At 30.9% G+C, this 1,153,433-nt stretch overlaps 26 protein-coding genes and 20 non-coding genes across 54 annotated transcripts; 19 read left to right on the forward strand and 27 right to left on the reverse strand.

Moving 5' to 3' along the window:
* The first annotated feature begins 215,128 nt into the window (after positions 1-215,128).
* GstS1 (Glutathione S transferase S1) lies at positions 215,129-707,126 on the forward strand. 2 transcript variants are annotated; one of them, XM_065514068.1, is made up of 6 exons: positions 215,129-215,142; positions 694,661-694,733; positions 703,520-703,769; positions 703,844-704,011; positions 704,079-704,221; positions 706,643-707,126. In XM_065514068.1, exons 3-6 carry the CDS (start codon positions 703,529-703,531, stop codon positions 706,808-706,810), a joined length of 720 nt encoding a protein of 239 aa, XP_065370140.1. In that variant the 5' UTR covers positions 215,129-215,142; positions 694,661-694,733; positions 703,520-703,528; the 3' UTR covers positions 706,811-707,126. The 2 variants fall into 2 exon arrangements, with proteins under 2 accessions (XP_065370140.1, XP_065370139.1); XM_065514067.1 differs by lacking the exon at positions 215,129-215,142 and having other exon boundaries at positions 694,584-694,733.
* On the forward strand, positions 328,920-329,597 carry LOC135962179 (uncharacterized). Its single transcript, XM_065513956.1, has 2 exons — positions 328,920-329,034; positions 329,137-329,597. Exons 1-2 carry the CDS (start codon positions 329,032-329,034, stop codon positions 329,506-329,508), a joined length of 375 nt encoding a protein of 124 aa, XP_065370028.1. The 5' UTR covers positions 328,920-329,031; the 3' UTR covers positions 329,509-329,597.
* Positions 347,575-353,872, forward strand: LOC135961135 (uncharacterized). The gene is made up of 2 exons (XM_065512632.1): positions 347,575-347,631; positions 353,423-353,872. Exons 1-2 carry the CDS (start codon positions 347,575-347,577, stop codon positions 353,774-353,776), a joined length of 411 nt encoding a protein of 136 aa, XP_065368704.1. The 3' UTR covers positions 353,777-353,872.
* TRNAL-AAG (transfer RNA leucine (anticodon AAG)) lies at positions 361,613-361,694 on the reverse strand. Its single transcript has one exon. It is a non-coding gene; the product is annotated as a tRNA-Leu (tRNA).
* On the reverse strand, positions 365,772-365,844 carry TRNAV-UAC (transfer RNA valine (anticodon UAC)). The gene has a single exon. It is a non-coding gene; the product is annotated as a tRNA-Val (tRNA).
* Positions 366,168-366,240, reverse strand: TRNAV-UAC (transfer RNA valine (anticodon UAC)). Its single transcript has one exon. It is a non-coding gene; the product is annotated as a tRNA-Val (tRNA).
* Positions 369,440-369,512, reverse strand: TRNAV-UAC (transfer RNA valine (anticodon UAC)). Its single transcript has one exon. It is a non-coding gene; the product is annotated as a tRNA-Val (tRNA).
* On the reverse strand, positions 376,284-376,356 carry TRNAV-UAC (transfer RNA valine (anticodon UAC)). The gene has a single exon. It is a non-coding gene; the product is annotated as a tRNA-Val (tRNA).
* On the reverse strand, positions 376,833-376,905 carry TRNAV-UAC (transfer RNA valine (anticodon UAC)). The gene has a single exon. It is a non-coding gene; the product is annotated as a tRNA-Val (tRNA).
* Positions 377,274-377,346, reverse strand: TRNAV-UAC (transfer RNA valine (anticodon UAC)). Its single transcript has one exon. It is a non-coding gene; the product is annotated as a tRNA-Val (tRNA).
* TRNAV-UAC (transfer RNA valine (anticodon UAC)) lies at positions 379,469-379,541 on the reverse strand. Its single transcript has one exon. It is a non-coding gene; the product is annotated as a tRNA-Val (tRNA).
* TRNAV-UAC (transfer RNA valine (anticodon UAC)) lies at positions 385,719-385,791 on the reverse strand. Its single transcript has one exon. It is a non-coding gene; the product is annotated as a tRNA-Val (tRNA).
* Positions 386,578-386,650, reverse strand: TRNAV-UAC (transfer RNA valine (anticodon UAC)). Its single transcript has one exon. It is a non-coding gene; the product is annotated as a tRNA-Val (tRNA).
* Positions 387,357-387,429, reverse strand: TRNAV-UAC (transfer RNA valine (anticodon UAC)). Its single transcript has one exon. It is a non-coding gene; the product is annotated as a tRNA-Val (tRNA).
* On the forward strand, positions 387,573-387,654 carry TRNAL-AAG (transfer RNA leucine (anticodon AAG)). Its single transcript has one exon. It is a non-coding gene; the product is annotated as a tRNA-Leu (tRNA).
* On the reverse strand, positions 421,333-421,414 carry TRNAL-AAG (transfer RNA leucine (anticodon AAG)). The gene has a single exon. It is a non-coding gene; the product is annotated as a tRNA-Leu (tRNA).
* Positions 474,432-474,504, forward strand: TRNAK-UUU (transfer RNA lysine (anticodon UUU)). Its single transcript has one exon. It is a non-coding gene; the product is annotated as a tRNA-Lys (tRNA).
* TRNAK-UUU (transfer RNA lysine (anticodon UUU)) lies at positions 480,872-480,944 on the forward strand. The gene has a single exon. It is a non-coding gene; the product is annotated as a tRNA-Lys (tRNA).
* Positions 487,808-487,889, reverse strand: TRNAL-AAG (transfer RNA leucine (anticodon AAG)). The gene has a single exon. It is a non-coding gene; the product is annotated as a tRNA-Leu (tRNA).
* TRNAL-AAG (transfer RNA leucine (anticodon AAG)) lies at positions 487,974-488,055 on the reverse strand. The gene has a single exon. It is a non-coding gene; the product is annotated as a tRNA-Leu (tRNA).
* On the reverse strand, positions 488,696-488,777 carry TRNAL-AAG (transfer RNA leucine (anticodon AAG)). The gene has a single exon. It is a non-coding gene; the product is annotated as a tRNA-Leu (tRNA).
* TRNAL-AAG (transfer RNA leucine (anticodon AAG)) lies at positions 489,301-489,382 on the forward strand. Its single transcript has one exon. It is a non-coding gene; the product is annotated as a tRNA-Leu (tRNA).
* On the forward strand, positions 490,800-492,106 carry Cda9 (Chitin deacetylase-like 9). Its single transcript, XM_065512633.1, has 3 exons — positions 490,800-490,997; positions 491,058-491,782; positions 491,845-492,106. The coding sequence occupies exons 1-3, from the start codon at positions 490,800-490,802 to the stop codon at positions 492,089-492,091; spliced, it is 1,170 nt and encodes a 389-aa protein (XP_065368705.1). The 3' UTR covers positions 492,092-492,106.
* On the reverse strand, positions 602,792-626,458 carry LOC135960049 (kalirin). Of its 2 annotated transcripts, XM_065511240.1 has the most exons (7): positions 626,059-626,449; positions 625,426-625,647; positions 621,345-621,678; positions 603,736-603,822; positions 603,567-603,671; positions 603,365-603,499; positions 602,792-603,302 (listed from the first exon to the last, which is right to left on the reverse strand). In XM_065511240.1, exons 1-7 carry the CDS (start codon positions 626,355-626,357, stop codon positions 602,853-602,855), a joined length of 1,632 nt encoding a protein of 543 aa, XP_065367312.1. In that variant the 5' UTR covers positions 626,358-626,449; the 3' UTR covers positions 602,792-602,852. The 2 variants fall into 2 exon arrangements, with proteins under 2 accessions (XP_065367312.1, XP_065367313.1); XM_065511241.1 differs by lacking the exon at positions 625,426-625,647 and having other exon boundaries at positions 626,059-626,458.
* On the reverse strand, positions 644,515-663,235 carry LOC135961055 (guanine nucleotide exchange factor DBS). The gene is made up of 8 exons (XM_065512523.1): positions 663,079-663,235; positions 652,198-653,295; positions 649,452-649,556; positions 646,824-647,127; positions 646,625-646,711; positions 646,453-646,557; positions 645,352-645,495; positions 644,515-645,294 (listed from the first exon to the last, which is right to left on the reverse strand). The coding sequence occupies exons 2-8, from the start codon at positions 653,235-653,237 to the stop codon at positions 644,782-644,784; spliced, it is 2,298 nt and encodes a 765-aa protein (XP_065368595.1). The 5' UTR covers positions 653,238-653,295; positions 663,079-663,235; the 3' UTR covers positions 644,515-644,781.
* Positions 707,127-710,392: 3,266 nt separating the features above from the next.
* On the reverse strand, positions 710,393-716,261 carry Mov10 (Mov10 RISC complex RNA helicase). The gene is made up of 8 exons (XM_065512592.1): positions 716,117-716,261; positions 715,766-716,043; positions 713,185-713,464; positions 712,693-713,114; positions 712,519-712,631; positions 711,725-712,456; positions 711,115-711,494; positions 710,393-711,043 (listed from the first exon to the last, which is right to left on the reverse strand). Exons 1-8 carry the CDS (start codon positions 716,201-716,203, stop codon positions 710,792-710,794), a joined length of 2,544 nt encoding a protein of 847 aa, XP_065368664.1. The 5' UTR covers positions 716,204-716,261; the 3' UTR covers positions 710,393-710,791.
* Positions 716,262-716,828: 567 nt separating this feature from the next.
* On the forward strand, positions 716,829-719,688 carry abo (de-etiolated protein 1 abo). The gene is made up of 3 exons (XM_065513754.1): positions 716,829-717,861; positions 718,840-719,159; positions 719,223-719,688. Exons 1-3 carry the CDS (start codon positions 716,890-716,892, stop codon positions 719,620-719,622), a joined length of 1,692 nt encoding a protein of 563 aa, XP_065369826.1. The 5' UTR covers positions 716,829-716,889; the 3' UTR covers positions 719,623-719,688.
* A 1,542-nt stretch (positions 719,689-721,230) lies between these two features.
* Positions 721,231-724,036, forward strand: LOC135961643 (general transcription factor 3C polypeptide 3). The gene is made up of 2 exons (XM_065513171.1): positions 721,231-722,364; positions 722,422-724,036. Exons 1-2 carry the CDS (start codon positions 721,279-721,281, stop codon positions 724,033-724,035), a joined length of 2,700 nt encoding a protein of 899 aa, XP_065369243.1. The 5' UTR covers positions 721,231-721,278; the 3' UTR covers position 724,036.
* A 272-nt stretch (positions 724,037-724,308) lies between these two features.
* Positions 724,309-725,489, reverse strand: LOC135962278 (uncharacterized). Its single transcript, XM_065514123.1, has 2 exons — positions 724,698-725,489; positions 724,309-724,639 (listed from the first exon to the last, which is right to left on the reverse strand). The coding sequence occupies exons 1-2, from the start codon at positions 725,393-725,395 to the stop codon at positions 724,480-724,482; spliced, it is 858 nt and encodes a 285-aa protein (XP_065370195.1). The 5' UTR covers positions 725,396-725,489; the 3' UTR covers positions 724,309-724,479.
* A 2,413-nt stretch (positions 725,490-727,902) lies between these two features.
* LOC135962465 (mucin-2) lies at positions 727,903-847,967 on the reverse strand. 3 transcript variants are annotated; one of them, XM_065514409.1, is made up of 9 exons: positions 847,312-847,967; positions 794,261-795,470; positions 749,406-749,716; positions 748,937-749,340; positions 745,100-745,255; positions 744,149-744,780; positions 738,793-740,227; positions 732,297-732,965; positions 727,903-732,228 (listed from the first exon to the last, which is right to left on the reverse strand). In XM_065514409.1, exons 2-9 carry the CDS (start codon positions 794,508-794,510, stop codon positions 731,685-731,687), a joined length of 4,401 nt encoding a protein of 1,466 aa, XP_065370481.1. In that variant the 5' UTR covers positions 794,511-795,470; positions 847,312-847,967; the 3' UTR covers positions 727,903-731,684. The 3 variants fall into 3 exon arrangements, with proteins under 3 accessions (XP_065370481.1, XP_065370479.1, XP_065370480.1); XM_065514407.1 differs by lacking the exons at positions 738,793-740,227; positions 744,149-744,780 and having other exon boundaries at positions 732,297-735,086; positions 847,312-847,956; XM_065514408.1 differs by lacking the exons at positions 738,793-740,227; positions 744,149-744,780; positions 847,312-847,967 and adding an exon at positions 801,379-801,470 and having other exon boundaries at positions 732,297-735,086.
* On the forward strand, positions 781,934-782,015 carry TRNAL-AAG (transfer RNA leucine (anticodon AAG)). The gene has a single exon. It is a non-coding gene; the product is annotated as a tRNA-Leu (tRNA).
* Positions 847,968-853,582: 5,615 nt separating the features above from the next.
* On the reverse strand, positions 853,583-872,072 carry Sply (Sphingosine-1-phosphate lyase). Its single transcript, XM_065511171.1, has 8 exons — positions 872,016-872,072; positions 871,454-871,769; positions 861,452-861,876; positions 861,151-861,387; positions 860,875-861,084; positions 860,575-860,813; positions 860,363-860,509; positions 853,583-854,146 (listed from the first exon to the last, which is right to left on the reverse strand). Exons 2-8 carry the CDS (start codon positions 871,617-871,619, stop codon positions 853,906-853,908), a joined length of 1,665 nt encoding a protein of 554 aa, XP_065367243.1. The 5' UTR covers positions 871,620-871,769; positions 872,016-872,072; the 3' UTR covers positions 853,583-853,905.
* A 231-nt stretch (positions 872,073-872,303) lies between these two features.
* LOC135960002 (enoyl-CoA hydratase domain-containing protein 3, mitochondrial-like) lies at positions 872,304-874,737 on the forward strand. The gene is made up of 4 exons (XM_065511172.1): positions 872,304-872,443; positions 872,502-872,956; positions 873,823-874,111; positions 874,177-874,737. The coding sequence occupies exons 1-4, from the start codon at positions 872,411-872,413 to the stop codon at positions 874,264-874,266; spliced, it is 867 nt and encodes a 288-aa protein (XP_065367244.1). The 5' UTR covers positions 872,304-872,410; the 3' UTR covers positions 874,267-874,737.
* A 399-nt stretch (positions 874,738-875,136) lies between these two features.
* On the forward strand, positions 875,137-876,413 carry LOC135960513 (enoyl-CoA hydratase domain-containing protein 3, mitochondrial-like). The gene is made up of 5 exons (XM_065511818.1): positions 875,137-875,244; positions 875,305-875,759; positions 875,827-875,951; positions 876,008-876,171; positions 876,228-876,413. Exons 1-5 carry the CDS (start codon positions 875,215-875,217, stop codon positions 876,315-876,317), a joined length of 864 nt encoding a protein of 287 aa, XP_065367890.1. The 5' UTR covers positions 875,137-875,214; the 3' UTR covers positions 876,318-876,413.
* Positions 876,414-877,677: 1,264 nt separating this feature from the next.
* On the forward strand, positions 877,678-912,218 carry LOC135961041 (uncharacterized). 3 transcript variants are annotated; one of them, XM_065512508.1, is made up of 15 exons: positions 877,678-877,778; positions 891,323-891,449; positions 891,526-891,689; positions 893,825-894,053; positions 894,129-894,336; positions 894,406-894,700; positions 894,767-894,828; positions 894,971-895,244; positions 895,320-895,690; positions 895,799-895,905; positions 898,737-899,438; positions 899,626-899,731; positions 901,204-901,480; positions 901,552-902,110; positions 907,559-912,218. In XM_065512508.1, exons 2-15 carry the CDS (start codon positions 891,353-891,355, stop codon positions 909,034-909,036), a joined length of 4,929 nt encoding a protein of 1,642 aa, XP_065368580.1. In that variant the 5' UTR covers positions 877,678-877,778; positions 891,323-891,352; the 3' UTR covers positions 909,037-912,218. The 3 variants fall into 3 exon arrangements, with proteins under 3 accessions (XP_065368580.1, XP_065368581.1, XP_065368579.1); XM_065512509.1 differs by lacking the exon at positions 877,678-877,778 and adding an exon at positions 880,975-881,077; XM_065512507.1 differs by lacking the exon at positions 877,678-877,778 and adding an exon at positions 891,166-891,204.
* Positions 912,219-916,560: 4,342 nt separating this feature from the next.
* Positions 916,561-925,722, forward strand: RhoGAP54D (Rho GTPase activating protein at 54D). Of its 2 annotated transcripts, none has more exons than XM_065513656.1 (7): positions 916,561-917,051; positions 917,114-917,391; positions 917,802-918,650; positions 920,927-921,084; positions 921,217-922,557; positions 922,654-923,141; positions 924,802-925,722. In XM_065513656.1, the coding sequence occupies exons 1-7, from the start codon at positions 916,915-916,917 to the stop codon at positions 925,562-925,564; spliced, it is 4,014 nt and encodes a 1,337-aa protein (XP_065369728.1). In that variant the 5' UTR covers positions 916,561-916,914; the 3' UTR covers positions 925,565-925,722. The 2 variants fall into 2 exon arrangements, with proteins under 2 accessions (XP_065369728.1, XP_065369729.1); XM_065513657.1 differs by having other exon boundaries at positions 924,823-925,722.
* Positions 925,723-941,232: 15,510 nt separating this feature from the next.
* Positions 941,233-942,815, reverse strand: Gabat (4-aminobutyrate aminotransferase). The gene has a single exon (XM_065511094.1). It carries the CDS (start codon positions 942,701-942,703, stop codon positions 941,237-941,239), a length of 1,467 nt encoding a protein of 488 aa, XP_065367166.1. The 5' UTR covers positions 942,704-942,815; the 3' UTR covers positions 941,233-941,236.
* Positions 942,816-957,248: 14,433 nt separating this feature from the next.
* LOC135960826 (protein PET100 homolog, mitochondrial) lies at positions 957,249-957,809 on the forward strand. Its single transcript, XM_065512222.1, has 2 exons — positions 957,249-957,297; positions 957,370-957,809. Exon 2 carries the CDS (start codon positions 957,396-957,398, stop codon positions 957,642-957,644), a length of 249 nt encoding a protein of 82 aa, XP_065368294.1. The 5' UTR covers positions 957,249-957,297; positions 957,370-957,395; the 3' UTR covers positions 957,645-957,809.
* A 427-nt stretch (positions 957,810-958,236) lies between these two features.
* On the forward strand, positions 958,237-959,863 carry LOC135960673 (facilitated trehalose transporter Tret1). Its single transcript, XM_065512017.1, has one exon. The coding sequence runs from the start codon at positions 958,304-958,306 to the stop codon at positions 959,666-959,668; it is 1,365 nt and encodes a 454-aa protein (XP_065368089.1). The 5' UTR covers positions 958,237-958,303; the 3' UTR covers positions 959,669-959,863.
* Positions 959,864-963,168: 3,305 nt separating this feature from the next.
* Positions 963,169-964,748, reverse strand: LOC135961035 (uncharacterized). The gene is made up of 3 exons (XM_065512501.1): positions 964,668-964,748; positions 964,097-964,564; positions 963,169-963,900 (listed from the first exon to the last, which is right to left on the reverse strand). The coding sequence occupies exons 1-3, from the start codon at positions 964,711-964,713 to the stop codon at positions 963,215-963,217; spliced, it is 1,200 nt and encodes a 399-aa protein (XP_065368573.1). The 5' UTR covers positions 964,714-964,748; the 3' UTR covers positions 963,169-963,214.
* Positions 964,749-984,469: 19,721 nt separating this feature from the next.
* Positions 984,470-1,031,793, reverse strand: Tab2 (TAK1-associated binding protein 2). Of its 2 annotated transcripts, none has more exons than XM_065510516.1 (5): positions 1,031,645-1,031,793; positions 997,879-999,777; positions 997,593-997,767; positions 985,371-985,574; positions 984,470-985,311 (listed from the first exon to the last, which is right to left on the reverse strand). In XM_065510516.1, the coding sequence occupies exons 2-5, from the start codon at positions 999,745-999,747 to the stop codon at positions 984,554-984,556; spliced, it is 3,006 nt and encodes a 1,001-aa protein (XP_065366588.1). In that variant the 5' UTR covers positions 999,748-999,777; positions 1,031,645-1,031,793; the 3' UTR covers positions 984,470-984,553. The 2 variants fall into 2 exon arrangements, with proteins under 2 accessions (XP_065366588.1, XP_065366587.1); XM_065510515.1 differs by having other exon boundaries at positions 997,593-997,770.
* Positions 1,031,794-1,032,766: 973 nt separating this feature from the next.
* On the forward strand, positions 1,032,767-1,033,954 carry LOC135960332 (pre-mRNA-splicing factor Syf2). Its single transcript, XM_065511600.1, has one exon. The coding sequence runs from the start codon at positions 1,032,871-1,032,873 to the stop codon at positions 1,033,546-1,033,548; it is 678 nt and encodes a 225-aa protein (XP_065367672.1). The 5' UTR covers positions 1,032,767-1,032,870; the 3' UTR covers positions 1,033,549-1,033,954.
* A 593-nt stretch (positions 1,033,955-1,034,547) lies between these two features.
* On the reverse strand, positions 1,034,548-1,036,058 carry LOC135962036 (zinc finger protein 277). Its single transcript, XM_065513765.1, has one exon. The coding sequence runs from the start codon at positions 1,035,997-1,035,999 to the stop codon at positions 1,034,605-1,034,607; it is 1,395 nt and encodes a 464-aa protein (XP_065369837.1). The 5' UTR covers positions 1,036,000-1,036,058; the 3' UTR covers positions 1,034,548-1,034,604.
* Positions 1,036,059-1,037,132: 1,074 nt separating this feature from the next.
* Positions 1,037,133-1,037,662, forward strand: Lsm10. Its single transcript, XM_065513835.1, has one exon. It carries the CDS (start codon positions 1,037,167-1,037,169, stop codon positions 1,037,611-1,037,613), a length of 447 nt encoding a protein of 148 aa, XP_065369907.1. The 5' UTR covers positions 1,037,133-1,037,166; the 3' UTR covers positions 1,037,614-1,037,662.
* Positions 1,037,663-1,037,805: 143 nt separating this feature from the next.
* LOC135961893 (putative fatty acyl-CoA reductase CG8306) lies at positions 1,037,806-1,064,901 on the reverse strand. The gene is made up of 8 exons (XM_065513532.1): positions 1,064,673-1,064,901; positions 1,041,574-1,042,167; positions 1,041,400-1,041,509; positions 1,041,137-1,041,329; positions 1,039,410-1,039,547; positions 1,039,230-1,039,349; positions 1,038,174-1,038,431; positions 1,037,806-1,038,107 (listed from the first exon to the last, which is right to left on the reverse strand). Exons 1-8 carry the CDS (start codon positions 1,064,678-1,064,680, stop codon positions 1,037,969-1,037,971), a joined length of 1,560 nt encoding a protein of 519 aa, XP_065369604.1. The 5' UTR covers positions 1,064,681-1,064,901; the 3' UTR covers positions 1,037,806-1,037,968.
* An 11,610-nt stretch (positions 1,064,902-1,076,511) lies between these two features.
* On the reverse strand, positions 1,076,512-1,083,556 carry LOC135960525 (putative fatty acyl-CoA reductase CG8303). The gene is made up of 5 exons (XM_065511831.1): positions 1,083,203-1,083,556; positions 1,078,363-1,078,867; positions 1,077,856-1,078,297; positions 1,076,828-1,077,085; positions 1,076,512-1,076,764 (listed from the first exon to the last, which is right to left on the reverse strand). Exons 1-5 carry the CDS (start codon positions 1,083,473-1,083,475, stop codon positions 1,076,632-1,076,634), a joined length of 1,611 nt encoding a protein of 536 aa, XP_065367903.1. The 5' UTR covers positions 1,083,476-1,083,556; the 3' UTR covers positions 1,076,512-1,076,631.
* Between the last annotated feature and the right edge of the window lie 69,877 nt (positions 1,083,557-1,153,433).

Raw genomic sequence — 1,153,433 nt, forward strand, 5'->3', positions numbered from 1 at the left:
GCTATACTGAAAAACAAAATATTGCAAAATACAAGAATAAGAAGATAAAAAAATGTCTTTGAAGAAGAATTTATTTTAAATGAATATAGTAAATACTAGTGGGCACTGGGAAATTCAGATGTATAGCATTTTTAAAGCATTTGATAATACTAAGGGATCTGCAATGAAGTTTGAATCAGCAAAGTTGTGGTCAAAGTTCATTGCAATGCCATGTAAGGTAAAGAAGTGTCCACTTAAAATCCGTACGCACTGTAGTAATCATAATAAATCTCCCGGTTATCAAAATGGAAAAAGATTTACATATGTTTTTAACAACAAATCTACCGCCTTTCTACAATGAATTGCTAGTCATTATGTTTAGTTTTAAAAAGTGTAGACACAATGGAAAATGAAGCTTGATATAAAATTGTGCACAAATATCTAGAAAATCCGACTTTGTCGTGTTAAAAGATAGGCAAAATCTGATTTTAGGCAGATATCAGGTCAAAATTTTTACGTCTCGGCAGCTCGAGGTTGTGTGGCCTTTAAATATGAATACATAAAATTTAAAAAAAAATATTAATTTTACAGGCAATCCGCAGCCGCTGTTAGAAGAGTCAAGATTTTCAGAAATGTTTTTAAAGAATTTTCAGAATTATATATAAAAAGCTAGTTTGGAAAAGCGTTGTTGTCATTTATAAGACATCACACATCTGATACAAAGTTTTAGTCAAGTTGTTATTACTCAAATACAACTATGAAGAGGTATGATGAGAATAACATTGATGTTATAGCAAAACACATGAATTAAACAAATCTTCGTCCAATCGTGATATATTGGAGAATTGTTAAACGTAAATTGAAAAAGAGTGCAGGTACAGTAAATAACCAGATTTTGATGAGAACAAAGTGGAATAAATATGCTGGAATAACGATAGAAGTGGGAAGTAAAGTTGTGCAGCTATTAATAGGAGGCATAAAAAGAAAGGCCAGAAAATGTTTTCGAAATAAAGCCTGCAGTTATATTTTTTTTAAAGCTTAATAATTTACCTTTCATTCCATGTATACAATGTTAACATACTGTTACGAAATTGTACTTGAATTCAAATATAACGATTTAACGGCTGATTTAAAGTTGCATAATGATTTCAAATAGCAGTGCCCAAACTTTAACATATCTGTGGGCATTATTAACATTCACTAAAAGCTTTCAGTTGACCATTGATCGTAAGTATGGCAACGCTGTTTGCTGCGACCGTATATTCGAATTCGAATATTCAGTTAAAGAACATTATAGAAATAGAGCTTTCTAGATGGTAATGCAGTGTTATAAATAGTGGCAGAGGTTGCAGTCGTGAGTGAATTTATCAGAGACGCTATTCGAATAAACATCTACTGAGTGCCTTAAAGTGTGCTGTATTTTTCAAGTGAATTCGTGTACATTATAAAGTGTCTGTATTTTTGAGAATTTATAAACGTGTATAAAAAAAACATTGAGTGACTATTTAATTCTGTGGTTGTTGTACATTTTAAATAAATAAAGAGTTGTTACAATTTTTAAACTACTAAACGGCTTTTATTTGCAATCAAAAGTATCCGGTTTATTTAAAGGAAATAAACCAGCGTTTTGAAAAGGTTAAAACGTAACAATACGTTATTTCATTCAAAAGTTATGCTCGTTTTAATCCGTCCGGATTTTAAGTGGCCACTTCTTTAGAAGGAGGCCCATTCGCCATAGCAGCACATCAGCCAATTACCTTAAAACAAAGTAATCGATTTTGTTAGATTGCCAACTTTTAGTATCTTTTAACGATCATGTACCATCCCTCGAATATTGACAGTTTCATTTTACATATGAACGGAAACAAGCTTGATAAAAATAGAGGTTATATAGATTTGGTCATTCTGTTTGTAACACATCATCGCAGGGCACAAAATTATACAGATTCTGGGACCTTATGAAGTGCTAAGACGATTTAGTTAGTTGTCCGCATATACTATGCTTGAAGTCTCAGCTAAAAGTTAAAAAAAAATTCAGCTGCTCCTACCTGCTCCTTTCCAAAAAAAACAGTAAAAACTATAAAGTGATATAGTGATAAAGTAACAAAATATGAATTTTCGTTCATGCATGTTGTTGTTGCCATAATTCTTTATTTGTAGGAAGGAGAAATTTATCTCATTTCCTCAGTGTTTTATTATTTTTTATACTTAAATTATTAAGTAAACCCAAGCCAGTCGATCAACGTCAAAGCTGGGTAATACTTTTTATTTATTTATTTGTTTAAAGGGACAAATTGAACTATAAAAGTCTTATTCTGTCCTATTTAGTATTATTTTTTATTATTTAAAAAAACGCCGCTTTTTAATTTGGTCAACTTTACCAGTGGACAGTTCATAAGAATGAATTTTATAAAAAAAAATATTTATAGCTAAGCTTCAAAATAAATCAATAAAATAATACAGGATTAACGGTATTTTAAGAAGTTAATGAGAGTTGAGTGATAACATGAGTTATTACGAAAGTAAAATAATGAGACAAAGAAAAACAAAAGATCATTGAGCATCAATTGTATATATGTAAACAATAATAATAAAACAATGAGAGTAATGAGTGACAAATAATATAATTATTGAGAAACAATATGTAAACTATTTAAAAAGAGATCGAATTTACAGTCAAACATAATTGAATAAATGCACTAATAATAAAATAAATTGAATTGAATTGCGCAAAAGTTTAAAAATAGTAATTTTATAATACAAGTTGTATGGGAAGTGGGCGTAAAAGTGGGCGGATATTTTTCAAATTTCTTTTGAAAATGTGTTTAAAAATGCTATGTGCCAAAAATCAATGCAATATATATTAGCATAAATTTAATTTAAAATCCAATTTTTGTTTTACGCAAAATTTTATAAAAATACAATTTTTTCAAAAAAGTAACAAAAGAGAATATTATAATTTTTTTAGTAATGAATAATCATAAATCCATAAAAATACAGCACTTTAGAAAAAATAAAAGTTAAAAAAAAAAATTTTAACCCGTTAAGTGCATTATTGTTTTTAGGAAAAAAGGACCTTAGCTCACAATTTATGCTATAACTTTGGAATGGAAAGCGATAAATTAATGAATAAAATTGGAAATTAAAGCATATTTAATGTGCTATTAAAAATATCAAATAATAACTTTATTATATTTATTTATATTAGTATCAATTTAATTTAAATTTTAATTTTTGTTTTTCACAAAATTTTTTAAATGTAAAATTTTTTTCAAAAAAGTCACACAAGAGAATATTATAAAATTTTGTAATGAATAATCATAAATATATAAAAACACAGCTTTAAAAAACAATTGGAAACAAAATTTTAACCTGTTAGGCGTTTTTTTTTAAATATAATTTTCGCTGTAACTTTGAAAACATAATAAATTTATAGAATAGGTTAATATGTATTCCTATTAGTATAAATTTGTATCCAGTTTTTCTTTCACTAAATTCAGTAAATGTAAAATTTAATCTGAAAAAATAAAAAAATTAAAAGTTTTGGTGCAATCTTTGGTTTCGTTTTACCTACTTACCCCCATTAACACAAAGCCTGGTTATGGCCTAACTAATAGTTATACTGTCGGTTAAAAATATTTTTGTATGAAAACTGTCAGTTTAACCATTAGTTAATACATAACCAGACTTCGTGTTACTGGGGGTTAATAAAAAAATATATTAAAATATTTGTGTTATTCTGCATTCTCAAATTCACCACAAATATTCCAATTATAGTAAGGTTCATTATAATCATTATCTTCATCATCATCACTATCTACACAAAAATTAAAATAAACAAGTAAGAGAGCTATATTCGGCTGTGCCGAATCTTATATACCCTTCACCAAATTATACTTTAAAATACATTTTTTTAGGTAAACAAAATTTAATTTGTTTTTGAATTGTTTTTCAAAATTTTTTTTTTCGAAATTTTAAAAAGTTTTTTAAATTTTTTTTTTTTGGAAAAAAAATTTATGACAAAAAAAATTTTTTGATGAAAAAAAAATTCGGGTCAAAAAATATTTTTCCCGATTTTGACCCATTTTATTACAAACGGAATGACAAACTCATATATAGCCTTCTCACGAAGGTGAAGGGTATAAAAAAATGGCCGGGCATTGTCTGTTTTTTTTTCTATAATATAAGCTGATATCCTATACTATTCTAAAATCTATAAAACTAATTTCAACTATTATTAACTTAATACTTGTGGCCCATTAAATGCGGAAATTATCCCAATTTTGGACCTTTTTTAAAAAAATTATTAAAAATATATACACATAATTTTTATAAAAAAAATTTACTATATACTTTAATACCTGGTGATTTAGCAATAACAATAATCGCTTGAATTGTAAAAATTTCCAATTTTTTCACTATTTTTAAAAACACAAATAATTTGCTAACTTTGTCCGCTCACTAAAAAGAAAGTAAACAACTTAGTTGATTTATTTTTATAGCTAGTGAAGTATAATTTTATCTACTTTTACCCTATACCAAAATTTATTATAAAAACTTTATTTCTAATTTTCAATTAATCGCCACCATTTGAACCCGGAGTTTAACCTTTTTTGTCAGTGGAGTCTCAACTTTTTTTCTTTTATTAGGCATCCGCAAACCGATTTTCAAAATATTGATATATCTGAAATCCGTAGAGTCCCAACCCATCGACGGACCATATACAGACCATTGAAGCGTTCCGATAAGGCACAATAAAAACCATTTTTATTCTCATACAGCTCAACAAAGGTTAGTGCTAAAACAACAATTTTCTAAAATGATACTTTAAAATTAAGTTAACTTTAATTCCTGTTCGAAACATAAACAATTTCCTATTCGGAGTCTGCCTAATGTACTTATTTCACTTTTAAACATTTTCAACAATTTATTTGAGCCCCCAAAAATATGCTTTAAATTGTTGGCTTTCTTTTTTTTAAACACAAATAAATATTTATTGCAATAATTTTTCTTTTACAAGATCATAAAATAATTGATGTTTCTTTGTGACATTTTTATTAGATTTTTTTTTCTTTCTATTACATATTTCTTTGTATTTAAAACTTTTATTTTTTAAAAAAATTCTTGTATGAGTTTTTTATTTATATGTATAAAATATGTTCAAATGTGTAGGAATACAAACTGTTATATTGCATTAGTTATTCATTTATTCAGTTACGCATTGCAGTTGTCATTTTATTCTATTGGGGTTAAATCAATAGTACGAGTATTTTGTTGTCTCTGGGTATTAGAAAACAGTTGAAAGTCATAAAATTGTTTTTTTTTATTTTATAGTTTTTTTTTTGTTTTTGTAAAACTTTCATTTAATGTTGAAGACGATTTCCTAAGAATACTTAGTTTTTAACCCCAATATATAGGGGATTATTGAAATGCTACAAAATTTTATTATATGTTTTAAAAGTCTTTTTATAGATATTTTTTTTAAACAAACACAAACTACGAAGCGTTTTGCTTGAGTGTAGATACACCCAGAGTCTCTAGCGGGAATCGAACCCGCAACCCTCAGATTGATAGTCCAGCACTAGCACTAGTCTAAGCTATCGGAATACGATAGATCTGCTTATCACTTACTTATTTTGTCTTAGTGCTATTTAAATAATTATTTGAGAATATCTCAGAGATTCCTTAATATTTTTACATAATCACATTCGATATCGATTTGATTTTAATTTTTGTTAAGTATCTGTTTTAGCCTTTAAAGGGTTAAAGCCTTTAACATCTACTTACATACATATAAAAACAATTTAAGCCGTAGTGTTTTTTAACATGCAAAACGGAAACATTTATTATAAGTGCATTTCCGTTCTACATGTTAAACAAATATTTACATTTAAACTGTTTGTTTTTTTTTATGGAATATTGCACAACTTTTTATTACTTTGTTTTTAAAGAGACACTAGCATGTGGTTATTTTTTTATTATACAACTAAATATAGGTCGAAGAATTTTTTGAAAATGTCTTCTTAAATTAAAAATATTTTAAGGCATTTTTTAATGTGAAAAAATAAGAATAAATTGTTTAATAAAACAACTTAGATTGTTATATTCGGCTATTGCATTTCTTATATATATCGTCCCCTTAATAAAACAATAGTCTTTAAGCATATACACCATTATTTATAATAAGAATCTACATATCTGATTCCATATGTGGTCAAAATTTGATGAAATTCTACTTCCACAAAGTGGGTCAAAAGATCAATTGAAATATTACTTATGTTCTAGATGTCTACTAACACAAACATTTTAACCTCAATTATTTCGAAATGGCAAAAAAATTATTGTCTTATTAAGGGGACGATATATCCTTCTCCTTAAGTAAAGTTAGGCAAGGTAGGTTGTCGAAGTACAACTTAGCACACGTACCCCTTCGCTTACATGCAGAGCTCCAATGTAAATGGTACTTTTAAATCCGATAGAACTTACGAAGGTGTTAACTGTCAAATGATCAGTTCCTTAATTTCATCAGAACACATTCCATAGTAGTACTGATAGAACGGTGAAACGCAGCCCACATTGCGAGAGTTGGATACCCTACTGTCACCAATAATCACCTTCGCCCTCTCCTGTACGCGGTCGAGATGTTCCAAAATAGACTTTGAAGCTCCGGCCCATACACGAGAGTTGTATTCCATTTTCGGTCGGATACATGTTTTGTAAAGATGGAGTGAAATAATTCCAACGCCGCACAGTGGTATGAGAATAAAAAAAGAGGGAAATAAATCTGTAACTTTTAAACCCTTACGCCGATTTGAATGAAATTCCACATGCGCAAAGAGGAAGTGTAGTCGAGTTTAAGTTTTGAACTTGGACCTCATGACCCCACCAGGAGTGGGACCAGGGGTTCCCAAAGTAGGACACCTCGGGTATGTTCAATTTTTAAAATGATCCTAATTCTTACACATACAGAATCTCCTCGTCGAGCACTACATAAAACCTCGTCGTAGCTATCAATTATCTCGTATAGCTTTGAAAATTTATTTTTGAACATTTTTACCCACCCTACACCAATTTTTTAGTGACCGCGGTTCCAAATATTCTCCGATTTTATCCATTTTTCTTTTATAGGATTAACAATAGATCTATATATCAAATAAAGAAAGAAGTGTTTAAAACTCATGACTGAGTCCAAAGTTACATGCATTTGAATATAAAAAAATTAAAACAGCCGATTTTTCGCAATTTTTTTTTGGAAAAAGGTACTTTTATTCTTTTTAAGTTATCTAAAAAATTTCTAAGAGGATGTATAATGAATTTGTACTTTTTGCAAAGCTAGCTTTACGTCAAATATTTCAAATGAAAAAAACATTTATAATTGTTAATACCGACGCGATCAGGTCCATTCAAAAAGTGCCTATTTTTTATGTAAAATTCAACTTTAGGGCAAAAGTTCTCAAATCACATACTCGATATCAAAATACAGTAACCTATTTTAGATGGCCCAATAAGTTCTTAATTATTTTTTAAAGGGTTCCGATAACCCCGCCCCTGGTATAGATATTATAGCCAAAAAACGAAAAAATCCCATTTTTGGGATTTTTCAAGATTTTTTTGGGAATTGCGGGATATGGTGCAGTGAACCGAATTAGCGAGAGGTTGGAGAATATCAAGAGTATTATATTAGTGCCCTGTAACACATAAGTTGTGTGCTGTTAAATTCACGCGGCGAATAGCTCAACATATTGGCCTTCTGTAGAGAAATTTACTTTGTAAATCAGCCATCGATTCGCACAACTTATAGACGACTGTTTCATCGCAAAGTGTGTTCAGCGATGAGGCTTAGTTTGTCAATCTATCATTATTTTTGTCATGTTTAGGGTAGAAGGGGGACCATACGCCACTTTTTGTTTGAGGCGTTCTCAAATTAAAACAACAATACATATTCTTAATTTGTTTCTTGTTTCGGATACTTAGATATGTTGGCTTTAGTTTTGATCATTTCAATATCGCCTATCTCATCTTGATATACATATTTTTTTTAATATTTCTAGACTGACCAAAAACGGCGAAATGGGGCTGATTTTTCATTTGTAAAATAAGACAAAAAATCAAAAATTAAAAACGTATTTTACTGTTTAATACCTTAATTCACAAAACAAAGTATAATAAACTAGATATTTGTTGTTTATTTCACATAAATTTAAACAAATTGTGACTGATTTTTTTCTATATTTTATCAACATTTTGCTCTACATCACAGGGATTCCTTATATCTGGCGTATGTGCCCCAGGGCGAGTTTTGAGGTTTAATATACATTTTGTTCGTACTTCAAATTAAATGATCGGAAAAATATTGTCACTTATTGTTCACTACTATTGACATTATATCACCAACCAATATCTTTTATGTATCACAGATTGTTGAAAAATCATTAAACGCGTCTGGCTCACATCATATGTAAAATTAAGCTTTCAAACTTTCAGGTATGATAAATAATCGATAAACGAATACATAACTTGATAAAGTAACAAAATCGATTACTCGGTTTTTAAGTTATTCGGTGTTGCCAAATAAGCCCCTATGGCGAATGATCCCCCTTCTACCCTACCATATTTTCGCAGGATAGAAAATCTCGCTTAATATTACAAAATCTCCCATAAAAGGATACAACTGCATTGCACATATAGAAAACTACATTCTCCTCAAAATCAAATATTTCTTTGATAACATTTTTCTTCATTTAAACAAATAGAAATGTGTCAATAAAAAAAATATTTATTCTTTTTGCAGATAAAATAAAACTGCAAAATACTTCTAAATTCAATAAATTTTATACGTTTAATATTTAAAAATATCTAACAAAATAAAAAATTTACAAATTTTATAAAGAAAAAAACAAACACTTTTAAAGCATACTTAATAAATAACAAAAAATTACTTTACTAAAGCATACTTTAAGGCTGTAGATCGACATATAAGCAATATTGAGGTAAAAGTTATACAAATATTCCATAAAAGTAATTTTATTTTTACAATAAAAAATAAATAAATATATCAACAGACATACACTGGTGCTTATTCCTATAAACGCACTTAAATTGTTTCTGTATTTTTATTATATTTTTGTTGTTCTCATCCAAATGCAAAATTTAACTTTTTTAATGAGAGACAACTTAACGGTACTTTTTGAAAGTAATTAAGTTGTTTTCTTATTCTTGTTGTTTGCCTTATTTATGCGATCAAATGTTCTATTTTAAGTGGAAGATTTGTATAAACGTGAAATTTGTTTTTAAAAAAGTTACCAAAAATAAAATAGTATCAATTTTAGTTTTTTTTTTCAACCAAAGGTATGTTTCTAATAGTAACATCTCAATTAACTGCAACTTTTTCTATTTGAATCAATAAATTTCATCACTTTTAAAGATGCCCAAGGGAACTTTTTTGTCCGATCAAAAAAGATTTGATGTTAAATTTCATCAAAATCGGTCCAAAAATATACAACATTTCGAACATTTCGAAATCTTTCCAAGAGAAATTCCAAATATTGAAAAATTTGACCTTTGGCCTTCACGATTTAAGGGTTAACGTCTTCCGATTTTAGTAGAAGTTTCAGAGTATATTTTGAATTATCTGGACTATAATATTCTGAATAAGTTTGACTTAAAATTCATAAGAGTAAGGAAATATAGCTCATTGGCCTAAAAATTGCCAAATAATTGGTTTTTCTCGAAAATTTCAAAATTTAAATCGTAGGTACGGAAAAACTATAAGAGATATTTTCATAATTTTTTCACATTTTTATTCCATATTATATTCTTAATTAATCCCAATGAGATGATCAAAAAATTCAGAAATTTGTTTAACAAAATTTTTAAAAATTTGAAAATGGACTTTTGAAACTGCCGTTAAAAAAATTTTATTTTTTTGCTCATACCTAAGAATAGGTTAACGGTATCCTACGAAGACAAAAACTCATATACAAGTATATATGGACATATTTTAAGTAAAAATGAGTTTTTATTTTAATATTTATCAAAATATGTTAATTTTGTTCCTACATTTCTTGTTCTAGTGGCCTGAGACACGTTAATGGCCTGGCGAATTTTTAATAACTTTAACATTTTTTGACGGATTTCTGTTTTTTATGTCTCATTAGAACGATAATTACGTACACATTTCGATTCTTTTATATAAAATTGCAAAAGTAATTTTTTAATGGCAAAATTTGTATAAAAACTGAAAAAAATGCATTTTCCCCCCTGCTTGCGGCACGTCTTTTCACCAACCGATTTACCTAAAATTTTTTCAGGATGATTTTTTTACTAATGTTCACCAAACTGGGGGTGAGAATGGCCAAAATCCAACTTTCGTTTATTAAGGGCCAACCTAATACTCATGCTATTGGCACGATTTGAGATCAAACGATGTTTGGATGTCAAAACGTAATTTCGGTGGTGGGAGTGTTATGGTTTGGGCAGCATTTTCTGCAGTTGGCAAGTCGAAAATATGTTTTGTTCCGACAAAAATGAATAGTGCGATTTATAACCAACTGTTGGAAGATGCTCTTCTCTCATTTATGGATGAAAAAATGGATGAAGATTGCATATTCCAACAAGATAATGCTTCAATCCATGTTTCTAAGCAATCGAAATCTTGGTTTAATGACCATAGCCTTCCTCTGTTGGACTGGCCGGCTTGTAGTCCGGACTTAAACCCAATGGAGAAATTGTGGAGATACATTGCCCGTAAAGTTTATGCAAATAATGCCCAGAATGAAAGCATAATGACTGTGACAGAGCTGAAACTAACAAGTCTGGGAGGAAATTGATTCCAATCTGATTAAAAAATTAGTGGAATCAATGCCAGGCCGTATTTTTGAAACATCCACACATCATTAATAATGCTACAGCGGCCCATAAATTAGCTTAGCTGTGATTATTTCTCATTATAAATCATACCAAATAATTAATAAAACTCTATTATCAAATTTAAAAGATATTTAAAATCATGGATTTTATTTTGTTTTCTGTCTTTCCTGTAATATTTCTGAAAAGGACTTTGTACGATTTTAACGGCTGATTTAAAGTTGCATAATGCTTTCAAATAGCAGTGCCTCTCAAACTGTAACATATTTGTGGGCATTATTAACATTAAATAAAAGCTTTGAGTTGATCATTGATCGTAAGTATGGCAACGCTGAATGCTTACTGCGACTCGTATATTCGAATTCAAATATTCGAGTTTTGACAGTTAAAGAACATTGTAGAAAGTTCACCAGAGATGGCGTGTGTACTCGAAAGTTCTAGGCTTCGAATATACGAGCTTTGACAGTTAAAGAGCAATCCAGAGTGCAGATGGCAGTGTTATAAATAGTGGCAGAGTTTGCAGTCGTTAGTGAGTTTATCAGAGACGCTATTCGAATAAACATCAACTGAGTGCCTTAAAGTGTGCTGTACTTTCAAGTGAATTCGTGTACATTATAAAGAGTGAATGTATTTCTGCGAATTTATAAACGTGTATAAAAGAAACATTGAGTGTCTATTAGGTGGTTGTTGTACATTTTAAATAAATAAAGAGTTGTTACAATTTTTAAACTACTAAACGGCTTTTATTTTCAATTAAAAGTATACGGTTTAATTAAAAGAAATAAACCAACGTTTTGAAAAGGTTAAAACATAACAATGTGTACATCAAATTCAATTTGACGTTTGGAAAAATCATCACTAAGTTTATGATTAATCATTAATAAGATTTAGCTTAACTTCTACAATTAATTTTTAATAGCTTCATTATATGCAATTTATTCTGAAAAAGTTTTTAAGTAAACTCATCGTCCCCTACTGTTTAGAATCATTGTAATTCTTAAAAATATTAATCTAAAGAGGCTTGTAATTTTAAATCAGAAGTTTATGTTTCCAATCAGACCAAATGTTTGATATAATGTGTACCCAATGAATATAAAAAATGCACAAAAACATGAGATTTATTAATTTTAGTCACAAATTTTAAAAACCAGTAAACCGAGTGATAATAACCAGATAAACCGATTAACCAAAAATCAACATTATAAATTAACCGGTTCGCAAAAAACCGAGATTTCGAAGAAAAACCGGTTTTTCGGTTAACCGGTTTATAAACACTAATATAAATAGCACAATAAAAATCCACTTCGTTTTTACTTCCTTGGAAGTTCTTTTGGTGCTGGGTATGTCTTTTTTTATTTACTATTAAATAAAAATGCTGATAATTGTTTGTAGTGCATGTGTATATAACTTAATTTTATAGCTTGCAGTAAATGTTGAAATTTTATTTATTTCTTGCCCCATACGGCTGCATGCAACACACACACATACTCTCTCACTTATTTATATATTCAGCGAAAGTCTGTATAAGTAAGAGTTTCATATTCCCCCCAGTACGTTTTTGTGTATTGGGGGCAAAAACATACATTAATGGAGTGTGTGTGTGTGTGTGCAGGCAACCAGTGACAGTGAGGCAAGCTGGCAGGCAGCACAAGCATCTGGCTTCAGGACCATCATCAGCAGCAGCATTGGAATCAATGTTTAAATGTGGTCATGTACTTTTGGCGATATTAATGCGGTGTAGTTGTGTGTAAATTTTTGTGTTAAAATGCAAATCACATACGCATGGTATATAATTTGTAATTAATTATGCTATAAATGATGCAACGGTCATTTTTGAAAATATGCTGAACACACACACACACACAACACATACATACTGACATACATACTCTCATAAATCCTTTCAATGAGGGTCTGGTACATATACATACATACATATATATTTATAGCAACTACATGCATATGTTTATGTACACAATTAAAATACTTAAATACCTTTGAGCCTTTTGACATAATTACACAGCGAAAATATTTATAAAAATAAAAGTTGTTCGTGAATTCATGGTTCCATTCAAAAAATCTGTTTTGTTGATTCTCAAAACTTCAAAATATTTTTTAATTTCACCCCCTAAGACGTCGTATTTGCAAAATGTTTCCAAAATATATATCGAATGCCTATAACTATTCAAAAACGTCGATCTTTGATTTTTAGGAAATTTCTTTTTGATTGTAAAATGTTCAGTAAAACAGCCCTCATCATAAAAAACATATTTTTTTTGCTGTTTTATTTACATTTTTGTTATTTTCTGAATGCAAAACGGTATACTTTGCTGCAAAACCATCTATATTTATACCCTACACCACCATAGTGGGGAGGGTATAATGCGTTTGTGCAGATGTTTGTAACGCTCAAAAATATTAGACTAATACCCACCTTAAAGTATACCGATCGACTTGGAATCACGATGTCCGTCCGTCCGTCTTGTCGACTGGCTGGCTGACTGTCCATGTAAAACTCGTGCGCATAGTACAGGTCGCAATTTTGAAGATATTTTGATGAAATTTGGTACATATTATTTTTCAAGCTCAAGGACCAAGTCTATTGAAACTGGCTGAAATCCGTCCACTATTTCATCTAGCCCCCATACAAATGTCCTCCCGAAATTGGACTTTGTCGGTCATAAATTTTTATTTTTCAATATTAGAAATCGCGAAAAAATACCCCAACCACTCTTCCGTGTTGAACTTGAACCCGGTGACATAAACCTGAAAAAAAATGAAACACATCCCATATATAACTTGAAGTACTTATTGCATCGTAAAATTACGGTAGAAGAACCACACAAACGATTTGGCCCCGTTCAATGTATGAATTGCCAAGAATATGGACACACCAAGGCATATTGCAAATTGCCACCAGTATGTGTCATTTGCGGGTAGTTAACATAACACATCCCAATGTAACAAATCTAAAGATGATCCTAAAATAAAAAAATGCAGCAATTGCGGAGGTAACCACACAGCAAACTACAGGGGTTGTCCTGTCTACTCAATTGTTAAAAAATCACAAAGCCAGAAACCAAAGATTTTCCCCGCTCAGCCATTAAATAACATCAATTTGAACTACCCCCCGTTGCTACAGACATATGACAACAAAGTAACATATGCAAATGTACTTAGAAACAACCAAACTCAGCCGCAAGCCCGTCAACCCCAAAACGAAAATATGAACCCAGAGGTAAGAGAGCAAACGCCAATTTTAAATTTTACCCGACTAGAATCTACAATAGAAACTCTTGTGCAATCGGTAAATAACTTTACAAACTCAATGAGTAACATGATGCAAGAAATGCTTAAGATGCAATCAATGTTATTGCAGGCTGTGCTTAACAGACCATGAACTGCCTAAGAATATGTTTTTGGAATGCAAACGGCATACGCCAACACAAAAACGAACTCGAATATTTTTTAAGAAACCAACAAATTGATGTAATGCTGGTTTCTGAAACTCATTTGACTTCCAGAAGTTCCTTTCGAATAAATGGATATGTAATATATGACACCAAAGATCCCAGAGGTAGAGCATGCGGAGGCTCGGCAATTTTAATAAAAGCTCGAATAAAACACTACTTAATGTGTGATTTTTGCGAAGATTATCTTCAAGCTACTACAATCTGTCTTGAAGATTTTCATCGAAACTTAGTGATTTCATCGATATACTCACCCCCAAGATTCTCAATTACAGAAAGTCAATATAATAGATTTTTTAAATTACTAGGCCCCCGTTTCCTGGCTGCTGGCGATTATAATGCTAAGCACACATTCTGGGGATCACGACTGATTACCCCTAAAGGTCGTGTTTTGTTCGACTCAATTTCTAAAATGGGTTTGCATGTGCTTTCGAGCGGCCAACCTACTTACTGGCCTACTGACCCACGAAAAATACCGGATGTTATTGATTTTAGCGTGATGAAAAATATCCCTAGAGAAATGATTCAAATTGAATCCTCGCTGGAACTATCTTCAGATCACTCACCCACTATTATTACTTTATTGAGCCCCCTAGAAATTGTATCCCCGACTGGTAATTTAGCGATGGCAGGCACAAGAATAAATTGGCTCAAATATAAAAAATACCTCAGTACACATTGCTCGGAAAACATACCGCTAAGAACACCAGAAAACATCGATCACTCTCTTATCAATTTCGATAAAAATCTCAGAATGGCTGCTCAACATGCTCCCCAAACACCCCGAAAATTCAGATATAATAGAATTAATTCAGCAGATGTCGAACGGCTCTTAAATGAAAAAAGAAGATTTCGAAGAGAGTGGCAATTGCACAGATCCCCCCAACTAAAATCGAAGCTTAAAGATTGTATAAAAAGACTTAAAAAGCTCTTGGAATTTCGAAAAATGGAATCATTGAATAAATATTTAGAAAGCCTGGACACAACCCCGCAATCGGATTACTCATTATGGCGAGCAACAAAAAATCTTAAAAGACCCGTTATAAGTAAGTCCCCCTTGCGAAATTCAAGTGGTGGTTGGGCAAGAAATGATACTGAAAAAGGGAATCTGTTTGTTAATCATTTAAAAAAAGTATTTACACCGAACACATCAAACGAAGCAATTGAGTTGCCACCTGTTGCACCCTATTTTGGAGCAGCCGTACCCCTACGTTTTGAGATTCGAGAGATCGAAAATGCTATTGCTGATTTAAATCCCAAGAAAGCGCCTGGTATGGATAAGATCAGCAACAAGATGCTTATGGAGCTACCCCGGATAGCAATAAAAATAATTCTTTTTATTTTTAATGCTATATTACGACTTGAATATTATCCTCCAGAATGGAAGGTTTCACTGGTTACCATGATACCCAAGCCGGGAAAAGATCACACAAAAGTAGAATCATACAGACCCATCAGCCTATTGTCTAATATATCAAAGCTATTTGAGAAGATACTTATGAACAAGTTGTACCCGATGTTAACTGAAAACAATTGTATTCCGAATCATCAATTTGGATTTAGAAGAAAACACAGTACTATCGAACAAACCCATAGACTTGTAAATATGGTGAGAAAAGCGTTTGAAGAAAAGAAATACTGTTCTGCACTCTTCATCGACATCTCTCAAGCGTTTGATAAGGTATGGCATGCTGGATTAATATACAAATTGAGTCAAAATTTACCGGCAAACACACATAAGCTGTTGGAAAGCTATTTAACTGGTCGAACATTTAAGGTTAAAGAGGGAAACTTTTTAAGTACTGCACAACCCATTGAAGCTGGAGTCCCCCAAGGCAGTATCCTGGGACCTTTTTTATATTTGATGTATTCGTCTGATATGCCAACTAACAATCGCACTCATACATCAACATTTGCTGATGATACTGCTATTCTAAGCATTCATGAAAACCCTCAAGAAGCGTCTCGTCACTTACAAAACCACATATTTGAATTAGAAAAATGGTTAAAACAATGGAAAATTAAAGTCAACGAGCAAAAATGTACACACATTACATTTACATTGCGTAGAGAATCATGCCCCCCTATTCATATCAATAACCAAACAATAATTCAACAATCGGAAGTGAAATACCTCGGAATACATCTCGATCGTCGCCTTACATGGAAAAGTCATATAGATGCAAAGTTGACTCAAATGAAATTGAAATCAATTCAAATTAATTGACTTATTGGCAGAAACTCCACGCTTAGTTTAGATTGTAAACTTCTACTTTATAACATGATCATAAAACCGATATGGTGTTATGGCATACAGTTATGGGGCACGGCCTCAGCGTCAAATGTAGAAAAGATCCAAAGACGCCAAAACAAGTTTCTAAGAATGATCACAGTTGCCCCCTGGTATATCAAAAATGCGAATATACACAAAGATCTAAACGTGCCCATTGTAAAAACTGAAATCTCGAAAAACGTACAAAAATATTTAAAAAAAACTTGAAGTTCACCCAAACCCGCTGGCCCGCAACATATTAGATAACCGTGGCCACACTCGATTAAGAAGGAGGGACACAGCAGACCTAATCTAGAAGGAAGAATGCCAATTTAACCAAAACAACCATGAACACAAAATTTTTTCGTCCGGCACTGGCTGGACTAATTAAATAATAATATTAGATATAAGATTTGAACCACTTATTGTTAGTTCATTAAATAATGAAGATACAATAAATAAATGATGAAAAAAAAAAAAAAAAAATATGTATCTCCACAAATTCCGCTCCAAATAAGTTTTATATACACAAAATTCATGTCACTAAATTTTGTTACGATCGGTCCATAATTAGTCATAGCTCCCATAAAGACCCGCTTTCGAAAATCACTTTAACGAGCATAAATCGCTTAAAAATGTTGGTATACACACAAAATTAAACATACTTAACATTAATATAGACATAAATCACGCGACCTAATTTCATGGTGATCGGTCCATAATTGGTCATAGCCCCCATATAAGGCCCACTTCCGAAAATCACTCAAAAATATAAATTATTGAAATTTTAAAAGAAAAATGTTTTTGATCTTTTACTTAGTGTAGGGTATTATATGATCGGGCTTGACCGACCATACTTCCTTACTTGTTTTTTTTTTTGGAATTTTTATTATTTTTAGCATGATGAACATGAATATTACATTTTTTAATCGTTTATCAAAATAGCGAAATCCGATTCCGAATTGAATTAATGAAATTATTTTACCTTTTTGTTTTTGGAAAATTAATTTTTTGGTTGCGTTTTTAAGATAGAGGATTTTTAATATAAGCCCTCGGCGTGAGGAAAATCAAAGATTTTTAGAAACTTTGTTGTTAGGACAGGAACGTCGATATTGTTCTCATTGAGCGCAAAAATTATTTGGGTTTAGAGTTGAAAATGTTAAAGAAAAAACAAATAAAAAATAATACTTTTGCTACATTGAGTACATGAGCAAAAACATTTTTCTTATAAAATTTCAATAATTTATATTCATGAATGATGAGCTATAACCAATTATGGAACGATCACCATGAAATTCCTGTTGAATTCTATGTGGATAACAACATTTTTAAGACCTTATTGACTGATCATCATAAAATTAAAAGTACAAAACAGGTTTAGAGCAAAATTTGTGTAGAATCTACACTGCAGATACCTATTTCTGCAGGACATGGGTGGAATAATGGACTAATTTCAGAAAGGTTTAATGGTCTTCTTCAGTAATAGAAAATTTTTAATGTTTAAAAATGTCAGTTAATGTTAGACTCAATTTGCAATGCTTTACAGAAAAAATAAAGTAAATATTGGTTAAAAAGTTACAATCGTAAACTTACCATTAATGATAACTCTATGCTGCACCAAAAATATGATTTTTTTTTTAAATTGTTTCTTTTGTTTAATCCTCCGATGAGTGCGTCGTCCATTGCCCTTATACGAAGTGCAATGTCCACAAGGACCTATTTCTATTTGTATGAAATTTAATATGAAAAAGTCATTTATACATGTATAATGAATTTTAGAATTCTATAAACTAAGGGAACTCGTTTGAAATGTGTTTAAACATAGAGTAACAAAAATTAAAAAAAGGACGAAAAGTTTATTATGTTTTCAAGGAAAGGCACAATAAAATAATCCAAAAAGTAACTAAAATTCAAAGAACACTTTTGGGATGTGTTCAAGCAATAAAACAAGCCAAAAGAAAGTGCATGATTTCTTGAAATTTCTGTACAAAGTCACAGCAGACATTTTCACACATTTCCGTACTAAACATCTTTAAATCTCAATAGACACTAAACTATTGGTCGAATAGCCTTGAGCTTTTTTAAACGATTCTAGATAAAATTTCCATGCAATATATGTATGTGACGGTCGAGTATACTTCCCATGGACCATCAATAAGTAATTTCAGTTTGGAAATATAAAAGCTCCCCGGGCACACATCGAAGGTTTAAAATATATATGTTTTACCTTTTTGAAAATTAGCTGAAAATGCTCTTTTCACCAAATTTTCATTGATCGCAGATTTTTTTTTCTATTTTAGTGAAAAAGCATAATAATGAAGTTAGTAGATGAAAATAAATTAAAAAGCAAGTAAGACAGCTATATTCGGTTGTGACGAATCTTATATACCCTTTACCAAATTATATTTTAAAATAAAAATGTTTTATATTTTGAAGTACCTAAATAAAATTAGGAAGCAATTGGAAGAAAGATATGAGGAAATTCTTTTCAAATCCCATCTTCCAAAGCACTTGGACCAGAGGAGGTAACGAAGTTGTTATCAGTCTGGGCAAAACTTTTCGCATCTCATTTTAAAAATTAATGAAAAAATGTTAGCCAAAAATTAAAAATTTTTTTTTTAATTTCTTAATGAAAGAAAATTCGAGTTAAATTAAATGTTTCCCGATTTTGAACCATTGTAGGTCCAACTTACCATGGTCAATGCAAGTGACTTTGAAATATCTATCTTAGATAAATTCGTGTTAAAAAATATTTTTCTTGATTTTGAGCCATTGTAGGTCCGGCTTACTATGGCGTTATATTCTTCGTTGCAAAACTCTTTGAAATATCTATCATTAGATGTGGATAGTCTATATGAATGACTTAGTAATCCAGATATACATAAAAAATATGTCAAAAATCGTTGTCTTGGTTTTTCTAATATCTCACCCATTTGTTTGCCGATTCTAAAGCGGATAAATTGATGTATGAATCATGTATGTAAGTTATTTGGATGGAAAATGTAGAAACTACAAACGGAATGATAAACTTATATATACCCTTGTCAATCCCGGTGAAAGGTATAACAAGTAAAAGAACCCGAGTGTTGGGCACTTTGTATAAAAACATTTATCTGGCACTGCCGATATGGTTACTTTTATATTTTCTATTACTTGAAAATATCAGTGGTAAATTTCACCTTGGAGATTCATGCATCTAAATGATATTGGGATCAGAACATTCATAAAATCTAGCTCTTTGATTTTTAAATACCTATTATTTATCTCACTTATGTTTTTCGAAAGTGGGATCTATGAAAAATTATGAGCCGATCCTCTCAACATGTACGGCGATCTTTATATAAATTAGAATTACATTTGGATTGAGTCCAACATATTTGAAAGCCCACGATTTCTCAATAATTAGATACTTTAAACAATTTTAAATTGGTGATTCCATAAATTCAATTTGCGTGAATTACAAGTTCGGTTTATCGCATTATAAAACATGAAAATTCATTAAAAAAATTTGTACGTACAACAGAAAGCTGAGTACTCAAGAATGTATAAAATGCTTTATAAGTCGTTTGTAAAACAAAAGGAAAAATATGTTGCAATATCAGCAAAGATTTGGCGATCAAAAACCAGTCATTTGTATACCAAAATTTATCAAATCAATTCAGGTTTCAATGCCATTGCAGGATGGTTGAAGAAATTTAAACGTCGACATGAAATTAGATTTTTAAAAATTACAGGCGACAAATTGTCTTCGAATCCTCATTATATTTATAAATTTGTGAAAGAGTTTAAGGATTACGTTGATGAGCATGGGCTGATTCTTCACCAAATATACAATGCCAAAGAATCCGGTTTACATTATATCCAAATCATACTCTTGTCACATGTAATAAGAAAACGGCTTCCAAAAGAAAAATATGTAAAGAGCGAATGAATGCTGATATAAACAACTGGATTCAAGAAGAATTTCATGTGGAAAGTAATGAGGAGTAAATTTAATTATCAGATACGGAATCGAATGATTTATATGATAGTGGTCATGAAGAAACCAGAATTAAACTTATGCATACAATGGCCTTTGTAAAATGATAACACCAATATATGAGCTACTTGATCCAGCTGTTATTTTAAAAAATAATTTGCCAAAAGCATGGAGTAATGACTTCAATTATTGGCCTTCGAAATTGTTTGGCTCACCTAGGCGATATTTGCCTTCCTTGTCAAAATCACCACTTCTGAACTGAACAAACTATCTCTTGTACGTTGAACCAATGAAACATATTCACCACAAGCTTTGGTGAGCAATCAATGTGCTTCAGCAGCACTTTTTATACACTTCGTAATGAGTGGCAAGGGTATATATAAGTTTTTCATTCCGTTTGTAATTTCTACATTTTTCATTTGCGACCCCACAACGTATACATATATATTCTGGATCGTTATAGATAGCGAAGTCGATATAGCCATGTACGTCTGTCCGTCTGTATGTTGAAATCAACTTTCCGTAGCCCCCAAATAACTTACATACATGATTCATACATCAATATTCTTCCGGCTTGGTTGCTATTTAAAATCGAGAAAATCGGCCCACAAATGGCTGAGATATAAGGAAAATACCGGGAAAACCTCGATTATTGCCCTCTTTTTGGTCTATATCTGGATTACTAAGTCATTAGTATAGACAATATGGATATATAATGATAGATATTTCAAAGTCCATTGCAACGATGTATATAAGGCTTAGTAAGTTGGACCTATAATGGGTCAAAATCGGGAAAAATATTTTTTGAACCGAATTTTTTTTTTCATCAAAAAATTTTTTTTTTTAAAATTCTTTTTCAAAAAAAATTTGAAAAAAATTAAAAAAAAAAAATTTGAAAAAACTTTTTTACAAAAAATTAAAAAACTATTTGGAAAAGAAATTAAAAAACTATTTGGAAAACAAAAAAATTTTAATTTTGTTTAAATAAAAATATGTATTTAAAAAAATATATTTTTAAGTATAGTTTGGTAAAGGGTATATAAGATTCAGCACAACCGAATTTTAAATTAAAGAAGTAAAGCAAAACTTAAAGTATATGACAATTCGTTGGTACAAAATTCAGCATTTTCGAAACTTTGTTTGAAACCCTTTAAACGACGTATATGTTGAGAGCGGATTTTCATGCATTTATTAAAAACAAGTAAGAAAGTATGGTGGGTCAAGCCCGACCATATAATACCCTACACTAAATAAAAGAGCGAAAACATTTTTCTTTTAAAATTTCAATAATTTATATTTTTGAGTGATTTTCGGAAGTGGACCTTATATTTATAACCGATAAAGTCCAATTTCGGAAGGACATTTGTATGGGGGCTAGGTGAAAAAATGGACCGATTTCAGTCAGTTTCAATAGGCTTGGTCCTTGGGCCAAAGTGATTCTAAGTCGATCGGTATACTTTAAGGTGGGTGTTAACTAATATTTTTGGGCGTTACAAACATCTGCACAAACGCATAATACCCTCCCCACTATGGTGGTGTTGGGTTTAAAAATCGAAATATGACCTAAAAATTTAAAAAAAATATTCACTTATATTTTTGTGCAGACACATAAATTAATTTACTATGTATCGGTAAATTGTTCTTCTGAGAAAACGAAGATATATCAATTCTAATATCTAGGAATTATCAGATTTTTAGGTCATACACCCAACAGTATTTTGTTTCTTTTTTTTAGAATTTTTGATCTGCTAAATATTTCATGTAATTCAATCTCAATTTTGTTTAAGTGCACATTAAATAGAATTTTCGCAAACATTTATGTTAAAGCAATATTAGTGAGTAATAACCAAACCCTATAAATAAAATTCGTGGACAAGCTATGGCGCATTAATTCATTGTTTAATATATACAAGAATACATACATAATGTAAATGACTTCGACATATTTACATACTTACATATATATTTTTGGTTAAATTAATGCATAAAACAGCATATTTTTGTTTATGTGTAAAAATATATGGTCATACATACAATACATATTAACATGTACATTTAAAAGAAATATTTAGCTCTTAATCTTTATATACATATAAGGACACATATGTTGACACAAGTATCACAAATACATTAGGATGGCCCCGTTTTTAAGGAACTAAATAAATATTCGATGTTTAAAATTAATTTTTGATTCATTAATACCCATTACCAACAGCTGAACCTGGAATAAAAATGTTTTGGAAGAATAAGTATTAAACATAGATGTATATTAGGTCTACCCTAATTTACATTTATAACTTTTAAAGCACGTGTCTGTTTACATATGAATATACTTATGTATGTAAACATACTTTTGTAAAATAAATAATTGACTTGTGAATTATAACAGGTGTATTTTATATTAATTAAGGTTAAAGGTTGATTGAATAAATTAGTTGCACTAATTAGTGTCACATCTCTTGATGTAGTGTAGTTGTCGTTGTTGTTGGATAACGAACAGTACAGATCGGTGGTCATCATTTAATTAAGTGGAAAATTGTTTAAATATTTTAGGTGTTTTTGGCGAAGGAATTAATTAATTTCAACGAGGTTTAGCTTTGAGCATTATGATTTCCAAACAGATTTTGGCTATGACAACTAACATATATGAACAGAACTCATAATTTCGTATTCATTTATTTAAATGTAACAAACAGTTTTTGTATTAGCATATGAAAACTAAACTAAACACATTAGATAATAAATACTGCTGACATCCATTGAAACACTTAAAAATATGTAGTTTTGATAAAATAAATTAATTTTAAGCAGCTCAAAATTATCATGTTTGGAAGGAAATAAAAATTTTCGACAAGGTATCGATTCTGTTGAAACATGGTACACAGCTTCATTATCGTCATACACAATTTAGAATTGCTCACACATTATCAATTGTCTTTGGTTTGTCTTTTAAAGTTCAAATATTATATATGAATGGATTAAAACCGTGAAGTTAAATGCGGGAAGTTTTGTTTTTTAATTTGAAAAGGATGCCGTCGAAGCCACCGGTTGCTCACCAAAGCATATGACGATTCTGTTTCATCGGTTTCAACGGGCGAGAGATGGTTTGAGCCGTTCATTAGTGGTGATTTTGACACGGAAGACAAAGATCGTCAGGTGTGAAGACATTGCTCCATGAAGATTGTTTTAAAACTCAACAAGAGCTTTCAAAATCACTGGGAGCTTCTCAGTCAGCATTTGCAAGCAGTATTCATCCAAAAGCAGGGAAATTGGACACAATTTGAAGCCAAGAGGCCTCGAATAGCTCTGTTTGGTGTTTGGACGCTATAGAAGAAAATAATTTCTGCACTGAATCATAAGTTGGTATAAAAAAGGATCTATTATGATAACCCGAAGAGATCGTATGTGAAGCCTGACCAACTAGCTGAATAGACTCCAAAGCCAAATATCCATGGAACACAGGTAATGCTCTGTATTTGGTGGAAGCAAAAGGGCTCTATCTATTATATGATGGTGAAATCTGACCAGACCATCACAAGGAACCTGCACCGAATGCAACTGTTTCGTTTAAAGCGAACATTTGAGGAAAAACGCCCAGACATGAACCCGTATTATTCGATCATGGCAAAGATAGGCCACATTATGCAATACCTGTTAAAAACTCTTAAGAATGAAGTGGTTGAGATGTTTTGCCTCACAAGCGTTATAGTCCACCCCTTCCCCTATTTCGATCGATGCAGAACGCTCCCTCTGGGATATGTTTCACTTTGGATCAGAGTATCCGAAATTGGCTTCATTTGTTCTTAGCGTCAAAAGATGAGCATTCCTTTTGGCTCGGAAACCTTTTATTTCAATTCACTGTTTCAGTGAACAATGAATCTTAATCCGTATGACAGCGAAACGTAAGATCTGACGAAAACATAGCCGCTGTCCGTGAGAGTGTACAGGAAAATAGATCACAGAAACTCAGTAGTTTGCAGACCACAACTTGATGAATTATGCGCCGTTACCTGGGTTGCACTTGTACAAAATTCAACTGACCCAGAAGCTAAAGTTCAACGACCATAGACAACGACATGTCTTCGCTGAATGGTTCCTGAAGCAGTTGGAAACTTACCGTAATTTTCATAAAGAAATTTGCTTCAGCTCAGCGCTCATTTCTGAATGAATGAGTTCGATAACTACAATACCAATGGACATGAGATCAAAATGCGTCTAATTTATCCCGAAAAAGGTATGGTATGGTGTGGATTTTAAGCTGGGTTCATATTTCATTGAGATCGACATTGGTCAGGCCATCAACGTCAGATAGGAGCGCTATTGTTTGAAAACTACGATTATGAATTAGATGTTATGGACACCAACTAAATGTGGTTTCAACAGTACGGTTTTACGTGCCACATTGGACATTCTGCTTGACGGATTTGAGAGCATGATAATCTCACGTGAAAGTGATGTGAACTGAGATCGTGCGATTTGACCACGCTTGACTTCTTCTTGTAGGATTTTCTATGCGAATAAGTAACAAACCAGCCCTCAACGTCAATATAACATGGAAAATTGGACATTTCGGATGCGGGTCACCCAGCGAAGCCGCGACGGATATTTAATGCTATCGTTTTGCCTTTCAAATTAATAAAAAATTTCAATGATTTAAAGAAGGTAATTTAATGGGAGACCATTCAAATATTTTTTATAAAACTGGAAATATCCATCGGTTTAACTGTCATTTCAATCAAGCGAAATGTTACCTTAATATTAAAATCAATTTGCCTCGATATGGAGACATTAACTTTTTGTTTGATAAAAAATCATTTAATTTCTCACCATAGTCCCCTTGGAGCCCTATACACTTTATACAATGTTTCTCCAATTGGTTTATCCCTTCCAAAAATAAGATTTGTCGAGGTTATACATATACTTGCATTTGTTTGTGGGATGCTTTCATCTTTGGAGTCAAATCTGTTTCCGTCGAGACATTTTTTTAGGTTTGGAAACAAGAATTAGTCATTCGGGGTTAAATCCAGAGAATAGGGTGGATGAGGAAGCAATTCGTAGCCTAATTCATGATTTTTTGCCTTGAAAATAAATTTTTTCTTGGTGAAATGGGGTGGTTTTTTTCAAATCCTCATTAAGTAGACCCAAAAATTGGGCCTAGTATTGATTTGTTTTACCCTTTTGAAGGTGGATTATCCAAAAATTACATCATGACGTTACTGGCTAACAACCCCATCAATGGCGCCGATTCACCTATTTTGCTTGGTCTCTGGTGTCTTGTGTTGGATCCATGTTTTGTATACTCGTACATATTACAGGTGTACAACTCCTAACACTCACCATTTTTCGTTTCGTTCCATTTATGCTAAAATAAATTTTCCATTATCTACCTGCTATTATTTATCAAAATTATCATTATGATTTAAAACAACACAACATGTCCAGCATAAAAATGACCACTCGTTTTAGCTAACCAAAGAAAGCAGCCTCCAACACGTTTTCAAAAATTAACCACAAAATTACAAACACAAACCTTAAAGTTTCCCAAAAAAAAAACAAAAGGAATAAACATTTCCTTAGTATCCCATAATTACACTGCTAGATGAGTTTATATGACAGTAAAATTACTATAGCAGTGTTTAAACAGGATAATGTACTAACCAAAAACCTGTTCGTGCTAAGGTCTATTGGTCAACCCCTGGACAAAATGTTATTTTACTACAAATATTTATTTTTTTTATGTTTGCTTATATCAAATAGTAAAATATTAATGCTGTTGCTTTATTAAGAGTATAACAAAAATTATTATTAAATACATTTATTTATACCCAAGTATTTAAAGGTTTGTCCGTAGATCCGTCCATCCTTCTGTCAGCTGTGTTGGTTTTAGTATTCGTACGAGTATTTTTGTTTAATAGCAAAAGTCTAAACAGACACACAGACAGACTCAGAGTGACAGCTTATTTGCATATTTTCCAATTTTCCCTTAGAAAAAAAAAACAACACAGATGAAGACAAAAAATAAACGTTGGATCTAGAGTGGAAAGAAAAAGTCATGTGCAGACAAAACATGTACTCGGGTACAACAATCATCATCATCAACATCATTTGACAACCTCAACTTTTAAAATAACTACATGACTACACTACTGCTTTATTACTTTTACATTGACATACACAGCTACTGCATATAGTAGTTTACATGCAAAAATATAGTAGCACCTTTAAAGCCCTATAATAATGTTAAACTGTTTATAATGATGCCTGTAACTCTACCAGCAATAATTTGTCAATTAAGGTTTTAAGATTAAAAACAAACTCTTCACAAAGAGTGAATGAACTAGGACCTGAACTAGAAAAGAACAGAACTAGAACAGAACTAGAACAGAACTAGAACAGAACTAGAACAGAACTAGAACAGAACTAGAACAGAACTAGAACAGAACTAGAACAGAACTAGAACAGAACTAGAACAGAACTAGAACAGAACTAGAACAGAACTAGAACAGAACTAGAACAGAACTAGAACAGAACTAGAACAGAACTAGAACAGAACTAGAACAGAACTAGAACAGAACTAGAACAGAACTAGAACAGAACTAGAACAGAACTAGAACAGAACTAGAACAGAACTAGAACAGAACTAGAACAGAACTAGAACAGAACTAGAACAGAACTAGAACAGAACTAGAACAGAACTAGAACAGAACTAGAACAGAACTAGAACAGAACTAGAACAGAACTAGAACAGAACTAGAACAGAACTAGAACAGAACTAGAACAGAACTAGAACAGAACTAGAACAGAACTAGAACAGAACTAGAACAGAACTAGAACAGAACTAGAACAGAACTAGAACAGAACTAGAACAGAACTAGAACAGAACTAGAACAGAACTAGAACAGAACTAGAACAGAACTAGAACAGAACTAGAACAGAACTAGAACAGAACTAGAACAGAACTAGAACAGAACTAGAACAGAACTAGAACAGAACTAGAACAGAACTAGAACAGAACTAGAACAGAACTAGAACAGAACTAGAACAGAACTAGAACAGAACTAGAACAGAACTAGAACAGAACTAGAACAGAACTAGAACAGAACTAGAACAGAACTAGAACAGAACTAGAACAGAACTAGAACAGAACTAGAACAGAACTAGAACAGAACTAGAACAGAACTAGAACAGAACTAGAACAGAACTAGAACAGAACTAGAACAGAACTAGAACAGAACTAGAACAGAACTAGAACAGAACTAGAACAGAACTAGAACAGAACTAGAACAGAACTAGAACAGAACTAGAACAGAACTAGAACAGAACTAGAACAGAACTAGAACAGAACTAGAACAGAACTAGAACAGAACTAGAACAGAACTAGAACAGAACTAGAACAGAACTAGAACAGAACTAGAACAGAACTAGAACAGAACTAGAACAGAACTAGAACAGAACTAGAACAGAACTAGAACAGAACTAGAACAGAACTAGAACAGAACTAGAACAGAACTAGAACAGAACTAGAACAGAACTAGAACAGAACTAGAACAGAACTAGAACAGAACTAGAACAGAACTAGAACAGAACTAGAACAGAACTAGAACAGAACTAGAACAGAACTAGAACAGAACTAGAACAGAACTAGAACAGAACTAGAACAGAACTAGAACAGAACTAGAACAGAACTAGAACAGAACTAGAACAGAACTAGAACAGAACTAGAACAGAACTAGAACAGAACTAGAACAGAACTAGAACAGAACTAGAACAGAACTAGAACAGAACTAGAACAGAACTAGAACAGAACTAGAACAGAACTAGAACAGAACTAGAACAGAACTAGAACAGAACTAGAACAGAACTAGAACAGAACTAGAACAGAACTAGAACAGAACTAGAACAGAACTAGAACAGAACTAGAACAGAACTAGAACAGAACTAGAACAGAACTAGAACAGAACTAGAACAGAACTAGAACAGAACTAGAACAGAACTAGAACAGAACTAGAACAGAACTAGAACAGAACTAGAACAGAACTAGAACAGAACTAGAACAGAACTAGAACAGAACTAGAACAGAACTAGAACAGAACTAGAACAGAACTAGAACAGAACTAGAACAGAACTAGAACAGAACTAGAACAGAACTAGAACAGAACTAGAACAGAACTAGAACAGAACTAGAACAGAACTAGAACAGAACTAGAACAGAACTAGAACAGAACTAGAACAGAACTAGAACAGAACTAGAACAGAACTAGAACAGAACTAGAACAGAACTAGAACAGAACTAGAACAGAACTAGAACAGAACTAGAACAGAACTAGAACAGAACTAGAACAGAACTAGAACAGAACTAGAACAGAACTAGAACAGAACTAGAACAGAACTAGAACAGAACTAGAACAGAACTAGAACAGAACTAGAACAGAACTAGAACAGAACTAGAACAGAACTAGAACAGAACTAGAACAGAACTAGAACAGAACTAGAACAGAACTAGAACAGAACTAGAACAGAACTAGAACAGAACTAGAACAGAACTAGAACAGAACTAGAACAGAACTAGAACAGAACTAGAACAGAACTAGAACAGAACTAGAACAGAACTAGAACAGAACTAGAACAGAACTAGAACAGAACTAGAACAGAACTAGAACAGAACTAGAACAGAACTAGAACAGAACTAGAACAGAACTAGAACAGAACTAGAACAGAACTAGAACAGAACTAGAACAGAACTAGAACAGAACTAGAACAGAACTAGAACAGAACTAGAACAGAACTAGAACAGAACTAGAACAGAACTAGAACAGAACTAGAACAGAACTAGAACAGAACTAGAACAGAACTAGAACAGAACTAGAACAGAACTAGAACAGAACTAGAACAGAACTAGAACAGAACTAGAACAGAACTAGAACAGAACTAGAACAGAACTAGAACAGAACTAGAACAGAACTAGAACAGAACTAGAACAGAACTAGAACAGAACTAGAACAGAACTAGAACAGAACTAGAACAGAACTAGAACAGAACTAGAACAGAACTAGAACAGAACTAGAACAGAACTAGAACAGAACTAGAACAGAACTAGAACAGAACTAGAACAGAACTAGAACAGAACTAGAACAGAACTAGAACAGAACTAGAACAGAACTAGAACAGAACTAGAACAGAACTAGAACAGAACTAGAACAGAACTAGAACAGAACTAGAACAGAACTAGAACAGAACTAGAACAGAACTAGAACAGAACTAGAACAGAACTAGAACAGAACTAGAACAGAACTAGAACAGAACTAGAACAGAACTAGAACAGAACTAGAACAGAACTAGAACAGAACTAGAACAGAACTAGAACAGAACTAGAACAGAACTAGAACAGAACTAGAACAGAACTAGAACAGAACTAGAACAGAACTAGAACAGAACTAGAACAGAACTAGAACAGAACTAGAACAGAACTAGAACAGAACTAGAACAGAACTAGAACAGAACTAGAACAGAACTAGAACAGAACTAGAACAGAACTAGAACAGAACTAGAACAGAACTAGAACAGAACTAGAACAGAACTAGAACAGAACTAGAACAGAACTAGAACAGAACTAGAACAGAACTAGAACAGAACTAGAACAGAACTAGAACAGAACTAGAACAGAACTAGAACAGAACTAGAACAGAACTAGAACAGAACTAGAACAGAACTAGAACAGAACTAGAACAGAACTAGAACAGAACTAGAACAGAACTAGAACAGAACTAGAACAGAACTAGAACAGAACTAGAACAGAACTAGAACAGAACTAGAACAGAACTAGAACAGAACTAGAACAGAACTAGAACAGAACTAGAACAGAACTAGAACAGAACTAGAACAGAACTAGAACAGAACTAGAACAGAACTAGAACAGAACTAGAACAGAACTAGAACAGAACTAGAACAGAACTAGAACAGAACTAGAACAGAACTAGAACAGAACTAGAACAGAACTAGAACAGAACTAGAACAGAACTAGAACAGAACTAGAACAGAACTAGAACAGAACTAGAACAGAACTAGAACAGAACTAGAACAGAACTAGAACAGAACTAGAACAGAACTAGAACAGAACTAGAACCTGAACTAGAACCTGAACTAGAACCTGAACTAGAACCTGAACTAGAACCTGAACTAGAACCTGAACTAGAACCTGAACTAGAACCTGAACTAGAACCTGAACTAGAACCTGAACTAGAACTGTTGAAAGAATCAAATATATTAAACATTTTATAGCACAAATTTTGGTCTCTACAAATTCACCTAATACTTTTGAAATATTGAGCCATCATACCAATTATGTTTGCTTACATAAAGGTTTTCGTAAGGAAATACTGCTGGTACTTGTTTTTAGAAATGTCCATTTCGTGGTTGTTTTACATAATTTGTCCATCAGCTGCAGTTTTTTCTTTGGCTTAATAATGACGTATTTATGGTAAGAACAAATGTGGTATGAGGAGTTGGTAGATTATTTAGAAGGCCCAAAAATAAAAAAATATTTAATATAATTTGGTTTTATGGCAAATTCTTTTTTTGGTAACGAATATTCGGTGCAAATTTCTGCGATATTAAGGCTCTAAAGGTGTTCATCAGTCGTTGCCTTCGCAGGATTATAAATATCTTTTGGCCAAATATATTTAGCAATGAAAGCTTCAGGAATGGACAGGCATCACTAGAAATTCCATAGACTGAAATGCAAGGGAAGCTGCAGGAAGGCCGGCCATAGTCATACCTGGCACCGTTTTCACATGGAAAGAGTATAAGCGAGAATAGAAGGCAATAGCTGAAACCCTATGCGCATCCAACTGTTTAGTGGGCAAATTTATTTCTGAATATGGATAATATGTGTATCAAAATATCTTCATATTTAGGAGCAATGTGTTTCGTGAGCCGGTCTACTATGCTAGCATGTATTGACCTCAGCTTTCATCACATATTCACTATGACAATTAACAAAAAATCATCATGTTCCCGTTCATCATTGCAATTCTCATCAGCATTTTAACATTAACCAAAGACTTTGTACTCAGCAGCACCCTAGACTATGCAATAAAATAAGTTTATAAATACATAATTTATTTTGCCTAAAAGTATGCACCGAACTCTTGACAAGCTGTAGTACCACAACGAATTCTTTGGCATTTTTCTAAGATGTACTGGAATATTAAAATAAAAATAAAAAAAAAATAAACAAAAAAACAAGCTTCATTCATTTTCTTCATAAAATTTTTGCGTTTACTGACTACATAAATATCTTCGTACACTGTCGAGCACAAGTGTTTGCCAACTAACACCAGTATTAGCGGGTGTTTTTTTGCAAAAGGAGAAAATGGAGAATTGGTACAAAATTCATTAGTTATGCGGCATGCATTTTCTATACGATGTCTTTGTGTTGTGCAACGTAAAGAATGGTTGCACAAAAGACAAAAAAAACAGAAATGGAAAAATACAGCCCAGCCAAGTCAAACTAAACCAAGCAGAGCGTCAACAGCAATAACAACAATAACATAAATATCTAAAAGAAAAAGAAGAGGAACAGCATACAGTGGGGGAACTTAAAAAAAGTTGGCTATAAATCTGTATCTTCCAAGCAAATACTTACCATAGCTAAGGGAACAAAATAGGATACCTCGGGTATATGAATAATTATAAATGATGTCAAATTTTCGTTCACTATCCGATTATGATAGTCTAATGCAGTCATAGGTATTTCATCAAACATATCACAAATTATTTTTAGAAATTTCACAAAAACCTTATAAATTGTAAATTCTTCTAAAGTAACAGGGTTCTTGCACTAATGTACTTCTATTAAGGTAATTTTCATCTATATTATTACCTTTTATTTCAACTTTCTAATGATATACAATTCGTTGTGACTGCTTGAAATATTTCAAGTAATTTTCCAAACTATAACTGAACATTTTTAGTTTTTTTTTAAATTTTTTAACTTTAACATATTTTTTTTATTAATTTTTCTATGAAATTATAAATATTTATTTACAAAATTGTAAAGAAATTTTTGTTGTGAATACAACCACATTTCTTTTATTAAATTTGCTTGAAAATTATAAAATTTATACAACTTTAACCTAACCACTTACTTTTACTTAATTTTCCTACGGACACCTAAAAGTATGCTACGGAATAAATCAGAAAATCAAATAAATTAAAAGCATATAGTTGTGTTTTAGCAAAAGTTGTATAACTTTTACAGTTTTGAAGCGATTTTAATGAAAGATATTTTGTTTTATTTAAAACAAAATATACTTTAAAAGTGTGTTAAGAAATATATTGGATTTCATAGAAAAATCTTAAATAAAATGACTTCAAATATGATAAATTAAAAATTTAAAGATAAACTAGTAAAACTTTTTAAGAAAATTTGTACTACTCTTAAAAACATATAAAATGTTTACATGGCTAAACAGCTATGATTTACAATTCATTGCGACTGCCTCAAATATTGTTAGTAATTTTCCAAACAATATCTGAAAAATTTTAGTTTTTTTTTAACATTTTTCAACTCTAACATATTTTCTTTATTAATTTTTCTATAAAATTATTTATATTTATTTACAAAATTGTAAAGAAATTATTTTTCTAAATACAACAACATTACTCTTATCCAATTTGCTTTAAAATTGTAGAATTTATACAACTTTAATCTAATCACTTACTTAACATATAATTTTCCTATGTACACCTAAAAGTATGCTACGGAATAAATCAGAAAATCAAATAAATGAAAAGCATATAGTTGTGTTTTAGCAAAAGTTGTATAACTTTTACAATTTTGAAGCGATTTTAATGAAAGATGTTTTGTTTTATTTAAAACAATATATGCTTTAAAAGTATGTTAAGAAATATATTGGCTTTCATAGAAAATTCTTAAATAAAATGACTTTAAATATGATAAATTAAAAATTTAAAGATAAACTAGTAAAACTTTTTAAGAAAATGTTTACTACTCTTAAAAACTTATAAAATGTTTACATGGCTAAAAAGCTATGATTTACAATTCATTACGACTGCCTCAAATATTGTTAGTAATTTTCCAAACAATATCAGAAAAATTTTAGTTTTTTTAACATTTTTCAAATTCAACATATTTTCTTTATTAATTTTTCTATGAAATCATATATACATATTTACAAAATTGTAAAGAACTTATTATTCTAAATACAACAACATCACTTTTATCCAATTTGCTTTAAAATTGTAGAATTTATACAACTTTAATCTAATCACTTACTTTACTTAATATATAATTTTCCTATGGACACCTAAAAGTATGCTGCGGAATAAATCAGAAAATCAAATAAATGAAAAGCATATAGTTGTGTTTTAGCAAAAGTTGTATAACTTTTACAATTTTGAAGCGATTTTAATGAAAGATGTTTTGTTTTATTTAAAACAATATATGCTTTAAAAGTATGTTAAGAAATATATTGGCTTTCATAGAAAACTCTAAAATAAAATGACTTTAAATATCATAAATTAAAAATTTAAAGATAAACTAGTAAAACTTTTTAAGAAAATCTTTACTAATTTCTTAAAAACTTATAAAATGTTTACATGGTTAAAAAGCTACTTTGTACTTTATTATAATTTAGTTTAAAAATGTTATATAGAGTAACATTTTAGTTGAAAAATCTGACTTCAAAATTAGAAAAATGGCAATGAAAAAGTTAGAAGTTACAGATTTATTTCCACTGTTTTTTCTTAGTTCCCCCACTGTGCGACAGCAGCCACAACAATTCAAACAAAATCAAGCATCCATATTTGTGGTTCCATTTAGTTGATTTTCAGCTGATGCAGCAGCTGGCGCATTTAGTTTAGTTGCTGTTCTTTAAACAGTAAACATGCAAACACACACACACACAAAGTTACACATACATATATGTTGGGGTATAGGAGAACCCAGCAAACATTTTAACCATTGATTTTATCGTCTAAAAACTAACTAACTAAGAAAAGTTATTGAATAATTTTTCATTCTTGACTTCTTCTAGGTATATTTTAGTTTTTCTTAGACCAGCACTCAGAGGATGATCCCTTCTTAGGCAATGCATTGTGTTGGAACTAAGAAAATATTATGAGAGGGGAGAATGAGAGAGTACTGTTTGTTTGTAGACTTCTAAGCACCGGCCCATATATAAGAGCTGTATTAAATTCGGTCACATATAAGTGGTGTTAATAGACTGACGTATTTCCTAAGCCGTTTCAAACAACCGACATACTTCAATGCTTCTTTTGACACTTGAAAAATGTGTTCTGACCAACGGCCATCACAATGAGTTCCCATATCTAGAACATCAAGAGCATCTGATTTGTCATTCAAGATCATGATTAAGCGTATCATTCATGTTTTGTCTCATTGCCACAATCTTCGAAAAGCCTGGTTTATAGTTGATTGAATATGAATGACAAATGTTGCTGTCATCTGCAAAAGAATAGCTAGGGTTGGAAATTTGACGCAGAAGGTCATTTAGAAAAATAAGAAATAAAGTAGGTGAAACAACAGAGCTTAGTGGTACCCCTGATTCAACCTTGAATTCGTCTGATGAGACCCATATAGTGCGTCTTCTAAGAAAACTCGATATAAATCGGGCACCATGCGAGATTATATCGAACGCCTTGGAAATATCTAGAGCCACCACTTTGCTTTTGAAAAAACGGTGAATGAAACTACAAATATGAAACAAAGTAGAAAAAAGAACGTATCCTTGTTCAACCTTGAACTCGTTCGATGAGATCCCATCTAGTGTGATTTCTGAGAAAGCTCGATATAAATCGAGGGAAGTTGTGCACTATGTCAGACTCTATCCAACGCCTTGATAATATCTAGAGCCACGACTTTACTTTTGCAAAATCTTTCCCATAGGAATGCTAGCAAGTCTGCCCTAGATGTTATATTAAATTTTTGTGTAGGTATTTGAACATATCTGGAAAACTTTTAATAAGAAACTATCCTTTTTTAGTACATTTTTTGGGTTCTTTGATTCAGTCCTTCTGATAGAATTTGTATTCAAACTCACTACTGCTTAGGTTTGCTGGGTTTATTCGCCTCAAAAAACTCGTGATCCTTCTTTACTATTCTTTTTTCTTCCTTGTCTTATTTTGTGTTCTCGTAACTTTTTGTATTTGTATTTGGGCCCAAAGTTTTCTTTCTTTTATTTCTCTTCACTGCTTCATCTTAACTTCTAATGCATTTCATTTTGTGGCATTAGTTTAATATTTTTTTTTCTCCTTTCATTGCTTCAAATATTATTATTCTTTTTTTTATTTGTATTTCTTTTATTACTAGTTTTTTTCTACTGCTACTCAACTCTGTTATAGAACAGTTTTTATTATTTGTATTTTTGCATTCAAGGCTTTTCTTGGCGTGCGTGACCTGTCTACAAGTGTGCTTTGAAATATTAAGTGTGAAGTATGTTCAAAACCACTGTCAAAAAAAAAAAGAAGCTGGCATTTCTGTATGCTGTAGTTCCATGGCCCTTTGTATTAACTAGAAAATAAACATATTTTAGTTTTTTTCTTTATAACATTATGTTAAAGTATAGAAGTGTCTTTAATATTATATCTAAATAGTTATAATGCCACACAAGAATAATTTAAATTTTGTTTAACACATGATAAAGTAAATTTACTATTGAAACTAGTTACTCAATAAAGCCATTATATATATTCTGTCTTTCATTTCCTGATATTTGGTTCATTTTAAAGGGTTTTTATAATGAAGCAAAATTTTAATTTTTTCTTTTTATCCCCATCATTATAATACATCTTTTGTAACACATATAAATATTTAGGACATCGTGTTTCTTTTAATTATTAACAGATTTCAATCATGGATAGATGCATTCATTCATATGTAACTTTTTTGGGGGAAACATATTGGATGGAGTACGTTTTTCAGAAGCACTAGATTGTTCAATTATTTGTACTGTGAGCCGGAAAATATTTTTGAAATAATGAAATTAAAACTAAAAATTTAATTGTTTTAAATCTGTAGTGCAAAGTGGAGTTACTCTGCTTTAAACATTTTCAAATTAATTATATAGTGTGTAGAGGTCTTAGCAAAATTGTTATGTTAATAGGTTATTTCTCAAAATTTTCTTTAATATTTGGGAGTACTTTTTAGCGTATACTTAATATTCAATAAATATTTGTTGAGTATACGCAGAGTAACTCTATGAGGGTTTAATATTTCGAATGTAAATGTTGCAAAGTGAGGTTAATAACAAAAAATAATTAATCTGAAGCTTCTAAACTATTTCTACGATTTTTTATATTTTACATGTGTTTTGTTATTGTAAGAAAAACAAAATACATGAGAAACTCAAAGTACTCGCTTGTATTACAAAACAAGTAAGAAATATAATACCCTACACAAGTAAATGAGCAAAAACGTGTTTCTTTTAAAATTTCTATAATTTATTTTCGTGAATGATTTTCGGAATTTTTCCTTATATGGGAGCTATGACTAATTACACTATGCGACAAAAAATAATACCTGGAAAGTGATACAATTTTTCTGGAAGGTGCTGTCGAGTATAACAAGAATCTGTCTTTGAAATTTGCAAAACACCTCGAAAGTCTTGAGTTACGGGTAAAAAAACGGGTTTTCCTTTAAGCACTTATAAGCCTTAACTAAGCTGATTCTTAATCGATTTTAAAAGAAGAACTGTGGGCTTTTCAATGGTATATATATTAGGGTGGGTCAATTTGTTCGGGCACAAAAAACGTGGTAAAGCCTATAGCAAATTCGTAATCTACGGAAAATTCTAAGAACTTTTCCCGAAGAAACCATGGTTCTAAAATCAAAATCGAGCTTCCGGTTTTTTACAAGAAGATTTGGAGCTCAAGACTTTGTGTCTTGGTTTGTGTTCCGATTTCAAAAAAATTACATATATATAGAATCTTCTCGTCGAGTACTACATATAACATCACGTAGCTATCAATTATATCTTATAGCGTAAGATATATTGGCATTTGAATAATATATTTTTAACATTTTTACCCACCCTACTCCAGTTTTTTGATGACCGCGGTTTCAAATATTTACCGATTTTCTCTATTTTTAATTTATATGCCACCATATGGTCGGGCTTGACGACTATACTTTCTTACTTGTTTTGCAATAAAAATAGTAGTTTAAAAGATGTACAGGCAAATCCCGGTATAACGAATCTCACTTTAACGAAAATCCGATATAACGTACAACCATATTTTTAACCATAGGGTAACATAGAGACGAGATGTAATTGCCAGAAACCTAAGTCTGTTGTCAAAAACCTATCTCTGGCAACAACAAAATACATGCTAGTCAATGTATTTTGTTTTTGTATGACATATGATTTGTTGTATATTTGTTTGACAAATCGGAGTGTCTCGTCTCTATGTATAATTCTCTATGTTTTTAACCATAGAATAATATATCCATAGAAGCGTTACTGAGAGGGAAAAAACCTAAGTCGTGAGAATGTATTAGTAGAAAGTTTTGAGATTGTGTTGGTGCCTTTTTTTTCATTTTCACCAGACACACTGAGTTGTATAAAAATGTTTAAATTTTAATTTATGTAAATTTTCTTCTATTTTCAATACCAAAAATTTTAACTCTGTTCAGTAAATTAAATTCCACCACAAATAAAGTTAAGTGTCAAAAATTGTTATTGCTGTAAATTGTTAAAAAAAATCATAAAATAGTGTATAGAAGTCTAATAAAGTGGTTCGGTCTGTATTTAGTCGGAAAATAAAAGGTAAAATTTCAAGTATTTTAATGTGTTAATGTCTCTCACAAGTATGTTGAATTCACATATCACAAGTACGTGTGAAGAGGGGAATTATTGTTGCTCTCAGCTTACTCTCAGTTGAGCCTCTAGTTGTACCCTATGTTTTTAACATTAACTACCTCATATAACGAACGTTTCAACACTTTTGTATTCGATATAACGAATGTTGAGAAAAATAATTCAAAATCAAACGAACGATCAAATTTTTTATTCCCCGGGAGTTTTTCCTCTTTTCACATTTTTCCTATTCAAACTCAATGGAAAAAACTCCCGGGGAACAAACTCCCGCGGAATTTTTATTCATAATTGGGCTGATAATATTCTTTTATTTTTTTCCACACATATAAACCATTAAAATAACCGAAACATGTATATTTTTCACAAACGAAAAATATTTTTTTTAAATTATTTTGACTTTTAATTTTTGGGTGTTGACATTAAAACTGAAAAAAAACACACTTGGTATTAAAAATTAATAAAAAATTCAAATAGGTTAAATTTTTGCAGAAATTATGGAATAAAAAGCAGAAAAATCTAATTATATAATCTTTCCAGTTCAAATATACATTAGATAATTTGAGAATTGTTTGAATTTTTTAAATTTAATTGTAATACAATTTTGTTATAATTTTTAAGGTCGCTTTTTTACAACTTATATAAACAAAATGTTACCAATACATGCATACAGTTAGGTTTTTTATGACAGCGTTTCACTTCTTGTTATTATTCTTTGGCTCAAATAATCATCGATCTATAAATAATGATGTGTATCCCCTTGTATAAAAAGTGTTTAATTGATGATTAGTCGACCAGAGATAAAAACACATTTCAGTTAAAACAATTGCTTTAAAATCCAGAAAGGCTTTATAATAGTGGATTTTATTTCATGCAAGTGTTATCTGTATTCAAAAAAATACGGTGTAAGACTTCTTAAAGAATCAGGATACAATTACAGTTGAACACAATCTAACTCCTGATGTTATTCTCAAAGCGAATAAAACTGATATCTTTTGGAAAATGATACAAGATAAAATGTTTGTTCACGCCAGAGAAACTAATGTTCCAGAAAGAAAGTTATCGAAAGATAGACTAACAATTTTGGTTTACTCTAATGAATGTGGAACAAAGAAAATTTATTTTCTTTGAAGGGCAAATACACGTCGCTATTTTCGTAACAAAGTGTTGTTGTTGACTTTCTTTATTGAAATAATGGATATTTTTAATGGTAGGATCAATTTTAAAACCGAAATCCCTTTTAATGAAGGCTTTATTAATCCTTTTATTAAACTTTTTCAAAAAATAAATCTCGATATAACGAATTTTTCGATTTTACGAATGGGCCTGAAAACATATCGTTCGTTATACCGGGATTTGCCTGTATTACCAATTTTTTTCATGGACCTCACTTTTCGGTGACATTATATTAAGTATACTCCTTATAATATTTATTAACTATACAAAGTGTAGTTCTATATGTTTCTACAAATATCGTTAGTCATGTTTTTTTTAGTCAAAATTTTTTGGATAATTTTATGGATAATTATGAGCCCAATTTTTTGGATTTAGAAAAAAAAAATGTTGGTTAATTAAACAGGAACATTTTTAGCATCTGACTTGCTTTAATAAAAGTGTCATTTATTGAAATCTATCCATATTTATACAAGTTGCAATTTGTACAAAGTTTTCTTAACCAGATATGGTCGAATTTGACACCCTATATACAACGTTGTATTTCAGCAGGGTGATCGCAAATTCAATTTTCTTAAAGTCCATCTGCTCCTCTACGATTCTTTCATATATAATGATGTATTACCAATTTTTTTCAATCGACCTCACTTTGCTTTGGCATTTTAAGGCTTATACTTAATATTTAACAAATATTTATTAAGTATACGTAATGTAGTTTCATATGTTTCAATAATTGTAGTGGATGGAGTAAAAATTTAGTTTTTTTTACACAAATTATGTTTCATTTTAAAAAAACCTTACAGTAATAAACATATTCTTACAAAAAAAAACCATTCAACCAAAACTTTTATTTATAGATCTTAATTTTTTCCACTTCTAAGAACAATATTTAATGGAAATTCTTCAACATTTTAATAAACACATTCCCAGCAATTGATTTAAGCCGCCACAAAACCTCTAACATTTATTGATCCTACAATATAGACACACATACTCGCAGTTACAATCACACGTAAATACAAATAAACACTAAAGTGTGTATTAGTGTTTGTTTGTTTGTCTACTTGTATATGAACGAATGCACTCATTTACTCTTTCACTATTTGTTAAAATCAGTAAAACCAACAATAATACACACTGTTTATTTACGTTTCATATGAAATGAAAAATAACAAAAACATGTAGGAAAATTATTTTCACTGTATTTGTTGCACAAAAGAGTCACACATGTACTCTCTCTCTCATATGTATAGTTGAAATGCATTAAATTTGTGAGTTGTAGATTTTTTGTATTGCAAAAAGAGTTTAAAAAATTAGAGTAGGAGTAAAAGTGTGTTTATTTATTTGTGTGATTGCAGCTAGTGAGTATATTGTTTATTTATACTGACACTTATTGCTGTTTGGCAGACACATAACGAAGCGCAAAAATAGCTACGTGCTCATATGGCAAATTGACTGATTTTGAACAATGTTTTTCTTTTTTTTTGCTGCCGTTTATTTTTCTATTTCGATTTTTTCATTTCAATTGTTTCTCGGTAATTTTTATATTTTAGTTCGTTTTTTTATTATTATATTGCTGTGTGTTAGCTAAGTATTTTCTTTTTCTCTAAATAACAATAATTTTCCAAGGTTCTTTTTATTTTGTTGTGTGTGGGTTTTAGAAAAACTAAAATGTAGACGGGAAAAAAATTGCAGTTGATTTTCTAAGTATTTAACTCTTGCTCATATAGACGTGGATTTAGATAAGGTACACTGGGAAAATAGGAAAGAAATGGGGGGTGTTTAGACATATTTAAAATTTGTTCATAAAAATGGATATTTTGTGAGGTAAGATTAGCAGATTCGGATTATTTAATCACTAAACAAAAAGAGCTAATCGTGCAAAACATTATATGGGAGCTACGACTAATTATGTACCGATCGTTATAAAATTTAGTGACATGACTTTTTTTATAGATGTATGCTATTATAGTGATTTTCGGATGTGGGCCTTTATGGGAGTGGGTAGTGACTAATTATAGGCCGATCGTTACAAAATTTGTTGAGGCAAATTCGGCTTACATAAAACTTATTTTTGCTGAAGTTGGTTTCCATATGATATTTATGAGAGCTTTACTATTTTCAGATGGGGAAATCGTATGGGGGCAAGGAGAAATAATGGACCGTTTCTAATCAAATTTAATAGGCTTCATCCTTGAGGCAATAGACGAGCTTCTACTAAATTTTGTAGAATTATCTTTGAAATTGCGTTTTGTAGTTTGATTAAAATGTTTGCATGGACGGACGGAAATTCCTTAATCGACTCTGAAAGTGATCCTGAACAGATTGGTATACTTTTAGGTGGGTGTTAGGACAATATTTTTGCACGTTACTAACCCAATATACCCTCTTCACTATGGTAGTGTAGGGTATAATAAATGGTGGTATAATTTTTAAGCAATTGAATTAAATGCTACTAAAAATATGACTATTTTTATAAAATCTGCTCCATTTACCACGTTTTTGAATGGACAGGTAATACAGCTAAAGGAGAGATACCATTAAATGTAGTTATAAAATTTTGTAAAGAAATTTGAAAAATTCGATACTACATCTGACACAAATGTTGCCAACATATTTTGTACTATTTATTAATTTTTACTCAGACCCTCATAATGTCTTACATTTATAACGCTCACAACAGAAGAAAAATCATTTCCGTTTATGAAATTTTCTTTTATGTAGCATCTTGATATTCAAATTGAATGTCCTCCGATGAAATCTGCATCCTATTGGATAGTAATTAGGGTATTCAATCGATTAACCGTTAATCGGTTAACCGATTAATTTTGGACGGTTAACTGTTCGAATAATTTAAAATTGCCGATTTTCAAATAACAAATAAACCGATTAATATGTTTCGATTAACCGATTAACCGAAATTCCTTTTTTTTGCACTTTAACATATTTTTTTTGTAATTATCTTTCCAATTCAATTCAATTAGAAATTTCAAATTAAAATTATATATTTTTTCGAACATCCAAGACAAATGTGTAGTGAGAATAACAACTGACATATTTATAACTACACCACCATAGTGGGGAGGGTATAAGGCGTTTGTGCAGATGTTTGTATCGCCCAAAAATATTAGTCTAACACCCACCTTAAAGTATACCGATCGACTTAGAATCACTTTATGCGTAGACTAAACGATGTCCGTCCATCCGTCCGTCTGGCTGGTCGGCTGGCTGTCCATGTAAACCTTGTGCGCAGAGATATTTCGATCAAATTTGGCGCAAGGACGAATTCTATTGAAACTGGCTGAAATCGGTCCATTATTTCACCGAGCACCTGTACAAATGTCCTTCCGAAATTGGACTTTATCGGTCATAAATGTTTAATTTATATTTGTATCTCCACAAATTCCGCTCCAAATAAGTTTTATATATACAAAATTCATGTAACCATATTTTGTTACGATCGGTCCATAATTAGTCATAGCTCCCATATAGACCCGCTTCCGAAAATCACTTTAACGTGCATAAATCGCTTAAAAATTTTGGTATACACACCAAATTCAACATAGTTAACTTTAATATAGACGTAAATCACACGACCTAATTTCATGGTGATCGGTCCATAATTGGTTATAGCTCCCATATAAGGCCTACTTCCGAAAATCACTCAAAAATATAAATTATTGAAATTTGAAAAGAAAAATGTTTTTGCTCTTTTACTTAGTGTAGGGTATTATATGGTCGGGCTTGACCGACCATACTTTCTTAATTGTTAATTTACATGTATTTAAAACTTTTTTTCATTTACATGTACAGAACTTAACGAAACTATCAAAAGTATTCAATATCTAAAACATTCCAAAAAGGACACCAATGATATGCTTAGAAAAAACTAAAAAAACTGAGATATTGAATTCATCATGCTTTCGATTTCTCCAACATCTACAACCAGCAAAAGAGTTTTTTCCAAGTCAAGTTTTATTAAATCTAAAGAAAAAAATAGTTTAAAAGTAAAAAAATTAAATTATATTCTTTTTATAAAAGATTATTTCGGAAGATCTCACTAAAATCCTAAAATAACTAAAATGTCTATACAAAAAGGATCTACCATATTTGCTATTATTTTTTGGTTGAATTGTTATGTTTGTTTTTTTGTTTTTGTACACAAAATTCGTGGTTGTATTTTCAATTTAAAATTAAAATAGATATTATTCGGGTAATCGAATAATTTTAAATTAACCGATTATTAACCGAATAAATCTAAACCCCGATTAATTATTTGCTCGGTTAACCGATTAAACCAGAAACCCGATTAATTGAATACCCTAATAGTAATACAGACACAATTTTTCAGCAAGATCGGTGACGAACTCTCTGAGCTAGAGCGCCAAATTGATGTTTCATCTCATCCATGTAACTTATTACCTATTGTTCTTAGAAAAATATGTCCCAAATAGTTTAGATAGATATTTCTTCGATCTTTCGAAATAAAAAAAAAAAAAAAATTTAAAATGTTTATTTCCTTTTTGCTTAAAAGAAAGCTTACGTCTTTTTCATGAAGACCTTTTTATATACACATATTCTGCCGTTTCTACAAGGAGCACAGGGCCGTAACAAAGTCTTTCCATCTGGATCTGTTCATCGCGATGTTTTTCTTTTCATTTCAGCTAGTATGCATGTTTGCAGTTTGGGCTGGTCGTCCTCTTTGGCGTTTGCCTTGTGATAGGTTGTGACCTATTCTGTTCCATTTTCGCCTTGGTATTTCAGCAAATATTAAAATCAGTGATGACATAGCCCTGTGCCAACCTTAGTTTCCCTGCTAAGCTTTCCTTCGTGATTAGTTCGACAGCTTGCATTAATGTCCATTCTTTTAATGTGCTGAATAACTTTTTGTGTGACTCCTTTGCATTGAAGATTAGGTTGAGAGTGCTGTGTAGTTGCTGCTCTGCTCTATTTGCAGAGTTTTCCTCGGTGTAATAAACATTTCAAAAATGAACATCTGGATATTGAACTGTAGGATATCGCTTGTGGATGTTGAATGATAATATACGCCAAACCGCTGCATTACTGCTGATGTAGCACTCCATCTGGAACTGCGTGATTTCGTCAGTTGGACTGCCATGTCACTGCCTTTGATTGACTTTACAGAATTGTGGTAGTCAACATTGATGTGGACATCAAAGCAGCAGTGACTAGGGCACGATGCAGCTGTTATCAACATAACGTCTACAATGCGCATTTTGGTTGTGTTTGTTTAGTCAACATCATCCAGCTTTCTTCGCCTTTACAAAGGATATCCATCGCCTTCAGTTTGAGTTTCTTGGAGCAACTCACATGGATAGCGCTTTGTACACTTGCTTTCTTTCATGCATAGTTAATTTGTGTTCAGTTCATGGCAAGGCCCGTGGATCATGTGTTTTCGGATTGATTCAAATATAATCGGATCTTCTGAGGGATGCGGGAGTTCTGCGGAAATCACGTAATCGATTTGAGTTGGCATAATTTTTGTTTAAATCTGAAATAAAATATGGTCGTGTGGCAGGCCTTATTTCTGTCATTCAAACGAGTGTATCCAGCATTGAGTTTCTCCAAATATGTGATTTTTGGTGATGACATCCATCAGCATAATCAACTTTTGTTAGAAAACTCGGGTGAGGAGATCGTGTCTATGTGTTGAACTTTGGCCGGTGAATAAAAGGTCGGTGATGTCTTTCAATGATGGCTGACATGAGAAAGTGATAAAGCTGTCCGGTAGTCCATATTTGCTCACATATGTCATAGAATCTTGAGCGCACACTTACATGTGTCTCGGAAAGCCAGAGTATGTCGTTGGCAAGATCACGATTTGGCCGCTATTTCGTTTCCATTCCATTTCATCAAACAAGTGGACATATTCCTCGTCAAATTGCTTTTTTTGATTCAACCGAATGAATGACAAAATAATTTTTTTTTTATGTCTTTAGCGGTACAGTCTAAAAATTTGATTTTGCCATGCCCTTACGCCCACAGACCGAAAATCAAAAATATGTCTTTACAATATCACCAGCAGAAGATCGCCTGAAAATTCCATTATAATCGGTCCATCCTTTTTTGAGTCCATACGGAACACATCCATTTTTATATACACAGATATATATGTTTGTAACCACATGTTTTTTGATCCAGAATATGCTAAGAGACTGTAGTTGGTAAGTCGTGAGGGAGACATTTTAAAAATTGATCTTCATTTTTATTTTTTTCCGATTTTAATATTATTCCTAGTATTTTCTTGCTAAAATGTTTGACTTCCAGGTTTTATTTCAATATTTTTCCCGAACAATCCCATATAAAATTCACATCTTAAGCAAAATCCATATTTTTAATATCAAATATTTTTAAAATATAGATTCAGATATCACAGATCTTCAAACCACTATAAAAAATTCTCTAAGTGTATCACTTCGCATAAAGTATTTGACTTATGAGCTTTGTTTGCTAACAAATACTGCACTCTATGAACAATTTTGTTTGTCCTACCCACTATCCAAATGAATGTAAAAGTAAGTTTAAATGTGTGTTGCTATATTAGTGAAGTTGTATCAACTACTCCTGCTCCAACAGCAACTAATAAAGCTTTGGACGTATGTATCATACATTTATTCGACCTCAATAGGGTGGCATTATTTTTCACTCTGAACCCGATTTGACCGATGGGTAAAAATTTTGAAAATTTAGTTTTGAAATGTGAATATCTCCCAAGCTACCTATAAGATATAACTGATACCTACGACGATGTTTTTTAGTGCTCGACGAGGAGATTCTAGATATGAAATTGGAACAGGATCGTTTTAAAAATTTAACATACCCGAGGTTGCCTACTTTGGGGTCCCCTGGCTGCACCTGTTGTGGGCCCATGAGGTCCAAATTCAAAACTTGAACTCGACAACACTTTTTCTTTGTGTATGTCGTACTAATTGTCTAACTAGAATTTACAGAGTAAGTTCCCTCTTTTGTTTTCTATAGCACTGTGTGACGGTGAGAAATTTTAAAACTTGAGAGCTTCAAAAAACCAAAATAAGCTGAATAAGTGCCACCCTAATACCCACACACACACACACCCATTAATAAACACAAAAAATAAAATAAACAGTAAAATAAACAATACAAAAATATTGATTGTTTAGAAATTATTTGCCATGAATTGATGAAAATTTTTTGTAGTCAAAAAATAATTGAAAATGACATTTTGTACTTGTTTGTGTCTAGCAATTTTATTTGTTTATCTGTGTGTAAATGTGTGTGTATATGTGTTTGTATAAGTGTTTAAGTGAGTGTATTAGTGTGTTGGCTTTTTGTCGATTATTATTGACGTACTTGTGTTTCTTTTTTGTTTTTGGTGGCGCTTTTATTAAATAATTGAAAATGAAATTGATCCTAGAGTAAAAGTTTGTCCTTATTAAATAATATAATAATTGATTAGACTTTATTAGTCGCAATGCAAACATTATTTTGAAAATTGTCAGTTTCAGCACAAATGGTGGTTGTAGTAATGGTTCTATTCTACGAATGGAATGTAAGTTTTATTAGAAATAATTTACAATTTAAATACATCTGTAACCTCCGTTAACAATAAAAATATAAACAGAAATTTGTACTAACTACAGGACTTAATTTGGAAAATACTCAGCTGCAATTTTAATTAAGCCATAGACAGTTGAAAATGATATTGCATTAAACAATTTTTCAAAAGGACTGAAATTTGTTATTACATTTTCCCAAAACTTGGTGTTCAGATTTCTTCTGATCATAAAAAAGTTTCTCACAAATTTCACAGGTTCAATGGTAGTAATCTAGATATATCTATCTATATATATAAAACAGTAAATGTGTCTCTACCTATGTCCGTTATAGACCCTGAAACAATTAAACCGATTAGCTCCAAACCGGTTTCATTGGAAACGAACTTAAAATACTACATAAAGTCCATTCGGATCATTCGTTAATCTGATATTAGAATTTTCCCACACAAAAGTTTTTCCCGAATTTGAACATTTAAAAATTTTGAATGTCTTGAAGTTTTGTATCACGAAAATTTGTATCAATAATCGCTTCTTAATGGATCTACACATCGGTAGATCCATTAAGAAGCGATTTTTGGAAATTCGAATTTCAAGGGGGTAAAAATGGTTAAAAACCGATAAAATCGAAACCTCCGGAACTAATAAAGTAAGCACGAAAAGTCGACCTTAATATATACTGTGATACTTTTTGATTTTTGTACTTTTAGGGGATAAAACGGGCGGGCGAAACACAAATTTTAGTACTTTTTTACAAAAATAATTTTTACTAGCGAATACCCAGCATGTGCTGCTACGCTAAAAATTCTTTATTTAAAAACAAAAGCTGCCCAATAAAAACTAACGATAGGTTTTAAAATTAAATGTCTCATATATAGTTTTATCAATTATACTTATCGCCTGCAGCAAACCAAAATATTAATTCTGTTCCTCCGTGTAATTAAAATAAATAAAATATGTACATCAATTTAAAAAATTGTATAGAGTTTTTTGCGTATGATGAATATTCAATTGAAGCCTAAATTAAATAATAAGTATACGCCCTGATTTTTGATATTTGTTTTGTAGTGTATAATAAAAGTATACTTTTAGGCACAATAATGCTAAATGAGTCTTATTTAATTCAAGTGTAAATTATGCTTATCTAATGAAATTTGCATGCATTTTTAAATGGAATTGAATTGGAATGGAATTTTTTAGATATCATATGCAATATAACCATGTCCGTCTATCTGTTGAAATCCACTTTAGATTGCTATTTTAAATAGAGAAAATCAGTCTATAAAATTTTAAAAATTTACTAACAAACTTTTATGTCGATAAGTTTGTTAATTTATAATATTAAAAGTAGAGAAAAAGAACTTGGCGGATATTCAAAAGTGAAAATTTTTAAAATACTCAATTTTGCGGATAACTTGTTTAATGCAGATATGTTTCAAACGATTCAGATATAAAAACTCAATTTTTGGCATAAATTATAAGTGATCACAGGATGGGGTTATTTTCAGTAACATCGCAGTATTTAAAAAGCTATAACGAAAAGTCAAATGTCTTAAGTTTTCTATACTAAAAATGGATTTTTGTTTGTTTTCCCTAAAATCTCATTATTTACGAAGTTATAAAGTATACATATAAAGTCTTTTTATACAAGTAATTGATATTGGTGAAATCATCGGGACTTAAAGATTGATATTTTAATAAAACTGAATAAATTTATAAATTTTTGGGATGTCATTTACCATAAAAAGTAAAAAAAATTTATGGTGATTTTTCATGAAGAAAAATATAAAAATTGAATTAATGTAAATTTTTAAAAGTGAAAGAATTTGGAACCAATATATACTCAAATGTCCTTAAATCAACGGCATTATAACTTTTAACATTTTTTATTTTCAAATACAAAAACTAACCAACAAACCAAACGACTTGAGAAAAACATTAAAATAAGCTTACCAACACAAGCCTTAGGCTTGAGAAAGACTTTAGAATATATTGAAAAAGGCTATCGTGACAATTGTAGAAAAATCAAAACTGAACCCTCGTGAAAATATTATATATGCATGATTACTATAAGCTTATCCTTGCAATTGTAGAATAAGTTTACGAAAATAATATTGTATTAACTTTTGTATAGAAAAGCTTATTCGTCTCAATATTTTTATATAATTGTAGAATAAACTTCACGAATAATATATTATTTGGTCATTATATTATTTAAAAGAAGATTAATTACTTCTTTAGTTTGTGTTCTTACACTTTTTTATATTTATTGGGCATTTTTATTAATATATTTATTATATTATTACCAATTATTTTGCATGTCCACGCGTTATGACATTTACATGCAAAACACTTTCAACAATTTTACTCCAAAAAATTAAATGGACTTAAAAAGACTTTTTCAATACAGTTGTGTATAATAAGAGTTTCTAAAGCATTGCACTATAGGTTAAATGACTACTTTTTCTGTGCTAAATTAATAACGACTACAAAATCATGGTATTCAAACCAAAACCTTAAAGAATTTCATAAGTAAGAATAATTCTATTACAAAAAATGAAATTTAACCCACTAACGACCAAAAATTAACCCTTTTGCAATCATTAATGCAAACTTAATACAATAATTTATTCTAATTATACTAAAACTTTTAGTAATTGCTTAAATCTAATTCATTTTGTAAATTTAAATCAAAAAGGTCCTCTTAACTTGCATTAATATCATCGTCTTGGTGGGTATAGTGAATTACTTCAGGTGGAAGTGTGGAACTTTTCCGCTTTTGTAAGCGCCTATATAAAAGTGATGGGGAAATTAATGGATCTGAGGTACAGCTTAATATTAAATCGGAGCTTAAAAAATCTGTCTTCTCCGCTTCCATTACATCGTCTTTTTGCATCTTTCAGCAATATGCAGTAAAATAGATTGCAAACTTTGGTAAGGGTCTCATTGCTTTTGTAATTTTTCTTTTAAAATTTCAATAATTTATATTCGTGAGGGATTTTCGGAAGTGGGTTATATGGGAGCTATGACCAATTATGGGCCGATCGTCATGAAATTAGGTCGTATGATTAATTTCTTTATGAGAGTTGAATTTTATGTGTATACCAACAATTTTAAGAGATTTATGCACGTTAAAGTGAGTTTCAGAAGCGGGAGATATGACTAATTAAGGACCGATCACCATAAAATCAGGTGACATGAATTCCGTTTATATAAAACTTATTTGGAGCAAAATTTGTGTAGATACCTATATAAATTAAACAGTTATGACCGATAAAATCCAATTACGGGAGGACATTTGTATGGGGGCTAAGTGAAATAATGGACCGATTTCAGCCAGTTTCAATAGGCTTCGTCCTTGGACCGAAAAAATTATATTAAGGTGGGTCTTAGACTAATATTCTTGGACATTACAAACATCTGCACAAACGCGTAATACCCTCCCCACTATGGTGGTGTAGGATATAAAAAATGCATTGTTTGCATTATATGCTTATCACTTCATCTGAAAATATGTTAACTTCAATTTTGTCCACTACATGTTTGAAAACGACATAAAATTTTTCTTTTTTTGAATTTTCGTTAAGCCAAATTTCAAACAATAACCTAAAAAATATAGTATTATTCGAAAACGGCTAAAAACGGCTAAAAACGGCTATTGAATGTAAACGAAATTAGTTCATAACATTTCAATATATTCATTTCTGTTTGCATTTAATCTGCCGAACTTTGCCGAAATTTTAAAAGCTTCCACGAAGTTACATTTTGAAAACAGTCGCAGCACTTTTAAGGTTATGTTAAAATAGTGGCTTTATTTCAAGCAAGTTAAACATTTTTATCACATGTTTTAACAAAAAACCTTACTTACTTACTTAATTTATTGTTCCCCATTTTCACTTTCTTCTTTATAACTCGCGAAATAATTTAAATATGCAATTGAAAATTTGAAAGCAATACAGGTTTTTCAACATAATTTATTAAGTGATTACAATGCAATGTCTTTGACTGCGTGTTGTCAAAAGGAATTTAACATTTACCAAAAACAAAAAGCTAACTTAGTTAATTTGGAGTATTGGTTACAAAATGGCATTAAAAAAGTGCAATATTTGCATTTAAAAAATTGGACTTTAGCACAGCTTTGGTAGTCGTTTAACCTATAGTGCATTGTTAAAAACGGCTTGTGAATTCACATTTTATAAATATTATTATAAATGAAATTAAGAAAATTATATAAGCTTATTCTCAAGTTGTATTGAGAAAATGTGTTAAAAAAACTGTGTATTTTTAGAAAAGTGCTTGCTGTAACGTTATTTACCATGCGATAGTTAAAGAGCTTTGTAAGGGTTTAGCCTACATATAGGGTTATACAATTATGTAGCTCTTGCGAGGATTGGTACTTTGTATTTTTAGAATTTTTTACTAAAACTGTAAATTTTTTTTTTCAAAATTGGCCAATTTTGGTTAGATTTTGGGGTTTCCATGTGCGCTCAAATGAGCCAAATTTTACTTTACACCATATAAAAATCATATAAAAATTGTATATAGTACCAAAGAAAATTCGTTTCTACAAAAGAAAAATTATAGTGACTTTTTTGGAAAAAATAAATGTAGAAAATTCGACCCTTTTTGCATGTTCCAACTTTGGATGAATGTATTTTTTTATAGGGACGAGACAACTGTTATCAATTTGGTTTCATTTTATTTAGAATTTTATCGCCAATGTAGCCGATATTTTAGAAAAAAATACCCTCCGTAGTCCCGCAATATCTAAAAAACAAAAAAAAAATTCAACAAATAGAAATAACCTACACATATAATAGTATTTTTTGTAGATCATCTCAAGAACTATTTATATTTTAAATTTCTGCTCATTGGGATCATAAATTGATTTTTAGCTATTTTTTCAACCAAATTTGATGGGCCACGCACAGGCCCTTATCAGCCCTAGGAAGCTGAACAACTGTAAATTAACTCGAAAACCCCTCAGCTCCAACCAATCGTAAGAATACCTCAAATTGTTCCCGAGATACCAAATAATTCCCAAAAAAACGTTTCTATAATCGTAGTTAATTGTATGTTATTTAATGTAAAAACAAATTTAATCCTTTATTTGGTCTAAATTTATTTTACTATCCTTCATATGAAACCCTTTAGAAAAACCTTTAAAACTCCAAATTACTTTAAGTGACAATTTAAATGACAATTTCTTATTTAAAACTTAAAATAATTTCTTACCTGTTGCTTTTTGGATTTGTTTGATTTATAACTTTCCCCAAAGTAAATAATTTCACTAGCAAGTCTCAAATTGCTAAAGTTTTTTTGTTGCAAATGCTTTTGTAATTGTTTTTATTGTTTTTAAGTTTTCAATAAAGCTCGTTTTCAGTTTGTTGTCAATTCACATAAACTTTCAATCTGTCTTTTGGTTTGTTATTGTTGCGAGTTGCTCCATAAAGTTTACATATGTAATTTGTTAAGATTCTTGTAAATTGTTTGTTTCTTTTGTTTATATTAATTAAAAAGTATTTAAAATTATTGTTTTAATTAAGACGGATTAGTTAAATAATTTCATTACATTTACTTTTGGATGGTTTCCTTTTATAAGAGTTTTTTTTTGTGGATGATTGTTTAATTAATTGTTCGTTTGTTGTGTTTCCTGTTTTGTATTTTGTGGATTTTTTAACACATTGATTGTACGTCTACATTGTTGTAAGTAAGAGAGAGTGTGTTGTGTAAAGCTGGGAAAATCTTATCGGAAGAGGGTATAATTGCTTTTGTAAATTTATTAAAATGTTAAACATTTAATTTGTTTTAATTAACAATGTTTACTTTTTAATTAAATACAGGTGCTACAAAACAATCTAAAAATTATACTTTCACTCATAAAAAAGCTGCAAAAAATAAACAAATAAATGTTAAAGCTTTCATTGCCATTTAATTCATACACATGTTCTACCAGCTTTTATTAGCCCCACTCAGCATTAAAGCTTTTACCAAAAGAGAGAGAGAATTTCACTACACTTGACATTTATTAAAGGCAGCTCACTAGAACAGCAACAAAAACTCATATACAAATTAAGGAAAAAACCAAAATAATCAAAAAAAAGAAACTGAAAAAAGGAAACAAACATATGATTTCACTTAGGAAGCTACAACAACTACAACAAGCAGCTGCAAAAAGCAACAATATTAAAGCATTTTATCTCTACAAGGATACACTTGTACTCATCAAAAGCAGCACTTAATCATACATATGAACAACAAAAAAACACACAATTTTCAGCTTTTCATGCAAACAATTGTTTTTGCGCCTTTCAATTGTTGCAATTATATTAACTTTTTCCATATACACCAGAATTTTCTTCAACTTAATTTAATTTCAATTTCATAACCATATTTACTTCTCAAATTATTAAAAAATTAATATATTTTAAATTCAGCATTTTAGTTTGTTAATAAAAACATTAATTCTTTTATTTTTAGTTATTCTTTGTTTGTTTAATTTAAAGTATTTATAAATTATTAAGCAAAGTGCCAAAAATATATAAAGCCAGTTGCAAGGATATAAACTGTCAAACTATTTTGTTGTTTTTTTATTTTTACTCTGTTTAGTTGCCAGCCATTGTAGAGAGAGCCATGTTATAATCTTACTCTCCTTATAGTTGAAAGCTTTGGCCGATGTAAGTGGTTTCATTCGTATAAGTATGAAGAAAAAAGAAACTCAAAATAACCTAAAAATGAGGAGCCAGGAGCCTAAAAAGCTTCTATATATAAGCTTTTCGTGTGTGTGTTACGTATGCAGAAGATTTTTATCAGAGTTGGATAGTTGAAGTAATGAAGTTTGATTTTGAGGGTTACTTGCATTATATTAAAGGAACCATTACTTTTACACTTATTACTGCACAGTGGTTCAGCATCATTTTTTTTAAAAAACAAGTAAGAGAGCTATATTCGGATGTGCCGAATCTTATATACCCTTCACCAAATTATACTTTAAAACACAAATTTTAAATATTTTTAGGTAAAATTAAATTTTTTTTTTTATAAATTGTTTTTCAAAACTTATAAAAAAAAATTTTAATTTTTTAAAAAATTTTGTTTCAAATTTCTTAGGTATGAAAAAAAATTATGACAAAAAAAAATTTTTGGTAAAAAAAATGCGGGTTAAATAATATTGTTCTCCATTTTCATCCATTGTAGGTCCAAATTGTCCATATTGTCTATATTAATGACTTAGTAATCCGAATATATGTACATCAAGAATTGGCCAAAAATCGAGGTTGTCCCGGTTTTTTCCTTATACTATTTGAGGGCTACGGAAATTTTCAATATGATTTCAACATACAGATGGACAGACGGACATAACGATGCAAATGAAAAACGTAGAAATTGCAAACGGAATGACAAACTTATATATGTATACCCTTATCACACATGGTGAACGCTATAATAAGAAGATTTATGATCTTAGTACTTATATATGGGGCATTCATTTCATGTCAAGTGAACCTACTTTTGAAATAGATGTCTTCCGATTTACACCAAGGTGAAAATCAACACGATCGATCCAGAACTCTCTGAGTTAGAGGGGGTCAAAAGTTGACATTTTGGCCAAGCAGGTGTTTTTTTCTTATCCATATAACTTATTACCTATTGCTCTTTGCAAAAAGTTCTTACGAAAAAAAAATTAAAAAAAAAAAAAAAAAAATTTAATATTTTTTTCCGAAATCAAAAACATTTTTGATTTTTTCTTTTTTCAAAATGGGCCTTTTTTCTTAAAAAATAGCTTAGATATTTTTCTTGAAGATCTATTTAGTCGCTTAGTGGGATGCGAGTTCGATATTTATCAAAATGTCTTGTAACTCAAAACATTTAATTTTTGACTTTTTTTGCAAAATGGACCCTTTTTTAATTTTTTTTTTTTTGCTCAAAAGAATGTGCTTAGTGGGACAAGATTGGGATATCTATCAAAATAAATGTTTTGTAACTCAAGACAAAACATTTTTGAATTTTTTTTTGCAAAATCGAAATTTTTTTCAATATGGACTCTTTTTAAAATTTTTTTTTTCTCATTAGAAATCTTATTTCCATTCCTTTAAGAGGCTTTTGGTCGGTGCGCGAAATTAAAAAAAATTAAATTTTTTTCTTATTTAAATGACGAATGCAATTATCTTGAAAATGAAAATTTGCCAAAATCAAACTTAGCTCCAATTATAAGGCTAATTCTTCAGATTTATTTTGACTTTTTTCACTTTAAAATTATTATATTAATGTTAATGCTATTAGCGCCCATACCCAATAAGCATTTTTACTGGAATTCAAGTTGAGTGCAAGTGTAATTCAAGCCTTTAATTATAGTCAAGCAATTGAATTACAGTTGTATTACACTTTATTTCAATAGCATTCTCCAGTAAAAATGAAACATAAATTCAAACCATATGTTTTTTGTTTGAAAAATATTTAATTTTTCAAATATTTTTCAAGTTTAAAACATAATTAGATTTGCATTCAAGTCAAATTCCAACAAAATGTTGAAGGGCTTGAATTTTTAGCAAAGTCTGTCGAATTGGCTATCATTTATTCAGTTTTTTTTGCCAAATCACCATGGAAGACCTAGAATAGCAGGCATTACGCCATTAAGAAGGGAAATTGGTAACCATACGAACTGAAGCCGAGAGACCTTGAAATATGATTTTGCATGTCTGAAATGATGATTAAACGCTATTAAAGAAAATAACTTTTGCACAGAATAATTACTTGCATTGAAAAGTGGATCTGTTGTAATAACCAGTAAGAGATCGAATGGACACAAAAGCCAAATATCCGTGACACTAAGGAAATTCTCTGTATTTGGTGGGAGCAAAAGGGTCCTATATATCAGCTGCTTAAATCTTGAAACCGTAATATTCCATCATGACAATGCTCAGGCACATATTGCAGTACCTGTTAATATGTATTTAGAATGCAATGGTTGGGAAGATTTGACACACCCACTTTATAGCCCAGACCGTTCCCCATCCAACTACTATTTATTTCGATCGATGCAGAACGCTCTATCTGGGATACGGTTCACTTTTATACAGAGTATCCGATATTGGTTTGATCCTTTCTTGGCCTCGAAAGATGAGCAGAGGCCTAATTACCGCATTCGTGATCGAATGAGCTATCGTATCGAAAAATTATTTCGATATCGAAATTATGATAAAATGTACTAAATATCTTGGTCGATATCGAATGACATAATTTCAAATAAGAATGCGGTAATTTGACCCCAGTTCTTTTGGCTCGGAATCCACATGTTGCTAGAATGATGGGAAAATGCTGAAGCTAACAATTAGGGTTCTATTGTTCGATTGTTCGAACAATCGACTATTTCCTGAAAAAAGTCGAAAAGTCGAAATCGACTTTTTGGTCGGAAAAAAGTCGAACAATCGATTATGTTATCTCAAAAGTCGAATAGTCGATAAAAGTCGACTTTTTAGATTGTTAAAAAAAATATTGCACTTGCATTTTTTGTAGTGTATGCTAATATAAGTAAATAGTAAATAAATAAATGTTTTTATAATAAAGCTTTTTTCTACACAAAATTCTTACAAAATTATTCTAACTATTATCGCCTTGATAAATTTAATTTTTATTGCTAAACTTTACAAAAGGCGCATCAATAAATGTAGAAACCATGTATTTTTTACAAGAAATGGTAAAAAGTTGAAAAAAGTCGGAAAGTCGAAAAAAGTCGATTAACTAAAAAGTCGAAAGTTCGAAAAGTCGACTTTTTAAAAAACGGAAAAAGTCGAAAGGTCGAAAAGTCGACTTTTTGTTTCAGCTATAGAACCCTACTAACAATGGCCAATACTTTGAATAAATTTATATTGCACAAATGTTTTGAAAAAAACGCCAACAAATTGTGTTTCAATTGTGGTTATTTTTATAATGTTTTCACTTATTATTCAAGTACGATTTTCTATGCTATATAATATTTTGATGATATACTGATAGAAAAACTAACTGTAAAATTTACTAACAGTTCTAAAGTTATTAACATTTTTGCTTACCAGTAGCAAAACAATGCGAAGTTGTCTCGAAAATTAATCACTTTTTCGAAAAATTTCCATCGATATTGATTTCGATGTAATATCGAGTTTGGTGATTTTGGTGACCAATTTTTTTTATGGGCCACCAAAAATTCTTAAAATCAGTGGGGACTAAAAAGAGGTGTCATCAGTTTTTGGCCAACAGCTAATTCAGACTTGCTGATACTGTTTAACCATATATGGCAATAATATAGCTAAGACTTCACCAAACTTATTTTGTTTACATTTTTCGTGTCCTTTTATTGAAAAAAATTTATAAAAAAATTTTTTTTATAAGAAATTTTTTCTTCACTTTTTTTTAGAATAACTTTCAAGGTAAAGTTGAGCAAACTCAGTTTGTTTACATTTTTTGCCAAAAAATATCTCATTCGTGTCCTTTTATTGAAAAAAATTTATAAGAAAATTTTTTTTCATATTTTTTTGAAGGACTTCTAATTTTTCTCTAACTATTTAGCAAAGTTGTAAACTCGGTAAAGTTCAGCAACTCTTGTGAACTAATCATTGCAATCTGAACATGTTTACTCACTCTAAATAGCTCACAAATATCAATTTGTACCTTTAATTTTTTACTATTTTTTGCCTCCAAAACAAAGATTTAGGTGTTAATCTTTATGCCAACAGAAGAACTGCTTTACGCACGTCAACTTTACATAAAAAGTAGGCGTTATTTGAATGGACCTGGTCCCTCCGTATTAAGAATTTTTAAATTTATTTTCATTTAACCCTCCGTTACTCGCAACTGATCTGGAAAACATTTTTTATTGTACATTTGTTTAAACACCCTAAATTTTAAGCTATTTTTTGATAAAATAATATTTTGACTGCAAGTTTTTTTTGTATTACTCTTTTAAATACATTGCATTTAATATTGTTTTTATGTTTTCGAAATAAAAAGTGCAGAGATTATTTTCAAACGCGCCTTTCTTTTGTTGATATCAATTTGATACATTGCGACTAGTCTCGATTAAAATGATTGCGACTAACGGAGTGTTAAAATATTTAGTGTAAAGTTAGCTTTTCAAAATGTATAAATTCCCAAAACATCTTCTTTAAAATTTTTTAGATAACTTAAAAATAAAAAAAGTAATTTTTTCCCAAAAACTAGCGAAATGGTGCAACTTTTTAAATGGGCTTTATCTTCCAAACGGGTGAACCTATCCTAACAAAACTTGGAACAATTGCGGATGATCAAGTGTACAAAAAACATATTTTTTGGCATAAAATGTAAACAGAATATGCGATATATAGTTAAACGGTATCATGAAGTCTGAATTAGCTGTTGGCAAAAAACTGATGACACCTTTTTTTGAGGACATATAAAAAAACTTATCACCAAAATCGCCAAACTGAGTATAGGGTTTTACTACCCTTTGGTTTTAGAATCTAGTCGTTTCGCATACTTTATATTTTTAGTTTAAATTTTGTTTCTATTTGTTTACAATATTTGAATATATATTCTAGGAATCAATTACATTTATTTTGAATTTACATATATTTTCTCAAAGGTATAAATTACAAACCAAAGAATAAAATATACATAGAGGCGTCACTGAGAGATAAAAACCCTAAGTCTGTTGTAAAAAAAAATTAAGTTTTGAACAACAAAATGTGTGCAAATCAATTTAATTTGTTGTTATGTCAGCCACAAAAAGAATGTTTGAGTAATTTTTCTTTTAGTTCTATACCCTTCATCTTAGTAGACTTTAAACTCTGATTAAATACTACAGCGATATCTGAGTTATCTGGAGGATATTTTGTGGAGCCACTAGCTGATAGTAGCATCCAACGTAGGAAAATAAATATTTTAAAAGCAAAATTCTATATATTGATGTATAATTCATTAATTAATTACGGCAGACAGCATAATTGTCACAGCTATAGTCCTTAATAACAACTAATTTAAAAATTACTGCCAAATCACTTTTAAATAATTAAAAAAAAAAAAATCGAAAATACTTTCTCATAAAAAACCTATAACTCAACTTCTTATTTGGGTTTAAAAAGAAAACAAGTATTAATCAATTTTAATTTCTTACAAAATCATCAAGAACACATCATCTAAATCATGTTCTATATCTTGTTGCATACAACGCCAACAACAATGCCAGCCAAATGCGATTTGTTTTAGATGAGATGGTAAAAAAAATACAAAAAAAAAAAACTCAACATAAGTACTTGACGATTACAATCTTAAATGTAACAATAATAAATCACTGAATACCACTTATACACTTAAATGAACACACACACAAAGATCAGTGGGGACGAGCAAAAAGAACTGAAACTCAAAAGCAAACACTAACACAGTGCCACATGCATGCTGACATAAAAAGGAAATTGTTCTAGAAATAAAAACAACAAAAAAAAAAAAAACTGCAACGCACAGACACACTTGCATTCATGGCATAGAGTGGAAAAAACGCAAAAAAAATAAGAGAAATGAAAAACAAGCAGAAGAAATGCCAACAATATCCTTTCACTTCATCATCATTATTTGCCAACTTATGCACAATTAATAATTATTATGACTTAACTTGATGCATGTGCATAAGTGTGCTCTAAAACACACATCTACATAGTTGCACTCTCTCGTTTATACACGTGCACCTAAATGTATGCAATACTTAAAATACAAAACACAGCGAGGGTTGAGAGGAAAAGAGAAATTTGCCAAAGCTTTTTTAGTGTGTGTATTTTATAGGGCTGCTGTGTTTTCACTGAATACCAGAGATGCAATATGAAGATAACAAATTGTTGCAACCAAAGCGAATAAAAATGGTACTATTGCTTCAATAATTTTAAAAAGGAACACATTATTTGCACTATCTCGTTTATACACTATTTTTCCATTTTTGTTCTATTATTATAAATACTAGACTTCGTGTTATATTTCTCTTAAGTTTCATCAAAATCGACCCAAAAATAAATAACATTCCTATCTTAAAATTAGAAATTCCAAATATTGAAAAATTTGACCTTTGACCTTCACGATTTAAGGTTGAATGTTTTCCAATTTTAATAAAACTTTCAGAGTCTATTAAGAATTATTTGGGCTATAATATTCTGAATAGGTTTTACTAAAAATTCATAACAGTAATGAAATAGAGCACATTCACCAAAAAATGGCCATATAATTGTTTTTTCTCGAAAATTACAAAATTTAAATCGCAGGTACGGAAAACTATAAGAGATATTTTCATAATTTTATTCCCTATTATGTTCTCAATAAATCCCAATGAAAGGATCAAAAAATTCTGAAATTTGTTTAACAAAATTTTTAAAAATTTGAAAATGGAGTTTTGAAACTGCCGTCTTAAAATTTTTAATTTTTTGCCAGATCTGCGAATAGGTTAACGGTATCATACGAAGATAAAAACTCATATACAAGTAAATATATACATATTTTAAATAAAAATGAGCTTTTATTTTAATATTTATCAAAATATGTTAATTTTGTTCCTACATTTCTGGTTCTAGTTGCCTGAGACACGTTAATGGCCTGGCGAATTTTAAATAACTTTAACATTTTTTGACCAATTTCGGTTTTTTATGTCTCATTAGAACGACAATTACGTACACATTTCTATTCTTTTAAATTAAATTGCAAAAGTAATTTTTTAATGGCAACATTTTTACAAAAAATTAAAAAAATGCATTTTTTCCCCTTGTAGATGCATCTCAAAACTTCAAAGGGCTTGCGGCACGTCTTAACCCCAACCGATTAACCTAAAATTTTTTCAGGATGATTTTTTTTTACCAATGTTCACCAAACTAGGGAGTGAGAATGGCCCAAATCCAACTTTCGTTTATTAAGGGCCACCCTATTATACACATGTACCTAAAAGTGTGCAATACTTAAAATACAAAACATAGAGCGGGTTGAGAGCTGCTAAGTTTTCACTGAAAACCAGAGATGCAGATGAAGATAACATATTGTACCAGCCTAAGAGAACGGAAATGGTACTCTTTATTGCTTTAATACTTTTAAAAAGGAACACATTTGCCATATATAAGCCTTTTTTTGCACAGTAAATTAAAAATAGAAAACTCGAAGTTAAATTTCCAAATTTTCTTCAACAAAATATTTTTCAGTAAGAAGGTAAGTAAGTACCTTTGCTTAAAAAAGTACTATTGTGCCAGACCTTGCATCACTGCTTTAGTGCACAAAATTAAGAAAGCAAATTTTCAAATAATGACGATGATATTTACATACAAATACACATTCATCTACATATCTAGTTACAAACATAGGTATAAGGATATATTACTTATGCATACCTCGTATATCCTTTTGAAAATTATCTGCAATCTCTGCTTGTTCAAATAAAAGAGTGTTATTTCAAAGCATATACACTATTCTATTGAATAAACGTTGAAAAAGTGACACTGCAGTTGCTGTCTTCTTGTCTGCGTATATCTTAATTCTCGTCATCATCTTTTGCTCGTTTATTATTCTGAATTAAAGTCATTTCACTTTTCACAGGAAAGTACTGATGGTGACACAAGGTAAATTCGACTTGGTTTACTTAGTACACTTTCAATAATTTGGTAGCAAGTATGGATATATTAAATATTTTTAACAGTTACAGTCTCTGTTGCATTACCAACTGAAAATTGTAAAAGTATTCCAACTATTATCTTCTCTAATACCATTGTAACTTCAGTAACGGCTCGTGGATTCTAAAGTAAAAGAACTGCTCATCTTTTGAGGGCAAGATCGAATCAAGTCAATATCGGATACTCTGTGCCAAAGTCAAGCGTATCACAGAGAAAGCGTTCTGCATCGATCGAAACAAAAGTAGTCGGACTGGGTATTACTAACTTAAAATTGTTAAAGTAGCTTAACTATTTCATGCCAATATCATCCCAAAAACTTCCTAACTTCTCTTATCGCATTGCGTCTTCAGTAACGGCTCCTGGATTCCAAACCAAAAGAACTGTTCATCTTTTGATTCCAAAAACGAATCAAGCCAATATCGCATAGCCTGTTGAAGCGTATCAAAGAGAAAGCGTTCTGCATCAATCGAAACAAATAGTAGTCCAGTCCGACTACTATTTGTATTACTAACTTAAAATTGTTAAAGTAGCTCAACTATTTAATGTCACTATTATCTCAAAAAACTTCTTAACTTCTCTACTCCCATTGTGACTTCAATAATGGCTGCTGGATTCCGAGCCAAATGAACTGCTCATATTTTGAGGCCAAGAATGAATCAAGCCAATATCGGATACTCTGTTCCAAAGTGAAGCATATCCCAGTGAGAGCATTCTGCATCGATCAAAACAAATAGCAGTAGGTCTGGGCAAGGTCAGGACTATAAGGCGGGTGAGGCAAAACTTCACAACCACTTCATTCTAAATAGTTGTTCATGTCTGGCATCCTATTCAGGGCGTTTTTGGCAAATGCTTTCTACAAACGTATCAGTTGCGTTCGGTAAAGGATCCATGAAATGGCCAACTTTTAGCAGCTCATAATAGATAGCATACTTATGGGCTTACCAAATACAGAGCATTACCTTAACACCATGGATATTTGGCTTTGCTGTCGATTCGGCTAGTTGGCCGGGTTTCACGTATGATATCTTACGCTTCGGATGCAAAAATTAATTTAATTTTTTGCGCGCAATCATCATTTCGAGCATTCAAAATCGTCTTTCAAGGTCTCTCGGCTTCAATTCGTGGTGAACAATTTCCCTGCCTTTGGATGAATCCTGCTGCTTGCTAACGATTTAAAATTCCTGATTGAGTAGCTCTCAATGATTTTGAAAACTCTTCTCGAGTTTTACAACAATCTTCATGGAGTGATGCCTCCAATTCTTGGTCTTCAAACTTTTTTGGCTGGCCTGGGCGTATTCTTCCGTGTCAAAATCACCACTTCTGAACCGCACAAACTATCTATCGGACATTGAAACCAAAGAAACACATTCACCAAAAGCTTTAGTAAGCAATCGATGTGCTTCAGTAATAATAAGTTTCACGTAAAACAAGTAAGAAAGTATGGTCGGTCAATCCCGACCATATAATACCCTACATTAAGTAAAAGAGCAAAAACATTTTTCTTTTAAAATTTCAATAATTTATATTTTTGAGTGATTTTCGGAAGTGGTCCTTATATGGGAGCTATGACCAATTATGGACCGATCACCATGAAATTAGGTCGTGTGATTTATGTCTATATTAAAGTTTACTATGTTGAATTTTGTGGCTATACAAACATTTTTAAGCGATTTATGCACGTTAAAGTGATTTTCGGAAGCGGGTCTATATGGGAGCTATGACAAATTATGGACCGATCATAACAAAATTTAGTGACATGAATTTTGTGTAAATAAAACTTATTTGGAGCGGAATTTGTGGAGATACATATATAAATTAAACATATATGACCGATAAAGTCCAATTTCGGGAGGACATTTGTATGGGGGCTAGGTGAAATAATGGACCGATTTCAGCCAGTTTCAATAGGCTTGGTCCTTGAGCCGAAAAAATAATATATACCAAATTTGATCGAAATATCTTCAAAATTGCGACCTGTACTTGTAGTATACGATTATTCAACTAAATTTTGAGTACCACATCATTTGCCTTTTTCTTATGAAAATTTTTTTTTAATACATACATAAAACATTTGCAATAAACAATAGTCTCGATAATTTGGATACACAAATCTTGTTTTAAACATTTATTTCATAATTGAAATTTAACGGTTGTAATTTTTGTAAAAACTATCTCACCTCACAATGTTGTATTTAATATGGGTTATATAGTTAGCAACATTGGAAATTGCAATATTTTCGGACGCATGAGAACGCATTGAAACGCATACTAACACATACAAACCATTTAGTATTGCTACCGAATACATACCTAAAATGGAAGCGTGGTTTTTATAAGCCAAAAATATAAGCTTTCTTTTGAAATTGAACTTCAACGTGGAAACATCCAGAAAAGTCCACTTTTATATAAATCTTAAATTGCAAAATTTTAGTGTAATATCCTTACAGGATACTCAGAACTGTTTCCTTTTGTCTCAAAGTGCCTTTAACTACCTAAACTTGAGGTAATTATACTCAAACCTAAGATTAAAATATGTAATTGTTCATAACTAATAGAAAAACTTATAATCAAACATAATAGTTATTACACAACGCACTATCATATAATATAAACTGGAAGTTATATTGGAGAAAGCATAACCTAGATTGTCATAACCAATCGAAAATATCCTGGCTAGACAGGTAACAAGTCCACCAGTCCAAATTTGTCTAAAACTAATCAAATCTTTTCCACAGGAACAAAAATTATACTATTTTGTTACAGTGGTGGTGATATTCCTATAGCCACCACTGTGTACACTTTTTATTGCACCACACAAAAAATAACTCTAAAAGTAAAGTAGACATCAAACAAAAAAAAAAAAACAAATAGGAATATTTTTTGTCACTTAAACCAGTTTCTCAACAACTGCATAGAAAAGCAGCAGACGAAGAAGTATAGTGAATAAATAATATTTAAAAACCTAATTCAATCAATTATTCTTGTAATCTACTACTGAGATGATTAGAGCTAATAATTTTTTTGAGTAAAAGCTACATATAAAACTAATATTAATTATAATCCTAAATTCAACGAGGACGGCATACTGCTATAATATTACCTAACAATTGTTATAAAACCAAGCCCCAAATCATCTAAACGGCAAAGAAAAAAAACAATTAAAATTTTAAAAAAGTCACCTCACGTAAGTGTTAAGTGTTTCCAGAACATAATACAACAACAATTTGGCTGTAATTTTCATTAAAAAAAACATTAGAAAACTATCAAAATTTCAAAAGTTGTTTAATTATTTAAAAGTCTATACCCTAAAACTAAAAATGAATTATTAAAATAAAGTAAAATAATTACAACTAAAATCAATTCGATTCAAAATTCAAAAAAATATATATATGTATATGTCTATGCTTTGGAAACCTTAACTATATTGCACATGTTATCACAGTAAGAAACACTATTATAATAAGTTTTTTTTATTAAAATTAAGGCCCTGTAATTAGTATTATCACCCATATGGATTCAACCTATCGTATATATGCAAAACAAAACTTTATATACAACATTAATTGTCTAGAAACTCTGCAGTGGATTGTCGAGGCCTCAACAGTCAGCAGCAGTTCCAGCCATAAAATTTGGTGAGTGAATTTTCATTTTATTATCTAATTTTGTTTTGCATACCTTTAAATTAAATATATCTAAAAGTTTTATAAAACAAAAGAAGTAACAAAAACAAATATAGAAACAGAAAAAAAACAGATCAAAGTATTAATTGAAAACAAATATTTTGTTATCTGCGTCAAACTAGGGTTTGGTGTAAATTTAAAACAAATTCTCCAGATCATAAAATTTAAATTTTTTTTGTATTCTTTTTTTTGCGACCTTCTTAGTTGCACATTTATGATCTAGTAATATGTAATGATCATTAAGTGATGTGTTATCAAATTTGTTTTTTTGTTACTTCATTACAATATTGCCTAAATATATGAGGACACTCATTGTGTATTATTATATATTATAATTAGTATTTTTTTTACTTTCTGGATTAATTTTTATTTGAATTGTTATCAAGTTAAAATATTTATTATCTATTTGAACTAAATAATTCTTAAAGTGATTTTAACTAAATTTTAAATAATTATAAATATCAATATAAGAGCTATATATTCTACTTTATATGAATAAATTGTGAACATTATGATGAAACACTAATCTATTTCTGCAAGTTTTCGTGATGTGAGAGTGTAAGTGTTGGGACTCGGTTTAGGGATCTTATTGAAATAATGCCATTAAGATCAATGGAAGGGTGGGTTTCGAGGCATCTATCTCCACTTCATCAGGGATAGGAATAGGTTATATATTAAAGTTTTGATCAAATTTAACATCATATAGATTAACGAAAGCACCGGGTTTGTCTTACACCATATTATATAAGTTGATCTGATTGTACTGTAGTATAGGGAGTCTACAATATTATTTGTGAATGTCAAACATTTAATAGGGGTATAAAAAACGAAACGAATAAGAACCCCACCAACCGACTGACCGCTAGTGGCAATCAATGGCTCCCAAAAGTTCGTTTGTTTTTTCTAAGTTTTTTCTTCTTGACCCTATTTCTTTTGAACACTTGGTATTCAAAACCTAACAAAGTCCATATTTTTCATTTATTTGAAGATGTGTATTTTGATTCAAGATTCATTAGATATTGAACATTACATAAATTGGCGCCCAACGTGGGGCACGAAAGTGTTACCAAACATTGTAAATATAAATTTAACAGAGACATCTATTATCTTACACTTTCGGCTCTAAACTTTTAAATTTCATTATACAGAAAATTTTAAAATTTGGAATAAGTGTAGCTTACTTATGCTCAATACTTTTTATACTTTCTTTGGATTTTCAACATTTTGGCGAATAAAGATCGAATTGTTGACCAGAAAGGTCTCTGAAAATATTTTTTGCATAAGTAAACCACGAGTTCTTAAGTTTTAGAAATGTCTTAAAGAATTTCATAGTAATATTTAGTTAAATGTTTATTCGATGAGTTACCATTATCCTGATATGGTCTGGAAAATATTAATTTAGCTGATAGCAATTTAATATCCAATCATATTAGTTTATTAGAAAAAATACTATTGAATAATGGTTTTTGAATATATTTTCAATGAAAATATGACGATGAAATTTCCATAGCCCAATATGTTTTTTAATAAATTTGATCAAACTATTTTTTTCCACACTTACGAAAATCTCACACAGAAACGAAAACTTATTTGATTTCTTGAAAACTTTTTCTTTTTTTACATATCTTTGAACATAAAATCAAATGATATTTGCAAAACATTTTTTTTAAATCTTAGGATTTTTATTATAAATTTTGTCTTAATAATCCAATTAATTTTGCGATTTGTCCCATTAGTCCGTCTGTTATTTTTGAAATACGCTTTATTCTCCCAAGAACTTTTTTTCTCTTTATTCTAACTTTTGACACTGTCGATCACAAGTATTTAACACTGGTATTAATTTAAAATGTCTTTATTGCATTCGCCACAAAAGACTCAGGACCAAGCACAGTGTTCTACAGTTGATCCTCCAACTACAGAAAACCAATGCATTGTGTGTAATGAAAACATTACTGAGACACATGAAGTCTTAATTATTAACACATGCAGTCATGAATTTCATAGACAATGTATAGAAAATTCTTTATCCCAGTCATCTGAATGTCCTTACTGTAAATGTAGTTGCGAGTTAGCAGATCTTGTGGTTAAAAGGTTAGATATTCAGCCACCTAAAAATAGTCCTAGGCCTAAACAAGGTAAAACAGGAAAACCTAGAGGGGCAATGGCAAAAAAATATCACACTAGACAATTCTCTAGGAATTTAGTTCAAGAATTTTCTCAAGATGCCAGTGGCTCTAATGCTCTTGTACCAGATGAGAGAAATTTCAGTCCTCAGAATGACCAACAAGCTGCTCATACAAGCAATAACTTTGAAGGTGTCAGGCAACAAATCCCTCAGACTAATAACAATCAGAGTTTTTCCAATAATTTAGATTACTCACAAATAAACCAAATGATTGAAAACACAATAACTCGTCTGTTAGGAAATCTTAACATTCTTCCCCATCCTGTAAACCAAAATATTCCAACTCATACAAGACCAATACAACCATCCATTTCTTTAAACAATCAATACTTACAACCACCTCAACATAATAATCCATCTGAACCTGGTCGTTTAAATATATCAGGAAACCAGTTTATTGACTCAGGATATAGCCTAAAAGTAGATAAAATTACCGCAATAATCCAGAATTGGAACATTAAATTTGATGGTTCTACTAAAGGACTGACCGTAGAGGAATTCTTGTATAGAGTGAGGTCTCTCACAACTGAAAATTTCAATGGAGACTTTAGCATTATTTGCAAAAATCTGCACATGCTTCTAACCGGCAAAGCGCGTGACTGGTACTGGAGGTACCACAAACAAGTGGACAAGATTGAGTGGACTGAGTTTTGCGCTGCATTGCGGTACCAGTATAAGGACTTTAGATCTAATTTTGATGTACGTGAGGACGTGAGAAACCGTAAAATGAAACCAGGCGAAACGTTTGAGGTTTTCTATGAAAGCATATGTTCAATGCTCGATAGACTGGAAACTCCAATTCCTGAAACAGAGCTGGTAGAAATTTTAACTAGAAACTTGAGACCAGACATTAGACACGAACTGTTATATGTACCAATTTACTCGATCGCGCATCTAAGGAAACTGGTACAGATGAGGGAGAACCTTTTACAGGATGACTATATAAGACGCCATGTAGCAATAAAACCTGTTCCAAACTCCATTCCAAGACGAGCGGTAGCCGAGTTAGAACTTTCTGATACTGAAATTAATAATCCTACAAATTCTGTCGAGATTTCTGTTGATGCAATTCGCCAAAGCACAAACGTCTCCAAATGTTGGAATTGTGAAGAAGTAGGACACCACTGGGAAGACTGTCTTAGGGACCGAATAGTTTTCTGCTATGGTTGTGGAACAAGAAACGTATACAAACCTCAGTGTCCTCGTTGTTCACTTAAAAAATTGTCAAATTCAAAAAACTAGAGTATGAAAACACTTTTACCCAATCTACCAAAACTCAAAATTCTCAGACAAAACTAAATACTGAAGGAAATATTAAAATCTTATCTCATTCTGAAAATAAAAATCCGCCTTTAAGTTGCACTATTTATCCACACAAACCATATCATGAAAGACTAAATGATTATATTAATATTCGAAACAAAATTTTTAATTCTGCCTCCTCCTTGTCCGTCGTTCCCACAAAAAAACCTAAAAGATCTACGCTTCGCCTCAGACGATATTTTAAATCCCGAAAACTAGTATCTAATTGTATTATTTCCGCAATTATTAACAATGAGACTGACAAACGTTTTTATGCAAAAATCAAATTTCTCAATTTTATAGAATATGGTCTTCTCGACACAGGCGCGAATGTCTCGTGTATAGGTTCAAATTTAGCCACGTATAAATTTTCTGATTTTCACAATTTTCATCCTCTCAAAAGCTACGTCAAAACTGCTGACGGTAGAGTGCAAAAAACAATAGGAATGCTAGATGTTCAGGTTACATTTAAGGATCAAGTGCAAAAAATTAGATTTTTAATTGTTCCGACCATTTCACAAAGAGTAATCTTAGGGTTAGACTTTTGGAAGTCATTTAAACTCGCCGCAGACATTTTTGATTCCGCAATTGTGTCCATTCCGTCCGCCTATACGACTTTTGACAGAGACTTATCCGAGTTGTCTGTTTTAGAAAGACCTTCCGATGTTTTGTCCGATTCTTTAGAGAAGTCTGATAGACCAAACGAATACAAATATCCATTGACGCTAAGCCAGACTCAACAGTTAAATACAATAATAGATATTTTTCCAAATTTCGCAAAAAGGGGTTTAGGGAGAACAACATTAATAACTCATGAAATTGATGTGGGTGATTCGAAACCCATCAAACAAAGATTTTACCCCGTATCCCCTGCAGTTGAAAAATTAATGTATAAGGAAATAGATAGAATGTTAGAACTAGGGGTCATAGAGGAATCCACATCTGCATGGAGTTCTCCTATGCGACTAGTTGTTAAACCCAATAAAATAAGACTTTGTTTGGACGCCAGGAAACTCAACAATGTGACAAAGAAAGACGCGTACCCTTTACCCAATATTGAAGGCATTTTTTCCAGACTTCCAAAAGCTAATCTTATTTCGAAACTCGACTTAAAAGACGCATATTGGCAAATCGGCCTAGCCGATCAGTCCAAGGCACTAACAGCGTTTACGGTACCAGGTAGACCGCTGTACCAGTTCGTTGTTATGCCTTTTGGTCTTTGCACAGCACCCCAAACAATGTGTCGTCTTATGGATCAGCTCATACCCCCCGACCTTCGCCACTGTGTTTTCGGTTACCTCGACGACCTCGTAATTGTTTCGGAGGAATTTCAATCCCATTTAACAACTCTGGTGAAAATAGCAGACCAATTTCGTAGGGCTAATTTAACTTTAAATATCGCCAAAAGCGCGTTTTGTGTCACTCAAGTGAAATACTTAGGATTTGTTATAGGTAATGGTGGTATCCAAACTGACCCTGAAAAAGTGGAGGCGATTATAAAATGGCCTACACCCAAGAACATCAAACAAGTCCGCGGTTTCCTGGGGATTGCGGGATGGTACCGCAGGTTTATCGAAAATTTCTCCACAGAAGTCCACCCTATAACAGAGACACTATCGACTAAGCGTAAGTTCAATTGGACGACCGAGGCACAAAAGTCATTTGAAAAGATTAAATTCTTGCTCACAACAACACCAGTTCTCTCAAATCCGGACTTTACCAGGAAATTCTATCTACACTGTGATGCAAGTGACTACGGTATAGGAGCTGTTTTGGTACAACTGGACGATAACGGGTCGGAGAAACCTGTAGCTTATATGTCCAAAAAATTGAACACCGCACAACGTAATTACAGCGTGACTGAGAGGGAGTGCCTAGCCGCCATCGAAGCCATAAAAAAATTCCGTTGTTACTTAGAACTTCAGGAGTTTGAGGTCATTACGGATCACTCCTCGCTCGTATGGCTTATGAAGCAGCCAGACCTCACAGGTAGATTAGCTCGATGGGTGTTTAAGCTACAATCCTTTAACTTTACCGTAAGCCATAGGAAAGGAAAAGACAACATAGTGCCGGATGCCCTTAGTCGAATTCATTGTGGAGAAGTTTCTGATATTCACATACTGGAACCCGAAATAGACATAAATTCATCGCATTTTAGTGACCCCGATTATCAAGATCTTAAGAAGAAAGTATTAGAGAACAAGGAAAAATATCCAGATATTCAAGTCATAGAAAATTTCATTTACATACGAATTGGACACTATACTGGGTATTCTGAGGAAAAACAAAATTCTTGGAAACTCTGGTTACCAATACAACTGAGGTTAGACGTAATTAAAAAAGTCCATGAATCTATAACAATTCATGGTGGAATGGGAAAAACACTGGAGCTAATCAGGAGAAACTTTTATTGGCCTGGTATGGTTACTAACGTACGTGATTTTATTCGAGACTGTGAAATTTGCAAACAAACTAAATTTCCAAACATAATTTTAAAACCAGAAATGGGTCAACCAACAAATTCCAGTAGACCGTTTCAGAGGCTATACATAGACCTGCTGGGGCCATATCCTAGAAGTAAAAATGGTCACATTGGACTTCTAATAGTGCTGGACCATTTTTCTAAGTTCCATTGGCTTTGTCCCCTCAGAAAGTTTACAGCTAAGGCTATCATAAGTTTTCTCTTAAGCAATATATTCCACGTATATGGCGTGGCTGAATTTGTGGTAAGCGACAATGGATCGCAATTTCGGGCGAATGAGTTTGAAATATTTTTGACCAAGTTCGGTATTACCCATATACTGACGGCATTATATGCACCGCAGTCAAATGCGTCGGAACGGGTTAACCGGTCTATAATTGCAGGAATTCGTAGTTTTTTGAAAAATGACCATAGGGATTGGGATGAGAACATTAGTTCTATTAGTTGTTCATTAAGAAATACATACCATCAAACAATTAAATGCTCACCTTACCAGGCCCTATTTGGTTTGGAGATGATGACGCATGGATCATCTTATGAATTGCTTAGAAAACTTCAAATTTTAGATGAACCATTTAATCCCCTTTCGAAGGAAGATAATTTGAGTTTGCTGCGTAAAAATATTAGAAAGAATATTAGAGTTTCATACGAAATAAATAAACATACTTATGACCTCAGAGCCAGACCAATACAATATAAGATAGGACAAGAAGTTTTCCACAGAAACTTTTCCCAAAGTAGTTTCGCTAAGAACTATAACTCCAAATTGGCCCCTGTCTTCCTTAAAGCGAAAATTCGTGACAGAGTTGGAAACAATTGTTATATCTTAGAAAATTTTGATGGTAAAGTTATTGGAACTTTCCATGGGAAAGATATACGACCATAAATAAAATAATCGCTTTTTTCCTTCTAATTCTGTAGTTTAAAGAAAAAAAAACAGAATTATCTGGTTTGTAGTATACGATTACTTTTTCTTATGAAAATTTTTTTTTAATACATACATAAAACATTTGCAATAAACAATAGTCTCGATAATTTGGATACACAAATCTTGTTTTAAACATTTATTTCATAATTGAAATTTAACGGTTGTAATTTTTGTAAAAACTATCTCACCTCACAATGTTGTATTTAATATGGGTTATATAGTTAGCAACATTGGAAATTGCAATATTTTCGGACGCATGAGAACGCATTGAAACGCATACTAACACATACAAACCATTTAGTATTGCTACCGAATACATACCTAAAATGGAAGCGTGGTTTTTATAAGCCAAAAATATAAGCTTTCTTTTGAAATTGAACTTCAACGTGGAAACATCCAGAAAAGTCCACTTTTATATAAATCTTAAATTGCAAAATTTTAGTGTAATATCCTTACAGGATACTCAGAACTGTTTCCTTTTGTCTCAAAGTGCCTTTAACTACCTAAACTTGAGGTAATTATACTCAAACCTAAGATTAAAATATGTAATTGTTCATAACTAATAGAAAAACTTATAATCAAACATAATAGTTATTACACAACGCACTATCATATAATATAAACTGGAAGTTATATTGGAGAAAGCATAACCTAGATTGTCATAACCAATCGAAAATATCCTGGCTAGACAGGTAACAAGTCCACCAGTCCAAATTTGTCTAAAACTAATCAAATCTTTTCCACAGGAACAAAAATTATACTATTTTGTTACAGTGGTGGTGATATTCCTATAGCCACCACTGTGTACACTTTTTATTGCACCACACAAAAAATAACTCTAAAAGTAAAGTAGACATCAAACAAAAAAAAAAAAACAAATAGGAATATTTTTTGTCACTTAAACCAGTTTCTCAACAACTGCATAGAAAAGCAGCAGACGAAGAAGTATAGTGAATAAATAATATTTAAAAACCTAATTCAATCAATTATTCTTGTAATCTACTACTGAGATGATTAGAGCTAATAATTTTTTTGAGTAAAAGCTACATATAAAACTAATATTAATTATAATCCTAAATTCAACGAGGACGGCATACTGCTATAATATTACCTAACAATTGTTATAAAACCAAGCCCCAAATCATCTAAACGGCAAAGAAAAAAAACAATTAAAATTTTAAAAAAGTCACCTCACGTAAGTGTTAAGTGTTTCCAGAACATAATACAACAACAATTTGGCTGTAATTTTCATTAAAAAAAACATTAGAAAACTATCAAAATTTCAAAAGTTGTTTAATTATTTAAAAGTCTATACCCTAAAACTAAAAATGAATTATTAAAATAAAGTAAAATAATTACAACTAAAATCAATTCGATTCAAAATTCAAAAAAATATATATATGTATATGTCTATGCTTTGGAAACCTTAACTATATTGCACATGTTATCACAGTAAGAAACACTATTATAATAAGTTTTTTTTATTAAAATTAAGGCCCTGTAATTAGTATTATCACCCATATGGATTCAACCTATCGTATATATGCAAAACAAAACTTTATATACAACATTAATTGTCTAGAAACTCTGCAGTGGATTGTCGAGGCCTCAACAGTCAGCAGCAGTTCCAGCCATAAAATTTGGTGAGTGAATTTTCATTTTATTATCTAATTTTGTTTTGCATACCTTTAAATTAAATATATCTAAAAGTTTTATAAAACAAAAGAAGTAACAAAAACAAATATAGAAACAGAAAAAAAACAGATCAAAGTATTAATTGAAAACAAATATTTTGTTATCTGCGTCAAACTAGGGTTTGGTGTAAATTTAAAACAAATTCTCCAGATCATAAAATTTAAATTTTTTTTGTATTCTTTTTTTTGCGACCTTCTTAGTTGCACATTTATGATCTAGTAATATGTAATGATCATTAAGTGATGTGTTATCAAATTTGTTTTTTTGTTACTTCATTACAATATTGCCTAAATATATGAGGACACTCATTGTGTATTATTATATATTATAATTAGTATTTTTTTTACTTTCTGGATTAATTTTTATTTGAATTGTTATCAAGTTAAAATATTTATTATCTATTTGAACTAAATAATTCTTAAAGTGATTTTAACTAAATTTTAAATAATTATAAATATCAATATAAGAGCTATATATTCTACTTTATATGAATAAATTGTGAACATTATGATGAAACACTAATCTATTTCTGCAAGTTTTCGTGATGTGAGAGTGTAAGTGTTGGGACTCGGTTTAGGGATCTTATTGAAATAATGCCATTAAGATCAATGGAAGGGTGGGTTTCGAGGCATCTATCTCCACTTCATCAGGGATAGGAATAGGTTATATATTAAAGTTTTGATCAAATTTAACATCATATAGATTAACGAAAGCACCGGGTTTGTCTTACACCATATTATATAAGTTGATCTGATTGTACTGTAGTATAGGGAGTCTACAATATTATTTGTGAATGTCAAACATTTAATAGGGGTATAAAAAACGAAACGAATAAGAACCCCACCAACCGACTGACCGCTAGTGGCAATCAATGGCTCCCAAAAGTTCGTTTGTTTTTTCTAAGTTTTTTCTTCTTGACCCTATTTCTTTTGAACACTTGGTATTCAAAACCTAACAAAGTCCATATTTTTCATTTATTTGAAGATGTGTATTTTGATTCAAGATTCATTAGATATTGAACATTACATACTCTGACCTCTCTCTTTAATCGACTCAGAAAGTGATTCTAAGTCGATCGGTATACTTTAAGGTGGGTGTTAGACTGATATTTTGGGCGTTATAAATATCTGCACAAACGCATTATACCCTCCTTACTATGGTCGTGTAGGGTATAAAAATCACAAAAATATATTTTGTTTCGATCGGTCCACATTTGGCAATTTTCGTTTTCCATTGAGAGCGTATGACTTCCACAAAGCATCTACATCTTACACGATTTGTTGCAGTTGTTTTCGCGTCTTCCCATGTGTGTTTGCTATTGGTTTCCAAACGCAATTAGTTTTGCTTCCTTCTTCAACTTGGTGATTTTCTTTATCACTCTTTCGAAGGACTAAAATGTTTGTTTGATTTTCTTCTTCTTTAAACTTGGTGACTTTCTTTATCAACTCCTTCAATTTTATTTCTTAAAGGTTTTGTTCATTGACACCATTAAGAAATAAAGGCAGACCTTAAGCGGTATTATTTCAATCATCCGGTTCAAAGGACCAATGTTTTTGCTATTGTTTTTCAAAGCAATTAGTTTTGCTTCCTCCTTAAACATGGTGATTTTATTTATTCTTGTTACTCCAATCAACATTAAGATTGCACTGATCTAATTCATGGAGTATTCTTTGGCCGACATCGACATCTTGAACCTTGAGGGTTCTACTGTCAGGATTTTTTTCTGATACTGTAACCGATGCACCTCCATTTCCTATATTTTATTTGTGTTAGTATGGGTTCCTCGTTGGTAGGTTTTCACAGATCCGTGTTGCTATGCATATGATTCTGAAGCTCTTTAGCTTTTGCATGACGGTGTTCGATACTAACTAAGTTTTTTAACCATTCTAAGCTTGCTGCGTCTGCATATTTGTGAGTTTCTCCACACTGGTTGTAGTCTTCCTAATGCCGCTCTCGCTTTATTGAGCCTGTTATTTTCATCTGTTTCAGCGCCGCTATTCGTTGACAATGTACTGGCTTACTACCTAGATAGTAGAAGCTTTTTACATATTCAACTGGTTGGCCTTGTATCATGATGTCATCGTTGCTAAGGTTGTTGATTCTCATAGCTTTCATCTGGATAATTATCTCATGCCCAACATTGCGGTCTAATCTTTCCAAATCATCTACTTTTTCTTGAATGTTGCAGATCTTGTGCGAGAGTAGACAAATATCATCCACATAATCCAAATCCTCGAGTTGGCATGAGACACTCCTAATGATTCCTCTACGCTCTGAACATACTTCCCTCATGATGTCATGCAGCATTGTAGTGAATAGCAGGGGTTATAGGGGACATCCTTGTTTTACTCCAGCGTTTTGTGTGAAATAGCTGACTTATATTCCCGTTGTGAAGAACTGATAGTTCTGCATACTCCTACATAGCTCTAATGATTCGAGTTATTTTCTGAGGTACTCCTTTTCTTTTCAATGTTTATCATATGGCAATCCGTCTGATGGTAACGAAGGATTTCTTGCAATCTACGAACAGTAGGTACAGGAAAGTACGCCATTCAAGAGATTGTTCTATTATAATGCGTAGAGTATTGGCCAGGTCTACGCAGTTCCTGTTTGGCCCGAAATCTGCCTGTTCATCACTTAGAATGTTCTCCGTTTTAATTTGAAGCCTTTCCTGTACTGTGACTGCTAGTTTTTGAAATTTTCAAGTCGCCACTTTTCGGTAACTTAACGATCCGGGTTGGCATCCATTCCTCCAAGTTGGTGGTAGTCTTTCCTTCTACCAGACTGATGTGATGTTTGGTCGTAGTAGTTCAGCTGTTATTTCGATGTTAACCCGAAGAATTTCAGATGGTATTCCATCTTTGCCTGCAGTCATGTTATTTCTTAACTTCCCAATGGTCTCCTTTATCTCACTTATTCTTCAGGGTTGTTGTTTTCAATTTTGTTGTCATTAGTAGTTGCATCCGAGGTGATGTTACCAATTTCTTCGAAAAATTGTATCCATCTTTATGTCTGTGCATCAATATCTGTTAATATCGCACCGCTGCGATCAGCCACTGGTTGGTTCCTATTGCACTTTCGATTGATGAGACAGTTTGTCGTCTTTTGTAGTTTTCTCATATTGTTCTGGCTAGCCGCTTCTCCTGCCGACATTGCAGACCTTTCTAGGATCTTTCTTTTGTAGTTATCACACCATGATCAATGATTTTGTGTTTGAAAATATGGCTTTCAATAGGATGGCGTTACGTGACATATGGCGACCGCAACGATCGAGATATTGAAATCAAAATTTGGCGATAGGTTGATTTCAAGAAATGGAGCTGTCAATTGGCTTCCAAAGTCGTGCGGTTTGATACCTTTCGATTATTTACTGGTTTATACTGATAAACCAGCAACAATTGACGCCTTGGTGTCCAATATTGTACATGATTCGTGATATATATAACCAGAGGTGGTAGATTTTGATGCCATGTATCTCACCTTATATTCCAACAGTGTAGTAAAAAATTATATCTTCTTAAAGCTTATATCCTCTTCTTAAACCCTTTTAATATAATTTTTCAATGGAACCAGTAGTTTAGAAGATTAGGAAATATGATCACTTTATTGCGATTGACCCCACTGTGCGACAATGATAATAATATTCCTTTTATTGGTGGTATTTTCAATAGTCCTTCTCAGTTTACTGCTAAAATGCTTTTGCTGACTTCTTCAGGCTACTGACACTTGTGTAGTTAGTTGTTATTGTTGCTCAATTCAGTATTTATCACACTTTTTCTCTCTTTCTCTTTTGACTTTTAGGTGCTACTATCTATGCTGTTGTTATTGTTTTGTTCCTAGTTGATTTATGATGTTAAATATGACAAAATACTTATACGAGTACTTGCATGTTAGTGTTGTTTGTTTCTTGTTTTTTTTTTGTTTCTTTTGCATACCAAAATATTTATGCATCAACATCCTGATCATCAGCATCATCATTCGCAGCCATAGCATTAGCAGCGTCATCCTTTTGAGCCATTATGATTATAATAACAGATTCGACTACCACTACTACTACTTCGCAGTAGACTTGCATGCATGTTGTGCTACTTCTCCTTCCTTCTTCGTTGACATTATTCTTTTTGATGATGATAAACAAATATAAACTTGCACACATTCTCATACTGTTGGTACTTTTTACCTTTTTGTAACATTTCTTAAGACAGTTCGTTCGTTTTATAATGCAGTTTGTTTACAAAGTCATTTGTTTACAACGACCATACGAGGATTGGTTCGAAAATTGAGGTTGTGATGTATGACGTTATCATGATATATTCATGAATTTCGTTTAATATTTAATTCCAAAATCATTGTTTTCCAAATTAGTATGGATACTTTAGATTTTTGACTTGATTTGGATCGTTTTAAATATGCTAAACTCCCATTTCGTTGGAATAATTTCCATTGAATTTCACTACACATCAGTTATATATATATATTCTTAAAACAAAATCATTTCTGAGAAAAAAGGTATTGAAAATATCCTTGTTCCAAAATTTCTTTATAACCACCCTCTTAAACATAAACATTTTGATAGAGGGGGCTTTCAGTTCTGTCTTTTTGCAACAGACTAAACAAGACAGTCATGTACTTGTTGTAGTTTGCATTTACAGTATCGGTCAAAACATATTGGACAAAATTCGAGTCTCATTTCAGTGCAGGTTTCATATGATGGTCTGGTCAGATTTCAGCAGCTCATGATAGATAGGACCTTTTTCCTCCCACCAAATACAGAGCATTACCTTAACGCCATTGATATTTGACTTTGATGTCGATTCGACTGGTTGGTCGGGCTTCACATACGATCTTTTACGCTTTGGGTTGTCGTAATGGATTCATTACGACATTCTAAAGTAATGATTCGATGCACAAATGATGCAGAATTTCAGATATGCAAAATCTTCTTTCAAGGTCTTCACTTCGTATGGTATCCAATTTCCCTGCTTTTGCACGAGCCCTGCTACTCGCAAACTTTCTATTCATTACAGTGATTATTGACATCATGAGAGGAGTCTGTTCAGAAATAAGAGAAATCACTTGGAGCCTCTCATGCCAACTGGAGGATTTGGATTATGCGGGTGATATTTCTCTACTCTCGCACAAGATCTCCAGCATGCAAGCAAAAGTAGAAGATTAGGAAAGTTTAGTACACAATGTTGAACTTGAGATTAATATCAAGAAACCCAATATTTTGAAATTACTGCCCGAGTAGCTCCGAATGAATTTGCAAGCTCTTGTTGAGATTGACAACAATCTTCATGGATCCGTGCCTCCCAGTCTTGGTCTTCAAACTTTGTCTTCCGTGTCAAAATCACCACTTCTGAACCGCACAAACCATCTCTCGCATGTTGAAACCGATGAAACACATTCACAATAAGCTATAGTTAGCAATCGATGTGCTTCATCTGCACTTTTATTTAAATTAAAGATGTAAAGCAAAACATTCAATTTCTTGTTACAAAATTCGACATTTTCGCAGCAAAAAACAAACTTTGTTTTTTACACTATAATGTTCAATAGTGAGAATAAATGACATATAACTTATTAAAATCAAAAACCGAGCTCAAAAGATATGCCATCTATTGTAAATCTCTGCGATATAAATGAATTCTTCGTAGCTCTATAGCCTAGCTAAAACGGCTATTCTTTGTAGAGTACCTAAACTTAACTCTAGACTGAGAGAATTTATTACTCTTAAAGCTGGGATGTACGGATCTTTCTTGAACTCTCTCATAATCCCACCATGTCACATAGCTCTTGTGCATTTTGGTCGACCGCATCGGTAAATAGTTTTCACAGTTTTGTTTATACACTACAGCTATACATTAACACTTCGCTTAAGACCATAAATGAAAATGTATGTAAGCTTAATTCGGATCTTGACAATATTTATTGCTGGGCATCAAGAAATGGTCTATGCCTGAACACCCAAAAATCAAAATGTTTAATAATCCGTAAGAAATCCTTAAAACAAAATATTAACGTTGACATTTGTATTAACAATGAAAAAATTGAAATCGTTACTTCAGCAAAGAATTTAGGCGTTACATTTAATAGCACGCTCAGCTGGGATAATCACGTTAATATTGTAGTAGGTAAAACGTACTCAATGCTTCGTAATCTGTGGGCAACACAATTTTACACCCCAGTTAACATTAGAATGCTAATTGCTAAAACCTATTTAATGCCAGTACTACTTTATGGTTGCGAAGTTTATGCTAACTGTGATTCCGCTAGTAAGCGGAAGTTAAATACTCTTTTTAACAATATTGCCAGATATGTATTTGGTCTTCATACTCATGATGGTATTGCAACCTTAAGTAAAAGGCTTTACAACGTGACCTTCAATAATCTGGTCAACATCAGGACACTTACGCTACTACACAAAATCGTTTACACTAAAGTGCCGTCATATTTATATAATCGGATAACTTTTGCAAGGTCTAATAGAGGGAATAAGGTCATACCTATTGCACACCGAAGTAAGATAACGGAATGGCAATTTTACTATAACGCAATCCATCTATGGAACAGACTTCCGAATAAAGCACAAACAAACAGCAACGTAAACTCTTTTAAATCAGAAATAACGAAACATTTGAATAATGATATAACGTAACTTTACACTTTAAACTTGATATTGTATTTATGATAAGTATTTTTGTTAATTAGTAACTTGCACTTTTGTTAAGTTTCGTTATTTTTATTTTTACTTTTATATTGATTCTTAACTATTTTAATTTTTGATTTTTAAAATGTTTAAATTTTTCACACTTAATAAATTATTATGTTAAACTAAATTGTATTACAATAACTTCCCCTAGTTCCACACTATAATTAAAAGATGTATGTCTTGTTGTATGGAAAAACAGATAAATAAATAAATAAATAAATAAATAAATAAATAAAATACCAGCTGTAGCTACTATTCCTCTGTAATCTGTACTCGACGGACTGCAATATGAGAAGAAAAGGAGTACCCCAAAAAATAACTCGAATCATCTGAGCGATTTACGAAGATGCAGAGGTTGCTGTTTGTAGATTTAAAGAAAGCCTTCGATACCATCAGATAGACTACCATATGGAAAGCATTGAGAAGAAAGGGAGTGCCCTAGAAAATAACTCAAATCATCAGGGCTGTGTAGGAGGATGCAAAACTTTTCAGGTCCCCACTGTAGAATGGTGGCGTTAAAACAAACGTAAATAATAGCCTCTATAAAGCGAGGGCGTCATTCGGAATACTACAACTAGTATTTATAAGCTCACAAATATCCATACGAACTAAGCTTATAATATTTAACGCTTGTGTAAAGTCAAGTCTGCTGTATGGAAGTGAAACCTGGTTAGTATTGAACACCATCATGCAAAAGCTACAGGTATTCATCAACAAGTGCCTCAGAATAACATGCAAAATATTCTAGCCTAACAACACCAACACCGTGAATCTCTGGAACCTTACCAATGAGGTACCCATACCAACACAAATAAAACGTAAGAAATGGAGGTGGATCGGTTATGCTTTCAGAAAGAATCCTTACATTATAACATGGATGGCGCTAGAGTGGAATCCTTAACCCATTAATGCCTGACCATCGAATCCGTTGCCCGATTTTGAAGAAATTTTATACAGACAGTACTTAAGGCAGTTATATTGCCTTGGATATGTTTAATTTTTTTTATCTACCATATCTAAGCCTGCCGGTTATGGGCAGTGATGCCAAGTGTAGGGAATTTTCCCTTTTTGTAGGGATTTTTTCCCAAAATTTCACATGTAGGGAAAAAGGGAAAGATTTTTTTACTTTTGTCGAATTTTAGGGATTTTTTTGCAATAGCAATTTAAAACTACATATTATGTATTTTCCAAATATAAAATTAAAAAAACATAAAATTTGTTTAAGCATATCATTAGAACTTCGTAAATCTGGTATAATATGAAGTAAGTGGCATCTTTAATATCATCACCGCTTTCAAACTACATACATATATAGTGATTATTTCAAGGCGTATTAACTCACTCACGCACTCACCTTGTTAATACGCCTTGGATTCTCCTTTTTACGGTATTTGACATTTCCTTAAAGAACTAGCTACAAGAGAAGATTCTACAATAAATTTTATTTTGAAGTACACACATGTTTGCTTTTGTGCCTTTTTTACATGCATACGTACTCCATCTTCGCAGGTCTCATCGATTTTAATAAGTAAGTTTTTAAGAAATAAATGTCAATATAAATTAAAACAACAAATTTTAGAAAAAATTTTCGATTCGTCTTCTGATAATGATGGAAACAAAGTAAAGAAATACTGCTCAAGTTGGTTGAGAAACGAGAAGCTAATGGGATGACTGGAGCCGGTCAAAGATGACGACTTTAAATGCAGATACAAAGCTTGTGTGCTAATACCCAAATGCACCAAAAAATCTTTCAAAAATAAAAACCCGAACAACGGATTCTTTTTTTGGCAAGCAAGTCCTGGAAAAACCAATGATGTGGCCAATTTCAAAATCCGATTAAGGCTTTTGTTTTTGATTGAACACAACTTAGCTGTTCAAAATAGAAAAAAGTAGTGTAGGGAAAAATGTAGGGAAAATCAAAAGTGAGTGTAGGGAAAAAAGGGATTTTTTTTTCATAAGCGTAGGGATTTCTGAAAAAATCTCCTGGCATCACTGGTTATGGGTATTTTTGTACCCACTTCGGTATATATGGGTTCTTAAGTGTATGTTTTTTTTATTAGCTACTTAGAAAGAGGAAGCCCTTAACGCACTTTTTTCGATGTTTTGATGATTACATTGTTGATTTATCAATACCTAGCTAAAGGCGCGGCTCCAGGGGGGGTTTGATAACAATTTTCCCTCCCCAAAACCGAAAATTGTTCATATAAAAAGGAAAAAAAAAGAAAAATGTAGAACGAATTTTAAATTCCAAAACTAAATAACACACAAAAAAATCTAATGAAAAGACTGGCATGTCTGAGATCGAGTGTATTTATAAGATCTAAAGTTGTATCTTGACTTTGAAAATAATGGAAATATTGGCCTCCATAATATAGAACCATATTTTTGTTAATGAAGAGAAAGTCTAGGAAACATTATATAAAAAATATATGGGGTTATTGGAAATTTCTGCATCACTTTATTATTCCTATTCAACTTTTCTATGACTATTATTAAGACCATGGTAACTTTATAATGGTTCTGGTAAAGTATTCTCAAATGAATAACAAATTGAGGAGGAATGAAACTCTCAAACACCACCCACTACCCAAACTCAATACACCCATAAACTGCACTAATTTTCACAGTTGTCTAAACACCAGGTTAACTCTAAATTGTATGTATTGGGTCATTCGTCAAGAATGTAGTCGTTCTAATGCAGAATGGAGACGGTTGTAACTTAAACATTCCCAGGTATTGCATGGCGGCGATAGTCGTCTCTTTACTGGTCCTAAGAAATCTAGAGATGGGGACATTTGACACTTGTTGTTTTGTATTGTACTTCAGAAAGCAGTTATTCAACCTATTATGACAGGTTCGAATGCAGAGTAAATTGTCCATTTGCAATCGACAAAATGTAGCTATTGTCAACAAAGAGTCAATTGACAGACTGCCACCACGAACTGTGGTAACTACAATTTTTTTCAACATAAGATAATTGTGGTAATCACCATCAATATAAAAATATATTTGGCATCATTATTTCATGGTCGAAAAAATTTGAGTTAGGTTGTGTCAATCTTTCACCACCTAAATATTTTATATAGTCATGTATTCTCATACATTTAAGTGTTTTTATTATGATGTTCTAAAGAAAAAACTAAATTTTTGCTTGAAAAATTAGACTCATATTTCATATGTTTTAGAAACCACATATGCCGAAGTGGGTATTTTTATACCACAAAATCGTACTTGTTGCTTAGGAAAGTGGATCTAACCACTTGGTTATTTTGTTTACTGATAGAGGACATCTAAGACTACTAGACAAATGGAGGTTTGGGCGACTTCCACTCCCCCCGTTTTATAGAGCAGTTTATTTTCGAATTTTGTGATTTTGAAAAATTGCTCAACTTTGGCCCACTAGGAATGACCTAATATTACCGAAAAAAATATTTTAAGTAGTTCGGTTCTTACTTTATCTATCCCAAGAAAAAGATTTTTGATATCGCTCTCCTAGATTTTTTTAGAATTTTTCTAAAATTGCTCTATTTTTGGGTATTTTTCTACCCATTTGGCTTTAATGGGTTAAGCCTCAAGTAGACGTGGTCTGCCAATGAATACATGGAGATGCACGATACTCCAAGAACTAGGACAGTGCAATCTTACATGGGAAGACGAGAAAACAACTGCAAACAACTGCAATATGCTCCCTAGATACGCAATGGAGAAGAAAAAACACCATCACAGTGGGGATATATGGCGTCAGTGCAGATGTTTATAACCCTTAAAAATTTGTCCATAATTGATCATATCTTCCATATAAGGCATGGTTTCGAAAATTACTCATGAACAAAACTTATTGAAATTTTTAAAGAAAAATAATTTGCTCAGTGTAGAGTTTAATATGGTTGAGCTTGACTGATTATACATCTTTACTTGTTTATACTTTTAATTGTGTAGCTTGCCATAGAATTTGGCATAGAAAATATTTCGCAAATATCTTTTTGGTTCATTCCTCCTTGATACTCTTTTATAATATAATTTTTAAAACAACATTTTAGTTATGTCGGTGTCAAATTAACTTATTTTAGGAAAATTTCGCAAATAATACTAATCACTGCAGTTGTTTCTGATATTATTTTGTACGTGAGGTTAGGAATATTCTTCAAATAAAATTTTGTAGCGTTAATTTGTATTCCTTCAATATTAGTGGCAAATGTTATTCCGTTTGTAATTTCTACATTTTTCTTTTGCGACTCCACAAAGTATATATATTCATATCCATCTGTATGTTGAAATCAATTTTCCATTGACCCCAAATAACTTACCAACATGATTGATACATCTGCAAGTATTTGGTTTTTAAATAAAAAGACCAACAATATATATATATATATATATATATATATATATATATATATATATATATATATATATATATATATATATATATATATATATATATATATATATATATATATATATATTTTATAAAAAAGAAAATCGATTTTAGAGTTTTGACACCAAAAGTTCGAATTGCCAAATTATTTGTTGCATATAAAAAAAAAATTAGTGAACTAGGTTGTTGCTTGTATTGTAATGATGATAAAAAAAGGGGCCCTTTTGAAAAAAAGTTCGATTTTGCCGAAAAAAATCAAAAATTGTATATCTTGAGTTACAAAACATTTATTTTGCTATATATCCCACTCGCATCCCACTAAGCGACCAAATAGATCTTAAAGGACTACCCAAAGCTTTCTTTTGAGCAAAAAAAAAAATTTTAAAAAAGGGCCCATTTTGGAAAAAAAAAAGTGAAAAATTGCATGTTTTGAGTTACAAAACATTTATTTTGAAAGATATCCCACTCGCATCCCACTAATCCACGAAATAGGTCTGAAAGGAAATTATCCAAACTTTCTTTTAAGAAAAAAAAGAAATTAAAAAAGGGTCCATTTCGAAAAAAAAGTCAACAAAGTTTTTGATTTTGCAAAAAAGGTCCGACATTGCATGTTTTGAGTTACAAAACAAATAGGTCTTCAAGGAATATCTAAGCTTTATTTTAAGAAAAAAAGGGCCCATTTTGAAAAAAAAAGTTAAAAAAGTTTTTGATTTCGGAAAAAAAATATTAAAATTTTTTTATTTTTTTTCGAAAGATTGAAGAAATAGTTATCTAAACTATTTGGAACACATTTTGTTAAGAACAATAGGTAATAAGTTACATGGATGAGAAAAATAACATGTTTGGCCAAAATGTCAAATTTTGAACCCCTCTAACTCAGAGAGTTCTGGACCGATCTTGTTGCAAAATTGTGTCTGAATTACTTTCCAATAGGTCTAACCTTGGTGTAAATTTCATATCGTCACCTAAAATGCAAAATAACGTAACATCACTTTTCATAAGTTTATAGGAGAAGCAAAAAACGATATAAAATGAAAACTACTTGAGATATTGAAACAAAATTTTCAAATCTGAATTACAGTGACTCTAGAAATATATTTTATGAAAAAAAACAAATTTTTTCAAAGCACACTTTAAGTTATGTGGCTTACGTTTTTTTGAATTGTTATTTTCTGAAACAAAAAAACGTATCATCAATATAAATTTTTATGAAAAAATAAAAACTTAAATAAAAATATTTTTTTTTTATTTTAAATAAAAGCAGTTTATATATACATTTTTAATAGTATTATGTTTTTTAATTTTAATTACTAACAACTACTTTTTTAAACTAAAAAAGGTTCTTCATAAATTTTCATTAAGAATGCAAAAAATATTCAATTGCAACAAATTTATTAAAAAAAGTTAGGATACTACCTAAAATAAGGTAAAAACGATTTATTAATTAATTACTCAAAGCGTATACGTTATTTTGTTTAAGAAAATCATATACTTGATGATACTTTAGTTTCAATTTTGGTTATAACTTGGTTATTTTTGATAATAAAAGTTTAAAATTTTGCACATATAAGTAATATGATGTAGTTAATCGTAATCAATAATAAAATCAATTTCGAATTTTTTAATGATACGTTGTTTTGCATTTTAGGTGACGATATACATTCCAGATCGTTACAGATAGCGAACTTTGGGGGCTACTTTCCGTATCTCCCAAATAAGTTACAAACATGATTGATACATCAATATAACGGGAATTCTTCCGGCTCAAAACGGCCTAGAAATGACTGAGATATAAGGAAAAAAACCTGGACAACCTTGATATTTGGCCTATTTTTTATCTACATATATCTGGATTACTAAGTCATTAATATAGACAATATGGATATCTAATGATAGATATTTCAAAGTCCATTGCAACGATGTATACTGGACCTACAATGGGTCAAAATCTGGAAAATATTTTTTAACCCGAATTTTTTTCACCAAAAAAAATTAAAGAAAAATTTGGAAAAAATTAAAAAAATATTTTGTATTTTTTTTTTTTTTTTAAAATTTTTAAAGAAAAAAAATTAAATTTTGTTTACCTAAAAATTTTTAAGTATAATTTTTTGAATCATACACACAGCCGAATATAGCTCTCTTACTTTTTATTTACTTTTTCACAAATATGTTTAGTCGCTTGCTTATTTCATGCTATTTATTGTTTTATTCTCTTTCTGACTTTCTAAGTACAAAAATATCTATAATTTTATGATTTAAAGTAAAATCAGGGTTGAAACTTTTCATATCATATATTTTTGGTTAAAAAAGAACTAGCAAATTTGTTTTCCCTTTAGAAATAATACAGAAGCAATTTTTGTCCAATATGTTTCGGCCAACACTGTACACACATAAATAACAACAACAGCAACAACAAGGAGACACAAAAAATTACAAAACTTAAGACAAGTGCAGTAAATGTACTTTATTATTACGTTAAATAAGAGTGTAAGTGTAAAAGTGTAGGTGTCTCTATATGAATGTGTAGGTGTGACTATTCAAATACTTATGGGTCTTAATAATAAAGGAGGAGTGTTTGGTTATATGTGTGTGTCTTAAGTAAATGAATGTTACATTATGTGTGTTGAACAAAACATCTTTTGCATATTTCCAGGCGCTATTTCTTAAACACTCATTTCATTTCTATCCGGCACCCTTCCTCTTGCTCAAACACATGTAAGTCATATTTAAAAACACAAACAGAGCAAAACAAAACAACAAGAAATGAAAACATGACGAGTGTTGATATTTGTTAAGTGTTGATGTTGTTGTGATGCATTTAATTATGCACTTCGTCTTTAGACTCTCTTCACTCCTTCGTTCTTCACCGTTAAGATGTGGGTTTCGTTGTGTCATCGTCATCATCATACTCGTAATTTTTGTTTTTTTTCTTATTATTTCTACCTTTTGGTTTACTAAGCATAAATTATGACTGTAACTGTTTTTGTTGTCGTTGTTGTTGTTGCTGTTTTTATTATGTAATTAATATCATCGTGTATAATGACTTTTTGTTATTGCTGTTGTTTGTTTGTTGTTCTTGTTGCTGAATGTTATTAATGTGGTCGTTGTTGTTGCCTGTTTGTTTTTGCTTATTTGCTGTAGCTATTTATAGAGTTAATTTCTCTTTTGTTTATGCATAATAACTAAGACTGAAAAGCCAAAGGGGGTGAAAATTATTATTAAGCTTTTTTATATGTGCGTTACAAAAAAAAGAAAAGAAATTGTGGGTTTTGTGTGAATGTCATTCACTAGATGCAAAGCAGTAAACCTGAAAGCTTATTTTATGAAACAGGGGGTTTTGCTAGTGCAATGTTAAGCATGCTAAACAAATGCTTCATATTATTCTTATGATGATTTGCTTGATTTAAGTATGTATTTAAGGGAAAGTATATAATTTAGAAACAAATTTATGCGAGTAATTAATAAAGTTCTTCACAGTTCAAAGAAATTTGTTTAAATTAAGTCAATTATATTTGAGAGCTTATAATTTGTATGTTCTTTTATTTTGGCAAAAATTGCAAGTTGTTCAAAAGTATTTAGGTAATGATGTTCTCACAAATAAAAAGATTGATTAAACTTTAATATCGTTTAAACTATAAGTATAACTTATTACAATATACATGAGTTTCTTTACTTTGCCACTTATTTTATTAAAAAAACATTGAAATCTGTCCATATTTGAACAAGTTATACTAAGCGGAGGTAGTCGACATTGACAGCCTGTATCTTAGCTTGTATTCCAACAGAACAGTAGAATGTTATTTTCTTGAAGCATATGTCCTCCTCTATAAGTCAGTCATACATAATTGTTCAATCGGACCATTAATTTATTGTATTCTCTATGACGTTATCATTATTATAAAAACAAGTAAGAAAGTGTAGTCAGTCGGTCAAGCCCGACCATATTATACTCTACAGAGAGAAGATTATTATATGGGAGCTATGACTAATTATGAACCACTAGGATTATTCCCAAAGATGCCTAGAATGCGAATGTACCCAAGCAGATCACCCGCCGTTACACGGGATATCCCCGGTAATCTGGATACCCAACTATAGGCCTCCTCCATTATCAATAAATGTAAGGGTGGGACGTGTAAGATTGCACCCGTAGCATGAGTGGGATAGGTCCTCATGGACCCAGTAATAGAAATACAGATGAGGCGATAGACATTATCAAGTAATGATCACGCAGTCATCTGTTTCATTTTATTACACCATGCCAAGGCAGCATATGTAATTTATGGCCTTATAACCAGACCAGTAAATCGTATTGGGTTTTAACGCCTCATGTTTTACCAAAAAGTCATTGGGAGGCATATATTGCCCTCGTAGCATTTTTGATAGTGATGGATAAGTGAGAATGAGGCATTCAATGTAGACTATATGAGTCTAATAACTCTCCGTAAATGGTACAAGAATTGTCTTGGCTTGAATGGTCAACCGTCTTTCCGAGCACCACTTGGTGGTTATATTCAGAGCAATAACTAAGTCATCGCTGTAACCATATGTACGGAATCCTAAGTTGTTAAGCTCTTCCAGTAGTTCATCGATAACCAGAGTCGACAATAGAAGCGATAATACACCACCTTGTGGACATCCCCTAGTTGCTCGTATAGTTTTCGTTGTCCCTCCTAAGACCAACTTAATAATCCTCGATGGCAGAATTTCCAAAATCCATTTCCTTATAATGTACGGTACCCCTTTTCTATGCAGTGCAATAGCACAAAGCTATATGTAATTGGCACTTATGGCCTTCTCGATTAGCGTCGTCACATGATGAATAGCGGTCACCGTAGATTTACCAGGTTGATAGGCAAACTGGAAACGGTGTATTAGATTCATCAAACGATAGGTATCCCTTTTGTAACTATCAAGTAGTTTCTCCATCGTTTTCAAGAAAAACGAGTTGAGACTAAATGGTCTATACGACTTAGACTGTTATTCAGATTTGTTCCTCGCCTTATGTATAAAGACCACTTTATCATTTCGCCAAGTCATTGGCAGATGACAAGCCAGTAGACTTTATTTGAAGACTCTCGATGTCACATCCTTTTTGTAGAAAGCAATGCAAAAATTCCATCTGCTCTAGGGTATTTGAAAAAAACTGAAAAAGTTTTCAAATAAAGAACAAATTTTAATTTTTTTCCACCCCAAATGGTTGACTTGGATGCGCGCCTGCCCACTACCGGCGATTAGTTGGATGGATATTGTGGTAACTCTTATTTGAATCGAAGATTAACTGAATGGCATCGAACCACAAAAGTGAGTATTAGGGTATTCATTCGACTAATGATCGTTCGATTAATCGAATAATTTCTTACGAATAATTATTCGAACAATTTAAAAATAATTCGAACAATTTTATGTAGAATAATCGAATAAAACGAATAAATGTTCATATATATTTAAACTCGTTAAATTGCTTACAATTTTTCATAATTCCAAACTTAAATAAGTAATAATGACTTACAAAAATTGTATTGTTTCTGAAATTCGACAAATAACTAAAGACAAAAGGGACTTTCGATCACTGTAGAAGAGTGTACCGATAGCTCCTTCTATAAATATATAAATATTACTGCAAGAAGTTACAATTCTAAAAACAAATCTTTCAAAATTTTTAACTTAGGACTTGAACCAATGAAAATAAAAGGTACGGAATAAAATATTTGTTATTTATCTGGCGAAATATTAGAAGAATCGCAATTAATAATCAAAAGATTAACTTAGATTAAAGTGGAGTTGAATGTGATGGAGAATGTGATTTTGAAACGGTCGTCGAAAGTGATATTGAGAATGACAATTAATGATAACGTTGAAATGGACAAAGGCCATGATCTTAAAATATATTTAAGTGATGTTATTAACCGCGTAGGTAAGTTTTGCAAAATATTTAATAAATCGAATGATAAACACAAATATTGCAAACTAACGTTTTGTTGCATGGAGTTCGTCTTATACATGATTTTAACATCGTTGAGCATCTTTGTCTAACATGGTAATAAACGTTTGCGTATTTGTAAATGCGTCAATCATGCACTACCCGACTTCAAATTAGCCACGTTCACTGACAATTAGTGTCTTAGTAATTCCATAAGACAGCTTTATTAAGAAAAGATTCGGAACCCTGATAGAACTTGAGGTTATAATATTAGTTGTAAATAATTTAAAAAAAGTTACTTAATTCATTTACTAAAGAATTAGTTACTCATTTTAAACCCCGAATTAATGATCGACATACAAAATTTCTTAATACGTTTATATTGTATGTACTTGAATTCAGGATCATATCAAACTAATTATTTCAGATTTTTTAAAGTATTTTCTAAAGCATAAACGGGTTTGCTAGTCAATTGTTTTCTAAAGCATAAACGGGTTTGCTAGTCAATTGTTTTGCAGATTGTTCGGGAGTTAATCTGATCAGAATATTTCTTATGAAAATTTAATGATGAATTGAATTGTTAACTTTAACGTTATTTTTTGTTTTTCTTTAACAACAAAATATTAAAAAACCTACATCAAAACTTCATTCTTTACTTTTTTAAAAAAATTAAAATTATTCGAATAATTCGATTAATTTTAAACGTGTGATCGAATTATTCGAACAAGTTAAAATCTCTTATTCGAATTATTCGTTTTATTCGAGCAAGAGAAAACCCGAATAATTCGAACACCCTAGTGAGTATCCAGGAGAAGTTTTCAGGTTTCTTCCAGTGATTCAGTGTACGTAGCATCTGGATGTTTCAGCATACAGGAAACATTGGTTTGATCCCGAGATAAGGTATTTTTAAGCCGCGTAGCTTCAGGAAGATTATTTATGTTCTCGCAGTAGCTACGCCACGTTGATCTTTTTGGTCTCCTAATTTCCCTATTGTTTCGCTTATGTCCGTTTTGTAGGTGGTCCAGTCACCTGTAAGTTAGGCTCTGTTGAACATCTTCATGCCACTGTCCTTACATCCCTTTTCCGCCTCCTTGACTATAGTTGAGAACTGAATTTAATGTCATTACGAATGTTCAAACTTAATTCATTGGCCTCAAAATCAATTTCCATTGTGCCAAATATTAAGCTCCTATTGAAATTTTCAGTATTACCTAAGTGAAAGCGAAAAAGTTCCCAGTTCGTATTTTTGGGATTTCGAAAATTCGCTTCGTTTGTTAAAGAAATATTCAAACAAATGTCTTATGGAAATCTAAGCACAAAATGATATTAAGGAAACTGCTGACATTATCAAAGGACAAAATAATACAAGATATTTTATAATGAAACTAGCTGAACCCGGTCCGCGTTGCTGGCCTTTAGAAATCATCTGTTTTATATTGCATCTCGATCTCGATTTTAATATATACTGTCAGAAAAAGTCAGTAATCCAATCTTCAATGTTAATACATGTGGTGGCATTTCGGCTGGTTCCAATGAATTCAAAAATTCAGTACGAAAATTGACGACTTGTTCTTCGTTCATTATTGTGTCAATCGATTTGTATTTTATTGTTCGCCAGGCACTTTCAATTGTATTTGGTCATCGAGCTTGTTAACATCATAATTTTTTGATTAAAAGTAGATTTCATATGGAAATTTCTTATTCATGCAGTAAACAAAATTGTTTATCACAGACCGAAAATCAAAAATCTGACTTTGCACAGTTACTCAAAAGGCCTTTATGATGATTCCGTGAAAATTTCATCAAAATCGGTCCAGTAATTTTTGACTCCATACGGAACATAGATACACACATCCATTTTCATGAAATATAGGGCATTAGCGGTGTAATGTAAAAATTTGATTTTTAAACGACCCTCCGCCCACAGACAGAATATCAAAAATCTGACTATACAGTGTTACCTGCTGGTCTATTCTGAAGATTCCCTGAAAATTTCATCAAAATCAGTCCAGCGTTTTTTTATATATATACATACATATATATATACATTAGCGGTATAATGTAAAACATTTTATTTGCCACACCCCTCCGCCCACAGACCGAAAATCAAAAATCTGACTTTACAGTGTTACCCGCCAGGCTATTCTGAGGAATGCCTGAAAATTTCATTAAAATCGGTCCAGCCGTTTTTGAGTTCATTCGGAACATACACCCATTTTTATATATATAGATGAAAAATGTTTGTATGAGAAAATTAGAAAATCTTCTTTGCGAAAGCACCGAATGGACCTAATGTAGTATTTTAGGTGTCTAAAACCATATTCAGAAAATGTTCTATAAAATGATACCAGTTTGAAGCTAATCGGTTGGATGGTCTCAGAGTCTGTAACGGAGATAGGTAGAAACATTTTTTGTATTTTATATATAAATTTATAATTTATTATTAAGTTTGTTGGGTCACAAAGACTATGCCACTTAACTGTGTATTTTAAATGTACCATTTATTAACAGGTTTTGATTTAGTTTCAGTACATTATTTAAAATGTAGCAAATTATTTACTTCCTTCAAACCAAGCTAAATAATTTGTTTCTTAAGACAATTTTTGATTGCCTGACAAACAGTATGTAAAGCAAACTGTTTTCAAAGCATCACCCAATTATTTTCAGTACACTGAACAACCAATAAGGAGAACTACAATATATTTTTTTCACTTACACATGAATCAGGCTTTCCAGACTTTTTAATTAGGGAGTATTTTATGGATTGATTGCGAGAAGCACGAGGGGATATTTTGAGCTATTTCGGTTTGTTTTGTTTTTTCGTTTGTAAAATATCGAAATATTGGTCGTAGAAGCAAAAAGTGTATATGTTCTGGGTTCTTATAAAATTCTAACTCTCTTCGTCCGTCTATTGTTGTCTAGTTAGAGCTTCGAGCAAAGGACGTGGATCAAAATATTTGAAAAACATTGTTCGAATATAAGACTCTTTTGAGTATGCTTTTAAATTTGCCTGAAAACAGTGCTGAATGGTAGCTGGCCACCTTGTTTTCCTTTTATTTTTTAACATTTCAATTTACTTTGTAATTTGACTTTTCAAAGCAGAAATAACTAGCACATGTTTTAGCCCAGCACATACGGAATTATTTATACACGAATCTACAAAATTTTAGCAGTGCATGCAGCATTTTGTATTAAATGTAACGTCTACATCAGTTGGAAATAAAACAAAGTAGTTTCCATTTTGTGTTTAAACAAGACTATGTGTTTTGTTTGAGGAAAAAAGTAAATATTTTATTATGTGCTCTAGTGTTTTATAAATCCTAAATGCAGCTGTAAGATTTACTATATATTAATGCTAAAAGAACAACAAATAATGAAAGAAAGAGGAAAAATAATTTGTTGGCCTAGAATTAACAAGAAAAGTTTAAATTTCTTAAATTCAAATCTAAACCACGATTGAAGCAAAAATATAACTGTATACAGAGCTGTCAAGGAAAGTAAAATACGACAATATAAATAGTACGATTGCAGCTAAAATATGACTGTGTAGACAGCCGCAATTGAAGCTAAGATGAGACTTTATAAAGAGCCACAAATGAAGTTAAAATGCGACAGTATGGAGCAAAGATTGTAGCTAACATATGATCTTTAATATTTTCGTAAATACCACTATTTAAAGAAAAAGAAGCTCAATCTGTGATCACTCATATTTTATATCAAAAACCGAGTTGTAAACACCTTTAAATCTCAATAGAAACTAAAATATTGGTAGAAACGCTTTGAATATTTTTTAAACGATTCTAAATAAAATTTCCTTGAAATACATAAGGTGGTCTGGTATACTTCCCATGGATCATCCGGGAATAATTTCAGTGTGAAAATGAAAAAGTTCACCAGATACCTTATCACCCATGGGAGGGTTAAGAAATAAATTTAACTATAATTCTTATTATAAAAACAATTTTGTTATAATTATTTTCATTAACATATTGTTCAAAACACGTGAGTAAATATTTCTATTTCGTGTTTTAAATAAAATTTTGTTTAAGTAACCGAAACTATTATTTTTAAAATCCGGTAGCTATAATTTCTGCAACACTTTTCAGTCCTTGTCTTCTTACTGTCCATGTTTGTTTATTGTAGTGGTAATTGAATAAACTTTGAATTGTTCTTTATTTTTTCTTTATCTGAATTAGTTTAGCTATTACTTGTTGTAGTTGTAGTTATTTTGGCAAATGCATACATGTAAACCAGATACCAATACGTAAACAAATACACTTAAACATAAATACAATAAACTAACCTACAATACCCAGCAGTTCTAGGAGACTGTCTCGAACTGGTGATTTAGTTTATCATTTAGCTACGTGAACAGTTATTTTAACCCTATATATATTACAAGGAGACCATCTAATAATTGGTTCGAAGTAATCATTGCATTGGGTTCACATATCGGTTACATGGAGCCAATTACCTAACATAACTGTTTACTTGACCAGCTACAAAACTAGTTATTTTTATATGGGTGCGAATTGATCTTAAATAGTCAGTTATAAAGACATTATGATATGACAGTTCAATAAGAAACCTTCCTACGAAAACTCTCCAATAGATTACTACTACTTTCTAAAGTGCAGTACAAAATAAACGTTTAAAGTAAATACACTACACTCTAGATTACTTTGAGACACTTAAGTGACAATCGGCTTCACGCTGGATTATTTGGGATGTCAGTATACTTAAGCAAAAAAAATGGAAGTAAACTGTATGAGAATTATAGCAACATAATTTGTATAAAAGCAGTTTGTACGAAATACTCAGAAAAAAGTTCAAAGTGACTACATTCTACAGTACTTAGAGACACTTAATTGACAACTGACCTCATGCTACATTACCTAGGATGCAAAAAGAAACCAACTGACTTCTATCTGCACTTCAAAGAACACAAAATGCCAAATTACCCAAAATATATCAATTGGATTTAGAAAAGTGATCAGACATTAGTGACAATTACTGTTTATAAAGGATATATTGCTTAACTGCTGGGTATAATGAAAATTCAGTACACAAAAGAAGAAAGAAACTAAAAAAATGAAAAACAAACGCTGTACATTTACTAGTATAACTAAATCTGTATTAATTTTTAATGAATTTAATTTTCTTTTGTAATGTAACAAAGATGAACAAGAAACTGAATGCAGCCATAAACTTGTCACAGAAAACCGACTCAAAAACATTTCAAAACATAGTGTAAACAAGAAATGAACTTATATATACAGTATATCTAGTATAAGAGCAGTATATCTACTTTAATAGCTATGGAGGTTGAAAACCTTTATTTGTTAGAGTAAATATATTTGCTGTAGATGTTGCTAATATGCAGTTGCCAATAAACAAGGATAAACTATGATACAGTTAAATTTTATAAGTAACACAAAAAGGAAGTTTAATTTTGGCTCGCACTAAGGTTTAATGTTATACAAAGTAGATTTGTTTGAAGAAATTAAATAAAAGTTGTGGATATTCCAATAATATTGAAAATAATAGGTCGTTAATGATTTGCAATATTAACTATTTAATAGGATGGCAGATTAGATGAATAAATAACTGTGATTTATAATTAAATATGCCTATAAAAATACCCACAATTTAGGCTAAAATATGACTGTATAAAGAGCACAGAGGAACATAACGGTGGCTTAACATGCAAAGGCTCTAAGTCCAATTTTTTTAGAAACTGATATTTTAATGCTGTAATGTACAATATGTAAAAATACATTGATTACAAAAAAAAATTGGAGATATCTCGCTTTTTTTTCTGTTTTGTAGTGATGAGCAAAAGCGCTTAGTCCAATTTATCACTAGAAAAAGCTAAGCTAAGTCCCTGTCAAATTGTTCAATGACATGTATTAAAACAAGTAAGAAAAAATGGTCTGTCAAGCCCAACCATACCCTACACTAAGTAAATGAGCAAAATTATTTTTCTTTTAAAATTTAAAAAAGTTATTTTCGGAAGAGGGTCTTATTAGAGAGCTACGACTTATTATGGACCGATCGCCATCAAAGTTATTTGCAAAATCGCTTGGCTACTATCACAGTAAAACTATAAAATTATTTTTTTTTTAAAAATAGTATATAGTAAAATACCTACGATTTCACAAATATATCCTGGAATTTAGATCAACTAATTGATGTCAAAGAACAGATAATTTAGTGTAGAATACCAGTACAAAAATGTTTTTTTAATTATGGCCTACATTTATGCATTTATTCATCCGATAAGTAAAGTAAAAATAGAATAATCAAAAATATTAAAATATTATTTTAAAAACAAGTGCTGCCCAAAAAAACTAAATATAGCTTGGAAAATTAAAAGTCCCATATATGTTTTATCAATTATATTTTATCGCTTCTCCAAACCGAAATGTAAATTATCGCTGGCTTAACATGCAAAGGCTCTAAGTCCATATTTTAAAATTTTACAGGGGAGACAAAAAACATTCAAACTTTTTTTTGCGTAAATATTTTTGAATTCTGTAAACGCAATTTTGTTTGTATTTTATTTTGTTTTCTATGTGCGTAAAAACAAAATGATAAAATGAGTATTCGCCGAGATAAAAGGTTTTGTGGACTTAGAGCTTTTTCTATTGCTTAGTTTGTATTTTTTTATGGACTTAGTTCTTTTTCTTAGAACTTGTCTTTCATTTCTTAGTCCATTGCAACGATGTATATAAGGCTATAGTAAGTTGGACCTACAATGGGTCAAAATCAGGAAAAATATATTTTAACCCGATTTTTCTTTTCATCAAAAAAAATTTTTTTTTTAAATTTTTTAAAAATTAAAAAAAAAATTTAAAATATTAAAAAAAAAATTGGAAAAAAAATGTTTAAAAAGGGTATATAAGATTCGGCACAGCCAAATATAGCTCTTCTACTTGTTTTTCACTAATAATTTTAAAAAAATTTAAAAAACTTGAAAAAAAAAACAATTTAGAAAAATAATTTGGAAACATTTTTAATTTTTAAAAAACAATTTTGAAATTTTTTTTTTAAATTTTGTATACCTAAAAATATTAAAAATTTGTATTTTAAAGTACAATTTGGTGAAGGGTATATAAAATTCGGTACGGTGAATGTTTGTAACGCCCAAAAATAATAGTCTAACACCCATCATATTATATTATAAATATTATACCGATAGACTCAGAATCACTTTGTGAGTTGATTAGTTTTGAAGACATTTCGTCAAAATGTGGTATATACACTTTTTTAGGACCAAGGATTGAAACTAGCTGAAATCGGTTCATTATTTCCCCTAGCTTCCATACAAATGTCCTCCCGAAATATATGGAAATCATGTCACCTAATTTCATGCCGATCGGTTTATAATTAGTCATAGCTCCCATATAGGGCCCGCTTCCCAAAATCACTTTAACGAGCATAAATCTCTTAAAAATGTTGGTATGTATACACATAAAATTCAAGATTTCTAGTCTATATGTATTATAGAATTACAATAAATTAAATACAAGAATGTACAAACATTTTGTAGAGGATTTTGCGTATGATGAATATATAATTGGAGGCTTTATTAAATAATAAGTATACGCCGCACAGAGGGGCCAAACATACTAATTTTGCGGATTAATTGAAAAAACAAATTTCAAGTATCGTGAAAACTGAAAGTGCCAGCTTAAAGAGCACATTCTACATCAGCAGGCAAAAAATTAATGTGAAATATTAAAAGGTATTTTTATAGTCACGTGTTAAAATTACATATTGTGAGAAAAAAACCAAAAAAATTGATAAAAAAAAAATAAAAAATTTCGCAAATAAATACTATTTGTGATAGGTAATTTAAAAAAATTAACAAAACTAATTATGCAACCATCAAGTTCAGGTATTTATTGATATGTTTTGGTTAAATTTAAATTTGAATTATTGGTGGAAGTGGCTTTGATATTAGATTTTATATTGAAAGTGCAAAAAAAAAATAGATTTTGTCAGTTCAAATGGACATAAAGTTATTAGCTGGGCTCAGCTGGGCAGAGAATTTAATATGATTTAAAAGCCTGGACAGTTAGGCGTTGTTTCAGAAAAAATTAGGTTGCGCATCGCTGCGCCTCATAAGTTATATGTAAATTAGTAAAAGCTTCACCCTTTAAGTCTACCATCAAAAATCACTTTGCGATTCTGATAAACGTTTTTTTTTTGTTTTATAAGAGATGTGCAAGTGTTGTGATTAATAATACGAGAGTCACGTGTGAGTCAGGCCAGGACGTGGCTATATTCTTGTATTATAATGAGATATACAATAATAAACTTTTACCAATTATTTTTCCTTATTTAAGTTTAGTTTTCCATCCATTGATTTTCTAATCGTAAATGAATAGCACGCGGAATTTTAACAATTTAACTCTCATGCACTCACGCTTGTATATGCTTCTTTAAAAGTTTTTTTTTGTGATTAATTCGAAGGTTTTTCTTGTGGTTAATACGAAGTCATCCGATAGCAGGCTATTTAGCTTAATAAAAAAATCATGTTAGTGAGCGCGATCGCGAGAATTTTAAAGTTTTATATCGGGAGCCAGTTATCACTCACGTTCATATCTGTAGTTTTTATATTGTCTCATTTCAAATATTGTGTTGTATAAATTTCAAAACAGTGCATTTAAACTTTGCAAGTCTTTTAGCGGCAGGAGTTGGGAAAGATCTGTATTATCCAAACTCCCATTACTAGTTAATATAATGATAACATCTTAAAACAATATGGTAGTTTTTTTTATCAATAACATGCATACATGTAGTGTGTCTCACTGATGTAGTTATATAGATATAGGAGAATTAATAATTCATTTGTATGGGGGGAACCCGATTCCACCCTCGTATACCCTTCCGCTTTTGGCGGAACGTGTAGTTTGTTTTTAGAGTTACCCGCAGCATATTTAGTGTGTATTCTTACAATATGCGGATTGGTCTAAGGGCTACCCACGTAAAATTTTGAGAGCGTCGCTATTATTGTTGATGAGATATTAATAAATCCGTAAAAAAGGGGCATTTGACCCCACTGTGCGCCGTGATTTCTATGTTCAATATGAAATAGTGTTTAATAAAAGTATACTTTTAGGCGAAATAATGGTAAATGAGTCGTATTTAATTAAAGTGTCTAATACAGTAGTAAGCATAGGTAAAAAATAAAATATCCGCAACAACATCATACAACTGAATGGAATATTTGTATTTTTATGCTCTATAGTTTACATTCGTACGTGTAAATTGACGAAAATCTACGTAATCTGAACAATATGAACACGCATCGCTGGTCTAATCTAATTATCAAATGAAATTTTCATGCGTTTTTAACTAGAATTTTTAGCCAACTGTATTTTATTCGATTTAGCTTTTTAATTTTTTTTGACATTTCTCTTAGTAAATATATTATTTTGAATTCATGATAACACGGTGCTACGATGGAAAAAAAACTTGGAAAACGACCTTGGGTAGTTTATAGGGCTTGCTGAGTACATTAGAAATCGTGTCAAAAAATGTCCAAAACACCCTCAAATTCCGAAGTTATTCTGAAAAAACCGTTTTCAGTTATGTCCGTGAACTTATCGATCTGTAACTCAGTCAGTCTCTGTCCGACTTTAAAGTTTTAAGCGGGGTTAAAAAGAAAACTGATCACGCTTTAAAATGGCGTGGATTTTTTGATACATTTGTTAGTTATAAGTATTGTTTTTGTTAAGAATATCTAAAAGAAAACCAAAATTTATTCCTTACTTTGATATGGAAGCTTATAAAAATTTAGTTCTTAACAAACCATCGTTTTAATTATTCAAATCAGATGAAAATTGTAAAAGTTATTCAACTTTCCCTTAACACCTTTTTTAGTATTTTTCCCCCAGCCCATATGAATAAAAAAAAAAAACAAAAAATATATCTAATATCTCGTTTTTATCTACATAAAATTGTCTATAAAATACTGTGCAAAAAAATAGGGTTTCAAAGACAAACATTAAAATAACTATTGTTGAATTTGAAAAATTAGGAAAAAAAAATAAAAAAGAATTCCAAACTATTTATAAAAATTTACACAATTTCTAGGAATATAGATCTCATACATACATTTTATGAAAGCTTAATTCTTTACCTAACAATTATTGTTTAAAATTTTTAAATCGGTCGAAAAATGTGTGAGGTACTAAAGTACTACTACCTACCCTAAAACAGTTTTTTTCAAAATATCTCAAAATTTTTAGGGTGTTTCAAAATCTTTGAAAACGGTTTTGGTATGTGCTCACCTAGGCCTACAACCTCCATTAGGTGATTTTTCAGACCAAAATGTCTGTTCCGCTGTGTAATTGAATCTACAAAGTACTGAGATCGAAAACATCTTGACATACATATATGTTAATAAAAATGAAACCACTAAACTTACAGTCTTGATTTTTTTTCTTTATTTGATTGAAATGATTATTAAAATATTCAAAAAATTTTATTTTTATAGTTCTAATCAATAGTGATGAAATTATGAATCTTTTCCGGATACACATTAAGGATTTGAGCTTTCTGTCACTTTGTTCGAACAGGTAGTCCATTTCCGTCTACAATCTAACACACTTTTGGGAACCTATTTAGTGCTTTCTTTTAACAAGATCCCAATATCTCTCAACAGGACTTAGCATAAGGCAGTTTGGAGGATTTGCCTCTCTTGGTACAAATAACATATAATTGTTCTGATACCACTTGCTTACTATAGTGACAGGATGTCAAATCAGGCCTTAAATAAATGGATACATTAAGAAGTCTCTTTTGAAAACATTCCTTTATATAAATTTCGGTATTTATAGAGCAATTTGTTACAAATGTTTGGATTCTTTTGCCGCAACTGCATATTGCTTTGCTATACCAAGAATTTTTTGGAAAATTTTCTGCTTTTTGGCCCTAAACTTTTCTACAACATTCCGTCGAGCATCAGCAATATAAAAATATTGACCCAGAAGTTGCGAAAAATTTTCCAAAACATACGTTTCGACATCCACTATGCAGCACGTATATTTTTTTATAAAATTTTACTTCAATTTCCGTGCTTTGTTAAATTTTTAGCAGGAATTTGTTTAGCCTTGTATGATTTTAAACCTGCATTGGCTTTAACTTACCAAATAGTCCAAGTACTGAGCTAAACGGACTTCATTCCTACCAGATGTGTTGAATATACTTACCATTACTTCTACACGAACCAGGTTTTCTATCAACGAACAAGTTCTACCGATACTGTTTAATAACATTGGAATCATTTTGACGGCAGACCTTTGATTGTTTGGCCAACTTTTTGTAGGGCCAATTTGGGTTTTGTTGAAAGTATTTAATAACTTTAGTACGCACTTTTTTCTCGTCACTCATTTCAATCAGATTAACAACAAATGAACATAACTGACATTAAACATAATAACTGACATGCTTTACAAAGGTAACTTGATAAAAAAAATCACTTATTTTTTTAACCAAAAACCGATTCTTCATATGAAAATTAAATGAAACATATACACTGGACTACTATATACTAGGTCCAAATGGAAAAAGAACGATAATCTGTGATCTCTCTTTTTTTTAATCAAAAATTCATTTTACATATCTAAATTAACTGAAACATAAAAGTGGCTGTTGACCAGCAAGTAGTGGTCCAAACGGAAAAAGGATGAGAATCGGTGATCACGTATATTTTGAACCATAAGTAAATATTTTTAAATGAAAGTGAGCTGAAAATATTAAAGCAGGTATAAATTTACGTTCCTAGTATCATTAAGGATGGCAATTATGCCCCATTTATTAAACACCAACGATGTCATATGTATTTAAAGAGCTACAATTTAAACTAAATCATGAACATAAAAAGAAGCTTTGAAACAAAAATTCATATTTTTTATAAACACTAAAGTTTATCATAATATAACATAAACTAGTCGCATTAAAAGACAAGTTCCATAAACATTCCTTTGTCTCAAACTAAGCACAACCACATATAATTTGTGGCTTGAGGTTTTCTTCTTCATTTATTTTCGCAACATGCAACTATTCTCCTGCATATAAGTAACATATATACTCCACAAGTATTTAAACGAAATAACAAAATACTTACAATTGAAATCGTTTAGCAATAGTAACTGAGTGACACCACACGGTAGCAAAAACTTTAATTAAAACGCATATGTTGACAGACACTATAATAATGTGCAGCCAACAATTCCACCAATAAGCGTGGACTAAAAAAACATTTGAAAATGGCTGCTGCAAATGCGGAAATAACTGTCACACAGGAACTTTATTTATTTTTTGTCTTACATAAGATATGTGATATTGTTTTAAAATTGTTTTAAGGGTATACTTTTAGGCGAGCTTTTGTATGCAATGTGAGTACAATAGTTTGTATGAAAGAAGATTTACGGAACTTTTTATTGTCACTGATAAACTTGTTTTAGTCAATGTTTTTTATAAATAAGAATTACTTTCCAGTGCTTACTTACTTATTATTATCAATTAAAGTAGAAATTAGTATCTAAACAAATCATACACTAAACAAATTGGATATTGCTATCTGCATATGGGTGAATATCAGAGCACCTAGAAATAATTGTGCAACATTTTGATCAGGATCACCGTATAATCAACTGATTTATGGCTGATCAAACAGTAACCCGGAGGGACATTTGTATGGGGGCTAAGTGAAATCATGCATCGATATTGCCTATTTTCAATACCAAAGAATCCTTATCAACAGAGAGTATTTGTGGAAAATTGCAGCCAGCTAACTCCTTTCGTTTGGGACCTGGTATATTTTCAACAGACAGACAGACGGATGGACATAGCTAGATCGCCTAAGAATCTTATAAGGACTCAGAATATGCATATGCACGTATGAGCATCTGTGACAAATATTATGATGTATTACAAACGGCATCATTATACTTCCCATCTTTTTTGATGGTGAGTCAATATATTTACCAATAGAGCCAACATATCAGAGCGTATACTTATTATTAGTTTTAATTAAATATTGATTACAAAGCAAACAAATTAATTAAAATTCGACTGTAGTGATACACACGATTGCAGCTAAAATCAAACTGAAGAAAATCCCAAGATTTAAATTAAAATTGGAATAAAATAAAAATATATGATGAAGCTGAAATCTGATTGAATATAACCCTACAATTGAAGCTAAAATATGGCTGTGTAAAGACAGACGATTAAAGCTAAACTATGACTGTGTATTAACATTGGAAAGACCAAGGTAATGCGTTTAAATACCACCAACTACCAAAAGTTTCAAATAGACAACGCAGATCTTGAAGATGTCCAATCGTTTATATATCTGGGTAGTGTCATATCGGCAACAGGCGGCTCGAGAGAGGATATTACAAATCGCATCAAAAAGGCAAATCAAGCATTTGTGGCACTGCAAAAAGTATGAAAATCACCCCAAATTCATCTGAAGACCAAGCTCTACCTCTTCTCATCTAACGTGCGTTCCGTCCTGTTGTATGGCTGTGAATCCTGGAACACCACAGCTAGCGACTTGCAATCCTTGCAGGTATTCATTAATCGCTCGTTACGAAAACTGCTCAAGATATTCTGGCCGAATGTTAAAATATTAATGTACAAACCTACGATTAAAGCTAAAATATGACTGTAAAAAGACATACTATCGATGCAAAAATTTGACTGCATTAAGACCTACTATTGAAGTATACTATGACTTTAGAAATACCCACGATTAATGCAAAATTGCGACTGTATTGAATCTTAAAAGTGAAGCTGTAAATGACCCACGTTTGAAGCTGAAATACGACTGTAAATGAGTTACGATTGAAGCTAAAATATTTATGTTTTAATACCTACGATTGAAGCTAAAATGCGACTGCAGAAAGACATACGATTAAATCAAAAATGTGTCTGTAAAAAGAAGCTAAAATATGACTGCAATAAGACCTACGATTTATGCTAAATATGACAGTATATGAACTTACGAATAAAGATAAAATATGACGGCTGATGCTAAAATATGACAGTGTAAAGTCCTATGATTGAAGCTAAGCTTGGACTACATAGAGATCTACGATTGAAGTTAACTTTGTAAAGAACAATAATTCCGGCTAAACTATGACTTTGAAATGACATACGATTGAATCTAAAATATTGCTTTATTAAGAATTGTGATTGATACTAAACTTTTACTATCAACTGCTATTAAACCTAAGTAATGAATGTATAAAGACCTAGTATTTAGAATCAACTTCGGCTGCATAAATCCTCAAAATAAATCTAATATGCGCATGCTGATGGGCCTACATTTGAGACCTAGACATTTATTTATAAAAGCTTTCTATTGAAGGATAAGTATTGCGAATACAGAGTACGCTTGAAGTCGATTTGTGACTCTTTATAGATCTACAATAAAAGCGATAATATGGATGTATAAAGCCTAATATCGATATAAATTCGCTACTTTACAAGACCAATTACAATCAGGACAGATCTGTGATTTAGGCTTAAATGTCAGAGCGTATACTTATTATTATTTTTAATTAAATATTGATTACACGTACCTATTAACAGAAAACAAATTAAGTTATGCGTCACGGAGTATTGACACATTAATAATTATATATTTCCCAACACAACTATTCAAGACATTTTGTATCTGTGAAGGTTACACGCGGTCAACTCAACTTAATTAGTTTAGACAACTAAATGCATTTCTAGTTGCAATTACTTATACATTTTCTCATTTTTTCCTGTCCTCTAATTGTGCCGTTGCAGGCAGCAGCTCTCTTGCTCACATTAATAATGTCTAATGAAAAATGATACTTATTAACACTCTAGCACAACACATTCATGCCAACGCTGAATACTCGCAAAGACAGACTTTTTTTCTATTAACTCTATAATACTTTTTTATATACACATTTACTTATTTATGTAGGAAAATTCTTGGATCTCATGGGCTGTTTACTTTTATTGCCACAAATGTGCTGCAAATAAATATATGCTGGGAAAGAGTAAGCAGATATATGATGATTGACACCAGAGGTTTGTTTGTGTTATTGACATGTGTTGTAGGTTATGACGTTTATAAGTCTCCGTATAATCAACCTTTTGATGTTTAAACATGTTCGTGTGTCACTGTGCGTATCTATGTATGTATGAGCTTTTGTATGCGTAAAAGCTTATTAGCCATATTTACTTCAATACATACCTTAGCTGACAGCTGTTACAGTGAGGGAAATAATTAAGGATCTCGCATATTTTTCACAGGAACGGGTGGCTATGATAAACTATGTGTCTAATCTATTACTGAATTTGAGGATATTATTAGCATTATACATAGCTATGATTGGATTTATTCTGGTATTTTGACTGAAATATGTTTAATAACATAACATAACATTAATTCTAACTGATAAATAGACATTTTTAACTTCAACTTTTTGTTTTTATGCAGTTAAATATTTTGGTTTAAGTCTTAGGTCTGTATACAGTTATAGTTTGACTTTTTTATAATAGCGGAAATCACTCTTCATTGCAAAATACCCCTGCAAGTCTTTCATATATTGCAAATCTAGGATAAGTACTATATTTTTCAATACCACAACAAAAAATTATGGCACTTGTCCAACACTTGAGAGGTTTTCAGGGTATTTTGCAATGAAGAGTGATTTCCGCTAATGATTTTATAGAGCCATATTTAAGCCTCAATCACAGATCTGCTCCTAATTGTAATTGGTCTTGTAAAGTAGCGAATTTATATCTATCTTAGGTTTTATACATCCATATTATCGCTTTTATTGTAGGTCTATAAATAGTCACAAATTTACTTCAAGCGTACTCTGTAGTCACAATAGTTGTCCTTCAATAGAAAGCTTTTATAAATAAATGTCTAGATCTCAAATGTAGGTCCATCACCATACGCATATTAGCTTTGTTTTGAGGTTTTATGCAGCCGAATTTTGTTCTAAATACTAGGTCTTTATACATTCATTACTAAAGTTCAATAGCAGGTGTTGATAGTAAAAGTTTAGTTTCAATCACAATTCTTAATAAAACAATATTTTAGATTCAATCGTATGTCTTTTAAAATTCATAGTTTAGCCGGAATCATTGTTCTTAGCTTCAATCGCAGATCTCTATACAGTCCAAGCTTAGCTGCAATCACAGATCTTCACACTGTCATATTTTAGCTTCAGTCGTCATATTTTAGCTTCATTCGTAATTGCATATACTGTCATATTAAATAAATCGTAGGCCTTACTGCAGCCATATTTTAGCCTCAATAGTAGATCTTCTAACAAGCACATTTTTGATTTAATAGTAGGTCTTTCTACAATCACATTTTAGCTTCAATCATAGGCACTAAACCATTAGTATTTTATCTTCAATAGTGGGTCATTTACAGTCGTATTTTAGCTTCAATAACAGGCCTTTATTCAGTCACAATTTTGCTTTAATCATAGGTCTTTCTAAAGTCATAGTTTACTTCAATCGTAGGTCTTAATACAGTCAAATTTTAGCTTCGATAGTATGTCTTTTTACAGGCACATTTTAACTTTAATCGTAGGTTTTTCAACAGTCACATTTCGACTGTAATCGCAAGTCATTTTGCAGTCACACTGTAGCTGTAATAGTAGATCTTTCAAAAATCATAGTTTGCTTCACTCGTAGTTCTTAATACACTCACATTTTAGCTTCAATATTATTTCTTTATACAGTCATATTTTAGCTTTAATCGTAGGTCTTACTAAAGCTAGATTTTAGCTGCAGTCGAAATTTTTTTCAATTAGAATTTAGCCTTATTTGTAGGTGTTTCTTTGTCAGATTTTAGCATCAAAATTATATATTTTTCAGTCAGATTTTGGATTCAATTATAAGCCATTATATAGTCGTGTTTTAGCTTCAATCGTAGGTATCCTTCTGTCAAAGTTTAACTTGAATAATAAGCATTTATTCAGTCATGGTTTAGCTTCAATCGTAGATATTTATAAAGGGACAATTTTTCTTCAGTTAGATTTTATTTAATATCATATGTCTTTTGAGTCTGATTGCAGATTTAATTTATAGTTAGATTTCAGGTTCAATTTTTAGTGAGACTTTAGATTCATTTAGATTTTTATTAATCGTATATCCTCCTCTAGTATGTTTTTAGCCTTAGTAGTAGGTCTTTCTTCAGTCAAATTTTAGTCCTAATGATATGCCATTTTTCACTCGTATGTATGTAGACGAGCGTTGTCTGGCCAGATTTAAGTAGCTCATAATAGATACACCAAATACACAGCATCACCAAATACACAGCCATGGATATTTGGCTTTGATGTCGATTGGGCTACTTGGCCGGGTTTCACGTACTATTTCTTACGCTTTTTAAATTTCGTAATGGATACATTTTTCATCGCAAGTACTGATATAGCGCAAAAATGATTTTGTTTTAACATCATTTTAATTCGATTCCTGTTGCTCTGCTTGAGTAGCTCCCATAGCTCATTGCTATTCTTAGATTTTAGCTTCAATCGTAGGCCTTTCATCAGTCAGACTCTAGCTTCAAGAATAGACCTTTCTTTAGTCACATTTTACCTTCAATTTTTGTTTTTCATATGATCTATAGCATAGTATTTTAGCTTTAATCGTAAGCCCTTTTACACCCAGATTTTAGATTCAATCATAAGCCTTTCTTCGGTCTACAGAAGACCTTTATTCAGTCAGACTTCAGCTAGAATTGTGGAATTGATATGACTTTCAATTGCAAGATTTTCTGCAGAGTCATATTATTTGTTCTTATTGTAAGAGTATATTTTGGTAATGGCAACTAGTTAAAAAATACATTATTTAGTAATGAGTGGGCGTTACTCAACCCACTATTATATTTGGTAGAGTAGGTACTTATTTTTATACAGTTTGGTAATGAACTCTTGCATTTATCACAGCATTCTATTGTGTTTGACTGAAAAACGAGACGTTCAACATCAGTCAAAGCAGATTACATCTTACCTTACCCAAGACAGATTTACATTCGATGAAGGAGAAGAACAATTCACTGGATGCAACACTCCAAACAAATAATTGACAATAATAAATTCTAGGATTAAATCCTAGAATATTGTGAGAGTAAGAATTAGTGGACAGTAGTGACTGGGGACCGGTATGAGTAATCCAATTGTGATTTCAAAATTTCCATGGGCCTATTTGAAGGTTAAACAATAAGCCAGTCTATTCTATGTGGATGTTCCTCGTAAAAAATATTGTTAAGGAGCCACATACACTGGACAAAAAATAATAAAATAATTAAAAACACCTAAAGGATGACTTCAAAGCACGATGATTAAGTAATAATGCATACAGCAATATTGCTACGCCATATCCTCTGATCAATTCATTTAAACATCTTTAAATCGAAATGTTAATATTTGAGTTACTAAAATTAAATAAAGAAAAAAAACTCCATCGTGCCACCGATATTTCGTTAGATTTTCAGAAGAAGTAAAAAATTAACTTTAATTTTTAAGGTTTTTTTAGTAGGTAATAAAAAAAATCGGCTGATTTAATATAAAAAAAACGTAACTAATTTTTTTTTCAAAAGTATCCATGTAAAAAGTGTAAATTAAATAACTTCATTGAAATAAAAAAAAATTAATTTTAAATGGGAAATAAAATGTGATGTTTTTTCTTATTAAAAATAGCATTGAAACTTTTTTGTGTCTAAAATTTTATGGATTTTATTAAGTTTTTTCCTTCTACTATTAAGCCATATTAAGCCATCGATATGCGTGTTATTAAATATTTTCAAAATATTAAGTATACGTCTTGGTACTTTAGCTTATTATTTACTTTTAAAAAATATAAAAATTGTAGTATACCTCAGTGTCAGTGCGTATGATAAATATATATTTTTTATATATTAAGTATACGTATATAAATAGTTCACAGTGGTATAGAAAAAAAGAAGGAAATAAATTTGTAACTTCTAAACGGTTAATCCCATTTTTGGGATTTTTCAAAACATTTTTGGGAATTGAGGGATTCCTCATAACAAATATTCATAAATAAAAATTTAATTTCAATTTGAAAAATTTGTATCTTCGCAAAAACTCAATAAAAAAGTCTTTTTTGTCATATTTTTCAAAAAAGTATTCCATGATTTATTTAATTTTTTAATGTTATATGTATATATTTAAAAAAAAATATAAAATCCATCAATCGTAGATTTGATATCCACTTTAGTTTTAGCTTCTACAGCAGTTAATATTTATAACTTCACTTACTCTGACTTCTTCCCCCAAATATCCTAAACTATCATCATTATCCCAAATACCCTTATAACTATTATCCCTGCTGTATGTATTTAAACATAAATGTCTAAGTAAACTACAAATTCATTTATCAGACTCTCGTTTACTCTCCAACTGTCTGTTGTTATGAGTGTCAGTATCATTTCGTTTCGTTTAGTTAAGTTTCTTTTAACTAATACATTTTCATTAAATGAAGAACATGGTTTCATCATTTTATAATCAACAACAAATATACACATAACATAGAGATATAGATATGGAGATACAATCCTACAAACAAACACATATAAACAAATCTAATAGTTAAAACTAAATAGGTTTGTGTGTAGAAGATAGAACTAATGTGCATGTATGCGTGTGTGTTGTAAATATACATTTGAGTGTATTTGCTGCAGCTGTTTGCATTTAATACAAGTCTAAAGAAAATTTCATTAAGTTTACTTAACGCGTGCCAATGCAATTAGTTTTCTTGTCTCTAATACAACCATAGATATACAAATACACACTCACATGTTTAAATACCAAACACACATACATTTGTACACCAAAAGCAGCCACCATAAGTGTACATCACTGGCTTGTTTATATTGATGTGCGTTTGTTGCCATGACTTATTTTTCTCATGTATTCATGGATGTATGTCTGCTTTGTATGTGTAGGTTGTGTGAGTTAGCCTATTTGACCGTTACATTTCAATACACGCTTGTACAACAAGTTTAAATATCTGGCTTCATGTTTTAGTTTGTCCTCGTATATCAAGTGTTAAGTTTTTCTTTCACTCTCTCACTCCTGCTCCCTTATATTTCGCAAGGTTTGTAATTCGTTTGTGTACTAGTAATAACAAAAACAACATACGGTAGTTGTACTTATCCATACATATATACTCATTAGGGTGTCCCTAATAATCCAATTTGGAATTTTGGAACGCATACCTTCTATTTTTTTATATATGTATATGGGGGATTTTATATCAAGTGAATTCACTTAATTGTGAATAAATTCGAAAAGAATCAATCGATTTTTATGATATACATAACATTTTTTTCCTATTACATGTGGCTTTGCGATAAACCCAAAAATCTGAACAATTTCTGCCGCTTTAGATTTTTCACGATTTTTTTAAAACAAAACAAAAATTGCTATTTTCACGTAACAAATATATTTCTTGTTTTAATTTATTATAACTCCGAAATTACTAGGCCAATTGAAACGCTATATATAAGCGGATTAAAGGTTACGATTTTCGTTGTCACTTAGGTGATTTTTACATCGACCCGCCCTAATGTAAATTTATTCGTTTTAAATGATTATTCTACATAAAATTGTTCGAATTATTCGTTTTTCGCAAATGGTAATTTTTTTAAATTGATCGTATAATTATTCGTAAGAAAATATTCGATTAATCGAACGATTATTATTTGAAGGAATACCCTAATACTCACATATACATACATATGTAAATAAGTAATACTTTCCATTGAGGTATGTATGTATATATGAATTTCTATAAGACTTTGAGCGCTTAATTTTCCATGTATGTCTGCGGATGTGTGTGCGTATGTATTAGCATGTGTAGATTTCATGTTGTATGAACATGTTTGTTAAATGTTCTACGATGCCTCAGGGAAATTTATTTTAACGCGCATTAAAATCATGTGCATGTTTGAGTAATTGTATGTTTGTGTGCGAGTATGTATGTGAATTTGTGCAATACTAGTGAAAATAACTTGACCATCTTTTGAGGAAAAGCCTTGTAAACAATATTTTGGCCAAGTCAAAATGCAGTTATAGTAGCAGTACTTTGACTTGTACAGTCAATGTTTAGCTTCAATCGCAGGTCTACAGCCATAGTTTAACATCAATTTTAGGACTTAATGCAATCATAACTTAGCTTCAATCGTAGATCTTTATGCAGCATAATTTTGCTTCAATCGTTGATCTTTATACAATCGTAAGTTATCTTCATATATAGAAATAAATTTCAAATCGAATTCGTTACTTATTCAAAAATAATAAATATGAGTTTGATACTTTTTGAAAATTCGAAAAATGTACAAAAATTGACTAAGAGGTTGCTAGTTGCAAATCGAGTGTGAAAGTGCAAATAAATTCCATCTCTTTCTATGTATCGGTTTTGATACAAGATCTGCATAGCAGATTGTTGCATTAGAGATGCAAGGATTAATCGAGGGAAAATTTTTTGTACCTGTCCGATTTTTATACCAAAAATCGATTTTAGTATAAAAAACTCAAATATCTGAAATTCTTAATAACTTCGTCAATGTTGTGATTTTAGGGGAAAAAACTCAATATCATATTTTATACCAAAATCTTATTACAGTATAAAAAACTCAAATATTTAAAATCCTTAATATCCTTGTAAATACCTACTGCGATTTTAATGAAAATCTGTGATCAATCTAGAGATGCTAATCGGGAAATTTAAAATCCCGAAAATTATAAGAAAGAAGCGTACATAATTATGTCTTTACAATTGAAAGTAAATCTTTTATTTAGCAATTATTTTTTATTAGACACTAAAAAGCATAAAATACTTGAATGAGTACATTATATAAGAAGAAATAACAATAAAGTATTTACATTAGGCCGCACAGTGGGGTCAAATGCATCTTTTTTACGGATTTATTAATATCTCAACAACAATAATAGCAACGCTCGCAAAATTTTACGTGGGTAGCCCTTACACCAATCTGCATATTGTAACAAAATTTTAGAGATATAGGAGGGGGAAGTCAATTACCCACCATCTAAAATAATTATTAACTGTGCTATATCTATAGAACTACAATAGTTATACACACTAAATTTTCTGCGGGTAACTCTGAAAACAAACTACACGTTCCGCCAAAATCGGAAGATTATGCGAGGGTGGAATCAGGTTCCCCCCATACAAATGAATTATTAATTCTCCTATATCTATAGAACTACATCAGTGAGACACACTAAATTTATGCATGTTATTGATAAAAAAAACTACCATATTGTTTTCAGAAGATATCATTATATTAACTAGTAATGGGAGGTTGAATAATAGAGATCTTTCCCAACTCCTGCCATTAAAAGACTTGCAAAGTTTAAATGCACTGCTTTGAAATTAATACAACACAATATTTGAAATGAGACAATATAAAAACTACAGATCTGAACGTGAGTGATAACTGGCTCCCGATATAAAACTTTAAAATTCTCGCTAAATTGCCTGCTATCGGATGACTTCGTATTAACCACAAGAAAAAACGAATTAATCACAAAAAAAAACTTTTAAATAAGCATATACAAGCGTGAGTGCATGAGAGTTAAATTGTTAAAATTCCGCGTGTTATTCATTCACGATTAGAAAATCAACGGATGGAAAACTAAACTGAAATAAAGAAAAGTAATTTGTAAAAGTTTATTAATGTTTATCTCATTATAATACAATAATATAACCACGTCCAGGCCTGACTCACACGTGACTCTCGTATTATTAATCACAACACGCACATCTCTTATAAAAAAAAACAATTACAATAACAACAACAACAACAACGACAGCAATAAAACGTTTATCAGAATCGAAAAGTGCTTTTTGATGGTAGACTTAAAGGGTGAAGCTTTTACTAATTTACATATAACTTATGAGGCGCAGCGATTCGCAACCTAATTTTTTCTGAAACTACGCCTAACTGTCCAGGCTTTTAAATTATATTAAATTCTCTGCCCAGCTGAGCCCAGCTAATAACTTTATGTCCATTTGAACTGACAAAATCCATTTTTTTTTTGCACTTCCAATATAAAAACTAATATCAAAGTCACTTCCACAAATAATTCAAATTTAAATTTAACCAAAACATATCAATAAATACCTGAACTTGATGGTTGCATAATTAGATTTGTTAATTTTATTAAATTGCCTATCACAAATAGTATTTATTTGCGTAATTTTTTATTTTTTTTTTATCAATTTTTTTGGTTTTTTTCTCACAATATGTAATTTCAACACGTGACTATAAAAATACCTTTTAATATTTCACATTAATTTTTTGCCTGCTGATGTAGAATTTTGTTCTCTTTAAGCTGGCACTTTCAGTTTTCACGATACTTGAAATTTGTATTTTCAATTAATCCGCAAAATTAGTATGTTTGGCCCCTCTGTGGGCCGGGTCGAATTGTACGGACGATAAAAAAGTAAAAATCGTATAGCAGAAACGCAATCTACGGAAAATTCTAAGAAAGTTTCCTCAAGAAACCATAGGTCTAAAATGAAATCCTATCTTGCACATGTCGACTTTAATCCAATGATATTTCAGTATATATAATATTGTTACGTTTTAACCTTTTCAAAACGTTGGTTTATTTCCTGTAAATAAACCGGATACTTTTGATTGCAAATAAAAGCCGTTTAGTAGTTTAAAAATTGTAACAACTCTTTATTTATTTAAAATGTACAACAACAGAATTAAATAGTCACTCAATGTTTTTTATACACGTTTTTAAATTCGCAGAAATACAGACACACTTTATAATGTACACGAATTCACTTGAAAAATACAACACACATTAAGGCACTCAGTTGATGTTTATTCGAAAATCGTCTCTGATAAACTCAACTGACTACTGCAACCTCTGCCACTATTTATAACACTGCCATCTGCACTCTAGATTGCTCTTTAACTGTCTAGAGCTTTCTAATACATACGCCATTTGTGTTGTACTTTCTACAATGTTCCTTAACTGAATATTCGAATTCCAATATACGGTCGCAGAAAACAGCGTTGCCATACTTACGATCAATGGTCAACTGAAAGCTTTTATTCAATGTTAATAATGCCCACAGATATGTTACAGCTTGGTATTACAGCACTGCTATTTGAAAGCATTACTTTTAAATCAGCCATTAAAATCGTTATATTTGAATTCAAGTACAATTTCGTAACAATATTTAATAGTTTTTTTATTGGATAAAAGTCGAAATGCGCAAGATAGGATTTAATTTAGAGCATTGGTTTCTTGGGGAAATTTTTTTAGAATTTTCCGTAGAATGCGTTTCTGCTATACGATTTTTTATGAAAAAAATCGACCCAGCCTAATGTACATACTGGGAAAAAACAGTATCTTAAACAAAAATTTAAATAGCTTCTTAAGAATACATCTATTGTTTCATCTGCCATTCTGGAAAGAATTTTGTTTCCGACATATGCTGCCGAAAACCATCTTTCACATTGGCAAATCCGTTTGCAAATACTTATAACAAGTATTTTCCTCTTGTTCCTTCAGAAATAAAATGATCTATTTCTTTTGCAAGTTGCAAATCTACATTATAATTTGGTTTCGTTATTGTTATTTGGGTTTTTTACATTTATTTATAATATCTTTTAGCCTTTTACCAATCGAAATATTTTCATTTTGTTCGAGCTTCCCATCTGAGATCAAATCAATTTCATTTGAAGAGGATTTAAATTGAGTTTTGTTAGATAACTTACAAAAAAGGTGAAGAATTGATTTTCTAGAGCTCCTCTCAAGGAAAACCAAAAATACCGTTTTCCTTTATTAACTATATTGTTGCAGGAGTTGAGCTTAACAACTTTGCTGAACATCACTTTGCGATATTCGGGCATGTAGAATGTCAAAATGAATGAAAAAGGCACACAAAAATGCCAATTTCCCCTATTTATTTATGAAAGACGGGATATTGAAAATCCCGAAAACCCCGGGATTTAAAATTAAAAAATCCCGGCCTTCGGTATTTAGGAAATCGAGAAAACCTCGGGATTTTCCGGAATGGGATTCCCCGTTTGGCATCTCTAGATCAATCATATTTCAAAATATATTTCGAGTTTTATTAAAAAACGAGTATTTGAGTTGTCTTGTAGATAAATTCGGATAAATAGTTTGGTACTTTTTAAAAATATGAATACAGATTTGCTTTGAGACACATATATCACAACAAATGTCCGCAAAATAGAGTATTTTGAAAATTCAATCTTTACGGGAGTTAAAGAGTGAAAAGGGATTGATTCAAATATGAGAAAAGAACTAATGGCACTTTTTCTTCTAATGGTACTTTTTTAAAATAATGTACCTAGAAACATGAAATAAAACATATGTAGTTCTGAGTGAATGATTGGTACTTTTTCTTTATTCCTGTTAACAATCTCAAAAAGGTTGACATCATATCTGTTTATAGATTATTCGTTATTAGATAATTGTATGTAAATATTGGGTGTATGATTCAACAATGCGGAATTTTATTCAAAGTCATGCAAAGACAAGCTTCTAAATTGCTTGGGATTGCTGAAATGAGATGGCTTGACTCTGGCGAAAAATTTTATACTCTACCATCAAGAGATTTTGGGCTGAAGTAGCTCTTTTTGAAGACATCAAAGAAGGCATTATTATAAATCTCCCCAAAAAAGGGCATTTTTCCAATTGCAAATATTGGCGGCGGATTACACTTTTTTGCATGACTAATAAATTATGTGCACATATAATTAGCAAACGTTTTGTGAATGCTATTGACCCCCATCTAAGAAGAAAAAAAACCGGTTTTCGTACCTATCGATCATGCATTGACCATGTCAACACAATACGCATATTAGTCGAGCAATCTGTTGAATGGCGTTCACCGCTTTATCTTACCTTTATAGATTTAAAAAAAAAACCGTTTAATAAGTTGCAACACCAGGCTATTTGAAATGCACTCGAGTGTAAGAGAGTGCCGCACAAAATCATATAGTTTAGCAAGGCAACGTATCAAAGTGCAAGCTGTCGTATCAATTACGATCGAACCCTAAGCAATAGGGTTACAGTAATAAACGGTATTAGACAATGAGGTGTCCTCTCGCCCTTATTATTCAACTTTGCATTGGACAATGTACTGATCTACGCGATTCTAACATGCACTGGTATTACTTGGGGTCTTCATGGCACAAAAAAACTATGAACCTAAATACTGCATCCAATTAATATGGCGCCTTTTACTTTATACGGCGCTAAAATAGAATCAGTAACCTCCTTCACATATCTCGGGAGTATTATCTCCAGTTCTGGCAGTTCCAGTGAAGATATAAAGCCACGTTTATATAAAGCTAAGTCTGAATTCGGTGTGCTCTCTATAGTAGCCTGTCGTACTATATGCATGTGAAACGTGGAACCCATCCAATCGCGAACTGCAAACAATGCAAGCTTTTGTGAATCGTTGTCTGCGTAGAATTCGAAGAATATTCTGGCCTTTCATCATCACAAACAATGAGTTAAGGGAACGGAAGCGGCAGTCGCTGTTTCATGCCTGGCCGCATATTCTGCGCGGCCATGTCTCGTACGTTGAAACCGATGAAACACATTCATCATAAGCTTCGCTGAGCAATCAATTTGCTTCAGCGGCACTTATTTTCAAATTAAAGAAGTAAAGCAAAACTTCCAGCATATGATTGGTACAAAGTCAACATTTTTGAAACAAAAAAAACTTTTTTCAATAGCTAAGTGAGAATTAATGACATATCTGTCATTTTTGAATTGTATATAATAATGTACCTAGAAACATGAAATAGAGCATATATTGTTATGGGTGAATAAGAGTAAAAATGAGGTAATTATTGGTAATTTTTCTTTATTCTTCCTTACAGTCTAAAAAGGAAGATCAGTTATAAGTTGGCTTCACTCCATGGTCTTTACAAGATATTATCATCAATCGTAAGTATTAAGGCATTCATAATTTAGCTTCAATTAGGTCTTTATGCAGTTATAACATATCTCCAGTTTTAGACATTTATATAATTATATCTTGGCTTCAATAGTGGGACTCTAAATTTTGTCTTAAATCGTTGATCTTTAGATTTAATAGAAGTTCTATATCGTAACGTCAGTCGTCTTTACACATAATCGGAAATCTTCTTTTAATCGAACACTCTGCAGAATAACGGGCTATGAAGTGAATATTGTAAGCATTCTAAAATAACATATTAAAAAAATCCGAAGACTTGCAATTTTTAAAAACGACACTACCAAAAGATTATCATAAATTTTATGACGATTTACCACACGAATAATTTATTTTTTATGTTTAATATTACAAAAATATAAGATTTTGAGTTATTTTCCTTTACAGTAATGAAATAAGATTGTATTTTGTAATGTATTTAAATAATTGGGGTATTCACACGGTCTGCTATTAGTCATATTATAATAGTTGTTGTTGTGTTTTAAACAAAAAAAAAAGGATTATTTTATGACAAAACAATAAACATGGTTCAAACAGTGTTATTAGTTTAGAACTTTTTTTTTTGAAACACAACAAAAATTTGTTTAAACTATCATAATATATTACGACATTATGACAATATGACCAAATAGTAGACCATGTGAATACCCCAAATATAATAAATAAAACCAATTTGTAAAATAATAAAACGAGAAATTAAAATTTATTGTAAGAAAATGTGCTAAGTCCAGCCAAAAAACACAAAATCATAAAAATCAAAAGAGCTAAGTCCCTAAAAATGGCTTCAGTTTCTAAAGTCATTACAATTATTTGACTGATAACTGATACTTAAAGACAACATATCATAGGAGAGAACTGCGTTTACAGATCTAAAGAATATTGAAAGCAAAAAAATATAGAAAGTTTTTTGTCTCTCCTGTAAAATTCAAAAAATGGAACTTGGCACGTTTGCGTACTCAGCTAACGATTTGTTTAACAACTTTTTCTAAATTTAACAGAGGATTTTATATGAGAGCAGAACTTTTTTGTTTAATTTTAAATAATTCTTGGTCACATTAAGCTTTGACAGCTTTTCATTTTTATTATGTCGTTTCCTTTTGCTATATCTTATATAAAATAATTAGTTATGACCTCTTGTAAATATTAACTACAAATGCAACAAAAAAATTCCTAGAAATAATTATAAACAAATAAAAATTTAACTAAATAACTGCATATGTATGTATGTACTTACAAACATTAATACATTTTGCTATTTATAACCCTACACTCATATTCATACCTTTTTTTGTAACAATTAATGGACATTGTCCTTAATTTCTTGCTTACTCTTTTCTTTTAAACACACATATACTCTCTTCAATGCTCTCTCTTTTATTGCTTTGTCAATTCTGCAAAAACGGGACAATAAATATGAAATACAAAAATATCCTTTCGCTTAGTCATTTGTTTACGAAATATAAAAGAACTTTTTTTTTTCCAAACTTACAACATGTATGTCTCTACATAGTATATGGCAACTTTAGCAGAAGCCACCACCATTTAACACAACAACAATAAAAAGTATGACGCCAATTTCACAATAAAAAAATTTTTTTTATGTGCCGCCAGTTTGGCGTCTTAGTTTATTGATTTAAAATTTAGATTGTTAGTGATATCATACCATCATACTCAACTCACTTTCGTTCTCTCTCATACTCTTTTTACTTAATCATATATCATGTATTCCATCAAATAGCATAGAAAAATTACAAGATTTTGAGCTGGGGTCTTTCGATTTTGAGTATATTCGATTAACACATTACACAGGGATTATTTAGGACACTTAAATTTTTATTCTTTTAAATTTCGAAAAACTCGCGATTTTATTCACGATTTAAATTTTGTTAAAAGTTAGAAAATTTATATGGACAGTAACTTTAAATACTAGTTACTTATGAACCTGTTGGTGGATTTTATTGTTTGAAGATAAATTTGAAAGCCAAATATGTCGTCTTTTGACTGTACTGTTAAAAACAATATCTGTTTTAATATAAATTCATTCATGATGCTATTTTCACATGTACTTTTGCAAGTTTTTCAAATAATTTTAAAAAGAGTTAGATTGGCTAGTCAATCAAATTAAAAATAGTATGTGAGAGGAAGTATCTTTCTAATGAATCTTAAATTAATAAAATATATACAATATCTTAATTTATAAAATTTTTCCCAAAATTAGAATCGCGAATAAAATCGCGAGTTTTTCGAATTTAGAAAAACGCCAGGTTCTCCACTTAAAACTTTAAATTTTTCCAATAATCTAAAATAAGTATTAATTTGGATAAATAATAAAATTAAAAATTTTATTTTTGGGAAAGTACCTTTGAAATGACTCTTAAATTAATAAAATCTACACAATATCTTAATCTATTTAATTTTTCAAAAAATTTAAATCGCGAATAAAATCGAGAATTTTTTTAATTTAGAAAAACTCAGAACGGAAATGTCCAAATTACTCTGAGGGGTATCTGTTTAACGAATATAATCAAAATTAGCAGACCCAATTTCAATTTGTTTGTAATGTTTTATGGAATTCATGATACCCCAAAATATCATGACAGTTATGTATGTATTGTTCATACAAACATTTCCTACGTTTTAGTTTTTATCGTTTTTTTATTTGTTTTTGTACAAGTTTAAAAAAATGTTGGTAAATTAAGGTTATGAATATGGGGGATTTCATGTCAAGTGAACCAACTTTTGAAATCGATGTCTTCCGATCGGGATGAAATTTGCACCAAGGTTAGCTCTATTGGATAGTAACTCAGACACAATTTTTCAACAACATCGGTCGAGAACTCTCTGAGTTATAGGGGGTAAAATTTTGACAATTTGGTCAAACAGGGGTTTTTTCTTATCCATGTAACTTATTACCTATTGTTCTTAGCAAAATGTGTTCCAAATAGTATAGATAGCTATTTCTTCGATCTTTCGAAAAAAAATATTTAAAAAAAAAAATAAAAAATTTTTAATATTTTTTTTCCGAAATCAAAAACTTTTTTGACTTTTTTTTAAAATACGCTATTTTTTTTTATTTTTTTTTTTTTCTTAAAATAAAGTTTAGATATTTTCCTTGAACACCTACTTGGTCGCTTAGTGGGATGCGAGTGGGATATCTATCAAAATAAATATTTTGTAACTCAAAACATCAAATTTTTGACTTTTTTTGCAAAATCAAAAACTTTGTTGACTTTTTTTTTTCAAAATGGACCCTTTTTTAATTTTTTTTTTTAGGTCAAACAAAAGCTTAGATATTATCCTTGAAGACCCTTTTGGTCGCTTAGTGGGATGCGAGTGGGATATCTATCAAAATAAATATTTTTTAACTCAAGACTTAAAATTTTTGACTTTTTTTTTTGCAAATACGATTTTTTTTCCAAATGGGCCCTTTTTTAAAATTTTTTTTGTAGTCAAAAGAAAGCTTAGGTCCATTCCTTTAAGATATTTTTAGTCCCTTAGTGGGATGCGAGTGGGATATCTATCAAAATAAATATTTTGTAACGCAAGACATACAATTTTTTAATTTTTTTTTGCAAAATCAAAATTTTTTTCCAATATGGGCCCTTTTTTAATTTTTTTTTTTGCTCAAAAGAAAGCCTAGGTCCATTCCTTTAAGATATTTTTAGTCCCTTAGTGGGATGCGAGTGGGATATCTATCAAAATAAATGTTTTAACACAAAAATTGTATGTCTTGAGTTACAAAACATTTATTTTGATATATATCCCACTCGCATCCCACTAAGCGATCAAAACCATCTTAAAGGAATAGGCCTAAGCTTTCTTTATAGCAAAAAAAAAAATTACAAAAAGGGCCCATTTTAAAAAAAAGTCAAAAAAGTTTTTGATTTTGCCAAAAAATCAAAAATTTTATATCTTGAGTTACAAAATATTTATTTTGATAGATATCCCACTCGTATCCCACTAAGGGACCTAAAATATCTTAAAGGAATGGACCTAAGCTTTCTTTTGACTAAAAAAAAATTTTTAAAAAAGGGCCCATTTTGAAAAAAAATTCGAATTTGCAAAAAAAAGTCAATAATTGAATGTCTTGAGTTACAACATTTTTATTTTAATAGATATCCTACTCACATCTTCCTAAGTGACAAAATAGGTCTTAAAGGAAAAGACCTAAGCTTTCTTTTGAGCAAAAAAAATTTTTAAAAAAAAGTCCCATATTGGAAAAAAATTTCGATTTTGCAAAAAAAAATTAAAAAATTTTATGTCTTGCGTTACAAAATATTTATTTTGATAGATATCCCACTCGCATCCCACTAAGGGACTAAAAATATCTTAAAGGAATGGACCTAGGCTTTCTTTTGAGCAAAAAAAAAAAATTAAAAAAGGGCCCATATTGGAAAAAAATTTTGATTTTGCAAAAAAAAATTAAAAAATTGTATGTCTTGCGTTACAAAATATTTATTTTGATAGATATCCCACTCGCATCCCACTAAGGGACTAAAAATATCTTAAAGGAATGGACCTAAGCTTTCTTTTGACTACAAAAAAAATTTTAAAAAAAGGGCCCATTTGGAAAAAAATCGTATTTGCAAAAAAAAAAGTCAAAAATTTTAAGTCTTGAGTTAAAAAATATTTATTTTGATAGATATCCCACTCGCATCCCACTAAGCGACCAAAAGGGTCTTCAAGGATAATATCTAAGCTTTTGTTTGACCTAAAAAAAAAAATTAAAAAAGGGTCCATTTTGAAAAAAAAAAGTCAACAAAGTTTTTGATTTTGCAAAAAAAGTCAAAAATTTGATGTTTTGAGTTACAAAATATTTATTTTGATAGATATCCCACTCGCATCCCACTAAGCGACCAAGTAGGTGTTCAAGGAAAATATCTAAACTTTATTTTAAGAAAAAAAAAAAAATAAAAAAAAATAGCGTATTTTAAAAAAAAGTCAAAAAAGTTTTTGATTTCGGAAAAAAAATATTAAAAATTTTTTATTTTTTTTTTTAAATATTTTTTTTCGAAAGATCGAAGAAATAGCTATCTATACTATTTGGAACACATTTTGCTAAGAACAATAGGTAATAAGTTACATGGATAAGAAAAAACCCCTGTTTGACCAAATTGTCAAAATTTTACCCCCTATAACTCAGAGAGTTCTCGACCGATGTTGTTGAAAAATTGTGTCTGAGTTACTATCCAATAGAGCTAACCTTGGTGCAAATTTCATCCCGATCGGAAGACATCGATTTCAAAAGTTGGTTCACTTGACATGAAATCCCCCATATTTATATCTTTTTTTTAGTTTCTGGTTAAGAAATCAAGGTTGGTTTTTGTATTTGTTTGGACAGGAAATGAGGGTTTTGGATAATACAGAGCTTTCCTTATATAAACACTAGATTATGTAAAAAATCTCAAAAGCGGAAACAGTCATGCGACGGGCGTTGGACGTTTTGCAGCCACTACTACACATTAGAGTGTCCCTTAGAATTAAATTTTTTGAAATGTTGACACGGTACCCGCTGAAAACTTTCGTAATGACCTAAAATACTACCAACAAATTTTTTAGCATGTTCTAGGAAGGGCAAAGCGTGCCGACTTTCGATAGAGTTTTAAAGTGAATTTATAAGGGGAAAAAATGCATTTTTTTCAGTTTTTTTTTTTATTTTTTGCGATTAAAAAATTACTTTTGCAATTTAATTTAAAAGAATCGAAATGTGTACGTAATTGTCGTTCCCATAAGATACAAAACACAAAAATTGGTTAAAAAATTTAAAAGTTATTAAAAATTCGCCAGGCCATTAACATGTCTTAGGCCTCTAGAACAAGAAATGTATGTAGAAACAAAAATAATATATTTTGAGAAATATTAAAATCAATGCTTATTTTTACATAAACTATATCCATATTTACTTGTATATGAGTTTTTGTCTTCGTAGCATACCGCTAACCTATTCGCAGGTATAACCAAAAAAAATAATATTTTCAATGGCAGTTTCAAAATAACAATATAAAATTTTTAAAAATTTTGTTAAACAAATTTCAGAATTTTTTGATCATTATATTGGGATTTATTGAGAACATAATAGGGAATTAAAATGTGAAAAAACTATGACAATATATCCTATAGTTTTTCCGTACCTGCGATTAAAATTTTGCGATTTTCGAGAAAAACTAATTTTTGGCCATATTTTGGCGCATGAGCCGAATTTCCTTACTGTTATGAATTTTAAGTAAAACCTTTTCAGAATATTATAGTCCAGATAATTTTAAATATAATCTGAAAGTTTTACTAAAATCGGAAAATGCAAACCTTTAAATATTGAAGGTCAAAAGTCAAATTTTTCAATATTTGGAATTTCTCATGGAAAGATAGCAAAATGTTATATATTTTTGGGCCGATTTTGATGAAACTTAAGAAAAATATAAGATGAAGTCTAGTATTTATAATAACATTACAAAAATTAAAATTAAATAGCACTTAAGGTTAAAATGACCCCATAATTTCAAAATCACGAAAAACTTATTCAATATGAATGGTGCTAACTTTAGCACAATGCTATTAACAAGAGTGGACCTTATATGGGAGCTATACCGAATTATGGACCAATATTTAAAAAATCTTGTAGTACGATTCTTGGATAAAAATTACTGATCGGTGTAAAATTTTGGTTCAGTACAGATTTTTTTGGATATTTGTGCAGGTTAATGTGTTTTCCTGAAGTGATTCTTATATGGAGGCTATGACCAATTATAGGCCTATCATCACAAAATTTGGTACATCCATTTTTGTATATATTGAATAAATTTGTTTCGAATTTCAACCTGATAACAATATTTGTAAGAAATTTATGAGGATTTTAGTGATTTTCGGGAGTGGACCTTATATGGGAGCTATGGTCAAATATGGACCGATATTCACAAAATCCAGCAGTATGATTACTGGATACAAATTACTGATCTGTGCGTAATTTCATTTCGATATCGATATGTTTTAAATATTTTTTGAGGTTAATATCTTTTTCGGAAATGGGTCTTATAGGGGAGCTATGACCAATTATCGGCCGATCTTCATAGAATTAGGTACAGCGATTTTTGTATATATGCGATATTTATAAGACATTTATGCATATTTAAGTGATTTTCGGAAATGAACTTTTAATGGGGGCTATGATCAAATATGGGCGGATCCACAAAAAAGTTGGTGTTGTGATTTTTTTAAGCACGAAACTTATTTTTCCTTAATTTTGTGTGGATATTGCAATTTTGTAGGCATATACAGACCATAGAACCATATTTCGGGAAGAAATTTGTATGGGGGCTAGGAGAAATCATGGACCGATTCTTATAATTTTTGCCAGAGTTAGTCCTTTTAACATAAAAATAACGTGTGTAAAATGTTATGGTATTATCTGCAATAAAGTTGCACAAATAACAAAAATTATGTTGAAATGATCAAGTTTTTTTTAGGTTGTCTCACATTTTGGTTTATATCTCCCTTTCTACTGAACCGATTTTGCTGATTTTCAATACCAAACTGCTTAGGAGAACAATAATCATTTTTTTTTGAAAGTCTACCAATTTTGTGTGCCTATTTTGGATGTGAGCGTGTTTTACACAGACAGACGGACAGACAGGCGAACATGGCTCAATCGACTAAGAATTTCATAAGGATCAATAATATATATACTTTGTTTTGTCTCAGATGAGTATTTCTCAATGTTACACACGGAATGACAAACTTATATATACCCTCATTCTCCACTTATGGTGGTGGAGGGTATAAAAATGAAATGGTCCATTTATGTAATGCCATCATGTGAGAACGGCTGGAGCGATTTGACTGATTTTTTTATTTGATTAGAAATATTCAGGAGATGGTTTGTAAAGAAAAAAAATTCAAAAATTCCGGGTAGAACTCGTTAAAATTGTTTTTTGAATTCAGTCAACTGTAATAAAAAAAACCCTAAAGCATGCAGTAAAAATTTAGATATTTTATTTGCAAATAAATAACAACAGGCAGGTGTATGTGGGCTGGAGAAACTTGAAGAACTAACGTTAGTAAATAGCTGCCGGGCGAAGACGGGTCGGTCAACTGGTTTAAGATATTTTTGAAATTTAATAAATCAAAAGTACACTAAAGCGTTAAAATCAATTTTATTCTTCAAAAATCCTCAATAAAATATTAATTATGATATTAAGACAAAAATCCGGTATACAAAAATACAATATTTTGCCATTTGAAAAATGTGTTTTCAAAATTGAACAAACTTGTGAACATTTTTCAAAATGGCTTAGATGGCTTACAATATTTTAAAGTTTGATTCCTATCAAAATCAAATTTTGATCAGTACTATTGAAATTAACAATTATTTTATGGTTTTGTTTGGGGTCAGTTTAACCCCAAGTGCTATTAAGGGTTAATTTTTGTCTCGACTTGGGAGAGAGGTTTGGTATTTCTAGGATACGCTCCCTTAGGTTTAACAGAGCCGGACATTGGCATCCTCTTCTTCATTATGGCAGCTCCTAGCATGTGTTCCAATTATACAGTGTCCTGTAATGAAGAAGACAATTAGCCTTATTTGCTCACGACGAAATTCCATAAGTAGATTCGTCCTGCTGACATCATATACCGGCCAAGTAGACCTCGTTATAACACAGGAAGACTCATTGGTCCACCTGCATACGGAAGACAGAGATCACTAAACAATTTTGAAAACCAAGAATTGAAGGCATTACTCCATGAAGATTGTTGTAAAACTCAACAACAGTTTGCCAAATAGCCATGGCGCTACGGAAATTCTCTGTATTAGGTGGGAGCAAAAAAGTCCTACCTATTTTGAGCTGCTGAAATTTGAACAGACAATCACAGGGAACTGATTCGTGTAAAGCGAGCATTGGCCGATTAACGCCCAGAATATGCGGCCAGATATGAAACCGTAATATACGCTTCACTTTGAAACATACTATTACGATATTGGTTTAATTTGTTCTCGGCCTCAAAAGATGAGCAGTTCTTTTGGCTCGGAATCCATATGTTGCCAGAAAGATGGGGAAAGGTCATAGTTAGCCACTTCCTTGAATAAATTTATATTGTACAAGTGTTTCAAACTAAAAGCTAAAAATTTGAAAAATAACAACTTATTATTTAAACTTTTCCATAACAATTTACCCTTGAACCATACAAATGACATTTGATTTCTCAAACCTTTTTAATCATATCCAAATTGTTAGAATGCTAACTTCAAAAATTTATCGCTATTCCAAGAAAACATTTACTGTCCACTTGCTGAACTTTAAGTTACTTCATTTGCTCCCTGTGCTATCTTAACTTTGTTTGTAACAAGTGCTAATGTAATATTAAATACGTTTTAGAAAATTTAACACTTTCCTAACTTAATTTCACAGTCAGTAGACTTGGAGAACTACAATGAATGTAAAACAATCAGATCAATTTATTAATTACGCCAAAGCAACAACACACAAACAGTATCTATTAAACCATTAACAATTTCTAGTTGTTTTGCTGTTTGTTCTAAGTAAACAGTAGGGAAAATAGTTAAAGGTGCCAAGAAAGGCACCCATCACGTGAGAATGGCTGAAGCGATTTAGCTGTTTTTTTTTATTTGATTCGAAATTTTCAGGATATGGTTTGTAAAGAAAAAAATCAAAAAATTCCGGGTATAACTCGGACATTTTTTTTGAGTCCAGTCAACTGTAATAAAAAAGCTCCCTAATGTATGCAATACAAATTTATATATTTTATTTGCAAATAAATAAGAACAGGCAGGTGTATGTGGGTTGGAGAAACTTGAAGAATTAACATTACTAAATGCTACCGGGGGGTCAACTAGTTATTTTATAAAAAGATAAATGTGGCCATTTTCTAAATTTTAAGTGCTAAAACTATTATTGTTTATAATGAAAATGTGTTTCATTTGAAGCATTTACTTTATTAAGTTAAAGAGTTCAGAAATATTCTGAACTGTTTTTATAATTATATTATGCACTTGTTATCTTAAACAACAAAATTATTTGATTTTATTGCTGCAACTTGCTATTGTTTTAATGGTCAGACATTTGCACATTTACTTTTGCTGGAAAACTAAAATTACTACGTCATGTAATTATAACACCCTATATCAGATGTCTTGAGTTTTTTTTTTGCAATGGCACTATCTACTGATATTTTACAGATTATTGAAAAACGCTCTAATATATAAAAGGTCTTCCAAATTGGGAATTCGAGCGATATTCCGCACGATTCGCTCATTTTATGATGAGGTCTATTTCTGAATGAATGGGTACGTCAACGAACAAAATTGTCAAATTTGGAACGATACCAATCCACATGAGAACCATAAGCATGGGAATCCCGGAAGTGACTGTTTGGTGTGGATATTCATCTGGCGGCATCAGTGGTCTATATTTCTTTGAGAACAACATTGGCCAGGATGTCACCGTCAACGGTGAGCAATATAGGTCGACGAGTTATTTGAGTTCATGGCCATCTCAAGTGGAAGAGATCGTGCTATTTGTCGCCAGTCAGACTTTTTCTTGTGGGATTTTCTTTTTCCCAGGTCTTAAGAAATGACCAAAATAACAGCGGCCCTTAAAGCCGACACAACCAATGCCATCGGTAAAATTCAGCCTGATTTATGAAATTCAGGGTCATGGAACATTTAACATTTCGAATATGGCAAACTTTTGCGCAATGTTAATGATTTTTTATAATTTTTATTTTGAGATATTTGTACAATATAAATTTATCGTCCACTAGCTAACCCGGTGCGCTCCGCCACCCCAATTAGAAGCAAGAAATAGTACTATTAAGTCTCCCTTTGTGAATATAATTGTAAATGTCTAATTTCATATTTCTGAGTCCATTATTATAGATAATGCAAAGGAAAGTTAAGTGACTTCAAATTTATTCAGAATCATGTTTGCCTAATTACTATTTTTTAGGTTTATTATTATAAAATATTCAAAAAGTACCATTGCAATAAAGAAATAGTACAATTGATTATCACTTTTGAATTCACTAAATCATAACCCGTCAAGTTTGAATTTCAAATTTGTATAGCATTTCCTATATTATCAACTAATTTTGTTTCAATAACACTTAGGGCCTCATTTTATAAAACGAAACGTTTACAAGCGTAAGCAATTTGTATGAAGAATAATGGGAAAAGGGTTTGAAACTTGAATATTTTCCATAGAATTTTATTTTAACGTTTGTCGTTTCGTTTTATAAAATGAGGCCTTTAATATTTAATAAATTATTGGTTTTGAAATTCTTCGATTTTTTTGGAAACTCTTTATAGAAAATTTTATAGAAAATTCAAAAAAGTACCCATGAGAATAAAGAAAAAGTACCATGAAGTATGCCCTTGAATTTTCACTCACTTGGGACCATATACGCCTAATTTCATATTTCTGTGCCCATTACTACAGAAAATTGAAAAATACCAATCAAAAGTACCAAAAAGCCTCCACTTGTGGGTTTCCACTCACTCGGGTCCACATAAGCTTAATTCCATGTTTTTAGGTTCATTGATGAAGACATTACAAAAAGTACCATTCGAATAAATAAAAAGTACCCCTATAATTCTCACTCACTTAGGACCATATATGCTTAATTTCATGTTTCTAAGATCATTGTTATACAAAATTGAAAAAAGTACCAAAAAGCCCACACTTGTGGTTTCCCACTCACCCGGTTCCATATAAGCTTTATTTCATGTTTCGTGGTTCATTGGTGAAGAAATTACAAAAAGTACCATTCGAATAAAGAAAAAGTCTCCCCCCCGAAATTTCACTGACTTAGGACCATATATGCTTAATTTCATGTTTCTAAGTCCGTTGTTATAGAAAATTCAAAAAGTACCATTAGAAGAATATTTATTTATTTATTTATTTATAAAGAATTAGAGTACAATTAAAATTATAATCTAATTTAAAAATAAAGAGCAATAGCGACTGAGGCCTTCAGCTCACAGGTTAGTATAGTTATTTAGTGAATAAATTTTATTACAATGATATGTTAGAAATTGTATAATAATGATTTGTATAAATTATATAGAATGGTAAAGGTTAGTAGACTTTAAAAAATTTATTATTATCGATATATTATCATCTGTTGGGTTAGCTAGAAGTTGTAGTGGATCTGTGTTTCCAAAGGTGTTGATCCTTTGAGTGTTGTAAAGAGGGCATACTGATAGAAGATGAGACGGATTGGTTGGATACGATACGTCGCAATTACATGGTGGTAAGATTTGCATATTAATGATGCAGCCGTGGGTAATTTTTGTATGGCCGAGTCGAAGTCTTGTGATTTTAATGAGATCCATTCTATTTGTGTTTTTATATTTGTTTGAGAAATTTATTATGCTAGTATTGTTGTTGTTAAATTTTCTATACCATTCTGATGTTTGCTGTATGGTATTGTCTTTAGCTGTATAATAAGTTTTTATATATCTCATTATGTCTTTTGGATTATAATTGTTTGTTGTGATCAGGGGAGATTTCAAAGAAAGTTTAGCGGCAGCGTCGGCGTATTCGTTTCCAGTGATGTTGCAGTGACTTGGAACCCATATTAATTTTAAATCAGAGTTTCTTTTGATGATGCTGTTACGGATTTTGGAGGCATAAATGTTGTTATTGGAGGTATTTAATATGGATTTGAGTGATGAGAGGGAATCGGTACAGATGGCAAATTTACCACTTTTGTTGGCAATGTGTTCAAGTGCTTTGGTGATTGCTATTATTTCCGCGGAGAGTATAGAACTGTAGAGTGGCAAGTTTCCAATTTTGATAATTTGATTTTCTGTTGTTACGCTGTAACCAATATTATTTTCATTTTTGGAACCATCGGTGTATATGAAGCTGTGGTTTAGCAACTTGTATTTTATTTCATTAAAGTAAGCACAGAAAAATGATTGATTATTATTCTTTGTGTACTGGTGTAAAGATAAGTCGAAATTGTTTTTATCCAATATCCATGGTTCATAGTTTTTCTCTCTGGTACTTGGTATTTTAATTGGTATATTTAGTATGTCGCAGTTGTATTTTATTCTATTGATGGTAGATGGTATTTTTGCTATCTTTTTGCATTTGTTAATTTTTTTCATAATTGCGTTTAGGGGAGATGAAGTGTCCATAAAAGATCGATATAGTTTTGTTGTAAGAATATCTCTTTGGGTTTCCAACGGTAGTATATTGGCCTCTGCGTATAGGGACTTTGTGCGTGAAGTGGGAAAGGCCCCCAATGAATACCTTATTCCCGCGTTTATTTGGCAGTTTAGTTTCCTAAGAACTGATTTGGGAGCATGTCCGTAAATTGGTAAACCGTAATTTATTTTTGATAATATTAGGGCTTTAGTTATTTGTATTAGTGTGTAAGAATTGCAATTGAATTTGTGGCTGGAGAGGCATTTGATTATATTTAGCTGCTGGCTTAAAGATTTTACTAATATGTTGATGTGTTCGTTCCAACGGTATCTCTTGTTGATATGTAGTCCTAATAACCGTAGATTTGTTACTTCGATGGGTTGAATTTGATTAGATATGATTAAGCACTTGCAAGATTTTTTACGGCAAATATGAATAAATTTGCATTTTCTTGGTGATAATACCGCTCCAGAGTAGTTACCCCATTCAAGGATGTCATTAAAAAGTGAGCTTAAATTTAAGACAGGATTTTTGGTTTTGTTGGATTTTATAATTAAATTAAAATCGTCAGCATATGAAGTGAAGTCTATTTCCCGATGAAGTGAGATGACTTTGCATAATTTGTTGTAGGCTATGAGGAATAGAACGACGGAGAGTGGGGACCCTTGGGGTATTCCATTATAAAGAGGGTAAACATTGGAGTAATACGATCCTACTCTTACAATAAATTTGCGGTTTTTCATAAAATTTATTATGTAATGTATTATTCTAGGTCCGACTTTCCATGTGATTAACTGTTCTACGATGGGGTGAAGTCCAATTTTATCAAACGCTTTTTGGAAATCCAAGGATATTATTGTTAGGTGTTTTCTAAGTGACAGCGTGTCAGCTATTTGGTGGTCTATATATAATAGACTGTCAATAGCTGATTTGCCCTTAGAAAATCCAAATTGTCTACTGTCTATCAATCTGTTAGTTGTTAAGAACCACCATAATCTGTTTGCAACGATTTTGTCTAACACTTTGGCTAGACAAGGGTTTAACGATATGGGGCGGTAAGAGTTGAGAGACGTTTTGTCCGTATCTTTTTTATAAATCGGTATGGTGATGCTAAGTTTAAATTGCTGTGGTATATATGTATTAAAAATGTTGTTGAACAGACTAAGTATGCGTTGTTTTACTATAATTGGAAGTTTTTTAATGATTTCATATGAAATCCTATCTATTCCGGGTGTTTTGCCTTTAAGATTTTTTAGGACATTGTTTAGTTCGGTGATGTTGATATTATGTTAAATTTTTAGGGCCTCAGGGCTGGGATTCGTGATTGTAGTGTTAGCAAGTATATTGTTTTTGTGAGTTTGAAAATCTTGTGGAAAATTATGGTCAGAAGAGTTATCCGACCAAAATTTTGCTAGCTCGTTACTTATTTTAAATCTATCGGAGATTACTATATCTTGGGTGGTTATAACGTGAATAGATTGTGTGGATTTGTAACCGGTAAAACTTCGTTTATTGGGTTTATTGTGGATGTTAAATTATAAATAGATTTTCTTTTGGCGATTTTAATTTCTCTTTTTAATAAAGCATTATTTTTTTTTGTAGATATAGAGATTTTGTGTAGTTATATTACGTTTAAAAATAAGCCAGGACCTATTTTTTTGTTTTTTAAGATTCTCAAGATGGTTGTTCCACCAAGGTACCTTTTTAGGAGAAGCTGGATGAGTTTGGGGTATGGAAACATTGGCTGCTTCTTTAATAATTTTGTATATATTGGCAGTCTCCTTATTAAGGTTATCACTAACTGGTCTGCTTTCTTCAGAGGCTATACAAAGTCTTTGGAACAAAGTCCAGTCAGCTTGATTTATTTTATATTTTGGTCGATATGTTGGATATGATTCTGATGGGTGATGGAACATTGAGATGATTATAGGAAAGTGGTCGCTTCCGTGTAGAGTACTTTCTATATTCCAATCGACATGAACACACAGTGATGGGCTACAGAAAGATAAGTCAACGTGGGAAAAAGTGGAGTGAGTATTAAAAAGGGTAGGTGACGAATTATTTAAAAGCACGAAGTTATTGTTGTTGATGAAGTGAGATAGAATTCTGCCTTTTTTATTATTTATTGAAGAGCCCCAGTTATTGTGCCAGCAGTTAAAGTCTCCTGTAATCAATAAAGGTGGATCAATATTATTGAACATATTGTTGAGGTTTTGTTGAGTAAAATTGTTGTTTGGAGCTATATAAGAAGATACAATTTTGAAGTTTATGTTTGAGTTTATTTCTACGCATACAGTATCGAAGTCATTATTAACGTTAATTTTCTTGTGTTGGAGCGATTTATGAATAAGTAAAGCTACACCGCCATATCTTGTATTGGAGGTGTTATGCGCAAACAAATAGTAATTTATCGGAACGGGGATATTTGTAAGGCTATGAAGATGAGTTTCTTGGAGTGATATTATTTTTGGTGAGTAGAGTTTGATGAGTAATATAAGTTCATTGTAGTTATTTTTAAAACCATTTATATTCCACTGGATTATATTCAATGTTATAATGTGGAGAGATATATCAAATTAATAATGAAAGTATTGTTGATGGGTTGCAATGAACAATTGTTATTACAGGCGTATGGAGACATTTTAAGAATTTTTAGTTCGCTTGGGGTCGTTAGTTTTGGCTATTTCTTTTGCTAATCGATTTCTTGTTCTTTTTGAAGTATTTTTTGGAAGAATTATGCTTTTATTTTTTCCCTCATCTAATGTTTGTGATGATGTACTATCGTAATCAGATGCTGTTAAATCGTCAGAATAGTTTTTAAGTTCACGTGTTGTTGTAGATATGATTGGTGGAGGCATTTTATTATTTAAATTAAGAGAAGAGTTACCATTGTTAAGAGATTCTGAATTGTATGATGTTATTGTTTCTTTTTCGTTGCAGTTGGAGTTTTTGTTATTTTCGTTATTGTTGTTACTAGAAGTTGATTTAGTTATAAAAGAGTACGTTGATGTAGAGTGGTGACGATCATTATATTTTTTAATTGCAGTTTTTCTACTTGTTTTTTCCAATGTTATGATGGCTTGTATCTCTTTCTCTCTCAGAAAGATTGGGCACGATTTATCATTAGCTGAATGGCTGTTGTTATTATTGTTATTTTCTTTGCAATTGATACATGTTTGAGTGTTGTTACAGATTTCATTCTCTTCTTTTAAGTGATACTCTTCAGAACAATTAAAACATGTTTGTTTATTTTTGCAGAACTTAGCTAAGTGACCGTACCGATAACAGTTTCTGCATTTGAGGGGGAGAGGAATGTAAGGTCTAATTTTAACTTTCTCATAACCGATTGATAATTCAGACGGGAGAGAAGTAGCTGCGAAGGTGACAATTATCAAACCAGTTTCTTTCAACTCGTTGTTCACTTTTCTTAATATTTTGTTTATTTTACATACATTTTGTGTTTTGAGTTCTTTTAGAATCTCGTCCTCTGGAATACCACGAAGGTCATTTGAATAAACAACACCTTTTGCATAGTTAAGAGATTGATGCTCAGATAATTCGATTTCGATTGTAGAGGAGAGCGATGTTAGTTGAATTAAATTTCTTGCTTGCATGTATGTTTTTGTTTTAATTAGAATTGTTCCATTCAGTAGTTTTTTACACATTTCGACTTCACCACCGCACGTATTGTCAATAACTTTTTTTATTAAAAAAGGTGATACTTCTGCAAGGGATTTTTCACTATTTATACGGGTCATAATTAAATATTTTGGACCGGCGGAAAGAATTGTAAGTAACTTTTTTTTGTCTAAAGTTATTGGCGGTTTATTATTACCGCTTTCGTCTGGAGGGTCTTTCATGATTGGTAGAAAAGTTTTTATTACAGATTTGTTATCGAGAATCTTCTATTTAAGCGTACAAGTATAATCACGTCTTGTGTGGGCGAGTTAATAACTGGTACTGAATTAGAAGAATAAAAAAGTACCTATAGTTCAATTCTCACATTTTGGTATCTAAATATGATCCCCTATTTTTAACACTAACCTCACTCAGATACATATCAGCTAACTTTAATGTCGATAAGTGAAATAATTTAAAATATTAAAAAAGTAGCATTAGGAAAAAAGTACAAATTTCCCTTTTCCTCCTTGAAATTTAAAAATATTCCATTTTGCAAAAATTGTTAATGCTACATACATGTCTCAAACGATTAAAATCTGTGTAAATGTGCCCAAGAATAAATATGTTTTAAAAAAAGTACCAAACTGTTTACCCGGATTTGGCTCAATATACACTTTGGCACTCGAGTTCCAAATAACAACCTGTTAGTTAATTTTCTATGAATCTAGGTACCAATGTTAAAAAATTATCAAAATTGGTTTAATAATTTGCAATAAAATGTATTTTCCCGATTTTATCCCCTTTTTTGTACCCTTTTTATCCCCATTGCGGTGCAAAAATTTTATTCAAATAAATTTCTGTATCGTGGTGGGAGCTCATAATAAAATATTCGCATGTCCATGTCATATTATAAAAAAAGATATTTTATGAAAAAGTACCAAAAATAAACATAATTTTTATCCTTTAAGGATTCGAATTTCCAAAAAGTACCAAACTTATATTTTTTATTTTTTGATAAGTAAAGAATACGATTGAAATTTTGTTTCTATGTTTATTGGTTTAAAAGATACATGGGCTGCCAAAAAAGTACCAAAATACAGTTTTTACCGTTTTCGCCCCTAAAAGGTTCGAAAAAGTACGAAACACCTGTCAGCTTATTTTTTAAATGGAGTAACATGCAATTTTAAGTTTTTTTTAATCTTTCTTAGTTTTGAAGATATAAGGTTACCGAATTTACCCGTTTTTACCCTTTTTTACCCCCTAAACGTTCGAATTTACAAAAATCCCTTCTTAGTGGATCGTTTTGGGGAGGGATGAACCCACAGTTAAAATTTCATGATTATAGCTTCAGTCGTTTGGGCTGTGTGATGATGAATCAGTCAGTCAGTCAGTAACGTTACTCTTTTATATATATAGATTATCAGCTATGACTTTTACCCATCTTTCTGGCAATATAAGGATTCCGAGCCAAAAGAGCTGACCACCTTTTTAGGCGAAGAATGAATTAAGCCAAGTGATGCGCATACCAAAGAGAGCGTTCTGTATCGACCGAAAAAAATAGTAGTCGAACGGGGCAAGATCACGATAACGTTTTAATGTCTAGACGCATATTCTGGGGGTTTATGGGCCAATTTAGCGTTCAGTACAGGTTCAGTGATGGTCTGGAAAAATTTTAGGACCCAGCCGATTTGGCTGGTTAGAATGGCTTCAAATACGATTTCTTACGCTTTGGGTTATCGTAGTGGATCCATTTTCCATCGCAAGTAACGAGTCGTTGCAAAAATGATTTTCTTTTATAGCGTGGAACATTGAAAATTGTCTTTCAAGGTCTCGGCTTCAATTCGTATGGTAACCAATTTCCCTGCTTTTGGATGAATCCGGCTGCCTCCAATAATTCGATTTCAAACTTTTTAAGCTGGCGTGGGCGATCTTTGTCTTCCGTGTCAAAATCACCACTTCTAAACCGAACAAATCATTTTTCTCACATTGAAACCGATGAAACACAGTCACCATAAGATTTGGTTTATTTTGCATGCGCCCAAAGGTATGCTAACAATATTGTACGTTCCGTATATACTCATACATTAATACTTTTGACAAATTTTAACGAGATATATATGTTTTATTACGTTTATTTACTAATTGAAATGTATAGAAATTTAATTCCAACTGCTAATTATTCATAATACAGTAGTGCAAGAATTATTCGACCTTCGCCAATAAAATTAAATAAGTTTCAATTATAATTACAGAAATAAAACACTAAAGAAAGAATGGATTTTTAATGTGAACGAATGTATTTTGGAGCATTTGTACATTTATTAAAGATAAAGAATGAATAAAGAAAACACGCACATTTGGAAATAATGACCTGTGTTTGCTTCAAAAAAAAAAAACACAATAAAAATTCAATCTAACTGCGTACTACCTTCCACTACGTCGTACATAGTTGAGTTTAAAAGGGAGAAATTTGGTAAGTAAAGTAAGTAAAGCTAACAAAGTCGCCAGGCCGTAGTATAAAGTAAAAGAAATGAAATGATTTCCTTACAATCTCATTGCATTTAATGTCATGTTGTATTAGTGGGTGTCTTTAGAATGCTTAAGAGAAAAGAAAACGAAATCAGACGATATCAAAGTGTCTAATAGCTGGTATAAGATTTGAAATTGTGTATGTGTCCTATCATACATATATATTCTTCATTCATCCATCCGTGGCTGTCTGTCTTTCTTGTTTGTCTGTTTTTATTTTATTTGTTGGCGGATTTTTTTCATTGCGTTATAAACTTTTATATTCTGTGTGTTTTTTTCGCATTTTCATTTGGTATTCAGTGGCATGGGTTGGTTTTTATTACATTTAATGGCCACAGTTTGTTTGGAATTTTACACTTTAACTCAAATTGTGTGATATTTATACAGACTTAAATGCATAACACAAATATACATACAGTAGCGGCCAAAATATACATATTAAACAATATTAGATTTATAACTTTTTTTTCCAATTCCTAAGAAAGTAAGTACACTCTAAATGAAATTTAATTTTATCACACCTGCTTTAGAGTCCACCGATCGATTTAGAATCACATTCTGAGTAGATTTATTCCAATAACGAAGCCTATTGAAAATGGCTGAAATTGGGCCATTATATAACCTAGCCCTCATACAAATGTCCTACCGAATTAGGACTTTGTTATCATAAATGTCTTATTTATTTAAGTCTCCACATAAGTTCCTCTACAAACATGTATTTTCCAATGTATTTTAATAGACACTGTATTTATTTGCTATATAAACCACATACTACTAAAACTTATACAGACATACAGGATCCAGCAACATTTTCACAAACCCATTTAATTACTGCTGCTGCTGTTGCTGCTGCTATTTAAGCTTTTTTAATTGCATTTTTGCTCATCTTCTTGTCTTGTGTTGGCGTTTTCTGTTTTTTTTTTCTTTTTTTGTAGAAAAATTGAATCCGAGTGCTAAAAAAAATACTGTGCGAATAATGAATTAAATTTTTATAGTCATTTAGCTGAGAAATTATTGCAAAATGTTTAATTAATTTCCGGTAGAAATAGTTTGGTTGTTTTAATCATGAACTCAATTGAATTGTAGTTGGTTTTAGGGAAATTCAAAAGTAGTTATTTAATAAAGAAATAAATAATTGTACAAATATTATAAATACCTATTTATTTAGGTACTAAAACCTGCTGTACTGTGACAGTTTTGTGGGAGGGATTCCCACAAATTCCAGGATAATAATCATTTAATATAACCATCGAGACAGCGTTATATTAACCAGTATAAATTTTGTTCCAATCAAACCATAAGAAATGGGCAGTATATTGATTCTGTCATTCCGTTTGTAATAAATCAAAATATTAGTATATATTTTGTGTTATCATAAGATTCTAAGAAGGTCTAGCTATGTCTGTCCGTCTCTCTGGTAATTGAAACTGCGATAGAGCCCACAAATACTCTCTGTTCATAAGGTTTGTTTGGTATAGAAAATGGGAAATATCAACGATTTCACCTAGCCCCCATACAAATGCCCCCCGGAATACTGATATAATACTCTTACTTGTTCTGTTTGAAAACCCGACCGCTTTAGAATTATTCGATATGTCTTGCTTAATAATGATGTTCAGACTTGGACGTGCGGAAACATTTTCTCTTCTGAATATGAGAAGTAGTGGCTTAACTTATGTAGTTAAGGATTCATATACAGCAAGAGTTAGGATAAAAGTCGGACAAAACTCGTAACGTATAGTGGCTATATTTATTAAACATTTCCTGGGGGTTCCTATTAGAATTTATCAAATGAAAATTGTCTACCATAAACTCAGGGAAACCGTTTACGAAAACTTTATAAAGAATATTAATAACCTTATAGCCACATAATTATGAAATGTACATCGAAAAAATCTGTTCACAAAGTGAGTATTCCTATTGAAAATTATTTTAACCCTAACCATACTAAGACGGGTACCCCGGTACCCGAACGAACTTTAAAATCAAATTTCTCTTAAACAAAGTAAAATACATAATTGACGTTCCGCAAGTTCTCCTGATAAGGGTACCCGGGTACCTTCATATATCTTTTTTAATTTTGTATGAAAAAAATAAAAATTATATTATTTTTATGTTTATTAGTTATTGGTTATTCAGAAATAAAAATCAGACTGTACTAATATTGTTGTTTAAAAGAAAAAAAATAATAACAATTATCATCTAGTACACAGTGGAGCAATAGTTTTACTATGCGTATTGTACAGTCATTGCATATTTTGCGTGTTTTTCGATCAGATTTTGGATCAGATTTTGGACCCGTACAGTTTTATATCCATTATTTGTAACCGATGGTACTGCAGCATCCTGGAAAACATCTTTAGGGATGGTTTTATTTACCAAAAGCTCTAGAGCTTCCCGAACTTTAGCGTATTTGATTATTATTTTCTCTTTTGTTCATAATTTTAGTTGCCAACTCCATGCCTAATGATGTCAAAAATCCTCGATGAGAACTTCATTTTTTTGGCGCATGGATTGAGGCTGGAGTATACACAAAATGCACCCAATGCAGCCACGTCAGTCAAACAGCCAATGTCCTCTATTTGTTTTGTGTTTGGTGGTATATTTAGACACTATCTGGTCCATATCCACTCCGCCTTTTTTTTCAATAATAATTGGTTCCCCTCGATTGGAATATAGGCTTTGTTTTGTCGAAGGCACCGAAGAGACTTATTCCTCTAACTTGTAGTGGATTGGTCAAAGGGGTGAGGTAAAATATTGTCTATTGTTACAGTATTTCAGATTGTTTGTAGAAATCGATCAGTTCTAGAACAATGTTTTCTCCTACATTTATCTGTGGCTGACCACCAAGTGGCTTACCTGTGTAAAAGACTAGCTGTTGGCTGTATTACACAACCAAAATATTTTAATTCCGTATTTAGCTGGCTTTGAGGGAATATATTGAGTGAATCTGGTTCTGCCTCTAAATGGTAATAACTGTTCGTCTGCTGTCACATTTCAATTTGACATTTAAACGTAGATTCGGCATCAAAATATTCCTACTATCGGACATTGTAAACGTAAACATAGACGAAACGTATTACCCGTAGAATTTGCTGAAATGTATTGACAAAGAACGATGCTTTATACAAAAGAATTGAAGGAGGTTCATAGTTGTCACTATTTATACCCATGACCAGAAAACTTCCAATGAAAGCATCAAGTTCTTCCATTAAAATCAATAATTTAAATAATAACGGACAAATAAATACACACGGGTACCCCGAAACCCTTGTCAGGAGTCTACGTGTGTAAATGTTGTCAGTATGGTTAGGGTTAAATGTGTTGCTAAATTCACAACATTTCGTACCAGAAAATACTTCAATGCAATACAAAAAATGTGGCATTAATAAAGCATTAGCCACATGCATTCTAAGAAAAATATATATCAAGCGAATATAAACTTCTCAATAAAAATCATATTCTGGAAGAAATGCTGTTAATAAGTGTAATCTCCATATTATCAGATCGGAAACCAAATCCCATTAATTTACAATCCAATTTCAGAAGACGATGTTAAAACTCTACTAATAATGTAATTAAGATATCAGAAAACTATGAATCTGCATAGTACAGAAACGGAATATCATCTCCATAGATGATGGCTAGTAATGGTCCAGAAATAGACGCTTGAGGTATATCCCTTACTACATAAAGTATTGGGAAATCCTATTGTGATATCCAAAAAGTAAACTGCAGGATAATTACTCGGCATCCGTTGTTTCCATGGCCAGGTCGACCTCGAGATTCTGTTTTATTCAAATCATCATGCACGACTTCAACAACAAGTGCAAATAATAAAATTGTTTTATAAAAATTCGCACTTTTTACGGTGAGGCCAACAAAATTTTAGATTTTTGGATGATACCAATATACATGATATCCAAGAGCCTTCTATTAATATCGAAAAGTAGCATTTTGGTGTGGAAAAATTATTTATTTCATAGAGTTATTTTATCTTCCTTGACATTCTCAAATTTCTTTGAGAATTACGGTGTTTGTTCCCAAACTATAAGAAAACCATGGCCACTATAACTGAGTGAAGAGAGGGTGAAAAGATGACAACTGAGAGAAATAAAATAGATTTTGATTTGTTGAGGATTCCGTCTAAATACATTTAAAATAACAACTTCATAACTATCAGCAAGCTGTAATTTATGAGCTTACAGTGAGCCTGGCTATTACCATGACAGTATCGCTATCTTATTCATTGACATCCGGTAGAAATATGTTATTAATTTATCAGTAAATATGCTAATTTCATTAGATATTTGATAACATCGAGTCAGCATTCTTATGTTCAGTACCGTAGTAGTCCTGTGATAGTTGTTCATCATTTAGCTTAACCGCAGAGTTAGTGGGTCAATGCGTCCTCGACTTTTTGAATTTCCTGGGTCTTAAATAAAAGGGAAATACTGCTCCTGTCAAAAGGCATCTCTCGGTTGTCTCCTGTCCAAATTTGATGAAGCTTCGTCATTTAGTTTGTGTTTGACAGCCATTGATTGAAGACTATCTCGTAACTTGAAGAGAAAATGGAAAAATGTGAATTTTCTCTGCTCATTAAGCATAATTTTTTGGGAAAAAACCATCACTCAAATAAAGTCTAAACTTGATAAATGTTATGGGAACTCTGCACCATCAATTTAAATGGTAAAAAATTGATTTACTGATTTTCATTGTATCCTTACAAGCACGGAAAATGCCGAATGTTCTAGACGACCAGTTGTGGTCTCTACACCCGAAACAATTGAAAACAATCATTATATGAGGAGCCGCTGAACAAAAGGTAATTTTTCGAATTTTTTTACAAATTGATTTTTTGGTATTTTTATAATATTTGGATTGAAATATTCTAGAAAAAATCTATTTCCAAAAATTTTCAAAAAAGTACCTTTTTTTCTGCGGCTCCTCATACGGTATTGGTTGAACGGAGATTGAAAGTGCGAGATATTTTAGAAACCAAAGGCATCTCATATGGCCAAGTGTTTTAAATTTTTAATGATCACTCGAGTATAAGAAAGCTTTCCGCAAGATAGTTGTCGCGTTTGCTCACAATCGGATGCACAAAAGGGTACACAGATATACAGTTTCCATACCGAAAGTCCATGAATTAGTCTGCTCCCTCTTTCGCGCAATTCTCCGGATTTAGCCCGGAGTTGCTATTTCTTGTTTTCAAAGCTGAAGAAATAGCTCGGCTCACAAAAGATACGTATTTTAATGACCTCGATAAAACTTATTTTTTTAAACGGATAAAAAAATTGGAAAACGTTGATCAAAGTGCATAGAGCTCAAAGGAGACAATTTTGAAAAACAAAAAAAAAATAAATTATTTAAAAACCTGTGTTTCATTCAAAAATTTACCTAAGATCTTAATAAACATCTTTCTAGAACATATCAAATTCCTAGGAATGATTCTTAATACCGTTTAGGTAGGTCAGTATAAGTTTTAGTATAGTTTTAAGCCATAAACTATTAAATTATTATAACCTAAAGCATAATTTTAGGCAGCTTTAAAAAAGCATTTCTAAATTTATTTTGAATTGTTTAAAGTTTTTTGCGATTTTGATCTTGAAGATGAATTTGTTTTGATTTTGTACGTTCACAATTTTTGTTCTTTATGACAAGGGCTACAACTTTGCCTCAGAGAGTAAATCCCGAACTGTTTGCAAGATATGAGCCTGAGAATATGATCACTTTTTTGCAAAAATGACAACGACGCACGGTGGCTCATATCTCAATTTCATCGGCCAAAAGTCCAACTTTTTGTTAACTCCGATTTCAAAAATTTTAATACCATTCAATAGTAAACACATTGAAACTAAGATGGCCAAAAAATTAGATAAAAATATTGTCAATTGTGTGCGTGGCATACTGTTAAAGTCAAATACTTTATGTCATTTTATAAAAATGTGATTTTTGTAAATTTGATCAGAAGTAAATTATCATTACTCGCAAACTATTATAGATAATTGGATGATTTCTCTTTTGTTATGTTGGTAGGATAATAGCCTTTAAGAGCTGTCATTGTACCGTTTATACCTGATGTGTTATTAATTTTTTTCTCAGGTACTATATTTTAGCCAAATTTGAAATTGAGTGGAGTAAAAGTGCTTAGGGTCAAAAGGGGTTAAACAAATTTAACAACCAGGAGAAAGTCCAAAGTGTCCTCTTTAACCCTATATATACTTGTTGACTTGTTTTGACCTGTTTGTTGAACACTTTTTTCATTTGAATGAAATTACTCCCAAATGTTTGTTCTATTTTTATTTGTTCATATGACTGGCGCAAAGTAAAAGTCGCAATTTTGAAGATATTGCGATAAAATTAGGTACATAAATTTTTTTCGGCCCGAGGACGAATTCTATTGAAAAATACTGAAATCGGTCCACTATTTCACCTAGCACCCATACAAATGTTCTCCTGAAGATATACTTTATCGGTCGTAAATGGTTAATTTATATATGTATCTACACAAATTTTGCTCCAAATAAGTTTTATGTAAACTGAATTAATGTCACCTAATTTTATGATGATCGGTCCATTATTAGTCATAGCTCCCATATAAGACCCGCTTCCGAAAATCACTTTAACGAGCATAAATATCTTAAAAATGTTGGTATAAACACAAAATTCAATAGAAATAACTTCCATATAGACATAAGTCACACGACCTAATTTCATGGCGATAGGTCCATAATTAGTCATAGCTCCCATATAAGAGCCGCTTCCGAAAATCATTCACGAAAATAAATTATAGTGTAAATAAATTATAAAAATTTAAAAGTTCAACTTTAACCTTAAATTGCGCAACAACTGCTGAACCGATTTTAATGAAATTAAAACTGGAGAAAAATTCAAGAAGTTATCTGTCCACCAAAAAAAATTTCTAAAATATCTCTATCGGTTCAACAGTTACAGAGTTTTTGCCAATGAAAAACGAAAATGAGCCACTGTGCGACGCCCCAAATCTTTGGGGGCCCATAAAAAAAGTGAATGACTTTGGGCAAAACTTGTTTGGACTTTTATCACGTAGTGGTTTTTTTCGTGTTGCACCGTGTTAATTTTGAAATGTAGCTCTAGAATGAAAATGTGTTGTTCTCTAGTGTAATGCTCCAAATTTGATTTCACTGGCTATCTGACAAATCACATCTGAGTTGAATGTTAAAAAAACATTTAGAAGCAGTTGAAGTTATGGAAGTCTAATTTCCAATCCCGTATATTAACATTTTTTTCTTAAAATATTTAAACTTCTGACGAAAAAAGAAAAATTGCTATATTAAAATCAATTGAATGCATACAAATTCTAATTGCATTGTTCTACTTTTGTATTTGCACTGCAACGATTTTATAATAGTTTCCCTCATATATACTTAATGTTGCATGTTAAAAAAGCATATTCATGGGAATAAAAAAAACCACAATATATTCTACATATAGAAATAAATAATAAATATTAATAATCCCAGTAGGAATCCACAACAAACAAAGAAAAAACAATGAGGAGCAATTCCAAGAAAAAACTATTTAATCAACATTTAAACTAATTAAAACATTATTTAGGTGGATAAGAAAAACGATTATTTATTAAATTTAAACCTTTGATTAGAGTCATTAACATTTTTTTAAAGTTAGAAATTGTTGCAGAATAACTAAGGCTTACAAGTTTATTACACCAGGACCTTTAACTGTTTAACTGAGTTTATAGGAATTTATTTAAGCCTTTGCATAATTGTAAAGAAATCGTTATTTTAAAGACAAGGATGGTTAGAGTATAGCAAATTTGTATGATTCTAATGACATGCAGCACAATTTTTTAAATTTACTTCTAATATTTCAAAACAGATACAAATTAAGCTAAGTCATTAAGAAAATTGTCTTAATTACCCCATATAACAGCCAGAAACAGACCGTATAACCTGCATTTGACATGAATTGTCAAAAACATGCATAAATGTTCAACAAATTGCTTGAGAAATTCTCCTAAAATATTTAAAAAACAAGTAAGAGTTGTATATTCGAATGTAACGAATCTTATTAACCCTTCACCAAAGTAAACTTTAAGAAATATATAAAAAAAAAATTATACGAAAAAACATTTGCTGAAAAAAATATTTGTTGAAAACAAACTTGGGTCAAAATATATGAAAAAATCGAATTAGTCGCAGTTATTTTCTTATATCTCAGCCATTTGTAGGCTGATTAACTGTAGAAGCGCTAACATTAACATTAAAGCTGTGAAAAGCTCTAGATCATTGTGAAAATAGAACATTCTAGTTTTGTCCGCTAGATAATTCATGAAATTACTAGAAGAAGGCACTGTGTATACAAATAGTAACAGCGAGTTGCAGAGCAATTAGTGTATATTAAGCGCTGTTAGCAATTAATACAATATGGTTTATTTAAATGAAATAAACCACCGTTTTTAAAAGGATGAAAATATTTTTTTGTAAAAAATAAAATTTTGGTAAAAAAAACAGTTTGTACCTTTGGTGAAAAACATCTAAACAAAATTTAAGTAGTACCGTTTTTTTGCTTATATCTCAGTCATTTGTGGGCCAATTTTCTCCAATTTAAATACCATTCTAAGTTGAACTATAACGGACATTATGATGTATCAATCATGAATGAAAGTTATTTGGGGGCTTCGGATTGTTGATTTCAACAGACAAACGGATGTACGGACATGGTTGTAGCAAATATAAAATTTAGAAATTACAAACGGAATGACAAACTTTCCACTTATAGTGAAGGGTATTCAAAACATAAGTAATTAAAATAACAAGACATTTAACAACATATTATGCTTCATCTAATAACAAAACAACAATAAAAACAAAAGCACAACATTTTCTTATACCAAACAGTTGTTAAATTAATGAATAATTCTCTGCGGAGACTATAAAAATAAAATACTTTAGATGTAAAATACTTATTATTATAAAGACAGATGAATGGATGGCTCGATGGTGGGTGGCCGTGCTTGTTAAGAACAAACAAATAATATGAATAATATACACATTTCTCCAGCTATTTTAATATTTTTTTTATTTTCTCATTCGTTTGTAATCATTTGAAACCACTTACAAGGATTGTCATTGCTAAATAACATTTGAACACAAAACAACAAAAACATTGTAAAGGAAACGAGACAAACAAAAAAAGGAAAAAAGAATTGAAAAAGCAGTAGAATATATCTGAAAACCAAATGAAAACTGTCACTAACATACGATAGCAATCAACGGTGGGTACTTAAATCACATACAAACAAAAGAGGTTAGATACACAATCATATTCACAAATATGCTTTTGTATACAGATACAAAAATACTGGTTAAAATTGAATATGGCAAATAACGCCCATTTTTGGGGATGTTATTTATACACTGGGGAAAATAGTATTTTTTATATAAAGCTAGCTATTTAAAGTAAATCTACTGTATAATTCCAAGATAAGTTCTTGCATACCAATTTTATATTAAGATCTTATATATTCCTAGGATGAGTTTCAAGATCAATCTAGTGTAATTCAAGCTGAAATTCCAGCCATCAAAATGGTTGTACACTGGATGAACTATAGTTTATTTGGTGAGAAAATCCGAATTAGTACTGACCGTAAACCTGCTAATAAATCCCTCTCTGGTGTCTATTCGTCATTCAGATTATTACATGAATGCGGGGTGTCTCTTAGCGAGATGGCGAGACATTATTACCTGGAATTATTCTGGGTGCCCAGTCACACTGATGCACTTGGCAATAATATCGCGGATGAACAGGGCAAAGTAGGCTCACGTTTGTAAATCGATGAGATCGATCATTTGGTCGGTAAACCGCTCTCTTGTATCAGAAACCTAGATAAAGCGCAAATTGTTCGAGTTTGCCCATCTCAGATTGTCATGGTCCGTTTACGACCATCATAGGTCAACGTCCTTTACGGGGCTATCACGGACTCTGCTACAAATTTTGATAGCCGTGCTTACAAGGCACTATTTAATTGGTGAGCATTCAAGGATATTTAATACTCCCTAGCTGTCATGACGAAGACGAGGAAGAAACGGTTGAATACCTCATGTGTCTTTGACCTGCTCTATCGAAAACCTGTACAACGACAATGGGTAGTCCTTTTATGCACGGTTTAGCTGATCTATCGAGAGTGGGCATTAGGAAGATGGATGCATTTATTCGAACGTCGAGTTGACCCTGAACATGATCCTCTATGGTATCACAATAGGACCAATTCACGGACCCAAGTATGCTGGTAAAACTGGCTGCATTCAGAGAGGGACGGAGAGACGGAACTTAAAATATTATTCCCATGAGATATTGGATTTATAACTTAAAAATATGGGATCTTTTTAAATTGTTAAACACTTGTAGAATATAAATTTATTCCAAGTATTGCCCATTGTTAGCTATGACCTTTCCCCATCTTTCTGGCAACATAAATTCCGCGCCAAAAGAACTGCTCATCTTTTGAAGCCAAGAAAGGATCAAGCCAATTTCGGATACTTTGTTCTAAAGTGAAACGTATCCCAGAGAGAGCGATCTGCATCGATCGAAACAAATTGTAGTCGGACGGGGCAAGGTCTGGACTGTAAAGTGGGTGAAGCAAGACTTTCCAACCACTTCTTTCTCAATATTGCAATATGTGGCCGAGCATTATTATAATGGAATATTACGGTTTCCTGACTGGCCGCATATTCTGGGTGTTTTTTTTTAAATGAATCAGTTGCATTCGGTAGAGGTTCCCTGTGATAGACTGGCCAGATCTCAGCAGATCATAATAGATAGGACCCTGTTGGTTCCACCAAATACGAAGAATTACCTTAGGGCCATGGATATTTGGTTTTGGTGTCGATTCGGTTAGTTGACATGACTTCTCTTACTCTTCGGGTTATCGTAATGTATACATTTTTCATCGTTAGTAATGATTCGGTGCAAAAATGATTTTCTTTTATAGCGTCCAAACTGTATTTCTGATATGGAAAATCGTCTGTCAATGTGTCTCGGCTTCAATTCGTATGTTACACAATTTACCTTATTTTGGATGAATCCTGCTGTTCGCAAACATTTTGAAATATCCGATTGAGATGCGCTCAATGATTTTGCAAGCTCTAGTTGAGTTCGACAACAATCTTCATGGGGTAATGCCTCCAATTCTTGGTCATCAAACATGTTTGGCTAGCCTGGGTAATCTCTCTCTTCCGTGTCAAAATCAGCACTTTTGAACAGCATAAACTATCTCTCGCACATTGAAACCGATGACACACATTAACTTTTTTTTAAAGCAAAGTAAAACGCTTTGTTGGCACAAAATTCTATATTTTCAAAGCAAAGAAATCGTTGTTGTTTACACTAAATCAGAATAAATGGCAGATACGTACCCTTCAAAATGACATGTAAATTATTATACGTTTCAAAAAATATGTGTGAAAGATATTGTGAATCTAATATTTTAAAACCTTAGTTGTGAAAGAGAACCTACCAAAATAATGCAAGAGGTCAGTACACGAGATCAGTGCTATAACTGGGCCAGTGGATATTGATTTTACAGGAGTGCTCTTCAGAGATTTTTAGATAGATGGTGGACATAGCCGTAGCTCTCCCTTGAATCATGAAAACACGGAAGAACATTCGATAATTGTTACCATTAAAATGGTTGTGGAAGTTCAGATTATCTTCCTTTATTTTAATGGATTTTTCTCTGACAGTAGGTATCAAAAGAAGCTTATGTATATCAACTCCTAGAATCAAATAGTTTAAGCAAAAATTGTGCTGGAGAATTAATCACTCTTGAGGCAAGACTGAAGTAAGAACAAGAATTTCCTGATACAATTAACCAAAAATTCTATAGCTGCTATGCCTCATCAAACTTCCCACTTACGTATGCAAGACTCTGTGAAGTACAAGCCATAATAATCAGAACATTTTTTTAGAGCTTGAGTTGGAAACACATTGTAAGAACATTTGGCTTGAAAAGTTTTCTTAGGAACCTTAATTTGTCGAAGGAAATAACACAAATACATATTGTGGATAAATAAAATCTATGTGCTGCTAAAATTTCTAGTAAAAAGCAGTCAGGCAAATGGAAACCAATCTACTGATGGAACTCTAACGTCAGATATGTCAAAAAGGATAATCAATACAAGACTTCAACATTAGTCGTGAATTAGCTACAACAAGAAGCCAAAAAAAGTCTTAAACCATCTGCACAATGAGATTGATTTGACCAATTGGCCTGAATTGGATGATATAGATCAACAGAACCGCGCTACGTGCTACACAGCTCATACCACTTTGGACATTCGCACGAGCAATTTGAGGGCATGCGCGGAAGTGATGTGAACTGGCCATTGAAATCGTGCTATTTCACGAAGTTAGACTTTTTCTTGAGAGGTTGTTTTATGTCGCAGGTTTGTGCGAATAAGCCACAACCCACATCGGCCCTCAAAGCCAATATAACCCATGTCATAGGTCAAATTCAGCATAAGATTTTTTTCTTGGACCAGCACTCAGGGGATAAGCCCCACTCAGGCAAAGCATTGTGTTGGAAAATAGGTTATGGGAGGGAGGAAATAGGGGGTAGTGTTTGTGGACATTCGATTTGAACTTTCCGACATTGAAAATTACAGGGAAAACTTCAGTGAGAAGACAGTACGGCTAAAGAACGTGATCCCAAAGGAATGTGTTCTTGATGAAAGACGTGTATTACGTAAAAATCTCTAGGTATCAGAAACAAGTTCCCTAACAGTGAAATTCGGCCCACATTACGTAGGTACTCCAGCGAATCAATAAACCCTTCGCCATATCCTGTACTCAGATCTTCGTAATGAGCAAGCTGGTTTCAGACCACACCGATCTTGCACCGATCATATAAATAGCCTACGGATCATAGTGGAACAGTCGGTAGAATGGCGATCTCCACTATATCTCATATTCATCGACTTCGCCAAAGCATTTGATACTATCCACCATCAGGCTATTTGGCACGCACTTCGATGTAAAGGAATTCCACCTGAGCTAATCGACCTTATCAGTGCTCTGTATGGCAACTCAACAAGTCGATCCTATTGGTGTAAGCACTGGTGTACGACAGGGATGTATCCTATCTCCGCTGTTATTAAATATTGTATTGGACTCAATTATGCAGCAATCCACCCGCATTAGAAGAGGCATTACATGGGGTATGAATGGTCGACTAGAAGATCTTGATTATGCTGATGATATTTGCCTGCTCGCACATAACTACAGCGATATATCAGCCAAATTGGATCAGATACATCAGCTGGCATCAGGTGTAGGCCTTCATATTAACTTCGACAAAACTAAGGTTCTACGCATCAATGCAATTAATCTCTCTAAATTCAAGGTCAACAACATAGAGCTCGAGGATGTGCAATCTTTCTGCTACTTAGGTAGTATCATATCCACCACAGGCGGCTCACATAATGATATTGCATATCGCATAGGAAAGGCAAAACAGTCATTTGGTGCATTACATAGGGTGTGGAAGTCACCACAGATACATATGAAGACTAAGCTCCGCCTTTTCTCCTCAAATGTTCGCTCCACCCTGCTATACGGATGTGAGTTCTGGAACTGTACTGCAAGCGACATACAATCCTTGCAAGTATTTATTAACCGCTGCTTGCGCAAAATATTGCGAATATTTTGGCCGAACGTAGTTTCCAACAGGGTCCTCTGGCAAATAGCAGACGAAACACCAATCTGCATGGAAATTGCAAGGAGGAAATGGAACTGGGTTGGCCATATTTTGAGAAGACCTCATGATGATATATCAAAGATGGCAATTGACTGGAACCCTCAAGGCAGCAGAAGAAGAGGAAGACCCGCTAACACTTGGAGAAGGCAATTAGAATCCGAAACTAGCAGAACAGGAAAAACTTGGTCTGAGAATAAACTAATGGCACAGGACAGATCCCGATGGAAGAATTTCGTTACGGCCCTTTGTTCCAACTTGGAACCATAGGAATCAATATATATATATATATATCCTGTACTCGGTCGAGAAGCTCCAAAATATACTTTGAAGCACCGGCCCATACATGGGAGTTGTATTCCATTCTTGGTCGGATATAGGTGGTGTAAATAGTGAGGAAATCAGATGGAGTGAAATAATTCCTACACTGTTTCAGAAAACCGAGATACATGAATGCTTCTTTCGACACTTTAAAAATCTGTTTAGACCAGCGGACATTAGATTCGATTCCAGAATATTTACATAGTCTTTCGTTCGTTTTTGTGTCAACATGCAAAACTGAGTCTTGTGAACGTTGAAGTGAGCCACAAGGTCCCGATTAATTGAATCATTCTTTGGTTTGCCTCATTTCCCCAATCTTCGACAGGCTTGGTCTATAACTGAATGAATATGAATGGCAAATGTTGCTGTCATCTGAAAAAGAATAGATAGGTTTGGATATTTGACGTATAAGGTCGTTTAGAAATATACGAAATAGAGTAGAAGAAAGAAGGCATCCTTGCGATAACCCTGAATTTATCTTGAACTCGTTTGATGAGATCTATAACATATCGTATAGTGCGATCACTGAGAAAGCTCGATATAAATCGAGAGAAGTTATTAACGACACCAAGGGAACATGCGACGGATATTTTTATGATGTTATATTTCATGAATAAAGGTATCGATATGCCTATTAAAAATTTCGATGATATCTTACAGACACTTTGTTTTATTTAAATTTAAAAGATTGTTATAACGCAGATTAAGTCCACTAATAAGACTAGAATCTCAAATATGAGTCCACTATTAGTGTAGTTATTTCTGTAAGTGCTGGTGCAGTACTCGATTTCTTGATAATACTATTTTTCTCTATTTTTTTTAATTCATTTGAAATTATTGTTGTTATTGTTAGTATTTTTTGCATGTTACAACGACAATAGAAACAACCAAAAGAAGAAACGAATTGAAGAAAACAATTTATTTCTATAGCATTTTAAAACACAATTCAAAAGCCCCATAGTCATACATTTTCAAGTAAATACAAACATACCTACAATATATTCCCAGATATACAAAATACACATAGTTGTTGTAGTCCTAGTAGCCATAGTCTTACAGGTCGCATGTAACCATCATTTAACAAAACTGAAGCGACAAAAAAATACGAAAAAAAAGGTTAAATGAGCCCCTCTGTATAAACCAGATAGATGCCCCCAGCTGGAGTATGAGTGAAGCAGCCAGCTAGAATAAAAAAAAGCAGAAAACAATTTACAGTCATGTCGTTTTCTCGTTTAGATTTTTTCACTTCGTTTATTGTTTGTTTGCTGCGCTTGCCTTTCACCACCATTATTATTTCAAACTAATAATAATGTCCTTGTAATGACGTTTAACAAAGAGGCCTACTCAAATGTCAAATTCCTTTAGCATATTGTTTGCCATTTGAATGACTGTTGGAAGGAACAAACGAAAGAACGAACAAACGAACGAGTCGTAAGAAAGTTTGTGAAGAAAATAGAATTTCTTTATTTAATGCGAATGGCGGCAAGTTTTATAGGTTGAGTGTCTGACAGTGGCATGAGGTGGTAACGAATTTGGGATGAGCTAATAGAAGAGAAAAAATTAAATGATTTTACAAAGGTTAATATATAGAATTTGAAACCAGCATCAAGGCAGTGTGACACCAATTGCTGGGCACAAATATCGAAAAGGTTTGAACTACTTGAAGGAGTTTTAAACCAGTTCGCACGAACACGAACACAAAATTCACATCATTTGTGTTACAAATGCCTCGACGAGCTTATATAAACCGCCAGTACTGACAATGCAGAATATACAAATTGAAAATGTACGTTTGCAACTAAATTGTCGTATGTCTGAATGAAATTATGAGTATATTTGGGTGCAAGAGTATTTGAATAAGTGTTTAAGGAACAATTTAGGTTGAAGACATTCTTGAACATACAAACATTCAGTCACTCGTTGATTCATTCATTGTATTCATTGGAAAAACTATTAAAAAAAACCTGCACCATCATTTATTATTCAAACAACATTTACATATCCGTTTCCGTTTAAGGCATACTCAAACAATAAACACTAACACGTACACAGAAAACCCTTAACTTTTGTTAAATTTTTTTTTTACCCTGAAATGTTTGTTTGTTTGTTTTTAAAAAAAAAAAAAATATTTTTCTGTTTTATTCTTTTGTCAAGTAATTTACAGTTTATTTGAAAGAATTTTCACTTGAAAGTGATTAATTGCCGGAAGTATGAAGAAAGCAAGAAAAAAAAACCAACTAAACTGGGCAAAAAACAACTGGACAAAGTGAAAGCATTAAATAAAAAACTCCTTTATAGCTTTTAAAGCAACAACATTTGAAGCAATAATAGAAAAGAAGCAAAAGTAGCAAAAAGTAACCGCATATAATGAAAGACAAAAGGGGGTCACCAAACACAAATTAAAACTTTTGGTCGCCACGTTTTCTTGTTTTTTGTTGTTTGCAAGACATGTTGTTGTTTTCAGAATTATTTCAATTTGACATTTTCTTAACTAGAATTAAACAAAATATTTGATCATAATCATTGCGGCAGGAAGGGATGTCGCTTAAACAGCTGTGACAGCTGCAAGATTGATTTAAGAACACACCTAAATATTTGTATGATTTTGATGGAATATTAGAAAACCTTTAAGGTGAAAGCTAGAAACTTGCATTGTTAAATTGTTGATACCCTTAGTTCAAGGCATTTCTAGACTTTTAACGAAACTTATTATTTGAAATTCTTATTAAAAAAAATTATGGAAAAATTTTATTTTTTTTAACAGTTTGTAATAAATTTAATATTTTTTTATACCCAACACCAAAAATATGGGGGATATATTGATTTTGTTACTCCGCTTGTAACATATCGAAATATTGGTCGGAGAATCATAAAAATCTAAGAGATCTAGCTATGTCCGTCGTCTGACTACTGATAACAGGATAGGGCTCAAACGGATGTCCGTGTATTCTTGGCACGATAGGGCTTCAAGGAAAGGACCTAAATTATTTTTCGCTGATCACAAATGCTTTGCATTGAAAATGACCGAAATTGGTCAAGTAGAACCACAGTTATGGACCAAAATGGGAGACAATGGCAATATTGGGTCCATGATATCTTCCAGCCCCCATACAAATTTCCTTCTGGAATATGGCTCTACGGTACAGAAATGCCCATAAAAAACAGCATCTATATAAAATTCAGCAAAAATTTTCATATTTGAAATTCGCCGTACCTAATTTATTGATCGGTCCATAATTGGTAGCAGCCTCCATATAAACTCCACTTCCTAAAATTACCTAAATGCACATGAATCTCTTATACATATCATTATCAGGTTAAAGTTCGACATAAATGTAGGATATCAACCGTGGTCGTCTACGACTGACACATAGGGAGAGCGGACGGAAAGGGAAAGGAACAATAAGTAGGGTAGTTTCAGAATTAAGTTAGTCTACCTTTATTTAATATGAATTAATAAAAGTTATTTTATAATAAACTAAAATAATAAATATAATATGATCCTAATATAAATGATCCTAATATATACCAAAATCTGCGTACACAATTTTATAAAGATCGGTCAGTTATTGGCCATAGCTCCATATGAGGAATACTTTAGATATCTTATAAATATCGATTTCGAACCATAATTTCACAGACATAAAGACATGTAAAAAATAAACTGCTTGATTTCATGAATATCGTACCATATTTGATCACTGCCGCCTCCCATTTCCGAAAATCACTTAAATACCCATACCCAGTTTGATATCTATAAACAATTAGCAAACAATTTCGAGTATGCTAGAAAAAAAATGGTAATAAAACTGACTGAATCGTAGAGGAGAACATGGCCTTTAAGAAAATTAAATTTGTTACCACCCTGTTGGAATACTGAGTGTAAAACCAGACCATCTCTTGTTAGAAAATTTGTGAATAGCTTGTATAAATATGAACAGTTTTGAATTATTAGAACTTCATTATAAAGCAAGTGGTACGGTTTAGCAATTGCTGTTTATTTTACTCATACTGTTTAAAAGATATTTCAGTTTAAGTTTTAGAATTTTGGTTTTTAATTTTAACTTAATTTGGTTGCTTGCGAATTTTTTATTTTGTCTTTTATTTGCAATAACGTGTTATTTTGAGTTATGTCTTGCCGTTTATGTGTTCATATTAATGTTTTAATCAGATATTATTTCACCAAATATCGGTTAAATAATAAAAATGCGTCTCCTGAAAATTTACAATTTTGGAGCTATGACGACCTTGCGCAAATGAGCGATATGTATTGCTTGTAAAATTACTAATAAGGAAAGTTTATATTGATATAAGAAGTGGGATAGGAAAAACCTTAACACACGTTTTTCCTTAAAACTTTTAACCCAAGTAATATTTGATTTTTTTTTATCATGTTACCATTGAAAAGTAAGTCAGTTATTATGTTTAACGTCAATTATGTGCATTTGTTGTTAATCTGATTAAAATGAGTGACGTGAAAAATATGAGTACTAAAATTATTAAACATTTTCAACAAAACCCAACTTGGTCCTACAAAAAAGTTGGCCAAACAATCATAGGTCTGCCGTCAAACCAATTCCAATGTTATTAAGCAATATCGGAATAACTTATCCGATAATATATAATCTGGTTCTGGAAGATGAAATGGTCCACATGATGTTTCTAAAGCCAATAAATAGAAATCATTTACAAAAGAGCTCCCAACACATCCGGTAGGAAAGCAGTCCGGTCTGCTCAGTACTCGGAATCTTTGGTACGAAACAATTAATTTTATTTCTGAAGATGGATATACAATATTTGGGGCCTGGCTCACTAAATTTTATTTCTTATTTTATATTGAAAATAACAAATAAATTTGAATTTTTTTTATTGTTTTCAAAATTTTAAAAAAAAATTGAGAAAACAAAAAAAAATTTTAAATTTAAAACAAAATGTTTAAATTAAAAAAAAAAATCAAAATAAAATTAATAAAAAAAATTTTAAAATAATACGAAAATTTTTTTTCACAAAAAATTAAAAAAACAACTTTAGAAAAAAAATTTGTATTTTGAAGTATAATTTGGTGAAGGGTATATAAGATTCGGCACAGCCGAATATAGCTCACTTACTTGTTATTTAAATAATAAATAAAATTCAGCAAATAATTTTTTTTTATGAACAAAAAATTAAATTCAACAATAATTATTATTATAAATACCCATATATAGATCGGAAACTCTACTGTCAATGACCTAATTATGTTTTCAAAAACCTAAGTGGTGCGAATGTTTTAGTAAAAAACTCTATAAACACAAAAACAACAATCGTGTGTTTGATTATTCTAGTTTTTGCTCTATGTGTCTATATGGTAGGTACCAAAGTATAGCAAGTAGTCCAAAGAATAACAAGAAGGGAAGCCTCTCATTTTTTCTACAACAACAACTTCTCTCTCTTCTCACATACAAGTAGTATGTAAATTCAACACACTTGAGAAAGAGATTTAACTTCAAAACTTTTTCTTGAAAATTGCACAAAATTGCAATTCTAACACACACTTTCACCATCACATAATATTTTTATTACTTTTTTCCACACATTTGAACCATTTAAATAACCGAAACGTATATATTTTGCACAAACGAAAAAAATATTTTTTTAATTTTTTTGACATTAATTTTTTGGGGGTTGAAATAAAAACTATTTACATTACATTTGTAAAATTTAGTATTGGAAATTAATAAAAAAATTTAAATAAACTTAATTTTTGCAGAAATTATGGAATAAAAAGCGGACAAATCTATTTATAAAACCTCTCCAGATCAAATATCATTCAAATAATTTGAGAATTGTTTGAATTTTTGTAATAAAATTTGGTTATAATTTTTAAGGTCGCTTTTTTACAACTCTGTGTGTTTGAGGAGTGTGGTGAAAGTGATTTGAAAACCAATACATATAAATAAAATGATACCAATACATTCTTATAGTTAGGTTTTTTTTGACAACCGACTTAGGTTTTTTTTGACAGTGTTTCACTTCTTGTTATTATTCTTTGAAGTAGTCCAACTCTCTATTTTTCAATATTACTATCTTATATGTATATACGGGTACCATGTGAATTCAACACCCTTGTGAGAGAATTAAACACACCAAAATTCTTGAAATTTTAACTACGATTTTTGCAAAAAAATAAAGACCGAACCACGTCATTACACTTCTATAAAATATTTTACGATTTTTTTATACACTTTGCAGCACACTTTTATTTCCAAAAAGCTTTAATTTTGAACAAATGAAAAAATTTAATTTTTGACACTTAATTTTATTTGTGGTAGAATTTAAATTATAGAACAGAGTTTCAATTTTTGGTATTGAAAATCAAACAAATTGAAACTTAATACAATTTTATAAAATTATGTAGGTCTGGTAAAAATGAAAAAGCAACCAACACATATACATTTTTGTGACTAACACATATTTAGACTTAGGTACTTTTTCACTAACACATGCTTAGAGTTAGGTACTGCTCTCAAAGAGTTGGACTACTTGTTATACTTTGGTAGGTACCATAAAGAAAATATAGTGCATTCACATCACTTAGGTTTTTGACAAATAAATTACGTCTTTGACAGGAGAGTTTCCGATCTATGGTATGTCCCATAGGGTACAAGTAGAGGCACAACTGAGAGTTAGCTGAGAGTAACAATAATTACTCTCTTTCACACGTATTTGTGATATGTGAATTCAACATACTTGTGAGAGAATTGAACACATCAAAATACTTGAAATTTTAACTTTGATTTTCCTACTATTTTGGGAAATTTTTTGAATATTTTGTAGAACACTTTTTGCCGAAACACGTTAATTTTGCTCAAACGAAAAAAAAATATTTTTTATTAATTTTTGACACTTAATTTTATTTGTGGTAGAATTTAATTTATAAACCAGAGTTTAAATTTTTGGCATTGAAAATAGAAAAAATTTAAATAAATTAAAATTTAAAAATTTTTATACAACTCTGTGTGTCTGGTGAAAATTAAAAAGGCACCAATACAATCTCAAAACTATGTACTAATACATTCTCACTACTTAGGTTTTTGACAACAGACTTAGGTTTTTTCTCTCTCAGTAACGCTTCTATGGATATATTATTCTATGGTATGTCCTCTATTCGACGTAGTGAAAAAATCTCTAGAAATAATAATTTTAATTTTCTGTCAGCAGGTGGAAATTTGAAAACATAAAAATTCTAAAACAAAAAAGAAAAATATTTTTATTTTTGAAAATTTCCTTGATACAATAATTGTTTGATTTTTTTCATATTTATCCATTTTTTCTTTTGTTTGACGTTAAAAAAATTGTATAATTGAGAATTTATTTTGTAATGAGTGTACTTTATATTGTTGTGTTATAAAAATTTCTAATTATTTTATTTATTTGACAAATTTGCGCACAAATTGAAATTGTGTGGAGCAAAAATATATTTCTTTTTAAATTTCAATAATTTATATTCGTTAGCGATTTTCGGAAGTGGGCCTTATATGGGAGCTATGACTAATTATGGACCGATCACCATGAAATTAACATTTTAAGGAGATTTATGCACGTTAAAGTGACTTTCGGAAGCGTGTATTATATGGGAGCTATGACATGAATTTCGCATATATAAAACTTATTTGGAGCAAAATTTTTATAGATACCTATATAAATTAAACATATATGCTAAATAAAGTCCAATTTCGGAAGGGCATTTGTAAGCGAGCTATGTGAAATAATGGACCGATATCAGCCAGTTGCAATAGACTTATTGCTATGGCTGAAAAAATTATATGTACAAAATTCGAAATACCTTCAAAATTGCGACCATTACTTTGCGCACAAAGTTTACATGGAATGCCAGACGGACAGACGGACATCGTTTAATCGACTCAGAAAGTGATTCTGAGACAATCGGTGTTCATTAAGGTGGGTATTAGACTAATATTTCTGGGCGTTACAAACATCTGCACAAATCCAATAATTATTCAAATTTAAGTTCATATAACATAATTTATAATCCTGTTTTAAAACTAGAAACATTTGTCATAATACCCAAAAAAAAATGCTACATAACTAATATGTTTATCAAATTAAATAAAACACTCCATTAAAGTCTACAATTGCTTTAACTTTTGCATTGTTATTTATTTAATTTTTTTTTTTGGACGCTGGCTAAATCTTCTTAAACATTATTTTGTATAACAATAACTAAGTACATAGAACATAACAACAACATAACATGTTTATGGCATAAAATCAAGTTAATAAATCACTCTGATACGAGTAAAACATACAACAGCAACAATAGAAGCAGCAGCAGCAATAAAGACAGAATGAGTATATAATAAAATTATATCTGATTAAATACTTTGATATTAAATTTATTGCATATTTATTTGGGCATAACAAATAACCCCTTGAGGTTTCAAAAATAACGCACAAATTACACACACACCCATACACTTGAGCATAACCCAGCAGTTAAGCAAGTAGTTAATGTATACCTTATAGACGGTAGTTGTCACTAATGTCTGATCACTTGGATGACTCCAAATTATATATTTTGGGTCATTTAACAGTTATATAATCTTTGTAGTGCAGATAATAATCAATTGGTTACTTTAAACATCCCAGGTAATCTAGCATGAAGTCAATTGTCACTTTAATGTCTCTTAGTAATCTAAAGTGTAGTCACTTTCAACGTTTATTTTGTACTGCACTTTAGAAAATAGTTATTTTATCCACCAGAAGTAATTTATTAGAGAGTTGTATGAAAAAGGTTTGTTTACCAGCAATCGCTTATTGGACTGTCTATTAGATGTATTTTTAACTGAATATTTGAGGTTAATTAGCAGTAACCAGTTAGGTAGCTAGTCAGGTAGCTGGCTATAAGTAGCTGGTATGTAAATCCAATCCGTTGACTACATTGTACCAGCTATCAGAGAGTCTCATTGAAATCAAAACCGGTCCGGCAGGTTAGCTTAGGACTTGCTCGAGTCAAAATAACTAGTCACGTAACTGCTTATGTGGTGATAGGTAAAATCACTAGTTCGAGACAGTCACCAAGAACTGCTGGTATATCAATATGTCTGTGTGTGCGACTGTGTTTGTCTAAAATTATGTGCAAATTGTGAATAAAACAAAATTAGAAGCTGCTTTTGATGCGGAAGGGGCAGTAATAGAAAATAAAATGAGTTGTAAGAAGGTTTCCCCTACATACTAAATACATCAAAACCAAAAAATTGCATTGAACCATATAAAAACAAAAATAAACAAAACAAAATTTTGAACCAAAAAAAAAAACAAAAAAAAAGAAACTGTTATAAAAACTGTATGGAATAGATGGAAGCAGTTAACAGGCTTATGACCTTAAACACGATTAGTTTGATATTCATTTCATGCATTTGTTTGTTTGTTTGGGCATGTAGCAGCATGTATGAACCTATGTAAGTAGAGATGATTGTGTGGGCATACAACGGCTTAATATCATCAGTCTGCTGGAACAACAGCAGACCAGGAGATGAAAAAAGTTGTAAAACATATACAGAAATTCTTTATAATCAGATTGAATTTTAGTCATTGCACTATGGAAGGTAGGGCAAGTTTAAATAGGTTTTATTCGTTTTTATATCCTTCACCATGAGTGGAAAGGGTATATATAAGCTTGTCATTCTGTTTGTAATTTCTACATTTTTCATTTGCAACCCTACAAAGTATATATATTGTGGATCGTTATAGATAGCGAAGTCGATATAGCCATGTCCGCCTGTCAGTCTGTTTGTTGAAATCAACTTTCCGTAGCGCCCAAATAACTTACAAACATGATTGATACATCAATATATCGGTAATTCTTCCGGCTCGGTTGCTATTTAAAATCGATAAAATCGGCCAAACCCGAAAATCGGAAAAAAACGGGACAACCTCGATTTTTGGCCTATTTTTGATCTATATCTATTTTTTTAATAAAAAATTTTAAAAAAAATTTGAGACAACCACGATTTTTGGCCTATTTATACCCTACACCTCCATAGTGGGGAGGGTATAATGCGTTTGTGCAGATGTTTATAAAGCCCAAAAATATTAGTCTAACACCCACCTTAAAGTATACCGATCGACTTAGAATCACTCTCTGAGTCGATTAAACGATGTCCGTCCGTCCGTCCGTCTGGTCGGCTGGCTGGCTGTCCATGTAAACCTTGTGCGCAGAGTACAGGTCGCAATTTTGAAGATAATTCGATGAAATTTGGTACATATTATTTTTTCGGCTCAAGGACCAAGCCTATTGAAACTGGCTGAAATCGGTCCATTATTTCACCTAGCCCCCATACAAATGTCCCCCCAAAATTGGACTTTATCGGTCATAAATGTTTAATTTATATATGTATCTCCACAAATACCGTTCCAATTAAATTCATGTCAACAAATTATGTTACGATCTGTCCATAATTAGTCATAGCTCCCATATAGACCCGCTTCCGAAAATCACTTTAACGTGCATAAATTGCTTAAAAATGTTGGTGTACACACAAAATTCAACATAGTTAACTTTAATATAGACATAAATCACACGACCTAATTTCATGGTGATCGGTTCATAATTGATCATAGCCCCCATATAAGGCCCACTTCCGAAAATCACTCAAAAATATAAATTATTGAAATTTTAAAAGAAAAATGTTTTTGCTCTTTTACTTAGTGTAGGGTATTATATGGTTGGGCTTGACCGACCATACTTCCTTACTTGTTTTGATCTATATCTGGTTACAAAGTCATTAATATAGACAATATGGATATCTAATGATAGATATTTCAAAGTCCATTGCAACGATATATGTATATAAGGCTATAGTAATTTGGACCTACAATGGGTCAAAATCGGAAACAAAAATTTTTAACCAGAATTTATTTTTACCAAAAAAAATGTTTTGGTCACAAATTTTTTTTACAAAAAAATTAAAAAAAAAAATTTTTGAAAATTTTTTTTTTTTTTATTTACTTGTTTTGAAATATATGGTTTTAGCTAGAACATTTTTTTCGACTCTTTCTCAAAACCAAACATATACTGACAGTTTTGTTTCGGATTCAGGATATTGTCTTCAAAATTCCAATACCGTTTAGGTGCTTTAATCTGAAACAGTCAATATTTAGATTCTTTTCACCGTTTATACCCGCAAAGTAATGCCTTAAGAACCCAACAGAGAAAACAACAAATCGATTGGCAACAAATTCGGTTGTAGTAGAACCGATTCGGTTGCACATATAAAATTTGTCGGTTCTATAAACAGAAAGTCAGTTGATAAAGAAGAATTTCGGTTGAAGAAACCAAACTTTTTTGTAGCCACAACTAATACAGAATCATTCGACTGGCAACAAAGTCGGTAGCTACTAGTTACGAATCTATTTTCTCTCTGTAGTTCACTATAAATTAACTATTTTATTTTGGGTACAAAATTATGTCTACAACCCATTGTGCACACAACAATAATGAACAAAATACCTTATTTGTAGAGCATGTTTTCATATGTTCCTATGAATGACTAAAGAACACAAATGAAGACAGCAATAGACCCCTCTCGAACTAAATACGGAAAGTTGTTCTAAATTTTGGCGGAAATAACAACAGAATAAGTGATGAAGAAGATGGAGAAGAACTGAAGCTGGGAGAAATATGAAAAGGCCTGATTATGCTTAGCATAAATGATGAGCAATTTGTTGTTTTATTTTCAAGAGCATGTTTGTGCATGTAAGGTAAGCAGAATAAGGCCTTTTTACTTCTTCAGGCTGAATTTGACCGATGGCATGGGTTATGTTGGTTTTAATGGCTTATTCGCATAGATCTGAGACTTAAGAAAATCAGCAAGAACAAATCTAACAGGGTCAAATCGTATGATATCGGTGGTCAGTTCACATTACCTCTACATGAGATGACCATGCCCTCAAATCGCTCATGCAGAATATCGAATCTGGCATGAGCTGTGTACCGTCCTGTCGAAACCACATTTCGTTGGGGTTCATATCAATCAATTCAATCCAAAATAAGTTGGTAATAATCGATCTATAAGAAGGGGATTTAGAATTAAATCCTGTAAATAATTTTGATACACAAGGTAAGTTAGAAAGAGATCCGCAAGTCTGTCGACACATTAAATTTGCTCGAGAGAGCTACTGGCATGTGTAACTGATGTTTTTAAAGAGACTTTCTTAATGATCTTCCTAGGATAAGCAGACTACACTGAGAATTTGAACTAAAACAAAAGGCCCGCAAAGCAAAGACCTTTTCACTCAAACCTTTGAATCTTCCATTAACAAATCCTCACAAACTCTCGCATACATTAGCAATTACATAACTACATATACATACACAAGAACACAAGCTTCCATAAAAAAGGGATTTTAAGGTTGAGTTATTTTATGAAACGAAATGAAATATAATGACCATATGATAGGATTTTGTTGGCCTGCTTTGCCCTCCAACACGAATTAACACTTTATAATCCAACTACATGTGAGAAATAAAACATAATTTTATAAATTTAACCCTTTAGTCAGTTAACACACAATTTTATAGCTGTTTTTTTCTGTTTGAGGGGGGTATTTTGAATGTTGTAATCTTTGAGTTATTATTTGTTTATTAAAAAACTAAATGAAATGAGGTATTACAAGAATAATTTAGTGAAACCAAAATGTTTGTAAAAACATCATATATCAATATTTAAAATTGTAATAAGTCGTACAGGAAATATTATTTATCACATTGATTGGTAATTGATTGGATGATTTGAACAAATATATATAAAGGAATAACAAGCTAAACACAATGGTATCATGGTGAATCCATTCCAAAGCGATTTTAACGAAATTTACCAAAGTTATTATGTATTCCAAGTTTTTATCAAATCATAGACTTATTCAATCGAGAACCTGAAAAAGAATTTTCAGCTTAAAAATATGTAAAAATATATAAACGACTTTTCTTATTATCATGTTATTTGGTGAGTTTTGCCCAAGAACGTAACAGAAGTTAACGCAGCTAATATATTTAAGTTTTTGGCTGTACTGTAGAAACTAAACAATTTTGCGATTCATATTTTGTCAATATTTTTTTTACTGTGAAAAAAATGTTTAAAGGTTTCATTAGGAGCTTCCTATCATTAAATTTAAATATAACAAAGTTGGATTGAGGTATTATCAAGAATTTGTATTAGGCCTATCGATTTCATTACAAGAAGAAAACAGATTCGTATTTGCAACCGAATTTGTAGCCAATCAAATGATACAATTTTAGCAACCGAATTTTACAATTGTGCCAAAATTTTAGATGAGGTGACAAAAGGTTGGTTGCTTCAACCGAAATTACTTTTTGACAACTAACATTTTGTTGATTGAATCGGAAAATTCTTTATGTGCAACCGAATTATTCAATTGACAACAAATTCAGTTGTTACTACGACTCAATATTCCCTGTGCATGTATGGAATATAACATCGCACAAATGTCAGCCGCGACTTCGCATCCGAAATGTAAAATTTTACATGATTTTGGAGCATAATTCAGGCTGTATAGGGTAGCTGAGCTTTGTGTCTTATACACATAGACTTAAGAACACCCCAGAAGAAAAGTATAGCGGGATAAAATGGCACGATCACGGTGGCCTGTTCATATCCCCTCTACATGAAATGCAGAATGTCCAATGTGGCATGAGCTGTGTGGCACGTTGCGATGTTCTGTTTGAAACCAGATGTCGTTGCTATTCATATTGAGGGCTGCTGTGAAAAAGGACCTCAAAATAAAAAGTCTAAATGGGTCAAATGACACGATATCGCTGGCCAGAATGTCCAAGGTTGGCATGAGCTTTGTATCACGTAGCGCTAAACCATATGTCATTGATGTTCATATCATCCAATGCAGACCAAATATCGCCCACAATTGACGGTCATGTCCTTGCCAACGTCGTTCTCAAATAAATATGAACCAATGACGACTCCAGCAAAAAATCCACACCAGACTGTGACTTTTTCAAAATGCATTGGACGTTCTTGAATCTCATGTTGATTGGAATCGTTCTAAATTTGAACGTTTCCCGAACTGAACATAAATTTTGATAAAACAGTTTTATAATTCGCACATGTTGTTGAACACTATATCCATCATTGGTAATTTGGCAAAACAAACTAAATAAATGAAAGCAAATTGAACAGATTTATCTTCACCAATATGACCCCTATCAACTGTCAAATTTCGAAAGTCTTTAATGAAAAACCCCTTATATGCATACTAATGTTGGTTTCTAATGTCATTTTAAGCAAATATTTATTAATTTCAATATTACACCATCCGACAAAAAAAGACAAAAAGTCGTTAGACACGAACCGGATGATATACGTCTGAAATTATAAATTAAATGAAGAAAAACTATGTTTTCAGTTTATGCTTTTAAAAGGGCTTCAAAATTTCAAAGGAGTACATGTTTCGAAATTTTTAGCGTCAAATGATCAACAAAAGTTTCAAAATATTTCGCATTATTTTTATTTTATCCTGTCAGTATAAGAATATGTCAAAAATGTCATTTAAAATATTTATCCTTTAATATCCTTTAAGATTGAAAATAAATTCCTTTTAAAAAAATAGTGCGTTAAAGACCCACCAATCTTAAAGTATACCAATCTGCTCAGGGTCACTTTCTGAGTCAACTAACCTTTATATCAACAGCAGAACTGATTTACGCACGTCAACAGCAATATACCTGGGTATGTTCATACGTTTTGTATGGTGAATGGCTGCCGTTAGCATAAAAATGCTAATATCTAACTCGTTTGTTGGAATTTCTGTATTATTTTTTTTATTCTGTTAGAAATAGACAAAAGGTTCAAAAATTTTATGATAACCAGTTTTACCCTTACACTGAAAAAAGTGTTTGTATAGGTATGACAAAAAAAGCTTTTTATTGAGTTTTTGCAAAGATACAATTTTTCAAATTAAAATAATTTTTTTTATTTATTAATATAGTTTTTAATGAAATTTTACTTCCAGATATAGAAAAATAAAAACAAATTTTTAAATTTATAATCAGGAATCCTGTAATTCACAAAAAAATTTTGAAAAATCCCAAAAATGGTATATATATAGTTTTTTCACTATAATATCTACACCAGGAGCGGGGTTATCGGAACACTTTACAAAATAATTAAGAACATTTTTGGCCATCTAAAATAGGTTACTTTATTTTGATATCGACTATGTGATTTGATAAATTTTGTCCTAAATTTGAATTTTGCATAAAAAATAAACGTTATTTATATGGACCTGGTCCCCACAATTTTTAAATTTATTTTCATTTAAAATATTTATTGCATAGTTGGATATTTCAAAGAGTATAAATTCCTAATACACCATCTTTGAAATCTTTTAGATAACTTAAAAATAAAAAAGTACTTTTTCCCAAAAACTAGCGAAAAATCGCATTTTTTAATTTTTTTAAATTCAAATACATATAACTTAAGTCAGTCACGATTTTTAAATAACTCTGTTTTTGTTTGACATATACATTTGTTAGTCCAATAAAAGAAAAATGGAGAAATTCGGGATATATTTGAACACGCTGTTATCAAAAATGTGGAGTAGGGTGGGTAAAAACGATGAAAAAATACTATACTTTTGAATTTCATCATTATATTTGCATGCGTTTTACTATGGATACCCAGGTATGTATGCTGTTGATGTAAGGGTGCAACTTTGTAAATGGGCTTTATCTTCCAAACGGCTAATCCTATCCTAACCAAACTTGGGACAATTGCGGAAAACAGTTTTGGCTAGCATATCAAGCAATTTCGAAAATTCAGAACTAAAGCATTTTAAAAATATGTTGCCGTTGACATAAAGGTTAAGCGCTTTCCGTCCGTCCGTAAAACTTTTAATCAAACTATAGGTCCCAATTTTAAATATAATTCTACAAAATTTGGCACAAACTTTTATATTGCACCAGGAACTAACCCTATTGAATTTGGTGAGAATCTGTCTATTATTTCTCATAGCCACCATACGATTGCCCTATCTGAAAATAGTTAAGCTCTCTGAAATATCTTAGTTATACAGATAGCCAAACAAAATTCAGCACAATTAAGTTTAATATAAGACGAACTCTCACGACCAAATTTTGTGACGATCCGTCAACAATGTTTCATAGCTCCCATATAAGCACCGTTCTCGAAAATTCCATTAATGTGCATAAATCTTAGAAATATGATAGTATCCGAATAAAATTCAACATAAATATATTTCATATATACGTAAATCATCTCACCAAATTTTGTGACGATCGGTGCATAATTAGTAGGGTATTCATTCGACTAATGATCGTTCGATTAATAGAATAACTTCTTACGAATAATTATTCGAACAATTTAAAAATGGCCATTTTCGAATAACGAATAATTCGAACAATTTTATGTAGAATAATCGAATAAAAAAAATAAATGTTCATATATATTTAAATTTATTAAATTGCTTAAAATTTTTCATAACTCCAAATTTAAATAAGTAATAATGAGTCACAAAAATTTGATTATTTCTGAAATTCGACAAATAACTACCCAGTATGCAAAATGATTCGAAGTTATATCGAAAATGAATCATTTTTTCGTAAAATTTTATCGATATCGACTTCGATATAATGTCGAGAATGTGCGTGTTTTCCTAGGTAGAGTGCAGAGCGATAAAGAGTCGAAAATCGTTTATTATTCTGATTCTAATTTTTATCGATATACTATACCTTTTTCGGTATTAAAAATGTTCTAAAATGATTCGATTTCGATTAAATATATGAACAATTTCGTATACTTTATACTATCGAGAAATTTCTTCTTGAAATAATGCATATTCAATACCTTTATTATTATCCAATAATGTTGGGTTAGATGTGTTTTCATTTTCAAATGCAATAAACTCTGCACATATTTCTGATGTTTGCTGATTTTGAAGATTCGAATTGTCAAAAACAACATCAATAATTGGCTGCGCTTTTCTTTTAAGACGTCTTCGATCCATTTTTCGTGTTAAACTATATTTTTATGAATATGTTATTGATAGGATAAGAAATAAAATTTTATTTCCTCACAAATTGACAAAAGAATAATGTACTTATGTATATGAATTTGTCAATTTGTGAAAAAATAAAATTTGACATTAAAAAAAACTCGAACATTATTCGCCATTTGTATAAAATATTAAAATACCATATTCTAAAAAATGTAGATTGGATAGAGCATCATAATAAATTCATATTTTCGATTTTAATTCGAAATAAGTTCGATAAAAAGAACTGACTCGAAATGTTGCATACTGGGTAAAGACAAAGGGACTTTCGATCACTTCTATAAATATATAAATATTACTGCAAGAAGTTACAATTCTAAAAACAAATCTTTCAAAATTTTTAATTTAGGACTTGAACCAATGAAAACAAAAGGTACGGAATAAAATATTTCTTATTTAGCTGGCGAAATATTAGAAGAATCGCAATTAATGATCAAAATTTTAACTAAGATTACAATGTAGTTGAATGTGATGTAGAATGTGATTTCGAAACGGTCGTCGAAAGTGATATTGAGGATGACAGTTACAATGATTACATTGAAATAGATGAAGGCCATGATCTTAAAATAAATGTATATAAGTGATGTTATTAACCGCGTACGTAAGTGTTGCAAAATATTTAATAAATCGAATGATAAACACAAATATTGCAAATTAACGTTTTGTTGCAATTTGAACATCGTTGAACATCTTTGTCTAACATGGTTATAAACTTTTGCGTATTTGTAAATGAGTCAATCATACACTGCCTGATTTCAAATTTGCCACATTCACTGGCAATGATATCAAACTTTGGATAGATTCCCTTTATTGTGTGATTCCCCAAGATCACTTTATTAAGCAAAGATTCGGCAACGTTGATAGAGCTTGATGTATAATATAATTTGTTATATATAATTTAGAAATAGTGAATAATTAATTTACTAAAGAATTAGTTACTCAATTTAATGAACGACATAAAAAAGTTCTTAATACGTTTATATGGTATTTGATTTCAGGATCATGTCCAACTAGCTAAAATTTTTTAAAGCATAGCTCCAAAATGGAAACTATGGGTTATTCCTCACTTTTTAAATAAAAATTTAATTATTCGAATAATTCGATTAATTTTAAACGAGTGATCGAATTATTCGAATAAGTTAAAATCTCTTATTCGAATTAATCGTTTTATTCGATCAAGAGAAAAATCGAATAATTCGAATACCCTAATAATTAGTCGTAGCTGCCACATAAGGCCCACTTACGAAAATCATTCAAATAAGATTAATAAGTTTCATATCAAAAGAAAAATGATTATATATATTCGGTGTAGGGTATCATATAGTCGGGCTAGCCTGACTATACCTTCTTACTTGTTTTATTACATGAATTGAGTTTTTTTTTGACAATAAAAAAGTATGAATTTTTAAAGACCTTTTTCAAAAACCTTAAATATATTTGCTCTGATATAAACTACTGACATTAAACTGAAACACTAGAATTTTGCAATTAATTGCATAAACCATAATAAATAATAAAATAAGAAATTATATACAATTAAGAGCAGAACTGCCATTGATTTAAAAAAATCATGTTTTTGGTAAAAACCTAAATGTAGAAATATCTCGAAAACTAAGATTTTAAAATTTCTGCTCCCTAAAATTATATAAAAAATATGTTTTGCAGGTGAATTCGTTTTTGGGTGTCGACTAGGTTAATAGATTGAACATTTACGAAAACCTTCAATTCATCTGATCATCCTACCAACTACCTGCCACCTAAAATTATCCTCAATATCCATTTAAGAGCTTATCAACCGGATACATAAGAGGCCGAAATTATTTTACTCTGATAGGTTATCCATTGAATATGTTCTATAGTTCAAAACCACGACATCCTTAAGTTTCAGCAGTGACTAAATTGACCAGCAATTACACAGTGTATTTATAATCTATGTGGGATCAATTGTCTTATGCTTAAGACACGTTCATATTTAAATCACTAGTAACATAGCTTATTTTGTAACCGGAGAGTTACTCACTACCAATCCGTCAAATTTTATTCAAATTTCACATAACTTTAAATAATCTATAATTCATATTTGATGTCAAAATCTACAAAATTATGTTGAAGATTAAAGTTCACGTTTACTTAATCACAAAATTTCCTTTATACTCACATCATCCCTTATATTTAAACCTGCTTAGACAGCCAAAATAAGTAATTTAATAAATATTAGTTTAAAAAACATTTTGCTGATTAAATCCTTAAGGATTTCAAAATTTGTTGCATTTTGAGTTCATTGTAGTTCGACTCATGATGTGTAAGCAGTTTTATTACATTTTAAACACAATCTCTCTTCCTACACAATATTTGATTATTATTATTCCCTCTAAAGATGTTAACGCAAGATAAAAAAAATAAAATGAGATAAATAAAAAATAACAATTGCACAGAAAACGAAATAACGACAAACTTAAATTTTTGATTGTGGGCTGATTTTATTGCATGCAATTGCCATGATTTATAAGAAAAATTGTTTTCAGAGTCATTGAGTTGGAGACAAGAACAAAAAATAAATAAACACAGGATATAAGGATATAAAAAGATGTAAGTATGTGTGTGTGTGAGAGCTTTTATTTAGAATCATAATTTATGTGATGACAAATCATGATTATAATTATATTTTGAGACAAATTTGTTGTTATTTTATGATAATTTAAGATTTTATTATATTGTGTTTTTTTGTTTGCTGCAGTAAAGTTCAAACTTTGTTTTGTGCTGAAGCATCATCAAAGTTAAATTAAGCGTTAAGGATTTAAGATCAATTAAATACTTAAAATTTAATTTATGTTTAGAGTGTTTGAAAGAGATAGAAAGAGAAAGAACTTTAAGGAAGTTTTTGGGGGAAAATAATAATGAAGCAAATTGTATATTTGTATTTAACAGAGTTTTCTTCAAATATAAATTTTAAGATTTTTGGCTAAAGCACCAATGCTAAACAATTGTCCTTATTTTCCTGAATGCAAGATCTATTCAATAAAATACTCAACGTTTAAATCTAGTTGATTTCTTACCCTCTATCTCTATTTGATGTTTTAGTTCATTTGAAAAGTATTAAATTTAACAAAGTTTCCTAGACTTTTTACTTTTAACACTCAGGCTCAGGTGTCATTGCAAAATATTATATGTTGCTCTTTCATGATGTGACTTTTATGCCACTTTCTTTGGTCCTTTCATAGCCAAGTTTATGATGTCCACATTCCATAAAAAATGTTAAAATTATTCAAGTTTAAACACACTGAGTTTGTATAGTCATATGTTACAAGCTACAATAACATTTGTAACAACTCACAGTGGTAGCGATCGTAAAAAAGTGGTAACAAATCTGAACATTTTAAATTGCAAAATGATGTATGAATAAATCGTAGAGTAGGACATAGGCTTTAAGAAATACAATTTGTGACCACTCTGTTGAAATTCCAAGTGAGATACAGGTTGTCAATATTGACCACCTCGGGTTAGGAAACAATTTTACAGCTCTTATCCATCCAAATCGACACCAAAGCCAAATATCCATGGCCCTGTGAAAATACTCTATAGACCCACGATCGGTCCATTATCAGTCATAGTTTTCACATAAGTCCCACTTCCGAAGATAACTTTATCGAACATAAATATCTTAAAGATGTTGGTATTCAAATAAGATTCAATACAAATGATTTTCATATCAAAATAAAACTGTTTATAATCATATACTCGGTGTAGGATATCATATGATCTATACTTCCTTAATTGATGTATATGATTTCGGGAAAGTGGCCGCAGGGGCTAGCATGTACATTAGGGTGGGTCACCCGTGTAGGAAGAAAAATTTTGTTTAAGTTTTCTTATGGGCACGGTGATAAAAATGTGCCAAATTATAAATATTTTCATGTCACCAATATTGGCTGCAATCGGAATAATTTTCTCCGGTTTCATGTTGAATTTTTCAAAAATTTAATTAAAAATGACAATAGAGCATGATAAGCAAGTTTATTCTAGGTAACTGTATTTATTTGTAAAAATAGAAATATTTACATATATAAGTATATGTAAAAATATGTTATATATGTTACAAAACATTTATTTTGATAGATATCCCACTCGCATCCCACTAAGCGACCAAAAAGGTTTTAAAGGAAAAGACCTAAGCTTTCTTTTGAGAAAAAAAAATTAATAAAAAAAGAGTCCATTTTGGAAAAAAAAGTCAAAAAGGTTTTTGATTTTTCAAAAAAAAGTAAAAAATTGTATGTCTTGAGTTACAAAACATTTTTTTATAGATATCCCACTCGCATCCCACTAAGCGACAAAAAGGGTGTTAAAGGAAAACACATAAGCTTTCTTCTGAGCAAAAAAAAATTAAAAAATGGGTCCATTTTTTTAAAAAAAGTCAACAAAGTTTTTGATTTTGCAAAAAAATTCAAAAATTTTAAATCTTGAGTTACAAAATATTTTTTTTGATAGATATCCCACTCGCATCCCACTAAGCGACCATATAGGTCGCTTAGGAAAAGACCTAAGCTTTCTTAAAAAAAATAAAAAAAAAAATAAAAAGGGCCCATTTGGAAAAAAAAAGTCAAAAATATTTTTGATTTAAAAAAAAAAAATCAAAAATATTTTATTAAATTTTTTTAATTTTTTTTTTCGAAAGATTGCATAAATAGCTATCTAAACTATTTGGGACACATTTTGCTAAGAACAATAGGTAATAAGTTATATGGATAAAAAAAAACACCTGTTTGGCCAAAATGTCAAATTTTGACCTCCTATAACTCAGAGAGTTCTTGACCGATCTTGTTGAAAAATGGTGTCCGAATTACTATCCAATAGAACTAACATTGGTCATCGCAATCGGAAGACATCGATTTCAAAAGTTGGTTCACTTGACGTGAAATGCCCCATATATATATAATATATATATTTTATCAACATTTTGCTCTATATCACAGAGATTCCTTGTATCTGGCGAATGTGCCCCAGGACGAGTTTTGAGGTTTAATATACATTTTGTTCGTACTTCAAATTAAATGACCGAAAAAACTATTGTCACTTATTGTTCACTATTATTGACATTCTATTCTATTAAGCAGTAATGCCATAAAATTATGTAATTAATAAAGCCAAATGGATGAATATTGAAAACGTTTTTCTTTGATTTATTTGAATTGCTGCCTCTATAAAAACATGCTTTAAATGGCAAGTTTTTTTCTTGGAATGCTAACTTTTAAATGCTGGAATAATTCTAAGGAATATGGTTGTAATAAAGCGTAACAAAAAATTTAAAAATGAATATTTTTCTTTTCGAATGATAAACTTAGAATTTAAAAAAAATATTCAGAAGTTTCGACCATTGCCTGAAGTAGGGTACATGCCTTATTGAAGAATTATAAATATTAAAAAATTTTATAAAACATCTTTGAGAAATATTAAAAGCAATTAAGCTCCATTTATGTCAACATTTAACAATTTTTGAAAATTTTTAAAAACTAGACGGATTGAGATATTGCTAAAAACTATTTTACGTATTATTGTGGAATTTATTAGGGTACTGGTACACGTTCAATATATATTGTGATATTTGGATCGCAAAATTAGGTTATTCTGCGATTTGAATCGCGATCCATCAATACTGCATGCTACACGTTCAATAAGTATCGCGATACTGGTTTTATAAATAACAGGATATTTTTTGAAAAATATTTTTGCATCCATTACCGAACATATTTGCTAAAAACCAAATAAAGTCGGGGTAAAAATGAAAATTTCGAAATTTAAAGTTAAATATCTTTTAAACTATAACAGATAACGTAGTGAAATAAACAGGAGTTTCTTTGTCTTCCTATTTAATGTATAGAAATGTTCCATTTATTGAATCTGTCCATATATGTACAAGTTACAAGCTGCACAAAGTTTTCCTAAACAGAGTTAGTCAACTTTGACAACTTTTATCTTACCCTGAATTATCACAGGGGTTGTCACAAATTCAATTTTCCTAAAGCCTATGTCCTTTCTACGATTCATTCATACATCACTTTACACTTACACCAGTATCTTAGAATCTCCAGATATATTACCTCTTTTTTTACGATCTACACCACTGTGCAACGCCAGCAACAACATCAAACAACTTACATACATAAATGTTGTCTTTGTTAATATGAGCACTCAAATGACTTTTTGCTGTAGTTGTTGCAGTTGCTCCCGCTCATGCTGCTACAACTACTGTTGCTTTTGTTTGCGTTTCTAGTTATTTTATATTTTTTTTGCTGCTGCTGCTTGTTTGTTTTGTTTAGAAAACTGTAATTTGTAAGTTTGATACCAACCAGCAAACAACAAAAGGTTATGTTGTTGTACAACTACATATATTGGTTTTGTTTTTTTTTTTTGGAACATTTTGTTGTTAGTTTTTTGTTTGTTTTAGAAACAACAACAGCAACAATTGCCGAAAAAAAACAAGTCAAACTGTGGTATGTTTCATATTAAAATGCTTGTTTTTTTTGCTTTTGTTAAGGTTTTTTTCATAAGAATTGGAAATAGATCAGGGAGGTTCAAAGTAAATCACAATATACATATATGTATAAAGGGTGCTACAAAATGCAAGACAGATTTTAATTTGGCGACTAAAATGGAGCATTATAAAGCTTCAATAAAACTGTCCAACAGCATTTTTGGAACAGAATAGCTACCCTATAATTCTGAAAGATCATTTTGAGTAGATAATTTTTCTAGAATAAACTGAATTATTTTTACAGTGGGTCAAAGCTTTATTTACAACTTTGGTATCTTTGTTGACCCCCACTGAAATTTTCCAGTAAAAATTTTCGAATATCCTTAAATGTCCTTTTTGAAAGGACTTTTTTTGATTTGCTCAAAAAAAGGGTCAAATTGACCCCTAAAGAGAGGAACTAGAGGGTTAAGATCTTCCAAAAAAAATATTCCCATAAAATTCCATAATATAAGTCTGACCATAAGAATTCTCTCAGATAATAACTTACAACATTTTTTTCAGTTAGTATAATGCTCCCTTCGATCAAAAAATGAAAACTTTGAGCAACTGTAAAAAAAAATTCAGACCAGCTGGACTATAAGTTCATTCCACAAAAATTATCAAATCAACATGCTCTTTCAGAATTATAGGGTCACTATTCTGTTCCATCAAAGAGTCTCAATTTGTTGGACATTGTAATTGGAATCTGTCGAGATTTGTTCAAGCTCCAAACTGCAAACTATTTTCCTAACCTAAGGTGGGCAGCTTGGACACCCTGTATCTCTTCTGGTATTTTATCAGGGTGTTCACAAATTTTATTTCCTATATCCTCCTCTACGATTCCTTCATTCATTATTTTGCAATCGGACCAAAAGCTTAGAAGATCCAAATTTATTAACACTTTTTTTCGAGGTCACAACATGATTGAAATTTTCTTCATTGTCACAAAGATCTCTGCCCCTTAGGTATCCCTTCCTTGATACTGCTTTCACTATATTGTGTGTTTGTATTGTGTTTTTTTTAACTCGTTCTATTTTTAGTGCTGATGATCATCGTTTTTACAAGTTAATCCTTTTTTTTTGTACTTTCATTTGTTTTCTCCCATTTTCCAATGTTTTTTTTTTCGGCTCAATTCATGTTATTACCCCAGCTATGCTGGGAATGTCTTTGTATTGCTGTGTGTGGGATTTTTTATGTCCTTTATAGCCTCTCGCATACACGGCCAATAGCGTCATCATCATCGTCAGACTACAATGGTCTACAACTCATACTTACTTAAACTCAACGTTGTTATAAATGTCTTCCTTTAGGTACATATGGATTTTTGCATACATTCATGCATTGCCCGTACAATACAGGGTTACGTTTTTACAAAGTATTACATTTAACATTCATATTTTTTGGTGACCAAGTGTATGAGTATTTTTAAACAGAGTTTGGTTTACTTTATGTTGTTGCTGGTGTTTGTATTACTTTTTTTGTTGGGTTTTTGGTTTGAGTAGAATTTAGCATGATGTTTTTGGCGTCTAGCGACAAGTACTCATTTCCGTATTTCCTGCATTTTGTGGCTGCTGTTTGGCCACCACAAAATGTTTATACATATTAACAGCAAAAAAAATATAAAAATAAAAATATGATCGGTCATAGAAGACTTTATAGAAAGGTATGGATGACTTTAAGGATCAGATGTGATAAAACAAGATCAGGTCAAGATCAAGCTCAATATAAATTCTGGTTTGAATGAATTAATATTTTGCAGCACATCTCTAAACGATAATCATTGTTTTAATGAAATGATCGGTCATAGAAGACTTTATAGAAAGGTACAGATGACTTTAAGGAACAGATGTGATAAAACAAGATCAGATCAAGATCAAGTTCAGTTTAAATTCTGGTCTAAATGACTTAATATTTTGCAGTTGATCTCTAAACGATAATCATTGTTTTAATGCACTGATCATTGGCAATATTTCCAGAATATATTTACATACATTCGCAATTTTATTTATCCAAGGAATTGTTCTCTATTCGATAGAAAAAGAAAAACAGGTTTGAACCTAATACTTAAAATGATTCGAATTGTATACGAGCTACCAGAAGTTATTGGAATTACTGATTGACTAAGAATATATTAAAGCAAAATAAAAGACATTATGCTATTGAAATGGAAATTATTCTAAAACGGGTCAGCATAAGCATAGGTGATCTCACCTAATCATTCAATTTTCATCCATTGCCTTTATTTTCGCTATTTTTCAATATTCAGCGCTACTTTGGGTGTTTTAAATCCTGAAGCATAGTTTTAGGTGCTCTTAACTAAAATCCAGCAATAGTTCTAAATGTTTTCTGGTTATTGCTATCAAATGTTTGGATTTGTCTTATAAAGAGAGTTTGCATTACCCTGCAAACACCTCCAGGAATTTCCTTGATTTTAGTTAAGGGCACCTAAAACTATGCTTCACAATCTTAAACACCCAAAGTAGCGCTAAATATTTATCAAAAAAATAACGCAAATAAAGCCAATGGATGAAAATTGGATGATTGTATGACCATTTGTCCCCAAAAAAAAAATAAATAACAAAAACGAAACAAACATACAACTTTTATACTGCTTTGTATTCGTATTGTTGCTTTTGCTGCAGCTAACATACATACACACAACCAACATCATCATTGTCGTGCAACATACAACCCAATAATTTTACAAAAATTTACAAATGTTTTTGCTCTTACGATTGTGTTTGTCTCCTGAAGAGCATTGTAGTGAAGGTACGAGAGTAATTTGAAAAATTGTTATAAAATATAAAGGAATAACTTCGTTTCTGGATGGAGAACAGAACAGAAACGAGATACCACAAACTACAATATATAACGACTCGAAAGTATACGATCGTTCAGGGTTGGGTTTATGTTTATATAATGTACTGTGAATTAAGCATGAATATTAAATATAGCTCTCCACAATCCGGATAACACCGTAACTCCTGCAGTCCCCCTGAGAACTAACTGGTAATTCAAGCAGAGTTAACCAGAATCGTCAGTGACGCTTCCTTGAGATAGTTCAGATAACAGAAGATACCTATACCATGATATCTTAGCCTAAGTACCTGTAAAAGGTGTTGTATCTATGCCTTCTCTTCCTCGTCGATACAGTTTTTTTGTAGTAGTTGTTATGGATCAACGTGACATTCTTTTCTCCATAGTTTCATTCAAGGGCGATATGTTTGTTGCGCATTTATCAGCGATTTAGTTTCCTCAGATAACATCATGGCCTGAAAACCATATTAATTTGACGAGGTATATATTTGTTTTAGCTAACAAATGCAATCGACATTTCGACCTTATTACGCTACAGTTGAGAGAAGTCAAGTTCATCAGAGAAAATACCCGAGGCAGTGCCCGTTGCCACTGATCACATCACGTCGCAGCACTTAATTTGCGCCCTAGTTCGTACTCGTCCTTATAACGTTAGATTTTAAGCCTTGATAGATGGAAGGCTGTCCACGTAGACATCAATGATCGATGTAACAAGATTTCATTTTCATTTTATTCTTTGAAACGTCAGTGAAGACTGAGATCGCGATGCGCCACAGTATTTGCAGCCATGTCAACTCTTTTCGGTATTATAAGCTTAATTGGAATCATGCTTTAGTTCGCTTAAGTCTTAGAGCAGAGGAATATATCTTTTGAACACAGTATACATCCAATGTTTAGTATTCAGTTTTGGGACCCACCTTTTCCCAAATTTTAACATGTTAAGAAATGTTCGTTAAATCCAAAGAAGGTCAATTCTTACACTACAATAGGTCACTATTATATCAAGGTAAACGAAAAGGCGGTAGAATTGCTTTTAACTTGGAGCGCACTAAACCTTAGAGTTAGAGATCTACAAGAATGTGTCTTACGAGAATAACTGAATCACAAACTGATTCCAGTTCTGTTAGATGATTTATGCTTAATTTCCCTCCAGGTATTGAAGGAAATGACTGTTGGACATTCGGTATGCCACATCATTACTAGATCCGTCAGTATTCGTAATGATGTTACCAAGGCAACAGAAAGATGCAGATCGACGTTGCACAGTGGTATGAGAAAAAAAAAGAGGGAAATAAATCTGTAACTTCTAAACCCTTAGTCCAATTTGAATGAAATTTCACATTTTGCTCTTGTCGGTGTTTATCTTTGCCTTTATCTGCCTTTGCCGCTTCGAATTCTATAGCATTGAGTTTTGATACCATATCTCTCTGGCTATGTGACAGAAAACAGATGTCATTCAAGGCGTTCATTGAGGACCCGTCTTATTGCGGCTATTTAGGCAATAACATTCTTATTGAGCGATTGGATAAGATTTAAAAGCAAGAGCGCTCAATATCGTGCCGTGTCTTAAGGTATCGAAAACTTTCTCAAAGTCGATAAAGACCATATACAAAGATGACTACCACTCGTTGTACTGTTCCGCAATCATCCGCAAGGTATTGATGTGTTTAGTGCAAGACTTCTGTGGACGGAACCCAGCTTACTCATGCCGAATTTCCTGCCAAATAGTTTGGGATATTCTGTTATTTATAGTGGGCTATGATCTTGTTTACTGCGCTGAGAATAGTTAACCTCTCCAATTTTGATATTCCGTAAAATCTCCTTTTTGAAAATGTTTACGATAATACCTTCTTTGAGCTGGGGATCCAATTTGTTAGTAGACGAGAAGGTTTGCATCAGTTGTTGTAGGAAGGACGATGATATTTGGCTGTACGGTTTGAGCAATGTTCAGGTGCAATGTTGTCTACTCCAGGAGCCTTATTTGCCTTTGGACATATTATGGAAAAAACCTTACGAAAACCTGAAATTAAATGGAACAGCTCCAAGAAGAATGTTTTACGAGCATATTGCGCATGAAACTTTTCGATACTGCTGTTTGTAGGACATTTGAAAAGATCATGACTATACGTTGAATTTTAAATACCAGATACTATATTTATTTATTTCTAAAGTGCATAATATTTCTAAGTGCATTTAATTCAATTCATCTACTATACATATTTATATATCGTTGTAATAAAATACAGTTTATTGTGATGGAGATGGTTTAAATACGGGATAACCAGGTGCGCTTTTGTAACTACGAAGACAAATGTGTGTTTTTAAATGCTCTTACGAAGTATACTGTAATTTTAAGTTCAGTTTGAGCCGTCAGGTCAGATTTTTTTTTTCATATTTTATTTATTGTATCTTCACAAAATAATGTGAACTATCAATAATTTGTTCAAATCTTAAATCTAAATATTAATTTTTATTTACGTCCCACCACAGTTGGACGAAAAATTATGTTTAATTTATAGATCCTATCATCAGCGCAGGTCTGTTGGGTTCCTTCTTCTTAGTCGAATGTAGCCATTACTTCTCATTAATGTTCGTGCAAGTGGGTTTGGGTGAACTTCTAACTTTTTCAAATATGACTCCGCTTGTTTTTATATTTCATTTTTCACCAGGGAGACACCTAGGTCCTTATGGATGTTAATATTTCTCACATACCAAGGCGCTGCTGTTATCATTCTTAATATTTTATTTTGGAATCTTTGAATTTTTTCAATATTAGAAGCTGAGGCCGTTCCCCATTATTGAATTCCATAGCACCATATGGGTTTTATTATTGAGCTGTACAGCAAAAGTTTGCAATCTAAACTCAGTCTCGGGTTTTTACCAATTAGCCAGTAAATTTGTAGTAATTTTAACTTCATGTGAGTCAATTTCGTATCTATATGATTTTTCCAGGTAAGACTCGGCCTAGATGCAGACCTAGATATTTAACTTCAGTTTGTTGAGGTATTATATGATTATTTATTAGGATTGGAGGGCACGATTCTCTACGCAATGTGAAATTGAGGTGTATACAGTTTTGCTCGTTTACTTTTATTCTCCATTGTTTTAACCACCTTTCTATGTCGAGTATATGGTCTTGTAAGAGTACAGATGCTTCTTGGGGGTTTTCATGAATGGCTAGTATAGCTGTGTCATCAGCAAAAGTAGATATGTGGATATGACTATTTGTAGGCATATCACAAGTATATAGCAAATATAGGAAGGGACCCAGTATACTTCCTTGGATACGCCTCACAGTGCTTTGTTCAATGGACAAAAATCAAAAACAAGATCATGTCTTTGATGTTAATGAAATTTATATTTTTCAATAGACAACCAAATAACTCATTCGTGTAAAAAAGACTTTTTTATAAATATCTTTTTTTGTCGTCACTAGAGGTCGCTAAAGTTAGTACATTTTCAACATAAATTTTATGGAGAAAAATATATTTTTTTTAAGGTTAACTAAAATCATTGTTAAAAGTTCGTTTTAAAAGATATAAACTCGCGATTGGCTGCAAATGAAAGAATGTGAATGTGGAATTTTGGAAAATTACTGTTTTTATCAAAAAATGTTTAACAGTTTAATCTGCGCAATTTTTAATAATTAACATTTTTTTATTGTAAACCTGAAATTCTAAAACTTTGTTGGAATATTAGTAAAATACGTGTTAATCTATTTTGATTATGTTTTACTATAGAATAGCCATAAGCATTGTCTATAAGAAAATGTAATCATTAGTTGTCCTTTCGTATGAAAACTATTAAAATTTTGTTTTTGTTTAAATGTATAAATTACCATTTCGTAAATTTTCAATTTGATGGTTTGGGGAAATAGCTCCAGATTTTTGGTTTTTTTATAAAATAATACCGTTTTTTCTTTTAAATAACTAAGAAATATTGCGTTATTTAACAAAAGTAGTTTAATGGCATAAAGTGTATTAATAGGTCTTTATTTGGTTCTTGATGTTGTATGTTTTTTTGCTGAAATCAAAAAAAATTCTAAAGTTTGATTTAATTTTGAAAAAAAACGTGTTAATAAATTTTAATTTTTCTTTAATTTTATCTAATGCCTATCTCTTATTTATTATAATGTGAAATCATTATATGTCCGTTTTGACTAGAACTTTAAAAAAAATTTGTTTTGATGGCACCCATAAATAATACATTTTTACCGTAAATGTAAGTAACTCAATAATTTAATATAACCTACATATCCTTAGATTTAGATATTAATATGAGCTTCTGCTGATATTAGGAACACTTAAAGTATAGTCCAACATCCAGTTTCTAATAACAGCTGAACCATAAGGCTATCAATATTTGAAAATGTCCGTCCATCCGTCCTTCCGAATTTAGAAAATAAATAAAATATTTCAATATTTTTTTTAAAAAAGGATATATGGCAGTTATGTAAATCCTTGCTAGAATTGAAATGTTAATAACTAAATTAATCTGCTATTATAAGAGAACAATAATTTCTGAAAATGAATAATTTTATTCAGGTTCATAGGTTTTTTAAGGAAAAGGATGTATGGCAGCCACCCGAATCCTTGCTGCGATTGTCATAAATATTTTCACAAACAACAATAACTTTATTAAAATGATTATAACCAAATTGGTTCCAAAATAAGAAACGATTTTTACGAATTTTTAAAAAAAAAATTATATGTTATACAGGATATTGAAATCTTGATGTCTTGGAATTATGAGTATCCTTCCGATAAAATTTTCATAACTTTGCATCTAATATTATAAGAGAACAATAGTTTCTGAAAATTAATAATTTTATACAGGTTTATAAGTTTTTTAAGGAAAAGGATGTATGGCAGCCACCCGAATCCTTGCTGCGATTGTAATAAAAATTTTCACAAACAACAATAACTTTATTAAAATGACTATAACCAAATTTTAAAATGTTAGGAGTATAACTGTGAATTTTATTCAAAATTATATGTTCAGGATATATGGGAGGTACCCGTGTCCTTTCACGGATTTTTTCAAAAATTATATTTTTTCTTAACCTTACCAAAGGGTAATGTTCCACAAATTTTTATTTGTCTGCAATAACTCCTTCTATTTATGTCCATTGCCTATATGAAAACAAAGCACTGTGCGCCTGCTTCAATAGGCTGTGGTGAACTTATAAAGACTCCACCTTTAAGAACGAACTTTAGATGACTTAAATAACTTTCTATAAGCTTGTGTGTGTTCACTGGTAAATATTGTTTTATTTTTATCGATAATACTTCATGCCATACTTTGTCGAAGACTTGCGAAACGTCGATGAAGAGTGCAGAACAATATTTTTTTTCTTAAAATGTCTTGGATATGATTTCTACCAACCTGTGAGTTTGTTCTATGGTGTTATGTTTTTCTCGAAATCCGAAATCCGTGGTAATTCTATTATGTCGTTTCACTCGTTTGGGGAAAATACATTCTTTAGATGACTAACAAACAGGTTTCCTTTTTCAGTATCGTTTCTCGCCCAGCCTCCACTAGAATTACGTAGAGGAGGTCTGCTCATAACAGGTATTTTTAATTTTTTTGTAGCTCGCCATAGAGAGTAATTTGAGTACTGGGTGGCATCTAAGTTCTCCAGATATTTATTAATTGAGTCAGTTTTGCGTTTGTGAAGAAGCATACTGAGGCGTTTGCGACATTTTCTAAGCTCCGTTTTAAGGGGATCTGTAGAGTTGCCACTCTCGACGAACTCTTCTTTTTTCAGCTAATAACTGTTCAATGTCTGCAGAATAGAGTCTATTGTATCTCATTTGTTGGGTTAAGTTTTGTTCAAAATTTTTGAGTGAGATATCGATATCTTCTGGTGTTCTTAGCGATATATGTTCTGTAATGTGTGTGCTAATATATTTTCTATATTGCAACTAATTTATTTTCGTGCCTGATATTGTAGAGTGACCAGTCGGGGATACTATACTTCCGTGGGTGAGTGATCCGAGGATAATTCTAATGAAGATTTAACCTGCATTAGTTCCATTGGTAAATTTTTTGTAACTGCAAAATCAATGACATCGGGTATTTTGCTTGGGTCAGTAGTTTCAGCATGTTGGTTCTCCGCTCGACAGCACATTCAAATTCAATTTAGAAATTGTATTAAACAAAGCGGGACCTTTCGGGGTTACAAGTATTGATCCCCAGTGAGTATGCTTAGCATTATAATCGCCAGTTGCCAGGAATCGGGGTCCTAGTGATTCGTAAAAATGTTCATATTTGTTTTCAGTAATCGGGAACCTTGGAGGTGAATAAATTAAGAGGTTTCTGTAGCAAACATCAGATTTCTTTGATTTCTCGTATTGAAAGAGTGTGAACTACATTTAATTAAGCTATACACGTAGTTGGCGTTACGAAACTCCTTCAATTGCACCATACAGTTCTTTCCTATCAGCCATACCACGCAAAATACTTTAGCCATCACTTCTCTTTTAAGCCTAGCTTGAGAAAGTCATCACATTGTATTTTCCAAATCCCGAATTTGAAATCAAAAACCTTTTCAAATTACCTTCATATGTATGTGCATTTGTGTAACTACATATGCTCATCCACACTCTCATATGTTTGTAAATACATACGTATATATGTATACAAGTGTTGTTTTTGTATTCATTGTCGCTGCTAGTTTTTGTTGTTGCTGCTGGCTGGTTCATGTTTGTTTGTTGGGTTGGTTGTAAAAACAATGTCGTAAATCATTTGGTGACATGGTGGCAAAATTGTTGCAGTTAATATGTCGTGAATTTTTGATATTTTATCCATGTTTTCCCTTCCATTGTTCTGGTAAGAGAGTGTATTTATTGGTTGCTTGGCTTTATTGTTATTTCAGTTCAGTTTTTACGTTTTTCATTGTTCATAGCCATTGTAAGATGAATGTACATACATAGTAGTGCAGTTGTGGAGGGGAGTTTTTTTTTTGTTTGATTTTTTTTTGGTGCAACTGAATAACTTCATATGAAAGAGGAATGTTATGTGTAGCTTTATTATTTAATTGTTGAAAATTGAATTTTAATTAAATGAAAATATAGTGATGAAATTTTGAAATTTTTTTTATTATTATTTAAGTATTTTTGTTTATGTGATTGAAATAATTAAAGAGGGGTTTGAGAAAAAAGCTGAAAGTAATAATATAAATTTATAATTAGAGCAAATCATAAATCGAAATTCATTTTCCAGATTATTAACAAACAATAGTCCTAAATTATTTTCCCTTTAACTTTCAGAATATCTTAGACTTTAAGGTATTTAGACTTTAAGTAATTTATAACCTATCAAAATAAATACAAATTAAGGTGTCTTCCCAAATGTTTAAATTTATTTCAATTAAAATCATATAAAAACTGTATGCTGTTGTATTTCGTTTTAATTTTCTCACGTTCGCTGTATTCGTTTTTTATTTTTTCTGTAGCCATTTCTCCTTCAATTATAATTGCTGCTGTAGATTGTTAAACAATACATAGGGAAAACTACAAACGTATATGTATGCACATTAGGATGGTTTCATTTGTTCGGAGTCGAAAGATTTTTAAAAAAGAAATCATATTTTTACGAAATGGCATTATTAATTTGAAGTTAACGATCTGTAACGGCAGCCTGCAACATTCATCATGTTTATAAACATTTCTTCTAGTTATCAACAATGTTGATAACAGGTTGTTATTAACATTGCTTACAAGTATGACAACATTAACCGTTTAAACTGCCAACATTAAAATTATAGCTGATCTATGTGATAATTCTGGAAATAGAACATTCTAGTTTTGTCCGTTAGATACTTCATGAAACTACTAGAAGATGGCACTCTTTTTTTTATTTTTTTGAAAACTCCAGTTTTATTGGGGAACAACTGTTTGCAGCCTCCCTACTTTTCGTAAGTAAGTACGAAATGCTATAGTTTAGTGTTAAATGCAGTAATCATTCATGTTAGATTATATTTTCTCATTTCTCGCTAGTGCTGCTGCTATATGTTTGCTGCCAATGTAGTGTGTTGTTGCTATTTATTTTCTGTTTAAATTTTTTTATAGTGAACTGATGACCAGAAGGCCAGAAAACACACTCTAAATAGCGACCACTTTAACATGCAAATTATATTTTTTCTTAACCTTACCAAAGGGTAATGTTCCACAAATTTTTATTTGTCTGCAATAACTCCTTCTATTTATGTCCATTGCCTATATGAAAACAAAGCACTGTGCGCCTGCTTCAATAGGCTGTGGTGAACTTATAAAGACTCCACCTTTAAGAACGAACTTTAGATGACTTAAATAACTTTCTATAAGCTTGTGTGTGTTCACTGGTAAATATTGTTTTATTTTTATCGATAATACTTCATGCCATACTTTGTCGAAGACTTGCGAAACGTCGATGAAGAGTGCAGAACAATATTTTTTTTCTTAAAATGTCTTGGATATGATTTCTACCAACCTGTGAGTTTGTTCTATGGTGTTATGTTTTTCTCGAAATCCGAAATCCGTGGTAATTCTATTATGTCGTTTCACTCGTTTGGGGAAAATACATTCTTTAGATGACTAACAAACAGGAGGTCGTAGAGGAGGTCTGCTCATAACAGGTATTTTTAATTTTTTTGTAGCTCGCCATAGAGAGTAATTTGAGTACTGGGTGGCATCTAAGTTCTCCAGATATTTATTAATTGAGTCAGTTTTGCGTTTGTGAAGAAGCATACTGAGGCGTTTGCGACATTTTCTAAGCTCCGTTTTAAGGGGATCTGTAGAGTTGCCACTCTCGACGAACTCTTCTTTTTTCAGCTAATAACTGTTCAATGTCTGCAGAATAGAGTCTATTGTATCTCATTTGTTGGGTTAAGTTTTGTTCAAAATTTTTGAGTGAGATATCGATATCTTCTGGTGTTCTTAGCGATATATGTTCTGTAATGTGTGTGCTAATATATTTTCTATATTGCAACTAATTTATTTTCGTGCCTGATATTGTAGAGTGACCAGTCGGGGATACTATACTTCCGTGGGTGAGTGATCCGAGGATAATTCTAATGAAGATTTAACCTGCATTAGTTCCATTGGTAAATTTTTTGTAACTGCAAAATCAATGACATCGGGTATTTTGCTTGGGTCAGTAGTTTCAGCATGTTGGTTCTCCGCTCGACAGCACATTCAAATTCAATTTAGAAATTGTATTAAACAAAGCGGGACCTTTCGGGGTTACAAGTATTGATCCCCAGTGAGTATGCTTAGCATTATAATCGCCAGTTGCCAGGAATCGGGGTCCTAGTGATTCGTAAAAATGTTCATATTTGTTTTCAGTAATCGGGAACCTTGGAGGTGAATAAATTAAGAGGTTTCTGTAGCAAACATCAGATTTCTTTGATTTCTCGTATTGAAAGAGTGTGAACTACATTTAATTAAGCTATACACGTAGTTGGCGTTACGAAACTCCTTCAATTGCACCATACAGTTCTTTCCTATCAGCCATACCACGCAAAATACTTTAGCCATCACTTCTCTTTTAAGCCTAGCTTGAGAAAGTCATCACATTGTATTTTCCAAATCCCGAATTTGAAATCAAAAACCTTTTCAAATTACCTTCATATGTATGTGCATTTGTGTAACTACATATGCTCATCCACACTCTCATATGTTTGTAAATACATACGTATATATGTATACAAGTGTTGTTTTTGTATTCATTGTCACTGCTAGTTTTTGTTGTTGCTGCTGGCTGGTTCATGTTTGTTTGTTGGGTTGGTTGTAAAAACAATGTCGTAAATCATTTGGTGACATGGTGGCAAAATTGTTGCAGTTAATATGTCGTGAATTTTTGATATTTTATCCATGTTTTCCCTTCCATTGTTCTGGTAAGAGAGTGTATTTATTGGTTGCTTGGCTTTATTGTTATTTCAGTTCAGTTTTTACGTTTTTCGTTGTTCATAGCCATTGTAAGATGAATATACATACATAGTAGTGCAGTTGTGGAGGGGAGTTTTTTTTTGTTTGATTTTTTTTTGGTGCCACTGAATAACTTCATATGAAAGAGGAATGTTATGTGTAGCTTTATTATTTAATTGTTGAAAATTGAATTTTAATTAAATGAAAATATAGTGATGAAATTTTGAAATTTTTTTTAATATTATTATTTAAGTGTTTTTGTTTATGTGATTGAAATAATTAAAGAGGGATTTGAGAAAGAAGAGTTACTAATCTAGATATGTAGTCGCAAATGATAAACTTAAATGCATTTATCTTAGTAGTAACAAACATTAGTCCTAAACTATTTTTCCTTTAACTTTTAGAATATCTTAAATATTCCTTTAGTCTTAGTCTAAAGAAATTTTTAACATATCAAAATAAATACAAATTAAGGTGTCTTCCCAAATGTTTAAATTTATTTCAATTAAAATCATATAAAAACTGTATGCTGTTGTATTTCGTTTTAATTTTCTCACGTTCGCTGTATTCGTTTTTTATTTTTTCTGTAGCCATTTCTCCTTCAATTATAATTGCTGCTGTAGATTGTTAAACAATACATAGGGAAAACTACAGACGTATATGTATGCACATTAGGATGGTTTCATTTGTTCGGAGTCGAAAGATTTTTTAAAAAAAAATCATATTTTTACGAAATGGCATTATTAATTTGAAGTTAACGGTCTGTAACGGCAGCCTGCAACATTCATCATGTTTATAAACATTTCTTCTAGTTATCAACAATGTTGATAACAGGTTGTTATTAACATTGCTTACAAGTATGACAACATTAACCGTTTAAACTGCCAACATTAAAATTATAGCTGCTAAAAGCTCTATGTGATAATTCTGGAAATAGAACATTCTAGTTTTGTCCGTTAGATACTTCATGAAACTACTAGAAGATGGCACTCTTTTTTTTTTTTTTTTTTGAAAACTCCAGTTTTATTGGGGAACAACTTTATGCAGCCTCCCTACTTTTTGTAAGTAAGTAGGAAATGCTATAGTTTAGTGTTAAATGCAGTAATCATTCATGTTAGATTATATTTTCTCGTTTCTAGCTAGTGCTGTTGCTATATGTTTGCTGCCAATGTAGTGTGTTGTTGCTATTTATTTTCTGTTTAAATTTTTTTATAGTGAACTGATGACCAGAAGGCCAGAAAACACACTCTAAATAGCGACCACTTTAACATGCAACTCATGTAGAAAATAAGTTAAAATGCCGCAATTTTCTCCCCATTTCATGTTTCAAATAATCGTGTGTATTTAGTTTTTATTATAGTTTTCCTATACAACATTTCCGTTTATATATATTTTCTTCTATTTCTTGTTATTCTTCATTATGGGTTGCTGTTTCTCACTCATGGCTGTTCTTCATTTTGGCCACATATTTTTTTTTTTTTTGTTTCCTATCATTATTAGTTAAAGGTTTTGATGTATATGACGTATTGAAGTATTTGAACAACATGTATAAAGTGTACAGAAGTATAAATGATTGTTTTATATGTATAAACACACTGTTCTCTATACATTTATGATTATATATTCTCATCATCAACGTCAATAGTGTTTTATCATGACTGTGGCATCATTATTTTAACGTCATGTTTAATATTTTTCGTGACATGTTAAAGAAATTAACAAAAAATAAATAAAAATAAAAGCGAAAAAATACCACATTGTACGAGTAATCAATATTAAATAATTGCTTTTACGAGTGAGAAAATAAAACAGCAATAACATAGAAAAAATATTCACTTTAATTTATTGCTTAAGCCGCTACTAAAAGTATTTGTAATTTATAGGTATTTAACTTAAATTGAATGATTTTATGGACATGCATGGGAAAAATGCCTAAAAGTAGACTGCACAAATTAAAATTGCTGCAAATAATACAGTTAGATTCATAAATTAGCATTGCTGCGACTGTTTTTACTTTTTTATACAAAAAAGCCTAAAAGTAGACTGCAGAAATTACAATTAATGCAAATAATGCAGTTAGATTCATAAATTAACAGGGCTGCGAGAGTTTTCACTTTTTCATACCATAAGGACAAATTAGAAAGACTTATTATTTTTGAAAAGAAGTTTTTCATTTTCTGAATTAAAAAATTCAAAATCAAGCACAAATTACAATATTCCCAAAAATTTTAAAATATTGTTAAACAATTCAGTCAGTCATATGCTTTATTTTCTTTTAATTTCCCTGCAATAAATTCCACTTGATGTGGCATTAATTTTTATTTTTATATATTATAATTTGAATCATTTTTTTTTTGTTTAATTTTATATTTTAGTATCATTGTATGTTTGATAGCGAATGTGTGTGTATTTTGGTTTAACAAAATCTTTTTATCACTTGCATAAGTGAATATTTAAGCATTATTCCTGTTGCTTTATTTTTTATCACATTTTTTTGTGGAATTTTTTTTACTCATACCCATATTTCTGGCTGGTCTCTCGCATTGTGTGCTACTTTTGGGAAAAATCATTTTCACCGCCATTAAGTCAAATGGATGAACAGAGTAATAAAATTTCCGTTGAGTTTTTTTTCATCATCATCATCACTTTTTGCTTTTAATTGTTCATACTACAAACTGAACTTCAACATTATATACCCGCAATATATATATTTTGTTATTTGTGTGTGTGCATTTGTAAGTGTTTGTATGGGAATTTTATTTGTAGCATTATTTTGTTTTTGTATTTATTTTTTATTTTGATGCTGTATATATTTTTTATTTAAGGCTCATAATATGACTGTTTTAAAATGAAATCATATCTTCAAATAAAATGTAGCTGTTGGAATGTATTTGTTTGGAAATACTTATTTGTATGAAATGAAATGTAAGTGTTAGAATATTGTAATGCCCTACATTGGTTATTGCAAAAGTCAAAATATTTAAATATAAGTAACAATTTTACACATAATATGCCATATAATTGTTAATAATATTGTTTCGAAATGGCAAAATTTTAAAAAAAATGTCTGTAACGACCGCTTGCAACATTTATCATGTTTATAAACATTTCCATCAGTAGAAACTTCTACTTATCAACAATGTTGATTACACGCTGTTTTTAACATTGTTTATAACTATTAAAATATTAACTGTGAAATAGCTTTAAAAGCTCTAGGTGATCATAGTGGAAATTGAACTTTCGAGCTTTTTCCGTCAGATAACACTGTGCAACAAATGAAGACTTTTGGAAAGCTCACGATCATGACAGTATAAGTTCGACTCTAATACTCAGTTTGTCCATTTTGGTGACCAATTTTTTTTTAATGGGCCCCCAAAGATTCTGAAAACCAGTTGGACCTTAAAAAAAATGGTGTCATCAGTTTTAAGCCAACAGCTAATTCAGACCTGATGATACCGCTTAACTTTATATGGCAATAATATAGCCAAGAGTCCAGCAAACAAATTTTGTTAATTTTTTTTCCCAAAAAGTAGCTTTTTCGTGCACTTTTTTTGAAAAAATATAGTAAGAAAAATTAGTTTTTCACATTTTTTAGAATAACTTCCAGGGACTCATAATTTTTTACTAACAATATTTAGCAAAGTTGTAACTTTGGTAAAGCTGAACAGCTCTTGTGAACATATCAATGTAATCTGAATACATCTAGGCACTCTAAATAGCTCACAAAGATCACTTGTAACTTAAATTTTTTTGTTATTTACTATTTTTTGACGCTAAAACAAAGAATTTTTGTTAAAAATGTTCGATTAAATACTTTTCTATTGTGCTGCAATAAAGAAGAATGGGCAAATCATCATCTTTATGTTCCGGCCCCATCACGTTACCCATATCTTTATCACGCAAGACCGGCTTGATGCAAGATATGAAAAAACGTTAAAATTTTGAGAGTGGGCAAGGTTTGTGGAGCTTCTGAAGAGTAAATATATGATTCTTATATAAGTTTTTGATACCAGTGGAAACCTTATGACTTGAAGATTGACATTTTAGTAAAATAAATTAATTTTGTGTTTTTTCGGACATCATTTATCTTAAAAACTAAAAAGATTTTAAAATGGTGATTTTCCATTAAGAAAAATATAAACTTTGAATTAATGTAAAATTTTAACGGTAACAGACATCACAATAAAATTTGGAAGGTATATAGATCTAAATCCGCGATCGGCAGACATATACTATTACATTTTTCACTTGTATAAGTGTAAGAGCGAAAAAACAAGAAATGATAAATAGTTGTACTCTCATCTTCACTACAAAACAGGCATGGAAAACTGAACATGTATTAAAAAATAATAATTTTCAAGAAACTTCTAAAAACCCAATTAAGCATCTAAAGGTGAGAGAAAAACATTTAAAATAGTTTATAATTCTAAAAACTACTTAATATGTAGTGTAGATGCTAAAAAAGGTACAACAATAATATGAATTATCCACCTCTGCATTAACATTTATTCATAAACAAAAGTTGCCGATCCCGGATCAATGGTATTGTTGCCATTATTTGTTCTCAAACACCCAAATTCCTAATACGGGGAAATTGTATTCTAAAAACTGAGTTTTTTTAGAAACGTGCCCTATTTGACGTTATTTACAGTGTGATAGTAAAAACGTTTTGCATGTATATAAACAATATATAGGGCTATACAAATGTGAAAAGTTTTTGAGGATCGATGCTTCGCTATTTTAGAATTTTTTACTCAAACATAAAATTTTGTTTCCTAATTTGCCTAGTTTGGATAGAGCTGGAGGGGGCCAATATCCGCTTAAGTGAGTCAATAATTACTTTGTGCGTTTTTGCATTTAGTTCTATTTTCAGATCATATACACATTTTATAAAGTCCCAAAGAAAATTTTGTTTCTATAAAAGAAAAAAAAGGGATCTTTTTGGGAAAAAACTTAAAAAATACATGCATAAAAAGTTGAAACATGTAAAAAGTTGTTTCAACTTTGGATGCGTGTAACTTTTTATATGGATGAGATAATTACTATCAGGTTTATTTAGTTTTCTTTACAATTTGATCGCAAATATATGACATATTTAAAAATAAGTTTCGACCCTCCGTAGGCCCGTCATATATAAAATACGAAAAAAAAATCGACCTAAATTAAAAAAAAATAAACCTAAATATTTCTTGAACTTAAACAGATAACCTACAGACTAGGGTGATCGGCCCGGTTTTTAATAACCGGTTATAACCGCTTTTTTTGGTTAATTCGGTATCGGTTTTTTTTGAAAAGCTCACATTTCGAATATCGAAGAAACCGGATTTTTCTAAAAGTTTATTTTTATGGTTTTAGTGAATTAAAATCTTTAAAAAATATTCAAAATCCAAAAAAACTTTAAAAAAATACTCCAACTATTTTAGATGACTTTTTATATTTAGAAAAATGTCACAAGTGATCTATATTATATTCTATATATTTTGTCCATTTTTTTTTAAATCTAACATAGTTGTTGACTTTGGAAATTAAATAAAAGTCGTAAAATATCAACCACTCATTTTAGAAAAAACTCAATTTTAATTTCAAAATGTGTCAAATTTGACCCGAATATCTTAAGAAAACAATAGCTTTTGTATTTACAAGGGGAATCCCAGTTTTCATACAAATATAATGTTCAGCAAGTATGATGAAACGAGACGAATATATGTTAGTGCTACCAAAGCTCTGAAAACATTTAACTTAAAATAGGAAATAGATGATGAGGCAGAAGCAATTTCTCGAGTCGAAAGCCTTTTATTCATTGAACCTGTGTAAAAATTGTATTGCGAAACAATTGACAACATGTCATTGAAATACCAGAAAATGACTGTGAATTATGAATAAAATAGAGTGTTAAGCGCCAATACTTTGTTTTACTGCATGGACATTCGTCCGACAATTTAAAAGTATTTCAAGATAAATGTTGTAAATGATTCAAATAAAATAGTGTATAATGATTTTTATTCTTATTATTGCATGAACATTCGTCCGACAATTTCAAAATATTTCATGATAAATGTTGTAAATGATTCAAATAAAATAGTGTATAATGATTTCCATTTATATTATAAAACAAATAAAATAGCTTAAGTGACATCATGGTACTTTGAATCCCATTTATTTTCAATTGAAATATTAATGAAACACAATCTACTAGTAGCCTGATCATTCCACAACTTAAAAACATCGTTTATTTTCTGAAATATTACTGTTTTTCCAGATGTCTAATAACACAAAAATTTTAAACTCTATTATCTCGAAAAAAAAAATGATTCACTATTATTTTATTAAGATAAGTCCCGAAGAAAATTTTTTTCTACAAGGTTCCAATTATGGATACGAGATAACTGTTAGCAAGTTGTTTTTATTTTATTTAGAATTTTTCGTCAATATAACTGATTTAAAAAAACAACAATCGACCTTCCGTAGGCCCGTCATATCTAAAACATCAATACAAGATCGAGCAAAATTAAAAAAAAATAATAATAAGTAAACCTCAGTTCATTCGAATCATAAATGGAATTTTAGCGATTTTTTTAAAAAATGTGAGTCCCAAGGTGACCAACTTTGAGGGGCCACATACTGGCCCCCATTACCCCTAGGAAGCTGAACAACCATAAATCAACTCGAAAACACTTCAGCTCCAACCATGTGAAATTTCGTAACAATATCTCTAATAGTTCCCGATATACCGAATTATTTCCAAAAAAAAGTTTCTATATCACTGTGGACAATAATCGTGTAAGCAATTGTTATTGTTTAAAACAATATTAAGTATACGCCTTCATAATTCAGGTTGTATTGTTATCTTATAGTTATGTATACAAAAACTGTAGCATACCATTTGGCTGCAGTTATTAAGCAGCAGTTTATATATACGTATGATTAATATTGGTTTTCAATATTGAGTATACGCAATGACCAATGATAAGGAAATAAATTAGAACGTATAAGAATAAGAAAAATTATGATGTTTCATGAAAAGGAATGATTGATTTAAAATATTTATTTCCTGTAAATTTCAAGTAATATTTAGGTAGAACAACGCAAATGGATAAATTTTGTCTGAAAAGCTTTTGCAATTTGTAAACTATTTGCTAGTAGTTTTCACTATAGGATCACTAAGATTACATTTAAGTGTAGCGAGAAATAAAGTTTTTTCTAACATAAAATTCTTTCTGATACCAAAGATATGACAAATCCAAAATACCTCTGACATCTATAGATGAAAGATATAAAAACGAAATCACTTGCTTCTCCATAAGGCCGTCTGTTTGTCCATCTGTGCGAATATTTTGCAATAGTAGTTGTGGTATAATATCACTTGTATCTGTGTGCAACAAAAAAACGTATATATTTCAGCAGTAGTGCTGGTGATGGTAGAGCAGTAGCAGTAAGAGTAATATTAAATGTTGCCACATTTTACACTCGAATGGCGTGAAAATTCATTAAATTTATTTATCAAAAAAATAAAAAAATGACGAAAAGAAATGCAAGCACCAGCTCAGCTCGTATATAGTGAGAAATGATATCAGCAACAACAGAAAAAAAAACAACCAAAAACAATAATAATATATAGTGGAAAAATTTTGTTGCAATTTTTATTTATAACTATGTATGTATGTGTGAATTTGTGTGTAATTGTGCATGTTTATGGTTATACATATGTATGTGTGTGTGAGCAAGCGGCAGCAGCTTAAACATCATGGTCGTTATATTTATGGTTGCTTGGGGAATGAGTTAAAGGCGGTTTTTATTGCCGTTGTTGTTGTTGCTGCTGTTTTCATCGTCGTCGTCATTTTTTGATATTTATTTGACGTATTATCCAACAGTAGTCTCTTTCCTTTATTCTTTTTTTGTTTTTGTTTGGATTTGTGTGTCGTTTGCCGGTTTTATTGTTTTTACTTTTAAACATTTCATCTTTTTTTTATTTTAAACAAATTAAACCACTAAAGCCTTAAGTATTTAAGTGGGTATTAAAATTTACAAGTTGAATTACATTGTACATTATCAATGCGACTTATTAAGATTATAAAAGTATTTTTAAAGTTTACTTTTTAAATGAACGATACCAGCTAAAATAAATATTTTACATGAGTTTTGGAATGAGGAGTTTTAAGAAGAAAAAGTAAGAAATATAGAAGTGTTAAAACAGCTAAATTCTTGGCAACAAATTTTAGAAGATATTTCCCAATAATACACAATTCCTTGAATTCAACACATCTAAGCATCTGAGAAAACCAACAACCTCTTAAAAAGTAACCATTAACAAAGGGGCAATTATTGGGCCTAAGCTAGAAATCAATATATATAAAAATGAAATGCTCCATGTATGTAATGTCATCACGTGAAAACGGCTGGAGCGGTTTGTAAAAAAAAAAATTCAAAAATTACGGGTAAAAATCGGAAATTCTTTTTTTTGTGAGTCCAGTGAACTGTAATAAAAAAGCTCCCTAAAGTATGCAGTACAAATTTAGATATTTTATTTGCAAATAAATAAGAACAGGCTGGTGTGCGTGGGTTGGAGAAACTTGAAGAACTAACATTAGTAAATGCTACCGGGCGATCAACTAGTAATTTATATTTCTCAATTAGACAAAAAAACATACCAGTTCATCTGTTTAATTGTTCGCCGAAAAAGTTCTTCATAAAAGAGTAACATTACTGAGTAACTGACTGATTTAATATCACCCAGTCCAAACGCAAAAAGGTAGGGATGTGAAATTTTGGCTATAAGTTGCCCTCTCCCTACGTAGATCCACTCAGAAAATTTAAGAAGTTAACATGGGTAAAATCTGTTTACTTATATCATCTAAAGTAATAAATATATAGTATTAGGTACATGAAACTGAATAAATTTGGAACTTATAAAAAAGAATTATTGTCATATTTTCTTTAATCCAATAGTAATTTTTTAGTTATGGGTATTAATTCATTCTCTTTTTCCATTAGGACCATTATTTACCGTTTTATAGCCACGTTTATGTTTAATTCTATTTTCATATGAAAAATCCAATTTTGCTTAAAAATAAAATGATCGCAGATTACACAGTGCAAAAAACACACGATCATGACAATATACGTTCGACTCTACTACAAAAGGGTTAAACCCAATACTCACTTTGTCCATTATGGGCCCAAAGATTCTGAAAATCAATGGGCCCTCAAAAAATTGTGTCATCGGTTTTTGGCCTACAGCTAATTTAGACTTGGCGATACCGCTTAACTTTATATTGCAATAATATATTTTGATTTTTTTTTGGAATAACTTTTTAGTTGTAGCTACGATAAACATGAATAACTCTTGTAAACAGATCAATGCATTCTGAACGTATCTAGTCACTAGTGTATTCATTCGACTAATTGGATAAATTAAAAAATGGCCATTTTCGAATAACGAATAATTCGAACAATTTTATGTAGAATAATCGAATAAAACGAATAAATGTTCATATATATTTAAATTTATTAAATTGCTTCAAATTTTTCCTAATTTCAAATTTAAATAAGTTTTAATGACTCACAAAAATTTTATTGTTTCTGAAATTCGACAAATAACTTAAGACAAAGGGAATTTCGATGAGTGTTCCGATAGCTCCTTCTATAAATATATAAATATTATTGCAAGAAGTTACAATTCTAAAAACAAATCTTTCAAAATTATTAACTTAGGGCTTGAACCAATGAAAATAAAAGTAGTTTATTCCAAGTATGGAATAAACTACTTGTTATTTAGCTGGCGAAATATTAGAAGAATCGTAATTAATAATTAAAATATTAACTTCGATTAAATTGGAATTGAATGTGATGGAGAATGTGATTTTGAAACGATCGTCGAAAGTGATATTGAGGATGACATTTATAATTATTACATTGAAATAGATGAAGGCCATGATCTTAAAATATATTTAAGTGATGTTATTCACCGCGTACGTAAGTGCTGCAAGATATTTAATAAATCGAATGATAAACACAAATATTGCAAACTAACGTTTTGTTGCAAGAAAAGCATGGAGTTCGTCTTATACACGATTTTGACCATCGTTGAACATCTTTGTCTAACATGGTAATCAACTTTTTGCGTCAATCATGCACTCCCTGACTTCAAATTAGCCACATTCACTGACAATGATATCAAACTTTGGATAGATTCCCTTTATTGTGTAATTCCTCAAGACCACTTTATTAAGCAAAGATTCGGCAACGTTGATAGAGCTTGAGGGTATAATACAATTTGTAATTATACCCTATAATTAATTTACTTAAGAATTAGTTACTTATTTTAAAACCCGAAATAATGAACGACATAAAAAATTTCTTAATACGTTTTTATTGTACTTGAATTCAGGATCATGTCCAACTAGCTCAAATTTTTTAAAGCATAGCATTTCCAAAACGGAAACTAAAGGGCTTGCTAGTCAATTGTTTTGCAGATTGTTCGGGAGTTAATCTGATCAGAATTTTTCTGTTGAAAATTTAAAGATGGACTTTGCTTTCGAATGTTTTTTAACATTATCAATACTTGAATTGTTGACTTTAATGTTATTATTTGTTTTTCTTTAAAAATATAATATTAAAAAACCGAAATCAAAACATCATTCTTTACTTTGTTAAAAAAAAAATAAATTATTCGAATAATTCGATTAATTTTAAACGTGTAATCGAATTATTCGAACAAGTTAAAATCTCTTATTCGAATTTTTCGTTTTATTCGAAGAAGAGAAATATCGAATAATTTGAATACCCTACTAGTCACAATTAACAATTATCGATTTTACTATTTTTAGACGCTAAAACAAAGATTTTTTGTTAAAACAGTAGGATCAAGTCGACACTTCTATGTTGTATTGTATTATTTACTCGGCTCAGGTGTTCGGAATGGGGAAAAAATCGCGAAAAAGCCATTTATGATCCGAATGAAATTTAAAATATAGATAGTCTTTGAGAAGGTCTACTAAAAGTATGTGTAAAAAAAGTATGTGTAATTTTATCCTATAAAAAGTTCTCCTCCCTATAAAAAGTTACACGCATCCAAAGTTGAAGCATCTTTTTATATATTTCAACTTTGTATGCATGTGTTTTTTAAGTTTTCGTCCCAAAAAAGTCTCCATATTTTTTCTTTTATAGAAAACAAATTTTCTTCGGGTCTATATAAATTTTTTTATGATCTGCAAAGAGAACTTAATGCAAAAACGTATAAAGTAAAATTTGATTCACTTAAGCAGATATTGTGCTCCACAGCCCTATCCAAATTTGGCCAATTTTGAAACAAAATTTTAGGTTTGAATAAAAAATTCTAAAAACGCATAGCACCAATATTCAAAAACTCTTCTTATATAAATAGCCCTATATGTTGTTTATATACATACAAAACGTTTTTACTATCATACTGCAAATAATGTCAAAGTGGGCATTTTTATAAAAAAAAAATCAATTTTTGGAGCACATTTTCCCCGTTTTAGAACTTTTGGTGTTTGAAAATAAAGAATAGCAACAATAGTAATGCAATTAACTTAAGACCATTTAGATCTATATTACTTCCATATATTACTGCCTGTAACCGTTTAAATTTTACATTAATTCAAAGTTTATATTTTTCTTGATGGAAAATCATCATTTTAAAATCTTTTTAGTTTTTAAGGTAAATGACGTCCGACAAAAAACTAAATTAAGTTATTTCACTAAAATGTCAATCTTCAAGTCATAAGCTTTCCACTTATATAAAAAGCTTATATTTACTTTTCAGAAGCTCCAAATCTTGCCACTTTCAAATTTGTTTTCATATCGAGCCCTTAGCGCCAAATTTTCGTAAGCGACAAAACATAAATTTTACAAAAGAAGGTTTTTTCGATTATTTTGAAATTTATACATAAAATTAAAAATGTTATGATGCGATATAATATAATTTCGGTCAAGCTATTTGTCTATTTTCCAAAAATATTTATAACCTTTGACAATTAAAAATTCATGTAATACTTTATTGAAAAATATGTATGACAAAAAATCTTTTTTATTGAATTTTTACATAGACAAAAATTTTTCGAATTGAAATAAAATTGTTATTTATGAATAGTTTTTAATGAAATTTCACAGTTATGTAAAATTTTCTATTGAAGATAGAAAAATAAAAACGAATTTTTTAATTTATTATCAGCAATTCCGCAATTCCCAAAAAATTGTTGAAACATCCCAAAAACGGAAATTTTTAGTTTTTTGGCTATAATATCTATACCAGGGTGTCAGTTATCGGAACCCTTTACAAAATAATTAAAAGCATATTGGGCCATCTAAAATCCGTTACTATATTTTGATATCGAATATGCGATTGGAGAATTTTTGGCCTAAAGTTTAATTTTACATAAAAAATATGTGTTTTTTGAATGGACCTGGTCCCCTCGGTAAGAAATTTTTTAAATTTTTTTTCATTTAAAATATTTTATGAAAACTTAACATTCAGAAAGTATAAATTCCTTATACATCCTCTTAGAAATTTTTTGCGTTAACTTAAAAAGAAAAAATGTTCTTTTTTCGCAAAAAATTAGCGAAAAATCGGCTTTTTAAATTTTTTTAAATTCAAATGCATATAACTTTGGTCTTAGTCAAAATTTTTAAACACTTCTTTTTCTATTTGACACACATATATGTTGTCAGTCCAATGAAGGGAAACCGGAGAAAATCGGAAAATATTTGGATACGCTGTTATCAAAAAATTGGAGTAGGTTTGGTAAAAATGTTGAAAATTTAATTTTCAATACGAATATCTCCTAAGCTATAAGAGACAATTGATAGCTACGACTAGGTCTTTTGTAGCTCTCGATGAAAAGATTTTATATGTGTAATTTTTTTGAAATCGGAACATAAACGAAGAAATAGGATCGTTTTAAAAATGTAACATATCCGAGGTGTCCTACTTTGAGGACCCTTGGTCGCGCCCCTGGTGGGCCCATGAAGTCCACGTTCAGAACTTAAACTCGACAACACTTCTTCTTTGCGCACGTGAAATTTCGTTCAAAGCAATCTAAGTATTTAGAAGTTACAGATTTATTTCCATCTTTTTTTCTATACCACTATGTGTCGCTTACGATAAAATTCGTTTACTGTAAAATGTAAACATTGACTTACGATAAAATCTTACCCGCTATAATTTTGAAGTTATTAACAATTTTGATATTCTGAGAATGCTAAAACATCAGTCGGTCCATAAAATTTAAATTTTTGTAATAAAAAAAAAATTAGAAAATGTCGCTTATGATAATTTGGCGCTAAGGGCTCGATATCTTGCATCAAGCCGGTCTTGCGTGATCAAGATTGGGTAACGTGATGGGCCCGGATCACACTGATAATTATTTGCCCATTCTTTGTTATTGCAGTACAATACAGATCTATACACTCAAACATACTTTTTTTATCAACAAATCTTTGTTTGAGCGTCAAAAAAATAGTTAAAAACGAAAATTTTTTAAGGTACAATGTGATCTTTGTAAGCTATTTGGAGTATCTAGATGTGTTCAGATTGCATAGATGTGTTTACAAGAGTTATTCAGATTTACCGTAGTTACAACTTTGCCAAATATTGTTAGTGAAAAATTAGGAGTCCCTGGAAATTATTCTAAAAAAAGTGAAAAACTAATTTTTTCTTCCAGAATTTTTCAAAAAACGTGCACGAAAAAACTATTATTGGGGAAAAAACTTTAACAAAATTTGTCTGCCGGACTCTTAGCTATATTATTGCAATATGAAGTTAAGCGGTATCAGCAAGTTTAAATTTACTGTTGGCCAAAAACTGATGACACCGTATTTTGAGGGCCCACTGATTTACAGTATCTTTGGGGACCCATAAAAAAAATTGGTCACCAAAATGGACAAACTGAGTATAGGGTTTTACTATCCCTTTGGTAGTAGAATTGAACCTATACTGTCGTGATCGTGTACAGAAAAAATTATATTTCAATTCAAACATTTATCCCATATTGAACTGCTTTCAATTATTTCATAATTGAATCAAGTATTCATTTGCTCAAAAACTAATTTTCTTGATATTTTCTATTGAATTTTTTGTTTTGAATTTGATTATTTTGACAATTTCAAATACAAAAATTATTGAATAGATAATATCGTAATTGAAACACAAAAAATAACAAAAATGTGTTTTCAATTACGAAAATTATCTATTCAATAATTTTTGCATTTGAAATTCAACCAATAACGAAAATTGTATATTAAATTGTCAAAATAATCAAATTCAAAACTCAAAATTCAATAGAAAATATCAGAAGATTTTGTTTTTGAGCACATGAATACTTGATTCAATTATGAAATAATTGAAACAAGTTCAATATGTGACAAATATTTGAATTGAAACGGTTTAAGAATTAGTCTTTTCTGTGTGTGTTTTTCCAAAAGTCTTTATTTTTTGCATAGTGTTAGCATGCAAATTTATGTTTCAGTTAATTTTAATTTTACTGCGATTGTTTTGCGAAGCGCACCGGGTTAGCTAGTTTACCCATAAAATTGATTAAATTTAACTTAAAAGCTTATATTTTATTAATACTCTATTTTCGAACCAACTTAGCTTAATTCCGCAAAAAAAAAATTATCCCTTTCCATTTTTATTAAATCCCCCCCAAAAAAATCCTTTATCTATTTTATGCATCTTCCATTTGAATAAATATAATCACCACAATTATACATACAATATTCAGTTTTAATTTTTATTTATTTATTTCATTCTTTTTTTTCTTACTTTCCTTCTACTTCACAACACTAATTAATCCCCTTACAAGCTTATGAAAACTTATCATAACGAAAACATGCAAACAACAGCAGTAGCAGCAGCAGCAGCTACAACCCTGGCCTTATGGAAGACAAAAACAACTTAACTTTTCCAATAAAAATTCCCTGCGAAGGCATCAGCAGCATCATCATTATGAAGGCAAAACAAACAAAAAACAAACCCAAACACTCGTTTGGAAACAAACGAAATGGAAAAAAAAATTGCAAAAGAATTTAAACATACAAAAACTGAAATTAAAAAAAATAAAAAAAAAACAAACAAATAAACATTAAACGCAACAACTTTTCTTTCCTGACCACAAATGCAGCATAACAAATACTTTTTGTTAGTGTCCTTAGACTTGTTATGAAAAGCCAAACAAAAAAAAAAAAGTAATCGTTATAATAAAGGACACTAAACACCCCGAAATAACAAATATGATGATATGGTGTTGATGCAAGCGGATATACGAGGGTGCAGTGATAATGGAAATACTAACTTTAAATTTCATTCCATTTAAAAATTATGATACATAGTTTGCCTGAAAATAATAGTTGAATAGAGCTTCAAGTAAAATGTTCTGGGAATTTTACTAAGTTCGGCATAAAATTTATATCATATGACCAGCTTTCCCTAATAAAGGCGTCTATGCACCTTATTCCCGGAGAGATTACTAAAGGATCGCTCGCTTTAAAACCTGGTACGCAGATCACCCAGTGCCGGACAATTACTAAAGTAGTGTAAGATGGTCTCTTCTCTCTTATCATTCTGACTACTCCAACAAATGTCGTGGTGAGGCAGCCCAAGTCTTGTAGCATGGGTATCGAAATTGCAATGCGCGGTGATCATCGCCACCATATTCCTAAGTCGTATTCGTTGTAAGCGATGTTGGTCATATCATTCTCGTAAAGGCATAGGTGAATTCATTACCCCACCTTGTTTGGGCAAGTTCGTAATATGCATTATTTTTCCGACAGCGAATTTACACATAGGAACTCTATTTCATCTTCCGATATCGATGCTCCTATTCATGCCAAATTATCAGCAATACAAATGTCTTCGTTATCCCTGTGTCTACGTACACAAGTGAGTACAACTGTTGAATGCCAATATCAATTGAGTGAAATGAAAAAAGCAATCAAGCGGCTTAGGTTTCCTTCTTTCTAGAGAAGCCAAGAGCGCCCTAATGGCCCACTGAAGTCTCAGACCCCAACGACACAGAAGACTTCTACAGCCTCCTGGAAAATATAACAAAAGACACTCCTAGTGGTGACATTTTACTTCTTACCGGTAAAAAAAGATGGGCCCTGTTAACACAAATATTCAGTCGGTTATGGGAACTCATGACCTGGGGCAAATAAACGAGAACGGCGAATTATTTACCGGAATATGTGTGAGAAATGGTCTTACTATCGGTGGCAATATCTTCCCTCACAGAGACGTGCATAAAATAACCTGGATTTCCTCCAACCACCGAACAGAAACCCAAATTGGCCGCATAGCAAGAAGCAAGAAGTTGCGTGGTTCATTACAATCTGTACGAAATAGACGTGGTGCAGACGGAGCCTCAAACCACCATCTACTAGTATGAGAGATAGAATTGAGGATATCTGCCATCTGGCGACAAACAACACAGTATCCCCAAATACTCTCGAAAGTTATGTAAGCTCCTTAAGGACTCTCTATGAAGATGTCCCGAACAGCAATGGCTATAAAAGCATTTTCATAGACAGTTATAAGCAAGATCTTGGTTATTTTCAACCTAAGCGTAAAGTGTGGATCTCAGACGATACTTAGAAAACTCATTGAAGATAGAAAACAACTTCTATCTTAACGGTGCTCGAACAAGGGCTCCTAAATCTATCCTACAGACCCAGTATACCAGTTTAGATCCCCTGACGAAACGAAGTTCGCGGCGAGATAAGCGGGATTGGATGGAAAATATGGCCACAGAAGTCCAGGAAGTTGCCGATGCACATTTAAGTAAAGATTTGTATAATATATCAGGAAACGCTCGTTCAACCACACATCCTCTTAAAGACCCGATAGGAGGAACTGCCTCATCCGTGGAGCAGCAACTGGCAATATTGTCCGACTATTATGCCGGCATACTGAAAATTCCGCTAGCTACAACTGTCTGGCAACGTCAATCAGATCCAACATGATTACGATTTGCCCAGACTAAAATGAGATCGCCAACGATTTGCCCAGACTAAACTGAGATACGTGCACTGAAGAATGGCAAAACAGGCGTAGATAACATCATTCCTGAACTTCTTAAGGTTGATCCAGCTCTTAGCGCTGAAGTAATCACACCTATTGTTGGAGACTTTTGGACATTCCACTCTCTTCCTACTGAACTGAGAGAAGGAGTGATAATTAAACTACACAAGAAGGAATACTTAACAGAATGCAATAACTGGCAGGGTATAACTCTTTTAACTAAGGTTAATAAGTGTTAGCGAACATAATCCATACTAGACTGGCATCATGAATTTCAGCAGATCTTCGAAATTAAAAAACTGGTTTCAGACTACACTGAACTTGCACTGATCATGTAAATAGCCTACGGATCATAGTGGAGCAGTAGGTGGAATGGCAATCTCCACTATATCTGATATATATCGACTTTGCCAAAGTATTTGATACTGTCTACCACAGATTATTACAGATGTGAAACAAATGACAATTCTCAAAAAATGGTTGTGGTTTGCAGAGCGAGAGAAAAAATAAAATTTTATATTGACAACGAGTATCATATATATTTGTCCCTCTTTCCAAACCACATTCAGTTTGACATTTTCATCTGTTTGTTTTCTATTGCCAGCTCATTCATATCAGTGGAAGCAGCTGATTCATGCCTACGTAATCTGTGCTCTACTATCAGGAAATTGGCACGTTCTTCGATGCAATGGAATTCCATCTGAGCTAATCGACCATATCAGAGCTCTGTACGACAACTCACTGGTGTACGACTGGGATGTATCCTATCTCCGCTGTTATTCAATATTGTATTGGACTCAAGTATGCAGCAATCAACCCGTAGTAGAAGAGGCATAGAAATTGCAAAGATGAAATGGAGCTGGGTTGGCCATATTTTGAGAAGGACTTATGATAATATATCAAATATTGCAATTGACTGGAACTCTCAAGGCAGCAGAAGAAGACATTAACCCGAGAACACCTGGAAAAGCCAACTAGAATCCAAAATTAGCGTAAGAGGAATAACTTAGTCTTAGATAAGACTAATGGAATACGACAGATCGCGATGAAAGAATAGATATATTTATTTAACTGTTTGAAAACTAATTATGTTTCGGTAAAATGGAATTAAAAATTAAGTCTTCCTCAAGGCAGTTAAAATTTAACTGGAATTAGTTAAAATGTCATTTTTCAAAAACTTAACAAACCAGTCACCTACAATTCGAAAACCAAATAAACTAACGTAATAACAAACAAGGCTTCAAAGTTTTTTTACACTTTTTTCCATGTGTTCTGGAATGTGAGTGTGTGCGATAGTGTTTAATTTCATTCTTAGTTGGAGCTCACTAATTACTAAAGATTAGTATCATATTTGTTTGTCAGCAACTTTAGTTGCAAAATATGTTCAAAAGTATGTACAGCTGTTTATGTATCTTGGAAAATGTATCAGCCACTATATGTGATGCTAACAACATGATACTTTCAACAGGCTCAAAGGACCAACATGCAGCAGTAGCAACAACAACAACATGTAGCATATGTGAACAGTATAGACTTAAACACACATACACAAAAAATGGCAACTAACTTAAAGATTATTTATGTCTTTTTAAAAAGTTTATTTCGAGTATGGACCAACTATACGGAATACGGAAATTTGAGCTGAGTACACTGAGTTGAACTGTAGACACAGAAAAACATTTGAAAAAAGTTGTAATTTTTTTGGCCAAAAATCGTTGTACAAATGTCTAAAGAGAAACTTTTAACAGATCGTTTTTGTTTTGTTCATGTTTTCTTTTGTTGTCGTTTCTAGTTAACAAAAAGTTTGCTATAGTAATCAATGTAATTTTGAGAAAATATTACCACATTAGAGCAACAATAATAATGAAACATATACACAGCTGCATATCGTCTAGTAAAATGCAAAAATTTAACAAATTTTAATAAATTTTTTATTTAAATCCTGGATCCTCATAAGATTGTAAATGATTTAGCTATATCCGCCCGTCTGTCTGTCGCTGAAAAATACTATAGGGCCCAAATGAAAGCAGCAAACAGTTTTGTTTGGTATTGATGCGTTTTTTGCATTTTAACCAACGCAATACTTGTGTTATAAGCTAATGTTTGTTGTCTTGTTTTGCTGCAAATGCAAATGATAAGAGCTTCTTCTCGAATAACATCTACAAATAATTGAAACTTTAGTAAATTGCCTCCTAAGAGTAGGCTTTAAATTAGAAAAACAAACAGCCCTTTAACTATGCAATAGTTTTAATTTGCATTTCAAAATTCTACAAATCTGTAGTAATAAAGTAACAGATGGCAGTGGAAGATTTTTAATCGTTTACGTTTCAGGTAATACAAAAACAAGGAAATGGGAAAAACATTTTTGTAACACATGAAAATATTGCTCCTCTACTGAGCAATTTTCTAAAGAAAATGTTACTTCTTTACTGAGAAATTTTCTATAAAAATGTTACTCAGTTAATACACAATTGGTTACAGAAAATGTTGCTCATTCACTAAACCATTTTCTATAGAAAATGGTGCTCATTCACTAAGTGTTGCTCATTCACTAAGCAAATTTCTATAGAAAGCGTTGCTCATTCACTGAGCAATTTTCTATAGAAAGTGTTGCTCATTCACTGAGCCATTTTCTATAGAAAGTGTTGCTCATTCACTGAGCAATTTTCTATCGAAAGTGTTGCTCATTCACTGAGCAATTTTCTATAGAATGTGTTGCAAATTCACTGAGCAATTTTCTATAGAAAGTGTTGCTCATTCACTCAACAATTTTCTATAGAAGTGTTGATCATTCACTGAGCAATTTTCTATAGAAAGTGTTGCTCATTCACTGATCAATTTTCTATAGAAAGTGTTGCTCATTCACTGAGCAATTTTCTATAGAAAGTGTTGCTCATTCACTGAGCAAGTTTCTTTAGAAAGTGTTGCCCATTCACTGACCAATTTTCTATAGAAAGTGTTGCTCATTCACTGAGCAATTTTCTATAGAAGTGTTGCAAATTCACTGAGCAATTTTCTATAGAAAGTGTTGCTCATTCACTCAACAATTTTCTATAGAAAGTGTTGCTCATTCACTAAGCAATTTTCTATAGAAAGTGTTGCTCATTCACTAAGCAAATTTCTATAGAAAGTGTTGCTCATTCACTGAGCAATTTTCTATAGAAAATATTGCTCCATTACTGAGCAATTTTCTATAGAAAATGTTGCTCCATTACTGAGCAATTTTCTATAGAAAATATTGCTAAATTACTGAGCAATTTTCTTTAGAAAATATTGCTAAATTACTGAGCAATTTTCAATAGAAAATATTGCTAAATTTCTGAGCAATTTTCTATAGAAAATATTGCTCCAGTACTGTGCAATTTTCTATAGAAAATATTGCTTCATTACTGTGCAATTTTCTATAGAAAACATTTCTCCATTACTGAGCAATTTCCTATAGAAAATATTGCTCCATTACTGAGCAATTTCCTATAGAAAATATTGTTCCACTACTAAGCAATATCCTATAGAAAATATTGCTCCATTACTGAGCAATTTCCTATAGAAAATATTGCTCCATTGCTGAGCAATTTTCTAAAGAAAATATTGCTCCATTACTGAGCAATTTTCTATAGAAAATGTTGCTCAATTACTAAGAAATTTTCTATAGAAAATGTTACAGAGGAATATTGCTCATTTACTGAGAAATTTTCTATAGAAAATGTTGCTCCATTACTGAATAATTTTCTATAGAAAATGTTGCTCGATTACTAAGCAATTTTCTATAGAAAATATTGCTAAATTACTGAGCAATTTTCTTTAGAAAATATTGCTAAATTACTGAGCAATTTTCAATAGAAAATATTGCTAAATTACTGAGCAATTTTCAATAGAAAATATTGCTCCATTACTGAGCAATTTTCTATAGAAAATATTGCTCCATTACTGAGCAATTTCCTATAGAAAATATTGCTCCATTACTGAGCAATTTTCTATGAAAAATGTTGCTCCATTACTAAGCCATTTTAGAAAAATTTTCTATGAAAAATGTTGTTCCATTACTGAACAATTTTCTATAGAAAATGTTGCTCCATTACTGAGCAATTTTCTATAGAAAATGTTGCTCCATTTACTTACCAATTTTCTAGAAAATATTGCTCCATTACTTAGCAATTTTCTAGAAAATATTGCTCCATTACTGATCAATTTTCTATAGAAAATATTGCTCCATTACTGATCAATTTTCTATAGAAAATATTGCTCCATTACTGAGCAATTTTCTATAGAAAATATTGCCCCATTACTGAGCAATTTTCTATAGAAAATGTTGTTCCATTACTGAGCAATTTTCTATAGAAAATGTTGTTCCATTACTGAGCAATTTTCTATAGAAAATGTTGCTCCATTACTGAGCAATTTTCTATAGAAAATGTTGCTCCATTACTGAGCAATTTTCTATAGAAAATGTTGCTCATTCACTGAGCAATTTTCTATAGAAAATGTTGCTCAGTTTCTAAAAAAATTTCTATAGAAACCGTTGCTCATTGGCTAAAAAATTTTGCTTCAGTTTCAAATAAATTCTGCTTAGTATTAAAGTAATTTTCTATCTGTCTCTATAATTATTATGTAAAGGCCATTTTTATCGAAATAACTTAGTTTTAATTAAAAATATTTTAAACCTGTGCCCATTTGGCTGCATTAATAATGTTCATATATAAATACTAAAACCATTTAAATATTTTACAATAAAAAGTTTTAATTTGTATATAAAATTATCATTGTATTTAGGTGAAACTATTAAATAAAAAGTTTTGAAAAATCTATTCTTTAAATTTATGCCACTCGTTTGTTACTTTTGTTTTTTTTTTTTTTTCCTTTTTTTGTGAACTAAACAATTGTCGCCATATAATTTACATTACGGCAAAGGAAAAAGTATTGCAAAAGCCACAGAAACGTAGTATAGTAAGGCGAATATAAAACCATAAATTTAACAGTATTTTAAATTCCCATTTTACTACCTTTCTTTTCTAATTGACGCTCCTGTGAGTCTAAAATATTTACGGATGTATATGTCGGTATATGTGTCGCCGTGCCTACATTTAAGTGCAAGTCTGTCTGTGTTGCATTTGAAAATACAATACATATATAAAAACTTTTACAATTAATGTGGCGTCATTTGATATTTGTCATTTAAAATTTAACTATTCCATTTAAAAACTGAACAAAACAACAATGACTGATGGAATGATAAGCTTAGGAGAACAAAAGTTTTGTAAAATTTAACAATAAAGTAATAATAAATTGTAGACATTTTAGAATTGTAAATGTTAGAATTACATACTAAAATTTTAAATTTTTCAAAAACAATTTCAATTGAAATTATTTCAGAAATAAACTGCTTATACTTACTGAATTTCTGATTACATTAAGTAGGAAAATTTGCTCAGTTTTTAAGCTATTCGTTATATGAAAAGTTACGCAGTTTCAAATGAAGTATTTCAGGAAAATTTGGTTAGATTTTCTAAGCAGTTTTCTATACCAAATTAGGCCCCTACTTAGAACAGAAGGAGAGAGAAATGTCAATGAACAAAACTAAAAAAAATAAAAGTTATTTGGGAACTTCGAAACATGCTTTAAATAGAAATTAATATTTGGACTTCTGAAGGATCCACTCAATCTTCTTTAAAAATAAATTAAACAAAATTAAATTTTTGTTTTAAATGTTTTTTTTCTACAGCCTAGCCGCTAAAACCGCAAATTACCTCAATAAAACTTCTTTAAACACCAGTTATAATATAATTTTCTACCGTTACATTTGTTTCTAAATCCTTTGGCTAATTTACAAATTGTTTGCGTACCCATATGGTTGATTCATTTAAACGTTTCACTCTTTATTTTCGTACAATTTCATGTCAGTCAACAACCTTAAAATCACACAAATACTACAAAAAGAAAACTTTGTTTAATTTTATTTTTTTTTTTAAACAATAGTAAAAGAGTGACCGGATATAAAAGGGATGGACTTTCATTCTTACACTTATACATATACAGAGACACACACAATGGAAGCTAATCAAATAAATATGTCTCTGTGGTATTTAATGGACAAACCAAAATAACCGCAATAGCAAATGTTTACAACTGACGCAACATAATTTCTAATTAAAACGTTAAAATGTATTAAACGCGCGTGAATACATTGCATTGGAGTTGTTGTTGAAGAAGATATTTTCGTATTTAAACCCGCAACAAACAACTGTAATACAACGAGTAGCAGCAACAATGCTAGCAACGACAACAATAGCAATAATAACAATAATAAGGACAACACGGCAGAAATAAAGGCAACAAATAGTGTGCACAAGTATTTAGAGCAGAGTTTGAAACTATGCATTCAAGGAGTGATTTTAGATTTTTCATATAAAAATCGATATATGGTCGGAAATATGAGTGATCACAGATTATCATCCTTTTTCCTCTAGTACCTCTTAATAAGGATCTATGAGTGATTTTAGATTTTTCATATAAAAATCGATATTTGGTGAGAAATATGAGTGATCACAGATTATTATCCTTTTTCTTCTAGGACCTCTTAAAAAGGATCTATGAATGATTTTAGATTTTTCATATAAAAATCGATATTTGGTGGAAAATAGGAGGGATCACAGATTATTGACCTTTTTCCTCTAGGACGTCTTATGAGTGATTTTATTTTATTTATATGATCTACGAGTGATTTTATATTTTTCGATATTTGGTGGGAAATATGAGTGATCACAGATTATTATTCTTTTTCTTCTAGGACCTCTTAATAAGGATCTATGAGTGATTTGAGATTTTTCATATAAAAATCGATATTTGGTGGGAAATATGAGTGATCACAGATTATCACCTTTTCCCTCTAGGACCTCTTAATAAGGATCTATGAGTGATTTTAAATTTTTCATATAAAAATCGATATTTGGTGGGAAATATGAGTGATCACAGATTATTATCCTTTTTCCTCTAGGAGCTCTTAATAAAGATCTATGAATGATTTTAGATTTTTCATATAAAAATCGATATTTGGTGAGAAATATGAGTGATCAGAGATTATTATCCTTTTTCATCTAGCACCTCTTAATAAGGATCTATGAGTAATTTTAGATTTTTCATATAAAAATCGATATTTGGTGGGAAATATGAGTGATCACAGATTATTGTTTCTTTCTCTTCTAGGACCTCTTAATAAGGATCTATGAGTGATCACAGGTTATCATCCTTTTTCTTCTAGGACCTCATAATAAGGATCTATGAGTGATTTTATATTTTTCATATAAAAATCGATATTTGATGGGAAATATGAGTGATCACAGATTATTATCCTTTCTTTCTAGGACCTTTTAATAAGGATCTCTGAGTGATTTTAGATTTTTCATATAAAAATCGATAATTGGTGGGAAATATGAGTGATCACAGATTATTATCCTTTTTTTCTAGGACCTTTTACTAATGATCTATGAGTGATTTTAGATTTTTCATATAAAAATTGATATTTGGTGGGAATTATGAGTGATCACAGATTACACTATGCAACAAATGAAGACTTTTGGAAAAACACAAGATCATGACAGTATAGGTTTGACTCTACTACCAAAGGGTAGTAAAACCCTATACTCAGTTTGTCCATTTTCGTGACCGATTTTTTTAGGGGCTCCCAAAGTTTCTGAAAATCAGTGGGGCCTCTAAAAAAGGTGTCATCAGTTTTTGGTTAGCAGCTAATTCAAACTTTGCGATACGGCTTAACTTTATATGGCAATAATATAGCTAAGAGTCCGCCAAATAAATTTTGTTAAAATTTGTTTCGAAAAAATAGCCTTTTCGTGCACTTTTGCTGAAAAAATATAGGAAGAAAAAAATTTTTTTTTTCTTTTTTTAGAATAACATCCAGGGACTCCTAATTTTTCAATAACAATATTTTGCAAAGTTGTAGCTACGGTAAATCTGAACATATCAATGCAATCCGAACATATCTAGGCATTCTAAATAGCTCTCAAAAATCACTTTGTAGCTTAAAAATTTTAGTTTTTTACTATTTTTTGACTCTAAAACAAAAATTGTTTGTTAAAAATTTATGTTCGAGTGTATACTTCTCTATTGTGCTGGAATAACGAAGAATGGGCAAATCATTATCGGTATGATCCGGGCGCATCACTTTATCCAATCTTGATCACGCAAAACCGGCTTGATGCAAGATATGAAAAAACATCAAAATTTTTGAAAGTGGGCAAGGTTTGTGAAGCTTCTGAAGAGTAAGTATAAGCTTTTTATAGAAGTTTTTGATATCGATGGAAACCCTATGACTTGGAGATTGACATTTTAGTGAAACGAATAAATTTTGTGTTTTTTCGGACGTATTTTACCTTAAAAACTAACTATATTATAAAATGGTGATTTTCCATCAAGAAAAATAAAAACTTTGAATTAATGTAAAATTTGAACAGTTATAGACATCACAATAAAATTTGGAAGTAATATAGATCTAAATGTTCTTAAGTCAATGGCATCACTAATGTTGCCATTCTTTGTGTTCAAACATCGAAATTCCTAAAACGGGGAAAATGTGTTCCAAAAACCAAGTTTTTTTAGAAAATAGCCCACTTTGACGTTATTTACAGCATGATAGCAAAAGCGTTTTGTATGTATATAAACAATATATTGGTCTATACAAATATTACGAGCTTTTGAGGATCGGTGCTTTGCGTTTTTAGAATTTTTTACTCAAACCTAAAATTTTGTTTCAAAATTGGCCAAGTTTGGATAGGGCTGGGGGGTACAATGTCCGCTTAAGTTAGTCAAATTTTACTTTGTACGTTTTTACATTAAGTTCTCTGTCCAGATCATAGAAAAATGTATATAGCCACGAAGAAAATTAGTTTTTTATAAAAGAAAAAATATGGGGACTTTTTTTGGTAAAAAACTTAAAAAACACACGCATACAAAGTTGAAATATATAAAAAGATGCTTCAACTTTGGATGCGTGTAACTTTTTATAGGGACTAAATAATTGTTATCAGGTTTGTTTTATTTTCTTTAGAATTTTATTGCAAATATATATATATGCAAAATATGCAAAAATATATGCAAAAATATATAAAAAACAAATTTCGACCTTTCGTAGGCCCATCATATATAAAATACAAAAAAAGATAGAGCAAAATTTAAAAAAAAAATTAAACTTAAATATTTTTTGAACTAAAAGAGATACCTATAAATAAAAGCATACTTTTGTAGACCTTCTCAAGGACTATCTACATTTTAAATTTCAGCTCATTCGGATCATAAATGGCTTTTTGGCGATTTTTTTTTTAAATGTGTGACATTGAGGGTCCACTCACTGATCCCCATTCCGAACACCTCAGCCGAGTAAATAATACAGCACAACATAGAAGTGTGGACTTGATCATACTATTTTAAAAAAAAAATTGTTGTTTTAGCGTAAAAAAATAGTAAAAACGAAAATTGTTAAGGTACAAAGTGATCTTTATGTGCTATTTAGAGTGACTAGACACGTTCAGAATAGATTGATATGTTCTCAAGAGTTATTCATCTTTACCGTAGCTACAACTTTGCTAAATATTGTTAGTGAAAAATTAGGATACCCTGGAAGTTATTCTAAAAAAGTAAAAAAACAAATTTTTCTTCATATATTTTTTCAACAAAAGTGCACGAAAAAGCTATTTTTTGGAAAAAAAATTGTAACAAAATTTATTTGGCGGAATCTTAGCTATATTATTGCCATACAAAGTTAAGCCTTATCACAAAGTCTGAATTAGCTGTTAACCAAAAACTGATGACACCTTTTTTAGAGGCCCAACTGATTTTCAGAAATTTTGGGGGCCCATAAAAAAAAATCGGTCACCAAAATGGACAAACTGAGTATAGAGTTTTGCTACCCTTTGGTAGTAGAGTCGAACCTATATAGTCATGATCGTGTGTTTTTTTCACTGTTGCACTGTGTTATCATCATTTTTCCACTAGGACCTCTTAATTAGGATCTGTGAGTGATCATTCGTTTCTATATTATTTAGCAATTAGACCATTAGTTTATCCCAACATTCTTTTAATGTTCTGCAAACATCAAGCAAGTTTCATACTTAAACATAATCACAGGAATAGTGCTAGAAAAATGCTGGGATTGGATGAACATTAAATGTCTGAATAAGTAGCCAAAGTATAAAAAAACGCACAAACAAAATTAAATAAAATACAAAAAACAGCAGAACAAAACAAAATCCAAAAGTAACAACCTGAGAGTGAAGAAATTTTCTTTATTTTTTTTTACAAAAACATAAAAAATATTAAATTACACATAAACACAACACCAGAATCCTTTGCACGCTACTAAATAGTGGTTGGTAAACTAGTACATCCAGATAAGTATCAGTACAACTTCTCAAAATGTAAAAAAGTTCATTTTTATAATTCAGTTCAGTTTCCAGACTTGAAATATTCTCTATATCTCTAACTTTATCTTCTACTTTTCCCATACAACTTCATTGTCTTCCACTAGCCAGTCGTTGTAGCCTTTCATTTTTATTAATTTTCCTTTTCCTCCAGCTTCCTATTGCTTTATGCGAACTATGTATGTCTGTACCTACAGCTTGCAACTTAAGAGGGTGGATAATAATAAGTAGAAAGCATAGTTACACACAACAACTACAGCAGCAGCAGCAACAAGCACCAGCAAAGAAAAATTAATTAAAATAAATGAATCAAGCTTAATAAGAGAAGAGGATCTAAAATGGTCTAATCTTGGTTTTACTGCAATCCATATGGTGGCCATTTCATAGTTAAGAACAAAAACAGCCATAGATGACACAACTGCAAAAAAGTAGAAAAATATGGAAATAATTTAAATACTAAGACCTTTGCAGAAAAAAACCATAAAACTTATATTAAGTATTTTAAATAAGTAATTAAAGGTGTAATGGAGTATAGTTCTATTTTAATATAAGAAAAATATGATAAATGAAATAAAAAAGGAGTCAATGGAATTCTTAGAAATAAACAAGTAAGAGTGCTATATTCGGCTGTGCCGAATCTTATATATCCTTCACCAAATTATACTTCAAAATTTTAAATACTTTAGGTAAACAAAATTTAATTTTTTTTCCAGTTGTGTTTTTTTATTTTTTGGAAAACATTTTTTTTTTTTTTTCAATTATTTTTTGTGAAAAAAAAATTCGGGTTAAATTTTTTCCGATTTTGATCCATTGTAGGTCCATCTTACTATGGTCTTATATTCGTCGTTGCAAATGCCTTTGAAATATCTATCATTAGATATCCATATTGTCTATATTAATGTCTTAGTAATCCAGATATAGGTCAAAAATAGGTCAAAAATATGTCAAAAATAGGTCAAAAATCGAGGTTGTCTTGGTTTTTTCCTCATATCTCAGCCATTTGTGGACCGATTTAGCTGATTTTAAATAGCAAAATTCTCGAAAGCATGTCTGACAGAATTATTGAAGACTTGGATCCCGAAGACATCTGGGGTCTTCAGAAAATTGATTTCAACAGACAGACAGACAGACGGACATGGCTTAATCGACTCCGCTATCTATAAGGATCTAGAATATATATACTTTATAGGTTCGGAAATGAAAATTGTAGAAATTACAAACGGAATGACAAACTTATATATACCCTTCTCACGATGATGAAGGGTATAAAAAGAAACTAAAATAAGTAAGAGTGCTACATTTAAGTTAGTTTAGTTATTATTTTAGTAGTTTTGGAACGGGTTGTCTTTATAACTTCAAGAAAATAACCTGGGTCAATTTATTTCTTATAAATCTAGGTTTTAAACTCTTAAAATTCAGGGATTTCAGATCATTTTGTCATAGAATAGATTAGATTTGAAGGGTTGTGTACTTTAATAAGTAAACTTCCACTGGGAGATTTAACTATATCTCCCAGTACCTCATGAAAGCTTTCTCCTAGTCATTTTTGTCTAGTTCCTCAATATCCTAGCACATCTTACAGAAGTCTTGTGAGTACATATCCCATTTACCAATGAAGGTTATCATTACCGGTTATCACTCCTGCTAAATGGCTGTGACTTTTCACCCAACTTTAGCCAAATAGTCCTGGACATCCTGCAATCCATCCTACTGCTCCTGGATTGGTTCGAAGAGCAACGGAATCTATCGAAGATCAACCTATAATAAAGGCACAAAGGAGGTTTAACCTCCCAGTCCCTATTAGTATAGTCCATTTTCGAACCCTATCTGGCCAGTTCATCTGCTATCTCATTTCACTGTATGCTACAGTGGTCTGGTACCCAACATAATCGGATAATTCCAATAACGTTTCTAGAGTCCTCTTTAAGCTCGAGTGCACCACATGTAATTTCAAATTCCTCAGTGCTACCTGATTATCTACATAAATTATCACTATAGACCCCTCTGTCCCATGTGCCGTTTTCAAGTCCATGAATTTCCAGATCTCTAGGATCTCTGGAATACGCTGCATTCATCTGGGAGTCTGTATGACACTTTAATGTCCTTGGTTGGATTAGGTTAGGTTCCATAGGTAGCCTCTCGTCAAGCAGCTCATTTGGGTCCATTCAAAACTGATCCCATTGTAATACCGAAGAAGTAAAAACAAGGTATTTATAATACGTCCATTGTCTCCAAATTGAACCAACCAGATTTTCTGCTGAAGGAGTGGATTCGTCTTAGACTCATCCCTAATAGCTCATCTAAACACGAAACGAATAGGATTCCAAGGATACATTCCCTCAAGTTTGTCAGAGCCGAGCAATGGCAGAATAGGTGGGACACAGTCTCCTTCTCTTCTTCGTTATGACAGCTTCGACAGTAATTGTGGCCCAGCATGTGTCCCTATTTGTACAGTGTCCTCTAATAAAGGAAACGATTAGACTTATTTGCTTACGACGGAATTCCATAAGCAGATTCATCCTGACGGCATCATATACGGGCCAAGTGGACCTCGTTATACCACATGTTAGTTCATTGGTCCACCAATTATGTGTAATCTCATATAGTCTCTGCTATACAGTCATCTTGCATTTTACAAGGGAAATACCAGAAAAGGGATCGATCGCCTCCTCATCCATCATCGCACCTCTTTTGGCCAATTCATCTGCTATACAATTACCCTGATTTCCATCGTGTCAAGGAATCAATATAAGCGTTATCCCAGAATGCCTCCAGCAGTGCAAAGGTTAGATAGCCCAAAGTAGAATTTTGTCCAAAAATTCTCAATATAGATAACTCTACCGAGTTAAGCATCATATCCAGTACTGCCTGAGGTGTGCTACCGATGCCACCCGTTATGCCAATGGAAGCATATATCTGAACTTTACTGAGTATCTTCCTAGAACTACTTTATTTCATTGCCTCCCAACAAATCGTGCAACTATACGTAATAATATGCTTTACAACCAATGTGTAAATCCAGTTTACATTCCTGGTCATAGCCTCCAAATCTATTGAATGTGTAGTAGGCATTGATACCCCTTTTAAGGCTTTCCTGAGTATTCTTCCTCCATGATCATTTGCTATCAAGGAAGGTTCCTTAATACTTGGCTCCCTCTGATAAAGTCTGTTCACAACCATCATTTTCTGCAAATTATAACTCCTTATCCTATATTTCCTGGTAAAGAGTACTAACTCCGCTTTCGTTGGGTCTACATCCAGCCCATTTATCTTGGTCCAGGTTGAGAGTTCTTCAAGAGCCTCCTGCATTACTTCGCTGATTGTCGAAAGAAACTTTCCCTTGATCAGAATCACAACGTCGTCCGTATGGTGAACTACTTCCTACACCTAGATTCAAAGATCTTGAGAATAGAGTTCACTGTTAGCAACCTTAAAAGGGGAGAAAATACACCGCCTTGAGGTGAACCCCTGGAAATCCGTCTTCTAATCCTGTCATCCCCTAGGCTTAAATGGATAATTCTGCTACCAAGCATTGAAACTATCCAACTCAGCAGGAAGTCCTTACACACAGTTCAACTAACGACTCTCTTATTGACTCTATCGTAATGTTATTAAAGGCTCGGTCTATGTCCATAAACGCAACTGAATTATATAAGCCGAACTCATACAAAGCACAACGCACTTTCCACAGAATTACCCTTGAGGTAGGCGTGCTGATCATTGCTAATGAGGTGTGTATCAATGCTGATCCTAAGATAAAGATCTATCAGTCGTTCAAGAGTAAAGACGATAGGCTGATACAGTAAAGACGATAGGCTGATAGGTCTAAATTCCTTTGGCTTCGAGTGCCAACTCTCACTCTATAGGTATAAATAATACCTTTATCTCTCTCCACTCTCTCGGTTGATACCCCCTGCAGAGACATTTCCTGAAAATATCAGTCAATAGAAGTTATGCGTCCTGTGGAATAGCCGGAAAAACCCCGCCCGGACCCGGTGACTTGTACGTGTCAAAAGTATTCACCGCCCATGCTAATTTTCCCTGTTTCCTTAATAAAACTAGAAATGTCACCGAGATTCGTAGCTGCAGTGTCCTCCTAGTCTTCTTCCCTAATTTTAAATTCTATACAAACAGGAAAGTGTGTCTTCATAAGAAAGTAGAGTTCCTTTGAGCTAGAATCTGTCCATGAGTTATCCTCCCTTTGAATGTACCTAACGAATTTTGGAACTTTGGACCCAACCTGGATGACCTTGAGATCTCCTTTATTTTGTCATTTCTAAAAACTTGTTATGGCGTCTTTGAATGTGTTAAGGTCTATCATTTTACCATAAGTACATACGTATTATGCTGTATAAATTAAATTTAAAGTTCTTAATTATTAACCCTAGTTTTCCCTTAATTAAACATTTAAATGCTGCCTTTACCTCTACTTATTTTCAAATATTGACAAAAAAAAAACACCAAAGTTAAGTTTAAGATTTATTGATGTTTTAATCACATTATTAACTTTAAATGTTCAATACATACTCACACATTTTAACAAAGTACTCGAACAGCTCTAAATATATTTTACCATTTTTTGTTTTGTTATTTTTTCCCAAAAACATTTTCCATGGGGTTTTCCTCTATATAAATATGTATGTAGCAAGTATTTTTTGTTTGGTAACCAACTTTTGCTTAAACAGAATGACAGTTGCAATTGGCAGCCAAGTGCAACGAGAATTCTCCAAAGTTCGTTTGTTGGTTTCGTGTTCAGGTTGTTTTTTTTACCATAAATGCCTGTCTCGAAAATAAAAATATTTAGAGGGGACAAAAAAAAGGTTTGGAAATCCTTTGTTTTTTTTTCAGTAGCATTTTAACTTGAGCGTGGTGCACACAGCGAAGAAAAAATCTTAATAAAACTAACAAATATCAAATTTAAAAAAAACGAATGCTAGCAATAGCAACATCAGCAGCGCAAAAAAAAATTAAGACCATACGGCGCAAAATGTCAAACTGTGGCTAAAGTTCACATGGGCAAAATGAGTTTTCTCTAGTGTGGTTTTATATGGTTTTGTGTGTGTTTCGGTTTTTTTATGTTTTTCCCCCAGTTTATTCCTCGAGAAGAAACAAAATACTTTTAGTATTTTGTTAGTTATATTTTTTAGTAAATATATGTATGAGGAGAAGGGAAGGAAAGGGGGAATTTGGGAAAGTAAGACTACAAGATATTTGCTTTATAATAGCTCCAGTCGTTGGCCTTTATGTTATCAGATTTTAGCTTCAATTGTAGAACTTTTAGTAGTTCAATTTAAGCTTCAGTCGTAGATCATTGTGTTGCCAGATCTAAGTCTTCTTTAATTTTTTTGTGTATTTAAATTTTAGCTTCAATAGTAGAACGTTATACAGTTCAATTTTAGCTTCAATCTTAAGGCTTTTTGTGGTTTAATTTTAGCTTCAATCTTAGCTCTTTGTATAGTTAAATTTTAGGTTCAATCTTAGGTCTTTATAGAGTTCAATTTTGGTTTAAATTCTAGGTCTTTATATAGATCAATTCTAGCTTTAATTTTATGTACTCATATAGTTAAATTTCAGCTTCAATCGAAAGTCTATATAGTCCAATTTTAGTTTCAATCATAGGTCTTTGTAAAGCTAAATTTTAGCTTAAATTTTAGATCTTTATAGAGCTCAATTTTAGCTTCAGTCATAGGTCTTTATAAAGTTAAATTTTAGCTACAATCTTAAGTCTCTATGTACCTCAGTTTCAGCTTCAATCGTAGGTCTTTGTTTAGTTCCAATTTAGCTTAAATCGTAGGTCCTTATGTAACTCAGATTCAGGTCTTTGTTCAGTTAAATTTTATATTCAATCATGGGTCGTTATGTAGCTCAGTTTCATTAGTTTTAGTTAAAATTTAGCTTCAATCGTAGGTCATTGTTTAGCTAATATTTAGCCTCAATCGTAGTTACTTATGTAGCTCAGTTTCAGCTTCAATCGTAGGTCTTTATATAATTCAATTTTAGCTTCAATCGTGGTAAATCCTAGGTCTTTATATTGGTAAATTTTTGCATCAATCTTATGTCCTTATATAGTTAAATTTTGTCTTTAATCGAAAGCCTATATGGAGTTCCATTTTAGCCTCAATCTTCGGTCTTTATATAGTTCAATTTTAGCTTCAATCGTGGACCTATGTTTAGTTAAAATTTAGCTTCAGTCATAGGTCTTTCTGTAGTTCAAATTTAGCTTCAATCGTAGGTCTTTATCTAGTTCAATTTTTGCTTCAATCGTAGGCCTATATTTAGTCAAATTCAGCTTCAGTCGTAGGTCTTTGTTTAGTTAAAATTTAGCTTCAATCGCAGTTCCTTATGTATCTCAGTTTCAGCTTCAATCGTAGGGGTTTATGTGGTTCAATTTTAGCTTCAATCATGGATCTATGTTTAGTTAATATTTATGTTCAATCATAGGTCTTTCTGTAGTTCAAATCTAGCATCAAACGTAGGTATTTATCTAGCTCAATTTTAACCTCAATCGTAGGCCTATATTTAGTTAAAATTCTACTTCAATCAAAGGTCTTTCTTTAGTTTAAATTTATCTTCAATCATATATCATTCTGTAGTTCAAATTTAGTTTCAATCGTAGGTCCTTATATAGTTCAATTATAGCTTCAATCATAGGACTTTATAGAGTTAAATTTTAGCTTTAATCTTAGTTGTTTATAGAGTTCAAGTTTAGCTTCAATCTTAGGTCTTAATTGAGTTAAATTTTAGCTTCAATCTTAGTTCTTTAAAGAGTTAAATTTTAGATTCAATCTTAGGTCTTTATAGAGTGCAAATAAATTTGGCCTTTGCGCAGCCAAATTTTAACTTCAATGGTAGGTCTTTATGTAGTTCAATTTTAGCTTCAGTCATAGGTCTTTATATACGTCGATTTTAGCTTCAATATTAGGTATTTATATATTTCAAATTTAGATTCAGGCATAGGTGTTTTTATTCAAGCCTAGTGCTAGCTCTTATATTATTATTTGTTTATGTAAAATTAATTATAATCAAGTCTCTTTTATTTCCCCTTTATATTCATATAAATATAAACACTCTCATATCAAATAGAACTATTCGTATGTATATCACAACAAAAAAACTAAACAAAATACTATTAATAACGTCTAAAATCTAGTGAAAATTTTTCACTACAACATGATTTAGCACAAAGTTATCAAAAGTCATTTAGTATAGAAATTCTCACAAAAGTAATAAATTGTTTAAAAGTATTTAGTTGAAAAATAAAATCTATTTAAAAGGAAACAAATACTACAAATCATAGACATAGGCCTAAAGCTGCACAATACTACCAAAACCATAGAGGAAGTGACGCGCATAATGGATGATCAAGATATTAAATTTCAAAACGATTTAGACAGTTCACACACTGTATTGGTTACTGTAATATTGCTGCTGTTGTGTTTAGAGGCAAAAGCAGCAATGCGATTAAAAGCAAAAACTGTAGTATAACCGAAGGCGAAAATATATTGTTTGTATTTGTAGAAATTTGTTAACATTTAAGCAAATTATTTCGGTAAATAAATAAGTGATGTTGTTGCAATAAAACACAAGTAACTAGGAACACTTGGAGTATTAAGAAAAGAACAGGGTGTGGTAAACAACAAAGCTTATTGTAATAATCAATTAAAGAAGATACAGGTTACACAACAAAATGTTTGCTGAACTTAAGGGATGCAACATTAATATGTTCCTATAATCGGTGGAAATATTTAAACAACAAGTACATACAAATATAGAGGAGTAACGTTACTGAGAGACTGTCAGATTCAACATTGCCCTAAAATCTTCACTCCCTCCCTCGTTTAAACATACACAGACACCAAACTTTATAAACATTTAAAGCATCTTTTAAGTGAAAATTAATTTTTTTAATGGTCATAATTTCGGCAAGTAAATTATGAATATAAATGTCTTAAATAAACGTTAAACAAGAGGAAAGCACAGCCAAACTAAAAGCAGCATAAGGCAGTAACAGCAACAGTAAAACCACCCACGAAAATAACATAAGCAGGATATGAAAATAACAGCAATTAAGGCTAAAGGGTTAATGGCTGCTTTAAAAATTAAAAAACAAAAAATATTTAAATATACGAGTATTATTTACCAACAATAACAGCGGCGAAAGCAGCATTAACCAAAACGTTTTACTTAACAACATTAAATCTTTTAAACTTTGTTGTATTTTTTTTCTTCTCTCAAAAGTTATTAAGCACAGGGGACTTAGGCCAGACTAGGCACAAAATTTAACAGCCCGCCATTTATATGTGGTAAAAATTAACATTGAAGTAGTTACTGCCATAAGATTTAAAAAGAAAATGGTTTTTAATTAAAAAGGATTAAAATTTAAAAAAAAATAAATATGAGTTTAAGAAATATGAAAGGGAAATGAAAATGAAAATATTTTTATAAATGATTATAGACATAAAGCTTGAGAATATTTGATGGGCTTATATTTGGCACTTAAATTTATAAAGAAGATAATTTGTTGGAGAATTAAAGGGAAGGGCGGAAAGTCAATTAATTATTATATCAGTTTGTAAAAGGCCGCACAACAATTGTGTGTCTGTCAATATATACAAGAAATTGTAAATATTTAACAACCAAATATTATTAAAATTGTGTGAAATAATAAGGAAAAACAGAAATCTTTTTATAATTTATTTAAAGGGATTTCCGACTTCATAAATGCAGTAATGCAATTACAAGGCAAAGCAATACTTTGTGACATTCATGAACGCATAGATGTTTTGTAAAGAATCATAAATAAAAACAGTTCACAAATTTGACAAATGCTGCGCATGGACAAGCATTGCCATATAATAATGAACTTGCCAAATTGCCAAAACAAAATCTATTGCATTTATGAACGCTATGCATTGCAGTGTTTCTTTGCAAAATGCGTTTATGAAGTCAGCCGATATTTCCAGATCAGTCTTCCTTACTAAATTAAATATCAACATGTATTTCATATCGTAAATACATATAAACTGAAACATTACTCAGTAGAAACTTGTTAATGACACAATTACTCAATAACTTTCATTTTATTGACTACTACATGAAGTACTTAGAAGTACACTTTTAAGCATGATTCAAATATACAAGGTTACTCCACTTCTCTCTCACAAAAAATTTTTTGAAGTATATTGGAATTTTTTGATATTTGCTTTTTGTAAACAATTAAGAAAGTCGTTGCCAGATACAGAAAAGGGGAAAATATTTTTTGGAAATTTTGATATAGAATGTGTAATTTATATTAATAACATAAAATTATATTCTATATGAAAATAAAAACGTGATTAAAAACAATGATTAGAATTAAAAGAACAATATTTATAAAACAATTTTATTAATTTAATATTTTTTTCATCTTTTTATTTACAGATTTAATTTTATATTGTTCTTTCATAGAACGATTTAGGAAACGAATTCTAAAGAAAGTTCTTCCCAAAAAAAATCTTTTTAAAATTTGTTTGTCTAATAACGAATTTGATATAAACAATTTGTTCATATAATTTGGATAATAGAGTCTAAAGTATTACCATTAATTTTGACAAATATTGAATTAAGTTGTTCTATTTTATCCAAAAAATCTTCATTAGGTTTATATAAGCCACCCTCGGACACTAGGTTAACAAATGTATAATTGTTGTCTTTTTGTTCTGACTTTCTAAATCCATATTCTTTCAGTTCCATTTTTGATACTATGTATCCCGCAAAATTTTCTAATGCATCGAATTCTATATCATTTAGTTCCCCCCAAAGTTTTTCAGATTCTTGTTGTTCTATAAGCTATAAAGAGAATATTAATTTTGTATAACATAAACAAGTACATATAAGAGTATTATTTGCCTCAGCTTGTTCTTCTTCACATATTGGTATTTCATTAATTGTGCCATAAATAGTATGGCTTAACGTGCTGTCGACATCAATGTTTTCAAATTCTATTAAGTTATCATTAGCGGGTTTCACGTTGGTTTCAGTGCTTAAAATTTGTTCGTTGCGTCCTATATATAAACTTAATTTAAATCCAACTAATATAAGTATATACTTATTATAATTATACCTAATAGATAACTTCGTAACCTATATTTAAACTCAAGAGGTGACGGATGGTCATGCAATCCACCTTTTGCGCGAATAGCACTAAAAAAGTTCTCCAGACAATCTTGGTTTAATTTTGATGTCAAAACATAATCCTTGCCATACTGTTCCTTGACGTATTTTAAGAAAAGCGGCAGTGCATTATTATTCTGCAATATCGCACGTTGAAATGGCAGAAGGTTACCGCTTAGACGGACTGGAAAAAGTTTGACTACAATTGCACTCATTGATTTCAACACTTGATCTTGTTCTGGGAGCGCAAGCCCATATACTTTGTCAGCAATTTGTCCTTAAAAATGAACCCATTGTCCACAAAGTGGTTGCGCAATAACTTTAACAAATGGGGAACGTCAGCAAAAACGTATATAAGTTTTTCATCATCAGGGTGTTTAAAGTAAGGCGTCTGTGCTGAGACATTCATTGACTTCCACATTTGCTGGTTTTCTGGGCCTAAGTCGCTGACGGCTGCAACCACGGTAAATCCAATTTTGTAGAGTTCGGATATTATATGCAATAACATATCTTTAACCATTTTAAAAATTAAATTATAAAATATTGGCTGTTTCCAGCTACCCCGCAATCCCGTACCATAGCGACTTGCACCATTCTCTGTGGTTCCATTATTCTATCACTTTTTCGGTCATAAGCCCACTTTTCCCGGCACTTCATCTCATCAAATGATATGACGCACAATTTGTCTTCAACTGACTCTCAAATGATCCCATTTGACTAAGTATTTGCCCTTGTAAACCGGGCTCTACAGATAGCATAGAAGCCCATCTGCGGAGAGTTGAGGGTGATGGCAATGGATGACCTTTTTTACGTAACAGTTTATAACAACGTGGGCCTGCTGAATAAATGGAAATTGCTTGGGAAATATCTTCTAATTTATACCGAGGTTGCTTCAATGTCAAGGCACTACGATTTTTATTCAAAACGCTAATTTGCAATTCTAAAGTTGCAATTCTCTCTTTAAGTTTGGACATTTCATTATTAACTAAGTTATTATTGACACGGTAATCTTCGAGTGAGACACTATATAGTAGCAATTATAAAAAATTATAAAAGTACTTCTTACATTATATTAAATTAACTTACTCAGTTTGAGTAGATATGCTTGTAAAATTTTTTCTTACAATTTTTCTTGAAATCCCTGATTGATTATTATTGCAACTACAGTTAAAATATTAAGTTAGGAAGTAATCTTATTAATACTGTGGGTAAAATGAACAGCACTAAATACATACATATATAACTTCTTAAATACAGAAATTCAAATATACCAACAATGAAACAAATCGAACCAGTAGTTTAGAAGTATATATAACGTATGTATGTGGAATGAAATTGCAACAAAAATTTGATACTGGCCAAAGAAAAAGTACATGAGCTATTAGTGTTTTAGGACTTATTTTGAATTACGTTATGTTTTGCCTTAATACTTTAAAACCCCATTTGAAAATCTGGCTTTTAGTTATTTCAAAATGTTAATAAAATAAGAACTACCTTGAAAAATAAGACATTGAAACTCAAATAAGAGCTCAGAAGAGTGCAAACATCGGTATTTCCACCCCTGTATATTAATTTCTTCATAACTGCCACAAATGTACATGAATACAACAAATTTTTTGCTTACATTAAATCAATACAATGGGCTATTTTATAAAGGTTTTATATGTTATTTGGTTCAACGTTGGAAACAAATATAGCGTTTTCCGTATTGTTGCAATTTTATTCCGCATAAGTTCTGTACATTACCACTCATTTTATTTTGCAAAGAAAAATTTGTTTCACTATGCTCACTGGAATTGGTGGACTCAAGGATTTGTTTTGGTAAACTGAAATTCAAAATGTATTTTTTATAAAACACCTCTCACATCTAAACTATTAATTACCTTATATTGTCTGGAAAGGCGCTTTTGTTTAATTTGCATTTATTGCCTACGACAATGTCATTTTTGCCAAAATGTACCGAACATATAAGCGGTGCTTTCGGCAATTGTGACTCCGTTAAGTTGCAAGAAGAAAGCCACTTTTGTCGCATGTATGGTAGAGAAGGAAATTTGAAAAATTTTATTTCCGAGTCCTTACAAAAATATTTTGTATTGTCACAAGGCAGCTCATGTTAATTGCTTTCTAATTATTATTTTTCACAATCAACACTATTGGAAATAAATTTATTTAAAATGTTTAATATTTTTTTATATTTGTTTCAATTTGAAATATAACAAACAAATTGAAAACAAAAAAATGGGATTACTGTTATACGTATGGAAGCACATTTTCAAGGTGTATTCAATAAGGTGAAGTTACTAGCACAGCTGATTATTGTTTGTTTATTTATATTGAGTTTGAAAGTGTCAAATAGTTGTTTACTCTTTGTGGTTGACATTTATAATATTTAAATTGAAAAAATAAAAAACGAAAAATTATTCAAATAAATTTATGAAAATCAATTAAATAAGTTGTGTATTTCAGATTTGCGAGTATTTTACATAACAGCTTAATGCTTAGAACTCCTTTCGCGAATTAGGTTGTGTATTTTGGACTTGTGAGTATTTTAAACAGACAGACAAAGCTAAATGCTGATTTTCATTACAAACTACTTACAAGAATTAGTTTGTGTATTTTGGACTTGCTACAGTTTTACACAAACAGATGGACACTGTTAAATGGATAGTTTAAAAGTTATATTGTAATCACTAAGCTTTTTATTCACGTTCGACGCATTTATAAAAAATTACCAGTAATTTATTTATTTTTTAATTTTTCTGTTTTGACATTCTCAATCTCTTGACAAATAAAAAATATTGTCTTTGTTGTGTTTGTTGCCGAGACGCTCTCACCTGATTAATACGCCTTGCACATTTTTTTATAATTCCAACAAACGTCAGAACGTTGATATGGCGACAAAATGAGAAAGTGAGACTACCTTCTATTTTTGTATCATGCGTCATACAATTTTATTATTTTTTTAATGAAAAAGTGAAGAAAATAACCGATAAATAAAATATTAACTGTTTAGTTTGAAAAAATTCTTAAAAGTAATATTTATAGTTGGCACTCAAAGAAAATAATAAAGACAGACCACGGCAAGTGATGCTGGTTTACATTTTAATGTAGCAAAGACTGAGTTCCCAAAAGTTCTAAATAGACACCGTAGATATTAAAGATGACGGGGGCACTGCAAAAAGTGTGGAAATCACCCCAAGTTCATCTGAGGTCAAAGCTCCACCTCTTTTCATCTAATGTGCGTTCCGTCCTGTGGTATAGCTGTGAATCCTGGAACGCCATAGCAGGTATTCATGAATCGCTCGATACGAAAACTGTTCAAGATATTTTGCAAATATGCAGAAATGAACGTACGTAGCCAAAATTTAATGAAATGGAGTATAGATCACAATAGTTTTCATGCTTTTGTTCCAATTGGTTCCGTTTTCATGTTATTCTAAAAATAACGATTTATTTTTTATGATATTCTATATGCACCGGTTCATTTTTATTATTTTCTAAATGAACTAGGTAATTTTTCATTAAATTTTAAAGGAACTGTTTGCGTTTCCACGCTATTTTTATGGAAACGGTTGCATTTTCAAGCTATTCTAATGGAGCAGCATCCACTTTTAAGCTATTCATTTTCCATAATATTCTTGATATATCTTTGATTTTATTCTAAAAGAAGGGCTTCCGTTTCCTTTTCTTAGTAGCTGTTCATTGGTTTTCATTATGTTTTTCAGATTTTTCTTTAGATTTTATCACGAAATTTCCATTTTACTCCATAAAATTATATATTTCCAGTGGGCTTTTTGTCGTATGTTCAAAGAAAATAATTTCTTGTGAAAAAAATTAGCATACGCCAAATGTATTCTGAAGCAAAAAGGCTAATAACGCCTTTGAAACTATAATTACAATAAATGTGACTTAAGGTTATGAAAATCAAATATCCAAATTATATACAATCCAAAACTGGAGAGAATCCATAGGGCCATTTTGAAGAAATTTAATGTTAAACATTCAAAAAAAAATTTATAAGTTAAGTATTGCTATATATGTACGACATCCGTATTTTAAGGTAACGATTTGCTAAAAAAAAATTAACACAAAGAAAAGGAGGCATTACTCCACGAAGATTGTTGTCAAACTAAACAAGAGCTAGAAATATCATCGGGAGATACGAGAGGGATATTGGGTACCATACGAATTGAAGCCGAGAAATCTTGTCAAAAATAATGCTTGAACGCTATAATAGAGAATAATTTTACAATTTTTGCACCAAATCATTACTCTCGATGAAAAATGGATCCATTACAATAAACCGAACCTGTAGGAAATGCAATGGATTAGTTTGATGCGAGTCTGGACATATATTCTGGAGGTTTTTCGAACAATAACCTCCAAAATATTGAACCTGATATGAAACCAATAATATTCCATCATGACAACGCTCGGACACATGTTGCAATACCTGTTAAAAACTATTTAGAAAGAAGTGATTGGGATGTTTTGCTTGACCCGCCTTATAGTCTAGACCTTGACCCGACGAACTACTATTTGTTTCGAACGATGCAGAAGTCTGTCTCTGGGTTAAGCTTCTCTTCAGAACAAAGTATCCAAAATTGGCTTGATTCTTTTTTTTAACAAACACAAACTGCGAAGCGTTTTGCTTGTCTGCAGAAACCCTTGGATTGATAGTCCAGTACACTATCGTCTAGTCTATCGGGGCACCCTAATTGGCCAATACTATGAATAAATTTATATTGTACAAATATTTCAAAATAGAAGCCAAAAATTTGAAAAAAAAACTTCGGCATTTTTAAATCATATACACAAATATTTGTATCTAGAGAAATCTACATTTATTACCGTGATTTAATGTTTCATAGAGGTCAAAGTGAAGTTTAAATATCATATTTTGGTTTTGGTTACCAATAGAAACGAGGGAGGGTAAATAATTCCGTGAATATTTGAATGAAATATAAGTTTTTTGATAAAAAATCATTTGATTTTTCAACATAGTCTCCTTTGGGGTCAATACACTTTATTTCTGTAACCTGTTTATCCCTTCCGAACATTAAATTTTGTCAGGCAATCAAAATGTGTATTTTTTGTGAGATAATTAAATAATTGGAAATAAATAATATCTCTTGAAAACAATAAATAGTAAATCGGAGCTAAATCCGTAGAATAGTGCAGATGAGAGAGCAATTCGTAGCCTAATTCATGGATGTTTGCCATTAAAACTGCACGTGTATGCACCATTGCATTTGTGGTCGATTGTGAGCAAACGCGGCACTCATATTGCGGAAAGCTTTCTCGTAGCCAAGTGATCATTCAAAATTTAAAAAAACTGCGCCATGTGAGGTGTTTATGGCTTCCAAAATCTCTCGTACTTTCAATATCCGCTCGGCCTACATCATATCGTGAATCTTTTCAATTGTTTCGGGTGTATAGACCTCAACTGGGCATTCTGAATGTTCGGCACCTTCCGTGCTTGTACCGCTACAACGAAGTTCAGTAAATCACCTTTTTACCATTGAAATTAATGTTGTAGAGTTTCCATAGTATGCATCAACCTTAGCCTTGGTTGGATAGATAAGTTTTTCCCAAAAATATTGCTTTTTCCATTTTCTCCTCAAGTCACGCGGTAGTCTGCTATCAATGGCTGCCAAACACAAACTGACTGACGCAGCTTGTTCAAATTTTGACAGGTCTGCGTGTTGACAGGAGCAGTGTTGACATTTTGCTGGAGAAAAATAGATGTCTCACGAGTGCTTAAATATCTTATACGTCATTCGTAGGGCCTCAGTATATTTTTTTAAGTCCGCTGAGAAACTTAACATCACGTAATATTACTGGCCTGTAAGTGCATTAAGGTACGTAATTCATCCGCAATTCTAGATTTTTCAGCTATGTATCTTCTTGAGGATGCTACACAATGAAGTAGCGAAATAATAAAAAAAAAAAATTAATTTAATATTTTTGGATAATTTATAAGCTTGCATTATTTTCAGTCTTAAAAATTATAACAAAAAATCTTGACAATTCCTCAGCAAAATGTTTTGGGATAAGGGTAGCTAGAATGTATTTAAATAATTTTTAAACCCTATATCACTACAGTAAGTATCCGCAACTCTTGCAGGGTAATTTTTGTCAATCTTAGTTTAGTAGTTTTTGTTGATAATATTGGTGGAACAAAATATGATTTTTTTGTGATCTCAATATTTTCATGGGCCCATACTATTTGAAAGTAATAAAAAACATGTACTTGGCTTCTAAATATGTTAAATAAATATGTTGGTACAAAATAAAAATTACTTAAATTCACCAAAAGTTTGGCTTCAAAATTTAGCCACTTATTACTTTCTACCGGTTGATAATTGAGTAATAATGCATATGGGCATTTCCAATATGGCGTATGGCGTGACGTTACATTTGTACGACAAAATTTAAAAAAAATTAATGATAAAGTCAAATTTGTAAAAAGTTTTTTCTACATTTTCGAAGTAATTAAGTACCACTATATTCAGTAAAAATATTAGAACAATTGAACCTAATGATTTGAAGATATTAGTAAAAATATGCGATGGTGTTACGTTACCAAAAACAGAAGTGCGGTTTGAGTTGCATTACAAAATTACATAACTCTGCGAAGTGGGCAAGACTTTTTGTATAAAACCTTTTGTAGTAGGATTTGGAATGATATAAATTTATTTTCCAAATTATAAAATTTAAAAACCGTTCCTCGTTTTTTATATTTATTAGCTTTAGTATATGGCGTGAAGTTACAAGGCGTTACGTTACCTAAATTTTCATGTGATATATTTTTTGGTTAATAAATAAGAAAAAGATAAATATAAGAAAATTATAAAAATACATTTATTATAATATATATCTAATAGTTTCATGTTTTATTTTAGTTAAATTATATTTGGATTTCAACATTTTTAATATCGTTAAACTGATATTATTAAGTGAGCCTTATATGGGAGCTATGACCAAATATAAACCGATCGTCACGAAATTAGGTCGAGTGATTTATGTTGAATTCTATGTGGATACCTATTTTTTTAAGAGATTTATGTTCGTAAAAGTGATTTTTGGATGGTGGCTTTATATGGGAGCTATGACTAATTATGGACCTATCATCATGAAATTGTTTGACATGACTTCACTATATATAAAACTTATTTGGAGCGAAATTTGTTAAGATACCTACATAAATTAAATATTTATTACCGATAAAGTCATATTTCGGGAGGACATTTGTATTTGGGCTAGGCTTCGTCCTTAAATTCCCAAGTTTTGTTTGCATCTGTATTGCTGATTGCCTTCATTATTCTTTTTCAAACAAAATTTTTCTTGCCTTTTACGGTATTTTACCATAATCTGGCGTGACGTTGCACACTTTTGAAAATTAATATTAAAGTAACTATTTGTTTGATAACCGATTTTTTTTCCGTAATTAGTTTATTTTATAAACCTTTGTTAAAATACAAAATTTCACGCACTTGCGATCGTCAGCGTAGAGATAAATAGAATAAACCTTTGTTTATCTGGCGTGACGTTATCTTAAAGTTTCATTAAAAGCAAATCAAAATTTTACTGTTCATTTTTGTTTGTTTGCTCTTTTAGATTTATATAACGGTAGCTGTTGTTATAGCAAAGGTTTTTCGGTAAGAGTGCTTTAGAACAATTACGCCTACACGCAGAGAAAAAATATAATTGGGCATGGTTACTGTAACCATTTATATAGTGTTACAAGTTTTTTAACTATATTATAGTCACAGTAACCATTTACATGATTGTGGCAACCATAATATGGTTAACTTACGATTCACATGATTGTCTCAACCATATATATGGTTACAGTAAACATATATATGTTTGTGGCAACCATATTAATGATGAATAAATTTATCATAATATGTTGTTCTCAGATTATGATAAGCCTTAAGCCGAGAGCACCATAATATGATAAGTCGTTCATCATATAAATGGTTGTCACAAACATATATATGTTTACTGTAACCATATATATGGTTGAGACAATCATGTGAATCGTAAGTTAACCATATTATGGTTACCACAATCATGTAAATGGTTACTCTGACTATAATATAGTTAAAAAACTTGTAACAATATTGAAATGGTTACAGTAACCATGCCCAACTATATTTTTTCTCTGCGTGTAGAAATATAAATTGTAAAGAGAATATGCCCTTAGAAATAAAGCACAACTGACCAAAACGAAGACTTGAACTTTGTGGACCGGTATCTCGCCATCGCAACTCAGGAAAGCCTTATATTTTATTCAATACGATATGATATCTCTCACACACTTTGTTTTATTTAAATTAAGAGATAGGAAACGCTTAAGGAAATACCCTTTATGAAAAATGAATTGCAAAATTATGGTTCCAAATGTCTATATGTTTATTAGATACAGTTTCTGAATTAACTTTTATTTAGTTAATTTTGAATATTTATCTTAAATAATACAAGAAAGGAAATAGTGTTGGTTAACTTTTAATTTTTCGGTCTGGGTGGACTTTTCGCTGGAAATGCCTATATAGCGAAATTGCTTCACCATATCCTCTGATCAATTCATTCAACCAACTTTAAATTCAACTATTTTATTTTTCATCTTTCAGAAACTGTATCTAATAAACATATAGACATTTGGAACCATAATTTTGCAATTCATTTTTCATAAAGGGTATTTCCTTAAGCGTTTCCTATCTCTTAATTTAAATAAAACAATGTGTGTGGGAGATATTATATCGTATTGCATAAAATATAATGCAGAAAGAACACCCATTTTGATAAAACAATTTTAACATTTGCACGTGTTATTTACCGATATTCCATGGTAATTTCGCAAAACAAACATCATAAACTATCAACTGCCAAAGTTCGGAAGTTCCTTTAGTAGTGTCATTGACACAATGTTATTTTGGATTTAAAAAAATTCTAAAATATTTAAGAAATAATGAACATTTAAATTCGGTTTCATAGATTTTTATCAAAAATTGTTTATGACCATATAAGTGTTATTAAATATTTTAAAAATATTAAGTATACGCCTAGATTCATCAGCTTATTAAATATTTTTAATAAATATAAAAGTTGTAGCATACCTTTTGGGGCAATTATGGAATATCTCAGTGTAGGTGCGTATGATAAATATTAATTTTTTAATATTAAGTATAGTATTGTGTATAATGAGGAAATTTAATAAAAAAAATAAAATTAATAAGAAAGCTTAAAAAACTATGGGGTTGTTACTCGAATTCGAATAAAATTTGTAATTCAAAAAAAAATTATTCGAATAATCGTGTAAAAAAAATTATTCGAATGAATAAAATTTTGCAGTTTAGAATAAAAAATTATTCGACCAGTAATTGTCGAATAATCGAATAAATTTATTTTCAAGTTAAAATCTAAAAAAATATTTCGTATAAATATAAATGAAAACATGTAAGAAAGTATGGTCGGTCAAGCCCGACCATATAATACCCTACACTAAATAAAAGAGCAAAAACATTTTTCTTTTAAAATTTCAATAATTTATATTTATGAGTGATTTTCGTGGGTCTTATATGGGAGCTATGACCAATTATGCACCGATCACCATGAAATTTGGTCGTGTGATTTATGTCTATATTGAATTTTGTGTGTATACCAACATTTTTAAGCGATTAATGCACGTTAAAGTGATTTTCGGAAGCGGGTCTATATGGGAGCTATGACTAATTATGGACCGATCGTAACAAAATTTGGTGACATGAATTTTGTATATATAAAACTTATTTGGAGCGGAATTTGTGGAGATACATTTATAAATTAAACATTTATGACCGATAAAGTCCAATTTCGGAAGAACATTTGTATGGGGGCTAGGTGAAATAATCGACCCATTTCAGCCAGTTTCAATAGGCTTGGTGCTTGGACCAAAAGAATAATATGTGCCAAATTTGATCGAAATATCTTCAAAATTGCGACCTGTACTCTGCGCACAAGGTTTACATTGACAGCCAGCCAGACGGACGGATGGACGGACATCGTTTAATCAATTCAGAAAGATTCTAAGCCGATCGGTATACTTTAAGGTGTGTGTTAGACTAGTATTTTTGGGCGTTACAAACATCTGCATAAACGCATTATACCCTCCGCCCTATGGTGGTGTAGGGTATAAAAACCATAAATTATTTTACAAACCATAAATTAACTGGACATTTTATTTGAAACTAGTTTCTACATTTTGTTCTCATAAATTTCGAAATAAGATCACAGCATTATCGAACTTAACTAAAAGACTATACCCGTGTCACAAATTTAAACATAATGTCATGAAGTTTCTGTTTTGGGACGCCTATTGAAATTGGTTCATGATTTCACCTTTTCTCATATTAAAGTTCTTTCTGATGATTCAATAAATTGTTGAATAACATACGAAAGCCTTGCCTTTCCTATTCGTCTTACTATTTCTACATGATGAAGAAGTCAAGTATTTTAAAAATATTAAAACTTTTAAAACCAAGTCTTTTTAAAAAAATATACAATCAATCTAAAATATTCTAATATTCACCAAATTTTCATACATTTCCATTTATTAATTGAAAAATAAAAAAACTTTACATGACTTTATTAGTCATTGTTTCCGATTCCATTTGTCATTTCAACATTTTGAGTTCAACTTTAATTCAGCTGGATTTTAATTAAACATGCTCTGTTATTATTTTGGTTTTATTTTTTTGATTATTTATTTCCTCAATTCCGTTTAAGTTTTAACATGTCATTTTTGTATGGTTTTTCGCTTGAAGTTCCATTTAATTTTAAAAATGTCGCGTTTGGCTTAAATCCAAAAACATATACAAACATTTTTTTCGTTTATATAAAGTGAAATAGCAAAAACAACAACAGCAACATTAAGAAGCAAACAAAACAAAAAATATATGCTAGAATATTAAAACATTAAACTACAATTTGTAAATTTTCATTTTTAAATTCATCTACACAATTTATACGCGAAACGAAACAAAGGCTCATACAAATACACAAACGTACTTTTACACAACATAGAAATAGAATAGAAATATTTATTTGGAAATATTCATTCATTCACTCACTCACTCTCTAAGGCACACAGATTAGTATGAGTTTTAATGTGGCAGACTTTTAGGCATTTTTTGTTTTGGGTTTTAGTATTTTTTTTTCTCTGTTTTTGTGGAATTTTTTTTGGGAATGAATGTATGTTTTAGGCAGAGTTGCCAGAAGATAATGTATAAATTTGCTTATGATCAGCCAACTCTATGCAAAATTACATAAAATTAAGGTTTTAATAAATGCCTGAAAGTATGCAACATTTTTGTTGAGAGATCGTGCAATTTGACACCGTTTGACTTTTTCTTGCGGGGTTTCTTAAGACTAAAGATGTTTTCGAACTCCATTATAATCCCTTCTTAGGAATATTTTATCCTTAAATTATTTCTTGTTGTTTGGCAACCTTTTAGTCACAGTTGAGTACTAAGTATTTCATACTCAAGCCATTTGTTAAATATTTTCTTTTTGTGGTTTAATTTATATTCTTTGTATTTCCGCAAGCTTTTTTCTTTTCATTTTATAACACAAAATAATAAAACAGAGAAAAAAATTGTCTTAAAACTGTCTTGTATCTTCATGTCGTTAACATCACAAAAATGGAAATATAAATTTAAAGCTAAAACATAAAAAATTTACAGGAATTTAACAAAAATTTAACTCTTTAAAAAATTACAAACATTTCGAAAAATGCCAAAATTTACAATATTTCACAACTAAATAATAGACCTCTTCTAACTTTAATAAAAATCAATTCAAAACTATGTAAATAAATAGATTTAAACAAACAAAAAAATAACAATCTATACACTTTTATTCCAACATTTTGATTTTTAACAAATTGACATGTTTAAATCCACAATTTGTGCACGGCTTGTTGTTTTCTGTATTTTTTTTAATTTTTTTTTGTATAACTGTATTGTTCATTCCCATAGTATTGTTGTGAAGAGGCTTAATAAACAAAATCCTTAAAATTAAAAATGTGTCAATATATGGCTTAAAATTTTTCTATAAAACTTAACCTACTAGCACAACAACTACAGCAACATTCATACCCATATGACACTCGTACTACCAATAAATACACTCAAAGATACTTACTTACACATACGAATAAATAAATAAATTTGATATCAGCAGAAAAACATTCACATACATACAGATACAGCAGACCCACTCGCACAGTCATCAAACAATTGAATGAGGCATGTTGCAAAAAAATGACAAACAAAAATCTACTGAAAAAGCATTAAAATAATGCAACTCCATTCTTTTTTTTTTTTTGATAGAATGTCTAGTTGTTGTTATATTTTTTATTATTTGTGACAACAACAAAATATTGACAGATACACTAGGATGTGTTGTATCAACAGCACACAAGTTGCAGTAGTAGCAACATCAGAGGCAGCAACAATTCATAAAAAAACGAAAAATATTTCATGAATGCATTTATGTATGATGACGTGAATGATGAAAACACAGGCACCTTCACAAAACAACTACAATTACAACAATAAAGGGAACGAGGTTTAAAGAAAATAAGGTACCGAAGAAAATAACAACCTATATTGAGGACTAGCCTAGACATAGACTAGACATAGACTAGACATAGACTAGACATAGACTAGACATATAATAAAACAGAGAAAAAAATTGTCTTAAAACTGTCTTGTATCTTCATGTCGTTAACATCACAAAAATGGAAATATAAATTTAAAGCTAAAACATAAAAAATTTACAGGAATTTAACAAAAATTTAACTCTTTAAAAAATTACAAACATTTCGAAAAATGCCAAAATTTACAATATTTCACAACTAAATAATAGACCTCTTCTAACTTTAATAAAAATCAATTCAAAACTATGTAAATAAATAGATTTAAACAAACAAAAAAATAACAATCTATACACTTTTATTCCAACATTTTGATTTTTAACAAATTGACATGTTTAAATCCACAATTTGTGCACGGCTTGTTGTTTTCTGTATTTTTTTTAATTTTTTTTTGTATAACTGTATTGTTCATTCCCATAGTATTGTTGTGAAGAGGCTTAATAAACAAAATCCTTAAAATTAAAAATGTGTCAATATATGGCTTAAAATTTTTCTATAAAACTTAACCTACTAGCACAACAACTACAGCAACATTCATACCCATATGACACTCGTACTACCAATAAATACACTCAAAGATACTTACTTACACATACGAATAAATAAATAAATTTGATATCAGCAGAAAAACATTCACATACATACAGATACAGCAGACCCACTCGCACAGTCATCAAACAATTGAATGAGGCATGTTGCAAAAAAATGACAAACAAAAATCTACTGAAAAAGCATTAAAATAATGCAACTCCATTCTTTTTTTTTTTTTGATAGAATGTCTAGTTGTTGTTATATTTTTTATTATTTGTGACAACAACAAAATATTGACAGATACACTAGGATGTGTTGTATCAACAGCACACAAGTTGCAGTAGTAGCAACATCAGAGGCAGCAACAATTCATAAAAAAACGAAAAATATTTCATGAATGCATTTATGTATGATGACGTGAATGATGAAAACACAGGCACCTTCACAAAACAACTACAATTACAACAATAAAGGGAACGAGGTTTAAAGAAAATAAGGTACCGAAGAAAATAACAACCTATATTGAGGACTAGCCTAGACATAGACTAGACATAGACTAGACATAGACTAGACATAGACTAGACATAGACTAGACATAGACTAGACATAGACTAGACATAGACTAGACATAGACTAGACATAGACTAGACATAGACTAGACATAGACTAGACATAGACTAGACATAGACTAGACATAGACTAGACATAGACTAGACATAGACTAGACATAGACTAGACATAGACTAGACATAGACTAGACATAGACTAGACATAGACTAGACATAGACTAGACATAGACTAGACATAGACTAGACATAGACTAGACATAGACTAGACATAGACTAGACATAGACTAGACATAGACTAGACATAGACTAGACATAGACTAGACATAGACTAGACATAGACTAGACATAGACTAGACATAGACTAGACATAGACTAGACATAGACTAGACATAGACTAGACATAGACTAGACATAGACTAGACATAGACTAGACATAGACTAGACATAGACTAGACATAGACTAGACATAGACTAGACATAGACTAGACATAGACTAGACATAGACTAGACATAGACTAGACATAGACTAGACATAGACTAGACATAGACTAGACATAGACTAGACATAGACTAGACATAGACTAGACATAGACTAGACATAGACTAGACATAGACTAGACATAGACTAGACTTAGACTAGACATAGACTAGACATAGACTAGACATAGACTAGACATAGACTAGACATAGACTAGACATAGACTAGACATAGACTAGACATAGACTAGACATAGACTAGACATAGACTAGACATAGACTAGACATAGACTAGACATAGACTAGACATAGACTAGACATAGACTAGACATAGACTAGACATAGACTAGACATAGACTAGACATAGACTAGACATAGACTAGACATAGACTAGACATAGACTAGACATAGACTAGACATAGACTAGACATAGACTAGACATAGACTAGACATAGACTAGACATAGACTAGACATAGACTAGACATAGACTAGACATAGACTAGACATAGACTAGACATAGACTAGACATAGACTAGACATAGACTAGACATAGACTAGACATAGACTAGACATAGACTAGACATAGACTAGACATAGACTAGACATAGACTAGACATAGACTAGACATAGACTAGACATAGACTAGACATAGACTAGACATAGACTAGACATAGACTAGACATAGACTAGACATAGACTAGACATAGACTAGACATAGACTAGACATAGACTAGACATAGACTAGACATAGACTAGACATAGACTAGACATAGACTAGACATAGACTAGACATAGACTAGACATAGACTAGACATAGACTAGACATAGACTAGACATAGACTAGACATAGACTAGACATAGACTAGACATAGACTAGACATAGACTAGACATAGACTAGACATAGACTAGACATAGACTAGACATAGACTAGACATAGACTAGACATAGACTAGACATAGACTAGACATAGACTAGACATAGACTAGACATAGACTAGACATAGACTAGACATAGACTAGACATAGACTAGACATAGACTAGACATAGACTAGACATAGACTAGACATAGACTAGACATAGACTAGACATAGACTAGACATAGACTAGACATAGACTAGACATAGACTAGACATAGACTAGACATAGACTAGACATAGACTAGACATAGACTAGACATAGACTAGACATAGACTAGACATAGACTAGACATAGACTAGACATAGACTAGACATAGACTAGACATAGACTAGACATAGACTAGACATAGACTAGACATAGACTAGACATAGACTAGACATAGACTAGACATAGACTAGACATAGACTAGACATAGACTAGACATAGACTAGACATAGACTAGACATAGACTAGACATAGACTAGACATAGACTAGACATAGACTAGACATAGACTAGACATAGACTAGACATAGACTAGACATAGACTAGACATAGACTAGACATAGACTAGACATAGACTAGACATAGACTAGACATAGACTAGACATAGACTAGACATAGACTAGACATAGACTAGACATAGACTAGACATAGACTAGACATAGACTAGACATAGACTAGACATAGACTAGACATAGACTAGACATAGACTAGACATAGACTAGACATAGACTAGACATAGACTAGACATAGACTAGACATAGACTAGACATAGACTAGACATAGACTAGACATAGACTAGACATAGACTAGACATAGACTAGACATAGACTAGACATAGACTAGACATAGACTAGACATAGACTAGACATAGACTAGACATAGACTAGACATAGACTAGACATAGACTAGACATAGACTAGACATAGACTAGACATAGACTAGACATAGACTAGACATAGACTAGACATAGACTAGACATAGACTAGACATAGACTAGACATTGACTAGACATAGACTAGACATAGACTAGACATAGACTAGACATAGACTAGACATAGACTAGACATTGACTAGACATAGACTAGACATAGACTAGACATAGACTAGACATAGACTAGACATAGACTAGACATTGACTAGACATAGACTAGACATAGACTAGACATAGACTAGACATAGACTAGACATAGACTAGACATAGACTAGACATAGACTAGACATAGACTAGACATAGACTAGACATAGACTAGACATAGACTAGACATAGACTAGACATAGACTAGACATAGACTAGACATAGACTAGACATAGACTAGACATAGACTAGACATAGACTAGACATAGACTAGACATAGACTAGACATAGACTAGACATAGACTAGACATAGACTAGACATAGACTAGACATAGACTAGACATAGACTAGACATAGACTAGACATAGACTAGACATAGACTAGACATAGACTAGACATAGACTAGACATAGACTAGACATAGACTAGACATAGACTAGACATAGACTAGACATAGACTAGACATAGACTAGACATAGACTAGACATAGACTAGACATAGACTAGACATTGACTAGACATTGACTAGACATAGACTAGACATAGACTAGACATAGACTAGACATAGACTAGACATAGACTAGACATTGACTAGACATAGACTAGACATAGACTAGACATAGACTAGACATAGACTAGACATAGACTAGACATAGACTAGACATAGACTAGACATAGACTAGACATAGACTAGACATAGACTAGACATAGACTAGACATAGACTAGACATAGACTAGACATAGACTAGACATAGACTAGACATAGACTAGACATAGACTAGACATAGACTAGACATAGACTAGACATAGACTAGACATAGACTAGACATAGACTAGACATAGACTAGACATAGACTAGACATAGACTAGACATAGACTAGACATAGACTAGACATAGACTAGACATAGACTAGACATAGACTAGACATAGACTAGACATAGACTAGACATAGACTAGACATAGACTAGACATAGACTAGACATAGACTAGACATAGACTAGACATAGACTAGACATAGACTAGACATAGACTAGACATAGACTAGACATAGACTAGACATAGACTAGACATAGACTAGACATAGACTAGACATAGACTAGACATAGACTAGACATAGACTAGACATAGACTAGACATAGACTAGACATAGACTAGACATAGACTAGACATAGACTAGACATAGACTAGACATAGACTAGACATAGACTAGACATAGACTAGACATAGACTAGACATAGACTAGACATAGACTAGACATAGACTAGACATAGACTAGACATAGACTAGACATAGACTAGACATAGACTAGACATAGACTAGACATAGACTAGACATAGACTAGACATAGACTAGACATAGACTAGACATAGACTAGACATAGACTAGACATAGACTAGACATAGACTAGACATAGACTAGACATAGACTAGACATAGACTAGACATAGACTAGACATAGACTAGACATAGACTAGACATAGACTAGACATAGACTAGACATAGACTAGACATAGACTAGACATAGACTAGACATAGACTAGACATAGACTAGACATAGACTAGACATAGACTAGACATAGACTAGACATAGACTAGACATAGACTAGACATAGACTAGACATAGACTAGACATAGACTAGACATAGACTAGACATAGACTAGACATAGACTAGACATAGACTAGACATAGACTAGACATAGACTAGACATAGACTAGACATAGACTAGACATAGACTAGACATAGACTAGACATAGACTAGACATAGACTAGACATAGACTAGACATAGACTAGACATAGCCGTTGGTTTCAATTTATTACTTATCTGAATTATAACCCTTAACTGTATGCCATATAAATTGTAGTGATGTTGATTGCGATTTTGATGCCGATTCCAAAGCTGCTGAATACGTTGAATATGATATTGATGCTTGTAACTTTGAGAATGTCAGTTCACTATAAAACATTGGAACATGAATTCATGAATACCTCGACACATTGAGGCAAATAGTATTCAACCACTCATATAAATGCAAACATACAGTCATGAATTTGTCTGCTGGAATCTACAGATGTAGCATATTTATGTATGTATAAATGAGTGTCTGCTTGTATTTTAAAATGTTCCTGTTGTAGCCGAATGCAAGTAAAAGTATGATGAGTGATGACTAAAGCCATTGTTTTGATGAATGTGTTTTCATTTAATTGACGAATGAGTTTTTAACTTAAATATAAATGTTGTTGCACAGTAATAAAAATTTACATACAAACACAAACAACAAGGTGAAGACATATTTGTTAAAATACATACATTCAAAACAACAGTCATCTTTATATGAAATACATGAAGTCTTTTAGGGGAAATGAAATACATTTTTGTAACTGAAAAATTGCCAGTATAGTGAGTGTTTCATATGGAAAAAAAAACTTTGTAAGATTTCAGTTTGTAATTTATAGTTTTTTCCTTTTAAATTGAAACAGCAATTCAGAGCCTTAAAAGTAGTTTGTTAAAATATATATCACTATACAAATAGTTTCTGTTTTGTGGTAATTAAAATCTTTAGAAGTCTCTAATGGATGTATTAAAGTTTGTTTTAAATTGAATAAGTCTAAACGACATAGTATTTTCTCCAAATTACTGAAAAATCATCCTCCATATGCATCCTGTATTTTATTCCCTAAATCCGTTGCACTGTCGAACATTTTCGGGGTCATTGTGGGGGGGTGAGAAGTTCTAAGTCAGACTAAATGTAACGCCAAACCCTTTGGTAGTTTTACTACACTGGGCCAGTACTTTCACTCTAACTTAAAATATCTCACCCCCCAGAATGGCTGTTGCATTGTGTTAGCAAAACCATTTAATCTACAATCTATATTCCTATAAAAATTCATTAATTATTAGAAATATTTAATTGCAATTTTAAATGTGCATTGTGAGGTGATAAATAATGCAAAACCAGAAAAAAATGCGTGAAACAAACAAAAATAATTCCAAAAACCAATCGTTTAAAAAATTATAATTTGTTAACAATTCCCATGTTTCATATAATTTGTTGCCAACATGTGACAAATTTGTTAAAACAATAAATTTACAAAACCACAAAAACCTAAACTATACTCATTCACTAATAAAGTACCGAGTACTGCTGAGTAAACACCAAATTAAACCATTATGAGGCGGTGAGAATAGTTTGGATAATTGTTCAGTAAATTATGTGATATTTTAAAATGTTTACAAGATTCATCCAAAATTAGAGAAATTTGGTACCATACGAATTGAAGCTGAGAGACCTTGAAATATCTGAAATTTTAATGTAGTTTATTAATAAAACTCAAATACCTAGAAGCTATTTTATAATTTACGCTATGAATTTCTATTTCTAAAAAGGTAGTAGAAAAGTACTTTTTACAGAAACTGTAAAAAGTACTTTTTTGAGATTGTGTTGTTTGGTAGTAATTTTCTTACAAAATAATCATGTGAAAAAGAGTAGTAAATCTACTACTTTTTTAAAAACAAGATATAATTTAGATTTAAATACATATTTTGATAAATTTTAATGTAGTTTCTTAATTAAAATCAAATATCTGCAAGTTATTTTATAATTTATGTAACGTATTTAATTTTTTAAAAAGGTAGTAGAAAAGTACTTATTGCAAAAACTGTAAAAAGTATTATTTTGAAATTGTATTTTTATTACATGATATTTGGTAGTAATTTTCATGTAAAGTAATATTCAAAAAATAGTAGTAAATCTACTACTTTTTTGAAAACACTATTTAATTTATATTTAAATATATATTTTTATAAATTTTGATGTATTTTTTTAATTAAAATCATATATCTAGATATTATTTTATAATTTTCGCAACGAATTTAAATTTTTAAAAAGGTAGTAGAAAAGTACTTTTCCAAAAAAATTATAAAAAGTACTTTTTTGAAATTGTGTTTTTGCTACATGATGTTTGGTAGTAATTTTCTTATAAAATAATGTTGTAAAATATAGTAATAAATCTACTACTATTTTTAAAACAATATATAAATTAGGTTTAAATGTGTATTTATATAAATTTTGCTGTAGTCTCTTAATTAAAATCTAAAATCTTCAAATTATTTTACAATTTTCCCAACGAATTTAAATTTCTAAAAAAGGTAGTAGAAAAGTACTTTTCCAAAAAAAATTATAAAAAGTACTTTTTTGAAATTGTGTTTTTGTTACATGATGTTTGGTAGTAATTTTCTTATAAAATAATGTTGTAAAAAATAGTAGTAAATCCACTACTTTTCTTAAAACAATATATAATTTTAATTTAAATATATATTTACATAAATTTTGCTGTAGTTTTTTTTATTAAAATCTAAATTCTGCAAATTATTTTACAATTTTCCCAGCGAATTTAAATTTCTAAAATGGTAGTAGAAAAGTACGTTTCCAAAAAAAATATAAAAAATACGTTTTTGAAATAGTGTTAGTTGTTATATGTTGTTTGGTAGTAATTTTCTTATAAAATACTAATGTTAAAAAGAGTAGTAAATCTACTACTTTTTTTAAAAACAAGATATACTTTAGATTTAAATATTTATTTTTATTAATTTTGGTGTAGTTTATTAATAAAAATCAAATATCTGCTTGTTATTTTTATACCAAATCAATACATACGATGAAAAATTGGATCCTTTAAGATAAACCGAAGCATAAGAAAGAGATCGTATCTGAAACCCGGCCAACCAGCCGAATCAACACCAACGCCAAATCTCCATGGTGATAAGCCCACCGATAACTAGAGATTCATTGGATTTAATACTTCTTACTAAATTAGCAAAAAAGAAAAACTAATATTGGCTCTACTTGTTAAACTGTCTTAACTTTTTTGTATTTTTGGGTACCTTTCCTAATAGGAGCACTTTTAATGTGGATATTACCATCCTAATTTAATATTACATTTGAGTTTCATTAAATCCCAGTTTTAAAAAATTTTTGTTAACTATTTTATTAATTATATTTTCAATCGTCGCCTGATGCCATTTTCACAACAGGTTAAACAAAACAAATATATTTTAAAATATTTATTTTTTTTTGCCAGCATTTCACTCATTCATTTAGTTATGTTTGAATATAAATTTTAAACATTTTTTTTGGTTTCATAACTAATAAACACTCACACACCTCAGCACTCCCTTGAACACATGCGGAGCCATAAGCAATTCAACAGACAAAATGGAATTCCTGGCCAACAGTGGCAAACAAAAGTAAAAATTAAAAAAGAAAATTATGGTAAAAAAGCAGATACAATTACATAAATAAAAGAATATCGTTCAAGGGCCAGTTGAATTTTTAAAGCAGATTTATTAGTGTCTTTACTAATGAATGTTGTTAAACTTTTGTGGCTCAATGTATACCAACGTACACACAGTGGGATCAATCACAGAAAAAAGTGATGATAAATCTGAAACTTCTAAAGTATTGGTCCGATTGCAAAATGATATATGAACGATTCACTGAAGAAGACATAGGCGTTAAGAGAATGAAACTTATGATCAAAATTATGTTGAGCTACATGGTTTTAAAGTCGAAATCATGTACAGCTTGTTTTTAGTATAACTTTGGACATATTTCAATGAATGAAACATTACTTTAAGGAAACTGGGAAAGTAAAGAACTTTCTGTTTATGTTACTAAGGGTCTTTCAATAAAAACTTTGACATCAGTCCATTATTGAACTTTATTTGGTTATTTGCATATGAAAATTGCTACCTCAGCCTTTTTACCACTAAACAACTGTATAATAATGGTTTGTGTGTTGACTCATAGTTAGAGATGACAATTGTGATAATTTTACATGTTAATAACATTAATGCATTTTTTAACAGTATATGTATGTTAACATTGGGGCGAATTAACATTTGAATGCATATAGCATATAATAACTTAGTTGCATATGAATAATTGCTTATTTTGCTTATTCATCATTATTCGCTTTTTAAATGCATTCGACTGTGTGAAAGAAATGGAAAAAGAAGGTCTCGAAGAAACCAATGCGGTCTTTATACTTCCTTTTTCAACAATAAATGTCAGCAAGTGAAGACGTTCATTAACTTAAAATACTTATTTTTTAAAAAAAAGTTAAAATAATAATCGGGAAAAATCTTAATCATCTAAGTGCATAATTTTCAAATATAATATTGAGTAAAATCAATTTAAAATCTTGAGTACTACGAATTATATATAATTTGTGAATAAAATATTGTTTCGTAAAACGAAATTATTTTAAATATTATTAACTCGAACAACGATATTTGAATGAAGAATAGACTCTTCCTATTTCCCAAGGAAGACTCCAATTGTCTGACCATGTCTTCAAAAACGCAGTCATTCAATTCAATCTAGAAAAAATATCAAAGGTAATATCACAACATTTTTGTTGTGCCTTCAAATTCGATATCACATGTGTCAACTTAAATTTTTAGAACACGCAAAACCATCAACCCATATATTGGTTATATAACGGACCACGGGTTCTTTAAGGAGCAATAACATTACTATATACTTCGAAAATCCACACCGAAGCATTAAGACTTTTCCAAGTAACATATCCAAAAAGCGTGAAGTGGAATCATTAATATCAAAACGGCACCAATTCGAGATATTCTGGAACGAAATACGTCTTTGCCTTGCTGACCAAGTTTTTGTTAGAGACACAAGAATTAAAGGATTTTCAGACCTACTATAGATCTAGCGACATAATCACACAACAATTTATTGCAACCTATAACCAAGAGATATCATCAAACTTTATGAGGATGAATTATACTGGGTCATACTCTACTGTGGTATCAATTAATGAAATAGTTTTATGTAGGAAAGTGATACGTTTAATTCTTTAATTTTTTTTATTAATTTAGCAAACAGCGTATATTCATCTAATTTAATTTATATTTGAGCTACCAATAACCCTTTATGTAAATGCAAGAACAAAAACTAATTTAAACATCTAGTAAATGATCATCATCATCCTCATTATCGGAGCTGAAGGCCTTCAACGTACGATGAAAATATTGGGTGAGTGTAGTTATAAAAAAATGTTAATAGTAAATTTTTATTCTTGCATAAAAAAATAACAAACAAAAAAAAAACAACCAAAAAAATCCATAATAAACAATAAGTAAGAAAAGAAAGAAATAGTAAAATAAACAAAAACATATTTGTTCTCTGTAAAATTATTGTTGCAGACTGATTTATGAATGGATAATGTTATTCATTCATAAATGCGCTCACTCAAGAAGCTTTAGTTCAATTTCATTCTGTTCTTACTAATTTTTGGAAGAAATAGTAGGACAACAAAAAAAATATATATATATTTTTTTCTGTAAAATAAATGTTGTAGCGAGATTTATGAATGGATAATGTTATTCATTCATAAATGCGTTTACTCAAAAGCTACATTTCAATTTCTTTCTATTCTTACTCATTTTAAAGTCAATTTATTATTACTTGATTATACGAAACGCTAAAACTATATAAAATAAGTCCACCCCGTAAACGTATCCGATTATTATATTCGTTATTACTTTTCTAATAGTATAATTTCGATATTTAGTAGAAGTTTTGTATTGACACAAAACAACTTTAAATTCTCTGGAATTACAAATTCCTATACTGAAAATCATTATTTGTTTTACATTATGCTCTAGTAAAACTAAAATTTTAAGTTTTCTGTTAATTTTTAATTCGACACTGTCGATCTTTTATTCTAATATTTTTGATAAATAAAATTGATTTATAATGAATTGCTAAATCTAAAAGTAAGTATTTTCTGTTAAAATGTGCCAATAATGGGTAGATTGTAAATATAGTTAGGGGTTCCGAGAGAAAATAAAGGCGTGCTCAGAACACTGGATTGGGAGGGTAAAATTGCGCCTAAACTCAACAACATCTGAGAGTTTTTTTTGGTAATGTTAGATATCAATTAGCATTCATCAAGTTTGGGGTATAGATTTTGGTAAAGGGAGTCTATAACATATCTGTAAATGGAATGATTCTTCTAAATGGAAAACGAACCCCCCGACCGGCTGAAGCTAGCAGCTCAAAGGCTCCCACATTCCTTGGTTAGAAGAATATATAAGTGTTCCAAACGTTTATAGCCTAGACCGCCTGGTCATTCGGCGAATAGTTAAATATTTGTCTGCTATATCTATAACGTTTATTATTCAATTCTGAAGTAAAAAAAATTTAAAGAAACATTACACATCTTAACCTCAGGAATAATCATTTTTGCTATACAAATTTTGAAAAATTAAGTTTTGTAAATTTTCAAATACTAAGTCATTCATGCTCCTTATTTATCGCCTTTATTTGCTGATGGTTTCTTTTTGGCTTTAGAAAGAAATCACATTGAGTAGAGGCAGAAAACTTTTTCAACTTGAGACTTCCATCGAAAAGCAAGGTATTGATCGGTGCCATCAATTGTTACCTCAGCATGGAATCTGCTCTTCAGTGTTTTCATTATTTCCTCATGATCCTCTTTGCTACTTCAAACTATTTTTGTGTCTTTACCATAATTCTTTGCCCAATGTAATAAAGCAGTCTTAGGATACGATATCTAGATGAGAGCTCTGGAGGCTATACTTCGCTGCATTTCTTGTGAGGTTTGCTCCAATATCATCACATGATCATTTACCATGCAGAGTAGGATGTAAATGACAATCAACTATAAGAAGCTATAAGATTTGCGAAGCTACTTTGTTTTCAAATGTTGTATACCGTCCGTAGTATACCTTCTCTATTGTAAATTTAATTTAGTATCATCTTCTGGTACTCAAAAACTGCATCGGTATCATGTTTTAAATTGTCGGATATGATTGTCATACATTTGTGTTCCAGTTTTTCATATTTTATCCAAAAATTATCAATTTTGTTTTTTGATTTTGAACAAAAGAAAGTGAACAAAAAATTAAGCTCCATTTTTGTCAAAATATTTCGTAATTTTGACACTTTTTACGACTAGGCAAATTGAGATATTGCCAAAAAAAAACTGTTATTTTGAATTTTTTTAGAAATAAGAAAATGTTTTTTGAAAACATTTGGACAAATAAACTAAAGTTAGGTAGCATCGTAAATTTTGAAATTTAAACTTAAATACCTTTTAAACTAGTGAAATAAAAAAGTATATCTTGACTTTCCCTTTTACTTTTTAACAAAATTCCATTTATTGAAATCCATTTATAACAGATATGTAAACAAACAGAATTGTCATTTTAGAGAGAGCACAATCCTCATAAGACTCCAGAGACTCCATTACATCCCGAAAAATTACTGTTTGGTGCGGTTTACATGCCGAATACAGCATCGGTATATTTTTCTTTAAATCTGAAACCGGTGCCAACATTACTGTGGATGGCGAACGCTACAGGCAAATGATTCATAATTTTTTTATTCGTCATGTTTTTGGTAATCATTTAGTTCCCCTCCATGTGAAACCATCACTTTGTTGAGCCAAACGTTTGGTGACCGAATTATCTTAAGAAATAGACCTGTGATGTGATGTGACTCATTTGGACTACTTTCTCTGGGGTACGTCAAATCTCTGCTCTGATAAACTAGAAACGATTGATCATTTAGCCAACATTAGATGCAATATTAACGAAATTGGACCGATAATTGGAGCAATTATTTTTAAATATTAAATACAATGAAATTTGTGACACAAAGTATACAGAGGCGTCACGAGACAGAAAATAATATAGTTTCATATTTGTTTCATTTTTAGTAACTGCCCTTTTCATTTTGTTTTAGTCTTAATTTTCTGCCGCAATAATTCAATTTCTTTCCGATTTAGTTTGATGCAATCATTTATTTTTGTAATATTTCACTTTTAATTGCCATTGTACATGTGGAGTTTTATTTTGCAAATGTAAAAAACAACCAAGAATTTTGTTTCATTTAAATTTACACGTAAACAATACACACATTTTTATAATTTTCCATTTTAAAAAATTTGGTGAAACAGACTACGAAAAAATTGTCTTACAAATTTATTTGATTGTTTTGTTCACATTTCTTTGTCTACCAAATTCGTGTTGTATATAGCGTTTTGCTTTAACACATCACTGATATTGTAGTACAAAATATATTAATCTCTTTTTATGAGAACTGCCCTAACATCTGATTTGGCGTTTTTTAAACGTCAAATTTGATACTTCTGTATATTCTCTGTTTGTGAGCTAATAAAGCCAAAATTTTGGCCATTCCATTGATTTTTTTGTGTTTTATTTGAAAAAAAAGTTCTATTCCTCTAAAAAAAACAGCCTATACTTTTGCAAGTGATCGACATTGACACCTTGTATCTCGCCTTGTATTTTAACAGTGTGGTCACAAGTTTAATTTCCTTAAAGCCTATGTCTTGCTCTACGATTCGTTCAAACATTGCACTGTGTGTAATTTTTTAAGTCATGGAAATATAACCATATACGGATTGGTATCCGTACGTGATAAAAGACCAAAAAAGACCCGTGCTGCCAGTTTTTCCCAAAGTATGGGGCCTCGGTGTCATTTTTGCAAAAAAGTAATAATTTTCTTAGGCTCATATCTTGCAAACAGTTTGGTATTTTCATTTACTCTCTGAGGCAAAGTTGTAGCCCTTGTCATAAAGAACAAAACAAATAAAAAAACTTCATCTTCAAGATCAAAATCGCAAAAAACTTGAAAAAAATTCGAAATAAATGTTTTTAAAGCTGCCTAAAATCATGCTTTACTTTATAATAATTTAATAGTTTATGGCCCAAAACACTTAGGCCCTAATTTTGTAAATCACATCACAAAGTGATATTTATATGGAAAGCAAAAACAAAATTTCAAAAATTTGAAAAATTTGTTTTTTTTTATATACAAATTCTACACCAAAATTCAAGCGTTGATTTGCCTATCATAATTTGAAAATTCTGTATATAAAAAAATTTTTAAAATTTTTGAAATTTTGTTTTTGCTTTCCATATAAATATCACTTTGGTGGCGTGATTTACAAAATTAGGGCCTTAATTCCTTTAGTTTTTTCTTACTAACATATAAAACATAAACGGTGTTAAGTATCATTCCTAGGAAGTTCATATGTCCTAGAAAGTTGTTTATTGAGGTCTTCGGTACATTTTGCAATTGATTGTTTCCTTGAATTTTGAACGCTTTGCTACCTATGGACTTGAAAAAGGGAAAAAAGGTGAAAAAATTTAATTTTTTTAAGTTTTTTGCGATTTTGATCTTGAAGATGAAGTTTTTTTGATTTCATATGTTCACAATTTTTGTTTTTTTATGACAAGGGCTACAACTTTGCCTCAGAGAGTGAATGATTGCCTCAGATAGAAAATGATAACTTTTGACTTTTGACTAACTGCATGACTTTGGGGAAAACTAGGAGACACGGGTCTTTTTTTTTGGTCTTTTATCATGTAGTGGTGTCCGTATATGGTTATATTTTTTTCAATCTACCCCACTGTGCAGCGATTATGTATGTGTGCATTTTTCGCTTATATGTTTGCAGTAACAATGCATTTTTTTAACGCTCGCACACTGTGATTTGTATTCTCTTAAAAATGCGCGTATGAGTCTGTGATAAATTAGCATATTTTGTGGCGTCAACTGGACACACCAAATATAGTAGTAGTTGTAGTAGTGGTGGTAGTGCTGCCAGCAGTAGCGGTAGTATGTGTGAACATTTATCACTACAAGTGGCGCCCATTGAGTGTTTCTGTTTCAGTGTTTTTTTTTTGTTTTAAATGTTCAGTTGTTGTTGTTGCTATTTCTTCCCTTCTGTTCTGGCATGTAATAATTTTGTTATAAATTTTTATGTTTTTTTTTTGTGATTTATTTATACAATTCAATCATAATTAACATGTTTACAAGTAAAGTTTGCTTTTTTTTCCTGAATCGGGGGAAAAAAATGCTGGTAATTTATGATGTTCGATACGACAAAAACAAAAAATAAACAAGTGTGGAAGAAAAAAAAATATCAACAGAGTTGATGGCATTTGTGGTAACAGTCATTAACAATATATTTTGAGTTTTTTTTTTATTTATTTATTTGAAAAAAAAAAAAGAATTTTGAAAACCATTATGGGTAGGCAATTTTGGTGAGGAAATGCAATATCTTTGCAATTTAAAAGGTAGTTAAATAGTAAGTATATGATTTAAACTTAATTTTAATGTAATTTCAATACAATTTAGGTAGATTTCTCAAACTTCCAAAAGTAAATTTACTAAAATTATACCTGGCACACTCTAGCATTCAATTCAATTCGAAGTAGAATTTCAAATTTTATTTCTTACAAAATATTAACATACTTAAAGTGCAATTACTTTGCCCTTGATAAGCTTGCACCACTTTACTCCTAAACACTCTTTCAAAAACCACATTTCTAACATTTCCTTGCAGTTACCATATGTTCCTCAAAACCTTTAATATCATAAACCAATATATAACATAACAAATCCTCTTTTTCTTATTATTGAAGACAAATTCAACTTCAGCCACTATTTACATAAACATTTCGAAATTGTCACCATATTCGAAAACAAACAAAGAAACTATAAAATGTTTATACACCTTTCACATTAAAGATAAAATTATAGATCTCTGTACATTTAGTTTTATAGCAAATCATATGAAATCAACAAAACCCTTACAACTTCCTTTTAAGAGCAATTATTCTAAGAAAATCCTGCGCATTAAGTTCATTATCTCTTAAAAATACCAAGAGTATTTTAATTATTATAAAAAGAGAGTAAAAAGAGCATATTAGATAAATATAAAACAGGTTCTAGAGAAGTTTTGTGCAGAATGTCGTTGCTAAAAACAAAAGAGTCTCAAACGCAATAATTTTCATTTTATTTGAATAAGAGTAATATTATCTTTAAGATGAGTAAATTGTAGCACTTTGTTTAGAGGGAATAATTTTCTATTTGTAGCAATTTATGGCATTTTAGATAGTTTAGTTTCGAAGTTGTCTTTAAAGTTGAATTATATAAATAGTGTGAAATATATTGCTCTGCATTACAATTGGAAATTAAAAGATATTTATAATTAAATTAATTGAATTGGAATTTAATATATGTGGACAATAGAAGATTTCTTTTAAAATCTATGAAAGAGACCCTGTAGTCCAGGACAGTTACACAAAATTTTGTTCCAGTGCCTCAATATCCTCGCACAACCTACAAAAATCCTGTGCCTCAATTTGCTTAAGTGTTTATGATTTCGGCAATGTCAGTGATCACTTTATTCTAACCAAAAGGCGATTTTTCATATGAAAACAAGTAAGAAAGTATGGTCGGTCAAGCCCTACACTAAGTAAAACAGAAAAAAAATGTTTCTTTTAAAATTTCAATAATTTATATTTTTGAGTGATTTTCGGAAGTGGGCCTTATATGGGAGCTATGACCAATTATGGACCGATCACCATGAAATTAGGTCGTGTGATTTTTTACTATGTTGAATTTTGTGTGTATACCAACATTTTTAAGAGATTTATGCACGTTAAAGTGATTTTCGGAAGCGGGTCTATATGGGAGCTATGACTAATTATGGACCGATCGTAACAAAATTTGGTGACATAAATTTTGCATATATAAATTTATTTGGAGATTTATTTATTTTTGGAGATACATTTATGACCGATAAAGTCCAATTTCGGGAGGACATTTGTATGGGGGCTAGGTGAAATAATGGACCGATTTCAGCCAGTTTCAATAGGCTTGGTCCTTGAGCCCAAAAAATAATATGTACAAAATTTGATCGAAATATCTTCAAAATTGCGACCTGTACTCTGCGCACAAGGTTTACATGGACAGCCAGCCAGCCGACCAGACGGACGGACGGACATCGTTTAATCGACTCAGAAAGTGATTCTAAGTCGATCGGTATACTTTAAGGTGGGTGTTAGACTAGTATTTTTGGGCGTTACAAACATCTGCACAAACGCATTATACCCTTCACACTATGGTGGTGTAGGGTATAATTAAATGAAACATAAAACGTGGCTAGTGCACAGTGGTTTTCCTTAAATGGACAAGCGGTCATAACTCAATATCTCCAAAACTAAAAGAGCTAGGGTCTTCAAAATTTGTCACCTCATAGCATAGTTTGTAAATTTTTAAGAAAAAATATTAACAACTGTTGCCGCAGTGCCCTATGATCTTTGCAGTGTCAATTGGTTTTTAGATTTGTTTTATGAATTTTTGAAATATGAAAATTCGTTTGTTTTAAACAATTTTTGTAAATTTTTATTCCATTTTAATTCATTTGAATTATATACTGAAAAACAAAACTAAATTAAAAAGTTATACAAAGTTATATAAAATAAGACATTAATATATGTATATCAAATTTAAAACTCCTTGACTTAAACAACTTGTTTTCTTTGTTGGTAAGTTTGGCCTCCAGAAGTGAATGGAACTGAACTTAAAACTGCCTATTTAAAAGTTCTGTATTTGTAGCATTGCGCGATATTTTTCGGGTATGTTGCAATCTAAACTGTTTTATATGCTTACTTTTCGCTTCAGCTGCTTCCTCCGATAATTCACCTATTGACACTAATACATAAGACGGCGGGTTAGTATATTACAGATTACCCGCCCATCCGCAAATTTCCGCAATTAACTTCAGCACTTTTATTATCTCAAGAATCACAAGAAAACAATGAAAAAGAAACCTACGGGGGTATCTTGGGGGAACACAACTAAACATATAGGTTAACTATAACATTAATTTCACAAGAATTACATCACAAGTTAGTTTTTATTATTTTCTAAATATAAAATAAATACCTTTAACTTCAAAATCCATTGAAAATAAATTAATTTTGTAGACTACAGTAATTGCAAGACCGTTTTGAAGTGCACCTTTGCTTTGCAAATGCATATTTGCTCATACTTTTAATTTTATTTTTAAGAAGTCCCGTTAGATTTCCAGCAAAAACGGTTTGCTTTTAAAATGATTGATATTTAAGAAACATTTTTTTTTGCATTTTGTCTAAATATTTTGTGATCGTTTTATTTTTTTTTTGGCCTATGGGCGGAACCACTGTGCAGTGGCGCCCATAAGCCAGTTTGAGTTTTTTCGTTGCAAAAATCTTTGGAACCAAATGAGATAATCAACAAATTTAAAAGGACTATGATAGATAATTGATTAGCCTATGAAATAAGCGTTTGAAAATGGTTCTACGCTTTTCAGGTGCCTATTTATGGGTCAGCAAAGTTGAATTTTGTGGAAAAATCAATTTTATGAGAAGTAGAATAAAGTATTTTTTAAAATTTTTGATTTTTTATGTTTCTTTTTAAAGGTTTTTATGATTTAAAATTATTCCAGAAAAGATTAAAAAAAATTTTTTTTTCGGCAAAAATTTTTTTTTGGTTGGTTTTTCACGGTTAATGTCATTTTTGGAAACATGTCTTTTTTAAAATTTTACGTCTACCAAGAAATGGGGCAAGGACGGACAGCTGGAAATTTTTGCATTGGGTAAAGGAATAATCAAAGAACTTATTTTGAAAATATGGCAAATATAGAAATTGATTGTTTTTTTATTTTCCATCAAAGTTGAGAAATATTGAAAAAATCTATAGTTGGTAAATATCGTTTGAAACCATGACTTTTTCAAAATTTTACATCTAGCAAAAAATGGGACAAGGACGGGCAGCTGGAGATTTTTGCATTAGGTAAAGGAATAATCAAAGAACTTATTTTGAAAATATGGCAAATATAGAAATTGATAGTTTTTATTTATTTTTCATCAAAGTTGAGAAATATTGAAAAAAGGATAGTTGGTAAATATTGATTTACCTGGACAAATACAAAGCAAACAGTAATTTTTTTTATTCTTTTCTTAATAAATAGATCTATCAATATCTATCTATCGATATATTGTATCTGAAAGCGGACCAAATTACCTATACATGGTCTGTTTTTTTGAAAACTGAAAATCAGTCAACTTTGAATTGCTATATCTTTTGAACCAAAAATCTGATTGTGACAGGAGTAGCATATTTGAAATCGTTGGACAATTTACTGTAAAATAGGTTCATTCAGTATTTTTTAGGGGCACATGAAATTATTGATTTTTGCAACCTCACTTGTTCTACGGGCGCCACTGTGAGTCGGTAAATAGTACTCCAAATGTAAAAAGAACGAGTTTGTTATTATACAGAATATTAAAAAACTACCAACAGAATAACGAAAAGGTACTATTAAATCTCCTTTTGTGAATTCCAATTCATTCATAACAACGTATTTCCAATTTCATGTTTAATAGAAAAATCTAAAAGTACCATTAGTTTCCTAATTTATCTCGAATTATATTTGTCTAATTTCATTATTCTACATTCATTCTTACAAAATATTAAGAAAGTAATATTATTGCCTGCTTTCATAATTCTGGGACCATTATTATAAGACCATTATTATAAACTATACATAAAAAAGTACATTTATTAAGAAAAATGTTCCTTTAAGTCCCATGTTTGTCTGTCAAAATTCTTATAAATTATTCAAAAAGTAACATTAGAATACAGAATTATAGGTCAATTATGATAGAAAAATCAAAACGTACCACCAGAGGAACGAAAAGGTAATATTTTGTCCGAAGCATTCTTGCATAACCTAACCTTTATGTCCATATGGTAAATAATTGAAAATATTAAAAAAGTACTATTAGGAGGAAAGGTACCAATTTCTCCTTTCCCTACTGAACACTCATCAAGTTTTAAATATCAAAATACTTAATTTTGGCGAATGTCTTTGTCTCAAACGTTTCAAGTCTGTATTAATTTTCTCCAAAAAAACGGATATTTTAAAAAAGTACCAAACTGTTTTCCCGGATTTGTACAAATCTAACCCTTCGTACTCAAGATCCAAATAACAGTCAGTTTTGTTTAAAAATTTCAATTAATAATTTCGGATAAAAGTAATTCTTCCCGCATTTTGAAATGATACGAATTTTTTTCAAATTTATTTTAGTATCTTTGTGGTAGCTCAATTTAAAGAGAAATAAATTTTTTGAAAAAAGTACCAAAAAATATATAAAATTTTTCTCATTAAAGGTTCGAGTTTTCAAAAAATATTAAATTCGTATATAGTATTTTTTAATGAGTAAATAATGCTATTACTAATTTATTGCTATATCTGTGGATTTAAAACAAACAGTTGCCAGAAAAGTATAAAAATGTTTTTTTACCCGTTTTTTCAGAAAAGTACCAGAGACTTTTGATCTAATTTTTGTTTGGATCTGTAGTAGTTTAGAAAATATAAGATTACCGATTTTACCCCATAAAAATCCATTTTTAGTTTATCTAATTATGGAGAGGGGAACTCATAGTTCAAATTTCAAGTGGGCTGGGAGATGTTGAATCAGTCAGTCACTCAGTATTTTTATCCCATTCCAGTTCTTGTCCTTGCACGTTCCATTCGATAGCTTGTCATGAGACATCGTCAACAGGCTTTCGTAGGATGTGTCCTATGCCATTTTATTTTTCGAATCTCGACATGCAAGGGAATTTGGGAGGTTTAGACCCATAGCCTTTCATTGGATATCGTAACTGGCCAGAATATTTTTAGAATTCTCCGAAGGCAGCGTTTTAAGAAGACCTGTAGCAAGTTAACATCTGTCATATCCATAAATAAGAGATTTAAAGGAATTAAATATGTTTAAAATGTTTCTTTTCGAAATACGTGCTGATCGCTGATAGTATTTAAGATACCAAATGAATATAAATTTTTTTGTTGGGGTGCCTTTGCATGTTAGCTTAGTCCATGGCTAAATGGGAAAGCGTATCGAATGCTTTCTCAAAATCGATGAATAACTAGTAGAGCGGCGTCCTCAACTCAACAGATTGCTAAATTATGATTCGTAAACTGTTGACATGGTAACTGCCTTTTATTGATGTTTTGAGAGATTATCTTGTTTGCGATATTGAAAAGGGTCTCTCATCTCACAGTGAGTTTGTTACCCAAACATTTTTTATAACGTGGTAAATAAATTCAGCGCAAATTTCAGATGATGCTTTTAATACTTCAGGATAAAAATTATCCGGTCCACCTCAAATTTAATTAATTAATTGGAAGCTCTGTTTTGGTTGCCTTAGTTAGACGCAAAGTCAACTGATAAAAATAGTAATAAAAGGTATTTCATTATTTTTAGATTTAAATAAAACAAAAACATTTTTTATTCGTTTAAAAGGACTATCGATGCCATTATGTATGCAATATAGCATCGTAAAATTCTGAATGACTCGGGCGTTTAAATTAGCCTGAATTTTACCGATAGCATGGGTTATCTTCGACGCATAGACCTGCGCCTTAAGAAAACGGGTTCAAATCACATGATCTCTGTATCCATTTCACATCACCTCCACGAGAGATGATCAATACCTCAAATCGCTCGTGCAAAATGTTCAAAGTAGTATGAGCTTTGTGCCATTTAGTAACGTTCTGTAGAAACCATATGTCGTTAATGTCCATATCATCAAATTCAGAAAAAAAGAAGTCTAAAATCCACACCAAACAGTGACTTTTTAAATTATTTAGTCCATAGAGGATATAAGTTTCTTTCAAATGAATTTTGAGTCAATAAAACCCCAGTATTTAAAGTTGCAGCCCATGTAAATTTTATTGATTTTTACAAAATATTTAAATCTTGAATAAAATCGCGAGTTTTTCAAAATTTAAAAGAATAAAAATGGAAATGTGCAAAAGACTCCAATACAAAAATTGCCGAATAGGGTAAAAATCGGAAGATCCAAGGTCAAAAATGTGTGCTTTTTCTGTGCTCTTTGGTGAAATTCGGGTTTGTTGAAATTTTGAATAAAAGGTCCTGAACTTCGCTGGTGCTGCTTTGAATTTGTTTCTTCAATGCACGAGTGGTTGTGGTATTGTTGCCCAATGACACAGCTCGGATCTATTACTATTCTAGTAGTATCTAAACTCTATCTGGCAATATAATTTCGTATGTATGTTGTGATCTAAACAAACAATTCCCCTTTTTACCTGTTTCATTCTTTCGAAAAGGTTAAAAACACTTTCTAGCCATAACATAGTAACCTTAATTACAAAATTATATCGACTAGCGTTGGTTAATATTTTTTTTAACTATTAAACAAATTCTATTCTATGGCTTTTATAAACATTAATTAAAACTCTTTGTGTATTAAATATTTTACAAAAATCTATACAAACAAACAAAATTAGCTCTTTGTTGCAATATAACAAAGAGGAGGGTGTTTGCAAGGAAAGTTGTAATTACTGAAGTTGTTTTGTTTGTTTTTTTTGTTTTTGTCACCCCTGTTTTTGTTATTGTTCGTTATAGAAAATTACTTTGTTGTTGTTTGTTCATTTTGATGATTTTGTTGCCATAACGAAATCAAGTGTAAGCAAATAAAATGTTACATTTTGCACAGAATAAGTAGTGACCTAAGAGCAAACAAAGTGCCATGCCATGATTATTTATACTATATTTACCAGCTACAAAGTATGACCACTTTGTAAGCCACATAACTCACACCTTTCCACCCTGCCACCACCACCCTCTTGCTATACAACTGTTGTGGCAAGAGCTACACAAGGTGTTTGAAAATATTGTGAAGAAACAAATAAAAAAAAAGTTTATTTAAAGGTATTGGGAAAACATTATAATGGTTAGAAGCTGGAGTAGATGGCGATAATTCTATTGTTGTTGTTACCGAGGCAAACATCGAAAAAAGAACAACATCGGTGGCAAACACTAGAAGCATAAAGGAATGACTGTTAACGAATGAGTGAATGAATGAATGAATGAACGAGTGGCAAAAGAACACAAAACTTCTAATTATCTCGTTAAGAATACTTAATAAACATTCATTGATGTGATGCGATGCTGATGAGGATGATGACTACTTTTCAACTCCCCTTATTTTTTTACCTAAAATTACCCACCCAAAGCCCACTAAATAACACCGGGTATTAGTGTATAACTTGGGGGTGTTGCTGGGCTATGAACTTGTGACAGTGTGTCTTTTTTTCTAATTTTGTTGTTTTTATGAATTCTGATGGAAAAGTTAATTTTTACACAAAACATCAACATCAACAGCATTAACTAAACAGGTGTCAGATGTCAAAATGTATTAAGATTGTTTTTCCCAAAAAAAAAACAACTTTTCATTTGTGGCTGTGATTTTATAGATTTCCCTCTATTTTGTTCGTTTAGATGAGCAAGACACAATTTATGTAAATTCTAAATATGTAATTAAATGCTACATTACAAGTTACATGGACATTTAATATGTGTTTCTCAATTTTTCATTAAGTCTGTTCTATTGTCATAGAAATTAATGATAAATTCAGCATAGGCTTACTAGGAAGAAGGCAGTCAGTCAGCCATAACAATCATTATTATGGTCATGATTTGTCAAGGAAAGTTTTAGGTCGAAGGCCAACAGCATGACAAATTGGATGAAATTTTGTTTCCGAAGGATATTTTGAAGTTAATAGCAGAGTTAAGTATCATTACTTGTCGGTAAGTATGGAACCAGACTTGGATTTGCTAAGAAGTATCAGAATATGAAGCTTGAGATGGAGGAGATAGCAAGGTATGCGCAACATATATGTAAACCTAAAAAAGAAGTCGATGAAGACGGCCTTGCATGATACTGTCATAACTACTGAGTAGACATTTGATAAAAAGGAGTATTTTGTGACATATTTCTTGGCAGCATTTAAAAAATGTGACTAGAGGATAATAAACTAGACGGGGAACATCCTAAGGAATAGGGCCATTAACATAATTTGGTTATTGGTAGAACAAAGAAATTGAAGACAACAGGCTAATCAATATATGGTGTCACTTCTCTGGAACCTTGTAGTAAATAAATTCCTTTTCAGGCTCTGCAGGATACTTCCTTTCAACTTCCAACAATAAACCTTAGCTTTCTTCTATCATAAGCAAGAAATCAGGGATCAACCAAGCGAGACTAAATTGGTACCTCTACCAGAATTTATACCACTAACATGAACGGTATCATTCTGGAAGTTCCAGACTATAAGACTCTCTCACAAGCAAGTACAAGATTCCTCATTTCTCGCTTCTCCGATTAAATGGATCTAACACTATCGGACAGCGCAAAATACTTGGGAGTTATTCTTGATACCCAAAGCCTTTTTAAGAAAGCACTAGACAAATGCTCAATTTGTATGGCAGTCAAGCGGGTTTTAAGGAAAAGAACGACTGCAACAAAGTCGGTCTCTACTATATTAAAGTGGGTCCCTGTAGGGCTAATGGCCAGATAAATTTCATTCACTACGGCCATCAGGCTAAATGCAATTGTTGTATGGAAAAATCATTCATACGGTGACGGCAGTATAATTGGAAGTATAAAGAATCTTCCAGATAATATTAATTATTGCATACTTACTTAACAAATGGACGGACCCTTACATAACACAACTAGTCTCTCAGTCTATACGGACGGTTCTAGGAAGGGATATGTAATTGGCGTAGGTATTCAGGAATTCGAATCTACTGAAATTCAATCTGAAATATGATAAGATGTCAAGTAGGGATATTGGTATATACACCGGCAGTCAATCCGCAATAATATCTCTGACAACATCTAACTTAGTCCAAGAATGCCAGATATCCTTAAATAGGATGGCGAGATATTCAACAGTCATACTGAGATATTACGGGCAACTGCTGATGCTATGGCAAAAATGGCGCCATGATGACTGATGATGACATAGACTTCCTATGCAGGATTTCGTTATCTAATTGCAAGCTACAAATAAGTAGCTTTTACTATGAGCTCGCTCAGTCAAGATGGCCCAACTAAACCGAGGGCGTACAACATATATTCTAGGCCTGACACGGTCACAATTTAGTAATGTAGTGGCGGTGATAACCGGACACTGCACATTTGGCAAACATGCGAAGAGACTTGACCTGCCCTATAACGACTTCTGCAGAAGTTGTCAAAATGAAGAGGAGGATGAGACTATTTTTCATCTTATTTGTCATTGTCCGGCATTAGGAGATCAAAGTTTCTGGGACATCATTCCTTAAATAGTCATTCTGAGCTTTCGGTCATGAAGTTACAGTGCATCAATGCCTGTATCAGGATTAGCAATTGGCTAATCAAGCCAGACACGGGAATCTCCATGGAGAGACATTCTCCTCTCTTCTTCTGATCGACATATCCGCTTGAACAATTGGGAATATAAATCTCGAAACACCGATCATTAATGTTTACTTGGAAAGCTTTGCATCAATCAAGTTCCCAACTCCAAAGTAATAAGGTAGAAATGTCTTCTCGATTGCATTTATTTTCTTGGCATCCGGGGAAATGAAATCGCTGACGAATGCGAAACGCACAGGTCGTCTTTGAATTTAACTGTACTGGAACTTTAATATATCCTAGGTTGTGGTATGGAATTTGATAGTTGGTCTATGATTACAACTTGTAGAATACCCAAATTCTCCATCCCCCTCTGGCAAAGCAAATAACAGAGACCCTCTTCATTCCCATGACAGCCGGTTCTACGCACCGGAATGACCCGAGTTCACTCGGTCAAGGGCTGTCAACTAAGCAATCACTGCTGCTACAATAACAACAGAGACACTCTTAGCTCTTGGTAAGAATTTAATTACACTGAATGTCCCGCCTCTTTACTGAAAGGGCAACTCTGATCCCGTCAATAGGTATCTGTCAGTTGAATCCTGTAAAAATTTGAACTAGCTGCGTCATTTAGTTTGCATGACTTAAGGAGCATATGGGAAAAGGGAATTTCGTGTGCTCATTAAGCATTATTTTTTGCGGTAAAGAACCATCACTCAAACGATGGCTAAGCTTGATAAATACAATGGGAACTCTGCACCATCAATTTCAATAGTAAAAAAGTGGATTACTGAATTTCGTTTTGGCCGTACAAGAACGGAAGATGCCGAAGTTGAGGTTTCTACACCCGAAACTGTTGACAAAAAAAATCACGATATAGCGTTCGCCGATCGGAGATTGAAATTACGAGAGATTGTGGAAGCCCTAGGCATCTCACATGGCTCAGTGTTTTTAATTTTGAATAATCACTTGGGTAGTAAATAGCTTTCTGCATGATGGCAGCTGCGTTTGCAAGAGTGTTTGATGACCTCGACAAATCTTATTTTTTGTAAGGGATACAAAAATTGGAGAAACATTTGACAAAGTATTGTTACGAAATTGTATTTGAATTCAAACATAAGGGTTTCTAGCGGCTGGTTTCAAGTTGCATCATGTTTCTCAACATTTCTATTTCTAGAGACTTCTAATTTCGGACAGTGTTTTTTTGCCGGCTGATTAAAAGCAGTTAACATAACTGTGGATATTATTAACATAGCTGCGGAATATACAGCATTGAATAAAAGCTTTGAATTGATCATTGTAGAAATGGAACTTTCATGAAGCTACTGGAAGGAAGATGGCGCGATTGCAGTCGGTTTTTAGTTTATGATGGACACTGTTAGCCATAACATAAACTGTTTTACCAGTGCATACTTGTACATTATAAACGTGTATTTGTATAAAAATACATACTAACTATTTAAACTGTTGTTGTCTAAATTTGAATAAATAAACCGTTGTTACAACTTTAATCTACTAAACTGATTTTATTTGGTACCAATATTATCCGATTTATTTAAAATAAATAAACCACCATTTTTAAAAGGTAAAAACGTAATAGTATATAGAGCTCTAAGAAGACTATGTTGAAAAATAAAATTATTTTGTATCCAAAATCCTGTATTTCACCTTCTATGTGACTAATCCGCTCTACCGGAGCATAGTCTTAGATTACTTGTTATATAAAAATCGGCACAGCCCCTTACTTGTTAACCCACATTTAGTTTTTAGTCATCTATGTAGGCATCATATTATTATATTTATTTATTAGATTTAAGTTGTTCTCCCCTGCAACTTGTCTCCACAATTAATTTATAAAATGAATATTTAAATAAAAGTTTAGCCAGAATAAATTATAGTTGAAATGAAATAAATCTATGAATGTGTCCTACCTCATTTATAAGAGATTTATTAGGCAAAGTAATTAATACTAAGTAGAGAAATGAAATTAAGTTGAGTTGAGGAATTAAACACAATTGGGGACAAGATATATAAGCAATTTAAGGAGGCTGCTATAAATGTGGGTAATAAGGTCATGATGAATGCAGAAGAATCTTAAATAAATTATATAATTAAAATATTTGTTAAAATTACTTAAATTAGTTTGTTATAAGAAATAGTTTAAAACGTATTTATACACTTTACCAGAGGCAAAACGAAAATCTTAAGTTTTTAATAAAATACTGAAACAAGAACTGCTTTCATATGATACAATATGTTAGATTATTTCCATTTATTGTAGCAAACTTAATTTTCCGGGGGTGCTTAATAGTAGTTTTTTCAAATTGCTTAAACTAATAAATCACTTTTTTAGGAAATTTATTTATCTAAATTTGTTTTTATTGTTTTATTAAAATAACTTTATTTTTCATTAACTCAGTTATTGCTAAACTTTTATCTAAATAAAATTCACAATAGACTTAAATAAACATGCTGCTCTATTTGTCTTTTAGTTATTTGTTATATGTTATTTGTAAAATTTATATAAATATTTTAAATACCCTACAGCAAGAATTTTACAACTAAATAATTTCATAAAAAAAAATGTTACATGAAATGTTATTAAATACATTAAGCTACATCCAAAATATGCGGGTGTTCCCATTTGACAATACAGTTTTATTGAAGTCCAGAGAGCTTGGAAATGCTTATATCCTTTCTCGATCACTTCATTTATTAAAATTTGTTATTAGAAAATTTTAAACTTTGACAGTTTAATGTCGCATTGCATAAAAGAGAAATACACATAAAATTTACACTCAAAGTACTGCTTGTATGTACATACAATTTTGTGAAAATGAGCGAACTCACTTAATTGAAAATAAATTCGAAAAGGATCAATCGATATTTACGCCCGATATCTCATTTTGTAGCTATTATATGTGGTTTTGCGATAAAGTAATAAATGTAAACAATTTCTGCCATTTTCGAGTTTTTATTATTTTTTTAAAACAAAAGAAATTTATATTTTCACGTAAAAATATATTTTTTGCTACAATTTGTTATTATAACTCCGAAAATACTGAGCCGATTGAAAATTGTACATAATATGGAAATTTGCACATAACATGGGGAAAATCCCCTCAGAATTAAATCAATCGAAAGAAGAACATTAACTCCCCAATTTGATGTATATCAAACAAAAAACTAAAATTTTGTGAAAATAAGCGAATTCACTTAATTGTAAATAAATTCGAAAAAACTCCATCCATATTTATGGTTAATATTTTATTTTGTTCCTATTACATGTGGCTTTATGATAAAGTAATAAATTCGATAAATTTTTGCCGCTTTCGATTTTTCATGATTTTTTTAAAACATAAAAAATTGCTAATTTCACGTAAAAAATAATTTTTTTGTTTCAATTTGTTATTATAACTCCGAAACTACTGAACCGATTGAAATGCAATATATGTGTGAAAAGTTGTACATAGCATGGGGAAAATGACTTTAAAATTCAATCAATCAAACGAATAGCATTAACTACTCAATTTTATGTATATCAAACAAAAAACCAAATTTTTTTTGGAAATGAGCGAATTCACTTAATTGTGAATAAATTCGAAAAGAATCAAAAGATTTTTATGACCAATATCTCATTTTGTTCCCATTATATGTGGCTTTGTTATAAAGTATTAAATTCGATAAATTTCTGCCGCTTTCGATTTTTCATGATTTTTTAAAACAAAAAAATTTTCTATTTTCACGTACAAAATATATTTTTTGTTTAAATTGGTTATTATAACTCTGAAACTACTGAACCGATTGAAACGCAATATATGTGTGCAGAGTTGTACATAGCATGCGGAAGATGTTTTCAAAATTCATTCAATCGAATGAATAATATTAACTACTCAATTTTATGTATATCAAACAAAAAACTAAAATTTTGTGAAAATGAGCGAATTCACTTAATTGGAAATAAATTCGAAAGGGATCAATTGATATTTATGCCCGATACCTCATTTTGTTGCTATTACATGTGGCTTTATGGCAAAGCAATAAATATGATCAAATTCTGCCGCTTTCGATTTTTCATGATTTTTTTAAAACATAAAAAAATTATATTTTCACGTAAAAATATATTTTTTGCTTCAATTTGTTATTATAGCTCTGAAATTACTTGGCCAATGGAAACGCAATATTAATGTGAAAAGTTATACATAGCATAGGGAACATTTTTTTAGAATTCAATCATTCGAAAGAAGTACTCTAACTACTCAATTTGATGTACATATATCAAATAAAGACAAACATTTTGTGAGAATGAGCGAATTCGCTTAATTCTGAATAAATTCGAAAAAAATCCATCGATTTTTATGATCGATATTTCATTTTGTTTCTATTATATGTGGCTTTGTGATAAAGTAATAAATTTTATCAATTTCTACCGTTTTCGATTTTTCATGATTTTTTTAAAACATAAAAAATTTATATTTTCACGTAAAATTATATTTTTTGCTTCAATTTGTTATTATAACTCCGAAACTACTGAGCCGATTGAAGAGCAATATTAATGTGAAAAGTTATACATAGCATGGGGAAAATGACTTTAAAATTCAATCAATCGAATGAATAATATCAACAGCTCTATTTTATGTATATCAAACAAAAAACTAAAATTTTGGGAAAATGAGCGAATTCACTTAATTGTGAATAAATTCGAAAATAATCAATCGATATTTATGACCAATATCTCAATTTATTGCTATTACACGTGGCTTTAAGATAAAGTAATAAATCTGAACAATTTCTGCCGTTTTCGATTTTTCATGATTTTTTTAAAACCAAAAAATTTGATATTTTCATGTAAAAAATATTTTTTTTGTTTCAATTTGTTACTATAACCCCGAAACTACTGAGCCGATTGAAACTCAATGAGTTATAGATCAAAATTGTTCCAACATTTTCACTAGGTATTTTTGGTTACAAAGTTTATATTGCCTCTCAAATGTACCTAAGTACTTGCGACTATGTTAGTTGAACTCAATTTATGAACATTTTCAATGCACTTCAATTCAGTTCAGTTTAATTTTTATTATTTTCCTAGATTTTTTTTGTCTCGTTTTTTTCAATTTCCCAAACTAGTATTTGAAAATATTTTTGGTATTTTACAAAAGTACATAAATGTGTGAGTTAAACAAATCTATATTTGTAAACATTTTCCTTTTGGTTCTTTTTCAAACACACACACATGCTTTCGAACTCCAACATCATCATCATCAGCAGCCAATTGAATGCATGAAAAACAAAACTTTTGTTTACCAATTCCATTGACCACGTTCGGTGGCAATTAATTGCAAATAAAAAAAAAAAAAACGAACCGAAAAAGAGAATATATAGTTTAAAAAAATATCACATGTCCAAAAAGTACAAAAACCTACATCTGGCTCGTAAAACAAACACGAACGAAAAGGATGACACAAAATTAGTGACTCTATTGTTTTAGTCCTTTTTTTCAATTCTTGTTCTCTCTTTTTGGTTGAACACAACCAAAAAAACTGCATGCAGCCAAAATGAAAATGACTCGGTTTTTTTTTGTGTTTGTTTTTTATGTAAAGGCAAATGTAAAATAAAAATATTGAAAGGATATAAAATAACAATGAATTTGATTTTAGAGTTTGGCAAAAAAACAGAAGAAAACAGAGATTGAAATGTAAATACTGACACTATAAAGCCAGGTGAGTTAAAGGTTAATTTGTGTATAGGATATGTGTGCAGTTTTTGGTAATAAAATAAAATTAATATTTAATAAAATAAAAATACTGGCGTATTTTGATTGCAATAGCAAACTAATCAAAATTGCAGGGAAATTAAAGCATAAAATATGAAAAATATAAAAGATGGGATAAAATCAATGTATGGGAAACAATAAATGTTTATTGACAGACAGACGGACATGGCACATTTTAATGCATTTAAGTATGAATAAAATTATCTCCTAAAAATATTCAGTAATTGTTGTTACCAGTGATTATTCAATCACAGTGATTAAATCACTGGTATGGAAATATTGCTCATCTCTAATATATGCACACAAATTAAATGCCTCTATTTGCTTACTACTTATTTAGATAAAAACACATTGTAATCATTAATTAGTAATCAAGTCAAAGCATACCTTTTGGCTGTTTTATAATTCTAACATATCTTTAGAAAACATTTTGTATTCTGACTAATCAGAGTGATTTAATCTACTGTGTCGAATCTAATAATACTTTAATATTAAAAATAATTTTTGGTGAGAAAAAATGTTTGTAAAAAAAAATCTGGTGAACAAAATTTTTGTTAAAGAAATTGTGGTGCAATTCAAATTTGGTGAAAAAATAGATGTTGGTGTTATTGTGAGACCTGAAAGTATAAGTGATGCCTACTTTTTGAATAACAAAAATAATAAAACACAATCTGTTGTTGTTAAATTTTGCTCAAAAAACTCTAAAGCTGAATTGATGTCGATCAAGCCGAAATTAAAAGAAAATACTGAAACTAAAAACGTATATGTAAATGATTATTTGAGCAGAGAAACAATGAGTTTTTTAAAATATGCGAGGGCTTTGAAGAGTGTGGGATTTCGAGCTGTTTTTTCAAAAGGTGGTAAAGTATTTGCGAAAAGAAGTGAGTTGTCCAAGCCAAGGCTTTTAAGAAGTGAAGATGATGTGGATAAACTATTATCGGAAGCAACAACTTTTCAACCTCCGCATAGGCAAACAAGACATACGGATGAAAATTCAGATAATGAATATGAATCACCTTCTTAAACTAATTAGTAATTTTATTTATTTATATTGTTATATCTTATTAAATTTTTCTTTTTATTATGTTAAATAACACAGAGGAACAAAATTGACATTTTGGTTTGGTGCCGCGGAAAATGTTTTTGATTAAACATGTATGTGACATTTCATAGTCGAAACTATCTTTAGTTTTTTTTGAGCAGCTCTTGTTTTTAAGATATCTCGGTTTTAATTTGTTTGGTTTTTCTGTATTTTTTTCGCTTTTTGTTTGATTATTTCATAAATGGAGACTAAAATTAAAAATTAATTTTTGTACTGGTATTCTACACAAAATTATCTTTTCTTTGACATCAATTTTGTTTATGTAAATTTCAGGATATATTGGTGATATCGCAAGGATGTTGAAAATTAACTTTTTTCAGTTTCATCCTTATAAGTTTGACCTATGGTAAAAGGGTTCAAATTTTTTTCACTATATACAATAAAAACATATCAATAAACTAATTTATATAAAAATATTGAAAATTCGCTGAAAATATACCAAACTATTTGGCAAATAACTTAAAGTTTTACAATATTTTTCATATGTTTTTCGTATTAAAAAATTATACAAATGTTCGTAACTTGAATGTTTTACACCTGCAAGATTATACATAAACTAAAGATCAAAAATGTTTTTTTTTGCTAAATATAATTTCTCTTGTTATATTATTTCATTATGGCTAGTAAGATGAGATGCTGTGTTAAAGATCCTAATATGTTTTCCTACATTTGTGGCGAATATATATTAAAAGATCAGAGAAAATCAATTACATACACTGTTCTCCAATTGTATTTTGATTACTTTGGTATTCAAATTCGCAGCTTAGACAATTCCTGGATATATAATGTAGAAATAAATCTATACGTTTGTAAAAATTAATTTTTTTCTATAAAATACTAGTGTTTTAATAAAAATTTTAAGATATTTTCACCAAAAACGCTGTAAATCACGTAAATACAAAATTCGCAATATTTTAAAAACTTCAAATGAAGTATTTGTATTGCTATAGTTAGATTTAAATGTGTATTAAGAAATAAGACTAATGACTACCTAAAAATTTATTTATAAAAAAAGTAGTTTTTTAGGATGTAAAATTTCGGGATATTATCTAAATATTTCATTAAATTTTTAACTAATTTTTCATTTTAATTAAAAACTATGTTCGCTATAATGCCTTCAATGTTCAGTGCTAAATTTTTATTTAAAATTTTCATAATGCACAATTTTATTAAGGATAAAGCTAAAAGAGTCAAATTTCAACTTTCCTGAAAGATCAGACAAATATGCCAAAACATCCATTAGAATTATTATAGTCAAAAGAAGCATATGTTTACGTATACCATCCTCATGCTAAGAAAATTCCACATTCTTAGCTGCATTACCCAAAATTTTTAAGAAAAACTCCAAAAAATAGGGTATTCAATGAAAATATAAAAACCGCGATATTTCGAAAACGCGAGCTGACTGGAAAAAAACAAGTATAACATAGTAATGAGGGTTCATCAGCTTGTACAAAACGTAGTTCAAATCTCGGGCACCAAAATCTCTGTTCCGCAGTGTAATCAATATTTTCAAAACTTTTATTCATTCGAAAATCATTCAAAAATCTTTAACAATGTTAACATTATTTCAGTAAATATCAGAAGCATATCATCCATTACTAAATTTAACAAATTCAAAGCACTACTTACTAAATTTAATAAACTACCTGCAGTTATTTCAGTTCAAGAAACTTGGTTTAAGAGAGATGTTGTTCAAGTTTATAACATACCAGGATATAAATCAGTACATTGTTGTCGATCTGACGGTTACGGTGGAACATCATTATATATACGGGACACCTTAAATTTTACAGAAGTTAAAAGTTCAAGCGAAGGCTTTATAGATTATATAGTTTTAAAATTGGATGATGTAAAGATAGATCGTAAACCGATATCCATTGTATCGTTTTATAAATCCCAAAAATGTGATCCATCGCACTTTATGAATTTTTTGGAGAATTCTCTGTTTTGTCATGGCAGAATTCCTAGTATTATTATTGGTGATGCAAACATTGATGCGTTGGAAGAAAACTTATTTAGCGATCTGATTAATCTTTTGTTAAATTATGATTTTGAAAATTGTCATAAATTAGTTACACGACCGCGAAGTGGTACATGTCTTGATCATGTTTACACAAATATTTCAAAACCAATAAACGTTGATTCAATTGAATGTACATTGTCCGATCACAACATAATACATTGCTCCATTCATATAGATTTCCAAGTACATGATATTATACAAGAACGTTATTTAGTGTGTGATTATGAAGAGTAAAATATTTGCTTACAAGGGCAGCTTGAATCATTAACACATTCACAAGATCCATCAGATGACACAAATAATTTATTGACATGTATAAACAATGCAATTGAACACTCAAGTGTTTTGAAGAATAATAACACCTTTTTAAAGCGCAAATTGACTCCTTGTATTAATGGCAACTTATATAAATTAATTTCTCATAAAAAAAAATTGTTAAAACTACGGAGATTATATGCTGAAAATGAGGGTATAAAAAATCAACTTAAAAGAATTAGCAAAGTAATTAAAAAAGCTCTTAAAGATTCCATGAATAACTTCTATATCAATAATTTAACAGGCTTACAAAATGATCCCAGAAAGGCTTGGAAGTTTCTTAATGATACTCTTGGTAGAAGTTTGAAAAAAGAAATTTCTGTTAGAGATAGCCATGATGATATCATTCAAGGTGATGCTAATAAAGCTGAATTTTTTAAACATACATTTTTTAAAATCAGTGCAAGATTTAAAACAAGCTATTGATGAGAATCCAGTAGATAACTTCAATTGTTTTAGAACTTTACGTCGCCGTAATATTCAATTTGTATTTAATTTCACTAACTCTAATGAAGTTGAAAATGCAATAATAAATCTGTCGCCCAATAAAAGTTATGGACATGACAACATATCGCCCAAAGTATATAAAAACTGCAGTATTGTACCTCATTTGGTTGAAATTTTTAATAATATTATAGATACGAAAATATATCCGGAAGCATTAAAAATCCATGAAGTAATACCCATACCAAAAGTGAAAAACTCAAATATATTTGATCAATTTCGTCCAATATCGATATTGCCAATAATTGACAACATTTTTGAAAAAATTCTACATAGTCAATTATCAGCGTATTTTGAAGATAATAATTTGTTCAATGACTGTCAGTATGGCTTCCGTAAAGGATGCGGTACGGAAGAAGCAATTATTAATGTTCAAAATTGTATATGTAAAATGTTGGATGAGGGTAGTAGTGGAGTTACTGGAATTTTCTTTGACTTGTCGAAAGCATTTGAAATTATGATACAAAAACTACAATGTTATGGGGTTCGTGGTAATGAAATTTTGTTATTTCAGTCGTATTTAGAAAATAGAAAGCAGTTTGTGCAGGTCCATAAACATAAGAACAGTTTAGATCAAGTTAAGTATGGAGTACCCCAGGGAAGTGTATTTGGACCCTTGCTTTTTGTTATATACATGAATGACCTCCAAAATTTACAACTAAATGGAAAAATGTTTATTTACGCTGATGACATATCTATTTTCTATCCATACAAGTATGAGACGGCTGTAAAACCCTATATAGAGCGTGATGCAGCTCTTATAATTGAGTACATGCGGATAAATAAACTTTTTATTAATCCAGGGAAATTGATTCGATTTAGACCTCATGCCCGTTTTAATACAAATTTTAGTATATATATTGATGGTAAGGAAGTTCATGAAATATCCTCAATGAAGTATTTGGGACTACATTTACAATCGAATCTTGCTTGGGATCAACATATAAAACATCTAAAGACTAAAATATCCCCTGCCATTGGACTATTATATAAGTTTAAATACAAATTTGACCAAAACACAAAATTTCTGATTTATCAAAGTCTAATTCAAAGCCATATAAATTATTTAGCTGTCGTTTATGCTCACAAGAATAGTGTTGAGATGCTTTCTCTGCAACGACTTCAAAATAGAGCACTGAAAGCTGTTGCAAACTTGCCAATGAGACATTCAACAAATTCCTTGTACACTGTATTTTTTTTTTCGTCCATTTTGCCAATATGTGGAACTTATAAGTTACAAATTCTTTTGTATGTATATAAATGTCTCCATGGCATTGGTCATCATACAACAAGTTTTGTTCGAGATCAAAATTCATATAATACTCGCAATAGTCAGCAATTGAGAGTAGCATTTTGCCGTACGGAGACAACAAAACAACGTATTGAATACTCTGGTAGTAGAGAATTTAACAACTTACCTCTACATATTAAAATCTGTCCTACACTTTCAAGTTTCAAACAATTGTTAAAAGAATTTTTGATATCAAACATTGATAATATGTTATAAAACTTTTTGCTTCTGATATATTTATATTTATACATATGTATATATTCCTGCATGTAAATTATTAAATTTTTATTTTTTCCTATATTTGTTTTTTATATTATACTAAGATTATAATTATTAATATGAATTAAATATTGCCAACCAGCCTCTACAATGCCTACTGGCGCTGAGGCACTAATATTTTATTTTTGTATAATTTTGCATTTGAATTATTATTTTTTAATAAAAACAATAAAAAAAAAGAGGAGTCGCAGTTTTTTGCTCATATCTCAGCCATTTGTGGGCCGATTTTTTGATCATTATACATAGTAAGCTAAGTTTGAATAGCGCATATATTGATCACACGAGGGCGGGTCAAAAAGTCCATGACAAAACAATTGAAAAAGTTCACATTATGATGTTGGAGATTGTGCAAGCCAAAGGCACCTCACATGGCTAAGTGGTTTCAATTTTGAATAATCATTTGGGTATGAACATGCCGCGTTTTTCACAATTGACCACAAACGCAATCGTGTGACAACTTCGCAGAAATGTTTAGCATTGTTCAACCGTAATATGGAAAAGTTTTTGCGCCGTTACGTAACCGTGAACGAATCGTGGATCCACAATAACACACCAGAGACCAAACCGCATTGAAAACAGTGGTTTTATCGGGTTGAGTGGGCGCCAAAGAAGGTCAATGTGGGTTTATCAGCCAATAAAGTCATGGCGTCGTTTTTTCAGGATGCATACGGTACAATCCACATTGACTACTTTCAAAAGAGTAAAACAATCAATATAGAAACGACAGCATTAGGTCAAGAAAAAGTTCTTTTTCACAAAAACAGTGCAAGTCAAAAAGTTATCAATTAGGCGAATAATTGCTCCCTCATCCGCCCTATTCTTTCTTGTCTTCAAACCTGAAGAGATAGCTCGGTGGAAAGAAATGTAATCATCTAAAAAAAAATTAATATTTTGATGACCTCGACAAATCTTATTTTTTGGTAGGGATAAAAAAATTGGAGAAACGTTGGACAAAGTGTACAGAGCTTAATGAAGAATATGTTGAAAAATAAAACGTTTTTTATCCAAAAACCGGACTTCGTATCAATCATGTTTGTATGTTATTTGGGCATTGCTATATCGATTCCGATATCTATAACGATCCAGAATATATATTTTATCAGTCACAAATGGAAAAACGTGAAATGGTGAAGGGTATAAAAAACATATTTAAGTTCTTTACAATCCGCATTTAACTGGACAAAAAGGGCCTATCTGATTTTTTCTGAAATATCTTTATTTTTGTTAATTTCTTCTTTCAAAATCAGCTGAGAAACCTAACATCAGTTGGTATTAAAATAAGTTACTGGCTTATAAGTGGAATAAGTTACGAAAAATCGTTTTACCAGTAACTTTGAGGGTGTTTTTCAAATTTCAAAAAAAGATTCTTGTTGTACTCAACTAAATATACTAGAAAAATAGTAACCGGTATTTTTTTTTTTTTTGTTTTTCGACCAGTGAAATTGATGATTCAATTTTGTTTATTTATATTCATAAAATTGCATATAAAAACAAGTAAGAAAGTATATAATACCCTACACCAAGTAAATGAGTAAAAATATTTTTCTTTTAAAATATCAATAATTTATATTCGTGAGTGATTTTCGGAAGTGGGCCTGATATGGGAGCTATGACCAATTATGGACCGATCACCATAAAATTAGGTCGTGTGATTTATGTCTATATTAAAGTTAACTATGTTGAATTTTGTGTGTATACCAACATCTTTAAGTGATTTAAGCACATTAAAGTGATTTTCAGAAGCGGGTCTATATGGGAGCTATGAGTAATTATGGACCGATCGTAACAAAATTTGGTGACATGAATTTTGTATATATGAAACTTATTTTGAGCGAAATTTGTGTAGATACATATATAAATTAAACATTTATGACCGATAAAGTCCAATTTCGGAAGCACATTTGTATGGGGGCTAGGTGAAATAATGGACCGATTTCAGCCAGTTTCAATAGGATTGGTCCTTGGGCCGACAAAATAATATGTACCAAATTTAATCGAAATATCTTCAAAATTGCGACCTTTACTTTGCGCACAAGGTTTACATGGACAGCCAGAAAGTGATTTTTGGGCGTTACAAACATCTGCACAAACGCATTATACCCTCCCCACTATGGTGGTGTAGGGTATAAATATGATATCCTACACTGAGTCAATGAGCAAAAACCTTTTTCTCATAAAATTTCATAGTTTATTTTCGTGAAAAAAAGTTTGCACAAGAAATACTTACACCAAAAAATATTTTCCAGAGTTCATAGTATGTAAAATTAAACTGTCAAATTTTGAGGGATGACACATAATCGATAAACAAAAACAAAAGTTTTTAATGAAACAAAATTGCCTACTCTGTTTTCTAGTATTGACAGGTGTTACCCTTTGTCGTATGGTCCCTTTTCTAGCCAACCCATTTTGAAATAGATCCAGGATTTAAACAATAAAGCAGTGCAAGTCAGTTTGGTTTCATACAAAGAGTACAAGAATACAATCTGCACTAGGGGATTCGGTCAGATTCGGTCGGTCGATTACTCCATTTTCCAGTTTTTGAAATAGAGCCAGGACTTGAAATAAATTAATACAGATTCTTGTGGAAGCCATATAGACTCTGACTTGATAACTATGTTTTCGTGCCTTGGCAGATGTGCCTCTTATTTTAAAATAGAGCGTGGACTTAAACAATAAATCATTGAAATAAATCAATACAGATTGTAGTGCAAGTCATTTAGTTTTCATACAATGTGCAAGACTACAATGAGGTCTAGGGATTCGTTCTGAAACTTTCTCACTATTCTAGTCTTGAAAGCATAGCACAAGGAATACTGGGTTAATTTCTACCGTAAGGATACAAATTTTATGAAGAATTTTCTAACAAAAGTTTTGCTTTATCCCTAGATTCGGACACATTATAGTCTTCCCTTTAGAAGCGGGGGAATTGAAGCTCAAGTGCTTTTAACAAAGAGCCAGAAAGTCTTGCTGTTATTCGGGATGCCGATGATACGAGTATGTAGTACTCATTGCTGTACACTTAATTTTGTTCCCCATTTACTTTGACTTTTTACTAATTAATGTTTCAAGGTTTATCGCTCAATAAAGGGACAACTACTTAGTTTTATATATTTGAGCTCTCAAAATGGAACACATTTACTAAACTAAGTACATGCGGAATGGCATCACGTATCCTGGGCGTTGTTCTTCTAAATTAAATTCTTTTAGAAGTTTTTCTTGCTTGATTTCATATGTATTTATGTGTACTTCTGGCTAACGAATTAAATGGACATGTGATGTAACATAAATTAGTGCCACTTAAAGATTTTCTTTAGTTAGAAGAATACTTGCAACAATTTGGGGGGGGGATAAAGTTATGCTTAAATAATGTGGGTTATAAAAATGATGAACATTTGGTGTAAGAAAAATAATTGTTATAAGTTCTAAGTCATGGAAGCTTTAAAGATGTGGAAAAGAAGAAAAAAATAAATAAAAATATCTCTAAAATTTGCTGTATTTCAGTTGAAATACAGGAAATTCATTAAGCTTTTCCTTCGTCTCTTTCTATTATTATTTATTGTATAACAATTTAAGTTAAAATAAAAATCACAAAAATGTTGTTGTTAATTTTGTGTTTATTTTGTTTCGTTAAAAATAAAAAACTAAAAGAACTACTTGTATTTACGTTGTACAACTAAATTTAGTATGATGACACTCTCTTAGCGCAATGCAGTAGATTTTTATTGTATTTGTTTTTGTTTTCTACAACAACGTGATGTGATTTTTAAAAATTTGTACTAAATAAATGAAAAAACAAAACAAAGAAAAACTAACATGAGTAAATACGAATGAATGTTTAAAAAAAAAGTCAGGAAATATAAAATTGCAGGCGACTAATGCCCAACAAACTAGTACTCTACACTGAAAGAATTTAAAAACTTCTGAAATTGTAAAAACTAGTAAAAAATAGCCTAAAAGTAAACTACAGTTAACGATCGCTCAGCTATGAACTTGCTCAGAGCCGTTACATTGTGTTAAGTTCGAAAGATCTAATTTATAGAGACTTATTTTGCTCTCTAATATGTAGGGTATCTTGAATAAAGAGCATAAACTTTTAAAATTAAATAAAAATGCATACAAGAAAAGCAAACTTTACTTTTAACATTCAAAGAAAAAAACAGACACAATGTTATATTTAACAACTAAACACAACACAAATACATTTTATAATAAACACACATACATCCTTGGAAACATATATATGAACACACGTACACAATAAGCTTAGTTAAACACATACATAAGTACATACACAACACACTTAAAATCGTGTATATTTGTTACAAATGTTTAAAGCAATTAAATTCTATTGAACAACTTACGCACACATGAGCTCAATTTCATGTAAAAACACACATTAGGTTGGCCCCGTTTATATATACATATGTGTCGATTTTCTCAACTAAATTGAAAGCTTACTTTATTTGAGGAGACCATTTCTCAAAAATTTCGTCCTGGCATCATCCTTTTTAAAGTTCTTTATGATTTATGTCATATTTCTCACAAACGAAACATATGAAATTTTCGTTTTTTTTTTAAGTTTTGTCATAGTACAATTTAAAGTAATTATTTTTAATTAATACTTTTTAAACCAAAGCGGTTTTGTTCCTTTTATAAATTTTAGAAAGCCATTTTCTATCCGATCTGATGTTAGTGGGATGCGAGTTGGATATCTATCAAAATAAATGTTTTGGAAAAAATGGTATGTCTTCATTTTTGACTTTTTTTTTGCAAAATCAAAAACTTTGTTGATTTTTTTTTTTCAAAATGGACCCTATTCTTAATTTTTTTTTCTCAAAAGAAAGCATTGGTGGGATGCGAGTGGGATAAATATAAAACAAGTAAGAAAGTATGGTCCCTACACCAAGTAAATGAGCAAAAACATTTTTCTTTTAAAATATCAATAATTTATATTCATGAGTGATTTTCAGAACTGGGCCTTATATGGGAGCTATGACCAATTACGGACCGATCATCATGAAATTAGGTCATGTGATTTATGTCTATATGAAAATTTTTTGTGTTGAATTATGTCTGTATACCAACATTTTTAAGAGATTTATGCACGTTAAAGTGATTTTCGGAAGCGGGTCTATATGGGAGCTATGACTAATTATGGACCGATCGTAACAAAATTTGGTGACATGAATTTTGTGTATATCAAACTTATTTGGAGTGGAATTTGTGGAGATACATAGATAAATTAAACATTTATGACCGATAAAGTCCAATTTCGGGAGGACATTTGTATGGGGGCTAGGTGAAGTAATGAACCGATTTCAGCCAGTTTCAACAGGCTTGGTCCTTGGGCCGAAAAAATTATATGTACCAAATTTTATTAAAATATCTTCAAAATTGCGACCTGTACTCTGCGCACAAAGTTTACATGGACAGCCAGCCAACGAGCCAGACGGACATCGTTTAATCGACTCAGAAAGTGATGCTAAGTTAGACCAATATTTTTGGGCGTTACAAACATCTGCACAAACGCATTATACCCTCCCACTAAGGTGGTGTTGGGTATAAATATGTGTTTTGTAATTCAAGATATACAATTTTTGATTTTTTTTTGCAAAATCCCGATCCTCAGTGGAGCAGAATCAAATTTTGTTGGAAATAAATCTGGCATTTCTAAACGGCTGGTCCTATCGGTATAAAATTGACATGGGCATAGTAAAGAAGTATTCGAGTCTAAGTTAGAGTACCTTCGACATGTAAACAAGTGCCATTTTAAAGACTTTTATATTATTAGAAAGCGCTCGGCTAGGTCTTGAAAAATCATGCTTGCGTGTGCTATTTTTCACTTACAATTTCCGAGTAATAGGCATTTAAAAATTGGAATTTTAAAATTTGTCCATACCTTGGTCCGCTTTTTTAAAAATATAGGGCGCACTTTTGGACCGAATGGACTCGAAATTTTTTTTTAGTTTGACAACTAAATTACCAATAACATACAAAAGATTTCAGAGCAATTGAATCCAAAAATAACCAATTTTCAATTTAAAAATTCAAAAAATAGTAGATTTTTGCTGTTTTTTGGACAAAAAGGTGAATTAACTCTTTTTTTATTAAAAAACAACTTTCTTTGAGAACATGTAACAATTTTATGGTTTTCTATAAAGCTTCTTTACGGAGAACATTTTGGTATAAAAACCATGTCCTATTTTTCGAACGCCCTTTGGAATTTGATCCATTTTTTATAAAAATTTCCACTTCGAGCCAAATGTTCTAAAATCCCAAAGCTGGGATCAGAAAACGGAAAACAGCCTTGATAACCTTGATGTGTTCCCTATTTATCCACAAAGTATTTTCCCAGCCCCAAAGGTAATGTGGACCATATGGGCAAAATTGTAAAAATATCATTTTTGGTATTTTCGCTCCAATTTTTAGTAATTGCTTGATTCCCTTTGACATTTTGACAAGTTTTTTTACACCTTGTTATTTAGAATAACAAATTTAAAAAATTACATATTTATTGAGTTTCTAAAACTAAAATTTGTATCAAAATTTTAATAATATTGCAAATATTAGGAACAATTTGATCCACATTTATTCCTAACTAATTTGGTCTTATAAAATAAATTTCAAGTCAATAGCTCAACAAGATTCAAAAATATGCTACTTTAAAACTCCGTCTTTTAAAAATGTTTCACTTTTTCATATTTTAATGTGACTAAGTCAGAACCATTGACTTGGTGTTGAATATTAAGATTTATTTCACAAAAAATTTTGGTTCTGTCCCACTGTGCGATCGTAAGACATCGATTTCAAAAATTGGTTCACTTGACATGAAATCCCCTATATATAAAAACAATTAAGAGAGCTATATTCGGCTGTGCCAAATCTTATATACCCTTTACCAAATTATATTTAAAAATATTTGTTTTTTTAAATATTTTTAGGTAAACAAAATATAAATTTTTTTTATATGAAATTTTTTTTTTAATAGTTTTTTAATTTTTCTAAAAAGTTTTTTCCAATTTTTAATTTTTTTGGAAAAAAAATTAATTTTTTTTTTTTTTTAAAAAAATTTATGACAGAACATTGTTTTGATAAAAAAAATATTCGGGCTAAAAAATATTTTTCCAGATTTTGACCTATTGTACGTACAACATACTATAGCCTTATATACACACAGTTAATAAAGTAGACGTACGATCGACTTTTTGGGCCATTTTTAAAAAATCTATATATATCAAAATACAATTCCTGACTCTCACTCATGACTGATGAGTAAGTGAATGAAAGAGTCAGGCTTTGTATTTTTAAAAATATAGATTTTTAAAAAAGGCTCAAAAAGTCGATCGTACGTATACTTTAGTAACTGTGTGTACATCGTTGCATCGTAGAATATCCATATTGTCTATAGTAATGACGTAATCCAGATATATACATAACAAAAATAGACCAAAAATCGAGGTTGTCCCTGTTTTTTTTCTTAAATCTCAGCCATTTATGGGCCGATTTTGCCGATTTTAAATAGCAGCCGAGCCGGAAGAATTCCCGATATATTGATGTATTATTTGGGGGCTACGGAAAGTTGATTTCGACATGGTGATGGGTATAATTAATGTACATATGTATATCTGTTTATTTGTTTGTTTGTTCCTCACATGAGACTAAACCGCTAAACCGATACTCTTGAAATTTTTACCGTATGTTCCCCTATATAGTATTTCAGGAAGAATAGGCTAGTTCTTATTTTTAAATTTGAAGTGGGCGTGGCACCTGCCATACAAGGTAAATAGCTCTAGTGGAATATCTGGTAAACAATAAATGTTGAATGTTCGATTGTCATTCAATTGCATATTCAGTGCTGAATGAGCAGTTTGACAGCTTTCCAACGACGTAGCTGCAATTCCTGATGCAGCAAGTGCATTATCACTCAGCAAGCGCATCTTTGCCAAAATCAACGCGATGAAGACAGTTTTTACAATTCCACAGGGAGCATAAAAAAATCCCTTCTTGGTTAAATGCTTCATGTATCGGATAAAACGTTGTTCGACATCATCAAGCTCATGACCTCAATTAATATCAAAGCATCGTTGTAAATTTTCTCGCTCAGTTGCAAATTTATAATACGCATGTGATGCAAAATTTCATTACAAATGACACCAATGCGTCGTTTGAAAATAAATGGGCGAAACTTGAAATTTGATTTCCTTGTTTCCGCCGTTGAAATTTCTTTGACGATTGATTCCAACTATAATATCTTGGCATTTCAGAGTATAACAACGTTCGGACAAATTCATCATTTCGGCACATTTCAAAACATCTGGTCAATATGGTAGATGGCGGTCAATCAACTCGTTGTAATACATTCTCCATTTTCCAGATGTACGCCTAAATAAACAACAACAGTTGAATGTCTTTCATGAATGGCAAATCAAAAAAAAATGCGCCAAATTGCTTCGTTACTGCTAACATAGAGGCCCATTTGAAGCTGAGTGACTTCATCGTTGGATTTCTCCGCACTAACTCAGCCATGTCACTGCTTTTTATTACATACTAGTTGATCGCCCCGGCTTCGCCCGGTAGCATTTACTAATGTTAGTTCTTCAAGTTTCTCCAACCCACGCACACCAGCCAGTTCTTATTTATTTGCAAATAAAATATCTAAATTTGTACTGCATACTTTAGGGAGCTTTTTTATTACAGTTGACTGGACTCACAAAAAAAGAATTTCCGTATACTGAAAATTTCGAATTGAATAAAACAAAAATCAGCCAAATCGCACCAGCCGTTCTCACGTGATGACATTACATACATGGACCATTTCATTTTTATATATATAGATTTGCATATGTATTTGAGAAGTAGGCGTATTAGCAGCCGTGGAAAATTTTCCTTTCATGAAAAACCTTAATTAGTACGAACATTTAAAAAAAAAAATTACCCATATCGGTGCAGCCGTTTTCCGATTTCTTATAAATCGAAAAAGTGGACGTAAAAGTGGTAATGGTAAATTTTTCTTACCTTAGAAACCTATTGTCCAAATCGTTCCAGCCGTTCTCAACTGATGCAATTATCAACGAACGAAATAACACACAAGTTGGTAGTAAGATTTAGGTTCATATAAAACTTCTTTATGTCCACTAGGGCACTAGGAACAAATGTTGCCCGATTTTCGCCACTTTGGAAAAGAGTACACGAAATTGGCTTGATTCGTTCGTGGCCTTAAAATATTTTCAGTTCTTTTGGCTCAGAATCCATATGTTGCCAGAAACATAGGAAAATGTCGTAGCTAACAATGGCAATACTTTTAATAAATTTTCACAATAAAAGCTACAAATTTTAATAAGAAATGCCTCATTTTTAAGTCATACATGCATAGTTCAATGAACTGCAGGGAGTTTTATCATAAAAAGGTATAATATACCCAAATTTATGCTTACTTACATGTTAATATAAATAATACACATTAAGTAATATGTATATTTGCATGTAGCTAAAATGTATACAGTAATAATAATTATTATTAAAAAGTTACGAGGCCATACAATTATGAAACTTTATAAAAGAGAACATCCAAGCACTTTGGCGTCTTGTTAAAGCCAGCTATTTAAGAAAAATTGCACACTAAAAGGTGTTCATATCTACATATATAAGGGAAACAGTAACTTTCGGAACATATATTGTAGGAGAGGGCGAAACAAGTAAAATAAGACTAATTACAATAAATTTCAAAAGCTAATTGCTACACAATCATTATGATAAACAGTTGCAAGCAAAACTTTATGAACTTTTTAAAATAATCAAGCAGACATTTATAGATCTGGCTTAACGAAAGAAATATTTATTATTGTTAGATATGCTTTGTTACCCACATAAGGAAATTTCGAAAAATCTTGCTAATATCTGTCATAATTCGTCCACTTTCTCCACCGACTGTTATCCTATAAAATTGTATCCCAAATGAAAGTAAATATATCGGTTTGCCTGTGTTTAAATATATGAAAAAGTTTGCCCATATATGTATGTATGACATCATCATCATAGCCATCATCATGATAAGGAAGAAAAACTTTCTTTTCATTTCCTCTTTAAAAAGGGCCTGAGTAGAGTCTGTAAGTGCGTTAAAATATTAACGTTTATGTATATATGTGTGTAAGTGTACGTTAGTTTAAGTGTATTTTAAGTTCATTTAAGTAGTGGTTACAAATTATTAACTAATTGCGGTCTAATTTATGTTATTTGTTTAAAACTATAGCTGCTAAACATACGGGTATACTATGTACTTGTTCGTACTTACCATTTATTGGTTGTGGAATACTCTGTTTTTTTCTTCTTTGTTATTGATGAAAGTAGTTTCTGTGTCTTTTGGGTTTTATTTGTAAAAAAAAAGAATTTCGTTAATATATAGGAAAACTTTGGTTTTACCAGAGTCAGTCTCCACAGTAACTAATTAATATTTGGCTAATATTCAATAATTTAATAAGAGTTGTATCAGAGTATGTTAAAAAATATTTAAAATATTAGAAAGGATGTTAGCAAAATTCAATTGAAGCCTGCGATTGAAGCTGAAACTGAACCATATAAAGACATACGATTGAAGCTAAAATTGAACTATATAAAAGCCTAGGATTGAAGCTAAAATTTAACTCTATAAAGAACTAAAATTGAACTACATAAAGAACTAAGATTAAAGCTAAAATTTAACTCTATTAAGACCTAAGATTGAAAATAAAACTAAACTCTACAAAGACCTAAGATTGAAGCTAAAATTGAACTCTATAAAAAACTAAGATCGAAGCTATAATTGAACTCTATTAAGACCTAAGATTCAAGCTAAAATTTAACTCTATAAAGAACTAAGATCGAAGCTATAATTGAACTCTATTAAAACCTAAGATTAAAGCTAATCTTGAACTCTATAAAGACCTAAGATTGAAGATAAAACTTAACTCTATAAAGGCCTAAGATTGAAGCTAAAATTTAACCCTGTTAAGACATAAGATTGAAGCCAAAATTTAACTCTATAAAGACCTAAGATTCAAGATAAAATTTAACTCTATAAAGAACTAAGATTGAAGCTAAAATTTAATTCTACTAAAACCTAAGATTGAAGCTGAAATTGAACTCTATAAATAACTAAGATTGAAGCTAAAATTGAACTACATAAAGAACTAAGATTGAAGCTAAAATTGAACTCTATAACGAAGAAAGATTGAAGCTAAAATTTAACTCTATTAAGACCTAAAAGTGAAGCCAAAATTCAACTCTATAAAGACCTAAGATTGAAGCTAAAATTAAACTACATAAAGAACTAAGATTGAATCTAAAATTTAACTCTATAAGGACATAAGATTGAAGCTAAAATTTAACTCTATTAAAAACTAAGATTGAAGCTAAAATTTAACTCTATAAAGAACTAAGATTGAAGCTAAAATTTAACTCTAAAAAGACCTAATATTGAAGCTAAAATTTAACTCTATTAAAAACTAAGATTGAAGCTAAAATTTAACTCTAAAAAGACCTAATATCCAAGCTAAAATTTAACTCTATTAAAAACTAAGATTGAAGCTAAAATTTAACTCTATAAAGAACTAAGATTGAAGCTAAAATTAAACTCTATAAGGACATAAGATTGAAGCTAAAATTTAACTTTATAAGGACCTAAGATTGAAGCTAAATCTGAACTATATAAGGACCTAAGATTGAAGCTAAAATTTAACTCTATTAAGAACTAAGTTTGAAGCTAAAATTTAACTCTATAAAGACCTAATATTAAAGCTAAAATTTAACTCTATAAAGAACTAAGAATTAAGCTAAAATTGAACTCTAAAAATACCTAAGATTGAAGCTAAAATTTAACTCTATTAAAAACTAAGATTGAAGCTAAAATTTAACTCTATAAAGACCTAAGATAGAAGCTAAAACTGAACCTAAGATTGAAGCTAAAATTGAACATTATAAAGACCTAAGATTAAAGCTAAAATTTAACTCTATAAAGAACCAAAATTGAAGCTAAAACTGAACCTAAGATTGAAGCTAAAATTGAACATTATAAAGTCCTAGGATTAAAGCTAAAATTTAACTCAATATAGACCTAAGATTCAAACTAAAATTTAACTCTATTAAAAACTAAGATTGAAGCTAAAATTGAACTCTATAACAAAGAAAGATTGAAGCTAAAATTGAACGCTATACAGACCTAAGATTGATGCCAAAATTGAACTCTATAAAGAACTAAGATTGAAGCTAAAATTTTAACTCTACAAAGACCTAAGATAAAAGCTAACATTTAACTCTATAAAGAACTAAGATTGAAGCTAAAATTTAACTCTACTAAAACCTAAGATTCAAGCTGAAATTGAACTCTACAAAGACCTAAGATTGCAGCTAAAATTGAACTACATAAAGACCTAAGATTGAACTATGAAAAGACCTAAGAGTGAAGCCAAAATTGATCTCTATAAAGAACAAAGATTGAAGCTGATATTGAACTCTATAAAGACCTAAGAGTGAAGCCAAAATCGAACTCTGTAAATACCTAAGATTGAAGCTAAAAATGAACTCTATAAAGACCTATGATTGAAGCTAAAATTGAACTCTACAAAAACCTAAGATTGAAGCTAAAATTTAACTCTATAAAGACCTAAGATTCAAGATAAAATTTAACTCTATAAAGAACTAAGATTGAAGCTAAAATTTAATTCTACTAAAACCTAAGATTTAAGCTGGAATTGAACTCTATAAATAACTAAGATTGAAGCTAAAATTGAACTACATAAAGAACAAAGATTGAAGCTAAAATTTAACTCCATAAAGACCTAGGATTGATGCTAAAATTGCACTACATAAAGACCTAAGATTGAACCTAAAATTTAACTCTATAAAGAACTAAGATTGAAGCTAAAATTTATCTCTATAAAGAACTAAGATTGAAGCTAAAATTTAACTCTATAAAGACCTAAGATTCAAGCTAAAATTAAACTCTATAAAGACCTAAGATTCAAGCTAAAATTTAACTATGTTAAGACCTAAGAGTGAAGCTAAAATTGAACTCTATAAAGACCTAAGATTGAAGCTAAAATTTAACTCTATTAAGAACTAAGTTTGAAGCTAAAATTTAACTCTATAAAGAACTAAGATTGAAGCTAAAATTGAACTACATAAAGACCTAAGATTGAACCTAAAATTTAACTCTATAAAGAACTAAGATTGAAGCTAAAATTTAACTCTATTAAGACCTAAAAGTGAATCCAAAATTCAACTCTATAAAGACCTAAGATTGAACTATGAAAAGACCTAAAAGTGAAGCCAAAATCGAGCTCTATAAAGAACTAAGATTGAAGCTAAAATTTAACTCTATAAAGATCTAAGATTGAAGCTAAAATTTAACTCTACAAAGACCTAAGATTGAAGCTAAAATTTAACTCTATAAAGAACTAAGATTGAAGCTAAAACTGAACTCTATATAGACCTAAGATTGATGCTAAAATTGAACATTATAAATAAATAGGACTAAAGCTAAAATTTAACTCTATAAAGACCTAAGATTGAAGCTAAAATTTAACTCTATAAAGACCTAAGATAGAAGCTAAAACTGAACCTAAGATTGAAGCTAAAATTGAACATTATAAAGACCTAAGATTAAAGCTAAAATTTAACTCTATAAAGAACCAAAATTGAAGCTAAAACTGAACCTAAGATTGAAGCTAAAATTGAACATTATAAAGTCCTAGGATTAAAGCTAAAATTTAACTCTATATAGACCTAAGATTCAAACTAAAATTTAACTCTATAAAGAACTGAGATTGAAGCTAAAATTTAACTCTATTAAGACCTAAAAGTGAAGCCAAAATTTAACTCTATAAAGACCTAAGATTGAAGCTTAAATTGAACTAAATAAATACCTAAGATTGAATCTTAAACTGGACTAAATAAAGTCCTGCGATTTAATCTTAAATTGAGCTAAAGAACTTCGATTGGAACTAAAATTGAACTCCATAAAGACCTGCGATTTAATCATAAATTGAGCTACATGAGCACCAGCGATTGAAGCTAAAATTATGCTACATAAAGACCTACTATTAAAGCTAAAACAGAACTGCATAAAGGCCTTCGATTGAAGCTAAAATTGAACTACATAAAGACCTAAAATTGAAGCTAAAATTTAACTACATAAAGACCTACGATTGAAGCTAAAACAGAACTGCATAAAGGCCTTCGATTGAAACTAAAATTAAACTACATAAAGATCCACGGTTGAAGCAAAAACTGAATTGCATAAAGATCTCCGATTGAAGCTAAAATTGAACTATGTAAAGATCTACGGTTGAAGCTAAAATTGAGCTAAGTAAAGACCTACGATTGCAGATAAATTTTTGCTACTCAAAGGCATACGTTTGAAGCTAAAATTGAGACCTAAGATTGAAGTTAAAAATTACTTTATAAACCCCTTCGCTAAGACCTACGACAGAAGTTAAAATATGACTGAATAGAAACCTATGATTGAAGCTAAAATATGACTCAAGTTTGTAACTATGACCTACGATATAAACTAAAAAAGTATGATATATTGATGCTAAAATATGACTGTATAAAGATCTGTGATTAAAGCAAAAAACCACGCGAAAGGAAAACAGTTTTAAAATATTTGTATTAAAAACACTCAAAAATTATTTAAAAACTGAGTGATTTTCATACAAAAATTTTAAAATTGTTTTCATTTCGTGTTTGTGAATCGGTACCTTAGACTGTGGTCTTAATACTTAGACAAGTCTTAATACTAAGATTGTGGTCCTATACTAAGTCGCGAATTTAAAAATATTGTTGCCTACTTTTCGGCATTTTAGTTCCGTTAAAGGAAGACTTTAATAAAACTAAAGAAAAATAACTGTAATAAAAATTACTTGAAATAAAAATGCTCATTTAATATTATAATGTTCTGTATATTTTACTTCTTTTCAGTTCCAGACTTATTCCATAGCTACAGTTTCTTATATATTTTTGTAAGCTAACGAAGATAAATGTTAGAAACGTGTAAAAATGTTGCCACTTTATTGCCACCATGCAACAATGAATGCAAAACTATATGTTTGTACAAAAAAAAAATTGCAACTAAAATATATATGAATGTTGGCTTTATGGGATGCTTTAGCAAAATGTTTTTTTTTTATTAATTTTTTTTTGAGAAGAAACATGGCAAGAAATGGTAAAAAGTTTGTGTATTTTTTTTTCTTTAATGCTTTGCAAACATTTGATGCTTGTAATGGCTGCCATTAAATGTCCATCGACATCTATTGCAGATGATAGAAAAAAAATGCCAATATGTATGCTTTAGTTTTTTTATATTTGTTATTGCATTTAACCCCTCCACGTCATTAGATGTATGGTGCAGAAAGATGTTGCATATCGAAAAAAAACAGTAAAGAAAGACAAACGTGACCCAAGTTATCAATGGCTATTTTAGAGATATGTAGCTTTTTTCTTTTGATTTATTTTGCTTTCATTTTACTTGACTTTTTAGGAAAGAGAATTTTTTTCTGTTTCTGTAAATACTATTAGCTTTGATTGCTTATATGCAAATTGTTAGATTACGGGAAATAACCTCCAAGTTGATGTTTTTTGGAAGGTTTTTTTTAAAAATTTTATAAACAAAACTCATAAAATTAAGGTAATAACCCTTAGAGAATTAAAATTCATGGTTGTAATGTTTTGGTGGTCAAACAAATCTAAGTCTGGGGTAATAATTTGAAATATTTTTACTTTCAAAACTTCTATAATAGTACTAAACTGGAACAGAAATAAATTTCAGTTAATTTCAAATGATGCTTTAGTATCAGCAACAATTTTACACTAAACCAATAGTCCCCTAGCAGTACTTTGAGTGATAGAATTTTTTTATTGTTAAAATTTGTTTTAAATTCAACATTTTGTTTATTTTTTTTCAACTTTTCTTTCCATTCTATTAACTTCCCCATATTACAGCAAATTTTCACATAAATTCAACAATTGCCAAAATATTTTGGCAAATATTTTATAATAATTTCATTATTATTTGTTGTCAGTAGTTTATTGTTTTGCAGGTTTGCTTTTTGTTTTGCCTATTTCCCAACATTTCCAAGAAAATCGGATTAATGTTTCCCCAAAAAATTGCACACACATACAAAACCAACAACAAACTTTTGTAATTTTACACTTCATTACAAACAATTAAAATTATTATGCACACCAGTGAATATATGAAAACATAAAAATTCATTAGCATCAGCAAAAATTTTATACAAACCAAAAAATAGAAGCTTTATTTTCAGCTGAAATATTAAGTAAATAAAATTGATTGCATTTTTATTTCAATAGAATTTCCTAGAATTAAGATCTTTAATTATCAAAAATATTTAGTGGAAATGATTAAAATCGTTTAATTTATGTAATAATAGGCGTATGAGCAATATTTATTAAGCTTCCAGTTAAAATATTAATCATATGTCATGGTTTTCATAGTTATTAAATATGTGTTGCATACTTTTGGGAGAAAAAATTAAAGATACCGTATAATTGATATTTATTTGAAATATTAAGTATACGACTAAAAAATATAGCATACTTTAGGGGCAGTTAGTCAATCGCCAAAAAATGTTTATTAAATATAGCTGTAGCTTTTAAACTACTTTTCTGAATGAAAAACAATGTATATGAAAATTATAGAGATGGATTTAAGCTTCCAGAAAATTTAACATAAAACTACAGTTTCAGAAAAATGAGGAAGGTGGAACACGACAAATATGTCCAACTTGAATTTAAAAAATTCATAACAAATGTTAACCAATTTTTAGGTTCTAGGACAAGGAAACAATTTTGTTAATATCTTGTTTTATTCTGAAAACCTAAACATTATATAAAAATTGTATGCTTACAACAATCCTTATTAATATTTGTTTCACAACTAATAGTACTGTGACCATTATTTTTATCCACATGATCCCAGTGACATTACAACATCAACACAATCGTAAAACGTTTAAGGGTTTTCTGTTTTTTTTTTTTTTGTTTCATACTTTACTTGCCACCAAACTGTTTTGCCAATAACTGATGGCATTTGCTTTGTTTTTTTATGCTATAATATTAAATCTAAAGCCATAAAACTGCAAGAAAATTTTACACAAACGACTAAAAGTTTTTATTTTTATGATTTCTGCAGTGATTTGCATAAATAAATACTTGGAAATGCTAGCAAAAACAGCAACATGTAGCATGTAGGTATTATTACAATTTATATTTTTGTGATGCCATTCATAAACTTTCTATATGACTTGTGTTACTTTTTGCTATTGTTGTTGTTATTTTTGTTTATTGTAAGAATGCCACCAAATGTGTTCTTGTTTGGCAAAACGTATAGAAATGTCTTAAATCTTGTTTCTCATTTATGTGAATGTAATTTGGCTCAAGATAAATTGCCTTGAAATGCATTTTGCTGTAAGTTGTATTTTATGATTGGGTACAGTGGGCTGGATGGCTAAATGTTTTAATAGAAAACATGAAACTTTTATGAAAATCAAAGAGAATCTCAAATGTCGGGCAAATGACAGAATTGGTCTCCTATATATAAACCTATATTCCAAAGGTTTAAGATTTTAGAACAAATGTGTTAAATCCTAAACTTCTACTTTAAAATGCGGGATTTACAATAGATGGAGTGAACGCAGTTTTTGTCTATATATATAAAAATTAAATGGTCCATGTATGTAATGTCATCACATGAGAACGGCTGGAGCGATTTGGCTGATTTTTTTGGGCAAGAAAAAAAAATTCAAAAATTCGGGGTAAAACTCGGAAATTCTTTTTTTTGTGAGTCCAGTCAACTGTAATATAAAAGCTCCCTAAAGTATGCAGTACAAATTAAGATATTTTATTTGCAAATAAATAAGAACAGGCTGGTGTGCGTGGGTTGGAGAAACTTGAAGAACTAATATTAGTAAATGCTACCGAGAGAAGCCGGGACGATCAACTAGTTTTTAATAATATATATGTCATTGTGAAGGGCACATATCTGTTATTTATTCCCACTTGGTTATTGAACATTATAGTGTAAACAATAAAGTCTTTATTTGCTTTGAAAGTGACTAATTTTGTGCCAACAAAGCGTCACATGCGGGAAGTTCTGATTTAGTTATTTAATTTGAAAAAAAGAGCATCAAAGCTTTTGGTAAATGTGTTTCATCGGTTTCAATAATATAATTGTCTATAACATTGTCTATAATCTCTTCTATATCACGTCTATAATCTCGTCCACTTTCGTCTATAGTCTAGTAAATTCTCTATTCCATAATTTGTTTTATAGTCTTGTCCATAGTCTCGTCTGTACTCGGTAGTTTCGTTGATAGACTTATCTATAATCTCTTCTGTAGTCTTGACTATGATACCATGGACTTCGTCTATAATATCTTATGTAGTCTATTGTCGGTCGTTTCGTCTATAGTCTTGTCAGTCTCGTCTCGTCTCGTCAATTGCCTCACAGGGGCTACAGTCTCATTGAGCTCTCCTCTATAACCTTGACAAAGGGATAATAGTCTCATTTATAGTATGCGCTGTAGTCTAGTATGAGCCCTGGTCTATAACATCAACTATCGTCTATAGAATCGTCCTTTTTTAAAAAAAAATTTTGTATTATAAGTTCACTAAAGTATTTTTACAAAACACTTTCCGAATTTGTGGAATTTTCATTAAGCAAACTAATAAATTATTTGTTAAATAATAATAACAAACCAATAAAGAAAAAGTAACTCACCCGAGCAGGGACTTGAACCATGGACCCTTGGATTAAAAGACTAATGCTCTACCGATTTAGTAATCATCTATCTGGCAACAGAACTGCATCTTTTGAGGCCGAATCAAGTCAATTTCAGATACTCTGTTCTGAGCGTTCTGCTTCAATCGAAATAAATATTAGTCGCACGGGCAAGGTCTGGGCAGGGTCCCAACCACATCATTCAAAATATAATTTAACAAGCATTGCAACATGTGGCCAAATGTTTTCATGATGGAATATGGCCGAATATTCTGGGAGTTTTTCGGTCAATGCTATTTTCAAATGAATCAGTTGTGTTCGGAAAAGGTTCCCTATAATGGTCTGCCCTGATTTCAGCAGCTCTTTGTATGCCACCAAATACAGAGAATTATCTTAGCCCTATAGATATTTGGCTTGGTGTCGATTCGTCTGGTTGGCCGGACTTCACGTATGCTCTCTTACACTTCGGGTTATCGTAATGGATCGATTATTTATTCCAAGTAATGATTCGGTGCAAAAAGGATTTTCTTTTATAGCCTTCAAGCTTAATTTAAGACATACAAAATCGTGTTTCAAGGTCTCTCGTTTTCAATTTGTATGGTATCCAATTTCCCTGCTTTTGGATGAAACCTGCTGCTAGTAAACTTTTTTAAATTGCTGTTTGAGTAGCTCCCAATGATTTTCAAGCTCTGGTTGAGTTTTACAACAATCTTCATAGAGTAGTGCCTCCAATTTTTGGTCTTCAATCTTTTTTGGCTGGCCTGGGCGATATTTGCACAAATCATCTCTCGCACTTTCGAGAAATAACTAAGTCATATAAAAGTATATAAAGTGAAATGTATCCTGTAAATGTGAAAATTGTATTATTATAAAAAGTGGGTAAAAAATACCGAGACTTGTATTAAGTAAAATAAAACTTAAATCAAATTTATTCAAATAACACCGTACGACACTCAATATTAGACACGAACCGGATGATATACGTCTGAAACTATAAACTAAATGGAGAAAAACTGCGTTTTTAGTTTTTCATTTCGTGATCTTGTTTCCTTTTAAAACTAGTACATTTTTAAATATATGTTTTAAAATACTTTTGATCATCCTACTATGCCAAATTTGGTGTCAAATGATCAAGAAGAGTTGTAAAATATTTCGTATTATATATATTTTATCCTGTAAGGATCAGAAGATGTCAAAAATGTCCTTTAAGATTGCCAATAAATTCCTTTTAAAAAAATATTGCGTTCCAGACCCAAGTATTCTATACTAAATGTCAAAATTTCATCCTTTACATATATAAAGTTCAAACTAAAATATAAAAAAAAATGTTAGAATACAAAAAAGTTTTATTAATAAAAGTGTATGTTTATAAACTACACCACCATAGTGGGGGAGGTATAATGGGTTAGGACTGATGTTTATAACATGCAAAAATATTGTCCCAAACTGCTCAGGATCACATTCTGAGTCCAATAAGCGATGTCCCTCTGTCCTTGACCTTGTAATTAAACTACAGGTCGCAAGTTTAAAGATAATTCGACAAAATTTGACACAAACCTTTATTTTTTCCTAAAAACAGAGCTTATTGAATTTGGTTTGAATCGGTCCATTATTTCTCCTAGCCCCCATACGATTGCCCTATTATAGCTAAGCTCTCATAAATATCTTAATTATTATACATAAATCTCTGAAATATGTCAGTATCCAAACAAAATTCAACACAAATATGTGACGATTGGTCAATAATTAGTCATACCTCCCGTATAATGCCCACTACCGAAAATGTGTGTATTCAAATAATATTCAACACAAATAAGTTTTATATCAAAAGAAAACTCTTTATAATAACACACCCGGTGTAGGGTATCATAAGGTTGTTCTTGCCCGACTATACCATTTTACTTCTTTATTAAAAAGTCTTCTTCGTTGCTTTTGACAAAGGATTTTGTTATATTTTTGTCGAATGAAATATTAAAATAAAATATAAAAAATCAAATAATGCAAATTTAAAATATTATTTAACACTTAAGTAGTGAAGATAGAAGGATGAAATTATTTTTTTTTGAAAAAAAATTATTGGAAATCTAAAAGGATATCCAAGGATAACAATTTGGAAGGACATTTTTGCATCTTTTGATCCTTACATCATAAAATAAAAATAATACGAAATATTTTACATCTCTTGATCATTTGACACCAAATTTGGCATAGAAGGTTGATCAGAAGTATTTTAAAACATTTTTTTAAAAATTTACTCTGAAAATTTGAAGTCCTTTTAAAAGGAAACAAAATGAAAAACTGAAAACGCAGTTTTTCACCATTAAATTTATAGTTTCAGTTTGCCTCTATAGTTTATAGTTTGTCTCTAACGATTTTTTTTCTTTTTGTAGTACGGTGTAATGTACAAATAGATTAATCATTCAAATATTGACATATTACTCGGTATTTATAAATTTATCCACGATTTCCGGAAATCTGCACATTAAATTCTTAGTGGCCCAGATACTCTTAAAATCTGACATGTCCTGGGATACCTTTCTTATGTTCTTTAATTTTTTTTAAACAAGAGCCCAATACCTTTTCACAGGCGGAAGTTCTGGACAGTTGAGTGCATTTGCCACCCGCGGTACAAAATTGACGTTATTGTTTGAATGCGTGATCCAAATCGGGCCAGTCATATGAAAACACTGCTGTTTTAGGAAAGGTAAAAGCCGTTTTGGTAGACACCGTAATATATATTTCTGTGTTTATCATTCCTGATGTCACAAATGATTGGCTTCTTAACCTGTAAGTTGTGAAAAGTCTTCCAGTACATAATTTTAATCTTCCATCACACAACTGCACTGTGATTCCAAATCAAAATTTAGGTGGACAAAATTATTTGGCGCTCTTATTATATATAGTTTTGGTGTCTCCGATTCCAAAAAAAATTTTCAAAAGGGTATAGATATATACAAATCAATAATAAATAAAGAAATATTTCTAAAAATTCCATTCCGTAAAAATTAAAAAAAAAAATATTTCGGCGGGTGCTGGCGGCTACAATTTTTTTACAAGGACATTTCCGAGACGTTTCTTTAAATGATGTATATAGTCATTGGACGGGCTTCGACGGTCTTTTTTTTGGCAAGTTATATAATATTCTTAGAAAAAAAAATATCAGTATATTTGGGACCCAAGTTTAAGGAAAATGGAGAAGCCCATAAATATAATATATACACTTAATAAAAGCCTATATCAATGTTTTGAAGTATGAATTTCTATATGGTAAAACAATTGAGATATGTGTAATTTAGTAAAGCAGAAAAATATTAAAAAAAAAATTAACGAAAATATGATTCAAAATTTGTTGAACTCTTGGCGCTTCTGCCGAGAAACCGAAATGTCCAATTGAAAACCCCATTTGTATTGGAGGAGAGCATATAGTCAGCTTCCGAAAAAACTTCGTTTTTCCAAATTCTAAAGATACCGATTTTTATAATTTTGTCCACCTAGATTTTGATTTGGAACAACAGTTTTTTTTATAAAATTGTATCTCATTTGCTTCTAAGTTCTTAACCGCATTGCGATATCGAACTTTCTGAACTTTATTCTACTTCAACCCAGCATTAGCTTTGGCTCGGCTAATCAGAGCAGTTAAATTTACGAGCTGCTTTTCTGATAGAAGTGTTCGGTGCTCTTCGAAAAATTTGTTCGACTTATTTTGCCTTACCAGTGTCTATTGGACTTTTTTCTTCCTGATCCAGGTTTTCTTTCAATGTTAAAGTCTTTCTTATACTGTTTAATGTTTTTTTTTGAAAGTTAATATTGGATTTGCTTGAAAAGTTTTAATTAGTTTTTCATGTACTTTTTACGGTGACAATTATGACCGAAATAACAGTTGTAAATGAATGATTTAGTAAAGACATATTTTTAAAAACTAACGTATTAAAGAAATAATAATTTTTTGGATCAAGAATAAGCTTTAGCTGGAATAGTGTGTATAAGTTTTTTTAACTCACACTTTATGTGGAAATTTTATTGAAACCCATTAAAAATATTAATCATACGTCGTGGTTTGTATAGTTATTATAAAATAATTGTTGCATACTTTTCAATGTAAGGAGTTATGTTAACGTATGAGTGATATTTATTATATTAATTTTCAATATTAAGTATACAACTAAAATATATAGCATACTTTAATGGGCAGTAAGCCAATCGTCAAAATTTATTTATAGATATGTCTGTTTCTTCTACTTTTACTTTTCAGCATAAAAGACAATGTATATTTATTTCAAAAATGTTTTTATTTTGTCACACTGTGCACTGTTTCCATTTCCTAATGTTCTTTATATGTATGTATCGTAGAGGCATATTGCAACGTAGTTAATATTAGTTTAGTTTCCCATGTTTTTTGTAACGGCTTTTTCCCTTTTCAATATCCATATGAGAATTTGTACGTATGTATGTAAATATTTATTATATTGATACTGAATGTGTAGATTTTAGTATGTAAAAGTTATAAAATACACTGGCGTATTGAGGTGACTTATTGATAGAGGAAATGGGTTTGGAAAAAGTTAAGCAAGAAACATTTAAGAGTCATAAAACTTAAAAATATGAAAGAAATTATAGAAAGGTAAAAACATAAAATTCAAACTTAAGGCACAGTAACTAAGAAATAGAAAAAATATAGATTTTATTGAATTTGTCTTATTTAATTTAATAATAATTGTTTAATATTTTGTTCAGGAATATGGACATGTGAACAGAATTTAAATTACATTTTCAAGATCATTTAAATTGCTATTTAATTCATTTAAAACTTACTTTAAGCCACGCCTTTTGTAAATTTATTTATAAATTTTTTTATGCACAAATACAATTTATTCATTTGTTATTGTTTGTTTTATTCAGCTGCTTAAGCAATTCAATCGTAAAAATATAATTCTTTGTTTTTTTGTTTGGTTTATACTCCGCATACATGAGTATAAAACAGAACTTATACAAACTCATAAAATATTCTCTGTTTCTCTATGATTGTTTTTTTATGCAAGTAAAGTGAACCAAAAAAGGATTCATATGTGAACACTAGGTTGGAGCTTATTTTACGTTTTTTGGACATTCATTGCTCCCAATTTTTCTTCGTGATTCGCTTTATATAGCAGTCATAAAAAACTCATTTGAGGAGTTTTATTTTTCCCGTCAGAAAAAAAACTAAATTTTTTTCATCATAAAATATAACTCCTCAAATGACTTTTATTTTCCGACGTTAAAAATAAAACTCCTCAAATGAATTTTATTTTATGACGGAAGAAATAAAACTCCTTAAATAAGTTTTTTTTAAACTCCTCAAATGAATTTTTTTTAAACTCCTCAAATGACTTTTATTTTCTGACGGTAAAAATAAAATTACTTTTATTTTCCGACGTTAAAAATATAACTCCTCAAATGATTTTAATTTTCTGACGGTAAAAATAAAATTCCTCAAATGAGTTTTTTTTAAACTCCTCAAATGACTTTTATTTTCTGACGTTAAAAATATAACTCCTCAAATGACTTTTATTTTCTGATGTTAAAAATAAAATTCCTCAAATGAGTTTTATTTTCTGACGGGAAAAATAAAACTCCTCAAATAATTTTTTTTTAAAACTCCTCAAATGACAAATAATTTTTTTTTAAAACTCCTCAAATAACTTTTATTTTCTGACGTTAAAAATAAAACTCCTTTAATGACTTTTATTTTCTGACGTTAAAAATATAACTCCTCAAATGATTATAATTTTCTGACGGGAAAAATAAAACTCCTCAAATATTTTTTTTTTAAAACTCCTCAAATGACTTTTATTTTCTGACGTTAAAAATATAACTCCACAAATGACTTTTATTTTCTGACGTTAAAAATAAAACTCCTCAAATAAATTTTATTTTCTGACGGGAAAAATAAAACTCCTCAAATAATTTTTTTTTAAAACTCCTCAAATGAGTTTTATTTTCTGACGTTAAAAATATAACTCCTCAAATGAATTTTATTTTATGACGGAAAAAATAAAACTCCTCAAATGAATTTTATTTTATGACGGAAGAAATAAAACTCCTTAAATAAGTTTTTTTTAAAAAACTCCTCAAATGACTTTTATTTTCTGACGGGAAAAATGAGTTTTTTTTTTGTGACGGGAAAATAAACTCCTCAAATAAGATTTTTTATGACGGCTATTTAAAACAATTTTAAACCTTGGCAACAAAGAAAATAATCCATATCCAGTAGGGTCTACCTACTACTAGTGAGTGTTGGTATCACTGTTCATATGAATTTATGGCAGAATTACAAACAGCAAGTTTATGTCTGTGTGTTTATGTGCAAGTGCTTTTATAAGTATTTATGCCAGTTCACAGGATGATACCAAATGAAACCTTTTAATAATAATGCGCTTTTCCGCTCCAAAATGTTGATATTGTTTTCCATTACACAGTTGCGGAATCTTTAGCTGCTTGCTGCTGCATTGTAAAACAACAAACAATAACAACAAAGAAACAACAAAAACATTAGCATTAATAAAAGCTGAATACAAGCTGAGAAGAAACAAAAACAACCTGCAACAATAATAAATAAATTTTACAGCCATTAAATTGTTGTTGATTTCTTATTTTAATTCAATAAGAAAATTATTGAAATTGATTTTATGTTTGTTTTAGTTCATGTAATTGCATATGTACAACGGTTATCATTCGAATAATTATTCGACTAACTCAAAAAGGGTTAGTTCGATATTATTAAAATAAATTTAGAAAAATTGAAATTTACATAACCTTTATTCCGTTTATATATTGCGTTTCAATGGGCTCAGTAGTTTCGGAGTTATAATAACAAATTGAAGCAAAAAATATATTTTTTACGTGAAAATAAAAAAATTTTTTGTTTTAAAAAAATCATGAAAAATCTAAAACGACAGAAATTGTTCAGATTTATTGTTTTATCGGAAAGCTACATGTAATGGCAACAAAATGAGATATTGACCATACAAATTTATGGATTCTTTTGGAATTTATTCACATTAAGTGAATTCGCTCATTTTCACAAAATTTTAGTTTTTTTGTTTGATATACATAAAATTGAGTAGTCAATGTTCTTCATTCGATTGGTTGAATTTTGAAAACATTTTCTCCATACTCTGTACAAATTTTCACTTATATATTGCATTTCAATCGGCTCAGTAGTTTCGGAGTTATAATTTAAGCAAAAAATATATTTTTTATGTGAAAATAAAAAAAATTGAAATTGAAAAATTGAATCATAAATATCAGTTGAATATTTTCGAATTTATTGACAATTAAGTGAATTCGCTCATTTTTTGAAAATTAATCGATCTCTCGAATAATTCAAAAATGTTAAAATTGTATACGATTAAATTTAAATTCGAATTATTTACAACCCTAATATGTATGTACAAACATATGTTTGTGTTTTGTAATTATTTGAATATTTCTAACCTCAATAAAAACCTTGAAAATGCACAGCTTGAATTATGTTTGTTTGAGGTCTCATAAATTGTTTAGCAAACGTTTGTTTTTCCAAAGCAATTTGGAAAAATTGATATTTAAATAAGTTTGAATGCTATATTTGGTTGTGCCAAATTTTACTTAACAAAAGATTGGTAATAATATAAAAACAATATTATTCATCTGCAGTACATAAAAGAAAATACATTTTTATTGAAAATTTACTTAAAAATTTTATAAAATATAAAATTTACTCGGAAAAATAATTCGAATAAAGTTATTCAGTTAGGTTCTTCTTAGCACTATAAAATGTAACATAAAATACAAATAATTCGAAACAATGTATATGAAGAAATTACTCGTATAAATGAATTCGGTTAGATTTTTATAAAATAAAATTTTGAATTAAAAATTTATTCGGTTTTATTATTCGAATAAATTTATGCGTTTACAATTTATACATTAAACTAAATAATTTAAAAAAAAAATAATCTATTCAATTATTCGATTATTTAATTAAAATGTATCTAATAAAAAAATAAATTAAAAATAAAATTTTGAAAAATGTTTTTGAAATATTGAAATCATAGAAATCATAATTTAAAAAGTGTAAAAATTTATTAAGTTACAATTTATGCATGAAATAAAAATTAGATTTTATATTAATTTTTTGTAAACAAAAATAACACGAATAAATTTGTTCAATTAAAATGTTTGAATAAATATATTCGGTACGATTTTTATTTGCAAATTTATCTGATTTAAAACCATATATTTATTTTAAATTTAACCTATAAAAACAAATTATTCCAATAAAATTCTTCGATTTTATTACCCGAACATATGTATTTGTTTACAATTCATGAACTGAAAATTTACTCGATTAAATTATTCGAATAAAACTATTAGGCTATATTTTGATTTCCAAAATTATTTCTATATTTTTTAAACTGTACTAAGAAAATAAATCATTAGAATAAAATTATTCGGTTTTAATATTCGAATAAATTTATTAATTTAGAATTAATACCAAGGTTGGCTACCGTTAATCCTAAAATGCCCTTTCAGATAAACTACCCTTACCGAAATAACTGCAATTAATTTTACCCCTAAATTACCCTTACCGATATAATCGTAAATAAGAGAAACCTAAGTAAGAGAAACCAATTATTCGAATAAAATTATCCGACTTCTGATTCGAATAAATTTATTTGTAGACAAGTACTTTCTTAATACAAATGATTCGAATAAATTTAATCGTTTACACTATCGAAGAAATTTATTCGATTAAAACTTTCCAAAAGAAATAGTTAATTTAAGATATGAAATTTGGAATACATTTTTGTTTGCAAACATTTGTTTATTTAAAACCTAATACATACAAATATTCGTCTAACACCCACCTTAAAGTATACCGATCGACTTAGAATCACTTTCTGAGTCGATTAAGCGATGTCCGTCCGTCCGTCTGGTCGGCTGGCTGGCTGGCTGTCCATGTAAACCTTGTGCGCAGAGTACAGGTCGCAATTTTGAAGATATTTCAATGAAATTTGATACATATTATTTCTTCGGCCCAAGAACCAAGCCTATTGAAACTGGCTGAAATCGGTCCATTATTTCACCTAGCCCCCATACAAATGTCCCCTCGAAATTGGACTTTATCGGTCATAAATGTTTAATTTATCTATGTATCTACACAAATTTCGCTCCAAATAAGTTTTATATATACAAAATTCATGTCACCAAATTTTGCTACGATCGGTCCATAATTAGTCATAGCTCCCATATAGACCCGCTTCCGAAAATCACTTTAAAGTGCATAAATCGCTTAAAAATGTTGGTATACACACAAAATTCAACATACTTAACTTTAATATAGACATAAATCACACGACCTAATTTTGTGGTGATCGGTCCATAATTGGTCATAGCTCCCATATAAGGCCCACTTCCAAAAATCACTCAAAAATATAAATTATTGATATTTTAAAAGAAAAATATTTTTACTCATTTACTTGGTGTAGGGTATTATATGGTCGGGCTTGACCGACCATACTTTCTTACTTGTTATACCCTACACCACCATAGTGGGGAGGGTATTATGCGTTTGTGCAGATGTTTGTAACGCCCAAAAATATTAGTCTAACACCCACCTTAAAGTATACCGATCGACTTAGAATCACTTTCTGAGTCGATTAAACGATGTCCGTCCGTCCGTCCGTCCTTCCGTCTGGTTGGCTGGCTGGCTGGCTGGCTGGCTGGCTGGCTGGCTGGCTGGCTGGCTGGCTGGCTGGCTGTCCATGTAAACCTTGTGCGCAGAGTACAGGTCGCAATTTTGAAGATATTTCGATAAAATTTGGTACATATTACTTTTTCGGCCCAAGGACCAAGCCTATTGAAACTGGCTGAAATCGGTCCATTATTTCACCTAGCCCCCATACAAATGTCCCCTCGAAATTGGACTTTATCGGTCATAAACATTTAATTGATCTATGTATCTACACAAATTTCGCTCCAAATAAGTTTTATATATACAAAATTCCAAAAATCACCAAATTTTGTTACGATCGGTCCATAATTAGTCATAGCTCCCATATAGACCCGCTTCCGAAAATCACTTTAACGTGCATAAATCGCTTAAAAATGTTGGTATACACACAAAATTCAACATAGTTAACTTTAATATAGACATAAATCACACGATCTAATTTCATGATGATCGGTCCATAATTGGTCATAGCCCCCATATAAGGCCCACTTCCGAAAATCACGCAAAAATATAAATTATTGAAATTTTAAAAAAAAAATTTTTTTACTCATTTACTTGGTGTAGGGTATTATATGGTCGGGCTTGACCGACCATACTTTCTTACTTGTTTAAGATATGAAATTTGGAATACATATTTATTTAAAACCTAATACATACAAATATTCGTCTAACACATAACATATATGTATATCGGCTGGCTGGCTGGCTGGCTGGCTCTCCATGTAAACCTTGTGCGCAGAGTACAGGTCGCAATTTTGAAGATATTTCGATGAAATTTGATACATATTATTTCTTCGGCTCAAGGACCAAGCCTATTGAAACTGGCTGAAATCAGTCCATTATTTCACCTAGCCCCCATACAAATGTCCTCCCGAAATTGGACTTTATCGGTCATAAATGTTTAATTTATATATGTATCTCCACAAATTCCGCTCCAAATAAGTTTTATATACACAAAATTCATGTCACCAAATTTTGTTACGATCGGTCCATAATTAGTCATAGCTCCCATATAGACCCTGTTCTGAAAATCACTTTAACGTGCATAAATCGCTTAAAAAAACTTTTATATAGACATAAATCACACGACCTAATTTCATGGTGATCGGTCCATAATTAGTCACAGCCCCCATATAAGGCCCACTTCCAAAAATCACTAAAAATATAAAAAAAAATTTTTTGCTCTTTTACTTAGTGTAGGGTATTATATGGTCGGGCTTGACCGACCATACTTTCTTACTTGTTTCAATATTAAATTTTTCGAATAAATTTATTCAATAAAAATTTATTTAACTAATTATTTTAAGATCATTAGTTCGAAATTTACGAATTACTCAATATTATCGATTAAATTAACCGAATAAATTGTTTCGTTGTTAATCTTTATAAAAAGCCATGCCGAAACTCTAGTAGATTCGAATGATAGAATGTAGAAACCATGTTGGAGATAGCAGGAACAAAAGAACAAAACTCCCTGGAAAAGAATGGCACTACTTATAAAGTGTGACCCAAAATTGTCTCAAAGTTTAAACTTACCGACATTTACAAAAATACATTTAAAGTTTTTTTAAATTTGATGGGTAGAAAATGGACATTTTAAATTTTGCTTTATTTGATACGAAATATTTGCTTTGTTCAATAAAAAAAATATATACCAATATTCAATTTTGACAGATTCATAATATTTTTTTTGTTATGGAACAGACCAAATATTTCCTTCCAAATAAAATAAAATTTTTGTCCCCCATTTTCTACTCTTTATATTAAAAAAATATATATCAAATGTATTTTTCCAAATTTTAACACAATTACACCATATTTAGTCCTATATTGGCAATTTAAATAACACTTCCTTCCTCTATACACACACAAAAACATACATTAATTTTGAAAAGTTTTCTAAACACATTATTATGGTTTGTTCATTTATAATTACCACAAGCTTTTATGATCAAAAACTCATTCCAGCTAAAATAGACACACACACACAAATTTGTGGCTCATAGAGGAAAGAACGGCGAGAAAACACCCTGTTAACAGCAAATATCGAGCTTTTGACATTTGACAGCTGTCACGCATAATTACAGATGTCATTATGTCTGCTTAAGTTCTAATAATAAAAACATCTGTATTCTATTCATTCGTTTGTTCGTTCGTTCGTTCCATTGTATGTATTTTACTGGCATTTTGATATTTAAAAATATACAGACGTACATGCAGACATATTCACAGTGTCTGCGTAGTTATAATTAAATGCACAGGAAGAAATTTTGTGTAGTTCAATTTTAGCTTAGGTCTTTATAGAGTTAAATTTTAGCTTCAATCTCAGGTATATATAGAGTTAAATTTTAGCTTCAATCTTAGATCGTTATACAGTTAAATTTAAGCCTCCATGTTAGGTCTTTATAGAGCTAAATTTTAGCTTCAAACTTAGGTCTTTATAGAGTTAAATTTTAGCTTCAAACTCAGGTCTTTATAGAGTTCAATTTTAGCTTCAATCTTAGGTCCTTATAGAGTTAGATTTTAGCTTCAATCTTAGGTCATTATTTAGTTCAATTTTAGCTTCAATCTTAGGTCTTTATTGAGTTAAATTTTAGCTTCAATCTTAGGTCTTTATTTAGTTCAATTTTAGCTTCAATCTTAGGTCTTTATAGAGTTAAATTTTAGCTTCAATCTTAGGTCTTTATAGAGTTCGGTTTTAGCTTCAATCTTATATCATTATAGAGTTCAATTTTAGCTTCAAACTCAGGTCTTTATAGAGTTAAATTTTAGCTTGAAACTTAGTTCCTTCTAGAGTTCAATTTTAGCTTCAATCTTAGGTCCTTATAGAGTTAAATTTTAGCTTCAATCTTAGGTCTTTATTGAGTTCAATTTTAGCTTCAATCTTAGGTCTTTATTGAGTTCAATTTGAGCTTCAATCTTATGTCTTTATAGAGTTCAATTTTAGCTTCAATCTTAGGTCCTTATAGAGTTAACTTTTAGCTTCAATCTTAGGTCTTTATTGAGTTCAATTTTAGCTTCAATCTTAGGTCTTTATTGAGTTCAATTTTAGCTTTAATCTTAGGTCTTTATAGAGTTCAAGTTTAGCTTCAATCCTAGATCCTTATAGAGTTAAATTTTAGCTTCAATCTCAGGTCTTTATTGAGTTCAATTTTAGCTTCAGTCTTAGGTCTTTATTGAGTTAAATTTTAGCTTCAAACTTAGCTCTTTATAGAGTTAAATTTTAGCTTCAATCTTAGGTCTTTATAGATTTCAATTTTAGCTTCAATCTTAGGTCCTTCTAGAGTTAAATTTTAGCTTCAATCTTAGGTCTTTATTGAGTTCAATTTTAGCTTCAATCTTATGTCTTTATTGAGTCCAATTTTAGCTTCAATCTTAGGTCCTTATAGAGTTAAATTTTAGCTTCAATCTTAGGTCTTTATTGAGTTCAATTTTAGCTTCAGTCTTAGGTCTTTATAGAGTTAAATTTTAGCTTCAATCTTAGGTCTTTATAGAGTTCGGTTTTAGCTTCAATCTTATATCATTATAGAGTTAAATTTTAGCTTCAAACTCAGGTCTTTATAGAGTTAAATTTTAGCTTGAAACTTAGTTCCTTCTAGAGTTCAATTTTAGCTTCAATGTTAGGTCCTTATAGAGTTAAATTTTAGCTTCAATCTTAGGTCTTTATTGAGTTCAATTTTAGCTTCAATCTTAGGTCTTTATTGAGTTCAATTTGAGCTTCAATCTTATGTCTTTATAGAGTTCAATTTTAGCTTCAATCTTAGGTTCTTATAAAGTTAAATTTTAGCTTCAAACTTAGGTCTTTATTGAGTTCAATTTTAGCTTGAATCTTAGGTCTTTATAGAGTTAAATTATAGCTTCAATCTTAGGTCTTTATAGAGTTAAATTTTAGCTTCAAACTTAGCTCTTTATAGAGTTTAATTTTAGCTTCAATCTTAGGTCTTTATTGAGTTCAATTTTAGCTTCAATCTTAGGGCTTTATTAAGTTAAATTTTAGCTTCAATCTTAGGTCCTTATAGAGTTAAATTTTAGCTTCAATCTTAGGTCCTTATAGAGTTTAATTTTAGCTTCAATCTTAGGTCTTTATAGAGTTAAATTTTAGCCTCAATATTAGCTCTTTATAGACTTAAATTTTAGCTTCAACCTTAGGTCCTTATAGAGTTAAATTTTAGCTTCAATCTTAGGTCTTTATATAGTTAAATTATAGCTTCAATCTTAGGTCTTTATATAGTTAAATTTTAGCTTCAAACTTAGCTCTTTATACAGTTAAATTTTAGCTTCAATATTAGGTCTTTATGGAGTTTAATTTTAGCTTCAATCTTAGGGCTTTATTGAGTTCAATTTTAGCTTCAATCTTAGGGCTTTGTAAAGTTAAATTTTAGCTTCAATCTTAGGTCCTTATAAAGTTAAATTTTAGCTTCAATCTTAGGTCTTTATAGAGTTAAATTTTAGCTTCAATCTTAGCTCTTTATAGAGTTAAATTTAGCTTCAATCTTAGGTCTTTATAGAGTTAAATTTTAGCTTTAATCTTTGATCTTTATAGAGTTGAATTTTAGCTTCATTCTTAAGTCATTATTTAGTCCAATTTTGGCTTCAATCCATATAGTTAAATTTTAGCTTCAATCTTAGGTATTTATAGATTTTAATTTTAGCTTCAATCTTAGGTCTTTATTGAGTTCAATATTATCTTCAGTCTTAGGTCCTTATAGAGTTTAATTTTAGCTTCAATCTTAGGACTTTATAGAGTTAAATTTTATCTTCAAACTTAGCACTTTATAGAGTTAAATTTTAGCTTCAATCTTAGGTCTTTATATAGTTTAATTTTAGCTTCAATCTTAGATCCTTATAGAGTTTAATTTTAGCTTCAATATTTGGTCTTTATAGAGTTAAATTTTAGCTTCAATCTTAGGTCTTTATAGAGTTTAATTTTAGCTTCAATCTCAGGTCTTTATAAAGTTCAATTTTAGCTGCAATCTTAGGTCTTTATAGAGTTAAATTTTAGCTTCAATCTTAGGACGTTATAAAGATCAATTTTAGCTTCATTCTTAGGTCTTTATATAGTTCAATTTTAGCTTCAATTTCCAGTCTCCATGTAGCTAAATTTTATTTTCAATCTTAGGTCTTCATTTAGTTCAATTTTAGCTTTAATCTTAGGTACTTATAGAGTTAAATTTTAACTTTAGTCTTAGGTTTTTATTCTATTTATTTCATTTGTCTTCAATTTTTCTCAGTGTCCTTTCGTTTCACAGCAAATTTAGTTAACAAGTGCATTGAATGTAATAAAAAAAGTTTGATGAGCTTGATTTTTTTTTCTATATTTGTACATTTTATTTCTTTTGCGTTAAACAAAATTGTCAACTATCATTTGTCGCTAATTGTAGCTATTAGCCATTTTAAATGTGTTTGTATTTCTATGCCATGCCAACATTGGCAACACAACCAAATATCTAAACACACACAAACCAGACTAAAATAAAACAAAATCAAAATATATTTTCAAAATAATATTTTCCAACTAGAAACATCTCTACTCTGCCGTTTACACTCGCATCCTGCTACATGTTGTGTATTGACTTTCGAAAACATAACAAAAAAATAACCGAAAAAAACTTTTAAATATTAAACCAATATTATTTGTGGTAGTTGGTTTTTGCCGGCAATTTTTGACCAGAAAAAAAAATAACATGAAACAAACTTTTGCAATTAAGTTAGAAAAAATAGCAATAATGACAGTTTGTGTTGTAGTTGGTTTTTTAGAGGAGAGTCAAGTCAAGCCAGGCCATGACAAGTCAAGTTGTTACTCCTTGTCGATTTCTGGTATGAATATTTTTATTGTTGATAGTTTTTTTTGTTGCTGTTTGTGCTGGAATGTAGCATTTCTTCAAACATGACATTAATGCCATTGAGGTTTTAATACTCCTTTAATACTTTTAATGACCAACTGTTGTCGTTTTGATATTTTAAGTTCCTTTTCTTATCACACAGCAAATAGAGCAAAAAAAAATCGAGATATCGCTAAACATGCTAAAAAAAAGTATAAAACATGTCGATACATTTCAACAAAGTATTTAAGTTTCTTTGCTACTTATTTTGCTGATATTTTCAAAGTAATTAGATACTTTTTGTTGTTAAGTAGTCGTCTCAGTCTTTTGTAATGACTTCTGGCTTTAACTATAAAAATACAATTTTGGACAGCAAAAGTTTTAACATAAAAACGAATTATTTTCTTTTGCTAGTTTCGAAAGGAAATAAGGCAAATATATTGAATGAAAGAAAATAGGGCTAATAATTTAATTTTTCTGAAGAAAACTTAACGTAATAAGGAAAGTTATTATTTGAAGCACCGAATAATTTTATTCGATTAATTTTATTTTGCAAAATCCTTTGTTTTAATAAATAAAGTTAAAATCGTTAATATAATTAATACATTTTCAAATAGAAATTAATTATTCGAATAAATTGATTCGATTAATTTTGGACAAATAATTTGTTTTATGCAATAAATTGAAATCCCCTTGAATTAGAACATTGACAAATAAAAACAAATCATTCGTTTAACTTGATTAAAATCTAATTATATGTTTAATTTAACCGAATAACTTTATTCGATCATATTTTTAACCAAAAACATTTGTTTAAGCTACAATTTGAAATTCTTTAAACATAATAAGATAATTGAAAAAAAAAATTATTCGACTAAATTTAGTCGATTAAATCATCTCAATTAGTTTAAATTTTTTAGCAAATTTCTTATTTTTAAACGTTAAAATTTAAAAAAAAGTAATCTACTTTAAAATTTAACACGTTGCATCAAATTATTCGAATACATTTTATTCGATTCAATTATCCATAAATTTATTCGATTCGATTTTTTAGGATATTAATATTTTTAAGAAATAAATTTAAAAATCCTAATTTAATTTAAAATTTGTAAAATTAAGCTTAATTATTCGTATAAATTAATCGATTAAATTTATTCGATTTATTTTTCAGCAACATAATTTATTTTAAGCAATTAATTGAAATAGCTTTAACACGATTACAAATTCAACAAATAAATATAAATTTATTCGAATATTATTCGATTTATTTTTTGCAAAATTAATTTAAACAATAATCTTTAAAATAAAAATTAATTATTCGAAAACCTTTGAATTATTATATAACCGAATAAATTTATTCGATTAATTTTTCAACAAAATAATTTGTGTTAAGCAGTAAATTTAAATCAACTTAATTCAACAAATAAAATTATGTAAATTATTCGTTTAACTTAACCGAATAAATTTATTCGACCATATTTTAAACCAAAAACATTTGTTTAAGTGACTAATTTAAATTATCTTTACTTAGAAAATTATAAAAAAAAAATATTCGAATAAATTTAGTCGACTAAATTTTCCGAATAAATTTAATCGAATGACATTTTTAACAAAATTAGTATTTTAAAAGTTAAAAAAATAGTATAATTTAAAATTTAACACGTTGCATCAAATTATTCGAATAAATTTTATTCGACTATATTATCCGAATAAATTTATTCGATTATTTGTTTTAGGATATTCATTTCTTTTTTTGAGAAATAAAGTTTTCTTAATTTAATTTAAAATTTGTGAAAGTAACATTAATTATTCGTTTAAATTAACCGAATAAATTTATTCCATAATATTTTTCACAAACAACATTTGTTTAAGCAACAAATTGAAAGTATCTTTTTTTAATTAGAAAACTTAAAAAAAATAAATTATTCGAATAAATTTAGTCGATTTAAGTTTTTAGCAAAATTATTATTTTTAAATGTTAAAAGTCAAAAAATAATCTAATTTAAAATTTAACAAGTTGCATCAAATTATTCGAATGCATTTTATTCGATTAAATTATCCGAATAAATTTATTCGATTATTTGTTTTAGAATATTCCTTTTTTTAGGACATTAAGTTAAAAACCTTAATTTAATTTAAAATATGCATAAACTATCCGAATAAATTCTTCGAATAAATTAATTCGATTAATTCTTTAGCATATTCATTTATTTTAAACAATACATTTAAAATTTGTGAAAAAAAATAATTATTGGTTCAAATTAGAAAAACTAAAAAATCTAAATATCTGTCGTTTAAATTAACCGAATAATTTTATTTGATTTAAGTTTTTGCAAAAGTTTTGTTGAAATTAATTTAATGTGATTAAGAATTTTCCATAAGTAACATATTTTATTTATTCGATTTAATTTTCTGGTAAAATTTTTTTATTTAGAAAGTTTGGAAATTTAGTATTGTTAAAAAGATTAAAATTATTCGATTAAATTTTTTTATCATAATCTGTTTATTTGAACTGTAATGGTAAAATCTATAATTTATAGCTAAAATTTGGTGAAAAATTAAAAATTATTCGAAAAAATTTATTTGATTAAATTATGCGAATATCTTTCTTTAGTTTTAAAATTAAATTTTAAATTTAACACATAAAAAGTTATTCGAATAAATTTATTCTATTAAATGTTTTTCAAATTGATTTATTTCAAAAATTTTTAAAGTTACAAAAATATTTTGCGAGTAATAATTTTAAAATTTATTCGAATAAAATTTTTTATTTCAACAGCATTATTAAAATCTATAATTTGTATAAAATATTTGGGAAAAAATTAAAAATTAATCGAATAAATTTATTCGTTGAATTATTCGAATAAATTTACAAAAATTAACTATTTTCCAATAAAAAGTTAGAAAAATCATAAATAATTTTAAATTTATTTAGCTCATAAAATTCGAATAAATTTAATCGATTAAATTATTCGAATAAATTAAAAAAAAATTAAAAAAAAGTAATTTATTTTAAAATTTTAACTGAATGTTGTTTGTTTAAAATCAAAATAAATCAAAATTTTCGAATATATTTAACAAACTAAATTATTCGAATAATGTCATTCGCTTAAAATTAAAAAAAAGTTATTTATTTTGAAATATGTAGTAATTAAACCTAATATTGATAAACTTTAACTAAATACAGAAAATTTATTCGACTAACAAATTTAATCGATTAAATTTTTGACTAATTTTCTTGTTTTTTGAAATTTAAATCTTCAAATTAAATATAAATTATTAATAAATTATTAAATTATACGAATGAATTATTCTATTATATTATACGAATATATTGTTCGAATAAAATTTTTGTCCATAACATAAATTCGAATAAATTATCCGGATTAAATTATTTTCAAAATTAAGACTATTTAAAAATTTATCCGAATAATTTTTAAATAAAATTTCAAACCAAATTTTAGTTTAATAACTACATAATTTAAAATAAAAAAATTTAAGAAAAAATCAACGAATAAAAATATCCGAATATTTTAATCGAATAAAATTATATTTATTAAGCAAATTTACAAAGTTTATAAAGCAGTAAATTTCTTATAACAAACAATTTTGCTAAAAAAATATGAACGTATAAAATTATTCGGATTGTATTCGATTAAATTTATCCGAATAATTTTAGAATAAAATTTCAAACCAAATTTTAATTTAAAATGAATAAAAATCTAAAGAAATATCAACAAATAAAAATATCCGATTACATATTTTAATCGAATAAAATTATATTTATTTCGCTAATTTAGAAAGTTTATACAAAAATTAATTTCCTAAAATACAAAAAAAGTTTGCTTAAAAAAATGTAATCAAATAAATTTATTGTAACGATTAAATTATACGAATAAATTATTCGATTATATTATACGAATAAATTATTCGAATAAAATTTGTGTCCAATTTTTAATAACATAAATTATCCGGTTTAAATTATTTATCAAAATTAAGACATTTGTAACGATTATTTTAAAATTGATCTCCGAAATACAAATTATTCGAATAGTTTTATTTCGTAAATTTAATTAACAAGTTTTCATTGTTTTGTGCACACTTGTTTAAAGATTTGTTTATTTATTTTTATTTTTATATTTCAAACTTGTTTTTAGTTATTGAATATGTCCAAAGATTTCATTGTTTGCTCCAACACATATTATTGAAAACCCACGTGCCTTTTCAGCTGATTATTGTCCTACAAAATTTTATTTCTTTATTAAAAAACAAGCACATCTTTAAAATGTTTTTTTGTGTTAATTTTATTTTATTTTTTATTAATTAATCAAAACATAGACACACATTTACCTCATCCCTAAAAAAGGTCTATCAAATGCAGCACTCCTTCTCTGAATGTCGCCAAAAGTCTTGTTTAATTTAAAAGAAAAAAAAAGAAAAAATCGAACAACATTAACAAAATCCAAATCAAAACCAATTGAAATTAATGACCTACAAATGTCAGATTGAAGCAACAATCATTTGTTGGGTTCGACAATAGACAATAGAGCTTAACAATGGTTTTAATAAATTGAAATACAAGCAACAACAACCACAACAACAAATAATAATAAAGATCTTAATTTGAACAAAAGAAAAACATATTCAAAGTCAAGGTTAAATAGATTTCAATTTAATGAAACTAAACAACAAACAAGAAAGGTAGAAGACAAATAAAAAGGCAAATAGAAGATGTAACTAAATCCAACTAAAATTTGTCTAAACAATCAAAATAATCTTGATGAACTGAACTGTCTAAATGTTTATTTATTTCTAAATTGAGCAATCCATCTACATGCAAGTATGCTACGCATGTTGTGTTCATACTTGTGTTGTAAGTTGGTAGCAAGTGATTGAATGTCTTAAATTTTATTAGAAAATTTAATAAAACATAGACCGTGATTAATTTTTGTTTTTAAGCATCATTAATTTGTCTAATTTAGTTGCGTTTATTTTGCTATAAATCTAAACGGGTTCAAAGAAACAATACAGCTCGTTTATTCCTCCACACTTGTATAAAACTATAAACCGGTTATTTAAATATTCGATATTCTAAGCTATATGATTTGTATCACCCTACATAGCCTTTATAACACTTTGAGTAAATTGGTAACAAAAAAATAAAAAAACACTTCACACTTGGCTGCACTCAAGATGATGAGCACAATGATTGAGAGCGCCATCAGCACTTGTATCACCAGATTATGACCTTTAAATAATATTTGTTAATCGATTGATTCAGAGTGCATGGTGAAGTACAGCCAGCAATTGGTTATACAACAACCTGTCTTTTACATTTGAATTCTTTAAATAAATATATTCGATTAATTGAAGGAAATAAACTTGGTAGTTTAAAATTTGTTAAATAAACCTTTAATTAACTTTATTGTAATATTTATTTTCTAAAATTATAAATATTTCAATTAATTTTGTCGAATAATTAAATTTTATTATAAAACTTTAACCGAATAAATTTAGTTTAATCGAATAATTTATCATTCATTTTTAACTTCAATTATGTTTAAAATGGTTTGTAATAAAATCGCAAATATTTTTCTTAAAAATTTAGTCGAATAATTTAATCGAAAAATTTGTAATAAAATTTAATTTTTAAAACTGCAGTGCTGAAATCCTTAATTTTTATAAAATATTTGAAAAAATAAAAAATTAATCGAATAAATTTATTCGTTAAATTATCCGAATAAATTTATACGATGTTATTTTTTAACAAAATTAACTGTTTATCAATGCAAAGTTACTAAAATCACAAAGAAATTTTAAAGTTAGCATATAAAAATGTTATTCGAATAAATTTATTCGTTTAAATTATCCGAATAAATATTTTCAATTTCTTTTTTTTGCTAAAATTGTTTATTTTGAGGTAAATAATTAAAAATAAATAATTAAAACATTTCTCAGAAAAAAAAACGAATAACTTTAATCGATTAATTATTTGAATAAATTTATGACTCAAAAATGTGTTTTTATTTCTAAATTTTCACTAAATTTGTTTGTTTTGAGATAAGTAATTTAAAATTTTCTGACAAATATAAATTCGAATAAACTTAATCGATGCAATTATTCGAATAAACTTATACGATTAAAATTTAAAAAAAAATAATTTAGTTAAAAATATGTAGTTAATAAACCTAATATTGGTAAACATTTACATAAAACACAATAAATATTCGACTAATTGGCCGAACAAATTTAATCGATTAAATTTATGCCAAATTTTGTTGTCTTTAAATACAATTTTAACTTTACTCGTAAATTTTAAATCTACAAATTATTCGATTAAATTATTCGATTAAATTATTCGAATAAAATTTTTAACAAATTTTTTCTCAATAAAAAAATAGATTATGATCTACAAATATTATGTAACATTAATTCGAATAAATTATCGGAAAAAAAACGTATTTTTAAAAAACGTAATTATTTATCAAAATTAAAGAATTTGTAACGATTACACTAATACCCCGGTTAGCGTCGCTAATTGGGCTTGGAGAAACGCGACACAAACCGAAAAGACGCAAAACTTCTCATAAAAAACAATTAATTTTGCTTAAAATTGTATTCGAGTAATTTTTAAATAAAATTTCAAACCAAATTTTAGTTTGCTAAGTAAGTACATAATTTAAAATAAAAAAAAATTTAAGAAAAAATCAACGAATAAAAATATCCGAATATTTTAATCGAATAAAATTATATTTATTAAGCAAATTTACAAAGTCTATAAAGAAGTAAATTTCTTATAACAAACAATTTTGCTAAAAAAAAATATGAACGAATAAAATTATTCGGATTGTATTCGATTAAATTTATCCGAATAATTTTTAAATAAAATTTAAAACCAAATTCTAATTTAAAATAAAAAAAAATCTAAGGAACGAAATGACGAATAAAAATATCCAAATATTTTAATCGAATAAAATTATATTATTTCGCAAATTTAGAAAGTTTATACAAAAATTAGTTAACTAAAATACAAAACAAATTTGCTTAAAAAAATGTAATCGAATAAATTTATTCGATTATTATAATCGAATAATTTATGTTTATTTAAAAAGTTTAGAGTTAATTAATTTAAAATTTTCTGACAATTAAAAATAGTTCGAATAAATTTAATAGATTAAATTATTCGATTAAACTTATTCCCTTAAAGATTAACAAAAAAAGTTATTTATTTTGTAATATGTATGTATGAAGTTAATAAACTTAATAATGATAAAAATTAAATCAACCCCAGAATTTGAAGATGTTGCTTTTGCCATTTGAAAGCCATTATTTTTATAAAAATAAAAACAATTTTTTAAAATTTTAGAAAATTTGAGTCTAAATTGAATAGAGTAAATTTGTTTGGATTATTTAATTTGTTTATAAACTCTACATGAAAAACATTTAATTCTGCTTAAAATTGTATTCGGTTTAATTTATCCGAATAATTTAATTGAATAATTTTTAAATAAAATTTCAAACCAAATTTTAGTTTATTAACTACATAATTTAAAATAAAAAAAATTAAGAAAAAATCAACGAATAAAAATATCCGAATATTTTAATCGAATAAAATTATATTTATTAAGCAAATTTACAAAGTTTATAAAGAAGTAAATTTCTTATAACAAACAATTTTGCTAAAAAAAAATATGAACGAATAAAATTATTCGGATTGTATTCGATTAAATTTATCCGAATAATTTTTAAATAAAATTTAAAACCAAATTCTGATTTAAAATAAAAAAAAATCTAAAGAACGAAATCAACGAATAAAAAAATTCGAATATTTTAATCGAATAAAATTATATTTATTTCGCAAATTTAGAAAGTTTATACAAAAATTAATTTCCTAAAATACAAAAAAAGTTTGCTTAAAAAAATGTAATCGAATAAATTTATTCGATTATTTTAATCGAATAATTTATGTTTATTTAAAAAGTTTAGAGTTAATTAATTTAAAATTTTCTGACAATTAAAAATATTTCGAATAAATTTAATAGATTAAATTATTCGATTAAACTTATTCGCTTAAAGATTAACAAAAAAAGTTATTTATTTTGTAATATGTATGTATGAAGTTAATAAACTTAATAATGCTAACTAACCATTCACATAAAACACAAAAATTATTCGACTAAATTTTTACTAATTTTGTTGTTTTTAAATATAAATTTAAATTTACGCTACTAAATTTTAAATCTGCAAATTATATAGTATAAATTATTCGAATAAAATTTTTAGCCAATTTTTTCCCAAAAAAATTGATTATTATCTACAAATAATATGTAACATTAATTCGAAATAATTATCCGAATAAAAATTCGGTTTAAATTATTTATCAAAATTAAAGAATTTGTAACGATTATTATATGGATAAAAATTAAATCAAAGCCAGAATTCGAAAATTTTGCTTTTTGCTATAGTTTTTATAAAAATAAAAACAATTTTTTAAAATTTTAGAAAATAAGAGTCTAAATTGAATAGAGTAAATTTATTTGGATTATTTAATTTGTTTATAAACTCTACATGAAAAACAATTAATTTTGCTTAAAATTGTATTCGATTTAATTTATCCGAATAATTTAATTGAATAACTTTTAAATACAATTTCAAACCAAATTTTAGTTTGTTTATTAACTACATAATTTAAAATAAAAAAAATTGATGAAAAAATCAACGAATAAAAATATCCGAATATTTTAATCGAATAAAATTATATTTATTAAGCAAATTTATAAAGAAGTAAATTTCTTATAACAAACAATTTTGCTAAAAAAAATATGAACGAATAAAATTATTCGGATTGTATTCGATTAAATTTATCCGAATAATTTTTAAATAAAATTTAAAACCAAATTTTAATTTAAAATAAAAAAGAATCGAAAGAACGAAATCAACGAATAAAAATATTCGATTACATATTTAATCGAATAGAATTATATTTATTTCGCAAATTTAGAAAGTTTATACAAAAATTAATTTCCTAAAACACCAAAAAAAAAGTTTGCTTAAAAAAATGTAATCGAATAAATTTATTCGATTATTTTAATCGAATAATTTATGTTTATTTAAAAACATTTAATTTAAATTTAAATTTTTATCTGTATAATTTGAAATAACCAAAAATGTTCTTAAAAAATAATGGAATAAAAATATCAGAATATTTTAATCGAATAAATTTTATTTAAACATTTTGAGCTTGGTTCAAAAGATGGAATAAAATAATGGAATAAAAATATCAGAATATTTTAATCGAATAAATTTTATTTAAACATTTTGAGCTTGGCTTCAAAAGATGAGCAATTCTTTTGGCTCCGAATCCATATGTTGCCAAAATGATGGGAAAAGGTCATAGCTAACAATGGCCAATACTTTGAACAAAATTTATATTGTACAAATATTTCAAACTAAAAGTTAAAAATTTCAAACAATTCAAAAATTTTAAGTATTATCGCAATTCATATTGGTGTAGGGTATATCCCAATCATTTTATAGCAACATTTTCTCTATCTTATTTAATTTATCACTATTATTTATTATTATCGTAGTAGTTTTCAGTTTCAATAAATTTAAATATGCACTGATTTAATAACAAAAGAAGTTCAAAAAAACATTTAAAAAGCTAAGACAAACTATTATTTAGTTAGTTTTACGTTTTAAAACCATAAATTATTAACTGATTTTATCTTGTGTTATCTTTCTAAGTTTTGCACAAAATTCGAAATACAAATATTATTCAACGGAAGCTTTGCAAACATTGAAAATAAATTTAAAAATACATTTAAATTTATTTATAACTTTTTAATACATATATTAGCTTGAAGGCATTTTGTTTTAAATATGAAAAAAACGCATAATTAATAATGAAAAATAACAAGACATTTATGGTTATTTAATAGTTTAAAATTAAATAAAAAATTTAATAAATAAAAAAAGAAGTCATAAAATTATTTGATATTATATTTAATAAAATATATAAATATATTTAATTATCAGCTAATAAAAGTATTTCAACAGCTAGTGGTTTTTTAAATATGAATCAAATCAGAAGTAAAACATTAGATATTTTTAACATAACTGTTAGACTCTGCAGACTTATCAGAAATTCTCATACGAAGAGAGGCAGAGAGAGAGAACATGACACACGTTACATATGGAAAAGATCTATTGATCTTTCGTTAGTATTATTCTTCATCAGCTAATTACTCCACACAACTCTTAACAATATTTTAAAACTTATTACAAATATGCCTGTATAATCTCTGCTACTACTTTCATATAAAATCTGTTATAATTTTATAACAATTATGCTAATTAAAACAAACAAACCAGTCTCATTTTCAAAATGAATATATTCAATTAAAATTCAAATTTAACGGAAATAAATGTAACCAATTTACAACCATGATTATGAATATTCATGTAAATACATTAAGCTACCGACTGCATAGACTTACACACAGACATGAAATGTCGTAAATGATTTATACGATTCGTTTCAAGAGCCATTACAATAGAACTGGTTGCAGAAGGGTCAAATAGTAATGAAGCAGAGTTTCAAAGTCATAAAACTACTTTTTGTAGTGGGTTCAAGTGTGATGGACAGCGTAGGTATGGCTTAAAAATTACAGCTACTAAATTTTTAAGTTGTGACCACAAATCTTTATGTAACTAATAAATAATTTTTGAATTTTTTTTAACAATTTTATGAAATATTTGTTGCTGTAAATTATTGAGCGCACTAAACTTTAGAAAATGCATGGCTAATAAATAATACAGGGCAACAAAATCGAAAAAAATTTTAAAGGCTTTTTAAGCCACTACACAATTTTGATGTATTGTGGTTGCAGTAGTATAAATATGGTACAAATTTTTCAATTCTATGGATAGATTTCTTTAAAAAAAAAAAGTTTTAGTAAAATAGTAATTTTTTAGACGTTTCACCACATAATTAATGATAACTCTAAAACGGTTAGCTCAATATTATCAAAGTAAACTCAGAAAAATTTAGATTTACATATCTTTTAATCCGTTTATATATTGCGTTTCAATCGGCTCAGTAGTTTCGGAGTTATAATAACAAATTGAAGCAAAAAAATTAATTTTTACGTGAAAATAGCACATTTTTTTATTTTCAAAAAATCATAAAAAATTGAAAACGACAGAAATTGTTCAGGTTTATTGCCTTAACGCAAAGCCACATGTAATAGCAACAAAATGAGATGTCACCCATGAAAATCTATTGATTCTTTTTTAATTTATTCACAATTAACTGAATTCGCTCATTTTCATAAAATTTTAGTTTTTTGTTTGATATTTATGAAATTGAGTAGTTAATGTTCTTCACTTGAATGACTGACTTTTGAAAATATTTTCCACGCGCTATATACAAATTTTCACATATATGTTGCGTTTTAATCGGCTCAGCAGTTTCGGAGTTATAATAACAAATTGAATCAAAAAATATATTTTTTATATGAAAATATAAAATTTGTTTGTTTTAAAAAATTCATGAAAAATCGAAAACGGCAGAAATTGTTCAGGATTATTACTCTAACGTAAAGCCACATATAATAGCAACAAAATGGAATATCGACAATCAAAATCGATTAATTTTTTTCGAATTTATTCACAATTAACTGAATTCGCTCATTTTCACAAAATTTTAGTTTTTTATTTGATATACATAAAATTGTGTAGTTAATGTTCTTCTTTTGAATAATTGAGTTTTGAAAATATTTTCCCCGCGCTATGTACAAATTTTCACATATATATTGCGTTTTAATCTGCTCAGTAGTTTCGGAGTTATAACATCGAATTTAAGCAAAAAATATTCGAGTAAATTGGTAACAAAAAAATATAAAAAAACAATTCACACTTAGCACGATGATTGAGAGCGCCATCAGCACTTATTTGTCCAGATTATGACCTTTAAATAATATTTGTTAATCGATTGATTCAGAGTGTATGGTGAAGTACAGCAATTGGTTTTACACCAACCTGTCTTTTACATTTCAATTGTCTAAATAAATTTATTCAATTAATTGAAGGAAATAAACTTGATGGTTTAAAATTTGTTTAATTGATTGTAATATTTATTTTCTAAATTTATGAATATTTCGATTAATTAGATCGAATAATTAAATTTTATTATAAAACTGCAACCGAATAAATTTAGTTTAATCGAATAATTTATCATCAATTTTTATCAGTTATGTTAAAATGATTTGTAATAAAATCTCAAATATTTTTCTTAAAAATGTAGTCGAATAAGTTTATTCGAATAATTTAATCGAATAATTTTTAATAAAATTTCGTGTTTAAAACTACAGTGTCGAAATCCTTAATTTGTATAAAATATTTTAAAAAAAATAAAATTAATCGAATAAATGTATTCGTTAAATTATCCGAATAAATTTATATGATGTTATTTTTTAACAATATTAACAGTTTTCCAATGAAAAGTTACTAAAATCACAAAGAAATTTAAAAGTAAGCATTTAATAATATTATTCGAATAAATTTATTCGTTTAAATTATCCGAATAAATATTTTCGATCTCTTTTTTTTTTTGCTAAAATTGTTTATTTTGAGGTAAATAATTAAAAATTTACTGATGAAAAGAAATAAATCAAATGACTTTAATTGATTAATAATTTGAAAAATTTATTTTTTACATGAAAATAGAAATTTTTTTAGTATTAAAAAAATCATGAAAAATCGAAAACGGTAGAAATTGTCCAGATTTATTGCTTTATCGCAAAGCTACATGTATTAGAAACAAAACTAGATATCGATCATAAAAATGGATTGATTATTTTCGAATTTATTTACAATTAAGTGATTTCGCTCATTTTCACAAAATTATAGTTTTTTGTTTGATATACATAAAATTGAGTAGTTAATGTTCATCAAAAAGAATCCATCGATTTTTATGATCGATATATCATTTTGTTCCTATTGCATATGGCTTTGCGATAAAGCAATAAACCTGAACATTTTTTGATGTTTTCGATTTTTCATGATTTTTTTAAAACAAAATAAAATTGGTTTTTGTTTCAATTTTTTATTATAACTCCAAAACTAGTGAGCAGATTTAAACGCATTATATGTGTAAAATTTTGTACATAACATGGGCAAAATGTTTTCAAAATTCAATCATTCAAAAGAAGAACATTAACTACTCAATTTTATGTATATCAAACAAAAAACTAAAATTTTGTGAAAATGAGCTAATTCACTTAATTGTGAATAAATTCAAAACCAATCAATCGATTTTTATGGTCGATATCTCATTTGGTCCTATTACATCTGATTTTGCGATAAAGGCATAAACCTATACAATTTCTGCCGTTTTCGATTTTTTATGATTTTTTTAAAACAAAAAAAAATAGCTTTTTTCATTTAAAAAATATATTTTTTCTTCAATTTGTTATTATAACAACCAAAATACTGATCTGATTGAAACGCAATATTTGGTTCTGTTACTTGTGAGTTTGCAATAAAGCAATAAATCTGAACAATTTCTGCCGTTTTCGATTTTTTATGATTTTTTTAAAACAAAAAAAAATAGCTTTTTTCATGTAAAAACTATATTTTTTGCTTTAATTTGTTATTATAACTCAGAAACTAATGAGCCGATTGAAACGCAATATATATGTGAAAATTTGTATATGGCATGGGGAAAATGTTTTTAAAATTCAATCAATCGAATGAGTAACACTTACTTCCCAATTTGTGGTATATCAAACAAAAAACTGAAATTTTGTGAAAATGAGGGAATTCACTTAATTGTGAATAAATTTGAAAACAGTCAGTCGATTTTTACAATGCTATTATATGTGGCTTGGCGATAAAGTAATAAACCTGAAAATTTTGTTGATGTTTTCGATTTTTCATGAATTTTTTATCCATAGAATTGAAAAATTTGGACCATATTTGTACTACTGGAACCACAATACATCAAAATTGTGTAGTGGTTTAAAAAGCCTCTAAAATTTTGTTGATTTTTTGCCCTGTGTAATTTATGAATCACTTTTAGTTTCTTTAGAAAATTTATCGGTAGCATTAAATGGTCAAATTTTTCAGTCATATTTGTAAGGCTATATATGAACCAAAAATCCGATTGTAATATTAGTAGCATATTTGAAATCGTTGGACAATTTCCTGTAAAATAGATGTATTCAATATATTTTAAAAATGTATTGTTAATTTTAATTTTGTTAAGAAAATTTAGGTATAACAATACTTTTCTATAGGAAAATTATCGATAACACAAATTTTCTTTAGACAATTTATCAACAACACAAATTTTCTATAGAAAATTTATCGATAACACAAATTTTTTATAGAAAATTTACCTATAACTTTAATTTTCTATCTAAAACTTATCGATAACACAAATTTTCAATAGAAAATTTAACGATAACATAATTTTCTATAGAAAATTTATCGATAACAAAAATTTTCTATTGAACATTTTCCGATAACATTAATTTTCTATAGAAAATGTATCGATAACATATATTTTTTATAGAAAACTTATTGGTAACACAAATTTTCTATGAAAATGTATCGATAACACAAATTTGCTACAGACAATTTATCGATAACATTAATTTTCTATAGAAAACTTATCGATAACATAAATTTTCTATAGACAATTTATTGATTACATTAATTTCCTATAGAACTATAATTTTAATTTTCCACATGCAACTCATTGAAAATGTTTATATTGAATATTAAAGAATTCTACAGATTATAATAGAGGATATTTCAACAAATTTTTGGTTAGGTTTAATTGGAAGCTCTTGAAAAATAGCTCTCTTGTGTATAACATTGTAATAGAAAAATGCTGTTATACACAAGATTTGCTATAGAACATCTTGTGTATAACAGCATTTTCTATTACATATTTACAATTAATAATTTGTGATGGTAGCTTTGATGGTGTTATGTAATATTATTTTTTTTTTTGAAAATTGATTATAAATACCTGTAAATTGAGCTACAGAAGCCACAGTCGCCTAATTTTCTTTAAGCAAGTACATTTCGTCTAAAAAACACTAACCTCTTCAATATGGTAAATATTTGTTTACAAAATAGAAACTTATTATTGCAAACAATATTATCTTCATTTAAAAGAATGCAGTAATATTAATTTATATTTTTTTTATTTATTTAAAGAAATTCCTCATTGTTGCTTTGGCTTTTGTTGCCTGCGCCTACGCTGATGTCTCCGAGTTGGGCTATGACTACCCACCACCTGCTGCCCCTGCTCCAGCCCCAGTAGAACCTGAAAAATCTTATATCCCACCTGCACCAGTTGTCCCAGCACCAGCCCCTGACAACTCTTATGTACCACCATCACAACCTCAACACGCTCCTGCTCCCGACAACACTTATGAGCCACCAGCACCTCATGTAGAAGAGCCCGACAACTCCTACATTCCTCCCGCACCTGTTGCACCCGAAGAACCCTTTGCTCCCCTTGAGGAAATCGAACAAACCCCTGAAGATGGTTACCATTATTAGACTGCCCGCCGTGTTGTCTACAGACACCGTGCTTAAATACCAAACAAAATTATTTTATAAATCATTTTTAGAACAAATTGTTATAGAATCTTGTTTTTCTTTTTTTAATGTTAAAATATAAAAAACCAAAAGATATTTATTTTTTACTAAATTTGAATAGTTTAAAACCTCAATCTATAAATGTACAACTAAAACTTAACAGTATTTTCTACAGCAAATATTCTATAGAAATTTGTTCTAAACTATTCTGTTATTTTCCTTTTTATACCCTTCACCATCGTGAGAAGGGTATATATAAGTTTGTCATTCCGTTTGTAATTTCTACATTTTTCATTTCCGACCCTATAAAGTATACATATTCTGGATCCTTATAGATATCGGAGTCGATTAAGCCATGTCCGTCTGTCTGTCTGTCCGTCTGTCTGTCTGTTGAAATCAATTTTCTGAAGACCCCAGATATCTTCGGGATCCAAATCTTCAAGAATTTTGTCAGACATGCTTTCGAGAATTTTGCCATTTAAAATCAGCAAAATCGGTCCACAAATGGCTGAGATATGAGAAAAAAACCAAGACAACCTCGATTTTTGACCTATATCTGGATTACTAAGACATTAATATAGTCAATATGGATATCTAATGATAGATATTTCAAAGACATTTGCAACGACGTATATAAGACCATTGTAAGATGGACCTACAATGGGTCAAAATCGGAAAAAAAAATTTTAACCCGAATTTTTTTTTTCACAAAAAAAAATTTAAAAAACAAAAAAAAAAAATTTAAATTTAAAAAATATAAAATAATTGAAAAAAAATTTTTTCCAAAAAATGAAAAAAACAACTGGAAAATAAATTAAATTTTGTTTACCTAAAAAAATTTAAAATTTTGAAGTATAATTTGGTGAAGGGTATATAAGATTCGGCTCAGCCGAATATAGCACTCTTACTTATTTATATGTTTGTTTATCCGTTTGTAATTTCGAAATTTTTTATTTGCGACCCCACAAGGTAATATGTATATTCTGGATCGTTATAGATAGCGGAGTCGATGTTGAAATCAACTTTCAGTAGCAACCAAATAACTTTCATCAAAATAAATGCTATAGATCCGGTACGCTTGCTATTTAAAATCGAGAAAATCGGTCAACAAATGACTGAGATATAAAAACCGGGACAACCTCGATGTTTTTACCTATTATTGATATATTTCTGGATAACCAAGTCATTAATATAGACAATAAGGATATCTAATGATAGATATTTCAATTTTGCAACGACGCACAGTGGGCGCCACATGATTTTTTTCGTTGCAAAAATTATAACTTTTGAACCAAATGAGATAATCAAAAATTATAGATAACACAGGTCAACAGCAAAAAAAGGCTTGACTAACCATTATATAGATTTGATGCATCATAGCTGCCTCAGTACAAAAATGTTAAAATTTTTCAATTCTATTTGTTTCTTCACATAATTAATGATAACTCCAAAAGGGTTAGTCCGATGTTGTTAAAATAAGCAAAGAAAAGTTAAGATTTACATAATCTGTAATCCGATTATATATTAAGTTTCAATTGGCAGTAGTTTCGGAGTTATAATAACAAATTGAAGCAAAAAATAAATTTTTTACATGAAAATAGCAAATTTTTTTGTTTAAAAAAAATCATGAAAAATCGAAAACGGCAGAATATATTCAGATTTATTGCTTTATTGCAAAGCCATATGCAATATGAATAAAACGAGATATCAATCACGAAAATCGATGGATTATTTTCGAATTTAGTGACAATTAAATGAATTTTCTCATTTTCACAAAATTTTAGTTTTTTGATTGATTTACATAAAATTGAGTAGTTAATGTTCTTCTTTCGAATGATTGAATTTTGAAAACGTTTTCCTTATCCTATGTAGAAATTTTCACATATATATTGCATTTGAATCGGCTCAGTAGTTTCGGAGTTACAAAAACAAATTGAAGCAAAAAATATATTTTTTTACATGAAAATAGCTATTTTTTTTGTTTTAAAAAAATCTTGAAAAATCGAAAACGGCAGAAATTGTTCAGGTTTATTACTTTATTACAAGGACACATGTAATAGGAATAAAATGAGATATCGGTCATTAAAATCGATGGATTCTTTTCGAATTTATTCATAATTAAGTGAATTTGCTCATTTTCACAAAATTTTAGTTTTTTTATTGATATACATTAATTTGAGTAGTTAATGTTCTTCTTTCGAATGATTGAATTTTGTAAACATTTTCTCCATGCAATGTAGATATTTTCACATATATATTGCGTTTTAATCGGCTCAGTAGTTTCCGAGTTATAATAACAAATTGAAGCAAAAAAATATATTTTTTATGTGAAAATAGCAAATTTTTTTGTGTTAGAAAAATCATGAAAAATCAAAAACGGCAGCAATTGTTCAGGTTTATGGGTTTATCGCAAAGCCACATAAAATAGCAACAACATGAGATATCAATCACGAAAATCGAGGGATCCTTTTCGAATTTATTCACAATTAAGTGAATTTGCTCATTTTCACAAAATTTTAGTTTTTTGTTTGATATACATAAAATTGATGGGTTAATATTCTTCTTTCTAATGATAGAGTTTTGAAAACATTTTCTCCATGCTATGTAGAAATTTTAATCGGCTCAGTAGTTTCCGAGTTACAAAAACAAATTGAAGCAAAAAATATATTTTTTTCATGAAAATGGCAAAGTTTTTTGTTTTAAAAAAATCCTGAAAAATCGAAAACGGCAGAAATTGTTCAGGTTTATGGCTTCATCGCAAAGCCACATGTAATATAAACAAAATGAGATATCGATTATGAAAATCGATTAATTATTTTCGCATTTATTCACAATTAAGTGAATTCACTCATTTTCACATTTTCTGTTTTTTTTAACACTGAAAATCAGTCATATTTGAAGGGCTATATCTTCTGAACCAAAAATCCGATTGTAATATTAGTAGCATATTTGAAATCGTGGGACAATTTCCTGTAAAATAGCTGTATTCAATATTTTTTAGGGGCACATGCAATTTTTGATTTTTGCCCTCACTTGTTCTACGCCACTGTGCGTCGTATATAACGACATAGTCAATTGGACCCACAATGGATCGAAATCGGGAAAAATATTTTTTAACCGAATTTTGTTCACCAAAAAACTTTTATAAAATAAAATTTTTTTTGGTGAAAAAAAAAAATTTTAAAAAAAATATTTTTTTAAATTTCATTTACCTAAAACCATTTAAAATTTTTATTTTAAAGTATAATTTGGTGAAGGGTATATAATATTTAGCTTCAAAAATATGTCCACTATCAACCATCAATGTTCGGAAGTCCCTATTGGAAGACCCTTTATCAATACAATATCGATGAAAAATGGATATAATGTTATCCTTAACACTTAAATTTAATTTTCGTTATTAAATAATTTTTAATTACTATTGGGGTGATAAAGCTCGCCACTTTAAATGAGCGAAAATTCAATCAAAAATATTAATAATTTGGGCAACTTAAAAATAAAGAAAAAACAAACAAATAAATAAATTGTAGTTGTTAATTTAAACGCCTGTTTAATAACAAAAACACGCATAATTTAAATTTGATAACAAAAAATTATGTAAATTTGTCAAAAGAAAAAACAAACAAAATACCCTAAAGCTATTTAAAAACATAAACATGTAAAATGTTTTGATTTTTTTTTATATTAACAGAAAGATGATATTAAACAAAAACAAAAAATAAAACTAAAAACAATAGCAGCATCTATATCTTGTAGCTTAAATTAATAATTTGTGATGGTAAATTTGATGTAGTTATGTCTTTTTGTATTAATAATTTTTGAAACTTGAGTATAAATACCCGAAAATTGAGCTACAGAAGACACAGTCGCCTAATTGTCTTTAAGCAAGTACAACCCGTCTAAAAAACACTAACCTCTTCAATATGGTAAATATTTGTTTATAAAACAGAAACTTATTATTGCAAACAATATTATGTATTTTTAAAGAATGGAGTAATATTAATTGATATTTTTCGATTTATTTAAAGAAATTCCTCATTGTTGCTTTGGCTTTTGTTGCCTGCGCCTACGCTGATGTCTCTGAGTTGGGCTATGACTACCAACAACCCTCCGCTCCTGCTCCAGCCCCAGTTGAACCAGAAAGATCTTATATCCCACCCGCACCAGTTGTACCAGCACCAGCCCCAGTCAACTCTTATGTACCACCACCACAACCTCAACCCGCTCCTGCTCCTGTCAACACCTATGTGCCTCCAGCACCTCATGTAGAAGAGCCCGTCAACTCTTACATTCCTCCCGTGGAACAACCCCTTGCCCCCGTTGAGGAAATCGAACAAACCCCTGAAGATGGTTACCGTTACAAGACTGTCCGCCGTGTTGTCTACAGACACCGTGCTTAAATTATTTTTTAAATAATTTTTAGAACAAATTGTTATAGAATTTTTTTTCTCTTTTTAATGTTAAAATATAAAAAAACCCAAAAAAAAAATATTTGTTTACTTAACTTGAATAGTTTAGAACCTCAATCTATAAATGAGAAATGTTTTTGATATCAAAATAATAGTCAAATAGAACTTTTACCATCCTCAGAGCACTAAAATGAATCTTGCCCATCATCTCCAAAAATACTGTTATACTAAAGATTTTCTATAGAAAATCTTGTGTATAACAAGAAAATACAGTTATAGACATTATTTTCTATAGTAAATGTTGCTATACACAAGATTTTCTATAGAAAATACTGTTATACACAAGATTTTCTATAGAAAATACTGTTATACACAAGATTTTCTATAGAAAATACTGTTATACACAAGATTTTCTATAGAAAATACTGTTATACACAAGATTTTCTATAGAAAATACTGTTATACACAAGATTTTCTATAGAAAATACTGTTATACACAAGATTTTCTATAGAAAATACTGTTATACACAAGATTTTCTATAGAAAATACTGTTATACACAAGATTTTCTATAGAAAATACTGTTATACACAAGATTTTCTATAGAAAATACTGTTATACACAAGATTTTCTATAGAAAATACTGTTATACACAAGATTTTCTATAGAAAATACTGTTATACACAAGATTTTCTATAGAAAATACTGTTATACACAAGATTTTCTATAGAAAATACTGTTATACACAAGATTTTCTATAAAAAATACAGTTATACACAATATTTCTATAGAAAATACTATTATACACAAGATTTTCTATAGAAAAAACTGTTATACACAAGATTTTCTATAGAAAATAGTGTTATACACAATATTTTCTATAGAAAATACTGTTATACACAATATTTTCTATAGAAAATACTGTTATACACAAGATTTTCTATAGAAAATAGTGTTATACACAAGATTTTCTATAGAAAATAGTGTTATACACAAGATTTTCTATAGAAAATAGTGTTATACACAAGATTTTCTATAGAAAAAACTGTTATACACAAGATTTTCTATAGAAAATAGTGTTATACACAAGATTTTCTATAGAAAATAGTGTTATACACAAGATTTTCTATAGAAAATAGTGTTATACACAAGATTTTCTATAGAAAATAGTGTTATACACAAGATTTTCTATAGAAAATAGTGTTATACATAAGATTTGCTATAGAAAATAATGTTATACACAAGATTTTCTATAGAAAATAGTGTTATACACAATATTTTCTATAGAAAATACTGTTATACACAAGATTTTCTATAGAAAATACTGTTATACACAATATTTTCTATAGAAAATACTGTTAAACACAAGATTTTCTATAGAAAATACTGTTATACACAAGATTTTCTATAGAAAATACTGTTATACACAAGATTTTCTATGGAAAATACTGTTATACACAAGATTTTCTATAGAAAATACTGTTATACACAAGATTTTCTATAGAAAATACTGTTATACACAAGATTTTCTATAGAAAATACTGTTATACACAAGATTTTCTATAGAAAATACTGTTATACACAAGATTTTCTATAGAAAATACTGTTATACACAAGATTTTTATAGAAAATACTGTTATGCACAAGATTTTCTATAGAAAATACTGTTATACACAAGATTTTCTATAGAAAATACTGTTATACACAAGATTTTCTATAGAAAATACTGTTATACACAAGATTTTCTATAGAAAATACTGTTATAGACAAGATTTTCTATAGAAAATACTGTTATACACAATATTTCCTATAGAAAATACTGTTATACACAATATGTCCTATAAAAAAACCTTGTAAATTAATCTTTATACTGAACTGAGTCCAGGGAATTCCATAGTACTTTTCAATATGAAATAGTATCAAAAAATGTACGATCATATCAACTTCGCCATCCCTGTGGAAGACCTTTCCCTGAGTCTCTCTCTTAGCATTGCATTACCTTCTTCGATTTGCTCTCATTCCCTTCAACCTTTTTAATTGCTATGCTCTATACATTTTCGCACTTTTGTGCATAAACAAGCTACTAAATCTCTGAATTTATTTTCGACTATTCGCCATAATGGCGCCATTTTGTCAACACATTTCACTAGTTACAGCTACAAAACACACACAAAAAAGAAAGAATAAGGTTTAAAAACCAATTTAGTAATTAACCGTTAAACGCAGAAAAGAAAGAGAGAGAAAGGTGACGAGAGAACCAAAAAAAAAGAAAAACATTGATAAAAGTGGCAAACAAACGTTACAGTTAGTTAGCAACAGTAAAACCGTTAAATATTTAGCACATTTAAACATTTAACTGCAAACTTTTACGTACAATAAATTGATGCATAACGGTAACAGTTAAATAACAAAAATACAAACAACAACTACGAAATGTTTATAAGCAGCTCAACTGACAACGACGACTATAACTATTAAATGGCGTCATATCCTATGGCGTCAAAATTACGGTTATACGCATACAAATAAATATAAATAAATACATACAAACAAACAGTTCACAATACATTTTCTATATACAATTGTGTATTTTTGTATATTGGAAATGCTTTTTTACATGTAGTTTTATATAAGCATATACTTAGATTCCAAATCGTAATACTGAAAAGTAAAAAAAGTCCTTGAAAAGGATTTATGTTGAAAAGTCAATATAAAACTCAAATATTTATGGTAAAGACATATTCTGCAGCACTAAAAGTTCAAATAATATATTTGGACTAATGACTAGTATGTTCTTAAATCGTGGCCAACATTGCATTCAAGTGCTCTATATAACCGCATAGATCTTACAAATAAAAAAGACTCCATTAAACCGTTTTGAAAATAAATAAAATGACTTAATTTTTAGCAAAAATACAAATACGATCCCAAAAAATTTACCCTTCACCAAATTATACTTTAAAATAAATATTTTTATTTAAATTAAATTTTTTTTTTAATTGTTTTTAAAATTTTTTTTTAAAAAAGTTTTTTTTCCAAATTTTTAAAAAATTTTTTTTTAAAATTTTTTAATTTTTTTTTTTGGAAAAAAATCTATGACAAATAAAATTTTTGATGAAAAAAAAATTCGGGTTAAAAAATATTTTTCCCGATTTTGACCCATTGTAGGTCCAACATACCTTATCTACATCGTTGCAATGGACTTTGAAATATCTATCATTAGATATCCATATTGTCTATATTAATGACTTAGCAATCCAGATATATGTAGATCAAAAATAGGTAAAAAATCGAGGTTGTCCCGGTTTTTTGCTCATATCTCCGTTATTTATGGACCGATTTTGCTGATTTTAAATAGCAAACTTCTCGAAAGCATATCTGACAGAATTATTGAAGATTTTGATCTGGGGTCTTCAGAAAATTGATTTGAACAGATAAACAGACAGACAGACATGGCTTAATCGACTCCGCTATCTATAAGGATCCAGAATATATATACTTTATAGGGTCGGAAATGAAAAATGTAGAAATTACAAACGGAATGACAAACTTATATATACCCTTCTAACGAGGTGAAGGGTTAGCTCCAGTAGCAATTCTCCTTTTCCGTTTTCCTGATATTCTTAACGTTTTCGCCCAAAATGTTCAATTTTGGATCATGGTTTACTTGCTTGAGGATATCTGCGTATGTATTGTCCCCACAACCTTTAATAAAAAGAGCATATGATCTTATTGGTTTTTTCCTCTTTTTTGCTTTTGGGCGCACTTCCCTCCATACTTTCCAAGTGGGGTTTCTTCCACTCTTATTCTTGTTCTCATTGTTTCTTCGGTTTCTTCGGGTTCAATAATTCGGTTTCGTGGTCTAGGTTAGGTTAGGTTATAAAGGCCACCTCACTTGGGTGCTTGAATTGGTCCCTTTGTGATACCTTAAAAGATCATGTTGAGGTCCTCAGAACAGCTCCTTCACATGTCGCAATGGCGTTCGATGCAGAACCGAGAAACGAATCTATCTTTCTAATATCCACACTCGATAAATCCTGCAGACCATGCTGAATAGGACTACGATAAAGCAGGGCTTAGACAAAGAAATTTACAACAGATTCTTCCTCAACTTCGTCATCACAACTTTTACAGAAGTCGGAATATTTAATCTCCTTGCGTGCAGTCATATTAAGCAGGGCCCTGTAATCACAGCTAGCAGAATACGTACCCGATCCCGTAATAGCTCATCAAAAACATTGACATTTATTGGTCGTAGATGGGCCACGTAAGCTTCGATGACGAGCAATTAGTCAAAGTACAACTGTTCTGAGTAGGTTCAAAAAGTTCGCGCTGATAATATTTGTTGGTAAAATAAATGTGAAGAAAAACAAGTAAGAAAGTACTACACTAAGTAAAAGAGCAAAAACATTTTTCTTTTAAAATTTCGATAATTTATATTTGTGAGTGATTTTCGGAAGTGGGCCTTATATGGGGGCTATGACCAATTATGGACCGATCACCATGAAATTAGGCCGTGTGATTTATGTCTATATGAAAGTCTACTATGTTGAATTTTGTGAGTATACCAACATTTTTTAAGCGATTTATGCACGTGAAAGTGATTTTCGGAAGCGGGTCTATATGGGAGCTATGACTAATTATGGACCAATCGTAACAAAATTTGGTGACATGAATTTTATGTATATAAAACTTATTTTGAGCGAAATTTGTGTAGATACAAATATAAATTAAACATTTATGATCGATAAAGTCCAATTTCGGAAGGACATTTATATGGGGGCTAGGTGAAATAATGGACCGATTTCAGCCAGTTTAACAGGCTTGGTCCTTGGGCCGAAAAAATAATACGTACTAAATTTTATCGAAATATCTTCAAAATTGCGACCTGTACTCTGCCCACAAGGTTTACATGGACAGCCAGCCAGCCGACCAGACGGACGGACGGACGGACGGACGGACATCGTTTAATCGACTAAGAAAGTGATTCTAAGTCGATCGGTATACTTTAAGGTGGGTGTTGGACTAATATTTTTGGGCGTTACAAACATCTGCACAAACGCATTATACCCTCCCAACTATGGTGGTGTAGGGTATAATAATATTTGAGAAAACTTTCATTCCTTTTCTCAAGGCCTATCGTGGATTCAACACACAGACAGACGGACATAAATAGCTCGTCTTAGAATTTCATAAGGTTCCAGAATTTTGATATGTTACAAACGGAAAAAAAATCAATGTAGCCCCCTTTTGTTGGTGGTGGGTATAAAAACAGATTAACTGTTATTGAGAGTGGTTACTCGATCTAACTTTGAGAGACTAAAGTTACAATCCTATCAGACATTAACTAAGATAATTAGAAATTTATAATGAATATTTTATGTTTCTTCATTTTGGAAGAATAATGAAAGATTTTATCAAATTTCTGCATCCATATAGATGTTCGATATTATAGTAAAACATATCGATCAGTCTCTTACTATATCAAACCCTAAACTGATCAAAACTCATATTACATATTCTGGCTTCTAGGTTACCTTGTTTTTTATATTTTCATACATATTCTTTTATGATTATTTAAAAAAAAAAACACTTTATATTTTTCCCAAATAATCGATTCAATTTACTATCCAACTACTGCTCATAATTTACATGTAGCCACCAAATGAAATCACAATATACTATGTACTCTATACATAGTACATATTCGCAAATACCCCACCTCTTGCTAAAAATAATCTGATAATGTTCAATACCTTTTTTCTTTTTTTGGATTTTTTTTAACATTTATGGCATATTGACTACAAATTGACAATATCGTGATAATTATATCTTGATACTTATACAGGCAAACAGGCTCACATACATACATATGGACAGCAACAACATAATGATGCATATGAAAAAGTTTTACATGTAAAGAGAGAGAGTGAGAAGGAGGGAGAGAGAAATTCACATACATACAACGACATAAAATTCACACTTATAAAAATTGCAATTATGTCACATGCATATATATTTACATTAGGGTGGCAGCTATTTTGCATTTTTGATGTTTTAAGAGTCTGAAATTGTTGTACGTCATCTAAAAACCAATTACTGATCATTTTATTTACATATTTTCCAAATATTATTTTTTTTTAAAAAATTTCCACCAAAATTTTTTTTGGCATTTCATTTACAAAAATATGTCCAAAATCAAGTTAAATAACAGTGGTTTTTTGCTTATATATCAGGCATTTGTGAACCGGTTTTCCCGAATTAAAATAGCAACCGAACCTTGGAAATATCGGATATATTAATGTATGAATCACGTTTGTAACTTATTTGGGGACCTAAGTTTTTTTTCATCAAAAATAGTTTAAGCCACATTTTTTAACTAATAAAATTGGTTTAATTAAAAAAAAATTTCACCAAAAAATATTTTCAATCTCGAAGAGCGTTGTTTCTAAGCAACCATAGATGGCAGCCCCATCATCCTGGGACCAGTTACAGCAGACCAAAAAAAAAATTAACGAAACTGAAACAAGGCAAAATTTTGGCGGACAGGATCTTATGGCAACAACACGAATAGCGCTCTTCGTGAAGCATCAAGGCTTAAACAACTGGAACATCGAATGATATCATATAAGATCGAAGTCTTAAGCACGAAATAATAATACCGAAGAAAACCAGTAACTCCCTCCAAACATGGAAGGCTATATCAGTTCGTGTAGTAATGGCTCACTTCATGAGTAGATTAAGACATATTACCATTATACAGTGCTATGCGCCAACAGAAGTCGCTGAAGATACTAAAAAGGATGAATTCTAGCCACAAGTAACAATCACGCTCAAAGAGATTCGAAGAGGGGATATCATAATAATCATGGGTGACTTTAATGCGAAGATAGGATACGACAACACCAGCATCCTCAGTAACATTGGAACGCACGGTTGGAACAACGGTGAGCGGTTAACAGAATTGTGCCAGACATTTCAACTCGTCATTGGTGGCTCCACTTTCCCGCACAAGGAAATACATAAATATACATGGACATCACCGAGCGGCAACTCACACAATCAGATCGATCATATATGCGTTAGCAGAAGATGGAGATGCTTTCTATCGGATTTCAGGAACAAAAGAGGAGCTAACATCGGAAGTGTTCATAAGCTTATCATAGGAGAAATAAAGTTAAAGTTGAAATGACACAGAAGAATAATCAGACAACTTCAGAACAACGTAACTAAGAACATGTTAGCAGTGACAATTCACAATTAATTCAATCCCATTCATGTCAACATATAATCAAGTCGCAAAAGAAACAGTGGGTATAGTGGAACCACAAAACAAATCTTGGATATCAGACGACACTTGGAACATAACTTCTTAAAGAAGGGAACTTTAGCTGCAGCTGAAAAACATCAACACTTCAAGGCACTGCTGCAGCAAGAAAGCTGCAAAAAGAGACAGAAGAAGCGGCTAGCCAGAACGACATGAGAAAACATAACCAGACGATAGATTGTCTCACTAATCGAAGGTATAACAGGAGCCAAGCAGTTGCTGATCGCAGTGATGCATTACTAACAAACAATGAAGCAACTCCCAGTCTAAATGAGATAAAAAAAGGGCATAGTAAAACAATTAAGAAAGTGTGATCGGTCAAGCTCGATTATATAGTACCCTACACTAAATAAATGAGCAAAATTATTTTTCTTTTAAAATTTCAATAATTTATATTTTTGAGTGATTTTCGGAAGAGTGCTATGATGGGAGCTATAACTAATTATGGACCGATCGCCATGAAATTATATCATGTTATTTATGTCTATATGAAATCTATTCGTGTTTAATTTTATGTGTATACCAACATTTTTAAGATATTTATGCTCGTTAAAGTGATTTTCGGAAATGGGCCTTATATGGGAGCTATGACTAATTATGAACCGATCGCCATGAAATTTGGTTGTGTTATTTATGTCTATATGAAAATTATTTGTGTTGAATTTTATGTACATATATACCAACACTTTTAAGAGATTTATACCCGATAAAGATATTTGCGGAAGTGGGCCTTATATGGGAGCTATAACCAATTATGGACCGATCACCTTGAAATTAGGTCGTGTGATTCGTGTCTGTATTGAAGTTATTTATGTTGAATTTTATGTGTATACCAACATTTTTAGGTGATTTATGCTCGTTAAAGTGATTGATTGATATGACTAATTATGGACCGATCATAATAAAATTTGGTGACATGAATTTTGTATATATAAAACTTATTTGGAGCGGAATTTGTGGAGATACATATATAAATTAAACATTTGTGACCGATAAAGTCCAATTTCGAAAGGACATTTGTATGGGAGCTAGGTGAAATAATGGACCGATTTCAGCCAGTTTTAATAGGCTTGGTCCTTGGGCCGAAAAAATAATATGTACCAAATTTTATCGAAATATCTTCAAAATTGCGACCTGTACTCTGAGCACAAGGTTTACATGGACAGCCAGCCAGACGATTAAACGATGTCCGTCCAATCGACTCAGAAAGTGATTCTAAGTCGATCGGAATACTTTAAGGTGGGTGTTAGTCTAATATTTTTGGGCGTTACAAACATCTGCACAAACGCATTATACCCTCCCCACTATGGTGGTGTAGGGTATAATTAAGAAGTTATAAGGAAGCAGGCGAAGCTGGAATACCAGCCGAAAGCCCATGACTCATGGAAAGCATTGAGTAGGAAAGGGAACTGAGGGTGCAGAATTCTCAGTTCTTCACAACGGGAACATCAGTCAATCGCTTAATAATAACGCTGGAGTAAAATAAAGATTCGCTTTATCATCTCAACTGTTCACCATCGCACAGTGGGGCAGAATCAAATAAATAGAAATAAATCTGGCATTTTTGAACGGCTGGTCCGATCGGGATAAAATTTAACGTGGGCATAGCCAAGGAGTATTTGAGTTTAAGGTATAAAAATGGGCCCTAAAAATGCTCCGGGCGGTGCTATGGCGGCTCAAAGTACGGTACCTTCGACATGTAACTTTTTTTGTTTCCCATCCGATTTGGTCCAAAAATACAAAAATTAACTGATCTAAACAAAAAAAAAAAATTTTTTCAATAAATTTGGATCAAATTGTTCCTAATATTGCAATCCTATTAAAATGTTAATGCAAATTTTGGAAACTTAATAAAACTTGTTAAAATCTTTATTTATTAACAAAACTCAATGAAATTTTCAACGTTTTTTTTTTGTAAATATGTTATTCTAAATAACAAAGTGTAAAAAAACTTGTCAAAAGGTCAAAGAGATTTTTTACTATTTGACCCATAGGGTCCACATTTCCTTCGGCGCTGGGATAGTACTTTGGAGATAAATAGAGAGCAGATCCAGGTTTCCAAAACTGCTTTCTGTTTTCTGATCCCAGCTTTAAGATTTTAGAACATGTTGTCCAAATTTTTATAAAAAAATAGGTCAAATTCCGAAGGTCATAGGAGCGACATATTCGAAAAATAGGACATTTTTTTATACCCAAATGTTCTCCGTAAAGATTTCTTACAGAAACACATAAAATTGTTATACGTTCTTAAGGAAAGTTTTTTTTTAATAAAAAAAAGAGTTAAGTAACCTTTTCGCCCAAAAAAACAGCAAAAATCTATTATTTTTTTAAATTTTAAATCGTTTACTTTTGGATCCACAATTGATTTTACTCTGAAATATTCTGTATAGTATTGTTAATTTAGTTGTCTAACTAAAAAAAACAATCGAGTCCATTCGGTCCAAAAGTACTGACTATATTTAAAAAAAAAACGGAAAACGTAGGTATGGCAAAATTTTAAAATTTTAATTTTGAAATGCCTATAACTCTTAAATTATATGAAATAAATAGCACATGCAAGCATGTTTTATCAAGAATATAAAAATATTTAAAATCGGATGGGAAACAAAAAACTAGCACGTGTTTAAAAATTTTACATGTCGAAGAGACTCTACTTTGAGCCCCTTTAGCGCCGCCCCTAGAACATTTGTATGACCCATTTTAATAACCTAAACTCAAATACTCCTTTTTTAAAGTTTTTTGCGATTTCGATCTTAAAGATGAAGTTTTTTGATTTTTTATTCTTTGCCTCAGAGAGTTATTCAAAACTCCGAACTGTTTGCAAGATATCGAGCCCTTAGCGCCAAATTATCGTAAGCGACATTTTCAAAATTTTTTTTTTATTGCAAAAATTTAAATTTTATGGACCGACTGATGTTTTAGCATTCTCAGAATATCAAAATTGTTAATAACTTCAAAATTATAGGGGGTAAGATGTTATCGTAAGTCAATGTTTACATTTTACAGTAAACGAATTTTATCGTAAGAGACACTAGTGGTATAGAAAAAAAAGAGGGAAATAAATCTATAACTTTTAAATGGTTAGATTGGTTTGAATGAAATTTTACATGCGCAAAGAAGAAGTGTTTCCGAGTTTAAGTTCTGAACGTGGACCTCATTTGCCCACCGGGTATATACATTTTTAAAATTATCCTATTTCTTCGTTTGTGTTCCGATTTCAACAAAATTACACACATAAAATCTTTACACCGAGTGCTAGTCGTAGCTATCAATTGTCTCTTATAGCTTAGAAGATATTCGCATTTGAAAATTAAATTTTCAACATTTTTACCCAACCTACTCCAGATTTTTGATAACAGCGTATCCAAATATTTTCCGATTTTCTCCAGTTTTCCTTCATTGTACTAACAACATACGTATGTGTCAAATAAGAAAAGAACTGTTTAAAAATAATGACTAAGTACAAAGTTATATGCATTTGAATTTAAAAAATTTTGAAAAGCCGATTTTTCGCTAATTTTTTGGGAAAAAATAACTTTTTTTCTTTTTAAGTTATCGCAAAAAAATTATAAAAGGATGTATAAGGAATTTATACTTCCTGAAAGCTATGGTTTCACAAAATATTTTGAATGAAAAAAAAGTTAAAAATTTTTGTTACCGAGGGGACCAGGTCCATTCAAAAAACACCTATTTTTTATGTAAAATTAAAATTTAGGCCAAAAATTCTCAAATCGCATATTCGATATCAAAATATAATAACCGATTTTAGATGGCCCAATATGCCTTTAATTATTTTGTAAAGGATTCCGATAACTCCGACATTGGTATGGCTATTATAGCCAAAAAACTAAAAATTTCCATTTTTAGGATTTTTCAACACTTTTTTGGGAATTGCAGGATTGCTGATAATAAATTTCAAAATTCGTTTTTATTTTTCCATTTTAAATAGAAAATTAATAAATTTCAAAATAATCGAAAAAACCTTCTTCTGTAAAATATGCGTTTTGTCGCTTACGATAATTTGGCGCTAAGGGCTCGATATCAGTCATAGAAAATTATCACTTTTTTGCAAAAATTACACCGAGGCCCCAAATCTTTGGGGGCCAATAAAAAAAAGTGCATGACTTTTGGCAAAACGGGTTTTTTTTGGACTTTTATCACGTACTAGTGTCCGTATATGGTTATATTTCCATGACTTAAAAAATAACACACAGTGAAATATTGCTATATTGATCCCAATTCGTTAACCGATTTTGCTCAAATTTTCAGCATTTAGTTGGTAGAGGACAGATAAAATTGATAGGAAGCATAGAAAATTGAAAAAGTACAAAATAAAGGCCATCCTAATGTATATATACGAATATATATTTATGTACGCGTGTGTTTATTTGTATATATTTTTTTATAGTCCACATTCTATATGAGTTAAAATTTCCTACGGCAAACGACAATGAAGTCATTTATTTACACACTACCATGAAGGCCAGGTCAATTTATTGTTGTATAAAGGTAATTTAATATTGTTACTGCTATCCTTTCTCATATTCTGGTTGTTGTTATTGCAATTTTTGTTGCAGTTTGTTGTCATTGCTGTTAATGTTGCTGCTGCTGCTACATTTGCTGTTGGTGTCGTTGTGTTGCTGCAATAACTGCCACCATAAATTGCGAAATGTACTCAACAATTTTTCACGTTGTTAATAATTTTCTGTACGTAATAAAGCAGCGATTTTTTATGGGCCAGAGCAATTATTGAGATTGAAAGTGTTAAAGAATAGTTGTTAAAGAAAATGTTGAAAAAAAAGTAAAGCTTTATGAGCTTTCAACTCAGAGAAAAAATATAGTTGTTTATGATTATCACAATCATTTCAATATGATTAAAAGTTTGTTGACACAATTATGGTCACTGTATGATTGCGACAACCATAATATGTTGTAGTTACGATTCACATGATTATAGCAATCATATATATGATGGTAGTAATTAAGTATATGTTTGTGGCAATCATTTTTATGATGAAGGAATATATATTATCATGTTGCTCTCAGATTTTAACATATTATGGTTCTCACAATCATATAAATGGTTACAGTGACCATAATATTGTCACAAAAAAAAATGTAATCATGTTGAAATGATTGCGATATTCATGTGCAAATATATATTTTGTCTAGCTGCAGCAATTTATAACAAATTAAAACTATTTCGCCACAAACTCCATTTGTCCTTGCTCATGTGTCTGTCAAATATTCTAAATTGCCTGTATTTAATTACAGTAAGTTAATTATAAAATTTACAGCTTATTTGTTGTAGCTACCAAACTTGACATTTAATGGTTTTCATTTTATATTGCATAGAAAATGACAGGTAATTAAAATTAAACTATATTTTTTATAAAAAAAAAAAATAAAATAAACAAATTTAAAATACTACAAATTTAAATTAAACTAGAAACAAGAATTTTCTTTAATTTTCTATTTTCTATAGTGAAAAGGATTAAAAATAGAAAAAAAAAAACAAAATAAAAACCATCAATTGTCTATAAAAATGTCTGCAATACAGAAAATAACAAAATTTTAGAGTTAAGGAAAGTGCTGCGTACCACTTGACACACTCTAACAAATTTCCCAGCAGCCGAAGGTGGTAGACGCCTTGATTTTGAATGTTTGTCTGCATATTTCCACTTCATCAATGCTTATTCCGCACAATAAATTTTGTGATAAATGTGACTGTAAAAAAACTGAACTGCACATACTTTCTTTCATTTATTGAAAAGTAATGGCAAGAAAACTATTTAAGAAAACTAGAAAATATGAAAGAATAACAGTACAGTACAGAGAAACCAGACGAGGAAACAGTTTTTTTTTTTCCAAAAATCTTTCCCTTTCCATTTTAAAGACCTTTGATTTTCTTTAGAAAATCATTTAAATTTCTTATTTTATTTTATATGTCCTTTTACTTCAATTCCTTATTATTGTTTTTCTCCTCTGTTTTTTTTTTTAAAAAACATTAAGTGAAATTTACTGTTTATGTTGTGTCAACCGCGCTGGACAAGTAGCCATTTAGCCATTTGCCATTTACTGTACTTCTCCATTTCCACTGTATATGGGATGCTTAATTTACTGCCACAGTCTGTCTGCTTTTCATTTCTTATTGCTTCTTGGCATATTGTGCTAGTAGTTGTGTTTTTTCGTCCTTTTTCTTCCTGTTTTTTTTTTTGTATAATATTGTTTCTTCCTTTCCAACCTCATAATTTTAACAAGCATGACTTTTGTTTACATTACATATTAAATGGTTTTTATTTTGTTTATCAATGATTATAAATAAGTATAGAGATGCCGGATGGAAAAAGAAAACATAGTATAACTTATAAAATTTCTAGAAATTCATTATACCCTACACCACCATAGTGGGGAGCACCCACCTTAAAGTATACCGATCGACTTAGAATCACTTTCTGAGTCGATTAAACGATGTCCGTCCGTCCGTCCGTCTGGTCGGCTGGCTGTCCATGTAAACCTTGTGCGCAGAGTACAGGTCGCAATTTTGAAGATATTTCGATGAAATTTGGTACATATTATTTTTTCGGATCAAGGACCAAGCCTATTGAAACTGGCTGAAATCGGTCCATTATTTCACCTAGCCCCCATACAAATGTCCTCCCGAAATTGGACTTTATCGGTCATAAATGTTTAATTTAAACATGTATCTCCACAAATTCCGCTCCAAATAAGTTTTATATACACAAAACTCATGTCACCAAATTTTGTTACGATCGGTCCATAATTAGTCATAGCTCCCATATAGACCCGCTTCCGAAAATCACTTTAACATGCATAAATCGCTTAAAAATGTTGGTATACACACAAAATTCAACATAGTTATCTTTAATATAGACATAAATCACACGACCTAATTTCATGGTGATCGGTCCATAATTGGTCATAGACCCCATATAAGGCCCACTTCCGAAAATCACTCAAAACTTTAAATTATTGAAATTTTAAAAGAAAAATGTTTTTGCTCTTTTACTTAGTGTAGGGTATTATATGGTCGGGCTTGGCCGACCATACTTCCTTACTTGTTTTCTATAGAAATTGTTGTCATAATATCAATAGAAAATTTTCATTATTTTCTTTATAGAAAATTTGTTCAATATTTTCTTTATAGAAAATTTTCATTATTTTGTTTATAGAAAATTTGTTCAATATTTTCTTTATAGAAAATTTGTTCAATATTTTCTTTATAGAAAATTTTCATTATTTTCTTTATAGAAAATTTTCAATAATTTCTTTATAAAAAATTTTCCAAAATTTTTTTATATAGAATATTTTCAATATTTTCTTTATAAAAAATTTGGAATATTTTCTTTATAGAAAATTGTAAATATTTTCTTCATAGAAAATTTCGAAAATGTTCAATATTTTTTTGTATAGAAAATTTGGAATATTTTTTTGTATATTTTTTGGAATATTTTTTGGAATATTTTTTTGTATAGAAAATTTGGAATATTTTCTTTATAGAAAACTTTCAATATTTTTTTTATGGAAAATTTTCAATATATTCTTTATAGAAAATTTGTTCAATATTTTCTTTTTAGAAAATTTTCAACATTTTTTTTGTATAGAATATTTTCAATATTTTCTTTATAGAAAATTTGGAATATTTTCTTTATAGAAAATTTTCAATATTTTCTTTATAGAAAATTATCAATATTTTCTATATAGAAAGTTATCAATATTTTATCTATAGAAAATTATCAATATTTTATCTATAGAAAATTATCAATATTTTATCTAGAAAATTATCAATATTTTATCTATAGAAAATTTTCATTATTTTCTTTATAGAAAATTTTCATTATTTTCTTTATAGAAAATTTTCATTATTTTCTTTATAGAAAATTATCAATATTTTCTATATAGAAAATTATCAATATTTTATCTATAGAAATTTTCATTATTTTCTTTATAGAAAATTTTCATTATTTTCTTTATAGACAATTTTCAATAATTTCTTTATAGAAAATTTAAACATTTTTTTTTATATACAATATTTTCAATATTTTCTTTATAGAAAATTTGGATTATTTTCTTTATAGAAAATTTGGAATATTTTCTTTATAGAAAATTTTCAATATTATCTTTATAGAAAATGTTCAATATTATCTTTATAGAAAATATTCTCAATATTTTCTTTATAGAAATTTTTCAATATTTTCTTTATAGAAAATTTTCAATATTTTCTGTATAGAATATTCTTAATATATTCTTTATAGAAAATTTTTAATATTTTCAGTATTTTCTATTTAGAAAATATTCACAATATTTTCATTATAGAAAAGTTTCAAAATTTTCTGTATAGAAAATTTTCAATATTTTCTTTATTGAAAATTTTCAGTATTTTCTTTACAGAAAATTTTCAAAATTTTCTTTTTTGAAAATTTTCAATATTTTCTTTTTAAAAAATCTTCAATATTTTCTTTATATAAAATTGTCTGAATATTTTGTGGATAGAAAATTTGATTAATATTTTCTCAATACAAAATTTGCTTAATATTTTCTTTATAGAAAATTCGCCCAATATTTTCTTATAGAAAATTTTTAAAATTTTCTTATAGAAATTTTTCAATATTTTTTTTTATAGAAAATTTTTCTATATTTTTTTTATTAAAAATTTGATGAATTTTTTCTTTCTAGAAAATTTTCAATATTTTCTATATAGAAACTATTCTCAATATTTTCTCTATAGAAAATATTCCCAATATTTTCTGTATTTATAATATTCTCAATATTTACTCTTCAATCTTCTCTTCAGAAAATATTCTCAATATTTTCTGAATTGAAAATATCTTCATTATTTTCTATATAGAAACTATTCTCAATATTTTCTATATAGAAAATATTCTCAATATTTACTGTATTGAAAATATTCACAGTATTTTCTCTATAGAAAATATTCTCAATATTTTTTCTATAGAAAATGTTATCGATATACAGAAATTGATTCCGTATAGAAAATATTCTAAATATTTTCAGTAAAATAATTCTTAGTATTTTCCCTATTTATATTCTCAATATTTTTTCTATATAAAATCTACAATAGTTTTCTTTTTCCATACAAAAATTTTTAATATTTTTTTTATCCAAAAGGAAATTGTCAATATTTTCTGTTTTCTACAGAGAATCTACAGTATTTGCTTTTTTCTCTTGAAAATCTTTAATAATTTCTTTTTCTCTAATCAAGCCATTATTGAGGATGCTTTGTTCCAAAGTGAAGCGTATCCTAGAGAGAGCATTCTGCATCGATCGAAACAATTAGTAGTAGGATGGGGCACGGTCTGGACTATTAAGCGGGTGAGGCAAAACTTCCAAAATACTTTTTAACAGATACTGCAACATGTGGGCGAGTTTTGTAATGCTCGCTTCAAACGAATCAGTCGCATTCGGTACATGTTCCCTTTGATGGTCTGGCCAGATTTCAGCAGCTCATAATAGATATGACAATTTTAGTCCCACCAAATACAGAGAATTGCCTTTTCTAGGTAAAATCGTTAATATCTTTCTATAGAAAATCTTTATGTGACTTATAGGAGGCTAAACCATTGGACTGATCCTCTTGAAATTAATTACTGTGTGTTCCACTATACTTTTTATTTTTAAATTTCAGGTGGGCGTGAAATTTCCCATAAAAAGTAAACAATTATTATGGAGTATATGTGAATGTGGTGAATATGGTGAACTATAAATTTACGTTGGTAGCATTGTGAGTTTCTTAGCTGAAAATGGGCGTGGCACTACGCATACCAAGTAAATAGTTATTTTCGAATATCTGAAGAACTATAATTGTGAAAGTCTTCAAACTTTATATGAATCAATTTTGTATCACTGCATGAAGTTCAACCAAAAAATGGGAGGGAGCGGAACGGGTGCTGTGGATCGTCCCATACAAAGTATTTACGAATATCGGAAGATATCCCCCTTACTATTCTACATAGTTTGGCAGAAAATGGACGTTATTGTATTAGTGGGCGTGGCACCTTCCATAAAAAGTAATCTTTAATTTTGAATATCTGAAGAACTATTTGTAATCGTAAAAGTATTTAAACATTGTACAAATCAATATCAAATATTATATGAAACAATTTTGTATCAGTGCATGAATTTTAACGAAAATAATAGATGGATCGGTAAAGGGAGTGAGTCACCTCCTATAGAAACTGTTGCCCATTTTGCCTTTCTATAAAAATTGTTGCCCATTTTCAGCAGAAATTGTTCCCCTTCATCTGGCATCTTTACTAAATAAACATAGCATTTATTGTAAATTCATTTTATGCACTTAACATGTACATGCGATATGCATTGTCGCCTGTCAAACAAACAACGAACCAATTCTATAACTGTATGACTCTACCCAGAATGGCAAACAGACAGACTTAATATTCAATAAGAAATTGTGACCTCTTCGACAGCAGCAAAAAAAGAAGAAATAGCATCAACAACAACGACATTAAGAACTGAACCTTAAAAAGAAAGAAAAACGCGTAAACATCGTATGGCAATGTTTTCATATACTTTATGCTGATGACATTTATATAGAGAAGGCAGCTAGCTACTTCTCGAAAAGGAGGAAGGTGTGCTACACAAAAAAGGGGAAGCAAATTGGTGAAAAGTATCTCAAGAGTTCGCCTATACATGTTGATTGGGTGTATCATCAGAAGTAGTAAAGAAATTATGTCTCGATCCTCTGAATGTGATCAATCAAACCAGCGATCAGCCAGCGATCGTGAGGTAATGTTAGATATAATCAAAATTACTAAACTAGTTAGAGCTAGAGTAGAGAGCTCCAACTGGTTACACAGCTAGACTAGAGAGCTCAAACTTGTTACAGAAGATGAGATGGATTTACAGAGTGAAGTTCGAAATGGTGTTACAATAGAAACTACTTAGCATAGAGCAAAACTAAGTTCCCTTTGGTTGTATTTTATTGCACTTTTTCTATTTACCATTACCCACTCCATTCAACCTCAACACTATTATTCTCTTATTTCAATCCCCCCTGCTTAAATAAAACAATTCACAATCATAATTTTTGTTTTTCTTTTTCTATACCGACTACTACTTTTCGTTTGCATTTTCCAGAAAATAGAAAATAATGAGTTGATATGCTGAAAGAAATGAATATTTTTCTTTCTGTTAAAAAAAAATACAAACAAATAAAGAAAAAAGCTTTAAGAAAACAAACAAAACAAAAAGGACATCACTAGGCGAACCAACTGCTACAACATGTAAAGATAATACTACAATACCATTTCCGAGGAACTAAATTCCTTAGGGAGTCTATCAACAGTTGATAGAAATCCTAAAAAAAAAATAGAAAAGAAATAATACCAAGACAACATTACTGCAGAAGTGGAAAGGGCAGGGTGGTAGTGGTTGGAGTTTATTATTTTTGAATGTAATTGGATTTGTGGCAATAACTGCAATATAGTGCGGGTAGTAAATAATAATATGAAGTACTAGCACTGAGAGGGATATGAAGATGTATGAAAATGACTTGACAACAAAAAAAGATTGTACTCACAAAATATTATTAATAAATAAATGCATTATGTTTGACTGAGAAAAGGAAGGAGAAGGCAAATACTTTGCAGATTTGGCTGACAATTTCCTATAGAAATTGCTGACAATTTCCTATAGAAATTGCTGACAATTTTCTATAGAAATTGCTGACAATTTCCTATAGAAATTGCTGACAATTTCCTATAGAAATTGCTGACAATTTCCTATAGAAATTGCTGACAAATTCCTTTAGAAATTGCTGACAATTTCCTATAGAAATTGCTGACAATTTCCTGTAGAAATTGCTGACAATTTCCTATAGAAATTGTAGACAATTTCCTATAGAAATTGTAGACAATTTCCTATAGAAATTGTAGACAATTTCCTATAGAAATTGTAGACAATTTCCTATAGAAATTGTAGACAATTTCCTATAGAAATTGTAGACAATTTCCTATAGAAATTGTAGACAATTTCCTATAGAAATTGTAGACAATTTCCTATAGAAATTGTATACAATTTCCTATAGAAATTGTAGACAATTTCCTATAGAAATTGTAGACAATTTCCTATAGAAATTGTAGACAATTTCCTATAGAAATTGTAGACAATTTCCTATAGAAATTGTAGACAATTTCCTATAGAAATTGTAGACAATTTCCTATAGAAATTGTAGACAATTTCCTATAGAAATTGTAGACAATTTCCTATAGAAATTGTAGACAATTTCCTTTAGAAATTGTAGACAATTTCCTATAGAAATTGCAGACAATTTCCTATAGAAATTGCTGACAATTTCCTATAGAAATTGTAGACAATTTCCTATAGAAATTGTAGACAATTTCCTATAGAAATTGTAGACAATTTCCTATAGAAATTGTAGACAATTTCCTATAGAAATTGTAGACAATTTCCTATAGAAATTGTAGACAATTTCCTATAGAAATTGTAGACAATTTCCTATAGAAATTGTAGACAATTTCCTATAGAAATTGTAGACAATTTCCTATAGAAATTGTAGACAATTTCCTATAGAAATTGTAGACAATTTCCTATAGAAATTGTAGACAATTTCCTATAGAAATTGTAGACAATTTCCTATAGAAATTGTAGACAATTTCCTATAGAAATTGTAGACAATTTCCTATAGAAATTGTAGACAATTTCCTATAGAAATTGTAGACAATTTCCTATAGAAATTGTAGACAATTTCCTATAGAAATTGTAGACAATTTCCTATAGAAATTGTAGACAATTTCCTATAGAAATTGTAGACAATTTCCTATAGAAATTGTAGACAATTTCCTAGAGAAATTGTAGACAATTTCCTAGAGAAATTGTAGACAATTTGCTATAGAAATTGCAGACAATTTCCTATATAAATTGCTGACAATTTCCTATAGAAATTGATGACAATTTCCTATATAAATTGCTGACAATTTCCTATAGAAATTGATGACAATTTCCTATAGAAATTGCAGACAATTTTCTATAGAAATTGCAGACAATTTTCTATAGAAATTGCAGAAAATTTCCTATAGAAATTGTAGACAGTTTCCTATAGAAATTGTAGACAATTTCCTATAGAAATTGTAGACAATTTCCTATAGAAATTGTAGACAATTTCCTATAGAAATTGTAGACAATTTGCTAGAGAATTTGTGGACAATTTGCTAGAGAATTTGTGGACAATTTCCTATAGAAATTTTTAAGCAATTTCTCAAACAAAAATTTAAGCCATATCTTTAGAAATTGTTGAACATTTTCTTTAGAAATGTTGCCCCTAAATTTATGCCACATTTTTAAATTCCTTTACTTAATATTATTTCGCAAAATCAACCATTAATTTCGTTGTTTTATAGTTTATTTCAACAGAAAATAATTTAATCCTACATTATTGCTTTAAACAAAATCATTTGCTTTTGTTTATTATTTAACAACTGGCGTTGTTGTTATTGTTGCTGTTATTGTTTATAATTCTCTGGGGTTCCATTTGAAATGAAATTAAAATATGAAAATCTCAACAAAACTTCTTGCCACCATTTCCACATTTACAAGCAGCTTGTTTACCTTCCTGCTTGCATAATTTCAAGCGAAAATCCAGGGCTATAAAAATTCAAGTCATTGAAAATGTTGCCAAGACAAAAATAAACCAACAAACAAACAAATAAAGAAAGACACAAAAATTGCCGCGAAATCCTTAAAACACCAGCACAAATGAAAACTTTTTAATAAACATAAAAGTTTCATTTTAAATCTCAGCCAAAGATGAAGAAAATGAAAATTATTTCCAAATAGATTAAATGTAAATAAGTTTTTCTTTTCATTTTCCCGAAGTAATCAGGTGAAAACAATTCTTATCATAGATACAAATATACAACATCAGCAGCAACAACAACCACCACCTCCATTACCATCCCAGTGATAACAAGGAAAATTAAGATTTAAAAGGGAAAGTTTTTAATTTCGTTTTTGCCACTTCTTTTTGTGGCTCTTTGTTTAAATTTAATCAATTGCCAGTGTTTATGTTGATTGGCAGAGAATTCTAATATTTACAAAAGGAAACCTTGATGAGGTTTTTTTGGGTTATTAGAGGATTAGCTATTGATATTAACAAATTTTACTTTTAAAGCTATTTAAATAAAGTCACGTTAGAAAAAGTGCAATAAAATATAAGAAGTTAATTGGAGCTTTAAAAATTAAATAGGTCAACAATTTTTGTAGGAAATTGTCAGCAATTTCTATAGGAAATTGTCAGCAATTTCTATAGGAAATTGTCAGCAATTTCTATAGGAAATTGTCAGCAATTTCTATAGGAAATTGTCAGCAATTTCTATAGGAAATTGTCAGCAATTTCTATAGGAAATTGTCAGCAATTTCTATAGGAAATTGTCAGCAATTTCTATAGGAAATTGTCAGCAATTTCTATAGGAAATTGTCAGCAATTTCTATAGGAAATTGTCAGCAATTTCTATAGGAAATTGTCAGCAATTTCTATAGGAAATTGTCAGCAATTTCTATAGGAAATTGTCAGCAATTTCTATAGGAAATTGTCTACAATTTCTATAGGAAATTGTCTACAGTTTCTTTAGGAAATTGTCTACAATTTCTATAGGAAATTGTCTACAATTTCTATAGGAAATTGTCTACAATTTCTATAGGAAATTGTCTACAATTTCTATAGGAAATTGTCTACAATTTCTATAGGAAATTGTCTACAATTTCTATAGGAAATTGTCTACAATTTCTATAGGAAATTGTCTACAATTTCTATAGGAAATTGTCTACAATTTCTATAGGAAATTGTCTACAATTTCTATAGGAAATTGTCTACAATTTCTATAGGAAATTGTCTACAATTTCTATAGGAAATTGTCTACAATTTCTATAGGAAATTGTCTACAATTTCTATAGGAAATTGTCTACAATTTCTATAGGAAATTGTCTACAATTTCTATAGGAAATTGTCTACAATTTCTATAGGAAATTGTCTACAATTTCTATAGGAAATTGTCTACAATTTCTATAGGAAATTGTCTACAATTTCTATAGGAAATTGTCTACAATTTCTATAGGAAATTGTCTACAATTTCTATAGGAAATTGTCTACAATTTCTATAGGAAATTGTCTACAATTTCTATAGGAAATTGTCTACAATTTCTATAGGAAATTGTCTACAATTTCTATAGGAAATTGTCTACAATTTCTATAGGAAATTGTCTACAATTTCTATAGGAAATTGTCTACAATTTCTATAGGAAATTGTCTACAATTTCTATAGGAAATTGTCTACAATTTCTATAGGAAATTGTCTACAATTTCTATAGGAAATTGTCTACAATTTCTATAGGAAATTGTCAGCAATTTTTATAGGAAATTGTCAGCAATTTTTATAGGAAATTGTCAGCAATTTTTATAGGAAATTGTCAGCAATTTTTATAGGAAATTGTCAGCAATTTTTATAGGAAATTGTCAGCAATTTTTATAGGAAATTGTCAGCAATTTTTACAGGAAATTGTCAGCAAATTTTTATAGGAAATTGTCAGCAATTTTTATAGGAAATTGTCAGCAATTTTTGTAGGAAATTGTCAGCCATTTCGATAGGAAATTGTCAGCATTTTCGATAGGATATTTTCAGAAATTTCTATATGAAATTGTCAGTATTTTCTATAGGAAATTGTCATTAGATTCTATAGGAAATATTCATACAATATTTATTGTTATTAAGACCAAAATTAAACTCAGAGGGCTCGTAGTATTTCTTAAACTAATTGTTTAAATAAAACTAAACAATATAGGCTTTGAAACCCATCGATATTGAATACATAAACCGATTTGAATTCTACTAAACCTGAAAAAGGTTTGTATTAAATATGTTTTAGGCTTTTCTGAATAAACAAAATGCTTTATGTATTCGAAAACCACAACCGGTAGTTCTCTTAGGCCTCAACAAAGATTAATTAACCATATTTCAAAAATAAATCAATAAATACAAACCATAATTAATTATTTCTCACCCAAGCAAACAGCATGTAAAGCCAAAGAAGCAATATGTTTAAAAAAAAACAAAATAAAAACAAAAAAGAAAAGAAAGAAAAAAACGGAAGTTGTTTTAAATAAATTTTGTTTAAATGTGTATCTAAATAAGCATCACAACCAATTAAGACCCCTTAGCAAACTTTAAACTTTTATGGAAATGAAGCTGAAGAAGCTGTAGACGACGCAAACAGCACTAAAAAAACAACATAAATCTATCTATCGGAACACAATCAATTAAAACAAGTTTTGAGGTCATTATTCAGTTATCAACTAAAGAGGCATACAAACTAACGATCCAACAAATTATATAAAAACACACAAATTCCAACATTAAAGTATCAAAAACTAAACAGTTTTCAAACACTAAACACATTTTCATCCCAACCAAAAACTTTAACTTCAAAATGGTAAATATTATTTTAAAAACAAAAAATATTTAAACATTTTACTTACAAATAATAATTGTTTCTCTTTAATTAGAAATTCGTTCTTGTTGCTTTGGCTTTTGTGGCTTGCGCCTATGCTGATGTCTCCGAATTGGGCTACAACTATCCCCAACCAGCTCCCGTTGCTCCCCAAAAATCCTACATTCCTCCAGCACCACCAGCTCCCGTAGAACAACCCCACAACTCTTACATTCCCCCACCACCACCAGCTCCCGTTGAACAACCCCAAAACACCTACATTCCTCCAGCTGCCCCAGCACCCGTAATTGTTGAACAACCCCAAAACACTTACATTCCCCCAGCAGCTGAATCTCATGTAGAATCTCTCGCTGAAGATGGTTACCGTTACAAGACTGTGCGTCGCGTTGTCTACAAGCACCGTGCTTAAGTCAAGAATGAATTTCATGACTTGTTGTTAAAAATAAAATGTTGTTGAAATAAAAAAAGTATTATAAATAAATTTAAAACATAGAAAAACAAATAATTCCATTGTTATTATTAATTGGTTCTTTAATTATCATCTGTTAAGAACCACAATGGTTATCTCTGCTGGACATACAAAGTCTATGTCTAGTCTTGGTTGGAAGGGGACCACTTTTTTGAAAACCTCGAAAGATATTCTTGAATTTGTTCTTGTTTCACATACTTACATACATAGATACATATGTATGTATGTTGGCTTTAGTTTTTCTTATCTCATATTATTATTATTATTTCTAAAGCGGCGATAGTGCACCATCCATGCGGTAAATACTTCAAGGACTTGTCAGACTTGTCCAAGAGCTTCCAATGCATCCCGAAAAAGCTTCGTTTGGATTTTGGCCTGGTCATCGGTCCATATTTCTTTGAGAACTATGTTGGCCAGGCTATCACCGTCAATGGTGTGTGCTATAGGTCGATGGTTACGAACTTCTTTGGGCCTGAATTGGATGATATGGACACCAACAACATGCAGGTTCAACAGGACGGCGTAACATATCACACATCACATATCACATTGGACATTCTGCATGTGCGATTTGAGTTCATGTTCATCTTACGTGGTGCTGGTGTGGACTAGTCACAGAGATCGTGAGATTTGACCCATTTAGACTTTTTCTTGTGGGGTTTCCTGCAGCCGCTGGTCTATGCGAATAAGCAACAAACCACAGTGGCCATTAAAACTAACATAACCCGACTGATGTATGCGCAGAAGTCATGGAAAATTTTACATTTCGGAATCGCTCCATCTAGCGAAGTCACGGCGGACATTTGCGAAAATAATTTCTTTCAAACGAATACAAATTTTCTCAAAAAGTCTATGAACAACAAAATACTTGGGGAGAAGCAGAAAAACTGTCTTCTTGTTATCAAGATCACCCCTATAAGGCACAAGTCTACTCGCCTGCTAATGTTTCAATTTTGATTCATAAACTGCATAGTTCTCAAGTCATTACGAAAGGGTATAAGTGGAATACAACTGTTTGGTAGAGATAAGATTGTCTCCATTAAACATATAATTAAGACTTATAAAGGCATTAGATAAAACTGGACTATCTTTTCCGTTTCTTTCAAGAAAGTTTCCATGGTCGAGGCCCACAAATAAGACTTTTAATGAAAGACAACTATTTCATACATTGCATGAATGATTTTGAAATAGCGGTTTGGAAATCTTTTGTATTCGTTGTGAAAACTTTCTTCGGAAATCAGAATGCTGAAAATTACGAGGAATGGTTTAAAGAAGTCAAGTTTCTTTAGCAAGTCTTGAGTTTATAGAAGAGAGAGGAAGGAAAAAAGGAAAATATTTCCAATATTCTACTCTCTCATCTAAGACTTGAGCAAGTAAACTTCACGATTAGTTTCCAGATATTAAGATAGTAAGAAGCAGGAGTTTCAGAAGGCTGAAAATTACGAGGAATTACTTAGTGCTGGTTCACACACGTCAAGTTTACTTGAGCAAGTCTTGAGTTTATAGAAGAGAGGGGAAGGAAAAAAGGAAACTTATTCCAATCATCTCTACTCTCGCAACCTCTAACTCTAGACTTGCTCAAGTAAACTTGACATTTGGTTTCCAGAGATAAGATAACTTTGACTCTATTAAACATTTTGAGTTTATAGAAGAGAGAGGAAGGGAAAGAGGAAAATCTTTCCAATATCCTCTACTCTCTCTCGCAAGTAAACTTGACGTGTATGAACCAGCACTTATACAGCTTTTAATTAGCTTTAAAAATCTTGGTTGTAATATGAACATAAAACTGTACTATCTGAATAGTCAGTTAGACAAGTTTCGGGAAAATCTTGAATCATATAGAGAGAAACAAGGAGAACGTTTCCATCAAGATTTAAAAATGATGGAAGACAGATACCAAGGTCTTTCTACTGAACGTATGATGGCAGATTACTGTTGGAATTTCACACTACTCTAAGCGACATACAATCCCTGTAAATATTTATAAACCGCTGCTTGCGAAAAATATTGTGAATATTTTGGCCGAACGTAGTTTCCAACAGAGAACTCCAGCAAATGATGATATATCAAAGACGGGAATTGAATGGAACCCTCAAGGCATCAGAAAAAGAGGTAGACCCGCGAACACCTGTAGAAGGCAACTATAATCTGAAATTAACGAAACAGTAAGAATTTGGCCTGGCACAGGACAGATCCCGATTGAAGAAAAACTTTGTATATCATACGAAACTATCCTAAGGGCCTGCAATTTCTCGAAAAACTACAAGTAGCATTGAAGAAATTAGTCTACAGTTAGAATTAGGGTATCGAATATACTTAAAATCAGTATTAGTTTTGGCGTCCCCAAAATTATTGTAGACCTGTATTATTAATAAGGAATTGAGATGCGTGACTGCTAAATTTAATATTGTTTTCATTTCCAAACTAAAAGGTCAGACGGCATGTATTGCTTGTGTTTTGTGCCATGTATTGGGACATTTTACCATATGTAAACATATACATACCGTGTGATCCACATGAAACTTTGTGTATGTAAAATACATGTGTATTACTCGTGACATTTTGGCAATTAGAGCATGTTCTATTTTCGTGTGTATAACAGTGTTGTATTTTGAAATACAACACTGTGTGAGTGGAAAAAAAAATCAAAACAAAAACGAGTAAAGAAAAATCATAACAAAATAAGTTTCATTGCATTAAATATATTTATTGTGATTTAAAAATGTTTTAAATAAATATATTGTTAAAAACAATAAAAATATAAACTTATAGAGGTTATGTCACATGCAATTACATATGTACGTTTGAACGTGGAAATTATGAATCGTATGTATAACGTGAATTTTGACATATACACGGAATTCCATATGTATCGAATACATGTCCCAATACACATGCGATACATGCCGTCTGACCCCCTATAAGCATAACATTCTAGTGATGGCGTGGAAACATTTTTTGGTAATGTTTTAAAAAAACTTCTAATTCGGAAAATGGTGAAAAAATTATATGTTTTCTGAAGAAATACTCACAGATTTCTCAAGGATACTTACCCCCTGCAATATCTCATAATTTCCATATAAATTCAATTTTTAACTCAACAAATTCATCATTTGACACCGCATTAAAATTGAGAACGTCTAAAACACCTTGTGAAATAAATTTAATGAACTTTTTCCTTAAAACAGCAAACAAATTGATATTCTGTACTCTACATTCCTTTTGCACCTTCAAAACTCACGTTTTGCTTTTTTTTGTTGGTTGCACAAAAACAAACTTTTTGTTCTTATACAATTTTTCATGTTTTTCGCCTTAGTTTTTTTTTTGTTCTGTTTTTGGTTCTTTTCACAGACTACGTGATATGAAAAAGTAAAATAATATATTTTTGCCATAAACTGCATTAGAAGAGAATCGGTGGTAACATTAATTTGTCAAGACAATTTGTTACATATAAGAGAACAATTGATAATTAAAATTAAGGGGTAGAGGTATCACATTTAGAACATGATTTAAAAAGCATTATATTTTCTAACTTAATTTTTGCTATATTTTTCGAAAGTCTTATTAAGCTGTTATTTAAAATTTCCCTGTTTAGGTACTGTATTTGGCAGTCGTTTATATCCTGTTCCGTTCTGTTTCGTTGGTTGGTTTATTTTCAGCTAAACCTTTACTTTATAAAGCATAATCTAGTGTATATTATACCCAACTATTCCTACATTGTTAAAATTAATTAACAAAGTATAACATGTCCTCTTCTTTTGTATTCTTTTGTGGATTGTGTGAGTAAAAAAAAGAATAATTTTGTGAAACATGTTTTTGTTTTAGGTTCTGCGAAATGTAATATTAGTTTTGTTGAATTTCAAAAGGAAAAATGTACCTCTTAATTATGACTTATATGTTTTTTTCATAATTGAATTATTCACTCAGAAATAGTTGAATTGTAGCAACTGAATTTTTCAACAGCAACATAGACATATAGGGTTGAAGAGGGACATGCGCCTAAGGGGGACATCAGCCAACACCGATTAACTTGAAAACAGAGTAATCGATGTTGTTATATTACTAACATTTTATGTTAATGTGTCACAGTAAAATGTAAATCAATATGTAAAAACAATAAAATATGATAAAGGATTTTTCATTTCATCTTTAAATTTAAATAAAACAAAGCGTGTTTAAGATCTAATCGAAATTTTGTATTCGCTTTAAAGGAATTTCGATGTCATTATGTAAGAAATCGAACGATACAAATAGTAGTCCGACGGGGCATGATCCGGACTATAAAGAGGGTGAGCAAAACATTCCGACCACTTCATTGTAAATACTTTTTAACATGTGCTCGAGCGTAGTAATGATGGAATATTATTCGGCTAATGCTCGCTTTAAACAAATCAGTTCTGTTCGGTACAGGTTCTCTGTGATGGTCTGGTCTAATTTCAGCAGCTCATAATAGATAGGACCCTTTAGCTCCCACCAAATACAGAGAACTACTTTAGCGCCATGAATATTTTGCTTAGGTGTCGATTTGGCTGGTTGCCCGGTCTTCACATACGATGTCTTAGGCTTCAGGTTATCGTAATGGATCCATTTTTGATCGCAAAATAATTCAGTACAAAAATAATTTTCTTTTATAGCGTTCAAGCATCATTTCCGACATGCAAAATTGTCTTTCATGGTCTTTCGGCTTCAAATTGGTATAGTACCCAATTTCCCTGCTCTTGTATGAATCCTGCTGCCCACAAACGTTTGGAAATTGTTGCTTGAGTAGCTCCCAATGATTTTGCAAGCTCTTGTTGATTTCGACAATAATTTTCATGGAGTAATGACTCCAATTCTTGGTCTTCAAACTTTTTTGGCTGTCGATCTTTGTAAAAATCCAATTTTGCATGACTCTGGCGCATAAATCAGTCTTAATTTGACCGATGACATGGGTTATGTTGGCTTTGAGGTCCGCTGTGATTTAGGGCTTATTCGTATAGATCTTCGTCTTAAGAAAACCCCTGAAGAAAAAGTCTAACGAGGTCAAATCACACTATAAAACCATCACCTCCACATGAAATGACCATACACTCAAATCGCTCGTGCTGTGTGGCACGTAGCTCTTTATAATTAAACCACATGTCGTTGGGACCCATATCATCCAATTCATGCCTAAAGAAGTTAGTAATCATCGATGTATAGTGTGGCCCTTGACGATGATAGCCTGGCCAACGTCACTCTCAAATAAATATGTACCGATGACGCGGTCAGGCCAGAATCCATACGAAACATTTACTATTTCTAGATGCATTGGACTCATGTGGATTGGTATCGTCCCAAATTCGACAATTTGGTTTGTTGTCGTACCCAGAAATAGTCATCATCGCTGAAGAAGATTGTTTGATGAGAATTAGTTTCAGTTTCCAACTACTGCGAGGCCCATTCAGCGAACATATTCGTTGGCTATGGTCGTTTACCTTAAGCACTTAGGTCAGTTATGGTCTAAAAAAGGCCGAGTTCTTGAGAAAGGAGGAATTGACTGCATCGAATTCTCCTGCACATTATTTCGGCAGATCCTACGTTTCATCATCGTACGAGTTGGACTCAAATGTGTCCTCGCGGTCAGGCCAGAATCCATACGAAACATTTACTATTTCTGGATGCATTGCACTCATGTGGATTGGTATCGTCCAAATTCGACAATTTGGTTTGTTGACGTACCCAGAAATAGTCATCCAGAAATAGTCATCATCGCTGAAGAAGATTGTTTGATGAGAATTAGTTTCAGTTTCCAACTACTGCGGAGCCCATTCAGCGAACACATTCGTTGGCTATGGTCGTTTACCTTAAGCACTTAGGTCAGTTATGGTCTAAGAAAGGCCGAGTTCTTGATAAAGGAGGAATTGACTGCATCGAATTCTCCTGCACATTATTTCGGCAGATCCTGCGTTTCATCATCGTACGAGTTGGACTCAAATGTGTCCACAACACTGCGAATAGTCCTCTAGGTAGGACAATTATGACGACCGTAAAATGAACACCCATTTTGATAAAACAGTTTTGATAAACTCTCAACGATCCACGGTGATTTGGCAAAGCAAACTGAACAAATGCCAGCCAGTTCAACAGATGTAGCTTCAAGAAAGTCCCTCTAGTAATATTTTGTTCCTTCATTTCACATCGGACAATTCTGTCCCACTCCCTTGACGTATTTACCCCTTAGGAGGGGCAGTATCGCCGTGTTTGATCCCTGTAGAAATGTTTAAACAAAATGTATAATAAGAAGAGATAGGAAAGATTGAAATAAAAAATACTAAAGCCCACATGAGCTGTACACAAGAAGAAAGGCTTTGGACGGCTACCTGTGAAACTATCCAACTGCTCCAGACCTCATTCAGTGAACACACATCGTTGTCTATGATCATTTACCTTCAGCTCCTGGCTCTGTTGAATTTTTCACGGGTCACGACACATAATTCGTCAAGCTGTGGTCTGCAAAAACCCCAGATCCTGTGAGCTACGCGAAGTCGACTGTCTCGGATTGTACTGAACATTCTCACTGATAGCGGCGTTGTTTTCGGCAGATTACTTTCATTTCGTTGTCGTACAGGTGTTGGGTTACGGTTTACTGAACCAGTTAAGTCAAGTTTATCCACCACTGCGAATAGTTCAATCGGTAGAACGATTATGGTCACGATAAAATGGGGGAAACTCTCGGAACGTTCATTTTAATTGCACGTGTTATTGAACGCTATATCCTTCCATGGAGATTTGCCAAAACAAACTGAATAAATTATGGCTAATTCGATAGATGTAACTTCAACAAATCTATCAAATGTCAAAGTTCGAATGTCCCTATTCGAACGCCTTTTATAACAAATCTTTAATATTAATTTAACTAATCTCAGGCCACTGATTAATTTTACTTTTAACTTTCCACCCCTCCTCTATAATTCCTTGATCTTCCATAAATATCTCTAATCATCTCTGCTGCTGGGTCCTTTGGCAACTTCTCTAATGACAAATTTCTTTAACTTATACTCTTCATAATAAACACAAAATGCAAGTAGTTTATTGCAATTTTTATACTTTATAATCGAAATTAATGTTGTATTTTCTTTTTTTTTTGGTAAAAAAAAAGTTATTTTTCCAAACAAAACTTGTGTTTATTTATTGTGGAAAATATTTTTTAACAGATTTTCCCTGTAAACTTACAACTAAGAGCTCTGAATTAAATTGCAAAAAATGTTGCATACCTTTTAGTCATTGTTGTTGGAGTTATTTCTTCAAATCATAATGATATTGTTGTGTTGCCAAAAAGTTTTTACGCCCTCCTGAACCTCCTCCTCCTACTCCACCTATTCGATGTAATGTTAGTAAGTAACTAAGTATGTAATAGGAGTGTGGAACCATAGAAAGGAAAAACTTTTTAATGTGCATTTTACTTCAAAATAAAATAAAATCTGTTCTTTTGCATTTATTGCCTTTGAAAGCATATTTTTAGGGGTAATTTTGTGTAGAATTCTTTGTTGTGAAAACTGAAAACTAAAATTGAGAATGAGAAATAAAGTTTGCTTGATTTAGGTGGGTACACATAAATAAAATGATTACAGGAAAGTAGTTTTTTAAGCAAATCAACAAAAAAGAACTTTGCTACAACTAAGAAAAGTTTAGCTAACTATTCATATACTTAAATTAAGCAGCAAACATTGATTATAAAGAATAATAAAACTCATAATAATAAGAAAACTAAATAATAGAAGAAATTTGTTTAAAAAAAATAATAAAAAAGCTTCTTGGCAGCGGTGGGATTCGAACCCACGCCTCCGAGGAGACTGGTGCCTTAAACCAGCGCCTTAGACCGCTCGGCCACGCTACCGTTATAATCACAATGTTGCCAGTTTTCAGCCCTCATCACGCACAGCATGTTGCCCATTTTCATTAGGGAACATTTAATTAAGTATTTTTATTAATCTCAAGCAAAAATTCTGCCAAAGCTTTATACGTTTCGATTTTCTCTTAAATTAAATCGCTATTATGCCAGAATTCTGTTAACAATTTAAAAAAAATGCTACCTCAGCATACAAGAGGCAGAAATTGACTTAAATATTCTTATCTGCTGATTTACATCATATTTTTATACCTTTCATATCAAACGTTATGTACAGTTTCCTTGAAAAACTATTCACCACACAACAATAAAGAAAACTATTTAACAATTTTATACCAGTCATTCATTAAAAAATAAATAAAAATACCTACTAAATACTTTAGACAACAAATATCATCATTATCATCAAACGGAATGATTTAGGCATTTAAGCCTACCTCTCTTTCTTGTCCACATTACTTGTACATATCTCCTTTGAAAATCAATTCTTAATTATAGCAAGAAATTAACAAGACAATAAATGACAAACAATTGTTTAAATACTTCCTTCCACCTGTAAATTTCTATAATTTAAAAAGAAGACTTGTAAAAACTATTTCTATTCTTAGCCAGCGAGAGCATCTATGGAACACAAAAACAAGAAATGGCCATTACAACAGAAATTCTTGTCTTTTAACTGCTGGAACTTCAAGACAAATGTTTGGCACACACAATTAAAATAAATAAAAAAAATGGAAATGAACAAGACACCCATTGAATTGCAATTCAAAGTAATTTTGTTTAGCAGTTAATGAAATTCTCCACAATGCATAAATGGTATTGCTTAGAATTGGAATGATATGCAATGTTTAATATTGTATTGTTTAAATTAAAATAAAAGGCATTAGACAAATTTATAACAAAAGGTGTTTGTTTAAGCCCAATAGAACTTAGGAAAGTTTTAACTGTCATACTGGGCTCACTTTTTGAAATTTATGATCAGTATTTTCTGGTAAATCATCATGAATAGATTGAAGCTTAAACAATGCTACCAATTATCCAAATTTACTTTGAAAATCAGTCATTAATTCGCACAACTTATAGAGGATTGGCCAGTCAGTGGTCATCTATACAGCTCCAGTATGGTCGCCATCATTAAGTGATACTCAGTGGAGAAATATTCAAAACTGTCAGGCTGCCTTCAAATTACCTCCGAACACCACCTTCACAAGGAAACTAAGATTTTACCGGTCAAGCAACACAACGTCATGTTGACGCAACAGTTGCTTCTGGGATGTCAACTGAGGAGTCATCCAAACTTCGACTTCACAGAGTCGGAGTCTCCCATGTGGCATGTCAGATAGAACCTACGAAAATACGACACAGAGAAAAGAGATTTGTGATAGCAACCGAATTTGTTGTCAATCGAATGATTCGGTTGCACACATAGAATTTTTCGGTTCTATCAACAGAAAGTCAGTTGATAAAGAAGAATTTCGGCTGAAGCAATTAACCTTTTTTAGCCAATTATAGCGGTCACTAAGGTAGAATCATTCGATTGGCAACAAATTCGGTTGCTTTCACGAATCTGTTTTCTCTGTGGAGGAGAGCATATTTAAGTATGTGCAGGATCCATTTGATCGCAGCTCTTATATGACAGCTTTGATCGAAATACATAGAAACGCCATTAGTTCCGCGGTAGCAGGATACCGTTTGAATGTCGTACTTGCTATCGGGACCATCGATATCAGTCACCGAGAACATTCTACCGCGTTTAACAAGAGTCGTTCTGGCACAACTAAGATCAGGATGGAACAACAGGCACGGTCACGCATAGACCGTACCGTCCTCAACTTATACCCAGCATGTCTGTGGTCAGGATTGTAAAATGGTTTATGCTGCTACAACAACAATAACTTATAGATGACTACGGGATTGTTATGACTCATATAATCATCCATCTGAGCAAGCTATCCTTCGAAATTTGGTTAGATTTCCTACCACATACTCTCTAAATGATGCAATAACACCAACACGTCGAAGGAATGTGCGTACTGAAGAGAATATCGCTCTCTTCAGTATGCACAAGATCCAAATTTATCGATTCGTCGTCGGTCGCAGGAATTGGGGCTCTGTCCGTCCAGTACGTGGAAAATTTTGATCAAAGATCTTGGCCTACACCCGTATAAGATCCAGCTAGTGAAGCAATAAAAGCCACGAGACCATCATATGCGTCATTCTTACGACGATTGTGCTCTAGAGCAGTTGGAAACTGAACCCTACACTTCACTTCATCAAGAAAAATGCACCGTTTTGTGCAATTTACACGCTAGTGGCATCATCAGACCATATTTCTACAAAAATTAAACCGTAACTCGCGTAAACGTAAATGAAGATCGTTGCCACAACATGATCAATGATTTTGTTTGGAAAATATGAATGACTTTGATACGGACGAAATGTGGTTTCAACAGGATGGCGCTTCGTACCTTACGGCGACCATAGGTACGCCGACAACTTGATTTCAAGAAATGGACCTTCCAATTGGCCTCCATGATTGTGCGATTTGACAGCTCTCGATTATTTTCTGTGGAACCACATTAAGTCACTGGTTTATGCCGAATACTTTTTGTTTCGATAGATTCACAACGTTCACTCTAGAATACGCTCCACTTTGGAGCAGAATATCTGATACTGGCTTGATTCGTTCTTGGCATCAAAAAGTTAACAGTTCTTTTGGCTCAGAATCCATGTGTTGCCAGAAAGATAGGAAAATTTCATAGCTAACAATGGCCAATACTGTCCAAGGGATAATTGGGCCGCGAACTCTGTCCTAAGGGATGACGTGATCTCAATCTACACTGATGGTTCAAAGACAGAAAGAGGCACGGGCTCGGGAATCTTCTCAGATGAACTGGACCTTTTGATGTCTATTCGATTACCCGATACCTGCACAGTTTTCCAGGCAGAGATTTATGCCATCGATACAGCCGCGAGAAGAATCCGGGAACTGAAACTCGAAAATTCGACTATACATATCTAATTGGACAGCCTTGCATCAATCAAGGCTCTTAACTCCAACGTGATCTGGTCGAAATGTCTTCTCAATTGTATCAAATCACTGGCACAACTGACACAACATCACGTCGAGTTGATATGGGTTCCAGGACACGAGGGCATCCGGGGAAATGAAGTATCTGATGAGTACGCAACCAACGGGTCGTCCCTGGACGTATCTCTAGCGCAAAGGGATATTCACACTCCCCTGGTGACAGTATCGAGATTGATAGATGAATGGGCTTTGAGTGAGACGGAACTCAGGTGGTCAAATATCATCACTTGTAGAATATCCAGAATGCTCTGGCCCAATCTGAGAGGATAGAACTAGGACTCTTTTGTATCTTAGCAGGAATTCGATCAGGCTTCTTACGGGTATAATTACTGGGCACTGTATGATTGGACATATGTCGGAACGTATGGGTTACCCACGTTATAGCTACTGTATAAGTTGTTTAGATGAAGAGGAGGAGGAATCGGTATAGCACTTTATATGTGAATGCCCAGCCTTACAAGAGCATAGACTACTACATCTTGGTAGAGCTCTTTTCCATGATCTGGACTGTCTCAGAGATGTGTCACTAGTAAATATGATCAGATTTATTAGAAGTACCGGTTGGTTCCCACGGTGATCACAGGAATCACATAGTCAACGAAATTAAGGAGGGAAACTATTCTCACTTTATGTACGAATTTTCAGCATAAGGGAATAGTATTTCTAAGGGTATCACAATGGCCCACAAGGCCTACGAGTGAACTCGCTAAATTGCTAGCAACCCACGTAACCTAACCTAATGGCCAATACTTTGAATAAATTAATTTTGTACAAATGTTTCTAAATAAAAGCTAAAAAAATACACCAACAAAAAATTGTTTGATTAAAATTTACCTTTTAGTGTTATTTTTTACAATTTCAAGTTTTATCGTGCTTAAAAAAATACCCTTACGAATCTTGTATCCATTTTGTCACACCCTTTATATTTATATGAGAGTGTAATTTTTTGTTTGAGAGTAAAAAATTGAAGCACATGGTTCCATCCAGGATCGAACTGGAGACCTTCTGCGTGTAAAGCAGACGTGATAACCGCTACACTATGGAACCCCTTAAAGGGTTAAGAAATAATGGTAATTTTCAATACTCGAATCTTTAAAAAAATTTAGAAATTAAACCTTTGTTGCATTTTGCATGACTTCCATCAGAGGAGACAATATAATAATAATCTTCTGCTGTGATCTTTCTCAAATTAAAGTAAGTGTTCTAAGGAAAGATATTATAGATGTTCAGTGGTTAAATTTATTAGGTAAAATTGTCCAACAATGTCTTTTAAACCGTATTATTTCTTTCTTAGTTTTAATAACTTTAATTACTAAAATTTTTAAGTTTAAAATAATAAAATAATAAATAATAATAAAAATTTTGCCACTTGGTTCCATCCAGGATCGAACTGGAGACCTTCTGCGTGTAAAGCAGACGTGATAACCGCTACACTATGGAACCAGCTAACGGTTCTTTGCATTATTCGTTATATTAGCTCTATTATATTTTTAGCATCTTTTTTCTAGCATGCTATAGTTTTCCAGTTGTGATATAATTTTATTTCTGGAATATATTTCAATATAATTTTATAGCCCTGAGGCCGAATTACCGCATTCTTACTTGGTTTCATGCTCGATTTCGAATGTCATAACCTCTAATAAAAAATTACCATAAATTGTACTACATCACGAATGCGACTATTCGGTCTTTTTTGACAAGGGTCATTCCATTTGTAATTTTTCATTTACGACTCCCCAAAGTATATATATATATTCTGGATCGTTGTAAATAGCGGAGTCGATATAACCATGTCTGTCTGTCCGTCTGTATATTTAAATCAACTTTCCGTAGCCCACAAATAACTTACAGTGTAAGACAAAAATGTGTAAATGATGGTCATATATTTACACTTTGTGACACCATTTTTAAAGTGCAATGTTTATAAAGAAACGTTTTGTGTTTTTTTAAACAATATTTATTAAGGATATTTTAGGACTAAATAAATAAAATATTTCCTTAATTATACTCCAGTAATCTAAAAAAAATAACTGCAACCCATTTACACACTTTTGGCGCAGATTACTAAAGTAACTTTTTTAGTACTTCGAATAACCTGCTTTCGCGTCAATGGCAGCCTGAATTCTGGAGGGCATACTCTCCACCAGTTTGCGACACTCTTCTTGCATTATAGATCCCTAGATATCATGGGAGCGCTCCTAGAGCTGAGTTGTGTTTCTAAATGCATTTTGATAATTATAAACGCGACGTTTTAGAATTCGCACCAAATTCTCAATCGGATTTAAATTCTGAGATTGTGGGAGTCAATCTAGCAATGTAATTTTGGCGGTTTTTAAAAAATTAAGCGTCTTTTTAGACTTATGTTTGTTGTCGTTATCTTGTAGTATCACAGTGTTTTCAATTTGTCCACGCCAATCATTCAGACTATCCACATCTGTTGTCTTGATAATGTCTATATACATTTCTGCATTCATATTACTACCAATTTTATGGAGTTTTCCTACACCTTTCGCAGAAAAACAACCACAAAATGGCAATATTCCATCACCATATTTCATAGTCGTCATAAAATCACGGTCTTTTAATGGCGCATTTCGTTTTTGGTAGTCATATTTTGGTCCATCAGTTCTAAAATGGTTAATTTTCGATTCATCTGTACAGATAACTTTTTCCCAATCATCAAAGGTCCATTTCTTAAAAAAATTTACAAATGTTAGTCGAAGAGACTTGTGTCTTTCAGTTAAACGAGGTTTTTTAACAATCTTTATTGCATAAAAACCACATCTTTTGATTTCTCTAAGAGATGCACGTTTTGAAATCTTAATTTGGTAGCATGAAGATAGTTTTGGTTGTACCTCACGGGGACTATTTTCTTCTCCTGATGCAACTAGACGTTATACAGTGAGACCATCTTTTAACAATAGAATTGAATTCCGTCCACAAATTGGTGCTGGAAAAGCCAAACCACATATATTCGCTATGTTCTCAACAGATTAAAAGAAATATTGAATTTGGTGGATATTTTTCGATGGGAGATACCATTTTTCAGCTGCTCGGTAACAGAATTTGCAACTTCGGTGATAATCTTCTTCATATTCAATATTCCTTAAAGAATTGTAAATTGTTAACTAGTAACATGTTTTAACTAACTGTCATTAATGAAATTGATTAAAATTGTTCTTTTTCTAAATAATAATAACAAGTTTATTTAACTTTAAAGAAAATGCGACAAAATTGTGTAATTCAGTTTATAACTTTTTGATATCCTGGTATTTAAATGCCATTACTTGAAATTAATTTTTTTGTATTGCTATACTTCACTAATCATGATCTTCATATTGTGTAAAAAATATTGTCAGATTGGTAAATGTTGAGCATAAAAATTCAAATTATAGATATTTCCAAATTTATTTACACATTTGTGTCTCGTACTGTATATACATAAATAATTTATTGATCAATATATCCGCTATAGACCCGGTTCGGTCGCTATTTAAAACCGAGAAAATCGATCCATAAGTGGCAGAGATATAAGGAAAAAACCACAAGAACCTCGATTTTTTACCTATTTATACCCTACACCACCATAGTGGGGAGGGTATTATGCGTTTGTGCAGATGTTTGTAACGCCCACAAATATTAGTCTAACACCCACCTTAAAGTATACCGATCGACTTAGAATCACTTTCAGAGTCGATTAAACGATGTCCGTCCGTCCGTCTGGTTGGCTGGCTGGCTGGCTGTCCATGTAAACCTTGTGCGCAGAGTACAGGTCGCAATTTTTAAGATATTTCGATCAAATTTGGTACATATTACTTTTTCGGCCCAAGGTCCAAGCCTATTGAAACTGGCTGAAATCGGTCCATTATTTCACCTAGCCCCCATACAAATGTCCCCTCGAAATTGGACTTTATCGGTCATAAATGTTTAATTTATCTATGTATCTACACAAATTTCGCTCCAAATAAGTTTTATATATACAAAATTCATGTCACCAAATTTTGTTACGATCGGTCCATAATTAGTCATAGCTCCCGTATAGACCCGCTTCCGAAAATCACTTTAACGTGCATAAATCGCTTAAAAATTTTGGTATACACACAAAATTCAATATAGTTAACTTTGATATAGACATAAATCACACGATCTAATTTTATGGTGATCGGTCCATAATTGGTCATAGCTCCCATATAAGACCCACTTCCGAAAATCACTCAAAAATATAAATTATTGAAATTTTAAAAGAAAAATATTTTTACTCATTTACTTGGTGTAGGGTATTATTTTTTACTTGTTTTGATCTATATCTGACTTAGTAATCATTAATAAAGACAAGATGGATAGAAATTTCAAAGACCTTGACAACGAAATATAGATGTACATATATAACGCCATAGTATTTTTCCCGATTTTGACCAATTGTATGGGTCAAAATCTGGAATAATATTTTTTAACCTGAGTTTTTTTCAGCAAAACAATTTTAAAACAAATTTAAAAAAAAATATTAAAAATTAAAAAAAAAATTATTCAAAAAATATATTTTTAAAATTTTTTTTTTATTAAAAAATATTTTTTAAATCTGGAAAATTTAATTAAAACCTTAAAAAAATTAAAATAAAAATTTAAAAAAAATTTTGCCACTTGGTTCCATCCAGGATCGAACTGGAGACCTTCTGCGTGTAAAGCAGACGTGATAACCGCTACACTATGGAACCAACTTATAAATAGCCCAGACAAAAACCACACTTATATTTTAATATAAACAAAATTTGAATAAGATATTGTAACATATTTTTTGTTAAATAAATTAATTTATAACAATTGTTATAAAACGGAAGTGATTGTATTAATTTCCTATAAATATTATCCCTCCAATTATTATCAATATCATTAAAATATACTCATTTACATATAAAATAACTGCATATTTATACTGTACTGACATACATGAGTATTATAACTGTAATATTGAGTTTATATATAAAAATAACCGTCACTATATATTGTACAGCTATAATGTACAACATTTCCAGCTTATATTTTTTGTTCTCCGTTTATTTTATGCGTTGTTTTTTGTTCATAATTTTTTGCTTTAATTTTATTTCAGTTTTTTGTTCATTGTATCACTGGTGAAATATAATACTGAGTGAAAATTACAATATCATACTTATACAAGTTTGTACAGAGAGTTGTAGTAACCGTCTACCTTTCAGCGGTGAAAAATCAGAGACATACTGATACATACTTACTAGGGTGGTCCTTCTTTTGCGATTTTCGATGCGGGTTAAAATTGTTCTTCTTCGTCATCTTAAAGCCATGTGCTGCAAATTTGACTTTAAAGTTCAAAAAACCTAATATATACTATACTAGACTATAGACATTCCAATATGTGTTAAAATCGATCTTAGGAGTCAAAATTGACCCCAGAAATGAAAGAGTTAAAAATGTTCTGGAAATTTCAAATTACAAAATAATTAATATTACAAATAGGCTACGAAATGTATTTTTAAAAAATAATTTAAAAAAACTCCGTTAAAATAAGCATTTTTAAAAAGAGAAGTACGAAGGAAAGAAAAGCAATGAAAGCTGAATGTTTTTAGATGACAAAGAGTAAATTTAGACCTTGGCAGCATTGAAAATCCCCAAATTGTAATACAGGGCCACCCTAATACCTACTTATCCTCACAGTGCTGCTCGACCAATAACAACAATAACAATCTCATTATTTGTACCGTATGACCTGTAACATTATTTTCATAATAATGCCAATGGTTGGCAGTTTCATATCATTTGTAGTGTTCCCACAAAGAAGGAAATTTAAAAGAATTATTTGATGAAGGATTAAAACTGGATAATAAAAAATTGCATTACTTAGAAGTAGTTTAGTAATGGCTGGACTATAATCTGACATATATATTAGAGTGTCCCTTAGAATTAAATTTTTTGAAATGTTAACACGGTACCCCCGGAAAACTTTCGTATTGACCTAAAATTAAACCAAACATTTTTTTTTAGCTTTTTCTAAGAACGGCCGACTTTCGATTTAATTTTGAGGTGCATTTAAAAGGGGAAAAAATGCATTTTTTTAGATTTTTAAAAAATTTTGCTATTAAGTAATTACTTTTGCAATTTAATTTAAAAGAATCAAAATTTGTTCGTAATTGTCGTTCTAATGCGATATAAAAGACAAAATTTGGTTATAAAATGTTAAAGTTATAAAAAAAATCGCCAGGCCATTAACGTCTCAGGCAACTAGACAAGAAAGGTAGGAACAAAATTAACATATTTTGATAAATATTAAAATAAAAGTTTATTCTTACTTAAAATATATCCATATTTACTTGTATATGAGTTTTTATCTTCATAGGGTACAGTTAACCTATTCGCAGGTATAACCAAAAAAAATATTTTTTTTAACGGCAATTTCAAAACTCCAATTCCAAATTTTTAAAAATTTTGTTAAACAAATTTCAGAATTTTTTGATCATCACATGGGGATTTATTGACAACATAATAGGGAATAAAAATGTGAAAAAATATGTCAATACCTCCTATAGTTTTTCCGTAACTGCGATATAAATTTTGCGATTTTCGAGAAAAACTAATTTTTGGGTCATATTTTGGCGAATGAGCCCAATTTCCTTACTGTTATTAATTTTAAATCTGTTCAGCATATTATACTTCAGGTATTTCTAAATATAGTTTGAAAGTTTTCATAAAATCGGAAAACCTTAACCTTTAATTCGTGAAGGTCAAAGGTCAAATTTTTCAATATTTGGAATTTCTAATGGAAAGATAGCGAAATATTATATATTTTTGGGCCGATTTTAATGAAACATAAGCAAAATATAACATGAAGTCTAGTATTTACAATACCAGCACAAAAATGGAAATTAACCCTTAAGAGCACTTGGTGTCAAAATGATTGTCGTTTTCGTGATTTTAAAAGTTCAGGGTCATTTGGATCCCGAGTGCTATTAAGGGTTAATTTCCAGTTTTGTTCTGTTATTGTAAATACTAGACTTCATGTTATATTTTTCTTAAGTTTCATCAAAATCGGCCCTAAAATATATAATATTTCGCAATGTTTTCATTAGAAATTCCAAATATTGAAAAATTTGACTTTGACCTTCACGATTTAAGGGTTAACGTTTTCCGATTTTATGAAAACTTTCAGACTATATTTAGAAATACCTGAACTATAATATGCTGAACAGATTTTACTTAAAATTAATAACAGTAAGGAAATTGGAATCATTCGCCAAAATATGACCCAAAAATTAGTTTTTCTCGAAAATCGCAAAATTTATATCGCAGGTACGGAAAAACTGGAAACTAGAAAACTGGGACACTGAACAAAATAATCTGGATTGTCCGTCGCTATCACACATTGGAGTTTGTAATTTTGGTTCAAATGGAATATAGGCGTACGTTTGGCGGCGATCCTCCGAGTGGATGGTTCATTATGAAACTAGTGAATGATTTTGCAGAGCATGAGACAGTCGCTAGAAGACCTTATAATCGAAACCCATCCGTTCGAAGAGGACCATACTTCTATGAACAGATAAATCGTTTCGGTTACTGGAGACCGTTAGTTGAGCATATTAAAATAATTTTTCTATCCAGAACAATGCCGAAAGAGAATACATTTCAACTCTGTGTGGATGGTGCAATTGAACACATAGCAAAGCCGGTTATGGGCGAATAACACAGACTCATTTCAAGAAACTCAACCATCTGTTGGCCCCCCAGACATGGAACTAAAATTTCCACCTAGATGATTACATTCCTTAAGTGAACTGCTATATAGACTGGGCACTCATATCTTGTCACTGCGAATGTTTGACTTTTATGACTGTGTGTGCAGTGAATATCTTTGGTTTGATTTTTTTTTACTAACTATACCCTACGCCATGTTGTAGGTGGCAGAGTTAACAGTTTAAATTTGTAACATTTAGGAAAAATATCATGGAAAAAAGTGAAATTATATTTCATGACTTCTGTTCTTTACAAATATTAGGTATATAACATAAAAATTATTGATTTTTTAAATTTTTTAGATTTTATTTGGCAACAATTGTATAACATAAATTTATTCAAAGTATTGGCCATTGTTAGCTATGACATTTTCCCATCTTTCTGGCAACATATGGATTCCGTGTCAAAACAACTGCTCAAGGCCAAGAATAGCGGATACTCTGTTCCAAAGTGAAACGTATCCCAGAGAGAGCGTTCTGCATCGATCGAAACAAAAACAAGTAAGAAAGTATGGCCGGTCAATACCCTGCACTAAGTAAAAGAGCAAAAACATTTTTTCTTTTAAAATTTCAATAATTTATATTTTTGAGTGATTTTTGGAAGTGGGCTTTATATGGGGGCTATGACCAATTATGGAGCGATCACCATGAAATTGGGTCGTGTGATTTATGTCATTATAAAAGTTAGCTATGTTGAATTTTGTGTGTATACCAAAATTTTTAAGCGATTTATGCACGTTAAAATGATTTTCGGAAGCGGGTCTATATGGGAGCTATGACTAATTATGGACCGATCGTAACAAAATTTGGTGACATGAATTTTGTATATATAAAACTTATTTGGAGCGGAATTTGTGGAGATATATATATAAATTTAACATTTATGACCGATAAAGTCCAATTTCGGAAGGACATTTGTATGAGGGCTATGTGAAATAATAGACCGATTTCAGCCAGTTTCAATAGGATTGGTCCTTGGGCCGAAAAAATAATATGTACAAAATTTTATCGAAATACCTTCAAAATTGCAAAAATTTACTTGGACAGCCAGCCGACCAGCCAGACGGACGGACGGACATCGTTTAATCGACTCAGAAAGTGATTCTAAGTCGATCTTTATACTTTAAGGTGGGTGTTAGACTAATATTTTTGGGCATTACAAACATCTGCACAAACGCATTATACCCTCCCCACTATGGTGGTGTAGGGTATAAATAGTCGGACGGGTCACGGTCTGAACTATGAGACAAACCTTCCCAACCACTTCATTCTAAATACTTTTTAACAAGTATTGCAACATATGGCCGAGCGTTGTCATGATGGAATATTACGGTTTCATGTCTGGCCGAATATTCTGGGCATTTTTTGGTCAATGCTCATTTCAAACGAGTCAGCTGCATTTGGTACAGGCTCCCTGTGTTGGTCTGGTCAAATTTCAACAGCTCATAATAAATAAGATCCTTTTGTTCCAACCAAAAACAGATAATTACCTTAGCGCCATGGATATTTGACTTTGATATCCATTCGGCTGGTTGGCCGGGCTTCACATACGATTTCTTACGCTTCGGATTATCGTAATGGATACATTTTTCATCGCAAGTGAATCATTACCTGATTAACTGATTTCTTTTTATAGCGTTCAAGCATCATTTCGGACAATGCAAAATCGTCTTTCAAGGTCTCTCGGTTTCAATTCGTTTGGTACCCAATTTCCCTGCTTTTGGATGAATCCTGCTGCTCGCATTGAATATTTAGTAGATCCCAATGATTTGGCAATCTCTTGTTGAGTTTGAAAACAAACTTCATGGTGTAATGCCACCAATTCTTGGTCTTCAAACTTGTTTGGCTAGCCTGGGCGATCTTCCGTGTAAAAATTACCACTTCTGAACCCCACAATCCATCTATTTTTAAGTCATACTCCCAATAAGATGTGTGTTTAAATCAAGTTTTCAAAATCCTCAGACATTTTTATTATGAAATGTCTCATTACATTTATTCTTTATAATGTAGATTAGATTACTATTAAGTTTCAGCTAGATCGGTTCATAAATATAAGAGATCTGAGTAACTGAATAAGTTTTCCTTTCCCACTTTCACGAAAAAGGCTGAATAGCAGCCCATCTAGCCGACTGTAGGCATCTTTGGTGTTTCATATTTAATTTTTTTCATCTTTCTCTTCCTCCTCCTTCCTTCAGTACTTTGCAGATCATAACGAGCTACATGACAATGGTGAAAGTTCAAATTATTACACGTATAATATGGACAGACATTTTTATACTTGACAATAACAACTGAAATCCCTGCAGTTTTAAAACTTAACTGTAATCCTTTAGACAGTATTTTGCACTAATCTCCAATTACTTCAATTTATATAGTTTTGAGTCGTGTGACGCATATATGCTCTTAGTAATGCAAAAAGAAGTCAATTGGTTACATTATACATCCCTTGTAATTTAGTGTTTCCATGCTTTCTAGAATGAAGTCAGTCGCTACATTTTACAAAGTAGTTATTAATCCACCAGAAGTAATCTATGGGAGAGTCAAATGTCACTTAGTGTCCCTTTGTAATCAGAAGTGTAGTGTGTTTAAATTTTTTACTTCAATTTCTATTGTATTATCATTCTACTAACCATTGTTAGACCAAGCTGTAATCAGGGACAGTCAACCACCGGAAGTAATCTATTGGAGAGTCAATTGCCACTTATTGTCCCTTTGTAATCTAAAGTGTAGCATGTTTCTTTTTTTTATTGTATTGTATATATTGCTGGTTGCATTATCAGCTCTGCTGGTACTCCTTTGCTGCAGTTGAAGGTGTGAATACAATGTTAATTTTTTCTTCTCTTTTTTTGTTGCTGTTGTTATTTTTTGTGTCATTGTTGTTTTATTTTGTGGATTGAAAAAAATACGCAATCAAGGTAATTAAAGTAATAATGACAGTGTACGTGGTCAAAAAGTTAAAAAATGTGTGTCTGTGTGATTTTTTTTAATGATACTAGCAATCTGATAAACCAACAAAAAATGGAAGAACCAGCAGGGAGTGTGATGAAGTTGATTTTTGCATAATTAGGAGGATGGTTTTCTGCTGGTAAGGGGAATGTCAAAACAAAGTCAAGCAATTGTGTATTAATTTTGTTAAAAAATGTTTTTTCAACAAACAATTAAAATTCGTTGTAATTCTCGAATTCTAATTCGTTTCTACGATATATTTGAAAAAACTTAAATTGTGAATTTTGAACGTCCCCCTCTAAAATTGTTCTATGTATTGTAGAAACAAACTGAATAAATGACAGCCATAAGCTGTCATCTTTTCAAATGATACGACAAAAATTACGAGAAATTCTGGTTAATTTAAGGGCACTGCTACACGTTCAATATATATTGTGATATTTGGATCGCGATCCATTGAAATGGATCACGCAAAATGAGGTTATTCTGCGATTTGGATCGCGATCCATCAATACTACATGCTACACGTTCAATAAATATCGCGATACTGGATAGCAGTCAATATATATTGAACGTGTAGCAGTGCCCTAAGAGTTCTGCTACTAAATCCATTACGTAACTGAAATTTCAAGCAGCAGTTTCTAGTCTAATCCTAATCTGCCTGAAATTTCAGTTTCACCAAATATTATTTTAATTACCTTTCAACTTAAATGGCAGCTCATGAAATTAAATGCCATATTTGGTACTTGTGTACAACCTTTTTGAAAACTAAAATATACAACTTGGTTCCATCCAGGATCGAACTGGAGACCTTCTGCGTGTAAAGCAGACGTGATAACCGCTACACTATGGAACCCTTGAAATATGAGATGATTTATATTGTTTGGACAGCTTAAACTTAAATTAACTAGTATTACAAAAAATAGCATTGTAACTATGTATGTAGTATTTGACCGAATTAGGTACTAATTACTTTTCGTTCGCTTTGTCCAGAAAATAATGAGGCCCACTTACAAATGTACTTACAAAATATAGGGAATAACTAGAGATTTATTTGGTAACAATATTCGTCCAAGTAATATGCTGAGATCAAAACCAAAATTATATTATTTATCAGTAACTTACTGCGAAATTAATTAATGTAGTGATTACTGACAATTCATTACCAACAATTTGAATTTAACCAAATCGATAAAGATTTTGATGGATGGGTTTTGAAAAACTGAGTATATTTAAAATTATTTAGTTATTAATTTTAAATTTAAAAATAATATTTAAAATTAATAACTAAATATTAAAATGATTAAAAATTTAATAAAAAAGAAGTTCACCTGGTTCCATCCAGGATCGAACTGGAGACCTTCTGCGTGTAAAGCAGACGTGATAACCGCTACACTATGGAACCAATTAATGTTTAGCTGACAATTGCTTAATATCACAGCTTGGGTCTTTCCTTAATTTTTATATTTTGATTCATAGTAAACGATTAAAGTCTTGATTTATTTTTCATTAATTTTATACAAAATTTTAAATTTTCTCGAAAATTCAATAAAAATTAAAGAAAATGATATTTAATTTTTTTTAATTTTATAAAAAGTTTATAAAACTGAATTTCCATAAAAAAATTACTTTTTAAACCTTAACAAATTTAAAAATTGATTATAATTGAAATTAATATTGAAATCTTATTAAAGCTTGAATTTAATTATTAAAACTATAAAATAGTGTTTAAATTAATTAAAAATAATAATAAATAAAAAAGTTATTACCACTTGGTTCCATCCAGGATCGAACTGGAGACCTTCTGCGTGTAAAGCAGACGTGATAACCGCTACACTATGGAACCAACTGTCAGGCTATTGGCAAATGTGGGTTATCTTAGATATATAATCTAAATTAAACAAATTTTTTGTCACTTGCGATATTTTTTTTAAAAAAAATTTAAAAATAATTCATATAACATGTTAGAAAAAATATTTGCAGTTAGATTTTTATAAAGTCTATTATTTTATAGCATGATATATTCTGCTTTGGTTTGTTAATTATTAAAATCTTTTTAAGTCTTGATTATTCAAACTTTAGCCCCATTTTCTCAATATTTTTCTCAGTCTATATCAGCGAAATGCAAACTCACACCACTACAGTTTTTAGATATTGTAGTTGTATGAGTTGAGTATTATTCTCTAGCAAAAACAAAAACAAATAGCTGAAATAATGAAATAAACAAGCATAAAAGCGTAACACAACCTGCTTCTATCAATGCTCATGCGAGACTGACTGTTTTTATAAAATGTGTGTGCTTGCGTACATGTGTAAACAAAAACAAGAGAGCTCATTTGAGAGCTCACTGCAGCTCGCTGGTCTATATATATAAAAATGAAATGGTCCATGTATGTAATGTCATCACGTGAGAACGGCTGGAGCGATTTGGCTGATTTTTTTTTTATTCGATTCGAAATTTTCAGGATATGTTTTGTAAAGAATAAAAATTCAAAAATTCCGGGTAAAATTCGGCAGTTCTTTTGTTTATGAGTCCAGTCTACTGTAATTAAAAAGCTCCATAAAGTATGCAGTACAAATTTAAATATTTTATTTGCAAATAAGAACAGGCTGGTGTGAGTGGGTTGGAGAAACTTGAAGAACAACATTAGTAAATGCTACCGGGCGAAGCCGGGGCGATCAACTAGTTTTAATATAAAAATAATATTAATAGGAAGTATACAATTATATACATCGTTACGAAAAACGATAAACAGAAATTGTGAAAATGGGACTTAAACTATGTTAGTTTTCCCTAAAGATTTTTACATAAAATTTCAATAATTTAATAAAAATTTAAGAAAATTCTAAATGTCGAAATATTCTGTTAAAAAAATAGTTTTTTACTGCAAAGTCTTACATTCTTTTTAATTTAATTTCTAAACTTAATTTGTTAATTAATTTTTTTTAAATAGTAGATTTTGTAGCAAGTAGTTTTTCATTGTTTTTACATGAGATTTAAAATGGTATGTAATTAATAAAAAAAAACTTAACATACAGGTATGTTCTGTAATCCACGTGATTTCAAATCACATACCGTTTTAAAATCACACGTGTGATTTGTGCCTGTTCTGTAAATCACACTGTTATTGTATTTTTCGGTGTGATTTTAAATTTTCGAAAGCACAAGAAAACAGCTGATTCGTTTATTTTAAATGTTTTGTTTTGCAAATAATTTTGTAGAAATATTAAAGTGAAAATAAAAAAATGCCTGGAGCTTCGGTTATATCTTTAATTGAATTAAAAAGAATGGAATTACATTTTACAAACATTTTGCAAAAACTATGGCGCAAGCTCAACCACTATGTCAAAAAGAAAACAAAACAGCAAAGCTGCCACAGTACACAATTGCTTTTGGTTACCACTTGCTTCAACTTTGTTGCATTTTTTTTTCCAATTTGCGCAAAAAACTTAACGCATATTGATAACTTATAATATAATCTAACAAATATTATAAATTTTATGACGAATTCTATAAATAATTTAAAGATATTGAACATATTTTAGACAGACATTAAAAAATTTTAGTCTGGCAAGCTTCCATGTATTTTCGAAAATCATAAACAGCTGACAACTGAAAACAAACCTGAAACCACAAAAGAAATCACAAAAGCAAATAAACTTTTTACAGCAGAAAAGGTGTCTCTAGATTTTTATTAAATTTTAAGTGTTTTTTTAATAAAACAAGTAATTCTATAAGAAAATTAATAAAGGACATATTGTTTAATTTATTTAAATAATTTATTTTAATATTTTCCATGCAATAGCCGCAGAAATAACCAAGTGATTTGAAAACATTAGTGACTTTGTTGAACGTTTTAAAATCACAAAATTATGTGCTCAGAACACCTTTTATGTGATTTCAAACCACTTTTATAAAATGTGATTTGCAGAACATACCTGATACTTGTAAATAAAATAACGCCACTTGGTTCCATCCAGGATCGAACTGGAGACCTTCTGCGTGTAAAGCAGACGTGATAACCGCTACACTATGGAACCAGTTGAAAGAATTATTCGCAATTTCATAAATTATAACTGTAATTACTCTCATTACAAATCTACTGTCATTATAAAGGGGGTCTCAAAATTGACGCAAGATTTGAATTAAATAGAAGCACAATTTTTTTTAACCACCATCAAAGAAGATGAGGGATATATTGATTTTGTCATTCTGTTTTTAACATATTAAAATATTGGTCGTAGAAACAATAAGTATATACTTAAATTAATTGAGTAGACAGAGGCAGAAGAAAATTATATTTTATATAAAAGTTTATTTAAAATAATTATGACAACAATTTGATGTGTTTATTGTATGGCTACTTGATAACGAGTGAACAAATTTAGAAAAATGTATTATAAAATTATTTTCATTCAAAACATAAAATTCAAAGGTAAATAGTAAATTATTTAATTGTAATACTAAAGTATATTTAACACCACTGCCCAATTAAATAAATCCAATACATTCTCTAAATTTAAGAAATTGAATCCTTGGCAAAGATTTCGTAAAGAAATCAGCAACTTGTTCTTTTGATGGCTTGTATTCAATTCGAATTATTTTATCTTGCACTAAATTGCGAACGTAATTATATTTAATATCAATGTGTTTTATTCGTTGATGCTCCTTTGGTTCTTCAGCGATTTTAATGCATGACATATTATCTTCATAAATAATTATAGGTGATTCGATTTTGACATCCAAATCTAACAAAAGCTTTTTGAGATAAACGGCTTCACAACTTGCAACACAAAGTGCAACATACTCGGCTTCGGTCGATGATAGTGTAACAGTTGGTTGCTTTTTAGTTGTCCAGGATACAGTACATCCATAAATTTGAAATAAATTTCCACTAACAGACTTGCGATCTTCTGCATCACCTCCCCAGTCAGCATCTGAGTAACCATGTATAATATTATCCGATCTTGAATCGTATTTGAGTTCCATATCAATCGTCTTCTTTAAATATCTAAGTATTCGTTTCAAATGTTGCCAGTGATTTTCGCTTGCACAGTTTTGAAATCGGCTGAGATAATTAACTGAAAAACTTAAATCAGGTCTTGAAGTAATCATCAAGTACATGAGACAACCAATTAACTCTCTGTAACGATGTTGAATATCTTCAGATAATGAATTCTTTTCCAGTATTAACTTTGGTTCCATAGGAATATCAACTCCATTGCAATTTTCCATTTCAAAGCGGGTTAATAATTTCTTTATAAAGGATTTCTGACTTATGGTTATCTCCGATTGCTTGAGATTTCTATTTATTTTGACACCCAAGTACACATTAGCCTCCTTCATATCCTTCATTTCAAATTCGCCCATTAATAACGACTTTACAGTTTCAATTTCAGCAATATCATTTCCTACCAGTAGCAAGTCATCTACATAAAGAAGCAAATAGACAAGGTTACCTTTGTTTTTACGAATATATAAACAGTAATCGTTTTCCGATCTCTTAAAATTTAATTTTTGTATATATGTATTGAACCTTTCGTTCCACATTCTGGGAGCTTGCTTGAGGCCATAGAGAGCTTTGTTCAGTTTACATACCTTATTATTTTCATTATTCAAACCTTGAGGAATCTTCATGTATATATTTTCTCTCAAATTACCATTCAGGAAGGCAGTTTTTACGTCCATTTGATGAATATGATAATTTCTATTATTTGCGATGGCTAATAACACTCGAAATGGGTGAGTATGTTTCTTCAAAATCTAAACCTTTCCTTTGAGAGAAACCTCTTGCAACAACTCTAGCTTTATACTCTCCAGGATTTCCGTTTACATCTAGTTTACGCTTAAAGACCCATTTTGAATCAACAACTGATATTCCGGATGGTTGTTCAACAATATCCCACGTCTTGTTTTTCTTTAGGGAATTCAATTCACTTTCAACTGCATTATACCAATGCCTTGAATCTGACCTACCTTCTATATCAGCATAGGATTTTGGAATATCAGATACAAAATTTTCCGCATTAAGTGCTGTGGCATAATAATTAAGCCTTTCTGGTGGTTTTCTTTCTTGTCTACTTCTTCTTAACTGCATTTCAGATTTTCCTTCCGGTCGTTTTTGTTGTCTTTTAGTTGTTGGATTTTCTATGACATCTTCTATAACATTTTCATCTTGAGTTTCCGCTTGATTTTCCAATTCTTCAAAGTCTTCATATTCACTACTTTCATTACCTTCACTATTTCCATTGCTATTCGAACTTTCCAAATTCACGTTGGTACTATTATTTGATTCTTGTTCTACGGACTCATCACTTAGTTGTATTTTCTCTATGTCAATACCTGTAGAAATTAATTCCTTTTTGTTTTCATTAGTTATCGTTTTATAAATAAAGGAATTTTCATTAAAAATTATATCTCTTGCGAGCACTATTTTCCGATTTTCATAATCCCAAAGACGATAACCGTTACCACTGTAACCTACCATTATCAGTTTCCTTGATTTCATATCCAATTTCTTTCTGTGCATTTTTGGTATATGACAGTAGGCATTACAACCAAAGATCTTTATATTTAACAAATTTGGTTTAACTCCATACCAAATTTCCGCAGGAGTCTTCTTTTCACAAATTGCACTCGTTGGACTTCTATTTGTAAGATAATTTGCACAGCATACTGCTTCTGACCATAACTGTTTAGTTAAACCTGAATAGGACATCATAGACCGAGCTTTTTCCATTAACGTCCTATTCATGCGCTCTGCAGTTCCATTCTGCTCTGGTGTGTACGCAATTGTGTATTGAATAGTAATTCCATTACATTTGCAAAACGATTTGAATTCTGACGACGAATATTCTCCACCATTATCGCACCTTAAGTTAGAAATCTTGTAGTTGTGCATACTTTCCGCCATGGATTTAAATTCTTTAAAATATTTAAAAACTTCTGACTTATTTGACAACAGATATACTACCGTGAAATGGGAATAATCGTCAATAAACGTAAGAATATACCGTTTTCCATTCCAAGAATTTGGCGTAATTGGACCACAAACGTCACTATGTATTATTTGCAAACAACGACTTGACTTGTGTTTAGAATTTGACTTGAAAGGCTTTCTTGACTGCTTTCCTAAAACACAAGATTCGCAAAACAACTTGTCTTCAGACTTTATTGAATCAATACCATCTACCATGGATGACAACTTTTGCACATCTGAAACATTCAAGTGGCCTAATCTAAGGTGCCATAAATTGAGTTGATTTTTCTGAGCTGTCAAACTTATGTTAGCACCTTTAGAGCAATTTAAATCAAATTCATACAAATTACCATTTCTCATACCTTGTAACCACATAATTCCATCTTTATAGATTTTCACAGTTCCATTTTCTATAACTGTCTTGAAACCATCTACTTCTAATCGTCGTATTGAAAACAGGTTACACTTAAGGTCTTTACATAATAACACATTCTTTATTTGACAATTTATATACCTTCCGTTAACGTTAACTCTTCCGTTAACATTACCCATCATTGATGCTTTTATACACACCTTATTCTTTGCAACATTTATAAAAACTGGATCATCAAGCTCTTGCAGATTTTCAAAAAAATGTTCATCTTTAGCCATGTGGTCACTAGCTCCAGAATCTAGGACCCATTTCATAACGGTACTTACGGATGAACCTAAACCAACCTTTTCTGCAACAAAACTAATGGCGTTATTTTCCGTTTCAGCTGCATTGCCATTCTTATTTGATTGATCACGCTTCCATTTAAAACAATTCTGTTTCTTATGGCCCTTCTTGCCGCAATAATGGCATTTCCATTTGAATGAGGATTTCATGGCTACATTTTCTTCAGATTCGTCTTGATTACTATGGCGATTTCTTTTTCTATCTTCTTCCAATAGCCGGTTTTTGACAAATTCCATTTCCAAAGTTTCAGGATTTAGTGTTTCTATTGCTGTAATTACTGTATTAAATGAATCAGGCATTGTTAATAATAGATGACATATAATATCAATCTTTTCTAATTTCGCCCCTGAAGCAACCAACTGTCTCACCAAGCCATCAAACTTTCGGAAATGTGCTTCCAACTCTTCCGTTTCACCACATTTCATTGTAAGTAGCTTTTTCCGCAAAAACAATTGACTTGAGACACTTTTGTTAGCAAATACTTTACCAAGGGAGTTTAAAACGGCAAACGCTGTTGTACTGTCCTTCACGTATTCCAAATATGCATCAGCGATACGGCGTATTATTATTGACTTAGCCTTTTTGTCATTTTGACGAAGATCAGCAATCTTCACTGCATCAGACTCGTTAGAAACAATATTCTCCACATCTTCTTCAATAAATTTTCGCAAACCATGTTCGTCCAGAACAATTTCCAAGCGAAACTTCCAGTTGTCGAAATTGCGACCATCAAATAATTGAATTGCAAAAATTTCTTCGTTCATGTCTGGGCCCATAACCAATTGAGTAGACAGAGGCAGAAGAAAATTATATTTTATATAAAAGTTTATTTAAAATAATTATGACAACAATTTGATGTGTTTATTGTATGGCTACTTGATAACGAGTGAACAAATTTAGAAAAATGTATTATAAAATTATTTTCATTCAAAACATAAAATTCAAAGGTAAATAGTAAATTATTTAATTGTAATACTAAAGTATATTTAACAAAATTGTGGGTCCTCATAAGATCTAAGACGATATAGCTATGTCCGTCCGTCTATTGAAAACACGATCAAACAAAAGGAGTTAGATGGCTGAAATTTTATCAGTCCATGATTTCACATAGTCCCCATACAAATGTCCCAGCTGAATTATTTTTGAGCACTCGAAATATTTCATGTTCATTTTGCATAAATATGTCTGAATTTCGTTGATGTGGAGTCCAATTTATTCCTTTAATGCTCCAGTGATTGTAGGCTTAGACATTTGTCTTCAAATAAGCTCAGGAATAATACAAAGGTGATAAATCACACGATTTAAGAAGGCCGAAACGAGATCAGGAAATGTCTCATGCAGTAATTGAATCGTTTTATGGGCTGTTTGTTAAACTGTGTTGTTGAAAACGAAAATTTGTCAACATAAACAAACATCAAAACATCTCCTTGATGTCGCTTAGAATTATTATGCTCGAAAACCCAGCAATCAATTATCCATTAAAATAACCCTCTTCTCATGGAAGACTTAATTTCTTGTGACAATTGGATTTTATAAACATGGAGGTCTTCAGTGATTATACGCTTACTTCTTTAAATGTGCAATTATTGACCGCCGAGTTAGTATTCCTGAACTTTCACCAAAACTCACACTAACTGCTTCGATATTAATATTTGAACGGCTTGTTTTGGGCAACCAGTGTGTTTTTTAATACCCTACACCACCATAGTGGTTAGGGTATAATGCGTTTGTGCTGATGTTTGTAACGCCCAAAAATATTAGTCTGACACCCACCTTAAAGTATACCGATCAACTTAGAATCACTTTCTGAGTCGATTAAACGATGTCCGTCCGTCCGTCTGGTCGACTGGCTGGCTGTCCATGTAAACCTTGTGCGCAGAGTACAGGTCGCAATTTTGAAGATGTTTCGATCAAATTTGGTACATATTATTTTTTCGGCCCAAGGACCTATTGACAGTGGCTGAAATCGGTCCATTATTTCACCTAGCCCCCATACAAATGTCCTTCCGAAATTGTACTTTATCGGTCATAAATGTTTAATTTATAAATGTATCTCCACAAATTGAGCTCCAAATAAGTCTTACATATACAAAATTCATGTCACCAAATTTTGTTACGATCGGTTCATAATTAGTCATAGCTCCCATATAGACCCGCTTCCGAAAATCACTTTAACGTGCATAAATCGCTTAAAAATGTTGGTAAATTCAACACAGTAAACTTTCATATAGACACAAATCACACCACCTAATTTCATCGTGATCGGTCCATAATTAGTCATAGCCCCCATATAAGGTCCACTTCCGAAAATCACTCAAAAATATAAATTATTGAAATTTTAAAAGAAAAATATTTTTGACCTTTTACTTAGTGTAGGGTATTATATGGTCGGGCTTGACCGACCATACTTTCTTACTTGTTTTTTTTGTTTGGTTGTCAAAATTTTACTTTCCAAATCTTGCATGTATTTCGGAACACCTTTTATAAAAGAGAGAGTTTATTTAAAAAGTAACCTTCACTTGGTTCCATCCAGGATCGAACTGGAGACCTTCTGCGTGTAAAGCAGACGTGATAACCGCTACACTATGGAACCGCTTGCATATTGCACATGCAATAGTTTCAAATAAATCAGAGTTAAGCCGTTTTTCAAAGGCATTCTTAATTATACCCTTTAGCATACATTTTTCAGGAGAGACACAGTCTCAAGCTCTTCTTCGTTGCGACAGCTTTTACAGTAGTAGTCAAACCCTAGGCCCATTCTTCTAGCATGTGTTCCAATTATATGGTGTCCTGTAATAATAGAAACAATTAGCCTTATTTGCTCACGACGGAATTCTGTATGTAAATTCGTCCTGCCGGCATCGTATACGGGCCAGGTCGACCTCGCGATAACACATGTGAATTCATTAGTCCGCCTGTCCTGTGCAGTCTCATATAGTTTCAGCTGTAAAACCGTCTTACATTTAGCAAGGGAAATATCAGAAAAGTGATCAATCGCCTCTTCAACCATAATCGCGCCCCTTTTAGCCAATTCGCCTGCTATAAAATTACTCATGATTTCCATAGAGTCCAGAGACCCATATAAGCGTTATCCTAGAATGTCTCGATATCTCATTTAGAGATACCCGGCATTCATCGGTCAACTGTGAAGACGCTGTTCCATTATCCTTGCTATAAAAAACTTGTAGTGCAAAAACTCAAAAAGATATCTCAAAAATTTAATGTTTTTAAAACAAATATTCGAGACGATGAATTCTCAGTTTCTTTTACAAAATCAGCTATTCATTCAACTTCTCTTAAATGAGAGAAGTCATGCATTGATTGTTTAATGACTTAAACCAAATGATGTATATTATTATACAAAAAGTTTTTAACCACTTGGTTCCATCCAGGATCGAACTGGAGACCTTCTGCGTGTAAAGCAGACGTGATAACCGCTACACTATGGAACCATTTAAAAAACCTCAACAAATAAATAAATCTAAATTAATTAACTGAAATCTATATAAATAAATGTTGTAATGAATAAAAAATAAAATAAAATTATATAAAATTGCTTTCAAAAGTGAATGGTATGAACCACAGATAAATATAAATAGAGGAGAAACTAGAAAAAAACACAAACAAAAAAATTACTACAAAAACTAAAAGTGTTGCTTTTGTTTTCACATAGTTTATTTTACTAATACATTCTCACAATTTAGGTTTTTGACAGAAGAGTTTCCAATCTATGTGTATTTATCTATGGTTTGAACTCAATGCAATACAATATTAATGTTTTGTAAAAAACTGCTTTCTAATTAATTCACAGTGTCTGTCTCTTCAATTGCTACAAAAGACAATTCAATTTAAACTGGTTTATTTCAAACAAAAATTGATAATTCGGCTCATTCCATAGATAAATACATATAGATTGGAAACTCTGCTGTCAAAGACCTAACTTACATAGTTGTCAAAAACCTAAGTGGTGCGGAACGATATTTATGAGTACATACGATTTGTTTAAGTTTTCTTTAAGTTTCCATTCTATGTGTATTTTCCTTCTTTATATGGCACTACTTATTATCTCCTTAACCGAAATTAAAATTTGTTTGTATTTATCCAAAACATTTTTAAAATCACTAAAATTTATTATTCAAAGAAAAAATATTTTCAACCTGGTTCCATCCAGGATCGAACTGGAGACCTTCTGCGTGTAAAGCAGACGTGATAACCGCTACACTATGGAACCACCTGCTCTCCCAACAGCTAAATAACAGTTTTATTATTGCTTTACAACAAATATGCTAAGAAAAATAAAGAGCACATCTTATCTTACTCTCTTTGTTCATGAGCTTACATTTATAAAACACATTTGTCGCATGGCAGCCAATAGGTAGCGTGGCCGAGCGGTCTAAGGCGCTGGTTTAAGGCACCAGTCTCCTCGGAGGCGTGGGTTCGAATCCCACCGCTGCCAATAAGTTTTTTTTTAAATGTTTTTTATTTAAATATTAAATTTTATTATCTTTTTTAAATTAAATAAACAATTTCTTGTTATTCAAATAAGCTTGAACATAAAATGTTAATTGTTTTTAAGCTAATTTCGTTTAAGTTAATGATCATTAACAAAAAAAGTGGTGAATTTTAATTAGAACGTAAATTGGTTTATGAGATTTTGTGTTGGAATTTGTTTAGCAATTGTTTAATTTATTTGATTGTAGTTGTCAAGCAACTAAGGTAACTAATTTAGTTTATATTTATTTATTTATAACGCAGGGGTTTTCACTAATTGTAATAGACGTGACCACTAAAAGTCTACATTATATTTTCACGTTAAACAATTATCTGTTTACTAGCTGAACGGTGCGCTTCGCCACCCCAATTAGAAGAAAGAAATAGTACTATCAAGTCTCACTTTGTGAATCTAATTGTAAATGTATAATTTCATATTTCTGGGTCCATTATTATAGAAAATGCAAAATGTGTTCCTAATTGTTTAATTTCACGTTTCTAAGTCCATAGTTATAGAAAATTCAAAAAAGTACCATTAGAATATAGAAAAAGTACCAAAGTACCCACACTTGTGGTTTCCCACTCACTCGGTTCCATATAAGCTTTACTTCATGTTTCTAGGTTAATTGGTGAAGATATTACAAAAAGTACCATTCCAATAAATAAAAAGTACCAAAAAGTCTCCCCCTAGAATTCTCACTCACTTAGGACCATATATGTTTAATTTCATATTTCTAAGTCCATTGTTATAGAAATTTCAAAAAAATATCATTAGAAAAACAAAAAAGTACATATAGTTCAGTTCACACATTTTGGTACCTAAATATTATCCCCTATTCCTAACACTAACTTCACTCAGATACATAACAGCTAACTTTAATGTCGATTACTGAATTAATTTAAAATGTTAAAAAAGTACCATTAGGAGAAAAGTACCAAGTTCTCTTTTCTTCCTTGAACACCCCTCAAGTTTAAAATTTAAAAATATTCCATTTTGCCAAAATTGTTTATGCTACAGGCATGTCTGAAAATATTAAAATCTGCGTTAATGTGCCCAAGAATAAATATGTTTTAAAAATGTACCAAACTGTTTACCCGGATTTGGCCCAATATACACCTTGGTACTCGAGTTCCAAATAACACCCTGTTAGTTAATTTTTGTATGAATCCAGGAACCAACGTTAAAAAAATTATCAAAATTGGCTTAATAATTTCAAATATAATGCATTTTCCCGATTTTATCCCCTTTTTGGTACCTTTTTTATCCCCATTGAGGTGGTAAAATTTTATTCAAATAAATTTCTGTAACGTGGTGGAAGCTCATAATAAAATATTCGTATGTCTATGTCAAATTATAGAAAAACATATTTTATGAAAAAGTACCAAAAAAAAAACACAATTTTTATCCCTTAAGGTTTCGAATTTCCAAAAAGTACCAAACTTATATTTTTTATTTTTTGATAAGTAAAGAATACGATTTAAAATTTGATTTTATGTTTATTGGTTTAAAAGATACATAGGGTGCCAAAAAAGTACCAAAATACAGTTTTTACCCGTTTTCTCCCCTAAAAGTTTCGAATTTCGAAAAAGTACGAAACACCTGTCAGCTTATTTTTTGAATAGAGTAATATGCAATTTAAAGGGTTTGAAACTTGAATATTTTCCATACAAAATTTGTTTAACGTTTGTCGTTTCGTTTTATAAAATGAGGCCCATAATATAATAGGTTACCCGTTTTTACCCATTTTTACCCCCTAAACGTTCGAATTTCCAAAAATTCCTTCTTATCGGATCGTTTTGGGGAGGGAGGAACCCACAGTTAAAATTTCATGATTCTAGCTTCAGCCGTTTGGGCTGTGCGATGATGAATCAGTCAGTGAGTCAGTAACGTTACTCTTTTTTTATATATATATAGATTGTTAGGTTTTTGGGTCTCAGTTATATGTATTTCTAATTGTCATCAATGAGCCTTCCTGAAGCCTTTGGCAAAAGAAGGATTGCTGATGATCTGGCATTAGCAACCATTGAAATGAGAATAGAAACCTGCTTATCCCCCAACATTAAATTTCAGTGAATTTATCCAAATTTGTTTTTCTGTTTTTAAAGAGAAATAACACTCAGACAATTAATGTCTATATATTAATTATTTTACTTTCTTTGGAAAGGCGATAGATTGGAGAAGGAAATTTGGTGAAAGAAGGAGAAAAGCTACTTTTTTGACAAGCCTTAAAGTTGATTTCAGCCAATATTTTACAAAGTGAATGCAATTTTGATTTGATAATACAGATATTCAACCACTATATTTTTCAATCTCTTTTAATATCAAAGTTTGTAAGGGGTTGTTTTCTTTTAACTTCATGCATTACATACATATATTAAAGAAAATTCATTCCATGTGTAGCATAAATAATTTCCATATGACAGTATATAAATGGTCTTATTTGCCACATCAAAAGCATGCCAGACTTGTTGATCAAATATGGGCATGAACACACAACACAAAAAATCAATTTGCAAACTAAACATAAATGCAAAAAAGGAGGACAATATGTGGAGGACGATGCGTGTATGTAAAATAATAGAAAATAAAAACAAATCTGCATTAAACTAATTTAAAAACATAAATGGTATAAACCATATAAATTAGGGTGGCCCTATTTTTTGGAGAGAAATAACTTTCGAACTGAAATGCAAATCTCCTCCATTTATGATAATGTTAAGAAAAGATAAGTAAAAGTGCAATATTTCCTTCACCAAATAATACTTTAAGAAGAATGTCAAAAAAATTTATGGTAAAAAAAATTTCTGATGAAAAAAAAATTTTGGAAAAAAATGTGGGTTGAAACAAAAACTTCAGCTGAAAAAAAATATGGTAAAAAAATTTTGTGAAAAAAATATGAGTGAAAAATAGGTGAATAAATCGAGGTAGTCGAGATTTTTGGCTTATATATCAGCGATCGGAAATAGGAGACTGTCTCGAACTTTTGATTAAACCTATTACTTAGGGTGACTACTAGGTACATACCTAGCTGACTAGTTATTTCATCACGTGTATGTCCTAAGCACCCTATCATTACATAACAGTTTCATCTCACTGCAGGATACACCATACTCACGAAACTCGTACTCATTTTGGTGCAGGTCTGCCAGATCTCCTAAAACCTTGGGGGTTATATTGGACGGATTGTCTAGTTATATCGTTAGCTGGCTTTCTCATTGTGTATTCCAGCCAACCAAATTTACGCGATCGTGAACTCAAACCCCAAGGAGCCTGATTCGTTCTTTTCCACAAATCTTGATTTGATGTCGTGCCTGACAACAATATTCTAAGTATACGCCTGAAGCAACGGTTTAAAATAGCTTGCATAGTATTCATTTCGCGACTCGATATATTCCATGTTTCGCAACGATCTCCAGAATGTGTTGCCTTACTATACTCACCAGATAGCAAAAGTTTTCAACATCATCAATGCGTTGCCCCGAAAGCTCGAAATTCGTGTTGCATGATGAATTTATGCGCATTGATTTGGTTTTGTTAGCTGCACGTAGCAAAGGCATGGATCTTGAATTGCATGTTAGATAAGCGGTGGGATAGAACATAGATGTCATCTGCACAGTCGATATCGTCTAACCTATCGTGGAGGCCCCACGAAATACCATGCTGCATATCCATAGAGTGGTTCCTAACTACGTCAAGTGCTATGTTAAACAATTATGGAGACAAAACACAGCCTTGACGAACTACGTCGCGACGTTTACTTTGATGGGTTTGCTTGATGAGCCCTCATGAAGTATAGAACAGTAGAGCGCTGTTTTATAGTTCCTTAATTAACTATATTGGGCACTCCTTTGCATCTTAGAGCGTCCCAGATCGCATATGTCAAAAGCACATTTGAAGTCTACGAACACTAAGTAAAGGGGTGATAGCCATTCTACCGACTGTTCAACCCTCAAGCTATTGATGTTGGTTGAAATGGGATTGTGTAGGATGTGAGCTATGAACTTGTTTGCCATGTTTAGGAGAGTTAAACACCTCCAGCTAGAGCACTCTTGCAAGTTCCCTTTTTTTGGAAGTTTGATTATAAAACCTTCTCTTAAATCGTCAGGAATTTTCTGGTTTTAGTAACATCGTTATTAGGGTGATGTTCGCTTTCAGAATCTCTGGAGGTATTATATCAGGTCGTGCAGATTTACCGAGCTTCAGATGCGGTGTTTATATCATTGTTTACGTTATTTAAGTGATACATTTTATCGCAATCACATATTGTTGTAGATACTGTCGGAGTGACCGACAACAGTTGAGATTAATAACTCTCCCACCACTCTTTTAATCTTTGACATAGATCAATTCACCCTGATCATTCCTCAGGGTGTAGCATGCTTTCTGGATTCTATTAATTGACGTGTCTTTTCGGATATCCAGTCCTTATTGTTTTTTAGGATATCCTATTTCACTTCCAGCTAACCTGCGGCGTTGAACCAACGGCGTTGAAGTCACCCATTAGCATTTTAATATCACCATGACTAATAGTGTTAATCACATTCGGCAACTTGCTATAAAAGCTATATTTTTCTTCATTTTCAGCGCCTTCTGTTGGAGCATAGCATTGAATGCTCGTGTCCTGAACCTTGCCACAATAATTCTATCCGTATATTTCTAGCCATATTTTCGGACACTCTAAAGACCGTCGCTCGAATTCACTTCCACCTCAAAAGAGTCCCCGGAGAGCACTACGAGGAGGCCAATGCAGAAGCAATCTACGATCTTCTATCCGCTTCAGATTTTAACCACAGCTACAGCTGCATAACATCAAGATGTGAGTTTTCACCAAGATGTACCAACCATGCCCCATCACTTAAGTGACAATTGACTTTATGCTAGATTACTTGGGATGTATATACTTAGTAACCAATTGACTTCTATCTGCACTACAAAGAGCACATATGTTGAGTAAGTCAAGTGATCAGATATCAGTGACAATTACTGTCTATAAGGGATACATTGACTACTTGCCTAACTGCTGGGAAATGCGTCCAACAAAAAAATTCAATAGAAATACATACATGAATAACAAAACAAATATATTTATGAGTTTATTTTTTTCTTCACTTCTTTGGCGCTTTGTCATATTTTTGTAACATGCATAACTATATTGTCATATACCCACTGTGTCATACATATATGCAAATGTATGACAAATAAAAATAATGTCATACAATTTACATACAAGAAAACAAAGTCATGCAAAAAATGTTTATTATAACCCCAGTAAAATCATAGAAAAAAGTGGCTTCTTGTGGTGTTTACATGAACTCATATAATGAAAAAATGCAGCAAAAAAATTGGTTAAAATACATACAGTTTTGTGCTACTTTTGTTAAAATATCTGTTCCATTGTCGTTTCAATTTGTTATTTTATGTTTTGACTCCAGAGCAGTGGTAGGCATCAAGAGAACATGGATAATAATATTCATTTTCTGTTGTAATATCAACTTCTAATTGTTATAGGTTTTTTTTTTATTTGATAATTATTATGAGCTTCGTTGACACTCTTGTAAATAACTGAATGTGTGCGACCCCTGGTGGCTATGAATGCCAACCACTGGTTTAGAGTCCCTTCTCTCTACCTAGAACTAGACTAGTTCTTAGGCTGATAGGAAGCAGTCCTACTTCTAGCTGTTTATATGAAAGGGACTTGTTACTTAAGCATGACGTTGTCTCAGAGGGAGAATGGGAAGGGTCTGTGGTAGTGATAGGCATGAAGACAACATGTAAGTAGTTCTTAGGCGACTAGGAATCGCTACTTCTAGTATGACGTTGTCTCAAAGGGAGGAAGGGGTAAGGTTTTGACTTATATTATTACATTTTATTTTGGTGTAGTATAAAAAATATTCGTTCCAACCCAATACCTTGTATTTTCTATCAAATTTGTATAATATTTGTTTCTGTTGTTCTTATTTATTCTACATAGCATTTTAATATATATTATTTTTTTTTATTCGTTAGCCTTCTTGTAGCTTATTTTTATTGTTTTATTTTCCAGTTCACCCATGTAACATACGTATGCCGCAGTGAAATTAGAAAATGTAATAAAAACCCTACAAAAACCTTTAACCAATTCTGGTGTCTTTTATTTTCCTTGTTATTTGTTAGTGGTAGCAGCAAACGAAAAACAAAAAAACTGCAAACAAATGAACAAATATGAATGTATTCTCAGCAACAAATATTAAAACCACTAAAGTGCCCAATAGGAAATTGGAGAGGCAAGGGAGATTTATTCGATTTATAAAGGATTCAGACTAAACAACGACTTTACTTTAACTCTAAATTTAATTTGCTGAAATTTGTGCAGTAAAGTTTTGCCAACACAAAATGAAGAAAACAATTTGACAGCTGACAGTTCAGGGTTAGTAAAAATAGGAAAGTTTGGGTTTTATATTAGGGTCGGAATATCGATTTCACTTCGTACACTGTGAAGAGAGTAACTGGAAAATTGTGGGAGAATGAATCAATTGGTTGTGCTAAACATACTCTTCCAAAAACAAAACGTTCAAATAGTAATATCGAAGCCAAACGTTCAGGAACCCCAATTCGGAGTTGAGGACAAGAATTGCAAATTCCAAGACGCTCTCTACAACGTTTACTCACTGAAGATCTGCATCTAATGCTTCAAACACACAGACTACAGCAGGCTACTGACGACAATTTGTCAAAATTAAAATACACAGGTTTATATGAAGATGCCTTCACAGCTTCATGGCTACACTACCACCATTGCCGCTATATCAAAATTAATCTAATTTTGTATTTTCGTAGGCGAAACATCAGACTTCCCGGTCAACTGCTAACGAATTCATTTCATTATAATTACGTAGCTGACTATAGGGTGACGAATGCTGCCAACGGCATTTGTAGTCGTGTAGCCTGCTATAGTCTATGTGTTTAAAACATCAATGCTTAACATATTCAATTGACATAAGAAGAGATTTGAATTCAAATTGAGTTCGTTGAACGGTGTTGTTGGTGATCAATATCGAGACATGATTATAGACTTCTTTCTGCATAAATCGAATGACGATATGTGGTTTCAACAAGGCGGTGAGACAATTGAATTACTACATGAGACAGTTCATGGTTTTGTACTCTCTCGTAAATTCAACGTTGCACATTGGAGCTGAATCAAAATATTTAGGGAAATAAGTCTGCCATTTCCAACTAGCAGATTTGATTTGAACATAACGTTCGGTGACACACCCTACATACCCTTCTGGAGCGAGGCAATGGCGTCTCGAAGTAGGGTTCCTTAGCAAAATTGTTAAATTTGTTGTGAATTTTTTCTGATACCTCCAAAATCAAAAGACAAATCCATCTGGAGTGTCTCAAAGTAGTGCTCCTCAGCCAAGGAAAATTGTTAAAATCTTGCAAATTCTTTCTGATTCATCCATTCTTAAAGCCCTCGTTTGCCTATCTTTTATATTGGGTGTATGACAAAAACATGCGGATTTTTATTCAAATTCTTAGCTTTTATTTTAAAATATTTGTACAATATAAATTTATTCAAAGTATTGGCCATTGTTAACTATGACCTTTTTTCATCATTCTGAAAACATATGATTTCCAAGCCAAAAGAAATGCTCATCTTTTGAGGTAGAATCACGAGTCAAGCCAATATCGGATACTCTGTTCTGAAGTGAAGCGTGTCCCAGAGAGAGCGTTCTACATCGATCGACACAAATATTAGTCGGACGGGGAACGGTCTGGACTATAAATCGTGTGAGGCAAAACTTCCCACTTCCCAGCACTTCATTCTAAATAGTTTTTAACAGGTATTGGTTGCAACATGTGGACGAGAGTTGTCATGATGGTTTCATGTCTGCTTAAAACGAATCAGTTGAGTTCGGTACAGGTTCCCTGTGATGGTCTGGCCAGATTTCTGCAGCAGATAATAGATAGGAGCCAAATACAAAGCATTGCCTTAGTGCCATGGATATTTGGCTTTGGTGTCGATTCGGCTGGTTGTCCGTGCTTTATATACGATATCTTACGCTTCGGTTGTTGTAATGGATCCATTTTTCATCGCAAGTAATGATTAGCTGCAAAAATGATTTTCTTTTATAGCGTTCAAACATCATTTCAAAATCGTCTTTCAAGATTTTTCGGCTTCAATTCGTATGGTACCCAATTTCCCTACTTTTGAATGAATCCTGCTGCTCGAAAACGTTTTAAAATTGCTGCTTGAGTAGCTCACATTGCCATTGCAAGCTCTTGTTGAGTTTGACAACAATATTCATGGAGTAATGCCTCCAAGTCTATCTCTTCAAACTTAATTGGCTGGCCTGAACGATCTTTGTCTTCCGTGTCAAAATCACTACTTCTGAACCGCACAAAGCATCTCGAGCACCTTAAAAATTGTGAAACACATTCACCATAAGCTTCGGTGTTCTTCCGCGGCACTTTTTTCAAATTAAAGAAGTAAAGCAAAACTTCCCGCATATGACGCTTTGTTGGCATAAAATTCAACATTTTCGAAGCAAAAAAAAAACTTGGTTGTTTATACTAAATGTTCAATAACTAGTGAGAATAAATGACAGATTTGTTTCCCTCAAAATCGCATAAATATACGCCATATATTGTAAATACAACATTTTTAAGTCATACACCCAATATTTGAGGAGAATTTGATCCCCTTAAGTACTCTTTGCTTATTAGAAAAAAAGCTTGTTAAGGAACTTATAACGTTTTAACATTTTCTTTAAAGGAAATCACAACAAGTATAACCTTAAAGTAGAATCTCCTACAATATGCTAATTGGTGTTTTCCTAAGCCTCTATGAATTTAACCAGTTTTTTATTGAAAAGTATTCTAAAATTCTATAGCTGGGGTTTCAAAACGGGCAACAGTTTCAGTTACAATGATGTAATCCAAATCCTTCATGATATTCTTCAACCCGTCCCCGAACAAATGTGAACTTTATAAGTAAAATTTTATAAAAATGCGAAATTTGGGAGGTTTTTGTTGGTTTTTTATATCATTACATTTTCAATAATAAAATTGTACCAATACAAACAATTCCGTTATGATATGTTAACTCTATGTTATGTTAACTAAGTTCGGTATATAGACAATTTGTATATCCAATGAAAGGTATTGTTAAGTTTTTACCTTTTAAAACGGTGGTTTATTTCCCTTAAATAAACCGGATACTCAAACTGACTGCAATTTCCTGTACCTATTTATATACACAATGCCATATTCTAGAAGCTTCATGAATTATCTAACGGGCAAAACTAGAATACTCCATTTCTAGAGCTTTCGGCAGCCTTTGAAGTTTGTTTCGTCATAGGTCAATGTAGGGAAATAAGAAGTTCTATTTATTCCTAATGGGTCCTCAACGAACACATGCACATAATCATGCATATGATTGTAATAGACTACAATTTTAAAATAACAAAAGCAACCTGTGTAAGTCCTTGTTCCAAAGTCCTTGCAGCTCTAGTTTGTTTGTGTGTTGTCTGAAATACACACACTGTCATATTGAATAAAATTTTTAGCAATATCACCAAATTAAAGAATGTGCACAAACAAAAAAGCACAATAGCAGCAACAATCACCCAAAGATATTTAAACATTTTCTACAGTTGTTGAAATTTTGTAGTTTTGTGTATTAGATTTTCATACCTTTTTACCAGGATTTTAGATTTAGAATATACACAAACAACATACAAACAGCAAAAAACCCCAAAAAGCAGAATGACTGCGTCTGCGGTTTCATTAAAATGCCAAGAAAACAACAATATGTGGCAAGAACAAACAACGAAAAATTCTAGAAATACAAAAAAAAAATCAACTAAAATAATAACAAATTACAAACATTCCCAGAATGATGAAACAACAGCCAGCAAAAAACTATACCGAGATACAACACAATCTTTAAAATTTACTCATATGTATAGAAAATAATAATAATAATACGTAGAAATCGAAAAACAAAAAAACCTTCGCCCCTTGTTTTAAAACTACGCCACCAACAAATACAAAAGTATAGAAAAATAATCATATTCCTTTAAATATAAAAAAGGAACTTGTATTATTTAGAACTTACCCTCTTCTGTTTACCCCAAACTTTGATTACTTTTTATATTCCACAAACATAGAATGAAAATATATTTAATAGAAAACCCATATTAGTTTTTCTTTTCTATTTTCTATTTGTTGTGGGGGGGTTGAGTTTAATTTAATAATGTTATTCTATAAGGAATTGTGTATGGCAAATTAAAAAATATGCACGAGTAACATATGAATTTCATTATTATTTTTTAAGCAAATTTGAAAATAATACAAGAAATAGTTCTTTTTGTGGTTTGATATAATCATTAAAATAATTTCCACATTCTCTTCATTTTGGACAAAGCTATTGCAGTAAAAACTTTGCAATTTCTAAAAACATACTTTAAAATGACTACTACTTACCCTCTACATTACTTGGAAATAGTCGAGTGACTGGTGCTATTGCAATTGATATTAATGTTGGTGAATTCTGTTAATGCTTCATTGAATGGCACGTTGTGGATGCATTTGAATATCGACAATCACATGAGGGTTTTCTGGACTCCAAATGGCACCATGTGCATATCTGAGGTGCCCTACTTTCAGACGCCGCGGTGCACAGAGCTTTTTTTCTCCACACATCGAATCTGTAAAAATAGAGGAGTAATCATAGAATGATAAAATTAGATATGTAAATCCCATATATCCTGAATCATTTTTAATATGTGAACCAAATTTCATTAAAATCAATTGAGAAATAAAAATACTGAAAACATTTTTGAAACTATAATCAACACAGTGGGTCCAAATGTTATAAAAACAAGTAAGAGAGCCATATTTGGCTGTGCCAAATCTTATATACCCTTCACCAAAATATACTTCAAAATACAAATTTTAAATATTTTAGGTAAACAAAATTTTTTTCCAAAGTTGTTTTTTAAATTTTTTGGAAAAATTTTTCTTTTTTTTTAAATTTAAAAATTTTTTTTTTTTAAACCGAAAAAAAATCGTTTCAAAAATATTTTTTCCGATTTTGAACCATTTTAGGTCCAACTCACATCCAGCTCATTTTCGTTTGTCATCGGCCAAAACTCTGTAACTTTTGAACCGATAGAGATATTTTAGAAATTTTTTTCTTGGTGGACAGATAACTTCTTGAATTTTTCTCCAGTTTTAATTTCATTAAAATCGGTTCAGCAGTTGTTGCGCAATTTAAGGTTAAAGTTGAACTTTTAATTTTTTATAGCATTTAGTACGAAAATGCGGATTTTTTTATTTTTTGCATCAGTTTTACTTATGAAAAAGTTGTAAAAGGATAAAAACAAGTAGGGAAGTATGTTCGGCCAAGCTCGACTATATAATACCCTACACTATAATTTATTTTCGTGAATGATTTTCGGAAGCGGGTATTATATGGGAGCTATGACTAATTATGGATCTATCGCCATGAAATTAGGTCGTGTGATTTATGTCTATATGGAAGTTATTTCTATTGCATTTTGTGTTTATACCAACATTTTTAAGAGATTTATGCTCGTTAAAGTGATTTTCGGAAGCGGGTCTTATATGTGAGCTATGACCAATAATGGACCGATCATCATAAAATTAAGTGACATTAATTCAGTTTATATAAAACTTATTTGGAGCAAAATTTGTGTAGATACATATATAAATTAACCATTTACGACCGATAAAGTTTAACTTCGGGAGAACATTTGTATGGGTGCTAGGTGAAATAGTGGACCGATTTCAGTAATTTTCAATAGACTTCATCCTCGGGCCGAAAAAAATTTATGTACCAAATTTTATCGCAATATCTTCAAAATTGCGACTTGTACTTTGCGCCAGTCATATGAACAAATAAAATAGAAATAGAACAAAAATTTGGGAGTAATTTCATTCAAATGAAAAAAGTGTTCAACAAACAGGTCAAAACAGTTCAACAAGTATATATAGGCTTAAAGAGGACACTTTGGGCTTTCTCCTGGTTGTAAAATTTGTTTAACCCCTTTTGACCCTAAGCACTTTTATTCCACTGAAATTCAAATTTGGCTAAAATATAGTACCTGAGAAAAAAATTAATAACACATCAGGTATAAACGGTACAATGACAATTCATATCAGCTCTTAAAGACTATTATCCTACCAATATAACAAAAGAAAAATCATCCAATTATCTATAATAGTTTGCGAGTAATGATAATTTACTTTTGATCAAATTTACAAAAATCACATTTTTATAAAATGACATAAAATATTTGGCCACGCACACAATTGACAATATTTTTATCTAATTTTTTTGCTACCTTAGTTTCAATGTGTTTACTATTGAATGGCATTAAAATTTTTGAAATCGGAGTTAACAAAAAGTTGGACTTTTGGCCGATGAAATTGAGATATGAGCCACCGTGCGTCGTTGCAAAGGTCTTTGAAATATCTATCATTAGATAACCATATTGTCTATATTAATGACTTAGTAATCCAAATAGTCAAAAATAGGTCAAAAATCGAGGTTGTCCTGGTTTTTTCCTCATATCTCAGCCATTTGTGGACCGATTTTGGTGACTTTAAATAGGAAACTTCTCGAAAGCATGTATGACAGAATTATTGAAGATTTGGATCCCAAAGATCTTTGGGGTCTTCAGAAAATTGATTTCAACAGACAGACGGACATGGCATAATAGACTCCGCTATCTATAAGGATCCAGAAAATATATATGAAGGGTATAAATATATTTATACCCTTCACCACCATAGTGGGGAGGGTCTTATGCGTTTGCGCAGATGTTTGTAACGCCCAAAAATGTTAGTCTAACAGCCACCTTAAAGTATACCGATCGACTTAGAATCACTTTCTGAGTCAATTAAAGGATGTCCGTCCGTCCGTCTGTCAATGTAAACCTTGTGCGCAAAGTACAGGTAGCAATTTTGAAGATATTTCAATAAAATTTGGTACATATTATTTTGTCGGCCCAAGGACCAAGCCTATTGAAATTGACTGAAATCGGTTCATTATTTCACCTAGCCCCCATATAAATGTCCTCCGAAATTGGACTTTAGCGGTCATAAATTTTTAATTCATTGATATGTATCTTCACAAATTCCGCTCCAAATAAGTTTTATATAAACAAAATTCATGTCAGCGAATTTTGGTACGATCGGTCGATAATTATTCATAGCTCCCATATAGACCCGCTTCCGAAAATCACTTTAACGTGCATAAAACTCTTAAAAATGTTGGTATACACACAAAATTCAACATAAATAACTTTCATACAGACATACATCACACGACCCAATTTCATGGTGATCGGTCCATAATTGGTCATAGCTCCCATATAAGGACCACTTCCGAAAATCACTCAAAAATATAAATTATTGAAATTTTAAAAGAAAACAGTTTTTGCTCATTTACTTAGTGTAGGGTATAATATGGTTGGGCTTGACCGACCATACTTTCTTAGTTGTTTTTTTATGTGAAAATAGCAAATTGTTTTGCTTTAAAAAATTATGAAAAATCGAAAACGTCAGAAATTGTTCAGATTTATTGTTTTATTGCAAAGCAAAATGTAATAGGAACAAAATGAGATATTAATCATAAAAATCTATGAATACTTTTCGAATTTAGTCACAATTAAGATAATTCGCTCATTTTCACAAAATTATATGTGCTTACAAGCGTGTACTTTGAGTGGAAATTTTACATGTGTTTTGTTATTATAATTCCGAATCCACTGAGCCGATTGAAACGCAATATAAACATGAAAATTTGTATATACCATGGCGAAAATCTTTTCGAAATTAAATCAATCGAAAGAAGAACATTAACTACTCAATTTTATGTATATCAAACAAAAATTTATTTTATTTAATTGTGAATAGATTCAAAAGGAATTAATCGATTTTTACGATCGATATCTCATTTTGTTCCTATTAATGTGGTTTTGCGATACAGTAATAAATCTGAACAATATTTGGTGTTTTCGATTTTTCATGATTTTTTTGAAACAAAAATTTTTTTTATTTTCACACAAAAAATATATGTATATTTGACTTCAATTTGTTATTATAACTCCGAAACTACTGAGCCGATTGAAACGCAATATATATATGAAAATTTGTATATATCATGGGTAAAATGTTTTCAATATTCAATTATTCGAAAGAAGAACATTAATTACTTAATTTTAAGTATATCAAACATAAAACTAAAATTTTGTGAATATGAGCGAATTCACTTAATTGTGAATAAATTCGAAAAGAATGAATCGATTTTTATGATCGATATCATATTTTGTTCATATTACATGTGGCTTTGCGATAAAGTAATAAATCTAAACATTTTTTGAAGTTTTCGATTTTTCATGATTTTTTTAAAACAAAAAAATTTTTTATTTTCACGTAAACAATATATTTTTTGCTTCAATTTGTTATTATAAATCCGAAACTACTGAGCCGATTTCAACGCAATATATATATGCAAATTTGTATATATCATGGGTAAATTGTTTTCAAAATTCAATCATTCGAAAGAATAACATTAACTACTCAATTTTATGTATATCAAACCAAAAACTAAATTTTTGTGAAAATGAGCGAATTCACTTAATTGTGAATAAATTCGAAAGGAATTAATCGATTTTTATGATCGATATCTTATTGTGTTCCTCTAACATGTTGCTTTGCCATAAAGATATAAATCTGAACAATTTCTGTCATTTTCAATTTTCCATGATTTTTTTAAAACAAAAAAACTAACTATTTTCACATAAAAAAAATATATTTTTTGCTTCAATTTGTTATTATAACTCCGAAACTACTGAGTGACTTTGAAATGCAATATATAAACGGATTGATGGTTATGTAAATCTCAACTTTTCTAAATTTATTTTGATAAAAGCGGTCTAACACTTTTTAAGTTATCATTAGTTATGTTTATATAAAAAAATTTATAATTTTACTTAACATTTTTTTTTTTTAAAACCTCTCCATAGAATTTAAAATTTGAACCATATTTTTACTACTGGAACCACGATACATCTAAATTGTGTAGTGGTTTAAAAAGCCTTTAAAATTTTTTCGATGTCATAGGCGAAATTCGCATTTCAAAATTAAATTTTCAACATTTTTATCCACTCTACTCCAATTTTTTGATAACAGAGGATCCAAATTTTTCCCGATTTTCTCCATATTTCATTTATTGTATTAAAAACTAATTTATATGTCAAATAAAAAAAGAATTGTTTAAAAATCATGACTGGGTCAAAATTTAAAAAAGCAATTTTTCACTAGTTTGAAAAGTAAGTTTTTTCTTTTTAATTTATCTGAAAAACTTCTAAAAAGATTTATGAGGAGTTTATACTTTTTGAAAAGCTAACACTACTTCAAATATTTTAAGTTAAAAAAAATTGATAAGTTTTGATACCGAGGGGACCAGGACCATCCAAAAAACGCTTATTTTTGTATATAAAATTCAAATTAAGGGCAAAAATTCTCAAATCTCATAGTCGATATCAAAATGTTGTAATCCATTTTGGATGGTCCAATATGTTCTTAATTAGCTAGTAACGGATTCCAATAAGCACGTCCCTACTAAGGATATTATGGGCAAAAAACAAAAATCGCATTTTTGGGATTTTTCAAAACTTTTTGGGAATTGCGGGATTTTTGATAACAAATTTTGAAATTTGTTTTTATTTTTCCATTTTCAATAGAAAAATCTATATAACATTAAAATTTCATTAAAAAATATTCATAAATAAAAAAGTAATTTTAATTTGAAAAATTTTTATTTTCGCAAAAACTCAATAAAATGAATTTTTGTCATATTTTTCAAAAAAATATTTCATGAGTTTTTTAATTCTCAAATTTTTTTGATAAGTAGAAAAAATTCCTTCATATTATCATGTTTCCAAAGTGCCAGAAAATATCACTTAGTTTGTATTAATAGTATGTCCATCTCTGTACTCTATTTATAACGATCATTATCGTATTAAATATTTAGCATACTTTCAGGCGCTCACTAAAATTGTGAAATAATGAAATTTAATGATTTCAATGCATCTTATATGTTTCGCATAAAGCTTATCCCTCACAAAATGCCCAACAATAAGTAAATTGAATGTTCAATGTCTAGTTTATTTATTCAAACCCTGCTACTACTTCAACCGAAAGTGGTTTTGGTCATTGTACTAATAATGTGTCTAAATTGTTTTTAAGTTTTACTTTTTTTTCTAACAATTTATTACAACTCGGTTTTCAACCCCAGCCAGTTCTTATAATTTTCATATTTTTTTTACTCCAAAAAATATTTGAACTAAATTGAACATCATCAACAACACCATCATCAAATTCATATAAATATATGTATATAGAGGCGAAGATGAGAGGAACACAAAGTCCTGTACGTGTCTGTAATACTACTCTTTAACAAGCACAATTCCAAAGGAGCAAAAAAAAAATGAGGAAGGAACTAAAACTGGATATGTGAATAACAATTTTTATGTGAAAATATACACTTTGAAACACTTTGTATGCGTAAAATGATTGTTACATGTGCAATGCTGCTGCTGCTGCTGTGCTCTTGTCTTTATGGAAAACTATGTAACCACTCCACTTCAAAATAATATTCATACATATGTACCTATAAATGGAACATACTCTGGAGCAGACAGACACACATGCACTATACATCCTTGGCTATAGACGAGCACAACATACCTTTTCATGTTTCAAAAGTACTCTACGATTATTATGAGTACTATTATGTGGATGTAAGTGCAAGTATGTAGAGTACTTATTGAATACCTTTGTAATAGGGATGTGCTCTTGATCAGGGGCGAACTATATTGAAGTCAATTGGTTTATGAAAGTACTTTTATAGAGATTTTTAGTTTTACAAAAAGTACTTTTTGGGGAAAACTTAATTTTAAATGATACTTTCTCTAATTTTGAAAAAGGTACCTTTTTTAAATATCAATTTGAAAGATACTTTTTTATATAATCCCAGTTTAGCTTCAAATCAATCGTGGTTCCCAGTTTAGCTTCAATCGTAGTCCCAGTTAATTTTTAAAAGGTATTATTTGAAAAATGTTAGTTTTTCAAAAGTACTTTTTTAAAGATGTTAATTTTTAAAAGTACTTTTTTAAAAATGTTAATTTTTAAAAGGTACTTTTTATGTTGATTTTTAAAAGGTACTTTTTTAAAAATGTTAATTTTTAAAAGGTACTTTCTTAAAAATGTTACTTTTTAAAAGGTACTTTTTTAAAAATGTTAATTTTTAAAAGGTACTTTTTTAAAAATGTTAATTTTTAAAAGGTACTTTTTGAAAATTTTTAATTTTTTAAAGGTACTTTTTTATAACTGTTAATTTTTAGAAGGTACTTTTTTACAAATTTTAATTTTTGAAAGAAGCTTTTTATAAAATTTTATTTTTTAATTTTTAAAAGGTACTTTTTACAAATTTGAATTTTAAAGGGTATTTTTTTTTGCAAATTTTTAAAAAGGTTCTTTTTTAAATATCTTGATTTTTAAAAGGTACTTTTTTAAAAATGTTGATTTTTAAAAGATACTTTTTTAAAAATGTTAAATTTTATTTTTTAATTTCTAAAAGGTATTTTTTACAAATTTGAATTTTTAAAGGGTATTTTTTTTAAAAATGTTAATTTTTAAAAGGTACTTTTTTCAAAATGTTAATTTTTAAAAGGTACTTTTTAAAAAATGTTAATTTTTAAAAGGTACTTTTTAAAAAATGTTAATTTTTAAAAGGTACTTTTTTAAAAATGCTAATTTTTAAAAGGTACTTTTTTAAAAATGTTAATTTTTAAAAGGCACTTTTTTAAAAATGTTAATTTTTAAAAGATACGTTTTTAAGAATGTTAATTTTTAAAAGTTTTAAAAGGTACTTTTTTAAAATCTTAATTTTTAAAAGGTACTTTTTTAAAAATATTAATTTTTAAAAGGTAGTTTTTAAAAAATTTTAATTTTTAAAAGGTACTTTTGTAAAAATTTTAATTTTTAAAAGGTACTTTTTTAAAAATCTTAATTTTTAAAAGGAACTTTTTTAAAAATATTAAATTTTGAAAGGTACTTTTTTAAATATTCTCAAATAAAATTCCCTTTTATCCCTTAATATTTTACCAAATTAAAATTCATAACACCTCTGTTTTTGTTTCAAGGTTTTCTTTTTCAAAAATAGCATCGTAGTGTCTATGTATGAAAATCCTACAACACTACACACTTGTCCATGTAGATCCCTACAACTCCAAAAAAAGAGTCACGTGTCTAGTTTGTATGATGGCTTTTGAATGGCTACTACTGCTACAACTAGTACTTGTACTTTATTTTAGTACTTTTTATGCTGCTACTGTTGTGTGTTTTTTGTTTTTGTTTTGTTTTTGGCAGTTAAAGTTGCACTGCATACGTTCAGCTAAAGCTACAAAGTCTTTTAGGACATGAATATGTTGGTGATAAATAAATAATTAATGAAATTCGTTTCCAGCAAACGAAAAACAAAAAAAAGCAACCAAATATACACACTTGCTCACGAACGACGACAGCATACATGAAAATGTGAATTGTCATAATAAAAATTGTACATTTCTTACGACGAGCACTTAAAATAATATTAAAAGCAAAAATAAATAAAAGCTACAGACTATGGTGGGTAGGGGACAAAAAACGGGACATTATTATTTAAAGTTTTCAGTTTTATTTGACTTTGTCTGCAGTTTAATCAATGAGGAATGAAATTCAGCTTAAGATATTTAACTAACTTTTACATATTTTTTTTAAATTTTCAAATATAATTTTCTATACAGGACAAGCTCCGTTAAATTAAATAAAATTTCAAAACAAAAATAAATCTATTTAAAAAGTACAAAGGCTTTAAAAATAATAAATCGCAGAATTACATCGTGGCTTTTGCTTTTAAATATCAAATATCTACGATGGCATTAACATTGCTAATTCTGACCCTATTTATTTGACAAAGATCGTTGATATATAAAATAACGAGCATACTTTCAGGCGCACGAAATTAAAAGTAATTTGAGTTCATTTGATATGCACTTTACACTTCCCATCTTTTAAGAACAAAAAAGTAAATTAATGCTTGATATTTAATTAATTTATTCATGTACTTTTAGAGATAATAGATGTAAGATTGAAGCTAAACTGGGTCTACATAAAGAACTATGATTGAAGCTAAACAGAGACCACTATTGAAGCTAAACTGGGACTACATAAAGAATCACGATTGAAGCTAAACTGGGACTACATAAAGAACCACGATTGAAGCTAATCTGGGACTATGATTGAAGCTAAACTGGAACTACATAAAGAACCACGATTGAAGCTAATCTGGGACTATATAAAGAACCACGAAAGATCTACGATTGAAGCTAAACTGGGACTACCAAAGTTCCATGATTGAAGCTAAACTGGGACCATACAAAGACCTGGAAATTAATGAATGTAGTTTTATATTGGACAACAATTCAGTTAAACTTTTATCTCTGACAATAAACACAGTTTTTAAGCAAAGTCTGTCAATTGCGTTGAGAAGCAGGTGTTTAAAACTATTGCTTAACTCAAACATTGCATTTTGGTTAAAAAGTTCCAGCAACATTTGTTCTTTTACTTTATACACTGCCTTCATTATTATCTCACCCCGGTTTCTTTATAAAAATTCCACATATTTAGATTTTTTTTTTCAGCAAAAAGGAAAATAGAAAAAAAATTGCAAAAAATTATTCTTTGCTGACAACATCTATATTAAATTATAGCGTTATGCAATTTTAAAAAACGTGTCTAGAATTTCGCATAAAAAAATAAAACTTTTATTTATGTCTTTTCATACATTTTCCCAAATAAAATAAAATTCATTCATACACACCCAGAGAGTCATGTGAAATGAAGTTCATACTACAGCCAGCTTCAGTCACATGTGTGAAAGAGTCTAAGGGGATGGGAGGGAGCTAAAGGTACGAGTAAAAAGTAGAGGGCACAAATGTGTACTTTAAAGTTTACCATCAAGTTACAGCACAACAAAAAACATAAAATTGTTTGCAAACATTTTTGTCAAGACATATGAAAGTAGTAGAAAAAACTTGTAAAAATTATATTAAAGAGTTTCCAACGCACACACATGCTTTCTCATAGAATGTTTTGGTGAAGTCGTGGCTAGAAAAAACAAGAAAATTTGCAAATTTATGGAAATTTTCGCACGCCTTAACACATACGCGTAGTTGAACACTCACGCTTTTGCTAGCAAATATTCACAATTTTGTTTTAAGGGAGTTTTTTTTTTGTATTATTAAGTTAGTTAACTTGTTTAAACATGCTTTTGCCAATTTTTCCATTTGCAAAATGTCTCAGAATTTGAGAAGTTTGGTAAAGAAATGAGCTATATTATAGTCTTAATCAGAAATTTCAATAGCTTGACATTTTTCCTCAATGTGCCCTGGAAGCGAATCAGCAGGAACTTGTGATCAAGTAATAATCAGATTAGCTTCAATCGTGGGTCTTTATACAGTCTTAGATTAGCTTCAATCGTGGCTCTTTATACAGTCTTGGATTAGCTTCAATCGTGGCTCTTAATTCAGTCTTGGATTACCTTCAATTTTGGTTCTTTATTTAGTCTTGGATCAGCTTCAATTGTGGCTTTTTATACGTTCTTGGATTGGCTTCAATCATGGCTTTTTATACCTTCTTGGATTACCTTCTATCGTGACTCTTTATTCAGTCTTGGAATAGCTTCAATAGTCACTCTTTATACAGTCTTGGATTAGCTTCAAACTTGACTCTTTATTTAGTCTTGGAGTAGCTTCAATCGTGGCTCTTTATACAGTATTGCAGTAGCTTCAATCGCGACTCTTTATTCAGTCTTGGATTAGCTTCAATCGTGGCTCTTTATACTGTCCTGGTTTAGCTTCAATATTGGGTCTTGAATCAGTCTTGGAGTAGCTTCAATCATGGCTCTTTATACAGTCTTGGAGTAGCTTCAATAATGGCTTTTTTCATTCTTGGATTAACATCAATCATGGGTCTTTATAAAGTCTTGGATTAGCTTCAATCGTGGCTCTTTATACAGTCTTGGATTAGCTTCAATCTTGGGTCTTGAATCAGTCTTGGAGTAGCTTCAATTATGGCTCTTTATATAGTCTTGGATTAGCTTCAATCGTGGCTTTTTTCAGTCTTGGATTAACATCAATCATGGGTCTTTATAAAGTCTTTGATTAGCTTCAATCATGGCTCTTTATACAGTCTTGGATTAGCTTCTATCGTGGCTTTTTTCAGTCTTGGATTAACATCAATCATGGGTCTTTATAAAGTCTTGGATTAGCTTCAATCTTGGCTCTTTATACAGTCTGGGATTAGCTTCAATCTTGGGTCTCGAATCAGTCTTGGACTAGCTTCAATCGTGGCTCTTTATACAGTCTTGGATTAGCGTCAATCGTGGCTGTTTATAGAGTCTTGGATTAGCTTCAATCGTGGCTCTTTATTCATTCTTGGATTAGCTTCAGTCGTGGCTCATTATTTAGTCAATTCATGCTCTTTATTCTGTCTTGGATTAGCTTCAATCCAGGCTCTTTATTCAGTCCTGCATTAGCTTCATCGTGGCTTTTTTCAGTCTTGGATTAACATCAATCATGGGTCTTTATAAAGTCTTTGATTAGCTTCAATCGTGGCTCTTTATACAGTCTTGGATTAGCTTTAATCTTGGGTCTCGAATCAGTCTTGGAGTAGCTTCAATCGTGGCTCTTTATACAGTCTTGGATTAGCTTCAATCGTGGCTGTTTATACAGTCTTGGATTAGCTTCAATCGTGACTCTTTATTCAGTCTTGGATTAGCTTCAATCGTGGTTCCTTATACAGTCTTGGATTAGCTTCAATCTTGGGTCTTGAATCAGTATTGGAGTAGCTTCAATCATGGCTCTTTATACAGTCTTGGATTAGCTACAATCTTGGCTTTTTTCAGTCTAGGATTAATATCAATCATGGGTCTTTATAAAGTCTTGGATTAGCTTCAATCGTGGCTCTTTATACAGTCTTGGATTAGCGTCAATCGTGGCTGTTTACAGAGTGTTGGATTAGCTTCAATCGTGGCTCTTTATTCATTCTTGGATTAGCATCATTCGTTGCTCTTTATTTAGTCTGGGGTTAGCTTCAATCGTGGCTCATTATTTAGTCTTGGATTAGCTTCAATCCATGCTCTTTATTCTGTCTTGGATTAGCTTCAATCCAGGCTCTTTATTCAGTCCTGGATTAGCTTCATTCATACGTCTTTATACAGTCTTGGATTAGCTTCAATCGTGGCTCTTTATACAGTCTTGGATTAGCTTCAATCGTGGGTCCCTATACAGTCTTGGATTAGCTTCAATCTTGGGTCTTTATTCAGTCTTGGAGAAGCTTCAATCGTGTATCTTTATACAGTATTGGATTAGCTTCAATCGTGGCTCTTTATGCAGACTTGGATTAGTTTCAATCATGGCTCTTTATATAGTAGTGGCTTTTTATACAGTCTTGGATTAGATTTAATCGTGGCTCTTTATTCATTCTTGGATTAGCTTCAATCCTGGCTCTTTATTTAGTCTTGGATTAGCTGCATTCGTGGCTCTTTATTTAGTCTTGGATTGGCTTCAATCGTGGCTCTTTATTAATTCTTGGATTAGCTGCAATCGTGGCTCTTTATTTAGTCTTGGATTGGCTTCAATCCAGACTTTTTACTCAGTATTGGATTAGCTTCAATCCAGTCTCTTTATTCAGTCTTGGATTAGCTTCAATCGTGGCTCTTTTTTAGTCTTGAATTAGCTGCAGTCGTGGCTCTTTATTTAGTCTTGGATTGGCTTCAATACAGGTTCTTTATTCACTCTTGGCTTAGCTTCAATCCAGGCTCTTTATACAGTCTTTGATTAGCTTCAATCGTGGCTCTTTACTGTCACTGTCATATTTAAAATTTCCTCAGCCATCTTCTTAAGAGACGAGCTTCTATTAATGACCATTTTATTTCCTGCGATCAAATCACCTCTCTTCTCTAAATTACACCCAATGCTACCCACACTGCTGCCATTTCTCTTCCTTTTTAATAGTATTTTTTAATTTATTTCCTTTTTTATTTTAATTGCTCTAATTTCAAAGCAATTAAAGTTGTTGTTTCAAAAATTATTTAGCTTTTTTAAAAAAAAAAAAATAACAATCAACATTTTAACGCATCAAACACGTATTTGTCATTATTTTTCTTTATTTTTTTTTGTAAAGCAACAAAATTTTAATGAACAACAATACAAATGAGAGAAATTCAGCAACAATTTCATTATCATCATCACCGGAAACACTCAACACGGATACTAAAATTGCAATTTTGATAAATGATGGAAAATAAAGGATTTACCTTCAATTCCTGTCTTCTCATACAATAAGTGTCAAATATTTGAAAAACAAAACAAGTAGACAACAGCATCATCATTCTGCAACATCATTATTATATAACTGAATGGTCTCCAAGTGGAAGGAACTACCTTAAGTGGTAGGACACAATAATGAATGGCAAACTGTTAAAAAATATTTATAACTGAAAACAATTTTGTAGAGGTGCACACAAAATTAAATTGAATTTAAAAATGCAAACACAGAGAAACATTAAAACAAAAAAAGTTTGGTGCTTCAAATGAGAGAGGTCGAGGGTACTTGAAACTGGGGAAAAAAAAGTTTGCAAAACGTGGTCAGAGCTTAAGAGAATGAAATCGTTTTACTATAAGGAGCTGATCTTTGATACACCCCAGAGGAGAAAGTTGATTTTAACCTATATAGGAACATGGCTATTTTGACTCCCCCGTCTATGGGGGAGTCAAAACGTAATTTCGTCAAACGAAATTACAAACCAAATAACTTATGGATTTTTGTAAGGCATACTCAAAACTAGGAGTGGGTTATTTTGTTATGTCATGAATCCTTCCCACTTAAGGTGGAAAATCTTGTCATTCCTTAACAGCACTGCATAATTGTAGGTATTTACACCTTTCTTTTTTCGGCTTGTAGGCTTTTTCTAGCAAACCCAAAACAGAAAAGTTATTAATCGACACATTGTGACAAATTTCCAGCAATTATAGCGAGAAGTGTTTTCTGTCATGTTTTTGCCAACAACTTTTCTATTCTTGTTAGTGCAAGGTTTGGCAGGTTTTTTCCTGTTTGTTTTAATTACAACAATCTTCAAACACTTGTGTATAGGTGGCGCCTCTCTAGAAAACAAGGAAAAACTTTCCAGGCTTAATTGCTACAATTGAGTGACGAAGAATTTATGTATGCTGAAATGAAATATTCATAATAACGAGTATGAAAGTTTTTTTTCAACTCTCAAGCTGTAAAATAATTTAAGGATGCTTGAAGTTGACACAGCATAATTGTAAGGACTCACTCATTATTAGAATAAAGGAAAATTTAAAGGAGTTTCAAGCAGCAATTGAGGAAATTTTATGAAATTATGTTCATTAAACAATTGTCAACTAATCTTGTTAATGGAATTGGTTTTAGTATTAAACCAAAAACAAATTTGAATCTTGTATAAAACTATAAAATTATAAGCATTTCATTGTAAGTTTAAGGGATATTTTTCTTTCCTTTAATACATTATTATTTTCCTTATATTTTTTTGTGTAAATTATCACTTGGCACGCCCCAAACATGCGCCATCAATGTCATGTTTTTAAATACTCTACCATGGACACACTCCTCTAGCCCGGGAGTGTAGGTCACGTTTTGCCAATAAAATCTATCAAAGTCAAACAAAAAACTGCATGTGTTTGCTGAACATTAAATGCGTATTTATTCATTCATTCTTTCCTTTCGTTTAGTTTAGCTCAGTTCAGTCACTCACTATTGAACTTATTTCCATCAATTTTAATTGATTTAATTAGAAAAATTCTTGCTTTTTTGAGTTTCGTGCTTTTAATTTTATTTGGATACTAAATTGACATAAATTGCTTGAAAATGTTGTATATCTACAACAAATTGTATTGCGTAGTTTGTATTATCTTTGTTTAATGGTTAAATGTTGCGTATTTTCAGGAAATTTATGTGTAATTTCGCTGTAATTAAAGGAATTTAATGTGTTTTTAGCAATTCTTATAGAGTTTGAGAAAATTTGGAAAAATAAGGGATTTTAAATGTGGATAGTTCACGATTTCCTTTTAAAGTTGAAGCATTTTTTTCATTGAATTTGGTTTAAGATTTAAAATCTCCTTCTAGACCCTTCACCATGATTGCCAAGGTTATATATGGATTTATTACTCCGTTTGTAATTTCCACATTTCATTTGCTACCTCATAAAGTAGATATATTATGGATCGTTATAGATACAGCCATTTCCGTCGAAAGTTCCTCTGAGACCAACCGTCTGCGCAAGATCCTGTCGAAAACACCAACTGTTCAAGGTTATATTCAGAAACTGGTTGGTAGGTGGACCACTGATGTACGTGAAATACTAGAAGTGCTCATGAACACTCATATTCCGGGCAACCTGCCACTAGATATGGCTGGTGGATCCCAACCAAACAATATTGACGAGCATATGGTCAAATGGGCCATACGGAGTTTTGACTCTTTTAAGTCTCCGGGACCGGATGGCATAATACCTGCTGATCTACAAAATAATATAGATCTAGTCACTCCTTGGCTGATAACTATTTATCATGCATGTCTTATATGGTCGTACATACAAAATCGGTGGACCGAATGTTCTGTAATATTCATTGCTAAAGGAGGGAAAATGTCACACAACAAAGCAAACGATTTGAAATCAATTAGTTCATCACCATTATTGCTAAAAACCCTTGAGAGAATCATCTACATTCACATACGATTGTCTTTGAAACAAGCATCAATATCTTCTTTTCAACACTCCTACATGAAGGGCAAATCTGTTGAGACAGCACTTCACTCCTTAGTGGGATATATTGACAAATCCCTTGAATTTGGTAATTTCACATTAGTGGCCTTTCTGGATATAGAAGGAGGAGCTATCAATAATGTAGAATCAGCGACTATAGTTTCACCTCAACAGGATCTTGGTCTGGACCAATCAACTGTAAGGTTTATTATGAACCTGCTACGATACAGGATCATTCGTTCCTTCGGTGAAATCTGGTCATAAATTGTCTGTTCAGGAAGTTGGATCTCATGGGTTATAAAACTGTCGACTACGTATATGACGTTGAAGTGGCAGTCTCTGGGATCCATAGGATCATTAGTTCCGAATAGGGAACGGCAGTGATCCCGAGAATGGCCAATAGGGGTACGCCTCAAGGAGGCGTCTTATCACCACTTCTGTGGAATCTGGCCATAAATTGGATCTCATGGGTTATAGAACTATCGACTTCGCGGATGACGTTGCTGTGGCAGTCTCTGGGATCCATTTGGCCATGATTACACAACGCTTGGAATATGCACTTCAGTGTACTAAGTCGGTGGAGTACTGATAATGGATTGAGTGCAAACCCAAGCAAGATCGAGCTTGTAGTGTTCACAAGCAAGTACAAGATTCCTCACTTCACCGATGAAATGGTGTTGAACTAACACTATCGGACAATGCAAAATACTTGGGAGTTATTCTGGTTAGTAAACTATCCTGGAAACCCGATACACTTTCAAGGACAATAAAAGCCTTGACGGCAATACATGTCTTTAAGAAGGCCATAGGAAAGCAGTAGGGTATTAGACCCCAGTTTGTTAACTGGCTATCTGATACAGTTATTAAGCCGACATTATTCTATGGGGCCTCTGTCTGGTGGAATACACTAGACAAAGGCTCAATTTGTATGATATTCGAGAGGGTTTTAAGAAGAATGGCAATCCCGATTATAGGAGCTCTAAGAACGACCTATATAGAACTGGATCCCTATGGATCTAATGACCAGAGAAATGACATTTACCTCGGCCTTCATGCTAAATGCGAATGGGGCGTGGAAACATGCCCCATATGGTCACGCCAGTATAATAGATAGCATTCGGAATCTTCCGGATAATATCGATTACTGCATTTCTAGGCCCTTCATGGTGAGGAACTTCGTTGTCTCAATTCTGCACAACACGGAAGTAATGGACGGACTCGTAGGGGTCTACATTCAGGAATTCGATACTAGGCTATCTTTTAGAATCTCTAGGCTATCTTTTAGAATCCCTTCATTGCGAGGAACTTTGGTTTCTCCATTCCGCACAACACGGAAGTAATGGTCGGATCTTTACATGACACAACAAGCCTCTCAGTCTATACGAACGGTTCTAGGAAGGGAGATCGAGCTGGCATAGGTGTCTACATTCAGGAATTCGAAACTAGGCTATCTTTTAGAATCTCTAGGCTATCTTTTAGAATCCCTTCATGGCGAGGAACTTCGGTTTCTCAATTTCACACAACACGAAAGTAATGGACGGAGCTTTTCACGACACAACAAGTCTCTCAATCTATACGGACGGTTCTAGGAAGAGAGATCGAGTTGGCATAGGTGTCTACATTCAGGAATTCGAAACTAGGCTATCTTTTAGAATCCCAAATGGATCTCAAGTTAACAGGATGGCGAGACATTCAACAGTAGTACTCAAGTGGGTAGGTGGATACGGAGATATTACGGGCAACTGTGTTGCTGACGATTTGGCGAAAAAAAGCGTAATGCTACCTGACGGATGCATATACTTCCTATGTGGGATTCCGTCATCCAAATGAAAGCTTCATATTAGTATCTTCTACTATGAGCTCGCTCAGACAAGATGGGGTCGAGATCCCACATTTACATTTATTTCTTGGCTTGACTCGCACACAATTGAGTGATGCAATGGCGGTCATTGCACTTTTGGCAACCATGCGAGGAGACTTGGCATGCCCTACAACGTCTTCTGTAGAAGTTGTCAAAATGAGGAGGAGGCTGAGACAATTTTTCATCTGCTTTGTCACTGTGCGGCATTAGGAGATCTACGCTTAAGGTTTCTGGGACATCGTTCCCTAAATACTCTTAATTAGGCCAGACACGGAAATCTCCACGGAGTGTCCTAATAGTCGCCTATTCACCTAATAGTCGCCAAAAATACATAACTTCTTTATTTCTTCATAAAAATGTTTGAAATTTTGTATTTGTATTAAGATTAACATAACCGATCGATCGATAAATATTTCGATGTTCAAATACAGGGTTTGGCCAAGGAAGCATTGACGTTCTAAAAGTATCAAAGAAATTGCATGTAAGTGGCTGAAACTTAGTCCAAAAATAAAGAATTAAATATATAATCGAAAAAAATTGGTCATTCAAATTTCTTATTACATATACAGGGTTTGGCCAAATAATCATGGACGTTTTAAAAGCAGTGAAAAAATCAAGTTATTCATGTAAATGCCTGAAATTTGGTCCAAAAATAGAGAATAGCATAAGTGATTGAAAAAATGGTCGTACAAATTTCGGAATACATATACAGGGTTTGGCCAAACTAACGTGGACGTTTTGAAATTATCGAAAAAGTTAAGTTATTCATGTAAAATTTGAAATTTGGTGTACATTTAAGAAAAACACACTAGATCCATCGCAAAAAATATTAGAAATTGCATACAGGAGTTAGCCAAATAAACATTGACGTTATAAAAGTATCGAAAAAAGTATGTAATTTTTGTACACGGCTTAAATTAGGTTTATAATTAAAAATAACATAAATAATCCATTGAAAAAATTTCGACATACAAATACATGGTTTGGCCAATTCAGCATTGACTTAAATAACTCTCAAACTTACATAATTTTTGAAATTGACCAAAAAAATACAAAAAAATGTGTAAAATATGAAGGCACTGAAGTCGTTCTGGTTATTGGAATGCAAGATAATTGCAGCTGAAATTTATAGAACTTACTCTTGATACTTTATAGTATTAGATGTAATTTACACTTAACCTCTAATAGCCCCATTTAATTTGTTCTGGCCTTTCAAACTTTTTTTTAATTTAGATTCTATAGATTTAAAACTAGTTCATAATCACTTCACTTTTATATAAAAAGAACACGCAAAAACTCCTTAATAACTACATGGAATGGTTAACTGCTAACTATTTTATAAAAACATGTGCTAATTTGCAAAAGAAAACTTTAAAAAAAAGCACAGGATACTTCGATTCAAAAGTAAAAATCACATTTTTATAATATTAAAATGACAAGAAAAAACCTTTGACTTTACAACACTATAAATGGCCACACAGTTACTTTATAGCCAAAATAATAATGATACTTTATATTATGATGTGTTAAGAAAAATTTACCATCAAAATTTTATAAAAATTAAAAAAACAAAAAAAAATTTTCTAGTTTTCTATTTATGACCAATGATGTTGACAATTTTTGTTTTTAAGATTCCAATCTTACGGGCTATTTATGGTCAATCATTTGTTACCAAATGTGTAAATAAAAATCAAAGTATTTTCATTTTTATTATTATTTACCCAACGTTTCGTTTGTTTGTTTCAAACTTCTTCAGGGGTTTTCTTTTATTGTTGAATTCTAGCGACAAAAACATATAAATATTTTATTATAAATCATTGAAAAACTTAAGATATCACAGTTCAACTTACGAAATTCTATTGTTTACATTGTCAATTAACTTATTATTTAAAAAACTGGACTTCACGACACAGAATTAATAAATAAATAAATAATCATTACAACACAAACATATACTATAAGTCAAACTTAATACTAATATCACAGAACTTCAACTGATTTAATAATTAAATATTGCAGCGGAATATTGCAGTTTTGTGTTATCCTTGTCCTCTTTCGTGTTCATTGTATTGTGTATTTTTTGTTGTATTCTTAAGCTGTTGTTGGCCGGAATATACCACCGTGCACTGGTGCGTAATTCATAATCTTATCTCCTCTCTTTCTTCGGAACTTTTTCCTCTTTACCTTTCAATCTCTTCATCGCATCTGAATGTCCACCTTCTTTTTTCATTTCTATAGGTAGCACAAAGGCACCTATTTCCAAAGGCACCTATTAACCTAACCTAGCCATTTTTTTTTATAAATGACTGATACATCAATCAATATATCCGCTATGGTCTAACTTATAACCCAGGAAGGTGGAAATATTTTGCTTATTTTTGACTTGGAACATTTTGCTACTAATTGAATTATATTCAAGTTTCCTCCAACCAACTTTCACATTTTGCTTATTTTCTTTAATATTATTTTATTTTTTGCAAACTAGACAACTTATTTATGACTGCAAGAGTTTGCATGCTTAAAACGTAGACATAATTTTGTGGTCTTCCCCCTTTTTTTGTTAAACAATTATTTCTATTTGTGCAAAAACAACATAAAACTTTTTTAAAAAACATATGTTAAATATTAGGAATGTTACAAAAACCTCGAAAACAAACCATAAAAATAATTTTTATTACTTTTGTTTACAACAACAGGCAGAGGGAGAGCTAAAAAAATATATAAAAAATATGAAAAATATTAAAATAAATAAAACACGAAAAGGAAGAAGTATCAATAACCCTTCATCATAAAATGGGAAATAAAAACTTCAACCCATAAGATTTCCATGCTATTTTTTTTAAAGAACAGGGGGAGCATTATTTTTTTGTATTTTCAGCAAAATACTAAAATAAAATATTATTTTTTTGTTGGCATTTTAATATTTTTATTGTTGCTATTTTTCTTTATAATTTCTTAGGTACAAGTATGTTGTTATGTAAGTTGGGAAGATGGCAGGAAAAATTGAAATTCTGCATTTAGCTGTTTTATTGGGAAGCTCCTTTACGTTTTCAAATTTTAGGGTTTCTTTAAGGTGCAAGAAATTCATACATACAACTTAGTTGTAAGAATGTATGTTATTTAGTTTCAGTTTGTAGCGGGAGTTGTTTGAAGTAGCAGCATCATAGAGTCATAAATTTAAGGATCACATAAATCTCAGTCAAATTTATATACATACGTATGAAGGTAATACAGCAGAGTTTGTACAATTAGCACACTTGTTTAAAATTAATCGAATATAAATAAAATAATTACACAAAACTTGTGTAAAAATTAATATTCTCTTTATATTTAAAGATTTCAATCCAAATATTTTCTATATACACAGAATTTTAAACGATTATTCGGAAAACCGTTTCAGTGAATATTCGATTAATCGAAAAAATTTGCAAAATTCTGGAATATCATAAGTATCTTAGTTTAAATATAGAATTTTTTTCTAAATTTAAACGAATTATCAGAAAACCGAATAATCGTTTACAAAATTAATCGAATAAAATAAAAAAATAAATACCAAAATTTTGTATAATTTCATATTCTTTTTATATTTAAAGATTTTATGCAAAATTTTGGTTATAAAACCAAAAATTTTGACGATTATTCGGAAAACCGTTTCAATAAATATTCGATTAATCGAAAAAATTTTTAACATTTTGAAGTAGCATAAGCATCTTAGCTTATATATGTTATTTTTAACTATATTTAAAAAAAAAGATAGGAAACACGAATAATCGATTAAAAAATTAATCGAATAAAAATACGGAATTTACACAAAAATTGTGTAAAAATTCATAGTCTCTTTATATTTAAAGATTTTATTGAAAATTTTAATTTTATAACAAAAATTTGGATGATTATTCGGAAAACCGTTTCAATAAATATTCGATTAATCGAATATCTTGGTTTAAATATGTAATTTTTTAAAAAATTTAAAAGAATAATCGGAAACCCGAATGATCGATTACAAAAAGATTTAAGATTTGGTGGGAACTATTGTCTATTGCCGTTTTTCCTCTAGGACCTTTTGTTAGCAATCCACGAGTGATTTTAGATTTTTCATATAAAAATTGATATTTGGTGGGAAATATGAGTGATCACAGATTATTGTCCTTTTTCCTCTAGGACCTCTTGTTAACGATCTATGAGAGATTTTAGATTTTTCATATAAAAATAGATATTTGTTGGGAAATATGAGTGATCACAGATTATTGTCCTTTTTCCTCTAGGACCTCTTGTTAACGATCTATCAGTGATTTTAGATTTTTCATATAAAAATCGATATTTGGTGGGAAATATGAGTGATCACAGATTATTGTCCTTTTTCCTCTAGGACCTCTTGTTAACGATCCATGAGTGATTTTAGATTTTTCATATAAAAATCGATATTTGTTGGGTAATATGAGTGATCACAGATTATTATTCTTTTTCCTCTAGGACCTCTTGTTAACGATCTACGAGTGATTTTAGATTTTTCATATAAAAAGTGATATTTGGTGGCAAATATGAGTGATCACAGATTATTGTCCTCTTTCCTCTAGGACCTCTTGTTAACGATCTACAAATGATTTTAGTTTTTTTATATAAAAATCGATATTTGGTGCGAAATATGAGTGATCACAGATTATTGTCCTTTTTCCTCCAGGACCTCTTGTTAACGATCTATGAGTGATTTTAGATTTTTCATATAAAAATCGATATTTGGTGGGAAATCTGAGTGATCACAGATTATTATTCTTTTTCTTCTAGGACCTCCTGTCAAGGATCTATGAATTTTTTTAGATTTTTCATATAAAAATCGATATTTGGTGGGAAATATGAGTGATCACAGATTATTATTCTTTTTCTTCTAATTATTTTGTATTTTTCATATAAAAATCTTTTCTGTCTGCTATTTATTCATCCATTACTGCATAAATATGAGTAACATAGTGATTGTTAGGAAGTTAAGAGGTAAAGAAAATAAAAATAACTAAATATTTTATGTATGAATGTGAATGTTGATGAAAAATACTATCTGAAGTACTGCTTCCAAAGAGGCATATGTGAATCAAATGTGAACTACATTGAATGAGTCGGTGTCTGTGAGAGGGACTCACCATTTAGTCGGTGTCTGTGAGAGGGACTCACGTGATCGGCTACGGTTTCTGTTAGCCGTGTTAACAGAGTACTATTGAGTAAGTGCTCATGTGATGAGGTTGAATCCTATTTCTAATGACATCTGTATGTTATGATGAAAACGATGAAGAGTGACTATGACTGTGACATTGAGCAATGAGGATGTTCATTAATTCATTTCGGTATCGATGCATACACGAATATGTAATGGTCCTGATTGGTCCTGACCGGAACATGATCCCACACAAAGGGACAAGTGAGTTGCCTAAGTTAACCTACATCGAATTATTAGCAAGTAGCTTTCAAATTATTCCATGATTATCTCTCTAATATGTGCCTTTTCAAAGGCAATCATAGTTTCAAATCCGATTTTCCGATATAAAAATAACTATGATCGTTTAGGGTTTGATTTTGACCATTTTTGTTTATTTAATATTTAAAATTCTTGTCTCAAACGAATCCAGCAACATTTTCACCCACTTACTAAACATGTAGCGCTGCAGCTCATAAAACAAGTGTGGTGCGTACAAATTTCAAAATGCTCATTTTGCACGCTTATTTATCAAAATTAAATTCAAGAAATTGCAAGAAATATTTATACAAACGTGGCAAAAAAAAAAGAAAACACGGCGACAACATATGTTGGTAATGGGCACAAAATTCAAAAAGAAACTCATATATAAAAAAATTAACTTGGCAGCGGTGGGATTCGAACCCACGCCTCCGAGGAGACTGGTGCCTTAAACCAGCGCCTTAGACCGCTCGGCCACGCTACCTTGACAATGAAGGCAACAGCATTTATTTTTGTTTTTTCTCAGTGCTGCATGCCCCAAAACCAAAATCTGCTCATGCTTGTCTTCAATTCGAAATAATTTCTTAAATATTTAATGGGAATTTATTTTTAAAAGGATTAAAATTTTAAATATTTATAATGTTTCGGTAGAAATTACGAGCACAAGACAATTTTTTATTGTTTGGCTGTTGTTGTGGTATGTTTGTAGCACTAGTTAGTTCGTTTTCGTTTTCTTATTCTATTTTAATATTAGAATTTCAAATAATGTAAAGTGTTTTAACATTGTAGCTATAAGCCAACAAGGTCTCATACATTCATGCTGTAAACTCATTCACCTGCAAGCAGTATGAATGTATTTATAGAAAGATTTAGAGCAGTGGTCGGCATTCATAGTCACCAATAGCCAAAAATGATAACAAAGTTCTTAGAATTTTTCAAATCAATAGCTACAAATAGCTACACAGATTACAATGGAGAAATAAAGCTCAAAACATATTTTTATAATCCATATTCCATGTTCTCTATATGCCGACCAATGATTTAAAGGTAAGTGGGAAAGCATGCATGTTTGTAAGCATGTAAGTAGTAATGCAACCCTTACTAAAGCTAGTAACAAAACAAATTATCCATTTGTTACCTCAGAATTCTTAAGGGAATTATTTCATAATGCAAAAGCTACAATAAAATTCTCCAAGCAGAAGACTTTGCAAAAATAAAATAAAATTTTGTAAAATTTAAAACTAGCGTTTTTCAACTTTAGCAAAAAAAACTGATGAAAATATAAAAACTAAACATAATCAGATGTACTCGTATAACAAGTGCACTTCTTTTACAATTTTTTTCTTCTTGTTTTCATTGTGCCTTTTGTCTTAACACCTTTGTTTGCCAACTGACAACACTTCCAAGCAGGGTTGTGCAACATTTTCCTATTTTATCGAAAAAAAAATACTCAAGATTTGAATTAAATAGAAAACATGGTTAATTTCCTTTTGGATTGTTATTTTGTAGACATCTGGCTGATTATTTTTAATGCAGCTTCGAATTTCTTCCTTCAATGCTCGATTGGTTGTGAGCTTGTTGGCATAGTCCTTTGACTTAAAATATCCCAAATGAAAAGGAGCCCAGTGCATTCGTACGTCGCGACGTTGGCCAGCCCTTCACCGTCAAGAGCGAGCGATATACGTCAATGATTACCAACTGCTTTTGGCCAGGTCCTGGTCATCTCATTTCATATGGAATATTCTGCATGGGCGATTTGAGGGCATGGTCATCTCACGTGGAAGTGATTTAGTGATAAGTATAATATATATTTTGGCCCCTTTCTTCCTTTAACTTAGGCCATATCATCCATTTGGTTGCCAATACCCTAAGTTGTAGTTATTGCTTTGCCATTCTTTTTGTTCTTCAGTGTTTTTATTTTTGATATTTTGCATATATTCCTACTATATGAGTAGCTGTTGTACAAGCTGGATGATTTTCTTATCCTGAAACAAAATCATATTATCCTTGGAGTGTAACAAATGCAAAATTTTCCACACATTTAAATGTATATTGTTGGATTGTGAGTGTGCGGATAATTTCATATGTATAAGTAGCAGAGGCTGGGAATGTGTGAGGCACACACATCCTCTCAAATGTATTAAATGAGCAGTGTGTAGCTGTACAGAGTTGAATCTAAAACAATAAACCGAATGCACCTGAATAAAATTGGGTTTAAGTGGTTGCAAGTTGGCAAAAATAAAAAAAAGTTTTTTTTTATATTTCCTTCTTTCCATTTTATTATGAAAACCTACACTGAATATATGAAAGTACACTTTTTGTGTGTGTGGCAAGTTGTAGGGCATAAATTTGAGAATATGAGTAGTTGACTGAATATATGCATATAAATGTTACATGTAGATATGTATATTTGCTAAAATATGTATATCCTTGTGTGGTATATGCTAAATATCCTGATGTTGAATTGTAAGTTTTTTTTCATAGGAGCAAATAGAGATGTTAGAAATAAAACGATTACTTTTGAATCAACAGTGAAAAGGAAGCTAAAGATCAACTCCAAATTGAGACTAACTCTAAACCGAGCCTAACTCTACCTCTAAACCGAGCTTAACTCTACTCTACTCTAACTCTACTCTAACTCTACTCTAACTCTACTCTAACTCTACTCTAACTCTACTCTAACTCTACTCTAACTCTACTCTAACTCTACTCTAACTCTACTCTAACTCTACTCTAACTCTACTCTAACTCTACTCTAACTCTACTCTAACTCTACTCTAACTCTACTCTAACTCTACTCTAACTCTACTCTAACTCTACTCTAACTCTACTCTAACTCTACTCTAACTCTACTCTAACTCTACTCTAACTCTACTCTAACTCTACTCTAACTCTACTCTAACTCTACTCTAACTCTACTCTAACTCTAACTCTACTCTAACTCTACTCTAACTCTACTCTAACTCTACTCTAACTCTACTCTAACTCTACTCTAACTCTACTCTAACTCTACTCTAACTCTACTCTAACTCTACTCTAACTCTACTCTAACTCTACTCTAACTCTACTCTAACTCTACTCTAACTCTACTCTAACTCTACTCTAACTCTACTCTAACTCTACTCTAACTCTACTCTAACTCTACTCTAACTCTACTCTAACTCTACTCTAACTCTACTCTAACTCTACTCTAACTCTACTCTAACTCTACTCTAACTCTACTCTAACTCTACTCTAACTCTACTCTAACTCTACTCTAACTCTACTCTAACTCTACTCTAACTCTACTCTAACTCTACTCTACTCTAACTCTACTCTAACTCTACTCTAACTCTACTCTAACTCTACTCTAGCTCTATTCTAACTCTACTCTAACTCTACTCTAACTCTACTCTAACTCTAACTCTACTCTAACTCTAACTCTACTCTAACTCTAACTCTACTCTAACTCTACTCTAACTCTACTCTAACTCTACTCTAACTCTACTCTAACTCTACTCTAACTCTACTCTAACTCTACTCTAACTCTAACTCTACTCTAACTCTACTCTAACTCTACTCTAACTCTACTCTAACTCTACTCTAACTCTACTCTAACTCTACTCTAACTCTACTCTAACTCTACTCTAACTCTACTCTAACTCTACTCTAACTCTACTCTAACTCTACTCTAACTCTACTCTAACTCTACTCTAACTCTACTCTAACTCTACTCTAACTCTACTCTAACTCTACTCTAACTCTACTCTAACTCTACTCTAACTCTACTCTAACTCTACTCTAACTCTACTCTAACTCTACTCTAACTCTACTCTAACTCTAACTCTAACTCTACTCTAACTCTACTCTAACTCTACTCTAACTCTACTCTAACTCTACTCTAACTCTACTCTAACTCTACTCTAACTCTACTCTAACTCTACTCTAACTCTACTCTAACTCTACTCTAACTCTACTCTAACTCTACTCTAACTCTACTCTACTCTACTCTAACTCTAACTCTAACTCTACTCTAACTCTACTCTAACTCTACTCTAACTCTACTCTAACTCTACTCTAACTCTACTCTAACTCTACTCTAACTCTACTCTAACTCTACTCTAACTCTACTCTAACTCTACTCTAACTCTACTCTAACTCTACTCTAACTCTAACTCTACTCTAACTCTACTCTAACTCTACTCTAACTCTACTCTAACTCTACTCTAACTCTACTCTAACTCTACTCTAACTCTACTCTAACTCTACTCTAACTCTACTCTAACTCTACTCTAACTCTACTCTACTCTAACTCTAACTCTAACTCTACTCTAACTCTACTCTAACTCTACTCTAACTCTACTCTAACTCTACTCTAACTCTACTCTAACTCTACTCTAACTCTACTCTAACTCTACTCTAACTCTACTCTAACTCTACTCTAACTCTACTCTAACTCTACTCTAACTCTACTCTAACTCTACTCTAACTCTACTCTAACTCTACTCTAACTCTACTCTAACTCTACTCTAACTCTACTCTAACTCTACTCTAACTCTACTCTAACTCTACTCTAACTCTACTCTAACTCTACTCTAACTCTACTCTAACTCTACTCTAACTCTACTCTAACTCTACTCTAACTCTACTCTAACTCTACTCTAACTCTACTCTAACTCTACTCTAACTCTACTCTAACTCTACTCTAACTCTACTCTAACTCTACTCTAACTCTACTCTAACTCTACTCTAACTCTACTCTAACTCTACTCTAACTCTACTCTAACTCTACTCTAACTCTACTCTAACTCTACTCTAACTCTACTCTAACTCTACTCTAACTCTACTCTAACTCTACTCTAACTCTACTCTAACTCTACTCTAACTCTACTCTAACTCTACTCTAACTCTACTCTAACTCTACTCTAACTCTAACTCTACTCTAACTCTACTCTAACTCTACTCTAACTCTACTCTAACTCTACTCTAACTCTACTCTAACTCTAACTCTACTCTAACTCTACTCTACTCTAACTCTACTCTAACTCTACTCTAACTCTACTCTAACTCTACTCTAACTCTACTCTAACTCTACTCTAACTCTACTCTAACTCTACTCTAACTCTACTCTAACTCTACTCTAACTCTACTCTAACTCTACTCTAAATCTACTCTAACTCTACTCTAACTCTACTCTAACTCTACTCTAACTCTACTCTAACTCTACTCTAACTCTACTCTAACTCTACTCTAACTCTACTCTAACTCTACTCTAACTCTACTCTAACTCTACTCTAACTCTACTCTAACTCTACTCTAACTCTACTCTAACTCTACTCTAACTCTACTCTAACTCTACTCTAACTCTACTCTAACTCTACTCTAACTCTACTCTAACTCTACTTTACTCTAAGTCATTACACCACCACTTCCAAGTAATGCAGAAGGCATGAATTAGTTATTAAAAAGCAAGTCATTGCTAGTCATTACCATGTTTCTGCTGGGTCTAATCATTCGGTTACTCCTTTACCATACACTGACTCTCCAAGATTACAACAGCTTTATGCAATTGTTTATTAAAATTAAATACAACGACTTAACGGCAACATACCATGTATCAAGCCACTTGAGCTGGATGTAGAATGAATTTGAGGTGTAACATGAGTCTGGACAAAAACAGCGGCAAAAATGAGCTACAAGGTGAAAGTAAGGAACATCAAGGAACACCAAACAATAGGCAGCAGCAAAGGTATTGCATGGAGGAGTTTGAGAAAGTAGAAAAAACCACAAATACAACTGGAATTAAATGGAGACATACACGAAAACATTTAAAACTTATACAACTTACACAATACACCTGCCATCTCGTACATATAGTACATTTTCTGAAAGCAATGCATATGCAAAAAAAAAGAAAAACTTAGGCTTTTTCTTTTATTTGCTGTAATATGCCTCAAATTGTGGCATTATAATAAATGCAAGAGAATGTATGGTATTAAAAGTCAAGTTGCAAACCTTTAAAGGTGAGTTGAGTGATTCATTGAGATAGATGTGAGTACAATTATTTTTCCATACTCCATTCAATATTTTCCAAAAAGTACCTATTTTAGTGCTAAAAAATAGGACAAAATCTGCAGCAATTGTCCCTTAAATCTAGTTATCTATTGAGACTAAATCTTCTCAAATGTTAAATCTTTTTAGTAACGCGAGAGCACTATAATAAATGGTCTTCGAATTAGAACTTTCGAACTTTGACAGTTGATAGCCGCCATATTGTTGAAGCTGCGTCTGTCGTATTGGCTGTCATTTAGTTACTTTGTTTTGTCAAATCACCATGTATGTTTGTAGCGTTCAACAACACGTGCATATAATAAAATTGTTTTATCAGAAAGGGTTTCTATTCTGACCTAATTTTCATCAAAACATCATATTCAGCGATGAGGCCAATTTCTGGAAAAAAGGGTCGCAAATTCTAAAAAATTTCGAATTTGGAACGATACCATCCACATGAGATCCGTCCAATGCAACCCGAAAAAGTCACTTTTGGCTGTGGATTTTGCCCTTGTCCATATTTCTTTGAGAACGACATTGGTCACGCCATCACTGTCAACGGAGAGCGCAATAGATTGATGATTACCAACTTCTTTTGGTCTGAATTGTATGATATGAACACCAAGGACATGGGGTGCCTTACAGCTCTTGCCGCATTGGAAACTCCGCATGTGCAATTTGAAGGCATGGTCATCTCGCGTGGAGCTGATGTTAATTGGCTACTGAGTTCGAATTTGTTGCCAATCGAAAGATTCTGCTTTAGTGACTGAATTTTACAGTTGTGGCTACAAAATTTTAGAAGGAGTAATAAAACATTGATTGGTTCAAGCGAATTTCTTCCACATTATTTTATTTGCAACTAGTTCGGTTGCTACAACGAATCTGTTTTCTCTGTGTAGACTTTTTTGTAGGGTTTTCTTAAGTCGCATGCAAATTAAGAAACCACAGTGGTCCTCAAAAGAAACATAACCCATGTCGTCGGTCAAATTAACCCTGATTTATGCGCCAGAGTTATGGAAAATTTAAATTGTCGGATTTTGTTTGCAGTAAAGATATATAAATTATTTGCTGTGCCAACTCGGGAGAAAGCCACAGACCGGGTGAAAAACATGAATTTTTCAAATGAAAGCCAGCTATAGTCAACGACTGGCCATGTGCTTTGTTAATGGTTAGAGCAAAGGCAAGACGAAACGGAAACTGGTGCCGCTTGAATTCAAATGATAAGTCGTTGGAAATCATCGGCATGCGTGGAATCAGTACATCCTCACCTTTGAATCTACCATCGATGATTGTTGCCTCAATTGAATTTGATGAACATTTTTGATTGACAAGGAGAGAAGCATTATCGGTGATCCGATATGGCATTCCGGCTGCCTCCAATGAATTCAAAAATTCTGTCGTATAATTGACGGCTTAATCTTCATTCATTACTGTCTCAATCGATTTGTATTTCATTGCTTCGCCAGGCACCCCACTCGGGGCATCTTGGTTAGCTCCAGACCTTGATGTTGTGCTTCGAGGGGAAATATGGAGCGAAACCGGGGCTCCGAGATTCACGAATCTCATTCCTGGTGAGAATTTAATTCTTTTAAATTCGCAGCTGACTAGAGTCTTATCTAGTACCAAGGGGATCCTTTGGCCCCAGAACTTATGTCCTGTAGGATCATTGGGTTGGTCACTTCGGGTGATGACGTGGTGGCTGTGGTTTAAACCCAAAATCGCGGGAAGAAGATCGTTGGTTAAAGTACTGATGTTTGGGCTTGTGACGAACTTCGGAACACCAAATGAATCTTCTGAGTGCTGTTGCTGAGTACAACAGAGACATTGAAAGTAGCAGATAACAACTAGCGTTTGTGCTCAGGAAATTATTGGGATAGTAGCATCCGTGATGTACTGTTCGTTGGGCTTGGTTCTCGATCGAGGTCTGAAGTGTGCATTATTGTGGCACACTCTGACTTTTATCGGTCGGGAGCTTTTGGACTGGATTACCAGGCCGGATGTTGCTGTTCTAATAATTGTCCAGGGCTTGTTAGTTGATTAGCTAGCTATGGATGGCAGGGATTAGATAGCCGGAGCTCTCGAGCAAGGGGTTTGTGCAATGATCCGTGCAATCTTGTACGAGAATTTTCAAATTAAGCGTTCTTTGGCAAGGCGTTCAATGGCGGTGATAGACGCATTGTTTCCATCCGGTGTTTAGACCACCATGAGATAAGGCCCTTGCGGCAGGTGCTTATGTAAATCTAAGACACTCTCTCTGTTTTGCCAGGTAGTTTCAATTGAATTTGATCATTGAGCTTGTTGGCGTTAATTTTTTGGTGCCAAAATTGCACGTTCTCACAACCAATACGATTTTTTGTAGTTGGTTGTAAGACTTGGGACAACGGCATAAACATTCGTCTGCATTTGGCAGAAGTTCAGCGGGAAGGAAATCTCATTTGTGGCGGAATGAATTGGAATGTTTTCATTTCGGATGTCCAACAATTATTTTGAAAATGTTTCGACAAAATGATCGCGTTCGGTTTATGTAGCTTAATTTCCAGTGAAATATATTTGAAGGAACAGGAGCAAGATCCAATTCTGTGGTACATTTGTCATTGAACTTTAAAGGTGGGCATGAAGCCGACGTTGTTTACGATATTAGTTGCCCGAAAGGACGTCATTCGAAAGCATGAGTTGTACTTTCGCGTATTTTAAAGGAAGTGCTTCGAAATTGGAGTGGTGTCGGAAATGTAACTAAGGAGCGGCCCAATAATTGATGGAAGAACAACTTTACCGTTTGAATAGCATATTCCCGGGGCTTCATTAGGGAACTTCAAAACTCTGCAATGTATGTAAAGTTTGTTCATGGCGCCAATCAGTCCTTGTTATTCCTGTAGTCATCATCCTTTTATTGTAATGAAATGCTGCCAACTTTAAATCGATTCTTTCTCTTGATCAAGCCATTCGGGAGCAATTTGCTTCTAGTCTTTGGATATGCTATTGGGGTATCTCAGCAGCTTTCGATGAATATTCACTGCGACACATTTTCTGAATCCGTGATTCGCGTTTGCTTTCCGTCTCTGCGGCTCTAGACGTAGATGCCCTTTTGCGATTTTCCTCAAGACGTTATTCGCGTTCTCTTTCTGTTTCCGAATCCCTAGACGTAGAAGTCTTTTCCGATTTTCCTGAAGACATAATTAGTGTTCCGCAGCTGTTTCAGCTGCTCTTTTTCCCGGATCTTCCGTGATTTGGTTGAGTTTTTAACAATGCCTGTTTTTTTTTTTCTTTTGCTAAATAGTTATTAGTACCAAATCTTAGCCGTTTTTTGTTTGGTACCAATTGCCCTCATATTCTGTTTTGCTGGTTCCAAAAGGTGCGTTTCTACTGCTACTTATACAGTCAAAGCCATTGATGCATGAATAATTTTGCTTATATCGCATACACTCACCGACTCCTACAAGTAAATATTACCTCAATAACACACAAAAAAGTACTTTTTTCTGGTTTACCACAAATACCAGGTGTTATAAAGAAAAAAGGCATGGAACAGCTTTAACTTTCTTTTTTCGAAAAATAAAAAAAAAAAAAACACAGAAAAACTTTGTTTGTAAAAAAATAATTCTGGTATAATAATAAAAATTTAAAGGAATTTTTATTGTGGAAAAATCGTTTTTGTTATTGTTGCTGTTGTTGTTGAACCAAAAACCCTGAAAATGTAATCCTTACAATGGCAGCGGCAACAAAAGAAAATAAACGTGTTCAATTTAGTGTTAAATACACATAAACGCACCCACACTACCACACTTTTCTATCAAAAGAATAAAAATCCTTTATAAATGTCCTTTTATTTCCTTTTCGCTGTACGCCTTTTTATTATTGTTGTCGTTCTTCGTTTATATTTATAAAGTGTAAAATAACAAAATATGGGCCACTTTATTTAGCAAATAAAAAAAAAAACAAGAAAAGAAAATCTTAAATAAATTGATTTCATTCATGTTTTCTCGCTCACTTCCTTTTGGGTTATCAAAAGGTCGCTATCTCTAGAACTGTTTGTGTTTCAGTATCTCCCGTTAAGGAGTATGGGATATTAGAGAGTTGTTGTATATTGATTGACATCATTTTAAACATGTACGAACATGTCGCAAACACATCAATTTTCATCGATTACCATCATCTGTGTCCACATTTCCAATGTGTTTTATACAATTCAAACAACCAACCAACCAACCAGCCATTCACAAGCATAACAACATAAAAATAAAACTAGAACTAGGGAGAAACTAGAAAATTAAAGAAATATTCCTAAAAAATGTACATACAGTTTGTATAGAGAGCAGAACATGTTGCAAAATCAAATGTTACCCTTGATGATGATCTTTTTGTTTGTTCGACACTTCTATGTAAAGGTCCTCCAATACACTCCCTCCCACCTTTTCCCTCATTCCATGATATTCCATTTCCCTCTCTCTATGCTATTACTTACGTTGCTGACATTAAAATCAAACGATGCCAACAAGTTCTTTTAATATCTTATTATTAGTAAGGAGAGGTCCAAAGTTGGGTACTTCTACAAAATAAAATACTAAAATTCATTTTACCACTTCCCGCCCGGGAAATCCCGGGATTTCCCTAAAATTATTGTCGGGAATTCCCGGGAAATTTAAATTTTTTTCCCGGGAAAAACGGGACATTTAAAATTAATTAAAAATACTTTAATATATTTAAATATGACATCTCTATTTGATGAATGGCTTGTTCCAAATATTAGTGGAGGTTTTAAACACCATTAAGGATACAGTAGAAGCATTAAGCCGAAATGAAACAATTTTTCTGATATGTGATGCTATAATGAACACTCTTTATAAAAATTCTACGATTTCTCAAAAAACGGTTCTTTCACTTAAATTAAACTTAAAAACTTCAACATTATAAGATAAATTATAATATAAAACAAGTAAGAAAGTATGGTCGGTCAAGCCCGACCATATAATACCCTACACCAAGTAAATGAGTAAAAATATTTTTCTTTTAAAATTTCAATAATTTACATTTTTGAGTGATTTTCGGAAGTGGGCCTTATATGGGAGCTATGACCAATTATGGACCGATCACCATGAAATTAGGTCGTGTGATTTATGTCTATATTAAAGTTAACTATGTTGAATTTTGTGTGTATACCAACATTTTTAAGCGATTTATGCACGTTAAAGTGATTTTCGGAAGCGGGTCTATATGGGAGCTATGACTAATTATGGACCGATCGTAACAAAATTTGGTGACATGAATTTTGTTTATATAAAACTTATTTGGAGAGCAATTTGTGGAGATACATTTATAAATTAAACGTTTATGACCGATAAAGTCCAATTTCGAGGGGACATTTGTATGGGGGCTAGGTGAAATAATCAACTGATTTCAGCCAGTTTCAATAGGCTTGGTCCTTGAGCCCAAAAAATAATATGTACCAATTTTCATCGAAATATCTTCAAAATTACGACCTGTACTCTGCGCACAAGGTTTACATGGACAGCCAGCCAGCCGACCAGACGGACGGACGGACATCGTTTAATCGACTCAGAAAGTGATTCTACGTCGATCGGTATACTTTTAAGGTGGGTGTTAGACTAATATTTTTGGACGTTACAAACATCTGCACAAACGCATAATACCCTCCCCACTATGGTGGTGTAGGGTATAAAAAGATCAATAATTTAAAAAAAAACCAACACACTTTAGACAACAGATCTACGTTATTAATAACTGCGATTATACATGTTGATTATAAAGGAAAACTATACCCAGCAAGAGCGCTAATTGATCCAGCTTCAGATTTTTAATTTATATCTGAAAGATTGCTACAAAAATTATGTCTGCCCACCAAACACATAACAGCTGAAATATTAGGTTTGAATGAAATTGTATCAGCTCGTTCAAACTAAATGTGTGCAGTCACTCTAAGGTCCAATACCCAAAAACGATTTAGTTTAGAAATCCAAACGATAGTGATTACAACGCTAACTAAAAACCTACCCACCCAAAGTATTAACCCAAATATTATTAATAATATTAAAAATGTGCAGTTGGCTGATACTAGCTTTTATGAAAGCTTATAATAGGAAGTGATTTCTACCCGCAGATTATAAAATCTGGTGTTAAGAATAATGTTCTTAACACACTTCTAGCTCAGGATACCAAATTTGGGTGGATCTTGACTGGACCAATCGAAGAGACTCACCATACTCGCACCCAACCCAAAACCCAAAGAGTAATATCATATGTCAGCTCAGTTACCCTAAATAAAAGTTCAACCCACAGAATTATAGAACCAGTTGAAGAATCTAAATGCAAAGATATATTTACACAAACTACCCAAGATATACCCGATGTGCGCTATCATGTAGATCTTCCATTTCGTACCAGTAATTTGGAATTGAGTAACTCTCGCCATAAGGAAAGGGTATAATATTTAAGAAATTAAAATTATCAAACAATGAACACACCCTACAACGCACTTCAAGAATGTGTTGATCAAGATCACAAACCCAACCAATTTAATAAAGCTAGTTCTTCAATAAATCTTAATGATCTACCCAATAATGCTGTTGCTACACCCGATCGTTTTATGACGAATTTTAGTTTCAATGCTTTGAGCGAAACCTTGAACGATAACAGCTTAATTGATGCTTTGTATCCGAGTCCTACCCTAAAGAATGAATACCCCACAGAGTTAAATAAAGGATGTCCTCCAGCCGATAGAAATGTAATCTGATGATAGAAACCCTAAACCAAATGTTACTCCTTCAGACCTACCCAATTGATATTCTAAGTCTGTCATGACGGGAAGATTGTTCACACGGTGAACAAATGGTTCCAAATTGGTCATGGTATCGTCTATTGAATAAACATCCAATCTCTGAAGTATCTTAAATATAATTACTCTATCACCCTACCCATTTATTTGAACACATAAAAATAATTGTCCTTCTCTTCACAGGTACCCAGGCCCGGGAGGATGTTCACATCAGTGAACAATAGTATTACCCAAACCCTTAAACAGTGTCTTTTTTCAAAAATGTAAACAGTTTTTAATAGAAGATCTTTTTAAAAAATAGGGGAAAAATTTTGACATTTTATTAGGGGATATTTGTTTTATCTTTTGTATATAAAATCAAAAGTTGTGGACAGATTTTAATCATTTAGAATTAGTTTTGTTTGGAACTTTGCGCTTGGAAAAAATCAATAGCGTAGCTACAATTCTTTATGCCTTCTTAAAAACAAAAATTTCGAAATTTTGCAAAAAAAATTTTTTTGCCAAATCGTGCACAATGTAATTAGTGCTATTTATTTGAGTTTTTTAATACAAAATCTTAAAAGAATTGTTCATGTTTTTGAATTAATTAAGTAGTTAGTTGCATTTAATTTTTTTATAGTACATTTTACTTAAGCACGTCTCGTTAACATTTGAAATGCCTCACAAAAAGTATTTTACATTTACTAATTTCAACTGAAAAGTTACTTATGTAAATTAGCCATATCCAAAAGTTGACTTGCAGTTAAACTCAAATATAAAGTTGCAATAGATCTCCTTTTTCTTTTAAAGAGACTTTCAGTTATTCATCATTGAAAATATAAAGAGTCTCTACAAGTTTATTCCTTCTCCAAGGTTTATACACAGTTGGCAAAGTTTGAGCAACTGGGGGATCTGAAAGTGGGGGATTGTCAAGAAGTCTGTGTCTTTTTGAATGAAACACAAGTTTTTGAATTTTATTATTTTCCTTTTCCAACAAAGTCTCTCTGCATAGAGCTCAAGCACTTTGTTCAAAGTTTCTGCAATTTGGTTTATACCTTCCAAAGAATAAGATTTCACGAAGTCATCAAAATAGGTATTTTTTATGAGATGATTTCAAAGTTGTAGTCAAATCTCTTTCTGCCGAGATATTTCTTCAGGTTTGGAAACAAGAAATAGTCACTCGGCTTAATCCGGAGAATAGGGCAGAAGATGGAGCTTAATTCATGGATTTTTGCCATGGAAACTGCGCATGTGTTCCTCAGCAATATTGCGGAATGATTTATCATACCCAAGTGAAACAATTGAGCCATGTAAAGTGCTTATGGCTTCTACAATCTCTAGGTCTTTCAATCTCCGATCGGCCAATACTATATCATGATTTTTTCAATTGTTTCGGGTGAAGAGACCTCAGCTGAGTGTCCAGAACGTTCGTGGATATTTATACAGTCTTGGATTAGCTTCAATCGTGGGTCTTTATAAAGTTTTGGTTTAGTTTCTATCGTGGATCTTGATACAGTCTTGGATTAGCATCAATCATGGGTCTTTATAAAGTGTTGGATTAGCTTCAATTGTGGGTCTTTAAACAGTCCTGGATTTGTTTCAATCATGGATATTTATACAGTTGACTTCTATCTGCACTATAAAGAACACAAGCGTGGCAAATGGCCTAAAATATATCAATTGGAGTCAGCCAAATCAGAATGTCCATAAAGTATACATTGACTACTTGCTTAACTGCTCTCTCCATCAAATCGATTTTGCTTAATGTTGAATTGAAATTAAATAGCTGAAATTCACAATATGGCCCTCCATAAGGTAAAAGTTTCCATCTCCCCATTTTATACTTAAGTATATACAAATATATAATATAACGTGATATCGACAAATATTTGCGGTTAACTACTTATTTCAAATGTTCAATCTTAGTACATGAACAAATATATATGTACGTATGTATATAATTGTATACATACATATGTTCAAATGTATATGTGTGTAAGTCTAGTCTATTATACAAGAATTTGTTTTAAGTTGGTCATTACTGGTACATTTTCCACCCACTGGGGGTGGATGAGTGAGCGAGTAAATGCTTTAAAAGGCGTTTGTTGTTAAACAATAATTGACTGTTGGAGTTCTTTGTAGCTGTAGTAATGCTGACATGGCATTGACTTCGTTTTATGACCTTTGCAAGCTAAAAAAAAGAATATTTTTGTCTTACTTAAGTAGTTTTTAGTTGTCTCTTTTTTTGTGGGTTTTATTGGGGAATAAATTATTTGATTAGCTGAAATTGATATATAGCTGGTTAGTGGTTGAACAATTTTGGAATACGATTTACTTATTTAGTTAAGAAACTTAATTTGAAAGTAAAAAACTGTTGCTTAGAACCAAATTTGTATGAAGTGTCAACTCTTAAGGAGATCTATCGGTTTGAATGGTTATTAAGTCTTTGGTGATTCTCGTTCATTTTTAATCATAAGTTTTTTATTTAATGTATAAAAATATTATTAAAACAAAGAATTCTTGAATTCTCACTCGTTGCTTGACAACTAAAACTGATTTTAGTCAATAACAAAATTTCGGTAGCTCATGTACAATGGGCCCTACGGCAAAATAAATGTAATTAAACATGTAACTACTCAGCTATTAGTCAGATTGAAATTTCCATTCCATTCCGCAAATAACCTCAATCTTTGATTTTTTTGAAACAAGAAATTTATTGTTTTCAAGAATACAATATGCATGCAGATATACGGACGGATGGACGGACATTCTAAAGATGGCTTCAATAATGATTTGTCATGAATTAATATACCAGAATGTAAAAACATATAGTCAGTTCCATGCCACATAAAATCTCAACCTTAAATTCCCATTAAAAAATTAACATTTGACCTTCAACCAAAAGTAGACTGAGTGCCCACACAGAGAAAACTGACTCGTAGGAGCAACCGAATTTGTTGCCAATCGAATGATTCTGCATTGGTGACCGAATTTTACAAAAGTCTGGTTGCATTAAACGAAATTCTTCCTCATTAACTGTTTTTCTGTAGCTAGAACCGAAAAGTTCAAGATGAGAAGGACGGACATGCTTAAGATGGCTTGTATACTGACTTTGCATTGATTCTTACACCAAAATGTACAGTATGGTTAGCCCCATTCTACATATAATCTTAAATACCTAGTAAGCAACCAAAATTAGTTTTTCAATCAAAAAGTTACTAATTTCGTAAAATTATTTCCATTGGCCAACATCATGATTTTGCATTGATATCATTATTATGTTGTAGCACATAGTCAGTCCAATTTAACCTAAAACAGCAATGTTTGTCGTTGAATCAAAAGAGGCCCAATTTCGTAGAATTATGTTGAAGAATACAGAAAAGACAAACTATTGGTCAGATTGAAAGCTGGACAAGTTTCGGGAGAGTTATAGGGTATAAGTTTTAGGCACAGGGGCCAAATTTAGCCAGCTCGGGTGTTACAAACCATTTTGGGTTCTAAAAATTTCAGAATTCTACTGAGAAAGATTTGGTTATAAAACCAAAACAAAATAAATTGCTAACAATTTTCAATCGTAAAACGATTTTGAAAGTCAATTCAATGAAATTGTACTCAAAAATCGAGATTTTTATTTTTAGCTTCAATCGTGGGTCTTTATACAGTCTCGGATTAGCTCCAATCGGGGCTCTTTATACAGTTTTGGATTTGATTCAATGGTGGGTGTTTATACAGTCTTGAATAAGCTTCAATTGTGGGGGTTTAGCTTCAATCGTGGATCTTTATACAGTCTTGGATTTGCTTCAATCGTGTGTCTTTATACAGTCTTCGATTAGCTTCAATTGTGGGTCTTTATACAGTATTGGATTAGCTTCAGTCGTGGACCTTTATACAGTCTTCGATTAGCTTCAATCGTGGGTGTTTATACAGTCTTCGGTTAGCTTAAATTGTGGGTCTTTATACAGTCTTCGATTAGCTTCAATCGTGGGTCTTTATACAGTCTTCGATTAGCTTTAATCGTGGGTCTTTATACAGTCTTCAATTAGCTTAAATCGTGGGTCTTTATACAGTCTTCGGTTAGCTTAAATTGTGGGTCTTTATACAGTCTTCAATTATCTTCAATCGTGGGTCTTTATACAGTCTTCGATTAGCCTCAATCGTGGTTCTTTATACAGTCTTCGATTAGCTTCAATCGTGGTTCTTTATACAGTCTTCGATTAGCTTCAATCGTGGTTCTTTATACAGTCTTCGATTAGCTTCAATCGTGGGTCTTTAGGGCTTTATTGATTCTAAAAATGTCAGAATTCTACTGAGAAAGATATGGAAGAGTTTGAGTTTTAAAAATAAAATTTTTAGCTTATAACTTTTTGGTTATACATAAACATAGAGAAACATAGAGCGGAAACTAGAAAAAAACTCAAACAAAAAAATTACTCAAAATAATCACACATAGGAGTGTTGTTTTTGTTTTCACATAGTTTTTTCTACTACTACATTATCACCACATAGGTTCCTGACAACTGAGTTAGGTCTTTGACAGGAGAGTTTCCCCTCTATGTCTAATCTCTATGTACATAAATCCAAAACAAAATAAATTGCTCATAATTTTCAATCGTAGAACGATCTTGAAAGTCAATTCAATGAAATTGTACTCAAAAATCGATATTTTTATAACAAATACCTTCATATTTTCTAGAAAGTTTTGTTAAAAAGTTATTTTTGTTTTTAAATTTTCTAATAAAATACGTTTTTTCGAGTTAGTTATAAGTAATTTAAAATTGAGTTTATATTCGGAGGAGGGCTGACTATGAGCTACTAACTGGTATAGCAATTAAAGCAAAATCACAACTCAAGCCTTTTTGAGAATGTCCGTCCGTCAGTCTGTCTTTGAGCATCTTGTATTCTTGAAAATAATTCCACAAATAATTGCTATTTTGCTTCATGGTTTGCTTCTTGTGTTTTGATAAAAGGAATTTATACTTGAGAATATACGATGAATAGGTCTGACTATGTGCTATATTTCGGTATACCAATCAATGAAAAATCATTATCCAATCCACTTAAATGGTGTCCGTCCGTCTGTCTATCTGTACCCTGAATTCTTGAAAAAAAACATTCTACGAAATTGGGCATTTTATGTTTTGGTTCAAAGACAACTTTTTTTGTTAATTAGCAATTTAATATTGAGATTAAATGAGGAATATTGCTAACTATGTGCTAAATTGTGACATATAAAGCAATGTTAAGTCACTGTCCAGGCTACTTAAATGTTGTCCCTCCGTCTGTCTGTATTAAAGTCAAACGAATATCTGAGTAATGCATTCTTGAACATAAGAGTATTTCCTAATTTTACTTAGTATTTGATTTCTTAAAATAAATTATTATAATGTCCGTCCGTCAGTCTGTCTTTGTGAATCTTGTATTCTTGAAAATAATTCCACCAATAATTGCTATTTTGCTTCATGGGCAAATCTTGTGTTTTGGTAAAATAAAAATACATTTACGCTTGAGGATATAGGGTGAATAGGGCTGAATATGTGTTATATTTTGGTATACCAATTAATGCAAAATTGCAATCTAATTCTCTTAAATAATGTCCGTCCTTCCGTCTGTCTATATACACCCTGTATTCTTGAAAAAAAAAATTCTACTTAACTGAGCATTTAGTTATGTTTCGGTTCAAAGAAAACTTTTTGTTGTTAATTAGCAATTTAATATTGAGATTAAATGACAAATATTGCTGACTATGTGCTAAATTGTGGCATACCAAGCAATGCTAAATCACTGTCCAAGCTACTTAAATGATGTCCCTCCGTCTGTCTGTATTAAAGTCAAACGAATATCTGAGTATTGTATTCTTGAACATATTTCAACTTTTACTTAGTATTTGATTTCTTAAAATAACTTATTATAAATCCCCTAAAACAAAAACAAAAATCTGGCATTACTTTTTATTAATTAATTAAACTTGCTTGTAACTTTCGCTCACTTTTTTGTTACTCTTTTGTTTTGAAACTCTCACTTTAAGCTGAGTTTATCGTAAAAATATTTATATTATAACTTTTTATAAACAAAAACACATTTATTTGTTTATTAATAACAAATTGTTTCCCCAATATTGGCTGTCAGTCTATCATTTAAAACTGGCGACGCGTTCAGCAACAAGTAACAAACTCATATTCAAACTAAAAAGAAGACTAAAGAAAATTTTTTAAACACAAACAAGTTAAACGTGATTTATAATACATTTAATTTATTACAATTTTTAATTACTGAAATACATAAAAATAAACTACACACAATAAATAATAAAATAATTAAAAATTAGCTAATTAAAATGATTAAAATAATTTACAAATTTGTAATAATTTTTACACTAATTTACAACAAGCAGAGATATGCAGTGACAGCTGATGGGGAAGATGATGATTTGATGGCAGCAATGAAAATCCCACAGAGAGTTTTACTAGCAGATTCCTCAGCCATAGAGATCAGCACCGAGTCACCGCCTCCCAATTTACAAAGTATCTTCACTTTACTGCCCCGTTGTAAGCCAGGTTTTATATTGGTGGGTGTTAAGTGTCGTAAGATGGTTTAAGTTGTTTTTAAAATTTCCATTTTTTTTTTTTTATTAATTAAACCACTTTATGGCATTTGCCCAAGGCATAAGTAAAACCTGGGGGGCATTGCACTATGGCCCCATGTATCATTATGATAACAAATATTATTATTAAGAAATATTGTTTCAAAGTTTGTATTAAACGTTTATAAAACATTTTTGTTTTTTTTTATAATTTTATTTATTAACTTTGTTTTGCGTTAAGTTGGCTTTGTTGTTGATGTTACGAAGAAAGTAAAATTCATACTAAATTAAATGTGTATTAAAGTACAAGTTAACTGAGTTATGTACGTAAGTAACTTTAGTTTGTAAATACGGAACAAAACTAATTGTAATTGTAATTTTATTGAGCGATATATTAAGAATTTGTTGTGCATTACATTGCATTAATTAGTATTTTATCTTGACCGTCATGTTTTAAGCGGTACAATTGAAAATGTATTGAAATTTATTTTGTTTTAAGTAAAAAAAAAATTAAACTTGTTTAAATAAATAATTGTTTAACAAATTTTAAAATAAATTTAGTTTATTTCAGAAAATTTTGTAAAACAATGAAAACATAAAAAAAAATTATTTAAAAAAAATTTTATTTTAAAAAAAAATTTTGATGAAAAAAAAACTTGAGTTAAAAAATACTTTTATCCGATTTTGACCCATTGTAGGTCCGAATTATTATAACGTTATATACGTTGTTGGAAAGATCTTTGAAATAACTATCATTAGATATCTATGTATATTGTCTATATTAATGACTTAGTAATCCAGATATACATAATCGTAGATCAAAACAAGTAAGAAAGTATATAATACCCTACACTAAGTAAAAGAGCAAAAACATTTTCTTTTAAAATTTCAATAATTTATATTTTTGAGTGATTTTCGAAAGTGGGCCTTATATGGGAGCTATGACCAATTATGGACCAATCACCATAAAATTATGTCGTGTAATTTATGTCTACATGAAAGTTATTTATGATGAATTTGGTGTATATACCACATTTTCAAGTGATTTAAGCACGTTAAAGTGATTTTCGGAAGCGGGTCTATATGGGAGCTATGACTAATTATGGACCGATCGTAATAAAATTTGGTGACATAAATTTTGTATATATGAAACATATTTGGAGCGCAATTTGTGGAAATACATTTATAAATTAAACATTTATGACCGATAAAGTCCAATTTCGGAAGGACATTTGTATGGGGGCTAGGTGAAATAATGGAGCGATTTCAGCCAGTTTGGTCCTTGAGCCGAAAAAATAATATGTACCGAATTTCATCGAAATATCTTCAAAATTGCGACCTGTACTCTGCGCACAAGGTTTACATGGACAGCCAGCCGACCAGACGGACGGACGGACATCGTTTAATCGACTCAGAAAGTGATTCTAAGTCGATCGGTATACTTTAAGGTGGGTGTTAGACTAATATTTTTGGGCGTACACAAACGCATTATACCCTCCCCACTATGGTGGTGTAGGGTATAAATAGGTCATACAAATAAGAGAGCTTATTCGGCTGTGTCGAATCTTAAGTACCCTTCACCGAATTATACTTTAAAATAAAAATTTTAAATATTTTAAAGTAAAAAAAATAAAAACAAAAAAAATTTCAAAATTATTTTTGAAAATTAAAAAAAAAACAAAATTTTTCCCTTATTGTTTTTTATTTTTTTTTCCAATTTTATTTTTTTTACCAAAATTTTAAAATTTTTTTTTTTAAATTTACTAGTAACAAAATTTATGACAAATATTTTTTATTTTAACCGAATTATACTTTAAAATACAAATTTTATTTGAATATTTTTAAGTAAACAAAATTAAAAAAAAAATTTCAAAATTATTTTTGAAAATTTAAAAAAAACTAAATTTTTTCCTTATTCTTTTTTTTAATTTATTTAAAATTTTATTTTTTAAATTTAAAAAAAAATCGTGTTAAAAAATATTTTTCCCGATTTTGACCCATAAAAAAAAAAATTAAAAATTATTTTTGAAAATTTAAACAAAAAACTAAATTTTTTCCTTTTAAATTTAAAAAAATTCGTATTAAAAAATTTTTTTTCCCGATTTTGACCCATAAAAAAAATTTAAAAATTATTTTTGAAAATTTAAAAAAAAACAAAATTTTTTCCTTATTGTTTTTTTTTTAATTTATTTCCAATTTTAAATTTTTTTTTTAAATTTATTAGTAAAAAAAATTGATGACAAAAATATTTTTTGGTAAAAAAAAATTCCGGTTAATAAATATTTTTCCCGATTTTGACCCATTGCAGGTGCAACTTACTATAGCCATATATACAACGTTGCAATAGACTTTGAAATATCTATCATTAGATATCCATATTGCCTATATTAATGACTTAGTAATCCAGATATGGAGCAAAAATCGAGGTTGTCCCGGTTTTTTGATAATATATCAGACATTTGTGGGTCGAGCCGGGAGAATTCCCGATATATTGAGGTATCAATCATGTGTGTACTTACATTTGGGGGCTACGGAAAGTTGATTTACAGACGGACATGGCTATGTCGACTTCGCTATCTATAACGATCCAGAATATACATAACGGGTATATGACTTTAAAGTGCAAGATTTACAATAAATTGCGTATCTTTTGATAGTAATTTTAAAGGGACTTATTTGTCATTTATTCTCACTTATTTATTAAACATTATAGTGAAAACAACAATGTTTTTTTTTTGCCAACCAAGTTTTGCTTTAGTTCTTTAATTTGGAACAAAGTGCATCTGAAGCAGTGATGCCAAGTGTAGGGAATTTTCCCTTTTTGTAGGGATTTTTTCACAAAATTTCACATGTAGGGAAAAAGGGAAAGATTTTTTACTTTTGTCGAATTGTAGGGATTTTTTGCAATGACAATTTAAAACTACATATTATGTATTTTCCAAATATAAAATTAACATATTGACTGCCACGTCGGACACATATGTGTGACACTGCACTATGCGGTTTACGCCACGTCGGACACATATGTCCGACACGACTTTTATTCTCTCTAGCCATGTCAGTGCTGGATTTTAAGAATTTTTTCGATGTTGTCTGGAAGTTTCTCATCAAAACTGTAATCTTCACATTCTTCATCACTTTCTGAACTTGTACTGAGTATTTTTTCTAACTCACTATCCCATAAAATATTCTTTTTCGCCATTTCGTAAGACCCTCTTATTTATAAAAAAAAATCAGTTTCTAAGCAGTAAATATTACTGACAGTAGCCTAAATTCCGTTTTCGAAGAGATTACGCAAAGAAATTGCTGTGGCCTCCAGCAACTTATTTGCTGAAAGTGCCTTGGCAGTCAATGTGTTAAAAAAACATAAAATTTGTTTAAGCATATCATTAGAAATTCGTAAATCTGGTATAATATGAAGTAAGTAATAATGTGGCATCTTTAATATCATCACCGCTTTCAAACTACATACATACATATATTGTGATTATTTCAAGGCGTATTATAACTCACTCACGCACTCACCTTGTTAATACGCCTTGGATTCTCCTTTTTACGGTATTTGACATTTACTTAAAGAACTAGCTACAAGAGTAGATTCTACAATAAATTTTCTTTTGAAGTAAACACATGTTTGGTTTTGTGCATTTTTTACATACATACGTACTCCATCTTCGCAGGTCTCATCGATTTTAATAAGTAAGTTTTTAAGAAATAAATGTCATTATAAATTAAAACAACAAATTTTAGAAAAAATTTCCGATTCGTCTTCTGATAATGATGGAAACAAAGTAAAGAAATACTGCTCAAGTTGGTTGAGAAAAGAGAAGCTAATGGGATGGCTGGAGCCGGTCAAAGATGACGACTTTAAATGTAGATACAAGGCTTGTGTGCTAATACCCAAATGCACCAAAAAATCTTTCAAAAACAAAAACCCGAACAATGGATTCTCTTTTTGGCAAGCAAGACCTGGAAAAACCAATTTCAAAATCCGATTAAGTCTTTTTTTTGATTGAACATAACTTAGCTGTTCAAAAAAGAAAAAAGTAGTGTAGGGAAAAATGTAGGGAAAATCAAAAGTGAGTGTAGGGAAAAAAAGGGATTTTTTTTCATAAGCGTAGGGATTTCTGAAAAAATCTCCTGGCATCACTGATCTGAAGCATGCACTTTGTACAATTTATAATGTACAAATATTTCAAAATAAAAGCTAAACCTTTAAAAAAAATCACGCATTTTTAAGTCTTGGATCAAAAATTAAATATGTCAAGTATGGTGAAGGGTTCAAAAATAATTCCACGAAATGGGGTTATGTCTGGAATAGGATTGAATAACATTCAACATTCTGTTATACAAAGCAATTCAATAGGAATTTAAAGTTCAGATTGTATGTGGAATGGGGCAGACTATGTGCTACGTTTGGTCATCGTACGGGAACCTAATTTATCCACCACACTGCGAATAGTCCTCTCGGTAGGACGATTATATTTTTTTTAGAAGTCCAAATCGTGATTAACTTGAGCAATGAATATGAGACATAACCCCAGTTTCCAAATAGGCAACAAGTACTTTCCTTCACTCCACTTTTAATTAATAACCAATACTGCCGACTGTAGATTTCATGTCCATTAACCAACAACACATACACACACATCATACTTAAAAGTACGTGAGTGCTCGTATGTGTTTGTCAGTCTGTCTGTCTACTTATTTACGTTGAAGTTTCATTTAACTATTCAATTAATTAATAAAATTCCCTAAAGTACTTTTAGGTGCTTTTGGTAAATGTTTGAATGAATAATAACAAACAACAACATCAAGAAGAGCCACAACAACACCAACGCCAACCAACTCTCTTTCACTACTTAAGAGAATTGGATGGCGTGTTATAAAAATAAATAAAAAAAAAAAAATAAACACTGAGAAAAAAAGGAATAATGTTATAAATGAAATTTTTTTTTTAAGATACTGGGAATTTATTTATATACCTCTCCATAAGATTCTTTGGGAATCTTAAGGAGACATCTGTCTTTCGGACCAACCAATTTGTATGGCTATCTTAGCAGAAAACCTCGATTTTTTCACCAACATTTTTTTTAAACAAAAAATGTTTTCCTCATTTTTTTTTTCACTAAACTTTTTCTAATAATTTTTTTTTCACTGAATATATTTTTTAATATTTATCTTAAAGTAGAATATACTTTGGTGAAGGGAATATAAGATTCGGACTAGATCAGTATACACTCTTACTTATTATACTCACCGTCAAAAAAGATGGGGACCTCTGGGACCCCATACGATTTTCAGACGATCTAGCTATGTCTGTCCATCTGTCTGTTGAAACCACGATAGGGACCAAACGAAAACAGGTAGTTGGCTAAAAATTTCCACAAATACTCTCGGTTGATAAGGTTTGTTTTGTATTGAAAATGAGCAATAGCCCCCGGAATACTGTCATAAATATGTTGATTATGTGGCAATACTGATAACATTTTGCATAAATTAGTTGTAAGTACTCTGAAGTTATACTGTAAAGTATGGCCAAAATCGGGCAACACTTGTCCCTTATCCCTATACAAGGTCCCCCTCAGACAAAGACTTTAACAGTCATAACTGTTTTATAATAATTAAATTCGTGATGAAGTTTTATATGAAAATTTCCATAAAAATTTCTGTAATCTTCAATTTTAAAGTCACTTATTTTTGGGCTCGTACAAAATATTGACCTGAATTTTTTTCTCATGTGATCAGAAATAGCTTTTTTTACACAAAAGAATTAATTTTAGTTTGTGTCGGTTTAAAATTGTACCCTATATTTAAAAAATACTAGAAATTTAGACAAAATTTAAGAAATTTTAGAACAGATTGATCACAATGAAATTTGTAACATCGATACATATTTTTATAATATATGGGCAATTCCATATGCCAACTACGAGTGCACAAATAAAAACCCTTCAAAATTTGTTAAAGATGAGTAGAAACAATGTGTAGCTATTTAGAACTTATTACAATTTTTTAAGAGCAAAATAACAATTTAAATTGACTATCTTGAATTGTTTAATGTAATTAGTATGCAGTAGGCTAATGTGGCGGCGAAAACTAAGTGCACAATTAGTAGGTAGTAGGGTATTCGGTTAATAATCGGTTAATAATCGGTTAATTTAAAATTATTCGATTAACCGAATAATTTCTATTTTAATTTTAAATTGAAAATACAACAACGAATTTTGTGTACAAATACAAATAATATATTTGAGATCATTTTTGTAAACATATCGCCTATTTCCTGCAACAACGTCATAACTCAAAATCCGTGTTTTTTGAGCTGAGTAATATAAAATATGCGCCGTTCTATAATCTTTCATATAGTTTTATCAGTTTTCAGAAAAGTCAATTATTTTTGGTGTGAGAGTATTTTTTTGTTATAAACATCAAAATTAAAATTTATGTTTTCTCGTATATTTGATAAGTAAAATTTTGGGTTAAATACCGATTAGAAAGATATTAACATCTACTATTTATATTTCTGAAATCGCATGATTTGTTGAAAATTTATTTAAGAAATAGTAAAATGTCATAAAACATTCAAAGAAGTTTTTTTCGAAACGACTTTTTTGAATTATGACGTTGTTGCTGCAAATGAGCGATATTCCTTTTTGGATTGTTTTAGATTTTTATTAATTTAATAGTTTCGTTTAGTTATGATAAAAGACTCATTTCAAAAAAAAGTTTCGTCTATACATGTAAATACAAACAAAGTTTCAAATACATGTAAATTAAATATGTCAGTTGTTATACATACTCACTAATCATGTTTATTGGTTGTTCAAAAAATATCTAATTTTAATTTGAAATTTGTATTTGAATTGAAACGGAAAAATAAATACAAAAAAAATTTTAAGTGCAAAAAAAATGAATTTCGGTTAATCGACACAAATTAATTGATTTATTTATTTGAAAATCGGCAATTTCAAATTATTCGAACAGTTAACCGTCCAAAAATGAATACCCTAATATGTAGTATGAATTTGACTCTTGTTTTTTTGCTATTATCACCTTGTTTTCTGAAAACGAAAATATATTCTATCTTTGTTTTACTATGTATAAGAAAAAATCTGTCGTGTACGATATGTCACGAAAGATATTAAATTTTATTTGTTGTAAAATCAACCAAAGCTTGTTTTTATTTAAAATAAGTATAAAAAAATATTTGGTTTAGTGTAAAAAAATAAAAAAACACCTCCCACGATTCGCAGATTTTCGTATATACCCTTATTTCGCTCGATGGAAATGCCCATATGTAACGGAAGCACATGTATTGGGGTATTTCTTAAAAATGCAGGATTTTTTAAAATTTTTAGCTTTTATTTTGAAACATTTGTACAATATACTAAATTTATACAAAGTATTGGCCGCTGTTAGCTACGACATTTTCCCATCTTTATGGCAACATTGAGGCCAAGAACGAATCCAGGCAATATGGGATAGTCTGTTTCAAAGTGAAGCTTGTCTATATGAAAGTTAACTATGTTGAATTTTATGTGTATACCAACATTTTTAAGCGATTTATGCACGTTAAAGTGATTTTCGGATTTTGACCGATCGTAACAAAATTTGGTGACATGAATTTTGTATATATAAAACTTATTTGGAGCGGAATTTGTGGAGATACATTTATAAATTAAACATTTATGACCGATAAAGTCCAATTTCGGAAGGACATTTGTATGGGGGCTAGGTGAAATAATGGACCGATTTCAGCCAATTTCAATAGGCTTGGTCCTTGGACCGAAAAAATAATATGTACCAAATTTGATCGAAATATCTTCAAAATTGCGACCAGACAGCCAGCCGACCAGCCAGCCAGACGGACGGACGGACATCGTTTAATCGATCGACTCAGAAAGTGATTCTAAGTCGATCGGTATACTTTAAGGTGGGTGTTAGACTAATATTTTTGGGCGTTACACACATCTGAACAAACGCATTATACCCTCCCCACTATGGTGATGTAGGGTATAAAAATTTGTTGGCAAAACTTCCCAACCACTTCTATCTAAATAGTGTTCAACAGGTATTACAAACAGCGTTGTCATAATGGAATATTACGAATTCACAGCGTTGTCATAATGGAATATTACGAATTCATGTCTGGGCGTTTTTCAGTCAATTCTCCCTTCTATTCGGCTGGTTGACCGGTCTTCACATACACTCTCTGCGATGATAATTTGCACCTAATTATCATCGCAAGTAATAATTATGTGCAAACATTATTTTCTTCAAGCAGCATTTCGGACATTCAAAATCGCATTTCAAGGTCTCTCGTCTTCAATTCGTATGGTACCCAATTTCCCAGCTTTTGAATGAATCCAGCTACTCCCAAACGTTTTGAAATTGATCATTGAGTAGTTCCCAATGATATTGCTAGATCTTGTTGAATTTTACAACAATCTTCAAGGAGTTATGCCTGCAATTCTTGGTCACCAAACTTGTTTGGCTGGCCTGTGTGATTTTTGTCTTCCGTATTAAAATCACCAATTTTGAACCGCATAAACCATCTTTCGCAAGTTGAAACTGATGGAACACATTCACCATAAGCTTTGGTAAGCAATCGGAGCAAAAGCAAGAAAAACGTTGTTGTTTACATATAATATTCAATAACTAAGTGAGAATAATTGACAAAAATGTACTCATCAAAATGACATATATGTTATAAAAAAACAAAAACCGCGTTCAAAAGACACGTCATATATTGTAAGTCCCAAATTTTTAAGTCATACACCCAATAAAATTCGTATTTAGCCTATTTGTTCTAAAATCCAAAAGCAGGGAATCCCCAATGTAATAGAGTTTTATAAACCCTAATATGTTTTGAATATGCCATGTAGGCTTTTTATCAGCCTTGAACCATAAAAATTCTAAAATTAAAATTCTGCAAATAATTTTCTTTTGATGTCTTTTTTTGGTTTTCTTTGGAATGTCAAACACTAATTGACATTACAATTTTACATTATGTCTATTGTCAACGAAAAACTATTGACAATTATTACAGAAATTATTTGCAGGTTCGAAATATATGCGTCTTCACTGGAGATAACATGAATTGTTTGCCAGTCTAGACTATGAGTAATGTGGTGTCAACGATGCCGTAATTTCTTTCCCATTGAAGCGATTTTGATTATTTTCTATACCAAACTGCCTAGAGTAATGACAAATATTCTGCATAAAAATGGTTTAGTTTGGTTTCTTACTTTGGAGATGAGCGTGTTTTCAACAGAACGATCTTCAGTAAACACAATACATTAATTACGCAGTGAAAATATGTAATCATAACATTTTTCCTACTGAAGCTATTTTGTTTATTTTCAATACCAAACTGCATAGAATAATAACAAACATTCTGTATGAAAATGTTGGATACGTACTTTGGAGGTAAGCGTGTTTTCACAGTGTTTTCTTCAGTAAACCTCAAACATTAATTACGAGATGTCAACATGTGATCATAACTTTTTTCCCACTGAACTGATTTGAATACCAAACTGTCTAGAATAATGTAGATCTTGCACTTTGGATGGGATCGTGTTTTCTACACACAAACAGATAGACGAAACATATTGAAAATAATAACTAATTGTTTTTAAAGGAATATATAATTTATTCTTTAATATTTATTTAGTTGTTTTATAATCTAATACATTTGCAAAATTTATATTAATGTCTTATATTTTAAAATGTATAAAATTTGTTTCAGTGTTTTCTTATTTCCAAGAAATTGTGTTATGTTTTCACTTAAAATTGATAACAATTTCTATATTTATTTTTACTTTGTATTCATTCATACACATCTTTAATTCTTTTTGGTTGAGTATATTCTAGACATATTTTTTTAAACACATTTCCTATATATTTTAACAATGTTCACTTTTTATTTACAATATTATTTAAATTAATAAAAATCTTTTAATTTTCGTCCCCTTATACCGCCAAACGGCATCTGTTATTCACCAAAATTTGTCCATCCTTACAGTGAGGTGCTGTGTCAAATAGACCACGATCAATAAAACTAACCTCAGTTTGATCGCTAGATTTACCCTCACGATTTGCTTCCTCCTCCAAAAGATTGCTGCCATAGAATAAATCGGTACGTCTGGGATTCAGATAAGAGGGTGTGGTGGTGGCTGGCTTATCCGAGGTGGGTAATTGATTGGTTACACCTTGAGAAATTGTAGGATTTGACTTATTTGAGGTTGGAACAGAGTCTGTTTGTAATTTGGATAAAAATGGATTGCCATCATAGGGATTTTGTTGGGTTGGTGGTACTGGTTGTGTGGCAAATATAGGTCTTTGATCATTGAGTGGTGGAGCTTGCACAGCTGGCAATTGTAGTGGCAAATTTTGGTTAATCAAAGGTCCATTATCTTGATTAGCAGCAAATTTATGTTTGTTCAAACCTAAACCCCTGCCCGGATGTGAGTTTAATATTAAGGGAGGCGTTGCAGGACCCTTACTAGGCTGAAGTAATGGTAAATTCTCTTCAAATTCAGCCACATTGCCTTCTTTATGATGTTGCTGATGTCTACCCCGGCCTCTGTGATTTCTATGACCATGGCCATGACCATTGCCCCGAATCTCATCATTGTCCAATTCCCCCAATTCCGAGGAATCTTGGAAATGTATTTTCTCGCCATGGCGACTGGCTAAGGAAAACGTCATCATTGTTATCATTAGGGCCAGGCATAATGACAATTTCATGTACCCCATCGTTGTTGTATTGATTGTAGAATTGTTGTTGGTTTTTCTATTTTTCCCCAGCTATTTTGTTGGTATTTGACTCACGTTTCTCAACGCTACTTGTTTCAAGCTTGTTTCACTAGCACTGTCTAATTGATACTAGTAATTTTTAAGATTGTTTAATTATTCTTATTATATTTTTGTGTTTTATTTTGTTTAATATGTATATTGTTTTGTTTTATTTTATTTCGAGCTGCTAAATAATTGAACATGTGAAATGATGAGTATTGTAGAATGAAAATAATGATTTAAGATTGAAATATTAGCGATAACGGATTCGTTTGTAGGTTATTTATATTAGGGGGATGCATAAATTTAGGGGCTGCTAGGAGAGATGATAATATAGTATTGAACTAGAACAGAACTAGAACAGAACTAGAACAGAACTTGAACAGAACTAGAACAGAACTAGAACAGAACTAGAACAGAACTAGAACAGAACTAGAACAGAACTAGAACAGAACTAGAACAGAACTAGAACAGAACTAGAACAGAACTAGAACAGAACTAGAACAGAACTAGAACAGAACTAGAACAGAACTAGAACAGAACTAGAACAGAACTAGAACAGAACTAGAACAGAACTAGAACAGAACTAGAACAGAACTAGAACAGAACTAGAACAGAACTAGAACAGAACTAGAACAGAACTAGAACAGAACTAGAACAGAACTAGAACAGAACTAGAACAGAACTAGAACAGAACTAGAACAGAACTAGAACAGAACTAGAACAGAACTAGAACAGAACTAGAACAGAACTAGAACAGAACTAGAACAGAACTAGAACAGAACTAGAACAGAACTAGAACAGAACTAGAACAGAACTAGAACAGAACTAGAACAGAACTAGAACAGAACTAGAACAGAACTAGAACAGAACTAGAACAGAACTAGAACAGAACTAGAACAGAACTAGAACAGAACTAGAACAGAACTAGAACAGAACTAGAACAGAACTAGAACAGAACTAGAACAGAACTAGAACAGAACTAGAACAGAACTAGAACAGAACTAGAACAGAACTAGAACAGAACTAGAACAGAACTAGAACAGAACTAGAACAGAACTAGAACTAGAACAGAACTAGAACAGAACTAGAACAGAACTAGAACAGAACTAGAACAGAACTAGAACAGAACTAGAACAGAACTAGAACAGAACTAGAACAGAACTAGAACAGAACTAGAACAGAACTAGAACAGAACTAGAACAGAACTAGAACAGAACTAGAACAGAACTAGAACAGAACTAGAACAGAACTAGAACAGAACTAGAACAGAACTAGAACAGAACTAGAACAGAACTAGAACAGAACTAGAACAGAACTAGAACAGAACTAGAACAGAACTAGAACAGAACTAGAACAGAACTAGAACAGAACTAGAACAGAACTAGAACAGAACTAGAACAGAACTAGAACAGAACTAGAACAGAACTAGAACAGAACTAGAACAGAACTAGAACCTGAACTGGAATCTGAACTAGAACCTGAGCTAGAACTGCAATTGAACTAGAACTGAATTACAACCTTTGTATTTCTTAAGATTCCAACAAACTAAGTTATTCCCCCTAATATTAGTTTATTCTACTACGACTTTTATTTAAAATATGAAACTTATTGGTACTTTCCCTTTCCCCCTGTTATATAAATGTAATTCTATTAACTGCATTAATTAGGTCCAAAAATCTCTACTCATATCTAATACTGTTTTATTGCATTGCATTTTATAATGGTTTTTTGTTTTATTATAATATTTAATATAACTATAAAAATAATTAACATTTTTCTTAGTATTGCTATAGGTAATTTGTTATTTAATCTTTATTTTGAGCTCTCACTTGCAAAAAAAAAAAACTTCTTTTAAAAATAAAATAAATATATTTTGGTGGTAATTGAACTAAATATAGCTTCATTTGTTAATGTTGGACGGTAAACAACATTCTTTTAGAAAATCCGGTATTAAAAAGAAAAGAATATGAATATGTTAAGATTAAAGAGGGAATTTCTAGGTTTAAATTGTGCAAAGTAATGTCACAATTATTTAAATCCTACTTATGTTTAAAAATTGGAAAGGTTTTGGATTTACCACATAACTTTGATGAATGAATCAATTTAAAGTTATTACAAATTAAACTAATTGGAAAACGAGTAACTGTGCATGGTGTGGCAGCTATGTGGAAAAAAGAGGCGGATATTATAACTAGTTCTAGTTCAGTTCTAGTTCAGTTCTAGTTCAGTTCTAGTTCAGTTCTAGTTCAGTTCTAGTTCAGTTCTAGTTCAGTTCTAGTTCAGTTCTAGTTCTAGTTCAGTTCTAGTTCAGTTCTAGTTCAGTTCTAGTTCAGTTCTAGTTCAGTTCTAGTTCAGTTCTAGTTCAGTTCTAGTTCAGTTCTAGTTCAGTTCTAGTTCAGTTCTAGTTCAGTTCTAGTTCAGTTCTAGTTCAGTTCTAGTTCAGTTCTAGTTCAGTTCTAGTTCAGTTCTAGTTCAGTTCTAGTTCAGTTCTAGTTCAGTTCTAGTTCAGTTCTAGTTCAGTTCTAGTTCAGTTCTAGTTCAGTTCTAGTTCAGTTCTAGTTCAGTTCTAGTTCAGTTCTAGTTCAGTTCTAGTTCAGTTCTAGTTCAGTTCTAGTTCAGTTCTAGTTCAGTTCTAGTTATTTTATTTATTTTGGCGTCATGAATTCCATTCTTCTGGAGACGATGCTAGATTTGCCATCCCTTTATATCTATGTGTAATGTATTTCAGCTAAGTCTGCTCTAAAACTCAAGGAGTCAGGTGGACTGAAGCAACATATTGGTCACTATCCTATATTCTTGAGGCGACGAACGCAGTACGAAGTACATACATAGAATTTTGATAGAACCTTTAGGATTAGGAAAGTCTAAGACGGAAACTGGTTGGAGAATTTTCTCTGATGAACTTGGCTACTTGTTCTCTCACAGACTGTCTGAAACCAGCACCATATTCCAGGCAAAGGATTGTACAACAAACAGGTGATTTGAAAATGTTAGGAGACATTTATACAAAATACCCCAGAACTTTTAATTTCCAACTGGTATTTGTTATATAAAAGTATACACTTTTATTATTATTAAGAAAAATTAAAAAAATAAAATAATATATATTTTAGTAAAATACTTAATTGTGTTTAAAAATTCCTTTAACTATCCTTTCAACTCACGTTCTATAGCATTTCTTTCTACTCCTTCTTCACATTTTTCAACTTCATAAATACCAGTTAATTATAAATATTCTTTATTCTCCTTCACATTCATTCAAGTTAAGCTTAGTTGAACATAAATTTTCTAGCAAAATATTAGTTAAAACATAAAAATAAAGACCTTTTTACACTTGAATACCTTCAGCGGAATTTATTACCACTTTCGTAGTGAAAAAAAGAAAATGTTAAGCATTTCTTTGCTCATAAGTATGCAACACGTAAAAGTAGCATAATAAATGTCGGTAATTTACGTTAATAATTTTGACATTTCTATTGTCATATTTTTTCAGCTGTTCTTTATTTTCTTCTTTTTGGTGGTTTCGTTTTTCTGTTTTTTTTTTTGTTTCATTTGTATCTTATTTGGTTAGTTGTAGCTCATTTCCACTAGAGTACATTTTAATGTGGCACATGTAAACGACCCAAAACAGAACCACGACTCTAAGTAACCCACCAAACCGAAAAAACCACCAATAGAGGAGAAAAAGAGCATGAAACGATGGTGAACAAAAAAAAAAATAATGAAAGAAGCACATTTAAATAGCATAATTTTGCTACAAGTCTATTTGTTTTATTGTTTTTTTTTCCGAATTTTTTTTGTGGGTACTAAAAATAAGTACTTCTGAACAGTGGCAAACATTTGAAAGTGGTTAAAGTACTTCTTTATATTTTCATATTTGAAGGAACGTTTTTATATTTATAAACAAATTCTTTTAAAAATCAGACCATAAGGAGTAAATCAGTGGTTCGTATAAGGAGATTACATGTTCTCTCTATGCCAAACACTGAATTTTAATTACATAAAAGGTCCTACAATAGGTACTTTCGAACTTTGATAGTTGACAACGGCCATATGGTTGAAGCTACATCTATAGCGTTCAACAACAGCGACGTGTGATAGCTGAATGAGCTCTGGAGCAGTTCAAAACTGACCTTTATTTCAATCAAAAAATATTCTCCAAGATCTTCCAATACATTCCTAAAAGGTCACTGTCAAGGCCATCACCGATACGGTGAGCGCTATAGGTCAATGATTACCAACTCCTTTTGGCTTGAATTGGATGATATGACACCAACGACATGTGGCTTCAACAGAAATGAGCTACGCCACATTGGACATTTTAGGGCATGGTCATCTGACATGGAGGTGATGTGAACTGGCCACCGAGATCGTGCAATTTGACACCGTTAGACTTTTTCTTGTGAGGTTTCTTAAGGCGGCCCTCAATATGAATATAGACCAGGGAAAGGCAAAACATGGGCGCCGCGTTTTTCATTTACTCTTCTCTTACGTACGTGTGCACACGCATTGTAGAGAAATAAACAACTTTTAATCAGTCTAGCTTGAGAACTCAAACAGGCAGGTTGTGTATCATTTATATGATATGAGATTTTACGTTTTTAATTGGGGAAAAGCGACGAAAGTTTACTGGCAACACCGTTTCGTGGAGAGAGTGTATAACTAATACAATCGTAAAATGCAATAGTATAGGTTGCCTTTCCCTGATATAGACACCAATGACATGTGGTTTCAACAGCTCAATACACATTGGACATTCTGCATAACCGATTTGAGGGCATGGTTATCTCACGTTGAGGTGATGTGAACTGGCCATCAAGATCGTGCGATCGTGCCAACCACAGCGGCCTCAAAGTCACTATTTGGTATGGATTTTTTGATGGAGGAGTCATCGGTACATATTTCTTGGAGAGCGTCAACGGCGAGCACTATAAGTCGACGATGGTCTGAATTGGAAACCAACTACATGTGGTTTCATGAAAGAACTTTTATTATACCCTTTCTCTCTTGTATTTTGATCAGCCATTGATTGTGATTTTTGTGTCTTATTTGATCATTTCGGCCATGGTTGTGCCGATCATGTTCGCCACTGGTATAAATCTTCTTTTTTCCCTTATCCTTGAAGTTAAAACAACTTGAAACTTTAACTTAAACCCTGATAACTCAAACTTTTATGGAACCCTTATTATATTTTCATCACATGTTTCCAATACGTCGTTTTCCTGTAAGCCAAAAATTATAAATGTCTCACTTTAAATGACATCATTTAGCAAAAAGCGCAAAATGGTAAGAAACTCTGTATTACATTAAAAGTAAGCAAAATTATGTAAAAAAAATATGTATTACAAATATTTATATAAAAGGAAGTAGCAAAAAGTACTGAAATATATGTATAATTGTGTAAAAAAACCTTTTAAGGAGGGTAATTTTCTAAAGGGTGGTTAATTTTTTTTTTTGGGCACAAATATGTGGTTGGAAAGAAAATACTCTAAATGTATTTAACAGAGACACAAATAAATTTTGCACAAAAAAAAAACATGAAAAAAATAAATGAAACGAAAATTATGCACATTAAGTTAATGCCTTTCTATAACAATTGACAGCTGGTGTCAAAATTTGTTTGATTATGTTTTAGACGGGGAAGCAGAACGGGAGAGTGAAAACATTGAAATACTTTTCATGATCAATAAATATATATGCACGTTTCCCTAAGTACTTTAAAATGTTTAGTTATATTAGAGTACTTAAATAGCTTGTATTTTTATATGAATATAAAAACTAAAAATAATTAACTATTATTTTTACTTATGGGATTTGTTGGAAGGACCAGAAGTGATGCTGAACTTTAAGACGTCTTATTATAGAATTTCGCAGCTTTCTAAAAGAGAAGGTTTCAAATAGTTATTTTGTTATATTTAATATTGAAGCAGCTATATAGAGATTTCCACCAAGCGCCCAGCAAAAACATGGTAATGACTTGCAATTATTGACTATTCATACCAATTGCATTACATGGAAGTAGTTTAGTAATGGCTGCCATATAATCTGATACATAAGTACTTGTTTATGAGCTGATTTATGAAATTCAGAATTTTTCATAATAAAATGCATTTAAATTGTTATTGATTAATTTTTTATTTTTTTTAAAATTAATTATATCATCGGAAATTCTTAGCTTTATCTATATAAATAAAGATTAGAAATAATTAATTCTTAATTTCATTTGCGAAATCAAAATGAATTGTATCTCTCAATTATTTCTTTAATAAATTCATAAGCTTAATTCCTTTGTACTTCAAATATTTTGAATACATTCCTTTGAGAATTAGTTCCTATTTGAATCATTCAAATTCTCATTAATTCAAATCCATTACAAACAATCTTTAAAAATATATCAAAACAACTTAAGTCAATTTAATTTGTATTAGATTTTAATATACTAAAATTTAATCACTCAAAGGTTAAATGTATTCTGTTATGAAATTATTCCGTTATGAATAATTTCAAAGATGAATGAATTCTTTTTTAATAAAAACCTTTAAATGAAGCTAAATAATTACATTATGGCAATGGATTAATGAAATGAATGGCTGATTTTTTTAAGTCAGAATTAAGATTTTAGTGAATTAAGCTCTAATTGAAGTAAAATAAATCGAAGCTCTGTATATAAACCTATCATTAATTTCTAATCTACATTATTGTATCCCTTAGGGCATTTAAATTTGAGGAAATAACCAATTCACATCATTATTTAGCAATTTTTCGATGCTCCCAATGTCTAATGCTCCCAAATGCTGAAAATTTCGGCTAAACTATATAACGTTTAGAGGTTGTACAATAGCACCGAGTGCGGCGTTGGCATTAGCATTCCCATATTTTTCAATCACCCGAGTACAGCAGAGATCAGCCCACGTTGGGATGTTCCACGTTCAAAAAATGAGTCGTCTTCTCGCTGTTACCAAGACATTCCATTCAGCATGTTCACTATCCAGCAGCTGAATTATATTTCAGCAACTAGATTTTTGGTTTTTCAAGAGTAAATATCGTCTAAATTGCAATACTTGTTACGTTGTTGAAGACTTCTTCTATTTGATTTGAGAAAGCTGCCATCGTATATTGTTTGAATTTAAGTGATTTCTGCGTTTAATGGCTCATTAGGTAGACATCTCTAAAGCCGTGAAGTAGCCTCCAGTTTCTGCAATATTTATGAATCGACGAGTATTTCCAAGGTTTTGCAGCTGGAAATATGAAAGATATATTGGTCGGTATTTTGCTTTCTCCATACTCCTTTTGTCATTCTTGGGAATAAAAATAACTTATAACATTATCCAACGGAATGTATTTGAGGAAGGAGCAATATTTACACCTATATATTCCGTAGAGCTTTTTGCACTCTCCAGCATCCGCAGAGGAATACCACCAGTTCACGGTGATTTATATGGTGTTAAATTATCAAACTCCCATTAAATAGAGTAACTTCGGGTAATGTGGACTACCGTTTTGTTTCTTCTAAATTTTGGCCACAATATATATGGATATTAAAAAAGTTGTGAAGCAATATATTAGCTAATATATTCCCTAATTGTTTTTGCAGTTGAAAATTTTTTCCGTCAAAGGATAAAAAAATTATGTGAAAATATTGTAAGGAACCCAAAAACCAGCATTAAAAAAATTGGAGGGTAATATGGACCACTATATGAGGGTAATGTGGACTAGTATTTAATACATAAAATTCATGAACCAGCTAATCATGAATGATTAAAAAATTTAATTTCAATATATTTTTATTAATACAAACTAAAAAGTCGCGTTCTTGGCGTTATTGTCTGGTAATATGGACCAGTAGTACATAATCAAGTAATTTAAGTGGTCCACATTAAACGAACTTGGGTTACAGTGGTAAAAAAATATTTTTACCTAATAATCTAAATGTGCTTAAATTCTTACCAAATATATGCAAAACTACGTGTCCACTTTAACTATATAAAACAACCAAACATTAAATTCTACAAAGTAACTGTACCAAATTTTGTTTCTTACTTGAGCCGAAAAAAATGTTGAGCACGCGCATTAATTTCAATACAAGAATAAATAGCCAACATATCAATTACTCATGAAAGCAAATGTGCAATTGTCGTTTCAAACAAATTGTAAAATGTACGACAAATCAGTTTTATCATACCTTCAATAGTTTCTGAAAAAATACACTGGTCCACATTAGACGCATAGTCCACAATACCCGAAGTTACTCTACTATTAATTTCAAAAATTGACTCTCTGTGAAGGCACAATTAACGTTATTAAGTAGATGATCCAAAGATTTCGCTGAATATTCCGAACAGAAGTTATCAGTCCATTTGACATAGTTTGGATTGTAGAGCATCCTTTCCAGAACCTTGATGTGTTAATTAATTTTCGAGATTTAGGTGTTGCCCTCTTTATTTGTATGGGTTACATTTAAGGATCTACATGCTGTTTTATGGAATCTGAAGAGTTTAAATTCCACCATGTTCGATAACTCTTAGTCTTTGTTTGGCGATAGGAAATTTGAATGATCCTACTTAAAATACTCTAGATCGTATTAACCCAATAAGCACCAAATGCTTTAAACATCGAAAGTATTTGAAAAAATTAAATACTTTTCAAACCAAAAACATATGGCTTGAATTAATGTTTCCTTTTTGTAGGAGATAAAGTGTAATACAACTGTAATTCAATTGCTTGACTATAATTCATGGCTTGAATTACACTTTCAACTTGAATTCCAGTAAAAATGCTTATTAGAAAGGCTTTCTACTTAATTTTTGCTTCAGGAACCCATTTAACATAAACTTAAATGTTCCAATCTCAATAAGAGACTTAAGGTTTCTTTTTGAAGTCCGGGAAGGTTCTGAGCTGCCAAATGGGAAAAGTATTCAATGCCTCATTTTGATCAGTTCTCCCCATACATCTATCAATGGCCCGGTACCAAAATGATGTCCAATTACATCAATTCTGTGAAAATATTTCGTACGATAGATCACTGATAAAAATTTGACTGTCCTTGGCCAATATTATTAAGATATTTTAACCATATAATACTATCATTGATTGCTCCAACCCCATCTTATAATACCGACGAAAATATTTCTCAACTTCCCCCGGCTTTCATCATATAAAACCAGTATTGTTTTGTCAACAACTTTTGAGGATCTAACAAATTTATAATCATTTCTACTTTTCGACTACCTCGATTTTTTAAAAAATTTTGTTTCCACCAAAATGTTTTTTCACGAAATTTATTTGTATACCCTTTACCATGAGTGGCAAGGGTTTGTAATTTCTACATTTTTTATTTGCGACCCCACAAAGTAGATATATTGTGGATCGTTTTAGATAGCGAAGTCGATATAGCCATGTCTGTTTGTCCGTATGTATGTTGAAATCAACTTTCCGTAGCCCCCAAATAACTTGCATACATGATTCATACATCTATATATCCGCTATAGACCCTGCTGCTATTTAAAATCGGCCCACAAATGGCTGAGATTTATAGAAAAAACCAGGACAACCTCGATTTTTGATCTATATATGGATTACTATGGATATTTCAAAGACCTTGGCAACGGCGTCTATAAGGCCTTAGTATGTCGGACCTACACTTGGTAAAAAATCGGTAATTTTTTATCATCCAAAAAAATTTTTTTTTTTAATTTTTATTCCCTTCACCTTCGTGAGAAGGGTATATATAAGTTTGCCATTCCGTTTGTAATGTCCACAATATAATTTTCCGACTCTATAAAGTATATTTATTCTGGATCCTTATAGATAGCGGAGTCGATTAAGCCATATCTGTCTGTTGAAATCAATTTTCTGAAGACCACAGATATCTTCAGGATTCAATTCTTCAATAATTCTGTCAGACATGCTTTCGAGAAGTTTCCTATTTAAAATCGAGAAAATCGGGCCACAAAGACCTTTGCAATGACGTATATAAGATCATAGTAAGTTGGACCTACAATGGATCAAAATCACCCAAAAAAATTTTTAAAAACCAAAATTTTTTTTTAAATTTAAAAAAAATAAATTTAAATTTAAAAAAAAAATCAAAATAACAATTCGAAAATTTTTTTTTCCAAAAAATGAAAAAAAACAACTTTGGAAAAAAAAATTTTGTTTTACCTAAAAATATTTAAAATTTGTATTTTGAAGTATAATTTGGTGAAGAGTATATAACATTCGGCACAGGCGAATACAGCTCTCTTGCTTATTTCTAGATAGGTTTTTCTAAATACTTTGTCTCGTCATAAAGTTAATTGATGGAAGATTTAAATCTTGTTTAAGAATAGTTCACTGTTATTGGAAATGTACACTACAAACAATATGAATAATATTTATTTCTTTTCTCTTTGCTATTCCAAATAATTATTTTCATTGTTTTAACAAATCCGCATTTCCCAAACCACTACCGGTATCGTTTTAACCCAACTTCTATACAACTCTCTGAAGTCTTACTCAAGCCACCACCACTATTGTTCACTATTAGATGGAATAATTGTTTTCCTTTCAAATTTTAATTTCTTACTAATATTTCAATATTTGTTGATTGCTTATCTTTTGCTGCAGTTTATTATTGTTGGCAAATAAATGGAAGAACGAAACAATAAAAAAACGAAAGGAAATAAGAAATTGTTAAGAAAACTTTTTCATTATGAAAATTAATAAACAAAATGATAGAAATGTTAAACAATGGGAAGAACAGAATTGATTCATAGACAACAAGTTTATAAATATTTTCCATTTCCATAGAGAATCAGGCAAGAGAAGATATTTATAACGAAAGGAAAGGAAAGGGAAATAAAGTGAAGAGTTATTTATTTAAGTTGAGACAAAAAAACCAACACAATTCTAACAAGACTTTTACTTAACTAAACTCTCAAGACTATAACAAGCCAAAAAGAAAAACCAATAAATACTAAAATATCTTTAGAATGTTCTGCCATAAAGCCAAATCCATGAGAACGTCATCATCATCATTGCTGTCATTTGGCATTGGCAGAATTTGCAAACGACAGACAGACAGACAATCAAAATCACAACAATAGAATTGGAAAAATAATAATAGAACCAACGAAGCCTTACAAAAACTGTTTTTCAAATTTACAACAACGACTTATTGAATATTTTGTATCGAGATACTCATACTTCAGCTACACAGAATTGTATATTTGCCAGAGTATTTAATAATTTGGTTTTGAAATGTAAAAAAAGAATTTGAAAAATGGGTACAAATAAATGAAAAAAAAAAACAGTGTATTGTATACAAATTGCGTGGGAATAAATTACAACTGATTGCTTGAACAGGCACTTAAAGATACAAAACAATATCTAAAAGATACCAAATTGGAAATAGAGCAAAAACACACAACACAAAAAAAAAACGAGAAATAATTGTGATTCATTGTTAGATATTTTGATTAAACTTCATAGACAGCCCACAAAATTTTGATATTTTAATTAATAGATGTTTAATAAGGGGTTATCAAAATCAGTAAAACAATTAATCTTTCTATTTAAATGAAAACAATTAGCAAATATGTAATTAAATATTGGCAAATGAAAGAGAAATTGTTAGATTTTATTTTAAGTAGGATAAAGGATATTTATTTCTAGAAGAACAACTACTCCTAGTAGTCCACTATTTCATAAAATAACAAACATAACTTAAAGAAATATTTGATGTTACCTGACTTTTGTAAGGGCAAACAAAGTTCAGCATAGTGGGACCGAATCAATAAATTTATTAAATAAATTTGAAATTTCTAAGTGAATGGTCCGATTGACATAAAATTTCACATAACAATAGCAGAAAAATAGTCTAGTTTAAGTTTTGAAAACGGATTTCACACTCCTCCCAGAAGCGACGCCACACGATGGCTCATTTCTCAATTTCATCGGCCAAAAGTCTCACTTTTTGTTAACTCCGATGCCTTTAATGCCATTCTATAGTAAACACATTGAAACTAAGGTAACCAAAAAGTAAGATAAAAATATTGTCAATTGTGGGCGTGGCATGCTATTAAAATCAAATATTTTATGTCATTTTATAAAAAATGTGATTTTTGTAAATTTGATCAGAATTAAATTATCATTACTCGCAAACGATTATAGATAATTGATGATTTTTCTTTTGTTATGTTGGTAGGATAATAGTCTTTAAGAGCTGATATGATTTGTCATTGTACCGTTTATACCTGATGTGTTATTAATTTTTTTCTCAGGTACTATATTTTAGCCAAATTTGAATTTCAGTGGAGTAAAAGTGCTTAGGGTCAAAAGGGGTTAAACATATTTTACAACCAGGAGAAAGTCCAAAGTGTCCTCTTTAAGCCCATATATACTTGTTGACCTGTTTTGACCTGTTTGTTGAACACTTTTTTCATTTGAATGAAATTACTCCCAAATTTGTGTTCTATTTTTATTTTATTTGTTCATATGACTGGCGCAAAGTACAAGTCGCAATTTTGAAGATATTGCGATAAAATTTGGTCCATAAATTGTTTTCGGCCCGATGACGAAGTCTATTGAAAATTACTGAAATCGGTCCACTATTTCACCTAGCACCCATACAAATGTTCTCCTGAAATTATACTTTATCGGTAGTAAATGGTTAATTTATATAGGTATCTACACAAATTTTGCTGCAAATAAGTTTTATATAAACTGAATTAATGTCACCTAATTTTATGATGATAGGTCCATAATTAGTCATAGCTCCCATATAAGGCCCGCTTCCAAAAATCACTTTAACGAGCATAAATCTCTTAAAAATGTTGGTATAAACACAAAATTCAACACAAGTAATTTCCACATAGACATAAAACACACGACCTAATTTCATGGCGATAGATCCATAATTAATCATAGCTCCCATATAATGCCCTCTTCCGAAAATCATTCACGAAAATAAATTATAGTGTAGGGTATTATATGGTCGAGCTTGGCAGAACATACTTCTTTACTTGTTTTTATCCTTTTACAACTTTTTTATAAGTAAAACTGATGCAAAAAATAAAAAAATCCGCATTTTCATACTAAATGCTACAAAAAATTAAAAGTTCAACTTAACCTTAAATTGCTCAACAACTACTGAACCGATTTTAATAAAATTAAAACTGGAGAAAAATACAAGAAGTTATCTGTTCACCAAAAAAATTTCTAAAATATCTCTATCGGTTCAAAAGTTACATAGTTTTGGCCGATGAAAAACGAAAATGAGCCACTGTGCGCCGTGGGATAGCAAAGTAGGACACCTCAGACATGCAACATTTGTAGGGAAGAATCTAAATAATTTGGATATAAATCAGCCCAGGACCTTCGTTGTGTGGGACTCAAAGTAGGATAGCTTTGACATGATAAATTCAAAAACCCTTCCAATTTCAAAGACTCCAATATATTCTTGAAGCGCTCGATTGACCGTATTATGCATTTTTAATAACTCAAATTTCACTAAACTTTTCCCAGTAGTTAAACAATAAAATATATGAAAACAAGTAAGAAAGTATGGTCGGTCAACCCCGACCATATAATACCCTATACTAAGTAAAAGAGCAAAATTTTGTGTATATAAAACTTATTTGGAGCGGAATTTGTGGAGATACATATATAAATGAAACATTTATGACCGATAAAGTCTAATTTCGGGAGGACATTTGTATGGGGGCTAGGTGAAATAATGGCCCGATTTCAGCCAGTTTCAGCCGAAAAAATAATATGTACCAAATTTGATCGAAATATCTTCAAAATTGCGACCTGTACTCTGCGCACAAGGTTTACATGGACAGCCAGCCAGACGGACGGACGGGCATCGTTTAATCGATCGACTCAGAAAGTGATTCTAAGTCGATCGGTATACTTTAAGGTGGGTGTTAGACTAATATTTTTGGGCGTTACACACATCTGCACAAACGCATAATACCCTCCCCACTATGGTGGTGTAGGGTATAATTATATAATCGATCGAAACAAATAGTAGTCGAACGGGTCACATTCTGCACTATAAGCGGGTGAGGCAAAACTTCCCAATAATTTCTGGGTGTTTTTCGGCCAATGCTAGCATGAAACGAATGATTTTGTGGTCAGATTTCAGCAGCTACTAATAGATAGGACCCTTTTGCTCCCACCAAATACAGAGAATTACCTTAGCGCCATGGATATTTGGCTTTGTTGTCGATTCGGCTGGTTGGCCGGGCTTCACATACTATCTCTTACTCTTCGAAATATTGTAACGGATCCATTTTTCATTGGAAGTAACGATTCGGTGTAAAAATTATTTTCTTTTATAGCGTTCAATCAAATCATTTCGGACATGCAAAATCGTCTTTCAATGTCTCTCGGCTTCAATTCGTATAGTACAAAATTTTCTGTTTTTAGACGAATCCCGCTGCTAGCAAACATTTTGAAATTGCTGCCTGAGTAGCTCCCAATGATTTTGCAAGCAAGGAGTAATCTTCAAGCAGTAATGCCTCCAATTCTTGGTCTTCAAACTTTTTTGGCTGGCATTTTTTTTTATCAAATTAAAGAAGTAAAGCTAAGCTTCCCGCACATGACTTTTCGTTGGTACAAAATTCGACATTTTCAAAGCAAAAATAAATTTGTAGTTTTCACCATGATACAACAATATAAGGTACACCCAGTAGAAAATAAATTCTCAATTATACAATTCTTGTAACGTCAAACAAAAGAAAATATAAAAACATATGAAAAAAATTAAAATCAAAGTTTGACATTATAGGGCTAAATTTTGAAAACTCTCCCTATTGAAACCTTCTACAATTATTGTATCATGGTTTTCACTATAATGTTCAATAACGAAGTGAGAATAAACCCTTCACCAAATTTTTTTTTGCAGTTTTTTCATTTTTTGGAGAAAAAAAAATTTCGAATTGTTTTTTTAAAATTTTTTAAATATTTTTTTTTAAATTTAAATTTTTTTTTTTTAAATTTAAATTTTATTTTTTAAATTTAATTTCTGTTTTTTAAATTTCCCAAAAAAAAATTTTTTTATTTAAATTTTTGTTTTTGTGAAAAAAAAATTCGCGTTAAAAAATATTTTTTTCGATTTTGACCCATTGTAGGTCCAACTTACTATGGTCTTGCAAGAACTTTGAAATATCTATCATTGGATATCCATATTGTCTATATTAATGACTTAGTAATCCAGATAGAGCTCAAAAATAGGGGAAAAAAATCGCGATTTTCCTGGTTTTTTCCTTATATCTCAGCCATTTGTGGGCCGATTTTGTCGATTTTAAATAAAATAAAAAATTATTCTGAATACTTTGAAGGTCTGTTACAAAGAAGTTCTTACGAAAAGTACTATTGCAAAACAACATCGTTAAATTAAACAATAATTCAGAATACTTTTCAAGTTCTCTTTTAGAGACCCGCTACTAGAGTATTCCACTGGAATTCCCGGTCCAACTTACTATGGTTTTATATACGTCATTGCAAAGGTCTTTGAAATATCTATCATTGAATATCCATATTGTCTATATTAATGACTTAGTAATCCAGATATAGGTCAAAAATCGCTATTTGTGGACCGATTTTGCTGATTTTAAATAGCAAACTTCTCGAAAGCATGTCTGACAGAATTATTGAAGATTTGGATCCCGAAGATATTAGGGGTCTTCAGAAAATTGATTTCAACAGACTGACAGACGGACATGGCTTAAGCGACGCCGCTATCTATAAGTATCCAGAATATATATACTTTAAAGGGTCGGAAATGAAAAATTTAGAAGTTACAAACGGAATGACAAACTTATATATACCCTTCTCACGAAGGTGAAGGGTATAAAAAAAGGCTAAAATTGAGGTTGTCCTGGTTTTTTTCCTTATATCTCAGCCATTTGTGGACTGATTTTCTCGATTTTAAATGGCAAACGAGGCGGAAGTTGATTTCAATATACAGACTGGCAGACAGACGGACATGGCTATATCGACTTCGCTATCTAGAACGATTCAGAATATATATACATTGTGGGGTCGCAAATGAAAAATGTAGAAATTAAAAACGAAATGGCAAACTTATATATACCCGTGCCACTCATGGTGAAGGGTATAATGACAGATCTGGACTCTTCAAAACGACATATAATTTATTAAAAACGAAATACGTAAACGAGATTCGCCATCTATTGTAAATCCCACATGTTCAATTTTCAGTCTCTCATGTTTCAAGGTTGCAGAAAATACAAAATGTACCATTAGAACAAAGAAAAATTACAATGAAGTCTCCCCCTTGGATTCTTATCTTAATTTCATGTTTCTATGATCATTATTACAAAAAAATTCAAAAAGTACCATTACAAGAACAAAAATGTACCAATGGTCTCCCTTTTTGATACCTAAATATTATTAAATTTGATCCTCTATATCTAACTTCACTAAAAAACATACTAGCTAACTTTTATGTCGCTAAGTTAAATAATTTAAAATATTTAAAAAGGTACCATTTGAAGAAAAGTACCAATTTTCCCTTTTTGAAAACCGTCAAGTTTGAAATTTCAAAATACACCATTTTGCTATAATTGTTTGTGAGACACATGTCTCAAATGATTAAAATCTATGATCAAGTGTTTAAGAAAATATTTATGCTTTTAAAAAGTACCAAACTGTTTACCCGGATTTGGCCCAATTCACACCTTGGCACTCAAGTTCCAAATAAAACTCTGTTAGTTAATTTTTGTATAATACCAGAAGAAATATGAAGCATTTTATTAAAATTTGCTTAATAATTTTGAATATTTTCTTAGTTTTACTCCCCCTTTGTGGTACTTTTTTTGGCCCCATTGAAGTGACAAAATTGTATTCAAATAAATTGCAGTATCGAGATGGTGGCTCATAACAAAATATTCATATGTCTATGTCAATTTATAGAAAAATATATTTTATGAAAAAAGTACCAAAAATAAATTAAATTTTTATCCCTTAAATTTTCGAATTTCCAAAAAGTACCAAATTCATATTTGGTATTATTTGATAACTAATGAATACGATCTAAATTTATTTCTATATTTATTGCATTAAATGATACTACATATGGTGCCAAAAAAAGTACCAAAATGCAGTTTTTACCCTTAAAAGGTTCGAATATCGAAAAAGTACCAAACACCTGTCAGCTTTTTTATTAATTGGAGTATGCAGTTTTAAGTTTTTTTGTATCTGTATTAGTTTTGAAAATATAAAGTTAACGAATTTACCCGTTTTTACCCCATAAATATTAGAATTACCAAAAGTCCCTTTTTAGTGGATCTTTTTGGGGAGGTAGGACCCTACAGTTAAAATTATATGCTTCTAGCTTTAGGTTATTGGCCTGTATGATGACGAATCTGTCATTCAGTCAGTCAGTCCTTCCGTTAAGTTACCTTTCAATTTTATTTTTTTTTTTAATTCAATTTGTCACCATCATTATTAATCATAGAAAATCTTCAACTACAAATTTTCTCCAAGCTAAAGTGCTCTTCCTTATTTGGCCATAAAATTTATGGCATAAACAAACACTTGAATTGTTTATAAAACCAAAGAAACTTTTACTTCCAAAATATTTGAAAACAAAAAAACAATTAAAATTAAATTATTAAACAAAACAACTTGTTGAAACGGCAGCAGTCGTTAATTAAAACAGCAGCCATTAACATTTCATTTAAAACAAGAAATCTACAACAACAAAAAAAAATAAAACAAAATAAACAAAATGTTAATAAAGTCAATAAAATATTTAATATCAATATCAATTTTAATATTCAACGAAAGCCCTGTCAGTTGTGTTGAAATAAACCCTGCTATTGGCCTCACAACAGCTTCAGCCACATTATCCTCAACTCCTGCAGTTTTAGTAGTGGGAAATATTAATCAAATTCCTGCTAGAGATACAATATTGTCAACAGGTCCAGCTACAGCAGCAACAGCATCAGCAGCTACAACAAGTGGCCAATATTATTTGTTTGACAATGATGACAATACGATTGTGAGGTCTACGCCGTTAATCATTCAACCCTATAATATATTCGATTCAATTGTCCTGTGTCCTTTTGGCTATATCCTGGCGCACAATCATTGTCACAAACAAGTTAAAAGTGTTAAATACTTTAGGAATGTGTGAAAATTGTTTAATAAAAAAATATTCAATATTAAATTGTTTTTAGTTGCAACTAAAAAATGTGAGTTTTATTAAGTCGAATTGAAGTAAATTCAGGTTTTAAGCAGAACAAATTTCAAAGTATAAATCAATTGAAAATAATATTAATATTATTTATTAAAAAGAGCAACATACTCAGTAAAATCGTGATAATTCTTGTAATTACCAAATAACATAAATTTCAATGACTACTACATACCATCTACATTACTTGGAAGTAATTAAATAATGGCATTTTTATTAGCTATTAGACAACTGCTTATATACCAGTTATTTTTACATTCTTACGGTTATTCGTTACTGATAGTTTTGGTGATAAAGTGTTGTACAAAAAAAATTTTATATTGACTACACTCTAGATTACTTATAGACACTAAAGTGACAATTGACTTTAGGCTAGATTACCTGGAATGCTTAATGTAACTATTTGACTTATATTTGCATTACAAAGAGAATACATGTTACATGACCTAAAAATATATAAATTGAGCTGAGCCAAATAATTAGACTTTAGTGAAAATTACTGTCTAAAAGGGATTGACATCTTGTAATTCTGAATTATTCTACATTGGGACAGAATCAAAATATTTTGGAAATAAAGTGGAGGGGGTTTATTAAAACAAATTACAAAGGGACACTAAGTGACAATTAACTCTCCAATAAATTACTAATTTATTTCTGCACTACAGCACAAACAAGTTTAAAGTATCCAATTGATTCATATTTGCTTTGTAAACAGCGCTTACGAGTCAAATGTCCCAACAATATATAAATTGAAGTCAGCCAAGTAATAAGACATTAATGAAAATAATTCTCTAAAAGGGAAACATTGACTACTTGCAAGACTCCTGGATAAAAACCAAATTACGCTATTCACAAATCTGAATTCTTCTCCCACTACACTGTGGTAAGAATCAAAATATTCCGGTATTTAAGAACAAATTTCGATATAAAATCGATTAAATTTGGAATGACCCGGTAAGAACCTCCATTTAAAAATTGGACAATGTGTTGGAATATTCTCAGTAATAATATCTTAAAGAAAATAATAAACATATTGTATATTTCCAAACAGTTCTTTTCAGGGTCAAAGATTTGTATATGGGTTTTTAACTAAAAATCAATCAAATTCAAAATTTCTGTAATATTCAACTTTAAAGAGCCATATTTTTGGACTCTTGCAAATTATTGATTTGAGAATATGATCAAAGGAGATTTTTCTTAACAAAAAAATAAATTTTAGTAGCAACAGCAAATCCTACATCTTCCAAAAAAAATATCCCAATATTCGTACTTTTTCGATAGATAGCGGAGTCGATTAAGCCATGTCCGTCTGTCTGTCTGACCGTCTGTCTGTCGAAATCAACTTTCCGAAGCACTCAAATAACTTACATACACGATCATACATCAATATCTCCGTAATTCTTCCGGCTCGGTTGCTATTTAAAATCGAGAAAATCGGTCCACAAATGGCTGAGATATATGGAAAAACCAAGACAACCTCGATTTTTGACCTATTTTTTTACCTATATCTGGATTACTGACCCGAATTTTTTTTTTACCAAACGTTTTTTTTTCGCTAATTATTAAAAAAAATGAAAAAACAAAAAAAAATTTAAAAAACTATTCGAAAAAATTTAGTTTATCTAAAAATATTTAAAAATTTTATTTTGAAGTATAATTTGGTGAAGGGTATATAAGATTCGACACAGCCGAATATTGCTCTCTTACTTGTTTTTATTTTAATTTTTAAATTTTTTAATGAAAAAAAAAATTATGACAAACAAATTTTTTGTTGAAAAAAAAATTCGGATTAAGAAATATTTTTCCCGATTTTGACCCATTGTAGGTTCAACATACTATGGTCTTATATACGTCTTTGCAAAGGTCTTTGAAATATCTATCATTAGATATCCATATTAAGATATAGATCAAAAATGGGCCAAAAATCAAGGCTGTCCTGGGTTTTCCTTATATCTCAGTAATTTGTGGGCGGATTTCTATAGCGGATCTATAGCGGGCATATTGATGAATGAATCATGTATGTATGTAATTTATTTGGGGGCTACGGCAAGTTGATTTTAACATACAGACTGACATGGCTATCTATAACGATCCAGAAATTGAGAAAATGGTGGTTAGTTTAAATACAAAATTCTAATAACAAAAAAAAAAACAGATTAAATTCAGATGTTTATATCGATTTAAAAATGTCTCATTAGTCATTATATATTATACATTTTTAAAATCATCTTTGAGAAATGTCCATTTCGATATCCCTTTTTCAAAATCATTAAAAAAAAATTTTGAATTTGATTACTTTTCACGACTGGGCGATTTGAGATATTGCCAGAAAACTTTTTACGTGTTATTTCGGAATATATTAGAAATACGATGTTTTTAGAAAAATATTTGGACATCTATTAAACCTAAATAAATATAAGTTATTGTTAAATATACTCTTGTGGTAGCTGAAGGATATTTTTTGGTAGTATTTAAATTTAGATGTCGCACGGGCATTCGATTCATTCTGTTTATGAAAATTATTAATTTTAAGCATATTCAATCGATTAGCCGTTAATCGCTTAACCGATTAATTTTGGTCGGTTAACTGTTCGAATAATTTAAAATTGATGATTTCCAAATAACAAATAAACCGATTAATTTGGGTCGATTAACAGAAATTTATTTTTTTTTTTCACTTTATATAGAAATATAATTTTAAACACACAAATTTTATTTCTGAACTCGTGAACATTCCCTTCTAGCAATAGTTTTTTAAAGTATAGTACGAAAACTGAAACTAAGGAATTTGGAAATGACCTTTTTTCTAGAATGCTCTATGATGAATTTTGTCCTAATGAGTAGGACGACGATATGATAATAGATGAAACTGAAGACATTACTTAAGGAGGCTATTAAATTGGATGATCGGCCCGGTTATTGATAACCGGTTAAAACCGGTTTTATAGTTTAAAATAGAAAATATATATATTTATATTTTTTTTTAAACCTAACGTAGTTTTTGACATTTGAAATTAAGTAAAAGTCATAAAATATCAAAAATATTTACCACTCACTTTTTGAAAAATTAGAATTAAATGCTTATTTTTAGTTATTAGAATAAATTCTTTATCATAATTATATGATCTCTTTTTTCTTTTGTTATGTTTTTCCATGAACTGTTTTTGTTTTAATAAATAACACTTATTATACCCTACACCACCATAGTGTGGAGGGTATAATGCGTTTGTGCAGATGTTGGTAACGCCCAAAAATATTAGTCTAACACCCACCTTAAAGTATACCGATCGACTTAGAATCACTTTCTGAGTCGATTAAACGATGTCCGTCCGTCCGTCTGGTCGGCTGGCTGGCTGTCCATGTAAACCTTGTGCGCAGAGTACAGGTCGCAATTTTGAAGATATTTCGATGAAATTTGGTACATATTATTTTTTCGGCTCAAGGACCAAGCCTATTGAAAGTGGCTTAAATCGGTCCATTATTTCACCTTGCCCCCATACAAATGTCCTCCCGAAATTGGACTTTATCGGTCATAAATGTTTAATTTATATATGTATCTAATTTAATTTATCTATGTATCCAAAATTTTGTTACAATCGGTCCATAATTAGTCATAGCTCCCATATAGACCCGCTTCCGAAAATCACTTTAACGTGCATAAATCGCTTAAAAATGTTGGTATACACACAAAATTCAACATAGTTAACTTTAATATAGACATAAATCACACGACCTAATTTCATGGTGATCGGTGCATAATTGGTCATAGCCCCCATATAAGGCCCACTTCCGAAAATCACTCAAAAATATAAATTATTGAAATTTTAAAAGAAAAATGTTTTTGCTATTTTACTTAGTGTTGGGTATTATATGGTCGGGCTTGACCAATCATACTTTCTTACTTGTTTCATTTATTTCTATGCGTTTTAATATTTTGCCAAAAAAAACCGGTTAACCGGTTATTATTAAAAAACCGAAACCGAACCCGCTTTATATTAAATTGCAATTTTTCGAAGAAACCGAAAACCGGTTTCTAAAAAATGTCGAAGAATCGACTATTAAAGTATTCTAAAAAAAATCCAAAAAGGAATCCAATGATATGCTTAGAAAAAATAAAAAAAGAACTGAGAAATTGGTATTCTTTATCATGCCTTACTTTCGATCTCTCCAAGATCTATCATCAGTAAGAGAGTTTTTTTAAATCAAGCTTTATTAAAATTAAAAAAAAATCGTTTAAAAGGAAAACATTTTTAATATATTCTTTTTCAAACAATTATTTCAGAAGATCTCCCTAAAATCCAAAAAAAACTCAAAAACTGTTTTTGTTCTTTTTATTAACAAAATGCTTATAATTCGTGTTTTTTTCAATTTAAAATTAAGGTATAAATTATTCGGTTAAATCCGATTAAATCTAAACCCCGATTAATTATTTGCTCGATTAACCGATTAAACCACAATCCCGATTATTTGAATTTCCACAATTTTCATTTGGCGAAGTCAATAGAGCGATGTCTGTTTAAATTAACATTCCAAAAATTCCAAATAACTAATAATAAGCGGTCCATTATTGCAGAGAATAAAAGGGAAAAAGTGTAAAACCCCTTTTCACATTTTTTTGGTGAGAAAATTAATTAGTTTTTTTTCTATATTGTCATAAGTTTTACATTCCCGTGATTCCCAAAAAAAAAATCCCGAAATCGGGTATTGAAAATATGGTAAAATTCCATGTAAATTTGTACAGGGAATTACCGGTATAAAAACATTATTTTGCACCAAGGTGCACTGGTTTGAGTTTCCAATGGAAAATATTATTTACAAAATTATTTAATTAAATAAACATCTACACATTTAAACTTAGATATTTCTATATGTATTTAGAATAAATATTTATTTATTTATGTTTGTTTGATTAAACATTTCAAAAATACATAGGTTTAATGAGCACAACATTTATTACACACACGCTATTTTCAATGAATCATAAACAAAAACCCACCACAAAACTATTTATAGAATTCTTTAGCTAAACAATATTTTGAAAATTCATAAATAATTCTCATCATTCTCACCACTTTTGTTTATATTACGCATTAGTCTCTCACATGACAAGAGCCCGGGTAGCTCAGTCGGTAGAGCATTGGACTTTTAATCCAAGGGTCCAGGGTTCAAGTCCCTGCTCGGGCGAGTTTAATTTTTTTTTATTATAAATTTTCTTTTTATTTAATTTGAGTATTTTATTAGATTTTTATATTTTTTTCCTCAAAAACGTTTATTTTGTTGAGTGTGTGCTGGTTTGCTGCTGTCTATTTTATAATCCTCATAAAAACAAACATGTATGAATGAAATGAATGACTTTTGTTGATGACTTAAGCATGATTTTTACTTAAATGTCACAAGAAATCATTATGACAAATGATGTTTCTTAAAAGTTTTGAAGGAAGAACAAAAAAAAATAATAATAATATTGTTTTACTGGGAGATAGAGACAGAGCTGGCGACATTTAAGTGTCATTTGTTTGGTGACGTTTGTGGTGTGTTTAAAAAACATACATATATGAGGGGATCACCTGGCATTTTGTGGGGGAAAATGTGAACAAATATAGTGTTTAGGAGGTTATATTATTTATTTTATAGAAAGACGGATTTGAGCTTTAATTTAGGGGGATCTCAATACCCATTTACATCATCCTAAGCAATGAAGCACTTTATTACCTTGATGGCTTTGTTAATCGTCAAAATTGCCAGATTTGGCGTCCAGAGAATCCACAAGTGAATGTCGTTACCCTCTACTGTTATTAGGTGATCGATATGGTGCCATAATAATGGAGTTTTTTCTGTCTAAATTGGATGATATTGATGAGGACGCCATCTGGTGCCACATGTCATACAACCCATGAAACAATTCAATTACTGCATGTGACATTTTCTGATCGTGTACTCTCTCGTTTTGGTGATCACAGTTGGGACCCTAGATCGTGTAATTTAGGGCAATTGGATATGGTGCCATAATAATGTAGTTTTTTCTGTCTAAATTGGATGATATTGATGAGGACGCCATCTGGTATCAACAAGACGATGCCACATGTCATACAACCCATGAAATAATTCAATTACTGCATGTGCCATTTTCTGATCGTGTACTTTCTCGTTTTGGTGATCACAATTGGGGCCCTAGATCGTGTAATTTAGGGCAAGTGGATTTATATGTATTTATAGAATTATTTGAAGTTAAATGTCTATGCCAAAACAATTTGCTATATTTTAGAGATTATAGTTCCTCGTTTTGGGAAATTCTTCCACATTCATGTGGCCTCTCTCTAACTTAGTCACCGAATCAGGAATGGAAAAGTTAATACAATCGTATTCTTTTTAGTACTATTTCATAATGAAAAGTACCATGGTACTTTTTTTCTATTTATTTCAGTATTTATGACTTAAAAATGCTGGATTTTTTTAAATTTGTGGCTTTTATTTTGAAACATTTGTACAATATAAATTTATTTAAAGTATGACATTGATAGCTATGGCCTTTTCCCATCTTTCTGGCAACATATGGATTCCGCGCAACTGTTCATCTTTTGAGGCCAAGTTCCAAAAGTGAAGCGTATCCCAGATAGAGCGTTCTGTATCGATCAAAACAAATAGTAGTAGGACAGGGCAAGGTCTGCACTATAAATCGGGAGAGGCAAAACTTGCCAACTACTTATTTCTAAATAGTGTTACGTTTTAACCTTTTCAAAACGTTTGGTTTATTTCCTTTAAATAAACCGGATACTTTTGATTGCAAATAAAAGCCGTTTAGTAGTTTGAAAATTGTAACAACTCTTTATTTATTTAAAAATGTACAACAACAGAATTAAATAGTCACTCTATGTTTTTTTTATACACGTTTATAAATTCTCAGAAATACAGACACTTTATAATGTACACGAATTCACTTGAAAAACACAGCACACTTTAAGGCACTCAGTTGATGTTTATTCGAATAGAATATCTGAAAAACTCACTAACGACTGCAACCTCTGCCACTATTTATAACACTGCCATCTGCACTCTAGATTTCTCTTTAACTGTCTAGAGGTTTCTAATACATACGCCCTCTGTGGTGTACTTTCTACAATGTTCTTTAACGGAATATTCGAATTCGAATATACGGTCGCAGCAAACAGCGTTGCCAATTTACGATCAATGGTCAACTGAAGGCTTTTATTCAATGTTAAAAATGCCCACAGATATGTTATAGTTTGCTATTACAGCACTGTTATTTGAAAGCATTAGGCTACTTTTAAATCAGCCGTTAAAATCGGTATATTTGAATTCAAATACAATTTCGTACCAATAGTTTTTAACAGGTATTGCAACATGTTAAGTCGTGCATACACTAGCAAGTCACTTGCGGAAGAACTTCTGCAAGTATTTGCTGAAGTGTTAACAATCAAACCGAAACTTGCGGAAGTCTGCTTCCAGAATTAGTTTTTTCACTATTCCAAACGAATTAACTTTTGTTCATTTTTATAAATTTGTAAAAGAACTCAAAAAAAAACACAAAACTAAATTGAAAACAGAAGATAATAACACAAACAATTTACCCGACTTATACACGTCTTCCTCTGCAAGTCTTCAAAACACTTGCAGTTCACAGAAAGTCTTTAAAGTTACTTCCAGCAAGAAACAAATACGTTTTTCCACATAATTGCTGTAAGTAACTTCTGCAAGCCGTGACTTCTAGAAGTAATACGTGTTTACACGACATAAACTTTTGGAAGTCACATCAGAAAGCAACTTCTGCAAGAAAACTTGGTAGTGGACTTTATAACGGAATATTACGGTTTCATATCTTGGTTCCCTCTGATTGTCTGGACAGATTTCAATATCTCTTAATTGATAGGTGCTTTTTGCTCCCACCAAATACAGAGCATTACCATAGCGCTATGGATATTTGGCTTTGGTGTAGATTCGGCTGGTTGGCTGGGCTTCACATACGATCTCTTACGGTTCCGGTTATCGTAATGGATCCAGTTTTCATCGCAAGTAATGATTCGATGCAAAAATGCGTTTATTTTATAGCGTTCAAGCATTATTTTGGACAAGCAAAATTTTTTTTCAAGGTCTCTCGACTTCAACTCGCATGGTACCCAAGTTCTTGCTGCTTGAGTAGCTCCCAATGATTTTGCAAGCTTCTGTTGAGTTTGATAAAAATCTTCATGGAGTAATGTCTCCAATTCTTGGTCATCAAACATTTTTGGCCGGCCTTTTCGATCTTTGTCTTCCCTGTCAAAAACAAACCATCTCTGGCATATTGAAACCGATGGAACACATTCACTATAAGCTTTGGTGAGCAATTCGTGGGCTTCAGCTGCACTTTTGTATACCCTTCACCTTCGTGAGAAGTGTATATATAAGTTTGTCATTCCCTTTGTAGTTTCCACAATATAATTTTCCAACCCTATAAAGTATATATACATTCTAGATCCTTATAGATAGCGGAGTCGCTTAAACCATGTCCGTCTGTCTGTTGAAATCAATTTTCTGAAGACCCCAGATATCTTCGCGACCCAAATCTCCAACTAATTCTGTCAGACATGCTTTCGAGAAGTTTCCTATTTAAAATCAGTAAAATCGGTCCACAAATGGCTGAGATATGAGAAAAAAACCAGGACAACCTTGATTTTTTACCTATTTTTGACCTATATCTGGATTACTAAGTCATTAGTATAGACAATATTGATATCTAATGATAGATATTTCAAAAATCTTTGCAACGATAGTAAGATGGACCTACGATAGGTCAAATTTCACAAAAAAAATATTAAGAATTTTTTGTTTCTTAATATTTTTTTTGTGAAAATTTAAAAAAAAAAATTAACTTAAAAAAAAAATTTTAAATAATTCGAAATTTTTATTTCCGATAAATGGCGTTGGAAAAAAAAATTAATTTTATTTACCTAAAAATATTTAAAATTTGTATTTTGAAGTATAATTTGGTGAAGGGTATATAAAATTACTTGTTTCAAATTAAAGAAGTAAAGTAAAATTTCCCGCATATGGCGCAAAATTGAGATTTTCGAAGCAAACAAACATTGTTGTTTATATTATAATGTTCAATAACTAAGTGAGAATATATAACAGATATGTGCCCTTAAAAATCACATATCTTCTATCTATATATATAAAAATTAAATGGTCTATGTATGTAATGGCATCACGTGAGTACAGCTGGAGCGATTTGGCTGATTTTTTTTTATTCGTTTCGAAATTTTCAGGAGATGGTTTGTAAAGAAAAAAAATTAAAAAAATTCCGAGTAAAACCAGTCAACTGTAATAAAAAAGCTCCCTAAAGTATGCAGTACAAATTTAGATATTTTATTTGCAAATAAATAAGAACAGGCAGGTATATGTGGGCTGGAGAAACTTGAAGAAGTAACATTAGTAAATGCTAGCGGTCAACTAGTAAGTTATAAAAACAAAAGTCGCGTTCAATTGATACCCCGTTTATTGTAAATCCCGCATTTTTAAGTCATACACTCAATATAATAACAAAATTTACAAATTCCTATAGACTCAGAATGATTTTCTGCTATAATTAACTGTTTTCTATAGCAAATCTTGTGTATAACAGTATTTTCTATAGAAAATCTTGTGTATAACAGTGTTTTCTATAGAAAATCTTGTGTATAACAGTATTTTCTATAAAAAAATCTTGTGTATAACAGTATTTTCTATAGAAAATCTTATGTATAACAGTATTTTCTATAGAAAATCTTGTGTATAACAGTTTTTTCTATAGAAAATCTTGTGTATAACAGTTTTTTCTATAGAAAATCTTATGTATAACAGTATTTTCTATAAAAAAATCTTGTATAACAGTATTTTGTATACAAAATCTTGTTTCTGACAGTATTTTATTTGCCATCTCTGCACCAAATGAATAATGTTACCATATGAGTGTAAAATAGAAAGAAAGGAAACAAAAAACCAACTCAAGTTACACAGATATAAAAATTCAACACGAATATGAAAACCTTCATCCCTCCCCACCCCACAAAAATGACATAAAGATGTGTAGATACCCAGATACTTAAGTTGTTTCATTTGTTGCTGTGACTCTGTTCTCACACCCAGCAACTGAAACGTCTTAACTTTGGTCATAAAGTACGATTTTTTATTTCACTTCAGTAATATTTTGTATATTTTAATAGACAAATAATTGAAAGAAAATTATTGCACTGGAGGAAACAAAAATGTAACAAACTTCTGCAACTGCGATGATAAACAAAGATTTAATAATTTCTCCTATTTCCATGGTTTTCCCTAAAGATTTTTGAAATTGCTGGGGGGAGGCTGGAAATTATTATTTGAAATATAAGGTATTTGGCACTAAAAACTAAGATGGGAGTTTGAAATAATAACTGATTGAGTTAATAAAATCTAAGAGAAAACTGTTGCCTACATAGAAAAATATTTCCGGGTTAGGTCATCTCATAAAAACCATTGATACTTTCCGAACAAAACTATTTATAACCAGCATCAATACCTTGAAGAATGAAGAAACAATGGTGGATCCAAATTTAAATTGGAGACAGCTATCGCTGAGTGAGACTCTGCTCATTTCGAAGCGAAGATCTAGTTGTCGTAGCAACGATCTTCACCTGATTTAATTTCCTTAAATTGTCTTTATTTCCAACAACTTTTTTTACATTTACTTTAAATTCTTTAACTCAAAAATCGTTATTAAATTATTTTATTTCTTATTACCTTTCTACCAGCAGGAAAGAACAGAGCTCGTGATTTATTTGATTTCCTATATTGAATATCTATCTTTAGATTTTAATACCTTCATACCTTTAACATAAAACTAACAAACGACATCAACCAATAAATATACTTTTAGCTACAATTCAAATAATATTTCATGTTCAATACAGTAACATTTAAATGTAGTATTAGGGTAGACTCGCAAAACACATTGACAATAATGATTCTTTAAAAAAAATTACAAATTACACAATACTACTGAATGATAATCCGCCATAATTGTTGGAAAATAATTCAAATTATTTCACTAACATGTTTTTTTCTTCACTTATGTAGTTTAATATTTGAACAGTGTGAATGTATACCTAAAGTATTGAGTCATAGGGTAACATAGCAAAGAGACGGTTTTGGAAAAAATCTAACTCTTGCAACAACAAAACACTTGTTAGTCAATATATTCTGTTGCTGTAACAGCCATATGATTTATTTGCTTTTTGTTTGACAAAGCCGAGTGTTTCGTGCATAGAGAATTATACATAGAGACGAGACATTCCGTTTTGTCAAACAAAAAAACCATAAATCATATGTCTGATACAACAACAAAATACATTGACTAACATGTATTTTGTTGTTGCATGAGTTAGGTTTTTGACAGTTCTGTCTAGTCTCTATGTTACCCTATGGTTTCGTATCTATATATAATTCTCTATGTATTGAGTGTTAACAATAAATCATAAATTTGATCACTAAATCTGTCTTAATTTTATAACAATGCTTAATCTCTCCGTTATCAAGAGCCCGGGTAGCTCAGTCGGTAGAGCATTGGACTTTTAATCCAAGGGTCCAGGGTTCAAGTCCCTGCTCGGGCGAGTTAATATTTTTTTTTTATTGTGTGATGGATTTTTTATGATTTTTTAACAAATTATTTGTTTACTTAATGAAAATTCAAAAATTTCTTAAGAGTTTTTTGTAAGAAATTTTTGTTTTTGTAAAAATATTTTATTGAACTTTTCATAAAAATTGAGAGTGTAGTTGTGGCTATAGAGGAGAGCTCACACTAATACGAGTATAAATGAGACTATAGCCTCTACGAGGGTCTTTACTAGAATATAGAATAAATCAGTGGTAGGCAAAAAGAGGCATTTAATTTGTGTGCTCTTTTGGGTAAAAAATAAAATATCCACAACAACATCAAGAAACTGAATGAATTGTGTGTATTTTTACGCTCTATTACGCTCTTTTGTTTACATTCGGGTTGTTTGACGAAAATCATCGTAACCTGAACAATATGAACGCCTACCATGGGAATAAATTATAAACGAGACTATAGAAGGGACTATAAATAGACTATTGACAAGATTATAGACGAAACGGCCGATGAGACTATCGATGAGACTACAGAAGAGAGTTTACACGAGAATCGATGAGACGAGACTACAGATGAGATTATAGACGAATTAACCGACTACAGACGAGACTATAGACACAACTGTAGAGGAAACTATAAACACAAGCTATAAACGATACGATCGACGAGAGTATATCTATAGAATAAACAACTAAAGGGATTATCTACAAGACTATAGACGAAAGTCGACGAGATTATAGACGATATATAGAAGATATTATTAACAATTATATCGACTACAGACGAGACTATAAATAAACTGCAGAAGAAGCTATAAACAAGGCTATAGGCGGCAGTCGACGGGATTTTAAATACTATCTACGAGACGTCCAAGGCGACTATCGCTATTTATGCCTGAAGAAGGCCCATTGGACCTGTGGAATAATAAGGTAAAGCCCATACTAATGTATGGAGCACTAGTATGGTGGACGGCTCTAGGTAAATCCACCTACTGTGGTATGATTGAGAGAATCCGGCGAATCTCTGCACTAATGATTACGGGTGCGCAAGGAAGCACTCCGCCTCGTGCTCTGTTCGTTATGATGCACTGACAACCGGCTGATCTCATGGCCAAACAATTGGCCATAAATTCGGCGGTTAGGCTAAGTACTGTAGGAGCATTGAGGTCTGGTTGTAACGGCCAAGCATCTATTTTAGGAAGTTGACTACTGCACTCCCTTACCCTTTATTGACAGACGCTTCTCTGTATCGATGGTGAGCGAAACACCTTCTTCTAGGGACACATTTGTCATCTATACATATGGCTCCAAGTATGCGGTTGGGGTGGTTGGTGGCTTCTATAATCCCCATTTTCAGAAGGAGGTGTGTTTCAGACTACATGATCAATGAAGTGTACTCGAAGCTGTTGGCCTGCTGTCAAATCCCTATCTGGTGTCAACTCGACATCCAGATTATTACATGAATGCCGGGTATCTCTTAACGAAATGGCGAGACATTATAACCTGAGGTTATTCTGGGTGCCGAGTCACTCTGGTGTACTTGGCAATGATTTTGCTGATGAACTGGCCAATTGATGAGATCGGTCTTCTGGTCAGTTTACCGCTATCTTGCTGTAAAACACTCATTCAGTGTAAATTATTTGAGTCTGCTCTGCTATCTTGCTGTAAAACACTCATACAGTGTAAATTATTTGAGTCTGCTCAGCTCAGATGGACTAATCTGACAAACTGCTCGATATCGAGGCTTACATGGCCCGTTCTTGACATTCATAGGTCAATGTCCCTCAAGGGGTTATTATGGGCTAGATTGCGAGCTCTGATATCAGTGCTTACTGAGCACTGATATCATACAACGACTTCTGTAGAAGTTGCCATGATGAAGACGAGGAGGAAACGATTGAACATCTCCTCTGTATTTTCCCTGCTCGGACTGCGACAATATGTAGTCATTTTTTGCACGGCCTAGCGGATATATTTATTGTGGATGTCAAAGAGATGGATTCGTTCATTCGTGCGTCAGGTTGGTTCGGCACTGAAGCCATTTCTGACACCTATTGAGGACCTGAACATGATCCCTAGGGTATCACAAAGGGATCAATTCATGAACCCAAGTGAGCTGGTTAATACTGGCTGCCTTTATAACCTAACCTAACGAGAGTCGACGAGTCTATGACAAGTCTACAAAAGAAACTATAAACGAAACTATCGACAGATGAGACTATAGACTAAATTGTAGATGGGACTATGGAGAAGTCTATAGACGAGAGTCGACAATACCCAACGAGATTATATACGAGACTATTGATAAAAATACAGAAGAAACGAAGCTATCAACGATACTACATACGATATTATAGGAGAAACTAAAGAAGAGACCACAGAATAAACTGTAAACGAGACTACAGATGGGACTATAGACGATATTATAGAAAACAAGACTATAGAAGAGAGTAGACAAAACCCAACGAGATTATATACGAGACTAAAGAAGATACAATAGAGAAGACTACAGAAGAACCTATAAATGAGACTATCGATTATATTATAAACGTGACAATAATGACGAGACAATGATGGGACAAAAGAAGGACTTAGACGATAGTTGACGAGATTATTGACAAATATATATAAGATATAAACGAACATACAGGTGGGAGTATCGACCAGATTATAGACAATATTATAGAAGATACTATTAAGAAGACTACATAAGAAACTGTTAACGAGACTATCGATGAGATTATAAACGTGACAATCGATGATACTACATAAAGGCGAGACTAATGACGAGACTAGTGACTAGACAATGACGAGACTATATACGATAGTTGACGAGATTATTGACAAATCTATAGAAGATATAAACGAAAATATAAACGAGATTATCGTCGAGACTATAGACAGGAGTCGAAAATACTCATCGATAATATAGACAAGATGAAACAATAAACGAAATTATCGACGAGATTATTGAAGACTATAAACGAGGATATAGAGGAGACTACAGACGAGGCTATAAAGGAGACTATATAAGAAACCACAAAAGATACTATAAACGAGACTATAGACGAGACTACTGACCAGACTATCGACGAGAATAGTCATATGCGATTCTATGGAAGAGATTAGAGACGAAACTATAGAAGAGAATATAGACGAGACTCTATCGACAAAACTGTAATGGAGACTATAGACGTAAGTATCGGCAAGAATTCAGACAAGGCTATAGACAAGATTATCTACTAGTCTACAGGCGAGAATATCAGATAGAATACAAACGAGACTATCGAAGCGACTATAGACGAGCATATCGAAAAGACTGTAATGAAGACATATGGAGACTATAGACGTGATTATCGGCGAGACTATAGACGAGATTATCTACAAGTATACAGACGACAAGACTGTAATAAAGACCATAGGCGAGATTATAGAGGAGTTTATGGATGAGTGTGTCGACAAAACTACAATGTAGACCATAGGAGAGACTATAGAAGATATTATAGACGAGACTTAGACAAGGCTATAGAAGAATAGACGAGTTTATTGATGAGACTATCGACGAAAGTATAGTAAAACCTGTAGAAAAGACTATTGACGAAATTATAGTCGGGACTATGTAGGAAATAGTCGACGTAATTAAATAAAAGATTATAGACGATATTATGGAGGATGCTAATCACGAGACTGTAGATTTGGATATATATGAGACTTGTTTAGACGAGTGCATATACGATACTATAAATGAGCTTTTGAGCGAGATGAAAAACCACCCCTTATTAAACTATAGTCGCGACTATAGAGGAGAGTATAGACGAGTTGTTTGACGAGACTGTAGATAAGAGAATAACTAGTTTAGAATATGGTCGACTATGAACGTGGCTATATGTAAAACTTCAGAGGAGACTATAGACGAATCTGACAATATCAGTTATTCCTTAAATCATCCAAATTTCAAGCTAATAATATATATATTTTAATGAAAACTCTGCATAGCCCTACTATTTTAACAAACATATATTAAGCGCGTTAGCTTGCTAGACCATAACCGGAAGCATTTTGATATTTGCGTTAAGATAGTGTCATTTTATGTCACTTGATAAATGAGTTTAAATTATGTCTGGCCGTAAGGTTTATATTTTTGGCTTTTAATGATGCTGCTGCTGTTGTATGCACCAAACGGACACACACACCCAATCACAAGCCTCAAATACACTTTTGCATTCTTGCAACTCAACACACGCAGGACGAACGACGACGAACATCCTTAATTAAGTTACATTCAAATGTAAAATCATTTGTATTTTTCTTGCTTTTCATAGCCTTCATTAAAGAGTAACAGGCTGCCGGCATGTCCTTATGACAGAGGAGCCTATTAGGAAAACTAAAGGAATGGTAGGAGATTGTGAGGGTTATATTAAGTAAATCATGTTGGCCATTGTTTGTAAAGGTGGTGTGCAACATGCACCTTTATTACTGGTTGATCCTACCAATGAAAGGTGTTCTTCATCACAAACACTAACAACCAGTGCAGTGATGGCTTGTTGTAATCCATCAGTGTCTTGTGGGAAAATTGTAAAGAGATTTTGTATGTTATTGTGAGGGGCCAGGAAATTAAATGACACTCATTCATTGACAGGTTTGCTAGATTTTTCATCTTTTTTTTCTGTGTGTTGTCTTTAAATTTAGGGTAAATTAGTTGTTTTAACTTTAATTTGTTGGTAGTGTCACTTCTTGTGTTCATTTTCTTTAAATTTATTTATAATGTTGTGTAATAAACTGTGGTAGTTTTATTCTTAACATCCACCAAACGTGACCTTAGTGTTTGTTGGAATGTATATTGTATTATGTGGATGGTACTTCTGTGTTTTACAAATTATTCAAGAGTAAACAATTTTTATAAATTTTAAATTTCAATTTGTCTAGTCTTTTTTATGGATATTTATTTAGTTTTCTTATAAATAGAAAGCACGTCTTGATTAGAGGGGGTTCATAAGAAACAAAAAGAAAAAAAATGCAAAGACAAACCAACCAAGTGCTGGACATGCTCTGCATAGTTGCAAGTGAAGGAAAACACTGAAAACAATATAAAAATTGTAAATTTAATTTGTCTGGTCCTTCGTTTTTTTGTTATCTATTTTTCCCACACAAAGTGTTTTCAGGAATTCTTGGCTGTAAATATCTTGGGGTAGCTAAATAGAAGAGGATTAAAATGTAAAATAAAATGTAGTCACATATTTATAGGCTATTGGAAATTTTAATGAAGTGTTGCATAACTAAAAGGCGTAAAAGGGGAATGACTTATTTATATGTAAATATACGTACATAGATAACGTTGTTCTACAGTTCTTAAAATATCTATAGACTTGTTGTAGTCTTGTATGCAGTCTTGTCTGTAGTCTGGTCTATAGTCATGTCTATAGTCTTGTCTATAGTCTCGTCTGTAGTCTTCTATAGTCTCGTTATAGTCTTCTATAGTCTCGTTATAGTCTTCTATAGTCTCGTCTAAAGTCTCGTCTAAAGTCTCGTCTAAAGTCTCGTCTATAGTCTCGTCTAAAGTCTCGTCTATAGTCTGGTCTATAGTCTCGTCTAAAGTCTCGTCTAATGTCTCGTCTATAGTCTCGTCTATAGTCTCGTCTAATGTCTCGTCTATAGTCTCGTCTAAAGTCTCGTCTAAAGTCTCGTCTATAGTCTCGTCTAATGTCTCGTCTATAGTCTCGTCTAAAGTCTCGTCTAAAGTCTCGTCTAAAGTCTCGTCTATAGTCTCGTCTATAGTCTCGTCTAAAGTCTCGTCTATAGTCTCGTCTATAGTCTCGTCTACAGTCTCGTCTATAGTCTCGTCTATAGTCTCGTCTATAGTCTCGTCTAATGTCTCGTCTAATGTCTCGTCTATAGTCTCGTCTAAAGTCTCGTCTATAGTCTCGTCTAAAGTCTCGTCTATAGTCTCGTCTATAGTCTCGTCTATAGTCTCGTCTATAGTCTCGTCTATAGTCTCGTCTATAGTCTCGTCTATAGTCTCGTCTATAGTCTCGTCTATAGTCTCGTCTATAGTCTCGTCTATAGTCTCGTCTATAGTCTCGTCTATAGTCTCGTCTATAGTCTCGTCTATAGTCTCGTCTATAGTCTCGTCTATAGTCTCGTCTATAGTCTCGTCTATAGTCTCGTCTATAGTCTCGTCTATAGTCTCGTCTATAGTCTCTTATATAGTCTCGTTTATAGTCTCGTTTATAGTCTCGTCTATAGTCTCGTATAGTCTCGTCTATAGTCTCGAGTATAGTCTCGTCTTTTGTCTCTTCTACAGTCTTGTATTTAGTCTCTTTTACAGTATCGTCTATAATCTCGTCTATAGTATCGTCTATGGCCTCGTCTATAGTCTCGTCTATAGTCTCGCATATGGTATCGTATATGGTCTCGTCTATAGTATCATCTATAGTCTCGTCTATAGTCTCGTCTATAGTCTCGTCTATAGTCTCGTCTATAGTCTCGTCTATAGTCTCGTCTATAGTCTCGTCTATAGTCTCGTCTATAGTCTCGTCTATAGTCTCGTCTATAGTCTCGTCTATAGTCTCGTCTATAGTCTCGTCTATAGTCTCGTCTATAGTCTCGAGTATAGTCTCGTCTATAGTCTCGAGTATAGTCTCGTCTATAGTCTCGAGTATAGTCTCGTCTTTTGTCTCTTCTACAGTCTTGTATTTAGTCTCTTTTATAGTCTCGTGAATAGTCTCGTCTATAGTATCGTCTATGGTCTCGTCTATAGTCTCGTCTCGTCTATAGTATCGTCTATGGTCTCGTCTATAGTCTCGTCTCGTCTATAGTCTCGTCTATAAGCTTTGAAATTTATATTATGGCAAAAAAAAAATCATCTTGGCAGCGGTGGGATTCGAACCCACGCCTCCGAGGAGACTGGTGCCTTAAACCAGCGCCTTAGACCGCTCGGCCACGCTACCTATACATAAACCTCCGACAAATATTAGCAATATAAATTTAATTTTGAAATTTCTTTAATCAAAATTTTGTAAAAAAAAACTTCTTGGCAGCGGTGGGATTCGAACCCACGCCTCCGAGGAGACTGGTGCCTTAAACCAGCGCCTTAGACCGCTCGGCCACGCTACCTATAAAATTAATTTTGGAAAAATTTAGGTTTTTAAATATTTTTGATGAATTTTGAATTCAAATTTTCTTTATAAGAATTAATTTTCGTTTTTGAAAAGGGAAAACTTATTTTTAAGAGATTTTGTATAATTTTAATGAAGAAGTGACTGAGGTTTGTCCGTCTGTGATTTTTGCGTATAATTTCAATTGACTTAATTTGAAATCTTTTAGATTATAAGCGAAATTTCTGAATTATTCCTTGTAAACGAAAATCTTCTTACGAAGTCCACAAGAAAATTAATTTTGATATATCAAAGATCGGTTATCTGTGATCGTAAGTAAAAGAAAATCGCAACACCAAAACTTACTAGAATTTGGTATTCAACATTGTATTTAAAAGTCGATAATGCAGTGTTGGTAATGCAGAATGAGTGCTAAAATAAAAAGCTATAATTTTAAGTCAGTTTTTTAAAGATTATTTAAAATTTAATTATGCCGAGCACCAATAAACACATTATATTTGATCGATTATTTGGCGAGAAAATCAGTGTTAATATGAAAAGTAGAATTATATTCAAATAATTGGTCTATAACAGGGACACGTTAGCAATATTTGATGGCTGAACACATTTGTAATAAACTTTTGAACAAAAAAGCATCTTGGCAGCGGTGGGATTCGAACCCACGCCTCCGAGGAGACTGGTGCCTTAAACCAGCGCCTTAGACCGCTCGGCCACGCTACCTGTATAAAATGGATGACAGAATGTAAATGAAATTTTGCTTTGAAACTGACCTTTGACCCCATAAAAAATTATTTTCTAAATTACAAATATATACTTCTGATTATAAAAGTTCATTCAATTTTATTAACCTCTGACCTATATTTCAATTCTTATATAATTTCCTTTACAGTCTCAGAATTTAATTTTTCTTTATAAGCTAAATTTTGCAACATTGCTTAAGCGTTTGGGAAGCATGGCGAGCTGTGTATTAAGGCACCAGTCTCCTTGGGGTCGTGGCTTAGAATCCCATCGCTGCCACAGGCATTATTTTCTTTATTTTAAGGGAACATTTTTATTTTATCTTTGAAAGTTTTTTTATTTTTATTATTTTTCAGTGTAAATTTTTCCTTAAAGAAAAATTGCAATTTTAATAAATCATAATTTGCATAAAATTTAACTATTCAATTACTAAATTATGCTTTAATAATTATTATTAAATGATGGAATAATTTATGAAACTTGACAACATTGCTTAAAGCAAGTAGGTAGCGTGGCCGAGCGGTCTAAGGCGCTGGTTTAAGGCACCAGTCTCCTCGGAGGCGTGGGTTCGAATCCCACCGCTGCCATGATGATTTTTTGTAGCATATAATAAAAATGTCATCTACAAATGAATTTTGGCAACATTGCTTAACCCAAAAATGGTTATTATTAAAGAAAGTAGTTGTAGGTACAAGCAACGTTTAATAACGAAAAAATCTCCATACATTTCTCGTGCAAAACCGACGACAACTGCAATTAATGAATAATAATATCCTAACATTTCTTAAAAATTTCTTGTGCAAAACTGACGACAACCTCAATTAATGAATTAGATTTTTCTTTAAAATCGTAGTATTTACGAAGTTATTAATGAGTTTTTTATACTAAAAATGGAGAATTGATATAAAATATGAGTGATCATAGATTGAGCTTATTTTTCATAAAATCACAAAATGAATTTTGGCAACATTACTTAACCCAAAAATGGTCATTATTAAAGAAAGTAGTTGTAGGTACAAGCAACGTTAATAATGAAATAATATCCAAAAATTTCTCAAAAATTTTTCGTGCAAAACTGAGATTAAGTTCAAAAGAATCATTAATGAATCAGATTTTTCTTTAAAATCGCAGTATTTACGAAGTTATTAACCAGTTTTTTATACTAAAAATCGAGTATTGATATAAAATATGAGTGATCACAGATTTAGCTTATTTTTCCTAAAATCACAGTATTTACGAAGTTATTATCGATTTAAGATATTTGAGTTTTTAACCAACAATCTTGTGAATCATGAAAGGTAGTTAATAGATCAGATTTAAACCATGTTCTTGGATGAAAATTCCAATATCTTCACAAGGAAGAAGGCTCCACTTATCGGTCTATACTCCTTCAGTTTCGTATGAATATGGACCATGTTGAATCTTGTCCATGCTTCCGGAATCGGTAAATCGTCAAATATCTCGTTAGATATTGTATATTTTAACATCTAATGTCTTAATCTCAATTTTCTAAAGGTCAATATTAAGATTTCAAGTGCTTTTTAAAACTGGACCCCTCAAACAGTTGCGGATTTCCTTAATTACAATTGATTTCAACTACTTTTAATAATAATTGGCAATGGCTACCAAGTACTTACTTACATTTAAACTAAGTAATTTCCTCAAATTTGTTAACAATCTCAAGTATGATTCATACTTGCTACCTCACATTTTCTAACACTTCAAGTGGGGTATATTTTTTTTATCTAGGGGGACCTCTTTAAAACCATGTCTAACACAAATAACAAATTGATAATAAATTTGTTGTTAAAACGCAATTCAACAAAAAAAATCATATCGTCCGCTAAATTTTTTATTTATTGTTAAAATAATTGTGTAAACATTTATCAATCTATTGACAGATAAGATAATTAAGATAACATTTCTAAGATGCCGGAAAATAACTTATAAAAGATGCTGGTCTAGAGAAATTTTATTTACAATTGTTTTAAAAGTCTTTCGAAAATGTTAACACTATATAGAATTGTCATATTAAGTTTAATATGTTGGTGTATTGATGCAGCTTCTCGCACGCCTTTGGATTTTGAATTAAAACAGGCGGAGGCTTGCAGTACGGAGAAATGTCAGCTACCAAATTGCCGCTGTTCGGGCATGACTTTGCCGAAAGAGGAGTTTAGGGGTCATGAAAAGGAAATACCACAGGTGAGTTGAATAAGAAAAAATAGAGAGAAATTCTAATGCTTTAAATTTCCCATTTTCCAGTTCATCACTGTTACCTTCGATGATGGTGTTAATGCCATCAACTACTTGCAATACCAGGAGCTCTTTGAGAATCTTGTAAATCCCGATCATTGTGAGGTCAAGGCCACTTTCTATGTTTCCCACGAATACACCGATTACTCCAAAGTAAATGCTTTATACAATGAGGGCCATGAAATAGCTTTGCATTCCATAACACATGGTGATGGCACCGAGTACTGGCGTCAGGCTGATGTGGATCTCATCATGCGTGAATTTGGCAATCAAATTGATATTTTGGAGAAATTTGCCAAAATCAATCGTAAACATATAAGAGGAATGCGTTTGCCATTTTTACAAATCTCCGGAAATAATTCCTATATTGCGGCCAAACGTTTGGGTTTATTGTACGACAGTTCTTGGCCCACCCAGCAATATCGTAATCCCGCCATGTGGCCCTATACCTTGGATTATTTATCCTTGCAGGATTGCCAAATAAGACCCTGTCCAACGGCTTCTTTAGCAGGTTTGTGGGTTAGTCCCATGGTTACTTGGGTGGATAAGCAGGGCTATAGCTGTTCCATGTTGGATGGTTGCATTTACCTGCCCGAGGATAAGGTGGAGAGTTTGTTTGAGTGGATGAAGGAGAATTTCCATCGGCATTATGATAACAATAGGGCACCGTTTGGCATGTATTTGCATGCAGCTTGGTTTGGCAGAAGTCCAAATTATATTAAGGCTTTTAGAAAGTAAGTAAAGCTTTAAAACTATTTCTTTAATTTTATAATATTTTATTTATCTTTTCTTAAAGGTTCCTGGAGTATGCCAATAGCCTGCCCGATGTCTATATTACCACACCCACTTCGGTTATCCAGTACATGAGACATCCGACTTTGGGCAAACCTTTCAAGGGCTGCTTTAAGAAACCCCAAACCACTTGTCGCCCGGTATCTTGTGCTCTAAAAAAACAAACAACTGGAGAAACTCGATACATGACAGTTTGTGATCGTTGCCCGGAAGTTTATCCCTGGTTGGATAATCCTTTGGGGGAAATTTAAAAAGCACCTAAAGGAGAGCGTATTTAAGCAAGATGAGATAGACATAATTTTGGAAATAAATAAAGAAAAGATCGAACTGAAAGTCTAATTTGAAACTTTATTTGTTAATTTTCGAAAAGTAAGGTTATAGTTACTACTTTTTTCCCCTTAAAAGTACTTTTGACTCTGGTATTTGGTACTTTTTCCTAGTTTTACTTTGTATTTTTCTGTCTTTTCAATTGAAAATATGGTTTTTAACATAATTAATTGTCTGAAGTAGTAGCGGAAATCGCACGATCATAGTTCACTTCACCTCCACGTGTTTGTTTTTGAAATATTTTACAAACATTTGCTTAATTTTATGTACTTATGAGTACTTTTTAAATACAATTATTAAAGTTTTGCTTAAGTTTGGCTTAAAACATTCTGGGGAGTATTTCTGCAAATTTGGTACTTTTTTGAAAAAGTACCAAAAAATTTGGTACTTTTTGAAAAAAGTACCAAATGTGATTTTTTAAAAGAAAACTCTTAAATATTGTTAAAAAATAAGAAAAAAATAAAAATGTTGATACTTTTTTTAAAAAAAAGTACCAACATTTTCAATAAAGGATATTCTATCAGCTCATGACTACATTCTTCATTATTTCTTCATTTCCTTTCAATATCTATAATTTTTTTGCTTAAGTTTGGCTTAAAACATTCTGGGGAGTATTTCTGCAAATTTGGTACTTTTTGAAAAAAGTACCAAATGTGATTTTTTAAAAGAAAACTCTTAAATATTGTTAAAAAATAAGAAAAATATTGGTACTTTTTTTTAAAAAAAAAAAGTACCAACATTTTCAATAAGGGATATTCCATCAGCTCTTGACTACATTCTTCTTTATTTCTTCATTTCCTTACAATATCTATAATTTAATATTCTGCCGTTTTATGCTAAACCTCACAAAAGACTTCATTTTATTTCTGATTAGCATAAATTTTTATTTATTCATTCATTTATACACTCTTTCTGGTAGTTTCTGTTGAACTCCTTAGTTGTTTCCCCAAACTCTACAACTTTTCAAAAACGCAAATTGGTTTGTTGTTGCTATTATTATTATTATTATTTGTTCTAAAGCACTTTGTACTTCAATAGTTTTGTTAGAAATTTGTTAGTTTCTTTTCATATACATATTTGTTATACAATTCTTGTCGATGTTTTAGTTAGTTCTTACTTAAATTTCTTTGTTTGTTTGCATTTGCCTGATTTGCTTCTCAGCAGCTGTATGTTTAAGAAAATATTTTAGAAAAATTTTCTTTAATATTTCCACACGAAGTCTTTTTCCAACACTCTTAACTCTTTGCAGTACAAACTAATACATAAAAACAGAACTGCCAGAGTAGAAATTGAATGTAAAGTGGAAAAGTTGTGAGAGAAATTTTCAAATTATGACGCAAGTGGCGGCAAAGTTATCAAAAATATAAAAAAATAAAATTTAAAGAACAAAAAAAGTAGTTGTAGGGTTTGTTTGTTTTACCACATACTTAAAGAAAATTTTTGCACTTGAAATGTTTTTTTTTTCTAGTTTAAACAACTCACAGCAGTTGTATGCCAAAGTCCACTTCACTGAGGAACAGGACAAATCAAGTAATGGCAAACAAAGAACAATATTAGGAAGCAGGAAATAAACTAATAAGTGGTCAGAAATATGGAAATTAAATGAAGAAGGGAAGCGGTAACTATAGTTAAAGTAAGAGTAGACGAAGTTAAATTACAATACAATTTGGATATTTAGAATTGAATGGGAATAGTTGAAGAATTAAACAAACAATATAAGGAGATACTGCCAATATCACAAAGAAGCTATTATTCCTTATTTGAAAAATTCATGCCAGATTTTATATTACTTTGTTTTAAAGATTCTTCCAGCGATCTTCACATATCAATAATTCATACAAAAAGTAAGATTTTGAAGTCCCCTGGGGTAGGCGTGGCATAATTTAGTACATACAGATACAAAATATCGTTTAATTAACTATATGATGATTGAAAGGCCGAAATGATCATGTTCAAAACCTACATAATTATCGCAATATGATCCTTAATGATTTTATTATAATATAAAATGATGTTAGATGATCACAGTTAGAATTCAAGGTATCATATTCTGATTACTTTGAATATGAAATCTTAATATAATACTGTTTAAACCCATCAATTCAGAGACCAGTAAAAGGGCACCAAAAATCACAGAACACTGAAAATATAACTAGAACTAAGTGGCTCGCATACACGCAGTGGTGTTCATGAGGATTTCAGTAATTAAATACAAGGAACAGGTCAAAGCAAGTTGAAAACAAAGCTTGAAACGCTTTATCTAGTTGAAGTGTTACTGTAACGAAAGCTAGTTAATAACTATGAATTTGAAGTCAACTTATGCCAAAAAGACTTAGAGGAAAAATTAGATTATATGCTCCTCCTGATAGATAAATTTTCCATTTCGATATTCAATATTTATTCCGAGAAAGTAAAGGGTGTTTTTCTATCAAATGCACTGTCTACTGCACTGTCACTTTTGGATATTTATGATCAGTATACTCTAGCAAATGAAAATGAATAAATCAACGCTTTAACAATGCTACCAAATTATCCAAATTTACTTTGAAAATCAGTCATCGATTCGCGCAACTTATAGACGACTGTTTTATCGCAAAATTATATTCATTGAGGCTCCTTTTTGGCATAACAGGTTTGTTAATAAAAAAAAATTGCAGCACATGAAGTGAGACCGATTCACGATAGACACTACAGACTCCATTAAATATAGAAAAATGCACCGTGGTGGCATCATCGGACCTTATTTCTTCAGAAATGAAGGCGGAGCTCGTGTAACGTTCAATGGAGATAGTTTTGTTTGAAAATATGGATTGATTCGGGCGAGATGTGGTTTCAACAGGATGGCGCTACTTGCCATATGGCGAATGCAACCATCGATTTATTGAAATCAAAATTTGGCGATAACTTGATTGCGAGAAATGGCCACCATGGTCGTTCGATTTGACACCTCTCGATTATTTGCTGTGGGGCAACTTGAAGTCACTGGTTTATGCTGACAAGCCAGCAACTATTTATGCCTTGGAACATTGGAGTCCAGAATACACTTCGTCAAGAACAGATACAAATAAAAAACTTGTTTGATTAAAATTTACTCTTTTGTGATATTTTTTCCAATTTCTTCTTCTTCCAATTTTTTCTTCTTGGACCAGCAATAAGGGGATGAAAAGCATTCATGAAAAGCATTCATGAAAAGCATATTCATGAAAAGCACTGTGTTGGAACTAGGAAAATAGATTATGGGAGGGAGGAAAGAGGGAGTAGTGTTTGTGGACATTCGATTTGAAGTTTCCTACATTGAAAATGACAGGATAAACTTCAGCGGGAAGTTTGTTTCACTTAAGTACAGTACGGCTAAAGAATATGGTCTGTCGTTCGTGCAATACTGAGTCTTGCAAGTGTTGAAGGTGACCCTATTCACACGACCCCATTCAGAGATTGACAGAAGATCCTGATTAAGGGAATCATTCGTGTGTTGCCTCATTACCACAATATCCGAAATGCTTGGTCTGCAATTGAATATATATGAAAGGCAAATGTTGCTGTCATCTGCAAAAGAATAGAAGGTCGTTTAGAAAAATAAGAAAGTAGGAGATAGAACGGAGCCTTGCTGTACTCCTGAATTTATCATGAATTCGTTTGATGAGATTCGATCTATAATAATTAGAAAAGTGCGATCTCTGAGAAATCTTGTTATAAATCGAGAGAAGTTAATACCGACAACAAAAGCAATAAGTTTTGATAAAAGTGCACCATGCCACATTCTATCGAACTCCTTGGAAATATCTACAGACACCACTTTACTTTCGACAAATCGGTGAATGAAACGAAACCATTTTTCCGATAGGAAGGCTAGCAAGTCTGCTGTAGAGCGCACAGAGGGATTTTGGTGTCAAAAAGTCAATTTTTCAAACACTTAATTTCAAAAATCAAATAATGCAGTTTTGTTGATAAATGTTTAAAGATGAAATATACACTGATAGTTTTAAGAAATTTTTTTTTTAAAAAAAAAATAAAAATTAAGTAAAGTCCATGCAAGTGTTTAAGCAAAAATTTACTTATATTTTCACGCAATTCAGTGGTTTATTTATGTTTAATTTTCCTAATAATACCATTTATCTTTAACATATTCGAAAAATATAGCATTTCTCCATGAATACAAAAAAAAAATTATGGGGATATCATAAACCGTTAAGAAGATATGGCCATATTTATAAGCCTCTAAAAATTATTTTATTTTTGATTTTCCATGGCGAAAAAAAAAATGTTGCCCCACTTTCCCCCAAGTTGTTTTTTTAATAAAATGAAAGGTGGGATTGTCTTGTTTCGATTAAAAGAAAAAATTGTTTTCGGAAGTTTTCGGAACAGGATGAAAACTTCATATTTTTTGTCGAATAATAAACGAAAAATCAAAAAATTCTTATCTATGTATGTAATTGAATTGTAATTGAAACTCGGCATGCGTTCCTTTTTTGTATCAATAAATGTATGTACCAAATTTCTAGACTTTTACTTGGATAGAAAAAATTTTATGGGAAAAATTCTATTTGGATTATATGGGCAGTGGGCGTTGGGCGTAGTCGATTTTGATAAAATTTAATTTTTTTTCTTAGTTTGATCCATATAATCATCGGTACCAAATTTCAGCGCTCTACGACCACTCCTTATAATTTTTGCAAAAAAATGTATGAAGCCATCCCTCTGTGGAGCGTCGTCTACGGAAGCCATACTGGCGGTCGATAAGTAAATTGTTGAACTCTAAATATTTAACCACATGGTAGTTTGGTTGGAAAGAATGGGTTCCATTAACTTTGGAAAGTGCAGAACAAATTGCTATTGGACGGTAATGTTTAGCCTCTCCCTTTTTAGGAATTGGCATGACATTAGCAACGGTATGAAATACTGAAAAGATTAGTTAATAGACTAGCTAACTACGAAGACCATTGCTGCAAGTCTTGAGATCCAATAAAACCATGATTATATCTGATAAGGATGCCAGGATATTGTAGTCGTGAGTTCTAGAATTCTCCTCAAGGGTAAAAAGGTGATAAACAACTCACCATTAGCGAGAAATGATTGTCCTTTACATATTCGCTATAATAAATCTTTTATAATCTTCTCTCGAATATTAAGAGATCCATGAGAAGATTAAAACAAGAAAGATAGCTATATGCGGCTGTGCCGAATCCTAGACAGACAGGCAGAATATTGGCTAGTTTGTTTTACCAAGAGACATCTTATATTGATAATTATAATCAGTATCCAATGTTAGCTTCTTGGTTTCAAAGCTATGTAAGCTAAGTAGTTAATTAACATCAGTTCTAGGCCCTACTGGTTGAATTTTGGTTAAATTCTTTTTTTTTTTGGAATCTTCAAGGCTTTGAGCGTTTTAATTGAGCCTGACTTCTATCGAATATTTGTGTATATTGATCAAGCTATTAAATATCTAAATTGACCAAGTTAAAAAATTTAAACCTTCTCACAAACTCTAATAAAAATCTCCTAAAAATCACAAACTAACACATCTTTAAAATCAATAACGTGTTGAACAAATTGAATTGAACAAGTTTTATTAACCAAAATAAAAACTAACAAACCAAAAAAAAAAGAAACCAAAACTATGAAGCGAAAAAGGTCAGTGATTTTTTAACAGCTCAATTTTCCAATTTTCTATGGATTTAAACAAATAAAACGGCACACAGTGGGATTGAACGTAAAACAAAGTGGTAATAAATGTAAATCTTCTAAACTAGTGGAGCGATGAATGAATCGTAGAGGAGCACATAGGTTTTAAACAAATGACCATCCTGTTGGATTTTTTGAAAGCTAAATTATGGTGCTCTTTTATCAAAACTTATTGCTTTGGTGTCAGCAAAAACTTCTCTCGATTTATATCGAGCTTTCTCAAATATCCCACGAGTTGTTACAGATGGGATATTATAAAACGAGTTCAAAATAAATTCAGGGGTACCTCAAGGCTTCGTTCTTTCTCCTACTCTATTCCTTATTTTTCTAAAGGACATTCTACGTCAAAGTTCCAACCGTATCTCTCTTTTGCAGATGATAGCAACATTTTCCATGCATTTTCATTAAGTTATAGACCAAGCCTTTCGGAGATTGGGGCAATGAGGCAAAACATGAATGATTCCCTTAATCGGGACCTTGTGACAATCTCTAAATGGGGTCGTGCAAATAGAAAGTGTCACTTTCAGTGTTGCATGTTGACACAAAAACGAACGACATACCATATGGCTTCATCTGTATTTATGGGCATTCAAGGGTCTCGGTTTTCTGAAACGGTGTAGAAATTTCTTCACTTCATCTGATCTCCTCACTATTTAAACACCTACATCCGATCGAAAATGTATGGGCCGATGCTTCAAAGTCTATTTTGGTGCTTCTCGGCCTCGAATTGGATAGGGCGAAGGTGATTATTTTTGACAGTAGGGTATCCAACTCTATTGAATAGCTGGAGCACCGACTCAATGTGGGCTGCGTTTCACTGTTCTATCGGTACTACAATCGAATGTGTTCTAATGAAATTAGAGAACTTGTTCCCGATACCCACATATTTTTACGTAAAACTCTTTTTTCATCAAGAACACATTGCTTTGTGGTCGATTGGCCAGTGGACCGCACAACACACTACAGGGAATATTCGTACTTAACCGTACTGTTCGTATCCTGTAATTTTCATTGTAGGAAAGTTCAAATCGAATGTCCACAAACACTACTCCCTCTTTCCTCCCTCCCATTACCCATTTTCCTAGTTTCAACACAATGTATTGCATGAATAGGTGCTGGTCCAAGAAGCAAACAAAAAAAGTTAAAAGATTTAAAAGGTTTACTAACCCAAGGTGGTCTACTTAGAAACCCTGTATCTCATCTTGTATTCTAACAATGTGGTCACAAAGTTAATTTCCTTAAAGCCTATATCCTCCTCTACAATTCTTTCAAACATCATTTTGCAATCGCGCCAGTAGTTTTTTTTCGATTGACCCCACTGTGCGTCAGTTGTGTTTCGCTTTAATGCCTAAATAGGCCGACTGCTCTGCCAAACGTTTAGTTGGGGCTTAAACATGTTCAAATTTAATGCATACGAACGAGAACAATACAATTTTTTTTACAACATTTTGGAGGATTTTTAATGTTCAAGTTTTTGTTCCAATTTTCGATTTTTTTTTCATTTTCCTTCCTTACTCATATCTAAAATGCCAGCATGCATGTTCATGTACATCTTGTGATTGTTCTTCCTATTTTTTTCTCGTAATTTTGTGTGTTTTTTGTGTTATTTCCCTGAAATAAGTGAGTGAATATGTGAGTTTGTGTAATAAATGCATTACTGTCATCACTTGTACTTGTAAAGGCACTAACAACAGTGCAACTACAACTAGTTCCTTCGTTCGTCTTTTCATGTCAATTACAGCAACACAAAAATACCACTACGATTGCTGCTTTTGCTCGTAACAAGAAAGAGAATTGAATAACTAGAAAAAAGGAAATAATAAACAAAAAAAAACTAAACATTTAAACCCTATTTGATGAGGATGCATGTATGTATGAATGTGTGTGTTTGTGTTGAGCTCGCTAGGTTCTCTCTTTCTCTCTCTCCTCTTTAATAGCCGACATCTATCATCGATGTTTGTGAGTTCGTGTTTAATTTAAAACGAACGCCCTTCCCTACGTGCCACTAGTCACGTAGTGGGGCGTATACTAAATACTCATCGCTCATTCGCCGAATAGTCTGTTGTACTGCTTTGTTTTTCCTATTGTTGTTGTTAGTGTTTAAGTTTTATCGTTTTTATGCATTTCATTTTAGGTTCATTCTCGTTAGGGGTTGCATTTTTTTTCGTACTCTACAGTCATTCAAACATATACCCCTTTATATATTTGCATTATTCAGTTCTACGTTTGCACTTGCAACATAAAATTGTTGGTGTTTGGTTTTTAGTTTGTACCGGAAATGCGCTTTATTTTGTATGTTGTATTTCATAGTTTACTACTGTTTGCTTTTGTTTTGAGGAAAAAACACACAATTTTGGTTGTATGTTGCATCGAACAGCAGTATTTTGTGCTTTAGGTTTGAAGAACAGGTTCAATGCTTATTGTTTGATAAGATGCAAACACATGTTGTAAGCAGTGGCGTTAGTAAATCTGTGTATAGTTGGTTTTTATTAAACCCTAAGGGTATGCTTTGGATTTTGGGGTAGTAGAAATATTTGTTGTTTTGGCTTTTAAAATGAAGTTTTTTAAAACTTAGGAAATTTATGTAAAATACCAATAATCGAACCTAAAACAAGTAAGAAAGTATGGTCGGTCAAGTCCGACCATATAATATCCTACACTAAGTAAAAGAGCAAAAACATTTTTCTTTTAAAATATCAATAATTTATATTTTTGAGTGATTTTCGGAAGTGGGCCTTATGGGGGCTATGACCAATTATGGACCGATCACCATGAAAATAGGTCGTGTGATTTGTGTATATATGAAAGTTTGATATGTTGAATTTTGTGATTATACCAACATTTTTAAGCGATTTATGCACGTTAAAGTGATTTTCGGAAGCGTGTCTATTTATAACATAACAAAATTTGGTGACATGAATTTTGTGTATATAAAATTTAGTTGGAGCGCAATTTGTGCAGATACATTTATAAATTAAACATTTACGACCGATAAAGTCCAATTTCGGAAGGACATTTGAATGGGGGCTAGGTGAAATAATGGACCGATTTCAGTCAGTTTCAATAGGCTTGGTCCTTGGGCCGAAAAAATGATATGTTCCAAATTTGATCGAAATATCTGCAAAATTGCGACCTGTACTCTGCGCACAAGGTTTACGTGGACAGCCAGCCAGCTAACCAGACGGACATCGTTTAATCGACTCAGAAAGTGATTCTAAGTCGATCGGTATACTTTAAGGTGGGAGTTAGATTAACATTTTTGGGCGTTACAAACATCTGCTCAAACGCATTATACCCTCCCCACTATGGTGGTGTAGGGTATAAAAATGGTGTAACAAATGTATAGTAATTCATAAAATGAGAACAATTGGGCCGATTTCTCTAAAATTGTTTGTCAGTTGTTCGTATTTTCGAGGAGAAGACCAGTTAAAAAGACCAGTAAAAGACCAGTGTCTCAAAGTTTTGCCCAAAGGCATGCACTTTTTTTATGGGCCCCCAAAGATTTGGGGGCCCATGCAAACAGTTAGGAATTTTGATTTACTCTCTGAGGCAAAGTTGTAGATGTAGTGGTGTCCGTATATGGTTATATTTTTTTCGTGTTGCACTGTGTAATTATTGATCGAATAGTTTTTTTTATTCAAAATTGAAAATTTTTATTCATTCGAATAAAAATTTTTTTTTTCCTCGATGATTAAAAGAGAACATTTTAGGTAAGTGATTGAGAGAAACAGAAAAGAAAAAGAAAAATAGTTATTTATAACTTAATTAAATAAAGGTCAGGTTATAAATTCTATTTGCGAACTTGAGAAATAAATTTCAAACATTTATTTGATGCAAATCAACGCTTAATTATTAAAATAATAAATTATTGAATGAACATTCCAATTTCTCAATAACTCTACCATTTTACCAAAATATTACAAATTTTGCCAAAAATAATAGAAAAATGGGAAAAATTAAAAAAAAATAAAAATCAATAATTTTTAAAAAAATTCAAAATATCGCCAATTTCACGAAACTATTTTTTTTCCAAAAATTTCACCAACAATAAAATTGTTTTTAAAAAAATCAAAAATTTTACAAAATTCAAAATTCTTCAATTATACAAAAAAAATTTAAGAATTTTTTCAAAAAGTCAACCAAAAATTTTTCGAAAAATCGAAAATAAATTTAAAAAAAAAACAAGTAAGAGAGCTATATTTGGCTGTGCCGAATCCTATATACCCTTCACCAAATTATACTACAAAATAAAAATTTTAAATATTTTTAGGTAAACAAAATTAATTTTTTATTTTGAAAAAAAAATTTTTCGAATTGTTTTTTTTAAATTTAAAATTTTTTGAATTTTTTTTTTATATTTAGCGAAAAAAAACTTTTGGTGAAAAAAAAAATTCGGATTACAATTTTTTTCCCAATTTTGACCCATTGCAGGTCCAACTTACTATGGTCTTATCTACATCGTTGCAAAGATCTTTGAAATATCTATCATTAGATATCCATATTGTCTATATTAATGACTTAGTAATCCAGATATAGGTCAAAAATCGAGGTTGTCCTGGTTTTTCCTTATATCTCAGCCAATTGTGGAACGATTTTCTCGATTTTAAATAGCAACCGGAAACAATTTAACAAATTTGAGAAAAATCCAAAACCGAAACCCCGCAATTATTCTTCGGTTTCGATTTTTTATTTTAGAACAATAGTGTCCATTTCATTGTTCTTTCGCGCTGACTAAAAACACACATATTCTTATACTCTTTTGTTTAGTAATCATTGAGACAGCGACGAATGCACACGCTAAGCAGATGTATTGCTTTTTTTTAATTGTTATACCCTACACCACCATAGTGGGGAGGGTATTATGCGTTTGTGCAGATGTTTGTAACGCCCAAAAATATTAGTCTAACACCCACCTTAAAGTATACCGATCGACTTAGAATCACTTTCTGAGTCGATTAAGCGATGTCCGTCCGTCCGTCTGGTCGGCTGGCTGGCTGGTTGGCTATCCATGTAAACCTTGTGCGCAGAGTACAGGTCGCAATTTTGAAGATACATATTTCGATGAATTTTGATACATATTATTTTTTCGGCTCAAGGACCAAGTCTATTGAATCTGGCTGAAATCGGTCCATTATTTCACCTAGCCCCCATACAAATGTCCTCCCGAAATTGGACTTTATCGGTCATAAATGTTTAATTTATTTAATTTAATTTCTCCACAAATTCCGCTCCAAATAATTTTTATACACACCAAATGTCACCAAATTTTGTTACGATCGGTCCAGAATTAGTCATAGCTCCCATATATACCCGCTTCCGAAAATCACTTTAACGTGCATAAATCGCTTAAAAATGTTGGTAAACACACAAAATTCAACATAGTTAACTTTAATATAGACATAAATCACACGACCTAATTTCATGGTGATCGGTCCATAATTGGTCATAGCCCCCATATAAGGCCCACTTCCGAAAATCACTCAAAAATATAAATTATTGAAATTTTAAAAGAAAATTTTTTTTTGCTCTTTTACTTAGTGTAGAGTATTATATGGTCGGGCTTGACCGACCATACTTTCTTACTTGTTTTTTTTTTAATTTTTGTTCATGATCTCTAATAGAAATATTTGGATTGTTTAATATATTTAGAACTTTAAAAAAATCATTGAAGTGTTGTCTGGTTTTTAACATTAATTTACTTCTGTAAACAATTTTTTTCAGATTTTAATCCAAACAACGTAATAAAATAAGCCAAAAAAAAGTATTTTAAATATTTACAAATTTGTCGAAAATTATTAAAATCAAACTCTCAATTAATGAGCTATGATAATATGTCGCAGACAATTTGATTAAGATTGTTGACTTGATTATTGTTAACAAATAAAGCTTTAAAAATATTGATATCAGCTATTGATTATTTTTAACACCAAATTTTGTATGGATATCAATAGATTATAGACATTTGTGTATCATAGAGCCATATTCCGGGAAGATATTTGTATGGATGCTAGGAGAAATTATGGATCGTTTCTTACTATTTTCGACACAAATTTTTTAAAATAATTGCAGTGTATTATCTGCAATATATCAAAAATTTTTTTTTAAAACATCTTTTTTGGGTGTTGTCCCACATTTTTTTCAATAACTCCGGTTCTACTCGATTTAGCCCATTTTCAATACAATTTCTAATCAACTCAGAATATTTCAGATCTTTCCTTTAGTATCTATCGTGCCTTCAACAGACCAACAAACGAACTTAGCTAGATCATCTTAGAATTTCATAAGGATCCAGAATATATAAACTTTTGTGGGTCTGCTATGAATATTTCGTCTGCGATAATTTTCATTTTCCTTTCTCGCACTCCCTAGTAAAATCCTTATTTAATCAATAATTCTATTAAACATATTTTATGTTTTAACATTTAGCTAACAAATTCATTTCCAAATGCTTTTATTGCACTCTAGCAGAGATTTCTTTTTAGTGCTTAGAATTAGTTTGTTGTTTGTTTTAATGCCGCCATATGGCCACAAATTGCTGCTAAAATCTAAGGAATCTGCTGTTTTCATATAAATAAAATGCTATAAAAACAGTATGTAAATATTAAAATTATATTTGTGGAGTTGTATTTATGAATATGTATTTTCATATGTGCATATGTAAGTACAAATGTGAATAAAGTTTTATTAATAAATATGAATAAATACTTGTATAACAAAACATCTTAATATTCGACGTCGTCTGTAGTAAATTCATAATAAAAATAATATTCTTATGTTATTTTTATGACATATACATACATACATATTCATAATATATAAATGCATATATTTGATTATTTCAACCATATTTCATACTCGGTCTAGTTTTGTATTTAAGCAAGTAATATTTTCTTTTATACTCGTCATTTCAACTACAGACAGTTCACTCTTTATTAACATGATTTTACTTTCATTTAGTTCTCTTTGATTGAAAATATTTGCCATATTTTCCAAATAAGTTCTTTGATTATTCCTTTATCTAATGCAAAAATGTCCTTGCCCCATTTTTAGCTAGAGGTAAAATTTTGAAAAAATATATGATTCGAAAAATGTGTTGCATGTATTTTTGCGCAATTTTTAACTTTGTTAACCCATAACTCAAACACTCATCTTTTAGGCTGATCAATTATCTTTCATATGCCTTTTAATTTTTTTTTTGTTTATCTCATTTGGTTCAAAAGTTATGATTTTTGCAACGAAAAACTCAAGTGGCGCCACTGAGCACAGTAGTATAGAAAAAACAAGTAAGAGAGCTATATTCGGCTGTGCCGAATCTTATATACCCTTCACCAAATTATACTTTAAAATAATTTTTTTTAGGTAAACAAAGTTTTATTTTTTTTTAATTGTTTTTCAAATTTTTTTTTTTCAAATTGTTTTTTAAGTTTTTTTTAAAAAAAATTTTTTCCAAATTTTTTTTAATTTTTTTTTTTACAAATAAATGTATGACAAAAAAATTTTTTGATGAAAAAAAATTCGGGTTAAAAAATATTTTTCCCGATTTTGACCCATTGTAGGTCCAACTTACTATAGCCTTATCTACATCGTTGCAATGGACTTTGAAATATCTATCATTAGATATCCATATTGTCTATATTAATGACTTAGTAATTAGTGTTTATAAAAAACCGACTTTTTAAAAAACCGGTTTGTCGGTTAACCGAAAATTGGGCTTTTTTAAAAAACCGGTTTTTCGGTTAACCGACATCGAAAAAACCGGTTAAACCGGTTAACCGTCATATATATGTAGACAACATAAAATGTCCAATAAAGTATATACAGTTTTAAAGTGTGTAGTTTTTAGTAGTCAGGAATGGTTAATATTAAAAAAGTATGAATATACAAAAGTGCTAAGTCCATTTTATTTTGTAAAAATTTCTAAATTATCAAATGGAATTGAGTATAAATATGTTAATAACTATATAATACTTGTTTTAGTAATTAGTTTATTCATTAAATTTCAACCAAAAAATGTAAATCAGTTTTTAATTAAATATTTGATAATTTTGAAATTTATTATCACCACGACTTTCTGATATGAAACAGAAAATGTTACAAGTCCCAAAAAAAGACCTATAAGATACAAACGCACTTCTTCTCAGCTGTGCTCATTTGTCGTTATAAATCGTACCAAATATGTAAGTAATAAAACTCCATTATCAGATTTCATATTTAAAATTATGTTTTTGTCTCTCCTGTAATACTTCTGAAAAGGACTTTGTACACTAAATGATTAATAAAATAAAATTTTAAGAACAAAACACACTAATGAATTCAATTTAACGTTTGGTAAAATCATCACTATTATTACATCATTATTAAGATTTGGCTTAACTTCTAGAATTATGCGGAATTTAATTTTTAATGGTTTCATTATGTGCAATTTATTCTGAAAAAGTTTTCAAGTAAACTCATCGTCCTCTACTATTTATAATCATTGTAAGTAATTCTTAAAAATATCAATTTAAATAGGTTTGTATTGTAAATCAGCAATTTAGGTTTCAAATCAGACCAATAATGTGTATACAATGAATATTAAAAATGCACAAAAACGTGAGATTTATCAATTTTAGTCCCAAATTTTAAAAACCGGTTAACCGAGTGATAAAAACCGGATAAACCGGTTAACCGAAAATCAACATTTTAAATTAACCGGTTCGCAAAAAACCGAGATTTCGAAGAAAAACCGGTTTTTCGGTTAACCGGTAAACCGGTTTATAAACACTATTAGTAATCCAGATATAGATAAAAAATAGGTCAAAAATCTAGGTTGTCCCGTTTTTATTGCTCATATCTCCGTTATTTATGGACCGATTTTGCTGATTTTAAATAGCAAACTTTTCGAAAGCATGTCTGACAGAATTATTGAAGATTTGGATCGACTCCGCTATATATAAGGATCCAGAATATATATACTTTATAGGGTCGGAAATGAAAAATGTAGAAATTACAAACGGAATGACAAACTTATATATACCCTTCTCACGAAGGTGAAGGGTATAATAAAGAGGGAAATAAATATGTCGAGTTTAAGTTTTGAATTTGTACCGCATGGAACAGGGGTGCGGATAGGGGTTCCCAAAGTGAGGTGTCCTAGTTATGTTAAATTTTTAAAACGATCCTATCAATTATTTTTTATAACTTATGAGATATTAGCATTTGAAAATTCAATTTTCAAAATTTTTACCCTCACTACTCGAGTTTTTTGATAGCAGGGGTCCAAATATTTCCCGATTTTCTCCATTTTTCTTTTATTGGACTTACAAAGAATGTATATGGGGGATTTCATGTCAAGTGAACCAACTTTTAAAATCGATGTCTTCTGATCGGTATGAAATTTACACCTATTGGATAGTAATTCAAATACAATTTTTCAACTAGATCGGTCAAGAACTCTCTGATATAGAGTGGTTCAAAATTTGACATTTTGGCCAAACATGTGATTTTTCTCATACATGTAACTTATTACTTATTGTTCTTAGCAAAATGTGTTCCAAATAGTTTAGATAGCGATTTCTTCAATCTTTCAAAAAAAAAAATTTAAAAAAAAAATAAAAAAAATTAATATTTTTTTTCCGAAATCAAAAACTTTTTTGACTTTTTTTCAAAATGGGCCTTTTTTTCTTAAACTAAAGCTTCGATATTTTTTGCTTGATGACCTATTTGGTCGCTTAGTGGGATGCGAGTTCGATATCTATCAAAATAAATGTTCTGTAACTCAAAACATGCAATTTTTGACTTTTTATACCCTACACCACCATAGTGGGGGGGAGGGTATTATGCGTTTGTGCAGATGTTTGTAACGCCCAAAAATATTAGTCTAACACCCACCTTAAAGTATACCGATCGACTTAGAATCACTTTCTGAGTCGATTAAGCGATGTCCGTCCGTCCGTCCGTCTGGTCGGCTGGCTGGCTGTCCATGTAAACCTTGTGCGCAGAGTACAGGTCGCAATTTTGAAGATATTTCGATCAAATTTGGTATATATTATTTTTTCGGCCCAAGGACCAAGCCTATTGAAACTGGCTGCAATCGGTCCACTATTTCACCTAGCCCCCATACAAATGTCCTCCCGAAATTGGAGTTTATCGGTCATAAATGTTTAATTTATAAATGTATCTCCACAAATTCCGCTCCAAATAAGTTTTATGTACACAAAATTCATGTCACCAAATTTTGTTACGATCGGTCCATAATTAGTCATAGCTCCCATATAGACCCGCTTCCGATAATCACTTTAACGTGCATAAATCGCTTAAAAATGTTGGTATACTCACAAAATTCAACATAGTTAACTATAATATAGACATAAATCACACCACCTAATTTCATGGTGATCGGTCCATAATTGGTCATAGCCCCCATATAACCCCACTTCCGAAAATCACTCAAAAATATAAATTATTGAAATTTTAAAAGAAAATTTTTTTTTGCTCTTTTACTTAGTGTAGGGTATTATATGGTCGGGCTTGACCGACCATACTTTCTTACTTGTTTTTTGCAAAATCTATTTTTTTTATACAAAATGGGCGCTTTTTAAATTTTTTTTTGCTAAAAAGAAAGCTTGGGTCTATTTCTTTAAGACATATTTGGTTGCGATCAAATAGGTCTTCAAGGAAAATATCTAAACTTTATTTAAAGAAAAAAGTCAAAAAAGTTTTTGATTTCGGAAAAAAAAATATTAACAATTTTTTATTTTTTTTGTAAATATTTTTTTTCGAAAGATTGAAGAAATAGCTCACCGATATTGTTGAAAAATTGTGTCTGAATTATTATCCAATACGTCTAACCTTGGTGTAAATTTCATCCCGTTCGAAAGACATTGATTTTAAAAGTTGGTTCATTTGACATGAAATCCCCCATATATCAAACAAAGAATTAACTGTTTAAAAATTGACTGACCCCAAAGCTAGGTTAAGTTTCCAGGCAGCCGCGAAATGAAAGAAAAGAATAGCAGTTCACGTGGGTTCAAGCAATGGTCCCTTTGTGTTACCTGAAAGTAGAAAAAATCAAAAAAAGAGGGACAGAGAAAAGAGAAGATTAAAAAAGTTAAGAAGGAGATGTCAGAGGAAAGAGAGAGGGAGGAGATTTTTAAAAAAGTTGCGTGCCAATGAGTCGGCGGTTAATTGGGTTACTGTAAAGAGATCCCCATGTTTGGTCTTTTTAACCAATTACTTTTCCTTATAAAGGTATTAATGCCCTCAAGCCTAATAAGTATTCGAGAGCTCAAAAAGACTATTTAGGAAACGGGGTCCCAGAAACCTTAGGCGTAGATCTCCTAATGCCGGACAGTGACAAAGAAGATGAAAAATAGTCTCATCCTCCTTCTCGTTTTGACAACTTCTGCAGAAGTCGTGGTATGGTAAGCCAAGTCTCCTAGACTCCAAAGCTATATGCATTTGAATTCGATTGAATCGATTTTTCGCTAGTTTTTGGAAAAAGTACTTTTTTTCTTTTAAGTTATCTAAAAAAATTTCTATAAGGATGTTTAATGAATTTATACATTTTGAAAAGCTAACTTTACACTAAATATTTTAAATGAAAATAAATTTAAAAATTGTTGATACCGAGGGGACCAGGTTAATCCAATAAATGCCTATATTTAATGTAAAATTAAATTTTATGTCAAAAATTCTCAAATCTCATAGCCGATATCAAAATATAGTAGCCTATTTTAAAAGGCCAAATATGTTATTTATTATTTTGTAAAGGGTTCCGATAACCCCGCCTCTGGTATGGATATTGTAGCCAAAAATCAAAAAAATCCCATTTTTGGGATTTTTCAACACTTTTATGGGAATTGCGGGATTCTTGATTACAAATTTCTAAATTTGTTTTTAATTTTCTATTTTCAATAGAAAAATCTATATAACTGTGAATTTTCATTAAAAAATATTCACAATTAAAAATTTAATTTCAATTTGAAAAAAAAATTTTCTTTGCAAAAACTCAAAAAAAAAATTTTTTTGTCATATTTTTCAAAAAAGTATTCTATGAATTTTTTAATTGTCAAAAGTTAAATATATTTTTGAAAAATAGACAAAATCCCCTATCCATTAACATTTAACCTAAGGAAAAACTTAACAACTTGCAGAGAATTTACCTAGCACTGCATAGAATCAAAATATTTTGGAAATAAATCTAGCATTTCTATACGGCTGGTCCGATTGGAATAAAATTTAACAAGGGCATAGACAAGGAGTATTCAAGTTTATGTTATTACAATGGACCCTACAAATATTCCAGGGCGGCGCTATTAGGGCTCAAAGTAGGGTACCTTCTACATGTACAATTTTTAAAACAATTTTTTGTTTCCCATCCGATTTCAAACATTTTTACATTTTTGGAAATCGCTTTTTTGGAAAAAAACATGCTTCCAAGGCTGTTTTTAGTTTTCTGATCCCAGCTTTGGGATTTTAGAATATGAGGTACAAAGTTGAAATTTTGATAAAAAAATATGTCGATTTCCGAAGGGCGTAGAGACGACATATTCGAAAAAATAGGGCATGTTTTTATAGCAAACTATTCTCCGTAAAGATAGCTTACAGAAGAACATGAAATTGTTATATGTTCTTAAAGAATGTTCTTTTTTAAAAAAATACACAGCAAAAATCTACTATTTTTTTAATTTTTAAATTGAAAATCGTTTATTTTTGGATCCATAATTGATATTGCTCTGAAATCTTTGGTATATTATTAGTAATTTAGTTGTCTAACTAACAATAGAAATTCGTGTCCATTCGATGCAAAAGTACGCCCTATATTTTTAAAAAACTGGACCAAGGTATGGCCATATTTTAAAATTTCAATTTTGAAATAGCCATAACTCGGAAAGTATAAGTGATAAATATCATATGCAAGCATATCTAGAACTAGCCGAATGCTTTCCAAAACTATAAAATGCTTTGAAATCGGATGGGAAACAAAAAATGGCAAAAAAGGTGCCCTACTTTGAGAGCCCCATAGCGCCGCCCCTGGATCATTTGTAGGACCCATTTTAATAAATAAAACTCGAATATTCGTTGTTTACGACCACGTCAAATTTTATCCCGATCGGATAAGCCGTTTAGAAATGCCAGATTTATTTCCAAACAAATTTTAATCTGCCCCACTGTGCGCAGGATATAGCGAGACATTAATCGGTTACCTTGAATGGGTTACTGAACATGGGGACATTGAAGGTAATAGCAACTCTGATGCACTTGCGAAAACCGACGCCACCATAAATTCAAACTAATTCAGACGTCATATAGGCATTTCTCTTATGAGGAGAAAATAACTGATCTCACAAAAACTCATTTACATGCCAAGGAAATATGGAAACATTTACTAATGAAGCATGTCGTTTTTGTGCCTACCACTGATTTGAAGGGACTGCTGTACTTATCTCTATAAAATATGTATGTATTTGTATAACAGTCTGTGTGTTTATTTATTTTTTTTTTGCTGTAATTTCATACATTATTTCATGGTGACATTACGAACATTAACCGAACATTAAATCGTAAATTTTTATATACGAAATATACGATGGCGGTAAATGCATCCGTTAAATCCTGACAGTTATCCACACACAAACCTACTATTGTTGTGACGAGTATGCTATGGACTAACTGACTTTTTAGTCAGTCTGGCTTTGTTCAATAGCAGGGCAGAGGAAAGAAGTTGGATGGTTGGTTGTCTCATTTCTTATGCTCGGACACGAAACAAATTTTCAAATTACAAATTATGTTTATTATTTTTTTGTTTCGATGCTTTTCATCTCTATAGTTGTTGCTTTCTTTCCAAATCCATTCCTTTCCTCTATTTATAGTTTGTTTTTGGTACTAGTTAGGGGGAAGTGTGGGTGTTATGTTTGGTTAGTTCTTCCAGGATATTAAACATTACTTAAGTATGCTTTAATTTATTTTTATATGCAGGAATATAATTCTGTGTGTGTGTTTTAATGTAGCTGTTTGTATTTGTTTTCCTGCATTATTGTATTCATCTTCATTTAATGGGGTTGTAAGATATTGACCAATAATTTAACATTTATGCTGTACATGGTGTCTTACTTGGTAAGACAAAATAAAATAAAAGCAAAATAAAATCGCATTAAACGTATTAAAACATTGAGTCACTCTGCTACATTTTGTCATTTAATATTAATATAGTTAATGCCAATTTATGGTTAGTCAGTTGATTTGATTTTAATATTTTCCATTCATCTTGAAGACAAAGCCAGGAAATAAAAGGCGAGTTTATAATATTTAGCACAAAGAGGGAAATAAATCCGTAACATCTAAAACCTTAGTTCGATTTGAATGAAATTTAACAGGCGGAAAGAAGAAGTGCTGTTGAGTTTATGTTTAGAATTTTGTCTACATAGGCCTACCAGGGGTGCGGCCAAGGGTCCCAAAGTGGGACAACTCGGGTATGTTAAATTTTTAAAACGATCCTATTTCTTCGTCTGTGTAAATTAATAAGGGAAAAATCTAACAAATCGCAGAGAAATTCATAAAAAAAGTATGGTTGCCTACCTAACGATATTTTTATACCCTGCACCACCATAGTGGGGAGGGTATTATGCGTTTGTGCAGATGTTTGTAACGCCCAACTTAGAATCACTTTCTGAGTCGATTAAACGATGTCCGTCCGTCCGTCTGGTCGGCTAGCTGGCTGGTTGGCTGTCCATGTAAACCTTGTGCGCAGAGTACAGGTCGCAATTTTGAAGATATTTCGATCAAATTTGGTACATATTATTTTTTCGGCTCAAGGACCAAGCCTATTGAAATTGGCTGAAATCGGTCCATTATTTCACCTAGCCCCCATACAAATGTCCCCTCGAAATTGGACTTTATCGGTCATAAATGTTTAATTTATCTATGTATCTCCACAAATTCCGCTCCAAATAAGTTTTATATACATAAAATTCATGTCACCAAATTTTGTTACGATCGGTCCATAATTAGTCATAGCTCCCATATAGACCCGCTTCCGAAAATCACTTTAACGTGCATAAATCGCTTCAAAATGTTGGTATAAACATAAAATTCAACATAGTTAACTTTAATACAGACATAAATCACACGACCTAATTTCATGGTGATCGGTCCATAATTGGTCATAGCCCCCATATAAGGCCCACTTCCGAAAATCACTCAAAAATATAAATTACTGAAATTTTAAAAGAAAAATTTTTTTTGCTCTTTTACTTAGTGTAGGGTATTATATGGTCGGGCTTGACCGACCATACTTTCTTACTTGTTATGAATATAAATAACAGTGCACAGTGGAGCAGAATCGTAATTTTTTGGAAATAAATCTGGCATTTCCAAACGACTGGTCCGATCGGGATAAAATTTGAGTTGGGTGTAGCCAAGGAGCATAAAATTTGGCATACAAATGCTCCAGGGGCGTCGATATGGGGGCTCAAAGTGGGGAACCTTCGATATATAACATTTTTAAACACGTGCCATTTTTTTGTTTCCCATCCGATTTCAAAGATTTTAATATTTTTGAAAAGTGCTGGGCTCTTCAAAAAACATACTTGCTATTGTGCTATTTATCTCTTATACTTTCCAAGTTATAGGCATTTAAAAATTTTAATTTTAAAATTTGGCCATACCTAGGCCCGCTCTTTTAAAAATATAGGGCGTAATTTTAAACCGAATGGACTGGAATTTTTTTGTTAGTTAGACAACTAAATTACTAATAATATAAAAATGATTTGAGGTCAATATATATTATGGATCCAAACATTTTTGTTGTTTTTTGGGCGAAAAGGTGACTTAAATCTTTTTTTTATTAAAAAAAAAAACTTTATTTAAGAACATATAACAATTTTATGTTTATAAACGAAAGTTGGATTTTGGCCATTCTCACCCCCCAGTTTGGTGAACATTAGTAAAAAAATCATACTGAAAAAATTTTAGGTAAATCGGTTGGGGATAAGACGTGCCGCAAGCCCTCTGAAGTTTTTAGATGCATTTACAAGGGGAAAAAATGCATTTTTTTCAGTTTTTGTAAACATTTTGCCAATAAAAAATTACTTTTGTAATTTAATTTAAAAGAATCGAAATGTGTACGTAATTGTCGTTCTAATGAGACATAAAAAACAGAAATTGGTCAAAAACTATTAAAGTTATTAAAATATCGCCAGGCCATTAACGTGTCTCAGGCCACTAGAACTAGAAATGTAGGAACAAAATTAACATATTTCGAGAAAAATTAAAATAAAAGCTCATGTTTACTTAAAATATATCCATATTTACTTCTATATGAGTTTTTTTCTTCGTAGGATACCGTTAACATATTCTTAGGTATGAACAAAAAAATAAAATTTTTTTAACGGCAGTTTCAAAACTCCATTTTCAAATTTTTAAAAATTTTGTTAAACAAATTTCAGAATTTTTTGATCATCTCATTGGGATTTATTAAGAATATAATAGGGAATAAAAATGTGAAAAAATTATGAAAATATCTCTTAAAGTTTTTCCGTACCTGCGATTTAAATTTTGAAATTTTCGAGAAAAACCAATTACTTGGCAATTTTTTGGCGAATGAGCTCTATTTCCTAACTCTTATGAATTTTAAGCAAAAGTTATTCAGAATATTATAGTCCAGATAATTCTAAATATAGTCTGAAACTTTTACTATAATCGGAAAACGTTAACCCTTAAATCGTTAAGGTCAAAGGTCAAATATTTGGAATTTTTCATGGATTTACCTAAAATTTTTTCAGGATGATTTTTTTATTAATGTTCACCAAAATGGGGGGGGGGTGAGAATGACCAAAATCCAACTTTCGTTAATTAAGGGCCACCCTAATGCCCCTACGCCCTTCGGAAATTGACCTATTTTTTATCAAAATTTCAACTTTGGGTCACATGTTCTAAAATCCCAAAGCTGGGATCAAAAAACAATAAGCAGCTTTGGAAACCTTGATGTGTTCCCTATTTATCGCCAAAGTATTTTCCTAGCCCCGAAGGTTATGTGGACCCTATAGGCAAAATTGTAAAAAATATTTTTGGCTTTTTCGCTCCAATTTTTAGGAATTGCGGGATTGCCTTTGACCTTTTGACAAGTTTTTTTACAACTTGTTATTTAGAATGACAAACATTAAAAACGTTAAAAATTTCATTGAGTTTTGTTAATAAATAAAGATTTTATTAAATATTACATATTTATTGAGTTTCTAAAACTAAAATTTATATCAATATTTTAATAGGATTGCAAATATTAGAAACAATTTGATCCACATTTTTTCCGAGCTATATTGTTTTGTTTAGATAAGTTAATTTTTGGTCTTATAAAAAAAAATTCAAGTCAATATCTCAATTAGATTAAAAAATATGCCACTTCAAAATTAATTCTATCAAAAATATTGCACTTTTTCATACTAAAATTTTTTTTTATAAATTTTCTTAATATTTTATTCAACACAAGTCCTTACCCTAAAATTGAATTTTACATCAAAAATAGGCGTTTTTTTGATAGTCCTGGTCCCCTCGGTATCAACAATTTTCCAATTTGTTTTCATTTAAAATATTTAATGGAAAGATAGGTTTTCAAAAAGTATTAATTCCTAATTTAATATTAAATTCAAATGCATATAACTTTGGAGTCAGTCACGAGTTTTAAACAATTCTTCTTGTGTTTGATATATACATTTGTTGTTACTCCAATAAAGGAAATATGGAGATATATCGGAAAATATTTGTACCCACTGTTATCAAAAAAAAACAAGAGTAGGGTGGGTAAAAATTTTGAAAATTTAATTTTCAAATGCGAATATCTCCAAGTTATAAGAGATAATACAGTGTAACAGTGCACTGTATTATCTACTACCAAAGGTTAGTAAAATCCTATAGTCAGTTTGGCGATTTTGGTGACCAATTTTTTTTTATGGGCCTCCAAAGATTCTGAAAATCAGTGGGTCCTCAAATAAAAGGTGTCATAAGTTTTTGGCCAACAGCTAATTCAGAGTTGATTATACTGCTTAACTATATATGACAATAGTATAGCTAAGAGTCCATCAAACTAATTTTGTTTAAATTTGTTTGCAAAAAAAATAGCTTTTTCATGTACTTTTTGGGAGAAAAATATAGGAAACTAATTTTTTTTTTTTATTTTTTTAGAATAACTTACAGGGACTCCTAATTTTTCACTAAAAATATTTAGCAAAGTTGTAGCTAAGGTATAGCTGAACAACTTTTGTGAACACATGAAAGCAGTCTGAACGTATCTAGGCACTCTAAATAGCACATAAAGATCACTTTGTACCTTAAAATTTTTCGTTATTTACTATTTTTTGAGGCAAAAACAAATATTTTTTGATAAAATAGTATGATAAAGTCCACACTTATATGATGTGCTGTATTATTTACTCGGCTGAGGTGTTTTCCAGTTGGTTTTCAGTTGTTCAGCTTCGTAGGTGGTATGTGGATCAGTGGATGGACCCTCAAAGTCGCAATTTTTTTTAAAAAATCGCCAAAAATCCATTTAAAAGCCGAATGAGCTGAAATTTAAAACTAATACTTGAGAAGGTCTACACAAATATATGCTTACATCTGTAGGTTATTTATTTTAGTTCAAAAGGTATTTAGGTTTAATTTTTTTTAAATATTACTCGATTTTTTTTTCAAAATTTTTTTAAGTTTTTTCCCAAAACATTCCGAATATTTTTTCGGGACTATATACAATTTGTATATTACTGGGAAGAAGAACTTAATACAAAAGCGTGCAAATTACTTAATCGGAGATAAGCTCCCCCAAAACACTAATAAAAACTTGGCCAATTTTTTAAAAAAAATTTGATTTGAGTAAAAAATTCTACAAACGCAAAGCACCGATCCTAGATAAAGTTCCATATTTGTATAGCCCTATATGTTGCTTAAATACGTACAAAGTTATTTTACTATCACACGGTAAATAACGTCACAGTGGGCACTTTTCTAAAAAAAATTCAGTTTTTGAAACACATTTTCCCCGTTTTACAAATTTCGATATTTAAAAACAAAGAATGGCAACAATTATATTGCCATTTATCTAAGCACATTTAGATCTATATTGATTCCAAATTTTGTTATGATATCTTTAGCCATTAAAATTTTACATTAATTCAAATTTTATATTTATGTTCATGGAAAGTCCCTATATTATAATTTTTGAGTTTCATAAGGTAAATGACGTCCAAAAAAGTCATAAAATTTTTTAATTTCTCTAAACTATTAATTTTCAAGTCCTAAGGTTTTCACCAATATCAACTTCTTACACAAAAAGCTTAAATTTATTCATCAGGAGCTCCACAAACCTTGCTGCCTTTAGAAAAATTTTAACGTTTTTTATTTGTTTTGGAAAAAACTTAAAAAATATGGCCCTTTTTAAATGTACCACCTTTGGATGCTTGTAACTTTTTATAGGGACGAGATAACTGTTAGCAAGTTATTTTATTGTATTCGAAATTTTATCAAAAATATAGATGATATTTTAACAAAAAAATTCGAACCTCCATAGACCCCGACATATTTAAAAAACTAAAAAGAAATCGAGCAAAATTAAAATAAGTAAATAAACCTAAATATCTCTTGATCTAAAAGAGATAACTTACATTATGTATGTATGGTTTTGTAGACCTTCTTAATGACTATTTATATTTTAAATTTCAGCTTATTCGGATCATATTTGGATTTTTGACAATTTTTTGAAAAATGTGAGACCCGAGGCGGTGTGTAATTTTGCTAATTAAGTGTAAAGAGCTTTATTTACAGCTTTGGTATCTTTGGCGACCCCCTCTGAAATTTTCCGGCAAACATTATCGTAGAATATTTTAATCCTTAAATGTCCTTTTTGCAAGGACTTTTTTTGATTTTCTCGAAAAAAGGGTCAAATTCAGCCCTAAAGAGAGGAAATAGAGGGTTAAGATCTTCCACAAAAATGATCACCATAAAAGTCCACAATATAACTCTGACAAAAAAAATTCTCTCAGACATTAACTTACAACATTTTTTGTTGCATTGCTCCCTTCGATCAAAAACTTGAAAACTTTGACCCACTGTAAAAAAAAATTCAGACCAGCTGGAGTATAAATTTATTCTAACAAAATAGGAGTCGCTATTCAGTTTCAATCTAAAAGTTGGAGCAGTGTAATTTTTAACCTGTATTGAAATAAAGTTTCGATATTTTAAACAATTAAACGCTTTAAACAATTTCACTTTGACTTTATTAAAGTCAACAGTCATTTCTAATCATTTCATTTCCCCCCACAATACAATACACCTTATGATTCAAGCACATTTTAACCACTTGTTCCCAACTTGACCACATAAACACGTTCATAATAATATTCCATTTTAACCATAAGGCTCAGATGTTTCACAACAAACTACAACTGCAAAAAAAAAAAAACTAAAAACAAACAAGAACAACTAAATAAGTAGGAGTAAGTATGGATGGATGAATGAATGGATGGACATTTAACTAATAAAGTTAACAAACCATCTGTTTGTCGGTGGTGGTGCCTTGTCAGTTATGTGATGATAAAAACTATTATCAGCAAAAAGGAAAAACATATTTTGGACATGCAACATTTTACGTATGATGTGGCATAAACATAAGAACTATGATGAAAACTCTACTCTTATAGTGTGAGAATTTCAAGAAGCTGTATCGTTCGGGGTAAATACATTTGAGACATCATCTACATCTACATCATCATCAGTAGCAGTAGCAGGAGCTTCAAAGCAGCATCAAACGTAAAATTATGTGATGCGAGTAACATGCAATGAATTACGTGACTTTTGATGTATTTAGGGATTGTTGTTTCGGTTTAATAATAAAAAAATGTTGTTGGAAAATAATATCAATTTTCTTAGCTGAAAAATAACATAAAATTTATGTTTAAAATGAGATAAACTCCGTTACACGGACTTACAAATACAGCTTTGTACACCGTAATTACGGCCTATTTACAAAAGTCATGTAATGTCAACACGGAAGGAAGTGTAAAATGTTTATTAGTATTTGTAGGATTGGTATTATTGGCCAGTTTACGGTAAAATGTCTATTCAAGGATATTCGTTGTGTATTGAAATGTTCGAGAGTAAAATGTTTGGCCATTTTTTCATATCTGGGAGATGTGGTAGGGATAGCAGGTAGTCGATGATAGTACAGTAAAACTAGGTTATAACGAACTTCATTGGACTAGGAAAAATAGTCTATTAGACTCTGATCTATTAGACTCTGGTCTATTAGACTCTGGTCTATTAGACTCTGGTCTATTAGACTCTGGTCTATTAGACTCTGGTCTATTAGACTCTGGTCTATTAGACTCTGGTCTATTAGACTCTGGTCTATTAGACTCTGGTCTATTAGACTCTGGTCTATTAGACTCTGGTCTATTAGACTCTGGTCTATTAGACTCTGGTCTATTAGACTCTGGTCTATTAGACTCTGGTCCATTAGACTCTGGTCTATTAGACTCTGGTCTATTAGACTCTGGTCTATTAGACTCTGTTCAATTAGACTCTGGTCTACTAGACTCTGGTCTACTAGACTCTAGTCTATTAGACTCTGGTCTACTTTACATACTGTCCGTGTGGCAGACGGTAAACTGCTCCACACTGAGTCACATTTTGAAATCAAAGAAAACTAAATCTCCCAAGATAAAATTTCATGGATGATTGCTAGGGTTTCATCTTATAAATTGGGACCTAGTGATATTCTACTGCGGATGCAACAAAGGTATCCATTATTAACTCGTTGCATAGACTATGTAAACTCTGCCTCTTCCTTAAGTACATTCTATGTAGAGAAGTCTAAAAGTTGTTTATATTCCCAAGAATATCAGGAGAAGTCATGGGAATTCAAAATACTTCCGTTCAATAGGCATAACATCTTTCCTTTTGAAAACCTTAGAAAAACTCATTGCTTCATATATAAGTAGATGATGAATAACTGCTACAACTATCCTAAAGGGTCGTTGAACCGCTCTGCATGTTGCAAGGACCATTGAGATATCACTTGAGTATGATTGCAGTTCTCTTAGATGGTTACTTGTATACCCAAAAATGGCAAAAGAAATCATTAGAGTGAAAAAAAACATCGGCTCAATAAGCTCCAGTTGAAAATATTGGAAAGACTCATCGATTCATATATAAGAAAGAAGCTCGAGTTCTATTCACGACTTTTCTAAAGAGTCCTTCAACTCTGCGTGGTTGTCAAAATCATGGATAGAGTTGAGTTTAATCAATATATGATATATAGACCTTAGATATAGACTTTCAGTAACAACTATCGCAATTCAACGGTCCTTGGAAGACCGTGTTGAAATCGAGAATTATTACTAAATGTCTGGGGAATAACGAGTTGATTCAGTGAATTAGAAATGAAAGCCGTTGTATATCCGGACGATGTACACTAAGCACTAGTCATTGAGGGGCTCAGAACACCTTACTGTACTTAACTCCAAAAAATCTTTATACGTGGCAATATCCATGTGTGATGCGATGACACTATCTTGCTGCAGATACTGGAAATCTACAGCGAATAAACATGCAAGCATCTTGTATATGCTTCCCTCGTACCTAAGTCGAAACTCTGACTACAACACTGACTTTTATAGGCTGTTCAAAGTTCTTATGCCTTACTGATGTAAATATAAAGAAGTAACATGATAAATGGATCTGTCATAAGAAACTAATCTGATGGATCCAGGATGATCTGATATTTAACAATAAGATAAGTGACTTTGGGAGATCGGTAAACAAGGAAGCAGACTTGGACTTTCAAAGTTACCGGAACGATGAAAAGGAGGATATGGAAATGAGGAATCTTCCTCATTTGTTAAGATATGCATATAAGGAGGTAGCATGTTAAATGGATCTGACATAAGAGTCTTAACTGATGGTTCTATGATGAACTATGGCCTTAGATCTGGTGTCTTTTGCGATTTACTGGTATACAAATTCTCAGTACGTATTCCAGATAAGACTAATGACTTTAAGGTTGAGATATTGGCGATCAGAGAAGTATACAAAGGGATATTTGCAGATGCTATCTTCGGAAGCTTTACAATAGATGGTGGATAGAGTAAATATACAAGGTTGTCATATTTCGATGCTAATGTCAGTGTTAACGGGTCATTGGGTGATCGGTAAACAAGAAAGCAGACTTGGACTTTCGAAGCTGACGGGACCTCGGAAAGAAGGATATGTAAATGAGGAATCTTCCTCATTTGATAAGACATGCATAGAAGGAGGTAACATGTTAAATAGATCGGATATAAGAGTCTAAACTGATGGTTCTAAGATGAACTGTGAATTTAATGTCCACTGGGATACCAATTCTCAATACAATACAGATAAGACTAGTGGCTTTAAGGTTGAGATATTGGCGATCAGAGAAGTAAGTATACAAAGGTCGTGGGAGCACTGGCATTCTTATAGGCAGTCACACGGCACTTATGTCTATTAAATCTTATATCACGTCTGTTAACTTAATCAAGCAGTGTTAGGGTTAACTGTCCAAGCTCGAATGTCTATCTGATATTACTCCACATACACTACTACTGTATTGAGAAGGAATATCTCAGATGCAGTATCTATCCTAATAGATAATGGCTGCACTATTAAAATGAAATTTTCGGATACTATCATCGGATGCTTGACAATAGATGGCGGATAGAGTAAATATACAAGGTTGTCATATTTCGATTCTAATGTCAGTGTTAACGGGTCATTGAGTGATGGGTAAACAAGGAAGCATAATTGGACTTTCGTAGTTACCGGGAACACGGAATGCAGGATATGGAAATTATGAATATTCCTCATTTGTTAAGACATACATAGAAGGAGGTAACATGATAAATGGATCTGATTAATAGTCTAAACTGATGGTTCTAAGATCAACGTAGGCGTAGGATATTCTGTAATGTACTGGTATACAAATACTCAATACGTATTTCAGATAGGACTAGTGACTTTAAATTTGAGATATGGTAATAAGAGAAGTATACAAAGTTCGTGGCAGTATTAGCTTAATCAGATAGTATTGGGAAGAGCTGTCCAAGCTAGGATATCTATCTGACATTATCCTTCAGATACTACTACGGTAATTATCTCAAATGTCTCAGAATCAGTATCTATCCCAACACCTGGACTGGACTATTAAAAGCGAAATTTTCAGATACTATCTCCGGATGCTTGACAACAGATGGCGGATAAAGGAAATGAGGAAGATTGTTAGGAACATTTCGAGTGAAAATCCATCTCCTCCTTTCCGTTGTCCCAGAAGCGGAAAGGAGGAGATGGATTTTCACCTTCTATGTCTGTGTCGAACCCATTTTTATATCAAAATGCTGCCTGTATATGGTATAAAATATACTAGAATCTAGTCTTGTTTCAGTTCATCGATCTCATTGAGAGTGCTGCAGTGTTGTCAAAACGGAGTCATATTGATTCTACTTGATTGGTTGCGGTTAGCGAGCTACCACATAAACCAAATAACAAATCAAAATTGCCTTCAGCTTATAGCCGACTATCGTTGATAACTATCCACTCTTGTCGGATATTCCCTTTGGGAGCTTCCAGAGTAGAGGTACTACATTTTTGTTGTCATATTTCTTTTTATCATGATTTACTTTTGAATTCATAGCCAATCGTATTCCATCGTGTAAGCTGTCGACCTACAGCGAAATGAAAAAAGAGCAGAGAGGATTTTGCATACGGAGACTATGGAGTCGATGTCAATACTGTATTATGGAAGGATAACAAATGTGTCCGCCTGGCATCGACATATGTAGGTATTGATCGTTTCAGAAGCACCAATCCTGATGATAAATAATCAAAGGCTCCTCGATATGATATAAAGCAGAAGAAGAAATTCAACGAAATCAACTGCCCTCAATTTATTCGAGATTACAATGCTCACATGGATGGAGTAGATCTCATGAATGGTCCCATGGGTCGATTTCATATTCGAGCTAAGACTCGCAATGTTATGATTAGGTTGTTCTACCATTGTTGACATGTCCGCACACCGAGGATCCCAATGCTTCCAACTATGTGTCCGATAAAGAACTGCTTCTTTATCGGACACAATAGCCGCTGAATTTTTTCATTCAAAAATAAACGGTCTGTAGGACGACCATCTGCTGAAAATCTCGATGAGCCATTATTACCACAGCCTGGCATATCAGGTTTTGGGAAAAGAGCTGTATATAAAGTTGAAGATGTTCGGTTCGATAGTATCGATCATTTTCCTGTTTGGGTGGATAGAAAAGCCAAAAAAAAGGTCCAAACATTGCAAGAAATCTGACACCCAAGTCGTTTGTTTCAATTGCGATCAGCATTTATGCAGTCAGAACGATAAAAATTGTTTCTGGGACTATCAATAATTTGTGTATTTTAATTTTGTTGCTTCCCTACTCTCAGTAAAACTGGTTTATATATTAAATTTACCAGTGGTGTTTTATTACATGCAAACCGGCAAGACCGCCTACAGACGGTCGTCACTACCCTTTACCAGGCTTTCGCTCAGAATGTTTTTTCATCTGAAAATTAAAACTTACGGTTCTTTTGACTATATCTACTTGAAAAAAAAAATATTGGCTTCATCCGATCATTGTACCGGTTTTGCTGTTAACATGTTAAGGTTACAATTTATGCGTCCGGCGTAAATGTCGCACCATGGAATGTCTTTATGTAAAAGCTTTTCAGTACCCATAATCGTAAATTTGTTTTGTTGAGTCAGTATTAGTACTGACAAAATGTCTTCTACTACCTTGTTAAGGCCCATGAGAATGATTATTCTGACTTCTTGATAACTATAGTTGATGCTATATATAGCATTACATGGTTTCTAGAAGGGGATTTTGTATCAACTTCCATATTAGAATTCCATCAACCCTTGATTATAAGCTAAGTAGTCTAAGACCTACTTACGACTTTAGGTCAACATAAGTTATTTACTACAAAATAAAACAATAGTTTAAAAAACTAACTTGAACTAGTTCAAACAACATAAACTTTTCTCCACCATATAGTAGACGATGCAAGTAAGTAATTTATACATGTATAGTAAATATTCCCCTACAGTCCAATAGCCAGTCAGTCAGTTTTCCACTGATAACACTGTTCCTTAATAGTTATTTTGAACCTAGACATAAATATTTAAACTTGTTTTATAACTGTTATCGTTTGTCGTTTAAACTCATGTATACACACACACGCACAGAGACACACTTATGTATTAGTATTAGTAAGTGTGTTAGTGTTTAAATGCATGTGTTTACAGTTGTATTAGTACGATACAAACAGGATACACGATTAGTTTATATTGCTTTCCAAGCAATATAAAATGATTGCATTGAACTTTTCATTCTTTCTACTCATAAGAGTATAATGTATAGCTTAAGAATATGTTTGAATGTGTATTTCTTCAGTCATATTCCTTTAGAACACCTTCACGTAAAAGCAACTAAAGTAAACATTAAATACTAGTACTGCTACTACTCTTACTGCTACGACTAACTTTAGTACACAAGTAGAAACATTTATTCCAACATTTATGTTTAGATAAATGTAAGTAAGTATTTAAACCAACCATACGATAAACGTGTACCGGAAACTATTTCATACAAAACTTTAAGCAAAATATAACAAAAATAAAAATATATGTATGTAGACGAATATTTGTACTCGTACGTTAGAAATAACGTTTAGCTAAACTAAAGTTTTCCGAAACTAAAACGACTCTATGCAACTCTATGTGATTATGGGTAAGTTGCTGTGTAAGTTTAGGGTATGTTGTACGTTGATGATGATGCACCCAGGTCACATTAACTTATCTTTAAAGCGTTTTTCTGTGTGTGGCAGCAAAATAGTAGAAAGAAACGATGAAAAAAATCAACAACCTGAAATTATACCCAATACAAAAATACGACAACGAAATCATGTACATGTTCATAGTCCTATAGACAGGTGGGGGTAAAGAAATAGCGAAAACTTACCCAAAACAAGTTGTTTTGAGGAATACAAATTTGTGTGGTAAAGATAAAGTCTAATATAACAGTATGAGTAGTCTCAGATTTGTTCAATCGTCGGATATTATGTAGTTCCAGTTAAGCTACAATTTTAGTCCTTGGAGAAGTCCCAGTTTAGATTCACTCCTAGTCCTTGAAGATGTTTCAGTTTAGTTTCAATCGTAGTTCTTTAAAGAAGCCTTAGTTTAACTTCAATCGTTGTTCTATATTTAGCTTCAATCGAAGTCATTGAAGAAGTCCCAGATTAGCTTCACTCGAAATCTTTAAAGAAGCCAAAGCTTTGTTTCAATCGTGCTCCTTGAAGAAGTCCAAATTAAGATTCAATCTTGGCATTTTAAGAAGTCTCAGTTTAATTTCAATCGGTGATCACTATGTCATCCTAGCTTCAGGATAGTTTCAATCGTAGTCCTTGATGTAGTCTCAGTTTAGCTTCAATAGAAGCCCTTGAAGAATTTCCAGTTTAGCTTTAATCATAGTCCTTGAAGCTTCAATGGTAGCCCTTGAATAAGTTCCATTTTAGCTTCAATCGAAGTCCTTGAAGAAGATTAGACCATAGTCCTTGAATAAGTCCCAGACTGGCTTCAATCTGAGTCTTAGAAGAAATCCCAATGTAGCTTCAATCTAAGGCCTTGAAGAAGTTTCAGTTTAGCTTCCTAGAAGAAGTCATTATCCTTGAGGATGTCCCAGTTTAGCTTCAATGGTAGACCTTGAAGAATACCCAGTTTAGCTTCAATCGAAGTCCTTGAAGAAGATTAGACCATAGTCCTTGAATAAGTCCCAGACTAGCTTCAATCTGAGTCTTAGAAGAAGTCCCAATGTAGCTTCAATCTAAGGCCTTGAAGAAGTTTCAGTTTAGCTTCCTAGAAGAAGTCATTATCCTTGAGGATGTCCCAGTTTAGCTTCAATGGCAGCCCTTGAAGAAGTCCCTGTTTAGCTTCTAGCTGCGTCTTAGATGAAGTCCCAGTTTAGCTTAAATCCCAGTTTAGCTTCAATCTGAGTCTTGGAAGAAGTTCAAATATAGCTTTAATCGTAGTCCTTGAAGAAGTCCCAGTTTAACTTCTAACTGCGTCCTAGAAGAAGTCCCAGTTTAGCTTCCATCGTAGTCCTTGAAGAAGTTCCAGTCCTTGAAAAAGTTTCAGTTTAGTTACAATCGTAGCCCTTGAAGAAGTCCCAATGTAGATTCAATAGTAGTCCTTAAAAAAGTCCCAGTTCAGATTCACTCATTGTCCTTGAAGATGTCTCAGTTTAGTTTCAATAGTAGTTCTTTAAAGAAGTCTTAGTTTAGCTTCAATCGAAGTCTTTGAAGAAATCACAGATTATCGTTGTTCTATATGTAGTCTTAGTTTAGCTTCAATCGAAGTCCTTGAAGAAGTCCCAGATTAACTTTAATCGAAATCTTTAAAGAAGTCAAAGTTTTGCTTCAATCGTGCTCCTTGAAGAAGTCCAAATTTAGATTGAATCTTAGTATTTTAAGTAGTCTCAGTTTACTTTCAATCTTAATTCAATCGGTGATAACTATGTCATCCCAGCTTCAGAATAGTTTCAATCGTAGTCCTTGGAGTAGTCCCAGTTTAGGTTCAATACAAGCCCTTGAAGAATTTACAGTTTAACTTCAAGTCCTTGAAGAAGATTAGACCATAGTCATTGAATAAGTCCCTGTTTAGCTACAATCTGAATCTTAGAAGAAGTCCCAATGTCGCTTTAATCGTAGGCCATGAAGAAGTTTCAGTTTTGCTTCTAGCTGCGTCCTAGAAGAAGTCCCAATTTAACTTCGACCATCATCCTTGAGGATATCCCAGTTTAGCTTCAATGGTAGCCCTTGATGAAGTCCCAGTTTAGCTTCTAGCTGTGTCTAAGAAGAAGTCCCAGTTTAGCTTAAATTGTAGTTCTTGAAGAAGTCCCAATTTAAACTAGACCATAGTTCTTGAATAACTTCCAGTTTAGCTTCAATCTGAGTCTTGGAAGAAGTCCAAATATTTAACTTCTAGCTGCTTCCTACAAGAAGCCCCAGTTTAGCTTCAAACGTAGTCCTTGAAGAAGTTTCAGTTTAGTTACAATCGTCCTTGAAAAAGATTCAGTTTAGATTCACTCGTAGTCCTTGAAGAAGTTCCAGTTTAGCTTCAATCATTGTTCTTTAAAGAAGTGTCTGTTTAAATTCAATAGATGTTCCATATTTAGTCTTAGTTTAGCTTCAATCGAAGTCTTTAAAGAAGTCAAAGTTTTGCTTCAATCTTGCCAAGTCCAAATTTAGAATCCATCTTAGTATTTTAAAAAGTCTCAGTTTAATTTCAATCGTAGTTCAATCGCTGATCCTAGTTATCTTCAATCGTTAGTATTTATACAGTCCCGTTTAGTATAAATAGCAGTCCTTGAAGATGTGCAAGTTTAGCTTTAATCTGAGTTCTTGCAGGAGTCACAGTTTAGCTTCAATCGTATGTCTTTATGTAGTCCAAGTTTGGCTTCATGTGTAATCCTTAAAGAAGTTCCAAGTAAGTTTCAATCGTAATTAATTAAGTATTCCCAGATTAGCTTCTACCGCTGGTCTTTACATAGTCCCAGTTAAGCTTCAATTTGAGTCCTTGAAGAAGTTGCAGTTTAGTTTCAATCCTGCATAAGTCCCAATTTCACTTCAATCGAAGTCCTTAAAGAAGTTCCAGTTTAGCTTTAATCGCAGTCCTTGAAGGAGTCTCAGTTTAACTTCAATGGTAGTTGCCAACGAAGTCCGAGTTTATCCTTAAACGTAGTCCTTGAAAGTCTCAATTTAGCTCCAATCGTAGCCTTTGAGGAGTCACAGTTTAGATTCAATTGGAGTCCTTGAATAAGTTCCAGTTTAGCTTCAATCATAGTCCATGGAGATGTCCCAGTTTAGCTTGGATCATAGCCCCTGAAGAAGTCTTAGTTTAGCTTCAATCGTAGACCGTGAACAAGTTTGAGATCAGCTTCAATTGTGGTCCTTGAAGAAGTCCCAGTTTAGCTTCAATCGTAGACCTTGAAGAAGTCCCAGCTTTGCTTCAATCGTAGTCCTTGAAGAAGTGTTAGTTTAGCTTCGATTGGAGTCCTTGAAGAACTCCCAGTTTAGCTTCTATAGTAGTCCTTGAAGAAGACCAGTTTACCATCAATCGTAGTCCTTGAAGAATTCACAATTTACCTTCAATCGTAGTCCTTGAAAAAGTCCCAGTTCGACTTTAATCGTAGTCCTTGAAGAAGTCTCAGCTAGGTTAAATTTTAGTTCTTGAAGCATTTCCAGTTTAGCTTCAATCGTGGTTCTTCATGCAGTCCAGTTAAGCAATGTATGAAGTCGATTTATTGCCACATCCTTGTAAATTATAATCATTTGTTCCTAACAACTTCAACTTGACTATTTCTTCACTCAGCACTGCTCTCCATCTTATATCTCTATTCGAATCTCCAATGTATTTTTGCACTCGTTACTGTTAAAATGTTCACTTGTATAGATTTTCTTGGAACTTGAGCAAATTTTTGCTTACTTTAACAAAAAACGCTGTTAACAAATATCAAAAGACCATTATGATTATCCTGCTGACTGCATTTAACATCCTGTTGTTCAGCCACCAACACCCCTCGACCACCGTTACTACAAAAGGCTACAAGAAGAGTAAAGAAAAAAAATAGACACCAGCAAATGAAATTTTGTAGAAAATTTGTATAAGTAGTTATCTCTCTACGTGAGTCAAGTAGCGTAAAACAGCCAGCTAAAGTGTCAATGTATAGAAATAGTTTTTCATATTTTTTTCTTATTGTTTATTTTCCATAGAGTTTTTTTGTTGCTGCCAAGCGTAAAGAATGGCAAGACGGAAAATCTTAATGCAGTCATTGGCATTTGTAGCTAAAGACATTATACTTCCTGTATTATTTTGCAAGAATATTCAAAGAATACTTATTTGGATCTTAACTGTTTTTTTCGCTTGACATTCAATGTTATAAGTTAATGCCTCATAAGGGAAGTGAGTGTCTTTAGAGGGAAGTTGTAGATATTTTGTAAGAGTTTTTTGTAAGGGCCAGTTATAATTATAGGGAATTTGCTAAATTTAAATATTTGTAAGGAGTACCAGTTTACTTTAATTGTAGCCCTTGAAGAAAGCCCAGTTTAGCTTTAATCGTAGACCTTGAAGAAATTCAAGTTTAGCTTCAATGTTAGTCCATAAAATAGTTCCAGTTTAGCTTCAATCGGTGCCCTTGAAGAAGTCCCAGTCTAGCTTCAATAGTAGTCCTTGAAGAAGTCCCAGTTTAGATTCAATGGTAGTCCTTTAAATTGTTCCAGTTTAGCTTCAATGGTAGTCCTTGAAGTAGCTCCAGTTTAGCTTCAATCATAGTCCTTGAAAAAGTCGCAGTTTCATCCGAGTTTAGCTTCAATCGTAGTCCTTGAAGAATTCCAGTTTAGCAGCAATCGAAGTCCTTGAAGAATTCTAGCTTTGTATCAATGGTAGCCATTGAAGAAGTCCAAGTTTAGCATCAATTGTAGTCTTTGAAGAAAATTAGTTTAGCTACAATCGTAGTCCTTGAAGAAGTCCCAGTTTAGCTTCATTCGCAGCCTTGGAGAAGTCCCAGTTAAGCATCAATCGAAGTCCTTGAAGAATTCCAGTTTAGTATCAATGGAAGCCCTTAAAGAAGTCCTATATTAACTTCTATCTGCGTCCTAGAAAAAGTCCCAATTGAACTTCGACCATAGTCCTTGAAGAAGTCTCAATTTAGCTTCAATCTTAGCCCTTGAATATATCCCAGTTTAGCTTCAATCGCAGCCCTTGAAGAAGTCCCAATTTAGCTTCTATCTGCGTCCTAGAAGAAGTCCCAATTGAACTTCGATCATAGTCCTAGAAGAAGTCCCAGTTTAGATTCAATCTTTACTCTTGATAAAGTCCCAGCTTAACATCAATCGAAGTCCTTGAAAAAGTCCCAGTTTAGCTTCAATCTGAGTCTTAGTAGTCCCAATGTAGCTTCAATCGTAGTCCTGGAAGATGTTTCAGTTTAGCTACAGTCGTAGTCCCAAAAGAAGTCCCAGTTTAGCTAAGAAGAAGTCCCAATTCAGCTTCGTCCATTTTCTTTGAAGAAGTCCCAGTTTAGCTTCAATGGTAGCCATTCATAGAGTCCCAGTTTATCTTCAATCGAAATCCATGAAGATGTTACAGTTCATCTTCAATCGAAGTACTTGAAAAATTCCAGTTTAGTATCAATCGTAGTCCTTGAAGAAGTCCCAGTTTAGCTTCAATCGCAGTCCTTGGAGAAGTCCCAGTTAAGCATCAATCGAAGTCCTTGAAGAATTCCAGTTTAGTATCAATGGAAGCCATTGAAGAAGTCCTACATTAGCTTCTATCTGCTTCCTAGAAGAAGTACCAATTGAACTTCGACCATAGTCCTTGAAGAAGTCTCAATTTAGCTTCAATCTTAGCCCTTGAATATGTCCCAGTTTAGCTTCAAACGCAGTCCTTGAAGAAGTCCCAGTGTAGCTTCTATCTGCGTCCTAGAAGAAGTCCCGATTTATCTTCGACCATAGTCCTTGAAGAAGTCTCAATTTAGCTTCAATCTTAGCCCTTGAATATGTCCCAGTTTAGCTTCAATCGCAGTCCTTGAAGAAGTCCCAGTGTAGCTTCTATCTGCGTCCTAGAAGAAGTCCCGATTTATCTTCGACCATAGTCCTGGAAGAAGTCTCAATTTAGCTTCAATCTTAGCCCTTGAATATGTCCCAGTTTAGCTTAAATCGTAGCCCTTGAAGAAGTCCCAGTGTAGCTTCTATCTGCGTCCTAGAAGAAGTCCCAATTGAACTTCGACCATAGTCCTTGAAGAAGTCCCAGTTTAGCTTCATTAGTAGCCCTTGAAGAAGTCCCCGTTTAGATTCAATCTTTGCCCTTGATAAAGTCCCAGCTTAACATCAATCGAAATCCTTGAAAAAGTCCCAGTTTAGCTTTTATCTGCTTCCTAGAGAAGTCCCAATTTAGCTTCGACCATAGTCCTTGAAGAAGTCCCAGTTTAGCTTCAACCTGAGTCTTAGAAGAAGTCCCAATTTTGCTTCGACCATAGTCCTTGAAGAATTCCCAGTTTAGCTTCAATTGTAGTTCTTCATTTTGAAATCGCAGTTAAGCTTCATTCATAGTATTTTATGCAGTCTCAGTTTAAATAGTATTGTATTCACTTTATGTACTCCCATCATAACTTTATATTTCCTTAATTCTCCCCCTACTTTACATTCTTATCTTGTACTAAATTCCTTTGATAATTAACCAAAATACCCATTTTATTCACATGCTCTGCAAACATAGAAAAAACATTAAAATTTCAATAATTTATTTTATCTTATTTGGAAAATCTTTAATAAAAACGTAAATTTTGGGGAATCTTGTAATGAATGTAGAAAAGAATGCTATATGCAAATTTATTTTTCATATGCAAATTTTATTAAAATTTCAGCTCGTATAGGTTTCTTTTACACACTGCAACCACACACACACACAAACGCCTAATGAACGTATGTAAGTATTAAGAAGATTTTCTTTTGAATTCCCAAATGCAATTTTGTAGTTTGTTTAGTAAGTGATAATATGATTATCAGCAGCATCAGCAGCATCAGCAGCATTATACCAGCCCATCACTTCCTGCCAGCAACTGGAGTGAGTGTAGCTGCTTGCTGTTGGTTTGTTTTAACTAAGTTTGTTATAATTTTACAATTACAATTGTATGTAAATAAACTTAAATTTACGCACGTATTATAATTTTAGTGTGTTAAGCAAACACACACGTACTGTAACCCAAATAAAAAACCTGGTCTTCTACATACACGTATTTTCATCCTTACACACTGTGCACAGTGTTACATGTTAAGTTGTAAATGCGTGTGGATGTGTGTGGGTACGTGTGTTTGACAATTCTCTGGAGATTATTAGCATGTGATAATAAAAAATTATCTGATGATTATATTAAAATAATATAATTTTAAGGAAATGTATTTGTTTAAGTTTCCTTAATAGGATATTCTCAATGAAAATAGCTTCTTAAAGGAAAGTTGTTAAATATATGGAATTTTGTTAGCGGAAATAGAAATCCAAAAATCCAGTTGCAAAATAATTCAATCAGTAGAGCTCTTTGCCGCAGGGCTTAAAAATCGTAGTCCTTCATGTAATCGTAGATTGGCCTCAATTTTGGGCCCTTGTATATAGTCGCAGTAAAGACGTTCTAGATATGCCTTTTTGTAGCCCTATTTAGCTCAATCACAAGGCTTTATGTACTTCCAGGTAAGCTTTAATCGTAGGTCTTCATGTAATCACAGTTTGACCTAAATTTTAGATCCTTATATAGACCCAGTAGAGAAGTTCTAGATAGTTCTTTTGTAGTCCCAGTTTAGCTTCGACCATAGTCCTTGAAGAAGTCCCAGTTTAGCTTCAATTGTATTCCTTTAAGGAGTCACAGTTTAGCTGCAATCGAAGTACCTGTAGAAATTCCAGTTTATTTTCAATGGTAGCCCTTGAAGAAGTCTAAGTTTATCTTCAGCAGTAGTCCTGACAGAAGTCTTAGTTTAGCTTCAATCGTAGCAATTGAAGAAGTCCCAGTTTAGCTTCAATAGTAGTCCTTGAAGTAGTTAGCTTCAGCCGTATTCCTGACAGAAGTCCTAGTTTAGCTTCAATCGTAGTCCTTGAAGAAGTCCCAGTTTATATTCAATGGTAGTGCTTTAAGGAGTCCCAGTTTAGCTTCAAAGTCCCTAAAGAAATTCCAGTTTATTTTCAATGCTAGCCCTTGAAGAAATCCAAGTCTAGCTTCTATCTGTTTCCTAGAGAACTCTCAATTTATCTTCGGCCATAGTCCTTGCTGAAATCCCAGTTTAGCTTCAATGGTAGCCCCTGAAGAAGTCCCAGTGTAGCTTCTATCAGCGTCCTAGAAGAAATCCCAATTCAATGACCATATTCATTGAATAAGTCCCAGTTTAGCTGCAATTGTAGCCCTGGGAAGAGTATGTCCAATTGTAGTTCTTGAAGAAGTGCAAATATAACTTCAATCTTAGTCCTTGAAGAAGTCCCAGTTTAACTTCTAGCTGCGTCCTAGAAGAAGTCCCAGTTTAGCTTTAAATGTAGCCCTTTAAGAAGTTTCAATTTAGCTTCAATTGTAGTTCTTGAACAGGTAGGTCTTTACGTACTCCCAGTTTCAATCGTAGGTCCTTATGTAGTCCCAGTTAGGCTTCAATCGTTGGTCTTCATCTAATCGCAGTTTGGCCTCAATTTTAGGTCCTTATATAGTCCCAATAAAGAAGTTCTAGTTAGGCCTTTTGTGGCTTCAATCGTAGGTCTTTATGCCCTCCCAGTTAAGCTTCAATCGTTGATCTTTATAAAGTCCCTATTTGCCTTTAATTGCAGGTCTTTATTTAATCCCAGTATAGCTCAATCGTTGGTCTTTATGTAGTCCCAGTTAGCTTCAATTGTAGTCCTTGAATAAGTCTGAGACTAGTTGCAATTGTTGATCACTATGTAGACCCAATTTAACTTCAACCGTAAGGGTTTGATCGAACGTAGCGTCAATTGTAGTCCTTGAAGAAGTTCGAGATTAGTTTCAATCGTTTGTCTCTATTTACTCCAACTTTGGCTTTTATAGTTGGTCCCTATATAGTCGCAAATTACCTACAATCGTAGGTCTGTATGTAGTCCAATTTTGGCTTCAATCGATGGACTCAATGCAGTTGTAGTTTAGCTTGTATTCCCAGTTTAGATTCGAGCGATGGTATCTATGCAGTCCAAGTTTAGGTTTAATCGTAGATATTCATCTAGTCCTAGTTCAGCTTCAATCGTAAGGCTTTATGTTGTTCCGTTTAGTTCAATCGTAGGTCTTTATATGGTCCCAGTTTAGCTTTAATCGTAGGGCTTTGTGTGCTCCAAATAAATATAGCTTTAATATAGGTCTTTATGTGGTCCCAGTACAGCTTTAATTGTAGGTATTTTTGTGGTCCCAGTTTAGGATCGTAGTCATGAATGTTCAGATTAATCACTAGCATGTACTATCTCTCCAATCTTTATTAACTTAAGTGCTATTTACATCTAACGCCTGCAGAAAGGAATAGCGATTTCACAATTGATGTTATTTTCATCTACGATTGCTGCAGAACTCTCAAAGTTTATGAGCTATTTGGCTTTTATTACCTTCTGGCCTTCTGTGTTCATGGTCCAATCTTCAAACCAGATGAATGTCTCATTATCACCTCAAGACACAATCATTCGTGAACATTTTTGATAATGATGCACACAATCTCTAGAGATCTAATAGAATTGCTTTTTTGTATATTCTTTATCGATATTATTTCGACAGTAGTCTGGTAATCTAAAGAACATTCGCAAATTGAGCAGGTTTGACCCAATGCAACATCCAACTCTTCCTTGTAATCGAAAGTTAATGAAATTATTCGATGAGTTCAATATTTTATTGATTCAATGGATCCTGATTATGTAGATATAACTGCATCTATATCTTTTTGATTCAGTATTATGCAAATGCATTATAATATACTTTCTACTTTCATAGCTGAAACATCTGATGGTGGATGGCTAGGTTCAGTCAGAGATCGTCACACATTTTGTTATGATTGCCAAAGTCCTTTTTAATATTCACAAACTTACTATCAAACCTTAACTACTTTTTAAAAGTTATTTTAACTATTTCTTGCTATTATAAATTTACACAATCATTACTACCTAACATAGGTTTTTATATGTCTTTATTATAGGCTTTAAAATTGCCCAATTTAAATATTAACATAAGTGTATCAATGTCTAATTCCCTTTTGACAAAAAAAAACTTCCTGCAAATGAAGTGCAAAGTCTTCCTTGTAACACATTCACTTTAACTTTACACTTTCATGGCACATGCTTCTTTGCAGGATTATTTATATTCGTTAACATTCCTCGTTTTTGTATTATATTTGTTGGGAAAAGTGTCTCTCTAATCAAATCATTACTAAATCAACAATTTGAAAAGGCGCCTAATGTTGTTTGTTATTCGTTTTAGTCTCCATCTCTATAGCGTATCAGCTTCAGCATCAGCATCATCCTCATCTTGTTTAGCTACTCCTTTGTGTTAACAGCTTCTTGTTTTGTTTCCTTTTACTTTTTTGTCTTTTGTAAATTTGAATTTTTTGTGTTGTGAATATTAGCAAATGTATTTGTATATGATATCTTTACTTGATTTTATTTTATTTTACATTATTTTATTCACAGCATTCACAAAACATTAATACATTGTATTACTTTGCACGTAGTACGTGTGCCAGAGCAGAAGAAGTTTGAAGGAATGATTAAAACAAGTTACGAGTTTAACATATTTTTGATTTGAACCCAATATATAAAGTAAGGAACGTCTTATCATCCTCAACTAAGAACTCAGCCAGTTTAATTAAGAATAAGTCTATAACTAAATAATCCTATAATTGAAGTTATGGTTGAAAATCCATTGAAAGCTCATGAACCTGAATTTCTAAAATTAAACTCCAAATGTTGCCATTTTTAGTATTTCTGCTAGAAGAATTAATTCTTTTTGATTCTGTCCAGCAAAGAAGACTTGCATTTGCAAAATGTTACTTGTAATGATGATATTTACATCCCTCGAGTAATTGTTCTAAATAATAATATAAATTGTATATAATACATAACAGAGAAGCTCAAAGAAATAGTTAGACAAGTGGAAAAATAAAGAAAATTGAATATTAAAACTAAATTTTTTAAAGGCAACATTAGGCTATGGAATTATAGTTTTATTTCAGACTTGGATATCTACAAATCATAATCATAATTTACAAACGAATTCCAAACTGCTATTTTTGAGTTTTATTATCTAGTTTTAGAACTTTACAAATAATTAAAACCTAAGCTGTTATAAGGAACATATGGGCAATTCCATATTATCGTACGTGACATTTGTACGCCTATAGAGTGGAATAGTACTATAATTTAAAATAATAAACAGTTATTTCGAAATATTGTTGTCCAAAATATTGAGCGAAATACGAGTATATCGTACGTGACATAAAACGGAACTCATTTTAAGGTACATGTAGGGTTTTTAATTTCCCGACCTTTTTTGATTCCCGGGAATCGGTAAAATTTTTCTCTACATTCCCGGGTAACCGGCTATTCCCGAAATATATAATAATACTGTAAAATATTATATCAAAATTTCATATACAAACATAGTGCTATAATCATTATATATAAAACTTCGTAGTAATTAATTCAATTTGAGCGTAATTCACTAAAATCTTAATCCGTAATTAAAAAATGTCAGTCTTTCATTTCATAAATCCATTCCCAATATCTAATTATTTAGCTTCCTTCAAAAGCTTCATTTCAATTGAATTAATTTTGAAGTTAATTAATAACAGAATTTATTCAAACATTAAATTATTATTATTTTTGTTGATTCAAATCTACTACAAATTGAGTTAAAATGTTCAGTTTTATTTAACTTTAAATCATTTTCAAAAAGTATTGAAAAACAAATTTCTTAATCCTTTTAGTAAAAGGAATGAATTCAATACATTTACGGCCATTTTCGCAATGTACGATTATTTCATTTTAACCGGAAAATTAACTAACTGTCGGTTTGTTTAACGGGGACCATTTAACCAACGGTTACCGATTTACGTTTCACCATCATTTGATTACTTAACCAAAGCATTCAGTAGAAAGTATGGCAATAATGCATACATTTGTTTACGAAAAATAGTGTAATGAAAGATTGAAATATAAAAAATTATCTAAAAGACGGCATAAAAAATAATAATTTGTGTTTTCTTAGTGGTATAATAAAAAAACGTATAAAACTCAAAAATATTAAGGTACCTAACTGTAAAATTTACAGAACAAACTGAACAACAATTACTGAAAACCAACAAGGAAAAGTGCACATTTGTTGTTTGGTTTGTAAGCGCAATATCCGGGTGGTATATGGATCACTCCGTGCAAAATTTACTTTTCTTCGCTTTACACTTTTAAAAATTATAAATATTACAAAAATATAAATGTTTTTCCATGTTCTTTTATTATATTTCTTACAATTAAGATGCTAATCGGCGAAATTTATTCGGTTATATTTAACAGTAACTTTGTTGTTAAATAGTGTCAGTTAAGAATTAATCGTACATTGTGAAATCCATATTAGCCAAACTTACGGTTAAAGTTCACGTTAACTTTTAATCGTACATTGTGAAAATGGCCGTTAACTGAATAAGAGATACAATTTAAGCTGATCTCGAAAATTTCCAAATTATTGGATTCAAGGGTGAATTTTTATAATACAACATCTGCAAAACACACTTATTATAAAGCTGACATTGTTACCAAGGACTATTGCTGTGTTTCCTTTCAAGGCCAAAATCAATTCTATATTTGAAAATACCAAATGTTGTGCGATCAAAAGTGGGCCTTTGTTCTACTAGTGTTTTCTGGAATAATTCTCACCGGTCAATCTTGGCATTGAAGATTATTCACCTTTATTTCTAGATCGTGCAATTTTCCATATGCTTTTTTAAATGTTTATTCGAAAAACGCCAAATAAATAATAATAATAATAAATGGTGTCTATTATTGCCGAGATATAAACGAAGTATTGTAAAAAAAACTTTTTACCTTTTTAAAAAAAAAATAGAGTTCTAACATGTTTTCTTTGTAAATTCGTCAGTTTTTAATTCCCGGGAATCCCGACTAAAAATCCCGGGGATCGGGTAGTGAAAAATTGGCAAAATTCTCGGGAAATTTGTCCCGGGATAAGAACCCTAGGTACATGTAGAAATATGCGAAAATTTGCGAATCGTGAGAGGCGTTATGTTTTCTTCTAATTTCTTACACTTAACCAAATATTTTTCCTTTACAATCCGTCATATTTAAATAAAAACAATCTTTGGATGATTTTAAAATAAATAAAATTTAATATCGTACGTGACATACCGTACGTGACAAATTTTTCTCTTATAATAAAACAATATATATTCTGTAAATATACATATGTATACAAAAACTAAAAAAGTGAATAGAAAATATACATTCGGTTTCAATAAACAATTTGACAATAGCAAAAAAAACAATCAAAGTCAAATTCATTTCATACTACAAGCTAATTGGGAGCCTAGTTTTCGCCGCAATTTTAGCCTAAAACATTAAAAAACAAGTAAGAAAGTATGGTCGGTCAATAATACCCTACACTAAGTAAAAGAGCAAAAACATTTTTCTTTTAAAATTTCAATAATTTATATTTTTGAGTGATTTTTGGAAGTGTGCCTTATATCGGGGCTATGACCAATTATGGACCGATCACCATGAAATTAGGTCGTGTGATTTATGTCTATATTAAAGTTAACTATGTTGAATTTTGTGTGTTTACCAAAATTTTTTAGCGATTTATGCACGTTAAAGTGATTTTCGGAAGCGGGTCTATATGGGAGCTATGACTACTTATGGACCGATCGTAACAAAATTTGGTGACATTAATTTTGTATATATAAAATTTATTTGGAGCGAAATTTGTGGAGATGCATTTATAAATTAAACATTTATGTTCGATAAAGTCCAATTTCGGAAGGATATTTGTATGGGGGCTAGGTGAAATAATTGACCGATTTCAGCCAGTTTCAATAGGCTTGGTCCTTGGGCCGAAAAAATAATATGTACCAAATTTGATCGAAATATCTTCAAAATTGCGACATGTACTCTGCGCACAAGGTTTACATGGACAGCCAGCCGCCAGCCAGCCGACCAGACGGACGGACGGACATTGTTTAATCGATTCAGAAAGTAATTCTAAGTCGATCGGTATACTTTCAGGTGGGTGTTAGACTAATATTTTTGGGCGTTACAAACATCTGCACAAACGCATAATACCCACCCCACTATGGTGATGTAGGGTATAATTAAATATAATCAGTTTAAACTATTATTATACCCTACACCATCATAGTGGGGTTTGTGCAGATGTTTGTAACGCCCAAAAATATTAGTCTAACACCCACCTTAAAGTATACCGATCAACTTAGAAACGATGTCCGTCCGTCCGTCTGGTCGGCTAGTCGGCTGGCTGTCCATGTAAACCTTGTGCGCAGAGTACAGGTCGCAATTTTGAAGATATTTCGATCAAATTTGGTACATATTATTTTTTCGGCCCAAGGACGAAACCTATTGAAACTGGCTGAAATCGGTCCATTATTTCACCTAGCCCCCTTACAAATGTCCTTCCGAAATTGGACTTATCGGTCATAAATGTTTAATTTATAAATGCATCTCCACAAATTTCGCTCCAAATAAATTTTATATATACAAAATTAATGTCACCAAATTTTGTTACGATCGGTCAATAATAAGTCACAGTTCCCAAAATAAACCCGCTTCCGAAAATCAATTAAACGTGCATAAATCGCACACACACAAAATTAAACATACAAAACACACAACCTATTTTCGTTGCGATCGGTCCATAATTGGTCATAGCTCCCATATAAGGCCCACTTCCGAAAATCACTCAAAAATATAAATTATTGAAATTTTAAGAAAAATCTTTTTGCTCTTTTACTTAGTGTAGGGTATTATATGGTAGGGCTTGAACGACTTTGTTTTTTTTTAATTTTCCAATTTTTTAAAAAAAATTTCGTGAAAAAAAATTGGGATTAAAAATATTTTTTCCGATTTTGACCCATTGTATACGTCGTTACAAAGGTCTTTGAAATATATATCATTAGATATCAATATTGTCTATAATAATGACTTAGTAATCCAGATATAGGTCAAATTTATTTTTTTTCCAAAGTTGTTATTATTTAATTTTTTGGAAAAAAAAATTTTTCGAATTGTTTTTTAAATTTTTAATTTTTTTTGTTTTTTTAAAATTTTTAAATTTTTTTGTTTTTTCAATTTTATTTTAATATTTAGCGAAAAAAAACTTTAGGTGAAAAAAAAATTCGGGTTCAAAAATATTTTTTCCGATTTTGACCCATTGCAGGTCCAACTTACTATGGTCTTATATACGTCGTTGCAAAGGTCTTTGAAATATCTATCATTAGTTATATATTACTGACTTAGTAATCCAGATATAGGTCAAAAATCGAGGTTGCCCTGGTTTTTTCCTTATATCTCAGCCATTAGTGGATCGATTTTCTCGATTTTAAATAGCAACCGAGGCGGAAGAATTCCGGAGATATTGATGTATGTATATTAGGGTGGCCCCAAAATTTAAGTTGCGGATGTTCCCACCTAAAATGAAAATTTGATTCATTCTAAGACTACGTTTTGAATTTTTTTCGTCCTGGGGTCAATATTTGGCGAGCTGGATCGAAGGATAAAAAGGTCCTTTTTTGAAGTTTTTTAAATTTTTTCCATATTTCTTCCAAAGGAAGTATATGTAAATTTGGTATCATATGAAAGGTCTTTGAGAGACGCATTCAATTGGTTAAAAGAAATTTAAAAAAAAAAATTTTAATTAAAAAATTTTAAAAATTTTCGACAAAATTTTATTTTTTTTAAATTTTTTCATAGAATTTATTCAAATACATAGATGAAATTTCTTGATCATAAACATCATGTAATTTCACCGAAATGGTTTTTCTCGTTTTTTAAAATTCAGTCCAGTTCAATGTTTATTAAAATTTGTTTAAACCCAATTTCATCCCTATCTGTTTAGCAGTTTTTCACATGTTACTTAAAATTAACAACAACATTCCAAAGGAATAACATTAAAATAATCATTATAGCGCTATGTATAGCAAATGTTTTAGCTTAAATTTAAATATTCGCAGTGTAACAAAAGAAAAGTATAAGAATTTATACATCGATGGAAAGCTTATAAAATTTGAGTTATTTTGATGCCCATACATATATTATGAATTGAGTACAGAGATTGTCAGATAGGGATGAAATTAGGTTTAAACAAATTTGAATAAACATTGAACTGGATTGAATTTTAAAAAACGAGAAAAACCATTTCGGTGAAATTACATGATGTTTATGATCAAGAAATTTCATCTATGTATTTGAATAAATTCTATGAAAAAATTAAAAAAAACTAAAATTTTGTCGAAAATTTTTAAAATTTTTTAATTAAAATTTTTTTTTTTTAAATTTCTTTTAACCAATTGAATGCGTCTCTCAAAGACCTTTCATATGATACCAAATTTACATATACTTCCTTTGGAAGAAATATGGAAAAAATGTAAAAAACCTCAAAAAAGGACCTTTTTATCCTTTGATCCAGCTCGCCAAATATTGACCCCAGGACGAAAAAATTTCAAAACGTAGTCTTAGAATGAATCAAATTTTCATTTTAGGCGGGAACATCGATACCTTATTTTTTCTCCATACAAACGGGGCCACCCTAATGTATATGTATGTTATTTCAGAAAGTTGATTTCAACAGATAGACAGACGGACATGGCTTAATCGACTCCGCTATCTATAAGGATCCAGAATATATATACTTTATAGGGTCGGAAATGAAAAATGTAGAAATTACAAACGGAATGACAAACTTATATATACCCTTCTCACGAAGGTAAAAATAAATAAAAATATAAACCTCATTTGTTGATGTAATCTCGAAACCAAGATGGAGTTTCCGAAAGTAGAGAGTTTCTATCGGTTTTGATGAAAATGTTATAAACGTCCTCCATACAAACGCTAAGAGACACCTACGACGAGGATTTCGTAAGCAGTAGGTACACGTACATACATTTTTCTTTGTATTCCTTTTTTATATGAAAATTTATCGGTTTTGGGGGGGGGTGTGAATTTCCTATTTCACCCCCTCTGGATCCGCGCCTGGTTTAGTATTTACCCAAAATTGTGTGGCAAAAAGAAAAACTCTAATTTATTAAAATTACATCAAATTAACTGCTATTTTGTCAACCCTCCACTGTATTTGGTATTAGACTTATTTAACATTTATATGAGATTTGATTATAGGGAAAATATCCAAGCACACCTTCTTCCTCAGTCTGATAATCGTTGTGTTAGAAATTGTTGTTTAGTTGTTTTCGTTTTCCATTCTATATTCTGGAATTCATTTGATTTTTATTCGTGGTATTAAGCTGAGGCAGTTGTGACGTCTGTCTGTCTGTCTCTCCATGGGCTTGAGTGTTGTTTGTGCGTGTGATTACAATTGTTGATGGTGTCTCATTGATAAAATACGTTTTTTTATTATTATTTTTATTACCAGAAACATGTTTCTGTTTACGGCATACAAAATTTACAAATTCAAGTCAGGTTTTGTGAATTTCAAAAATTTATTTTGATTTTATTTTGAGGAAAATTTGTTGACAAATTCTAATTAAAATCCAATATTATGCTCTCGTCTAGTTGGAGGTCTATTGAGGTGGAAATTTAATGGAAAATGTGGAAAGGAAAGAAATAATTTGAATAGGAAAGCAATAAGACTATCAAGGACGACTAAGTTTAACAGAAAAAACACATATTTTTTTAATAGATTCTTTATAACTCTAGTTTACAAATAAATAAATTACAAATTTTAAACTCAACCAAAAATATTGGTTTTCAAGACCGAGCTTTTGGAAAGTCAACAAAGTTCTTCAAAACTGATTTCATGGATATTTAAGACCCTCATCCTATAACTCATAATACTTTCGAAATTTATATTATTTTATAACTTTTATTATTTCATCTTTTTCTACACAATTTCTTGGCTTTTATTTTCTGTTTTCCCTTTAAAAATTCCCTGTAAATATCCCTTATGAAAAAGGTATGGCCCAAAAGCTCAATGGTAATATTTCATAAAATCTAGTCGTAAAAATATTGTCTTGGCTTTTGCCTTTACAAAAATAAAATATAAACATAAATGAACTCCTACCCCAAAAAATACATGCAACAGTCTTTAGATTTTAAATAAAGAACAAAAAAACATAAAACTCGCACTCAACCATTGCAGTTTGTCACATTTTTATAACATTTTATTTATTATAGTTTCGTGCTGTTTTTTTTTTTGTCTTTTTACAATAAACAAAAACCAAAAATCCAACAGCAGAAATAAGGAAACTATAAAGAAATTCCAGCAACAAACAGCAGCTTCATAATTTATAGATCAAGGATATAAAATTGGCAGCGAGACCAAGACCAAACAACCAAAAATAATGCAGCAAATAACATTAAAATTTGCTCATAAAGTTAAGTTTCTTTTGGAGTTATACTCCTACAAGGAATGAGGGTAATGTAATAAATAAAATAACTCCTTCGATTTTTTGGTGGCAGTTACCATAAAAGTTTTATTTAAAGCCAACAAAGAATAAGGCACATGACAAGAAAAGGACATTTGAGGACATAAAGTCAATGAACGGAGAAATTGTATTAAAATACATTTAAAATGTAAGAATTTGCAACACTTTGTATACCCTATACAAACTCATACAATGAGGAAGCTGATTCCTAGTGGCAACTAAATTTTCCAGAGGAAAAAATCCAAAGATCTTCACAAGGACCTTCAGGAAGGCCTATACACTAATACCCCGGTTTGCGTCGCTAATTGTGCCTGGAGAAACGCAACGCAAACCGAAACGACGCAAAACGAAGCACGATTTTCCATACATTTGTATTGATTTTCATTTAATTGGTACCTAGATTTCATATTATCGATGCAAATCGAGGTATTAGTGTAAATACAATATTTTACATTAAAACATTCCAGAACACCTTCATTGAAAGGCCTTCTAGAAGTCCTCTGCTTTCCCTGCTAAGTGATAACGTTAACATTTCAACTTGTCTTTTTTAGAAGATTCTTTCTTGTTATGTCCTCGTAAACTCATCGGAAACCCCATCCAAAAACCCGACGAAAATCAAGAACAAAAATAAATGCAATGAAAAAACAATAATTTCCAAAAAATAATCAAATGCCATAACATCACAATATTTGCACCTCGGGTTTCTTTATAGAATCGCAAATACAGGAAGCAATATTACACTATCAAGCTTCGATGGCCTTTCCAATTTCATATTGAAGATTCTTGAGAGTTGCCCAAGAAGTGAAATTGTAGTTGCTGGTGATTTCAATGTTCACAATACCTCTTGGCCTCGCCAATCTGCCCACACATGTAGATACAGAAAGCCAACATGTTGAGCTATTCGCCACGCACAACCATCTTGCACAATTAGTGAATGAATATACACACATTTCATTAGTTGAAGGGACCCCAACATAAGACCTTTTGACCTTTTACTCACCTCACACCCTGAAAAGTATTAAGTGGATGTTCTTGCACCTCTCGAAAATTCGGATCATTGTAACATTTCCGCCTCCTTTTCGCTCTCAGAACTTCACAATGTTTCACAAATAGCTACGAAACGTTCAAATTTGTATCTACGAAAAGACCCGTTGGACTGAGCTCTATGATTTCTTTAAGCATTTTAATTGTAAACTTTGTTTCCTAGGCAATACCGTCAATGCCATGGCGAAAATGTTTGAGAAAGAAATCATGTTGGAAATGAAGACTTTCATTCCAACAAAGAAATCTTCAATTAGACCTAGACAAAAATCTTGGTTTAGTCAGACGTGCAAAACAGCAATCAGATCTAGAGAGCAAGCATTCAGAACAAGAAGCAATAACCAAAATGCAGAAACTGATTCGCTATGCCAAAAGGTGTGAAAGTACTAAGGCACGAAAAAGTTCTATACAAGCAACGACTTCGTATGAATGTTCTTACTGCTCGTTGGGGTAGTAAAAGCCTTTAGTCATTCGTTAAAAGAGTAAAGGATAATACTAGTTCCTCAATTTCGACTATTTTAATGGATGACCAAACATTCATTGACCCGGTCGATAAAGCTAACCATTTAGCTGAATTATTCGCAAGTAATTCTCAGTTGCCGGAAAGTGATCAACCACTGCCCGAATTCGAAAGAGTATTAGTGACTATGCCAAATATATTATTCCGAGCTCGTGCTGTTAAAAGGGAGAACTGAGTGCTGGGCTTGAAGTTGTGCTCTTCGATCTATTAGCTAACATTTTTCAGCACTTCATTCCGTGCCGGCATATTTCCTGTATGTTGGAAGGTTGCTGATGTCACGCCAATTCCTCTAAAGAGAGATGCTAATAACACTGAAAATTACCGTTCAATAGCAATTTGTTCCGCACTTTCCAAAGTTATGGCAAAGTATGGTAAAATTTTGGAGGCTTTCGTAGAGAATGCTCTACGGAAGACTTGCTAGCCTTCCTATTGGAAGCCTACCGAAAGTAAAAAGGTGGCTCTAGATATTTCCCAGGCATTCGATAGACTGTGGTATGATGCAATTTTATCAAAACTTATTGCTGTTGGTGTCGTTATTTAATTCTCACGATTTCTTTCTCCTTTTTTCTCCTACTCTTTTCCTTATTTTTATAGACGACCTTCTACTTCAAACTTCCAACCCTATCTATTTTTTGCAGATGACAGCAACATTTTCCATTCTAATTCATTCAGTTATAGACCAAGCCTTGCGGAGATTGGGGCAATTCCCTTAATCTGAATGGGGTCGTGCGAATAGGATCGCTTTCAAAGCTTGCAAGACTCAATGTTGCATGTTGACACAAAAACGAACGACAGACCAGGTCGCTTCGTCTGTATTTATGGATAGTTTTAATATTTTGGAATCAGACGCTCTTGATGTTCTGGGCATGAGAATACAATGTGATGTCCGCTGGTCTTAATACATTTTTCTAGTGTCGAAAAAGGTTTAGTTATTACTTCACTCCATCTGATCTCCTATCACTATTTACACCACCTATATCCTGCCGAAAATGTAATACAACTCCCATGAATTCCCATTGAATGCTTCAAAGTCTGTTTTGGAGCTTCACGAATGCTTACAGGAGAGGGCGATGGTGATTATTGGTGACAGTAGAGTATCCAACTCTATTAATTAGCTGGAGCACCGACAAAATGTGTGCTGCGTTGCACTGTTCTTAACGACCGCCTGTATGGCTTTCGGACGCTCTACGGAAGACTTGCTAGCCTTCGGAAGACTTGCTAGCCTTCCTATTGGAAAAATGGTGTCGTTTCATTCACCGTTTTGGCGAAAGTAAAGTGGTGGCTCTAGATATTTCCAAGGCATCTGATAGAGTGTGGCATGGTGCAGTTTTATTAAAACTTACTGCTTTTGGTGTCGGTATTAACTTCTCCCGATTTATATCGTGCTTTCTCAGGGATCTCACTATACGGTACCACAAGGCTCCGTTCTTTCTCCTACTCTTTCTATTCCTTATTTTTCTAAACTTCCATCCCTATCTATTCTTTTGCAGATGACAGCAACATTTGCCGTTCATATTCATTCTGTTAGAGACCAAGCCTGTCGGATATTTGGACAATGAGGCATAATATGAATAATTCCCTTAATCGGGACCTTGTGACAATCTCTTAATTAGGTCGTGCGAATAGTGTCGCTTTCAACGACAAATCGAGTTTTGTCTGTATTTATGGGTGTTGTAAATTTCCATGTATGGGCCGGTGCTTCAAAGTCCATTTTGGAACTTCTCCACCGCGTGTAGAAGATGGCGAAGGTGATTATTGGTGGCAGTAGAGTATCCAACTCTATTGATTCCCTGAAACACCGACACAATGTGTACTGCGTTGCACTGTTCTTAACGACCGCCAGTATGGCTTTCGTAGAGGACGCTCTACGGAAGACTTGCTAGCCTTCCTATTGGAAAAATGGAAAAAAGTAGTGGCTCTAGATATTTCCAAAGCGTTCGATAGGATATGACATGGTGAACTTTTATTAAAACTTACTGCTTTTGGTGTCGGTATTAACTTCTCCCGATTTATATCATGCTTTCTCAGGGATCTCACTATACGGTACCGCAGAAATAACGGAGATTTCTCCTACTCTATTCCTTATTTTTCTAAACTTCCATCCCTATCTATTCGTTTGCAGATGACAGCAGTATTTGCCATTCATATTCATTCAGTTAGAGACCAAGCCTGTCGGATATTTGGACAATGAGGCAAAACATGAATGATTCCCTTGATCGGGACCTTGTGACTATCTCTTAATTAGGTCGTGCGAATAGAGTCGCTTTCAACGACAGATCCAGTTTTGTCTGTGTAAATATTGTGGAATCAGACTTTCTTGAAATTCTGGGCATGAGAATACAATGGATATCCGCTGATCTAAACACATTTTTCAAGTGTCGAAAGAAGCATTCAGGTGTCTCGGATTTCATAAACGGTGTAGGAATTACTTCACTCCGTCCGAAAATGGCATACAACTCCCATGAATGGGCCTGTGCTTCAAAGTCAGTTTAGGAGCTTCTCGAACGCGTACAGGAGAGGGCGAAGGTGATTATTGGTGACAGTATGGTATCTAACTCTATTGATTCGCTGAAGCACCGTTTCACTGTTATATCGGACTGCGTTTCACTGTTCTATAGGTACTGCATCCATCTGATCTCCATACTATTTACACTACCTATATCCGACCGAAAATGGAATGTAATTCCCATGTATGGGCAGGTGCTTCTCGACCGCACACAGGAGAGGGCGCTGGAGCATCGACTCAATGTGGGCTGAGTTTCACTGTTCTATCGGTACTACAATCGAATGTGTTCTGAAGAAATTAGGGAACTTGTTCCTGTTACCCGCGGATTTTTACATAATACACCTTTTTTATCAAGAACACATCCTTTTGTGGTCGATTGGCCAGTGGACTGCTCAACACACTACAGTAGAAATTCGTTTTTTACCGTACTGTCCGTATGTTGAACAAACTTCCCGCTGAAGTGTTTCCTGTAATTTTCAATGTAGGAAAGTTCAAATCGAATGTCCACAAACACTACTCCCTCTGTAATCCCTTTTATAACATATTTTCCTAGTTCCAACACAATGCTTTGCATGAGTATGTTTCATCTCCTAAGTGCTTTAAATAGCAATCTACGTTGGACTATAGCAGATATAAATATCATGTATGTAAATTATTTGGTAGCTTCGAAAAGTTTATTTCAACAGACAGTTAAACGGACGGACATCATCACCTCAGTTTCCATTGTATTATACCCTACACCACCATAGTGGGAAGGGTATAAAGCGTTTGTGCAGATGTTTGTAACGCCCAAAAATATTAGTCTAACACCCACCTTAAAGTATACCGATCGACTTAGAATCACTTTCTGAGTCGACTAACGATGTCCGTCCGTCTGGCTGGCTGGCTGTCCATGTAAACCTTGTGCGCAGAGTACAGGTCGCAATTTTGAAGATATTTCGATCAAATTTGGTACATATTATTTTTTCGGCCCAAGGACGAAGCCTGTTAAAACTGGCTGAAATCGGTTCATTATTTCACCTAGCCCCCATACAAATGTCCTTCCGAAATTGAACTTTATCGGTCAAAATTGTTAAATTCATGTAGGTATATACACAAATATCATTCCAAATAAGTTTTATATATACAAAATTCATGTCACCAAATTTTGTTACGATCGGTCCATAATTAGTCATAGCTCCCATATAGACCCGCTTCCGAAAATAACATTAACGTGCATAAATCGTTTAAAAATATTGGTATAAACACACAATTCAATAGAAATAACTTCCATATAGACATAAATCACACGACCTAATTTCATGGTGATCGATCCGTAATTGGTCATAGCTCCCATATAAGGCCCACTTCCGAAAATCACTCAAAAATATAAATTATTGAAATTTTAAAAGCAAAATGTTTTTGCTCATTTACATGGTCGGGCTTGGTCTTACTTGTTTTAAAACTGATTTCGAGGTACATTAGCAAAATTAAATTAATTTAGAGCTTGTCCCTTTCCCAATTGATTATTTAAAATCAATAACGTTTGTATTTTCCTGCCACATACAAAGTTTAACCATTTTAAGGTTATTATTTCAAATAAAAATAAAACTTCATATAAAGATCTATCTCTCTTTACCCCCCAAAAAATTAAAAAAACAAAACATAATTGACAACATTTTATTGGCCACAATTTTATGTTGGCGATATATGTCTTAAAACCAACCAACAAATTGATAAAAATCTAACCTCAAAATATTTCGATACTTTCGTTTTTATGATTTTAAAACTCTAAAACATGTGTGAGTTTATGTTTAGAGGAAAAAAAGGACTTAACTTTACGACTCACACACGTGTTACATAAGGTACCATTTAGAGTCATATGAATACTCGCATGTCTTTGCGTGTCCTGTCTTGTCTGGGGAATTCTATTAAACAGACACTTGCGCCATCAAAAATTGTTGCAATTTTTAACCTTTTTTTATTTTTATTTTATTTTATAACTCTTCTTAGAGTTTATTTATGGCATTGTAAAATAAATGAACAATATGTGGCTGACTGACTGACTGGCAGTGTGTTTTACTAAATGCTGCTTCTTGTCATTTTTGCTTATTTGCAGTGCTGCAACCTCCCACCTTTCCGAAGACTGGTTGATGAAGGTATCTATTTATGTGAAATGTGTAGATGTTTTAGTTGTCTGCCTTTAGGAAGATGAAAAAATTTTCCATAAGATCAACAAACTCTTGTTTTATGAATAAAATTAACTTGAAATTAAATAAACAATTTAGTTTAGAACATTCTGAATTAAAATCAAACACAATTTCTTATTACTACCAACATTTAGCTTTCTTTCTGCTCCCACCCCCTTTTATCTTAAGGGTGATTTAGATAACTATGTTCGTTGCATGTGCAAAAAATAAAAAAAGATATAAAATTTCAATTTCTTTACGCCAAACTGGCGTCAAAAGTCATAAAATTTTTGCAAATACTCGCACACATTTAAAGATTATAAAAACCACCACAATTTAATGTTTTTTTGGCTAATGCCAAGCCAGCATCCGTGTAATTCTACAAATTTTCAAATAATACTGACATTTCAAGGCTAGTTAATTCTTAAGTTTAGATACAACCCACCCTTTACAATGGAACTCACTCAACCCTCCCCCCCATTAAACTCATCAGTTGGCTTTTATTTCCACAAAAACATGATTGTTGACTTTTCGTTTGCATTGTTTTACAGCCTTTTAATTATATTTTCATGTTTTCTGGATGCTTTTATTTTGCAATTTCATCTTCATTTCAACATTCGTAGTTTGTTCTTTGGTTTGGTCATTCATTTTATCAGTTTATTGTCCTTAGAAATTACGACAAGTAAATTTTTTAGTAACTACGTTTTACTCTCTAGTCATTCAGTCATCTACTACTCACTAATACTAGCAAAACACTTAATCACTCACTCACAGTCTTCCACGAATGATGTTGGGTGGGGTGTGTAGAAATTTGTATTTCCTTTTCCCAGCAGTTTGTCAAGCGGTCAATGTATCCCCTTTCACTTATGTCTATTTGTATGGCTGACTCTATAGTCTGGGCTATAGACAAGACTACTATAGTCTGGGCTATAGACAAGACTACTATAGTCTGGGCTATAGACAAGACTACTATAGTCTGGGCTATAGACAAGACTACTATAGTCTGGCCTATAGACAAGACTACTATAGTCTGGCCTACGGACAAGACAACTATAGTCTGGCCTACGGACAAGACAACTATAGTCTGGCCTACGGACAAGACTACTATAGTCTGGCCTATAGACAAGACTACTATAGTCTAGTGTATAGACAAGACTACTATAGTCTATACACTAGACTATAGTAGTCTGGTGTATAGACAAGACTACTATAGTCTGACCTATAGACAAGACTACTATAGTCTGACCTATAGACAAGACTACTATAGTCTGGCCTATAGACAAGACTTCTATAGTCTGGCCTATAGACAAGACTACTATAGTCTGGCCTATAGACAAGACTTCTATAGTCTGGCCTATAGACAAGACTACTATAGTCTGGCCTATAGACAAGACTACTATAGTCTGGTCTATAGACAAGACTACTATAGTCTGGTCTATAGACAAGACTACTATAGTCTGGTCTATAGACAAGACTACTATAGTCTGGTCTATAGACAAGACTACTATAGTCTGGTCTATAGACAAGACTACTATAGTCTGGTCTATAGACAAGACTACTATAGTCTGGTCTATAGACAAGACTACTATATTCTGGTCTATAGACAAGACTACTATAGTCTGGTCTATAGACAAGACTACTATAGTCTGGTCTATAGACAAGACTACTATAGTCTGGCCTATAGACAAGATTACTGTAGTCTGGCCTATAGACAAGATTACTGTAGTCTGGCCTATAGACAAGATTACTGTAGTCTGGCCTATAGACAAGATTACTGTAGTCTGGCCTATAGACAAGACTACTATAGTCTGGCCTATAGACAAGACTACTATAGTCTGGCCTATAGACAAGACTACTATAGTCTGGCCTATAGACAAGACTACTATAGTCTGGCCTATAGACAAGACTACTATAGTCTGGCCTATAGACAAGACTACTATAGTCTGGCCTATAGACAAGACTACTATAGTCTGGCCTATAGACAAGACTACTATAGTCTGGCCTATAGACAAGACTACTATAGTCTGGCCTATAGACAAGACTACTATAGTCTGGCCTATAGACAAGACTACTATAGTCTGGCCTATAGACAAGACTACTATAGTCTGGTCTATAGACAAGACTACTATAGTCTGGTCTATAGACAAGACTACTATAGTCTGGTCTATAGACAAGACTACTATAGTCTGGTCTATAGACAAGACTACTATAGTCTGGTCTATAGACAAGACTACTATAGTCTGGTCTATAGACAAGACTACTATAGTCTGGTCTATAGACAAGACTACTATAGTCTGGTCTATAGACAAGACTACTATAGTCTGGTCTATAGACAAGACTACTATAGTCTGGTCTATAGACAAGACTACTATAGTCTGGTCTATAGACAAGACTACTATAGTCTGGCCTATAGACAAGACTACTATAGTCTGGTCTATAGACAAGACTACTATAGTCTGGCCTATAGACAAGACTACTATAGTCTGGCCTATAGACAAGACTACTATAGTCTGGCCTATAGACAAGACTACTATAGTCTGGCCTATAGACAAGACTACTATAGTCTGGCCTATAGACAAGACTACTATAGTCTGGCCTATAGACAAGACTACTATAGTCTGGCCTATAGACAAGACTACTATAGTTTGGCCTATAGACAAGACTACTATAGTCTGGCCTATAGACAAGACTACTATAGTCTGGTCTATAGACAAGACTACTATAGTCTGGTCTATAGACAAGACTACTATAGTCTGGTCTATAGACAAGACTACTATAGTCTGGTCTATAGACAAGACTACTATAGTCTGGTCTATAGACAAGACTACTATAGTCTGGTCTATAGACAAGACTACTATAGTCTGGTCTATAGACAAGACTACTATAGTCTGGCCTATAGACAAGACTACTATAGTCTGGCCTATAGACAAGACTACTATAGTCTGGCCTATAGACAAGACTACTATAGTCTGGCCTATAGACAAGACTACTATAGTCTGGCCTATAGACAAGACTACTATAGTCTGGCCTATAGACAAGACTACTATAGTCTGGCCTATAGACAAGACTACTATAGTCTGGCCTATAGACAAGACTACTATAGTCTGGCCTATAGACAAGACTACTATAGTCTGGCCTATAGACAAGACTACTATAGTCTGGCCTATAGACAAGACTACTATAGTCTGGCCTATAGACTACTATAGTCTGGTCTATAGACAAGACTACTATAGTCTGGTCTATAGACAAGACTACTATAGTCTGGTCTATAGACAAGACTACTATAGTCTGGTCTATAGACAAGACTACTATAGTCTGACCTATAGACAAGACTACTTTAGTCTGGCCTATAGACAAGACTACTATAGTCTGGTCTATAGACAAGACTACTATAGTCTGGTCTATAGACAAGACTACTATAGTCTGGTCTATAGACAAGACTACTATAGTCTGGTCTATAGACAAGACTACTATAGTCTGGTCTATAGACAAGACTACTATAGTCTGGTCTATAGACAAGACTACTATAGTCTGGTCTATAGACAAGACTACTATAGTCTGGTCTATAGACAAGACTACTATAGTCTGGTCTATAGACAAGACTACTATAGTCTGGTCTATAGACAAGACTACTATAGTCTGGTCTATAGACAAGACTACTATAGTCTGGTCTATAGACAAGACTACTATAGTCTGGTCGATAGACAAGACTACTATAGTCTGGTCGATAGACAAGACTACTATAGTCTGGTCGATAGACAAGACTACTATAGTCTGGTCGATAGACAAGACTACTATAGTCTGGTCGATAGACAAGACTACTATAGTCTGGCCTATGTAAAGTCTCTAGTTCGGTATAATCACCCAGAACTCCAGGGTTTGCTAAATGTACGTTTATATGAAAATTATGTTTGGTATATATATATGTGTGGGAGAGATTTTAAGTGTTCTATGTGCGTATTTGTGACTCTGTATGTAGTTGGCACTTACTGCATTTACAATTTTTACATCCTTAAGGATTTATGACTTAAGTTGCGTTAAGCTTAAGCTCTGTTTAACTATGCTTACAAAATTAATTTGTTGTTAATTAGTATGAAATTGGTGGGTTTTTTTTATAATTCTTTTATTCTCTAGCTGGGTATTTTAGATTTTATTTTCTGCCTCAAATGCTTAATAACTTGAAGTGAAGCAAATGGTTTTAAAAATAAAAGAAAAATATTAATTCTTGCATTATATGTTGCTTAAATGATGAATTTAAGGACAAATTAAAAAGAGTGAGGAATTAGTAACAAGTTGTGTAGAACAAATAAGAGCAGAAAAGGACTTGTTCCTTCAAAATTTAAATAAAGAGCGTTCTTTGATTTTAAATCCTTTAAAAAATAACTACTTGATCCTTATTTCTAGTTATAATTTCTTAAGATTAAACTTTAGTTATACAGTGAGCCCCAAAAGTGAGTAAACACCAGCGAATTTTTGGATTTTTTTAAAATCATGAAAATCATTATAGTCCTACTTAAATCTTTTTTTTACAACAGAATCAATAATTCAATCCATTCTCCAACAAACCGAAACTTTTAAATTTTAATCGATAGATAAATTTTAGGATTTTCATTATCTTAAAAAAAATCATATAATTTTTTGTGTATACTCACTTTTGAGTCTCACTGTATGTGCATGTCCTTTCATGCGTCTCCGAGTAATCTTCCTAACTCTCTTATAATCTATTTTCAATTATGTTATAAAAATTATTTTGTTACGTTTTGTTTTTTTTGTTGTTATTTTTTCTTTTACTTGTAAAATGACAAATTCAAATGTAAACAAGTTGTTTATCATTTTTATTATATAAACAAAAGCAGCCATGATAAAATCATAAGCAACCCAGCAGTTCGAAGTGACTATCCCAGTCCGATTTGAGGTAACGACTGGTTACAGAATTAGCTATGTATACATAGTTTACACAAAGACTTCCTGATAGCTGGTCCAAAGTAGTGTACACATGGGAATTTACATACATATTCTTCCAAATGGTGGGTGAAATAACTTCTTCCTGAAGTGTCATACAGAAAAAGTATATAATGACTACACTCTAGATTACTTGGAGACACTAAAGTGACAGTTGACTTCACGCTAAATTACATGAGATCTATAAAGTAACCAATTGTGTTTTCTTTGCATTATAAAGAGCTGATATGTGAAACATGAGTCAGTCAAGCAATTAGCCATTAGTGACATCGAATGAATTCCATTGTCAACTTGTAAATCTGCTGGTATAATATTTCAACAGACACACGTCAAAGTCCATATGTAAATCTATTTATTTGTGTATTTATATTTACATTTATCCTGTAAAATATTCATGTTTTTTACTATCAGCACCCAATTTCTCATCTGCTTTATATATACATATGAATATTAGACCGGCTAAAAAAAAAAAGTTACTCTTATCACTCTCAAAAAATTAAGTTTAATTCATTATAGGATACTCCACCCATCCCAAAACGAATAGAAAACTGAACTTTTCGGATTTCTAATCTCCGATTTTAACGAATTATTGCACAGTTATTATCTAATGCAAGGTTTATCAAATCATGGACTTTTTGACTCGAGACCTTTTTCGGTCCAAAAACATGACATCTTTAAAATCTACTCAGTTTCATATACAAATAAATGACGCAACCACTTTCATGGTTTTCGGTTCATAATTGGTCATAGGTCCCATACAAGGCCCACTTAAGAAAAAATAAATAATAAATAAATCTCACAAAAATATTGGAATCCAAATAAAATTTAACAAAAAATTGATTCATAAAGAAAGAAATCACGCGACCTAATTTTATGACGATCGGTCCATAATTTGTCATTTCTCCCACATAAGACCAATTTCCTAAAATACTCACAAAAATAAAAATGATTGAAATTTTAAAAGAAAATAATTTGCTTATTAGCGTTGTCAATTATTCGAGTTTAATTTTGTTCGAATAAAATTTAATAATTTTTATACCCTTCGCCATGAGTGGCAAGGGTTTATATAAGTTAGTCATTCCTTTTGTAATTTCTACATTTTTCATTTGCGACCCCACAAAGTATATATATTATGGATCGTTATAGATAGCGAAGTCGATATAGCCATGTCCGTCTTTCCGTAGCCCCCAAATATCTTCTATACATGATTCATACATCAATATATCGGGAATTCTTCCGGCTCGGTTGCTATTTAAAATCGACAAAATCGGCCCATAAATTGCTGAGATATAAGGAAAAAACAGGGACAACATCGATTTTTGCCCTATTTTTTATCTATATCTGGATTACTAAGTCAATATGGATATCTAATGATAGATATTTCAAAGTCCATTGCAGCGATGTATATAAGACTATAGTAAGTAAGTTGGTCAAAATCTGGAAAAAACATTTTTTGTCATAAATTCTTTTTACAATTTTTTTATTTTTTTTAAATTAAAATTTTTTTTTTAAAAAAATTAAAATTTTTTTTAAAAATTAAAAAACAATTTGGAAAAAGAACACTTAAAAAAAATTAATTTAGTTTGAATAAAAATATTTAAAAAAAATATTTTTAAGTATAATTTGGTGAAGGGTATATAAGATTCGGCACAGCCGAATATAGCTGTCTTACCTGTTTATTATTCGAGTGATCGAACGAATAACGAATATAAAATATTATTCAAATAATTTACTAATATATATCTAAAATTAGTAAGATTTCTAAAAATTTGTTTGTTAATAATGAAGAATAATAGAGAATAAATAAAATATGCATGCTAATAATAAGAAACAAGTAAAGTACAGTTGAACATTCCCTACTATGCTCTACATTAACCATTTAAATATTTATTTATAATGAATTTCATTTCCATATACTGGAATCTAAGCAAAATATTTACTTAATCATCGTATAATATTAGGCTATCAGGGCAAAAGTTGTGTAAACCCAAACTATTTATTTAGTGGTATATTCAATTTACACCACTTTTGCTACATTACTTTGATAATATAACAAAAACGATTTTTTCAGCTCCATCTGCTTTTGAATACCAAATGGTAGCTTAACCCACTCTTGTATTGCTATTGGGACTGTATGTAACACCAGAATAGCAAACAGAAAAATGTTATGGGTTACACCACTTTTACGCTGATGTCCTCATATATTGTAGGCTAGTTGTATGTTTTTATATGAAACTTATATGTGTTGAATTTTATCTCATTACTTATTTCGGGTGTCTGCTTTGTATGGGGGCTAGAGTCAATTATGGACCAATTTTAACCAAATTTAACAATATAATCTAGTAAAAAGTAAGCTTTGGCATATTTTACAAGATTGTAGAAAAATAATATTGTTTTTACTGAAACGAGCTTGATTGAAAACGCTTTTGAGATTTTTACCGACAACTAGACATCGAATATTGGTTGTAGATCTCACAATTGATCTCTATTGAAAGCAAAATATAATTTTTATCATGATATTTCATACCCTTCACCATGACTGGCAAGGATATGTAATTTCTACATTTTTCATTCAGATCGTTATAGATAGCGAAGTCGATATAGCCATGTCCGCCTGTATGTTGAAATCAACTTAACATAATTGATACATCAATATAAGTTGGACCTACAATGGGTCAAAATCGGAAAAAATATTTTTTAACCCGAATTTTTTTTGTAACAAAAAAGTGAAGCTTTGTGATTTTTTAGCTACTTTTAAAATTATTAAGAAGTTTACAACATATCTTTTTATTCAAAATCCTATTTTTCTTATTTTGTTTTGATTTAATTTTGTATTAGGCCGTTAAATGAATTTTTTTCATGAAAACCAGCTATAGATTCCAAAAGTATTATGCACTTATCTTAAATGTGCAGGTATGAACAATGCACTTAAAGTAACTAATTTATATGGAGTTTGGTAAATAAATATACAAAACACAAGTTTTGTGCACTTATATGCAAAATGTTCTTAAGTGAAAGGCAGGTAAGTCAAAACTACTGTACTTGTTTTTTATAAGGTTGCAACAAATGAAGATAAATTCATTTTAAAAAGTGCAATATAACCATGTCCGTCTGTATGTTGAAATCAACTTTCCGTTCCCCCAAATAACTTACATACATGATTCATTTATAAATATATCCGTTATAGTCCCGGTTGCTATTTAAAATCGAGAAAATCGGCCCACAAATGGCTGAGATATAAGAAAAAAACGAGTCGTTTACTTATTTTGTATCTATATATGGATTACTAAGTCATATATAATAATATAGACAATATGGTTATCTAATGATAGATATTTCAAAGTCCATTGCAACGATGTATATAAGGCTATAATAGTAAGTTGGACCTACCTACAATGGGTCAAAATCGGGAAAAATATTTTTTAACCCGATTTTTTTTTCTCATCAAAAGTTTGTTTTTCGATAAATATTAAATAAAATTGAAAAAAAAACAAAAAAAATTTAATTTAAAAAAATCAATTCGAAAATTTTTTTTTCCAAAAAATTAAAAAAACAACTTTGGAAAAAAAATAAATTTTGTTTAACTAAAAATATTTAAAATTTTTATTTTGAAGTATATAAGATTCGTCACAGACTCCCTTACTTGTTTTTACTAATATATTTGAAAACATTTTTTTTAAAAAATTAAAAAATAATTTTGAAAAAAAATTAAAAATAATTTTGAAAATAAATTATATTGTTTATCTAAAAAAATATTTATTTTAAAGTATAATTTGGTTACTTGTTTTATTCAATATTTGTATTTATTTAAACTATTTTCCATAATTTTAACATGAAAATAAATTTATTCGAGTACTCAACAATTACACTATGCAACAAATGAAGACTTTTGGAAAAACACAAAATCATGACAGTATAGGTTCGACTCTACTACCAAAGGGTAGTAAAACCCCCAATGGGCCCCCAAAGTTTCTGAAAATCAGTGGGGCCTCTAAAAAAGGTGTCATCAGTTTTTGGTTAACAGCTAATTCAGACTTTGTGATACGGCTTAACTTTAAATAGCAATAATATAGCTAAGAGTCCGCCAAATAAATTTTGTTAAAATTTGTTTCCAAAAAATAGCTTTTTCGTGCACTTTTGTTGAAAAAATATAGGAAGAAAACATTTTTTTTTTACTTCTTTTAGAACAACTTCCAGGGACTCCCAATTTTTCAATAACAATATTTTGCAAAGTTGTAAAAATATATTTTTTCAATAAAAGTGCACGAAAAAGCTATTTTTGGAAAAAAAAATTGTAACAAAATTTATTTGGCGGAATCTTAGCTATATTATTGCCATATAAAGTTAAGCCGTATCACAAAGTCTGAATTAGCTGTTAACCAAAAACTGATGACACCTTTTTTAGAGGCCCAACTGATTTTCAGAAACTTTGGGGTCCCATAAAAAAAAATCGGTCACCAAAATGGACAAACTGAGTATAGGGTTTTTACTACACTTTGGTAGTAGAGTAGAACCTATATAGTCATGATCGTGTGTTTTTTTCACTGTTGCACTGTGTTATTGATCGAATAATTTTTTATTCTAAACTGAAAAATTTTATTCATTCGAATAAACATGACTTTTTCCCCTGATTATTCGAATAATTTTTATTCGAATGACAACCATGTTGCTCAAATACTTAGTGTAGGGTATTATAAGGTCCATACTGCCTTACTTGTTTAATTATAAAATAAACATATGTATATGATATGACATAATTAATTCATTGGACTACGGATGGTATGAGTAATAGGTAATTTTCTAAATATTAATTATACGTATTCAGAAAAACGATCTTTAAGTTCCTTCAAACATGTGAGTATTATCAGAGTTGTTAAGTAAAATGGGTAACATTTTTGTAATTATACATCACAAAATACAGAGAGTTTGGTGAAATTGCTATAACCCCGATTGTTAGAGTTTTCCTGCATTAAGCGAATTGATGTCGAAAAACTGGGAATTTAGGTTTTTTGTATGATTTTTAAAAATTTATTTTATATTTATTTATACTATTTATTAAGATTTTTTCTTAACACACGTTGCATAAAAATAAACTGTTGCTTTTATTCATTTGACTTCCAAAGATTATGATGTACATTTGTTAAGTATCACATCAATTTTTTTTCTTTATTTTCCTTACTCATTTTATGTTTGACAAATGATGAAATAAAAATGTGTTTAACATTTCAGTAGAAGACAAGATAATGCCATAATACAACAGATCAAATCTCAAAATAACATGCAACTGATACACAGATACATATATTCATACATATGTATGTAGGTATTTAAATAGTTATTAGGATGACACCATTTGGTTGGCTTACTGACTGATTTAAAATCTTTCAGAAGCTAGAGACATGATGTATGGACTGTAGCAATATGGTCAACGGTGGAACAGGAATGGCCCTGATGATTATTTTCAGTTGTGGGCATTGTCTATTTTATGGGCGACTTCCTAATGTATATTCACAATACCTACAACACAGATATAAATAAAGGGTGTTTTTTAAGTCCGTTTGAACTTACGAAAAGTTTAACTGTCATATTGCTCTCACTTTTTGACATTTATTATCAGTATACTCTGACAGATCATCATGATTAGAATGACGATTGAACAACGCTACCAAATTATCCAAATATAGTTTGATGATAAGCCTAATTGCTGGTTTAACGGGTTTGTTAATAAACAAAATTGCGCATATGGAGTGAGACCAATCCACAACAGACCCTACAGACTTCATTACATCCATTTAGCATTCGGAGGTCGTTATCGCACAACGATCAATGATTTTTTGTTTGAAAATACGGATGACATTGATCCGGGCGAGATATGGTTCTACGTGCCATACGGCGATCGCAACCATCGATTTATTGAAATCAAAATTTGGCGATAATTTGATTTCGAGAAATGGACCTATCAATTGGCCTCCAAGGTCGTGCAATTTGATACATCATGATTATTTCCTGTAGGGCCACGTGAAGTCTCTGGTATATGCACTTCGTCAAGTCCGAAATCATCTTCAAGTGTTAATGCCATGTATTAATCATTTTTTCTTGTGTTATTTTTTACAATTTCAAGTTCTATCGGTCTTTAAAAAAATACCCTTTACATACATTATTTTTATATTTTATTTAAATAAAAAATCATTTGCATGGATGAATAAGTAGAAATTAATATGCATGCTTGCTTGTGCATGTCCAAAGTCAAGGTATTAAATTGATTTATTATGGAAATACATGCAGTTTATTGTGTTTTTATTTATGCATAATTCATATACTTCTATTCGTCATAGAAAAAATTAAGTTGTCTTTATAAATGTTTTAGAAATTTTGACAAAAATAATCCAAGTAAAAAGTGTTTATCAAATAGAAAGTTGACATGTTCTGTTTATAAGTATCTTGACATGGATTTTTAATATAGTTTTGCTACGAATTATAGAAATTTACGTACATCACTACATGACAGCATCAAGTGCCAATCTTCTTCTCTTTGCATAGTCACTTAATAGCCTCATGATATTTTGTACTTTCACCAGTATCGATCATACGCCGAAGTTTGAAGAAGTTATCCTCGTTCTCTTTCGGAATCTTGGATCTATTATTCACATGAAAGTTGCTCAATATTTCATCAAATCTTGATCGTGTTACAGTAATCCTTCCAACTTGGAAAAAGTAAATGCCCATCAAAAGGTTAAATTCGCCTGTTTAAAGTAAAATTAGTTTGTTTCTGGTTGGAATGTTTTCAAATATTTCAACTATAGTTCCTTCAAGCTAGAATAATTAGGTAATACTTGTCTTGAAAGTATCTTTTATTGCCAGTGAGGCTCAGCATCAATGCTACGACTGCTGCTTCTTGGAATTGTTACGTTTTTACCTTTTAGAAACGATGGTTTATTTTCTTTACATAAACCTGATTGCTATACCCTTCACAATTGTGAGAAGGGTAATTTCCACAATATAATTTTCCGACCCTATAAAGTATATATATTCTGAATCCTTATAGATAGCGGAGTCGATTAAGCCATGTCCGTTTGTCTGTCTATTGAAATCAATTTTCTGAAGACCCCAGATATCTTGGGGATCCAAATCTTCAATAGTTCTGTCAGTCATGCGAGAGTTTCCTATTTAAAATCAGCTAAATCGGTCCAGAAATGGCTGAGATATTAGGAAAAAACCAGGACAACCTCGATTTTTGACCTATTTTTGACCTATATCTGGATTACTAATTCATTAATATAGACAATATGGATATCTAATGATAGATATTTCAAAGACCTTTGCAACGACGTATGTAAGACCATAGTAAGTTGGACCTACAATGGGTCAAAATCGGAAAAAATATTTTTTAACCCGATTTTTTTTCCACCAAAAGTTTTTTTCGCTAAATATTAAAAAAAATTGGGAAAACAAAAAAAAATGTTTAAAATTTTTTTTTTTAAATTTAAAAAAATTTTGAAATTTAAAAAAACAAAATTTTTTTTCAAAATCTTGAAAATACTGCAAAAAAAAATTTTGTATACATAAAAATATTTAAAATTTTTATTTTGAAGTATAATTTGGTGAAGGGTATATAAGATTCGGTATAGCCGAATATAGCTATCGTGCTTGTTTTGACCTATATCTGGATTACTAAGTCATTAATATAGACAATATGGATATCTGATGATAGATATTTCGAAGACCTGTGCAACTACGTATATAAGACCATAGTAAGTTGGACCTACAATGGGTCAAAATCGGAAAAATATTTTGTAAACCGAATTTTTTTTTTCCAAAAAAAAAAAATTTTTAAAAATTTTAAATAACAATTCGAAAAATTTTTTCTTCTAAAAAATTCTGTCAGACACACTTTCGAGAAGTTTCCTATTTAAAATCAGCAAAATCGGTCCACAATTGGTTGAGATATGAGGAAAAAACCAGGACAACCTCAATTTTTTACCTATATCTGGATTACTAAGTCATTAATATAGACAATATGGATATCTGATGATAGATATTTCGAAGACCTCTGCAACGACGTATATAAGACCATAGTAAGTTGGACATACAATGGGTAAAAATCGAAAAAAATATTTTTTAACCCGAATTATTTTCCAAAAAAAAATAAAAAATTTTAAATTTAAAAAGTGTGTCAATCGGAAAAATATTTTTTAACCCGAATTTTTTTTCACCAAAAAAAAAAAAAAAAATTTTAAATTTAAAAAAAAATCGAAAAAAAATTTCCAAAAAATTGGAAAAAAAATATTTAAGATTTGTATTTTGAAGTATAATTTGGTGAAGGGTATATAAGATTCAGCACAGCCGAATATACATATATACTTGTTTTTAATTGCAAATAAAAGCGATCAATAGTTTAAAATTTGTAACCAATCATTATTTATTTAAATTTACGCAACAATTTATATAGTCACTCTCTTTTAATATACACACATTAAAAACACAGTGATAATTCATAATACAGTTGATGTTAAGTCTAACAGCTCATACAATACCCTGACTAACTTCAGCTTGCTGTTACTATTTATATACACAGTTCCATCTTCTAGTAGTTTCATGAATAATTTAACGGAAAATATTGTTGTTCTACTTATAAACAATGTTAATAACAGCATTTTATCAACATTGTTGATCAGTAGAAGTTTCAAGCACTCAAAATGTTTATAAATATGATGAATGTTGCAAGCAGTCGTTACAGACCGATAAATTCAAATGCGTCAGGTAGTTCAGAAAGAAGTCGACGAGCTATTCCAATCTCTGGTCAGCCAGAGCCGTTTCCTCCTCTCCTTCCTAATGACAATTCCTACAAAAGACTTTATTCAATCTCCTTCCATGTACACCGAATAGGCTGTGACCGATAATCTCTGCCACCAAATATTGTAGTTGATCATGCGAAATATTTGTCGTCGACAGTCATACCTAGACCTTGTCATCGCACAGGTAGTCTCTAGTGACCATCTATGTTGGCGCAACTCATCATTTGCACTTTGATAGTGGTGCACCAACCAATTGTACAACCAAGAACATTTCATTGTTCTACTACCTATAAAAGTCCAATTGCAGAATATCTCGCAATCTCGTGCAGAGATGCCTAGCATTTCAGGACAAGATTAGATGTTACATAGACACCTATAACAGATTTTAGGGAAGTCTGACTATCAATGTTAATCCAAATACTCGGTAGAGCCTGGTAAAACCTTAGCAAATTCGAAGCTGTAACCACGGCTGAGGTCTACAATAGTAGTAGAATAGTAGAAAAGATACACGCGATTCAGTCTGTGTCATATAAAAGCCTCCTTCCACACCCATTCCTGGATACAATAGGTTCGCCTGGAGTAACTGTTATCAACACAACAAATCTGCTGTAGAAAAACGGGTTTGGAAGTTCAATAGTCAATGTTGTTCAGGAGTCCAACTAAACAAACCAATATGGTCGTATGTACTAAGTCCTTCCGCTGACATACCTCAGCAGCATCATGCTTTGTAGCAACATTGAGATGTCAAAAGAAAGCTAATTCTACATGGCAATGAGGCCTTCAGCTGGTGTCAGTCGTCTGTGTCGAGAAACGTAGAAACGTAAAATCCTTTTTAATGATGTACAGTGGATTGATCTGCCGAGATCCATCCACCAAACAAAAGCACTATACATTAATATGGATTTAAAACCACGTGGAAAGGCCATTCAATATTCCTGGGAGTAGTACCCCAATATCTCCCTATGAACTTTATACACGAGTAAATGTCATCCAACTGCCTTAGATAATTTCGCCTAAGTTTTCTGATTCTAAGATAGTTTCGATTTTAAAATAACTCTTAGAACCTTTGGTTAGAAGGTTACTTCCACACCATTAAGATGGGGTAGTGGAAATATGGAATGTATTCTGTGTGCTTGAGAAGAGTAAAAGATTCGTTTTCGTAGGTTTCACAAGTCTCACTCCTGATGCTGCAAACATTAACTGTCCTGAGAGCCGATTTCATTATATTCGAGACAATATCTAGCTGTTTTCGATACACTGTCATGCTGTCTTATAAACCATAGAGTCGAGCTCCACGAATAGTGAATTTATTGCAGGATTCAATGGTCGGGATGATAAAACATCGCCTAGTGGAGTCCCTCAGTTTGCATCCCTATGGTGAATAATATTGCATGATTTCACAGTCGGGGTAATAAAACATCGCCTAGTGGAGTCCCTCAGTTTGCCTCTCTATGATAGTTACATCCATTGTAGATGAAATTAGGAAGTCTTTCTATAAAAGCAATAATTTACTGATATATGCCAAGTCACTGCCAAACCTTTATTATCACTTCCGTGTCCAATATAACAACTAATATATGTATATTCCTCATTCTCGAGAGAGTCCTTTCAATTCGACTCACATGTGAGAGAAGCGTCGTCAATCACATTTAACTTTCATACAGGCATGTTGAGAGCTGGATAGTAGGTCGGCCGTATTCGACATTCTCAACAGAATTCATTATCTCCAGAATTTTCAAAAGAAAGGAGGATAGACTAATAGCTTTATAGTCCTTCGCACCTAGGTCATGATTATGACGATCCTACAAGCCCAACGATCCTGGAGAATATGTGAAATGCCAGCACTCAAATATAGCTAAAGGAAACGAACGTCTTAGTAAGGCTGACACGAAGAAAATACCTAATAACAAGCTGCAGTCACCGAACCATTAATGCTAATACTAATTGTCACTGGAAGTTGAGAGACTTTCTTGAAGACAACTCAATTCTGGCCTTATATATCCGAATAAGTCAGGTTATAATCAGAACTACGCTGTACTTCAGATCAGCTGGTATGATACCATTGCTAACCGGGGGTTTATAAGGTTCAAAACTACTCAGGTCCAACTTCTGTCAGGAACATTTCCCTAAATCAGTACCCGCAATTAGTGCTTCATTATGCCTTCATTACCAAGCTCAATTTCGTCACCATCCTATTACAAGTACTTAGCAGACTACTTATGTAAATATTTAAAAATTCATATTTTAAACACGTTTATTCGCAGAAAAAAGCTAACAAATTCCAAAATACATAAAACGAAGAAGCAACAGTTAATCCATTTGAATATTATTTTACGTTGTTTTAATAATAATAAAAAAAACTCTATTCCAAACCTTAACATACAGAGAGATGAAAAGTCCTTGAGGCAAACAAGACCTAAATAATAAAATTAAAAAAACAATACGCATTTATGTTTTTACTTCATTAGATTTGGTGTAGTAATGTGTCTTTAACCTTTCCTGTAGATGCTGTTAAACAAATAGAGGAGAGAAATACAAATAAATATGTACAAAATAGGCAAGCCGGGAAAAAAATTTGTATTTTACTGAAACAACTAAAGGAGCCTGTCTGTGATGTTATATTAGAGAAGGATAGTCTAAAAAGGTACCTTAAAATTTAAGAGTGCCCCGATAGACTAGACGCTAGTGTGTTTGACTATCAATCTTAGGGTTGCGGGTTCGATTCCCGCCAAAGACGCTTCGAAGTTTCTGTTTGTTTCATTTAGCTTGTAAAATACCAATAAGCAGGAAATGTTTTCTTTGGCTAAAAAGTTTAGTTAAAATTTGTTGGATGTTTACTGAACATTTTTTGTTAACTTATTATATTCAAATGACTTTTCAGTTAAATCTATGGCTGTCTCTGTCTCTGACTGCAGACATTTTGTTTAAGGCCGTCTTCTTTTCTCTAGTTTCTCCTATTTACCCTGTCCCATATTGTTGTATTATTATTTTTACGCACGTTTTTAAAATTACTTACACATCAACATTGTATAAATTATCAAATTTACTATATATTACACGCATACACTTATATATAAACACATACACTTTCATAAACTTACTCACACCTACATATGTTGTAGGCTTTTTTATGTTTATTTCCCGTAGAGTGGGAGTATTATCTCCTCTTGTCTTTTGTTTTATGTTGCTGCCATCCCATCTCATCCCATGTCTTGTCTATAAAGGGTGATTAATTTGGAGGTTATTTATACCCACAATCAAAAAAGATTTTGTCATTCCGTTTGCAATACATCAAAATATTTATCACGGACCCACATATGCATATATATTCTGGGCCCTTGTAAGATTCTAAGATGATCTAGCTTTGTCCGTCCGTCCGTCTGTCTGTATGTTGAAAACCCAATAGGGACCAAACGAAAGGAGCTAAGCTGGCTGAAACAAACTTTTGTGAGGATCGGTCCATAATTGACTCTAGCCCCCATATAACCCCTACACCAGAAAAATATTTGATTGTCAGAACTTGATGGTGGATATACAAGATTCGGCACTGCCGAATATGAAGCTCTTACATGTTATTCATTTGTTTTTTTCCAGATCACGGGTGACTGGTGTCATACTGTCTGTCTGATTATTATTATTTTTTTTTCTAGAACCAGCACTCAGGGGGTGACCCCTACTCGTGCAAAGCATTATGTTGGAACTAGGAAAATAGGTTATGGGGGGAGGATTTTTTTGAATTTTCCTATATTGAAAGTGCCAGGAAAGACTTCAGGAGGAAGCTTATTCCACATACTCATAGTTTCAGCAGAGCACATACCATTGCGGTATCGGTAGAACAGTGAAACACAACCCACATTGCGATGATGTTCCAGTAAGTGAATAGAGCTGGATACCCTACTGTCGCCCTCTCCTAACTCCAAAATAGATTTCGAAGCACCGGCTCACACATGGGTATTGTATTCCATTTTGGGTCGGATATAAGTGCTGTAAATACCAAGGAGATCAGATGGAGTGAAGTCTCTCCTACACAGCACTTGAATGCCTCTTTCTACACTTGAAAAATGTGTGCGGACATCGCCCATAAAAACAGATGGATCAACATGATCTGTCATGCGTTTGGATGTTAACATACAACATTGAGTCTTACGTGCATTAAAATCGACTCTATTCTCACAATCCCATTCAGAGATTGTCACAAGATCTTGGTTAAGCGTATCATTCATGGTTTGCCACATTGCCCCAATATCCGATAGGCTTGGTCTATAACTGAATGAGTAGATAGGATTGGAAGTTTGACGTAGTAGATAGGATTGGAAGTTTGACGTAAAAGGTAGTTTAAAAAGATAAGAAATAGAGTAGGAGAAAGGACGGAGCCTTACGGTACCCCTGAATTCATCTTGAACTTGTTTGGTGAGATTCCATCTCTGAGAAAGCTCGATATAAATCGAGAGAAGTTATTAACGACACCACGCAACACTCTATGAAACGCCTTATAAATATCTAGAGCCACCACTTTACTTTCGCCAAATCGATGTATGGAACGACACCATTTTTCCGATAGAAAGGCTAGCAAGTCTTCCGTAGAGCGTCCTTTACGAAATCCATACTGCCGGTCGCTGAGTAAATTGTTGGACTATAAATATTTCACAAGATGGCAGTTAACCATACCTTTGGAAAGTGCAGAACAAATTGCTATTGGTCGATAATTTTCAGGGTTGTTACCATCTCAATTTTTAGGAATTGGCATTACATACTGACAATCCTCTACGAAATCCATATAACCTTCCAATATACAGGAAATACGCCGGCACGGTATGAAGAGCTGAAAAGGTTAGCTAATGGACGTGCTAATGTCGAAGAACACTGCTTCAAGACCAGTACTGGTATACCATCAGTCCCAGGAGACTTATTTATGTTGAGATCCGCTAGTTTGCATCAGCGAACTTCCGACCCCAGCAGCTAATTTCGCGTTCCTCTACATTTTTTGGGGTTATATGAGGTCAAAAGTCTTCGTCGATAAGCTAGTTATGATTCAAGACTTGGAAACCAACATTACTACCGCAATTCACAAGATACCGGTAACATTACTGAAAGAGGAATCGAAATTTTCAACTTCCGAATGGATAACCTACGGCGTAGTTCGCGGCCAACATTTGAATGAAATTATCTTTAAATAGTAAATGTCAGATATTGCTATTTGGGATCATAATAAAGCTGCTGATATACAATTAAATTTTAAGTAAAAAACACCTCCATATATATCAACCCTTTAGAATATTTTTTGAGTTAAAATACCACTTATCTGATAACATTTACCCATCCAGCGCTATTTGCTGCCGTTTGTTGTCTTGTCTCGTTTTGCTTTGAACCCAAAGGCCATTTTCCATATTGTCTCTCTATTTAGTGGTTGAATGAGTGGGAGGAACAACAAGGAGGTTAAACCGTAATGTAATAAAATAAAAATGCTAGAAAAATCTGATTATTTTATACATGTTCTGGCGAAATGTTTAAATGTGTCTGTGCGAATTTTTGCTAGATATTATATGAAGCAGAAAGGAAAAGAAGTAAGGTTTAATACGGGGTGTTCTAACAGGAATAGTTATTTTAAATTCAGACTGTCAGAAGGAAGGAACATTAATTGGTTTCTTTGGTAATAATCCATAGGTCAACCAAATTTAATATGATTATATTCCATAAATGACGAGGAGAACGAAATTTGAGTCTGTTAATCTCAACATAAGAAAGTTGTATGTTCGGGAACAGTTAGACGAAAATGGTTTTGCCCAACGATCCTGGAAAATGTGAGATATTACAGCAACCAATAATGCTGAAAGAAATGAAAGTCTTAGTAAGGCTGACACCGAGGAAATACCTCAAATAATAAGAAATAGCAGCAGTAGTCGAAGAGATAATGATGAAACTAATCGACACTGGAAGTTGATTGACTTTCTTGAGACAACTATTCACAATTTCTCCTTGTCACATGGACCTGTAGCTGGATTTTTTCCAAACAATGCTACACTCAAGGAATACTTTCCAATAACAATCATTTAAATTCGAATAAAGGTACGTTTCATGTTATTATCGGCATAAACTTTGAAGTCGGAAATATTACTTGAGTACGAGTGAGGATTTCTGTTTGCCAATATTAGAGAAAACTGTGAAACGCAATAAAATTGATGATATATTGAGCAGCATTCATGTGAAGGACAACTCAAAGATTCCACAAGACTATCAGAATAGTCTCTTCAAACTTCGGCATTTGATCGAGGGGTTGAGTAGCAAGTTTTAACAACTCCACAGAGCCATGGATAATATTTGGTTAATATTTCCAAATATTATCCATGGGTAGTCATCTTGTAGAGGCTTAAATGCGATGATCTGTGTTGGTTATCCTCGAGGGGATAGTTTAACTTGAGTTGGATATCTCTCCCATTCAAGAATGGCACACGGTGAGCATGACACTCCTTTAGGGCGGCTATTAGATGATCCATCAAGCCATGTTCCCCTCACTGAGAGGGGTGGCTTGGATGGTACGGTTGGTCCGTAAGGGCTCCTTTATTGTCCGTCCGAAATTCAACAACGTCAGTTTCCCATATTGGGCTGGTGGTCTGTTAATCCCCAGTGGGGCGGCAGTTACTCAACACCTGGCAGCGGGTATAAATTCCCAAACTTGTCCGTATGGGCACAATGGAAGGTCGCAAGCCATGTTCCCGGTCGGGGGCTTCATAATCTCCAGGGACTCTACTTCCACATTACTGTGACCCAGGCTAGTCAGGTGATTACACCGGGCCAGACTAGTCTGTATGCTAGTGCTGTCGCTTTAGGTCAATCTGGTACACCTAGGTTGGCTGAATGTAAAAAACATAGATTTCTCCCCAAATACCTCCAAAGCTGCTAAAGTCCAAACCGTCAAGGCGGCTAAACCCCATGTTTCGGATGCCTCTGAGGGAGAAGCGACCAAGTCGCCTAACACAAGGCGTTCCAGCTTTCGCTTCATTAAGTCTCTCGGCTCTAAAACAGTCGAGGACCTCACAGAGGAGCAACAGGCTCTATTGTTCCGCTGTACCGTGGTACCTCCTTGTACTGTACCGCTCCTCCTTCCGCTGAGTCATTATCGGTGCCTAAACGGCAGCGTTCAGAGGAGGTTGCGACAGCCAAGAACCAACAACCGGGACCTAAAAGGCCCAAAGCGGCACAAAGATCCTCAGCCAAGTCCTTTAGCGAGATTCTCAAAGACAACCACGTTAGGGCGGTTATAGATCGGAGTGCCAATGACGGAGCCACATCTCAATCAAATTGGGATATGGTGAAGCAAAAATTGGTAGGGGAGTTCTGGAAAGTTCATGAAGAGAATACAGGCACTCCTCCACAATGCGATGAGTCTGGTTGGTACCAGGATGTCTTGTGTAGATGAACGCTCAGCGTTGCTACTACTGAGGTGGTATCGGTGATTTGATTGCTCTCAACTAATTTAATCGAATTGTGAAAAATACCATTTTTAGCTAACTTTAATCATTAACACTTCCTGATTTCATACCCTAAACGTAAATACTTTGTTTAATACAATTTATGTTTGTTTATAAGTGAGTTTGTGTAAATGTGCCTGAGTTTTTAAATGTAATTTTTGGGCAAAAAAATAAAACAAAATAAAACAAAACAAAACATTGTCTTAGATCACAATTTTTATTCACGCATTCCGGGTTCGTCTATTCGAATTTGTTAAAATACGTGTTCTTATCCACAAATACAAAAAAATATTAAACAGGGATTCCCAAATCAATACAAAAATATTACAAATTGGAATTAAACAACAATTTAAGAAATTTTTCTTATGAATATTCCTTGAATATTCAACTTGAAGTCTTCTTGTTGGAAATTGAAATGAGAATTTCATAAATTAAAAAATGAAAACCATTTGCAAGACACTGCTCATTTTACTTGACAGTATTTAGAACACATCTAGAGACATGTTCACATTTACACATCTGTGTATGTGAATAAAAGAACGTGCGTCTATGTATTTGTACTCATATGGCTTTGTGTATTTAGATGTGAAAATATCTACGATGACAACTGATAATGGATCGAATTATATGAAAAAGAAACAAAAAAAAAACCAAACTGAACAACACATTTCCAGCACACACTTGCCCATACCCAAAACCCCAAAAAACTCTTCTACTCTCACACCAACATTCCCTCCCTGCTACACAATTACCATGCTTGAAATTTAACACAAGAAAAATAGAACTTTTGGCATTTGACACTCAATCCAATTCAATCCTTATACAGCAAAAAAAAAAAACTAGAAGAAAATTGGCGAAAATCATGATGAGATGTAGAAGTAGATGAAGGATGTGTTATCCTTATACAAAATGAAAAATGCCTTTTTTACACTCGGAACATACTTTCACAAATGTAAAATGCACATGAAAACAAACAAAACAAGTAAGAAAGTATGGTCGGTCAAGCCCGACCATATAATACCCTACACCAAGTAAATGAGTAAAAATATTTTTCTTTTAAAATATCAATAATTTATATTTTTGAGTGATTTTCGGAAGTGGGCCTTATATGGGAGCTATGACCAATTATGGACCGATCACCATAAAATTAGGTCGTGTTATTTATGTCTATATTAAAGTTAACTATGTGGGAGCTATGACTAATTATGGACCGATCGTAACAAAATTTGGTGACATGAATTTTGTATATATAAAACTTATTTGGAGCGAAATTTGTGTAGATACATAGATAAATTAAACTTTTGTGACCGATAAAGTCCAATTTCGAGGGGACATTTGTATGGGGGCTAGGTGACATAATGGACCGATTTCAGCCAGTTTCAATAGGCTTCGTCCTTGGGCCGAAAAAGTAATATGTACCAAATTTTATCGAAATATCTTCAAAATTGCGACCTGTACTCTGCGCACAAGGTTTACATGGACAGCCAGCCAGCCAACCAGACGGACGGACGGACGGACGGACATCGTTTAATCGACTCAGAAAGTGATTCTAAGTCGATCGGTATACTTTAAGGTGGGTGTTAGACTAATATTTTTGGGCGTTACAAACATCTGCACAAACGCATAATACCCTCCCCACTATGGTGGTGTAGGGTATAAAAATTCATATGTAGAAGGATACTGTTGTTGGTTACCAACAAAAAGAAATCGTATTGAATGCAAGGAATTTGAAAATATTTCGTAGTAATGGACATGACAAGATCCCTATGAGTTTTATAATAAACTAGAGACTAATATTAAGGGTCTTCTTAATATTAACTTTGACAGTTAATAGAGGACATATTTTTGAAGCTATATATGTCGAATTGACTGCCACTTATTCAGTTTGTTTTGCCAAATCACCATGGACGGATATATCATTTGACAACATGTGCAGATGATAAAATTGTTTTATCAAACTGAGTGTTCTGTTCGGGAAACCTTCCGCGGGCTTTTATCATTTTACGGTGAGTCCCATTTCTGGATGAATGGGTGCCTCAGCAAACAAAATTGTCAAATTTGGGACGATACCAACCCACATGAAATTCAAGAGTGTCCAATGCATCCCGAAACAGCCATTATTTGGTGTGGATTTCGGTCCATATTTCTCTGAGAACGACATTGGCCAGGCTATCAACGTCAACTGTGAGCGCTATAGGTCGAATTAGATAAATGAACACCACGGGGTTTCAACAGGACACAGCTCATGCCACATTCGACATTCTGCAAGAGCGAATGCGGTTAGAGCTAGATGGGACAGACAAACTGTTTAGAAAATATAGCAGAGCTTAAATCCAGCTGCGTGGCAATTTGGATGTTTATATCGCTGCTGGACAACTCTTAGACATTCTCACAAAGATTTGAAATCCTAGAGTGGAAAGAACTAAAACACTTGGCAGATTCTGAAAACATGCTGGTGGATTCAAGAAAAGGCACGATTCGGAAGAGTGAGTCACAAATGAAACGTGATCAAGTAGCAATGAAACTGTTAAGAAGTGCTAGAAAACGTCTCAGATTTGCTATCACTGTTGGACAACTCTTAGAAATTCTCACAAAGATTTGTGTTAATCCATTAGTGGATTAATGAAATTGCACGATTCGGAAGAGTGATTAATAATAAAAAACGAGAAGCTACCCGAAGGAAAGCTGATCTAGTAGCACTGAAACTGTTAAGAGTGCTAGAAAAATGCTCAGATTAGCTATCACTGCTGGACAACTCTTAGACATTCTCTCACAGATGTGGGAGAATTCACTGGTGGATTCATGAAATTGCACGATTCGGAAGAGTGAGTCATAAAGCAAAACGAGAAGCTGCACAAAGAAAAGGTGATCTAGTATCAATGGAACTTTTCAGAGGTGCTAGAAGAAGTCTAAAATTTGCTATCACTGCTGGACAACTCTTAAACATTCTCACAAAGATTTGTAATCCTAGAATGACAAGAACTAAAGCACTTGGCCTATTCCGAAAACATGCCTACTGGTGGATTCAAGAAATAGCACGATTCGAAAGAGTGAGTCATAAAGCAAAACGAAAAGATACACGAAGTAAAGGTGATCTAGTAGCAATGAAACTGTTCAGAAGCGCTCGGATTTGCTATAAAATCTCAAATAATAAGGAGTAGGAAAAAAGCCCCTAAAAATTCAAGCACTTGAACATTTTGTTGGAATTTGACTTGAATGCAAAGCAAAATAGTTTTAAAAGTGACGTTCGTTTTTTGTCCAGTATAGGACTTCCATATCGAATAATAATCAAGAAGTTATATCAAAAACAGTGAGCACTCTTTTCCCCAAAACGAAGATAGCCAGTGATAATTTATTCCCATTATAATATGCCAAAGTTTGTAAACTTTTCTCTCGCTGCTCTTTGAAGGAACTCAAGGCACCGTGACCAGATGGGATCCCAAATTTATTTGCCTAAAAACGGAGTTGCTAAAAACGAAGTTTTTTCAAAGTTATGGAAGAAACAATATCTTGTTCTGTTGTCCAAAGGCGACAAACTATTGGATAATCCATCTTCATACAAACCCATATGTCTTTTGGACACTTTCAGAAAGTTCTTGGAGATATTGATTCTAAATAGACTCGAGATAGGAATAAGCAGAAATGGTTGAACTTATTTGGAATTAAAATCGAAAATATGGATTTATTACGATGCTCTATCCAATCTCTATTTTTAATAGATGGGTGGAAGAAGATATTGATTTCGACATCTAGCTATGTCCGTCCATCCGTCCGTCAGTCTGTTGGAAACACGAGAGGGCATAAATGAAAGGTGCTCACTCTCTGTTAATCAGGTTTGTTTGGTATGGAAAATGGGCAACATCGGTCCATGATTTCATCCCATACAAATGTCATCCTGGATATACTGACTACTGGTTCTGCAATTCGTCAAAAAATGACAGGATATCTAACAAACATAGTGGAAAATTACCTGGAGTATAGAATATCTGAGAACAATTACTATGGAATCTAATGTACAACGGATTTTTAAACCTGAATTGTGGTTCAACCCTTAATTAAAATAGTAACAAACGACTGAACTTGAATAATTAATAGTTAAGAGCTGAACGCTTAACACTTAACACTTTTCTGCAAACAAGACGGAAGCAATCATTGTAACCAAACGAAGAACTTTTGAGTGTCCGAAACTGCGAGTCAATAGTTATGAGATAACTATCATACAAGACCAGGGAGTAATCCTAAATGGCAGACTATCTTTTGAGCCTCACATTATGATGGTACCTGAGAAAGTTTTGGGGACTGCATTGAAATTAGCCAGGATAATGCCAGGACAAACGACCAGACGTTTAAATGCTACAGTTGTTATTCTCAGTTTCAAAATGCAGCTCCTGTTGTAAGATTCTCAAATAGCAGAAAACTTATGATCTTTCTGGAAAAAGTTCATAGAATATGTACAATACAATACAGAAGGGGAATTACTTGGGGTCTTCAAGGCAGACTAAAGAATATTGACTACGCTGCTGACATTTGTCTACTTACTCACACCTTTTCGGACATGGAATCTAAGTTATCACTAGTCCAGGAAACTGAATCATACTTTGGATTAAAAATAAATATCAGCAAAACAAAAATACTGCGAATAAACGTAAATAATGAGCAAACATTAACCGTTTAGAATCAAACGCTTGACGAAGTAGAATCATTCTGTTACCTGGGAAGCATATTGAATAAAAGTAGAGGTTCCAAAGCTGACATCTCCAGTCGCATGAACAAAGCGCGGCAAGCATTCTGCCAACTCAAATCAGTGTGAAACTCTTCATATATAATAAGAAGGACAGAGCTAAAGATATTTAATTCGAATGTAAAATCCACAATTTTAAAAGGATACCAGACGTAGAATGCAGCACCACGTGACATACATTCCATACAATTTTTATAAATAAATTCCTAAGAAAGAATATACTCATATTCTGGCCTAGAACAATCTAAAATTATCGACTCTGGTAAGAAACTGGCAAACAACCTATTCAAATGGAAATTCGCAAAACCCAAAAATGGAACTAGATTGGACATACACTGCCTAATCAGCCTAACGACATTGCTAAACAAGCCATAGACTGTAACCGCAGGGCAGTCGATGTATTGGAAAACAATCACACACCTGGAGACGGCAAATTGAAACTGAAATATCCCATTTAAAGCTGCATTGGAATGAATATTAAACATTGTGCATCCAATGGAACTTATTGGTATAATCTTGCGAAGGCCCTATCCTCCTTGCAAGAGTAAAACGAACATCTGCATATCTAAATTTATCCATCGTAGCAGTTTTCCGTTCTTGCTGGAGTGCCAGCAATTGATCTGTTACTAAAGTAAAGTAAGGAAACATGCGATGATCGCTTATGTATAAGACATCCAGTCGACAACAGAGAAAAGATCCGTATTAAAGATAATGCTACTTCGAAGGTGGCGGAACTTTATCACTTGAAATGCTTGGTATTAAAAACGGAGAACTGATGTTTATACTTCATCTTTAATGGGGAGATCATGAGAGAGAAGACTAGCTGCCAACAAATAAATACAAATGGCAAACCTCTAATTTCATACAAATGTTTGTTGGAAAAGATGACAACTGCTGTGCAGTAAATTAACTTCACTCCGAAGTAATGCGAAAGCGGTCCGTTGGTGGTGGTTCCTGTAGGACCACTAGATTACTAAAGGTAGATGAACAAGTAAGAGAGCTATATTCGGCTGTGCCGAATCTTATATACCCTTCACTAAATTATACTTCAAAATACAAATTTTAAATATTTTTAGGTAAAGAAAATTATTTTTTTTTCTCCAGTTGTTTTTTTTTCATTATTTAGAAAAAAAAATTTCGAATTGTTATTCTTTAAATTTAAAATTTTTTTTTTTTAAATTTGTAAAAAAATTGTTTGGTTTTTGAAATTTTTTTTTTAAATTTACAAATTTTTGTTTTGCTTTTTTAATTTTTTTTTTTTTGAAAAAAAAAATCGGGTTAAAACATATTTTTTCCGATTTTGACCCATTGTAGGTCCAACTATGGTCCTATATACATCGTTGCAAAGGTCTTTGAAATATCTATCATTAGATATCCATATTGTCCATATTAATAACTTAGTAATCCAGATATAGGTCAAAAATCGAGGTTGTCCTGGTTTTTTCCTCATATCTCAGCCATTTGTGGACCGATGTTGCTGATTTTAAATAGGAAACTTCTCGAAAGCATGTCTGGCAGAATTATTGAAGATTTGGATCCCGAAGATATCTGGGGTCTTCAGAAAATTGATTTCAACAGACAGTTTTAAAATTTTTTTTAAATTTTTAAAATTTTACAAATTTTTTTTTTTTAGTTTTTTAATTTTTTGGTGAAAACAAAAATTCGGGTTAAAACATATTTTTTCCGATTTTGACCCATTGTAGGTCCAACTATGGTCTTATATATGTCGTTGCAAAGGTCTTTGAAATATCTATCATTAGATATCCATATTGTCCATATTAATGACTTAGTAATCCAGATATAGGTCAAAAATCGAGGTTGTCCTGGTTTTTTCCTCATATCTCAGCCATTTGTGGACCCATTTTGATGATTTTAAATAGCAAACTTCTCGAAAGCATGTCTGACAGAATTATTGAAGATTTGGATCCCGAAGATATCTGGGGTCTTCAGAAAATTGATTTCAACAGACAGACAGAAGGACATGGCTTAATCGACTCCGCTATCTATAAGGATCCAGAATACATATACTTTATAGGGTCGGAAAACTATATTGAGGAAATTACAAACCGAATAACAAACTTATATATACCCTTCCCACGAAGGTGAAGGGTATAAAAAGACTCATCTCTAGACGACATTATAGATGGAACTATAGACGAGTGTATAGATGGAGCTATAGAGAGTTCTAGACGAGACTATAGATAAATCTATTGATGAGATTATAGACTTGAGTATATATTAGACTATATATGAAACTATTGATGAGTCTATAGACGGAAATATAGTTCAGACTATAGACGATACCATTAACAAGTTTAACGACTTAAGCAAAGTTTAACCTCCTGTAGCGTACACCAAAGACAATTGTTGTGTGAATTATACAAAAAGAAAAAAGTAGCAAGCCTTCCGGTAAATAAATATAAAAAAAAACATATCATTCCATATCCAAACTGGCTAAAAGAAATCCTTACATCTGCAAGACATTCGAGCTTAAATGGTGTGAGCTAGTGAATGAATGAGTGCAGAAAAACATTCATGCAATGGCCTCGTATTTCTGCTAAAATACACAGAAAACAAAGTTCAAAATCACGTATGATAAAATGCCGAGAAAGAAAACAATTTTATATAAATGATGTAAAAAAAAATATCAAGAAATTTTAAGCCTGAAGCGTAAAATTTACATAAACACACAACGCCCAACCACCCGCATGTGGTTTAAAAATATGGTAGTTTGTAAGGGAGGGGTTGGTATATTAAGGAAGAATAAAAAAAGGAAATTTCAACATATGTTTTCAAATAAATGGTAGATGTAAAAAAAGCATTCAAACATGTACGAATAGTACATGAATGTCTAAGCAAGTATGTATTAAATGTTTTGGAAAATAATGAATACTTTCTTTTGCTAAAATACTAAATTCAATAAACACACACAAAAAACGGAAATAAATTGTTTTGCGTTTTTGCAAAAAAATAAAAAACAGGAGAACTTATCCAAAACTCAATTACATTCTTGGCAATTTTATGCTTAGAAAATTTTTGGAATTTGTATAAATTTTATTATGTAAAACCATTCAAGAGAATGGAACAATTTAATGGAATGAATTGTTATGTTATGTTTGAAAATGCAAAGGACACTAATGCACCAATAACTATAAGGATTTCTTAGCAAGGCTAGATAACAGGGTAAATGTAAAAACAAATTCATTTATCAATATACATAAGTTTAAGCTATTTAAAATACTAGTTTTGTAATAGAAATATCCAAACTATATTCCCAATTTATTTTCTTATTAAACATTTTCCGTTATCATTTCAATTCCTTTAACACCTTTCCATTAAACATCCTCAATATATTGCTCATTCTGGTAAGACGTCGCCAAACATGTATGTACTCCTTGATCCTATTAAAATTACCTGTCATTGTCCTGGAAAATAAATATGTAAATGCAACCTGTTGTGTAAAACAATCTATTACAGTCGTATGCTTAACATTCTATGAATACGATACCCAGTATTTGGTTATAAGTCACACTGTCAACATATTGCAATGGTAAAGTCATCATTACAATCATCTAGAGATATCTTTGGCATACATGGAACACACCAAGAAATAATCTTGGTGTACAAGAAGCCCTGCTTTCCTTGAAATTGTTACTCGTACATTCACATTCACAATGCTGTTTTAAAACAACATTATAACCCGGCATTATTTCTAGGATACGATGAACACAAAAAAAAACCCATTACTTTCTTTCTTGGCAGCAGCATTTTCTCCCTTCATTCTCCTTGGGAATGGGACATTTTTCTTTAAATTGCATTTGCTGTCGTTAAAGTAATTTGTTTTATACATTTGAAAACATGGCAAGTGAAATGCATTATACTGTTCAGTAAATACATTTGACTAAAACTAACTGAGAAAGGGCAGGCTGGGGAGATTCTTCGAAGTTTGAGAGCATAATATATGAGCATTTCCTGCTTTCTTTGCGAATGCTTTGTATTTTTAAGACGATAAAACAAATGGGAAAAAATTTCAATTTTGGCTTAAAATATTTTTATTTTTCATATGTTCATTTCATGTTTAAAGCAGAGATGTAGTTTTTATTAGGGAACAATCTACTCTAACTCTACTCAGTTCTAGTTCTGTTCTAGTTCTGTTCTAGTTCTGTTCTAGTTCTGTTCTAGTTCTGTTCTAGTTCTGTTCTAGTTCTGTTCTAGTTCTGTTCTAGTTCTGTTCTAGTTCTGTTCTAGTTCTGTTCTAGTTCTGTTCTAGTTCTGTTCTAGTTCTGTTCTAGTTCTGTTCTAGTTCTGTTCTAGTTCTGTTCTAGTTCTGTTCTAGTTCTGTTCTAGTTCTGTTCTAGTTCTGTTCTAGTTCTGTTCTAGTTCTGTTCTAGTTCTGTTCTAGTTCTGTTCTAGTTCTGTTCTAGTTCTGTTCTAGTTCTGTTCTAGTTCTGTTCTAGTTCTGTTCTAGTTCTGTTCTAGTTCTGTTCTAGTTCTGTTCTAGTTCTGTTCTAGTTCTGTTCTAGTTCTGTTCTAGTTCTGTTCTAGTTCTGTTCTAGTTCTGTTCTAGTTCTGTTCTAGTTCTGTTCTAGTTCTGTTCTAGTTCTGTTCTAGTTCTGTTCTAGTTCTGTTCTAGTTCTGTTCTAGTTCTGTTCTAGTTCTGTTCTAGTTCTGTTCTAGTTCTGTTCTAGTTCTGTTCTAGTTCTGTTCTAGTTCTGTTCTAGTTCTGTTCTAGTTCTGTTCTAGTTCTGTTCTAGTTCTGTTCTAGTTCTGTTCTAGTTCTGTTCTAGTTCTGTTCTAGTTCTGTTCTAGTTCTGTTCTAGTTCTGTTCTAGTTCTGTTCTAGTTCTGTTCTAGTTCTGTTCTAGTTCTGTTCTAGTTCTGTTCTAGTTCTGTTCTAGTTCTGTTCTAGTTCTGTTCTAGTTCTGTTCTAGTTCTGTTCTAGTTCTGTTCTAGTTCTGTTCTAGTTCTGTTCTAGTTCTGTTCTAGTTCTGTTCTAGTTCTGTTCTAGTTCTGTTCTTGTTCTGTTCTAGTTCTGTTCTAGTTCTGTTCTAGTTCTGTTCTAGTTCTGTTCTAGTTCTGTTCTAGTTCTGTTCTAGTTCTGTTCTAGTTCTGTTCTAGTTCTGTTCTAGTTCTGTTCTAGTTCTGTTCTAGTTCTGTTCTAGTTCTGTTCTAGTTCTGTTCTAGTTCTGTTCTAGTTCTGTTCTAGTTCTGTTCTAGTTCTGTTCTAGTTCTGTTCTAGTTCTGTTCTAGTTCTGTTCTAGTTCTGTTCTAGTTCTGTTCTAGTTCTGTTCTAGTTCTGTTCTAGTTCTGTTCTAGTTCTGTTCTAGTTCTGTTCTAGTTCTGTTCTAGTTCTGTTCTAGTTCTGTTCTAGTTCTGTTCTAGTTCTGTTCTAGTTCTGTTCTAGTTCTGTTCTAGTTCTGTTCTAGTTCTGTTCTAGTTCTGTTCTAGTTCTGTTCTAGTTCTGTTCTAGTTCTGTTCTAGTTCTGTTCTAGTTCTGTTCTAGTTCTGTTCTAGTTCTGTTCTAGTTCTGTTCTAGTTCTGTTCTAGTTCTGTTCTAGTTCTGTTCTAGTTCTGTTCTAGTTCTGTTCTAGTTCTGTTCTAGTTCTGTTCTAGTTCTGTTCTAGTTCTGTTCTAGTTCTGTTCTAGTTCTGTTCTAGTTCTGTTCTAGTTCTGTTCTAGTTCTGTTCTAGTTCTGTTCTAGTTCTGTTCTAGTTCTGTTCTAGTTCTGTTCTAGTTCTGTTCTAGTTCTGTTCTAGTTCTGTTCTAGTTCTGTTCTAGTTCTGTTCTAGTTCTGTTCTAGTTCTGTTCTAGTTCTGTTCTAGTTCTGTTCTAGTTCTGTTCTAGTTCTGTTCTAGTTCTGTTCTAGTTCTGTTCTAGTTCTGTTCTAGTTCTGTTCTAGTTCTGTTCTAGTTCTGTTCTAGTTCTGTTCTAGTTCTGTTCTAGTTCTGTTCTAGTTCTGTTCTAGTTCTGTTCTAGTTCTGTTCTAGTTCTGTTCTAGTTCTGTTCTAGTTCTGTTCTAGTTCTGTTCTAGTTCTGTTCTAGTTCTGTTCTAGTTCTGTTCTAGTTCTAGTTCTGTTCTAGTTCTGTTCTAGTTCTGTTCTAGTTCTGTTCTAGTTCTGTTCTAGTTCTGTTCTAGTTCTGTTCTAGTTCTGTTCTAGTTCTGTTCTAGTTCTGTTCTAGTTCTGTTCTAGTTCTGTTCTAGTTCTGTTCTAGTTCTGTTCTAGTTCTGTTCTAGTTCTGTTCTAGTTCTGTTCTAGTTCTGTTCTAGTTCTGTTCTAGTTCTGTTCTAGTTCTGTTCTAGTTCTGTTCTAGTTCTGTTCTAGTTCTGTTCTAGTTCTGTTCTAGTTCTGTTCTAGTTCTGTTCTAGTTCTGTTCTAGTTCTGTTCTAGTTCTGTTCTAGTTCTGTTCTAGTTCTGTTCTAGTTCTGTTCTAGTTCTGTTCTAGTTCTGTTCTAGTTCTGTTCTAGTTCTGTTCTAGTTCTGTTCTAGTTCTGTTCTAGTTCTGTTCTAGTTCTGTTCTAGTTCTGTTCTAGTTCTGTTCTAGTTCTGTTCTAGTTCTGTTCTAGTTCTGTTCTAGTTCTGTTCTAGTTCTGTTCTAGTTCTGTTCTAGTTCTGTTCTAGTTCTGTTCTAGTTCTGTTCTAGTTCTGTTCTAGTTCTGTTCTAGTTCTGTTCTAGTTCTGTTCTAGTTCTGTTCTAGTTCTGTTCTAGTTCTGTTCTAGTTCTGTTCTAGTTCTGTTCTAGTTCTGTTCTTGTTCTGTTCTAGTTCTGTTCTAGTTCTGTTCTAGTTCTGTTCTAGTTCTGTTCTAGTTCTGTTCTAGTTCTGTTCTTGTTCTGTTCTAGTTCTGTTCTAGTTCTGTTCTAGTTCTGTTCTAGTTCTGTTCTAGTTCTGTTCTAGTTCTGTTCTAGTTCTGTTCTAGTTCTGTTCTAGTTCTGTTCTAGTTCTGTTCTAGTTCTGTTCTAGTTCTGTTCTAGTTCTGTTCTAGTTCTGTTCTAGTTCTGTTCTAGTTCTGTTCTAGTTCTGTTCTAGTTCTGTTCTAGTTCTGTTCTAGTTCTGTTCTAGTTCTGTTCTAGTTCTGTTCTAGTTCTGTTCTAGTTCTGTTCTAGTTCTGTTCTAGTTCTGTTCTAGTTCTGTTCTAGTTCTGTTCTAGTTCTGTTCTAGTTCTGTTCTAGTTCTGTTCTAGTTCTGTTCTAGTTCTGTTCTAGTTCTGTTCTAGTTCTGTTCTAGTTCTGTTCTAGTTCTGTTCTAGTTCTATTCTAGTTCTGTTCTAGTTCTGTTCTAGTTCTGTTCTAGTTCTGTTCTAGTTCTGTTCTAGTTCTGTTCTAGTTCTGTTCTAGTTCTGTTCTAGTTCTGTTCTAGTTCTGTTCTAGTTCTGTTCTAGTTCTGTTCTGTTCTAGTTCTGTTCTAGTTCTGTTCTGTTCTAGTTCTGTTCTAGTTCTGTTCTAGTTCTGTTCTAGTTCTGTTCTAGTTCTGTTCTAGTTCTGTTCTAGTTCTGTTCTAGTTCTGTTCTAGTTCTGTTCTAGTTCTGTTCTAGTTCTGTTCTAGTTCTGTTCTAGTTCTGTTCTAGTTCTGTTCTAGTTCTGTTCTAGTTCTGTTCTAGTTCTGTTCTAGTTCTGTTCTAGTTCTGTTCTAGTTCTGTTCTAGTTCTGTTCTAGTTCTGTTCTAGTTCTGTTCTAGTTCTGTTCTAGTTCTGTTCTAGTTCTGTTCTAGTTCTGTTCTAGTTCTGTTCTAGTTCTGTTCTAGTTCTGTTCTAGTTCTGTTCTAGTTCTGTTCTAGTTCTGTTCTAGTTCTGTTCTAGTTCTGTTCTAGTTCTGTTCTAGTTCTGTTCTAGTTCTGTTCTAGTTCTGTTCTAGTTCTGTTCTAGTTCTGTTCTAGTTCTGTTCTAGTTCTGTTCTAGTTCTGTTCTAGTTCTGTTCTAGTTCTGTTCTAGTTCTGTTCTAGTTCTGTTCTAGTTCTGTTCTAGTTCTGTTCTAGTTCTGTTCTAGTTCTGTTCTAGTTCTGTTCTAGTTCTGTTCTAGTTCTGTTCTAGTTCTGTTCTAGTTCTGTTCTAGTTCTGTTCTAGTTCTGTTCTAGTTCTGTTCTAGTTCTGTTCTAGTTCTGTTCTAGTTCTGTTCTAGTTCTGTTCTAGTTCTGTTCTAGTTCTGTTCTAGTTCTGTTCTAGTTCTGTTCTAGTTCTGTTCTAGTTCTGTTCTAGTTCTGTTCTAGTTCTGTTCTAGTTCTGTTCTAGTTCTGTTCTAGTTCTGTTCTAGTTCTGTTCTAGTTCTATTCTAGTTCTGTTCTAGTTCTGTTCTAGTTCTGTTCTAGTTCTGTTCTAGTTCTGTTCTAGTTCTGTTCTAGTTCTGTTCTAGTTCTGTTCTAGTTCTGTTCTAGTTCTGTTCTAGTTCTGTTCTAGTTCTGTTCTAGTTCTGTTCTAGTTCTGTTCTAGTTCTGTTCTAGTTCTGTTCTAGTTCTGTTCTAGTTCTGTTCTAGTTCTGTTCTAGTTCTGTTCTAGTTCTGTTCTAGTTCTGTTCTAGTTCTGTTCTAGTTCTGTTCTAGTTCTGTTCTAGTTCTGTTCTAGTTCTGTTCTAGTTCTGTTCTAGTTCTGTTCTAGTTCTGTTCTAGTTCTGTTCTAGTTCTGTTCTAGTTCTGTTCTAGTTCTGTTCTAGTTCTGTTCTAGTTCTGTTCTAGTTCTGTTCTAGTTCTGTTCTAGTTCTGTTCTAGTTCTGTTCTAGTTCTGTTCTAGTTCTGTTCTAGTTCTGTTCTAGTTCTGTTCTAGTTCTGTTCTAGTTCTGTTCTAGTTCTGTTCTAGTTCTGTTCTAGTTCTGTTCTAGTTCTGTTCTAGTTCTGTTCTAGTTCTGTTCTAGTTCTGTTCTAGTTCTGTTCTAGTTCTGTTCTAGTTCTGTTCTAGTTCTGTTCTAGTTCTGTTCTAGTTCTGTTCTAGTTCTGTTCTAGTTCTGTTCTAGTTCTGTTCTAGTTCTGTTCTAGTTCTGTTCTAGTTCTGTTCTAGTTCTGTTCTAGTTCAATTAGTTCTAGTTCAGTCAGTTCTAGTTCAGTCAGTTCTAGTTCCCGAGGATTCTTCGAACTCCACCAAATTTGCAACGCCTCTGCTACTCTTCTACTAAATGCCTGTGCTGGTATTTCGTCTTCCTCTATATATAAATAAGATATATGATCTGTCGTTAGTATGTCCCTGACATTAAGCTCCCCTCAACAACCTCATTTCCTCAGTCATACAATTGTGAGTCTTGGAAGGTTAGCAAAAGAAGAAAAGGATAGGATCTTAAATGACTTTGGCAAAAACATATGTATGTAGGTTGTATGAGTAACGCAGGACGCACTCCCAATGTCTACTGTCGTTGACAGACAATTCATATGGGAACACCTGGGCACTTATTGAGAAACACTGTGTCTAACGATTTATTAGTCATACTCCATCTTATCTACTTAAATACAATTTAAATTTTTTCGATTTCTCTTTGACGGCTGCCGTTGTTGTTGGCTGGAAATGGTTGCATTGTGCAAGTGCAATAACAATTGTTGCTGCTGTTGTCTGTCTACTGTGATGACATTCTAGTTATTATTGTTGTTGCTGGTGTTGTAAATTGTATGTGTCATTGTAGCAGCAATAGTAGTTGTAGTAAAATAATCATTAGTTGTGTGTCTGCAAAATTTTTGTATTGGCCTTAACGAAACTGTCATCTAATGACAGCTGTTTATTTTTATTGTTATCGCTAGAGCAATTTCTTTGAATTTTAAATCACGTTTTGTTGCAGTGAAGGTTAGTATTTTGTTGGGATGGTGGCGGTGTGGTTTAGGGTTAAATGGCTCTTGTTGGTTTAATGCATTTTTTATTTAAATCTGCAAAAAACTAATATTGTTTGAATTGATAGTGATAAAATGGAGTATTGATTATTGTTTTGAACTTTACTTTATAGGCGGGAGCTTGAGGCAATGTAAACAAAAGCTCCTACTGCCCAACCCAACCAAGATACCAGCTATAAATGAACAGTATAATTGTCTATTTTTATTCGTTGCCTCATTTACAAAAGAAACTGGTTAAAATTAATTAATTTTAAAAATATTTATTTAGGATTTATTCAAATATTTTCGAGAAATCGTTCATAAGTTTTAAAAATTGTTACGTATTTGTTAAACAAATTGATCAGTGATACTCCCTAATTTGTTGTTAATATATTTGTAGAACATCTCATTGCTCTATTTATCTTAGTTCCCAGGGAAAATTGCGATTTTATAAAATTGTTTCAAATTAATATCAATCATACGGACCCTTGAACAGTTTTACAACTTTTCAATTTTCTTTAAAACTGTTGGAGATTTACAAATTTTTTAAGCCGTTTAAGAAAGGCTAATGTCTTTTTAGTGATTTACAATGCAAAGAAAGTAAGAATGAAGTTGTTAACAGAGCTTGGAGTGCAAGAAACAAAACTGTAAAATAATATAATTAAAGTGTCGAAATAACTACAGCTTAGCTTATAAAGATACAATTTAGTACTAAATTTTGTTCTTAGTTCTAAAGAAATTTGTTAAAATTAATTAATTTTAAAAATATTTTCTTTGTTTTATTGAAATTTTTAAAAAATCTTTTATAATTTTTTAAAATTGTTCTGTAAATGTTAAACAAATTGACTGATAATATTCCCTAATTTGTTCTTAACATATTTGTAGAACATTTCGATGCTCTATTTATCCTGTTTCCCAGTGAAAATTGCATTTTTATAAAATTTTTCGAAATTAATATCAATCATACGTACCCATGAACAATTTCACAAATTTCCAAATTTCTTTGAAACTGTTGGAGATTTAAAAATTGTTTAAATAGTTTAATAACGCCTTAAGTATTTCCAATAATTTACAATTCAAAACTAGATTGGAATTTAAGTTATAATAGAGCTGGGAGTGCAAGAAAAAAAGAATAAAATTAAACATTCGAAATGATAGCAGCTTGATGTAATAAAGGATAGTAAAATGATAATTATCATTACATGCAGCAACATATTATAATACATGCAGCAACATAAAAGTTCAAAAGAAAAACTAATTAATTTTAAAGGTAATTTTTATGTTTTATTGAAATTTTTTTAAAAAATCGTTCATAAGTTTTAAAAATTGTTTTGCAAATATTAAACAAATTGACTGATAATATTCCCAAATTTGTTCTTAACATATTTGTAGAACATTTTATTGATCTATTTATCCTGTTTCCCAGTGAAAATTGCATTTTTATAAAATTTTTCGAAATTAATATCAATCATACGTACCCATGAACAATTTTCACAAATTTCCAAATTTCTTTGAAACTGTTGGAGATATAAAAACTTTTTAGACTATTTAAAAAAGCCTTAAGTATTTCAAATGATTTACAATTTAAAACTAGATTGGAATTTAACTTATAATAGAGCTGGGAGTTCAAGAAAAAAGGGCACAATAATTGGTTTATTGAAATTTTTAAAATCAAAAAAAACTGGAATAAGCCAAGTGAATAACTTGCAGTTCTTAAGATTCTTTTGAAGGTTCTTGCTCTGTACATATCTTATCTTTCAAATATTTATCTTTGTCATCATTGAAATCAAGGCTTCTTTTTAATCCCAAAATAATTCTTTTTAGCTGCTAAGTTACCTTTATGGAAAGGAAAATCTTCGTACCAAGTAAATATTTTTAACAAACAATTTCATATTCTATAGCATTTTTGTCCTATAAAATCTTATAAGTCTTTTCCGTTACCTTAAGTATAGCCTATTTGAATTACCGTTTAAAATCTATTAAACCAAAATCGTACGACTTTAAGAAGCAAACGAAGATAAGCTTTTCAAAAGAATACTTCCTGTGTTGTGTAGTTCTTCTTGTTCACTCTATAAACTCAATATTTATTTTAATTCTTTTACAAGAAATAATAACGAATTTGATAATAAAAAGAAAATACTATATATTTTACAGATAGAAGAAAGCCTTGGGCCATACGGACAGAGAACTAAGAAAATAAGAGACATTGTTAAACCACACACTGACACGCAAATGTTTGCATACATAATATGTAAGTTTTATAGTCTAGGGAAAAAGTTTACTTTCACTTGGTTATTTCTGACTGGTTTCAGTAACACAAATGCTTTTTTATCTATCGCTTAGCTAGAGGGAAATAATTCCTTTTCAGTTAGATATCGGTTTTAGTTCTAAAACTTTATAGAAACATTTTAGAAAATTTGTAACAGGTCTCGGAGCTATCTTGTTCGATTTTGATATTTATTGCAGATCACAAAACTAAATTCAAATTAATTAATAATACTTATCCGCTGAGCTGTTTAATACCGGAGGTGAAGAGTTGGTTAGCCGGATGCACCAACTCTTATGCAAAATATGGTTTCAAGAACCTCAATGTACTCTGTCCTATTCACAAGAAAGTAGACCTTTACACCAACTACCCAGGTATAAGTCTCGATTGTGAACGATTGAAGCCATACACTAACAACCTTATAGGAAGGTATCAGTGCGGTTTTAGACCTGTTAACTCCACCATGGACCAGATATTCACACTACGCCAAACCCTCGAAAAGATCAAAGAAAAACAAATCGACGCCTACCAACTATTCGTCGACTTTAAAGCTGCGTTCGATAGCCCAATAAGAGAGAAATTTTATACAATGAGAGGTTTTTGGCAAGGCGATGCCTTATGGTGTGATTTCTTCAATTTGCTAATAGAGAAGATATTACAAGAAACAAAAGTATCATGCTGCTGGCATATGCTGACAACATCGACACCATTGGTCGCCTCACACAAGCAGTAAGCAGAACCTTTGCAGAACTCGAAAAGCAGTCGAAAAATATGGGTCTAAAAGTGAACGAAACTAAAACGAAGTACTTTATTTCGAGTAGTAAATCGTGGCAGCGTATCGAACAGTTCAAATCTTTCGGAGACTACAACTTTGAGGTTGTTAAAGACTTCGTTTATATAGGTGCCAGTAATACTAATAACAAAGAACTCAGCCTAGAAATCAAGCTCTTGCCAATAGATGTTGCTTTGGGTTTAGCAGGCAATTGAGAAGTAAAGTCATCTCTCGAAGGACGAAGATAACACTGTAAAAATCGCTCATTTTACCCGTCCTGCTTGATGGTGCTGAAACATCGACTATTTTAAATATCAGAAGAGTCATTGTTTGAGTGTTTGAGAGGAAAATTCTCCCTAAGATTTACGGTCCTATACGCGTTAATGATGGATTCAGTATTAGAATCAACCATGTACGAGCTATAAGCCGAAGTAGATTAAAATACAACGAATGCACTGGCTCGGATAGGTTTGGCGAATGGATAATGACGCTCCATCTCTAAAGCCATACAAAGAAGAACCCACCGATGGGCAATGCAGAAAATGGCGGCCCAAATCTCCTTTGGAATGACCACGTGTAACAAGATCTCAAAACACTTGGTGGCTCCAATTGACGCCAGCATGCAGTAGACAGGAATAGCGGGCGTTCTATTATGTTTCAGGCTCAAACCGAACACGGTAAAGTAAGTTATTGAATATTATAGTGTAAAAAAACATTTTTTTTCTTCGAAATATCAAATTATTTGATAACACAGCTTCATATGCGGGAAGTTTTGCATTACTTCTTTAATTTGAAAAAACGTGCCACTGAAGCACACCGATTGCTAACCAAAGCTTTTGGTGAATGTGTTCCATCAGTATCAATGTGAGAGAGATGGTTTGTGATGTCCAGAAGTAGTGATTTTGACACGGAAGACAAAGATAGCCCAGGTCAACCAAAAACGTTTTAAGATCAAGAATTGGAGACATAACTCCATGAAGATTGTTGTCAAACTCAACATTTGGGATTCATCCAAAAGCAGGGGAATTGGGTACCATACGAAATGAAGCCGACAGACATTGAATGATGATTTTGCATGTCCGATATAAAACAAAATGAAGAGATAGACCCTTTACATAGAAAAACCCGAAGCGAAAGAGATCGTACGTAATATACATGCTGCAATTGTTCATAGTTCAAGAGAAACATGTTAATAAGTATCAATCTTAAAAATAGTTTTTATGTTTTATTGAAAATGTTTAAAAAATCTTTCATAAGTTTTTAAATTGTACCGTAATAGTTAAACAAAAAGACCGAATACATTCCCAAATTTGTTCTTAACATATTTGTAGAACATTCCATTACTCTATTTATCTCCTTTCTCAGTGAAAATTGCATTTTTATAAAACTGTTCCAAATTAATAACAATCATACGTACCCATGAACAATTTTACAAATTTCCAAGTTTCTTTAAAACTGTTTCATATTTACAAATTTTTTAGATAGTTTACGAAAGCCGTATTTCCAATCATTTGCTATTTAAAACTATATTGAAATTTAACTTATAATAGAGCTGAGAGTGCAAGAAAAAATAAAGAAATAATATGATTAAACATTCGAAATTTTTACAGCTTGGCCTAACAAGGTATAGTAAAATAATAATGTAAATTGGGTACCATACGAAATGAAGTCGAGAGACATTGAAAGATAATTTTGCACGTCCGAAATGATGATTGAACACTATAAAACAAAATGGAAAAATAGACCCTTTCAATAGGGTAACCCGAAGCGAAAGAGATCGTACGTGAAGCACGGCCTACTATCCGAGTCGACACCAATGCCAAATATCCATGGCTCTATGGTAATGCTCTGTATATGGAGGTACCAACAGTATCCTATCCTATTTTGAGCAGCTGAAATCTGGCCAAACCATCACAGGAAACCTGTACCGAACGCAACTAATTCGTTTGGAATTTTAAGATCAATAATTGGAGGCATTACTCCATGAAGATGGTTGTCAAACTCAACAAGAGCTTGCATTGGGAGCTACTTCATTAGCAATTTCAAAACTTTTGCCATCGGCATATCAAAGCCGACCTTAAAATACGATTTTTCATGTCCGAAATGATGCTTGAACGGTATAAAAGAAAATCATGTTTGCTCCGTATAATTACTTGCGATGAAGAATGGATCCAGTACGATAACGGAAGCATAAGAGATCGTACGTGATGCCGGCCAACCAAATCGAATCGAAGCCAAATATCCATGGCTCTAAGGTAATTCTCTCTATATGAAGGGACCAAATGTATCATATCTATTATGAGCAGCTGAAATTTGGACATACAATCACAGGGAACTTGTAAAGAATGCAACTGATTCGTTTGTGGTTAGAAGATCAAGAATTGGAGGCAATTATCCATGAAGTTTGTTGTGAAACTCAACAAGAGCTTGCAAAATCATAAGGAGCTACTCAATCAGCAATTTCAAAACATTTGCAAGCAGCAGGATTTATCCAAAAGCAGGGGAATTGAAGCTCAGAGACCTGGAAATACGATTTTACATTTCCGAAATGATGCTTGAACTCTATAAAAGAAAAATATTTGTCCACCGTATCATTACTTGCGATGAAGAATGGATCCATTACGATAACTGGAAGCATAAGAGATCTTATGTGAAGCCTGGCCTACCAGCCGAATCGACACCAAAGCCAAATATCCCTCGCTCTAAGATAATGATCTGTATTTTGTCAAAAGGGGTTCTATCTATTATGAGTTGCTGAAATCTGACCTGATTTATCATAGGGAACCTCTAGCGAACGCTACTGATTTATCACAGGAAACCTCTAGCGAACGCAACTGATTCGTTTGAAGAGATCATTGGCCGAAAAACTCTCAGAATATGCGGCCAGACATGAAACCGTAATATTCCATTATGACTACGCTCGGCCAAATGTTGCAATACCTGTTAAAAACTATTTAGAATGAAGTGGTTGGGAAATTTTGACTCACCCGCCTTATTTTTATACCCTACACCACCATAGTGGGGAGGGTATTATGCGTTTGTGCAGATGTTTGTAACGCCCAAAAATATTAGTCTAACACCCACCTTAGACTCACTTTCTGAGTCGATTAAACGATGTCCGTCCGTCTGGCTGACTGTCCATGTAAACTTTGTGCGCAGAGTACAGGTCGCAATTTTGAAGATATTTCAATCAAATTTAGTACATATTATTTTTTTGGCCCAAGGACCAAGCCTGGACCAACCTGAAACTTACTGAAATCGGTCCATTATTTCACCTAGCCCCCATACAAATGTCCTTCCGAAATTGGTCATAAATCGTCATAAATGTTTAATTTATAAATGTATCTCCACAAATTCCGCTCCAAATAAGTTTCTGACTTGTTTTTTTTTTAAACAAACACAAACTGGGAAGTGTTTTGCTTGTCTGCAGTTACACCCAGAATCTCTGACGGGAATCGAACCCGCAACCATCAGATTAATAGTTCAGTACATTATCGACTGGTCTAACGGGGCACCCATAGTCCAGACCTTGTCCCTTTCGATCGATGCAGAATTCTCTCTCTGGAATACGCTTAACTTTGTAACAGAGTATCCGATATTGGCTTGATTCGTTATTGGCCTTAAAAGATGAGCAGATCTTTTGGCTAGGAATCCATATATGAGGAGGCGCAGAACAAAAGTTTATTTTTCGAATTTTTTTACAAATTTATTTTTTGGTATTTTTATAATATTTGAGTTGATATCTTCTAGAAAAAATCAATTTCCCAAAATTTTTAAATTTTCAAAAGGTACCTTTTGTTCTGCGGCTACTCATATATCTCGAAATCCAGAAATATGACCAATAATTTGAATAAATTTGAAAAAATTCCTCATTTTTAAGTCACAAAAATAGACTTTTGGTATAATTCCATTACTCATTGAATGAATACAATGAGGACTGGATAAGAGTGTCTTAAAAAAATACCTTCAAGTGTTTGATAACTTCTCTGTACCACTGTATGGGAAAAATTTATTCCCTTTAACTGTTTAATGTATGTATGTTCTATAATTGTGTGTGAGTATAAGCAAATACATATCCATATATAAGCATATTTGCTTAACACACAAGAAGACCATGTTTGTATAAAAATTTTCGTATGCAAAAAGGACATGCAAGTCCTTCTTCTAGTTGTTTGCTTTATTGTTGATTTTAGCAACAACAAACACAACAGAAGAGAAAAAAAAAACGAGGAATATCAAAAAATAAAATTGTGCTTTTTTTCGGAATTGCTTTATTTTTGTGAACTGCTAGCTAATTCAAACAAGAAGGCAATTTATCATAGAAAAATATTTGACAATAAAGACAAGTAAAAGATAATGATGTTATATAAACTCATACACAAACACATACATGTACACATTCATAGAGTTACAATGGTATGTGTGTAAATATCTTTTACACTGGAATATTCGTAATGTACATAAAAGAAGAAAAAAAAAAGACAAGAAGCTTATTTTACGCTTCAACTATTCATATGGTCACAAACACACACATATACATACACAAATACATATATACACACATACACATACATATGTATGTGTAAACATACATACCTACATAAGTATATGTTTGTATTTAAATGTTAAGTATGTAGAAGTATGAATGCAATATGGACGGAAGTGCAGCTGGGAATATAAATAATAAGGAAAGCATATTGGTTTGTGTGTGTGGAAGGAATTCAAAAAGGACATTCCTTTTTGCCAACACAACAAACAGCAGCAGCAGCAATATCCAAAACATCAACAGCAACAACATTATTTCTCTAACAAAGGCAAGCCAAATAAAACAAACAACTTGTTATAGACATTCGCTTTGCCAAATCATAATGATGCATAACCATCTTTGAATAGGATAAGTAAGACATCTTTAGAAAATCAAGGGATATTAGATTGCAAAGCAGAATTGTGAGAGGGCCTTATTAATGGAGGATTATATTCAAAACTCAATTAAATAGCTAAATATAAAGAATTCGAAAGGAAGTGTATTAATTTAGGTCGAACTCCCATCCGTAGCCCATGAGAGTTTTGATATCCTTTAGGTTTTAATAGTAGATCACTTGCATTATGACTTTCTAAGTAAACTTTTCAATGGATAGCATAACTATCTGAGAACCAGATAAGCGTAGTTCACTCGGTTCCAAACGTAGCAGCCCACAGTGGTATAGAAAAAAAGAGTGAAATTAATCTTCTAAACCCTTAGTCAGCTTCAAATGAAATTTGACATTCGCAAAGAAGAAGTGTTGTCGAGTTTAAGTTTTGAATTTTGACTGCATGGGCCCATCAGGTGTGCGGCCAGGGGTCCCCAAAGTAGAACCCATGATCCTATTTCTTCGTCTGTGTTCCAATTTGAAAAAAATAAATTGTTTTCAAAACTGAAAATATTCAACATATTTACAATTTAATTGATAAATAAAATGAATATTTTTTATTTTTTGCAGATTTTTTTTTACAATTTATCTTATTTATTTATTTAAAATTAGTAAGAGAAAGGAAACATAAAATTCTAATTATAGTGAGGAAGAATGCAGGAAAAAGGAAAATAATACAGTATTCAAGAGTGTCAAATAATTGTTTTCAAAATAAAGTACCATGGAATTATACATCTATTTTTAGCGATTTTGGTAACGTAATCTTCTAATATTTTGTGCGTACACCTTTACCATCAATCGCAGATGCCAATCTGCTCGGCATCAGTTTTATAATATCGTATACAAGGGAAATTATGTTTTGGATTGTTGTCATGGTATAGTTTGTATTTAAATTTTTCGTCATTTTCACGGTAAAGAAACCGAATTTTTGAGCACTAATAGTCAGTAAACCTTTTAATGGTCATTACGTCTCCTAAAATTCTAATTTATCCCACTTGTTTACATGAAATACAACCCCACACCATTACAGACAATTTTCTAAATTTGATCGTGGGTATTATATTATTGTTTTCGAGGGTTTTCTCTAAACCATGTTTGGTCCACCGGGGCTGTAGAACATTATTTTTGTTTCATCACAATAAATAACGTCATCCTAACACTCTATTGACAGAAAAATGTGATCAATAGCAAAGTGTAGTTTTTAATCTACATTTTGCCCGATAGTAACGGCAGCTTTATAGTTACTCGCGATGAACATTTGTTTTAATTTAGACATTTTTGAACTGTTTCAGCGAAACTAATAGTCCACATTCATTTTTAAGATCCTTTGCATGCCTGTTTGTGGATTTGTTTCAATAGTTATTATTATTTTCTTTCAGTTCGTTTTGTAAGAGCCTTTTTTCTGCAAGTTGATTTATTTAATTCCAATTATTCCTCCTCCCCACCACGGTATATAATGTTTTATACAGTTCTTAGTTGCAAATAAAACATTTTCTAAAGTTTTTTAGGAGATTTTTCTTATAATATTGATAATAAACTAATTGAATAATTTTCAAAAAGGTTCGCTTCCTGACATCTTTATATTTTCTTTTTTTGTTACAAAACTTCGTTATATTGATTGCTGTAGTTCAATGTTAATGTATGTCAACTATGGTCATCAGTATTGTCCAAATAAGACAAAAATTCTAATTAAAATTGTCAGTGTAAAAATTTTAAAACAATTGTTTGACACCATATTATTTATGTTTTTTCCTATTTAAGATATTACGATTATTAATTTATAATCGTATTAAGATGAATAATAAAAAAACTTAATATTTGTTAGTGTTTGTCTTCATTCAAATTAAATGGTTTACAATATTTTTGTTTTGAAAACAATTAGTTGACAAACTGTATATAGAACCTCCTCGTAGCATTTGAAAATTAAATTAAATCAGAATTTTTACCCACCCTACTCCAAATATATCCAGATTTTCTAATTTGTTCTTTTATTAGACTAACAACAAATGTTTATGCCAAATAAAAAAAGAATTGTTTAAAAATCGTGACTGACTCCAAAGTTATATGCATTTGAATTTCAAAATTTTAAAAAATTAATTTTTGGAAAAAAAAATCGTACTTTTCTTCTTTTTAAGTTATTTAAAAATCTTCTAAGAAGATGTATTAGGAATTTATACGTTTTGAAAAGCTAACTTTACATTTAATATTTTATATGAAAACTAATTTGAAAATTGTTGATACCCTGGGGACCAGGTTCATCCAAAAAACGCCTATTTTTATGTATAATTCAACTTTAGGGCAAAAATTCTCAAATCGTTGATATCAAAATATAGTAACTCATTTTTGATGGCCAAATATGTTCTTAATTATTTTGTAAAGGTTTCCTTTAACACCCCCCCCCCCTGCACTGTGGTTCCAAATCTAAATCTAGGTGGACAAAATTATTGGCGCTCTTTTTATATAGAATTGGTATCTCCGATTCCAAACAAAAATCTTTAAAAGATCAATATAAACTTTTTTTCAAGTTAGAGTAGGATAGTATAAAAAACATTAATAAAAAATTAAAAAAAAATACGTTTTCATGTCTTTCTGAAACTAAATTTTTAAAAAAATCTGTATTTACTATATTTCAAGTTACATTAGTGTCTAGATATATAAAAATCAATAATAAATAAAGAAATATTTCTAAAAATTCCATTCCGTAAAAATTAAAGAAAAAGTATTTCGGTGGGTGCTGGCGGCTACAATTTTTCTACAAAGACATTCCCCAGAAGTTTCTTTAAATGATGTATATAGTCATTGGACGTGCTTCGACGGTCTTTTTTTTTGGCAAGCTATATAACATTCTTAGAAAAAAAATATCAGTATATTTGAGAACCAAGTTTAAAGGACTATAACAGGAAAATGGAGAGGCCCATAAATATAAGATATACATTTCATAAAAGCCTATATCAATGTTTATCTATGTTTTAAAGTATGAATTTCTACATGGTAAAACCATTGATATATATCTAATTTAGTAAAGCAGTAAAATATTAAAAAAAAATTAACGAAAATATGATTCAAAATTTGTTGAACTTCTGATGTTCAAATGTTTCAAATGTTTAATTGAAAAAGCCATTTGTATTGGAGGAGAGCAGATTGTCAGCTTCCGAAAAAACTTAGTTTTTCCAAATTCTGAAGATACCGATTTTCATAATTTTGTCCACCTAGATTTTGATTTGGAACCACATACCAGGGCACGAAGATTATAGCCAAAAAAACTAAAAAATCCCATTTTGGGATTTTTCAACACCTTTTTATGAATTGCGGGATTCCTGATTACAAATATCAAAATTTTGTTTTTATTTTTCCATTTTCAATAGAAAAAATACATAACTGTAAAATTTTAATAATCAGGAATACATAAAATTCATTTTACAATTTTGCAAAATTCTGGAGAAAATCAAATCATTGGATTCATTTTTAATTTAGGTCCATTGTTATAGAAAATTCGAATAAAGACAAAGTACCATAAAGTATCCGCTATGAATTCCCACTTAATTTGCACAATATATGCTTAATTTTATGTTTCTAGGTTCATTATTATAGAAAATTTAAAAAGTACCATCACAAGGAAAAAAGTACCACTAAATACACCTTTTGCTTATTCTTACTCATTCAGGATCATATTTAAAAATGGACCTAGAAATATGAAATTAAACATATATGATTTTGGGTGAATAAGAATTCAAGAGGGAGACTTTATGGTACTTTTTGAATACATTTATAATAATGAACCTGGAATCATGAAATTAGCCAGGTTCATTATTATAAATGTATTCAAAAAGTACCATAAAGTCTCCCTCTTGAATTCTTATTCACCCAAAATCATATATGTTTAATTTCATATTTCTAGGTCCATTTTTAAAGAAAATTCAAAAAGTACCATTAGAAGGACGAAAAAGTAACTATAGTTCAGTTCTCACATGTTGGTACCTTAATATTATCCCATATTCCTAACTCTAACTTTACTCAGATACATATCAAATAACTTTAATGTCGATAAGTCAAATTAATTTAAAATATTAAAAAAGTACCACTAGGAGAAAAGTGCCAATTTCCCTCTTCCATATTGAAAAACCTTCAAGTTTGAAATTTCAAAACACTCCATTTTGAAAACGATTAAAATGTGTGTAAAAGATTCAAATCCGTTTAGAAAAAATATGTTTAACAAAAGTACCAAACTATTTACCCGGATTTGGTCTAATTTACACCTTGGCACTCGAGTTTCAATTAACACTATGTTATTTAATTTTTGTATGAATCCAAGAAATCGTATTATCATAATGTCGTAAAATATTTTTTTAGTTTAAACAAATTCTTGTTGTGCTGCAAACAAAAAAAGTATTATTTTATGACAAACCAATAAACATAGTTCTAAAAGTCTTATTAGTTTATAACTTCTTTGTTTGAAACCCAACAAAAATTTATTTAAACTAAAAAAATAGTTTATGTCATTATGACAATACGTCCTAATAGGAGACCGTTTGAATCCCCCAAATATAAAAAAAAATTATATAAACTGGCTTAACATTTCAAATAAAATGTATTTTCCCGTTTTACACTCTTTTTGGTAACTTTTATAATAAAATATTCATATGTCTATGCCAATTTATAGAAAAACATATTTTATGAATAAGTACCAAAAATAAACACAATTTTTATACTTTAAGGGTTCCAAAAAGTACCAAATTCATATTTGTTATTTTTTGATAAGTAAATAATACGATTTAAAATTTGTTACTATATTTATTGGTTTAAAAGTTACATAGGGTTCCAATTTTTATCCGTTTTCTCCCCTAAAAGATTCGAATTTCGAAAAAGTACCAATTACCTGTCATTTCTATTTTACTTAGAAATATACATTTATAAAAGGTCATGTTTTTGAAAACTAAAATTAAGGAATATACAGCGACCCTTAAAAGTGAGTAGAAATCGGTGAATTATTTGATTTTTAAGACCATGAAAGTCATTATAGTCTGACTTAAATCTTTTTTCAGAACTGTATTCATTATTCACACATCATTCATTATTCGCACAATCTCCAACTAACCAAAAATTTTAAATTGTAATCGCTGTATAGATTTTATGATTTTCATTATCTTAAAAAAAATCAAATAATTTGTGGTGTTTACTCACTTTTGAGGCTCTCTGTAGTTTAAAAAAAACAACAATAATTACATAAAATTGGTCAGGCCAATAATCGATTTTTTTTTATAAAATGTTGATAGCAGATAGATATGTATTTAAATTAGATAAAGCGAAAATCATTTTCAGCTAAAAATTTCAAATATTTATTTTAATTTTGTATCTATACAAAAATCACTTGTTTAAAAATTAAAATCTTTAGAAAATCAATTCTGTTAATAATAAATGCATAAAAATTATTATTTCGAAATAATAAACTCACCTGATACATAAATTACTTTACATATTTATTACACTATTATACATATGTACACAAATTAAATGCCCGAACCGATTACCGCTTTATTTACACTAGTTAGAGAATTGGCAACTCTAGTATGTTTTTGTTTCTTTTCATTTCCTTTTGTTTATTTTGATTTTGCTCTTTTATTCTCGTAACAATAACAATAAGAAACAACAACAACACATTTAATGCACAGCATCACGCGATACACAAGCAAATTCATGTGTAAACGGCTTTAGTTTAGAAAAACAACAACAACAACTAAATGCATCTAATAATTTTGCTTTTTCTAACTGATTTCTATTCTAATAAAAACTTTAGTTTACTCCACGACTTCTTATAATTTTAAATAATTATTTTATTTAATTACACTTAAAGCCGCTTAACATTTTATTTAACAATTACACTATTTAATTTTCTATAACTGACGGACGACAACAGGAACGAATTTAAAACAAACGATTTTAGAGGAGACCGTGCAAGGCGAATTTATACAAGGTGGAGTCAGTCAATCAGCTGATTACTCTTTTTTCGCTTGTTTGGTTCTAATATCTGTCAAAGCTTGTTTTTATACTTCAATATCTATATATTCAAAGCTAATTAACAAAATATTTATATTTTGCATAAATAAGTAAAGCCCTCACTATTAAATTATCTACACTATATTTAGTTTTAATACATATTTGTTTAATTTTTAATTTCTGTTTTTTGACATTTGTTAAGACCATTTGTTGTTTTTGTAGAACTACCACCACCTTGTATAAATTCGCCTTGAGACCGTGTAAGAACTAAATTGTTGGGCGAACAGAGCAGAGTTGCCAATTCAAATGGAATTATATTTGGTGGAAGGATTTCATTAACAGGATATTTATTTAATGGGAGAAAGCTATTTGAAGAGATGAACTCCATATTTATATTAAAATTTTAAATTGATAAAAGATTTAGATATACAATTTTTTAATTCCCAGTTTTCTATAGAAAACTGTGTCGAAATCGACAACAATTTTCTATAGAAAACTGTGCCTAAATCGACAATAATTTTCTATAGAAAACTGTGCCTAAATCGACAATAATTTTCTATAGAAAACTGTGTCTAAATCGACAATAATTTTCTAAAGAAAACTGTGTCTAAATCGACAATAATTTTCTAAAGAAAACTGTGTCTAAATCGACAATAATTTTCTATAGAAAACTGTGTCTAAATCGACAATAATTTTCTATAGAAAACTGTGTCTAAATCGACAATAATTTTCTATAGAAAACTGTGTCTAAATCGACAATAATTTTCTATAGAAAACTGTGTCTAAATCGACAATAATTTTCTATAGAAAACTGTGTCTAAATCGACAATAATTTTCTATAGAAAACTGTGTCTAAATCGACAATAATTTTCTATAGAAAACTGTGTCTAAATCGACAATAATTTTCTATAGAAAACTGTGTCTAAATCGACAATAATTTTCTATAGAAAACTGTGTCTAAATCGACAATAATTTTCTATAGAAAACTGTGTCTAAATCGACAATAATTTTCTATAGAAAACTGTGTCTAAATCGACAACAATTTTCTATAGAAAACTGTGTCTAAATCGACAACAATTTTCTATAGAAAACTGTGTCTAAATCGACAACAATTTTCTATAGAAAACTGTGTCTAAATCGACAACAATTTTCTATAGAAAACTGTGTCTAAATCGACAACAATTTTCTATAGAAAACTGTGTCTAAATCGACAACAATTTTCTATAGAAAACTGTGTCTAAATCGACAACAATTTTCTATAGAAAACTGTGTCTAAATCGACAACAATTTTCTATAGAAAACTGTGTCTAAATCGACAACAATTTTCTATAGAAAACTGTGTCTAAATCGACAACAATTTTCTATAGAAAACTGTGTCTAAATCGACAACAATTTTCTATAGAAAACTGTGTCTAAATCGACAACAATTTTCTATAGAAAACTGTGTCTAAATCGACAACAATTTTCTATAGAAAACTGTGTCTAAATCGACAACAATTTTCTATAGAAAACTGTGTCTAAATCGACAACAATTTTCTATAGAAAACTGTGTCTAAATCGACAACAATTTTCTATAGAAAACTGTGTCTAAATCGACAACAATTTTCTATAGAAAACTGTGTCTAAATCGACAACAATTTTCTATAGAAAACTGTGTCTAAATCGACAACAATTTTGTATAGAAAACTGTGTCTAAATCGACAACAATTTTGTATAGAAAACTGTGTCTAAATCGACAACAATTTTGTATAGAAAACTGTGTCTAAATCGACAACAATTTTGTATAGAAAACTGTGTCTAAATCGACAATAATTTTCTATAGAAAACTGTGTCTAAATCGACAATAATTTTCTATAGAAAACTGTGTCTAAATCGACAATAATTTTCTATAGAAAACTGTGTCTAAATCGACTATAATTTTCGATAGAAAACTGTGTCTAAATCGAATGAATGTTAAAATCTTATGAATGTTAAAATTTGAATTGAAATTTTTAATTATATATGCCTAAACATAATTATACATCAATTCCCCTCATCTTATAGCTTCCTCCCATTAAATAAATATCCTGTTAATGAAATCCTCCCACCAAATATAATTCCATTTGAATTGGCAACTCTGCTCTGTTCGCCCAACAATTTAGTTCTTACACGGTCTCCTCTAAAATCGTTCGTTTTAAATTTCTTCGTGTTGTCGTCCGTCTGTAATAGAAAATTAAATATAGTGTAATTGTTAAATAAAATGTTAAACATCTTTAAGTGTAATTAGATAAAATAGCTTTTTAAAATTATAAGAAATCGTGGAGTAAAATAAAGTGTTTATTAAAATATAAATCAGTTAAAAATTCAAAAATTATTAGATGCGTTTAGTGGTTGTTGTTTTTGTTTTTCTAAACAAAAGCCGTTTGATTTTGCGTGTATGTCGCGTGATGTGCATTCCAATGTGTTGTTATTGTTTTTGTATACAAAAAAAAAAACAATAATGAGAAAAAAAGAGCTAAAGAAAGAGTGCATTGAATTTAGGAAATGAAGAGCAACAAAAACATTGTTTTAGTAATGAAGCATACTAGAGTTGCCAATTCTCTAACTAGTGTAAATAAAACGGTTAACGGTTCGGGCATTTAATTGTTATATAATAATATAAAAAATACAAATGTACCTATATGTATTGTATTTCAGGTGAGTTTATTATTTAGAAATAATAATTTTTATGCATTTATTATTAACAGAATTGATTTTCTTAAGATTTTAATTTTTAAACAAGTTTATTTATACCTAGGTACATTATAAAAATAAATATTTAAAATTTCTAGCTGAAAATGATATTCGCTTTAACTAATTTAAATACATATCTATTTTTGATCAACTTTTTATAAAAAAATCGATTATTGGGTTGAAAAATTTTATCTAAATATTGTGGTTTTTTAAACTACAGAGAGCCTCAAAAGTGAGTAAACACCACAAATTATTTGATTTTTTTTAAGATAATGAAAATCCTAAAATCTATACATCGATTACAATTTAAAAGTTTCGGTTAGTTGGAGATTGTACTGAAAAATAGATTCAGTTCTGAAAAAGATTTAAGTCAAACTATAATGATTTTCCTGGTCTTACAGAAATCAAATAATGCACTGATTTCTACTCACTTTTAAGGGTCTCTGTATATTCCTTAATTTCAGTTTTCAAAAACATGACCTTTTATAAATGTATATTTCTAAGATAAATAGAAATAACAGGTATTTGGTACTTTTTTAAAATACGAATCTTTTAGGTGAGAAAACGGGTAAACCAATAAACATAGTAACAAATTTTTAATCGTATTTTTTACTTATCAAAATATAACAAATATGAATTTGGTACTTTTTGGAAGTTCGAACCCTTAAGTGAGAATCTTGTAGACTAATAACTTTACTATAGGTAGATTTGTTACTGTTTTACTGTTAATTGGATGAGATCTTAGAAAATTAGCCTTGACATAAACCTAAATTGTGTCTCTACTAAGATAAAGTTTTCAGTTTATTGCTTTTATTGAAAGTTCATAACCTCGTCCTCTTATTTAATTAAATTTTAGCTCATTATTTTCTTAATATTTCTAACAAGTTTTGTAAATACCTAAGTAAACTCAAAATTTACTAAAAAGGCCCTTTAAAACATTGATACTTAAGCAAATAAAATCCTATTTTTTTAATACAATTTTCATCTACTGACGAATTGGTTTAACAAACCATAAAATAAACCAACAAAAAAAAAGAACACAAAATACAAAAATAAATATATTTAAAAGATAATAATTTAAGATCACTTTATTATAGAAAATGAAATCTAGTAAACTCTCACAAATAGTGCCAAATGTACCAAACAGCGAAAACTACACCCAAAATCAAATCCATGGGCAAAACCAGTTTGCCCTTCTGAGACTCTTCGATGCGAGAGTGTTCTATAATGCGGCGGGCACAGCGCAGCCATTGATTTATGGAAATGGATTCGGGTGAGGAGAATTCATATTCCTCCTTAATGGAACTATGACTATTCGAAGCACTGCCAGAGGAGCTAGAAGAGGCAGCCTTAGATAGTAGTGTTATACTCTTGGAGGTATTCAATTTTAACTCTATTAAATCCCAAGTATAATAGTGCTTAAAGGCTAGACGACGTTTGCGCACTTCGGTGCACAGCAGGCACTGATCGAAGAGGAAAACTTTGCAGTGGAATTTTTTACGCGATCTATGATTGTAGGCATCGAATTCGGTGGAGCGTCTAAATGAGCCCAGTAACTCAATGTTGAGCTGTAATAAAAAAAGTTTTAGGTAAAATTTAAATAATAATGTAAATTTAATTTGATAAGTACCTCGGTTGGTATTTCTTCTATGGAGAAAATTTCTTCTGATTGATTGACCACCTCTAAAAGGCGGCGCATGCGTGTCTCCAATTTACACAAGGAAGCCAAGACAGGCTTACAATTGATACCACTTTTGTAGAATTCCTAAAGTAAAAAGAAAATAGATTTGAAATTATTTCCAGTGATATAAATTTGTTAATAAATGACTTACATTAATTAACTGCTGCAACAATAGTGGATATCGGGTCAGTCTTTGTATGGGTTGTACTAGGAAACTATCAATGCCTAAGCGATCATTGATTTCATTTTGATAATTCTAAGAGAAATTTAAAATTTTGTTATTCGTTTGCAAGAATATTTTGTTATCAAATCAAGTTTACCTGGAAAAATTCACGATTATCTTTGCGCAATTCCAAAGATGTCTTCTTATGCATGGTAAAGGTAACATAGCAATAAAATTGATTTTTCTAAAAGGAAAAGCAATATAAATAATTAAAACCTTTTATTCAAACTTGAATTATTTAATACTAAATATTGGAAAACATTACAACTAGCTAACAAAGTCTTGAATACATTTTGAAAAGCCAACATGATTTCATATATCAACTTATCACGCCTTGTCTCATGGAATTGTTTTATATTTAAATTGTTAGTTTCCTTTCCAGCTTGTCTCCCTTAAAGTTCAGTGTTTTAACATAAGGTTGTAATCTTTCTATAATTTCCCTATGCAAATTTCTGTGGCCATATACAACTTTTTCCCTCTATTACTGCAAATAGAATTTATAACGTAATTTAGTCAAAATGCAAATATAGTTTTTGCACATTATAGTAAATACAAACTAAAATATGCAGAATCTATTCATAGATATGAAACATAAATTTTAAAAACAGTGGGAACTGAAAGTGTAAAACATATTCTGAAAACTATTTCCAACATTATATAAGAAAATATAGAAAATTGTTGTCGATTTAGACACAGTTTTCTATAGAAAATTGTTGTCGATTTAGACACAGTTTTCTATAGAAAATTGTTGTCGATTTAGACACAGTTTTCTATAGAAAATTGTTGTCGATTTAGACACAGTTTTCTATAGAAAATTGTTGTCGATTTAGACACAGTTTTCTATAGAAAATTGTTGTCGATTTAGACACAGTTTTCTATAGAAAATTGTTGTCGATTTAGACACAGTTTTCTATAGAAAATTTTTGTCGATTTAGACACAGTTTTCTATAGAAAATTGTTGTCGATTTAGACACAGTTTTCTATAGAAAATTTGTTGTCGATTTAGACACAGTTTTCTATAGAAAATTTGTTGTCGATTTAGACACAGTTTTCTATAGAAAATTTGTTGTCGATTTAGACACAGTTTTCTATAGAAAATTTGTTGTCGATTTAGACACAGTTTTCTATAGAAAATTTGTTGTCGATTTAGACACAGTTTTCTATAGAAAATTTGTTGTCGATTTAGACACAGTTTTCTATAGAAAATTTGTTGTCGATTTAGACACAGTTTTCTATAGAAAATTTGTTGTCGATTTAGACACAGTTTTCTATAGAAAATTTGTTGTCGATTTAGACACAGTTTTCTATAGAAAATTTGTTGTCGATTTAGACACAGTTTTCTATAGAAAATTTGTTGTCGATTTAGACACAGTTTTCTATAGAAAATTTGTTGTCGATTTAGACACAGTTTTCTATAGAAAATTTGTTGTCGATTTAGACACAGTTTTCTATAGAAAATTTGTTGTCGATTTAGACACAGTTTTCTATAGAAAATTTGTTGTCGATTTAGACACAGTTTTCTATAGAAAATTTGTTGTCGATTTAGACACAGTTTTCTATAGAAAATTTGTTGTCGATTTAGACACAATTTTCTATAGAAAATTTGTTGCCGATTTAGACACAATTTTCTATAGAAAATTATTGTCGATTTAGACACAATTTTCTATAGAAAATTATTGTCGATTTAGACACAATTTTCTATAGAAAATTATTGTCGATTTAGACACAATTTTCTATAGAAAATTATTGTCGATTTAGACACAATTTTCTATAGAAAATTATTGTCGATTTAGACACAATTTTCTATAGAAAATTATTGTCGATTTAGACACAATTTTCTATAGAAAATTATTGTCGATTTAGACACAATTTTCTATAGAAAATTATTGTCGATTTAGACACAATTTTCTATAGAAAATTATTGTCGATTTAGACACAATTTTCTATAGAAAATTATTGTCGATTTAGCCACAATTTTCTATAGAAAATTATTGTCGATTTAGACACAATTTTCTATAGAAAATTATTGTCGATTTAGACACAATTTTCTATAGAAAATTATTGTCGATTTAGACACAATTTTCTATAGAAAATTATTGTCGATTTAGACACAGTTTTCTATAGAAAATTTGTTGTCGATTTAGACACAGTTTTCTATAGAAAATTTGTTGTCGATTTAGACACAGTTTTCTATAGAAAATTTGTTGTCGATTTAGACACAGTTTTCTATAGAAAATTTGTTGTCGATTTAGACACAGTTTTCTATAGAAAATTTGTTGTCGATTTAGACACAGTTTTCTATAGAAAATTTGATGTCGATTTAGACACAGTTTTCTATAGAAAATTTGTTGCCGATTTAGACACAATTTTCTATAGAAAATTATTGTCGATTTAGACACAATTTTCTATAGAAAATTATTGTCGATTTAGACACAATTTTCTATAGAAAATTATTGTCGATGTAGACACAATTTTCTATAGAAAATTATTGTCGATTTAGACACAATTTTCTATAGAAAATTATTGTCGATTTAGACACAATTTTCTATAGAAAATTATTGTCGATTTAGACACAATTTTCTATAGAAAATTATTGTCGATTTAGCCACAATTTTCTATAGAAAATTATTGTCGATTTAGACACAATTTTCTATAGAAAATTATTGTCGATTTAGACACAATTTTCTATAGAAAATTATTGTCGATTTAGACACAATTTTCTATAGAAAATTATTGTCGATTTAGACACAATTTTCTATAGAAAATTATTGTCGATTTAGACACAATTTTCTATAGAAAATTATTGTCGATTTAGACACAATTTTCTATAGAAAATTATTGTCGATTTAGACACAATTTTCTATAGAAAATTATTGTCGATTTAGACACAATTTTCTATAGAAAATTATTGTCGATTTAGACACAATTTTCTATAGAAAATTATTGTCGATTTAGACACAACCCAGTATGCAACATTTCGAGTCAGTTCTTTTTATCGAACTTATTTCGAATTAAAATCGAAAATATGAATTTATTATGATGCTCTATCCAATCTACATTCTTTAGACTATCGTATTTTAATATTTTATAGAAATGGCGAATAATGTTCGAGTTTTTTTTTAATGTCAAATTTAATTTTTTCACAAATTGACAAATTCATATACATACATATTATTCTTTTGTCAATTTGTGAGAAAATAAAATTTTATTTCTTATCCTATCAATAACATATTCATAAAAATATAGTTTAACACGAAAAATGGATCGAAGACGTCTTAAAAGAAAAGCGCAGCTAATTATTGATGTTTTTTTTTGACAATTCGAATCTTCAAAATCAGCAAACATCAGAAATATGTGTAGAGCTTATTGCATTTGAAAACGAAAACACATCTAACGCAACATTATTGGATAATAATAAAGGTATTGAATATGCATTATTTCAAGAAGAAATTGCTCGATGGTATAAAGTATACGAAATTGTTCATATATTTAATCGAAATCGATTCATTTTAGAACATTTTAATACCGAAAAAGGTATAATATATCGATAAAAATTAGAATCAGAATAATAAACGATTTTCGACTCATTATCGCTCTGCACTCTACTTAGGAAAACACGCACATTCTCGACATTATATCGAAGTCGATATCGATCAAATTTTACGAAAAAATTATTCATTTTCGATATAACTTCGAATTATTTTGCATACTGGGAATTTTCTATAGAAAATTATTGTCGATTTAGACACGATTAAGAAAACTGTGTCTAAATCGTCAATAATTTTCTATAGAAAACTGTGTCTACAGAGACAACAATTTTCTATAGAAAACTGTGTCTAAATCGACAACAAATTTTCTATAGAAAACTGTGTCTAAATCGACAACAAATTTTCTATAGAAAACTGTGTCTAAATCGACAACAAATTTTCTATAGAAAACTGTGTCTAAATCGACAACAAATTTTCTATAGAAAACTGTGTCTAAATCGACAACAAATTTTCTATAGAAAACTGTGTCTAAATCGACAACAAATTTTCTATAGAAAACTGTGTCTAAATCGACAACAAATTTTCTATAGAAAACTGTGTCTAAATGGACAACAAATTTTCTATAGAAGACTGTGTCTAAATCGACAACAATTTTCTATAGAAGACTGTGTCTAAATCGACAACAATTTTCTATAGAAAACTGTGTCTAACTATAGAAAACGGTGTCTAAATCGACAACAAATTTTCTATAGAAAACTGTGTCTAAATCGACAACAAATTTTCTATAGAAGACTGTGTCTAAATCGACAACAATTTTCTATAGAAGACTGTGTCTAAATCGACAACAATTTTCTATAGAAAACTGTGTCTAACTATAGAAAACGGTGTCTAAATCGACAACAAATTTTCTATAGAAAACTGTGTCTAAATCGACAACAAATTTTCTATAGAAAACTGTGTCTAAATCGACAACAAATTTTCTATAGAAAACTGTGTCTAAATCGACAACAAATTTTCTATAGAAAACTGTGTCTAAATCGACAACAAATTTTCTATAGAAAATTATGTCTAAATCGACAATAATTTTCAATAGAAAACTGTGTCTAAATCGACAACAATTTTCTATAGAAAACTGTGTCTAAATCGACAACAATTTTCTATAGAAAACTGTGTCTAAATCGACAATAATTTTCTATAGAAAATTGTGTCTAAATCGACAATAATTTTCTATAGAACATTGTGTCTAAATCGACAATAATTTTCTATAGAAAATTGTGTCTAAATCGACAATAATTTTCTATAGAAAATTGTGTCTAAATCGACAATAATTTTCTATAGAAAATTGTGTCTAAATCGACAATAATTTTCTATAGAAAGTTGTGTCTAAATTGACAATAATTTTCTATAGAAAATTGTGTCTAAATCGACAATAAATCGACAAAAAAAAGAAAATTATTGTCGATTTAGACACAATTTTCTATAGAAAATTATTGTCGATTTAGACACAATTTTCTATAGAAAATTATTGTCGATTTAGACACAATTTTCTATAGAAAATTATTGTCGATTTAGACACAATTTTCTATAGAAAATTATTGTCGATTTAGACACAGTTTTCTATAGAAAATTATTGTCGATTTAGACACAATTTTCTATAGAAAATTATTGTCGATTTAGACACAATTTTCTATAGAAAATTATTGTCGAGTTAGACACAATTTTCTATAGAAAATTATTGTCGATTTAGACACAATTTTCTATAGAAAATTATTGTCGATTTAGACACAATTTTCTATAGAAAATTATTGTCGATTTAGACACAATTTTCTATAGAAAATTATTGTCGATTTAGACACAGTTTTCTATAGAAAATTGTTGTCGATTTAGACGCAGTTTTCTATAGAAAATTTGTTATCGATTATTGTCGATTTAGACACAAATTTCTATAGAAAATTGTTGCCTATTTAGACACAGTTTTCTATAGAAAATTATTGTCGATTTAGACACAGTTTTCTATAGAAAATTGTTGTTTATTTAGCAAATGTTTTCTATAGAAATTTATTCACTGTTTGGACTTAGTTTTCTTTAGAACATTTTTGATTTTCAGTGTATCTGCACATTGGGTGCATGTCGTACATATTGTGAACTACATTTGAACATATGTATATATAAATGTGTTTCTATCCATCTCTTGCATATTTCAAATACATGTGTTAAGATAACAGATTTATTGCTAAATACATATTTACATTTAAACCCTTTAAGGCAAGAAGAATAGTAGACAAAATTGCAATATTGACAATATGACAATATAAATGAGTTCATATGTTTGTATCTGGGTTCATATATGACTCTACGAGTATAAAATTTATAGTAAAAAATAAATGTAACTATAACAATCATCAGGTAGTTATGAAAGGAGTTTTCAAATGTGAGTAAAAAACCCAGTAGGAAATTTATACAGAATTATGATATCAATTCTGTTTATATTTTCAACACCGAGAGAAATAATATTGTTGTACAGGATATTAAACAATATTATAGTCACTGTAATTATTTATATGATAGCGGTAACCATATACATAATTACAGTGATTATATTATTGGTAAATAACTTGTAATCATGTTAAAATGATTGCTGTGATCATGCAATTTTGCTTTTAATATTGTAGAATATAATTTCTATCATTCTAATCCCCATTGGGTCTTCGTTTCCTCCCTTTAATAGTTAAACTATTATTTGCATTAAACATTTTTAAATGAAAATTACTACAAGCTCATTATTAATATAAAAAAATACACATTAAAAAGTGTATAATTTTCAATATAAAATTTTAATGAACTACATAAAATACATTTTTTTAAAATGATTAAATTTGTTATTTCAATAAAACAAAATAAACATAAATTAACACAATTAATGTGAAACCACGTTTGTTACTGCGGCGCAAATTTGTTGTGTCTGTTTTATGTAATTTTTTTTGTTTGTATTATTATTTGAAATATAATTTTGTATGCAGTGTATGTGAGTTTTTTCCCAATATTTCTTTGGAATTTTTGTTTTGTTTAACAAATTATTAGTTTTTTCCATATAACCCAAATAACACGCCTTAAACTGGAGTATGTGAGTTGAGTTTAAAGTAGAAAATATTGGCAAGACAATTTCGAAACTTTTTTCCTTTTTATTTCCAGATTACCGGGTTAGATTTTATGAGCTGACAGACAGTATTTGTTTATATTTACAAACTTTTTATGGAGTGATTAAGTGAAAAGGTCTTACTGGAATATACAATGATGTAAGTTTGTCATATTTATATTTAACCCTTTGACGCATATGGGACACCGGTTACCCTAAGGTTTAATATGAATTTTTCCCAAATACAGCATTATTTTGAGTTGCTAGTTACTCTAACCAAATATTTGCAAACAAAACTTAATTTTTATTTTCATTTTGGTGGAAGTACATACTTTTTTATAGAAAACTGTGTCTAAATCGACAACAAATTTTCTACAGAAAACTAAATCGACAACAAATTTTCTACAGAAAACTAAATCGAGAACAATTTTCTATAGAAAACTGTGTCTAAATAGACAACAATTTTCTATATAAAACTGTGTCTAAATAGACAACAATTTTCTATAGAAAACTGTGTCTAAATAGACAACAATTTTCTATAGAAAACTGTGTCTAAATAGACAACAATTTTCTATAGAAAACTGTGTCTAAATAGACAACAATTTTCTATAGAAAACTGTGTCTAAATAGACAACAATTTTCTATAGAAAACTGTGTCTAAATAGACAACAATTTTCTATAGAAAACTGTGTCTAAATAGACAACAATTTTCTATAGAAAACTGTGTCTAAATAGACAACAATTTTCTATAGAAAACTGTGTCTAAATAGACAACAATTTTCTATAGAAAACTGTGTCTAAATAGACAACAATTTTCTATAGAAAACTGTGTCTAAATAGACAACAATTTTCTATAGAAAACTGTGTCTAAATAGACAACAATTTTCTATAGAAAACTGTGTCTAAATAGACAACAATTTTCTATAGAAAACTGTGTCTAAATAGACAACAATTTTCTATAGAAAACTGTGTCTAAATAGACAACAATTTTCTATAGAAAACTGTGTCTAAATAGACAACAATTTTCTATAGAAAACTGTGTCTAAATAGACAACAATTTTCTATAGAAAACTGTGTCTAAATAGACAACAATTTTCTACAGAAAACTGTGTCTAAATAGACAACAATTTTCTACAGAAAACTGTGTCTAAATAGACAACAATTTTCTACAGAAAACTGTGTCTAAATAGACAACAATTTTCTATAGAAAACTGTGTCCAAATGGACAACAATTTTCTATAGAAAACTGTGTCCAAATGGACAACAATTTTCTATAGAAAACTGTGTCCAAATGGACAACAATTTTCTATAGAAAACTGTGTCCAAATGGACAACAATTTTCTATAGAAAACTGTGTCCAAATGGACAACAATTTTCTATAGAAAACTGTGTCCAAATGGACAACAATTTTCTATAGAAAACTGTGTCCAAATGGACAACAATTTTCTATAGAAAACTGTGTCCAAATGGACAACAATTTTCTATAGAAAACTGTGTCCAAATGGACAACAATTTTCTATAGAAAACTGTGTCCAAATGGACAACAATTTTCTATAGAAAACTGTGTCCAAATGGACAACAATTTTCTATAGAAAACTGTGTCCAAATGGACAACAATTTTCTATAGAAAACTGTGTCCAAATGGACAACAATTTTCTATAGAAAACTGTGTCCAAATGGACAACAATTTTCTATAGAAAACTGTGTCCAAATGGACAACAATTTTCTATAGAAAACTGTGTCCAAATGGACAACAATTTTCTATAGAAAACTGTGTCCAAATGGACAACAATTTTCTATAGAAAACTGTGTCCAAATGGACAACAATTTTCTATAGAAAACTGTGTCCAAATGGACAACAATTTTCTATAGAAAACTGTGTCCAAATGGACAACAATTTTCTATAGAAAACTGTGTCCAAATGGACAACAATTTTCTATAGAAAACTGTGTCCAAATGGACAACAATTTTCTATAGAAAACTGTGTCCAAATGGACAACAATTTTCTATAGAAAACTGTGTCCAAATGGACAACAATTTTCTATAGAAAACTGTGTCCAAATGGACAACAATTTTCTATAGAAAACTGTGTCCAAATGGACAACAATTTTCTATAGAAAACTGTGTCCAAATGGACAACAATTTTCTATAGAAAACTGTGTCCAAATGGACAACAATTTTCTATAGAAAACTGTGTCCAAATGGACAACAATTTTCTATAGAAAACTGTGTCCAAATGGACAACAATTTTCTATAGAAAACTGTGTCCAAATGGACAACAATTTTCTATAGAAAACTGTGTCCAAATGGACAACAATTTTCTATAGAAAACTGTGTCCAAATGGACAACAATTTTCTATAGAAAACTGTGTCCAAATGGACAACAATTTTCTATAGAAAACTGTGTCCAAATGGACAACAATTTTCTATAGAAAACTGTGTCCAAATGGACAACAATTTTCTATAGAAAACTGTGTCCAAATGGACAACAATTTTCTATAGAAAACTGTGTCCAAATGGACAACAATTTTCTATAGAAAACTGTGTCCAAATGGACAACAATTTTCTATAGAAAACTGTGTCCAAATGGACAACAATTTTCTATAGAAAACTGTGTCCAAATGGACAACAATTTTCTATAGAAAACTGTGTCCAAATGGACAACAATTTTCTATAGAAAACTGTGTCCAAATGGACAACAATTTTCTATAGAAAACTGTGTCCAAATGGACAACAATTTTCTATAGAAAACTGTGTCCAAATGGACAACAATTTTCTATAGAAAACTGTGTCCAAATGGACAACAATTTTCTATAGAAAACTGTGTCCAAATGGACAACAATTTTCTATAGAAAACTGTGTCCAAATGGACAACAATTTTCTATAGAAAACTGTGTCCAAATGGACAACAATTTTCTATAGAAAACTGTGTCCAAATGGACAACAATTTTCTATAGAAAACTGTGTCCAAATGGACAACAATTTTCTATAGAAAACTGTGTCCAAATGGACAACAATTTTCTATAGAAAACTGTGTCCAAATGGACAACAATTTTCTATAGAAAACTGTGTCCAAATGGACAACAATTTTCTATAGAAAACTGTGTCCAAATGGACAACAATTTTCTATAGAAAACTGTGTCCAAATGGACAACAATTTTCTATAGAAAACTGTGTCCAAATGGACAACAATTTTCTATAGAAAACTGTGTCCAAATGGACAACAATTTTCTATAGAAAACTGTGTCCAAATGGACAACAATTTTCTATAGAAAACTGTGTCCAAATGGACAACAATTTTCTATAGAAAACTGTGTCCAAATGGACAACAATTTTCTATAGAAAACTGTGTCCAAATGGACAACAATTTTCTATAGAAAACTGTGTCCAAATGGACAACAATTTTCTATAGAAAACTGTGTCCAAATGGACAACAATTTTCTATAGAAAACTGTGTCCAAATGGACAACAATTTTCTATAGAAAACTGTGTCCAAATGGACAATAATTTTCTATAGAAAACTGTGTCCAAATGGACAATAATTTTCTATAGAAAACTGTGTCCAAATGGACAATAATTTTCTATAGAAAACTGTGTCCAAATGGACAATAATTTTCTATAGAAAACTGTGTCCAAATGGACAATAATTTTCTATAGAAAACTGTGTCCAAATGGACAATAATTTTCTATAGAACACTGTGTCCAAATGGACAATAATTTTCTATAGAAAACTGTGTCCAAATGGACAATAATTTTCTATAGAAAACTGTGTCCAAATGGACAATAATTTTCTATAGAAAACTGTGTCCAAATGGACAACAATTTTCTATAGAAAACTGTGTCCAAATGGACAACAATTTTCTATAGAAAACTGTGTCCAAATGGACAACAATTTTCTATAGAAAACTGTGTCCAAATGGACAACAATTTTCTATAGAAAACTGTGTCCAAATGGACAACAATTTTCTATAGAAAACTGTGTCCAAATGGACAACAATTTTCTATAGAAAACTGTGTCCAAATGGACAACAATTTTCTATAGAAAACTGTGTCCAAATGGACAACAATTTTCTATAGAAAACTGTGTCCAAATGGACAACAATTTTCTATAGAAAACTGTGTCCAAATGGACAACAATTTTCTATAGAAAACTGTGTCCAAATGGACAACAATTTTCTATAGAAAACTGTGTCCAAATGGACAACAATTTTCTATAGAAAACTGTGTCCAAATGGACAACAATTTTCTATAGAAAACTGTGTCCAAATGGACAACAATTTTCTATAGAAAACTGTGTCCAAATGGACAACAATTTTCTATAGAAAACTGTGTCCAAATGGACAACAATTTTCTATAGAAAACTGTGTCCAAATGGACAACAATTTTCTATAGAAAACTGTGTCTAAATGGACAACAATTTTCTAAATAAAACTGTGTCTAAATCGACAACAATTTTCTAAATAAAACTGTGTCTAAATGGACAACAATATTTTAAATATTCTTCGCTCTGGAGTAGCAGTTCTCTGTAGAAAATTTATCGCTCTGAAGCAGCAGTTTTATATAGCTAATATTTCGCTGTTTCCTTGTTTAGTTTCATATTTAGGTTAATCTATAAAATACGTTAACAAACATTTTTAAATTTTCGAGCCTAAATTACATTGAGGAGGCCATTTCAAAACCTCAATTTTATTCCTGCTTGGATTTTTAAATAGTTTATGTAACTTATGAGCAAATTTAATTCCATGCAGGTGTTTAATTTCAAATTTCTATTCAGGCTGTTTCATAAAAACAAACTTCAATAAAATTATTCAAAAATTAATATAAACAATTGAACTATTTCTTTAATTTCGATTTGAGGCCATTCCTCATCCATCATTAGTATGCCAGACAGCAAATAACTCAACAAATTTTGAAAAATAACAAACACTGGCTGACATAAATGGCTTAAATGACAAATCACACCTTAACGTTTATTGGCTTGACTTCAATTTCAATTTTGTGTTTTTAAGGTGTGTGACGTAAAAAAATGTAAATTTAAGATTTTTTAGAGGCTTTTTATTTATATAATTTGCCAAAACATTAGACACATATTTCTAAATAAGTGCTGTTGTATGTCTGTCAAAAGAAATTATGTGTCTTGTTGTTCTCATGAGTCATACAAATTTGAAAATTTTCTTATAATTAAAATTTTAAAAGAATTTCTTTGGTTAATGCTAACGATCAACGAAAAATACAAAATTTATCTACAAGTTATCAACAAAACATTTGTCTTTATTCTTCATTCAGTTTTAGTTTTTGCTGGCTTTTTAAAGCAAACAAAACATTTTGATAGATGGTATTTTTTGTTTAGACCGAAATCATACCAAAAGCATTAATCCTCAAAATACTTGTTTCTTATGAAATTTTTATTCAAAGTCAATGCTTAAATTAATTTTGTTAAACATACACAATTTGCTTTTTTTATGTTTTTTTTTTTGCACAACAACGAATTTTTCATGAATTTGTATAAAATATGCTGTTTGAACACAAAAATGTTACCTGCTTTAAAATATTTGGGTGCAAAACGAAAAAGGTTTTCAACACATAAAGCAAAATGTTTAGAGTAAGGCCAACATAAGGCACGTGTGGCTAAACAGCCTGAAAAATTGTCTATAGAAAATTGTTCGCTGTTTTATAACAGTTTTCTATAGAAATTTTTTCGCTGTTTTTTATAGAAAATTTTCCGGTGTTTTATAACAGTTTTCTCTAGAACATCGTCCGCTGTTTTATAACAGTTTTCCCTAGAACATTGTTCTCTATTTTATAACAATTTTCTATAGAAAATTGTTCTCTATTTTATAACAATTTTCTATACAAAATTGTTCTCTATTTTATAACAATTTTCTATACAAAATTGTTCTCTGTTTTATAACAATTTTCTATAGAACATTGTTCTCTATTTTATAACAATTTTCTATAGAACATTGTCTCCATTTTATAACAATTTCCTATAGAACATTGTTCTCTATTTTATAAAAATTTTCTATAGAAAATTGTTCTCTATTTTATAAAAATTTTCTATAGAAAATTGTTCTCTATTTTATAAAAATTTTCTATAGAAAATTGTTCTCTATTTTATGAAAATTTTCTATAGAAAATTGTTCTCTATTTTATAAAAATTTTCTATAGAAAATTGTTCTCTGTTTTATAACAGTTTTCTATAGAAAATTGTTCTCTGTTTTATAACAGTTTTCTATAGAAAATTGTTCTCTGTTTTATAACAGTTTTCTATAGAAAATTGTTCTCTGTTTTATAACAGTTTTCTATAGAAAATTGTTCTCTATAGAAAATTGTTCTCTATTTTATAAAAATTTTCTATAGAAAATTGTTCTCTATTTTATGAAAATTTTCTCTATTTTATAACAGTTTTCTATAGAAAATTGTTCTCTGTTTTATAACAGTTTTCTATAGAAAATTGTTCTCTATTTTATAAAAATTTTCTATAGAAAATTGTTCTCTATTTTATGAAAATTTTCTATAGAAAATTGTTCTCTATTTTATGAAAATTTTCTATAGAAAATTGTTCTCTATTTTATGAAAATTTTCTATAGAAAATTGTTCTCTATTTTATAACAGTTTTCTATAGAAAATTGTTCTCTGTTTTATAACAGTTTTCTATACAAAATTTTTCTCTGTTTTATAACAGTTTTCTATACAAAATTTTTCTCTGTTTTATAACAGTTTTCTATACAAATTTTTTCTCTCTTTTATAACAGTTTTCTATACAAAATTTTTCTCTCTTTTATAACAGTTTTCTATAGAAAATTGTTTTCTCTTTTATAACAGTTTTCTATAGAAAATTGTTCTCTCTTTTATAACAGTTTCCTATAGAAAATTGTTCTCTCTTTTATAACAGTTTTCTATACAAAATTGTTCTCTCTTTTATAACAGTTTTCTATACAAAATTGTTCTCTCTTTTATAACAGTTTTCTATACAAAATTGTTCTCTCTTTTATTACAATTTTCTATAGAAAATTTTTTGCTGTTTTATAACAGTTTTCTATAGAAAATTGTCCGCTGTTTTACAACGGTTTTCTATAGAAAATTGGTCTATGTTTTACAACGGTTTTCTATAGAAAATTGGTCTATGTTTTGTAACAGCTTTCTATAGAAAACAGCTAATAAATCTGAACCTATATAAGAGGAATCATATTCTCAAAACCAACAAAAAACAATTATGAGGTCAGTTTAATTTAAATGTTGTCATTGTCAGTAGCAATTCTCCCTCACATTATTAAAATAATTTCAATAATTAATACAAAAACGTTTTAAATTCCTTACAAAACGAATTCTTGGAAATGAATATTTATTTCTTAAAATGACACCATTGCAATAAATTTACATACATAATCTTCAAATATAAAATTCAAAGTAGAACATGATCAGCTGAAATTCAATCATTTAAAACAAGTGATAATTGTTCCTACCAATATTTGATCACAAAGTACAACACTCCGATATTATACATATAAACAAATAATAAAAAAATATAAATAAATAAAAATTTACATATCAAACAAATATTGTATTTACGTCTAAATAGCAAATATTCGCTTGTCGAACTCTCTCGCTCTCTCTATCATAATCATTAATGTCATTTCAAAAATTTCAATTAGTCCCAGTCGTATACAAAATAGTCAGTTGAATAAAAGCTTCGCGTTTAAACTAAAATCTGACGTCATGCTTTTTTTAATTTTTATTAAAACTTTTTTTATTATCAAATTTGTTTAAGTGATTATTCAAAATTAACAAACCAATGTTTTTTTTATTTTTGTTTTTCATTGTAGTCTGGTGGTTTTTAAAACTCGCATACACAAATTCACACAATTGATCGTGGCAACAGATTTTGTTTTTCTGTTGTTTCTGATTTTTATGGGAGGTTTGTGTATTGCTATTGTTTTTGGGGCTGTATTTAAAATAATTAATATGGAGTGTATGTAATTTACATGCATGCCAGAGTATGACAGAGTCCGGGTAAAGCGATTCACTTACTTTTCTGTTTCGTATAAGTTTTAAATAGAAAATTGTTCCCTGTTTGGTATCAGTTTTCTATAGAAAATTGTTCTTCGTTTGGGATCAGTTTTCTATAGAAAATTGTTTTTCGTTTGGGATCGGTTTTCTATAGAAAATTGTTCCCTGTTTGGGATCAGTTTTCTATAGAAAATTGATCCCTGATTGGGACCAGTTTTCTATAGAAAATTGTTCCCTAATTGGGACCAGTTTTCTATAGAAAATTGTTCCCTATTTGGGATCAGTTTTCTATAGAAAATTGTTCCCTATTTGGGATCAGTTGTCTATAGAAAATTGTTCCCTATTTGGGATCAGTTTTCTATAGAAAATTGTTCCCTATTTGGGATCAGTTTTCTATAGAAAATTGTTCCCTATTTGGGATCAGTTTTCTATAGAAAATTGTTCCCTATTTGGGATCAGTTTTCTATAGAAAATTTTTCCCTATTTGGGATCAGTTTTCTATAGAAAATTTTTCCCTGTTAGGTATCAGTTTTCTATAGAAAATTGTTTGCTGTTTGGTAACGGTTTTCTATAGAAAATTGTTTGCTGTTTGGTAACAGTTTTCTATAGAAAATTGTTTGCTGTTTGGTAACAGTTTTCTATAGAAAATTGTTTGCTGTTTGGTAACAGTTTTCTATAGAAAATTGTTTGCTGTTTGGTAACAGTTTTCTATAGAAAATTGTTTGCTGTTTGGTAACAGTTTTCTATAGAAAATTGTTTGCTGTTTGGTAACAGTTTTCTATAGAAAATTGTTTGCTGTTTGGTAACAGTTTTCTATAGAAAATTGTTTGCTGTTTGGTAACAGTTTTCTATAGAAAATTGTTTGCTGTTTGGTAACAGTTTTCTATAGAAAATTGTTTGCTGTTTGGTAACAGTTTTCTATAGAAAATTGTTTGCTGTTTGGTAACAGTTTTCTATAGAAAATTGTTTGCTGTTTGGTAACAGTTTTCTATAGAAAATTGTTCAATGTTTGGTAACAGTTTTCTATAGAAAATTGTTCCCTGTTAGGGATCAGTTTTCTATAGAAAATTGTTCCCTGATTGGGATCAGTTTTCTTTAGAAAATTGTTGCCTGATTGGGATCAGTTTTCTTTAGAAAATTGTTGCCTGATTGGGATCAGTTTTCTTTAGAAAATTGTTGCCTGATTGGGATCAGTTTTCTTTAGAAAATTGTTGCCTGATTGGGATCAGTTTTCTTTAGAAAATTGTTGCCTGATTGGGATCAGTTTTCTTTAGAAAATTGTTGCCTGATTGGGATCAGTTTTCTATAGAAAATTGTTCCCTGATTGCGATCAGTTTTCTTTAGAAAATTGTTCCCCAATTGGGATCAGTTTTCTTTAGAAAATTGTTCCCCAATTGGGATCAGTTTGCTTTAGAAAATTGTTCCCCAATTGGGATCAGTTTGCTTTAGAAAATTGTTCCCCAATTGGGATCAGTTTGCTTTAGAAAATTGTTCCCCAATTGGGATCAGTTTTCTATAGAAAATTGTTCCCCAATTGGGATCAGTTTTCTATAGAAAATTGTTCCCTGTTAGTGATCAGTTTTCTATAGAAAATTGTTCCCTGTTAGGGATCAGTTTTCTATAGAAAATTGTTCCCTGTTAGGGATCAGTTTTCTATAGAAAATTTTTCCCTGATTGCGATCAGTTTTCTTTAGAAAATTGTTCCCCAATTGGGATCAGTTTTCTTTAGAAAATTGTTCCCCAATTGGGATCAGTTTTCTTTAGAAAATTGTTCCCCAATTGGGATCAGTTTTCTTTAGAAAATTGTTCCCCAATTGGGATCAGTTTTCTTTAGAAAATTGTTCCCCAATTGGGATCAGTTTTCTTTAGAAAATTGTTCCCCAATTGGGATCAGTTTGCTTTAGAAAATTGTTCCCCAATTGGGATCAGTTTTCTATAGAAAATTGTTCCCCAATTGGGATCAGTTTTCTATAGAAAATTGGCGACAATTTTCTATAGAAAAGTGATCCCAAACAGGGGAAAATTTTCTATAGAAAATAGTTCCCTGTTTGTGATCAGTTTTCTATAGAAAATAGTTCCCTGTTTGTGATCCGTTTTCTATAGAAAATTGTGCTCTGTTTGGTAACAGTTTTCTATAGAAAATTGTTCTCAGCTTAGTAAAAGTTTTCTATATAAAATTGTTCTCTGCTTAGTAAATGTTTTCTATATAAAATTGTTCTTTCTTTAGCCACAGTTTGAATAGAAAATTATTGATTAGTTAGTTCTAGTTTTCTATGGAAAATTGCTGGCAATTTCCGGTCTACAATTCTCTGTTACGTCTCTGTTCTCTTACACACATTTTCTATTTTTAGAAAATTATTAATATAGAATAAATAATTTAGAATTAACAAAGTGTAGAACATTGTGTGTACTAGCAAAATAATTAAATAATAATAACATTTATAGTTTCTTATCATGAACGTGAATTCCCTAGAATTCTATTGAAAGTATAATCAAATTGTCATTGCCATAAAGCAAACAAACACAGCCAGTTTAATCAGTTTTAAATTCACACAATTACCAACAATTATTAAACAATATTGAATAAATATTATTGGATTCCACTCCAAAGAAATAAATTATGCACAATGCCATTTTATGAGTTGCTGGTTTGAGTTTTTGCAATTGCAAAGTCAGGCCAAGAGGAAATTATAATTAACAGTGAGCAAGAAAAGTATATAGACGACAGCCTTTCTTAAAAAATATTAGCTGATTGTCTAGGCTCAAGTTCTCAATAGCAATTGAAATCGAAATCTGACAATTAATTCCTTTCAACTTCTGCTATTCTATGTATTCAAAACAGTAGAAGAATATGTCATTCCATTAATGTATTCTAACCATATGAGCAGCATTTGAAAAAAAAAAATCACACACAAATGAAGCTCATTTAGCCATATTTAGCAACAGGTGTTAAATTATAAAGCAAATAATAAATATTCCAACCAAAAACAAAAATTAACAAAGTGTTTTTTTTATAAATAAAGCAACACAAATTATAAAAATTAATACATTTTTAAAAAGTATTCAACTTACATCAATTGATTGAGCCATTTCATCAAACATACTCTTCAAATCTCTTTGATTTCTTAACATTAAGGGCAGTATTTCTTTCTCATGTAACTCCAATATTTCCTTTATATTGCCCAGCAATTGCTGCTGTTTGTCATCGCCTTTTAAGGCCTCCGGCAATTGATCGTATTTCTGTAGGGCACCATAATTTTTAAGGCCCTTCTTAAGGTTATTCACATAATTTCCTTCGGTTTGTAGGAATTCATCGATAATGTAACTGATTTTTTTCGATGCATAAATTTCGCTTTGATCGCAGGGGAAGAGATTTTCCAAAGAGATGGTGTCCTCATCTTCGTGACTAAATAAAAGGTGGAGTGAAACAAAATTTTACTAAATTTCCTTAAAAGAGTCTTATAATAAGGTGACCAGAGGAGATTTAGGAACTCTGGATTTTCTATAGAAAATTATTCGATGTTTAGCAGCAGTTATCAGCAGTTTTCGAAGAGCCAGCAGTTTTCTATAGAAAATTATTCGCTCGAAGAGCCAGCAGTTTTCTGTAGAAAATTGTTCGCTCGAAGAGCCAGCAGTTTTCTATAGAAAATTGTTCGCTCGAAAAGCCAGCAGTTTTCTATAGAAAATTGTTCGATCGAAGAGCCAGCAGTTTTCTATAGAAAATTGTTCGCTCTTGTGCCAGTAGTTTTCTATAGAAAATTGTTTGCTCTGCAGCAGCAGTTTTCTATAAAAAATTGTTCTCTGTTTAGCAACAGTTTTCTATAGAAAATTGTTCTCTGTTTAGCAACAGTTTTCCATAGAAAATTGTTCGCTCTTGAGCCAGCAGTTTTCTATAGAAAATTGTTCGCCCGTGAGCCAGCAGTTTTCTATAGAAAATTGTTCGCCCGTGAGCCAGCAGTTTTCTATAGAAAATTGTTCCCTGTTTGGTAACATTTTTCTATAGAAAATTGTTCCCTGTTTGGTAACATTTTTCTATAGAAAATTGTTCCCTGTTTGGTAACATTTTTCTATAGAAAATTGTTCCCTGTTTGGTAACATTTTTCTATAGAAAATTGTTCCCTGTTTGGTAAAAGTTTTCTATAGAAAATTGTTCCCTGTTTGGTAAAAGTTTTCTATAGAAAATTGTTCCCTGTTTGGTAACAGTTTTCTATAGAAAATTGTTCCCTGTTTGGTAACAGTTTTCTATAGAAAATTGTTCCCTGTTTGGTAACAGTTTTCTATAGAAAATTGTTCCCTGTTTGGTAACAGTTTTCTATAGAAAATTGTTCCCTGTTTGGTAACAGTTTTCTATAGAAAATTGTTCCCTGTTTGGTAACAGTTTTCTATAGAAAATTGTTCTCTTTTTAGCAGCAGTTTTCTATAGAAAATTGTTCTCCTTTTAGCAGCAGTTTTCTACAGAAAATTGTTCTCTTTTTAGCAGCAGTTTTCTACAGAAAATTATTCTCTGTTTAGCAGCAGTTTTCTATAGAAAATTGTTCTCTGTTTATCAGCAGTTTTCTATAGAAAATTGTTCCCTGTTTGGTAACAGTTTTCTATAGAAAATTTTTCCCTGTTTGGTAACAGTTTTCTATAGAAAATTGTTCCCTTTTTGGTAACAGTTTTCTATAGAAAATTGTTCCCTGTTTGGTAACAGTTTTCTATAGAAAATTGTTCCCTGTTTGGTAACAGTTTTCTATAGAAAATTGTTCCCTGTTTGGTAACAGTTTTCTATAGAAAATTGTTCCCTGTTTGGTAACAGTTTTCTATAGAAAATTGTTCCCTGTTTGGTAACAGTTTTCTATAGAAAATTGTTCCCTGTTTGTTAACAGTTTTCTATAGAAAATTGTTCTCTTTTTAGCAGCAGTTTTCTACAGAAAATTGTTCTCTGTTTAGCAACAGTTTTCTATAGAAAATGGTTCTCTCTTTAGCAGCAGTTTTCTATAGAAAATTGTTCTCTGTTTAGCAGCAGTTTTCTATAGAAAATTGTTCTCTGGTTAGCAGCAGTTTTCTTTAGAAAATTGTTCTCTGTTTAGCAGCAGTTTTCTATAGAAAATTGTTCTCTGTTTAGCAGCAGTATTCTATAGAAAATTGTTCTCTGATTAGCAGCAGTTTTCAATAGAAAATTGTTCGCTCTTTAGCAGCAGTTTTCTATAGAAAATTGTTCTCTGTTTAGCAGCAGTTTTCAATAGAAAATTGTTCTCTCTTTAGCAGCAGTTTTCAATAGAAAATTGTTCTCTCTTTAGCATAATTGATTATGAAGATTTGTGGCTACTTTTCATTAAAATAACCCCTCTCTGGTCACCTTATTTTCAATATTTTAAACAAATTTTTTTAAAATTTTTTTTAATAAAATAAATGATTTTGTCTATAGAAAATTGTTCGCTCTTGTGCCAGTAGTTTTCTATAGAAAATTGTTTGCTCTGCAGCAGCAGTTTTCTATAGAAAATTGTTCTCTGTTTAGCAACAGTTTTCTATAAAAAATTGTTCTCTGTTTAGCAACAGTTTTCTATAGAAAATTGTTCTCTGTTTAGCAACAGTTTTCCATAGAAAATTGTTCGCTCTTGAGCCAGCAGTTTTCTATAGAAAATTGTTCGCCCGTGAGCCAGCAGTTTTCTATAGAAAATTGTTCGCCCGTGAGCCAGCAGTTTTCTATAGAAAATTGTTCCCTGTTTGGTAACATTTTTCTATAGAAAATTGTTCCCTGTGTGGTAACATTTTTCTATAAAAAATTGTTCCCTGTTTGGTAACATTTTTCTATAGAAAATTGTTCCCTGTTTGGTAACATTTTTCTATAGAAAATTGTTCCCTGTTTGGTAAAAGTTTTCTATAGAAAATTGTTCCCTGTTTGGTAAAAGTTTTCTATAGAAAATTGTTCCCTGTTTGGTAAAAGTTTTCTATAGAAAATTGTTCCCTGTTTGGTAACAGTTTTCTATAGAAAATTGTTCCCTGTTTGGTAACAGTTTTCTATAGAAAATTGTTCCCTGTTTGGTAACAGTTTTCTATAGAAAATTGTTCCCTGTTTGGTAACAGTTTTCTATAGAAAATTGTTCCCTGTTTGGTAACAGTTTTCTATAGAAAATTGTTCCCTGTTTGGTAACAGTTTTCTATAGAAAATTGTTCTCTTTTTAGCAGCAGTTTTCTATAGAAAATTGTTCTCCTTTTAGCAGCAGTTTTCTACAGAAAATTGTTCTCTTTTTAGCAGCAGTTTTCTACAGAAAATTATTCTCTGTTTAGCAGCAGTTTTCTATAGAAAATTGTTCTCTGTTTATCAGCAGTTTTCTATAGAAAATTGTTCCCTGTTTGGTAACAGTTTTCTATAGAAAATTTTTCCCTGTTTGGTAACAGTTTTCTATAGAAAATTGTTCCCTTTTTGGTAACAGTTTTCTATAGAAAATTGTTCCCTGTTTGGTAACAGTTTTCTATAGAAAATTGTTCCCTGTTTGGTAACAGTTTTCTATAGAAAATTGTTCCCTGTTTGGTAACAGTTTTCTATAGAAAATTGTTCCCTGTTTGTTAACAGTTTTCTATAGAAAATTGTTCTCTTTTTAGCAGCAGTTTTCTACAGAAAATAGTTCTCTGTTTAGCAACAGTTTTCTATAGAAAATGGTTCTCTCTTTAGCAGCAGTTTTCTATAGAAAATTGTTCTCTGTTTAGCAGCAGTTTTCTATAGAAAATTGTTCTCTGGTTAGCAGCAGTTTTCTTTAGAAAATTGTTCTCTGTTTAGCAGCAGTTTTCTATAGAAAATTGTTCTCTGTTTAGCAGCAGTTTTCTATAGAAAATTGTTCTCTGTTTAGCAGCAGTATTCTATAGAAAATTGTTCTCTGATTAGCAGCAGTTTTCAATAGAAAATTGTTCGCTCTTTAGCAGCAGTTTTCTATAGAAAATTGTTCTCTGTTTAGCAGCAGTTTTCAATAGAAAATTGTTCTCTCTTTAGCAGCAGTTTTCAATAGAAAATTGTTCTCTCTTTAGCATAATTGATTATGAAGATTTGTGGCTACTTTTCATTAAAATAACCCCTCTCTGGTCACCTTATTTTCAATATTTTAAACAAATTTTTTTAAAATTTTTTTTAATAAAATAAATGATTTTGTTTGCAATAAAAAATGAAACTTACTATTCATCACTTAAATTATCGGGCAGACTGGAGTTATGATGGGATGTTGGAATGCTAACACCGTTACCATTAAACAGGTAACTCACCGAATTACGAACATTTAAGGGATACGAAGAAGCTGTTGGTGATAAAGATGAAAGCGAAAACGATGACAATAAAGGTGGTAGGGGTGGTGGAGGAGGTGGCGAAGTTGGCAATGATGACGTTGAAGTTAATGAACCACTTTAATGATGATAATAATAATATAAAAAAAATAAATAAATAAACAAAAACAATAAACAAATCAAGAAAACAATTAACAAACAAGATTTTTTTTAATATTATTTAATAAAAAAATTATTGTTCATAGAAAGCAAACAAGATTTTTTAAACATGTTGTTCCAGTAATTTTTTATAAATAACAAAATTATCTTATCTTTGTGTTTATACCCAGAATTTGTTGAAATTTGTTTTTAAAAGCATGCAATTTATTTTTATAAATTATTAAAAATTAATGTTTTGCTAAATTAAATTCAACAAACACATGTTGCAAATTAAACCCCCAAAAAACACATTCACAAAACTCAACAATAATAAATTCATTTTAAATTTGAAATTCTTTCAATTTTTTTTTTTTTAAATTTTGACACATACTTTTCAATTTGTTCACTTTGTTGTTTTTGTAATTTGCCATTAGTTGCTGCTGCTGTTATTGTTGTAGTATTAGAATCATTTGTTGTAGAATCATTAGATATCAACGATTTTAATTCACTTAGTTTTAACGATTTTCTCACTTCATTATTATCACTTTTTTGCGGTAATGTCGCCACCGCCGTTTTATCTTCCAGTGACGCCCATAAAACGTTTAAAATTTGCACCAAAACAATGGCCACCACCGTAAAACCGACGGTGAATATATCAAACCAGGTTATATTAATTAAACCGTATAACATTTTGTATTTTTTTTTGTTCTTTCTTTATTTTTCTTAATAATTAATCATTACTTTTATTAGTTAATTATTTCTTAAAATCAAATTATTATTGTGTTTTAAATTTATTAAATTTTTTTTTAGTTTGTTAATTGTTTTTAAAACCCGCGCGTCATTATCGTTTGTTTTGTATTGGAAATCGCAAACTCAACTGATCGTTTTTTTCAAAATTTTGTTTACCAACAATTCTAATTGTGACAAAATGTAGCTTTTTTCATGGGGGGGCTTTTTACTAGCAAACACAGTTTTTTTTTATTGGTGGCAATAAAAGTTTTAAGTGCTCTTAACTTAAGAGAGAGTAAAGCGATGTTAAAAAGAGAACCATATTAAGGTGATCATTAATACACACTGGGACCTATTATTAAAAAAAATAAATGTTAATAATGTTTAATTTACTTATTTAATTTAAAACAAGTAAGAAAGTATGGTCGGTCAAGCCCGACCATATAATACCCTACACTAAGTAAAAGAGTAAAAACATTTTTCTTTTATAATTTAAATAATTTATATTTTTGAGTGATTTTCGGAAGTGGGCCTTATATGGGGGCTATGACCAATTATGGACCGATCACCATGAAATTAAGTCGTGTGATTTATGTCTATATGAAAGTTTACTATGTTGAATTTTGTGAGTATACCAATTTATGCACGTTAAAGTGATTTTCGGAAGGTCTATATGGGAGCTATGACTAATTACGGACCGATCGTAACAAAATTTGGTGATATGAATTTTGTATATATAAAACTTATTTGGAGCGCAATTTGTGGAGATACATATATAAATTAAACATTTATGACCGATAAAGTCCAATTTCGAGAGGACATTTGTATGGGGGCTAGGTGAAATAATGGACCGATTTCAGCCAGTTTCAATATACTTGGTCCTTGAGCCGAAAAAATAATATGTACCGAATTTCATCGAAATATCTTCAAAATTGCGACCTGTACTCTGCGCACAAGGAAGTAATTCTAAGTCGATCGGTATACTTTAAGATGGGTGTTAGACTAATATTTTTGGGCGCTACAAACATCTGCACAAACGCATAATTCCCTCCCCACTATGGTGGTGTAGGGTATAAAAAGTGCCGCTGAATTACACCGGTTGCTCGCCAAAGCTTATGGTGATTGTGTTCCATCGGTTTCAGCGAGCGAGAGATGGTTTATGCGGTTCCGAAGTGACGATTTTGAAGATTGTTGTCAAACGTAACAAAAGCTTGCATAATCATTGGGAGCTACTTAAGCAGCTATTTCAAAACGTTTGTGAGCAGCAGTATTCATCCAAAGGTAGGGATATTTGGTACCATACGAATTGATGCCGAGAGACATTGAAAGACCATTTTGTATATCCAAAATGATGCTTGAACGCTGTAAAAGAACATGATTTTTGCTCCGAATCATTATTTGCAATGAAAAATGGATCCATTACGGTAACCTGAAGAGTATGTGAAGCCCAGCCAACCAGATGAATCGACATCAAAGCCAAATATCCATGACGCTAAGGTAATGCTCTGTATTTGGTGGGAGCAAAAGGTTCCTATCTCTTATGAGCTGCTGAAATGTGGCCAGACCATCACATGAATCCTGTACCGACCGCAACTGATTCGTTCGCGATCATTATCCGAAAAACTGCCAGACATGAAACTGTAATATTCAACATCATGACAACACTCGGCCACGTGTTGCAATACCTTTTGAAAAAAATTTAGAATGAAGTGGTTGGGAAGTTTTGCTTCACCCGTTTTATAGTCCAGACCTTGCCCCGCCCTCTGGGACACGATTCATTTCAGAACAGTGTATCCGGTGTTGGCTTGATTCGATCTTGGCCTCAAAAGATGAGTAGTTCTTTTGGATCGGAATCCATATGTTTGCCAGAAAGATGGGAAAAGGTCATAGCTAACAATGATCAATACTTTGAATAAATTTATATTGTACAAATGTTTCAAAATAAAAGCTACAAATTAAAAAAAAAATCCCGCAGTTGTAAGACATACACCCAATAGAGATCGTGGATCTCTGGATGGATTTCTATACAGTCAATCGCTTCAATCGTGATCACATTTCAGCTTCATTCCTGAATCTCTATACAGTCATATTTTAGTCTCAATTTGGATCTCTATACAGTTACATTTTAGTCTCAATCGTGGATAATTTTCCAAACATAATTGTTATCTTCAAGGGGAAGTCGGAGCAAAATTAGCTCCGAAATTTCAAAAATCTTGTTTCAATTGTGGATCGTAATACCGTCACATTTCAGCTTCAATCGTGGATCTATATACAGTCAAATAGTAGTCTCAATCATGGATATCTATACAGTCACATTTCAGCTTTAATCGTGAATCTCTATACAGTAAAATTTTAGTCTCAATCGTGGATCTCTATACAGTCACATTTCAGCTTCAATCGTTGATCTCTATACAGTCACATTTCAGCTTCATTCCTGAATTCCTATACAGTCAAATTTTATTCCCAATTGTGGAAATCTATACAGTCACATTTCAGCTTCATTCCCGAATCCCTATACAGTCAAATTTTAGTCCCAATTGTGGAAATCTATACAGCCAAATTTTAGTCTCAATCGTGGATTTATATTCAATCAAATTTTAGTCTCAATCGTGGATTTATATTCAATCAAATTTTAGTCTCAATCGTGGATTTATATTCAATTAAATTTTAGTCTCAATCGTGGATTTATATTCAATCAAATTTTAGTCTCAATCGTGGATTTATATTCAATCAAATTTTAGTCTCAATCGTGGATTTATATTCAATCAAATTTTAGTCTCAATCGTGGATTTATATTCAATCAAATTTTAGTCTCAATCGTGGATTTATATTCAATCAAATTTTAGTCTCAATCGTGGATTTATATTCAATCAAATTTTAGTCTCAATCGTGGATTTATATTCAATCAAATTTTAGTCTCAATCGTGGATTTATATTCAATCAAATTTTAGTCTCAATCGTGGATTTATATTCAATCAAATTTTAGTCTCAATCGTGGATTTATATTCCATCAAATTTTAGTCTCAATCGTGGATTTATATTCAATCAAATTTTAGCCTCAATCGTGGATTTATATTCAATCAAATTTTAGTCTCAATCGTGGATTTATATTCAATCAAATTTTAGTCTCAATCGTGGATTTATATTCAATCAAATTTTAGTCTCAATCGTGGATTTATATTCAATCAAATTTTAGTCTCAATCGTGGATTTATATTCAATCAAATTTTAGTCTCAATCGTGGATTTATATTCAATCAAATTTTAGTCTCAATCGTGGATTTATATTCAATCAAATTTTAGTCTCAATCGTGGATTTATATTCAATCAAATTTTAGTCTCAATCGTGGATTTATATTCAATCAAATTTTAGTCTCAATCGTGGATTTATATTCAATCAAATTTTAGTCTCAATCGTGGATTTATATTCAATCAAATTTTAGTCTCAATCGTGGATTTATATTCAATCAAATTTTAGTCTCAATCGTGGATTTATATTCAATCAAATTTTAGTCTCAATCGTGGATTTATATTCAATCAAATTTTAGTCTCAATCGTGGATTTATATTCAATCAAATTTTAGTCTCAATCGTGGATTTATATTCAATCAAATTTTAGTCTCAATCGTGGATTTATATTCAATCAAATTTTAGTCTCAATCGTGGATTTATATTCAATCAAATTTTAGTCTCAATCGTGGATTTATATTCAATCAAATTTTAGTCTCAATCGTGGATTTATATTCCATCAAATTTTAGTCTCAATCGTGGATTTATATTCAATCAAATTTTAGCCTCAATCGTGGATTTATATTCAATCAAATTTTAGTCTCAATCGTGGATTTATATTCAATCAAATTTTAGTCTCAATCGTGGATTTATATTCAATCAAATTTTAGTCTCAATCGTGGATTTATATTCAATCAAATTTTAGTCTCAATCGTGGATTTATATTCAAACAAATTTTAGTCTCAATCGTGGATTTATATTCAATCAAATTTTATTATAATTTTATTCAATCAAATTTTAATAATTTTCCGACCCTATAAAGTATGTATATATATTCTGGATCCTTATAGATAACGGAGTCGATTAAGTCATGTTCGACTGTCTGTCTGTTGAAATCAATTTTCTGAAGACCGCAGATATCTTCGGGATCCAAATCTTCAATAATTCTGTCAGCCATACTTTCGAGAAGTTTCCTATTTAAAATCACCAAAATCGGACCACAAATGGCTGACATCGATTTTTGACCTATATCTGGATTACTTAGTCATTAATATAGACAATATGGTTATCTAATGATAGATATTTCAAAGACCTTTGCAACGATGTCTATAAGACCATAGTAATTAGGACCTACAATGGGTCAAAATCGGATAAAAATATTTTTTAACCCGATTTTTTTCCACCAAAAAAAAAATTTTAAAAACAAAAAATTTGAAAATTTTAAAAATTAAAATTTGAAAATTTTAAAAATTAAAATTAAAAAAATTTTAAAATTAAAATTAAAAAAATTTTAAAATTTATTTTTAAAAAAAAAAATTCAAAAAAATTAAAAAAACAATTTCAAAAAAAAATTAATTTTGTTTACCTAAAAATATTTAAAATTTGTATTTTGAAATATAATTTGGTGGAGGGTATATAAGAGTCAGCACAGCCGAATATAGCTCTCTTACTTGTTTTTAATACAGATTAATAATGAAAAGGTATAGAGGAATATTCTGTTTTAAAAAATTGCCAAACCTCAAACGTTTACAAATAGGTAGTTATATAAGTCATTGCTTCGAAATCTCTAAAATTACAGGAATTACAGACGACATTAGCGATAAAACTACGTTTTCTCAAAATATTCGTACTTTACCACAACATTTCTATTCTTTTATTCCTGAATGTCTTATCTTCCGACAAAAACTGCATTATTTATAACATATTTATTACTTAAACTTGTTGAATAAATTCCTCTTCAATAAAAACTAATCTTTAATTGGACTTTAATATAGCAAAATTTAATAAATGCTAACTAAAAGATAATGAAGCATTTGTTTCTATGTTCAAAATTCAAATTTCATAACATAAATTACTTTCAAACCACTTGCCAGTTTCTTAATGAACTATTTTTAGTGATAAATAATAGGATTTGTTTGTTTATGGAAAATCAAAAACAATTCATTTGAAATTAAATTTAAATATTTCAAATTTCATTATAAAGGTATAATAAAAATACAAACTGTTTAATGATTGTCTAAACAATATAAATAAAAACAAAATGTTTTTATATACAAGTACTATAAACAAACAAAACAATAATTAAATATTTATACGAATAAAATTGTTTAAATCAGCGGGCGTTCAGAAATTGCCATCAGTATTGATTTGTTTATTTAAAGAAATGGAAACGAATTGAGAGATTGTTTATTATTTCAAATGATGTTGTCCAAAATAAAAGATATTGGGTAGGGCAGGGGTCCACCTCAACTCAACAATTTCAAAATAAATATCATGCAGAAATATTAACGGAATTTCAATAAATAAATCATGTTTTTTTTCAAGATGCCGACTTTGTATATGAATCTTATAAGGCCACAACTACATTTAAGGCTTTTTAAAGTAAGAGCCATTAATAATTTGAAAATTTGTCTAATTTATAGACGTTAAATCTATCATTTAACAGTTTTATTTCTCAGTCAAAGGTCTTATTTGTTTATCAACAAATGTTTATTTAATTTGAATAAACATTAGGTTGGTACTTTTAATTAAATTATGGAAATATTGAATATAAAGTGACTTCCAATAGGGACTGACGAACTTTAACAGTTGCTAGAGGGCATATTGTTAACGCTACATCTGTCAAATTGGCTGTCATTAATTCAGTTTGTTTTGCCAAATCACCCTGGACGGATATAGCGTTGAACAATACCTGCAAATAATAAAATTGTTTTATCAAAATAAGTGTTCGGTTCGGGAAACTTCGCCCATTTTACAAATATTGTTGAATTTGGGACAATAACAATCCACATGAGATCCAAGAGCGTCCAATACATCCCGAAAAAGTCACTGTTTGGTGAATGTTTGGATATTGGTCTTCTGGGGTCATTTATTTGAGAACGTAGTTGGCAATGACATCATCATCAACGGCGAGCGCTATAGGTTAATGATTACCAACTTCTTTTGGCCTGAATTGGATGATATGGACACAAACGACATGTGGTTTCCACATAATGGCGCTACGTTTCACACAGCTCATTTTACACTGAATATTCAACACGAGCGATTTGAGGGCATGGTCATCTCACGTGGAGGCGATGTGAACTGGCCACCGAGATCGTGCGATTTGACCCCGGTAGACTTTTTCTTTGGCTTAATCAGTTCAGAATTGTCAAACAACGTGTCACTGTTTTGTGCGGATATTGGTCTGGTGGCTTCATTGCAGCCAGTCTCACTTCTTTGAAAGTTAGACTGGCCAGCCTAAAATTAGGTACCTCTTCTTTTCATAACCTTTCCTTTCTCTAACACTGTACTCTCCTTCTTCCTACAGCTAATACAAAGGGATCAATTAATGTACACTTTCCTACAGTGTAGAAGGAGAGTAAAGGATTAGTGTAAGGAAAGGATGTGAAGAGAGCACAAGTAGAAGTAAGTAGTTTTATGGTGAAATATAAAATATATAGACTCATAAGAGAGGTAGTATTCTAAATAAAGGAGAATGAAAAAATTACACAAATTTTTGACATGTTGCAACATGAAGACATCATTTAAACCAACCGTTACTTCTAATAAAGGAATTTATTGAATTGTAGTCTATTATTTCGGTCAGGCTCTACAATAATTGTCTTCCGTTTATTCATCTAGTATTTGCCTCTTCGAAGAAAGCTTTATGGATGTACATTTTGCAGGCTATTAATTCGATGCTACACAAGCTGAAAGTCATAGCCCTTCTCTTCGATTGTCCACAAACAATGATTTCTACTGTCGAATATCTCGTCATCCAGTTTAAGGATGTTCGTCATTTCTGATATAACGGTGACGTATTGTAAGTCGCTCGACATCCGGCTTAGATTAAGATATCTGTATTTGATATCATATTATACTCGTACCGTATGCAGTTTGCTGATCATTTAATTGCCGACAGTTCGGCTTAAACAATACTATATTCAGTCGGGAGCATGAAAGACATCCTGATTCCGGATTCCTTAATGTCTACCATTGAGAATCGATCGTTTCTCAAGAATAGGGCTTTAGACTGCAGAAGGCTATATATGATTTTTGGGAGGTTTATCTATAGGTAGATAATCTCTATACTACACCAAAAATATAAATGGGTTCTCATATGGCAATTCTGTTGTATTGTAGTCCATAGAGTTCGGAAATACTTATAGTTTTTCTCATTCACTTCCTTTAGTACTTGTTATCTTAAAGTAACAACTTCAAAATAACATAAGTATGTTTTTTCTTCTTGAACCAGCACTTAGGGGATGATCCCTACTCATGCAAAACATTAAGTTGGAACTAGGAAAATAGGTTATGTGAGGTAGGAAAGAGGGAGTAGCGTTTGTGGACATTCGATTTGAACTTTCCTACATTGAAAATGACAGGAAAGACTTCAGCGGGAAGTTTGTTCCACATACGGACAGTATGGATAAAGAACGAATTTTCACAGTAGTTGGTTGTGCGGTCCACTGGTAAATCGATCACAAATGAATGTGTTCTTGATAATAAACGTGTTCTTGACAATAAACATCTGTGGGTATCAGGAACCAGTTCCCTAATTTCATCCGAACACGTTCCATTGTAGTACCGATAGTACAGTGAAATGCTGCCCACATTATATCGGTGCTCCATCAAATCAATAGAGTTGGATACCCTACTGTCACCTTCGCCCTCTCCTGTACGTGGTCGAGATTTTCCAAAATAGACTATGAAGCACCGGCCCATACATGGTAGTTATATTCCATTTTCGGTCGAATATATACGGTGTAAATAGTGAGGAGATCAGATGGAGTAAAGTAATTCCTACACCGTTTCAGAAAAACCGAGACACTTGAATGCTTCTTTCGACAATTGAAAAATGTGTTTAGACCAGCGGCCATCACATTGTATTCTCATGACCAGAATATCAAGAACGTCTGATTAAACAATATTTCCACCAGCCATAAATACAGATGAAGCGACATGGTCTGTCGTTCGTTTTTGTGTCAACATGCAAGACTGAGTCTTGTGAGCATTGAAAGTGATTATATTTGCACGACACCATTTGGAGATTATCACAAGGTCCCGATTAAGGAAATCATTTATGTTTTGCCTCATTGCCTTAATCTCCAAAAGGCTTGGTCTATAACTGAATGAATATGAAATGTTGCTGTCATCTGCAAAAGAATACATAGAGTTGGAAATTTTACGTAGAAAAAAAGAGGAAGGAGTCTTGCGGTACCCTTGAATTTATATTGAACTCGTTTGATGAGATCACATCTATAATAACTCGTGTAATCTCTGAAAAAGCTCGATATAAATCGAGAAAAGTTATTACCGACACCGAAAGCCATAAGTTTTGATAAAACTGCACCATGCCACACTCTATCGAAAGTCTTGGAAATATCTAGAGCCACCACTTTACTTTCGCCAAAACGGTGAAAGGAATGACACCATTTTTAGATAGGAAGGCTAGCTTTCAACGCAATAGGTAAACTTCGGAAAAAATATTGAAAAAATTAGATTAACGATCAATATTATTAACAAATAAGTAATAGAGCTATATTCGGCTGTGCCGAATCTTATATACCCTTCACCAAATTATACTTCAAAATACAAATTTTAAATATTTTTAGGTAAACAAAAAATTTTTTTTCCAAAGTTGTTTTTTTTATTTTTTGTATAAATTTTTTTTTAATTCTTTTAAATTTTTTTTTTAAATTTTAAATTTTTAATTTTTTTTTAAATTTTTTTTTTTTTTTTATATTAAAATTTTTTTTGTTGGTTTTTCAATTGTTTTTTTGTGAAAAAAAAAAAAATTCGGGTTAAATTTCCGATTTTGACCCATTGTAGGTCCAACTTACTATGGTCTTATATACGTCGTTGCAAAGGTCTTTGAAATATCTATCATTAGATATCCATATTGTCTATATTAATGACTTGGTAATCCAGATATAGGTCAATAATCGAGGTTGTCCTGATTTTTTCCTCATATCTCAGCCATTTGTGGACCGATTTTGCTGATTTTAAATAGGAAACTTCTCGAAAGCTTGTCTGACAGAATTATTGAATATTTGGACCCCGAAGATATCTGGGGTCTTCAGAAAATTGATTTCAACAGACAGACAGATAGACAGACAGAAAGAAAGACAGACAGACAGACAGACAGACAGACAGACAGACAGACAGACAGACAGACAGACAGACAGACAGACAGACAGACAGACAGACATGACTTCATCGACTCCTCTATCTATAAGGATCCAGAATATATATACTTTATAGGGTCGGAAAATTATATTGTGGAAATTATAAACAGAATGACAAACTTATATATATGTACCATTCTCACGAAGGTGAGGCGAATAAAATTAACGATTTTCAGTACCACCTTATTAGATCTGTCCTAGTACTTGCTTATTTTAATAAAACATTATGAGTACATGCATATTTAATTATAGATTTAAATATAAACAATACAAATTGTCATAACATTTCACACATTGTTTATTTAAACGATCATCGCCAATTTTAGTTTTACAACACTGATCTTTTCTTTAAATTTATTTGAATTTTGTTTTTTTTTTTTGTTTTGTTTGATGAATGATATGAAAAGTCTAGTGACATCATCGCGCTGTATGTAAATAAAGAAAACATTATGATAAAAAACTTATAAATAAAAAATAAACATTATTTAACAATAGATTTATGTATTTAAATAAACTGTAGTAAAAAATGTAGTAGTTTTCAACAACAGAAACCAGTAGAGCTGATCTTCGGATATTACAACATTTAAGAACCGTTTCAAGCACTTATTTTAAATGGAATTTTGATTAAAAATAGATTGTACAACGTAAAAAAACGTTTACCCTTGATCTTGACAAGCCATACATTTGTTTGCTAAGCGAACAATTTATTATTTTTCTCATGTGGACAGGAACATAACATTGTTAAAAGGTGTCCAAACAAGACAAATTCATGTGTGTTCACAAAATTGTTCGCTGAGTAAACAATTGATGACTAGAGGGGGAGAAGGGCCTGATAAATTCAAACTTGTTTAACTTTTAATAAAGTGTAGTCAGATTTTGTTAATTATGACAGCTCAAATTTTCTTTTTTTTTAGTATAAATAGCTTTATTTTCCATTCAATTTATATTTTCCAATAAGTGGTTTTAAATTTATAAACTAAATTTACATGCATAAATCATTTGCAACTTTTTTATTTGTTTATTTTAATTGCCTTTAATTATTGTGTTGAAATAATTGTAATTAATCAATCAAATCAATTAATAATTATTTATGAGTTCTTCACCATTAATGGCGGGGGTGGTATGTTTAAACGCACTTACAATTTTACGCGCCTTAAATATTAAATAAAATACTTTTTGATTTGTTAAGTTTTGTATACAAAATTAGCCAAAAGTTTTATTCAGAAAGTAAAAGTTTCTTTGTTTTTGTTACTCTATTGTTTATTATGTATTAAAATAAATACTATGAGAAAAAAATTTCATTGGCATGAAATTTTGTTTCATATTTGATGGACATTAAATTGTTTGAAAAATGAATACAAATTGTGTTTGAAATTAATTTCAAGTCATATTAATTTAAGAGAGACAGTAAATAAAGCTTTTTTGTGTGGCTCTCTTAAAAAAGCTTTTATTTTTTGATGATCTGTTTAAAAGTGTATAGTGGGGCAAAATCAAAATATTTGGGAAAAAAATCTGCCATTTCTAACTGGTTGATCCGATAGACATGAAATTTCATATTATCATAGCAGAGGAGTATTCGAGTTTATTTTTTGAAAGCGGAACCCAAAGACACCTCACGAGCGCACATTGGGGCAGAATCGAAATTTTTTGGAAATAAATCTGGCATTTATAAATGGCTGGTCCGATCGGGATAAAATTTGAGTTGGGTGTAGCCAAGGAGTATTCGAGTTTAAGTTGGGCCCTACAATAATCCAGGGGCGGCGCTATGGGGGCTCAAAGTAGGGTACCTTCGACATGTAAAATTTTTAAACACGTGCCATTTTTTTTGTTTCCCATCCGATTTCAAAGAATTTTATATTTTTGGAAAGTGCTCGGCTATATCTAGCTTGCGTGTGCTATTTATCTCTTATAATTTCCTAGTTATAGACATTTAAAAATTGAAATTTTAAAATTTTGCCATACCTTGGTCCGCTTTTTTAAAAATATAGGGCGCACTTTTGGACCGAATGGACTGGAATTTTTTTGTTAGTTAGACAACTAAATTACCAACAACATACAAGAGACTTCAGAGCAATATCAATTACGAATCCAAAAATAACAGATTTTCAATTTAAAAATTCAAAAAATAGTATATTTTTGCTGTTTTTTGGACAAAAAGGTGACATAACTCTTTTTTTTTATTAAAAAACAACTTTCTTTAAGAACATATAACAATTTTATGTTTTTCTATAAAGTTTCTTTACGGAGAACATTTTGGTATAAAAAAACATGTCCTATTTTTCGAACATGTCGGCTCTACGCCCTTTGGAAATTGACCTATTTTTTTATTAAAATTTCAACTTTGGGCCACATGTTCTAAAATCCCAAAGCTGGGATCAGAAAATGGAAAGCAGTTTTGGAAACCCTGATGTGTTCCCTATTTATCCCTAAAGTATTTTCCCAGCCCCGAAGGAAATGTGGACCCTATAGACAAAATTGTAGAAAATACCATTTTTGGGATTTTCGCTCCAATTTTTAGGAATTGCGGGATTCCCTTTGACCTTTTGACAAGTTTTTTTACACCTTGTTATTTAAAATGAGAAAATTTCATTGAGTTTCGTTAATAAATAAAGATTTTATTACATATTCATTGAGTTTCTAAAACTAAAATTTATATCAAAATTTTAATAGGATTGCAAATATTAGGAACAATTTGATCCATATTTTTCCGAGCTATGTATATTTTCACTGTGGAGCGGTAATGTGGGGTCTCAAATAGGCCAAAAAGATAAATATTCTGGGTCATTAAAAATCTAAAACGACATTGCAATTTCCATCTGTCTTTTGGCAGGATATGGTCTCGAGGGAAGGTCGTGAATATAAAATTTTATCCAAAAATTCTTTATTAAATGTTTGTTATTGAAAATGAAAAAGTTCAAGAAGAACCAAAGTTATGTACTAAAATGTGAGACAAACTCAAAACAAGTTTGATATTTATTAAAAATGTAAAGTTTTCCCTAATTAATTTGCCACGTAAAAAACATGTTTTATATCAATGGATAGAGAATTTTGTCTATTTTTTAAAAATAACGTTTGACAATTAAAATATTCATGGAATACTTTTTGGAAAACTATCAGGCCTGTCACAGAATTCCATTCCGATCGAAAGTGGAATTAATTCCGTATTTTGCTTCATCAAAAAAAGTAAAACGAAAATATCTTTCGTAATGAAACCACTTTCACTTGTCAAAGTGGAATTGATATTTCTTTGTAATTATTTGTTTTTCTAAAATTTTTAATCAATTTCTGTACCAAAAGCTTCCCGTTTATTTTAATGTAAAAAACGCTTTCAAATTTAAATCAGAAATGTAGAATTATTAAATATTTTTGAAATTAATAAATTACACGGAATCTGAAGAACCTAAAACGAAATCGATCGGAATAAAAACTACGGAATTGAAACCATTCCGAACAAAATGTGTGACAGGCCTGTATGACAAAAAATGATTTTTATTGAATTTTTGCAAAGAAATTATTAAATTTTTCAAATTGAAATTAAATTTTTATTTATGAATATTTTTTTAAGAAATTTTACAGTTATATAGATTTTTCTATAGAAAATGTAAAAATAAAAACCAGGGTTTCGAAGAACTACTAAAAGCAGTCGCATTTTACTGAATAGTTGACTTTTTACAGTCTCATGCTTAAAAAAAAGTAACTAGTTTCAGTTTTTGATCACATGGTTACTGAAAACAGTTGACTGTGCACACACATTACAACAGCAAGCAGCAATCGATTTTGTTTTTTTCCAGCAGCCAAACGAATCAGCAGCCGCCATGTTTCAGTTTTCAACTCTACAGAACTGATTACACGACTTCAGCAGCAAAAACATTTCTGTGTGTGCTGCTTACGCATTGTCAGTTTCGAGTTTTGTTTTTCGTACTACGCAGCGTAACAAAAACTGCTAGCTCGACTGAATAGTACGACTGGCTAGTTTGGCTGGTGGTATAAAATGTGTGTACAACAACACACACTTTATGAAGCTAGGTTGAATCGTATGATTTTTTGGTTTTTATGTTTACATATCACAGAGGAAATTTAAATGTTATTATTGTTAATAGAAATAAATAGGAAATTCTTATATTTATTATATCTTAATTAAAAATACTAAAAAATAAATTTAATCAAATTATTAATTAATAAATTTAGAATAAAAAACAAGTAAGAAAGTATGGTCGGTCAAGCCCGACCATATAATACCCTACACCAAGTAAATGAGTAAAAATATTTTTCTTTTAAAATATCAATAATTTATATTTTCGAGTGATTTTCGGAAGTGGGCCTTATATGGGAGCTATGACCAATTATGGACCGATCACCATAAAATTAGGTCGTGTGATTTATGTCTATATTAAAGTTAACAATGTTGAATTTTGTGTGTATACCAACATTTTTAAGCGATTTATGCACGCTAAAGTGATTTTCGGAAGCGGTTCTGTATGGGAGCTATGACTAATTATGGACCGATCGTAACAAAATTTGGTGACATGAATTTTGTATATATAAAACTTATTTAGAGCGAAATTTGTGTAGATACATAGATAAATTAAACATTTATGACCGATAAAGTCCAATTTCGAGGGGACATTTGTATGGGGGCTAGGTGAAATAATGGACCGATTTCAGCCAGTTTCAATAGGCTTGGTCCTTGGGCCGAAAAAGTAATATGTACCAAATTTGATCGAAATATCTTCAAATTGCGACCTGTACTCTGCGCACAAGGTTTACATGGCCAGCAAGCCAGCCAGACAGCCAGCCAGCCAACCAGACGGACGGACGGACGGACATCGTATAATCGACTCAGAAAGTGATTCTAAGTCGATCGGTATACTTTAAGGTGGGTGTTAGACTAATATTTTTGGGCGTTACAAACATCCCCACTATGGTGGTGTAGGGTATAATTATTGATATTTTTTTATTATATTTTATATTGACTAACACAGTACAACATTTTTCAGTCCATTGCTTTGGGACTCAATTCTGACAATTGCACGTGAAAGTAGCCCCAAAAATAAGGACTTCTGTATCATTAGTTTTGTCAAGTTGGCTGCTCAAGGTGGATTTTTATCACTTTTTCTATATTTTAGCACGGTTATATCTCGTATACCGTACGGAATATCTCTTTTGTGGCTGAAGCAAAGTTGTATATATTGAATAGTAGAAGAAAAGTACGGAACATACCATGAAAATAGACATGAAAATATACATATCGTTGGCTTAATATAAAAAGGCGTAACTAATTTTTTTTTCAAAAATATCAATGTAAAAAGGGTATATTAAATAACTTCATTGAAATAAAAATAAATATATTTTAAATGAGAAATAAAATGTGAAGTGTCTTCTTATTCAAAATTGCATTAAAACTTTTCTTGTGTCTAAAATTTTATGGATTTTATTAAGTTTTTTCCTTCTCCAGTAAATTAACAAAAAATCGAGTTACGCCTTTTTTATATTAAGCCATCGATATGTAGTAATTTTATTTATTAATTTAATTTTTAATAATGAAAAATTATGAAATTTATAAATGTAATGAAATCAAATTTAATGTTAATCGAATATATACATATATATATGCATATTAAATTTTTTTCTGAAAAAAACAAGAATTTTGCATTTATCTCTATTAACAATAACAATACTTAAATTTTCTAACCAACCAGCCAAACTAGCCAGTCGTACTATTCAGTCGAGCTAGCAGTTTTTGTTACGCTGCGTAGTACGAAAAACAAAACTCGAAACTGACAATGCGTAAGCAGCACACACAGAAATGTTTTTGCTGCTGAAGTCGTGTAATCAGTTCGGTAGAGTTGAAAACTGAAACATGGCGGCTGCTGATTCGTTTGGCTGCTGGAAAAAAACAAAATCGATTGCTGCTTGCTGTTGTAATGTGTGTGCACAGTCAACTATTTTCAGTAAGCAAATTGTTGAAATTGAAGACTTAAACTTTTTTCAGTTCAGTTGTTACATGAGGCTATTTATTTTGGTGCTGAATATTAAACCCTGATAAAAACAATTTCGAAATTTGTTATCCAAAATCCCGCAATTCCCAAAAAAGTTTTGAAAAATCCCAAAAATGCTATTTATTTTAGTTTTTTTTATAATATCCATTATAAAATAATTGAAAACATTTTGGGCCATCAAAAATGGTTTACTATATTTCGATATCGACTATGCGATTTGAGAATTTTTGTTGTTAGTTTAACAAAGGAAACATGGAGTAAATCGGGAAATATTTGGACCTGCTGTTATCAAAAAACTGAAGTAGGATGGGTAAAAATTTTTAAAATTTAATTGATAATTTTAATTTGACGATAATTGACAGCTAAGAAGAGGTTTTTTGTAGTGCTCTTAGAGGATATTATTATCAGCCCAATTATGAAAAAAACAATTAAGAGAGCTACATTCGGCTATGCCGAATCTTATATACCCTGTACCAAATTATACTTCAAAATAAAAATTTTAAATATTTTTAGGTAAACAAAATTTATTTTTTTTTCCAAAGTTGTTTTTTTAATTTTTTTTTTTAATTTTTTTTTAATTGTTTTTTTTTCAATTTTTTTTTTAAAATTTATAAATTTTTTTTTTGTTTTTTAAATTTTTTTTTAATATTTAATTTAAAAAACTTTTGGTGAAAAAAAATGTCGGGTTAAAAAATATTGTCTCCGATTTTGACCCATTATAGGTCCAACTTACTATGATGGTCTTATATACGTCGTTGCAAAGGACTTTGAAATATCTATCATTAGATATCCATATTGTCTATATTAATGACTTAGTAATCCAGATATATGTAGGTCAAAAATCGAGGTTATCCTGTTTTTTCCTTATATCTCAGCCATTTGTGCACCGATTTTCTCGATTTTAAATAGCAAACCGAGTCGGAAGAATTCCGGAGATATTGATGTATGAGTCGTGTATGTATGTTATTTGGGGGCTTCGGAAAGTTGATTTCAACAGACAGACAGACGGACATGGCTTAATCGACTCCGCTATCTATTAGGATCCAGAATATATATACTTTATAGGGTCGGAAAATTATATTGTGGAAATTACAAACGGAATGACAAACTTATATATACCCTTCTGACGAAGGTGAAGGGTATAATAAGATAAGAAAAGGGAAAAATACTCCCATGGATTTTTTTTCATAATTGGGCTGTATATGTATTTTTTAAATCGGAACACAAACGAAGAAATAGGTTCGTTTTAAATATTTAACATACCTGGGGTATGTAAACCGCGCCCCATGAGGTAAAAATTCAAAACTTAAACTCAACAACACTTTCTCTCTCAGTACTGACACCACAAAATAAACAATAGCGAAGAATGACAAAATAAAATGTCAAAACTTGTAAATAAAAACATTTTAAACTAATTTTTGTGCGATGCGAATACGCAATAAAGGGTACCAATTGTACGATTTTTCTTTCGCATCGCAATAAAGAGTAACCCCCCAGTTCTATTTCCCATGTACTCATATTTTAGAGTATCCTATGGAAGTAAAAACTGTTCATATTTTGGGGTGTTTATATTTTGGGGTGTTCATATTATCGCGAGTGCACTGTACCCTTTATTTAAAGTTTCTCCAAAAACCCCATTTCCAGATAAATGTTCGGATCAACCAAAATACTCTCAAGCATTATTTTCCAATGTTTTATAACATGAAACCATCTATGGGGAAACGCCTCCTTTGTCCTTTGAAAGGAATTTAAACTTTGAACAACTTTAACATACGCCCATGTTCTGAAAAGCGCATATCGCTTAAAATTGCATTTTCGATTTGAAAACGCCAAACAGATGTTCTGACAAACGAAATCGCCTGAAATTTGGCGTTTTCATACCGCTAGTGTATACTGAAACCAATAGTAAATCGCGTGGTTTTTAGAACATGCTGAAATTCGTTTTGAGTTTTTCAAACCGTAAGCGATTTGAAAACGCTGAGTTTTCCAGATTGTGTTGCCAGATTAAAATCTTTGCCTTTTGATACGTTCTAGATCTCCAGCAAACATAGAATCTCTTCGCACTATTATTGGTTAAATACAAGTCAAGTAACCACGACTTCTTAGCCGCTTTATTAGATGTTCTTCTCGAGCTGGCTAGGTGCCTTTTATTATAAACTTCATAGCTGTAAATGAATCATTATTTTTTGATTTTAATTCATTATGAATTAGCTAAATTTTCAATTAATTCATTTTACAACAAAAAATAATTGAATGAAATTTGAATCAATTCAAATGAATTAGGCAGAAATGAATTTCAATTCAAATGAATTTGTAAAAATGAGTTGCAATTCGTTTCCAATTCAAATGAATTTGTAGAATTCGTTTCTAATTCAAATGAATTTGTCAAAGTGAATTGCAATACATTTCAAATTCATTTGAATTGATTTTGAATTAATTCAAATGAATTAGCAAAAAGAATTAGCAATTCAAATGAGTTGCAATCAATCAAATTCAAGAGCAGATCTCTAGGGGGAATGAAAAATTTCTGCTACCAAAATGAAAATAATCCGTACAAAACTTTAAAAGCCTTATCCTGGTATATACTTATTTGGTATTATACTGTTCTTTATAATATTTCTTTTTTGGTCTCAATTAAACTTAGTGAACTCGACTTCTTTTCGGCTTTATTAGAAGTTATATTTTAGATAGTTAGGTTGCTTTTACTACAAACATTTTAGTACATTATTTGGTTCGACTATATAATTTTTATTATTTATTTGGCATTATACAATTTATATGTAATTAATATTTCTTTTAAAGAAATAAGTTTGGCATTTTGCAATCAGTTGTATAATTTAATTATAATTAAACTTAACTCTAAAGGAAAAACTACTATTAAAACTTAAAAATTAAAGACAACAATAATAGCTTAATACTAAAATGGCATTAAATTTTCTTTTTTACATAAATTACAGTTTACTTTAAGCTGCCTTCAGCTCTATACCCTCCCTATGATACAGCATACCAGGTGGTGCGATTATTGCTAACCTCTTCCTGCTCCGGTTTGGGTACAATCCATATATTACCTATGCCACTGTCACTGCTAAAACGATTCGAATCACGAAACAATGTCAAATTGGCCGGTTTACGATGCATATGATCGCCGCCAAACTCATGAGAATGTAGCTCCTTTAGTTTTCTACGCTCCTCAGTCGCATAGGCACTAATCATTTCCCTAATCAACTCCAACCATAATTCAATTAAGGCCGGATCCGCTGTAAAATCACATTCCTGTTGTTTGCGATGATCATAGTACAAAGTGAATTGTTTGGTTTTGGCCGTAATTCCAATATGTTCACAGGGATAACGACCATGGAATATCAATTGTTTACCCTTGATTTCTGTATAAATGATACATTTATCGAAAATGAAGACTTTGGAGCGATAGCTACGCTTTAGCGTATGATCAAAGACATGGAATTCACTAACTTTGCGAAATTTACCTTGGTAGAAGGTATTGAACTAGAAAAGAAATTTGTTAATTTAGGTTTAATTTTAATGGATTATCTTGGAACTTACCTCATTGGCATCACTTGTACACACTATATCATTGATTACCTCCGATTCATTGGTGGTTGTCAATAGATTGCGTAATTTTTTCTCCAAACGACAGCAGGATTCAATAATGGGCTTCATGACATAATCACGATTTTTGAAAAGGGTCTGGAATATAAAAAATTAGACAATATTATTAAGAATTAATTACCGTTACTCCTAAAATAACCTTTTAAAGGAAATGCCGTTACTGAAATAACTGCTAGTACCTAAATAGCGAAACCGATATTCTATAAATATAACCATATACGGACACCACTACGTGATAAAAGACAATGACCCGTGTCTCCCAGCTTTGCCCAAAGTCATGCACTTGTTTATGGGCCCTCGAAGATTTCGGCCTTCGTTGTTGCAAAAAAGTGATAATTTTCTCAGGATCATATCTTGTTAACCGTGCGGAATTTTGATTTACTCTCTGAGGCAAAGTTGTAGCTCTTGTCATAAAGAACAAAAATTGTGGACATATAAAATCAAAAAACTTCATCTTCAAGATCAAAATCGGAAAAAACTTTAAAAAACAATGGTTATTTTTTTCGTATAGCACCGTGTATGTTGAAATTATTTAAACAAATTAGCTCTACCGTTTCGATTCGATAGCCATCTTTGGTTTAAAAATGAAATACATCGAGGGCTTTATGGAAGACTAGGTTTTAGACTAACGGTTCTCAATGGATGTCCACAGACCTCTAGCGGCCCGTGTAAACATTTCATGGGAGCCGCGAATAACTTAGGAAAACATTAAGATAAAACACATTAATACTCGTCAGATTTAGCTGAACTCTTAATTTCAATATAATTTCTTGTTTTTTCTAAATAACTCAGAATATTTCTAACCATAATATGTACATCTGACTAGTACCTAAACAGACTTATTAGCTCAGCAACAGTTCTAGTCACAAGTTGAGGTTTTAGTCAGAATTTGCTAAAATGAAATTCTTTATAATTCGCAGGCTTTATAAATAGTACTAAACCGAACAAATATAAAACGAAGTATTAGTAATTTATATTAAAATGTTTAATTTCTTAAAGATATATATATCGAATAGATCGAATTTCTTTACTTACCGTTATAAACTGTTGCAGCAATAATGGATAACGGGCCATGCGCTGTATAGGCTGCACCAAAAAGCTATTAATACCCAACTTATCATCAATTTCAGTTTGTAAAAGCTAAATAAAGCAAATGTCCATATAATATTAATAAATTTAATTATTTAATAAGCAGTTTTTTACCCACCTTAAAATAATTTTTATATACATCACATAATTTCAAGGATCTTTGTTTGTTCATGGTAAATAAAACATAACCATAAAAACAATTATTCTAAAATTATAAAATAAGAGTAAAAATAAAAGATTTTATTAATAAACAAAAATTTTATGTAAATATAAATAAATAGTAAATCTAGCGGAAGGAAACCTTAATTAAAACTCACATCTATATACTGTTGAAATTCATCGAAAATTCTCTTTAAATCATGTTTGTTGCGCTGCAACATGGGCAGAAACTCATCACGATGAAATTCATAAATCTGCTCCACATTACCGAATAGTACATATTTTTTACCTCTCAGGCCAATGGGCAAATCGCTACGCTGAAATATATCGCCATAGTTTTTTATGCCAATCCATAGATTCTCCACATAGGATTCTTCGGTTTTGATCAGCTCCTCCAGAATGGGTCGAATGAAACTGTAGCCTTTGTCGCGCAATTCAATTTGTTCTTCGTCATCGGGTTCACTGGAATAAAGGAAATAATTGAATAATTATAAACATTTCAAATTGTAAATAAAGAAATAATGTTTTCGAGCGATAACTTTACAATTTTTCATAAAAGTATTTAGTCATAGAGAGATAACTAGGAAATTTATATAAAATTGCAAAATTATAGAGCGATAACTTGAAATTTTCTATGAAAATAACAAGTTAACGAGCAATAAGTAGAAATATCTATAAAAGTCTTTAAATATCATGCGATAACTCAAAAATTTATATTAAAATCTTCAAATATCTATAAATTTCTTTATATAAATCTCCAGATATCAAACGACAACTTGAAATTTTCTAGAAATATATTCAAATTTCGATAGAGAAGTTGGAAATTTAACTAGAGATTTATTTAAGAGTGATATTTTAAATTTGTTAAAAAATAGCTAAATAAAGAACAATATTTTGAAATTTTCTATAAAAATATTAATATTTTGAGCGATAACCAGAAATTTTCTTTAAATATCTCCAAATATCGAAGGATAATTCATAATTTTTTATATAAATAAGAAGTTCTCGAACGATAACTTGATATTTTAACTAAAAAATTTCCGCTTAAGTGAGCCAAATTTTACTTTAGACGATTTTGTTTTAAAATATCTTTCGGGAACACATACAAATTTTGTATAGTCCCGAAGAAAATTTTATTCTATTTTATTTTGGGGAAAAAAAAGTAAAAAATAAGGCTGTTTTTACATCTTACATAACTTTTTATATGGACGAGATAAATGTTAGCAAGTTTTTTTTATTTTTTTTAGAATTTTATCGCAAATATAGCTGATATTTTGAAAATAAATTTCGAGCCTCACCTAGGCCCATCATATCTAAAAAACAATAAAAAGATCAAGTAAAATTTTTTTTAAAAAAAAATTCAATAAACTTGAATATCTCTTCAACTAATAGAGATAATCTAGAACTTCACAAGGACTATTTATATTTAAAATTTCAGCTCATTCAAATTATAAATGTATTTTTATCGATTTTTAAAAAAAAAATTGAGACCCGAGGTGACCAACTCGAAAACACCTCTGCTCCAACCATGTGATATTTCATAAGAATATCTCCAATAGTTCCCGAGATACCCGAGAATTATTAAAGAAAAACGTTTTTAAGCACCACTGTGCATTGTAGTGTAAACAACAAAGTTTTTTTTTGCTTCGAAAATGTTGAATTTTGTGCCAAAGCGTCATATGTAGGAAGATTGACTTTACTTCTTTAATTTGAAAAATAAGTGCCGCTGAAGCTTATGGTGAATATGTTTCATCGGTTTCAATGTGCTACAGATGGTTTGTGCTTTTCAAAGGTGGTGATTTGGACACGGAAGATAAAGATCGCCCATGCCAGACAAAAAAGTTTGAATACCAAGAATTGAAGGCATTACTCCATGAAGATTATTGTCAAACACAACAAGAGCTTGCAAAATCATTGGGAGCTACTCAATCCGCAATTTCAAAAAGTTTTGCAAGCAGTATGATTCATCTAAAAGCTGCGGAATTGGGTAACATGGGAATTGAAGCTGAGAAACCTTGAAAAACATTTTTGTAATAGGTTTTTGAAATACGAATAATTTTTGCACCGAATCGTTACTTGCGATAAAAAATGGATCCATTACGATAACCCGATTCGTAAGTGGTAGTATGTGAAGTCCGGCCAACCAGGCGAATCGACACCAAAGCCAAATATCCATGGTGCTAAGGTAATGCTCAGTATTTGGTGGGATCAAAAGGGTCCTATCTATTATGAGCTGCTGAAAAAAAGCCCAAAATAGGCGGCCAGTTATGAAACCGTAGTAATCCATCATGACAACACTAGGCCACATGTTGCAATTCCCCGTGCGACTACTATTTGTTACGATCGCTGCTGAATGCTCTCTCTGGGAGAACAGAGTATCCGAAATTGGATTGATTCGTTCTTGGCCTCAAAAGAAGATGAGTTCTTCAATTTGTTATTATAACTCCGAAACTACTAAGCCGATTGAAACGCACTATATAAACGGATTAAAAATTATGTAAATCTCAAATTTTCTAAGTTTATTTCAATAACATCGGACTAATCCTTTTTGAATTATCATTAATTTAAAAAAAAACCTGTCCATAGAATTTATAATTTGGACCATATTTGTTGGTTTAAAAAGCCTTTAAAATTGTTTCGATTTTGTTGCCTTGTGTAATCATCTATCATTAACAAAAGTCTTTTTACTAAAACGTCTAATGTTATTGTCCGATAACATAAATTAATCCTCATTACTTGATAGATTTTCTTATAATTTATAATAATTATTTACATAAAATACTCACCTTTGCTTTGACTTATGATGTAAAGAATTGAATTTAGCAGCTTCGCGAGGACCAAGTGCAGCAGAGTCACCAATTATTTCAGTCTTTGGTCGAGAGCGGAAATTTCTAAAAAGAAAAAATAAAAAGAACAAACAACAATTTAATCAAGACATCCTTACATGAATGAATAAACTAAAAAATGAATTGAGATATCTTTTTTGCACAAAAATGTTGCCCTTTATCTGCCCTTTTTTACGAAAAAAATCGTATTTACAAAGTACTGGATGATGAACCTAGATATATAAATAAACCAATCAAAGATATATAATAATAATAGACTTGCAAACCGTCCAGTTTTCGTCGGGACAGACCAGTTTTAGAGTCGAATGTCCCGTGTCCCGGCTATACTCTGAACGGGACGCAATTTGTCCCGTTAAAACAACATAACTTTTTCATCAATTACCACAAAAAAAATATTAAAAAAATCGAGAATTTTAAATCGTATAGTAAAGGAGAAGAAAATGTTTCCAAATTAATTGAGAAATTTGTTGCCTGTGATCAATATTCGGAAGTACAGAAAGACGAGCAAATCAAATTTTGCTGCATAATAAAAAATAATATTTATTCATCAGGAAGGAGCTCCACAAACCTTTCTCCCTTTTGAAAAAGTTTAATGTTTTTTACATATTCCATGCAAAATGTGTTTTGGAATAAATGTAAAAAATACGGCCATTTTTACATGTTCCAACTTTGGATGCGTGTAACTTTTTATAGGGAAGATATAACTGTTAGCAAGTTGTTTTTATAGTATTCGAAATTTTATTGTAAATATTGATGATATTTAAAAAAAATTTCGAACCATCGTAGGCCCATCATACCTAAAAAACTAAATAAAGATCGAGCAAAATTAAAAAAGATAAACCTAAATAACTCTTGACCTAAAAGTGATAACCTACATGTGTATGAATGTTTTTTGTAGGACTCTAGGACTATTTATATTTTAAATATCAGCTCATTCGAATCATAAAAAGAATTTTTGATGATTTTTTTTTTAAAAAATGTGAGATCCAAGGTGGCGTGTAATTTTGCTAATTAAGCGTAAAGAGCTTTATTTACAACTTTGGTAACCCCCACTGAAATTTTCCGGCAAAGTTTTCGTAGAATATCTTAATCCTTAAATGTCCTTTTTGAAAGGACTTGTTTGGATTTTCTCGAAAAAACGGTGAAATTGACCTCAAAGATACTGCAATATATTTTTATTGTATCGCCTAGGAATTGCTATGTAGAGCGTGTTTTCAGCGTCATGAAAAATAAATGACATGATACTCGCTCTAGGATGCTGTGTAGAGTGTCCAAAAAACCGGTTTCCGGTTTAACCGAAAAAGTGTGTTTTTGAAAAAACCGGTTTTGATTTTTATCTTTTAAAAAAACCGATTATCCGGTTTCGGTTTTTGTCTTCAAAAAAACCGGTTAACCGGTTTATATTAAATTTTTATTCAATAAGAAAAATACGCTAACTTAAAATTTTGGAATTCTTAATGCAATTGTCTTATATATTTTTCGAAATATTGCTAAATGCTACAATTTTCCATAAAATGAATCAATATTTTTAAAAATGGTATCAAAGTTTTTCAAAAATATGTTGAAATGAGCTTTTGAAAATATATTTCATTAAAACCGGTTAACCGTCTTACAAAAACCGGTTTTAAAAAAAAACCGGAATGTTAAAGAAAACCGAAACCGGTCGAGTTTACAAAGATGAAAAAAACCGGTTGACCGGTTTTCGGTTTCGGTTTTGGTTTTGGATACTCTAATGCTGTACCTTTAGTTAAAGTTGTTGGTCCATTTTAAATTCAGCTTAAGATGTGCTGAGTTTATTGAATTTATTATGTACTTCAAATAAGATTTAACTAAAAATCAACTATTTTTTGAATATTTAAATTGAAAATTGTTTATTTTTGGATCCATAATTGATATTGCTCTGAAATCTTGGCTACGCCCACGTCGAATTTTATCGCGATTGGACTAGCCGTTTAGAAATGACAGATTTATTTCGAAAAAAAATTTGTGTGATCCTTTAATGGTGTCCAGTTTTGGAAATTTCAAAAGGTGGCAAGTCTAAATAATAAATAAGTAAAACATAATAAAATTTAAAAAAGGGCAACATTTTTGTGCATCTAAGATATCATGTCATATTTCTGTTGGCTTTTTCTGCCCTTAATGGTTTAATAAATAACTATTTTATATAATAAAGTAAAGACGCCACCGCAATTGTCTCTATATAAATTTAATTTATAATACAATACAATTACTTTCTTATATAAACAAAAGAACAGAAAATAAACTGATAAAAAATAATATTTCTTTATTTACGTGCGACAACAGAATTCTGATTCATGTAAGTTAAATTTATTATGGCCGAGACAAGGAAATGATAAACCGACAAAATATTTTTTTTGCAAAAAAAAATAACCAAAAGCCCAAATCTTATCTAGAAGTTAATTTTAAAAGAATATTAACAATTGGGGGTTTACTTGTTTGGGTTTTCAATGCCGAAAAAGAAACGATTTTAAATATTTGTTAAAGATTATAAACGTATAATTGATTAAGAAGGCACGAGACGGCATTTTGTTCATGAAATTGTTTTTGCAGGTTAAAGACGAAATTTTTTATAAAATTTTTGTTAATAGAGTTTGCAAAAATTTGTGTTAAAAGAGAAATTTCAGAAACCTTCAAAATGGCTTAAAACACAAATTTCAAAACTCACCTTGGAAAATCTTTATTTCTCGGCTTATGTGTGATCTCTACCGTTTGAGCCTTATCACTCTTCTCTTCATCATTTGTTAGACTCTTAAGCTCTGCAGGATGGCTCTGGGAATGTTGAAAGACGGGCGTTAAAAATGATTTATTTATGGCAGCCACTGGAATTCTATGCTCTACAATTTGGCTTTCATCCTTACTCTCCGATCTACCAAATTCGTCCTGGGTACTTTGCCTATTTTCTATTACTGCTTCCTCCTCATTTATCTCATCTTTTATACTGTCCACTTCATCTTCGGAACGTTCCTCATCAATACTGCCTTGAAATAATATATTCCGTTTAGCATCCATCTGTGAGTTAGCATTACCCATGGGATATTGTTTTACCAAATATGAACCGGATGTAGAGGAGGTTGTTGTTGTTGTTGATGAATTGGCGCGTTCACTTTGCAATAGAGACTGTGAGGATTTCGATTTGTATTTGGAGGTTTTAAAGATGATGCGCTCATCGGTCTGTAGATTCTCAAACCATAATAATTTCTGTTTTACACCCAGCAATGCTGGATCTGGTGTTTGTGGTGTCGTGGGTGTTTGTCGCTGTAGTTTCTTAGCGCTGCTATTATGATTAATTTGAGCAGAATGTCTATTTTCTATGTCATCATTATCATGATGATCTTCATCATTATTATTATTATTATCGTTAATATTTATATCGATGGAACGCATTTTTAATATAGACTTTTTATTGAAACTATTTTCTGTATCCGAATTAACGGAATATGAAATGTTCATGGAACTGGAGGTGACATTGACCGAGGCAGATGATGGTGTGGTTAGGGAGGCCGTGGAAGTATCAACATCGTCTGTGTTGTCGGGTGTTGTGGCCTTTTCTTCTTGAGAATTGGTAAAATTGTAGACTTTTGAGTCGGCCGAACTGTGACTTTCGGTGCTGAAACGTCTACGACTTGAGCCTCGTTTATTAAAATTGCGATTGCTTAAATTACGCTCACGGCGAAATGGTCGTGGACTGGGCTCTTCATCGGCCATAGTAGTGGTTGTGAGTTGTTTGAGCAAAAACTTTCAGTTGTTAGTTGATTTGAGCAAACTGCAAGAAATTGAAAAGCAGGTATTTGAAATTAGTTTAAATTGTAAAGATTTTAATGATAACAGTACTTTCATCCTTTCATCTATATGAAATTCTTCTCTGGTACTTTTTTCAATTTCCTAACCACAATAAAATTACTTAATGTAAAATTGTATGGTAATATGGTAATATTACTTATTATTAATGTACTTTGTGTATTGTTATTTATATGAGTACATATTTATATATGTATGTAAACAGTCTATGTTTATATTTATGTACGAATAAATTTGTCCTTAAGTATTAGATAAGATACGACTAATGGTGATTTTTTTTTAGGTTAAGATAATATGTATGCATGGAGTGCTAAGTACTATTTGTAAAGGGGAAGTACCACAGAACCTAACTAAAATAAAAATGCAATACGGTGTTATTGAAATCATTTAGATTATTTTGGAAATAAATTTCTCATTTATAAATTGATTTTGGACTATATTTTCAGAGAAGAAATAAAATAATTACAGTGATCTTCATATTATTACAAGTTGTTTAACAATATTAAGGTCTCTGTAATTATTTATATGATTTAGACAACCATAATATGTTACAGTTACCATGCACATGATAGCTGCCAATAAAAATTAGATTGTAATAAGTAGGTATATGTTTGTAACAATCATGTTCATGACGAATCATGTCCTAGCATTTTTTCCAAACTTGTTTAGAAAGATTCCAATCTCTAACAAGATCATCCAGCACTTTCTGCGTCAGTATAATTATACCCTTCACCTTCGTGAGAATGTAGACTTGCCAACCGTCCCGTTTTCGACGGGACAGACCAGTTATAGAGTCGAATGTCCCGTGTCCCGGTGATACTCTAAACGGGACGCCATTTGTCCCGTTTAAAAAAAAAAAAAAAAACTTTTTCATTAATTACCACAAAAAAATATAAAAAAATCAAAAATTGGAAATACCGATAAACAAGGATGCTTTATTTTCTGAAATATAGTGTTTTCTAAAAACTGAATATCACTATTTAACAATATACATAGGTACTTAGTGCATTAACTTCTATGAGTTTCAATAAACTCATTAGTAAACATTATTTAACTTTCATGAAAAATAAATGGCACGATAATCGCTCTTTTGATGCTTGTACTTTTAGTTAAAGGTGAAATGGACTGAGTTTGTCGAATTTATTACTTCAAATAATAATAAAAAAGCTGATAAAAGCGATTAAAAATATAAATTTTAAATTATGGACTGAAATAGGTAAACTTTATTAAATAACCTGCTGCGCTTCGTTACTCCTACGTAGTAAAATAAAAAAAATTTAAAGATTTTATAAACTATTTTTTTAATGAGGTGAAACAAATTAGGTAAAATTATAAAAAATAAATTTTCAAACAAAGTTTGAAGAATCTCGCAATTTTAATTATCCAGATATTCAAAATTTACTATGTACTTTGAATGGAAAGTTTCACACCCACTGTTCCGATCTAGACCATTTTAGCTAAACTCTGTACAGTGATAAGAATTTGATTCATACAAAGTTTAAATACATTACAATTACTCCACATATTCGAAATTAACTATATACTTTGTATGGGAGGTGTCACTCCCACTAATCCAATCCCGACCATTTTACAGCCAAACTATGTAAAATGATAAGTGAGCTATCGGACAAGTTTGAGGAATCTCGCAATTATAGTTCTGAAAATATTTATTTTCCTTTGTGTGGTAGGTGACTTAAACCTTGTTCCGATTCTTCCCAATTTGGTTAAACTTCATGTCGTGATATGAAATTGATTCATATAAAGTTTGAAGAATTTCACAATTATAGTACTCCAGATATTTGAAAATAACTATTTACTTTAAAAAATTCAGTCTCGCCCATTTTCAGCCAATCTCCGTATAGTGACAAGAATTTGATTCATACAAAGTTTAAATACTTTACAATTATAGTACTCCAGATATTCGAAAATAACTATTTACTCCTGTATAAAGTTCGAAGACTTTCACAGTAATAGTTCTCCAGATTTTACACAATTAAAATTAATGTGTTATTGTTGATTTTAATAAATAAAATAGGATAATAACACTGCTTCAAAATAACACTTTTTGTCAGAACTTGAAAAGCGTCCTAATGGAGGTTGTATGCCTAGGTGAGGACATGCTAAAAACGTTTTCAAAGATTTTGAACACCCTCAAAATTGTTAGTTATTTTGAAACAAGTGTTTTAGGGTAGGTAGTACTTCAATACCTCTAATTCAGACATTTTAAACACGATTTCAAAATTTTAAAAAATAATCTAAGAAATTGTTTAAGTTATTAAAAAAGTTAAATTTTTTTTTTTTTTATTTTTTTCGTAATTTTTCAAATTCAACAATAGCGATTTTAATTTTTTTCTATGAAAACCAATTTTTTTTTGCACAGTGCTTTAAAGACAATTTTATATAGACAAAAAGGAGATATTACTTATTAAAATCGGTTTATATTTGCAAAAGTTATTTTTCGAAAATATTTACCCTGTTTTTTTTACATTTATATGCGCTGGGGGAGAAAATACTCAAAAAGGTATTAATGAAAAGTTGAATAACTTTTACAGTTTTCATCCGATTTGAAAAATTAAAACCATGTTTTATTAAGAACCTTTCTTTATACATTGATATAAATTTTTATAAGCTTTCATATCAAAATAAGCAATGAAAATCGACTCAAATCAAAAAAGATCGTAACAAAAGCAATACTTATAACTTACAAATGTATCAATAAATGCATGTCATTTTGAAGCGTAATAAGATTTCTTTCCCAACACGTTAAAAAAATAAAAATTGAACAAAAACTGACTGAGTTACAGATCGATAAGTTGAAAAGCATCACTGTAAACGGTTTTTTCAGAATAACTTCTGAATTTGAAGGTGTTTCTGAAATTTTTTGACACAATTTGTAATGTACTCAGCAAGTCCTATAACCCACGCTAGGTCATTTTCCATGTTTTTTTCCATCGTTCTCTGATCATTTAGTGGTGTCCCGTTTTGGAAATTTCAAAAGGTGGCAAGTCTATGAGAAGGGTATATATAAGTTTGTCATTCCGTTTGTAATTTCTACATTTTTCATTTCCGACCCTATAAAGTATGTATATTCTGGATCCTTATAGATAGCGGAGTCGATTTAGCCATGTCCCACAGTGCGGCCAAAGGCACCTTGTCCGGCCAAAAGTCGAAAAAAAAGTTTTTAGTTGGGGGTTTTTTGTCATTGGGTTGGTTAAAGAAATGCTCTAGGAGATAAAAAATTATCATAGTAAGGACCCTTGCCTCAAATGCCATTCATAATTTCAGTTTGAATGAGGCCTTCACACGAATGGCACACTACCATAGAAAGGATCGACTAGAAGGAGTTTCCGTTAAACAGGTGTCAAAGTTTTTGTAATCAAGCAAATCAAACGAAACAAAATGGACTCTACAGCTGAAGGTAAATATAATACGTAAAAGCAAAATCTGAATATAAATTTCTAACCCCCATTAACACGAAGCCTGGTTATGCGTTAACTAATAGTTATACTGTCGGTTAAAATTATTTTTGTATGAAAACTGTCAGTATAACTATTAGTTAACACATAACCAGGCTTCGTGTTACTTGGGGTAAATAGTAAATTTTAAGAAAGTGATATGTTAGGACTATTTTTTATTTGTTAAACAAAATTGATGTGATTGAGTGACATTTTTTTTGCTTGTAAGGTGGTACGCTTTAATTTACATGAAATAACATAAAATAAACACCACATTTATATATAGAAATATACAGTAAACTCTCGAAAACGTGAACTAAAGGTAGGATCACACGATTGCCGCAATGCACCAATTATTGGTCTATTTTATACGTCAATCGTGTGAGTTCACAACTTATTGGCTCATATGTCAAACCACAACAATATTGTGCTTATTTGGCCCAATCAAATGCAACCCTGGTGTGGCAATCATGTGAATGCTTGATAGGCAACATGCACCAATAAAAAAGTTAAAAATACATCAATATTTATTGTGTTCTAGTGCGGCAATCAAAGAAGACAATTAGCGCCAATATTAATTTTTGTAAATGAAATATTATTTTTGTGAGCCATTCCCTTATTTGTTAAATAAAAACTAACTAAATTGCATTGGCCTTAATTATCGTATAAAAAAAATAATAAAGAAATGTAAAAAGATATACATCTTTTTATAATAATTTTTTCACAAATAGTTTTTTGTTTACATTTATGTGAACAAAACAAAATTTAACATCTAGCACAACAGCTGTTTCTCTGAGTTGCCGTAAACTAGAACAATCGTGTGACTGGAATGCGACAATTATTGCCACCAAATCGCTTTGCGCCAATTTACGACAATCAAATTTATATAAAATGAGGCAATCATGTGACTGCAGAGAATTTGATTGGGACAATTTCTTTATTGGGCCCCAATTCAGCACAATACAAATTGTATTAAATTGGTGCATTGCGGCAATCGTGTGATCCTACCTTAAGGTAGAGCTACACAAATACGTATGCATGTATTTGTTGAATGCACTCTAACATCGCCATATTGCATATCACCATTGTAAATTTGTTAATTTTTAATAAATTTTTAATTATATACCCTAAAAATATCAAAACAAAAACTTTTAATCAAATAGAAAATTCATTTAATTTTTTTTTTCGTATGAAATGACGCCATATTAGGTCGGCCATTTTGAATTTGCAAATTCTGATAACGGGTTCAGCGACCCCAAAAACCCCAATATACAAATTTGTGGATCATTTTGTACCATTTTCGACTTTTAGCCGGACAAAGGTGCCTTTGGCCGCACTGTGTATCCTTCTGTCTGTCAAAAAAAATGAGTCAAAATCGGAAAAAATATTTTTTAACCCGAATTTTTTTTTTTCACCAAAAGTTTTTTTTTCGCTAAATATAAAAAAAAATGAAAAAAAATAATTTTTAAATTTTAAAAAAACAATTCGAAAATTTTTTTTTACAAAAAATGAAAAAACAACAATGGAAAACCTTTAAAGTTTACATCATTTTATAGATCCCAGAAATGTTGTTTGAACACTTTTTCGAAATTTATGGAAAATTTATTAACGCGACATGGTCACTATTCTGGAATGGTTGTTTGCGATTCAAATATCGATTTTATACAAAATTCGTTACAACTTGATTTAGTTGATACTCTTTCAAGCTTCAGCTACAAAAACTGTCATCATTTGATAACGCGTCCTGAATCTGGTACATGTATTGATCATGTTTATAGTAACATCACAGACGATATTCTTATAGATAATATAATATATTATCTATTAAATTGAATACTCTCGTTGACAGTTGTAATTATATAGATTCAATAAGAAAAATTTGTGATTATGAACAAGCGAAAAACTGCCTTAACAACCTTATGTCATCGTATTATGAGACTGGAAACCCATCTGAAGATATTTCTAAAATAATGCAGATTATTTCATCCGCAGCTACAAATGCTACTATTGAAAAGCGAGAACGAAAGTTCATTAAAAATGAATTGACTCCTTGGATGAATAAAAACTTATTGGTTCTAATAAAGTATAAGAAAAATTTGCTTAAAATGAGAAGACAAGGTAAATGTTATGTTGAAGGCATACTAAAACGTGTTAGTGGTGTTATAAGGAAAGCTAGTAGAATCTGCATGAACAACTATTATTATGATAACTTAAATCAAATTCAACAGGATCCAAAACAATGTTGGAAGTTTTAAAACGAAATTTAGGTCTAAAATCCAAAGAAGAAATAAATATTACTGATGTAAGTGGTTCAACTATTGCAGATTACCAAATAAGTGGTATTTTCAAAAAATTTTTTCTTCAAAATACCGAAAACTTTAAAACAAGAAATATGTCTGTCTTCCTGGAGATTCATGTAGTTGCCTAAGAACACTAGAGTATTGTCAAAGCGTATTTAACTTTGTTAATGTAACTGAGGTTGAAATTATTCATACTATTTCAGAAATTGATTTTAAAAAAAGCTCTGGATATGATAGCATTTCACCGAAAATGTTATTTGAATGCAAAGATATTATATCTAATCATCTCACAAGAATATTTAACAATATGGTTACTATTGCTACATACCCTGAAGATTTAAAAACTGCTAAAATTGTGCCGGTACCTAAGACAATTAATGCTAGCGGACTTTAGGCCTATAGCTTTACTGCCAATTATTGACAAAATATTTGAAAAAATACTACATAAACAATTATTGTCTTATTTAAATGAAAACAAACTATTATACGAGTTCCAATATGGTTTCAGAAAAGGATGTGGTACTGAAGAAGCTGTTGTAAATGTAGTAAATAACATATGTAAAGGACTAGATGTAGGATTTAGTGGCGTTGCTGGTATCTTTTACGACTTTTCGAAAGCGTTTGATCTAGTTGATCATAAAATTGTCATTGAAAAACTTACGTATTATGGATTCGATAGACGAGCTTTAGCTTTGTTAAAAAGTTAGCTGACAAACAGAAAACAGTATGTTGAAGTAAAAAATCACAGAAGTTCGGTTGGAGTGGTGGAGTGTGGAGTCCCGCAAGGAAGTGTATTGGGTCCATTACTATTTAGTATTTACCTAAATGATGTTTGCAGATGACATATGTCTTTTTTACCCATATAAACATAAAACTTCTCTAAAAGCTCATATGGAATATGATGCAGCAATGATAATTGAGTATGTGAGGATAAATAGGTTATGTTTAAATGCTGAAAAAACAAAACTTTTAAGATTTAAACCCTATATGGTTCATGATCAAAATTTCAGTATTCTTGTGGATGGAAATCTTGTGCATGAGGTCTTATCAACAAAATATCCTGGTGTACACCTACAAAGTAACCTATCTTGGAATATACATATAAAACATTTGAAGTCAAAATTGCATCCGCCACTGGTTTGATTTATAAATTTAAGAACAAATTTAACGTTAAAACAAAACTAATAGTTTACCAAGCCTTAATTCAGAGCCACTTAAACTATTTGGCTGTTGTGTATGCGTGGAATAAAAGCAGAGAGCTTAAATCGCTTCAGAGATCTCAGAATAAAGCATTGAAAAAACTGTATTTAATCTTCCATTGTCTTTTTCGACCTTACATTTATATAAAGATATAACTACAAAAATTCTCCCCGTATATGATCTATATAAAACTCAACTTTTACTGTATGTTTTCAAATCTATACATAATATTGGTCATCATACTATTCTATTCTCAAGAAATCAATATGCCTTTAATACAAGAAATGCGAGTAATCTAAGAGTAGTTAATTGCCGTTTAGAAAAAACAAAACAAAGAGTAGAACATATGGGTAGTTTGGAATATAATAAGTTACCGGAAGTTATAAAAAATATCCAACGAATTTCTTTTCGTCTATCCGTCTGTTGAAAATACGATAGGGCCCGAACGAAGGGAGCTAGCTGACTTAAATTTCACCTAGTTCCCATATAAATGTCCCCCCGGAATACTGTTTGAGCAGTCACAAATTAGTATATATACATACTCAGAAATTATACTGCAAAATAAGGTGAATATTGAGAAACATTTCTTAATAGTCCCCATTCAAGGTCCCCCTCAGAGAATGAATTGAACAATCATAAAACAAAATTTTTATGAACCTAAATCTTTCAACCAACTTTTGTGAGGATCGCTCTATAACGGCTATATCAGAAAATTATTTTGTTTTCACATATTGATGGTGGGTATACAAGATTAGGTACAGCCGAATATAACATTCTTTTTTCAAAATTTTAAAATTATTAAAATACAAATTTGTGTTTTCCATAATTGAGTTTATTGAAATAGACAAAAGTTAAAATCTAATAGAATATCACTTCACTCAATTTGTTTACATTTTGTGATCTTTATTAATAATTTAGGGCAGAGCCGTTACCGAATCGAATTGAAACAAGTAAGAGAGCTACATATATTCGGCTGTGCCGAATCTTATATACCCTTCACCAAATTATACTATAAAATAAATTTTAGGTAAACAAAATTCTAATTTTTTTTAATTGTTTTTAAATTTTTTTTTTTTTGAAATTGTTTTTTAATTTTTTTTAAAAAAAGTTTTCTCCAAATTTTTTAAAAAATTTTTTTTTTTAGTTTTTAATTTTTTTTTTTTTTTTTGGAAAAAAATGTATGACAAAAAAAATTTTTTGATGAAAAAAAATTCGGGTTAAAAAATATTTTTCCCGATTTTGACCCATTGTAGGTACAACTTTCTATAGCCTTATCTACATCGTTGCAATGGACTTTGAAATATCTATCATTAGATATCCATGTTGTCTATATTAATGACTTAGTAATCCAGATATAGATCAAAAATAGATCAAAAATCGAGGTTGTCCCGGTTTTTTGCTCATATCTCCGTTATTTATGGACCGATTTTGCTGATTTTAAATAGCAAACTTCTCGAAAGCACGTCTGACAGAATTATTGAAGATTTGGATCCCGAAGATATCGGGGGTCTTCAGAAAATTATTTTCAACAGACAGACTCCGCTATCTATAAGGATCCAGAATATATATACTTTATAGGGTCGGAAATGAAAAATGTAGAAATTACAAACGGAATGACAAACTTATATATACCCTTCTCACGAAGGTGAAGGGTATAAAAACGTGATATTGAGTCAATAATTGAAAAATATTTTGTGTTGAGTATTTTAATTTTTTCAAAATTTCACCACACTTCATTTTAAATAAAATTGTTTAGTTTTACAGATCTAAAAGAAAGATCTCTTAATATCTTAGTAATGACACTATTTTAAAAATGATTTCACTTTTATTTTTACACTTTTTTTATAAATTTAAAATAAATTTCTATTTTAATTTACATTTCCGTATTTCCATATAGAAAAATGCTTGTATAATTCTCAGTTTAGGATTTAAAATGCAAAGCACAAGTTTACTCTTTATATTTACTTGCTTTCACTCAAATATGTATATTTCTTAAAGCATTCGAGAGTTAATTTATAGGACACCAAACCAAATTTGTAAAATTTTTATTTATTATAACAATATTAACAAAATATTAGCGATTGAAAAGAAATGTCTTTATCTTTATTGATATTTTTTATTAAAACACACTAAAAAAAAAACAGTAAGAGAGCTAAATTCGTCTGTGCCGAATCTTATATACCCTTCACCAAAGTCGGTATACTTTAAAATAAATATTGAAAATATTTGTTGGTGAAAAACAATTTGTGAAAAAAACTCGAGTTAAAAAATATTTTCCCGATTTTGACCCATAGTCAGTCCGAATTACTATATCGTTATATACGTCGTTGGAAAGGTCTTTGAAATATCTATCATTAGATATCCCTATTGTTTATATTAATGACTTAGTAATCCAGATATATATCCAAAATAAGTCAAAATTCGAGGTCCACGGCTACTTCGAATTTTTTTATCTCTGCTCAGTTGTGGGCCTATTTTTCTGAATTTAAATATCAACCAAATCGGGACTTTAGTGGATATATTGATGTATGAATCATGTAAGTTATATATGTATACTTTATTGGATCGCAAATGAATAATATGGAAATAAACGGATTAACAAACTTAGCACTCATGGTGAAGGGTATAATAAAACTTTTTAGTACCTCATAAATATATTATTTTATTTCAAAATTCTATATAGTACATATAGAAATCCTTCAAAATATTGTTATTTTTAAAAAAAAAACACAATATATTAACACATGTCTATTAGTATATAGATTTTATTTATACTAAGTATTATTTGTTTACTTTTTTATTTATAAATATTGAATTGTCGTTGTTGATTTTGTTTTCTTTTTTTTTGTATTTTATTATTTCAATTTGTCATTTGTTTAATACAAAATTCATTTCACACTTTCGTTTCGTTTCAACACAAAACATGCCGAACTAATTAACAGTTGACCGATCCAAAGAAATTTTAAAATACAACTAAAATATTTTAGAATATAAATGTTGTTTGTTCTGTTGAGAGAAAGAATACTCTCACCTCTTCTCACAATAAAATTTAATATTATTAAGTTTTTGTGTTATAAATTGTTTTATCTATTGCTTTGCTTATTTTTGTAGAAAGATTATTTAATAAAATTGCTTTAAGGTAAATAAAAAAACAACTTAATTGTTAAAAAATTCTATCTGTGCTCTTAATAATGTTTTTTAAGTAAGATTTCTCTCTTTGCTCTCTTTTATGAAACAGTTTAATAATTGTTAAATTTATAATTATTTTATTAGAATTTATAGAATTTTTTAATAATAATTACATACTATATTATAAAAGTTGTATTTTTATATTGTCTAAAGTTTATTCTAGTATATTTTACATATATTATAGCCACCACTCAGACAGTTTTAACCCTCTAACCTGAAAGAGTGCCTCAAGGCATGCATTACTAAACATCAATTATCACAAAAAGTAATCATATTTTTGGTTTAAATTTAACGGTGACTTTAGATTACAGATTTGTTAACATTTCTCTCGATTGTCGAAATGCATTCTGACTTTTAGTTTTTCTTCTGTCAGCTGTTTTGTGAGTGATGTCTTCTAATTTTAGAACGTGAAATTTTGTGTGTGATTTTTTTTGCGGGTTAGAGGGTTATCTACTATATCTTTATTATGCATAATAATTTAGTCAGGGCATTTGTAACACATATCAGTATCTTGGATCAATATCTGGCTCTATGTTATAATATTATATCAAGGTCGTGATTCGAAATCGACTAGTATGTTATAAAGGGTCTTACTATAGGGACTTCCGAACTTTGACAGTTGATAGAGGTCATAGGGTTCAATCTACATCTGTTGAATTGGCTGTCATTTATTCAGTTTGTTTTGAAAAATCACCATGAACGGATGTAGCGTTCAACAACACGTGCAAATGATGAAATTGTTTTATCAAAATGGATAAAACAATTCGCTTCTTCCAATAGGGAGTTCCGAACTTTGACAGTTGATTGCGGCCATATTATTCAAGCTACATCTGTTGAATTGGCTGTTATTTATTCAGTTTGTTTTGTCAAATCATAATGGACGGATATAGCGTTCAACAAGTCGTACAAATGATAAAATTGTTTATCAAAATGGGTGTTCTGTTCGGTTAACGTTCCGCTCGCTTCTTCCCATAGGGACTTCCGAACTTTGACAGTTGATAGCGGCCATATTGTTGAAGCTACATGTGTCGAATTGGCTGTCATTTATTCAGTTTGTTTTGTCAAATCACCATAACGTTCAATAACAAGAGCAAATAATAAAACTGATTTATAAAAATTACTTTCTGTTCGGACAACGTTCCTCGCGTTTCATACAATTGGGACTTCCGATCATTGACAGTTGATTGCGGCCATATTGCTGAAGCTACATCTGTCAAATTGGCTGTCACATATTCAGTTTGTTTTGCCGAATCACCATTGACGGATATAAAGTTCAACAAGACGTACAATTGATAAAATTGTTTTATAAAAATGATCGTTCTCTTCTGGCAAAGTTCCAAGCGCTATGCTCATTTTACGGTCGCCATATTCGTTCTACCGAGAGAACTATTCGCAGTGTGGTGGATAAATTCAGTAAACTATGAACCAACAAGATCTGCCGAAAACATTGCCGCTGTCCAGACAGTGTGCAGGAGCATCCGAGGCAGTCGATTTTGAGTCGCTCACAAGAACACGACATTTCGCAGACCACAATTTGGCGACAAAATTCATCAAACCCAGTTGGAAACTGACCCAAATTTTTATTTTACCAACAGCGAGCGCTATAAGTCGAAGATAGCCAAATGGCGCATCTCCCATTTTACATCGCCATTATCCTCCTACCGAGAGGACTATTATCTGGTTCAGTAAACAATTAACCAATACCCATATGACGACGAAACGGAAGATCTACTGAAAAGATAGCCGATGTCCATGAGAGTATGCAGGAGAGAATCCGAGGCAGTCGATTTCGCGTCACTCACAAAAACTTGACCACAACTCGTACAAAATTCAATTGATCCAGGAGCTGAAGGTAAATGACCATAGACAACGACGTTTTTTCGCTAAATGTGCCCTGGAGCAGCTGGTGACTGACCCAAATTTTCATAAAAAAATCATATTCAGCTATAAGGCCAATTTCTGAACAAATTGGCCTTATAGCTGAATTCTGTTGAATTTGGGACCATGAGATTCATGAGATTGGGAACATGAGATTCAAGAGCGTCAAATGCATCCCGAAAAAGTCACTGTTTGGTGTGGATATTCGCAGTGGGGTGGATAAATTTGAGTCCACTGGTTGGTTGAAGAAGCGCAAGATCTGACGAAAACATCGCCGCTGTCCGTGAGAGTCTGAGGCAGTACAAAATGCAACTGTTCCAGAAGCTGATGGTAAACGACCAAAGACAACGACGAGTGTTCGCTGAATGGGCCCTAGAGCAGTTGGAAACTGACCATGCGTACGTCAACAAACAAAATTGTTGATTTTGGGACGATACCAAACCACATGAGATCCAAGAGCGTCCAATTTTTGGGCTAGCGCGTCAAATGTATCCCGAAAAAGTCAGTGTTTAGTGTGGATTTTGGGCTGATGGCTTCATATTTCTTTGAGAATGACATTAGTCAGATCATCACCGACAACGGGGAGCGCTATAGATCGATGGTTACAAACTTATTTTGGCCTAAATTGGATGATATGGACACCAACGACATGTGATTTAAACAGGACAGCGCTACGTGTCACATAGCTTATGTCACATTGTACATTCTGCACGAGCGATTTGAGAACATGGCCATCTCACTTGGAGGTGATGTGAACTGGCCACCGAGATTGTGCGATTTGACCCCATTAGACTTTTTTGTGGGGTTTTCTTAAGTCGTAGGTCTATCCAATTAAGCCACAAACCAAATGATATAGACACCAACGACATGTGTTTTCAACAGGATGGCGGTATATACCACACAGCTCATGCAACATTGGACATTCTGCACGGGTGATTCGAGGGCATGGCCCTCTCACTTGGAGGTGATTTGAACTGGTCACCGAGATCGTGCGATTTGATCCCATTAGACTTTTTTGTGGGGTTTTCTTAAGTCGTAGGTCGAATAAGCGAATAAGCCACAAGACACAGAAGTCCTCAAAGCCTATATATCGGTTAATGCGCCAGAGTAATGGAAAATTAGACATTTCGGATGAACACATCCCAGCGAAGCTGCGGTAGACATTTACACAATGTTATATTCCATCAGACGCGGATTCAGGAGGTGAAAAAAGGAAATTTCACCCGCGCCTGTATTCCTTACATAATAGCATCGGAAGGCCTTTCAAACGAATATTAAATATCGATGATATCTCACACACACGTTGTTTTATTTAAATTTAAAGATATGAAGAGCTTAAAGACTCTTTAGATATACAGAGGAAGAAGTCAACTAGAAAGCCATCATTTGTTTTGAAAACTTTTCAAGTGCGTTTCAATAAAATCTTTATTGAATTGTAAGTATAAACAGAAGGTATCTGAAATTCAACTCAAGCATTTAAATGATTTTACTTTATTTAAACAATTTCAATAAAATGTTTTACAAAAACGATCAATTTCTCTTCTCTCTTTTATTTGTTTTTAAACACTCTTAAACCAATTTATATTGTTATGACAGTTTAACACACAGATATTTATTTATTTGTTTTACTTTTAATTAACTTTTTTTTTAAATATGTTATTGTTGTTGATGTTAAACTTTTTTTTCGTTTCCGAAAGAATAACGTCAGAAACTGATATGTATAATAAATGACTCATTAAGATTCATTTCATTCAGATTTTTTTTGTTTAAAGTGCAACAAAAACAATATCATTTCAATTAAATGAACTGTTAAAATTGTTAACAAAAAAAAGTAAAAATAAATTATTTTACAATAAATAAATTACAAATCATGCAAAATATTTAAACCAAATAAGGGAAGTAAACCCACAGTGAAACAAAAGATGCATATCCAGGGAATGAACTGTCGAAATTTTAACCTTGCACAGGCTTACAGAGAGTAATTTGTTTATTTAACTTTCTCACTAAAACAGTTTAGACTAGAGGTGGATATAATGAGATTATGGAACATGGATTTAAATTTAATAATATAATCTTTCATTCTTTGTTTCAATCCAGTATTTATTTATTTATAGTGAATTTTATTGATAATTTTTATCAATTTCGTGTTGTTTACAGGTAAGTGCTCATAATCAGCCTCTGTTGGCTATGAGTGCCGAACACTGCTTTGTTTTGAACAACCATTTTGCAGCTTAAACTTTGTAACTCAATACTGTTGTTGCAAATTCTACTAAAATTTGCTTAATTAGCACTTTATTTATATTTTTCTTTGCACTTTTTTTGTTTTGCTCAACGTTAGCAACAAAAAATAACAACTATAACAATTAGAATTGAAAATAAAATTTATTTGTAAACTTTTGTGTAAATAAATTTGTACTACTTTTCACGTTATCGCACTGTTCACAAAAAATTTATTTAGTCACTCTCTCCTTCAAAAGCTGATAAGAGAATTTTGAAAAATTAATGACAGTAGAGTTGTCTTAACTGCATTGAATATGACATTAGTAAATATAAGACTATAAATTTTTAGATATTAAATAACACACTTATTAATGAAAGACTATAAATAAAAAAAAATTAATTGTAAATTTTCAAAAAGTATGATGTGGAATCAGTCATAGTAACAGCAAATATTTGACATATTCTAAATTCGATATCTAAAACCTTTACAATTGAACTCAATAAATATTGACAATTCACTTGATAGTGACCAAAAAACCCTTGAAATATGATAAAATATTAAACGGCAAGGGCAAATTATTTTGAAATGAAAAGTATTATCACGTTTACACAGAGAAAACAGATTCGTAGTAGCAACCAATCGAATGATTCGATTGCACACAAAGAATTTTTCAGTTCTATCCACAGAAAATCAGTTGATAAAGAAGAATTTCGGTTGAAGCAACCAAACTTTTGTTACCCCTTATAAAATTTTGTAGCCACAATTGTTAAAAATCACTAAGGTAGAATCATTCGATTGGCAACAAATTCGGTTGCTACAACGAATCTGTTTTCTCTGTGTAGTTGAACTATGTTTAATATTTACAGTCCACTTTCATGAAAGTTAAATAATGTATTCTAAATAAAAATGCTATACCAAGGCCCCCTTCATTTCAATATTATTTTAGAATCTTAATAATAAAACGAATTGAATACACCCTACCTCAGTATGTTGCATATGAGATTTTAGGCACCATGACAGAGGCACGGTTTTTATACCCTTCACCTTCGTGAGAAGGGTATATATAAGTTTGTCATTCCGTTTGTAATTTCTACATTTTTCATTTCCGACCATATAAAGTATATATATTCTGGATCCTTATAGATAGCGGAGTCGATTAAGCCATGTCCGTCTGTCTGTATGTCCGTCCGTCCGTCTGTCTGTCTGTCTGTCTGTCTGTCTGTCTGTCTGTCTGTCTGTCTGTCTGTCTGTCTGTCTGTCTGTCTGTCTGTCTGTCTGTCTGTCTGTCTGTCTGTCTGTCTGTCTGTCTGTCTGTTGAAATCAATTTTCTGAAGACCTCAGATATCTTCTGAGGTCTTCAATAATTCTGTCAGACATGCTTTCGAGAATTTTGCTATTTAAAATCAGCAAAATCGGTCCACAAATGGCTGAGATATGAGGAAAAAACCAAGACAACCCCGATTTTAGACCTATTTTTGACCTACATATATCTGGACTAATATAGACAATATGGATATCTAATGATAGATATTTCAAAGACATTTGCAACGACGTATATAAGACCATAGTAAGATGGACCTACAATGGGTCAAAATCGGAAAAAAAATTTTAACCCGAATTTTTTTTTCACAAAAAAAAAATTGAAAAAACAAAAAAAAATTTTTAAATTTAAAAAAAAAAAATTTTAAATTTAAAAAAAAAATTTTAAATTTAAAAAAAAAAAATTTTAAATTTAAAAAAAAAAATACATTATAAAAAGAAAAAAAAATTAAAATAATCGAAAAAAATTTTTTTCCAAAAAATGAAAAAAACAACTGGAAAAAAAATTAAATTTTATTTTAAATTAAATTAAAAATATTTAAAATTTTGAAGTATAATTTGGTGAAGGGTATATAAGATTCGGCATAGCCGAATATAGCACTCTTATTTGTTTATACAATATTTTTAATGTTGTAGCTGAAAGAGAAACAATTTTGTAACATTTTTTCGCATTATTTGTTTTCCCAAAATATACCATGAATAATTTCTACAAATTTAATTTGGAAACAAAGATTATATGTTTTTAATTGATACTACAGCATTACAAATAGAAAATTCTGCGTAAGTGATTAATCAGCTGCATTAAAAATAGTGAACTATGCAATCAGATGAATTACATATTGATGTAGTGGTCATTAATCAAGTCGTACAAACATATCGCTCTCTCAAATCAATAAAAAATCTAAATTTAAATTTACCACTATTTTTAGACTTCGACAGTCTATAGATGATAGACAGTCTATATTACTGTAGATGAGACTATAGACGAGACTACAGTCCAGAAACGAGACTAGAGCCGAGACAAGATTAGAGACGAGACTAGAAACCAGACTATATACGAGAAAATAGACAAGATTATATACTAGACAATAGACACGACTATAGACGAGGCTATAGACGAAACAGTAGATAAAACAAGTAAGAGAGAGCTATATTCGTCTGTGCCGAATCTTATATACCCTTCACTTCACCAAGTATAATTACATATATGTACTTCAAAATAAAATTGTTAAATATTTTTAGGTAAACAAAATTTATTTTTTTTACAAAATTGTTTTTTTGGAAAAATTTTTTTTTTTTAATTTAAAATTTTTTTTTTTAAATTTTTTTTGGGTTTTTTAATTTTTTTTAATATTTAGCGAAAAAAAACTTTTGTTAAAAAAAAAATTCGGGTTAAAAAATATTTTTTCCGATTTTGACCCATTGTAGGTCCAACTTACTATGGTCTTATATAAGTCGTTGCAAAGGTCTTTGAAATATCTATCATTAGATATCCATATTGTCTATATTAATGAATTAGTAATCCAGATGTAGGTCAAAAATCGAGGTTGTCCTGGTTTTTTCCTTATATCTCAGCCATTTGTGCACCGATTTTCTCGATTTTAATAGGAACCGAGCCGGAAGAATTCAGGAGATATTGATGTATGAATCGTGTACGTAAGTTATTTGGGGGCTTCGGAAAGTTGATTTCAACAGACAGACGGACAGACAGACGACATGGCTTAATCAACTCCGCTATCTATAAGGATCAAGAATATGTACAGCCCAATTATGAATAAAATTTCCCCGGGAGTTTTTTTCCCTTTTCTCATTTTTCCTATTCAAATGGAAAAAATCAATGGGAAAAAACTCCCGGGGAACAAACTCCCGCGGAATTTTTTATTCATAATTGGGGCTGATATACTTTATAGGGTCGGAAAATTATATTGTGGAAATTACAAACGGAATGACATACGTATATGTACCCTTCTCACGAAGGTGAAGGGTATAAAAACTGGACAAAACTACAGATGAGACTAATGACGAGGCTACAGAAGAGACTATAGACGATACAAAAGACCAGACTATAGACAAGACAATAGGCGATTCAATAGACGAGACAAAAGATGAGACAATTGACGACAATAGACGAGACTATAGATGAAACAAAACGAAACTAAATATGAGAAAATAGAAGATTACATAAGAGCCAATAGACGAGACTCTAGATACAAAAAGAAAATGGACGAATCTATAGATGAGTCTAAAGACGATAATATAGACGATACAAAGGACGTGACAATAGGCGAGACAATTGACGAGACGGGACTATAGATGTGACAATAGGCGAGACTATATACGAAACTATAGATGAAACTATAGACGAGACAATAGACGATACAATAAACTAGACTAGAAAATTGATAAAACAATTACTATACATCTATAATATAGATTCTATATAAATAGATATAGATATAGATTCTATATATATAAAAATGGAATGGTCCATGTATGTAATGGCATCACGTGAGAACGGCTGGAGCGATTTGGCTGATTTTTTTTTTATTCGATTAGAAATTTTCAGGAGATGGTTTGTAAAGAAAAAAAGTCAAAAAATCCGGGTAAAACTCGGATCTTTTTTTTAGTCCAGTCAACTGTAATAAAAAAGCTCCCTAAAGTATGCAGTACAAATTTAGATATTTTATTTGCAAATAAATAAAAACAGGCAGGTGTATGTGGGTTGGAGAAACTTGAAGAACTAACATTAGTAAATGCTATCGGGCGAAGCCGGGCGGTCCAACTAGTTTGTACTAAATATAAAATGTTTAATGGTCTTTGAAAACATCGTCAAAGTTCATATCATCAATTTCTGCCCATAAATTTAGACCTGTAGCGCTAAACAAACATCAACCTCATTTTGAAGTTCCTGGATTGAGTTGGGGTCTTTACAACACACTCCCTTGGTCTTTGAAGTCCAAATCGAAAACTTTCACTCAAATACACCACTTCTATAGCCATGCGAAATGTGATTATAATCGGAACCACTCTTTTGGAATTCCCCACTGTGCGCAAGTAATGCTAAAGGTATTTATAGACGGCAATACTGAGTATTAATATTTGTCAAAAACTCAAGTATCATAATACAATTTCATCGTCTAAACAAAATTTGTATTAGATTTTCAAAAAATACGAATGATTTTTTTGATTTACGGTCGGTATTCAAAATTTGTTTAAAACAATTCAAAAACTTATAAATACCGAATGATTTCAATAATATTATAAATTTGAAGTGTTAATACTCAGTATTGCCGTCTATAAACACCTTAAACTGAAACTATAGCATCTTCATAATACTATTTTTAATCAGTATATGGGAATTCGTGAAAATATCGACTATTGCATACAGAGATCATTTTTTTTTCCCCGATGGTCACCTGTAGCTGTCGGAACCCTATCTGAACGAGGGGACACTGAGGGTATATACTGACGGCTCGAAGAGGTAGAATTGATTGAGGTTTCATTATGGAGAGGTATTTCAGTTTGTCTGACAGTAGCTGTTTACGACAGGGAGAGATTTCTGCCATTATGTGGGCGGCAAGTTGGGTTAGTTATTAACATGGGATATTTGCATATTTACTGATAGCAAGGCTGTCATCAGATTCATGGTATGTATATATTCAACTTTTCTGTTGACCTACGAATGCTACAAAGTTGACGAAGCTAATTGGGTTTCATAAACATGGCAACTGTACCAGTAACTTGATTGGCGATGATATTAGGTTCTTCCCTCTATATCGTCTTAGAATTTTGTAAGGGCGCAGAATATTTTTAATTAAGTATTAAATTCAATTAGTTTACAATTTCTTAATATTTCTGAATTTTTTTCTTTCAAACATAATTTTTGTATATTTCAAAGTATAGAATTTCTATTAAAATAAAATTGTTTCATTAATTTATAACCTAATTTTCAAAGAATATTGAAATTTTCAACTTTTTTATAAATTTTCGAAAATTCGAACTTAATTTCGAATTTTTCGAACATTACTATTTTTACTAAAATTTAGTTTTCGATGACAAATAAAGAAATTTTGAGTATAATTAAGATTAATTTTCTTAGTTTTAGATGTTCGAAGTTAGAATTAATTAAATTTAATAAAACTTTTCAAACACTCCACGCATTAAGAAAACTTTATCAGGCTTATTGATAAATGTTATTGATATTGTTCTATTTCGCATATGGTTGGAAAACAAAATGTATGAACGCTTATCTAAATAACCGAAGTAGGGTATCTGAGACAAAAACTTAAATACTGATTTGTGTTTCGAGTGTAAAACAAGAACAAATAAAACACAACAATAAAACATATTAAGCTGTTTATAGTGGGCGATTTAACACTGCTATGATCACACTAATAAATAATTATTACAATTTGTAGACGCATTTGCGGAATTAATTTTATTTTTATAAATTTTACATAATTCCAGGGAATTGTTGTTCACTTTGTTTTGGTTATTTCAATAAATTACTTTAATAATTTGTATAATTTTTGCACAATTTAAAAGCACACGAACTTATTTTTTTTTAAACACACTTCTATTATTACTTAATTTGGTGGGGGTTTATTTATTATCTTTTCTATTTACTTTTTATATAAAATAAAACAAATAATAATAATGAAACAAGTCAGTCAGACGACGACAGCTGATTATGTATCATCTAACCTTTAAGTAGCTGTAGTTTTTTTTTTTAATTTTTCGATAAAAAATAATTAAACGCTTTCAATTTATTCTACCGCATACGAGTACACAAATAACCAGCTCAGCTCTTATGAGTATAAAAACGTACTGACAATTTTGCAAAATCAAAAAAAAAATATACAATTTTGTTTTATATTTTATTGTTTAGAAGTTTATTTCATTTCTCTACTACGAATCAAATAAAGATAACATTATTCATAAATGTTGTTGGTAATATTGTTGACGTTTGGTTTTTGACGTTTTTTGTTTACTTTTTATTTTATATATATTTTTTTTTGCATTTAATACACCTGTATTAACCATATTTGCTTTGGAACTTGTTGCCTTTGTAATGTATAGTAGAAAACTTAGATAACAAATTTCGTAAGAAAACAGCAAAGCTTTATAACAAATAAATTTGTTAAACAGTAATAAAAGAAATTGAGAATTTAAAATTGAAAAAAGTGATTAAATTAACCAATAATTAACTTTAATAACAATTTCGAACTTCTAAAACTGAGGAAAAAAATTTAAAATTAATATTTATTTCCTGATTTTAATATTTAAAACAAATTTTAAACAAAATTCCACATAATCGAAAATTTTGAATTTTCGAACATCCAAAACACAAGCAAATAATTGAAAATGAATAATTCTTTCGTGATTTTAATATTTGAAATAAATTTTAAACAAAATTGGCCATGTTTGAAAATTTCGAAATTAAGTACAAATTTTCAAACATTTGGAACTCAAGAAAATAATTGAAAATTAATATTAACTTTGTAATTTTGTTATTTTAAATAATTTTTTATCAAAATTGTAACGTGTTCGTAAATTTTGAAATTAAGTTTGAATTTTCGACAATCCAAAACTCAAACAAATGGAAATTAATAATTATTTCATGATTTTAATATTTAATATAAATTTTAATCAATATTGGACATGTTTGAAAATTTTTAAATAAGTTTGAATTTTCGAACATCCAAAACTCAAGCTAATTATTGAAAATTAATAATTATTTCGGGATTTTATAATAAAAATTAATTTTCAACAAAATTTAAATATGTTCTTAAATTTCGAAATTAAGTTCGAATTTTCGAACATCCAAAACTTAAGCAAATAATTGATAATTAATATTTATTTCATGATTTTAATATTTAAAATAAATTTTGAACAAAATTGGACATGTTTGAAAATTTCCAAATTAAGTTCGATTTTTCGAACATCCAAAACTCAAACAAATAATAGAAAATTAATAATTATTTCGGGATTTTAATAATCAAAATAAATTTTCAACAAAATTGAAACATGTTCTTAAATTTCGAAATTAAATTTAAATTTTCGAACATCCAAAACTTAAGCAAATAATTGATAATTAATATTTATTTCATGATTTTAATATTTAAAATAAATTTTGAACAAAATTGTACATGTTTGAAAATTTCGAAATTGAGTTTGAATTTTTGAATATCCAAAACTCAAGCTAATTATTGAAAATTAATAATTATTTCGGGATTTTATAATAAAAATAAATTTTCAACAAAATTTAAACATGTTCTTAAATTCCGAAATTAAGTTCGAATTTTCGAACATCCAAAACTTAAGCAAAAAATTGATAATTAATATTTATTTCATGATTTTAATATTTAAAATAAATTTAAAAAAAATGTCATATGTTCGAAAATTTCGAAATTAATTTTGAATTTGCGAAAATCCAAAACTCAAGCAATTAATTGGAAGTTAGTAAGTATTTCATGATTTTAATATTTAAAATAAATTTGAAACAAAATTGAACATGTTTGAAAATTTCGAAAATAATTTTGAAATTTTCGAACATTTGGAACTCAAGAAAATAATTTAAAATTAATATTAACTTTGTAATTTTGTTATTTGAAATAATTTGTATCAAAATTGTAACGTGTAAATTTTGAAATTAAGTTTGAATTTTCGAAAATCCAAAACTCAAGCAAATGGAAATTAATAATTATTTCATGATTTTAATATTTAAAATAAATTTTAATCAATATTGGACATTTTCGATATTTCGAAATTAAGTTCAAATTTTCTAACATCCAAAATCAAGCAAATAATTAAAAATTAATAAAAATTTCATCATTTTTAATCAAAATTGGACATGTTCGAAAATTTCGAAATTAAGTTTGAATTTTCGAACATCCAAAACCCAAGTAAATATAATTGAAAATTAATATAAACTTCTCAATTTTGCTTTTTAAAATAAATTTTCAACAAAATTGAAACATGTTCTTAAATTTCGAAATTAAATTTGAATTTTCGAACATCCAAAACATAAGAAAATTATTGGAATTTAATATTAATTTCATGATTTTAATATTTAACATAAATTTTCAACAAAATTAAAACATGTTCTTAAATTTCGATATTAAGTTCGAATTTTCGAACATCCAAAACTTAAGCAAATTAATATTTATTTCATGATTTTAATATTTAAAATAAATTTTAAAAAAAATTTCAAATGTTCGAAAATTTCGAAATTAAGTTCGAATTTTCTAAAATCCAAAACTCAAGCAATGGAAATTAATAATTATTTCATGATTTTAATATTTAAAATAAATTTTAGTCAATATTGGACATGTTTGAAAATTTCGAAATTAAGTTCAAATTTTCGAACATCCAAATTATTTTAAATAATTTTGTATCAAAATTGTAACGTGTAAATTTTGAAATTAAGTTTGAATTTTCGAAAATCCAAAACTCAAGCAAATGGAAATTAATAATTATTTCATGATTTTAATATTTAAAATAAATTTTAATCAATATTGGACATTTTCGAAATTTCGAAATTAAGTTCAAATTTTCTAACATCCAAAACTCAAGCAAATAATTAAAAATTAATAAAAATTTCATCATTTTTAATCAAAATTGGACATGTTCGAAAATTTCGAAATTAAGTTTGAATTTTCGAACAACCAAAACTCAAGCAAATAATTGAAAATTAATATTAACTTCGTAATTTAGCTATTTAAAATAAATTTTCAACAAAATTTAAACATGTTCGAAAATTTCGAAATTAAGTTTGAATTTTCGAATATCCAAAACTTAAGAAAATAATTGTAAATTTGTAAATTAATAATTATTTCATGATTTTAAAACTTAAAATAAATTTGGAACAAAATTGGACATGTTCGAAAATTTTTAAAGAAGTTTGAATTATTGAATTCATACAAATAATTGAAAATTAATATTTATTTCTTGATTTTGGCATTTAATATTAATTGAAAAAAAATCTATTCGAAAATTCCGGAGTTAAACTCGTATCCAAAATTACAGAAATCATTTGAAAATTAATATTTTTTTGATTTTGTTATTTAAAAAAATTCCACATTATCGAAAATTTTTAAACTAAATTCAAATTTTCGAACATCTCCAAAAACCTTCAGAATACTGTAGATAATTTAGAATTTAAAAGCATACAAATTTTACTAAATAATCATTAAACTCGGCTAAATAAGTTTGAATATTTTTAATGAACTTTTTATTTTGATTTATTAAAAAAAATTCGGTTAACACGAACATAATATACCCTAGTTCGAAAATAATAAAAGTTAAAAAAACAACAAAATGTAACAAGATTTTAATTGAAACCTTAAACAGACCAATTTAAAATTTTCGGATATTTAAAATTTTAAAAATTAATTTCAAACTTTCACAGATCATTGTTTCAATACCTAATTTTATAACCAACCACAGTTAAAACCCCTTCTAAATGTAATTATTTCTTAAACTTGTTTGAAAATATTCTTAAAATGAAAATATTTTAAAAAACTTCTCAGGATCTCAATACCTCATATAATATTTAAATAATATAGAAAAGTTTACATAATTTTGGAATATTAAATAGACGTTAGTTACACCCACATTGTAGGGTGATCACATGATCAATTTTAAACAACTACGATTTTCGTTTTATTTTTAACTTTTTTTATACCCTTCAGCTTCGTGAGAAGGGTATATATAAGTTTGTCATTCCGTTTGTAATTTCTACATTTTTCATTTCCGACCCTATAAAGTATATATATTCTGGATCCTTATAGATAGCGGAGTCGATTAAGCCATGTCCGTCTGTCTGTCTGTCCGTCTGTCTGTCTGTTGAAATCAATTTTCTGAAGGCCCCAGATATCTCCGGGATCCAAATCTTCAACAATTCTGTCAGACATACTTTCGAGAATTTTGCTATTTAAAATCAGCAAAATCCGTCCATAAATAACGGAGATATGAGCAAAAATCCGAGACAACCTCTGAAAATTTCATCAAAAAACACAATGTATTGCATGCTTTGACAAAAAACAACAAAACGTATGTTTGGATGTGCAAGTTTTGTGTATTTTGTTTTTTTAGTGTTTTGTTTCTTTTGGCGTTGTTGTTGTTTTTTATACAACTAAACGTTTGTTTGGTTGTGTGTTGGTTTTTTTTACAAAAAAGCAACAAATCGTATGTTTGGATGGAAGCATATGCTTTGCGTATTTTGTTTTTCTTTTGTGTTTTGTTTCTTTTGGCGTTGTTGTTTTTTATACAATTAAACGTATGTTTGGATGTGTGTTGGTTTCATTGGCTTGCGTATTTTGTTTTTTCTTTTGGTGTTTTGTTTCGTTTGGCGTTGTTGTTGTTTTTTGTGTTCTTGATAAATTTAGGATGCTGTACGCTGAAAGTGGGCAATGTACATACATATGTACATATATACTAATTATAAAAAATAATAATGCATCCACAACAAAGGTGAAGGGTATATAAGATTCGGCATAGCCGAATATAGCACTCTTACTTGTTGCATTTGTAGCTGTTTTTTATTGTTGTAAAAACAATTCCATTTAAAAAAGACAATCAAAAAAAATATACTTATATATTTAAGTAAAACACGTACAGCTTAATTAGTTTGTATAGTTTTTGTTTAATTCATTATAACAATGACAATTTCATTGTAAGCTGAGCTCAGACAAAATTACATGAACAGTTAGAGACGAATGAGGAGAATACTATATTTACAACGAAATGTCTTGATAATTTCAAGTACTAGAATTATATTTTGTATATATGTCTGACAATACCACCGAAACTACATTATAATTTATAGAAATTATCTCAAGACCTTTATTTACACTTGCCCAGCAATTTTTCAAAACTGCTCTACTGCTATAAGTAGAGTCTTGAGTTTTCTTGTATTGCAGCAGATAAAATAATGAAAACGAACGTGAATTTTTCAACATGGATTGCAATAATAGATTCCAAATTTTAAGTCTAATGATAATAAATTAATTTATTTTTTAATTTATCGAACTTATAATTTTACTTTCAACAACGAACTCTAGTGGCAGCTTTTAATATTGCTACTAAATTAACAGCTTTCATATGTAAACGATGCTGCCCTCTATTGTTGTGTAGCGTAATGTTATAGTTGTACATAAAAGCTGCCAATAACATTAAAAAGCTTTAGTACAAAGCTTACACACAATACAAAAGTTTTTATTACACCTGTAGAAATATGTTAGTCTGTGCTAGTATATTATTATTTATTACACAAAGGTTTGAAATAATGAATTCCTAATTCAACTTTCAATATCATATTTAATATGAGCTCTTAAACATTGCATTAACTCTTTCAGCCATGCTTATTTTAAAATCAAAACAATTGCATTTTTACTTTAATCAAGGTTAGTTTATTATAAAAAGTAAGAGAAAAAAAGTGCTATATTCGGCTATGCCTTCACCTTTGTTTTGGATGCATTATTATTTTTATAATAATTCGTATATACATACAGTGCCGGACTTAAATATTCACACAGCATACACATTTATCTTTAATCTTCCATATTTTTTAAACGAAGGCCAGAACTTTCGTACGGGTTTCAAAAAAATATTTATTGACATATAACTTATTAAAATATATGGAAAAACTAAACATAAGTTGGCACATTTCAGAAAAAATAAATAACTAATGTTTCGAAGTTCGATTTTAAGGGGACAAAAATATTCACACAGTTTCTAATTTTTAATAGGAAAATAGTTTTTTTTAATAGTTTAATATTTTGTGGAGTAGCCTATATTTTTAATGACTTTTTTTAATCGCCTTGACATTGAATCGACAAATTTTTGGTGACGTCAGCTCTAATATTTTGCCATTCTTGTGACAGGACTTCTTTAAGTTGAGTTTTACTAATAATATGGTAACACGTCCGCCCAATTTATCCCACAGATGTTCTATGGGATTCATGTCAGGTGATTGCGGAGGAGTCGGGAGAATGGAGGGAACATGATGCACTATCCATATTCAGACGTCATGGACTGGGTGTTTGAGGTCATTGTACTGTTGAAAATAGAAATGTTCCCAAGCGTTAACTTTAGAGCGCATTGTAGTAAGTTTTCTTTTAAAATATTAAGGTACACTGTTTTGTCCATTGAACCGTCGATGAAAACTAAGTTTCCTACACCAGATGCAGCCATACAACCCCACAACATGACTCCTACTCCACCATATTTGACAGTGTTTACTACATTGTTCATTTCCAATTTAGTGTTTGGCCTTCTCCAAACTTTTACTCTGCCAAACTGTTATTTTTAGGTAAACATAATTATTTTTTTTTCAAAAGTTTTTTTTTAATTTTTTGGAATTGTTTTTTATAATTTTTTTAAAATTATTAAATTTTTTTTTTTAATATTTAGCGAAAAAAAACTTTTGGTGAACAAAAAATTCGGGTTAAAAAAATATTTTTTCCGATTTTGACCCATTGTAGGTCTTATACACGTCGTTACAAAGGTCTTTTGATCCATATTGTCTATATTAATAACTTGTCTATATTAATCCAGATATAGATAAAAAAATAGGTAACAAATCGAGGTTATCCCGGTTTTTTCCTTATCAGCCCAATTATGAATAAAAATTCCCCGGGAGTTTTTCCCCTTTTTCTCATTTTTCCTATTCAAATTCAATGGGAAAAAACTCCGGGGAACAAACTCCCGCGGAATTTTGTATTCATAATATGTGGTTGATGGACGAGAAAATGTTCAATCGGATAAAAAAAAAACAAACAAAACTTCCCAAGTAGTTTCTTGTGTAGCAAGCCATTTGCAGTTGTACACTGTGGTTCCAAATCAAAATCTAGGTGGACAAAATTATGAAAATCGGTATCTTCAGAATTTGGAAAAACTATGTTTTTTTCGGAAGCTGACAATCTGCTCTCCTCCAATACAAATGGGTTTTTCAATTGGATATTTCGTTTTCTCGACAGAATCGCCAGAAGATCAACAAATTCTGAATCATATTTTCGTTAATTTTTTTTAATATTTTACTGCTTTACTAAATTAGATATATCTCAATGGTTTTACCATATAGAAATTCATACTTCAAAACATAGATAAACATTGATATAGGCTTTTATTAAGTATTTATCTTATATTTATGGGCCTCTCCATTTTCCTGTTATAGTCCACCTAGATTTTGATTTGGAACCACAGTGTTGTGGCAAAATATAAAATCATATGTGACACGATAAACTCAAATATATATATTAAGGAGTGTCTCCAAAAACGGCATTTACCTTTCTTAAAACAGCACGGCCTTCATATTTCTGGCCCGAATAGGCATCACGCCACAATGGAAAAAAGGCCATTGAATGGTATTCAAACAATGTCAATTTTGAACCACCAAACTGTCAAAAACTTCTACCTGAGGAAAGGTATTGAGCTCTTGTAAAAAAAAGAATTAAATAACACAGGAAAGATATCCCTGGACTATCCCTGGACATTTTAAGCGTTAGTGGACCACCTCGACCAAAAATGTGATGGAAGCAACTATAAACTCTTTAATGGAAGGATTTTCGGAAAATGTGGTTAAATTTATATATTTTAAATGTTTAATAAATTTATACAAAATTTAATAAATTTACGTATTTTGAGAATTTTTATATTGAAACGTTTAAGTTTTATTTAACTTAATACAAGTTCTTTATAAATATACACCCCTATCGGCAATAACATGTGAAATTTTGTTCCCATGAAATATTCATTTCCCTCGAAGGGAAAATTGCTATCGGGAATATCAAGATGAACTTTACATTCACAATAGTTGATTTTGTTCGTAACAGCTGTTTATTGTTTACAAAATTCCATCTAAAAATTTCACAACAAGGGGAATTTTTTCACGTGAACAAAGTTGATGAACGAAAAAAGGAAAAGGGAAAATATTTCATGTGAAATTTTGATTCGCGATAGGGGTGATAGACTACAGTATAAAATATAGTCAGACTATAATATTTAAATGACAGATATATTTCCAAAATATTTTAATTTAACCGCTGTGCGATTTAATCACTGATAGTTCAGAATAATTATCGATCGTTTATAATATAAAGAGTGACCTGAACTCACTTATAATTCTGACCAAAAATCGACCATTTCCTTCAAAAACTAAAAAAAAAATCGAGAAGTAGAAGAAATTTTAAATGCGATCAAGTTCATTTTAAACAAGTAAGAGAGCTATATTTAGCTGTGCAGAATATACCCTTCACCAAATTATACTTCAAAATAAAATTTTTAAATATATTTAGGTAAACAACAATTTTTTTTTTCCAAAGTTGTTTTTTTAATTTTTTGCAAAAAAAAAAATTGGAATTGATTTTTTAAATTAAAATTTTTTTTTTGTTTTTTCAACTTTTTTTTAATATTTAGCGAAAAATAACTTTTGGTGAAAAAAAAAATTCAAGTTAAAAAATATTTTTTCCGATTTTGACACATTGTAGGTCCAACTTACTATGGTGTTATATACGTCGTTGCAAAGGTCTTTGAAATATATATCATTAGATATCCATATTGTCTATATTAATGCCGATATATGTCAAAAATCGAGGTTGTCCTGATTTTTTCCTTATATCTCAGCCATTTGTGGACCGATTTTCTTGATTTTAAATAGCATCCGAGCCGGAAGAATTCCGGAGATATTGATGTATGAATCGTTGATTTCAACAAACAGATGGACGGACTGACGGACATGGCTTAATCGACTCCGCTATCTATAAGGATCCAGAATATATATACTGTGGAAATTACAAACGGAATGAAAAACTTATACTCTTCACCTTCGTGAAAAAGGAGCTCGATCGGCGATCACTCATGTGTAAATTATTTTCAAACGGTTTTTCTGCATACAATCCTCCTAAAATTTTAATGGCAATTTACAAACACAAATTTCTACCACCCTCCGTTTTAAATTTTGCAACTTTGTTGAAAACATTTTTAGCGGTTATTACAAAAGATAGTAGTTACAAATCGATCTCATATTCTAATTAACACAATTGTCAAATGAACAAGTGAAATTTAGTTTAGTTTCTACTAAACACTTTTCTTGTATAAGATTTTTATCCAGCAACTAATTTTCTTTCTATAATAGATATAATACATATTTAGTTGTTTTTCTCTACACATTTACAAAACCACAATTAACGCCTTAATAAGTTGAGTTGAGGTCTAAATATCGAATAACTATAAAAATAAACAAATAACCGCACTCAATAAATGGCAAATACTTTGAAATAAATGTGCAAAAAATGCCATAAACAATAAATTAACAGTCAATAAATACATGACAATTAGTTATTGTTAAAATTTAACAAAATCAAATTACATTTGATGTGATTCGTATTAATTTTCCTTTGAATGACATGAAAGACAACATTTATTTATTAATACAAATTGCAATTAAATAGAATTGTAAAATAATGCTTATTCTAAAGAAACAGTTCATTTTATTACAAATAAATCTGGACCATATTGAAATTTATGAAAATCATTCTTGGCTTTTGTCTTTCTCGGATTTTAATTGATCATAATTTTTATATTTTAGTTGTGGATTATTTTAAAATAAGGCTTTCTTAACTACTTATATATATTTTAGATTTATTTCCACGCCTTATTAAAAAGGGTGTTGCAAAAAAATATACGAGTCATCTATTGAAATATGTTATCATTATCAGATTCGAAGAAATTGCTAACTTTTCAAAAATGACTAAAACAATATAGCCTACGCCCACTTTTCAAAGCAGGTATGGCAGTCAACAATCCAGACAGTCAACAGACAATGATATTAGAAATAAATTACCTATAAATTAATTAAACTTATGGTGAAAATTGAAATGTTTGCTTAAAAATATTATAATCTTCTAGTTAAGGCTAATCAATAGAAGTATGAGTCCGATATTTAGAAAAGACTGGACCATGAAATTTGAATTTTCAAATGCGCATAACTCTCAAACTATAAAGATAAATAGTACACGCAAATATGTGCTTTTATAGGCCTAAACGAGGTCTTTAAAAAGATATTAAAATCGTTGATTATGCACTGTGGTTCCAAATCAAAATCTAGGTGGACAAAATTATTTGGCGGTCTTTTTATATAGAATTGGTATCTCCGATTCCAAAAAAAAAAATTTAAAATATCAATATAAACTTTTTTTCAAGTTACAGATATACATATAAAAGTCATTAATAAAAAATTTAAAAAAATACGTTTTCATGTGTTTCAGAAACTAAATTTTTAAAAAGATCTGTATTTAGTATATTTCAAGTTACAGTAGGGTCTAGATATATAAAAATCAATAATAAATAAAGAAATATTTCTAAAAATTCCATTCCGTAAAAATTAAAAAAAAAGTACTTCGGCGGCTACAATTTTTTTACAAAGACATTCACCAGAAGTTTCTTTAAATGATGTATATAGTTATTGGACGGTCTTTGTTTTGGGCAAGCTATATAAAACATTCTTAGAAAAAAAAAAAAAATCAATATATTTGAGACCCAAGTTGAAAGGACTATAACAGGAAAATGGAGAGGCCCATAAATATAAGATATCCAATTGAAAAACCCATTTGTATTGGAGGAGAGCAGATTGTCAGCTTCCGAAAAAACTTAGTTTTTCCAAATTCTGAAGATATCGATTTTTATAATTTTGTCCACCAAGATTTCGATTTGGAACAACAGTGTTATGGAAGAACCACAAATTTTCTGGCTCTTCAAAATGTTTGCAATCAGGTGTCAACTTTGAAAATATTCTGATTCTGCCCTCTGTAGCTCGAACAATTAGAATAATCTACTAATTAAGTACTTTTTATTATTAGGCTCACAAAATTTGTAGATCGTCACACTTGTACTACAACATTTCAATACAGTTGAAAGAAGCTCTTGATTTTATCTTGCAAACATTTGTGCATATGTCTGCAAAAGTCAACAGACCAACACAATTTCAAACACAGAGCGTTAATCAGTTATTAAAATGTGACATGTGGACAAAAAAACAAGTAAGAGAGCTATATTCAGCTGTGCCGAATCTTATATACCCTTCACCAAATTATACTTCAAAATACAAATTTTAAATATTTTTAGGTAAACAAAAATTATTTTTATACCCTTCACCTTCGTGAGAAGGGTATATATAAGTTTGTCATTCCGTTTGTAATTTCTACATTTTTCATTTCCGACCCTATAAAGTATATATATTCTGGATCCTTATAGATAGCGGAGTCGATTAAGCCATGTCCGTCTGTCTGTCTGTCTGTCTGTCTGTCTGTCTGTCTGTCTGTCTGTCTGTCTGTCTGTCTGTCTGTCTGTCTGTCTGTCTGTCTGTCTGTCTGTCTGTCTGTCTGTCTGTCCGTCTGTCTGTCTGTCTGTCTGTTGAAATCAGTTTTCTGAAGACCCCAGATATCTTCGGGATCCAAATCTTCAATAATTCTGTCAGACATGCTTTCGAGAATTTTGCTATTTAAAATCAGCAAAATCGGTCCACAAATGGCTGAGATATGAGGAAAAAACCAAGACAACCTCGATTTTTGACCTATTTTTTTAACTATATCTGGATTACTAAGACATTAATATAGACAATATGGATATCTAATGATAGATATTTCAAAGACATTTGCAACGACGTATATAAGACCATAGTAAGTTGGACCTAGAATGGGTCAAAATCGGGAAAAAAATTTTGAACCCGAATTTTTTTTTTAAAAAAAAATTGAAAAAACAAAAAAAACATTTTTAAAATTTAAAAAAAAAAATTTTAAATTTAAAAAAAAAAAATTTAAAAAAAAAAATTTAAAATTTAAAAAAAAAAATTTATATTTAAAAAAAAAAATTAAAATAACAATCGAAAAACTTTTTTTTCCAAAAAACTGGAAAAAAAATTACATTTTGTTTACCTAAAAATATTTAAAATTTTGAAGTATAATTTGGTGAAGGGTATATAAGATTCGGCACAGCCGAATATAGCACTCTTACTTGTTTTACCTATATCTGGATTACTAAGACATTAATATAGACAATATGGATATCTAATGATAGATATTTCAAAGACATTTGCAACGATATATATAAGACCATAGTAAGTTGGACCTACAATGGGTCAAAATCGGGAAAAAAATTTTGAACCCGAATTTTTTTTTAAAAAAAAAAAAATTGAAAAAACAAAAAAAATTTTTAAAATTTAAAAAAAAAAATTTTTTTAAATTTAAAAAAAAAAAATTTTAAATTTAAAAAAAAAAAATTTAAAATTTAAAAAAAAAAAAATTTAAAATTTAAAAAAAAAAATTTTTAAATTTAAAAAAAAAATTAAAATAACAATCGAAAAATTTTTTTTTCCAAAAAATTCAAAAAACAACTGGAAAAAAAATTAAATTTTGTTTTCCTAAAAATATTTAAAATTTTGAAGTATAATTTGGTGAAGGGTATATAAGATTCGGCACAGCCGAATATAGCACTCTTACTTGTTTTTTCTAAAGTTGTTTTTTCATTTTTTTTCGAATTGTTCTTTTAAATTTTTATTTTAAATTTAAAAATAAATTTTTTTTGGTGAAAAAAAAAATTCGGGTTAAAAAATATTTTTTCCGATTTTGACACATTGTAGGTCCAACTTACTATGGTGTTATATACGTCGTTGCAAAGGTCTTTAAAATATCTATCATTAGATATCCATATTGTCTATATTAATGACTTAGTAATCGAGATATAGGTCAAAAATAGGTAAAAATTCGAGGTTGTCCTGGTTTTTTCCTCATATCCCAGCCATTTGTGGACCGATTTTGGTGATTTTAAATAGGAAACTTCTCTAAAGCTTGTCTGACAGAATAATTGAAGATTTGGATCCCGAAGATATCTGGGGTCTTCAGAAAATTGATTTCAACAGACAGACAGACGGACAGACACACGGACATGGCTTAATCGACTCCGATATCTATTAAGATCCAGAAGATATATACTTTATAGGGTCGGTAAATTATATTGTGGACATTACAAACGGAATGACAAACTTATATATACCCTTTTCACGAAGGTGAAGGGTATAAAAACGTGTATTACGTAAAAATCTGCGGGTATCAGGAACAAGTTCCCTAATTTCATCAGAACACATTCCATTGTAGTACCCATATAACAATGAAACGTAGCCCACATTGCGATGGTGCTCCAGCGAATCAATAGAGTTGGATACATTACTGTCACCAATAATCACCTTCGCTCTCTCCTGTACGCGGTCGAGCAGCTTCAAAATAGAATTTGAAGCATAGGCCCATACATGAGAGTTGTATTCCATTTTCGATCGAATATAGGTGGTGTAAGTAGTGAGGAGATCAGATGGAGTGAAGTAATTCCTACACCGTTTCAGAAAACCGAGACACTTGAATGCTTCTTTCGACACTTGAAAAATGTGTTTAGACCAGCGGACTACATTGTATTTTCATTTCCAGAACATCAAGATCGTCTGATTCCATAAATACAGATGAAGCAACATAGTCTATCGTTCGTTGTTGTGTCAACATACAAAACTGAGTCTTGCGAGCGTTGAAAGCGACCCTATTCTTTAAGTAATTGTTGGATTGCAAATATTGAACCAAATGGTAGTTTACCATACTTTCCATAACTTTGGAAAGTGCAGAACAAATTTCTATTGGACGGTAATTTTCAGGGTTATTAGCCTCTCGCTTTTTAGGAATTGGCGTGACATTAGCAACCTTCCAACATACAGAAAAAATGCCGGCACGGTATAAAATGCTGAAAAAGTAAGCTAATGGATGAGCTAACGTCGAGAGCACTGCTTCAAGACCAGCGCTGGTATGCCATCTGGCCCAGGAGACTTATTTACTTTGAGATCCGATAAAACGCTTTTTACAGCACGACCTCGAAAGAATATATATTTGGCATAGTCACTAGTACTCTTCATGCAGTGGTTGATCACTTTCCGTCAAATGAGAATTACAAGGTGGCGCAAAAGTAATCCTCCTATCAGAAAATGCTATAAATTTTGCGATTGACCCCTAATTTCAGTTCTGTTTTGACATTTGTGTAGTTAACACATGCGAAATACACGTTAATAAACAATGTTACGCTACACTGCTCCAAAACGCGGAATATTGCTGACTATTTATTTGACCAATAATCGGTCGGTGACTTTGGCACAACGTGAATTTCGTCGCAGATGAGTGATGATGCCCATTTCCATCTTAGCGGGTACGTAAATAAGCAAAATTTACGCTTCTGGAGCACTGAAAATCCGCGTGTAACCCACGAAGAGCCATTACACCCGCTCAAAGTCACTGCATGGTGTGCTGTTTTCGCTGGAGGAGTCATCGGACCTTTTTACAGAGCAATGATCAACGAGTTCTTTTTGCCGCAACTTGATGAATTGGGATTGGAAAACATGTGGTTCCAACAGGACGGTGCAACGGCACACACTGCACGTGCCACAACCGATATGCTGAAGGATGCATTTCCCGGGCGCCTAATCTCCCGTTTTAGCGATTTGCACTGGCCAGCAAGATCGCCTGATTTGAGCGCTCCAGACTTCTTTTTGTGGGGCTTTTTGAAGTCGCGGGTTTATGTCAACAAGCCTCAGACTGCAGCTCTTAAAGACAATATCCGTCAAGAATGTGAGGACCTATCGCCGGAAGTTTTGGCCAAAGTGATGGAAAATGCCATAAAAACGGCTCAAATGACAATCAACTGTGGCGGCGGCCATTTACATGACATCATATTCTCGACTTGATGTAAAAAAAAATAAAAGACCAAATAAAAATAATCCACAAGAAGAATCAAAGTTTTTAATTTTTTTTTTTAATTACAGCCAAAAAACATCGGAAGTTTACTTTTGCGCCACCTTGTACTTGCGAATAATTCAGCAAACAGGTTAGCTTTATCGACAGGGTCAGTGAATGTTTGGTTATCCTTTAAAAGGGTCGGAATTGAGGAACTAGCATTATACTTAACTCTTTTACTCTCTAATGACCAAAAGCTTTTATTACCCCGGGAGCAGTAAGAACTTTAGTACGAAGGCTTTGCTCTTATAGAGCCTTTTGGCACACGAAGATCTTGTCTTTTTGCGTAGTCTTATATTAGTTTTAATCGTAGGTCTTTATTTAATCGTATATTAGCTTCAGTCGATTATGTTCGCCCCTCCTGGAGCGCCAACTTCTTTTTTTTAAATAGCATTTAAATTTAATCTTTAGCTTAATAATAATTGAAAATCTTTTAGAGATAGCAGTTTTAACTGTTTGCTAAATGTGTATCTTAAACTTATGTGTATCTTTCAATAATTTACAGACAAATGTTAATTAGCAATGACCGATTCAAGTGCAGGGTTGCACAAAAAATCAATGAAATTTAACTAGTTTTTAGGTTAAGAAAAGCATCATGATTATTAGAAAATGATTAGAGTTACAATTGTAGGTTAATTGTTAGGAAATACAGAATCATTTTAGGTACAGTAAAATTAAATTAGCATGTAACGATTAACCTTATACAGAGATTGAGAAATAAATTTGTGCAATGAAGAAGATAATAAAAGTTAAAAATTGGAATGAAGATCATTTTCATTTACTAGAAAAAATTTTCTTTGAAAGCAGAAAATTTTTTGGACAACGGTTTTAGTTTGCTCTTTGCCTCTTCTGACAGGAAATGAATCTGAAATCTCAACAATGATAGACTATCTACTTTTATTTTCTCGTTTTTGTAAGGTTTCTTTTCACATCACCATTTATTTAAATATTTATTTATCAAATAAATAAGCTTAATACTGCTATTTATTTACTTATGTATCATTTCAATAACCATTACTTAAGTAATCAATAATTTGAGTCAATATCAATGCAAAAAAAAAATCGGCTTCCATTAAGGAAACCAATTGATTTGGGTAAATATTTGTTCTTAAAAGACGAAGATGTACAAAATAAATATCATTTAAATTTAGTTGGACTTGTGCTAGTTAGAAAAACAATAACAAAAATTTTGATTTAGACAGAAGTGAAGCAATTAAAAGGAAAACAAATAGTATTTCTAATTTAAAACAGAAAAATAACACGACAAACTAATTTCGAAATTACGATCTAATGAATTTAAACCAAATGCTAGAGAAATTCACCTTAGTGGTGAATATAAATAAACGAATGAAAAAATCATTTTTAAAATATTGTAAATTCCTGATGAATTTTTTAAAAATATTTATAAAGAATTCAGTTTCTTAAAATGGAATTTTGAATTATTTATTTTCAAATGTATTGTAGATCTATAAATAGTTCTGCTTGACATTAAACTTATTTAAACAAACCTTTAATTTTGTATTAATTTAGAAACTTTTTTTATTACTTTTCCCATAACATGCTGTAGGCTTTTAATTGTGAAAAGAATTTAAATAAGAAATTATTATAATTATTTAAATGCCATACTTATAACATTTTATTCATAATTTCCTTTTTAATTAAGTTTAATTTCTATACCAACATTTAGTATAATGAAATTCTCCAATGCATGGTTTGTTTTTTTTTTTTTCAAGCAAATATTCAGTGAGAGGTTTAGTATAAATGTGCTCAAAACAGAGCTGGAAATTTAAGATTAGCATAATAAAATAAATACAGGCCTGTCAGAAAACTAAACTCGTTCAAACTGTTCAAAGTTGCAATAAACCAATTTTGATCCAATGGATCCTGCAAATACTCATATATTTGAAGGTCCTTTCTGACTTCTGTAGAGGGAAACTCCAACTGAGTGATGTTAAAACTAAAACGTTTTCCATGACTGTGGAAATTTGAATACAGACCGTGACAATTCTTATGACATACTTTGAATATTTCTATACTAATTATCACTCAACGAAGGCAACCATAATGAAGCAGCGTAATTGATCACTGATCGACAAGTCTTGTTTTGATATTTCCAAGCCAAGTGCTGCCTGCTAGAGCCTTCTAGAATCTTGTAACGAAATCATTACTGTTGGATGTCCATTAATTGATTCTAGTCATTGTCTTATACATTCAAAACACCTACTTCTAGAGGCCATTAAAATTAAATTCCAAATTTATAAAATCCTTCAGGGATTTTGCTTGTTAACTACACCATTTTTCATTGAAATTGAGAACATTATACATGATATTGAGAAAATTCCAAATGAAATTGAGAATTTCCATTTTAAATTGAGAAAATTCCAAATGAAATTGAGAAATTCCAGTTCAAATTGAGAAAATTCCAAATTAAATTGAGAATTTCCATTTGAAATTGAGAAAATTCCAAATGAAATTGGGAAAATTCTAATTGAAATTAAGAACATTCCAAATGAAATTGAGAAAATTTTATTTTACTCTACATAAATAAATATTATAATATAAATTAAACAAAACACATATGTACACAGTCTTATTGACCAACAGGCATATCTTGCAATTCCAAAGCGCTTTGGTGGAATGATGTTGTATGTTGTATAGCTTTACTTCAATCTCCAGTACATAGTTATATAGGACTTGGAATCGTTAATTAATTCTTGAAGATATAAAATCCTCTGCTCTCCTACATTTGAAGGATTTACGGTTGGTATATTCATCTTCGACTTCACAATATTTTTGATTTTGGACCAAATTATTTCAATAGGGTTAAGCATTGGTGAATAGGGACTCAATGGTAAAAGTGTTGCTGGAGAGTTGTCGAAAATTTCACATAAACGATTATGGCAAGGGGCATTGTCACATACCAAAACGAGTTCAGATAACTGATTACCCACCTCTTGCTATCAACACTTTTGACCCATTCGTTATATTTTGACCCATTTGAATAATGCCTGCGGTACCAATTGCACCTATCAGGTGGATGTCGGGGCCAAGGGAAGTAGGTATCAAAAGAACTGTTCGGGATCCAACACAAGACCAACCATGTTTTCTCCCCACTATGGTGGTGTAGGGTATAAAAAGAACTGACACAGATTGCCTTAAGCAAGTATCAATTTGAGCACTCGAAAAATGTTTCGTGGCTTGAATGAATACACAGACAAAACTGATTCGTAGTAGCAACCGCATTTGTTGCAAATCTAATGATTCTGCGTTAGTGACCGAATTTTGCAGTTGAGGCTACAAAATTTTGGAAAGGGTAACAAAAGTTTGGTTTCTTCAACCGAAATTCTTCTTTATCAACTAATTTTCTATTGCCAGAACCGAAAATTCTATATATGCAACCGAATCATTCGGTTGGTAACAAATTCGGTAACTACTATGAAGATGTTTTCTATGTGTAATTTTTCTGAAGAAAATTTTGATTCGGAAATAAATAGCTTAAACGTAAACAATAATGTATCGATCTTCATGAGAAATATTTTGATAGAATCATAGAGCTATATTCGATAATAAATATTAGTTTTATACCAACATCTCAGATGGTATGAACAAAATAGTTTTTGAGGAGAGGGAATATTGTTTGTAAACACTGGATTTAAACGTTTCATAAGAACATAAGAGCTTAACCCTTAAATACATATTGTTGCCAATTGTCTACTTTGCAGTTCCACTTAATTTTAGACGAACATATGCTTGATACTAATGCAGATTCTCATTCAGCAAAATCAAATGGAGTACGATAAGCATCAGCTGAAGAAATTCTAAATCAAATTAAAGCTATAGGAAATATAAAAATCAAATAATTATTTGATACTTTATAGCAAAATAAAAGTAAAAATCATGCATTTAAGGGTTAAAAATAAATATTGAGAACTAGTTCGTGGTTCTACCAAGAGCCAAACGAGTCCTGGTAAGAACATTTTGAATGTTCTACAAGTGGTAATCATACACAACCACTGATTCGTCTAAAAACGAGTCGTTTATTTCGCATTCATCAGCAATTTAATTTTCCCGGATACCCTTATGTTCTAGAACTCATACTAACTCGACGGGGTGTTGTTCAAGATGTGCCAGGATATATTGGGTGTATGACTTAAAAATATGACAAAACGTTTGAACGAGCAGCAGGATTGAAGCTGAAAGACGATTTTGCATTTCCTAAATGATGCATGAACGCTATAAAAGAAAATAATTTTTGCACGGAATTATTTCTTGCGATGAAAAATTTATCCATTAAAATAACCCGAAGCGAAAAAGATCGTATATGAAGCCAGGCCAACCAGCCGAATCGACAACAAAGTCAAATATCCATGCGCTGTATGGTCTTAAATATCGCCAGACCATCGAAGGGAGCTAGTACCGAACGCAACTGATGCATTTAAGCGAGCATTTGCCGAAAAACGGCCAGACATGAAACCGTAATATTCACCCCTATCGCAAATTAATATTTCATATGAAATGTGTTCCCTTTTCCCATTTTTAGTTCATGAACTTTGTTCACGTGAAAAAATTCCCTAACATGGGAAATTTTTAGATGGAATTTTGGAAACAATAAACAGCTGTTACGAACAAAATCAACTATTGTGAATGAAAAGTTCTGGGGAATATCACGATATCAATTTTCCCTTCGAGGGAAATGGATATTTCATGGCAACATAAATTTCACATGTTTTTCACGTTAGGAGTGATTCCATCGATAATTCTCTGTATTTGGTGGGAACAAAGGAGTCCTATCTATTATGAGCTTCTGAAATATGGCCAGACCATTACAGGGAACCTGTACCGAACGCAACTGATTCGTTCGAAGCGAGCATTTACCAAAAAAGACGAGAATATGCGGCCAGACATGAAAACGTAATATTAAATCATATTTGATGGGAGCAAAAGTGTCATATCTATTATGAGCTCACGGGAAACCTGTACCGAACACAACAGATTCGTTGGAAGCGAGCATTTGTCGAAAACCCCAAAGAATATGGGGCCAGACATGAAACCGACATATTCCATCGGCCACATTATGCAATACCTGTTAAAATCTATTTTGAATGAAGTGGTTGGGAAGTTTTACCTCACCCGCTTTATAGTCTCGTCCGACTATTTGTTTTGATCTATGCAGAAAACTCTCTCTGGGATACGCTTCACTTTGGAGCAGAGTATCCGAAGTTGCCTTGATTTGTTCTTGGCCTCAAAAGATGAGCAGTTCTTTTGTCTCGGAATCCATGTGTTGCTAGAATAATGGGAAAATATCATAGCTAACAATGGCCAATACTCTGAATAATTATATGTTATACAAATGTTTCAAAATAAAAGCTAATAAGTTTTAAAAATCCCGCATTTTTAAATCATACACCAAATATATGTAGCCTAGAACCTACTTATTATTTAGATTCAAAAACATTATTAATAATGTGTAAAGTTAAATCATCAAAACGAATCGTTTCATATAAGTAGTAACCTACGTATTATTATATACTAAAACAATATTGATTACTGATGATTCAAATCATCAAAACACTAAAGTTTTCCATACAATGATCAGACCGAAAAATTTGTCAAACCACAACCTTTAAAAGTTTGCTCAACAAACACACACTCCCATCTTTGAGAGAAACTGTTCACATACTCATTCTCCCAGCCACTATAAACTCTCATAGAGTTTTTTAAACGAATTTCATTCACCACACTTAACGAAGTGTAAATATTAGTACAAGAACCCACCACATACCACAACCAAATTCTCGTAGTGTCTCATTTTGGTGAGGCATTCGGCTCATATATAAACCTTAACTTGACCATGGTTAGATTGTAGTCTGTTCAGTTACACTCGAAGGTTCAGCTGTGTAACAAGCTTCTAGGCATTAAGAAAAAAAATCGGTGAAAATAAAACAGAAAAAACGGTTTAAATCAAACAAAATTCAAATTTTATATAAAATTTTTTTATAATTTTTTTTTTAATTTAAAAGGTAAGATTTTTTTTCAAAGAAAATACAAAACAAAAATCAATAAAAAAAAAACCTAGATAAAAGTGAAGTGTAGTGCATAAAAGGAAATAAAAATCCATTATAAACTGAATGAGAATTATTAATATTAAATTAAGTGCATTCAATATTTTCTATAAACTTTATTATGTAATATGCACATGCAATAATTGAATTAATTTCTTTTAATTGATTTGAAGGACATTATTGAAAAATAACAATCAAAAAAATAATCATGCGAACAATAGAAAATTGTTTTAAATTTAAACGAAAATATTGCGAAAGTGTTGATTTGATGTAGTATTTGGTTGCTGTTGTTGGGGTTTTTTAAAATAAATTTGTAACACGCAGCGAAAGTTTTTTTTTTTTTTTGAAGAGACCTTTTTTTGATTTGTTTTTTGTTTCATTCTATAATCGAGTGCAAATTAAAAAAAAAGCAACAATTAAATAAAATTAAAAAACAACAACCACAATTTTACAAAAAACAAATCTTCAAAAATAGAAATTTCGAAAATCATTGTTCGTTTGATTTTTTTTTTTTTTTTGTGGTTCGTAAATTGGTTTCGATCGATCGATTGATTATCTTGTTACAAATTTCGTAATGAAACAGACGTGTTAATTTTCGTCTACAAAAGTTGCTCTTATAATCGTTTATCGACTTCACAGTGCAGGTTCTTATAAATCTATATTTATATAAATATTAATTTGATATTGATTATTTTATATATGTATATTTACTAAAATATTGATGGTGTTCAAAAAGTGATTTAATGGCAAATAAATAAAAAACGTGATTACCACTGATAAGATTTTCCAAACATATTGAGTGTTATATATAAATAAATATTGCAATGTATTTAAAAAAAAACTGTTGCTAATTTCTTCCGCCCCTCAATATTCTTTAAAGCCAGATGGGAAATTTTGAAAAATAGTTTCTGTTCAAATTCCCCCAAAAAAAAAAAAATCAAAGCATGTAATAGTTTTAACGTCTTTATGGGTCAATTCGATCAGATGTTGTATAATGAAATTTAGATCAATGAAATCTAGAAAACTTTAATTACAAATAACAAATTTTCGATTACCGAATAATTCGAATGGATTTTCAAAAGTTTCTTTAATTGTAAATACTATTAGTTTTTAAATATTGTGAAATTTAAAATCAAGATTAAGTACAGGTGGTTATTAAGTTCGAAAAGTGTGAATATTCAATGAAAATTTTATTTAAATTTTTTGAATATTTTTTATTCTAAATTAAATAGTTGGTGTTCAATTCGAATGTTAATTTTTTTTTTTAAATTACGAATAGATTTTTATTTTTGATTGTGAAATATAAAATCACATTTAAAACAATCAAAATTTGATACAGATGTTCATTAAGATCGTTAAGTGTTGAAAATGTTCTAATATTTTGTTCTCATGCTGAATGAAATTTTTAATGAATATTTTTACTATTAGAAAAATATTAAACGTTTTTAAATTTTTTAACATTTTGATATTTTTGTGATGAGAATAAAATACGACCAATATTCAAAATTATAAAACAAAAATTTTCGATTTTTTTATCTTTCTCTTCTAGACTTATCGATTTCGAAATTATATGTCTTGTTAAATAAATATTCCGTGTTGTCATAGAATCCAATCATTGTCGGAATCGGTTTTGAAAACGACAGAAAAAGCATTGGTTTCGTGAAATCATAAGTTATCTGTTTTATATTCGATCTAGAATTAAATTCTTTACCGATTAAACAAAAAATTACATTGGTTTTCATAAGTCAAATGTATCATTTTTGTCGATTTCAACACCGATTCCGACAATGATTGGATTCTATGACAACCCCGACTATTCTGTTTTATTATACAATATTCAGTCTTTCTGAATATTTAATTCAAAATAATTTTAGACATTTAAAAATATTTTTCTCGAGATGCTTCTAGATCATTATCTTCGAAAATTGATGCTAGATTTGAATTGAACAATAGTTTTCAATTAAAGAAAACTTGAATGAATCAAATAAAGAGCTAAAATATAACAAATGATTTCTCAAAGGAATGAATACAATACATTTGAAGTACAAAGGAATTAAGCCTATGAATTAATTCATAATGAAAGAGTTAAAATTTATTTTCACGTCGAAAATGAAATTAAGCATTTATTCTTTTGAACCTCACATTAAGAATGTTTTCGTTTTCCAATCAGGTTTTAAGTTTACATAAGTATTTACTCAAAATAAAATTATTAAAGTAATCTTGAATATAATCCAAACAATGTTTAATTTGAGCTTAAAACTGTGCAATGAATCTTCTTGCGGATTTGTTTTGATGTGAAATATTGATGGGTTCATGTTCAAACATTTTAATTATTCGAAGTACATACATATTAATATATTGAGGGCAAATGATTATTTTAAAGTCTCATTTAAATTATTTATTACAATTTATAAAATGCCCTAGTTCTTCATTAAATGTTCAATTCTATTAATTAATTTACATTTCTAGTTTGAGGTATAGGTATTGAGTGTATAGGATCATTCGTTTCAAGAAACCAGCTGAAGCTACCTCAGTCAGAATACCGAAACCGCCACTGGCTCGTGAATTTTCTGTAATGAACTTGACCTCTTGGTTGCTCTCAGATAACTGAGTAAGAATTCGATAATTAAATCTCGAAACGTCGACCATTGATATATACATGAACAGAATTGCATCAATCAATGTTCTCATCTCCAAAGTAATAAGGTGGAAATGAAATCACGGTTGTATTTATATTGATGAGCAGCCTGTCGAGTTAATATCGGTTACAGGACATAATGGAATCGAGATATCCTAACGGTTGGGCGTAAAAATAGACGAAACCATTTGTTGAAAATCCCACTCTGGCAATGAGAAAGACCAGGGGTCTAATTTCCACATTGGTATACGATCGAATTTCCTTATTAATCCTTTATACTGATTACATTCGATAACAAGCGATTTATTACTTGAAAGCTAAGAAGCATTCAAAATTTATTTCGATTACAAATGCGGGAATTAGCCCTCATAACTTGACTTTTGGTAGATAGTCGATTAGACTTCTTATAACACTTAATGGGAATTATCACATAGAAGTTGTCTGGGCGAAGTTGTCCAATATCTACAATATTATGGACTATGATATCATGGTGGAAGCATCTTTCATGATCTGAACTATCTGAAAAATCTGTCTCTGAATGGATCAAAGTTGTTGTTGTTGTCGAAAGTTCTTTCCTGAGGAAATACCGTTCGTTTGATACAGCTTTCACTGGGACGACAATCTTAGGCCGTGTGAGACTCAGGTCGTTCAGAGAATAGATCCAATTTTCGTGGGAACGAATAAAATTTTGCAGAAGTAGCGGTTGGTTCTCATGGTAACCACAAAACAAGTCGTTCAGATTAGGTTTACGTTACTATACGGCTGTGATCCGCAAATTATAGCATCTGATAACAGTATGAAATTAGAGTTAATCAGCTGACAACCCGAAACCCTTAAGGGGGTTTTCAGAGTTGGTTCGAATTCCTTTTTAACGGGGCTTGAAAGTTGGACTATTGTTTACAATTCCATATGGATAAAAAAAATCAAAAGATATTGAGTGTAATTTTTTTCCCTTCCTTTACAAATATTCTGTAAGTGAGAGAGTAGTTAGTTTAGTTTAGCAAGTATCCGCCCAAAAGTAGATTTTCACAGCTCACTTGGGCCCATTAAATATCCCTTTGTGTTGTCTGAAAGTAGTAGAAAGAAGAGAGAAAGAGCGAGAGATAGAGAGAAAAAGAGTTGATTTATAGTATGAGTTGAAGGTCGCAAAAAAAGATTGCAAAATAGAGAAAATAGTGAATGAGACCTTCATTCGTCGGATTCAGGGCCACCTTAAGGTGCGATTCGCATATCCAACCTTAATAGCGATCTGCTCTTCCTTATGTAGGCATCTATATATCCCAATTCCGTATTAGATAACTCAGAGAGAGGAGGGTATGCGCTAAAAAAATTCATATACTAACTGGCTTGTCATTTGTCCTAAAAAGAAACTCTGCTCAATGCAACTATTTGTAACATTTCATTCAAATATAAGACAACAAATACATAAAACCAATTACAATTTGCTATAAATTTCAATAACACAAAAAAGAATTAGCTATTATAATTTTCAAAGAATTCAAATTGGCACTCCCTTTTTCATTTCCTCTCTTTAGAAATACATATGTAATTGAAATTGGAGAAAAAAACTGAAAAAAGCAATGCATTTAATTCTACAATATATGCAAAAATATTATTATTCCCACCATTAGTACGATATTACTTTTTTTTGTATTCTTTTATATATCAATTCTGTTTAACCTTGATTAGATTTAATTGAAAATGTCTAAAAATTAAATTAAAGAATTGACATTTAACTACAATTTGCAAACAATAATATATAAAAACGAAGAAAAAGAAGAAAATGCAAAATTCAGAGTACAATTAATTTAAATAAATTTAACAACAATTACCTGCATTTTGCTATGTATTTAAATTAATTGGTTTTCATACAAAAAAAAAAGAAAAGAAATAAAACGTTTTTTTTTATAGAAATTTATTTTTGACGACAAAATGCTGCATGCTGCTCTAAATAAAGATTTCTCAGATTTCGAAAATAGTAAATCGAGGAGTAAGTCTAATGCAGGAAAGTAAATAAACAATTGCATTTGACAATTGCCAAAAAAAAAATTGAGTTAGATAAATAAATTAATGATCAGATCGTTTAGATTTGACTGACTGGGCAAAGAGCCAGATATGTATTGGCGTAATGAATCAAACACACGCATGAAATGAAATAAATTAGAACCACTGCTGGCCTCATTTCTTTAGTAAAACAATTTGAATCCCTATTATTCCAGTTTAGAATAAAATTTATTTAGAAATTTCTACTTTTTTATGAAATTCTCTTAATTCAATTTAATTTTTTTTAATTTAAAATGCAAATTTCTTAATTTCTTACAATAATTTTCAATTAAAATTCTCTGGAGGAAAGGGAACCTAGAAAATATCGGTGATAAATTTCACATTGGTAGAGTATATTTTTCAATCATGCTAAAAAAAACTATCAAAAACATATCTACACAAATTCTTCATACTCCAACAGGCTCAAATTGTTTCCAACTGTACCTCCGCAACGCTATAACACTTAATGCAAACCCACACATAATTTTTTTTCTCAGTGTATCATTGAACCAAGTACATGCCTGCTGCATGTATAATAATAACTGGCTTTTAAATTGATTTTGTGTTTTGTATTATTTTGCATTGTAGCTATATTTAAACTTGTTGCCGGCCGGCCGGCTTACCATTTAACCGGTTATCAGCCCACAAATTCCACATTCTTTTCTTATATTTTCTTTTCATATATTTCTCTTGTTCAATTTCATCTTTTCGTGTTCTTGCTTCTTCCTCTTAATGATTTTTATCTTTAAATTTGCAAACGTTAATTGGCTTCATGTTGGCTGGCGTTGTGGATGATGGTGGTGGTAGTGGTGTGGCATGATGCACAAACTGCATATCTGAGTAACATTCAAATCTGAGTAACTGTGTTCAAAACGAACGGGGTACAGTTTAATGCCAACGCCCTACATGTTTTCTTTATATGGTTTGACTTCTATTTCTACTCTTCCATGCCATTGGATTTCGTTTGTGATTATGATGGCACGAAATGGCTTTGGTTGTCTTGTCTTGGCTTAGATTACATGCCTGGCATATAAATTCTTCTTTCTTTCTTTCTGCTTCTACAGTAAAATTACAGTGGGTGCAGCAGTTTAAGACAATGAAGTGAAGAAAAGAAAACAATTATTGTAATGAAAGTAGGAGTTGAGTTTCTTGTAATGAATTTAGTATTTCCGTTTTCTTTTCGATATTGTGAAACGAATAATAATTAATCAATGGAATTTTTGTATTCATTTAATTTCCTGTGGGGATATTTACACTGTTTTCAATTGAATTTTAAAAGTTATTTATCTTTTTAAATTTTTTTTTTTTAAATTCAGCCAACAATAGCAAGAGCGGTGACAGTCATAATTATAACTCAAATAGCATTTTTCTGAAATTCAAGTTGAAAACAAGTGATATTCCAGCCTTGATTGAAAGTTGAAAACAAATGAATTTCCAGCCTTGATTCCAGTGTCAAGCAATTTAAATATAGTTGTATTAAACTTTATATGGATAGCATTATCTAGTACATAGTAAACAAGCCAAATATTTTTTGTTGGAAAAAACTTAATTTTTTTAAATATTTTTGAAAACTTAAGATTAAATTCACCAAGGGATAAATTGAATTTATGTTAATTCAAATCTAATTCAAATTGAATTAAAATATTTTTTTGTCATTAAATTTATTTTGTAAAATGAAGTGTAATTAACAGATTTAAATTGAAGAAAATTTTAATCATTCAATAATTTTTTTTAAGCTATTTTATATGGATTTGAATTATAGAAAACTTTAATATTTCATTACGGAATTAATCCCAGAATGAATTAATAAATGGATGAATTATAAACGTTTGAAGTAGTAAGGAATTAAGCCTGTGAATTAATTCGTAATGAATTCTTTAATGAATTAAGATACAAAATTTAATTTGATTTTGAAAAATATATTTATGTTGGAATTCAATTTGAAAACAAGTGAAATTCCAGCCTTGATTCCAGTGTCAAACAATTTAAATATAAATAAATTGATTCCTATGGTTCCAAGTTGGAACGGGCCGTAACGAAATTCTTTCATCGGGATCTGTCCTGTGCCATTAGTCTTATATCATACCAAGTTGTTCCTGTTTCGCTAATTTCGAATTCTAGTTGTTTTCTCCAAGTGTTAGCGGGTCTACCTCTTGTTTTTCTGCCTTGAGGGTTCCATTCAATTGCAATCTTTGGTATATTATCATGAGGTGTTCTCAAATTATGGTCAACCCAGCTCCATTTCCACTTTACAATTTCTATGCGGATTGGTGTTTCGCCTGTTCTTTGCCAGAGGTCTCTGTTGGACACTACATTCGGCCAAAATATTCACAAGCAGCGGTTAATAAATACTTGCAGAGATTTTATGTCGCTTGCATTGGAGTTGCAGGACTCACATCCATACAGCAGGGTGGAGCAAACATTTGCTTAGTTTTGATATGTATTTGTGGTGACTTCCATACTCTTTGTAGTGCACCAAATCACATGAGCCGCTTGTGGTGGATTTGATACTTCCTAAGTAGCAAATCGATTACACATCCTCGAGGTCTATGGTGTTGACTTTGAACTTGGAGAGATTAATTATATTGCTACGTAGAACCTTAGTTTTGTCGAAGTTAATATGAAGGTCAACACCAGATGCCAATTTGGCTGATATGTCGGTAAAGCTATGTGCGGGCAGGCAAATATCATCAACATAGTCAAGATCTTCCAGTCGACCATTCATGCCCCATGTAATGCCTCTTCTAATGCGGGTTGATTGCTGCATAATTGAGTTCAATACAATATTGAATAACAGCGGAGATAGAATACATCCCTGTCGTACCCCAGTACATCAATCGTATTGCCTAACATGCGTTAATGCCTTACTCGGCTTGTTGAGTTGCCATACAGAGCTCTTATAAGGTGGATTAGCTCAGTTGGAAACTATATATACATATATAGTTGTATTTAAATTTATACCAATAGCCATTCTCCAGTTAAAAGTAAACAATATTTTTTGTTGGAAAAAATTAAATTTTTCTTAAATATTTAAATATTTTTGAAGTTTAAAACAAATTATCAAGTCAAATTCCAACAAAATGCTCAAGTGCTAGAATAGTTTAATATTTAATGCTTACTGGGTACTTCAAACGTAATTAATTCATTCTTTAGATATTCTATTCTTTATAGAATTAATTTTGGAGGTTACCTCACAGTTCCATAACTCTGGTTTTATTTGACCGATTTTTCCCATTTTCAATACCAAACATTTCTGATCAACATAGAATATTTGCGAAAAATTTCATTCCCCTAAGTCCTTTCCTGTAGACCCTATCGAGCATATCTAGATCATCTTAGAATTTTATAAGGACCCAGAATATATATACTTTTATGCGATGAATATTTCGATTTGTTACAAACGGAATGACAAAATCAATATATGAGTGTTGTTTGTGTTTTCACATAGCTTTTTTTCTAATACATTCTCACCACTTAGGTTATTGACAACTGAGTTAGGTCATTGACAGGAGAGTTTCCGATCTATGAATATTTTTCTATGTCAGAAACTAAATCTTAACAACTGAGTTAGGTCTTTGACATAAAAGTTTCCGATCTATATGTATTTCTCTATGTCTGAAACTAAATCAAAAAATATGCTTCAAATTTTTCCATTTAACACAAAATTTCATAAGTAGAGTGCAAACAAACTTAAGTTTATGATTATAAAATGAAATTTTCAAAAACTGCTTAGTCATTTTAACGCATTAATGGTGTTACTCGTACTACAACAAGTGCTTTATCTTATCGGTCAACAAATTGAATAAAATGTATACATATTTGGATGCGTATTAGTTAGAGTCTAACAACAAACTGATAAGAAAACAAATAAAATTATGAAAATTTTAACACAATAAATTAAAAATGTACAAACACAACACAAACGGCAAAACGCATAACGAACCATGCAATGCTACTAAATATATTTAAAGTATTCAGTTTCAGAATCATTTAAAGGAAATATATAATTCTAACCCTTCCTTGACATTTCTATTATAATTGATAAATATTTTTGTTTTTGCAGCTTTAAATAATGGCCGACGAAGCACAAGCACCACCCGCTGAAGCTGCACCAGCACCAGCTGAGGGTGAGGCAGCTGCCGCAGCTGATGCTCCACCAGCTGAACCCACTGAGCCCATTAAGCACACCTATACCCTATTCTATTTCAATGTTAAGGCATTGGCTGAGCCGTTACGTTATCTTTTTGCATATGGCGGCATTGAGTATGAGGATGTGCGCGTAACCCGTGACGAATGGCCAGCATTGAAGCCGAGTAAGTTTTCAGCTACTATTTTTGCATAAATTCAAGTTCATTTTCTAAAAAAAATTTATATAAATTAATAATAGCTATGCCTATGGGTCAAATGCCTGTTTTGGAAGTCGATGGCAAACGTGTCCACCAGAGCATATCTATGGCACGTTTCCTAGCTAAAACTGTTGGTTTGTGCGGTGCCACACCCTGGGAAGATCTACAAGTTGATATTGTTGTTGATACCATCAACGATTTTCGTCTAAGTAGCGAACAATGTGTGAAGTTGCATGTTATATGTTGTTTGATTAATCTTTGCATTTTAATATATAGAAATTGCAGTCGTCTCCTACGAACCTGAGGATGAAATCAAGGAAAAGAAACTGGTCACACTGAACAATGAAGTCATTCCATTCTATTTGGAGAAGTTGGAACAAACCGTTAAAGATAACGACGGTCATTTGGCATTGAACAAGGTATGCAAAAAAAATATGTACTCATTAAAATAATCAGATAAAACTATCACAGATATTTGTTCACATATTGCAATCTTTTAGTAAGAAAATATATTTGGAATCTTTTCAAGTTTTAGAATTTCGAAATAAATTAATCAATTTAAGCTTAATTCCCTAAAATCTTGATTCAGAATTAAGATTAAATAGAAGCAATTCATTTCATGAAACCATGAATTAATTCTTAATGGAATTCATAAAATTTTTGTTAAATCAAATCTATTCCAAGTTGAATTCAAATATTTTTCCTTTTTTTATTTCTGTATTGTTTTTATTAAGCTGTTTGTAATAGATTTGTATTAAAGAAAACTTGAATGGAATCAATAAGGAATAAATTCCATAAAGAATGAATTCTCAAGGGAATTAAACCTATGGAGTAATTCGTAATGAATTTGTTAATGGAATGATTAAGAGATCAAATTTGATTTGATTTTGAAAACAAAAAATTTTAAATATTAGTTTGTCTTGTACTTAGAAAAATATTATGGAATTTAGAAGGAAATATTTAACATCAAAGAAAGAACATTAAAAATTCGCAATCAAGATATTAGTCACTCCAATTATACTATTTATTTTCCAATTGAAAAATGTTCAGAATAACAAACGAGGGTATTATTGGCTGATGTTTGTAACGTGCATAATATTGCAGATATTGTCCCATTTCCCACCATAATGTATACCAATCTAATTATCTGATTCGACTAAGCGATGCCGCTTCGTCTGACCGACCTTGTAATCAAACTACAGTTCGCTCTTTCCTAAGATAATTCGAGAAAATTTGGCACGTAAATTTCGTAGTAGCTCCCATATAAAGCCCACTTCTGAAACACAGGCCGACTTTATAAACGCATTTTGCAAAGCAACACTGCAATGCATAGTGTTCATAAACGCCATAGATTTTGTTTTGGCAATGTCGCAAGTTCATTATTGTATGGCAATGCTTGTCCATGCGCAAATTTGTGAACTGTTTTTATTTATGATTCTTTACAAAACATTTATGCGTTCATGAATGTCAGAAAGTATAGCTTTGCCTTGTAATTGCTTTGCATTACTGCGTTTATGAAGTCGACCACACTTTAAAGCTCTTAAAAGTTCTGATAATGATACATACTAGCAAATTTTTGGAATACGAGATTAATATTCTGAATCTGATATAGTTTTTCTATAGTAAAATATTCTGAATCTGACTTTAAAGATAAATACTCAAAATGATACACAGAATCTGATCAGATTTTAAGATATGAATGAAACAAAGGTTTTTGGATAAAAAATTAATTAATTTTTCAGCTATATGCACTTTGTCCAACGTTTCTCCAATTTTTTTTTTTATCTCTTCCATAAAATAATATTTGTCGAGGTCATCAAAATAGGTTTTTTTTGTGAGATGATTTCATCGTTAGAGTCAAATCTCTTTCCGCCAAGACATTTCTTTAGGTTTCTTAACAAGAATAGTCACTCAGAGGGAGCATATTTCGAAGCCTAATTAGTGTATTTTTGCCACGGAAACTGCAGATGTGTTTACCCTCAGCAGTCATCTTGCGGAAAGCGTTCTCATAAATATCTGACATAGTTTTTCTATTGAAAAATATTCTGAATCTGACTGACCTAGTTTTCTTTATAGAAAAATACTCAGAATTTGACCTAGTTTCCCTACAGAATGATACACAGAATTTGACATAGTTTTTCTATAGGAAAATCTTCAGATTTTATGATCTGAATGAAACAAAGATTTTTGGATAAACAATTATTTAATTTTTCAGCTAAACGCACTTTGTCTAACGTTTCTCCAATTTTTTTATCCCTTCCGCCAAGACATTTCATTTCTTCGTAACAAGAAATAGTCAGTCGGAGCTAAATCCGGAAGAGGGAGCATTTCACAGCCTAATTCATGGATTTTTGCCATGGAAACTGCACATGTATTTACCCTTTTGTGCACCCAATTATGAGCAAACGCGGCAGCCATTTAGCGGAAAGTTTTCTCCTACCCAAGTGATCATTCACAAGTGAAACCACTGAGCCATGTGAGGTGCCTATAGAATCTCAGCTATTTAAAATTTAGCAATAATTTTCTTGAAAATTATTTGAAAACTGATTTTTCGCATAAGAAGATATTTAAAATCAGAAGAACTTTTCTTTAAAATAGTATTCAGAATCTTATTTGTTTTTTTCTATATAAATAAATATTCGGATGTATGCTATTTTCGTACAGATCATGATACAATAATTGTAGAAGTTAGAATCACTAGGGACAGATTATTCTTTATATTTTTTAAAATTATTTTTGCTAAAAAAAATTTATGAATAGTTTTTTTTTGTCTTTTTTAATAAAAATAAGAATAAATTATTTTACTAACAACTTATAATTTGTTTTTTATATCGTTTTAGCTTACCTGGGCTGATATTTACTTCGCAGGTATTTTGGATTACATGAACTACATGGTTAAGCGCGACATTTTGGAACAATACCCAGCATTGCGCGGTGTTGTCGATACCGTTAACGCCATGGAACCCATCAAGGCATGGATCGAAAAGAGACCACAAACTGAAGTTTAACTTTAAATTACTAGCAAAAAATCCATTTGAAGAAATGAAAACTCCTACAAAAGAAAAAAAAACAATATGATGAAAAAAGTAGAAAAAAAATAACGAGAATAAAAAACATTTAACATTTTTTTCATACATTATACAAAAAACACCACAACAACAACAACAATATTATAATAACAACTAAAAATATACTATATATTGATTTAAACATCACATTTTGTTCCTTTTTTTAATTGTTTATGTAATAATTACTATAATATACATAATACTTATTAATAATATTAATACATAATTAATAAAAACAATTAACAATCATTTATAATTTATGTTTTTCATTTGTTTATTTTTGTTATACTTACATGTTTTATGTGGCATAAAATATATACATAATTAATACACAAGCACACTTACACAAGCTAGAGATAAAACCTGGTCCTTCCAAGCTAGACGACTCTTTTTATTATGAAATGTTTGTTGAAAAGAGATAGTTTTCTCTTGCTAATGAATCTACTTTTAATTTTTATGTGGACTTAACCGGCATGATGACGTTTCTCTATTAATCTTATTAAAAAAAAAATTTGTTTCGTTTAGTTGAGTAGAATTGTTAATGCAAATATTTTTTGTTTAATATTTAATCTATAATACTATGAGTTTCCAGAACATAATACATACTTAACATATAAGTTTTACTTTTTAAGCACTTAACAACTAATTAGTGTTAAACTTCGTTCTTATTTTTAAATTGTTCTAATAAATACTCTTTCTTAAAACAAAAAAGAAAAGAGAACACTATAAAAAAAACAAATATTTTTACATTTAATACACGCCTATAAGCGGAAAAACAATTTTCACTCATATCAATGATCATCATTGCATATCGCCAACATCATGATCTTTATTCATCTTCATTCAATTGTAAACAAAGCAAGAAAACCATTAACAAACGAACAAAAACATCAGAAATCTTTGTTACTAAACATCCGAAGAGTGTTGAGTATAAAAAAGACTCAAAAAACTGCTTTGGATAAATAATTTGAAAAAAAAAATAAATTTTCTTTTTCTATCTTGTAAATTTTTAAATTGTTAAATTCGTACTTTAAAATTCGTCGTTAAATAACAATAATTCGGTTTCAATTCGGTACAATTTTTTTTTTGCTAAACAAAAAGAGACATTAACACCTTAGCAACTCCCAACAACATCACACTTAAAACCTTTCAAGGTTTTATAGCAAAATTACAAATCATTTCGGTAATCATGTATATCGTTAAAATATGAAATTTGTAATTTGAATATTGTATTTTTATGTAAGAAATTTTGTAATTAACCTTAAACAAAATAAGGAAAATTCACCAAATAAAAATACAAAAAAATTTAAGAGCAGTTGTCTATGTATGAATTTTATTAAAATGGATTAGGGCAATTCAATTACATTTCAAAAAAAAACAATAATTTAACAATTAAGAGTGATATATAGCCTTCCAGCAAAGTAAAGAAAATGGGGTGAACAAAAAAATATTTATTCAAAAATAGGTGAAACAATCGAGAAAGTCACGATTTTTTAATTATATGTATTATCTCAGCCATTTGTAAGCCGATTTTCTCTATTTAAAATACCAATCTACGATGGACTATAGCGGATATATTGATGTATCAATCATATATCGATGGCTTAGTTACTTTACAGGAGAAGGAAACAACTCAATAATATCGGAAAGTGAAAGAAGTGGTTAGGAAGTTTTGCCTCACCCACCTTATAGTCCAACCCTTGCCCCGTCCGACTACTATTTGTTTCGATCAATGCAGAACGCTCTCTCTGGTATACGGTTCACTTCAGAACAGAGTATCCAAAATTGGCTTGATATGTTCTCGGCCTCAAAAGATGAGCAGTTCTTTTGGCTCGGAATCCATATGTTGCCAGAAAGATGGGAAAAAGTCATAGCTAACAATGGCCAATACTTTGAATAAATTTATATCATTGGTAGGCAAAAAGAGACATTTAATTTGTGTGCTCTTTTGGCTAAAAAACAACAACAACATCAAGAACTGAATGAATTGTGTGTATATTTACGCTCTATTACGCTCTTTTGTTCACATTCGGGTTGTTTGACGAAAATCATCGTAACCTGAACAATATGAACGCCTACCATGGATTTATATTGTACAAATGTTTCAAAATAATAGCTAAACATTTGAAAAAATTCGGCATTTTTAAGTCGTAATTTGGAACAAGTAAGAGGGCTATATTCGGCTGTTCCGAATCTTATGTACCCTTCACCAAATTGTACTACAAAATTCAAATTTTAAATATTTTTAGGTACTTAAACAAAATTTCAAAATTGATTTTAAAAATTAAAAAAAAAATTCTTCAGTTTTTTTGTTTAATTTTTTCTAATTTTTTTTAAATTTATTAGTGACAAAAAAATTTGTTTGGAAAAAAAATTCGGGTAAAAAAAATATTTTTTCCCGATTGACCCATTGTAGGTCCAAATTACGATAACCTTATATACATCGTTGCAATGGTCTTTGAAATATCTATCATATTGCCTCTATTAATGACTTAGTAATCCAGATATAATTAAAAAATAGGTCAAAAACCGGTTATGGCCAATAGGCTAGATTGTTGAAAATAAATCAATAAAAAAAATCGAGGTTGTCCCGGTTTTTCCTTATATCTCAGCCATTTGTGTGCCGATTTTATCGATTTTAAATAACAACCGAGCCGGAAGAATTCCCGATATTTAGATATATCAATCATATTTGTAAGTTATTTCGGGGCTACGGAAAGTTGATTTCAACATACAGACGGAAAGACGGACATGGCTATATCGACTTCGCTATCAATAACGATCCAGAATATTTGTGGGGTCGCCACTCATGGTGAAGGGTAGAATTAAAAAATTTCAGCAATTCATTCCATAAATCCATTTAATTATTTAGCTTCATTCAAAGGCTTTTATTTAAATATAATTAATTCATTCATAATAAAAATCATTCAACTTTTGAATGATTAAATTTTTGTTATTTCAAATCTAATGCTAGGTATACACGTTACGATAAGTCGTACGATAAATCGTATAAGTGTGAAATTAGTAACGTGTATCATGTTGTCGTACTAACGAAGTATGAAAATCAAAAATTTTTGATTTTTGTGATATTTTTATTTCTTGTCATTTTTTTTCAAAGGAAATAGTACGATTTGTAGTAACGTCTATCAGAAAATCGTACTTCAACTCATACTACGATTAGTACGAAAAATAGTATCGTGTATTCCCAGCATAATACAAATTGAATTAAAATATTTGTTCATCATTCGGTTTTTCTGTAAAAAAAAATAAAACTTTTTTGTCTTTAGATATACAATTGTTGGACAATTGTTTTTCTATATAAATACTATTGAGACACTTGTTTTTCTATAAAAAATACTATTGGAACACTTGTTTTGTCTTTAGAAATATCATTGAAAAGTACTATTGATATTTTAAATATGGGAACTATATAGATATATTTATACACTCAGAGCAATTGATTCTATGAATTCTTTTATTTCAAACATAAATCCACAAAAAATATATAAAGTCATACTTTGGTAACACAGTTGCATAAAAGAAACGTAAGCTAAATACATAAATAATACAGTAAATGAAATGATATAATAAGGTCTGTTTCAATTCTATACAGCTTTACAGGTTTTAGTCAGAAATAATCAGAATATATTGAGATTTTGAGTACGGGAACGATTTCCTGTAAAACCTGCATGTCTGACAAGTACTAAAACAAAGCTATACAAAATACATAGTTAATACAGTTAAATACGAAATAATCGAATAAATTAAACACTTATATATGACAAAAAATAAATAAATGAAAATTAAACTTAAGTAAAAAAAGACATTCAATACAAATCCTGTAAAATATGTTAAGTATGTATGGCTGAAACAAACAAACAAACAAATATATATGTATATAAAGTACGAATAGTAAAATGATTAAATTAAATTTGTATTTGTGGCGGTAGTTGTTGCTTTAGTTAATGATAACGATGAAAGATTTAATAAAGAGGAGGACCTTCTTGGTGCTAATTTAATCTTAGGTTTTCGAGTTTTCTTTTTACGCAAAAATGTGCCGTGTTTTTTACATTCATCCATAATGAAAGCAAAATCAGCATGACGTCTTAAGGTCAAAGGATTTCCCATTAAAATGAGTAACGATTTGGGCCGGGACAATATAACATTTAGACGCTTTAGGAGAGAGACAAAATGAGAGTTTTATATTGTTATGTTTGATTTCAATTTCAATTCCTTTCAAATACCTTGGGATTACGCACAAATCCTAGACCAGCAAACGATCTCACCAGAGACACTATAATAATTTGTTTTTCTCTGCCCTGAAATGTTTCCACAGAACCACTCTCCACACCCGACCAACCACGGCCATTGAGACGATTCTGTATACGTTTACTTTGTAATCTATAGGGTGTTATAATGCCAATATCGGTTTGTTCAACTTTTTGGCCATGTATGCCATCAACTAGAAGACGTTGTAAGAACCACATTAACACTTGTATTTCCAAATTATTAAATGAACTTGGCGATAAAGTGTCTTTTTCAGTGACGCCATGTACAGCTTGAAATATTATGGGAAAATTAGGATTTGGCAACTTGCACCATTTAGCTGCCAAGTTGACATCTTCTACAAAAAAAAAAAAAAAAACAAGCGAAGGAATTCGATAGGAGTTGAGACTAACTTCACGACTTTTTAGACATTTTATTTTATAACTTTATTTTTTAATAGAAAAACTGGGTTTTCTATAGAAAAACTATTGGTACTAATTGGGTTTTCGATAGAAAAACTATTTGTACAATTGGTTTTGTATATATCATAATTTATAGATTAATTTATAAAATTACTTTTCAACTTACCTAATTTAGCCTCGGCAATCAGTTCATCATTATAATACAAATGATTATAAAGTCTTACGATTTCCGGATGAGAACGATAATTGCGTTTCAAGCGTGCTTGTACAGTGCGATCATAATTACAATTAGCATCTATGGCATAACAAGGACTATTCAATAAACGTTCCAATAACGAGCGCTCCAGTCCCAGCTGAGCAGCACGTTCCGACTTTAGAATGGGTCCCAATTGTTTGTGGTCACCTGACAAAATCACACGACAATTTGTGTGTGATTTTATACCCATTATACCAACTAAAGCTTCGGGTTCAGTCGAAGCACCAGCTTCATCCATAAAGATATGAGTAAAGAAATTCATTTCACCCACATCTCCAGTAACTAATTTGCCCACGGTACATAGAGTGGCCACAATAATGCCATACTGACGTATTTCCTTAACCGAGGGATAGTGATGGATACCACCTTTACAATTTGAATTGTCCAGCAATTCAGAATCGATCAAGTGTACGCCCTTTTCGATAACACTTTTCGAATATATTCTTATGAGGGATTTTTGATTTTTAGGATCTCTTATTTCCAACTGTTGTAGACGGGGATTGCTCTTAAAATATTTGCATATTCGTAAGGCAATCGTGTCACAGGCTGAATTAGAACCGGCTGTAACAAGTATACGACTTCGGGGATGATGAAGTCGCAGTTGTAATATTGACTCAACTGTAGTGGTTGTTTTACCGGTGCCTGTTTCGTAAAGCATTGAAAACAATAACATTAAAGAATATATATGTATAATAATTATTTACCTGGTGGACCAAAAATCACAAATGGAGCTTGAGAATTGGGGCCTTCGGTTATATAATGTACGGCCTCTAATTGTTCCGGATTCGAGGCTATGGTGGTGTTAAATAAACTCATGCTAAAATTTAAAAAAAAAATGTACTTTACAATTTTGTTTAAAATAGTATGTTACAACTTACTTTAATTGTGGCTGGAAAACCAATTCTTTATAAGGATTCTCAGTGGGAAACAAAAAGTGACGCATATCATCGCTCTCCGCTAGTAGTTCTAAAGCACGATGTTGATAACGTAAAGGATAACGACGCGGTCGAAATATGATATCGTATTTGGTAGTAACTAATGAGCCCACCTGTTTTGCTGACAAATGTTCTTCTTTGCTGAAGCGAAAATAGGCACGCTCTTTCGAAATTTGTTGCACGGTGGCCACACGACGACGATATAGATCCTCATAGCAGGGACTTTCATGTTCATGCGGCAATAACAGATCTGTCATATATTTTAAAGGAATTACTTCCGAAATGGCACTACTGGCTTTAGGCACCAAAACCACTTCATCCATAAAGGGTGCCACAATATCATCTATGTCGGGACAATTTTTTAACTATAGATTACAGATATTATATAAATTTGTTTAGGTAAGATCAACAAAATAAATATAAATTTTAACATACACATATCCAATATTCCCTAGCCATGCCAGTACAATTTAAGACGACATCTTTTTGCGCTAACGGCGGGTATTCCGACATATCGGTTACATCTTCGATTTCCAGCATCATCTTATATACGCTCTCAATATTGTATTTATGCAGTTTTGAGTCAGTTATAAAGGTTTTAATCATTTCGGTATTATTTTCTTGTAAAGATTTGGCAGTAAAATTGGAATTTTTGGCAAGTTTTATTTCTTCGCTGGGAGGATAATAGGGCAGTGTGTTTAATATTTTAAAAAATCTATAAGAAAACAGATTTGAGTTTTATAATTTTTTTTTTTATTTCTTAACGAAAATAATTTTTGAAAAAAATGTAAGCAAATAAGCTCTAAAATCTATTGAAACTGGTTTTGTGGATAAAAAAAATTACAGAAATTTCAGAATTCTATACAAACAACTACTTGTGGCTTTTTAGCCAATCAGCCCAATCATGAATAAAAATTCCGCGGGAGTTTTTTCCCTTTTCCCATTTTTAACCTTGAATAGAAAAAATGGGAAAAGCGAAAAAATTCCCGCGGATTTGTTATTCATGATTGGGCTGAATATGACTTTCCTCATGATCGCCATCCACAATTATGTATATTCGAATTTCAAAGTTACTTAGTTCAGATAATAAAAAAAACACGGCAAATAGAGGTTGTAAAGTTTAATTTATTTTTAATTTCCCGGGTAATATTAAAACATTCTGTTCATTCTAGGATTTTTATACACTTCACCTTCTTGAGAAGGGTATATGTTTGTCATTCCGTTTATAATTTCTACATTTTTCATTTCCGACCCTATAAAGTATATATATTTTGGATCCTTATAGATAGCGGAGTCGATTAAGCCATGTCCGTCTGTGTGTTATAAACACATGATATAAACTTTCCGAAGCCGCCAAAAAACTTACATACACGATTCATACATCAATATCTCCGGAATTCTTCCGGTTCGGTTGCTATTTAAAATCGAGCAAATCGGCTGGATTTTTGACCTATATCTGGATTACTAAGTCATGAAACAATATGGATATCTAATCATAGATATTTGAAAAACCTTTGCAACGACGTATATAAGACCATAGTAAGTTGGACCTACAATGGGTCAATATCGGAAAAAATATTTTTTAACCCGAATTTTTTTTCACTAAATATTAAAAAAAATTTAAAAATTATTAATTTGAAGCATATAAGATTCGGCACAGCCGATATAGCTCTCTTACTTGTTTTTAATAATGTCAAAAACTACTGTAGGTATATGAAAGATTTTCGAAATTCGTATCGAAAGAAAACTTTTTCAAATCAGAATGTATATAAACAAGTAAGAGAGCTTATATTCGACTGAGCCAAATCTTATACATATACCCTTCACCAAATTATAATTTAAAATAACAATTTTAAATATTTTTAGGTAAGCAAAATTATTTTTCAAAATTGATTCTTTATTTTTAAAAAAAAATTTTTTTAAATTTTTTTATTTAAAAATTTTGGTGTTTTGGTGAAACAAAATTCGGGTTAAAAAATATTTTATACCCATTATAACTATCAAATCAAATTATTAGTCAAATTATTTAGTCTAAATAACCGATTTATTCTGTTGGGCTGGGAAATCCAGGAAAAATGTTCCCAATTGAAATTCGAAAGTACTTATTTACTTTCAAATCAAATTACCTAACAAGTTATTCTTTTCATATAATACTTACGTGCGTTCACTTAAAGTAAATAATTTCATTGTTCTTGGAGTAAATGGTGTTTGAAAAGTGAGTTAATTACATAAAACTTAAAGTGGGTATCAAGTCGAATTTATTATAAGGTTGGGTCGATTCTACAACATTTACAAAAACCACTTGCAACCACATTTACAAATTGCAAAGTACCTATGTATATTCGCCTGGTGGGAATCCCTTAATTTGAATTTGGAGCATTTTTAAAAACATATGTATGTATATTATTGTATGAATATGTATTGGAGTTGTAAAATGTCGATACTTTTGACCATATCATGCTTATGACTCATATTCTCAATACTTATAAAAGCTGAATTTAATATTTAAAAATTCTTATTTCATAAACATAGTTGCACCTTTTCACTAACAAATATTGAAGTTTTTTTTTTGCATTATTGGACTGAATGTTTCGAGTAGTTACTTTTTGTTATTGAATACCGGGCAAAATATACAGTATTGAGTACTGAATACGAAAATACTCAATACTTTCACACCACTAATATGTATTTCAAGGATAATAGAGCTAATGTAGGGTTAATGGTGAGCACAAATGAAATAAAATATGGATAATATATGTAAATCATGCTTAATGGAGTTATAAAATAAAAACACACATCATGTCGGTTAAGCTGCCCACACATGGGTGATATGTGCGTGTGATTTGTTAGTGCTCGACGTCTTGTATCTTGTTAATGGGGCTATGCGCGCACCAAATCACAAGTAATTGAATATTTTCAATCACAAATCACTCGTATGTGGACAGCTTTAATAGAGATCCAGATAATAAAGATCCAAATGCATATAAACATACATATGTATTTCCAAAATACTTACGTCAACTTTTCTTTCTTTTGCGTACAAGAACTACAAGTTGTTTCCTCAATATAGGCTTCATCGTCCGTGGAAACGGAGTCTATTTCCCAAATTTCATTGTAATTTTCATCGTCCGATATTATTAAAATGTCGTCGTCATCTTCGCCTTCATGAAGATGGGCACGACGATCGGCCTCCTGTTCATCATCATTGAATTCTTCGTCGTCATAACCACTGCTAGTCTTTGAGGCATTATCGAAGAAATCCTTTTTCAGTGTATTATCGACACTTTTTTCAAGCTAAATGTTAAATAAAGCTTATTACATAATTCAAATACATCATACATATAACAATTATTGGAATCACACTAACCTCATTCTTTAGTACATTTTCAAATTTCTTAAAGGATTCTTCTAATTTTTCTAAAAACTGTTTGGTTATACAAGACGGTTCATCCATATTGTTAATTAAATGTAAAAGCCACAGTAGAAACGCATACACAAATGAAAATTAATATTTCACAAAATAGTTTAACATAAACTTAAAAAATATAATTGGTTTTAAACAAAGTTTCTTATCTCAATAAGAAAAAAGGAAAATGAATTTCACATGAAAAAACAATTGATCTTTTTTGTATAACAACTACCGTTAGATTTCGGTTTTTAATCGATTTACAACACTGGACGCAATACAGGGTTGCTTAATTACACAGTGTTACAAAAGTGAACAAAAAAATGTATGCAGGGTTCTCATGTAGCAATTCTCTTTTGTGCTGGCCATAAAAATGAGTTTAGGCCCCGTTTTTTTGAAAAACACATTTCGGTTAAACCGGAAATCGGTTAGATATTGAATGATTTACCTATGGTATACATTTGGTTGAGATCGGGAGTGCTGCCCATAAAATAGAGTTTATATTTATAAAAACCTGTAAATAAAATCGCAAAATTTGCCCTTTAGCGATTTCTATACATTGTGTTTACCAACACTGAAAAGTTTTATTATTTATTTCATGTTATTGTGAATTGTTGTTATTAATATTATTTTTATTATTTATTTTCTTTTTGATACAAATTTGTATTATTTGTCCTCGTAGTTTATAAAACTTTATAATTTTATATTTATTTAAACTTTCAAATCGTATTCCCATGCATTATTACAAATCACAAAATTTACAACATCATTTATGGCTGCGTGAATCGAATTTGAATCCGGGTCGTCGTCATCCCATACCGCATCGTTTTCTGTTCCATGAAAGAAATTTCTACAAGAGTGTAACGCCACGTCTGACCGTACAAAATGTTGATAAACCTCATGGTTTTTTGCGCAAATTTACCCCGGACGGTCGACTTTTATTGGCTTTTACCCTAGATCAAAAATCAGTGGATGTTTATCAATACCAGGGCATTGGCAGTGTAGCTGATCTGTTGAGCCATCAGCAGAATGAATGTATCACTGCGGCAGATCATTCATTGCAGTCGCTGCACATACGACAGGAGCTATTTAATAGTATATTTAAGAAAAAGTTCAATCTGCCCATTATAACGACTCCAGTAGCCACCTCCACACGACATTATTTAAATCGAGAATTTAGCATATTTTTGGATGACGGAAACTACGTCCTGTTGGCATCTATGGCGGGCGGATCTATATTTCCCAATTATTTAGCCTACCACCAATACACTGATCTGTTCGATGATACGGAATTGTATGATTATACATTTTATCTAGTTGATTTAAGACGGGGCTGTATTGCCGACTCTTTCAAATTGGAACATGATTTTGTTGTACTCTCTCATAATCATAGTGTTTCGGTGTATGATCGCACCTTGGCCATATTGTCCACCTATCGTCAGTGTATCGATTTAATTGAGCTGAACGTAACGCAGGGAAAATTACAGCGTTTGTATACCGTGGGTCCTTTTGGTAGTGACTTGGATCGTGATCGTATTTTGGCTCATGAAACAAATGAGAATTTCAATCATAATCCAGCTCATAGCTTGCCATTTTCGCATTTAAAACAAAAAATATTGGCATTTATGTATCGTGAAATAATGGAACAGAAATCGCCACACATAAGACACCAACAATTGAAGGATTTTTATAAAAATTTTGCACTGGTATGAAGGAAATTTATCAGCCCAATTATGAATAAAAAATTCCCATTGAATTTGAATACGAAAAATGAGAAAAGGGAAAAAACTCCTGGGGAATTTTTATTCATAATTGGGCTGTATATGTTTAAGATATTTTTATATACAAGTACATAAATAAGGACCTTAAACGTTTGAAAATAATTGTATTGAAATTATTAAAGTTTAAAACCTTTTCCCAGTATACAACATAAATGTCTTACGAGTAGAATATAAAACATCCATTAGAAAGTTAGGGAATCTGAAAAATGTTGAGAACCTGAAAAAATGTCCGCAAATTTTAAAAAATTAAAGTTGATTGAGTTTCTTTTAAAAATTTAGGTCTTCATTATAGGTATAAAACGAAACTACAAAAATTTTAAATTTTTTTTATTGAAAATATCAAAGTTTCAAACCAGTTTCCCAGTATCTTTCTTAAAAATGTGTAACGTTTAAGTTGGAATTTATTATTAATTAAATGTATTTCAAAATAGTTATGTTTTAAGCAGATACTGAAAATAGAAGATTCACTTTCGAAATGGCAAAAATTAATTTCATGCAAATAAAGGCTTTATAAATTAATAAATCATTGAATGTAAAATTTTCCATCGCACAAAATATCGAAAATTTTATTTAAAAAAACTATAAATTGACAAAAATTAACAATTTCCAATTTTACCAAAATTTTGTTTTAAAAATTTGCAGTTATACAAAAAATTATTTATATTTTAAAAATTAAAATTTTTTTTTAAAAAAAAGTAATAATTTTTTAAAAAATCAGAAAAAAAATATAAATAATGGTAACAGTTATTGAAATTTAAATTATTTGTCTCTCATCACAGCACCATGTATTTTGAGTGATTTATTTTTTATCAGAAAATATAAATCACATTTTGGGTATTTTTGGTATTAAGATACATACAAATAATTCTTATTAGTTTTTCTAATTTCCTTTTCATTTTACAGGTTGAGCGTATGATCATTTTGAAAATGCAATTAATCGACAGTGACAATTTACTATTGCGCTATGAGAAGCGTCACACCCAAATGCCGCTAGAAATGATTGTTGGTAGTAATGTTGATACACTTAATAAAAATTTCAAAATCTACGTATTTTATAATATACCACAGCAAGAAGTTTTGAAAATTTACACTAAAAACTCAGTAGAACTATTGAAAATGTTGCGCAATTTTTGTGATGATTTTAGAAATGTACGTTCATTACAAATACCCTGGCATGCATCATCGCCCAGTAACAATGATTTCTTTCGGGCTGCCTTTGATCAGTAAGTACACAATTATTTCCAGTAGTTAATTATTACTTTATATTTCTCTGTTTTATTTTTTAGAGCTCTCAGTTCTTTTAATGGTGGCATTGGAGAAGCGGCAGCTCGATTCAATCCTACTTTACCCATCAGTTCGCAGAGTTTCTCTACAAGTCCTTATTTGGATTATTCTCTATTTAACTATGACGATCGTTTTATATCCACATTGGAAAGGCCAAGACTTAATAGCTTGGAACCCATACGATTTTCGGACCGTAATACGGGCCTTCTAAAGTTTCGTGTATTTTTGGAACAACCTGCGGAGTCGAGACATGCCGATTTTGAATTAATCAGAAACCCCAGAGACCTAGTCTCGTTTATTTTCCATCCATATGAGCCGTTCTTTATTAGTATTCAAAAGTTTTTATCACGTTATGTTATTAATTTTCACATGTATAATTCGGGTACGATAACTAAAACATAGATTGTGATTTAGATTGTGATTTTGAAAATAAAATTTCAATAAATTGTTTATTTGTGAAAAAACAAATTAGATTTTACAGAGTAAATTATGTTTAAAGAATTGGTAAATTACGAATAAAAAGTTTGAGTAAATATTTTTAAGATGTTCTTTCAGAATTTATAGTTTGGATTTTCAAAAGAAATAACTTCAAATTATAAATAGTGTTTAGTGGGATTTAAGTGTGATTTCAAATGACATAAAACATAATTTTTTAACAGATATTTGTTGCGAAATAATTGATCACAATGCTTTGTGACGCACGCTACAAAAAACGGAAGAAACGTTGAAAGTTTAAGTGTGTTTTCGCAAATTTTATTGAATTTTTCATAAAAAAGAATACAAAATTTAATTCCTAAAAGAGAATTCTAAAATAACATATTTGCATCCAATGTTGTCGTTTTTTAGCAAAATCCGTGAACCCTTAGTGACACGCTACGTGACGCATGTTACATATTTTCTACACCATTTCTAATTGTATTTCAGAAGTTTCAATTTGTATTTCAGAATTTTCTAATTGGAAATTTATGAAATACAATATTACTCCCTGTCTATACTTGACAAATATTTATCATAACAATTAATGACGTTTGTTGTCAAGACAAAGTTGTCTGAGCAAAAGCACTAACAATTTTGTCATAACGAAGCAATAATACTAATAAATGAGGACTATACCTGATAATTTTTTATCTTGACAACGATTTTGACGTTTATCATGATCAAAATTTATCAGGTATAGACAGGGAGTTATGAGTAACAAAAAAAATATATATGTATTATGAATAACTCTTATTAGGCAACGTAAAAAAATATAAATCTTATATATAAAAAGAAGTGTACATTTTGATGTCACCACTAACTGCGAAAACGGGTCGACCGATTTCAACCAAAATTTCAGGGTACGTTGGGGATGGTCTGTAGATGGTTTATGTGAAGTTTGTACTTTTATCAACTAATTTTTTGTGGAAAAATGGCGAGTAAAAAGTAATTCTGCTCACAGTTTGATTTTTGAAAACAAATTCTGCGACAGAAAACCTCTCAAACAGTCATACAACTTATATATAAAAAGAAGTGTACATTTTGATGTCACCACTAACTGCGAAAACGGGTCGACCGATTTCAACCAAAATTTCAGGGTACGTTGGGGATGGTTTATGTGAAGTTTGTACTTTTATCAACTAATTTTTTGTGGAAAAATGGCGAGTAAAAAGTAATTCTGCTCACAGTTCGATTTTTGAAAACAAATTCTGGGACAGAAAACCTCTCAAACAGTCATACAACGAGTCACGTGTAATCCTTACCTGTCCGACGCGTAAAAAATCCCTGCTTAATAGTGTTTGTCAAACCGCCATGTAAATTAGATAGGTGTGTTTGACGAGTCTGTTTGACAAACATGAAGCATGTTCGCTGCCGTTCCACACGTTTCCAGTTGTGGAAATTGTCATATATTGGCATCACTTTTTCTTTTCTTCCAAATCACAATAGTGAATGTTTATTTAACAACTTTTAAAAACTTGGCAGCACCACATTTGACATTTGTTTGTTTACATATTCGCAAACAAAATACGGCTTTGTAAGAAATTTCATTAGTTTATTTAGTAAAATAAAAATAAAATAGCAATGAATATTTCAAATTCAAGTGATATTATTATCGAAGAAATTGACAGTAACGATATATCCGAATCAGAACTATCTGAATTCCAAGAAACTAATCCCCTGAAAGTGCTATCAATACTGCATAATGATGAAGAAACTGAGCAGCAAATGGACACCCAACCGTCCGAGGAGGAAGAAGGACAATTGATAAAACAATTTTTAGTGGGGTCAGGTGACTTTCCTGATATTTATACTAAATTAGAGCCACACGAAGAAGATGAAGATGAGCAAATGGACGAGGATGATGTAGATGATAGTGAGCAACAAGGCGAACATGCACACGACGATAGTGGTGATGGTAGTAATACCGTAAATACATGTCTGGAAATTGAATATGGTGACAATGCTAAGTCTCGTGGTCTAAAGAAACGGAGAATGCAACAAGGTGATGCAGTGCCCGGTACAAGTAAATCTTCTAGGTTGGGCTGTGGCACAGGACGAAGAAGACCTCAACTTAGTGCTGCTTTGCAAGGCCTAATGGGTGAAGCTAATTTATGCTTTGCTCGTGGACAAATACAAATGGCCGAGAAAATATGCTACGAAATAATACGACAAAATCCCCTGGCTGCCGAACCTTTTGTAACTTTGGCCGAAATCTATGAGACCAGAGACACGGAAAAGTTTCTTAATTTCCTTACCATAGCTGTGCACCTTAACTCCAGTGATCGGTATCAATGGATACGTATAGCTGAGATGCATATGGCTCAGGGCAATTTACAAAGGGCACGTATTTATTATACTCGAGCTATAAAGATTCACGATTCTGATTATGATTTACGTTTGCGTAAAGCTCGTTTATTGGAAATGATGGGCCTTAAGTCGGCTGCCATGTTTACATATTTAAAAATGATACCGCACTGCCCGCCCGAGGCTCATGAACTGTGTCTGGTGACGGCTAAAAACGTGGCCAAATATTATCATACATTGGATAAATATGTGCAGGCTTTAGAAGCCATGCAAAATGCTTACTTTCTATGCGCTCATATTTTTGCTTTGGAGGATTTGAATTTATACATGGAATTGTGCATTTTGAATAAACAGTATAAAAATGTAAGTTAATGTTTTCGCTTGGTATTTAATTGTATAATAAACACAATATTTTAACAGGTCTTGGATTGCCTTAGACAACATACTAACTTGGAGTTAGATACCGAAAAGGAAGATCAAGTTGATTTAGTATACTATTGCGTCATACCGGATGATTTTGTGCCCGATTTTCGCGTTAAACTGTGTGTGACCCTAATCAATCTTAAGGCCGATCATTTGCTGGGCTATTTAATACAAAATATACACGAACACATACCACCGTTTGAAAATGATCGTTTAAATTTATATTGCGACATAGCAGAAGCCCTAATGCAACAGCATAAATATGCCGAAACCATAGCTCTACTAAGACCCATAACCGATGGCGATTTCATTGAATGTCCAGCCTTCGTTTGGCTTAGACAAGCCGAATGTTTGCGTCATTTGAATCGATGCAATGAAGCTATAGAGAGTTATTTTAAAGTTGTAGAGTTGGCGCCATTCTGTTATGAAGCTAAATTTACCCTATCGGCTTTACTTAAACAACAGGGAAGGCACATAGAGGCTGTCAAAGCTTTGGAGCAATCAGGGGAACAAGAAGGCCAGCCATTGCATGCCCGTTTGCTGTATGAACGTTGTATAATGTTGCAACAGATCAATGAAATTGAGGAATTCTTGGAAATTGGTTACGTTTTGCTGGGCAGACAATCAATTAAACTGCGTAATAGGGAAGAAATGTTGGCGGCGGCCAATGGTGGTTCATTTTATAATGCCGATGGTCTTAAGAATATTCTGCAAATGCGTAATATTATAGGAGAAGATGCTGACAAGGCCTTGGAGGTAAGCAAATCTACGAATGCCTCGGCCTCTGATAATTTATCGGTGCACGATGAGTATCAATTGTTTTTGGAATTAATGCGCATAGGATTTTTGCATAAAAACTATAGTACACTGCAGCGTATATGTTTCTCCATGGTAACCACCAAACGTTTTGTGTGCTATCACCCCGACTTGGAGCGCATTATAATATTGGCTTGTTATTTCAACAATGACTGTACTTTGGCTTTTTCATATTTACGCGAATTAATAACTAAAAACACGGCTTCAATACCCCTGTGGAATCTCTTGTCATTGATGATACAAAAAGGTCAAGATTTGCGCTATCACCGCTACATAAATCGTCATATAGCACGCAATCCCACGGCCAAACAAATGCGCATATTTGTGGCTCATTATCATCTACATTGCAGTTCGTATAAATATGCACTTAATGTGTATGTGCCCATGTTTAAGGAACAGCCCACAGCGTTAGTAGCCTTATGTATAGCCTGTATATTTCAACAGGTTTCTTTGCAAAAGAAAGTTCTACGCAAATGTGCTGCTGTCACACAGGCCATTGCCTTTGCTCACAAATATGCCCTGCTAAGAACGAGTAGCAGCAGTTCGCCAGAGAATTGTGTGGCCTATCAAGAAGTTAATTATAATATTGGAAGGATTTATCATCAAGCTGGTCTGGTGCATTTGGCTGTGGAGTATTATGAAAAAGCTTTGAGTTTTCAACATCCAATGTTAGAAACGAATGGAGCTACTTTGGGCTTAGAGCAGGAAATAGCATTTAATTTACATTTAATCTATAAATCTAGTGGTAATTATAAAAAAGCACGACAATATCTGTATCAATATTGTGTGGTGTAAAGTGAAATACAAGGAAATTGTTGGAAAAAAATTTTTCTATGCAAACATTTTTTTGGAACCAGTTTTTAGTTTAGATTAGACAGATTTATTAGCACTTTTCTTCCGATCGAACTTGATTTGCTGACTTAAACTCGGGTTATCCCGTGTCTAGAACAATCATTTTTGGTGGAAGTGTCTCCAATGCGAAGTGTTTCAAAAGAGATGCCTGTTTTGAAAAAAAGTCATAAAAACATAAAATGTTTAGGCCTCTTTCTAATGTATTTTACAACCAAATGATAATTTTAACAAAGATTTTATTAATTTTTTACCAATAAAACATTTTTTTAAACTCAATTTAAAATTCTAAATAAATAAAACGTAATTTCATTAAAAATAATCAAAATTATACCAAACATTAAAGCAAGAAAAATCAACAATATTCTAGTTTTTTTCATAAAAACCTTTTCAAGCATTAGTTTTGGCAAAAAGCTCTGTCTTCTTTTGGAAATGATCAAATAAGCTTAAAAGCTCCTGTTCTTTATGTTTAATACGGCTTCTAATATCGGTAATCGATTCTGTTTTAGGTCTTTCACGCTGCAGCAATTCATCCATGGAGGCAATAAGTCTTTATAAAAGAAAAATTCACAAAATTTTGAAAATTTCTGAGGAAAATTAAAACCTACTTGCGATCTTCATCTAAATTATTATCTGTTAGCTTGTGAGGTCTTCGGGTTATAAAACTTTTATCTAGAAATTCTATTAAATCGTCTAAATGCTGTTCATCTCGTAGCGCGTGCTCTTCAAAATTGCGTGTAGTCTTTAAAAGCTTTTTGGTTTCCATGTCTCGTCGCAATTTGTCGATTTCATCACTTACAAATTTAGAAGGAGCCACAATTTTAAGGTCCCCTATTATCAGTGTATGATTTAAAATTTCACTTTCATTTGTTTGTATGGCCATGTCAGAGATTTCACGTTTTGTATCCTGTACCGGTTCGTTTTTTTCTGTTTCTTGTGTGGGCATTTGATTTGTACGATTATTAACTTTTCTATTGTTTAATGAAGCACGGGAAGTCATTAGGACTTTACTGACTGGCCGAGGTTTAATTACTGAAGTTATAGGTATATTTGATTTTCTTAACGGTTGCGTATTTCTGTTATCTCTTTTCGCTATTGTTATTTTACTAACTAATGACTGGTTAGAAGTCTCTACTTTTGAGTTTCTTGAAAGTGTATATTTAGATTTGCTTTGTGCCGAAATTGTAATTCCATTTTTCATTTTAGAGGCCATTACTGTTTGTCCATTATTTAGTAATTTTTTGGAATTTCTTGCAGAATTAAGCTGGGATTGTGGTAGACGGGACTTGACTTCGGTAGTAAACATTTTGGAATTTTTTAAAATTTAGTCTGTGGAATGTTTGAAATAAGTTTTATTGCTACTTTCCTTGATTTCTTTTCAAAAAATGACTACAATTTCAAAAATCAATAGAATGAGTGATAAGTTGTATTATACAGTTAGGTCTAGAAACTATAACTAAATATTTTTTAAAAATTTTTATTTAACAAAATTAAAAATAATGTTATACATAAAAAATATTTATAAACAAAATTAATTTGCATTAAAACTTAATATATTTGAATTCTTGTTAAGGTTTTTAGGGCCTTCGAAAAGCCTTTCTTCATTTTCGTCATGGTAGAGGAAGCTGTTGAAAAACAAAAAACATAGTCATCAAGTATTAATGTTAATTAAAAAATAAAACAAGATTTGAAACTTAAAATGTTTATTCAAAGGTCAATTTAATAATGTGTCAGTCTTGCTAAGTTGTTATTAAAATCATTAAAAAAAAAATTATTAAACAATTTTACATTTGTTATAAATAATTAAAAATGTTGTAACTACTTTACTCAGCTATGTATATATTGATTTAAAAATATGTGTTTCTTTTATAAACTTTAAAATATCTGCCAAATATTTTAAACTTCTCACAATTTTCTTAATGTCTGGTTAGTTTTTATAGTAACGATATAGAAATAATTGAAACTTTTTGTGAAAACTAAATTCCGTAATTTCAGTTTTCAAAAACATGATCATTTACCAAATATTTATATTTCTAAGATAAATTCAAATTTACTAGGATTTGATTATATCCTTGCTTGGGTAACAATCTTGTCGAAATGAGAGGGTTTAAATACACTATGTGGTTCTGATCTTCTGGGCTGATGTGCAGGATTCACAAGAGTTCTTGAATCCTAAAGGAGTGTTCGACCAAAGGTTACATATCTTGTCAAAATATTGGGACGGTAGTGCAATCATCCGCTGTCTGTCATACTATTGGAACATTGATTTTTTACGTGTCTTTACCATTGGGTATTGCTAGCTATATGCACTTTTAAGGTCAACATGATTGGTAGCAGTGTCGAGGGACTGGATGGTTAGTTAGCGCTTAAATAAACTGACCGCTAACAGCTCCCTTAGGGTCAGGTAATTTATTTGCCTAGTCCACGCATGCCGTCACTGTGTGAAATGGTCCAATAAAACGAGCATACTCATGGGAATATAATTGACAAAACTAGGGAAAAACAAGTAAGAGAGCTATATTCGGTTGTGCCGAATTTTATATACCCTTTACCAATTTATACTTCAAAATACAAATTTTAAATATTTTTATACGTCGTTGCAAAGGCCTTTGAAAAATCTATCATTAGATATCCATATTGTCTATATTAATGACTTAGTAATCAAGATATAGGTCAAAAATAGGTAAAAAATCGAGGTTGTCGTGGTTTTTTCCTCATATCTCAGCCATTTGTGGATGGATTTTGCTGATTTTAAATAGGAAACATCTCGAAAGTATGTCTGACATAATTATTGATTGAAGATTTGGATCCCGAAGATATCTGCGGTCTTCAGAAAATTGATTTCAACAGACAGACGGACGGACAGTCAGATGGACATGGCTTCTATAAGGATCCAGAACATAAATACTTTATAGAGTCGGAAAATTATATTGTGAAAATTACAAACGGAATGACTAACTTATATATACCCTTCTCACGAAGGTATTGATGAAGGGGCTAAGAACTGTCAGAAGACAGGGTTATAAAATTATTTTTTTTAAAATCACTTCATAGTTTGTTTTATAATAGCACCACGCGATGGGAAATCTTGTGTTATTTACGATAACATTTTTTTCGGTTCATTTTGGAATAAAATCCTCACCCAAAAAATCGATTTTTAAAAGTCATACAAAAGTCAAAAGTCATACGTAGTTTTTATTCCGATCGATTTCGTTTTAGGTTCTTCAGCTTCCTTGTAATTTATTAATTCCAAAAATATTTCATAATTCTGTATTTCTGATTTTAATTTGACAGCGTTTTTCATATTAAAACAAATGTGAAGGTTTTGGTACAGAAATTGATTAACAATTTTAGAAAACCAAGTAATTACAATCAAATATCTATTCCACTTTGAAAACTGAAAGTGGTTTCATTCCGAAAGTAATTTTCGTTTAACTTTTTCTGAATTTTTATAACATTTTTTTTTATTATTTTTATACCAAAAAAGCGGATTTTTTCCCCGTAACCGCAAATTTTAAATTTAGATTCGAGTCAGGTCGATATATGGATAAAAAAACTACAAATTTTTGTTTTTTGGATAAAAAAAATTTTATCTCCAAACTTTACCGCGTTTTGTGAGTGAACTTTTTTCACTATCGCGAAAAAGTAATACCATTTTCGTAAATAACTTTCAATGGTCTATTCGACTAAGGTTATTTTGATATTTGTAAAAAAATTTAAAAAAAAATTATAGCCCTAGTTGAGCTTCATATCAATATTTAACAATATAATTCTTTAAATTATTATATTAGACTATAAATAATTATTACGCTATTTATTGTTTTTGGTAAGGAATACTTTTATTTTTATTAAAAAAATATTAAATATTTTTAATTGCATGTTTGAAAAACTACAATATTTATTTATAATGGTTAAATTTTTAAAGCCGGCCATTGTGACAATTGTTTATTATGAATATATTGTTTTTTATTATAGCTATTTATTTGTTATTAAATATTTATATATTTATATGTATATTAACTCTGGTTTTAAATGATAAATTAGAAAATTATGTATATGATTGTATCTATATTAGAATAATAAATTTAATATTAAAAGAAATGTATTCTATATAATAAATTTGGTTTAGTTGTGAGTTTTTTTTTTTCTATTTTATAAGTTAGTAAATCGTTAAATATATCTTCGCCTTGAAAAAGTCAACAAAAAGGTTTTTTTTAACAATATTTCAGTTGAACCGAAAATTAGTTTTTTTTATGAAAGCCATAGAAATTTGCTCGTGATCAGGTGTGATAACTTTGGAATTAGTAGAGATGTTTTGGAGAAGGCTTTCAAATATAATTTTTTTTTTAAATTACACTTAGACCTTTTTGCTAGCAAGACTTTTAATATTAAATTAATTGTATTTATTATTTAAATAAGGCATAGTATTTATTGTATATTAAAAAATAAATTAAATCAAAAGTTAACAGTTTTATACATGAAACATTCCAGCAGACAGATTTGTTATAACATTGAAAATGAATTGAACAAAGCCTTTCTCAAACCTTAAATGTTTGAGAATGTTCCATTCTCTTTAAATATAAATGTATTTTCTCAAATTTCTTTAAATTTTGATATGAAATTACATTTGTTACCAATTTAAAACGCTATAATTTCTCAAGCACTTAAACTTGTTTCTAAAATGTTACATGTTGTAATAGTTTACACGATAATGTCTGAAAAATGCAACACTGATATTATATTAAGAAGTTCTCAAACAAATATTAACGTTCTTATTCTGATGAATCTGAGAAGTATGCATACCTTCATCAGAGAATCTAGTTACAATGGTATCTGTTTTGAACGGACCCAATTGAGCTGCTTGATAAGTGGCTGCCCATGAAACCTAATCAATTCTGAAACACGAATGGAAATTTTGTTGTAAAAAGTTCGCAAAAGAAAGCAAATGTTCGATATAATTTATTCTTAATTGAATATTCAACATCAAATTAAATTTTCGAATGTCCTATAAACATTTCCATTAAAAGCCATCAAGCACGAATTAATTCTTTGTCTTAATTCCTTAGAACTCCCTACGTATTGAATTCATACCTTTAAGAATTCATTCTTTATTGAATCATTCATGTTTTCTTTAATTCAAATCCATTACAAAATAGCTTCAATTTTCCTCAATTCAAATCAATTACATTAAACTAAGGTCTAGTCAATTTTTTTCATTCATTTTGTAAATCATTAAAAATAAAGCAATAACAAATTTAATAAAGAACAACTATTTTAATTCAGTTATGTTAATTCCATTATGAATTAATTCGAAGCTCTGTATGAAAGTAACTTAACTTTTAAATTTTTTTTTGAATACTTATCAGAAAGAAATTTTAAAAACAATTTTCTGTATTTGTTTCTGAATAAGGTGCTAAGTTTTATTTAATTTGAACTTAAATAAAATAAAGAAATCAGTAAAACATGCAAATTTATTACGGTTAATTAATTTTGAATACAAATTAATTTAGAACTTGAGGTTACTCTGATCGAAAACATAAATTTTTAGGTATCGATAAATGAAACTAAATAATGGATTATACTCACGGAATTAGTTGATTTAATATGTCCTACTCCGCTCATGTTCTTAATTTGCTTGAAACATTAAACAAATATTTATTTAGATCAATTTCCTGTAATTTAGCTCTTTAGACTTGTCTTTAAATACAGCTCCTGAATAAAATAACAAAATATGAAGATAATAAAGTTCCTTCGCAAGAAACATTAAGCACAAATCTCGAATTATCTGCCGAAGATGAGAGTCAGAGGGATAATCGCCTTCGTTAGGTTAATGATACATTATTGTCGAAGGGGATACAGGTTCAATAGTCCTTACCTTGACCCTTTCTTTTTAAGTATCAAACCTGTCACAATTCGATGTGAGAATCTGTTTAATTTAAAATTGTGCCTTCTCTAAGTTAATGATACAATATTGCCGTTACAAATTAAATATTCCTCATCTTGGCTCTGTCTTTAAAAGTATCAAAACTGTATCTTTGACTGTGTGTTTGCATCGTAAAACTTCTCTAGAACTAGTTACTAAACTGAAGATTTCGAAAAAATATTTATTAAAAAATAAAATAAAACGACCATATAATAAATTACAGCAGGCGCGGACAAGGTTACATGGACATATAGCCAGACAGAAGGACGGATGGACATCGTTTAGTCGGCTTAGAAAGTAGAGTAATGCATAATCGTTCTTTTAACTGATTATTAATTTCTATTCAGAACAAATAAATGAACAAGATTGTTCTATTTATGCAGTTGGTCATATTGATTCTGCGATGTTTGACTGAACTAAGTGATTGAATGATTTCTTTGTAAATGTTTTTGTAGATAGTGTGCAAACGAACTGGTGACAATTGCATTTGAAAATAAATTCAACTGGATTTATAATAATGAAGAAAACTAAAAGCTGATTTAATAAAATTCAAGCTACTTAAATGCCATTTAAATAAGTTTTCCAAAATATAAATTTCAAACATCTACATCATTGTTAACCAAACTCTCACAAAAATAGATTTGCTTCGTATTCTATTGTTACGATGTGTGTACACTGAACCAAATTTCTTATGAAAATATCCTTCATTGGCAACGCTTGTAAAATAACTCATATTCGTTTTTTAATTTCGGTTTCACATATATAAGAAACTCACACATAGTCGGTGCCCGCGGGCGTACTGCTGGAGACCAATGATCTACAGTAATATCAAACGAATAAAAAGAACACTAAGATTGAACAACTTCACACTATTCACTTGACTGAATTGTTCTTGTTCGTTCATGAACAACCCATCTCTATTAGAAAGTGATTCTGAGTCGATCGTTATACTTTTAGGTGGGCGTTCGACTAATATTTTTGGGCGTTACAAACATCAGCACACGCGTAATAATACATTCTAAGCACTTAGGTTTTTGGCAACTGAGTTAGGAATTTGATAGGAGAGTTTTCGATCTATGTAGGGTATAAAATATCTAAAGGACTTCTTGCTATAATTACAGTGTTGTATATATACTAACATTATCGTTATATTCTAATCAATATCTGTTGAATTAAAGAGAGCGAGATAAAAATTTAATATTAAAAAAAGTTTAAATAAATAATTTATCGTTTTCATATTTAATATTTGTTCGTAAATTTTTGATACAATTTTTATTTTTTAGTATTCGTTTGGTTTGGTTTTTCTTCCTTATTAAATTTGTGATCGTTATTTATTGTTCTTTTGAGAAATTTGTTAAAATATAATTATGATTAATATTATATAGTAAATATGATTTATTAAACTAAATATGTATTGTATGTATATAAAGTCAGTATTAGAAAATATATATAAAAAAATGTATTGTTAAATATTAATTTAAAAAAAAACAAACTTAACCACTAATAGTAGTATTTAGTAGTAGTTCACAATCTACAAAAAAAATAATCTACAATTTGAATTTATGCAAAACTATATGCAGTTACAAAGTGTTTAATTAAGCTTACACTGACTGCTTAGTTAAACAAATGACAATGATGTTGATTATTATTATTTTTATTAAAGTAAAACTGACTACAATACTATACGTTTAACACCACAATCCATACAAAATTTAGCTTGTTCGAGTAGAAATTTACTGCCACATTCATGACAGAATTTTGATACTTTCATACTTGAGCTCATGGTGGAGTTAGACGGGTACTGTTGCAATGACTCCAGATTTGAGTGAGAATTTGCTGCTCCCGTCAATAATGCATGTGTGGGCTGTATATCGTAATTGTTGTTAGTATTAGTGTTGCTGCCGCTACGTTCATAGCGCATCAGTTCATCTAAATCGTTGGCAATGTTGTTGTTGTTGTTGTTATTATTGTAGAGATGTTGTTGTTGCTGCTGCTGTTGTTGTTGTAGCTTGTGAAAACTATTGCTGCTTGTGATGGGTGGCAAAGCATGCTCAGAACTGCTACTCGACGAGGCACTTAATTGTCTTGAACGTCCCAGGGACGATTCTTCTGTAAGGGGTCGATTTAGCAGTGTATTAGCTGTGTTGGAGGCCATGGGTCGACTGCGACTAGAGCTGCGCTGGGATGTTAGTTCCGAAGAACGTTGACGTGAGAGACTTTAAAAAAGAAAAATTTAAATTTTAAATGGAATCTATAGAATATTAACAGAAATCTTTAATCATACCTTCCATACGCCGAGTCTGCACTGGTTTTCGAACTAACACCCAAACGTGAATTCGGCGAAGACAAGGGATAACCATCCAGACTGCTTAGTTCATCCGAGTCGCCATAGGCATCTCCACTTGGAGTGCCAGCTGCCCGATTCATTTTCACCATATTGCGTGCTGATGAGGGCATAGTGGAGTTTGTATTCATATTCACATCAAGCGGTGCAGTAGTTCTATGCTCCATTGTCAGCCTTAGATTGCCGCTCATTTCATCGCCCATTTGCCGAAAATCTTCTTGCATTTTTTGTATCAAATTTTTGGCATTATTCAGCTGAACATTGGGCAAACGTTCGGCCATCAAATGACCGGAAAAGTTTTTCGATCTGCACAAATTCTGCGAAGTATCCGCATCATCATCGTCTGATATTTTACTAAACTTATTGTCGTGGGCGGCATCCACCTCCACTTCTACAACGGTCTGGGGATTGCCCACAATGTTGCGTATGGAGTTGGGTGAAATGGGTGATTTATCCAAATCATTTTGTTCGGTTTCTATGCTGATAAAGATCTCACGCTTTTGATTGATACTGTGGTTATCAAGCTCCTTGAAATCTTCTGTGTTTGAGTTTAGACAAAATGTATCCGTTGATTTGGTGGCGGTTAGTTCATCGTATTTATTTCTGGACCTGGTGTTGAGGGAAAAGGAATTGAAAAGATTTTTTGGATGCTGAGGCAGTGAGGGAAATTGAAAGTGTTGCCCGCCGGTGGTAGAGTGTGATTGTGATTGAGGCGTTAGGGGTGGGAATGTTTGTGGGGAGGAGGATTTTTTGAAATTCGTAGAGTTGTTGTGAGTGCTGTTGTTGTTGTTGTTGTTAGTGTTTTGTGCTGTAGAATTCGGCAATAACATCGATCTTTGTTTCTTCGATGTGCGATTCATTAGAAATTCTCTACAATCTTTGAAGAGAGGAAATTGCTCTTCATCATTTTCAAATGATGATAGAAATTCCTCGAAATCAAAATCATCAAAGGCCGGCAAGGGTGGTATAAATGGTGCCTCGATTGGATTCACTTGCACTGATGAGCCTAAACGTTCAAAGGCCTTTTCTTGTTCTCTCAAGAGATTGTGATGATGCATGGCATCACCCTCCATGGAGGAACGATTGGCGCCCTCATCGTCAGCCGAACAGGAGTCACCCTCTGGTGAGGCATCATATAGAAATTGATTACGACCCAAACGCATGCGTCGCTTCAACAGATTACGTCCCTCTGCCGAGTTACGTTGACTATTTGTTACCGATGTTGGTAGATGATTTTGATTTTGATTTATATTTAAATTATTGGTTTGTTCTGGTTGCTGTGGTGATTGTTGCTTTACCGTGGGCAAAAATTTAGCATGTGTTGCTAGACTAGTGGGTTTTTTCGACGGTGCCGAAGATTCTGATGACGAGGAAGAAAAGTGTTCCATACGTGGTTCGGAAGTATCAGAATCTGAATGTTTAAAGTCTGTACGTTTCAGATTAACATTAATTGGAAGATTATCACATTTATTTATCAGCTTGGGATCTATATATTCGGAACCCATAGCATTTTTACGTTCTGAGTATAAAAGAGAAGCTTGTTTTGTGGTTTTATTATCAACACCACCACCAAATATCGAACTTAAGGCCACTGGTTTAGGAGATTTGGGTGCTTTATGCTCTTGATTTTGTTGTACAGAATTTTTAACATTTAAAGGTGTTAATTGTGTTGGTATAGACTGTTGCTGCTGCTGTAGTTGGGGTGTATTGGGCTTGGTTAAAGGTGTCGAGGGTTTTGTGGCCAAAGGAGCCAAACGAACTTGTCCATATTTGCTTGAATCCAAATCACTTGTTGTATGCTGCTGATTAATGTCATAATTCTCATTACTTTCGCTTGCCGCTAAAATATCGGCCTTAATATTTTTAGCTGAATTTTGTTTACTCAAATTATTGCTTTTGTCCTTGAGTTCCTTGGCATTTAAGGGGCCATCCAGATTGGTGACCGGCGTTGTAGTTATTGTGGAAGCCGTAGAGGGTGTCTTTACTTCCAATAAATTCTCCATTTTATGCTCATTTTCTGAAGCAATTTGGTTTAGCTTTTCCAATTCATGTTCATATTTTAAAAATACCGCCAAAGAATCAGTTTTCGAGACATATTTAGAGGCGGTATTGTGGCTTACCACTTCCGGTTGCACAACATTTGGCGATGCTGAGGCACTAGAGCTCTGGGCATTGGCCGCATTTATGTTCAACTTCAGGGGCTGTTTACGATTCGAAGTGGAAGTGTCTCTTCTTACCACCCTAGGACTTTTGTTAGCAGCAAAATCATTGACACACACCGATCTTACGGGCATTTCATCATATTCCTCGGGCTTAAGGAAATTGGTGGAAATGGGTCCTTCATCCGATAGACCACGCTGTATGGTGGGACGATGTTTTTGTGCAAATAACGGAGGACGAGCCGATAACATGGGCGATCGTCGAGGTCCCCTTAGAGATGATGTGCGCCTAAAGCTGGAAGATCTCGCTAGTGTGGGAGTAGTTTTTTGGGTCTGCTGGGGTATTTGTGATGTAGTCATTAGATTGGGCGTTGTATTTGGTGTTGAAGAGCTGAGTATAAGTGATGTAGTCATTTTATTGTTGCTACTAGTATTTGGTGTGGCCGGAAAACTGGGCAGTTGTGGTGTTTGGGGTGTTGTTGGTATATCGACCGTGTCGGATGTGGGAGAACATAGCTCCTCGAGCTGTCGTTTGGCCGACAAAAATGGATCATAGTTGTCAGGCAAACCACTAAAGGGATGATGAGAATTTGAGAACAAAATAAGTGAAATTAGTAAATTTAGATTCAAGTAAGTATATATTAAGTTAATTAAAGATAAATATTTTATAATCTTTCCAATTTTTCTTAATAAAATTAAAGCTATTCTTATAAAGGATTTTTCAAAAAGGAAATTGGTGGAAATGGGTCCTACATCCGATAGCCCGCGTTGTATGGTGGGACAATGTTTTTGTGCAAATAACGGAGGATAACATAGGCGATCTTCGTGGTCCCTCTAAGGGGACCAGCGCCTAAAGCTGGAATATCTCGCTAGTGTGGGAGTTTTTTGGGCGGTTTGATGTTGAAATGGACTAAGACAAGCAGTGTATGCTGTATTTACGAAATTATATCTATATTTGAAAGGGCCAATTATAGCATTTCATATGGAATAAGAGCAGTCGAATTTTCTATGACTCTGCCTTACAAATCCAGCTGAATTTCAGCATTGACCTGGGTTATATTGACTTTGAGGCAGAGCTTCGGAACAATTAATTAAACTGTAAATTGTCAAAGTATTAATCCTAGATCACAGTATGTTAAGATGGATGAACTTAGAAGCTTATTAGTTGATTCTGACATACATGTAATGGGACTGTCAGAAACGTGGCTTAAAACAGATATGTCAGACGGATCTGTAAATGTACCAGGATATAGGTTATGCAGAAATGATCGACCTTACCCCACTAGGGGTGGTGGTGTTGGAATTTTAGTGGCGAATGGGATTAAGTACAGACAAGTATTCTCATCTGACACTTACAATTTATGTGAGGCTATTTTGATCGAAATTAGCAGTCATGGTACAACTATTTTAATAGGTGTTATCTATCTACCGGATGGTGATCTTGATGTAATGGAAGATACTCTTGGTGAAATATTTACGCAGTACGAGAATATAGTAATAATGGGCGACTTTAACTGCAATTTGTTTGATCCAGTTAAAGCTTCTAATCTTAGGTCTGTTTGTAGGAGACTAGGACTGTCTTATCTGCACAATTCTTTGCCCACACACTGGGATATTTATCATAATACAACATCTTTGATTGATTTTTTTCTTGTTAGTGGTCAAGGTAATATTACCTTATCAGGTCAGGCGTCAGTTCCGTTTCTACAATCTCATCACGCCTTGATTTATATTTCTTTGCCCTTTATCACTTCTAGGTATGATAGATATATAGAGTACAGGAAATTTGATGATATCGATTTCAACATCATTAGATCTCATGTGGATCATTTTAATTTTTCCTCATTTTATGATAATAACTGCGTAAATTATAAACTGAATATTTTGAATTCACTTCTGTCTGAATTGTATGAATTTGTGCCCATTATTAGATTTAGAGTTAGGAGAAAAAGAGATCCTTGGATGAGAATGAGAGAAGTTATTGTAGCAAGGTATCACAGAAATCGTGCTTATAGTGTATTTAAAAATAGTGGAACGGAGGAAAATCGCAGAATTTATTGTCGTCTAAGAAATAAATTGAAGTCGTTAATACGAACGTTTAGAAGACGTCACTATATGAGACTGTTTGACGGTGCTGACAGTAGAAAGATGTGGAGAATTTTAAATAATGTGGGATGTAGTAAAAGCAATTCTTCGAACTTCTCGAACATTGACATTAACGAATTGAACCGGTCTTTTGTTGTAAATAATGGCAATGTGACCAATGAATTTGATTTTGAATCTTTGAGTGGACATATTGACGGATTTTCATTTAAACCTATATACACTGATGAACTACTTAGAGCCCTGTCGAAGGTTAATTCAAACAGCATAGGAACTGATGGGTTGCCAATTAAATTCATAAAATTAGTTTTACCATACATTTTAGATCCCGTTTTGCATTTATTTAATATGATAATTACCACCTCTACCTATCCTAATCAATGGAAACTCTCCCGCGTTGTTCCTGTCCCTAAAAAAGAATCTGCCAATGATTTTCGGCCAATAAGCATTTTGCCAGCTATTTCTAAGATAATGGAACACGTATTGAAGGCCCAGGTTATCGATTATATTTCTCAACAAAATCTTATTAGTGACGTTCAATATGCATATAAAACAGGACATAATACTACTGGCATGCTTTTAGGTATTACGGAAACTATAAGGGACAATTTAAACAGGAACAGTAATTGTGTTATGGTTTCACTAGACCTTTCAAAAGCATTTGACCGTTTGGATCATTCTGTTCTTATTCGAAAGCTAAGAGAAAAGTTTAAGTTCTCTGTGATGGCATGTAGACTGATAAATTCTTATTTAAAAGGAAGATCACAGTATGTTGGTGTACAAGGAATCCATTCGGATATTGTCGATATTACATGTGGAGTACCACAGGGATCTATTATTGGACCTATTTTGTTCCTTTTATATATGAATGATTGTTTTGATTTAGATTTAGTAAAGCCATTCATTTTTGCAGATGATATCCAGCTGTTGTTCGGTGCCTCCAGGGATTTTCCGGATGTTTTAGAGGCTATTATAAAATTTACGCTTGATAAACTGCTCGATTGGATGATGCAAAACTCATTTATGATAAATGCAGACAAAAGCAAGGCCATTATGTTTCGCACAGCTCGTCGAGATTATATATATCCCAAGATAGAAATTTGTAGCAAACACATAAACTTTGTTGATTCAATTAAGTGTCTTGGTGTGGTAATGGACCAGTTTCTCAATTTTGATGAACATATTGACTTTATTTCCTCTCGGTTAACTTTTGGACTCAGAAGGCTATACCACACTGGTTTATACTTGCCTACGAGAATAAGGTATACGTTAGCCCACGCTTTGCTAATGTCTCATCTAAACTACTGCATTGAGGTCTACTCTGGTACCAATTCGCACATCCTGGACAGAATCTTTCGTGTTGTGAAGAGAATTGTGCGGTTTGTTTATTGTATTGGATATCATGAACACATATCTCATGCTATTATCAAATTTCTATCTTGTTCTTTCAGACAGTATGTAAAATTACGAAATTTAATATATTTCTACAAGATTATCAAATATGGTATTCCAAACTATCTTCTTGGACGATTTATGTTTTCAAGATCTACTAGAAATCCACAACTTATTATACCACTTATAACATGTTCTGTTTTTGAACGATCGTTTCTTATAAGATCTGCAAGATACTGGAATATTTTACCAAATGATTTACGAGTGTTTTCTTTTTCATGTAGGTTATTTAGAAAACGTCTTCTTGACCTTTTTCCCAATATGGCCAATTAATAAATGTATAATTTTTAGCTCACTAAATATTTACGCAAATGGTGTGCCTCCACTGATAGGGAGTCTTGAAACAAATTTTATACGTCATATCAAAGAATCAAGGGTGTACATTTCAATTTCAATTCGAATAAATTTAATCTAACTTATTAATTTTTATTTAAGTTTTGTTTAACAAATACTTTTGGCTTATTTAAATTGTTTATTAAAAAATATATTGTTAAAATAATATTCATGTAATACAATGTTAAAATAATATTATGGAAATAGATGTAATACGTTTTTGGCCTTGAAGGCTTTTTGTATTACAAACAAATAAATGAAAATGAAAATGAAATTCACCATTCTATTCCCTATTCCTTTAATATTTCTAATAACTTGCGATACTCTAGCTAATTGAAACCCCTAAAAGAAAACGAAAGTGTAACCAATGCAATGAAATCAATACCCACCTGATTGTAAATGACTTGTTACGTTTCAATTGTACTGGCTCTTTTATAACCTTAATCTCTTTATCCATTACACAAGTATTCTTCAACTCCTCCTCCTCTTCCTTAGCAAATTCGTTACAATTCTCTTCATGATACTCTATTTCCTCCAACCTACCACCTTCTGTAATAGAATTCCTGCTATTACTGTTAGCTTTCATTTGTGGTGCTGAAGATACCCCACAGATTTCCAGACTCTCCAATGGCACCACTGCCTTCATGGGCAACGTATTTGTGCAGCTAACAGTTTGACGTAAAACTTTTTTACGTTTTGGTTGGCAAATATTTAAAGATTTGATGCGTGTTGATTCAATTTTGGGTGTAGAGGTTGTAGTTGGAGTTTGTTGAGGTGGTGGTGTGGAGAGTCGGGGTAATCGTAAAGCAGTTGGTGTTCGGGGGGTGTGTTTTGTTGGACTAGCATTGCGAGATTTCGTTTTCAAGCCACTTAAATCCTCTGAACTTTTAGACAATTTATTGGGCTTTTGGATATCCCCAAGTTTTTTGGTTTTAAGTTCTATTAATTTATATGATGTTGGATCTAAATCCCTTATGAATGTATGGGATTTTGAAGAACATTTTAATGATTTTAAGTCAAACTCCCAGGATTTATCTTTAATTTGAAAATTTTCTTCTTTCTCAGTTTCATTTTTAATTATATTTCGACGCCTTAGCTCATCGGAGTCTGTAAGACAATCTTTAAATATATCCGTTTCTAAAAGGTCTGAAGAATGTGCAAAAATATTTGTTTTTAAAGTTTCATCATTAGTTTGTTGATTTTTATCATCAAGTTTGGAATAATCAATTTGTAACTGCTGTATTTCACTCTCTTTGTTATAGACTCTCTTCCCAGTTTCAGAAATTTCTCTTGTGATTGAAGATTTTCTTAGTACTTTCTTGGGACTTTTGGGTATATCTAGTTTAGGCACCGAGAGTAATATAGAATTGGTTGTTATATCTTCGTCCACAATTTCTTCGCTGTCATAACCATCTGATTTATGCTGCTGCTGTTGTGAGGGATAAGATTGTTTCATAATCAAATCTTGAAATTGATCCTCCCTCCGGAGATCATTTAATGGGCTTAGATATTCAGAGTTTTGTGTATCAGTATGTTCATTCGCCCTTGATATTATTAATTTCTTTGAATCTAATAACAAGCTTTCTTCCCTTTTGAACCTTGAATAATTTGCAAGGCACTGCTGCCCCTCTAACTTAAAACAATCTTCCTTATTAAAATACTGTTCCATGGTCATTTTGTTATAGGACTCCTCTAGTTTTTCATTGATTTGTTGCAAGACCATTTCCGGCAACATCATTTCACTTTCTTTACCCCCTTCCGTAGAGCCATAAAATGTTAAACTTGTTGTTAAGTCCAAATTTTCTGCTGGCGCTGCTTCTGTTGCTAAAAATTTCAATAGAAAAATTTCATAAGAAAATTTATGTAATTTGTTTTTATTCAATACTTGAATAATGGTTGGAAGATTTATCTGGTGTTATTCTGAGTTTCCTGTATGTCGGTATAAATTTTTTAATTAATTCAGTTTCTTCTTAAGTTCTGCTTCGTTTCAGATGAGTTTTTTTTTTTTTGGTTTGTCTGTTTATTTATTAGTGTATTTTTTTAGTTGGTGTGTAAATTTTTCCTTTGAAAAACTATACGCTTGAACTTGCATTTCAAGCATTAGTTCGCATGTCTTCTTGCAATTGCATACGAGCTAATACTACTGCACAGTGGTTAGGCGAGTGAAATAATGTAATTTTTTGGATTATAAAAAGTGTCATTAAAGAAAGTCTTGTAAAATAAGTAATAGTATATTCGGCTGTGCCGAATCTCATATACTCTTCACCAAATTATACATCAAAATACAAATTTTAAATATTTTTAGGTAAACAAAATTTACTTTTTTTCCAAAGTTGTTTTTTTAATTTAAAAAAATTAAAAAAAATTTTCGAATTGTTATTTTAAATTTTAAAAAATTTTTTTTGTTTTTTAAATTTAAAAAAAAAAATTTTGTTTTTAAATTTTAAAAAATGTTTTTTTGTTTTTTAAATTTAAAAAAAAAATGTTTGTTTTTTTAAATTTATTTTTTTTTGGTGAAAAAAAATTCGGGTTAAAAAATATGTTTTCCGATTTTGACCCATTGTAGGTCCAACTTACTATGGCCTTATATACGTCGTTGCAAAGGTCTTCGAAATATCTATCATTAGATACCCATATTGTCTATATTAATGACTAAGTAATCCAGATATAGGTCAAACATCAAGGTTGTCCTGGTTTTTTCCTCATATCTTAGACATTTGTGGACCGATTCTGCTGATTTTAAATAGGAAACTTCTCGAAAGCATGTCTGCCAGAATTATTGAAGATTTGGATCCCGAAGATATCTGGGGTCTTCAGAAAATTGATTTCAACAAACAGACGGACATGGCTTAATCGACTCCGCTATCTATAAGGATCCAGAATATATATACTTTATAGGATCGAAAAATTATATTGTGGAAATTACAAATGGAATGACAAACTTATATATAACCTTTTCGCGAAGGTGAAGGGTATAAAAAGAAGAGTTTTTAAATTCACTTTTAACTTTCTTAGCTGAAAATTTTAGGTTCATGCCGATCACTTGCAAGATCAGCCTATAAACAATTTTGAATTTCACATATTTTTTTTTGCCAGAAGCTAGCCGTTCAAAATCATCAGGTTGCCAGTTGTGTTGAAAAATGTAGTCCAATGTTAGCTTCAATCGTAGGTCTTTATTTAGTCCGATTTTATCAGATCGTAGGTCTTAATATAGTAAAAGGTTCGTTTCTTTATTAAGTTAAATTTTAGCTTCAAGCTTAGGTCTTCATTTAGTCCAATTGTGGGTCAATTTTAGCTTAAAGCGTAGGTCTTTATTTAGTCCAATTTTAGCTTCAATCGTGGCTCTTTATTTAGATCAATTTTACCTTCAAGCGTAAATCTTTATTTAGGCTAATTGTGGGTCATTATTTAGTTAAATTTTAGCTTCAAGCGTAGGTCTTTATTTAGTCCAATTGTGGGTAAATTTAAACTTCAAGCGTAAGTCTTTATTTAGTCAAATTGTGGGTCTTTATTTAGTTAAATTTTAGCTTCAAGCTTAGGTACTTTAGTCCAATTGTTGGTCTTTATTTTGTTAAATTTTAGCTTCAATTGTAGGTATTTATTTAGTACAATTGTAGGTCTTATTTAGTCAATTTTAGCTTCATGCGTAGGTCTTTATTTAGTTCAATTCTAGGTCCCAATTTAGTTCAATTTTAGCTTCAAGCGTAGGGCTTTATTTAGTCCAATTGGGTCCTTAAGTAGTCCAATTTTAGCTTCAAGCGTAGGTCTTTGTTCAATCATAGATCTTTATTTAGTCCAATTTTACCTTCAATCGAAGGTCTTTATTTAGTCAAATTTTATCATCAATCGTAGGTCATTATCTAGTCAAATTTTAGCTTCAATCGTTGGTCTTTATCTAGTCAAATTTTAGCTTCAATCGTAAGTTGTTATCTAGTCAAATTTTAGCTTCAATCGTAGGTCTTTATCTAGTCAAATTTTAGCTTCAATCGTAGGTCTTTATCTAGTCAAATTTTAGCTTGAATCGTAAGTTGTTATCTAGTCAAATTTTAGCTTCAATCGTAGGTCTTTATCTAGTCAAATTTTAGCTTCAATCGTAGGTCTTTATCTAGTCAAATTTTAGCTTCAATCGTAGGTCTTTATCTAGTCAAATTTTAGCTTCAATCGTAGGTCTTTATCTAGTCAAATTTTAGCTTCAATCGTTGGTCTTTATCTAGTCAAATTTTAGCTTCAATCGTAGGTCTTTATCTAGTCAAATTTTAGCTTCAATCGTAGGCCTTTATCTAGTCAAATTTTAGCTTCAATCGTAGGTCTTTATCTAGTCAAATTTTAGCTTCAATCGTTGGTCTTTATCTAGTCAAATTTTAGCTTCAATCGTAGGCCTTTATCTAGTCAAATTTTAGCTTCAATCGTAGGTCTTTATCTAGTCAAATTTTAGCTTCAATCGTTGGTCTTTATCTAGTAAAATTTTTGCTTCAATCGTTGGTCTTTATCTAGTCAAATTTTATCATTGATCGTAGGTCTTTAGTTAGTCCAATTGTAGCCTCAAGCGTAGGTATTTATTGAGTCCAATTTTAGATAAAATGTTAGATCTTTATTTAGTCCAATTTTAGATAAAACCGTAGATCTTTATTTAGTCCAATTTTAGCAACAATCGTAGGTCTTTGTTTAGTCCAATTTTAGATAAAACCGTAGGTCTTTATTAAGCCCAATTTTAGCTTCAATCGTAGGTATTTATTTAGTCCAATTTTAGCTTCAATCAGAGATCTTTATTTAGTCCAATTTTAGTTCCAATCATCGGTCGCTAGTTAGTCCAATTTTAGCTTCAATCTTAGCTATTTATTTAGTCCTATTTTAATACTGACAACCTGCTAACAGTTAAGAAAATTCTGAAACTCTAGGCGTGTCCGCTGGTTCTAATATGGAATGAACTTAAAATATTCAACTGAAAATGTCTCCTCGAAAATTTTCATAATTAAATCAACGTTTTTTCCCTTTCGAACCATTGTCATCAAGTCAGTTTTAAAATTAATACCGAATTATTATGCATTTCTTCAGTTTTTTTCAATCTTTTTTTTTCATTTCTGTTCATGGTTTTATGAAATGGTCTTTTAAAGTAAAATAAACAGTTGTTTATGTTTATAATTGTTGCATTGCTTCAAATGTGTTCCCATTCATAATAAGTATGGAGTCATAGTATGCAAAACATAAATAATAATAATAATGATTCTTCTTTAGGTGATGGGCTCACTTTTTTAAATCGCCTTAGTTTTCATTTATTAAGAATTATTATTGAAATTTAATGGATTGTGTTACATATGAGGCAGAGAAAAGTTCAATGCCATTAATTATTTCAATATGGTATGTGATCGTAGATTGCACAATAATGAGGATTGATAGAAAACAGGTTTTGAAAATATGGTGATCGATATAAAGCTAGAGCTTAAGGAATAACAAAGCTTTTTGCTACAACTTTTGAATAATTTGGAAAATTTCCTTACACAAAAGTTTTCGATATAAAGGAGTGCATTTTCAATGGATTAAGAGTGACTAACTTTGACTCTTTTTACTTTTCGTTAGAGATTAAAGAACAGGCGTTTAAAAAAACTCTTGAATTTCCCTTCAGATCGTTTGACAATTGGTTAAATAGTGAAATAAAAATAAGCAAAAAACAAATCTCCAACCATAAAAAGTATTTGTCGCAAAATCAAACATCAAAAGTCTACTAAAAAACAAATTATTCAATACCTTGAAATTTCACCTCATCATGATTATAAACATTATTAACATCATCATGATGATAATTACGATATTCATGATCATTATCACTTTTAAAAGCTTTACGAGATGCTTGCAAACGTTTGTCACATCTCATTGATTTGAAATACAAATCACTAAAAGATTTCTTTTGTTCTAAGGCGGGTGATATGTCGGCTGGTAAACTTATCCGAACATCCGTTGTCTTCAATTTTTGATTAGATCTTTTAGGTTGTTTTTTTCCAAATTCTGGTAGCTGTTGTTGTTGTTTTTGGTCTTTTTGAGGTTTTATTTTAGCCGCTGTCACAGCATTTACTTTCAGTTGTGTTTGTCGTTTTTTATTTATAGCGGTCGCAGTCATTTGTTCACCCATAAGATGAAATTCTTTCATTTGAATTTCAAGATTTATGATGGGTTCTGGTTTTTGTACTTTTTCTGTGGCTGCTGTCGCTGCTGCTATTGCAGTTTTATTCGTTTTTATTATTGTTGTAGGTGGCTGAGGAGTTTGACTTTTGTCACGAGTACATTTACGACTTCCTACAGAGGAGTAGCTGCTGTTCGACTGTGCTTTACTTGCCGCTGGTTCATTAATATTTCCTGTTGCGGAGGAATTCGTGAGTTTTCTGCATGTAATTAAAGAGATTTCAAAATGTTTTGTAAACAATGGGGAGGCAAAATGCTAGAGATGAATTCTTGGCTAAAGCGTTTAGAATTCAAATATGTTACAAACAGCTAACAACGTGTAAAACAGAAAACGTAAACAATTCAACTACTAACTGGTGTTGTAAAATAAAAAAAAAATACAAAATATTTGCTAAAAATTAGTTAAACTTAACTTAAACTACTTATACTAACAAATTGGTTAAACTAGTATCGCAAGTTATATTTTACTTTAAAACTTAGCTTTTACTTTAAGCTTTTAATAAGTTTGATTGAACTTACCTTTCGCTACACATGGAAGAGGTCATGGACATAGACATTAAGCTATTCTCTTGGGTTTTGTTGCCATTGGTTTTCGAACATTTGGATGTGTCTTCCATTTCATGTTCTTCGCCAGCTATACCGGAATACTTTTCACGGTTCAGAGAACGTTTGGTTCTAGAAATTAAAAAAAGTGGTAGAAATGTAATAAATTTAATTAAAAATTATTTTTTAAACAATTTCATAGATATTTGTATCCGTGTTGTCAGATTTAAAAGATTTAAACAGAATTAGTTAGAACAATTAAGAGAGCTATATTCGGCTGTAACGAATCTTATATACCCTTTAAATTTAAAATTTTTTTTTTTGTTAATTTTAAAAAAAAATTTTGTTTTTTAAATTTTTTTTGGTGAAAAAAAAAATTCGGGTTAAAAAACATTTTTTCCGATTTTGACCCATTGTAGGTCCAAATATGGTCTTATATACGTCGTTGCAAAGGTCTTTGAAATATCTATCATTAGATATCCATATTGTCTATATTAATGACTTAGTAATCCAGATATAGGTCAAAAATCGAGGTTGTCCTGGTTTTTTCCTCATATCTCAGCCATTTGTGGACCGATTTTGCTGATTTTAAATAGCAAATTTCTCGAAAGCATGTCTGACAGAATTATTGAAGACTTGGATCCCGAAGATATCTGGGGTCTTCAGAAAATTGATTTCAACAGACAGACGGACATGGCTTAATCGACTCCGCTATCTATAAGGATCCAGAATATATATACTTTATAGGGTCGGAAAATTATATTATGGAAATTACAAACGGAATGACAAACTTATATATACCCTTCTCACGAAGGTGAAGGTTATAAAAATAAAATCAACAAATATACAACATAACTATTAAATACATGGGAATACTTGAAATTTGTCTTTGGTACTTTTCATTATCAGCAACATTTAAACCATTCATAAATGCGTATAATTGGATGTTTCAGAAAGCATAACTTCGAAGCAAGTCAATCCGGAATGACTCGAGTCTCGACTAAAGATTGTAAACTCAACAAGAGCTCTATAACCTGAAAGTTTTTAACTCAACCTGAGATCTATTACCGAATGTTTTTCCCCCAACTTCGATGCTAGTCAATCATGAATGATTCGAGTCTCGACTAAAAATTGTAAACTCAACAACAGCTGTTTTACAGGAAGATTTTGAACTCGAGATGAACTCTATAACCGAATTTTTTTCCCCCTGGAAATAACTTAAGACTAGAACCATAACACGAAATAACAAAATTTAAATCTTCAGTGTTTCTGTTTCTCGACCTCGGAAGAAAAGTAAAGCGAATGAAAAATATGTATGAAAATCGTTTCCACTGCAATTTGATCTTCAATTCTAAATGACCCGAGTGTCAACTAGAGATTGTATACTTAACGACTGCTTTATAACCGGAAGCTTTTTCCCCTGGAAAGAATTTACAAATTTAAATCTTCAGTGTTGTTTAAAGGCCAGTTCCTCGACCTCGAAAGAAAATCAAAGCGACTTCGAATGACTAATAAAAATGAAAATCGTTGGCAAAACAATTCTATCTATAAACTATGTCTTGAATGAAGATTGTAAACTCAACGACAGATTTATCAACCAAGAGTTTTTTATCCAACGGAATGAAATCGTGATGTATTTGATCCTCGATCAAAAAAAAGCAAAGGTACTTCGAATGACTAATATGAATGAAAATCGTTAACACTACAATTGGATCTTTAATCAGGAATGGCCCGAGTCTCGACTAAAGATTGTAAACTGAACCATAGCTCTATCAACCAAGAGATTTTTTTTCCCAAGGAATTATCTTTCTATAATTCCACGAATTAGATCGTGATATATTTTCAAAATTAAATCTTTAGGCAACTAATAGCCAGTTCCTGGATCTCGAAAGAAAATCTAAGCGACTTCGAATACTAATAATGAAAATCGATGGCAAAACAACTGGATATTTAATCAGGAATAAACAAAATTTTGAATAAAGATAATAAACTCAACAACTGTTCTATTAACCAAGAGATTTTTTCCAAGAAATCAGAACCACAACACAAGTGGACTAATAGCCTGTTCCTCGATGACTAATATTAATGAAAATCATTGGCATTACAATTGGATCTTCAATCAGGATTGACCCGAAACGCGACTAATGATTATAAACTCAACGACAGAACCACAACATGAATGAAATCGTGATGAATTTGCAAATTTAAATCTTTAATGGATTAATAGCCAGTTCCTTGATGTCGAAACAAAAACAAAACGACCAAATGATTAATATGAATGAAAATCGTTGGCAAAACGATTGATAAAAAATAAAGATTGTAAACTCAACAACAGCTTTATAACCTGCAGCTTTTTCCTCAGGAAAGAACTTACGAGGACCATAAAACTAATGAAATCATGATGTATTTAAAAATTTAAATTTTTTTAGCCCGTTCCTCGATTTCGAAAAAAAAGCAAAGCGACTTCGAATGTCGAATGTCGAATGTGAATATGAATGAAAATCATTGGCACTATATTTGGATTATAATCTGGATTGTAAATTACACGGCAGCTCTATCAACAGACATTTTTTTCCAAGGAAGGAGCTTTGGACTAGAACTTTGAATGATTAACATGAATGAAAATCGTTGGCAAAACAAAAGTCTGTTCCTAGATTTCGAAAGAAAATCAAAGCTACTTCGAATGAATGAAAATCCTTGACACTACTATTGGATCTTTAATCCGGAATGAAACGAGATACGGCTAAAGATTGTTAACTCAACTTACGACTAGAACCAACACTCGAATGAAATCGTAAAGTATTCACCACTTTTAATATTTTGTGAACTAATGGTTTGTTCCTTGATCTCGAAAAATGGCAAGTGAGCGATACTTAGTCTTTCCAAGTCGACTGATATTAGATTCCTCTTGGATCTTCAATCCGGAATGACCCAGAGTATCGATTAAAGATTACAATCACATCGACAGCTGAGTCGTTTCACAAATTCTAGACAAGGTAGCCATATGAATGAAAAGCATTTGCGCTTAAATTGGATCTCCAATCAGGAATGACCCGAGTCTCGAAAATCGTTGACATTACAATTTGATATTTAGTCCGGAATGACCCGAATCTCGACTAATGATTGTATGCTCAAAGAAGTTTTTTCCCTAGGATAGAATTTACGGCTAGTATCACAACACGAATGAAATCATGATGTTAATGGTTTGTTCCTCGATCTCGAAAAAAAGAGTCTTTCCAAGTAGACTGAGATTAGATTTCTCTATATTAAAAAGTTTGAATGAAAATTGGATCTTCAATCGGGAAGATTACAATCACATCGACAGCTGAGTCGTTTCAGAATGCAGCTACAACGAAGCTATACAAAGAAGTCATATGAATGAAAGGAATTACCCGATTCTCGCCTAAAGATTACAAACTCAACGACAGCTCTATCAATAGTATTTTCAACTTTAAAACTTGATCTTGAAATAAAACCGAACGGAACGATTGTTAGACACTAGGAGCCAACTGAAATCGAAACGAAAACATTCGCTTCATTGAGTTTACATTTGTCAAAAACAAAACATCAAGATTTTGACATTATGCGATCGCAGAGTTAACCAAAGTAAGCTACTCGAAGTCGACTGAAAACCGATTTTCTCTACTTTTATTGAACTAATGGCCTGTTCCTTGAACTCGAAAGAAAATTTAAGCGAACGAAAGTAAGTTACTCGAAGTCGACTGAAAACGGATTTCCTAATTAGTTCGACTGAATCATATAAGTGACGGCAATGAAACCCAACAAGGTGCAACTATTAATAACAATACTCACTTCAAACAGGGAGCTCTATATTTAGTACGAGCCTCCAAACGGGCCTTGGCCACACTGCCATCATTCTTAGAACCGCCATGTTTTATGGCCGCCTGTATAGCCTTCTCCTTGCACCATTCCACATGACGATCATAGGCCTTAATGCCAAAACATCTTTCACAATGGGGACACTGTTCGGCAGGTAATGGCTGAATACCCCGACTTCTAGTCAAAGAACGTTCTGAAGAACGCATACGATCACGATTAAAGTTACTGGAAGGCGTAACGTTGGAGGAGTTGGTGGCTGCAGCTGTCGCCGTGGGAGTAGTATTGTTAGAGGATACAGCTTTACGCATAGAAGCACGAGCTGTGGATCTTATCAAATCTTCCGCTGGTTTTTTGCGTGTCAAAATGGGAGAGGAGACCTGCAATAAATAGTTAAATAACTAATTAAATGTTTCTTTATTTTCCTCAGTTTTGTTGTTTTTACCTGTTGTACAGCTGGCTTTGGTGATTGTCCCCTTTCGTTTCTAGCCTGTGCTATCGATGTACTCGATGTGGCTTTTTCCGGTAAACCAAAATTCTTGGGCAATGGATATGTGGCCAAATCGGTACCCTCACGTCTCTGCCGTGATGAATCGAAAATGTTACGTTTTTTTGTAGTCATTTTTTCACAAATGCCCACATGTTTCCTCAAAGTTACCGGATTAAAGGTTCGCGCACATATGGGACATGCTACCAGCTCCAGGCTGGCAGTCGTATCGGGTACCTCAGTGGGCGTGGTAATATTGTTGCCGTTGCCTAAAATTAGATAAAAGTTGTAAACAAATATAAGATGGTTGGTTTTTTTTGTGTAAAAATTAAGGAAGTGAAAGTTATTTCGGATTTGAATAAACTATTTTCTAAATTGACAAATTTATTATTAATTATTTTAGAATACAGTAGAATCTTAAGCATTTGGTTAGTATGACGAGGGTACATCATTTTATATCCAAGCCACAGGATAACATAGAGACGAGGCGTAATTGTCAAAAACCTAACTCTTGCAACAATTAAATACATGTTAGTCAATGTCACATGAGATCAGTAGATATCTCACACAAACTTTGTTTCATTTAACTTTAAAAATAGGAAACGCTAAAGGAAATACTCTTTGTTACTTCAAAAAACCCTCAAATAAGTACTTATTTCTTTATATTTAGAGCATAACTTTGGATGCTATGAAACAATAAAGAAAAATCGATATAGAAGAATATTCGTCCTATGACAACCCAGTGTCAAATTCTTTGATTTTTGTGAAATTTTCCTGCACTTCCAGAAGAAAAGGAAGTAGAATTTTTACTTCCTTTTCACTTCTTCATTTAAAGTTCTTTCTCGCTAGATTGCTAACAATTTGTTTGGCTCAAGCATGTAGTAAAATATCTAAAGATCCTGTAGATTGAGGTTCTTAAAATTAATAAGAAGTTTGGAAACAATTAAGAGAGCTATATTCGGCTGTGCCGAATCTTATATACCCTTCACCAAATTATACTTCAAATATTTTTAGGTAACAAAATTTTTTTTTTTTTTTCCAAAGTTGTTTTTTTTTCGTTTTTTGGAAAAACATTTTTTTTTAATTTAAAATTTTTTTTTTTAAATTTAAAATTTTTTTTTTTAATTTAAAAGTTTTTTTTTTAAATTTAAAAATTTCTTTTTTTTTAATTTGAAAAAATTTTTTTTGGGTTTTTTCTTCTTTTTTTTTGGAGAAAAAAAAATTCAGGTTAAAAAATATTTCCGATTTTGACCCATTGTAGGTCCAACTTACTATGGTCTTATATGCGTCGTTGCAAAGGTCTTTAGATATCCATATTGTCTATATTAATGTCTTAGTAATCCAGATATAGGTCAAAAATCGAGGTTGTCCTGGTTTTTTCCTCATATCTCAGCCATTTGTGGACCGATTTAGCTGATTTTAAATAGGAAACTTCTCGAAAGCATGTCTGACAGAATTATTGAAGATTTGGATCCCGAAGATATCTGGGGTGTTCAGAAAATTGATTTCAACAAACAGATGGACAGACAGACAAACAGACGGACATGGCTTAATCGACTTCGCTATCTATAAGGATCCAGAATATATATACTTTATAGGGTCGGAAAATTATATTGTGCAAATTACAAACGGAATGACAAACTTCTCACGAAGGTGAATGGTATAAAAATAGCTTTCTATACACTATTGAAAAACTTCCATACAACCTTCCAAGGCGAATTTCGAGAAGATGGCAGCACGAAGAAATCAGGCGAATTCGTTTATTTGTTTATTTATGGAGTTTGACATTCGCTTAGTCGGCGAATTGTTGGTTATCTAAGGAATTTGACATTTGCAGGAAAAATCTGCTGTGAACAGCTGTTTAGTGAAGACCACCGTGTATAAATTGGCCTTATAGCCATCGTATAAAGCAAAATCCACCTACATGACTGCTTAAAATCCAACAATCTCTTTCATGAATACTCAAAAACATTTTGTAAATATAATTATTCAAATCTCTTGAACATTTTAAAGTTTTTAAAACAAAAGATTTGTTAACATAGATATCTGATCAAAATTTACACACGTCCAGACGTCAAAATCTAAATCCATTCATTAAAACCAACAAGAGACGCGTGTTACTCAAACGCAATATAACAAACAAAAAAATAAAAAGTGTTTTAGAATAAGAATGCAAAATAAAGGTAAAAATAAAACTAAAATAACAAAACTATAAAAGAAGAATGAGGATTTAAGCATGAAGAATGAATATGAATGAAACATGTTGGCTGCCAGCTTGGCTGGCCATAAAATATAAAAACAAAACAATAAATTAGAATGAGAATAAGAATAATAAAAATAAAATTAACTATAGTGGGTGTCAATCAAAATCTGTTGTTAATTGTATGCAAACAACAAGAAATTGACATACTTTAGATTGGAGTAAATGACTGAATTTAATTGAATTGAATAATGCTCGTAGTTGATGTCTTGTGTTTTACAAACATGCATATCTAAAATTATATAGAATGAATATCTATATACGTAAAAAGATATACAAATGAAAACAAGAACAGGTATTAGAAAAGCCGACATATTTAGTTTAACTTGGTGCCGGTCGTTGGTATCATATCGAATACAGAGAGATATAAAGATAAATTAAAAGTTGAATACATAATTATAAATAAATTAAGCTATTATTTTATTACGTCTTTGTTGTATTTATAAGAAAGTAATATGTAGTAATAATGGCTGGTTTGTAACAAGACCGTCATAACTTCAGCTGGTTCAGATCTCAACAATAATAGAATAGGAATTTATATAGAGAATATTTGTAGAACTTGACGATTGGGGAATGGGGTCTTTCGCAAAGGTGGAAAGCTCTCTGATTGCTATCCACTTGGGGATAGCCAGAAGTGATTCCTTTACGGAATTTCTCAAGCAGCTCACTACTTCCGGCCGCTAGTCAAGTATTCCCTGGTAATGTCGCCCAGGTTACCCAATCTGACGACAGCTAAGCTGAATGACACTTTAACACCAGTGCGTCTCAGTTAAGCAGGTGTCACTGAAAGTCAGCGTGGTAGTCTGCCCAAAGGTTGTTGGTAGCCTCAACACTGGGATCCTTCCTAAATACCAACGATTACAGAAACCACAGCCAATAATAGAAACCAACATATCTTTACGATGAAGACATTTAGCTTGAAAAGGACAACGAGAATCGGAACTTGGAATCTCCGCACACAATATGACCCTTAAAAACTCGCCTAAGTATGCAGAGAATTTACGAGATACACCCTGCTACTCCTAGGATTGTGCGAAGCCACATGGCCAGAAACTGCCATTTGTATTCGCCTATTCCTGGCCTCTGACAACCTCACACTTCTATACTCTAGAAAACCAGAGAACCAAACAAAATCAAATGGTGTCGTCATACTATTGTCCAAAGAAGCTCGACATGAACTAATTAACTGGAAACCATGCGGAATTAGAATTATTCTTGCGTGCAGTGCTATGCACCTACAGAGATATCTGAAATTACTGAAAAGGACAACTTTTGCAGTCATCTGAACCAAGTTCTATACACAATACCACGAGGCAAAATAGTGCTACTAATGGGCGATGTAAATGCGCAACTGAGAACCGACAACAAAGGCCGCGAGAGGATAATGGGTACAAATGGCATCGGTAGAATGACGAAATGTGCAGCAACGGCAACCTAGTGGTCGGAGGTACTTTATTCCCCCACAGAGCAGTTCACAAGGCTACTTGGATATCGCCAGATGGCACGATCGATCGACCATATCGCCATCAGCAAAACCTAGCGCAGAAGCCTTCTCGATATACGAGCTAAAAGAGGGGCGGTCTGCTTTTCCGATCACCACCTGTTAATAGCATCTATCCATCTTAAGGTCGCTGCAATACGATGAACTGAAACATCTGTGAATAAGTAAGGAACCTGCTAATCCCTGCTAGGAGGCATAACTACATCACAGAGCTTATGGCTTAAAGGCGCCCATTCGGTAATTGAATGGCCAAACGTCCAAGCACATTTAGAGGACGTTGCCAGAGAGCATATTGGTTATAGAACCCCACGGAAAAGGCAATGGATATCTGACGACACTTGGCATCTGATACAATCAAGAAGAGATGCTAAATCTAAAATTAATGCAGCCAGAACTCGATCGGAGAAAGCTGAGGAAAGACTACAGCCGACAAGACAAACAAGAAACACAAAACTCGCATGCGATGCCCAAAAAGTTGCGGAAATGTAACACTCTTTCGCCTTTAAAGAACAGCGAAAGAGTGTTAACAACATCTCGGTCGGAACAACTTGAAATATTGAGACAACTCTACTCTCTAGCTTGCTGTCCAACCCACCCTTTGCTACTGAAATCGTGTGTAATTGCCCTAGCCATTACGTAAGACAAGCTTTCCGAATTGAAGATCCCGAATTTAACGAAATATTATACGCTGTCTCAGCCTTAAAGCAAATAAGGCCCCTGCAGCAGATAATATTGCACATGAAATGCTCAAAGCGGAGAGCCAAGCATCATTGTCCTTCCTACACCTTGAGGATGATTGCGGAACAGTCCAACGAGTGCCAGACACCTTTGTATATGGTCTTTATCGACTTTGAAAAAGCTTTCGATACTTTAAGACACGACGCGTTATGTAGCACTCTTGCTTATAAAAGTATTCCACCAAAACGTATAATTCTTTTTCAATCGCTCTATAATAATGCTTGTTGCCGAGTTGTGCATGACAATAACCTAAGCAACCGCTTCGAAGTATTTACAGGAGTCAGAAAAGTTTGCTGTTCAACATTGTGCTTGACGTTAGCATACGAAATGCAACCCGAGCTGGCAGAGGAATAAGATGGGGCCTTAATGAACGCCTTGAATATGTGGACGACATCTGCTAAGTGTCACATAGCCACAGAGATATTGTATCAAAACTCAAGGCTCCAGAGATCAAAGCGGCAAAGGCTGGTCTAAAGATAAACACGCGATGTAACACCATTAACACCAACAGGTTCAAAATACACACCGTCGACCTGGATGATGTAACATCTTTCTGTTACTTTGGGCATCATTACTATCACTGGCGTTACCGAATATCAAAAGCCAATTAAGCAGTCGACATGTTAAGTCCAATATGGAAATCAACCGTCATCTCTTTCAACACCAAAATAAAGTTGTTCAACAGATCATCGCTTCTATATGAAAGCGAGACGTGGAACGCGCTGTCACGTGACATAAATGCTGTGCAGATATTTGCCAACCGATGCTTGAAAAGATTTCTTCGGATATTCTTGCCTCCAACAATATCAAAGCAAATCTATGGAGCAGAACAAATCAACGGTCAATGAATGATTCTTTTAAATGGGACCTTCTGACAATCTCTGAATGGGGTCGCTTTCAATGCTCGCAAGACTCAGTGTTGTATGTTGACACATAAACGAACGACAGACCATGTCGCTTCATCTGTATTTATGGTTGGTGTAAATATTGTGGAATCAGACACTCTTGATGTTCTGGGCATGAGAATACAATGTGGTGTTCGCTGGTCTAAACAAATTTTTAAAGTGTCGAAAGAAGCATTCAAGTGTCTCGGATTTCTGAAACGATGTAGGAATTACTTCACTCCATCTGATGTCCTCACTATTTACACCACTTATATTCGACAGAAAATGAAATACAACTTCAAAGGTGCTTCAAAGTCTCTCGATCGCGTACAGGAGAGGGCGAGGGTGATTATTGGTGACAGTAGGGTTTCCAACTCTATTGATTCGCTGGAGCACTGTCGCAATGTGGGCTGCACTTCACTGTTCTATCTGTACTACAATGGAATGTGTTGAATCTATTGAAATTAGGGAACGTTTTTCATCAAGAACACAACCCTTTGTGGTCGATTGGCCAGTGGTCCGCACAACACAATACAGGGAAATTATGTTCTATACGTATGTGGAACAAACTTCCATTAACTATTTTCCTAGTTCCAACACAAAGATTTGCATGGTAGGGGTCATCTCCTGAGTGCTGGTCCAAGAAGAAAAACAAATATGGAAGGGGTAAGGTTCGATGCCTTGTCGAAAATGTTTGTTTCTTCCTAAGTGTATTTGTTTTTTAACAAATAATTTGCATATTTTTGAGTTTCCCTTACCTCCTTAAACCCCTGATGTACTATCTATCTTGGGTAATTTAACAAATTTCTTTGGCGTTAATTATATTATTGAAAAGTGTAAAGTAAATACGCATTTAAATGTAATCAAGACTGTGTTGATTTAAATGTAATTTGAAAAATGGTTTAAAATTAACATGTTTCAACATGTTTATGCATTTTTTAAACATTCACTTTTGTATTATTTTTAATTCAACTTACTATAAATTGTAATTTAATTTCTTTCTTAGTGTTTTTTTATATTATTTCTTGCTTAAATTAATTATTTTGCAAACAAACACAACTAAAACATTAAAAATTGAAATTATAACATTTTGCAGCAGCTTTACTACTGCTAAATGGTTTAACATTAGACTTTCTTTTCTATTTGTTAAGTTTATTATTGTTTTAATTTTGATTTGAGTATTAAACAAACACGATTTATAATCATTTTGTGTATTTTAGCATATTGATAAGAAATTTAACATACAAGTAGATGGTAAACTTACTAGTACGTTTATACGTTCACATTCAAATAAATTTGTACTTCAAAATAGTAGATACATATAAGGGGTAATCACAGTTTAAACGGAAGTAATAGGAAAATAAACTATGGGAAATTCCAAATATTTAATTGAAAAAATATGAATAATACATAATTAGCTTGATATTAAATACAAAAACGTTTTATTTTGCAATATTTCAAATAATTTACAAATATGTAGGTACGAAAAACAATTCGAAATCTGGTAAATTAGTTCTAAAAAAAAGTTTTCAAACTAAATACAATATTTGTTGGCCAAACATGTTGAAATGTTCTTTAGACTGAAACATGTTGAAATATTTATGTCAGAAATTATTTCCAGGAAAGTGTTTACAGAAACGTGTAAGAATCAAATAACTAAAATAGCAAAACAAAATATTTACTAGAATCAACAATACATTAAGAGAAACAGCCAAAACAAAATGTATGTAAGTTGGACAACACGCAACTACTTGCGTTAAAGAATATTAAACTACAAAAAAAAATTGTATTAAAAATATGTATTTAGCACTTGAACTAAACGCATGTGGTGTAGACACAATGTAAACTACAAGACACAATTCACCACAACACCTCAGCCACTTGATTGTTTCTTCCACAATCTGTAGCAGGAATGGTAAAGTTGATATGATCGTACTTTGTTTTGATACTACTGATGATCATTTAATACTTTCAAAAAATTCATTAATTTTGATAAAACTTTTTATTTCCAATTTCGGAAAAATTTGTTACCGATTACTTTTTTGTATTTGAAGAATTTTCAAAGAATTTTTTATCTTATTTTATTGTAAATTGTGTAAAGTATTTATGAACAGTATTTAAAGTTGGTTATTTGTAATTTCCAACAATTTTGGTACCGATTACTTTTTGTCTTTAATGTATTTTGGATAAATTTTTTAATTTATTTTAATTAAGCTGTATTATACATTTTGATTAAATGCAATTGGTTATTTTCAATTTCGGAAAAATTGGTACCGATTACTTTTTTGTATTTAAGGTTTTTTGAAAGAATTGTTTATGTAGTTTTATTTTAAATTGAGTAAAGTAGTTTTTTAATAGCATTTGAAGTTGGTTATTTTTAATTTCTAACCATTTTGGTACCGATTACTTTTTGTCTTTAATGTATTTTCAATTTCGAACAATTTTGGTACCGATTACTTTTTTGTATTTGAGGAATTTAGAAAGAATATTTTATGTAGTTTTATTTTAAATGGAAAAAACTATTTTTTGATAATATTTAAATTGCGATATTTTTAATTTCTAATAATTTTGGTACCGATTACTTTTTGTCTTTAAGGTATTTTGGTTAAATTTTTGAGTTAATTTTATTTTAATTAAGCTGTAGTATTCATTTTGATAAAACGCAGATGGTTATTTTAAATTTCAGAAAAATTTGGTACCGATTACCTTTCTGTAATTGAGTAATTTTGAAATAATTTTTTATGTAATTTTATTTTAAATTGAGTAAAGTATTTTTTGAAATGTCTAAAGTTGGTTATTTTTAATTTTTAACAATTTTCGTACCGATTACTTTTTGTCTTTAAGGTATTTTGGTTAATTTTTTTAGGTAAGTTTATTTAAATTAAGCTATAACATTATTGTTTATAAAACGGAGATGGTTATTTTGAATTTCGGAAAAATTTGGTACCGATTACTTTTTTGTATTTGAAGAATTTTCAAAGAATTGTTAATGTAGTTTTATTGAATATTACATAAAATATATTTTAAAAGTATTTAAAGTTGGTAATTTTTAATTTCTAACAGTTTTGGTACCGATTACTTTTTTCTTTAAGGTATTTTGGTTAAATTGTTTAGATAATTTTATCTTAATTAAGTTGTAGTATTCATTTTGATAAAACGCAGATGGTTAATTTAATTTTCGAAAAAATTTGGTACCGATTACTTTTTTGTATTTGAAGAATTTTCATAGAATTGTTTATATAGTTTTATTTTAAATTGAACAAAATATTTTTTAAAAGTATTTAAAGTCGGTTATTTTTAATTTCTAATAATTTTAGTACCGATTACTTTTTGTCTTTAAGGTATTTTGGTAAAATTGTTGAACTAATTTTATTTTAATTAAGCTGTAGTATTCATTTTGATAAAACGCAGATGGTTATTTTAAATTTCGAAAAAATTTGGTACCGATTACTTTTTTGTATTTGAGGAATTTTGAAATAATCGTTTATGTAGTTTTATTTTAAATTGTGTAAAGTATTTTTTGAAATATCTAAAGTTGGTTATTTTTAATTTCTAACAAATTTGGTACCGATTACTTTTTATATTTATGGTATTTTGATTACATTGTTTAGGTAATTTTATTTTAATTAAGCTGTAGTATTCATTTTGATGAAAAAGAATTGGTTATTTTCAATTTCGGTAAAATTTTGTACCGATTACTTTTTTGTATTTGAGGAATTTTGAAGGAATTGTTTATGTAGCTGCATCTTAAATTGTGTAAAGTATTTTTTAATAGTATTTAAAGTTGGTTATTTTTAATTTATAACAATTTTGGTACCGGTTACTTTTTGTCTTTAAGATATTTGGTTATATTTTTTAGGTAAATTTATTTAAATTTAGCTTTAGTATTCATTTTTATAAAATGGAGATGGCTATTTTCAAAATTTGATACCGATTACTTTTTATATAAACAACTAAATTCTAAGAATAAAGAATATTTGAACACCATTTTGATACCAATCGAATATTTAATTTTCCATCCCTGATTTGTAGCCCTTATTCAAGTGCTTTGAATTATTTAAAAATTTCGTAAAATTCTTGTGTTTTTATTTTTCTAGTAAACGGTTATTAAGCAATTTTCTTAGACACTATTACAAATAAATGTTACTCATAGCTATAAGCACGAAATCCAAAACAGTGTTAAATAATTAAATTATTAACAACTTTGCTCTACAAAAGTATTTTTTTATTCACATTATTTCGTCTTCTGCGAAACCTTTAATAAGGTTGGGAATAAAACTAGTTTTATTTAATGGTGCGAATAGTTTTTTCTGTTATAACGTTTATAAAAACGTTTTAACAGTGTCAGGAATTCTCGTAAATGAATGTCATAATTTTAAAGTTTGTGAGTTGGGACCATGTAACAGTTACAAGCAACAAGTTGTAGCATAAAGATCAACGTCATGTACATACATACCTAGCAGTTCTGGGTGACTGTCATGAACTAAAGATCTTGCCTATCATTTAGGATCATCACTGGCTACAGAATTAGGCTATGTGATATAAAGTCAATTGATCGTATATTGTTTGATAGGAAATTATTTAGATTATTTAGAAACATTAAAGTGACAATTGACTTCACTCTAGATTACCTGGGATGTATAAAGTAACCTATTAACTTTCTTTGCTTTACAAAGAGCACATATATGTCAAATGAACCAAAAATTCTATATATAAAAATCAGTCAGCCATGTAATTAGTGATAAAAGAAATACATTGACCACTTGCAAAACTGCTGGGTTATGTAAGTATAAATTTCTGACAAATAACAAGTGTTTTCGTGGAATTTTTGGATACATTATATTCTAACAGTAGTAACAGTTACGAATAGCCAACAGGCTGTTGAAAAACATTTAATTTTTTATATTATAATATTAATTTTTCTTAATTAATCAAAATAGTTTTTAATAACATTTAATATACATATTTTTAAGCCTGCTTTTTTTAACAGCTTAAATTTGTTTTAATTGAATAAAATTCCACACATATGCCACTTTAATGAAGCTGTCAAATTAAATCGGATTAATAACACTTTTAATTATAACAATCCGTATGCTACAAATCAAAATATTAACCATTCATAATTTTAACAAATAGTTTCTTTCATTATATTTTCAATTTAATTGAAAACTTACGGAAAGAAACTAAAAAAAAATTCACTTAAAGACAGGGTTTAAAACAAATTAATGTTATTTATAAATCAAGTTACTGATTCCGACAGAAAATTAAACATTTTATAAAAAAGTTTATGCTTAAAAGGCAACATTTTGCAGAATATTGCCTTCTTCTAGGGTTGCACATACAAAATATGACCTTTTCAACTGAATCCGATGTTGTTGAAGTTGTTAAAAAGCCATAATCTCAATCGTGGTGAAATTTGACTCAAAAAATTTATTTTTAGGTTGAAAAAAACATATTAACCGTTAACAGTGTTACATTTTGCAGAAGAACTCAAAAATTGGAAAAGGCAATTTTTTCCAAAAAAAAATCAAAAATGATTCTTTAAATTTCTGTAATTTTCAGATGTGTATAAAGAATTTTTCGCAATTATTCGCCAAACTGTTTAAATAGTTATTCGATTAATCATATAAAAATGTTTCCAAATTTATCGAATATAAAACTAGATTGTCAAAACTATTTCTAAAATATGAAATTTAAACGAATAATTAAAAAAAAAGAATAATCGATTATACGATTAATTTTATATATAGTAAAATAAAGTGCAAGAAATGAGCAGAATTTGATATTATTTCTCACTTTTAGTATTTCAGAGAACAAATTTTGATTGTAACTGCTGAATTTGGGCAATTATTCGTAAACGGAATAAAAAATTAATCGATTATTTGACTAAAAAATCGTTCGTAATGTAGAATGTAAACAAAAATTAATATTTCAAATGAAATAAAGACGAATAATCGGCAAACCGAATAATCGATTAAACGAATAATTTTATATATAGTCAGATAAAGTGCAAGAAATGAGCAGAATTGGATATTATATCTCACTTTCAGTATTTTAGAGCAAAAATTTTGATTGTATCTGCTGAATTTGGGCGATTAAACAACAAAAAAATTAATCGATTATTTGACTAAAAAAAATCGTAAAAATAATGTAGAATGTATGATTGTATATAAAAAAAATTAAGATTTCAAATGAAATTATGAGGAATAATCGGCAAACCGAATAATCGATTAAACGAATAATCGATTAAATGAATAATTTTATATATAGTCAGATAAAGTGCAAGAAAAAAGCAGAATTTGATATTATTTCTTACTTTTTGAATTTTTGAGAAAAAATTTTGATTGTATCTGCTGAATTTGGGCGATTATTCGTAAACCGAATAAAAAATTAATCGATTATTTGACTAAAAAAAATCGTTCATAATGTAGAATGTATGACTGTGTAAACATACATTAAGATTTCAAATGAAATTAAGACGAATAATCGCCAAACCGAATAATCGATTAAACGAATAAAACACTATAAAGCCAGAAAATTTATTAAAATGAAGCATTTTTTGATAAAATTTCTAACACCAACACAGTTATAATGCTTATTATCTCTTTACCACACGAAATATAAAGATCAGAAATCATCCGGAATGATTCTTTAAATTTCTGTAATTTTCAGTAAAAAGAATTTTTGACAATAATTCGACAAACCGTTAAAAAAGTTATCCGATTAATCGTATAAAAATGTTTCATAACTTATGGAATATAAAACTAGTTTGACAAAAGTATTTCTAAAATATGAAATTTAAACGAATAATTAAAAAACCGAATAATCGATTAAACGATTAATTTTATATATAGTCAGAAAAAGTGCAAGAAATTAGCAGAATTTGATATAATTTCTAACTTGTTAAATTTTTAAGAAAAAATGTTGATTGTTTCTGCTGAATTTGGGCGATTACTCGTAAACCGAATAAAAAATTAATCGATTATTTGACTAATTAATCGTATAAAAATTTTTAAAAATTTATGGAATATAAAACTAGATTGACAAAAATATTTCTAAAATATGAAATTTAAACGAATAATTAAAAAACCGAATAATCGATTAAATGAATAATTTTATATATAGTCAGAAAAAGTGCAAGAAATTAGCAGAATTTGATATAATTTCTTACTTTTAGGATTTTTGAGAAAAAATTTTGATTGAAAATTTGATTCAGCAGATAAATTTTGGGCGATTATTCGTAAACCGAATAAAAAATTAATCGATTATTTCTCTAAAAAAATTGTTCATAATGTATGACTGTGTAAACAAAAAAATTAAAATCTCAAATGAAATTAAGACGAATAATCAGCAAACCGAATAATCGATTAAACGAACAAAACACTATAAATCCAGAAAATTTATTAAAATGAAGCATTATTTGATAAAATTTCTTACTTTTAGTATTTTTAAAGGGGATTAGCATACTTAGCACGGTAATTAAGCTATTAATACCTTGTAACCGGGATACTTTCACACGAACTAATGCCAAAATTAAACAAACAACAAGCTGGATTCTGCCCTTTTTTCTAGATTTCAATAATCATAATTACGGTTCTTCTTATTGTAATGGTACTTTAGATGAATCCCTAACGGCAATTTAACTTTAACGGTTATTGCACTTATTTCGGTAACGTTAGGGACTAATCGTTGCTGAAAGGGTATTTTACGGTTAACACTAGTCAAACTTTTTCAAACAGGAATGGAAAAGTTTCAAAAAACGAATGTATTCGAAAAAAGTTTTAACATAGAGAAAGATTAGTTAAAAAATCCCATGTCAAATGAAAATGTGACAGTTGTCTTAATGACAAATATAAAACGATTAATTTAAGCATCGAAGAGTTGTAAATATAGGCTCTAAAAATAGTTTAAATCGATTAATTCCGCATAGGGAAATAAATAAACTATGAAAAGATGACAGCTGTCATCTTGACAGATAGAATTTGAACTAAAATAAAATGTAAAATTATTATTCCATTAATATTTGTCAACAAATCTAAAGATAAATTGAAGACGGACTTTTGTTTATGTTACATGGAAATGTGACAAATGTCATTTTGACAAATTGATACACAGATATCACAAAATGTTTGGTTTCATTAGGATTAATTTACTCAAACTAATGACTCAAAAGCTATGACTACTCGATACTATTGAATTCATTACTTTATACTACTAAATACTTCTAAATTTAGTTCTCAATACCACTCAATACTTTCTTCTTTATTTATTATACCCTTCACCTTCGTGAGAAGGGTATATATAAGTTTGTCATTCCGTTTGTAATTTCCACAATATAATTTCCCGATCCTATAAAGTATATATATTATGGATCCTTATAGATAGCGGAGTCGATTAAGCCATGTCCGTATGTCTGTCTGTTTGTTGAAATCAATTTTCTGAAGACCCCAGATATCTTCGGGATCCAAATCTTCAATAATTCTGCCAGACATGCTTTCGAGAAGTTTCCTATTTCAAATCAGCAAAATCGTTCTACAAATGGTTGAGGTATGAGGAAAAAATCAGGACTACCTAGATTTTTGGCCTATTTTTGACCTATATCTGGAATACTAAGTCATTAATATACACAATATGGATATCTAACGATGTATATAAGACCATAGTAAGTTAGACCTACAATGGATCAAAATCGGAAAAAATATTTTTTAACCCGATTTTTTTTTTTTAAAAAAATTTAGAATTTAAAAAATTTTAAAATAACAATTCGAAAAAAAATTTTACCAAAAAATTAAAAATAAACAATTTTAGAAAAACAAAAATTTTTGTTAATCTAAAAATATTTAAAATTTGTATTTTGAAATATAATTTGGTGAAGGGTATATAAGATTCGGCCCAGCCGAATATAGTTCTCTTACTTGTTTTTAAATTAAAAATATACACATTTAAAAAGCACTGAACTCTTCCATTTTGGAAAACTGCTTAAATACAGAACTTTAAGTTATAGAATCTGAACTTTGAAGTTTCAAAAGCTTTAAAAGTAAAGTACATATAAAAAATAGCTAGATTTTTTAAATTTTAAGAGCATATTTCCGGTTTTAAAGCATATTTTTAGAGCATGTTGCTCCTATTGCAAAACCCTGTATAATTTAAATCTTGTTAAACCGATTTTAAGATCATTGACCATTTCCATACGACACAATGAATGCATTTGATACAAAATACAATCTTTAAGATCATCAAAATAGCAGAAAGAAAAAAAAAAAGAAAAAAACAGCGAAACCAAATATAAAACTCTGATGAGATAGATGAGTCATATTAAAACATTTGGAGCTAATTTACTGGCTACTTCGCTTACTCAACCCATAAGGAAGACATACTACAAAATGCATCCATTTTTCATTCTTCTATGGCTGATGTTGATAGTGATGTTGCTGCTTTAGACAGATTTATAATTAGAAATTTGAAATAAAAACGTTTCACACTAAACGAAAAAAAAAGAAGCAGAGAAAAAAATAACCAAATAAATTGTATCTATAATATCACAAGATTGTGGGTCAAATTTTTATCATAATAATGATGATAATGTGGAAAAATTTCAAAAAAAAAACAAGAAAATTTAGGTGACATAGAAGATTTTCTTCATATTTCATAAACATAATTTATATTACTGTAACGTTTTGTCATTTCTTTTAGTTTTAATTAAAATCTATTACAAAATTTTACAAAATATTATGTTGTTAACTGACTACTCTGTGAGAATTTATTTTTTTTTATTACGGCTACAATGGAATATAATACTTGTCATTATTATTAGTAGCATTATTGCAATATGATCATGTAGATTTTTTCTAAAGATACCTAAAAAAATAATTGAATGAATGACTACATAGATCATCGTCATCGTCATCATCATTATCATCAGCTATCTCAACCATCCATGGCATGTCAGTTTTATAAAAGAAGTATTTGAAAGTCACAAAAAAACAATCTGAGAATTCCAAAATTGTTGCGCGTGAATAAATTCAGTTCATACATGTGTTGGCTTTTCATTCAAATTAAAAGTCAAATGATAAAGTATGTAGTGATCATAATATTTAATATGATCAGCAATAATTTATTAGATTCGACAAATGTATACTGAACAAAATTTTAATATTTCGTTTAAGAAACAAAAAAGACCTATAAAAGCGATTAAAATTTACACAATCTGAATACATATAAACTCAATTAGGTCGTCGTTGAAAATAAATTGAGATGCAAAGTGAGAGCATAAAAAATATAACATGGAAATCACTCAAAAACTCTATAAATTTCAAATTTGTTTAAGAAGAAAAAAAATTCTGGGAAAGTTCTCATAACTGTTAGGCTTTGAATAATTGATATCCTAGGAACTATTCTTTGACAATCTGTTGACAAAACATTTTATTCTAAATAAGATTATTAAAATAAGAAGCACGATCCATGCAAAACTATTAGTATTATCTCAACAAAAATAAATCGTTTACTAAAATCCTCCGAAAGATATTTAACCTTTAACTCAGTCTCACCTAAATAGGAAGAATACTGGCTTCAGTATAAGAATTCATTTACAGGATCATCGTACTCTCTTTCGTATCACAGCTTTAGTTGTAATGAAAACATGTTGGATCATGCATTATGGAAACATAAAAAACATGGATTAGTTTACTACATAATCCTTTTTTAACAAGGAAATGATCTACGTATTAAATTCATCATATAATGAAATCTTAGAAAGAAAGAGTAAAATCGGATACTAACTATTTCAGAACATTATATCGAAAAAGATCAAATATATGAGGCTAAACTTGAATGGAGACTGACCCGGAGGGATCATATTGAAATGAAACAAGTATGTATGATATTTTAAGAGAAGAGTAATTGGTAGTTGAATTAATAGAAATAAAATGGAAATCGTATACTCACTATGCCTAGACAAAAATAGAAGACGTTACTCTTAGTAGACTAGGGAATATGTTCTTTTTTATAAGGGGATCAGATGGCTTAATGACGGAAAAATTATTGGAGCTTTCTTCTTACTTTAATTATATTTCCATCTTTGTCTTCATCGATTTTCTCTTTCTATATTATGTATTTACAGGATCATCGTACTCTCTTTCGTATCACAGCTTTAGTTGTAATGAAAACATGTTGGATCATGCATTATGGAAACATAAAAAACATGGATTAGTTTACTACATAATCCTTTTTTAACAAGGAAATGATCTACGTATTAAATTCATCATATAATGAAATCTTAGAAAGAAAGAGTAAAATCGGATACTAACTATTTCAGAACATTATATCGAAAAAGATCAAATATATGAGGCTAAACTTGAATGGAGACTGACCCGGAGGGATCATATTGAAATGAAACAAGTATGTATGATATTTTAAGAGAAGAGTAATTGGTAGTTGAATTAATAGAAATAAAATGGAAATCGTATACTCACTATGCCTAGACAAAAATAGAAGACGTTACTCTTAGTAGACTAGGGAATATGTTCTTTTTTATAAGGGGATCAGATGGCTTAATGACGGAAAAATTATTGGAGCTTTCTTCTTACTTTAATTATATTTCCATCTTTGTCTTCATCGATTTTCTCTTTCTATATTATGTATTCTTTTCGAAAAATCCCAATTCCGGCACTATAACAAAAATGTTTAGGGGAGACCAAGACAGAAAATATTCTAAATTTAAATAGACCAGCTTTCTGGAGCTGTGTCATCAGTATTATCTGACACTTAGATCTTGGGACACAAAACCCGATATTAAATGCATCAGGGGCATAAAAGATACTGATTTCAATGAATAATCACCCCTATCGCGAATCAATATTTCACATGAAATGTGTTCGCCTTTCCCATTTTTCGTTCATGAACTTTGTGCACGTGAACAAATTCCCCATGTTGTGTAATTTTTAGATGGAATTTTGTAAAAAATAAACAGCTGTTACGAACAAAATCAACTATTGTGAATGAATAGTTCATGGGAATATCACATCTAACAATTTTCCCTTCGAGGGAAATGAATATTTCATGGGAACAGAAATGTTTTTCACATGTTTTTCATGAATATAAAATATCCGAAATGTTCAGTAACTGTTTTGGATGAACGAGGCTTACTATGTAAATTTTACAATCAAAGATTTCTTTTGAATGGTAATTTTGTAGAGAACAATAAAAGCCAATGGTTAAAACTACTTGAAACTATGAGGAATGGCTTCACCATCTTCAAGGAAATAACAATAAATACGATAGCTTCCACCATCCACATTACGCATTAGGATGACTGATAGGATCGCTATCTGTATTCCATGGAAGATTTTGGAAAGAAATATGCATTTTATTTATAATCAATGCTTATAAATATCTTCAAACCATGCGTTTGAAGATATTTATGGGAAAACGCATGGTGATAATAATAAAAAAACATATGGAAAAATCGTACGTTCGCGACAAGCTAATTAAGCCAATTAAACAAAAGCCAATAGATATATTTTATTGCGTAAATACCGAATAGAGACCTACAGTAACACACTTTTAAAATAAATTAATCGCTTTTAAATATTCCGTTCCATTTCGCAGATTTTTTCATTTCACTACTGTCAGCTAAAGTTGACTTCTATTTTGCGTACGTTCGTTACCACATGTTTATAACTATCATTATGAAAACTTAAAGTCCATAGAATCCATATTTTGCACTAAACATAGAGCTATCAACATGCTAACGAATCGCAAAAAAAACTAGGAAATGTTTTGTTTTCTATATTTTTTGGACATCAAATGCGTACGAACGTACGTTCGTGACCCAGGAAAATGCCCATATTCTTCACAAAAGTGTACTTAAAGAAAAAATTTAAAAACTATTATAGGTGTAAAAAAAATTTGGTGAAAAAAAAATTATAAAAGAATATTGGTGAAAAAAAATTTTGGAAAAAATATTTCTGATGAAAAAATCGAGGTAGTTTTTTGCTTATATCTCAGTCATTTGTGGGCCGATTTTAAATAGCAACTTAAGTTGGACTAGAGCGGATATGTTTATGTATCAACCACGTGTGTAGGTTAATTGGGGGCTTCGGAAAGTTGATTTCAAGAGACAGACTGACATATAAAACAACATTTTGTTTTCCCATGACTTTAGAAATGGGAGTGACATGTTATTACCCTGGTGCTATATAGTAATTACTTTCAGTTAGAAGTGCATAGATTGGAGTTGTATATAAGTAATATTCAAACTATTAATTTGATAGCAGTTTCATGCTAGTTCTAATATTTGTTATGTATTTGTGCTTCCTTATTATAAATATTTATAAGAAATTAATCTTCAATATGTTTTTTATTCAAAAAAACTAAATAAAATCTAAAACATGCAAATTTAAAACTAAAACTTTTACAAACTACAAATTAGTTTACCAAATGCTTCAAACACCAACTTCCGATCTTCATTAAGATGCTGATGGTGATGATCATCATCAACATCATTATTGGCAAGAGAACGATGATGATGCTGATAATCATTATTATTATTAGCAACGTTACTAAAATTTATGCTCAATTGATTTTTAACATTTATTTCGGTAGCCGTAGATGGTGCTGATGATGGTGTATCAGCCGTTAATGCAAATGAAGTTTCTAAATTGTTATTATTATTATTATGATTATTACAGTTGCTGTTATTGTTTTCAGTATAATTATTTAAATGATTGTTAGTAAAAGAATTATTAGTGCGATCTATGCAAAATGTTTGATTATTCAAATTTGTGGCAAGTTCGGAAGCAGTTGTCTTAGATGCTGGGTTTGTTGTTGGGCTAGAGGTATCGAATTTTTTAACAACTATAACGATTTTTGAAAGACGTTTCTGTTGTGGCGGTGTTGCGGGGTTAGTTTTAGTTAAATTTTGTTTGCATGCTAAATATTCATTAGTGTTGCTATTAATGAGATTTAAATTTAATGCTGCTGCTGCAGCAGTTGCATTAGTAGTCAAAGCTAATGCTTCAGTTTCAGTTAGTGTTGGCTGATTTATTGATGCATTATAAGGTGTGTTAAAATTGCTGTTACTGTTACTTAAACTACAGTGATCGTGTTTTACGGTGCTGCTATTGCCAGAGCTGCTGCTGTTGCAATTACTAATAGTGCTTTGATTAATTGCTTTAGCTGGCAAAGCTGTTGATGTGGTGATGGTTGTTGCCGTTGATAATGATGTTGTTGATTTAGTTATTATTTCCAACTCACTCTTTTTGGAGCCTTTCTCCTTTGCCTCCGTGTTAGCATTCTTTAAATCTTTACTGCTATTCGAATTTTGTGAACGTTTCAACGTCAACGAATTCACTACTTTACTAAATGTTGTTGTAGTCGATTGCGGTATTTTAGTTGCTGTTGCCGTTGCTGGTTTGCTTTTATCCGTATCGTTTAATGTTTTAGCGTCAGTCGTCGTCGGCGTATTAGAATTTTCTTTAAACTTTTCATTATTGATTGGCATGATATCTAGGGCTGCATTTAGTTGTTGATATTCTTCGTAAATACTGCTACGTTTATTGATTTTATTAGCCGCCTGTAAGGTTTTCGAATTTTTATTCGTTTTACTTTTGAATATTTTATTCCACATTTTTTTGCTCATTTTGAATTTGTTGTTTTGATTAAGGGATTTATTGTGAATATTTTTAAATAAAAGTTTTTAAAACTTTTTTTTAATTTTTAGAAAAGTTTTTTTTTATTTTAATTTATTTAAAAAGGCTTGCAGAAACACTGTGATATTACTGCTCTGCATTTAACAGTTAAATTTGAAAAATAATGGTAATTTTTCCATTGCTATAAATAGATTAATTTAATATTGAAACGTTTCAAATAAAAACTTGAGATTTTATTTGAAATCTTCTAAATTTTATTTAAAAGAATTTAAGTTTTCTTATGTTTTGTTTTTATTTGTCTTTTTCCAAGTTTTTTCTTATTTTTATTTTGTTTTGAAATTATATAAAGTCTTATAGTTTTTTGTAACATCCACTAATTTTATAAAGATCTATATTTAGAACCACAAACGAACTTTTAAAAAGCTTCCAAGACCAAATTTGGTTTAATATAGCTAAGTTTACATTGATAATAATGTGGCAAATAAATTTTATCGCCAAAATTATCGAAATTTATCATTATTTAAAAACAAGTAATAGCGCTATATTCGGCTGTGCCGAATCTTATATACCCTTCACCAAATTATACTTCAAAATAAAAATTTTAAATATTTTTAGGTAAACAAAAATTTTTTTTTCCAAAGTTTTTTTTTTCATTTTTTGAAAAATAATTAAAAATTTTTTTTTTTAATTTAAAATTTTTGTTTTTAAAGTTTTAATTTTTTTTTTTGATTTTTAAATTTTTTTAATATTTAGCGAAAAAAAACTTTTGGTGAAAAAAAAAATCGGTTTAAAAAATATTTTTCCAATTTTGACCCATTCTACATTTTCTCGATTTAAAATAGCAACCGAGCCGGAAGAATTCGAGAGATATAGATGTATGAATCGTGTATGTAAGTTATTTGGGGGCTTCGGAAAGCTGATTTCAACAGACAGACGGTCATGGCTTAATCGACTCCGCTATCTATAAGGATCCAGAATATATATACTTTATAGGGTCGGAAAATTATATTATGGAAATTACAAACGGAATGACAAACTTATATATACCCTTCTCACGAAGGTGAAGGGTATAAAAAACATGACAATAGATGACCCCTAACATCGAAAATAACTTAACCAACAATATATAGTATTTTAGTTTTCAATGCAAGTCGATCGTTTAAGATAATTTACACAATCTGTTTAAATTTCATAGCTACATAGCAAAATCAATTTTATCTTAAGTGGATATCGCCCAAAAAGCTTTTCCTCTAAAGATTTTTCGCTGTTAGGGCTCGATTCAGCATAAAGCAGATTGTTATTCCAAAGTAGTAAAAGATCAAAGCAACATTTGCTGAAAATAATGGTTTCCACGATCAAACTTGTGAACTTCAAATAATCTTACGACCGAACGGAATATTTTGTAAAAATACTGAGTTCTAAAGTTCAACTAAACAACGAGTGAGCTGACCCGCTGACACTTGATCAGGCAGAATATCGGTTCATCAACTGATTTTGAAAACTAGAAATATTTTTCGTCACTCAGATGACTCCAAACTGGATTTTAAACATCCCTGCGGGAAATTTGTGACAGTTGCTCGTTCCGAGATTTGTTATAATAGACGCATCACGTAATTGGTTTTTGTGGATACAAAATAGAAAATTTATTGAAGAATTTATAAAGTTTCTTTTTTGTTATATTAATCCAACAGCAAAAGTTCATTAAGAATCTGATACCGGTTAAATTCAATCAATCGAAACCCTCCATTGACAATGTCACTATAAAGTGGACGATCTCCTTTAGATCCATACCAACTTCGAGCTAGTCATGTGAATAGTTTTGTATTAGTGATCTCCCTCTAGAGCTCCAACTTAGATATAAAAACAGGATTAATTGTAGTTTAGGGAAACATAAGCAGCCGAATTATTTGTCAATTATAATACGGCTGCTTATTCTCAATTATTTGTCAAGAATGTGCAGAGAGGAGCATCACAAAGAAAGATCTTCTGTAATATGTAGGGTCACATTTAGTATAAACTGATATTTCAACCAACAGATACACTTCTATGACTGCTCTTTCGTATATATTTCGCTTAAAGTGTAAAAAAATGCTTTTAAACGTGATCAGCTGTGCTGCTGTCATGGCCGAGAAACAAATGAATTGAAAGTTTCCTAAGAGGAACAGACAGAACAGGAAATTTCATGAACCGTCATTACTCCTTATTTAAAACTATTATTTTAATTGCTTGTAGCTAGTTCCACTTAAATTGTTGGAAATGGATATAAAGAAAATTCGTCTTGAACGATATTCAATCAAACATTTTCGATAATTCTCCAAAACAAATGCAACACTTGGCTTGTAGTCGTTACTCTTTTTTACGAAGGGATTTTTGAACCATGCCCATGGACGATTTTCATGCTTATGATTTCTTAATCTATTTCCTAATATCTGGAAATAAAAGGTTGCCACAAAATGTATCAGTTCTTTATTGATATTTGTGAAGTAAGCAGATACAGAATACATGTCATGGAATGCTATACTCCTCAAGAATACCCGTGACTTTATCATGAGTTAAAAGCCGCATTTTCATCTATCAGTCATGAAGAGCCATTACCTCCACTCAAAGAGAATGCTGGAGGTGTAAAATGATTACATTGACTGCACCATGATCAACAAATTTGTGAAATCGGACTAATAGAAATGTGGTTCCAAGAGGACGATGTAACTTGATAAATTTTTTTGGCTGCAAGATCGCTCAGTTACTTCTGAATTTAGGCTTTTTTAAGTCTAGTGTCTAGGTGAAAAACCCTGACTCTGGAAGCTTTTAACGAGAATATCTGACAAGAGTGCTAGATTGATTGAATTTTGGAGGGTTTAGGTGAACAATCCAGAATATGGAAGCATCGTGGAAATCCAATATTTAAAAGCACTGAAAAACGAATCGTGACTTGTTTGGATGCTTAAATCTTGAAAACTTGAATACTTCCTTCGGAAATCGGAAACGAACAAATTCCGGTAGACATTTCCAGTGGTTTAAAATTGATTCCACCTGGCATTTGTCAATTCACTTTAACGAAAGATAAACTCATCGCTAATGTTTATCCAAACATTACGAAGACGATTATACAGTAGAATTCCTAAAGTCTTTGGATTTGCCTGGCATGTCGCCTCATCGTCCTACAGTCTTAAAGTACTACGAAATCTTCATTACTCGAAAGTGTGAAATTGAACCCGACATATTTTGAAGAAGCTAACGAACAATGTGATAGTGGCAAGGTTTTGAAAGGGCCATTCAAGGTCGAAGAATCCCAAATTCAACGAATTCCCGTGACTTCAACCGATTTGCCGTTCCAGTTCAAGGATCTTAAACTTTCGATAAAGAAAACAAATTTCGATAGATTTTTGGCAAAACGAAGTTTGCGATCATTTCATTAAACAGCTCATCATATGTTCTTATTTATTTGATAATCTACTCTCCCCAGATATTGGACGATACAAGGTCCGTCGGATCAGCATATAGTATAAAAAAAGGTTGATTGAATTTAATTGAATATATCTATAATTGAAATTATATTATTGCTTCATCTGCTAACGATCGCTAATTTTCGATCGAAAAAGCTAATTTTTTGGTTTGTTATATTTTCTGAATTTAGAGTTCAGATTCAGTTGCAATCTTAGAATAAAATAGTGGCTCTTAATCTCAAAATATCTTAAGGGTCTGAATAACCACTAGAAAAAGATTTAGTGATCGTGTTTGAAATCTTCTTTGGTAGAAAACCAAAATGAGATTAATATTGTAGTGGAGGTTACAAAATACCTTGACTTTTTAATTTATTTATTTTTTTAATATGTATTTTCGAAGATTAAAATTGTATTTATTTAAATATGTGCAATATTTTTCTTATCAATTTTGATGAGACATTCGTTATACAATATTTTTTAAGAAATTAAGATTTAATTCATTAATTATTATTTATTTATTTTGTTTATTAACACATTAAATATTTATTAAAACTGAAGTTTAAACTTGGTTCAAATGAATTATATATTAAACTTTATCCTTGAATTAAGATTTCATTTAGGAAAATTATTATTTTTTTTTTTTAATTTTTGTGCTTAAATTTATTGTATTTATACAATTTTATGTTTTTTTTTGATTTACAAAATTTTTATTTCCATAATAATTCTTAAACAAAAAACACTGTTCTTTTCATTTCAAAATTTCAACACGTTTACAACACAGTGCGTGCGTTCTTTGCCACAACTTTATACCACGACGTCTATGTTAAAACTGAAACAGCAACAAACATCTTACAACAATCTTGTCTAGAGTGTGCGTTAGTTGTTGATAGCTTCTATGGCTCCATTAGGTTTGTAGTAGCACTGCCTTACTAGCAGCTCCAATTTACTCAAATGCTCATTAACGTATTGAACGAACTAGTGGGCCAGACACATAAACGGAAGGACGGACGGAGGCACACGGAGTAAAAACACATGCTGAATGTTAAATTGCATTATTTGGAGCCCATTCATCTTTAACTCAGTCCATTGCTCACTTATTTACTTGGTTACTATTTCTCTCTCTCTTCTTTTCGTTTACTTTTTTAGTATGTTGTTGTTGTTTTCTTACTCCCCATTTTTTTTAGAATCAAATATTAATTGAATTATCTCTTTGCATGTTGTTGTTGTTATTGCTACTGCACAGTTTTTGTTTTGTTTTTAATTATTTGTTTTGATTTTGTATTTTGTTATTGTTATTACCATCACCTTGTCCCCCCTGCTCCAACTTATTTAACGATTTGTTAAGAATTCTTGTTGGGTAGTTGGTGTTTGGTTTTTTTTTATTGATAGGGCTCTATTAATTTATTCGTTATTCATTCATTCATTCATTCATTCAGTAAATAACAATTGCACAATGTCACAGCTGTCATTAGTGCAGAAATTGTTTTATTAAAGATGGGTGAAATTTGTGTTATTTTTTCACTAGAGGAAGTAGTACTTAGCATTGTGTCAGTTTAATGAGGAATTACAAGGTATATTTACAAAGTTTAAATAAAATTTATTAAAAATTGAGTTAATAACATTAAAATAATGCATATTAACGATATAAATTACGACTTATTTTAAGTTAAATTTTTATACTATTACTGAACAACTTCTAGAAATCAAAAACAAATGTAAAAAAAATAATTTTCTATAACAAATTAAAATTATACTTTTGTACAGAAAATTTGAGATATCGGTAAAAAATAAAAGTATCGGTAACTTTTCTATGAAAAATAAAAGTATCGTATTTATGTTATCGATAACTTTTCTAAAGAAAATTTATGTTATCGATAACTTTTCTATAGAGAATTTATGTTATCGATAACTTTTCTATAGAAAATGTATGTTATCGATAACTTTTCTATAGAAAATGTATGTTATCGATAACTTTTCTATAGAAAATGTATGTTATCGATAACTTTTCTATAGAAATTTTATGCTATGGATAACTTTTCTATAGAAATTTTATGCTATCGATAACTTTTCTATAGAAAATTGAAGTTATCGATAACTTTTCTATAGAAAGCTAATGCTAACGATAATTTTTCTATAGAAAGCTAATGCTATCGATAACTTTTCTATAGAAAATTTATGTTATCGATAACTTTTCTATAGAAATTTTATGTTATCGATAACTATCCTATAGATAATTTATGTCATCGATAACTTTTCTATAGAAAGTTTATGTTATCGATAACTTTTCTATGGAAATTTTATGTTATGGATAACTTTTCTATAGAAAATTTATGTTATGGATAACTTTTCTATAGAAAATTGAAGTTATCGATAACTTTTCTATAGAAAGCTAATGCTAACGATAATTTGTCTATAGAAAGCTAATGCTATCGATAACTTTTCTATAGAAATTTTTTGTTATCGATAACTTTTCTATAGAAATTTTTTGTTATCGATAACTTTTCTATAGAAATTTTATGTTATGGATAACTTTTCTATAGAAATTTTATGTTATCGATAACTATCCTATAGATAATTTATGTTATCGGTAACTTTTCTATAGAAAGTTTATGTTATCGATAACTTTTCTATAGAAATTTTATGCTATCGATAACTTTTCTATAGAAATTTTATGCTATCGATAACTTTTCTATAGAAATTTTATGTTATCGATAACTTTTCTATAGAAAGTTTATGTTATCGATAACTTTTCTATAGAAAGTTTATGTTATCGATAACTTTTCTATAGAAAATTTATGTTATCGGTAACTTTTCTACAGAAAAATAAAGTTATCGATAACTTTTCTATAGAAAATGTATATTATCGATAACTTTTCTATAGACATTTTATGTTATCGATAACTTTTCTATAGAAAATTAAAGTTATCGATAACATTTCGATAGAAAATTAAAGTTATCGATAACTTTTCAATAGAAAAATTAAAGTTAGTTATCGACAACTATAGAAAATTAAAATTATCGATAATTTTTCCATATAAAATTAAAGTTATCGAAAACTTTTCCATAGAAAATTAAAGTAATCGATAACTTTTCCATAGAAAATTAAAGTTATCGATAACTTTTCTATACAAAATTTAAGTTATCGATAACTTTACTATAGAAAAATTAAGTTATCGATAAATAAATATTATATCGGTAACTTTTCTATAGAAAATTAGATATATCTAACTTTTTTATAGAAATTGAATTACTTCGTTAACTTGTTTAATAAAATTAGAAATATCGATAACTTTTCTATAGAAAATTAATGTTATCGATAACTTTTCTATAGAAAAATAAAGTTTTCGATAACTTTTGTACAGAAAATGAAATATTTCGATAACTTTTCCATATAAAATTAAAGATATCGTTAACATTTGAATTGAAAATTTGAAATATTAAGAAAGTTAGAAATTTCTATGAAAATTCAAAGTTATAAATAACTCTTCTGAAAGTTATCGATAACTTTTCTATGGACATTTAAATTTTCTATATTAAATATTATAGTTACAGTGTCATCTGTTTTATGTCACTCTGTCTCTCTCTCTGAGAATCTCTCCCCCTTGATATATGAAATTATAAAACATAAAACTGTAAAAAATCGGCTTTAGTGTAGGCGGGTGGGCAACAAAATGAAAACAAAAAAATATAAAATGCGGAAAAGAACAGAAGAAAAATATACAATATTTGAGTTTGCGACAAAAGAACTTTTTCTTTCTATTTATTGCAACCGGTGTTGACAAAAGGGCTCATATTTTCATGTTGGAAAATTAATGAAGAAATGTATGATGATATTTTTAACAAATACAGCAAGTTCCATAGAATGGCAATGTAGAAAAAGTTGCCACCATTCAACAACAAACAAACCAGCAAAATAAAAATAAATGAAAGTGAAAGCAATTTGTAGAATAGTAAATAAATGCACTGAAAGAAAGGGTGTAAAAGAATATATTTGAATAAAGACTAATGACAAATATTTCACACTAGATTTTATAAAGTTTGTAGGTCCATTTTCTAAAAGTTTATATTTTTTTAATGAAATTCAACTTATTCTGCCTCCATCTTTAAGTGTATTCCCCCCAATATATTGGCCGCTTGTAACTTGTTATCCAGATTGCAAATTTACACAATGACTTTATAACCTCCTACAAAACAGCACAACAACTAAAAAAGCACACACCATAAGACCAGTTTCATTCACTTTTTTTCGATTTTTTTTTTTATTTATTATTTATTTAGCATCAATAACCTTCTATGGCAACATGTTTCAAAAACTTTGAAAAATACCCAACCAATCCATAAGTTTCTGACAATATATTTTCGTTGTAGTATTTTATTTTTCACAACAAAAAAACAAAAAAAAAATAAGAAAAACAGTATAGTGAAATATATATAAAAATAAAACTAAAAGACAAACTGTTGACAAGTTGTAAGTTTTAAACGCAAAAATCGAAATAATAATAATGGAATGGAGAGTACAAAGATCTTGATTGGAAGTCATATATTTTAAAATAAATGTTTCAGCAAAGAAAGTGTAATGTAATTGTGTGTGATCGTTCAAAAATAAAAAGACAAATTTAAAATGAAAGAAAAAGATCACCTTAAAATAAAGTCATTTAAGATTTCCTGTTAAGACTAAAAAGGGAATTACTTACACTTACCGCGACTTATTACATACATGTAAGACAGACACGTCTTTTGAAATGTGTTTTTTAAAAGAAGCAAAAAAAAACTTATGATTTTGAGTATGATTTTTTTGCAACAGTTTCGATATTAATTGAAATTAAGCAAATGTTGCCAGATAAACTACATGAAAATGGTGAAGAACTTTAAGTTTATCAATACAAATTTAATTAGCAATTTAAAGTTATCGATAACCTTTCGTTCAAAAATAAATTTATCGGTAAATTAAAATAGAAATGTCGATACATTTCCTACAGAAAATCGATAACTTTTCTTTTTTGAAAATTCATTTTATCGATAACTTTTCATATGAAATATCATTAACTTCTCTATAGAAAAATTGAAATATCGATAATTTTTCAAAATGTTTTCTATAACTTTTCTATAGAAAATTGAAGATATCGTTAACTTTTCTATAGAAAACTAGAAATATCGATCAATTTTCTATAGATAAATAAAGTTATCGATAACTTTCCTATAAAAAAATAGAATTATCGATAACTTTTCTATAAAAAAATAAAGTTATCGACAACAGTTCTATAGAAAAATAATGTTATCTATAACTTTTCTATCGAAATATAAAACTGTCGATAACTTTTCTAGAAAAAAATAAAGCTATCGATAACTTTTCTATAAAAAAATAAAGCTATCGATATCCTTTCTATAAAAAAATAATGTTATCGATAACTTTTCTATAGAAAATTAAAAATATCGATAACTCTTCTATAGAAAAATAAAGTTATCGATAACTTTTCTATAGAAAAATAAAGTTATCGATTAAAATTCTATAGAAAAGTAATGTTATCGATAACTTTTCTATAGAAAAGTAATGTTATCGATAACTTTTCTATAGAAAAATAAAGTTATCGATAACTTTTCTATAGAAAAATAGAGTTATCGATAACTTTTCTATAAAAAAATAAAGTTATCGATAATTTTTCTATAGAAAAATAAAGTTATCGATGACTTTTCTATAGAAAAATAAAGTTATCGATAACTTTTCTATAGAAAAATTAAGTTATCGATAACTTTTCTATAGAAAAATTAAGTTATCGATAACTTTTCTATAGAAAAATAAAGTAATCGATAAAATAATGTTATCGATAACTTTTCTATAGAAAAATAATGTTATCGATAACTTTTCTATAGAAAAATAATGTTATCGTTAACTTTTCTATAGAAAAATAATGTTATCGATAACTTTTCTATAAAAAAAATAATGTTTACGATAACTTTTCTATAGAAAAATAGAGTTATCGATAACTTTTCTATAGAAAAATAGAGTTATCGATAACTTTTCTATAGAAAAATTAAGTTATCGATTACTTTTCTATTAAAAATATAAAGTTATCGATAACTTTTATATAGAAAAATAAAGTTATCGAAAACTTTTCTATAGAATGATAAAGTTATCGATAACTTTTCTAAAGAAAAATAAAGTTATCGAAAACTATAGAAAAATTAAGTTATCGAAAACTTTTCTATAGAAAAATATAGTTATCGATAACTTTTCTAAAGAAAAATCGATAAATTTTCTGTATAAAATCAAAGGTTTTTATAACTATTCTTTAGAAAATTAAAACTTTTCTTTATAATAATAGAGTTATCGATAACTTTTCTATAGAAAAATAAAGTTATCGATAACGATTCTATAGCAAAATAAAGATATCGATAACTTTTCTATAGAAAAAAAGTTAGAGATAACTTTTCTATAGACATTTAAATTAATAGATAACTTGTCTATAGAATATTAAAGTTATCGAAACATTTGTATACAAAAATAAGAGATACATTAAAGTTTTGTAAGAAAATTCAATAAGTTCTTTTAAATATACATATTTTTTTAAATCTAAAAAAAACATTTTTTAATCACAAATATTATTGCCAACTATAGCATATTTTGTGGTCATCACTGACCTATAATATGTACTATGTCTAGCTGGGGGTTATTTATTACTTTGTTTCGTTTTTACTTGATTGTCAGTTTAAAATGAAGCATTATTGAGATAAATTGATTTTACTTTTAATGTATTTCAATTGTTAACTCTAGAAACTAATTGAAAATAAAATATTGCAAAATTCTCAGACAAATAAGGAAAGGGAAATATGTAATATTTAAAAGTATTTTTTTAAAATACAAACAAATGGATAATTCAAATTTTCATTATACATATTAAAAGTTTTGTTGAGTATTAAAGTTTTTGAAAATTGTATTTAATTGTTTTCCCTTAATTAAAGTCAAGCACCTGTTAGACTGTATTGTGCTCATTTAGATAAAATCCCCTAAGTGAAACAAATACATATTTCAAGTTTCTATATTTGTATTCTCTAAATATAGAGGCGAAGAAAAAAAAACAAAATTTCAACACTATTTATTTCGCAGAGCAAGAGTTCAAATTTAAATGCTAAATGAAAGAAAAATAGAAAAACTAAAAACTTTAAAATAAACAAAAAGTAATGATAACAAATGCGATTACGAGTACATAACAATGAAATTGTTGCACCACTAGCAGCAATACTGAAATGAGAGTGAAAAAATCGGATGAAAACTAATCAAGTCATGAGGAATTATAAGAGCGTCCCAGCAGTTAAGCAAGTAGTCCCAGTAATTGTCAGTAATATCTGATCACTTGTATGTGCTCTTTTTAGTGCAGAGAGAACTTAATTGGTTACTTTATACATCCCATGTAATCTAGTGTGAAGCCAATTGTCACTTAAGTGTCTCTAAGTAATCTAGAATGTAGCCACTTTAGATATTTAGTTTGTACTGCAATTTCTTGTGAGTAATTCGTACAATTTGGTTTTATACAAATTGTGTTGAGATAAATCTCTTAAAGTACAATTTATTTTTGCTTAAGTATGCTGACATCCCTTGAAACAGTGTGAAGTTAATTGCCACTTTAGTGTCTCTAAGTAAACTAGAGTGTAGTCACTTTAAAAATAGTAGTATTTTTTTGAAAAATTTCCAAAATTATTGAAACTAATAAAATTTTTTTGATTTATTTTCAATAATTCATTATGATTTCTTAAAGTAAAATTATATTTTTAATAGTACTAAATAAAAATAAAATTTTCTTATTTTCTTCACTGTATATTTCTTTAGCCTTTAGTAGGGTGCTTTCTCGCCAGTCTTATCCACTGTTTGTTGACTGTCATGTTGCACTTTTTTTAATCAGCAGAGAAAATAAACAAAGTACAATTTAATTTGTCCAGAAATAGAATAAAATTATTGCCAAACACTAGCACAAACTATTTTTAAACAAATTCAACATTTTATTTCAAATAAAACAAAAAAAATAATAAAAAGTACTTTTACTACAAATTTCTAGAGAAATTTCCAAACAAAATTAAACAAACATTTAAACATTTTAGTTGCGCTGTTAGAGATTAGTAACGAAATAGAAATTGGGGAAATGCCGCTGTATATTTTTTGTTATATAAAAATTGATATGTTTTTATCAATAATTTATTACAACCACATTGATTCCCAATAGACAAACACATAGACCCAATATTTTATGGTTCATTAACACCAGGGGGATGCCTTCAGAAAAAAAGCCACTTATTTAAAAATAACAATTGTGTAGGCTTTTTTCTTTCAAATGTTTTCCAAATGCTTAAGCTTTTTTTAATTAAATTTCCATATCTATTTATTTTGTTTGTTCAATATATAGAGATAAAAATATATTCAAACTTTAAGGTTTAAAATATTCCCTTCATTTTGTAAAAAAAACCTTAACTCTAGCATTAATTGTCAAGGTAACTTGATAACAGGTTTTCCCCCAAATTCTCATACTAAGACTTTTTTATCTAGTATTTCTTTTTTTCTAACAAAAGAAAAACCTTTCTTAGCAAATTTGCATACAATTTCCAAGCAGCTCTCAACACCTTCTTTATTTTAGTTTTTTTACAAAACAATTGTCAAACTAAATCTTTATGGGAAAATCTATTACTACAAGTATTTAGTTGTTTATGGGAAATTTAAATTTCTTTTATAACATTTTCTTTTCAAATTATTTCTAATTGTTGCCAAAATAATGATTATTTTATTAAATGTACTTGTAATTATGTTAATTGCTATCACTGTATGTTATGTTAAAGTTAAATATTAAATTCACCACATGTTAAAAACTCAACAGCATGTTAATGTAACAGTATTGCCATACGTAAGTAAGATTTATTAACAGTGGTGAGATTCTATAAATAACCACCCTGGTAAATAATACAACTGTAAACACTACAACTAAAACAAAACATTGAAATGAAGCTTATGTTAACTAACTGTATATAGGTAGCGTGGCCGAGCGGTCTAAGGCGCTGGTTTAAGGCACCAGTCTCCTCGGAGGCGTGGGTTCGAATCCCACCGCTGCCAAGATGATTTTTTATTTTATTATTATTTTTTTTATAATTTTAATCTTTTTCCAATGAATTTTTCAATTAAAAACGCCTTTTTTAAGTCTCTTTCAGCTGATGTTTATATAGATTACAGAATTTATAAAGTGCGCAGTTACTTTTGCGACGTTTTTACTTTATTTTGTTTATTGCAATAATAAATATGTATGTACAGTATTTAATAATAATAATTGTTATTATTTAGTTGGATAAAAAAAGAGAGCAAGCGCGGCAGTTTTCAAATAAATAATACAAAATTACTTTCAATAATAAAACTGGCTGGCTGCCACTCAGACAGTTAACGATTGAATAACAATGTTTAGTTAGTGTTTTTTTCAATACTTTGTTGTGCTATGTAAATTAAATAATATCGTTTAAGAATATTATAGGGATTTTGTAAAGCAAATAAAATAAATCATTTTAGTAACGCAGTTTTGTTTCAAGTTTTATTTTTAGCTCGTAAATCTTTTGTTTTTAAAGTGGCTGTGTGGCCTTGACTTTGATATGTTTTGACTGACATTAATCTTAATTGTATTGGAATAAAAACATAATACGTATTTATTTATAATGATATTTGTTTTCTTTAACCTTAATTTTTGGATTATTTTTGCAGTTTCTTTGTGTTTTATTCTAAAACAATAACAAAAGATGAAATTAATTTGGAAATGCAAAAAGAAAAATATTGAAATAATTGTTTTTATCAGTTAAAGTATAAAAATTTGTATCAAACAAAGGTTTTATAATAAAATTTGGAGTTTTGCAAGCAAATCAGACAAATTAAAGGAGATTGATTTGAGTTTTTAAATATTTATAATTTAAAGCTTTTCTAAATATGTAAACTACAATGAAAAATGTTTTGAAGTGTATCAAAAATTTGAAAATAATTTGAAAATTAAAAATTTCGAACATAAAAACATTACATAATCCATTTTGGTAAAAAACAAAAATTCGAAATTAACTTCGAATTTTCGAACATTTTGAAAAACCTTAAAATCGTAAACTACAATTTAATATGTAAGAAAAATTTGGAAATATTTTGAAAATTAAAAATTTTGAACATCAATATCTCAGAAAATAATTGAAAAAATTCCAAAATTTCATAATTTCATAATTTTTTTAAAAACAAGGTTTAAAATAATGCATTTTGGTTTAAACAAAAATTCGAAATTAATTTCGAATTTTCGAACATGTTCTAAAAACTTCAAAATCGTAAACTACACTGAAAACTGTAATAAACTGTTACATTAATTTTGAAATAGTTTGAAAATTAATAATTTCGAACATCAAAATCTCAGCAAATAATTGAAAAAATTCTAAAATTTCATAATTTTTTTAATAGACAATTATCAAAGAATCCATTTTGGTATAAAACAAAAATTCGAAATTAACTTCGAATTTTCGAACATTTCGAAAAACCTTAAAATCGTAAACTACAATGAAAACTGTAATAAACTGTTACAATAATTTTTAAATATTTTGAAAATTTACAATTTCGAACATAAATATCTCAGAAAATAATTGAAAAAATTCCAAAATTTCATAATTTTTTTAAAAAACAAGGTTAAAATAATCCATTTTGGTAAAAAACAAAAATTCGAAATTAACTTCGAATTTTCGAACATTTTGAAAAACCTTAAAATCGTAAACTACATTGAAAACTGTTTTGAAATGTAACAAAAATTTGGAAATATTTTGAAAATTTACAGTTTCGAACATCAAAATCTCACAAAATAATTAAAAAAATTTCATAATTTTTGTAATAAACGAACATCAAAAAATTCATTTTGGTATATAAAAAAAATTCGAAATTATTTTCGAATTTTCGAACATGTTCCAAAAACTTCAAAATCGTAAACTACAATGAAAACTGTTTTGAAATGTAACAAAAATTTGGAAATATTTTGATAATTTACAATTTCGAACATCAAAAACTCAGAAAATTATTAAAAATTTTACAAAATTTTAATATTTTTGTAATAAACAAACATCAAAGAATCCATTTTGGTATAAAACAAAAATTCGAAATTAACTTCGAATTTTCGAACATGTTTTAAAACCATAAAATTGTAAACTACACTGTAAACTGTTTTAAAATGTAACAAAAATTTGGAAATATTTTGAAAATTTACAGTTTCGAACATCAAAATCTCACAAAATAATTGAACAAATTCCAAAATTTCATAATTTTTTTAATAAACAAACATCAAATAATCCATTTTGGTATAAAACTAAAATTCGAAATTAATTTCGAATTTTCGAACATGTGCCAAAAACTTCAAAAAACTGAAATGTAACAAAAATTTGGAAATATTTTGAAAAATTTTAATTTCGAACATCAAAAACTCAGAAAATTATTAAAAATTTTAATATTTTTGTAATAAAAAACATTAAAGAATCCATTTTGGTATAAAACAAAAATTCGAAATTAACTTCGAATTTTCGAACATGTTGAAAAAATTTTAAAATCGTAAACTCAATGAAAACTGTAATGAAATATAACAAAAATTTGGAAATATTTTAAAAATTTACAATTCGAACATCAAAATCTCAGAAAATAATTTAAAAAATTTGAATTGTTCACTTTGGAACAGAGTATCCGATATTGGCTTGATTCATTCTTGGCCTCAAAAGATAAGCAGTTCGTTTGGCTCGGAATCCATATGTTGCCAAAAAGATGGGAAAAGGTCATAGCTAATTTTTTAATTATTTTTTATGTTCGAAATTGTTATTAAATTTTTAAACAAATTAAATTTTTTTTTCAAAACCTTCATTTGTTATTTGCCAATTTTAGTTTCAATATTAGTTTAAATTTTTGTTTTATTAGTTCAATAAACTCTTTTAAACCAAGCCTTTGCCTTACCTTATGTGTCTCTAATTTAAGGTTGCGTTTAATCATTTGAAATCCTAATTAAATTAACAATTTTATTATTCAATAATAAATAAAAGTTGTCATTTGTATGGTTAGTTAGTTATGTGTGTATAAATGATATTGTTACATGCATTTTAAATTTTGTTTGTTTTTGTTTTGTATAAAATTTTTTTGTTTCTTTTTAATTGTTTATTTGTTAGTAAAAAGTCTACACGAAATACCAAAATTTTAATTATTAAAATTATTAATGTACTTCAGTAGGTTTTTGATGTTGTCTAACGTTTTATTGAATTTCCTGTATGAACACAAATTAATTAAAACAAATTTGAAAATTTAATGTTCAAAAAAGAAAGAAAACAAAATGCATTTCCTTTACTTTAAGAAAGCAAAAGACAAAATAGATTTCCGTTTGATAATATTAAGTAAATAAAATAAATATCAAATTAAAATTAAATATATTAATGTTTCTTTAAAGCATAATTAGGCGGCTACGAGTACAAAACAATAAGGAAAACGATAAGAAAATATTCAAAAATTTACATATTAAATGAAAATTGGTTAATAGGGAAATCTTAAAAAAAAAACACTTGAAAATTTTGTAACAAAGACAGTGCATTAAAAAGAGTTCGTTACTAAAGAATTTTATTAAATAAATATGACCTCAAATATTGACCCCCTGAAATTTGCATATTTTTTTCAACTAAAAGAACCGCGACTTAAATAAGATTTAATTTCACTTTTTTTAATTTATTTATTGTCTTTTTTTATCACCATAAAACAAAAAATTTCCCCACACATTTGCAGACAAAAAAGAAACAAAGTCAAGTCATTAAAGATGACATCAGTCAGTCATGCTTAAAATGTTGAAAAAAGAATTTGCAATAAAATAATAATACATTTTATTGAATTTGTTATACAAAAACAAAATTAGCAACAAAAAGTGTTCATCATTTTTCAACTTTTTTTTTTTTGATTTTATTGTTGTTATTTTAACGTGGGCTGCATAACAAATATCAAATATTTCAAAAAAAAAGAAGACATTATTGATAATTTAAAAATATTAGCTTTGAAATGTGTTTGAAACAGATATACCAAAAACAAAGAAGAAAAAAATATTCATTAAAACATTGTATTTGTGTCAAAAATTGTCATAACATTAGCAGCAAGAAAATTTTTTGTTGACTTTACAAATTGTGGTCACGTCTTTACAATAAATAAAAAATGACGTGTTAGGTTTATTAATGATGTAAAATTGGCCTCAAAAAAAAAAAATAATTCACAAATGAGACACTTGTTTTAAAAGAAGAACAAGGAATAATTTAGTTTTGGGTTAATTAAAGTTTAACCTAATTCTATAAAATATAAACATAAACCATATAAAAGATTTAAAGATAAAAAAAGAAAACAAAAATATCTAAAAATTTTGAAAATTTATAATTTTGACTATGAAAATCTCAATAAATAATTGAATTATATCTAAAATTTTATAATGTTTTTCAAAAACAAGCTTAAAATAGTAAATTTTGGTATAAAACAAATATTCGAAATTAAGTTCGAATTTTCGAACATAATGCAAAAGTCATAAAATTTTAAACTACCATAGAAATTGTAATTAAAAGTAAGAAAAATTGTAAAATATTTTGAAAATTTTAAAATTCGAACATTAAAATTTCACAAAATTATTGAAAAACTTCGAAAATTTTATAATTTTTGTAATAGTCAACCTCTAATGAATACAAAAATTCGAAATTTATTTCTCATTTTCGAACATATTCCAAAAATCATAAAACTGTATTGAAATGTAATAAAAATTTTAAAATATTTTTAAAAATTTAAATTTCGAACATGGAAAACTCAGAAAATTATTAAAAAATTTCCAAAATTTTATCAATTTTGTAATAAACAAACATCAAAGAACCCATTTTGGTACAAAACAAAAATTCGAAATTAAGTTCGAATTTCCGAACATAATCCAAAAACCATAAAATTATAAACCACGATAGAAACTGTAATGAAATTCAATAATTATTTTGAAATATTTTGAAAATTAACAATTTCGAACATTATGATCTGCGAAAATAATTGAAAAAATTCCTAAATTTCGTAATTTTTGCAATCGTCAAGCTTTAAAGAATGTTTTTATAATATTCAAAAATTTCATAATTTTTTTAATATACAAACATCAAAGCATACATTTTGGTATAAAACAAAAATTCGAAATTAAGTTCGAATTTTCGAACATAATCCAAAACTCATAAAATCGTAAACTACAATGAAAACTGTATTGAAATGTAACAACAATTTTAAAATATTTTGAAAATGAACAATTTGGAACATCAAAATCTCAAAAAATAATTGAAAAATATCAAAAATTTACTATGTAATAAAAATGCTTTAATGAATGAATTTTAGTATAAAACAAGTAAGAAAGTATGGTCGGTCAAGCCCGACCATATAATACCCTACACAAAGTAAAAGAGCAAAAAAAATGTTTCTTTTAAAATTTCAATAATTTATATTTTTGAGTGATTTTTGGAAGTGGGCCTTATATGGGGGCTATGACCAATTATGGACCGATCACCATGAAATTAGGTCGTGTGATTTATGTCTATATTAAAGTTAACTATGTTGAATTTTGTGTGTTTACCAACATTTTTAAGCGATTTATGCACGTTAAAGTGATTTTCGGAAGCGGGTCTATATGGGAGCTATGACTAATTATGGACCGATCGTAACAAAATTTGGTGACATGAATTTTGTGTATATAAAACTTATTTGGAGCGGAATTTGTGTAGATACATATATAAATTAAACATTTATGACCGATAAAGTGCAATTTCGGGAGGACATTTGTATGGGGGCTATGTGAAATAATGGACCGATTTCAGCCAGTTTCAATAGGCTTAGTCCTTGGGCCTAAAAAATAATATGTACCAAATTTCATCGAAATATCTTCAAAATTGCGACCTGTACTCTGCGCACAAGGTTTACATGGACAGCCAGCCAGCCAGCCAGCCAGCCAACCATACGGACTCTATACGTGATTCTAAGTCGATCGGTATATTTTAAGGTGGGTGTTAGACTAATATTTTTGGGCGTTACAAACATCTGCACAAACGCATAATACCCTCCCCACTATGGTGGTGTAGGGTATAAAAATATTTGAAATTAGCTTCGAATTTTTGAACATGTTCCAAAAAACAGACAAGCAACTTCGAAATTTCGAACATGTTCCAAAAACTTTAAAATCCTAAATTACAATGAATTCTATAATGAAATGTACCAAATATTTTAAAAATTAAAAATTTCGAACATCAAAATTTCAGCAAATAATTGAAAATTTTAAAAAATTTCATAATTTTGGTATAAAACAAAATTTCGAAATTAACTTCGAATTTTCGAACATGTTCAAAAAACTTCAAAATCGTAATCTAAAATGAAAACTGTATTGAAATGTAACAACAATTTTAAAATTTTTTGAAAATTAACAATTTCGAACATCAAAATCTCAGCAAATAATTGAAAATTTTCAAAAATTTCATAATTTTTTTAATAGACAAACATCAAAGAATCCATTTTGGTATAAAACTAAAATTCGAAATTAAGTTCGAATTTTCGAACATGTTCCAAAAACTTTAAAATCGTAAATTACAATAAATATTATAATGAAATCTAACAACAATTTTTAAATATTTTGAAAATTAACAATATCGAACATTAAAATCTCTGAAAATAATTGAAAATTTTCAAAAATTTCATAATTTTTTTAATAGACAAACATCAAAGAATCCTTTTTGGTATAAAACTAAAATTCGAAATTAAGTTCGAATTTTCGAACATAATCCAAAAACCATAAAAATGTAAACCACCATAGAAACTATAATTAAATTCAACAATAATTTTTAAATATTTTGAAAATGAACAATTTCGAACATCAAAATCTCAGCAAATAATTGAAAATTTTCAAAAATTTCATAATTTTTTTTAAAAGACAAATTTTAAAGAATGCATTTTAGTAAAAAAAAAATATTCGAAATTAACTTCGAATTTTCGAACATGTTCAAAAAAACTTCAAAATCGTAATCTACAATGAAAACTGTATTGAAATGTAACAACAATTTTAAAATATTTTGAAAATTAACAATTTCGAACATCAAAATCCCAACAAATAATTGAAAATTTTCAAAAATTTCATAAATTTTTTAATAGACAAACATCAAAGAATCCTTTTTGGGTATAAAACTAAAATTCGAAATTAAGTTCGAATTTTCGAACATAATCCAAAAACCATAAAAATGTAAACCACCATAGAAACTATAATTAAATTCAACAATAATTTTTAAATATTTTGAAAATGAACAATTTCGAACAACAAATAATTGAAAATTTTCAAAAATTTCATAATTTTTTTAATAGACAAACATCAAAGAATCCGTTTTGGTATAAAACAAAAATTCGAATTTTCGAACAAAATTTTGAAAATTTTTAATTTTTTTTAAATTTTTAAAATATCCTAAAAATTCTCATAAATCTTAACAATTTTCCAATGACTTTTTTATTAGCAAAATGTTTGAAAAATGTTTATTTTTAAACAATTAAATCATTTGAAAAAACCGCGTGCAAGTGACACTTGTCAATTACAAATAAAGCAGCAGCACCAGCAACATGTTAGAGGGAGTGAAGATTTTATCAATCACATGTCAGCTGTAATTTGTTAAAATTCATTAATTTTGTATGTATGTATTTGTATTGTTTTTTTTATCATGAAATTTGAATACTAATCGTTTCGAATATATTTTTGTTTACATTTTAGCTTAGTTTGCGGATTTTTTTTTTCAATTCGTTTTGTTTACTTGGGATTTGAAGTAGTTTATGAGTAGAAATTCACACAAATATAAAATCATACAAATATGTAAACCGGTTTTTATAACTATTCAATAAAATTATGTTCGGAATTTTTGGCTTTTTTATTTAACGTCATATACAATAGTTTTTGGTTGTTTGCCAAACAAACAAAAAATTAATATTTATTATTTTAAGCTGGCAATAGATTGGCAAAGTCAATAATAATAATAAAAGGAATTTTATTGATAAAATCAATAACGTTAAAATATAAATATAAATACAGGTACAAATAAATATTTACGTTCAATTCAATGTCAAGAATACAATATTGTTTTAATTGAGGATGAGAGTTATTAAAATGACATTAATAGTTTAGAATTTTTTTTGTTGGCTTAAGTACTGGAAACATTTGTGGGTTTAATATTAAGTGGGGATTATTGAAAACAATTTAGCTAAGAGGTTAATTTTAACTTATTAAATTAAATGTTTAAATATAAGAAAGAATAAATTTCATTGAAATATGTTTTATTTGAAATCTAAAAAGTACCGATATTTTATTTAAAACAGATTCTCTATATTTCTTTTATGTATCTCAGAGAGATATTTAATTAAATCTAATTATGTTAGGTCAATTTATAGAAAAACAGATTTTATGAAAAAAGTACCAAAAATAAATACAAAAACTACCAAATTTATATTTGATACTTTTTGATAAGTAAATAATACGATTTAAAATTTATGTCTATGTTTATTGTTTTAAAAGATACTTAAGGTACCAAAAAAGTACTAACATATTGTTGTTACCCCTCATTTTCTCTAAAAGGTACGAATTTCAAAAAAGTAACAAACATTTGTATGCTGTTATTAGCCATAAATTGAAGCCAATTTTAAAGTTTATTTGTATCTGTATTAGTTAGGAAGACAAATTTACCCGTCTATAGGTCCATTAAGATCTATATGGGGTGCAAGGAAACTACAGTTAAAATTTCATGCCTCTAGTTTTAGGCGATGGAACTGTGCGATCATGAATCAGTCAGTAGTGATACTCTTTTTAGGGTTTTGATTTTTAAAAATTAGACTTTTCGACTTTTTTATTTGACAATTAGTTGGGATTTTTTACGTTATTTTGTAATTTGATTATGGAATTTTCCTATAGCATTGGTTATTGATCAATTAAGCGGTTAAATCAATTATGCGGGGCTCTCTAAAGCGAAAACTGCTATAAATATATACAGATTCTAATAATTCGTAATCTTTTAGAATTAAAATTCTTGTTCTTTTTATGTACTATTTATTATTTATGATCAAATTACTTTCATTTACAAATTGGTTTTCAATCTAGTCTTCAAAATAAATTTAGTTGCAAGATGATCTTAATTTTTCATCACGAAAAAAAATGCTGCCAATTTCAGTTATTTCATATTTTCTTTGAACTTTCTCCTTGATCATAAATACAAATTCACCTTCAAGTGCTTTAAATATTGTGTTTAAATTTAAATACAAAAAATCAACTTCGCAAACTGATACACCATTTCCACTTGTTGCTTTATCAATATTATATTCATAAAGAGAAATGCAGCTGAAGATCTCTAACAGTTTAAAACTAGCACCTCAAAACTGTTATGGTCGACTTTATAACTAACTAAAACCCGGTATGCTTCGCTATCCCACAATTGATAGTTTTCCACTTTTTGGCCAAAATAAGTAGTTGATACAATGTTTCAAAGCTTTACGTATTACAAATATAGAGATATATATGAATTTTAGTTTGTATGGCAGTTGCCACGCCCACTATGGATAGCCCGCCCATTCTTGACCTAAATATTAATCAATATTAAATTAAAGATATAATTACCTTTATAAAATTTATGATGTGCCTTAAAATATATTTGAAGTTTTCTGATAATTCTTCGAAATATACGGAGTTTTACAAAAAGTTTATTATCTCAAAATCGCATCATGGTCCCACTCTAAATTTTTTATACGCGTATGTGGAAAATCTTTAGAAAATGGAAGACATATTTTTTGAGATATAGTTTGTTCAAGCACACTTTTTTGGTTGAATATCTTATGTGCCTAATAAAAGGGCTTTTAGGGAAGTATATTGAAACTAGGGCACATAAGCATTACTAATGTTTATTAGTAATTGGAATAAATGGTTAAAAATTTAGAACAAGAAAATTAACAAGTAGGTCAACTTAATACTAGGGATGTGCGATTAATCAATTTAATCCATTAATCTAACATCATGATTAATCAAATTGACTTAAAATGCCGGATTTTTTAAAATGTTTAGCTTTTAATTTGAAACATTTGTAAAATATAAATTTTTTCTAAGTATTGGGCATTGTTAGGTATGACCTTTTACCATCTTTCTGGCAACATATGGTTTCCAATTCAAAAGAAGTGCTCATCGTTTGGGGCCAAGAACGAATCATGTCAATTTCGGATACTCTGTTCTAAGGTGAAGCGTATCACAGAGAGAGCGTTCTGCTGCGATCGAAACAAATAGTTGTCGGATGTGTCAAAGTTAGGACTATAATGCGAGTGAGGCAAAACTTCACAACCATTTCATTCTAAATGATGGAATATTACAGTTTCATGTCTGGCCGCATATTATGAGCGTTTTTCGGTCAATGCTCGCTTCAAACGAATCTGTTGTGTTCTGTCATGTGATGCTCTGGCCAGACTTCAGCAGCTCATAATAGATAGGACCCTTTTAATCCCACCCCAAGTGATTCATTTGAAGAAAGCATTGGCCGTAAAATTACCAGAACATGTGGCCAGACATGAAACCGGTAATATTCCATCATGACAACGATAGGCCACATGTTGCAATACCTATTAAAAACTATTCAGAAAGAAGTGGTTAGGAAGTATTGCCTGAACCGACTTATAGTCCAGAAATTTGACATGGGTAAAGACGAAGTGTTGTCAAGTTTAAGTTTTGAATTTGGACCGCATGGGTCCCCCAGGGTGCGGTCTAGAGTTCCCAAAGTAGGACACCTCGGGTATGTTCAATTTTAAAAATGGTGATCGTCTGTGTTCTGATTTCAAAAAAATTACACATATAAAATCTACAAAAGCACTACAAAAAACCTCGCCGTAGCTATCAATTATCTTTTATAACTTAGGAGATTTTCTCATTTGAAAATTAAATTTTCAACATTTTTACCCACCCTACTCCACTTTTTTGATAACAGCGGATCCAAACATTTCCCGATTTACTCCATTTTTATTTTATTCGTCTAAGAACAAATGTAAAGAATTGTTTACAAATCGCGACTGATTTTAAAATTATATGCATTTGAATTTAAAAAAAATTTTAAAATGCGATTTTTCGCAAGTTTTTGGAAAAAAAAATATTTGTTTCTTTTTAAGTTATCTAAAAAATGTCTAAGAAGATGTATTAAGAGTTTACAATTTTTGAAAAGCTAATTTTACATTAAATATTTTAAATGAAAACAAATTTAAAAAATGCTGATACCTAGGAGACTAGGTCCATACAAAAACCACCCATTTTTTATGTAAAATTCAAATTTAGGGCAAAAATTCTCAAATCGCATAGTCGATATCAAAATATAGTAACCAAATATGTTCTTAATTGTTTTGTAAAGGGTTCCGATAACACCGCCCCTTCTATGGATATTATAGCAAAAAAAATATAATTTTTGGAATTTTTCCAAAATTTTTTGAGAATTGCGGGATTCCTGATTACAAATTTCAAAATTTGTTTTTATTTATCAATTTCCAGTAGAAGAATCTATGTAACTGTAAAATTTCATTAAAAAATATTCATAAATAATAATTTAATTTCAATTTGAAAAATTTGTATTTTTGGAAAAATTCAATAAAAACAATTTTTGTTATATTTTTCATTTTTAATTGTCAAAAGTTATATATATATTTTTGAAAAGTAGACAAAATCCCCTATCCATTGATATATAACATGTCTACCTTATGTTTTTACATGGCAAATTAATTAGGGAGAACTTAACAACTCGCAGAGAATTTAAAGAAATAAACCACCGTTTTTAAAAGGTAAAAACGTAACATCAATATATTTTTGAGGTTGTCTCACATTTGGTCCATAACTCTGGTTTTACTTGACAAAGTTTGCCCATTTTTAATACCAAACAAATAATATTTAATTCCCTAAGTCCTTCCTTCTAGACCATATCGTGCCTTCAACGGTCAGGCGGTCATAGCTAGATCGCCTTAGAATTTAAAATTGTCATAATATTGATTTATCCCAATATTCGAATTCCGATAACGTAATTTCAATACCTAGACATAATCAAAAATAATGCTAACGTTACCGAATCGGTTACCATTCGTGAAATATAAAGAATGATTAGAGATATCGTTCTATAAGAAAGGGATGTCTATAGATTTCAAGGGGCGGCTTGGATTAAAATTTTTGAATTTTTGTAGGAAATGGTGTAACCGTTAAAAGTAATACATAGTATTGTATATGTAAAATAAATAATAGTTATTATTATTGAACTTACATTGATCCATATAATCGTCATACATCTGATCCAAAATGTACATGGTTGGTATTTCTCTTGGCGTATGAGTGGTTGTCCTCGGTGTTGTTGGTGCTGTAGCTGTTGCTAATGGTGATAGTGGCGTTGGTTGATGTTGTAGCTGTTGCTGTAGCTGCTGAGTTTGTGTTGTGGGTGTTAATGACATTTCAGTTGACAATGCATTCGTTGCAGCAATTGCTGGCGTTGAATACAAAACTTCGGAGGCATCCATAATGGATTATGATAATTTTTGCTTTAATTTTTATTTTTTTGTTTTAGTTAAACTTTTCTTTTGTTATTGTTGCTTTTAATTAAATGATTTTAACTCTAGTGTAGCAGAAGCAGCAACAGTAAAAATACATATAATTAAATTATAAAAATTTTATGCATATATAAAAATCAATGGGCATAGAAACTGTTTAAAACATGCAATCCAGGCAATAACATCTTAATACTCTTACAATATCTAGGCCCCACCTCATACAACATAGTCGGCGTGTTACATGTAGAGGAGTCGTCGTCTCCTGTTGCTCTGGCTTAGTTAATGATGGACTGACTGTTTTTTAAAGTAACGTTTTATGGAAAATCGTTCAATTATTGGCGGTATTTCTTGATTTTTTTTAAACCATTGAATCACTTCTTTTTTATATTTTTGTGGTACCAGCTGGCATTTATAATTTTATTTTAATTTTTTGGCATTTTAGCAAAATTTATTTTCTTTTTTTTTTTTGCAATAATTTTCCACTTTTTTCTTATTAATTGTATTCACTAGCAAGTATTTTAAACTTTTTTTTCTTTTTTTGATATAAATTTTTTATGTTGTATATGAAGGCACGCTATTTTGTGATTTTGTTTCCAAAACTTTACTTTACTTTGATTTAATTGTATTGCATGTTAAATCATTTTTTTTTAAATTTTTTTGCAATAAACTAAAATATTATTATTTTTTTCAATTATTTATTTTGTATTTCTACATATTTTGTTGTTGTTTGTTTGGTTTTGCAGCAACAAGTTTTGAAAATTCTTTCCAAAATCGTATGTTAAAATCTTATAGATTGTTTTAACTTTGGTATTTGTTATTTAAGTTATTTTTATGTATTTGTTTGTAGATGTTTTTATTTGAATTTTGTATGGGTGGGGATTCAATACAATATAATTCAAGTTGTAAGTGGTTTTGCTATTGTCTTCCAAGCTGTAATATAGAGATATAGAAGAAAAAAAATTAATATTTTAAAATAAATAACTTAAACTTACAGGCTAAAATGTTTAAAATGTTAAACAAAATAATCAAATAAAACAGTGAAACAAATAATAGCTGGATTGATTTCAATCAAAAACCTTTCAATTCAAGGAACATTTTTTTTAATAAAATTTCCCTTTAGGGGAATTTTTTTTTATAAGGGAAATTTGTAAAATATTTCAATCATTTTATTTAGCAGTGGTTATTAATACTAAATATGGAAAAAATTATGAAAAATAGTTCTTTAATAAAATTTCCCTTTAAGGGAAATTTTTTTTAATAAGGGAAATTTTAAAAAATAATGCAAAATTTTAATAAGCTAACGACATTAATATTAAATATGGAAAAAATTATGAAAATTAGCTCTTAAATAAAATTTCCCTTTAAGGGAAATTTTTTTAAATGAGGGATATTTATAAAATATATCACAAATTTTAACTAGCATACGATTCTAACATTGAAAATAATAAAAAGTTTTGAAAATTTGTTTATAAATAAAATTTCCCTTTAGGGGAATTTTTTTTTAATAAGGGAAATTTTGAAAATATTTCCAATTTTTTATTTAACAGTCGTTATTAATATTAAATATGAAAAAAATTATGAAAATTAGTCCTTAAATAAAATTTCCCTTTAAGGGAAATTTTTTTAAATAAGGGAAATTTTTGAAAACTATGAAAAATTTTAATAAGCTAACAATATTAATATTATATATGGAAAAAATTAGGAAAATTATTTCTTAAATAAAATTTCCCTTTAGGGGAAATTTTTTTTAATAAGGGAAATTTTGAAAATATTTCCAAAATTATGTCTAGATCTCGATAGTAGTATTAAATATGAAAAAAATTATGAAAATTAGTCCTTAAATAAAATTTCCCTTTAAGGGAAATTTTTTTAAATAAGGGAAATTTTTGAAAACAATGAAAAATTTTAATAAGCTAACGATATTAATATTATATATGGAAAAAATTAGGAAAATTATTTCTTAAATAAAATTTCCCTTTAAGGGAAATTTTTTTTAATAAGGGAAATTTATAAAATATTTCTAAAATTTTGTCTAGATCTCGATAGTAGTATTAAATATGGAACAAATTATGAAAATTTGTTCTTAAATAAAATTTCCCTTTAAGGGAAATTTTTTTAAATAAGGGAAATTTATTAAATATTTCCAAAATTTTGTCAAGATCTCAATAGTAGTGTTAAATATGGAACAAATTATGAAAAATAGTTCTTTAATAAAATTTCCCTTTAAGGGAAATTTTTTATAATTAGGGAAATTTATAAAATATTTCCAAAGTTTTGTCAAGATCTCGATAGTAATATTTAATATGGAACAAATTATGAAAAATAGTTCTTTAATAAAATTTCTCTTTAAGGGAAATTTTTTTTAATTAGGGAAATTTATAAAATTTTGTCAAGATCTCGATAATAGTATTAAATATGGAAAAAATTATGAAAATCTGATCTTTAATAGAATTTCCCTTTAAGAAAAATTTTTTTAAATAAGGGAAATTTTTAAAAATATTGAAAAATTGTAATAATCAATCGTTGTTAATACTAAATATGTAAAAAATAATAAAAATTAGATGTTAAATAAAATTTCCCTTTAAGGTAAATTTTTTATAATAAGGGACATTTTTAAAATATATCGACAATTTTGTTTTGATCTCGATATTAATGTTAAATATATAAAAGATTATGGAAAAGAGTACTTGAATAAAATTTCCCCTCAAGGGACATTTTGTAAAAAAATTTTAAAAGAAAAAATTAGCCCAAATTTGTTTCCTGAAAAGCTATCGGAAAAGAGTGGAAGCATGTTGTTATGATTTGTTAAATACATCAAGTCTTGAGCATAGTGTAAAACAGTGGTCGGCACTCCTAGTCATCAGCTGCCGAACATAATCGGTAATTTTTCTGTAAACAATACAATTCACAATTAAAAACTAAACAGATTACAACACAAAATTAAAGTTCTTAACATGTTGTTATAATCCATATTCCAGATTCTCTTTATGCCAAACACTGCTGCTGTAAACCTAGTGAAATACTAACTAAGCGGCTAACTACATTATTAGTCATTTTATGGCTCCAGTATTCTTAAGCAATCTAATACTACTAAAAGCCCCTTTAAATAATTTATTCCTTTTTCAATTAGATTATTCAATTTACTTGCAAACTCAATTCAAACTCAATTCTATTTCTAACACACATACATACATACATGTATGTATTTATATTGCAAATGTTTGTACTATTTTCCTTCCCAATTCTCACAATTTCATTTAAAATTAAAGCTGACCTCTAAACCGTGATTGAAGTGGAAAAAATTATAATAAAAAATAACGTATATAAACCCTAGATTTTCATTAGATGTTGGAATATTTTAAGCTAGAAACAAGTTAGACAACAAAAACAATTTCAAAAAAATTACCAAACAAAACAAACGATGTGTCATAAACTAGAGAGAAAAACAGATAGACGTTTTAAACGTCATGTAAATGTTTGAAAATTAATTGTAACTTTAATAAACTACAATTTAGCAAGAGAACATTTTAAAACCAAATTTGGTAAACTGAATCTATTAAATAAAAAGTAAAGCGAATTTAAGTAACTATAAAACAGGCCCCTTAAATATTATTATACCCTGCACCCTGATTTTTTTTGTTGAAAATTTCGCAAAAAGAAACTTGAAAAATTGTTACAAATATGTAGTAAAAATGAATTTTAGTTGTATGCTAATGATAACAGGTCTAGAAAGCGAATTAAAGTTTACAGTTCATTATACTTATGTATATATTGTAGAGTGCCGCTATTTTCGAACATGATAATTCTCATTTGGTTGTTTATTAAAATGTTTTTTTTTTTTTTATTTTTCCTTTTTAGTATTTAATTAACACTTTGTTATAAAAGTATTCATATATATCAATAATACACTTTGTAAAGTTTAAATAATTAACAAAAGATTCAACGATTAGTTGTTAGAATAGAACACAATTTATTGGAATGTAAGTATACACTGTGGGAAATAAGAATAGCGTACTAAATTTCGAAAATTCCGAATTTTTTTAAAGGGAATTATTCAAAATTGTGTGTAGATCTCTATAGTAATATAAAATATGGAAAAAAGTATGAAAAGTTGCTCTTGAATAAAATTTCCCTTTAAGGGACATTTTTTTTAATTAAGGAAATTTATAAAATATTTCCAAAATTAAGTCTAGTTCTCAATATTAATATTAAATATGCAAAAAATTATGAAAAATAGTTCTTAAATAAAATTTCCCTTTAAGGGAAATTTTTTGTAATTAGGGAAATTTATAAAATATTTCCAAAATTGTATCTAGATCTCGATGTTAATATTAAATATGGAAAAAATTATGAAAAATTGTTGTTGAATAAAATTTCCCTTTAAGGGAAATTTTTTTGAATTAGGGAAATTTATAAAATATTTCCAAAATTAAATCTAGACTCGATAGTAATATTAAATATGGAAAAAATATGAAAAATTCTTCTCGAACAAAATTTCCCTTTAAGGGAAATTTTTTTGAATTAGGGAAATTTATAAAATTTTTCAAAAATTATGTCTAAAACTCTATACTAATATTAAATGTGGAAAAAAATTAGGAAAAATTGTTCTTAAATAAAATTTCCCTTTAAGGGAATTTTTTCCCTTATAATTTTTTATTAGGGAAATTTATAAAATATTTCCATAATTGTGTCTAGATCTCTATATTAATATTAAATATGTAAAAATTATGAAAAATAGTGCTTAAATAAAATTTCCCTTTAAGGGAAATTTTTTTAATTAGGGAAATTTATAAAATGTTTACAAAATTGTGTTTTGATTTCTATGTTAATAATAAATATGGAAAAAATGATGAAAATTTGTTCTTAAATAAAATTTCCCTTTAAGGGAAAATTTTTTTAATAAGGGAAATTTATAAAATATTTCCAAAATTGTGTCTAGATCTCGATATTAATATTAAATATGCCAAAAAATAATGAAAAATTGTTCTTAAATAAAATTTCCCATTAAGGGAAATTTTTTGTAATTAGGGAAATTTATAAAATATTTCCAAAATTGTATCTAGATCTCGATGTTAATATTAAATATGGAAAAAATTATGAAAAATTGTTGTTGAATAAAATTTCCCTTTAAGGGAAATTTTTTTGAATTAGGGAAATTTATAAAATATTTCCAAAATTAAATCTAGATCTCGATAGTAATATTAAATATGGAAAAAATATGAAAAATTCTTCTCGAATAAAATTTCCCTTTAAGGGAAATTTTTTGAATTAGGGAAATTTATAAAATTTTTCAAAAATTATGTCTAAAACTCTATACTAATATTAAATGTGGAAAAAATTAGGAAAAATTGTTCTTAAATAAAATTTCCCTTTAAGGGAAATTTTTATTTATAAGGGAAATTTATAAAATATTTCCATAATTGTGTCTAGATCTCTATATTAATATTAAATATGCAAAAAAATATGAAAAATAGTTCTTAAATAAAATTTCCCTTTAAGGGAAATTTTTTGTAATTAGGGAAATTTATAAAATATTTCCACAATTGTGTTTAAATCTCGATAATAATATTAAATATGAATAAAATTATGAAAAATAGCTCATAAATTAAATTTCCCTTTAAGGGAATTTTTTGGAATTAGGGAAATTTATAAAATATTTCAAAAATTGTAATTGTAAAATTGTATTAGTATTAAATATGAAAAAAATAATGAAAAATAGTTCATAAATAAAATTTCCCTTTAGGGGAAATTTTTATTTATAAGGGAAATTTATGAAATATTTAATGGAACTTGTCTAGAAATCTTTATTTATAGTATGTATATAAAAAAGTATGAAAAATAGTTGTTAAATAAAATTTCCCTTTTAGGGAAATTTTTTTGAATTAGGGAAATTTATAAAATGTTTACAAAATTGTGTCTAGATTTCTATGTTAATAATAAATATGGAAAATATGATGAAAATTTGTTCTTAAATAAAATTTCCCTTTAAGGGAAATTTTTTTTGATAAGGGAAATTTATAAAATATTTCCAAAATTGTGTCTAGATCTCGATATTAATATGAAATATGGAAAAAAATATGAAAAATTGTTGTTGAATAAAATTTCCCTTTAAGGGAAATTTTTATTTATAAGGGAAATTTATAAAATCTTTCCAAAATTAAGTCTAGATCTCGATAGTAATATTAAATATTGAAAAAATATGAAAAATTGTTCTCGAATAAAATTTCCCTTTAAGGGAAATTTTTTGGAATTAGGGAAATTTATAAAATATTTCCAAAATTAAATCTAGATTTCGATATTAATATTAAATATGGAAAAAAATAATGAAAAATTGTTCTTAAATAAAATTTCCCATTAAGGGAAATTTTTTTTAATTAGGGAAATTTATGAAATATTTCCAAAATTAAATCTAGATCTCAATAATTATATTAAATATGGAAAAAATTATAATAAATTGTTCTTAAATAAAATTTCCCTTTAAGGGAAATTTTTATTTTTAAGCTAAATTGATAAAATATTTCTAGAAATTTGCCTATAAATGGGAGTCTAATCTAACCACTGTAGTTATGACCGCTAACTTTTAGATAGAATGACAAATAGATGGGTTCTTTATTGAATTAGCAATTTCATCAGAACTGCAATAAATCACATCTCAATTAAAAATGCCACTGTTAAGTGGAACCTGTTCAAAACTTTAAGATAATGTTCATGTATAATATATATTCTTTTAAATGCGAATAATTTTCACCAGCATTTTGTATTATTTACTTATTAGCACTGTCTTATCAATATTGTTTTAAAATTCTATAAATATTTTATTATATTTAAATAAATTTACATCTTCGAACAAATACTTTGCTTTTCGTTTTGCTTATTCCTTGCAGCAATCGAATTTGTTAAATTTTTTTCTTAATTTTCTTTTTAATTTTAGTTAATTTCGTTATTTATTTTTTTATATTTGTTTGTTTATTTTTTGTTTTAACTAGAAATTCGTATTTTCTGTTCTATTTATTTTGGTTTCTAAAGTAATGATCACGCTTTTATTGTAAAATCGAGACTAATTGCTTAAAAACGTATTTTTGAGCTTTAGATTTTTATGTAGAGTAAAATTTGTTGTGTTTTCTGCTGTTTGTCTTTGTTGTTGGTTGGGTACAATTACTTACTTGAGTACTTGTAGTGTGTTTAACTAAACAACGTAACAGGGAGACAAAATGGAAGCAAATTATATCAAGGCACAAACAGTATTATATAATATCTGAAGTTACTACGAACTAGTTACTTCTGATATTGTCTGCCACGATATCGGATCTGATATCAGAGTTCCTATAGATAGGTTTAATTTAAATTGTTGCTTATTTCGCAAGTCTAATTTCTTGCTCTTTCTATCCTTGAATCCTCTCCTGATCTTAGTTAAGGTTGCCACATCTTCAGTGAGGTTTTAAAATGATTCTTTAATCATGTCACCATTAAATATATTTATGTATCCACTATGTATCCCTTTTTAGGGTTAAAGTGAGTGAGTAAAGCATTAAATTCTTCGCTTACGTTATTGTTTACATTTAATTTATTGTATACAATTTTAATATACAATAGTTTCTCAGAACAATAGTTTCTTAGTACCCACCCACCCCTTGGCCTAACAAAAAAAGAATCCAATTCCAAAACTTGTAGACACTTTAAGCTGGAAAACAATACTGGCTGGCTTTGTGGTGGGTGGGGGGTTTGTGAAAATTAAACATGAATTGTGATTATGATATGAATGAAGAAGTGACTGACTTAATGAAAGTGAGTTGGAAGGTTGTTTTTTCATTGTCATTTTCACGATATTCATTTGCGATCCAAAAAATGTTTATTATGAATTCAAACAAATTAAACTTGGTTTTTCCGATTTTGATCATATTCTCTTAATTAATGCACTTTAGAGTCATATGGATTCCGCTCCAAAAGAACTGCTCACCCTTTGAGGCCATGAACGAATAAAAACAATTTCGGATACTCTGTTCTGAAGTGAAGCGAAGAGCAGAACGCTCTCTCTGAGACTATAAAGCGAGTGAGGCAAAACTTTCCAACCACTTCTTCCTGACTAGGTTTTAACAGGTATTGCAACATTTGGCCGAGCATTGTTATGGTTGTTGTTGTTGTTGTTGTTGTAGCAGCAGTGATTGCTGAGTTGACAGGCCTTGGCCGAGTGAACTCGGGTCATTCCGGTGCGTAGAACCGGCTGTCGTGGGAATGTTGTCATGGTGGAATATTACGGTTTCATATCATATTCTGGGCGTTTTTCGGTCAATACTCGCCTCAAACGTATCAGTTGCGTTCGGTACTGTGATGGTCTGGTCAGATTTAAGCAGCTGATAATAGATAGGACCCTCTTGGTTACACCAAATACAGACCATTGCCTTAGCGCCATGGTTATTTGGCTTTGGTATCGATTCGGCTGGTTGGCCGGGCTTCATGTACGATCACTTACGCTTCGGGTTATCGTAATGGATCCATTTTTCATCCCAAGTAAATATTCGTTGCAAAAATTATTTTCTCTTATAGCGTTCAAGCATCATTTCGGCTTCAATCCGTATGGTACCCAATTTCCATGTTTTTGGATGAATCCTGCTGTTCGCAAACTTTTTGAAATTACTGCTTGAGTAGTTCCCAATAATTTTGAAAGCTCTTATTGAGTTTTAAAAAAAATCTTCATAGAGTAATGCTTCCAATTTTTGATCTTCAAACTTTTTTGGCTGGCCTGGACGATCTTTGTCTTCCGCGTCAAAATCACCACTTCTCATTTTCGAAGCAAAAAAACGTTGTTGTTTACACTATAATGTTCAATAACTAAGTGAGAATTAATGACTGGTATGTACTCTTCAAAATGACATACAAGTTATTTGAAACAAAACCTGCTTTCAAAATTTAGCTACATAAAGACCTACCAATGAAGCTAAATTTGAACGATATTCAAAAAGACCCTCGATTGAAGTTAAAATTGAACAATATAAAGACCCTTGATTAAAGCTAAAATTGAGCTATATAAAGACCTACCAATGAAGCTAAATTTGAACTATATAAGGACCTATAACTGAAGCTAAAATTGGAATACAAAAAGACCATCGATTGAAGTTAAAATTGAACAACCCCATCTATTGTAAATCCCGAATTTTTAAGTCATACAATCAATAATAGGACTTGTTTCTGTAAAAGTTGTCATGGTGAGGACGAGAAGAAGTTACTGAATATGTCTTAGCGGAGATAAGGATCGCGACATTGATCATTCCATATCAGGAATTCGTTCATTCACCCCGTTCATGGACCCAAGTGAACCGGATCCCGATAAAATATTGCAATTATCTTCATTTATGAAATTAATTTGATTTTTTAATCAAATGTCATGAACGATCATGTTTTCTAAACTAACGTTACACGCTTTTCGCTTTCATTCCAATCAAGCGACTGAAAATCTTTGCATATTTTAAACATTCTTTCGTCTTACGACATTAGTATACATACGATATTTGTGTGTATTTTCAGTCTTAATTTCTTAAACATTAAAGAATAAAAATTTAATTCAATAAATTAACGATTAATTTAAACTTGTTTAAGCGTTCATTATATACAATACACAAACTTAAAAACTCCATCACAACGTAGTTTATAAATAATTTACGCTACACTGACAGCTGTCAGTTTATACTATATGTATTTCTTAATGTATTTTCACTTATAAGGATTTAATTATTTCAAAGAAATAACCAAATTGGAAATTGGAACCAATTTTTCCAAAAAACTAAATAAATTATATTGTTTAAGATGTTAAATGTCGTTAAATTTAATAATATTAACCGCCTACCTATGAATGTTAATACTTTAAGGTGTTCGTCGTAATTGTACAGCTGTCAAACATATTGTTATACTGCATAAATCTAATTATGTATGTAAATATGGTTTAAACAAAAAAAAAATGTCATTTATACTTGTGGTTTCTTTTATAGGCATATTAAATTTCAAATATGTGTTATAATTCCAACATTATCCCTCAATTATTAAACTAATTGAACGCATTTAATAGATAATTAAGTGGTTGTATAGTTGAGGAAGTCTTAGAAAATCCAGCATTATTGAGTACGTGCGAATGATATTAAAAATGACACAAGTAAGAAAGTTGTAAACAATCTTAAAGTATGTCAAAGGGGTTTGGGGAAATAAGGAGTCTTGGATTTCTTTAATTATGCCAAAGAGTTTGAGAAACAAGAAAATTGTATTGCTGTTTTAAGATGACATAATAAGCCAGTAAGAAGTAGCTTGAGGTTTGGAAATGTCACAAAGAGTATAACAATATTTTGACACCTTCTTTGACACATCATCTGTCATTGTAAAAGATATCTAAAAATCATGTCAAAAGTATTATTTGCTTTAATTGTTTTAATAGTACGGGAAATATTAGTAAAACCTTAAATATTTATTTTTGTTTTATTGATAAATCAAAAAATTATTCACTTCTCTAATCTCTTATTTAAACAAAATGTTTTTCATATCTTCAAAATGCACAATTTCAGCTCTGGATTTTGAAAAAAAGCGATAAGGAATTAAGGAATATTTCCAGATTATGAAAATATTGCAATTCAATCTATGCTGACACATGTTTTTATCATGTGACACTTGTCTCATGTACATAAATATCTATATGGTTCTATGTAAACAACTACGAGTAATGTATATAATAGATAAACTGAGCAAGATCTTGTAAACAATGACCCTTTAAAATCAATATCAATAAAAAAGATAAACAACTATAAAGATTAATAGTTTTTTTTTTGTGTGTTAATTGTTATGATCTTTTTTCAATTTTCTATGATGACTAAATATTATTAGGAGTATTCACAGTTTGTGTTATTTTGGAGGGAAACAATAATTTATTTTTGAGTGGTATTAATACGAATTTAATATTTCTCCAAAGTCTTTTGGTAAACAAATAGTGTTTTACCATTATAAATTAAGCCTTCTGCAATGTTTTCTATTCCCCGGTGAGAATATTCGGATATGTACCATAAATAACCCTGTAATTTTATCTCTCTTTTGTATCATGCATCTAGGGAGTCTCTTAATGAGCTACCAGACATTTTTGGGTGAGACATAGAGATGCCAAAATCCCGAAAATCCCGGGGTTTTCGGGATTTCTTAAATCCCGAAGATCTAAATCTATTATGTGTTTGCTCAGACCAAATAGTCTACTCTCACTAAATGCTCGACATCGAGGCTTATAGACACCTGGGATCGGCTACGGATTCTGGTAAATATGTTAGCAGAAAGCCCTATAAAAGTTACCATGATTAGGAAGAGGAGAAGTCACTGCATGACCTCATATGTATATATTTGCCCTGCTCTTTCGGTGAATGAATCACGACATTGGGCATTTCTTTTCTACAAAACCTGCCAAATCTATCGACGATGGATATGTCGAAGATGGTCTCGTTCAACCCCCTATATATGGACCAAATATGGTTAGCAGGGCTGGCATCATAAAAGTTGTGGAACTGCTTCTCTGTCTTTGCCCTGCTCTTTCGTGGATAAGAACCGCGATATTGGGGACTCCGTTTTTGCAATGTCTACCAAATCTATAGGAGGATATTTTAAAGATGGGTTCTGGTAGCTGTATTAACAGGACTTGCATCATAAAAGTTGTACTAATAAGGACGAGGAGATGTCAGTGGAACAGCTTCTCTGTCTTTGGCCTGCTCTCTCGAGCATAAAAACCGCGACATTGGGGACTCTGTTTTTGCACTATCTACCAAATCTATAGGAGGATATTTTAAAGATGGGTTCTAGTAGCTGTGTTAACAGGGCTGGCATCATAAAAGTTGTACTGATGAGAACGAGGAGATGTCCGTGGAACAGTCTTTGCCCTGCTCTCTCGGGGATAAGAACCCCGAATTGGGGACTCCGTTTTTGCAATATCTACTAATCTATAGGAGCACATTTTAAAGATGGATATTTGGAAGGATATTTTAAAGATGGGTTCTGGTAGCTGTCTCGGGGATAGAACCACGAATTTGGGTCTCCGTTTTTGCACTATCTACCAAATCTATAGCAGGATATTTTAAGGATGGCTATTTAGGAGGATATTTTAAAGATGGGTTCTAGTAGCTGTGTTAACAGGGCTGGCATTATAAAAGTTGTACTGATGAGAACGAGGAGATGTCTGTGGAACAGCATCCCTGTCTTTGCCCTGTGCTCTCTCGTTTTTCCACTGTCTATCAAATCTATAAGATGATAATTTAAAGATGGGTTCTGGTAGCTGTGTTAACAGTAGCTATGATGCCAGCATCATAAAAGTTGTACTGACGAAGACGAGGAGATGTCCGTGGAACAGCTTCTCTGTTTTTGTCCAGCTCTCTCGGCAATAAGAACCGTGACATTGGGGACTTCGTTTTTGCACTATCTACCAAATATATAGGACATTTTAAAGATGGATTCTTTCATTCGTGAAACGGAAGTTCTGGTCATGAGAATTTTTTCTTCATGTGTCTATAGAAATATTCCAGTACCTCGGATTTTTTTAAATGATAAATAAGATTCTTTACCTCATGTATGGGCCGGTACCTCAAAGTATATTTGACTTTAATCGCGAATGTTCTTATAGGTTACATTATAGTACATTGCGCTATTGGTAGGTATCCTACTTTATTGGATCATTGTCGCAATGTGGCTTGTGAAACCACATAATTTCATTATTGTATTACAATGTTTTATTTCACCTTAAAATATTTGTCCATTCGGACTCTTGTTACTACATTTTCAATCGTTCTGGCGAAAAAGTCGGGCAATAAGTTCTAGCACTCTTGTCGGATATTCTTTTTGGGAACTTCCAGAGTCTGAGGCTTTTTGATATAATTTAGGATTTCTCTGATTCTATGCATCAGCTATTTTTTAGGTTTTCCGAGTTTAGTTTGAGTCTTTAGCCCAGTCGTTGGAAATGTCATGTGTTGATTTGAATCAGTCATTGCACAAAGTTTTTGGAGACATTACAGTGAAGATAGTTGTAGGATCATGGTTGGAGTTTCTTGTCATTCTTTCTATGACTTACACTTAATAAGACATGAGTTAAGTACATTGTTAAAAACTAATACTATTCCTTTTAAAATGATCTTTCCATAAGTTATACAGCTGCTTGTAGATTGGTCTCAATAGATCGACCTCTATTATAGTCAAGTTTTTTAAATCTTAGCCTATTATCTGGCATTTGTTATCTAATATGTTAGCAACAATTCGCTCTAAAGTTATAATATTGCATCGTTTTCCAAAGTATCCCGATTTCTTCCTTCCTCCCCTATTCGCAATTCGAGAGGAGAGTAGAGAAGTCCCCAGGCAAGAGACCAATCCACAACTGCAGAGAGACCCATAAACTTCATTAAAAACTTCAGAGAGAATTGTCGAAAACATACCAGACAGTATGCTGAGATTTAAACAACATTCCTGTATTAGTGTGCAAAATATTGAGACCGCTCAACAAAAAGGAATACCCAGGCTATATTCATTGATATTGAAGGTGCTTTCAGCTATGTTCTTCTTTCAAGTGTTAAGAAATTCTTGGATCAGTTTGATCTAGATTAGGAGTATGTCACAGAAAGAATGATGATAAATTCCAGAGCGTGCTATTACAGCTATCTCCACTGTAATGTGTTCTAGGCAACTTTCCAATGGCTGATTTAAAGCCGCCTGCTATCTTGACGATGCAGCGATACAGATAACAGGGAAAGTGACCTTTTCTTTTATTGTTGGGCCACTGAACACACCAGATTTGGGTAATTCGATATTATGGAAAATTAATTGATGGGCACACAAAATTGGCTGTATCCTGGGTTTTGGGCGATTTTATCTTAAAAGATTATTCATGTAGCCTTAAATGACTTTGTTTTCTCAAACTTGCCGGTATCATGGATAGCTCATCCATCTTTTCGTTTCCCCTGATACCAGAGTGTCCTGGGATCTAGACAATCTCAAAATCCCCATGTTTTCATTGCAAGGCTTTCTTTGTCAATTATGAATAGTGAAAATAGTGTACTGATGCTAACAGTGGCCTGGAATCCAAACAATCTTCATTTAGGAGAAGGAATGTATCCCCTTCTTACATCGCAAGATGTTCTTTATATATCATGGTTTCGTAGCAACTAGACTATCCGTGAATATAAGTAGTGTACCGATTCTATCATTACACTTTCTGTGATATCCCCAAATGTTTACATATTAATTTTTATTAGTTATATTTTTTCATCTCTGTAATATAACACGGCACTTTACTCTCTCACTCTCTCTGTCTTTCTCTATTGGTCTGTTGCTATGAAATCATATGTGGTCACTTGAGTGTCTGTCTCCATTATGAATTAACATTTTAAATACTAGATACAATTTGTAATATATAGTAAATAGTACTCGTACATTTGTATCTTTATATTGTAATACAGATGTTTGTAATAAAATACGATACGAGTATCTTTGCTATACACAGTTTAAGTGTTACTAAATTGTATTCTTAACCTTGTCTTTGAGTTACTTTAATGTTTGTTTTGTGGAAGAATATGTTGGATTTGAAGTGTTTGCTGAATGAAAATAATGAAAACTAAAGATACATATTGCTAGATACTTTTAGTTCATATACATAAGAGTAACAAGTAGGTATAAAATAATGAAATGTATGTAAAATTTATTAAATGCACTTATTATAGATTGAAATATAAGGTCATATCGAGCCCTTAGCGCCAAATTATCGTAAGCGACATTTTATAATTTTTTTTTTATTGAAAAAATTAAAATTTTATGGACCGACTGATGTTTTAGCGTTCTCAGAATATAAAAATTGTTAATAACTTCAAAATTATAGGGGGTAAGATTTTATCGTAAGTCAATGTTTACATTTTATAGTAAACGAATTTTATCGTTAGCGACACATAGTGGTATAGAAAAAAAGAGGGAAATAAATATGTAACTTCTAAATGGTTAGATTGGTTTGAATGAAATTTCACATGAGCAAAGAAGAAGTGTTCTCGAGTTTAAGTTCTGCACGTGGACCTCATGGGCCCACCAGGGCCGCGACCAATGGTCCTCAAAGTAGGACAAAATATTACATTTTTAAAATGATCATATTTCTTCGTTTGAGTACCGATTTCAAAAAAATTACACACATAAAATCTTTTCATCGAATGCTACAAAAGACCTAGTCGTAGCTATCAATTGTCTCTTATAGCTTAGGAGATATTCACATTTGAAAATTAAATTTTCAACATTTTTACCCAACCTACTACAGTTTTTTGATAACAGCATATCCAAATATTTTCCGATTTTCTCCAGTTTTCCTTCATTGGACTAACAACAGACGTATGTGTCAAATAAGAAAAGAACTGTTTAAAAATAATGACTAAGTCCAAAGTTATATGCATTTGAATTTAAACAAATTTTGAAAAGCCGATTTTTCGTTAATTTTTTGGGAAAAAAGAACTTTTTTCCTTATTAAGTTATCGCAAAAAATTTCTAAGAGGATGTATAAGGAATTTATACTTTCTGAAAGCTAAGTTTTCATAAAATATTTTAAATGAAAAAAAAAATTAAAAATTTTTGTTACCGAGGGGACCAGGTTCATTCAAAAAACATCTATTTTTTATGTAAAATTAAGATTTAGGACAAAAATTCTTAAATCGCATATTCGATATCAAAATATAATAACCGATTTTAGATGCTTTTAATTATTTTGTAAAGGATTCCGATAACTCCAACCCAAAATTTCCATTTTTGGGATTTTTCAAAACTTTTTTGGGAATACGGGATTGCTGATAATAAATTTCAAAATTCGTTTTTATTTTTCCATTTTAAATAGAAAATTTTACATAACTGTGAAATTTCATTAAAAACTATTCATAAATAACAATTTTATTTCAACTCGAAAAATTTGTATCTATGCAAAAATTCAATAAAATATATTTTTTGTCATATTTTTCCATGAATTTTTAATTGTAAAAAGTTATAAATATTTTTGAAAAATAGACAAATAGCTTGAACGAAATTATAATACATATATCGCATCATAAAATGTTTAATTCTATGTATAAATTTCAAAATAATCGAAAAAACCTTCTCCTGTAAAATTTGTGTTTTGTCGCTTACGATAGTTTGGCGCTGAGGGCTCGATATGACTAATCAATTTCAATCAGGAATTTATAAACTGGAAGTAAGAAGATTAAGGAATTAAGTCGACAGTTCATTTTGGGAACAAACTAAAATAGGAATGCTTTACTACAGTTAAATTATTAAAATGTTAACCTTAGTTAAGGCACAACTCTAGTTAAGCTATGGTTAAAATGTTAATTAGTTAATCGTTCATTTTTAATCTGCTAGATCATTTGATTACTTTTTTAAAGGTTAGATAATAATTGATATTTTCAATCAAGAACTTATTACATATCATGAAGTAAGAATATTGAGGAATTAAGTCGGAAGTTGATTTTGGAAACTAAACTAGGAATAAGGCCCAACTCTAGTTAAGCTATGGTTAAAATGTTAATTAATTAATCGTTCTTTTTAATCTTTTAGATCATTTGATTACTTTTTTAAAGGTTAGATTGCTAATTTCATTCAGGAACTTATTATCTTGAAGTCTTAAGTCGAGAGTTTATTTTGCAAATAAATAGTACTTGCGGCAAACTAAACTAGGAATAAGGCCCATCTCTAGTTAAGCTATGGTTAAACTGTTAATAAGTTAAACGTTGTTTTTAGAATTCTATAGCATTTGATTACTTTTTTTAAGGTTAGATTGCAATATTTTTTGCTTCAACTTTCCTTATAACTGACTAAAACCTTATAATGAAAGTAAATTTTAAACTGAACTCAATATTTCTCAGTTTAATATCAGTTTCTTTTATTAATTTTGTTAATATTCCTCATAATTTTGTTTAATAATTTTTGAATGTTCTGGTAGTTTTCTACATTTGTTTCTCCTAAATGTTATGTGGGTTTCTAGGGTTCTATTCTATTTTTAATATTTCAATGACGTATTCAACACAGTCATAGTAAAAAATATAAATATGTACGAAGACTACAGCTACGACTACATTGCAATGTTCATGCTTTGCCATATTTGTACAATGAAAACGAGAATGTGACGTTAAATTTGCTCTAGTTTTTTAGTTTTAAAGCAAATATCAAAATAAAAATACAAAAATAAAGAATTAAATTCATACATGTAACCTTTTTGTTCATTTTTGCATTCTTATTACTTTGTAAACAATTTTGTTGTTTTTTCAGTTAGAAACATTTAATATTAGAAAATACTGGTTTCAAATTTTGCTTTAGAACATAATTTTTATGGTTGAAATATAACAATAAACTGACATTAGTTAAATGTAATAAAAATTGCTAGAGATTGGCATGAAATAGGCAACAAATTGCTTAAGATTTTGTTAAATATTTGTATGCATTAGAAAATTGTTTTGTTGGGGACAAATTCAGTTTAATACTCTTCCAAACCAGTGGTCGGCTGCAATAGAATATGCCTAATTAGTAACTGTATTGGAATGTTGCATTAAACGAATTTTCTAATTCTATTTTTATTAAACAATTTGCAATTTGTTTCCCTTTTGAAAATTTTAACGAGCTTCGCTTACATTCTTGCTGTGACCGGCCTCTAGTGGCTATCGGTCCCGACTACTGTTCTCAACTAACATCTATTTTAATACAAATCTCTTGATTTTATTGCTTTAAATACAGTTTATTTATAACGTATTTTGTTATTTACTTTCTCCAGGAATTTCTATGCAGTTTTTTTTAAAACAATTCAGTTAATAGCTTTTATCTTATCTAAGTTTTTTTTTTTGCTCGAGTACTTGACAAATTTTTCTTTATCAAAGTAATCGAAAGTATAATTTTTGTTTATCAAATTTTTTAATAAATATACATATTACTTAATTGATTGTTTATCAAATAAGTGAAAGTTTTAATATTTTTAGCTTTTTAAATTTCAAATTATCAAAGGTAATGGAAAGTATTTTTAGAAGACTGGTTTTATGATAAATTATAAAGCATATTTGGGTATCTGGTTCTATAGTTACTGACTATTCATTCTTCCTTTTTGAATACACGTCTAATCACTAAAACGTACGTCAGTATTTCACTTAGAATAATCGTATGCAGGCAATAGGTCATCTTTGAACTTATGCTCTTTTTGGAGCCAATAGTGTTTTTAAAAACGCCAAACTGGTGTGCCTTTTCTATTCATGATTGTCCGCTCGACTAATACTCCAAGATAACTTTAAGCAATAAGCTTTATAAATACTATGGGAACTCTGGACCATTAAAATCAATGGTAACAAGTAAGAGAGCTATATTCGGCTGTACCGAATTTTAGATACCCTTCACCAAATTTTACTTAAAAATAATTTTTTTTTTAATATTTTTAGGTAAACAAAATTTGTTTTCGAAATTTTTTTTAAAAAAAGTTTTTTACACATTTTTTTTTTTAAATTTTTTAAAATTTTATTTTAATATAAAAAAAAAAAATTTTGATGAAAAAAAATTCGGGTTAAAATTTTGTTCCCGATTTTGACCCATTGTAGGTCCAAATTACTTAGCTTTATCGTTGCAATGGACTTTAAAATATCTATCATTAGATATCCAAATTGTCTATATTAATGACTTAGTAATCCAGATATAGATCAAAAGTAGGCCAAAAATCGAGGTTTTCCAGGTTATATCTCAGCCATTTGTGGACCGATTTTCTCGATTATTATGTATATTGATGTATCATTCGTGTATGTAAGTTATTTGGGGGCTTCAGAAAGTTGATTTCAACACACAGACGGACAGACGGACATGGCTATATCGACTCCGCTATCTATAACGATTCAGAATATATATACATTGTGGGGTCGCAAATGAAAAATGTTGAAATTACAAACGGAATGACAAACTTATATATACCCTTGCCACTCATGGCGAAGGGTATAAAAACGCCATACTTGGTGTGCTTTTTCTATTCATGATTGTCCGCTCGACCAATGCTCCAAGATAACATTCTTAACTTTTTAAATCTCCCGCCTTGTAACTGAAATGGCAACACTCCTCCTGCCAACATGGATCTGTCAGTTAATTCCTGTCAAAATTTTAACTGGCTGCTTCATTTAGATTGTATTTGACTGTCATTGATTGCAGACTACCTCGTGAATTAAGGAGAAAATTAAAAAAAGTGAATTTCGTCTGCTCATTATGCAATAAGCTTTATAAATGGTAAAAAGGTGGTTTACTTAATTTCGCTAAGGCCGAATTTCGTTAGCACGGAAGTTGCCGAACGCCCAGTCGAGGTCTCTACACCCGAAACAATTGGAAAAACTCACGATATGGTATTGATCGATCGGAAATTGAAAGTGCGAGAGATTGTGGATGCCATAGGCATCTCACATGACTTACTGGTTTTAATTTTCAATGATCACTTGGGTATGAGAAAGCTTTCCGCAACATGGCTGCCGCATTTGCTTGAATTAAGTTACAAATTGTTCCCTCTTCCACCCCATTCTCCAGATTTAGCCCCGAGTAACTATTTCTTGTTTCCAAACATGAGAAATGTTTCCAAACCTGAGAGGTTTGACTGCAACGATTGAATGCCGAACATTCTGGACACCCAGTTGAGGTCTCTACACCCGAAACAATTGAAAAAATTCACGATATGGTGTTGGCCGAAAGGAAATTGAAAGTGCGAGATATTGTGGAAGCCATAGACATCTCACATGACTCAGTGGTTTCTATTTTCAATGATCACTTGGGTATGAGATAGTTTTGTGCAACACGGCTGCCGCATTTGCTCACAATATATAGAGAGTGCACATTCCATTAAAAAAATCCATGAATTAGGCTACGATTTACTCATTCTTCCACCCATTCTCCAGATTTAGCCCCGAGTGACTATTTCTTGTTTTCAAACCTGAAAGATTTGACTGCAACGATTGAATGCCGAACATTCTGTACGCCCAGTTGAGGTCTCTACACCCGAAACAATTGAAAAAATTTGCGATATGGTGTTGGCCAATTCGAAATTGAAAATGCGAGAGATTGTGGAAGCTATAGAGATCTCACATGACTTAGTGGTTTCAATTTTCAATGTTCACTTGGGTATGAGAAAGCTTTCCGCATGATGGCTGCAGCGATTGCTCACTATCTGGTACACAAGAGTGTGTACATGGAAATAATCCAATAATTAGGCTAGGAATTGCTCCATAATCCGCCCTATTCTCCGGATTTAGCACCGAGAGACTGTTTCTTGTTTCCAAACCTTAGAAATGTTTCCAAACCTGAGATATTTGACTGCAACGATTATCAACTTCGGCAAATCTTATTTTTTGGAAGGGAGTAACATTGGACAAAGTGTTTAGAGCTCAAAGGAGACTATGTTGAAAAATAAAATGATTTTTTATCAAAAAACCTGTGTTTCCTTCAACCTACAAGGGCGGTTGAGTATTTTTTCTCTTTCTTGTGAAAATATATTGTTTAGGTTTTCAAGTTTACTTTGATACATTTTCCTCTAGCCCAGTTGTAGAATATTACAAGTACCTGATTTACCCGTTACATAAAATATTTGTATATTTTCCTGTTATCTGAATCGCTACATTACTCTCTGTTGTTTCTCATTATTCTTTCTATGACTTATTCCTAATCTAGAACAAACAGCTTAAAGAACTCCATAAAACTTGAAATAGAAACCTAGTTCGCTCTGAAGTTTTCAATGAAGTTTGGTCTTTTGCGTCGAGACTTCTTTACTCTCTATTCTTTTATATTAAACCTTTAAAAGTGTGCCCAAATATGCTAATTTTGTTTAAAAAGAATGAACATTCCTATTACTTGTGGAAGACGAATTCAAAGAACAAATATTCCCACTATATACGGGATCTAATTTTTTTTATTGGGGCTACCTGCAACTGGCTTCACAGTAGCGCATCATGTATATCCTATTTTCTAAAAGCTTGTTGGCAGTTTCTGACTCTATCTTAGAATGGCTTGGATAATATTCGCTTTGAGGGTCGATTATCTCGATCTTTAACGACACCTTAGCAAAAAAGTCTAACTTGATCAATTCGGTACTTGGTGACATTTACGTCACCAAGACAATTTAAGTTAGTGAGAAAAATATGCACTCCTCGACATATTGCATCATCCTGCTAAAATCAAAATATATTTTAAAACTCTGGCTACATTTCATGAATATATTCCCTTTAGCATCATGTATATCGTTTCTGGATTATCCGCATAGCATCGATCCAAAAAAAAGACAACAGGATAAATTTCCTACTTCTAGAGGGGCAATTTATATCGGCAAAATTTCCGATAACACGATTACTGAACTTGTTGAACAAAATATCGATTGTTTGTTGGGCTATGTTCCATTGCTCGACATTCTGCTGCAAAAAGGGTCCGTTTGAATGTTACTGGATCAAATCGCACTCTCTGCGACTCAGTGTTGCTCTTTTCGATATCCAGAGATATGAAACTGTATGATAGTCAAGTTTATGAGCAAGAAAAATATGGAATTGCCAAAATAACACAGAGTATTACTCAATTCGTTACCCTGTACCTCTGTCACAGACTCCAAAATTCTACAACGGTGGTTCAATTGACAGAATAAATATTTATCAGAATATCAGCCAGTGCGAATCTCAGCTAATCGGTGGCAGTAGATTAAGAAGTTTATCCATCACATTCGAGGACTTAGTGCAGACACATATCTGGTTTATTATCTACAACATTTGTAGCATTCCCAGATAGTTGCTTATCTTCTAGAGCAGGCTATCAAAAGACGACCAACAACAGGAGTGTAGACCCAGTGAAGGATCAATAGAGACAACCTCCAACTCTATGAGGAGAATGTTGATCTCGTCTGTTCCATGACATTCAGTTTGAAGCTCGACATACTATCCAGAATTATATTATTTGTTTCGAAAATGTCGAATTTTGTACCAACGAATCGTCATATGCGGGAAGTTTTGCTTTACTTCTTTAATGTTTTGTCTTTAATGCAGGAAGTTTTGCTTTACTTCTTTAATTTGAGGCACACCGATTGCTCGCCAAAGCATAAGGTGAATGTGTTCCATCGGTTTCAACGTACGAGAGATGGTTTGTTCAATTCAGAAGCTTTGATTTTTTCACGGAAGACAAAGATCACCCAGTCCAGAAAAAAAAGTTTGAAAACAAAGAATTGGAGGCATAACACCATGAAGATTGTTGTCGAACTCAACAAGACCTTGCAAAATCATTAGGAGCTACTCAAACAACAATTTCAAAATGTTTGCGAGAAGCAGGATTCATCCAAAAGCAGGGAAATTGGGTACCATACGAATTGAAGCCGAGAGACCTTGAGAGATGATTTTGCATGCTGCTTGAACGCTATAAAAAAAAACAAGTAAGAAAGTATGGTCGGTCAAGCCCGACCATATAATACCCTACACTAAGAGCAAAAACATTTTTCTTTTAAAATTTCAATAATTTATATTTTTGAGTGATTTTCGGAAGTGGGCCTTATATGGGAGCTATGACTAATTATGGACCGATCGTAACAAAATTTGGTGACATGAATTTTGTATATATAAAACTTATTTGGAGTGCAATTTGTGGAGATATTTCGACTTCGACTCAGAAAGTGATTCTAAGGCGATCGGTATACTTTAAGGTGGGTGTTAGACTAATATTTTTAGGCGTTACAAACATCTGCACAAACGCATAATACCCTCCCCACTATGGTGGTGTAGGGTATAATAATTTTTGCATCGAATCATTACGATAACCCGAAGTGTTAGACATCGTATATGAAGCCCGACAATCCAGACAAATCGACACCAAAGCCAAATATCCGTGAAGCTTATGTAATTCTCTGCATTTATTGGGAGCAAAAGCATCCTATCTGTTATTAACTCTTGAAATCTGACCAGACCATCACAGGGAACCTGTACCGAAGGCAAATGATTCGTTTGAAGCGAGTATTGTTCGAAAAACGCCCAGAATATCCGACCAGATATGAAACTGTAATATTCGATCATGACTATTCAGATCCTAACACAAGAACAGACTTTCCTATTAACAGCCGGACTTAATAAACTGGCTAAATATTATCGCTTTTGGAGTAACATTGTGGAACATCCTTCAATGTACAAAAAGGCTACCAAATGAGACATATTTCTCCAACAATGACGTTTAGTTTCATAGGCATTTATCAGTGATTCGCCATTTCTCACAATTGTATGATTACTTTTAGAAGCACCACGATCAATCTTTTAAAAGATTTCCTTGGAACTATATACATTGTAATCGAAAGCATTTCCTTTCAATTACGAAGAATAAGCCTACGGCTTTGTTTAGTTTCGTAGGCATTTATCAGTGATTCGCCGTTCTTCGCAATGTTATGCATTTTTTAGGAGCAACACGATCGGCCTTTAAAAAGATTTCCTGGGAACTATTGACTAAAGCCTTTACTGAACGTTTGTCAAATCTTTTTTCAGTGTAAAAATGTCTGCGTTTGCAACTCAACTGTAATAAATTGTATATATGTATATCTTTGTTAATCCTCCAGCTAAAGCTATTTATAATATCATTCTTAAGAAAACTTCCAAATGATTTTTTAATAATATAAGTTTATTAGCATTATATACAAATGTTCAAATAACCATTATATTTTTTAAACAAAAGCATGCAACCGGAATTTTATTTAAATGTTAATTACTTTTAAATAAAACAAAACAAACAACACACTTATTAACCATCATTATTAGCCAACTGATCATAATGATGATCATTAGCAAACCGCTAAAGAGGAATTTCCTTAATAAACACTCAAGCGTAGAGAATTTTATATGAAACCATTACGATCGTAAGCAAAAATATGTATTTTTTTATTTCGTTGTTTTTAAATAAAAATCTTTAGGTTTGAGTGTTAAATAAAATGCATAGACTACAAGTTAAGTAAGTACTTGAGTGTGTAAATTGTTTTAAATACAAATTAATTATTGCCTTTTTTTTAATACTAAATAATAAACATTTCATTAAATTATAATTTAAATATTGTATATTGTTAATGTTGCTGTTTGAAAATTGTATTTACTGGAAAAGACAAAAAATTAAGTCACTGAAAAAAATGACATCATTGCTTTTGAACGATTTACACAAAAAACAATGATTTTTTCTTTATTATCTAATATATAAACAACGTTCGTTAGTTTGGTTTTTTTAACATGATTTAAAATGACATACACTCACATTAAAGTGGCTACAATATTCATATTATAAAATGACGTCTTATGTCTAGTGTTATGCTCAACAACTCAGCTCAACTCAACTTTATACATAATCAGTTAATAACAGAGAGCCCAAAAGGCTTAAAGGTTCTTTAAACAAGTCGAGAACATGTTAATCATTGAAAATCGTAAAATTATAAAAACAATCAATGGTCGGTGTTCGGTCATCTTCTACAGATTACACTCAAAATATATATAAATAGCTCGTGCTGCTGTCACTATCAATAACTTCACATTGTATTTTTTCGACTAAATAGAGGCATTGTTAAGTGGGTAGTAGTTGTAGGTATGGCTTTCGCGGTGAAACAAGTGTAAAATTTGAAAGCTTCAGGTTAGACGAACTGTAAGACAGCCTACAGCAGTGGTTGGCACAATGAGATTACTTATGACCAGGGAAACCAAAATATGCAAATGCATGTTTTTTCTGGTGAGTCTAATGAGCACATGGATAAGATATTTACACGTTTCAGAACTATTTATGAATTTTGGCATCGATTTGTTAGTGCATATTTTTGCATATTTTACCCTTAAATACATATTTTTGCATATATTTGTTTTAAGAGCATATTTATGTCATATTTTGCGTTTTTAGAGTATATTTTACTGTTTAATAGCATATTTTGAGTTTATCAAAAACAAATTTTGTCTTACTTATTTTTCGCTGTTGTGTTACAGGTTTTTACTTCCTTTGTTTAAAATTCAAAATTGAAAATAGATGGATTTTCACCAAAAAAAAAAAAAAAATTTAAAAAACAGACATTTTTTTTTAAAATTTAAAATAACACTTCGAACAATTTTTTTATCCAAAAATGAAAAAACTGAAAAAAATGTTCACCAAAAAAAAAAAAATTTTTTTTCCAAAAAATTAAAAAACTGAAAAAAAAATTTGTGTTCACCTAAAAATATTTAAATTTTTTATTTTGAAGTACAATTAGGTGAAGGGTATATAAGATTCGGCACAGCCGAATATAGCTCTCTTATTTATTTTAATATAAAATAAGCACTATTTAATAATAGCTCCATCTAAATATCAAATTTTAGTTCTAATTCAAACTTAACCGTTCTAAGTGTTAAAGAAATATTGTCTTTTAAATTTGCTCCTGTAACATCAGTTGATGGCCAAAGAACATTTTATATGTATAAAAATGTTTTCAGATCCAATAGACAACGATTTTTATTTGAAAATTTAAGTAAATTTTTTTTGGTTAAAAATTATGTAAAAGTTTGTTTTTTTAAGAGCATATTTTTTAAATTTTAAGAGCATATTTAAAAGTTTTTACTGCATATTTAAAGCGCCTAAAACTCTTTTTTTAGAGCATATTTCCGGTTTCCCTGCTTATGACACATTAGTAAATGCATTGTAAAGTTACTTTTTAAAGTTTCGGTCGTGTTGTGGGGCTTTCAGCCCCTGTTAACAGTGAGTGGCGTTCACATTCCTATAGCTCTTGATTTTATATCCTTCACCTTCGTGAGAAGGGTATATATAAGTTTGTCATTCCGTTTGTAATTTCTACAAACGGAATTTCCCTATTCTCGGGAATCGAAAAAGGTCGGGAAATTAAAAACCCTAATTCTGGATCCATATAGATAGTGGAGTCGATTAAGCCATGTCCGTCTGTTGAAATCAATTTTCTTAAGACCCCAGATATCTTCGGTATCCAAATCTTTCTCGAAAAGAAATGCTTTCGAGAAGTTTGCTATTCAAAATCAGCAAAATCGTTCCACAAATGGCTGAGATATGAGGAAAAAACCAGGACAACCTCGATTTTTGACCTATATCTGGATAAGTCATTAATATAGACAATATGGATATCTAATGATAGATATTTCAACCATAGTAAGTTGGACCTACAATGGATCAAAATCGGAAACATATATTTTAACCCGATTTTTTTTTCACCAAGTTTTTTTTTGCTAAATATTAAAAAAAATTTAAAAATTTAAAAAAAAAAAAATTTAAATTTAAAATTAAAAAAAACAATTCGAAATTTTTTTTTTCAAAATATAAAAAAAACTGCAAAAAAAAAACTTTTTGTTTACCTAAAAATATTTAAAATTTTTATTTTGAAGTATAATTTGGTGAAGGGTATATAAGATTCGGCACAGCCGAATATAGCTCTCTTACTTGTTTGATTTGACAGTTAAAGCCTTGATACTGGAATCAAAAGATCAGTCAACTCATTAAGAGATAACCTCATGACGTGATTCAGTGATATATTGAGAATTAGATCATTAGACTAAATCCCTCTAGGGATTAAACATGATCAGCCATCTCTTTAAGATAAACGGTAGCCCTACAATGACGGTTCAATTGTAAGTAGTTGTGGAGACTACATTAAATTCCAGTCAGTTCCCAACTCCTCGGAATCTAAGATTGGAAACACTACAGAGTTTTAGGAGCCTCCTTAATAAAGTGATCCCTAAAGTATATCCCGTAATCAAACGTTGAATTTTATGATTAATATCTTGACATTGGAGTCTAAGGATCAGCCATCTTGTTAATTTCAGCCACCCCTCAATCGTTAGAATCTAGGGCTGAAAAACATTACAGTGATTCAGTTCCCTTCTTGATACATCCCACAAAACATATGATCACATAAAACTGGATCAGTCATCTATTTAACAGACAAGCGGCACATCTACAATGACGGTTAGATTGTAAGTAGTTCAATTCCAGCCAGTCCCCAACTTCTCAGAATATAATACTGAAAACACTACAGTGCTTTTGGATCCTTCTTAATATAATGATCCCTGAAGTATATCAAAAAAAATCAAACATTGAATTTTATGGGTAATACCTTGACATTGGAATCTAAAGATCACCCATCTTGTTAATAGATATCCAGCAGTGCTGCAATGGCGGTTTGATTTGTAAGTGGTTGTGGTGACTACATTCAATCACAGCCACCCCTCACTCGTTAGAATCTAGGGCTGAAAAACATTACAGTGATTCTGTACTCTTTTTGATATATCGCATAAAACTGGATCATCCATCTCTTTAATAGAGATAAGCGGCACATCTACAATGATAGTTCGATTGTAAGTAGTTGCGGAGACAACATTAAATCCCAGCCAGTATCAAACTCTTCAGAAGCTAAAGCTGAAAGCAGTACAGTGCTTCAGAAGCCTTCTTGATATATTGAGAATTAGATCCCAGATCGTGCAACTGGGATCCATTTCTTTAAACTTTAACGCCTCCCCTTCTCGCAGGAATTTATTGCAAGTCAGCATTTTCCCAATCCATTTGGAGATCTGAACTAGACACTCCTCCAGAATCATCAGAATAGGTGGAAAATTTAGAGTAATGATGGAGTATATCACGTACAACAAACGTGCAACTTGGATCCATTTGTGTCAAAAACTATCGCCTTTTCCTCTGACAGGAAAATATACTTGGGAAGCCTAAACCGTGACTTTTTTCTAAAGGTCCTTCTGCAGGAGAAAAAAGAGTTTTTTTTGCTGCGATTTATTGCAAGTCAGCATTTTCCCAATCCATTTGGTGAGCTGAACTACCAACTCCTCCAGAATCATCAGAATAGGTGGAAAATTTAGAGTAATGATGGAGTATATCCCTTAAAACAAACGTGCAACTTGGATCCATTTGTGTCAAAAAGTATCGCCTTTTCCTCTGACAGGAAAATATAATTGGGAAGCCTAAACCGTAACTTTTTTCTAAAGGCCATTCTCTAGGAGTAAATAGAGCAAATATCGCTCTTTTCATCCGCTCCAAGACATTAAATTTAAAGTTCCACTTAATAGCTGGAATGATATCAAGATATTTGGCTTTGTAGGATTGAACTCGTTTGGTCAGCCTTCAGGCATCTGCCACTTTCTCGAGAGAATGAGGTTTGTTTTGCTCTGAGATATTTCAAGTTTCACCAGCCATTCAGAGAGCAGACGCTCCATAGAGATTTTAGCATTGAATTCTTAACCAGATTTTATAAATTCCATGTAGTATTCTTCTATTGATGAAGCCGTACCGAAATATGATTGGAACTTAAAACTTTGTCGAAAGTAACTTTAAATTTAAAGCTCAACTTACTAGACAAAATGATATATGAACAAGATATATGGCACCTTAAGATCCATATCTCAATGGTATCCAAACCCATTGGTCAGAAATTAGATATCTGACACATTCTTGTGAAAGCGTGTTTTATTTTGGTGTGATTTATTGCAAGTCGCTTTCCTCTAACCTATTTGGAGAGTTGAACTAGATACTACTATAGAATAATCGCAATAGGCTACAACTTTGCAATCAGCAAGTCAGCGTTCCTCCAACCTTGAAGATCTGAACTAGACCCTCCTATAGAATTATCGGAATAGGCGACAACTTTACAAACATGACGCTACAGGGATTTTAGCATTCATAAAGCCGTACACTTGAATAAACGAAAGTGTCTCCTTTCGAATCGAACTGAAATCATCGGTGTTTGATATGTCTGTCAACCGGCAGCCAGATGATAAAAAAAATACTTGACTCTGTAATATTGACCTCGATGATATCCAAAATCATTGGTGCGAAATCAGGTATCAGACACTTTCTCGTGAGAACCTGTTTTGTTCTAATGCGATTTATTGCAAGTCCATGTTTCCCCAGTTCATTTGGAGAGACGAAATAGATACTCCTGTAGAATCGTTGGAATAGACGATAACTTTACAGTTACCACGCTCCAGGGATTTTAGCATTGACTTCAGTAGCAGATTTCATAAAGGCTGTGTAGTATTCTTCTATTCACAAAATCCCTAAACTGAGAAGATATTCAATACTTGTATAAAGGAAAGTGTTTCCTTTCGAAGCGAACTGAAATCACCCGGGTTTGATATTTATGAAGCGACAGATTCCTACCAACCAGAATAAATAACCCTGTATTTGCCACATTTGGAGTGATATTTTTCAACGTCGCACAGTGGTATGAGAATAAAAAAAGAGGGAAATAAATCTGTAACTTCTAAACCCTTACGCCGATTTGAATGAAATTTCACATGCTCAAAGAGGAAGTGTAGTCGAGTTTAAGTTTTGAATTTGGACCTCATGACCCCACCAGGAGCGGGAGCAGGGGTTCCCAAAGTAGGACACCTCGGGTATGTTCAATTTTTAAAATGATCGTATTTCTTCGTTTGTGTTCCGATTTAAAATAAACACAAACGAAGAAATAGGATTATTTTAAAAATTGAACATACCCGAGGTGTCCAACTTTGGGAACCCCTGCTCTTTGAGCATGTGAAATTTCATTCAAATCGGCGTAAGGGTTTAGAAGTTACAGATTTATTTCCCTCTTTTTTTATTCTCATACCACTGTGCGTCGGTTCGAGCTACAAGAAGGCTCGAATGTTGTCAAAGAAAGCCCTGGGAGGGTTTAAGTTGGAAACAGTAAACAAATACTTATAAATAGAAGCCCTCCTAAAGTCCTAAGTGAGTTTAAGTTAAAAAATCATTAGAAAAAGGCAACCGGTAACGCTAATTTGGAATAGTTCGGAATAAGGTTAAGATAATTTAGAGGTAAAGCCGTTTTCGCTAACGGTATTTCGTTAAGGATATTGCAGTTATTCCGGTAACGGTATTCTGGACATAATGGTAATTATTGAAAAGGTATATTAGGGGTAACAATAGCTTAGCCATAACGGTAGCCAACCTTGGGAAATATTAAACATTTTTCCTATTTTTTCATTAAAAAGTTATTAAGCCTTCATAACACGTCACAAACCTGTCAAAAAACTTAAAATTATTTCATATGTAGGTAAGAGATTCCAATGATTTAATATCATTTTATATTTTGTTTTAAACAATTTTATGTGTTTTTTCTAAGGTGTGGTTCTAAGTATAAAATAAATTTACTTAGATGGTTGATTAAAAAAAAAAACACAGCAAATATTGGCTTGAGTACGTTTTTTTGCAAAACATGCAAAAAAATCTTTATATTCAAATTTTTTTTAAAATAAAAATCTAATATTTAACACACAAACATTGTAAATGAAAAATTAGCACAATAGCTAACATTAATATTAATAATAAAATAAATTTATTTTTTAAAAAACAAAGTAATTTACATATAAAATATGAATATAAGACATTAATTTACAATGGCATATTCAAAAGCGGAAAATAAGTTTTCACTCAAATTGTTTACATTGCTGCATTAATATTATAAAAATTAATATATTGCTATAATGATTTATTAAATATTAAATACATAATCTAAAATATAACAATACATATGTAAACTTATGTACATATGTTTTTACATTCTAAACAGCGTATGTCTTATGTCTAGTAAAATAAACATTAAGTTTGACATGAAGATTGCATGACTTCTAATAATATACCTAATACGTATGTATTTAAAAAGAAATTATAAAGGAAAAATTATACCTGTTTAGTTGAATTTCAACCCCCCCATTGGAAATACATACATATATTTATTGTAATAACATGTAAAAACCAAACAATATTTGAGTTACATTCTAAGAAAATATTGAATGAAATCGAAGTTTAAATCTTTTAGGAAATTTATGAATTTTAGTACAAACAATTTCGATTTCCACCGAAGGAGGATTAATATATCTATCCTGGTACTTGATATAAATTAGCAATACCGGACAATGTTAAATATTTTTGGAAATATTTAAAATTCAGGACATACCATTTTGATTTCTACCAAAGGAGAATCAATATAACGACCGTGTTACTTGATATAAAATAGTACCAGGGTAGTTAATATTGTTACGTTTTAACCTTTTCAAAACGTTGGTTTATTTCCTTTAAATAAACCGGATACTTTTGATTGCAAATAAAAGCCGTTTAGCTGTTTGAATATTGTAAAAACTCTTTATTTATTTAAAATATACAACAACAGAATTAAATAGTCACTCAATGTTTTTTATACACGTTTATAAATTCGCAGAAATACAGACACACTTTATAATGTACACGAATTCACTTGAAAAACACAGCACTCAGTTGATGTTTATTCGAAAAACATCTCTGATAAACTCACTAACGACTGCAACCTCTGCCACTATTTATAACACTGCATTACCATCTAGAAAGCTCTATTTCTACAATTTTCTTTAACTGAATATTCGAATTCGAATATACGGTCGCAGCAAACAGCATTGCCAACTTACGATCAATGACCAACTGAAAGCTTTTATTTAATAATGTCCACAGATATGTTACAGTTTGCTATTACAGCACTGTTATTTGAAAGCATTATGCTACTTTTAAATCAGCCGTGTTAAAATCGTTATATTTGAATTCAAGTACAATTTCGTAACACTTGGTCGGTGTCCATACATAATGGAAGAAGTTTGGCCAATCACCTTCTACGATTATAAGTTAGTTAAATACAATTCATGGTACTAATTGATATATGAAGCCTTCATATGGCCTATCCTATTCAAATGTCAACCTCAAACTGCTCGTGGTGTACCCTGCCAATAACTAACAGGGCTCTAACGATCTCTATACCCTGATTTGTAAAGGAATTGCTCATCTCAAGCTGCCCTGTTGAAGGCATTCTGGCAAACCCAGATTAAGGATCGGATGCGCAAGTTTAATCTTTAATAAAATGATTACCAAAACCAAAACGTTTGAGCACCGATAGATTAACCAGGTGACGACCTTCAGCTTCAAACAACAGGCACTGAGCGTGGAGTATCCTGATAATAATTGATGGGGCTCTAAAGACCCTATACCCAGATTTGTAAACGAAATGCTCAGGTCTAGCTGCCCTCCTGAAGGAATTCTGGCAGACCCAGATTCAGTATCGGTTGCGGAAACCTAATCAGATAATCATATTTAATAAAATGATTACCAAAACGTTTGAGAACCGATCGATTAACCAGCTTCCAACAACGGACACGATTTGGATCATGGAATATATGATTGCTCCTGAAACCAAACCAAACTGATTCGTCATGTATCTTTGTAGAGAGATGACGAATTACAAACTGTTTTGTATGGGACTAAGTGAAACCAGATGGCCCGAAACTGTTGAATAGAAGAAGACATCATGCCAGCCTTGGTCAAGTAGAGTTGCGTTTCTATTCTGTATAGACGCTCGGTATTCTCTTATTGATTGGAAACTGATAGAATTAATTAACTGCTCTTGTGGGGAAGAGCCAGAAATGTAAACACAAATCCGACAATGACGAATGATTTTTATAGCTATATTTCAAGAATGTATGTGAAACAAACTTCCCGCTGTTTATGTACACGAACACTACTAACTCTTTCCTACCTCCCATAACCTATTTTCCTAGTTCCAACACAATGCTTTGCATGAGTAGGGGTAATTACTTGAGTGTTGGTCCAAGAAGAAAAAAAATTATGTCTGGTATAAATCGCGGAGATTTCTAATATTAATATGTGACTTCAATAAGCAACTGAGCCCAGACAATGGCAACAGGAAGAGCTCATGGAACACCACGATGATTTTCCGAATTTTTTACAGATATGTTAATATCGATTAGTTTTGTCATCGGAGGAATGCTGTTCCCTCATAACACAGAACCAGATTGTCCACATCCTTGGTTAGTGAATGCCAAGGATGTGGTTAAAACATGCTTTGTTAACAACGGTTACAGAAGCTTTGAACGTAAGGAATAAATCCAAATCCCGAAATGAGAAATGAAGTCCGTAAAATTTTATACAATCGCATGGACAAGGAAGTTAAGCGAAGTGATCGATAAGACAAACGACGCTGGGTTGATGGCCTTTGCTAGGAGTCCGACAGAAGTCGTAATTCGTATAAAATCACAAAGAATCTAGGTCGAAAAAGATTTGAATCCATCAATGCAATCAAAGATAGCAATGTGGTGTTGATTACATCAAAAACTGGCAGATGCTTCCGAATAATTACCGAACAATCAGATTAATGACGATCACCGCTGTACCTACATTATTGTGCTTTTTGGACTACCTCTCATCGAGGCCATGAACAAACGAGAATGAAACGCAATAGTTGTAGTCCTATGCTCATTATAAGAAAACAACAACCAATTTTGAAATGTAGAATTAAAAATAAGCGGGATATATGCAAAATACTTTGTAAATTGGACCTCCAATATGGTTAGTTTCAGCACTTTATTTAAGAGATCCAGAGGTCTATGTCAATTTTCATTTCACAATTTTGCGATCTGCAAAACCCGAACAGGTTCCCTTAAATCGTCGAATTATTTAATCTCGATCTATGTTCATGAGAAAAGGAACAAGATGATAATATAAACTAAAAAAAAGTACAACTACATAAATAGTTATTTGTAGAATATCTTTAATATTTCTAAGTGTATTTGTGTATACAAGTATTGCTTCCCTATTTAAAACTATACGCTTTTTAGTACTATTATGACCCTGTTATTACACACCAAAAATTCCCCATGGATATTTCATCATGAATGTGTGGGACACAGCAGTAAAGCTCCAGTCATATTGGTAATAGTTCATATACAATTTCCAGTTAAATTGGTAAAATAATTAAAACTTCATGACATACTACACCAGTTCCAAATGAAATCAAGGAAAGGAATTATTGAAACAATTTATTGTAATACAAAGTGAACTGAACTAGAACTGAACTAGAACTGAACTAGAACTGAACTAGAACTGAACTAGAACTGAACTAGAACTGAACTAGAACTGAACTAGAACTGAACTAGAACTGAACTAGAACTGAACTAGAACTGAACTAGAACTGAACTAGAACTGAACTAGAACTGAACTAGAACTGAACTAGAACTGAACTAGAACTGAACTAGAACTGAACTAGAACTGAACTAGAACTGAACTAGAACTAGAACTGAACTAGAACTGAACTAGAACTGAACTAGAACTGAACTAGAACTGAACTAGAACTGAACTAGAACTGAACTAGAACTGAACTAGAACTGAACTAGAACTGAACTAGAACTGAACTAGAACTGAACTAGAACTGAACTAGAACTGAACTAGAACTGAACTAGAACTGAACTAGAACTGAACTAGAACTGAACTAGAACTGAACTAGAACTGAACTAGAACTGAACTAGAACTGAACTAGAACTGAACTAGAACTGAACTAGAACTGAACTAGAACTGAACTAGAACTGAACTAGAACTGAACTAGAACTGAACTAGAACTGAACTAGAACTGAACTAGAACTGAACTAGAACTGAACTAGAACTGAACTAGAACTGAACTAGAACTGAACTAGAACTGAACTAGAACTGAACTAGAACTGAACTAGAACTGAACTAGAACTGAACTAGAACTGAACTAGAACTGAACTAGAACTGAACTAGAACTGAACTAGAACTGAACTAGAACTGAACTAGAACTGAACTAGAACTGAACTAGAACTGAACTAGAACTGAACTAGAACTGAACTAGAACTGAACTAGAACTGAACTAGAACTGAACTAGAACTGAACTAGAACTGAACTAGAACTGAACTAGAACTGAACTAGAACTGAACTAGAACTGAACTAGAACTGAACTAGAACTGAACTAGAACTGAACTAGAACTGAACTAGAACTGAACTAGAACTGAACTAGAACTGAACTAGAACTGAACTAGAACTGAACTAGAACTGAACTAGAACTGAACTAGAACTGAACTAGAACTGAACTAGAACTGAACTAGAACTGAACTAGAACTGAACTAGAACTGAACTAGAACTGAACTAGAACTGAACTAGAACTGAACTAGAACTGAACTAGAACTGAACTAGAACTGAACTAGAACTGAACTAGAACTGAACTAGAACTGAACTAGAACTGAACTAGAACTGAACTAGAACTGAACTAGAACTGAACTAGAACTGAACTAGAACTGAACTAGAACTGAACTAGAACTGAACTAGAACTGAACTAGAACTGAACTAGAACTGAACTAGAACTGAACTAGAACTGAACTAGAACTGAACTAGAACTGAACTAGAACTGAACTAGAACTGAACTAGAACTGAACTAGAACTGAACTAGAACTGAACTAGAACTGAACTAGAACTGAACTAGAACTGAACTAGAACTGAACTAGAACTGAACTAGAACTGAACTAGAACTGAACTAGAACTGAACTAGAACTGAACTAGAACTGAACTAGAACTGAACTAGAACTGAACTAGAACTGAACTAGAACTGAACTAGAACTGAACTAGAACTGAACTAGAACTGAACTAGAACTGAACTAGAACTGAACTAGAACTGAACTAGAACTGAACTAGAACTGAACTAGAACTGAACTAGAACAGAACTAGAACAGAACTAGAACAGAACTAGAACAGAACTAGAACAGAACTAGAACAGAACTAGAACAGAACTAGAACAGAACTAGAACAGAACTAGAACAGAACTAGAACAGAACTAGAACAGAACTAGAACAGAACTAGAACAGAACTAGAACAGAACTAGAACAGAACTAGAACAGAACTAGAACAGAACTAGAACAGAACTAGAACAGAACTAGAACAGAACTAGAACAGAACTAGAAAAGAACTAGAACAGAACTAGAACTGAACTAGAACTGAAATGAACTAGATCAGTGAAATCATGGACCAATATTGCAGTATTTGTTGAAAATTTTAGCCAGCTATCTGTTCTATCGTGTTTTCAACAGAAGGACAGACGGACGGACAACTCTCTGTATTTTTGAGATTGTTTTAAATAAAAACATTTCATTTTGGAAATGGTGTATCATAATCGCACTAACAATTTCAAATGCAATTAGACATGCGCTCTAAATCTAAAAAAAAATCATCATTACGAGTATTTGGATTTCCACTAACATTTTCTACATAAATAGTTTTGAAACATCAATAAATATTCCAACTATGCTCATATTTATTCATAAACCGGGTAAGTGAGTGAGTGTATGAAGGAGTACTTACTTTTACTTTAAACTCCCCCAAACGAAACAAACAACTAGTTGAGCTGTAATATAAATTATACGAAAATCGTTTTACTATGGCAACGTTAGTTGTAGTTTTTTTAAACAATTTTTTTTGTTCTCTATTTGGCTCCATACAATTATACTTAGATATTTAACAATTAAGTGTGGGTTGCAGTGAGTTTTCCAAAGTCAAACAAAAACAAGTAAGAAAATATAGTCGGTGAAGCCCGACCACCTAATGCCCTATACAGAGTATATGAGCAAACAAATTTTGCTTTTAAAATTTCAATAACTTCGTTTGGAAGTGATTTTACGGAAGTGTATCTTATATAGGAGCTATGATTAATTATGGACCGATCGCGTATTTCTTTCTATATGAAACTTTTTTTGTTAAATTTTATGTGGATAGCAACATTTTTAACAGATTTATGGTTTTCGGAAATGGAGATTAAATGGGAGTTATGGTCAATTATATGATATATAATTCCTAGAAATATGATCCGCAAATTTGTAGGAATATGTGTGGATACCAAGAAAGTGATTCTGAGTCGATCGGAATACTTTAAGGTAGGGCTTAGACTAATATTTTTGGTGGTTACAAACATAAGAACAAACTCAATATGGTGGTGTAGGGTAGAAAAATGTAGGCAAGAGTTTTAGAGGAAATTCCCCCCGAGGGAGTATGTAGTCTCTTTATATATAAACGACAAATATACATTTAGCTGGATAAGACTGTGCTTGTGTTGTATGTTGAAGGACATTAAACATACAGTTAGTTTTTGTTATTGTTATTGTTGTTGCTGTTGTAGTTACTGTTGTTTAGGGAGTGCCTTTACATTTGGAATAAACGGCTTTATTCCAAACCCCATTATAGAGTGAAACTTTTTGTTGTTTATGTAGAAATAGTTTAAAAAAAAAAGTGAACAACGTCATGCCACATTTTTAGAACATTTACGCATTTCAATAATTTTTGGTTTTAGATGATTTTTATTCCAAAAGAAGGCAGTTCTGTAAAAGTATTCAAAGGCTTTTAATGCTAATTTTGAAAAAAATATAACAAATTATTTAGAATTATGATGAAATAAATCATATGATTATTTCTGCATTTATCTAATTTTAATCCAATTTCAATGAAATTATTTTTATTTAAATTTAGAAAAATTGTATCAAATTTAAAGAGTTTACTCTACCATATCGAGCCCTTAGTGCCAAATTATCGTAAGCGACATTTTCAAAATTTTTTTTTTATTTCAAAAATTAAAATTTTATGGACCGACTGATGTTTTAGCGTTCGCAGAATATCAAAATTGTTAATAACTTCAAAATTATAGGGGGTAAGATTGTATCGTAAGTCAATGTTTACATTTTACAGTAAACGAATTTTATCGTAAGCGACACATAGTGGTATAGAAACTTCTAAATGGTTAGATTGGTTTGAATGAAATTTCACATGCGCAAAGAAGAAGTGTTCTCGAGTATAAGTTCTGAACGTGGACCTCATGGGCCCACCAGGGCCGCGACCAAGGGTCCTCAAAGTAGGACACCTCGGGTATATTACATTTTTAAAATGATCATATTTCTTCGTTTGTGTTCCGATTTCAAAAAAATTACACACATAAAATCTTTTCATCGAGTGCTGCTAGTCGTAGCTATCAATTGTCTCTTATAGCTTAGGAGATATTCGCATTTGAAAATTAAATTTTCAACATTTTTACCCAACCCACTCCAGTTTTTTGATAACAGCGTATCCAAATATATTCCGATATTCTCCAGTTTTCCTTCATTGGACTAACAACGTACGTATGTGTCAAATAAGAAAAGAACTGTTTAAAAAAATGACTAAGTCCAAAGTTATATGCATTTGAATTTAAAAAATTTTGAAAAGCCGATTTTTCGAAAAATTTTTTGTTAAAAAAGAACTTTTTTTCTTTTTAAGTTATCGCAAAACAATTTCTAAGAGGATGTATAAGGATTTTATACTTTCGGAAAGCTAAGTTTTCATAAAATATTTTAAATGAAAAAAAAAATAAAAATTTTTGTTACCGAGGGGACCAGGTCCATTCAAAAAACACCTATTTTTTTATGTAAAATTAATCTTTGGGGCAAAAATTCTCAAATCGCATATTCGATATCAAAATATAATAACCGATTTTAGATGGACTCCAACCCAGGTATAGATATTATAGCCAAAAAACTAAAAATTTCCATTTTTGGGATTTTTAAACACTTTTTTGGGAATTGCGGGATTGCTGATAATAAATTTCAAAATTCGTTTTTATTTTTCCATTTTAAATAGAAAATTTTACATAACTGTGAAATTTCATTAAAAACTATTCATAAATAACAATTTTATTTCAATTCGAAAAATTTGTATCTATGCAAAAATTCAATAAAAAATATTTTTTGTCATATTTTTCAATAAAGTATCCATGAATTATTAATTGTCAAAAGTTATAAATATTTTTGACAAATAGACAAATAGCTTGAACGAAATTATAATACATATATCGCATCATAAAATTTTTAATTCTACTGATAAATTTCAAAATAATCGAAAAAACCTTCTCCTGTAAAATTTGTGTTTTGTCGCTTACGAAAATTTGGCGCTAAGGGCTCGATATATCAAATACGTTTGGAATATTAGAACATAAATTGCTCAGTGTTATGTATCAGAAGTTTGGTTATGTTTCGTGGGCAGCCACACTCCAAGCAGCTCCCTTGAGTCCATCTAGAATGTATCCTATTTGCATATTAAAGAGCTAAACAACAGGTCTCAATCTCAACTGAAAACTCTTCCATGCATACGAGGAATGAGTCAAATATCTCCTTCCATCATATTCATCTAGGATAGACATTGATGGAATAGTTGAGACGCCGCCTCTTACTCTCCCCCATTATGACAAATTCTACAATGGTCGTTGAAACAAAGACCCAGTCTTATAGCATGTGTTTCTATGATACAGTATCTTGTAATAGTTAATACCATTAGCCTTATCTGCTCACCATAGAAACCTATAAGAAGGTTCGTCTAAATCAGCCTCACAATAACAGAGGACGTAGTTCCATTGAACCACCCAGTCTATGCAAGCCCAAACTGTTAATGTTACAGTTGAAAAGATGATTGCCAGGATGGGGTTCAATCGCCTCTTCGTCCAAATTCGAATCTCTTCCACCCATTTATTAGCTATACAATCACCTTGGTTACCATAATTAGCATCCCATAATAACGTTATTACTGAATGTCTCGCTTTATCATTCAGAGACACCCTGTATTCTTTCGTTAACCTTGATGTCGAGAAGCCACTCTCCTATTGAATATGCAAATATCAGCAGATATTCGATAATACTTAGGCAGTTAGCTGTACGTTTGATACAGAAAATTCCTCCAGAAATAGGATTTTATCGCATATTATTTAATTAAGAATCCACCACCAACACTATTCCCCCTTTTGGGAAGTATACACCTTCATTTCACCTGCAGGGGGAGAGAGTCTGCTTAGCCACATATCCATATTCGGTATATCCTAATTCGGTATCACATACCAAAGAAAAGCCTCGGCATTCAATCGTTGTAATTACTATGTATATCCTCATAGTATTCCAAGATCCTGACGTACCCAGAACCTCCTTAGCAGATCATGAAGCTCCAGCGTTTAGTCTCACAGCAGAGTTAAGAGTCTAGTGTATTGCAGTTCAATCCACCGGCATACAGTTTAACATGTACATCCTCATAGTATTCTAAGATCCTGACGTACCCAGAACCTCCCTAACAGACCATGAAACTCCAACGTTTAGTCTCACAACAGAGTTAAGAGTCAGTCGAGTGTATTGCAGTTCAATCCACCGGCATACAGTTTAACATGGTAAACAGCTCTTTCGATGTCATAGACTTTACCGCTCTTGTTATCAGATTGGCAGTAGTTCTAAGATCACCTCAAAGGCTTTACGGTGGAAATGGTTCCATCATCACAACCCATCAGTCCGATTCATATATATAGTTACCTCGGCAGCTGCCTTTGCCATTTAGATTCACCTCGATGTAGAAAAAATACATGTTTCATAATACCTATATCCAGAGCAGTACATAAGAAGATTTCATACCATATTGTTGAATGAAAAATCCATTAAGGAACCATCAATATGTCTGGAGGAGAGAAGAGTCCGTTTATCCACATATCCCTATTCAGGATAAGTATGAAGAATCGCATTCCAGTATCAGCCTTTCGATGGGTAATAGCTAAATTCTGTCAATTAACTCCCTGCAATAACAACCACATAACATTAATTTATATGAAAGGGAACTGTCTCTTAAAACTAAAACCGGATCTAACCCACAAGGAACAAGTCACGTAAGTAGTTAGGAGTCAGTTTCCTTCTATGTAGGGATGTTATATTGAATTATTTCCCACCCAAAGTCCCAATCATTTGTGCTAGCGACGAGAATTTCATTGTGGCCATACAAGCACGGAAGAAGCGGAAAGTTCTGGACGCCCAGTTGAGCTCTCTAAACCCGAAACAATTGAAAAAAACTCGATATGGTGCTGGCCGATCGGTGATTAAAAGTGCGACGAGAATATGACTGCAGTAGGCGAGAGCGTGCAACTCAATCCAAAAACATCGAAACGTCATTTAAAGTGGGCGTAACAGAGACATGAGAGATTCAGATAGCTAAGAGAATGTAGACGAGTATGCGACTCATTGCTGGAACATCAAAACGCTATTTCGATCAACGTTAAGCGCTACAAAATTAAGATCGTTCCCACGATAATTGGATCTTCACTCCGGAACCTTCCGAGTCTCATTCATCCAAACATAGAGAACGCAATGAAAGCTGTATCATCCGGAATTTGTTTCACCAGGGAAGAACTTTCGGTGAAAGCGGACAAATTAGGATAAGGAGTAACAGAGCCATGAGAGAGTCAGATAGCAGAAGGAATGTGGCCGAGAGTATACGACTCAATCTCAGAACTTCGAAACGCCATTTTGGTCAACATTAAGCGCTACAGAATGAATATCGTATCCGGAATGTCTCAAGTCTCATTCATCCGAACATAGTCAATGCAGTGAAAGCGGAATTTCTTTCACCAGGAAAGAACTGTCGGTGAAAGCGGACAGGTTATGACAACAACGACAACATAATGACGATTGCCGACTTATTATGGCCTGAGATTACTGAAATGAACATGAACAATCGATCTTTAGTTTCAGCAGGATTTCATACTTATCAAATAATTAATATTTTGTGCACTAATTTCAATAATCCTGTTATCAGCTGTCTTAGTGATGTCACTTCATCGTCTAATATCTAAGAATTGAGACCGTTAGACTTGTTTTATAGAGTGCGGTTAAAGATCAATGTAATACAGATAATCCAAAAACGATTTTGTCTTAGATGGCGAATGTCGTCCTTAACATTCGTGAGTTAAAACCAAAAAAAAACTGTTGCTGTGAAAAATTGCTCTACTGCGAAGTCATTTTAAGCTGAATGCTACTGAGCCATGAGTTAGTCAGATAGCGGCGACAATGTGACTTAAAGTATTCAAGAGCTGCAAATACACTATTACCGACTTTATGTAGCTGAGATTGTGATGATATAAGCTTGGACGATCTTTGGTTTCAGCAGGATTTCATACAGTCCATCAAACAATCGGTAGATTGCGTTCTAAGTTCTGTAATCCTGTTATTAGCCCGTTAGCGCTGCAGAGACACTATTACTGACTTTATGCAGCTGAGATTGTAGATATGAACTTGAACGATCTTTGGTTTCAGCAGGATTTCAAACAAGCGATAGTTTGCGCTCTAATTTCAGTGATCCTGTTATCAGCCTTCAATTGAATAGCTAGGACCTACGAATAAAGCCCGTTAGAATTGTTTTGTAGATTTTAAAACGATTTTGTTCCTGAAGGCGAATATAGTCCGCGACATTCGTGAGATAGAACCTGAAACCTTCAACCAGGTCTTACAAAATTAGGTGGGCAGATCATTTCGAATGATAATTTTTGTTCCTTTAATTCTTTCGAATGTTTGGTTTTAACCATCATAAATGAATACACTCCTTTAAAATTCTACCAGCTACAAGTTAATTAGCAAAACCATTTGTTTGTTCACTCTGTTTTTGGGATTTTCCTTGATTACTTTCCAAATGTTTAATCAATAAATTACAAAATTCCATGAAATAACTAATTATTTGGATATTTTCTTTATTAATAAACATAAACAGAATGAGTATAAAATAAAGGTAACAAACATTTTCACTCCCTCTAACATCAGTTACATAAAATTTCCAAATGGATAAACAAAATTCGGTAATATCCCCTGATTTTCTGAAACATTTGATCAGATGTCAGCTGAATATAAAGAGTACTGACATTCTGTGCCATTGGTAACCAGAGATTTTTTGCAAAGATGTCTCTTTGTAGCAAGTTTCTATTTTCTGGCAACCTTGTAGGAAAAAATCAAATAAAAACTACATTTTAATGTTGAAATGAGATGAAAATGATTTTTAAAGCTGTAATGATTATAATGACTGCATTGCAGACTATGAGTCACATTACTATTTGGAGAAGGGTGTAATTTATGTGTATTGTTGAAAACAGTTTACTGTTTTAGATAATGGTGACAACACCAGAAAGATGCTTGTGAAATTCAATAATTTTCCTTATAAATCATGAAATTTTTTTCAATTTGTATACTAACTATCCCCCTCTCTAAACTAATTTATTTAAAAAAAAAAAACTTTAATATTCAATAACATTTTGTTGTTATTGAAACTTACACATGATTATTTGCCGATTGGTGGCGTAAATTATTATTTAACATTCATAATTAGTTGAACAAAAAAAACTACAATTATTTTTCATTTTAATTTGCATTCAATAGACAGAATTATTTACTAATTGTAAATTTTTTTGTGTCAACTATTTCAATTCCTTTTGCATTTAAACACGTCTTTAGAGTCAAGTTATGGAGGTAAATATTCTCTATTCTATAATATTATTAACTTTAAACAGTAGAACCCATTTATCTAGTTCCCTAGTAAAACAAATAGAGAGAGAGGCAAATCTCTCTTCATTTTTGAAACAAATCTGATTTAAGTAAGAAATAATATTATTTTTAATTTTTTTTTAAATTTTAATTTTTCTCTTTAGTTTAACGAGTGTTTACTGTATTCTGCTTTTTAATTTTATATGAGTGAGCGTAATATTTACCTATTTTAGTTTAAGTATTTGTTTTTTAATTAAGTTCGAATAAATATTTGTTTATAAATATGTGTAAGTAATAAACATATGTTTTTTTTTGTAAATAAATACTATTGAGAATACTTTTTAATAATTTACATAATGTTAGCTAAACGTCATGATATTTTTAATTGTCAAACTTGCAGCTGTCAATATTTAGCAATAAGTGCTGACATGTAGCGAAAATTTATTTCCACAGTGGACCAAATTCGTTTATTTCAATCAATATTTATTCGTTATCAATTGTATTCATTTTGAAAGTATCAATCATTCGACTTCGTTTGCCCCAACGAATCAGTTTTTATACCCTTCACCTTCGTGAGAAGGGTATACATACAGTGATTGACAAAACAATGGAAACTTTTCCAAATATTCCATATGTAGCCCAAAATTTAAAATATTTTTTTAAAATAATATTTTTTTTTAGTATTTCAGTTTTAATTATATAAATTAACTGAAAAACAAACAACATAATTAATTATATTCTGAAAAAAGGGAACAAAATTAAAAATATTCACTATTTCGCTACTGACAAAACAATGGAAACTTTTAAACTTCTGCAAGAAAGAAGTGTAAAACGAAAATAATATTTAATATTTTATTTTATTTTTAAATTCTGGTAATTTTTCACAATTTCTTTTTCTAAGTTTCTCACATAATTGTTTTTTTTCAAAGTTAACGAAAATGGCTAAAGTTATGATTTGTGAAGACTTAAAAAATAAAATAATTAACGATTTTAAAGCTGGTTTAAAACAAAAAAGTATCTGTAACAAATATTCAATAAATAAATCAGCAGTTTCCAAAATTATAAAGAAATTTCGTGAGACCTGTTCTGTAAAAACTTTAGGTGGAAGACCTCGTAAGACTACTCCTAGACAAGATAATTTAATAGCGAGAGAGTTCAAGAAACTCCCAAAAATAACTCCTCGAGAGGTTGTTAATAGCCTAAAATTAGAAATAAGTACCCGAACAGTTAATCGCAGGGCAAATGAGGCTGGTCTTGGTTGCTAAAGTAATGTGAAAAAACCACTCATTTCTAAAAACAACCGTTCTGCTCGTCTACAATTTGCCAGGGATCATCTAAACTGGTCGATACAGAAATGGAATACTGTCCTCTTTTCCGACGAATCCAAATACAATTTAAAAGGCAGTGATGGGAGAACATTTGTAAGACGACCAAAGGGAAAAAGATTAGATCCAAAGTATACAAATAAGACTGTAAAGTTTGTAAGTTATGTATCCATACGCTGAGGAAAATATGCCCCTAGTTTGGAGATTCCAACACGACAACGACCCGAAACACAACTCTAGAGTGGTTACAATCCAACCAGGTACGTGTTTTGAAGTGGCCTGCCCAATCGCCAGATCTCAATCCCATAGAAAATCTATGGAAAATTGTAGATCGTAAAATAATGACCCAAAATTACACCAGGAAGGAAGATTTATCGGAGGAAGTTATAAGGGAATGGCAAAATATTTCAAAGGAGACCATTGACTCTTTAAATGGTTCAACGAATCGTCGATGTGTAGCAGTTATAAAAAATAAGGGATACCCAACAAAATATTGAGTTATTGCAAAGTTTAGACCATATTTGTTAAAATAATATCTAAGTTTACATTGTTTTGTCAATGCCGTAATAAAGAAAAATCTTTTAATTTTGTTTTCTCATTTTTAGAATTTAATTAATTATGTCCTTTGTTTTTTGTTAAATTAAATAAAATACTACAAAAATGTTAAAATTTTTTAAAAAATTATTTCAGATTTTAGGCCACTAATGAAATATTTGGAAAAGTTTCCATTGTTTTCTCAACCACTGTATATAAGTTTGTCATTCCGTTTGTAATTTCCACAATATAATTTTTCGACCCTATAAAGTATATACATATATTCTGGATCCTTATAGATAGCGGAGTCGATTAAGCCATGTTCGTCTGTCTGTTGAAATCAACTTTCCGAAGCCACCAAATAACTTACATACACGATTTACACATCAATATATCTGGAATTCTTCAAGATCGGTTGCTATTTAAAATCGAGAATAGGTCCACAAATCGCACAAAGGAAAAAACTAGGACAACATCGATTTTTTACCTACTATATCTGGATTACTAAGTCATTAATATAGACAATATGGATATCTAATGATATATATTTCAAAGACCTTTGCAACGACGTATATAAGACCATAGTAAATTGGACCTACAATGGTTCAAAATGGGAAAAATTATTTTTCAACACGAATTTTTTTTTCACCAAAAGTTTTTTTATACCCTTCACCATGAGTGGCAAGGGTATTTATAAGTTTGTCATTCCGTTTGTAATTTCTACATTTTCCATTTGCGACCCCACAAAGTATATATATCTGAATCGTTATAAATAGCGGAGTCGATATAGCAATGTCCGTCTGTCCGTCTGTGTGTTGAAATCAACTTTCTGAAGCCCCCAAATAACTTACATACACGAATGATACATCAATATCTCAGAAATTCTTCCGGCTCGGTTGCTATTTAAAATCGAGAAAATCGGTCCACAAATAGCTGAGATATAAGGAAAAAAACCAGGACAACCTCGATGTTTTACCTATTTTTGACCCATATCTGGATTACTAAATCATTAATATAGACAATATGGATATCTAATGATAGATAGACCTGTGCAACGAAGTATATAACACCATAGTAAGTTGGACTTTTTTTTTCACCAAAATTTTTTTTTACTTAATATTAAAAAAAAAAATTTAAAACTAAAAAAAATTTTTTTTTTAAATTAAAAAAAAATAAAATTTAAAAAAAAAAATTTTAAAATTTAAAAAAAAATTTTAAAAACAATTTTAAAAAAACAACTGAAAAAAAAAATTAATTTTGTTTACCTAAAAATATTTAAAATTTTTATTTTGAAGTATAAATTGGTGAAGGGTATATAAGATTCGGCACAGCCGAATATAGCTCTCTTATTTCTTTTCCATGTTATTTAATTTCCATATTCATTTGTGTGGGGTAGTTAATGAACGAACTATTTCAATTAAACTACTCAATTGTTTGAACTAAATGGACTAGTTCGCTCACTTAACCAAAAATATCTGATCCAAAATAAGTTTATTTCCATACCCATTCAGAAGAAATAAAACAGATACAACCCTTGGTCATATAAGGCAACTGACAGCTACAGAAATGACCAAAATTCAACAATGGTCGACCAAAATACCCTACACTGAGTTCACAAAACATTTTGTGAACTAGTTCGCTCACTTAACTAAAAATATCTTATTCAAAATAAGTTTATTTCCACACCCATTCTGAAGAAATAAAGCAGATAAAACCCTTTGTCATACACGGTGCTGGCTACTGACAGCTACAGAAATGGCCAAAATTCTAAACACAACAAGTAAGAAAGTATGGTCGGCCAAGTATAATACCCTACACTGAGTAAATGAGCAGAAATATTTTTTTTTTTTAAATTTCAATAATTTATTTATGGTATAAAAGCACGGAAGAAGCCCAACGTTTTGGACGCCCAGTTGAGCTCTTTACACCCGAAACAATTGAAAAAAACTCGATATGGTGCTGGCCGATCGGCCATAGAGATGTCACATGGATCAGTGGTTTCAATTTTGAATGATCACTTGTGTATGAGAAAGCTTTCCACAAAAATCCATGAATTATGCTACGAAATGCTCCCTCTTCCTCCCTATTCTCCCGATTTAGCCTTGTTTCATGTTTCCAAATCTGAAGAAATGTCTCTGTGGAAAAAAATTTGAATCCAACGATGAAATCATCTCACAAAAATACCTATTGTGATGACCTCAACAAATATTATTTTATGGAAGGGATACAAAAATTGGATAAACGTTAGACAAAGTGCATAGCATTTTGTATCTAAACAGCATTTTGTATCCAAAAACCTGTTTTTCATCAAAAACGCATATGGGCAATTCCACGAGAATCGCTACCACGACTGAAAACACAAAGACCCTTGAAACTTTTTTTCAAGATGATTTGAATAGAAGAAAATACTAAAATGTTACTATGTGAAAGTATTTAGATCATTTTACAACATTTTAAAGACAAAAATAATAGTTTAAACTGATTATATTTAATTTTTTAATGTTTCAGGCTAAAATTGCGGTGAAAACTAGGCTCCCAATTAGCTTGTAGTATGAAATTTGACTGTGATTGTTTTTTTGCTATTGTCAAATTGTTTATTGAAACCGAATGTATATTTTCTATTCACTTTTTTAGTTTTTGTATACCTATATTTACAGAATATATCTTGTTTTATTATTAGAAAAAAATCTGTCACTACGGTATGTCAAGTACGATATTAAATTTTATCTATATATACATATATAAATAAATTGGTCCATGTATGTAATGTCATCACGTGAGAACGGCTGGAGCGATTTTTTATTCGATTCGAATTTTTCAGGAGATGGTTTGTAAAGAAAATATAATAAATAAGAACAGGCTGGAGTGCGTGGTTTGGAGAAACTTGAAGAACTAACATTAGTAAATGCTACCGGGCGAAGCCGTGGCGGTCAACTAGTTTATTATAAAATCATCCAAAGATTGTTTGGATTGCAAAGGAAAAATATTTCGTTTAGTGTAAGCAATTAAAACAAAACATAACGCCTCTCGCGATTCGAATATTTTCGCATATTTATACATGTACCTCAAAATGAGTTCCGTTTTATGTCACGTACGATATATCCTTATGTCGCTCTATATTTTGGACAACAATATTTCGAAAGAACTTTTTATTATTTTAAAATATAGTACCCTCTTAATGGAACATAAAGACCAAATTATTTTTCAGATACTCTTATTTTTGCAAAATCTATTCCACTCTATAGGCGTACAAATGTCACGATATGGAATTGCCCATATATTGAAATCCTAAGCGATGCCATTATTTGAGTCCGAACGAATGTGTCTGTTATTTATTATTCCACTACAACTTTACACAGACAACAGAAAGTTGTGGTTGCAAAATTTGAGATGTTGTAAACAAAATTTAATTCTCCTAATCACATTGAAAAGAAGTTTAAGTGGAAATGAAATACCCAAAGTCGAAACTATTTATGCTAAAATATCAGGAGCCAGATTTTCTAGTAAATAGCTGTCACTTCCAGGAACATCGAAACGTCATTTGAGGCAAAAATGAACGCTACTAAGCCACGAGAGGATAAGATGGCGGCCAGAATATGGCCGAGAGTATGCGACTTATTCTAGCAACATCTCTGAATATAGCGCTAAATAATGACGATTGCTGACTTTATGTGGCCTGAGATTATAGGACGATAAGCAGGATTAACACAGCTCATCGGACATTGATATTTTACAATTTGATTATGATTCATTCCTAACGATCGCAAAGTGTTACAAAATTTATGTAAACTCTCTCTATCGTTTTGTGTTTTATAAAGCGAACCTGTACTACTACTACTGATTTCTAGACGATCATTAAATGGACATAAAACACATATCGTTAGCTTAGTGTGCAAACATGCTAAGTCCACTTTTTATGAAAATTTAGATGTTAATACAAAACGCTAGAATAAGTAGAAATACACTGTTTGCGTAAAAAAGTTTACGATTATTTCACATTTATCTCGTGTAGAAAATGTGCTAAGTCCCAAAACGGACTTACTTATTCTAACATTATAAATCATACCAAATATGTAATAAAACTGTATTAAAAGATTTTAAAAATATTTAAAATCATGGATTTTGTAAACACTTTTGTGTCTCCTGTAAAATTTGTGAAGATGGACTTAGCACGTTTGCACACTAAGCTAACGATATGTTTTTTTTATTGACAGTTAACCTGTTATGAACAAATTACAACTAAAATATCACCAACTGGAAACCAAAATCAAATCCCTTTTTCCCTTTTTTTTATTTATATACTCTATCGATAAAAATAAAATCATTCATCATTGCAAACCCAAGTAATTCCAATTCTTATCTAAGTGTAACTCTATATTTCTTATCTACTTAAATATAAATAAAAATTTAGGTGTAGGTGGAAATGATAAGATGAAAAAAAAACTGCATTGCATTGAAATTACACGATTTGAGGCCATGAATGATTATATATTTACTAGGGTTCCCAATATCCCGGTCTTTATCCATTCCTGGAAAAAAATAAATCTGATCATTCCCGAGAATTTTGTAATAATAAATTAAGCCAAAAATTAGTAAAATGTTGCCTCTTTTTTAAAAGAAGAATTGAAAATGATTGATTTTTAAAAATGTTTAGCTTTTATTTTGAAACATTTGCACAATATAAATTTATTCAAAGTATTGGCCATTGTTAGTTAGCTAAGGCCTTTTCCCATCTTTCTGGCAACATACGTATTCCAAGCCGAAAGAACTGATCATCTTTTGAGACCAATAACGAATCAATCCAATATCGGATACTCCGTTCTGAAGAGAAACGCATCCCAGAAAGAGCGTTATGCATCGATCGAAACAAATAGTCGGACAGGGCACGGTCTGTGCTATAAAGTGGGTGAGGCAAAATTTCCCAACCACTTCATTCTAAATACTTTTTAACAGATATTTCAACATGTGACCGAGCGTTGGCATGATGGAATATTATGGTTTCATGTCTCTGGTCGCATATTCTGAGCGTTCAAACGAATCAGTCAGATTTTGAAACACTTGCACAATATAAACTTATTCAAAGTATTGGCCATTGTTAGCTAAGACATTTTCCCATCATTCTGGCAACATATGGATTTTAAGCCAAAAGAACTGCTCATCTTTTGAGGCCAAGAACGAATCAAGTCAATTTCGGATACTCTGTTCTGAAGAGAAGCGTATCCCAAAAAGAGTCTGGACTATAAAGCGGGTGAGGCAAAACATCCCAACCACTTAATTTTAAATACTTTTAACAGGTATTGCAACATTTGGCCGAGCGTTTTCATGATGGAATATTATGGTCGCATATTCTGGGCGTATAATATAAATTGATTCAACAAAGTATTGGCCATTGTTAGCTAAGACATTTTCCCATCTTTCTGGCAACATATGGATTCCAAGCCAAAAGAACTGATCATCTTTTAAGACCATGAACGAATCAAGTCAATTTCGGATACTCTGTTCTGAAGAGAAGTGTATCCCAAAAAGAACATTCTGCGTCGATCTAAACAAATAGTAGTCGGACAAGGCACGGTCTGGACTATAAAGCGGGTGAGTCAAAACTTCCCAATCACTTCATTCTAACAGGTATTGCAACATGTGGCCGAGCGTTGTCATGATGGAATATTACAGTTTCATGTCTGGCTTCATATTCTGGGCGTTTTTCGTCCAATGCTCTTTTCAAACGAATCAGTTGCGTTCGGTACAGGTTCCTTGTTCCACAGGTTCCAGCTCATAATAGATAGGACACTTTTGCTTCCACCAATTACAGAGAATTACCTTAGCGCCATGGATATTTGGCTTTGTTGTCGATTCGGCTGGTTAACCGTTCGAACTTGGAACGAAACCAATCTAAATGAGAACCAAGAGCGTACAATGCACCCCCAAAAGACTCATTGTTTGGTGTAGACTTTGGGCTGGCTCATATTTCTTTAAGAACCGAAGAACGTTGACCAGGCCATTACCGTTAACGGCGAGCGCTATAGATCGATGATTACCAAGTTCTTTTGATCTGAATTGATTTGAGGTCATGGTCATTTTACGTAAAGGTGATAGGATCCATTTTGCTCCCACCAAATACAGAGAATTACCTTAGCGCCATGGATATTTGCCTTTGGTATCGATCCGGCTAGTTGGCCGTTAGAACTTGGAACGAAACCAATCTGCATGAGATCCAAAAGCGTCCAATGTATCCCAAAAGAGTCACTGTTTGGTGTGGATTTTGGGCTGGCGGCGTCATTAGTCTATATTTCTCTGAGAATGTCGTTGGCCAGACAATCAACGTTAACAGCGAGCGCTAGAGGTCGATGATTACCATCTTCTTTTGGCCTTAATTGGTTGATATGGATACCAACGATACGTGGTTCCAGCTCATGCCACATTGGACATTCTGTACTAGCGATTTAAGGGCATGGTCATCCTACGTGAAGGTGATTTCAACTGGCCACCGATATCGTGCGATTTGACCTCTTTAGGTTTTTTCTTGTGGGGATTTCTCTGGCTTATTCGAATAGACCGGTGACTTGGGTCTATTCGAATAAGCCACAAACCACAACGCCGCTCAAGGCCAACATAACCCATAACATCGGTCAACTTCAGCCTGCTTTCTGAGCCAGAGTCATGGAAAATTGGGTATTTCGTATGCGCGGCAACCAGCGAAGCCGAGGCGGACATTTGCAAGATATATGGAATTGATAGGCCTTTCAAATGAATAAAAAATATCGATTTTATTTCACACACACTTTGTTATACCACCATAGTGGGGAGGGTATAATTCGTTTGTGCAGATGTTTGTAACGCCCAAAAATATTAGTCTAACACCCATCTTAAAGTATACCAATCGACTTAGAATCACCTTCTGAGTCGATTAAACGATGTCCGTCCGTCCGTCTGGTCGGCTGGCTGTCCATGTAAACCTTGTACGCAGAGTACAGGTCGCAATTTTGAAGATATTTCAATGAAATTTGGTACATATTATTTTTTCGGCCCAAGGATCAAGCCTATTGAAACTGGCTGAAATCGGTATATTATTTCGCCTAGCCCCCATACAAATGTCCTCCCGAAATTGGACTTTATCGGTCATAAATGTATAATTTATATATGTATCTCCACAAATTTCGCTCCAAATAAGTTTTATATACACAAAATTCATGTCACCAAATTTTGTTACGATCGGTCCATAATTAGTCATAGCTTCCATATATGCCCGCTTCCGAAAATCACTTTAAAGTGCTTAAATCACTTAAAAATGTTGGTATATACACAAAATTCAACATAGTTAACTTTAATATAGACATAAATCACACGACCTATATAAGGCCACTTCCGAAAATCACTCAAAATATAAATTATTGAAATTTTAAAATAGAAATGTTTTTGCTCTTTTACTTAGTCGGGCTTGACCGATCATACTTTCTTACTTGTTTTATTTAAATTTAAATATAGGAAACGCTATGAGTAACCGGATCTACCAAGTTTTATTGATTTTTGGGTTTGAATTCATACCAACTAACGCTATTTAAAACTCTTATTGGTTTAATTCTCCAGAATTGGTCTTGAAAGACGTTTTATAAAGCAAATGAAGGATCATTTATATACATATCTAAATTTAGTAACAATTTTTTGAAACAATTATTAAAAATTTCTCACAGTGTATCACAATATAACTCAATTGAAAATGATCTAATGCTTTTTAGAAGATTAAATGATATTTACCTTTTTGTTATAATTTAATTAATCCAAATCCAAATTAAGCTTTAATTTTAACGTATGTATGTTTCGTGAAAAATTGCTGTGCGAAAAACAAACTAACTTTGTTAATTACTTTTCGAAAGTTAAAATAAATTATTGCACAAACACACAAAATAACAAATAAATTGCACAAAAATAAATAGTTAACGAAATGAAATTTTCAAAAAAAATAATAAAGAAGAAACAACAATTTTTTTTTTAAAGCAAACAACGTATGATTGAATGAATGAATAATTCACCAAAATCTAAAGACGCGACCGGCGATAAAGGTATAAAAATATTTATTGTATGTATGAAGGTATTTTTGTTTTTGCAAAATAATTAAGCTTATCACATTTAGTTACTTGCTGTTGTCGTTGTATTTTTTTTTCTTTCTTTCTTTCAAACAAAATTGCAATCTTATAAATTTTGTGGTTAATTTTTTTGGGTATTTTATAATTTTTGCAAATATTTTTTTTTATTTCATAATTTTAATTTCTAAGGTTTTTTTCTTTCAAAAATACACACAGTTTATTCTTAATAAAAAAAATAATAATACACGCGCTAGTGAGTTTTTTCTAACGCCGCTTTAAACGAACGTATTGAAATCAAAACCGCTACTAACGTAACAAACAAACTTCAACCAATATTGGTGCTACTACTTGTCTGATGAATATTATTATTAACAACAGCAACAACAACAACACAATAACATTAGCAGTAACAACAACAAACACATACAAAAGTAAACAAACAAACAAACAAACTGTGTGAGAGTATTGAGCGCCAGTGTTGGGCAAGGATATTTATTAAGCGTAAAAGGGGTAAAATTTAACAGAGTTGTTTAGAAAACTAATTATTTTTAAAGGTTTTTTTCCTAAATATTTAATTAAAAAGCTAGTTGTTAAAACAAATTCTATATTATTTGTATTTATGATTATTATTACAGGTTTTATAATTAAACTTCTTTATTTTGCTTTAATTTTGGTACCCGATTTTAAGTACCTTCAAAGAAAAGTACCAATCAGCTACTTTGTGTTTATGGGTGGCATGTTATGTTTGCTAAGGACTAAAAACATACACTATCTGCCAAAACAACTACTGCATGGAAAACAATTCATAAAAGGTAACAAATAAGAGAAATAAACAACTCTTTTTTAATTTGTTAGTTTTGTTTTGAAATTTTCACCTACAGAACTGTAAAAATATAACAGAGATATAAAAATGAACGAAATATAGAAATTCTGTTTTTTTGGAGTTGATAAAGTACGGAAATACATATAGTTTTTCCAGATCACTTCGTTTTAGTGAAATAACTGTTTTCTTAAAGTTATTACTTCAAAATATCATAAATATGTTCTTCAGAAACTAATTTTAAAATTGTTTCTTTTGTTTGGAAGATATGAGTTTTAGAATTTAAGCACAAGAATATTTGTAAAATTCTAATTTTTTTAAAAAAAAATTTTTTCCAAATTTTTTTTTTAAATTTTTTTTTCTAGTTTTTAAATTTTTTTTTTTTGAAAAAAATGTATGACAAAAAAAATTTTTGATGAAAAAAAAATTCGGGTTAAAAAATTTTTTTCCCGATTTTGACAGATTGTAGGTCCAACTTACTATATAGCCTTATCTACATCGTTGCAATGGACTATGAAATATCTATCATTAGATATATTTATATTGTCTATATTAATGGCTTAGTAATCCAGATATAGATCAAAAATAGGTTAAAAATCGATGTTGACCCGGTTATTTATGGACCGATTTTGCTGATTTTAAATAGCAAACTTCTCGAAAGCATGTCTGACAGAATTATTAAAGATATGGATCCCGAAAATATCTGGGGTCTTCAGAAAATTGATTTCAACAGACAGACAGACATACAGACAGACGGACATGGCTTAATCTAAAAGGATCCAGAATATATCGAGCCCTTAGCGCCAAATTATCGTAAGCGACAAAACACAAATTTTACAGGAGAAGGTTTTTTCGATTACTTTGAAATTTATACATTGAATTAAAAATTTTATGATGCGATATAATATAATTTAGTTCAAGCTATTTGTCTATTTTTCAAAAATATTTATAACTATTGACAATTAAAAATTTATGGTATTGATTGAATTTTTGCAAAGATACAAATTTTTCGAATTGAAATAAAATTGTTATTTAAGAATAGTTTTTAATGAAATTTCACAGTTATGTAAAATTTTCTATTCAAAATGGAAAAATAAAAACGAATTTTGAAATTTATTATCAGCAATCCCACAATTCCCAAAAAAGTGTTGAAAAATCCCAAAAATGGAAATTTTTAGTTTTTTTGGCTATAATATCCATACCAGGGTCGGAGTTATCGGAACCCTTTACAAAATAATTAAAATTATTGGGCCATCTAAAATCGGTTACTATATTTTGATATCGAATATGCGATTTGAGAATTTTTGCCCTAAACTTTAATTTTACATAAAAAATAGGTGTTTTTTGAATGGTCCTGGTCCATTCGGTAACAACAATTTTAAATTTTTTTTTCATTTAAAATATTTTGTGAAAACCTAGCTTTCAGAAAGTATAAATTCCTTATACATCCTCTTAGAAATTTTTTGTGATAACTTAAAAAGAAAAACAGTTTTTTTCCCAAAAAATTAGCGAAAAATCGGCTTTTTAAAATTTTTTAAATTCAAATGTATATAACTTTGGACTTAGTCATTACCCATATCGTGAAAAACATGTGAAATTTATGTTCCCATGAAATATTTATTTCCCTCGAAGGGAAAATTGCTATCGTGATATTCCCCTAAACTTTTCATTCACAATAGTTGATTTTGTTCGTAACAGCTGTCTATTGTTTATAAAATTTCATCTAAAAATTTCACAACATGGGGAATTTGTTCACGTGAACAAAGTTTATGAACGAAAAATGGGAAATGGGAACATTTTTTTTCTATTTGACACATACATATATTGTTAGTCCAATGAAGGAAAACTGGAGAAAATCGGAAAATATTTGGATACGCTGTTATCAAAAAACTGGAGCAGGTTATGTAAAAATATTGAAAATTTAATTTTCAAATGCGAATATCTTTTGCGAATATTTTTTTGAAATCGGAACACAAACGAAGAAATAGGTTCGTTTTAAAAATGTAACATACCCGAGGTGTCCTACTTTGAGGGCCATTAGTCGCGCCGCTGGTGGGCCCATGAGGTCCAGATTCAGAACCTAATCTCAACAGCACTTCTTCTTTGCGCATGTGAAATTTCATTCAAACCAATCTAACGATTTAGAAGTTTCAGATTTATTTCCTTCTTTTTTTTCTATACCACTATGTGTCGCTTACGATAAAATTCGTTTACTGTAAAAGGTAAACATTGACTTACGATAAAATCTTACCGCCTATAATTTTGAAGTTATTAACAATTTTGATATTCTGAGAACGCTAAAGCATCAGTCGGTCCATAAAATTTTAATTTTTGCAATAAAAAAAAAATTAGAAAATGTCGCTTACGATAATTTGGCGCTAAGGGGTCGATATATACTTTATAGGGTAGGAAATGAAAAATGTAGAAATTACAAACGGAATGACAAACTTATATATACCCTTCTCACGAGGGTGAAGGGTATAAAAACTCTAAAATCCTTGATAGCTTTGTAAATAAGCGTTTAATCGAGCAAAGGAGGTCGATCTGTGATTACTCATATTGCGGTTAAAAAAGCGATTTTTCATATAAAAAAAACTCAAAAATCTAAAATCCTTAATAACTTTGTAAATAAGCGTTTAATCGAGAAAAGGAACTCGATCTGTGATCACTTATATTTCTAACCAAAAACAGATTTTTCATATAAAAAAAAACCGAAAAATCTGAAATTCTTAATAACTTTGTAAATAAGCGTTTAATCGAGGAAAGGAGGTCGGTCTGTGACTCAAAAATCTAAATTCCTTAATAACTTTGTAAATAAGCGTTTAATCGAGAAAAAGAGCTCGATCAGTGATCAAACATATTTGGAATAAAAATCGATTTATCATATGAAAAAACTCAAAAATCTAAAATCCTTAATAACTTTGTAAATAAGAGTTTAATCGAGAAAAGAAGCTGGATTTGTGATCACTCATACTTCTGACAATAAATCGATTTTTCATATGAAAAAACTCAAAAATCTAAAATCCTTATTAACTTTGTAAATAAGAGTTTAATCGAGAAAAGAATCTCGATCTGTGATCACTCATACTTCTGACAAAAAATCGATTTTTCATATGAAAAACTCAAAAATCTAAAATCCTTAATAACTTTGTATATAAGCGTTTAATCGAGAAAATGAGCTCGATCTGTGATCACTCATACTTTAGACCAAAAATCGATTTTTCATATGAAAAAACTCATAAATCTAAAATCCTTAATAACTTTGTAAACAAGCATTTAATCGGGAAAAGGTGTTCAATCTGTGATCACTCATATTTCTGACCAAAAATCGATTTTTCATATGAAAAAATTTAAATCTTTAATAACTTAATATAAAGGCTTTTAATCGAGAAAATGAGTGATCACTGAAAAAAACTAAAAAACTGAATAACTTTGTAAACAAGCATTTAATCGAGAAAAGTGGAGATCGATTTGAGATCACTCATATTTCGGATAAAAAAAATCGATTTTTCATATGAAAAAACTCATAAATCTAAAATCCTTATTAACTTTGTAAAAAAGCATTTAATCGAGAAAAGGAGCACGATCTGTGATCACTCATATTTTGGATAAAAAAATCGATTATTCATATGAAAAAATTCAAAAATTTAATTAAAGGTTATTAATGATTTAAGATATTTCAGTTTTTTAAACTAAAAATCGATTTTATATGAGTGATGTTGTACAACAACTACAACAGTTTCAACAATTTTACAATATTGTTACGTTTTAACCTTTTCAAAACGCTGGTTTATTTCCTTTAAATAAACCGGATACTTTTGATTGCAAATAAAAGCCATTTAGTAGTTTAAAAATTGTAAAAACTCTTTATTTATTTAAAAAATGTACAACAACAGAATTAAATAGTCACTCAATGTTTTTTATACACGTTTGTAAATTCGCAGAAATACAGACACAATTTATAATGTACACGAATTTACTTGAAAAACACAACACACTTTAAGGCACTCAGTTGATGTTTATTCGAAAAGCGTCTCTGATAAACTCACTCACGACTGCAACCTCTGCCACTATTTATAACACTGCATTACCATCTAGAAAGCTCTATTTCTACAATGTTCTTTAACTGAATATTCGAATTCGAATATACGGTCGCAGCAAACAGCGTTGCCAACTTACGATCAATGGTCAACTGAAAGCTTTTATTTAATAATGCCCACAGATATGTTACAGTTTGCTATTACAGCACTGTTATTTGAAAGCATTATTCTACTTTTAAATCAGCCCTTAAAATCGTTATATTTGAATGCAAGTACAATTTCGTAACAATATATAATCAGGGGGTTCTGCAAGATCAAATCCAAGGAATTGTATTACTTCTGCTGGGTGGGTCCATAAATCTACTGAACGTAGTGAAGTAGGGCTGGCTGGACTGTTGAAAATGTGGAGGGTATCATGGGGATCCTGACCACATGCTGGGCATAAGTTGAGGGCATTAAGCCTGTTGCTCCATCCTGATCTTAGTTGTGCCAGAACGACTCTTGTTTTACGCGGTAGAACTTTTTCGGTGTCTGCTGTGGTGGTGGGCGACCTCCAATATATGAGTGATCACAGATTGAGCTTATTTTCCTTTAAATCGCAGTACATACATATTTACAAAGATATTTACAAGTTAGTAAATATAGATTTTTCGTTCACAGATTGGGCTTATTTTTTAAAAAATCACAGTATGAACAAAAATCTTGTAAACTAGTGTAATTGATTTGATAAAGAAAAGCTTGTTTCACTATTTTGGCAACACCAATGGTAACCACAACAGCACACGGTACCATTTTTTTTGTCATTTTAAAATAATTCTTTTCAAACAAAACGTAATAATAACATTAACAGACTTGTTACCGCCACAACAGCTAACAAGTCGGACAAAGATGCATCACCAGTCATTCATAAAAAACATAAATGGCCAAAACTCCAAACAACAAGTAATGTGGGAGTTTCTATCAATTCGGAAAAAATCAGTTCATTCATTCATTCATACAATACGTAAATGAATTAATTTAAGCCAGCTCACAGCTAAATAATGCGTGTACTGGCTTAAAATGGTAAAATATTTAAATACAAGTTTTTATTTTTCTCACATTCACATACGTTGTTATTTTTTTTCATATTTTTATTAATAATTTATAAGTCATAATTAAGACAATAATTGAGTAAGAAAAGTTGATTGTATTAAATATAAAAAATAACAGAATACAAATATATATTTGTTAATAATAAAAAAAGATAAACTAAGAAAATAATCAGAAATGTTTTTTTTTTTTTTTGTAACAAAAGTCCTTAAATAAAGTGCAGTTTTAAAACAATTGTTTAAATTACGTACATAGATAGATATATATTTAAATAAGATAATAATTCAAAATTTAAATACAATTTAATTGATTTAAATTACTGATGGATTTTTTTAGTAGCTGGTCGTGTATAGTACATGCAATTGAGGAAACAACGTGTTACTTCACCCACTACCGAACGATCTGGAATGCTTTGGGCCATGCCATACAGGGCCATTTTACCTGATACTGGTACACCAGGATCTTTCATTATCTCAGCTACAGCCGAACGTAAATCGTTTAGGAATTTATCAGCTACGCCTGGTTTCGTGTGCATGTCGGTAATACAAATGTGTATGCTGGAATTAGAATAGCAGCGGTTAGGTTTACTTTAAACTTCATCAAAATAAGTCTGAGAGAATGATGGATGAATATGAAAATTAATGATGATTCTGAAGTTGCGCCTCTGGCTTCAATGGCCGCTAATGCTAATGATCCATTTGATGTTATTTACAGATATTATTTAAATGTTTTATCAAGTCTACTACGACTTTTGGCTTTATCTTTGAGATATTGGCTGTCATTTTCCTAGATTTTTATAAGTTCTATTTCTTTGGAGAATTTTATTCCTATTTCACCAACAAATTTTTACACTAACAATATTTCACCAAACTTGTTTTTATAATTTTTTCTGATTTTTTTTTCTATTTTTTCAAAAATTTTTTCAACCAAATTTATGAATTTGGAATTTTTTTTAAATGTAGATCACTACTTAATTCTAGTATGTAATTCCTAAAATTTGTTATCACTTACAAATCAATGGAAACTTTTCCAAATATTCCATATGTAGCCCAAAATTTAAAATATTTTTTTTTAAAATTAAAATTTTTTTTTTAGTATTTTACTTGTATAGTTTTATTTATATAAATTAACTGAAAAACAAACAACATAATTAATTATATTCTGAAAAAAGGGAACAAAATTCACTATTTCGCTACTGACAAAACAATGGAAACTTTTAAACTTCAGCAAGAAGTGTAAAACGAAAATAATATTTAAAAGAACGATGTAAAAAGCATCGTTCACATGTTTACAGTTATTTTATTTTATTATTAAATTCTGGTAATTTTTCACAATTTCTTTTTCTAAGTTTTTCGCATAATTGTTTTTTTTTCAAAGTTAACGAAAATGGCTAAAGTTAAGATTTGTGAAGACTTAAAAAATAAAATAATTAACGATTTTAAAGCTGGTTTAAAACAAAAAGTATCTGTGACAAATATTTAATACATAAATCAGCAGTTTCAAAAATTATAAAGAAATTTCGTGAGACCGGTTCTGTAAAAACTCAACATTTAGGTGGAAGACCTTGTAAGACTACTCCTAGACAAGATAATTTAATAGCGAGAGAGTTCAAGAAATTCCCAAAAATAACTCCTCGAGAGGTTGTTAATAGCCTAAAATTAGAAATAAGTACCCGAACAGGCTGGTCTTGGTTGCTATCGTCCTGTGAAAAAACCACTCATTTCTAAAAAGAACCGTTCTGCTTGTCTACAATTTGCCAGGGATCATTTAAACTGGTCGATACAGAAATGGAATACTGTCCTCTTTTCCGACAAATCCAAATACAATTTAAGAGGCAGTGATAGGAGAACATTTGTAAGACCACCAAAGGGAAAAAGATTAGATCCAAAGTACACAAATAAGACTGTAAAGTTTGGCTGTGGCAATATTATGGTATGGGGATGTTTTTCAGGGCAAGGTATGGGCCCAATTCATATTATAAAAGATACCATGACAGGTATAGGATACAGAACCATATTAAACGATGTTATGTAGCCATACGCTGAGGAAAATATGCCCCTAGTTTGGATATTCCAACACGACAACGACCCGAAAAACACACATTGTAACCGAGTGGTTACAATCCAACGAGGTATGTGTTTTGAAGTGGCCTGCCCAATCGCTAGATCTCAATCCCATAGAAAATCTATGGGAAATTGTAGATCGTAAAATAAGGACCCAAAATTACACCAGGAAGGAAGATTTATCGGAGGCGGTTTTAAGGGAATGGCAAAATATTTCAAAGGAGACCATAGTCTCTTTAATTGGTTCAATGCAACGTCGATGTGTAGCAGTTATAAAAAATAAGGGATAACCAACAAAATATTGAGTTATTGCAAAGTTTAGACCATATTTGTTAAAATAATACCTAATTTTAAATCTATTAATTTTGTTTTCTCATTTTTAGAATTTAATTAATTATGTCCTTTGTTTTTTGTTAAATTAAGTTAATAAAAGTATACAAATAAAATACTACAAAAATGTTAAAATTTTTTAAAAAATTATTTCAGATTTTAGGCCATATTTTTGGAAAAGTTTCCATTGTTTTTTCAACCACTGTATATGTAACTTGTTGAAAAGTTGACAATTAATCAATGAAATTTTAATGCTAATATCGGCAAATGTGTTTATTTGGTACAAAAAGAAATTGATAATACATATAAATAAAATAAAAAAAGTAACAACAACTAAAACAAGTAAGAGAGCTATATTCAACTGTGTGACTATAGTATATTCTTCACCAAATTATACTTTAAAACAGAAATTTTAAAAATTTTTAGGTAAATAAAATTTAAAAAAAAATTCGGGGCAAAAAATATTTTACCCGATTTTGACCCATTGTAGGTCCAACTTACTATATAGCCTTATCTACATCGTTGCAATGGACTTTGAAATATCTATCATTAGATATCCATATTGTCTATATTAATGACTTAGTAATCCAGATATAGATCAAAAATAGGGCAAAAATCGAGGATGTCCTGGTTTTTTCATTATATCTCAGCCATTTGTGTGTGGGCCGATTTTGTCGATTTTATATAGCGACCCGATTTTAAACAGCAATTCCCGATATATTGATATATGAATCATGTATGTAAGTTATTTGGGGGCTACGGAAAGTTGATTTCAACATACAGACGGACAGACGGGCATGGCTATATCGACTCCGCTATCTATAACGATCCAGAATATATATACTTTGTGGGGCAGCAAATGAAAAATGTAGAGTAAATGTAGAAAAATGCAATTTTTACGTAAGAGCTTACTATCCTGAAATAGATGCATTCTGATTTTTTTTATATGTTTTTAAGCATGCAATAGATTATAATTGAGGAAAATCTTAAAAAAAAAATGGAAAATATTTTTATTGTGATATCCTTTAAGTAATTTATAACAACCAAATTTGTAACGAATTCGTTTGTTCAAAAAACATTCGTTTAGAAATTCATAAATTTTATACAAAGATACTATTAATGACCATAAAGTTTAATAAAAACATGGAGTTAAACAAGTTTTTCTCCAACTAATTATATTTCCACTACAAATATTCGAAATGTTTACTATTCAATTAAAAAAGTTTCACCCAACAAGTGTTTTTTACAGACAAAGCTTCAACGAACATTTTTTGAACAAAAACTTATTTAAAATCACAAAATTTTTAGATTTTTCTTAGACATGAAAGCGAAATAAAGATTTTAATTCTAAGATTTTCTTTATTACACTAAAATCTGTTAAAATCTTTTCATAATACAGACAATTTTTTCTTATATTTGTGATAAATCATATCAACATATTTATTAAAAGGATGTTCAAAATGTTGCCCTTAATTTTTTCTCTTCTTTATAAAATTTCTATAAAAACTTTTTAGCCTCCTTCTGCAACTAAAACCATAGTGTCTCTGTTATAGAGACACTTCCTAATATCAAAATGCTGATTTTGTCCTGCTCACAAAAATAATGTTAAATTCCCGCTATCAGCAGGATGTATTATTCATTTAGGTTTGTCAATTATTCAAGGTTTTATTTATTTATTTTATTTAAGTTTTGGAAGGCCTCAACACAGTAAGGTTATATAGTCAAGGTTTTATTTTAATCTAATGAATATTAAAATTTTATTTATTATTTGAGTGAATTTTTAAAATTTCCTCGATTATTCGAACTTATGTTCGAAAATTTTTTAAAGCTGTTAAAATAATCTCTTAATTATGAAGATTCTTAAGTAAATACTTTCAGATTTATTTGAGACCAATTTTTTACATTTATAAATTTCATTTATTCAATTGCCTCGATTATTCAAACTTATGTTCGAATATTTTTTAAAGCTGTTAAAATAATCTGTAAATCATGAGGCTTCTTAAGAAAATACTTTCAGATTTATTTGAGGACGATTTCTTACATTATTAAATTTTCAATTGTTTCAATTTTCAAAAAATTCAAAATGTTCATGAATTTTAATGTTTTTTTTTAATATATTATCATATCAGAATATGAGCTTTCTAATATATGTTCGAAAATTCGAAATATTCAAGAAGCTCTAAAAAGCTCAGAAAGACTATAGATGCCAAAGTATTTTTAAATTCGTATTAGGCCTTCGAAAACAAATTCGAAGTTATATTGGAAACATTTTTAAAACTGTTAAACTAATTTTTAGATCATGCGCATTAACCTGATGACAATGGAATATTATGTTCGAAAATTCGAATTTAAGTTCGAAAAATTTTTAAAGCAGTTTTCATAATATCAAAAATATGAGGATTCTTAAGAAAATACCTACAGATTTATTTGATATAAATATCTTACATTTTCCAATTTCGAAATTAAAAATTGTCAATGCAAGGAACTCTAAAATTAAGAATTCTTTAAATATTTTATAAAATAATTGTTGATTGAAAGACTATAGATTCCAAAGTATTTTTAAATTCATATTAAGCTTTCGAAAACAAATTCAAAAATTCAAAGTTATGTTCGAAAAATGTTTAAAATTGTTAAACTAATTTTCAGATCATGCGCATTAACCTGATGACAATGAAATATTACGTTCGAAAATTCGAATTTAAGTTCGAACATTTTTTAAAACTGTTTACATAATATCTAAATTATGAGTATTCTTAAGAAAATACCTTCAGATTTATTTGATATAAATTTCTTACAATTTTCCAATTTCGAAATTAAAAATTTTCAATCCAAAAAAAAATTTTTTTTTTCGAAATTCGAAATTTTCAAAGATCTCTAAAATTTAAAATTCTCGTTAAATATTTTATGAAATAATTGTTGATTGAAATACTATAGATTCCAAAGTATTTTTAAATTCGTATTAGGCCTTCGAAAACAAATTCAAAAATTCGAAGTTATATTGGAAACATTTTTAAAACTGTTAAACTAATTTTTAGATCATTAACCTAATGACAATGGAATATTATTTTCGAAAATTCGAATTTAAGTTCGAAAATTTTTTAAAGCTGTTTACATAATCTCTAAATCATGAGGATTCTTAAGAAAATACCTTGAGATTTATTTGATATAAATTTCTTACATTTTCCAATTTCGAAATTAAAAATTTTCAATCCAAAAAATTTTTTTTTTTTTTTTCGAAATTCGAAATATTCAAGGAATATTTAAGAATTCTCGTTAAATATTTTATGAAATAGTTGTTGATTGAAAGACTATAGATTCCAAACTATTTTTAAATTCTTATTAGGCTTTCGAAATCAAATTCAAAAATTCAAAGTTATGTTCGAAAAATTTTAAACTGTTAAACTAATTTTTAGATCATGCGCATTAACCTGATGACAATGGAATATTATGTTCGAAAATTCGAATTTAAGTTCGAAATTTTTTTAAAGCTGTTTTCATAATATCTAATTATGAGGATTCTTAAGAAAATACCTACAGATTTATTTAATATAAATTTCTTACATTTTCCAATTTCGAAATTAAAAATTTTCAATCCAAAAAAAATTTTTTTTTTTCGAAATTCGAAATATTCAAGGAATATTTAAGAATTCTCGTTAAATATTTTATGAAATAATTGTTGATTGAAAGACTATAGATACCAAAGTATTTTTAAATTCATATTAGGCTTTCGAAATCAAATTCAAAAACTCGAATTTATATTCGAAAAAATTTTAAAACTGTTAAACTAATTTCTAGATCATTTAAAGCTGTTGAAATAAGGATTCTTTAAAAAAAAATACTTTGAGTTTTATTTAAGTACAATTTCTTACAATTTCCAATTTCGAACTTAAAAAAAGTTTGCTTTAAATTAAAGTTTATTTTCTTGTTTCTAGGGAATTTAAATAAAAGCGGGTTTATTATTAATTGGCAAATCTTTCTAACTCCATTTCAGATATTGTAACCTTTCCTTGGTCATTATTAGTTACAAGGTTTTCGTTTTTAAATTGGGTAACAAATAAATTTACTTCTATTTTTTTATTATTAATTGGACTCAATTACAGATACTTTAACCTAGAATGTAGAAAGTCAATTTAAACTATTGATCCTTGATATAGTTAGTTTTGTCCAAATTTTTGTTTAAATTTATTTTTTTTTTTTTTTAATTTTATCATGACAATAAATCTGTTCGACTATTCGTGTAATCAAAAAATTTTGATCGATTTTATTCATTCCAATAAAAAATATATTTTTCCTCGATTAATCGAATGACAAGCCTAGTTTCATTATAATGATATGAAGGTGTAAACAATTTATGAATTTAAAAATTGAACATCAACTTACCCCGAAGGAAATTGCAAGGTATTCAAATTCCAGCCCAATTTACATAAGGCATCTGACAGACGGAAAATATCGAAAACATTTGAACCCATAGCCACCACAGATGTAGCCGGTTTACCAAACACAAAAATGCCATCAATTTTGCGTACGCTAAATAAAAAAATTAAAAATCAATGCAAATTCCCATGTAATTGCAATATTTTTGTTAAACTTACCCTTGTTCCACATAACGGGCAGTATCTAAAATACGTTTAGTTGCTTCCAAATAACCACTATAACCGAAATTCATCATAGTGGCCCAGCAAGCGGCAATAATACCACCTGCCCGAGAGCCATTAATGGTGGGGGAACCATAAACACCACCAGGCCAATCAGTGGTGACGGTGAATTGATGATTGAGATATTTGCCTTCGGAATATAAAATAACCGAAGAGCCTTTAGGGGCAAAGCCGTACTATAGTAAAAATAAACAAATTAAAACAAAAAAAAACTACTTTCAAATTGAAATTGCAAACCTTATGAGTATCAGCAGAAATACTGGTTACTCCCGGCAGCTCAAAATCAAATGTTTTGGTATTATAGCCAGCTGCTCTGGCTAAAGCCACTACAAAACTGCCCAAACAAGCATCTACATGCACGGGAATGTCATATTTAACACCTAAATCAGCAATAGCTTCAATATCATCCATAGTACCATAAGGGAAATTGGGAGCAGAACCAGCTAACTTTAAAAATAATTCAGAAAATCTTAAATCTTAAACAGATAACAAAACAAAATTATATCAACTTACCAATATGGTATTGGAATTAATGGCCTTTTTAAAGGCTTTCATATCAACTTCATAGGTTTCGGGATCAACATCTACATAATTTACATGTATATTGAAATACTGGCCGGCCTTATCGAAAGCAGCGTGAATGGTTCTGGGCACCACCATATTAGGCTGGCTAATGCCTTTATGTTCACGGCCATAATCACGATAAGCTTTACAAGCCATCACAATGGATTCAGTGCCACCAGTGGTCATCTAGGAATACATAAAATAATTGATTGATCACGACTTTTTATAGTAATCACTTTTTTCAACTTACAGTGCCACATGTTTTAGCATCACCACTAAACAGAGTACAGGCCATACGCACCACCTCTGCCTCCATTTTACACACACCCGGAAATATATCCGGATGCAGGGGATTTGTATAGGAAGCTTTACCATAAACTTGTGTCACCAAATCGACTAGCTCCTCTTGATAACCATAAACAGCACCCGACACACGACCATCACGCCAATCATAGTGGCCCAATTTCAAGTGTTCATCCACTAATTTTAGGATTTCATCTTTGGAGAGACCCTCTTCGGGTAATTCCAGGGAATAGGTGAGTTTTTCACAACTCTTTGCAATGTCATTCTCAAAATCAGCCGTTGCCTTGGCCAATTCTGCTTCGATTTTTCGTCGTACGGCGGGTACTTTTTTGAGGTAGCGGAAGAATTGTCGTTTGCCACGAACCCAAATGCCTGGAAGTAACGTTAAAGGAGAAATATATAGATTGGGGAGTCAATAGAGATATGTCTGCCTGTCTGTTGAAAGCAACCGCCAATATCAATATATCGGCTATAGTACCGGTTCGGTTGCTATTTCAAAGCCCAGAACTACATCGATTTTTTATCTAGTTTACAAAACTTTTTTTTCTCAAATTTTTTTTTAACAAAAAATTAAACATTTTTTCACCAAAAAATTGCCTTTTCATCAACAAATTTTTTTTCCTTACTTAGCTGAAAGGTATATAAGATTCGGCACTTTTACTTGTTTTTATTTTTAGCTATTCCTAATAATTTTATTAAATGTACCTACATATCAATAACTAAATATTAATATATGGGCAATTCCATATCATCGTACGTGACATTTGTACGCCTATAGAGTGGAATAGATTTTGCAAAAATAAGAGTATCTGAAAAATAATTTGGTCTTTAAGTTCCATTCTTTCGAAATATTGTTGTCCAAAATATTGAGCGAAATAAGGGTATATCGTACGTGACATAAAACGGAACTCATTTTGAGGTACATGTAGAAATATGCGAAAATATTAGAATCGTGAGAGGCGTTATGTTTCATTTAATTTCTTACACTAAACCAAATATTTTTCCTTTACAATCCGTCATATTTAAATAAAAACAATCTTTGGATGATTTTATAATAATTAAAATTTAATATCGTACGTGACATACCGTACGTGACAGATGTTTCTCTTATAATAAAACAATATATGTATATTCTGTAAATATATGTATACAAAAACTAAAAAAGTTTCAATAAACAATTTGACAATAGCAAAAAAACAATTAGAGTCAAATTCATTTCATACTACAAGCTAATTGAGAGCCTAGTTTTCGCCGCAATTTTAGCCTAAAACATTAAAAAATTAAATATAATCAGTTTAAACTATTATTTGATCTAAATACTTTCACATAGTAAAATTTTATTATTTTCTTCTATTCAAATCATCTTGAAAAAAAGTTTCAAGGGTTTTTGTGTTTTCAGTCGTGGTAGCGATTCTCATGGAATTACCCATATGTATGTATTTAAAACAACAACTGATTCTAATCACTAATCAAGAAAAACTTGAACTATTAGAAATCTTTTTTGTTATACCAGTGGAAAAAAAACGATTACTTTCAAAAAATTTTTAAGCGTATTATTAAAATTGTTTATGGCTTACATTTGATTAAAGTGCAATAAAATGAGAAAATAATTTTATTTCAAAATTCAAAAAAAATATTGTTATTCACATGATACAACAATATAAGGTACACACAGTAGAAAATAAATTCTCAATTATACAATTCCTGTAACGTCAAACAAAAGAAAATATAAAAAAAAAAAAAATATGAAAAAAATCAAAATCAAAGTTTGACATTATAGGGCTAAATATTGAAAACTCTCCCTAGTGATTCTACCTTCTACAATTATTGTATCATGGTTGTTCATATGAAAAAAGTGTGTATCAGCAAGAAGTGATATTTGAAAAAGTGTTATTAATTAAAAGAAAATATTTCCAAAAAATCAGGAATGATTTGGACCAGACCAAAATATGTAAAAACAAGTAAGAGAATTCGGCTGTGCCGAATCATATACATACACATCTGCTCAAAATAATAGATACACCTAATTGGAAAAAATTTAAATGGCGGTAACATTGAAAATTTCCTCGCAAGCGTTAAGAATACATCATATTATTAAAATTTCTATCTGGCAATGTCATGTCAGTCAAAAATCTGGCAACTATTTGCTTTCATGTTGATTTTTAAAAACGAATTTATTTGAATTACAAAAAATTATTTGCTCATAAAAATAGATACACATCAGTAATTTGTAATTTGTTTATATACATTTTTTTTTTTTGTGCAATTTTTTGTTCCTATTTACGTGAAACAGTAAGTATAATTTAAATTTTAGCAACAATTTTATAAAAAATAGGACTCTTTTGAAGAAAATGGGACGAAATCATCATTGTACCGAAGATGAGAAAAAAATTGTTCAAACGATGAGAAATCAAGGAAAATCATTACGGGAAATAGCAAAGAGCATAGGAAGATCTTTACATTTTGTCCAAAATGCTTTATCTAAAAAACAAAAAAGAGAAACTCGCGGTAGACCAAAGAAAACCAGTCCAGAAACAGATAGGTGGATCGTCCTTATGGTTAAAAAAAGACCCTTTCATATCATCGAAAGCTATTTCTGCGGAGCTATGTAACGAAATCAGTCCACAAACAGTTCGTCGTCGTCTTTTACAAGCTAAATTGCCGGGAAGAATTGCCAGAAAAGTGCCACTAATGCGCCAAAAAAATATCAAGACAAGATTAGAATTTGCTAAAGAGCACTTACAATGGTCCGGGTGTGAAGGCGAAAAAAAATGGAGAAATATTTTATGGAGCGACGAAACAAAAATAAATTAGTTTGGAAACGACTGCCAAAGAAATGTACGCCGACCAAAAGGAAAAGAATTCCACGTTAAATTTACAAAAAAGGCGGTAAAACATGGCGGGGGAAACATAATGGTTTGGGGTTGCTTTTCATGGAATGGTGTTGGTCCGATATTCCGAATAGAAGATACCATGAATGCTAGTGGGTATAGAGACATATTGGAAAACGTAATGCTTCCATATGCATCGGAAAATATGCCATTAATATGGACATTCCAGCAGGACAACGACCCAAAACATAGTTCAAGATTAGTTAAAAACTGGTTCTTGGAGAATAACGTACCTGTTTTAAGCTGGCCCAGCCAATCCCCTGATTTAAACCCAATAGAAAACTTGTGGAGTGAATTAAAGATAAGGCTTTCGAAGGAAGTTTTCAAAAATAAAGACGATTTATGGGAGAAAACGCAAAAAATATGGTACGAGATTCCATTGGAGAAGTGTCAGAACTTGATATCCAGTATGCCCAGAAGAGTGGAGAAAGTTTTACAAAACAAAGGTGGATATACTGGATACTAGCTTTACTTTAATAATAAACTAATTTTTTTAAGATAAAATTTATTAGCTTTTGTTTAATAAGAATTTTTAAAAATGTATCTATTATTATGAGCACCAAATTTTTCGAAATTTAAGAAATTTAATTTACTTTATAATATTTATTATTAATTATGAAATATTTTGTTTTTGTTTTTTACTCTCCTTTTAACTATAAATAAAAATCGACTGAATTTTTTTTATAATTTTACAATATACCATTATTTTTTTTCGTTTTTAAAAAATAAATTTTGGTGTATCTATTATTTTGAGCAGATGTGTATACTTCAAAATACAAATTTGAAATATTTTTTGGTAAACAAAATTTCTATTTTAATTTTTTTTTTAAATTTAAAATTTTTTATTTTTTTAAATTTAAAAAAAAAGTTTTTCGTTATTTTTTTTTTGCAAATAAAAAAATCGGGTTAAAAGATATTTTTTCCGATTTTGATCCATTGTAGGTCCAACTTACTATGGTCTTATATACGTCGTTGCAAAGGTCTTTGAAATATGTATCATTAGATATCCATATTGTCTATATTTATGACTTAGTAATCCAGATATAGGTAAAAAATCCTCATATCTCTGCCATTTGTGGACTGATTTTGCTGATTTTAAATAGGAAACTTCTTGAAAGCATGTCTGACAGAATTATTGAAGATTTGGTTCCCGAGGATATCTGGGGTCTTCAGAAAATTGATTTCAACATCGGAAGTTTACTTTTGCGCCACCTGTTATATACTTTATAGGGTCGGAAAATTATATTGTGGAAATTACAAACGGAATGACAAACTTATACAAAGGTGAAGGGTATAAAAACTCCAATTTTAAAATGTAAATATCTTTTCATAGATCTCTTCTAGTAGATTCCATATTGTAACGTTTTTACCTTTTAAAAATGATGGTTTATTTGATTTAAATCAACCGGATTCTTTTAAATGCAAATAAAAGAGCCAAGTAGTTTTAAAATTTTAACAACTTTATTAAAAGTTACACAACAATTAAAATAGTTACTCCCTTTCAAGGGGTGAGATCGAAAAAACCTTAACACACGTTTTTCCTTAAAACTTTTAACCCAAATATTGTTTGATTTTCTTTTTTTTTGATCATGTTACCTTTGAAAATTATCTCAGTTATTATGTTTAATGTCAATTATGTGCATTTGTTGTTAATCTGATTAAAATGAGTGACAAGAAAAAAATGCGTACTAAAATTATTAAATATTTTCAACAAAACCCAACTTCGCCCTACAAAAAGTTGGCTAAACAATCATAGGTCTGCCGTTAAACTGATTCCAATGTTATTAAACATTATTGGGAGAACTTGTCCCTTGATAGAAACCCTGGTTCAGGTAGAAGGAATGGTCCACATGAAGTTTGTAAAGCCAATAAATAGAAAGCATTTTCAAAAGAGCTCCCAACACATCCGGTAGTAAAGCAGTGCGGTTAGCTCAGTACTCGGACTATTTGGTACGAAAAGTTAAAGCCAATGCGGGGTTAAAAAATATACAAGGCTCAAAAAGTTCCTGACAGAAACTCTGCTAAATATTTAGAGGCCAAAGAAAAAATATACCTACGAAACGTATGTTCTGGAAAATTTTTCGCAGCTTCCGGGTCAATATTTTTATGTTGCTGGGAATGTTGTAGAAAAGTTTAGGACCCAAAAGCAGAAAAATTTCCCAAAAAGTTCTTGGCAAGGTCTCTATAAATACCGAAATTTACATCAAGGAATTTTTACAAAAGAGGATGCTGGGAATGTTGTAGAAAAGTTTAGGACCCAAAAGCAGAAAATGTTCCCAAAAAGTTCTTGGCAAGGTCTCTATAAATACCGAAATTTACATCAAGGAATTTTTACAAAAGAGGATGCTTCCATTCATAAGACTTCTTAATGTGTCCACTTATTATTGGCCTGATTTGGCATCCTGACACTATGGTAATCAAAGTCATGAGTGGTACAAGTGACCGATTTTCGCCATATTTTACAGTATAATTTCAGAGTACTTAGAACTAAGTTGTGCAACATTTTATGACGATTGCCGCATAATCAGCATATTTATGACTATTCAAACAGTATTCCGGGAGGACATTTGTATGGAGGCTAGTTGAAATCATGGACTGAAATTACGTATTTTCAATACCAAACAACAGAGAGTATTTGTGGAAAATTTCAGCCAGCTAGCACCTTTTGTTTGGGCCCTAGCGTGTATTCAAACAGACAGACAGGCGGAAAGACATAATTAGATTGTCTTAAGGTAGGATCACACATGGTATTTGCTCAAATTTTAGCACAAATTTGTTTACTCTTACAAGTATTTTGTAAGATCAAAACATCTAAGTAAAATAAGTTTTTGAAATAAATAAAAGAATTCAAAAGGTATTTTATTTAATGGTCTTTTCGTTTATATTCTAAAAAAAGGGAACAAAATTAAAAATATTCACCCCTATCGCGAATCAATATTTCACATGAAATATTTTCTCTTTTCCTTTTTTTGTTCATCAACTTTGTTCACGTGAAAAAATTCCCCTTGTGAAATTTTTAGATGGAATTTTGTAAACAATAAACAGCTGCTACGAACAAAATCAACTATTGTGAATGTAAAGTTCATCGTGATATTCACGATAGTAATTTTCCCTTCGAGGGAAATGGATATTTCATGGGAACAAAATTTCACATGTTATTGCCGATAGGGGTGATTAACTATTTCGCTACTGACAAAACAATGGAAACTTTTAAACTTCAGCAAGAAAGATGTGTAAAACGAAAATAATATTTAAAAGAACGATGTAAAAAGCATCCTGTTTACAGTTATTTTATTTTTAAATTCAGGTAATTTTTCACAATTTCTTTTTCCAAGTTTTTCGCATAATTGCTTTTTTTCAAAGTTAACAAAAATGGCTAAAGTTAAGATTTGTGAAGACTTAAAAAATAAAATAATTAACGATTTTAAAGCTGGTTTAAAACAAAAAAATATGTATCTGTGTCAAATATTCAATAAATCAGCAGTTTCAAAAATTATAAAGAAATTTCGTGAGACCGGTTCTGTAAAAACTCAACATTTAGGTGGAAGACCTCGTAAGACTACTCCTAGACAAGATAATTTAATAGCGAGAGAGTTCAAGAAATTCCCAAAAATAACTCCTCGAGAGGTTGTTAATAGCCTAAAATTAGAAATAAGTACCCGAACAGTTAGTCGCAGGGCAAATGAGGCTGGTCTTGGTTGCTATGGTCCTGTGAAAAAACCACTCGTTTCTAAAAACAACCGTTCTGCTCGTCTACAATTTGCCAGGGATCATTTAAACTGGTCGATACAGAAATGGAATATTGTCCTCTTTTCCGACGAATGCAAATACAATTTAAGAGGCAGTAATGGGAGAACATTTGTAAGACGACCAAAGGGAAAAAGATTAGATCCAAAGTATACAAATAAGGCTGTAAAGTTTAGCTGTGGCAATGTTATGGTATGGGGATGTTTTTCAGGGCAAGGTATGGGCCCAATTCATATTATGAAAGATACCATGACAGATATAGGATACAGAACCATATTAATCGATGTTATGTACCCATACGCTGAGGAAAATATGCCCCTAGTTTGGAGAATCCAACACGACAACGACCCGAGTGGTTACAATCCAACGAGGTACATGTTTTGAAGTGGCCTGCCCAATCGCCAGATCTCAATCCCATAGAAAATCTATGGGAAATTATAGATCGTAAAATAAGGACCCAAAATTACACCAGGAAGGAAGATTTATCGAAGGCGGTGGCAAAATATTTCAAAGGAGACCATTGTCTCTTTTAATTGGTTCAATGCATCGACGATGTGTAGCAGTTATAAAAAATAAGGGATACCCAACAAAATATTGAGTTATTGCAAAGTTTAGACCATATTTGTTAAAATAATACCTAAGTTTCCATTGTTTTGTCAATGACGTCACAAAGAAATCTTTTAATTTTGTTTTCTCATTTTTAGAATTTAATTAATTATGTCCTTTGTTTTTTGTTAAATTAAGTTAATAAAATTATACAAATAAAATACTACAAAAATGTTAAAATTTTTTAAAAAATTATTTCAGATTTTAGGCCACTAATGAAATATTTGGAAAAGTTTCCATTGTTTTGTCAACCACTGTATATACATTTTGGTTCTACGAACAACATTTTGATATATTACAAACGGAATGATCCATCTTTTTTGATGGTGGGTATAAAACATAATTTCATAAAGTCATATTCTGGCATAACAATAACGGCCATTTTCACAATGTACGATTATTTAATTTTAACCGGGAAATTAACTAACTGTCGGTTTGTTTAACGGGGACCATTTAACCAACGGTTACCGATTTACGTTTCACCATCATTTGATTACTTAACCAAAGCATTCAGTAGAAAGTATGGCAATAATGCATACATTTGTTTACGAAAAATAGTGTAATGAAAGATTGAAATATAAAAAATTGTCTAAAAGACGGCATAAAAAATAATAGTTTGTGTTTTCTTAGTGGTATAATAAAAAAACGTATAAAACTCAAAAATATTAAGGTACCTAACTGTAAAATTTACAGAACAAACTGAACAACAATTACTGAAAACCAACAAGCAAAAGTGCACATTTGTTGTTTGGTTTGTAAGTGCAATATCCGGGTGGTATATGGATCACCCCGTGCAAAATTTACTTTTCTTCGCTTTACACTTTTAAAAATTATAAATATTACAAAAATATAAATGTTTTTCCATGTTCTTTTATTATATTTCTTACAATTAAGATGCTAACCGGCGAAATTTGTTCGGTTATATTTAACAGCAACTTTGTTGTTAAATAGTGTCAATTAAGAATTAATCGTACATTGTGAAATTCAAATTAGCCTAACTTGCGGTTAAAGTTCACGTTAACTTTTAATCGTACATTGTGAGAATGGCCGTAAGTGGTATTGTGTATAAGTGGACGAGTTATTTTCGATGTCCTAAAAACATTAACAAACTTTCAAATGTCAAATGCGAGATGGCTATTCAGCGGACACTATATGAATCTGCACAAAGCAGGTGGACCAATGAGTCCTCCTGTGTTATAACGAGGTCTACTTGGCCCGTATATGATGCCAGCAGCACGAATCTACTTATGGAATTTCGTCGTGAGCAAATAAGGGTAATTGTATCGTTAATTACAGGACACTGTATAATTGGGACACATGCTAGGAGATTGGGCCTACGGTACAATGACTACTGTAGGTGCTGTCATAATGAACAAGAGGATGAGACGGTGTCACACCTATTCTGCCAATGCCCGGCTTGGATAAACCTGAGGGAACGCATCCTCGGAATACCATTCCTATCATGCTTAGATGAACTATCAAGGATGAGTCTTAGACGAATCTACTCTTTCATCAGAGAATCTGGTTGATTTAATGAATGCACGTATGTTTACCCCTTGGGTATCACAATGGGATCAGTTTTGAATGGACCCAAGTGAGTTGCTTGAAGAGTGGCTACCCATGAAACCTAACCTAACCTAAATGTCTTTGAACTTTAATTAACGTTTATTTAATTTAATAAAATTAAGTGAGTCATTTTAATTTACTTTCATCAAACACAATGAAAGTAAATTTTTGTTTGGAAAATAAAGATAAAACACGTATGGAAAATTTCTTATCAAAAAATTCTATTTTTAGTAAAATACATAACAAAAATCAAAACAATAGCATAAAGCTAACTTGGCAATATTTGAATTGAACATAAAAGACCAGCTTCAAACAGTGTTTTCAAATGTAGATTGTGGGCAGACCTGGTTTCACAGATGGATACATTTAATCAGATTTTGTTTAACTTTCAGATGAGAGCGTAGCCACTCATAATAATTACAAAGTTTAATTTCAAATATTTTAATGAGTTTTCTTATTTATCATGTTTTTTTTTAAATTATTTTGTATTTCTAAGGTTGCCTTGGAAAATTTTACTACCTGTTGCATGTACCTATGCACTTATAGATTTCATATCAGTTTCTTAATCTTAATTTATTAATCTTTTTATACCTATTACTTATTTTTGAATTCTAAATATTTACTTAAGTTCATAGCGGTTAAATAACCACAAATATTTTAAAATTATGGAAATTCATTAGAGATAAAGCAAAAATAAAACTGGCGCTATCATTTCATAGTTTGTTGTCTTTAAACAAAAATAGAAATCCCCCCTAGAATATGAAAAGAAAAAATTGATAAAACCTTTTTTCTTTGACTTGTTGCATTAAAGTAAAGAGCCAGGCGAATCTAATTAGATTCGCCTTGGTAAAGAGGAAATATTTTAAAACCACAAAGTTATAAGGGATTACGAAAATATTTAAGAAAGTGTTAAAAGACAATTAAAAAACTTTCATAATTAAAAGAAATACCTACCTATCTTTTAGAACTTAAAGAATTTCATAACTAATTGTTTATATAAAAATGTTAAAAACTCTAAAGATTATTAGGCATAAATACTTTCCATGTTTGCAAATAAATGTTTAAGCAAGAAACTGAGCGATTTTTTCTCCACTTGATTTTTTACATAACACGTTTATGTAGCTGGCTAACATACTTACTTTCATCTTGATTAATAAAACTCCATAGCCAAATGGAACTTAGAACAGCTGAGGCTGTTATGGTGGCCACTTGCCAGGGTTCACGATTCACAAACAGGCGATTAATATTTTCGGTAATTAGTTTGCTACAATCGTGGACACCACCAACAGTTTGAAAAGGTTTCATGATTATGACGGTGTGTTTGTTGAGTTCTTTGGTGTTTTTTTTTTGTTGGCTGATAGATTGTTAATGCAATGTGGGTAAAGACTTGGTGGGTAGGTATATTAACAGAAATGAAAATAACAATTACTAAACACTTGGACGAAACGAAAACAACTGAAATGAGAATTGAACAAATTTAATAAAAAGTGATTAAACAACCGCCAATAGTATGGAATAAGCTAATGCAATAAAATGATTAGGAATTTAAATTACTTTGTTATCAATAAATAAAAAACTGATAATGAAAATTATGTATGTGTTACTTATGACATAAATTAAAATAGGTAAAATATATCAAAAAAAGGGGGGAAATTTTAAAACACTTCCACTTTTATTACTTGATATTAATTAAAATCTTACCTTTTCCAGCAAAATCTAATTTTTATTAATTAATTTAAAACAAAAAACAAGATAAATCTCAGCACATAGTCTTTTTGTTGCTTTTATTACAAATTGAGTATTACAACAGCAAAAAAAAAGCTATTACACAGCTGTTTTATAACTATTTGTTTTTGTAAAAATAATGTAAACAATACTGAAGTTGGCTGCAGTTTCCAAGTTCCAGTGTTGTAAAGTATTTTCATTAGCTTTTTGTAAATACAGAGCCGCCATTGATCTTATCAATCATAAACACTTTTGGAAAACTACTACAGCTGTTGCTGGCTAATTTTTGTTATTTACCTATTTTATATTCACCTGTTGCTATTAATTGCTCAAAATTTTAAGTGATAACATATACATAAATTAACACAGAAATGCTGCGTCATTTGAATTTTTTATTAAATAAAGTAAGTACAATAATTGGACATCAAATTTATAGTTTAAATTAATTGATATATTTTATAGCCCTATTGCCTTAACAAACTGCCTGTGGCTAATATGTGCTCCGTGATGTCCACTGCCAGCAATAAATACTGTCAAATTAACGAATATAATGGTGTACGTGAAATTGTTCTTAATGATGCCAAAACACGTAATTCCTTATCACTAACGATGATGGATGAGATATTAACGGCTTTAACGAAGTCATGGCATGATACCAATTTACGTTGCATAGTTTTGTCTTCCACTGGTCCCGTATGGTCGGCCGGTCATGATTTAAAGGAATTGGCTCCCGAATGTGGTGCTCAACAGCATACTGCGGTTTTTGAAAAACTCATAGATATTGCAAATAACATACGCAAAGCTCCGGTGCCCGTTATAGCTAAGGTTAATGGCATTGTGGCTGCGGGCGGTGTTCAATTGGTGGCCTCTTGTGATATGGTGGTGTGTTCGGCGAAAAGTTCATTTATAACGCCCAGGTAAGTGCTGCTGGGGTTGTCCTATTCAGAAATGTATCTGTACACGGCGTAGAAAATAGCATATTGCATTAAAAATATATAATCGGCTTTTAACTCCAAATATTTTCCGATTTCAACCTATTGTCACAGCTTTTTTGTTAACAAAAATACTGAGAAATTTGTTTAAAACCAATTACACAGATGACAGTTTCCAAAAAATTAATATCGAACCGTATGTTTATTTTGACGTTCTACAACCATTTTTCAATGATTGTGGTTTGCATTTTTCAATGATTGTGGTTTGTCCATCTTTCCAAATCACAAACTTTTTGACATTTTATTTAGTTTGTTTTCTATTGTCATATTACTGGAATATCTGTGTAGTTTGTGACCAATTAGATATTAATTTTAGGTTTTTGACATAGATGACAAGTAGATAGTTACTGAGAGCCAATAACCTAAATCTGTTGTCAAAAACTTAATTCATGAGAATATAAGACCACCTCGATTTTTCATCTATTTTTCGATCTACGATATCTATCAGGATTACCAAGTCTTTAACATCGCCAATATGGATATTAAATGATAGATATTTGAAAGACCTTTCCAAATTTAATAAAGCCATAGAAATTCGGATCCACATAATCGGGAAAAATATTGCTTAACCAAATTGTTTTTAATCCAAAACTTTTTTTCACGAAGAATTGTTTTTTCACCAAAAATTTTATTCAAAAATTTTTTTTACAAAAAAAAATGTTCACCAAAAATTATTTTCATTCTTTATCTTGAATTATAGTACATATTATATTAGCACATCCGAATATAGCTCTTTTACTTGTTATTTATTTTATTTATATAAATATTTGCTTAATTATTAATTAATTTAGTGCTAATTTTGGTGTATTTGCCTCCACACCCGCCGTCGCCATGTCACGCATAATGTCACACTCCAAATGTTTAGACATGTTAATGACTGGTCATCCCATAACTGCCGAAGATGCCTACAAACAGGGTTTAGCCAACCGTGTAGTACCTGAAGATGAGCTAAATAATGAAATGAACAAAATAGTAACAGCAATACAAAATAAAAGTCGTTCGGTGTTGGCTTTAGGTAAAGAGTTTTTCTACAGTCAATTGGAGTTGTCCATGCAAGAGGCCTACAAGCAAGGTACAAAGGTAAGTTTCATATTTTTGTGATTTAATGGAAATTAAGATGATATTAATGCAATTTATTTGTTTAGAAAATGACTGAAAATCTTCAACTTAAAGATTCACAAGAAGGTATACGCGGTTTTATGGAAAAACGTAAACCAGTATGGTCTCATTTGTAAACAAAAAGAAGACAATTTCAAATGAAGGCTTTATAATTTATAAACGTCTTTTACTCAAACATACTCTTTTTAAATCTTTTACCTCCTCCTCTAGTAGCCATAAAAATTTAACTAAAAGTTAGCATTAACTAGAGGTCTTAATTTAAAAATTATGAATTAAAAATTAAACCCAAATAATTTTGACTTGGTGGCAGCAAAAATAATGCGACATATTTCTGTCAAAATGTTCAATATTAAGACCTAAATTAGTGCTAATATTATGTTAAGTTTTTGTTGTTAATGGACCTTAAAGTCATATCCTAAAATTAAAGTAAATAATGATATATTTTAATTTAAACGTATTCGAGTTTATATTATAATTAAAACCTGTTTAAAATACATATACCTATATTTATATTCATATATTACTTATTTAACTGGTTATGGTTGTATTGCATTTATATTTTTAATTAAATAAATTATTAAGCATAATTATGAAAAAAATTATTTAAAAAACAAGAGAGCTATTTTCGGCTGTGCCGAATCTTATATACCCTTCACCTAATTATACTTTAAAATACAAATTTTAAATATTTTTAGGTAAACAAAATTAAAAAAAAAAAATTAAACAAATTTTTTTTAATTTTTTTTTTAATTTATTAGTGAAAAAATGTATGACAAAAAATTTTTTTTGGTGAAAAACCGAGTCGGTTACGGATTTGAACATTCAGACGGACATGTTAATTAATTGCTCAACAATTGTATCTGGGGACATGGTGCTGTTAATTACACTTTAATTTTATAACGGTCAAATCAGTGTTGTAAAGTAAATCTACCAAAAAAACAGAGATGTTATTTATTGTTTTTTACTTAAAGCAATCAGATGTTTTTGTTGTCAATAAATAAATTCACTTGTTGCTAAAACCCAACAATAATAATAATATTATTAACAAAATTTCCACCAGCATAATGTTCAAGGTTATAACTAATTTAAATAAGGTAAAATATAAAATAAATTCTAAAGAAATGTATGTTAATAAAATATGTTGTCTAATTTAGCCTCATGCTATCCACAACGTTTGTAAAGCTGGTTTGCATGTTTCCAGCGTCAGAGCCTCGCAAAAATTTACCGAAGTTACACAATCTAATGGCATACGAGAGATATGTTTAAATGAGCCCAAAACACGCAACTCCCTGTCAATGGGTATGATGGATTCTATATTGGAGGCCCTCACAAAAGATTGGCATAATAAAGAATTGCGTTGTATTGTGTTGAGCGCCCAAGGACCGGTATGGTCGGCTGGCCATAATTTGAAAGAGCTCATACCCGGCAGTGAACAGAATCGCCAGAAGGAGGTATTCCAAAAGCTAAGCGATATAATTTTAAATATATATAAAGCACCGGTACCTGTGGTAGCAAAAGTTAATGGTTTGGCGGCAGCAGCCGGTTGCCAACTGGTGGCCTCTTGTGATATGATTATAGCCTCGGAAAAGAGTACTTTCTCTACACCCGGGTATGATAAAAAAAACTCTATAGAAAAATTTTAACCTATTTAAATACATTATTTGTTTTTATTTTAGGGCCAATTTTGGTGTATTTTGCTCTACACCCGGCATTGCTATATCGCGCGTTATGGCTAGACCCCAATCAGCCTATATGCTAATGACCGGTTTGCCCATTACAGCCCAGGAAGCTTTTATAGCCGGTATGATTTTAAAAACTTTAAGTGGTTATAGGTAGTTACTTTGTATTATTTTCTAGGCCTTGTAAGTCGTGTAGTACCCGAAACGGAATTAGAAGCCGAAATGCAAAAAGTCACTGAGGCCATTAAACATAAAAGTCGCACTGTTATTGCTTTGGGCAAAGAATTCTATTACAAACAATTGAATTTGTCCATTGAACAAGCATATAAACTAGGAGCTGAGGTACGTACATATAATATGTTTTTCTTAATTTATTTGTAATGTTTAAATATTTGCAGAAAATGTTGGAAAATCTTGAACTAAAAGATTGCCAAGAAGGCCTTACAAGTTTTGTGGAAAAACGCAAAGCCCAATGGAAACATGAATAGATTAGAGCATTTAAGTTTTAATGTGCATTTATTAGACATTATGTAATGAAAAGTATATACATATGTATATTTTTAATAAACAAGTTTTTAAATTAATGAATTTATGTTATAAAACCACGGGAAAAAATCAACCTCCGTGTAACATTTTGTATTTTCATAATTGATTTACTGTTGATATTGACATTTTCTGTATTAATCCTAATTTAAGAGAGAGATTGCAAGATTTATTGACAAAGACGCATTTTATATTTTTACAATCGACATTTATCTATTATCACTCTTTTGTGATAACTTAATTGGTCGTTCGACTTTTTCCGACCAAAAAAACGATATTTTTATATACTTATATATATATATTTATTCCCGTCGTTCCAAGTTGGAGCATAGGGCCACAATAAATACATAAATATATATAATAAAATGTGTATTCTACCTATTAGAATTTGAATTCTGTACAGCCGAATTTTTAAATTGAGATCACATAAGCAACCGGTCACAGTTAAATTAAAATGTCTGCAGCCGAATATATGATGTCAACTAGTGAATGGTATGAAAAGTTAATAATCGATTTTCGATAAGCCATTTTCATTTCGATTTTTACAGTCGATTAATCGAACCCAATAATCGACCTGCATTTTTGGGAACTATAGCAAATGACCCATATACGCCATAATTACGAATTAAAATCATATTTTGGAAGAGTATTATAACTCCTTTATGTTGAGGTGCTCATTTTATAAACCGTAACGGCAAACATTTGACAACAATTTTATGGAAAAAATTTCGCATTAAAAAATGAGGTCCTCCGTGAATATTTTCCGATGTCAGCTGAAGATTAATATATTGCAAATTTTAATGAAAACAAAAAACGTAGACAATATTACAAATTCAGGAATTTTATTTCTATTTCGATAATCGTTATCAAAAATCGATTTTAGCAAAAATATCGGAGTATATAATACATCACGAAATAATCGTTTTTAGTCCCTGAAAATCGATTTTCGACCATAATCGTAATCGATTTACCATTCACTACATTGTCAACAGTTTTATTTACTTAACAACACTGGTCATAATAAACAGAGGGTTGGCAACAAAAGATTTGGCATATCCAGCTGTTTTTCTTCTTCACTTGTTTTAGATAATCAATTGTCAAATATACCTGTGTTTGTTGTAGCAAAAAAACAACAAAAACAAATAAACACACAGACTTTGACAGCGCTAATATCTTTTACAAAAACAATATACCGTTGTTTTTGTATATGTTGTCGGTTGTTGGAAAAACCAAATTGTAAATTCGTGATTCCCCTAAAAGTGTCAATTAGTTGGGCTTTTTATTTTTAACAACACAAAATCTTTATTAGTGGTTAACGCGAAGTGCATAAAACAACATACGGCTGAAATAAACTTTAGTAAAAGCAATTATACTTTGGAGAAAAATAAATAAACAAGCAAAGTCCGGTTAGTAATTAATTTATTAATATTATGAAACATTTTTTTTAATTGTTATAAAATTAATTTGTATGTGCACATACATAAATACTATAAAAGTTTGATTATAACAAAGGCGGTGACGTGGATATTTAACGCCATTTTATATTAAATTTTATAATTTGAGATAATAAGGATTTTTGTTAATGTGTTTTTATTGTAATTGCCAACATAACTTCAATTAAAATACCGATATTATTGCAATTGCTAAACAGTTTATATTTTCATATTTGTTGGTTATTAATATTCATAATCTCTGTATTAAGTCCACTATGGAATAAGTTCCGCTATAATATTCTAATATTTGATTAAGTTTGATATTCCTCCGGCAGTGAACTACATAGGTTCACAAGCGAGTTTGTCTCGCGTCAAAACAAGACGAAGCTTGTTTGTTTGCCATTTTTGTCGAGTTCTGATAACCTGTAACGCCATGTACATACCTAGGTATTAATTAAATGTGTAAACATTGTAGAAGAAGGTCCACATAATCTAATATAGGTACATACTTATTCAGGAATTAAAATTGTGTTTCCACATAGAAGTTCATTAAATTTTGTTAAAATTTAACAAAATGGCAAAAATAAATAAAAACAGATTATAGAATGGTGATGTTTATTATATCGCAGAATAATCGTTATTCGAATACTCTTAATAATAATTGCAAAAATATAGATAAAAACGTTTGTATATTAATATTTGGGGGAAACAACTTTTGAAATCGATTAGAAACTTGTTTGGCCAAAATGTCAAATTTTGACCCGCTTTAACTCGGAGAATTCTTGACCGATCTTGAATTACTATTAAATAGGACTAACCTTTCATCGCGATCGGAAGACGTCGATTTCAAAAGTTGGTTCACTTGACATGAAGTCCTTCATTTATATTTGAACTTAATATAAATTTACTAGAGTGAACTACACATTTTTGCTCTAAAAATATCGATTATGTCTCGATTATCTCATAATAATCTAAGACGAACTAGCTTCGTCCGTCTGTCTGTTGAAAGCATAATAGGGCCAAAGCGAAAGAAACTAGTTGGCTGAAATTTTTTTTACAAATACTCTGTTGATAATGTAATAAAAATGCACAATATTGGTTCATGATTTCACATAGACCCCATACAAATGTTTTAACGGAATACATTTTAGAAGTCATAAAGATGTTGATTATGCGAAAATCCTGATAAAATTTTTCACAAATTAGTTCTAAGTACTCTGAAATTATACTGTAAAATATGGCGAATATAGCGCAACATTTGTTCCTAGTTTCCATACAAGGTCCTCATCAGAAAATGACTCGAATATTCATAATTGTCTTATAATAATTAATATCGAGACGAAATTGGACATGAACAAGTGAGGATCGGTACATAAGTGGCTCTATATCAGAATAATATTACCATAAATTTCGACATAAGTCATTTAAAGTTTTAAGAAATTTATCACTCTTATCAAATTCTGTAAAGTTCAGATAACCTATTCAAGTCCGCATAGAAGGCCAAAACTACATTTTGATAGTGGATACATAGAGTCGAATCGAAAAATTTACGAATTCGTTTAAATTGTATCGTTGACATTATGGTGAAAAAAAAATTCCAGCCAAAATCCAAACAACAATAGTCCTCCTCAATAACACATGTACAGATTTAAAATTTCATTTGCCAACGGAGACACCTTTTATCACAGGTTTATAGTTCAACAAGTGTCGTAACACAATTTGTAAAACCTACACAGTATATAGGAATAAGTTTGTTTTATATCGAATAGATAAAGAAAAACTTATACATATGTATATGAAAAATATTGGAGATTCATTTTGGAAAGTACAGATTGTGAATTTGCGATTCTCCTAAATGCACCACCCACTAGGTGGCAGAAATTCATATTAACAGGTATATGGCGTGTTACAAAATCAGATAAATTATATAACTAATGACATGCAATGTGGTTAAAAAGCTCAAACAAAAAAAAATACTCAAAATAATCGCACATAGTGTTGTTTTTGTTTTCACATAGTTTTTTTTTACTAATACATTCTCACTACTTAGGTTTTTGACAACTGAGTTAGGTCTTTGACAGTAGAGGTCTTTGACAGTAGGGTCTAAATCACCCACTGTTCAATACTGCTACACGTTCAATATATATTGACCGCGGTCCAGTATCGCGATATTTATTGAACGTGTAGCATGCAGTATTGATGAATCGCGATCCAAATCGCAGAATAACCTAATTTTGCGTGAACCATGCTACACGTTCAATAAATATCGCGATACTGGATCGCGGTCAATATATATTGAACGTGTAGTAGTGCCCTAAGGGCAGTAATTGTCACGTCTTATCACTTGAATGACTCAAATTTATATATTTTGGTCATTTGACACGTATGTGCTCATTGCAGTTCAGGGAGAAGGCAATTTGTTACTTTGTATATCCCAAGTAATCTAGCGTAAAGACAATTGTCACTTAAGTGTCTCTAAGTAATCTGGAGTGTAGTCACTTTAAAGGTTTTGTGGGTAATTCGTACAAACAGGTTTCTATACAAATTGTATTTTGTCAGTTTGTTTAAAAATTATTGATTACCTTTTCTATTTTTGCGGTTAATACCGCAAATATTTATTTGGCTTATTTTTTCATTAGAAATATCTTTGAACAAAAACATGAAATTTATAAATGTGGAACCTTAAGCTGGCCGCACACTGGTGATTTGTTTGTGTTCCACGTCTTGTTACTTATTAATGGGGCTGTGCGCTCACCAAATCACAAGTAATTGAACATTTTTAATCACAAATTACGTGCACAAATCACTCCGTATGATCCTCAGGGGTCTAAAATTTTGTGTGAGCATGTAGCTTAATAAAAAGAACCACAATCAATTAAAAACTCGTTTTTAAATATTTGTGTAGTTACGTCCGTTTGCATTTAAGGTGAAGATTTCCATCCCTGGTCAGAAAAACATACATACATTGAATTTTTGAGTACGGGTACTATGTACTGTGAAATATGTACATCTGGCAAGTGCTGGCAGAAAGATATAGTGGGGAATCCCATATTAATATTCCTTTGTTTGATAAGCACTGTGTTTTTTCCACATAGTCAATTTTGTTGTATTGCAAAAAAAAAAGAAGAAAAAATAAATAAACATTCGCAACGCTAGCTATATATATACCTATGTATGTATTTAATATAACATCTCTGTTGAGGTGCTGTCATTGTGAAAATAATCGCTGTGTAATAATAATATTAAACAAAGAATAACAGATTGAAAGTAAGGTAAACAAATATAAGTTATTATTTTGGTGAAAATATAATTGTAAAGTGTTTTTAACATGTAATTTCAACAAATAGATATCTACGGTGTAAAATACGCGGCAGATAAAATTACCTAAAAGTTAATAACTTGACATTAATTTCAAGTCTATAGGTGTACATATCTACGGTTAAAAATTAACAAATATTTTTACTACATCAGCAGATATATATTTGAGATTATGGTCATAATATTTGAGATTATTTCCCTTTTGCAGTACAGAAACTGATAGACATACATTTTTTCAATACTCTTTTGGCTTTGCCTCAAGCATTTACATTACAAAAATTATTTGTCAGACAGACAAGAAGCACCATGATGGAAATTGCGAAAAGTTGAAGAAAACAGATACAATAAATGTCTAGTATGGTCATGTACTATACACTCTACCTTAATTGTAAATTTTTCTTAAAATTATTGAATTATTAAATTACCACTTAAGCTGGGTTTCGGCATACACCGTAATCGGCGCCGATAACGAAAACTGCAACAGAAAAACGTTTGTGTTCGTCACCGTCTTGTTTCTGAATTGTTTTCGTTTTATTTGGGTGTGTTGCGGCATAAAACCGAAACGAAATTATTTTTATACCCTTCAGCTTCGTGAGAAGGGTATATATAAGTTTGTCATTCCGTTTGTAATTTCTACATTTTTCATTTCCGACCCTATAAAGTATATATATTCTGGATCCTTATAGATAGCGGAGTCAATTAAGCCATGTCCGTCTGTCTGTCTGTCTGTTGAAATCAATTTTCTGAAGGCCCCAGATATCTCCGGGATCCAAATCTTCAACAATTCTGTCAGACATACTTTCGAGAATTTTGCTATTTAACATCAGCAAAATCGGTCCATAAATAACGGAAATATGAGCAAAAAACCGGGACAACCTCGATTTTTGACCTATTTTTGATCTACATATATCTGGATTACTAAGTCATTAATATGACAATATGGATATCTAATGATAGATATTTCAAAGTCCATTGCAACGATGTAGATAAGGCTATAGTAAGTTGGACCTACAATGGGTCAAAATCGGGAAAAATATTTTTTAACCCGAATTTTTTTTCATCAAAAAGGTTTTTTGTCATAAATTTTTTTTCAAAAAAAAAAAATTTGGAAAAAACTTTTTTTAAAAAAAAATTTAAAAAAATTAAATTTTGTTTACCTAAAAATATTTAAACAAATTTATTTTAAAGTATAATTTGGTGAAGAGTATATAAGATTCGGCACAGCCGAATATAGCTCTCTTACTTGTTATACCCTTCACCTTCGTGAGAAGGGTATATATAAGTTTGTCATTCCGTTTGTAATTTCTACATTTTTCATTTCCGACCCTATAAAGTATATATATTCTGGATCCTTATAGATAGCGGAGTCGATTAAGCCATGTCCGTCTGTCTGTCTGTCTGTCTGTCTGTCTGTCTGTCTGTCTGTCTGTCTGTCTGTCTGTCTGTCTGTCTGTCTGTCTGTCTGTCTGTCTGTCTGTCTGTCTGTTCGTCTGTCTGTCTGTTGAAATCAGTTTTCTGAAGACCCCAGATATCTTCGGGATCCAAATCTTCAATAATTCTGTCAGACATGCTTTCGAGAATTTTGCTATTTAAAATCAGCAAAATCGGTACACAAATGGCTGAGATATGAGGAAAAAACCAAGACAACCTCGATTTTTTACCTATTTTTTACCTGTATCTGGATTACTAAGACATTAATATAGACAATATGGATATCTAATGATAGATATTTTAAAGACATTTGCAACGACGTATATAAGTAAGTTGGACCTACAATGGGTCAAAATCGGGAAAAAATATTTTGAACCCGAATTTTTTTTTTTAAAAAAAAAATTGAAAAAACAAAAAAAAAATTTTTAAAATTTAAAAAAAAAAATTTTTTAAATTAAAAAAAAAAATTTTTTAAAATTAAAAAAAAAAAAATTTTAAAATTTAAAAAAAAAAATTTTAAATAACAATCGAAAAATTTTTTTTTACAAAAAATTAAAAAAACAACTGCAAAAAAAATTAAATTTTGTTTACCTAAAAATATTTAAAATTTTGAAGTATAATTTGGTGAAGGGTATATAAGATTCGGCACAGCCGAATATAGCTCTCTTACTTGTTTTTTATTCATTTTGATTTTCTTTAAATTTGAAGTTGTTTTCTTACCTGCCTCAAATGACAGGGTTTTCGTTACTGATCGGTGCCGTTTCGTTCCCAATTTTCGTTGCCGATTTCTGATTTCGGTGCAAATGTATGGAATTTCGTTTTCGGTGCCGATTACGGTGTATTCGGAAACGTAGCTTTACCCTAAAACTCACATGCTGAATATTTCAACAAAATCGTTAAACTCTATGTCTTGCCCCACTGAGGTCAAAGTTCAATTTTCGTAAAAAAGGCAGATATTTGAATTTTAATTTTAACAAATATATATTTTTTTGCATGTAATGATCAAAGTTGAAAATATTGTTATTGGGAATTTCTTGTAAAGCATTCTGATATATTTTCAGAATTTGTAACCCTTTATGAGGCGAATATCTTGAAAAAATCTGTATTTTCTAATCTTATATATAAATAGGCCACACGTTTTTTTGTGGTACGCTTTTAAGTATGTTATTGTACACCAATATTGATGAAAGGTTATTTTCTCTAGATGTGTACAATATAATTCTTTTTTAAAAATTCTTTCCATAAAAGTGATAAAAAGCGTTTTAAATTAGCTTGAAAAACAACAACAACATGTTTATGTACATCTAAATACACGTATACTCAAAAGTAACTGTATAATTTCGTTATTAGTGAACGAATTTTGACCACCAGGCGATCCTAGACTTATCTTATATATAAAAAGGCCACATCTGGCCCACTTTTAAGTATGTTATTGTCCACCAATATTGACGAAACATACATATATGGTTTAAAAGGTTATTTTCTCTAGATGTGCACACTTAAAAAATATTTAAAAACTCTTTCCATAAAAGCATTTTAAAAGTGGTGGAATTTCGGCCACCAGGCGACCCTAGTATATATAATTTACCTAAAAGAATATTTTGTAATTAACCGGTTCGTGACAACTACATATTTTGAATATCTTGAAAAGTGTTCTGAATTATTAATTTAATAATTTTGTGTAGCGGGTCTCCAAAAGAGAAATTGAAAAATATTCTGTATTATTTTTTAATTTAACGCTGTTTTACAGAAGTACTTTTTGTAAGAACTTCTTTGTAATAGACCTTCAAAGTATTTAGAATATTTTTTTGTTTAATTACTAGCTGACCCGACAGACGTTGTCCTGTCCAAATTAAAAAAAAATGCTTGTGTTCGATTTGTGAATTTGTGAGAAGCGATTTGAAATGGGTAAAAATAGTTAAAAAGAAAACAAAAAACTTATTGTTGAATGATAATTTTTATTCATATAGGTTTGGGTTATGTTTGATGTACAATGAATCTTATGGTCATAGAATAAAATATACATAAAGCGTTACTGAGAGACAAAGAACTTAAGTCTGTTGTCAAAAACATAAGTCTTGCAACAACAGTATACATGTAAATCAATGTATATATGTATTTTGAGTTTTTATATAAAAAATCGATTTTTGGCCAGAAATATGAGTGATCACAGATCAAGCTCCTTTTTTTAATTAAACGCTTATTGGCCAAGTTATTAGCGAATTTAGATATTTTGAGTTTTCATATAAAAAATTGTTTTTTGGCCAGAAATATGAGTGATCACAGATCGAGCTCCTTTTTTTGATTAAACGCTTATTGTCCAAGTTAATAGCGAATTTAGATATTTTGACTTTTTATATAAAAAAATCGATTTTTAGCCAGAAATATGAGTGATCACAGATCGAGCTCCTTTTTTTGATTAAACGCTTATTGGCCAAGTTATTAGCGAATTTAGATATTTTGAGTTTTTATATAAAAAAATCGATTTTTGGCCAGAAATATGAGTGATCACAGATCGAGCTCCTTTTCTTGATTAAACGCTTATTGGTGAAGTTATTAGCGAATTTAGATATTTTGAGTTTTTATAAAAAAAATCGATTTTTGGCTAGAAATATGAGTGATCACAGATCGAGCTCCTTTTCATGATTAAACGCTTATTGGCCAAGTTATTAGCGAATTTAGATATTTTGAGTTTTTATATAAAAAAATAGATTTTTGGCCTGAAATATGAGTGATCACAGATCGAGCTCCTTTTCTTGATTAAACGCTTATTGGCCAAGTTATTAGCGAATTTAGATATTTTGAATTTTTATATTAAAAATCGATTTTTGGCCAGAAATATGAGTGATCACAGATCGATCTCATTTTCTTGATTAAACGCTTATTGGCCAAGTTATTAGCTAATTTAGATATTTTGACATTTTATATTAAAAATCGATATTTGTCCAGAAATATGAGTGATCACAGATCGAGCTCCTTTTTTTGATTAAACGCTTATTGGCCAAGTTATTAGCGAATTTAGATATTTTGAGTTTTTATATAAAAAAATCGATTTTTGGCCAGAAATATGAGTGATCACAGATCGAGCTCCTTTTCTTGATTAAACGCTTATTGGTCAAGTTATTAGCGAATTTAGATATTTTGAGTTTTTATAAAAAAAATCGATTTTTGGCTAGAAATATGAGTGATCACAGATCGAGCTCCTTTTCATGATTAAACGCTTATTGGCCAAGTTATTAGCGAATTTAGATATTTTGAGTTTTTATATAAAAAAATAGATTTTTGGCCTGAAATATGAGTGATCACAGATCGAGCTCCTTTTCTTGATTAAACGCTTATTGGCCAAGTTATTAGCGAATTTAGATATTTTGAATTTTTATATTAAAAATCGATATTTGTCCAGAAATATGAGTGATCACAGATCGAGCTCCTTTTCTTGATTAAACGCTTATTGGCCAAGTTATTAGCTAATTTAGATATTTTGACATTTTATATAAAAAATCGATTTTTGGAAAGAAATATGAGTGATCACAGATCGAGCTTCTTTTTTTGATTAAACTCTTATTGGCCAAGTTATTAGCGAATTTAGATATTTTGAGTTTTTATATAAAAATCGATTTTTGGCCAGAAATATGAGTGATCACAGATCGAGCTCCTTTTCTTGATTAAACGCTTATTGGCCAAGTTAATAGCGAATTTAGATATTTTGACATTTTATATAAAAAAAAACCGATTTTTGGCCAGAAATATGAGTGATCACAGATCGAGCTCCTTTTTTTGATTAAACGCTATTGGCCAAGTTAATAGCGAATTTAGATGTTTTAAGTTTTTATATAAAAAAATCGATTTTTGGCCAGAAATATGAGTGATCACAGATCGAGCTCCTTTTCTTGATTAAACGCTTATTGGCCAAGTTATTAGCGAATTTAGATATTTTGAGTTTTGTATATAAAAATTCGATTTTTGGCCAGAAATATGAGTGATCACAGATCGAGCTCCTTTTCTTGATTAAACGCTTATTGGCCATGTTATTAGCGAATTTATATATTTTGACTTTTTATATAAAAAATTCGATTTTTGGCCGGAAATATGAGTGATCACAGATCGAGCTCCTTTTCTTGATTAAACGCTTATTGGCCAAGTTAATAGCGAATTTAGATGTTTTAAGTTTTTATATAAAAAAATCGATTTTTGGCCAGAAATATGAGTGACCACAGATTGAGCTCATTTTCTTGATTAAACGCTTATTGGCCAAGTTAATAGCGAATTTAGATATTTTGACATTTTATATAAAAAAAAACCGATTTTTGGCCAGAAATATGAGTGATCACAGATCGAGCTCCTTTTTTTGATTAAACGCTTATTGGCCAAGTTAATAGCGAATTTAGATGTTTTAAGTTTTTATATAAAAAAATCGATTTTTGGCCAGAAATATGAGTGACCACAGATTGAGCTCATTTTCTTGATTAAACGCTTATTGGCCAAGTTAATAGCGAATTTAGATATTTTGACTTTTTATATAAAAAAATCGATTTTTAGCCAGAAATATGAGTGATCACAGATCGAGCTCCTTTTTTTGATTAAACGCTTATTGGCCAAGTTATTAGCGAATTTAGATATTTTGAGTTTTTATATAAAAAAATCGATTTTTGGCCAGAAATATGAGTGATCACAGATCGAGCTCCTTTTCTTGATTAAACGCTTATTGGTCAAGTTATTAGCGAATTTAGATATTTTGAGTTTTTATAAAAAAAATCGATTTTTGGCTAGAAATATGAGTGATCACAGATCGAGCTCCTTTTCATGATTAAACGCTTATTGGCCAAGTTATTAGCGAATTTAGATATTTTGAGTTTTTATATAAAAAAATAGATTTTTGGCCTGAAATATGAGTGATCACAGATCGAGCTCCTTTTCTTGATTAAACGCTTATTGGCCAAGTTATTAGCTAATTTAGATATTTTGACATTTTATATAAAAAATCGATTTTTGGAAAGAAATATGAGTGATCACAGATCGAGCTTCTTTTTTTGATTAAACTCTTATTGGCCAAGTTATTAGCGAATTTAGATATTTTGAGTTTTTATATAAAAATCGATTTTTGGCCAGAAATATGAGTGATCACAGATCGAGCTCCTTTTTTTGATTAAACGCTTATTGGCCAAGTTAATAGCGAATTTAGATATTTTAAGTTATAAAAAAATCGATTTTTGGCCAGAAATATGAGTGATCACAGATCGAGCTCCTTTTCTTGATTAAACGCTTATTGGCCAAGTTATTAGCGAATTTAGATATTTTGACTTTTTATATAAAAAATTCGATTTTTGGCCGGAAATATGAGTGATCACAGATCGAGCTCCTTTTCTTGATTAAACGCTTATTGGCCAAGTTATTAGCGAATTTAGATATTTTGAGTTTTCATATAAAAAATCGATTTTTTGGCCAGAAATATAAGTGATCACAGATCGACATCCTTTTCTTGATTAAACGCTTATTGGCCAAGTTATTAGCGAATTTAGATATTTTGACTTTTTATATAAAAAAATCGATTTTTGGCTAGAAATATGAGTGATCACAGATCGAGCTCCTTTTTTCTTGAGTGATCACAGATCGAGCTCCTTTTCTTGATTAATCGCTTATTGGCCAAGTTAATAGCGAATTTAGATATTTTGAGTTTTTATATAAAAAAATCGATTTTTGGTCAAGTTATTAGCGAATTTAGATATTTTGACTTTTTATATAAAAAAATCGAATTTTGTTCAGAAATATGAGTGATCACAGATCGAACTCCTTTTCTTGATTAAACGCTTATTGGCCAAGTTATTAGCGAATTTAGATATTTTGAATTTTTATATTAAAAAACGATTTTTGGCCAGAAATATGAGTGATCACAGATCGATCCTTTTCTTGATTAAACGCTTATTGGCCAAGTTATTAGCGAATTTAGATATTTTGAGTTTTTATATAATAAATCGAGTTTTGCCCAGAAATATGAGTGATGACAGATCGATCCTTTTCTTGATTAAACGCTTATTGGCCAAGTTATTAGCGAATTTAGATATTTTGACTTTTTATATAAAAAAATCGATTTTTGGACAGAAATATAAGTGATCACCAGGGAAACCGAAAATATGCTCTAAAAAAAGCGTTTTAAGCGCTTTAAATATGCAGTAAACATTTTAAAATATGCTCTTAAAATTTAAAAAATATGCTGTTAAAAAAACAAACTTTTACATAATTTTTAACCAAAAAATATATTTTTATTACCTTTCTAAAAAGGTAAAGTGACATAAAATAAACAAAAATAACAAAAAAAAAATAAAAATGAACTAAAACAAGTATGACAAAAAATAAATACAGCATAAAAACAAAAGGCCTCGAGAGGTATTTTTTGATGATATTTTATATAAATATAAAGTCACTTCTTCAATTAAGGTTATTATTGCAATAAATTACAAATATTGACTTAAATTTTCATATAAAAATCTATTGGATCTGAAACGTGTAAATATCTTATCCATGTGCTCATTAGACTCACCAGAAAAAACCAGTGTTTAAAAAACTAGACTACAAATAGCAGTAGCAAAGAAAAAACACAAGTAGTCTAGTTTAAAAATTAATAAAAACTCGGAGTCAAGCAATTACTACTGCTACCTTCACATTTTGGTAGCAGTGTTGTAGTAGTACTAATAAAAGAAAAATTTAAAAGTAGCAGAGTAATTTATTTAAAAAAGAAAAAGTTTTGATGTAGCAGTCATTAGTTTTTTATTAATTCTGCTACTTTTAACATTTAGTAGTAATAGAAGTAGCAGTTGAGGTAGTAGAAGAAGTAGCAGTTGAAGTGGCAGCTAAGTAGCAGTTGAGGTAGCAATAAAATAAGTCAAAAATAAAAATCTTCAGCCAAAAAAGTATATTATGTGTTGTTGTTGTGAATGTATATTTGTGTAAGTTGGTCGTGTTGTAAACAAAAGTTCGGCTTTTTTGTTATACACACAGGAAACACGATCTTTCTGTTAGCAAAACGAACATCTGAGACGAATAAAAACGAATAATTCTTTTAAACTCTCTCAAAACAAAAACAACACACAGTGTTTAATTCTCTCAATTTTGGTGTTATGACTGAAGATTTTCTTTTTTGACTACTTTTATTGCTACCTTAACTGCTGCATCAACTGCTACTTTACTGCTACCTAAAAAATTAAAACTCGATATAGAGCAGTAGCAATGATTTGTATTTTTATGCTACTACTCCATTTACAATTCATGTTTTATTACTACTGCTCTGTTAAGAGTTTTATATTTTGAAGGTAGCAGTAGTTTTAAAAAAACAAGAAAACGAAAAAAGACAAATGCTACTGCTACCGCTACATACACTTTTTTGAAGCAGTAGTTGTAGCAACAGTTAAAAATTTGTTAGTTATCGTAACTTTTTAAACACTGGAAAAAATATGCATTTGCATATTTTGGTTTCCCTGCTAATCATGTTTATTGGATGTTCAAAAAATATATAATTTTAATTTGAAATTTGTATTTGAATTTAAACGGAAAAATAAAAAGGAATTTCGGTTAATCGGCAATTTCAAATAATTCGAACAGTTTACCGTCCAAAATTAATCGGTTAACCGATTAACGGTTAATCGATTGAATACCCTACTGTTAACCCAGGCTTCAGCGAGCGGAAGTCATTAGGTAGAAAAGAACAAATTTATTTACACAAATATTTTCCTAACCTACCCTACTACTTATAAAATTCATAAGTAGACGTAAACAGATGTGGAAAATGTGTTGCCTAAAACTATTTACTTTTTTTATTTACCTAAACTCAACATCCATGAAAGGGAAAACCTTTTATAATCTTATCTTTTACAATCACAATGCACATTTTATTACCTACTTAAGTGTGTGTATGTGTATGACTGGACGAAAAACAATTAATTTTCTGAGGACTAGGGAAAAATGTTACCCGATTTTCGTCATACTTTACAGTATAAATTCAGAGTACATAGAATATTTGTATGGGGGCGGTGAAATCATGGACCGATATTGCCCATTTTCAATACCTTATGAACAGAGATTATTTGTTGAAAATTTCCGCCAGCTAGATTCTTTCTTTGGACCCTATCGGGTTTTCAACAGACATACAGACGGACGGATATGGCTAGATCATCTTAGAATTTTGTAAAGACCCTAAATATATATTTGGTCAATTCACAAGGTCTCTTTTCGTGAGCCGAGTCGTGATATATTAGGACATTATGACTGATAATATACCTTGTGAATTGACCAATTATTGTGAAGTCTGCGACAAATATTTTATTGAACAAATCACAGAAATATGAAAAAAAGGCTTAAAAACCTTATTTTCCATACTGACGCCGCCATTACAACAATTTAGAGAAATGTTACATCGACACTTTATTTTCCCATCATACAAACGTTTCCACCCTAATCTACATACATACATACATATGTACATGTACTTTGTACATATGTATATACAATTTAACCGTTTTTATCAACAAAGATTTGCAAATGTACTGTATAAATTGCATTTTCGCCTTCTGTTTATTTCAATTTTGTCGATGAGTAAAACCAATCAACAATCAGTCATTGACAAGCGGTGTAAGGAGAAGTACATACAGATATGCATGTCAGTGGTGTAGAAAAAAAAAACATTGTTTATAACATATTTTTTTTTGTTAATATTAAACTTATTACGTTTTTTTTTTTTATATTATTAATATTAAAATATTTACAATTTCTTATAGAAAAATAAAAACGGAAAATTATTCAACGAAATGTCCAGCGACGAATCAACTTCCACACAACATTCGATAGTTTCGAATCAAGATGGAACTAAAACACAATTAAAATCTCACAAAGCGGAACAATGGGGTATGTACCTATGATTTTCTTTGTTTCTATTACAGCTATTTTATTAATAATTTTGTGTTAAAAAATGCATTTTTAGAAATAAATTTAATTGGCAACTTTGTTCTGGATTTATACCATCGATCGTTTATAAACGCCAGAGATGAGTGGATGGTTAAGAAAGGCTATATACGTAAAGAGTTTTCAAACTTTATAACAGCTGAGCTAAGCGAAAAATTAAAGGAACTGAATGGTACTGCAGATGTAAGTATAAATAGACAATAGATGTTATTGTGATTATATTTATTTTCATTTTTAAAATGTTTGTTTTTGCCAAGGCGAATTTTTATGATCAGTTACATTCGACAAACGAATTCATAAATTTTTCATATATTTAGAAGGTTTGACATTCTCAAGAGTGGTAGAATGTTTGTGTCTATCAAACTCCATATCGAGTCATAACAGCAAAAAATATGTAAGCGCCAAAAACTAAATTTTACAGGGGAATGTTTTTTTAAATATCCTTGGTTGAAGTCTAAGTATTACCGTGAAATTGAGTATGTATTAGGGTATTCAATCGATTAACCGTTAATCGGTTAACCGATTAACCGATTAATTTTGGACGGTTAACTGTTCGAATAATTTGAAATTGCCAATTTTCAAATAACAAATAAACCGATTAATTTGTGTCGATTAACCGATTAACCGAAATTCCTTTTTTTTGCACTTTAAAAATTTTGTTTGTATTTATTTTTCCGTTTCAATTCAAATACAAATTAAAATTATATATTTTTTAAACATCCAATAAACATGATTAGTGAGTATGTATAACAACTGACATATTTAATTTACATGTTTTGAAACTATAGACTAAACTTTTTTGAATTGAGTCTTTTATCATAACTAATCGAATCTATTAAATTAATCACAATCTAAAACAATCCAAAAAGGAATATTCTTTATCATGCTTTTGATTTCTCCAACATATACAATCAGCGAGAGAGTTTTTTCCAAGAAAAGTTTTATTAAATCTGAAGAAAAAAAATCGTTTAAATTATATTCTTTTTATAAAAGATTATTTCAGAAGATCTCACTAAAACCCTAAAAAACTCACATATCGCTTATTTGCGGCAACAACGTAATAATTAAAAAAAAAGTCGTTTCCAAAAAATATCTTTGAATATTTTATGACATTTTACTATTTCTTATATAAATTTTCAACAAATCATGCGATTTCAGAAATATAAATAGTAGATGTTAATCACCCCTATCGGCAATAACATGTGAAATTTTGTTCCCATGAAATATCCATTTCCCTCGAAGAGAAAATTGCTATCGGGAATATCATGATGAACTTTACATTCACAATAGTTGATTTTGTTCGTAACAGCTGTTTATTGTTTACAAAATTCCATCTAAAAATTTCACAACAAGGGGAATTTTTTTCACGTGAACAAAGTTGATGAACGAAAAAAGGAAAAGGGAAAATATTTCATTTGAAATATTGATTCGCGATAGGGGTGAATATCTTTCTAATCTGTATTTAACCCAAATTTTTACTTATGAAATATACGAGAAAACATGAATTTTAATTTTGATGTTTACAACAAAAAAAGAAAAACACTCACACAAAAAATAATTGACTTTTTTGAAAACTAAATGAAAGATTATAGATCAGCGCATATTTTATATTACTCAGTTCATAAAACACGGATTTTGAGTTATGACGTTGTTGCAAAAATGATCTCAAATACCTTATTTGCTGTTTTTTATGTTTTTGTACACAAAATTCATTGTTGTATTTTCAATTTTAAATGAAAATAGAAATTATTCGGTTAATCGAATAATTTTAAATTAACCGAATAAATCTAAACCTCGATTAATTATTTGCTCGATTAACCGATTAAACCAGAAACCCGATTAATTGAATACCCTAATATATATAAAAAATTAATGAATGAAAATAATGAATTAATGAGATAAAACTATACAATTTTCTAAGCTGGGTATTCTGCATCCAGCCACAGCCGTTGAACGGTTGTGTTACACGAAAATATATTAAACATTTTCATATAGAAGGGTTGATATTCTCAAGAGTGGTAGAAATGTTTGTGTATATCAAACTCCATGTATAAAAAATTAATGAATTCTCTCGAATTTTCCTGAATTCACAACTTGTATAAATACGTCTTGGTACCTACAAATACTATTGACAGCTAATAAAGGTAATTTATAGGTGGTGTTGTTGTTGAAACAGCTAAAACTATATAATTTTCTAAGCTGGGTATTCTGCACACAGCCCCAAACAACCATATCGATATAGTTTTAGTGTTGCACGCCTCGATTGTTCATATTTTTTCTGTTAAACATTTTCTTTGTTTTTGACTATATTCCCTTAGATTGGCACACTGTTACATCGCAGCGGTTTTATTCTCAATACACCGAGAGGTAGTAATTGTTACAAAATAAAATATTCAACATTATTTGAATTTCGCAACAATAAATTAAAGGAACTGGATAATAAGAAAATAAATAGTGATGTCATTGAACGAGCACAAAACATTGTTACAGATCCCAAAAGTATGCTATTGAATTTAGCGGAAAACAATTCAAATATTTTACTAGAAGGTTAATAATATTATTAAAATATGTTTGTTTGTCTATAAAACTAAAATAATATAAAAAATAATATATGAATTTTAGATAATTTGGAGATCGATGAAAATGAAATGAAAATTCCTTTGGAATATCAAGGCTCAGCGATGCAGCTATGCAAAGAAAATTTCTTTCCCACTAACATGAGCTGCTGCATATGCCAAGAAGATTTTTCCACCATGGATACATATGAAGAGCATATACAAAAACACGGTGATGAATCAGATTTTGAATATTTAACCACAATGAGTAAATTGTTAGTATTTATTGTCTTGTCTTTTTTTTAAACAATATATTTATTTATAAAATAATGTTTTTATTGCAGTGATACCCCCATATTTAAAATGAGCTATAGCTTGTGTAAAAATTCACATTATTTTTGTTTCGAATTTGAAACAATGTTAGAGCATTTGATAATCGATAAGATTATTGTTGTACAATCGCGTTCATTGTATTATGTGCATAATCTGCGTGTACCTTACAAATTGCCCAAAAATGGTAAGGATCGCTTTTTTGTGGATTCGCATTTGTTCACCATACACTTGGAACAACCAATTGTATTGATATGTCATATGGAAAGTTCCATAGAAACTCGTATTATAGAACAGCATCATTTTATGGTAAATTTCATCTAATTTTTAAATTATAATTATTTTATAATGGCACAAATTTCATGTGATTTTCAGCGCTCCGAGGAATTTCCCAAAGTGAATTTTTGCATTAATCCAAATCGTTTGCCGGCTAATAAGTAAGTTAAATCATATTAAAATCAATAATTAATTGCCTTTTTTTTTAAAAATAAATCTTAATTTTGTTACTGAAAATGTAACAAATTGTAGAATTAATAAACCTCTGAATTTATCAATTATAAAACTTATTGGCTTTTTTAGAATTTTCAAATCAAAATTCACATTGCCCGACTATTTTCCTCCAAAAGAAATTCAAGATGCTTTAAAGGATGACTTCTACTATGAAAATTTAATGAAAACCTCAAGTGAATTTCGTGATTATGTACGCAATGGCAAGAAATTGCAGCCCCACAATTTGGGCGCCTCAATAAATATACTATTGCAAATAGAAGATATGGACAACATACGACAATATGTTAATTTAACCCAAAAGAATATAAAATTACGTAGTTATGGCGATGAATATAGTTTTCAGGTATTGTATATATATTTTTTTTAGATTGTGATTTAAATATGTATATCGTAATCATTTAATTTCTATAATATACAGCTTAAACCCAAACAACGCATATTCATTGAGAATATATTATCCGCTTTTGATGAGGTAGTATTAACATCACGAACAGATATGTTTACAAAGGAGGAAGATATACTGAAATTAATGCTGCAGAATTCGGACGATATTAGACGTATGAAGAAAACATTTGTGGGCCAAATACAGGCTGTCAATACGGGACGTATAAGTTTTAAATGCTATCAAAAAATTAATATACAAAATGCCTATACAGTTATATGCCGACCATCACGTTTAACTTTTCGTTATCAGTATCGTTCGCTGGAAATGTTACCAGCTGATATGCATTTTCTGAAAAACTTTCTATTTCCCTCTAAACTAATATCCAGACCATTGTCGACCATCAGGTAAGCGCTCGTAATTGTATATTTAACTTATATACTTTGTTATTTCTTTGAATATATAGGTACATTTTTTAATTTATTTACATTTTTTTTTATTATTTCTTGATTTAGTTTAAGTTTGTACAATACCAATATAAATGGAGAACAATTACAAGCGGTGCGTAATATAGCCGAAGGTCCACGCAACGATGCCACTTATATAATATTTGGTCCACCCGGTAAGACAATGCCTTAAAATATTCGAAAATTTATATTTATGCAATACTAGTAGGGTTTTTAATTTTCCGAACTTTTTTGATTCCCTGGAATCGGGAAAATTTTTTCTACATTCCCGGGTACCCGGCTATTACCGAAATATATAATTATACTGTAAATTAGGAATATTATAGCCAAATGTCATATAAAAACTTAGTGATATAATTATTAAATATCAGAGCTTCGAATTAATTAATAAAATTTTAGCTTAATTCACTAAAATCTTAATCCGTAATTAAAAAAAATTCAGCCTTTCATTCCATAAATCCATTCCTAATATTTAAGTTTTTAGATTCATTCCAAAGTCTTTGTTTAAACTGAATTAATTTTAAAGTTAATTAATAACAGAATTTATTCAAACTTTGAATGATTAAATTTTTGTTAAATCAAATCATTTACAAAATTAATTGAAAAAATTGTCTTAAACCTTTTTGTACTAGATTTTAATTGAAGAAGAAATTTAAATAAATTAGAATGATTAATAAGAAATAAATTCTATAAATAGTGAATTCTATTTTTAAATTTTCATACGAAAAACCCCAAATAAATAATCACCCCTATCGCGAATCAACATTTTACATGAAATATTTTCCCTTTTTCTTTTTTCGTTCATCAACTTTGTTCACGTGAAAAAAATTCCCCTTGTTGTGAAATTTTTAGATGGAATTTTGTAAACAATAAACAGCTGTTACGAACAAAATTAACTATTGTGAATGTAAAGTTCATCATGATATTCCCGATAGCAATTTTCCCTTCGAGGGAAATGAATATTTCATGGGAACAACATTTCACATGTTATTGCCGAAAGGGGTGAATAATAAGCGGTCTATTATTGCCAAGTTATAATCACCCCTATCGCGAATCAACATTTCACATGAAATATTTTCCCTTTTCCTTTTTTCGTTCATCAACTTTGTTCACGTGAAAAAAATTCCCCTTGTTGTGAAATTTTTAGATGGAATTTTGTAAACAATAAACAGATGTTACGAACAAAATCAACTATTGTGAATGTAAAGTTCATCATGATATTCCCGATAGCAATTTTCCCTTCGAGGGAAATGAATATTTCATGGGAACAAAATTTCACATGTTATTGCCGATAGGGGTGAATAAAATTTTAGCTTAATTCACTAAAATCTTAATCCGTAATTAAAAAAATTCAGCCTTTCATTCCATAAATCCATTCCTAATATTTAAGTTTTTAGATTCATTCCAAAGTCTTTGTTTAAACTGAATTAATTTTAAAGTTAATTAATAACAGAATTTATTCAAACTTTGAATGATTAAATTTTTGTTAAATCAAATCATTTACAAAATTAATTGAAAAAATTGTCTTAAACCTTTTTGTACTAGATTTTAATTGAAGAAAAATTTAATCAATTAATAAATTTATGAAGCTATTTTGTTATGGATTTGAAGAAGAAATTTAAAGAAATTAGAATGATTCAATAAGAAATAAATTCTATAAATAATGAATTCTCTTTTTAAATTTTCATACGAAAAACCCCAAATAAATTATAATAATAAGCTGTCTATTATTGCCAAGTTATAATGAAAAATTGGCAAAATTCCCGGGAAATTTGTACCGGGAATTCCCGGGATAAAAACCCAAAATACTAGCTAAAACCCGGTGTGCTTCGCTACTCGTATCGTAATGAAATAAAAAGTATACAGTAAAAAAAATATAAGTAAAATCAGAGAGCTATTCGGACAAGTTTGAATAATCTCATACATTATTATAGTTCTCAAGATATTTAGATGACTCACGATGTCCTAGAAACAGAATGTATAGATCTCCTAATGCTGGGCAATGACAAAGAAAATGGAAAACAGTCGCATCCATTTCTTCATTATGGCAATTTCTACAGAAGTTAATGTAGAGGAATCCAAGCCTCCTATTCAAGGAATGCTTGGTATTCATGTCCTATATCTTGTTATAACAGAGCAAATAAGCCGCTCTTTTAAGAGCCGATATTTCAGTCTGAAGAATACTACATTCACTAAACGATTACTTTATCGCAAATTCCGCCAACTTTACTGCCAAAACCCAAGTGGTGAGAAGGGTATATATAAGGTTGTCATTCCGTTTGTAATTTCCACAATATAATTTTCCGACCATATAAAGTTTATATATTCTGGATCCTTATATATAGCGGAGTCGATTAAGCCATGTCCGTCTGTCTGTCTGTTTGTCTGTCTGTTGAAATCAACTTTCCGAAGCCCCCAAATAACTTACACGATTCATACATGAATATCTTCGGAATTCTTCCGGCTCGGTTGCTATTTAAAATAGAGAAAATCGGTTAAGAAATGGCTGATATATAAGGAAAAAACCAGGACAACCTCGATTTTTTACCTAGTATATCGTGAAAAAATTTTAAACCGAATTTTTTTTCACCAAAAAATTTTTTTTTTTGCTAAATATTAAAAAAAAAATAAAGAACAAAAAAATGTTTAAAATTTAAAAAAAAAAATTTAGAAGAAAAAATCGAAAAAAAAATGTTCCGAAAAATGAAAAAACATTTTTGTTTACATAAAAATATTTAAAATTTTTATTTTGAAGTATAATTTGGTGAAGGGTATATAAGATTCGGCACACCCGAATATAGCACTCTTATTTGTTTTTTTTATTTTTCGCTCTTGCTTTTCAAATTTCTTTTAATATGTTAATATTTTATATAAAATCCAACAAAATTTATTATATAATATACATAACTTGTATAGTATTTGTCACAGCCAAATACATAATGTTTATTTGCTACCATTTATTTTCTTTTTTTTTTAATCCAACTAGGTACGGGCAAAACGACCACTTTAGTCGAGGCAATTTTACAACTTTTAAAGAAACCTAACACCAAAATCTTAGTTACTGCCTCCTCTAACAGTGCCTGCGATGAAGTTGCTATACGTTTGTGCAAATATTTAAAGGATTTAGATATAGCTCGAGCCATGGTGCGCATCTATTCGCGTTCAAGCGAGCTTCGCATTGAAACTATCGATGAAGAGCTACTGGAAAATTCCAATATGTACAATGGTCAGTTTTATCCAGATATCGAGATATTACATGAATATCGTATTGTTGTTTGTACGCTGTCTGTTGTAGCCAAATTGGCTACGGGGAAATTTGGCCGAGCCGCAGCTGGCATAACTCTGTACACACATTTATTTATCGATGAAGTTGCCGCCTCAATGGAAGCAGAAGCATTGCAGGGTATAACCTCAATTCTAACGGAAAAGTCATGTTTAATTATATCCGGCGATCACAAACAATTGGGACCGGTTTTACAATCGAAACGAGCCAAAGAATTGGGTCTTGATGCATCGTTAATGGATCGTCTATTGGAGCGCGATTGTTATCGGGTCGATATCGATACAGGCAATTATGATCGCACCATACAGACGCGCTTGGTACGCAACCATCGTTCTCATCCGGCAATTGTCAATCTATATAGTGGTTTATACTATAATCATACTTTGGAATCATTTGCTAAAAAGGGTAAATATTAATGATTTATTCTCATTTTTTTTTATAATATTCCAAACTTTTTATGACAATAATAAAGTTATAACAAAAATGTTTTTAATAACATTATTGGAACTAGCTAATTCATATCTGTGTAATCTATTTTAATCCCAAAAATTTATAATAATATTGTTTTAAATTAATTTTCTTTGCATTTCAGATGATGTTTCTTTGTGTGAAATTTGGCACAAGTCGCGTAATAAGAATTATCCTATAATATTCCATGCTATATATGAACCATCGCGCTCGGACAACCAATCGCATAGGTAAGTTTTTTTTATGATAAAGAAAAATCTTAAAAAATTGTTAAACTATAGACTACAGCAAGTTACCGACCACAATCTGTCAAATTTAAAATTCTTCCGTTTATATGAAGATGATTATTTTGTACTACTCAAGACCTTGACTTTTTTGCCGCAACTGCATATTGCTTGCCATACCAAGAACTTTTTGGAAAAATGTTCTGCTTTTGGGTTGTAAACTTTTCCACTACATTCCCTTGAGCATCAGCCATATACAAATATTGACCCAGAAGAAATTTTCCAGAACTTACGTTTCGTCAGCAGCAGGTTTATATATTTTTTATAAAATTTGATTTCAATTTCCGTGCTGTATCTTTGGCCTCTAAATTTTTAGCAGAGTTCCTGTCGGGAACTTTTTGAGCCTTGTATGTTTTTAAACCTGCATTGACTTTAACTTTTCGTACCAAATAGTCCGAGTACTGAGCTAATCGGACTGCTTTCCTGCCGGATGTATTGGGAGCTCATTTCAAAATGTGGACCATTCCTTGTATATGAACCAGGTTTTCTATCAACGGACCAGTTTTCCTGATACTGTTTAATAACATTGGAATCAGTTTGACGGCAGACCTTTGAGTGTTTGGCCAACTTTTTGTAGGTCCAAGTTGGGTTTTGTTTAAAATATTTAATAATTTTAGTACGCACTCTTTAAAAATAAATGAACATAATTGACATATTTTTCAAAGGTAACTTGATCAAAAAAAATAAATAAAAAATCAAACCGTGTGTAAAGGTTTATTCGATTTCACTCCATATAAGGCGGGTGAGGCAAAACTTCCCAACCACATCGTTCTAAATAGTTTTTAACAATTATTGCAACATATTCTGGTCATTTTTAAGTTGTGTTCGTTCGGTACAGGTTACCTCTGATGGTCTGGCCTGATTTCAGCAGCTCATAATAGATATGACGTTTTTGTTCTCACCAAATACAGAGCATTAACTTAGCGTCATTGATATTTGGCATTGGTGTCGATTCGGCTGGTTGGCCGGGCTTCACATACGATCTCCTACGCTTGGGGTTATCGTAATGGATCCATTTTTCATCGCATGTAATGATTCGGTGCAAAAATGATTTTCTTTCTTTCAAGCATCATTTCAAAGTCTCTCAGGTTTTTCCGTGTCACAATCACCACTTCTGAACTGCACAAACCATCTCTCGCACGTTGAAACCGATAGAACACATTCACCATAAGCTTTACTGAGCAATCAATCGGTGTTCTTCAGCTTCACTTTTTTTTAAATTTAAAAAAAAAGCAAAACTTCCCGCATATGACGCACAAAATTCGACATTCTAGAAGTAAAAAAAACTTTGTTTTTTATACTATAATGTTTAATAACTAAGTGCAAATAAATGAGAAAAACCGCGTTCAAAAGATACGCCATCTATTGTAAATCCCTTCAAATTTCCAAAAAAAAATAATAATTTAATTTCTTTCTAGTTTATACAATCTCCACGAGTTGCACGTAGTAATGGATTACGTTAAAGATCTCATGTATTTTGGCATAAATGGAAAGCCGGTGAAAGAGAGCGATATTGGTATTATATCGCCATATAAAAAACAATATAAGCGCATACAAGAAGAGCTAAATATACGCAAATGGTTCAGTATTGAAACTGGTTCAGTGGAGACATTTCAGGGTAAAGAAAAGGATATCATAATTGTATCATTTGTACGTTCCGGTACTCGAAATTTGGGTTTCCTGGATAGTCCTAGGGTAAGTAAAAATGAATTGCAAAATATGTATGTATTTTTGTTTTATTATATAATTGGATTTCATTCTTTTAGCGTTTAAATGTTACTATATCGAGACCTAAGTCTCTTTTAATCATGGTCGGAAATCCACAAACTTTAAGTTTAAACAGTGATTTCGATTACATAATAAAAGAATGTCAACGCAACAATACTTTTGTCGGCTCTAATGGTCCCACACGTGGTGGTGATTTTAAAAAACAACCAACTGGTAATGCATTCAAGTCTGAGGACAAACAACCAACTGGTAATGCAGTCAAGTCTGAGGAGAAATTAACAAATTTAAATGAAAACATGAAGGCCCTAAATATTGATAATAAAGACGAGGAGAAAAATACTGAAACGTCGGGAAAAAACATTAAAGCACGAAGACGTCGCGCTTTTGGTAGAGCCGGAGGAAACTCTAAAAATAGAAATGAAAAGACAAATTGGAGAAGTGAAACAAATGGCGTTAAAAAAGATGCCGATAATAAAGCTGAAAATGATGAGGAGGATGATGATGATGATGACGACGACGAAGATGATGATGACAGTGTAGACAATGGAACTGATAAACCGTCCAGCTCAACAAGTGCAAAGGGCAATTCACAAAAAGGTAAGAATGATTGAAACTATTATTATGTTTTTGTTTTTCCTCAAAATTTTATAATATTCCAATATGTAATTGCTAATTGGTTAGAGTTCGGTATACATGTAACTATTTGCATGTCAATGTTTCGAAAGTATTAATTCAATTTTCAAAATTCAACTAACTTCTTTTATCTCTTAACGACATCATTAAAGATTCATTATGAATTTAATTCATAGGCTTAATTCCTTAGTTCCTTCGAGAGTTCATTATTTATAGTGTTAGAAAATGAATTAGTTAGCAACTCTTGTTTTTGCAATATGAACGTCGTTAACGAAAGTGTTACTTTTTGCTTATTACTCTTTGTCCTTTTAAGTTTGTCAATTCTTGAACTCGCTTAAGTTTAAATTATATATCAGAACATAAATAAAATAATATTAAAACACATACCATTAATAATTCATTATGAATTAATTCATAGGCTTAATTCTCCAAAATACTCCAAACATATTAAATTCATTCCTTCTAGAATTCATTATTTTAATTCATTAATTCCTTATTGAATCATTCAAGTTTTCTTTAATTCAAATAATTTACAAAATAGTTTAATAAAATTATTATATATAAGAACTTTAATAAATTAATATTAAAACAGATTATGGGCCCCAGAACAAAGTTCTGTTAACCGTGAGAAAAAATAATTAAAAGTGTAGAGTACAGAAATTCAAAGATTTTTTTAATTTATTTAACAAAAAATGGCGTTTTATATCAAATAGAGATACTTGGCGACGAGAACTTTGAAAGCTGGTACAAGCACATGCGTTGTTTTTTAATAAATAATGGTTGGTGGAAAATGGTGAATGGTGAAATGAAGAAGGAGGATGTTACAACAGATGAGGATCGATCATCATGGGAGGCAGATGACAAAAAGGCCCTTGCTGCAATCATACAAAGTATAAAACCATCGCAATTCATAATAATAGTGAATTGTAAAACATCACGAGAGGCTTGGGTGCAGCTAGAAGAGAGACTCAAGCCTAAAGGTCCGCTTCAAAAGTTGAAGCTTTACAAACGACTGGTAAATTTGAAAATGACGGAATGTGCCAATATTGCTGACCATATACGAGATTTTATGGAATTAGCGGAAAGGCTAGCCGAGACGGGAATCGTCATACCAAATGAGCTGCTAACTATAATGCTGCTTTCCAGTTGCCATCGGGACACGGGATAATAATAAATCTTAATTGACACCTTTTTAAAATAATTAGTTACAATGTTTTGAGAATTTACATAAAAGTATTACAACAAATAACAAATAAATAATTAAATATAAAAAAATATCACAGTATTAAGGAAAAGTAGTCTAAAAAATAGTGTAAAAATTTAAATATAAGAAATTTTTAGCTATAATGCTGCTTTCCAGTTGCCATCGGGACACGGGATAATAATAAATCTTAATTGACACCTTTTTAAAATAATTAGTTACAATGTTTTGAGAATTTACATAAAAGTATTACAACAAATAGCAAATAAATAATTAAATATAAAAAAATATCACAGTATTAAGGAAAAGTAGTCTAAAAAATCGTGTAAAAATTTAAATATAAGAAATTTTTAGCTATAATGCTGCTTTCCAGTTGCCATCGGGACACGGGATAATAATAAATCTTAATTGACACCTTTTTAAAATAATTAGTTACAATGTTTTGAGAATTTACATAAAAGTATTACAACAAATAACAAATAAATAATTAAATATAAAAAAATATCACAGTATTAAGGAAAAGTAGTCTAAAAAATAGTGTAAAAATTTAAATATAAGAAATTTTTAGCTATAATGCTGCTTTCCAGTTGCCATCGGGACACGGGATAATAATAAATCTTAATTGACACCTTTTTAAAATAATTAGTTACAATGTTTTGAGAATTTACATAAAAGTATTACAACAAATAGCAAATAAATAATTAAATATAAAAAAATATCACAGTATTAAGGAAAAGTAGTCTAAAAAATCGTGTAAAAATTTAAATATAAGAAATTTTTAGCTATAATGCTGCTTTCCAGTTGCCATCGGGACACGGGATAATAATAAATCTTAATTGACACCTTTTTAAAATAATTAGTTACAATGTTTTGAGAATTTACATAAAAGTATTACAACAAATAGCAAATAAATAATTAAATATAAAAAAATATCACAGTATTAAGGAAAAGTAGTCTAAAAAATCGTGTAAAAATTTAAATATAAGAAATTTTTAGCTATAATGCTGCTTTCCAGTTGCCATCGGGACACGGGATAATAATAAATCTTAATTGACACCTTTTTAAAATAATTAGTTACAATGTTTTGAGAATTTACATAAAAGTATTACAACAAATAGCAAATAAATAATTAAATATAAAAAAATATCACAGTATTAAGGAAAAGTAGTCTAAAAAATCTTGTAAAAACATAAATATAAGAAATTTTAAAAAACAACCACAAATTAACTCTTTAAATACTAAATAATTTTAGTGTTTATTTAGCAAAATCCTTATTATTTCATGTATAGAAGTTCTGCATTTTTCATTAAATGACAAATTGAATCATTCAAGTTTCCTTTAATTCAAATCATTTCAAATCTACAACACAGTAAGAACTGTATTAGTTCTACCTACATCCACTAGTTCTAGAACCCATGCATATAACCAGCACTCATTTTATTTTGGCATTGTGACTAATGATTTTTGTTTGAAATTGTCACCTTCGGATCTAGTTCTATGGAAAGCCATTACCCATTTGGTGACCAAAAATTTTAGAGTAAAAAAAATTTTGCCAAAAAAAAATTATTTCTTGTTTAAAGAAAGATTTAGGAGAAAAAAAAATTGGATGTAAATATATTTTCCCTTATATTGACCCATTGTCGGTCCGAGTTTCAATGGCCTAAAATTTTAGGGTGCAAAAATGTTTTTGGTGAAAAATATTTTTGCACCCTAAAATAGGTGGGGCACAATCTCGTCATCTTCTTCGTCTAGCATGTGTTTTATGCAGTGTCCTGTGATAAAAGAAACAATTAGACTTATTTGCTCATGACGGATTTCTATTGTATTCGAGACAGGTCGACGTCGCAATATCACAGGTGGATTCATTAGTCCAACTGTTATGTGGTTATGTATACCAGAAAAGGGATCAATCCTGATTTTCACTGTGTCCAGGGACCCATATAAGCATTATCCTAGAATGGTTCGATATCAAATTTAGTAACACCACATTTTCTCTCGAAGGGAAAATTGCTATCCTGATATTCCCATGAACTTTTCATTCCCAATAGTTCATTTTGTTCGTAACAGCTGCTTAAGCTGCCCACACACGGGTGATTTATGAGTGCGATTTGTTCGTGTTCGACTTGTTAATGGGGCTGTACGCGCACAAAATCACAAGTAATTGAAAATTTTCAATCACAAATCATTCTGTGTGTGACCAGCTTTATTGTTTACAAAATTCCATTTAAAAATTTCACAACATGGGGAATTTTTTCACGTGCACATAGTTGATGAACTAGAAATTGGAAAAGAGAACATATTTATTCACACTTATCGTGGTTGGCGTAAACGTCTTACGCCTACGACTGTTTCGTACTAGATTAAAGCTAAAATGCAAACTGTTTCTTTAATCTAGTACGAAACTGTCGTAGGCGTATGACGTTTACGCCAACCACGATAAGTGTGAATATTTCACATGAAATATTTTCCTTTTTTCGTTCATCAACTTTGTTCACGTGAAAAAATTAGATGTGAAATTTTTTTTTTTAATTCTTAAAATTAATGGCAACGTTACGTAACCAAAACGATTTAAGTAAGTCCCTAGTCGACCTATATCTTCATATAGGTCGATATGAGTTTTAATTGGTACTCCACCAGTAACAAAGAGTTTTAATGGTATCCAACAGGGTTTATCAAATTAAAAGACACGCGCCTTACATCACACACGTGCCAGAGTGAGACGCAAAATTGTCGAAGGCAAAAAAGCGAAAACGGGCCTTATTGCACTTAAAAAATAATTGCAATGATGCGCGAGTTGTTAATCAACCCAGACTTAATTTACGACTGATGGAATGTTGTAAGCAATAAACAGCTGTTACGAACTATTGTGAATGAAATGTTCATGGGAATATCACAATAGCAATTTTCCCTTCGAGGGAAATGGATATTTCATGGGAACAAAATTTCACATGTTATTGCCGATAGGGGTGAATAACTGACATAATTTTCAAAGGTAACGGGATCAAAACAAAATCAAATAATACTCGGGTTAAAAGTTTTAAGGAAACACGTTTGTTAAGGGTTTTTTCGATCTCACTCCTTAGATAGCGTAGTCCATAGATTACTTATAAACATGATTGATACATCAATATGTCGGGTATAGTCCTGATTCAGTTACTTTTTTAAATTGAGAAAAACGGGAAATGCTGAGATCTAATTTTTTTTCCACATAAATTTCGTTTTCATTAAAAAAATTCTTCATCGCAATTTTTTTCAATTTTGTTTCACCAAAAATTATTGTCAATATTTATCTTAAAATATATATTGGTGAGTGGTATATAAAATTCAGCACAGCTGAATATACCGCTCTTGTTTAAAATTAACAAGTAAGAGAGCTATATTCGGCTGTGCCGAATCTTATATACCCTTCACCAATTTATACTTCAAAATAAAAATTTTAAATATTTTTAGGTAAACAAAATTTAGTTTTTTTTTTGCAGTTTTTTAATTTTTTGGAAAAAATTTTTTTCGAATTGTTTTTTTTTTTAAATTTCAAAAAAAAAAATTTTTTTTTGTTTTTAAATTTTTTTTTAATATTTAGCGAAAAAAACTTTTTGTGGAAAAAAAAATCGGGTTAAAAAATATTTTTTTTCGATTTTTACCCATTGTAGGTAGGTCCAACTTACTATGGTTTTATATAGTACGTCATTGCAAAGGTCTTTGAAATATCTATCATTAGATATCCATATTGTCTATATTAATGACTTAGTGTTAAAAATCGAGGTTGTCCTGGGTTTTTCGTCATATCTCAGCCATTTGTGAACCGATTTTGCTGATTTTAAATAGCAAATTTCTCGAAAGCATGTCTGACAGAATTATTGAAGATTTGGATCCCGAAGATATCTGAGGTCTTCAGAAAATTGATTTCAACAGACAGACAGACGGACATGGCTTAATCGACTCCGCTATCTATAAGGATCCAGAATATATATACTTCATAGGGTCGGAATGACAAACTTCTCACGAAGGTGAAGGGTATAAAAAGAAGTAGTTTATTGTCAAGCATTTTGTCGGATTAGTTTTTAATTTTTCTTTGAAATTGTCATAAGCCTTGAAAAGGTTCTATAACAAGTTAAAAATATTTTATATAAAACTCTAAAATCTGTTTTTTTTATATTTAAGTATTGTGAAATTGTTATAAATAAATATAATATATTTTTTCTTTATTTTAGCCAAAAACAAGCGACAACTACATAACAGAGCCGGAGCAAAAGGCGGTAAAATTTCCAAACAATATGGCAAAGGTAAACAAAAAAATGTTGCAGATACTAACAATAATAAAAACCTTAACAAAAACAAAATCGATACAATATTCAATGATTTGCCAAAAGTGCCCACAACACTTGCACAAACTGGGGCGATCTTTACAAATGAACAACAACTGCAACATCAACAACAAAAACAATATTATCAAAATTTACAACGTCAACAACTGCAGCAACAACAACAACATTACTATCAGAATCCCTATTCGAGTATGAATAATAATTTGTTTAATATGGCGGGAGCTCCTCCTCCATTACATCCTCCTTTTATAGGTCAACAACAGCAACATTTCAATTCGCCAGCCTTTAATCAACCTTTGAACTATACTTCACCTTTTCAAAATCAAACTCATTACAATAATGCTAATAATGGTTTTCAGAATATAAATGTTCCAAACAATAATGCTTTTTCTATGAACATTAATAAACCAGCAGAAAATAATTCAAACTCTAAAAAGAAAAATGAACCTTCGAAATCTGGCAAGAAACAGGAGCTTAAAACGAATACCAATAATAATAATACAAAATCGGTTAATAAAATTAACGTTACGGTTGGAAATACAAATAAAAATAACGTTTCTAATGCAGTAAATGCAACAAAAAAATCTTCAAGGGTTGCCGCTAATATACATGGAAAGGGAAATAACCCGAATGATAAAGCAAATGTTAACAAGACCAATACTGGTAGTAGTGCTGTTACTAACAATTCAAAAATGACCACTAATAAGTCTGGCGATATTGCAACATCTACTAAACCACAGCAACGTTCAACTTCCGAAGCCATAAATTGGCGTTCCAAAGCTTTGCCAACTACGTCTAGCGGTAATACAACTAATTCAGCAAGTGTTGTTAAACCTATTAATATGTCTGGTAATTTTGGAACGCCTGCTAAATCACAGCAAGGTTCAATTTCTCAAGCATCCGAAGCCATAAATTGTCGTTCCAAAGCTACCTCAAGCGGTAATACAATTACTACAACTTCTTCTATTCATAATGTCCAGAAACCAATTAGCACTCCTAATATATATCCGACAATAAGAAAAACTACAACCACCACAAGTACATTGACTGGTAATCGTGAAAGTTCTTCAGTAAATTCTTTCGTTTCATCATATAATAGCAACAATGTACCAACAACCAGCAGTCGTCCGATGTTTAGTGCAACTACTACTACGTATAATAATTCAAATGCGTCGTCATCTTTGGATTACAATATGGGCAATTCACGAAATCTTTCATTTTCAACTACCCCAACAAGTACTACACAACATTACGCTCCATCGGCGCCTTACGTTGATGATTATTCTCGTCAGCCATCATTTAATCGTAATTTTGATTCAAGAGCAAACAAACAAAAGAAAGACAGTTCATGTGTTATTTCGTAAAGATATGTGGGATTATGATTACACAACAACTGTTTTTTTCTTAATTGTTCTTATACGTGAAGTTTTTTTTTAATTTTAATTTCTAAAGACAATTTTCTTATTCGAATGTGTATCATTAATGTTACTCGTTAAAGAAAAAGAAAACATATTGCATTTCGGGAAAGAATAAGTCGACGTTATTTAATTCTTTGCAAAAGGAATGCAATGAAATCGGGGCAACAAGAAAAACATTAAATCGCTAAAACACGTTTTATAAGTTTTAAAACTAAGAGGGTGGGCGTATGAGATGTTTTGAAAATAGTTTTAAAACTTCTCTATTATAAACTGCTGTGATAATGAAAATTTGCTTAGTTCGTTTACTAAATAGTTTCTACTAATTTTTTCTAGCTTTTGAAATTTTCAATACAAAAACTAAACAAAATATTGGAAAATAGAAAAACTAGCAGGTAGAAGAATATGCTGATTGTTTGTTTTTTGTGTTAAACTTGGAATTGTTTTGCTATAGAGTCAAATATTTTATATTCAGCCCAATTATGAATTAAAAATTACCCGGGAGTTTTTTTCCCATTGAATTTGAATAGGAAAAATGGGTAAAGGGAAAATCTCTCAGAGAATTTTTATTCATAATTGGGCTGATTATGATGTGTATAACACAAAATATATGGTCCAGTGATTTACTACACTTAAGCAAATTTACAAGACTATAGCATATTTATTTATTTTATTTATTTTATTCATTCAAGTAATACAAAGCCTTCAAGGCCAAAATTACATATTACTTAGCAATAATACCTAAGCATAGGAAAAAAAATTAACAAGGTGTTAAATATAAATAATACAAATAACTTATTAATCTGAATTTTCTTATATATAACGGTTCCCCAACCGTAATGTAAAAATTAAAAAGAATTTGAAAAAAGTAACAATAATTAAAGAAAAAAAACAAACAGTTGATTTTAAATCAAATGTAATAGTACATGATAGCAGTATATAGAACATAGAGCTTAAGCCAATAATTTATCAAATAAATATCTAGGCTGGGTTTGCAACAATCAAATCAGAAGTTTGAAATCAAATGTTTAATTTCAAGCCATACGATTTAAGCATACTTATTCTATATATCTGGCTGTTAGACATTTGTAAAAACTCTTAATCGTTGTGCTAAATTTTTATCATTATTATTGTGTTTATAAAACATGATATGATAATATTAAGAAGCCTAAGCTTAAACCATCACACTTAATACGTACTCTTGAAGATCTTTATTAATTTAAAGCTGATACTGTTTTGATTATGCTTAACAATCATGTTAAAAGTTTGAAATTAAAAAATTTAGTTTCAAACGTTTAGATATTTTAGAATATTCTATTCTAAATTATCAGACTCTTAAGCTGGCAGTAAAATTTTACGGAATTTTATTTGTACAATAAGTTTAAGTTAAGTTAAACGTTTTAAACTTTCCCAATTAGTGGAAAAGTTAAGCTGCTTAGCATTTTAATTAAACATATTTAATATTGTTTAATTAAAAGTGCAATGGCTTGGGAAACGTTAAGAGTCGTCATATTAACATTCCAATTGTACAAAATAGAAACTTTATTATCAATACATACATAAATGAAATTTATAAATTACAATTTTGATAATAAAGTTCTATTCGAATGCTAACAATTGGTGAGATATTCAATATTAATAATGTTTTGAGTTATCACTACTAAATGATTGAATATTTTTGAGCAGATAACAACAATTTTTTTTTTTTGGTTTTTGTTTGAATTAGCTGTTTTTGTTTAAAGAGATATTTCAGGTCTACAGCTGTGTAGAGTTAGAGTTGGGTAGATATTTGTCTTTCACACACAGGAATTGCAGTCAGTAGGTTGTGATTTAAATCAAGAGCTGAGAATGAAAACATTAAAAATGTGTCATATACAGAATTAACAATTTCAAGGGGGTTCAGTACTATTCCAGTTGGCTGGCTATATGCTGGGGAATAATCTTTAACTCAATTCGAAAATGAAAATTATACGAATTTGTAATTCGAAAATGTTTTTATTTATTCGAATCGAATTAAAACTTCCAAATTATAGTCTGTCTGTTCTAAATAAGTAGAATCTGTATTGAATTTTTAGTCCAGTCCAAACTTAATGGTTCTTAATTTTTTTTGGTTTCAGATGTACAAACGTACAAGAAGGATACCATTTAAATCCCATTAAATGTGTTAATATATACAACTTGCCAATATTCATCAGCTCTACATGCAATTAACAAATTAAACCATTAAAATCATGAGACTGCCTTATCATTCATTTAAAATTCTCACAACTATGCTGATTCGTAAAACATTTTATTTTACAGGGGGCTTACTCCCTAATTCGATTCGAAAGGAAATCGATTCGAATTACAATGTATTTAGCACAGAATTTCGAACATTTTCGTTTTCGGATTGAGTTATGCAGTAACCGCTCAAATAAAACTGCCCAAACAAGATTTTGGTTTTCAAAACGACAAAAGCAGAAATTTTGCTACATTTCCAATTGTATTTTCGAAAAAAATGTGTAAAATTTCCATTTATTACATAACAAATGTAATTTTCTGGTAAAAATTCCATCGGAAAACATTAAAAAAATAATTTGAAATTTTTGAAATTGGAAATTTCAAAAGTTTTAAATCAAATGCAATTGGAAGGAAATCTATTAAATCTTTAATTTTTCCTTAAATTTTTAATAGAACATTAGTAAATATTTTACACAGCATTTGGAAAACCCAATAATTGAATATATTTTTAATTATTCTTATGCCTAGAAACGTTGTATATACCCGAAATTTTAACGATTATCATATACTACACTAATTGTCTTTAGTATAAATATCTAATTATTCATTAAATTTAATATAAACACATATATTATATACATATAACTTCTAAAACTATATAAATTAACCATATTTAATTGAATTTTGTAATGTTTAAAGAAAAATATGCTGTATTTAATGTGATAGATCATATTAAATACCAGTGTATTCATTACAGTAATTAATTCAATTATTATTTTATTATTATTTTTTTCACTAATACAAATATTTACTTATATATATTCTACATATAAATATGGATTTGGGTTTTATTTTATATATACATATATGTAATACAAAATACGATAAATAAAAAAAATCGAATTTCGAAATTTTAAAATATTTTTATTTAAAAACTTGAAAGGGTTTGTATTGAATGTTTTTTTTTTCAACTAAAACTTTAAAGAATTGAAAAACTACCTAGTAGAAATTCAAGACAAAATTTATATATATATTTTTTTTTTTAAATGAAATCTGGGAGCTGAAAAATTTTACTTCATCCATTTATGGGGCGATTTTGCAGATGTTCAATAGTGTCAATAAAACACCGTCGGGCGTATTCTGACACCCGCATATTATTTGTGATTCTGACTTGAACTCTCAACAGATATGTTCTGTAAATTGCAATCGCAAGACTCTTGCCGAGTTCAAATCGCAAGAGTATACTGAAGTTAAGTGATGTATTTAGACTAAACCAAACAAAACAATAAAATTATTAATTAATTGAATTAAATATGTTTTATTTGAAAAAAAACTAGTAACATTTTCTTTCAATTTTTATTAAAAATTTAAATTTAAAAAACTTTCTTTGGTTTTATTAATTTTGTATGTCCAATGTTCAAATAAGAAGCAGATCTAAATTAACCGTTCAATATAAAAATACGTAAATTTATTCAAATACTAGGATCGCCTGGTGGTCAAAATTCGACCACTAATAACAAAATTATACAGTTACTTTGAGTATACGCAAAAATATTTGTCACGTTTGTGTACAAATACACGTGTATTTAGATGTGCATAAACATGTTGTTGTTGTTTTTCAAGCAAATTTAAAACGCTTTTTAACACTTTTATGGAAAGAATTTAAAAAAAAAAATTATATTGTCCACATCTAGAAAAAATAATCTTTTAAACCATATAGGTTTCATCAATATTGGTGGACAATAACATACTTAAAAGTGTACCACAAAAAAACGTGTGGCCTATTTATATATTAATCCACTTTTACCCGAAATCCTCCCATTAAAGATTTTACGGTTGCTTCCGTTATCTTTTTGAACGTGGTGGTCCACTTACGCTTAAAATTGGACAATTCCTGGCATACCTTTTCTGTGTTGTTCAATTCTTTTTTTACTAGAGCCCAATACCTTTCCACAGGATGAAGTTCTGGAGGATTTGCCTACCGTGGTACTCAATTTACATTATTGTTTGAATACCATTCAAGGTCCTTTTTTTCATAGTGGCGCATGATGCCAAAAATATGAAGGCACTGAAATGTAAAAGCCGTTTTTGTAGACACTCCGTAATATACATTTATGTGTTTATCGTATCACAACTGCAAATGGCTTGCCACACCAGAAACTTCTTGGGAAATTTTGTTTTTTTTCCTCCTTATTATACCATTCACCTTCGTGAGAAGGGAGTATATAAGTTTGTCATTCCGTTTGTAATTTCTACATTTTTCATTTCCGACCCTATAAAGTATATATATTCTGGATCCTTATAGATAGCGGAGTCGATTAAGCCATGTCCGTCTGTCTGTTGTAATAAATTTTCTGAAGACCCCAGATATCTTCGGGATCCAAATCTTCAATAATTCTGTCAGACATGCTTTCGAGAAGTTTGCTATTTAAAATCAGCAAAATCGGTCCACAAATGGCTGAGATATGAGGAAAAAACCAGGACAACCTCGATTTTTGAACTATGTTTGACCTATATCTAGACTAAGTCATTAATATAGACAATATGGATATCTAATGATAGATATTTCAAAGACCTTTGAAACAACGAATATAAGACCATAGTAAGTTGGACCTACAATGGGTCAAAATCGGAAAAAATATTGTTTAACTGAATTGTTTTCAGCAAAAAAAAAAAAAATTATAGAACAAAAAATTTTTTTTTTTGAATTTAAAAAAAAAATTAAAAATTCAACAATTCAAAAAACATTTTTAACAAAAAATTAAAAAAAACAACGGTGGAAAAAAATTTTGTTTACCTAAAACTATTTAAAATTTGTATATAATATAATCGAATATAGCTCTCTTACTTGTTGTTGTTGTAGCAGCAGTGGTTGCTGAGTTGACAGCCCTTGGCCGAGTGAACTCGGGTCATCCCGGTGCGTAGAACCGGCTGTCGTGGGAATGGCTCTCTTACTTGTTCTGTTAGTCGTTGTAATGGAAAAAAGTCGGATTAAAGTACAAAACACTGTAAAATAGTTAAAAATTTGTATCGATATCGACGAAACATAACCCAATTTTTGATGTCGACGTGACTTTGTGTCGACAACGATTAACAGAATAGGTGTGATTACCTCTTCCATCAGTCACATAAAAATCTTGACTCGGAAGTTGTGAAAAGTCTGCCAGTACATAGTTTAATAACATAAGAAGTTTTATTTTTGTATAAAATTTTAACTCAATTTTTTCTCTTGTTCTTTTGCTTCTAAGATCTTTACCGCATTGGGATCTGGAACTATCTGAACTGTATAAGATTTCAACCCAGCCTTAGTTTTGGCTCTACACACAAACGAATCAGAGCATTTACAGTGACTCTCACTAATATTCGGTTTTTTATTCGAGTTATTAAAAGTCAACCAAATTAATAGAAAATAATAAAAAACCGGTGACATTATTTCTTTTTTATTCATAAGACCTATTAACAAATAAAAAAAACTTATTTCAGAATTCTGAATATTGAAGAAACATAAATAACAACAAAAACAAAAAAAACTTAAATAATTCACACTTCATTAATATTCCGTTTTTTTAGCACATATAACGTAATTGTTTGAATACAAATTTATGAAACTAATTTAATATCTGGTTGGATAGCCCTTATTTTTATAACCTCAGGAAGACTATTTGGCATGTTATAAAAATTTTTTTCCAAGTAATCAACACTGATTTTATACCATTCTTCCTGCAGCCTTTTTTTGAGTTAATTTTTAGAAGAAACAGGATTTCCGCGGACTCGGCGGTCTAAATAGTCCCATAAATTTTCTATGGCATTCATGTCTGGGGACTGAGCAGGCGTATTAATCACTTTTGGACAATTATAAAGCAACCAGTCACGAACAACGTGGGTTTTATGCTTAGGGTCGTTGTCCTGATACAATTCAAAAGTTCTTCTTTTAAATTATCTCTCAAAGAGTTCAAATTAACATCCTTGTTCATAATGCCTTCGACTAATACCAGTTTCCCCACCGCTTTCACTGATATGCAGCCCCAAACCATTACACTTCTTCCTCCATGTTTATCTACTGGAGTAATATTTTTTCCTTTTAACTCCTAATTCAGTTTCCGCAAAACCATAGTTTTTCCATCACTTCCAAATTAGTTAAATTTGCTTTCATCGAGAAAATTACTTCTTCCCACCAATTTACATCTTTTTTATATAGTAAATTTTAACGGTCGTATTGCCCGAAAAAAGCCATTAAATTCACGAAAGTCTTTCTTCGGGCAATACGGTCGTTGAATCCTTATTTTTTAATGGCGTGACTTATTGTTGCTTCTGAAACTGTCTTTCCAAATTCCGTCATAACTTCAGTAACAATTTTGGGGACATTTAAGAGTGGGTTAGATCTGATTTTTCTAACAAAACGGAGCCTTTCCATCTCGGTAACCTTTTTTGGCTGCCCAGTTAGCTTTTTATATATTCGGATAATGTCACCGACAGTTTGCTTCATATTCAATATTTCAGCAATATTTTTATATTTTTTTTCCTTTTTTGTAATGAAAATCACAAATTTTCTTTGCTCTAACGAAGTATTTTTGAGTATGCCAATGTTAATTCAGCTAATATTATTTGTTTGATGTTAATTAATGAGTTTATCCCAATTTTACAAATAATTTATGTAAATATGCAGATTTACAGCGGTGAATTTTATGGTAAAACTAAAAAACCGAATATTAATGAAGCATGCATTTCTGTAGTATTTTAGTTTATTAATATTTTAAAATAGATTCACTCAATATTAATTAAAACAAATTAGTGAAAAGTGAGATCTAAATATATACCTTTAAGTAAAAAATAAATATTAACAAGATGTCATTATATTCATTGAGAATTTTCGGATTTCAGAAACTGATATGTAATAACCGAATATTAATGAGAGTCACTGTAACTTAACGAGCCGCTTTTCTGATAGAAGTTTTCGGTGCTCTTGAAAATTAGTCCTCAAGCTGTTAGCCGCCGCGGCGCGCCTTGCAAATGAGGAGAAAAACCCGCTTATTTCTATAAGAAACTCAAAATTTTCCAATGAAATTTAAACTGCTCGAAACAGAAATGAATAACCGAATAACAATATAAGAGGCAGCGTCCAACCGAATATATAATTTAATATTGCCACAATGTTGTTAAATTTATTGCATCTGGCAGCTTTCTAATTGTTTTTTTTACAGTTTGAAAATCACTGGGACGCAGGTTTTTTTTAAAAAACTCAGCGGTTTCTTGGCCACACAACAATTAAAAAGATAAAAAAGCTGTAAAAAAGGAATTTTTACAAATCGTTTAATAATTTCGGACAAAATCATTTCGATTTATAGAATTCTCGACATAATGATTAATTGTTTACTAATAAATTAGAGCAGATAACACAAAATTAAATTGATTTAAAATAAAGAAAAATATAATCAATGTGTGTGTTTGACATTTGCTGTTGTTGCTGGAATCCTTTGTGGTGTAATTTTTGCTTTTAATTGTTGTTGTAATAAGAAATACGAATATTTGTGACTTATTCCCCGAGCAGCTGGGAATTAATGTTTTACTTTTCTGTTTGTTTTTTAATAAAATTTATATTACTTCATAATGGATTTAGAATCCTTGAATTTTACGGAATTACGGGATGCCGAAATAGTGGCACGCATGCGTAAATGTAATTATGAGAAATTTAAAACATTGGTGCGCATGCATTTATCATTTGAATTGGATTTAAATACAGATGAGTAAGTTTGTGGATTTCTGTTTTTGGTTGGATGAAATTACACATAATTATTATTGTTTATAGATTCGATTTACCCTGCCACGAAATTGTATACGAAGACAAGGGCAAGTTAAAGAAATGGAATCGTTTGAGTAAAAAACATAAACATGGTGGTGTTATGGCAGCTGCTTTGGCTACCGGTTCGGCAGGTTGTGCTTCTGTAGGCGTCGGCCATAAAGGTGCTAGCAGTGCCAGCGGTAACAGTGACAATGCCAGTCCAATTGAAGGCTTAAATCAGCAAATTGATGCTGGGTTTCTGTTTCATTTGCAGGAACTAAAGGAGTTTTTAATGTTGGAAAAGAGTAAGTTGTTATATTTACAGTAACCAGTTGCCTATATAAAGCCGAATATCAAAGAACTGCAATTTTCACTTAAAAGACGGACATTAACAAAAAGTTAAGATTCCATTGGCGTATCCTCAATAATTGGATCGTAATTCCAGCACTAGTCTTGTAAGGTTCATTACAGTTTGTATAGAACTCCAAACCCAATAAATATTTCGTTTTCTCGGGCCATTCCTGAGCGTAGATCCAATTGTCGTGGGAATGAGGACGTGATTGCAGTAATGGCTTAAGGCTTTGTTAGTTATATATCCTTATTATGAACCTCTTCAGTATTCGGTTTCTTGCTCGATTTTCTAATTCCTCAGGAATTAAATACGTAATATATTATTACTAAAGACAATGTTACTTTTTTTCTTCATAAATTTCAGATCTACAGCAAGAGGGTATTTTTCGTAAGACTGGTTCAGCTTCAAGACAAAACGATTTGCGTACACAAATACAAAATGACAAGCCATTGGATCTGGAAACTGCAGGTTACTCAGCTCACGACTGTGCCACAGTATTTAAAGGTTACTTGGCCGATTTGCCCGAACCTATACTGACCGATGCTCACTATCCGGCTCATCTGCAAATAGCACCCTTATGTTTGGGCATTAATCCCCATATCGATGATAAACTCAACACCAGTCACGAGAAAACATCAACTGCCAGCAATGGTGAACGTGTTAAGAAAGAATTACACGTTTTAAATTCCATACAATTACTTTTATTACTATTGCCCGATGAAAATCGCCAACTGCTACAAAACATTATCGATATGTTACATGCCGTTGCCCGACAACATGCCCACAATAAAATGGGTCCCGATAATTTGGCCACACTCTTTGCACCCCATCTCATTTGTCCGCGTAATCTACCGCCCGAAGCTTTACACTATCTGGCCAAGAAAATGTCTAGTATTATTGCGTATATGATAATAAGAGGACATGATATATTTTCAGTACCGGCTAAATTGGCCACCGACATCAGGGCATATTTCTTAGAACGTAAACGTAAAAAGACCATGTCACCCGAAATGACTTTGGACGATTCCATATCGGATATATCAACAGTAAATACGGTGTACACTTTTGTAGATCGCGAGAAAACCGCAGCTGCTCACAACACAAATAACACCGACACGGAGTTGGCACAACTGTATGCGCACATACAATCGATGCCGGAGTCCTCGAAGAAACGAAGATTGATAAAACAGTTTAATAAGCAAAATGGTCAAGGTATTTGTATGATAGTTTTTATACTACCCTTCACGGTTCTTTATTGGTAGGCCAGAACTAGAACAGAACTAAAACACAACTAGAACAGAACTAGAACAGAACTAGAACAGAACTAGAACAGAACAGAACTAGAACAGAACTAGAACAGAACTAGAACAGAACTAGAACAGAACTAGAACAGAACTAGAACAGAACTAGAACAGAACTAGAACAGAACTAGAACAGAACTAGAACAGAACTAGAACAGAACTAGAACAGAACTAGAACAGAACTAGAACAGAACTAGAACAGAACTAGAACTGAACTAGAACAGAACTAGAACAGAACTAGAACTAGAACAGAACTAGAACAGAACTAGAACAGAACTAGAACAGAACTAGAACAGAACTAGAACAGAACTAGAACAGAACTAGAACAGAACTAGAACAGAACTAGAACAGAACTAGAACAGAACTAGAACTAGAACAGAACTAGAACAGAACTAGAACAGAACTAGAACAGAACTAGAACAGAACTAGAACAGAACTAGAACAGAACTAGAACAGAACTAGAACAGAACTAGAACAGAACTAGAACAGAACTAGAACAGAACTAGAACAGAACTAGAACAGAACTAGAACAGAACTAGAACAGAACTAGAACAGAACTAGAACAGAACTAGAACAGAACTAGAACAGAACTAGAACAGAACTAGAACAGAACTAGAACAGAACTAGAACAGAACTAGAACAGAACTAGAACAGAACTAGAACAGAACTAGAACAGAACTAGAACAGAACTAGAACAGAACTAGAACAGAACTAGAACAGAACTAGAACAGAACTAGAACAGAACTAGAACAGAACTAGAACAGAACTAGAACAGAACTAGAACAGAACTAGAACAGAACTAGAACAGAACTAGAACAGAACTAGAACAGAACTAGAACAGAACTAGAACAGAACTAGAACAGAACTAGAACAGAACTAGAACAGAACTAGAACAGAACTAGAACAGAACTAGAACAGAACTAGAACAGAACTAGAACAGAACTAGAACAGAACTAGAACAGAACTAGAACAGAACTAGAACAGAACTAGAACAGAACTAGAACAGAACTAGAACAGAACTAGAACAGAACTAGAACAGAACTAGAACAGAACTAGAACAGAACTAGAACAGAACTAGAACAGAACTAGAACAGAACTAGAACAGAACTAGAACAGAACTAGAACAGAACTAGAACAGAACTAGAACAGAACTAGAACAGAACTAGAACTAGAACAGAACTAGAACAGAACTAGAACAGAACTAGAACAGAACTAGAACAGAACAGAACTAGAACAGAACTAGAACAGAACTAGAACAGAACTAGAACAGAACTAGAACTAGAACTAGAACTAGAACAGAACTAGAACAGAACTAGAACAGAACTAGAACAGAACTAGAACAGAACTAGAACAGAACTAGAACAGAACTAGAACAGAACTAGAACAGAACTAGAACAGAACTAGAACAGAACTAGAACAGAACTAGAACAGAACTAGAACAGAACTAGAACAGAACTAGAACAGAACTAGAACAGAACTAGAACAGAACTAGAACAGAACTAGAACAGAACTAGAACAGAACTAGAACAGAACTAGAACAGAACTAGAACAGAACTAGAACAGAACTAGAACAGAACTAGAACAGAACTAGAACAGAACTAGAACAGAACTAGAACAGAACTAGAACAGAACTAGAACAGAACTAGAACAGAACTAGAACAGAACTAGAACAGAACTAGAACAGAACTAGAACAGAACTAGAACAGAACTAGAACAGAACTAGAACAGAACTAGAACAGAACTAGAACAGAACTAGAACAGAACTAGAACAGAACTAGAACAGAACTAGAACAGAACTAGAACTGAACTAGAACAGAACTAGAACAGAACTAGAACAGAACTAGAACAGAACTAGAACAGAACTAGAACAGAACTAGAACAGAACTAGAACAGAACTAGAACAGAACTAGAACAGAACTAGAACAGAACTAGAACAGAACTAGAACAGAACTAGAACAGAACTAGAACAGAACTAGAACAGAACTAGAACAGAACTAGAACAGAACTAGAACAGAACTAGAACAAAACTAGAACAAAACTAAAACAGAACTAGAACAGAACTATTAAACTTTTTTTCACCAAACATGTTTTTTCATCAAAAATTCTTGTTTGAATTTATTATATTATTTTCGGCCAAAGTAAATATGACACTGTAACTTGTTTTCCAACTTTTTACCATACCATAAGGAACCCCTCTACAATTGCAAGCCATGAATCGTGTTAAAAATACCGAAACTTCTCGTACAGCTAAATCACTAAGCGATTCGATTAAGAAACACATATTCCACAAAGGTATAATGTCAAGAACACCAAAACGCCAGCCCATACCCGCTGTAGTATTAGAAGTAAGTTTATTTTTTACAATTGTTACAATATTTTATATATACGATATAAAATCTAAAGCATGATTTAAAACTGAAACAAAATTTTCTTAACTATCTTTTAACCCCCCTTTAATTTTGTCGCATAAACTCTAGACACCAAATAATTCCAGCATGAAACCGCATAAACAAAGAGTTTTATTCCAAAGTCCTAATCCTCAATCATTTGCCACAAATTCTGCCAACACAACAACATCTTCTTCATTAACATCTTCATCATCGTCTGTACTAACAACAAGCTTTGTTAATTCTGCTAACAGTCATACGCTTTATAATATTAAAACGCATCCTCTACAAAAATCCATATCTTCAACTTCATTACTAATGAGTCAACAACAATATGACCTGAGTATGAGGGCAACTTCAACGAAACTAATTCGAAATGATGAACACGAATCTTTGTCGCAACATCATAGCAATAGTAGTTGTAGTAGTAGTGATGGTTTTGTTTGTAAAACTAAATCTATATCCGCACCAGTTAGTCGTCAAACATCTTCGGACTTACAGAATCATATTAACACTTCCATAACATCAACATGCTCATCGTCGGGTTTAACGGGTGGTTTGCACCAGCATTTGGATCCCAATTGCTGTGTTACTCCTTTGAAATTAATATCGGAAGCGGCCAAAAATTTAATAGCTGGTGCTAATGGTAATGGCGTTGATAAAAAATCCGTGTGTTGGGATGATGCTCATCTTATAGATATGGAGCATATTTCCAATCCTTCTACTCCACTAAGACAAACACCCTCAAATGATTTAAAATCTCGTTACAAGTCAGAACCGAATCTAAGTTTGTCTCACAATATTTGCGACACACCAAATTCATCAACCGCTCTTCACGGCCAAGGTGGCTATGAAATGATTACACCCATAGCAAAACATGTGACTGGTCGGTCGCTAACGCGCAAGTTAATGAAGGGTGTTAGTATGGGCAATTTGAAATTTCCATTTAGCACCCCGGAGTCTACGAAACGTTTAGTGCGCACTGTGTCCTCCAGCTTAAAGCGGCGTTCCAGTGATGATTCGCAAATATATCAACAAGCCGAAGGAAGTTTTGCGGCTGCCATTAGAAATGGCAATGCACCGCTTTTACAAGATATGGATGATGATGATGATGAAGATGACGATGATACCTTTGAAGATGTTGCCTGTGATTCGGAAACTGAAGTCGATAGCGATGGTGACGATAATGAAGACATGGATATGCTTAGGAAAAACATAAGTTTGGTGGTGGCAGCTGGTGGTAGTAATTCTTCGGAAGTGGCAAATTGTTTTGGGGGCGGACCGGCTGCCTATCAGCAATTGCTATTGCAACAAAGTAGTTTATATCATCGTAATTTGGATTTAGTTACTAGCACACCATCACTACTAATGGGACGCAGATCTATGTCGCCCATTACAAAATCAACACAAAGAATGCCCAAAGCTATGCAGGTACAATATTGCAACATTTATTTTGCTTTTGAAAATTTATTTAAAAAAAATATGTATATATATATTTAATTTTGTCCACTTGCCAACTTATTTCAGGAATCCATTATGACGCCACGTTCCCGCAAACCAGTTATGGTGCTCACCACCACCACCAGTTCCACTGATCAAAATCAAACCATAAATCAAACCTATCTCTCTGATTTTCATGAGCAAGCTGAACACAACGATGACGAAGAAGATATTGAGGATAATGATGAACATGATAACGAGGATAATGATAACTTGGATGATAATGAAGATTCGATTTTAGGCACAACACCAAGTATGAATTTACAAAATACTATTGCTGCTCCCCAAACGGAAATTATCAATGAGGATGCCACATCTTTGGGTGGCTATTCGGACATATTTAAACGTCGACAATTACTGCAGGCCAACCAAAGTTTTGTACAGCAACATTCGGTTGCCTTAGGCCTAAGTTCTGACTCGGATTCCCAGACTAACTCCCAAAGCAACGGACCAAAGGATGTTAGCGGACTGCAACGTAATATTACTAACGCAGATGCTCTAACGGAGCATTTCAAGTAAGTTGAATATTCAACTGGCATTCTAATTGATTTTGTATATTTAGAACAGAACTAGAACAGAACTAGAACAGAACTAGAACACAACTAGAACAGAACTAGAACAGAACTAGAACAGAACTAGAACAGAACTAGAACAGAACTAGAACAGAACTAGAACAGAACTAGAACAGAACTAGAACAGAACTAGAACAGTACTAGAATAGAACTAGAACAGAACTAGAACAGAACAGAACTAGAACAGAACAGAACTAGAACAGAACTAGAACAGAACTAGAACAGAACTAGAACAGAACTAGAACAGAACTAGAACAGAACTAGAACAGAACTAGAACAGAACTAGAACAGAACTAGAACAGAACTAGAACAGAACTAGAACAGAACTAGAACAGAACTAGAACAGAACTAGAACAGAACTAGAACAGAACTAGAACAGAACTAGAACAGAACTAGAACAGAACTAGAACAGAACTAGAACAGAACTAGAACAGAACTAGAACAGAACTAGAACAGAACTAGAACAGAACTAGAACAGAACAGAACTAGAACAGAACTAGAACAGAACTAGAACAGAACTAGAACAGAACTAGAACAGAACTAGAACAGAACTAGAACAGAACTAGAACAGAACTAGAACAGAACTAGAACAGAACTAGAACAGAACTAGAACAGAACTAGAACAGAACTAGAACAGAACTAGAACAGAACTAGAACAGAACTAGAACAGAACTAGAACAGAACTAGAACAGAACTAGAACAGAACTAGAACAGAACTAGAACAGAACTAGAACAGAACTAGAACAGAACTAGAACAGAACTAGAACAGAACTAGAACAGAACTAGAACAGAACTAGAACAGAACTAGAACAGAACTAGAACAGAACTAGAACAGAACTAGAACAGAACTAGAACAGAACTAGAACAGAACTAGAACAGAACTAGAACAGAACTAGAACAGAACTAGAACAGAACTAGAACAGAACTAGAACAGAACTAGAACAGAACTAGAACAGAACTAGAACAGAACTAGAACAGAACTAGAACAGAACTAGAACAGAACTAGAACACAACTAGAACACAACTAGAACAGAACTAGAACAGAACTAGAACAGAACTAGAACAGAACTAGAACAGAACTAGAACAGAACTAGAACAGAACTAGAACAGAACAGAACAGAACAGAACTAGAACAGAACTAGAACAGAACTAGAACAGAACTAGAACAGAACTAGAACAGAACTAGAACAGAACTAGATTAGATACATTTTGGGGGGATTCCTATTTCACCACCTCTGGATCCGCTCCTGCCCTTGCCACTCATGGTGAAGGGTATAAAAACTGCATTTTAACATAAAACCCACTGCAGTATTGGATCTCCAGACCCAGTAACCTAGACAGACGCATGAGGGATTATAATATGTTGGGTGCTGAAGGCCAAGTGATATTTACGGTTTCATTGGGAAATTAGGGTGGCTTGATGTTAGTTATGTTGGGTTGTAGTGTGCAGTTCTCTTTATTATTCTTCAGGTGTTCTGTCCTATGGAATTTCCTAAGATTGTCTGCTCTATTATTTCTTTTCATCTCTATTATATCAATATATGTTTTATAGTTTTCTTTGCGCTGTTTATTAAGATAGTCAAAAATATTAAATCTTCGAAAGAACCTCTTTGTACATTTCCAGAGAATATTTACTAAAACGCAGTGTTCTAACTGCACCACCCGAGGATACATCATTCACCAGCCATTCAGATGATTTCGATAGTTCTCATGAAATCGATGAACTCGAAGAGAATCAATTGAGTTCGAGTTTATTATACTGTTTGGATGGTAATCGACCGGAAGCAACAAATGATTCCTCGAACAGCACAACCACAGATAACATCGATGTTAGTGATGACAATACAGAGGATACAACGCGTACCAATGATGATACTAATATACAAACGATGGCTGCTATTAAAACAACTACTTCTAATACTAGCAGTAGTAGCAGCAACAGCAGCAGTGCTAGCAGTAGTAGTAGTAGTAGTGACAATAGTGCCAGCTCGTCTAGCAGCAGTAGTAACAGCAGCACCACCCCTCACATACCATTAATAACCACAAATCGTTTAGCTAATAATCCATTTGTTATACTTAACAATGCACGCAAACGTGCTGCTACCCAAGACTTAGATAAAATCTCTTCTTCAATATTCAACAGTCATGTACAAACACCTCCACCTCCAATTCATAACTCCTATCAAACAGGCTTTAAATCCACAACGAGACAATTAAATTCTCCCAATAGTAAACACAATGCCAACTATAATTTGCCCGGAAATTCGAATTCTACATCGAACAAGGAAAATTGTGAACAAAATGAGAATTATGTGGTGAGCAAGAAACTACTTATAAGTGAGTATCCTGGAGAAACTTCATTTTAATATTTATAATATGACTTACGTTTAAATTTATAAACTATTTTATACCTTTACTTATTTCAAACAAAAAAAGCTCAGAGTATAACTATATTTAAAGAAAAACAAATTCATTATAAAACCGTTGTACGGTTCGTTCTTCCCAAAAACTTCTTTATAAAACAAAATTAAAGAAACCTTTTAGATATCTTTATATTAACCTAACGATTTGTATAAAAAACAGTGCAGTGCAGTTATATTCTTATTTTGTTAAAAAAAACAAATTATAAAAAATATTTGTTAATTCAAATTCCTAGCATCGTAACCTGTCTATTTGTTTGGCAAAACTTTTATTAACTTTATTTGTTAAATTCTAATTCGCAAACATAACCCGACTTTTTTTTTAAATGTGGAAATTTATTCAACTTAAATATCTGTTTTTATACAATTCTATTCGTTTGCATTTGGGCAGCTTTTTTCTGTTAGATTATAATATATTTTTCTACATATTTTTTATGTTGAGTCGAAAAAATCTTTAAAAGTAAAATATTCTTCAAACAAGTAGTATTAAGTGTTTTATTTTTAAGAAATTAAATTATAGTGTCATGCACATGCACGCATTTAATATTTTATTTTTTATTGAAACTAACAAAATCATAAAAATTATGTTAAACATTAAACGATACAAGACATATACACCAAAAATTTAATTAATAACTTTGTTTTTTTTGTTAATAATCTTATTTCAAATTGAGGTGGATTAATGGTGTACAAATTCTTGTAAAGGATATTTACAAGAATTACCTCATAATAAGGTATGAGTAATAATTATACCTATGAAAGGTAAGGCCTGCCTCTCGAAACCTAAATAGGACAATATTACTCTATTTGTAGAACAATATTTGTAGAAATCGAAGAGATTCATTAATTGGTGTATTTTTCTGAGGTTAACTCAATGACATTTAAATTACAGCTAATAAACCTTTTGAAAGTAAGTGGCCCCTTAGTTTCAGTATTTGTTAACGAGTGTGTCTTAAATTATATTTGTACTAGAGCAAATATTTGAGTGTGTGACTTGTTCAAGTTTTGTTTTTAAACAATTCTTTTGAAATGTTTATGCCATCAACAAAATAAAAAAACACTTACTTACAGTGGTCGACAAAAGTTTACGTACGACCACAGTTTTTGCCACTTTATGAGAAAAAAAAACGGGTAAATAAAAAAATAATAATGCTGTTTTGTTTGAAATCAATTTTTATTGATATGCACCAAAAAAAATGTTGCAATGTAAACTTGAAAAATTATTCATGAAAAACAATAAAAAAAACATTGACAAAAGTCTACATACGACCATGCCCTGTTTTTTTTTTTTTTTGTTTGAATACTAACAGATAAGCAACGCAATTTTTATACCCTTCACCTTCGTGAGAAGGGTATATATAAGTTTGTCATTCCGTTTGTAATTTCCACAATATAATTTTCCGACCCTATAAAGTATATATATTCTGGATCCTTATAGATAGCGGAGTCGATTAAGCCATGTCCGTCTGTCTGTCTGTCTGTTGAAATCAATTTTCTGAAGGCCCCAGATATCTCCGGGATCCAAATCTTCAACAATTCTGTCAGACATACTTTCGAGAATTTTGCTATTTAAAATCAGCAAAATCCGTCCATAAATAACGGAGATATGAGCAAAAATCCGAGACAACCTCTGAAAATTTCATCAAAAAACACAATGTATTACATGCTTTGACAAAAAAGCAACAAAACGTATGTTTGGATGTGCATGATTTGCGTATTTTGTTTTTTTTTTTTGTGTTTTGTTTCTTTTGGCGTTGTTGTTGTTTTTTATACAATTAAACGTATGTTTGGATGTGTGTTGGTTTCATTGCCTTGCGTATTTTGTTTTTTCTTTTGGTGTTTTGTTTCGTTTGGCGTTGTTGTTGTTTTTTGTGTTCTTGATAAATTTAGGATGCTGTACGCTGAAAGTGGGCAATGTACACTGATGGACGAAAGTCACCGCCATTTCCCTTCAGAATGTTTACCACGTTATAAATATAATTGAAACACAAAATTTTATTTTTTCAACAAAAACAATAATTCAATTTAATTATACTTCAGTTAAAACAAGTCTTTTTAACTTAACCTAATTTACAAATACGTACCGTGGCGATCCTTTACACATCCTAAAGAGGAAATGGCGGTGAATTTTGTCCATCAGTGTACATACACATATACTAATTATAAAAAATAATAATGCATCCACAACAAAGGTGAAGGGTATATAAGATTCGGCATAGCCGAATATAGCACTCTTACTTGTTTTCTTTACTTTTCTTGTTGCGTTAAATTGTATTCAGTTGAAGTTTAGACAGTTTCAATAAATATTAAATTGTAATAATGGCTTCTCGTAAGGAAATTTCAATTGATGTCCGAAATTTAGTAGTAAAGCACAGAAATGAAGGAAAATGCTTTGGTGAAATATCAAAGCTTTTGAATTTAAGTAAGTCTACAGTTCAAACAATATACAGTAACTTTGAAAACACTGGTACAGTTGAAAACAAGCGGCGTAGTGGTCGCACAAAGAAACTACATCGTAGAGATGTAAGCTTCATTTTAAAAGAAGTCAACAAAAACCCAAAAGTAAAAGCCACAAAATTGGCCAAAGAACTCGAACAAGATCAGCAGTTATTGTTCATCCACGAACAGTTCACCTTAAATAATAATGGTTATTATAGCAGAACTCCTCGTAAAAAGCCCCTAATTAGTGAAAAGAATCATAAGCTTCGTTTGGAATTCGCCCAAAAGCACATTGAAAAGGACATGGAATTCTGGAAGCGAGTTTTGTTTACTGATGAGTTGAAGTATAACATATTTGGAAGTGATGGCAGAGATAAAGTATGGCGCATTTGTTTTGCAATGGATCCGAAAAACTTACTCGATACAGTTAAGTATGGTGGTGGCAGTGTGATGGTTTGGGGTGCTATCGCTGCTTCTGGAGTGGGAAAATTAGTGTTTATTGAGGAAAATATGAATCGTTATCAGTACAAATCTATTTTGGAACAAAATTTGAGAGCATCGGTTGATATTTTAACTCTTGGCCAAAGTTGAATTTTTCAGCAAGATAACGATCCGAAACATACATCTCAAATTGTCAAAGATTGGCTACTCTACCATGCCCCACGACAATTGTACACAAAGCCCGGACATAAATGTTATTGAGCACGTGTGGGAGATTCTAGAACGGAAGATCAGAAAACATCATATAACTAGTGCACCAATGCTAATAGGGGGGTCAGACGGCATGTATTGCTTGTGTATTGGGACATGTATTCGATACATATGGAATTCCATGTGTATGTCAAAATTCACGTTATACATACGATTCATAATTTCCATGTTCAAACGTACATATGTAATTGCATGTGACATAACCTCTATTAGTTTATATGTTTGTTGTTTTTAACAATATATTTATTTAAAACATTTTTAAATCACAATAAATATATTTAATGCGATGAAACTTATTTTGTTATGATTTTTCTTTACTCTTTTTTGTTTTGTTTTTTTATTTTGCTTTCACACAGTGTTGTATTTCAAAATACAACACTGTTATACACACGAAAATAGAACATGCTCTAATTGCCAAAAATGTCACGAGTAATGCACATGTATTTTACATACACAAAGTTTCATATGGATCACACGGTATGTATATGTTTACATATGGAAAAATGTCCCAATACATGGCACAAAACACAAGCAATACATGCCGTCTGACCCCCCTTTAAAGGAGAAGCTTCAAGAAGAATGGCAAAATATAACGTCCGCAGAACTGGAAATTTAGTTGCTTCGATGCCCAGACGCTTACAGGCGGTTATAGATGCCCGTGGTGGCCCAACGAAATTGAATTTAATGAAAATTTGTATTTCTTGAAAAATGTTTATTTATTGCTTTTTTTTTGCCATGTATTGGGACATTTTTCCATATGTAAACATATACATGCCGTGTGATCCATATGAAACTTTGTGTATGTAAAATACATGTGTATTACTCGTGACATTTTTGGCAATTAGAGCATGTTCTATTTTCGTGTGTATAACAGAGTTGTATTTTGAAATACAACACTGTGTGAGTGCAAAATAAAAAAAACAAAACAAAAAAGAGTAAAGAAAAATCATAACAAAATAAATTTCATTGCATTAAATATATATATTGTGATTTAAAAATGTTTTAAATAAATATATTGTTAAAAACAACAAACATATAAACTAATAGAGGTTATGTCACATGCAATTACATATGTACGTTTGAACGTGGAAATTATGAATCACATGTATAACGTGAATTTTGACATACACATGGAATTCCATATGTATCGAATACATGTCCCAATACACAAGCAATACATGCCGTCTGACCCCCCTATTAGAGTACAGATTTGTTGTGAATAATAGTTTAAATTAATTATAAATTTAGCAATATTTTCTGTTATATTAATAAAAAATACATTTGAAATAAAACTGCATCATTACTTTTACTTATTATGATTTAAAAGTCCGTGAGTTCCGAAAATAATGGTCGTACGTAGACTTTTGTCGGTCACTGTATACAAATTTACAATTTTTATTAGATAATGTTCAACTAACTATCTAGAGAAGTATATATTATTTCCCACTCGTTAGCTGTTGTTTTCATTTGAAAGTTGAGATCAAATTGATATTAAGTGTGATACTTAAGATACGTTTATATTATTTAAATATTTGATAGAAAAGCTTTTTATACCATTTTCAGCAAATGTTTATTTGCTTTGACATGTCAGATAAACAGAGTTTATTGAGTTAATTGCAACAAAATATTGAACGAAAACCAGTTCTAGGGCAGATACAATATATGGTTTTAATTTTGTATTTTAGAAATTACATATTATATTCTTAAGATAACATATCATATAATGCAATGCGAATTACTATCCCTACTGTCCCCTTCCAACTATATTTTTTTTATCAAGATACGTCAGTGCTTTGGTGGTATTATAGCACTTCAAATTAATTGTGTTTATTAAGATTACACAAAGCTTTGCAAATTATACAATAGTTTATATATATTTAATTGTATAGCAACTACCTTTTCATTAATCTAGTTCCCACGATTACGAGGGGTTAATAATTGTGTATATAAATTGATTTTTATTAATGACTTAGTATTATTAAATGGACGAGTAACTATAATTTAAAAATTATTATAATTTACCTCCTAGAAATTCTTAGAGCTAGTTTCTTACTTGTCAGTTAAACTCAGCTTAACACGCTGTTATATTAATCCTGAAACATATTTTGCCGGAATTTAACCAATGATTGTGTTTCTCACTAGTGGATTAATTTTGTTAGCATTGCCATACTTTTCAGTCAAATCACATGTTTATTCTTCAAATTTTTTCATATAAATATGGTAATACTATACATTTTATAAGAAAAAGCAACCGCGTTACATAACTTTTTTTGTAAATTTTAACTTTCTAAAAGAAAAAGCGACATAAAAGTATATAAAATGTATATTAAAAATTATATTGATGTTAATAAAGCAAATAAAAACAAAGAGCTGCTGTGCTGAATTGTTTATTTTATTTTCCATCTGTTTGTGCTTTGGCATTTTATACTTAGGTTTAACTCACCAATGATGCTCAGTTAAACCTAGATTATATAGCATATAAACAATAAGTGAGAAACACAATTTTTAGTTTAATTTAGGTTTAAGCGAAGAATGTAGATTATCTCTATCCCAGAAACTAGCTCTTAATATATCAGATTTTGAATAAATGCAGAGACTGATAATACAATGGAAACTTTTTTGAAAACTATATTCTATAATTTGAGTTTTCATCATCACGAATCTTTAAATAGGAACTTCCGAACTTTGACAGTTGATAGTGAAGCTACATCTGTCGAATTAGCTGACATTTATTCTGGATGAATGGATACGTCAACAAACAAAATTATAGTATTTGGGACGATACCAGTCCACATGCGCCCCGAAAAAGTTACTGTTTGGTGTTGATTTTGGGCTGGCCGCTGGGCAAATGAGGCTGGTTTTGGCCGAATCTTATATACCCTTCAACAAATTATACTTCAAAATACAAATTTTAAATATTTTTAGGTAAACAAAAATTTTTTTTTTCGAATTATTTAAAATTATTTCGAAATTTAAAATTTTTTTTTAAAATTCTAATTTTTATTTTTTAATTTTTTTTTGGGAGACAAAAAATTCGGGTTAAAAACTATTTTTTCTGATTTCGATCCATTGTAGGTCCAACTTATTATGGTATTATATACGTCGTTGCAAAGGTCTTTAAAATATCTATCATTAGATATCCATATTGTCTATATTAATGACTTAGTATTCCAGATATAAGTCAAAAATAGGTCAAAAATCGAAAGCATGTCTGACAGAATTATTGAATATTCAGACAGACAGACAGACGGATCTTCTCACGAAGGTGAATGGTATAAAAACGTACGTGCAGCCTTGGATTTTTCATCCTAACAGATATCGGCTACGTATAAAGCCAAGTATTATATTTGATGAGAGATCAATTACGTCCCCGTGGCCATAAAGGCCCTTCCGAGCCATTTTGTTCTGCATATTGCCAGCATTGGGCAGTCGCATAGAACATGTTCAGAGGTTTCGGCATGAAGTCCACACTGTTGCACTGTTCATTCTCAACGTTACGTAACATAAATTAGTGATACTTTAAACCACAATGTTAGATGAATAATCCAGTAATAATCCTCATGTCACAATTTCCGAGCGAAAGCAACGACTCATTCTCAACGTTACGTAACATAAATTAGTGATACTTTAAACCACAATGTTCGATGAATAATCCAGTAATAATCCTCATGTCACAATTTCCGAGCGAAAGCAACGACTCATTCTCAACGTTACGTATCATAAATTAGTGATACTTTAAACCACAATGTTCGATGAATAATCCAGTTATAATCCTCATATCACAATTTCCGAGCGAAAGCAACGACTGGGATCTACGTCTGGATAGGGTAATGAATCGTTTGGACTGTCTTAGTCCTGGTAAATTACCCCAAAATCGGGCAAATTCCGATTCAACCCAAGAACGTTGGCGAGTTTGGAGGCCGATTTTGAGTCAATTGCAAAGGTTATTTCAGCAATTCTACCCTTGCAGACCCGGTTCAGTACCTTCCAGAATTCTACCGTCAAATCATCATTCTGACCTTCAATAAGGGATAGAATCCTGCGCCTCGGGAAAATATCTTACAAATTTTTCCGTCTTTGCTACAACCTTTATCTCCGCTTGCTTCCAACGTGTCTGAGAGGGAACATGTTCCTTGGTCCATTGTGCTGAATCATTTCCCCTACAGTTAAATACCAGCCAGCCTGGTTTAAAAGTGCAGCCTGCTAATTGTGGTGTTATAAAAGTCCTTTTTCAACTCAACAATTTTATCCAGGACTGCTGCTTGTAAAATCTTTAACTTATCATCAGACCCTATTGTCCCCGGTAAGTCTGATAGTATTAACCCGATATAGACCTTTAGACGTTTACGCGCAGCCCTATGGTCTATCGTTCACGACTTTTGTCTGTTGCGCCGTAGTAACGGTATGCCCAGGGCACACTTAGTAAGGTGAATGCGATGAAACAGCTGATTTGTCAATTCACTTGTGGTTGTTGTGGCGAAAAATACAACAAACCCAAAAGCAAAAACAACAACAGACAACTTTGACAGTTCACCTACTTTTTAACAAAAACAAAAGTACCTGTTGTTTTTGTATTGTTGTAGTGATGCAGTCACCTTTCTAAGTGTGCCCTGGGTATGCCATTCATTCCATGGACACGGTACGGATTACATCCGGAATTAAGGGCTTTTATCGAGCATCCGCTCTAGATCCGCCATGTTCTGATTTTGGAAAAACGGAGACACCTCGTGTAGGGTGCGGCTCTACATCGCGCATGGACGGTCATTGGATACCGAAGAGGCTTAGACATTATCAACAGATTAGATGTGTTACGTATTCCGTACCCTACAGCAAACGCTGCTTGTCTGCCAGGGAAAGAGTTTGTACCCCAAGTTCACAAATAAGGCCGCGACTTTTTGAATTTCCCGGCTCTTAACTGAAAGAGCAAAACTGCTCCTGTCAATAGGCATCTGTCAGTTGACTCCTATCAAAATTTGAACAAGCTGCGTCATTTAGTTTGTGTTTGACAGTCATTGATAGCAGACTACCTCGTGACTTGAGGAGAATTTGGAAAAAAAGTGAATCTCGTCTGCTCATTAAGCATTATTTTTTGCGGAAAAGTGTACTACCATAATAAGTGGTTTACTGAATTTCGTTGTGGCCGTAAAAGCACGGAAAATGTCGAACGTTCTGGACACCCACTTGAGGTCTCTACACCCAAAACATTTGAAAAAATCTCCGATCTGAGATTGAAACTGCGAGATATTGTAGAAGCCATAGACATCTCACATGGCACAGAGGTTTTAATTTTAAATGATGACTTGGGTATGAGAAAACTACCCGCAAGATGATTGCCGCATTTTCTTTAGGTTTTTTTTCAAAACCTGAAGAAATGTCTCAGCGGAAAGAGATTTGACTCCAAATATCTTACTATAAAATTATTTAAACATGTTGAAGGACAAACTTAAAATGGACTTTATTTAAATTATATTTAAATTTCTAAAATCCACAACACGCCACACGCTTTTTAAATGATAAAGTGAAAAGAAAAAACAATTAACACTCCAAAATAAATGTATAATTTTAGTATTTGCGTATTTATAGTTATTTTAATAATAAGTAGATAATAAATAACTGCGTTCTATTCTTTATTTATTTTCTAACAAATTTTTATTTCTTTCAATTGAATTAAATAGCAGCCAACACAAATTATTAGTGGCCATAAATACAAACAATTATTTGCAAATTTGAATAGAAACTTTTCCCCTTGTTAAAAAGATTAGAGATCATTTATATTCATACATATTTTTTATTGTTATTTTTCTTATCAAAACCTTGATAATGAAAATAATAATACACTATAACAACTACTTCTCCGGGTTCCATGTTTAGCTTGATAATATGTCTGTAATGGCAACAGATTTGGGCAGCTATAATTCGAGTTTCAGAAAAGTTTCCATTATGCTCAATGTCTGTCAAGTAGATGTTGTGGTTTTATTACAGCATACATTATTAATTAATATACAATTTAATTAAATTCGTTTAATTTATTAGGAATAGATAATTCTTATTGCCGATGAAGTAAAGAAGCTGCAAATTTTGTTGACATCACAGTCATTCGAATGTATACATTTAGGTGGAACATAATATTTGAGTCTTAAGATAGAGAGATTAAAACAAATGAGGAGATCTTTTTATGTTTATAATATTCTTATCAATGTATAAATTTAATGGGGGAAAAATACCACCAGTAAAGCGTTATATTAAAATTATTAATTTTCACACATTATTATTTTCAATTTAAAGCTTCCAGTCAATATTATGTCAATTGGCGCCGTCTTGTACAGCATAATTTCTAGCATAGCCTTCAGTTTATAATGTTTACTATTCGCCTAGTCATAGCTTGACATTAAAATTATGTATTTTTAAAACATTGACGTGGATTCTTTGGGTGGGTTAAATGTTATCAAATATTCTGAACAGCAAAAATACCATGCGCAAAACCAGAAATAACACGATCACCATAGATTCTGAAGTAGTTTCAGTGACCCAAATATATTGATTGTCATACAAAGCTAATTTATAGAAAACACATGGTTTAGTTGTCTTTTATTGTAAAACGACGAAAAGGAATCTAATTATTTAGGAGTTCGTTAGATCATTAGCTTTAATATATATGTAATATGACTTTTTCAAGACGATTTTGCAAAGTTCTGGCGTACCAGTTCCAGATTGAATCCAATTTGTAAAATCAAATCATATTAAATTTATATAACCATTCCATTAATGTATTCACCATGAATTAATTCATAGGCTTAATTCCTTAGTACTTAAAATGTATTGAATTCATTTCTATAAAGAATGAATTTCTTATTGAATCATTCAAGTTTTTTTTAATTCAAACCCTTTACAAAATAGCATATTCAAATTTATTGAATGATTCAATTTTCCTTCACCCAGCGAAGCCGCGGTGGACATTTGCACGAAATAAATAATGGCATCGATAGGACTTTCAAATGAATAACAAATTTCGATTATATCTCACACATATCTAGATAACAAGTAAGAGAGCTATATTCGGCTGTGCCGAATCTTATATACCCTTCACCAAATTATACTTCAAAATAAAAATTTTAAATATTTTTAGGTAAACAAATATTTTTTTTACAAAGTTGTTTTTTTCAGTTTTTGGAAAAAAAATTTTTCGAATTATTTTAATTTTTTTTTAAATTTAAAAAAAAAATTTTGGTTTTTTAATTTCTTTTTTTTTTTTGATGAAAAAAAATATTCGGTTTAAAAAATATTTTTTCCAATTTTGACCCATTGTAGGTCCAACTTACTATGGTCTTATATACTTTGTTGCAAAGGTCTTTGAAATATCTATCATTAGATATCCATATTGTCTATATTAATGTCTTAGTACTCCAGATATAGGTCAGAAATCGAGGTTGTCCTGGTTTTTTCCTCATATCTCAGCCATTTGTGGACCGATTTTGCTGATTTTAAATAAGAAACTTCTCGAAAGCATGTCTGACAAAATTATTGAAGATTTGGATCCCGAAGATATCTGGGGTCTTCAGAAAATTGATTTCAACAAACAGACGGTCAGACAGACAGTCCGCCTGTCTGTCTATCAGCCCAATTATGAATAAAAACTCCCCGATAGTTTTTTCCCTTTTCTCATTTTTCCTATTAAAATTCAATGGGAAAAACTCCCAGGGAACAAACTCCGGAGACATTTTTATACCCTTCAGCTTCGTGAGAAGGGTATATATAAGTTTGTCATTCCGTTTGTAATTTCTACATTTTCCATTTCCGACCCTATAAAGTATATATATTCTGGATCCTTATAGATAGCGGAGTCGATTAAGCCATGTCCGTCTGTCTGTCTGTCTGTCTGTCTGTCTGTCTGTCTGTCTGTCTGTCTGTCTGTCTGTCTGTCTGTCTGTCTGTCTGTCTGTCTGTCTGTCTGTCTGTCTGTCTGTCTGTCTGTCTGTCTGTCTGTCTGTCTGTCTGTCTGTCTGTCTGTCTGTCTGTCTGTCTGTCTGTCTGTCTGTCTGTCTGTCTGTCTGTCTGTCTGTCTGTCTGTCTGTCTGTCTGTCTGTCTGTCTGTCTGTCTGTCTGTCTGTCTGTCTGTCTGTCTGTCTGTCTGTCTGTCTGTCTGTCTGTCTGTCTGTCTGTGTCTGTCTGTCTGTCTGTCTGTCTGTCTGTCTGTCTGTCTGTCTGTGTCTGTCTGTCTGTCTGTCTGTCTGTCTGTCTGTCTGTCTGTCTGTCTGTCTGTCTGTCTGTGTCTGTCTGTCTGTCTGTCTGTCTGTCTGTCTGTCTGTCTGTCTGTCTGTCTGTCTGTCTGTCTGTCTGTCTGTCTGTCTGTCTGTCTGTCTGTCTGTCTGTCTGTCTGTCTGTCTGTCTGTCTGTCTGTCTGTCTGTCTGTCTGTCTGTCTGTCTGTCTGTCTGTCTGTCTGTCTGTCTGTCTGTCTGTCTGTCTGTCTGTCTGTCTGTCTGTCTGTCTGTCTGTCTGTCTGTCTGTCTGTCTGTCTGTCTGTCTGTCTGTCTGTCTGTCTGTCTGTCTGTCTGTCTGTCTGTCTGTCTGTCTGTCTGTCTGTCTGTCTGTCTGTCTGTCTGTCTGTCTGTCCGTCTGTCTGTCTGTTGAAATCAGTTTTCTGAAGACCCCAGATATCTTCGGGATCCAAATCTTCAATAATTCTGTCAGACATGCTTTCGAGAATTTTGCTATTTAAAATCAGCAAAATCGGTCCACAAATGGCTGAGATATGAGGAAAAAACCAAGACAACCTCGATTTTTGACCTATTTTTTACCTATATCTGGATTACTAAGCCATTAATATAGACAATATGGATATCTAATTATAGATATTTCAAAGACATTTGCAACGACGTATATAAGACCATAGTACGTTGGACCTACAATGGGTCAAAATCGGGAAAAAAATTTTGAACCCGAATTTTTAAAAAAAAAATTGAAAAAACAAAAAAAAATTTTTTAAAATTTAAAAAAAAAAATTTTAAAATTTAAACAAAAAAAAAATTTTAAAATTTAAAAAAAAAAATTTTAAAATAACAATCGAAAATTTTTTTTTTCCAAAAAATTCAAAAAGCAACTGGAAAAAAAATTCAATTTTGTTTACATAAAAATATTTAAAATTTTGAAGTATAATTTGGTGAAGGGTATATAAGATTCGGCACAGCCGAATATAGCACTCTTACTTGTTTTTTTGTGTTTTGTTTCTTTTGGCGTTGTTGTTGTTTTTTATACAACTAAACGTTTGTTTGGTTGTGTGTTGGTTTTTTTGACAAAAAAACAACAAAACGTATGTTTGGATGTGCAAGCTTTGCGTATTTTGTTTCTTTTGGCATTGTTGTTGTTTTTTATACAACTAAACTTTTGTTTAGTTGTGTGTTGGTTTTTTTGACAAAAAATCAACAAATCGTATGTTTGAATGTGCATGCTTTGCGTATTTTTTTTTCTTTTGTGTTTTGTTTCTTTTGGCGTTGTTGTTGTTTTTTATTCAATTAAACGTATGTTTGGATGTGTGTTGGTTTCATTGCCTTGCGTATTTTGTTTTTGTTTTTTCTTTCGGTGTTCTGTTTCGTTTGGCGTTGTTGTTGTTTTTTGTGTTCTTGATAAATTTAGGATGCTGTACGCTGAAAGTGGGCAATGTACATACATACCTATATACTAATTATAAAAAATAATAATGCATCCACAACAAAGGTGAAGGGTATATAAGATTCGGCATAGCCGAATATAGCACTCTTACTTGTTTATTCATAATTTTGCTGTATATTAATGACTTAGTAATCCAGATATAGGTCAAAAATAGATCAAAAATCGAGGTTGTCCTGGTTTTTTCCTCATACCTCAGCCATTTGTGAACCGATTTTGCTGATTTTAAATGGGAAACTTCTCGAAAGTATGTCTGACAGTATTATTGAAGATTTGGATCCCGAAGATATGTGGGGTCTTCAGAAAATTGATTTCAACAGACAGACATGGCTTGATCGACTCCACTATCTATAAGGATCCAGAATATATATACTTTATAGGGTCGGAAAATTATATTGAGGAAATTACAAATGGAATGACAAACTTATATATACCCTTCTCACGAAGGTGAAGGGTATAAATAATAGCTTAGGAAAGACACTTTAGAGGAGTCGATTCGAAACCACCAATAACTTAAGTTAGGTTGTCAGGTAGTCGTCCAAAGATTTTCGTCTTATATACTGCTCACGTGGGTCCAGTTTCCGAATCCCCCAAATAACTTACATGCACGGAATTCTTCCGGCTCTATTGCTATCGAGAAAATCGGTCCACAAATGGCTGAGATATAAGGAAAAAACCAGGACAAGTCATTTATATAGACAATATGGATATCTAATGATAGATATTTCAAAGACCTTTGCAAAGACGTATATAAGACCATTGTAAGTTGGACCTACAATGGGTCAAAAACGGAAAAAATATTTTTTAACCCGAATTTTTTTTTTTACCAAAAGTTCTTTTTCGCAGAATATTAAAAAAAATTAAAAAAAAAAAAAAAATTAAAATTTTACATTTATAAAAAAAAAATTAAAAATATTTAAAAAAAAATAATTAAAATTTAAAAAAAAAACAATTCCAAAAAATGAATAAAACAACTTTGGAAAAAAAAAATAATTTTGTTACCTAAAAATTTTTATTTTGAAGTATAATTTGGTGAAGGGTATATAAGATTCGGCACAGCCGAATATAGCTCTCTTACTTGTTTTTTGGAGTCGTTTTACGAGGTATACCTCTTAAATGTTGAGTTTTTAAAGTACCTGGCTTAAAACTGTTGATTTATTAATTGAATATTTATCACAGATAGTTTTGTGCTTCAATTCAGCATAAAATCGTTTATAATTTTAGTTTTTAAATTTTTTAATTCTATCCATTTTTACTAACTATTAAAAACTTATTGTGCGAAAAATTCAAAAAAAAATTCAAAATAAAATAAATATTGAAATAACCGTTTCATAAAGATTACTTTTATTTTAGTCTTATTTTCTGCAGAAGTTAAAAGTTTCCATTGTTTTGCAAATGCTAAGAAGTATAACCACATTCTGTGAATGTATTTTTGTAAAAATTTAAAATACGTTTCTTTATACTGTTGAAATCAGAATTTTTCTCTATCGATAGGTGAATTCCAATAAGTCCTATCTAATGTATTTTCCGAGATATAAAAGTGTTTAGATGTAAAGAACACCAAGTGTAGTTTAACACTGAATTTTTATTCAATAAATCGAAAGTGCTTAAAGTTAAAGAACATCAAGTGTGCTTAGTGCTGTTTACCTCTAAGCATGTCAGTTTAAACCTTGGCACCAAGTCAGTCCACAGTCCAATACAAAAGGTTCTATTTGGCAGGTTGCAATGTGATTTTTTGGCTTCAAATATGTTACTTTTGTTGTTGCTTTCGTATTATGTCAGTATTTGTAAAAAGAAATCACATGCATCAAATAATTTGCTTTTCAATTCACACTTAAACATTAAGAATTCACCTTTTGTATACAGAACAGTTGATTGTAACAAACAACCAATATTAATCTCAACAAGTGCAGTAATAGAGGTAAGACAATCGGACATTGTTTGTCTTTTCATGAAATCTAAGATTGATAAGGAATTTAAGAAATGTCTTATAACTGGGTAAGGCCTCGTTTTATTTTTGGGAAATAGTAGACCTTTTTTTTCTTGGACTTGGTGCTGTATGTTTCAAGGGATTTAACAGTAACAATAATATAATGAGAGGTAAAGAAAACCAAGTTTATTTTAATAAGTAACGGTAACATTTGTAAATCCGTTTAGAAATTACAGATTTATTTCCATTTTTTTTTTCTAAAATTCCCCAACTATGAGCCAAACTAAGACAAAATGTAAACAAACTAAAATTAGTTTGTAGTCAGTCACTAACTAAGATGAAATTAAAGTATTTAGCATCATTTTCAATTTTAAGAAATAATCAAAAAAGCCTTCTGTAAGAAAAAAAAAACTACTTGCTTTTGGAACCAAAAGTCCAACACCTCACACCTCTAGTGTTTAATGTAGGGTAATCTATTTACTTCAACGCTTTTTTAATAAAATTTAACAAGAACCAATTGAATTAAATTAAACCAAACTTGTTTGTAGTTTTTATGTTATTTTTTATTGTTATTATTTGTTATTTTTGTTTTTTGTTTTTTTAATGCTAATTTTGTGCCAGCAATTTTTTTCAATCAACATTTATATTAATTTATTGTCTCTCTAAATTAAAGCAACATAAATAAATTAAATTTGTTTATACTCTTTGACTCTACATATTTTTCTCTCTCTCTCACTTTCTGTGTCTTTGCAACAGAAAGAAAAGCCATTGGGTGCAATTGTGTATTTGTGTGTGTGTATTTTCCTAACTGTAAATTATACATATGTATGTTTGCATCTCTTAGATAATTGTACGTAACGGTTTCTTAAGAAATTTACATTCCTTTAAGGATTGTGCGGAAACGATCCAAAACAATGTTGGCATGTTTTTCGGTGAAAATGAGGGCGGGTCTGAAGCGTACAGCCAAATCACCGCAACCACCAGTTTGTAGACCTTGCATTTTGAATTTGTTGACAATGTCGTCACGTGTTTGGGAATTCTTGCAGTTGAAGGCCAAGAAGGTACCACGACCTCTGGTGGAGTTGATAATGGTGGGGAATTCCTTTTCCAAATCCAACAGACCAGACTTCAAGACCTTGCCCGATTTGTTGACTTGCTCCAAGAGGTTGTCCTGTTTGATGGTCTTAAGGACTTGTTCGAGCATAAGGATTTTGGCGGGTTCTCCCATCCAGGTGTTGAAAATACGATAGGCTTCTCTGGGGCGGAAAGTGGAGCTGTGGAAATAGCCACCCAGTTGCATTTTCTTACTGAAAGTGACTACATCGGGAGGAGATTCCAAGTTGAAGTATTCGTGGCACCACATTTTGCCAGTACCACCACCACCGGTCTGTACCTCATCCATCAGCAAGGCCATGCCATTGGCTTTGCAGATGCGTTGCAATTCTTGGAAGAATTCGGGCGATGCTTCATTGTCACCACCCTCACTTTGGATGGGTTCAACTACCACACCGGCTACAGGAACATCCTTTTTGCGGTATTGCTCTACAAGATCTTGTACTTCGGCCAAACAGCGTTTATCTTGCTCCTGGTTGTAGGCAACGTTATCCTCCAAAGGATAACGGTATTGAGGGAAAGAGCACACGGGCCAATCGAAAGAGGGCACATCAATTTTGTGTATATACTTGGAATGAGTGGTGGCCAAAGAGCCCATAGTACGACCATGGAAAGCACCCTTGAAGGACAACAAACTCAATTTGGGGGCACCAGGAGCCATATTAACCATGCAGGAATTCTTCTCCTCCTCGGTGAAGTTAACATTTTCACCACGTTGTGTTTGTCTGTACCACATAAAGATGTTTTTGTAGGCATTTTCATTGGAACAGGAACCACACATCATGGTAGTCAAGTTATCCATACCCTTGGGAGCCACTTCCAACAAAACGTTACGCAATTTCTCGGGCCACTCCTTGTTGGGGAAGACACCCAATGCGGGTCTGTTGATCAAAGACTTGAGGTTGGCTTCATTTTGGAAGACATTCAATAAACTGGGATGATTATAGCCCAAGGGCATCGAGGAGATTTGTGTGTAAACATCCAACAGCATATTACCATCTACGTCAGCCAAATAGTTGCCTGTCGAACGTTCATAATCGGCAAACAATTGCACACTTTCGGCATTCTGTACGGCATTCAATTGCTTTTTCAATTCCAAGGATTTAGGACCAGGAATAGTGGCTGTTTTTAGTATGGGTTCCTTGGGCTCGACCAAGCTGGCAAAATGTTTAACATTTTGTAAAGTGGAAGCTCTAGTTACTTGTTTTAAACCTAAGGCAGCACGCATTGTAATTCCGTTTAATGACTTTGTTTCGTTTCAATTTAAAAAATAAAAATATTATTTAATTTTTCTGCAAATGTTTGGTAATCGATATCACGCCAAAAAAAACTATTCCAAATACTGAACAACACGGAATACAATTTAATACTAAATAATGGTATACATTCTTTCCTTCCAACTATACAAAAATATTGTACCTCTATGAAGCACACACACTCAAAAAAAAAAGATGATAGATAGAAGAAAGAGGAGAAAACCCAACAATAACAATCAACCACTAACTATAACATGCTATTCGTATTATGGAGGCAGCGGCGTTGGCAGCGCCCGATAACTGCTATGCGAGTAGTAAGTGAGTGAGTACCCGGACAGTTCAAATCAGATTCGGCGCACATTAATAAATACTTTTTTTTTTGTTTGTTTTGTTCTTTTCGTTTAACAAAATACTATCACCAAAAATTATTTTGATATGAGAACTTAAACAACAAGAACATCATAACAAGTGTATTGGATTTTAAGTTAATCACTGCGAATTGTTTTCACTCTACACTAGAAAAAAATAGTTTGAAAGTTTATAACACTTTCAGGTCTCCTGATACAAAAGTACATTACAATTCATTCCAAACTCTACAAAGGTCTTGAAATTCGGACTCTCGGATTTTGCAAAGGAATTCAACCAGAGGTCATGGAACCTTTATGACCTTCAACTTCAAGAATAAATTCGTTAATTATGAAGTGATTTATTGGGATTTTTAATATTTGTAAAATAAAATTTTATTAGATTAAAGTGTTTTTTAGATTCAATAACAGATACATATTAAGTAGTTGACAATACAATGGAAACTTTTACAAATCAGCTCACAATCAACAAATTCTTAAGAAATTTGTTATTTTTTCATATTTCAGGCGCTAATTCAAAACCCTCTATCTTAAAAAAACACAAGTTTTCAGGAGAGAAATGGCTATATGGGTATTTCGCTTATTCGAAATTAATATTATGTTCCGATTCCAGTCATAGTATAGTCATAATATTGCCAAACTGGTTTGACTTATTTGTATACTTTGGGTTCAGTATCTTTACTTTCGGACGTCTTACAAATGATCTCACATTACTGCCTCTTAAATTGTATTTCAATTCATTCGAAAAGTGAACAGTATTCCATTTCTATCTCGACCAGTTTAAATTATCTTTGGCAATAGCAACCAATACCAGCCTCATTTGCCCTGTACCTAACAGTTCTAGAACTAATTCAAATTATTAATAACCTCCCATGGAGCTATTTTTTGGAAATTTCTTAAACATACTACATATCTTTGAAGTATTTGCTAACCTTTTCCCATCTTTTTGCTCGCCAAGAACGAATCAAGCAAATTTCGGATACTCTTTTCTTAAGTGAAGCTTATCCCAAAGAGAGAGCGTTCTGTATCGATCGAAACAAATAGTAGTCGGACGGTGCAAGGTCTGGACTATAATGCGGGTAAAGCAAAACTAGCTAACCACTTCATTCTAAATAGTTTTTAACAGGTTTTGCAACATGTGTCCGAGTGTTGTCATGATGGAATATTACACAGTATGGAACATATTACACAGTATGGAACATGTCTGGCCTCATACTCTGCAATGCAATGCTCCCTTCAAACGAATCAGTTGCGTTCGGTACAGGTTAGATGGTATGGTCAGATTTCAGCAGTTTATAATAGACAGGACCCTTAGCATTACCTTAGCGGCATGGATATTTGGCTTTGCTGTCGATTCGTGTGGTTGGACGGGCTTCACATACGATTTTTATACCCTTCACCTTCGTGAGAAGGGTATATATAAGTTTGTCATTCCGTTTGTAATTTCTACATTTTTCATTTCCGACCCTATAAAGTATATATATTCTGGATCCTTATAGATAGCGGAGTCGATTAAGCCATGTCCGTCTGTCTGTCTGTCTGTCTGTCTGTCTGTCTGTCTGTCTGTCTGTCCGTCTGTCTGTTGAAATCAGTTTTCTGAAGACCCCAGATATCTTCGGCATCCAAATCTTCAATAATTCTGTCAGACATGCTTTCGAGAATTTTGCTATTTAAAATCAGCAAAATCGGTCCACAAATGGCTGAGATATGAGGAAAAAACCAAGACAACCTCGATTTTTGACCTATTTTTTTACCTATATCTGGATTACTAAGACATTAATATAGACAATATGGATATCTAATGATAGATATTTCAAAGACATTTGCAACGACGTATATAAGACCATAGTAAGTTGGACCTACAATGGGTCAAAATCGGGAAAACAAATTTTGAACCCGAATTTTTTTTTTAAAAAAAAAAAATTTAAAAAACAAAAAAAAATTTTTTTAAATTTAAAAAAAAAAATTTTTTAAATTTAAAAAAAAAAATTTTAAAATTTAAAAAAAAAAATTTTTTAAATTTAAAAAAAAATTTAAAATTTAAAAAAAAAAATTTAAAATAACAATCGAAAAATATTTTTTTCCAAAAAATTCAAAAAAAAACTGGAAAAAAAATTAAATTTTGTTTACCTAAAAATATTTAAAATTTTGAAGTATAATTTGGTGAAGGGTATATAAGATTCGGCACAGCCGAATATAGCACTCTTACTTGTTTACACTTCTGGTTATCATAATGGATCCATTTTTCATTGCAAGTAATGATTCAGTCAAAAATAATTTTCTTTGTAGCCTCTCAGCTTCAATTCGTATGGTATCCAATTTCTCTGCTTTTGGATGAATCCTGCTGCTCGCAAACGTTTTCTAATTGCTGATTAAGTAGCACCCAATGATTATGCAAGCTCTTGTTGAGATTGACAACAATTTTTATGGAGTAATGCCTCCAATTCTTGGTATTCTAAATTTTTTGGCTGGCCTGGGCGATCTTTGTCTTCCGTGTCAAAATCACCACTACTGAACCGAACAAAACATCTCTCGCACGTTTAAACCGATGGAAGAAATAATCCAAATTACCTTTACCATTGCCTTTAACCGTGCCGAATCGGTATTTCAGAATTTTCTAATTGAATTTCAGAATATCCCAATAATATTTCAGAATTTTCCATTTGTGTTACAGAAATTTTTAATTGAATTTCAGAAAATTCCATTTGTATTTCAGAATTTTCCAAATGAACACCATTTCCAATTGAATTTCAGAAGTTTCTAATTGAATTTCAGAAATTTTCAATTATATTTCAGAATTTTCTAATTTAATTTCACAATATTCCAATTATATTTCAGAATTTTCCATTTGTGTATCAGAAACTTCTAATTGTATTTCAGAAACTTCCATTAGTATTTCAGAATTTTCCAAATCAAAATTCTACATCATTTCCAATTGAATTTCAAAAGTTTCTATTGAATTTCCGATATTTTCAATTATATTTCAGAATTTTCTAATTGAATTTCAGAAATTTTCAAATATATTTCAGAATTTTCTAATTTAATTTCAGAAGTTTCTAAATGTATTTCAGAATTTTCTATTGAATTTTAGAAATTTCCAATTATATTTCAGAATTTTCTAATTTAATTTCAGAATATTCCAATTATATTTCAGAATTTTCCATTTGTGTATCAGAAACTTCTAATTGTATTTCAGAATTTTCAAAATGTTATTTCAGAATTTTTTAATTTAATTTCAGAATTTTCCAATTGCATTTCGGAATTTTCCATTTGTATTTCTGAATTTTTTAATTGTATTTCAGAAATTTCCATTTGTTCTTCAGAATTTTTTAATTGTATTTCTGAAATTTCCATTTGTATTTCAGAAAATTCAATTGGAAATTGTATTTCAGAATTTTCCAATTATATTTCAGAAAATTTAATTGGAAATTTCGGAAATACAATTAGAAACTTCTGAAATACAATTGGAAATAATTTACGCTACACAAAATTTAATACAAATTTTAGATCCAAATTGTTTAAAATGCAAATAGTTAAAATATATAACCGACATTTTAGAGATACATGTACTATCAATAGTGTTTAACCTAAAAAATATATTTTGTATTGAAATTAGTTTTAAAGAAAACTGTAGACCGCTTTATTAAAATATTACTGAAATATTGTGAAGTCAATGGGTCAAATATTTTCGGAAAAGTCCGAAAATTATTCTGAAAGACCCAAAGTTACATTTAGATGGTATGTAATAAATAAATTTAGCCCGCATTGCAACATCAAAATTCTCATTATAGAGCAAATAGGTTTTATTTCTAGTGTTGATGATAATATTTGAATACTTATTATTTGACCTAAGAAGTAAATCTAAAAAAATCCTTTCAATCCTAAAAATGTTCATTGTCTTCAAGATACAATCCAAACCTCAAAGTATAAACTATAATCTGAAAACAAATTGACACACCTTCTAACAAACATTCAGTACTTAATGTACAGTCAACCATATTTCAAACAAATCTAATCTATATTCCAAAAAAAAACAACACATCCATTTAGAAACATACGAGTAATTCAATTTGAAAATGAGATAAACAAAACAAAAAATATTGCTACTTCTGACCGACACACTTCTAGCTTAGACGACTAGCAGTATAACAAATTTATCAGATTGGTTGTAACCCATTTTGTTTTGTCTCAAATAACCGATAAGTATTTAATAAAGATTAAAAGTCATGCTAACAAAATGTCATCGAAAAACAATATTAATTTAACTGGTTTTTGTAGACACCTTTATTTTTCTTCTCCTTAAACAAGTTCAAACTAGAGATTTTATCAGAAACATGTTTTATAACAATGGAAAAGTTTTGTTGAAGGGTCCATAATATAGACGAGTTCTGCTAACCCAAATAAAACACTTGTTCGTTCGTTCAGTTGTATTACTAAGCACATTGTGTGCTGTTATCTAGGGTACATAATACTCGTATATGCAATGGGTTTCGATGTAATGTTTGTAACAGGGAATTGGGTAAATTAAGTTAATTTCTAGTTCAATAGGTTTAATACTATGTAAGGGATGCGATATATATTGCTATTGCACTTTTATTCCCGTTCATATGAGGACCCAATTAGTTTTTGAATTTTTACATTACCTTCTAGACCTAATTTGAATCTTTCTTTAGGGATGTATAGAGAAGAGTTCAAAATTACAAAAATATAGATTTACATTTACGTTTTAAATTAAGATCTTTTATTTATTTGCTATGTAAGACATTTTAGATTGACAAAATAGCTCACAAGTTTATTGGGAAATTACATGTGGATTTAGAGTCCAAAAAAAGGTTTATTCAGATATAAGAAATCATTTAGGGTGTTGAAATGTCGTTATCCAGTCGTCTCCATCTAATTGTCTTTAAATAAGCATGTATATTAGGGGCACCCGATTATATGGAGGAAAAATAAAATGTCGATGATCCCAACTAAAATGAATGTTTAGTTTGTTTAAGAAGACCATTTCTCTAAATGTTTATCCTGGCGTCCTGATATTTTTTTTTCATATTTCTCGCAAAAGGTGCAGCTCACTAAATACTGTCGCCAGGACAAACATGTTCCAAACTAAACTTTCATTTTAGTTGGGAACATTCATAATTGTTTAGGCCACCCTAATGGTTTATTTATTAAAGTATGAGAACTGTAACGCGTGTTCCTTATTATTATTTTGTAAACAGTTTAATTGTTTCTCTTGAATAGAGAGAAACAGTGTATAAATAAGAGAAATATCACAAGTTGGTAGGGGTCAAGGCGAATTTATATACAAGGTGGTGTCGGTGGCGAATTCAGGAAAATACGAGCGATACGTCAAATTTGGCAGCGCTGCATGATACTGCAGTAAATAAGTATAAACCCCTACCAAGGCGAATTTATATACAAGGTGGTGTCGGTGGCGAATTCAGGCAAATACGAGCGAATTCATGCATTTTTTATATATATGGAGTTTGACATTCGAAACAATGAGAGCAAGGCGAATTTATATATAAGGTGCTGTCGGTGGCGAATTCAGGAAAATACGAGCGAATTCATTAATTTTTTATATATGGAGTTTGACATCCAAAACCACTCTCATTGTTTCGAATGTCAAACTCCATATATAAAAAATGCATGAATTCGCTCGAATTTGCCTGAATTCGCCACCGACACCACCTTGTATATAAATTCGCCTTGAATGAGAGAGTGGTTTTGGATGTCAAACTCCATATATAAAAAATTAATGAATTCGCTCGTATTTTCCTGAATTCGCCACCGACACCACCTTATATATAAATTCGCCTTGATATGGAGTTTGACCAAGGCGAATATATACGATTTATTGCCAAAGTTGGTCAATATTATTAAAATGACGATTTTTCATTTTTCCCGCGAACAAAAATGTCGATTTTTTAAAAGCAAAACATATGATAACCTTTTTTCCTGAAATTCAAATTTTGTAAGTCCCCTTTTGCAATGTACAAATCAAGGTGCATTTAATAAGGTGCCATCGGCAGCACAGCTGATTATAGAAATAGTACGCACAAATGTCAAACTACATATATAAAAAATATTCGCCCGTACGCCCGTATGTCAAACTCTATAATTGGTTTCACAAATTTTAAAACGTTTTGATATTGGCGATAAACTTTTAGAAGGATTAAACTCCATGGAACAAAAAAAATAATTCAATTTTACAATTGGCCAAACTTTTTCCAAATTTATTAAATGGAAAAGAATATCAAGAACTTGATAATGAAGTTCGAGAATTTTGCCATCGGCAGCACAGCTGATTATAGAAATAGCACGCACAAATGTCAAACTACATATATAAAAAAAATTCGGCCGTACGCCCGTATGTCAAACTCTATATATAAAAAATAAGTGAATTCGTCTGTATTTATTTCAATTCGCCACTGCTGTCACCTTGTTAAATACGCCTTGCAAGTACTGTTCAGAGACCTGCGCCGAACAGCTAATAGCCGAGCCGCCGATAATTTTTGATAGCCGCCGACGTTTTTTTTCAGCTGAAATTGGCTAACTACAAGCCGCCGATTTGTTTTAATTTTGTAATATAAGTTAAGTTTTTGGAATATAAGTTGAATTTTTAAATTAAACACGTCATATAGGTTTGGTTTTCCGCTCACCTTTTGTCATAATTTGTTAGTTTTCATTATATGGCATAGGGTTCTATAAGTCGATTGTTTGCAGAAAAAGTCTAAATCGACTTTTTGGTCGGAAAAAGTTGAATAATCCATTAGTTATCACAAAAGTCAAATACCTAGTTAAAAAGAAATCTTCATTTCAGATTGTTAAGAAAAATAATTAATTGCAACTAAAACTAAATATGCACACAATAACAAAACAAAAAGAAATATCTAGTCTACAATTTGGTACATTTGCATTTTTTCTAGTGTATGCAAAAATAAATAATAAATGTTTATGAAATATTCTTATGTTTACAAAATTCTTCCAAAATTTGTCCATATAAACTATGGGGTCACTGTGAAACGAGTTCTATTTATTCATGAAAACTGTGATTTGTTTAATGAATTATTGAAATAATTCTAATAAATTTATGTACCAAAACATTTTATTTATTTTTTGCTTTCATAAAATATTTTATTATATAAATATACTTAGCCATTTTTTGTATAAACCGAACAAAAAAAGGCTAGCCGATTAATTTTCGGCTTAGAGCCGGCTTTCAGCCGTCGCCGCCTAATTTGTCATTAGCCGCCGCCGCCGATCAAAATGGTCGGCGCAGGTTTTTTGGTACTCTTTTACTCTTTTTTCGTGACGTCAACGGTGCTTGTTTTCTTATGTTTTGAATGTAAAATACTTACATTTTATATGAAATTTCTAAACAAATAGTGAAAAATAAATAAAAAAAATTAATTAAAATGTGGTGTGTAGTCAAAAATTGCAATAGTAATAATAATAAATCAAAATCGTGTGCAATAAGTTTTTTTAAGTTTCCATCAGATCCTACCTTATTAAAGCAATGGATAAGTTTTTGCAGCAATAAAAACATTAACCTTAAAACGTCCAGAATATGTATGGCGCATTTCAAACCCGAAGATTTTGAAAACAATTTACAATTCGAAATGGGTAAGTTATGAGCAAAAAAAAAATTGTTTTATATTAAAACTACGTTTTATTTCTACAATGATTGTTGATGAATTATCTTATTTATTTAAAAATTAGATTAGTCCTTATTAGTTTTTCCAATATTGTCTTAAAAAAAAATAATAAAAATATGACTTAAATATGATATACATATGTACAAAGCGTATTAAATACACCTTGCATATGTACATAAATAATTTGGGAGTGAAATAAGTATGTAAAAATATAAAAAAAATTTATGCCAAAATTTTATTTTTTAAAAGTTTAAATATCTTATCCATGAGTTCAGGGAGCATACAAAAAACATAAATTTGCATACATATTTTGCTTTTGCTAGTTATGAGTTACATATACAGATGTATATTGAATACAATTGTGATTTTTCTTAAATCCTGCACAAGGCTTTACTAAAAGACGATTTTTAAAGACCGGTGTTGTGCCTACTATCCGTATAGTATCTTCTGAGGACCAAGACCAAGATAACGGCCGTGCACAACGCATTCAAAGGCGTGAAAACAAAAAAATTGTTAAAATGCTTATTGAAGAACACGATTCGCTCAATGGTAAGATGAAAAACCTAAATTTATAATAACTTTTCATTAGAATATTTTTGTAGCAAGTGCAAATCAACCATCAGTGCAGCTTATGGGAAATGAAATTTGCATGGAACGTCTTATTTCTTCAGAATCTGAGGTTCTTTCGGAGAACTTTTCAGAAAATATTTATGAAGAAAATGAAAAGGAGTTCTTAAAAAATGAAATGTATGTCGAATATGAGATTTCAGATTTGTCTAGTTTCAATAATTATATTCACTTTCAGAGAACGACTTGAAAAAGAAAACTCTTCTCTAAAGGAAACATCAAAAAGCCAAGCAGCTGAATTAAAATCTTTAAAAGTGAAAATAGAGAAAGAATCCAAATTTTATGAAAAAAATCTGAAAGGCTTGAGAACTCAATTGTCGAATTTGGAAGAAAAGCTTTTATGTATTTTTACTAGGCGTCAGATTGAAAAATTGAAAGCTGGTGCCAAGCGCTCATATTGGAACGAAGAAGATGTAACCCAAGCCATCACTCTATATGCAGCGAGCGCTAAACTTTATAAGCTGATGTATAGAAAACATTTCCCCTTGCCTTCTGTACGTACCCTTCAAAGATGGAGAGAAAAAGTTGACATCACTCCTGGCTTATTGGAACCAGTATTTAAGCTTCTGTCTGCTTCGACACATATGACAGAAATTAATAAAATATGTGTTTTGAGTTTTGACGAAGCAAAAATTCGAAAAACTTATTGTTATGATAGAACCTCCGATAGAACTCTAGCTCCTGTGAACTATGTCCAGGTTGTAATGATAAGAGGTTAGTAATTAAAAAATATCGCACATTTGCTACAAGACTGGCATAACTCAAAAAAGTCCAAAACTAAAGACTAAACCATACTTTTCTAAAGGACTGAGTTGCGCTAAAGAAGGAAGAAGATTTAACAGAGGTTTAACTTTTATTAAAAACTAGTTGACCGCCCCGCCCCAGCTTCGCCCGGTAGCATTTACTAATGTTAGTTCGTCAAGTTTATCCAACCTAAATTTGTACTGCATACTTTAGGGGCTTTTTATAACAGTTGACTGGACTCAAAAAAGCCGTTTTAAGCCGCCATTTTTTTAATTTTTTTTCTTTACAAAAAAACCATTTCCTGAAAATTTCGGATCGAATAAAAAAAAATCAGCCAAATCAAAGATGAGTTTTTTTTTTAATTTTTAACATTATATTAAAAACCTGAGGTTCGGATTCTGCGCAGGTCAACCCTTCAGAAAAGTATACTTTGGTCTATGAGTTAAACATTTATTGACCTGCGTTATTATATTAATAATTCTTTATTAGGCTTAGTAGCAAAATGGAAACAACCCATATTTTACAATTATGATTGTAAGATGACTCCTGAAATTTTGGACAATATTTTGTCTCAGCTTAAGTCATGCGACTACACTGTTGCAGCTATTGTATGTGACCTAGGAGGCGGTAACAGAGCACTATTTAATGAGCTGGAAGTGACAGAAGAAAAACCATGGTAATCTATTGGTGTATGAATTGGAAATGCGGGTTTTATAAATTTTTTTAATTTATTTGGAAACATTTGTACAATATAAATACTATGACCATTTATCATCTCTTTTGTATCATATACAGTCAATTCCAAGAACCCCATTTTTAAATTTTACACAATAAGAATGTCACCTTCTTTGAAAATAAAGAAAATTTACCTTTTTGTACATTCAGGTTCATATTTAATGGAGAAAAAGTTTTTGTGTTTGCAGACGTCCCTCACATGATGAAACATCTTCGAAATCATTTTGTTGACGAAGGTTTTCTTATTAATGGAAAACCAGTTCGAGCTGAAATTATTTCGAAACTGTTAGATATTACTTCTGGAGATCTTAGAATTTCTCATAAAATATCTGAAGCAAACCTTAATGTCGCGAATGCAGAAAGACAAAAAGTAAAGTTAGCAACCAATCTTTTCTCCCATACTGTGGCACAGGCCATTACGAGGGCAGGAAGTCAAGGTCATCTTGAAGGTTTAAACTGGGAAGAATGCCACAGATTGTTTAAAATGGTAAAATACTTATTTATCGCTAGCATAAGCAAATATTTATTTCAATTTCATTTCTCTAGACCAATGATTGGTTTGACGTAATGAATGCTATGGAGCGTGTTCACGCATATGGCGTTTCCCTTAGTACACAAAATCAAATTCTTGATGGTATGACGGAAATGGTAAAGGAAATGAGAGCAATTGGACGAAATACTTTGCTGCCTTTTCAGAAAGGTGAGGAAGCTTCCACAAATGTAGATATATAAACATATATGATGTATCAATATAAATTGATAAAATTTTGCACTTATATATCTTTTCGAAGCCATATGATTGGCCATACCCGACTATACTTTCTTACTTCCCTTTTTTAGGAATAATTCAATCTAATAACGCCATAAAAGGGCTGTATAATAACATGGTGTCGCGGTATGGATTGAAATTTATCCTCACGTTCCGACTTAATCAGGACGTTTTGGAAAACTTTTTCGATGTGATTCGGCCCAAGGGAGGTCTGCATGACCATCCCGATCAACTAGAATTTAAATACCGCCTAAGGTCGTACATTCTTGGGCGAAAGGAAGGTATCTTTTCCCTTACTGGTAATTTGTGATTATGTTAAACGTTTATTTAATTAATTCATACTACAAAATTTTTATTGCAGGCAAAATTATTGGAGTTCTAAATGGTAGTGTTAAAACTGAAGATCCTGAACCGCAAGAGTTAACAGATATGGAGTATGATGGCTTAGAAAATTTAGCCGGCTATATTCCTGAAATTGCAGTGCCCCAAAATGTAAAGCAGCCCACAAATTCGTTCGACCACTTAACTGAGGACGGTAGTTTTAAAACTATAGAGCCTGAACCGCAAGAGTTAACAGATATGGAGTATGATGGCTTAGAAAATTTAGCCGGCTATATTCCTGAAATTGCAGTGCCCCAAAATGTAAAGCAGCCCACAAATTCGTTCGACCACTTAACTGAGGACGGACTATCAAAGCCTACACAAAAAACCATGGAAGCACTAGAGAACATTTTTAATACCGAAAATGCACAAGACTTAGTTATTAGGTCAAATTTTATAAAATCTCTATTGGAACAGGCTCACCACATAGAATGTGATGAAAAAGTAAAAACTCTATTTTTTCGTTCAAGAATGTACTTCAAAATAAGAAAACTTAATGAAGAACTCAGTGATAGTACGACATCAAGAAAAAGAAAATGTAAAAAAATAATGACGACATCAAGAAAATATAAAAAAATAATGACTTGAACTAAAATATAGCAAAAATATTGAAAATTAATAAAGTAAAATATGTCTGTCTAATAACATAAATAGAGCGGGAACTCTGCTGTCAAAGACCTAACTCAGTTGTCAGAAACCTAAGTGGTGAGAATGTATTAGTAGAAAAAACTATGTGAAAACAAAAACAACACTCGTATGTGTAACTTTTTTGAGTTTTTTTTCGAGTTTCCACATTTCACGGCGAATTTACTGTACAGGTGGCGTTAACAGCACATCTGATTTACTTTTTTTCTTCGCCACGTGAATACATTTGGAGCATTAGCGCTACCATTTTCACCGCAAACTGTGCCACCATTAACCGAGCTTCCAGGAGGCACCCGTCATCAGTTTCATTTGTTTTAGTATCTTTGGATGTTTTCTTTGGACTATTGCTCATCACTAGCAAATAAATTTAAACTTTGGTAATGTATTCTTAATATTAATTAGCGTTTTTTATTAAATTGATTATTTTTGTTTTTTTTTACACATTTTTGTTTTGTTTTTTTTTTTGACAAATTTGCCCCTCATTATAAATCACATACAATTTTCATATAATACAATCAGTCACTATTGACTTCACTTAGCTAAAGAGATCCATATCGCCATCTGTGTTTATTTCTTTATGGTATTTAATTTATTATTTACTTATTAGATACTTTCGTTTATGATTCTCACAATTAGAGAGAGGCCAATTTTTTATAAGACAACCTTCATTTACCATAATATCCTGCAATACGATTTCTGGCTGTCTGAGTAAACTGTGATTATTGCTGTACTATTTAAAAACTTGTAAAGACCTCAACGATATATTTTATTAAAGAAATGGAATTTTTCGCATCCTTTTTGTGGCGACACAAAATGTAAAAAAATTCAAATTTTGAGATTTTTGAAATTTTTTTTTTGGGAATTGTTGGCCTATTAACTGCATGACTTAAAAATGCTGGATTTACAATAGATGGCGTATCTTTTGAACTTAGTTTTTGTTTTTAATAACTTATACATATGTAATTTTGAAGGGTACATATTCAGCCCAATTATGAATAAAAATTCCGCGTGAGATTTTTCCCTTTTCTCGGGGAACAAACTCCCGCGGAATTTTTTATTCATGATTGGGCTGATTGTCATTTATTCTCACTTAGTTATTAATCATTATAGTGTAAATAACAGATTTTTTTTCTTCGAAAGTGTCGAATTTTGTCCCAACAAAGCGCAATTTAGCTTTACTTCTTGAATTTGAAAAAAGTGCCGCTGAAGCAAACTCATTGCTAACCGAAGCTTATGGTGAATGTGTTTCATCGGTTTCAAAGTGCTAGAGATGGTTTGTTCGGCTCGGAAGTGGTGATTTTGACACGGAAGACAAAAATCGCCCAGGCCAGCCATAAAAGTTTGAAGACCAATAATTGAAGATTGTTGTCAAACTCAACAAGAGCTTGCAAAATCATTGGGAGCTACTCAAGCACCAATTTCAGCCAAAAAAGTTTGAAGACCAATAATTGAAGATTGTTGTCAAACTCAACAAGAGCTTGCAAAATCATTGGGAGCTACTCAAGCACCAATTTCAGCCAAAAAAGTTTGAAGACCAATAATTGAAGATTGTTGTCAAACTCAACAAGAGCTTGCAAAATCATTGCCAGCTACTCAAGCAGCAATTTTAAAACGTTTGCAAGCAGCTGGATTCATCCAAAAGCAGGGGTATTGGGCACCATGCTAATCGAAGCTGAGAGACCTTGGAAGACGATTTTGTGTGTCTGAAATGCTGCGTCAATGCTACAAAAGGAAATCATTTTTGCACCGAATCATTTGATCGTATGTGCAGCTCGGCCAACCAGCCAAATATCCATGACTGGTGTGTATTTGGTGGGACCAAATGTTTCCTATCTTTATGAGCAGCTGAAATCTGGCCAAACCATCCTGTACCGAATACAGGTTCGAGCACTGGCCGAAAAATGCCCAGAATATGCTGCCAGACATGTTCCATCCTATATAATATTCCAAAACTCGAACACATGTTGCAACACGTGTTAAAAACTATTTAGATTGAAGTGTTTGGGAAGTTTTGCCTCATCCGCTTTATAGTCTAGACCTTGCCCCGTCCGACTACTATTTGTTTCAATCAGAGCTGAACGCTCTCTCTGGGATACGCTTCACTTTTGAACAGAAAAAAATATATAGCTCTTGTTTTTAATTTTTTTTTTTAAACTTTTATAAAATTTGTTTTTCTTATCAATAAATATGGCAACCCCATATTTTTTTATACCGAAATAATCTGAAATACCGTTACCAATATAATCGCAGTTGCCGTTACCGAATTTTAAATTATAAAAATAACTATTTTAAATTTAATAATCTTCAGAATTTAAAATATGTATAATAGAATATCAATTTTGTCAAATTATTTTAAATTTTATTAAATTTATTGAAATTACCGTTACCGAAATAAGAAACTGCCGTTACCACTATTTCACCGATACCGAAATTATCAAAATTAACGTTACCGTTACCTGTGTAACGTTTTGAATTTGAGTGCGGAACATTTCTTTTGTAACGGATTTTATAAACCCTGTGCGTAAACTCCGCACCCTGATTATTTGACAAACGTTTTCCAACACTGTTTTTGTATATGAGTGCGTGTGTTTGTTGTTGTTATTGTACTATACAATCAGCAGTGTTTATTTATCGAACTAAAGGTATGTTTTTAAACAAAACGAAAATCGTAATTTAATTTTCCAATAAAGCCATCTAAATTTCAATTCGAATAGCTAAATTTAACAACACATCTTCCACAATGGGCAATTATTCTTTGGAAATCTTTAAAATGGCCATGTACATGACATTTCCCGTTGCAATGTTTCACATTTTCAATCAACCGGCCTACTTTGAAGAATGGGTGACCAAAAAGAAGCGTGAACTCTATCCACCAGAAAATTTGGGTCATCGTGAAGCTATCGAACAGGCCATACGTGATCATCGTGAAAAACAAGATTTACAAATAATGAAAGCTCTCGAGGATATTGAGAAGAAACAAAAATTGTAAAAGAAAAATGTGTGACGAGTGGCTGCCAGCCACTTGATGTGTGGTGGCTGAAAGGAAATGCAGAGCAGTGTATTATGTAAGAATGTGTTGTAATTTTAAATTTAATAATTATAATATAAAAATATATTGTTATTTTTTAGAATAAAACTAAGAAAATCAAACAAATTGTGGTTGCCAGTATTTTAACACGGGAGATTTAAGAAAATAAGGAGCATTGTGGTAGGGTTGTCAAGTTTTATTTACTTATTTATGTTAAGGGGAAAATGATGGGGTATTTACATTTAAAATCATAAATGGAAGATATTTTGAAAAAGCTTCATCCGATTTAAAATATTTGATCAGATTATCAGCCCAATTATGAATAAAAAATTCCGCGGGAGTTTGTTCCCCGGGAGTTTTTTCTCATTGAAATTGAATAGGAAAAATGAGAAAAGGGAAAAAACTCCCGCGGAATTTTTATTCATAATTGGGCCGTATAGTTCCGAATATTTAAAGTACTAAGAAAACATGTTTGGCAGGTGGAAATTGTTTCAAATAATTTGAAAAGTAATCCGATAGCTCAGTATAATTTTGTCAAAAGTTTGAAAAATTTTATAAATTTTTCAAAATATATTTTTCACACCATATTTTTGCAAGCTCAAAACAAAATACATATTTGAATGGCTGCGGAAGCTAAACTATTACCACAATATGTGGCGGGTTTATCGGCTGCCATGGGCTCTTTTGCTCTGGGCACTGTTATTGGCTGGACAGCTCCCGTAGAACCCGACATTAAAGATGGCATATTGGGTTTTGATGTTTCAAGTGCTGAATATGGCTGGATTGGTTCTATGATGGCCTTGGGTGCGGCCTGTGTTTGTATACCCATTGGTTATGTGATCAATGTGATTGGTAGAAAATGGACTATGTTGATATTGGTGCCACCATTTGTGCTCGGTTGGATGTTGATTCTGTTTGCCTCGAATGTTTTAATGCTGTATGTGGCACGTTTCTTGTTGGGCATGTGTGGTGGAGCCTTTTGCATTATAGCACCCATTTATACAACGGAAATTGCCCAGACCAAAATACGCGGTATACTGGGTTGTTTCTTTCAAATGCTTATCACCAGCGGCATTTTGTATGTGTATGTGGTGGGCGCCATGGCTGAAGTTATGATCTCCTCAATTCTATGTGCTGTTGTGCCCATTTTAATGGCCTTACTGTTTCTTTTGCTGCCCGAATCACCGGCCTTTTTTGTGCTTAAGGGTAATATGGAAAAGGCGCAAAAATCTCTGCAATGGCTGAGGGGCAAGAATTATGATATATCAGCGGAAATGTCTGAATTTGTGGCGAATGATAAGTATGCTAAAGACAATCAAGTTTCAGTGGCAAAATCTTTGGTGAAAAAATCTACTTTAAAGGCATTTGCTGTATCAATCTCTCTCATGCTGTTTCAACAACTCAGTGGCATAAATGCCATTGTCATGTACTCTACGGGTATATTCAAAGATGCCGAAACTGGTTTTTCGGATACTACTTGCACCATACTAGTGGGCACAATGATGGTAGTGGCTACTTTTGTCTCCCTATTTTTTATTGATAGAGCTGGTCGTAGACCCTTATTAATGGTGTCGGCTGCATTTATGAGTGCTTGTACCTTTGGTGTGGGATTTTATTTCTTTAAGAAAGATGGCGATGAAGAATTTGCTAAATCTATAGCCTGGTTACCGGTTGTCTGTTGCTGTTTATATGTCATTATGTTTTCGTGTGGTTTTGGCGCCATACCTTGGCTTCTAATGGCTGAATTATTTTCTGAAGATATTAAGGGCATAGCTGGTTCCATAGCGGGCACCACTAATTGGTTGGCTGCCTTTTTGGTAACAAATACTTATCCGTTTGTAAGCGAAGCTATAGGTATTGGTCTAACATTTTGGATATTTTCCGCCTTAACGCTGTTGGCGGTGTTCTTTGTGCTGTTTATGGTGCCCGAAACAAAGGGTAAGACATTTTTGGAAATTCAAGCTATTTTGGAGGGTAATGCTTGATCAGAACAGAAGTAAGTTGTGGATATTGCAATTAAATCATTTTGAGAATTTTAAATATTCTACTTTTGGGAAAAGCAGTTTATTTTGTTGATACCTATATGAAATTTGTAATTTGGATGAATACTTGTTGATTTTTATTGAATTGTTATTTTTTATTACTAAATGATCCCGAAATAAATTTTTACATGACTAGAAGTGTCACAGAATTCCATTTTTAGGTGTATGCTGGATTTCCAAAATTAAACGATTTGTAAACGAAAAATAATTCTCGGAAATGCAATTTTTTTATATCTTTAGGCCTAGGATTTGTGATGATCGTGGCAAAGTGAGAGAATTTAAAAAAGATGAGGAAATAAATCTGGTGCCGAATTTCCGCACTCGTGATCGAATGAACTATCGTATCGAAAAATAATTTCGATATCGTAATTATAACAAAATGTACTAAATTTCATGCTCAATATCGAATGCCGTAATCTCAAATAAGAAAATTACGATCGAATTTACTCGATATCGGATGCGGTAATTCGGACCCTGAATTTCTAAACGGATAATCCGATTTTAATAAAACTTTAGAAGAGAAATAGTTGAGTTTAAGCTTTAAATTTGGTGCACGCACCTCTTTGCAAAATTAAAAACTATGAAAATCTAAAATACTGTACTGTTGTTATATATGGATAATCTAATAGCTGAGGTCCACATAAACCATCCTTACATTTATATATTATCTTTTACAGTTTAAGAGATATTCAGGCATGTGATGAAAAACGATCGTTTTCAAAACTGATCGATTGATTTCATATTCAATTTTTATTTTATTCCGTATTTTTTATAACAAAAAAACAACAAAATAAGCAACTCTCCATTTGTTTACCTTAATTAGTGTGAAAATTTAATTTCGATAAATTCTCTTTTAAACAAATTCGAATTTGAAACTAATATGACAAAATGATTCAAACAAACACATCACACCTTTTGTCGTTTTCAAATCGTTTTCGCATCAAAATCGTTTTTCATCACATACCTGATTAATTTAATTTTTTGACCTATGTATTTGGGTTTGTCATAGTATCCAATCATTGTCGACAAAAAAGTTACATTTGAATTCTGAAATCCGATGTAATTTTTTGTTTAATCGATAAAGAATTTAATTCTAACCAACCACATTATCTGATGGAGTGGATGCGCCTTAGATTCATCATTTATAACTCATATTAACACGAGGGGAAGGGGGATCCAAGGATACGTTCCCTCAAGTTTGTCAGAGCAGGGCATTGGCAGAATAGATGGGACACAGTCTCCTCCTCTTCTTCGTTTTGACAACTTCTACAGTAATCGTTAAACCAAATGCCATAAATAGATTTGTCCTGCCGGCAACTTTATGTAAATCGGAATCTTTTAGGAATTAAACGAATCAAACTGTATCTCAATAAGCGAAAACAAAATCGATCAGAATACGGAATTGGAACCATTTCGAACGGAAGATCGATTTTTGTTCCGAAATATGAAATATTGGCCAAGTTATTAGAGAATTTAGATATTAGAAACGATTTTTTGTCAGAAATATGAGTGATCACAGATCGTGCTTCTTTTTATATAAAAAATCGATTTTTGGTCAGAAATATCAGTGATAACAGATCGTGCTCCTTTTCTTGATTGGACAAATTATTAAGAAATTTAGATATTTTGAGTTTTTATATAAAAAAATCGATTTTTGGTCAGAAATATGAGTGATCACAGATCGAGGTCCTTTTCTTGATTAAACGCTTATTGGCCAAGTTATTAAGGAATTTAGATATTTTGAGAGTTTTTATATAAAAAATCGATTTTTGGTCAGGAATATGAGTGATCACAGATCGTGCTCCTTTTCTTGATTAAAATCATATTGGCCAAGTTATAAACGAATTTAGATATTTTGAGTTTTTATATTAAAAAATCGATTTTTGGTCAGAAAAATGAGTGATCACAGAACGTGCTCCTTTTCTTAATTAAACACTTATTGGCCAAGTTATTAACGAATTTAGATATTTTTAGTTTTTATATAAAAAATCGATTTTTGTTCAGAAATATGAGTGATCACAGATCGAGCTCCTTTTCCTGATTCAAGTTTGAGTTTTTATTGGACAAGTTATTAAGAAATTTAGATATTTTGAGTTTTTATATAAAAAATCGATTTTTGTTTAGAAATATGAGTGATCACAGATCGAGCTCCTTTTCTTACTTAAACGCTTATTGGCCAAGTTATTAAGGAATTTAGATATTTTGAGTTTTTATATAAAAAAATCGATTTTTGGTCAGAAATATGAGTGATCACTGATCGTGCTCCTTTTCTTAATTAAACGCTTATTGGCCAAGTTATTAATGAATTTAGATATTTTTGGTTTTTATATAAAAAAATCGATTTTTGGTCAGAAATATGAGTGATCACAGATCGTGCTCCTTTTCTTAATTAAACGCTTATTGGCCAAGTTATTAACGAATTTAGATATTTTTAGTTTTTAAACAAAAATCTATTTTAGTCAGAAATATGAGTGATCACAGATCGTGCTCCTTTTCTTGATTAAATGCTTATTGGACAAGTTATTAAGGAATTTAGATATTTTGAGTTTTTATACAAAACATCGGTTTTTGGTCAGAAATATCAGTGATCACAGTTCTCCTTTTCTTGATTAAACGCTTATTGGCCAAGTTTTTAACGAATTTAGATATTTTGAGTTTTTATATAAAAAATCGTAATTTTCAAAGTTCTATTAAGGGTTAATTTTAATTCTTCTGCGTTTTTTTGTAAATACTAGACTTTGTGTTATATTTTTCTTAAGTTTCATCAAAATCAGCCCAAAAATGTATAACATTTCGCTATCTTTCCATGAGAAATTCCAAATATTGAAAAAAATTGACCTTTGACCTTCTCGATTTAAGGGTTAACGTTTTCCGATTTTAGTAAAACTTTCAGACTATATTTAGAATTACCAGGACTATAATATTCTGAATAGCTTTTACTTAAAAATCATAATATGGTAAAAAAATTTGTTTTTCTTGAAAATTGCAAAATTTAAATCGCAGTTACGGAAAAACTATAGGAGGTATTGTCATAATTTTTTCATATTTTTATTCTCTATTATGTTCTAAATAAATCCCAATGTGATGATCAAAAAATTCTGAAATTTTTAAAAATTTTAAATTGGAGTTTTGAAACTGCCGCTAAAAAAAAAATTAAATTTTTTTGGTCATACCTGCGAATAGGTTAACGATGTCCTACGAAGTCAAAAACTCATATACAAGTAAATATGGATATATTTTAAGGAAAAATAAGCTTATATTTTAATATTTCTCAAAATATGTTAATTTTGTGCCCAAATTTCTTGTTCTAGTGGCCTGAGGTACGACCTATATCCTTTTTTAGGACTTGGCATATTTTCTTATATGTTTTTTATGCATTTTATGCAATTAAAACTGGCTTTTTTAATTATAATTTAAACAAAAAACTAAACTTTTTTCCAGGTCAACATTTATTCTCATTTCATTCAAAAAAAAAAAATAACAAACATCTTAAAGATTACGTTTCATGAGTTTACTACCTTGAACCTCGTCGGGCAACCAATCGACCAACGATTTGAACTCATGCAATTCACAACAGAATGTATAACCTTTTGTGGTATCTGGGAAGTTGGCATGCAATATACCCGATTGTTCACACACATTCGTGCAAACTTCCTCAGCCGGACCATCCTCTATATAGGGACTGTTAACGGTGACAAAAACTATAGCCGAATCACTGGCCCGATGTACCAAAACCTTAAAGTAATACTTAGGAACTTCGATTTTTTGCGTATCATCCAAATAGATCTCTACTAAATCACCATTCTCTGTGGGTAATTCCAAAATACCCATATAACTATTATAGGATTCAATGTCATCCTTATAGGAGGCGGAGACAGCACGTGCCAATTCCTCAACTCTCAGCCAATTGCCGGCATTTATAAGCTGAAATTCGGGCGCCACATTGGCATAATAGTAAGTGGCCAGTTTTTCATAGCCGAAAATAAAATCAGCATCGGCCGCTAAATGGCCACGGGCCAGAAAGTTCTTTGTATCGATGTAGGTTTGATCGCTGCCGAAATACATTTCAAAACGTTTGATTTGATTTTTCTGTGTGTAGAATGTATTGGCTTTGGTGGTGGTGAATTTCATGCCATCGGCGGTGAAGGAACGGCGGGTACCTTCTGAAATGGAGTCTTAAAGGAAGATACGATATTAGTTATTAGGGAAATATGAAAACTGGAATTATGGATTTTTATAGTAAATTTTAGAGATCCATTTGTTTTTGCAAGAAATATGTCTTTAAATTTTGAAAATTCTTTTAAAATCTTAGAGATTATATTGAAGGGAAAGACCTCAGTTATTAATAAATTTCAAACAATTAATACTTACAATCCATAGCAGCGCCATTTAAAATGCCGCGGGTGTAAAAAGTATTCTCCGTAACATTACTGTAGCATATTTCAAATACTGGTCCATAAAATGCACCCTCAACAATGAAACCCGTTTCATAAATATAACCCTCACCATGCGAACACTCGTCGGTAGTTATTTTCATTGAAGAACTGGGTATTGATTTGCACACCAACTCACTGAGAGGTTGCTCATTATTATTCGAATCCACAAAATTGCCTTTGGAACATTTCAGTTGTAGGGTGTTGAAAGTAGTATTCTCAAAAACATTTTTATTGCCGGTACAAGCCAATAATAATTGAGTGCCTTCTTTTAGGGTGGTTACTTCACCGGTGGGTTTGAAGAGTTTAAAGTCATTGCCTGACTTAGAAGTCAAAATAACGGGAGCAAATCCTTTAATATCGGTGGGCAATTTTATAGAACAACCAGACTTTGCAGCAGCAATAGCTAAAAGTAATTAGTTTGAGTTTAGTTTCAGTTAAAACATATTTATTTTTTATTATTATTATTTGTTTAAATGTTTTCTTTGCGTGCCGCCCCTTTAACCCACCACATGCTGTATAGCAGCCGATTAATAGACCTAATAACTTCCACATTTTGCTTGTAACAAACGTTCAAAATAAAAGTATTTGCTACTTTAAATGGTTTTCTAAATTGCTTAGCTGTATTTATAGTAAATTTTAAAGTTTAATTATAAAACTTTGTGGTATTAAAATATCCATATAAATAAATATTTGTTTCTATCTACAATACATATTTAAATAGATTTTCAGTTAAAAGAGAGAAAGAAAAAAGGCATTTTTAATTTAATGGTTGGTTTGTTGAGAATTTATTTAATATTCATTTAGAAAAATGTAATAAAACTTCATAATAATTTACTGTAATCGAATTGAATAACTTACAATTTCAGAGATATTCTATTAAGACATGAAATTGCAAAGATTTTTTTGGGGTAAACATGTTAAGAAGGAACTCTTATTCGAATACAACCGATCAAAATACTAGGGCTAATACAAAGATTTAAAACCTAAATCAGTTGTTGGCATAAAAAGAACATTGGATAGTGCGAAACGCATATATGTCTGCTCTTCGTAATGTAGACATGCATCCCAATTCCCTATCAGATAATTCAGAGAAGCTACTAATGGATCGTTTCCCTTTTGATCGCGATCTGTATTTCAGAATATTAGGCTATTCTGCGATCCATCAATACTGCATGCTACACGTTCAATAAATATCGCGATACTGGATCGTGGCCAATATATGTATATTGAACGTGTATCAGTGCCTTAAGAACCTAGCACGAAGATCTCCCAGACAGTTACATAAAAAGTGAAAAATTGTGTCTCCCTCTTCTTCATTTTGACAACTGCCCAAGTCTTCCAACATGGGTGCCAAAAGTGCAAGTCCCGTGACCACCGCCACAGCTAAGTTGTAGGCGTTGTATTCCAAGTAGTCTTGTGATAGATTCATTCATCAATCATGTCTGAGCAAGTTCATAGTAGGCACAATATTTTGGTTGTTTACAACCTTCACACAACAAGTAATTGCTCCATTCGAGTACAACCGTTGAATGTCTCATCCCATTCCATTCAGGGAAGCCCGGCATTCCTGTACTAAATTCGATGTCGTATAAACACTTGTCAGGGATTTAATCTCAGCTTGGCTGGCAGTATACATAATATACAAATATTCCGAGAGCCTATCGCGTAAAGCCTAAAGACCGTGTTCAATACCAACTGCTTGGTCTGATCTAATGAATACTGGAATCCACTTCAATAGTGTGAAAAATCATTCTCCTTAATACCCGTTCAAAGAGAACGCAGTTTGAGACCGGGATCCATTGCCCCCACCAGTCAGAGGCCTCTTAAAATAATATCGACTTAGTAACCGTACCAACTAGCCAATTTACATTTCTGAGTTTTATACCCCATCTCGTACCTATGGCATTCTTGCAGGCATGTGTAGCCATCATAGCTTTTGAAGTTCTTCCCAAAGTGTTTAGTTTCCAGGATAGTTTTCTGTGCAGAATTAGTATTTTGCGCTATCAAAGAGCGTTTGTTCAACACCGTTCATTAGTGGTAACGGGAAGATACACAGAGAAAACAAATTTGTAGTAGCAGCCGAATTTGTAGCCAATCGAATAATTGTGCCTTAGTGACCGAATTTCACAGTTGTGGCTATCAAATTTTACAAAGAATAATAAAAGTTAGGTTGCTTCAACCGAAATTCCTCTTTATCAAATGATGTTTTGTTGATAGAAACGAAAATTTCTTTACTCGGATTTCCACTCAATACTGCACGACTTTGTATTTTGAGTGCATTCTCCATTCGATGGGATATAGTGCCCAGGTAAATTCCTGAAACTGCAACCGCTACGTCATTGCCATAGGCGACAGTTTTGTAATTCAGGGAATCCAGCCTCTTGAGCAGACAGTTCATAGCCATATTCCAAAAAAGTGGAGATAAGTCACACTCTGGGAAGTGCCTCTTTTGGTAGATTTAGAGATCGTAGTCGTCCCAAGATCGGATGATCCTAAAGTTTAAATAGGAACCCCCCCCTAGGGAGTGCCTCTTTTGGTAGATTACACTCATTTCACTGTCAATACTCTACGCAGTGTTCCTCGCTAGTATTATCCAGAATAATTTTTCGTCAATTTACACGTACACAACCCGATTGTAAACAAAAGACATTAAAAATACAAATATTTCAATCAGTTGCTTGATGTTGTTGCGGATATTTTATTGTTTACCCATACATGCACACAAATTTAATGCCTCTTTTTGCGGGACTATGCTCTATCGAGTGCATTCTCCATTCGTTGAGATTTAATGGCCAGGTGGATCCCTGAAATAGGCATAGCTGGCAGTTTTGTAATTCAGGGAATCCAGCTTCATGAGCCATTGAGTACCCTCTCTCTTTTGTTAGATTTAGAGATCGTAGTCGTTCCAATTTTAGATCGGATGATCCTAATGATTAAAAAGTATCTGATGAAGCTAACAAAAGATTGGTCCAGTCCCAAATCATGTAGGGCTGATTCTATAGTTGTAGAATCTACATTATTAAAAGAACCTTTTATATCCAGAAAGGCCACTAGTGTGTAATTTCCAAATTCGAACGATTTCTCATTAAACTATCTACAAGCGAGTGAGGTGCCGTCTCAACTGATTTTCCCTTCATTTAAGCATGTTGAATGGTAGATAGTGATCTCTGGTTTACCGACATTCTGATATGAGTGTCAATTATTCTATCCAGGGTGTTGAGCAAAAAGGAAGATAAGCTAATCGGTCTAAAATCCTTTGCATGTGACGCTTTCCCTACCTTCGTAATGAATGTTACAGTACATTCAGTCCATCGATCGGATATGTACGACCATGAAACCAAGGCATAATAAATTCTGATCATCCATGGAGTGACTAACCCTGCAGTGATTTGCATACCAGCTGGTATAATGTCATCCGGTCCTGAACGTATAAGGATCAGAGCTTCGTATTGTCGTCAATTTCGATCTCGGCAGAAAGCCTGACGTAGTTACCGACAGCCTTCTCATAGTAGTTCACCTACCATCTGTTTAGATATAACCCTGTTTTAGGCAGAATCTTGTGCTAACGATTGGTCTCACACGAACTTTCGACTCTTTCGTAACCTGATTCGTGCTGTTTATGGATAAGTAAGCGATCATGTTCGGCCCCTGATGGCTATGTGTGCCGAACATTGATCTAAATGATAACTAAACCAGAAATAGTTGTATTCAAATAATATTTGTTAAGCAATGTGGGATATTCAGAAAATATAGCTTTCTTTAGTACTGGCCCCAAAGAAATTTCACTGTAACAAATTATTACATTTTGTGCACAATGTGTAAAATTTTATGCTAAAATTAGTTGTAAATTTAACAGAATTTTGTTATGCGTATCTAACAAATCAATCTCACTTCATTCACAGTATTTAAACGCACTTCAAGTTCAGTGTTTTGCTAATTTAATACAGGCACTAGTAACATAATTAAAATTGCTTTTTTAAATGCAACTAATACTTTAATTTATGCAGCAAGCTACAAGCAGAGCTTCGAATGAATTAATTCAATGTAAGCTGGATTCACGAAAATATTAATTCAGAATTATAAATAACAGCAATTCAGTATATAAAACCATTCCCAATAAAACAAATTATGTAGCTTCATTCAATGACTTTTATTTGAAAATAATTCATTCATTGTTGAATTAATTCATAACAGAATTTGAATCATTAAATTGTTGTTAATTCAAAGCTAGTACTAATTGAATTAAGGAATTAATTCTATAAAGAATGGATTCTTATCGGAATGAATTTAATAAGTTTGAAGTACTAAATCCTGTGAGTTAATTCGTTATGAATTCCGTAATGTTATCTTAACCATAACCATTAACACAATTTAAATTGATTTTATTAATTGAATAAGAAATTAATTCTTTTGAATCTTTGGCTGTTAAAGAAAATTTTTAATAATTTTCTTGAAATGTTTCTTTTCTCCTAAAAAGGGTACTTTCAAATTCGTTTAAATGTTATTATTTTTAATAATTTTGCTGTTATATTAAAAACCTATTAAACATTTAAACAATTTATTATTTAAACTAATGTATTTAACCAACTATTGTTAAAATTTCCTCAATGTTATGGTATTTTAGTTTGCTTAGCCAGTTTATTAAAACATATTTATTTTTCTTTTATTTTTTATAGACTTTACTTTTTACTTACTTTGTATAATCTTTGTTGTAAAAAGTGAAATTCGATATTGAATTTACTTCATTCTATTCATCTAAATCAATAACGTAATATTTACTTATATAGCATGACTGACTCTTAACGTCTATTTATTTGACACGTGGAAAACTAACGTTAGACATATTCTCCCCTGTTCTGTAAACCGCATCCATTAATAACTTTGCAAATGACAGGATATCCATGCTGATGCTAAAACACCTAGGCGTGTACCTGACAACGGTTTCTAACCTGTCTGTAAGGAGCTTTACAATCGGGGTTGTCATAGAATTCAATCATTGTCGTAATTGGTTTCAAATCGAATATAAAACAAATAACTTACGATTTCACGAGACCAATGTACATTTTCTGTCATTTTCAAAACCGATTCCGACAATGATTGGATTCTATGACAACCCCGAATACCCGATGTCTGAAAAATGGGTAGATTGATCCCATTGCTAAAACCTGGGAAAATCGCAAGCGAGGGACAATCGTATAGGCCGAATTTCCTCTTGTAACCTGTAGCGAAGACACTCGAAGCTCTTCCTCCTGCAGCTCGTTACCAGCATGGATTCCGTAAGATGCACAGCACCACCACCAAGGTTGCCAACTCTTCAGCTCAGAAAATGGCTAGATTTTGAAATAAAAATGGCTAGAAATGGCTAAAACCCAAAAATAACTGAATACAAATTCAAAAATATTAAAGAAATTTAGAAATTTGCCACGAAGTCTGGTTATGTGTTAACTAATAGTTATACTGACAGTTTTTAACGGCAGTAAAACTATTAGTTAGCACCTAACCAGACTTTGTGTTAATGGGGGTTAGAGATTATAAACAGCTTTAAAAAAGTTTCGAACATTATATTGTCATCAGATTATTTTAACAGTTTTAAAAAGTTTTCGAACATAATAACACAGGTCAACAGCAAAAAAGCTTTTTGTAGTCATCAAATCGATGAAAGCGGGTAGTAGACATGGCAGAACAGATCGCAGTAGCATTGATAACAGCCTGCGATGCATCCATGCCAATCAAACGGTCAAACAATAGAAGGAAGCCAAACTACTGGTGGAGGCAGTATCAAAGATGTACAATTTTTACCGACTTCGTGTTAATGGGGTTTAGCAGATTTACAGATTGTAATATCAATATTTTTTTTTCCTTTTTGATAAATTTTCCTTTTCAAACAATTTAGAAGACTGTTTTCATAAAACCAATAAAATTCTCATCAAATCATCAACAGACGAACTTGTTTAAAAGGACTGTTTCTTTGTCATTTGATAAAAAATACTGTTTTATTTTTAAAAAATTACTAAAATCTTCAAGAAAAGTATAAAATAAAAAAGGCTAGGACAAAATAAAATGGCTAGATCTTCCGGCTAGATTAAATCTAGCCATTTTTTTATGGCTAAATGAAAATAAAATCGCTAGATCTAGCCGGAAAATGGCTAAATTGGCAACCTTGACCACCACAGCATTATTCGCCATAGTCACTCAGATCTCACAGGGCTTAAATCAGCAGAGGCCTTGTGAACGGACTATCCTAGTGGCACTCTTCCAGGACATCCTGCAGTCCACAATGCCCAACAACACCAAGAGATGGATAGTGAACTATCTGAATAGCAGGCAGTCGTTTGTAGAGTTTAGAGACAAATGCTCAAAAACCCGTAGAGTTAAACAAGGAGTCCCTCAGGGCGGGATCCTGTCGCCGCTCCTGTTTAACTTCTACCTCTCTAAACTCCCAGTTCCCTCACAGTGCGTGGAGGTAATCACCTATGTGTACAACAGGTCATTACGTTGATAAGCTTTGCGGTATGGTAAATGGTTATCTCAATGAAATCCACAATTTCTTCACTCCACGTAACCTGCAGTTATCAGCAACGAAGTCATCGGCAACACTCTTCGCCATCTGGACGACGTTCCCACGACAATTGGATCTCCGTACCAGAACGACCCAAATCATATTCGGCCAACGATTGTCAACTCAGCGACAGCTGTACAAACCAAAAGTTTTTTTTCCAGGAAAGAACAATCGGTCACAGTCGAACTATTACAACAACAACCATCTGGACGAAAGAGGTAAAACGCAACTTGGGCATCATGGTCGACGACGCGGCGTACAAATTCCAACAGTGAACCACCCGAAAATTTTGGGTGTCACTTTTGACCTCCTCAGCATACGCCACTGCAATCACGCATAAACTGCGAAATAGGAACAAGGTCCTCAAGGCACTGGCCGGCAGTACTTGGGATATGGACAAAGCAACCTTTATAGTTACCTACAAGACGTTTGGTCGGTCAGTGGTCAACTATGCTGCTCCAGTGTGCTCGTCTTTGTTGAGTGATACTCAGTGGAAAAATATTCAAAGCTGTCAAAACTCAGCCTTAAGGACCGTCACAGGCTGACTTCAAATTACCTCCGAACACCAGCTTCACGAGGAAACCAAGGTTTGACCGGTCAAGGAACACAAGGTCATGTTGATGCAACATTTCCTTTAATGATGTCACCGGAGGAGTCTCGCCCGGGGCATGTCAGTCAGGACCTACGGAAATACGAGGAGAGCATACAAAGGTATGTGCAGGATCCATTTGATCGCCGCTCGTATAAGACAACTTTGAAAGATATTCACAGAGACGCCATCAATTCCGCGGTTGCAAGATTCTGTATGAATGTCGTACTTGGTGGCCGCCTCAGAGGAGACATATTCAAAGCTGTCAAAACGCAGCCCTAAGGACCGTCACAGGCTGCCTTCAAATTACCACCTTGAAGGTTTGACCGGTCAAGAAACACAACGTCATGTTGACGCAACAGTTCCTTCTGGGATATCATCGGTGGAGTCATCCAAACTTCAACCTCCCACAGTTGGAGTCTCCCCTGAGGAATGTCAGACAGGACCTACGGAATTACGAGGAAAGCATACAAAGGTAGGTTTTTTTTAAAAAAAAAAAAAAGAACACAAACTGCGAAGCGTTTTGCTTGTCTGCAGAAACACCCAGAGTCTCTGGCAGGAATCGAACACGCAACCCCTGGATTGATAGTCCAGCACACTATCGTCTAGTCTATCGGGGCACCCAGGGGCCCGATCAAATGTGCAGGATCCATTTGATCGCCGCTCGTATATGACAGCTTTGAAAGATATTCACAGAGACGCCATCAATTCCGCGGTAGCAGGATACCGTATGAATGTCATACTTATAGCAGACGTCGAGAAGATTCTGTTGCGTAAAACAAGTGTAATTTTGGCACAACTATGGATCAGGATGGAGCATGACACCCTCTACATATTCAACTGTTCAGCCAACACTACTTCAACATGGATTTATGAACTCATCCTGTCGAAGTAGCACAATTTCTTGGACTTGAACAACTTGCAGAACCCCTTAATTAAATTTATACTCTTTCAGCCGAATATAACACTCTTCCTTGTGTATACCCATCACCTTCTTGAGAAAGGTTTGTCATTCCATTTGTAATTTCCACAATATAATTTTCCAACCCTATAAAGTATATATATTCTGGATCCGTATAGATAGCGCAGTCGATTAAGCCATGTCCGTCTGTCTGTCTGTCCGTCTGTTGAAATCAATTTTCTGAAGATCCCAGATATCTTCGGGATCCAAATCTTCAATAATTCTGTCAGACATGCTTTCGAGAAGTTTCCATTTAAAATCAGCAAAATCGGTTCACAAATGGCTGAGATACATATGAGGAAAAAACCAGGACAACCTCGATTTTTGATCTATTTTTGACTATATCTGGATTACTAAGTCATTAATATACAGCCCAATTATGAAAAAAAAATTCCACCGGAGTTTGTTCCCTGGGAGAATTTGAATAGGAAAAATGAGAAAAGGGAAAAAACTCCCGGGGAGTTTTTATTCATAATTGAGCTGATAGACAATATGGATATCTAATGATAGATATTTCAAAGACCTTTGCAACGACGTATATAAGACCATAGTAAGTTGGACCTACAATGGGTCAAAATCGGAAAAAATATTTATTAAACCGGAAAAAATTTAAAAAACCACAAAAAAATTTCAAAATTTAAAAACAAAAATTTTTTAAATTTAAAGAAAAATTAAAATTTAAACAATTTAAAATAACAATTCGAAAAAAAAAATTCCAAAAAATTAAAAAAACAACTTTGGAAAACAAAATAAATTTTGTTTATCTAAAAATATTTAAAATTTTTATTTTGAAATATAATTTGGTGAAGGGTATATAAGATTCGGCACAGCCAAATATAGCTTTCTTACTTGTTTTTTATTAATAAGAATAACATGTTTTTGTTTAAATATTTTATATATATATTTTTGTTTCTTTTACCATTTATTTTTAATAATATTTATTTATAAATTTATGCTAAACATAAGAATTTATTTCCAAGTTTTATAAAAAAAAAGAATTAGCATTAAATATTTGAGCTAATAATTTAATTTTTCCATTATAAAAAATATTGAATTCTATATAAAATTTAAACAATTTATGAAGATTTCTATCAGTAACAGTAAGTAAGTAAAGCGAATTAATTTAATTAACAAATACAAAAGTCTTTTACTTACAAAATAAGTTAAAGATTAGAAAATTTTATTTATTATACGAGTAGTTTTTTGGGGTTTCTTTAAAATTACATCACATAAAGCTGCCAGCAGCATTTCTATTAATAAAAAATTATTTTAATTTTAGTTTGATTTTCTTTTCAAGTATTTACATTAAATTAAATTAAGATTAATTTGCTGTTTAGCCATAATTTGAGTAGATTTAAAGGTTAATTATTTCTATATATAACCTACAAATCTAATCAGCATGGCTGTTGGGGCAATTATTTAATATTTAACTTATGTATATTTAATATTTATGTATAAAAAAAATACAAATATTTAGTTTAAAGCCAAATTCAAAAGCTACCAAAACTTCTTAATCCATATAAGATATCCTTGAAGTATTTATTATAGAGTTTACATGTCAGTCATCTTTTAAAGTTCACCAACATTTCAAGGGATTATGAGCCATTCATATCTTGTCACGAAACGATCCATGAATGTATTATTCCTGTAATGTAAGAGAAAAGAGTAACATAAGTAATTTGTTGTTTTAATGAATGTTTTATGTTCTACAAAATATGTATATTAAAATTCAAAACTTGTAAAAGGAGTTTTTTAAGCCCGATAGAATTTCCTGTCAACGAACTGTCATACTGCACTCACTTTTTTGACATTTATAATCAGTTTACTCTGGCATATCATTATGAAAATATGGGCGCTTGAACAAAGCTTATCCAAATTATAGACAACTGTTTTATAGCAAAATTGTGTTCAGTGATGAGCATAATTTGTAGGGTCTCCACAACAGACCCTACAGACTCCTGAAAAATTAACCGTTTGGTGACATGATCGCACCTTATTTCTTCAAAAATCAAGCCGGTATTCGCGATAGAAATCGATCATTTAACCATCGCCCTTAGTAAAATTTTTACCCACTACCCAAGTCACTCACGAAAATAAATTGTTGAAATTAAAAAAAAATGTTTTTGATCATTTACTCAGTGATGTGGTTTGACCGATATTGATTTTGTTTGAAAATGGCTTTTCAAATCGGTTAATTTTATGCAATAACCTTTTGACCTTTCATATCTCTAGTAGGTTCTTAAACCTATCAGCTGATTTTATTAACTTATTTAGAACATAAAGTATAAAATCTATGCAAATTTTTAGTTTATCTACTTTCATAAAAAGTTTCTAAACTAAAACTCTTTACTCTTCAATAATATTAACAATTTTACTTACTATTTTCACCAGGTGATAAAGTTATATGTATATCTTCTCTACTAAGTACTGGTTCTTGAAACGAAATAAAATTTTGCACAAAAACAACATTATAAATAAAATAATTTCTTGAAAAATTCTTTTACTACACAAAATATTAATGTTAAAGTTTTATTTTTATTAAATTTAAGTCAATATTAAGTTATTTCAAATATTTACTTAATTATGACACAAATGCTTGAGCTAATACATAAAAAATTAACTTATTAAATTAATAAATACAAAATAAATAAACAACATGCATAGAAAAACTGTTTATTATTTTTGGAATTTGATGTTTATTTAACAGTAATTTTCACAGTCACAAATTAAATCTAAAACAATCTCCCCTGTTCGGTAAATATAATTCCAGTTACATATTCACATATTTTGGTGTTCGGTAAATTGAATTCACATGATTTACTCGTTTTACTTTCGAGTAAACAAACCTGTTTCAAAGTAAAAAATCGTGCGATTTGCAGAAGCCTTTCGTTTTTGAAAATCGCTCATTTTTGAAATCATTCGATTTACAGAACAGGGGCGAATATATTCGATGCCATTTTGTTTAAAATATTTCTGTTATAAAATGAACAAAATCTTCTTTAAGGTATTTATAGACGGCAATACTGAGTATTAACACTTTTCAAATTTAAAATATTATTGAAATCATTCGGTATTTCAAGAAATCATTTCAAACAAATATTTATTGTTTACACGATACTATTACAAATATTTTATTTCTTTGTTGATTGATATTTTTGTGAAAACTTTATTTTTATTTTATATTTTCTTGACATTTTTGTTTGCCCTCTTTTTATTTATAAATACATACCCGATACATATGAAAATAAAAAGTTTTTGAATTGTTTTAAACAAATTTTGAATACCGACCGTAAATCAAAAAAATCATTTGTATTTTTGGAAAATCTAATACAAATTTTGTTTAGACAATGAAATTGTATTATGTTACTTGAGTTTTTGACAAATATTAATATTCAGTATTGCCGTCTATAAGTACCTTTAATAAAATATAAATTTATGAAAACTATATAGGGTGTGTGATAGCAAATGATTTCGAAAACGAAACGATTTGAATACGAAAATTAGAAATCGATTTCGAACACTCAACGATTTGATGAATTTTTGTTTTGTAAATTGTTTAAAGTTTAATTTTGAGACCTTTAAATTAATGTATATAACATTTTTGGCCTATATACATATATAAGAAAATAATAAGAAATTGCTTACAAAATTATTCTTTAAATCGATCGTTATTCATCATACCTTTCCAAAGTACAAGATAAGTAAGAAATACACTTCACCAAAATATACTTTAAGAAAAATATTAAAAACAATTTTTTTTCACCAAAATTATATCTCAACAATTTGTGGGCTGTAATCGTGGAAACTTCTCGAAAGCATGTCTGACAGAATTATTGAAGATTTGGATCCCGAAGATATCTGGGGTCTGATTTCAACAGACAGGCGGACATGGCTTAATCGACTCCGCTATCTATAAGGATCCAGAATATATATACTTTATATTGTGGAAATTACAAACGGAATGACAAACTTATATATACTCTTCTCACAATCCTATTAAATTTTGATAAAATTTTTGGTTTAGAAACTCAATAATTATGTAAAATTTAATAAATCTTTATTTATTAACAAAACTCAATGAAATTTTCAACGTTTTTTTAAATTTGTCATTATAAAAAAGTATAAAAAAAACCTGTCAAAAGGTTAATGGGAATCCCGCAATTCCCTAAAAAGATATTTTTTACAATTTTGCCCATAGGGTCCACACTTCCTTCGGGGCTGCGAAAATACTTTGGGGATAAATAGGGAACACATTAAGGTTTACAAAGCTGCTTTTCGTTTTCTGACCCCAGCTTTGGGATTTTAGAACATGTGGCCCAAAAATTAAATTTTGATAAAGAAAAAATAGGTCAAATTACGAAGGGCGTAGGGCCGACATATTTAAAAAATAGGACATGTTTTTTGATACCAAAATATTCTCCGTAAAGATACCTTACAGAAAAACATTAAATTAAATTGTTATATGTTTTTAAAGAATGTTTTTTTTTAATAAAAAAGGAGTTAAGTCACCTTTTCAATCAAAAAAAGCACCAAAAATATACTATTTTTATACCTTTGCCTTCGTGAGAAGGGTATACATACACATCTGCTCAAAATAATAGATACACCAAAATTTATTTTTTAAAAACGAAAAAAAATAATGGTATATTGTAAAATTATAAAAAAAATTCAGTCGATTTTTATTTATAGTTAAAAGGAGAGTAAAAAACAAAAACAAAATATTTCATAATTAATAATAAATATTATAAAGTAAATTAAATTTCTTAAATTTCGAAAAATTTGGTGCTCATAATAATAGATACATTTTTAAAAATTCTTATTAAACAAAAGCTAATAAATTTTATCTTAAAAAAATTAGTTTATTATTAAAGTAAAGCTAGTATCCAGTATATCCACCTTTGTTTTGTAAAACTTTCTCCACTCTTCTGGGCATACTGGATATCAAGTTCTGACACTTCTCCAATGGAATCTCGTACCATATTTTTTGCGTTTTCTCCCATAAATCGTCTTTATTTTTGAAAACTTCCTTCGAAAGCCTTATCTTTAATTCACTCCACAAGTTTTCTTTTGGGTTTAAATCAGGGGATTGGCTGGGCCAGCTTAAAACAGGTACGTTATTCTCCAAGAACCAGTTTTTAACTAATCTTGAACTATGTTTTGGGTCGTTGTCCTGCTGGAATGTCCATATTAATGGCATATTTTCCGTTGCATATGGAAGCATTACGTTTTCCAATATGTCTCTATACCCACTAGCATTCATGGTATCTTCTATTCGGAATATCGGACCAACACCATTCCATGAAAAGCAACCCCAAACCATTATGTTTCCCCCGCCATGTTTTACCGTCTTTTTTGTAAATTTAACGTGGAATTCATTTCCTTTTGGTCGGCGTACATTTCTTTGGCAGTCGTTTCCAAACAAATTTATTTTTGTTCCGTCGCTCCACAAAATATTTCTCCATTTTTTTTCGCCTTCACACCCGGACCATTGTAAGTGCTCTTTAGCAAATTCTAATCTTGTCTTGATATTTTTTTGGCGCATTAGTGGCACTTTTCTGGCAATTCTTCCCGGCAATTTAGCTTGTAAAAGACGACGACGAACTGTTTGTGAACTGATTTCGTTACATAGCTCCGCAGAAATAGCTTTCGATGATATAAAAGGGTCTTTTTTAACCATAAGGACGATCCGCCTATCTGTTTCTGGACTGGTTTTCTTTGGTCTACCGCGAGTTTCTCTTTTTTGTTTTTTAGATAAAGCATTTTGGACAAAATGTAAAGATCTTCCTATGCTCTTTGCTATTTCCCGTAATGATTTTCCTTGATTTCTCATCGTTTGAACAATTTTTTTCTCATCTTCGGTACAATGATGATTTCGTCCCATTTTCTTCAAAAGAGTCCTATTTTTTATAAAATTGTTGCTAAAATTTAAATTATACTTACTGTTTCACGTAAATAGGAACAAAAAATTGCACAAAAAAAAAATTGTATATAAACAAATTACAAATTACTGATGTGTATCTATTTTTATGAGCAAATAATTTTTTGTAATTCAAATAAATTCGTTTTTAAAAATCAACATGAAAGCAAATAGTTGCCAGATTTTTGACTGACATGACATTGCCAGATAGAAATTTTAATAATATGATGTATTCTTAACGCTTGCGAGGAAATTTTCAATGTTACCGCCATTTAAATTTTTTCCAATTAGGTGTATCTATTATTTTGAGCAGATGTGTATATAAGAAAATAATCAGAAATTGCTTACAAAATTATTCTTTAAATCAATCGTTATTCATCATACCTTTCCAAAGTACAAGATAAGTAAGAGATACACTTCACCAAAATATACTTTAAGAAAAATATTAAAAACTATTTTTTTCACCAAAATTATATCTCTACAATTTGTCATTATAAAAAAGTATAAAAAAATCTGTCAAAAGGTTAATGGGAATCCCGCAATTCCCTAAAAAGATATTTTTTACAATTTTGCCCTTAGGGTCCACACTTCCTTCGGGGCTGCGAAAATACTTTGGGGATAAATAGGGAACACATTAAGGTTTACAAAGCTGCTTTTCGTTTTCTGACCCCAGCTTTGGGATTTTAGAACATGTGGCCCAAAGTTGAAATTTTGATAAAGAAAAAATTGGTCAAATTACGAAGGGCGTAGGGCCGACATATTTAAAAAATAGGACATGTTTTTGATACCATATTAAAAATTAAATTGTTATATGTTTTTAAAGAATGTTTTTTTTTTAATAAAAAAGGAGTTAAATCACCTTTTCAATCAAAAAAAGCACCAAAAATATACTATTTTTTAAATTGAAAATCGTTTATTTTTGGATCCATAATTGATATTGCTCTGAAATCGTTTGTATATTATTGGAAATTTAGTTTGTCTAACTAACAAAAGTACGTCCTACATTTTTAAAAAAGCGGACTAAGGTATGGCAAAATTTTTAAATTTAAATTTTCTCGGAAATTATTAGAGATAAATTAGCTCATGTAAGCATGTTTTTTTCAAGACCTAGCGCTTTCCAAAAATATTCGATGTGAAACAAATAAATGGTACGTGTTTAAAAATTTTACATGTCGAAGGCAAGCTTTGAGTCCCCATTCCATTTTAATAACATAATCTCAAATTTTATCCCGATCGGACCAGCCGTTTAGACATGACAGATTTTGATGAATCAATATATCCGCTATATTCCAACATAGGTTGCTATTTAAAATCGAGAATAATCATGTAGGTCAAAAATCGGGATTACTAAGTCATTAATATAGACAATATGGCTATCTAATGATAGATATTTCAAAGACCTTTGCAACGACGTATATAAGACCATAGTAAGTTGGAAAAAATATTTTTTAATCCGAATTTTTTTTTACCAAAAAACAATTTAAAAAACAAAAAAGCTTTTTTTAAAATTTAAAAAATTTTAAAATAACAAATCGAAATTAAATAAAATGTATAAAATTCGAAAAATAAATTTTGTTTACCTAAAAATATTTAAAATTCGTATTTTGAAGTATAATTTGGTGAAGGGTATATAAGATTCGGCACATCGAATATAACTCTCTTACTTGTTTTTGTTTAGATAAGTTCATTTTTGGTCTTACAATATCTCAATTAGCTTCAAAAATATGCCACTTTAAAACTCCGTTCTTCAAAAATATTCATATTTTAGCTTTTCAAATTCTGACAGGAGCCAACTGACAGATGCCTGTTGAAATGTGAAGTATTGCCCTTTCAGTTAAGAGGCGGGATATTCAAAAAGTCACGGACTTAAGAGCATAATTTTCATTTTGAAATACATTTTTATGAGCATAAAACACTTTTTTAAATGTTTAAACTTCTTAAGCATTTTTTAGTGTTTTTGGACACTGCTGCTATCTACTTTATCTTCCGTATGGCCATTGTTCAATATCTGTAAATCGGTTGAAGTTCTGAACTATTTTATTTTTTGTTTCCCATTCCTTTGTGTTCTGAAACACATACAGCCCAAATATGAATAAAAAATTCCGCGGAAGTTTGTTCCCCGGGAGTTTTTTCTCATTGAAATTGAATAGGAAAAATGAGAAAAGGGAAAAAACTCCCGCGGAATTTTTATTCATAATTGGGCTGATAGTAAAAATCAAATATTTACAATATTAAATTAAAACCCATCATTGGCGGCCATTTACTTTTAGTTTCAACTTTATTTTTATATATATTTTTTTTATAGATTTCATAGTATTTTTTATATATTTATTATTTATATGCATATTGAAAGTATGTACTTTTTTTTAAATAATTTCCTTTGCTATATAGTAATAGAATGTTTCACATAGATGTAGATCGTTTATATATAGTATATGTATATTTATATACCATTTAAAGATAAGAATTTTTAATAACTATCACAGATTAATGATACTTACACAAACAATAAAAACAGTGATAAAATGTAATAAATGTGTTTAAATATTTAAGTAGACTTTCTTTTTTCTTTTTCAAAATATAAAATAAAAAGACAATAATAAACTCATACATATACAAACATATGCAGTTAAATTGACATGCTAAATAAATGGAAAGTAACATTAATTAAAGAAAAAAAAATATTTTTATATTGCGGCTTGTTTGGAGGAATAATTTTTAATAGGAAAACGTTTTGTAGGGATATTTCATATAAAATATTGAATATATAGATAAATAAACATAGAACGGAAACTCTGCTGTCAAATAACTAACTCAGTTGTCAAAAACCTAAGTGATGAAAATTTATATTAAAAAAAAAATATGGGCCTGGCTCACTAAATGCGAACGAACATTTTCTTTCTTATTTTATATTAAAATAAAAATAAAATAAAAAAAATTCTAATTTATTTGTTGTTTTCAATATAAAATACGAAAGAAAATGTTCGTTCGCATTTAGTGAGCCAAGCCCTATGTGTTTGTGTGATAGTTTTGAGAAAATTTTTTGTTTGAGTTTTTTCTAGTTTCCGCTCTATGTGTATTTCTCTATGATTGAATACATTTTCGAATTTCCTTGTATAAAGCATAGAAATTCGAATGATTTCCTTTTCGAATCGAATTAATCAAGTTTTTTAAAGTATCATTGCAATAATTTTTTACAATTGCTGTAAATTTCAGCTCCATGCTGACATTTACACTTGATTTCATATAAAATCTTGTGAAATGAAAAAAATAAAATATCTACATATCGCTTCCTTACCTTATAGAAAGTTCCTAACTAACTTTTTCATTAATTTACAGGAGAAGGAAACAACTTAATAAAACTTAAAGTTTTGTAGGTGCCAATTTTTAACACAGACTTTTGTGAAGATTTTTAACCAATTTAATGTTGTGGCATTTTATTTTATCAATGGTCTATTAGGGGATTATCTATGGAAGTATGCAAAAAAACTCAATATTTGGAAAAAAAAACGAGTTATGGCGTTTCTATATATATAATCTGCAAGTTTGTCAATGTTTGTCAATTGATGGCCCTGGCCCTACAATCGATTTTTGACTATTATTGAAAACTGATGATTTTGTCCTACTGAAAATTGACAAAAAAAGTATGAGAAATTCGTGGGGGTGTCAGCAGTGAATAGTATATTTAAACAAGGATACATTCATAAAATAAAATTTGTTAGTTTATTCTCAAACGCTTAAAGGTTGAGAAATTGCATAATTTCTAACATTTTCAATTTTAGATCAAACCTGCGTTTTTGGTGGAAACGTTTTGTGTTCAGATTAAGCATCATAAAGTTAACTGGGAAAGATGTATCGCGAAGGAAGGTTCTGCAAACTTGTTAAATTGTGCAATTTTTAAAGGCTTAAAGTTTGAGAAAGTCTTTCATTGCTAATAATTTTCAAATTGAAATCAAACCTGAGTTTTTAGTGGGAACTTAATAAGAACCAAAGCCCCAAAAATTCAAGCACTTGGAACATTTTGTTGGAATTTTACTTGAATGCAAATGTAATTATGTTTTAAACTTGTAAAATATTTGAAAATTTAAATAGTTTTCAAACAAAAAACATGCAGTTTGAATTTATGTTTCCTTTTTACTGGAGAATGCTATTGAAATAAAGTGTAATAAAACTGTAATTCAACTGCTTGACTATAATTCAAGGCTTGAATTGCACTTGCTTTCAATATGAATTCCAGTAAAAATGTATATTGGGAAAGTTTTTTGTCGATTTCGTTCAAATTTGAAAACAATCTTGAAATGACATCTATTGAATCATGGCTGGCGCGAATCATCGTGGAACAAATAAATCCATTTTTCGTGCTATTTTTTAACTTAATCTCTAAATTTACTAGAAAACTAATAGTAACATTGAAATAAAGTTTTTCAAATGTTACAAATTCATTGAATAGTGTAATTTTCAAACGCCAACCTTATGATAAAGCGCTTAATTTCAAATCATTTTCAATTTGAGATCACACCTTTGTGAACAGTCTTGACTTCTATTGAATCATGACAGGCGCGAAACATCATGGAACAAATATATTGAAGTTCCATAATCTTTTGTTATCTGTTTGAGCAGCTCAAAATGTTCATAGAAAACATATATCACGAAGGAAATTTCGGCAAATGTTACAAATTCTTTGAATAGTGTGATTATGAAATGCCAACATTTTGAGAAAGTTCTTTTCAATTTGATATATAGTCTATCAGTTTACAGAGACAAAATCGTGGGTTAAAATGTGCAAAAAATGCCTTCAATTGATGTATGTAATTAATGTAAACACCAGGCCGCGATATTTCTAAAATACGAATTGATTAGGAAACTCACTGTCAACAGGTATTTTTTTAATCTTTTTTGTTAAGTCTTTATGGGGCTCTCATATAGTGTAAGAAATATTCTCCAGGCTTTGATTTGAACTCGAATAAAACTAGCGTTACAAAACTGGCTATTGAGCAAATAAAGAAAATAATTTAATTTACAAATTTTCCGTTTCGAATCTCAATTCGTGCCAACTGAATGTCGAGAGTATTCTATGATATTTTGTGACCATTTTAAATAACAGTTTGCAATAAATAGTTTTTTAATAATAAAAGTATTTTGCTAAGAAGGCACTTTCATAAAAAAGTACTTTCTGTGGATCCTTTCTTTAAACAGTACATTCTTAGAAATGAACATTCTTAAAAAGGTACTTTCTTTAAAAGGTAATTTCTTTAAAATATACTTTCTTTAAAAGGTACTTTGTTTGAAAGGTACTTTCTTTAAAAGGTACTTTCTTTAAAAGGTACTTTCTTTAAAAGGTACTTTCTTTAAAAGGTACTTTCTTTAAAAGGTACTTTCTTTAAAAGGTACTTTCTTTAAAAGGTACTTTCTTTGAAAGGTACTTTCTTTAAAAGGTACTTTCTTTAAAATGTACTTTCTTTAAAAGGTACTTTCCTTAAAAGGTACTTTCTTTAAAAGGTACTATCTTTAAAAGGTACTTTCTTTAAAAGGTACTTTCTTTAGAAGGTTCTTTTTTAAAAGGTACCTTCTTTAAAAGGAACTTTCTTTAAAACGTACTTTCTTTAAAACGTACTTTCTTTTAAAGGCACTTTCCTTAAAAGGTACTTTCTTTAAAAGATACTTTCTTTAGAAGGTACTTTTTAAAAAAACTTTCTTTAGAAGCTCTCTTTAAAATGTACTTTCTTAAAGAGTACTCTTTTAAAATAAAACATACTTATTAAAAAGGTACTTTCTTAAAAATGCTATTTAGATAAGTGTGATTGCTAGAACTACATTCTATAATAATTATCTTTGATCTTCGAAATTATATTACTTAAAAAGAGAAAATTTAAAATTTCACCTTCCCTATATTATATTTAAAACTACCACTCTTTTTTCATATTCACCTGATTTTTAACAAGAAATAAATAATTTTTTGTTTCAAAAATATTATCTCTGTTTAATAACATTCATTAAGTCCAATTAGTCTTTCGTAATCCTTAATAGTCATATTTCAGATAAACAGCCAGCTCATTAAAATAAAAACCTTGAAGAAGAATATAAAGGAAATAATTGAAGATTGTTTTTTTAACACATTTTTACGCAATGAAATTTTAAAATTTCCAACGTTTTCGCTATTAAAGTTATTCAGCAACATGCCACATTTAAAATTAACATATAAAACAAACAAAAAAAATTCAAAACATTTAAATAAAATGCAATAAGCAAAAGGTTTAAAAATTAAAGAAGTTAGTAAACAAATTTCTAGGATATTATTATCGTTATATGTATATTGCAAATATGTAAAATAAAATTAACAATATTTTAGTATAGAATTGAATTGTATTAGGTATGCAAAGCAAAATGCTGTAACTGTTGTTGCACCAAATCATGCTCTAAATTTCCATTAGCAGTGTTTAAGCCACTTCTGCTGCTGCTATTGCTATTATTAAGGGCATTATTGGAGCCGCCACCGCTAGCGCCCCCTAAAAGGCCCAAGTTAGAGGCTGAGGCAGAGGACGAGGCGGCTGCTCCGGCTGGTGCAGCAGCTGTATTAGTAGTACAATTTGTGGCAGATAGAGCACGAGATAAATTTGTTAGCATACCAGGTCTAACGTTGTCACAAGTTTCACAAATATTCAATTGTGGATGATTACGGAATGTACACATATTGCACTCCCATTGTGGTTCGACTATTTCTTCATACTCGCCGTCGTCATCGTTAACCAGAGGTTCCTCCTGATCACCATAGTAACTGTGATCTGTATACAATGTAGTATTGTTGTTTATCAGGGGCTCTGATTGCTGATGTAAGTATGTGGGTGAGTTTGTGTGAATTAGTTGTTGTTGCTGCTGCTGCTGATGTTGTTGTTGTGGTGAATTATATATATTTAGATTGGGTAATGAGGCGGCAGGTGGTGTATGGGGCGTGGATGATGGACTGTGATGTTGTATTATATCTAGACTAGTTTGACGTGGTGGTGGTGGCCTGGGCAACGGCCTTTGTGTTAGCCTTTGTCGTGGGAATGGTTGAGGTTGTGGCTGTTGGGGCTGATGATTTATTGCTAATTCCTGTTGTGATGGCGCTTGTGTAAAAGAGTTACCTATTTGTGTTAGAAAATGTATTATTAGAAATTCTTTTTTATTCTTAATTTCCACTTACTACTTCTAAGCATGTCGTTACAATCTCTCCTCAGTTTTGTTATTTCCTCATCCAGTCTTTCGGACAGACCCTCTGTGGGTATCGTGCCAGTTAGTAAATTTATTTCTTGTTCCACATTGCCGAAACGTTTTTTGTATTCACGCAGGGCAGCTGCCAATTTATCACGTTTTTTCTTTTGGCGCTGCAAGATTTCCTGGGTGGGAGCTGGAAAATTTGAAAAAATAAATAAACAATGAAATCAAATTTTGTTTAAAATAAAGTTACATATTTTTTTTTTAAATTTCTAACCAATTTAAGATTACCACAGAATTTTGAACTTGTTTCAATTTGTTTTAAAAGTCAGTGGCTTAGAAAGTAAAAATGCTAAGTCTCTTGCTACTAAGTTGAAACCCCTGTCTATACTTGACAAATATTTATCATAACAATTAATGACGTTTTTTGTCAAGACAAAGTTGTTTGAGCAAAAGCACTATCATAACATAAAATAATACTAACCCCCTGTCTATACTTGACAAATATTTATCATAACAATAAATGACATTTGTTGTCAAGACAAAGTTGTCTTAGCAAAAGCACTAACAATTTTATCATAACGAAGCAATAATATTAAAATACCTGATAATTCTTTATCTAGACAACAATTTTGAAGTTTATCATGATAAAAATTTGTCAGGTATAGACAGGGGGTAAATAAACAACGACATAATACTAACAACGAAATATACTAATAAAGGAATTTTGACGTTTATCATGATAAAAATTTATCAGGTATAGACAGGGGGTAAAGGAGAACAAACTAAATGTTAAAAAAATGTGTTGTTGGCATATTTTTTAAATCTTTAAAGCAGTTTTATATCCCTAATTAAATTTATTTAAAATATTTGTAAATATTTGAGTAATTGTTTTGAATATTTTTGTATTGTTTCCTATCTAGTTTTTAAAATTTAACATTGTTTTCCACTCTTAATGGCATTAATCTGCTTTTACACACAGCAAGTTTACTTGAAGGAAGTCTCTTCGATACCCTTTTAAACTTGTCTGTGTTCAATTTTGTATATCAAAACCTAATAGACGCCATAGTGAAAATGAGAAAACAAAAGAGAATTGAAGAGACTTGCCAGTACAAGCAAGTGTGTTCCCCACTTCTTTCTTCTTGCCTCTCTCTCCTATAAACTCTGACTTGCGGCAAGAAAACTTGCCTTGTGTTAAAGCAGACTTACTATATTATAATTTTCCATAAAAAGCAAAAAAATCTTGCTTTATATTTCAAAATCATAGATTGTAAATAAAAAAAAATATTTTCTTTAGCACAGAATAAAAATTTAAATCTTTTTTTATGTATGAGTTTAGAAAATGTTACCTTTGCAATTTATGCAAATATATTAATAAAATATCATCTTTAAGCGAAAAAACACACAATGCTATTAAAAATTTGCACAAAAATAGAAAAATTCTAATAAATAACAAATATATTAGACTAGAAAACCAGGTGCGCATCGCGGCCAAAAAGAAAGAGTTTGTTAATATACAGAATTAAAAAAGTTTTATAGGAATAAAGAAAATTCAAAGTGTCATTAATAGGGATGTGCGATTAATCGAATAATCATTCACTTCGTTTTTGTGTTTCTAGAAGTTAATTAAAGAAAATTCATAAGATACCATTAGAATTAAGAAAAAGTACCTTGAAGTGTCCAATATGGACTCTAAATCATTCAGTAACATAAAAAAGTACCATTAGAGGAACGAAAAAGTACCATCTGTTCTCTCTTCATGGCACCTTAAAGAGTGTGTCAGAAAAAACATATACATACCAACAAATTATTATTTTTTTAATATTTCAAATCATTAATTTTCATTTGTTATTTCGGTCAAAATCGTCACCGAAAAAAAGTACGTGAAAAAATAATAAAAACTTTTCTAAAAAATCCAATATGGACTTTCAAACAAATAGCAAGAGATCTGAAGGTACATCGTCACTCTGTTTCCTAAACAATTAAACAGTATAAGGAATACTTGAACATTGAAAGAAACCTGGATCAGGATAAAGAAAAGATATAGGTAAGGCAAAAGAAGTCGAACAACTTTTTCGAAGAGCACCGAACAGTTAAATGATCTGATTGTTTTGTGCGCAGAACCAAAGCTAATGGTGGGTTGAAGTCGTGATTGATGATAAAACTTATGTACTGGCAGACTTTAGACTGGCTGATGGACGTGATAATGTTCAAGAACAATACCGGACAAAAAACAAACAAAATTCCACACGAAATTTCTTGTGCAATTAATTTGCAGTAGTGGCAATATAAGCCAACCATTTGTGACATCGGACACGATAAACACAGAAAAAACGGATTGTCTACAAAAACGGCTTTTACATTTCTTAAAACAGCACAGAGTACCTTCATACTTCTGTCCCGATTTGGCATCATACCACTATAGAAAAAAGGCCCATGAGTCAAAAAAATAATGTCAATATTGTACCACGGGAGGCAAATCCACCCAACTGTCTATTGGAATGGTGTTGAGCTCTTGTAAAAAATAAGAATTAAGGAGATTTGTTTTGTGCTACAGATATGTCTCCAACGATTTAAGTCTGTATTAATTTTCTCAATAAAAAATATGTTTTAAAAATGTACCAAATGCCACAATTGGCCCAATCTTACATTTTGTATTCAAACACCAAACTGTTAGTTAATTTTTATATGACTGCAGCTACCAATATTTAAAATTGTATCATAATTGGCTTTATAATTTCGAATAAAATGTATTTTCCGGGTTTTCACCCCTTTTTGGTACTTTTTTGTACATATTGTAATGATCAAAATGTTATTCAAATCTTAATGTGAGCTCAATTTATAGAAAAACGTATTTTATGCAAAAAGTACCAAACTATTTTTACCCTTTAAGGGTTGGAATTTCCAAAAAGTACCAAATTTTATACTTGGTTGTTTTTTTTGTTTGCTAAATAAATAATATGAATTAAAATTGATATACATTTTTATTAGTTTCAAAAAGTACCAAAACATAGTTTTTAACCGTTTCTCCCCTAAAGTAGGCGAATTAAAAAGTACCAAACACCTGTCTGCACATTTTTTAACTAGATAAAGATGTATTTTAACTGGTTTTGGTTTCTGTGTTAGTTTAAAAGATATAAGGCTACCTAATGTAACCTTCGGTTTTCCATAAAACTTTTTTTTTAAAAAAACCCTCTTTAGGAAAAGTACCTTTCTTGAAAAGAACTCTTTATCAAACATAGAACCATACTAAAACCCCTCCAATTTATAAACATTTATAAAAATTCCCACGGCATAAAAAAACGTTTAAACCACCCACCAACACTTAAATTCTATAGGATATACTAGGTACTAAATCTATATAAAGAGTAGATTCCCCAAAAACAAAGCAATATTAATATAAATAAAGAAATTTCAAATTTATTGCCAGCTAATCGAAGAATATATACGCTCTAATTGTGTCAGAGGAGAAAAAATTAGAAAAAAAAAAACATTAAACAAAATGATAAAACGCAACGTGTGAAAAAGAGAACAGCAACGATAGCTGGCTAATCAACGAATTTACTCAAAAATATTTCTCAAGAATATATGTATAGAACACAGCTACAAAATTATAATAATAACAATAAATAAACAAAATAATAACTCGTGATTAAAATTTTTAAAAGATAATTTAAAAAATATAAAACAAAAAAATTCGCCATGAACTTGAAACAAAAGAAAATAATGTTTAAGGAAAATTTATAGATACTATTTGAGAGGAGAAGAGGCGGGGGAGGAAGAAAAGCATTTAAAAATTTAAATAAATTTATTTATAAATAATATTGAATAATATTGGCAAATATTTGTTTAAACTTTAAAGTAGGTATGTTGAAAGGGTGTTGAATTATAGTACCTGAAACTATTTGTTAATTACTTTAAAAATATATTTCTCACATTTAATTGCACGTAGTTAGCTATTTTTATAACTTTTTAAGGGGGAATTACCAAACATTTTCAGTTAGTGAGAAACGGTTTGTTGGTTTTTATCAATGAAAAGTAGAATATAATAAAATTTTAAGTTATAAAAATAGAATTATAAAGATTAAAAATAAACATTGAGTGGCCATACAATGGAAACTTATTTTGCAAACTGAATGGTTTCAATTCCGTAGTTTTATTTCGATCGATTTCGTTTTAGGTACTTCAGATTCCGTGTAATTTATTTATTCAAAAAAATAGTTAATAATTCTGTATTTCAGATTTTAATTTGACAGCGTTTTTTTTATATTAAAACAAAAGTGAAGTTTTTGGTACAGAAATTGATTAAACATTTTTGAAAAACAAAATAAATACAAAGAAATATCAATTCCACTTTAAAAACTGAAAGTGGTTTCATTCCGAAAGAAATTTTCGCTTTACTTTTGCTGAAGAAGCGAAATACGGAATTAATTCTGTGACAGGCTTGATAATTTCAGTTTTGAAAGGCAAGACCTTTTACAAAATATTTTAATTATGGATTGCAGTAAAAAAAATATCACGACAATTGAATCTTCTTTCCGGAACGAGCCGATTCTTAGTCGGCCATACGTTGATAACTCAGCAACAGCTGTATCATCAACCAGTCGATTTTTTCGCCAGGGAAAAACCTTCGATAAGGCGAAATTGTAATTTGTCCTTTACAATTACAAAGTTCAGCGACATTTCTCTTCAGAAATTTATTATCAATATTATTTTGCCAGTATAAATAAATGAAATAGTTAGACTGTAAACAATTTTTTTGTTGTGTAAACAAATATTTTATTATGATGATAAGAATAAACATGTTATTAACCATAAAATATAGAGACAACAAATAAAAAGAAATAACGTCGCTATAAATAAAACTGGTCAACAATAAAACTATTTTGTGGTCAATAAAATATTAAATAGATATTGCTGTTTGAATAATAAATGTTACAATTTAACCAATCTTTTAAAAATATTTCTATTTAAAAAAAAAACATGTGCATGAAAATTTTTAATCACAAGAATTGTTCAATTACCCACAAGAGATAAGAAATATTTTGTAAATTAATTGTAATTCTTATAAAAATAAATCAAATACCTTGCACCACACAGTTCAAGGAAATTTCCATGTCTGTACATTACAAATAACTTAAAAATGCAGGATTCACTATAGATGGCGTATCTTTTGAACGAATTATGTGCCAACAAAGCGTCTTATGCGAGAAGTTTTACTTTACTTATTTAATTTGGAAAAAAAACTGACGCTGAAGCAAACCGATTGGCTCCCCAAAGCTTATGGTGAATGTGTTGCATTGGTTTCAACATGCGAGAGATAGTAGTGGTGATTTTGACACGGAAGACAAATATCGCCCAGCCGGCCAGCCAAAAAAGTTTGAAGACCAAGAATTTGAGTTATTACTCCATGAAGATTACAAGATTACAAGAGCTTGCAAAATCATTTGGAGCTACTCCAGCAGCAATTTCAAAACGTTTGCAAGCAGCAGATTTCATCAAAAAGTACCGAGAGACCTTGAAAGACGATTTTGTATTTCTGAAATTCCTCTTGAACGCTATAAAAGAAAATAATTTTTGCACCGAATCATTACTTGCGATGAAAATGGAACCATTACGATAACCCCAAGATTAAGAGATCGTATATGAAGCCCGACCAACCAGCTCTGTATTTGGTGGGAGCAAAAGGGTCCTATATATTATGAGCTGCTGAAATCTGGCCAGAATATCTCAGGGAACTATTAACGAACACAACTGATTCGAAAACCACCCAGAATATGCCACCAGACATAAAACTGTAATATATTCCATCATGAAATATAAAAACTATTTAGAAAGATGTGCCTCACCCGCCTTATATTCCAGATTTTGCCCCGTCCTTATTACTATTTATTTCGATGGATATAGAACACTCTCTGGGGGATACGCTTCACTTTGGAACAGAGTATCCGATATTGGCTTGATTAGTTATTGGCCTCAAAAGATGAGCAGTTCTTTTGGATAGGAAAAGGTCATAGCTAAGAAAGGCCAATACTTTGAATAAATTCGTATTGTACAAATGTTTCAAAATAAAAGCTAAAAATTAAAAAAATTTCGCATTTTTAAGTTTTTAAATCCATAATTAATTCAATTTAAGCTTAATTCACTAAAATTTTAATTCAGAATTAAAAATTTCAACAATTCATTCCATATTACCATCCCCAACAAAACAAATGCTTTAGCATTATTCAAAGGTTTTTATTTGAATGGAATTCATTGTTGAATTAATTCATAATGGAATTAATTTATTCAACCTTTGAATTTTAAAATTTTTTTAATACAAATCTAACCCCCTGTCTATACCTGATAAATTTTTATCACGATAAACGTCAAAATGGTTGTCAAGATAAAAAATTATCAGGTATAGTCTCCATTTGCTAGTATTATTGCTTCGTTATGATAAAATTGTTAGTGCTTTTGCTCAGACAACTTTGTCTTGACAACAAACGTCATTAATTGTTACCCCCTGGTTATACCTGATACATTTTTATCATGATAAATGTCAAAATGTTTGTCAAGATACAAAATTATCAAGTATAGTCTCCATTTATTAGTATTATTGCTTCGTTATGACAAAATTGTTAGTGCTTTTGCTCAGACAACTTCGTCTTGACAACAAACGTCATTAATTGTTATGAAAAATATTTGTCAAGTATAGACAGGGTGTTGACAACAAACGTCATTAATTGTTATGATAAATATTTGTTAAGTATAGACAGGGGCTAATATAAATTGAATTAAAATACTTTTTCTTCATTCAGTTTTGTTTTGCCTGATAAATTTTTGTCATGATAAATGTCAAAATGTTTGTGAAGATAAAAAATTATCAGGTATAGTCTCCATTTGTTAGTGCTTTTGCTCAGACAACTTTGTCTGGACATAAAACGTCATTAATTGTTGTGATAAATATTTCTCAAATATAGACAGGGTGTTGACAACAAACGTCATTAAGTTATGATAAATATTTGTCAAGTATAGACAGGGGGTAATACAAATTGAATTAAAATACTTTTTCTTCATTCAGTTTTGTTTTGCCTGATAAATTTTTGTCATGATAAATGTCAAAATGTTTGTGAAAATAAAAAATTATCAGGTATAGTCTCCATTTGTTAGTGCTTTTGCTCAGACAACTTTGTCTGGTCAAGAAACGTCATTAATTATTATGATAAATATTTGTCAAGTATAGACAGGGTGTCGACAACAAACGTCATTAATTGTTATGATAAATATTTGTGTAGTATAGACCGGGGCTAATACAAATTGAATTAAAATACTTTTTCTTCATGCAGTTTTGTTTTGCCTGATAAATTTTTGTCATGATAAACGTCAAAATGGTTGTCAAGATAAAAAAATATCAACTTTGTCTGGACAACAAACGTCATTAATTGTTATGATAAATATGAATGAATTGAAAAAAATTGTCTAATGCTTTTTGCAATCGATTTGAATTGCAGTATAATTGAAACATTTAATAAATTTTACAAAGGATTGGAATACAATAAAAAATTTATGATTCAATAAGGAGTTAATTCAACAAATAATTAATTCTCAAAACAATTAAATTCAACAGAATTGTAGTACTAAGGAATTAGGCCTAGGAATTAATTCGTAATGAATTCTTTAATGGAATGGTTAAGAGAAAAAACTTGGACATGTAAGATTGCTGAAGACGCCCTTGACAGGCTAGAAAATGCTTTCCAATTATCTAAATTACTTTACAATTATTACAAAGAAATTATAATAAATGAACGTGAGCCAAATTAAATTTTCTTCAAAAAAAAAAAAAGAAAAAAATAAGTTTAATTTTGCAAATTGAATTATGAATTAGTTCTTTCGAACATTTATTTTTAGTAATGAAAACCTTTTTCTCCTTAGCTTTAAAATTAAATTGAACCACAAATCTACTTTAATTTAATTTTCAACAGTGGAATTTGAAAATGAAAATCCATAGTTACAACCAACATGAATTTAACATTTTATTGTTAATAGTGTTAGTGTTCTATATCTAAATACTTCAAATATATTTATATCTTAAAATACTTTATTTATATTTAATTTATAAATCACTGTGTTTAGTTTAATTGTAATTGTTTTTATGACTTTGTTATTGTTTATATAAAAAAAATATAGTATATTTTCCAACCAGTATTGTTGTTACACACTTATCTTTACAATGACGAAATCAATAAGCAAAGAAATTCAACAAAACAATGATTTTTTCACAATAAAATTGTTAAGTATTTTACGATGGACTTGTAAATACAAATTTTTTTTTCTTGAAAAATTTTTAATCAATAATTTTCAGCAACTAACAAAAGGCTTAAAATATTTTACACATTTTGTATGTTTCTGCGAAAAAAAAAAACATACGTTAAATGTTAAAACGCAATAAAAGAAAAGACAGTTTACACTAGGCTACACAATTAAATTAAAATGCAAATACATTAAAAATAAGCTTAATAAAATTTTTATTCAAACCAAATCTATTACAAAAAGGCTTAAGAAAATTTTTAATTTATTTTGCAAATGATTAAAAGCAAAACAAAAACAAATTGAATGAAGGAAACAAATTTTAATTACAATTTGAATTAGACTTGAATTAATAACAAAGATTCGAACTAGAGTATTAACAACTGAAACCGAAAACCGGTCAACCGGTTTTTTTATCTTTGTAAACTCCATCGGTTTCGGTATTTTTAACTTTTCGGTTTTTTGACAAACCGGTTTTTGTAAGACGGTTAACCGGTTTTAATGAAATATATTTTCTAAAGCTCATTCAAACATATTTATGAAAATCTTTGATACCATTTTAAAAAATATGGATTTATTTTATAGAAAATTGTAGCATTTGACAACATTTCGTAAAAGATATATAAAAATGCTAAATTTCCAAAATTAACATAAACCGGTTAACCGATATTTTTGAAGACAAAAACCGAAACCGCTTAACCGTTTTTTTAAAATACAATAATCGAAACCGGGTTTTTCAAAAACACACTTTTTCGGTTAAACCGTAAACCGGTTTTTTAAATTGCCGGTTTTTTGGACACTCTAGTTCGAACGAATTAATTCTAAATTCTATTTTCGAAATCAAAATAAATTATATCCCTTAAACATACCGTTAATGAATTCATTATGAATTAATTCATAGGCTTAATAACTTTGTCTTCAATTGTACTGAATTCAATCCTTTGAGAATTCACCCTATGTAGAATTAATTACGTAGTGAATCATTCACATTTTCTTGAATTCAAATCCTTTATAAAATAGCTTAAATTCATTTTGTAAATGATTAAAAGCAAAACAAAACTGAACGAAGAATAAATATTTTATTTAAATTTAATCATTCAAATGTTGAAACAATTCTGTTATTCATTAAATCTATTATGAATTAATTCATCCATAAATTTAATTCTTTTTAAATAAAATCCTTTGAATGAAGCTAAAGAATTGGGAATGGATTTTAGTGAATTAAGCTTAAATTGAATTAATTCATTCGAAGATCTGATTAACAAAAAAGTGAATCATTCTATTATGAATAAAGGCCCAACTATAATGTACATAAGCTAGCTTAAGTTAATGTCAAAACCGAACGAAAAGACTGAAGCTTTTATGTGGCCATAATGTACTTATATGCATTCAAAACAATTTAGCCCCATTTGCACATTTATGTGCAACACGTAATTAAAAAAATACGTATTTCTTATTATTTTATGAAAATAAATTAATTTTCTTCATCCTTTTCTTTTTTCTTTATTTTCTTTGTATAAAATAAACAAACTTACGGAATGTGCGACCAGCTTCGCTCTTTGCTTAAGCAAATAAAATTTGACGAAACTTGACGAAACTCTCTTAAGTACATTATAGTTTGTCACATACGTTTTATATGTATTTGAACAGTTGCTTAAGCTGACTTAAACTAGTGTATGCATATTATAGTTGGGCCTTAAGTTATTATTGGGATGGTTTTATGGAATGAATTAATGCTGAAATTTTTTAATTTTGAATTAAGATTTCAGTGAATCAAGCTCAAATTAAATTAGTTAATTCAATTCAGAATGTACACGCTTTGAAGTATAAGTATTGTGGTTATTTTTCAAGATTTTCCCTACTCATTGTGAAAGAAAGAATGTAGAGTGTCACATGTGTGCCGAATCTTATATATTCTTCACGAAAGTATGCTTTAAAACAATTATTGAAAATAATTTTTTTTTGGTCAATTTTTTTTTTGCTGGAAAAATTTTATTACTGAGAGAAAATGTTATTGCAAAAAAAAAATTTTTTTGGTGAAAAAAAAACCCGGTTTAAAAATATTTGTCCCGATTTTGACCCATTGCAGCCGATTTTAAATAGCAAGCGAACTGGGACTATAGCGGATATGTTGAAGTATCAGTCATGCATATAAGTTATTTGGGGCCTACGGAAGGACAGACGAACATGGCCATATCGATTCCGGTATCTATAACGATCCAAATTATCAGGCCTGTCACACATTTTGTTTCAATTCCGTAGTTTTTATTTCGATCGATTTCGTTTTAGGTTCTTAAAAATATTTCATCATATTCTGTATTTGATTTTTTTAATTTGTCAGCGTTTTTCATATTAAAATAAATGTGAGTGTTTTGATACAGAAATTGATTAAATATTTTAGAAAACCAAATAATTACAATCAAATATCAATTGCACATTGAAAACTAAAGAAGCAAAATACGGAATTAATTCCACTTTCGATCGGAATAGAATTCTGTGACAGGCCTGTATATATACTTTATGGAGCCGCAAATGAAACATGTAGAAATTACAAACGGAATGACAAACTTATCAGCCCTGTCACACATTTTGTTCGGAATAGTTTCAATTCCGTAGTTTTTATTCCGATCGATTTCGTTTTAGGTTCTTCAGATTCCATGCAATTTATTTATTCAAAAAAATAGTTAATAATTCTGTATTTCAGATTTTAATTTGACAGCGTTTTTTTATATTAAAACAAAAGTGAAGTTTTTGGCACAGAAATTGATTAAACATTTTAGAAAAACAAAATAAATACAAAGAAATATCAATTCCACTTTAAAAACTGAAAGTGGTTTCATTCCGAAAGAAATTTTCGTTTTACTTTTTCTGAAGAAGCAAAATACGGAATTAATTCCACTTTCGATCGGAGTGGAATTCTGTGACAGGCCTGTATATATACTTTATGGGGCCGCAAATGAAACATGTAGAAATTACAAACGGAATGACAAACTTATATATCGATGGCTTAATATAAAAAAGGCGTAACTCGATTTTTTTTACTTTACATGAGAAGGAAAAAACATAATAAAATCAATAAAATTTTATACACAACAAAAGTTTTAATGCAATTTTTAATAAGAAGAGACATCAAATTTTATTTCTCATTTAAAATGTATTTTTTTATTTTAATGAAGATATTCATTGATATTTTTGAAAAAAATAAATTAGCTACGCCTTTTTTATATTAAGTCATCGATATTCCCTTGAAGAGCAATTTAACTAGGAAAACTACATAGTTCATTTTTGAACTATGAACTAAAAAGAGATTTCATTGAATTGAACTATTAATCATAAGCCTACAATTGTAATTATGCAAGGAACTAGGGATTGCAAATCGATTTTAAACGCACACATTAAAAAAACATCTGAAGAAGCCAATTTTAATTATAAATTAAAATATGTTTCAATACATTAACGTTTATATTGTATTAAACTTCCAATTTAATTGATATGTTTAATTATTTAAATGGGTATTTTGTTAACTTGGAGCTGGTGCATATCAAATGATTCATTTAAAATGCGCAACAGAATTGAGATTCACTTAAAAGAGTTTAGAATTAAATTTCACAAACACAATAAACTTAAAGTTTTCGACTAAAATACAATTATCCCTTGTACATAGATTTCAGCTTGCCGTCATGGATTTTAAATATTCTAACGAATCAGAATGTGATTCGAAATATAATAAAAATGTAGCAAACTTAATAGAGGCTTTACAGAATAAACTAAAATTAAAATTAAATCATTACTAATATTTTTTACACACAAAAACACCACTGAAATTTTTAAAATTTCTTAAATTGTATTTAAAACTTGTAAACCAGCGTAAACCAAAAAATCTTAATATAAAAGAAAACAAAATAAAACAAAACCAACATACCATCCACTGCCTGATCAGGTGGTAAACACATATTGCCGCTTATGCCACCACTGCCGCCAAAACCAGATGATGTATTAATCGACCCCACACCGTGAGGCGATTGTATACTATTCTGTATGTTTTGCTGTAAGGCCACCACGTTATTATTGTGAAATTGCTGTTGCAGTTGCAATTGCTGCTGTTGTTGTTGGTCAGCATTTAAAAAAGAATTTATATAATGATTGTGATTAGTTACATTTTCTTTAAGCAAATTGTCAGCATATTGATTTTCTTTGCTAATATTTACTTGATTGAGACAACGTTGTTGCTGCTGCTGGTGTTGCTGTTGTTGTTGGGGACGTAAGCGACAAGCACTGAATACACCACCCTCGTCGGTAACGGTTATTTGAAAGTTTTGCTGATAGCCCAAACGAGCATCATACGATGTACTGGAATAGTGAAGACTTTTGCCACCGCCACTGGCTCCCGAAAACCCCGGCCCAGCTGTTATATCAATGGTGGAGGGTTGTAGAGCTGGATTCGCACTGGTTGGTGAGACAGGCGGTCGCAATGTGAGATTAACTGAAGTGTAACTTTTTTGTGAACCGGCCACAGAGGCTGTGGGCGAAGAGTTGGCCGACGAAGAAGAATTTGCTGTTGTTTGTAGTGCTGTTGTGTTGGGAGGCGCTGCCAAAGAGGGCGATGAAGGTGTCGTCGACGATGTTATTAAGGCAGGCGTAAAAAGAAAATCACGCGTGTATGGTGGCTCTGGTTGTAAAGTAATGACTGAACGATGGCGAATGGGTGATTTTGTTTGCAAATGTTGTTGCTGTGGATGACGGTGAGTTGTTGTGGTATTAGGCGATGTGGGCGAAGGTGTCGATAATGATACACTAACAGAAATTTCCGATTCCGATAGGGGACTCGTCGTCGTTGTTGTCGTTGTGTGATTTGGCGATGAGAGAGAATCATTTAAAAAGCCGCTGTTAACAGCATTAGTGTTGGTATTAGTGTGATTGGTGAGTTGATAGTGTGAGGGTTTTGGGGCAATGGGGGGTAGGGGTGCTTTACGTAGGGGTTTTGTTATGATTGTAGGATTTTGTGGTTGTTGCTGATGTTGCTGTTGTTGTTGTCTATTTCGTTGTTCTTGAAAACGTTGCTGCAATTGTACATTTAAACGTTGTCTCTGCTGTTGCTGCTGTTTTTGCAATTGCGTATTCAAATTGAGAGTGGTGGGTCTCTGTCGTGGTAAATTTCTCTCAACTGGCTCTCCAACACAAACGTTATCATTATTATTCACCTCAGTTGCTGTTGCTGCTGTTGTTGTTGTTGAATTAACGGTACTCGTTGCTATCGATTGTTTATATTGTGGTGTAATTTTTGTGGGCATATCATTTGACTCAAGTTGGCCCCCCGGACCTCCACCGCCACCGCCACCACTACCACCTTCATTATTAGCTATATCTTCACCACCAGCTAACTGTTTATTTGTTGTCTTGGTATTTTTAGCAAATATTGCATTTGTTTTTGCACAATTATTATTACTTTGCTGTACAGCTGATGATGATGATGATGATGGTGGTTGTAATGGTGCTGTACGTATGGGTTTTATCGGTTTCAATGGTGGTTTTTGCTGCACTACAATCGGTTTTTGCTGTAATGGTGGCTTTTGTAGTGTCGTTGTATTACCGCTATTATTATTATTATTACTATTATTAATATGATTAGTCGTATTGTTATTATTTGGTGGATGTAAAACTTTGGCAGGATAACTTTGAGCCGGTATTGGATTCAATTCCAATTCATTCCTTAACATTTGTATGCAATTCTCACGTTGGTGACAATTCTCATTAACACATTGAGCTACAATCGTATCCGGTATAGTGGGAAATTCTTGTTTCATTTCATGAAATAAGTGCATTATACTAATATTGCTACAATTACAATTTGTTCTCTTTGCGGTGGCTTCTATAGCCGGCGTTATTGCTGCGTTACAATATGCGGGATTTTTTATTGTTTCTGTAGAAGTTATGGCTTGTCCACTACTGCTGCTTTCTATTATATCGTCGTCTTCGTTGTTGTGTTGCAGTTGCTGTTGTTGATTTTTATTATTATTGTGTTGATTTAGTAATGATTTTAAAAAATTTCCTGGCGGCTTTGGTGGTTTAGCCGCCATCTTTTGCCATCATTTAACAAAATCGCAAACCTGAAATTAGACAAAAAAAAAACAAATTTAAATAAATAAATGTTTTGAATATAGACAAGGAATTAATTAAAAATTCAAACAATTAAAATTTTGCAAAACCAAAAAATATAGCGAATAAAAATAGAATGGAAATTTTCAGTTTTCAAAATAAATTTTTTCCGAAATTTACAAGACATAAATCAGGTCACCGCGTGAGTGGGAGTAGCCTGGGACTAGCAGATTCCTAAATTCTATTGCATAAGTCTGGCATTTTTTGGAAAAATAGGTATTTCACCAAAAATTTATGAAAAATATGAAATTTTCAAATGATTTTTTTGGAAATTTAGAGAAGACGTGATTCAGGCTACCACCAAAGAGAGATTAGACTGGGACAAGTAGATTCCCAAACTATATTGTACATGTCTGAAATTAGCCCTGTATTTCAGATATTTTTTTTTTTTTTTTAAATGGTTTTTCACCAACAATTTATGAAAAATATAGAATTTTCAAGTGAGTTTTTCGTAAATTTATAAAAGACATGAATCGGTTCACCGCCAGAGTGGGAATAGCTTCCAAAACTGTATCGTGTATGTCTGGAATTAGCTCTGTATTGGAGATGAATTTTCAAGTGAATTTTTCGAAAATTTAGAGAAGACGCTAGAATAAGTAAAACAAGTTTAGAAATATTTAGATTTTTTCCAATGTTGGGAGCCGTTAACTCTAAATTACTGTTACCCCTAAAATAACCATGCAGTTCAATTATCGTTACCGTTGCCGAAATAACAGCAATTAACGTTACCGCTAAAGTAACATTATCGATATAATCGTAAATATCTTTACTTCTATAAATCGATGGCTTAATATAAAAAGGCCCTAACTTGGGGTTTTTGTAAGTCCAGATTTTCGTTTATTTCGATAAAAGGTCCGATCATATATCATAATTAGCCAAAAAATCTCGACTTAAAAAAACACGAGTTAGGGCCTTTTTATATTAAGCCATCGAAATAATTTAAAATATAAAAATAATTATTATTGATTTCAATAATTGATTTCATTTAAATCTACAACATTTTAAATATAACAAGTAAGAGAGCTATATTCGGCTGTGCCGAATGAAGGGTATAATAAAATACAACCTTTGTCAAATTATTAAACAATTTTTTTTAATTTCTATTTATAATTTAATTCAGTATGAAATTATCGTTAACATTAAAATACGGAGCAAATACTATTACCGCCAAAATACCGTTATCGAAATAACTACAATTACCGTTAAAATAAAATATCGGTTTGATATCGTTTAAAAATACATACAATTTTTGAACTTGAACTTTCTTCCATGCCATACTAAAACCTAACCTTGAATAAGTCATCGATCTTTTTTAAGAAAATTAACTGGAATTTCTATTTATAAAATTAATTTTTCACCGTTTGATGTTATTAGAGATTATAAAAAAATTAAAGAAAAATTGCAATAAACCACTTTTCTAATTAATAATTTTGCATCATTTCTCTTAAATAAACTATACACATACACACCCACCTACAGCATGCACATGATTGGCGCAGTTTGATTTTATTTTTATTTTATTTGAAATTTTGCAAACAAATTTAATTTTCATAAAAGAAAAGTGTTTTTTTTTCTTTTTTTTACAAAATTTTCACTGTGTGTATTGTTTTGTTGTGGTGTCATAAATATTTTTAAATTCACTTGTCATTTGTTTATAATTTTCTTGTTGTTGCAAAAAAAAAATAAAGAAAATTGCTCTTCTTTTTGAAATATTTATGTTGTAGTTGTTTCTGCCGAAATGAAAACAAATTAGTGTCTGCTCTAATTCTGGAAAATGAAATAATTTTTTTTTTTAATAATTTGTATTAATAAATTATTGTATTTTCTTTTTTATTTTTGTTAAACAAAAGTGTTTGAGTTTTTTTTGTTTTATTTTTGTAGAAAAATAAATAAATAAACATCAAATTATATGGCTTCTTAAGGGAAAAATACTTATTTCACAATAATTGTTAATTTAATTAAGGCAGGAAGGTTGTTTCTATTCAATTTTATATGGAACAAAAGAGTTTTTGTAATCAAAAAAAGCTTTTATAGTTTTCATTGAGATTAAGTTTGTTAAGGGTTTAAACTTGTGTTAAACTTAGTTAAATTGATTTTAAATTTATTGCATCATGTTTAAAGTACAGTGGTTGACAATACAAAGGAAACTTTTCCAATTACTCAATTAATATGTCGCAATCCAACAAAAACAATCTTAAGACATTTTTTATCGTTAGCTTAGTGTGCAAACGTGTTTAGTCTCTTTTCACAAATGTTAAAGAAGAGACAAAAACGTTCTAAAATCCTTGGTTTTAAATATTTTTGAAAACAAGTAAGAATCTTATATACCCTTCACCAAATTATTCTTCAAAATACAAAATTTAAATATTTTTAGGTAAACAAATTTATTTTCATTTTTTTTTAAAAAAATTTTCGAATTTTTCTTTTAAATTTAAAAAAATTTTTTTTGGTTTTTTAAATTTTTGGTTTTGTTGAAAAAAAAATTCGGGTTAAAAATTTTTTTTTCCGATTTTGACCCATTATAGGTCCAACTTACTATAGTCTTATATACGTCGATGCAAAGGTCTTTGAAATATCTATCATTAGATATCCATATTGTCTATATTAATAACTTAGTAATCCAGATATAGGTAAAAAATCGAGGTTGTCCTGGTTTTTTCCTCATATCTCAGCCATTTGTGGACCGATTTTGCTGATTTTAAATAGGAAACTTCTCGAAAGCATGTCTTACAGAATTTTTGATGATTTGGATCCCAAGGATATCAGAGGTCTTCAGAAAATTGATTTCAACAGACAGACGGACATGGCTTAATCGTATCCGCTATCTATAAGGATCCAGAATATATATACTTTATAGGGTCGGAAATGAAAAATGTAGAAATTACAAACTTATATATGTATACGCTTCTCACGAAGGTGAAGGGTATAACAAGCTTTTCTTGAAATAATAATTGTATAAATAGAAATTCAGTTTAATTTTCTTTAAAAATATCAATGACTGGATCAATGTTAGGTTTTAGTATGGCATGGAAAGTTCAAGTTCAACAATTTATCTATTTTCAAACGAAATCAATTTGTGTCACTGAACATGCCACAAAGAAGTATGTTCAATATTTCAGTGATATTTTTGAAGTGATAACAAGGAATGTTTTGAACAAGGAACTGTTAGATTTTGTACTTCGGACAATGGTCTTTGACGAAATCATTATGAACGGTATAGAGACATGCTTACGGTGATTATTTGATGAACTGGTTGTTTTATTTGTAGATTAGGTAAAATTTACTTCTTTTCTGGTTAGTGTTTTATATTTTCTATTTCTAGAAAATATCATTCCGAAAAAAGTTTTTCATATATTTAGATCCATCAAAATCAAAACGATTCTAAGCATAGGACATACATACATGCCTAATGAACAACGAATATTCTAGGGAAAATTTCATTCCGATAATTCCGTTTCTCTTGACACTATCGTGCCTTCAAAAGCACACACAGACGGACATCTAGCTAGATCGTCTTAGAATTTTATAAGGAATCAGAATATACATGATTTTGTAGGTCTACGACCGATGTATAATTGAGGAGCTATGTATAATTATGAATCGATCGCTACAAAACTTCATATGCGGGAAGTTTTGCATCGGTTTCAAAGATGGTTTGTGCGGTTCTGAAGTGGTGATATTGACACGGAATTTAGACAAAGATCGCCCAGGTCAACCCAAAAAGTTAGAAGACCAAGAAGATTGTTGCCAAACTAAAGAAGTGCTTGCAAAATCATTGGCAGCTACTCAAGCAGCCATTTCAAAACGAGCGATCAGCAAAATTCATCCAAAAGCAGGGAAATTGTGTACATACGAATTGTAGCCGAGAGAACTTGAAAGGTCGTTTTGCATGTCCGAAATGATGCTTAACGCTATAAAAGAAAATCATTTTTGCATCGAATCATTACTTGCGAATGAAAAATGGATCCATTATGATAACCTGAAGCGTAAGAGACCGTTTTTGAAGCCCGGCCAACCAGCCAAATCGATAACAAAGCCATCGATCCTTGGCTCTAAGATAATGCTCTGTATTTGCTGGGAGCAAAAGGGTTCTATTTATTATGAGCTGCTGAACTCTGGCCAGACCATCACAGGGAACCAATAAAAGACGCAACTAATTCGTTTGACAGACATGAAACCGTAATATTCCATCATGACAACGCTCGGCTAAATATTTCAATAGCTGCTAAAAACTATTTAGAAAGAAGTGGATGGGAAATTTTGCCTCACCAGATTTATAGTCCAGACCTTGCCCCGTTCGACTATTATTTGTTTTGATCGATGCAGAACGCTATCTCTGGGATATGCTTCACTTTGGAACAAAGTATCCCATATTGGCTTGATTCGTTCTTGGCCTCAAAAGCAGTTCTTTTGGCTCGGAATCCATATGTTGGCAGAATGATGGGAAAAGGTCATAGATAACAAGGCCAATACTTTGAATAAATTTATATTGTTTCAAAATTAAAGCTAAAAATTTGGAAAAATCCCGCATTTTTAAGTTATACATCCAATATAAATAGCTTAGTTCATTTGATTGACCACAATTAAGTCCCATTATGAAAGCATTTTGGGCTCATGAACCGTGGGCTGCCGATCTGTCTGATGGAGTCATCATAAATCTACCAAAAAAAGGTGGAGTTAGATTACGTCCTAGATGCCGTGATGCAAAAGATATAAAACCATCAGAAGAGGAGTAACTTAAATTATGCCAATGACATATTATGTCTGCTTAGCCACTCATTCTCAGAGATGCAGTCAAAAATTTCCACCGTCAGTAAGATCGCAAAACTGTTGAGCTGATAATAAATAAATCCAAAACAAAATCGCTCCGGATCAATAACACAGGTCGCCATTTCTTCGCATTCGAAGAAGATAATGAAATGCCTCGGCGGATTTACTGGCCTGTAAGAATAACAACTAACTTTTGGTGGTGGCAAACCAGCAGCCTGTTAAAACTGAAATAAGAACGAGGAAATGGTGTTGGATAGGTCACACCCTCCGATAACCAGACGATGACATTGCCAGGAAATGCATAGACTGGAAGACTCAGGGAAGCAGACCAGTTGGGAGACCAGCTCCTACCTGGAAGCGACAACTAACAACAAAGCATTCGAGATGGCGGAACAAAGTCAAGCATCGATCCGGCGATCTAGATTATTGTAACCACCTTGTTATAGCTATAGGCTCCCTCGAGGAGTTTAAGGATTATATATAAGACCCAATAAAAAGTATTGTGGTCTTATTTATTATTCAAATTCGTAAACAAATAATTAGGAGAAGTCTACTAGCGAGCAATATACAAACGAATATTATCTACGAATACATAACGTTACCGCTAAGCCACCATTACGTCTAAATATAACCTTTCAGCTCGACTACCGTTACCGATAAAATATCAAAATTACGTTTATCATTAAAATCCTTTAACGAAATAATCCAAATTAGCGTTACACTTCAAATCAATAGCCAACCTTGAATTATTTGTATTACAATCACCTATTAAAAACTTGTTTTCAATTTTCAGAAATATTTCCATGATTATTCACACAATTTAAAAAAAAAATTGGACTTTGAAAAACATTGTAATAATGAACTGTTTAAACTAAAGTTAAGTAAGATCTTTTTTAATTATATATTTAAACAACTTACATTTTATAAAACAATAACAAAAACAGGTAATTTTCATTTAAACTTGTTTCACTTTACTGATATTAAAAATTCAATAATTCCCACTAATTATAATTCTTTTAAATTAATATTATTTCTTTTAAAATAATACAATATTATTTGTATATTAGAAAAAACCAACTTAGCACTGTAAATTATGTTGATATTTTTATCAAACACTTTTAATAAATTTTATTAATTTCACTCATTAATTATAATAAAAATTTAAAATTTTTTTTCTTATTTTTTTTTTTTGTTTTAATTAATATTTATTATACTTATAATAAGGAAAATATATATTTTTTTTTTCAAAAGTTTTTCTAACACACTAAAGTAGTAGTTGTAGTAGTTTTATTTCAAAACAACAACACAATAAGCAAATTTTATTCATAAATTTTGTTTGTTTTTTTTTTTCTCAGAAAATCCCGCAATTATTATAGTATTTATTTAAGAAAACGTTTTAGTTATAGTTTATTTTGTTGCTGTTTTATTTAAATATATATAATTTTTTTCCACCGTTATTTAGTTGGTTGTCAACGCTTTAAATGCTTTAGAAAAACTAAGGAAAATTCTCTGAAAATGTTAATGAGCTAGACGAAAAAAATAAATAAATTCAAAACAACCACAATAGCAACAAATTGAAGAAAAAAACCTAATAGAGAAATTAAATATGAATTTTCTAATTTGTATGAGTAAAACCAACAAAATTATAAGTATTTTATTAAGATAACGTTAGAAATTTACTCTCTGAGAGTGAGAGTTTATGGATTAGTTAGAAGAGTTTAAGATTAGGAAATAATATTTACAGTTGATCGGTTTAACCCATAAAGTGGTAGACCACAATTAAATTAAAAATAAAAATACATCTGGTTTTTAATGTAAAACTTTTGAAATAATCGCAACATACACAAGTACGGGGGTAAAAATAATTTGTAATTTGCTACATATTTTTTTCTATATTTATTACTATTTATTGTAATGAACTTAAAACTTAGTAAATAAAGCGATTTACTCTAATTAAATATTTCTTTGTTAATTTGGTATTTAAGCTATTTTAATAATACATATTTAATAATACATATATGTATATATATATTTCTTTCAGATATTTTTGAAACTAAACCAAAAAAAAATGTTTATTTATTTAAAAAAGAATTGTTTATTTTATAAATTGCAAAATTTGCAAAAAAAGATATTTTGCACATATGGCAACACCAGATGAGAACGTGAGAAACACACATCAAAGAAGAGAAAATCAAACACACAGAGTTGTCAATTAAGCGACTTTCGCTCATGATTTAACGATTTTTAAAGATTCAATGTAAAATCTTCACTTACAATTTTAAATGTAATTACTTCCTGAATGCATTATTTTTGTAAATATAAATCTAACCATGAGGTCGCAAGTAGTGTTTATAAACCGGTTAACCGGTTAACCGAAAAACCGGTTTTTCTTCGAAATCTCGGTTTTTTGCGAACCGGTTAATTTAAAATGTTGATTTTCGGTTAACCGGTTTATCCGGTTTTTATCACTCGGTTAACCGGTTTTTAAAATTTGGGACTAAAATTGATTAATCTCACGTTTTTGTGCATTTCTAATATTCATTGTATGCACATTATTGGTCTGATTTGAAACCTCTTTAGATTAATATTTTTAAGAATTACAATGATTCTAAATAGTAGAGTACGATGAGTATACTTAAAAACTTTTTCAGAATAAATTTAAAAATTAAATTCCGCATAATTCTATAAGTTTAGGCTAAACCTTACTAATGATTCATTAAAAACTTAGTGATGATCTTACCAAACGTTCAATTGAATTCGATGTAAATACCTTTCTTCAATAAATTTGACTTCATTAGTGTGTTTTGTTCCTAAAATTTTAATTTATTAATCATTTCGTTAGCTTTTCAGAAATATTACAGGAGAGACGAAAAACGTTCTAAAATCCATTATTTGAAATATTTTTCAAATCTGATAATGGAGTTTTTCTTATAATGACAAATAATCACAGCTAAGAGGAAGTGGGATTATATCTTATAAGTCCTTTTTTGGGACTTGTAACAATTTCTGTTTCATATCAAAAGTAGAGTTGATAATAAATTTCAAATTATCAAATATTGAATTAAACAAGTGATTTACATTTTTTGGTTGAAATTTAATGAATAAACCAATAATTAAAACAAGTATTATATATTTAGTAACATATAGGGTATTCGAATTATTCGATTTTTCTCTTGTTCGAATAAAACGAATAATTCGAATAATAGATTTTAACTTGGTCGAATAATTCGATCACACGTTTAAAATTAATCGAATTATTCGAATAATTTATTTTTTTTTTAAAAAAAGTAAAGAATGAAGTTTTGATGTCATTTTTTTTAAAGAAAAACCAAAAAAAAACGTTAAAGTTAACAATTCAAGTATTGATATCGAAAACAAAGTCCATCATTAAATATTCAACAGAAATATTCTGATAAGATTAACTCCCGAACAATCTACAAAACAATTGACTAGCAAACCCTTTAGTTTCCGTTTTGGAGCTATGCTTTAAAAAATTTGAGCTAGTTGGACATGATCCTGAATTCAAATACAATATAGACGTATTAAGAACTTTTTTATTTCGTTCATTAATTCGGGTTTTAAATTGAGTAACTAATTTTTTAGTAAATTAATTATTCACTATTTCTAAATTATTTATAACAAATTGTATTATACATCAAGCTCTATCAACGTTGCCGAATCTTTGCTTAATAAAGTGGTTTTGGGGAATTACAAAATAAAGGGAATCTGTCCAATGTTTGATATCATTGTCAGTGGACGTGGCTAATTTGAAGTCAGGCAGAGCATGATTGACGCATTTACAAATGCAAAAAGTTTATTACCATGTTAGACAAAGATGTTCAACGATGTTCAAAATCATGTATAAGACGAACTCCATGCTTTTCTTGCAACAAAACGTTAGTTTCCAATATTTGTGTTTATCATTCGATTTATTAAATATTTTGCAACACTTACGTACGCGGTTAATAACATCACTTATATACATATATTTTAAGATCACGGCCTTCATCTATTTCAATGTAATCATTATTAATGTTATCCTCAATATCACTTTCGACGACCGTTTCAAAATCACATTCTCCATCACATTCAACTCCACTTTAATCTTAGTTAAAATTTTGATTATTAATTTCGATTCTTCTCATATTTCGCCAGCTAAATAACAAATATTTTATTCCGTACCTTTTATTTTCATTGGTTCTAGTCCTAAGTTAAAAATTTTGAAAGATTTGTTTTTAGAATTGTAGATTCTTGCAGTAATATTTATATATTTATAGAAGGAGCAATCGGAACACTCATCTACAGTGATCGAAAGTCCCTTTGTCTTTAGTTATTTGTCGAATTTAAGAAACAATACAATTTTTGTGAGTCATTATTACTTATTTAAATTTGAAATTATGAAAAATTTTAAGCAATTTAATAAATTTAAATACCTTTATTCGTTTTATTCGATTATTCTACATAAAATTGTTCGAATTATTCGTTATTCGAAAATGGCCATTTTTAAATTGTTCGAATAATTATTCGTTAGAAATTATTCGATTAATCGAACGATCATTAGTCGACTGAATACCCTAGTAACATAGTTATACTCAATTCTATTTTAGTGAGATAATAATTTTGAAATTTTTACAAAATAATTCGACTTAGCTCTTTTGTATATTTACAGTTATTTAATATTAACCATTCCTGACTACTAAAAATTACAAAATTTAAAGCTATATATACTTTATTGGGCATTTTATGTTTTCTACACATATTTGACGGTTAACCGGTTTAACCGGGTTTTTCGATGTCGGTTAACCGAAAAACCGGTTTTTTAAAAAAGGCCAATTTTCGGTTAACCGACAAACCGGTTTTTTAAAAAGTCGGTTTTTTATAAACACTAGTCGCAAGTCAACCACCAGTTGGGTCAACATTTTTTTTGTAATTACTATTATATTTAACTAATTAATTATTTTTAATTAAATTAGAATATATTTTAAACAAGTAAGAGAGCTATGTATATTCGGCTGTGCCGAATCTTATATAACCTTCACCAAATTATTAGCCCCTGTCACAGAATTCCATTCTGATCGAAAGTAGAATTAATTTCGTTTTTTGTTTCTTCAGAAAAAGTAAAACGAAAATTTCTTTCGGAATGAAACCACTTTCAGTTTTCAAAGTGTAATTGATATTTGTTGGTAATTTTTTGTTTTTCTAAAAATTTTAATCAGTTTCTGTAGCAAAAACTTCACTTTTGCTTTAATATAAAAAACGCAGTCAAATTAAATTCAGAAATACAGAATTATTAAATATTTTTGTAATTAAAAAATTACACGGAATCTGATGAACCTTAAACGAAATCGATCGGAATTGTAACTACGGAATTGAAACCATTCCAAATAATATGTGTAACAGGCCTTTATACTTCAAAATAAAAATTTAAAATTTTTTTAGGAAAACAAAATTTATTTTTTTTTTCAAATAGTTTTTTAATTTTTTGGAAAAAAAATTTTTGATTTTTTTTTAAAAAAAATTTTTGATTTTTTTTTAAAAAAAATTTTTAATTTTTTTTTAAATTTTAAAATTTTTTTTTTAATTTTTTTTAATATTTAGCAATTTTGGTCAAAAAAAATGCAGGTTAAAATATATTTTTTCCGATTTTGACCCATTTCAGGTCCAATTTGCTATGGTCTTCATCGTTGCAAAGGTATAGATTGTCTATATTAATGAATTAGTAATCCAGATATAGGTAAAAAATCGAGGTTGTCCTGGTATATATCCTTATATCTCAGCCATTTGTGGACCGATTTTCTCGATTTTAAATAGCAACCGAGCCGGAATAATTCCGGAGATATTGATGTATGAATCGTGTATGTATGTAAGTTATTTGGGTGCTTCGGAAAGTTGATTTCAACAGACAGACGTGCAGACAGAGGGACATGGCTTAATCGACTCCGCTATCTATAAGGATCCAGAATATATATACTTTATAGGGTCGGAAAATTATATTGTGGAAATTACAAACGGAATGACAAACTTATATACATATGTATACCCTTCTCATGAAGGTGAAGGGCATAAATAGGCCAAAAATTGAGGTTGACCCGGTTTTTCCCTTATATCTCAGCCATTTGTCGGCCGATTTTCTCGATTTTAAATAACAACCGAACCGGAAGAATTCGGGAGATATTGATGTATGAATCGTGTATGTAAGTTATTTGGGGGCTACGGAAAATTGATTTCATACAGACGGATAGGCGGACATGGCTATATCGACTTCGCTATCTATAAGAATCCAGAATATATATACTTTGTGGGGTTGCAAATGAAAAATTTATGAACTTGCCACTCATGGTGTAGGGTATAAAAAAAATCAAATAATACATGGGTTAAAAGTTTTAAGGAAAAACGTGTGTTAATGTTTTTTCGATCTCACTCCTTGTGTCATTTTGAAGGGTCTGTCATTTATTTCAAAACGTTTGCGAGTAGTAGAATTCATCCAAAAGCAGGGAAATTGGGTACCATACGAATTGAAGCTGAGAAAACTTGAAAGGCCATTTTGTATGCCTTAAATACTCCTTGAAAGCTATAAAAGAAAATAATTTTTGCACCGAATCATTACTTGCGATGAAAACTTGATCCATCCACTCGAAACGTAAGAGTTGGTATCTGAAGCCCGTCCAACTAGCCTAATCGACTCCTAAGCCAAATATCCATGGCACTAAGGTAAGTCTGCTTTTACACACAGCAAGTTTACTTGAAGCAAGTCTCTTCGATTCCCTTTTGCAAGTCTGTGTTCAATTTTGTATATCAAAATCTAATAGACGCCATAGTGAAAATGAGAAAACAAAAAAGAATTGCAGACTTGCCAGTACAAACAAGTGTGTACCCCTCTTCTTTCTTCTTGCCTCTCTCTCCTATTAACTCAGACTTGCGGCAAGAAAACTTGCCCTGTGTAAAGGCAGACTTATGCCCCGATAGACCAGTCGATAGTGTGCTGGACTATTAATGTGAGGGTTGCGGGTTCGATTCCCCGTCAGAGACTCTTGTTGTATCTGAAGACAAGCAAAACGCTTCGCAGTTTGTGTTTGTTTAAAAAAAAAGGATTTGTATTTGGTTGGACCAAAATGTCCTATATATTATGAGCTGCTGAAATCTGACCATCACATGGAAATTGTAACGAACGCAACTGATTCGTTTGAAACGAAAATTGGCCGAAAAACGCCTAGAATATGCGGCCTGATATGAAACCGTAATATTTCATATTTTCACATGTTATAAAAACTGTTAAAAACTATTTAGAAAGAAGTGTTTGGGAAGTTTTGCCTCACCCGCCTTATAGTACAGACCTTGCCCGCCCGACTACTACTTGTGTCGATCGATGCAGAACACTCTCACTTCAGAACAGAGTATCCAAAATTGGCTTGATTCGTTCTAGACCACAAAAGATGAGCAATTTATCTCGGAATCCATTTTGCCAGAAAGATGGGAAAAGGACATAGCTAACAATGGTCAAAGCTTTGAATAAATTTATATTGTACAAATGTTAAAAAAAATCAGCATGAACTAACTCTACAAACTAAAAAAAAACATTCAGCTTTTTTAATGTTAATCAATACATTGAAATAACGAACATTAATATTTTTAACATTCATATAAATAACGAACATTCATATTTTTTAACAATTCTTTGTTTTTTGGAATTTTTAAATTTCTCATCGGTAGCCTTTGAATCGTTTTGTTCACAAGAAAGTTGGCAGCACTGCAAATACATCGAATTTCTTTTGTGCTCTCTCTCTCTATACCTTTCTGTTTTTCTCTCCCCCCCTCAACGTATACGTAATAAATATTTAAAACATGAAATTCATGTAACTCATACGTCATTGTTTTAAATGCAATGCAGTGATTAAATAAAATTAAAAAAAAAATCGCGTATTTTTGTTTGCTTCATTGTGTGTTGTTACACTTCTTTCTCTTTGTGTTTTAGTTTTGTTTATATTTGTACACAAAAACAAAAAAACAACACGTCAAGAAGATGAAGAATAAAGCGAAACAGCGAAAAATTTTAAATTTTGTTTATGACTTTGGCGTATGTTTTGTAAAAACCATAACAGAAAATGAACTATAACAACAACAACATCAACTAAATTTGTATATTTATTTGTAAAAAGGAGAATGTTTTGGTTTTATTTTTATGACAAAAATACCGTTGAGTTTTAAATGCATCATTGATCTTTTAAAAATATGTTTTAAATATTTATTTAAATTTTATTTTTAATTTTTTTTTTTTGCTGTAACGTGATTTCAAAACATTGTTTTTCAATATTTTATACTATTTATTTGTGCTAGCGTTATAAAAATATAATAAAAATTATGAGTGGGCGTTGGAAAATGTTCGAAAAAAAATCATAATAAATATTAAGAAACGTTAATTCTAAGAAAACAAAGTTAAAAATATAAATTATAACAAAGACAAAAAATAATATAATAAAAATATTTCTTAAACATGCTTAAATTTAAATATTAAAATATATGTATGTGGTAGTTTGCTATTAGATATAATAAATTAAGATGTCCATACAGTGTCAGTTTGAAATTAAGGGCAGATTAAAATAAAATTAATAAATTTGTCTGCACCTCACAAACTCAAAATGATGGATGTTAGTATTTTATGATACCACATGAACTGTGTTCGTTTTGGAAAAGAAAAATTAAAAAAACTAACAATAGATTTCTAAAATTCCATTGACTAAAAAAAATGTTTTTGAATATTTGTTTTTGTATGTTTTGCGCCAAATCACATGTTTATGTCATGTTTTGTCTGTTAAAATACTAAAACACAACTAAACATGTTTGTTTTTGAAATTTCCATTAACGTAAAAGTATTTGAGACAAAAACAAAATGTTTTTCTGGGTTTTCCATAATATTTCAAAGCAAGACAGCTAAACATTAATTAATTAAGCAGTTCTATTGCATTTTTCTTAGCTTAATTAAAAAGTTACAAGGTTGTTTAAATTAAAATTTTATTAATATTTAAAATAATTAATTAATTTAATTGTGGCCCTTTGCTCCACAGGGAGTTAAACAGATAGAAGAGAAGAAGAATTAATTTAATAAAATGTTTAAAAGCATAAATTCCATTTTAGGAATTTAATACAAATAACTAACGTATTTACAAACCTCAAGATTAACAAGATTAACACCCTGTCTATACTTGACAAATATTTATCATAACAATAATTGACGTTTATTGTCAAGACAAAGTTGTCTGTGAAAAAGAATACTAAAAAATTTGTTATCTTGACAACCATTTTGACGTTTATCATGATAAAAATGTATCAGGTATAGACAGGGGGTAACAACAAACATAGTTATTTAATCACTCCTTTCTACTCCTATTTAGCAATGTATTTACAACTTTTTCAATCAGCCTTGACTTCAAAGTAGCAAAAATAGGCGACAAACAGAGTTGCATTTAATCGCATCATCTTACTACTCCTTTTCAAATACAACTTTGCACATGTTTAATAGAACACACAAAAAAATGCACTGTGAGAAAAAAAAAACACAAACAATTCATTCAATAATTTCAATTGAAACATAATGCATACGTAAACGACCTTCACAATTAGCCAGTTTCGTAGTTGAGTGTTTTTTCACCTTTTGCTTAATTTTTTTTTTCGTTTTTTTTTTTTTTTCAACAAGAGATTTACGTCAAACAAATAAAAGAAATGCGCGTTAATGACCAAGAAGAGGCAAAGGAAGAGCATTAACAAAAATATTACCAACAAAAATAAATAATTTTTGTTATTTTTCATTTGTTTTTTTTTTCTTGTTTGCAACCAAAAAAGATACAGGTTGCCAAATATTGAAAATATATTTTTCATTAAATTGTTGTATGAAATAAACAAATAAATTATATTTGAAACAAAATTTCTATGTGTTTAAAAGCGACCAAAAGGATACGCTAAAAAGTAGGAAATGTAAATAATTAAATATCATGTTTTGAAGAGCCACTTGAAGGCTAATTTCTAATGCCGTATGTAGGATTGTCAAGTACGAAGAGCTCCATAATCCACCTCTAAAGCCTGTAGAGATGGTCGAGCACATATTTTAATGAAAAAGTCATTTTCTACAATAATTATGCCTTCATTAAACAGCATTAGTCTTTCGGCATTATTCACATACCGGCAAAGCTGTGCTTCATATAGCTGTCTACGTTTCAGCTTTAATATGGCCACAAGTAAATATCGTGTATTTGTTCCTATGTCAGCCTTATCCATGTACCAGATCTCAGTAAATACAATTCATATCTTTCTGTTAGGATCTTCATCTTCCAGCAATATTGCTCCAAATATCTTTGATTTGAAATTATGCAAAATCCCGGAAGATGATACATCACATATCTACCGATTAAGGTGCAATCTTTTTCAATAAATTATCTTCTTAACTACTCGGGTCTGAAGCATAAAAGGGAATTGTAGGAAAGATTAGTTGCAACATACTATCGAAAGTGACAACATAGCTCGTCTTGGATATCGTAGGAGTCCGCAACATTATCAGCCCCAACATACATTGACCCTCATATTGATGTTTAATCGAAAATGCCTTCAAAATCGACAATATCTCGATTCCTGTGCTCGAGAAGGACGAAACTTATCCGAAATTCCGGCCTGTACAGGTGCAATTGGATAAATTTTCTACAAAAAGAACGTAGCCAAGGTAATGCTAGTGGTACTGGGTTCAACATTGACTAAAATGTGCAGTTTGTATATAGCTATACAACCAGGAAACGTGTTTGAAACTAAGTTACTAAGCTCTATAAAGTTGATATTGCGCCAGAAGTCAGTTTTCCATTCATCTACCGTCCGTATGGACAACTACACCGGCCTTATTATGGGCGATTTTAAAGCTGACCACAAGTTCTATCACTTTGCAATCCAGTTTTTGTTATTCAGTTCCTAATCAATAACGATTAAATTCAATCCGATTAGAAGAATGTTTCAGCTCTCAATCGGAGAACCTCCCTAAACACTAAGTTTCTCGGTAGGCGAGCTTCGTATTATTAAAAATAACGGATTTTTCGTGAAAATTCTTCGGTTGTCAATTAGCCAACTACCGTCGACTAAGAAGAGCTAATAAATACAACACCACAAGTTAAATAATTCGTCAGTCTGTATTTGAAAATAATAACTTATGGATACAAGCAGATGAGATAATTTCATCGGCTCTTAAGCAATTTACAGAGTTGTTAAGAAGTTTGGATATAATGTTTAAAGTATAACGAGATCGGAACTTCGATTTCAGCTAACCCTAACATCAGGAAGACTAAAGAGATGATGGCTAAGCATTGAGAACCACGATACACTGGTACGGATTGTGGGTGACTGGGTCAATTGCTAGCGATGATCAACTTCATCCAGGAGAGTCATAGTTTTTCTTAACAATCCCACGATCTTCGATTTTGGGAAAACAGATAGAAAAACAGACAGAAAACAGAGAGTAGCGACTTCACTACCGAATTGAACTTCATTGACTCTCCAGATAACTAAGATATCCATCCATAGGTAGGATTTTCGCGACTTTACTACCGAATTGAACTTCATTGACCTTCCAGATAACTAAGGATTTTCGTGGAACGTTGACAAAAGTAGATAAGCGTGACAATATCCGCAGTACCAATTCCATCAACACACGGATTGCTCAGTTAAACGAAGAAATCCACAAGTTTGAAAACATTATCATTTTCGATCGCAAACAGTGTGCGAAATAGTTGAAAAATTACAGGCATTGCTGAAGAACCTTGGTAATCCGGGAGTTGACAGTAAGAAAAAGATGCCAAAAGAGCCAATTGTAAATGACTCTGATAAAAACGGTTCGATCTCTTATGTGCAAAAACACTAAAGTAGGTGGAGAATACTCTTTTAAATAGCACGAACTGAATGTTAAAGATAGTACCCGAATACCAGCAGCAAATCATCCAAATTGTAACATCAACAATCTATTTACATACCATTGCAGTCCCGCACGGCAGGTTGATTGATCGGTCAGCGATCAGTTATGCGGCACCATTGTGCTCACCGTCGCTGATCGATCAGCTTCCTATTCTAACTAATATTTTTCATTGTTAAATTTTAATGGGTGACGATCGTGCTGGCTGTGGTTTAAAACCCAAAGCGGGTAGAATATCGTTGGTTAAAGTACTGATGTTTATGCTAGTTAGACTTCGGAACACCAATTGATGTACTGGTTATTGGGCTTGATTCTCGCTCGAGGTCGATTGTGTATGAGTCGTAACACACACGTTGACTTTTATCGACTTGTGTTCCGGGTCTGAAATCATACACTGGACTGGATTACCAGGCCAGATGTTGTTGCTTTAATAATTGTCTTGGGCTTGTTAAATTTTTAGCTAGCTATGGTGGCAAGGGATTAGATAGGCCGAGCTCTCGAGCAAGGGGTTTGTACATTAATCTGTGCAGTTGAAAACTTGCAGAATTGCCTTTCCTTTCTTTTTTTGGTCTTTAAAATTATTAATTTAAGCCAATGAGTATTTGTTTACGTCAACTGAATTTTTGATAAACCTATGATTGATAAATTGGTACCTTCTTTGAACGAATGGACGAGGCGGTTGACGAGGACGCTCTCTTTCGCTAAAGGCGCAGCGATGAAGATTCAGTAGCAGTCTCATGGGAAACCAAAGAAGCCGGCTTAATATGACTGATATCCAGCTACATGGCGCATGACCACGGAGACCATCCACCAAATTATGCAAATTATAGCATATTGAAAAGGTGAATGAGTCCAAAATACCTATAGTTATCTGTGCTGATGCCAACTAGAAGAATGGGCCTACGGTTTATCGACTGAAGACTGTGTCCCACCTATTCTGCCATTGCCCGGCTCTAACAAACTTTAGGAAAAATATTCTTGGCACTCCTTCCTCTCGTGTTTATATGAGTTATGAAGGAGACGCATCCATTCCTTCATCATAGAATGGTTGATTGAACTTGGAATCAACGTATTTCGTATAAGTTTCCTGCTGCTTACTTCTTGGGTATCACAATGGGATCAGTTTTGAATGGACCCAAGTAAGCTGCTTGATGAGTGGCTGCCCATTGAAACCTAACCTAACATTGAGTCTTTAGCTTGCAATATCTATGGAACTTGCAGCTCTTGAACCTTAGTGCTACAGCATTGTGTCATCTTTCAAGTTTATTCTCGATTAACCCCTTATAGTGGTGAAGACCGCACAAACACATGATAGAAAGCTGAACACGAATCTTAACTTCACAATTATCTTCATGTCTTCCAACAAGACGATTCACTTATGCTGTCCCAGTGGAAAAATTTCATAAAGTCATAGTCAGTTGGGGAATATTCATAGTTGATAACAACACAACTCCAAGAAAAGTCACAGGATGCCAAAGAAAACCTCGAAACACCATCTACTATAGGAAATGAAGGTATTCCAAGTGATATATACAATGTCATGTTGACAATAGATTATCACGCAAGAGTAATCCAATATAATCATGCCAGTTCAAACCTTATTGTGTTTGAAGAAAGTCTACAGAGGTACAGGATCCATTGTATATGAAGCTTTGAAGTAGATTCAAAGAGATGGAATGAAACACTTGAAGGTCAACATCGCGAATAACAGAAAATATTATTATTTATCCATCTAAATTGGCAGCATTGTTTTCTGTGACAGCTGATTTGACAGTTCTCGGTTATTTTGAGGTTAGTTTGGTATTTTATCATGAATAGACTTACTCCAGAGCTATTCGTCAATTAAACCTGTGTCCATCCATTTTATGGAAAATTTTAAGTAGGGATATTGGTTTGCGTGCTTACAAGATTGAACTCCTACAGTCTCATGATCATCGTTCGCGCCGTACTTTTGGTGAATGGGCCGAAGGACATATACAGCACAATTATGCAAAAAAATTCCCCGGGAGTTTTTTCCCTTTTCTCATTTTTCCTATTCAAATTCTATGTTAAAAAAACGAAAAGGGAAAAAACTCCCCGTGAATTTTTTTTCCTTATTGGGCTGATAGTTTCAGCAGGATGGTGTCACATTGTTCAAGCAAAAATAACAATCATCAGTATGGTTTCTGTTTAGATTCTCTCGTTCTATCGATTCTTATTTCAAAATCTTTGAATATAAGGAAATCGGCCAATATATTGCTTAAGCCAAAATCATGCATGTTTTTCTGAAACAAAGTAACAAAATTTCCACTTTGCTGCTGTATAGAAATAAATCATTTTCCATGTATTGGACATGACATGTTTTTAATTAAATCAAGAAACTATACATAGAAATTTCGTTGCAATTTTGTTTCTCAAATATTTTTCAGAAATAAACTATCAAGCAACCAAAAAAAAAACCCTTAATTATGAAAATTCATCTATTTTTGGCGCATTTATACACCCACCCACATGCCAGCCAAGACGGCGTTGAAAACGTCAACAAAACAAAAACAAACCAACAAGAAAAACAAAAACATACATACAAGTCAAAAAGACAGACTAACAAATTGATAGACAGACAGGTGATATTTTCGTGCTGTTGTTGTTGTTGCTGTTGTTATTTCGGCAATAGTGTTTGGCATAAAAACACAAGTAGCACCTGGCCTATAGCAGCACACGAGTTAAACAAACCAACCAAACATTCATTGAAATAATAATAAAAAGCATCAATATTGAAATATTTTCTGTATTTAAAAAATAACAACTATAACGAATCGATACATCAAATTTTGCAAAACTAACTTGGCATTTTCAGAATCTTTTTTTCTATTTTGCTCTCAAATTGGGTGCTAGACCGGAAACAGCAATATTTTTTTTTTTTTTGAATTGTATACGAAAATAATTTTGAAAAATAAACTTAATTTCAAATTAAAAACAAACAAAAATGTGTATGCAAAGGGTTGTAGAGAAAAGAATGTGATTCGAACATAAACTTTCACTTAATAAATGATCTTTTGAAAGAATAAAAACAGAAAAGCAAATTAAAAAAAAAAAAACAAACAACAAGAATTTTTATAATGAGATGTACTCAAATAGAAAAACAATAAAAAGAGTAATAATTTTATATGTTTTCTATAGTACGTTTGTTCTATAAATTATAACAAATCAATTTTAGAGAAAAATATCATAAATTAAATCAACAAAAATAAAATTAGTTAAGAAATAAAAAAAAATCAACACAAGACAAAACAAAATAAAACAATGCACGAAAATAGATTTAAAGAAGTAAACATGGACTTTGAGATGTGCTATAATGTGGATTTAAATGTTTAGTAGGCAAAAGAAAATAAAGAACTTTTCTTTAATAATGTTACGTTTTAACCTTTTCAAAACGTTGGTTTGTTTCCTTTAAATAAACCGTATACTTTTGTAGTTTGTAGTTTGAAAATTGTAACAACTCTTTATTTATTTAAAAATGTACAATAACAGAATTAAATAGTCACTCAATGTTTTTTTATACACGTTTATAAATTCGCAGAAATACAGATACACTTTATAATGTAAACGAATTCACTTGAAAAATACAGCACACTTTAAGGCACTCAGTTGATGTTTATTCGAAAAGCGTCTCTAATAAAACTGACTAACGACTGCAACCTCTGCCACTATTTATAACACTGCCATCTGCACTCTAGATTGCTCTTTAGCTGTCTAGAACTTTCTAATACATACGCCATCTGTGGTGTACTTTCTACAATGTTCTTCAACTGAATATTCGAATTCGAATATACGGTCGCAGCAAACAGCGTTCCCATACTTACGATCAATGGTCAACTGAAAGCTTTTTAATTCAATGATAATAATGCCCACATATATGTTACAGTTTGCTATTACAGCACTGCTATTTGAAAGCATTGTGCTACTTTTAAATCAGCCGTTAAAATCGTTATATTTGAATTCAAGTACAATTTAGTAACAATAAATTAGTTAATAAGCCTGGACAAATGAGAGTAAAATTTCCAATCGTTTCCCTAAAATAATAGAAGAGTTGGTAAATCTTTTTAAAAAGCTGTGAAAAGCCTAAAAACCAAATGTCTCTGGCGATTTCTAAACCGAGTCCCTGAGGTCATTTAGGTCCAATCTCGTTTCCCTAAAAAAAAACCAAACCTCAGTATCGAAGAGATTTAAGCGATCCAAGTTCCTCCAGAAAAATGATCTATTTAATTTCAGTAACTTCTCCGTTACTTTTTCGTTGAGGAATAGAAACAAGAAACATTACAGTAGCACATCTCCTCCTCAAACTAAAATGTTCGAAATTCGAATTTCGAAATACATTGTAATTCGAAAAGATTTCCTTTCAAATCGAGTTAGAGAGTATCCTCATGATCTATTTGATTTCAGTATTTAGAGAGCATCCCCATGATCTATTTGATTTCGTTTCTTTTTTCGTTGGGGCTTCCCAATGGGATGAATTAAACGATCACCGTATCGGAGAGATTCAGGCAAGCTAGATGCATTGTAACCTGTCTCTTGAGAAATCGGGAATTTAAACAGGAACCAATATCTCCTCCTCAAATCGTGGTATCGAAAAGTTTCACGAGAGGTAGTCTCCTAGGATCTGATCTATTTAATTTCAGTAATTTCTCCGTTACTTTGTCGTTGGGATTTCCCAACAGGATGAATTAAAAGCGAGGAATAGAAACAAGAAACATTAAAGTATCACATCCCCTCCTCAAACCTCAGTAACGAAAAGATGCGCCCAAATTGTCTCCTAAGAGCTGATCACTTAATTTCTGCAATTTCTCCGTTACATTTTCGTTGGAGTTTCCCAATAAGATGAATAAAATGCGGGGAATAGAAACAATAAATATTAAAATGTCTCATCTCCTCATCTCAGACCACCCAACCAGAGTATCGAAAAAGATTCAGATAAGCTAGATGCGTTCCAACATGTCTCCTAAGAAATTATCTATTTATTCAGTAATTTCTCCGTTACTTTTTCATTGGAGTTTCCCCAATACGATGAATTAAACGCGAGAAATAGAAACAAGAGACAGTTCAATATCGAAGAGATTCATGCAAGATAGATGTTATCGATAGCTGTCTCCTAGGAGCCGATCTATTTAATTTGAATAACTTCTCTATTGTTTTTCGTTGGGGTTTCCCAGTAGGATGGTAGTTGTGATTTTTTACAATTAAACCAGGGGACTAGAAACATGAAATGTTAGTGTCTCATCTCCTCCTCTCAGACCTCTGAACTGCATGTTTCGAAAAGAGTCATGCATGCTAGATGCAATCCAAGCCTGAGAGCTGATCTCTTTAATTTCAAGAATTTCTCCTTTAATTTATACAATTAAACGAGGGGAATAGAAACATGAAATGTTAGTGTCTCATCTCCTCCTCTCAGACCTCCAAACAATCAAAGTCCTGAGAGCTGATCTTTTTAATTTCAAGAATTTCTCTGTACTAATATAATTAAAAACGGGTAATAAAAACAAGCAATATTACATCTCTTCTTATATCATCTCTTCCTTTCATGTCCTCCAAACCTCAGTATCATGCGAACTAGATGCGATTCAAACTGTCTCCAGAGAGCTTATCTATATATAAAATCAGGAATTTCTGTGTTCTTTTTTCGTTGGTGTTTCTCAGTAGAATGCTAGTTGTGATCATTTTACAATTAAAGGCGGGTAATAGAAACAAAAAATATTACAGAGCCTCCCTCCAAACCGCAGTATCTTGATTTCATTCGTTTCTCCATAGGGTAATAGAAACAAGAAATATTACAGTTTTTCATCTTCTTCTCTCATGCCCAGTAAACCCCAGTATCGAAAAGATTTATGGGAGATATATGCGATCCAAACTGCATCCTGAAAGTGGATGCAGTTTCAGAAATTTCTGCTTGTCGGTCTGAGACTTTTTCCCTGATCCCTCTAAAAAAAATTTTAGTTCAAGATGGAAAAACAAGAAGAGAAGCCTAACTTAGAGAGAGCGTTCTGCATCGATCTAAACAAATAGTAGTAGGATGAGGCATGGTCTGGACTATAAAGCGGGATGAGGCAAAACTTCCCAACCACTTCTTCTAAATAGTTTTTACCAGGTATTGCAATAAGTGGTCGAGCGTTGTCATAATGGAATATTACAGTTTCATATCTGGCGGCTGGCGTTTGTCGGCCAATGCTTCTTCAAACGATTCAGTTACATTCGGTACAGTTTCCCTATGATGGTCTGGTCAGATTTCAACAGTTCATTCATTCCTTTTGCTACCACCAAATACACAGCATTACCTTAGCGCCATGGATGTTTAGCTTTGTTATGGATTCGGCTGGTTGGCCGGGCTTCACTTATGATCTCTTACGCTTCGGGTTATCGTAATGGATCCATTTTCTATCGCAAATAATGATTCGGTGCAAAAATGATTTTCTTTGGACATGCAAAATCGTCTTTCAACGTCTCTCAGCTTCAATTCGTATGGTAACCAATTTCCCTGGTTTTGGATGAATCCTCATGCTCGAAAACGTCTTGAAATTGCTGTTTGAGTAGCTCCCAATGATTTTGCAAGCTCTTGTTGAGTTTTACGTGTAGTAATGCCCCTAATTCTTGATCTTAAAAATTTGTTGGCTGGCCTGGGCGATCTTTGTCTTCCATGTCAAAATCATCACTTCTGAACCGCATAAACCATCTTTAGCACGTTGAAACCGGCTGCTTTACAGATTTTTCCAAAGATAAAAGTTATGAACTGATAAAGGTGATTCCAACACTTACAACGAAGCTTTATTTTCTTAATTGTCTAAATATTATTGTACTTATTTTCTTAACTAAAAAAAATGTATTCAAAATAATATAAATAAATTCGGCTAAAAGCCAACTAAAATCTCCTAAACAATACAAAACAATTCCTCTTTAGTATATTAATTCCCTTTGATCTTAAAACTGTCATCAGAACAATCGAACACTCGAACAAATATTGTAGGGTAAAATAAAAAAAATAAATAAAAAAGAAAAATACATCTTTGTTATTTTCTCGCGCGCCACTCTGACTTGAAGAGGCGTTTTATGGAATTTCGGACGTCAGTCAAATACCGAACTGACGTCATTTATAATATTTTTATACAATAATATTTGTTGTTCTATTCTATTTTCTCTCCTTAAAATACAACACGAAATATAAACCAACAAAAAAAATAATAATAATAATAATAATGTGGTGTTTTCAAAAAAAAAAAAAAACGGAATTATTATCTCTTAAAAGATAAATTCTAATAATAAAGTAATTAAAAATATATATTTTTATATCAAAACACAGCAACAATAACAACAAAATTCTAGAATAGAATGATAATTACAGTATATATAGCATATAGTATTTAAAAAAATGGATGAAAAGATTTCAATAATCTGAATCCATGTTGGTAGATTTTTTATTGAGAACAAAAATAGATTGTCATTTTGTAGATTGATGGGTTAGGTATTTATTTTTTTTAACAATTTGCTAAAGTATTTATTAAGATAACTATATCCTTCAATTTAACAATTTTTTTCATTTTGTATACATTTTTTATTGAGAACAAAACTAGATTGCCATTTTATAGATTGAGGGGTTTGATTATTTATTTTTTTTACACTTTTCTTATCACTTTTTCCATTAAGATTGTTTATTTGTTTGTTTTACCTTTAAACTATTTTGAAAACAATAAATATTGAAAATATATGTACTTGGTAACAGACCAGAACAAACAAATAAAAAAAATTACATAAATGTTTATTTAATTATTTTGTGCTAGTGTTTGTGTTTCTTTTTGCAAACTTTCTGTTGTCTACAAAACTTACGGTTGTCTAAAGTGTTTGATTTAAACAATTAATCAATAATGATTTGTACACCCTGTTGCAAATTAAAGAATAATCAATGCTAAAGACATAGTAAACAACGTTAGAGATAAAGAACTGTCAAGTTTTTTTCACATCATTCACAATAGTAGGTTTGTTTTTGATTCAATTCAAAATAAGACTTCTAGTTGTTTTAATACGTAGACTATTAGACTGTTGTAAATTAAGAAATATCTCAGCTTTTCTAATATGATTTCGTTATTAATTCAAACATTTGCAAGTAAGAGAATAAACAGTGCTAAAGGAATTGTAAACAACTTTAGAGATAAGGAGTTCCCCAACTTTATTATTCACATCATTCACAATAGAACATTTAAGACATTGGTTTACCGCTTTCCCTCTGTCTTAAATGTTCTCTACACACTTTCAACACAATATTTGGAACACACGGCTTATTCAGGGCCTTAATCCATCTGAAGGTAATTGAAATACGTGTTTCTCATAGTCATTTGAAGTTTGGTGTAGCTATGATTTGGACAGAACCGAAAAATCTACTTCAAGACAGCTAATTTTGTGTTCGCAAGTCTTCAATTTGTTTATGAGAGAGGAGATTGGAAAGATTTTCTTCCTCTCTCTTCTATTGATTGTCTGACTTAAATCGATGGCGTATTTTTTGAACGCGGTTTTTGTTTTAAATAGTTAATATTTCATTTTGAATGGTACATATCTGTAATTTATTCTTACTTAGTTATTGAATATTATAATGTAAAAACAAAAGTTTTTTTTAGCTTTGGAAATATCGAATCTTGTGCGAGAATTTGTCGTCATATACGAGAAGTTTTGCTTTACTTTTTTAAGATTGTTTGTTTGGTTCACGGAAGATACAGATAGCCTAGGCCAGCCAACAAAGTTTGAAGACCAAGAATTGGAGGCATTACTCCATGAAGATTGTTGTAAAACTCAACAAGAGCATGGAAATTCATTGGAAGGTAATCAAATAGAATTGAAGCCAAGAGACCTTGACATACGATTTTGCATGTCTAAAATGCTGCTTGAACGTTATAAAAGAAAATAAATTTTGCACCGAATCCATACTTGCGATGAAAAATGAATACATTACGATAACCCGAAGCGTAATTGATCGAATATAAAGCGCGGCCAACTAGCCGAACCCACACCAAAGCCAAATATTCATGGCGCTAAGGTAATTCTCTGTATTTGGTTCCTACTTTTATAAGCTGCCAGACCATCACCGAAACTTGTACCTTACGCAACTGATTTGTTTAAAGCGAGCATACAAAAGCGAAAAATGCACAGAATACGCGAACAGACAAGAAACCGTAATATTCCATCATGACTACGCTTGACCACATCTTTCAATACCTTCAAAAAAGAATTTAAAATGAAGAGGTTGCTAAGTTTTGCCACATCCCCTTTATAATCCAGACAGTGTTTAATATTTGACTAATATTTGTTTTGATCTATGCAGAACACTCTCTATGTCTCTGGGATACTCTTCACTTTGGATCATAGTATCCGATAATGGCTTGATTCGTTTTTAGCCTCAAAAGATGTACAGTTCTTTTGACTCGGTATCCATATGTTGCCAGAAAAATGGGAAAAGGTCAGATAAAGATCACAATAAATGTATATTATACAAATATTTAAAAATAAAAGCTAAAAATCAAATCTTACCAAATTATTTAATAACATCTACTGAACAAACCCATTTGATTTGAATTTGGTATTAAGATGAATATTGAAGCATTCAAATGATAATGTCATGATTAAAATGATCTTGTCATGAATGAAGAACATTGGTTAATCCATCGTAACATCTCAAATTGATATAAAATTCTTGTACACAGCTAATGAACAACAGTAAAAATGTCAAAATTATTAATATGATCTTTTCATTCAGGGAGAACATTGGTTAACCCATGGTAAGATCTCCAATGGATCTTTAGTTCTTCTATACAGCTATATAACAAGTGTATTCCACACAATACCATCTAAGAATCTATAATCTATGTCCAAGCAGGCACGCTTAGATCATCAGCGATCAGAGTTGGGTTCTAAGAATAAAACATTTTAGATTTGGCTAACTTATATTTTCACAATCATTCACAATTAGAGATGCTAGTCGGGAATGATTTTTGAAAATCCCGGGTTTCGGGATTTAATAAAGAATCCCGAAATACCGACTCGGGGTTTCGGGAAATCTAAATCCCGAAAATTATAAGAAAAAAGCTTACATAATTATGTCTTTACAATTGAAAGGCAATTTTTATTTAGCAAAAAGCTTGAGTGCTCCAAAAAATAAAATTGCGAATATTGACTCCAATATCAAATTTTTAAAAATTTTGTTAAACAAATTTCAGAATTTTTTGATCATCAGATTGGGATTTATTGAGAACATAATAAGGAATAAAAATATGAAAAAAGTATGACAATAACTCCTATAGTTTTTCGGTACCTGCGATTTAAATTTTGCGATTTTCGAGAAAAACTAATTTTTTGGCCATATTTTGGCGAATGACCCGAATTTCCTTACTGATCTTTAAGTAAAGGATATTCAGAATATTTTAGACCAGATAATTCTAAATATAGTCTGAGAGTTTTACTAAAATCGGAAGACGTTAACCCTTAAATCGTGAAGGTAAAAAGTCAAATTTTTCAATATTTGGAATTTCTCATGGAAAGATAGCGATATGTTATATATTTTTGGGCCGATTTTGATGAAACTTAAGAAAATTATAACTCATTGCCTATTATTTAAAAACATAGCATACAAATTAAAAAATCCCGATCTCCGGGATTTTCGGGAACGGGATTCCCCGTTTGGCAACTCTATTCACAATAGATTGGTTTACTTTGGTTGAGTTCTAAGAATCAAAAAGAAAATAGAAAGAGCCATAGATTATATTTCGTGTTAATCAGTTAGATAAGTAGAATTAGTTATACTTTTATTGTAAATCCCATCTCATGCTTTATATTGTAAGTTTGACAATCATTCACAATAGATTGGATATACTTTGTTAAATGACAATTAAAGTGTCATCATTATTTGATGGCTTCTAAGAATCAAAAAATAATAAAGAAGCTACTATTTTGAATTTTCAGAGAGTCAACTTCGTGTTAATCAGTTACTGAAGTAGGATCAGTTAGAATCCTATTTCCGATAAGAGAGCCTTAAAACTGAAGCCATTGTTAAACATTGTCTTTTCTATGGCAGATTATAATGGTTTTCCTTCCCATTTTTTTTTTCAATTTCAACTCAATTTTTTAAATTTATTTACTTCCTGCCTGCTAACGAAACAAAATTGCTTTAAAATTCTTTAAAATTTTGCAATTAATTTTATGCATTTATGGCACTTTTTTATACCATTTCTTATTTACTTATATACAAATTACACCTCCAAACCAACACCTCAAAAAAATATAAAATTGCGATAACAAATTTCCCAGAATCACTTACTTATTAAGCTATAAATTGTGTACACTTTTTGTTTATCAACATTTTTATTGAATATTTATGAACTTAATTACGTATTCATGTTAAAAAGTAAATAAATAAATTGTTGTTAGTATTATTTATATTATTATTTTTATTTTGTAGTTGATAAAGAAGAAAAAAAAACAGGGAATTACCCCCTCACACATGACGGCCCACTTTATGTTTTGTGTGGAATCTACAGACTGTTATGAAGCCATTAGGCTGGCTAGCTGGCTGGCAGGCAGATAAGAAACAAATGATAACGATATTGCAACGTCAAAATTGTCATGTAGACAATTAATTATATTTGTTTCATTCTTTCTTTTTTTCCATTTATTTTGCAAACGTTACCCCAAATCCGTTTTGGCAAATTTGCTTAATTTTTTTTTTGAGGAGAAAATATTGTTTTTCAAAAAATTATGGAACAATGGAATATGTTAAAATGTGCAGACAATTAAGCAAACAAATTAAGGTTTGCCAAAACAAATAAAAATTTCAATACAAAATAAAGAGTTTCATTCAAAATCATGTAGCTTTATCAAAATAAGACTGTCGTAAAGAAAAAAACAACTAGTCACTGATCTTATTGCAGTTGATTTTTCGAAGATAAACAATGTTGGCCCTTAAAAATCCAAGATCTTTACCGCACCATGTTCTAATCATTTTAAACCCGATAGAACTTACGAAAGGGTTAACTGTCAAACGAACTGTCATACTGCTGTCATTTTTATTACTTATCAACAGTTTACTCGGGACATCATTATGCATAGTTTGACGCTTGAACAACTCCGCCAACTTATCCAAATTTAGTTTGTCAGTTTTATTGCAAAATTGTGTTCAGCGAGGAGAATTATTTTTGACTTAATGGGTTCTTCTAATAAACCGACCTTTTAGACTCCATTAAATCCAGGAAAATTCACCATTTGGTGCGGTTTTTACGCTGATGGCATCATCGGACCTTATTTCTTTAAAAATGAAGCGGAAACTTGCGTTACGGTCAATAGAGATCTTTATCGCACCATGATCAGTGAATTTTTGGTTTGAAAATATGCATCACATTGATCAGGGCGAGATGTGGTTTCAATGGAATAGCTGTACGTGCCATACGGCGACCATCGATTTATTGAAATCAAAATTCGTGAGACTATTTTTAAAATTTTAATGAAAATTATCATTTTTCAGTGTTGATCCTCGGAAGAAATTTCGGCAATTGTGGACAAACTATGATAGATGACTGGATGGGACCTCATTTCAAAGTAAAATTAGCCCGTATTTGTTACAATCATAGCATATTTACCAATATTTCATGACTATTTTTAAAATTTGTATGAAAATGAGCATTTTTCAGTGCTGATCCTCGGAAGAATTTTCGACAATTGTGGACAAACTAATAGGGATGACAGGATGAGACATACCTCATTTTAAAGGTAAATGGTTAAGCATTTGTCGCCATTATCGCTGTTTTTCCAAATTTTGTCAAATTTTTTTTTTTTTTTTTTTTTTTTGAAAATTAAAATTTTTCTAATATTGATCCTCAGAAGAATTTTCGGCTATTCGGCTATTGATGACAGAATGAGACGTAGCTAATTTTTAAGAGAAATGACAAAGACTCTGTCACCATCATCGCTCTTTTTCAAAAATTTCTTCAAACTATTTTAAAAATTTGTATGAAAATGAATATTTTTCAGTGTTGATCCTCGGAAGAATTTTCGGCAATTGTGGACAAACTGAGAGAGTTCACATACCTAATTTTAAAGGGAATTGAACCAGTATGTGTCACGTCCATCGATCTTTTTCCAAAATTTCGTCGGACTATTTTTAAATTTTTTATGAAAATTAGCGTTTTTCAATGTTGATCCTCGGAGGAATTTTTTTCAATTGTGGACAAACTATGATAGATGACAGGATGAGAGAAATCTCATTTTAAAGGGAAATATCACAGCATTTATCACCATTCCAGATTATTTACCAATATTTCGCCTGACTATTTTTAAAATTTTTATGAAAATGAGCATTTTTCAGTGCTGATCCTCGGAAGAATTTTCGGCAATTGTACACAAACTAAGATAGATGACAAGATGAGAAATTCCTCATTTGAAAGGGAAATGACCCAGCATTTGTCACCATTATCGATCTTTTTCCAAAATTTCCTCTGACTATTTTTAATTTTTTTTTTTTTTTTACAATTATTTTTTAATATTGATCCTCAGAAGAATTTTCGGCAATTGTGGACAAACTAAGAGAGATGACAGGATGAGACATACCTCATATTAAAGGAAAATGACCCAGTAATTGTCGCTACCATAGCACGTTTTCCAAAAATTTGTCAGACTATTTTTAATATTTTTTTAAAAAAAATTTTTTTTCAGTGTTGATCTTCAGAAGAATTTTCGGCAATTGTGGACAAATTAAGACAGATGCCAGGATGAGACTTAATTCCTTTTAAAAGGAAATGACAAAGAATCTGTCACCTTCATCGCTTTTTTTTCAAAATTTCGTCTATTTTTAATTTTTTTTTTTTGGAAAATTAGCATTTTTCAGTGTTGATACTCGGAGGAATTTTCCACAATTGTGGAAATGGCCCAACATTTGCCTCTGGATATTTGGCTCCCATCTCATCATTAATAAAATGCTTAATGATTTGTTTCTATAATGACCATCTTATACTGGAGCTTAAACATTTTTAAAAAGTGACAAGCGTTGTTCCAGCTATTCGAAAAAACCCCTTAAACCAAAACTATACTTTAATATGGGTATAATATTCTTCATAGAAGTAGTGAACAATTTATTGGTCAAATTTGCCAAAAAAAAAAAAAAGTTTTTTTTTGATAGAGGGAGGATCGATCTGCAACAAAAATAATCAAATTTGGAGCTTAAACAGCTCAAGCTAAGATTTTTTATTTAATTTAACTCAAAAATAGAAATCATACATAAAAATTGTAAAGAACAATTCTCAACGCAAACTAATTATTGTAATTATGTACATACAAAATAACTGACCAGAAAAAAATTGGAAAAACCCGCTGCGACAAAAAAATCACACAATTTAGCAAAACAAATAAAAAATAAATAAAAACAAAGTATAACAACAGATAAATAAAATATGAACAAACATAAAGAATATAATATACAGATATCTTTATTGACTATATGATGAAATACTTATGCATAATTTTTGCTTATCGGCGGAAATTCAAGCCAAACCACACACAAACGCATATAATTAATAGCAACAAAAAAATTAAGCTGAAAACCATTGTAGGGATGAGGAAAAAAAGATCAAAATATGTACTGAATTGCGTAGTCAGGTCTTTATTTTTTGATTAAAGTACACACTACTGGCAAAATTACCGTGTTATTATTATTGTTGTTGTTGTTATAGTGGGGTGTTAAGAGAACGTCAAAATCAAAAAGTCAACTACAACAAACACTCACACACATTAAAACAAAATAAAGAAGAGAAAAAATAATAAAACAGAATGTGATAGAAAAGCAGGTGACTTTGATAAAACAACAACAACAACAAACATAACAACTTAATAAAATATTCAAAAGCAAAAATCGAAAATACATACAAATTTAAACAAACAATTAAAGACAAGCAAATTAAAAAAAATATATATATAAAATTTATTAATGAATATGAAAAACAGATGTAGGTGATAAATAATCCCCACAAAAGAGAAAGTCAAACAGGAGATATAAAAAATAAAATAAAACTAATAATTGTCAAAACAACAAAAGATTTTCAACGCCTCACACTTACCGTGAAAAATATCCGTATGTATGGGAGTGTGTGTGTTGCTGTGTTTATGTGAATTTTTGCAAATTTGTTAATCCTTTAAATCCAGTATTAAAATTGTTGAGCAAATATTTGGCCTTTGATACTTTTGCTGCTATTATTAACTAAAACACTCATATATAACTAGTTATATATATTTATTAAATTTTTAATTACTTCTTTTTAAATTTTTATATGTATTACTTTTCTTTTTTTATTATAATTCGTTTTGCACTGATCTTTTTTGTGACGATTTTTTTTTTCTTCTTGATTTGTGATTTTTCGTAACTTTTCTTTGTTATAATCGTTGATGTATGTTTAATTTTGTAGATATTGAGCAAATTTTTATGAATTTCTTGAGAAATTAAGTTTTGAATAAGTATTTTCACTATTTGTTAAATAAAAATAATCAACTTTTTACTTTTTTATCCGTATTTTTCTTTTTTGGAAAGCAACAGGCGAAACTTCCACAATAAAACTGTATTAAATTTAGCGAAGTGAAAAACGTAAGTAATGGTGGAGACAGGGTGTTTCGAAGCAAAGTAATTTGGGTTTGTTTACGTTTTAAGGTTGGTAGTAAAATAGTAGTAGAAATTTATTTCACAAGAAAATCCATAATATGAGCAAATTCATTTTTTATACCCTACACCACCATAGTGGGAGGGTATAATGGGTTAGTGTTGATGTTTGTAACGCCCACAAATGTTAGTCTAACACACCCAACTTAAAATATACCAAGCGATTCACTTTCTAAGACGATTTAATAATACCCGTTCAAGGCAAACTTCCGAAAATCGCCTAACGATACTCAGTGTAGGGTATTATATGATCGAGCTTGATCGACTATAATAGATTATAGTTTCTTACAGAATCTGTGTAGAGAAAAATTATTAAAAATTGTATTTGTTGATCAGTAGAAAATGTCAAAAATTCATATTTAGGATCCAAATTAATTATTTTGTAACAATAAAAAAAACACTAATTTTATTTATTTTAAAACAAAACGAAATTTCGAAACACTGCTTCCACAGAGCAACACATGTATATCTGCGTTTAATAACGCTTAAATTAAATCAACACTTGACAGCACTCGCTGTCATCACTATTATTTGTAAACAACGCAAGAACAGAAAAATACCAAAAATTTACAAAATCTTTATAAATTTTCCTTAAAAAATATAAGAAACACCTAATATATCCTCAAAATCATAATGGAAAAGGAAAAATCTGCTGCCGAGAAGTTGGCCGAACGCAAAGAACGTCTACGCAGTTTGCACAAATTGCGACAGGAAGCACGCACAAATAACCATCAGGAGGTGGTGGCAGAAGATGCACGCAAGAAATTGCCCAACAACTGGGAGGCGCGTAAAAGGCAAGCTGACTGGTTAATTGCCGATGAGAAGGCTCGCGAAGAGGCCAAGGCAGAGGGTAAAGACTATGATCGTCTCAAATTGCTGGAAGTCTCGGCTATAGATGCGGAAAAAATTGAAAAGAAAAAGAAGAAAAAAAACCCCGACTTGGGCTTCTCAACATTCGAGGCACAAACAGCACGCCAACACAGTCGTTTAGTGAAAAATATGCCTGCCCGCGATATGCGTCAATATGAAAAGCAAAAAGAAGAGCTGGGCGAGGCCTTCTATGGTGGACCCAATACAGTGCTGCATGGTTTGGTCAAAGATAAACCTTCGGCCATTAATAATATGGTTAAGGACCTGGAGCAGCAAATCGACCGGCGTAAGAAATACTCCAGAAGACGTATTTACAATGACGATGCCGATGTGGACTTTATTAACGAACGTAACTCTAAATTCAACAAGAAATTGGAGAGATTCTATGGCGAGCACACGGCCGAAATTAAACAGAATTTGGAAAGAGGTACCGCCATTTAGGTGTGGACTTAAATATAGTACGTTCCTGCTTCTGCTTTTATATATTTTCGATAGTTTTAAGTTTGAAAGCTTCAATAATACAACAATTAACTAGATAAGGGGGAATTGTTTTAACTTGAATACAAAACTACGATTCCTGCAAGATTTTCCACCAAAATAATATATAATAACAGTTATTATACTTATTTTAAACCATGATTTTAACTAGATTTATCAATAAAATTTATTTTGCGAAATAATTAATACAATTTAGAAATATCAAAGTGAAAATACAATTGGATCTTAATAGTGGAATGCCTCAATTGGTCAAATGTTAACAAATCAACGACAAACTAATAATAGAAATATCAAATTTTATCAAAATATTTAACTAATTTTAATAAAATGAAATAAAAAGAAAAAATAATAGCACATTTTTGCAATGTTGAATCATTATGTTTTAGATATGTGGTGAAAATCAATCGATTTGAATAGATTTGATGTGATTCAATCGATTTCAACAATGACACAGAGATACAAAAGTGAACGAAAAAATATGCAGGGGTTCTCATGTAGCAATTCTGTGTCGATGGAGGCCATTTTGGCAATGAAATTAAAAAAATATAATAAATTAGATATTCCGGCTGTGCAGAATCTTATATACCCTTCACCAAGTTTACTTTAAGTTAGAGATAGAAACAATTTCTGAAAAAATTTATGAATGATTTTGGCCCATTGTTGGTCCGAATTTCTATGGCGTTGTGTACAAAGTTGGAACCATATTGTCTATGTTAATGACATACATACGTGATCCAGATATAGATCAGAAATAGGTAAAAAAATCAAGGCAGTAATGGTTGTTTGCTTATATCTCAGCCATTTGTAGACCGATTTTCCCGAATTTAAATAACAATCAAAATATTTGATTTTTTTTCTTTTTATCTCTTTTTACAAATTATATTAAATATATTTCTAATTTCTAAAAAATATACTTAACCACTTCTTGAAATATCCATCAAATCCTTTTAAATTTTACTTTTTTATATTTATCTCCCTTAATATGCTAACTACTTGTATTTACAAAAAATTAAAATTCTCCAATGACAATCTCTCCGCATCCTTATTTATCTGGGCAACTGGATCTTCCGATATTATCCTCACCACCGTATCATCCATATCATCATTGGGATTATCATCCAATATACACAATAACCCATCATCTTCATAGGTGGGAAAGAAATATTCCGGTTTATCCCATTGCTTTTGGGTGCCAATGCCAAAATGCTCTTCATCCTTTAGATGTTGCACCAGCAATTCCTGCGACTCAAAACGTTGATTACACATAACACAGCGTAATAAACACACTTGTCTGCGAATATAATTAACAACTTTAACTTTCTGATAGAAATTTAAACCTTTAACCGCAGCATCAAAATCCACTTTATGTTCTTGCAGTAAATGTTGTTTTAAATCGTTGAAATCTTTGGATTGCTGTTGACAGTAGAGACAATTTAAGGGTGGCACGGCCTCGTCATCACCATTCCAGTCGGACCAATCCGAATCACTATCCTCAGATTTGTGGGCAAATCTTTGCTCAAAGTCCACACTGTCGGCGGTACGTTGCGAGGTAGATCTGTTTCTCTGGCTGGTTGTTTGGGGCTGGGTTTGTTGTTGTTGCGGCGGTTTGTTATGCCTTTTTTGTTGATTGCGTGTATGGGTTATATGATCGGGAAATTTGTAGTTTTGTAGAAAATATTTATCATAATTTTTATTATTGGGATTTATTCTTTTATGAGCCTTTTTGCGCATATGCTCTTTTAAAGTGACACGATCTTTGAAGACTTTTTCACAGTACAGGCAAATGAGATTTTCCAAATTATCTTGTACCTTGCCTATAAGTTCATCGATAAATATAAGATTTTCGGGTTTACCCAATTGTAAAAAGTGCTTATTGAACAAGTGTTCTAAATACAAAGAACGTAAACCCGTTATCACATCACGACAGTACAAACATTCCCGGCTAAAATTGCGATCCGTCAATTCAAATTGATGTTGAGCTAAGGCTTTTTCCAAGCGTTCTTTCTTAAGTTTCTTTCTCAGCTCAAAGTCCTTGGGTAGTATATCACTTAATAAGTAATACTTTTCATTTTTGCCTGGTGAACCATCGGGCAGTTGATCTAACAGCATAGTGGTACAATACTCTTCTAATTCATGTTGTTGAAACTCAAGCTGCCAATATTTTAGATATTCTTCCAGTAAAGGTATTTCACTAACATCCGCTATCACTAAACGATGGCTCAGGAACAAATGACCCAAATAGTCATCTTGATGTTGGGGAAACTGAAATGTTTTGTCACATTTTACACATGGTATATTAGAGGTTTCGGGTTTATCTTGTTGACTGGTAACCGGTTGAAATGTTAGCACAGGTAACATGGAACTTTTGCTACTAGTTTCAGGAGATTTTTCCATTATTTTCTTCAATTTAGTGGAGAAAATTAAAACAAAATAAAACGTGTGTAGTTTTCTTTGTTGAAAAAAGCAACAAAAACAATCAAAACAAAATTTTGACAATCAGCTGTTTGTTTATTTATGTTGGGTGGATAACAGGGTGTTTCAAGTATTGTAGCTGTATTTTCAGTGATGCTTACATGTTTATATTTTTTATATTGCAGCTAAATTTATTTTTTTTTCTTAATTTTTGCTATTTTATCCAATTTTATATGAAATTTGAGTTAGAAAGTTATTAAAAATAACTAATTATGTTGCTGATCATGTAACCAGTTAGGTAGCTAGTAAGGTAATTGACTCTATGTAACTTGCATGTGAATTCAAAACTACTTTGTACCAGCTATCAGACAGTCTCTTTGTAATCAAAAAGGGTCTATTAGCCCCCTGTTAAGGACATCCATGTGTTAAAATAACTAGTCACATTGCTAGTTTTCCCCCTAAATGTTAGCTAAAATCACTAGTTGGGGACAGCGTCTTAGAACATCTGGGTATTTTCTGTCGCAGAGCTTTTTATTTTGGCGCCAAAAAACGCAGCAGAATTACATTTTGTTTGCAAATTTTCATTATTGTGTTTTTTTTACAGCGAAACAGGTCAAAATATTAAAAGTTTTATTATTTAATCCTTGGGATTTAATGTAAAAAGGAAGAATACATAAATTAAATATATAAAACAGGTATATAGATTAATTAAATTTCATAAATTACCTTTAAGGTAAGATATTTCAATTAGTTCTTGAATTTATCATGATACCAATATCATCTTATTTTTTGGTTCTATTTTTAAGAAAAAAAGTTTTAATTGACTCAGATTTAGAGCAATCTCATATATTAGAGTTGCTGAAGCCTTGTATCTTCTAAAGAGTTCTATTTCTATAAAAGGAAAGAATATTTTCGCAGCAACTTGTTATAAACTATTTATTGTTCTTATTGGCATCCGGACTTAAAATGTAAGTTATTTTATTAAGGGTCTGTTAAATTACGTATCATTTTAGTATATTTTCTTTGTAGACGACCTTTGGACGGATTGTAATGATTTCAATTTCAATAAGTGACTGAATAATACTTCCGTTTGTAGCCGGCCTTTCTGAAAACATTTCTCGAGCAACTTATTTGATAGTTTAACAAAAAATGCAACAATTTACCCGGAAAGAAAACTTTCTAATTGCCAATACCCTCAACTGTATACCGTTCCTGCTGCAGGGACAGTCAGTGTTAATAGATTTGCGTAATGATTGTTCGGTGGCGGGACGCATCGACAATGTCGACGGCCATATGAATATCAATCTAGAGGATGTTGTTTTTATCAACCGTTTGTCTCAGCAATTTCCTTTCGAACAGTTTATGGTGCGTGAACGTATGATCCGGCAAATTCATATACCGGGACACATAAATATGTCGAAAGAAATACAAGAATGGTGTGAACAAGGCTGCAATCGCAGGCCACCACGTACCAGAGATAGCAATAAAGGAAAAAGAACATTTAAACAGAAAAGGGCTCAGGAAAGACACCAGGAAATTTTGCAAAATATTGAGCAGCAGAAACAACAACAACAAGGTGAGCCGAAAGTTAATTAATAAGTTTTCTAAAATGGCACAACAAATTGAAAGCAATTTATATTACCTGGTCCGCCACATGTCCTTGCACCGTTTTTTTAAACCCATATTTTTTCTTAATCATACTAAACCCATTTTTATTTTTGTCCATTGCTTACATATAAGAACAAACCACTGTTTGTCATTTTCAAACCCCCCATTAACAAAATGAAATTCTTTTTTTTTACCATTATTTCTCTCACACACTTATTGTTAAAGGTTTATTTAAAAATTCAGTTAAACAACTACCAAAATGTAATTATTACAAACAAAACGAAAAGAAAGAATTGTTATAAAAAAAATTTCAATTAAATTAAAAAAGTATAAAGAAAAAAACTTAAATTAAATTAAATAAATAATAAACAAGAGGTAAAACTAAAGCAGCCTTCGAACTGGTAAGACCAAAAACAGCAATAATCAACTTCCAAATGCCATAGTAAAAGAACAATTGCAAAGCCACATGAAGACCCAACAAACTGAAATGAAATAAAATGAAAAAATCGTTTATATTAACCGTTTTCAAACAAAAAATGATTACTAACATTCTGTCCTTGCTTCTGGCAGCCTCTAGATTCTTGGGAGATTCTTTGCTCAAGTATTCACGTACACCCAAAATGGTATTCTTGAAATATTCTTCCCAGTTTAGAGTGCCTATGTCCAAGAAGAATATTTTCTGATCCGCCGGATCCATAGATTTTGCCAAGGCCAAAGTGCGGGTGCTGTCATAATGCCATTCGGTGAAAATGAATTTCTCCAAAGTGTTCAAGGAATTCCAAACGCTTTTGTGTAGCCTCATGAGACTGTCATGAAAATATAGGAAAGAAATTATTTAACAAAATTTAAAAAAAAAAAATACTCAGAAACAATTTCCAAATTTTTTTTCATTGAAAAATCTTCAAAATTTGTTTTAAAATTGAGTGATTTCATAAAATAAAATTGAAAATTGTTTTCCCGTCCTGATTCAGAAAAATCGGTGGAAAATTTTTTATTAAAAATTATTTTGAAAATCACTTAGGTCCTGATTCAGTAACAATTTTAAAATTTGTATATGAAAATCACTCAAATTTCAAATAATTTAAAAAATATTTTTTTTTAAATTTTTTTTTCATTGAAAAATCTTCAAAAATGGTTTCAAAACTGAAAAAATTCCTAAAAAAATTTGAAAATTATTTTCCGGCTTGATTCAGAAAAACGGACGAAAAATTTATTTTAAAAATTATCATGATTCAGTAACAATTTTAAAATTTGTATATGAAAACCACTCAAATTTCAAATAATTTTTGAGTTTTTTTATACAAACATTTTTAAATTGTTTTCCTGGCTTGATTCAGAGAAACAGAGGAAAAATTTATTTATTTTGAAAATAACTTAGGGCCTGATTCAGTAACAATTTTAAAATTTGTATATGAAAATCTCTCAGTTTTTTTTAAAAAAATTCATTTTTTTTATATAAAAATTTTAAAATTGTTTTCCTTTCGTGATTCTGGATTCAGACCCAAATTTTTTTTTTTAATTTCTTAAAGGATTTTCATTTAAAATTTTCAAAATAATTTTCCCTAATTCTAAATCACGGTGCTAGTTATTTTCCTAAAACTTACATGGGTCTGCCTCCTGTTAATTTCGTTAATAAATCCAAAAAGAATCCGGGTATAAAATGGAATAGTATAGCTCCCAGACGGAACAGTGTCAAACTTTTTACCAACTTAAGTTTGGGATACCTGAAACAAAAGTTTAGTTTTACATTTAGTTTAATTTAGGAAAAATTTTGTTATTCTTACCACACAGCCGACTGCAGGGGATAATCGTGCAAACATGTATTGATTTTATTAATCAACAATTCAAAACGGAAGGGCTTATAGGTACTAGAGGTCAAGTGGAAAATTTGTAATTCAGCTGGCTTGTTGGCATTTTTAAGTCTGGAAGATAGAAATTGATTAGGATAAAATAATTCATTTGATAGCAATAATAAGATTTTATTGATTGTAAAATTAGCGATTTTTTGAAAAAATTTAAAAAAAAAATTCTTGTGAATTTTTTTTAAATTTTGTTTAGTTTTTAGAAATTCAATCTTTCTGTAATATTATCGAAAAATTTTAATGATAAATGTTGCCTTTAACCTCTGAAAGTGAAGTGGTTCCCTTTTCGCTTTCTAGTTAACAGATATTGCTGTCATTCATTAGGCAACCCAGGTTCGATTCCTGCTAAAGGCAACTTTTTTTTTTTTTTTTGTTTTTTTTTTTAATTTTTAATAAATTAATAATATGGATATTTACACTTCAACACAAAATTTGAATTGAATTTGGCAGCCTATAAAAGTGGAAAAATTCTTTGGAAAACCCTAAAGGGAAAATTCGAAAATTAACTTAAGCCATTGGATAGTTTTTTTTTAGCTGTCACTTCGATTTTCATTGATTTTTCTCTAACAGCAAAAAGTTTTTTTTAATCGAAACAAGGATAGAAAGATAGAAGAATATTGTTCAATTAAAAAAATAGCCTTAAAGAAGGCTGGCAACGGGTTTAAACTAAGTAGAATTTGGCAGCTAAAAAATTCTTCGGAAACCAATGTATTTTGGTTATTTTTTTAAATTTATTTGCTGCAGCAAAAAGTTTTTTTGTAACGCGAAACAAGGATGATAGTAAACCCACGGGTTTGAACCGTTACTGGGCACCGAAGGCGAATTCGCTTTATACATTTAATCTGCCTTCTCAAGCATAATCGGCATTCTTCATGGTAATGGAAAAATCCGGCCAAAATGAGAGGCTTTATTTTAATTTCATATTTATCAGTTATTGATTCATCAATGCTCTTACGGGGTATCGAACCCAGACATACGAGAAAAATGTTACCATTAACGATTGAAAACACAAGCGCATTAGCGTTAGCAGCTAAAGACTCATTACAAACTCATGTGCTTAAAGAGCTACTAAAATTGGAAACTTGATAGACAAGAAATTTCAGCCATGAAATGGTGAATTGGTAAAAAATAAACACAAAAAATTGGTGAATTGGTTGAAAAACAACAACAAATGATGAATTTAATAAAATTCAACATAGATAAATGAAGTGTTAGTACATTGGGGTGAGTTTGTATAACAAACAATGAAAGGTGGTGAACTCTTAAAATCTAAAGCATACTTTAGGGGTTGAGTAAATATAACTTAAACTGGGTACCACTTTTTTCATAAGCAAACCATTAAAAAAGGTGAAACTAATTAAAAAAATGTTTAAAAAACGATTCTTTTAAAGTTTTAAGTTTAAGAACACAACAAATGGTGAATTTAATCAAATTCAACAATGACGAGGCATGAATTGTTGTATATACACTAAGGTGAAATATTATTACATTAAGGAAAGGTGATAAATATAAAGCATACTTTAGGGGTTATATAAATATAACTTAAACTTGGCACCACTTTTTCATAATCAAACTAAAATTTATTTAAATTTGTCTAAAAAACGTTTCTTTTAAAGTTTTAACGTTTTAAAAATCTGTTTTATACTCACTTCAAGGCATTTACATAATAACCGGTGGTTATAATGGAATTCACTACCACATCTACGGGTATATAATCCATAATCAAAGTGGGATCCAAGGGCAAACGTCTTAAAACACCTTTAGAGGCTCCCATGAAAAAACCTTGAGGGCCATTTTTGGAAACAGTCCAACCAGGCACGGGTTGTTGCCAAGCGGCCGTAACTAATTATAATAAAATAAAGATTTCAATTATGTTAAACTCAAAATTATTAATTTATTGTTTGCAACTTACTCATACTAGGCCTAACAATGCCACAGGGAAAACTGGCTGCCACATTGGCCACCTCATGCTCAGCCAAATGCTTGGTAAATGTATAAGTATTGGGATGATCTTTCAACAATCTAAATTTAAACAAAAAACTCTATTAAACAAATTAAATTTTACAATATCTTTCCTTCCACTCACTTGGGTTCCAACTTCTTCAAAGCCTCATCATTCAAAGTCTCTGCCAAATCAATAATTTTCTCTGGATCATCGGGTGCTGGATACAATTTCTCCTCCACCTCTGTTATATACGAATTAACATAAGCACTTGAAACATGCACCAAAGCCTCCAATTTCGTTAATTGTTTACACAATTCCACCACACGACGGGTGCCTCTCAAATTAATGTTGGTGGTTTCCTTCAAAGATTGAAAAAAATCCAAAGTGGCCGCCGAATGGAACACTACATGTACATTGTTTATTAAGATGTGGCGATCAGCCTCCGATATGCCCAAGTGTTCTAGACCCACATCACCCTCAATGGGATGAATTTTGCTAAAACGTGCCTCGAGTTTTTGTTCTTTGAATTTATTGAAGACGGAATTCTTTTTGAGCTCATCCAAACGTTGTTCTACAGATTTACCTTTCTTGGCTCTCATTAGGAGATAGACAGTGCCGATTTCGGGTATGTCACGCAATAGTTTCTCAACTATGGTAACGCCCACAAAGCCGGTGGCACCGGTAATGAAGACATTTTTACCCGCATAGAATTTTTTGATGGGAGAGGAGATATTTCTGTAAAGAAAATAAAAAATGAAATAAATATTAGTAATTAGGTAAGAGAAAGGAAATTGCTTATTTAAATTTAATTATTGTTTAATTCCACAACTCTACTAATTGGTGTGACGTTTATTAACGTTCCTATGTATAATGAAAATGTCTGTGCTAACTTAACAGCAGATAATTTGTTTTGTTTGTAAATTTCCATAAGGGAAAATTAACACTAGCTAACTGTGCTAATTTAATTTAGCATACTAATGTTCATCTGTCTATCCATATATATAAAAAAGTAACATTACTGAGTGACTGACTGATTCAACATAGCCAATTCAAATTAGATAACATTATATCTTCTAAACTGCATCTACTTTAAAATCTACATTTTGGAAATTCGAACCCTTTAAGGGAGAAAACGGGTAAAAACTATGTTTTGGTACTTTTTTGGGCACAAATTTTAAATTTTATCAAAAAATTCCAAATATTGGGTGTATGACTTAAAAATCCCGCATTCACAACAGTTGGCGTACCAAAGGAGAGTCATATTTTTTTTAGCTTGGACCAGCACTTAGGACATTACACCTACTCATGTAATGCATTGTGTTGGAACTAGGAAAATAGGTTATGGGAAGGAGGATAGAGCTTGTGGACATTTGATTCGAATTTTCTTACATTGAAAGTGATAGAAAATACTTCGACAGGAAGCTTATTCTACATACGGACGGTACGGCTAAAGAACCAATTTACTCTGTAGTGTTTTGAGCGATCCACTAACCAATCGACCACGAATGGAAGAGTCCCCGCTGATGATCGCGTATTTCGTAAGAAACTACGGGTATCGGGAACAAGTTCCTTAATTTCATCAGAACACATTCCATTGTAATACCGATAGAACAGTGAAACACAACCCACATTGCGACGATGCTCCAGATAATCAATATAGCTGGATATCCGATAAGCATGACAGTTGTATTCCATTTTGGGTCGGATATAATTGGTGTAAATAATAAGATCAGATGAAATGAAGTATTTCTTACACCGTCTTAGAAAACCGATGCAGTTGAATGCTTCTTTCGACACTTGAAAAATGAGTTTTGTCCAGCGAACATCACATCATGCCTAGAACATCGAGAGCTTCTGATTCCTTAATATTTACACCATCATAGAAACAAATGAAGCAACATTATCTGTTGTGCATTAAAATCGACTCTGTTCGCACAATCCCATTCAGAAATTGTCACAAGATCTTGGTTAAGTGTATCATTTATGTTTTGCCTCATTGCCCCAATCTCCTAAAGGCTTGGCCTATATTTGAATGAATATGAATGGTAAAGGTTGGAAGTTTGACTTAGAAGGTCATTTAGAAAAATAAGGAATAGAGTAGGAGAAAGAACGGATAATTTGCGTTAACCCTGAATAAATCTTGAACTCGTTTGATGAGATACCATCTAAAACAACTCGTATAGTATGATCTCTGAGAAAGCTCGAGAGAAGTCGTTACCGACACCAAAAGCAATAAGTTTCGAACTTTACTTTCCCCAAAACGGTGAATGGAACGACACCATTTTTCCGATATGAAGGCAAGCAAGTCCCCCGTAGAGCCGTACTGCGGGTCGCTAAGTAAATTGTTCGACTCTAAATATTTCACAAAATTGGGGGTTAATCATACTCTCCATAACTTTGGAAAGTGCAGAACAAATTGCTATTTTTATACCCTTCACCTTCGTGAGAAGGGTGTATATAAGTTTGTCCTATAAAGTATATATATATTCTGGATCCTTATAGATAGCGGAGTCGATTAAGCCATGTCCGTCTGTCTATCTGTTGAAATCAACTTTCCGAAGCCCCCAAATATCTTACATACACGATTCATACATCAATATCTCCGGAATTCTTCCGGCTCGGCTGAATTTTTTATCGAGAAAATCGGCCCACAAATGACTGAGATATAAGGAAAAAAACAAGGCAACCTCGATTTTTGACCTATGTATTTTTGACCTATATCTGGATTATTATAGATATTTAAAAGACCTTTGCAACGACGTATAGAAGTAAGTTTGGACCCACAATAGGTCAAAATCGGAAAAAATATTTTTTAACCCAAATTTTTTTTCACAAAAAGTTTTTTTTCGCTAATTATTAAAAAAAAAATTAAAATATAAAAAAACAATTTTTGAAAAAATTAAAAAAATTTTAAAAAACAATTCGAAAAATTTTTTTCCAAAAAATTAAGTAACCCCCACATGGGAAAAAATATTTTTTAACCCAAATTTTTTTTTTCACCAAAAGTTTTTTTTCGCTAAATATTAAAAAAAAAATTTTAAATTTAAAAAAACAATTCGAATACAATTTTAAAAAACAAATCGAAAAAATTTTTTTCCAAAAAATTAAGTAAATCGGAAAAAATATTGTTTAACCCAATTTTTTTTTTCACCAAAACTTTTTTTTCGCAATATATTAAAAAAAAATTTTAAATTTAAAAAAAAAACTATTCGAAATTTTTTTTTTTCCAAAAAACTACTTTGGAAAAAGAAAATTAATTTTGTTTACCTAAAAAATTTTTAAAATTTGTGGGTCAAAATCGGAAAAAATATTGTTAACCCAATTTTTTTTTCACCCAATTTTTTTTTTGCTAAATATTAAAAAAAAAATTTTAAATTTAAAAAAAAATTGGAAAAAATTTAAAAAACAAATCGAAAAAAATTTTTTCCAAAAAATTAAGTAAGTTGGACCCACAATGGGTCAAAATCGTGAAAAAATCAGTGTTTAAAAAACTAGACTACAAGTAGCAGTAGCAACGAAAAAACACAAGTAGTCTAGTTAAAAAATTAATAAAAACTCGGAGTCAATAATTACTACTACTACTGCTACCTTCACATTTTGGTAGCAGTAGTTGTAGTAGTACTAATAAAAGAAAAATTTAAAAGTAGCAGAGTAATTTATTTTCTATTGCTACCTTAAAAAAGAAAAAATTTTGATGTAGCAGTCATTAGTTTTTTATTAATTCTGCTACTTATAAAATTTAGTAGTAATAGAAGTAGCAGTTGAGGTAGTAGAAGAAGTAGCAGTTAAGTAGCAGTTGAAGTAGCAGCTAAGTAGCAGTTGAGGTAGCAATATAATAAGTCAAAAATAAAAATCTTCAGTCAAAAATGTGTTATGTGTTGTTGTTGTGAATGTATATTTGTGTAAGTTGGTCGTGTTGTAAACAAAAGTTCGGCTTTTTTGTTATACACACAGAAAACACGATCTTTCTGTTAGCAACACGAACATCTGAGACGAATAAAAACGAATAATTCTTTCAAACTCTCTCAAAACAAAAACAACACACAGTGTTTAATTCTGTCAATTTTGGTGTTATGACTGAAGATTTTATTTTTTGACTACTTTTATTGCTACCTTAACTGCTGCATCAACTGCTACTTTACTGCTACCTTAAAAATTAAAACTCGATATAGAGCAGTAGCAATGATTTGTATTTTTATGCCACTACTCCATTTACAATTCATGTTTTATTACTACTGCTCTGTTAAGAGTTTTATATTTTGAAGGTAGCAGTAGTTTTAAAAAAACAAGAAAACAAAAAACGACAAATGCTACCGCTACATACACTTTTTTGAAGCAGAAGTTGTAGCAACAGTTAAAAATTTGTTAGTTATCGTAGCTTTTTAAACACTGGAAAAAATATTGTTTAACCGAAATTTTCACCAAAAGTTTTTTTCGCTAATATATAAAAAAAAAATTTTAAATTTAAAAAACAATTCGAAAATTTTTTTTCCAAAAAATTAAAAAAACACATTTGGAAAAAAAATAATTTTGTTTACCTAAAAATATTTAAAATTTTTACATTGAGGTATAATTTGGTAAAGGGTATATAACAAGGCGAATTTATACAAGGTGGAGTCAGTCAATCAGCTGATTACTATTTTTTCGCTTGTTTGGTTCTAACACCTGTCAAAGCTTGTTTTTATACTTCAATATCTACATATTCTGAGCTAATTAACAAAATATTTATATTTTGCATAAATAAGTAAAGCCCTCACTATTCAATTATATACACTATACATATTTAGTATTAATACATATTTGTTTAATTTTTAATTTCTGTTTTTTGACATTTGTTAAGACCATTTGTTGTTTTTGTAGAACTACAACCACCTTGTATAAATTCGCCTTGGTATATAAGATTCGTCGCAGCCGAATATAGCTCTCTTGCTTGTTATTATCTAATATTATTTTGACTTAATGAAAGTGATTCGAAATTCCCCATAATAATTCGTAACTGTCAAACATGGAGAAACATCTTAGCTTTTTTGTTAAACATACCAAAATTAAATAAAATATTTATGACCATCTTAGATTTTTTTTTGGAAACTAATCTACATGCTGGTTAGGTGTGAATTGAAAATGAGCTATTCATTGTTTAGCCACAAACTTTCACTTTCATAATAAATTGTGTGTGATTATAACAATAACAAAAATTATTACAAAATCCATTGTTTTACAAATATTATCTTAATTACATGTAGATGTCTAAAAATCATTAAATTGATAGATAGATGAATTCTCAAAACCTTGACATTGTTTTGGTTCAAAACATCTCTTTAAGATAAAACCATAAATAAATATTTTCCTTTTAAATGCCATTTTTTATTTTAAGTGCAAACATACATACAGATGTCTGTCTGTATAATTAGCTAATATTTATTTAACAAATTGTTTTTATGCAGTAAAAATATTTAAAGTTTTTCATACACAATTTAACTTGGCCAAACAGGTAAACTAACAAAGACTTGGTTGGCTTCAAAAAAGAGACAACAAAACTTTATAAACAAATACAAATTACTCACCATTAATGGCCATAAAGTTTAACAACTTTTTTATGCAATATTTTGCTTTTAATACTCGTTTTTATTTATTTAATATTTGCATTTGTATTGATTTATATAGTACATACGTTGTTTTGTAAGTCAGTATTACAAAATTATTATAATATTTAACAAAATTTTTGAGGAATTTCAAGTTAAATTATTGTCTATCAACCATTAAATTCTTTTAACATCACGTGGCTTTATTTGAAATATTATAAATAACTAGCTGACCCGGTGTGCTTCGCCACCCCAATTAGAAGAATGAAATAGTACTATCAAGTCTCACTTTGTGAATCTAATTGTAAATGTCTAATTTCATATTTCTGGGTCCATTATTATAGAAAATGCAAAATGTGTTCCTGATTTTAAATTTTTAGGTTTATTATTATAAAATATTCAAAAAGTACCATTGCAATAAGGAAATAGTAACATTGATTATCACTTTTAAATTCGCATTCACTAAACCATAACCCGTCAAGTTTGAATTTTAGATTTGTATATCATTTCCTATATTATCAACTAATTTTGTTTCTATAATACTTAAGATTTAATAAATTATCACAAAACCGAAACCGATCGGTTTTTAATTTTTTAAAACCGAAACCGTGGTTTTGAAATTCTTCGATTTTTTGGAAACTCTAGGTCCATTATTATAGGAAATTCAAAAAAGTACCATTAGAATATATAAAAAGTACTAAAAATCCAGTACCAAAAAGCAGTCACTTGTAGATTCCCACTCACTCCGGTCTTAATTTCATGTTTTTAGGTTCATTGGTGAAGAAATTACAAAAAGTACCATTCGAATAAAGAAAAAGTACCAAAAAGTCTCCCCCTAGAATTCTCACTCACTTAGGACCATATATGCTTAATTTCATGTCTCTAAGTCCATTGTTAAAGAAAATTCAAAAAAGTACCATTAGAATATAGAAAAAGGACCAAAAAGCCCACACTTGTGGTTTCCCACTCACTCGGTTCCATATAAGCTTTATTTCATGTTTCTAGGTTCATTGGTGAAGAAATTACAAAAAGTACCAATAGAATAAAGAAAAAGTACCAAAAACTCTCCCCCTAGAATTATCACTTACTTAGGACCATATATGCTTAATTTCATGTTTCTAAGTCCATAGTTATAGAAAATTCAAAAAGTACCATTAGAATAAAGAAAAAGTACCAAAAAGTTTCCCCCTAGAATTCTCACTCACTTATGACCATATATGCTTAATTTCATGTTTCTAAGTCCATAGTTATAGAAAATTCAAAAAAGTACCATTAGAATATAGAAAAAGTACCAAAAAACCCACACTTGTGGTTTTCCACTCACTCGGTTTATATATAAGCTTTATTTCATGTTTCTAGGTTCATTGGTGAAGAAATTACAAAAAGTACCATTCCAATAAAGAAAAAGTACCAAAAAGTCTCCCCCTAGAATTCTCACTCACTTAGGACCATATATGTTTAATTTCATGTTTCTAGTCCATTATTATAGAAAATTCAAAAAAGTACCATTAGATGAACAAAAAAGTACATATAGTAAGTACAGTTCACACATTTTGGTACCTACATATTATCCCCTATTCCTAACACTAACTTCACTCAAATACATATCAGCTAACTTTAATGTCGATAACTGAAATAATTTAAAATTTCAAAAAAGTACCATTAGGAGAAAAGTACCAATTTCCCTTTTCTTACTTGAACACCCCTCAAGTTTGAAATATAAAAATATTCATTTTGCCAAAATTGTTTATGCTACTGGCATGTATCAAAATATTAAAATCTGTGTTAATGTGCCCAAGAATAAATATACTTTAAAAAAAGTACCAAACTGTTTACCCGAATTTGGCCCAATATACACCTTGGTACTCGAGTTCCAAATAACACCCTGTTAGTTAATTTTTGTATGAATCCTGGAACCAACGTTAAAAAAAATTATCAAAATTGGCTTAATAATTTCAAATATAATGCATTTTCCCGATTTTATCCCCTTTTTGGGACCTTATTTATCCCCATTGAGGTGGTACAATTTCATTCAAATAAATTTCTGTAACGTGGTGGGAGCTCATAATAAAATATTCGTATGTCTATGTCAAATTATAGAAAAACATATTTTATGAAAAAGTACCAAAAATTAACACAATTTTTATCCCTTAAAGGTTCGAATTTCCAAAAAGTACCAAACTTATATTTTTTATTTTTTGTTAATTAAAGAATACGATTTAAAATTTGTTTCTATGTTTATTGGTTTAAAAGATACATAGGGTGCAAAAAAAGTACCAAAATACAGTTTTTACCCGTTTTCTCCCCTAAAATTTTCGAATTTCCAAAAAGTACGAAACACCTGTCAGCTTATTTTTTAAATGGAGTAACATGCTATTTTAAGTTTTTTTGTATCTTTATTAGTTTTGAAGATATAAGGTTACCGAATTTACCCGTTTTTACCCTTTTTTACCCCCTAAACGTTCGAATTTCCAAAAATCCCTTCTTATCGGATCGTTTTGGGGAGGGAGGAACCCACAGTTAAAATTTCGTGATTCTAGCTTCAGCCGTTTGGGCTGTGCGATGATGAATCAGTCAGTCAGTCAGTCAGTCAGTAACGTTACTCTTTTATATATATAGATAAACAAATTTAAATAATTTGCGTTTGTTTGCTGATTAGTTTAAGGTAAAGTGTTATTAATATTCGTTGATCTTGGGCGTTTCTTAAATGCCCTAAAGTACTTTTTTGAATAAAAGTAATCGTGCGGAATGGAATTTATTTAAATAAGTTTATTAAATTGTTTTACTAAACTAAATAAATAATTACCTAATAATTTTTAAAAAAATATGTTTGAAATTTGTTTTTTAGCACTTATATCGCACACACCTCGTATATATTCTAATCTATTCAAGTTAAAGCTTTTTTCTTATTGCTTAAATCACAGTTATTATCTAACCATTAAAAGTGTCTAATAATAAAGGGTGTTTTTTTAAGTAAATTTTAATCAAAGGCAGTTTTTTATTCGAAAGATCAATACCAGACATTCACATTTGAACATCATTACGGGCATATGGCCACCGCTGCTGTTCTTGACGCAGCTCATTCCGGGCGTCCTATTTTGGGAAACATTTTCGGGCATTGCCGACGAATAACATGAACAATGTTGGCCTCCAAAGCGTCAATTGTTGCTGTTTTAGCATTAGCATCAACCAGTAACTTTCGAATGTCGAATCGCACGACCTTTTAAGCCAATTGACAGATCCATTTCTCGAAATCAAGTTATAGCCAAATTTTGACTTGAATAAATCGATGGTTGCGTCATCCTGTTTAATCCACATCTCGCCTGGATCAATTTTGACCATATTCTCAAACAAATAATCATTGATCATGGTGCACTAACGATCTCCAACACGAGTTGCAACTTAATTTTTGAAGAAATAAGGTTCTATGATGCCAGCAGCATGTAAACCGCACCAAATGGTGAATTTTTCTGGATGCAATGGAGCCTGTTGGGGACGTTGTGGATTGGTCTTACTCAATAAGCTGCAATTTAGTTTATTACGCCAAGAATAAGCCACAACACAATTTTGCGATAAAACAGTCGTCAGAATAAGATGACTGATGATTTGCCAGAGTACACCGATGACAGTTCGTTTGACAGTTAACTCTTTCGTAAGTTCTACCTGTCTTAAATAAACACCCTTTACCAAAGTGTTATGAGCAAACCCGAACTACTTATCAGCTTGAGGAATTCTTTAAACATATTACTTTGTTATATTCTTACAGAGTCCGCTGTAGTGAAACGTAATAGAAACTGTAGCGGGAATTGAACCCGCAAACCACAGACTAGCACACTATCCACTAGACCAATCAGACCCAATCAGATTATTCTCGCATTCAAGCATTCCGGGAAATTGGCCGATCTTCCCATCTTACAAAAAGCCTGAACCGCGAAGAGTTTAAAATCAACATATGTTGCCATATTATTGAGACATTAGCGGCATTCTCGAAGCAAGGTGGATTTTGTAGAAGAGGGCTGGTCAATAAGTCCGTGACTTTTTGAATGAAACACAGGGTTTTTTAACAAAGTCTCATTTGAGCCATATATACTTTGTCCAACGTTTCTCAATTTTTTTTATACCTTCCAAAAAATAAGCTTTTTCGAGGTCATAAAAATAGGTATTTGGTTGTGAGATGATTTCAACGTTGGAGTCAATTATCTGTCTCTGGAAACAAGAAATATTCACTCGGGGCTAACTCCGGAGAATATGGGGGATGAGGGAACAATTCGTAGCCTAATCCAGGGATTTTTGCATTGGAAACTGCACATGTGTGCTCCCTTGCATTGTCCTGGTGAAAAATAACTTCTTTCTTGGTTATTCTTTCTCTTATTTCAAATTCTCATTAAATTGAGTTACCTTTTGAAGGTAATCAATGTGGATTACACCGTGTGCATCCCAAAGAACGGTCGCCCTGACTTTATTGGCTGAAAAAACCGAACATGGTGTTCTTTGGCATCGATTCACCCTAAAAAAAAACCCACTGTTTTGACCGCTGTTTGGTCTAAGGTGTTTGGATCCACGGTTTGGAAACGACGCAAAAACTCATCCATATTGAACAACGCCAAACACTTGTGCGAAGTTGTCACACGATTGCATTTTTGGTAGATTGTAAGCAAACTTGGCACCAAGCTTGGGGAAAGCTTTCTCATACCCAAGTGATTTTTCAAAATTGAAACCACTGAGCCATTTGAGATGCCTATGGTTTTCACAATCTCTCGCACTTTCAATCTCCGATCGGCCAACACCAACCATATCGTGAAATTTTTCAATTGTTTCGGCTGTAGAAATCTCAACTGGAAGTTCGGCATCTTGTACGGCCACAAAGATTCTGTTAACGACTTATTTAACATTGCAATTGATACTGCAGAGTTCCCATAACATTTATCAAGCATAGCCTTGGGTTTTTTCTACAAAAAATAATGCTTAATGAGCACACGAAATTCACTTCTTACCATTCTCTCCTCAAGTCACGTGGTAGTCTGTTATTAATGGCTGGCAAACACAAACAAAATGAGGCAGCTTGTTCAAATTTTGACAGGAGTCAACAGACAGATGACTGTTGACAGGAAACAAGAAATAGTCACTTGGGGCTAAATCCGGAGAATAAAGCCGAAGAGGAAGTATTTCGTAGCCTAATTCATGGATTTTTGACACGGAAACTGCACATGTGTGTACCCTTTTGTGCACCCGATTGTGAGCAAACGCGATAGCCATCTTGCGAAAAGCTTTCTCATGCCCAAGTGATCATTCAAAATTGAAACCACTTAGCCATGTGAGATCGGCCAACACAATATTGTGATTTTTTCAATTGTTTCGGTGGCATCAACTGGGCGTCCAGATCATTCGGCATCTTCCGAGCTTATACGACCACAACGATATTCAGTAAACCCCTTTTTAACCATTGAAAATGATGGTGCAGAGTTCTCATAGTATTTATCAAGCAAGTTAATGAGCACACGAAAATCGCTTTTCTCCAATTTCTCCTCAAGTCACGAGGTAGTCTGCTATCAATGACTGTCAAACACAAACTAAATGACGCAGCTTATTCAAATTTTGACAGGAGTCAACTGACAGATGACTGTTGAAAGGAGCAGTGTTGCCATTTCTGTTAATAGGCGGGAAATTAAAAAAGTCACGGACTTATTGAACTCGTTGATAACCAATAGAGACCTAATAGCAAAAAATATGCACTAATACAAGTCCCTTTATCACACAATATCTAAACTAATACAAGGCCATTTTAACTACCGAAATATCTGCTATACTGCTCTGATTTAGCAGCCTAAAAGAAAGCATCGTCCCTAATATGAACGAATTGACGATCCTTTTAACGGCCAAAGTCTCAGCGTAAAGAATACTGCACCGATTTAGCAAACGGGAATATTAAAGACCCCACCGACGCCTTTAGATTCATGCGTTGGCCTGGAACCCAGAAGAGTTCAGAATCAGAATGTCTTGCCGTATTATTAAGATCAATTCTCGAATCAAGGTGGATTTTGTATACTCGAAAGAGACCTATTAGTGGCCTAACTTTCCAGAAATAAATATGAACTAATATAAACCACGTAAAGTACATAATATCTGAACTAATTCCCAGCCCTTTTAACTTCCGAAACATCGAAGTTAGAAGAAACCATCATTCCTAATATGAACTAATTTACGGCCTTTTTAACGGTCGAAGTCTCAGCCTAAAGAAATCTGTACAGATTTAGCAAGGCAAAAGAAACCATCGTTCCATAGCGGGGAATATAAAAGCCAAGACCGACACTCCATCCATTAATAACCCAATTGTGTCAACACTTAGGAGGGAGAACTGCAGAGAATCGGCTAGATAAGGCGAATACTAACGTAAACATATTTAAAATTGCTGCCGTATCATGGCATAGAATTGCATACAGAACCCTACAAAAATTTAAAACAATAAAAATAAAACCCCGTAAAGTGTTATCAAATATTACCAACAATCTCTATCCACCACTGTTTGGTAGTTTCTAAAAAGGCCTGCCATAAAGATAATTGTTATCAATTACGAAAGAACTATGAACTTGCTTAGCAGTTAATAAATATAAATCAAAGTTAATTAAAAAGCGGAAACACGGTCTGGTCAGTTGAATATGTTTGAAATATAATAAAGGTTCTATATAAAAAGGTCTGAGTCTCAGAAATATTTAGACAAATATTTGTGAAAAGTATTTAGATTGAGCTGTCATCTACTCTAATCTGTTCATTATTAATATTTTCAAATTATGAATGAAACTATTGATTAAATTATAAACTCGAAGTTAATTTAACCTACCTTAACAATAAAGAAAGAAAACCCCAATAGAAGTTATAATTAATTCAAACACTTCTATTGATTGCTAGTGTTACTATATTATTTTTTTAAAAAACTAGTTTTTCAAAAACATGCAATTTGAATTTACTATTAAATCGCAGAAACAAGTCTCGTAAGTTAAATTATTTGTTAAAGACACAGCAAATTAAAATATGGTTTTAAAATTGATATTAAACTGTACAAGCTGGTTTCGTAAGTTTAATTAATTACTAGTAGATACACAAGAAACTTTGTATTTGTCTAGTAATTCAAGTAATTTGCATTTTGTTTAATTATAAACTTGAAATGGAATCTTACCGTAACTACTGCTCATTAGCAAGCAAGTGGTGTTATAATCGGTTGTGCCAAATCTTACGAGTATATAGCCACCACCAAGAGTTTTCTGGTTGATATAGTTATTCTCGGAAGGGTATCGTACTTATTATTCGAAAAAGATAACGAATAATTCCAAAAATATTGGAATAAAGAACCGAATAAATGAAAAAAAAAATATTCAAGAAGATTGTTACGCTAATATTTCACAATTATTAAGAATTTTTCCAAAAAAAAATATTCGGATAATTATTCGAATAAAAAAAACGAATAATCGAAAACAAAATTCTAGAAATTGTAATTTTTTTAAATTTAATGTGAATGATCACAGCTACACAGATTTTTTAGAACAACATCCGAATAATTATACCCACCACCAAGAGTTTTCTGGATATTATTTAGTGCATCGCACTATTATTCGACTAAGATAACGAATAATTCCAAAAATATTCGAATAAAGAACCGAATAAATGAAAAAAAATATTCAAGAAGATTGTTACGCTAATATTTCACAATTATTAAGAATTTTTCCAAAAAATATTCGGATAATTATTCGAATAAAAAACGAATAATCGAAAACAAAATTCTGGAAATTATGACGCTTCTTGATTGTATCGCTAAAATTTCACAATTATTAAGAATTTTTCTTAAAAATATTCGGATAATTATTCGAATAAAAAAACGAATAATCGAAAACTAAATTTTGGAAATTTAGATTTTTTAGAACTTTATCCGGATAATTATTCGTAGAAGAAAAATATTCGAATAAAGAACCGAATAAATTAAAAAAATATTGCGAAAACTTATTCTTGATTATTACTTTAAAATTTCTCAATTAGTAAGATTTTTTCAAAAAATATTCGGAAAATTATTCGAATAAAAAAACGAATAATCGAAATCAAAATTCTAAAAATTGTATCTTTTTTAAATTATATTGTGAATATGACAAAAACACAGATTTTGTAGAATACTATTCGGATAATTATTCGTATAAGACAAATATTCGAATAAAGAACCGAATAAATTAACAAATTATTTCGAAAACTTGTTTCTTGAATATTACTTTAAAATTTCCCAATTAGTAAGATTTTTTCAAAAAAAAATATTCGGAAAATTATTCGAATAAAAAAAACGAATAATCGAAAACAAAATTCTAAAAATTGTATCTGTTTTAAATTATATTGTGAATGATGACAGCAACACGGATTTTTTAGAATACTATTCGGATAATTATTCGTATAAGATAAATATTCGAATAAAAAACCGACTAAATTAACAAAATATTTCGAAAGCTTGTTTCTTGATTATTACTTTAAAATTTCCCAGTTAGTAAGAAATTTTTAAAAAAATAGTCGGAAAATTATTCGACGAAAAATATGAATAATCGAAACTAATAAGTTATTTGAATAAAATAACCAATAGCTGCTAAATATTCTAATGAAGAAACTAATAAATGACAACAAATATTACGCTAACATTTCACATTATTAAGAATTTTTACAAAAAATATTCGGATAGTTATTCGAATAAAAAAACAAATAATCGAAAACAAAATTCTCGAAATTATGACGCTTCTTGATTGTTACGCTAAAATTTCATAATTATTAAGAATTTTTCTAAAAAATATTCGGATAATTATTCGAATAAAAAAACGAATAATCGAAAACAAAATTTTCGAAATTGTATTTTTGTAAAATTTATTGTAAATGATCACAGCTACACCGATTTTTTAGAACTTTATCCGGATAATTATTCGTAGAAAATAAATATTCGAATAAAGAAACGAATAAATTAAAAAAAATATTGCGAAAACTTATTCTTGATTATTACTTTAAAATTTCCCAATTAGTAAGATTTTTTCAAAAAATATTCGGAAAATTATTCGAATAAAAAAACGAATAATCGAAATCAAAATTCTCGAAATTGTATCTTTTTAAATTATATTGTAAATGATCACAGCTACACAGATTTTTTAGAACTTTATCCGGATAATTATTCGTAGAAAATAAATATTCGAATAAAGAACCGAATAAATTAACAAAATATTCCGAAAACTTGTTTCTTGATTATTACTTTAAAATTTCCCAATTAGTAAGATTTTTTCAAAAAATATTCGGAAAATTATTCGAATAAAAAAACGAATAATTTAAAACAGAACCAAAGAACCAAATAAATTAACAAAATATTTCGAAAGCTTGTTTCTTGATTATTACTTTAAAATTTCACAGTTAGTAAAAAATTGAATAAAATAAGCAATAGCTGCTAAATATTCTAATGAAGAAACTAATAAATGACAACAAATATTACGCTAACATTTCACAATTATTAAGAATTTTTACAAAAAATATTCGGATAGTTATTCGAATAAAAAAACGAATAATCGAAAACAAAATTCTCGAAATTATGACGTTCTTGATTGTTACGCTAAAATTTCATAATTATTAAGAATTTTTCTAAAAAATATTCGGATAATTATTCGAATAAAAAAACGAATAATCGAAAACAAAATTCTCGAAATTGTATTTTTTTTAAATTTATTGTAAATGCTACACAGATTTTTTAGAACTTTATCGGATAATTATTCGTAGAAAATAAATATTCGAATAAAGAACCGAATAAATTAAAAAAATTTTGCGAAAACTTGGTCTTTTATTACTTTAAAATTTCCCAATTTGTAAGATTTTTTCAAAAAATATTCTGAAAATTATTCGATTAAAAAAACGAATAATCGAAAACAAAATTCTAAAAATTGTATCTGTTTTAAATTATATTGTGAATGATGACAGCAACACAGATTTTTTAGAATACTATTTGGATAATTATTCGTAATAGATAAATATTCGAATAAAAAACCGAATAAATTAACAAAATATTCCGAAAAATTATTTCTTGATTATTACTTTAAAATTTCCCAGATAGTAAAAATTTTTTCCAAAAAATATTCGGAAAATTATTCGAAGAAAAATACGAATAATCGAAACTAATTATTATTTGAATAAACTAACCAATAACTGGTAAATATTCTAATGAAGAACCTAATAAATGACAAAAAATATTCAGAGATTTTGTTAAATCACAATTATTAAGAATTTTTCCAAAAAATATTCGGATAATTATTCGAATAATCGAAACAAATTCTTAAAAACATAATTTTTTCGATTTTTATTTAGAATAAGCAAATTAAACCAGATTATTCTAAAAACAAATATTCGGATAATTAATCGAATAACATATATTTGTTTAGAAAAATTTGTATTTGATTTAAAAACGAAGTATGAGAATTATGGTTAAACAAATTTAAATTGAAACTAATCAACATGAAATTAATGTGTGTAGTATAATTCAAAACAGATTTCTGGAAAGTTCTGTACTAAAAAGGGGTGAAATTGTATTAAATTTTGTGGTATTTTATTGCTAATCAACAATTCAATATTTATATTGTAATATTTAAATATAATGCTTTATTTTAATTGCGTATTGTTCTTAATTTTTCTTTATAACTTTGACCATAAATAACTTCTAACCTCAAGTCAGCGTACAAAAATAAAAAAAAATAATTTGTTTTAATAAATTTAAATAGCTTAAAACTGGAAATATGAATATACGGTGTCGTTAACGTCATAATTTCATTTAATTAAATGAAATATGTTAAATATTTGAATCAAATATTGTTGTATGAGTAATTTGTTTATGTATAACACTTGGATTTGTGGTTGAGGTATTTTCGGTCTCTGGCAGACAGCGAAATTACAGATTTGGAAGTGATTTTAATATTAATCTGGCTGAAAGTTAGCATAGTTTGTCTGGTTTTAGGAAGTATGATTAAAAGTATTTCTTTAATCTCATCCTTTTGCACCACAATATAGCAAGGATTGAAAGGTTGTTGAAAATTGTGTTTAAATTCAACTGTTTTATCACGTATTAGTAGACAAATAGATGACAATCACACATCAGATCACCTTAGTTGAGTGATACTACAAGAGAGAACATCAAACCTAAGCCTTTGGTGAGAATCGAATCACCAATCCTAAGACTGATAGTCCAGAGCTCTATAATCTATCCCAATTTGACATACCAGTTTCTCTGGGGTTGTCATTTAAGGGGTCAATTAAACTACAATATCTTACAGAGAGCATTAAAGCCTTCTACACGCGACAAATTATTACGCTTCTTAACTGTTACGCTAAAATTTCACAATTATTAAGAATTTTTCTTAAAAATATTTCGTTAATTCTTCGAATAAAAAACGAATGATCGAAAACAAATTTTATTGTAAATGATCACAGCTACACAGATTTTTTAGAACTTTATCCGGATAATTATTCGTAGAAAATAAATATTCGAATAAAGAAACGAATTTGGTGGGAAACGAACCAGCAACCCTAAGACTGATATTCCAGAGATCTATAATCTATCCCAATTTGACATACCAGTTTCTCTGGGGTTGTCATTTAAGGGGTCATTTAAACTACAATATCTTACAGAGAGCATTAAAGCCGTCTAGACGCGACAATCACGTTCTGACTAAAATCACCACGAAATCAATCTAAAGGAGTAGGAAGAAATCTTGTGGGTTACTTATAAGACACTTGGTGGAGGAATGCTTCGCTAAGTGAAAATGGAGAAACTTTTTTAAAACAAATTCAATCTGCGAACCCTTATGGTTTATGTGCAGTAATATCCAGAGTCTTTGGCCGGAATGGAACCTGCAACCCTCATGCTGATATTCCAGACCTCTGTATTATAGCCTATTGGGGACCTATTTCTCCATTTATGCAAGAAACGTAGGTGTCATTTTGACATACCAGTTTCACTTGAGATGTCATCGGAGAGGTCATCTAAACTACAATAACTTACGCGACAGTCACAGTCTGACTACAAATCACCACGGAATACAATCTACAGGAGTAGGAGGAAATCTTGAGGGCGGGCTACCTATAAGACTGTTGATGGGGTAATGCTTCACTAAGTGAATGTGCAGAAATATTAGATGCTGTCAAAATGCATCAATTTTTAAAATAAAATCAAACTGCGAAGCCTTATGGTTTATATTCAGAAACATCCAGAGTCTTTGACGGAAATCGAATCCGCAACCCTCAGCCTGATCTTCCAGAGCTCTATAATCTAGCCTATGGTGTCATTTTGACATACCAGTTTATCTTGGGATGTCATCGAAGGGGTCATTTAAACTACAATAACTTACAAAGAGCATCAAAGCCGGCTAAATGCGACAGTCACAGTCTGACTACAAATCACCACGGAATACAATGTACAGAAGTAGTATTAAATATTTGGCGGGAATCGAACCCGCAACCCTCAGACTGATATTCCACAGCTCTATAATCTAGTCTATCGGGGCACCCATTTCCCCAAGGAAGCGAATGTGTCATCGGATGGGGTCATTTAAACTACAATATCTTACAGTTTATTTCTCCATTTCGACATATCAACAAAGATGTTCGTTTGCACGAGAAGAAAGTAAAGAGAGATGTGCAGGATTTATTGGTACATGATAACTTTACACAACATTCATAAAGAAGCCATTAAATCCGAGGCTCATAGGATACTAAGAGATCGTCTACCACCTATAATTGACACAGGAAAACCACAATGTCATCAATGACACTGCAGTTCTATATGGGATGTCATCGGAGGTGTCAACCAAACTTTAATTAAAAATACCAAAATATCTCAGTACCTGGTCACCACCACAGCAACATAAATTACAGTGTCACTTTTCTCTTCATGGCCAAAGGAATTAAGAATGGAATTCGATATCTAAATCGTAGGCAGGGGTATCCCTACGGTACAAAAACCCGAAGATCCTTTAGGTAGTCTTCAGCTTGCTTCACTTTTCCTGGCACCCCATTTAATTCAGCAGCCATTGAAATCACGAAGCAAATTAAAAAACCTGGCATCTCCTGCATTATGGACAAGGAGACAATTGTCACGCACTAGTTCCCTGGCATGTGAAAAGAGGACATGTTATTTAACTTGTCCAATTGTGATACAAAGTTTAGGCTAAGACCATGTTAAAAACCCGAACCGTTCTAGTACTGTGTCCGTACCTTTCTCCCTAAGGTTAGAAAAGATTCAGAGACAGATGGATGGAAGTTTATGCCTTAATTGATGTTCTTTTTTTAAAGATTTTCTGTTTTACTTTTCGTAAAACCGAAGTGATCAAAGGTGAAAAAGTGTAAGCCTCAGTAAGATTTACAAAAACCTGAAGATCGAAGGTCTAGTCTTCGACAGCCTCCATCACTTTTCCTCTCACTTTTTCTACATTAACCAACAATTGAAATCCCGAAATAAAGCAATAAAAGTTATTGCTGGCTCCTTTTCTACATCCACCAGAAAGTAAAATCCCGATATAAAGTTTTAAAAGTTCTTGCTGGCACTTTCTGTTCGATAGACAAGGAGAAAATCTTCTCCATTTGTGTCGCTATCTTCTTCATTTGTGGAACTCTAGCATGTATCTCTGTTCTCAGTGATACTCAATGACGAGGATTGCAAACGGCCCAAAATCATTCACTCCGAATCGCAAATTAATGTGTCAAGATGACTAATCTGGATCAACTACCTGAGGCGACCAGGATGATGTCTGTTAGACAACATAATGTGTTGCCAGTCAACTACACCCGACCATCAAATATTTATGGAAGATCCCCTTCTCCTTCTCGACACATTCGGTTAGACTTTCTTTGACGTTATTGCAGCGACATCCAGGACGTCTTCTTATCGGTCGTCGACCCATTGTTCCTGTCAAACGCTTTGAAGATATTGCAATGGCTACAGATGCAATAAAGTCGTTAAAGAACATCCTCCTGCTATTTTAAATAGCGTTTGAAACACATCGAAATATTAATCTTAGACCCACATGTATTCTGGGTCCTCATAAGATTCTAAAACGATCTAGCTATGTCCGTTCGTCTGAATGTCAGTTGAAAACACGATAGGGCCCAAACGAAAGGAGCTAGCTGGCTGACAGTTTCCACAAATACACTCTGTTGATAAGGTTTGTTTGGTATTGAAAATGGGCAATATCGGTCCATTATTTAACCTAGCCCCCATACAAATGTCCCCCGGTATACTGTTTGAGCAGTTAAAATATGTTGATTAAAAGGCAATTCTGATAAAATCTCTGAAATTGTACTGTAAAGTATATGGCGAAAATCATGCAACATTTGTCCCTATTCCCGATACAAGGTCCCCTCATAAAATGTCTGGAACATTCATAAGTCTTAGAAAAATTAATATCGTGATGAAATTGGACAGAAACAATTTTTAAAGTACATATTGATGGTGGATATACAATATTCGGTACATTATATGTGCAGAGGTTGCCTGAAACTGCCCAGTCATCCTTCAATTACCCAAGCAAATTCTTTCACAATAAACTATATTAACTATTTTAATTTTTGATTTTTAAAATGTTAAAATTTTTCACACTTAATAAATTATTATGTTAAACTAAATTGTATTACAATAACTTCCCCTAGTTCCACACTATAATTAAAAGATGTATGTCTTGTTGTATGGAAAAACAGATAAATAAATAAATAAAATAAAAAAAAAAAATTACAGCATTATTAACTGTTATCTTGAATGAATAATAGCTGCCTCCAAAGCCCTCAAAACTTGCGGCCCATTGATCAATGGTTAAGTCCGACCGAGGTGACTCAATTTCTCCAGCTCCATTTTAAAATCTTTCAGGGAAGAACTATCAACGACTCATAGCTAATGTATCTTTCGAGACATGTCTGAGACTTTCGTTTATACAATAAGAGCATGTTGTTTGGTTGACGTGGTTGATTCCCTGCGCCGACTAGATTTCAATAAGGTCGGTGGCTGCTCAAAGCCGGCTGTCAGCCGACTAAAGAATAACTACTCAAATTCTAAATAACTTAAAATTTAAAACATAAAATTGCGAACATTTTATGAAATTACTACGAAACTTTTATCAAAAACGGCGGCTATTTTCAAGCCGCTTTAAGAAGAAAAAATTTTCTTCTTAAAACGGCTTCTTCAAGCGAACAGTCAAGTAGAGTCGATGGACCCCGTTTTAAAAATATGTAATTTCATTTACATTGTAATGTATGCTAAAATTTCGAAGTTATTTAGACCCATCCTGTTGCCGTGAGATATCTCAGTAGGTTATTAAGTCTAGACCCAGATACCTCACCAAGTTTGGTTAATATGTAGTTGCCCAGGAATCAGTGTTCATGGTTGGGCATTCGCAGAGAAGTTGGAAAATCGTTTCCTCTTTTTCTCTTTCCTTGCAGCTGCGACAAATGGTAGTTAAAGGGGAGTCCAAGGCGACTTATGCTTTCCTAGCATCCAGTGCCCAGTTAATACTGTCAGCAACCTTGATATATCCCTTCTATTGCGACTTATCAGTTGCAAATAGTTCGTTTTTCGTCAAAAGAGTTCCACATTAGCTTGACCACCCCGCATGTATCCAAGTTGCGCCATCTATTCTCAGCCTTTTTTAAGAAAGTGTCTGAAGATGATACTTTTAATAGTCTCCAGTGGAATTGCTAAAGAAACTGCATTGGAGTTATCCAAAACAGATCAGATTCCGGCTAAATCGTCTGTCTAGCCTTGACAGATCATTCGTATAATAAAAGCAAACAGATCCAATAGATCGCAGCTTAGTAGAGACGCCCTCAATTCCGCCTATTATTTTAGATTGGAGTAGATGTGGCATATTCAACTCTCCAATGTTCAGATAAGTTGTGGACTAATCCGTTATAACTATTGGATGTATAACTTAAAAATGTGGATTTACAACAGATGGCCCCCAGGCCAACCAAAAAAAATACCAAGAATTGGAGGCATTACTACATGAAAATTGTTGTCAAACTCAACAAGAACTTGTTAAATTGATGCCGAGAGACCTTGAAAGACAATTTTGCATGTCTGAAATGCTGCTTGAACAAAGAATCATTTTTGCACCAAATCATTACATGCGATGAAAAATGGAACCATTACGATAACCCGAAGCGTAAGAGATCGGATGTGAAGCCCGGGCAACCAGCCGAATCGATACCGAAGCCAAATATCCATGGCGCTAAGGTAATGCTCTGTATTTGGTGGGAGCAAAAGGGTCCTATCTATTTATACCCTACACCACCATAGTGGGGAGGGTATAATGCGTTTATGCAGATGTTTGTAACGCCCAAAAATATTAGTCTAACACCCACCTTAAAGTATACCGATCGACTTTGAATCACTTTCTGAGTCGATTAAACGATGTCCGTCCGTCCGTCTGGTCGGCTCGCTGGCTGTCCATGTAAACCTTGTGCGCAGAGTACAGGTCGCAATTTTGAAGATATTTCGATGAAATTTGGTACATATTATTTTTTCGGCTCAAGGACCAAGCCTATTGAAACTGGCTGAAATCGGTGCATTATTTCACCTAGTCCCCATACAAATGTCCTTCCGAAATTGGACTTTATCGGTCATAAATGTTTAATTTATAAATGTATCTCCACAAATTGAGCTCCAAATAAGTTTTATATACAAAAAATTCATGTCACCAAATTTTGTTACGATCGGTCCATAATCAGTCATAGCTCCCATATAGACCTGCTTCCGAAAATCACTTTAACGTGCATAAATCGCTTAAAAATGTTGGTATACACACAAAATTCAACATAGTTAACTTTAATATAGACATAAATCACATGACCTAATTTCATGGTGATCGGTCCATAATTGGTCATAGCCCCCATATAAGGCTCACATCCAAAATCTCTCAAAAATATAAATTATTGAAATTTTAAAAGAAAAATGTTTTTGCTCTTTTACTTAGTGTAGGGTATTATATGGTCGGGCTTGACCGATCATACTTTCTTACTTGTTTATACATCCAAAAGCTAAATTATCTTGACCTTCTCCTCAATGTAAGAATTTGAAATTGTATAGAATTTGCTGTTAAAGGGCTTCCTCTTTTCTAGTATCTGCTGTACAGGGCGAACTATACCTTAAAAATCATGTGATCTTTAAAGAAAATTCTCAAAATATGAATTCAAAGAATGATCGTAAAACTTCCCTCCCACATCACTGCAGATGTTTATTTAATGGGTTAAGGATCTTTAAACTTTTAACAATTTGAACTTGAAAAGTTCCGTGAACCGTTCTAAATAGGTAGAATTAAATTACATAAGAAATCAAATCAAGAAGTTGCCGGCTATAATTAATGTATGTAGGTACGTAGTATGTGTAATAAATAATTGCAATTGTAAACCAGTTTTATTATAAGTATTAATTAATTTTATTTTAAAACGGAATCCGACTTTACAATCACTTAATGACCCTGACTTAGAATGGAAGTTTTTTTTGTTTGTTTTAATTGCAACATGTTGAATTCAGTTTTTTTTTTTGGTTTTTAAAGAGATTTAAGACAGAGCAAAAAAAAAAAAAAAGAAATAAAATTTTAATCTGAAAACAGATGTGTTTACACTTACTCCGCCATTATATGGTGTTTTGCTATTGTTTTTTTGCTTCAAAATTTCACTGAACTCGCGCAATAAATTTTAACCGGCTTTTGAGTAATTTATGTTTATTTTCTATTTACATATAGCAGATATTTCTTTCTCTCTGCTTATTTTTCTTTTTTTAAATTTTATTTATCCAGAGAATCCAATAGCTATTTTTTTATTTGGTATTCAAACACTTTACTAAAACCCGAGTTGTAGCAACAACGTCCGCAATGTTTAACGGCTAAATACAAACTGATCTTCATTTACTATACGCGACTTTTTAGATGCAGTCATCGTTATCGTCACTTTTTTTTTTTTTGTACAACTACAATTTGGTTAATGAGTTGTTGTAGTTGTTTGTATTTGTTTCTCATTTTTGTTTTTGTGTTTCTTTTATCAAACGAGTTTTATTTATTTCTCTGTGTTTTTTTTTTATTCTTCTTCTGTTTCTTTTACGAGTATTTGTAGTACGAGTGGAGAGTCTGCTGGTGGGGAGTTCAGCAAACAAAATTTGTTTAGTTTTATTTAAAACAAGACAGTGGCGTTATATGAATTATGTTTATTACATGGCGTGTGTTCAAGGCATCATTAATTTTCCATTAAAATATGGTTTGCTTGAAATTTGTAATAAATAATTAGATTAACTAATCAAAATTTTGGCATAAGTTTATGTTTTTGAACGATTAGTTAATGGAGCAATGGTTAATTATACAGTACAATATTGTAGTAGGAGGGAGAGGGTATCATACATAAGCTGTTAAGCCAATATCATTTGATTTGGAGTTACACTCATCTAATGATCGTTATAAAGCAGTGGTGGGCACTCATAGCCAGCTGAGCACACAGTTTCCTACATCCTATACTGCACAGTGGGATAGAAACAAAATATTTTGGCTGATCACTTGTTGCGTGATAATAGAGAAATATTCAAAGCTACCAAAGTGCATTCATAAAGAACAGGGGCCGAATTACCGAATTCGATATCGACTAAAACTGATCGTAATTTTCTTATTTGAGATTGTGGCATACGATATCGATCAATATATCATTAATTCAGTAATTCGGACCCAGGTTGTCTACAAATTAACTCAAAACACCGTCTATATAAGGAGTCGAGAGTACAACCGATCACGATGTTTTGTTGCATGCCGAATCTTCATATACCCTTCACCAAATTATACTTCAAAATACAAATTTTAAATATTTTTAGTTGTTTTTTTTATATTTTTGGAAAAAAAAAAATTTTTCGAATTCTTATTTTAATTTTTTTTTTAAAATAATTTTTTTTTAGTTGTTTTTTTGAAATTTTTGGAAAAAAAAAAATTTTCGAATTGTTATTTTAATATTTTTTTTTAAATTTTAAAATTTTTTTTAAAAATAATTTTTTTTAAATTTAAAAAATTTTTAAAAATTTTTTTTGGTGAAATAAAATTCGGGTTACAAAATATTTTTTCCGATTTTGACCCATTGTAGGTCCAACTTACTATGGTCTTATATACGTCATTGCAAAGGTCTTTGAAATATCTATCATTAGATATCCATATTCTCTATATTAATGACTTAGTAATCCAGATATAGGTCAAAAATCGAGGTTGTCCTTGTTTTTTTCCTCATATCTCAGCCATTTGTGGACCGATTTTGCTGATTTCAAATAGGAAACTTCTCGGAAGCATGTCTGACAGAATTCTTGAAGATTTGGATCCCGAAAATATCTAGGGGTCTTCAGAAAATTGATTTCAACAGACAGACAGACGGACATAGCATAATTGACTCCGCTTTCTATAAGGATCCAGAATATATATATTTTATAGGGTCGGAAAATTATATTGTGAAAATAACAAACTTATATATACCCTTCTCACGAAGGTGAAGGGTATAAAAATAGATTTAAGTCACCTTTTCGCCAAAAAAACAGGAACAATTTTTGTGAATTTTTAAATTGAAAATCGTTTATTTTTTGATCCATAATTATATTGTCTATTATTGGTAATTTAGATGTCTACACCCAGCGAAAAATTTAACACATCCGTGTACAATTTGACACCATTCGGTGTCAATAGTGTATCAACCCCGTATGTGTACAAATTGTACACGAACGGTGTCAATTTGACAACGAAGAAATTACACCGAATTGACACCATCCGTCGTCGATTTAACAACGTTCGTGTACGATTTTATAACAGACTGTTGACAATTTGTCACCGTTCGTGTACGAGTTGACACCAGGCCGTTGTCAATTTGACACCATAAGTTGTCGACTTGATACCGTTCGTGTACGATTTGACACCTGACAATTTTTCCTTTCTATTTTTTTGGTAATTAATATAAATAACAATTTCTTTATTTTTTAAATTTTTTTAAAACAATACTTATAACTACTTAAATATAAAATAAAAAACTATAAGTTTCCATTTGGACTTGTATGTCGTCACTGGATTCGGTGGTCTTCTCTGCCTGGATCTTCATCTGCATCAACACAAATTCGCAGTCAAACACTTTCACTTTCTTTTATATTTTGGTTTTTAAACCATTTATTTGCAACACTATTTATTAAAATATTAAAAATTGTTTAATGTATAAAAAGCAACTCACGTTGAAATGCGTTGCGAATAATTTAACAACATTGCGTTGTCGATTCGTACCCGTTTGTTTACAATTTGTAAACGTACGGTGTCGAAATAAAGTGACACCGTATGGTGTGAAAATGACACCAACCGTTGTCGATTTTGCAACGTCGTTTTTCCCTCAGTGTAAGTACGCAATATATTTTAAAAAAAGCCGACCAAGAACCAAAATTTCAATTTTGAAATGCCTATAACTCGGAAATTATAAGATATAAATAGCACACGCAAGCATGTTTTTTCAAGACCTAGCAGAGCGCATTTCAAAAATATAAAAATCTTTGAAATCGGATGGAAGCAAAAAATTTTTAAAAATTGTTAAAGTCGGTTACCCTACCATAGCGCCGCCCCTGGACCATTTGTAGGGCCTATTTTAATAACTTAAATTCGAATACTCCTTTGCTATGCCCACGTCATATCCCGTTTATCGCGATCGTATCAGCCGTTTAGAAATGCCAGATTTATTTCCAAAAAATTTTGATTCTGCCCCACTGTGCAATGGCTGTCAAACATAAACTAAATGACACAGCTTGTTCAAATTTTGACAGGAGTCCAATGACAGATGCCTGTTGACAGGAGCAGTGTTCAGTTAAGAGGTGTGAAATTAAAAAAGTCACGGACTAATGTATATATTCTGGGTCCTCATAAGATTCTAATACGATCTAGCTACATATGTCCGTCCGTCTGTCTGCTAAAAAATGAGCTAGCTGTCTGAAATTTTCCACAATACTATCTGTTGATATGGTTTGTTTGGTACTGAAAATGGAATCGATCCATTATATCACCTAGCCTCCATACAAATGTCTCCCCGGATTACTGTTTGAGCAGTCATAAATATGTTTGTTATGAGGCAATTCCGGTAAAATTTTGCACAAATTAGTTTTAAGTACTCTGAAATATGGCGCCCTCAGAAAATGACTTGAACATTTATAATTGTTTTACAATTGTAATTATAAAATTGTTGATAATTTCCTATAAAAAAATTTTCAATATGGTTTTCAATATTTTCTATAGAAAAATTTTTCAATATTTTCTATAGAAAAAATTTTTCAATATTTTCATAGAAAAATTTTTCAATATTTTCTATAGAAATTTTTTTTTTCAATATTTTCTATAGAAAAAATTTTTCAATATTTTCATAGAAAAAGGTTTCAATATTTTATAGAACATTTTTTTTCAATATTTTCTATCGAACATTTTTTTCAATATTTTCTATCGAAATTTTTTTTTCAATATTTTCTTTAGATCTGGATGGAACGTAGATCTTATCCTCAATAATATTTCGTTCAATATAAATCATGTGTTACTGGCAAAAGAAATTAATTACAAATTTCAAACATATCGGTATCTAACAAATATTCAAAATTCAAGTTTAAAACTGAGAATTTGAATACGCAATTAAATCACAGTTACTTTATATGATGCTACTCAATATTAATACGGGTACAAAGGTTTAATTTCTTCCATAAATATCTGTAGCTTAATACTTCAACTAAGTATGTATGTATGTATAAATACTTGTGAATTTGTGTGAAATTGAAAAGAAATGTTAAAAACGATCGATTGATGATAACAGGTTTTTGAAAAATAACTAGGAGGCATCATCATCTATCTAGTCATTGTTATAAAATATTAAAATAGTGGTAGCATCAACTAGAGTGGAAGTATGTATTTTTAAATATTTTTAAATAAATGACTGGAATTTATTTATATAAAATTTTAATATAGAGAAAGGCGTTTACAAATATTTATGAAAGAGGGGCTGGGCTCACTCAAAAATTATGTCATAAATTAATTATTAAATTTAAATTCACAAATAATGCAATTTTGTTAATATTCTGACAGCATCTACTGCTTTAAAAACACTTCCATTAGCTTCTCAATCTCAATCTCATGGACATTATTGTTAACCCCCTGTCTATACTTGACAAATATTTATCATAACAATTAATGACGTTTGTTGTCAAGACAAAGTTGTCTTAGCAAAAGTACTAACAATTTTGTTATAACGAAGCATTAATACTAATAAATGGAGACATTACTTGATAATTTTTTATCTTGTCAACCATTTTGACGTTTATCATGATACAAATTTATCAAGTATAGAAAGGGGGTAATAAATGGAGACATTACTTGATAATTTTTTATCTTGACAACCATTTTGACGTTTATCATGATACAAATTTATCAGGTATAGACAGGGGCTAATGTTTACATAATTTTTCCTTCGCTATTTTTTAATTTATGAAAAACATTCATCTATTAATTAGTTGAAACAACACGCCACTGTTTTTGTTATAACAACTTTAATAGTAATTTTTTATCTGCTTTATTCCTTTTGTAAGCAAGTAATAATATTTACGGTCAATGTTCAGTTTGACATAACCTTCGATTAGTTATTTAAAACTTTATAAATGCAACAATATTAGATAATTATATACAAAACATCTTGCAAAATCGAAATGAAATCGAAAAGTAAAGTTGAAAATTTCAACAACAACAATAAAGCCCTAATAAACAATATTTAAATTGAGCAATGATGGTACAAAAAAATATGTAAATTGAAAAAAAGCATAATGATGCTGAAACAAAACCCACCAAAAAAAAAAAAAGATGAACGAACTTTCTTTTTCGTCTGTAACAAAATTTCTATTAAATAAAAAGAAAAAGTCATAAAAATTAACGAAATAGAAAAAAAACTAATGAAAAATTATAAAAAAAATAACTATTGCATACCAAACATATGTGTAAAAGTAAAACAAATTTGTTTGTCAAATAAATAACAAAACTCGCTTCACTCTAGTGCTTTTTTGAGATCATTTAGAAAATTGGAAAAAAGTAGAAAGTCTGTTGAACTTTTCGATTTGTAACTATACATATATTTTTCGTTATTTGTCTTTGAGTAGTAATTATCATGCCACCTGTTATACTTCCCATTTTCTGCTTAAGACTGGCTTAAGATTTGTCTCGGATGTAGGCCAACATTATTGAACCGGAAACCTACGTAAACTACAATCATACTGTAATATTATAGCTACTGCAATTTGGAGAGGAGACAGCAACACAAATTTATTATGGTTGTTGTTGCTGGTTTTTTTTTGTACAAAAGAGAAATAACAAGAAAACACAGTTACAACATAAACAACAATGCCAATGACCGACCGGTTATGACAGGCCTGGGAAATTGTGTTTTAAAAAACAAATTGAACTTTATCAAACTATTACAACCTCATGGTAACTAAAACATACCTTAACTTTCTTTCAACTCTTAACGAGAAGACATCAGGTTTTCTAGGAACTGTATAATTCTATTCTTTTGAAACTCAAACAGATAATTGAAAACTGTATTATTGATCGATAATAAGGTCGGGTCTGGCTAAGCTTAGTGGAGACACTATCACAAAGATAGTGTCTCAACTAACCCTGCAAATAATACGCATGTAATACACGCATGTAAAATATAGATCATAAAGGATTACGACTAGTCCAAAGGTAAGCCAAATGTACAGAAAAAACTACTCTATGGCCACCCCAGTGGATTAGTTTAATTACAAACTTTGGTTTAACAATGAGATGGTCCATGACTTCATTACTCTGTTTCAAAGTGAAACGATTCCCGAGGGATCGATCGAAACAAATAGTAGTCGGACGGGGCACAGTCTGGTCTATAAAGCGGGTGAGGCAGAACTTTTGGCCTATCTTTGTCATGATGAAGCCGTAATCATGCCTGGCCGCATATTCTGGTCGTTTTTCGGACATTTCTTGCTTCAAACGAATCAGTTACGTTCGGTACATGTTCCCTGTGATAGTCCGGCCAGATTTCAGCAGCTCTTAATAGATGAGGAAACGTTTTCTTCCACCAAATACAGAAAATTGACCGTGCTTCACATACGATCTCTTATGCTTCGGGTTATAGTAATTTATCTATTTTTCATCGCAAGTAATGTTTCGGTGCAAAAATGGTTTTCTTTTACAGCGCACAGTTGGGCAGAATCGAAATTTTTTTGGAAATAAATCTGGCATTTCTAAACGGCTGGTCCGATCAGGATAAAATTTTAATTAGGCGTAACCAAGTGCTCCAGGGCGGCGATATGGGGCTCAAAGTGGGGTACCTTCGACATGTAAAATTTTTAAACACGTGCCATTTTTTTGTTTCCCATCCGATTTCAATGAATTTTATATTTTTGGATCTTTTATGCTTGCGTATGCTATTTATCTCTTATAATTTCCTAGTTATAGGCATTTCAAAATTGAAATTTTAAAATTTTGCCATATCTTGGTCCGCTTTTTTAAAAATATAGGGCGCACTTTTTAACCGAATGGACTCGAATTTTTTTTGTTAGTTAGACAACTAAATTACCAATAATATACAAAAAATTTCAGAGCATTATCAATTACAAATCCAAAAATAACCGATTTTCAATTTAAAAGTTCAAAATATAGTATATTTTTGCTGTTTTTTGGACAAAAAACAACTTTCTTTAAGAACATATAACAAATTTATGGTTTTCTATAAAGTTTCTTTACGGATAACATTTTGGTATAAAAACATGTCCTATTCTTCGGAAATGTTGGCCCTACGCCCTTTGGAAATTGACCTATTTTTTATCAAAATTTCAACTTTGGGCCACATGTTCTAAAATCCCAAAGCTGGGATTAGAAAACGGTAAGCAGGAAATCCTAATGTGTTTTTTATTTTCCCAGCCCCGAAGGAAATGTGGACCCTATAGGCAAAATTGTAAAAAATACCATTTTTGGGATTTTCGCTCCAATTTTTAGGAATTGTGGGATTAACCGTTTAGAAATGCCTGAATTATTTCCAAAAAATTTCGATTCTGCCCCACTGTGCAGCGTTCAAGCATCATTTATGACATGCAAAATCGTCTTTCAAGGTCCCTCGCCTTCAATTCGAATGGTACCCAATTTCGCTGCTTTTGGATGAATCCTGCTGCTCGCAAATGTTTAAATTAGAACATTTTTTTATTTTATTGTTTTTATCTTTGTTGAATATTTCAAGAAAATTAAAACAAAATGTACCAAAACTAAATTATTTCTTCTTTTCTAAATAAAATATCCCCAAATTTGGGTTTAAAATTTAAATTTTAAAACCCCATATCTGGTAACATTGATTTTATGCTCTATTATTCTGTGGTTTTATTATTTACTGCTCTCTCAACAAAAACAAGAATAACTAATCATGGTTTTTGTGTGTGTTTTCTTTTGTATTGTAAACATGTGTGTGTTTAATTTTGGGAGAGAGCTTTTTTCTTTATTGAGTTTAAAATTTAACTGCTAAAAGTTGACTGGTTTATTTTACATACGCTTATGATTTGTAGAGATTGTTACATTTGTTATACACAAAATATGTAGTCTATTTTTGGGCTTAAAATTTAATTGAATAAATTCGCTTTGTTTTATCAGAAGTACTATTTTCGATCTTTTACATCAAAAGCTCTTCAATAACTTTATATATAAGCGTTTCATAAAGAAAAGGAGCTAATAGCATTAATATATTTTGTATGAAAATTAAAGAAAAAAAACTTAATAAATAAGACCTTTTATGAAATTTTCTAAATAAACGTTTATTGAGAAAAGGACCGCTTGTAGTCGAGAAAATGAGTTTTATTTGTGTGCATTCAGGCCAAAAAATCGATCTTTTGTATGAAAAACTCAAAAAATTTCAATAACTTTTAATCGAGAATAAAATTTCGATCTATGTTCACTCATATTTCTGACAAAAATTTAATATTTTGTTGAAAAAATGGAAAATATATTAAAGCTATTAATCGAGATCAGAAGCCCGGTCTGTGATCAGTCATATTTCTGATCTAAATTGGCATAGAAGCTAGATTTGTAATTGGAAAAACGGAAAACATTTAATGGAGCATAGGTGGTAGATCTGTGATTACATAAATCTGTGCTTAATGGAGGAATGAATTTCGATCTGGGATCACTCATATTTCTGATCAAAATCGTATCTTTTGTTGGAAAACCGGAAAATATCTTAAAGCTTTAAGTCAAGGAATGAAGCTCGATCTGTGATCACTGATCACTAATTTTTCTAACCAAAATTCGATCTTTTGTTGGAAAAACGGAAAATATTTAAAATTGTTTAAACGAGGAAAGAAGCTTGATTTGTGATCACTCATATTTCTGACCCAAATTCAATCTTTTGATAAACAAACGGAAAAAATCTTGAATCGTGTTTTCGAGGAAAAAAAGCTCGATCTGTAATCGCTCATATATCTGATCAAAATTCTATCTTTTGTTTTTGAAAAAACGGAAAATATCTTATAGTATTTAATTCAGAAAAGAAGCTAGCTCTGTGATCACTCATATTTCTGAGCAAAATTCGATCTTTTGTTAGAAAAATTAAAAATATCTTAAAGCGTTTAATCGAGAAAAGCAGCTTGATCGGTGATCAATAATTTTACAGAAAATTTGGTTGAAAAAACCGTCAATATTTATCTCCTTAAACTCAGTATTCACAAATATTTTCAACCAAAAATCGATATTGAAATCAAACAAAACTTAAATTGTCAAAATATAAATACGAGTTTAATCGGAAAAAGAATATCAGTCAGAATTCCAACCTAAAACAAAAACTCAAAATATCTAGAAGTAACAAGATCCTTAATTCGGATCAAAATCGATCGTTTATGAAAAAACTTAGAATACCTCAATTACTTTCTAAATAAGCTTTTAATCGAGAAAATAAGGTCGATATGTGATCACTAATATTTGACACCGAAAATCGATCTTTTGTAAGAAAAAAGCTCCAAAAATCTAAAATCGTCAATTATTTTTTAAGTGTTTAATCGGGAAAAACAAATTTGATTTGTTATAACTGATCTAACTTTGTAAATAACACTTTAAACGAGAAAAAGATAACGATTTGAGATCGCTCATATTTCAAAATAAAATGTTTGATTAAAAATCAAGCTTTTGTAAAAAAAATCTAGTTTCATCATAACTCGATCTGTGATCATTTATATTTTTGATCAAAAATATATACTCATAAATAACTCGATCTGTGAACAGTCATATTTCTGATATAAAATCTATATTTTGTAAAAAATCTAGATTCATCAATAACTCGATCTGTGATCATTCATATTTCTGATCAAAAATATAGATTTATCAATAGATCTGTGATCATTAATATTTCTGATTAATATTATGATTAAAAGCTATATTTTGTAAAACAAATCTAGATTCATCAATAACTCGATCTGTGATCATTAATATTTCTGATCAAAAAGCCATATTTTGTAAAGATCGTTTTATGTTTCTTATCAAAAGCGATATTTTGTAAAAAAATCTAGATTCATCAATAACTCGATCTGTGATCATTCATATTTCTGATCAAAAATCTAGATTCATTAATAACTCGATCTGCGATCATTAATATTTCTGATCAAAAGCGATCTTTTGTAAAAAAAAACTCGATTCATCCATAACTCGATCTGTGATTATCCATATTTCTGATCAAAAATCTAGATTCATCAATAACTCGATCTGTGATCATTCATATTTTTGATCAAAAATATAGATTTATCAATAGATCGATCTGTGATCATTCACAGTTTTGATCAAAAATCTAGATTTATCAATAGAAAGATCTGTGATCATTAATATTTCTGATCAAAAAGCGATCTTTTGTGATAATTAATATTTTTGATTAAAAGCGATATTTTGTAAAAAGAATCTAGATTCATCAATAACTCGATCTGTGATCATTCATATTTCATGAATAACTCGATCTGTGATCATTAATATTTTTGATCAAAAAGCGATATTTTGTAAAGATCTTCTTATGTTTCTTATCAAAACCGATATTTTGTAAATAAAAGTAGATTCATCAATAACTCGATCAGTGATCATTCATATTTCTGATCAAAAATCTAGATTCATTAATAACTCGATCTGCGATCATTAATATATCTGATCAAAAAGCCATCTTTTGTAAAAAATCTCGATTCATCCATAACTCGATCTGTGATTATCCATATTTCTGATCAAAAATATAGATTAATCTATAATTCGATCTGTGATCATTCATATTTCTGATCAAAAATATAGATTTATCAATAGATCGATCTGTGATCATTAATATTTCTGATCAAAAAGCGATCTTTTGTGATAATTAATATTTCTGATTAAAAGCGATATTTTGTAAAACAAATCTAGATTAATCAATAACTCGATCTTTGATCATTCATATTTCAAACATAACTCGATCTGTGATCATTAATATTTCCGATCAAAAAGCGATATTTTGTAAAGATCTTTTTATGTTTCTTATCAAAAGCGATATTTTGTAAAAAAATCTAGATTCATTAATAACTCGTTCTGTGATCATTCATATTTCTGATCAAAAATCTATATTCATTAATAACTCGATCTGCGATCATTAATATTTCTGATTAAAAAGCGATCTTTTGTAAACAATCTCGATTCATCCATAACTTGATCTGTGGTTATCCACATGTCTGATCAAAAATCTAGATTCATCAATAACTCTATCATTCATTTACGGATCAAAAATCGTAAAAAAATTAAAAAAAAATCGAGATTCTTCAATAACTCGATCTGTGATCACTCAAATATCACACCATGAATCGATCATTTACATACAAAATTTATAAATTCTTTGATCTCAATTATTTTGTAATTAATTTAAATGGAGAAAAGTAGCTCGATCGGTGATCTTTTATATTTCAGACCTAGAAAGAAAATCTCGATAAATCTGAAATCTCTATTCGAGAATAGTAGATGGAGGGATCTTTAGCCAGAATTAAAGAACTTTTGATTTTTGTTTTTTTTTATTAAAATTAATTTTTATTTATTTTGTTTTTTATATAATATACATAAACATTTTATATGACTTAATATAAAATAAATGTTTTATAGCGTTTTGTTTTTTCGTACAATAATATAAACTACATATTTTCGTTAAAATAACAAGATTTTTGTTAAAGACTTTAAGAATAAAAGAAAACAACCAAATAAGAAAGATTTTTATATGAAAATAAAAGAAAATAATAGAAAACTAAATTAACTATACAATAAAGTGAAGTGATTTGGGGGGTGATTTGCATAAACTAAACACACATATTTCTCCTTAGGAAAAATATTGCAAAAAGTAGTTTTTAAAAAAGAATTGATATATTTATTTAGCATTAATAAATTGAATTGGCCCTAAATGAAAATATAACCCTATATTGTTTGAAATAAAACAAAATAATTGCAAAAAATAATATAAAACAGAGGTAGAATGATTTAAAAAAAATTAATGAAAGAATGATAAAATAGTTTACCGCCTACAGCCAAACCAGGAAAGCCCATATGGCCAAAGCCAAAGGCAAACCAATTTGGAAACCAAATATAGGCGTGCAAATGACAAAGACAATGCCAAATAAGCCAACAAAACCCAAGTAGTAAAGGACATTGAAGCTATAAAGAAATTAAGAAATGGTTAATTATAATTGTTAAGGAAAGATTAAAAAATATACTTACACCTTCCAGTAGTTGCGATGCCATGAGGTGGTTAAGGCTGACTCTTTGAAATAGAAACGTCTAATGCCTACTAAGACACGATCCAAAAACTCCACCCAATCACATTGACTGGAATCGAAATTGTAGCGTTTGCGATCGTTTTCATGCACTACATTCATAATGCGCAAAGCATTTTTCAAATCGTAACGGAAATCTTTGTCGAGGAAATAGTCAAAAGCTTTGGTACCCTTGTGGAAGACACGCATGTATTCGTAGGCGCTGTAAGGAGATAAGAAATAAAAATAAAATTATTTTTTTAAAAAATTAAAAAAATTTACTTGAAGCTGTTTCACAAGAATTAAAAAAATAATAATTATGAACAACTTTTTTAAGTTTAAATTATTAATAATTGCTTTGAAAATCTTGATAATAGTTATTTTAGGTCCTTCTTTAATAGTATTTTAATCAAAATCAAACCAGAAATAAATTTAAAACTCTTTTTTTGGCTCCATATACTCGTATTTTGAAATTACCCTATTTTCCTAACAAAAATTTCATTTTCCATCCCTGAATACCAAGTTTGTGTCTTAAGTTTATACTGTGAGAGGGAGAGAGCGAGAGAGTTTGTCATGTAACAAAGTACGATTCTTAAGTCTTTCGTTGAAACCAAAGCAAAGTTTAGGTCTTGAGTCTTTCATATGAAAGACTTAAGACCTAAACTTTGTTTACAAAAAATCACAACAAAGTTCGTGTCTGACGTCTTTTTATGGAGTTGCCACATGATTTTCGCCAAAATCATTAAAATTCGATAAAAACTCTTAGAAAATGGAAAAATACAACGGAAAATAAAATTTAAAGCATAAATATTTAAAAATTTAATTAAAAATACATATAAAATGAAATAAAAATGTAAAATTATCAAAAATTACTCTAAAAAAATTAACTCAGAGAATGAATCTATTGGGAGCGTGAGTCTTTTATACAAATAACTAAGTAATCTATAAAAATAAATAGTTTTACAATTACAATTTATAGTTTTAACAACTTACGTGTGCTGTGGCATGCCCAAACCAAACAATTTCTCTGGTATAATAAACACCAACGCCGGCAGTATGTGAAACAGATAAAAGAATAAATTATAACGCCAGCCATTACGCAATTTGGCCTTGGGTTTCCAAACAAAATTATTCGGTGGATGTCTCTCAACGCTGGCATTAATGATTTGACAGAACTCAGCCAAAGTCAAGGGATTCACTTCACCCGAGGTGCAATGTATAACCTCAGGTTGTTCGATATGGCGGGTGCCCACATACCAGCCCATAATCAAAGAGGAATTGATCACATAATCACAGGGTATGATATCGATGACAGCCGAGGCCTTGCCACACATGGTGCGGAAAATGCCCTTAATGAAACCGGCCAAGAAACCCAAATGACCAGAATTGGCATTGCCTACCCAACCCTCCGTGGGTTTTTCCCAGGTGCCGTAAACTGTAATAAAGAGTGAAAGAAAATAAGTAAGGAAATTTTCTTTAAATTCCTTAATTAACACTTACCTATTGAAGGTCTCACTATGGCCGCTGGCATGCCCTTCATCTCAGCCATTAACAGATTCTCCGACAGGTTTTTCGTAAACGTATACGTATTGGGATGATCACATATATATTCTTTGCAGTTTTCATGGGTGAAATTCTCCCATTTACTATCATCTTCGGCCATTTTCATCATGTCATAGGGATCGAATTTCGATTTGTATACTTCCTCCACAATCAGACCCCGATTGTTGCTGTTACAAAAAGCTGTCGAGCAATAAATATAGGCTGACAAGTTCTTTACTCTCTTGGCCAGTTCGATGGTGCGCATGGTGCCCGTTAAATTTGTCTTGATGGCTGTGCGCAATGGGGAACTGAATTTAATGGTGGCCGCACTGTGATAAATAATATTAACACGTTCGATAAGTTCGTTAAGGATGTCATCGCTGAAACTGAAATTCACATCGCTCAATTCACCCACAACCGGCTTGACTTTGGCTAAAGATTTTTCATTGTATTTTTTGAAAATCTATTAAAAAAGAAATGGAAAAATGATAGAGATATTAGTTGCTTTTGTTAATTTCCAGATGCTAAATAGTTGTATGCATTTTATAGTTTATTAATTATATGTGTGAATTGTTGATTTTAATAATTTACACTTGTAGTTTAAGAAATGCAGTCATATAATTTGAAGCTAAAACTCAATTGAGTTGAGAAAAACAAATAATACTAAGTCAGGTTTCATTGGAAAATAAATGGTTAAATGGTAATTTAAACAAAAAAAAGAAGATTTTGATGTCAATGTTTCTTATAATTGCAATATAAATAAAGGAGAAGGGATAGCAATTTCCTTGCAGGAGGTTTAGAATGATCTTTAATTTTTTTTCCTTGTAGATCGAAGTAGAGTATTTGATCTGCTCGCGTATTGTAAGAACATTGAGATTCCCTATGGCAATTTCTAACGTTATTATTCTTCAGAGTCTTGACTGTCTTCTATGTATCTTTTCGATATAAGAAGGAGAAACTGTTGCCTATTGATGCAAAAATGTCCCGCTGAAGGACAGCAATTGCTAACCAAAGCTTATTGTGAATGTGTTTCAACTTGCGAGAGATGGTTTGTGTGGTTCAGAAGTGGAGATTTTAACATGGAAGACAAAGATCGCCCAGGCCAATCAAAAAATTTGAAGACCAAGAATTGAAGGCATTACTTCATGAAGATTGTTGTAAAACTCAACACAAGCTTATGAAATCATTGGCAGCTACTCAAGCAGCAATTTCAAAACGTTTTCGATCAGCAGAATTCATACAAAAGCGGGGAAATTGGTAACCATACGAATTGAAGTCAATAGACCTTGAAACACGATTTTGCATATGCGAAATGATGCTTGAACGCTATTAAAAGAAAATCATTTTTGCACCGAATCATTACTTGCGATGAAAAATAGATCCATTACGATCCATTGCTCAGAATTTCTGCTTAAAAATCTCATAATTCCAGCTTGTTTAATTTTTGAGTTGCCAACCATCTTTAGAAATTATCAATTTTGGTTACATCCATGTCAATTTGAGTGGCTTATTACATCGAAATGCCAAAGAAGCCTTATATTTTAAGAAAATTTAAGTTTTTTCTTATACGAGTTGCCAACCTTTTGTTTAAAAGCTTCTCATTAGTCTGTTTATGCTGAAATTTTAAGAAAAGCTGTCGCCTTTCGAACATACTCAAATTAGCCTCGTTTTTTTAATAAAAACCTACAATTCCAGCTTTAGTTTTATTTAGCGTTGCCAATTATATTTGAAATTATCACTTTTGTCAGCAATTTCATAAAACTCTGGAGAATATTAAAACATTTAAAACCACTCAGGAGAATATTAAAACATTTTTAATTTAAGAGTTGCCAACCTATTCCTTAAATATAGTCAATTGGCCTGTGTATATTCCAATTTTAGTTCCATACTGCTTTCTTATTTCAAAAAGTATTAAAATTAGCTTATTTTTTAATGAAATATTCACAATTTTATATATTTTTCTGTTTAGTGTTGCCAACTAATTTTAAAAAAATATAAAATTTCATTGCTTACTAGTCTATTTAAGCAGCTCATCTCTACGAAAATCTCCAAAACCCTTTAATCTTAATAGTATTAAAGCGTTTTTCTTTTAGCAGTTACCAACAACCCCACACTTTTAGATTTGTTCTGTTTAGTGTTACCTAATCTAATCTAATACCTCAAATTTCAGCTTTAGTTTTATTTAGCGTTGCCAATTATATATGAAATTATCTCTTTTGACTGATTATGTGGCAGTCATACTTATCTGAAGAATATTGAAGCTTTTTTATTTAAGAGTTGCCAATCTATTCTTTAAAAATAGCTCATTGTTCTCTCACTTTAAAAGTATTAAAATTAGCTTATTTTTTTAATAAAATATACACAATTCTAGATATTTTTCTGTTTAGAGTTACCAACTAATTTTGAAACATAAAATTAGCTGGCTTCCAAGTCTATTTAAGCAGCTCACCACTAAGGAAATCTCCAAAAACCTTTAATCTTGATAGTATTAAAGCGTTTTTCTTTTAAGAGTTATCAAAAGTATTAAAAATAGCAGCTTTGTTAATAAGAAACCCCCACTTTTAGATTTTGTATTTTTAGTGTTGCCAATTAATTTTGAAAATTATCAAATTATATCGGATTACCAGCTCACCATAATGAAAAAGTATCAAAGCCATGATTTTGTCAATATTTCTGAGTTTTCTGTTAAGTGTTGCCAACTAGTTACTCAAATATTTCATTGGAATGTGTTACCCCATGTCTATACCTGATAAATTTTTGTCATGATAAACGTCAAAATTTGTATCAAGATAAAAAATTATCAGGTATAGTCTACATTTATTAGTACTATTGCATCGTTATTGCAAAATTTGTTAGTAATTTTGCTAAGACAACTTTGTCCTGACAACAACGTCATTAATTGTTATGATAAATATTTGTCAAGTATAGACAAGGGAGTAAGACTTAATTTTATAGAAGTATAGAGAAAGTTCTGCATTCTTTCATAAATATTTTGTATTTTGAAGTTGCCAACTAAGTTTGAAGATTTTTAAAATTGTCCAGCTTATGATTCCGAAAAGTACCAACCAAAACCATCATATATTGGCAATATTTAGGCAAATTATATTAAGTTTTGGGCAACTAGCTACTGGAATATGTTATTGGGATATGTTGGGTTCAATTTGTATTGCGTAGATGTGCTCATCACTTACAAAAATAACGAATTTTGCATATTTATTGATCGAAAATAAAAGTCTTAGATATATATTAATTTTGGAGTTGCCAACTATTATGTAAACTATCACCATTCTCTGTCTACAAGTAAATTTTTATAGTTTTTCGCTCTAAAAAGTAACAAAAACTAATAATATTTCTACGTTTTATGTTAAGTGTTGCCAACTAACTACTAAAATATTTTATTGTAATGTGTGGTGCTTATTATTTGTGGCGTAGATTGAGCTCTGCACTCTTAAAAGTGCTGAAATTAGCCTGTTTCTTGTTAAAAAATCAAAATAATAAATATTTAATTTTTGGAGTTGCCAACTAATTTCGGAAATCACCAATTTCGTCTGTTTAAATATCTATTTTAGTAGCTCACCACTCTAAATAATACAAACATTTGTTTAGTTAACTTATTTGACAATATTACATGGTTTTACTTTCATGTGTTGCGAACTAATTGTTGAAATATATTCAATTGTTATATACAATGCTACTTTTAGTGCTGAGAAGCTCACTGCTATCTCTAATATCAAAATTACACAGGCTGTTGATAAGTTAAATAAAATTCTAGATATTTTCTATTTTGGAGTTGCCAACTAAGACTAATCATTCCAATCATATCTAGGAAAAAGTTATGGGTGCACTTTTAAGAGTGGTAAATCAATGTTAGTATCTCTCTTTTAAAAAAATAAGGCCGAAAATCTATAATCTGTCCATCAATATTAAACTTAGCATTTCTATTATAAAATAAACTCGTAATCCTAGATATTTGCATTTTGGAGTTGCCAACTAATTGTATAAACTATCAAATTTGTCTGTTTAGGTTCAATTTAAATGAAAACTTGCTCTGAAAGCTAGAAAAAACATTTTACTAAATACTTGACTTGCCAACTTTAAACAGACAGACATTTTTTTAATGGCAGAAACCTGTGAAATTTACTTCGGAGGGCGTTAAATACATTATTTCATCAATTACGTTTTTAACAAAGCCATTTATGTTTCAAAATTACCCCTGTCTGATTATAACTAGTATAATTGATGAATAAATATGTTTTATTGCATTAACAACTATTTACAACAGCTGTTTACATTTGTCTGCATTGCCAACTTATCGAACACAGATATTTCGTTTGTTTATATTTATTTTATTTTCAGTGTTGCAATACTTTTGTTTAATTTATTATTTATTGCTGTGTTTCTTTCATGTGAATTTATTTTTTTATTTGTGGTAATTTCATTGTGTCTCTAGCACAAAAGTATTTACCACTTTTAGGCCTACATTTATGTCTACACAGACGCTTTTTATTTATACACCTAAATTTAAACACAATTTGATGGGTTGCGTGGCATTAATGAAACATAATGGACCATCTTTATATACACAAATTATATTAATGTCATCAGTTTACTTTATGGCCCTAGTAGAGTTGGATAACTTTAACAACTTTGGTTTGGTTTGTATGTTATTTTATGTATTTTTAATTTCTAAACAAATAGCGTGTATAATTACGGTCATTCAAATAGTAGTTCCCAAATTAAAATTAAGATTTCACTTTTATTTTTATTATAGTTTTCTTTTTAACATTTCTCAACTTACCGGTTTCTGTAACAATCTTTTAATACGATCATTTGGATCTACATTCTTTTTGCCTCTAACCAGCACATAAATTGTGCCAATATCGGGTGTGGAGTCCAATAAAGCTTCGATCAAAACTGTACCCAGGAAACCAGTACCGCCGGTAATGAAAATATTTTTATGGGCAAAAAAGTCCGCTATACACATCATATCGTTGGCGTTGGTGTTGTCATTGGCTGGCAAAGGTTTCAAATTGAGATCATGACTCCTGTCATGATCGTTCATGACCGTCATATCGGTATAATTAATATTTGTTGGAGGAGCCAATTTGATAAGATTAATGGTAGTGGTAGTATCAATATATAATATTGATAATAAAATGCTTGATGGTTAAAAACTAAAAGTAAAAAAAGAATAAACATAAGGAAATAATTAATAATAAAATAAAATAAATATAATATAATCATTATTTATTTATAGAGATAGAAACTTCCGTTTAATTAAGTTTTACTTAAGTAAAATACCAAAAAAAAATTCTTATTTATCTTTTGTTATGTTTTGTTGACTTTGTTAAATAACATTGACAATTTCCCATGCATGCATGCATGCAGTGTATTGTTTTGTGTTCAGTTTGTTGCTTAAAATGACCTTCTTGTTATCTTTTTAATAAATTCATATTTTATTTCTTATTAATGCATTTTTGTTTTATAAATAAACCGTTAACTGTTGTCTAGTTTAATTTTAATTATATACAAATGTTTAAATTTAAAATTTATGTGATTTTGTTTAGCATCGACATTTTTTCACTAAAATTTTAATGAATTCACATTGTTTTAATAAAATTTACATAAATTCTGTTGCTAAGTGTCTGCAAAATATTTTTCAAAATTATTACAATTGAATTGAATAGAACTTGAGTTAGTTTAAATTTAGTGCTACAGCTTCAAAAATAAATTTGTTAAAAATCTTTTAAAATTTATTATTTGCTATTAATTTAGTCAATTTTATGTTTCAGAATAAAGAAATGTTGCATTACTGCATCATAATAAAAATTAAGCGTTTTAAAAACCACTTAATTGGCATCACTGCTTCATGTCAACTCTGTTTTAATGCAAATGGTTGGCAACGATGCCATATTCTTCAAAATAATTACAATAGACCTTGAGCCAGATTAAATTTAGTGCTGCAGCTTCAAAAATTAGTTTTTTAAATTGAAATTTGTTAAAAATCTTTTATAATAACCTTACAATTTAGTATTTTCTATTAATTTAGTCAAATTTACGTTTCAAAATAATGAAATGTTGCATTACTGCTTCGTAATAAAAGTTAAGCGTTTTAAAAACCACTTACTTGGCATCACTGCTTCATGTCAACCCTGTTTTAATGTAAATGGTTGGCAACGATACCATATTCTTCAAAATTATTGCAATAGACCTTGAGCCAGATTAAATTTAGTTTTGCAGCTTAAAAATTAGCTTTTTTAAATTGAAATTTGTTTCAAATCTTTCGAAATTTCCTTACAATTTAGTATTTGCTATTAATTTAATTAAATTTACGTTTCAAAAAAAAGTAATGTTGCATTACTGCTTCGTAATATAAATTAAGCGTTTTAAAAACCACTTGATTGGCATCACTTCTTCATATCAACCCTGTTTTAATTAAAATGGTTGGCAACGATGCCACATATTTGGCAACAAGCGCTTTATTTTCATTTTAAATGAGTGAACTCACGGAAGGAATTACTTCATTGGTCCAAAGAGGACGAATAAACCCAAATATGAACAAATTATAAGTGTTGCCAATTATGTACTAAAATATTGCATTGTAATGTGTGGTACTTAGTATTTGTGGCGTAGAATAAGCTCTGAACTCTTAAAAGCCTATTTCTTGTTAAAATATCGAAATAATAAATATTTTATTTTTGGAGTTGCCAACTAATTTTGGAAATCACAAATGTCGTCTGCTTAAATATCTATTTTAGTAGCTCATCACTCTAAAAATTACAAAAAAAACTTGTTTAAATAACTTATTTGACAATATTACATTGTTTTACTTTCAAATTTTGCCAACTAGTTGTTGAGAAATATTGAATTGTTATATACAGTGTTATTTTTTGTGCTAAGAAGCTCACTGTTATCTAAAATATCAAAATTACACAGGCTGTTGCTAAGTAAAATAAAATTCTAGATATTTTCACTTTGGAGTTGCCAACTAAGACTAATCATTGAATTGAATCTGACTTAAGCCAGATTAATTTAGAGCTGCAGCTTCAAAAATTAGTTTTTTTAATTTAAATTTCCTTACAATTTAGTATTTGCTGTTTATTTGGTCAAGATAACGTTTTAAAATGCAGTAAAGTTGCATCATAATACAAATTAAGCGTTTAAAAACCACTTGCTTGGCCTCACTGCTTCATATCAACCCTGTTTTAATGCAAATGGTTGGCAACGATGCCACATATGTTTGCGACAATCGCTTTATTTTTATTTTAAATGCAAAAAAAAGGGAACTCATGGAAGAAATTACTTCATTGGGCGAAAGTGGACGAAATTATATCTTTTTCAGAATCCAGTAAAGTTAAAATCATTTAAATTATCAAATTTTTGTGCAACCTTAAAAACAAATTTATTTAATTAGCGTTTAATTAACCAAAAATTGGATAAAAATAATTAATTTACTAGTTAAATAATAATAAAAGATCTGAAATCATTCAAAATCTTAGATTTCCATTACCATAAGCTGCTGGGTTTTATTAAAATTGAAAACCATAATTGTCATTTAGCAAATAAATCGGTCATGTATTTGTTGTAAGTGTCACCATGATTCACATGATGTTGCAGATTACAAATGTATTTGGAATTTATTTATTGCATATAACATGAAATGTTTTTTTTTTTTCATCTTGGAATTTCATTAAAAAAAACTTTATGGTTTTTTTTACATCTTACAAGACGGCTTAACTTATTGATGAATAAGAGATGAATAAAAACCAAGAAACAAATTTGTGTCAAGGTCATCATTATAATTTAGATAAAAGAAAGAGAAAACCACTTGTTACATAAATAAATAAATAAAAAAAATGCAAGTAAAATTACGAAAGATTTGAAATGATTTTAATTATATAAAAAAACCGTTGCTTTGTTAAAAAGTATTGAAGAAAAAGGTGTGTAAAATGGCAATTTGAAACTAATTATTGAAAGATAAATTAAACTGGCAATAAAACAACTTTTAATTTCATTATCATTTTGTTATTAATATTAATTGTCATTGCTGTATATCTATATTGGTTTACATTAGCCTCTTATAACCATTTTTAGTTAACATTTCATTAAATATAATGACGTTTTGTTATTTATTTTTTCTTTCTATGTACATAGCTTTTTTTCTGATTGAAAAATCAGTTCATTAACTTTAGTTTTTAAACAAATTATAAGGTTTTAAATTATATTACGAAAAAAAAACCAAAAAAATTGAAATCAAAACGTGCTTGGATTGTAAAGAAGCATAGTTTTTAAATTAAATATTATTACTTTAGATTCTTCAATAAATATTTGTGACATAAAACAACAACACGGAACTATTTCTTAAAAATATTTCACAAAATTCTCTAAAAACTGAAAGGCAGGCATTTTTCTCATTCTCTTTTGAACAAAGGGGAAGTAAGGGGCATAAAAGGGTAACATTTGCGTATTTTCGGGGGATTTGTGAAAAACCCATCTCTGGATTCTCCTCTCTCGCTCTCTCTGTCTCTTTCATTGTTTACATTTGTGTTCTCTCTCCAGATTTTATGTAAGAAACTGTTGTTTGCTAAAGTTTTTTTAATTATTCCTTAAAAATCAAAAAGTTTAACCACGTATTTGGAATTATTACCCTATAGAAATAAAAAAAACTTAAAATCTATTTAAATTTTATGAATTTTAATGATTTCTGCTAATTCTTAAACAAATGTTAAAGATTCTTGTTAGTGATAACAAAAATGTTTAATTTTGGGATTTTTTATTGAAACTTGCAGAAAAAATTATACAAATTATTAATAAATATTTTTAAATTTCTTAAACTAATAAAAAACAAATTTGGGAGAAAATTATTAAACATTTTTTTCTATTTAAATCAAATTTAAATAATTTTTCAGAAAATTATAACCTAAATAATCTAGTTGATGCATAATCCAAATAAATTCATTCAAAATTAACAAAAAAAGTGACTTAAAACCTGCATTAACATGTGCAAACAAGCTCAACTATTTATGAATCATTTAGTTATTGAATATATCCTTATTAGTAGCTGGCTAGCCAAATATGTAGCTATTCCAAGTGCAAGTAATGTCTACGGGGAACAAGTTTAAAAATATTAAACAATAAAAAGCAAACAACTTGGAAATGTGCTGAGCTGACATAAATTTAATAACTGATTGATTGAATAAAATAATTTAAATAATATTCCATTCTAACACAGACAACATTCTAAAGTAAATTTTATATTTAATTAGCATAATTTGGAGAACAAAACGACATAGGATCTGATTTATTTTAAAAATTTATATGAAAATCTTTCAGTTTTTAAATAATTGTTGAGTGTTTTTTCTACAAAATGTTTTAGGAGGTTAACTTTTACTTACAACTAAATAAAACAATAATTATCATAAATTTAATTCACTTAACCTTTTAATAATTTGCTTCATTTATTATAATTCATTAAAAGCTTTTAAATTTTTAAACCAGCCTAATCCAACTAACATAATATGAAGCAACACTTGCATTTCTTCTTCTTCTTCCTGGTTTCTTGTTATTATTATTGACGTTGTTGTTGCCTTCAAAACAAATGCCGTTTGTTTTGCATTGTCATCATTGTCCACCATTACTCTAGTTGAGTGCATAAAGTGTAGCAACAACAAAACAATAACATTGAGTTACCAACTGAACAAAAATTGTATTTTAATAATTATAGTTTTTAATGAATTGATTATTGGCTTCATGGGTTAATATATTAATGAATTATTAAATGAATTTTAATTCTTCCTCGTTTAATTCTTTTGTTAATATTATTTAAAAATGTATATTGAACAAAATATGCAAAACAAATCACTGAACAATTTCCTTTAAAAATAACTACATATGTTAAATTCCAGCTGTTTTAGTATTTGTTTTAGACGTTTAGCTATTAACTAAGATCCTTAATTGAGCGACGATCTGAACTATTTTTTTAACAAAAATATTGTATTTATGGCCTTCTAGTCCTCTGTGATTGATGGATTTGTGATGATTCAGATGTTGTAACGATGGGTTATAATTTCTGTAAATATAGGGTTTAGATTTCTGCCTCAATAACAATATGTTTGCCAAACCAGGTAATTTTTTTTAGCAAATTTTTACTTAGTTTTCAAGTTACTGCTGTATTTTCTATACTAAATATTTTTCTTAAAGTATTTTTTATTAAAATTGTTTATTATAATCAAAATTTTATAAATTTCTGATATGATTTCTTTTTAAACTTAAATTTAAGGATGTAATTTAATTAGAAAATATTGCATTATGTCTTAAAAGTTGTGTAAAAATGTAAGTTTCCTATATATTTTGCGACATAATGCCAAATTCTATACATAATTTCAAAAATAAACTAAAATTAGTGAGAAATCGCTAAAAATTGTGGTAGAAATAAACGCAGCTAAACAACACTTTTGCTGTTATAAACAAGAAGTTGCCAACTGTTAAAGAAAATTTATAAATGTTGCCATTCAAGTGGGGAGGCAAAAGCAGTTGGCAGATCTGCATATCTTTTCAAGGATAAACACAATTCAAAAAGAAAATGCTGAATATTATATTAAACATGAATGTGGCTAGTTTCTAGTGAATTTTGGCACAATTTCTGTAGACATGAGAAGTTGCCAGTCTCTAAAGGGAAATTATTTAGGGTTGGCAACACCTGTAAACTAAAGCAAACGGTGTTACCAGACGTGCCTATGTTGAATTAGTGTGACCCTCTTAAAACATCTAATACTAAATCTTGTTCTTAAGAGATTTTAATTATTTCCAATGATCTTTTATTGCTCTAAAAATTAAAATCTATGTAATTTCATTCAAAATTTATATAAAATTAAAAAAATAAAAATTACTAAAATTTAAAAATCCTCTTTTCATAGAATTTCATCGATTCTTTATTCTTTTGGAACGAAAAAAATGAAATTCCTAACATTTTCCAAAAAATCCCCAAATGTCCCCTTTAAAGAATTTTCACTAAATCAAACATAAACTAAAAAAATTTGTAATTTTATTAATAAAATTCTTCCAAATTTGTATAAAATTAAAAAATATTAATTCCTAAAATTTAAATAAATATCCCCATTAATCCCTTTTTAATGGGATTGCAGAAAAATCAATGAAATGCTTTTAAATCGATTCATTAAGGCTAAATTATTCTTTTGGAACAAAAAGAAAATAAATTCCTAACATTTTTCAAAAAATCCCCAATTGTCCCTTTAAAGAATTTTCACTAATAACTAAAAAAATATGTAATTTTATTTATAAAATTCTTCCAAATTTATAAAAATTAAAAAAAAAATTAATTCCTAAAATTTAAACAAAAATCCCCATTAATTCCCTTTTAATGCGATTTCAGAAAAATCAATGAAATGATTTTAAATCCATTCTTTTAGGCTAAATTATTTTTTTGGAACAAAAAAAATTAAATTCCTAAAATTTTTCAAAAATCCCCAAATGTCCCCTTTAAAGAATTTTCACTAAATCAAAAATAAACTAAAAAAATATGTAATTTTATTAATAAAATTCTTCCAAATTTATAAAAATTAAAAAAAATTAATTCCTAAAATTTAAACATAAATCCCCATTAATCCCTTTCTAATGGGATTGCAGAAAAATCAATGAAATGCTTTTAAATCGATTCATTAAGGCTAAATTATACTTTTGGAACGAAAAAAATTAAATTCCTAACATTTTTCAAAAAATCCCCAAATGGCCCCTTCAAAGAATTTTCACTAAATCAAACATAAACTAAAGAAATATGTAATTTTATTAATAAAATTCTTCCAAATTTATAAAAATTAAAAAAAATTAATTCCTGAAATTTAAACAAAAATCCCCTTTTAATGGGATTGCAGAAAAATCAATGAACTGCCTATTAAATCGATTCTTTTATGCTAAATTATACTTTTGGAACGAAAAAAAATTAAATTCCCAACATTTTCCAAAAAATACCCAAATATCCCGTTTAAAGAATTTTCACTAAAAACTAAAAAAAATATGTAATTTTATTAATAAAATTCTTCCAAATTTATAAAAATTAAAAAAAAAATTAATTCCTAAAATTTAAACAAAAATACCCATTAATTCCCTTTTAATGGAATTTCGAAAAAATTAATGAACTGCATTTTAAATCGATTATTTTATGCTAAATTATACTTTTGGAACGAAAAAAAATAAATTCCTAATATTTTCTAAAAATCCCCAAATGTCCCCATTAAAGAATTTTCACTAATAACTAAAAAAATATGTAATTTTATTTATAAAATTCTTCCAAATTTATAAAAATTTAAAAGAAAATTAATTCCTAAAATTTGAACAAAAATCCCCATTAATCCCATTTTAATGGGATTGCAGAAAAATCAATGAAATTCTTTTAAATCGATTCATGAAGCTTAAATTATTCTTTTGGAAGAAAAAAATTAAATTCCTAACATTTTCCAAAAATCCCCAAATGTCCCCTTTAAAGAATTTTTACTAAATCAAACATAAACTCAAAAATATGTAATTTTATTAATTAAATTCTACCAAATTTATAAAAATTAAAAAGAAAATTAATTCCTAAAATTTAAACAAAAATCCCCATTAATGGAATTTCGGAAAAATCAATGAACTGCCTTTTAAATCGATTTTTTTAGGCTAAATTATTCTTTTGGAACAAAAAAAGTTAGATTCCTAACATTTTCCAAAAAATACCCAAATATACCCTTTAAAAAATTTTCACTAAAAACTATAAAAATATATAATTTTATTAATAAAATTCTTCCAAATTTGTATAAAATTAAAAAATATTAATTCCTAAAATTTAAATAAAAATCCTCATTAATCCCCTTTTAATGAGATTTCAGAAAAATCAATGAAATGATTTTAAATCGATTCTTTTAGGCTAAATTATTCTTTTGGAACAAAAAAAATTAAATTCCTAAAATTTTTCAAAAATCCCCAAATGTCCCCTTTAAAGAATTTTCACTAAATCAAAAATAAACTAAAAAAATATGTAATTTTATTAATAAAATTCTTCTAAATTTATAAAAATTAAAAAAAAATTAATTCCTAAAATTTAAAAAAATATCCCTTTTAATGGGATATCAAAAAAATCATTTAAATGCTTTTAAATCAATTATTTATGGCAAAATTATTCAATTGGAACAAAAAAAATTTAAATTCCTAAAATTTTCCAAAAAATCCCCAAATGTCCCCATTAAAGGATTCTAAAAAAACCTTATAATTTCGTTAAAATTAAATTTTTTAAAATTTATGTAAATTAAAAAAAAATAAAAAATCCTATAATTGAAATAGTTGTGTCCGTTTTAAAACAGCATCTGCATTAAAATTCAGTTATTTTCAATTTACTAAAGATCCATCAATTAGGTATTTTCAGTTAATTTAATTTATGTTAAAAATTAAGCCATTCATTAATTATTAAATCTATAGTTATTTTCCAAAACGCATTTATTTTATTTCATTAAATTTTCTTAAAGGTTTCTTTACCTTTTATTTTCTATACTAAACAATACTTCCGCATTTTAGTTGTTTCTTATTTCATTTCAATTATTTATAATTCCTCTAAAATATTAATGTTCTTTTTTTTTTTTGCTCTAAACAAATTAACGCTTTTGTTTCTAATTTGTTTATAATGATTTTTATTTTATGTGTATGATGATAATGATAATAAAATATAAAAATTTTAATTAATATTAATACATAATCAAATCACGTTGTTACACCCCAAAACAAAACTAAAACTAAACACAGAAAAACCTTGATAAAACATATTTTGTTGTCAGTATATTGGCTTTTTCAAGCGAATAATTATATATTAATACTAAAGATTTTATGGGTTTTTGTAATAATGTTAAGTAGAAAATTATTTTTTTTTTTACAATATTATTTTCAGTTTTGAAATAAATAAATTTATTAAATTATCTCTAAATTTAATTTAATTGGGGATTTGTGGAAAGCTTGAATAATAGTTTAAATTAAAGAAAAAACTAATTTACATTGTTATTTTTTAAATTACAAATAATATTAACCTCCCGTCTTGACAAGTCATCAATTTGTTTACTTTGGGGACAATAGCTTGTCCTTACATGAATTTGTCTCGTGTGGCCAGCAACATAACATTGACAAGCGTTGTCCAAACAAGACAAATTCATGTGCAAACTCAGTTTGCAGTTTTGAAATAAATAAATTTTTAAATTATTTAGAGATAAAATGCAAATTTATTTTTATATTTAATTTAATTGGGGGTTTGTGGAAAGCTTGAATAATAGTTTAAATTAAAGATAAAGTTAATATAAATGGTTGTTGTTTTTAAATTACAGATAATATTAACCCCTGGTCTCGACAAGCCATCAATTTGTTTACTTTGAGGACAATTTCTTGTCCATACATGAATTTCTCTCGTGTGGCCAGCAACATAACATTGACAAGAGTTGTCCAAACAAGACATATTCATGTGCAAACTCAAAATTAATCGCTGAGTGTAGAATTTGATGGCTAGTCAATGGGATGGAAATATTTAGTTACTGCAAACTTTGAGTAACTAAATATTACAGAATACTAAAACCTAAAAATATTTCTAATTTCTTTAATTAATACAATTTAATTTTAGTTTATTTCAATCATTTTTAACCTATGTGTTTAGAAACATTTTATTCATTTTGTGACTATTCATTGGTGGTTTTAATCAGTTGTTTCTTACTTTAATCTTTTTATTTACATAATCAACTTTACATAATAGCCTTAGGCATAGAAACAGTTTTCAAAAAAACAACAATACAAAAGATTTCAATGTTTAGCAATTTTGCTTTTGGTTGTCCACCATCAATTTCAAATTTAACATGCTTAAAAGTGAAATCATTTAAAATTATAAATCTTTATGCAAAGTTAATGTAAATTAGATAATAATAGAAAATTGGCCAATATAAAAAAAGAAAGAAATTGTAATAAAATGTTAATAAATCTTTTAAAAAGTAAGAAAATAATACAACATTTTACCTATAAAAAATAGTGGTAACAAAAATGATCAAAGAAATATTTACAATACAATTGAAACTGATTTGAAATTTATATAATTAAGTAATTATACAAATAGGCAAAGATTGGCTTTAAATTTTATTAATCCCTGTTTTAAATGTTTAAAAAATATATTTAAATTAATAGATAATTATTATTTAAACAATTTATTACATTTTAAACTTTATTATAATAAGAAATTAACATTAAAACTTTAGAAAAAATTCAACTTGCACTTCTTCTTCTTATTCTTTCCTTGTTATTATTATCGTTGTTGTTGTTGCCTTCAAAATAAATTCTGTTTGTTTTGCATTGTCATCATTGTCCACCATTACTCTAGTTGAGTACGCAAAGAATAGCAACAACAAAACAATAACATTGAGATGAAATGTATGATAGTCAGAGTTGTATAAATAAGTAGTGCCCACATTGCTTTAATAGTACTAAAGCTACTTTTCACATAACAAATGGAATTTTGATCCTTTTTATAGAAGAAATAGGAGAAAGGAACGTTTTCTATGGTGAATGATAAATATAAGTAACATTCATTAACAAAATATTAGACTTTAGCAAAATTTGAACAAAAATTCTATAGGAATTTTAGAACAAAATAAATCTCTTTATAGAACCGCCTTTTTTTACTCTCCAATAAAATTATACATACTAATTTAAACATATGCAAATAAAATTTAATTTTTTTTTTAACAAATATATTTCAACAAATTCTGTTATAAAGATTTAAATCAAATTTTATTGTTTCAGAGACGCGTGTAACATAAGAATTTATATAAAAAGTAACCGGGTTTTTTGTTAGCAGATGTTATAAAAAATAAATATGTTAATTTATTTTCAGAATAACATAAGTTCTTAAGGTTTATAAAATGACTTATATAAATGTATAACATAGAATACATAAATTTAATATAATAAAATTAGTTTAGACACATTAAATGAGGGCTTAACAATATTATAGAATTAGTTTTTAAACAAATTAACATATTCTGAAAGAATTATTTTAAAGAAATCATAATATTTTTAATTAATTTGATTAGAAATTGCTGGATTAAACTAAATTTTTCTTTTAATATATACAGAAACACCTCGAGAATTGAAGCTACTAACCTATTTTAATAGATTTTTTTAGAAATGTTTAGTTATTTCTATTATTTTGTTATAAATTAATAAAGTAAAACTTGTTTAGTATTGCTTTTTATAACAAAAACTTTTCAAAATATTCAATTAATAGATCAAAAACTTTAAGAAATTTGTATTTTTATTTGTTTTTTTTATTAATAATCAGAACAATATTCAGAATTTGTTCTAAAATAACTAGTTCTACAACAAGTGTAATTCGAACCTTTTCAGATTCTTAACGATATCCATGGAACTAGTGATGTTTTAATTACTACTGGAATCAGTTCTGTGGGACGTTATTATGATTCGAAAACACTTCTATAGCTGGTTTAAGGAACCAGTTCTTTGGTCTAGACTAGTTCTGTATAATTTTTATATTTTTTAAAAAAAAAAAAAAATTTACTGTCAAAAAAATTAAATTAAAATTTTTTAAATATTTTTAGGTAAACAAAATTAATTTTTTTTCATTTATTAGAGAAAAAATTGTGAGAAAATTTTTTTTTATTTCAAAAAATTTTTTTTTAAATTTATTTGTTGAAAAAATTTTTTTGGTTAAAAGAAAAAAATTCGGGTTAAAAAATATTTTTAAGTGGTTTCGGTTTTTTTCTTCAAAAAAACCGGTTTATATTAAATTTTTATTTAATAGAAATTTCGTATTTTTGAATTCTTTATGCAATTATTTTATATCTTTTACGAAATGTTGTCAAATGCTACAATTTTCTATAAAATAAATCAATATTTTTAACAAGTTAGAGTGCTATATTCGGCTGTGCCGAATCTTATATACCCTTCACCAAATTATACTTCAAAATTTTAAATATTTTTAGGTAAACAAAATTTAATTTTTTTTCCAGTTGTTTTTTTCATTTTTTGGAAAAAAATTTTTTTCGATTGTTATTTAAAATTTTTTTTTTTTTAAATTTAAAAATTTTTTTTTATTGTTTTTTCATTTTTTTTTTTTTTGAAAAAAAAATTCGGGTTCAAAATTTTTTTCCGATTTTGACCCATTGTATGTCAAACTTACTATGGTCTTATGTACGTCGTTGCAAATGTCTTTGAAATATCTATCATTAGATATCCATATTGTCTATATTAATGTCTTAGTTTTCCATATATAGGTCAAAAATAGGTCAAAAATCGAGGTTGTCTTGGTTTTTTCCTCATATCTCAGCCATTTGTGGACCGATTTTGCTGATTTTAAATAGGAAAATTCTCGAAAGCATGTCTGACAGAATTATTGAAGATTTGGATCCCGAAGATATCTGGGGTCTTCAGAAAATTGGTTTCAACAGACAGACAGACGGACATGGCTTAATCGACTCCGCTATCTATAAGGATCCAGAATATATATACTTTATAGGGTCGGAAATGAAAAATGTAGAAATTACAAACGGAATGACAAACTTATATATACCCTTCTCACGAAGGTGAAGGGTATAAAAATGAACTTTAGAAAATATATTTCAGTAAAACCGGTTAACCGTCAAAAAACCGAAAAGTTAAAAAAACCGAAACCGGTTTCATAAAGATGAAAAAACCGGTTGACCGGTTTTCGATTCCTAACGTAACAATTTCATATAATAATCACTGACGATAGAACTAGTTCTTGAACTGTTACTAAGAATGTATGACTGATTTGTATAGATTCTTTAGAACTAGTTCCTAGAAATCATTGAGTAAAGAACTGGTTATGGAATGGTTCTAAATCATGTGTGCTAGTTCCGCAACGTAACCAGTTCTGGAGTTTACAATCTATATATATATAATAAAAATGAAATGGTCCATGTATGTAATGGCATCACGTGAGAACGGCTGGAGCGATTTGGCTGATTTTTATACCCTTCACCTTCGTGAGAAGGGTATATATAAGTTTGTCATTCCGTTTGTAATTTCTACATTTTTCATTTCCGTCCCTATAAAGTATATACATTCTGGATCCTTATAGATAGCGGAGTCGATGTCCGTCTGTTAGTTGGGATCCAAATCTTCAATAATTCTGTCAGACATGCTTTCGAGAAGTTTGCTATTTAAAATCAGCAAAATCCATCCATAAATAACGGATATATGAGCAAAAAACCGGGACAACCTCGATTTTTGACCTATTTTTGATCTATATATGGATTACTAAGTCATTAATATAGACAATATGGATATCTAATAGTGTTTATAAAAAACCGACTTTTTAAAAAACCGGTTTGTCGGTTAACCGAAAAATGGCCTTTTTTAAAAAACCGGTTTTTCGGTTAACCGACATCGAAAAAACCGGTTAAACCGGTTAACCGTCATATATGTGTAGAAAACATAAAATGTACAAAAAAGTATATACAGCTTTAAATTTTTTAATTTTTAGTAGTCAGGAATGGTTAATATTAAATAACTATAAATATACAAAAGTGCTAAGTCCATTTATTTTGTAAAAATTTCAAAATTATTATCTCAGTCAAATGGAAATGATTATAAATATGTTACTAAATATAAAATACTTGTTTTAATTATTGGTTTATTCATTAAATTTCAACCAAAAAATGTAAATCACTTTTTTAATTTAATATTTGATAACTTTGAAATTTATTTTCACCTCTACTTTCTGATATGAAAGACAAAATGTTCCAAGTCCCAAAAAAGGACCTATAAGATGTAAACGCACTTCCTCTTAGCTGTGATTATTTGTTATTATAAAAAACTCCATTATCAGATTTCATAAATATTTCAAATAATGAATTTTAGAACGTTTTTTGTCTCTCCTGTAATATTTCAGAGAAGCTAACGAAATGATTAATAAATTAAAATTTTAAGAACAAAATACACTAATGAAGTCAAATTTATTGAAGGAAGGTTGTACATCGAATTCAATTTAACGTTTGGTAAGATCATCACTAAGTTTTTAATGAATCATTAGTAAGATTTAGCCTAAACTTATAGAACTATGCGGAATTTAATTTTAATTTTTAATAGTTTCATTATGTGCAAAAAAGTTTTTAAGTAAACTCATCGTCATCTATTATTTAGAATCATTGTAATTCTTAAAAACATTAATCTTAAGAGGTTTGTATTGTAAATCAGCAGTTTAGATTTCGAATCAGACCAATAATGTGTATACAATGAATATTAAAAATGCACAAAAACGTGAGATTAATCAATTTTAGTCCTAAATTATAAAAACCGGTTAACCGAGTGATAAAAACCGGATAAACCGGTTAACCGAAAATCAACATTTTAAATTAACCGGTTCGCAAAAAACCGAGATTTGGAAGAAAAACCGGTTTTTCGGTTAACCGGTTAACCGGTTTATAAACACTAATATCTAATGATAGATATTTCAAAGTCCATTGCAACGATGTGGATAAGGCTATAGTAAGTTGGACCTACAATGGGTCAAAATCGGGAAAAATATTTTTTGACCCGAATTTTTTTTCATCAAAAAATTTTTTTTCCAAAAAAATTTAAAAAAAAATTTTTAAAAAAATTTTTAAAAAACTTTTTTTAAAAAAAATTAAAAAAAAATTTTGAAAAACAATTAAAAAAATAAATTTTGTTTACCTAAAAAAATTTATTTTAAAGTATAATTTGGCACAGCCGAATATAGCTCTCTTACTTGTTTTTATTTGATTCGAAATTTTTTTAAAGAAAAAAAATTCCATGTAATATTCTGACATTTTTTTTTTGAGTCCAGTCAACTGTAATCAAAACAGCCCCCCTAAAGTATGCAGTAAAAATTTAGATATTTTATTTGCAAATAAATAAGAACAGGCAGGCGTATGTGGGTTGGAGAAACTTGAAGAACTAACATTAGTAAATAGCTACCGGGCTAAACAAGAAAGGGTATTTGCAACAAAGAGTATTTGTAGAAAATTTCAGCCAGCTAGCTCCTTTCGTTTGGGCCCTAACATATTTTCAACGGACGGACATAGCTTAGAATCGTATGAGGAGGACCCAGAATATATATAAATTTCGATATGTTACAAAAGGAATGACAACATCAGTATTATTGCCCTTTCGGCAATAATATGTGAAATTTATGTTCCCATTTCTCTCGCCGAGAAAATTGCTATTGTGATATTCCCATGAACTTTTCATTCACAATAGTTGATTTTGTTCGTAACAGCTGTTTATTGTTTACAAAATTCCATTTTAAAATTTCACAATATGGGGAATTTTTATCACATGAACAAAGTTGATGAACGACAAATATTTGTTTCGATCGATGCAGAGTATCCGAAATTGAGACAGAAATTGTCCTGATTCGTTCTTGGCCTCAAAAGATGAGCAGTTCTTTTGGCTCCGAATCCAAAGATAGAAAAAGGTCATAGTTAACAATGGCCAATACTTTGAATGAATTTATATTGTACAAATGTTTCAAAATAAATGATAAAAATTTGAAAAAATCTCACATTTTCCCAATATCGAATAGAAAACCTATTAAATTTGCATTTATCTTAGTTTACAGGTTTATAAAATCAATAAATAAAATAATTCTAAGATCACACTTATGGATTATGATCATGCTAAGATCCTATTTAGTAAACTAAAGTTTAAACTTTATTAAACACATTTTGTAAACTAGTTTTGCCATACAAAACGCTCATTAAATAAACAATTCATAAATTAATAACAAATTTAAAACAAGATATTTCTATTTTAACTTAAATATGTAATTTATATTTAAAAAATAAAACAAAAGTTATGCAAATATTATTAAATTTGTTAGGCTAGTTTAAGCATAAGTTTAAACGCTCTCTCATTTATGAAACGTTTAAAAACACACGTTTATTTTATATTATTTTGCATAAAACTTTAATAATATATTTGAAATTTATAAAATTATAAGGAATTTGAAAGAAATCATCATCATTAACATCATCAATATGATGATTAATATTGACTGGTTTATTTTTTCTTAAACTTTCTTTTCTCTAACATTACGGTTGTTGTCAAGTTACAGAAAAAATATGATGATTGGATTTTTTAGTTTTTGAATATTTTTGATTGTTTTTTTTATCTTTTTGACTAAATTAGAAATATGTTAATTATCAAGCTGCGGTATAAGTTTCCATAATACAGTGAATAACAAAAATAAAGGTGGCGCATGAATCAACTGTCAATCTATTTTTAATATTTAAAATATTTGACAATTATTTGCTTATAAATAAATAAATAAATTGCATAGCAATTATAATTTATGTTGATCTAATGCTAGTTTCAAATAAATTTAATTATTTATAAATAATTAAAAAAAGCTTCAGGGTAAATTGTAGTGTTTGCTTAGCTGCAATTAATGGAATAAACCAAAACTTTAATAAAATGGAAAATTACTGGTTTATTGTCAAAAAAAATCACATATGGAAAATTATTCGCAAATCAAGCTTGAAAACAAAAAGTTTTTTCAGTGCTACTATGCTAAATGAAGAAATTTCAGTATTATATGGAAAATATTTATAAATGTCATGTTCAAGTAATTTGAACACTGGGTAACTGTCAGATTCAACATTGTCCAGTTCAAACGTCAAAAGGTAGATACATGAAATTTGTTTTATAGGTTCCTCTCTCCCTATGTAGATACATTAAGAGGGGATTTTTGGAAATTCAAAGGTTTAGGGGGTAAATTCGGTAACCTCATGTCTTCTTAACCTATACAAATACCAAACATATTAAAAATGCCTTTTTATCTACTTAAAAACTAGTCAGACAGCTATTTGGTACTTTTTTGAAATTTGAAAATGAGAAAAAAACAAAATTTTGATACTTTTTTTTCCTTGCTATGTATCTTTTAAACAAATAAAAATATAAAAAAATATTAAAGTACCAAATATGAATTTGGTACTTTTTGCAAACTCTTATCCTTTAGGGGTAAAAACGGTTAAATACACTTTTTTTTCAAAATTTGTTAAAATTTTAAACAGTTGTTCCTATAGTAATACATAAATTTTCATTTGGAAAGTGAGTGGGAAAATGTTGATTTTGACAAATACTGTTTACCCGTTTTGGTACTTTTTTAAAACATATGTTTTTCTTGAACCCATGACGACAGATTTGAGTCATTTGAGACATATCTTTGTCTAAAAAAATGTTGCCAAAATAAAGTACTTTGAAATTTCAAACTTGACGGCTGTTCAAGAGGGAATAGGAAAATTGGTACTTTTTCTTCTCATGGTACTTTTTTTATTTTATTAAATAATTTAACTTATACACATAATAATTGAATGATATGCTTCTGAGTAAAGTAAGAATCAAGAAAAAGGGGAGTTAATGGTACTTTTTCGTTCTACAAATTGTACTTTTTGAATTTTCATTAATAATGAAGCTAGAATCAGGAATCCAGCCACATAACGATATGAAACAAACTTAATTTGTTTAACATCCATATCATATCTTCAGCTAAAACATTTTGAAATCGCTGCGCAGCGAATAATTGCTAGATCTTGGGCTTTCCTAGATCATGAATCCTCAAAGAAGCAAACGCATTTCATAAGCCCATCTAAATAAAGAGCTATTGAAATGGATGCTTCCAAATGCGGGCTTAAAATAAACATCTCCAAAACAAAGTCAATGTAAATTAAAGCAGAATCTAGCAAAAAGATCACTATTATAGCAGCAAGTAAAAGTTCCCATGAAGTTGAAAATATTCGCTTTGAAAAGACTAGATAAAGATAGGGATAATTGAACTCAATATAGAGGTCCATGAAACAAATTTAACTTCTGTGTCAAATCAAACAAAAGAAACAAATGAATTCTCGAGAATTCATATATCCCCAGCTTGAAATCATAGAAAAACCTTGAACTGAACTAACAAACTCAAACTGAAGCTCTAAACTCTAAAAATTTAGCTCATTGGCCATTGTCTCCGTAGATCATAAGTAGATGTCCAGTGATTGTCACTAGATTTTATCCTGAATCCTCAAGGAAGCTGAATCTCTTCACTAAGACCTGGATTGAAGTCATAGATAAATCATGGGCGTAATTAATAAAGGCATTTGTGGAGTCTCTACAAAGAACACAGAAACATCAGGAACTTGCGAAGGAAGTTTAAAGAAGTGTCAAACTATAGCAGAGTACACATCAAAGTGGAATTTGTTAAACAAACAATTGGATAAAACACTCTACTCAAACTCAAAAATAGCTTTCCATTGATCATTGTCTTCGTAGACCTTAAGAAGATCAAGGAAACAGAATAACAGAACGCCATTCCTAAAAATGGCTTTCCATTGTTCATTGTCTTCCTAGACCTCAAGAAGATGGAACCTAAATTCTCAACGAAACAAACTAACAGAACGCCATTCCTAAACCTGTCAAAACCACAAATAAATAAGAATGAAAGACATTTTTTGAACACAGAAACGACATTAACTTGGGATGATGATCATACAATTAGTCAATTATAATAGGAAGATTAAAGAAGTGATAAGCTATAGCAGAGTTCAGATCTAAGTGGAAATTGTTAAACAAACAATTGGATAAAGCCGGCAAACTCAAATTGATTGATCCTTTTCTACGTAGACCTCAAGAAGATGGAACCTAAATTCTCAATCAAACAAACTAACATAACGCTATTCCTAAACCTGTAAAAACCACGAGGCCAAGTTTGGAGCAAAAGAAAACCATTAGGATGAACTAATAAACAAAATATCCAATAAATCAGAATGAAAGGAATTTGTCGAGCTTCTATAAAAAGCCCATAAAGAACAGGAACTTACGATGAATACCATAGAATTGACCAATTATAAAAGGAAGTTTAAAGAAGCCAGGAATAATTGAGTCTCAAACAATAGAAGAGTTCAGAAGCAAGAGGAATTTGGTAGCCAAAAAAAGTGGATGAAACTCTCAAGCCAATACTAATGGCATGATTTCAACTTCTGTGAAATATGCAACTCTCAACTGAAACCCCAAAACAGGCATTCGAAGACCTCAAGAAGATTGAACCTAAATCTTCAACGATACAGACTAACAGAACGACATTCCTAAAACATGTAAGATGGACTAATAAACATAACATCCAATAAATCAGAATGAAGGGCATTTGTCGTGGCTCTATAAAGGACACATAAGCAACAGGAACTTGCCATGAAGAGCAAACAATTAGTGAGTTATAAAAATAAGTTTTAAGAAGCCACAATTGACTGAGTGTCAAAGTACTGAAGAGTTCAAAAGTAAATGGAATTTGCTAGCCAAACATGAATTCAAATCTCAACTGAAACCTCAAAAATGACGTTCGATTGGTCATTGTCTTCTTCATAGACCCCAAGAAGATGTTACGAGATTGTCTTTTGTTTGGATCTTGAATCCTTAAAGATGCAGTCAAACGATTTTCACAAACATATAGACATTATGATAACGAGTTTGATGTAAATAAATCAGAATGAAAGGCATTTGTTAAGCCCCCTATAAAGAATAACATAGAATTGGGAAATTATAAAAGAAACTTTAAAGAATATCAGGAGTTCAGAAGTTAGTCAAAAATAGTAGATGAAAATCTCATCTAAAATATTATAAAGGCGAGATTCAAGTCATATAATTTTCTTTGAAGGGACTAAGAAACAAAACATCCAAAAATCAGGGAATTTGTCGAGGCTCTATAAAAAGCCCATAAAGAACAGGAACTTACGATGAATACCATAGAATTGAGCAATTATAAAATGAAGTTTAAAGAAGCCAGGAATAATTGAGTCTCAAACTATAGAAGAGTTCAAAAGCAAGTGGAATTCGATAGTCAAAAAAGTGGAAGAAACTCTCAAGCCAATACTAATGGCATGAATTCAACTGAATGAATGAATTCAACTGAATCTGTTGAATATCTAACTCTCAACTGAAATCTCAAAAATGGTCTTCTTCGTAGACCACAAGAATATGGATTCAGGATGTAAATTGTATCCTGAATCGTCATGAAAACAGTAGAAGAGAAGGAGACAATTTTTCAAAAAAAAAAAAAATTAATAAAACTCTTAACTCAAGCTCCAAAAAATGGCATTCTATTGGTTATTCTCTTCTTAGATCGCATGAATATGTAAAGTAATTGTATCTTGATTGGATGCTGAATACTTAAGGAAAAAGACGAACAAACAAAGCGACACCTTATAAAAGGAACTTTAAAGAAGACATAAAAGACAGCGTCAAAGTATTAACAAAATTGGTTATATACTAATGGCATGAATTCAACTTCTGTAGAATATGCAATTCTCAACTGAAGCCCCCAAAGTGACGTTTGATTGGTCATTGACTTCTTCGTAAGCCTCAAGAAGATGTCAAGTTATTGTCTCTTGATTGGATCCTGAATTCTCAAGGAAGCAGACGAACAATATTGCCTTCAAAGTATATGAAACTCCATTGGTAGCTGTCTTCATAGACCTCAAGAAGATGTCAGAATTTGGCAGCCAAAAAAGTTTTAAGAAAATCCAATGAAAATACGAGGATGGGTCAAAAAGTCCGTGACTTTATGAATGAAACACAGGTTTTTGGATAAAAAAAATTTCCGCCGAGACATTTCTTCAGGTTTGGAAACAAGAAATAGTCTCTTGGAGCTACATCTGGATAATAGGACGGTAGAGGGAGCATTTCATTGCCGAATTCATGGATTTGTTCCATGAAATATGCACACTTGCGGAAAGCTTTCTGATACCCAAGTGATCATTCAAAATTGAAACCACTGAACCACGTGAGATGCCTATGGCTTCCACAATATCTCGCACTTTCAATTTCCTTTCGGTTAACACCATATCGTGATTTTTTTTAATTATTTCGGGTGTGGAGATCTCAATATCTTGCGGAAAGCTTTCTCATAACCAAGAGATCATTCAAAATGAAAACCACTGAGCCATGAGAGATGCCTATCTCTCGCACTTTCAATCTCAATGAATTTCTTCAATTGTTTCGGGTGTAGAGACCTCAACTAGGCTTCCAGAACATTCAGCATCTTCCGTGCTTGTACGGCCACAACGAAATTCAGTAAACCACTTTTTTACCATTGAAATTGATGGTGCAGAGTTCCCATAGTAACTTTATTTGAGGGTTTTTTTTTTTCCGCAAAAAATAATGCGGACGAAATTCACTTTTTTCCAATTTCTCCTCAATTCACGAGGTAGTCTGCTAACAATGGCTGTCAGAAATAAACTAAATGACGCAGCTTGTTAACACATTGACTGCCACGTCGGACATATATGTGTGACACTGCACTATGTGGTTTACGCTACGTCGGACACATATGTCCGACACGACTTATATTCTCTCTAGCCATGTCAGACAATAGTGCTGGATTTCAAGAATTTTTTCGATGTTGTCTGGAAGTTCCTCATCAAAACTGTAATCTTCACATTCTTCATCACTTTCCGAACTTGTACTGAGTATTTTTTCTAACTCAGTATCCCATAAATTTATAAAAAAATCTGTTTCTAAGCAGTATAAGCAGTCTAATTGACGTTTTCGAAGAGATTACGCAAAGAAAATGCTGTGGCCCCCAGCATCTTATTTGCTGAAAGTGCCTTGGCAGTCAATGTGTTAAAATTTTGACAGGAGTCAACTGACAGATGCCTGTTGACAGAAGCAGTGTTGCCCTTTCAGTTAAGAGTCGGGAAATTCAAAAAGTCTAGGACTTATTGACACATTCTCGTACTTATGGGAGGAATTCGCAAAAGAGTAACATGTATTGCATATAAAATCAACTGCAGTTGAATGTTTTACTTTATAAGCTATATTCTTGACTTAAAAATTAAACAATTTGGTACGATTTTGGTTTATATTTTCCTAATTCTAGTAGGCAGGTCCTGGAACTAACTCAAATGAACGAGTTATGTTCTGGATATTTTAATACTTATCAAAATATTGAATTAAAATGAATTAATTATATTTTTGGTTTAAAATACATTGATAAATTGTTAAAATATTATTACAGTTGGACCCGAGTCATCTTTTCACATTCGCTATTTACAAGAATTGACATAAATTTCCTTCACAAATTTTTCTATGGAAAATATTTATAATAATCAAATTATATTGTCGTCTTTTAAAGATTCCACTGTTTTGTTTAGTAACCTCATAATTCATATATCAAATACATAAAATATTTCAGTGATTTATTTAAGTTTTATGATTGTTTTAAAACTAGAGTTTACTTTACATAAAAATGTCTTGCTAATTAGATGGTTTTTATTGTTGTTTTTTATCATTATTATCATTATTATTATTGTAGTTGTAAATAGCCAATAATTACATTACCAACTACACGTAGCCAATAGATAAATAAATTTAGGTAAATAAACCTTCAAATAAACAAACAAAACAATAGAGTGTCAGTCACTCATGAAAAAAATTAAGAAAACAAGAAGAAGAAAAAAGGAAATAACTTGAATTTTCCAGCAATAACAACAAGCCAAGCTTAACAGCAAAACAAACTACAATAACAACACACTAAAATAAAAATAAACATAAACACTCATACACACCAACTCTCCTAAAGAGTAATTTTACCAGAGAAAATTTGTTGTTAAATTTACAGCAAGTACTCACTCACCTTTTTGTTGTTGTTGTTTTCGTTTTCGTTTTGTTAGAAGAACAAGAATTACACGCGGAAAATTAATTAGTTTTTGGCTTTTGAGTAATTCAAGAAGTTTATGGCTGGTATTTTATAATAACGCAATATTTTTAAACAATTTTATATCAAAAAAAAAAATATAAAACAAATTGTTAAGTCGTTTGTTAATCTTAGGAAACACTTTAGATAAATGTCGTAATATTTTTTAAATGATTGGTTTTTATTTAACTAGAATAGCTAAATTTTAATTTTGATTTAGATTTTTTTATTTTATTAAGCACTTTAAAACACTAGTTTCTTTTATTTTTAAGTATAGGTTACTTTCGATTTTATGTATTTCTTTATTTTTTTTCAATAATTATTAATAATTTTTTTCAATTCCGCTTTGTTGTTTTCGTTTTATTTTTTTTCATCTATTTCACAAGTTTCTAAATTTAAAAGCCAGCCATCTGCTAAGCTGGCCAAGTTAAGACTAAATTGTCTGCCGAAATGTTTTGTCTTGGTAAAGAAACTCAACATATGGAATAAAAAAAAAAAACTGAAAAAAACGCCAACAGCGACATAAAAAATATCGAACGATTAGTTAGAGCTGATTGTGTTGTTTTCGAACAAACAAAAAAACAACAAATAAATCAAGATCTTCCGCTGTCATAAGACAGACAGTGCGACAGCAGAGAAAACAGAAATGAAAACGATATTCGTAAAAGACTTGAGTGCTGAGTGCTTTTATTAGCAACAATTTGTGGTTGTTATTATTGCTTTGTGTTTTTTCTTTGCTCAGTTTTGGTCTCACTCAATATTGAGTGTTAATCACCTGAACTCCTGGTTTAAAGAGATTTTTATTGTTAAATTTATAACCATTGTTTGTTAGGGGAAATCCCGACAGGAAATTTGTGTCAATTTAAATGCCATGATATGGACGAAACATATCACTTCACATCTTGAATAAATTAAATTAACTAGAACAGAAGAGCCTTTGGGTTGGTTCCGTGACCCGGCTCAAAGTCAATTTACCACCTCCTAGAACATCGCCATGTTCAAATGACAGGTTCCTTTACACTTTATAACTAGAACTGAGGAATTAATCAGTAGACAAGAAACCGAATTACTGCTTTCCTGATCAGTTTCGATAGCGGAATAATAATAAAATGTAATAGATTTCTTGCCTTAATGTAAAATAAGACCATTATGGTAAATTTTAGTCGATCACAAATGCGACAATTCAATACCAGTTCTTTATAAATTCCTCTTCTTTTACTACCTTTAAGATTCAGGATTTAAACAAGAGTTAAACACGTGAAATCCTCTTGATTTATACGAAAACCATGGCCAATTGGCGAGTTTGCTTGAAATAATGTACTTAAGTAATCTGCAAATATTTTAGCCTTTTCCTCTGTGCTGCAAGCCCAGGTACCCTCTACCGATGGCTTGATATTTTTCGTTGCCTTCCAAAGGGAAAAATTGTGTTTTAGGTGTTTGTCAAACTATTTCTGCGAAGGCGCTATTGAAGGGCGATTTTCTCAGATTTTTACTAGCAGCAGACAGCTTCTGTTTTGCAGCAGGTGATCTATTTTGTTGCCATTATCTTCTGAGTCTTCACTTTTTCGAAAAGAAGTCGTTCAGCATCTGTAAAGGAAATGTGAATATTAGAACGCCATTTTTTGAGTTTGAGTTGAGATTTTCATCCATTTTTTTGAATAACAAATTCGACTCAGTCATTACTGTCTTCTTTACAGTTCTAGTAAAATTGGGTTGTACGAGACCCTGACCAATCGAACGTAATGTTTTGAGTTAAGAGTTTCGTCCACTTTTTTCGCTAATAAAATCCACTTCTGAACTCTTCGAAAGTTTAACACTTAGTCATTCCTGTCTCCTTAAAAGTTCCTTTTGTAATTGACGTATTCTTTGTCATTCTTGTCTTCTTTACATTGCAAGTTTCTGAGCTCTTCATATAGTATCCACAAATACTTCAATCTAGGTCTTCTGGGGTCGTTATGTTTGTAAATGACATTTTCTTCTATCTAATCAAGAGACAAGCACGTGACATATTCTTGAGATGCACGAAGACTTTGTAAAATTGATCGATTTTATTTGTGTTTGAGTTGTAAGTGTCATCATCTTTTTTGGCTAACAAATTCCACTTCGTTCTGAACTCTTTTATTGTTTGACACTCAATCATTCCTATCTCCTTAAAAGTTCCTTTTATAATTGACTAATTCTTTGCTATTAATTGCAAGTTTCTGAGCTCTTCATAGAGTCTCCACAAATACCTTTCCTTCCTATTTATTTGCTGTTAAGTTTATTAGTTCAGCCCAAAATTTATTTATAACTTCAATTTAGGTCTTATCCTCTTCTTCTGCTTCCTTGAGGATTCAGGATCTAACCAAGAGACAAGCATGTGACATCTTCCAATCGTGTCAAATGACCAATCGAACGCCCTTATTTGAGTTTGAGTTGTGTGTTTCATCCTCTTTTTTTGGCTAACAACACTTTTATTGTTTGAAACAGTCATTACTGTCCTCTTTAAACTGCATTTTAACCAATTCATTAATTATGGGGAGGATTTCAAACAAGTGACAAGCACGTGACATCTTCATAAGTTTTACGAAGACCATGACCAATCGATCACCTTTATTTGAGTTTGAGTTGTGAGTTTCATTCTCTTTTTTTTTTGACTAACAAATTCCACTTCATTCTGAACTCTTTTATTGTTTGACGCGGTCATTCCTGTCTTCTTTAAACTGCATTTTATAATTTACCAATTTTTTAATTTTAATTTATTTGTCCGACCAAAAGGAGCGTTCTCTTTGACTACTTCCTTGAGGATTCCAAATTCATAAGTTTTACTAACAAATTCCACTTGGCTCTGAACTCTTTTATTGTTTGACTCTGTCATTCCAGTCTTATTTAAACTACAGTTTATTAATGACCAATTCTGTACTTCTGAATTATTTGCTTTCATGTTTATTAGTTACGCCCAAGATTTATGTAAGATTTCAATCTCATGCTCATAGTGTCGACATGTTTGTTAAGATCGTTCTCTTCATCTACTTCCTAGAGGACTCAAAACAGGACCCAATCACTTGACAGTTTCATGAGAGTTTCAGCCACTTTTTCCCCTAACAAATTCCCCTTTGAAAGGCATTAATATCCTGGGAAGCTGCATTTCACAGGAATTGAAGAAATTAAGGATGGTTCGTATTGTTATGTATCTCAATTACTAATATTATCTTCAGCTTTTTAATGCGATTGGAGCCTCCACACGTCGCTATAATTCTGCCCTTTCCTTTGGAAATTTTATATTGATTTGTATTGTCCATTTCAACAGCTCGTTTTTAGAGGAAATGTCAGAATATTTACAAACAATTATCTTCCGCATAGTCGAGATCCTATGGACGGTTGTTTAGGAATCTTGTGATACCTCTAGTTTCGAGATTGTGTTATTGAAATGCCTTTTCAAAGATATGAGAAGACAAGATCTCTATTCTACGAACTGTTTGACAATAATAAACTGTCGATGTAATAATTATCCAGTTCGAAATCCTGTCTTTGCTTTCCGAAACTTGAATCCAAGAACCTTCGATAGCCGTTAAGTTTCCTATATCTTAGTGGACCTTGGTGTTAGTCCCCTTTTACAATGCAGAAATTGAAAGGCAGAGATTTTTCTCACACTCTTTTGAACTTGCCTAAACCTGTGCATTACACACTCTACCTCTTCAATCTCTGTCAATTTCTGCATTATAAAAGGGGACTTAACAGTAATACCTCTGCCGATCCTGGAGATAGTTTGTTTGTAATTTGTAATTTTACACTTACAATCAGCTCTTGCATCAGTTCACCACAGAATGATACCGTGAATAAGAGTATTTTCATGATGCCATAGATAAGATTCACACTATTACGAGTGTCAAGCATTCAGGAGTTCAGGTTAGATGTTGTCGATTTCTGATGCCTTTCGATCATTTAAGTTTTCAGTTATTTTGTCCAGAGTGGGAATTTCCATTCAGATATCTGGCCTTGTATGTTGGGATTCGCAATTGCCAGTTATGAAATGCAAATTCTAATCAGATATTCATGCGCTCAGATTTTGATGTGATCTTCTAGTCGAATGGTTGCTATTAGTAAGTTTCCTGGTGATCTTGTAAATATTCCTGAATCTATTTGTTTCAGCAGTCGCCTGTATTTCCTTAGCGGGTCTTTCAGACCATCCACAATTATGCCATCAAGCATTTCATTTTCGCCTTAAACTGTCGTTCCTTCCTTCGCTTTCAGCTGTTCCCCGTCCATTACAATATTCCAGATAGAGCCTGAATTCATTGCTTCCTCTCGCATTTCCTGAAATTGATGTAGTGTTTAGCTAAAGTTAAAAAAAACAATACATTTGAATGATCTTCCTGTGAGAGGTTTGTAATTGATAAGTTTCTTGGTGGAAGATTCCTGGATCTATTTAATTCAGCAGCTGCATGTGTTTTCCTAGAGAGACTAGACATTTATAGCTTCGAGCATTTCGGCAGTGCGGAACTGAATCGCCTTATTTCGTCTCCTCTTCTTACAGCATTTATAATCACCTTAATTTGTTCTCTGTCCATTAATTGATTCCAGATAGAGTCTGAATTTATGCCTTCGAGCATTACATATCGCCACACTGACCTCAAATCTTAGCATTTGGATACTTCTTTAGTTGTTCTCTATTCATTATGTACCTCCAGATAGAGTCTAAAACCTTGGCTTCCTCTCACTTTCACCGTTGTGTTGTTTAGCTGTAGTTCAAAAAGGAATTCATTTGGAAAATTGTATGTTTACGGTTGATCTTCGAATGTGTTAAGTCTAGATATAGATCGACGATGATTAGTTAGAATTTTCAATCTCATCGTTCCTACTAAGAAATGCCGGTTCAGGTTGAGTTTTAAGTCTAAACTGGTTGGCATTGGTATAATTGTTGTATATTTTCCAGACGTTTGATGTCGAAAATCCTCAAATTAGTATGGAGGACACATTTTTAAGAACAAATTTCTATTTCAATGTTTGAACTCCTTCTCGTCCATTTTTATTGTGAACGTCTCGGAAATGTCTTGCTTATTTCCATGAGGTCAATTTGATTTTGTGTTCTGGATTCCGGTAAGAGTTCTTCCCATAACAATATTCAGCCCTATCGGCAATAACATGTGAAAAATGAGAAAAGGAAAATATTGAATTGTGATGCCTTGAGGATGTTCCCTGATTTATTCAGTGCTGGAGCTGTCTGGGTCTAGGTGGGTATTGAAATCTTCCATCTGAAGTAAGGTTGTCGGTAGTGTTATTTTGAGGGTATATCTGAAGTTTTATAGAAGTAGAAGTCTTTTACGAAACCTGTCAATACAACCAATGTAACTTTGATCTCTTCAGAATATCAATGCTTGCAGCCAGAAATAGATCCAGGAGCGCAAGCTCCTTTGCATTCCATGATATAAAGCGGGTACACAGATCCAGGAGCGCGAAGCTCCAAACATTTTCATCAGCTGAATCTGTTGGTTTCTCATCGAATTGGGTCACTACCGCGATCCAGGATCTGCGGCAGACAAAAATATTCCAGAAAAAATAAAATCCCGGGCCAGATTTAACAAATTTTTTAAACAATCTTAAAATTTCACTATTTTTTCTGAAAAAAATTCTTCAGAACGGTTGCAAGAGATTTTGGAAAAATTTGGACTTCATTTTCGATCACGAATGATGAGGGACATAACCACGGACCAGATTCAACAAATGGTGTCAGGGATTTTTTAAACAATCTTAAAATTTCACCAATTATTCCAACATTTTTAAAGAAAGATTTTAATTTTCTGCCTCAAGAGCCGATTGTTTACCAATTCATGAATTTTTGAAAAATTATGACTTAATTTTCGCTTAATAATGAATCGGGTTATAACCACGTCTATATAAATATCAATTTATTGCAATGGTTGGCATGATGAGGATATGAGGAGCCGCAGAACAAAAGGTACTTTTTTGAAAATTTAAAAATTTTGGGAAATTGATTATTTCTAGAAGATTTCTTACCAAATATTATAAAAATACCAAAAAATCAATTTGTAAAAAAATTCGAAAAAGTACCTTTTGTTCTGCGGCTCCTCATATTGTAATCTGTAGCTCGTTTCTGTATTGTATGTGAGAAACTTTTCATTCGAAACATTTATAAACTTCCTGTTAAACACAGGGCGAGTATTAGTAAATCGATAACTGTGTCTGTACTTTTAATGTATTCAGTTTAAACATTACCTAAGTCATCCTGTTAAAAACTGAATGACTACAAGAATTTTTACATTTTTTTCGATGCGAAAACTTCTCACAAGCTACAGAAACGGGGTACTGATCAGCTATTGGTTGTGTACGTTTCTCTTAATTGATAATTTTAATGAACTCTATTGACATTTATGTTGTCTATAGCTAATAAACGATCATGTTCTGAACCCATAATGGCTATGACTAATTTATTGACATAAAAAGAAATAATTAGTGCTAGTTTTTAAGTAACTAAGATTGAAAATGTTTTGATTTTCAAACATTCACCTATTGTGCGTCCTTTTTTAGAGCACAAAACCCATAATACCCTACCCCCCTTTATTTTAGTTGGTAACACTAACAAAATCCGCTGCCAAAGAACCTCTGCTTGCTTCTCAAAATTATCTTTCGGTATATGAAATTTTCCTTACCCAATTTGTTAATTTAATAACACAAATTATACTTTGCTTAATTTGTAGCCAAAACCATTAAAAAAAATATGAAAAAAATCACTCAAATGTGTGAATCACAAATAAATACTACACTAATGATGGACATTGTTGTTTCCAATTGTCTGCACACACTCAGTTTTTCACTGTATGGTTGTTGTTGTAGATTTGTTGATGGGTAACGCACAATTTAAAACAACTACGTCATCATCAGCACGTAGTAAACAAAGAAATTACAAAATAATAAGAAAGAAAAAAACAACACAGACAAAAAGGAAGGTATTTCAACAACAACAACAAACATGCATGCATATGTCTACTTATAACGAATGCATTTCCGAATGATGACTCTCATGCTCGGGCTCTCACTTGCTCGCCCCCTTTGCTTTAATAAATCTGGATTTTGCAATGGTTTGTTGGTGTGTGCATGTTTGTATTTATGGTGTGTGGTGTTTATGTTTTTCACTCTCAATGTTATTGTGAGTTGAGTGTTGCCACAGGATATTATAGAGTTGCATTTTAAGGTTGGTAACGCTAAAAAAAGGAATTTTAATGAAATTAAATGAATTTTTGTAAGATTTATGAAAGTTTTATGGTTTTATTAATTGTTTTAATCTTTTTAATCATATTTTTGCTATATTTTGTTTTATAAAAAATCATTTCATTTTTAATAGGTGAAATTTTGGGTTTCTTTTGTTTTTTGTTTATAATTTTGCTTAAGGTAAATTAGCAGAAATGTTTTTTTTTTAGGAAAATACAATAATTTTTCATTTTAAGTTTTTGCTGAGCTGTAGTATGTCAATGTTGTTTTGTCTTAGATTTCAGCTTAACTCAGCAGAAATTTTTTAAATTAATTTAAAATTTAATAATTTTAATTTGCTTACCTTTAATATTTCTTTTTTATGTTTTTAGGTAGCGTTGTTTTGGCGTCATTTACAGGGTTAAATTGTTTTTTTCTTCTTTTTTTTGCTAAGAAAAAAGTTAAAAAGAAACAAAATTATTAAATAAAATTGGGTGAAGGTAAAAAAAGACTTTCAGAAAGTCTGTTTTATGTTTTATTGATTCATTTGAAAGATTTTGGCGGGAGCTGGGGTGAAATTATTTGATAAACTAGTTAGAAAGTGAAATATAAAATAAATTAATAACTTTGGTTTATAAAGGAGATTTACAAAGAACAACAACTCATTGTTAAAAGTATTTTTTTGTTTAAATAATACTTTAAGCTTTTAACAATTCATTGTTCAAAGTTTAAAACGATCATTTTTAATTCTAGCAGAAATTCCCCAAAATGGTTTCAATTATGAAAAAGCAAAGTCCAGTTCTTTTTCATTAGACAAAAGTCAAACTCTCTTAAATAATTTGCTGTCACAATGACAATCAAATTTTTACAATCATTTAAGTGTTAAGCCAGAATCAAACCTGTTAAGTAATTAATTTAATATTTCATCATTCCTCCCTCTATTAAAAAATAGACATTGACCTTAACAAGATTTCTTATTAAATTTCAATTCAAAATGTAATTGTACTCTTCAATATTTTAAGGTCATTTAATAGCCTATTTGTTTTCAAACATTTTTCGGCAAGTGTTAAAATTAAAAATTTCAAATAACCATAAAATATTTATAACTATTACAAGGAATTCAGAGTTTAATGTATTAAACATGACTTCTCACATAACTGCCGAAACGTTTTCAACGAAAAAAAAACCCATCAAAATTCTTTTCAATCAACTTATTTCAATGTCAATTAAAAGATCCCAAATAAAATGCGAGTATTTCTACATGATCATAACCAAACAGCATCTTTCATAAATAAATTCAGTTTTGTTTTCTCTAGATCTTAAAAACTGTCTGACTCTGTTACCACTTTAAAGCCATATTTCAAAAGTATTCAAACACAAAACAAACGTTATTTTACCCTCAAAATTGGTAATAAACAAAACTGACTGACAAACAAAAAAAAAATAAAATAAAACTCGACAAATGAAATCAAACTTAAAATTAAACAAAAAAAAAAAACTATTTAAACCAGTTATTTTACATAATCACTGATACATAGATACGATATTTATTGTTTAACTGAAACTCATTCAAACTCATACTCTTACAAAATCACTGGTCTTCACAAAATTTCAATTTTTTTTAACTGTCTGCTGCTGAGTTTCTTTAACAATCATCTTAAATTTAAAGAAACTAAATATTTTAAATAGATATTTTTGGTATCTATTGGTTGCTGTTTTATTGTTAATTATTATTTTAAGGGTTATTCGGGTATTTGGTAACCGATTGTTAGGTAATCGTACAAAAGATGTCTTAATAAAATCCTTAAAAAGAAAGGAACCGACACAGAACTAGAACAGAATTAAAACAGAATTAAAGCAGAACTAGAACAGAACTAGAACAGAACTAGAACAGAACTAGAACAGAACTAGAACAGAACTAGAACAGAACTAGAACAGAACTAGAACAGAACTAGAACAGAACTAGAACAGAACTAGAACAGAACTAGAACAGAACTAGAACAGAACTAGAACAGAACTAGAACAGAACTAGAACAGAACTAGAACAGAACTAGAACAGAACTAGAACAGAACTAGAACAGAACTAGAACAGAACTAGAACAGAACTAGAACAGAACTAGAACAGAACTAGAACAGAACTAGAACAGAACTAGAACAGAACTAGAACAGAACTAGAACAGAACTAGAACAGAACTAGAACAGAACTAGAACAGAACTAGAACAGAACTAGAACAGAACTAGAACAGAACTAGAACAGAACTAGAACAGAACTAGAACAGAACTAGAACAGAACTAGAACAGAACTAGAACAGAACTAGAACAGAACTAGAACAGAACTAGAACAGAACTAGAACAGAACTAGAACAGAACTAGAACAGAACTAGAACAGAACTAGAACAGAACTAGAACAGAACTAGAACAGAACTAGAACAGAACTAGAACAGAACTAGAACAGAACTAGAACAGAACTAGAACAGAACTAGAACAGAACTAGAACAGAACTAGAACTAGAACAGAACTAGAACAGAACTAGAACAGAACTAGAACAGAACTAGAACAGAACTAGAACAGAACTAGAACAGAACTAGAACAGAACAGAACTAGAACAGAACTAGAACAGAACTAGAACAGAACTAGAACAGAACTAGAACAGAACTAGAACAGAACAGAACTAGAACAGAACAGAACTAGAACAGAACTAGAACCGAACTAGAACAGAACTAGAACAGAACTAGAACAGAACTAGAACAGAACTAGAACAGAACTAGAACAGAACTAGAACAGAACTAGAACAGAACTAGAACAGAACTAGAACAGAACTAGAACAGAACTAGAACAGAACTAGAACAGAACTAGAACAGAACTAGAACAGAACTAGAACAGAAATAGAACAGAAATAGAACAAGAACTGGATCACGAAACTAACTTAATCGAAAATCTGTTTACATGTAAATTACCGATTAAGTTCGCCGACTGGAGGCTATGCCGGCCACGATTATCCGAACACACTAAATCAAGAATTTTATGCTGCGAATCAAAAAATAACCTACAGTCACCATAAATTGTTACCACACACTTACACACACCAGTTCACTTTACTTTTACACCGATTGCACTGCACTAAAGTGAGACAGACTGAAAGTCCAACACTGGATGTCACTTGATATGTATAATGTTAGTTGATGTGTTAAAGGGCCATTCACCTGTTGCTAGATCAAGGACAACCTTGACTTAGATTTTGTTTGTGAGTGAGTTTATTACTAAAAGTTTAAATAATGATGCTTTATGTTTCTGGTTATTTACGGTTTTTACAGAACAAAAAATAAACAAATCAAATTAATAGAATGTTTTGATCAGTTTAAATAATTTAGAGTTCAATTGTTAGATTTATAAATGAAATATGAGGTTAAATTAAAGCTTAAACAAACCCCTTGAAGTTTGTTGAAAAGTTTTTTTTGACAAGTACTAATTGCCAAATAGCTGTCAACTTTTCAATTAAATTAAAATTGTGGTTTGATTTTCTAATGCTGTTGAAGCGAAAAAGTAATAAAATGTATAATACTGTGACATTAGGAAACATGAAAGAAATTTTAAAAGGTACCATTAGAATAACGAAAAAGTACCTGTAGTTCAGTTCTCAGATTTTGGTACCTAAATATTATCCCATATTCCTAACTCTAACTTTGTTAGTGTAATAAATTAAAATTTAAAAAAAGTACCATTAGTAGAAAAGTACCAATCATCCTTGCACACCCCTCAAGTTTGAAATTTAATAATACTTTAGTTTGCCCAAATTTTTTTTATTCTACAGACATGTTTCAAACGATTAAAATCTGTGTTAATGTGCGTAAGAAAAATTATGTTTTAAAAAAAGTACCAAACTGTTTACCCGGATTTGGACCAACTCGACACCTTGGCACTCGAGTTCCAATTAACATCCTGTTAGTTAATTTTTGTATGAATCCAAGAACCAATGTTAAGAAATTATTTAATAATTGTTTTAATAATTTCAAATAAAATGTATTTTCCCGATTTTACCCCCTTTTTGGTACCTTTTTTTATCCCCATTGCGGTGGTAAAATTTTTATTCAAATAAATTTCTGTCAATTTATAGAAAAACATATTTTATGAAAAAAACCAAAAAACGGTACCGTGAAATAGCTCCCAAATGAAATAACTCCCAATGAAATAATTCCCATCAAAAATGAAATAATTCCCAAACTTGAAAAATTAAATAACTACCAAAAGGTAAAATGAAATTACTCCCAATAATCGGCGGTTTCATAATTTTAAAAATATTAATCCCAAAAAAGCGAAATTACTCCCAATGAAATAAATCCCAATAGAAATTAAATAATTTCCAATCCGAATCAATTTATTTATGTTATCTAAAAAAAGGAACTACAAAAGTGAAATTATTCTTCGCTTACCAAACATTTTTTGCATTGCGGGCCTATGGCGTAGCGCAAAGTTTTACTCCTCTGGGATGTGTCAAAAACTGGCGCTTCACTCAGAAAATTTGTTTTGCATTGCCGGGCGCTAAGGATTTCTCCTCTGGGGTGTATAAAAAACTGGCTTCGCTCAGAAAAGTTTTTTGCATTACATAAAGGTTTTATAATATTATGAAATCGTTGCAACCTGACAAAGCCGACGATGTAAAAAGAATTTCAGGAAAGTATTTGTTACGATATTGTTACGTTTTTACCTTTTAAAAATGGTGGTTTATTTCTTTTAAATAAATCGGATACTTTTGATTGCAAATAAAAGCAGTAGCAGCAGCAAAATTCTAACAATTCTTTATTTTTTTTTTAAATTTACATAACTATTTAAATATTCACTTTATTTTAATAATGTACACAGTTTAAAAATGCACTTTACATTAAGTAAATGTATAAGTGTACATTAACACTTGTAAAACAGTTGATGGTACTTCTAACAGCGCCATTTTCCTTCCAGTAGCTTCATGAAAGTTCTATTTATACAACAAGTAAGAGAGCTATATTCGGCTGTGTCGATTCTTATATACCCTTCACCAAATTATACTACAAAATAAAAATTTTAAATATTTTTTGGTAAACAAAATTCATTTTTTTAATTTTTTGTAAAAAAAAATTTTTCGATTTTTTTTTTGTTTTAAATTTAACTTTTTTTTAATATTTAGCGAAAAAAAATTTTTGTTAAAAAAAAAAATTCGGGTTAAAAAATATTTTTTCCGATTTTGACCCATTGAAGGTTCAACTTACTATGGTCTTATATATGTACGTCGTTGCAAAGGTCTTTGAAATATCTATCATGACTTAGTAATCTAGATATTGGTCAAAAATAGGTAAAAAAAATCGAGGTTGTCCCGGTTTTTTCCTTATATATCAGCCGTTTGTGAAACGATTTTCTCGATTTTAAATAGCAACCGAGCGGGAAGAATTCCGGAGATATTGATGTATGAATCGTGTATGTAAGTTATTTGGGGGCTTTGGAAAGTTGATTTCAACAGACAGACGAACATGGCTTAATCTATAAGGATCCAGAATATATATACTTTATAGGGTCGGAAAATTATATTGTGGAAATTACAAACGGATTGACAAACTAATATATACCCTTCTCACGAAGGTGAAGGGTTTAAAAACTGCGTTCAAATGATACGCCATCTATTGTAAATCCCGCATTTTTAAGTTATACCCCCAATATAAGTGACTTTATTAAAGATTTAACTAAGATACAACTTAAAAACATAAATTATTCGAATAAAATCTCTTAATCGTTTTGTTCGAACTATAGAAAAAACGAATACCCTAATATTGCAATTTTCCCCAACTCTGGCATGCTTTTTCTTAATATATTTATGTTCTTTTGAGAGAGCCATCATTTATTATCTCTTTTGATTTGATGCAATGCATTTGGAAGGCGCAAGCGTTTTGCGAAAATAAAAAGAGAAGACAAAAAATGCATCCAAATTTAAAGGGAATTTATAGCAATCAATGTGGTGGCTGGCTAATTGTTATCTGTCCGCCCTGTAATTTTAATTAAAGCAAATAGTAATTAATAAATTTAAATGAAATTGTGTAAAACACAATGACTAAACTAAACAAAATTTTTAAGGCTGCTTTATAGAGGGAAATAAATAAATTGCCAACCTAAAAAAATAAACAAACAACAAAGTAAATGGGGCACGCGAAAGACAAGGGTGTGTTTTGCTTTACTAAAAAATGCTGCTTCTTTTTATTTTACTACTAAATAGAAAAAGTGTGGTTGTTGTTTATTTTTTATTTATGCTAATATAACGGTATAGTTTTTCTTTGCCTCTTTCTCTCTCTCGCTCTCTCTCTTTGTGTGCAATGCGCAGGCTTTAAATTAGGGAAATTATTGGAAAGCGGCCGCTAATATTAGATTTGCGTTTTTTTCTTCCTCAATGTTGCTGAGTTTTATAAGCTACATACAGCCAACGAAGGTATTATTTTGTGAAAAAGTACTAACGACTAGAAAAATAAAAGGGGAGGATAATGCAAATTGCAGGGTACCAAGTGTTTGTTGTCACCCTTTAGCTTTTAGTATTTGCGTGTATATGGAAAGTGAATCGCGCGGTACACACGCACGCACATTGTGTTGTAATAATAATTATATTTATAATAAAACAAAAAAGAAATACATATTTAAAATATAAAACAAAATAATCTACAAATAAAAAAATACATAAAAAGAAAATTAGCCAAGTCATGCAAAGTGATTTTTAGCTTACAAATTGTTTGTTAATTTTTTTCTAGAAATATTTAATAAAACCTTAATAAAAATAATAAAGAAAAGAAAATTTAAATTTTGAAAAAATTAAAAGAAAAATTGTAGCAACCAAAATTTAAAAAAGAAAAAAGATTTGCAATTAAGTGGCCCAGGTTTATAACCAGGTATATACCAATACATATTAATTTTATCTAAATTTTCTTATAAATTATTAAATGAAAATAAACCAAAAAAAAATCTTTTCTTTGTGTAATGGCCAAGTAATAAGGAAAAAGGAAAAGAAGAAGTCTGCTGTGAAAATTCTGTGTTTCAAAAATCATGACTTATTATCTCATACACAAACCTTGTCTCTATATTGGAAACTGTTTGGAGTAGAATGAGTGTGAATGAGAGTTAGATTGAGTGTGAAAACCAGTTTCTTTTCCTTTTTGTCTGCATATTTTGACATTTCCGTTATTTCATGCAGGGATGTTATTTTGCTGACTATTTCATTCAGGGAAGGGAAAAAATTGTAATATTTAACAAAAATGAAGGAAATTATATAAAAGGAAGTTAGAAACTGATTGCCAATTCCTTTATTTTAAAACACAAATGAAATGGAATAAACTTTTAAGGAAATTACTTAGTTTTAAACATTTTTTCAAATGATTTTCTTTAATTTTTTTTCTTTTATATCAAATCAACTGTCAAATAATTTCAAAATATTACTAAAATAAGAATAAATCCTTTAATTAGAATAAAATTTAACCATTAACATTTAACTGTGAGGGAAATCTTGGAGAAATTTTAAGCGGAAAAAACCGCTGAAACTAAATAAAAGACAGGAAGAATAAACATATTTGGAAACTGCTTGTATATATTTTGATATCAAATAAAAAGAATCAAACAGCTGGCAAATAACTGCGCCGGCTGAGCCGAGCCGCCAATAAATTATAAAAACCTCTGCCGCCGAAATTTATTTGGTTTAAGTCGGCTGGAAATAGTCGCCGTTTTCGATAAAAGTTCCTTAGTAATTTCATAACATTTTCGGAATTTCGCTTTTTAAATTTTTAATTATTTAAAATTTTAGTAGATATTCTTTAGTCGGCTAACAGCCGGCTTTGAGCCGCCTCCAACCTTTTTTGGCATCAGTTTATAGAAAAACAATTAGAACTATATTCGGCTGTGCCGAATCTTATATAAACTTCATCAAACTAAACTGAAAAAAATTTTTTTTTTGAAAATTAAAATTTTTTTCAAAATTTGTAAATTTTTTTTTCCAAATTGTTTTTTTCAATTTTTTTTTAAATTTTTTTCCATTTTTTTTTTTTAAATTTCGGAATTTCGCTTTTTTTCGAAATTGTTTTTTTAAATTTTTTTTTTAAATTTCGGAATTTCTCTTTTTAAATTTTTAATTATGTAAAATTTGAGTAGTTATTCTTTAGTCGGCTGACAGTTTTGAGCCGCCTCCGACCTTTTTGGAGTCAGCCGCCGCCGCGAAAACTTAAATCTTAAATATTCTTCACCTTAGTGGACAAATTTATAGAAAAACAAGTAAGAGAACTATATTCGGCTGAGCCGAATCTTATATACCCTTCACCAAACTAAACTTAATTTTTTTTTAAAAAATGTTTTTGAAATTTTTTTTCGAAATGGTTTTTTTGTGAATTTTTTTCCAAATTTTTTTTTTAATTTTTTTTTTGGTAAAAAAAAAATTTGTGTTAAAATTTTGACCCATTGCAGGTCCAACTTACTATAGCCTTATATACATCGTTGCAATGGACTTTGAAATATCTATCATTAGATATCCATATTGTCTATATTAATGACTTAGTAATCCATTTTTAGATCAAAAATAGGGGAAAAATTGAGGTTTTCCCAGTTTTTTCCTTATATCTCAGCCATTTGTGGGCCGATTTTGTCGATTTTAAATAGCAAGCGAAGCGGGTCTATACCCAATATTTTGAGGTATGAATCATGTATGTAAGTTATTTGGGGGCTACGAAAAGTTGATTTCAACATACAGTCGCTATAGCGACTCCGTTATCTATAACGATCAAGAATTTATATATTTTTTTTTGGTCGCAGATGAATGACAAACTTATATGTATATAACCTTACCACTCATGGTGAAGGGTATAAAAATAATTTTAAAGGGTAACGTTTTCTTGTAATGGGTCTTCCAATAGGCACTTTCGAACTTTGACAGTTGATATCGGTCATATTGTTGAAGCTATATCTGCCGAATTGACTGTCATTTATTCCGTTTATTTTGCCAAATCACCACGGACGGATATAGCGTTCAACAACATGTGCAAATGATAAAATTGTTTTATCAAAATGTATGTTCTGTTTGGGCAAGGTTCCGCTTGCTTTGCCCATTTTACTGTCGCCATAATCGTCCTACCTACAGGGCTATTCGCAGTTTGGTAGATAACTTTGAGTCCACTGATTCAGTTAACAATAAATCACCAACCGTACGAAGACGAAACGCAAGATCTGACGAAAACATCAGGAGAATCCGAGGCAGTCCATATCACGTCGCTCACAAGAATTCTTCCTTTCGCAGAGCATAACATGGCGAATTTTGCGCAGTGACTTGGGCCTGCAGCCATATAAAATTCAACTGACCCAGGAGCTAAAGGCAAACGACCATAGGCAATGACGTGTGTTCGCTAAATGGGCCTGGAACAATTGGAAACTTATACTAATTTTCATCACAAAATCCTCTTTAGCAATGAGGCCCATTTTTGGATGGAAAAAATTGTCGAATCTGGGACGATACGCAGACACATGAGATCCTAGAGCGTCTAATGCTTCCCGACAAAGTCACTGTTAGGTCTGGCGATATCGTTCCATATTTTTTTGGTTTCAACAGGACGGCGCTACGTGCAACACAACTCATGTTACATTTACATTCTGCACGAACGATTTGAGGGCATGGTCATCTCACGTGGTAGTGATGTGAACTGGCAACCTATATATTCAATATCTTGTATTCAAAAGAAACTACTGGTTAAAAAATTATATACAATTGAAATTGAGAAATTTGAAGCGGGTAGGGTCAGATGCCTTGTCGAAATTTTTTGTTATCTGTCTAAATCCGTTAATGCCTTCCAGGATACGATTTTTGAACTACCAGTCCTAATTTCGCAATTAGCGATGAGGATCCACAACTGTCCATTTGGTTAAGCCTAATTTGAGTTCTTCTGTATTCCTAAATATATATACAAAGCGGATCAGTATCAGTGGAACTTCGTGCCTCTAATATGATCAAAGAAACAGCCCTAACCTATAACACAAACGTGGTTTAATTGAACAAAATTCTAATTTTCCCGTAGCAGAGTAAGATTTATTTACTATTTAATTTATTATCAAATATTGTACCCAAAAATGATGACTCCTTTATGTCTCTTTAATTACTCTATCTGTCTCAGAGGTTGTTTTAAACGATTTTTATAGATCGAATCGTTAGAGTTCAATATCAAAAAAAGAGGTACCGCAAGTCGCTGAAAATGGCTCGGCACAATAACGTCGAGTTTATGGCTTCTCATCCATAGATAATCTCATTATAACTCATGTCTTCGAAAATTCTGAACCACCTAGGCAGAAATGGTGCAGCCCATTTTAGGGAAAATTCGTTCGTTTAGTTGTGAAACAAACTTCCAGCTAAAGTCGTTCAATCAAGTCAAATGTTCCAAAAATGGAAAATAATCACCCATATCGCGGTTGATTTGGGCGTTTTACGCCATCGACTAGGAACAAGCGACCAATAAGATTATAAGGGAAGTTCAAGTCAAATGTTCCAAAAATGGAACATTATCGTTTTACTCCCGTTAACTAGATTAAAGTTAAAATGCAACCTGTTTCTTTAATCTAGTACGAAACTGTCGATGGCGTAAAACGATAATGTTCCATTTTTGGAACATTTGACTTGAACTTCTCTAATAATCTTATTGTACGCTGCAGCGCGCTGGTTCCTAGTGTATTCAGGTAATCTCTAGGCTCTGGTGCGTTTAGATAAATCCAAGTAGCCTTATGATGGATACATTTCCAAGAGCTTTCCTTTCTTCTTGGGAAAGGTTTCTCTTTCGTGCAGAATTCGGAATATTTGTAATTTTATGAGGTCTAAATAAAACAGAATTTAGCTGTAGGAATTACACAACATGGGTTGATGTCATCATTGATTGTTTTTTTTTAAAGAAATTCACATGAATTTTTGGAGAAGGATGACGAAGATATCCTTTGTTTTAGTTCCTTAAAGTTGGGAATAAGAACGTGGGTCCCTCTTCCTTTAAACGTTACATCTCCTAGTCTTTGGAATTTTATAAGTAGCCTTTCTCTTGTATCTTCCTTCAGCCAGCATAACTCCTTCATAGATTTATGTAAATTTGAGTAGTTTTGAGCATGATTAAAATGTTGAACTACTTCTAATATTCATTAAGTTGAGTAGGCGCTATGAACTATGAACCGAAACCGAAAACTAATTGAAGCTCCAACTTTTGAATTAAAAACCAAAATGTTCCAAATAAAATAGGTTCCGAACGAAGCGAACTAAACCATCAACGATAGCGTGAAATAACTCCCAAGAAGAGTGAAATAATTCGGAAGCAATGTAGTTATTAATGGTTACAAAAACGGTACAGGTTGTCTGTCTCCTCTAGGTTGTATTAAAAACTGGCTTCGACATGTTTTGAAATACGTCAGATAATCTTTTCGCTCGGCAAAGCAAGAAATCTTTACTAAGCGAAGAGGAGAGAATCTTTTGAGCAGACAATTAAATCGTTGTTTCGTGGACAGGGTTGTCTAATTCCTAAGAAACTATGTCTCAAATTTCATGCATATTAAAGGAATTCGATGAAATTGTTTGGTTTAAGAATTTTGCAGAACTTGAATGAAAATTTCCACCAGAACTCGCATGTCTGTAGTATTTCCTAAAATTTAACAGCTAGAGCTCATACTAATCTGAGGTCGCCCAGTACCAGATAAGAGTCTCTGGACATCTGATATAAATTATTAAAGTAAACATTTAAATTTCAAGTAAAATTAAGTATGATTTGAAATCAAATCGACTACATTCCGAATATTCATCCCGATAAATTCAGGAACGGATTGACCCAGTAATACAAAAGTCACTAGTCTCCATCAAGAGAACTTCTCCAGTAATCGTTATAAGAACTAATGTACGAGTAAAGTACCTTTAAATTTAATTTTTTTTAATAAAAATCTCTTAACTGACAACACTGTTTTGTTTTAAATAATCATTTTCATTTGACGACTTTTGTCTCTAGTTCTACTTCCTGTTCTGGTTCTTTCACAATCAAAGTCTTCGTTTTATTGTTAAAATACATTCTACTACAACAGACAAAACCTTTATAACCTCCATACTTATGTATGGACATTCATTCATGTGTATTAGGGTGGTACTTATTTAGAATTTTTAAGATTTTCAATGCTGTCAAGGTCTAAAAATTTTTCTTCGTCATGTAAAAATTGAATGATGAAATTTCAAAAAATTCAAAATTCTAATTTTAAAGCATGTACTTATTATGGGTTGGCTGGGAGTCTAAATTTAAATTGGCGGATTTCAAGGAAATTTTGTTTTTGGTCTCAAATTTGATCAAATTATTTCTAAAAAGAATCAAGAGTTTGTCTAATTGAACCATGATTTTCAAAATAAATTTTAACAATTTGCAAACGTTGCTCTGGCATGAGTCTATTCGACCTATAGCTTCGTTTTTTCCATTTATTTATTCCACTTGGGAACATATGGCTTCTACAATAAAATTTCAACTAATTCTATCATTACAAATTAATTTAATTTCATCAAAAGATTTGTTAACTTTCTTAAGTTCATTAAAAATTGTTCTAAGCCATGTATTTTTTGGACGACCGGAGCGCCGACTTCCTTGGGGATCCCATTCGAAGGCGGCTCTCGTAACGCTGCCAATAGATTTACGGAGAGTATGTCCTACCATCTCCATTTTCTATTTGTTATTTGACAAACTATTGGTTCTTCCTTTGTTAGCCTCCAGAGCTCTGTGTTTGTGGTTTTATTTGCCCAAAATATCCGACATATTATTCGTAGACACTTGTTTATAAATACTTGGAGTCTCTATGCTATAGTGTTTGCCATCAGCCAAGTTTCGCTTCCATAAATCAGCGTCCCGTGATATTTGTGGGACCCTCCACGTTTTATTTAGGCGACCAAATGCTGACCTTGCTTTTTTTAGTCTATTAGACACATCTTTCTCCACACCACCATCAATTGACATCATGCATCCCAGATAACAAAAGTGATTTACAAATTTAATCATCTGGTTTTGTTTTCTGAATTGGTTATTTGCATGTGTCTTTTCAATGTTTATTTCTAAACCAACTGCCCTTGCAAACTTGACTAAATCGTCCACTTTGCTTTGCATGTCGTTGAATTTATGCGAAATGAGGCAGATATCGTCTGCGAAACCCAAGTCTTCCAGATGTTTGCGAAAGCCCCAAACAATACCCATTTTCTTTGCGCATAGTTTTAACATTACCTCATCAAGTACCACGGCAGAAAGCAATGAAGAAAGAGGACAACCCTGCTTCACCCCTGCGTTTGTGCTGAAGGATTCACTTATCATCCCATTTTGACGCACTTGTAGTGAGGAATTGGTGTACATAGCCTTGATGAGGTTTATTCAGGAAGGCGGAATTACCGAACTCCATTCCTGAGTTCTATGGTCTCCAGCAATATCCAAATTGAGTTTTATTTGTTACTCCACCACGACAAATGATAGATTGTAAATTGGTGGATTATGACAATTGTGTGATTCAACCTTAAGGCTTCGTATAGGAAGGCGGAATTACCTAACTCTATTCCTGAGTTCTATGGTCTCCACCAATATCCAAATTGAGTTTTATTTGTTACTCCACCACGACAAATTGTTGATTGTAAATTGGTGCATTCCGACAATCGTGTGATCCAACCTTAAGGAGGTTGTGTGAAAATTGGATCTCCAGGTTACGCCACATGCCCGTTATCATATTTAGACATTAATGCCATAAAATTATATAAATTATAAAGCCAATGATTGGCCCGCGAATTTTGTCCTTCGGAAGGAAGTGATTTCAATCTACACTGATGGCTCAAAGAAAGAAATGGGCACGTGCAAGGAAATTTTCTCCGATGAACTGGACCTTTTGATATCACTTTTCGATTGCCCGATACCTAAACGGTTTTACATGCAGCCGTAAGAAGAATCCGGAAACTGAATCTCGAAAAGCTAATCATTATAAAGCTAATGATTGGGCCGCGAATTCTGTCCTTGGGGAGGAATTGATTTCAATCTACACTGATGGTTCAAAGATAGAAATGGGCATGTGCAGGGGAATTTCATGCGATGAACTGGACCTTTTGATATCTCTTCGATTGCCCGATACCTGCATGGTTTCCGTGCAGCCCTGAGAAGAATCCGGGAACTGAATCTCGAAAAAAGGACAGCCTTGCATGAATCAAGGCTCTTAATTCCAATGCAAATAGTTCGAATTGGCTTCTCAATTGTATTCATTCACTGGCACAACTAAGACAACATTACGTCGAGTTGATATGGGTTTCAGGGAAATGAAGTAGCTGCTGAATGCTCAACCAAAGGGTCGTCCCTGGACTTAGCTCTTGCATAAAGGAATTTTGACACTCCCTTGGTGATCGTATCGAATTTGAATAGATGAACTGAGGTGGTCAAATATCATCACTTGCAGAATATCCAGAATGCTCTGCCTCCCCCCTCAAACGAAGGATAGGACCAGGAATCTTTTGTCTCTTGGACCAGGATAGGACCAGGAATCTTTTGTCTCTTGGACATATGTCAGAACGTATGAATTACCCACGTTAAAGCTGTTTATCTGAGGAGGAGGATGAATCTGTACAACACCTTCTATGTGTCTGTCCGGCCTTTCAAGAGCGTTGAATATTACATCTTGGTAGAGCTCTTTTACATGAACTGGACTGTTTCACAGATGTATCGCTAATAAATCTAGTCAAATTTGTTAGAAGTACCGGTTTGTTCTTACGAGAACCACATCGGGTGACCATATCGAATTTGAATAGATGAATGGACGTTGAGAGAGACGGAACTCTGGTGGTCAAATATCAACACTTATAGAATATCCAGAATGCTCTGCTCTCCACTCAGACAAATGATAGAACCAGGAATCTTTTGTCTCTTGGTAGGAATTCCATTAGGCTTCATACGGATATATTTACTGGACACTGTACCACGTTACCCACGTTGTTGCTATTCTAGAAGTTGTTTAGATATGGAGGAAGAATAAGTACAACACGTTTTATGTGACTGCCCGGCCTTACAAGAGCGTAGACCAGGCGTGGTTTCAGAGGGGGTGGAATACCAGCTCCCAAAAGAAGAAAAAAAGAAAAATGTAGAACAAATTTGGTTTTCTTCCCCCCCAAATGGTCGACCTGGATCCGCGCCTGGCATATACTATTACATCTTGGTAAAGCTCTTTATCATGATCTGGACTGCCTCACTGATGTACCACTATTAAATCTAGTCAAATTTATTAGAAGTATCGGTTGGTTGTCACGGGACCCCCAGGGGTCACATATTCATCAGAATTAGGGAGGGAAATCATTCTCGCTCTAATGTATGATTTAAAGAAAAATCATAGTTTTTCTAAGGGGCCCCAGGCTTCCGATTGAACTCGCATCCAAGTAACCTAACCTAAAGCCAATTGGTGGATATTTTTAAAAATAATTGAAACAAATTTTCTGACCAAAAACTGAATTTCCTCCAAATCCTCCTAATTTAAATCCGTCTCCAAGTTAAACCTTAATAGATACAGCCATTAAACTTGTCATTTTGAATACTCATTGAGTGTATTTCACTGTGTGGAATTTTTTAAGTCATGGAAATATAACCATATACGGTTACCAGACCAAAGTTTTTTTGCGATTTTGATCTTGAAGATGAAGTTTTTTTGATTCTTCACATTTTTTGTTCTTTATGACAAGGGCTACAACTTTGCCTCAGAGAGTAAATCAAAATTCCCAACAGTTTGCAAGATATGAGCCTGAGAAAATTAACACTTTTTTTGCAAATATGACAACGAGGTCCGAAATCTTTGGGGGCCCATAACAAAAAAAAGTGCATGACTTTGGGCAAACCCTATACATTCGTATATTTAAGTTTGTCATTCCTTTTGTAATTTCCACAATATAATTTTCCGACCCTATAAAGTATATATATTCTGGATCCGTCTGTCTGTTGAAATCAATTTTCTGTAGACTCCAGATATCTTCTGGTTCCAAATCTTCAATAATTCTGTCAGACATGCTTTCGAGAATTTTCCTATTTAAAATCAGCAAAATCGGTCCACAAATAGCTGAGATATGAGGAAAAAACCAGGACAACCTCGATTTTTTACCTTTGCAACGACGCACAGTGATATGAGAATAAAAGAAGAGGGAAATAAATCTGTAACTTCTAAACCCTTACGCCGATTTGAATGAAATTTCACATGCGCAAAGAGGAAGTGTAGTCGAGTTTAAGTTTTGAATTTGGACCTCATGACCCCACCAGGAGCGGGACCAGGGGTTCCCAAAGTAGGACACCTCGGGTATGTTCAATTTTTAAAATGATCCTATTTCTTCGTTTGTGTTCCGATTTAAAAAAAATTACATATACAGAATCTCCTCGTCGTAGCTATCAATTATCTCTTATAGCTTAGGAGTTATTCGCATTTTAAAATTTAATTTTCAACATTTTTACCCACCCTACACCAGTTTTTTGGTGACCGCGGTTCCAAATATTCTCCGATTTTATCCATTTTTCTTTTAAAAGATTAACAATAGATCTATATATCAAATAAAGAAAGATGTGTTTAAAAATCATGACTGAGTCCAAAGTTACATGCATTTGAATATAAAAAAAATTAAAAAAGGCGATTTTTCGCAATTTTTTTTTTGGAAAAAAGTACTTTTATTCTTTTAAAGTTATCTAAAAATTTTCTAAGAGGATGTATAATGAATTTGTACTTTTTGAAAAGCTAACTTTACGCCAAATATTTTAAATGAAAAAAACATTTATAATTTTTGATACTGACGGGATCAGGACCATTCAAAAAATGCCTATTTTTTATGTAAAATTCAACTTTAGGGCAAAAATTCTCAAAACGCATACTCGATATCAAAATATAGTAACCTATTTTAGATGGCCCAATAAGTTCTTAATTATTTTGTAAAGGGTTCCGATAACAACCCCGCCACTATTATGGATATTCTAGCCAAAAAACGAAAAAGTTCCATTTTTGGGATTTTTCAAGATTTTTTTGGGAATTGCGGGATACTTGATAACAAATTTCAAAATTTGTTTTTATTTTTCCATTTTAAATAGAAAAATCTACATAACTGTGAAATTTCATTAAAAAATATTCATAAATAAAAAATTTATTTCAATTTGACAAAATTTGTATCTATGCAAAAATTCAATAAAAAGCATTTTTTGTCATATTTTTCAAAAAAGTATTCCATGAATTTTTTAATTGTCAAAAGTTATATACATTTTTGAAAAGTAGACAAAATCCTCTATCCATTGATATATAACATGTCTACCTTATGTTTTTTACGTGTCAAATAAATTAGGGAAAACTTAACAACTCGCTGAGAATTTACCTAGTACTGTTATTTACATTCATAAAAATGTTATTATGTAGGCAACATGCTTTTTTATGAATTTCTATGATTTTGACCCTACAATGGGTCAAAATCGGAAAAAAATATTTTTTGACCCAATTTTTTTTTTTTACCAAAAAATAAAAAACCAAAAATTTTTTTGTTTAAATTTAAAAAAAAAAATTTCAAAATTTTAAAAAAAAATTTTGGTTTTTTTAATTTTTTAAAAAACTAAAAAAACAACTTTGGTAAAGGGTATATAAGATTCGGCACAGTCGAATATAGCTCTCTTACTTGTTTTTTTAGGTTTTTTATCACCTAGTGGTGTCCGTATATGGTTATATTTCCAAAGCAAATTATTTAATGTTTCAAAATTTCGTTTAATAATATTTGTGTAACAAAATAAGCTTCACCCTAATATGTATGTATACTTAATTCTTTTGTGTAATATCTATTGTTTTTTTCTGATTTTTTGCTGTTCTTCATTTAAAATTTAAATTTTTAATCCACATAATTTTTTGCAAAATAAATTAACAAACATAAGTTTTTATAGTTCTGCATTTGTAGGTTTTAAACAAACAGACAGACCGACAGACACACACTCTATAAATGAACAGTTTTTTTTTTGTTGTTTGTAGCTACACTTGCTTGTGTCAATTAATTTTAGTTTTCCTCTTTCGTTTTGAATTCTAAATTTGTTTCTTTTTTTCCTTTTTCTGCTTAGATTCGATTGTCATCATCAGTTTTTCTTAGTATAAATGATTTTATCATCACTATATGAGTTTTTTTGGTTGTTGTATTGCCCCCATCATCATCATCATTGTCGTTGCCACCACCACCTTACTAATCATCACTCTTACTAAACTACTCTACTCTATTTTACACTTCGAGTACTCTACAATATTCGTGCTCCGCTTGTTTGCTCGCTCGCTCGTTTTTTTTCTAAAACATTTTGTTTGTTAGATTTTGTTCATTCAGCTTTTTTGTTTTGTGTTCTCATCATCACTTCTTCACCCTTGACAATAAAGAAAGATACAATACAATATTCGTAATATTTGTAAATATTGCCATATCTTGGCTGATGTTGAGGATTTTCTATGGCAGTTGAGTAAGAGCCTCTTACTAAGAGGGTGAGATGAACTGTTAAACAAAAGAGAGAGTGAGAGTGAAAAGGTGTAAGAGCTAAAAATTAATGTTTTTTTTTGTTGGAAAATTAACTCATTGTTTGGTTTAGTACGAGTAGAGAGTTAATTAATTTGGGGTTTTTGTGAATATTTGGCAATTTTTGTATTATTTGATGGTAAAAAAGATATTTTCGGGATGTTATTAAATATTTATTTATATGTACAAAAACTAGGGTATGATTCTAATAGTGATTGATTGAAGGGGGATAATGAAATAAATTGGAATTTTAAAAAATAATTTTTTTTTAAATTTTATTTCTCCAAAACTCAAGCTATAAAATCTTTGAAAATCATGCAAATAATTCGAAACTTCAAATACGAACGTGAAATAATTTCATTAATATTTTCTGTTAAAATGGTAGTTGTAGGTCCTTTAGATAGAAAACTGGCCATATATCCTTTTTTTAAAAATTGGAATTAAATAAAAAAAAAAAAAATGTTTATATTGTTCAATGCTTAATCAGCAGAATATTGGAATTTGAAAAAAAATTTGTTTAAAATTTTATATCACCAAAAAATTGCTATGAAATCTTTGAAATTCATTCAAATGAGTCAAAACTTCAAATACGAATGTGATATAGTTTCATTAACATTTTCTGCAAAACTGGTAGTTGTAGGTCCTTTAGATAAAAAGCTGGCCATATATCCTTTTTTTGGAAATTGTAATTATGTAAATAAAAAATTAGTTTTTTTTTAATTTATTGATCCATAATGTGGAAAATATTGGAATTGGAAATACATTTAATTTTTTTTAAATTTTATTTCGCCAAAAAATGCTATGAAATCTTTGAAAATCAATCAAATGATTCAAAACTTCCAATACAAACGAGAAATAGTTCCATTAACATTTTCTGTTAAAATGGTAGTTGTAGCTGCTTTAGATAAAAAGCTGGCCATATATCCTTTTTTTGGAAATTGGAATTTAAATAATGAAATTTATTTTTTTTAATTTTTTTTTTATTTTGTTCGATACAAATCAAGAGAAAGTTGGAATTTGAAAAAAATTTAACTTTTTTTTAAATTTTATTTCGCCAAAAAATGCTATGAAATCTTTGAAAATCAATCAAATGATTTGAAATTTCAAATACGAAAGCGAAATACATAGTTTCATTAACATTTTCTGCTAAAATGGTAGTTGTAGGTCATTTAGATAAAAAGCTGGCTATATATCCTTTTTTGGAAATTGAAATTAAATAATGAATTTTTTTTTTTTTAATTTTTTCTAAATTGTTCGATACATAATCAGAAGAATATTGTAATTTTAAAAAATTATTTTTTTTTAATTTTATTTCGCGAAAAATTGCAATGAAATCTTTGAAAATCATTCAAATGATTCGAAACTTTAAATACGAACGAGAAATAGTTTCATTAACATTTTCTGCAAAACTGGTAGTTATAGGTCCTTTAGATAAAAAGCTTGCTATATATCCTTTTTTGGAAATTGAAATTTAAATAATGAAATTTATTTTTTTTTAATTTTTTTTTATTTTGTTCGATACAAATCAAGAGAAAGTTGGAATTTGAAAAAAATTTAACTTTTTTTTAAATTTTATTTCGCCAAAAAATGCTATGAAATCTTTGAAAATCAATCAAATGATTTAAAATTTCAAATACGAAAGTGAAATAGTTTCATTAACATTTTCTGCTAAAATGGTAGTTGTAGGTCCTTTAGATAAAAAGCTGGCTATATATCCTTTTTTGGAAATTGAAATTAAATAATCAAAATTTTTTTTTTTAAATTTATTCTAAATTGTTCGATACATAATCAGAAGAATATTGGAATTTTAAAAAATTATTTTTTTTTAATTTTATTTCGCGAAAAATTGCTATGAAATCTTTGAAAATCATTCAAATGATTCGAAACTTTAAATACGAACGAGAAATAGTTTCATTAACATTTTCTGCAAAACTGGTAGTTATAGGTCCTTTAGATAAAAAGCTTGCTATATATCCTTTTTTGGAAATTGAAATTTAAATAATGAAAATTCTTTTTTTTTAATTTTTTTTTTAAATTTTTCGATACGTAATCAGGAGAATATTGAAAAAATTATTTTTTTAAAAATTTTATTTCCACTAAGATTGCTATAAAATCTTTGAAAATCATTCAAATGAATCGAAACTTCATATACGAACGTGAAAAAGTTTCATTAACATTTTCTGACAAAATGGTAGTTGTAGGTCGTTTAGATAAAAAGCTGGCCATATATCCTTTTTTTGGAAATTGGAATTAAATAAAAAAATTCTTATTTTTTAAATTGTTTGAGACGTATTGAGGAGAATATTGGAATTTTTAAAAAAATTAAATTTTTTTTTAAATTTTATTTCCCCAAAAATTGCTATGAAATCTTTGAAAATCATTCAAATGAGTCGAAACTTCAAATACGAATGTGAAATAGTTTCATTAACATTTTCTGCAAAACTGGTAGTTGTAGGAATTAAATAAAAAAATTTATTTTTTTAATTTTTTTTAAAATTGTTCAATATATAATCAGAAGAATATTGGAATTTAAAAAAATTAAAATTTTTTTTAAGTTCTATTTTGCCAAAAACTGCTTTGAATTCTTTGAAAATCATTCAAATGATTTGAAGTTTCAAATACGAAAGTGAAATAGTTTCATTAACATTTTCTGCTAAAATGGTAGTTGTAGGTCCTTTAGATAAAAAGCTGGCTATATATCCTTTTTTGGAAATTGAAATTAAATAATCAAATTTTTTTTTTTTTTTAAATTTTTTCTAAATTGTTCGATACATAATCAGAAGAATATTGGAATTTTAAAAAATTATTTTTTTTTAATTTTATTTCGCGAAAAATTGCTATGAAATCTTTGAAAATCGTTCAAATGTTTCGAAACTTCAAATATGAACGAGAAATAGTTTCATTAACATTTTCTGCAAAACTGGTAGCTGTAGGTCCTTTAAATGAAAAGCTGGCTATATGTCCTTTTTTGGAAACTGGAATTAAATAAATAAATTTCCTTTTTTCTTCAATTTTTTTATTTTGTTCGATACAAATCAAGAGAAAATTGGAATTTGAAATAATCAACTTTTTTTAAATTTTATTTCGCCAAAAAATTGCTATGAAATCTTTGAAAATCATTCAAATGAGTCGAAACTTCAAATACGATCGAGAAATACTTTTATTGACATTTTCTGTTCAAATGGTGGTTGTAGGTCCTTTAGATAGAAAGCTGGCCATATATCCTTTTTTTGGAAATTGAAATTTAAATAATAAAATTTCTTTTTTAAATTTTTTTGTTTTAAAATTGTTGAATACATAATCAGGAGAATAGGAATTTGAAAAAATTTTATTTTTTTTTAAATTTAATTTCGCCAAAAATTGCTATGAAATCTTTGAAAATCAATCAAATTATTCGAAATTTTAAATACGAACGTGAAATTGCTTCATTAACATTTTCTGCTAAAATGGTAGTTGTAGGTCCTTTAGATAAAAATCTGGCCATATATCCTTTTTTTGGAAATTGGAATTTAAATAATAAAATTTCTTTTTTGTATTTTTTTTTTTTTTCAAAATTGTTTGATACGTAATCAGGAGAATATTGAAATTTGAAAGAAATATATTTTTTTTTTAAATTTTATTTCGCCAAAAACTGCTATGAATTCTTTGAAAATCATTCAAATGATTTGAAACTTCCAATACGAACGAGAAATAATTTCATTAACATTTTCTGCTAAAATGGTAGTTGTATGTCCTTTAAATAAAAAGCTGGCCATATATCCTTTTTTTGGGAAATTGGAATTAAATAGAAAAATTTCTTTTTTTTAATATTTTTTTTATATTATTCAACAAATAATCAGCGGAATATTGGAATTTGAAAAAATTAATTTTTTTTAATTTTATTTCGCCAAAAAAATTGCTATGAAATCTTTGAAAATCATTCAAATGATTCGAAACTTCAAGTACGAACGTGAAATAGTTTCATTAACATTTTCTGCTAAAATGGTAGTTGTAGCTGCTTTAGATAAAAAGCTGGCCATATATCCTTTATTTGGAAATTGTATTATTGTATTATATTGTCAACATTTAGTTGTGTAATTGTAATAGACATAAACTAAGTAACCAGACAATAAACTTTTAAGCAAATTGTTTCCAAATTATTAAGTTTTCTTGTCAATTTGTTTTTATTTTACATAAAAAACAGTCTGTTGCCAAAGGAATAGATTAACATACATTTAATTATCATTAAGTTCATATCAGACATTAGAAATTTATTAAGTACTTGAGGTACTAAAGTAGGAAAAACAAAGCTCTTTTGATAACTTCCGCATTTTGTTATCTATTCTTTATGTATCACGAAAATCAAAATCTCCATAAAACAAAGCCAGAAAATGGCACAGAAAAACACAGACAAAGACAAATGCCGGCAAAATTTGCTATAAGTGTGTATTATAAATATGTAGAGAGACAGCTAAGGAGAGAGAGAAAAAAAGAGAGAGAAAAAGGCCAACGAAGAAGGGAATTAATAAAAAAGGATAATAACACTCACTCAGAAATACATGTATTTCTACTCTCTCTCTCACTCTTTCTTTATTTCTTAGACTCTTTTAACTTGAGTGATTTTTATTATAACAGTGACAATTGCTAGCAAACATTGGTACCATCATACAATTTGCCAAAAAAAAATAAGGAAAAAACGCAAAACGAAAAAAAACCTTAAGGGACATTTAACATTGATTTTCAAGGCGGCCAAGACAAAACGTCAAAAAAACGTAAAGCAAGCAAACGAAATATTCAAAAAATAATACACAAAGTGAGATAAAACGATATAAAATATTTTAATATAATAAAAAATTAAAAAAAATTATAAAAAAATATAAAAATTTTTAATAAATTTCCATTAAAGAAAATTTAAGTATCTGACTGGATTCATAAAATGTTTGTTATAAAATATTGAAGCAGCTATAAAAATTGTGTAATTGCATAAAAAAAAAAATGGCAACATGAATTTTTTGGTTATAATATTGAGTCTATAAATGTGTGTGTGTGTAGAATTCCTGGGGTGGTCATGATGATGAAGAGTTTTTTCCAAAAAGGTATTTCATTCATTTACAAAATTTGCCACCCAATGCTTTATTCCTTTAATTATTTAAAAGAAATTTAAAGAAATTTCTTTAAAAATTTGTTAAATTTTTTATTAGAATTTGTTTAAAAAAAAAAGAAAATCTTTCACTGTTGAAATACTTCAATTGCGAAGCACAGGCGCAGAAAGTCTGCAAAAACCCTTAAACGTGACAAAGGGTCAAAAAAGTTTTTTTTTTTTGAAGAGAAAATTTGTTGAATTTAGAAAGGTTTGTTTTGTTTATGTTGTCACACTCAAACCAGTTTGAAACCAGCTTACTTTTGATTGCTGGTTAAGACTTCTTTCGCAAAAGGAAACAACATTAAATTTTGTTTAATTACCTTCTTGGATACACTATTGAGAATCCAATAATAGTTATTGACACCATGAGATATCTGCTTGTTATTTGTTGAAAACTCCTTACCTTCAGGTGAATATTTAGTCTCTAATATTGTTAGAGTTGCTACAGGAGGATTACCGCAGGCTGTCACTACTCTGCGGCCTAAATAATAATACTCTCCTCATGGTCATGGATAAAACATGATAGCTTATGATGTGAATGTGAAAGCGAAGACCCTACTACTATCGGAAGTTCAGCACTTAATCCATTGTCGAAATGAGGCCAAGTACGTGGACTTGGTTGGGTGTAAACCAGCTGACACTGAACTGGTACTATTACTCATCCAAAGATCGATGAAGTAACCTTCTCGCTAGCCGATAATGACAAATAACTGCTGCTGATATTGGATACTAAACTCAACTGCTATCTGAAGGCGTAAACCTAACTGTGGAATTTACAATGCAGTAATGATTATACCACTATGTTAATAAATCTATTCTATGAAGCTGCTGTGTGGAGGAAAGTGTTGCAAAGAACCACCACCAAGACTGACAGACTAGAACTCGTCTTTATTCTTTCGGGTCTGCCTGGGTAATACTTCTATTCCAACATTTTCCACCAAACATTAGGGTAATGAGAGAGAACTTGCCAGACTTCCGACTGCATGACACTGTTAGCATGGAATCGCTGGTATTATAGACATTCTTAAGGTAATGGAATGTTCAATCCGGGTTTACATGAGGACTAAACAATACCTGGACCCTTCTTCAATTTCAAGTTTCCAATAAAGATACTGGAAAGATCACAATAGACTTATTCATTATGGAGAATTTGATGAGGCTGAATTTGGAACTCTTCCTTAGACTAACGGATCACTATAGTACAACTCATGGAACCGCGGGTATTATGGAATGTTCAATCCAAGTATACATGTGGACTACACAATACATGGACCCTGCTTCGACCCCGAATTTCCAATAAAGATACCGGAGAGATCACAATAGACTTATTCATTATGGAGAGTTGGATGAGGCTGAATTTGGAACTCTTCCTTAGACTAACGGATCACTATAGTACAATTCACGGAACCGCGGGTATTATGGAATGTTCAATCCAGGTATACATGTGGACTACACAATACCTGGACCCTACTTCGATCCTGTGTTTCCAATAAAGATACCAGAGAGATCACAATACACTTATTCATTATGGAGAATTGGATGAGGATAAATTTGGAACCCTTCTTTAGACTAACGGATCATTGTAGTTTAACTCATGTAACCGCGGGTATTTTGTACATGCTCAAGTTAATGGAATATTTAATCCGGGTATACGGACTATACAATACCTGGATCCTTCTTCGATCCCGAGTTTCCAATAAAGATAATGTAAAGATCGCAATAGACTTATTCATTATGGAGAGTTGGATGTGGCTGAATTGGGAACTGTTCCTTATATAGTCGGATCGCTGTAGTATAATTCAGGGAACCCCGGGTATTACGGACATGCTCAAGTTAATGAAATGTTTAATCCGGGTATACACGTGGACTACACAATACCTGGACCCTTCTTCGATCCCGAGTTTCCAATAAAGATACCAGAGAGATCACAATACACTTATTCATTATGTAGAATTGGATGAGTATAAATTTGGAACTCTTCCTTAGACTAACGAATCACTGTAGTATAATCCAGGGAACCCCGGGTATTACGGATAGACTTATTCATTATGAAGAGTAGGATGTGGCTGAATTTGGAAATGTTCCTTAGATAGTCGGATCGCTGTAGTATAATTCAGGGAACCCGGGTATTACGGACATACTCAAGTTAATGAAATGTTCAATCCGGGTATACACGTGGACTACACAATACCTGGACCTTTCTTCGATCCCAGGTTTCCAATAAAGATACCAGAGAGATCACAATACACTTATTCATTATGGAGAATTGGATGAGGATAAATTGGGAACCCTTCCTTAGACTAATTGTATAATTCAGGGAACTCCGGGTATTACGGATATGCTCAAATTAATGAAATATTCAATACTGGTATACATGAGGACTACACAATACCTGGACCCTGCGTCGATCCCGGGTTTCCAATAAAGATACCGGAAAGATCGCAATAGACTTATTCATTATGGAGATTGATAAATACATTTTTATCCACGTCTCTAGATCACAGCTGAATTTGGAACTGTTCCTTAGACTGTCGGATCACTGTAGTATAATTCAGGTCAAAGTAATACTATGAAGATAGTTTTGGTGAATGTTTAGTAGCAAGCGATATTTCTTCTCTATTACCCCACTTGGGAGCATAAGGCTTCCACAAACCATCTCCATCTTGCAAGATTTGTTGCAGTTGCTTTCGAGTCTTTCCGTGAAAGATTGCCCTGTTCTAGTTCTAGGAGTATCGTGCGTCTTCATGTATTCTTTGGCCGGCCCCTACTTCTTGAGCCTAGAGGGTTCCACTCTAGCGCCATCCTTGTTATACTCTGAAGATTCTTTCTTATAGTATGACCGATGCACCTCCATTTCCTGTGTTAGTATGGGTTCCTCTTTGGTAAGGTTCAAGAGATCCCTGTTGGTGATGTTGTTAGGCCAGAATATTCTGCATATGATTCTAAGGAACTTGTTGATGAATACCTGCAGCTGTGTTGTTCGATACTAAGCAAGTTTCACTTCCGTACAACAGAGTAGACTTTACACATGCTTTGAATGTTCTAAGCTTGGTTCGTCTGGATATTTGTGAGTTTCTCCCTACTGGTTGTAATCTTCTGAATGGCGGTCTTGATTTATTGAGCCTGTTATTGATTTCTGTTTCAGCTTCGCCATTCGTTGATACTGTACTGCCTAGATAGCAGAGGCTTTCTAATTTCAACTGGTTGGCCTTGTTGCATGATGTTACCGGTGCTAACGTTGTTTCTTGAAATTTATCTCAAGTCCAACATTGCGTGCTAATTTTTCCAAATCGTCTAATTTTGCTTGCATGTTGGAGATCTTGTGCGAGAGTAGTCAGATATCAATCATCGAGTTCGAGTGAGAGACTCCATGTGATTCCTCTTCTCTCTGAACATACTTCGCTCAGGATGTATTACAGGCCGTTGAAGTTCAGCTGTGGTTTCGATGGCAAATCCTCGAGTGAGAGACTCCATGTGATTCCTTTTACCTCTGAACAGACTTCGTTCAGGATGTCATCCAGGTCGTAGAAGTTCATCTGTGGTTTCGATGTCAACCCGAAGAATTTCAGCTGGCAATCCATCTTCGCTTGCTGCCCTGTTGTTTCTTAACTTCCCGATGGCCTCCTTTATCTCACTTATACTGTGTGGGGGCTGCTTGATATTCTTAGGATATTTTCTGCAGGGCTGTTGTTTTCAATTTCGTTGTCCTCAGTAGTTGCATCTGTGACGTTACTATCCTAATCTTTTCTGATGGTATCCAACAACCATTCGATCCCATCCAAAGTTTTACCGACGTCTCCATATCATAGGGTGGAGCTGCATGAGGCATTTACTCAGTCCAGCTGAACTTGGTACAGTCTCTTAGACTACCAGGTCCCTGTAGTACAATGCTGGCCGACGTAACATGTTCAGTATCAACGAATATCTGGCAGAGATATACTTATCTTCACTGATAGTTAAAGGGTCATTTGGCTTATCTATCCCTAAAGATAGTCTTGGAGAAGGTTCAGTAGTAGGCGATGTCAGGCAGGGATATCCTCATATTTTCTGATGGTATCCAAATACTTTTTCCGACGTCTCCAGACCATAGGATGGTGTTGCATGAGGCATTTTCTTAGCCCAAATTAATTTGTCCGAAGTAGTGGCTATCAAGACATCAGCACAACAGGTTCAGCATCTAGGAATATCAGGCAGAGATATTCTCATCTTCTTTGATAGTTAAACGGTCATTTGATCCCTAAAGAATCTGTAAAATACAAAGAAAATAAGCTATGAATACCGCATGTCTCTTGAGGAGACTTTCATCGTTTACGTTTATTTGGGTACCTGTACAAGTTGATATTGAAGGAAATCGTCTTGCTGATTGTATTGCAAAGACCGGAACATCACTGGATGATATTGGGAACAGTTAAGAAACAAGCCTTATCTCTCCCTGAGGGTAAGGCACGGATACTCAATAAAATATTTAAAATAGAATCCACTTACATTAAAACGAGTCTGATCTGTCGCTGTATGAATGCTGCAGGATTACTGTAGTATAATCAGGCCGCAGTACTGGATATCAGGGTGGACCGATGGACTAGACAATAGTGTAATGGACTATAAATCTGAGGGTTACGGGTTCGATTCCCGCCACAGATTCTGGGTATATCAGGGGACAAGCAAAACATGCCGCAGTTTGTAATTGTTTCAACATATCCCCATATTAACTGAAACTAAAGCAGCCATTAGGTTCTTTGCGAAAGTTTAACTGAAGGATTGTGTTATTCCACATTGGATTGCATTGAGAACAGTTTCCAAATCAGGCTAAACTGTTGATGGTACAGAAGCTATATAAAATTGCCAATAAAATGTGGACGAGGGAATCCACACAACCAGAACAATCTGGCCGTGGGCACAGATAACAAATTACGGTTAAACTAACCTAATGCCATTTACCAGTTTTATTGGTCGCTGACTTTTGGAAAAATTATGAGGAAGATCTCTTCTGTCACTGCCCAGACGATGTTTTTAGAGCCCTTATATACCCAAGAATAAAGCCAATTATCTTCTTCGGTGAGACATCAACAACATTATTGGAAATCATTATTAAGGTGTTTACGAAACACATTGGTCTATATGATTTCAAGCAAAGCAATCGCTACACAACTGCCAAGACAACTCATCTTTGATCAAGCATTATCAACACTGATTTTCGTGTGGGTCGTGTTGGTAACGAATGTACCGAATCTGGCAATCTTAGGACCTTTAGATGATGAATTGGTCATATCTCGTTAGTTGGAAGTTGAAAAAATTTATTTCACCAAAAAAAAATCGATAAAATCCCTGAAAATCTTTCCAAAGCTTGGAAATTTCAAACAAGAATGTGAATTAGCTTCATTAACAGTTTCTGCCTAACTGGTAGTTGTAGGCCTTTGAGATAAAAAGCTGGCCATATATCCTTTTTTGGAAATTGGAATTTAAATAATAAATTTTTTTTTTTTACAAATTTATATCCACAAAGAATGTTTGTAAAATCCTTGTAAATCGTTTAAATGCTATAAAACGTTAAACATGAATGTAAATTAGACTCCTTAATATTTTCTAAAAAAAATGGTAGTTGTAGGTCGTTTAAATAAAAAGCTGGCTATATGTCCTTTTTAAAAAATTATTGAAATATATAATTTTGAAAATGTTTCGATGCATATTCAAGAGAAAATTGGAATTCGAAGAAATTATATTTTTTTAATTTTTATTTCACCAATAAATTGCTATGACATCGTTGAAAATTATGGAAATGATTCGAAAATTCAAATATGAAAGTGAAATAGTTTCATTAACATTTTCTGCAAAAATGGTGTATGTATGTCCTTTAGATAAAAAGCTGGCCATATATCCTTTTTTTGGAAATTGGAATTAAATAAAAAAAAATTTTTAACTTTTTTAAATTGTTCGATACATAGCCAGGAGAATATTGAAATTTCAAAAAAAATATTTTTTTTTTAAATTTTATTTCGTCAAAAAATTGCTATGAAATCTTTGAAAATCATTCAAATGATTCGAAACTTCAAATACGAACGTTAAATAGTTTCATTAACATTTTCTGCAAAAATGGTAGATGTATGTCCTTTAGATAAAAAGCTGGCCATATGTCCTTTTTTTGGAAATTGGAATTTTTTGAAAATTTATTTCGCCAAATCGTAATGGTTTAAATGCTATAAAACTTTAATGATGAATGTAAACTAGTCTCATTCACATTTTATAGAAAAATGTTAGTTGTTGGTGCTTTAAATAAAAAGCTGGCCATATGTCCTTTTTAAAACATTATTGGAATATATAATTTTTAAAATGTTTCGATACTTATTTAGCAGAATATTGGAATTTTAAACAATTAAAATATTTTTAAAATTTTTATTTCGCTAAAAAATTGCTATGAAATCTTTGAAAATCATGCAAATGATTCGAAACTTTAAATACGAAAGTAAAATAGTTTCAGTAACATTTTCTGCAAAAATGGTAGATGTATGTTCTTTAGTTTAAAAGCTGGCCATATATCCTTTTTTTGGAAATTTAAATTTTTCACAAATTTATTTCGCCAAAAAATGATTGTTGTTTAATTGTTATAAAAACTTTAACATGAATGTGAATTAGTCACACTAACATTCTCTGAAAAACTGGTAGTTGCTGGCTATATGTTCTTTTCGAAAAATTATTGAAATATATAATTTTTCAAATCTTTTCAAAAAATATTTCGGATTGCATTGGAATTTAGAAAAATTAATTTTTTTTTTTTAATTTTTTATTTCGCCAAAAAATTGCTATGAAATCTTTGAAAGTCATACAAATGATTCGAAACTTCTAATACGAATGTGAAATAATTTCATTAACATTTTCTGCAAAAATGGAAGTTGTAGTTACTTTAGTTAAAAAGCTGGCTATATATCCTTTTTTTGGAAATTGGAATTTTTTAAAAATTTATTTCGCCAAAAAATGTTTGCAAAATCCTTGTAAATCGTTTAAATGCTATAAAACTTTAAACATAAATGCAAACTAGTCTCATTAACATTTTCTGAGAAAATTGTGGTTATAGGTCCTTTAGTTAGAAAGCTGGCCATATATCCTTTATTTGGAAATTGGTAAATTTTTTGTAAAATCCTTTTGTAGGGTTAATTGACATGGTGTGTTAAAAACCAGTAGAAGTGAATAATAAAAAAAAACATAATTTTCCTGTGGTATTTGACTTGATTTCATTTTTCCCCACAAGAATAAAATAAATAAAAAAGGTTGTTTTTTTTTCTTCACTGATGTAGGAAATGAGGACGCCGCCAATACGACGCTAAGGACTAATTTTACTACTAGCAAAAAATACACGTTATGAATTTTAGAGGTGCTGTTGCCATCGTTTTTTGATTTTTTTTTTTGTTTGTTATAATAAAATATTTATCTATTTATTGTTAGGGAATTTGCGTACTTGTTACTTATGGGAAAGGAAAATTAAAACAAATTAATTTTTAATGAAGAGAAATATCTATAAAAAGAAGGTAATAGATATGATGCCTGGCTATTAAATATTAAAATGTAAGACAATATTTTAAGGCAAATCTTTAATTAAATAAAGTTTAAAGAAAACTGCTAAAATTACCTATGAAATAGTAATAATTTGTTAAACAAAATTAGGAAATTTTTATATATTTTTTTGATTTAATAAATTTTCTATATTTTTCAAAGTTTTTTAGATTTTATTAATAAAAAGTTTTAATTTCTTTATAGATTTTTAAAATTTCCTTAAAATTTTGTAAAAACCATGTGTTTTTTTCTATATTTTTTTTGCCATATTTTGGCAATACTCTTGTGATTTTGCTCAATTTCTTTTCATTTTCTCTTTGTTTATTTTTGTTATTTCTTACACTCGTAATATTTTCTCGGTCAAAAGTGCATTATGTCATATTTGGAATGTAACAAAAACATATTTAAATGTTTGAGTGCAAAAGATAAAACTGGCTGACGTTTGTTTATTTGATTGTCAAGTGTATTATTCTAACCAGGGATGTAAAATGAAAAATGTTTTCAATATGAAAATAGTAGTACTCAGTTTAACTCTTTCAGACAGGGTTAAATACAGCCAAATTTTATCATAATTTAACATATTATTTAATGAATAACACCTATTTCAGTCACGGTGGTTAGTAATCTAACCACCTTATTACTTTTACGTTATTTATCAAAGGGTTTAGTATGAAATATTACTTTGTTAGCGGGAAAATCCCAAGCCAATATCGGATAATCTGTTCTGAAGTGAAGCATATCCCAGAGGGAGCGTTCTGCATCGATCATAAATAAATATTAGTCGAACGGGGCACGGTCTGGACTATAAATTGCAATGAAATCTTTGAAAATCATGCAAATGATTCAAAACTTCAAATATGAAAGTGAAATAGTTTCATTAATATTTTCTGCAAAACTGGTAGTTGTAGGTCGTTTAGTTGAAAAGTTTTCTTTTTTTTTAATTTTTTTTAAATTATTTGATACAAATTAGGAGAATATTGGAATTTGAAAAAAAATTAATTTTTTTAAATTTTTATTTCACCAAAATGTTGCATGAAATCTTTGAAACTCATGCAAATGACTTGAAACTTTAAATACGAAAGTGAAAGAGTTCCATTACCATTTTCTGCAAAACTAGTAGTTGTAGTTCCTTTAGATAAAAAGTTGGCCATATATCCTTTTTTGGAAATTTTAATTAAATAAAAAAAAAATTTAATTTTTTTTAAAATTGTTCAATACATAATCAGGAGAATATTGGAATTTGAAAAAAATTTAATTTTTTTTAATTTTTATTTCCCTAAAAATTGCTGCGAAATCTTTGAAACTCATGGAAATGATTCGAAACTTCAAAGACGAAAGTGAAAGAGTTCCATTACCATTTTCTGCAAAACTAGTAGTTGTAGTTCCTTTAGATAAAAAGTTGGCCATATATCCTTTTTGGAAATTTTAATTAAATAAAAAAAAAAAATTTTAATTTTTTTAAAATTGTTCGATACATAATCAGGAGAATATTGGAATTTGAAAAAAAAATATAATTTTTTTTTTTTAATTTTTATTTCCCTAAAAATTGCTACGAAATCTTTGAAACTCATGCAAATGATTCGAAACTTCAAACACGAACGAGAAATAGTTTCATTAACATTTTCTGAAAAACTGACAGTTCTAAGTTCTTTAGATAGAAAGCTTTGCTATTATGGCTACGAAAGCCATATATCCTTTTTTTATAAATTGGAATTAGATAAAAAAAAATATTTTTTTTTAAATTGTTCGATACATAATCAGAATATTGGAATTTGAAAAAAATTTATTTTGTTTAAATTTTTATTTCACCAAAAAATTGCTACGAAATCTTTGAAAATCATTCAAATGATTCGAAACTTCAAGTACGAAAGTAAAAGAGTTCCATTAACATTTTCTGCAAAACTAGTAGTTGTAGTTCCATTAGATAAAAAGTTGGCCATATATCCTTTTTTGGAAATTTTAATTAAAAAAAAAAAAATTTTAATTTTTTTTAAAATTGTTCAATACATAATCAGGAGAATATTGGAAATTGAAATTCGGAAATTGACCTATTTTTTTATCAAAATTTCAACATTGGGCCACATGTTCTAAAATCCCAAAGCTGGGATCAGAAAACGGAAAGCAGCTTTGGAAACCTTGACATGTTCCCTATTTATCGCCAAAGTATTTTCCCAGTCCCGAAGGAAATGTGGATGCTATAGGCAAAATTGTAAAAAATACCATTTTTGGGATTTTCGCTTCAATTTTTAGGAATTTGCTGGATTCCCTTTGACCTTTTGACAAGTTTTTTTACACTTTGTTTTTTATTATTTGTTATTATATTATAGAAAATACTGTCATACTGAAAATTTTCTATAGAAAATGCTGTTATACAGAAGATTTTCTATATGAAATACTGTTATACACAAGAAAATACTGTCATACTGAAGAATTTCTATAGAAAATACTGTCATACTGAAGATTTTCTATAGAAAATACTGTCATACTGAAGATTTTCTATAGAAAATACTGTCATACTGAAGATGTTCTATAGAAAATACTGTCATACTGAAGATTTTGTATAGAAAATACTGTCATACTGAAGATGTTCTATAGAAAATACTGTCATACTGAAGATTTTCTATAGAAAATGCTATTATACAGAAGATTTTCTATATGAAATACTGTTATACACAAGAAAATACTGTCATACTGAATAATTTCTATAGAAAATACTGTCATACTGAAGATTTTCTATAGAAAATACTGTCATACTGAAGATTTTCTATAGAAAATACTGTCATACTGAAGATTTTCTATAGAAAATACTGTCATACTGAAGATGTTCTATAGAAAATACTGTCATACTGAAGATTTTGTATAGAAAATACTGTCATACTGAAGATTTTCTATAGAAAATACTGTCATACTGAAGATTTTCTGTAGAAAATACTGTCATACTGAAGATTTTCTATAGAAAATACTGTCATACTGAAGATTTTATATAGAAAATACTGTCATACTGAAGATTTTATATAGAAAATATTGTCATACTGAAGATGTTCTATAGAAAATACTGTCATACTGAAGATTTTCTATAGAAAATACTGTCATACTGAAGATTTTATATAGAAAATGCTGTCATACTGAAGATTTTCTGTAGAAAATACTGTCATACTGAAGATTTTCTATAGAAAATACTGTCATACTGAAGATTTTATATAGAAAATACTGTCATACTGAAGATTTTCTATAGAAAATGCTATTATACAGAAGATTTTCTATATGAAATACTGTTATACACAAGAAAATACTGTCATACTGAAGAATTTCTATAGAAAATACTGTCATACTGAAGATTTTCTATAGAAAATACTGTCATACTGAAGATTTTCTATAGAAAATACTGTCATACTGAAGATTTTCTATAGAAAATACTGTCATACTGAAGATGTTCTATAGAAAATACTGTCATACTGAAGATTTTGTATAGAAAATACTGTCATACTGAAGATTTTCTATAGAAAATACTGTCATACTGAAGATTTTCTGTAGAAAATACTGTCATACTGAAGATTTTCTATAGAAAATACTGTCATACTGAAGATTTTATATAGAAAATACTGTCATACTGAAGATGTTCTATAGAAAATACTGTCATACTGAAGATTTTGTATAGAAAATACTGTCATACTGAAGATTTTCTATAGAAAATACTGTCATACTGAAGATTTTCTGTAGAAAATACTGTCATACTGAAGATTTTATATAGAAAATACTGTCATACTGAAGATTTTATATAGAAAATACTGTCATACTGAAGATGTTCTATAGAAAATACTGTTATACTGAAGATTTTCTATAGAAAATACTGTTATACACAAGAAAATACTGTCATACTGTAGATTTTCTATAAAATATACTGTTATACTGAATATTTTCTATAGAAAATACTGTTATACTGAAGATGTTCTATGGAAAATACTGTTATACTGAAGATGTTCTATAGAAAATACTGTTATACTGAAGATTTTCTATAGAAAATGCTGTAATACAGAAGATTTTCGATAGAAAATATTGTCATACTGCAGATTTCCTATAGGAAATACTGTCATACTGAAGATTTTCTATAGAAAATACTGTCATACTGAAGATTTTCTATAGAAAATACTGTTATACTGAAGATTTTCTATAGAAAATGCTGTTATACAGAAGATTTTCTATAGAAAATACTGTTATACACAAGAAAATACTGCCATACTGAAGATTTTCTATAGAAAATACTGTCATACTGAAGATGTTCTATAGAAAATACTGTCATACTGAAGATGTTCTATAGAAAATGCTGTTATACAGAAGATTTTCTATAGACAATATTGTTATACACAAGAAAATACTGTCATACTGAAGATTTTCTGTATAAAATACTGTCATACTGAAGACTTTCTACAGAAAATACTTGTTATATCTGCTGTATAACAGCATTTTCTATAGAAAATACTGTTATACACAAGAAAATACTGTCATACTGAAGATTTTCTATAAAAAATACTGTTATACTCTAGACTTTCTATAGAAAATGCTGTTATACAGAAGATACAGGAGTCTCATGAGTACCATGATACTTTCTCATTATGAAATAATATCAACAAAAGTACGATCTTATAAACTTTTCCATATCTGATTAAACAACAAAAAAAAAACCCTAAAACAAAACATTGAAAGCTGCTCTCTTTCAAAAAAAAACTGAAGAAAAGTTTATAAATTTCAATATAATAAGGCCCTATTCAATAAACTAATATATTTATTTGCTAGCTGTTGGTTTTTTTCATTTCATTTTAGTCATAAAAAAAACTATATGGTCTTTTAGGCTTTAACAAAAGCTTACATGAGCTTCTTTATAATCTACTAGCTGCACATTTCCGTTTGGGAATATTAAATGTTCAGAAATGTAAAAAAGAAATAAAACAAAATAATTCTAGTACGTGTTACAGTTGAGATAATATTGTATAGAGGATTGCTTATTGTTATACGAGTATTTATAATAATTTTAATGAAACTAGCAGTTAACTAAACTTTAATAATGTGTAATAAATATTAAAAAGCAAAATATATCATAATAACGGCCTTAATTTAAATGTCTAGAGATGTTTAAAACTCTTTAATGGCTTCACTGTGTTTTATTTTAATATTTCTTTTAAATAATTTAATATTTTAGTTGCTATTTCCCTTTTACTTAGCTGGTAATTAATATTTTTTCAAGAATCTTTTTAATTTCAAGGCATTTTAAAAAGTTGCCTAATTAACATCTCTATCTTTTTCGAGAATATCTTTTATTTCCCGCAATTTTAAAAACTTTTTACTAATATTTCTATGTTTAATTGCTAAACAATTTCCAAATAAATTTTAATTTGTGTTTTACAATGAATATCTTGAGTATTTTCTATTAAAAAAGCAAACAAATTACAATTTCCTTTAATACCTGGTTTTAATGCTGAATTTGTAAATGGGATTCCAGCCATGACACTCTGGCATCTCTGTATTAAGCTTAAATTACAGTTGTGATAATTACTGTTGCCTACTTTAAGGTGTTGTTTATATACTGAAAGAAATTATTGTTACAATCCATTGATACTATGAGATTTTGATAATTTTGTCAGTTAAAATCCAAAAATGCTATAGTTTTATTAAATTTTAGGTCTTTTAATAAACCAAAAGAAATTTTATTAATATAATTAAAATTTTTTGTTAAATGTTCGGTGTTTTATTAAACAGAAAGAAATATTTATTATATTTTGCTAAAAAAAAGATATATTTTTTGAATTTTTTGCTACATATTTTCAACTAAGAATTACAAATGAGGCTAATAATAAAATTTTTAAAAAATTTTAAGTGACTTAATAAAAATTAAAGACATTTTTCTTACAGTTTGTAAAATATTTTCTATTTTTCATAATAATTTGTTAAATTTTTGCTTCAAAATTAACATAACTTCAGCAATTTCTTACTATTTTTATAAAATTAAAATAAAATCATAATGGATTTTAGATTTATATCATCTCACAGTAAAGTAATTAACTTTTTAGCAAATTTATTGGATGAATGACTTTAAATTACAATAAAAGGAGTATCTTTTGCATACGGTTTTTGTTTTGAAGGGTACATATCTGTCATTTATTCTCACTTAGTTATTGAACATTAAAGTGTAAACATCAACGTTTCTTTTTGCTTCGAAAATGTCAAATATTATACCAATAAAGCGTCATATGCGGGAAGTTTTGCTTTACTTCTTCACCGATTGCTCACCGAAGCTTAAGGTGAATGTGTCTCATCGATTTCAATATGCGAGTGATGGTTTGTTCGATTCAGAAGAGGTGATTTTGACACGGAAGGTCGCCAGGTCAACCAAAAAAATTTTAAAACCAAGAATTGGAGGCTACACCATGTAGATTGTTGTCAAACTCAAGAAGAACTTACTAAATCACTGGCAGCTACTCAAGCTGCAATTTCAAAACATTTGCGAGCAGGAGGATTTATCGAAAAGCAAAAAAATTACGAATTGAAGCCGAGAGGCCTTGAAAGGCGATTTTGATAATCATTTATGCACCGAATCATTACTTACGACGAAAATTGGATCCATTACGATAATCCAAAGCGTAAGAGAACGTATGTACAGCTCGGCTAACCAGCCGAACCGACACCAAAGCCAAATATCCATGGCGCTAAAGTAATGCGCCATGGAAGGTTCCTATCTATTATGAGCTGCTGAAATCCGACAGGTTCCATTACATGGAACCTGTACGAAACGCAACTGATTTGTTTAAGCGACTTGGTCGGAAAACTCTCAGAATATGCTGCCAGATATGAAACCGTAATATTCCACCATGCCGACGGCCACATGTTACTCTCGTCTAAAGTATCGTCTAAAGTATCGTCTAAAGTATCGTCTATAGTTTCATCTATACTATCATCTATAGTCTCGTCTATAGTCTCGTCTATAGTCTCGTCTATAGTCTCGTCTATAGTCTCGTCTAAAATCTCGTCTATAGTCTCGTCTAAAATCTCGTCTATAGTCTCGTCTAAAATCTCGTCTATAGTCTCGTCTATAGTCTCGTCTATAGTCTCGTCTATAGTCTCGTCTATAGTCTCGTCTAAAATCTCGTCTATAGTCTCGTCTATAGTCTCGTCTATAGTCTCGTCTATAGTCTCGTCTATAGTCTCGTCTATAGTCTCGTCTATAGTCTCGTATATAGTCTCGTCTATAGTCTCGTCTATAGTCTCGTCTATAGTCTCGTCTATAGTCTCGTCTATAGTCTCGTCTATAGTCTCGTCTATAGTCTCGTCTATAGTCTCGTCTATAGTCTCGTCTATAGTCTCGTCTATAGTCTCGTCTATAGTCTCGTCTATAGTCTCGTCTATAGTCTCGTCTATAGTCTCGTCTATAGTCTCGTCTATAGTCTCGTCTATAGTCTCGTCTAAAATCTCGTCTATAGTCTCGTCTATAGTCTCGTCTATAGTCTCGTCTATAGTCTCGTCTATAGTCTCGTCTATAGTCTCGTCTATAGTCTCGTATATAGTCTCGTCTATAGTCTCGTCTATAGTCTCGTCTATAGTCTCGTCTATAGTCTCGTCTATAGTCTCGTCTATAGTCTCGTCTATAGTCTCGTCTATAGTCTCGTCTATAGTCTCGTCTATAGTCTCGTCTATAGTCTCGTCTATAGTCTCGTCTATAGTCTCGTCTATAGTCTCGTCTATAGTCTCGTCTATAGTCTCGTCTATAGTCTCGTCTATAGTCTCGTCTATAGTCTCGTCTATAGTCTCGTCTATAGTCTCGTCTATAGTCTCGTCTATAGTCTCGTCTATAGTCTCGTCTATAGTCTCGTCTAAGTGTCTCGTCTAAGAGTCTCGTCTATAGTCTCGTCTATAGTCTCGTCTATAGTCTCGTCTATAGTCTCGTCTATAGTCTCGTCTAAGTGTCTCGTCTAAGAGTCTCGTCTATAGTCTCGTCTATAGTCTCGTCTATAGTCTCGTCTATAGTCTCGTCTATAGTCTCGTCTATAGTCTCGTCTATAGTCTCGTCTATAGTCTCGTCTATAGTCTCGTCTATAGTCTCGTCTATAGTCTCGTCTATAGTCTCGTCTATAGTCTCGTCTATAGTCTCGTCTAAGTGTCTCGTCTAAGTGTCTCGTCTAAGAGTCTCGTCTATAGTCTCGTCTATAGTCTCGTCTATAGTCTCGTCTATGAGTCTCGTCTATAGTCTCGTCTACAGTCTCGTCTATAGTCTCGTCTAAGAGTCTCGTCTATAGTCTCGTCTACAGTCTCGTCTAAGAGTCTCGTCTATAGTCTCGTCTATAGTCTCGTCTATAGTCGCTTTTCCAAAATCTCAATCCATGTTTAATTTAATGAAAAGTTAATTATTGTTAACTTGTGTAATTAGATATTTTATAATTTACATATTAATTTTATCAGCTAGCTATACATTTTAATAATTATTTTATATTAATTTTCACTGTTGCAGTTGGCTTTCTATAAATCATATTGCTCTCTCGCACTGTTCTTTATTAATTTATAGTTGCATAACTTTAATCATATTTCAAAAAGCAAGTTATTTAAATATTTCTGCAACTAGTTGGAATTTTAATTAATTATTTCAATTAATGTTTAGTTATCTATAAATTTACATAGAATATTTTTTATATGTATAGTAACGATACTGAGTGACTGATTAATTCAACATCGACCAAACCAAACGACACAAAGGTAGAGACATGAAATTTGGATTTTCTTTAGATCCACTAAGAATGGATTTTTGGAAATTGGAAGGTTTAGGGGGGATGAAGGGGTAAATTCGGTAACCTTAAATCTTCTAAACTATTATAGAGACAAACAAAATTTATGAAAAATCTTTA

Source organism: Calliphora vicina, chromosome 5, assembly GCF_958450345.1.
Source record: "Calliphora vicina chromosome 5, idCalVici1.1, whole genome shotgun sequence".
In the NCBI taxonomy this organism is placed as follows: Eukaryota; Metazoa; Arthropoda; class Insecta; order Diptera; family Calliphoridae; genus Calliphora; species Calliphora vicina.

Coding starts and splice junctions, on each gene's coding strand:
- LOC135961135 (XM_065512632.1), top strand. CDS start 347,575: ATGTCTCGATCCTCTGAATGTGATCAATCAAACCAGCGATCAGCCAGC. Junction 347,632..353,422: donor GATCAGCCAGCGATCGTGAG/GTAATGTTAGAT, acceptor CTCTTTAATTAG/AAATTCGTTCTTGTTGCTTT.
- Cda9 (XM_065512633.1), top strand. CDS start 490,800: ATGTTAACACTATATAGAATTGTCATATTAAGTTTAATATGTTGGTGT. Junction 490,998..491,057: donor ATGAAAAGGAAATACCACAG/GTGAGTTGAATA, acceptor CCCATTTTCCAG/TTCATCACTGTTACCTTCGA. Junction 491,783..491,844: donor TATATTAAGGCTTTTAGAAA/GTAAGTAAAGCT, acceptor CTTTTCTTAAAG/GTTCCTGGAGTATGCCAATA.
- LOC135960049 (XM_065511240.1), bottom strand. CDS start 626,357: ATGTTATACGGTTTAATTAATATAACCTGGTTTGATATATTCACCGTC. Junction 603,672..603,735: donor ATAATCGTGAATTTTTCCAG/GTAAACTTGATT, acceptor AATTTCTCTTAG/AATTATCAAAATGAAATCAA. Junction 603,303..603,364: donor TAGAAGAAATACCAACCGAG/GTACTTATCAAA, acceptor TTTTTATTACAG/CTCAACATTGAGTTACTGGG.
- LOC135961055 (XM_065512523.1), bottom strand. CDS start 653,237: ATGGCCGATGAAGAGCCCAGTCCACGACCATTTCGCCGTGAGCGTAAT. Junction 647,128..649,451: donor CATCATAAGTCAAAGCAAAG/GTGAGTATTTTA, acceptor CCTTTATTCCAG/TGAACCCGATGACGAAGAAC. Junction 645,496..646,452: donor TGCTGCAACAGTTTATAACG/GTAAGTAAAGAA, acceptor TTTATATTCCAG/ACCCTTTTCAAAAATCGTGA.
- GstS1 (XM_065514068.1), top strand. CDS start 703,529: ATGGCCGACGAAGCACAAGCACCACCCGCTGAAGCTGCACCAGCACCA. Junction 704,012..704,078: donor CATCAACGATTTTCGTCTAA/GTAGCGAACAAT, acceptor TTTAATATATAG/AAATTGCAGTCGTCTCCTAC. Junction 704,222..706,642: donor GTCATTTGGCATTGAACAAG/GTATGCAAAAAA, acceptor ATATCGTTTTAG/CTTACCTGGGCTGATATTTA.
- Mov10 (XM_065512592.1), bottom strand. CDS start 716,203: ATGGATGAACCGTCTTGTATAACCAAACAGTTTTTAGAAAAATTAGAA. Junction 713,115..713,184: donor CTAGGGAATATTGGATATGT/GTATGTTAAAAT, acceptor TGTAATCTATAG/TTAAAAAATTGTCCCGACAT. Junction 711,044..711,114: donor GATTTGTGCGTAATCCCAAG/GTATTTGAAAGG, acceptor TCTCTCCTAAAG/CGTCTAAATGTTATATTGTC.
- abo (XM_065513754.1), top strand. CDS start 716,890: ATGCATTATTACAAATCACAAAATTTACAACATCATTTATGGCTGCGT. Junction 717,862..718,839: donor TTTATAAAAATTTTGCACTG/GTATGAAGGAAA, acceptor TTCATTTTACAG/GTTGAGCGTATGATCATTTT. Junction 719,160..719,222: donor TTTCGGGCTGCCTTTGATCA/GTAAGTACACAA, acceptor TTTATTTTTTAG/AGCTCTCAGTTCTTTTAATG.
- LOC135961643 (XM_065513171.1), top strand. CDS start 721,279: ATGAATATTTCAAATTCAAGTGATATTATTATCGAAGAAATTGACAGT. Junction 722,365..722,421: donor TGAATAAACAGTATAAAAAT/GTAAGTTAATGT, acceptor ATATTTTAACAG/GTCTTGGATTGCCTTAGACA.
- LOC135962278 (XM_065514123.1), bottom strand. CDS start 725,395: ATGTTTACTACCGAAGTCAAGTCCCGTCTACCACAATCCCAGCTTAAT. Junction 724,640..724,697: donor AATTTAGATGAAGATCGCAA/GTAGGTTTTAAT, acceptor TCTTTTATAAAG/ACTTATTGCCTCCATGGATG.
- LOC135962465 (XM_065514407.1), bottom strand. CDS start 794,510: ATGGATGCCTCCGAAGTTTTGTATTCAACGCCAGCAATTGCTGCAACG. Junction 745,256..748,936: donor TATAGAGCTCCCTGTTTGAA/GTGAGTATTGTT, acceptor TTTAATTTCTAG/AACCAAACGTTCTCTGAACC. Junction 735,087..745,099: donor TCTTCCATGTGTAGCGAAAG/GTAAGTTCAATC, acceptor TCATCCCTTTAG/TGGTTTGCCTGACAACTATG.
- Sply (XM_065511171.1), bottom strand. CDS start 871,619: ATGAAACCTTTTCAAACTGTTGGTGGTGTCCACGATTGTAGCAAACTA. Junction 861,085..861,150: donor TTAATTCCAATACCATATTG/GTAAGTTGATAT, acceptor TTATTTTTAAAG/TTAGCTGGTTCTGCTCCCAA. Junction 854,147..860,362: donor ACCTTGCAATTTCCTTCGGG/GTAAGTTGATGT, acceptor TTCTAATTCCAG/CATACACATTTGTATTACCG.
- LOC135960002 (XM_065511172.1), top strand. CDS start 872,411: ATGCTGCGTCATTTGAATTTTTTATTAAATAAA. Junction 872,444..872,501: donor TGAATTTTTTATTAAATAAA/GTAAGTACAATA, acceptor TATATTTTATAG/CCCTATTGCCTTAACAAACT. Junction 872,957..873,822: donor AGTTCATTTATAACGCCCAG/GTAAGTGCTGCT, acceptor TAATTAATTTAG/TGCTAATTTTGGTGTATTTG.
- LOC135960513 (XM_065511818.1), top strand. CDS start 875,215: ATGTTCAAGGTTATAACTAATTTAAATAAG. Junction 875,760..875,826: donor AGTACTTTCTCTACACCCGG/GTATGATAAAAA, acceptor TTTTTATTTTAG/GGCCAATTTTGGTGTATTTT. Junction 875,952..876,007: donor CCAGGAAGCTTTTATAGCCG/GTATGATTTTAA, acceptor ATTATTTTCTAG/GCCTTGTAAGTCGTGTAGTA.
- LOC135961041 (XM_065512507.1), top strand. Junction 891,450..891,525: donor TCACAAAGCGGAACAATGGG/GTATGTACCTAT, acceptor ATGCATTTTTAG/AAATAAATTTAATTGGCAAC. Junction 899,732..901,203: donor TCGGACAACCAATCGCATAG/GTAAGTTTTTTT, acceptor ATTTCTTTCTAG/TTTATACAATCTCCACGAGT.
- RhoGAP54D (XM_065513656.1), top strand. CDS start 916,915: ATGGATTTAGAATCCTTGAATTTTACGGAATTACGGGATGCCGAAATA. Junction 917,392..917,801: donor GTTTTTAATGTTGGAAAAGA/GTAAGTTGTTAT, acceptor CATAAATTTCAG/ATCTACAGCAAGAGGGTATT. Junction 923,142..924,801: donor GCTCTAACGGAGCATTTCAA/GTAAGTTGAATA, acceptor AATCTTCGAAAG/AACCTCTTTGTACATTTCCA.
- Gabat (XM_065511094.1), bottom strand. CDS start 942,703: ATGCGTGCTGCCTTAGGTTTAAAACAAGTAACTAGAGCTTCCACTTTA.
- LOC135960826 (XM_065512222.1), top strand. CDS start 957,396: ATGGGCAATTATTCTTTGGAAATCTTTAAAATGGCCATGTACATGACA.
- LOC135960673 (XM_065512017.1), top strand. CDS start 958,304: ATGGCTGCGGAAGCTAAACTATTACCACAATATGTGGCGGGTTTATCG.
- LOC135961035 (XM_065512501.1), bottom strand. CDS start 964,713: ATGTGGAAGTTATTAGGTCTATTAATCGGCTGCTATACAGCATGTG. Junction 964,565..964,667: donor CGGCTGCTATACAGCATGTG/GTGGGTTAAAGG, acceptor AATTACTTTTAG/CTATTGCTGCTGCAAAGTCT. Junction 963,901..964,096: donor AAATGGCGCTGCTATGGATT/GTAAGTATTAAT, acceptor TCTTCCTTTAAG/ACTCCATTTCAGAAGGTACC.
- Tab2 (XM_065510515.1), bottom strand. CDS start 999,747: ATGGCGGCTAAACCACCAAAGCCGCCAGGAAATTTTTTAAAATCATTA. Junction 997,771..997,878: donor AACAACGTTGTCTCAATCAA/GTAAATATTAGC, acceptor CAACAACAACAG/CAGCAATTGCAACTGCAACA. Junction 985,575..997,592: donor ACCTGATCAGGCAGTGGATG/GTATGTTGGTTT, acceptor CAAATTTTCCAG/CTCCCACCCAGGAAATCTTG.
- LOC135960332 (XM_065511600.1), top strand. CDS start 1,032,871: ATGGAAAAGGAAAAATCTGCTGCCGAGAAGTTGGCCGAACGCAAAGAA.
- LOC135962036 (XM_065513765.1), bottom strand. CDS start 1,035,999: ATGGAAAAATCTCCTGAAACTAGTAGCAAAAGTTCCATGTTACCTGTG.
- Lsm10 (XM_065513835.1), top strand. CDS start 1,037,167: ATGCAACAATTTACCCGGAAAGAAAACTTTCTAATTGCCAATACCCTC.
- LOC135961893 (XM_065513532.1), bottom strand. Junction 1,041,510..1,041,573: donor TTGAAGAAGTTGGAACCCAA/GTGAGTGGAAGG, acceptor GTTTAAATTTAG/ATTGTTGAAAGATCATCCCA. Junction 1,039,548..1,041,136: donor TATTATGTAAATGCCTTGAA/GTGAGTATAAAA, acceptor TCTATCTTCCAG/ACTTAAAAATGCCAACAAGC.
- LOC135960525 (XM_065511831.1), bottom strand. CDS start 1,083,475: ATGACGGTCATGAACGATCATGACAGGAGTCATGATCTCAATTTGAAA. Junction 1,078,868..1,083,202: donor AAAGATTGTTACAGAAACCG/GTAAGTTGAGAA, acceptor CTTTTTTAATAG/ATTTTCAAAAAATACAATGA. Junction 1,078,298..1,078,362: donor CATAGTGAGACCTTCAATAG/GTAAGTGTTAAT, acceptor TCTTTATTACAG/TTTACGGCACCTGGGAAAAA.